Source organism: Canis lupus, chromosome 25 (genome assembly GCF_011100685.1).
Source record: "Canis lupus familiaris isolate Mischka breed German Shepherd chromosome 25, alternate assembly UU_Cfam_GSD_1.0, whole genome shotgun sequence".
NCBI classification, from domain to species: Eukaryota; Metazoa; Chordata; class Mammalia; order Carnivora; family Canidae; genus Canis; species Canis lupus.
This window is the reverse complement of record NC_049246.1, coordinates 7,750,525-8,865,302: the sequence shown is the minus strand read 5'-3', so window position 1 is coordinate 8,865,302 and position 1,114,778 is coordinate 7,750,525. Positions and strand designations below refer to the sequence as shown.

General features: G+C 37.9%; 7 protein-coding genes, 7 long non-coding RNA genes, 1 other non-coding gene and 2 pseudogenes across 38 annotated transcripts; 8 read left to right on the top strand and 9 right to left on the bottom strand.

The window, feature by feature from the left end:
• The first annotated feature begins 32,851 nt into the window (after window positions 1–32,851).
• Window positions 32,852–128,281, top strand: LOC111092301 (ankyrin repeat domain-containing protein 26-like). 16 transcript variants are annotated; one of them, XR_005378378.1, is made up of 7 exons: window positions 70,738–71,497; window positions 80,919–81,052; window positions 93,936–94,057; window positions 108,692–108,862; window positions 109,414–109,522; window positions 122,879–125,359; window positions 126,950–128,265. XR_005378378.1 is itself a non-coding variant. In XM_038573338.1 (2 exons), exons 1-2 carry the CDS (start codon window positions 32,920–32,922, stop codon window positions 34,707–34,709), a joined length of 966 nt encoding a protein of 321 aa, XP_038429266.1. In that variant the 5' UTR covers window positions 32,852–32,919; the 3' UTR covers window positions 34,710–34,745. The 16 variants fall into 16 exon arrangements, 1 of the variants encoding a protein (XP_038429266.1); XR_005378379.1 differs by having other exon boundaries at window positions 71,495–71,561; window positions 80,938–81,052; XR_005378373.1 differs by lacking the exons at window positions 70,738–71,497; window positions 93,936–94,057; window positions 122,879–125,359; window positions 126,950–128,265 and adding exons at window positions 32,852–33,870; window positions 117,656–118,513; window positions 119,299–121,314.
• Window positions 36,479–44,435, top strand: LOC119865900. Its single transcript, XR_005378387.1, has 3 exons — window positions 36,479–36,554; window positions 43,518–43,646; window positions 44,252–44,435. It is a non-coding gene; the product is annotated as an uncharacterized LOC119865900 (long non-coding RNA).
• Window positions 92,677–287,466, bottom strand: LOC111092302. 2 transcript variants are annotated; one of them, XR_005378386.1, is made up of 5 exons: window positions 287,333–287,466; window positions 283,637–283,796; window positions 192,972–193,079; window positions 113,573–113,658; window positions 92,677–93,072 (listed from the first exon to the last, which is right to left on the bottom strand). It is a non-coding gene; the product is annotated as an uncharacterized LOC111092302 (long non-coding RNA). The 2 variants fall into 2 exon arrangements; XR_005378385.1 differs by lacking the exons at window positions 92,677–93,072; window positions 113,573–113,658 and adding an exon at window positions 116,235–116,598.
• On the bottom strand, window positions 137,255–139,062 carry LOC102154945 (annotated as a pseudogene).
• On the top strand, window positions 285,259–303,007 carry LOC102154629. The gene is made up of 4 exons (XR_005378384.1): window positions 285,259–285,371; window positions 294,885–294,965; window positions 301,168–301,221; window positions 302,949–303,007. It is a non-coding gene; the product is annotated as an uncharacterized LOC102154629 (long non-coding RNA).
• Window positions 303,008–342,384: 39,377 nt separating this feature from the next.
• LOC119865827 lies at window positions 342,385–343,774 on the top strand. Its single transcript, XR_005378182.1, has 3 exons — window positions 342,385–342,491; window positions 343,277–343,416; window positions 343,505–343,774. It is a non-coding gene; the product is annotated as an uncharacterized LOC119865827 (long non-coding RNA).
• Window positions 343,775–349,494: 5,720 nt separating this feature from the next.
• On the bottom strand, window positions 349,495–350,615 carry LOC478072 (probable dimethyladenosine transferase). The gene has a single exon (XM_038573043.1). It carries the CDS (start codon window positions 350,551–350,553, stop codon window positions 349,612–349,614), a length of 942 nt encoding a protein of 313 aa, XP_038428971.1. The 5' UTR covers window positions 350,554–350,615; the 3' UTR covers window positions 349,495–349,611.
• A 92,116-nt stretch (window positions 350,616–442,731) lies between these two features.
• On the top strand, window positions 442,732–503,346 carry RXFP2 (relaxin family peptide receptor 2). The gene is given in 18 exon segments (NM_001005870.1): window positions 442,732–442,774; window positions 459,196–459,342; window positions 461,782–461,859; window positions 464,746–464,851; window positions 465,694–465,765; window positions 471,681–471,752; window positions 472,393–472,464; window positions 473,936–474,007; window positions 475,053–475,124; window positions 478,552–478,623; window positions 480,077–480,148; window positions 483,011–483,082; window positions 483,191–483,262; window positions 491,271–491,342; window positions 493,991–494,220; window positions 495,094–495,504; window positions 498,538–498,756; window positions 503,087–503,346. Coding segments are annotated over 18 exon segments (2,214 nt in total).
• Window positions 503,347–520,952: 17,606 nt separating this feature from the next.
• Window positions 520,953–521,475, bottom strand: LOC106557747 (annotated as a pseudogene).
• A 28,723-nt stretch (window positions 521,476–550,198) lies between these two features.
• On the top strand, window positions 550,199–703,080 carry LOC119865899. 2 transcript variants are annotated; one of them, XR_005378367.1, is made up of 3 exons: window positions 550,199–550,317; window positions 644,458–644,630; window positions 702,908–703,080. It is a non-coding gene; the product is annotated as an uncharacterized LOC119865899 (long non-coding RNA). The 2 variants fall into 2 exon arrangements; XR_005378366.1 differs by lacking the exon at window positions 702,908–703,080 and adding an exon at window positions 684,412–684,611.
• A 15,210-nt stretch (window positions 703,081–718,290) lies between these two features.
• On the top strand, window positions 718,291–979,020 carry FRY (FRY microtubule binding protein). Its single transcript, XM_038573337.1, has 61 exons — window positions 718,291–718,561; window positions 762,491–762,690; window positions 784,211–784,264; window positions 800,628–800,767; window positions 805,128–805,218; window positions 805,438–805,517; window positions 805,630–805,710; window positions 810,756–810,924; window positions 813,570–813,662; window positions 813,754–813,852; window positions 815,438–815,539; window positions 832,778–832,881; window positions 833,362–833,470; window positions 835,163–835,249; window positions 841,893–842,064; window positions 843,373–843,505; window positions 847,216–847,323; window positions 854,958–855,216; window positions 856,509–856,687; window positions 858,448–858,538; window positions 860,678–860,937; window positions 861,555–861,744; window positions 862,420–862,544; window positions 864,736–864,793; window positions 865,673–865,764; window positions 866,128–866,300; window positions 867,611–867,771; window positions 868,956–869,066; window positions 872,368–872,522; window positions 880,769–880,868; window positions 881,149–881,320; window positions 887,629–887,885; window positions 888,369–888,515; window positions 889,829–889,997; window positions 891,164–891,254; window positions 896,443–896,525; window positions 901,874–902,024; window positions 902,545–902,648; window positions 903,420–903,605; window positions 905,935–906,133; window positions 907,571–907,692; window positions 911,707–911,894; window positions 912,953–913,047; window positions 914,300–914,907; window positions 915,807–915,904; window positions 916,297–916,467; window positions 920,070–920,210; window positions 922,562–922,741; window positions 924,679–924,840; window positions 926,046–926,120; window positions 932,076–932,246; window positions 937,937–938,137; window positions 938,688–938,849; window positions 941,530–941,696; window positions 943,080–943,269; window positions 949,417–949,566; window positions 950,699–950,797; window positions 952,867–952,950; window positions 965,188–965,298; window positions 976,731–976,933; window positions 977,540–979,020. The coding sequence occupies exons 1-61, from the start codon at window positions 718,492–718,494 to the stop codon at window positions 977,796–977,798; spliced, it is 9,042 nt and encodes a 3,013-aa protein (XP_038429265.1). The 5' UTR covers window positions 718,291–718,491; the 3' UTR covers window positions 977,799–979,020.
• On the bottom strand, window positions 857,665–883,028 carry LOC119877531. The gene is made up of 4 exons (XR_005378365.1): window positions 881,440–883,028; window positions 880,877–880,945; window positions 878,790–878,889; window positions 857,665–858,596 (listed from the first exon to the last, which is right to left on the bottom strand). It is a non-coding gene; the product is annotated as an uncharacterized LOC119877531 (long non-coding RNA).
• Window positions 925,413–1,015,175, bottom strand: ZAR1L (zygote arrest 1 like). 5 transcript variants are annotated; one of them, XM_038573333.1, is made up of 5 exons: window positions 1,012,854–1,014,004; window positions 1,012,244–1,012,336; window positions 1,010,644–1,010,718; window positions 984,083–984,125; window positions 979,021–979,229 (listed from the first exon to the last, which is right to left on the bottom strand). In XM_038573333.1, exons 1-5 carry the CDS (start codon window positions 1,013,517–1,013,519, stop codon window positions 979,216–979,218), a joined length of 891 nt encoding a protein of 296 aa, XP_038429261.1. In that variant the 5' UTR covers window positions 1,013,520–1,014,004; the 3' UTR covers window positions 979,021–979,215. The 5 variants fall into 5 exon arrangements, with proteins under 5 accessions (XP_038429260.1, XP_038429261.1, XP_038429258.1 ...); XM_038573330.1 differs by lacking the exons at window positions 979,021–979,229; window positions 984,083–984,125 and adding exons at window positions 1,005,458–1,005,876; window positions 1,014,608–1,015,175 and having other exon boundaries at window positions 1,012,854–1,013,687; XM_038573332.1 differs by lacking the exons at window positions 979,021–979,229; window positions 984,083–984,125 and adding an exon at window positions 925,413–925,536.
• Window positions 1,015,176–1,015,318: 143 nt separating this feature from the next.
• Window positions 1,015,319–1,078,919, top strand: BRCA2 (BRCA2 DNA repair associated). Its single transcript, NM_001006653.4, is given in 27 exon segments — window positions 1,015,319–1,015,487; window positions 1,016,201–1,016,306; window positions 1,019,122–1,019,352; window positions 1,025,326–1,025,434; window positions 1,026,060–1,026,106; window positions 1,026,201–1,026,241; window positions 1,026,419–1,026,530; window positions 1,027,278–1,027,327; window positions 1,027,576–1,027,687; window positions 1,035,307–1,036,413; window positions 1,037,562–1,042,577; window positions 1,044,419–1,044,514; window positions 1,046,418–1,046,487; window positions 1,051,871–1,052,304; window positions 1,052,771–1,052,952; window positions 1,054,279–1,054,466; window positions 1,058,569–1,058,739; window positions 1,059,250–1,059,604; window positions 1,062,746–1,062,901; window positions 1,063,005–1,063,149; window positions 1,064,332–1,064,453; window positions 1,065,020–1,065,218; window positions 1,065,433–1,065,596; window positions 1,065,684–1,065,822; window positions 1,074,022–1,074,266; window positions 1,076,187–1,076,333; window positions 1,077,664–1,078,919. Coding segments are annotated over 26 exon segments (10,344 nt in total). The 5' UTR covers window positions 1,015,319–1,015,487; window positions 1,016,201–1,016,239; the 3' UTR covers window positions 1,078,303–1,078,919.
• A 559-nt stretch (window positions 1,078,920–1,079,478) lies between these two features.
• Window positions 1,079,479–1,113,709, bottom strand: N4BP2L1 (NEDD4 binding protein 2 like 1). Of its 3 annotated transcripts, none has more exons than XM_038573334.1 (5): window positions 1,113,300–1,113,708; window positions 1,085,445–1,085,572; window positions 1,085,053–1,085,141; window positions 1,083,062–1,083,138; window positions 1,079,479–1,081,980 (listed from the first exon to the last, which is right to left on the bottom strand). In XM_038573334.1, the coding sequence occupies exons 1-5, from the start codon at window positions 1,113,476–1,113,478 to the stop codon at window positions 1,081,722–1,081,724; spliced, it is 732 nt and encodes a 243-aa protein (XP_038429262.1). In that variant the 5' UTR covers window positions 1,113,479–1,113,708; the 3' UTR covers window positions 1,079,479–1,081,721. The 3 variants fall into 3 exon arrangements, with proteins under 3 accessions (XP_038429262.1, XP_038429263.1, XP_038429264.1); XM_038573335.1 differs by lacking the exon at window positions 1,083,062–1,083,138 and adding an exon at window positions 1,082,944–1,083,012 and having other exon boundaries at window positions 1,081,804–1,081,980; window positions 1,113,300–1,113,709; XM_038573336.1 differs by lacking the exons at window positions 1,083,062–1,083,138; window positions 1,085,053–1,085,141 and adding an exon at window positions 1,082,944–1,083,012 and having other exon boundaries at window positions 1,081,804–1,081,980; window positions 1,113,300–1,113,709.
• Window positions 1,105,251–1,105,379, bottom strand: LOC119866037. Its single transcript, XR_005378972.1, has one exon. It is a non-coding gene; the product is annotated as a small nucleolar RNA SNORA16B/SNORA16A family (small nucleolar RNA).
• On the bottom strand, window positions 1,106,736–1,112,742 carry LOC119865898. Its single transcript, XR_005378364.1, has 3 exons — window positions 1,107,865–1,112,742; window positions 1,107,087–1,107,143; window positions 1,106,736–1,106,788 (listed from the first exon to the last, which is right to left on the bottom strand). It is a non-coding gene; the product is annotated as an uncharacterized LOC119865898 (long non-coding RNA).
• Window positions 1,113,710–1,114,778: the final 1,069 nt, after the last annotated feature.

Genomic DNA, 1,114,778 nt, shown 5'->3' with positions numbered 1-1,114,778 from the left:
TTGAATAATTTAAAACCATGCAAAATGAAACAGTAAACCCAGAGATACATACCTAAACAAATAAAAAATACTAGAATGATAAACACAGAATTCAAGACAGTAATGACCTCTTGGGGAAAGTGAGGGGGATATGCTGTCAGACACATGGGGGCCTCAACGGTAACCTTAATTTCTATTTCTTAAACAAGTTGGTGTGTATATGGGTGTTTATTTCATAAGTAGTCTTTATGCCTGATACATGTTATAAATACTCCCTGTTCAACATTTAATTTTGATGTAATTAATGACAAACTTTATTTATTTATTTATTTATTTATTTATTTATTTATTTATTTATTTATTTATTTATAAGATTTTATTTATTTATTCATGAGAGATAGAGAGAGAGAGAGAGAGAGAGGCAGAGACACAGGCAGAGGGAGAAGCAGGCTCCATGCAGGGAGCCCGACATGGGACTTGATCCCGGGACTCCAGAATTACGCCCTGGGCCGAAGGCAGGCACTAAACCCCTGAGCCACCCAGGGATCCCCCAAACTTGATTTAATTAAAAAACCCAAGAGTGTCTTGTTAAGCATCTAATGTGTGAGTATTAATTTCTGGTGGCAGCAGAAACAATTTATCACATACTGGGTGGCCTAACAAAAGCAAAAATGATTATCCTCTGTCCTGCCTGTGGAATTCTGGGAGTCTAGCAACCTTCTTTCATTTTGTCCTGTTTCTGTCCCTTTGGGTCAAACAGGCATCATTTCTGCTTGTGTAACAATCTCAAAAACCCTGTGGGTCTCCTGTGTATGTCAAGGGGACTCATGCAATGGGATGAGGGGCTCCTCCACAGATCCTTCCTGACGGTCTCATCTCTATCCTTGGCTTCTGCTCCAATGGCTACGCCCTTGGCTTTCTCTTCATGGCATTCCTTCCTCAGCATCAATCTCCTAATTTGGGCATCCTTTACAGTCTGAATTGGCTAAAAATCTCCCAAACTGTCAAGTTCAGTTTCCTTTTTGCTTCACGGTTTTTCTATTTATCTCTGTCGTCTCAAATGTTACTACAGGTTACAAGAAGAAACCAGAGCACGTTCAATACTTTACTTGGAAATCTCAGCAAAATATTCAAGTTCTTTGCTTCCAAGTTCTACTTTCCATGTAACTAACTATAGAACATAATTTAGCTAGACTTTCTGCTATTACAGACCAAGGATCCTCTTTCCTCCAGTTTCCAAAAATATTTTCCTTATTCCCTTCTGAGTCCTCACCAGCAGGGCCTTGAAAGCTCAAATTTCTACCAACATTTTGTTTATAACAAGGTATGTATTCTCTAATGTGACATAGGTTTTCTTTCCCGTGCTCCTTGCTTCCTCCTGAGTACTGGCTGGCAGAACCTTTAACATCCATTTCTACCAATAGGTTATTTAGGGTAATGTTTGCTTTTTCATCATACATGTAAAAGTTCTTCCAGCTTCCACCCATTACCCATTCCAAAGCCACTTCCACATTTTTAGCTATGTATCATAGCAGCATCTTGCTTCCCAGGGCCAAAATTTGTACTTGTGGCTGCTTTAATAAATTCCCACAAACCTGGTGGCTCAAAACAACTGAAATTTATACATTTATAGTTCTGGAGGCCAGAAAGCTGAAATTAATATTGCTGGGTGAAAATCAGAGTGCTGGCAGGGCAACGCTTCCTTCAGAGGGGAGAAATCCATGCTTTGCCTCTTTTAGCTTCTGGTGGCGGCTGTATTCCTTGGTTTGTGGTGCATCACTCCAATTTCTGCCTCTCTGGTCACACTGACTTCTCTCTTGTCTATATGTCAAATATCCATGTCTCCACCTCCCTCTCATAAGGACACATGTAATTGCATTTACAGCTCACCTAGATAATCCAACATAACCTTCCCATCTCTAATCATACCTGCAAAATCCCTTTCTTGCCATATCAGCTAACGCTCACAGGTTCTAGGAATTAGGACATGGTTATCTTTTTGAGGGAGAGCATTATTCAGCCTACTTCAGTGTGCTAACATTCACCGATAGGTGATGACATGAGCCAGCAAGTGGGCAAATTGGGGGAGTCTATGGATGACATGCCCACTCATTCATTCATTCATTCATTCATTCACTCATTACTTACTTAACAAATATTTTTAGTGACTATATTGTGCCAGGCATTGTTGCTAGATGTCAGAAGGCACTGGGTTCTCAACGGTGCTTCTTAGATCATCCCACATCAGGAAACACACACACCCACACACATACCAGATTTTTCTTTTTTTAAAGGCATTCTTTATATGGAGAAGAAATTAGTTTAGAGGCCTGCATACCAGTCTACCGGACCTTTTCAGACATGTCTATATCTAGAATTTCTTTTCACTATTTTTACCTTCCTGCTTTATTCCTCCTCTGAGTTTCTTCTGATTCTACAGCTGGAACTGGGAATTACTCTGTTCCTTTATGTTTAGGTAGAATAAGCACTAGATTAAAAGGTCCTAGCTATGCCTTCACTGTGCAATCTTGGGTGATTCACTGTGTGTCTCTGGGCTTCAGCTTTGTTATAAAATGAAGCAGATTGAACTTGAAAATGTTATGATTCTACTGCCTAAATATAGGGCCTATATTACTAAATATTCCATTACTAAATATTCCCAGTGGATGCTATTTCTACATTTTTATGTTCCATTATGAAAAGAATTTTAAGACTTCAAAGCTTTCTAATTAAAATGAATTATCTGCTCTATCAATCTGGAAAATTGTGTCCTATTAAATTTAATCAATTTGAAATATACTTGGCTTTCATTCATGGATTTAGAAATATAGGAAAACTAGGTAATGAGACAGTTTTAAGGTAATTTTTTTCCTAGATGTGAAAATTAACTTTGTGTCATTAAAAAATATATGTTTCTATTATGTTCCAGATTCTGGACATGGAATGGTGAGCAAAAGCAGACAGATTTTCTGTCCTTATAGACTTTATAATCTAGGGCACAGATTCCTACTATTTTACTAAAACAATATTCATAATAAATGCTGAGAAGGACTAGGTCTTTGATTTAAGATATAAAAATAAAAAGTGGCTAATCCTATGAAGGAGTCAAAAGGACACCATTTCAGGAAGAAGAAACTGCATATGCAAGGGCCCAGTGATGGTGGCATTACATCTTCTTTAAGAAACTGGAAAAAGTTGGAATGCTCTAGGATCACAAAGAATAGCCCTTTGTAGCTTGCTTTCTTCATATATAATATATCATGGACATCCTACATACTGTTAAATATTCTATAATAAAAATCCCCATATGGTATTTCACTGCATATTTACACTATATTCTAAAAAATTCTCTATTATTGGTTATTTGCTATTTTCACACTTTAAAAAAATGCTTATTTATATATTTGAGGGACAGAGCAAGCACAGAAGGAGAGGGAGAGGCAGACTCCCTGCTGAGCAGAAACCCCAATGTGGGGCTCAATCTAGGACCCTGAGATCATGACCTGAGCCAAAGGCAGATGCTTAACTGACTGAGCTATCCAGGCACCCTGTTTTCATACTTTTTAAAACATTTATTTATTTAAGAGAGAGAGTGCACGAGCACGTGAGTGGAGGTGGGAGGGTGGGGGGAGTTGAAGGGGAGAGAATCTCAAGCAGACTCCCTGCTGAGGGCAGAGCCTGAGGCAGGACTGTATCCTATGACCCTGCGATCATGACTTGGGCCAGAATCAAGGGTGGATGCTCAAATGACTGAGCCATCCATGTGCCCCTGTTGTTTTTACACTTTCATTTAATTTTTAGAAGAGATTAAATGAAATAAAAGTAGGATGATTTGACTAAGATTAGACATTAAGGAAAAGATTCTGGGTTAGATTAGTTATGTTGGTCAAAGCAAGTAGGTGGGTTACAGGACTTTAACTTTTTAAATGAAAAGTGTTATTTTGAAGAAAGTGAAAGAAAATAACAACCATCTCTAAAACCATTACCAACTCTTCCTCTCCATCTTTCCTTCCCTTCTTTCTCCTGTTTAATTATATATACATCTGTATCCCCTATTTATAAGCAGTACTGTGGTGCACAGCCTAATAGCTAGATATTGGTACACATTCAAGAGTTCAAGACTACTTCTTTAAGCTAAATTCCTACCTGTGAAACATTTGATACAATAAGATATTGTAATTTGAATGCATTTACTATGTATTATCAAAGAGTACTCTAGCAATGTGCCAAGTTATACTTCCAACAGTCCCACAGAACTTTTCATATTTCATAACATTTTTATTTTTTATGGGAACCTTCTATTTTCTTGAATGTCTCCTTTCCATTTTGATTCAAATCTACTTACTAGTCTATTATTCTCTAGGATTTCCTGATAAATGGGCTTCTGCTTACTATCCTTGTGTCCTTTACAGAGCCCAGCACAGAGCTTATGCTCAATAAATACTTGTTGAAGAGCATTAACCTATAGTTGAGTCAGGAATGGTTAACACAGGATAGACTATCTTGATTCTTCTTCTGAGAAGGTACTTTCCTCACTCTGTGCTTTAATTTTTTAGTTGGTGTGTGTGTATCTGTTTTTTTTTTTTAATTTCACAGATTTCTGCACTATATGATCTAAAGACTTTCTGACTCCCAGATGCTAAAGGTGTTATGAATCTACTGAATTTGAAAAGGCAGTTTATAAAAGTACTTTCTAAAAGTAAGTAGAGAATTTTGTTTTTTATTGTCCTTTGTAACAAAAGGACCTTGTTCTAGCACATGGTAGACATGATTCATTGGCCATGGCCCAGTGGGAAGGTGGGCATGAGAGGATCCTATTCCCTTCATCATTACCATCATTACCTACTCTGGGCAAGCCAGCTGCTCCTTGTCTTTCATCAACTGTTGGGTTCCTTTCAGGTTTTCAATAACCTGTGGTGTGATGAGATAAGCAAACAGGGCAGAGGAGATGGCTTGCTGTCCACTAATCACCTTCAAGGCTGCTGCCCACTGTGACAGCTTTGGTCTCCCTTTGTTGGTGGGCCTTGCCCTTCTTCTTGTGACTCTTCAGGGTTTGTAATTTACGTACAACCTTTTCCCTTTGGTCTTTACCCCCTGTGAATGCCCAGATCGTTAGGGGATGGAGTATCTGTATTAATCTAGAAAGAATTCTGCCTCTTATCTCCTGGCAACATTATTTGCCTTGGATTAGATAAAATTTACGCGTTTTGTATTACCATGTGTTGTGATAGTCCAGCTCAGGAAACATAGCCTGACCCGCATTTTGGGCTCAGCAAATATGTTTAAAGAGGGATAAAATGAGGGACTGAAATTACTTCACATTTTGGCTCAGCAAAAAGAGAGACAAAGAGAGACTTGAGTTCTGCACTGTCAGATTCAAATACACTTTTTGCTTCCTGCAGGCCAAGGCAGTCTGGTTGCAGCAGGAGCCAGGTGGAAAGGGCAAAGAAGCCTCCCATGATCTGCAGGTTTGACCAAGGAGGGAACATATCCATCACCACATGAAACTAGCCTACAAAGAGCTCCTTGGTAAGATGATTGGTCTGCATGGCCTCCCACTTTTCTGAGTATCTTTAACACCCATAGATACCAGGAACCTTCCACAAGCTATCACATCCTGGTATACAGATCCCTAGACACAGTTTTGGGAGTCTGACAGTTCTTTGTGATGATTCTGATTTTTCTTTTAGATAATATGATGAAAGTAATCTCAGCATTTTGATGACCAATTATCATCTTTGTGTTTATGATTGTGTTGGCAACAAGCAGTCACCAATGTCAAAATGACAACTGCCATTACATTCTCTTACCAACTCTAAAAGTAACTTTCCCTTTGTAGAGAAAAGTAACCAATGAAAGTCATTTTCACAAGAATTTAATTAACATATTAAGGGTTTGATTTTGATGTGAAAACAACGATTTGGGGCAAATAATGTGCTACTTAATCATTAAGTCAGAAAAGAGTGGAGACAGACTGGTTCACAGATGGCACTTTTGTGCATCACCAAGGCCAAATGATGTCAGGGCATGCTAGGGAAAGATACTTTCCATGTGTTTATGTAACCTGCATTGAGGCAAAGTGGAAGCAATAACAACAAACTTTGATATACTATTAGAAATGAAGTGAATAAGCCATTTACTGTTTTCCTTCTGGAATCTGTTTTTTTTTTTTTTTTTTTTCATTATTTGCAAGACTGCAAATGAATTTCAGATATTTTCAGGTTCTAATTCCAGCAATAATTGGATTAGATATCCATTTAAAGTAGATTTCAATAATGCCATAATACTAACCTTGTTTTCAAAAGGCCAAACTGATGTAATAGTGTTGCCATATTCTACTATCAGCATTGTTTTGGTTACCTTACTTGGTTTATTTACTTAATTATCATGAATCAGCAAAGTGTTTGTGGATAAATGGGATTGTCAGCAAAATGACCTCAGAGGCTCTGGCCAGGTACACTGGATAATTTCTGTTTGCCCCTCAGATCTACTCTCTTCCCTTCTTTGTGACATGGGGAGGCCCACTGGCTTCCAATCTGGGTTAGCCAATGGGAGACACTTGCAGGAGACCAAAAGTGGAGGAGGGTGAGCTATTTTACTTCCTACCTTACTGTTGGGCCACTGTGGCTTGGGATGCCCCTCCATTAAAGCTTCTGCTCCTGCTGGAGAACTTTTCCCGTGCAGCCCTTCTGTGTGTGGTCCCAGGAACAGTTCTCTTGCCTGACCCTTTCCGGGGCGGGGGTGGTAGTGGTGGTGCGTGGTGGTAATAGCTTCTTATAATTGCTAGTGTGCTAGTGTTGAGGTACTACTGCAAGATTGGTTTTGGTTTCTCTAAACCGTACCCACTCCTTTGCTTTTTAAACTCTTCTCAATTACCCAATTTGAGTGTGTGATCTGAGTCCTATCAGAGCTGTGACACCTCTTTCAGAGTTGGCAGTGAGTTAGCTGGGACAAGGTGCCCCCACCTCTCAGGAAGACTGGTTTCAGGGGAAGGCAGCCTCCTTCTTTGGGAGCACAGCCTCATGATGCTAAAAGCATCCATTGTGTCCTGCCCAAGCATATGGCCCATGCACACCAGGAGAACAGGGAGAAACGTATGGATCTATGAGCCTACGGTTTCCAGCTAGCACCATGGGACAGTCATTGGTGTCTACCTGAGTCCTTTTGATCAAAGTCTTGAGGTCATTAATAACCTGTTCAATATACTTCTGTGAGCAAGGATCTTAGGCAATTGGGTTATTGAAGTAAAAATGCAGATAGAGTCAAAACAGAACCAGACCTCGGGTTCCACTTTTTTAGTATTTTTTTTTAAAGATTTTATTTATTTATTCATGAGAGATGCAGAGAGAGAGAGAGAGGAAGAGACAGGTAGATGGAGAAGCAGGCTCCATGCAGGGAGCCCGACGTGGGACTCGATCCTGGGACTCCAGAATCACACCCTGGGCTGAAGGCGGCACTAAACCGCTAGGCCACCAGGGCTGCCCCACTTTTTTAGTATTAAACCTAATCTTGGCAATGTAGTTTTAGGGAACAAAAATCCATCACACTAAACTAATTAGTTTTCTTGGCTTGGGAATGTTGTTTTTATTTACTTTGTATATTAGTTTTGCTTTTATAGTTGTATAAGAACAATAACAAGAAATTGTTATGGACTGAATAGTGTCCCCACCAGATTCATATGTAAAGCTCTAACCCTCCGTGTGATTGTATTTGGAGACAGGGCCTCCAAGGAGATAACTGAGGTTAAATGAGATCATTAGGGTGGGACCCTTACCTGATAGGACTGGTATCCTAATAAGAAAAGAAACTAATGATCTCTTTCACTCTACACATACATACAGAAAAATGACCATGTGGGGAGGCAGTGAGAAAGTGGCTGTTTACAGGCCAGGAAGAGAGGCCACACCAGAAACTGAGCTTGCTGGCACTTTGATTATGGACACCTAGCCTCCAGAACTGTGAGGAAAAAAATTCTGTTCTCCTAGGCCCATGTCTATGGTATTTTGTTGTGATAGCCCACACAGACTAATACAGAAATGTGCAATCAGTTTTGTTTGTACATGCTTAAGTAACATTACAATAAAAATAATTAAAGATGATGGCCAGATTCCAAGAGCAATGTTACCTGAGAAAGGGCTTTATATTTTTCAGATTTAATGAAAAGGGCTTTGTACTTAAAATCTGAGAGTGCTGGAAGCCATGATAACTGGATTTTAATTTTGGCTCTACAATTTACTGTGTGATGCTGGACAGGCTAATTAACCTCTTTCTCATTTTTCTCTTTTGTAAAATGGGTATAATAATACTTCCTGTCTTTTATGGTTGTTGTAAGGAATAAAGGATTTAGATAATATAATGCATCAAAATACCTAGCATTGTATATGCAAACTTACGATAAAGCCCTGTCTTGTGTTTTAAAATTATCCATGCCATTTTGCCCCTAGTCTTCTTAATTCTGGTAAAATTTCCTAGTCAAACAAAAAGTTACTGATAGAACCATGTATCTAACTTATAATCCTTGTGTGCTATTAGTAAATAGCTCTTATTATTGAAAAAATTTTAAGCAGAAATAAAGGATGTAGGCCATTCTATAATTCCTAAGTAATGGGGATTTAGTAATGTTTTCACTAAGTAAGAAATCCTGAAATAAAAAAAAAGACAGTGAGAGACATTCTAGGCAGGATTCAGGTTGGGCTGCTGGATCTAACAAAAGTGTAAATTATTTGCTTGCACAGTTGCTTGCTCCTTTGGTATAGAAGAGGTGCACTGGGCATTGTTTAACTGATGACTTTTCCAAGGACCCAAAGAATTAATTAAAAATGTAGATTTCTTCCTTTCTCTTATAATCCTTTTCACTATTGCTTATATTCTGGATGGGAAAAATTAGAGAGGGAGACAAACCATGAGATACTCCTAACTCTGGGAAACGAACAAAGGGTTGGGGGGAAGGGGAAGTGGGTGGGGGATGGGGTAACTGAATGACAGGCAATGAGGAGGGCACTTGATGAGATGAGCACTGGGTGTTATACTATATGTTGACAAATTGAATTTAAATTAAAAAATGTAAAAACAAATACAGATTTCTTTTCATATTAGGCAACAGAATCATGAAACTCTCTGAAAGTAGATCACTTAAATCTGGAAAACTGTGTGGAGGTTCCTCAAAGAATTAAAAATAGATCTGCCCTATGACCCAGCAATTGCACTGCTGGGGATTTACCCCAAAGATACAGATGCAGTGAAATGCCAGGACACCTGCACCCCGATGTTTATAGCAGCAATGTCCACTATAGCCAAACTGTGGAAGGAGCCTCGGTGTCCATCGAAAGATGAATGGATAAAGAAGATGTGGTTTATGTATACAATGGAATATTACTCAGCCATTAGAAACGACAAATACCCACCATTTGCTTCGACGTAGATGGAACTGGAGGGTATTATGCTGAGTGAAATAAGTCAATCAAAGAAGGACAAACATTATATGGTCTCATTCATTTGGGGAATATAAAAAATAGTGAAAGGGAATAAAGGGGAAAGGAGAGAAAATGAGTGGGAAATATCAGAGAGGGAGACAGAACATGAGAGACTCCTAACTCTGGGAAACGAACAAGGGGTGGTTGAAGGGGAGGTGGGCGGGGGGAGGTTGGGGTGACTGGGTGACGGGCACCGATGGGGGCACTTGATGGGATGAGCACTGGGTGTTATGCTATATGTTGGCAAATTGAACTCCAATAAAAATAAATTTTTAAAAAAAGTAGATCACTTAAAGATGCACGCTTAGACTTTTTGGGCACTTTGTATCTCTGAGGTATATACCCAAAGTTTCAATTTTCAATAGAGAAGAATATGAGACAGAACATGGAAATCATGGACAGGGATTTCCATACACCTTCCATATTAGTTTTCTTTGGCTGCTGTAGCAAATTGCCACAACCTAGTAGTTTAACACAACATAAATTTATTATCTTGTAGGTCTGGAGGTCAGAAATCTGCAATGGACCTCACCATGTTAATCACCAAGGTGTCAATAGGGCTGCTTTTTTTCTGGGTTTCCTAGGAGAGAATCTATTTCCTTGTAGCTTCTGGAGGCTACCTGCATTCCCTGGGTCCTGGTTCTTTCTTCCATCTGCAAAGATAGCAGCACATGGTATTCAAATCTTACTCTAACTCTGACCTTCCTGCCTCCCTCTTATAAGCACTTTTGTGATTACACTGGACCAACCTGAATAATCCAGGATAACCTCCCAATCTCAAAATTTTTAACTTAATCATACCTGCGTACCTTTTGCCATCTAAGGTAACATACTCATAGGTATGTTAGGACATAGGAGGATTAGGACATAGACATCTTTAGGGGGCCATTACTCTACCTACCACACCATTTTAGGCTCTGTCTTACCTGGCTGGAAGTCAAACATGCTTCTATTGAGTACTAGTTTGTGCTACATGTATGCTTACATTCAATGTGTGACCAGTGCTTTTTCTGCCAAATCAATTCCACAGGCATTCATGTGCACCTTGAATGTAACTGGCATTGTTCTGAAATGCTTTTAGTGACAGCTATACACATTTCTCCCTGTCATCACACAAAAGGTTTAAAATCTGCAGACTGTAGAGGCCCATTGACCTATGTGTAACACCTCCTCACCATGGCTGTTTACACATGATTATCACTTCTGGGTGTTCTCACACCTCATCAGGGAAAGCAGAGTGACTTGGACAAATGAGCCACTTAGAGCAGCTCAGAGAAATGTTGTGCACAATGTGAAGTAAGAACTGCTTAATGATAAAGCTGGAAGCTAGGCTTTTGCATCATACTACTGCTTACTACTTTCAAATGATAAGATCTCTGCACTGACACTTAAAATGCTCAGCATCTGCCAATTTCGAAAATTTCCAGAGTGGCTCCTTAAGAACCAAAGGCAAGGAAAAATAACCTTGAGAAGTCACAGCAAATTTAAATGAAGTTCTGACAAATAGTTTTAGAAGCCTGTGGAAAATAGAGCTTGTTGCTGCTTTTGAGAGGATTGCATTCCAAGAGATGATGAATCCAACTGCATTTCCTCCGGAGAGTGAAAAATGAATTATGATTTGAACAGGAATATTCTGCAAAGTACAAATTAATACAGTTCTGCTTTTATAGCATGTGTCACTATTAATACATGCCCTTGGTCCAAGACCAATTAGTACATTTCACTGGAAGGAAAACCTGGGACCTCTGAAGAAGAAGAAGTTGTATACCTGTTTTCAAATCATCTTGTATTAAGTTTTACTACTTGCACTTTGAGAGAGCAGAGAACTAAGTACATGTTTGAAGAAACTGACAAGCTTACGTGGGCAACGTGGCAGTCCACATCAGATCAAACAAGCCTGCAGACAGGTAGTGAGGTCTGGTCCGTAACAGTGGACGGTTAAGATGAGGGAAGTACAGGTCATAAAACACTGCGACAGCTCAGAACCATTCCTGGAGTTTCATTCCATGAAACTGAGGCCCTGGAACCTCACAATGACTGATGTGGAAAGAATGGAGCGGATCAGGATCTCCCGATCTGGGCCCTGGCATTTGTCTCCAGGATGTGCCATGACAGCAAACTTCAACTTAATCCAATTTGTCCAATACCTTCAACACAAAACAAGCCTTCACCATCCCACCTACTTCTTTGGTTCCCATCTCAAGTTTGTTTTTCCCTTGTGTATTCTTATTTCCAGTTCAGCTTTTTGATTTTTAGTTGTTTTCAGCAGTAGGGTAGATACGAGTCCACCACACCTCTGAAAACAGAAGACCTAATTTTCTTGAATATTGAAAAGACCTTAAATAATAAACACAAGTAGATTGATATAATATTTCTGAAATGTAAAGAGAAAATCTATTGTCACTTTTATTCTCTAGTTATTAACATAGTTTCTTGGTGTGATAATGGCATTTACAGAGCTAGGGGAAGCAGATTGCCATCACAGGATGGCTGAACTTACTGTTAGAAGACTAGGACTGAGAGCTGATTACTTACCACACACAGATTCAAGACTGAGACACAAGAATTCTATGAGCTGCAGGTGAATATTCTGAGAATCTAGTCATGCCTACCATGTCAGTGAAGAACCCCAAATAGACAAATGCCCTTTTGCTCAGGTAAGTTTTGCCCCCAGTGTATCATGCTTTTTTTGAGTTTCAGCCTCATTCAATTTTATTATAACCTCTTTCATCTTTTTTATCTCCTGATTTGGTTAGATAAAATTTTGTAGTCTGCACTCAGATTTCAGCTACTCTTTTTGATATGTAGGTAGAGGAAATGATTTCTGCACATCCAATTGAGGATTAACCGTCTTCATATTTTATGTCATTTTTTCAAGCCAGATAAGAAAATATTCACAAAACATCTATCTAGCAAGTTACTTATATTCCCAATATATGATCAATGATAGGACAAACAATTCGATTTATAAATGGACAAAAGATGTGAACAGACACTTCCCAAAGAATATACATGAACAGCCAATAAGCACATAAAAAGAAGCTCAATGTAATAAGTTATCAGTGTTAAACTCTCAAGTCAGAGACTGAAAACTCTGAGCTTTATTCTCTTTGCAAGTTAAGAAGTAAGCCTATTACAGTTTGATGGATACTGGCAGAAGAACATGAAGCATCTGGGTCAGAAAAAATGATTACTTTTAGCAATAGTTGTAGCCAGAGGTAAACTTTTGTCTCTGTTCCCTGAGCCTCAACTCTCGAAGGACCATGTGCTCAAAGTTAGGTGTTTCCTACACATAGAGTGGGAGGCATTTCTGGAGTAGAACCCAGAGATTAGGAAATTTCTTGTGGTCTTATTCAGGGGCTACTAGAAAACTTGCTTATCCTCTCCTCCATGGAGAGACATTCTCTTATTACCCTGCATTATAAGCAAATTTGCTCTGTGTAGAGGAAGGAGACAGCTCTATCTTTACCGTAATAGTAATGTAATGTATTTAAGGAATCTAAGTGAATCTGCTCCAGGAGGAGTCACTTCATCTGTCCAAGGCTCTTTGTTTATACAAATGTTCTTGCAAAGATTGCTCAAAGCAAATTGGCTCTTAATGCCTACACATTTAGAAATTTAAGATTCGAGAGGAATGGTCTCACACACTAAAACATAATTTTAGTTCACTCACCAAATAGGTTGGCGTAGCACTATTTTGGGTCACAGAAGGAGCCAGATGCAACAATTTATTCCTGACCTTAGGAGTGATATTTTGACATGCTTTATATCACTAGGCCTCTAGAAACATCACTGAGGTGGAAGGCCCCTGGAAATCTGTAAGATTTACTTTCTGCTTTCTGACATGCAGTGTCTTACCAATATATCTAGTATAGTTGTTACTTCCTGATCACCAGACACAATCAGCATAACATCAGCAATGCAATGGGCCAGCATGATGTCTTGTGGAGGGGAAAGGTGATCAAAGTCTCTGGGGTAAGACTTATGACAAAGAGATGGAGAGTTGACATATCCCTGAGGTAAGACAGTGCAGTGCGGGTGAATTGCTGGCCTTGACAGATGAAAACAAATTGCTTCTGGTGGTCTTTACTAATAAGAACAAAGGAAAAAGCATTTGCTAGGTCAATAGTTGTATACTAGGTACCAGGGTATGTGTTCATTCGCTCAAGCAATGAAATCCGTATGTGGAACAGCGGTTATATTTAGAGTGACCACCTGATAATCCATTGTCGTTCTTCAAGATCCATCTGTCTACTACACAGGCAAAATAGTCAAGTTGAATATGGATGTGGTGAAAATCACCACCCCTGCATCTTTCAAATATAATGGCATTTTCTCTGTAGTCCCTTCAGAAATGCAGTATTGTTTTTGATTTACTCTCTTCATATGTAGAGGCAATTCTAGTGACTTCCATTTGGCCTTTCCTATCTCATTAATGCCTACTCTGTGGACCAGGTAACCAGTGGTTGATTTTGCCAGTTCCTAAGTAGGGGTACTCCAGTTATGCAGTCTGGAACTGGGTAGTTTTGAGGATCTACTAAGTCCAATGTGGGACTGATCTGAACTAAATCTATTGATCACCTGCCCTCCAAAAGCCCCTGTTCTCACTGGTGGTTGATAATGCCACTGGTGGTGGCATTTTGGGTCCCCAGGAATTAATGTCAGTTCAAAGCCAGTGTCAAGTTATCCCCGAGAAATCAAATTATTTCCCTTTTCCCAATTCACAGGCTCCATAGGTCCCTTAGGGGGAAAGTCTGAAAGACAGTACAGATTTTTTGGCAGTTCAGTGGGTTGCTTTCTTCAGGGGGGTTGTCCCCTTACCTTCATCCATGGTCTGGGTTTGAAGGCTGGAAATTAAGTGAGTAACTATTTTAGGGATTCAAGTCAGACTTCTATTTACTTGACCTGGAATTTTTTTACTTACATAGATCAGGTAGGAATTTAGTAGGCTGCCCATCTATTTCTTTTCTAGAGACACTGAGATCAACTAGACAATGCCATTGGTCTCGGCCAGTTAGACTATTTTGATTATTTTTTTGGTCCCACTGTCTATTACAGTAACCACACCCACGTTGTTTTTGGCAGTTAAGTGCCACCTCTTAGCCCTTGCCACCCTGAGACTTCATAATTTACATTGCATTTAGAGATCTCAATTTAGTGGTAGCAATTCCCCCTGTAATTTCTGACCTACAAAGAAGGGCAACCTAGAGCTATTCAAGGATGCTGGGGCTCCCCTCCCAAATCTGTCTCTCACAATCGTAGTAAAAAGTGTGTTCTCTGGTCTCTCCCAGGGTGGGTGAGCAGGATTTATATGGTAAATCCGTATTAACATTCTAATGTCCCTAAATCTTTAATTAACTTCCTCTGTAACATACCAAGGCAGTTCTAACATTTGGCTACTTTGGTCCATATTTCAGTTAAACGAACAGAGCTCTTCCTAACCTCTCATGCTGAAACACTGAATTCAGAATTCTGCTTAGCGAGCCCATCTTCATAAATTTAGCCTCACTCAACTTTTTATTTCTTCCAGCTTCATCCCACATCTTTAAGATCCATTCCCACACACACTCCCATTCCCTATCTATGTAAATTAGAAAGATCACACAGTTCTCTTGGCATGTATCATACCTCCTCACATTTTGGACTCCAGGTAGAGAAAAATATAGGTATAAAGGACTCCCCAGGGATGACTGATGGAATTTGAGTATGAATTGTGGATTAGGCACTAGAATTCTATATTATATATTCTGAGTTTGACCTTTGTGCTGCAATTATTTGTGTTCTTGTTCTTAGGACATACACACAAATCTGGGCAAAAATAGCCTACCAATTCTTTAAAACATAGCCAACAGTGAATTTCATTCCCAGGCTTCAATCATACCATTATTATGTAGCTCCTGATTTTTTTTTCCAAAAAAATTATGTTTCCTTTCTTACCTTTTAAAGCTGACATTTAAAATGTTTCATCATAAGTTTTACTGAGGAGAACTATACAAATCTGGTAAATAAGATGAAAAGTTGATTATTTGAACTTTTAATATCTTGCTAGGAGCATTTTCTAATTATCCAGTCAGAGGATAATCTGACTCTTCAGGGCATAGAAGTCCGACTTAGTTTTGTGCTTGACTGGGGCCAAGTCATTTTATAATTCTGTCAAGTTACAAGTTAGCTGGTAGAAAAATGATAAGGTATGTGAACTTTTCTAGTCTGTCTGCCACAGCAGATAACCTTAGGGGTTATGATCTTATTGCTAATAGTATATTAGTATAGTATATTAGCTAATTTTGTTTCTAATATACCTATACTGTTTAAGTGTTCCTTTTTTCACTGACTACATAAAATCCCAGTTTCTCATTTCCTGTTTAAAACAGACTTGTCTCATGATAGTTCCTTCTGTAATGGGTTAACTAAAACTTTGACTCATCTATTTATATGGTTTTTAACTTCTATTTGTATAATAATTACATTTTTGACATTTTGTGAGTTGTGCTTTGACAGTTCAAGTAGTCATAAAATATGTAATTATAAAAATTAAAGTAAAACTGCTAGATCACTCTTTTGATCTATCTAGATGAATCCAAATACCATGGCAATTTAATAACTACCATCATTCATTTTAAAAATACAGGAATGATCTATTCTTCAACAATCAGAAGCTTTAAATCATTGCTTTTCCTCCTTAAATTCGTGCCCAGAATTCTCAGAAGTCATTTATTAATAATTCATCATACCTCTTGGCAAATAAGTGTATATATATATAATATATATATGTATATAAAGATATATATGCAAATATATATATATATTTTTACTTACATACATATAAAATTGTTATAAAATTTTTCCTCTGACTCTGAGGCTTTAAATTTTAAAAAATCAATTTATCATTATAATCATTATGACCAAAACAACAGCTACATGTTACATTTTTTAAAGATTTTATTTATTTATTCATGAGAGAGACACAGAGAGGCAGAGACATAGGCAGAGGGATAAACATGCTCCCTGTGGGGAGCCAATTCAGAACTTGATCCCAGGACCCCAGGTTTACAATCTGAGCCAAAGGCAGACAGTTAGCCACAGAGCCACCCAGGTGCCCATATGTACTACATTTTAAAAAAATTATTAAATATAAGAAACTATTTTATTGGAAATGCAACTCAATGAGATTGGTGGAGTGTGTTTATATGACTTTTATATATCCATGAATGAATATTTATTGCTATTTTAATTTTTATTGACCAATAAGTAGATAAAAATGGAGCATATATTATAGCATCTTAATTCTTTGAAATCCTGAGTTACATGCCAAAAATTACATAGCAATTTATTCTTCCAAAATGATGTTTAGTGATCTACTAGCTAGTACCAATTCCACTATGTCATCTTTCAATTTTGTTGGCAGCAAAGATCTAGAAACCACCTCACCTATATAAGGACTTTTACCTAGTCATTTCCCATTCCTGACACCAAGATTTTGAATGGATCCTTCATTTTGCACTTGGAGGTTTGCCTACCCAGAGCAACATATCATAGTTAAATCAGGGATAGGAGAGTGATAGGCCTTCCTTTCACAAGAGTAAAAGGAGGGATGGGGAAGAAGCAGCTAAGCCTGCGCTACCAAGGGTACATATGCAAGTGCAGATCTGGAAACTGATCCTGTTAAACATCATAACCACTTATGTAGTTTGAAGGCTGCTACTCTAGATAATTTAGCTTATGACTTTGTGATGCTGCCAAGTAGGACTCCCTCAGGCACCAATGCCAATTTTTCAATGGGTGTAAATGACTTCCCAGTACAGGTGCACTGAACCCACCATATTGGTTGTGTAATTAACTTCAAATAACCTGCGAATATAGTTTCAAAGAGAAATTTACAAAATGAAGAAAACACAACCTACAGATTTATATAAGAATTTGACAAAAATTTTTTGATGGAAAAGCAATTTAAGATGAAAATATTCTGTATCATTAGAAGCTAATAGTGATATTTTATTCTGACATATTAATGCAGAAAGTTGCACTGACTCACTTGCCTGGAATTGAGAGCAGAAATATCCTGTCATGTCCCCAGTGCAATGATATGAAGAAAGGCAGTCAACCAAAGAAAGTTAGCAGAACACACTAGTGTTTGAATAGTCTAACCAGAGATATCATTATTTGCGGGATAATCAGTTCAAACAACATAAGAGGGGAAAACTATATTTTCCCCTTCTCCTCCCAATAAGCTTTTAAGGAATTTATACGCATGGGCAGCCCAGGTGGCTCAGCGGTTTAGTGCCGCCTTCCACCCAGGGCCTGATCCTGGAGATCCGGGATCGAGTCCCACATCAGGCTCCCTGCATGGAGCCTGCTTCTCCCTCTGCCTGTGTCTCTGCCTCTCTCTCTCTGTCTCTCATAAATAAATAATAAAATCTTTTTAAAAAAAGGAATTTATACTTAAATCTCAGCAAGTTATCAGTTTCTATTCACCTTGTTAGATTCACATATTGGTTCTAAAATTATTACCAAAGATTTTTTTAATAGGCTCCATGCTGGGCATGGAGCCCAATGAGGACTTTGAACTCACTACCCTGAGATGGAGACCTGAGCTGAGATCAGCTGTCCAACGCTTAACCACCAGTCTGTTCTCTGTATCTGTGAGGTGTTTTTTTTTTTTTTTTAATTTCTGCATATCAGTGAGATCATACTGTATTTAGTTTTCTCTTATTTCACTTAGCATAATGCCCTCAAGGTCCATCCATATAATTGGAAATGACAATATTTCCTTTTTTATTACAGCTGAATAATATTCAATAGTATATATACCATGATTTTTTTTAAAGATTTTATTTATTCATTCATGAGACACACACACACACACACACACACACACACACACACACAGAGGCAGAGACACAGGCAGAAGAAGAAGCAGGCTCCATGCTGGGAGCCTGACGTGGGACTCGATCCCGGGTCTGGCTTCATAATTTCTGTTGGTAAGTCAGTTGTTGTCCTTGTTTCTCCCTGGAATTAAGACTTATTTTTTTCTGTTTTTAAAATTTACTCTTTTCCTTGGTTTCCAGGAATGTTATTAGTGTGTGTAGTTGTGGTTTTGCTAATATTTTTAAGGTCTTGTGTTTACAGAAATTCTTGAATCTGAGGCTAATATCTTTCATCAGTTTTAGGAAATTATCAGTCATTTGTCCCTTCAAATATATTTTTGTCTCATTCTCTTTTCTTTCCTTATAATACTCCAGGTATATATATATTACAGCATTCACTCCACCAATTATAATTTATTTTTGTGTTTTCCATCCTTATTTTTTGTGGTTTGAATTGTGGATCATTTCAAATGGCTTGAAGTTCCAGTTCTTTTTTTTTTCTGCTGTGAATTTTTTCTTATTCTTAAAATCGGTAAAAGGAATTTTAAGATATAGAATTTCCATTTGACTTTAGATTCCAGTATTATGGCAAAATTCTCTATTCTTTATCTATCTGCTGGATTATCTGTTTCTGTTGTTTTATCTTTTGATAATAAGTTATTTTTCCTGTTTCCTGCCATGCCTGGTATTCTTTGATTGAATGCTGGGCATTTTATATGAAATACTATATCAACTGTGGGTGATTTTATCTCCCCTAGAGATGATTTAATTTCCTTTTAGGAGAGAAACTGGAGGCAAAAATTTGATCTAATCAGGGCTTGAGATGATTCAAGCAGGATTCCAGGCTTTCTGAGAACTGGTCATTCTGTTCATCTAGGTCTTGGGAGTTTATAAGAGTCTCAGCTGAAAACATGAAATATTTACCAGGGTCCCTCTTCCTTGTCTTATCCTTACCTGCAATTTTACCTCCCCTAAACTCTTGTTCCATCAAGTAGCCATTTAGTAACTATTTTCTGCTTAATTTCTTGGCCTCTTGACCCAGAGTAGTTTATGATGTGGCAAATTCTTTGAGGAAAAATGTAGTATAGAATGATGCAGAATGTTGGACTCACTTTTCTGTGGCTTCCTTTACTTTAGGATCTTAGTCCTTCAAGTTTGGCTGCCTTATTAATCTTGCATTCATTTTTGACTTCTAACTGGAAAAATTTCTAGGCAGTTATTTTCTTCTCAGCCTCAATCTTTTGCATTAAAAACAAGCAATTCCCTAAGGGAAAGGAGGACAAAGACAGTCCAGCTCACCTAGTATATTGTCCTTTACTTTGTCCTTTACTCTTAATTATTTATTGCTGTGTAATAAATTATCATAAACTTAGAGACTTAAGACAGATTATGTCAGTTCTCGGGGTCAGGAGTCCAGACATGGCTTAGCTGAGTCCTCTGCTTCCAGCTCTCTCATGAGACTGCAACTAAGGTATCAGCTAGGGGTAGAATTTCATCTCAAGGTTTGATCAGGAAAGAATCTACTTCAAACTCATTCAAAGGTTGTTAGAAGGTGTTAGTTCCTTGCAGGCTATTAGACAGAGGGCTTTCCTTACTGGCTAGCTTTTGTCCATAGAATGTCCTCAGTTCCTTGCCTTACGGGCTAATCCAGCGCTTTCTTCAAAGTATACAAGCTGAGAGCATAATAGACTCAGCTGGTAGGATGATAAGTTATAGTCCTATGTAATAGAATCACAGAAAGGACAGCCTTTGCAATATACTAGTTATTGGCAAATCACAAGTCACACTTGGGAGGATTACTCAAAGGCATGAATACCATGAAACAAGGATCATTGGGATTCATCTGAAAGTCTATCATACCTACGCTGCCTCATGTTCTGCCTGCCTTAGCCAATTTTTGATGACCAGATTCAAAAGCTTCCTCCCCCCCCCCACCAAAAGTACATGTATACTGTTTTTATAGTTTTCCATGATGGAAAATTTGGTCTAGTAGGTTACCTCATCAGTGCTGCAAGTGGAAAAACAGTATATATGCACTTAGTTTTATTGTGGGAAATATAGATAACACAAAATTTACCATTTTAACAATGTTATGTCATATGCAATTCAGTAGCATTTAGTGCATTTAGTGTTGTGCAACCATCATTGCTACCTAATTCTAGAAAATTTTTATCACCCCATGCCAGAAACTTTATATCCATTAATCAGTCACTCTGATTCCCTCTCCTCCAGGCCCTGGAAATGGCAAATCTGTGTCTATGAATTTCTCTATTCTTAATAATTCTTTTGTATCTGGCTACTTTCATTTTGTATAATTGAAAACAAGTTTCATCCATGTCATAGCATGAGTCAATACTTCTTTTCTATTTATGGCTGAATGATAGTCAATTTCTGAGTATGCTATATTTACTTTTTATTTTTTAATAATAAATTTATTTTTTATTGGTGTTCAATTTGCCAACATACAGAAGAACACCCAGTGCTCATCCTGTCAAGTGCCCCCCTCAGTGCCTGCCACCCATTCACCCCCACCCCCTGCCCTCCTCCCCTTCCACCACCCCTAGTTCATTTCCCAGAGTTAGGAGTCTTTATGTTCTGTCTCCCTTTCTGATATTTCCTACCCATTTCTTCTCCCTTCCCTTCTATTCCCTTTCACCATTATTTATATTCCCCAAATGAATGAGAACATATGTTTGTCCTTCTCCGATTGACTCATTTCACTCAGCATAATACCCTCCAGTTCCATCCATGCTGAAGCAAATGGTGGGTATTTGTCATTTCTAATGGCTGAGTAATATTCCATTGTGTACATAAACCACATCTTCTTTATCCATTCATCTTTCGATGGACACCGAAGCTCCTTCCACAGTTTGGCTATTGTGGACATTGCTGCTATAAACATTGGGGTACAGGTGTCCCGGCATTTCATTGCATCTGTATCTTTGGGGTAAATCCCCAGCAGAGCAATTGCTGGGTCATAGGGCAGATCTATTTTTAACTCTTTGAGGAACCTCCACACAGTTTTCCAGAGTGGCTGCACCAGGTCACATTCCCACCAACAGTGCAAGAGGGTTCCCTTTTTTCCTCATCCTCTCCAACATTTGTGGTTTCCTGCCTTGTTAATTTTCCCCATTCTCACTGGTGTGAGGTGGTATCTCATTGTGGTTTTGATTTGTATTTCCCTGATGGCAAGTGATGCAGAGCATTTTCTCATGTGCTTGTTGGCCATGTCTGTGTCTTCCTCTGTGAGATTTCTGTTCATGTTTTTTGCCCATTTCATGATTGGATTGTTTGTTTCTCTGGTGTTGAGTTTATTAAGTTCTTTATAGATCTTGGAAACTAGCCCTTTATCTGATACGTCATTTGCAAATATCTTCTCCCATTCTGTAGGTTGTCTTTTAGTTTTGTTGACTGTATCCTTTGCTGTGCAAAAGCTTCTTATCTTGATGAAGTCCCAATAGTTCATTTTTGCTTTTGTTTCTTTTGCCTTCGTGGATGTATCTTGCAAGAAGTTACTGTGGCCGAGTTCGAAAAGAGTGTTGCCTGTGTTCTCCTCTAGGATTTTGATGGAATCTTGTCTCACATTTAGATCTTTCATCCATTTTGAGTTTATCTTTGTGTATGGTGAAAGAGAGAGGTCTAGTTTCATTCTTCTGCATGTGGATGTCCAATTTTCCCAGCACCATTTATTGAAGAGACTGTCTTTCTTCCAGTGGATAGTCTTTCCTCCTTTATCAAATTTACTTTTAATTTACACCGATATCATGCTGTAGATCTCATTATGCTTCTTACTCTGTTTTGACTCATCTCCTTTCTTAAAAGGTTATTTTCCTTGAGTTATAATGTACCTTAAAATTTCCTAATATTAAGTGCACAGTTAGATGAACTCTGAAAAATACATGCATTTATGAAACTACCACCATCATCATTATATAAAACATTTTCATCTTTCAAAATGTTCCCTCATATCCCCTTATTGTCAATCCCATCTGCCTACCGGGGCCCTAAGTGTCCACTGATCTGCTTTTTGTCATGATAGTTTTGCTTTTTCTAGAATTTCATATAAATGAAATCAGAAGTACAACATCCAAAGAATGGGGTTTACATAGATAATATAGAAATTAGAGAGAAATTATCAAAGAAACAATTTTCTCCAATCTTCTAATTGAAAGGCTCTATTCTATGTCTAGCATAATAAAAAAAATGCAACAAGCAAAACATAAGAACCTCCTACACTTACACACAACAATGTGAAATTTAATAGAACCAAGGATAAAGGGATAATCCAAAAGATCCATGAAGAAAACTATAGAACTCTTACACAAAAGGAAGAATAAGATGGGCTTTAAGCAATTCTAAATGTCTGAATCAGGGGGATCAATACCATTAATGTGCTAGGAAATTTATTTAGGACTTGGAATGTTATACAAGCCACACTATCAGTCAAGTATGAGGAACCAGTAAATATGTTAGTAAATATGCCAGGATGCAGAAATTCTATTTCTCATGCACTATGTACTACTTCTTAGGAAGTTACTCCTGTTCCAGCCAAATGAGATAGTAAACAAAGGAAGGGATCCAGAAAACAATGGCTCCTACTAAGTTGAACAATAAAGGTTCCAGAGTGACAGAATGCAGCAGGCCTAGAGAAAAGCAGTCCAGACTGCAGCAGGAAAATGGGACAACCCAGAAGGGAGATCTGGAGAAAAAGAAAATCCATAGACCACACAGTACTGTTGAGATGCTGGATGAACTTAAGAATGTGATAAAGGGAGGAAATGCTAGCAAGGCAATTAGTATTTTGGAAAATAAAAGCTGTGTCGTAACACAGCCCTGCAGTGAATATTCACATGGGCATGATAATGTAAATATGTCATTGATATTTAAAACTTGAAAAATCTTCCTACAGGAAAGGAACAAAACAGTTCTTATTACAGAATAGCATATACAAATTGTAAAAGTAAAAGCACATTTGACAAAATTTGGGAAGGCGAGAGAAATGGAGAGAAGGGAAGGAAAGGGTAGGAAGACTATTATCCTTATAGTCTGAAGGGTGGAAAGGAAATATCTAGAATTGATTCTATAAGAAATAGTTTAATTACTTGAAGTTAAAAAAGGTAGAGGTACACATAGGTGATGTAACTGTATTAGGAGGAGGTGGGGAATGCAGGTAACGGGATCCCTAAAGTTGCTAAGCAAAAAAATGATAGTGAAAGTATATTTTCTAAATATACACAGGTGAACACCAGAAGAATTAGAAACTAGTGCTGAAAAGTGCTTGCCCTGGGGATCTGGACCAGGGGAGGACAGGATCAGGGAAAGAACATTTGCTTTTAATTATAGACCTTCTGTACTACTTGATTCTTAAAAGTGTATGTATGTGTTTTTTTAATAAAATGTGAAAACACTAACATTTTAAAAGCAGTACAATTAAGAAGATGGTGCTGATTTGAGAACTAAGGTTTAAATTTATGCAGAATTTGGTGGACTGTAAATAGAGTTGGATTTTTGTCCAAGTTGATGGTAAGATCTTGAAGAATTTTTATCAAGGTAAAAGCTTATAGCAATATGCATACTAGAGAGAGATTTTGAGGGATTGATTAGTGTGATGTAAGATTAAAGACAGGGAATTAGTAAGGATGCCATTGCAGTAGATCAAGTAAGAGGTGACAAGGGCCTTGGCTAAAGCAATGGAGTAGAATGCAAGGAAGAAGGCTGGTTTGGACACTGGGAGTTTGGTGGAGCCATTCCCAGAGGCAAAGGATAAGAGAAGGCAAGCTGATTTAGGAAGGAGGAAGGTAGAGTTTAGATTTGGTCATATTGCATTTGAAGTGCCTAAAGTGGCCTCTGGAAGGCCATTGGGCCAGTTAGGAATGTGAATGTATAGCTCTGCCAGGATGTTTGGGGGAAAAACCACAAAACTACCTATGATCCACAGAACCCATGATTGTGGGCTAAATCACTCAAATAATACAGGAGGAGGATCCATGGGCCATAATAAAAAATGTCAAGGTTAATGTAGTAAGCAGAGGAATAGAAGCATCTGGGGACTGCCTCAGAGAACACAGAGGACACACTTCTCTTAACCTAAGCACCACTTTTGAGGTTAAGATTTACCCTTTATTTTTCAGAACTCCTGGTATAGACACTGTATGAAACCCACTTTATTTTCACACTCCCTATCACAACTGTCTTGTTACGTGGCAAAAAAGTGGCAGTTATTTAGTGACAAACATAACTGTAGAAAATAACCAGAAAACCTAATGAAATTTTCATCTCTCAATTGTTATGTGGTATACAATTTTAGTTGGATAAGTAAGAGTAGTTGGCACTTGGTCAGTACATTTACTGGTACTTATTTTTCATGTAGTTCTTGGCTATCTTGTCTTGGTTATCTATTTCAATACAAGCAAGTTAGCTCCTTTCCTCTTATAATATTACAAGCAACTAAATCTTTGGGAAAAGTAACAACAATCTGGACATGAAGTCCATTTGGGAAAAGGTAATCTAAACAATTTACTGATGCATTTAAACATGAAAACAAGGGTTTAAAGGGTTCAGCTGCACTATAACATGCAAAAAGTGATAATATCTCCATGGAAACCAATTATGCTTCACTTTCTCACGGCCACCAAGATTGGGAGAACTGGGAACATAAAAACCAAAGTAAACTCTGAGTTGACAGATGGGTCATAAATATCAAGTGTTTGCTCTCAGTGGAGGCATGAAGTCTCCTGCAAGATGATCTATATCACAAACACTTGAGCACACAGCTTCCATATGTCGCATATGCTATAAGACAGCTCTTTTCCTCTTAACCCAAACTCAGCATCCTGCCTCATTACTGCACACTAACAGTGTGATGAATGATGTTTCTTTTATTATTTCACAGCACTTGATTTATATGTTTTCATCTTAAATGGGTCCACAGAAATAGTAATTTAAATCACTTTGTTGACCTGAGGTTGAATGATAGGTCATTCAATCAATACACTCACACCCACACACAGGCACACATACGTACAGAAGGAGAGAGAGAAGGAGAGAGAGAGAGAGAAACTGGTAATAATGATTAATATGGAAATCCATCCATACTCAGCACAAAGAAAGAACCCTAGTAGATAGATGTTCATTGCCATTAACTCAGCCAGGTTTTCCTAGAACAATCATTTTTTCAAATCAACATATACAGAAAGAAACATTCTGACTCTGCAGTTTTAAGTGGAAAAACCAAATGAGAAAGTCCAAGAGATAGTGGAAGGTACAATCTTGTATTAGAATTTGGCCTTGTTTAGCATTGATTTAGGAGTCCCCATTGGGCTAACCAGGTTAGCTAATGAATTTTGGAGAATGTAGAAGTAGCAGTATGAGGGTTTCTCTAAGACTGAATAATAAACACTTCATAATTTTGCTATTATGAGGAGAACTGATCTGTGTCATAGTCTGGAATAGAAAGTGATAATTTTGTTTAGATAGTAAAACAACCAGAAATCAAAGAATTTATTTTAGAGATCCACAAATATTGAATTTATTTCCTTGTGAAGCCAGGAACCATTTCAGATGTGTGAAATGATGTATTTGGAAAAAGAATGCAAAAGATTTAGCAGGATAACAGAATTTTCTGTAAATATCTGTCTACTATTAATGCATTAAATGTGGTCACATCTACTGACTTTTGTTAACAGATAAGCAGTGACAGCTTCCACATGCATGAACACTATTTATGGGAGAAAAATATTAAAATTAAGAAAACAGTTCATCTACTTTCCCCCCCACATAATTTTATGGGAAAATACTACTGTTAAAAGTTGAGCACTAGAATACATTAGCCCATTTCATTGGGAAACTACTCTGTAGGAATACCTTTTTGAGAATCACTGTTTTAACTAATACGGAAATTAATTCCAAGGCACCAGAAGTGCATAGCTCACATTTGCCCTTCATTACTGAAGTAAACATTTGCCTAATTAGTTCATTTCAAGAAAAGAAATTGAGTCTTCCATTTGCCACATTGATTCAAAAGCCAACAAATTCTTCTGTCTGTATTAAGTGGTTGAATTAATAAAACAATACCTCACCTTGCTCTAGAAATTCAAGACCTTTTGAACTATTGCTGCAATTTGAAGTAAATAAGTAAAAATTGTTGTCATTCTCCCCAATCCAGTTTGCAAGACCTAAAATTCAAGTAAGAAAAGAGATATTGAAAATGTCAACAGTCAGGGTAATGCTATTTCAGGTGAAATCACAAAGAAAGCTGGCAATGTGAAAAGCAAAAGGAGAAAAGGATGAGAACACCAAGAGAGCAGAAGAGAACAAAAATAAACAGGAGAAACTGAATTTTGGAAAGAGATAATAATAATTAGAACAAAACCACATATTTTTACAAGAATGGCCCTTTTTGTCTCCCCTCCAAATGTGGCAGGGCAAGGAGAGGTAGATGTGTGACTTTTCACCTAAAAATTGTCAAGAGTCACTAGATTGGAAATAAAATCCACAGAAAGTACAGACTGAGGGAACCTTACAAAAGCCATGCTAAGAGAGAGAGGCAAATTAAAGACAAACTGCCTGCCTCCATCCTCCCTAACCTGTCAAAGCTGATACCCGGGCCTTTTCCTTGTATTGTCAGGATTGGCTTTGCCATGCAGGCTGAAAGGGCTCCAGCAAAGGACCAGCCAAGATCTATATCCATACCTGTCCATTCAAGGGAGAAACTTAGCTCTATTCAGGGATACAGTTCAGCATGCAAGTGTTCTTGTTCTGATGGAAAAAGATCTCTACATCTGGATTAACTCTCATTGACTAACCTTTCCTGAAGGCTAGGCTTTGCTGTCCCTTTGGCCAACCCCTCTGAATACATTTTGATTCTGGAGTTTGAGAGAAGTACTCAGACCTGTTGTAGATTGGGGGCACCCACATTAATTTTCTTTCTCTCTTCCATCCTCTCTTCCTTCAATGTAGCCATTGTGCCAGACCACTGTTCTTGGCACTGAAGATGGTGATGTCAACTTTTAGGAAGCTTACATTCAAGAGAAGGGAAATGGACAATTAAGACAGAATTTATGTTTCAAATTTTTATAACATCTAAGAAGGAATTGGGATAATGTGGTAGAGAATAACTTATAGGGAAGTTTAAGAAAGACCTTTATGATAAAGTGCCAAGAATGAAATTGGCCCCACTCTTATATAAGGCCCATGAGGATGAGGACCTTCTTTGTTTTCTGACTTAGCCTGCTATGGTTTCATGGGAAACTTCATGTTCACTCGGTCCCTTCTGCCCCCAAATCCAATGGGGGTTATATATAGTTGTTGCACACACAATGGGCTTGTATCATAGGTGAGGAACTCAGATCAGAGCTTAGGGAATATTTTTAATGGGTTCCAAGTAAACTAGCCCATCTGTTGTCTTGGAAACACATTATTATATTGAACAGTAAACAAACTATGCTCCAGAATGAGGCATAGCTTCTATCTTTCATGGCTTTTTGCTGTAAAGACATCTTTGCAAAGGTGGTCTAGAACAAAAGCTGTCAGTGCTCTGCTTGTAAGGCATGCAGAAATAGGAGAGACCTATGGAGAACTGCCTTCCAAAAATGTGACTCTGATTAGTGATGTTCACCATCAGGGCTGAATTTCAGAGCCTTCTTATGGTTGGGTGGGCCATGTGACTACTTCCAGCCAATGAGTTATGAATCAGCACTGCTGATATGGAACATTCCAGAACCCTCATTTCACCCCTTCTGGCATAGTGACTATCATGTTTGAGATGGTGGCTATTCAATAAGCCTGAATCCAGAGTCACTAAAATGAGCAGAACCCTCACCTGACCCATGATTAAGGTAAAACATAAGCAAGAATTAAATGCTTGTTGTTTAAGCCAGGGATTGGTAAACTATAACTCATAGGCCAAATCTGGTCTGTAGTCTGTTTTTTATGTTGCCCATGAACTAAGAATGATTTTTTATATTTTTTAAAGTGCTATTTAAAAAAAACCTAAAGATACAGAAAAGAACATGGAACAGAGTCCTGTGTGGACTGCAAAGCCTAAAATATTACTATTTGGAATCTAGAAAATGTTTCCCAATCCATGGTCTATGTAGCCAGTCTGGCTGATATGAAAACCAAGAAAATATACTATCAGGGAAACTAAGATAGGAAAAGGATTTGAAAAAGTAGCCAATGACAAAGGTCACCAAGTTAAATGAATAAGTTTCTGCAAATAAGCCACTGGATTTGAAAAATGTGGAATTTACTGGGGACTTGACTAGTTCAGTTTCATTTAGAGATTGTAGGACAAAAGAAAACTGGACTGGGTGAGCATGTCAAGTGACGAAGTGAATATAGCCTTTTCCAGAAGGTTTGCTGTGGATGAGAACAGAGCAATGGAATGGACTATAGGGTCAAAATAGAATCTCTTTGTTAAGATGTGAGATACTACAGCATATGAAATACTGATGGTATCAATCAAGCAGAGAGAGAACATTACTACAGGAATACAGAAAAAAGAGGGAAGATTGAAAGAGTGAACTCCTGACACAGTAGAGAGTGGATATGACCTGAGTATGGTGGAAGAACCCACCATTGTTAGAAGGAAGGCCTTTCTCCCATTGTGATAGGAAGAAAACGCGTTTGCAAATGCAGGAAGGCCTTTGGATTCCACTGTGGGAAGATAAGGTTCTTATCTGATGACTTCTACTTTTCAGTTAAAAATGAGGCAAGGTAGGGGGGAAGACGGCTGTTGAGAAGATGGTGGGAGAAGTTTGAGGGATGAAGAGAAAGTTGAAATGCCTCAGAATATGAGAACGTGAGCTTATGATGAGGAAAACAGTAGAGGGGGAGGGTTCGGTGTCCCTTTGAGATTGATGATCATGAGTTTAAATTCTGTATGACGTCTGGTTTTGTGATATCTCTAACATTTTAGTGTTTGGATGCCAAGTGAAGGAAGTGGATATTTGGGTTCAATAAGTTATGGGTTGTAGTGTAATGAAAAACAATAGTTAAGCTACTATGGGGTTTGTTTTGCTTTGTTTTGTTTTGTTTTTAAGGGCTGTCTTGAGGAATTCCCTCCAAAGGGACACTCTAAGCTTAACCACCAAGTTCGTTACTTTAGCACAGTTGGTTAAGAGTATATTTTCTACAGCCAGAATATCCTGGTTGAAATCCAAGCTCTGCCATTTGTAGACCTCAACCGAGTTATTCAACCTCATTTAGAACAAGGCTATTAGTTGGAGACTGTCCTCATATGGTGGTGGTGAGAATTAAATGATTGTTCTAGTAATCTTTAAAACAGTGCCTGATTCATAAAAAGTGTTCCTAACTGATCTTGGCATCTAGGTAGGTGCCAGAATCTTCAGGTATCCTAAGAGCCAGATTAATAATCAATTTGCCAAGCTCTACCTCTGCAGCATGTGCCACCCTGCCTTCATTTCTCTTAGTCTTTCTTCCTCTGGGGAATAAAAATGGTGCAAATATGTTGAGAAATGTAAGTGTTCCCTAAAGCTCATTTCTATTTTTCCCTTTTTAAACCATTTGCAGAATTTCTGCAGACCGAAAATGTTCACACAATGAGTGCTGTAAGTTTAGCATTAGAAAATGAGGATTTGCTAACATTTTTGGAAAGTGAACTCTAGAGGTCCAAAGGAGAGTGAGCTGGGGGTAGCCTGTAATAGAAAGGACCCCCACCAGAGGCATTCTGCTGCACAGCTTTCTGAGATAGGTGGTAGGGGGAGAGTTTCACTAGCAGATGGCACATGTTGCTGGCCCACTGGGCACAGCAGGAAAAACCATGCACATGCAATTGTCTAATGAGGTGAACACACTGGCACCAGGAAGAGAAGCCCCTTCCCTCCTGCAATGTCCCTCTACAGAACTTTACTGACAAAACTTAACATCATGCTTGCTGCAAAGGAGAAATGCTTAAATGGTCTCTCTCCAATATGGCAGAACAGGTAACAAAGGGTAGATTGGAGCTGAAAGGTAATCAACTGATAACTGGCCTTGTGTCCAAAGGCCACAAGGGCACCAAAAACACTGATGTACCAGTCCAATGAAGTCCTAGAAATGACCCACTAAGAACTGCCTAGCTGCTTTTTCAATTGCATCTGTCTTATAAGAGGAGAGACTGCTCTACAGTTTAACTCTCAAGATTAGGACTAGGAAGGAAAAAAAAGATTAGGACTAGGGGGCTGTTTATAGAGCAATGAATAAGTACCCAGACATCTGACATGTGATTAACGCTGAAGAACTCAGCATTCAGTAATTTTAAGTCATGAGATTCAATTTCATTTATTGTCCTTAGTGTTATTTAAAAGAAACAAAGGCTCATAAAGGTTCTGAATTGCTTTTCCTTTTCCCAAAGATTGAGTAATCTTCTAGCTGCCAGGATTTCCCCTTTTGGAAACCTTCCATTAATTCTTATCTACTTTGATTCCTCTAATTTCTTAACCAGATATAGTGTCAGACAAATTGTAACTAACATAGGTATGCCTCTTTCTAGAGCTACCCCCAGGGTACATGGGCCTTGGGAAAATTTTTTTGTAGGTTGCCTGTCTATATAAGCAGTTCAATTAGAAATTGTATTACAAAATTCATGGACCCATGGGAATTAGAGATTTACTGATGAAGACTTAAAATAATGGGGGTACTTGTTTATCTTCCAATCAGTGGATGTTAAGATTCTTTGTCCTGTGTCCTATATAAGTGAGAGTCAGCCCAAATTTAGTGTCTCAGTACTATTTTGGTGGCCCAATCTCATGTGATCCTGTAAAAGAATCACTGTGGCAGGCAGTGGTAGTAACCTGCTCTTCAAGCTGCTTCCTGTGACTTTGTACCTCTATGAGGCCCCAGGCTGACTCCTGAGTATGAATTCCAGAGCTCCATAGGGCTTCTAGTCTACCCTACATGTGAGGAGGAGAGCTGGAAAGTGCTCCCAGAAAAGAAAATGGCCATATCTGGGGTTGGCACACCAAGTACAGATGGCATGGCTAGTCCCAACAAGTGCCAGGCTTAGGGCGGGTTGGGGGGGGGCTTCCTTGAAGGAAGGCATTCCAGGACCCTGAGTCCTGATGCATGGGGCCAGTACCAGGGATCTGTTTCCCTGATCTAAGAGCCATACTGCCTCTTTCCACATCTACCTCACTATATGTTTGACTGTAGAGATCTCCCACTTGCTTTTTTCATTTTAACTGAAGATACGCAAAGCAGTTGAACCACACAGCCCAAGACACAACAAGTTGGTGGTAAGGCTTTGACCAGAACACTGGGCTCCAAGCCAGTGACCATGTCTTCATGTCACATGGCTTCTGTATGATTTTTCTCTTGCTCCTTCCCTTCAACATTTAGCACCTCATTCTGTTTCCTGGTGTCATGGAATGAATGTGTCCTTCCCCCCAATATTCATATATTGAAGCCCTAATACCCATGTGGCTGATTTTGTTGATAGGGCCTCTAAGGAAGTAATTAAGGCTAAATGAGGTCATTAAAGGGGGGCCCTGATCCAAGAGGATTAGTGCCCTTGTAAGAGAGACACCAGAGAGCCTGCTCTCCATCTGTCCCATTGCACAGGCACCAAGGAAAGACTATGTGAGGACATAGTGACAAAGTGGCCATCTACAAGCCAGGAAGAGTTCACCAGAAAGTGAATTTGCCAGTATCTTGATCATGGATTTCCACTCTCCACAACTGTGAGCAAATAAGTTTCTGTCATTTAAACCACCCAATCTGTGGTATTTTGTTATGGCAGCCCGAGTAGACAAGTATACTTGGCTTCCCAGGGAATGTCCTAAACCTTTCAAAATTCCTTCTAAACCTCTCTTTGCAAATCTCCCTCAAATTCTACCTTTTTGTCACCTCAATCCTTCAGAAGCTTGCTTTCAGGTAGCACTATGGCACATAAACTACAATGATGATTATTAATATTACACCTTCTGGCTAAGATATTTACTTTAACCAGGACCACTCCAGGATAATTCCCTAATCCCAAAGAAGTGTTTTAGCAGTGGGCTTTTTAAAACATGAAGAAATGTGACTAAGTAATTTAACTTTGCTTACACAGGCCTTTAGGAGCTCTTAAATCTCTCCACGAGAGTAGCTGCCTTTCACTTGTGAATGGCATCAACCTCAATCTTTAGACTGAAGCAGTCTTCTCCTTTTCAATATCCAGGCAAGAAATATTTATTTTCCCACAAAGAATAGAGAAAATAATTATATTTAGAAATATCAATTGGTCACTATCATATCATTTATTTGAAATGGGATGGTTATGTATCATGTGTTCATTTTTTAATACCGATATATTTCTCTACTTTGAAAGATACTATAGTTTAAGTGGGAATCATGTTGTGAACTCCTTTTAATACTCAGCGAAACAAAAGCAGAACAGAATCATAGTGTATCCAAGTATTCATCAAATCTGTGTTAGTTTGTTGAATAACTGAAGCTGAATTAAAATATCTATTAGTGACATTTGTTCTGTGTAGGAAGATTCTAAATCCTTGAGCTCAGTTGTTGGGACGTTGCCGCGAGGCCGGCTTGCCTTATTTCTAGCGCTAAGTGTTGAGCTGTAGAGGCGGCTAAAACCTGTGTCTGTGAAGCCTGAAAGCTTTGCGATGAAGAAAATGTTTAGCTTCAGGGGTAAGAGGGGCGAGCTGCCCTTGGGCTTCAACATCAGCCCGCGGAGGGCCGGCTCGCGGCGCCTGAATGGTACCAAACTCGCCAACCCGGGCCCCGGGTACCACATCCGAGTCGGAGATCTCAGAAAGATCCACAAAGCTGCCAGTGGGGGCAACGCAGCGAAAGTGCAGCGGATTCTGTTGCTGGGGATAAATGACTTGAATGATAGAGACAAGATGAACAGGACTGCTCTCCACTTGGCCTGTGCCAATGGCCATGTAGATGTGGTGACTATCCTGGTAGAGAGGAAATGCCAGCTCAACCTCCGTGATGATGAAAGTAGGACAGCTCTAATGAAGGCTGTACAATGCCAAGAAGAGGCATGTGCAACTATTCTGCTGGAACACGGTGCTGATCCAAATCTTAAGGACAACAAGGGTAACACCGCTCTCCATTATGCAGCCTTTGGTGACAATGTATCAATAGCAGAGAAGCTGCTTTTACAGAATGCAGATATAGAGGCAAAAAACAAGGATGACCTGACACCACTTTTAGTTGCTGTAAATGAAAACAAAGAGCAAATGGTGGAATTTTTAGTAGGAAAAGGAGCAAATATACTTGCAGTTGATAAGGTTAAAAGTCTTTCCAGTAAACCAGATACTGATGATTCGTGGCCTTCATCAGATGGAGACTTAAGTTTTGGTACCAAGGCTGTCCCAAAACCAAACTTAAGAGAGCTAATGGCTGCTTTTCTGCGAGCTAAGAGGGCAAAATGTGGCATTGTGAGCCTAGAAGATAGACCTTTATTTGCTGAGAACAATTTTGCAAGTGAAGATAAGACTGAAACTCTTTGGAAACCATCAGTCAATGTCTCTGACTATTCTCCTCTTGCTTTTGTATCACCTGGAACTCCTCAAACGTCTTTAGCAATGCTTGGTGTTACAAAGGTAAGTTGTTTTGAATTTTTCCCCCATGTTTTTTCACATACTATCCTCTTGATATCCCTATAATGAAAAGAATCTTAGGGAGAAATGGAAGCCCTCAAGAATATAAGAGAAAACAGTGTAATAACAACAGAGAAGTAAGTACTGGGTTGAGATTTATAACAGTTGGTGGGAATAAACAAATCTTAGGTATGCCATTATGGAAAGAAAGAAAGAATTAGAAAGCAACTGGAAAGAATAGCTAGATGGATGTGAAGATGAAGGAGGGAGTGTGGGGGAAGAATTCATTTAAGAAGGACAAGATGAATGTAAAGATAGAATAATTTAGAGAGATTATTATAAAAAAAAAACCAGCAGTAGTGAGGCTAAGGGAGAACAGATACTGTATATTATAAAATATGATAGAAACTATTTTAAATGCAAATTAAGAAAAGAAAGTCAGATAAAAAAATGCTCAGACTCTTCTGAATGACAGCTGGTTTTTATGAAGAACTGAAAGGAAATTTTATCCTTTTAAGTTTAATAAAGTATGATAGCCTGTATTTAATTTAGCAAAACTTGAGTTTATAGATAATGCATAGTGAAATCTGTTTTAAGCTGTAATCAGATTTATTATGAATTTTGAGTTTTGGCCAGTGTCTTTCTTGTGGTTTCTAATTAAACTTACTGTGTAGTATAATCTTGGCTGATTTTAGATCTTTTGAGAATAAAGAGAGGACATAAATAAGCATTTTATTTAGTCTTTTTATTAATTAAAACTGAAATTTTTTTCTTAGCTAAGTTAGGTTCTTAATCTCTATCCATTAAATGAAAAAAAAAATTTTAAGCTTCAAGACTCTTAAAACAAAACTAAAAGACAACCTACAGAATGGGAGAAGATATTTGCAAATGACGTATCAGATAAAGGGCTAGTTTCCAAGATCTATAAAGAACTTATTAAACTCAACACCAAAGAAACAAACAATCCAATCATGAAATGGGCAAGGACATGAACAGAAATCTCACAGAGGAAGACATACACATGACCAACACGCACATGAGAAAATGCTTCGCATCACTTGCCATCAGGGAAATACAAATCAAAACCACAATGAGATACCACCTCACACCAGTGAGAATGGGGCAAACTAACAAGGCAGGAAACCACAAATGTTGGAGAGGATGCGGAGAAAAGGGAACCCTCTTACACTGTTGGTGGGAATGTGAACTGGTGCAGCCACTCTGGAAAGCTATGTGGAGGTTCCTCAGAGTTAAAAATAGACCTGCCCTACGACCCAGCAATTGCACTGTTGGGGATTTACCCCAAAGATACAGATGCAGTGAAACGATGGGACACCTGCACACCGATGTTTATAGCAGCAATGTCGACAATAGCCAAACTGTGGAAGGAGGCTCTGTGTCCATCGAAAGATGAATGGATAAAGAAGATGTGGTTTATGTATCCAATGGAATATTACTCAGCCATTAGAAATGACAAATACCCACCATTTGCTTTGATGTGGATGGAACTGGAGGGTATTATTCTGTGGGAAATAAGTCAATCGGAGAAGGACAAACATTATATGTTCTCGTTCATTTGGGGAATATAAATAATAGTGAAAGGGAATAGAAGGGAAGGGAGAAGAAATGGGTAGGAAATATCAGAAAGGGAGACAGAATATAAACACTCCTAACTCTGGGAAACGAACTAGGGGTGGTGGAAGGGGAGGAGGGTGGGGGGTGGGGATGAATGGGTGACAGGCTCTGAGGGGAGCACTTGATGGGATGAGCACTGGGTGTTATTCTGTATGTTGGCAAGTTGAACACCAATAAAAAAGAAATTTATTATTTAAAAAAAAATAAATAAAATATCTATTAGCAACGCATTAAGTTACCAGTAAAAAATTAAACTCACAGAATCTTAATAGGGTTTTATTTTTATCACATATAAATTATTTTTGAAGTAGGTAGTTTCTGGCTTTGGTTTAGCTGCTCAAAAATGCCATCAGAGACTAATTTTATTTTTATATTTTGCCCTGTCATCCTTAGTATGTTGCCTTTGTCCTCATGCTTGTGCTTCATGATCAAAAATAACTGCAACAAATGCAGATACCAGAGCAGCATCCAGAGCATATCCAGAGGCAACTTACAAGTATCTAAAAAGGCTTGGAAAATGGGTATTGTCTGTGGCAGAGTTGACTAGTTAAGATAGAATGTATGGCTTGCAAGTCCTAAAATACTATCTGGTTATTTACAGAAAAAGTTTGCTGACCACTGGTCTATACCACATCTAAGCAATTCCTCTCCTAAGTGCATGGTTCCACAAAATGAAATGTTCAAAAGAGTTCATAGAAGTTTTATTACAATAGCTCCAAACTGGAAAAACAACTCTCACCAAGAAGAAAGGGAATAAATTGCGATCTATTCAAATAATGGAATACTTCCTAGCATTTAAAAGAAGTAAACTATTGGTAGATATAACATGAATGATGGTCACAGGTATATTGAGCAAAAGATGCAAGACACAAAAGAGAATGTAATTTTGTGGTTCTATTTATATGAAATTTAAGAGCTGGTAAAATATCAGAAGTTAGAATAACGGAAACTTCTGGTGATGGTCTATAAACAGGGAAGCCACCTAGAGGAAACTTCCATCATGCTGGAAATGTTCTGTCTCACCCAGTATGTATACACAAGTAAGAAATCAAGTGAGTATACTTTATGTACTCTATTATGATGCCTCATCAACGAAAAAAATGCATGTTTATTATAGAATACCTGGAAAATATAGCAAAATTTAACAAAACATTTTAAAAACCAAGCATAATCTTGGTATTCAGAGGGCAGCTGCTCTTACCATTTTGCTTTATTTTCTTCCAGCCTTTTGTTTTGTTTTTAATAGTTTTAAATCTACCAAAAATTGCAAACACACAACAAAGAACTTCCTCATCCCTTAAACCCAGATTTCCCCTTACCACTAATATTGTGGGATATACTTCTCCCAAACAATACTATATATTCCCTTACATTGCCACTGTGCAGACCTCTGAAAATCAGGAAATCAATACTGGTACATTACCCTCCCATCTATAAACCATTCAAATTTTAACAACTATCCACCAAATTTTAAATTTTAACAACTGTCCACCAAATGTCTTATTTTCCTTTCTGGCTCAGCATCCAACCTAGGAACATGTGTTATATTTAGTGATCATGTCATATCAACTTCCTTCAGTCTGGAACAGTCTTTTCCTGTCCTCATGTCTTTACAAAACTTAAAAAAATACAGTGGTCTATAGCATGGCCACCAGCCAGAGTTGGTCTTATGTTTCCTCCTCACCAGATGTGAGCCATATATTCTAGGCAGAGATAGCACAGAAATGATGCTGGACTCTTCTCAGTGCATCATGTCAATGGCCACACAATGTTTACTGGTCCCACTAAGATGTTGATCATGATCACCTGGCAAGTTAGTGTCTGCCAGCTTTCCTCACGTAAAGCTGCTATCTCTCCCTTTGTATTTAATCTATCTTTTGTGAAAAGATGGTCTGAAATTATCCTCTTCCTCAAATCTCCATCCACCAAACCTCATATTCATTGACAACTCCTGCTGGTATCAAGTGCTGCTGTGATGGTTTGACTGTCAAGTAGTGATTATTTTCACCATTGCTTCTATACACGTTGGCTGGTATTCTATTTTAAGGATGAGCTTTCTCTTCTTCCCTTTGTATTTATTAACTTTGGGTTAATATGGGCTCCATGGTTATGATTTTATGTAATGGGTTGCAATCCCACATTTTGTGCATATTTCTAAACAGGGAAGTAATTAAGAACTGAATCCATTTGGATTATTTCAGAAGGTGCAATATTTTTCTCTCCTTATCAGTGAAAGAGGTCAGAAAACAACTTCAAGAAAAACACATGGCAGACAAATTTCCTTGCCAGTCATAGTCACATATATGGTGCATCAAAGTTCCATCCATTCTTATAAGTCACAATAAGTTCCATAAAATACTGGACCCACTCAAGGAGAGAAAAGGCAACTTTCAAAAAGGATTATGCGTTATTAAATGAGACATTTACTCCATTATATTACTTCCTAATAGCACTACATGGGATTATGTTTTCCAAATTAGGTCCAGGAAGTGGAATAAGTAATCAATCTATACTCCTCTACTCAAGGGCTATCCACTGGCTAATTAAAAACAAGACCAAATAAAAACTGCTCCGTACATATCCTCAAAGGAAAAAGAAGAAAACAAAACAAAAAAAAAAACCGAAAAAAGTTCACTAAGATGTACCAAATTACTTTCCAGAGTGTAACCAGGAAGGAGTCTCAACAATTTGAGCCAAGAATTTTTCAGTCATGGCAAGCATGCCTTCCTTTTAAATGAACAAAACTTTTTGAAATAAAAGACCAAAGAATGGTACTGATCACTTTTCTTATCATGCACAGCACTTAACATTAACTAGTATTTAAATTGAGTTAGACCATACCTATGGGCCTTGTCTCACAAGAGTACATGTGGTTGGATGCAGCAGTGCATTTGTCATTATTGCAAAAGCATATTTTAATTCTTAATCTTTAGTTCAATTTAAACATTGTGTAGCATGTAGACACCACTTTAGTGTCCTGCTTTTCAGCAGTCTTCAGTGTTATAGGCTTTATTCTTAGAGAATGTCTCAGTAGTAGAGAGATCATTTGAGGTCAGTGTTGGTCCCAACAAGCAAAAAAGGAGACTGTGGAGAGTAGTGTCTCAAATACCCATTGTTCTTTCATATTTATGAATAAAGACAGAGAGCACTGAAAAACAGACTCTGGATGCATCTGTTGTGGACTGGTGATAGGTCATATTTTATTATAAGCATCTTGCTCTGTAGAATCAAAAAGTTCAAGAGCATATGGCTCTCTATACATTAACCATACCTGCCCAGCTGTCAGGCATGGCTGGTATATGTTCAGATGGGAATTTGGATAGGCTGTAAGGTGATTTTTTTTTAACTACTGGCTCTTTCACTGACAATACAACTGTTTATGTTGCTAAAGTAGCTCAGCACTTATCTATTTTAAATATTTTAAATATTTCAAATTTAATGTTGGCCTCAAATTCCCTATCAAGGCATTAACAGAACCACATGGAGTCTCTGCAGTTGCTAGACAGTGGTATGCCCACTATATATGCTAAAATTTTTCTAGATTTGGTCAGTGAGGGCCCCTTCAAGCTGGCTCTTACTCTTTTGTTCCAGTAATTCTTTTGAGTATCTTTGTATTTTCTGGCAAAAAAAAAGGTGGGTGGGTGTGTGCTATTCCTAATCCAGTGATGGAAACAGCTATTCCACTGAGGAGCTCTGGTTCCTTTTAGTAAAAATGACATTTAGATGCCAAGTTTTATTTGAGCAATATGCTCATTTCTACTGGGCAGTCATTGTTCTCAGGCCCCTTCAGCAGACAAAGTTATGTATATACACATACATACATATATATTAATATACACACATATATAACATCTGTAACCATTCCCATAACTGTGTATACATATTAAAAATCCCCATAGTAATCAATGCATCTAATTCTAATTCAATAGTAGAATTTTTTCTAGCCTTTCCCTTTTCTACATTGGCGAATCCCTTCTCAGACCTAATCAGAAGGTTCTTTTCAACTGAGATTTAAATTGGAGGAAGAGGGGATCCCTGGGTAGCTCAGCAGTTTAGCACCTGCCTTTGGCCCAGGGCGTGATCCTGGAGTCCCGGGATCAAATCCCACGTGAGGCTCCTGGCATGGAGCCTGCTTCTCACTCTGCCTGTGTCTCTGCCTCTCTCTCTCTATGTCTATGAATAAATAATAAAATCTTTATCTTTAAAAAATAAATTGGAGGAAGAAAAGTCAAGATTGTAAGCCTAGATGTCATAGATGCAGTATCACATGGCAATAAATCATTATTGGCTTTCTGAAATTTGTTTATATACGGGTCCACTTCTCTAAGTACTTGGTGAGATCATAATGGCTCAGAGTGGCATTACTTCACAGAATAAATTGGGGTATGATGGACCCCAGATGTGGGACAGAGTTTGGCAATAGCATGCCAGGATCCCAGAGGTAATGTGAGGTAGAGGTTCCCCTGAGGAAGATTTCTTTATACCCAATCTCTAGCCTAACCTAGAAATGTTCTAGACTACATGCATCTAGAAGGTGCATCCTCTTTCTGGCACTTTGGGCATCATTGGCATACCAGCATCTGGTAGGCTGTTTCAAAGTCAGGTTTATCAGAGGTGCTTCTTCAGAATGCATTTTCCCCCTGCCCCCAGTTCCCTCCCTCCTTATGATACTGGTTATTCAAGAGTGCCAGAGGTCTTCTGATTGCTCTATGAGTGGCATAATGGGGCATAGTGGTGAGGAGGTTAGAGTCCCTGGAGTCATATTGCAAAATCTAGAGACAGAAAATGGTTTGCCTGTTGGTTGAACTTGGCCCATGGGTGTTTTGTTTGATCATTTTTTTTAATTATGATTTTTCAAATAAAAATCCAGATTTCTGACTTTTCTTGAAAAATGTGAAGATCTGGCAACAAGGGACCCATATTCCTAAGCCCTGCAATCAGCTAGAAGTTTAGGAGGAGCAAGTGTTCTCTAGGGGACCCACTGTTCCCTGTCTCCCCTATTCATTCACATTTACCAAGTAATGTAGCCTTCCCTGGTACTGTCAGCACAGTAAGTGGGATTTTCTTTTCCTCTGTATTTGCTTTGATCCCTCCATCACTTCTCTTATTTCAGGGCCAGCTTAGGGCCACCAGTCTCCTTGGAAGTAGAAGTCTAGCACTGCAGGCAGAGGCCAACTCTGGGCCAGTCAGGAGAGATGAGGCAGGAGAGGATGGCAGACTATACCAAGACTGGACTTCAAGTTCATTTTTGAAATGAAAAGTAGAAAAGAAACTAGGGTTTCTAAGCATCTCAACTTATCTCTTCACTATACCATGTAGCTAGTAAGCAGAGGAAGAACAGAGTTGTAGCAGAGGAGCTCAGAGAGAGAGGCTAAAGGCAAGCTGCTTGCTTTTCTTCCTGGCGACACACCTATAGCACATATCCTAGATAGTCCTCTGGTCAGAGTGGGGTCATGTGAACATGTGATAGTTGGACACATGTAATGTAAATGTATGTACATCACTTATCTTTTTAAATTTTTTAAAGATTTTATTTATTCATGATAGAGAGAGTGAGAGAGAGAGAGAGAGAGAGAGGCACAGAGACACAGGAGGAGGGAGAAGCAGGCTCCATGCAGGGAGCCTGATGCGGGACTCGATTCTGGGTCTCCAGGATCATGCCCTGGGCCAAAGGCAGGCGCTAAACTGCTGAGCCACCCAGGGATCCCCTGTACATCACTTCTAAGCCTAGCCATTAGTCATCTCTCCCTTTCCCCCTCTTTCATTTATAAACTCTTTCCTAGTTTTAAGAGTCACAGATTGAGTAGAGGATTCTGAGGTTTTAAAGGATGACCCACATGCTAGGAGCTTAGGTTCCTGAAGGACTACCTGGAACAGTGCTCCTCCTTCATAAACCTAACTGGACTCTAATGAAAACAAGAAATAAACTTCTCTGGTTTTAGGCTACAGAGATTTGGGGGTTGTTAAAGCAACTACTGTATTCTGAGTAGTATACTGGCCTCAATGGATTAAGGGCTTACTAAGTTACCTCCAGAAATCTGACCTTTGAGGTCAGATTTCTTACATAAATGCTACATATCCAGCTACTTCTAACTTCTTTCCATCCAATCACTATCTCATTACCAATAATCTGGCTTCTGTTTCTGTGACTCTCTTCTTTTGGAATGTGCACTTTCCAAAATTTATAACTGCCAAATCTAAAATCCTTCCCAGTTTCACTTGTGTCCTTGTGGTATTTGGCACTGTTACCCAAACTGTTTTTTCTAAAGTTCTTCCTCCACCTTGCCGGGTGGGGGGGTGGGGGTGGGAATTCCCCATCTCTACATATGGGCTCTAGGAGTAGACTGTTTCATATTCCAACTCTACCACCACTTACTAGCTGGGTGACTTTGGGCAATTTCTTAACTTCAGCAAGCTCACTGGGGCTCTTGTGAGGATTCAATAATATAAAGTTCACTGAATGAATGCAATGAATAACTACAACAGCTCACTGAATGTTAGCCAATGTTACTACTATTAATAATGCAGCATCTTGATTTTCTTCTTTCTTCTCTGGCTTCCCCTCTGTAATATTTTTTGGCTCTTCTTTCTCTCCCTGCTCATTGATTGTTAGTTTTTCCAAAGGTTATTGTCTTGGAACTCTTCACATCTCATTTTTCCTCTATGACTGACAAACCTTTCTGTCAGGTTCTGAGTGTTCTAACAAGATTTATTTCCAATGTGTGTCCTCTATACCTCTTCCCTCACACATCATCAAAGCAATCATATATATATATATATATATATATATATATATATATATATATATATATATATATATATAGAATAGACTAACTGAGCTCTTTCCCTGAGGTTTTGTGGCACACTCAGGCAGGCTGCATCAAAAAAGAACTCATCAAGGACATGAATTATGTCAGATGCTCTGCTCACTAGAACTAAGTGACTAACCAGGTGACTTGGTAGAGATTTCTTGAAGGAATCATGACTGCCCACTGAGTAGTTATAAAGACCTTCGAAGGTCAAGAAGTATGGCCCTTCACTCATTACTTCTGGTCTTCTGTCCTACATACATCCTAATCTAGGATTATTTTAGTTGGCTTATTTTTCTTTAGAATGGGCTTCCCAGGATGTGACCCACAGAATATTTGACCTTTAGAATACTTATAAGAAGGAGGTTTTCAGAGTTAAGTAATTTTTAAAATTTTTGTTAGAAATTCTCAGAACATGTTAGTATGTTCTTTATCTTTCTAAAACCCTAGGAAGCCCTGTTCAAAAGAAACATGAGACTTAAGTCAGCCTAGCATCTTCCAAGCTTATATGAACCCTGAACCCTATTGACATTGCTTTTGGGTTGAGTCCAGTTTGTGGGAGTCCTTCAGCTGTGCAGGAAGGTGCAGCAGGGATATAGAAAGAAGAGCCCCAGTTACCTAACAGTTACGTAAGTGATAGCTAAGAGCAAACAGACCAGAGAGGGAAGATCCAGCACTGTGAGAAGCAAGGAGATATGTGCTGTGTTCCAGAAGTCAAGGTATCTGAGAGATTTAAAAAAAGATGGTATGGTCAGCTACATAAAATGACAATGTCAATGAATTTGTTCACTCCTACATTGAGTCATTCTAAAGTAATTTTTCAGATGACTGGCACCTACCTAGGGATTTATATTAGATACCTGGCCAAGATTAGTTTAGTAGCAGTGAACAAGACAGACATATTCTAGCCCTTGTGATGGAGGACAGCCAAGACTGATGTGAGCCACTGGGTTGAGCAGTCCTTGGAGCTCCAGGAATGGAGCATCATGGAGCAGAAGGTTGCATGAAATTAGGTTCTTCTGAGTCTTTTATGATAGTTTGGGAAACAGAAGAAGAATGTAAGAGAAATTGGTGAAGACAAAGAACCAGGCACACTGGATACACTTGAACAAGTTAGAGAAGCTTCAGAGAAACCTTGCTTTTTGATTATTGGTTCAAGGGAGTGACTGGGAAACATTATGCAGTGTACTGTTTATTTCCTCTCAGACTCCACAGGAATAAGTAAGGCTGGCACTTCTAAAGAAGTCCTTTCAAAATGTTTTGAAAGAAATTCCAGAGAGGAAAAGAGAAGTCTCTGGGCTGATTACAGTTCAGCATAAGGAGCATGACTTGCACGTAAGTTGGAGTCCTTGACAGGATTCTCTGTTTCTTATAAGGACATTCCTCATGTGGCCATGGCACAAAGGCCATGGAGCAGATATGGTACAATGGATGCCCAAGATCCAGAAGAGACTAACAGATGTGCTTCATTAACCTATATAGTGTTACAAAAATTGAATTAGCTGCCAACATGTGAAAATAGGGAGATTTAGCATAAAATATGGATTTCTAGCTTCTCTTGAAAAAATGGAGAGTCTGAGCAAATTGACTAGATCTGATAAGCTGTTTCCTCCTTTATATGGAGCAGACACCATATTTCTACACCTGAGTAGATTCATTCACTTACGTTTTATGCCTGGTCCTTGCAGAGATCTGACTTGGTGACCTTTGCTAGAAAGTATTGTTGGAGTTGATACGAGGATATTATTTTAATCATGTTTTCAGGCAACATGATGAAATCTGGGCTTTGTAAATCCCTGGGGTCAATAAAATAAATGAATAGGCTAATCTAGTTCCTTAAAATTCTCCCCAAATATACTTGGAATACCTTTGGATGTGTGTCTCATAGTTGTATGGCTTACTGCATTCACTTTGTCCCTCATTTTTGTTCCGACTTGTAGGACCCAGTGCTATAGTAGCTACTAATACACAATGAAATGAATATTATGGGCATTATGAAATGGCTGAAAATCCCCACCTGAAGTGAAGATAAAGATAATATTTACTTTTTCAATGTCACAGAGTCATTATGACAGTTAAATGGATATTTGCCAAGTGTTTCAAAACAAGACCTGATAAATAGTAAGTAGCTATAGCTATATTTAATAAAAAAATTTAAATGCTATCAATATTTAATTTGATTGCCAACTCATATATATTTTTTCCTACTATTCTCTCTCTAGCCTGGGGTTCATGCAGAAAAATGATTTATTCCTCAGGTCCCCTATGTCTGTTCTTGGTCCTAATGAGAAAAAGAAGGACTTGCCACCCTTGCATATTTTATTCTCTGCATTCACAAGTTGCATAAGACTACGCCCCTGAGTCCTCAAAGCCTTACAGTGATTTTTAGTGAAAGAGATCTTTTAGTTTTTATTTGCTCTTGATTGTACCCTCTCCTTCTGCCCTATATACCCCAGATATGAGAAGGACATGGTGCCTGGACAGAAAGAAACTAAGTCACAGAGGTTGAATAACATTCAAATTTATATCTCTCATCCCAATGTATAAACTTTATTCCTACCTTTCTCTTCCTGTAGGAAGGGTTTTAGGACCTTGCAGCTAGGTCCTGTAGCTAGCTCAGGGTACTTCAGAGAGCCTGGCTCCTCAGAATCCATCAATGAGCACAATTTAAGGCCCTAGGATGGCTCTAGGACACAGCTCTCTGGGTTAAAACTAGGAGTCATCTTCCAGTTGATATCAGGGAGAGAAAAAATAAATTTGCTAGTTCTTTTAAGATTAGAAAAATGGATTTTTATAGAATTTGACATAAATGAAAGCATTTTTCAAGAGGATTGGGAAGCAAGACTAGTAATATTCTTTAAAAAGGTCACTTGAGTTTCAATACTTTGAGTGATTTGTATGGAAGCTCTCTGAGTGAGGTCAAGAACACAGTTACAGAATCTAGGACACAATGGGCCAAGGGTACCAGCCATTGATAGAAAGACAATTATGCAGGTCCTGGCCAGAGAGGAAACTTAGCTCCATTTAGGGCATTATGAGGATTCTTATGAATAGCTATTACTGTGAGAAAGGACATCATGGTCTCCAAGATGTCCTAATGATGTTAAGAACAACACACTGCTCCAACTTAAATATCAGGAAACTATTCAGAAATCCTCAGAAATAGGTTTCTGAACCAAAATGGCCCTTGCACTTCTTGCCTACTTTAGTCTATGGCATCTTTGGGACACTTTAACTTTGGTTCTCTACATAAGTCTTATAATAGGGGACAGCAAACTAAATAATGCCCTTGATATTAGTGATGTATACTTTCAGTAATAAATATGCAATGGTATTCATACAGTTGTTTCTTCTTATGACTGATAATACAAAGTCATATTAAATGAATTTTTAATGAAGACAGTTTTGAGAGGGAGCTAAGCTAAGATGATCCAAACATACAAATTTCTGAAGGCCTCACTGGATTGCATTTCATCACCTTTATCACATTATTTTATCTCCCTTACACCAAAGTAATTCTAACTAAGCCCTCTCCTGTAAGGCTGACAGAAAACTTAATGTTCATAATAATTGGGATTCCCTGCAGGATGGTGCAACGGTTCTCCCATCCCCTTACACAAAACAGAATGTTCGGGATGTCTTTGTCCACACTGGTTCCTTGTGACAGCTGGAGCCTCTGTTGCTTCCCACGATGACTTTGCCATATGCCCACTTGGCTAAACTGAACTACACTTCCCAGAATTCCCTTTCCCTCTGTGTTTCCTGTTAGCATGACCCACCAGGGGGATTCTCCTGAGAGTTGGAGAAGGTAAGGAAGACAGCAGCTATTTTACTGCACATTCACATCAGTCCTGATCTGTTGATTCATTTAATTGGAAAGCAGCAGCAACTTGTCCTGTAATTGATCTCCCTTCCCTTTGGAACTTCTTTCAGTTTGTTTCTCTGACTCCTGATCTGGTTAGGTCCTCAACAGAGGACCCTGGCCTCTGCAAGTCACTCTTGTTATGAAGGGCACAGGCAACAAGAATTGATGTGTATTACCCTAGCTTCTTGGGGTTCCAGATCATGCTTCTGAGGTTCCAACCTGTTCATGACCTTCTTTCCTGTCAGCCAGCCTGTAGGTTCTGGGTTCCAGCATTAGATGTGGAGACAGCTCCCATGAGTGCTTAAGCCAATTCCCTTTAATAAGTCCAAATATTTTAATCTCCTACTGTTTATACTTCTCTGAGTGAACCTTGACAAATGCACTTCCACACTGCTCACTGAGGGTAGAAGCCTTTGTCAACATTGGAATCCCATGGTCTAGGGTTGGGTCCTTCCTACATATATATCTACAGCCTCTCCTTATGAGACCCTGTCCCTGTCCCAGATATGTGCCATGTGGTTCAGCATAATTCTCTATCATGGTATGTACAATCTTTCTTAGTCTGCATGACTTTGCTTCATCATCTTCCTCTGGGTATTTATGACATTTTTTCAATAGATAGGCTTTCCGCCATTTCTGCTTTCAACCCCAGTAAAAACTTACTGTGAGGCAAGCTAGCACAACCCCTTACCTTCTTGGAGTTGCAGGGATCAGTGTAGGGGAAAAAATAAAGGAAAACAAGCATTAAGATTTTAACAGTGATCCCACTATAGGAGGACACAGCTGAAGATGTGCATAGAGATATACTCCTTAGCCAGGAGTTCCAAAAGCCAGCTGTTCCTAAATTCTATGCTTACCAAATCAGGAACTTCTAGGGTGGGGTACAGGGAATTTGTATTTTTAATTAAAATTCTCTCAAGCAATTCTCATGTATAGCTAAATTAAGAATTGTCTTATGCCATTTTCTCTATATTGAATGTCAGTTCTCTGAGTGGAGCATTTGATGGTGGTGGATAGCAAATAGTAATAATCCTCCTATATAAGGATCTGGTGTGTAGGCTACTCCATATGGCTAAATATGCATTTGTGTGTTAAGTTAGAAGAGACAGGGATAGGGTTGACATTCTATTATAAAATTTAAGAAATTTTGTTATTCACTATTCTTATGCACTTGGGAGACAACCCATCTGAGAAAACATGAGCAAGGGGATTATAATCAAATAAAAGCACATGTTTTGAGGTCAGGATTGGACATTCAGTGTGGCTGCAGCTCATGGACTGGGGGTTGGGCAGGCCAGAGATGGGTGCAGCCTCCACATTTGTCTGAGTTCCCGTGGAGGCAGATAGGTTGAGGTGTCCTACCGGCTATGGCTCAGGCTGCAGTAGCTAGATTCTAGAGACCTGAGGAGTTTTAGTTTACTGAGGAAAGAAACACAGGCAAAAGCATAATGATGATGGAGACTGTCCAATAAGAAAACAAAGCCTGACTGGTGCAATGCTCTGTGCTGGGTCCCAATGGCAGCATTCTTGATGGACATGAGAATATGAGGGCTCCATGTACTGGTGACCTTTCTCTTTTGGCATGAGAAATCTTTGTGAAGCAATGGATCAGGTAACTGGAGAGTTACCATGGGAGGCTGCCCAGAGGAGGCTGCAGGACACTGAAGACAGAATAATTGATGAAGATGAAGGAATTGAAGCTGACAGAAATATTAACAACCCTGGTCTTGACCTAAAACAGAATTGAAGAGGAATATGATGAAGCCTTTACAAAGAAAATAATTCAATCTATGAGCTGTTCTGGGAACTTTTCCCCAAACTTCTTTCTGATAAGCCAAAGCTGTCACCTAGTAAGAAGAGAAAAAACTCTACAGGAGAGAGTCCAGCAAACACACAGCTGCTAGAACCTCAGCAAGGAAGGATGCCTTCACATGGTTTGGAGAGAACTGATTGCACAGAAGAGATGGAACCCAGGAAACTAGTTTCCAAACTAATGGTGTCAGATTTTAGAAGGCTCCTGTGTCCATGAGCTTACTAGACTTATAGAGAGACTTGACAGTTTTATGAAATGGGTGTAGTAATTAACTTTGTCTGTGATTGGGGGTGGGAATCTCATTTGGGTAGACAATTTGTTGAATTCAATTTCTTGCCAAGAAAGCTTGTCTCAGGAGCAAAGCCATGTTTTACTAAAAAACAGATTACTGCAAATATTATTTGTGATAGCAACAGTAGAAGCGGTATGTAAGGACAGCTTCAATCATTTGTACACTGTCTAAGCCCCTAAGACTCATTCAGAATGTTCTCTTTACAATGAAAGACACGCCCTGAGAAAGAAGTCTTGTCCTGCTCTGATAGTCCCCTGGTGGCTGAATCACAGCTTAGTTCATACTCAGGGACTCTGTTAATAGCAGTTGAGTATCAATATAGATGGTGAGAAGGTGAGAAGAAATTAAGAACTTAATTTCTAAGAAATATAATGGAGGCCCTGGAGCTTTTATATTAATTGTCAATTAATACCGCTCTGTTGATCCAATAGCCAGTAGAATCATGGCTCACCTCTTTGATTCTGAAAGTGTCCTGCAAATACAGAGAAAAGTCTCCCTCCCTCCCACTGCAATGCTTACTTTATGCCAGTGGTGTCCCTTGGTCTTCCTTGCATAACTGACAAGCCAAGCTATTCAGTGAGTTTGCAAGTTAATGTTGAGTGATGGTACAAAGATTAGGAGGCAAATCAGGTACAATTTAATTTAACTATGGGAGAGTGGCCAGTTGATTCTGAGGAAGAAGCTGATGCTAAGTCAGTCAAATGCAGCATCAACAACTTCTGCAGTTAACAAAAAGTTACACCTCCGTTAGCAAGGTGAGTTTTATTAATGGTTAATTTAGAACATGATGAATGAATTTCTTCACTGAGCAAGTGGCACTGAGATTTTGCTTGAGATTGATAGTCAATTTGCCTGGTACTTAAAGTATTGTGCAGTAGACAAATATTAGTGGAGAGTAATTTCCTGCCAGCAGGGATTCATCATGGGGCATCTAAGCCAGATTATAAGACACCGTTAGGGGTACACGGGATTGAAGTTTTTCATTTCTCAGGAAGAGCTCTTCTGTGTGGCAAGAACTGAAGCAAAGGTGAAATGACAATCCCTTTACGCCAACAGAGTGCACACTACAACTCCGAAAAGTATATGTGGAGCTGGCTCTTGTATCACACAACAGAAGATAGTCATTCTCTTTTTTTTTTGTCCTAGTTCTTCCCCTTAGTAAGAGTTGAATGTTTGTGCAGAAAAAAAATGGTTTATTCCAAAGAGAGATGAATTTTTAGAAAGCATCCCCAGGCCTTTTTGAAACCCATGCTGAAATCTCCTTGCTGCACGTGGTGTAAATGAGACACAAGCCTCTTCTAGTTCTCTGAGCCTTTCCCAATGCCCCTGCTCTAGTTCTGTCTGCAGCCAGGAAGACTTCTAATGATTAATATTTAAATATTTGATGAATGCACAGTAAAGCTATTCAGATTTAAACCAGTACTGAAATGAGGCATAAACCAGCTAATGGTTTCTTAATTTCAGACTTGGGAGATGCAAACTGTACTTTTCTGAAGTGTATTTGAAAAGATCCTGCTCTCAAGATCATAGTTAATGGGATCAATTTTCAAAGTTGTTTCTAAGCTAAAAAATTTATTCTAGTACAAAACCAGAATGAGAGAGAGAGAATACTTATCCAGTTAGGGGATAAGGTATGATGGTGGCTTTCTAAAACATGACTAAAATTATATTTTAGAATATATACATGTGTATGATACAATATATATGATACTATTACTATAGAATCTATAGGAATGACTGGGTAGCCTCTGAACAAATGTCTGTGCAATGAAAAGGAAGCAAAATGGGCCCAAAGCAAGTTTCTCAAATTGTTGGTAAATATAGGGAAGAATTAAGATTCTGTTAAGAACCGAACAGAACCTGTTTGAGAAGTCTTTATCTGACACCATAGCTATTTTTCTGGGGAAATAAAATATACTGAATATTCCTTTTTGAACTCTATCTTCTTGCATATATTTTTACAAAGATGGTTTCCTTCATCGTTGTGATATTTTACTATTTGTTTCATTTAGTATGACTTCTGCAGCATGGATTAGATGTTAGTTTACTATGTTAATAACATAAGAAAAAATGATACAAAGCAGTTGGACTTTAATGAACAAATGTATATTTTCTTTAAATTCTGAAGTAGAATTTTGTTTGGTGTTTTTGACTGTTGGCAACATAAGGAAATGAGACCAGTTTTCAAATATTAAAGAAAAAAACTGCTACTTATTCTTATGGTACAGATGTAAACTTTAGAGAAATAACTAGAGTGGGTCCAGAGCCACAAGAAAAATGTTTACTAGCAAGGCATATTTATTAACTGGGATCAGAAACTTGTTGTTGGTTTTTAATAGTTTGAAGAATTCAACTATTCAGGAATTCAGGACTAGGGAAGTCCTGAAATATGCTGTCAATTTTACTTTAAAATGATAATGTGATGTTTGATATATTATCTTTTTTGATGAGACCTAAGTAATTTTGGGGAAGAAAATCTAGTTTCAGTTCCCATGGCCTTTACCAATTATTCCAGGCACACATAAAGGATAGCTGGGATCAATGTCCAAGTGTAAGTGAAAGCTGGAGTATTTTGGACTCAAGACATGGAGGTGTGGATCAGATTGAGATGCCAGACAGGGAGAGAACCTACCTTAGGAGTGTGTGAACCATTCCTCATCTCCAAGTGATCCTGCATTGTTTATTTACTTTTTTAAGTATTATGATTATTATACAGATTTATAGATTCCATGTATTTTAATCAATCCCAGTCCTTTTTTTTTTTTTTTGATGCTTAAAGTGTCCCAGATTTAACCAGTGGGACCCCTTAAATTGGCTATTTTGTTCTTTTGATGTGACCCACTAGTATCTGGGTACTTTTGTGCTTTCCAGAACAAGGTTGGTTGACCTTCTTTGTCCTCCATCTCAGATCTGGAAATCAGTCAAGTTTTGTTAGTAGCATGATTAGGATGATATTTTGAAACCAAAATCTTGATACTAATGGGATGTGATACAAGGGATATTGCATCATGAATGACTTATGCTCATCAGAATGTTAAACTCAAATCTGATCAAGTTTTTTTTATTTATTTTTATTTTTAAGATTTTATTTATTCATGAGAGACATTATATATATATAATATATATATATATAATGATATATATATATAATATATATATATATATATATATATATATATATATATAGAGAGAGAGAGAGAGAGAGAGAGAGAGGCTCAGAGACACAGGCAGAGGGAGAAGCAGGCTCCATGCAGGGAGCCCACCATGGGACTCCATCCCCAGTCTCTAGGATCACACCCTGGGCCAAAGGCGGTGCTAAACCGCTGAGCCACCCGGGCTGTCCTGATCAGGCTTTTAGAACTTTCAGTTTTCTAGGAATGCAGGGAGTAGAGGAACAAGTTAAAAGACATAGTGATGAAACCAGCAGACAAGACCAGACAATGAGGCATCCTATCAGACATTTTTTGGATTCATAAAAAAGTCAACGTCATGAAAAATGTGGGTAGATGGTTACAGATTTGAAGAGACTTAAAAGACATAGCAAAAGCAATATGGGATCATTACTTCAATCTTGTTTTGAAAAAAAAAAAACACCTATAAAATAATTCCAGAAATTACTAGGGAAATTTTAATGTAGATTCATTATGAGATACTATGTAATTAAGTTTTTGAGCTGTGGCAATGGTACTGTGATTGTTTAGTTAAGTACTTTTTGATGATACAGGATACAGTGTTTAAGGGTAAATGTAATGATATCAGTAGTTTGTTTAAAATGATTTGACAATAATAAAAAGCAAAATAAAAGTATATAATTATAAAAAAATATATAATGTACATATGAAGCAAATGTGGCAAACTCAACAATTTGTGAAGAATTTTTGCATCTAGGTGATGGGTATTTATTGTTCTCTCCTCCTCCTTTTCTATGTGTTTAAAGTTTATTATTATCATGATAAAAAAAAATTTAAAGAAGGCAAAGAAGAGGAACTTCCCAACTTTGGGACATAGGAAATTTATTGCCCCTGAGATCTTTACGTCAATGTTTCTATGTTTTTTGCCCAAAAGATGATACCACTGTCCTTCTAGCTTCCAAGTCAAAAGTCTTAAAGGTCTTCCTCATCTCCTCTTTTTCTTTCAGCCTTTTCACTCAACAAGCACAATGTTTTTCCAATGATACCTTCTAAATAGGTCATGAATCTTCCCCTACTTTTGTTCACTATCCCAGGGACCCAGCAGCAGCCTCTGACTGACCTCCTTTCTCCGCGATCATATTCCTCACACCCATTCAGCCCCAGAGCAAACCTTCTACAGTGCAATTCCCGTCATGCTGCTTCTCTATGACTCCCCATTGCTTAGAGGATAAAGTCCAAGCCCCTAGCATGGTGTGCAATGCTGCATGACCTGCACCACCAACCCTGCCCCAGCAACACAGAGCTCTACTTATGTTATCTTCTCTGTGATGCCCTTTGCCTCCTCTTCCCTGTGCTGACTCCTCATGAGCATCCTCAAATCCCCAAATGCAGGTGTCCTTCTTCCCCAGGACAGTTCCTCAGCCATATTGTCACCTTACTGGGCTGCAAATCCCCCATAATAGTATGTGTACCTCATTGCTATGCATTTGCCCATACTTGTGTGAGGCACCAGATTGTAGTGATTGGAGCCAAAGTGCCTGAGTCTGAATCCCAGCTCTGCTCCCGATTCGCTCCTTGTGCAACCTTGGGCAAGTTACTTAATCCTTTTATGCCAGTAGTTCTCATCTATGGAGTCAGGATAATAATAGAACTAACCCACGAAGTGCTGAGGATGAAGTGAGTGTTTAGAATAGTGCCAGGCACGTTATAAGCACTCAGTAAGTGTTAACTATTACCTGAACTGTGTTCCTATTTTCTCACTAGATAGTGGGCTCCTTGAAATGAGGGGCTGTAAATGTAGATACTACCATGTGCCAGGCACAGTGTTAAGTGCTTGTATTTCATTTAATCCTCACAAATGAGGTAAGTGCCAATTCTTCCTCCTTCCCTCGTCTCCCACTTTCCCCTCTCTACCCCCCTCCCCCCGCTCTTCCCTTTCTCCCTTTGCCCTTCCCTCTTTCCACACACATTTTAGTACCAAACCTATGCCATCACCCCTATTTTACAGATGAGGAAATTGAGGTAGAGCAAGGATAAGATGTTTGTCTATATGCATATAGTTAGTTCAGTGGAAGCCCCGAGGTTGGTGTGCAGAATGCCTGACTCTGAAGTTGTTTCAGGCCACATTGTGCAGCACATTCTTCTTTGCATTGATAGCATGTAGCATCTTGCCTGCCATGTAGTGCTCACTAAGTCTTTGTGAAATGAATGAATGAATGAATGTGAGTAAATTAAATTAAAATGAGAGAAGAGGGACATATGGGTGGGGGTATGATGAACTCAGATTTTGATGTGGGCATAAAATGCTCTGAGCACCCAGGCAAATAGAATCCAGGAGATATTTGGGAAGTGCAGGCTCAATGTCAAGCCACGGATGTGCTGAGTAGATGGGGTGGGTATCCTCAAGGATACATGCATCAGTTCTTTGAAACTTAGTCTTGCGTTTTCCTGAGAATTCACATTAAACTGAGCAATCTGGGTCAAAATCTGCACTTTCTTTCCTTCTGTGGATAATCAGCATTTTTTTTTTTTGCCTCCCCTCTTATTCTCCATAATTCCTCAAAGATTACTCAGTTTCCGGGATTGTGTATACAAATTTCCTCATGTTTTTAGCTCTTCTAAGCAGGGATTTAAAATAATTAGCTGCTAGCAGTTCTCTTATTACTTCTATAGTTAGATATCTTCTGCTTTTTGGGGGATATTTTCAGTTTGAAAGTCATTCTCCTAGATGGTACTGTCTGGGGAAAGGCCAGTTTCTTTCTGGTAGTGGGCAGAAGGCCATTGTCCCTTCATCAGAGAAGCCTTCCTTCACCATCCTATATGAAATAGTCCTCCAATTCCCATCACTGCTGTATTATCCTATGTTATGGCCGTAATAGCTTTTATTGTCTTTGAAATTATCTTGAGCCATGTGCACTGTGTATTGCCTGTCGTCTCTATTGGAATGTAATGTCTCTCAGGGCAGAACCTGGCATATCCCACTCACTACTGGTATGTGTGTTACAGGTACCCAAAGAATACTTGAATGAATGAAATGAGGACACAGGTGGGATGTGAAAAAAGGAAAACTCAGAAAAAGACAAATGCAGGCAAGAGCCCTGATGTGCCTCTAGCATTGTACTTATTCCTACCAAAACACTTTCCTTTGGTGCTTTATCTTCTATTTTAATTTTCTATTCTATTGTTCTATTGTTTTCTGTGCTATTCTGTCTCCAGTGCTGGCCTGTGGGCTCTGAGAGCTTGGCAGTGCTCAATAACTTTTCCATTCATTTCATTCATTCATCCCTCACATTTAGTCATACAAGATTTATGGAGTATGACTATAGGCTAGGCAGTGTTCTGGGAGCCAGAGGTCCATATGTGATTGAAAAAAGGAAAAGAGACCAGATGTTGCCTCTTTTGACTTGATAATTTTGCCTGTGGCTAAGCCAGCAGCATCTAAGAAATATCTCTTGTTGCCCAGGGAGGCTTTATTTAGAAGCTGTTAGCTTCAGGGGAGTTATCTGATTCTTGTAACCTGACCTCAGTTCCCAAGGAAACCTTAACCAACCTGTTTATGGGTTGAGAGGGTTAGGATCTTTTATTTATTGAACCACTTTCAAAAAGTATTGCACTGATCAGGCTGACTTTTTATTTTAAATGAGGCTAGGAGTTTACATTTCTTTGCATTAGAAGAAGAGTCATTTGTTTCAAACATATATTCAAACTGAATATAGGTCACAATCTACGTTCAATTATGACAATATACTTTGCATTTTTCATGTTTGTTGGTAATATATATTTTATTTAAAAGTTGTTTTTGATTATATATACATATATTATGTATATATATATACATATATATTTTTTGTATTATGTGTGTGTGTGTATATATATATATATATACATATATATATATATTTTTTTGACTTAAAAAGAGCTGCCATACTCAGGATATGTGAAGTATGGGGAAAAAAGTTGTTCTTCTAAAAGAATAACTTTTATTTTATTTTTTAAAGAACAATTTTTAGTATAAAAAACAATATTCTCACCTATTAACCAGATTTGAGAATATTAAGTGCTTACTTCTAAAATGACATTCATGCATGTTATTTAGGATACTGTGCCTGAAGTGTCTACCAAGAATAAGCATGTAATTTATGAAGTTCTTTTAAAAAATTATCTTACACGTCCACCATCACCTCCTTCTCCTCCATATGGACTTCTTTAATCCTTGCTATATGGCTTCCTCTACCCTCAAAAGCACTCCCCTTCTATGTCCTTCCCTCATCCTTGCAAATCCCATCGTTTTCCATCACTCCCCCACTCCTAAGCCACCTCTTTTCCTTCTCACCACCTCCCCCAACTGCAGACCACTATCCAGCATGAGGGCATTTCCTTAGATGTTGAGTCAGTGCCACTCTTCTTCCCCTGCTGGGTAAGCTTCTAACTAACTCTTTGCTAATAGTGTGTGGAGTCTTCTGGCTAGAGCCACTGCATGTTCTAGTGATTGTCCTGAAAAGCACACAAATGGGCCAGCAGAATGGTTGTCAAAACTCTTAGTTGTCAAAACTCAGGCTAGTAAATTTTTTCCATGTCATTTATTAATTTTACCTGTGCTCTAGTTCAAAGGACTATGCTGTCACATCTAATTATTTTGTTAATATCTGCAAGTGGAATTCATTTTCATTTAAAAAGAAAAAAGGAAATCATTGGTTTCTTCCACTTGTTTCATCTGTTTCAGATTTAGAGAAAAAAAAATTTGCAAGTGTTTTTCCAAATAGCATTCCTGGACTTTTGAGAAAGATTCACCATTGATTCCACATGGTTTAGCATGAGAGGAATGTCAGAAATAGGTGATTTTGGTATGTCAAAGGTATCACCCAAATGCTGAAGTACTTTATTGCATTTCATTATTTTTATCAAATTATTTTGTTTCTTATTCTACATTGTGCAAGGGATAAGGCTTTGTTCTTAAAAACAACAGAAGTTTAAAACATCATCTTAAAGAAATGGTCTCTAATATCTTCTGATATGAGATCAGAATATGGAAATACCATTTCTTTTAAAAAACCAATTGAAAAAAAAAAAAAACCAATTGAGCTTGAGTTTGAGCTTGGAGCTTTCTGTATTATCTCCTCCAGCTAATGCAATCCTTTCTTCCAAGTCATGCAACGGGTTTATTTGGGACACTGATCAAATGTATGTTTTGAGATCCAGGGGACAGCCCCTCTCTGTTGCTCTGACAAGGGTTATTCTTTGATAGTGGCCTCTTACATGCTGGCACCTGTGTAGTGTGACCCCATGCATTATAGATTCAGCACTGGGCTCTGCCAAATTGTGGGGAGACATTTTTCATGAAAAAGGATATGGTATGGGCGGCTTAGGAAGGCAGTTCTCTTAACACATAAGGGTTCATTTGAACCACAACAAACATCGTCACATCCTTTTTTCCTGGGTCAAAAAAAGTAGAAATTTCAAAGTAAGAAATTTATGACCAGGGCAATCCAGGTGGCTCAGGGCAACCCCGGTGGCTCAGCAATTTAGTGCCGCCTTCAGCCCAGGGTGTGATCCTGGAGACCCGGGATCGAGTCCCAAGTCAGGCTCTCTGCATGGAGCCTGCTTCTCCCTCTGCCTGTGTCTCTGCCTCTCTCTCTGTGTGTCTCTCATGAATAAATAAAATCTTAAAAAAAAAAAAAGAAATTAAATGACCATTAGATTTCCATGAGAATATGTAGAAGGCTTATCAAGTGATGCATATAAATGTTTCAAAATGAAGGAGTGTGAACAGGAAGTCACTAGCAAAACTAAATCAGGACATGTGCCATTTCCAATTAGCAGAATAAAAACTAGCTACTTTAATTTCAAGTCTAAGCGCCCATCATCTAATCTCTTCTACATGTGCAGGTACATTTCTTTTAAAAAAAATGGTGTCAATGCCATGCCATCCTAAAGAGATGATTTGATAGTCCTCTCCATAGTATGCTCTTCCCTGCCCATGCCCATTGATTAAAGCAAGTCAGGGCCTTCCAAAGATCTTCTAAAATATAACCTCATCCTGTTATTCCACTGGCTAAAATCTTTTCCACAGTTCTTCATTGCCTACCGGATAAAGTCGAAGCTTTTTGTCCCAACAGGCCCAGGCTTTCACTATCTGCCCTGATCTCTGCTCCGACTTTAGGATGTATTACAATGGCCTAGAATCTGGGTTTTTCTCATGGATCATGCTGACTTCCTCAACCTGCACCTTTATCACTGTAACCATTTATCATGGCATTGTCATGTCTATTCTTTTGTCTGTCTACTTTGGAAGCCTGCAAGTCCCATGAGAGCAAGGACTGAATTTTAATTCGTTATATCCAGTATCTGGCACAAAAATATTTGTTGAATGGATAAACTATTAGATGATGTATAGGCATGCTGGGCTTAATACCTCCAGAGTCTCTGGAGAATAAAAAGGAGGTGAACATGAATAGGTGAGGCTATGGGACAAGCTGAGTACAAGTTTGGTTGATACAAGTTCCCATCCTAGTGTGGCAAATTATAGCATATTCAAGAAAATAGGACTCAGACAAGTTACCATGCTGGGATTAAAGAAAGACTCAGTGGACCAGTGGATATCCCAGAATGCACTGGAGGAAATTCATCAAATACCATGCTTAGGAAGGTGAAGAAATGGCATGGAGCTGATTTCACAGCTTGGCGGTCTCCTGTCTCTGCGTCTGAGTAGAGCTGGAGGAGACCAGCAGGGAGGATAGAAATCTTGGAGAACTCTCCAAACACATATCCTTGGAGGATTGCATGGGGGAGAGTTTCATTAATCCATTTTGTTTGTGATTGGGGATCCTTTTAGTGGCCCATGTAGTAAGATAAAAAGAGGACAGAGATTTATACAGGTCTAGAAACCAGAGTAAGGTTAGTACTGAATGTTATCCACCTCCTAAGGAGAAGAATGGCCATGGAGAACATTTGAAAACAACCTAAAGTATGGATCTATCCCGTTTGGGGGCCACTATAAGCAAAGGGCACACTATAGCCCTGGAATAATTCTCAGGCTACTTGGTTTGTATGTTGGCCATATTTCTCTAAAGAGATTCTTGGAGAGTTCAGCATTTGAAGTTCAAAGGAAATGCTGAAAAAGTGAAAGTCTCACAGGAACAGCAGGGCTGGGGACTCTCCAAAAGGCTGCATTTCCCCCCCACATAGTTCTTGCCATTCTACATTTACTGTCATGCTAATTTATATGTTCTTATCAAAATCAGGGGGGTGGTAGGAGAAAAACAAAAACAAAAACAAAATCCTATCTTGGTTGGTGGCTCAGTAAGAGAGGCTACAGCAACCCTGAGCTCATCTAGAATCATGCAACCATAGAAGAGAGAGGAAATGCAGAAACGTAACTCAGAGCCTTTGACTCTAAAGTTGCCAGCTGGTTTACCAGGCTCCTCTGCGAATCTGACCCAACTGCCCACTCCCTCTTGAAACCCTCCATTCATTTCCCTGAACCTATTCTCTCCTCTCACTTCCTGGACTTCTGGCCAGGGCTCACTATGGGCTCTTTTTACTCTACCCAAATGTCCACCCTCCCTACTCTCTGCCCCTGGGCCCTTTTTCTCTTTTCACTCTATGACTGGCCACTGGGCAGTCTCACACATGGCATGACTTCAGCTACCATCTCTATGTTGGTAACTCCCAAATACTCCTTTCTAGGTCTCTGTGGACAGTTCCTGGCTAGCAGAACTTGCCAACTGAATGTTGCACAGGTGCTTCAAGTTTAGTATCGCCCTTATTCCCTCACCACCCAAACTTCTGTCTCCTTAGCCCTTGCCTTCCCTGGTGAAACTATTGAATGCCACTCTCATACAGTTGTTGTTCAAAGGAGCTGGCTCTAATCTACCCTGGATCCTTTACCATCCTTTGCCCTCTCCTTAGCCAAGCATCAAACAGCAAGGTCTAAATCTCTCTGAAATCCATCCCTTCTTCTCAACTTTGTCACTTCTATCTCCTGGACTGGTAAATGCCAACTTCCCTCTGGCTTTCTACCTCTAACACTGCACTCCCTGCTCTATCTGTATTGCTACCTTTGTGAACTTTCTAATGTGATTTTAAACCTGAGGCTTTCTAGCTTAGTGCAATGTTTCCTTGCTATAACCCCTCTTGCAGTACCACATCTCCTTGCATGTGGACTGCTATGACTATAACTGCCTGCTGCTTTCCCACTTATTTTTTTCCTAGAACACTCCTGCAATACTACTTGTATTCTCCTGGGCATGTAATGTGAGTTTATATCAGACCATAGTAAATTTGAATGCGAGCAAATATGATATTACTTTCGAATGCTGAATTCAACTTTGCTCTTGAGAACAGATAACTCATTCCTTCCCATTTTGACATATTCAATCTAATCCCAGAATTTTTTTTCAATACACTCAAAAGTTGTTTTCTCAACCACTGCAAAGTTCAGAGCTTGCCATGGTGAAGTAAGTGTTCTGCTTCCTAGGGTTTCTTTTTTCTCCACTTTCACCAGCCTTCCTTTTTGGAGGTGACATTAAGTGCCTAGGGGAGGGGGGAAGTGGACTAATGTACTTTCTAGCACTAGGAAAGGGATGTCTTGTCTCCAGTGAGCATAGCTAGCTGTCCCTGCAATATCTGTTGAACGTGTCAGTGGTCTGGGCATCAGATGTCTGGTCCTGGGATCCATTAGGTTATGGTTCTCTTGCCACCTGCTGATGACCTTACCATTGTCTTCTTAACTCCTAGACCTCAGACCCCTTCTTGGCCACTCTTCCTCTCAGAATTCCAAAATCTCCTTGAAGATCTAGGAACATTAGTTGACTTTCTCCCTACCCTATAGTGAAGCAGTGGGCCTAAGAGGTTCCTCAGCTTGGTTGTACTTGTGGCTACTCACCATTCTCCTACCATGGCATGGACAGTGCTGCACCAAATGTGGGATAAGCCCTCAGAATAATAAACTCTCAACAAATTTTACTTATTTTCTATAAGGTTTATAAATATTTCATTTGAAGAGATGTCTTCGGTAGTGATAATGCAGACTCAATAATTTGCACACTATATTTTGTATTATTTTAGGATGCATGTATATCTAAATGGCCAGATATCTCAGAAATATATCTTCGAAGCTGTCAATCTGATAAGACAATGGAAAAATAATCCTAGTCAAATCAGGGATTCTCACATTTGGCTCTGGATCTTGGCTAAATTCCAGGACTTTACAAAAGGGTCACCTATCTGCACAGTGTCCACTGTGATGTTCATTGTTGCATTGGGCCCACAGTTGTTGGACCACGCAGGGTGCTACAGGGTGCTACAATCTTCTGATTGATACACCATGTCTCTAGCACAAAGGAACCAGCTTCAGGTTTTCAACTAGTCTGAGCTGCTTGGAAGTTTTGGAGGCCATGTAAGGTCCCATCTTTCTGACACCTCCCTTACCTTATTCATCTAATTTTTTGGAGTCTGCCCATTTCTCTAGGAATTTCCCTGGGAACCATGGCATAGGCTCTCTCTTTATATGGTCCCCACAGACCTCCCACAGCTTCACTTGAAGAGCAGGATCTCTTCCAGAGAACCACAAACATCAGCCCTTGTATCCTTCCTCTCTCTTCCACTCCAGTGGGGAGGAATCTTCTATCATTAGGTATGGAGAAACATGGGGAGTCTTGCTCTTACCCACCTGGCTTTCTCCCAAATCTTTTAAAGCCAAAAACTTTAAAGAAATTTCCATAAAGGTCTAAGCTTTTGAAACTTAAAAGGCAGGAAGACACTCTTTTCTTTTCAGCTCTCTGTGGTCACTTCTCTTTGCTGTGTGGTTTGGGTCACACCCAGTCTTCCAACCCAGGCCAGGGAAGGTCCCCATGCTGCAAACCAGAAGTCTGGGTGGGCCAGCGTTCTGCACCCTGGTCCTTTGCTGCTGCTGTATGTTCACACTAATATATTAAATGGGGAGTGTGCTTGAAAAGCATTTGTGAAATCTGGGGAGGGATACATTTCCTACTCTAATTGGTCAATGCTTAGTTACACCGTTGAACGAGAACAATGTAGCCTCTGTCCAGCATTTAAGGAAAATGTTTCAGGAACCAATCGAAAGGCAGAGTTTGTTCTCTCTCTCCCTCCCTCCCTCCCTTCCTCCCTCCCTCCCTCTCTCTGTCTTTCTCTTCTGTTTGGTGTCGAAAAGCCTCTGAGGTGTGGATCTGGATGGAAGGCAACATTAATAGAAAACAGGATCAAGTGGCATCCAGAGGCCAGGATTTCCCTTGCAGCGTGACCTTTGCTCTGTACCCCAGGGAAAAATGAATATGGAAATCATGTACTTCTCTGAGGAGAAAGGAGTAGCAGCAACAGTCACAGGGGAGCTGAAGAATGTCTCTCAGAAGTCCCTGCAATTGCTCATGGATTTGAAAACACGGGCGATAGATGATGCTATAAGCCACTGACAGCAAACAGAGGATGGATGATGGGGAGAACTTCAGGTGAAAATAACCAGCTTTCCCCAGAACCAGGCTGAGATCTCCGGTGAGGGCGGCTGCTTTTCCTCAACGACACTCCTCCTCCTCCTTCTGCTGCTCCTATGCATCCTGCCATTGCAGCTAGCTAACACTTACTGAGCGCTTACTCTCTGCCAGACACTTTCTAAGAGCCTCACACACATTAACCCATTTAATCTTCACAACAACTCTGTGAGGTAGGTCCTATTAGTACCATCTCCAGAGGAGAATGAGAAGCCAAGATAGAATTTACTAGAGGTAGCACAGGTGGTGGCGGAGCTGGGACACAACCCCACACAGGAGCAGCCCACAGTCCTGGTCTAAACTCTAGGACAATGCTGCCCACAACTTTTATTCATGTGCAGCACAGGAGACCACATGGCCTGTCCTGATCATTTATTCCTGAGAGGTGGCTGTCAGCCTGGACTTGATGAATGTGCTCTGCAAGCTACCTATGCCTAAGGGCAGAGGAGAATGAATTTATATTATTCCACCTCCCCTGGTAGCAACCACACCCTACCAAATCTTACTCTGGGCCAGCCCAAAGCTACCCCAGCCCAAAGCTACCCTGAAGCATTGATGCTATTTTTGAAATATCACATTTTGCCTGAAAATTCAGGCTATTTTGTACTTGCTACCTAGTATATTCATGTTTACTTTTATACCCCCTCTCCCCACCCCAAGCCAGGCCCCATATTGATAAATGGCAATAATAGGTTCTGATCGATAGACTGGGCATAGGTCTATCAACAAAATCTGCTTCTCTAAAGGATAAAGAAGTCTGGGCAAATAGGGTAGACAGCAGAGAGAACAGCTACATCCCCCCAGTGACAGATGGAGGTCTGAGGTTCCAGGGCCCCAGGGTAGGCTCATGGAAGCAGATACACAGCAGTTGATCACTGTTCCCTCTCAGGCCAGGCCTTGTAGACTGGGAACACATGCTGGAGGCCCTCCTCTGTGCAAAGTGCATGCCACTGCTCTCATGTTGTGCCAGGTACAATATGAGGGGCCAGCACATTTGGGCATGCACGTTCTCCTGACTTAGTGCCCCCCACCTCTTCAGGCCAACACCACCTGCACCTTTCCCAATCTTAGAGCTGTGAACTTGAATAAGACTGAGACATCCAGGGGCCTCTTACAATTAGACTACAGGGACAATCTTGCAACTATAATGTTTACTTGAATGCTTTAGGAAAATAAACACATTTTATTGAGTGGCTTATGTACCCGACACCACCACCCCCCAACCTTCTGCCACTTATATCCAGACCTAAGCACCCTCTTTTTGGGGAAGCATGGCAATGGCATTATAGTACCAGGGTTATGAACATAGGGGCTTGGGGAACCAGATGGGACACTGTGGAGTATAACAATTTCCACAGGACCCAAGGGCTTGGCTCAAGCACAGAGTCAGTGACAGTCACCCATGTTCCCAAAGTCCTGGACCTCGACCCCATGTCTTGGTGTATTGCCTCGACCCCATGCCTTGGTGTTGTCTGTGCAGTGGGAGCCTGTGATTAGAGAAATGGTTCAATGGCCTTTGGTCCCCATGTGCTCATTTTTTTCCCAAGTTGGGGAGGGCCGTGTTCCTCTAGTTGGAGGCTGGGGCTCTCCGGGGTCACCTGAACCCAGTGACTATCCAAGTCACTGCTCCTCAGGGGCAGAAGGACTATGGCGCAGGAACCAGAGGCTAAACCAGGGACACTACAGGGAAAGCTAATCATGTAACTGTATTGTGATATGCCATTTAACAGAAGTAAAAACCCCTTGAAGTATTTAAGCTCTTTCATCCATTTTCCTTTGCACAACCCAGCAGAAACATCATGTCGAATCAAAACTCTCCGATTCGACTCTTATAAGCATTTAAAAAATCTTATAAGTAATTTAAAAAATCCAGCACATTCTTTAAAGTATGCTGTCAAGACCACATCTTTGGATTACAATTTCATAAAATGACCTTACTCTCCAGGAATAGCATGACAGCATGGTTTTGTTTGAGTGGCTCTGCCAGCAGTAAGCTGGCCTTGGAAGATATCTTCCCGTGTCTTGGCAGGACAGTGGGGTCTGGGTAGACCTATAAGAGGACCTTGTGTCTCAACCTGGCCCTGCCTTTCAAGGTGTATGGAATTTTGAGCAGACTCCTTTACCTTGCTAAGGTAGTTTCATCTGTAGAATGGGCACAATAATATCTAACCTATGGGACTGCTGCATAATGCAAGTTTAGTACAAGGACACAACCAGCGACTAATAGTTTTGATTCTTATTTTTACTGCCCAAAGTCCTACAGTTACTAAGGTGCCAGGAAAAGGCCTGCTTTTACAATATCCTCGTGCCCTGTTCTTTTTTCATTTTAACATTTTTAATGTTGTAAAATAAAGCTACAGAAAAGTGCATAAATCCATGCAGTTTAACAAATATTTGTAAAACTGACAGTCACATAAGTACTGCTGAGGTCAAGGGAAGGCTGCTAATGGTGCCACAGGAGTTTCTTATAGGGTTCATCCCTTCCTATCCTTCCCTCCCAGAGGTTAGTCTCTCTGTCACATGGCTCCCAAACAAACCTGGTGTGGCTTGCTGAGAGTAAAAGTTCCTCTAGCAGTGCACAGCTCACCCTGCATCACAGCATACTGAGCTTTAGAGGGGTCTGAAAGACCCAACAGACAGCCTCCCTTCTCCCATCCCCACATCCCATAAGGAAGACAGGTGAGTTGGCACTCACAGGCAGCTTCTCTTTTCCAGGACAGAGGGATGGCTGCCCACACTGATGGTAATGAGCACACCAGAGAAGTTATACTCCAATTATTTTTTATTTCCATGTCTTCTGCCCATCTTTCCTCACCATAGGCCAAGTTCTATTGATTCTTTTGCTTATTGTGTCTTCAGACTCTTCTGTGCATTCCCAGCACCATACTTACTGAGAGAGGCACTGGTGACTTGTTTCTTGGGAGATTGCCTAAGTTTTCAATATTACGGCTACCAAATCTTTTTCTACCAAATCTTAACACTCTCTCATTTGCTCTTGCCCCTTAAATGTTTTAATTCTTGAGTTTGGTTTAATCCTATTTTTTTTTTAATCCTATTTTTGACTTTGTTCTCAAGCACTAAAAAAGACTGGCTTGATTAGGATAAACTTCTGCATTTTGAAAAGCTTCCCACTTCATTCTCTGATTCACTGTCAAGTGCCTCTATGAACTTCAGGGCAGGGTAGGAGGCGCAAGGCTCAGTCCTTGCCATTTGGATGTAAGATTTACTTGTGTGGGGGATGCAGGGGCAGTAGGTGACCTATCTAGGCCACCCTAGCTCCAGCTCCATGCACAGCTCTAGCCATCACTTATGTGAAGACTTGCTGAACTCATTCTAGGAACTCTTGGGCTGCTGGAAATGGGGATCCTGGGTAAACTGTGACTGGGTAAAGACCCTGGTTATACAAAATCTTGATTTATGGAATTATTTAAGAATTTATTATCACAAATATCTCATTTTCCAGACGCATTCTAGTGGTATTCTGTAACACCACGTACGATAGATGAAGTCAGCTATCTAGGAGTAATCACAAACCCTCTGAGGGGCAAGCAGCAGCAAGGGGTGCTATCAGTACATAAAGCATCAGGAGGCTTTAGGAAGGCCTGCCCCTTAGAGAGTCTCATCACTTAGGGAGGTCCTAGAGTTAATGTCAATATTTGAACATTTGCTTCTCTACACAATCACTCATGTAAGTTGGTATAAAATAAGGGCTTTTTCAAGGAGCAAAGCCTTGAAATATAGTAAATGTTTAGTAAAAGCTTCCTGGATTAAAGTTAGGTTATATAAAGCTATGGTTTCTTGCTATTAAAACAACTTAAACTTGAATTCAGATCATTAACCATTTTGGCAGTAACCAACAACCAGCAAAAATTGTGAATGCTTACTATATATGGTCCTGAATATCAGTAGTTGAAAGTAAAAGCTTAGAGGTTGAGAGAAGTAATGATTCCAAATGCATAATTTTCCTATGGAACTACAGAAAGTACTAAGATACTTTTTCTAAGGATCTCTAGGAACTATAAAATCTAGTAAAAATTGGGCAAGTGAACTCTATTTCATCATTCCCCTAGATTATCTATTGTACTGTTATTTTATTTATTTTTGTTATATATATGTATTTTTTTATTGGAGTTGGATTTGCCAACATATAGTATAACACCCAGTGCTCATCCCATCAAGTGCCCCCCCCATGCCTGTCACCTAGTCACCCCATCCCCTGCCCACCTTCCCTTTCACTACCCCTTGTTTTTTCCCAGAGTTAGGAGTCTCTCATGTTTGTCACCCTCTCTAATTTTTCTCACTCATTTTCTCTCTCCTATAATCCCCTAGATTAACTATTGTACTGTTAATTTAGCTAAATGAGAAAATTAAACACCTCTTTGATGAATTAGATATCTTATTAATGTCACTGTATACTCTTAGTCAAGACCAAACCAAATGAAACACAGACAGCTGGAGTGATTACACCTAATCTCATTAGAGTACAATTACAGGTGTCAAGAGAGATGGCCAGAACACTCCACATATTAGAATTGCTTTTAATTTGAAACAAAACTTATTCCATAACATGTCAAACATTTAAACCAACTTGGTAGAGTGTGGGAGAGGTAATCAAGACAAAAAGGATATGACTATGTTTAAAAGAATAAGTTACATGTTGGCCTGTAAAATTACCGTAGAATTCGTAGTGTGTAACATTTAAGAAATCTTACTCTTCACACCACTAGGCCATTCATTCTTACATGCATTTGTGCAAACATGTACATGTGAAGTCAAGTCTAAATTAAAGGAGCACAGAGGTAGAAGCAGGCATAGGAGGGAACAACATGTTCAAGACATGGAGACAACAGAACACAGAGAAGTAAGGTATTTTCTATATCGTTGGGAAGCAGAGATGTGTACTGATGCTGGGGCTGAGGATGGAAAGATAAAGAGAGTTGGATAAGCAAGGGCTGACCCAGCAGAGTCTGTAAAAGCCAAGATAAGGAATTTGGACTTCATCCTAAGAGCAATGGAGGACTTTTGAGGGATTTTAAACAGGAAAGTGACATGATCATGTTTGCATTTTAGAGATACTTTGGCCTGTGTGTGCAAAACAGATTAGAAGGCAAGAGTTATGGAGTTATTAGAGAGGGTGCTGAGGACAGTTTTACAGGTAAAAATAAAATGCATGCTATCCTTCAATGTCTACAATTTTGAAAATCATATGCTCATAAGATGAAAAATCAGATGGAAATTATAGATTTGGAAGTCCTCTTATAATTTATATCTTATCCAGTGGAACTTGATTTCAGGATTAAAAACCCTCTCTTCAGGGACTATATATATATCTACAATGGTGTCCAGTGTCTGTCCAGAAGAGAAGAGATTTAGGATGTGAGTATCATGGGAATAACTACCTCTCAAAGTGTTTTTGAATCAAAATGATTTTAATTATGTTAAGGATAGTGAAAACTGATGTCCTTTTGGTTTTCTGAGAAACGAGTAATAATAGCCCAAGAGCCAGGAATCTTCATAATCCCCAGATCTTGATGAATGATTGAATTCATGGCTTATTTTTGTTTTGCAAAAATTTTTATTTCTCAGCATGATGAACTTATCCTATCTAGGACAGTTTGGTTTTTGTCCTATCTTGAAAGACTAAAGAATGCCAGGAGAGAATATGAGTAAAAATCACACCAATATAGTGTTGATGGTTTTGTAGAATGTTGTGGTTTGGGCTTGAAGGTTTTCTTCAGACAAGAAAGTATAGCATTCATTTCAAGTCTATTTTTTTCCAATTTAAGGGCATACACTGTGTATTTATGTTCTGGTATACACCACTACCTATGTTATATGAATACTTGTAATATATGTTTTGGAAATAGTTGGGAAGAAGATCTAAAATGCTATAAATAGCTCCTTTAATACTTTAAAAATCATTCTTCAGTAACCCATAATAAATCTTTCTCCTCACTTAATCCTGAGGGAAATCACTAGAAAGAAAACTCAGTTGGATTTGAGAAGGTAGATACACCAAAACTCCTAAGACATAATTTGTCACTTAAAATACATTAAGAAAAAAAAATAAAAGTTTTATTGCATTATCTGCTTTGTCAAATTTCTTAAAAACCCCATTTTAAACTTTGAATAATACAGTTTATCTCTCTAAAGTATGATTAAGTAGATAGATTCTAACTCGACCTCATCCTCTATAGGCATAGGTTCAGGGCATTCACTTTTTTTTTTTTTTCCTTTCATGACATTTTAGTCTAATCTCAATGTGACAGATTCAGATATCCTAAAAGCAATGTTGAGAAGATTTCTGCTCTCCTTGGTTTATGCCTGGGAACCTGGCTTCTGTGTATGCGTTGGACATGCAAGAGTATCATCAATGTTAATCAACTGACTTCAACACTGAAGGCAGTGAAGACATGTAACAATAGAAAAGTGCTCAGCCAAGAGACAAACGTGGCAGGTTTAGAAGGAAAACTTCAGGTTGGCACATCCTCAAAGGGGTTTGGTTGGTATGCTTTCTTTTCTTTTCCTATATTTTAGTTCAACATTTATTGTTGATTTACATGTGTGTACTAAGTTAGGCAACATGGGGAGTATAAAAGAAATGCAAGAACTATCTCTATTGCCCTAAAACTTATAACAGTTGGGAAGATGAGACACATATACAAGTTAAATAAGACCGTATACAAACAAGAAAATGAATGAAGTAGACTTTGGGAGTATGGAGCAAGGAGAACAGGTGGCTTTCAAGGAGGAAGGAGGTAAGGGTAGGTAGCAAGGTAATAGAATTTGGTAGAGGTATGGTCTAGAGGTAGAGGAGAGAGAAGGAACAGAAACATAAGCAAAAATGCAGAGACATGGCACTACTTAGCATGTTCTAGGCTCTCTAGGCTCACTCTGAAGGAATCAGAGTGATTAGGGTGGGAGAAAGGGACAGATTACATTGGAAAGGAAAGTTTGGGTCAGATTGTGAAGAATTGTGAATTTCATTCCAAGGAGTTTGATTTTTTTTTTCAAGGAGTTTGATTTGATTTGTTGACAATGGGGCATCATCTAAATAAAGTTTTAAGTGGGAGAGTACAAGTCACCTCATAAAATATACATTTTAAATTTAAAATCCTTTTAGAATTAAAAATAATCAAAGCAGAGAAAAAAAGACAACAAAATGAGGCTGCTCTTGCATCAGACCTTAATGTATTTTTTATAGTTGGGGAGGTCTCTACTCAATGCTGTTCAACATGCTAGGGGATATGATGATAAAAGAAACATATGGATAAAGTAGAGGAATCTCAGGATTCTTTTAGGGGTCCTGAGAGTCTTAGAAACAAGCAGCCTAGTGAGCTACAGGAGTCAGGAGACACAGAAAAACATCTGCCTCAAGAGGGTTCCCAGACCACATAGCTGGGGCAGGTATTACAAAAACAAGAGCAGAGCGGATGCCCCCAGCCTGAGCCATCTTAGCATCTTCTTCTACTGGTGTCAGTCTCTCCTGCCTTCACTCTGGATCTGCAGATCCGCAAGATTCTTGGTAATTGCCCTCTCTAGGTTTTTCCCATCCTCCCCAAAATCTGGATAAAGAACCAAGGTTAAAAAGTAGGTGACCTGCCCAAATTCACCCAACCAACCCGGCACAAAAGAACTGGAAGCTGTGTGCTTTTCTTAGTATCATGGGACCGTTGCCAAAGGTGTCAACTTCCACCCCAGGGGATTCAATGGCTCCAGAAACCCGGATTTCCAAACTCCAGACATGTTTATATAGTTTTATGGTGGCTACTTTTCCCTTATGTTCAACAGACTTCTAGAGTTCAACACCTTGCCTACACCATCCAGACCCTTCTTCCTGTGAAGACAGACTCTTGCAACCTGGGTCCCGCTGGCCCTCTGAAAGAGACAACAGTGAGGGGCAGCAAGAGTATATAGAACACGTAGGTAACCTGGTTATCTATAGGTTAGGTATTAGGGTACTGGGTGGCAAGTTAAGAAACAAAGAAGCAAAATGACCAGAGGTGGGCAGCAAAGTCTGAGGACCTGCTCTATGGAGGTTTACATTAATTACAGGCACAAAATTGGCAAAATATACTTGCTATCAGCTACTATAGCAAGAGGATGGGGTGGGAGGCTGGAGAGTGCAGCTTACTGCCTCCTGCATAAGCAATAGATTGCTGTCCATGTTTTGGACTAGTGGGGAACACTTTTCACCTCTAATTTCAAACAGGAAATGACCTTTTATGTTGAAACTGTAACCCATCCACATTGTTTTTAATCTAATGGTGATACATTTGAGCTAATATTCAGCTGCTGAGCTGGATTTAAAACACCTATCTGATTACCATAGCATGTAGGAAGAAGCTGGGTCCCACAGAGAGAATGCAATTGCCAAAGAGAACACAGAGACAGGCACAGCAGGATTGGACTCTTAGGGCCATAGCAAACCTCACAGGGCATAGTTCAGGGAAGCAGAGCCTGCCATAAAACAAATGGGAAGGACAGTGTCATTGGAAGCTATTTTGTGAGCAACTTCCTAAGCATAAAGTCCAGTTATAAGGGCACCAAATCAAGAAGGGGATACACAAAGAAGATATTCTGTGGAACATGGACATTTGGGACATGAGGAAGAGGACCCAGACTAGACCAGGACGGTCCCCTAATCCACCCTGGATAAGGATTGTCATTGATCCCTTTAGTAGGGAAGAATTCCAGATTCATACCATCCCCCACTGTATACACATTGAGTTTATAGCCAGTTTCATCTGCCCCTGAGTATATACATGGCCCATTTGTAGTGCCCCTACCTTTCTCCCTATTCTGGATTCCCACGTCTCTTCCCAGCAAAAATTCTATTTTTCCCCCCTTTAAGATCCCTCTTCCAAAACATTCCTCAGGATTTCTAATTGTATTTTCATTGGTAATCTGAATATCCCTACTTCTAGGAAGGTAGAAGTTCATTTTCTTCCTGAAGCCTCTGGAAGGAGACACAGTGACTTACATGCTCACTAAAAACAAAGCTCACATGCTTTACAACCTCTCTGGCCTCATCTCCATGCTCTGGCCACCTCCCACACAGGCCACTCCCCACATGGCTACTCATCTCCTCTGGATCACCACTCCACCAGTATTAGAGCACAAGTGACATGGTTTTGTTCCTTTGGACCACAGCCCCCTCCTTTCTGGAGCATACTCCTCCCCATGGGAGGGAGAGCATGTTGTGGGTAGGTGGGCAGAAAAGTTGGCTCAGGGACACACAGGATATCCATCCTGTCTGGCACATCTGCTTCACCATGCCCTGTCAGATCCAATGGGCTAAGCTTCCTTATTCACAGGAATTTTTCTCTTAGGACTCTACTTCTCTTTAGTCTGGCTTCCTCTGGGGACACTCAGTCCAGCAGAAATATCTAAATATACATTGATTTCACATGTCCCCACAGGGTTCCTGCTCCATCAGGTACATCAAGAGATATGTCCAGACATTGCTATCAGTGACAGTTAAGAATTTTCCCAATGTTCCACGACAGTTAAGAACGGTCTGCCTGGAGCATCACAGCTGACCTCTGGGTCAGAGGTCATGAGTTCTAAGGTTTCTCAGGTGTGGCCTGGATAAAAATGCCCTTTTACATGCATATAAAAACCTATATAATTTTCATTTTGATGTATGTGTTCTAGTCCTATTAAGTGTATTGTTTTGCTCTATTTTCATATAAAATCCTAACTTAAAGAATTCTAGAAAAAAAAAAAAAAAGAATTCTAGGTATTTTTCTAGGCCCATAAATGGATTGGGTAGGCCTGAAGACTAGGCTCCCAGAGTTTAGGAGCCCGTTGGGCAGCATTCTTGCTAATGAGGCTGATTTCTGCAGGGGATGGAGTACTGACGTAGGGTGGGGGGTAGGAGCAGAGAGGGAAGTTGAACAGGCATCAGGAACCTAGGAAAAATTTGGGTTAATTTTCCAAAAATTTGGAACTTGGTCAAAGTTCTGTCATGATCTGCTAACAGTCATGGGCAAGAAAAGGACATAATATTTAAAACCCTAAGTTAACCATTTTTTTCATCGTAGAACTATTTTTACTTTGAGATATTAAAGCGGAAGGATACATAAAACTACCGTTTAAAGAATAATTATTAAGCAAACACCTATATGGCCTAGATATGTGTTTCCTATAAAGGCAGAATATAGTCCTTGAACTTGACTGATGTGAGAGCTTGTAGGGCAAATAGGGTAAAAGGCTTGGTAGAACATGTAAAAGAATAGCGGGGAGGGTCGGAGGTGAGTAGGAAGGAGGTGGGGATGATGGCGTATGATTGCTTCGTGGTACATACACACCAAGGTCTGAAAAGACATTGATCAGGAAGGCATGAAACCAGGAACAGTAAACCAGGAGCAGCAGATCTGGGCTTTTGTTCCCCCACCACCTGGGTCTTATTGGGCATGTGACTGAACAGAGCACTTAAGCTCTGCTTGAGCCCTGCTTTCTGCTTTCTGCAGAAATTGAGCCCATTGAGCCCTGCTTTCTGCATCTATAAAACAGAGTAATTGTACTATCTCTTCATGTTCCATGAGATTGTTGTGAAAACAAAAAATGTAAGTTTACTTAAGTCCTTCAACAACTGAAATAGTATTAAGTTTAAATTCTATTGCTTCTTCTTATTTTCTCCTATGTAACTCACTGTTTAATAGTATATGAAGGTGAGTTTTAGAATCTGATTATAGCTCTTAATTATTTTGAGGAACTGGGCTAGGTTTTGGAAAATGTTCTCAATCTCTCAAAACATCTGGTGAGGATTAGCTGAGGAGTAGCCATGGTGACAATTTGTGAGAATCAGAACAGCTGTCAAGATGGAAGTCTGGCTCTGAACTAGTCAACCCACTGTAAACATACCTCCTACCTACTGTAGAAAAGGCTCTGCTTGCTCTTTGACATTGGAGTTGTTTTTTTCAAACACAGTTTTGAGACACTTGTTGGTTAGTTTTGTTATTGTAAGAGCTGTTTGTTCTTATTCTACCAGGGGTATTGGATTTTGTGGTCTCTGCCTTTGCCTAAGGGAGGATAATTCCAGCTCACCACTTTGGCAGACATTTTGTTAGAGTTAAGAAGTACCTTGGTTATATTCCCAGTTTTACAATTAAATAGGGTGTATTGATATAAGACAAAGAAGACACTGCAACTCCAACTAGTTGGCTTTTAAAAAATATATTCTAGAAATAAGTTAGCAAAAACACATATAATTTCAGTGTAGCTTTCTGGGTCAAGATTTAGAGTACCTTCCACGGGCTTCCATCCCAGTCTAGTTGAGAACAGGCACACCTGACAGTTTAGTGGAGTGGCTAAGACCCTAGGCTTATGTGTTACACAAATCAGGAGTAAAATGTTGGCATATATCTTTCCAACTATTTTTCAGAGTGCAATAGGCAAAATAAATTTCTTTTTTCTTTTTTTTATAAAGGTAGGACAATATTTTATGTCTCAGTAAATTGTGTTTCTAACTTAATTTATAGAAATCAATAGTCTACATTATTTAATATCAATCTGTAGCTTATAATGTCTGCATAGTATTTTACTGTATATATTTAACCAGCCCTCTTAATCTTTATTTAGATTGCTTTCAATTCTTTGATTTTGTCTAAGTATAGTTGACACACATCTTATAGTAGTTTCAGGTACAACATAGTGATTACATAAGTTTGTATGTTATGCTGTGCTCACCACAACTGGAGTTCCCATCTATCACCATGATTACAATACCATTGACTACAATCCTTGCACTGTACCTTTTGCTCCTATGACTTACTCATTTCATAACTGCCAGCATGTGTCTCCCACTTCCCTTCACTCATTTTTTCTATTCTCCCCTCAGGCAACCACTAGTTTGTTCTCTGTATTTATGGGTCTATCTGCTTTTTTACAATTGTTTCAATGGTTTTGGTTTTTAGATTTTACATATAAGTGAAATATGGTATTTGTTTCTGTCTGACTTATTTCACTTAGCATAATACCCTCTAGTTCCACCCTTGTTGCCTAAGATTTAATTGTTTGCTTTTATTAATACTGCTGCAAGGGATCCCTGGGTGGCGCAGCGGTTTGGCGCCTGCCTTTGGCCCAGGGTGTGATCCTGGAGACCCGGGATCGAATCCCACGTCGGGCTCCCGGTGCATGGAGCCTGCTTCTCCCTCTGCCTGTGTCTCTGCCTCATTCTCTCTCTCTCTCTCTGTGACTATCACAAATAAATAAAAAATAAATAAATAAAAATTAATACTGCTGCAATTAATAACCTCATAGAAACTACTTATTTCTGATGATTTCATTAGTATTAAGGATGGAGAGGAATCTTTTCTAAACCTGTATGATTATTTAAAAAGTTTTTCATAACACTGCAAAATAACTTCCAGAAAAGTTATCAAGAAAGAAGAGAGAACAATATTTCTGTACTGATAGAAATGACCTAGAAGAGAGAAAAACTGATGTTTGGTAGTAAGGGCAGCATAGTCAAAACAATGTCCTTGAGGAAGTAGAGTATGGGATCTTAGTGCCCAAATGGAGTGGGGGTGATTTTAAATAGAAACAAGGAGAACTTATCTTTGGTAGAAAGCAGGAAGGTACAGTATGTGGGGGAAGATGCTAGAAGGTTGACAGTGTGGTGATGGGAGAGAAACTCTGATTGCTTCAAATTTCTTAGAGAAGTAAAAAACAAGGTCATGAGTTAGAGTGAAGGCAGTAGAGAAGATGAAAGTTTAAAAGGAAAAGATGGTAAACTATAGTTGATTCTCATTATTTGTGGATTTAATATTTGCAAATTCACCCATTTGTTAGAATTAACTTGGCACCCCCAGGTCTGTACTCTCAGTGTTTTCAATTGCAGATACATGTACACTTAGAACTGTGAAAAATTGTTGTCACCCAAGATGTACACTCTTAGCTGAGACTGAACGAGATGACATTCTGCCTTTTTGTTTCAGCTCTCATACTATAAGAAAGTGTCTTTTTCACGGTCTACTTAGAGCCAGATTTTTAGCATTTTGTGCTTTTTATTGGTGATTTTGCTGTTTACAATGCTTCCTTCCAGGCATAGTGCTGAAATGCTGTCTAGTGTTCCTAAGAGCAAGGAGGCTGTGGCATGCCTCATGGAGAAAATATGTGTACTAGATAAGCTTTATTCAGGCATGAGTTATAAAGCCATAATCTGTAAGCTCAATGCTAATTAATCAGTAATATATATTAAATAAGATGTTTTTAAACGAAAACTGACAAAAAAAGTGTTATATGCTACCAGTTGATGAAAATGTAGCCAAAAGCTTACGGGAACCTGACTCTGTATTTCTGCTAGGAGCACTGGTTCAGTATGCATTAGTTCACTGTTGCTGGTGACTTCAAAGGATGTAACTGTAGTGAATAACAAGAATTGACTGCACTTTTTTTAGAAGAACAGGAGAGTGAATGAAATAGGGAAGTATAAATGATTGACATCGTAAAGCAAGGGTCCAATTGACTTAAAATTATAAATTTGACCAATCAATCACTGTGATTGTGTGTTTTCCTCTAGTCATATTAGCTGTACAGATATATATGAAATATGCAGACAGTGGGTTTTGGCTAGGATTGTGATTTTGCCAAAAGAGTATGGTGATGCCAGGCAGAAATTGAGGGGTTGAGAGTGTATGCAAGTGAGTGGTTATGATAGTGCCCCTTATGGCTTATGTCTTTGTGTGTGTATTTTATTTATATATATTACTAATTTTTTCAGTGTAGAGGATGTCAAGCATATCTTTGCCTCAAGATGTGAGTTTCAAAAGGTACTTATTTCTAACATTCCTCCATAAGAATAAGGACTGCTTCCCAAGACACATAAACTATGATTAATGTATTTGATTAGGAGAGACCAGAATTTGACAGCAGCTACTGATGGACAGCCATCTTTCATTGCTTACTTTATATTCACTGAATACTTCCCAGAAAATCAGACATCATACAGATTTATATCTTTTTCAGTGTGGAATTCAAGATTTTTAAGTTTTCTGAACTCAATTTGTCAAGATTAGAATCCATGTTTCACCAAATACTAGCAAGATAAGCTCATAAATCTGGTGGCTATGTTGTGGTTTATTAAACCCAGGTAAGACAACTATTAATATCATCAAATTTTATTTGTCATACTCAATGAAACTTTCTCCAGCAGACCACCACTACATTCATCAATTGAAGCTTTAAAAAACAAAACCTTCCCCAATCAAGAACTAGTAAATTGGAAGACTAGAACAATTTATGTTAGCTAAAACCACCAAATTTTAAGTTGAATATATTGTTTAATATGCCATTGTAAAAAATTATTAATGTTAATGGTATATATGTGTTAGTTAAAACTTATTTTCCTCCAAATTTCAGAATTCTATTATAAGTACAGCAACTTCATTTGGCATAAAATTTTCTAGAGAATAGAAAGAGGATATATTCTGACTCATCTTTGAGGTTAGCCAAGTGTGGCACCAAATTCAGACAAGGATCATATAATAAAAGAAAATAGTATTATCTTTATCTATATATATCACTCATTTAGTTACATAAAAAGTCCTAGGCATGGTAAAAGTATACTAAATTCAATAATATAAAGGACAGAAATTATACTCTGACCAAGTTGGGCAAATCCTAGAGATGCAGGAGTGGTGACTATTAGAAAAATCTCTAAATGCCTGTGTTCTCCTCTAGGCTTTTGATAGATTCCTGCCTCACACTTAGGTCTTTTATCCCTTTTGATTTATATTTGTGTATGGTGTAAGAAAATGGTCCAGTCTCATTTTTTTGCATGTGGCTGTCCAATTTTCCCAGCACCATTTATTGAAGAGACTGCCCTTTCTCTTTCCTGCTTTGTTGAATACTAGTTGACCACAGAGTTGACACATGAGTGGCCCATTTCTGGGTTCTCTATTCTGTTCCTGATCTATGTGTTGGTTTTTGTGCCAGTACCATACTGTCTTGATGATCACAGCTATGTAATATAGCTTGAAATCAGGCATTGTGATGCCTTCGGCTATGGTTTTCAAAATTCCTTTGGCTATTTGCAGTCTTCTCTGGTTCCATACAAATTTTAGAATTATTTGTTCCAGCTCTGTGAAAAATGTCCATGGCATTTTGATAGGTATTGCATTGAATGTATAAATTGCTCTGGGTAGCATAGCCATTTTAACAACGTTTATTCTTCCAATCCATGATTACACCTCTCTTCCTCAATTTCTTCCATAAGTGTTCTGTAGTTTTTCGAGTACAGATCCTTTACCTCTTTGATTAGGTTTATTCTTACATATCTTATGGTTTTTGGTTGCAGTTGTAAATGGGAACAATTCCTTAATTTCACTTTCTTTTGTCTCGTTAGTGTATAGAAATGCAATTGATTTCTGTGCATTGATTTTATATCCTGCCACATTGCTGAATTGCTGTATGAGTTCTAGCAATTTTGGAGTGGAGTCTTTTGGTTTTCCACATGAAGTAGCATGTCATCTGCAAAGAGTGAGAGTTTGACTTCTTTGCCAATTTGAATGCCTTTTATTTTTGTTGTCTGTTTGCTGAGGCTAGGACTTCTAGTACTATGATGAACAACAGTGGTGAGAGTGGATATCCCTATGGTGTTCCTGATCTTAGGGGAAAAGCTCTCAGTTTTTCCCCATTGAGAAAGACACTCACTGTGGGTTTTTCATAGATGGCTTTTATGATACTGGGGTAGATAGAACTTTTATGTTCCCTCTATCCCTGCACTATGGAGAGTTATAATCACAGGATGCTGTATTTTGTCAAATACTTTTGTCTGCATCAATTGGGAGGATAATACGGTTTGTGTCCTTTCTTTTACTAATGTGATGTATCATGCTGATTGATTTGTAAATGTTGAACCACTCTTGCAGCCCAGGAATAAATCCTATTTGTTTGAGGTTAAGATATGGGCAGAAGACATTTCTCCAAAGAAGACATACAAATAGCCAACAGACACATGAAAAAATGCTCTGCATCCCTTGGCATCAGGGAAATATAAATCAAAACCACAATGAGATGTCACCTTATACCAGTCAGAATGGCTAAAATGAACAAGACAGGAAACAACAAATATTGGCGAGGATGCAGAAAGACAGGAACTGTCTCATATTTTTGATGGGAATGCAAGCTGGTATAGCCACTCTGGAAAATGGTATGGAGGTTCCTCAAGAATTTAAAAATAGAACTAACCTATGACCCAGCAATTGGGTCAATAAATACTACTAAGTATTTATCCCAAAATACAAATGTAGTGATCTGAAGGCATACCTACATCCTAATGTCCAAAGGAGCAATTTCCACAATAGCCAAACTGTGGAAAGAGCTGAGATTTCCATTAACAGATGAATAGATAAAGATGTGGTATATATACAATGGAATATTACTCAGCCATTAGAAAGTACGAATACTTATCATTTACATTGATGGGGATGGAACTGGAGGCTATTATATTGAGTGAAATAAGCCAATCAGAGAAAGACAGTTATATGTTTTTACTCATATGTAGAATATAAGAAACAGTGCAGAGGATGTCGAATAAGGGAAGGAAAATTGAAGGGGAAGTCATCAGAGAGAAAAGCCATGAGAGACTCTTAGCTATAGGAAATAAACTGAGGGTTGCTTGAGGAGATGTGAGTGGGGGGATGGGGTAATTGGGTGATGGGCATTAAAAAGGTTATGTGATGTGATGAGCACTGGGTGTTATATGCAACTGACAAATTATTGAACACTACATCTGAAAGTAATGATGGCTAATAGTAATATGTTGGCTAATTGAATTTAAATTAAAGCAAATCTCTAAATGTAGTCAACCATATTGATACAGAAGAAAAAAGTACAGACATCTCAATAGGGGCACAAAGGGAATTTGGGAAAATTCTATACTTATTCATGATTTTTTTTTTTTTTTTTTTACAAAAAGCTCTTGGTAAAGACATGGTAAGAGATAGAAGATAACTCCTTTAATATGACTGAGGTTATCTTTTCAAAACCTACACCAAACTTCATATGGGTGAAACTGTTGAATCATCCCATTAGAAAATCAAGAACCCATTACTACCATGTCCTTTCTACATTATGTGATGGTTCTGGACAAAGCAGTACATCAAGGAAAAGAATAATATAAGGATTAGAGAGGAGAAAATAAAATTGTCATTATTCACATCAGATTGTCTACATAGAAAACCCAAAACAATCTTATCTGCCTTAGCTGTAAGATATTCATTTAACTTCATTTTAAAAACTTCTTACATTTCTTTCAAGCAGTATACTGTTTCAAACAGTATATTGTTTACTTCTGTGGGAAAATAAAAACAATAAAAATAGACTCAGTAAGAAAACAAAATTAAAGAGATAATATTGTTGCAAATTCTTAATAGCATAATGGAATCATATTTATTTTCAAATGACCAAATACTGACATTTCACGTGGTACTCCTTTAATATATATTTGGAATAATCTGTTTCTTGGAAGTTTGACAGAATAACTGGTTTGAGCAAAAACTGGTGAAAACTGAATAACATCTGTAATCTCATTAATAATAATGTGCCAGGCGATCCCTGGATGGCTCAGCGGTTTAGCGCCTGCCTTTGGCCCACGGCGTGATCCTGGAGTCCCGGCATGGAGTCCCGTGTTGGGTTCCCTGCATGGAGCCTGCCTCTCCCTCTGCCTGTGTCTCTGCCTCTCTCTCTCTCTCTTTCTCTCTCTCTCTCTTTCTCTCTCTCTCTGTGTGTCTATCATGAATAAATAAAATCTTTAAAAAATAATAATGTGCCAATGTCAATTTACTGATTTGGATATTGTGCTATAGTTATAAAAGGCGTCACCATTGGGGAAAGATGGGTAAAGGGTTCATGGGGTTCTATTCCATCCTTTTTTGCAATTTTTGTAAATCTAAAATTATTTCAAGATAGAAATTTAAAAAGAAAACATGTCTTGTTTACGACTTTCATTTAAAAAATTTTAATCAGATAAAAATCACGTAGCACTTATTTCTTAATCTAGCTCATTGTTGCTCACCTTACCTAGAAATGGAATCCCTTAAAAGGCCTGTCTCCAAAAAGCAAAGTTTTCACATTTATGTTTCTCAAAGCTTGCAATATAGAATTTGATCTCTGCAGTAGTAAGGTCATGGGTATTAATAGTTGTTGGCTAAAAAAAAATCCCAGGGAGGTCATTGTCACCTATAGTTTTCTGTCATCCATCCAGATTCTACATTAGTATAAACAATCTATGCTTAATTGTAATTAAAGAGATAACCATGGATGGTACCTTCTACTGAGTGATGTGCATAAAACTTCATAAATATAGTTTAACCCATTGACAAGAGGTAATAATCGGCACATGATTGTAGCAATTCCTCTAACTAGCTATGCATCCTTTGGTTTCTAATACCAATTTGAAATCACTTTGATTCGGTTGGCCATAGCTCCTCAATTCTGTTTCCAGTTTCTGGAGTTTCAAAGATCATTCTATGCTTTAACTTAGAAGTTCTCCCTCTGCTCCCAGGTGTGGAGGCATCTCTGTAACTGACCAGAAGAAACAGTTTTGTCATGTCTCCTGTCAGAGTTGCACTAAATGCACTCAGCCCACTATGTGGCCCTTGGCTTGTCATTTTAATGGATCGCTGGGCAGCTGCTATAATGGGAGTCTATCTAAAAACACCACAATCAGAGACCATCTTCAAGAGATGCTCAAAGAGGAATGAACAGTGTGAGGCTTTTAGTTCTTATCAAATGTCAGCCTTTTTAAAGTTGAGAGTCAAAAAGGCTTTGAAAAAAGTCACCTTGTGAAATGACACAGTTCTATCCACTCTATTTTTTTTTTTGAGGGTTAAAGGGTTCAGTTTCATTTATACAATTTATTAGAAAAACTAATAGCTAAGTATTTAAAGCCACTGGGCTACTTTCCATTTTAAAAGTCTATTTCTAATGTTCTAAAATTAAAGTGGCAGAAATATTTTTACACAACATGGCAATTTCTTTTTCTGCCATAGGTTTTCATGTGTGTCTCAGGCTGGCCCACCAGACATATATGCCTGAAATCTTTGTTCTGAAGAGATTTGCCCCAATGATGGGAGAAGAAATTCAAGCACCACTGGAGCATTCCAGGCTGCCAGAGGTCTCTGAGGTAGGAAAAATGAACATGCTTTCCTGTGCCTCTGTACGGTAGGAAAGTAGTAAGAGGAAGAGTTAACATAGTTTGAGGATAGTGCCATGTTCTGAGGTAATCAATGCCCCTCTGGCTGAGAGCCTTTTCTGTATACAGCAAAGGGCCAATCCAATTTTTCTTCCACGGAGCTTTTCTGGATTTTTAATTTTCTTCATACAGAGGTCATCTCCTTAGATTACTAAGAAGTGGGCCACTTGATGGAAGAAAATTGAGTCCATTTCCTCCTTCAGAGAGCATTTCAAGTAAATTGTTTTTTTTGTGTGTGTGTTGTCATATGCTTCATTGAAATTGATTTTATCTAAGTTAATATTAGGAAAATGAATTCTAATGATTTTCAGATATTTCCTACCTATATCCTGTAAACATCTTATTTCCAATGACTCATCCTTGAGAAATAGGTACATTTCATAGATAGATAAAGCAATGCTCATAGAAGACGAGGATCCTTACTTTCAGTTGCCAAGGTTCTCAGGTTCCGTTACCACCCTTGATTTGACTTGCATCATCTCCATCTTTTCAACTTTGAGGTTAAAGTAATCTCTAATGACCCTGATTTCTGAATCACTTATTTGAAAACCAGTCATTTGAAGCTGAGGAAATAGAAGTAGAATCCCAGCTGACTTTTAAGAGTAACAAGCAGAAATCACTGTTGTAGGCTCTATCTTTACTGGACTTCAATTTAATAAAGTGAGGATGTCTTTCTTACTATTGGAGGATTCTCTAACTGGTGTTTGCATCCCTCACCATTATCATTTTTTTAAAAGTTCTTATTTAAATTCCCTTTAGTTAACATACGTTATTGTACTCTGACGGCTGGACATGTAGTACTGAGTAAGGAGGTGGGCCACAGGGACAGAAATAAGTGTGACCCTGTATACATGTCTCCTGTAGTCCCCTATAGATGCAGCTCCATATGATTATGCCAGGAGCCAGCCTCAGAACTCTTGCATCCATTATTCCAAGGAAGACACAACTATCCAGGGTTGACACTCCAGATGAAACCCACTTGCCATCCCAGAGCTAACAAAGGGATGAATTACAGATTCATAGAGGCTAAGAGAGGAAAATGATTTCAGAAATATAGAATATGATTTTTTTAATGAAAGAAATAAAATGTACTGACATAGAATGAAAGACAATTTAGTAAAAGTGCTAGGAAAGTACATTTAGGAAGGGGAAATGCAGACAAGAACCCTCTCCATCTTGCTCTAGCATATTAGATAAGCCATATATAAATGATTTGCTATTACTTGTTGGATCTTTTTTTTTTTTCAGTTTGGGTAATTGAGAATTGATGATGTGACAGGTCAGCTAATCAATATTGGTGTGTGCCTACTGAGTGCTAGAGACTTTGGTAGACAGTTACAAATAACTAAATAGAAGTATTATCTAATACTGGATAGTGAAAACTGTTGCTTGAACACAATGACTGTCATTTTTAGTGAGTGATTTGGATTTTTTTCCTGTTAAAAGTTTATGCTTAATCCCCAAAATAAGACAGCAACATGTAGTGGTTAAGAACACAGACTGTAGCTAGACTGTGCTCTTTGGGTCAAGTCTAACTCTGTCATATTATGCCTTGTTACATTGGGTAAGTTATTCAAGCTTTAAAAATGAGGAAAATAATACCTATATTGTTGATTATTAGTAGTATTAAATGAAATATTTGAACACTGCTCAGAACAATGGCTGGCAAATAGTCCCATGCCAGTTCATTAAATAAACAAAAAAACCTCTCTTAGATTGTGTTAACATGAAATAACTGTAGATATTATCAAATCTAGTTGAATTGCAATAGATATGATTATCTCTGTCTTTTAGTTAAAGAAGCCAAGATCCAGAAATACAAAACATCTTAGCTAAGGATCCAATAATTGGCAAAACTGATATTTATATCCATTTACACTGCATATGGAGGCATGTACAGCCACCATCAACACTGAAACAAGGTCCTCCATAAGCAAAAAGATTACAATTCATTGAAGGCTCAGATAATGATTAGCATTTTTTGGCAATAAATTTTTTTTTAATTAAGATATGTATATTTTTAGACATAATGCTATTGTACACTTAATATAGTACAGTATAAACATAATTTTTGCATGCACTGAGAAAACAGAAAAAACTTTTGACTTGCCATAGTCACTTTATTACAGTGGTCTGGAATGAAATTCACAGTATCTCTTGAGGTATGCTTGTACAAAAAGCTTAACTGACATGATGGTGAAACCAGAGGGGAGAACTACTGGTTCCTTTGCCCTGGATAATGATACCCAACATTGTCAATAATTGGATTATTTTTTGTGTGGTATCATTCCACTGACTGAATTTGATTGTTTTGTCTCTAAATCATTTTACCCGCATGACCATAATTATCACAATAAAAATAGCAAACATTCATCATCAACAAAAGTTTCCATATATCCCTTGTTTCAGGCAATCACTGATCTGCCTTCAATAAAGAAAGTAGTTTATAGATGAGCTTGTATTTTCTAGAATGTTATATAATGGAATAATACAGTATGTCCCATTTTTTTTGGTCTGCTTTCCTTCATTCATAAATGTTTTCAGAATCATTTATGCTTTTGCTTTTTATTGCAGAATAATAACCCACTGTATAGTGTTATAGGTTGAATTGTGTATCCTCTACCACCCCCAAAAAGATATGGTGAAGTCCTGACCTCCAGTATTTGAGAATGTGACCTTATTTGGAAATAGGGTTTGCACAGAGGTAATCAAGTTAAAATGAGGTTATTAGGGTGGACTCTAATCCAATATGACTGGTGTTCTTATAAAATGGGAAAATTTGTACACAGAGAAATGCACAGAGAAAGGGTGATGTAAAGTCTCAGAGAGAACTTCAAGTCAATAAATTCCTGAGGCAACCAGAGGCTAGGAAAAAGACCTAGATAGGATGGATCTCTTTCATAGCTCTCAGAAGCAACCAACATTTTGGCTTTCTAGCCTCCAGAACTGTGAAACAATAAATATCTGTTGTTTAAGCCACCCACTGTATTATGGCAGCCCTAAGAACTAATACATGTGAATAAACAAAATGTTTTTGTCCATTTAGCTCTACTGATAAACATTTGGGTGGTTTTCAGTTTTGAGCTATTAATAAAAGCTGTTTTGAGCTACAGCTTTGTGTAGATATACACATTTCTTTTGGATAAGTATTCATTTCTTTTGGATAAGTATCTAGGAGAGGAAGGATGGATCACGTAGTAAGTACATGCTTTTTCAAGACACTACCAAACTCATTTCCAAAATGATTGTACCATTTAAAAATCTGACCTATGATAGGCAGACCATGAGAGTTCTATTTCCTCCACATCCTTCCCAGTAGTTGGTTTGACCAGTCTTTTTGATTTTAGACATACTAATAGGTGAGTAGTGGTATTTCACTGTGATTTTAATTTGCATTTTAATAATAACTAGGAATATTGAGCATCTTGTCATATGCTCATTTACCATTTATATTATCTTCTTTGGTGAAGCATCAGTTGTTTTTGCTTATTTCACTGGGTTGTGAATTTTCTTATTACTGTGTTTTGGATATTTTTTTATAGGTTCTGGATATAAATCATTTATTGATTTATATTTTCAGACTTAAAAAATTTTTGACTTTCTTTTATACTTTGCTTCATATAATAACTCAAAGTGAATTATAGTCCTGAATATAAAACTTAAAGTTATAAAACTTCTAGAAGAAAGCAAGGAAGAAATGTTTATAACTTTGGGTTAGGCAAGATTTCTTGAATAGGACACCAAAAGCATGATCCATAAATCAACAAATTGATAAAACAGACCTTATTAAAATTAAAAATGTCTGCTCTTTAAAAGACTGTTTAGGGGGCACCTGGCTGGTTCAGTGGTTGAGCATCTTCCCTCAGCTCAGGGCATAATCCCGGGGTCCTGGGATCAAATCCCACATCAAGCTCCTCTCAGGGAGCCTGCTTCTCGCTCTGCTCTATGTCTCTGCCTCTCTCTCTGTGTCTCTCATGAATAAAGTATTTTTTTAAAAATTAAAAAAAAAAGACTGTTTAAACTGATGGTTACTAGAGAAGAGGGTGGGCAGGGATGGGTTAAACAGGTGATGGGGATTAAAGAGGGCACTTGTGATAAGCACCAGGTGATGTATATAAATGATGAATCACTAAATTCTACACCCATAACTAATATTAAACTGTACATTAATTAATTGGAATTTAAATAAAACCTTGGAGGAAAAAAAAGATAGTTTAAAGAATAAAAAGAAAACAAAATGAATGAAAATATTTCCAAAACATACATCTGTACAAGACTTTTATCTATAATATTCTTGAAACTCAATAATAAGAAAATAACTCAATATTAAAAATGGGCAAAGAGGGGATCCCTGGGTGGCACAGCGGTTTGGCGCCTGCCTTTGGCCCAGGGCGCGATCCTGGAGACCCGGGATCGAGTCCCATGTCGGGCTCCCGGTGCATGGAGCCTGCTTCTCCCTCTCCCTCTGCCTATGTCTCTGCCTCTCTCTCTCTCTCTGTGACTATCATAAATAAATAAAAATTAAAAAAAAATTTTAAAAAAAATGGGCAAAGAATTTTTCTAGTCTGTAGCTTGTCTTTTATTTTCTTCCACAAGTTTAATAGTTTTAGATTTTATATTTAAATCTATGATTTATTTTGAGTTAATTTTTATCTATGGTATGAAGTATAAATTGAAGTCATCTTTTTTGCATAGGATATCCAATTTTTTCATTGAACTGTCTTTAGAGGCTTTGTACCTTGGCCAAAAATCAGTTGTCAATATTTGTTGATATGTTCATATATTTTTGGAATCCTTCTTTCTATTGATTTATTTATCTTTATGCCAATCAAGACAATCACTGTCCTGATTACTTCTGTTTTTCTTTTTTTAAGAATTTTATTTATTGATTCATGAGAGAGAGTCAGAGACATAGGCAGAGGGAGAAGCAGGCTCCCTGTGGAGAGACTGATGCGGGACTCGATCCCAGACCCCAACATGACGACCTGAGTGGAAGGTAGATGCTCAACTGCTGAGCCACCCAGGCATCCCACTTCTGTTTTATAATAAGCCTGAAATCAGGAAAAAGTTAATTGTCTAACTTTGTTTTTCTTTAAAAATTTGTTTTAGCTAATTTAGATTTTTTTTTTTGTATTTCAATATAAATTTTAGAATTAGCTTGTCGATTTCTACCAAAAAAATCCAACTGGGATTTTAATTGATATTGTATTGGATATATACATCAATTTGGAAAGAACTGACACCTTTATTTTAAAAAGATTTTATTTATTTGAGAGGGAGAGAGAGAGCATGGACAGGAAGAGGGGCAGAGGGAGAGGGAGAAGCAGATGCCCCGCTGAGCAGAGAGCCCTAGCCAGATGATGCAGGGCTGGATCCCAGGACCCTCAGATCATGACCTGAGCTGAAGGTAGATGCTTAACCAACTGAGCCACCCAGGTGCCCCAGAACTGACATCGTAACAATATTGAGTCTTCAGAGCCATGAACATAGCCTATTTATTTTGGTTCTCTTTAATTTCTCTTATTGTTTTATAGTTTTCAGTGTACAGGTCTTACATACTTTTTGTTAGATTTATTTCTAAGTATGTCATATTTTGGGATGATATTTTTTATTGTAATTTCTTGTAATTTCAATTTCTGATTATTGTTACTACTTAGAAATGCAATTAATTTTTTGTATATTAAACTTGTATTCTACAATCTTGTTAAATTCACTTACTAGTTCTAGTAGATTTTATTTATTTTGATGAAACTTCAAATTTTCTACATAGATGGCCATGTTATCTACAAATAAAGAATTTTACTTCTTTTTAAATTGGAATGGTTTTTATTCCCTTTTATTCGTTAATCACAGTACTTAGAATCTCCAGTACAATAATGATCAGAAGTGGTGAGAGCAGACATTTCTGTCTTAATTCCTGGTCTTAGGGAGAAGTATTTAATCTTTTACCATTATGTGTGATATTTACCAGGTTGAGAAAGCTTTCTTCTATTCCTAGATGCTAAGAGGTTTTTTTTTTAAAATCCGAATGAATGTTGGATTTTATTAAATGCTTTTTCTCCATCTATTAACATGATATTTTTTCTTATTTAGTTTGTTAATATGATTAATCAGATTGATTTTCTAATGTTAAGACAACCCTATATGCCTGGAATAAATCCTACAGAACTTGTTGTGTTTTCCTTTTAACATGTTGTTGGATTCAGTTTATTAAAAGTCTTTTTTAGAATTTTTATCTACATATTCTATATATTTTTGATAAAGGAGTATAGATATCTCTGAATATAAGTTTGGGTTTGTCTATTTCTCCTTATAGTTCTATTAATTTTTCTTCAACTATTTTGAAGCTCTATTATTAGATATGTAAATGACTAGGATTTTTTTGAGTTATTTCTTTTATCATTATTAAAACTTCTTTAACTCTGGTGATATCCTTTGCTCTGAATTATACTTTTTATGCTGTTAACATAATTACAACAGATTTTTTATAACTAATATTAAGATGGTCGAATTTCTTCTATTATATATATTGGTATAAATAAAAGGATTCTATATATATGTATGTACACGCACATGCACACACATATGTAGATACACATATATAGTCTTGAATGGCAGCATAGGGTTGAATCCTGCTTTCTTATCCAACATATATAAAAACTATTTTTGAAGACATTTAAATAAAATGAATCTTATATATCTGATATTCTCTATTCCTTTAAAAAAAATTTTTTTTTTAATCTGATAATCAGTTACCTGTGCATGGAGGACATCCTTTAACATTTATTTCAGGCTAACAGTGAATTATTTCAGCTTTTATATGTCTGGAAAATGGTTTATTTTGCTATGATTTTGAAAGATAGTTTCACTAGGTATATGTTTCATATAGTAATTTTTATTTTAGCACTTTTAGAATGCTGTCTACTATCTTCTTGTTTGCCTTACTTCCAATAAGAAATCTGATGTCACCCTTACTTTAGTTTCTCTATACCTGACAAATCTTTTTTTCTGATTTTAAGATTTTTCTCTTTATCATAGTTTTTGAGCAAGTTTGTGTTGATTGAGCCTGTTGGTTGTGGGAGTTCATAGCATTTATCAAATTTGGGAGATTTTTTTCCCCCCTACTATTTCAAATATTTTCTTTTTTTCCTCCTCTAGTTTAGAGATTCCATTGACACTAATACTATGTTTCTGGAAGTTATCCCACAGTTAACCGGCTCTTTTCTGGATTCTCTTTTCTGCATATTTCAGTTTGGATAGTTACTATTGCTTCTGTCTTCAAGTTCAATAATCTTTATTTCTAATAATGTCTAATCTGATGTTAATCTCATCCAATGTAGTTTTCTCTTAGATATTGTAGTTTTCATCTCTAGAAATTTGATTTGGGTTTTAGAAATATCATCTTAGGGATCCCTGGGTGGCGCAGCGGTTTAGCGCCTGCCTTTGGCCCAGGGCGCGATCCTGGAGACCTGGGATCGAGTCCCACGTCGGGCTCCCGGTGCATGGAGCCTGCTTCTCCCTCTGCCTGTGTCTCTGCCTCTCTCTCTCTCTCTCTCTGTGACTATCATAAATAAATAAAAATTTAAAAAAATTAAAAAAAAAAAAGAAAAAGAAATATCGTCTTATATCTCTACTTACATTTTTGAACATATCTAATGTGGTTATAATAAATTTTAATGCCCTTCTCTGCTAATTCTTTTTTTTTTTAAGATTTTATTTATTTATTCATGAGAGACACACAGAGAGAGAAGCAGAGACATAGGCAGAGGGAGAAGCAGGCATCTTGAGAGGAGCCTGATGTGGGACTTGATCCATGACCCCAAGATTATGTCCTGAGCTGAAGGCAGACACTCAACTGCTGAGCCATCTGGGTGTCCCCTTTTCTGCTAATTCTAACATCTATGTCAATTCTGGGTTGGTTGATTTTTGCTCTCATTATTGGTCATATTTTTCTGCTTCTTCACATGTCTGCTGATTTTTAGATTAGATTCCAGTTTTTGTGAATTTTACCTCATTAGGTGCTGGACTTTTTATCTTCCTATAAATATTAATCTTTTTTCCTGGGATGCAAATAAGAAACAGTTTGATCTTTTTGTGTCTTGCTTTTAAGATTTGTTTGGGCAGAATCAGAGCAGCATTTAACCTAAGGCTAATTACGTCTCACTACTGAAATAAGATACTTAGGAGACTCTACTAATTGTTTCATGGATTATGAGGTTTTTCATTCTGGTGGAAAGGAGTCATGTTCCTGGTCCTGTATGAAATCCAAAGAATATTTTCTCTGATCCATTTGGGGTGGTTATTTGCTAGCATCCAGTAGATTCCTACACACATGCCCTAATCAGTACTCTTCAGAATACTCAAAAGAGGTCTCCTATAGATCTCCATAGTCCTCTCTTTGGGCAGTCCTCCCATATTTGTTATTTGTATTATAAATTCCAGCCACTGGTATCTATGGATGCTGAGCTTAATCTACTCAACTCAGAGAATTCAAGAAACTCAGAGATTCAGGAAACTTAGAGAACCCTTCACTGGATGAACTCAAAGGAAACCATGCCCAGATGCATCTTAATCAACCTCAGGAAAAAATATCTGTAAAAAGTGACAGTTGTATGTAATAATGCCTAGAGCAACCCCTAAGAAAATAGATAAGACAAAGACAGTAGATAAGATGGAATATAAATAGATAGCTAAATATTTCAAAAAATTCACAAAAGGGGAAAGGAGGAATATAAAATAGAAGGACAAAAAGAAAACAAAATAATGACAGACCAAAACAATAAGTTATCAATAATTACATTAACTCTAAGTGGTCTAAGAAAATCCAATAAAGGAGTGATCATTAAGTTGGACAAAAACCTAACACTCAAATATATGTTGTGAAGAGAAACCAACTCACTTGAAACATCCTGATATGAATAGGTTAAAAGTAAAAAGAAAAATATGTCACATACAAACACTTATCAAAAGAAAGCTGGATTGTTTCTATTAATACTAAACAAAGTAGACTTTAGAACAAGCAAAATTACAAAGAAGCATTATGTAATAAGAGGTCAATCCACTAAGAAGACATACAATATTAAATACGTATGCCACACATAAAAAATGAAACCAAAACTGGTGTTAAAATACAACTAGAAGAACTGCAAGGAGAAGTAAACCCACAATCATTAACTGGAGGCTTTCAGTTTCCCCTTTCAGTAATAGAACAGGTAGACAAAAAATAATACCATATGGAACAACAACACTCCACCAAAGAACAGCAGAATATACAAATTCTTTCAAGTGCACAGGGAACGCTTAGCAAGATAGAACATATACTGGATCATAAAAAAAACTTAACATATTTAAAAGTATTGAAATCATGCAAAGTATATCCTCTAACCATAATGGAACTCATCTAGAAATCAATAATAAAAAGATATCTGGAAAATTCTCTGATTCTTAGAAATTAGATAATAATTTAGATAAAAATTGACAAGAAACAATCCATGGGCCAGAGAGCAATTCTCAGGGAAAATAAAACATTTTGAACTCAGTGAAAATGAAAATACAGCATAACACAATTGGTGAAGTAAAACTACCATAGTACTTGGGGCGGGGTGCAGAATATGTCATTAAATGCATATATGAGGAAAAGAGAAAGGTTTCAAATTAATGATATAATTCTACTTTAGGGAACTGGAAAATAAGAGCAAAATAAACCAAAGTTATCAGAAGGAAGTAAATAATGGAAAGCAGAGATCCATAAAATTGAAAAAAGAAAAATAGTAAGTACAATTAGAAATTGGCTTTTTCAAAAGATCAATAAGATTGGTAAAACTTTGTACAGGTTGACCAAAACATAGAGAGAAAGAGAGAGAGAAGATACAAATTATATCAGGAGGAAAAAAGATGGCATCATTACAGACCCAATGTACATTTAAAGTATAATAAAGGGAATATGATAAAGAACTCTATACACATACATTTAAACAGCTTGGATGAAATAGAAATTTCTGTAAATACGTAAACTACCAAACCTCACTGAAGAAGAAATAGATAGCTTTTGAATAGTTCTATATTTATTAAATGGATTAATAGTTGAATGGCACAGGTCAGTATGGATACAGAAAACTAAAGATTTATTTACTGAGGTGGGGCTCCTTATTTTGCCCCTGCTAAGCAATATACTGGTCCCCCAAATCTGAGATTTTGATTAATTTATTTAATGAATGGTGTTGAGTAGTAGGTTGAGAACTACAGGTTTTAAACAAATGTCTTAAAAATAGGAGAATGATAAGTGGCTGTTAAGGTCTTAATCTCCCTAAATCAAGGGGATTTTGGTAAATGTGTTTTGGAATAGATATCTACTTAGAATAGATAGCCTCTAGAGCCAGGGATAGTAACCAGGAGGATGTTACTGAAATGTGGTGGTAAAGATTTGATCTCTAGGCAGGCAGTTTTCAAAAATGAATGTAAGGGATAAATCTAAAAACTGGTATAGTTTATGTATAACCACATATTTATTTTTATTTTTCCCCAAGTAAGGTAATTTTCTACATAAGATAATACACAGCTCTACTTTTTGGGTAAAAGGCATGTACTCAGTAAGCATTTCTAAGGCATCTGGAAAGAGCTCCCTAGTTCAATACCCTTTTCCCTCATCTGTTCTAGACAGTTAGACATGTTTTGGACTAGCTTCATTTCCACAATAGGTTTTTTTTTAAAGACATTAAAATGACTGAATTCTCCAGGCAGAAAATGAAAACCCTAAAATAGAGGCAGAATAACAAGTATTACTTCTGTTAAAACAAATATAGAATTTAAATACACAATTGAGCTGCTTCTGTTTGTGTGCTTTAACATTTAAATCTTCTTACCGCCCTACAATAATTGAAATTGCCCAAAGAAAAATAACCAATCTGAGATGGAATAAAACAATTCTGGTGGTCTGAGGAACAAGCACATTAGTCAAGTAGCATTGGAAAAATCCATTTTTGTATGTAATTTTGAGAATAAGCCTTTAGGTCAGCATTGTGCTGAGAGCTAAAACAATGTGGCCAATGAGAACAGCTCTTTTGTGATGTTCTCAGTGTTTCTAACTTTATCCCCATCTGTTTGAAAATTTCTGCAGTGGTGCCCAGAACAGCTTGTTGGTAGCAATGAGGAAGTTTCAAGGGGCAAATTTTTCTCGGGACCAAATTATCTTCAAACTCAAAAGAGAATCAAGGTGGTCTTTTAAGAGCTCACTATTCTAAGTTTTGTTCATGGATCAGCCGCATTGACATATCCCGAGGGCATGCTGGAAATACAGAATCCCAGCCCCCAACCTCCTCCTATGACCTACTGAATCAAAATGTCATTTTATCAAGACTTCCAGGTGACATTGCAAGTTGAGACAATGTGGTTTTTTTTTATGTTTTTAAAATTTAAATTCAATTTGCCAACATACAGCCCATTAGTTTCAGATGTAGAGTTCAGTTATCAGTTGTATCACATGTGCTCATCACATCATGTGCCCTCCTTAATCCCCATCACCCACTTACCCCATCCCTCCTCCCATGTTCCCCTCAACAGTCCTCAGTTTGTTTCCCAGAGTTAAAGAGTCTTCATGCTTTGTTTTCCTCTCTGATCTTTCCCCATTCAGTTTCCCCTTCTTCTCTTATGGTCACTTGCACTATTTCTTATATTCTGCATGTGAATGAAACCGTATGATAGTTGTCCTTCTCAGATTAACTGTGTTTTAAGCTCTTTGATAAGTTTTTGTTGGAGGGTGGTTTGAGAGACAAGAAGTTTACATATCTTAAGAGACAAGTGCTGATTCTTTAGGTGAGGGTTTGGGCATTGTAGCAGTGTGGCAAAACAGCATCCAGGGACGATACAGAAGATGAAAAGGCCTCTGCTGGCAATGATGCTGAGAGAATAAACCTTCTATGGCACAGCAGAGCTCCTGGAGACCTCTGAGATGCCTATCAAGTTTAAAGACAAGAGTTACAGTATCAGACAGGTGGTATCAATGCTTTCTTCAAAATCCACCAGTTTTTGGAAGTATGCATTTATGATTTAACAACCACGCTCAAGGAGTCAGTCTTTCAGCACTTTATCAGACCAAGAGAAAATGATTAGATCTGCAAACAGTATAATACACGAAAAAAGAAGTATCTCCTTCCCATAGGAGGGACATGGAATGAAAAAATTCGGTTTGTAATTGACAACCTGGAGAGATGCTGAATGATACACTAGGGTCCAAATTCAGTCTTTCTCCAATTTTCAAAGTGCAATCCTGGCCCAAACCTCTGGACACACACAGAACTCTGCCAGTAACAGTTTGTGCAGGATGAGGAAATCTTCCCTTGTCAGTCTCTGGCAGTCAAGACCCCTCTACTTCATTTGAAGATTAATTTTCTAGTTAAATCTTCGTATTCTTTGTTCTCAAATATCTTTTAGGAGGAGAACAGACAGATCTGGATGATCTAGATGAACTTGGCCAAGTGATCTCACATGTCGATAGGGCAATGAGTGAGGCTTGGGTGGGGTGGAGCTCCTCTCCCTCTTTTCTCCTTTTGGATCTCTGTTTCTCCTCCTGAAGCAGCTACTCTCATGACCTTTAGTTGGCTTATTAGTGGAATTCCATTTAGACATGACTATATAAGTGACTTCTAAATGTCAAATAATAAGGATGATTTAACCATCTGCTTTTATTGATTGCTTACCCTGTCATCTTAGGAATTTCTTATGGTGCTCTGCTTGGATAGTTAAATGTTCTTCACTGAATCATTCTCAAAGCTTCTGAAAGCTCCCAACAATGAATAATCACATATAACCTTCACAGAATCCCCGTTGCGGTGTCCTGATATTAGAGACAGTAGAGAACAGGGGAAGAACACTGCCTTGGATGCCAGACACATGTGCCTTAGCACTTTAGCTTGGTTACTCCTAGCTGTGCCTCTTTGGGTAAGTTGTTTAAACCTCACTGAGCTTCAGTTCCTCACTGTAATAGGGGAAAAATTATATCTATTGCATAGTTTTCTGTGAGGATTCAGAGATAAACATAAGTCACTCAGCAAAAACATAGGCACTTATTAAGGAATTAAGAAGATTACATTCCCTTTTCCTTTGTATGGTGAATAGTTTAGTGTAGTTTCCCTAGAGTACCTAGCATAAGTCAAAACTTCGGTGTCAGTTTTGCTGAGGGGGTGTAATACAGGGAAGCAAAAGTGAAGGAACCAGGTAAGTGAGGTAGGGGATGAGAGAAAGCAAGTACAAAGGAGAGCATTCCAAACTGGTCCAGACTTTACCAGGAAACTAGTACCAGGAGCAACTTACTGGTTGCTCAGTCACATAGGACAACTCCCAAGAAGGAAAATGGAAATACTTAGTCCCAGAACAGTCTCTCGGGGAGGAAGAAGGGAGAAGAATCTGTTGGTTCCTTGCTATCTCCTTTTATTCACTGAATAGTCTCTTCTTTCCACCACTAGGGTGTAACTCTTCCACATTTCTGGTTATTTTTTCCCCAAGAGCAGTGGCATTTAGGTAGTTAAAGGGTATGAGCCAGCAACATTTTGTGCCTGCCTTTTTTGCATACTGCATTTCTGAAAGACACATTCTGGAAAGCCAGTGGGATAGGTGGGTTGGGGAGCTTATGAAGCTTCTCACATCAGCACTTTAGTAGTGACAGCAAAGCACAAGGGCAGGGAGAGCCCTGAAGCATGAGGCCAGAGGTGTGAGATCAGGCATGGTTTGGTCCTGCTTGTAGCAACATGGGAAATCCAGAGTGGCTGCTTACTGAAGCAAGGCCAAGTGCTGGGCAGCGAGACATCAGCCTCCATCATGAGGGCAAGGACAGAGCTCAGCAAGCTTCTCTTTAGTAAAGATGGACATCACCTCATGGTATCAACAAGAATGCCATTGGTACCAAGTGATATTCCTGGAGGGTCATCTGTATCACCAAGCAGACAACATAGTCAAGCAAATCTGAGAAATGCACAAACTGGGTCTGGTATTATGAGAATAGGATATGAGCTTTCAAGAGTTTATGAATGCGAAGGGATACAAATTTGCTCACTACACAGACAGGACCTAGAGCAAGTTTATTTTTAGGTCCCGTCTCATTAAAGCTCAGGAAAAGAGCTTGGGTTTAGAGATGTTGATGTGCAGAGTTAACTTGTTCTCTGACTTCAGAGTCTATGCTCAACCATGTAACTGTACCACCTGCCTCCACACAGACGTAGCACTAAAGCTGAGGGACTGAGGATTGTTGCCCAGCTCATGCAGAGACAGGGCCTCAGGTCTTAGCATACCTGCAATGACAGAACAAGCGGCTGTGGGAAATGTGGAAGACATTGAAAAAAAAAATTTAGAAACAGAAAGAGAACCAAGGGGGAAATCAAGAAATTAAGCAGGGCACTTGTGATTAGCACTGGGTGACATATGAATTGTGGAATCACTATACCGTACACATGACACTAGTATAATACTGTACGTTAACTTTACTGGAATTGAAGTAAAATTGAAATTTAAAGTAAATTGATTTGAAAAGTTTTTAAATAAAAAATAAATTAAGAAACAAGGAATTTTTAGGTTGAAAGGAGTAATTGTCACTTCTAGGTGATATGGAAGCCAATCAAGTATAAGAAACCAGGAATAAAAAAAAGATAATGGAGAGGCACCTGCGTAGCTCAATTGGTTAAATATCTGCCTTCAGCAGAGGTCCTGATCTCAGGGTCCTGGGATCCAGCCTTGGGCTGGGCTCCCTGCTCAGCAGGGGCCTGCTTCTCCCTTTGCCCCTCTCCAATTGCTTGTGCTCTCTCTCTCAAATAAATAAATAAAATCTTAAAAAAAAAAAAGACAAAAGAAACAAAATAATGGAGTTTTGTAATTGCTGCCCTGTCCAGAACAAATTCTGTGGCAAGATGGGGGCTGGGAATATTGCTAAGGATTGAGCAGTGCAATAGAAGTGAGGAAAGAGAGCTAGTGGTTTTTTTTTTTCTGAAAATATTTGTACTCAAGATAGATAAGAAAACAAGAAAAGTTTTAGTAGCTTGAGGAGAAGCAGAGTTGAGGTAAGGTGTATATATTTTTAAATACCATAATTCATTTATTTCATCTGCCTTGATATCATTACCTGTTTCTGGTTGTTGACAATTAGAATAGTGCTGCTATAAATATTCTTGTAAGTGTCTCTGGGTATATGTGTGTCCCTGTTTTGGTTGACAAAATCATCTAAAATCTTACTGTGTGTGCATCTGCTTGCTCTGTAAATTACTGGTAGAGGTATGTTAAAACCCATAGTACATTACTGATATATACTTCCTCTTTTGTTAATTTTTGCTGTGTATGTTTAGAAGAACACGAAAATTTAGAAGAGTATATTTAAACATACACAGATTTAGAATTTTTTATATCTTCTTGGTAAATTGAACTTTTAATCTCTATGAAACTTCCTTTTCTTATCTCTAGTAGTATTTCTTGTCTCTAATCTGATATACACTATATTTTGCTTAGGGTTTGGAAGGAAAATATTTTTTCTTTTTATTATAATATCTTTATTTTGTTAAAGATTTTATTTATTTATTTGAGAGAGAGAGAGAGAGAGAGAACATTAACAGGGGATAGGCAGAAGGTGAGGGAGAAGAAGGCTCTCCACTGAGCAGGGAGCCCAATGACATGGGGCTTCATCCCAGGACCCTAGGATCATGACCTGAGCCTAAGGCAGATACTTAACTGAGCCATTCAGGAGCCCCTATAATGTCTTTATTACTTTATATGTAAGATGTGTTTATTATAATCAGAATAATATTGTTTTTTAATCCAACTTCTCTGATCAAATTTTCCCACTTGTAAAGCATTTTAATCTATTTATGTTTATTAAAATGACATAGAAGCAAGGTATTTTTTAAGATGGTGGAAGCATTTGTTCTACTTGCAGGGACAGAAGAATGAAAAAAACTAAAAAGGTTGGAAAAATAAGAGAAGAAAGGAAATTGAGACTGACAACGCATGTTCTAGAGCTGATGGTAGTGATATTCAGAGTCCAGAGCATGAGACAAGGGGTCATCTTACAGAGGAAGCCAAGGAGGATTGGTACAGATCAGTGTTTGGCGGTGGTATAAAAAGATGTTTAAGAAGGTAGTCTCTGCAGGCCTCTGGTTTTCTCCCAAGGTAGGAGAAAATTATTCTACTAAAATATCTATAAGCAGAGCTGAGAGTTTTAGGGACATGGAAAGGTTTTGCAAGTGCTACCAATAGTTTATGGGAAAGGCAACTGTAAAATCCCCCTCCAACTAGCTGCTAACTTGCTTTCCCTGGGAGTCCTCAACTCCCACATCCTCTATGTCCACAATGTCACAGCTGTGAGAGTGTAACTTTCCCAGGTACTGCTAATGCTGCCGTTGGAATGAAACCTTGGAAGGAGTCAATGTGGAATGGTAGAAAGAGGACATTTTTATTCATCCCTCTGATTTCTGTCTTATGTGTAATCCAATTTGATCTGGCTTTTTTTCCCCACACAAGCTGGTACCTCTGTATGCACTGTCATAATCTTCTATTTATAAAGTGGCTTATTTAATACATCTCAGCTTGCATTCACTGCATGGTGAGATGGCTGGGGGTAGGCTAGGTGCTGGAAAGCTTATGATTCTCTAATACTGACCTCTTTTTGGCTTTACAATTTGTTGGTTTTTGGCTTTTCAACTTCTGCATCCTTAGGATAAAATCCTTGCTACTTGGTGAGACAGAAGAATGCAGTGGTCAAATTCACAAGCTCTGAGGTTAAATTCCCTAGTTTCAAAACATGGCTTCATCCTTTACAAACTTTATCACCTTGAACAAGTTCTTGACCTTCTTGGACTTGATTCTTTATTTGTAAAATGAGGATAAAATGATACCATCCTCACAGATTTTTCATGAGGAGAAAATGGCATACATGTTGTGATGAATAGTTTAAGCTGTCATCTTGGTTAGACCATAGTATCCAGCTATTCATTTAAACACTAATCTAGGGATTGCTCTGAAGGTATTTTGTAGATGCGGTCAATAACTGCAATCAAAACATTAAATAAAGGATATTATCCTCCACAATCTGAGTTAACAGCATCCAATCAGTTAAAAAGCCTTAAGAGTAGCACTGAGATTTCTTCTGCTTCAAGATGGCAGCATCAGCAGCCACCTGGAGCTCTCCAGCCTACCAGCCTGCCATATAGATTTTGAACTTGCCAGCCTCACCAATGTGTAAGGCAATTCCTTAAAATAGATCTCAGTGTGTGTATATATATATATATCCCACTGGTTCTGTCACTCTGGAGAATCCTAATACATACATGCAGAGTAGTTAGCCCAAGGCCTCGCCCATCACAGTCCCCACAAAGCATAGAATAACCATTATTATTTTATACATATCTTTTAATATAGAGAATTCTTTCTGGAAACATGGGTCAGCAGGGGATAATCTATGAAAAGGCAATCTTGACAATTATTCATTCTTGTCATACTTCCTGAAGTTGTAACATGTCTCTGTTCTATTTTTCCACTACAACAATGATGCTTATGATGTTCTTCATAATGTCTTAGGTCTTGCATGACCCTCTACCTGGCAGCCGATTTTCACTTGTATTTCTCTGACCTTGCCTTGGGAAGGCCACTTAGCCACTAAGCCTGCATTTCACATCACCTGTCAGCTCTTCAATGAGGCTTTGTAGCATCTGAAACCCTGTCACCTGTGTACCCTTTTTAATTTTGTGAGTTAGAGTTGAACCACAAGAATATCCAATAACGGAAGAGAGACCAGAGAGTTAAATGTCTTTGAGATTGAGCAAAGTGCCCTATGGGAAGTTGGTTTATTGGGTAAGAACTTAAGACACTCTACATACTATACTCATTGTACATAAGAAAACATTTTTTTTGTAGGTTGAAAAGGTTGAATGTTGGTAATTTCATATGCTTCACCATTACAATTATGCTCTGACTCACCTTAATGAATTTATAGTCTCTATTTTTAATACAAATATTTCTGTCATGAGAATATTATAACAAATCAGTGCTGTATAGGGCAGTTCTAAGCAACATATGTGTATAATTAATATTTTTATTATTATTATACGTTAGACATAGCAAAAGGAAATCCAAGGCAATCCAGGGATGAGTCTTAGCCTTTAACTTTCCTGGTGTTGGTCTCTTGGAGAAAGGGGGGAGTGGGCTAACTATGGAGGCTAGGGGAGCTCTCTCATTACTGACATCACAATAGGTAGTTTGTAGCATAAGCCTGCAGCCCAGAGAGCCATCAGTAAGCTCTATGTTTGCTCTAGCTGATCCAGATATTACTGTGGGGAAAGATGAGTATTAAGTATCGTATTATCAGCTCTTCTCTGCCAGTAAGCTATTTTCACTGTTTGGGGGATTTTCAGTACAGATGGCACCAGAGACTGAGGCAAAATGCTAAGCAATGCTATGTATACATGCCTGTGTTTTTGGAAAGAAGAAAAATAATGTTATTTATTAAAATAGTTTTTAAAAACCCTGTCTCATACTTCACATCATCAACATAAATGAGCAAAATGCCATGTCCTTAATAGATGCGCAATAAAAATATAAACTGCAGTGTATGATAAGAGTAGAATAAAGGCCTTGACATTTTTGTTGGGTTAACTGGGTTTAAATCCAAGGTCTGTCAGCAAATAGTTGTATAACCTTGGGCAAGTTAACGTCTCTGTAATTCAGTTTTCTCTTCTGCAAAATGGGGTCGCCTGGTTGGCTCAGCTGATAAAGCAAATGACTCTTGATCTTGGGGTCATGAGTTTGAGTCCCATGTTAGGGGTAGAGATTACTTAAATAAATGTTTTTTTAAAAAATAAAGGGCAGGGATGCCTGAGTGGCTCAGTTGGTTAAATATCTGACCTTTGATTTCCGCTCAGGTCATGATCTCAAGGTTGTGAGATCAAGCCCCACATTGGGCTTTGTACTCAGTGTGGAGTGTGCTGAGATTCTCCCTCTCTCTCTGCCTCTGTCCCTCCTTGTGCTCATACTCTCTCTCAAAATAAACAAAATATTTTAAAAAGTAAAGTTCAAATTGGTTACAAAGTAGCATTAAAATCCTAAAAACCCAACAATTCACAAAATGTCCATACTCCATAAATAATACAATTTCCCCCCTTAATTAAAATGGTATATTAATTACTGTGTGCTATTACGTAGGTCATCAGCCACCAGCCAGATTGGATCTCTTGATTTATGAGGACTTTTGTTGTATTTATTTCTGCTCTATACCATTACTTCTTCCTGTTATTTGATTACCTTTGGCAAATGCCTGAAATGGCTTATACATCATTTCTCTCCCTACTAATGGTGATGGCATTGGTGATGATCATTAAGATCAGTCAACAAGATAACCTGACCAATGCATCCACGTCTACGTCCTCAGCCTCAAAGCAAAACTGTACCTATGTATTTTGTCCACCGTGAATTAAAAATGAATATATTTTGCTCTTATATTGCTATGTGGGATTTGAGAATTCAACAGTCTATAATCAGAGGAAAGCACTGTTCCAAACTACCAGCTTCTTTGAATGCTATACCTCACAGGAATTCAGAGAAGCCCTAAGCATCTTTATCAGTTATTTTCAAAAGATTTATTGGAGGAAGTTTGGCATCTTAACACTGCATGATTTTTTCTCACTGCTCTGAAAACTGCATTCAGATTCACCCCAAAGCCACCAAACTTGCATCAGGAAATTCAGCCTTAGAGCAGAGAAATGGCCTTTCCAATAAAAGTGATAAAAATAGCTTAAAGTTTCCAGGGTGCCTTTCTTCTGAAACACTGCTAAAGCCTTTACATCGTCTGGTAAAAAAAAAAAAAAAAGATTTTTATCCCAAAAAGGTTTCTTTCTTTGGGTGGCATTTGATTGGTAAAGTTTCTCAAAGTTTACATATATTTTTGAATATCTTTTTCCTCTTCTGTGGTCATATTGTCAGATCCAATGCATTTCAATTTAATTTCTTATGGAATCTATTCTTTTTTAAAAGAAAATAAATCAGCATTAAGAGCTAAGTCACTTAGTTCCTTTATCGTTCAGTTTCTCTGGATAACATTTTGTTTCCAAATACTTTCTTTGTGTTCATCCACTCCTAACTTCATCCTTCCATTTAATTTGGGATATTCCCAGCTGGGGCTGATGAGCTGACATAGTACTGATGCTCCAAGGACCCTGGGCCCCAATTAACAGACTTCTCAATAAGAGTATCATATTTCATTAACTGATGTTCAGATTTGGGGGCTTGGCTCTCCTAGAAAGTTAAAACTGCTTCCTTCCATTGTGTGATGGTTAATCCTGCTATCTGTACTCCTGTCCCTTTGTCTTCCCTGCATATATATTTGTTTGTGGCATTAGAGAAATAAACTTATATTCCTACTCTCCCAAGTTTTCAATTTCTTATTTTTTTCAGTATTTCTTTAATTTCATCCACATTACGCAAATTTTCCAACTCTGCTTTAATTGTAGGCTATAAAAGCAAGTATTTTTGTTTTTCAGAATTTTTTTCTATTTTAAGAGCAACATATGCTCTTTGCAAAAAAAGGTTAAACATTTCATATGTAATTTCACCTCAAGGAGATTAGCAATGCCCATATTTTTCCCCTGTTTTTTAAAATAAAGATTTTATTTATTCATGAGAGACACAGAGAGGCAGAGACACAGGCAGAGGGAGAGGCAGGTTCCCACTGAACAGGGAGACTGATGCAGGACTTGACCCCAGGACCCCAGGATCATGACCTGAGCCAAAGGCAGATGCTCAACCACTGAGCCACCCAGGTGCCCCTTTCCCCAGTTTTTTGACTTAAAAAAAATCCAAAATGAGATCATATCTAATTAGGATGAAGTTTAACAAAACTCAGAACCAAAAAGAGCCAGTGTACTAAGCATAATGAACCAAGTATTTATAGATTTTTCACATTATAGGTTTATAATAGATATATTATACTTGTATAAATTTAAAACATTTTATATAATTTGTGAACTTGTTCCCAGATCTTGCTATTATTTTTTTAAAAAAATAATAGTCCCCCCAAACTTATATGAATTTATTGTTTGAAAGCACCTGAGGGTTTAGGTACTTCTAAGTCCTTTAAAACTTTAACTACTGAATGATAGATTATTTTGCCTTGGACTTAAATGAAATAACAATAGACCATGGCCCATGGAAAGTGAAGTAAATGCAGAAAAATTTGGAATATGTGTGTTAGTAGGGTTCTCCAGAAAAGAATCAATAGAAAGAGTGTGTGTGTGTGTATTCATGTATTTATATAATATGTATGTGTATTATATATATATATACATCATATGTATATAATTTATTTTAAGAAATTGGCTCATGTGACTGGGGGTGCTGGCAAGTCTTAAATCTGTAAAGAAGGCAACAGGCTGAAAACTCAGGCAGGATTTGTAAGTTACAAAACTGTCTGAGACAGCCTTGAGGTAAGAGAACTAGAATTTTGTGCCCAAGTAAGCCACTCAGCCATCAATTAAATAACTGTTTTCACTTAAGTCGGCAACCAGACAGTTCAATATGAAAGGCCCAGAAGATGCTCTCAACAAACATTAAATAGTTGAAGAACAATCTAGAACTCAAAGTGCTTAAAGTCAAATATTCCTTCCTGGTTCTATTACTAAATCTGTGTCAATTTAAATAACTTCCATTTCAATAAATAAATAAATAATAACTTCCATTTCTTAAACATTCTCACTTTCAAAGGTGAAAATTCCACATGAAAATTAACATTAATCATTATTAAATTTTTAAGGGATAGGCGAATTCCTGTGCTATTAAAGCTCTTTAACAGAATAAAAAAAGATAAAACTCTTCCCAATTTATTTTCAAGATCTGCAGCCACAGTATTAGGCACGGAGAAGCCTGTGGCCATGTCAATGTTTCATTGCTATCATTGTTTGGGGGAAATCAGATTCTCTGAAATTACATGATGCTTTGAATAATATATCACAGAAAAACTTCAGAATAATCTTATAAAATATGCGACAAAACTCCTGTATAAACATTAATAAGTTGTGCTTACTTGCTCAAGTGCTGGCATCCAGAAAGCAGAACTGATACCATGCAGGGATGAGATATGTTTGGGCAAGTCAGAAAAAAAGGAAGATGGACAAGAGAATTTAGAATTTGGGCAAGAGTGGGGCGGAGATGCTACACCACCAAATCCGCAATGCAAAAGGAGGGAAGTGAAAAGAGGTAGGGCTGGTGGAGTAGGGGGAAGACAATATAGCTCCGAGCCAGAGGCCCCACTGACAGTTCTAACAGGGAGTCAAGGGTGATATTTCCAGGCAACATGTATGTCACAGAGCAGGGTCTTCACCAGAAGGTAGAGGAGTGGGGAGGATGATGACCTCATTTATTGATCTGAGGAATAACAACAATGATAATTATAATGATGGAATACTAATAGCTACCATTTCTGGAGCCCCTGCTCAGTACCAAGCTGTGATCTATCCTATCTCATTTAACAAAGGGATGAGGAGAAAATGAGCAGCTTCCTGGCACTGTAGGAGAAGTGGTGCCATCAGGAGAGAGCTGATCACAGTTAAGGTGTGGAAAGGAGGAGGAGGTTCCCAGAGTGGTCTGAGGACACAAGAGAGTTTATAGATAAGGGGGAGTACAAGACAGCAGAATGTTAAGGGTTTAGGATGAAGGGGGCTGAGGGGGAGTGGTGAGGGCATTACAAGGATGGCACTATGGGAAAGTATGAATAACCAGAGGGATGTGTCACACACTCCATGCAATAATGGCGGAACAGCAGACTTGGGGCACAGGACATTTAGACTTAATCATTGATCACAGGTTCTCTCTGGAGCAAAAACACAGGACAGTAAAAGATAGATGCTAAATCACTGACCCAGAGAAGTCCAGGTATGGGAAATGAAAAGAAGGCAGAAGGCAGAGCAGGGGAAGTTCAGAGAATCTCTCCACCTGGGACTTTTCAGGGGTGGTCAGCAGCAGAGCAGAGAGGAGGCGTTGGGTGCCAATGACACTCAGGCCGTGAGAGGAGGTGGTTTTTTTCTTGTTTCTTCAGAGAGTTGGCATCACTGAATATATATATATATATCTCCAGTCTCTCAGGAGAATAAGGCTTCTGTAGGCTCTTGAGCTATTTGTCCTCATATGTTATCCACAAATAAATATATATTGAGTTCCTACTGTGTCCTGTTAGGTGCCATTGGGAGACAAAGATGGCAAAAACAGGGCCCATACCTTCAAGAAATGTAGGTTCTATTTGAGAAGAAAGGTCATAACCAGTCAAATAATATAAAAAGTTAATGATAAGACAAAACAAAATTATAATTAAGTATATGACATTTGGGAAATAAACCATGCAAATAAATAGGTGTTTGAATTCAGAGAAGGGAAATAGATCTAAGTGGTATGGGAAGGTTTCAGAGGGGACAAGGAGCAGTTGGCACAGGGGGTGAAATAGCATTTGGACAAGTCAAGAGGCAAGTGCATTCCAGGCATAGAGTAGACAATAACAAAGTTAGAGAGCAGGCAGCAGAAGGCTCATGTTGGAGCAGTTGTGTAAAAAGAGAGGCAGAGAGGCTTCAGTGAGGAGGGCCTTGAATGCCAGGATGAAGAGCCAAAAAAAAAGCAAGAGGTACCCTGAGGGCAGTGAGAAGTCATGAGGGTATGAGTCTTCATTTCACTCTCTATAAGTTGATTTCCCCTTAGCCAATAGTTCTTTAAAACAATTCCACGTGGTTGGTTAGCTCCAGGATACTCACAAATATCCAATATATAAAATCAAAGATTTTGATTTGGGACCAGGCACTATGCTTTTAAAGGCCAGAGTTTAGTCATTCTTGGTAGCTGCAGTCTTTTGGGTTGGGATGCAGGAAGAAAAAAAGGACATCCAGAGGAATGCCTAACCTAGATGTGTTTGTTTTCATATGTTAACCAACTGGTTTTGGAATATACTGAGAAGGAGAAAACGTAGTGTGCAAAGCCTGGAGTTTAGGGATCTACAAGAAGAAACAGAACAGGGCATATGCTGATGGCTGAATGATTTCAACTGTCATGCTTGGATCTGACATGTTGGATTGGGTATGTTTCAACAGGTCTTTATGAGTCCTTGGGACTTGAAGACAGGCAAGCCTACTATGTCTGGCTTCAAGATCATCATGAGGTCATATAAATATGTTAATCCAAACTGGGAATGATGACATTCTTCCTTATGTATCAAGTTTGCCATTTATGAGTGCATGGCTATAGAGATAAGGAATTGTTATGGACATATGTGTCAATATATATACTCAATAATGGCTAATCCTTGACCTTATATTGGACTATATGAATAAAGTTAAACTATTTGAGGAGTAAAGGAATGTTTGTGAAAATTGCTCATTTGAGGTGTGGACAGTTTATAAGGTAAATTATAGGAAAAAAATACACAAATGAACTAATTTATGTAAAATAGCCTTCACAGTATCTGGCATATTTTAAGAACTTTAAAAAAGACTTTTATTGCTTTCAAACCTTATTCATATTTCTGGGTTCATACTGGCAGGTTACTTGGGGCAGGTTACCTGACCCAGGCAGCACTGTGGTGATGAAAATGGGCATAACCAATTTTTAACAACCATAGTTTAACACAAATAATGAGCAAAATGTCTGATGGGGTAGAAGATGGGAGGCCTGGAGGCTTTGGGGGAGAGTAGGAGGTGAGTTCTGAGAGACAGCCTGGGATGATATATTTAGTTAAAAGGTGATATTTTTACCTCTCCTTTAGGAAATGAGCCAAGGTTTGGAAGTAGAAGTTTTATAACTTGTTGGAGCAAAGGGAAAGAGTTTAATAAACTGTGGTGGGAGACATGAGGACATGTTCCAGGCAATCATTAATGAAGTGAGAACGTCTCAGAACCAAGGAGCTCCACCTAGCACAAGCTCACCCAGTAGAAACATTGTTTAAATATTCCTCAATACTAGATATGTTAGAACATATTGTACCCTCTGAGAAGGCCAGTTCACATATCCACTTCCTGAACTTCAGGAAGTCACTTGGCTGACCCTTCCACTCTTTCCAGGATGCCATTTTTTCATTTTTCAGCTACATTGGGCCAGTCCATAAATCTCAATGTACTTTCAGTGGTTTCTCTGCACAAGCTCTTGAGGGTGTCATTTTCTCTCATGAAACATCATTCTCTTGATCCTTTTTAATGCTCATTAAATGCCAACTTCTTTACAAATATTCCCCTGATCCTTCTAAATTGATTTTAATCTCTTCCTCCTCTGGATACCTATAGCATTTTCTACTTATGATGAAATCCGACCTGTTTCATCATATATTAGGGTTATCATATTATATATATATATATATATATATATATATATATATATGAATATATTAGGGTTATCTTGCTCTAATTAATCCCTGTTTCCAATCTTACCAAAATTTAAGAGTAGATGGATTTTTATTTTAATTTTCTTTGGGCCTTTAACTGTATCTAGCACAACTCTTGCACATAGAATGTGCTTAATAAATACTTGCTAAATGAAACTGAATTGATGCTATAAAAATGGCTCCCTTTCTGGAGCACTCTTTTACTGAGAGGTAGGACCAGGGTTTCATACAGCATAGGATTCTCAGGGCTGGATTAGAAGTGGGGTGGTATGGACTTGGTTCTGGGGTTGCAGAATATGGTGCTAAGGGGATTCACAAGACAATATCTTTAGGGTGAACCAGATTTGAGAATGAAATAGTTTTTCAAAAGGAGTATCAACCAAAGAGAGAACAACCAAGAGTTTGCCAACAGAGAATAAGCTGGTTGGACAGAGAAATGACTAGGAAGTACGGGTAAAAAATCTTCTCAAGGTGACTGGAGTAAAAAGATTAGAACCTGGTTAGATAATTAAATGGATTAAGTTCTTTATGACACTTTCCTCCTTTATTGTTTCACTCAGTGAAATTTCAAACCAGGGTTTGCCATCATCTTAGTTCAGATATCATCAACATGGCTTGGTACAAGTTCTTATCAGCTACTCTGTGGTGGTTTATCTTAATGATCTAGTTAGAATCTGTTTTTCTTAAATTTTCCTTTAATATAAGCCTTCAAAAGTCTTCTTCCAATGCCTTCTTGTTATATATAACATGCTAAAACCCTACAAATAGGGTGAGGGTAACAGCTTTCTCTAATTTGGGTCAAACTGAATGGGGTGGACAAAACATAGGTGACTCATCCTGTGAGCAACAGCCTGAATATATCCAGACTCCTAGAATCTGATTATTAAGTTGTATCTTTTGACTTTGATTTTTCTGTGTATTCTGGATTTAGTAATTATCAAGAGGTTTGGTAAGAAGAGTTCTAAAAGTAAACACTTAGTGCAAGTCATACTTATTTTCGTTGAAAAACTTTGTGGTATAATGTGAGTCTCTCTGAATTTCAGATACCTTGCTTATGCAATAGGATATGCAATTCATGCCAAGAAGCCCTATTTGCAAAGTCTTGGAGGTAGCGAACTTTACGCGATAAGTTTTTAGTTTCTTTTCTTTTTTTTTTAAAGATTTTATTTATTTATTCATGAGAGACAGAGAGAAATAGCGAGAGAGAGAGAGCCAGAGACATAGGCAGGGGAGAAGCAGGCTCCATGCAGGGAGACCGATGTGGGACTTGATCCCAGGACTCCAGGATCACGCCCTGGGCTGAAGGCAGACGCTCAACTGCTGAGCCACCCATGCATCTTTTTCTTTAATTAATATTTCTTGTTTGTGAGAAAGCCAGGGATGAAGAAGACAGTGGTGTTCCCTCTGAGTGCCTACACTCTATGCCTTGGGCAGCTTATCTCATCAGACCAATTTGTCTTGAGGGATCAGTGCTTTCAATAGTTCCAACAAGACTCTACAATCTAGGAAAATATTGATAGTAAAATTATAGGTATCTGTCTCATTCCTTTTTAAGTGTCTCTGTGAAATGAAACGCCGGGACACCTGCACCCCGCTGTTTCTAGCAGCAATGTCCACAATAGCCAAACTGTGGAAGGAGCCTCGGTGTCCAACGAAAGATGAATGGATAAAGAAGATGTGGTTTATGTATACAATGGAATATTCCTCAGCCATTAGAAATGACAAATACCCACCATTTGCTTCAACGTGGATGGACCTGGAGGGTATTATGCTGAGTGAAATGAGTCAATCGGAGAAGGACAAACATTATATGGTCTCATTCATTTGGGGAATACAAAAAATAGTGAAAGGGAATAAAGGGGAAAGTAGAGAAAATGAGTGAAAATATCAGTGAAAATATCATGACAGAACATGAGAGACTCCTAACTCGGGGAAACGAACAAGGGGTGATGAAAGGGAGGTGGGCAGGAGGTGGGGGTGACTGGGTGACGGGCACTGAGGGGGGCACTTGATGGGATGAGCACCGGGTGTTATGCTATATGCTGGCAAATTGAACTCCAATAAAAAAATAATAAAGAAAAAAAAGAAAAGAAAAAGCACTCGTTGGGGAGGTTGTGCCAAGAATGAAATGGAATGTGATCTGAAAGGGATTTGTCCAGTGGAAATGTAAATGGTAATTATTGCCGTTTATTCTGCAGGTCCAGGAGTGCCTCTTCTAGGCCTGGTCTGAGCGAGACCAAGAGAGGAAATGGACCGGATAAGGTTCCTCCTTCCTCCTAGCGCTCCTGACTTTTCAGGCATGTCTGCCCTCTAGTGGCCATGATCCACAGTCACTTTATGTAAGGAGTGACCAGAGAGGAACTAAGGAGGTAGGTCTGGGTTGGTAAATAACAGTTCAGTAGGGAAACCAACCTTGTCCTCAGCCTCCTCCTCTGTAGGAGATATTGCCCACATCCCTTTTACCTATATTCAGTACCTGGAATAGTGTAAGGCACAGGAATAGACCTGACACTGTCATTTACTACTGACCTGAGCCAAATTCTTTGGCCTATCTGGGTGTCAGTTTCCCCATTTACACAGTAGGGGAATAATACCTAACTTGAGAGTTTTTGTGAAGGTTAAATGAACTAATTTATGTAAAATAGCCTTCACAGTATCTGGCATATTTTAAGAACTTTAAAAAAGACTTTTATTGCTTTCAAACTTTATTCATATTTCTGGGTTCATACTGGCAGGTTACTTGGGGCTGGGAATATATATTTAATCTCTATTTAAAACATCTTAGATGCTTCTCCAAGAAAAAAAATATTCTCTTTCTAACTCTTGAAGGGAAAACAGTTGCCCTAGAATTTTAAGTTTTACAATTCTAGAGGGTTAGATAAATCTGCCCATCTAAACTTGTTCTCATTTTTCTTTTCAGATTTGTGGCTCTACTTGCTACTTTAACTGGAGACTGATTCTAGCCCAGCAGAATTTTTTAATAAAACACATAATGAGCCTCTGGGGTCAAGGACTATCTTGTTATCTAGGTATATGCCCAGAATGAGTAGGTCTTTAAAAGCTGAGCACAAGTGAAATTCACTGGGTAACCATTCTCTCCATTTTCCCTTTGGTCCAACTTTCGCATCCTAAACCGAAGGACTGTGTGGCCAATCCTGTCACCTTCTCTGTGCTTTGTTGAGAAGAGGCCTACTTGAGGAAAGAGACATAATTTGGTATTCCCAAGCTGGATTTTTTAGTGCTATCAGAATCTTTCAGGCATTTGAGGGATAGGTCTTTAAATCTCACAGAGATAACAAACTGAGTGACCTTACAGAAGTTAGCCTGAGTCTGCTAGTACTATAGTCACTGTAGTCTGCTACTACCAGTTTGCAAAAGCCTATTGTGCATTTGGGGGAAGATCTGAAAGGAGGTAAAGGAATGAGCCATTCAGTTATCTGACAGTAAACTGTTCCAGGCAGAAGGAACAAACAAATATCTGGCATTTTTGAGAAATATCAAGGAGGCTGGTAAAACTCAAGAAGAGTGTACAAGGGGTAGATCTGAGGTCTGATAGGTAATCATGATTCCAGCTTTTTTCTCTGAGATAAAAAGTAGGGTTTCAGTGGGGGAGCAATCCAACATGTTTAACAGGATCATCTGGTTTCTGTATTCAGACAAGGCTATAGGAAGGCAAGTGTAGAAACAAAACTGTTAGGAACTCTTGCAATTATCCAAGTAAGAGATGCCCATGGCATGGACAAGTTTGGTAGTGGTGAGAGAAATGAAATCCTGGATATAACGTGACAATAAAGCTGGAAGATTTTCTGATAGACTGTCTGCCAGGTGCTAGGTAAAAACAGGAGTCAGAAAGGAGTCTATGTATTTTGACCTGAGCAATTAGAAGGATCAAGTTGCTATGACTAAGAGGGGAAAACTATGGGAAAAGTTAGTTTTGAAGGGATGGTCAGGAATTGGATTTGGACATATGAAGTTTGAGATATCTCCTCGATTCCCAAGAGGAAATGTCAGTTTGATACTTGATTACATGACCTGGAAATCAAGAGAAAATTTCAGGCTTGAAGTAAAAATAGAAAATTCTTCAGCATATTTAAAACCAAGATGTTAGATGAGATCATTGAGGAAGTGAGTATAGATGAGATTGAAGTACTAAACTCTGAGACACTCTGATGTTTAGAAGTCATTGGAAGAAGCATTGAGGGAGATTAAAGAGGATTAGGCAGTAATATCAAACTAGAGAGCCAAGGGAATCAAGTATTAGAATAGGGAGTTGATCAATTGTATTAGATGTTACTGATAGGTCAAGTAAGATGAGGACATAGAATTGACTATTTAGTTTGGCAACATGGAGGTCATTATTGACATTGAGAAAACAAATTTGATAGAGTGTTCTATATCTAGATTATAAAATCAATATTGTAGCTTGTCAATTTGTTTACATTTCCTTTCATACCGGTGATGTGGCATATCACTCGCTCTTAGGCAATCTCACTCATTCTTGTGTCCTGATATACAGTAGGTGCTCAATGAATGTTTGTGGAATGAATATGTAAATATATGAAAAGGAATATTTTAGGCTTTGACCTAGGATGTCCATTATGAGGTTGCTATTACCCCAGAGCTATTGGACCAGGAAAAGTTCTGTTACTAGACAAGACTATACTTGAATCACCCACGGATATAAATGGCCATTGATCTTATTTTTAATAACACTGTCATTCTATGTCTCATTTTTGCCTCTCATCATCACCACCACCACCACCACCATAATCATCATCATCTAATAACCACATTCCATCAGTTCTTCCTTCTTAATTCATGTTAGAGTGATTGTTCTACTCTTATCCACCAGCTTCTCATATACCTCATTATTTAAACTACCCAATATCATATGCATATTGTTACAATATTATCTTCATGCTCAGACCTTCAAAGATCTTTCACAGCTTCTTCCTACTATGTATTATACTTATTATCCTTTTTTAGTTTTGAAGAATGCCTATAATTTAATAATTCAACTGAAGATATTTATTGAGTGTGGTTATATGAAAGCCAGATATTGGAGATCCCTGGGTGGCTCAGCGGTTTGGCACCTGCCTTTGGCCCAGGGCACAATCCTGGAGTCCCGGGATCGAGTCCTGCGTCGGGCTCCTGGCATGGAGCCTGCTTCTCCCTCTGCCTGTGTCTCTGCCTCTATCTCTCTCTCTCGGTCTATCATAAATAAATGAATAAATAAATAAATATTTGGAAAAAAAAGAAAGCCAGATATTACCCTTTGGAGATACAATGGTGATCAAGTTAGACATTGTCATGGCCCTAGGGAGCTTGCAGTGTAATGGGGTCATATGGCAGAGACCATAATCAACAATTACAACTCAAAGTCACAAATGCCATAAGAAGGAAAGTGCAGAGTCCTCTTCATCCATGCCTTCTATCTAGGTCTTCCTCCCTTACTTTATATATGCTCCCAGGTGATCTCATTCACATTCTTAGATTCCATTAATAACTCCCAAATAGAAATGTCCAGCTCAAATCTTTCTATACATATCCACCAAATGTCTTTTGGATCTCTCCTCTTGAGAGTCTCACAATCACTTTCAAACTCAAAATGTCAAAAACTGAACCTGTCACTTCCCTCATCCCCTACACACACATAGCCCACACCTTAGTTCTTTCTCTGTTTTGGGGCACCATTGTCTGCAACACCATTAAATCAACTGCTCACCTAGACACCAGAGCATTAGCCTTGGCTTCCTGATCTATCTCATCGCACTTTAGCAGCCTGCCACTAGTTCTATTCATTCCTTCTTTTAAATACCTCTTGAATTTGCTCAGTTGTTGCCACTCCTACTGAAATGACCATTAAGAAACAACTGTTAATATTTACTGGACCTTTGTTATGTACCAGGTTCTGTACTAAGTGCTTTATATGTATTTCTGCATTTATTCCTCAGAGCAATGCAACTGGGTAAGCTCCAGTGAGCTCTAGTGTTATTCTCATTTTTACAGATAAGGAAAATGAGGTATAAAGAGGTTAAGCATTTTGCACCTACTGTATAGATGGTAGTTGAAGGAGCCTTGTAGCATGGACCAGGGTCATTAGCCACTGAACCCTCAAATTAGGCAGCTATATCATCTCTCCTCTAGATTTCTATGTATGTCAGCCTCCAACCATACCCTTTCCCAGCTTCACTTCACACCAGAGTGAAATATTTCCAACTAATGTTTTTATAAACTCCCTGATACACATAGGATAAATTCCAAAGTCCATAATGCACTTTTGACATTATTCTCCATATTCTGGCCTCTGATTATTTTTAGAGCCTTTTCATCTCCTCCCTCTCCCACCTACCACACAGCCCTAAAGCACTATCTTTAGTTCCACAAGCATACTTCCTTTCACCTCTGGGTCTTCTCACATGTTTCCTCCCTGGGAAATCTTACTCTATGACTGATCAACTTCTTCACATGTCTCACCATTTTTTTCTTTCTGGAAATATAATATTTTATCATTTAAGTTTCAGTTCAGATATCTCTTCTTCTAGGAAGGCCTTCTCACTGATTCCCCAAGTCTGGGTGGAATAATGTGGTAGGCAGGATAATGACTCCCCAAAGATGTCCATGTATTAATGCCAAAACCTGTGAATATAATACCTTGCATAGCAAAAGGAACTTTGCAAGATGTGATTAAGTTAAGGAGACTAGGGTGGGGACATGATGTTGGATTACTCGGATGGGTCCAATGTAATCACAAGGTTCCTTATAAGAGGGAATCAGAAGAGCCAGAATCAGAGAAGAAGAGGTAACAATGGAAGTCAAGGTCAAAGTGGTGAAGCCATGAGCCAGAAAACACAAGGAACTCCTAGAAACTGGGAAAGGCAAGGAAGTAGATTGTCTCCAAAGGATCACAGCTCCACAGACACCATGATTTAGCCCCATAAGACTAGTTTTGGATGTCTAAACCCCAGAATTGTAAGATGAAAACATTTTGTTGTTGTAAGCCACTAAGGTTGTGGTAACTTGTCGCAGCAGCAATAGAAAACTAATATAGATAGATGACTTTTTATATACTTCCATACCTTGCTTTCCTTTCTGTGTATTAACACTCTTAAGATGCCATTTAAGAGCCGGATTACTTGTTCATCTCCCCAGTAGCCCATGAGATCTGTAGAAGAACATCCTGAATCAGTATTACTCAAGTTACAGCCTTAAGGGCCACCATGGCCCTTAGCATGTGTAGAAATGCTATCATTGACTTTCTGTGTTTCTCAATAAATTGTAATGAGATGCTAGGTGTACTGCTTTTTGGTAGGTTTGCCTACTCGATATATGGCAGGAGCTATGGTTACTGCTATCATCTATGAGATTATTCTTAGTTTTGTTTAGGTTTGCTTGACTTTGAACAACTGAAAATCCACTCTTTCATGCAGTACTTTCTTGCCTTTGCATTTCTGCAGGCACAAGATCTCTTTTTATGAAAAGTTTAAAGACCTTTCTAACCTACCAGCCTCTCTTCTCTGAAGCACCTCAAACTGTGACTAGAGGGTGGCATAAAAATCATTCCCATTTTGGGGAGCTCTTACAGCTAGTTCTCCTGGGTCTTGGCTTGGACCTGCAATATCAGGATCTTCTTGAGAGGGGCATGGTCCTCCAGGTTATTCTGATATTCTGATGCAGATCCAAGTTGAGAACTTCTGAGACTCAACCCTACAAGATGAGGTGCAACTGTCACTCTGACCACTAGATGTCAGGCTTTTACCCTGCACTCTGGTTAAGCCACAGAAAACTTACTAGCCACACCCCTCCCTCTTCTATTTTCCACTTCAAGAGAAATTTGGTGTTCTGGGCCAAGTGCCAGGATAGGCAGTTCATATGCATTATCCCATTGAGCCTCACTCTGCACAATCACACTGCAAGTTAGGCATTATCCCTGATTTACAGATGAAGAAACTGAGGCACAGTGGGACAACACACTAACTGGTTGAACTGGGATAACTACAAAGCCTATGTCCTTTCCATTTAACCATGCTGCTTTAATCTGGTTGGTTTAGACAATTAACTGCCTTGCCTATAGAAGGAGTTTGGTGTATATTTAACACAGTAACAAAAAACAAAAAAAATTAAGACCAAGAGCAGATCCAGGTAAAATTTCTAGGCTCTTTTCAAAGCAACTTTATTACAATAGCTTACCCTATTTCTATTTTCATAAATGGTTGTAAAAGGAGAAATAAAAAAATGAGTTAAATGTGGTGCCTTTTAAATTTCCTGGGTAGTGTTTGGAGATGAATAAGCAAAGACCAAATGCTGGACACACATTCAGCATAACCAATACGGCCACCTATAAAATTTGGTATTGTGAGGCTAGAAGGAGTGAGATCCACCAAAAACTGACTCTAAGATTGTGTCCCTCAGAGCCTTCCATTCTGGGGACACACATTAGGACCTCCTCAGGGCACGGTATGTAGTGTTTCTTAATATGTGTGGTGTGCATATGTGAAAAAAGAGGACATTTTGGTCTTTCTACCCCCCATTTTAATAAGAACAACCAAATCTTATTGACTTTATATGTTGGCACTTTACGTAAGATTCAATTTTAAAAATGGTTTCCACCACCATTAAAAAGGGTAAACTTTTAATATAGGGTCATCCTACAAACTGATAATTATAGTATTTTGTGTAGACTTTTCCTTTAAAGTACTGTGCATTTATTTTTAAGATTCTTCAGTTAAAGAAAAAAATGGTTAAGGTTCTCAGGAAACAAAATGAAAATTAGGGATCAAAACAATTACCTTAAAAATAAACAAACAAAAAAAAACTATTTAAGGAGAAAGGTTCAGATAGAAGTTTAACCTTGCCTATTCTTTTTGTTGTTGTTGTTAAAAGCTACATCATCAACACAAATGATGAAACTAAGAATGAGAAACATCTCTTAGTTAGCAACTCTGTCCTTAGTCAAGGGTTGGGAGTGTCTTTGAAATGCACTGTACCAAGGGAAGGAGCATGGTGGGTGTGCATACTTGGTCACTGAGTATCTCCTAAACCACCGTTTCCTGACTCTGCCCAGATTTTAGACTTTTAGAAAGGAAATGCCATAAAGACTGGGATCAGCACATTAAGCTTGTATGATTACTACCATGTTTCCCTTTCTGAGCTGCTTAGGATAAAAAAAAAAAAAAAAAGATTAGAAAAATTAATGTCAAGTGTAAGATTGGAGACACAGTATAGTTGAAACAAATTAGAAACACATTTCTTTTTTTTTTTTTTTTTTTTTATTGGTGTGCAATTTACTAACATACAGAATAACACCCAGTGCCCGTCACCCATTCACTCCCACCCCCCGCCCTCCTCCCCTTCTACCACCCCTAGTTCGTTTCCCAGAGTTAGCAGTCTTTACGTTCTGTCTCCCTTTCTGATATTTCCCACACATTTCTTCTCCCTTCCCTTATTTTCCCTTTCACTATTATTTATATTCCCCAATTGAATGAGAACATATAATGTTTGTCCTTCTCCGACTGACTTACTTCACTCAGCATAATACCCTCCAGTTCCATCCACGTTGAAGCAAATGGTGGGTATTTGTCATTTCTAATAGCTGAGTAATATTCCATTGTATACATAAACCACATCTTCTTTATCCATTCATCTTTCGCTGGACACCGAGGCTCCTTCCACAGTTTGGCTATAGTGGCCATTGCTGCTAGAAACATCGGGGTGCAGGTGTCCCGGCGTTTCATTGCATTTGTATCTTTGGGGTAAATCCCCAACAGTGCAATTGCTGGGTCGTAGGGCAGGTATATTTTTAACTGTTTGAGGAACCTCCACACAGTTTTCCAGAGTGGCTGCACCAGTTCACAGAAACACATTTCTATTGTCAAAATTCAATAACCAAAGGAAACAACTTTCTCCTCTTGGAGAATTGTATTTTTCTCAAGTTTGGGGAAGGCTAAGGGGAAGGCTCTGGCCATCTGGCCACCATAAAGGCTAGGACTAGATCTCACCATGTCTCTGATGGCCATGCTGCCACTCATCTCCCTTGAACTATACCTCATTTCATTCCTTCACAGGGCACCATATCTCTTCAGGCAGAAGGCGATGGCAGCATTTCCTAGAGATTTTGTGAAAAAATAAAATAAACACTGATATTTTATACAACCACACTGCCTTTTAAAAAACAACTAAAGCTGTCTTTCTCATGACAAGTGTGTTGTTGTTTTTTTTAACCTCAGTTTTTTCATAAGCCCCAAAGGTTTTTCTTTTTTTTTTTTTTTTCACTTTTTTTTTCACTTTTTTTTCACTTCTCCTGGTACATTTGCAGGAAACTTCTTGGCTCTTAGGGCAAAAAGAGGCAGAATCAAGGATGTTATATTTTAAGAATGGAGGCCATTTACAAAACTTCACCAAATAGTTCTGTCTAGAATAGTTATTTCTCAGCTTCCTTATGTTCTTTTAGTGTTTACCAAGGGTAAATACTTGCATATTATTCTATATTTGACTATTCTTTTAAAAAAAGTTTCATCTCTTCAGATAGACATGAAGACCTAGTTTCTGAGTTGTAGCATCTCAGAAGGCAGCTGACATGTAATAGTAAATGGTCTTAGGAGTCTTCTCCGAGTGCTCCTTTTGATACCCATTGAAGTCATTCTCCATCTTTCATAATATATATATATATATATTTGTATCACTTAACTCTTGGGATAATTTGATGTTATTGTCTCTCTCTTCCTCTCCCAATTAGAATGTACATTCCATGAAGGTAGCGACCTAGAATAGTATCAACCATATAATAGTTGCTCAATACATATTTGTGAAAAAAATGGGGAGGGGCTTTTTCAGGCGATGAGTAGTTAAGAGAGGGCTGGTGGGCAGGTCAGAAGAAGGACAGGTGCAGGAGTCCCAACATCAGAGCCTTAACATGGCAATGCTCCTGGAACATTTGATAACTGGTTCACCTCTTCTCCTAGTTCTCATTTAGCACCTAACCCAGTTCAATGACTTATACGTTAATCAGCACATTTCCTTCTCAGAGTATCAGAGCTGTTTAGAGTATCTGAAAACACTCAATTTGTTATAGTTGTGGCTGCAAAAGCTTGATGAAAACTGTTATCAACATTTCACTTAAGCTTCTAATTGGAAAATCTTTTCTTTCTCTCCTCTTTTCTTAGGCTTTTGGAAAAGGGAGAAAATTAAATACATGTAGATGGGTTGAGGAAGAGAGGCAAAGATTTGGAAAAATAAAGTGGATTAAGTGTGAAAAAAAATAAATGACAGATCTCCAGTTTAAAAGCACTAAATTCAAGGACAATGAAGAAAATAAAAGCGTCGCTTTTTGAACTCAGAAAGTAATAGTTCACTGACTTAATGGGATTTTAACTCAACCACACTGCCTTTTAAAAAATAACTAAAGCTGTCTTTCTCATGACAAATGTGTTTTTTTTTTACCTCAGTTTTTTTCATAAGCCCCAAAGTTTATTTTTTTGTGCGTGTTTTTTGTTTTTGTTTTTGTTTTTTTCAGGTGTTTCTATATGGATTTTGGCTTGGATATAAATAATTCTTCAATTTATTTCTGCATCCAAATTGCTATTCAGCATTTTCATCCATAAGCATGCTTTGAACTAGACCACTGATTTTTTATTTGGAACAATCTCATTAAGATAAAGCAACTTCACGGACTTACCAAAACTCCCTTTGTAATAGTGTGAATACTGAAGGTCACCAAGTTGCCAAAGGGCAAAGGTTACAGAATATTCTGGAAGCGACTCATGCCTGGTCATGATTTTGGCTACAGTTGGCTTTGATTGACGTTATATGTAGATTGCAGGAAGGTTGTTACCCAAGAAAGTGTGTGTTTCAATGAGGGTGCTCTGTGCAAAGTTGAGAAAGTCCTTTATACAAAGTTGTACAGAGACTGCCCTTGCCAGCAATGTATTGTCCCGAGGAGGTGATGAACTCCCAGGGGCCACCAGGAGACCAGAAGCAAACTTGGTCAAGTGAGGCAGAGCCCTGGAATTCTGCTTGACCAGGTTAGTGTGCTGGCACCATGGCTCAAAGAATAGGAAAAAGAACAGCTTGTGGATATCAAACCATCTTTTTTGGATTTGAAGAAAAATCTATGGTAGACATATTGTATGTACTTTCTGAAAAAAAAAGTCATTATTTCACAGCATTTTGTTTACATATTTACAACACTGCTGGAAATGTTCATAATCATAGCCATGGGGATACTGAAGAAGAGGTTTAAATTCTGTAGCATGCCAATCTGAATGTTCAGGAAGGAAAAGAGATTAGTTTTGAAGGCATATATTTCTAAATTCCATATTTCACATCTGGATTGGATGTTAACCATATTGTGGTTAAGCAAACTATATCTGATTCTTGTTAATGCTTTATGTTTATTTTAGGGGCTTTTCTCTTGAGAAAGTACAATTATTATATTTACAATGTTCATGCATCCTCATAATATTCTGGACAAGTAGTATCCATCCGACTCCCCTCCTACCACCCTCTTCACTCCTCTCTTCCCAAACAAGAAAAAGAACCTTCAGGGCACATTACCATCAGTAAGAAAAGGAAGTGGGGGGTGGGGAATTCTTATGGGATGGGGAATTTCTATGCAGTGAGACAAGCACTGGACTGGAGCTAGTAGGAAATAACTTTACAGCTTTATTGTCTTCAGTCAGCAAATAAGAATAGGCTAAACTATGTGTATGGTATGATCTCTTCAAGTTCAAATTCTAGGATTAGTGTTGAGAAGGCCACAGAAAACCAGAGTATAGGACCTCATGGACTCTCTTCTTTTTTTTTTCAGGGAGACAATGTGCTCATACGTTGTAACTTATACTAACGTTCAATAGGTAGACATTTTGTCTGCATTGTAAATATCTTCCACAAGGAAAGAAAAGAGAAAAAGGGAGGAGACTACAAGTTTGTGATTTTAAAAAAAGGGAAATTTATGCTGAGTTAGAAAACTATGTTAGTGCAACAAAATGAACACTTGTGGTATATAGATAGGAAGTGAAAGAAGATAAATGACTTTTAAAAGGAGACACTGTACATAAAATCAATCTCACTCTACATAGTATCTATTTAAAGTGTTCTACAATTCAGAGTGTTTCGGGAATTAAGAATTTCTGGATGGCCAAGTTTATTCAGATGACTTCAAACCTTTTAAATCTTAGATATAATTTGTTTTTAATGGGAAATTTTCTAGAATGTGCATTTCCTTGTTTTATGAGAGCAGACTGACTGGATATACAATTGCAATATAATTAATCCTTGGGCATCTAAATATCATTCATTACTCAATTTATATTCAATTTGTCTGATGCTCATTTAGTAGCTCCAGACTCAGATGTTAACACAGACTGTAGTAGACTGTGAGCTGATGTGTAGACACACTTGCGGTTCTGAAATATGTTTATTAGTATTATTATTACAGCTTTGGAAAGTCACTGGTATCAATACACATCACTGGTCCAGGGCTAGGACAGCTAAATAGATTCCTGAGGAGTTTGGCACAGTTGTCCCTCAGAACATTAATGTTCCAAGTAAGCCAATCTTTCTAATTACTGCTATCAGGTCCTCTTGCTTGTAAGCACTGTGCAATACACTGCTACATCCCGACCATGGGCTCCTTGTCAGCATAGGTCTCCCCTCCTGTCTCAATGTTAGTTGTTGTACCTCTATCCATTTACTTCTGCCAGGGCTTATTTGCTTTGGGGTACAAGACTGTACTAATACAAAGCCAGTCACGCTCCCCTTTTCCTTTTGGCTAGATAAATCAACTGATTATACTGGATTAGTAAAACCATTTTACTCAAAAATGCACTATGTTGGCAGCTGTTGCCTTTTTGCTAGAGAAAATTAAAATAACAAAAGACATCAATGTACTAGCCATTACTACAGTTATCCAAATATCCTGGATTTGTTGGCTGTGACATACATTCCCTCAACCTCCCCCAAATACAAGTTTTTCCTATATGCAATGAGCTCCTCCAGGGGCGGGTGGATACCAGGACCACAGTGATAGTAGTATTCCTTATGGTGAGACCTGGCATGCAGGGGAGGGGTAGAAGATGGGGTGGGAGTGGGTGAGTGTTTGTTAAATAAAAAGTAACAAACCTGAAGCCACACAGTTGATAAGAAGTAGATTTGCTGTTATTTTACTAATATTTGAGATGTATATTTGCCTCAAAATAAGCTAAGACTTAAAACCAATAGAGTCAATACAATAACAAGTTCAAGGTCGTATCTATTAGAATTCATGTTTCCCTTTGTTTCCTATTGTTACTTACAGTCAGGGAACAATTTGGTTTTGTTGCATGCCTACACATGAGACTGGAATTCTTTCAAATTTATTATGTAGTTTAAAGCTTTCTATCAGTTATTTTTAAAGTGCACTTTGACTCTATATCTATGAATTATTTTCTATTACTTTATTGTGTCTTGCCACTTCTTTGAATTTTCCATGATATATTTATTTTGTCCAAGGTGCTATATAAAAATCCATTCATGTACATTTTATATTATGGCTGACTTTTTAGGTATTGGCATTCTATGAAAGGCAAAATTGTTGTCTGCACTTATGTTACAACCTGAAAGGTATAGAATTTGATTCATCAGCAAACTTATTGTATTTTATATATATTGATATCAATATATTTTTAATCATTTGGTTATATACCTTTTGCCCAGAATTGTTGAAATATTGCTGCATGCATCTTTAGATTATGATTTTGCGGTTGGTGCCAATAAACTGTATATGATATTTTTATGAGTAAAATAACATTTCTTTTATAAAACCAGAATAAAATCACTTCTGATACATTAGCATGCTAAATGGTACTTCATTTCCCCCAAAAGTTCTTCATAAAATCCAGAGGTATCCAGTTGTGAGGCATGTCCTCTCAGTATCTGGGAGTGTCTCAGCTTGTATAGAGATGGATGTGTCTATCGTTACCATCACTTGTTGAGCAGTCATGTACTCTCTCCTGAGGGATGACCCATGTGAGACACCTTTTGCTCCCAAAGCAGTGGGGTTCAGAACTTGCCCAGCACATCTTGAGAACCGACACTTTTAACGCATGTATGTGTGGGGGATTTTCCAAACCCATGCAGGGCTACTCCTTATATTTTATCATCTGGGCTTCCACCACTATCTCATTACAGGAATGATTAGCATTGTAACTGTCACATTTTAAGTAAATCCATGTGTGGAATGTTATTCAACAAAATGAAGAGGATGATTTATCCAGGAATTTGTGACTGGAGCTCTAAAGTAGCTGCAATGTGTGATGATGATAACTTTCATTTAGTAATTAAAAAAAAAATCCCAGTTTAAATTTGCTTTTATTTAGCACATTTTTGTGTTTCTCTAAAACTGTTCTGACTTCTGGTTCAAATTCAGGCACATTCAGAAGGGGAAAAGAAGTGGCTTGTTTTTATGATGTTAGCATAACAGTACAGAAGTGTCTTACCTATTTATGGCTCCAAATTTATACCACCATCTAATTCCAAAAGAGATTTGAGGTGGTACGTGGAGATGTTGACTTTGCTCTTATCTGGGCACCTTAAAATGTTATTTATGCTGCCTGTTTTGTCCCATATATTTGTCACTGCTTGGCATTTGGTGATTAATGTGTGTAAGTGGAACAAAACTTATACTGAACATATAAAACATCCTCTTATCCGCCAGGTCTTGGCAAGCACGGGGAAAACTGCAAGAGGATGCAATTTGAAATTGCACACTAGGTGCAAAAGAGCTGTATGGCTATTTTAATTTTAAAGAGGAACTCAGATTGAGAGATAAAATCATTCTTTAAGAAAGCATTTCTGCTAGGAAACTGTTAATGCCTCCTCTTCTGCACTCTCTGCGTATGCAACACTCAATCATTGGCATCCCCTTGAGAAAAAGAAGTGCAAGGAATGCCAAGAAGGCAGGACTATGCTGCTTCATCACTTCCAGGGGACTTTGGGAATTAGGGGATACCTTGACATATTTGCATTTGTATGACGTCACATTTAAAAACTCTTGGACATAGTGTACACAATGCAACATTCGTATTAATTTCTCTCTCCAACTTGGTATTTCATATTATACTTGGGGAGGTAAAATAAGGAAGAAGAGGAAGAGGAGGAGGAGGATGGAGAAGGAAGAAGATGATGCTGGAAGAAAGAAAGGCTTCAGCAGACATTCATGTTGGTTTCATTAGATGAGTGTCTGACCACACATTTAATGGGTTGGCAGGTGGCTGATGGCTTTTTTTCCAGAGTTGATTGGATGCTTTGGCTCAGTAAATTCCTTTGGCAAAGTGAGGAAGCATTTGCAGCTATCCTCACTGCTTTTCTAATTCTCTTCTTCATACCCATGGATTTCTTCTTTCCTCCAGGTACTCTTCTGGGAATACAGCCCACCTATCACTGAACCAGGAGAAGAGTCATGGCCACACAGAGGCATAAGATCAAAGTTAGAGGTCTCTTCTGTACAGGGCTGGGGAATGACAGCCTGCTACGGCTGAGTGGAGGATCAAGAGGTGCTGGCCCTTATTTTCCTTATTTGCAGCAAAAGAGGTGTGCATATTGAGGGGTTCCAAATTAGAGTGATGAGCAGTCATGTAGTATCTGCATGTGCTTATTAGAAAGTCACTTTCCAGGGCTCTACTGTGGACCAAGTAAACCATATTCTCTCTCTGGGTAAGGCGCCCAAATCTGAATTTTTAATAATCCCCCAAGACAAAGTGGATGCTTCTTAAATCTGATACCCACTGGGCTCTTATCCAGGTTACTTTTACTTATCATTCAGGACTAACATTCTATGGTTCTAAGCCCATTTAAGTTTGCCTCACTTTATTCTCCTTAAAGAGAAGCCCTGGGTCACAGATGTCCAGCAAGAACTCTCTGGGAGCCCCATCCTCATCAGCCTTAAAATCTGTAAACATCTTCCCCAGCACATTGTCTTGGCAGGCACAGCATGCAGGTGCAGATGGGTCATGTCTCAATCTCTGTGGAGCTGGGGGCTGAGCTGATCCCAACTAACGACTGATCCTTGCTCATGGTCATCAAGTGGCATCAAAAAACACTTAGGAGGAGCAGAATGATGCAACCTGCTGCTGGACGAGTAGGCAAATTCCTTGGCAAGAAGATTGATATTAGGCAGAAGCAATGAGATGGAGAATCAGGTCAGGCTGAGAGAGAACATTCTGGATGACATCAGGACTGTCAGGAAGCTGGGTAAGGAGCACACTGGGTCAGACTATGTAAAGAGTCCAAAAAGATCAGAGACTGACTCAGCCTATTCCCAAGACAGCAGATACTTTCAGAATGACCTGCACTGCTGGACTTCTGGGGTGTTCTCAAGGGCTGCAGGAAGAGTCTGCCATCCTGAGAAACCCTATTGACGTAAAGTCCCAGAAACAAAGCCAGGTCTCTGAGAAGAGCCAGATCCCATGGTTGTCTCACACACACACCCCTTATACTCCCTGAGCCTCAGTTTTCTCATCTGTAAGATGTGGGTGCTAAACTGGGTAATGCCTACAGTTTCTTCCAGCTCTGTGTTTCTAGGGAAACAAAACTATTAAAATAAATAATGAGACAGGAAAACATGAAAAGAAGTTGTTACCCAAGATAGTTATGAGGGGAGGAAGAATCTTCTGAAGGTAAGAGTTGCTAAAGGGCAGAAGGAAAGCTTGACCTGAGGACATGAGTGAGCAGACCAGATGTGGGCAGGGATAGGAAAGACACCTCCAGAGGCCAGCATGGGCACTTTGGATCTAGTATGGCATTGCCCGGGGCCAGAAAGATGTAGTGCTCAGCTTGAGACTATATAAGATCAAGGTATAAGCAAAACTCCTCAGTGCAACCACCATTAAGAGGATGCTCCAAATAAAATGAGTCAAACTCTGTAATGGACTCTCAGGATGCCACTGCTGTTTATGCAGCTTTGTGTAGGAAATGCCCTTGCATTGAAAATCCCAGGGAATATTAATTTTACTCAAATCCCCAATAATGATTAGCATCAACCTTTCAAATTCACAGCATTCTTAAAAGTTTGAATAAACTGAAAGAAGATTCAACATACATGTTCTGTTCTGCAGCCTCAGGTCCCACAACGCTCCTCAGTTTCACAACATACTTCTAGTTTCTGTGCTTCTGCCAGAAGGCTCCTTTCAAGGGGAGCCACTATCTCAGGTATGGTATGTCACCCTCAGCTACAAGCCCTCCAAGTCTCTTTGACCAGGGTCTATACTTCTAGAATATAGTACTCAATGAGGTGTTTTTTTTGATGTATCTTATTCACCACACATCTAGAAACTCAACCAGGAATGGGACCTCCACACAGTCACATACACAACCCTTCTTGTGGAGATTGATTTTGCCCTGGACTACACAAACCCCATTAGCATTATTTCTCTCCTTGGACAGAGTAACCAACACTTTTTCTAATTCCCAAGCTCTTTCTTCTGCAACTCCTGGCAACAGAGATAGATGTTCTTTCACCGAAGACTATCTCGGGGTTGAAGGGCTTTTCAGCCCGTTATACTCTGGACTCTAGTAGAGCACAGAGGTGTGGTTACTGAATCACTCAGGGATGCTTCATCCCCGTCTTTGGTCACCAAAATGTACTTGAGGGAGTGAGTAGAAGGGCCAAGTCACTTCTTCTCATTGCTTTAGGATCCTTATTCTAGCAAAGTGGGTCTACATACACTTTCACGGTGACTGAATATCCTTAATACACAGAAACAGGATGGATTTACTCTTGGAAAGCTCTCATCAGAGATGGTTGCTAAACTAAGTCTGGAAGGGCTTAATTAGACTCAAAGCCACATCTCACAGATGTTCGACTGCCTTTGGGAAGAAAAGGTCAAGACCTAGTAGGTATTTTCTTTGTGACGTGAACTGAAAAGCAGGTTGTGTTCTATCTACTGTTGTCCAAATGACTAGTCTTTCTTCAACTCTGTCCTTTCTGGAATTTATCCTATTTTCATTCTGATATCACATCTTTCCTTTCCAAGTTTATGGTTGGTTCTTTTTCTTTGCTATTGTACCTATTTTATTTTTCCTTGTTTTTATTTTATGGAGTTTTTCTTATTCTTTTTTTTTTTTTTGAGTTTTTCTTATTCTTATTAAAAGAAGCAATGCCTCATTTTCTTTTTGAACATATTTAGCATACTTATTTAAATGTTTTGCCAAAAGTAGTCTATAAAATATTCTATAAAAATGTTTTCATTGTTGACTTTGTTGGCTTTTTAAATATTAGATTTTACAGTATTTTTGTCTCTGATTCTCAGGATAGCAGATTTTCAAGTACCTTCTCCTGGCCCTCTCAGCCCCTAAGTTAAGAAGAGTAAGAACAGTTTTGGATGCCCGTTACTCTAAGATACTGGAGATAGTAGATCCCTTTGCAGAGCCAGCAGGCAACCTGGCTTACTATCTCATATTTTGATGAACTGACATGCTGCTTTCTCAGATCCTCAGCTCTCTAAAGACCAGAGATCTAGGAAGACCACTTTTGCCACGTTATTTTCTTTTGTTCTTTAGTCTCTTTTTGTGATTAAGAGAGGCCTACCTAAGCCCCTGCTTTCATACTTATGAGCCTGGCTCTAGCCCCATGTGTGATGGAGAATTTCTAGTGCCCTTGACCCCACAAAACCTGCCTCCTGGAAGCCACTGCTTGCGTCCAGACCCAGAACCTAGAGGGCTTTTAGGTTCAGCCAGCTCACCATTTTCCATCTCTATTCCATTTTTGGTCCAGGGTGGTATTTATCTTGTTTTTATTTCTGGTTAGGGTCTTTCATTTCTCTTTTTAAATATGTTCCCTGTCATTGCTATATTTCACTTCTTATTTCTATATGTGTAATCTTAAAGAGTAAACACTTGACTATAACTCCAAAAATGTGGTATATGCCTTCATTAACCTATGCAAATCCTGCTGTGCCTTCATGCACTTCACAAACATTTGTTAGTTCTTAATGTGTGTAGGTCATTGTTCTAAGCTCTATGTGAGTATGTGTAGTGGAGTGGTGGGTGGGTACAAAACCTTTTCACCTCCAAGTCCTTTTAATTTAATCTAGGATTGACTTTTATACTCCAGTAACTATAATGTGGACAGTGCACATCATCTTCTGAACTAAAAGTCAGGATGGTCTAATTATAAGCAATTTAATTTTCCTAATCTGTTTCCCCATCTACAAAATTATAACAAAAATAACACTTACTACTTAGAATGGTTTTGAGTATTAAATAATACAATCCAAACAAAGCACTTAGCTCAGTATCTATTATTAAAAAACATACTCAGTGGTATTAGCTACTATTATCTTGATAGGCAGTGTGCCAATTTCAATCATTTCAATGATTTTAAAATCTATTATCTGTGGAGTCTTCTATGCAAATATTTTCTTCTTCCTAAATTCTTGTTATTCTTCTATGATAAAATGGACTTCTCATCACCTCTATTCCAGTGCATCTTCACCTCTGCCCAGGAGGGATTTTTCTAGCAGAATAACACTACATGTCATACATGAGGTAAGTTGGTTTTGAAAGGGCTCTGCTCTGAAGAAAGTGAGAACTCACCATCTTCTCTTTGGATAAAACCAAGAATGGGTTTCCCAGAGCTCATATACAGGGTGAGTGACAAGATCTTAAAGATGGACAGATGGTAGGAAAGGAAGGAAGAAAGGATATTAAAAAAGAAGGGACTTCTGGAGGTCCATATGAGAAAGCTTCTGCTTAGTTTGGAAACAGCAATGAGATATTTTAGAACATCCTATTCACTCTGAGAATGTTTGTGATTGGCTGTAAGTATGATGGAATTCTTTCTGCTAATAGGATCTACTGCAGAAATTATTGGCCTACAATAATACAATACAATAATTTCTTTCTTTCTTTTTTTCTTTTGCCGACAGGATTCTGACTTTTATTCTTAGGTAAGAACACAAAGAACAAAGACAAGTAGCAGCAAAAAGGGCCTGTCTTCTAATCCGGCTGCGTCCGGGCCTCAAGAAGGACACTTGTGCAGGACACACACCACTCAATCCTCAGAGACGCTCAGAACCTCACTTGGGCCTGAAGTGCATCTGATTGGTGGCATTGTTCTTCATTTCCGTCTTCAGCATCCACTTCGATTTCATCCTCTGGACATACTGATGTCCCGCTCACGCAGAAGAGCTGCTCCTGTGCTGCCGGTCCATCCCAGGGCTCTGTACTGCTGCAGTATCCGGCCCACAGGCTTTTACCAAGAAAAAAGCCTGGTGTCTTGGGATGTCAGAACCTAGATCACTGTAGGATAACCTAACCATGAAGACATTGAGAAAGTAGTACCTGTACCAAACATTGCCATAACTCACATGTGGATATTTTGGTTCAGGAAGTATACTGGGGTGACCCTTCACTTTCAATGTCTTATGACAACAGAAGAACACAATATTTAAAACTGAGACTCGGGTAGCCTGGGTGGCTCAGTGGTTTGGTGCAGCCTTAGGCTCAAGGTGTGATCCTGGAGACCTGGGATCGAGTCCCATGTAGGGCTCCCTGCATGGAGCCTGCTTCTCCCTCTGCCCATGTCTCTGCCTCTCTTCTCTCTGTGTCTCTCATGAATAAATAAATAAAATCTTAAAAAAAAATAAAGCTGAGACTCTTCTGGAAAATCTAAGGTGAATGGACACCAGAGTAGGATAGATGCCAAACAAACCACTGGACAGGAGAAAGGCTTGAGGGCTATTTCTTCCTATCAGAAAGGGCTGACAAATGCTATGTTCAGAAAGACCATCTGAGTAAATTCAGCAATATAAAATTGGAACAATGATGCACAAGCACTGAGAGTATGTTTGTTTTATTTATCCCTATGAAAAGGGAAACAGAATGTTGGCCTATTTTGGTGATTTAAATGAGAAGTCTGTAAAGGAGGTAGAACAAACAAAACTTCCACACATGGCTGATGCCTCTGGTCAAGTTAATTTGGGTGAACACAGAAAAAAAAAATTAAACCTTTGAATATAGTCCAAGATTTAGGATGGATTTAAAAAAAATCAGCTGGTCACCTTAATTTTTTATAACCTTGGTATCATAGGAAGAATATTTTTTGACATAATGGAACTTCCGTAAGTTAAAACAAATTGAATAGCCATCTTATTCAGCAGAATCAGCAATGTTGAGAATCATTTTTAAATGCTCTCTTAGATTTGGTGTTGGAGAGACAGAAGGTAATAAGTTTTGGGTTGTGCTGAATCCCTTTCTGAGAGTATTTACTGAGCATGCTTAATCCCCAGGTATTAGGCCATGTCCCAAGTCTTCCCAGATGTGGACTAATTTCCTTGACCTCCAAATGCCAGATGCTGAGGTTGGGACTTCATCAGCATATTCATGTCAGGAGCTGGAAAACATTTTTATTTCCTCCAAAATTCATCTTCCCCTCCATACTACAAATTAGAAAATACAGAGCAAGTTTACTGCTTTCTGGGATTTTGAAGGCGTAATGCCGGGAACATGCATCAGTTGCCAAGCGGGGCACAGGCCTGTCAGACTCCTTATGGGTCTGGGTGGCCTTGCATATGACTTTGATGTTTGGGTTCAGTTTTATGTCTCTCTCCAGGACATTTAAAAATGAGTTAGGCCTACTCAAAATAAAGGATAGCCATTTCAGTTGGTCTAAAATGAAGTAAGGAAATTGGAATGGCATGAACATTAAGGTTCAGAGAAACAGATCTGAGGTCACAAAATACCTGGCCCTGCCAAACCAAAAACCAAAGTACAGCAATGTCAAGATACTTTTGGCTAAACCCAGGCCTAAAACACCCACCTGGAATGGCTCAGAATTTATCTTACATTAGATCTGTTTTTTTTCTACATTACCTCAAATATTGACACAAAGCCAAAAATAGAATGAAGTTCTTAAATTGGATGACCACGGCTTCCTGTTGGAAAGAAGGTAATTTTCCATTTGATCAGTTGAACTGAATGGTTTTGCATAGCATCTGGTTCATGTTATAGAATTAATACAATTAGAATTTTAAAACAAGCGTTTTTTGACATTACTTTTCCTTATCCAAGTGTCACAATCTACTAAAAACTGCAATTTGCAATTTGTTAATTTTCTTAATTTCTTCAATTTTCCTCTTCACAGCTCCATTTTACATTCACTGTTCTCACTCCTGTCTTTTTTTTTTTTTTTAGCAATGCTCTAATTTCTTACTGCTTGCTACTTTTTGAATATTATGGCATTTTTTAAAAAATATTATGGCATTTTGATGATCTTGTTCTCATTGGTTTGATGTATTTCTTTGTTCTTGTATCTTGTCCTTGTATTAAATGCTCCAAGTCCTTCTTTCATAATATGTCTGTTTGGAAAATTAGGCTTTAATATTTTCCAACATTTTTTTTTTAACATTGCTTGCTACCTCATGTTTTTAGGATGATACTTTTACCAGTTCTCAAATATTGCCAGAAGGAAGGAATCAATTAACATCTTCTCTAGACTTTATCTTGGAAATAAAAAAATAATAAATAATTTCCCTCACACTAAAAAATGAAACAGAAAATTATCTTTGTGTTCATCATGGTCATTTCAGATTTTGGATTTGAAAATAATGCCCAAACCCAAAGGAAATTTGTGGACAAAGAACGCTATTTAAAAAAAAACCTCAAAAATTACTTTTTAAAAATTAGTTACTGTAGGAAAAATTCATGTAGTAGCCAGAATATTAGAAAAATACTTTTTATTGGGTTAGACTATATAAAATCTATGACATTTAAAATAATACTGTCTTGTCTGAATGGGTAAAAACAGAAAGCTTTTGGATGCATTAAAACACACTTCCTAGCAGAAAAAGAAATTAAGAAAGCAATCCCATTTATAATTATATCAAAAAGAATAAAATACCTAGGAATAAATTTAACCAAGGAGGTGAAAGGCCCACACTCTGAAGACCAAGATGAGAGAAACTGAAGACAAAACACATAAATTGAAAGATATACTATTCTCATGGATTAGAAGAATTCATATTGTTACAGCATCTATACTACCCAAAGCAATCTATAGATTCAATGTAATCCCTGTCAAAATGCTAAAAGCATTTTTCAGAAAACTAGAACAAATAATCCTAAAATTTGTATGGAACCACTTAAGACCCCAAATATCCAAAGCCATCTTGAAAAAGAACAAAGCTGGAGGTATCACCATCCCAGATTTCAAGATATACAACAAAGTTATGTAATCAAAACATCATGGAATTGGCATAAAAAAAGATATATAGATGGATAGAACAAAAGAGAGACTAGAAGTAAACCCATGTGCATATGGTGCATTAATGTATAGTAAAAGGGTCAAGAATGTACAATGGGGAAAGGACAGTATTTTCAATAGTGTTGGGAAAACATGCAAAAGAATGAAACTGGATCACTTTCTTATACATACACAAAAATAAATTTAAAATGGATTAAATACCTAAATGTAAGACCTGAAACCATAAAACTGCTAAGAGAAAAACATAGGTAGAAATCTTTTATTTTTTTATTTTATTTTTTTATTTTATTATTATTTTTTTAGAAATCTTTTAGACATTGCTGTCAGCAACATATTTCTGAATACATTTCCTCAGGCAAGAAAAACAAAAGCAGAATTAATTATTGGCACTACATCAAACTAAAAGGCTTTTGCATAGTGAAGGAAGCCATCAACAACAAAAAAAGGCAACTACTGAATGAGAGATATTTGCAAATAACATATCTGATAAGGGAATAATTTCTAAAATATATAAAGAACTCATATAGTTCAACACCAAAAAAGCCAAATAATCTAAAATGGGCAGAGAATCTGACTAGATATTTTTTTCAAAGAAGAGATACAAATGGCCAACAGACATAAAAAGATGCTCAACATCACTAATCATCAGAGAAATGCAAATCAGAACCACAATGAGATATCACCTCATACCAGTCAGCATGGTTAAAATAAAAAAGGCAAGAAATAACACGTCTTGACAAAGATTTAGAGAAAAGGGAACCATCGTGCATTGCTGGCGGGTATATAAATTGGTGCAGCCATTGTGAAAAACAGTATGGAGTTTCCTCAAAAAACTAAAACTAAAAATACCATACAATCCAGTATTTCCATTGCTGGGTATTTACCCAAAGAAAATTAAAATACTAATTCACTCTTATGTTTATTACAGCATTACTTATACTAGCCAAGATATGGAAGCAATATAAAGTGTTCAGTGATAGATAAATGAATAAAGAAGATGTGGTAAATGCATACAATGAAATATTAGTCATAAGAAGGAATGAAATCTTGCCATTTGCAACAAATGGATGGACCTAGAGGATGGATATCATGGTAAGGAAAATAATTCTCAGACAGAGAAAGACAAATAAATACCATATAACTTAAATGTGGAATCCAAACAACAGAACAAAGCAAACAGAAACAGAAATAGACCCATAAATATAGAAAACAAACTGGTAGCTGCCAGAGGGGTGGGGGTTGGAGAACTGGCAAAAGAGATAAGGAGATTAGGAGGTACACATTTCCAGTTATAAAATAAATCAGTCATGGGGATGAAAAGTACAGCATAGGGAATATAATCAATAATATTATAATAACATCATATGATAACAGATGATAACTACACTTATCATGGTGATTATTGTGTAATGTATAGAGTTGTCAAATCACTATGTTGTACACCTGAAAGTAATATAATTTATACCAAATAAACTTCAATTATAAAAATGTACCTGGATGGCTCAGTCTGTTAAACCCATTTGGTATCAGCTCAGGTCATCAGTTCAGGGCCGTGGGATCCAGCCTCATGTCGGGCTCCATGCTCAGCAGAGTTGGCTTGGGATTCTCCCTCTCCCCCAACCTTCTCCCTGTTTATGCTATCTCTCTCTAAAAAAAACTTAGGCGCATCTGGGAGGCTCAGTCGGTTAAGTGTCTTCTTTTGGTTCAGGTCATGAACCTAGAGTCCTGGGATTGAGCCCTGGGTCAGGCTCCCTGCTTAGCAGGCAGCTTGCTTCTTCTCTCTTTGCCCCTACCCCCTGCCCTCACTCATGCTTGCTTTCTCTCTCTTACTCTGTTCTGTCTCAAATAAATGAAATCTTTAAAAAATTTTAAAACAAAATAAAGTACTGAAAGAAAAAAACTAAATATGCACTTTTTATCCTTATATTTAAATACCCCATGTTTGCTTGCAAATATCAGCAAAAATAATCATTAAAATGTATGTTAAAGGAATGAGGATTTTCCATCTTCTTTTGTGATAATCTACCCTTTGGTTTAGTGTTCTTAGAAAACATTTGCAACTGATCCAGGTCTTAGAATAAATGCTGAGGTGAAACCAAACTACTAGAAAGTAACAACATTAATGGAACATAGTCCACTTATTTTTACCTCTGGTAAAATCATTATATGTATTTCATTATATGTATCTAGAAGCTACAAAATCATACATTAACAATGTATTGGGCAGCCCGGGTGGCTCAGGGGTTTAGCGCCACCTTCAGCCCAGGGCGTGATCCTGGAGGCCCGGGATGGAGTCCCATGTGGGGTTCCCTAGGTGGAGCTTGCTTCTCCCTCTGCCTGTGTCTCTGCCTCTCTCTCTCTCTCTCTCTCTTTCTTTCTCTGTGCTTCTCATTAATAATAAAAAAATCTTTTTTTAAAAAAAGTTATGTATTGAATTATCCATTCTAAGAGTTCCTGATAGAGTCAGATACTATAATAAAGTTCTCGGACAATTATCCTGGAGACTTTTACTTATTTTGTAAAAAATTAACCCTAATTCATCTACCCAAATATGCTACAGCCTGGTAAAAATAGGTCTAAAAATATTTCCATCATTAAAAAATACCCACATCTACTTGAAAATCCTTAGTGCCTATGACATCTCTTACTCTAGTCTTCTCCTTACTTATTTAAAAACATAGTCCCTTTTCAAGTTGTATTTTCAAAATAATATAGGAACATATTCTCTGTAAAATGTAGGCATTATGAATTAGGCTAGTGTTCCTCAACCCTCCACTTCCAATCATAATTCTCTTCCTAGAACTAACAACTGTTAGTTCATTGTATATAATTCCAGAACTTCTATTTCTTCTGTGCATTTCCATCTATATTTAAACCTATAGCCATATAGCCATTTGATCCGTTGGGCACTATGAATATAGTAACTAATGCCTACCACTTTTCAGGGGCCTTTAAAATATTTAATTCCTAAAATTTTTATTGCCTCTAAAGTATAAAAATAAAACTACATAATTGAAAAATAATGTTAAATAGTAGTGCAATTGCAGGGTCATAGGGTAGTTTTTAACTTTTTGAGGAATCTCCATATTGTTTTCCAGAGTGGCTGTATCAGTTTGCATTCCCACCAACAGTGCAGGGGTTCCCTTTCTTCACATCTTTGCCAACATCTGTTGTTCCATTTGTTGTTAATTTTAGTCATTCTGATAGGTGGGAGATGGTATCTCACTGTGGTTTTGATTTGCATTTCCCTGATGATAACTAATGCTGAGCATCTTTTCATGTGTCTGTTAGCCATTTGTGCATCTTCTTTGGAGAAATGTCTGTTCATGTCTTCTGCTCATTTCTTGACTGGATTATTTGTTCTTTGGGTGTTGAATTTGATAAGTTCTTTATAGATTTTAGATACTAACCCTTTATCAGATATGTCATTTGCAAGTATCTTTTCCCATTCTGTAGGTTGCCTTTTAGTTTTGTTAATTGTTTCCTTTGCTGTGCAGAAGCTTTTTATCTCAATGAAGCCCCAAAAGTTCATTTTTGCTTTTGTTTCTCTTGCCTCTGGCAACATGACTAGTAAGAAGTCACTACGGCTGATGTCAAAGAGTTTGCTGCCTATGTTCTCCTCAAGGATTTTGATGGTATCCCATCTCACATTTAGGTCTTTCATCCACTTTAAATTTACTTTGGGGTATAAGAAAGTAGTCCAGTTTCATTCTTCTGCATGTTGCTGGACAGTTTTCTCAAGACCATTTGTCAAAGAGATTGTCTTTCTCCCATTGGATATTCTTTCCTGCTTTGTCAAAGATTAGTTGACCATATAGATGTGGGTCCATTTCTGGGTTAATATTACGTTCCGTTGATCTATGTGTCTGTTTTGTGCCAGTACCACACTATCTTAATCACTTTGTAATATAGCTTGAAGTCCAGAATTGTGATGCCTCCAGCTTTGTCTTTCTTTCTCAAGATTTCTTTGGCTATTCAGGTTCTTTTTTGGTTCCATACAAATTTTAGGATTGTTTGTTTTAGCTCAGTGAATAATGCTAGTGGTATTTTGATAGGGACTGCATTAAATGTATAGATTGCTTTGGGTAATACAGACATTTTAGCAATATTTGTTCTTCTAATCCATGAACATGGAATGTTATTCCATATCTTTGTGTCATTTTTTATTTCTTTCATAAGTGGTTCTATAGTCTTCAGAGTCTGGACCTTTTACTTCTTTGGTTAGGTTGATTCCTAAGTATCTTATAGTTTTTGGTGCAATTATAAATAGGATCAATTCCTTGATTTCTCTTTCTGCTGCTTCATTATTGGTGTAAAGAAATGCAACAGATTTCTGCATGTTGATTTTGTATCCTGTGACTTTACTGAATTTATATATCAGCTCTAACATTTTTTTGGTGAAGTCTTTGGGGTTTTCTACGAGTATCATGCCACCTGTGAATAGTGAAAGTTTGTCTTCTTCTTGCTGATTTGGATTGCTTTTATTTTTTTCTGTTGTCTGACTGCTGAGGGTAGCACTATGTTAAATAACAATCAAGAAAGTAGGCATCCTTGACTTGTTCCTGACTGCTGAGGATAAGCTCTCAGTTTTTGGCCATTGAGGATGATATTAGCTATGGTTCTTTCATTTATGGCCTTTATGATGTTGAGGTATGTTTCCTCTATTCTTACTTTATATGTGTAAGTGATGAATCACTAACATTAGTAAGTCATTGAATTTGAAAACAATAGGTGGTTAGGTTTTTGTCATTTCACACATATTCCCAAGTATGAATGATCATTACTGAAAATCATAGCTAATTGCAAATTAAATTACATGTAGTTAAATCTTTCCAAAAGCAAAATTAGAAAAATCCTTCCCAGATTTACAAAATTTTTATACTTAATTTGAGGAATATATCCCAAATTAGGTAGAGCAATACCTTCAAAATTTAGGATTGTTTAGGGCCTTCAAATTTCTTAATATAGCCCTGTGGAAATATATTGTGTTAATTAGTGGAAGTATTTTTTAAAACTTGCTTTATTCATCAAAATGACTTAGAGATTTTGAATATGATCTGATATATACCTACCTCTATTTTGGAACTGAGTGCTAATATTTCATAGTGCCAATTGAGGAGTGGAGGATATGGTGAGGTATAGTTGTGAATGGAAATCAGCAAACTAAATCAGTACTTACAGACTATCTTTCAAATATAAGCAAAATTAAGAACTATATAAGATTGTAAATAAAAACCCTGAAAAAAGAAGTAGATATCATAGCATACTACAGGTAGCCTAAAGGTGGGGAGTAGGGGGAATAATAGCATGGGATATTAACTCACTCACTTGGTCATTTATTTATTATGTAAGTAAATATTGAGATTCTAGTATGTGGTCCTCACAGTGGGGATATAGCCCTATATGAAGTAGATCCCATCTCAGTGGAGCTCATAGTCTAGTGGGGAGGACAGACATTACATAGTACTGCATAATGACTACTATACTACTAAAGAGAAGGTGAAGGGTGCTCTAACCCATTTTGGGGGTTCAGCAGAGTCCTGTGAGGAAGTGAAATTTAAACTGGATGACTAGGATTTTTCTCAGTTGCATGCTGATGTTACTTGGATTAGGGAAAAACAGCATCAAGGCTGAGAGAAAAATAGAACGTGGGAGGGCCTAAAAGCAAAAGGGGATATGGTGGCATGATTAAGATGATAAACAGGAAAGGAAGGAGGAGAGGTAAAAGGGTTTGAGAGCCAGGTAGGGAGCTTAGTCTTACATCTATATGCAATGGAAGGTCACTAAAGGGTTTTGAGCAGGCCTGGTCAAATGTGTCCCTTAGGAAGAGAAGTAGAGTAGTTGTGTGATGGAAGGATTGAAGCGGAGCAAGCCTAGAGCAGGGAGACTGGTGTGGAAGTCAGTGCAATAATCCAGATAATAGAGGAAGGAGATCCAGACTAGGCTGAGGCAGTTCACTGATTCAAGAGACAGGAAAGGCAAAATTGACAGGATTGGTCATGGAGAGTGAGAGATGATGCCTAAGTTTATAACTTCGGAGAAAAAGACTAGAGCAGACCAGAAATCATCTTCTAGCCCTACTGGATATGCTTACCACTTATTCCTTAGTGGGAGTAAACTAGGGAATGATATAAGAACACAGTTCTTTGTATATAAATATGAAAGGTAAATGGTATACTTTAATCTCAGAGCAAAGTTGGTCATTTCTAACAATATGTCTTTTGTTATTTTTGTCATCTTAAAGAACATCTATTCTATATAGCTAGATTTGAGTCTTCCACTTTACAAGTAATCATTAATATCTTGAAGTGAGCAAAACCAAGTAAATATTGATAGGGGATTCTGAGTTAAGAAGGCTTATTTCTACTCGGATAAGTTGTATATTTTGACTTCATGTGTGTAAATTACTGTGATTTTCATTATAGTCCTCTGCACTTAGAAGGTCAGCTTTATCTAACTATTTTATAGAAGGGAAACCAAGTCCAGGAAAGGTTAAGTAATGTGGAACCAGGATATTTGACACATGTTTTAAGAACTCTTTTAGTTTAATGCTCTGGTATCTCCAGCAAACTCAAAAGCTGGAAATGGGTCAGCTTGGAAACAAATAGCTGCTGCCCATGGTTAAGGCAGAGAGGTTCAGAAGAAGAGCAGAAAGCACCTGATCAGGAGTCAAAGGGTGAGATTGAGTCCCAGATCAGCTGTTTCACCAAAAGTATCTGTTCCCTGGGTTTGTGCTGAGGCTGCCTATGTTTTGTTTAAGTACTACCCAGTGAGATCAGAAAAAAACATCAATATATTTGAAATGAATACATTCTTCACTTTGAGGAGCAGTGTACCTTAAGTGCCTAATCTTGAGAATGGATGTCTCTGGGGCAACTTGGAGGCAGGATGGGGTGAGAGATGAGTGTTGGTGTCCACAGAGCGTCTTGGCACACAGCAGGAGGTGAAAAAGATATTGAGTGAGTGACGGCAGCATGCTGCGCTAGCCCACAGAACATGGGCACAGTCAGTAGATTCTTTCTAAATTCCTTTCCACGGGATGCTATTTCTGACAGTTAACTTTCCCCATTTCACACTGGGCTGATCAATGAACTTGTAGGTGAATGAATATCCCTTTAGGTGCATGTAAACACAAGGCAGTTTGATGAAATTCTGTTTTGTTTTTTTTTTTTAAAGAAAATGGAAGCCTGCTTTTATTGATGCACACACTGACGGACTTGCGATTGGAAGGGGCGGTGACTTAACATGACACTGGTGGTTAACGCAACGGAAACATGAGGGCAGGAGATGGCTTCGCAGGGACATGATGCCTTCATAAGTGAGGGAAACGGACTGCTAGCTGGCTGCCCTTTCATTTCATGTTCTTCACGAACTCCTCTCCCTTTTCGATGGAGGCCTTCAGCTCGGCGATGGCTTCTGCTATCATCTCTTCAAAAGGGGAGATCTTGCCAATGCCTAGATTCTTCTCGATGCCCTTTTTCCCCAGCAGTAATGGTGTGGAGAAATAGGCACAGTCTGCTTCCCGGGATTTAACAAAGGAACATTCGCCAACTCCTTCCTTCCCATTCATTGCATCCACAAGGGAGAAGACAAACCGAGCTCCAGCGTATGCCATGGACAGGGTGGCGGAGCCTGCTGCAGCTTTGGCCTTCACCACCTCCGAGCCGGCCTCCTGGATCCGCCCGGCGACGGCTGTCAGCGGGTCCTGGGGAAGGTCCACCTTGGGGGTGCGCTGAGACATCAGGGGGACGATGGTCTTCCCGGCATGACCGCCAGTGACAGGAACATTGACTCGCGCGGGATCCAAACCCTTTAGTTCTGCAATGAAAGTGTTGGCCCTGACAATGTCCAGGGTCGTCACCCCGAAGATTTTATTGGGGTCGTAAGCTCCGTGTTTCTTGAAAACCTCCGTTGCCATTGGGATGGTGGAGTTGACCGGATTTGAAATGACGCAGATCCTGGCCTCGGGGCAATGCTGGGCGCAGGCGCAGTCCGGGTGGCCACACTGAGGCACCGGTGCTGAGCAGGTCATCCCGTGTCACGCCTGGTTTTCTTGGGACTCCGGCTGGAGTCACCACCGCATCGCAGTCTTTGAGGCCATCCGGCAGCTGCTCGGGTCCGAGGTGGCCTTTCACGGTTGCTCTGGTCTCGATGTGGCTCATCTGCGGCCGCTCCGGTGTGTGAGCAATATCCGGGGGGTCCGGCGGCTCCCTAGGGGCTGTTCTTGAGAAGCCGCGCAAGGGGCTGCCCCACTCTCCGGAAGCCCCGAGCGCAGCGGTTTAGCCTTGCCCTGGGCCGAGGTGCCCAAGCTGTGGCCGAGAGCGGCGCGGGCGGGGCGGGCGAGGGCGGAGGGCACGGTTGGTTGGAGCGCGCAGGGAGCGGCGGCCGGCAGGTGACGCCAACGACCTCCACGCTGCGCCGGGCCTCCCGGCTCCGCTCTCTGAAATTCTGTTTTTAACAAAATAGTTCCATTTACCTAGTTCAGGATGTGTGTGTGTGTGTGTGTGTGTGTGTGTGTGTGTGTGTGTGTTAGCTACTTGAGTGGTTTTATTTGTCTTCATCCAAAAAAAAAAAAAAATATGGGGTGAGGTCATTAAGGAGGGCACTTGATGGGATGAGAATTGGGTGTTATACTGTATGTTGGCAAATTGAATTTAAATTTTTTTTAAAAGTCAAAAAATATGGTTCCCATACAAATAAGAGGTTTGACTTTCTCTAGTTGAAAACTGTTTTAGTTCAGGAAGGCATGGCCTGCTGTATAATAGGTAATATACTGCATGTTCTAAACTATATCGTTCTTATGAAAAAACCCTTTTTTTTTGTGCCCATGCTCCTCTGTATTATATACAAAAGATCTTGATCAAATTACACCTGACTCTGTGGTTTGTGTATACAATGGAATATTCCTCAGCCATTAGAAACGACAAATACCCACCATTTGCTTCGACGTGGATGGAACTGGAGGGTATTATGCTGAGTGAAGTAAGTCAATCGGAGAAGGACAAACATTATATGGTCTCATTCATTTGGGGAATATAAATAATAGTGGAAGGGAATAAGGGGAAAGGAGAAAAAATAAGTGGGAAATATCAGAAAGGGAGACAGAACATGGAAGACTCCTAACTCTGGGAAACGAACTAGGGGTGGTGGAAGGGGAGGAGGGCAGGGGGTGGGGGTGACTGGGTGGTGGGCACTGAGGTGGGCACTTGAGGGAATGAGCACTGGGTGTTATTCTGTATGTTGGCAAATTGAACACCAATAAAAAATAAATTTATTATTAAAAAAATTACACCTGACTTTTATAAGAATTTTCTCAAATATGTAGGCAAAGCAGAATCTGTAAGTTTAAGAAAATAACTTTGCCCATCCTAGTCCTCCCCTTTCCCATTTTTCTAGGGAGATGTTTCAGACAGGCTTGGTGATAATTTTGCTTTGAGAGCATTTCATGGTCAATTTAGAGTGCATAAGTCTTGTTGCTTTCCTATTTTAAAAATGTCAAGCCAATTACTGGCTTATGAAAGTACAGAGCTTGCCAGCAGTATATATCTCTGTGATCTCTTTTGACCCCTGTAGGTCCCAGATTGGAATAAAGGGCTCGGTTCATCTGATTCTCATGGTGGCATGATATTTGGAGCATGATGCTGTCCACTTACTACTGGAGGCCCCAACAAGAAAGACAGGACTATTGGGTTCAATTACCTCTACAGAACTTCCCAGATGTGTTCTTTGATTTTAGAGCAGAAATCTAGGAATTGACAGCCACTAGCTGCCCATAGAAATACTTGTGCACAAAGTGTTTTTCTTTTAGAATGAATTATCAATATTTTAATATTGTGATATTTTATATTAAAATCTGAATCTTAGCCTCTCTATAAAAATCACTGGGTTTCCATTCTGACATGGCAACAATCAGCCAATTTATTTTTTTTAATTTTTAATTTTTAAATATTTTTTAAACAATCAGCCAATTTAGATGAGACTTACGCTCTTTGCCACAGTTCTAATCATTATTAATATCATTTTCTAATCATCGTGCTTGCAGTGCTGTGTTGTATTTCTCATATGCAGCCTGGCTTTGCTGATTTGTGCTCCCTGCTTGCATCTATAGGCATTTAAATACGTGACTCATATTCTAGTAAATTTTTACTTAAAAATCTTCATTAAACTTTAAGTGAATTGCTTTATGCTAACAAGAACTAGAACCTGTCTTGTAGCATATACATTTTTTAAAAAGATTTTATTTATTTATTCATGAGAGACACACACACACACAGGCAGAGGAGTAGGCAGAAGGAGAAGCAACTCCTTGTGGGGAGCCTGATGTGGGACTCAATCCCAGGACCCTGGGATGAAGACCTGAGCCAAAGGCAGATGCTCAAACACTGAGCAACCCAGCCACCCCTTGTAGACTATACATTTAACCTGGAAAAAAAGGCATAAACATTCATTCATTCAACATTTTTTTTAGTACTTTCTGTGTTCAAAGCATTGTTCTAGACACAAGGATGTAATGATGCAAAACAATCCCAGTCCCTGCCCTCATGATTTTATAATCCAATTGTAATATCATTATTATAATAAAATGATAATTATAGTCCAATTCAACTTTAAAAATGGTAGATATTTGTTCTGTGAAACGGTTGCTATGGGAAGTAGAAGAGGAACCTTAATCTACATAAAACAACAGTGGAAATTCTCCAAAATATAACACATTCTGTCTGCTTTTGGAGGCGCACATAATGTGATGTTCTGAGGAATATCTATGTTGCAAGACTAGGAGATGTTGCACAGAATTCTTGGAATACTTGTTTTCTGAGATTCAGATTTAACTCTGAGGCTGTAGTAAACACAAGTCAATCATCCTTTGGTGATTGTAAGGTCACCTCATAATATCACTGGGTCTCACTATCTTCGGAGCATCAGTCTTTACTGCACTGAACTGTAATTGGAAAAATCCTTCATTATTTCTGGACCTCATTATCCCCTTGTTAAACAATCTCTAGAGTCCTTTGTAGCAATAAGACCCTATGATGTATGAATGCAAGGACTAAAAACACATAATAAAGGGTTTAGAGTATTGTATTTTCTGCCTTGCTGGGTACCAAAGTATCTTTGAGGGATGGTATAAGCTTGTTAAGGTGATTTTTAAACTGTAGGTCTTTAAGAAATTTGAGGATTTACTTTAACGAAGAGAATCTGAGAGAGTATCCTACATTGGATATGAGCAGCAAAGTCAAAGGTACCAAATATGGGCCATAATAATAAAAAAAATAGGCAAACCACAGACACTAGCTGGCAAGAGGGTTAGCACTAGGGAAGAGCAAGAGAGAAGCTCAGACAGAGCTAGTGAAGCCTGTAAATTGAATGGATTGCGTCCTAGAGTAGAGAATTTTGTCTTGATCATCCAATAAGAAGCACTGAAATGGTGATTTTAGATAATTATTTGAACAATTATGTAGACCAGGCTACTGCTTTCCTACCAGACCCTCAACATCACTGACTGACAATTTGCAAACCACCCACCTGGACAGTCTCCTGAGTTCCTGGGCAACAAAGGCTCAGTAGCTTTAAGATCTTGAAAGAATTAGTCACAGCCTAATGTCAGTTGATTTGTGATAAATCAAACTGTGACTGAAATGAAATTACAAATGCAAGCAGCCTTACACATAGATCTATTTTTCTAAAAGGCAATGGCTGAAAAATTTTCAGCAGTCTATAGTCTGAGTCTAAATAACTTACCATTGCCAGACACTCTTCCTCCCATCCTTGGCTAAGAAAGTACAAAGATCTGTTAGCAACCGATAGAAGGCAAAAGAAATAGGGTTAACTGATTTTCTGGCTGACTTACAGTATGATCTACCTGGTTATTCATAAATGGCAAGCAGAGCATCATTTTCCTGGATTCTTTGGTTCAAGAAGTTTGAGATTGAGTTTTATAAAGTCTTTCACCTTTTTTAAAAGTAAAAAATGAAAAAGAGAATAGTAATGTGCTATGTTGACACAGTAGAATTGAGGTCATAAATGCCAAAAGATGATTTCTAAATTAAGATGATTTAAAACACAAGGAAAAAACAAACTGCCTGCCACAATCGCTGACTATATCAGCAAGTGTTCCAGAGCATTAATTTGAATAATCATGGATTTCTTCAGTTCTTTACAGTACCCTTAGAAGCAGTTTTGTTTATTTCTTTTTCTAAAATTTGAAAATCATTAACTCGGCAGGATGCTAGCCAACTCTGAGCTCAATTTCAAATTCCTTGGAAAAATATGTAGAACCTACATACTTTGTATTAACCTCATTTCCAGAAATTTCCTTATAAGCTTTCCTTTGTTTAGCTCAAGGGATGAAGGGAATTCTATATCAGCTCTGTGTATAGCTTAGCTTCAATTGGCAACATCTTAAAGCAAGGGAAAGGGCAACCTTCAGGTTTCAAAAACCTTAAAATGTTTGGTCCAGAAATGGAAGATAAATGGCTGGGAACTTATATATCTGAATTATTTGGAGCCTTTGTTTTGATACTTTGAAATTATTTATGGTGTGGGTGGTATGAGATCAATTATAGTTTATCAGGCTTACATTTGGACCATTGCTCTAAACAGAACTGGTTGGTGGCCCTGAAAAATAGAAGGTCATAGCACTAAAACATTTGTGCTTTATTAGACTTCACCTGCCATATCTTAGGTGTGGCCCACTCGCTACAGGGGATGGATTAAGAGTTTGCTCTACAGAAGCAGAACTTTTGCAAATAAAATTATGTTTTGAGTATAATAAGGAAGCTTCTATTTGAAAAATTCTACCTTTCAATGCATCCTCTATATCGTCTTTAAAATGATCTTTTTAAAAAGACATAAATCAGAGCACACCATTCTTGTTCTTGCTGAAAATATTCAGTGATTTCCCATCATGTATCCCTAATCTATCTGTCTCTAGAAACTTCAATTTTCCCATTCCAACTATAAGCGCAACCACTTTTTACTCCTGTGAAATAAAGTGAGGATTATTCCTAATCTCACATGAGCCCTTCAGTTATTATATCTAAGTGGTCTAGATTGAAACACCATTAACACAGTGGAACCATGGTAACACACTGACTTAAAAAAAAATACTTGCATACTTTTCTGTTTTGTCATTCTTTAGGAAAGCTCTCTTTTTTTGGTCCAGTGAACCTATTCATTTCTACCTGAATCATCACTTTCTGTTTACAGACTTGTCCAATATCTGTAACATCTGTAACTGTCCTGATCATTGATCATTTAATGCCTATGGTGTTTGAACTTCTTTTTACCAATTGAGTGTTAATGTGGAAAAACAAAGGCAAAAGAAAAATTAAATATCCTTACTACTTACAGCCCATTGACAAGTCTTTTTTTAATAGATTTATTTTTTATTGGTGTTCAATTTGTCAACATATAGAATAACACCCAGTGCTCATCCCATCAAGTGCCCCCCTCAGTGCCCGTCACCCAGTCACCCCCACCCCCCGCCCACCTCCCCTTCCATCACCTCTAGTTCATTTCCCAGAGTTAGGAGTCTCTCATGTTTTGTCTCCCTTTCTGATATTTCCCACTCATTTTTTCCCCTTTCCCCTTTATTCCCTTTCACTATTTTTTATATTCCCCAAATGAATGAGACCATATAATGTTTGTCCTTCTCCGATTGACTTATTTCACTCAGCATAATACCCTCCAGTGATGAAGCAGTCATCAAAAACCTGGTAAGACACAAAAGTCCAGGGCCAGATGGCTTCCCAGGGGAATTCTATCAAACGTTTAAAGAAGAAAGCATACGTATTCTACTAAAGCTGTTCGGAAAGATAGCAAGAGATGGAATACCTCCAAACTCCTTCTATGAGGCCAGCATCACCTTAATTCCAAAACCAGACAAAGACCCCACCAAAAAGGAGAATTATAGACCAATATCCCTGATGAACATGGATGCAAAAATTCTCAACAGATACTAGCTAATATGATCCAACAGTACATTAAGAAGATTATTCACCATGACCAAGTAGGATTTATCCCTGAGATGCAAGGCTAGTTCAACACTTGTAAAACAATCAATGTGATTGATATCAGCAAGAGAAAAAACAAGAACCACATGATCCTCTCAATTATGCAGAGAAAGCATTTGACAAAATACAGCATCCATTCCTGATCAAAACTCTTGAGGGTATAGGGATAGAGGGAACATTCCTCAACATCTTAAAAGCCATCTACGAAAAACCACAGCAAATATCATTCTCAATGGGGAAACACTGGGAGCCTTTCCCCTAAGATCAGGAACAAGACAGGAATGTCCACTCTCACCACTGCTATTCAACATAGTACTAGAAATCCTAGCCTCAGCAATCAGACAACAAAAAGAAATAAAAGGCATTCAAATTGGCAGAGAAGAAGTCAAACTCTCCCTCTTCCCAGATGACAAGGTACTCTACATAGAAAACCCAAAAGCCTCCACCCCAAGATTGCTAGAACTCATACAGCAATTTGGCAGTGTGGCAGGATACAAAATCAATGCCCAGAAGTCAGTGGCATTTCTATACACTAACAATGAGACTGAAGAAAGAGAAATTAGGAGTCAATCCCATTTACAATTGCACCCAAAAGCATAAGATACCTAGGAATAAACCTAAACAAAGAGGTAAAGGATCTATGCCCTAAAAACTATAGAACACTTCTGAAAGAAATTGAGGAAGACACAAAGAGATGGAAAAATATTCCATGCTCATGGATTGGCAGAATTAATATTGTGAAAATGTCAATGCTACCCAGGGCAATTTATACATTTAATGCAATCTCTATCAAAATACCATGGACTTTCTTCAGAGAGTTGGAACAAATTATTTTAAGATTCGTGTGGAATCAGAAAAGATCCCGAATAGCCAGGGGCATATTAAAAAAGAAAACCATATCTGGGGGCATCACGATGCCAGATTTCAGGTTGTACTACAAAGCTGTGGCCATTGACCAGTCTTAAAACAGTCAGAGTGACATTCCTCTACAAACTCAGCTGCCTGGATGTTAATATTTTGCTAAGATCAAGAGGCAATCTTATCCCAACCCCCAGGATCCTGTAAGTCTTCTTCAATATATGAAAGTTCCTTTGGAAACTTCCTTTATCTCTACCCTCCAAGGTACCTCCAAGGTAAATGTTAGCATTCATCCTCCAAGAATATAGCCCACTGATACACATCTGAAGGGTCTCCTGACTCAGTTTTCACTCAACAATAACAGATGATCTTCTCATAACAATAGTTAGCCTCTTCAGGATGCTGGAAATCTTGTTTACAAAATACCTTGAAGGCTTGTGCTGTCCTTAACTGCCCCTCACCTTGGAAGTATATAATAAGTCACCTATCACAACCCCATTGCAGCTCTTTCTGCCCACAGGTCTTGTCCTTATGCTTTAACAAAACCACCTTTTTGCACCAAAGATGTCTAAAGAATTCTTTCTTGGCCACTGACTCCAAACCCCAACATTTTTCTACATCAAGTATGACTATAATTATGCCAGAACATGTTGGTCTCCTCTTGTATACTCTGAGATCTGTGGGGGCAGTGGATCCTGTTATATAAACCTGTGTCTATAGTGCCTAAAATATAAATTGCACTTAACAAATGTCTACATAAAAATGAATTAATAAAACAATAGTGAAGCCTTTTAAAAAATGAAAGGCTTTTTGTGATGCAAATAATAATACCCTGATCCATTTGGTTTATGAGTTTAGATATTTGTCTGCTAGGTTTTTGTTAATTGTGGTATAAAAGTATGTCATATAGCTTCTGAGAAAACAATAGGAAAATTTTCTCAAGTATTTTCATACCTGATACAGTGATTCATATACTGGAATGTCAAAAGGAAATGACTGGAACGACTAAGGAAGTGATAGAAAGGAAAATGAAAATCTTAGGCTTCAATCTATTTTGTTATTAATTTTCAACCTCTGTTCTCTTACCAGACTGAACAAGGTATAATAAAATTGTCTGGTTTGAGCTTCCTCTCCCTATCCCTAGAAGAGGTACCATTATTTAGGGTAACGTCCAGAGGGCTGGATATACTTTGGGGAAGGAAGTCTTTGCTTAGCTGTTCTAACACACCAGGTGCCAATATCCTTTCCTGTCATCTTCAGCAATTCAGCTAAAGCTGACACTTCCTGAAAAACACTCTTCAAATTCTCTCCCTCTAGGAGGCCTCCTTTGATCAACCTCTCAGCGCTCAGGTTCCCAGTTTGAACAAAACTGCATTTTCGTTTGTTGTCATTTTGCTTTGTAAACATTCTTTAAGTATTTCATGTCTGTTCAGGATTCCTAGTTATAATGAAATCTTTCTCAGGGAAATATGTACATGTTCCATTTTTTTGATACCTTTTTTCTATACCCAAAGGCAACCAGCAGAGGATTCACCTAATGTTGACAAATAAATACGTCTATAGGAAATATTTACCATATCTTTGACTTTCTCTTCATTTCCAAGCCCTCCCCACTAAGTGATATATGGAATATTTAATTCTGATGATTTTTTCTTTTGTTAATTTAGAAAATATCATAGCATTTCTTAAAATTAATTGGAAATCAACAACTGCAAAAAATAAAATCCTGTGATGCTCTATCTCAAAACAAGAATAAAATAAATATTGTGGTAAGTCAGGAAGTCCAGGTTTTAGTCCTGGTGTCATCCTGATGGACATTACTTTGCATTATTAATGACTATGCATCATTATTTCGGTTTCCAAGTATGTAAAACAGAATAATAAAAATACTCTGCCACTGTCATACAATTGCTAGAAAGATTATTTAGATAGGATGGAAACATGCTTCAAAGAGAATAAGCCACTACCTTTGAAGTATCCTCATTTCCTTTCATACATTGTACATGACACAGGTACTTAGTGGTATGCTAATCAATGGACTCTCTGAGGAGAAAAAAAGGACCTAGTTTAGAGCATTTACTGATCTATGTAGTGTAAATATTCCCACCATGGTTGATTTCAAGTTATCAGTAGTTCAACAACCAGCTTGCAAAATTCTTAACTATTAACAATTGGTTCTTGATATAGGCTGACTTTAACCCACTACCTTGACATATTAAATTAGATCATTAGAATATAACATACTACCCCTCCCCCTCCAAATCAGTCATTTTCAATATGAGAAAGTGAAGATTACTTCTAAGTCTCTCATAAGTCCTTCTGTTGTTATATCTATGTGGTGTTCTAGGGTAGGACACCATGGATGCAGGGGAAACAGAGCAATAAAAATCAACACATTGGAGAGAGTCCAAGATGGCAGTATAGGAAGACCCTGAATTCAAGTCCTCCTATGGACACACTGAATCTATGAACCTATATCTACATATAGAACGATTCCTCCTGAAGAACTGATAACTGATTGAACAGCTTTTGTACAACAAACAATAAAGAAACCATATAGAGAGGATTAGGAGAGAAGGAAACATAATAATGATGGGGACTGCATCTCTAACATAGTGACCTGGAGGAGAGAGAGAGAGAGAGAGAGATCACTAAAGGGCATAGACTTGTCTGCCCGGGGCACAGCCAAAAAAAGACAGTTTAAAGAACTGTTAGACAGTAAGGGAAAGAAATCTATTTTCTAACCTTAGAGTGGTCACCAAATGGGCAGGGAATTGCTGGAAATTGTTTTGGGATCAGGGGCATTACTGGTTGCAATTTTGTGTTACTTTCCAACTTGACAGTGGGATGAAAGCAGAGTCCAAGCCATCTAGCCAATCTACTAGAGCTATCTCAGCACACTCTGGGCCCCAAGGCCATACCAGTCCAGCTGACTGCCCTCCCTGCCACCTTTGTAGCCTTGGTGCATGCACCTTGGGCCCCCTGCCCACATCAGTCCAAGCTCCAGCTGTCCTGACAAGATGGTCCTGGTATAGCATGCTCTGGGACTCCCTGGCCCATACCTGTTCCAGCTCCAGCCAGCCTGTGAAATTTGCCAGGCAAACACAGTTTACACAGGGGGCACTCCAACATAAGGACATTCCTTTGAGAAGTAACTGTTCCATCTACCTCATGGAAACAAAGACAGAAAATAAAACAAAATGAGGAGACAGAGGAATATGTTCTAAAGAAAGAACAAGGTAAAAGCCTTGGGAGAACAAAAACCCTAATGAAGTAGAGGTAAGTAGTTTACCTGATAGAGTTTAAAATAATGGTCATAAAGAAGTTCACTGAACTAAAAAAAAAAGAGTGGAGGAACACAGTAAGAACTTCAAAAAGAGTTAGAAAATGTAAGAGTAAATCAGAGTTGAAGAACACAATAACTTAAATGAAAAATACACTAGAAGGAATCAACATCAAATTAATTCATACAGAAGAACAGATCAGCAATTTGGAAAACAAAATAGTAGAAATTATGTAATCAGGACAGCAAAAAGAAAACATAATTATAAAAAATAAGAATAATTTAAGAGACCTCTAGGACAACTCCAATCATACTAACATCTATCTACATTTTGGGATCCCAGAAAGAGAAGAGATAAAGAAATGGGTAGAAAATTTATTTGAAGAAATAATGGCTCAAAAATTGCCTAACCTAGGGAAGGAAACAGATATTCAGTTCCATGAAGCACAGAGACTCCTCAAACAAGATAAAACCAAGAGATCTACACCATAACTAAATGGCAAAAGTTAAAGAATTCTGTAATTATACTAAAAACTACTTTGAACACATAAATGTTATAGTATGTAAACCATAAAAAAAGAGAGTCTTAAAGGAAACAAGAGAAAAATAAAGAGTCACAGATAAAAAAACCCCATAAGACTATCAGTTGACTTTTCAAAAAAAAAAAAAAAATTAACAGGCCAGAAAGGAGTTGCAGAATATATTTGAAGTGCTGAAAGGAAAAAAGTTACAACTAAGAATACTCTACCAAGCAACATTATCATTCAAAGTCGAAGGCAAGATAAAGAGTTTCCCAGACAAATAAAACTAAAGGAGTTCATCCACTACCAACCAGACTTATAAGAAATGTTAAAGATCTTCTTTAAGTGGAAAAAAGGTCCATAACTAAAAATAAAATATATGAAAAAAAATCTTACTGGTTAAAGCAAATATATAGTAAGGGCAGTGGATAGTCACTTAAAAAGCTGGTATAAAGATTAAAAAATAGAAGTGGTAATATCAGCTATAAATAAAATAGTTAAGGGATATAAAATAAAAAGATATAGAGTATGGTATCAAAAACATAAAACTCGAAAGGGAGGTAAAAATGCTTTGAAATGTATACAAACATAAGTGAGTATCAAGTTAAAAAGACCGATGTGTGTGTGTGTGTGTGTGTGTGTGTGTGTGTAAAACAAGACTCATCTATATGCTGCCTACAAGAGCCTTACTTCAGATTTAAGATACAGACTCAAAGTGGAGGGATGGAAAAAGATGTTCTATGCAAATGGAAATGAAAAGAAAACTGAGATAGCTATACTCGTATCAGACAAAATAGACTTTAAAGACAAAAACAAAAGACAAAAAAAAAAGGGGGGGCATTATATAATGATAAAGGGATTAATCCAAGAAGAGGACATAACATTTATAAATATTTATGCACCCAGTATAGGAGTACCAAAATGTATATAACAAATACTAATAGACTAAAAGAAGAAATTGACAGTGATACAACAATAGTATAGGACTTAACATCCCACTCACATCAATGGATAGATCGTCTAGAAAGAAAATCAATAAGGAAATATTGGCCTTAAATGACACTCAGGCCAGATAGACTTAATGGATATATACACAGAACATTTCATCCAAACACTACAGAATATTCATTCTTTTCAAGTGCACATGGAACATTCTCCAAGATAAATCATGTTAGGTTGCAACACAAGTCTCAATAAATTAAAAAAGATTGAAGTCCTATCAAGCATCTTCTCTAACCACAACAGTATGAAACTAGAAATCATCAAGAGAAGAAAACTGGATAAAACACAAACATGTGGAGACTAAACAACATACTAAACAATGTGTTAATGAAGAAATCAATGAGGAAATTTAAAAAAATACCTTGAGACAAATAAAAATGAAAACACAATTTTCCAAAATCTATGAGATGCCACAAAAACAGTTCTAAGATGGAAGTTGATAGTAAAACAGGCTTACTTCAAGAAACAAGAAAATTCCAAATAAATAAATAAATAAAATTACCAAATAAATATAATTGTATACCTAAAGTAACTAAAAAACAAAGTCCAAAGTCAGTAGAAGAAAGGAAATTATAAAGATCAAAATCAAAGTAAATGAAATACCCAAAAGCAATAAAAAAGATCAATGAAACTAAACTAGTTCACTAAAAAAATGAAATCATTGAACCTCTAGCCAGAATCATCAAGAGAGAGGGACCAATAAATAAAATCAGAAATGAAAAGAAACTTACAATTGATGCCAGAGAAATACAAAGGATCATAAAAGACTACATGAACAATTACATGCCAACAAATTGGAAAATCAAGAAGATATGAATTCCTACAAACATGCAACCATTGAAGACTGAATCTTGAAGAAATAGAAAATCTAAACAGGCCAATTACAATCAATAAAATGGAATTACTAACTAAAAACTCTTCAAAACAAAAATCTAGGACTAGATGGCCTCACAGGTGAATTCTACCAAATATTTACAGAAGTCAGTTACTATTTTTTCTCAAATTATTCCAAAAAATTAAAGAGGATGAAATGCTTCCAAATTTATTTTGTGAGGCTAGCATTACCCTAATACCAAAACCAGACAAAGGCACCACATACACCCACAAAAACTACAGGCCAGGATCCCTGCTGAACATAGATGAAAATACCGTCAGTAAAATATTAGCAAACTGATTTCAAAAATACATTAACATGATCATACATCATGACCAGGTGGGATTTACTCTAGGGATGCAAGCATTCACAAATCAATCAATATGATCTATCACATTAACAAAGCAAAGATAAAATCATACAATCATCTCAACAGATGCAGAAAAATCATTTGGCAAAATTCAACATGTATTTATGATAAAAACTTTCAACAACATGAGTATGGATTGAATGGACCTCAACATAATAAGGGCCATATATGACAAATCCACAGCTAAATCATACTCAATGGTGAAAAGCTAAAAGCTTTTTTCTAATATGATGAACAAAACAAAGATGCTTGCTCTCACCACTTTTATTCTACGTAGTACTGGAAGTCAGAGCCACAGCAATCAGACAAAAAAAAAAAAAAAAAAAAAAGAAAAAAAGAAAAAGAGGCAACCAAAATTTTCAATTTTCAGGAAGAAATAAAATCATCACTATTTGCAAATGACATGATGCTATATATAGAAAACCCTATAGATTCTACTAAAATTTTTTAGGACTAATAGGTTAATTCGGTAATGTTGCAGGACACAAAATTAACATCTAGAAATTCGTTGCATTTCTGTACTAAGCTATCAGGAAGAAGAGCTAAGAAAATTATTCCATTTAAAATGCACCAAAAGAATAAAATACCAAGGAATGAAATTTAACCAAGGAGGTGAAAGATTTGTACTTTGAGGGATCCCTGGGTGGCGCAGCGGTTTAGCGCTTGCCTTTGGCTCGGGGTGTGATCCTGGAGACCCAGGATTGAATCCCACGTCGGGCTCCTGGTGCATGGAGCCTGCTTCTCCCTCTGCCTATGTCTCTGCCTCTCTCTCTCTCTCTCTCTGACTATCATAAATAAATAAAAATTAAAAAAAAAGATTTGTACTTTGAAAACTATAACACTGATAAAAGAAACTGAAAACAGCATAAATAAATTGAAAAATTTGTTATGCTCCTGGATTGGAAGAATTAACATCATTAAAATTTCCATACCCGCCAAAGCAATCTACAGATTCAGTACAATGCCTAGCAAAATTTCAATGGCATTTTTCCCACAGAACTACAACAGAGTCCTGAATTTTTTATGGAACCACAAAAGACCCCAAATAGCCAAAGCAATCTTGAGAAAAAACAAAGCTGGAAGTATCACACTACCAGATTTCAAACTATGTTACAAAGTGACAGTAATCAAAACAGCATGGTACTGGCATGAATACAAAAACATAGATCAATGTGTGAGAATAGAGAGCCCTGAAATAAACCTAGGCATATATGATAAGTTAATCAATGATAAGAAAGGTAAGAATATACCATAGGAAAAAGTATATTCAATAAATGGTTTTGGGAAAACTGGGTGTGCAAAAGAATGAAACTGGACCAGTATCTTATATTATATACAAAAACAAATTCAAATGGATTATAGGCTTGAAGATAAGACCAGAAACCATAAAACTTCTGAAAGAAATAAAGAAATCATAAAACTTTCTGAAAGAAAACAGAAAATGAACTATTTGATATTAGTCATAGCAAAAGGTTTTTGGACCAGTCTCTTTAGGCAAGGGCAAAAAAAAGCTAAAATAAATAAATGCGACTACATCAACCTAAAAAGCTTCTCCACAGTGAAGAACAAAATCAAAAAGCAACCTACCAAATGAAGGAAAATATTTGCAAATTATACATCAGATAAGGGGTTAATATCTAAAATATATAAAGAACTTATATATCTTAATATAAAAAACCAACCTGTTTAAAAAATGGACAAAAGTCTTGAATAGACATTTTTTTCCGAAGAAGACATACAGTTGGCCAATAGACACATGAAGAGATGTTCCACATCACTAGTCATCAGAGAAGTGCAAATCAAAACCACAATGAGATTTCACTTCATACCTGTCATAATGGCTAGTATAAAAAAGATAGGAAATAACAAGTGTTGTTGAAGATGTGAAGGAAAGGGAACTTTGTATACTGTTTGTGGGAATGTGAACTGGTGCAGCATCTGTGGAAAACAGTATGGAGGTTCCTCAAAACATTAAAAATAGAACTACCATATGATCTAGCACGCGAGTGGGAATATCCACTTATGGGTATTTATCCAATGAAAATGAAAATAGCAATTTGAAGAAATATATGCATCCATGCGTGCATTGCAGAAATTACTTAGCCAAGAAGTAAACAACCTAAGCATGCATGGATAGATGAAGAGATAAAGACAATGTGATATATATATATATATATATATATATATATATACACACACACACACACACACACACACATTCACACACAATGGAATATTACTCAGCCATAAAAAAGAATGAAATCTTGCTATTTGTGACAATATAGGTGGACATAAAAAGTATTATGGTAAGTGAAACAAATCAGACAAAGAAAGAAAAATACCATATGTTTTTACTTATATGTAGAATATAAAAAAATCAAATAAAACAGAAACAAACTCATCAATTATAGGAAACAAACTATTGATTACCAGACAGGGGCAGGTAAAATAGGTGAAGAGGATTAAGAGATACAAACTTCCAGTTGTAAAACGAATCATGGTGATATAATGTACAACATAGGAAATACAGAAAAGTAAAAAGATAATAAGTTTGCATGGTGACACATGGTAACTAGACTTACTGTGGAGATCATATTATAATGTATACAAGTTTCAAATCACTATGATATACATCTGAAAGTAATAGGATGTAACAGTATGTCAGTTATACCTAAAAAAATCAACACATTGATTTTAAAAAATACTTGCTTCTCTTTCTGTTTTGCAACAGCTAACAAATAAGATTTACTCTGGACACCCAGATAGAACTCAGTGGCTGCAGAAATCTCTTCCCAGCTAATTATTTTGCATCCTAAGTGAAATGCAGAAAAATAAATTATTATACCTAATGTTTAATGAATACTTCCGGTATTTCTGGCACTTCATGTGTATTAATTCATTTAATCCTCACAACCACCTTGTGTGGACTAATAATTATTTGCCCCATGTCACATAGTAGGAAATTGAAACTCAAGTGCAAAGGGAGTGAGATATGGGCAAAGGGAGCGAGAATGCAATCTTAGGCAACCTGGGGTCAGTCAGGGCCCTTTACTACCAAATGTGAGCTCTCATTTCTCTGTGAACTACCTTCAGCATAACATTGATGTAAGTTAGTTTCTTCAATGTCTTTAATCCTGTTCTACCAATGGGAATAGCTAGTTGCATTTATCACAATATAGTTATTTCCATTTCTACCCTTGGCTTTACAGCAGGAAGACTTCTTGAAAAATTCTGCTTATTAAAAGAAGATGCTAATTGGTTTCTATTAATGGTTCAGATATTCATCCTCATCATCTAATCTTAATTTAGACTATTATTTCCATATGATAATTGCAAGATTCCCCTGCACTTGATATCGAGTGGGATAGAGTGTTTTCTCCAAAACCCTTAAAATAAATGGCATAATAGAACCCTATTAGAAAAAGTGAACTCTTCCTGCTTTTTACTATCTATAAAATGCCTCTGTCTCTGGCCCGAAGCAAAGTTTTCTAACTTGGGCTTTGATTTGCTACCAGATCAAGAGAAGAATGAAGTAAACATAAAGTGCTCAAGGGACTGGGAAGGAGGGTCATGGTGGGGATTTGGGAGAGAGGTTTGGTTATTAATGAATCATGGTTTACAGAGTGGAGATACAGAGGAGTGTGAGTTAGAGATAATTTTTAGGACAGAGCGGAAGTTATGAAAGGCTAAGCCACAGTTCAGTTCTACCAAGGAAACAGCTGAGAAAAACTGCATAAAAATACCTCATAGAGACATACTTCATTTTATTAACTGCTGTAGGGGAGAGATTCTGTTGTGTAGAAGTGTTTATTGTCATGATACCCCATGCTCTGCTTGGAACTTCTCTATATAAAAATGGAAGGAATTGGGAAGGGTCGGGTACAAGGAAACCTAAAGTAAGATCCAATTCATCTTCTTCATTGTGGAAGAATTCCCCAAACACCTTTCTTAATGCACACCAGTGAAAATTTTTCCTGACTATGCATTCCCTGGATGCGTATAAAAAGCATGTTGCATGGAGTCTTTCTGCAAGTAGCCATAGTTCAAAAAGTTTGATTTGACCTGTGACCTATCAGCCTGCACTGTCTATTCTATAGGCGTTTTAAAAACTGCCTCTCCTAAATGATTTCTGCTCCCCCTCTTTTCTCTCTTTTAATAAGTTCATTTTAGAGTTATAAACACCCTTTAATTATTTTTATGATTGTATAAATAGTCCACAAATACTCAATCCAAATCTTATACCATAAGATTTTTCTCCCTTGGTCCAGGCTGAGTTTCAGAAATACTTGATTGGTTTTAAGTCCTAAATGAACAAAGAAAGTGAGAAGTAATGAAAATCATGGTTAAAAATGAATGCTCTAATTTCATTCTTTCTGGTCAGTCTGGGAAAAAGCAATTTCAGTAGTAATTTAGCTAAAATCAAAGCTATACATTATGTAACTACACAAAGATGAATTTTCAAAACATTTCCAGTTATAGAAGAGGTTTTCATACTGTGAATGTTAAATTATATTTCTCACTTTCATTTTTTATTTTATTTTGCTTTTACAATTTTTAATGCCTCTTAATGTTCACAACGTTAAAGTAAAATAATAAATGAAGTTTAGCATATAGTTGGTACTCAGTAAGGTTCTGTTGAATGAATGCATAAATTAAACAATTTTAAGCCCTTCCTCAGCCCTAGCCCTAATTTTAGTTCCTAAAGACATGCTGTTTTTTTCTTAAATCTGTTCTTCATGACTTAAGTTTATTAGAGAAGTTTCAGGTTCACAGCAAAGTTGAGAAGGCACAGCGATTTCCCCTGCTCCCACCCACATGTAGCCTCTCCCCAGAATTGTACATTTATTATAATTAATGAAAATACATTGACACATCATAAATACCCAAAGTTCACAGTTTATATTACAGTTTTCCTTTTATGTTGTACATTCTGTAGGTTTGGACAAAAGTAGAATGACATATGTCCATTGTCATGGTATCATATAGAATATTTTCACTGTTCCCCAAATCCTCTGTTCACCACCTATGCTCTTCTCTCCCATTTTACTCCTAGCCCCCAACCACTGGCAGCCACTATTTTTTTCTTTCTTTTTTTTTTTTTTTTGTTTTACTGTCTCCATAGTTTAGCATTTTCCAGAATGTTATATAGCTGGAATCAGAAAGTGTGTGGCCTCTTCAGATTCATTTTTCTCATTTAGTAATATGCATTTAAGTTTCGTCCATGTCTTGGCCTGGTAGCTCATTTCCTTTTAGTGGTAATATTTTACTGTATTCATTTATTGAAGAATACTGTGGTTGCTTCCAAGTTTTGGCCATTATTAGTAAAGTTGCTATAAACATCTATATACAGATTTTTGTGTGTGGATAGAAGATTTCCACTCCTTTGGGTAATTTCATAGCGTACAATTGCTATTTTTTATAGTAAGAGTATTAGTTCTGTGAGAAATCACCAAACTGTCTTCCAAAGTGGCTGTTCCTTTTGCACTTCCACTGGCAATCAGTGAATGTTCCTCATCAATATATGCACTATCAGTGTTCTAGGTTTGGCCATTCTAATAGGTATGTGGTGGTATCTTATTGTTATTTTAATTCGCGTTTCCTTGATGACATATGACGTGGAACATTTTCATATGTTTACCAGAAATCTGTGTATCTACTTTGGTGAAGTGTCTATTAAGATCTTTGACTCATTTTTAAATTGGGTTTTTTTTTTAATTGTTGAGTTTTAAGAGTCTTCTGTATATTTTGGGCAACAGTGCTTTATTAGATGTGTCTTTTGCAATATTTTCTGCCAAGCTGTAGCTTGTATTCTCATTTTCTTTAGATCATCTTTCATAGAAGTTTTAAATTTTAATGAAGTCTAGCTTATCAATTATTTATTTCATGGATCATACCTTTGGTGTCGTATCTAAAAAGTTATTGCTGTGTCCAAAATCATATAAGTTTTCTTCTATGTTATTTTCTGGGAGTCTTATACTTCTGTGTTTTGCATTTAGGTTTACAATCCAGTTTAATTTTTGTGAAGTGTGTAAGATATGTGTCTAGATTTATTTATTTCACATGGATGTCCACTTCTAGCACAATTCACTGAAAAGACATTTGCTTCATTGTATTGCCTTTACTCCTTTGTCAAAGTTCAATTGAATATATTTTTTTTAATTGAATATATTTATCTAGGTTCATTTCTGGACTCTGTTCCATTGATCTATTTGTTTATTCCTTGTGAATAGCATGCTGTCTTTATCATTATAGCTTTATAATAAGTTTTGCCCTTGGGTTGGGTCAGCCCTCCAACTTTGTTCTTCTTCAATACTGTGTTGACTACTCTGGGTCTTTTGCCTCTCCACACAAACCTTAGAATCAATTTGTCAATATCCCCTAAATAACTTTCTGGGATTTTGACTGGCATTGCATTGGATCAAGAGAAACACTTTTTAATACTTTAAGTGGGTTATCTTCCTATATTCTGAATAACATATTTATATCACTACTGCTTGGTTTTACATTTAACACAAAACTCCATGAGGATATAACTTACCCGTAAGTTTCTATCTCCTTGTTCCAATTTTTGATAGTATTTTAGTTCTGTTGCTTGTCTTTGTAACTTTATATGTCATGTTTAAACTTCTATTTCTTGTTTCAACAACTTCAAATACTGTATCTCAGCTTCCCACAATATTAGATGAGGATATAATATCCAATTCCTTCCTCCTTTCCTTTACTCTTTAATAATGGTATTTATATTGTATTTATATTGTTTCATAACTACATTGAAGACTTGGAAAATTTTTTCAATGAATTATCTCTTAAAGTTGAAAAAAATAATAGTATTTGCAAACAGAGAACTATAAGCAAAATAGAATGTTAGTATTATAGTACTCCATGGGCACAATATTCTGACTGCTGTGTTACTTAAAGGAGACAATTCAAAGCATCTAAGCTAAGTGGAATTTCTTTTCTTCACTTCTATTGTTCAAAATCATGCCATAGTTTACTTTGAAATGTATTTCAGCACATCTTTCTTACATATTGTATAGCTTCCTTATTATTAGCTATTTTGATTATTTTACTTTCCTCTTATTGAGAATAGAAACATATTTTTGTCCATTTTTATTTTCATAATTTTTTACTAATAACTCTGCAGTCATTGTATATTGCTTGGAATCTACCCTACTGCCTTTTATTCTTTGACTCTAGTGGCTTCCTACTTATATTTGAATTAGTTGCTTATTAGACATTTTGTATTATTGTCATATGCTGGGAAACATGTTCACTGAGTTCCTCAGTGATGTTCTTTATTTCTTGTATCCCATGACTTCCTTCCTCTTTACCCTTGCTCTTTTCAGAAAGGATGTATGGAAGGTAATGTCTTGAGCCCTTTGATAGCTAAAAAAACTTTGGTTTGCCCTCTCACTGAAAATTTGGGTGGATATAGTAGTCTAGATTTACAGTAATTTTCTCTCAGAACTATTTCATTGTCTTATGGCATTTAGTGTTGATGAGACAACCAATGCCCATCTGTTTCTCATTTTCTGTTTTGCATTATGGAAATTTTAATACCTTTTCCTCATATATTTATTTATTTGTTTGTTTATTAATTAATTAATTTATTTATTTATGATAGTCACACAAAGAGAGAGAGAGAGAGAGAGAGAGAGAGAGGCAGAGACATAGGCAGAGGCATAGGCAGAGGGAGGGGCAGGCTCTATGCACCGGGAGCCCGACGTGCGATTTGATCCCGGGTCTCCAGGATTGCGCCCTGGGCCAAAGGCAGGCGCTAAACCGCTGGGCCACCCAGGGATCCCCCTTTTCCTTAATGTTATACAATTTCATGCCAATTTGTCTAGGGAGAGTTTGTTTTTCATTCCTTCTTCTTGGGTCTCTGCAGACTCTTAAAATGTGAAGGACTTATGCTTCTTTTCAGCCCTGGAAAACTTTTGCTCTTATTTATTTTACATTTTCCCCTATTTTTCCCCTATGTATCTGGAGCACACATTGGTCAGAAGTTGTATCTCCTAGATTAGGTTCTTTTAGCTTTTATGTTTCAGCCTTTCACTTCCATATTCTAGGAGAATTACTGGACTTTAATTTCAAATTTCTAGTACATTTAAAAAATATTTTCAAAATCACGTTTACTTGAGTTCTCTCTTATTGTTTCTATTTCATAGCATCCTCCGATTTAATGAATGGGATAAATTCTTTATATAACCTTATCAAGATACAATTTACATACTATAAAATTCACACAATTTAAGTGAACAATTCAATAATTTTTAGCAAACTTATCGAGTTTTATAACCACCACAATCAAATTTTAGAACATTATCATTACGCCAAAAGGATCCCTTCTACCCATTTTTAGGTAATCTCTGCTCTCATCTTTATTGCAGATTAATCTACTTTCTCTAAAGATTTGCATTTTTACAGATATTTGATAAATGGAATCATACAATATAGAGTCTTTTGCATGAAGTTTCTTTCACTAGCATGCTTTTGAGGTTAATTCATGTAGCAAATATTAGTAGTTGATTCCTTTTTATTTCTGAATAGTATTCCACTGGATGGATATGTACTGTATTTTGTTTAATTACTCACCAGTTGATGGACATTTGGTTCGCTTTTAGTTTTTGGCTCTTATGAATAATAATACTGTACAAACATTTGCATTCAAGTCTTTGAGTGGATGTAGGTTTTCATTTGTCTTAAGTAGATATTTAGGAGTGAAATTTCTGAGTCACATGAAAAGATTATCATTTTAAGAAACTGTTAAACTGTTTAGCAAGTGGCTTTCTGCTCCTTGTTTATGATCAGGGACATTGAGAGTGGTGAGCTGAAAGTTTCTCTTAGGGGACCACTCAAGTATCTGAAGTATCAGATATTTGTAGGTCTATTTTCTTGGTCAATTTTCCCTGAAAGTAGATCTTTAATTTCCTACCTGGAAGTGGGCCTGGGGTGAGGGAACTGATGGTTTTCCTGTTTAGTATATAAATTTCGCTTTTCCTCTTACTGTTGCATAGTACCTTTGCACTTGCTGGGTCTAATGTCCCCAAGGTTATTGTACCTTTGGTTCACTCTCTTCAGAGAATAAATCTCTAGTCTTCTGCTTGACTAGGTAAAGGTAGTTACATAGCTGTGGGGGAGAACAAGTTTCCACTTTTGGTTCCCTCTCTATCCCCATTCCCAAAGATAACTGGTGCTTCTATTTCCTCTGTATCTGGGATTCTATGAAATGTTCAGCACCTCTATCTTTCTCCTAAACAATGCAAGACTGTTTTAGCTTAGATACTGTCTCACATTACTAATGCTCTGATTTTAATTCTATCTTGTTTGTAATATCCATTCATTAGTATTATGATTATCTTTAGAGTTAATAATTATTTAGAATTACCCATAAACTGGCCATGTATACTATTGCTTCTTTCATTGTATTCTGTTTTCTTTTCTTTCTTCTTATATTTCCTTTTTATTTAAAATTTACCCTTTTTAAAAGAGTATTTAAGCTGACAGGGCCTACTTGACCATACACTGCAACTGTTTTTAAAATCACTTTTGGAAAATATTTTCCCTTTCAGGAACATTTCAGATACAATAAATTTCACATTTTTTTTTACATACTGTATTTGGTGTTGAATTTCCCCCTCCATCACCAAAGATTAATGTGTAACTGCTATACTTCATTTGGTAGTTGATTAAAAAATAAGTGTAAGTTTTAGGAAGTAAAAAAGGGAGAGAGAGGAGGAGGAGAAAAGAAAAGGAGGGAAGGAAGGAAGGAAGGAAGGGAGGGAGGAAGGAAGGAAGGAAGGAAGGAAGGAAGGAAGGAAGGAAGGAAGGAAGGAAGGAAGGAAGATTATTTTAGGATATAATTAAGTTTCTTTATAAATCTTATTCTCGTACCAGATTCCAAAGATCCTAGGGGAATGCTTGGGTGGCTCAGTCTATTGAGCATCCAACTCTTGGTTTCAGCTCAGCTCTTGATCTCAGGTCATGGGATTGAGCCTTGCATTGGGCTCCACACTCAGAGTAGAGTCTGCTTGGATTCTCTCTTTCCCTCTGCCCATCTCCCCACCCCATTGCCCCTACTTCTAAAGAAACAAACAAACAAACAAATAAGTAAAATCTTTTTAAAAAATGAGAAAGAGAGAGATCCTAGGGAAATTTTTAGTTTCCTAAGGTGGAAACATGAATTTTCTTGTAAGATCTAAAGGACAGAAAGGAAAGGGATAAATCTGGAGTACTACTCCTATGGTTATTTCACGAACAACAATTTAAATCTCTTATCTTCTCTTTTGTTTCACTCCAGCTGTTCTTGAATAATGGAGGAATAGGTACATAGAATAACTTTTTAACAACTTCTTATACCTAACACAAAGGAAATTCTTTATTAATGCATTTAACTGAATTCTAACTGAATAATTCAAATTCATGTATCTCACAAATGTTTACTGAGTGGTGATACAGTTGTTCCTTAAGGAGAAACACCTTGACTAAAAAAATAGGTTCTGTGGTTTTTATAAATAGGAGATTTGTACTCTAAGAATTGTGTGTGTATGTGTGTGCTATAGTCAAAAGAGATGTGCCCTTGAATGGACTCTGTGTATGCTTCAATACAGTAGGCATAAAGAAAAAAAAACCTCAAAAAACCCCCTGAAATTTAGGAAAGATTGTAAGATCCAAGAGTCATGGCCAAGCTGCTGGCAGTCAAAAGTGAATTAAGATGAACAGATGAACAGTAGCAGATGAACTTCTGCTTTAGAGGCTATTTTCAGCAGTACCCTGTTTTATCTTAAGTGACCCATCCATAAAAAAATTTAGAATAAGTATTTCAGCCCCAGAGGGTACATGTGTTCTAGCTTCATAACATTTAGGATAACACTGGTCAGGATACATGCATCTCTGAGCCTCAGTTTCTGTGTTTGTTAACAAAACAAAACATGGCTTCATTATGAACATGAGCTTTGAGGTCAGACAGTTAAAGTCTGGCTCTGCCACATACTAGCGCTTTAAATATGGCTACATTACTTAACCTAAGCATTTTTAAATATTTGTTTTTATTTTTGTTCTCAAGCTGTGAAATGAGAATTTAAAAAATACATACCTCATAGAGTCATGAGATTGGAATAATTTAGTTCACTTAAAGTATTTACCTTTAATGCTGGCCAAAGTAAGTGCCCATAAATGTTATTATTATTACTATTACTTCAATTAAGTTTTAGTGTATTGTCATAATGTCTAAAGATTGGCTGTTGTGGTGATGATGGTGATGATGATGATGATGATGACAAACACTCACCAAGTATAACTGATTAAAAGAACCTGGGTAATTATTGAAGCTATTTTCCGTTATCCATTTATAAAATGCCGGCATCAAATGGTCCTGGCAAAGTATCCTCAAGGCTGTATACCTCATGCACTTAAAGATAAGAGGGAGTTTGTAATGGGCCTTACTAAAGCTAGTTTTATAAAACCTAGTTTTTACTTCTTGAATATATAGATTTTCTAACTACTCTGCAATTAAGTGGGGCCATGTGACTTGCATTATCTAATGACAAGTGAATAGAAATAAGATGTTCCTATGGTTAGAGGTGGTGAAAAGCTGGAGGAGATTCTCTTCCTCATATTGAAAGGGTGGAACCAGAGGACTGGATCACTATATGTGTAACACCTGATCTGGAGAGTCGGCCAGATCTGTAGTTGATTTTATATGAGAGAAAAATGTGTTTTGTATAAGACACTGAGATAAAGGGGTTGTTATAACTGTATAGTTCAAGTTATCCTCATTGATACACTGTTATAAGGCTTGAATGTACTCTTCATTCTGCAGACCTTAAATTCAGAGGTAAGTAGTTATATAAGATGGAGATCTTATTACTGTTAGAGCTTGGACTAAAATCCTGTTTCCAGATTTCCTTCTATGATTCTGTTCTAGTGGTATTTTAGACTCCACACCTAATTTTCAGGACTACTGTGAAGAATGGAGACAAGGTAAGTAAAATGCTTAGTACAAGCCCTATCCCATAATGGGTAATTAAAAAAAATAACTACTGTTTAGATTCTCTATTTTCTGAAACCAATTACTATGGCTGTATACTTCTGCTTGTGCCAAACATGCTGATTAATGACCTTTAATTCTGAATCACTATTAAACTAGGGATTGATAATGTATCTCAATTTGGGAGCAATTACATTTTTATAGCTTAGTCTGTTGGCACAGAATCTATATACTTCACTCAATTTCCATCCCTTTAATAAAAATGCCTATCCATTTTTCAAATAATGACAGGAAATTCTTTCTTATTTTCTGCATCTAGATACTTTGAGAATTTATAAAACCTGAAGCCAAACTCCTAGGAATTATTTTGTCATCATTCTTTCTTGATCCCAATTCCTCTATTCATGCATCTCCTCTAATCTTCCCTATCCTTACCTGTGTCATTTATGTGGTTTCCCTTGTCTTTCAAAAGAAGTATTATCACATCATCGTAAATTCCTTTTGGCATACCTAAAATAACATCCGACTCCAGCATAATTCAAGGACATCAGGGTGCATTCAAACTATTAATACAAATATAGTACCTTGGGCAGCCAGGGTGGCTCAGCGGTTTAGCGCCGCCTTTAGCCTAAGGCCTGATGTTGGAGTCCCGGAATAGAGTCCCACGTCGTGCTCCCTGCATGGAGCCTGCTTCTCCCTCTGCCTGTCTCTGCCTCTCTCTATCTTTGCGTATGTCTCTCCTAAATAAATAAATAAAATCTTTAAAAAAACAACAAATATAGTACCTTCAGTTTAGAAGGGGCCTTAGAAGTCATCCAACTCAGAGTCCTAGATTCTCATCCAAACAAAGACTTGAAATTGCTTGAGGTGTTTCTTAAAATATTGATTCTTAACTGCATCCTTAATTTACTGAATTGTAATCCCCATGATTACAGTGAGGTAAAATAAACTTTTAATTTTTTAAACCACCATTTTCCTTATATCTCTCTACCTCTCCCAGATTATTTATCCAACCAGTCTATTCCAATCCCTATAGTCCAGTTTGTGAACTACTGATCAAATTTCAGTTCCTATCTGATTCTGGAATCACCTCTACAAACCTCTCTAGCATATATTTTTCCCCTACTGTTATACATACTATCCCCAATTTGATGGTATTACCCACTCTATTAACTACCTGCTCCCCTATCCACAGCTTCATATCATCTATAGAGATAATAAATGAGTGCTTTGTTTTGTTCCTAAAATGTTGAACATAATCTCTGACAGGATCAAGAATGAATGAATGAGTTAATACACACACACACACATGCACATATATTCACTTCATAGAGATTGCCTCAGGCTGTCATTGTTAATGCTTACTGAGTAAATAATACTTTTTCTACAAATATATTTTCCATTTTTAATAGGCACTAAGTCCTACTTTTGAAATTGATAGTAACAATGTTTTAAAATTAATGGTCGATGTTAAGGCATTTTGAAATTTTTTATTCCATTTTTTTTTAAGATTGAAAGATCTTCCAGGACAGTTGTTCCCTAGAAATTCAACAGAAGCAAGTACGCTAAAATGGAAATATGTATTGGAGTCTTATTCATACTAGTCCCAAACTGGAAATAAATCAAATCTTATCCAAAGGAGAATGAATAAACAAATTATGATATATTAAATACAGAATACTACTTAGCCATAAAAAGGAACAAACTAATGATACATGCAATAACATGAATGAATCTCAAATGCATTATGTTAAAGGACAGAATCAGATTCCATTTGTATAACTTGTAAGGAGCAGAAAATAATTTCTGGTGATAGACGTCAAAAGGTTTTTAGCATGAAGAAGATTGACCACATGGAAGGAGGTACAAGGGACTTTTCTTATATAATGGAAAAGTTCTGTATGTTGATTTTGGAAGATAATTATACGAGTATGAATATTCCTTAAAAGTCATTGAAATGAACACTAAAGATCTATTCATGAGAGACATACACACAGAGGCAGAGGGAGAAGCAGGCTCCCTGTGGGAAGTCTGATGGGGAACTGGATCCCAGGGATCAGGACTTGAGCTGAAGGCAGACACTCAACCACTGAACCACCCATGTGCCCCGTGCTTTTGGTGTTTTATCCAAGAAATAAGTGCCAAGACTAATGTTGAGGACCTTTTTTTTTTCCTTTTTTAATTTCTGTGAAAAATGCCATTGAAATTTTAATAGGGATTGTAGTGTATCTGTAAGTTATTTTGGGTACTATAAACATTTTCACAATACTAATTCTTCCAATCCAAGAGCACAGATACCTTTCATTTATTTGTGTCTTTCATAAAAGTCACTCTTTTCAGTATACAGGTCTTTCACCACCTTGGTTGTGTTTATCCTAAATATTTTATTTTCTGGAAGCAACTGCAAATGGGATTGCTTTCCTAATTTCTCTTTCAGATAGTCATTGCTAGTTTATAGAAACACATTAGCAATTGATTCTTAGGATTATAGAAGCTGAGTAGTCCCAAAACCTGCAATTAGCAGACCGGATATCCAGAGAGTTGATAGTATCATTCCAGCCTAGACCTGTGGGCCTGAGAACCAGGAGAGCCAATAGGGTAAGTTCCAGTCAGAGTCTAAAGCCAAGAGAAGACGTAAGTTCCAGCATGAAGACAGTAAGGCAGAGTGAGCAAATTCAACTATCCAGGCCTTTAATGGATTGGATGAGGCCCACCTACTTTGGGCAAAGTGATTTGCTTTGCTCAGTCTTTTAATTCATATATTAATTTCATCTAGAAACACCCCCACAGATATATCCAGAATAACAGTAAGCCAAATATTTGGGTACCTCATGGCCTAGTCAAACTGACACAAAAAAGTAACCATCACATAATTTTTCTCTTCAATCTTGAAATCTAGTTCAGTGCACAAATAACTTTCTTGATAAAAACTCATGCTTAAAGATAAACTAAAAGCAAGATGCCCTTGTTCCAAATGCATACCAAAAATAATGTTAAGCAAAACATTCTGTATAGCATATCTGGAAAAGAAAAGCAGAGCAAGTCAAAGGAAAAGAATTCTAGCTAGTAAGGTTATATTTGTGTGTGTGTATGTGTGTGTGTGTGTATACACATCTATATATATGATAAATAACTTCAAATTGATAGCTATTCAACTGCTAACTAAAACCTATATTTAAAAGGGGATAACTTTCACAAAACAACTCCCAAACACGAAATTTCTAAGAATAACTTAACAAGAACTCGATGTACCTTAATGTTACTGAAAGATACTTAAGAACATATAAATAAAGACATACCATATTCTTAAGTGTGGAATTCTAATCATAAACCAAATAAAATCAGATGACTTAACTCCACAGTCCAAGAGGAAGGGTAAACAAAGAAAAGCTATGAAATTTTAGAAGCGTAGAAGGACATTTTTCCTAAAAGATATCAAACAGAGTATAACGCTGCATGCAACATATGCTACATGTTGGCTAATTCAATTGTTTTTGTCATGTCTTCTACTTATAGAAGCTGTAAAGCAAACAAAAACAAATCTTGTAATTTTCTAGATACTTTTGCAGCTAAAGATGACCCCAAAGCATAGTCATTGCCTCTTTTTTCTTTTCTTTTCTTTTCTTTTCTTTTCTTTTCTTTTCTTTTCTTTTCTTTTCTTTTCTTTTCTTTTTTTCTTTTCTTTTTTTTCTTTTCTTTTCTTTTTTCTTTTTTCTTTTCTTTTTTCTTTTCTTTTCTTTTCTTTTTTCTTTCTTTTTTTCTTTTCTTTTCTTTTCTTTTTCTTTTCTTTTTTTTAACATTCTTCATACAATTAAGTAGGGACTGCAGTTATAGTAGCTAGCCACTGTTAAGTTTATTGAAGCAAGAAGAGAGAATAATTCTGAGTTCTTGGTGGTATCTTGAGCTGCTGAATTGTTCACGGGCAATCAATCCCTTGACTTCTTGTTGAGTGAGTAAAATAATGTCTTATAGTAAGGATTTTTTATTACAGTTGAATATGGTAAAAAATGATATGTTACAATAATCAAAATCATCTACTACTGATATAAGACATATAGACCTATAGGACCGAAATAAAATTTAGAAACATACCTTGTTGCATAAAATTAGGTATTCTAACCTAATATAATAACAAATGAAATATCATTACTGAAGAGGATGAATTACATGAATAATTTCCTCCCAGTAAAATTAGAGCTTTGTATAACATACATCATGTTCCAGTTAGATCAAAGAGACACATATAAACTATAAAACTATAACAAAAGTACATTTTAAAAACAAAATACATTAAAAAATTTTAACCTAATCTCAAAATGGAGAAAGAACTTCCCAAATATAAAATTAGCAAAAGGAGCCCTAATGAAAAAGTGGACTTATTTGACTTCTTGAACTTATACATTTTGTATGCACATACAAACATAAGTTTAAAAGTCAAACAAAATATTAAGAACACATTTGCCTGAAATGTGATAAGAAAATGCTACTTTTAATATACAAGAGTGATTACACATTAGAAAACAAAAATAGTAAGAGAAATGAACAGAGGATATTTCCAGGATAATTCACAGAAGGAGAAATGCAAATGACCAATCAACATAAGCTTGCTCAGTTTCATTTATCATCAAAGACATGGAGATAAAACAAAATAATGAGGTACTTTGGGTTTAGGTTATCAAAAATATACCATAAAAATAATAAAAAATCAGAATAAAAAATTATGTATAGGTATGTTCATCTGATTGCCACCTAAGTTATTTTTATTGGAGTAGTACCAGCAGCATATTTAACATAAACATGAATTGCAAATTATTGCTTTTAATGCCTTAAACTTATTCTAGGTGCATATTTCAAACCAAAATTATGTTGTATGCAGAATATTGTCTGTCATGTACTTGGTTGGTCACACACTAGGCAATGAAATTAAAGTCCATCAATACTGATCTTGGTCCTAAAATTTTCAAAGCTAGGAGAGGCAGCATAACTAATTCAAGCATGGTGAAGGATTTTTACTCAGGCCTGAATATCTCCATGTCAAAAGCTCTGGCTGATGACCAAGAGAAACTGTGTATTCTAGTTGAAGAAAGCAAAACATGGGCTACCTTTAACCAAATATAAAATGTAGAAAGATCCTGATATTTTTCAACATATCTAGAAATGATATTTTCATTCCTATAAGGGATAAAGAAGTAATGATCACAGGCATGGATTATGTATGAAAAGCAGCATATCACTATGTTGTCAGCTATCACTGATAGCTGATGGCTCAAAGCAATTTATAACCATATGTAGACTAAATAATATAGAAGGCTTAGAAAAATGTATCATGTATTACATAAAAAACAACCTGGTTCAAATTTTATACTCTTTTAAATGTGTACATTATTCTTCCAATAAAAATGTTATTAAATCAATAATATGTCTTAAAATAAAAGTGTCCAAGAGCAAGGAAATATGATACACACAAAGATACATCCTAGAAGGACGTACAATAAAATGTTAAATATAATTCTCTGAATTATGGAACAATAACTACTTTATGTTTCCTTTTTTTCTGCTTTGTTCTCCTTTCCAATGTTTCATAATGAAATTTATTCTTTTATAATACCAGGACAAAGACAAATATTTTTTAAGTGATTAAAGTCATCTACAAACCATTTAACTTAGTCTAAGTATAGGAAAACTCCCAACTGGCCTATAATATAGTTATTACTTGGCTTTATTTATTTATTCTTAAAAAATATTATTTATTTTAGAGAGAGAGAGAGAGCATGTGTATGAGTGGCAGGGGGAGTGTAGGGAGAGAAATCCTAGCAGCCTCCCTGCTGAGTACAGAGCCAACACAGAGCAGAATCCCAAGTCTCTGAGATCATGACCTCATCCAAAATCAAGAGTAAGATGCTCAGAAGACTAAACCATCCAGGTGCCCCCTAGCTTTATTTATTATTTATTTTTTTAACACTGAGTCTTTATGTCTGGTTTCTGCTTGTTGGTTTATAAATAGTAACTGTCCAACTCAGATCAATTGCTTTACATTTTTGCAATTTCTATTCCTTTACTGTAACCTCTTTATGTTGCCATTGACCAAGCCTGCTCCAAAATATTATTTCTACTTTAACCAAACTACCTTTTATCTTTTCTAAAACAATCCAAGCTATTAGTTTTTCCAGAAGGCTTTACCTCATTACAGTCATCCTTCCTTTAACTTACTTCTCCCTTCTTCGTTTATACCGATGGGGATTATATAGAGATAGAGATAGATACATAATAAGTTATATATATACAATGTCATCATACATCATTGGTATAGTAGTACAGTACCCCTGCAATATGTGCAATATGGAGGCTCAATTCTCATTATCTATTTGGTGGGTCTAAGTTTAATTTAATTGGTATGAAGTGGGACCTGGGCATCAGTATTTTATAAAGGATTTTAGGTGATTCTGTTGTATCCAGAGATAAGAACCATTGAATTAATTAATCTCTATCAAAGTAGCCTCCATATTCTACAGCAATACTTATCACATTTTAGTGTACATAGAAATCACTGGAGATGTTAAAATGCAGATTCTGACTCATTCAAGCTAGGCTCAAGCCTGAGATTCTGCATTGCTAATAATATTCCTGGTGATGCTGATGATACTGGTACACAGACATTTTCCAAGGATGTAGACTATGCTACCGAAATGTAAAAAAAAAAAAAAATTACATGAGATAAAGTGAAAATGACCTGTAAAAGTTTGGACAATGTAGAAATTCTTCTACAATATGGAGTCATTATTATTTATGGCAAATATTGTTGGATAATAATTATTCAATAACTAGTTATTGAATAGTTATAGTTATTCAATCATTGGTTGGGTCATTCAAAAATATTGATTGAGAATCTACCTTGTGCTAGATACTGTGCCAACTCACATCTAATATAATTATTTGGGAGATCTAAGTATTTATAATTTAGAACCTATCAATGATGTGCTCTCAAATTCAAATAATGAATTATGACATGCATAGATTTATTTTTTATTTCTTATGTTTACCAAAGGCTCCTCACACTTGTTTCCAAGGGAGTTTAATGTAAGAGTGATAAGGAATATTTCATGTTTATCCAGTATCCGAAGTTAGTAGGCTTATAGATCCCACTGTTGTCACTGATGTACCTCAGCTCCATGCTTAAGCTTTCCAATTAGAAATTTATGTCCTCGTGTCTTAGTTCAGTTCTCTCAGAGAAAAATGTGGCTGATTCTACTATTATCTTGAGCCAGGCTTCATGCATCATAGGTGCTGGCTCACCCCTATACAGGCTCATTTTGGGTCAGATATCTACTCTTCCAATAGTCAATCAGCTATGATCATGGAGAGTGAGGCCAACCTGCTCGCTCAATGGGCCCATGGGTGGAGGAGAGAAGGGTAGGAAGATTGCCAAAATAGTTGTAAAATTTAAAAACTGTAATTTCATAAGATGAGTTGCTTCAATTCTTTCAGCTAGACAAAGAGGGAAAAAAACCCAGAATTACCAAAATGTTATTTATAGTTATAGTTTGTAACAAAAAAGTGGTGACTCAAAAGCATCAGTTTCCTAAGCAATTTATCAAAAACTTTAGAACTAAGTAACTGATTGCCCAAAGCCTTCAGGAATTCCAAAGTTCCTACTATTAGTGGTAGCATTTTAATCATTTTAATTAATTCTAAAGTTTTAAATAAAAATTAAATATAGTAGGATAAATATACCCACTCAGAAATTCTCCAACATACGAATCTGCTTAAATATAAAAAAAGTAAGAGAAGTCTTGTTCTTATTTGAGATTTCTCCAGAACTCAATTTTAGTATATGACACAACAGAAAGACCAACTTAAATATTTTCTTCTTAATAAGAAGATTTTAATAAAGATGCATACTGTAAGCATTTTAAAAAGAAACCGATGCAATTTTAAATTCAATTCAGAAGCCCTTCTTACTTAAGCTCTACTTCTTAGCCAAAAGTACCATATAATAGAGCTTAAAGAACTTGGAAAAAGTCAAGAAAAAAGGAAATTAAAGGGATATATATGGAAATGTAGAATGATGTGTTAGAATCTCAGTTTTGGGAGAGATCTATTGTTTGCATTTTCTCTACAACATCCTAGCTAAATGGTCACAGAGCTTCTTCCTTCCTACTGTTCATCCTTCCTTCCTGCCTCCCTTTCTTTCACTTCTCTTTCTTTCTTCCTTCCTTCTCTTTTTCTTTCTTTCTTTTCTTTTAAAATAGAGCACCTATTTTATTCTATAGAAGCACAAATTTGCATTGTATATGTATAACAAGCATAACATTCTGGGGTATTTTTCCCTCCAAATGGTTTTAAGAAATCAAAACTCAGACACAAAATAGGTTTTCACCTTGGCCATACATTTATTCATTGTGCCCTTTGTTTTGCTTATTTGATTATTTTAAAAATGCAGTTTTTAAGAGTTGAATCACTAAATTCTACACCTGAGACCAATATTACACTGTATATTAACTTGAATTTAAATAAAAACTTGAGAAAATAAAATGCAGTAACAATTAGATATGAACAAGGAATACCTTGATAAATGTGGAATTAGCATTTCCTTCCCTCACAAAATACAAATGCGATGATTAAAAATAAACATTCTTGTGGGTTTTTTTTTTTGCTTATCAATATGTGATACCCACAGATTAGGTAGTAGTTGCCATTCATGCCTTCCAAGCTGCACACAGCTAATTTATTTGGCTGCTGAATGAAAATTAAGTATTTTTTTTCTGTAAAATCATAGTCACAAAGTTAACTTCTGGAAGTTCCTGAGATAGTGGTATTTACAAAATCCACTCCCACAGTATTGCTAAAGCATGTAAACTAAAGAATCAAAGTCATGTGTAGACACATTTATTTGAACTCCTGCTGTTTGTAGTGTACCTTAGTCTAACTTTCAATCCCCAAGTCTCAGGTACAAAGGATGAACTTCTTAGAAACAGTAACTGAATCATTGGGAACTGTGAAGCTCCAACCTCTGTAAATTTCTGTTTACTCTGCCTGATAATTAGTGGGTGCAGGGAGGTGGTCTGTTTGGTAGAGTCTTTGACTCCCACATTGCATTCAGGCTGGTTCTACAGATGAAGTTACATCTGATATGAGGCCATCCTACTAACTACATCTGTTGAGTCTGAAGACAGTGCTTTCTCTCTCCTCTCTTTCTGAAGAGAATTTCTTAGGATGGAGATTATTAAAGAAAATCTGACGCAGCTTTTTCATAAGGACCCAGGAATACAGGAAAACCACTTTGGCAGTAGAGGATGAATTGTGTTAGAACGTGGAAAGCATGGAGGCAAGCTAGGAGTTGAAGGAATTCACTGTACCAGTCAGGCATCAGGCTAGGGCAGGACTCAGGCAGCAAGATGAAGGGAAGGAAAGAGAGGTACATATGGCAGGCATGAAAAAGTGAAAAATAATTGAGTTTGGCAACTGCCCGCAGCTAGAGATTCTGGAGAAGGGCTGATTCTGAATTTACCATGTGAATGACTGGGAGACAAAAATAGCTTTATCTTGGCTGTTTCTGGTTGGAGGAATAACGAGTTATTTTCACAATATGCTGGGTCTGAGCTGGTGAGGCATCCATGTGATTATGCTTACTGGTTATTTTTCTATTTTCAATTCCAGGACCTCTGGTTTTCTTTTGCAATTGTAAGTATGACTCACAGGAGTCCTTATTTTTAGAAAGGGAGAGCATTTAAGTGGTCATTTTTGGGATTTAACAATCTAACAGTATGTGCTCAGACATGATAGAAAAATCACCAAAAATATCATTGACAGAAAGAAGAATAAATCAGAGTCAATAACCTCATTTTAACATCCTTTATTTCTCCAGCTGAGTGTTTAATCAGAATTGATTTGCTGTGCTTCAGTGGCTCAAAACAACTATCCACCTACCACTGGTAAATACACAGAAACACAAATCTTACTGATGGTGAATTAACAGAGGCATCTCTACAGGTAAGAAAGAGAACACTAATGTAGGTCAATGCAGTTTTGTTATGGCCAACGAGCCTGCACAAGTAAATTATTTACATAAAATTAAGGTAAAGCTTTAAAAGACAATAATCTTTAAAATTTAAGCTGAATATTCTTAATTCTTAGAGGTATAATTATTAATAAAAATGAGTAACATTTATTTCAAAATTAATTATAGTTTATAAAGCAACTTAGTATCTATTTTCTTATGTGAACTGCATCTCAAGTCTGTGAAGGAAGCAGAAGCCCTTCTGGTCTCATGAGGGCTTCAGAACTAGCTGATATGTCTAAAGTTGACCAATGAATAAAAATGGGATCTTCTATTTAGAGTTTCTGACTTCTGACTTAACATTCCTTTCATTAAAACGTTCTGCCTGGCAAAAAATGTTAGATATATATTTGTGGGAGATGATATATCTTTCCTAACTCCTTTTAGATATTAATAAAAAGCCTATCTTTTGAGTGACTTAATTTTTTTATTCACAATTTTAATACTTTACCAATTAAAGTCCACTTAGGAAAACAGAAACTGTACAAATTATTTTAGCAAAGATAATCTAATACAGGGGATTAGAGAACAAAAAACAAAAAGAAATAACTGCAGGAAGCAACTACTATTTTGGGGTTAGGGGAATAAAGGGAAGTTGGCAATTGGGCTGGCATGCATGGAAATACTAAATGGCTACTATGGACTGAATTGTGCCCCCCTTCATATGTTGAAGGCCTAACCCCTAATGCAATGGTATTTGGAGGTGAAGCCTTTGGAGATAATTAGGGTTAGATGGTCATGAGGGTAGGGTTCTTATGATGAGATCAGCATCCTTATAAGAAAGGGACCAGATAGCTCTCTTTCTTTCTTTTTCTCTTGATGTATGATTAATATAGCATTATGTTAGTTTCAGATACACATCACAGTGATTCAACAATTCTATACATTACTCAATGCTTATCATGGTAAGTGTACTCTTAATCCCTTTTGTTTATTTCATCCAGCACCCCCCTCTATAAAAAACTCTTTTGTTCTTCCATGTGAGGATATGGCAAGAAGAGAGCTCTGATCAGCTCTTGGAAAATGTTGGCATCCTGATTCTTGAACTTCCAGCCTCCAGAACTGTGAGAATAAGTTTCTATTGTTTAAGCATCCCAGTCTATGCTACTTTGGTATGGCAACCTGAAAGTTTTAAGATAATGGATAAGGGGATATTGTCATGACCCTGGCAATGTCTGTGAGGTGTTTGCAGAGAAGAATTTATTAGTTTGTTTTAATTAGTTTTATCAATGCCACTAAAATTAACTTCATATTTCCGGGGATTTGAGCTATTCTGAAAAACAGTTGTGTAGAACCAAGTGATATTCAGGTAAGTCAGTGACATATAGAGGCTGGGCTACTGGGATTGGAACTCCCTAGTATAGGCAATAAAGAGATAACTAATTGTAGATACCTAAAAACCAATAATAAAACACTTGAAAAGTCTGTCTGCATTTATTATCACAATTCACTGGCAATTCTAAACAATGTCAGTGATAAAATATTCTTCTTAATGAGCCAACTCCTCTTTCCCCTACCCCCATTCCCTGTGTATGCTGCTGAAATAAACTATTCTAGGCTTCTAGGAAAATATATTTAGAGGTCAAATCGTTTTAAAAGCCACTTTTCCCCCACTGCTCTGAATTTTGCAAATGAATGAATGAAGAACAGCTGCATCTTAACATATTAAATCACTTCACAAGTAGCTTTGATATAAAATATTGCCACACTGAAGAAAACTACTAAGGTTGTGTTTAGGTGACCACTCAGCGTGAGTGGAGAGTTGTAGTTGACCAAAACAAAGAACACTTACTACATCTGTGAAGAAGTAGTCACTAGCCCTTGTGGCAGACCTTACCTACTCTATTGGAGAGAAATGGATATGCAAATGTCCATTAATTGTAATTAATTGTAATTATCCACTAATATCTCTCAAAGATCATTGGAAGTGAAATGTTCCATATGGTCATTTAGAGACCCAGGTTATTATTCAGAGCTTCCATTTTATTGTTTCACAAGCCCCAAGGTTATTGATCTCATTAGTCTGGGGGAATTGGGGCACTGCCCTGTTCCTGTCCCAACCCCTGGGATGTGGAGAGCAAGTGATTTTTTTTTAATCAAGTAACATGGAAGTAGCATATATCACTTTCTTTCATATGCTACAACTTAAAATGTTCTCTAGGGGAACCAAACACAGTGTAGTATCACAACACTGGCTTAAAAGAGATTACACACATATTCTGGGATCTAGCAAGTAAAAGGACTCCAATGTCATTTCCATGAAGCGCTGTCTACTCTTTATATCCTAAGTGCCAGGGATGAAAAAACTAACCACTTAAACGATTCATCAGTGAGAAACCAGCCCTTCAGAATTTATTCACTTGTTACATCTAACAGCAAGTGAAGCTGGGAAATATAGTTTATAGGTAGATGACCACGGGCCCAGTTTAAATTGAATTACAAAGAACAAATTTTAGGGAACAGGTAGCAGTATGCCATAAATAAATATGCATTATCTTTAATCTAAAAAGATTTTAAAAAGACTTAGTCCATAGTCAAGATAACAGGTTTTCGTCCAGCTTCTAGAGATTGTAAAATTGACAGATTAGTAAATATGTATTCATACAGACAAAATGAAGTTAAAATGTTATGATAAAATCAGAGCTCTGTATTTATATTTTATTTCAACAGAATCTTTTTCTTGCCAGATAGAGAAAAGCTCATTTATTCTTCCAGGTGTAAGAATAATGCAAACAATTAAAATATAGCAACTTGCTTAACACTTAGAAAACCTTTATCTAAACAATATAAATATAATTCATTTAAACACTTACATTTCCTTGGAGGCTTCTTTTAACCAATTCATTCACACATTCATTTAGAGCATGAACAGGGAGGGTAGGGGTGGAGGGAGAGGGAGATAGAGAATCCCAAGCGGACTCTGTTCACAGTGCAGAGCCCAACAGGGGTCTTTGTCTCATAACCTTGAGATGATGACCTCAACTTAAATAGTCAGATGTCTAACTGACTGAACCACCCAGGTGCCCCACCTTGGAGGCTTTTAACCCAAGGTCTACACAGATAAAAGTATTTTTTTTTTTAGGTTGAACAACATTATATAAAAAACCAGGGACAAGTCTTCCTATCTTAATGCTACTCAGTCAAATATACAATGATTCACAGAATTACTGAGAAGCCACTATTTTTTTTGTGATAGCCATTATTTCCTTCATTAAGGTCAAATCAGTAGTCAATAACTCAACAAATAAACTTGTCTACTTTATCTTACAACCAGGAACACAGTATAGGCACCTGGGTGGCTCAGTGGTTGGGACTCTGCCTTTGACTCAGGTTGTGATCCAGGGGTCCTGGGATAGAGTCCCATGTCAGGCTCCCTGAGGGAGCCTGCTTCTCCCTCTGCCTATGTCTCTTGCCTCTGTGTTTCTCATGAATAAATAAATAAAATCTTAGGAAAAAGCAAACAAAAATTAGGAACATAGTAGCTCACTACTAGCCATGATACTAAATTATATTGTAAGATACAAGTTGTCAGAATTTTCAGTGGGGTAATTCCTATTATTCTGGCATCACTCTGTTGTTCCGTATATTACTGCCCAAAAATGAAGTTGCTATTCCAATTATCTACATATGCTCGTTCATGGAAGAATAAACAACTTTTTTTTCTTAGTAAGAGATTATTTAAAAAATAAGATTATAATATTTACTTCTATTTGAAAATGTTGATATAATATTTACATAAATGCAACAAAGCATGAATGATGAATCTTATTACTTATTACAAGATCTCTTGGTACTATGCAGGGGTTCAGTTGACTACTGTACAAAGAGGGATAAGTATGTTAAAGCACAGGTAGATAAAGTGAAATGTATATATTACATAACATTTAGAAATAAAATCATTTATTTTGTATAAATGTCAAAACTGAATTTTTTCTCATTAAAATATATGGCTGCTTCTAGGGTAAAAATTAACATGTCAGTCTTGGACTTACAGAGTCACAACTGTTGGAAGAAATTTTAGAGGGCACCTGGTTAAATATTTCCTTAAGGCACATGATACTTCTTTATCATCCCTGATATCACAGTGTGATACTACACTGTGTTTGGTTCCCCTAGAGAATAAATCCATCATTTATCTCTATTTGAATGTTTCTGGTGAGGCATATCCAATTCCATTTCATCATCTGATTGACGGGCAGCTCTAAACTGTCTCTTAAAATGTCTTTTTGTTCTCGATGGCCTTCTATGAAACAGCAGAGCATAAATCTCTTCCCACTTCTATGTGATTATATATTAGATATATAGGAGTATTGTGCTCATTCTGAGGCTTTTCCAGGCTAAATATTCCCAAATGTTTCAGTATTCCTTGACTGAAATAGTTTCCTGTCCCATTACTAACCTGATGACTTTCCTCTGGACACACTTCTGTTTTTCAATGTCCTTCAGAAAATTGATGCAAATGTGTTATGGCTATTCCAAAGAAGCTAAATAACCCCTAATGAACTGAGTATTAAGCATTTGTTGGCAAAAAGGAATATGATATTAAGGTTTTCATTAGCTATGTCACATTTTATAGGCTTATTTGATAGCACAGGGAAGATTTCTCATTCTCAAACATGGCTTTACAAGGGGTCTATACTTAAATCACTGAAGATATTTATTCTTTCAGTCAATAAAGATTTCTTTTTTTATGTTAAGGTTTTCAATTTTTTTCCTTCAAGATGTTTCTGGAGTCCTCTAGTAAAATATAAGTCAGTTGGTACAGGTAATATCTTAATCATTTTTCAAATGACATTTTATTCAGAATTAACTTACAACTAGACAAGAGCAAGAGGACAAAAAAAGCTAGCAGTAAGATAGTTCATAAAATAAGAGATAACAATACCATTCCCTTGAAGACACTAAGAATTAACTGGGAAGATACCAAAGAATAAATTTTGCCTACCACACAATTTTCCTGGCTCTTAAGGTATTGTGTTGTATTTACTGACCATTATGTAATGTTTGCACTTGCAAGGTACTTTGTATCTCAAACACCTAAAATTATGCAGGAGCTAAAGACAGCTGGAAAGATCAGGGTATTGTAAAAACTATATAATTTTGGTTTCACACCGAAATATAGACCTGCTTCTATTACCATGCATTTCCTTCCTTTTAAAAATTTAAGATCAGGTTCTTACAGAGTGTATAGGTTTTGCTTTTTATCCCATCTGACAATCCTTGCCTTTTAATTGAAATATTTATACCAAAGTTGTCAGAAAGAAATGTTAGCTACATATGTATTTTTAAATTTTCTAATATTCACAAAAAAGGAAAAAGCAAGAGGTGAAAAAATGTTTTTTATTTAACCCAATATATATAAAATATTATTTTCATAAGTAATTGCTATAAAATTTGTTAATTACATATTTAATGTTCTTTGTACTAAGTTCTTAAAATCAGCATTTCAGACCAGCTATATATCAAATGCTCAATAACCACATGTAGCTAGTAGCTACCATATTGGATAATACAGTCTTAAACAATTTGCATTCAGTTACATTATGTGAGATTTATGATTTTGCTACTCATTTAATTTAATTTTCTTTTTGTTCCTCTTTTGCTGACTTGCTTTTTCCTGAGCTGAGTATTTATTGTTGTTGTTTATGAATCCATTTATCTCCACTATTGGCTTGCCTCTTTGATTTTAAAATTATTGTTCAAGGGTTAATAATATACATCTCTCACTTAATCACTGTCTATCTTCAAGTAACAGTATACAATTTTTCATATAGTTTAAGATGCCTTTTCCCCTGTCTTCATGCTATTGTTTTTGTACATTTTAATCTAAATATATTATAGGTTTATTATAATACATTGCTATTAGTTTTCTTTTAAATGGTGCATTACCTGAAAAAATATTAACAAATGAGAAAGGTATTTACTTAGATATGTTCATTTCTGATCATCTTTACTGTTAGGTGTAGTCCAAATTTCCATATGGCTATTCTCTTTCTTAAACTTTTTAAAAACATTTCTTGTAGTTCATTCTTCTGATCATAAATTCTCTCACTTTTGCTTGTCAAAAAATTCTATTTCCTCCTTTTTGCTAGCTGCAGATTTACAACTTGACATTTTTTTCTTTATATTTCAACATTTTGAACATGTTGTTCCATTGCCTTCTGGCCTGTCTACCCTCTGCAAAGAAGTCTTCTGTCATTCTTATCTTTATTCCTCTAAATATAATGTTTTCTTTGGCTGCTTTTAAGGTTTCCCTTTTAACATGGATTTTTAGCTACTGGATTATAATGTGCCTTGCTGTGCTTTTCTTTGTGTTTCTTTTGCTTTGAATCCACTGAGTTTATTGTATTTATTTAAGATTTATTTGAGAGAGAGAGAGAGAGAGCAAGTAAGTGCACAGAGGGAAAGGGAGGGGGAGGAGCAGACTCCCCACTGATCAGGAGCCTGACATGGGACTGAATACTAGGACCCTGAGATCATAACTGGAGCTAAAGGCAGACACTTTTTATCAACTAAGCCATACAGGCACCCCATTTATTGTATTTATAGGTGTAGAATATTCATCAAATTTGGAAAATGTTCAGATGTTGTTTCTTTAATTTTCTATCTCCTCCAAATAACTTACTTTTTTCTGTTAGTAACTACTTATGCTAAAGTAGCTGAATGTACCCCTAAAAGTATCCAGGTGACTTATTTAAACTACTAGTTAACACTGTGTGAAAGAAGTAATTTAGGAAGAAAGAAATATGTTCTTTTAGTTTTTTTATATTGAAGAATTTGGGCTGTGGCTTTAATTTATATAGAAAATAGGAACATGATTTTTTGGACTTTTTTTTTTTTGATTTTTTTTTTTGATTTTTTGGACTTTATTTCTCCTTGGAAATAAAAAAGAATCGATATTATGCAATTTTGAGGCTTTTTTATTATTGACCTTGTATTATCATTCTATCTTTATTGTACCATTTGAGCTTATCATGTGCCTGGGAAAAATTTGAGTTGAAAAGTAAAAAGTGAATGCATTTCAGTCTAGATTATGTAATAACCTTGGATTTAGGACAATAGTTGAACTGCCTGCCAGTTAAGGAAGATATATGAAACTACAGTGGTTGATATTGGGGAGAACCATAAAAACAAAAGTATTAGCATAATTCTACTAATGACTGATCTTGCTCTTGCAAGGAGAGCCATAACCCCCGTTAACTTTTTTCCAATTTTTATTTAAATTCTAATTAGTTAACATATACTGTAATATTGGTTACAGGAAGAGAATTTAGTGATTCACCATTTATATATAACATCCAGTGCTCAAGCTCAGCAACTCCATAAAGCATAATAACATTTGTATCAGAGGAGTCCCAGAAGAGAGAAGGAAAAAGGGGCAGGTCTATCTGATGAAATTAGAGCTGAAAACTTCCCTAATCTGGAAAAAAAAATATATCCAAATTCCAGGAGGCACAGAGAACTCCCATTAAAATCAACAAAAGCTAGTCAACACCAAGATATATTGTAGTAAAATCTGCAAAATACAGATAAGGAAAGAATCCTGAAAGCAGCAAGGGAAAAGAAATCCCTAACCTATGAGAGAAGACAAATCTAGTTGGCAGTATATCTCTCCACAGAAACATGATAGGCCAGAAGAGAGTGGCATGATATATTCAGCGTGCTGAATGGGGATAATATGAGGTCAAGAAAACTTTATCCAGCAAAGCTATCATTCAGAAGGAGACATAGTTTTCAAGACAAACAAAAACAAAGACATTTATGACCACTAAACCAGGCTTACAAGACAGAGTAAAGGGGACTTTTGAGTGGAAAGAAAGACCAAAAGCAACAAAGACTAGAAAGGAAAAGAGAAAATCTCCAGAAACAATGACTTTATAGGTAATATAAATGGCTTAATTTCATATCTAACCTATGAACTTTAGTTGAGGAGTAAACAAAAATATTTATTTTAATTTTTTTAAGTTTATTACTTTTTTGTTTTTTGTAATCTCTATGATCAAGAGTCACATACTCTTCTTACTGAGCCAACCAGGCACGTCAAACAAACAGGTTTAAGGCAAAAATAATGGATCCCTATGTTTAAAGAAGAATTAATACCTATTCTTCTCCACTCTTCCACTCAAAAAATAGAGGAGAGAGTACTTGCAAATTCATCCTATTTGTCCAGTATTTTGCTAATGCAAAACAATGCAAAACCATTGTTTCATTTAACAATGAAAGTAAAAGGATCATTCACTACAATCAAGTGGGTTTTATCTCAGAGATGTAAGCATGGTCCCATATCTATAAATCAATGAATGTCATACATCATATTGACAAAATGAAGGTTAAAAAAACCATTCCATCATCTCAATAAATGCAGAAAAAACATTTGACAAGTTCAATGTTGATAAAAAACTCTCAACAAAGTGGGCTTAGAGGGAGCAAAGTTCAAAATAATAAAGGCTATATATGGCAAACCCACAATTAACATGATGCTCAGTGGTGAAAACTGAAAGCTCTTCCTCTAATATCAGGAACAAGACAAGAAACATAATACCAAAAGTCCTAGATGCATCAATTAGACAAGAAAAACAACTAACAGGCAACCAAATTAGAAAGAAAAGAAATAAAACTTACTACTTACAGATGACATGATACTATATATAGAAAACCCTGAAGACTTGACCAAAAAAAACTGTAGAACTAATAAATGAATTCAATAAAGTTTCAGGATAAAAATTAATACACGGAAATGTATTTCTATACAGTAATAATGAAGTAGCAAAAAAATAAAGAAATAATTCTATTTATAATTGCATCAAAAAGAATAAATACCTAGGAATATACTTAATCAAGGAGGTGAGAGACCTATACTCTGGAAACTATAAGACACTGATGAAATTGAAGATGATACAAACAAGTGGAAAGAGATATTATACTTATGGACTGGAAACACTAATGCTGTTAAGATGTTCATACTACCCAAGCAATATACAGTTTCAATGCAATTCCTATAAAAATTATCATTAGTATTTTTCCTAGGACTAGAACAAATAGTGCTAAAATTTTTTATGGAACTACAAAAAAAAAAAAAAAAAAACCCTGAATAGCTTAAGAAAGTAGAAAAAAAAAACTGAAAGTATCACAATCCCACATTTCATATTTACTATAAAGCCATAGTAATCAAGAGTGTCATGATATATTCAAAGTACTAAATTGGAAAAATCTGCAGCCAAGAATACTCTACCCAGCAAGGCTATCATTCAGAATAGAAAGGGAGATAGTTTCCCAAACAAATAAAAACTAAAGGAGTTTGTGGTCACTAAATCAGCCCTGCAAGAAATATTAAAGGGGACACTTTAATATTGGAAAAGAAAGACCAAAAATGACAGTATGAAGGTAGGAATGCAAAAACATTAAAAATTAATATTTTGGTAAAAAATTAGTCAATGAACTCACAAAATAGAAGAATGTGAAATATGACACCATTTACCTAAAATGTAGGGAGGAGTAAAGAATGGGTTCCAACTTAAATGAACATTAATTCAATATAGGCTGCTATATTATGTTATATAGAAACCTCATGGTAACCACAAATCAAAAACTGCTAATAGATATGCAAAGAATAAAGAGAATGACACCCAAATATATCATTAAAGGAAACCAGAAAATAATAAGAGAGCAAGACAAGGATCAGAGAAAATAACTACTTTCAATGTAAATGGACTAAATACACCAATTAAAAACATAGAGTGACAGAATAGATTTTTAAAAAAGCAAGACTTATCTATATGCTGCTTACAAGAGACTCATTTTACACCTAGAGATAACCTGCATATTGAAAGTGAAGGGATGGAGAAACATTCATCACACAAACAGATGTCAAAAGAAAGTCAGAGTAGCAATACTTATATCAGACAAAGTAGACTTTAAAACAAAGAGTGTAACAAAATACAATGAAGGACAGTATATATATATATATATATATATATATATATATATATATATATATTAAAGGGGACAATCCAACAAGAAGAAATAATAAAAATTGTAAGTATTTATGCACCTAATATGGGAGCACTCAAACAAATAAAACAGTTAATAACAAACATAAAGGAACTAATCAACAATAATACAATAATAGTAGAGGACTTCAACATCTTACTTACATCAATATAAAGATCATCTAAAAAGAGTATCAATAAGGAAACAATGGCTTTGAATGACACACTGGACCAGATGGGTTTAACAGATACATTCAGAACATTCCATCCTAAAACAGCAGACTACATATTCTTTTCAAGTGTATAGGGAACATTCTCCTGAATAGATCATATATTTGTCCACAAAACAATCCTTGACAAATTCAAGATCAAAGTGCTGCCATGCATCTTTTCTGACCACAATGTTATGAAGCTAGAGGCAAAAAAAAAGGAAAAAGAAAAAAAGAAACTAGAGGTCATCCACAAGAACAAATCTGGAAAGATCACAAATGCATGGAAGTTAAATAACATACCACTAAACAATGAATGAGTCAACCAGGAAATAAAGAAGAAATAAAAAAGTACATGGAGACAAATGAAAATGAAAATGCAACATTCCAAAACATTTGGGATGTAGCAAAAGTGGTTCTAAGAGTGAAGTTCATAGCAATTCAGGCCTACCTCAAGAAGCAAGAAACATCTCAAATAAACAATCTAAAAAAAAAATCTAACTTTATCTCAAAGGAGCTAGAAAAAGAACAACAAACAAAACTTAAAATCAGCAGAAGGAAGGAAATAATAAAGATTGGGTCAGTAACAAATAATATAGAAATTTAAAAAATAGTAGTATAAAAAATAGTAGTACAGATCACTTAAATGAGAAACTACTTCTATGAAAAAAAAAAAATCAACAAAGCTGATAAAACTCTAGCCAGACTAATCAAAAGAAAGAGAGCATACACAAGAGACAGAATGAACCCAAATATATAAAATCACAAATGAGAGAGGAGAAATATCAACAAACACCACATAAGTACAAATAATTATAAGAGAATATTCTGAAAAACTATATGCCAACAAGTTGGACAACTTAGAAAAAAATGGATACATTCCTAGAAACATATAACCTACCAAAATTGAAACAGGGAGAAACAGAAAATTTGAACAGACCAATAACCAGCAAAGAAATTTAATCAGTAATCAAATACCTCCCAAAAACCAAAAGTCTAGGACCAGTTGGCTTCATTAGGTGAACTCTACCAAACATTTAAAATAGTTAATACCTCCTCTTATCAAATTACTGAGGAAGGAAAAAATAGAATAATAGAAAAGTAAGGAAAGCTTCCAAATTCATTCTATGAAACCAGTATTAACCTGATACCAAAACCAGATAAAGATACCACACACACACAAAAAAGACAGAGAACTATAGGTCAATATCTCTGATGAACGCAGATGTAAAAATCTTCCACAAAATAGCAGCAAAATCAATCCAACAATACATTTAAAAAATCATTCACCATGACCAAGTGGGATTTATTATTGGGTTGCAAGGGTGGCTCAATATCCACAAATCAATCAACATGATATATCATATAAATAACAGAAAGGAGAAGAACCATATGATCATTTCATTAGACTCAAAAAGCATCTGAGAAAGTACAACATCCATTCATGATAAAAGCCCTCAACAAAGTAGGTTTAGAGGGAACACACCTCAAGATAATAAAGTCCATATATGAAACTTCCCCCCCAGCCCAGCTAATATCATCCTTAATGGGGAAAAGCCAAAGCCTTTTATTTCTCCTTATTTGATTGCCAATGGCTCAGACTTCTAATCTATGTTGAATAAATGTGGTGAGAGTAGACATCTTTGTATTGTTCCTGATAAAAGGGATCTAAATTGGTAAGGAAGAAGTAAAACTTTCACTATTTGCAGATGACATAATAATATATAGAGAGAACCTGAATGATTACATTAAAAAAAAAAAAAACCCTGCTGGAACTGATAAATGAATTCAGTAAAGTTGCAGGATATAAAATCAATGTAAGGAAATCTGTTGTATTTCTACATGCTAATAATGAAACAGCAGAAAGAGAAATTAAGAAAACAACTCCATTTATCATTGCACCCAAAATAATGAGATATCTGAGAATAAACCTAACCTAAGAGGTGTACTCTGAAAACTATAAAACATTGATGAAGGAAATTGAAGAAGACACAAAGGAAATAGAGAATAAAAAGAATAGAAAAAATAAATAAAATTAAAAGTTGTTTCTTTAAGAACATCAACAAAATTGACTAGCTTAGCCTTTAGGTGGACTAAGAATAAAGGACAGAAAATTTAAATTACTAAAATCAGAAATGAAAGTGAACACATTACTATTAATATCATAGAAATAAATTGGATTATAAAAGAGCACTATGAAAAAGTGTACACTAATATATTAGATTACTAATGGACAAATTAGTAATGGACAAATTCCTAGAAATATAAGACCTACTGAGACTACATCACAAAGAAATAGAAAATCTAAAGAGATCTACAACTAGGAAGGAGACCAAATCAATAACTAAATATCTCCCAAGAAAAGTCTAGATCTGATGGTTTCGCTGGTGAATTCTACCAAACATTTTTTTTTAAAGATTTTGTTTATTCATGAGAGACAGAGAGAGAGAGAGAGAGAGAGAGAGAGAGAGGCAGAGAGACAGGCAGAGGCAGGCAGGCTCCATGCAGGGTCCCCAGGATCACGCCCCAGGCTGAAGGTGGCGCTAAACTGGTAAGCCACCAGGGCTGCCCTCCATCAAACATTTAAAGAAGAATTAATACCAATTCTTCTCAAACTAGCAGCAAAATCAATCCAACAATTCCAAAAAATTGAAGAAGAAGGCATGCTTCTTAACTCTTTCAATGAGGCCTACATTACAATGATACCAAAGCCAGGTGAAGACAGTACAAGAAAAAAAAAGAAAGCTACAGACCAATATCCCTTATGAATATGTATGCAAAAATAGTCAGCTATATACCAACAAGCTGAATTCAGTAGCATATTATGATTATGCACCATTACCAAGTGATATTTCTTCTTGAAATGCAAGTACAATTCAATATATATATAAAAAAACCTTTATAAAACACCGTATTAACAGAATGAAGAAAAGAACCCTGATATGATCATCATCTCAACTGATACAAAAAAATCACTGACAAAATTCAATTCCCTTTTATAATAAAAAACACTAAAAAATGAGGTACAGAAGGAAACTACCTTAACATATAAAAGATACATATGAAAAATTCACAGTGAATATCATGTCAATGGTGAAAGACTGAAAGTTTTTCCTATAAGATCAGGAAGAGTGCCTTTCTAACCACATTATTTTACATACTGGAAGTTCTACCCAAAGCAAGGAAGCAAGAAAAAAAAAAAAAAGGCATCCAAACTGGAAATTAAGAATTAAATTTTCTCTGCCCACAGATACAATCTTATATGTGGAAAATTCTAAAGATTCCACAAAAAAGAGTTAACACTAATAAGTAGCAGTATATAAAGGCAAAACACAAAAATCAGTCGCATTTCTACATGCTATCAATGAACAATTTGGGATGGAAATTACAAAAACAATTCCAGTTACCACAATTGCAGAAAGAATAAAATACTTTGGAATTAACTAATGAGATGAAAGACTTGTAGAATGAAAACTTCCAAGCATATCTGGAAGAAATTAAAGAAGACATAAATAAATGGAAACACATCCCATGTTCATGGATTAGGAAAACTTAATATTCCTTTTTTTTTTTTTTTTTAGATTTTATTTATTCATGAGAAACACAGAGAGAGGCAGAGGCACAGGCAGAGGGAGAAGCAGGCTTCCTGTGGGGAGCCTGATGCAAGACTCGATCCCAGGATTCCAGGATCATCCCCTGAGCCAAAGGCAGATACTCAACCACTGAGCCACCCAGGTGTCCCAAAAAACTTAATATTCTTAAAATGTTAATATTATTCAAAGCAATCTATCTACATATTCAATGGATCCCTATCAAAATCCCAATGACTTTTTCTTACTTTTTGGCAGAAATGGAAATATGCAGCGTGTAAGTCATATGCAATCTGAAGAGACTTTCAATAACCAAAATAATCTTGAGGGGTGTTTGGGTGCACAGATGTGGAGAAATTGGAATTCTTTTATGTTACTGATAAGAATGTCAAATGGTATAGTTGCTACCAAAAACAGTATGGTAGTTCCCCTCAAAAATTAAAAACAGAACTACCATATGATCTAACAAATCCACTTCTGAATATATACAAAAAGAATTGAAAGCAGTTTCTCAAATATTTATTTGTATATCCATGTTCAAAGTAGCATTATTTATAACAGCTAAATGTGGAAGCAACCCAAGTATTTGTCAATTGATCAATGGATAAGCAAACCGCAGTATATACATACAATGGAATATTATTCAGCCTTAAAAAGGAAGAAAAGTTCAATATCATATTCAGTGCAATATGATACAATTCACCCACAAATGGGTGAATCTTGAGGACATCACACTAAGTGAAATAAGCCAGTCTCAAAAAGACAAATACTATGTAATTGCGCTTATATGAGGTACTTAGAATAGTCAAAATTATAGAGACAGAAAGCAGGACAGTGTTTGCCAGGGGCTGGGGAATGGGAAGTTATTGTTTAATGATACTAAATTTGTTTCACAAGATTAAAAGATTTATTAGATGGGTGGTCACGACGGTTGTACTACACTAGGAATATATATAATAACACTTTACACTTATAAATGGTTAAGATGGTCAGTTTTATGTATTTTATCACAATAAATTATTGGGGGAAAAAGGTAGTATTTTAAGCTACCTACATTTGCAATCACTTTTATGCAGTAAACAAATACAATTATCAACTTCATTTTCTTAGATGAATAAATTGTTGCCTAAAGAGTTTAAATAGCTTGTTCAAGTTTACGTCTGGGAGTAACAGAGATAAGGTTTAGACCCTGGCAGTCAGAAGAAGAATCCAAGATTTTATTTTATTATGTTATTTTATTTATTTATTTATTTATTTATTTACTTACTTATTTTAAAGATTTTATTTATTTATTCATGAGACACACACACACACACACACACACACACACACACACAGAGAGAAAGAGAGAGAGAGAGAGGCAGAGACACAGAGAGAGGTAGAAACAGGCTCCTTGCAGGGAGCCCAACGTGGGACTCAATCCCGGGTCTCCAGGATCACAGCCCAGGCAGAAGGTGGCGCTAAACCGCTGAGCAACCCCCCCCCCCCCCCGCCCCCAGAATCCAAGATTTTAACCACCAATGTGTATTCTCTGTCTTTTAAAATCTATTTTAAGCAGGATAAAGAGATTAATTTCCAAAGAATTAAAAAAGCTATTACTAATAACACATCACCATTAGGACATGATATTGAACTGATTTTGTTCTACCTTTAAGATTTTTTATGTTTTTATTATATGGATAGGCTATTAAGATGTAACAATAAGGAGTTTTGTTTGTTTTGTTTCTGTAGGACATTATTCATAATAAGATCTAACAAGACTAACAAAGTGTATTTTTTGTTTAAAAATACTAGCAGGTTAATGAAATAAAAATTGGTCTCAAATGTTAAGTGCCAGATGTCATAGAATGAAGTACCTCTAATCACATAAAGAATAAAGCTCCAGTAGAGTATCACTATTGCACATAGAATAAAGTACAATACCCTAGTCAACTGTAACATGCATTTTAGCTTTATTTTTAAGTATTCGTCTCTATAAGCCCTTTATTCCTGGCTACTAATAGTTTTAAAGTGCCTGGTACTTTCCTGTTTGTGCTTACATTCACACTACCTCCAAATGAAATTATCTTCCTCTTCATCTTGCCTCTATAACTTTAACTCATTCTTTGAAGAGGAGCTTAAATTCCACCTTGTTGGTACAACCTTTCACCATAAAAACCACTGCTTGAAACTATTTTTTTTCTCCTTCATCTCTGTTGATATTTACTGTCTGCATGAATTTATCATATATTTTGTTGAATTATTAGTATTCAATTTCTTAAATATTTGTGGAATTTCTAGGTACTGTGCCAGACTCTATAGAGAAAAGTCATTAAGGCACAGCTTCTGTCTTCAAAAAGTTCCTTCTCAGTTGATTAATAGCTACTTAACTGACAAATACCTAAGATTCCAAAGTAAATTTTAAAAAGTTAAGTTAAACTTTCAAATATGAAAAACTTTCATACTTAATGGGAAAAAGAAACATTTATTTTAAAAACAAATTTTAAATTTTAATTAAGAGTAAACACACTTTCCTATAGAATAGAGAAATAGGCCTAAAGTTCTAAAGTTATGCCTGTAAGGTCAATCCTTTCCTCAGAGTGAACAAAAATGGAAAAGCAAAATAGTTGGTACTGGGGCACAAAATTTGAATAGATTATGGTTTCAACAAAATGTCAGTTGAAGAAATAAATTATAGCAACAAAACATATTTATTTTTCTCTTTTGCTAACATTAAAAATAAGATTCATCATCAAAATATGCCACTCTTATTTCTCTAAATTAATACATGCAAAGTCAGCAATAGATGTTTTTCTAGAACTAGTGAGGTTGACAGTTAGTTCATATATAGAAAATAAATTAAGGAGGCTGTCTTACTAGATAAAACATGTTATATTAATATTATAATTTCCAAATATTTAAAAGAGTATGATATAGGTGTATTAATAGACGGCCCGGTGAAAACAAATATAAAATCATATGAATATAGGGATTGTTAAGTGTTTTATCTTGAATCCAGTTGAAAAATACAGGCTTTTCAAAAATGGATTTTATGTAACTACATGGCCATCTGGAAAAAAACTAAAGTTATGTCCATATTGTCTACTTATGAAGATTAAACTCCAAAATTGCAGTGATTTACATGTAAAAAATGAGATTATAACTTCTTTGGGGAAGATGGAATAGATAAACTTTCTCCTATTCCTCTTGCTAAGTGCAACTAAAAACTCTTGACTTTGCATTTGGTTACATTGTAACCAAATGTAAGAAGACTCTGGGATGTGAAAAGGAGAGGCATAACAGCTAGAGATTTGGGCCCAAAGGAATAAAACAGAGGCAAGTTTCATGGATTTTCTTTTTGCCTCATATATTGCAGAGTTGGAGCTAATGTGGTTGGCAACTCAGAAACACTAATGATTGTAAGACAAGAAAAGCCCCAACAAAAGCCTGGTCTCTCTAGCCAAACAAAACAACAACAACACACACACACACACACACAAAAAAAAAAAAAAACAGGAAAGGAGGATGCCTAGCAAGACCAGAAACTATTCAGGGCATCTGGGTGGCTCAATTGGTTGAGCATCCAACTCTTGATTTGGGCTTGGGTCATGATCTCAGGGCCATGAGATGGAGTCTGCTTGAGATTGTCTCTCTGCCCCTTCCCCTACTCACTCTCTCCCTAAAATAAAAAAAAAAAAAATTACTAGCCAAATGCCACAGAAAAATTGGCAGAGACCCACTCTCATCCTTGCCCATGAAGGCAAAGTGAGGAACCCAGACTTCTATCCTTTCCATGCTGTAATGAGGTGCTCCAAGACATCCTCACTGTGGGGTGCCATCAAAGAAAGCTAAGTACGAAGCTGAGATTTTCATCCCCAGTATATGGTATGAAGGCCCCCTCAGTCCCATAATATCAGTGGAAACCACTGCAGAGAGACTAGAATTCCATTTTCACACAGAAGTAATGAAACTCCTCCTCTCCCCCACACAGGAAAACTGTTAGAGGCCTAGTACAGAGTGAGGATGTTCACCAAAACCCATTCGCCTGTAATAGAAGTGGAGGCCATGAGGGGAACAGAAACAAGACTCTTAACCTTCTCAGCCAGAGTGACATCAGTGGAGAGGGTTCAGGAAGCACAAGCTCCCAACCCTTGATAGCAGTAGTTAGAAGACTCTCACCCCTTTGTGTGTCAAAAGAAGCCAAATGGGTAACCTCAACTTCTACCCCACCTGGCAGTAATGCAACAGGATCACCTTTCCTCTCTTTTCTTGCCAGAGTGGTATAGAGGGAGTTAGCTAAAATTGAAGGTTGAAAAATACCTAAAATATCATAATATAATATTTAAATATCCAGATTTCAATGGAAATATCACTAGTCTATCATACAAAAATCAGGAAATTTAAACTTGAATTAGGAAAACAAAAAACAAATATATGCAAACAAGATGACAGGAATGTTAGAATTACTTTCCAAAGATTTCTAAAGTTATTATTACAAAAATGTTTCAATGAGCAATTGTGAAAAAATAGAATGAAATAAATAGAAAGTCTTCAAGAAATAAAAAATACTAGATAAAACCAAATAAAAATCTTAAAACTGAAAAATACAAGTAGAGCAAAAAACACAGTGGATGGGCTCAAAAGCAGAGTAAACAGAATGAATCAGTGAATAAAAGAACAATATTAGAAATACCAGAAATTACCCAGTGTTACAACAGAAATAAAATACACTCAAAAAAGAAAAGAGAAGAAAAGATGAACAGAGCTTCAGATCTTTGGATTACAGCACAGGTTCAAACATTTTTTTTTTTTTTTTTTTTTTTTTGTCATAGGGGTCCCAGAAGAAGCATAGAAAGAGGGTGAAATTCAAAACAGTATTCAAAGAAACACTGGATGAAAACTTCCTAAATTGGCAAAAGACATAAAACTATAGATTCAAGAAGCTGAGCAAATCCAGAATAGGATATACCCAAAGAATTACAGACCAAGATACATTACAGTTAATCTTAGATAAATGACTTCTACCTCTATGGAAAAACTACTTGAATGACCGCAAGTTCTCATTAAACATCATAGAGAATAGAAGCAAGTGACACAACACTTTTCAAATGCTCAAAGAAGAGTGGCTAAAGGAAGTCCTCTAAACAGAAAGGAAATGATAATAGAAAGACTCTTGGTATACCTGGAAGGATGAAAAAATGATAGAAAGAATAAATATAGGGGTAATTTTCTTACTGAGTTTTCTAAATGATATTTTATGGTTAAAACCAAAATTATAGTAATTTCTGGGTAGTTTTAAATGTATGTAGAGGAGATACTTGAGACACATTATATAACTTGGAACAATTAAAAGGGTGTAAAAAGAGGTAGGGATTCTAAGTGCATTCTAACTGGTAAATGTCAACAGTAGTAGACTGCTATTTTAACAGTACCCAGGATTTGTTTTCATCAGGTATGGTAAGACACATAGGCATCAACAGGACTGCCATGAAAGAAGTTTTTATACTTACAGATCCCTAGAAACAGGAGGCTTGGCACATTATGCAGGGCGACATGGGGAAGACCTATGGTTGGTCAGGAGGCAGAGAAAATGTGGGCAAGAGCCTTTATTGTGGTTTCTGTAGGAAAAGCAAAGCAAAGAAGCATAAGACAGCAGGCATGGTATTCACTACTTTGAATAATTTCAGTGAGTTCTGGGGTGTAGGAGCTGTCTTGAACTGTATGGTATCCTGCCCTGGGGTGGCTAGGACAGGTGGATAGTAGTCTAGAGTTAGATAAAGGAGGTGATGGAAGGTTTGGCTCTGGATTGGTTAGTTTGCATATGAAAGGCACATCTACAGGTGAAACATTTGCTTTCTTTAAGAATTAGCAAGCCCTGGCAGGGGCAGTCCTTCCAAGATCAGCAAGACCCCAAGACGTCAAAGCATCAAACATAAAAACTAGGAAACTACAACTTTGGTTTACATGTGTATGTGTATATATGAATATATAACATGTATTATGCATTACATGTTAGTATATATAATTGAATATATAATTGTATATATAATTGAATATTTAATTATAATTGTATATATAATTGAATAACTCAGGCAAGAACTAAAAAAAAGAAACTGGTACAGATAGATTTACTCAAAATCATTATAAAATATCAAAATGTAATTCTAAAAATATTTTCAAGTTACCAAAAGGAAGACAGGGAAAGAAAAGAAAGAAAGAAAAAATGGAGGAAAAAGGAATAAAATAAAATGGGAAGAAATATCCAGTTTCAGCTCCAACATGCAAATTACTTAAAAGTCATCATATCCAGGCTTACAAACAAAGAAAGAAAAGTCAGCAAACTGAAAATCAACAACTTTGTAAAGAACTGAGGTCACAGGGAAAACTGACACCTTGAAATATGGAGAAACAGATCAATCTAGAGTCAAAGATTTGCTCAATAGGAGGTAGGTCGGAAGCAGAGACAGTACTCTTGATAGACAAAGACTAAGGCAACTGTTTTAAATGTACTCAAAGAACTAAAGGAAGCAACACAAAGAGCTAATGGAATCCAGGGGATCAATGCACAAATAAATAGAAATTATCAATGAAGAGAGAGAAATTATAAATAGGAACCAACCAAAAATTCTTGAGCTGAAAAGTACAATTATTGATATGAAAACTCACTAGAGGATTTCAACAGCAGGTGTGAGCAGGCAAAAAAATAATCAGCAAACAAAGATAAGTCAATTTAAATCTCCCAGTCTAGGAGAGTTCTGATCCAAGATGACTACTTACATAGATCCTGAGCTCATCTCCTCCGTAGACACACCAAATCTACACTAGCTGAATATACATTTCTCCTGAAGAAAAACTGAAGGCTGACTAAACAGATTCTGCACAACAAAAGATAAAGGCAAGAAAAAGACAAAGTAACAAAGAGAACCTCCAACCTAGATGCAGTGACCTGCAGTGGGGAGGGACAATACCAAGGAACCATAAGCATATTTGTCTGCCCTGGAGCACAGGGAAAAAAAAAAAAAAGCCTCAGTTCAAAAGAGTAACTAGAATATAAAGAAATTAGCCGTAGAACCCTGCCAAACAGTGGAGTTACTGCTGGAATTCTCTCTGGATCAGAAAGGCTAACAAGTACCATCATTTCTGTTCCCCCTCCACTTTGATGTCTTGGACTTGAGCAGAATCTGAGCACCCTAACTGGCTTACCACCTCAGTGAATCCTAGGTCTGTAGATTACACCAGCCCCAGACATCCCACCAAGGTGGTTGCAGGGTAGTGTACACTGAGAAAATCATGGTCAGCGCTCACTACAGGTCCAGCTGCCATGCCAAATTGACACAAACACAAAGCACCCTGGAACATTCCAGGCCTGCACCAATTTAGCTCCTGATGACCTGCTAGGACACCCCTAGGGAAGAGTGCTCCAGAACTTCCCAGCTTATACCTGCTTTGGCTGGAGCCACACCCCACCAGGGTGTCCCCTACACATAATGTCATAGGAATCTCTGGCTCATACCTTCCTTGACTCCAGACACCCTACCAGGAGACCCCCTGTGCTGAGCACCTTGGGATATTCCAGTTTGTACTTACCTCAGCTTCAGCTGTCCTGTCCTTCTACCGTTTGTGTGAAGGGCCCCAGGACATTCCAACTTGCACCCATTTCAGCTTTAGCTGTCCTATCAGGGCATCCTCTGTGCAGAGAGCCCTGGGATTGCCCCAGCTTATGCCCACCTCAGCTACAATTGTCCTGCTAGGGTTATCCCTACTCAGAGAAGCCCAGGAACCCCAGCCTGTGCCCCACCTTGGCTCCAGCCACCTGCAAGGGCACCCTCTGTGTAGAGAGTCCCAGAACATTCCAGATTATACCCACTTAGCTTCTGCAGTCCTTCCAGGGTGTCTTTGCACATAGAGCCCTGAAAGCCCCCCAGCTTATACTCACTTTGGGTGTCCTGCCAGGACATCCTCTGCATGGAAAGCCACTGAATTGCTCTGGCCAATGCACACTTCAGCTCCAGCCATCCCACTAGGGCAGCTCCAGGTCGGAGTGCCCCATTTAACCCACAATTCCAGCCAGCCAGAGAAAGTCACCAAGCACATACAGCCTACACAAGGGATGACCATATGAAAGACTATTGCTTCACGCTTGGGAGAATTATTGTTCCACCTAATTTATAGAAACAAAGATAGAAAGTCAAGCAAAATGGGGAAAAGAGGAATATGTTCCAAATGAAAGAACAAAACAAAACCCGGGGTGAGGACCCAACTAAATGAATGGAGATCTAGCACTGATAAAGAGTTTAAAGCAATGATTGTAAAGATGCACACCAGACTGTAGAGTAGATGAGGAACTCTACTTCAACAAAGAGGTAGAAAATATAAGTCAGAGTTGAAGACTACAATAAATAAAATAAAAAATACACTAGAAGGAATCAACAGATTAATGGATGCAGAAGAATGGATCAACGATCTGGAAGACAGGGTAATAGGAAGCACTCAAACTGAAAAAACAAAAAGGAAAAGAAATTTAAAAACTTAAGATAGATTATGGGATCTCTTGGACAACATTAAGCAAACAAACATTTGCATTATAGGGGTCCCAGAAGGAGAAAAGAGAGAAAGGGGCAGAAATATATTTGAAGAAATAATTGCTAAAAGCTTCCTTAAACTGGGGAAGGAAATAGACATCCAGGATCAGGAAGCAAAGAAGTTCCAAACAAGATAAACATGGTGAGGTTCACATCACAACATAAAATAATGAAAATGTCAAAGTTTAAAAGTAAAGAGAGAATTTTTAAACCAGCAAGAGAGAAGCCAAAATTTACATACAAGGGAAATCCCTCAAGCTATCAGCTAATTTTTAAGCAGAAATTTGGAGGCCAAAAGGGAGTGGCATGATATATTCAAAGTGCTGAATGAAGAAACTTTGTGGTGCAGGGGTCTTGGGTGATTGCAGAACTGGGTCTGCACTGGGAAAGGGAAGTGGAGGCTCATGTTAGCAAACAAATCAAACCATACCTAGTTAAAGGTCCAAACCCCAATGAAAGCAAAGAGGAACTCTGAAGAGGACTAGCTTGTGGGAAATAGCAGCCAGAAGCCAACAGTAGAGTGCACATAGCATACACCAGAAATATTTCCTGAAGTGCGAGGCCCTGGACAGTGTAGGACCCCTTTCTTAATATAGCATTAATCTCAGGAACAGGAAACAAACAGGCTTTCATTAACAGCCAAAAGAAACCTAGACATAATGACAAGATGGAAGGATTCTCCCCAAAAGAAAGATAAAGAAGAAATCATAGCTAGGAATTTGCTCAAAACAGATTTAAGCAATATATCTGTGAAAGAATTTAGAACAATCATAAGAATACTAGCTGGGTTTGGAAAAAGCATAGAAGACACCAGAGAAACACTGCAGGATAGAATACCCAAAAACTAGTCAGGCCAAAAAAAAAAAAAAAAAAAATGTGCTATAACTGAGATCCAAAACTGACTGGAAGTAATCACCATGAATATGCAAGAAACAGGGGAACAAATAGGTGATATAGAAGTTAAAATTATGGGGGCACCTGGGTGGCTCAGTTGGTTTGGCATCTACCTTTGTCTCATGTCATGATCCCAGGGTCCTGGAATCAAGCTCCACATGGCCTTCCTGCTCAGCCAGGAGCCTGCTTCTCCTTCTTCCTCTGCCCTATCCTCCGACTCCTGTTCTTGCTTGCTCTGCTCTTTCTCAAGTACACAAATTTTTTAAAAATCTTAAAAAAACAAAACAAAACAAGAGAGGGCAACCCCAGTGGCTTAGTGGTTTAGCGCCGCCTTCAGCCTAGGGTGTGTTCCTGGAGACCCGGGATCGAGTTCCATGTCGGGCTCCCTGTGTGGAGCCTGCTTCTCCTTCTGCCTGTCTCTGCCTCTCTGTGTGTGTGTGTCTGTCATGAATAAATAAATAAAATGTTTAAAAAAATAAAGAAGATAAAATTATGGAAAATAATGAAGCTGAAAAGAAGAGATAAAGAAAACTATTAGATTATAAATATAGACTTAAGGAGCTCAACAATTCCATAAAGTGCAATAATATCCATATCATAGGAGTCTCAGAAGAGTGGGGAAAAAGAGCAGAAGATTTATTTGAACAAATTATAGTTGAGAACTTCCCTAATCTAGGGAAGGAAACAGGCATTCGAGTCTAAGAGGCAAGGAGAACTCCCCTCAAAATCAACAAAAACAGGTCAACACAAAACATATCAAAGAGAAATTGCTAAATACAAAGATAAAAAGAGAATTCTAAAAGTTGCTAGGGACAAACCTACAAGGGTAGATGCATAAGGATAACAGCAGACTTATCCACAAAAACTTAGTAGGCCATAAGAGAATGGCATGATATATTTAACATGCTAAATGGGAAAAATATGCAGCCAAGAATACTTTATCCAGCAAGGCTGTCATTCAGAATAGAGGAGAGATAAAGAATTTCTAAGATAGGCAAAAATTAAGGAGTTCACAAACACTAAACCAGCTCTGCAAGTAATATTGAAGGGGATTCTTTGAGTGGGAAAGAAAGACCAAAAGCAAAAAAGACTATGGTAAAAAGCCAAGACCCATGAATTTGCTGCTTGCCAGAGACTCATTTTAGATCCAAAGACACCTTCAGATTGAAATTTGAAGGAGTGAAGAACCATTTATCATGCTAATGACATCAAAAGAAAGGTGGGTAGCCATACTTTTATCAGACAAACAAGATTTTAAACCAAAGACTGTTACAAGAGATGAGGAAGGGCACTATTTCATAATAAAGGAGGCTATCCAACAAGAAGATCTAACAACTGTAAATATTTATGCCCCCAACTTGGGTGCAGCCAGATATATGAATAGATTAATAACAAACTTAAAGAAACTCATTGATAATAATATAATAGCAGTAGGATATTTTAATATCCAACTTACAGCAATGGATAGATCATCTAACAAAAGATGAACAAGGAAACAGTGGCTTTGAATGATACACTGGACCAGATGGACTTAACAGATATATTCAGAGTAGTTCATCCTAAAGTAGCACAATGCACATGAAACATTCTCCAGAATAGATCACATATTGGGTCATAAATTAGGCCTCAACCAGTACAAAAAGATTGAGATCATACCATTCATATTTTTAGACCACAACACTACGAAACTTAAAGTCAACCACAAGAAAAAATTTGGAAAGACCACAAATACATGGAGGGTAAAGAACATCCTACTAAGGAATGGTTAACTAGGAGATTTAAAAAGAAAAAAAATACATGGAAGCAAATGAAAATGAAAATATGACAGTCTCAAATCTTTGGGATGCAGAAAAGGCAGTCATAAGACTTGACTTATACAATTGAAGACACAATTGTATATTGCAATACAGGCCTTCTTCAAGAAGCAAGAAAAGTCTCAAATATACAATCTAACCTTATACCTAAAGGAGCCAAAAAAGAACATCAAATAAACCTAAATCCAGCAAAGAAGGGAAATAATAAGTATTAGAGCAGAAGTAAATAAAAACAATAGAACATATCAACAAAACTAGAAGCTGGTTCTTTGAAAGAATTAGCAAAATTGATAAACCCCTAGCCAGACTTATTAAAAAGAAAAGAGAAAGGACCCATATAAATAAAATCATGAATGAAAGAGAGATCACAACCGACACCACAGAAATGCAAACAATTATAAGAGAATATTATGAAAAACTATATGCCAACAAATTGGGCAATCTGGAAGAAATGGATAAATTCCTAGAAACAGGAAAGCTATCAAAACTGAAACAGGAAGAAACAAAACTTGAACAGATCTATAACTAACAAACAAATTGAATCAGTAATCAAAGATCTCCCAACAAACAGGAGTCCAGGGCTGGATGGCTTCCCAGGGGAATTCTACTAAATGTTTAAAGAAGAATTAATACAATACCTACTCTTCTGAAGCTGTTCCAAAAAAAAAGAAATGGAACGAAATCTTCCAAACTCATTCTGTGAAGCCAACATTATACTGATTCCAAAACCAAACAAAGACCCCACTAAAAAAGAATTATAGACCAATATCCCTGATCAACATGGATGAAAAAATTTTCAGAAGATAGTAGCAAATAAAATCCAACAGTATATTAAAAAAATAGTTTACCACAACCAAGTGGGATTTATTTCTGGGCTGCAGGGGTGTTTTCTATCTACAAATCAATCAAAATGATACACCACATTAACAAAAGAAAGGATCAAAACCATATGATCCTTTAAATAGATGCAGAAAACACATTTGACAAAATACAGCACCCTTTCTTGATAAAAGTCCCAAGAAAATAGGAATAGAAGGAACATCCCTAAACATCATAAGGGCCATATATGAAAGTCCCACAGCTAATTTCATGCTCAGTGGGAAAAAATGCAAGCTTCCCCCTGAGGTTAGGAATATAACAGGGCTGTCCAGTCTCAGACAACAAAAAGAAATAAAAGGCATCTGAGTCAGCAATGAAGAAGTCACACTTTCACTCTGGGCAGATGACATGATACACTATGTAGAAAACCCAAAAGACTACACCAAAAAAACTGCCAAAACTGATATGAGAATTCAGCAAAGTTGCAGGATATAAAATCAATATACAGAAATCTGTTGCGTTTCTATACACCAATAATGAAGCAGCATAAAGAGAAGTCAAGGAGAAAAGAAAGAGAGAAGTCAAGGAATTGATTCCATTTACAATTACATCAAAAGCCACACAATACCTAGGAATCAACCTAACCAAAAGACAAATGATCTGTACTCTGAAAACTATAGAAAACTTATGAAAGAAATTGAAGACACAAAGAAATGGAAAAACATTCCATGTTCATGGATTGGAAAAACAAATATTGTTAAGATATCTATACTACCGAAAGCAATCTTACCCATTCAATGCAATCTCTATCAAAATACCAAGAACGTTTCTTCAGAGAGGTAGAATAAACAATCCTAAAATTTATATGGAACCAAAAAAGACCCTGAGTAGCCAAAGTAGTTTTGAACAAGAAAACTGAAGCTGAAGCATCATAATTCCAGACTTCAAGCTTTATTACAAAGCTGTAATTATCAGTATTGACACACAAAAACAGACACATAGATTAGTAGAACAGAATAGAGAACCCAGAAATGGACCCACAACTATATGGTCAACTAATCTTTGACAAAGCAGGAAAGACTATCCAATGGAAAAAAAGTCTCTTCAACAAACAGTTCTGGGGGCAGCCCAGGTGGCTCAGCGGTTTGGCGCTGCCTTCAGCCTGGGGCCTGATCCTGGAGATCCGGGATCGAGTCCCACGTCAGGCTCCCTGCATGGAGCCTGCTTCTCCCTCTGCCTGTGTCTCTGCCTCCCCCCCCACTCTCTCTGTGTCTCTCATTAATAAATAAATAAAATATTAAAAAAAACAGTTTTGGGAAAAGTGTACAGTGACATGCAGAAGAATGAAGATGGACCACTTTCTTAAACTATACACAAAAATAAATTCAAAATGGATGAAAAGAAATGAAATGTGAGACAAGAAACCATCCAAATCCTAGAGGAGAACATAGGCAGCAGTCTCTTTGTCTTTGGCCATAGCGACTTGTTACTAGACACATTGCTGGAGGCAGGGGAAACAAAAGCAAAAATGAACTATTGGGACTTCATCAAGATAAAAAGTGAAGAAAACAATCAAAACTAAAAGGCAGCTTTAGGGAATGGTATAGGATATTTGCAAATAATATGGTGGATAAGAGGCTAGTATCCAAAATCTATAAAGGACTTAACAAACTCAACACCCAAGAGATAAATAACCCAGTTAAAAAATGGGCAGAAGACATGAACAGACATTTCTCCAAAGAAGACATACAAATGACTCACAGACACATGAAAAAAAGGTCAACATCACTCATCATCAGGGAAATACAAATCAAACTCACAATAAGATACTACCTCACACCTATCAGAATGGCTAAAATTAACACCTCAGGAAACAACAGATGTTGGTGATGTGTGGAGAAACGGAAACCCTCTTACAGTGTTGGTGGGAATGCAAACTGGTTCAGCCACTCTGAAAAACAGTATGGAAGTTCCTCAAAAAGTTAAAAATAGAGCTACCCTATAACCCAGTAACTGCACTACTAGGTATTTATCTAAAGGATACAATCATAGTGGTTGGAAGGGGCACATGAGCCTCAAGTTTACAGGAGCACTAGCAATAAAAGCCAAGTAATGGAAACAGCCCAAATGTTCATTGATGGATGAATAGATGAAAAAATGTGGTATATATATATATATATATAATGGAATATTACATAAAAAATGAAATCTTACCATTTGCATTGACATGGATGGAGCTAGGGGGTATTATGCTAAGCAAAATAAGTCAATAAGAGAAAGACAATTAACATATGATAAATTATATGCCACATATTTGAAAACCAAGAAATGGATACATTCCTGTAAACATATCATCTTCCAAAACTGAATCAAGAAGAAATAGAAAATCTGAACAGACTAATCACTAGTAATGAATTTGAATTTGTATTCAAAACTACATACAAAAGACTAAAACCAGATGTATTCATAGGTGAAATCTACCAAACATTTAAGGAGGAGTACATTCTATGAGGCCAATAATACCTCGAAACCAAAACCAAAGACACTACAAAAAAAAAAAAAAAAAAAAAAAAAGGCCAATATCCCTGGTGAACATAGATGCAAAAATTCTCAACAAATTATTAGCAAACCACATTCAACAAAACATTAATAGGATCATTCATCATTACCAAATGGGGCTTATTCTGGGGAAGCAAGGATGGCTCAATATTCACAAATCAACATGACACATAACATTAACAGAACAAATATGAAAAGTCATATGATCATCCCAATAGATGCAGGAAAATAATTTGACAAAATTCAATTAATGTTTATAATAAAAATGCTCAACAACATGAATTTAGAGGGAACATCCTCCAACATAATGAAGATCCATATATAAAAAAACTAACATAACATCATACTCATAAAAAACAGAGAGCTTCTCCTCTAAGATCAGGAACAAGACAAGTATGTCAATTCTTGCCACTTCTATTCAATATAGTATTGCAAGTCCTCACCACAGTAATCAGATAAGAAAAAGAAATAAAAGACATCCCTACTGGTAAGATAAAGTTAAACTGTCACTATTTGCAGATGACATAATACTATACATAGAAAATCCTAAAGACTTAATCAAAAGACTATCAGAAATAATAAGTGAATTCAGTAGAGTTCCAGGATACAAAATTAATACACTTAAATTGGTTGTGTTTCTACATACCAACAATTCAATTGTACCAAAAATAATAAAATACTTAGGAATAAACTTAATCTAAGAGGTGAAAGTTCTGCATTCTGAAAACTACAGAACCCTATTGCAAGAAATTGAAGATGACACAAATAAATGGAAAGATTCCATGCTCATGGATTGGTACAATTAAGACTATTAAAATGTCCCTACTTCCCAAAGTAATCTACAGATTCAATGCAAACCCTATCAAAATACCAACATTTTTCACAGAAATAGAACAAATAATATTTAAATTTGTGTAGAACTACAAATGACCTGAATAGTCAAAATAATCTTGAGAAAGAAGAACAAAACTGTAGGTATCACAATTCCAGATTTCAAGATATACTACAAAGCTGTAGTAATCAAACCAGTATGGTACTGGCACACAACAGACACATAGATAAATGGAACAGAATAGAGAGCTCAGAAATAAACTCACGCATATATAGTCAGTTAATCTATGATAAAGGAGACAAGGAATATACAATAGGGAAAAGACAGTCTCTTTAATAAATGGTGTTGGGAAAACTAAACAACCACATGCAGAAGAACGAAATCAGACCACTTTCTCACACCATATACAAAAACAAACTCAAAATGGATTAAAGACCTAAATGTGAGACTGGAAACCATAAAAATTCTAGAAGAAAACAGAGGCAGTAATTTTTAATCATTGACTACAGAAACATTTTTCTCAGGCAAGGGAAATAGAAAATATCAAAATAAAAACTTGCACAGTGAAGGAAGCCATCAAAATGAACAGGCAATCCACTGAGTGGGAGAAGATACTTGCAAATGTTATATTTGACAAAAGGTTAATATCCAAAATACAAAGAGAACTACAATTCAACATCAAAAAGCCCCCAAATAATCCAATTAAAAAATACACAGAGTACATAAATAGACATTTTTCCAAAGAAGACAAGTCATGGGCCAACTGATACTTGAAAAGATACTCAACATCACTAATCACCAGGGAAATGCAAATAAAGATCACAATGCTATATCACTTCATATCTAGCAGAATGGGTAAAATAAAAAGACAACAAATAACAAGTGTTGGTAAGAATGTGGAGAAAAAGAAATCCTCATGCCCTGTTGGTGGGAATATAAATTGATGCAGCCACTCTGGAAAAAAATATGGAGTTTCCCCAAAAAACATAAGAATAGAAATGCTATATGAGCCAATAATTCCAATACTGGTATTTACCCAAAGAAAACAAAAACACTAATTTGGAATGATATATGCACTTCAATGCTTATCACACATTATTTACAATAGCTAAGAGGTGAAAGCAACCCAAGTGAAGACAAAAAAGAGGTGGTGTGTGTGTGTGTGCACACATACTTACAGTGGAATACTACTCAGCCATGAAAAAGAATGAGATTCTGTCATTTGCAACAATGTGGGTGGACCTAGAGGGTATCATGTTAAGTGAAATAAGCCAGACAGCAAACAACAAATACTATATGATTTCACTGAAATGTGAAATCTTAAAAGTAAAACATGAATAACAAACAAAAACCAAACTTATTTATTTCCAGTTTTCATAACAAAGTAGTGAACTTTTGATACCTGGAAAATCAAATTACACAGAACACATAGTGGAGAAATAAGATACTACACAAATTACATCTTCCATGGCACAAAATGATCCTTTCCTTAAGATAGTATGAGGAACTCACAAATTTACCTGGATTTCTACACCCACAAATGAACGTTTCTGAAAGCTTAAAATAAAAAAAAATTTAAAAAAACTTCCAGTGTGAGGAGCAGAAAAGGAAAAAAGAATGAAGAAAAATGAACAGAACCTAAGAGACATGTAGGACACCATGACTGATATCACCATATGCATAATAGGAACCCTAGAAGGAAAGATAGGAAGGGGGCAGAAAGAACATTTGAAGGAATATTTATTTATTCAAAACTTAACACATTTGATAAAATCAATCAATCTACATATGTAAGAACCTGGACAAATTACAGAAGGATGAATGTAAAGACTGCCACACTAAGATACATTATAATCAGCTGCTGAAAGACAAAGAGTATTCCAAACCACATGACAGACTCGTCATAGGCAAACAGTCCTCAATACAGCACATTTCTCATCAGAAACCATGGAAGCCAGAAAGGAATGACCTGACATTGCTAAAGTGCTGAAAAACAAACAAAGAATCCTCTGTCAACACTGTCCTTTAAAAATGAAGGAGAAAGTAAGACATTCCTGGATAAACAGAAGCTAGGAAGTTCATTGCTACTAGACTGGCCCTACAAGAAATGAACGAAATCCTTCAGCAAAAATGAAAGGAACTTGAGGCCGTACAAAAAATACAGAACTCTAGTAACGGTAACTACATAATTAAAAATCTAAAATCTGGTATTCTCATATCTTCATTTTGTAACTCTTCTTTTTATTTCCCATATGATTTTTAAAATAAATGTAAAACTAATCATAATAAAAATGAGACCCGAGAATCTGCATTTCTATCAAGTTCCCAGGGGATGCTGATACTGCTGGCCCAGGGACCACACTTCGAGAAGAGCTACTCGATAGGATGCTTCTCTGGTAGAATGGAAGTACATTCTACTTCAGATCAGTGATTGGTCCTTCAACTCCAGAACGGTTATCCGTGTAATTATAATAATCGCAGACACTCACCTAGATGCACACCTGGCAAAAAAATCACATTTCACCTTCAACTTACAATTGACCACCCTACAGCTCTTATTTTCTGTTCTCAAATATGACTGATAAATAATAGTTAAATTATGACTTGTTAACACTCCTGAACTGCATATGGCAGTGTAGTACTCCCTGTTTTCACCACAAACAGTTCTTCTGTCCCCCATTTAAGTCCTTGTAATGCTACTCCTACCCAATTTCTTTACCAATGCACCCCTAAAGTATAAGCAGTTGAAGAGTATTTGATACAAAGAAAGGAAAGCTTTCCTACTTTTCCTCTGTCTCTTTCCTATCAAGCCTGTTGCTCCTCTTCTTCCTCAGTGGCACTGAGGCCCCACAAATAGCTCAACAGGGGCTACTGTGTTAACTGAATAATAATTTATTTCAGCTTTCCTGGTCACTACACTTTTGCTAACTCCACCACTCACTCTGACACTTTTTCACCCACTCTTGTTAGTTTTTCCTCTCTTTCAAGGAAAGAGATAACTAATATAAAAAATATTTATTGACCTAAACTCTGCATATTGCAACTCCTGCCTCTGGAAATCAAAAAGCTGCTGCATGCTGAGTAGTTTATTAAAGGAAAAAATTCCTTTTGTTTAGTTGATTCTTTGCTTGTATTATGAACAGATTGATTACAGAGTGACTTCAGTGCTATCCACTTACATGTACGCATGTCCAATCAGACACTAAAGTCTAATGGTGTCTGCTATATATCGCACGATCTAGCAAACAGGTAATATATATGGAATATTGGCTATGTGCAAGCATCTGCGCTGAGTGCCTTACATAGCTTACATACTTAATTCTCATAATTACCCTATCAGGTAGATAGTAATATTATGTCTATTTTACAGATGAAGAAATTATAAGTTTAGAAAGATTAAGTAACCAAGGTCACACAATCAAATAGCAGAGCGAGGTTTAAAAACCAATGAAAACATAAATACATTTTACTCCAGGACACTCGACTGCTTCCCACTTATTTGCTGGCCTGGTCATCAGAAATTCACATAGTCACTAAATATACACTGAGTTCAAATCCCAGAGTTCATTAAAGCTGTCTTCTCTTTCCATTTTTACTTCTATTCCTGTGTTTAGGGAAAGGACTTTCATATCCACAGACAAGGATGTGGATAGGAAACACAATTCACATGTTATGGCTCTCCTGAGACCATTAAAATTCTATCCCCTCCTTTTTCCCTGATACTCTCCAAAGGTTTCATTTGGCCATGACAACAGAATCACCAGTTTCAGTTTTCTGCCTTCAAAAGTTCTTCCAATCTCCATGGGCCAATGGACTTTGATTTTCTATTCTTGGAGGTTTCCATCAGACAAGCCTATTTGCTGGTGTATTTCTATAGGGGGTAGAGAGGAAATCCATCCTGACTTTTCAGAAGAGCCTTTAATGAATTTCAAATCCAAGTTGAAATTGTTCATTTTTCCTTGGCAAAACTCCATGTTACTGGAAGGCAGGTATAGGAGGAAGCAGCCCAGGGCCTCCCCTTTTTGTTTGTTCTGTTTCCCAGAGATCCAGTTTCATGTTTTGAAAACTTTAAGAGAAAAATCAAATTTACCAGGAAAGACAACACCCTGAAAAATCAAAATAGCGAGGGGAAAGCAGATAGCTTCCTTTAGGATGGGGTTTTACCAAGTTTTCCTGATTATGTTTGATTTTGACTTTTAAAAGCCACCATAGATTGCTGTGTTTATTTCCCAGGTTTCCATTTCTAACATATGACCCTCATTTGGGTGAAAAAAATAATCATTTCTTGCTCCTTGGAGCAAACTCCTTTCTGCTATTACGGAAGTAAGGAAAAATGAGCTACATTGATAATCAAAACTGAGAACATGCATGAAACAATACTATTTTGTATAAGCTTGTATTCCCTGATTTTTTTTAACTCCTTACTGAAATAGAACACATACACAAAAAGGCACAAAATATAAACCTTCATCTTAATGAATGATCACACAGGAAACACCTGTGTGCTCTCTGAAAAATATAGCACAACCAATCATTCTTCTGTCCCTCCCACTTGCCACCTTCCCTTCCTTTCCAAAGGTAATCATTATCCTGATATAAGTCAGTTTTATTTTTGAACCATATATAAATTGAATTTTATGTGTTCTTTTGTGTCTGATTCCTTTCACTCCATAGCATATTTGTGAGATACACCCATGTTGTGTGTTGCAGTGATTCATTAATTTTCACTATTGCATACAATTTTGTTGATGATTATGCATACTTTACTTATCTGACCAAATGTTGAATGATATTAGGGATATTTCCTGTTCAAGGATCACACTAGTAATACTACTATAACATTCTTATACATGTTCTTAGTGCACCCATGTGTGCATTCTTGGAGGACATATACCACAAGTGGAATGGCTAGGTTAAGAGAGAATCTGTGCTTACAGCTTTATTAAATGATTCAAAGTTTTTCTGAAATGGCCAGACCAATTTATAACTCCACCGGTAGGGTATGAGGGTTTCTGTTATTCTACATTTTGCCAACAACTTAGTATTTTTGTTCCCAGGTGTTTGAAGAGGTCCTTCCCTTTAATGCTCAACTAATATCTATTGAGGTTCCATTTTGTATAACTACAGAAAGATCAGACTTCCTATGAGTTCGCCTCAATAATTTCAGAGACTCTCCAGAGAATGGTTGCATGTCTTATAGATCTTTCATGGCTGTCAACTTGGCCAACATCTATTTTCTTTTAGACAATTCCTTCATTCCCTGTAGGTTACTGCTTGCTGACATATACCCTCCTCAAGGCCCTTTTGAGGAAATACACTTTTCTAGTGGAGAACTTGGTGAGGACCTTGCAAGAAAGAGAAGCTTAGGGGATAAGGAATGAGTGATGGATTCTAAAAGCTGTGATATGTATCCATATTAAAAAGCAACTGGAGTATAGGTGAGTAGAAACAATTTTAGGTAAACATCAGAGGTTTAAGAATCTTCAAGTTGATTTACTTGGGACCTCTGCCTTATACCTTGATGCTTAGTTTCTGTGATGCAACTAGGCTTTCCTAGTTCTCCTAGTTGGTGGGCATTCCTCTTGTCAATATTGTCATTAAATCTGGGCAAGAGGGATCCCAGTCCTGGGCCTGGTACTGCTGCTCTGGACTTCCTCAGGTTATACTTCATCCCATAGGGCAAGGAGTGCTCAGAGTCAAGGAAACACAAACTCCTTCTACAACACACTTCATGTACACAGCACCTCAGAATCACCTGTCTAAACAACCTAAAGCCCATTTTCAAAGATTATGTGTGCTTCATCACTGGGCCTATCTTTCTGAGGCAGACACTACATGGATGCAGAACCATAGGCCAAGACAGCCAAGAAATGGCTGACTACTGGGATGTGGACAGCACTGGGATGTGAAAGTGGGTTGACCCCAGATATGTGTGCAAGTCCCTTCACACTTCTGAACTGAGCTGGAGGTAAAGTGAGAGAGAGCAGCATTGGAGAGCCAAGAGCTAGACCAGCTCTCTGTGCTGCCATGTGGTAGTGTAGAACTTTTGAGGAGTTTGATAATTTTGAATTCAAGTCTGGCCTTCCAAGTTTTCAGGAAGGTATATTTGTCCAGGCAGGAAGATAAAACATCTTTCATTTAATAGTTTTTTTCAAGAGATTTATTACAACTTTTAAGTATTTAGACACATGTGAGGGCCTATATCTGTACCCTGGTTCTGGGTCCTACAAATGTTAGTGAGGTCTTGCTTCTTATTTAAACCTCTACCTCTGCTTATCTGCTCCAGCTTGATTCTGGCTTCCACCTCTGGAATCTTCCATGTAATGCCTAGCTGATATTAATTAGTTCCTGGTAACATTCCCAAGCCCCTCTACTGTGGGTTTTGTTTCTCAACTCTTTCTAAAGTATATGGTGGCTGAGATTGTCACCCTGTACCTCAAGCTTCAAGGGTTCTATCATATCTGTTGATTAATACCAAAGAATGTCTTTTCCTTTTCCCCCTTCATCTCATCACCAAGAAAACTTTTTTGGCTTTCTAATTAGTCAAAGAAACATCTGTAAGACATAACATTGTGAGATGAAGAGCTACCAATCTCTTTAATGACTTGGATGCATCAAGAGAAAACAGACTCCTTGATCAAGAGCCTTTCCCAGATAACCCATCACAATAAATAAAGTTAAGTTTTCACTATTTGATGTATCTGAAAGTTGGAGAAAATCCCTGGGTTGATTTGTAGGAAGACAGAAGCTTAAAGGAAAAAGTTGAACATCATATAAAAGAAATTTTGGCTCAATAATCTAATCTCACTGCAAATAAGTAATTGCCCACCAGCTCTGGGCATGTAAAATAATAGAAAATACAGAAGAAAGAATCAGCAAAATGACCTAACATATATATTTTCCCTTTTAAAATTATGAATGAGGGATCCCTGGGTGGCGCAGCGGTTTGGCGCCTGCCTTTGGCCCAGGGCGCGATCCTGGAGACCCGGGATCGAATCCCACGTCGGGCTCCCGATGCATGGAGCCTGCTTCTCCCTCTGCCTGTGTCTCTGCCTCTCTCTCTCTGTGTGTGACTATCATAAATAAATAAAAATTAAAAAAATATTAAAATTATGAATGATTATTGTATTATTTACATATTAAAATAAAACGATTTTCATGCTGATGGCAGGATTCATTTTCATAAGAGAGCAGTGTTAAGCACCTTGATGACTTTATCCACTGTGGAAAAGGAAAGTGGTCTCTAGAGGTTAGGAAAAAGAAAAGAAAACAAAACAAAACAGAGAGGTGGTATGGGATTCTTTTAAGTTCCAGAAGTAGTCTGAGAAGGAAGAAAGAAATGGAAAACAAGTCAGAGGGTGGACAGAGGACTGAGAACAGAAGTCAGCTAGCAAGAAATCCTGAGATAGGAATGGTGAGAATGTTGGCAATGGCTGAAAACTAGCTCAGACTAAGATTCAACTGCAAATTTTCTCCTACACTTTGCAATATTCTTCTCCTGTTTTCTCTCTACAAATTTTGGAGTGAAATATTTCCTCAGAACACTGTTTTGTATAAGGAGTATTTGGAGGAATCAAGAATGAAAAATGATGCTTATTTATATTAATATAAGAAGGAAACAAATATCAATCATAAGAGAGAAACACAAATGAAATGGAAAGTTCTACAGTGACATGAAATAAGGTATGACTTGGAGAAATGTAATCTCCTTTAGAATCTCTGGAAACTGGTAGTGATGCTCTGTTTCCCATCATTTGTGGGACAACTGCCAAGCTATCTGAATATAAATGCTGAAGGGAAGATGGTTCTTTCTGGAAGGCAGAAGGATTTGGGGACCTCATATGATGGTACCTGTGCCATCTTTACAAATTCAGGCTGTCTTGAATCTGCAGAAAGAATTTTACGGAGACAAGTACATATAGAGTTAACTAGAAATTATCGAATTATTGATAGAACAAACTTTTAAAACTAAAATGCTCACTGAGTAAAGGATATATTTATAGTGGGCATTAGTTGACAGGTATTGTACATTTTCTGTTCTCAGCATTGCACCTGTGTGTGAGAAACACAAAAGACGTGTCAGAGACAGTTTCTGCTCTATAGATGGCAACAAATGACTAAGTAACATGAAGCATTAAAAGGACTGGGTGCTCAGGCGTGAGCTGTAAAGGTCATGGGAGTTCAGAGAAAGAAAAGATCAGCTGAGACACAAGCATCCAGAGAGAAGGAGCTGTGGCTGAGGGAGGGCTAGGCCCAAATTGGGGAGGCTGAGGGGACTAGGGGGATGATGTGGCTTTCTAGGTTGAAGAAATAGCACACACACAAGAACAGGTGCAGGAATTTGGTATGGAAAGGAGTACCATATTCACTACAAAATGAATGAATTGACCTGAGCAGATGGTTCTTCCCCAAGGGGAGTGTTCTGAGCTTCTGTTGTTTTGGGGGCAGGGAAGTTAATGGAGAACTTCAAAAGACCAGGCTGGGGGCAATGTATGTTACTGAGCCACATGAAGAAATTTAATAAATGTCATTTTATTTTAAGCGAATTCTATGCCCAATGTGGGACTTGGACTCAATCTCAAGATCAAGAGTCACTGGCTCTTCTAACTCAGCCCATCAGGTGCCCCAATAAATGGCATTTTAGAAATATTTGTCCCACAGGAGGCTACAGGATGGCCATGTAAATGAGAAACCTGAGGCAGGAAGGAAATAGTGGCCTTAACTGAGTATGAGTAATGTGTGACCAGACAAGGTTGTGGGATCACAGTGTAGTCAAAGGATCTTGAGATTTTTTCCCACATTTTCAGCCCAGCTCTAATTAGCATTATACCTTTGAAAGCCTTCCCCACATAAAAATACACCATTTAATAGATCCAGCTCCAGTTTAAGCTATTTTCAGTCTGAGAGAATTCTCCATCCAACTTTTTAACAGAAACCCCTTTAAAAATTCACTTCCCATTTTGGCAACTTTTGGGCTCATGCATTCTTTTTTTTAATAATAAATTTATTTTTTATTGGTGTTCAATTTACCAACATACAGAATAACACCCAGTGCTCATCCCGTCAAGTGCCCCCCCCAGTGCCCGTCACCCAGTCACCCCCACCCCCTACCCTCCTCCCCTTCCACCACCCCTAGTTCATTTCCCAGAGTTAGGAGTCTCTCATGTTCTGTCTCCCTTTCTGATATTTCCCACACATTTCTTCTCCCTTCCCTTATATTCCCTTTCACTATTAATTATATTCCCCAAATGAATGAGAACATACACTGTTTGTCCTTCTCCGATTGACTTACTTCACTCAGCATAACACCTTCCAGTTCCATCCACGTTGAAGCAAATAGTGGGTATTTGTCATTTCTAGTAGTTGAGTAATATTCCATTGTATACATAAACCACATCTTCTTTATCCATTCATCTTTCGAAGGACACCGAGGCTCCTTTCACAGTTTGGCTATTGTGGACATTGCATCGAGGTGCAGGTGTCTCGGCGTTTCACTGCATCTGTATCTTTGGGGTAAATCCCCAACAGTGCAATTGCTGGGTAGTAGGGCAGGTCTATTTTTAACCCTTTGAGGAACCTCCACACAGTTTTCCAGAGTGGCTGCACCAGGTCACATTCCCACCAACAGTGCAAGAGGGTCCTCCTTTCTCCACATCCTCTCCAACATTTGTGGTTTCCTGCCTTGTTAATTTTCCCCATTCTCACTGGTGTGAGGTGGTATCTCATTGTGGTTTTGATTTGTATTTCCCTGATGGCAAGGGATGCAGAGCATTTTCTCATGTACGTGTTGGCCATGTCTATGTCTTCCTCGGGCTCATGCATTCTTATAAGCTTGAGAGAACCAACCCATTTCCTAGAGGGCTCATGCATTACATACCCCCTATAGGAGAAGTGAAGATTAAAATTTATTGTTATTTTGTCTTTGTGGTTTCTATGGTCACAGAGCATACGAGATGATGAGAATATGTGATGTCAGGTGTCTTGATGCAAGCAGGCTCTTGTTGGTGGTCAGGCTGGTGACAGCTGTGATAGGTTTGCAGTGTTATGGGAAGCTTGATAAATGAATACAAAATGTATAACTGGTATTGTCTAAGTGATTGTGACATAATTTACACTCCAACTGTGAAACTGCAATAAACTAATAAATCCAGGCCAAAGGCAAGGAAATCCCAGATGTCAGACCATTCTGCAAACCAAGTACACAGGCCTCAGTGAATTTATGATCTCTCTGTCTTTGACTCCTTTCTCCCATTTTGGAGATTAGTTCCTCTCTTTAATTCTATCCCACAAAATGTGCAAGCTCAAACTGCCTCACAAACCTTCTTCATCATTAATCCTCAGATTAATTTCAGCATTTGAAAATGCTAAGATGCCAGAACTTTAAAAAAGTAGAACTTTGCTGTCTGTTTCATTAATCACTAGTATCTTTGTCTCCAGAGATAAGTGCAACATTAATAAAAGATTCAGGAAAGCATTTTCCATGTTGATTTAAGTGGGTTTCTGGGGTCACTTAAAAAAAGCATAAAACATTCACTCATTATTCTATATACACTAAGTTGCTAAAAGGTTATTTCTCATTTCATGATCTAATAATCTAAGTTATAGCTTTAGTCCTTAATTAAAGTAGGACTGGGAAACACATCAGATTCTCATTTATAGGAAAAATAGGATTTACTTATATTTATATAAAATTGTTTTAAAAATGCAAATAATGTAAGGCAAAGGAAAATTTTAAAATGTATCCAGTGCACCACAGTCTCATAGAACAAATATTTAACAAATAAATGAATGAAAGAAAAATATCATGGAGATATTCGCTATAGACTTCTGTTTTAAGTTTGGCAAGGCTAAGTCTCAGGATGCCAGTTTTTCTCTTCAGCTGTCAAATCTGTAATTTGGCTAGCATTGATGATTTACCTAAAGCAACAGGGTGTGCAACAGGGATGGTTGTTGGAAAAAAGATAATTTAATAAGTACAACTGCACTACCATAGTTAAGTATAAGCATTCATCACTACCTACCAGAAGAGTTTCTGTCTCACTTCTAATAAAGAGTAGAGAGAGAATTGTTTCTTCCTAGGCATCACTTTAATTAAAAGTTAATGGGAATAGTTTTAGGTTTTACCTAGAAGAAATTTGATGACTTTTCATTTTCTCCAACTTCGGTTCCAGCACCATCTTTCTCATGAGCCTCACTGGGAGGGTGTTCTCCTCTGTCTTACTGTCTATAAAACCAAGTAGCTCAGAGAGTTGCCATCAATCAGTGTGATAAGTTCCCCATCCCATGGTTTTGTGGAAGACACCTGAAACAGTGCTTCTGCAGACTTTGAATCATTGTTCAGATCAATTAGGATTTCAGAATATCACTATCAGGGATGTTTCCTGCATGTTTGTGTTCCTGGAAATACATATCATGACACTTTTAGTTAGGGCTGAATAAATGCTTAAGGAGTGAAGGGGTCAATGCAGGTTTTTATGTCTATTTGGCTTTGGATCTTTGTTTCTTTTCTTTTTCTCTCTGCATAGGAGGAAAGTACTGCAATAAGGGATTAGAATAATTTGATACTTAAAAAACTCAAAGGTTGAGACAATGCCACATAAAATTGTTTGCTGGGTAAACTTTCAACACTAAAGTTATCTCTGGTTATGGTGTAAGATTTTTAGAAGCTTTGAGGGACTTTTAATCTGTGCCAAAGGCCCAAGTGATTCACGACTAGCTTCTTTCTCTACCTGTGTGATTTTAATCTTGTTTGCCTACATACCAGAACAAGCCATGTTACAGTTTGTTTTACAAGCCAAGAAGATGAGATGTACTTTCTTTATATTTTCATTAGTGAAGATATCTTATGCTTTGAAAAAAAATTATGCTACATTTTATGCTTTGAAAAAATTTAAAGAAAGACATAAAATATGAAGCTGGAGAGGCAGAAAAACACAGCAGATTAAGAGCTGGAAAACTTATGCTGCTGCATGACCTTGGGTAACTTACTTAATTTCCCTATAGCCTGAGTTTCTCATTTGAAAAGTGGGGGGTGATAATATTACTTAACTCATAAGATATTGTGAGGATTGAACAAGATATATACAATATCTAGACAGTGAGGCACACATAATAAATTGTATATAAGTACCAGCCATTTGATATTGAGCTTTACATTAAGTAAGTGTGGATGCTGGGGAGAATAACTCACCAAAAACAATTTCATGAATATGAGCATGTTTATATAACAGAATATTATGCAGGAGAGGTAAATTCCAACAACATATGTAAAAGAAAAATATTTTACAAATTTATACTTATTTAATTTTACTATTTTAAAATCAGAGATATTGGTGGCATATTAATTATGAAAAAAAATTCTAGGGAAGTTCCAATAGACAATGACTTAGAGATTTTCAACCTTGATTCACATTAGAAATCTCTTGGGGGAGCCTGTTAGCCCATCATATTGGGGGCCCAGTCTTCTGCATTTTTGAGAAAATCCCTAGGTGATTCTGATGTAAAATGAAGGCAGAAAGAATGAAAGGGGAGCCAAGATCTGGGCCTGGGTTAAAAATAGGAGTTGGATATGCTGCTCAGGCATTTGGAATCACAGTGAATTTCACTCAGCATTCCCAAGCCACAAACCAGAATAATCTATTCAAATCAGATCAATCCATAAACTTGTTACTGGATATTTCTGTTTGGGGTTCACATTTAAAAGGCATTTATTTTCCAATCCACTACTATAATCTTTTGCTTTGACAAGGGTGAGAGGTTTCTATAAAGGAAGGGAAAGCCCTAGGCAGGAACTCATTCCTCATGATTCATCTTACTTTCAAGATCATTAAAATGTACCATTTTCTTATGCTTAGATGCTATGTACACACACGCACACACACAGACACACACACATTTTCCAAGTCTTTGGCAATAGATGCTTCAAAGTGGAAAAAAAATCGATCAAAATAAGCCTGAAATTTTGCCTATTCCCAGCCCCCACCCTTCTCTCTTGTTAAACCACTTTGGTGGGATGAGGCAGAGATAAAACAAGGAAAAGTTTTAATGTGATGAGTGAGTGAATTCAAACTTTGCAAAAGTTTGAAAGCCTGAACTAGATTTCTGAACTTTTATAAGTGATGCTGATGAGATTAAAACAACTTGTCTCATTTCCTGGGATCAGGCCCCATCCAAAAGGAAAAGGATTTTCCTGAAAATTTTATCAAAATTAAAGTTGCTTTAAAGGAGAGATTTTAAAAATAGTGGAGAAAACCTGACACCAGGCATACTCACTATCTATTTATTTGAAAGAGTGGGTCAGAATTTGGAAAGATGTGAAAGTGGGGAATGTTGTATCTTTTGAAGTTTGGCCTTATCAAAGTCTCAGATTGGGCCTATTTCATTCCCAGTCCTCAGTGTTCCCCATTTTAGCTCAATTGTTCACATCTCTAACCAATTAATCCAGTAACGCAGGCCCTCCTTATCCATAAGAGGTACATTCTAACACCCCAGTAGATGCCTGAAAAAGTGGAGAGGATCAAACTCTAAATATACTATGTCTTTTCCTATATATACATACTTATGATAAAATTTAATATATAAATGAGGCACAGTAAGAGATTAACAACAACAAATAATAAAATAGTGTAATTGTAATATACTATCATAATAGTTATGTGAATATGATCTCTCTCTCTCTCTCAAATATCCAACTGTACTGTACTCACCCTTCTTCTTGGGAAGATACAAGATGATAAAATGCCTATGTGATGGGAAGAGGTGAGGTGAATGATGGGGGCATTGTGACATAGCATTAGATTCCTATGACTTTTTTTCTTTTTTAAGAGAGAAAGCACATGCACTGGGTGGAGGGGCAAAGGGAGAGAGAAAGAATTCTTAAGCAGACTCCCTGCTGAGTATGGCACCCACTGCACAGGTCTCCATCTCAAGACCCTGAGATCATTACCTGAGCTGAAATCAAGAGCCAGTGGCTTAACTAATTGAGCCACCCAGGTACGCCTGCTACTGACCTCTGAGGAGATGTCAGGAAGAGGATTATCTGCATCTAGATTACAATTGACCACAAGTAACTCAAACTATGGAAAGCAAAACCATGGATAAGGGAAGACTACAGTATCATATTTTTAACAAGGTTTTGTTTCACCACTTTGTGATATTATTTTGAATTCCTAATTATGTTAAGTTACACTGGAAATTTAAATTATTGATTATTTTAAATTCATATGTGTTAGACTATTCCTGGACTACTTATTTTGTGACATTGATTTATATCTTTATTTTGAATTAGTATCAAGCTTGGCAATCATATTTCTAAGGTGTATTTTAATATTGACAGGATAACTTCCTTAACCTTCCTCTTCCTTTTCAATATATACTTGGCTAAGCCCAAATGTCCATTGACCTAATGGGTGTGGAATATACATACACAATAGAATATTACCCAACCATCAAAAAGAATGAAATCTTGCCATTTGCAATGACATGGATGGAGCTAGAGTGTATTATGCTAAGAGAAACAAGTCAGTCAGAGAAAAGACAAATATCATATGATTTCACTCATATGTGGAATTTAAGAAAGAAAACAAGTGAACATAAGGGAAGGGAGAAAAAAAGAGAGGGAGGCAAATCATAAGAGACTCAACTATAGTGAACAAACTGAGGGTTACTGGAGAGGAGGTGGGTGGGTGATGGGCTAAGTGGGTGTTGGAGATTAAAGAGGTCATATGTAATAAGCACTAGGTGCTATATGTAAGTGATGAATCATTAAATTCTACTCCTGAAACCAATAGTAACTAACTAGAATTTAAATAAAAACTTGAAACAAAAAAATGTATAAAGTTAATAAATACACACATACACATGCACACATGCACTTGGCTATTTATCTATTTGTTAACCTAGTATTACTTAAAATGATCAACAATGTTGAAAAGCCTTGTTAGGATGCTTCCCACGATAGACTAATAAATTATTTTGGAAGCAATGAAGGTTTTCATTATTACATCTGCCAATCAGAGAACATGGTACAATTCTCCAGGTTTTAGTTGCTCAAAGTGTAGTTTTCTTATTGTTTAGGAGATTTCTAGATGCTTGGTGATTTTTAGTGCTATGGTAAAAGTCATTTTCTAATTAGTTATTGTTAGCATAAATGAGTTTTCTCTTTATATAACCATATGATTTGAGAATAATTGAAAAATATCTCTTTCAACAAATTTACCTCTTATTTCTATTATACATCTTACATTACCTAAAATCTCTGGGACATGTTGGATAATAAAACTCTAGTTAGCACTTTGGTTTTATTCTGAGTTTTATTGGAACTTCTTCTAGCATTTTCATTTTAACTTTGATGTTGCCTATGGTTTAAAGTAGATATTTTTTTATGTTATCTTATAGGAAATTGCCTGGGTCTGGGACTCACACTTCTGCGTAGTCTCCTTCCATTTTGAAGAAGGCTGACCTACGTAACTAAGAAGGATATTATGACAATGATGTCTTGTGACTTCTGAATTTTAAGCTGATAATTTGTGGGTAATTTGATTTGCAGCAATAGACAGCTCACACACTTTCAAAATTAAATTTAGAAGAATTTCTTTCAGCCAGTTATGGTAACAATTATATTAAATGCCTTTTAAATATCTATTGAGATGGTTCATTTTTTTCTTCATATTTAATCTATCAAAGTAATGTTTTATTTTATTAGCTTGCCTAATATTTATCTATTCTTTTCTTCCTAGATAAGATCTTCTTGATTATGGTAGATTATTATTTTAATATATTCTCTAACTATATTCTAGTGATTTATTTGGAATTCTCTTAATGCATTTTAATAAATGAGATTGGACCTATAACTTTATTTATACTGAAATAGAGATTATCCTACTTTGTTTTTTTTTTTTTCTGATATCAAGTTATAATTTAGAGGGAATCACCTGTACTTTGGAAGGAACTATCATGAAAACCTCTGAGCCCAGTACCCTCGATTGTGCTTTCTGTGATAACATTCTCAAACTCCTTCACAGTTATGGGTCTATCAAGATTTTCTACTTGAATCAATTTTTATTGTTTATGAGCTACAGAAAATGTTAATTAAACCACTCAGATTATTAACCAGTATATTTGCTTTTGGCATTATTTTTCTCATGGTTTTGGAAAAAAAATCTGCCTAAATTAAAAAAACAAATGTGGAGAAACTGAATCCATTAGGAGAATTAAACATCCAATGGGGGGGGGGGGGCATGTCCTTTATAGCAGGAACTTCTTGATGTGTCCTCCGTAATAGAAGCTAGTTTGGAAAATGATTTAGCTGTTTTACCCAAGTGGAAATGTATCAAACATGCAGATGACATGTGAAGAAGGAAGTGGATCAGCAGAATCCAGGAAAAACTGAGAGGCTAACTTAAGGAGAAAGCATGCTTATAAAGCTTGCTTGCCACTTCCCAAAGAAACAAGATTTTGCTTTTGACAATTGAGGTAACTTATCCAGACACATTAGCCATTGAAAGGAAGTGAGTGAATGGTAGCTAACACATTTACCACTTTGAGGTACCAAATTAGAAGTGGAAAGTACTTTGGTTGCATCCTCTTTTGGGAACAGCGACGTTTGCCCTCACTCCTGTCCTGTCAACAATTCTGCTCACTGCTCAATCTTGGCTATAGCTTCCATCATGTTCATTATTCTCCTTATCTTCATTGACATGAAATAAAAGTTTCCCCCTGGCCTGTGAAGTTTAGAGCTATTTACTTTCTTAATGGCTTGAATCAATTGAACTCTGCCACTTGCTCAGCACTTGGAGCTATATTGAGAAACGTTTTGGACAGCCAGTACAATTTTTATCTCTTGCATAACATCCTGAAAATTCTATCAAAGAAAAAGCTCAATTCAAACATAAGTTCCCTGCACGCCCCCCCTCCACAGTATCATAATAATTGGCCTTTTGCTCATTTGCTTTGTCTCATGTCCTTATATTAAATGAACTTTGAATACACATTCCAGAAACCTCTCAATCCTGTAGTGCACTTACATTGGTTTCTACAACAATTCTTTCCCCCATCAAAAAAAAAAAAAAAAAAAAGTCATCGCCTTCCCCTTTGGCTTCAATGGACTGGCTGGCCATGACCACTGGTAATTGATGCTTCTCTAGTCCCCAGCCCTGGCAGCATTCCCAAATCTGTACTTTTTTTGGTCTAGTCTTTGAAGGCTTTCTTGTTTCACACTAGTTTGTCAGTGATATATCCTTTAATGTTTTGCTCACAGCTGCAGTGGAAATGTAACACTGTTCTTCCCCTTGGCTAATTGTTTTCCCAAGGCCATGGGTGATAAGGCTCTCCTTTGCTCATGAGGCTTAACACCATCAAAAAGCTGTTGTTTTACCTTTCAAGACCAATGGGTGGTTTAAAAACATTGGCAATTTATGGGTCTTGTGATCACCACAATAAATACTTACTAGTTTCTTAAGCTCTCCACTGTCCCCTAAGAATTTTAAATGCTGACACTGCATCAAATCTTTGCTAGGGTTCTTTAAGAATTTCCTTAAAGATTTCCTCACCACTTCTTATCAATCAGCCTGATTGTTTTTTTTGTTTGTTTGTTTGTTTGTTTGTTTGAGGAACTACCCATTTTAGAGTGTGCTGCAGCCAACCCATATTGAGTTTCTGGAAATAACTTTCTCTTCCTCCAGGTGCAAATAAGTGTGCCTGAGTTTTGGCTATTCTCATTCTTTGCTCTTTAATGAAAAAATCCTTGTGATTGAGATTTTTAAAATGTTCTCCATGTAACAATGAAGTAAATCCAGGAGGAATGCAGTATATCTGAAAGAGCAAACAGCATAGACATTGACTCAAGTCCTATATTCACCATTTACCAGGCAAGTGTCCTTGAGGAGTTTACATCCTGTCTCTAATCCTGCATTTCTATGACAGTAAAATGGGATTATGATAATATTTACCTCCTTTAAAAAAAATATAAAATGGCTCACTCAAAAGTGTTTTATAACATGTAAAATATCAGAGGCTGTTAATAACTACTTTTCAGCTTCTGTTCTTGCAGAGGAGAATGGACACATAAAGTGCTTTTGTTTATTTGCCATATTCAGGATTCTGCTCCTTGGAGAGAGCCGTAGCATGGCTTATGTCAGGCTGCCAGACCACTGGTGTAACAGATCAGCTTATGTTTTTATTCCTTCTTTAGCATGAGCCTACAGTCTTGCCCAGGGCATGGATAATTTAGCCACAGAATGTTTGCTTATTAATTTTTTGTCGTCTCTTGGTTGGCTATGTTCTCATACTCATCTCGAATTCTGTTTGCTTTGTGTTTTGCTATTTTTTAATAAGGTTGCTAGAAATTTAATTTAAATGATAAAACAAGATAAGCTTTTGGTTCTATGTATTTTATTATTTTCAGTTTTCTAATTTTTCAACCTTAAAATTTTAATTTCTTTTTTCCTTTTTTTAATTTTTTACTTGAGCTAAGTGTTTATTTTCCTGCAAAAGTTATATGGTCTTTCCCATACTAACTAATATATAATCTTAAATTCACAATATACATAGGACATGTATATTTGCTAATGATTGCTCTTTCCTGATAGAGACATAAGACACCACACATCTCTATTGTCTTATGAGAAATTTATATTCACAATGATCTCTAGTAAGGTTATTACTTAAATCTGTTCCCTGTGCAGTGCTTTTTAAAGTTTTTCCAGGGAAAAAAGGAAAATAGAAGAATATCTTGATAAATCACATTATCTCACCTCTTTCCTTTTTTTCTGTTAAGTTCATTTTTTGCTGTGACTTGCATTTGCTAGCCCAACAATGCCACTTAGAATGGCAAATCAAGTTCAAATACATATTTTTGTTAAATAAGGAAAAATGTGGTATCACATTGTGGTTTTGATTTGTATTTCCCTGATGCCAAGTGATATGCGGAAAATAAGATACAGCACAGAGGATAACAGTGGAAGGGAGGGAAAACTGAGTGGGAAGTCATCGGAAAGGGAGAAAATCCACGAAAGACTCTTAGTTATAGGAAACAAACTGAGGGTTGTTGGATGGGGTAACTGTGATGGGCATTAAGGAGAGCACATGATATGATGAGCACTGGGTATTATACACAACTGATAGATTATTTGAGCACTACATCTGAAACTAATGATGTACTATATGTTGGATAATTGAATTTATTTTTATTAAGATTTTATTTATTTATTTGACAAAGAGGGAGCACAGGCAGGGGGAGCAGCAGAAGGAGAGAGAGAAGGAGGCTCCCCACTGAGCAGGAAGCCCAATGCTACTCAATCCCAGGACCCTGAGATCATGACTCAACCGGAAGGAAGAAGCTTAACAGACTGAGCCACCCAGGTGCCCCTGGCTAATTGAATTTAAATTTTAAAAAGGGACAGTGTGAGAATTCTCATTGCTTATTAGTAGGAAAATGGGTGGTAGCCTGTTTTTACTAGTGAATTTCAGTTAAGTTTACATTGACTTTGTTACCGTCAGATGAGCCAGATAAAAATGTTAATTCATTTGAGTGAATCTGTATCAATACTTCTTGACTAAAAAGGTAATGAATATGCCTCTTTGTATCATCTATACCATTATCAAGAAGCTCTTCTCTTCCACTAATTCAGAGATACATGCACCCCTTTGTTTACTGCAGCATTCTTTACAGTAACCAAGATATGGAAGCAACCCAAGTGCCCATCAATAGATGAATGGATAATGAAGAGGTGGTTTATATACAATGGAATATTACTTAGTCATAAAAAGAATGAAATCTTGCCATACATAACAACATGGATGAACCTGAAGGGTATTATGCGGAATGAAATAAGTCAGAGAAAGATAAATCCTGTATGATTTCATTAATATATAGAGTCCAAAAAACAAATGAAGAAACAAAATAGAAACAGACTCATAAATACAGAGAACAAACAGGGGGTTGCCAGAGGAGAGGGGTTTGGGGGGGACAGGAGAAATAGGTGGAGGGGATTAAGAGGTACAAGCCTTCAGTTATAAGATAAATGAGTAATAATAAAATAAACTAACACAGTCATGAGGATGAAAAGTACAGCACAGGGAATATAATCAATAAAAAAAAGATTTTAAGAAAAAACTCTGCTCTTCAAGGGAGCAGGAAGCTGCATTTCTGGGTATGCTACTCTGCCCTTAGCATGTCATTTAATGAAATCACTGTGATGTACCTTTTAGTTGCAACACAAATAGGACTTGCCCCACATCTTACACTCTTGATTCCTTTTGCTAGGACAGCTTATTGATGTTTAATTACACATAGACACACACAAGAAATGGGATAGCATTCTGCCCTAGTTTATCCAAAATCCCACATTAGGCACTCCAGAATAATTTTATGTTTAGTGCATTTCCTTATATTTTTACAGAATCACTGGGTTGCCTCCCCCTACCAGCTACTCTGGATCCTGAACCCACAAAGTATTGACATGCAGCGTTAAAAGGTGTCTGTTTTATAAAGAACAGAGGCTGCAAAGCAGAGGACCTTTCAATGAGTTCTCTTCATACTTTACTGTGGACACACCAAGATAGTATGCTCAAATGGCTGTTATTTTAGAAGCTGGTCTACTGTAAACATTTTTTCCCTCTGGGCAGCATTTTGCATTTGTATCAAGAGTAGCTGGCTCCTCTCTTCCAAGGAGAACTTCCTGTCACCGTTGTTCCCCAAGAACACTGCTTCTGGGGTGACTTATAAACAGGCCCTCTAGACTCCCACTGACCTGCAAATGTGCTTGGAGGCTTGAACTCCATGAACACCTTTTGGTAGCTAAAGAGAGTAACAAATTAGCCAGCTAGAATTAGCTAGCTAGAATCAATTTATCACTCCCTGCTTCTGGGCAGAAGAAATGAGACGTGGAATAGAAATATTTCCAGGGCAGAATTTGGAGACATCTGGAGCTTGGAGCAACTTAAGGTCAGGCCTGAAAGTTGAGTTACTAATCAAGGGATGCCCATCTATTGTGTGCCAAGCACTGTGCCCAGTGAAGGTGTTACAATGTTAAGTGCCATCAGGGGCCACCATGGTAGCTTGGATGATGAAGGCAGACCACAGGGTTAGCCAGTCACTCTGCAAGTGTGTGGGTTGAGGAAAGCATCCTGCATTTATGTCTGTGGACACACAGCCAGGCAGGCCTAAAACAATCACCTCCTCCAATCAGCAAATGGTTTTGGCTACTGAACCACCAGCACACTCCTCAGCAGGTTCTTTCTATACTTGACTAGCTCACCCTTAACCAGAAACATCTACTGTGGCATATCAGAAGTGTAGCTCTTTTCCCTAGTTCTGGGCTATTCTCAGACTATCAGCTTGAAACAAATCTATCAGAAACACTTTCTAGAGAGCTTGCCAGATAATGGTGTTAATTCTTCCCTAACCTTCAGAAAACAAAGCATTGTGATTTCACTTTATTTAAAAATAAATTCTAATGAAATACCTGATGCAAATCCAGAAGTACCTATTGGCAAAATCCACTCCTTGCTTTGAAATGAATTCTAAAACACATTGGCATTTATCTTTGATTTAGAAAGGAGGAAATTGCTTTCCTTTTTGTTCTTTAAAATGTATGTAACTATTATAAGGGGAAAATCAGAGGATGTGAAATACAGAAATTGAATTATCATCCAGTACACTACAGCTTCTTCTCCAGAAAGTCAAATGCCATTTGCCTTTGAGCTGATGATCTTTCTTTGGGATCCTTATAGAGACTTTTCCACCCTTTCTTCCTCTTATATTGTCCAAATTAAGTTTTCATCATTTCAGGAGCTCTAGTTGTTTTTCTTTTATGCAGGCTATGCTATACTAGTAATCAGAGTCTCTGAGAAATAAGTAGGTCACATGAATATATTTCAAAGTAGGATTTGCTGCTCAGAAAGAATCATTATGGAAATTACTGGGGAAATAAAATTCAGGCATTTGATGATGGTGGTGTAAACCAGATACTGCCTAAAATGAACGAGAGCCATTGCGTTTAGAAATTAGCAGGCCATTGGTAACTTTCCTAAGTATAATAAAAGTATTTACTTCATAGGATTCAGTTTCTGTCCTCACACTGTTTAAAGTTCATTTTCTTTTTTTTTTTTTTAAGATTTTATTGTTTTATTCATGAGAGACAGAGAGACTGAGAGAGAGAGAGAGAGAGAGAGAGAGGCAGAGACACAGGTAGAGGGAGAAGCAGGCTCCATGTAGGGAGCCCAATGTGGGACTCGATCCTGGGTCTCCAGGATCAGGCCCTGGGCTGAAGGCAGGCGCTAAACCACTGAGCCACCCAGGGATCCCTAAAGTTCATTTTCTAGCCTGGCCTACAGTATCAGATAATGGAAAACATATGTCTCCTAAGAATGAGTTTTTATTCACCACTGGCTAAGGTGTATCACAGAGACACAGATCTGGACACTAGTGAAAGGTGGTAAAGACAGATTTTATTCAGTATTATTACAACACGGGAAAGATGCTACAATAAAACTGAGCTCAACTCCAAACGCAGCAAAAACAGCTGGGAATTTATAGGCAACTAGCAGAGTGAGAGGCGACAGTAGGTAGAAAATTATTAAGAGGGAACATCAAGAGTAAGGGGATTCTTGCTAACCTGGTCTAACAGAATTCCTGCTAAAGGCAGGCCAACAACATCAAGATGAGGAACTTGATCAGATATCAAAAAATGGAGGTACTCTCCCTAAACTAACTTTGCAAGATTCTTGCTAAAACTAGGTTTGGCAGGCCAAGCACAGAGCCCAAGGATGAGGCATAGTTTAAAAAAGGTGGTGGTGGGGGTGGGGGTGGAGTGGAGGGAGGCTCAAAGGAGCCTGTCTAAAGTTTGGTCAAGGTTAGAATCTTTGTTGGGTGGCAAATAAGTATCACACCATTAGCTCACTCTAATCAGTTGATAGTAGTGGCCTGGCAACTCTTTAGAAAGGTGTTGGCTTTTTCTCTGGGTTTGGAGTCAATTAGAGGTGTCCAGCTCTAGTACAGCAGGGAGGGTACACTTCATACACATCATGTGGCTGGGGATCTGCTTTAAAAGAACATGAAATCCCTTCATTCTGAAAGTGGCCACTGCTCAAGGCTGGTTCTTCTAGTCTAGTAACTCTCAAACTTAAGTGAGAATCAGAATCACCTTGAGGCGTATTATAACTCAGATGGTTGGACCTGTCCCCAGAGTTTCTGGTTCAGGAGGTCTGGGATGTGGCCCAAAGTTCTGCATTTCTGATAAGTTCCAAGTGATGATGATGATGTTGTTGCTCTGGACAACCAAGAGGCTCTGAGAACCATTGCACTAAGTACCTTGCTCTACCTCACCACATGGGAGTCAGCCCATGGGCATCCAGATCTCTCAAAATGTAACAACCCCAACATAGTAACTTCCAGATGAAAGAGAACAGGTGTGTGTGGGCACAGGCATTGGTGTGTGTGTGGCGAGGGGGGGGATAGGAGTGGGGATAGGGGTTGGGGGGTAAGTAATTGGATTGGCAAGAGCAGACTTTGCCAAGAAACCACCCACTCCCTTTACAGGAATCAATGGGTGAAACAGAGGTGGGTGGATATCTCTATGCAGCTGAGATGAGAACATGCACCAATTCCTCTTCAAGTATTTTGAAGAAATGAGGCAAATATTTTAAAATTAGAAAATAAATAAAATATGTGCCAGATCAAAGCAGATGTTTTTGTCACATGTTTCTTTTGTGGAGTCAGTTGGCTCTACTGCCTGCAGGACTGGATTGGTTTCCTCCAGAACATCAGTTCTTTTGAAAAGGAAATGAGTGGAGAGCTTGATCTCTGTGACTGTGCAAATGGGAATTTTCTTGACCTTCTACCTCTCATGTACCCTTTAGACCTTTTATAATGTGAATCATCAGTTATTAGTCATAGAAATAACAGGGGGATAATTTCAATCCCTCTGCCACATCTATGGGGTTTTAAAGCTCATTTTGTTAAAACTTATTGCCTTTCCTATCTTAGGGTAGATATTGAACTTAATGGTCTTAGGTGAAAATGTTTGTATTCTTCCCACTACATTTTATTATTAGGTATTAAAATTATGGTCTTAAAGCAATTTCTACCATATTTATTTAGTAACTAGATATGAATACCAGATTTAGCTTCATAACCTAAATGTTCATTGATTCATCCAATAAATTTTTATTATGAGCCCACTATGTTCCTGGTGCAGGACTTTAGTCCCAGGAAAGAAAGAGTCCCTTTGCTCACAGAGAACAGAATAACAGGCAGTGATAAATGCTGTAAAGAAAGAAGACTGGAGAACGAAGAGGAAGTGATGTTTGAGGAGACACTTGAATGATGTGAGGAAAAGATTCATGTGAAGAGCCCAGGCAGATGCAAGGCATTTCCTTTGTTTCCTCTCCTTGCTTTAAGGTAGATTTTATCTAGTCTATTATTTGATTCAGTCCTAAGCATTCAAGGGTACCAGCCTAGAGTTCTCGACTCCACATCCCACTTTTCACTGCCTCACTTCTGTCTCTCATCTTCTGCACAGGGTATATGGGGGCTTCTTGGTAATGTGATACAGTACTCCCCTGGATGGCCAACCTCCACTCTCAGTTTAACATTCTAGTCTTTTTCACACTTCACATTTTAACATATGTGTTCTTATTTTATCCAGGGTTTCTAGGTATTTTGTATTGTGAGTTTTTTAAACAGTCCATGATATGGCTAGAACTGGGATTCTATCTTATTTAATCTTAACAACCCCCCTGTGGAGTATATATTTTACCCTTATTTTGTAGATGAAGTAACTGAGGCTTGGAGTTTAAGTGGCAGCTTGCCCAAGATCACACAGCTAGTAAGGAATAAAGTGGAAATAAACCCACATCAGAGAGACTCCGAAGACTGCCCTCATCCTCATCAAACTACATTACTTTCTACAGATCTACTAAATTAGATCTCTTCACAAAAACGTCTTTGTGGAATCCTAGGGGGATTTTACTTGCTTTGTACAATGCTGTTACTTAGGAGTGGAGGTATCATCTTAGCAGAATGAAGAGCAAAATCCGGGAGTTAACCCTCTTTGATTTATTCCAAAGAATGAAAAACACTTTTCATTGCATACTTGGAATAAGAAAATCAGCTAACCTAATTGTATATATTAAAACTTCACTTTAGATCTCATTAAGCTAGACACATACATTCATTAAATTTATGTAAGGATTTTACTCTACAAAAAGTTTTTAATTTTCTGTACAAGTTTACCAAAATGTCATTTCCTAAGGAGTATAACCCACCTGCTTTCCCTCCTCCTTTGGCCCCTGGAATCTTGACTGCAATAGTTGGACTGAATCTACCTAGCCCAGATATGAATCGATAAATACCTGTGTGTTGTGGGAATTGGCTGCGGGGAACCGTGGGGAGAGTAAAATCTTCATGGGACATTATGAAGACAACCAAGGGATTGAGTCTGAATGTGTCACACTATGGAATGAGAACCATACAGTTTGCTATGTAGTTAACCTGCACATACTTGTGCTCTGCAAAGTACACACAGCACAAGGTGGAGCCCCAGCATGTGAGCAGCATGGTGAGGTGGAATGAACAGGGATTGGAGCTGATGGCCTGGACTGGAATTTGACCTCCACCTCTTACTAGCTCTGTGAGCTTGAGCAAATCTTGGAAATGCTCACAGCCTCCAATTCATACCTAAAATGAAGATAATATGGATTTCTTAAGAGATAATTATGGAAAACCTTGCATTTGTCTGCTGTCTCCCTCCTTGTAAAATTATATGCATCAGGCTCTCTTTTCTAATTTTTTTTAAAATTTTTATTTATTTATGATAGTCACAGAGAGAGAGAGAGAGAGAGAGAGAGGCAGAGACATAGGCAGAGGGAGAAGCAGGCTCCATGCACCGGCAGCCCGACGTGGGATTCGATCCCGGGTCTCCAGGATTGCGCCCTGGGCCAAAGGCAGGCGCCAAACCTGCTGCGCCACCCAGGGATCCCAGGCTCTCTTTTCCTAACTGTAATGTCTGCAATTAAAAGGTTGTGCTCCAATGCATAAAATATTTAGATAGCAACAGGATTAATGAACATTTTCAACTTGGGATCATACATGAAGTTTTTTCCCCAGTGATCTTTACCAACTGTGTCGAGTTGAACATCCTCTCCCACTGATACACTGCCTCAAGGGTATCTCTTCCAGACTAGATGACTTCAGCATTACTTGGTTGGCCAAAAAGTATCATTCTAGTTCTCATCAAAAGTTAGCTCTATTCAAATTTTATTCTCATACCTTCTCAGGGTCAGCTTCATAGGCATATGACTCCTACAGTCACACAGGGCCATATATGGCCCTTCTCCTGTCACCATCTTGAAATTCTTAATACTTCTGAACAAAGGGCCCAATGTTTTCACTTTGCATTGGGATCAGAAATTATATTACCAGTCCTGCATATCCTATTCAAGCTCTTCAAGCTCTTCTATCCTATCCCTAGTATAGGGTAGACTTGGGCCTCTGGAGGGGTGTTAGGATGGGGAGCTCAGTGTGTCCTCTTCCAGTCTGTCTGTCTGTCTGTCTCTCTGTCTTTTCTGCCCTTCCTCCTTTGGTGTTGAACCAGAAAGGAGAGTGAAAAGGCAACAATCTCCTCATGTGATTGTCTGTGTCAAGGTTATGGCCTCTTCTCTGTTAATAACCAAATTGAAATGCCCCCGTCTTCGTGGTGTGGTTGGGGAGGTGGAGGTGGCCCCTCTGCACAGTGCTGATGAGGGTGACTCAGTCTCATCTGTTCCCACTGCCCACTCCTCTTCTGGCTCCCTTGGCCCTTGCCTGGCTCTCTCCCATGCAGCACTCTGATGCTGGCACTTAGGGAGACATGTACAGTCTATTTCCTAGTATGTATCTTCTCTGAACTAGACCCTACAGATTCAATGCCCTCCTTAGTGTGTCAGGATCTCAGCTAAAATTCTTGCACTAGCTCCTAGCTTACTGCCAAACTGCCAAAGGAGTGACTACCAGGCCAGTAGAGACCACAGACCAAGTGGGTAGGCCCTCAGGGGCTTTCTTTTCCTGCTCTCTGCTGCCCCCTGCCTGCTGCCAGCCTTGGTGGATAAGCAGTCCTGGATCCCCTCTGAGGCAGCAGGGACAGCCAGCCCAGCTTCAGTTCACTGGCCTTAACTTCACAGCCAGGTGTTAAATTGTGCTGTGGGTTAAAATGGGCTTAATTGCCTGATAACTTTGGTAGCTTTAAATAAAAGTGAAAGCAACTGCCAATGCAAATTGTCTTAGAGCACTCTATCCTCTTTTACTGACATCACTTAGACAAAGTAACCTTGAGAAACTGTGAGACCATTATATATAACTATCTCAGGTTATAGATATTTATGCCATGTATTTGATACCAAGTCCCTCTCTTTAAATTGCTGGTGAAACATTACAGCAAGAGTAACTACAGAAAAAGTCTTGTTCTTATCCAGAAGTTTGATTCAGCCTCCTCTGCTTCTTGGTTTTCTAGGCCCTACTGGCATTCCTCGTGCAACCCATTCTTTCTGTCCTATGGTGGTTGAGGCTTATACAGAGGTGGAAGATGTGGTTTATGTATACAATAGAATATTACTCAGCCATTAGAAACGACAAATACCCACTATTTGCTTCAACGTGGATGGAACTGGAGGGTATTATGCTGAGTGAAGTAAGTCAATCGGAGAAGGACAAACATTATATGTTCTCATTCATTTGGGGAATATAAGTAATAGTGAAAGGGAATAGAAGGGAAGGGAGAAGAAATGTGTGGGAAATATCAGAAAGGGAGACAGAACATAAAGACTCCTAACTCTGGGAAACGAACTAGGGGTTGTGGAAGGGGAGGAGGGCGGGGGGTGGGGGTGAATGGGTGACGGGCACTGAGGGGGGCACTTGACGGGATGAGCACTGGGTGTTATTCTGTATGTTGGCAAATTGATCACCAATAAAAAATAAATTTATTATAAAAAAACAAAGGTGCTTAGCATTATATGAAGAAAGACCCATGACATTTTAATACACTTAGTCAAAGTTTGCTGAAAGCACAGAGTCTCTCTCTTTCTCTCTTTTCATTATATATGCAGTTTTCTATTCAGGCTTGCCTGAAATAGACTATCAAGGATACTATATTTTTGCATAGAAGTATCCAGTTTCTAGTCTCAAAGAAAATGTGGTACTTGGTCAGTACACTAAGAAAATAGGGCTGGTTCCACATCCATTCTTTCTTGTGAGCTCTTCTCCAGAGAACCAAGCATCACAGTAAATTGTGGTACATTCTTCTAGCACATGTATATTCAAATATGGTACTCTTTTCTTTTTGTCCTTTTAAAATGTACATCAATATTATCAGACTTTACATATTAGTCTGCAATTTCCTTTTTTCACTCACCATTTTGTTTTCAAGGTTTATCTGTGTTGACTAATATATAGATTAAGGACTACATTATTATTTTGCAAACTATTTGCCATGACTTTTATTTGCCTCCCTTCCTTCTTTCTTCTTTTAGATTATTTGATTTTTATTCTATTTTTATTCATCAGTGGTTTGGAAATATTACATTTTATTTCTACTATATTAGTGATTATCCTTAAAATTTAACACATATTTTGAAAATGTCTAAAGAGGACCAGCACCTCAACCCCCATGCTGAACCTTAGAATATTTTAACTCAGATCTTCCCCCTCTCCATTTTCCAGGTTTTGTTTTACACATGTATCTGGTTTTAAGCTTCAATATCACAGTAATTATTATGATAATTATTATAATTAAAACAATTATAATTAATAGTCAAAATTTACTTTGAATTTTAAGTTTATCTTTTTTTGTTATACATTTTTTCTTTACATCTTTGCTTATTCAATATTCTTCTACACATAGGTGAATCATTTTTAGTAATCATCTTACTAACATTAAGTAAGGTTAATCTTTTTATCTTCTAAAATAGCTTTATTTTGACTTTATTGTTGATTGATATTTAATTGCCTTAGCATTTTAGTTTGATAGTCATTTTTCACCAGCATTTTGAAATATTTTATTTTTCTGATAATCACGTGCTTTTAACGAATTACTGTTTGAAATATCAATTGATATTTCTTAGAAGGTGATCTTTTTCTTTATAATAGCATTAGTGATTTTGTCTTTGTCTTTCATGTTTTATAGTCCCACTCCTAGGTATTGACTTTATCCTGCTCAATGTGCTTTTACAAAAGGCTTTTTTTTTTCAGTTAAGGAAAAATTTCATCCATTATTCTTCAAATATAACTTTCTCTTATTCTCTGCATTCACTCCTTTCAAAACTCTTCCAAAACATGTTAGAGCTTTTAATTTTTAGCCCCATGTGTTCTTCTTTTTTTTTTTTTTTGCCCCATGTGTTCTTAATTCTTTTTTTTATCCTCTGTGCTGCATTTTTATCCTCTATACTGTCAATATATTTCATTCTTTATTTTTAAAACATATTAGACATGATTATTTTAAATTCTCTATGATATGGTTCTATTATTTTTAGTTCTTGAGGAGGCACATCTTCCAGCAATATCTATTCTCCTGATTCTCTTTGTTTTGTTTTCTCATGTCATTTAAAAACTTTTTATTAGTATTATTTTTTATTGTGAGATCCTCTTCATTGGGTTGTTTTTTGTGGGAGCCCTCTGTGTGCCGGTTCCAGCTTCCTTACACAGTGGTTTTGTGTTTGCCCATGTTCGGAGCCAAGGGGCTCCACCTGCACTATATCTCTTTTATGTTAGGTTCTTACCTGGTGTCCCTTCACCATGAAAGATCACAAATTCAGACTAACACTTATTTGCTGGAGTAGGATTCAGATTTCTCCAGAGTGGCTCTTTGTCTCCCATTCACCTGAGGGGAAGGCCAAAGGCCAAATTCCTTTGACTTTCTCACTCCAGTTGCCCTACGTGGAATTCTGTCTTTGGGCATGTGTGCTGGAATCAAAACTCTGTCCCTACATGTCTGGTCCCACATATGGAACGAGTTCCTGGCAGCAATTCAGCTTCAGCTTCCAATCACCATTTTGGCTTGGAGTTTCCTGGTCATTTCTTAGCTTTGAGCTGAGGTATATATTAAACACTTAAAAAAATATATTCAGCATTTCTATGTTCTAGAGGTTAAGAGGTTTTTTTCCTCCCCTGCATCAACTTGGTCTACTTTATTGACCTCAAAGACATGAAGCACTGGATCATCATCAATGTCATCCCTAATGAGGTTTGCTTCATTTAATATAAGGTGAAAAAATCCTGCCAGTGGCTATAAATGAGCTACACATGACTTTTCTATTTGATGATCTCTGCTGCTTTTTTTTTGCTTTTGCGTTCTGTCCACATCACCCAAACTGAGGGCCTTTTCTCATATATTTCTTTTGGTGGGGAAAATAATTTTCATTTTCAATTGGTGCTGGAAAGGATTCCTGATTGGGTCAAATACATTATCTTTCCTATTTAATATGCACATCTTTCCTGTGATAGCAGTTTCAGAGTTTTTAATCTTTAGTCCTTTCACATCTAATATTGGCTAGATGACACTTTCACCTACATTATCTCATTTGACCCTCTTAAAATCCAGCATAGCTGTTACTATCTTAATTTTATAGCTGGAAAAAAGTGGGCTTCAGAGGGCAGTTAACTTCTCTGAGGTTAGTAACTAACGAAGCTTCCCTTCCTCTGTTGTGGAGGAATCTTACCACGAAATATAGTTCACGTGGAGTTCACTAGCCCCTTTTCTTTCTTACTATGGTAATGTGCAGAATCTACAGACTGCTCTTGACCCAAGAACCTATACTTGCAAACCTGTTCAAAGAATCCTCTGTATGATCTTGCCCTTTGTTTTGTGTTTCTGAAGCAATGCCAGAATTTTTTGGAGATAATTATAATAATATAAACAAAAATGCTACTGAGAGATGCAGTCATTTGCTCTCTGTAAAGCTGTATGTTGCAGTTCTAAACTTCTTGGATTTATTATCTGAAATTTCTAAGCTATACCTTTTGTCACTGACTGCTATAAAATTATAGAAAATGGCTTTGTAGACTCAATATATTTACATGAAGATGTATCAGTCTGATAATTCTATGTTGTGAAATACTACACGATACTGATGAAAAATTCATAAAATTCATAACATTGCTTTGGCCCTAATCTTCATAATGGAAATTTTAGGATGTCTTAAAAGAAAGCACTAATGTTCTGCCTTGAGGCCCTCAGTTTACCTTGTCATCTTTGTTGCTTCTACCCTTGCAATAAACGATCTCTCAAAATCACTCAATGTTCTGTTATTTCTCCCAATCTTGTTTGCCTTGTGGAGTTAATGAAAAAGGAGCTTTTGCAATCAACCCTCCATTTCTTTTTGGTGTCTTCAAGGTACGTGATGAGACCACCCCTCTGTCTTCTTCTCCTCCCTCACCTTCTACATAGAAAAATGAATTCAAAGGCACTTCACCCTCCTTACATTTATCTTGTGGTTTCAATATATGAAAACAGATCAAAAGCAGAAATTTCAGCTCTTCATACCATGTAGCAGCAGGGGTTTTTACTTAAAGAAGACAGAAGAAAAGAGAACAGAAACACACAAAATTGACAGCTAACCCTACAGGGTCTAGAAATCTTCAAAGTTTCATCTCTAGAGTCTTTTACAAAGAAAAAGCCCATGCTCTGAAGGTTTTCACCTCTGGGTATTCATGTACAAAGATACTCTTGACTCCTTAGAGGGGTTTGATGTTTCACAGTTATGGACAGGTTTCCTTAAGTTGTATTTTACCCAATACTCTGTTCGATATCATTCTTCATATCAGTGATTTAAGCCTGAGCTGTACTTTAACATTTTGCAGATCTTAAAATCACTCACTGCTATAGATTGACTGCTTGTGTCCAAATTCCCTGTGGGAACCTAACTTCCAATGTGATGACATTTGGAAATGGGGGACTTCGAGAAGTGATTAAGTCCTGAGGGTGAAGCCCTCATGAATAGGGTTAGTGCCCTTAGAAAAGAAGCCCCATAAAGCTCCCTTGCCTCTTCTGCCATGTGAAGACACATTGAAAAGATGGCATCTATGAAAAAAGATGGCTTTCCCACCAGAAAGCAGGCTCTCACGAGATCATCAGTAGACACCAAAACTGCTGGCATCTTGAACGGTGGCTTCCCAGCTTCCAGAAGCATGAGAAAGAAATTTCTATCATTTATAAGCTACCCTACCCAGTCTATGATATTTTTGTATGGCAGACCAAATGGACTTAGACGCTCATCCTGTTACTCTAGGGAATTCTAATTCTACAATAGCTGAAAACCTTCACCTAAATGCCACTGACTAGGTGAAGAAAGGAAATAGATGATGATCCTTAATTACTGCCTTGAGACAATGCTTGGTATCATTGGCCCACTCACTGTCCTAAAATGTTTTTAGGATAGAAGCATATTTGAGAGCTATGCTTATTCTGGATAGTAAGGGTAAATTTCAACGTGTGTGTGTTGCTTTACTCCCCAACACCTTCTGTAAGCTTCTATTTCATTTTGTCAGTTCCAGAATCTCCTTTCAAAAAAGGAAGTTTGAGACACCTGATTTTTATTCGCGTTTATTGTCTTACTGTTAATCTCTGGTGCCTCTCCCTCTAAGTACTTACTAAAAACATCATGTAACACATTTGGAAGAAGAATGTCAAAATCTGTACAGTATTGCCTGAGAGAATTAAAAAATCCTCTAGAGAAAACATCTGACACACACACACACAAAATATCTTAAGCCCCATTCACAACAAGAAAAATAATCCTTTGAAAGAAAGCTAGGAAACCACTAAAAAAGAAATAAGATTTTGGATTCTGTCCAAGATAAACTGAATTAGAGAGATTTATTGTAAAGGTATTTTATGGTTCTACATTAGAATGGAAGAAATGACCAGGTTGGGAGTCTTTGTTGTTTTTAGCAAATTAGGACATTCAGGGAAGCAGTGGCTTGTTCTGACTTTCCAGCTGTCTTTTTAAGTATGTTTTTTATGGAGTCTCAATACTATGCATGACTTTTGGTGCTCCCATCCAGGGAGGATACACAGCATATATGGCAGAATTCAAAGACAGTATGGATAAATATCTGGCTTCAGTTCCATGAATCAGTGGCAGGGCCAGGTACTGAGTCTAAACACTTTAAGTTATTATGGTTTGATTGATTTACAACCAGGGAGTGATTGATTACAACCAGGGATTGATTTACAACCAGGGAGTGTAGCTTTGCCATTCCAGAGACAGACTATTGATTTGTTAACCAATATCTCAATAATTAATCAAGAAATAATTGTTCATGGAGCACCTTTGTTTTTCAGGGTATGGGAGTGGGAGTAACCTATGTCTGTCCTTGTACAACTGATGCTAATCTGACTGAAGAGATGCATTGTTTAGTATGTAATAGACCCTAAGCAGTGAGCAAGCTGTGAAAATCAATATTATCAATATACCAACTGTTGTAGAGGCCAAACTTTCTTTCAGGTTCACAGATGAGGAAGATCTAGGAAAACAAACTATCTAGGAAGGCTTCAAACACCATGAGTTTAAATTGGTCAGTGAAAAATGAGACACACTTAAATAAAATACACTGAGGCAAGATTTGTGGTCTGTGGTAGTAAGGTACAGAGAAAAAAGGCCAAATTAGGGGAAGTAAGACTTGTAGAGAAGTGTGGGGTCATCCTACACTTCCTTCTTCACATACCTACACAAATCTCCACACATCCTATGCTTCAGCCACTTCTGACCACTTGCCATTATCTTCATCCATTTATTTATCTTTTAATTCAGTCACCCAAGGAATATTTATGGAATGCCCAAGGTACGTGATGAGGGTGCAAGGGTGAGTAAGGGATCATTATAAAATATTGGTTATAAGCATGGGTTTTGTAGTCAAATAGACTTGGCTAAGGTCTAGCTTTGCTAATTGCAACCTGAACAAATTACTTAATCTCTCAAAAGATCCATTTGGTTGTTAGCACATAAGAATATCTCATGGAATTGTTACAGTTAGTATGCTTCTGCCTAGCCTTACTTCTTTCTTACCAATTTTTTGAAAATAAACTTTGGACCAAGATGCTGACATAGAAGCTCCTGGATTTCCCTCTTCCCACAGACATACTGAATGTACATCTAAGATGGAGCAATTCCCTCTGAGAGAAATCCAGACACTAGATGAAGGACTCCTACACATCAGGCAAATGAAAAAATACCATATCAAATGGGTAGGAAAGGCTGAGACACACCCTTGCCATAAACTGCAGCCCTGGCACAGTACCATAACAATTAGGAGGGGACCCTAAACTTCTAGCTTCTCCCTGAGAAAAAAAGGGCTTACACTGTACATCTACTCCCAACTTTTATGGATCTCATCCAAGGGATGGGTCCCTGAACACCTAGTCAATGGAGCTTGTGTTTAGGGGTTCAACAGGACTATAGCAAAGAAGCAGTTCATAATGAACACATGAGCAATCACCATGGCTATAGCCCTAGAGCTCAGTACAGAGAAAACAGGCAAAAAAAAAAACCCCATCTCCCTAGGCTTTTCCAAGAGGAGTTTGCATACATTATAATATGTTGCCTTAGGGTTGATTTTCTAATGAGCACTCACTTATCTGCAGGCTAAGATCCTCCCAGGATCCCAGCATTGCTGGTGGGTACTTCCCCCACCTTCTCCCTCTGGCTCACTCCAACAATAAAACCAGATCACCAGCAACTGTCTGTAATGAGCTGTACACACATCTGGTGTCCTGCTTTTTGCAGCTGCAGCTGAAGGACAAGCCTCTGGAATGCTGATAGCCAAATGGGGCATCCATTCATGAGTTCTATAGGACTATAGCAAACAAAGAAACAGTTATTAATAGGTACACATGTGAGCATTTGCCATAGCTATTCCCCTTGGACTCAGAAGAAAGAGTAAGGAAAGGATTTGTATCTATTTCTCCCTGGGAGGAGTTTAACTGCATACTTTGCTAGCTGCTGCCTTTCTCATCAGCCTGAATCTTGGTTCTGTAATCCTCCATTCTGGGGCACTGGTGGGTCTTGGTACATCTTTGCTACTGGAACCCACTAAGACAGTGTCTTCGACAATCACAAAGATTTGAGAGGCAACAAAGCTCAGGCTGGGCCGATTGACAAGATGCATTTCCCACATGAGACCACTCTGTCAAGACTGAGAGAGGGGGCTGTTTTACTTAATGTATAGAAATCAATTTAGGAATCAAGGAAAATAAAGAAATAGGGGAATATGTTCCAAACAAAAGAAAAAAGATAAATATCCAGAAATTGATTTAAAAAAATTGTTTTTAAGATTTATTTATTTATTTATTTATTTATTCACGAGAGACAGAGAGAGAAAAAGAGAGAGAGAGAGAGAGAGAGACAGGCAGAGGGATAAGCAGGTCCATGCAGGGAGCCCAACGTGGGACTCGATACCAGATCTCCAGGATCATGCCCTGGGTGGAAGGAGGCACTAAACCGCTGAGCCACTGGGGCTGCCCCAGAAATTGATTTTAATGAAATGTAGGTAAATGATTTACTTGACAGAGTTCAAAATAACAGTCATAAAGATTCTCACTGAGGTCAGGAAGACAATGCATGAGAATTTCAACATAAACATAAAAAATATTTTTAAAGTATCAAATAGAAACAATAGTGTTGAAGAATATAATGACTGAATTGAAAAATCCAATAGAAAAAAAAAAAAAAGAAAAATCCAATGGAGTAGTTCAAAAACTGACTAGATCAAATGAAAGAAAGATTTAGTAATTTCAAAGATCGGTTGGTGGAATTCATCCAACCAGAGAAGAAAAAAGAGAAAAAAGAATGAAAACGGGAAGACCACTTAAGGGACTTATGGGACCATCAAGCAGACTAAGATACATGTAATAGGGGGTCCCAGAAGTAGAAAAGAGATATTATTAATCAAAATACTATCTAAAAAATAATATCTGAAAATTTCTCTAACCTGAGGAAAGAAACAGACATCCAGATCCAGGAAACCCAAAGAGTACTAAAAAAAGGATAAACCAAAGAGACCCACACAGACACACATTATAATTAGTCAAAAGTTAAAGGTTAAGAGATAATCTTTAAAGAAGCTAGAAAGAAGCAACCTGGTACATAAAAAATAAACTTGTACTATCAGATTTTTCAGAAGAAATGTTGCAGGCTGGAAGGGAGTATCATGATATATTCAAAGTACTGAAAGAAAAAAACTGCAAACCAGTATTCTCTACCTGGCAAACCAGGATCCTCTATGTGTCCTTCAGAATTGAAGGAGGCATAGAGTTTTCCAGACAAACAAAAGCTGAAGGATTTCATCACCACTAGACTGGTCTTACAAGAAATGTTAAATGGAGTTTTTCAAGATAAAAGAAAAGATTCTAACCAGTAGGATAAGAATACATAAAAGTATAATACTCACTGGTAAAGGTAAATATATAGTTAAAATCAAAATATTCTAATATTGTAATGGTAGTAGGTAAATCACTTACAACTCTAGTATAAAGGTTAAAGGCAAAAGAATTATAAATAACTATAATAATCAGTTAATGGATAAACAATATAAAAATATGTAAATTGAAACATCAAAAGCCAGAAACAGGGGCACCTGGGTGACTCAGCTGGTTAGGCACCTGACTGCTGGTTTTGGCTCAGCTCATGATCTTAGGGTGGTAGTTTCAAGCTTCACATTGGGCTCTGTGCATAGTGTGGAATCTGTCCCTCACCCTGTGCTCCTCCTGCTGCTCTCTCTCTCTCTAATAAATAAATAATCTTTAAAAAAAAACAAAAATGTGCAAAAATGTAGAACTTTTTGTTCAGAGTTAAGTTGTTATCAGCCTAAAATAGATGATTATAGCTATAAGATGTTTTATGTAAACCTCATAAGAATCAAAAACAAAAACCTACTGTAGATATACAAGAGATAAAAAGAAAGTAATCTATGCCTACCAATATAGAGAATCACCAAACCACAAAAGAATAGAACACGAGAGGAAGAAGGGGATAAATGAATTACAAAACAGCTAGAAGAGTTCCAGTAGAAATAGTGATTCCATAACTATAAATAATTACTTAAATGTAAATGGACTAAATTCTCCAAAGACATAGAAGGTCATTATATTAAAAAAAGTTCATTACGTATATCAAAAGAACATAACATTTGTAAATATTTATGCATCCAACAGTGGGGCACCTAAGTATATAAAATAAATATTGACAGAACTAAAGGGAGAAATAGACAGCAATACAATAATAGTAGGGAACTCTAATACCCCACTTTCATCAATGGATAGATTATCCAGACAGTAAGTCAATAAGAAAATATTGGACTTAAATCATGTGTTAGGCCATATGGACCAAACAGATAAGTACAGAATATTCTATGCAATAGCAACAGAATACACATTATTTTCAAAAGCATATGGAACATCCTCTGGGATAGATCATATATTACACCACAAAACAAGTGTTAACAAATTAAAGAACATTATAATCATTTCAATAATCTTTTCTGATCACAATAGTATGGAAGTAGAAATCAACACAGGTGGAAAACTGGAAAATTCAAATGTATGTGGAGATTAAATCGCATGCTTCTGAATAATTAAGGAGTCAGAGAGGAACTTAAAATTTGAAATTAAAAAATATCTGAGTCAAAGGAAAATGGAAACACAGAATGGTAAAGTGTATGGAATACAGCAAGAGCAGTTCTAAGAGGGAAGTTAATAGCAATAAACACTTACATTAGGATAAAAGAAATTTCTCAAATAAACAACCTAACCTTCAAGTGATTGGAAAAAGGGGAACAACCTGATACCAAATGCATGGAAGGGATGAAATAACAATGATCAAACTGGAAATAAATGAAATATATGCTAAAAAGACAACAGAAGAGAAACAAAACTAAAAGCTAGTTTTTCATAAAGATAAAGTTGACAAATCTTTAGCTAGGCTAAGAAAAAGAGAATACTTGAATAAAATCAGAAATAAAAGTGAGATATTACAACGATACCACAGAAATACTAAGAATCATAAGAAACTATTATGAATAATTTATACCAACAAATTAGATAACTTAGAAAAAAATGGGTAAATTCTTATAAACATATATCCTACCAAGAGTAAATCATGAGGAAATAGGAAATCCAAACAGATTAATTACTAGTAAGGATACTGAATTAGTAATCAAATACTTTACAACAACAAAAAAGCCTGGGATCAGGTGGTTTACTGGTGAGTTCTATCAAACATTTAAAGAAGAACTAATACTCGAGTGCCTGGGTGGTACAGTCAGTTGTGTCTGACTCTTGATTTCGGGTCAGGTCATGATCTCTGGGTCATGAGATCAAGTCTTGTGTCAGGCTCTGTGCTCCTTGTGGAGTCTGCTTGTCCTTCTCCTTCTATTCCTCCTCCCACTCGCACGCTCACTCTCAAATACATAAATAAACAAATTCTTTTAAAAAATGAATACCAATCCTTCTCAAACTCTTCTAAAAATTAGGAGAGGAGAGAACACTTCCAAACTCATTTTATGAGGCCAGCATTACCTTGACATTGAAGCCATACAAGAACACTACAAGAAAGAAAATTACAGGCCAATATCCCTGATGAACATAGATATAAAAACCTCAAAAAATATTATAAAAGTGAATTCAACAATAATTTAAAGAATCACACACTAAGATCAAATGGGATTTATTCCAGGGATGCAAGGATGACTCAACATCCACAAATACATCAATGTGATAAACCACATTAACAAGATAAAGGATAAAAATTATGACACCACCTCAATAGAGACAGTAAAAGCATTAGACAAAATTCAACATCCATGTGTGATAAAAACTCTCAACAAATTATTTATAGTGGGAAAATACTTTAGCAATAATAGGCATATATGACAAGCCAACGTTATACTCAGCAGTAAAAAGCTAACTTTTTACTTTCACACCAGGAACAAAACAAATGCTAAAGATTTCACCAAAGATATGATGGAACTAATCAATGAATTTGTAAAGTTGCAGGATAAAAAATTGACATACAAAAATCAGTTGCTTTTCTATATGCTAACAATGAACTGCTAGAAAAAGAGATTAAGAAAACAATCCTATTTATAAAAGCTTCAAAAACAATAAAACACTTAGAAATTAATTTCACCAAGGAAGTGAAAGATCTAAACACTGAAAACTTTTAAAAATTTTTTAAAAATTGAAAAGGACACAAACAGGAAGGTATTCCACATTCACGGAAGTGAAGGATCAATATTGTTAAAATGTCCATTCTATCCAAAGCAAGAAGATTGCAATCCTTGTCAAAATTCCAACTGAATATTTCACAAAAAAAGAAAAACAGTCCCAAAATTTTATGGTGGTACAAACAATCTTGAATAGTTGTAGCAATCTTAAGAAAAAGACAAACCTGGAGTCATCTCACTTTCTGATTTCAAACATAAAAAACAATAGTAACAAACAGTATGGGATTGGAATAAAAACAGACATATAGATCAATGGAACAGAATGGATATCCTAGAAATAAATGCACACATAAATGGTCAATTAATATTGGATGAAGGAGACAATATACAATGGGGAAAGGATAGTATCTTTAATGAATGGTGATGGAAAAATAGATATCCACATGCAGAATAATGAAACTGGATCCCTATTCTACACCATACACAGAAGTCACCTAAGTGTGGATCAAAAACTTGAATATAAAACCTGAATCCATAAAATTTCTTGAAGAAATCATTAAATAAAATTTCTTGAAGAAATCATTAAATAAGTTCCTTGCTTTGGTCTTGGCAATAATTCTTTGATTTTACACCAATAACAAAGGCAACAAAAGCAAAAATAAACAAGTGGGACTACATCAAACAAAAAAGCTTTTGCATAGCAAAGAAAACCAACAAAATAAAAGGCAAACTATGAAATGGGAGAAAATATTTTCAAACCACAAATCTAATGAGTTAATACCCAAAATATACAAGGAAAAGTAGTACTCAATGGCAAAAACAAAACAAAACAAAACAAACAAACAAAAAACAATCAAATAATTCAATTTAAAAAATGGGCAAAAAGGGGATCCCTGGGTGGCTCAACGGTTTAACTTCTGTCTTTGGCCCAGGGTATGGTCCTGGAGTCCCCGGAATCGAGTCCCGCATTGGGCTCCCTGAGTGGGGCCTGCTTCTCCATCTGCCTGTGTCTCTGCCTCTCTCTCTCTCTCTCTGTGACTATCATAAATAAATAAAAAAAAATTAAAAAAAATAAAATAAAATGAAACCCTGCCATTTGCAACATGGATGGTCCTAGAAGGAATTATGCTAAGTGAAATAAGCCAGAGAGAGAAGGACAAATACTGCATGGCATCACTTATATGTGGAATCAAAAATCAAACAAACAAAAAACAAAACAGAACTCATAGTAATGGAGAATAGAAAGATGGTTGCTAGGGTTAATAATACTGTATTGTATAAGTGAAATTTGCTAAGACAGCACTTAAAGGTTACCATCAAAAATAGAAAATATAATAATAAAAGTAAATATGTGAGTGATGGATGTATTAATTCACTCAATGGTGGGAACCCTTTCAGAATGTATACATATATTAAATCATGTTGTACACCTTAAATATATGACAACTTTATTTGTTAATTAAACCTCAATAGAGCTGAAAAGAATTTTCTTTATAGAAATATTCCTCTCTCTTCCATGAAGTGTTGGAAATTCTCATGTGGTAATTGTCTGATGTACATCTTCTAGAGGGCAGCATTTGCAGATACAGTCCTGGATTCCCAGGACTTCCCCACTGATTCCCAACCACAACTTTGTGTTGAACTTTTCCTTTGATTCTGTGAATTATTCCATATGCTTCCCCCTAATCCCCAATTTTTCTTTTGGCATTTAACTGTTACTAATGAATGCTGATGAGGTCTATGAAGAATGAATGAGATATGCCACCTAAGGTATTTAGTACAATCAGTAACATGTAAATGTTTAGTAATGTTTACTATGCATAACATCTTTAAGATAGTCATAACCTCTGTTCTTACTGTTCTGACTATCCAGTGGGTGATTTAGGACATGGTGTGATCAAGTAGGGGATGGTCTGGGTACACAGAGGGAAAGGGAATTTATACAGGCTGGGGGCTCAGGGAACAGATCATGGAGAGGGGACACCTAAATTGAAATATAAAGGATGAACCAGAGAGGGAACTAGATACAGAACTTGGCAGGAAAAAGCACTGGAGTAGCTAGGGGTCAGCAAGAATTTTTGAAGGCAAGGGAACGATGTATACAAATATCTGGAGGGAAAGAAAGTGGAGTACCCTTATGGAAATGAAACAGTTGGTCTAGATAATACTGGATAAGTAACAAGTAACAAAATATGCAGAGCTTCCTAAACCAGGTTAAGAAATCTTGACTCTATCCTAAGAGCAAAGAAGAATTACTGAAGTATTTAAAACATGAAAATGATATGATCATGGTCATAAGCTTTAGAAACATCTTTCTGATGTGGAAGAAATGAAACTTGGATTAGAGCTTCCAAAACCAGCCATAACACTGGTTATGCTTATCTCTGATACACACACGGATATCCACATATACAGAGAGACAGAGTAGGTAGTCAAAAATAAAGTCAGCAAAGAATTCTCTCAGCATTAATAGGCTAAAATTAATTATAGGAGAAAACAGTCTTTTTATAACAAGTGAAAAAATATAATCTTCTACAGCAAATGTTATAACATAAATGGTTAGACTCTTCAACCCTTGAACTCATTTATAATCCCTTGGGGATATTAGTACATATAGGATCATGTTCCATAAATGTAATAACCAAGAGAAGATACTATATAATCTGTAATCTTAAGAAGTTGGTCCCACCTGGCTGGCCTCCAGCAGCACTTCTGACTAACTGTGCTCTCTTGGTAGCAGGAATGTAAACATCCCTTAACCTCTTACTTATCATTCCTAGAAGAGAAATTTCAACACAGTGTTATCAATTCTTCATGTACTTATTCCCACAACATTACCATCCCTTTCCCTCCAAGGTCTTCTGTCTTACACAGTTGTAATTCACTGCTTCAATACCAGGCTAAGAGGATCCTTTCTGATTTCATGCTGGCTACTCCAGAGAGAGCCATTTGAAGGCCGGCAAGGCTGGGGGAAAGGACACCATGTTAGAGATGATAGTAATCTGAATTTGAATTGTGGGAATAGGAATGAGTTTGAGAAGTACTAGGAATGGACTCAGTGGAATGTGGTGATTCACTAAGTAAAGGGTACTGGGGAAAACTAAGGAAAGACTGAGACCAAGGATAATACCTAGGTTTCTGTCTCAGTAACTGGATGATGGTAACATTCTATGAATAGAAATACAGGTAGAAGAACATATGTAGGGGATTATGGAGTTCTGACCACGCCACATGTGAGTGCTTATTACCATGTGCCAAGTACTTCAGTTTCCCTCACTGTAGATCCTTCCCTTGCTTGGTTGCAGAAATAGAAAGCAAAAATTCAGAGTGTGCTATGAGGTATAATAGTAAGAGGGTCCATGCCTAGTCCCACTGCTTAGATCCACCTATATATTGTGGATATGGGAGAAACAGCATCATATACTGGTTGCTGGTTCAAGGCATTGACTGAGGCCACAGGGGAATTTTCACTGTCTCTAGGTTGACGTAACCCTTGGAGACATAAAATGCCACTGTAGTTTTTAGGGACATAAAGACCCAGGTTTAGGTACAAATTCTGCCACTTACTGAGATCTCAGACACCTTACTCAACTCTTCTGAGATTTATTTTACTCATGTGTTAAATGAGAATTTTAAAATGCCAACAGGATACTTGGATCAACACATGGAAGCTGAAAATATTCAGGAAAATGATAAATCATGAAGTAGAGAGAAAGACTTCAAGCCAGGTGCTCAGTGAACAAATGTCATGATAGCAATGGGAGGAGGTAGAGGGAATTATAGGCAGAGGGCATGAGCCTCAGAGAATCAGAGACATTACTTGTGTTTTTGCTAATGTTCTCCCCAGCTGGAATGCCTTAGCCTGCATCTTCATATGCAGAAATCCTGCCCACTTTCAAAGATCAGCCCAAATGCTCCCTTCCTCCATGAAGTTTTGCTCAATGGGAAATACCAACAACAACTCAAACCATATTTATTTATTTATTTTTAAATTTTTAAAATTTATTTATGATAGTCACAGAGAGAAAGAGAGAGAGAGGCAGAGACATAGGCAGAGGGAGAAGCAGGCTCCATGCACCGGGAGCCCGATGTGGGATTCGATCCCGGGTCTCCAGGATTGTGCCCTGGGCCAAAGGCAGGCGCCAAACCGCTGTGCCACCCAGGGATCCCTCAAACCATATTTAATGAGGACTTGCCATGAGCAGAATCCTGTGCTAAAAGTATAATGAGGTCAAGTTATCAAGTGTCGAGACTTAGAGGAAACTTAAGTGCATATTACTAAGTGATAGAAGCCAGTCTGAAAAGGCTACATACTGTGTGATTCTGATTATGTGACTTTCTGGAAAAGGCAAAAATGTAGAAACAGCATAAATATCACTGGTTTCAGGGATTAAGAAGAAGGGAGGAAGAAGCGACTATGTGGAACACGGGAGTTTTTAGGGCAACGAAACTATTGCCATTATGTATTTATCAAAATCTATAGAACTGTATAAAGGATATGCCTTAATATAAACTATTGGACTTCATTAATAATAATGTCTCAATATGAGCTCATCGATTGTGATAAATGGACGACACTAATGCAAGATGTTAACAATAAGAGAAAGTGGTGATGGAGTAAGGATACGTGGCAGTTCTCTGACCTTTCTGCTAAATATTCCTATAAACCTGAAACTGCTCAAAAAAAATCAAGTCCATTAACTCAAAAACTGTAAAATGAGGTCTGCGATCTTTTGCTCTATAATTGAAAATCTTTCTGGGAGTCACTGTCCACAAAATAATTTGCATGAGAGTATGTGCTATATTATTAGCTCACAGAAACTAATGATAGAAATTCAGGTAGGAAAGTACTCTCAGGACAAGGCCTTGTTGGAAGCAGAAAGCTTGGATAAGAAGAGAGGAATTTGGGGGCATTCTGAACTATGTAGGCCATGTGATTGAAAGTGGCACAAATGATAATATGTCTGAAGCCTCTTGATAGCTGTAGTTGCTTTTTTGTTTTTTACATGTAATTATAATTTTTAATTACCTAGCCTTGGGAAAGAAGAAAGGCCCACTCTAAATGTCTCATTTTAATTATCTCGTCAAAGAGCCTATGTTCAAATATAGTCACATTCTGAAGGAGTGAGGATTAGAACTTTCATGTATGTATTTTGAGAGTTCACAATTCAGCCTATAATCACCAACCATGTGTATTCTGAGAAAAATGCTGACTCTGAAGACTTTCTATTCTTGTACCAAGGGTAGGAAATTAGGAGATCATCAGTTATTGCTGTTACTTAACAATAATCACCAAAATAATAATAGGTAGTATATACTGAACACTTACTGTTGGCCAGGCACTAGGCTAAATGCTTTAAATGGATTGGTGATGTCTGACTCAAGAGCCTCATGCAGGGCAGCCCAGGTGGCTCAGTGGTTCAGCACCGCCTTCAGCCCGGGGTCTGATCCTGAAGACCTGGGATCAAGTCCCACGTCAGGCTCCCTGCGGGGAGCCTGCTTCTCCCTCTGCCTGTGTCTCTGCATCTCTCTCTCTGTCTCTCATGAACAAATAAAATCTTTTTTTTTTTTTAAAGAGCGCCTTGCAACCTTCTTTGTGTATTTCACCAGCAAATCAAGCTTCCTCCTTTTTCAAGGAGAAGGTACTTACTTCATGAAGAGACATCTATCCATGGGTCTCTCCTGTTTCTGCACATTTTGTGAGCAGAGGCATTGACCAAATTTGTTCTGAACTATTTTTTCAAGGATGTTCACAGAGAGAAGTGCCTTAAAAGATAGTGATAATGTCTCCCTCAGGAATAGCAGCTGGCATAATTATTCTCTATTATAAAAGGTTTGGGTTCCTTGAACTCAGGGTTCCTCTTTTTTTAGGGTTTCTTTGTTATAATAGAACCTACCTTGATCTAACTTAGCCCTATATGTTGCCCTGTAGGACCTGGTGGTCTAAAAACTGGTACTTATACTCTGGTTACTGTTACTACTGTGACTAATAAAGTTTTTTGTCTCTTACCCAGGACTCTTGGGTCTTCTACCAACATCCAGGAAATTGTAGCAAGTTAACATATCAGGTCATTTCCAGTTTCGATTCTCATTTAGTCTGGCCAAGGGAGTAGATTGCAGAGAGTGGGGATAAATCATTTCCACCGAATGGTTAAAACTCCTAGTTCAGTTTCGATGGAACAAAGGGTTCATGTCTGCTTATGAAGGAAATCCACCTTCTGCTAGAACAGAAGGTCTCATGAGTCAGACTGTAGGAAACAAATTCCCTTCAGAACAGTTGGATATCTCTGGCAATTAATAGGAAGTCATGGAAAGATTCAGAGGGGGTAAAGGTGAATGGGATGATGAGTCAAAAAGATAAACAGTTGTATTATTTTAGATAAACTGCATAGTAAAAAGCTTCAAGCATAGGAATAGTTAAGAGAGACCTGTCTGGGCACAGGTAATAAGAAATTAGACTAAGAAGATGGAAAGGTATTATAGACACAAAGAGAAAAGGGATGATGGCAAAAGAATGAATGTTTATTGAGTCCCTGAGTTCCTGCTTTGACAAGGAATGCAAGACAGTGGCTTGTTGATTGAATGGAAGTGGGAGTTGCCCAGGTAAAAGCAAGCTAGCAGGACTGAGGCAGCAGGTGTTGGTTGAGGCAAGAGTTGCTAGTAGGAATGGAGCTTCATGCAGGCAGCACATAAGCTTCTGGCTAGTTGATTTAAGTCTCTCAATGTGAAGTCCTGGTGAGAATCAAATCTTAAGTGACCAATAAGGTGGACTGAGGCAAACCAGAATGAATAGACAATGAAAAAGTCAATGACAGAGTAGCTGCCAGGTGTACTATGAGGTAATACCAGTGATGCAATTTTAGTAGGTTTTACTGTTCTTGCAGAATCTTATACTATATTTTATTCTACCTTTTATTTAGTTTAGTCCAACTTTTTATTATAGGCAGCTCAAGTCTTTGCTGGGTCATTTTGTTCATGGGACAGCTCTCCTTTGGCCTTGATTAGGCTTGCCTAAGATGGTGGGTCCTGATATCTGAGGTTAGATACTCTGTATTCACAGCCCTTTGTATTGGGGGTCAGATCAAAGCTCTCCTACAGGTCCAAAGAACACTAATTCAATAGTTTCTTTGGGATGTCTTGATTACAGTTTCCAGAAAATTACAAAGAAGAAACCTGAAATCCAGCCAGGGAAGAAAGGCTTGGGGATGATATCAAAAGTCCTATACTTGTCTGGTGACTGTTAGTGGCAGAAATATGGACTTTGGAATAAGGGCCCTTTTGCGGGGAGGAAGCAGTAGGATTTAGGACCTCAGATCTTCCATTCTACATTTCCCTCTCTTGTACTTTCACACCTTTCCGTAGTATCATCACTACCAAAACCTCTTATTCTCTTCTTGTGCTTGTTAAGTGGCTAGCAGTAGTGGCAAAGAATGAACAATGTTCTAAGTGGTGTTTTAGATCTTCAAACTATCAGAAGCATCTTCAGTTTACTCAACCATAATCATCAGCAGCAGTGAGAAAACAGAGAAGCTGCTATTTCAAACCTCAGAGATTAGACTGATTTTTTTTAATAGTGGATGTGGAACAAAAGATCCAAATTACAGACTAAAAATACTTTAAAAACGTAACATGTTTATTCTAAGATCAGTTATGTTTGGTGTGGTTAGCAATAAATACAATTAATATCTATCTCTATCTCCTACATGTTTTTTCACCTTCTGCAATTACCTAAATTTTTTTGCAAACAATGCTGTCTACACAAACATAAAGGTTTACACGTTCAGACAATATCTTGTCATACAGCTTCATGACATCATGGGTCTTTATCTCTTTTCACTGAATGGCAGGAAGCAGGCACTTTGGAAAGAGTGCAGCACAAATGCTTTGGAGACTGTTTCTTCAGCTGAGTTCTTTGTTGACTTTACTAGGCTTTAAGTTCAGTTGTTTAATCAGCACAGAGAAGGATTTATAACACCCCCAAAACAGAGTACTTTCAAATTTAAAGAGATTTCTCCTTAGTTGTTCATACTAAAATCTTAATTCTCTTCTTAAAGTGGTACTCATACCTCTGATTTTATAGTTTTTCTTTTCAAAGAGGAGGCTTATAGTTTGGTTTTTTGTTTTCACATTTTGAGAGTTATAGCTTCTAGAATCTACATTTAACAGATCCAAAGCTTTAAACCAATAGTGTTTATAATTATGTTACCGAAGACACAAGAGATACATGACCACCATAGGATTATCTGAAGCATAATGTGTATCATGCTACAACTAAGATAAGAAATTGAAGCCATAAAAGTTATGTAAAAAAAAAAAAAAACAACTGAAAAAACTAAATTGAGATTTATGACTTAAAAATTAAGGAGGCTGGGGCAAAGGAGAGACCTGGGGGAAAATCTAGAATCTCATGTTTCTGCAAATAAGTTGGCAACTCATATTGAGGAGTGCCTGGAGGTTTTATTTTTTATTTTATTTTTTATCAATAGAGTAGTTTTAGGTTTACAAAAGAACTGAGTAGAAAGTACAGAGTTCCCATATATTCTTTCACAACTGATGAGCCAATATTGACATATCGTTATGAAGTCGCATAGTTTACATTGGGATTTTCTCTTTGTGATGCACACTATGGGTCTGGACACATGTATAATGATATATATCTGCTACCAGAGTGTCATACAGAATAGTTGTGCTGTTCTAAAAATCCCTTCTATTTCACTTTTTCATCCCTTTTTTCCTGTCCTCCCACCAAACCCATGGCAACAATTGATATTTTTACTGACTCTACAGTTTTGTATTTTCCAGAACATCATACAGCTGGAATCATACGGGATGTAGCCTTTTCAACTGGCTTCTTCTTTTTTTTTTTTAAATAATAAATTTATTTTTTATTGGTGTTCAATTTACCAACATACAGAATAACACTCAGTGCTCATCCCGTCAAGTGCCCCCCTCAGTGCCCGTCACCCATTCACCCCCACCCCCCGCCCTTCTCCTCTTCCATCACCCCTAGTTCGTTTCCTATAACTGGCTTCTTTTACTTATCAGTATGAGTCTAAGATTCCTTCAGATCTTGGAGCACCTGGGTGGCTCAGTCGGCTGAGCATCCAACTCTTAGTTTCAGCTCAGGTCATGATATTGGGGTCATGGGATCAAGCCCCTCATGGTCTCCCTGCTCAATGTGGAATCTGCTAGAGAGTCCCTGCCCCTCTACTCACGCATGAGCGCTCTCTCAAATAAATACATAAATCGTTTTAAAAAAAGATTCTTCCATATCTTTTCATGTCTTGTTAACCCTTTACTTTTTATTGCCAAGTAGCATTCCATTGTCTGGATGTACCACAGTTCATCCATTCACACACTATGAACATCTTGATTGCTTCCAAGTTTCGGCAATTATGAATAAAGCTGCCGTAAAATATCCATGTGTAGGCTTTTGTGTCGACATACGTTTTTATCGCCTTTGGGTAAATATCGAAGACTGTGACTGCCGGATCATATACTAGGAGTATGGTTGGTTTTATAAGAAATTGCCAGACTGCCTTTCAAAGTGTCTATACCGTTTCGTATTCTTACAGCAGTGAGAATGAGAGTTCCCGTTAGGTTACAGCATTGCCAGCATTTGGGGTTGGCTATTCTAGGTCTTTTGCTTCTCCATCTAAACTTTAGTCACTTTGTTGATAGCCACAAAATACCTTGCTGGAACTCTGATTGGGATTGCACTGGATGTATAAATGAAATTAGATAGAACTGACATCGTAACAATATTAAATCTTCCAATCCATGAATGTGGAATATCACTCCATTTATTTAGTTCCACTGTCAATGTTTAAGGTGATTGTTTATACCTCTGAAGATTTAACACTATGCAAAATTAAAAAGGAATGTGAAGATTTGTGTACTTTCCCATGGAGACCTATCCCAGACAAGCTTCTCAGGGAGTGGGGTTATCAGGATAGAGGAGAACAAAGTGTAGAGGAATAGGCAGAAAGAAGATCCAGGGGGATTTCCTGAGATGGGAGAAAAAGGAGTTTATAAAAATCCATCTGTCCTGTCTTCTATTAGCTAGTAAGCATGGAGCACCTATAGTGCCCTATAAATTTTTATTTTTATTTATTTTTTTTCCTATAAATTTTTAGAAGGGGCTCAGGAACAGGGTGAGGGCTGCCTTGTACAAGAATATCTAACAATCAATAGAGCATGAGGACTCAGAAAAAAAAAACTGATTATTTGTATAGTCAGAGTTATATCTGTATTTGTTAGTTTTCAATTTATTATCATTGTTGTGTCATTTTTTTTTTGTATTCTACTCTTTTTCTGCTTTCTCTCATTTTAATTAGATATTTTATACGCTTCTATTTTCTCTCCTCTCCTAGGTCAACTTAGAATAATAAAACAAAATATTTGTTTTACTTTCATTTATATCTTCTCCAATGCTATTCCTTTCCTTCTGTATATCCGTTTTGACATATATAATTTTCCTTCTTTCTGAAGAACTGTCGTTAACATTTCTAACAAGGTTTATTGCCAATAAATTATTTGAAGTTTTCTTTGTCTGAGAGAGTATTTATTTCTCCTTCACTTTTGAAGGATAATTTCACAGGATTCAAAATTCTTATTTTGTGGATTTTTTCTTTCAAAACTATTTCACACCACTCTCTTCATGTTTGCATGCTCTCTGAAGATCAATCTAATGTAACTCTTATCCTTGCTTCTCTACAGGTAAGTTATTTTCCCCATAGCTTCAAGATTTTCTCTTTGTGTTTGGCTTTCTGTAGTTTGACTATGATGTGCCTATATGGTCCTGTATGATGTTCTCTGAGATTCCTGAATCTGTGGTTTCATGCCTGTCATTCATTTTGGAAAATTCTCAGCCATTATTACATCAGACATTTCCTCTGTTCCTTTTTCTCTCCTTTCCTTATATTCTATAATATAATAGAAATATTAAATGTTAAATCTTTTGTAATTGTTCCACAGTTCTTGAATATTCTATGTCATCCTTTTCATTCTCTTCCCCTTTGCATTTCAGTTTGGAAGTTTCTAATGACATTTCTTTAAGCTCACTAATTCCTTCCTTGGTCATGTCCATTCTACTAATGGGACCATCAAAGGCATTCTTCATATTTAGTACAGCACAGTGTTTTTTATTTCTAGCAGTTGCTTTTGATTTGTTCTTAGAGTTTTATATCTCTCTGCTTATATCACCCATTTGTTCTTGCATATTGTCTACTTTTTCCACTAGAGCCCTTAGTATATTTATCAGAATTGTTTTAAAGTCTTGATTTGATACTTCCAACATTTCTAGTATATCTCAGTGTGTTCTGGTGCTTGCTATGTCTATTCAAGTTGTGGATTTTGGGTTTTGTGGGAGGTTTTTTGTCTTTTAGGATAACTTTGAAACTTTTTATTGACAAGCTAAACATAATGTACTGGATATAAAGAACTGAGGTAAATGGGCCTTTAGTGTGATGTTTTATGTTTATCTACGTAGGAGTTATGTTTATTGTCACTATAGGTGTCAGAGGCTGAGTTTTCTCTGGTATCCTTGTTATCTTCTCTCTTGTCTTTTAGTTTTCCTAGAAATTTCTTCTTAAATATGATAAGGCATGTGGTCCTTGCCATTGTAATCTCCTGTTATTATACAGGAGCCTACTGATGTACTAATTAAGGCGTGTGGGGGGGGCGGGGGTAGTTCTATACTCTTAATGACTAGGTTTCAGATTTTTAGTGAGGCTGTACCCCTGAGCTGTGGCCTTTGTATGTGCTTCTCACTAATGACACTTCCTTGGGTGAAATAACACTGCAAGATCTAAGAATTGGGTATTTCTCTTCTTCTACATAGAAGGCTATAGTGGGCTATACTTGGATATTTTCCTTTCCCCAGGTTCGTTAGACTCTGATAAAACAGTTTCCCTTGAGGACAAGACAAGAAAAGAATGCTCTGTGTATTTTTCAAAGTAGCTACTCTTCCCTTCACCCTACCAGAAGTAAGAGGAGATTTTTCTATAATCTTCACTGTGAGAATATTGGTGGGCCTCCTGCGGGTAAAATTCACAACTGTGTGGAACTTCTGAAATCTTGGCCCCTTAAGTTGTAAACTCTCAATCATTCCACTTTGAGTTTCTAGCAATTCATCAATTAAAGGTTAAATTTTCTGATCTCAGTACCAGCTCCAGTGATGGTTTTTGCTCCGGGGCTTCTACTTGAGTAAGTTATGAATCTCTTTATCAGCTTGTCTGTTTCTCCAATTTTGAGTAATGGCTTGTACTGTAACCTCAATTCTCTAGTGGATCTAAGAAAAGTTTTTGATTTTCAGTTTCTTTAGCTGTGTGTGTGTGTGTGTGTGTGTGCGTGCGCGCACGGTATGTGTGTGTATGTATGTGGTGGGTGTTGTCTCTGGTGTGTGTGTTTGTGTATGTGTAGAACTCAAGAGACAATTTCCAAGTTTTTAACTACTGGAAACCAGAAACCCACCTATCCACTCATTTTTGAAGTAGCACTTCTTAAAAGATCACCTAAAGGAAGTCATTGCATGAAGACACATGGATGTCCCAAACTAATAACCTCTCAATCCTTATAACGAGTATTTGAGAAATATTTGTTGAACATTTGCATTTTTGGAGGTGGCAGCTATAAGGAATGTTTTATTTTTTTCTTCTTTATAGTGTTTTCTCTTTGAGTAACAGAAAAACCAATTCACATTTGGCTAGTATGTCAGTTCATCTGAATTACCTACCAGTACCATATTTCTGATTTATTCCAAGGATGCTTTAATGCCTCTTATATACTACAAATATGAGATTATGTCACTATTTTGTTTCTCACTGCATTTAAACTTCAAATTCCCTACCAGGCTTATGAAGCCCTAGAGTTACATGGCTCTTTCCTATTCTCTTACCATCCCCCTCCCATATGCATTGCCACTCACCTCTTTGCTCCTTCTGCTCCAGTCAAATAAGCCAAGTTCACTCTTAGCTAAAGACTTTTGCCTTTTGCACTTATCTCTGCCTAGAATCCGCCCCCTTTCTCCTCGATCCTACATAACTGGCACTTCTCATGTGGTAAGTCAATAGTCACCTTCCAGGGAACACCTCCCGGACTGTCCTACCTGAAATACTCAATTTCAGCATTGTTTCCCACTTTCCTTCTAGGTAAGCTCTACCCGGTTAGTCTGCTTTATTTTTGTCATAGGCATAACACTATTGAGATTATTTATTAATACTCTTGTTAAATTTTTTGCCTCATCAATACACTGCAAATACCATGAGTGGCCTGCACTGTCCTCCTTCTAATCTAATTCTGTATCCCCCATTGACAGGCTTCATTTCCAGATACAGAGATAGAAAATACCAAGGTCACTAATCCTCTTTTCTTCCAAAATGCTTTCCATTGTCCAGTGGGGCTAAATCAGAAGCTAGATACACTGAACACTGAATTAAAGAATTTGCCTCCCCTTTTCTCAAGGAAATTGAGGCAGCTACACACTGTGGCAGCAATTGCCTTCTCAATATCCATCTTCTGTTCTTCCCTGCCAACATAACACTGCTTTGTTCAGGATATTACATGTCCATCACTAGATGATGGATAATGATTACTCTAAGGCCAGTGTGACAATTCTATTTTCCACTTTCCCAGTGTCCTTTGTAGCCAAAGGATATCATGACATAGTTCAAAGTAAAGAAGTCTGTGCAGAAGTCTGCTGGTGTTTCTGGGATGACATTTGCATTCTGTTTACAGTGAAAATAGCCGGCAGGCATTGTTTTTCTCCTAAATCCCCTCTACTGCTGAAACTGTAGCAGGTATTTAAATATTACCAAGGTAACAAGCCCCAGGTCAGAAACTCCCACAGTGAAGGTGATGAAAATATAGGTAGAAGAGCCTGAAACTGATGGTGTCACTCAACAGCTGAACACAAGTCAACAACTACTCACCCCCAGACCTGTCACATTATTTTATTTATACACACACACACACAATATTCTTTTGCTCTCAGCTCCACATGTTCATATTCATATCCATCACTAATAGTGTATGATTCTTGGACACAAGGTACTGCAAGTTGGTTACAAGCCATAAAACATGGAAATGACTGAATAAAGGAGATAGAGAAGTGATGGGTGAGAATCCAAGCATTCCATGTTGGAAAGCAGTGACCCTCACTGTGCAGCAGCAAAACATCTGGCCAAACTGTCACTTGCTCAATCTTGGTACATAGACGCTTTGCCAATCTAGAGTGAAGTAGAGAAAGTATAAGGTGGCATATAGCATTTTCTCTGATTTTTCAAATCACGTACCCCATTTATTTTAACTCAAGTAATGAATAAAGCATATGTAATATTATATAAATTATAAACCACAAAATTATTAATTATTGCCAGATCAGAAACACCATGTTTCTATGTAAATTCTAAAGTTTAATTTAGAAATCAGCTTATAAAGTAACAAACACTGCCTCCAAGCATGGCTTAGATTAGTAAATTAGGGCTTTTAGTTGTTAGGGAAACATGTAATTACTTACCTGATTATTAATATCCAACATTCACATTGATGGTAAGTTGCTACCAAAGACTGGACAAGCAAAATATTAACTTTACTGGTTTTATCAGCATTTTATAAATAGGTGTCTCAGGAGAGAGTAATTTATCCTTTTGGTACTTTGAGGTCCATGAATGTGGCAGAAGATTCAAATCATCTCACTTGTCTGCTTCTTTGTTAAAAAATACCTCTCAAAAACATACCTCTCAAGAGATAGAGAGAAGACAGTTTTGATCTAGAACAATTGTCTTTACCCCTGGTACGTGTAGTACAGGCTACAGGATTCTCAGCAACATGAGGTAGTGCTGGGCTCATAAGTTACCTCAGCGACCCATAGTATAAGGACTAGTAAAACAGGGCACAGAGCATAACACAGGGGCATTGGGAACATTTTCTCAGAAGGCCTATATAGGCATGTCCACAGTTAAATAAAAAACAAATGTTCTAAGGCTTATCACTCTTAGGAACTTGAACACATAATGTTAACTCCAAAAGTCAACACAAGCAGAAACTTAATCAAATTTGTTCTATTTTAATTGGTCGCTCTTAAGTAAGACAATTCAGTCTGTCCATGTTGTCCTTGTATTTGAACAAGGCTCTTACATATTGGACACTTGTGATAATGGATAGGGTTAAAAGGCTACTGTGTTCTTTTGTTCTCATCTTTTATTTTTAATTTGAACATGGGACAGAAGAAAGACAGCCCTCAGGTAAGTCAAGGAAAGAAGTAATTCTGAACCAGAGTTGCTCACAATTGCATACTTTTTTATTTCAGTACATTTTATAGAACATTGCATCAGTTATAGCCAAAGGATATTTTCCCTTGACCCTTTTAACAATTTCGTTTGCCTTTTATCCATCTTAGCCATTATCTAGGCCAAAACTCTTACCCATTTTCAGATTGAGACAGAAGTCCTTGACTAGTAGGTGGGCCTTTTTTGACTAGGGAATAACTTGTATGTGCTTCAGATCAGGCTGACTACAGAAGCAGAATGAAGACTGATAGCAAGGTGCCAAGCAGATTACATAATCTGAGAATCCTGCTTCTAATAGCTGGGATTCCAGTGGTTAATGGCACCTAATATTCAGTAGTGTGAATCCTGTTATATCACTGATTGCCTCAGAGTCAAGAAAACACTTAAGATGAGCAAAGAATACTGAAGAAGCCTCATGGAATAATTTTTAAAGGGAAGTGATTATGAGTACATTGCAGTACCTATTCAAGAAAAAGAATATCTGAGTGGACTTTGAACTGGAAATTGAAACTGTATCTGAGTTTTCCATAAGGCAGAGAGTTAGAAAATAGAAAGAAAATAGAAAGAAATGTGAGTTTTTATATTAAGACATTACCATGTGAGGTTTTTTTTCTTTATTCTCCCATTGTCCCCTCAACTTCTTCTACAGAGTTGGCAGAGCTTATGGCTTCATTCAGGTGGTGAGGTAAGGTGGAGAATTAGGATTGCCTGACCCACAGATTTTCTTTTGGCCGTACTTCCAAAAGCTTATGTCCAAAAGGAGGAGACGATTCATGCATATATGAGAAGAAACATTTTGGAGAAGTAGAAGTGATTGTGGGGACTCCAACCCCGAACTTGAGAGATTCTCCATGAACTGAGAAAGAGAGATAGAGACATCTGAGGGTCCATAGAGCAGAGGGGCTCTGGACTCTGCTTCTCAGTAACTTTTCTAGAAAGATGCTTCTTCTCTGGAGAGAATGCTACATGACGTGTCTCGCAAAGTGGACCAGATAGCCTAGAGAGGTGCAGAAGTAGCAGACGGACACTGCAGTCAGGAGCAAGAGAGTCTGAGAGCCACTGACCAATGATCAGGGTCTCCCTTGCCCCCAGGGCTTTGAAGCTATATTAGAACCTCCTGCAATGGCAGGAACTCAGAGAAGAGAAGGAAACATTGGGAATGCCCAGTGTTAAGGGATTAAAAATTGAATTGCATGAAGGAAAATTTTGAACTTTTATTTCTCTCATTTCTAAGTTTTTCACTGAGTTTTATACCCACCAAACTGTTTCTTCACAGCCAATCCCTACAACCTCCAACCCCCATTTTGAGGTAACCACTATTTTGATTTCTAATGCCATGTTAGTTTTGACTTTTCTAGACTTTCCTACTAAGCAGGGTCATATATATGTTCTCCTTTAATGTCTGGCATCTTCCTCACAGCATAATGTTTTTGAGGCTCATCCATGTTGTCACAAGTTTAGAACTTAGTGGCTTTTATAGCTAAGTAGAAGTCCACTGTACTAATAAACAATTTCCCCATTCTGTTGATGGTCCTTTAGGCTGTTTCCTGTTTTTGGCTTTAAACTGGATATAAAGATTTTTGTACATATCTTTAGTTTAAAAATATACAATTCTGAATAAGTCATCTATCAGAAAAGAAACCACAATGAATGATGACAAAAACAAAACCTTAGAATTGAATTACATTGAATGCATTACATAAAACTTGTGGGAATGCAATAAAAAAAAAGTGCTTTGAAGAAAACTGATAACCTTACATGCTATAATGTGTCATTTTTAGCCATAAAAGAAAGCCATAATCTATAAAAAACTAATGATTAATGATTTAGTCCCAATCATGGGGGAGTAACAAGTAACTTATCTTTCTGCTGTAAACAACTATAAACCTGTACAAAATATATGAAGTAACTATTTTCAGGTTATAGACAATAGGCAGCACAGAATTACAAATTTTGAGAAGAAGAAACACACAATGCTCACCATTCATGCTGGTTTTTCTGTCTGGGGCACTTTTTAAATAGTAGCACAGAAAAGTGGTGCCCAAACAGAAAGAAAGCAGTGTATAGTTCAAGACAGAGATGAGAACTCAGTGCTGCTAAAGTAGATGGGGTTTGTGGGGCAGGCCACTGCACAAATAAAGCTTTAACTTCAGAAAACTGCATTGAAACCTCCTTGAGATGTAGACCAATAGAAGAGTATCAGCTGAGTGAGACTCTAAGAGATACGGTGAATGGTGAACGGGGTGCTGAGTGGAGGGTAGAGGTTCTGCGAGTGAAACAATGCAGGAAGGCATTGGAATGCTGAGTTGATAATTTTATATAGACAATATTTGTTAGAACTTTCCTACATATTTTTTAAAAAGATTTATTTATGAGAGAGAGAGAGAGAGGGGGGGAGAGAGAGAGAGTGAGACCAAACACGAGCAGGGGGAGGGGGCAGGGAGAGAAGGAGAGAATCCTTAAGCAGAGTGTAGAGACCCATGCGGGGCTTGATCCCAGGACCCCAAGATCACGACTTGAGCTGAGATCAAGAGTCAGACATTCAACCAAACTGAGCCACCCACGCATTCCAGAATTTTTCTACATATTTACGGATGTATTGTCTACCATTCTGTCTTTCATCCCCAACTGTCCTTCTAGAATTATTTTTCTTCTTCCTGAAGTCAATAATTAAAATATCTGTTGACTGAAGTCTCTTCAGAGTAGGCTCTCCCATTTCCTAAATTTATAAATATTTTATTTTACTTTTATCTCTGAATAACAGTTTCATGGAATGATGAATTCCAGGCTGGTTTATTTCCCTTCTACACTTTATAGTTATTGTTCCATTGGATTTTAAGTTCCATTTCTGCTGTGGAGAAGTCTGCCCTCATTTACCATAGTCTTTCTTTCTCTGTGGTGGTTTGCAAGATCTTCCTGTATGTTTGGTATGTACTTCCTCTGCATGTTTCCTAGGCAAAAACTTCTTTTTCAGTGTCCTGCTTGATATACACTATACTTGTTGGGTCCTCCTGAATTCATTCATATGTATGTATTTCAGTTTTGCAAAATTTTCCATCATAATTATTTAAAATATTTTCTCTCCTCAACTTCTTTTCTTTCATCTTTCTAAGATACCAATTATTCATACATTAGATCTTTTCATTCAACTCTCTTTGTCTCTCAACCTCTCTTAATATCTCTCTTAAGTAAATGTCGTTTAAAATTTTTCAGATATACTTTCTCTCTGGCTATATATAATCTATTAAACTTGTCCATATTTTGACATCAACAATTATATTTGTCATTTCCAGAAATTCTGCTTCATATCTTTTTAAGGTTCTCCATGAATTCCTAATGTTTCATTATTAAAACTGTATCCTTAAAATCTTTATACAACGGTTTTGCGTTCTGTATCTGTTTTGGTATCCACATATTTAAGATTTTAAATTGGCTCTGTAATTTCCATTCAGTTTGTCACCTCAATAATGTGGCAATTCCTATTTCTAAGATCATGTTTGCTTTTAGTTCTTTAGGCCTAAGTGGAGAAATTTTACTCATATGAGAGGCTGTTTCTTTTGAATGTAGTTCCCTGCCCACTGGCTTCCCACTGTACTAATGTCCCCATTGGGAGAAAACTTCTTCTTCCAGGTGATCCACTGACATTCATTCAACAAATATTTTTTTAGCATCCCATTACATGCCTGGCACAATTCTAGGTGCTTGAGATGTAACATGAAAAAAATACTATAGGCCAAATGTTAAGAAGTGCTTTGGGAAAATTAAAGCAGTTTAGGAGGATAGGAAGTATCTGAGCAGATGCTAAGACATAAGTCTGTATGTTGGAAGAACTACAAAGAGATCAACATGGCTGAAAAGGAGAGAGTAAGGGGAGAGTCGTAAGAAATGAGGTTAGAGAGGAAAGAATATCAAATTAGGGCTTGGTGGGCCATTGTAAAAATTTTGACTTTTATTTGAATAAGATGGGAAGGCACTGGAGGTTTTAAGCAGGACGGTGACATGCTCTGACTTGGGATTTAACAGGATCACTCTGGGGTCTGTGTTAAGAATAAATAATAGGAAGAGAAAAAGAGGTGGTGCAGGCAAAACAGTTACAAGGTTATTGTGATTATCCAGGTGAGAGGAAATGGGGTTGACCAGTGTTGACAGCAGTGGAGCTTACCTGGAAGCAATCAGATTCCAGATACAGTCTGAGGGCTTCAGCCAACAAGATTTGCTATGGATTAGATGTGAAATGGGAGGCAAAAAAAGTATCCATAGATAACTCTGAGGAGATTGAATAATTGACAGGATGGAATTAACATCTCTTGAGAAGGCAAAGTCTGCCAGAGGAGCAGATATTACAGGGATAAGGAGGAAAGATAAATTTTGAACATGGTTAAGTCTGAGATATTTATTAGACACCCAAATGGAGATGTCAAACAACTAGTCAGATATATGAATTTGAAGTTCAGGGAGAGGTCAGGGCTGGAAATATAAATTGGGAATCTTTAATATATAATAGTATTTAAACCCATGGGACATCTTGAGACTGAATGTAGCCAGAGGGGGGAAAAAAGATGTAAGGACCAAACTCTTGAACATTCCAATATTAAAAGGTTGAGGGGATGAGCAGGAGCAGGTGAAGACAACTGAGACTCAGCAGCCATAACGGTAAGAGGAAAGCCAGGAGAAGCACAGGAACCAAGTGGCTCAAATAGGAAAGAGTAATCACCTGCTTTAAATGTGACTGGCATTAACCTCCCAGTTAAACTTCCCTATGAAATTTAAACTCACTGAAGTGAGTTCAAGATGGAATGGGAAAAGAAGAACTGGACAAGTTTGGATGATTTTTAAAACTTGCTATGCTTGAAAAGGGATCAGAGAAATGAAGTGATCTGGTAGTGAAGGTTGGGTCAAGATAAAGTTTTATTTTTTTAACAATTGTATTTTGTGTACTGATGAGAATGATCCAGTACAGAAGGACAGGCAAGAGAGAGAATGAGAATTTTGGAAGTGATATCATTGAGTAGGAAAGAAGAGAGGGAGGAGCCATGGTTAAGAATGTGGACAATTAATTCATAGCAACATAAGGGAGAGTAGAGCATATGGGTGTAGGTATTGCAATGTGCAGTGATGAAAACTTGTGGAAGTTTTCCTATGATTTAGAGTAAAGCAGACTCCAAAAGAGAAACTATTTCCTTTTCCCAAGGCTTTGTGCCAGCAGGAAAGGGAATGCAGAGTTGTGAACTGCCTGCTCAACTGCTGAAGACTTGCACTAACACACAAAATGCTTCTCAGCAAAGGCTGAGAGAGGTCCCGGACTAAAGCATTTAGGGAAATCTCCATCCAATTCTTTTTTTTTTTTTTTTTTAATTTATGATAGTCACACACAGAGAGAGAGAGAGAGAGAGAGAGAGAGGCAAAGACACAGGCAGAGGGAGAAGCAGGCTCCATGCACCGGGAGCCCAACGTGGGATTCAATTCCGGGTCTCCAGGATCGCGCCCTGGGCCAAAGGCAGGCGCCAAACCGCTGCGCCACCCAGGGACCCCTCCATCCAATTCTTAGCTAGTCACCAAGCTACCTGAGCAGAGACTTCATAGTCACGCATGACAGAATAAAGACTTTAAAGAATTAGTCCAGGAAGATCATAAACAAATAGCAACAACAACAAAAACAATCCCTATAACGAGGAAATCTCATTTCCGGAATTTCACATTGGATTACTGACAATGCCTAGTTTTCAACAAAAAATTATCAGACATGCAAAGAAATGCAGGAAAGTAATGCACATACAGAGAACAGCAACAACAAAAAAAGCTGTCAATAGAAGCTGCTCCTGAGGAATCCAGGCGTTAGAATTACTAGGAAAAAATGTTAAATCAGCTATTATAAGTATGTTCAAAGAACTATAGAAAGCCATCCTCAACTAACAGACAATATAAGAATGATGTTTATCAAATACCAATAAAGAAATAGAAATTTTATTTTATTTTATTTATTTATTTATTTTTTTTTTTTTAAGAAATAGAAATTTTAAAATAGAACCAAATGGAAATTTTGGAGTTTGAAGTGAAAAATTCACTAGAGGAGCTCAATAGTAGATTGAAATAGAAGAAAATAATCATAGAACTTATAGATAAATCAATTTAAATTATCGAGTCTGAGGAACAAGATGAAGAAAGAATGGAGAAAAGTAAATAGAGCCTTGGAAACCTGTGGGATATTAAAACCATACCAACATATGCATAGAAGAGGAGGAAAGAGAGAAAGGATATTTGAAGAAATAATGTCTGAATGCTAGATTACGCCAAGGCCTATCTTCCCTTATTTTTCACTTTATCTTCTTGGAAATTTATACCCTTCCCCAAAAGGACCATTACAAGTTGCAGCCACCTTATCTCATTCCTACATTTGGGCTTCCAGCCTGACTCACCAGTCAAAAATAAAACAGAACAAAACAAAAGGGAATATAAAGCAAGCTTTGGAGTATCTTCTAATTTGAATTCCAGCTCTATCCTGTATTAACTAGGTGACCTGGGGCATTACTTGTCTTCTCCAGGCCTGCTTCTTCAAAATTACTGAAATGCAGACAATAGTACCTTTTTTGCAGGACTGTTGTGAGTTTAGAAATTATATAGATAAAGTGCCTGGCCCTTAATAAATACTAATTAACTTTCCTCCCTGCCCCCTTTTTTTGATTAGCTTATCAACCTAAGAGAGTGGTTTCAAAAAAGTGGCATATTTCTTCAGTGAATTAAACTCTGTCAACTGAACTCAATCTCTAAAAAAAAAAAAAAAATTATCCTTACTCAGGTGGAGGTATGAGGAAAAAAACTGAAGCACTCCATATGTAGATTCAAATAGGACTGGGGATCCAGAGCTAGGAGACAATGCAGAGCTGAGAGCTAAGTAGAGGCTGAGACCAATAAGCTCAAGAGAGCTGTTTGAAGGATCCACTAAAATTGAAAGGGCTCAAAAATTGCCACCATGATGACAAAAGCAAGAGCTGTGGTTTGAGAGTAGAAAGGGAAGTGATCCAGAGCAAAGATGTAGAAGAGGTGATGTTGGCTTTTTTTCCTTTTTTCCTTTTTAGGTGCTAGGGACAGAAAGTAATTTACAGACTGACAAAAGTGACCTCTACAGTTTTTCAATTTGGAATGGAGAATTCATGAATGCTCCATAGAATACATATTACATGTTTTCTAATGCTCAAACCATCACTCCTCATTCTGGGTCTGTAGTCTACATCCATAAGGCTAGTGCTGCACACTAATTATAAAGGTACAATGCCAACGCTGGAGTATGAATCACTGAGGGCATATCTTATGTTGTGTCACAGCCAGGTTGTGAGAGGCGTGATGCCAAAGACCCCATTTCCTGTTTCCCATCTTCTCCTGGTTTTGTCTAGTAACTCACCTATGTAGCCAACTCTAAGATCAATCCCAAGTAATTTAGTATGGCTTTTCCTCAACTTACGATGGGTTCATATTTCAATAAACCCATCATAAATTGAAAATATCCTAAGCCAAAAATGGATTTAATACACCTAACCTAGCTTAGCCTAGCCAACCTTAAACATGATCAGAACACTTATTTTAGCCTACAGTGCACAAAATCTAACACAAAACCTATTTAATCAAGTACTGAATAGTTCATGTAATTTATTGAATACTGTACTGAAAGTGAAAATCACAGTAGCTGTCTGGATATAGAATGGTTGTCAGTATATTGATTGTTGACCCTCATGATCACAGGCTAACTGTTTGCTAAGGCTGCTCCTGTCCAGGATCATGAGACAGTACAGCACCACATATCAGTAGCCTGGGAAAAGATCAAAATTAAAGATTAAAAGTATGGTTTTTACTGCTGCATATTATTTCTGCACTATAATGAAGTTGAAAAATTATAAGTCAAACCATTGTAAGCCAGGGACTATCTACATACCAAGGAGCCTCAATGTCAAATCCTGTCACCTACAGACCTGGTATTTTACCGTGTCATAAACTGGGGTGTCTTTGAAGTCTGTGATCACAGTGCATCATGAATACCCACTTATCCATGCCATATGGATGGGCCCCTGATTCTTTGTCCTATAATTCATACTAGTTCCATCCAGGCTTTTCAAAGATCTTCTCTCCTATTCCTCGCCTCATTCTCTGGTGAGGTATCTGTTGGGAAGAAACACATATCATACTTGGACCACTTGCCTGCCTATTAGCAATACCTAAGGTGTGAACTATTCCACAGCCAAATGTCTGTCTGATCCAAGCTGGAGTTTGCCATAACATGTGGACATTGGAGATGACCTCCTCAGCATCCCTTTTTGTTTTATATCTGGGTTTCCATTTCTTCCCTGTGCAGCCCATGTGCTTTAGGAAAATCTAACTCCACTGCCCCAGCTCTGGGGCTCAGGCCCCTAAGGCAGCATTTCTCAACCTTCATTGCACATTAGATTCACACTGAGAGACTTTTAAAAAATACCTATTGCCTGGGTCCCTTGCACAGAAATTCTGACTTAACTGGTTTGGAGTGGTGCTCAGGCCAGGCATTATTAGCATTGTTTAAAATTTCTCGGATGATCCTAGTGGGCATGTATTATGAGTTGAATTGTATCTGCAAAAAGTTTATTTGTTCAAGTCTGAACTATTAGTACTTCATAATGTTACCTTATTTGTAAATAGGGTCATTGAAGATGTAATTAATTAAAATGAGTTCATACTGGAATATGGTGGGATCTTAATCTAATATGATTGGTGTCCTTATATATAGGGGAAATTTGGACTATGAAGCAGATATAGAGAGAATGCCATTTGAAGATGAAAGCAGCTATCAGGGTGGCCAGGCAGAAGCCAAGGAACATCAAAAATTGCCAGAAACCACCAGAAGCTAGGGGAGACCCAGAACAGATTCCCCCAGAAGGAATCTACCCTATTCTTGACCCCTTGATCTTGGACATCTAGCCTCTAGAACTGTGAGGCAATAAACTTCTGTTGTGTGTGCCACCCAGTTTGCTGTACTTTGTTACAGCAGTCCTCACAAACTAATATAGCAATCAGGACTAAAAACCACTGGTGGAACTGAGGCCTTAGGGAGCCGAGTCTAAACCCAACAACACATCATATTCCCCAGGCCACAGTGGCCACTCCAAAGTTACAACAATGAGACATGAGGCAGATATGCCAAAGATTTCTGTAAAAGATCTTAACATTGTTTTTAAAAGGGAGAGCCAGATGACTCTCTCCTTTCTTTCCAGATGCTATTGCATATTGATATAAGCCCAAGAACTGCTATAGCTATTGTGTCACTTGAGAAAAGTCAGTTTAAGAACAAAGCCAACAATAGGATGACAGAATTATGGAGAAATACAGCCAGGACTAGCCTTCAGGCCAGTCTGGAAGCTTTGTCCTTTATCTTCAGTTACACAAGTGATACATTTACTTAATAAAATACTTATAATTGCTTTTTTCTTATGTCTTGATATTAATGCCTTATTATTCATTTTAAATAAAAGTTTTTAAAAATTTTCAATCATTACCAAAGGATGTAAAAGCCCATTGCACCCCTAAACCCAGCTTCCCATTTCCACATCCCAGAGGAAAATACCATTTATATTCTATTGTGTATTATTCCAGGACTTTTTCATCTTTCTACTTGTACTACCTTTATCTAATTAATTCTTTCTCTCTCTTTTTTCTCTAATGGAATCATTTAAATATCTATATATGTATTTTACATATATGTATCAATAAGTGTATATAAAAATAGATATATTTCTTTGTAGTTCTAAATAGTTCAGCTTTCTTTCTTCACTTAATTGCATTTTGGACACCTGTCCACATAAACTTCATTTTTAATTGTTGCATAGTTTTTCATATTATAAATTAAAAATTAGCTTTACAAGTCCTCAACTGATGGTCATTAATATTATTGCTAGATTTTTGCTGTCATGAGCGCTTTTGCACACATCATTGTATATTGCTGAGAATAAATCTGAAGGATATATTTCTAGTGATGATGCGACAGCCATAGCTAGATGTCCACCCAATGCCCACTCTTCCTTTCTCTCCCCAGTTTTGTGTGGGGTGACAAAGTGCCCTGCTTCTAATGCTCAGCTTCCTGAACTCTTTTGTACTTAGGCAGCAAGTGAAAAGTGACTGAGGAGACAAAGTCAATGATATATAAGGAAATATAATAGATTTTCCCTTCAGGGAAAGCTTACTATAGGGTGCAGGCCCAACTGGACATGTCCCTTTTGTCTTTTGACCTTTATACTTTACTCTGGAATTTGTTTGGTATGAGATATATTCTAATCATGAGGATGCAACTCACATGCCAATAACAGATGAATGCCTTATGCTAGATTTATTCCTTAGGACAAAAATAAGCTCTATTTGGTTAAGTCACTAATTGGATTTGGTTGCATTCAGCCAAATCAATCCTGATTGATACAAATGGAAATTCTAGGTCAAATGGTACATGCATTTTAGAGATATAGCCAAAATGTCTTCCAAAGGGTTGCCATGCTCCCTAGAATTGCACATAGGACTTCTAGGCTTACCTCACAAAGGTCCGCTTGGGTAAGTTTTACCAATCTCTACTATTATTGGACCTAGCTTTTTTCCCCAGCACTAATTTCAATAGTGTGGCTATTGATCAAGCAAAACTTATGCTTGTGCTTGCTAAAGTTACAACATAAAGCAATTAATTGTCACAGCACAGTCTGTCAATGAATGGTTAAATGACGTTTCTGTCCACGTCCTTGATCTCATAGGTAAAAGTGGTGGCTTGAAAGCTTTGGTATAAAATGTATGATGTTTAAAAATGAAATGTACTTGTGGAAGTACAAAAATGTTTTCATTCACTAATGACTATAATGAAGGCAAGGGATTTTACATAAATTTGTATGATTAGGTTGGATAAACACAGTTCTTGATTTTGTTTAATGATTTCTACAGTTCTGTTAATGACAACATCAGGGGAAAGGTCTGGGCCCAGCCTGCTGATCTATAATGGCATGGACTGTAAGTGTCAAAAGAGAACCTATATTTAAAACTATAGCATTAAAACTGGAGGAGTAATTATGCTTTGGTTTATAAGTCTGGGGTTGAAAACGAAAGCAAGATTTGTGTAGAGCTTTTCAAGCATAGAAATCACTTGAAGAGATTGTTAAAATGAAGATTCTGATTCAGTAGAACTGGTTTGGGGTCTGAAATTCTGCATTTCTAACAGGCTCCCATGTGATGCCTGATCCATAGCTAGGATCTTAAAATAAAAGAAATGGAGGTGATGCTCTCCCTTAGAGATATGTAAGGTGGGCACATTATAATTATTATAATAAGAGGCAAGGTCAGGGAGCCAGGAAGCCTGATTTGCAAAGAGATAAAGTGATGGCTGGTATAAGACAGCAACCCTAAGAACAAAATAGATGGGCAGCCAACAACATATTGCTCCATCTATACTACCAAAATAAATCAAGGATGGATAATCAGAATGCTGGGGGAAGCTGTCCCAAATAAAAAGTCCCTATCCTTTGCCAGGTTTCCAGACCTAAGCCATTTTTCAGACCTGGAGCCCACGGACCTAGAAGTTAGGCCCAAGAGGAAGGAATTGGCACCACTACAACCAGTAATAACTCCTCCAGTCATTCTCTAAAGGGATTCAGCCATTTCCTTGGGTAATCATGTGCTATGGAAGGCGAAGTGCCACTATATACTTATGAACCAGACATTTGAGAACTGTTGGATCCAAAATCTGAGTTGATGTTGATACCTAGGAACTAACATCATCAAGGGTATCTTCATAGAAGTAAGACTCATGTAGACCAGATAGTACATGTTATTTCAACCCAGATCTAGTTCCACAGCAGGAACACTTGTCAAGAGAGAGGTCATTGCTCCAGTCTCTCAAAGTACAATGGGAATAGACATATATGAGGTTGGCACACATATTTCTTGGTGTGCTGGCAAGAGCATGGTAGTTGAGAAAGCTGAGTGGAAGCCTCTGGAAGTACCCTTCTTCTAGCTATGAAAGTAAATCACAAGGGAAATGGCATAAATTAGTGCAACCCTTAAAGACCTAACGAATTCAGAGATGGTGGCTTCCTTTATGTTTCTAATTCATAAGACTGGCTCCAACAGGAGTCTGACAGATATTGGAGGGTGACCATGGATTACTGCCAACTCAAGATAGTTGTAGCTTTAACTGCAGCTGCTGTGCCATCTATACTGGGGATACTTCTCTAAACAATTAAATAAGTGTCTAGATGGCTATTCACTCTGAGTGTGGCTCAGAAAAGAGTTTAGCAGAAGATTCGGGCTACTGTGGAAGCAGCTTCTCACTTGGGCCATACAGTCAGGTAAACAGTAGATAACAGAGAAATCTGAGGAGGCAAAAGACGTCACATGGAATTTAGGGCAAGCCCCAGTAGAAGAATCACACTGTTGTGACCCCTAAAGTTTTTTTTTGACCCCTAAAGTTTTTGAAGATATTTGTGGCAGAGTATTATACACCAATTGAAATGTAGATCTTGACATGCTTTTGGGCCTTGATCAAGACAGAATACTTGGCATATGCCATCAAGTGACTCTGCAGCCAGAGCTGCCCATCATGAGCTGGGTTTTGTCAGACCCATCAAATCAGGAGGCCCAGTGGTTCAGGAAGAATCCAGTGTTAAATGGCAGTGAGATGTCCAGGATCAGGCATGAGCAGAGCCAGAGGGCAAAAGTAGACTGTAAAAGCAGGTGACCCAAACCTGCTTGTCATCCACTACTGTTATACTGGCACCTTTGTCTCAGCTTATACCTCTAACAACATGGGCTGAGGGCAGGGTATCCCTATAGCCCTCTAACCAAGGAGTAAGCAAACCAAGCTTAGTTCATGAATAGTTGGTGCAGTATGTGGGTACAAGATAGAAGTGGACTTCTGTTGCCCTCGTACCCCATGGCAAGTGGTCCTAAATGATAACATGAGAAGAAATTCTTCCAATGGGCTTCCAGGGCTATAAACAGTGCATCTGGTCTTTCACAATGTGTAGAAAGAAAGGTAGCTCAAAGAAATATTAAGTCAGGCTCTTGAACAGTAGCAAATGGCCTGGTTGGCTGGTCAGGGGCTTAAAGGAAAAGCAAAGATCTTGGGTAAAGCAACTAGATGAACCTATGAGAATGAACATCAAGTGAAAATATCTTTGTATTTCAGGTTAATACCCCTCAGATAGTTACTGCTCAGAACAGGCATGACACCCAACTAGGCAGAATGACTTAGCTACTTGACACAAGACAGTCTCTTGTAATTTTTCACTCCAGTGCTATAGGATGGTGTAGCTCTGGTGGGAGAGATGGATGCTATTGTTTAAAAATAATCTCTACCTGCAACATAGGGCTTGAAATCACAATGCTGAGGTCAAAGGTTGCATGCCCTACTGACACAGCCAGTCAGGTGCCCCAGGAGATACTATGCATGAGTCAAACAACATGACCTTCCATCAAGTAAGACTGACATAGCTACTGGTACCATTGAATATCAAACTGACCCATAACATGGACCAACAATGTGCCTCCAATAAGACACCATCCCTCAAAAAGTCCAGCCAGCTGCTTAGTGTTAAGTTGACTACATTGGATCCCTGTTACCTTTGAAGGGGTAGTGTTATGGGTTGAACTGTGTCTCCTAAAAGATATGTTGATGTCCTAGTGACTGGAACCTGTGTGATCTTATTTGGAAGCAGGGTTTTGAAATGTAACCAAGTTAGGATGAGGTCATTAGAGTGGGTCCTAATCCAGGTACACTTATAAGAAAAAACACAGACACACAGGAAGAACACTACATGAAGATGGAGGTATGTATTGTAGTTATGCAACTGTAAAACAGGAAACAAGGACTGAAGGAAACTACCAGAAGGCAGGAAGAAGTAAGCATTCTCCCCCAGAGTCTCAGTGGAGCATGGCCCTGCTGAAACTGTGATTTTGGGGCCCTAGAATTCTGAGAGAATAAAATTCTGTAATTTTAAGCCACCCAGTTTGTGATACTTTTTTATAGGAGCCCTAGGAAACCAATATAGGTAGTACTTCATAGTGACTAACATTGAAACATATTCCAAGTATGGATTTGCCTTCCTTTCCTCCCAGCCTCAGACAATACCATTATTTTAGGACTTAGAGATTTCATCCAGTGAGATGAAAACCTCACATGACATTACATGGACCAAGGCATGCAGGTCCTGGCAAATGAGTTGTAGCAGTTGGCATGTGACCACAGAATTCACAAGTCCTTTCACATTACCATACTATCTGGAGGCTGCCAGCCGAATAAGGAGAGATGAACTTCTTGAAGGTGCAGTTGAAGAGCCAACTTGGAAAGAATACCCTGTGTATATGGTATGCTGTCCTCCAGGATACAGTAACATGTTAAATCATGCTGTGACAATGTATAATACTGTGTTCGCAGTAGGTGAATACATTGGTCTGAGAATCAAAATATTTATGTAGGAACTGTTCTGTTATCATCACTCAGTGTCCCACCTGGGAATTTGTTCTTCCTATCCCCACAGCTTTAGGCTTTATAGATCTAAAGTTTCCAGTTCCTAGAAAGGGAATGCCTCCATCAGGGGACACAGAAACAGTCCAATTTAGCTTTAAGTATGGCTGGTGCTGAGTTACTTAGGCTTCTTGTACTAAAAGACTTTCAATCAAAGAAGGAGTAGTAACCAATTGGCAGGAGCAATTAATCTGGTCATTAGAAGGAGACAGAGGTCTCATTACACATTGGTTGCAAAGAAAAGATCTTTGGCACTAGATGATCACTGTAGTAGCTCTTTGTATTCCTTTGTTCAGTTTTGATAGTAAATGAACCAGGAAAATAACCATGATCTTAGAAGGACAAGGCGTCCAGAGGCTTAGACACCTCAGCATGAGGTTCTAGGCCACCTTACCAGGAAAGTCACCTATAACAGCAGAGGTCCTAAAAAAGCGAAAGTGGAATCTGGAATAAGTAGTAGAGAAGGATGATGATTAGCATTAATTGTGGTCTTGAGATCAGTTTCAGCAAAGGGGGCTATATTTCATCCCAATAAACATCATCTTGAAAATTTTCCCAGGAAAAGAAAACTACCAGAATCTTGGGGGAGCTTTTCCTAAATGTACTGAACTTATTATATGAAGCAAGTGGATCCAAGCAAGAGCTAGACTGTAGTCTGTCCTCTGGTGCATCATTCAGATCCAGCTGCATTACTCTCTGGGACGTCATTTTGGCTGAATGCAGCTGCCTCATCCAACATTATTCCCTGTTCCTAGAGGTAGCCAATATCCAGTGATTGAGGATGCCCAATGTTCAGATCCCCTTCACTTGATTTTGGGATGGCTGAAGCTTCTGCTGCAGCTGTACTGCATTTCAATATCTGCTGCTCAATCCTCCTTCCTGTGCTCCTATGTCAGTGTTGTCCCAGAGAATATTCTCTAATAAACCCCTGAAGTCAAATCCCAGAGTCCCAGATAGATTTCCCAGAGAAACAACTCTCTTCCATGACAGCAGAGGGCTTGGGTCATAGATACCATCAGCTACAAAGAATAATTTGACCCTCTAGACAATGGACCTTTGCTAGTAATGCAGACACAGCATGGACACATGCTGTGGGTAGGCCTGTGGACCAGATAGTTTGGATTAGACCTAAGAGACAGCATTTAAATAGCAGATTCCACACCTAAACTCAGCTATGGAACCCTCTCTCCAATATTCTCTTATATAAAGAGGAAGAGTAGCGGAAATAATATCCACCTGGGAGTTTCCAAAGATGACACAATAGGATAATATTTGATCTGAAAGAACATTTTCCTGGGAGAGTGTCTGAACCTAGTGATAAAGGAGTGTGAATAGTGTATGAAATGCAGCTTTTTGAACTGGTATGCTGAGAACAACTGAACTAGATACTTTGTCAAATCCTGCAGTACTGCCTTTAGCGACGTGATATAGAATTTTCCTCTAAAATTGGAGGATGCTTATAAAATATGCACTTCAAATTCGGAGGCCACAGAACATTGCAAGGTGAAGGGGGTGGTTCAATTGCACAAATATGGCTGTCACTGATATGTACAACTTTGACCCGAGCTGCAGCCATGGAACATAACAGGAGAATCTGGAATAACACCTAGGGAGCTGTTTGATATGAGTGAATCCACATAGACCAGTGGGGCTCGGCCATGGATCTTAATGAAGAGTCTGCTTGACCCCATTTTAGTTTTAATAATTTTTGTTGTTGTTGTTGTTAGGAAAGATGGTGGTAAACTTGTAGCATGTTCTCCTCAGATTAAGAGAGATTTCTTCAAATACTTATGCAATTGATTTCTGAAAAGGGCTGACCTACTTGAGGCAGAGAGAGGGCATATTAAACATGGCCATAAAAATGAGCTCAGGAACATAGGCTACAACAGGAGCCAGGCAAGAAACACAAGAAAGAAAGCAATTGGTTTAGTCTTTACATCCATTAAGTTCCAGTCATAAAAACAGAAATTATACCATATCACATAAAAGGGATTGGTTTTATAAATATGGTGGGGTTGAAAAAGCAAAAAAGCATGCTGAGGTCCCTCAGAGATTAATAACTGTAGGAGTCTGTTCCAGTGTTACCTGAGGGAAAGCAGGGGTTACAAGAACCTAGGAGTTCAAGATGGGGCTCTTGGGGCTGGTGTTCAAACCTGTCCGGTAAGGTTCACACAACTGATACTTAACCTGAGGAAGGATGCTCAGTCATTGGTGTCCAAAGAATCTGGGGTTCTCATAAATATAGAGCATACACTGGGGGTTACCTAAGGTGAGGGTGGGAAGTGGGCAAAATGGGTGAAAGAGATCAAAGGTACAAATTTCCAGTTATAAAATGAACAAGTCATGGGGATATAATGTCCTGCATGGTGACTATAGTTGATAATACTGTATTGCATATTTGAAAGTAGCTAGGAGAGTGGATCTTAAAATATCTCATCACAAGAAAAAAATCTGTGATTATATATGGTGAAGGATGTTACATGGACTTATTGTCATGATCAATTTGCAATATATACAAATACTGCATCATTACATATACTCCTGAAATTAATATAATGTTATATAAATTATACCCCAATTTAAAAAAAAAAAAAAAAAGCTCGGCTTAGAACCAAGTGTCTGTTTCAACTGCAACGAAGCTGAAAGAAACTGGAAAATGTAGAATGAAACTATCTCTCTTCTTGCCTCTGATACTTCCTTGAGTGCTTTTCACTGGCAAAATCTAATAGACACCAGCAAACAAGGGCATTTGGGAAATACAATTTTTCAGAGTTCCAATCCCAACCATTGCAGAGGGGGTATGGAGCTGAGAGTAAGCAGGTTTATTAAGAGCCCAGTCTTGTAACTAGAACTCTGGCAAGACAATAGAGGTGAGCCTTCAGGTGACTGTAAGCCCTAGTCAAGATTGACTGTAAGCACATCTCAGCAAGTGGAAACTGTTGAGTCCAGTTACCTGACAGAAATATGACAGGGAATAATACATCGTTGTCTTAATACAATGTCTTAATAATACATTGTTCCAGACCCCCCTTAGGGTCTGGAATTATTTATTACTTATCAGTGGATAACTGATAGACCCAAAAATGGAGGAAAATCATTCCAAGGGAATAGCACTGGACCCTAATCAAGCAGTCACAACTATGTACCTCCCATTTTCCTGCTTTAAAATGGGAGTGCTTACCACAGAACCATTGTATACTGAGGCAGATACTTTGTCTCTTTAATTCACAGGTCTTCAAAGCAATAGGGCATGTATTGGAGTAATTATACCTGAAACGCCTCATCTACATCTAGACCTGACTCAGAAAATGAGATCCTGGACTCCAAGCCAATGCCATAGTGGAACAAGACTTTGGGAGTCTTGTGGGAGGAATCTAAAGCATTTGTGGCCAGAGGGCAAGCTGCCTGGAATATTAATGGTAGCTGTGCTTTCTTAATACTCTTCCTACAGAAAAGTGTGATTTGTTTCCCTACTCTTTGAATTAGGGCTGGCCTGTGACTACTTTGACCAATGGAGTATGGCAGAATGATGACCATTCTGGGTCTGACTTCTAAGAGGACCGGCTGCTTCTGCCTAGCCTCTAAGAGCCCTGCCCTGCCCTATAACAGGTACATTGGTCATGTGGAGAGGTCCTGAGGTCACAGGAGGAAGGAAATGGCTCAGCTGAGTTCAGCCTTCCAGGTGGCCACCAAGGCCCCCAGGCATGTTGACAGGTCAGTTGGACCCTTTCAGACCAGCCCAGCCACCAGCTAAGTACCAAAGAGTGATGTCACATGGAGCAGAAGTATCTCCCAGCTCAGCTTTGCTCAAAAGATTGATCAAATAGTTAAGATATAAAATAACATGGTTGTTTTAACATATGAGTTCGGAGAATAGTTTTTGTTGTAACAACAGATACCCAAAATGATTTGCATTGTTCTTTTTTTCGCTAGCTTCCACTTTACGGCCCTCACATACCCCAAGGTGGAGAAATTCTGCTTACCCTGGACTTCTTAAATCCCTCCTCAGAGAATGATTTAATACCTTCAATAGTAACCTCTCTATTTTGCTGCACACAATCAAACAGCATTAGGAAGACCCTAGGTGGATCCCTGGAATTCAATATTCTCCTCTGACTTCTTCTTCTTCTTCTTTTTTTTTTAATTCATGAGAGACACAGGCAGAGGGAGAAGCAGGCTCCACGCAGGGAGCCCGACGTGGGACTGGATCCCAGGACTCCAGGACCACGCCCTGGGCCGAAGGTAAGCACTAAAACACTGAGCCACCCAGGCGCCCCTCTCTCCTGACTTCTGTACTAGTTTTCCCCCAAGGCTAAAGAATTTAACTCAGCTGCTTGATTGAAGACACATTATGGTAAAATAGCACTTGTCATTTAAAAGACAAGAACACACACATTGTAAACAAAGAATAATTTCACTCCAAAGAATGTTCTTTTAATTTGGCCATGTGGTCAAAGGCTTTTTTTTTTTTTTCCCCTATGGAATCCTGTGGAATCACTGTGTGACACAGAGTGATTATATTTAGAAAGCATTTACTTTGGACAAGTATGCCAAATTTGTTCAGTTGCACACCATATGCTTTTCATTTTGCAGTAATCTATTTTCCCTGTTTTTCCTAGGTAGTCCTTCCTGAATGACAACATGTTAAAAATTGCAGGTGCTATCTTTACTGGCTTAGAAAGCTTTTTGACTTGCTTTAAATATTGGTATCCTAGTATTCATTAAAGCCTATTCCTTTAGATATCATTACCAAGCTATGTGTAGTGGCTTTTCCTTTAGAATTGCATCATTTTATCTTGAGGCTCCATCTATTACTAAAAGCATTAAATACATTATTTGGGAGTAAGTTCCCAGGCTTTTCCTATCTATACTGAATCCTCAGCTTCTGTGATAAGTTTTACAGGTGTTTCAGATGAGGCAGGGCTTGAACAAGCCTTTTCCCTACCATTCTATTTCTACTAAGGGTAAGAGTTTTGTTTTGGGGAGGAGAGGTTTGGGACCTAGGACAGGCTTAACAGAGAGCTCTCTCACCAGCCAACATAGGACTGATCTACTGCTTGTAGAATCACGTAGGCAAATTAGGAAACTGAAGTTAGTCTTGCCAGACTGCAGGATATGACTTATAAAACTAATGCTGCTAATAAGGACCTGAAACTGTCCTACATACAATAGTTCTCAACACAAGATGCACAGTAGGATCACCTGGGAAGCTTTTAAAGCTCTCCACGCCCAGGCTACACCCAAGACCAACTAAATCAGAATCCCCAAGTGGGACATAGTAGTTTTAAGTGTCTGTCCTCTGGATATTTTAATGAGCAGTCAAAACTGAGAACTACCTGAATGTAAATCTTAAGGAACTAATACATCTGATCTCAATTTTGAGAATTAGTAGTAAAAATGACCTGGCATACAACAGAGCAAAGTGTGAACTGGCTGTCTGAGGAACACAGACTCCTATATGAGCAATGACCAAAAGGACAAAGTGTTTAGCATACTTGAAGAGTGACATCGCAAATGGCCCTGTGGTTCCAGGCATTATCAAGGAATTTAAGAACTTGAAGGGATTGTTAGGCTTCAATACCCTACCTGGCTGGTTTTATAAATAAGAGAAACAAATGAAGTCAGTGGTGCAGACAGGATGAGGGCATGGGTCTCTTTATTCTTAGGCCAGTGCTTTTTCTACTAGCCCAATTCATAGCACCTTAGCCCTCACTTTGGGAGCCCATGGAGGTCACACATGCAGAATAGTTAGATTTAGTTCCCTTAGCTAGCTCCCAGACAAAAACATTGATACAGAGAGAATATGGGTCTGTATGTCATTCACATCTCTATTTTCCAGTTAGAAATATTCACATATTTGCTAAAGATGAATACTCACTCTCTGTCCTTAGTTTCTATCCATTCCAAATAGAGTGATCAAAGACCAGATTATATCCCACTTGATCCTTGCAATCGTTCATCACAACTTAGCAGTGATTTCTTTTTTTCCTTATCTCTTGTAAAATATACATCTCTCACACTTTTGACCTTATTTACTTCCCCATATTAATACCTATTCGTCCACATGTATATATACTTTTTTCTTCCTCTTCTTCTTCTTTTAAAGATTTTTAAATGTTATTTATTCATGAAAGATATATATATATATATATAGAGAGAGAGAGAGAGAGAGAGAGAGGCAGAGACACAGGTAGAGGGAGAATCAGGCTCCATGCAGGGAGCCTGATGTGGGACTCAATCCCGGGACTCCAGGATCATGCCCAGGGCTGAAGGCAGATACTTAACCACTGAGCCACCCAGGGATTCCCTATCCTTTTTCTTCTAATAAATTATTAGTATCTCAGACTCTCACACAAAGTTGTTACTCAGTGTAGGCTTCCAGATTTGTTGGATTCTATTTTAATAATCAATTCATTTTATATTTCCATTGTCATATTTTGTTGTAATGCAAGAGAAGAGGAAGATTTTACATTTATATAACAAGCAAAACTTAAGCTCTATATATGGATTTTCCACTGCCTCCTGAACCAATCAGAGTGTTTCAACTTTTAAAAAGTGAAGGTTCCAAGGGGGCTCTCCTATTAAGCTGCTCTCAGTGATGAGATAGCTCTGTCATCCTAATTGTTCATTTGCCACCAAAATATTTCTACCTGACTGACATCTTTCCTCCTTAAGAAACTACCTTGATATCACTATGATGTCAATTATAGTGAAGCACTGTCTCAATAATATGTTTCTACTATCAGGTTGGTGTACTGCTCTAGGGGAGTAAGGATAAGGTGACTGTATTTTCTGAGTGAAAAGTTAGCCCAGGTTGACAGGAGACTAGAATGCTGGTACTTACGGCTGCCATAGCCAAGATTTTCTTTCCTACCCCACAGTCCCTGAAAAGGATTGAAGTAACATGATACCTCATTAAATATACTTGGCATCCTAATCTCTGATACCCATATACCAGTTTAAAGACCAAATTCTATGTCTCAAAATACCTTTTGAAATGTTTTTCATGTCAAAATTTATCTTGAAAAGGAATACTTCCTTAATTTTAGTTTCTTAAATTATACTGGTTGCTTTAGAGTCTATTTAAATCTTTAATTTCAAAACTCCAAATTTTAGACTGAGTGGAAATGAATTCTTTTAAAATAAATATTAAGAATAATTATATTAATATCATTATATATGTTATATATTTTTATGTGTGCACTAATTTGTGAAAATAAAAATGAGCCATGATGTTCATTAACATGCAGGCGGTGGTGTGCTGTTAAAGCTTTAACAACTGGCTTTCCAAATAAAAGTCCTGATTTGTAGAGTCTGCCACTTTCTGTGGTGTAAATACTCCTATTATTTCTGATTTCAAATAACCAAATAGCATCACTGAACACAGAGTTGGTAAGAGATATGTAGAATTGGTGTTTGTGTGCCAGCTACAGTATATACTGCATATCTACACTTAATTATTTTCCTACATTTTCTTTTTAGAGATATTTTTTTCATTATGTCATTATCACATCAATAGCACACATTTTAGAAATAATTTTGGCTATCTTCAGTCCTTTGTGGTTCAATATGAGTTTTGGAATTGTTTTTTCAATTTCTGTAAAAAAAATGTCATTGGGTTTTAATGGAGATTGCATTAAATCTGGATTGCTTTGGGTAGTATGGACATTTTAACAATGTTAAGTTTCTTAATCCATAAACATGGAGATATTTTTCTATTTATTTGTATCTTCTTTAATTCCCTTCATCAATATTTTATAGTTTTCAGTGTACAAACTTTTCCTTCCTTAGTTAAGTTTATTCCTAAATATTTTATTCTTTTTGATACTACTGTAAATGAGATTGTTTTCCTAATTTCCTTTTCAGGCAATTCATTGTTAGTGTATAGAAAAACTAATTTTCATAAATTGATTTTTTATCCTGCAATATTACTGAGTTTATTTTAAGTTGTTTTCTGGAATCCTCAAAGTTTTTTACATATGAGATTATGTCATCTGCAAACAGGGGCAATTTTTCTCACTTAATTGCTCTGGCTAGGACTTCTTGTTCTGTGTTGAATAAAAGTGGTCACTGTGGGCATCCTTCCCTTCGTCCTGATGTTAGAGGAAAAACTTTCATATGGAACTACAAAGAATTCTAATCAACCAAACACTCCCAAGAAAGAACAACAAAGCTGGAGGCATCACACTTTTTGATTTCAAGCTACATTATAAAGCTACAGTAATTCAAACACGATGGTACTGGCATAAACACTACTGGCCTGTCTAGGCCAATGGAACAGAATACAAACCCCAGAAATAAATCTACACATATACAGTCAACTGATATTTAACAAGGGTGTCAGAACTGTACAATGGGGAAAGGATAGTTTCTTCAACAAGTGGTGCTGGGAAAACTGGATATCTACATGCAAAGAATAAAATCAGACCCTTATTGTATATCATATATAGAAAACAACTGAAAATGGCATAAATACTTAAACAGAAGATCTGAAATCATAAAACTCCTAGAATAAAACATAGGGTAAAAGGTTTGGTCTTGACAATGATTTCATGGAGATGACACCAAAAGCACAGTTAACAAAAACACAAATAGACAGTGGGACTACAGCAAAGGAAAAAAAATAGCATTGAAAGGCAACCTATGGAATGGGAGAAAATATTTGCACACTATTTATCTGATAAGGGATTAATTTCCAAACTATATAATGAACTCCTACAACTTGATAGCAAAATAACCAATAGCCCAACCATAAAATGGGCTAAGGACTTAAACTGACATTTCTCCAAAGATCTACAAACGGCCAAAAAGTATATTACAACACCATTCACAATAGCCAAAATGTGGAAAAAACTTAAACAACCAACAATGGCTGAATGGATTACAAATATGATAAAAAATATGACAGACACACACTGGAATATTATTCAGCCTTAAACAAGAAGGAAGCAACGTGTGCATGGCTCAGTGGTTGAGTGTCTGACTGCCTCTGGCTCAGGTTGTGATCCTGGGGTCCTGCGATCAAGTCCCTCATCAGGCTCCCTGCAGGGAGCATGCTTCTCCCTCTGCCTGTGTCTCTGCCTCTCTCTGTGTCTCTCATGAATAAATAAATAAATTTTTTAAAAAAGAAGGAAATCCTTCAATATATGACAACATGAATGAAACGAGATCATTATACTAAATGAAATAAGTTAGTCACATAATGAAACACTGTATGTTTCCACATATATGATATATCTAACAATAGTTAATCTCATAGAAACAGAGAGTAAAATGTGATTGCCAGGGACTGGAGAAGTGGGGGAGTGGGTTTGCTAATCAGAGTATAAAATGTTAATTATGTAAGATGAATAAGTTCCAGAGAACTGCCATACAACACTGTGCCTATATTTAACAATACTGTACTGTGAACTTAAAAATCTGTCAAGGTGGTAGATCTCATGTTTAATGTTCTTACCACAACAATAATAATTAAAAAGAAAAAGGAAACAAATTTAAATCACATAGTCTTGCTCTGGCTCCATACTTACAAATCATGAAACTTGAGCTAATTTCTTAGTTTCTTAAAGCCTGTCTTTCCCATGTATAAAAGGATGCTACAAAGATTAAACAAAATTAGATTATCTTTTAACAGTACTGTAAGTAATGTATCAAGAATAAGAAGCAGCTCAAAAATGGACTGGTAGAAGAGGAATCCAAATCTGGTTAAAACCCAAATTATTCTTTGAAGACAAATAGGTCTTTTTTTGTTTTAAAATGAGTTTTTGGAATTTCTCTATAGAATTTCTTGTCCTATCCTATGAGTTTAGTCATATTCTTTTTTTTTTTTTTTTTTTGCATTCATAAAGTTAAAGAACCTCATCAATAGCACTGTATAGATGGGTATTTGGACTCGGGGACCCACCTAATTGTTTTTCTGGTGACAAGAATAGAAATGCTTGGTGATAAGAGTGGACCCCTTTAGGGAAATTAATCACTACAATCTTTTATTTTCTTTTTTAAATATTTTATTCATTTATTCATTAGAGACACGGAGAGAGGCAGAGACACAAGCAGAGGGAGAAGCAGGCTGCCTGCAGGGAGTCTGATGCGAGACTCAACCCCAGGACTCTGGGATCATGCCCTGAGCCAAAGGCAGATGCTCAACCAGTGAGCCACTCAGGCATCCCAATCTTCTATTTTCAACCCTATAAATATTGTCTCTTTACTTTTCCTTGCCCAGACATAGATTTAAAAACCTATTTTCAGAATTTCTGTTTGAAAAATAAAATATGTACCTGGGGTATGATGTTGGTTTCCATATGGTTTGGTACTCAAGAAAAAAAGGAAAATATTCCTCTTTTCCTCTACAGAAAATTTCAGTGTCTCAGATTCAAAAAGGCTATGTTTGCTCTTTCAGGTAGAACTTTCCCACTTGCAAGAAACAAAAACTCAATCCAACAAAGCTTAAATCCAAAATGGCATTGTTAGCTCGTATCACTAGGAAATGCATTCTGTAACTTCAGGCACAGATTGATGAAGGTGTCAGAAGATGCTGTTGAGTCCCTCTCTCCCTGTTTCCTTCCCTTCCCTCCTATTCCTACCTCCTCTCCTCCCTTTCTTTCTCCCTCCAATTGCCTTCCTCTTTTTTTCTCCTCCCTCCCTCACTCTCTTTCTCTCTCTCTCACACACACACTTTATTTTCATTCTCTTTCTCTCTCTCTCTTTCTTCATTTCGCAGCTCTATTTCCCTCTGTTTGTCTTCACCCAAGTGGAGGCCAGGGTCTTTGACTACATAAAAAGATGCTCATGAAAGCTCAAGTCTTGGAGGTAATGATCTCAGAAAAAAATAGATACCCCCACCCAGCATCAGAATCAATCTTAGAATTGGCCCTTTTGGATCAGATGCCCATCCACCTCCATGGGGGAAAATCACTATGTCCATGTCCATTCAATATGTCCATATACTATGTCCATACAATACAGTATTCTATTGACCAGTCTAAGTCATATGTCCACAATGACCTGGTGATAGGGAAGTAGGACCCCTTTATAAAGCCCTCTAGAATAACAAAGGATAAGGAAACAGCAGCTCCCCCTAAGAAACAAAAACAAGGATAACAAAAAAGCAAAGCATGACGTATACCAGTTACCTAACCCAGGCACTCTGCAACATTGCAGGTGGTCATCCAATCCATGCTTAAACACATCCAGGGTCAAAGAACTCTGTTATGTGCTGCTGATGCTACTACTACTATCAATAGTAATAATTTATTGAATTTTTAGCAGCTAACAGGCATTGGGTGGACATAGTCCTACATCACTTGGCATCCTCAAGAATTCTACCTGGCATCCTCACACTATCCTGCCCAAAGCCAGACACTCCCACTTCCACTTGCCTCAGCAAAATGGGAGCTCTGGACAGAGCTTGTTTCTCATGAGGCTCACTTCCAAAAGGAATACCTGCATAAGGCACCTGATTGTTAGACCTAGCTCCATCCAATGTTCACAACTTAGTGGCAAGAAAGCCGGCGATTCTGAGTTTGGATTTGTGCACCAGGCAGACAGAACAAAGAAGATGAGCACTAGGAATGACAAGTATCCACTTGCCTAAGATCTATATCCAGTCTTCTTATGTGCGTCATAACATCAACAGTTACTCCTCCTTAACATAATTCAAGGGAACGAATCAAAATTTACTCACCCTATTTCTAAAAGGAAACAATCCAAGAGTCTCACTGCATCCAGCTCCGAATTCAGGAAATCTGGGCCAAATCCATTTCTCACCCAGTTTTCTCACAATTTCATACTGGTACTATGAAGGCTCTGAAGTAAATTTGTAAAGTTCACCACCACGACACATCCTATGTATACCAAGGAATGGAAGAGATAAAAATAAATTAGTTCAAAGACATTATCATTACATGATACAAGAAGGAAATGTGGTATATGTCATCATCCTCATTTCAGCAATTGGTTGCTAACAAGCAGTTTTATCACTTTTCTTTAGCAACTCTTTCCACCATGGCCAGACCCCAACTTGTCTGAGTTCTTTGCCTTGTAGACGGCTCCAAACCTTATTCCTGAGGCATCTGGGTCCTTGTTAATCCCTTCTGTATGAGGTGCTATGGTTTTACTTTGCAAAACTTGGGATATTTCTTTATCTCTGTTATCCCTAGATAAATCCACAATCCAAACTCCCTCTAAACACAGAATTACAAAGAGGAATAGGATTGTAATTACCCTACATCCAGGCTACAGCAGATGAAATCAGAAGATCTGACTGAGGGGAAACGTTCAAGTTGCAGAAGGAAGATGATCTATTTATGGTTATCTGGACTTGTTTTTGGTTTTTCATTCATCTGACTTCTGGGAAGTCCTCCAGTCATCTCTTCATCTTATGTAAGTTATTAGCAAATAAATGATATGTTTACTAACACATCTCTTTATTTTGAGACAAATCATTTTTAATTGCCTTTTTGAAGTAAATTACTAAAAAACCATGAACATCACAAAACAAAATAAAATGTTTTGGGTCACCTTTATACATTTACTATATGCTTAAACTAAGTTTTCCAAAAATTTGCTAAGAAATTACTGTCTGGGAATTTCTTGAAGGCTGTGTCTAATTCTATCTTTACCTGTGTCCACAGACTCAATCAGGAACAATCTGGTCACATAACTATACTTCCTCTTATCAACAAATTGATGAAAGTATCAATTATATATTATCAAATATATGTTTTCAGATATATACCCCAAATATTAAGTATATATGTGCTAGAAGAAAACCCAGAATGAAAAAAGAAGAAATGGAAAGGCATGTGATACTTCAACCAGATTTATTTCTTAACCATTAAAACAATTTTACTATTTTGACTGGGCATGATGAATATCAACAGAACCAAAAAATAGGAATGTGGTGCTAGTTAATTCTGATTTAAAGTCTGACTCTACTTTAGAACTCTATTACCAGGGACGCCTATATGGCTCACCAATTATTTTTCAGAAAAAGAAGTGGTAGAGAGCAATGTATTAGAAAATTAAAAGTAATGTAGATTCTTTTTTTTAAAAAAAAGGTTTTATTTATCCACTCATGAGAGAGACACAGAGGGAGAGAGAGGCAGAGACACAGGCAGAGGGAGAAGCAGGCTCCATGCAGGGAGCCCGATGTGGGACTCGATCCAGGGTCTCCAGGATCATGCCCCAGGCTGCAGGCGGCGCTAAACTGATGCGCCACCGGGGCTGCCCAGTAATGTAGATTCTTAATCCATCTTCTGATGCCTTTGGAGTCATAATTGATTGCTTCAGTATTCCGAATTCTGTAGCAGTGTTCTAAGGCAGCATGGGTAATTAAATACACTAGTATTTCTGTATAGCAGTGTATGAATATTTACAGAAAATGGGATTAAAAAAGACTAAATGTAGCCTCATGTCAGGTAAGGTCAAGTTTTGTGGCCAAATGAGTTCAAGTCAGATCAGGTTTTGCAGTCAAATGAGTTACACGGAAGATTTTCAATTTCCAGAGCCTTTTTTACATTCTGGAAATGTAGTTAGGAGACTGAGAACCTATATCGAAAGGAGGAACTTTGTTTTTAAAGAATTTATATTGTCGTTGAGTGATTTTCTTTAGAGCCCTATACAGAATCTAAAATGATTGTTGCAACGACATGGATGGAGCTAAAGTGTGCTATGTTAAGTAAAATAAATCAGAGAAAGACAAATATTATATGATTTCACTCTTATGTGGAATTTAGGAAACAAAACAGATGAACATATGGGAAGGGAAGAAAGAAAAGGAGAGAGGGAAGTAAGCCATAAGAGACTCTTAACGATAGAGAACAACTGAGGGTTGAGGAAGGAGGTGGGTGGGAAATGGTCTAGATGGGTGATGGGCATTAAGGCGGGCTTGTTCTGATGAGCACTGGGTATTGTGTGTAAGTGGTGAATCACTGAATTCTACTGAAAGAAAAAGATAAAAAAGGGGAAAAATGATTATAAAATGCTGTGATTACTTTCCTTACCAAAAAGAAGACCCCCCCAAACCCTCAATCTTAAGATCATCTATCCTGTATAAATAATAATGTATAGAAAATTAAAGAGAACTATAGATTATGTCCATTTTCACCATGTCAAAATCAGTAAAATGCCAAAGTGGTTCTTTTAAGATTTTGGGTATTAACAATTTGAAAGGAGATATGGCTATATAAAAGTATGAAACTATGATTGTGTGTTCTGAGGGTGGGCAGTGGGGAGGTTGATGTAAAGTAAATCCTTCCCTCTCTTTAATTCTATCCCACAAATCTTAAAATAAATTGATTTTCAGTTGCAAAAAATTAAAAGATTCTAACAACTCATTGCTAATATTTATAATTTTTTATTCCCCCCCCTTCTAGACAAATACCACCTTATTCATACCCTTTCTCATTCTGAAACAACTAGAAAAATGCTCCTACCTTTTTCCTTACTTTGAAGCAATAAACTTGACTATCAGAAAAGTTCCATATAGGAAGTTAAGACACATCAATCAACTTCATATATAACAACTGAAAGATCTAGATAAATCTCTCAATGATATTTTCCTTTCAGCATAACTCAGCTCTCACATTGGGGAACTTTATAAAATATATATAAAGCAAAAAGTACACTGCTCCATAGTGAAACTTTGGTAATGTTTCTAAGCAACTTGCTAAAGTGATGTGGGGCCACTTTGGGCATTTTTCCGAACCTCCAATATTTTGCCAATACATCAGCATGACACTGAGCTAGAAAGTGAGGTCTAGTGTAGCTGTCTGATATTTCCTTTGAAAGAAAAATGTTTAAATCCCAAACTGAAAACTTGGAACGTGATTTTTGGCAAGCAAATGTGTCAGCGTAGGATACTTTAAAATATTTAAACCCCTCAGCTGGAAATGAGAAGTGGGGAAAAAATAGACAAAGTTAGGGAGACAAATATATAGAGATGATCCTCCTAGCATTATTTACAATAGCAAATAAAAGTAAATAGTTCAAACACATAAAGAGAAGGCTTCTAAAATCATTATATTCATTCCATGGGATATAATATAACCACCAAATCCATCTACAAAAAATAAAATACCATGAAAAATGCTCATAATGTTAAGTAGAAAAAAACAGGATCCAAAATCTATAATAAAGTGTCATTTTGGTCATCAAATTTTCCCTCACTACTGGACCATTTCCATGAGCAAACATGCTTGGTCTATTATTGACCAACTTGGAAAAAATCCCTTAAGATAAATAGCTACCCTTGAGCCCATAAGGCATTTCTCTGCTCCCATTTACAGTAAACTTTCTTGAAAGATGTCTGTATTTGCTGTTTCTCCTGAACCTATTCCAATCAGGATTTTGCCTCTGCTGTTTCGCAAAAATCCATTACCTTAGTATTGTCAAATCCATGGATCAATTCTCACTCCTCACGCACATACTCTCTCATTCCTCTCACACCAGCAGTGTCAAATACAAGTGATAACTTTTTTTCTCTTTGACTCACTTTTTCTTCTTGACTTCTAGAACACTCCTTTGTCTCAGTTCTATTTTACTGGCCAACCCTTCTCACTCTTCTTTGCTGTACTCTATTTACTTTCTGGCTATCTAAACACTGGAGTGTCTCAGGGCTCAGCCCACAGATGTCTTTTCTAACACACTTTACACAGTTGAAAATCATCTGGTCTCATGACTTTAAATCTCATATGTGTGGTGATGACATTAGCCCACTCTCTCCCCAATCTGTGTGACATCTCTACATGTGCTTCTACTGTCCTCAACTAACTCTGACTCTCCCCTAGTCTTCCTTATCTCAATAAATGATTTCTAATTGTGCAGGCCAAAAATTTTGTATACTTTCTTACCTCGTCTCTTTCATGTGCCCCATATCCACACTTCATCAGTAGATGTGTTGGATGTTGCCTTCAAAAAAACCCAATAATCTTCCTAATCTCCTTACTGCACCACTGCCTCCCAGGTCCAAGCCCATCACTCTGCATCTCACTTATTGTTTACAATAGCCCCCCAACTGGGCTCCTCCCTCCTACATCCATTTCCCATTCTCTGAAACTCTTTCCTGTAGTCCCTTCTCAGAGGAGCCACTGTCATCTCTGTAAAAGTTTAAGTCAAATCATGTCTTCATTCCTCTGCTCAAATACTTGGAAATCTTTCCATTTGGACCTGATATTGTGGGTCAACACTTGGCATTAATTCTAAATCTCGTAAGTACACAGAGCTTAAAACGGCCTTGCCCTTATGTTTTAGACACACATTAGATTTTGCCAGTTAAGATGAACGTGGCCACATCTAATTGCTGCTTTAATTGCTGCTACTGGCAAGCACCGTGGTGGGTGGTGTGTTTTTTGTTTTGTTTTGTTTTCTGCAGCAGCATCTTACTGTCCAGGAAGCAGCTTAGATGTAAATAGGCAGTTGCAGAAACAGCCACTTCCTGATCCCTGGCCACAGTGCCAACGGTGTGGTCCAGAGGAGAGCAGATGCTGTGTGGGCCCCTGTCTCTACCTCCCTGATCCTGGCAGGAGAGGAGGCTTCCATGGCATGCCCTTGTGGGGGTTTTCTGAAAGTCATTCCAGAGGTCCACTGAGAACCCATTCCTCCAGCCTTTCCAAAGATGTTGTAAGCACTAAATTCACTGAATTACATCCTTTTCTCCTTCAGTTAGCCAGAGAGGTTTCCATGCTCCGATACTGACTAATCCACCACCACACCAGAATCAATTCCCAATTTCTTATTCTCACTCAGGAGACTTTATGTTTTGGTGCCCTGCTGCCTCTCTGGTCTTAAACCTTCTACTTTCTTTCTTGCTCATTCTGCTCCAAAAATACAGGCAGAAAAATAGGAATACTGTTAAAAGAAAATAGGAAAAAATGAAAGCACAGCTGCTCAATGCATTCCCAGTCAATAATGTTATGATGGACAAATATATTTGCATTGCCCAGAACAATAAGGTGAAACACTAAAAAGAGCAGCATTCTCATGCATTGCTGATCTTATGGAAAGATTTTGAAAGCTTGCCTCTTCTCAGTGATTCTTTGAATTTATTCTATCTTCTTAGAGTTCCTTTGATGAGTGTGCACAGGATTATATCTCTCTGGTAGGAAACTTCTGTTTATATGGCATCTGGTTTTTGTTTTTGTTTTTCCCTCTGTGGGATATTCAGGTTATTTTCAATAAAAATAAAAACAGAAAACTTTTCTTCACCTGAATTGTTACTGAGGCTTACATTCTTCATTTCAGATTTATGTTGTTATTTATATTTAGAAGAATTTTACATTTGAGTTTGTACAATTTCAACTCACCGGCTGATGAGTTGAAAGGCTAAGTCTTATGTAGATTTTATTAATTCTGAATCTGTCATCCATGTATTTACCTATGAATTTTACCATAGGTCAGCCAATCTGATTATTTTAGTAGCCTACCCTCTGACAGTTAAATTCCACAGCCAAAATCTGTAAATATGCCCCAACAACTAAATATGCTGAGATCTGACATGATGGACAATTTTAAAAGCTACCTTCCTTTATTTTCTTTTAGCTACCAAATTAACAGTGAACCCTAGAACTCCGAATCACAAACTATATTAATTTTGCTTCTTAAAAAATCATGCTTAGTCTCCAAGAGGGAAAATATACTTATGCTTTAGTGACCTTTTTGATATTCAGAATATTATCAACCTCCTGAAAAACACTTTCAATTGGTTTGAATCTGTAGATGATACTGAGTCATCGTCCTCATTAAAAAACAGATGGATGCCTTTGTTCTCAAGTTCAAACTTAGAATATGAAGTAGATGTTAGAAATATCTGTATTGCTAGATATTTGTGTCTTTTTTAAAAATAATTTATCTATTTATTCATGAGAGAGACACGGAGAAGAGGCAGAGACATAGGCAGAGGGAGAAGCAGGCTCCCTTGCCGGGAGCCTGATGTGGGACTCGATTGGATCTCAGGACTCCAGGATCACGCCCTGAGCCTAAAGCAGACACTCAACCACTGAGACACTCAGGCATCCATAGATATTTGTGTCTTGAGACATAGGATTTCCTGATTACTAAAAGGACTGAAATGAAAAGCTGTTTGATAGGCCTCCTGAGCTCATTGATTCTTAGAAGGAGAACACCTCCTGGATGACTGTGGTATGTCTAGTTCTTAAAGTGGGAGTGTTTCAGCAAGGGGAGAGAGGAAAAGATCACTTCTAGTGTTGTGGACTCTGCCATAGTGCTGGAGGGGGGACTCAGGAGGCAAAATACTTTCTGTAGAAAGCTGTAAAATAAACTCAGTAAATGAATTTTTTCAATGAACTCAGTAAGTGAAATTTTTCAAATGACCTATAACTAATTTTATTAGCAAAAAAGGGCTATTTTTCAGCTTAAAAACTGTCAAAATAAATATAATTGGTTATTTTATAATTTTTCTTTTGGTTCCATATTGATTTGGCAACATCCTTCAAGAGCACAGGTGCAAAAATTCTAAACAAAATGTTGGCAGATCGGGGATCCCTGGGTGGCTCAACGGTTTGGCACCTGCCTTTGGCCCAGGGCGCGATCCTGGAGTCCTGGGATCGAGTCCTGCGTCGGGCTCCCGGCATGGAGCCTGCTTCTCCCTCCTCCTCTGCCTCTCTCTCTCTCTCTCTCTCTGTCTATCATAAATAAATAAATATTTTTAAAAAATGTTGGCAGATCAAATTCAACAATATAGGAAGAGAGTACTATATCATGACCAAGCAATGTTTATCCTAAGAATATGGTGTCATATTTGAGGGTTACAATAACTATTGAACTGGTTTACATGAGACAGTAGACTTATAGCATTTAGCATAGTATTTGAATTTAATAAATCTTCAATAAATATTAGGTATGACAACTACTGATAGCCTAACTTTATTTTTGGAAATACTAGGAAATCAGATAGTTTTCTGAGCAAGAGGAGGCCAATACTTGAGAAAAATGATACCAGTTTATATTAGCCATGGAGGGGCATGAGTAAAAGTGCTGTGATGCAACATCACAGATGTTGCACAGATGTTTGCCACAGATGGGCAAAGCCAGGGGCATGACTGACATGAGAATCCAAGGATTGTCGTGGCACCAATGTCCATGGCTTTGTCATAACTTCTGGGAACTCTGGGTGAAAGGCAAGTTTTAAATCAAGGGTTATATTTTGACCAGTGCGTGCTGTAATGGTAATGAAGGGAATTGAGAATGTTCATGAGGAAGCAAATAGGACAGATGATACGCTGAGAGCTAGAGCTGGTAAAAGAAACGAGGACATGGGGGCTGATTGGCTAGAAGAAAATGAAGGGATCAGGGACCTGCCACCTCTGTGACAGTGGAAGAGTAGTTACAAAAAGAGTAATAAAACAGGAGGTGAAAAGGTAGAGGCTTTGGCCATAAAAAGAATGTGTCAGAAATTGCCTTGTTAACATCCCACCTCCCCCTTCTGTAAGTACTCCCTTTTCAGCCTGGCACACTGGCACTCACACAAAATCTACATTTCCCAGACTCCAATTTAGGTTAAGTTCTAGCAGGGAGATAGAAGCAGAAAGGTTGAATGGAACTTCTGGAAAGTTTCCTGGAAAGGAATGATGTGAACACTTTCACTCTTTCACCTTTTGCCTCCTTTCTTCCACCTGGAATTCAGACAAATGACTTTAGCCCAAGAGGCCATCATGGCTCCTCCCTTAGGGAGCCTAGCTCCCTAAAGATGTGCTAAAGATGGACAAAGAGTAAGGCAGGAGGCCTTACCTAGTCCTGCCTCTGTTTTGTTCTTTTGGGTTGTTTTTGTTTTTTTGTTTGTTTGTTTTTGCTTTATTTTGGTTTTGGTTTTTATGTGAGGGAGATATAAAACTCTATGTAGTTTGTAACTTTGGAATTTCTTGTTATTCTCAGATGAACCTAAATCTAATGCATGTAATGGGATACCAAGTTTAAGGGTTTCTCAAATCATGGTCCGACTGTCTAGACTGTTGCTGTAAGAATTATAAGAAGTATAAGCAAAGTGACTATTGACAAGTTTTAAATTATATTAATTAAAATCTATGCTTTTATAAGCTTTCATCAGTTGCCTTAATCCTTCCCCAACATAAAAAAAAAAATAAGAAAAAAAAAAATCCTTCCCCAACATAGCATGCCAAATAAAATGGGTGTATTGTTCTCCTTCATTTGAAGGCAGAAGGTGTGGCCCAAGTTATCATCTTTACAAGCTGCACATCCCCCAGGTTGTCAAGCCCTCTTTGTATGGCAAAGCTTTGCCTTTCTGCATCTTCCTAGATACTTTCCTCTGAACAAGGTCCAGTGTGTCCGTTTACTTTTTTAAGTGCAAAGTCTGGATCTTAACAAAGAGCACAGATAGGGGGTCTTAGTAGGATACCATCCATGACATGCTTCTATGCTTCTATCACTGCTTTCTTCTTCTATCTTCTTCTATCTTCTATCTTCTATCTTCTATCACTTCTATCACCTTTCCAAGCAGAGAGATCACATTTCCCATTCATATGAAATTGCTTTGTTGAGAATGTGTGCCTTTTACACCAAAGTTGTTACTACAACCATATTTTGCCTGATCTCTACTTGTGTAGGTTTGATATTTCTCAAATGCAGGTGCACAGCCTTACACAACTAGCCCTGTTACATTTCATCTAATAAGATGCAATTCACTGCTCCAGTCCATGGAGACTTCTAGGAATCTAATTCTGCCATCCACTAAATTCCCCATCGGTAAGCATTGTGTTGTATACCATTTTGATAAGTCTGCTCTCTGGTTCTTCATGAAATTTCTGATCAAAACGTTGAACAAGGAAATTTGTTCTTGGGCGAGGACTTTCCTCCATGATGATGCTATTCATCAATCTATTCATCAGAGTTTGGAAAGTGATTTGCAGTAAGTGACTGTTCTCATGATTACATTTGGGATTTCTTAGCCTAAGGAAAGAAAAGCTTAAGAAAGATTCCTAAAGTAATCTTTGGCCACTCAAGGTTTTTGGGAGTTGGTATCATGGACTAAATATTTTTAGTTTTTCCAAAATTCATTATGTTGAAGCACTAACCCAAAGTGTGTATTAGGAGGAGGGCCTTTAGAAGGTAATTAAGTTTAAATGAGATGATGAGAGTAGAGCCATATGATGGAATCACTACTCTTCTAAAAGGAGGAAGAACCAGGGCTTCCTGTCATTGCCATGTGAAGATATAGCAAAAGGAACCTGTTTGCAAGTTAGCCCCTTATTAAGAATTAAATTTTCTGGCACCTTGATCTTAGACTTTCCAGCCTCCAGAACTGTGAGAAATAAATGTCTGTTGTTTAAGTCACCCAGTCCCTGGCATTTGTAATAATAGCCTGAGCTGCTATTGACAGGTGTTAAGTGACAGTGGATTTCCAGCCAATCTCTTTCTCAAGGTGTCTATAGTTTACTATCGTCAAAGCTATGACGTGTCAAGCTTAAGCTAGACCTTTCCTCATGGCAATGATGTATGATGTATGTATTAAATTAGAGTATTGAATTGCGTGCCCAAATCCTGCAAGAGGCCACTGGAATACAGCATATACAGAGGAGATAGTCACAAACACTTCATCTATTTTAAGGTCTTACTTTGGAACTGAGCTGGTGATCACATGAATGTGCCAAGAAGTTTTGCCTCTCCCTTCATAAGCCACATGGATTTGGATTCTTGTTCCTATTTTGTGTTTCTGCCAAGCCAGAGAAAACCAATTGAGCCATATTTTAAGGGGTGTGGAATTTCAAGTTCATTAGGTGCTATGGGAGAAAAGTGTTTGAAATTTACCCAAATCACCATCAGCTTCTAGAAAATCTTTTTCCCCTTTTTGTTGGGGAGACCAGATGTCAATTTTTGTTCCCCAAATGACACATTCATGAAGAACAGTTGCCTTTTCAAAGGTACTTATTGTACTCAAGAAGTCTTGCCATTTAAAATGCTAAAACTATTAGACTCTCTTATTTTCCACATTGGTACAGCAGGGAACAAATTTATTTTCATGCATTGAGGGCTTGCACTCAAAGTAATTCCAAATTGTGCATGTGATACCAATGGCAGGGTGGTAATCTTCTTCATTGGCTCTTTAGGGGTATTCAGGCAAAAGAAGGAGGATAAGTGGACTGAAACCTAAGAGTCTGGTAAGAATACCTATGGGTCTGTGCTCTCACGAAACAGTTGAGTTTCTCAGACACCCAGAAACTCATCCTCTGATGGTATCCCTACTCTGGGGCCCTCAGGACAGGTGGAAAAGTGACTCAGGGACAGAAAGGGTGGGCAGGAAATCCTCCAATTTGGGATTTCCTGTGGAGACTCAGTGTAGTCCAGTTATGATCTAAAGCCCAGGATAGGCTAGGAGTCTAAACTATTAATCCAGGGCTTCCTTCCATGTCACTTTCTCATAAAATCTCTTGTTGAGATCTCAGCTCATGTGTCTCACGTGGTCTTTCAACAAAGACTGAATACTGCTGTTGTTTGCACAGTATATCCCAAACCAGTCAGAGGCATGTTTGCATTTTTAAATTCTTGTTAAACTGTTGTTACATATCAGGCACACAGGTTTATAAACATGATCACATTTAACAAAAGCCCTCTGAGGTAGCTACGATATATGGTTATTCACATGATACAGATGCAGGATGTGAAGGTCGTATTGGTTAATCAGTCTTTCTAAGGTTACCCAACCAGAAGCACATGAGCCAGGATTTGGACCCAGGTCCACCTGACCCTAAATCCTGATTTATTTCACTGTATGTGCCGCTTCCACTTACACTGAGAAGCAGGATTCTTCCATTTCAGCTTTGCTCATGGAAACTGGGGGTCAGAGCAACCTTTAGAAGGAGACAGACAGCCTAAAATATCTGTCTGGCCCTGCCTAGCACTTCTTTCTGACTCATGAATGCTTGCTTCTGAATCTACTAACATAATTCAACTATTTCAAGGTCTATAACTTCTGAGCTTTGACCTTGACCAGACCTGAGGGGTGATCCTGCCCATGGGAAGACTATTTGCTCTACTTCAAGGTAAATATTAGCAGGGGTTTTTTCTGGTATCTATACCATTTGTAGGTATGTGTGGCCACTGACTTGGTCACCAATGTGCTGGTCACAGGTAAGTGGCCTCACTCCCTGAGAGATTGCCAAAACCAAGGGAAATTGGGATCAATGTGTAATGTGAGTAGAATGTTCAAATAGAGGCATTATTTTAATTCACATATTTTTCATGGCATATCTGTATCTGAAGAACAAGGAGTTCTTTCTGACAGAACCATACAGACAGGCATTAATTACTGCAGTTAGATTCCAGCAATAAAAGCAGCAAAACCAACTGATGAAAAAGGTAGTAGCTGCAAGAGGCTCAGCTAATCCAAGGGTTCTATTCACTAAGGTTCCCATCCAGTCTAAAAGCAGCCTGCCAGCCTGATAGCGGTTTTACTGTTCCTGTCAAATTTCCTTTGGCCTAGAATCACATTTTTCTGTCATTGTCAAAATCTATTTTAAATACTAACAGAATTATGGATTCTCAGAAACTTCCCCAATAAATGAATATCAAAAGTTCCATGGAAGAAGATATTATTGGTTGCACTCAAATGATTTTAGGGGCACCTAATTATATCAGTTGGTAAAGCATCTGACTTTGGCTCAAGTCCTGATCTCAAGGTACTGAGATTGAGTCCTGCATGGGGCTCCTCACTCAGCAGGGAGACTGCTTGTCCCTTTCCCTCTCTCTCTGCCCCTTCCCTTGCTCATATACGCTTTCTCTCTGTTTCTCTTTCAAATAAATAATATCTTTAAAAAAATGTTTCAAAATTCAAAGTGGGAAATGTGAAAAGCAAACCTAAGATGAGTTTTAAATTTTAATCCTACAAAGCAGCTGTAGCACAATAAATCAGATATTACAGGGTAATGAGCCCACTATTTACATATCCTGATTGAAAATATGGATGAATTCAAATTTAGGAGGCACATTAGTTTGCTAGGGCTGCTATAAAAAAGTACTGCAGATTTTGTAACTTGAACAGAAATGTACTATCTCACCGTCTCTAGAGGCTAGAAGTCTGAAGTTAGGGTGTCAGCAGCAGGGTTAGTTCCTTCCAAAGGCTGTGAGGGAGGGATCTGTTCCAGGCTCTTGCTCTTTGGCTTGTAGGTGGCCTGTTCTTCTCTATGTCTTCATATGGTCTTCCCTCTTTGCACTTCTCTGTGCCCAAATTTCCCTTTTAGGGAACTAGTCGTATTAGACTAGAGTCTGTTCTAATGACTTCACTTTAACTTAATTACCTCTGGCAAGACCCTACTCCAAACAAAGTCACATTTTGAAGTTAACTAGGGGTTATAAATTCACCATATGAGTTGGGGGAAGCACACTATTTAATCCATAGCAACCTTGTAATTTCTGCCACGACATTAGAGTTTAATTCCTTCATGCTTTTGTTGATTTGCCTTCCTTTTACATAATTAGATTTATGAAAAATTCAATTTTTATTCTTTTCTCAAAGAAATCTTGTATTAATCAAGTTTATTGTTTTCACAATTATTTTTACATTCATTTTATTATGATTTCTTCATGATTTTATTATTAATTTTTATTCTTCATGTTTATAACACGAACTTCCTAAGGCTATGAATTTACTTCTGATTACAATTTAGATAATAAGTACATGATTAAAACATGAGTTTAGGAATCAGACTACCCAGGTTCGATTTTTAACTCTGACACTCAACTCACAGGGTTATTGTGAAAATTAAATATGATGTTTGAGCAGTTTCTGGTACATGATTAGTATGAAATAATTAATTTGCCTGGAGTAGGAGTGGTGACAGTGGTAGTAGAATTAGCTGTGTAATCTTCAGCATGTTATTTAGCCTCCCTGTACCTGCAAATTTTCTATTTAAAATTTTGATATTAATAATATTTATCTCAGCAAGTTTTTTTGAAGACAAAATGATGTATTTTACATCAATTCATCCAACATATATTTACTGAGTACCTACCATATGCTAAACACTACTCTGTATACTTGGAATACATTTGTGAACAAAACAAAAATGATTGCTGTTGCTCAAGTTAAGCTTACATTCTAGCAGGGAAAGACAGAAATGAACAATAAAAATGATGAATAAAGAAAGCATATAACATATTAAAAAATGATATGGGGGGATCTCTGGGTGACTCAGCGGTTTAGCACCTGTCTTCGTTCGGTCCAGGGCATGATCCTGGAAACCTGGGATCAAGTTTCACATTGGGGTCCCTGCATGGAGCCCGCTTCTCCCTCTGCCTGTGTGTGTGTGCGCGTGTGTGTGTGTGTGTGTGTGTGTGTGTCTCTCTCTCTCTCATGAATAAATAAATAAAATCTTTTTTAAAAAAAGTGATATAGGCTGTGTAAAAAAAAAAAAGAATAGGGTAAGAGGAATTAGGAGTGACTGGTGAGAGAAGGGATTGTGATTTTAAATAGGTGGTCAGAGAAGGCCTCAATGAAAGACAATACAAGGACAAGTCAGGTAGAGCCAAGCCTGTGATGATCTGGGAATGTGCAAGAACAAAATGTTTTGTTGATAACCCTCCTCCATGCTTAATTCTTGCCTCTGCATACCTCCTTGACAGCTCTAAGAAACAAGAGGTATTTGGTTAAACTGCAGGCGCTGGCAAAGTACAGCAGGGGGTCCTCACCTGTTCTTGCATGGCCCAAAAGCTGAGGATGGTTTCACAGATGAGTATTTCCAATCAATTTGATGATATGGAACACTAACTTTGTATCCAAACTAGGTAAAATAACATTCCAGAAAGAATTTTACTCTCAGTAATAGACCTGGATTATACTTGTACTCAATTTTTATTATATTTTTAATTTCATCAATTAAAAAAATTGGGGAAGTGTGTTTTCCCTCCTGTTATATGAATATCTATATGATATTTTTTATTTGGCCTCTTGGCTCACAAAGCCTAAAATATTTAGTGTCTAGTCCTTCACAGAAAAAAAGTTTATCTATGCCCAAGTTAAAGCAGTCAGTTGTCCCAACTGCTACAATTCTTGTTCATCTCATAATACTTTTTATCCCTACAAGAATTCTAAGAATCATTCCTTTCAAGGATAAGATAAGAAGTATAAGGAGTATGCCAACACAGTCTATTCACCAGCAAATAGGCTCCTGGGAAAAACAAGGAACTGCTATACCTCAGAAATTTCCCAAATCAGATTTAATATACATACTTATACTTTGGCTCCACCTACAGTCCTGTCAATCACTACCTTCCAGGCTGGATCCACCAGTCCACCCAGCAGCATGGCTGGCTTCCAACCCTTTATGAGGCTAATTCATCCTTCTACATGAAGTACTGCATCACAATAATACAGATAGTGGCTTGGTATCTCAAGTTACTTTATTTGGTAGCTGGGTAGTCTTTCCTTGATAGGAGTAATGCTAGTTAGTTTACACTAGTGCTGTATGCAAGCCAAATTAATTTTCTAAGATCCAAATTATGTAAAGAGACACAGTATTGAGCTTTCTTTATATCTTACATATCAAGTAGCATTAGACTGACCCAATGCTTTTTCACTGTCCTATATCTATCTGCTGTTGTATATTCACATATAACTTAATTTCCTCCTCAGTGATATATTGTCCAACATATCTATGCTTATCATGGCATCTTGCATTAAAGTCCAAGTAAGTAGAATTGTAATAGCTAAAGACTGGAGAGATACAAATACACCAGGTAGAGCATCACATGCATAAATGAACAGAGCTATGTGTATGTGCCATGTTGCCTGGAGTACAAGTTTTGATCTGTGACCAGAAGCATCAGCCATGCATTGGAAGATGGTCTATAAAATGAGGCTGAAGATAATGAATAATATTATCCCAAGGAGTCTGGGTTTTCTTTTGATTTCAATGGGAAAACACTGAAAAACTTAATCAGATTTATCTTTAAAAATGTCAATTAACAACTGAATGGAGAATAGATCACAGCAAGGAACAGATACTAAAGCAAAGGCAAAAACACAAGTTGGGAGTCCAGAGTGTTCTGAAATAATCCTGACTAGAAACAGTGAGAGCATGACTGAAAGGCAATAGTGGGAAGGGGTAGATTAAAGACAAAATTGTCATGCATCAAGGGACATTACCAAGATAAGTGAAAAGGCAACCTACAGAATGAAAGAAAATATATGCAAATTTTATGTATGATAAGGTTAGAGTATCCAGAATATAGAAGGAACCCAACCACAAAAGGATAGCCCAATTAAAAAGTGGGCAAAAATACCTCAAGAATACTTCTCCAAACATACACAAATGGCCAACAAGCACATGAAAGGTCATTTGATATTATTAATCACTAAGGAAATTAAAATCAAAACCACAATGTGATACCACTGCACATATGCTAATAAAATGTCTATAATTAAAAAGAAAACAAATGTTGGTAGGGATATGGACAAACTGGAACCCTTATACATGTAAAATGGTGTAGCCACTGTAGAAAACAGTTTGGTAGCTCCTCAAACACTTATACATGGATTGCCATATGGCCCAGAAACTCAACTCTTCAGTGTATATGTCCCAAAGGAGAGATAATAGAGACTTAGATACTGGTGCATCAATGTTCTTTATAGCATTATTTGTTTACCCTCAGCTGGGAACATCAGCACTATAGGATTCAAATTCTTGCCACCCTGAACATGTCCACCTATAGCCACAAGTATGGATTTGGGGGCTACAAATAAGTTTTAATGAGTAGGCAAATTCAGAAATACAAAAAGCTATGAATAATGGGGATCAGCTGTACATATAACAATATTATCAAGCCCTAAAAAGGAATACATATCTAATAAATTCTACAATAAGGATGAATTTTGAAAACATTATACAAAGCGAAAGGAACCAGACACAAAGGGATAAATAGCTGACAAATCCATTTATATGGAATTTCTATAATAAGAAAATTCATAAAGACAAAGTAGATTAGAGGTGCCAGGTATGGTGAGATGGGGGAGTCGTTGTCTAATAGGTTAAGAGTTTCTAAAATGTTTTGCAAATAGTGATGATGATAGCACACCACTAGAAATGTAATCAAAGGCCACTGAATTTTATGCTTGAAGATAGTTAAAATGGTAAATTTTTGGTTATATATGTTTTACCAAAAATTAAATAAAAATTTAACAGACACATTACAGAAGGTATGGTAATCAGTTGCCTTAGAGGGGCCAAAGGAGGGGGAGGGGTATAAGATGACATACCTTTAGCTCTCCGTGGAAATAAATAATGATATCTAAGTAACATTACTTTATCATTATCATCATAATTATTACCTTTTTACCTGACTTCAGAGCTCATGACTTTTATTTATTTATTTTTAAAGTTTTTTTTTTCTTTTTTTAAGATTCTATTTATTTATTCATGAGAGACACAGAGGGGATCCCTGGGTGGCGCAGTGGTTTGTCGCCTGCCTTTGGCCCAGGGCGCGATCCTGGAGACCCGGAATCGAATCCCACGTCGGGCTCCCGGTGCATGGAGCCTGCTTCTCCCTCTGCCTGTGTCTCTGCCTCTCTCTCTCTCTCTCTCTCTCTCTCTCTCTCTCTGTGACTATCATAAAAAAAAAGAGAGAGAGAGAGAGAGATACACAGAGAGAGAGAGGAGAGAGAGGCAGAGAGACAGGCAGAGGGAGAAGCAGGCTCCAATGCAGGGAGCCCTATTCGGGACTCAATCACAGGTCTCCAGGATCACACCCTGGGCTGAAGGTGGCGCTAAACTGCTGAGCCACCCGGGCTGCCCAGAGAGCTCATGACTTTTAACGTTGTGTTGATATACATACAATAGGGACTTGCTAGTGTCATTGTAAGGGGTCCTAACCATGTCTGAATCATGGAAAGGACCCACAAATGATAGTGAATTCTTTACACAAAGGAGCAGGGACATAGATTAAGGTAGAAAAATCTGAGGTTTTATGTCCTGCTCTGTGAGGTATTAATAAAGCTGAGTAAGCAACTCCCCTCTATCAACTAATGCTGCCAGCTCCTTGCTTTTCTACACATGATTACCTCCATGCAATTCTCCTCACTTTTGTATTGATTCCATCCCCTGCATGATTTCTAACTCCTTTCTGTTACTTTCTCAAGTGGGGTGGGAGGGTGGAGAGAAAAATCAATTCAGAGTGGCTGGAAGACATTCAGCTTTATCTAAAAGTGATCGATGGCAATAAATTTCATTTTTGTTATTCTCTTGTTCCAAGAGGCTGAGCTTCAAGAAAGCTTTGCAGCAAACAGATGGTGAAGAGGAACATAAGGTAATAGTTCCCTCGGGGAGGACACATTCAGGAGAGCTTTGTGGATCAGTCAAGGGCACATTCAGAGTACAACTGGGGAAAATAAACTATGCATGAACAAGGAAGAAGATTAATAAAGAAGCTGAGGAATGTAGACTTCTGACCACTGTTAGTGTAATATGCATATTTAAAAGCTGAGAATCAGTCATGAGTGTCCAATGAAAACAATCATGTTTGTTAAATGTTTGTTGCATGGCTTGATAACTGCCTTGTAATGTTAGGAGATAGGTGCTCTGATTATTATTTTTATATTACCAAAGGTAGGCAGAAAGATATCTTAGAGGAGAAGATCAGAAACATGTTGTATTTTGAATTTCTCATAGTTTTTCCTTCTTTCATATATGCCAAGCAATAGCCAGAAATGTACATGTTGCCATTAGCTGATGAATCCTTCTAATTTTATATTATGTGATGAAAAAGTGATACATTTAGGTATTGAAATAAAATTCCTTCATTTTCAATCCAAAGGGGAGAAAATAACAATCTTAGGCAAGTTAGAGAATTTCACTGGAAAATTATATGTCACGTGATACTTGATTTAAACCCTTCACTGTTGGCAGGACTAGCTCTGTCTACCACTTGCTCATGAACTGGACAACTCAGAGAATGTTCATTTTTGCAATGTGGCATCAGGGAATCTCGTTGTGTATCCAGATATACATATTTCTTTTTTTTCCAAAAGATTTTTATTTATTTATTCATAAGAGACACAGAGAGAGGCAGAAACATAGGCAGAGGGAGAATCAGACTTCTGTGAGGAGCCTGATGTGGGACTTGATCCCAGGACCCCAGGATCATGACCTGAGCCAAAGGCAGGTCAACCACTGAGCCACCCATGTACCCCTAAAATACAGATTTCTTTTTGTACATGTTACTAAGTCAGACTCTGCAAAGTGGACCAACTGAAATTACTGGGATTACAGTACAATTTACCCTTAGATGGATAGACTTCGCTAATCTTGTGAACAGGCACAGATGCATGTTAACAAGGTGTGGCTCACCCTTTGGTGAGAAAGTTTGGTGAGGGAGAAGTTATATATTGAGCCTTCTGGGTGCTCTGTGTGAGCATTAGTGTATGTGGCAATATCCTGCCCAGTTACTATCTATAAAATATTCCTAAAGCATATAAGAATCATAGTTCACATTTATTGAGCACTTATATGAGTTTTAGGCACTTTTACATTATATTGCATTTTGTCCTCACGACAAACCTATGAGTCTTATAAAACTATTCAATAATAAACTCAAGCCAAATACTTTGAAGAAAAAAAAGAGGTAGTTTTCATTTGAATAATATTTTAGTAGTGGTATACATGTCTTTCAGGCAGTATAAGCCAGTGCACTACCCCTCCTCCATCCACTACTGTTCCCACATGAGGAAGGGGATAGGCGTATGTTACCAGAATAAATTCTGGAGACCAGACTGAAGTGGTGGAGCAGCCATGGCTTAGGTGGTTACTATAAGTGGCAGTTCAATTCATCTGCTCTCCATCTCTATGGTAGAACATTACTTTGATGGCTCCCAGTAAACCATGGCTCTTGCTATTCATATCCTATGTAGGTCCCTATGGGCTTAACTATGTATCTAGTTTGGCCAACAGGACAGTACCAAGAGTGAGATTTGAAAAGCACTTGCACATTGGGTCTTGAATTTTTGGTACATTTCTTTCTTCTTCTTTTTTTTTTAGAGAGAGAGATTCAGCATGTATGCATGCACATGTGCACACAAGCAACATAAGGAGGGGCAAAGGAAGAGAGACAGAGAGAGAATCTTAAGCAAGCTCTATGCTCAGAGTGGAGCCTGATCTGGGGCTCAATCTCACAACCCTGAGATCATGGCATGGGCCAAAATCAAGAGTCAGAAACTAAACCAACTGAGCCACCCAGGTGCCCCTGGTACATTCCTTTCTGAAACCCAACCACATTGTTGGAAGGCCAAGAATTCACATGGAGACAACAATGTGGAAGAAAACTAAGACCTCTGGTTGAAAGTTACATCTGAACTCCTGTGGCCTGAACCAACTGCCATCTATATGAATTAGGTCATTTGGGCCTTCCAGCCATTGCCAAGCTATAGTCAACATTGCATCCTGCAGAAGAACCAATTGGTCAACCCACAGAACTATAAGAAATAACAAATTATTAATTTTTAAGCCAGTGAGTTTTGGGGTGGTTTGTTATAAATAAGTAGATAACTTAAGTAAGCCCTTTGCACTTTGCTAGTTTAGACCATCACTAATTCCTTTCTGGATTACTGTTAAACCATTGGAAAGAAACTCCTTATGACCAAACCACTCCAAAGTATACTCCAAACTCTAACCAGAAGGATCCTTCTAAAACCATTAATGGCTCCCCAGGGCCTTTAAGATAGGCTAGCCTATAACATGGAACATGGAGATGAATATGATCTTTACTTATCTATCTAGTTTAGCCTATCACTTCACCCCAGCTCTCACACTTTCTGTCTAGTCATAATGAACTGTGGGCCCTGACCTAGTGTGGGTCAGGCTCTCTAGTACCATCCTCTCCACTTCCACCTGACTATGGAAAAATCCCTTTGTACTCCAGGATCTCCTTAGGATCCTTTAACACTTTGCTTACAACCATCATAGCACTTATCTACCATACTGCAATGGTCTCCTTTCTTATTTCTCTCTCTGTTAGACTGTAGACTATTTGAGGACATGGAATAACTATTTGCTATGGTCTGAATGTTTGTGTCATCCCAATATTTTTATGCTGAAATATTAATGCCCGATGTGATGTTACAGGAGATGGGGCTCTGCCTCATGAATCAGATTAGTGCTCTTACAAAGAGAACCCAGAAAGCTCCCTCTAGGCTCCCTTTGACCATGTGCAGATGCAGCAAAAAAGCATTGGCTGTCAATAAGAAAGAGGGCCCAGAACAGAATGTAACCATATGGATGCCTTGATCCCAGGCTTCCATCCTCCAGAACTGTGAGAAATAAGTTTCTGTTGTTCATAAGCTACCCAGTCTCTGGTGTTTTGTTACAGCAGCCCAAATAGACAAAGACAATATTTCACTTTTGTATCCGGCACTGGAGACCGACGTTGGCACATGGTAGATGCCCAGGATGTGTTTCCTCAATGAATACTATTTATTCCACTCTTCCATCATCCCACGGTGACACTTGTTTATTTCTCCCGGGTTTATCCTCATCCCCTCATCAGTGATATATGGGGGAATGATTCAACTGGTGTCACAAGACACTGAATACTTGGGGTCAGCTGTACTAAACTAAACTTGAGCCAGTGGGAAGGAATGCCTTATAGCAGTAGGAAGGCATGGCACATACCAAGTTGGGCTTCTAGCTTCTCCTGATGAGGGAGAAACAGGCAGAGCTCACCATGACCATTTTGGAGTTGGTTTCCAAAAGCATGAGGTAGAAACAAGGATTACTGTCCTGACAATGGGTGTTGCCAGAGGTTAGTTGAGAATAATAATAGAGACTTTAGATCTGACTGCCAAAAAGATTAAGGATGAGCTCCAAATCAGTAGGGCCAAAAAGTTAAGAACTAAGAGGATACAACCCACATGAAAACACATCAGTATCAAATAGGTGATAGGAAACGAAACAAAAAGACAACCTACTAAATGGGAGACAATATTTGCAAATAATATGTATGATAAAGGGTTAATATCTAAAATATATAAATAAATTCTATAAAATCAAACAAAAACCAAACTAACACCAAAATATAAGCAATACCAAAAAGTCCAATTAAAAATGGACAGAAGACAAGAATAGACAGTTTTCCAAAGACGACATACAGTTGGCCAACAGACACTTGAAAAGATGCTCAACATCACTAATCATCAAGGAAATGTAAATAAAAACTACAATGAGATATCACTTTATACCTATCAGAATGATGTATCAAAAAGACAAGAAATAACAAGTATTGGTGAGAATGTGGAGAGAAAGGAATCCTCATGCACTGTTGGTGAGACTGTAAATTGGTGCAGCCACTGTGGAGAAACAGTCTGGAATTTCCTTAAAAAAATAAAAATAGAAAAAAAATAAAACAAAATAAAAATTAAAAATAGAAATATCATATAATCCAGTAATCCCACAACTGCGTATTTGCCCAAAGAAAAATGAAAACACTATTCAAAAAGATATGTACCCCTATTTTATCCCAGCATTATTTACAATAGTCAAAATCTGAAAGAAACCCAAGTGGCCATCCACAGATGAATGAATAAAGAAGGTATAGTGTATATATACACAATGCAATATTAATCATAAAAAGAAATTAAATTGCCATTTGCAACAACATGGATGGATCTAGAGGGCATTATGCTAAATGAAATGTCAGTAAAAGACAAATACCATATGGTTTTACTCACATGTGGAATTTAAGAAACAAAACAAATGAATGAATTAAAAAAGAGACAAACAAAAATATGCCACACTCTTATACACTGGGAACAAACTTGTGGTTGTCAGAGGGGAAGAAAGCAGGGGGATGAGTGACATAGGTAAAGGAGATTCAGAGTACACTTATGATGAAACTGAGTAATGTATGGAATTTTTGAATCATTCTACTGTACAGCTGAAACTAATATAATAATGTATGTCAATTATACTTGAATAAAATAAAGGAAACCGGTGGTATATCAGAGCATTTGCCATAAGTTCTGCTCAATAGAGTCTTTCCCTTTATCTACTCCCTGAGGGCAAAAAGTAGATGGGATAACGGGGTTTCAAGTATAGGTGTATCAGCTGCTATCACAGAGCTTGAACATACAATGAAGAAAACAATCAGGCTCATGGTCTCAAAAGTAAAAGATTTTAGAATCGAGAGGGCAAATTACTTGGAACTGGAGAATGTGTAGTTACTACAATTATATTAGGTCACTCTTGGTAAAATATTTCATTAAGTGTTGTGAAGGCTTATCTCTAATTGCATGGAAAATCCTGTTTAGAGAGACCACCCAAGCTAGTAACAGTACTGATACTTCATAATTAGGGACATATAAAATCACTTAAGAGATGTGTCCCAAAATTGCCTGGAAAACTTATTAGAAACGCAAATCCCAGGACCTTATCCAATGAACTTGGGAGTGAATAAGAAATGCACACTTTAATCCAACATTCCAGGCAATGTTAATACAGGCCATTCAAGGTCACTCTTAAGAAAGAGTGACTTAATAGGATTTTCTGGCACAATAGCCTTTGAAATTTGTTGGCATTTAAGAAGAAACACCTATACATAATTCTATATTCCTCTATCTCCCAAACTCAACCATCTTTATCATGTGGATGGAATAGATGGTTTTACATTACACACTCTTCTTGCTGAAAATATCACTTTTATTCCAGAACGCATCATGGAAAAGGAAATTAATTTCATTTCCGGTTTTATCAACTGAGAATAAAACACATGATACTCTAGCTACCTCAAATCTTTCTAGGAAAGATATGGAACACACACACACAGAGATTAAAAATATAGTAAAATATCTTTCTAGAGGGTTTTTATATTTCCAATCCAGGGAATTCCGTAATGACAAGGATTACCTTTGTGAGTCAAACTCATGTCAACATGGGCAGCTAGATGCAAAGAGGTCAATAGAAAATGTGAAATTAAGGAACCCATGCAGAATCCTGTACCTTGGGCGCAAAAGAAAAAGGAAGCTAGTGGTGTAAGGAGGGCTACGTCACTGTCACAAAGAGAAAGACCTGAGGTCCATGTGCCACTTTCAGTCAGCATTTCAAGGTGAAGGATTCAGGCTGGTTGCTTGGCAACTGCATGTTCTTCTTTCTACATACCCTTCAATTGGCACGTGTTCTTCTTCTTTCCCATCCTTTCTCCAGTCTACCAGAGCATCCATTTAGAAATCTGTATTCTGCAGAAATTCTAATAATAGTAGGGCAAAATCAGAACTTCTATAGTGATCTTTCAGGCCAGGGAACTAAGTAGAAGTCTTTGTTCACTTATGTAAGGAGATCTACAATAGAATCCATTCTGTAAATGAGTATTGCATTCAGTTCTGGCCACACAGTTGATTTAAGAGGAATAGTGACAAACTAAAAGAGGAAGGTGAGGAGTTCTTTAAAATATTTTAAATATGAGAAATGTCTAAGAAAACAAATATGAGAAAGGTCTGAGAAAAACTATAGATGCACATTTAATCTTTCTAAATACTTTATTATGACTTGCAATATTTTAAGAATTCTAAGAGGCACATCTTTTCACATTTTAACATCTTTAAGATCATTTAAACAACAGCAACTCATATTAAAAGGTGGTACGGTACAGCATCAATATCATTGAAACCTCTATGTGCCTCTTCTGGGTCACATTTCACTCTCTAACCGATTGGGAGTAGCCACTACCTTTATTTTTATATTTATCATTCCATTTTTTTACTATAATAATATTTTATATGTATGTATATTTGCCTATATATTTTTATGTTTATGCTTTTGAGACTTTATAATTGATACACGTTACAATTATTCTTTTGTAAATTTCACTAAACATTGTTTTTGAAATTTGTCCATATTTTATATAGTTTAATCATTTTCACTATTGTTCAGTTTTCCCTTATTTGAATAAATCAAATTTACCTTTTTTCAACTGAGGACATTTGGCTTGGTTCCAGTTTTTTAGCTACTATAAACAATATTGCAGTAAATATTCTTGCACATGTTAAAACCCATTGATTTAAAGGAGACCTTTTATGGGTTCTGGACATAATCCCTTGTGTTATGTGTACTATAAAGATCTTTTAGTTTATAGGTTGTCTTGTTTACTTCTTTTATAGTATCATTTTTTATTAATGGGAGTTTCTCAATACCTACAACAAATATATACTCTTTGAATTATGTTGTATGTATATGTTTTTTTCTTAAGAAAAGTTTCCCTACCTGTAAGTCAGAAAGAAATTATTCAATGTTTTCTTTTAAATGTTTATATGACGTACCTTTCAAATTTAAATATTAATCCAACTGAAATTAATTTTTGAGTTGTATATAAGATAGGACTCCAGTGTCACATTTTTCCATCTGAATAATCAAGTTTCCTAGCATATTTATGAATGGCCTGACCTTCCTTCCCTGATTTGCCCTGCATCTTATCCATATCTGTATAAATTTATTTGAGATCCCTCTAATCTGTTCCATTATTCTCTTCCTTGATGCTATAATTTCATCACTGACGTTTCATAGAAAATCTCAATTCTGACAGGGCAAATTCCTCCAACTATTTATTTGAGAGTTTTGGCTATTCTTAGGCTTTGCTTTTTCACTCATATTTTAGAATTAACTTGTTCAAATCCTCGAAAAAACTTTGGTGGGATTTTTATTGGAAACATTTTTGAAGCCATAGATCTATTTGAATGAAAAGTGTCATCTTTATGGTAATAAATATTCCTATACATGAACATTATATATTTTTAAATTTATTTAGGTCTTTTCACTATCTCTCAACAAAGTTCTAAATGTATCTGCACCAATGCTCCTGAACATTTTCATGAGTTTATTTTAGGATAACTATTTTTGGCAGTAATTAATTATGTCTTTTTAAAAATAATATTTTCTGTCTCTATAGAAATATAATTTTTGGCATATTAATACATATCTAGAAACTGCTAAAAACTCTTGCTAAATCTAATAATTTATTTAAAAGTCATTGTGGATTTTTTATGTAGATGATCATAACCTCCACCAGTAATGGCATTTTATTTCTTCTTTCCAAACCTTATAATGTTGATTTCTTCTTATCTTGAATGCATTGGTTGGGACCACAATTCAACGTTGAAAAGAAAACAATAAATATCTTTGACTTTTTCCTAATTATAAATGAAAGTGTTTCTAAACCTCATTAGTAACAATAATGCTAATACTTATTTTGGTGGAAATACCCTAGATATAAAATGTTCTTTTCTATTGCTAGTTTTCTAAGACTTTATCATGAAGTAGGCTGAATTTTACTGAATATTTTCATGCCTCTATTGAGATGACCATATGGTTCTTCTGTACTAATATTCTGAATTACATGAGATTTTTCCACTTAGAAATCAACACTGCAATTCCTGGGATAAAGTTAAAATGATGTTTTTTTTTTTTTATACACATATATATACTTACACATATCTAGCTAGATTGGGCTAGATTTACCAATTCAGGTTTTTTTTTTTTTTTTTAATCACCATTTATTTCTTTTTTATTTCTTTTTTATTTTTTTATAATTTTTTTTTTTTTTTAATGATAGGCAGACAGTGAGAGAGAGAGGCAGAGACACAGGCAGAGGGAGAAGCAGGCTCCATGCACCGGGAGCCCGACGTGGGATTCGATCCTGGGTCTCCAGGATCGCGCCCTGGGCCAAAGGCAGGCGCTAAACCACTGCGCCACCCAGGGATCCCTTAATCACTATTTATGAGTGAGATTTGCCTCCTATATTTCTTGTGTGGAGTTTATAAAAACTTTTTTAAAGATTTTATTTATTTATTTGAGAGAGAGAGAGAGAGAGAGCATGCACAAGCAGAGAAAGCTGCAGGCAGGAGAGAGAGAAGCAGATTCCCCATGGACCAGGGAACCTGATGCAATGCTTAATCCTAGGATCTCGGGATCATGACCTAAGCTAAAGGGAGATGCTCAACCCACTGAGCCACCTGGGGATCCCTATAAAATTTTTTTACTAGCTTTATAAAATGTATTAGGAAGAACTGTGTGCAACTGGAAGGATCTCTTCTTTTGAGCATGTGTTATAACTTCCTCGTAAAGTCAAGTGAGTTTGTGCCAGTGATTCTCTGCTTTAGGTAATCTAGCTCATCTGATCCTTACAACATTGAAGAAATAGAGACCCAAAGAGGTTAAACAACTGGCTCACAATCCTCAGGCTATTAAGTATATAAGGGAATATAATCTTAGATCACTTGACTCCAGAGATAACACCTCTAACCATTAGATACACAAGTGTGTTAAAATGACCACAGTGCTGGCAAACATGCAGCTTGATTTAGAGGCCACCAAGACTGACTACTGATTGTAAAGTTCTCTTATGAGGGACTCATATGGAATATGGAATGAGAAACAGACTTTTGATTAGTAAAACCTGGACCCTGGCTACTGAACTGAAAACTTTCAAATATAATTTGTCTTGTGTTAAAATGCCCTCTAATTATACTGACATCTGTAGAGCAAGGCTTTAGATTTCATAGCCAACAGCTTTAAGAGCCTTCAAAGGCATGGCAGGCATAACTTCCTTGTGGTTTTTGGGGTTGTTGTGTGAGGCTGAGGGGTATGTTTTATATTGCTTAGGCTTCCACAACATGGGACCTCATTAAAAGGCCTCCCCTCAGAGTTAATTATGCTTTAGATTTCAAAGTGGGGCTGAGAGGGTTTCAACTGAAGACTTTTTCTCAATCTAAACAGCAAAGTAACTTCCCAGAATTCTTGGCGTTGTTCGGCTATGATTGTTGTTTTGACTAGGCATACAAATATTCCATGAAAGAGAAACCAGATAAAAAAAATCCAACAGATCATTTGAAAGACTATAATCGATAGAGGTTGTGTCAAGGTAAGGATAGACATTCCCAGAGTCAGATGGTATCCCCCAGGGGTTGTTCATGTGAGGTCTTTAGAGAATGGGAGAAAGGGTAAGTTTTTTGGCTTGAATTATCTATTAGTTCAAGGCCCTTACACTGCTTTTGGAGCAGTATTGCAGAACATAACACCTTAGGAGGAAAGGACCTTAGGATCATTTTGCCTATTCTCCTTCCGTAGATGTGCAAAAGAAAAGGGCAAGGGATAAAATTATTTCCACTCTTATGATGCTCTTTTTGCCCTTTTATCATATTAAACCTATCCAACTCAAATGATGTATAATTTTATACAAAATAAGCAGAAATTCAGATTAAAACTAAAATAAAGTAGCCATTGACTAATAATCTGCAACAATTTAATTGTTTTTAACCATCTGAATTGGCCATCATCTCTGTCATTCCCAGAAGATAATAAAGAAAGCCTCTCTCCCAGCCACTTGAATAAGTACGTATGATGAAAAGATAAGTAGTGAAGGCAAAGCCAACTCTTGTTCCACTTATTCTTAGAGGTATAGAAATAGTAATAGCTTTAGCCTTTATGCTCTAACTTAGAAGAATAGTTGAAATCATGATCTATTAATGGAAATCATGTGGGAAAGATATAGCTAATTGAATGGAAACTATGCATTTAATTTAAATATATCTGAAAGTTTTTCTTGCAGATCAAATTATATGTAGTTCTTTTTCTTTTTTCATTGAACACTTAATGTTTGACAAAGTTCCTTTATTCACTTTCAGACTTAGCTAGAACTCATTAGGTTTGGATTCTTCATGAAACTATGGTTCATGTACTTAGGTCATCCTATAACAAGTAAGGGCACCTTATTATCATGGTACTTTGGATAAAGTACTTGTGTTTATCTAAATGGATTGATTAAACAAAAGATCATTTGCTAAGGATCTCAATGATGCGGAGTTTCATCACTGGAACCTGAAAATCTTAAGAATTGATTCAGTTTTTTAAATCTAAGTCAGAGACTACTGTTTAGATCAATGGTTTCCTGGACTGGGTTTCAGAACTATATAATTAAAACAAATGCAGGGGGAGAAACATGGCTGGGTCATTACCTTTTCTATTCTCATCCTGGAAGTCATATGAAGGCCAACAGGGAGAAAGGGGGGAAAACACAAACTGTTTTCAGGAAAAGTAGGATACAATTATTATTCATACTTCAAAATACACGTGAGGATGCCAAAATGAGCTTAGACTAGGCAAAACCAGTAGAATTTCAGAGAAAATCATAAAGATGCCTAGATGTCTCAGTTCCAAGAAAAATATACTTTCTGAAGATAAGAAGTCTCACTGGAATGTGCAAACCAATATAGATCATTTTTATTAATGGGAGTAAGAACTGGAGTTAGCATGAATGCTTGAATAAAGTCTCTCTGGACAGTTTGGCTCAGAGAAGGAAAGGATAACAGACCAAAGAATAACATGGAGGGACCATTTTAACATAAAGCAATTTATGTGGTAGAGAAGGAGAAAGCATTTAGGAACACTGGCAGAACTAAGACAAAATAAAACTTTAATAGCAAAAAATAAAAACAAGTTTAACTATACCAAGATATGTCTCAGCAAGGTTGGAAATAAAACAGATGAATAAAAGAGAACTGAGCAAATGCAAGCACATGATCAATCACAAACCAGGATTACAAGGTGAAATTAGGTTTAAAAGAAAGAATTCTATGCTCCTTTCAAGTGTACACAAAACTTTCTCCAGAGATCACATATTAGCCCACAAAACCAGCTTCAACAAGTACAAAACGACTTAGATCATACCGTGCATATTTTCTGATCACAATGCTATGAAATTTGAAATCAACTACAAGAAAAAATCTTGGAATACAAATATATGGATATTAAACAACATGCTACTAAAGAATGAATGGGTCAACTAGGAAATCAAAAAAGAAATTTTAAGAATACATGGAAACAAATGAAAATGAAAACATAGTGGTCTGAAACCTCTGGGATGCAGCAAAAGCAGTCATAAGAGGGAAGTATATAGCAGTTCAGGCTTATCTCAAGAAACAAGAACAATCTCAAACAATCTAATCTAACACCTAAAGTAGCTAGAAAAAAAACAACAAATGAAGCCTAGAGCCTGCAGAAGGAATGAAATAAAGATAGAGCATAAATAAATGATATAGAAACTGAAAAATACAATATAACAGATCAATGAAACCAAGAGCTGGTTCTTTGAAAAAATAAAATTGATAAACTTCTAGCCAAATTTATCAAAAAAGAGAAGAGAAAGGACCCAAACAAATAAAATCATGAATGAGAGAGGAAAAATAACAACACCAAAGAAATACAATTATCAGAGAATATTATGAAACACTATATGCCAACAAACCAGACAACCTGGAAGAAATGGATATAACTGAACCAGAAAGAAACAGAAAACATGAAAAGAGTGATAACTAGAAAATAAATTTAATCACTATAAAAAAAAAAATCTCCCAACAAACTGACGTCCAGGGGCAGATGGCTTCACAGGTAAATTCTACCATACATTTAAAGAACTAGTATCTATTCTTCTCAAACTATTCCAAAAAATATAAAAGGAAGGAAACTTCCAAATTAATTTTATGAGGCCATGTGGGATTTATTCTTGGGTTTGCAAGGGTAGTTCAATATTCACAAATCAACCAACATGATATGCTACCATAATAATAAAAGGACAAGAACTATATGATCATTTCAACAGATGCAGAAAAAGCATTTGGCAAAGTATAGCATCATTCATGATAAAAACCCTTAACAAAGTAGTTTTAGAGGAAACCTACCTCAACAAAATAAAAGCCATACATGAAAAACTTACAGCTAAGACCATCCTCAATGGGAAAAACTGAGAGTTTTTCCTTTACAGTCAGGAACAAGACAAGGATGTCCATTCTCACTACTGTTATTTAACATAGTACTGAAGGCCCTAGACGCAGCAATTAGACAATAAAAGAAATAAAGTCATCCAAATCAGTAAGGAAAAAGTAAAACTTTCACTTCTTTTTCAGATGACAAGATACTCTATATAGAAAACCTAAAAGATTTCACCAAAAAATTGCTAGAACTGATATACTAATACAGTAAAGTCACAAGCTACAAAGCCAATGTACAGAATTATGTTGATTTCTATACACCAATAATGAAGCAGCAAAAAAAGAAATTACAGAAATCCCATTTACAATTGCACCAAAAACCATAAAATACCCAGGAATAAACCTAACCAAAGAGGTGAAAGATCTACACTCTGAAAACCATAAAATACTCATGAAAGAAATTAAAAAAGGCAAAAGGAAATGGAAAGACATTCTATGCTTGTGGGTAGTAAGAACAAATATTTTAAAATGTCTATACTACCAAAGCAATCTACACATTTAATGCAATTCCTATCAAAATACCAACAGCATTTTTTTACAGAGCTAGAACCAAACAATCCTAAACTTTTTATGGAAGCACAAAAAGCCCCAAATAACCAAAGCAACCTTGAAAAAGAAAACCAAAATTGGAGGCATCACAATTCTGGACTTCAAGTTATATTACAAAGCTGTAGTAATCAAAGCAGTATAGTACTGCACACAAACAGTACATAAATCAATATGGCAAAATAGAAAACTCAGAAAGGAACCCAAAACTATATGGTCAATTAATCTTTGATAAGGCAGGGAAAAAACCAACCTCTTCAACAAATGGTGTTGGGAAAACTGGACAGCAACATGCAAAAGAATTAAACTGGACCATTTTCTTACACCATATGCAAAAATAAATCCAAAATGGATTAAACACCTAAAGGTAAAACATGACTATTGAAATCCTAGAGGAGAACACGGGCAGTCACCTCTTTGACATCGGATCTAGAAACTTCTTACCAGATATGTCTCCAAAACAAAGAACATAAAAGCAAAAATAAAGTCTTGGGACTTCATCAACAGTAAAAGCTTCTGCACAGTGAAGGAAACAACCAACAAAACTAAAAGGCAACATATAGAATGGGAGAAGATATTTGCAAATGACATATCTGATAAGGGGTTAGTATCCAAAATACATAAGGAACTTATAAAATTCAACATCCAAAAACCAAATAATCCAAGTTAAAAAGGACAGAAGACACAAACAGACATTTTTTAACAGATGGCCAACAGACATAAGAAGAGGCTCAACATCACTCATCAACAGGGAATTATAAAGGAAAACTACAATATGATCACTTTATGCCTGTCAGAATGGCTAAAATCAACAACACAAGAAACAACAGGTGTTGGCAAGGAAGTAAAGAAAGGGGAACCCCCTTACACTGTTGGTGTGAATGCAAACGGGTGCAGCCACTCTGGGAAGCAGTATGGAGGTTCCTCAAAAATTTAAAAATAGAACTACCCTATGATCCAGCAATTGCACTACTAGGCATTTACTCAAAAAAAAATCCAAAAATATTAATCCAAAGGGATACATTTATCCTAATGGTTATAGCAGCATTATCTATAATACCCAACCTATGGAAACAGCCCAAGTATCCAACAACTGATGAATGGGTAAAGATGATGTGTGAGATATATATATATATATATATATATATATATATATATATATATATATATATAAAATGGAATATTACTCAACCATAAAAAGAATGAAATCTTGCCATTTGCAACAACATGGCAGGAGCTAGAGTATTATGCTAAATGAAATAAGTGGTCAGAGAAAGACAAATACCATATTTTACTCATATGTGACATTTAAGAAACAAAACAAGCCTAGGGAGGGAAAAAAAAAGAAGGAGGCAAACCAGGAAACAGACTCTTAACCATAGAGAACAAACTGAGGGCTACTATAGAAGAGGTTGGGAGGCGATGGGGGAAATAGGTGATGGAGAATTAGGGGTGTCCTTATGATGAGCACTGAGTGTTGTATGGAAGTGTTGAATCACTTAAATTCTACACCTGTAACTAGTATTATACTGTATGTTAACTAACTAGAATTTAAATAAAAACTTAAAAAATAGAAGTATATGGTAATAGCACTACTGTTAACTCATTGACCTGCACTGTGTATAATGTCTTTCAAGTAACATCTTCATTTATTAAGATATAAGTGTTCATAAATTTACACATAGAAGCCTTGGGAATAGACTTATGCTAAACTCATGAAAACTGCACTGTGTTAAAGAAAACAAAATAAAGAAACAAGAAAAAAGAGAGAACTCTATAATGCTAATGAAGACATAAAATTATGAATGTATAATATATACATGTATATGTATCAAATAATAAAGCAATAATAGCCATCAGAAAATCAAGAAGAGTAAGACCAACAACACAACAAAAAAATGGGCAAAGTATATAAAGTGTGTTAATAGGAAAGGAAATACAAATGACTCTTAAACATATGAAACTATGTACACTATCATTCATAATAATATAGGTGCAACTTAAAACTATACAGGGAAACCATTTTTCACCTATTAGGTCAGTAATAATCCAGAAGATTCGCTGTTTGTGACGCTGTGGGAAAACAGGAACTTTCATACATTGCTGGTGAGAGTGAAAATTGGTATAACCATCCCAATTCTTTGCTCTGTGGAAGGCACTCTGGCAACATCATTAAAGCTACCTTTTATTCATCCTCAGACCTAACAATTCAGTTTCAGGGAATTTGTCTTGTAGACACTCTTGTACGAGTATGAAATGATAAATATGTCCGATTATTCATTGTAGCATTGTTTATAGTAGAATATTAGAAATAGTCTTATATCCACTAATAGGAGACTGGTTAAATAAATAATAGTTTGTTTATACTTTGAGCTCTATGCTACTATTAAGAAAGAACGAAAAATATTTCTATGAGCCCATACTAAAAAAAAAAAAAAAGCAGGATAATATGTTTATATGAATACAAGGGGCAGAACAGTAAAATACTATCTTTAGTCTAAAGATGTTGGGAGAGGGGTAAAAAATATATACCTACATGCATAAAGAAACTACAAAAATACTGAGATATCAGTAACAGATGTAAGTGGGTTCCAGGGAGACCATTCACTTTTTACTTTCTCATTATTTGATTGTGTAACCATGTGAATTTAATATCCATGTAAAAATTAACTTACAATATGAGAAAAAATGACATCATAGTAGTACTGCCATATTTATATTTTTCCAAGGAATGACATTTTTAAAAATTCCTGCCATCTACTATAATTGTTAATCATAAAAGAAAGGACATCTTGAAACAAACAAAGGGCAATAAATAATTATCATTTTCAAAGAAAGTCTTTTAAATTGATACAAAGCTGAGGCCTTTTCTACACTGAGCAAACACTTCATCACTGCCTGGCACTACTGACCGTGAAAAAGCCATGGAAATGATTAGTTTTTAATATTTTCAAAGGGATCAATAGCAGCATTATTAGGGGGGCTTTGGGAAAAGAAGACATGGCACAGCGTAGTTAAAGGCAGTGAGAGGAAAAGGAATAAATACATTTCCAAAATGAAAATAACATTTTTGTTGCAGGACTGTCTTAAGTGTTCAAGAGAATAATGTAAAATGTTCAATAACAGAAGGTGTTATTATCAATATTATACCATATTCCCACTGGAAACATGTTTATATATTGCTTTACCATTTTCTTACATGCTACCATTTCAAGAAAATGTATGCACAATTTAAGTAAGGGAAATTAAAATAATATCTTCAAAGGCTCTGGAACAGCAGCTTACAAAATTATTTTAGCTTTGGAATGAATTGCACAAAAGAAGTCTTATGTGGGAAGCCCTTAATAAAACAGGTGAAAGTCTGCTCTGAAAATGGGGGAGGCAGCTATCTTCAATATTCTAATTAGAGTTTAAGGTGAGTGTACCTGCTCTCAGAAAGGGCAAGCAGAACAGAAGCTGAGAGGAAAAGGAAATCTACTAGACAAGATCAAAGAATAGTCTACCAAAATTCCCACTTTGTCTTTATTTGTCTGACAACTTTTTCTGTAAGTCCCTTTGAAAATAACACAGTACCTCAAACATACTCAAATAATACTCAAATAATTTCTGAAGTTTTAAAAACTTTGCAGGCCATCTGTGTTATTTTTACCTTGCCATCAAAACTGCCCCATGAACTAAACAGAAAAGCTATTGTATTTATTATTATTATTATTATTATTATTATTATTATTATTATTATTATTATTATTCCCATATTAAACATTAGGAAATATAGCCAGAATTCAATTGGGATATTTTTAGAAATATTCACAAATAATTATCCAAATAGTAAATTGGAATTCAAATTCATACCTGATTTCATAAAACTGTTTTTCAGAATGATTTAATTCACAATAACAAAATACTGAATTTATTCAGGTTTAAATCAACTGAATAAAATAGGGAAAAGTAGGATATTACTTAGATTACAAAAGATTTTTAGAACTATTTCTTTCACCCATCCCTGAGCTGATTGTTTTGCAGAATCATCTGCTTTATATACAGAGCTTGTCCTATGAAACTTGCCTAATATACCCTCAGGATCTACTTAGCTCTCTTCTGACATGTATGTGTTTTATTTTACTTTAGATTTAGATAAAACGAAAATCATCCTTGAGGCTGTATTTCCCCTTCCTCTGTGCTCCACAGGAAGCATAGCTGGAGAGGAGTAAGTGTTGATTAAGAAGTGTTGATTAAAACTAAGAAGTGGATTATTTCTAAGTGAAGTACTTAAGTGAAACAATTTTGGTTGATGCTAAGAGGATCAAGAGAAGCCAAACCACCTAGAATCCAGATAATTTAAGAAATGCATTCAGTACAACTAACAGGACAATGGAAGAAAGTTGTCTTTAAAAAGTAGTGGCTCCATCACTGAGGGGGGCACTTGACGAGATGAGCACTGGGTGTTATACTATATGTTGGCAAATCGAACTCCAATAAAAAAAATTAAAAAATAAAAAAATAAAACTAATGGCTCCAGGGCCCCTGGGTGGCTCAGTAGTTTGAATCTGCAACACTTGATTTTGGCTCAGGTCATGATCTCAGGGTACTGGGGATAGAGCCCCTCTGTGCTCAATGAGGAGTCTGCTTGAGATTCTCTCTCTCTCCCTCTGCCTCTCCCCACTGCTCAGTCTCTCTCTCTCTCTCTCTCTCTCTCTCTCTCTCTCTCTCTCTCTCTCTCTCTCCTCCCCCCAAATAAATAAATAATCTTTAAAAAATAAAAAGTAGTGGCATGGGGCACATGGCTGGCTCTGTCAGTGGAGCATGCAACTCTTGATCTTGGGATGGTGCATTCAGGTACTATGTTAGAGGTAGAGTTTACTTAATTAAAAAAAAATGGGGGGGTGGATCCCTGGGTGGCTCAGTGGTTTAGTGCTGGCCTTTGACCCAGGCCGTGATCCTGGAGACCCGGGATCGAGTCCCACATCGGGCTCCCTGCATGGAGCCTGCTTCTCCCTCTGCCTGTGTCTCTGCCTCTCTTTCTCTCTGTCTCTCATGAATAAATAAATAAAATCTTTAAAAATAAATAAATAAAAATTTTAAGAAATGGGTAGTGGCTTTAAAATAACTTGTCTCATCCATAAATAGTTTTCAGAAACAGTGGAGATTTTGGTGATAAGCATTTAAAAGGACGCTTGAAACTTCCCAAGAACAAGGAGCTAAACCCTAAAGGCCTGCTTGTTTACCAGAGAGAATCACAGAAAGTTAAGTTAGTTAAGAAAATCTCTCCTGGAGTCAGAAACCTCAAAGACTAGACTCAAAAACTACTTCTGCAAAGAGACTCAAATTCTATTGATAAGATGTTGAAACACCTAATGTTGTAGGGCATTATTAAAAACAATAGGACAATCATCTGGCAGTTAGTGAAGCCTAACATCTGCCTTAGATACCAACAGATTCAGCAGCCTCTGGAAAAGCCTCAAAAAAAGTGTCCAGTAGAAAAGCTCTGCTAAAATTGTCAACCTAGAATGACAGGGTCCATGCCCAAGGCTGTGCCTTCTGAAGAATGATATTAGAGGCTTATAACTATTAATGAAATCAATAAAATAGGCCAGCCAAGTCATTAAACAAATTAATAAGCAAACAACAGTAAACCTCTGGCAGGGGTGTCAGTGTCCAGAGTTGCTACATTATTATTATTATATTATTATTTATTTGGGTATAGTTGACACATAATACTATATTAGTTTCAGGGATACAATACAGTGAAAATTATACTACTTTAAATGCCTAATTTTTTTAACAGAAAATATTATGAAACATGCAAAGAAGCAAAGAAGTCTGACCAGTGCACAGGAAAAAAGCACAGGCAACAGAAACTCTGTCAGAAGGCATAGATGTCAGGTTTTTTTAAGATTTTATTTATTTATTCATGAGAAACAGAGAGAAAGAGAGAGAGAGAGAGAGGCAGAGACACAGGCAGAGGGAGAAGCAGGCTCAAGGCAGGGAGCTCAATGTAGGAATTGATCCCGTGACCCCAGGATCACACCCTGGGCCAAAGGCAGGTGTTAAACCACTCAGCCATGCAGGGATCCCATGCAGGGATGTCAAATTTTAAAAAAGACATCAAAGTAACCATTATAAATATGTTTTTAAAAAACTAAAAGAAACCATGCTTAAGAAAGAAAGGTATGGGTCACCAAGACTATGAAGCAGGTTGCTTCTGCTGGGGCTTCCCTCATAAGAAAAAGAGAAAAGAAAGAAAAAGAAAAAAGAAAAAAAACAAAGAGGTCATTATATAGACAAAGTGGTCAATCCATCAAGGAAATAAAACAATTGTATCTCCCAACATGGGAGCATTTAAATACATAAAGTAAAAGCTAATAGAGCTAAAAGGAGAAATAAAGAGCAACACAACAATTAAAGACTTTAATACCTTACACTCAACAATAGATAGATCATCCACAGAAACAATAGGAAATAGTAGATTTAAACAACACTATAGACCAAAGGGCCCTAATAGACATATACAGAACATTTTATCCAATGCCAACAGAATACAAATTCTTCTCAAGTGTACATAGAATATTTTCTAGGATAAACCATATGGTAGGACACAAAACAAGTCCTAGCAAATTCAAGGTTGAAAGGATATCAAGTATCTTTTCTGATCACTATGAGTGAAACTAAGGCTAACAAAACTAAAAGTTTGTCCTTTGAAAAAATAAACAAAACTGACAAACAATTTAGCTAGCCTAACCAAGAGGGGGAAAAAAGGAAAATACTCCAACAAAATTATAAGTGAAAAAAAAAAAGATCTTGCAACTAATACCATAGAAATATAAAAGATCATGATAGGATACTATGAACAAATATGCACCAATAAACTGGACAACCTAGAAGACATAGAACCATTTTTTAGAAACATACAATGTACCAGGACTGAATCAGAAGGAAATAGAAAATCTGAACAGAACAAATGTTAGTAAGGAGACTGGATTGATAATTTAAAATCTTCCAATGAAGAAAAGGCCAAGACCAGGTGGCTTCACTGGTAAATTTTACCAAACATTTAAGGAAGAATTAATACCAATCCATCTGAAAGTCTTCCAAAAAAGTTGGAATACTGGAAGGCCAATCTTCATGAAGACTATAAATGTGAAACTATGCAATAAAATATTAGCAAATCAAATTCAGCAGCACTTTAAAAGCATCATTCATAAGATTAAGTGAGATTTATCTCTGAGATGCAAGGTTGTTTTAACATATGCAAATTAATAAATGTGATACATCACTTTAATAGAATGAAAAAAATCACATTATCTCAATAGACACATTGAAAGCATTTGCCAAAATTCAACATCTATTTATGATAAAACTCCTTAAAAATTCAGCATAGAAAGAATGCAAGCCAACATAGTAAATGACAACATATATGGCAAGCCCCCAACTAACATCATACTCAATGATGAAATGCTGAAAGCTTTTCCTCTAACATCAGGAACAAGACAAGAGCACCCAGTCTCACTACTCTTATTCAATATAGTAGTGAGAGCTAGCCAGAGCAATCAGGCAAGACAAAGAAATAAAAGGCATCCAAATCAGAAAGGAAGAATTAAAATTGGCTCTATTTGAAGATGAAAAGATTTTATAATAGAGAAAAACATTTTTTATAATAGAGAATGCTTTAAATAATCTACAAAAAAAAAACCTATCCACTCAACAAATTCAGTAAACTTGTAGAACATAAAACTAACATGCAAAAATCAGCAGCATTTCTATAAACTAACAAAAATTATCTAAAAAAGAAATAAAATAATCCATTTATAATAGCATCAAAACAATAAAATAGTTAAGAATAAATTTAACTAAGGAAGTAAAAGATCTCTACACTAAAAATTATAAGACATTAGTGAAAGAACTTGAAGATACAAACAAATCAAAGATATCTCATGCTCATGAATCGAAAGAATATTGTTAAAATGTCCATGCTACTCAAAACTATTTATAGATTCAATGCATTCCCATCAAGATTCCAATAGCATTTGGGGGGAGGGATTAACAGAATTAGAAAAAATAATCCTTATGTGAAACCACAAAAGACCCTGAATAATCCTGAAGAAATCCTGAGAAAGCTAAACAAACAAGAGGTATCAAACTTCCTTATTTCAAGCTATATAATAAAACTATAGTAATCAAACCAGCATGGTACTGGCATAAAAACAAATACATAAACCAATGAAACCGAATTGAGATCCCAGAAATAAACCTATGCATCTATAGTCAACTATATTTGACAAGAGTCAAGGTTATTCAAAGGAAAAAAAGACAGATTCTTCAATAAACAATACTGAAAAAATATTCACATGTAAAAAAGTGAAATCAGACCTTTATCCTATACCACTCACAAAAATTAATTCAAAATGAATTGAAGCCTTCAACACAAGACCAGGAACCATAAACTCATAGAAGAAACCATAAGAAAAAAGTTCTTTGACATGGACTTTGGCAACGTTTTTGAATATGACATCAAAAGCACAGCAACAAAGCAAACAAGTAGGACTACATCAAATTCAAAAGCTACTGTACAGAAATACAAATAACAAATGAAAAGATAACCTGTGGAATGAGAAAAATACTTGCAAACCATATTCTGATAAGAGGTTTATATCTAAAATACACAAAGAACTCATACAACTCAATAGCAAGCGAGCAAGAAAGAAAGAGAAAAAAGAAAAAAATGGGCAGAGCATATGAAAAGACATTCTTTCCAAGAAAAAAGAAATGGCTACAGGTACATTACAAGGTGCTCAATATCACTCACCATAAGGGAAAAGTAAATCAAAATCACAATGAGTTATTACTTCACACCTATTAAATTGGCCATTACCAAAAAGACAAAAAGATATTGGTGGGAATGTGGAAAATAGGAAAACTTTGTGCATTGTCAGGGGAACTGAAAATTGCCACAGCCACTGTGAGAAACAGTATGGAGCCTCCTCAAAGTATTAAAAATAAAACTACCATTATGATCCAGGAATCCCACTTCTGGAATATATCTAAAGCAAATAGAAACATAATATTGAAGAGATAAATACACCCGCATGTTCACTGCAGCATTATTTACAATAGCCAAGACACAAAAACAATATAAGTGTCTACAGATGAATGAATGGGTAAAGAAGTTGTGGTATATATACAATGGAGTATTATTCAGCTATAAAAAGGAAGGAAATCCTGCCATTTGCAACAACATTGATGGTCCTTGAGGGCATTATACTGAGTAAAATAAGCTGGACAGAAAAAGATAAACATGTATGATCTCGTGTAGAATCTAAAAAAATATTCACAGAAAAAGATCAGATTTGTGGCTATCAGAGATATGGGCATAGGGGGAAAGAAAATTAAATGAAGATGCTCAAAATGTATAAGCTTCCAGTTTTAAGATAAACAGGTACAAGGGATGTAATGTTCGATATGATGACTATAGCTAACTCTGCTGGATGACATATTTCAAAGTTAGGAGAGAAAATTTCAGAGTTCTCATCACATCTCATCTATATGATAGATGTTGACCAGGTTTATTGTGGTAATTATTTCACAATACATGTATGTCAAATCATTTTGCTGTACACCTTAAACTCATACAATTCTGTATGTCAATTATGTCTCAATAAAACTGGAAAAATATTTTAGAAAAAAAGAAGAATATGGCAATGTCTCATCAAAGAATATCAAAAGGAGATATAACTTGTTTTTAAAATGGAAATTTAAGAATTGAAAATTACAGTAATTGAAAATTTTACTAAGAGATTCCACAGAAGATTGGAACTTGCAGAGGAGGAATCAATAAACTTGGTGATAGATTGGCAGAGATTATGCAAGCCAGAGAACAGAGAGAATAAAGAATAAATAAATATGCATAGCTCTGGAGAAATGTGCAACACAATTATGGAAGCCAACATATATGTAATGGGACTAATAGGAGAGGAAATAGAGAAAAACTAGAAAAATTTTGAAGACCTAATGGCTAAAAATGCCAAACTTAATTAAAATATATTTGTTATATATTAATAATACAATGTTATAATGTATAATACATGGTTGTATGTTACATATTGATATATAATGAATATATTATATACATTACATATTATACATAATATATATGTTATGTGTAGATTAATCTTTCAGTTAACTGAAAGACAAAGGCAAAGAGAGAATTGTGAAAGCAGAGAAAAACAGCACATTATGCACCAATGAGCCTTTGTGGATTGATGGCTGACTTCTTATCAGATATAATAGTAGCCAGAAGGCAGTGCAGTGACATAGTATTCAAAATGCTGGAAAAGGAAAAACAGTCCTTGTCAACCAAAAATATTATTTCCAGAAAAAGCATCTCTCAAAAAATAAAGTTAAAAAGGGCATTCTCAGATTAAAAAAGAAAAAAATTGGAGAATTTGTTATCAGATCCTTCTTGAAAGTTATACTGAAGAGGGGGGAGGGGCAAGATGGCAGAAGAGTCGGGTCCCCAAGCCACCTGTCCCCACCAAATTACCTAGATAACCTTCGAATCATCCTGAAAATCTACGAATTCGGCCTGAGATTTCAAGAGAGAACACCTGGAATGCTACAGTGAGAAGAGTTCGCGCTTCTCTCAAGGTAGGAAGACGGGGAAAAAGAAATAAAGGAACAAAGGCCTCCAAGGGGGAGGGGCCCAGGAGGAACCGGGCTGAGGCGGGGGCGAGTGTCCCCAGGACAGGAGAGCCCCGTCCCGGAGACGCAGGAGCTGCACCGACCTTCCCGGGCGGAAAGGGGCTCGCGGGGAGGTGGAGCAGGACCCAGGAGGGCGGGGATGCCCTCGGGCTCCCGGGGACACTGACAGACACCTGCGCCCCGGAGAGTGCGCCGAGCTCCCTAAGGGCTGCAGCGCGCACGGCGGGACCCGGCGGGACCCGGAGCGGAGGGGCTCGGCGGAGGAAGAGGCTCCGCGGAGGGGGCTGCGGGGCGGGAGCGCGAATCCAACAGTGCAGGCCCCGGAGCACAGGGCGCAGGATCCAGCCTCCCCGGACAGGCAGAGGCCGGGAGGGCCCAGGACAGCGAGGACGCTCCTGCCCCGACCTGAGCAGATCAGCGGCCCCGCCCCGGAGCCTCCAGGCCCTGCAGACCGAGAGCTCTGGAGCTACTGCGGGGGCTGACTCCAGGGCTCCAGAGCTGGCCCCGCCACTGGGGTTGTTCCTCCTGGGGCCTCACGGGGTAAACAACCCCCACTGAGCCCTGCACCAGGCAAGGGGCAGAGCAGCTCCCCCAACTGCTAACACCTGAAAATCGGCACAACAGGCCCCTCCCGCAGAACACCAGCTAGACGGACAAGTTCCAGGGGAAGCCAAGGGACTTAAAGTACACAGAATCAGAAGATACTCTCCCGTGTTTTTTGTTTGTTTGTTTTTTGTTTTTTTGTTTTGCTTTGTTTTGTTTTTTTGCTTTTTGATTTCTGTTTGCTTCCCCCACCCTTTTTTCCCTTCTTTCTTTTTCTTTCTCTTTTTCTTCTCTTTTTTCTTTTTTTCTTCCTTTTTTTCTTTTTTCTCTTTTCTTTCCTTCTTTCTCTCCTCTCTTTTTCTCCTTTTCCCAATACAACTTGTTTTTGGCCACTCTGCACTTAGCAAAATGACTAGAAGGAAAACCTCACCTCAAAAGAAAGAATCAGAAACAGTCCTCTCTCCCACAGAGTTACAAAATCTGGATTACAATTCAATGTCAGAAAGCCAATTCAGAAGCACTATTATACAGCTACTGGTGGCTCTAGAAAAAAGCATAAAGTACTCAAGAGACTTCATGACTGCATAATTTAGATCTAATCAGGTAGAAATTAAAAATCAATTGAATGAGATGCAATACAAACTAGAAGTCCTAATGACGAGGGTTAATGAGGTGGAAGAATGAGTGAGTGACATAGAAGACAAGTTGATGGCAAAGAGGGAAACTGAGGAAAAAAGAGACAAACAATAAAAAGACCATGAGGATAGATTAAGGGAAATAAATGACAACCTGAGGAAGAAAAACCTACGTTTAATAGGGGTTCCCAAGGGTGCCGAAAGGGACAGAGGGCCAGAATATGTATTTGAACAAATCATAGCTGAAAACTTTCCTAATCTGGGAAGGGAAACAGGCATTCAGATCCAGGAAATAGAGAGATTCCCCCCCTAAAATCAATAAAAACCATTCAACACCTTGACGTTTAATAGTTCAGCTTGCAAATTCCAAAGATAAAGAGAAGATCCTTAAAGCAGCAAGAGACAAGAAATCCCTGACTTTTATGGGGAGGAGTATTAGGGTAACAGCAGACCTCTCCACAGAGACCTGGCAGGCCAGAAAGGGCTTGCAGGATATATTCAGGGTCCTAAATGAGAAGAACATGCAACCAAGAATACTTTATCCAGCAAGGCTCTCATTCAGAATGGAAGGAGATATAAAGAGCTTCCAAGACAGGCAGCAACTGAAAGAATATATGACCTTCAAACCAGCTCTGCAAGAAATTTTAAGGGGGACTCTTAAAATTCCCCTTTAAGAAGAAGTTCAGTGGAACAATCCACAAAAACAAGGACTGAATAGATATCATGATGACACTAAACTCATATCTGTCAATAGTAACTCTGAACGTGAACGGGCTTAGTGACCCCATCAAAAGGCACAGGGTTTCAGACTGGATCAAAAGGCAGGACCCATCTATTTGCTGTCTACAAGAGACTCATTTTAGACAGAAGGACACCTACAGCCTGAAAATAAAAGGTTGGAGAACCATTTACCATTCAAATGGTCCTCAAAAGAAAGCAGGGGTAGCCATCCTTATATCAGATAAACTAAAATTTACCCCAAAGACTGTAGTGAGAGATGAAGAGGGACACTATCTCATACTTAAAGGATCCATCCAACAAGAGGACTTAACAATCCTCAATACATATGCCCCGAATGTGGGAGCTGCCAAATATATAAATCAATTAATAACCAAAGTTAAGACATACTTAGATAATAATACACTTATACTTGGAGACTTCAATCTAGGGCTTTCTACCCTCGATAGGTCTTCTAAACACAACATCTCCAAAGAAACGAGAGCTTTAAATTATACACTGGACTAGATGGATTTCACAGATATCTACAGTACTTTACATCCAAACTCAACTGAATACACATTCTTCTCAAGTGAACATGGAACTTCCTCCAGAATAGACCACATACTGGGTCACAAATTGGGTCTGAATCGATACCAAAAATTGGGATCATCCCCTGCATATTCTCAGACCATAATGCCTTGAAATTAAAACTAAATCACAACAAGAAGTTTGGAAGGACCTCAAACACGTGGAGGTTAGGGACCATCCTGCTAAAAGATGAAAGGGTCAACCAGGAAATTAAGGAAGAATTAAAAAGATTCATGGAAACTAATGAGAATGAAGATACAACCGTTCAAAATCTTTGGGATGCAGTAAAAGCAGTCCTGAGGCAGAAATACATCGCAACACAAGCATCCATTCAAAAACTGGAAAGAACTCAAATACAAAAGCTAACCTTACACCTAAAGGAGCTAGAGAAAAAACAGCAAATAGATCCTACACCCAGCAGAAGAAGAGAGTTAATAAAGATTTCAGCAGAACTCAACGAAATCGAGACCAGAAGAACTGTGGAACAGATCAACAAAACCAGGAGTTGGTTCTTTGAAAGAATTAATAAGATAGATAAACCATTAGCCAGCCTTATTAAAGAGAAGAGAGAGAAGACTCAAATTAATAAAATCATGATTGAGAAAGAAGAGATCACTACCAACACCAGGGAAATACAAACAATCTTAAAAACATATTATGAACAGCTATGCACCAATAAATTAGGCAATCTAGAAGAAATGGACGTATTTCTGGAAAGCCACAAACTACCAAAACTGGAACAGGAAGAAACAGAAAACCTGAACAGGCCAAAAACCAGGGAGTAAATTGAAGCAGTCTTCAAAAACCTCCCAAGACACAAAGTCCAGGGCCAGATGGCTTTCCAGGGGAATTCTATCAAATGTTTAAAGAAGAAACCATACCTATTCTCCTAAAGCTGTTTGGAAAGATAGAAAGAGATGGAGTACTTCCAAATTCGTTCTATGAGGCCAGCATCACCTTAATTCCAAAACCAGACAATGACCCCACCAAAAAGGAGAATTACAGACCAATATCCCTGATGAACATGGATGCAAAAATTCTCAACAAGATGCTGGCCAATAGGATCCAACAGTACATTAAGAAAATTATTCACCATGACCAAGTAGGATTTATTCACGGGACACAAGGCTGGTTCAACAATCATAGAACAATCAATGTGATTCATCATATCAGCAAGAGAAAAACCAAGAAGCATATGATCCTCTCATTAGATGCAGAGAAAGCATTTGACAAAATACAGCATCCATTCCTGATCAAAACTCTTCAGAGTGTAGGGATACAGGGAACATTCCTCCACATCTTAAAAGCCATCTACGAGAAGCCCACAGCAAATATCATTCTCAATGGGGAAGCACAGGGAGCCTTTCCCCTAAGATCAGGAACAAGACAGGGATGTCCGCTCTCACCACTGCTATTAACATAATACTGGAAGTCCTAGCCTCAGCAATCAGACAACAAAAAGACATTAAAGGCATTCAAATTGGCAAAGATGAAGTCAAACTCTCCCTCTTCGCCGATGACATGATACTCTACATAGAAAACCCAAAAGCCTCCACCCCAAGATTGCTAGAACTCATACAGCAATTTAACAGTGTGGCAGGATACAAAATCAATGCCCAGAAGTCAGTGGCATTTCTATACACTAACAATGAGACTGAAGAAAGAGAAATTACGGAGTCAATCCCGTTTACAATTGCACCCAAAAGCATAAGATACCTAGGAATAAACCTAACCAAAGAGGTAAAGGATCTATACCCTCAAAACTATAGAACACTTCTGAAAGAAATTGAGGAAGACACAAAGAGATGGAAAAATATTCCATGCTCATGGATTGGCAGAATTAATATTGTGAAAATGTCAATGTTACCCAGGGCAATATACACGTTTAATGCAATCCCTATCAAAATACCATGGACTTTCTTCAGAGAGTTAGAACAAATTATTTTAAGATTTGTGTGGAATCAGAAAAGACCCCGAATAGCCAGGGGAATTTTAAAAAAGAAAACCATATCTGGGGGCACCACAATGCCAGATTTCAGGTGTACTACAAAGCTGTGGTCATCAAGACTGTGTGGTACTGGCACAAAAACAGACACATAGATCAATGGAACAGAATAGAGAACCCAGAAGTGGACCCTGAACTTTATGGGCAACTAATATTCGATAAAGGAGGAAAGACTATCCATTGGAAGAAAGACAGTCTCTTCAATAAATGGTGCTGGGAAAATTGGACATCCACATGCAGAAGAATGAAACTAGACCACTCTCTTGCACCATACACAAAGATAAACTCAAAATGGATGAAAGATCTAAATGTGAGACAAGATTCCATCAAAATCCTAGAGAAGAACACAGGCAACACCCTTTTTGAACTCAGCCACAGTAACTTCTTGCAAGATACATCCACGAAGGCAAAAGAAACAAAAGCAAAAATGAACTATTGGGACTTCATCAAGATAAGAAGCTTTTGCACAGCAAAGGATACAGTCAACAAAACTCAAAGACAACCTACAGAATGGGAGAAGATATTTGCAAATGACATATCAGATGAAGGGCTAGTTTCCAAGATCTATAAAGAACTTATCAAACTCAACAGCAAGGAATCAAACAATCCAATCATGAAATGGGCAAAAGACATAAACAGAAATCTCACAGAGGAAGACATAGACATGGCCAACATGCACATGAGAAAATGCTCTGCATCACTTGCCATCAGGGAAATACAAATCAAAACCACAATGAGATACCACCTCACACCAGTGAGAATGGGGAACATTAACAAGGCAGGAAACCACAAATGTTGTAGAGGATGCGGAGAAAAGGGAACCCTCTTACACTGTTGGTGGGAATGTGACCTGGTGCAGCCACTCTGGAAAACTGTGTGGAGGTTCCTCAAAGAGTTAAAAATAGACCTGCCCTACGACCCAGCAATTGCACTGTTGGGGATTTACCCCAAAGATTCAGATGCAATGAAACGCCGGGACACCTGCACCCCGATGTTTATAGCAGCAATGTCCACAATAGCCAAACTGTGGAAGGAGCCTCGGTGTCCATAGAAAGACGAATGGATAAAGAAGATGTGGTTTATGTATACAGTGGAATATTAGCCATTAGAAATGACAAATACCCGCCATTTGCTTCGATGTGGATGGAACTGGAGGGTATTATGCTGAGTGAAAGGAGTCAGTCGGAGAAGGACAAACATTATATGTTCTCATTCATTTGGGGAATATAAATAATAATGAAAGGGAATAGAAGGGAAGGGAGAAGAAATGGGTAGGAAATATCAGAAAGGGAGGCAGTACATAAAGACTCCTAACTCTGGGAAACGAACTAAGGGTGGAGGAAGGGGAGGAGGGCGGGGGGTGGGGGTGAATGGGTGACGGGCACTGAGGGGGGCATTTGACGGGATGAGCACTGGGTGTTATTCTGTATGTTGGCAAATTGAACACCAATAAAAAATAAATTTATTATTAAAAAAAAGAAAGTTATACTGAAGAAAGATTATTAGGCTGAAAGTCATCCCAGACAATAATTCAAATCCACACACAAAAAAGTGAAGAACATCAGTAAATGAAATTATACAAGACAGTTTAAATGCACACTTCTTCCCCTTTTTTGTTCAACTGATTTTTTAAAAATTATATAGAACAATATGTACATAATTGTATTATTATGACTATACATGTACAAATGAAATATATTTGACAATTGCACAAACGGATTGGGTAGAAACCCAGGTGTACTGGAATAAGAAAATGACACTATTCGGTAACTTGAATCCACAGGAACAAATGAAGATAACCAGAAATGGTAAATAAGATGGTTAATGTAATAAACTCCATAAATGTACACTTGTTCTCCTTGCTTCTTTCAGCTTCCTGAAAATAGGTAAAAATATATAAAGTGACAATTACAACAATGTATTGTTGTGTTTGTAATATACAGATATAATGTGTATAATAATAACACAAAAGGAGGAAGAGGAACTCTATATAAGAGCAGCATTCCTATATTATACTGGAATTAAGTTAGTATATATCTGAAATGGATTCTGATAAGATGTATATTGAAAAAAAAAAAGATGACGTAGAAGACCTCAGCTGACGTCCCTTGCAAAGATCAATAATCCATGAGCAAAACCAGATCTGGGAGAGCTTTGGAGTCCACTTAAGAAATTTTAGCAGAACAGTGGAACAAAAAAACCTGAGAATAACTGCACTAGAAGAGAAGAAAGGCGGCTTCATTGTGCCTGCAGCATCTTATCTGCTAAGCCTGCATTGCTCAACATCAAGAGAGAACTTCCCAGCTAGAAAAAATTTCCCTCAGCAGGAAAGGAAGAGCAGGGCAAGTGGCCAGGTTACCCGGCCTTTGGGCACTGCACCAAGGTCCTACTTCCATTTTGTTCCACCCTGACGGACAAAGCTGAGATTTTCAGGGATAGTTCAGAACAAGGAAGAAAAGCAGAATTTATCAAGAGCAGCCATGCAGTGGGAGTAATCATGGCTTATCTGCCCTGCCACAAACCCAGCATATTTCACCACTTGAAAAATCAATAGCCAGTATAGCTACTGAAAACTCCTCTGCAGATTTCACCAGGTTTGGCCACACAACTATTTATGTTCCCTCATGTTTGCTGTCAGTCTTGATCCCACTCTTGACTCCACTGGAGCCTGGAAACTGCACCAGCAGCCAGCCTAGGACTTTGTGGCTATGTGAGTACAAGACACCCACCTGGACTCCATGGTTGATTCCCACCATCTTTAGGCTTATCCCTGTAGCTGTGCATTGTATGTCACTGGCCTAATGTTGAATGCCACTCCACTACAGTCTGCATGCCCAAGGGGAGACTGTGCAGCCACAAGAGAGCATGCCAAGAGCCAAGGCCCCCACAGTTTCTTGTGGGCTCAAGAAAAGGCCTGTTTTGTGTTACTGACCCATACCACAATAAGAGCCTGCAGGTAGCCTCTAGCTATGCACCTGCATGTCCTGGCCTGAATGCTGTCACTGGATTCCACTGTACTGTGCACACCTGGAGAGAGGCTGCAACCATGGGAAATCAGGCTGACAGCTAGGGCCTTGCAGTTGCCACTGTGTCAGAGTTGACCCTGAACATTGTTGCTTATCCTGGTCCCTACCACTGTGTAGTGTATATGCATCTGGCCCCTGTCACTACATAGGTACCTGCAGCTGGCCCTTGCAGCCATGTGTGTGTACAGCACCAAGTCCAGCCACTACTGACTGTTGCCTGCCCTGGTCTAGCCACTCATCTGGAGGCACTTCTGAGGTCTCCAAAAGCTCTTGGAACCACTAAGGACTCCTTGAAGCCCTTGCCAAGGACCACATAGTTGTCAATGTTGTGCAACCTAGCAGCCAGAGCTGAAGAGACATCACACACACACACACCCCTTCCAGACCTAGTGCCACCACAAACCCCAGGACTCAGTGCCCTGAATCACTAGATCTGAGGTCACAACACTCTTGAGTGTTCCCCCATCCACAGGTGAAAGTCTTCACTTACTGAAGTCAGTCTATAAAAAGTTGACTGCTTCTTCAAATGTGCAGATAACTGTGTGAGGCTGCAGGGATCATGAAGAATCAGGTAAACATGACTCCACCAAAAGAATACAGTAAAATTGCAGTAACTGACCCCAAGGAAATGGAGATCCAGGAATTAACTGGCAGAATTCAGAGTAATTATTGTAAAGGTGCTCAAAGAGCTATTAGAGAACACAGATAAACACCTTAGTGCTATAAGGAAAACAATATAAGAACAAAATAAGAAGTTCAACAAGGAGAAAGGAAACATAAACAGGAACCAAAAGGAAATTCTGGAGATGAAGAATGCCAGGACTGAACTGAAGAATTCAATAGAGAGCATCAACAGCAGACTGGGTGAAGCAGAGGAAAAAATCAGCTAGCAGACAGATCAACTGAAATTATCTAATCAAAGGGGCAAAAATTTTTTTAAAAAATGAAAAGGAATGAAGAAAGCCACAGGATTTATGGGATATCATTAACATAAACAATGTATACATCACTGGAGTCTCAGAAGGAAAAGAGAGGAAGAAAAGGTAGAAAGCTTATTTAAAGAAATAAGCACTGAGAACTTCTCAAATTGGGGGAGAGATTTGGACATCCAAGTTCATTTCAACCCAAAATGGTCTTCTCCAAAACATTATAAATCTGTCCAACATCAAAGTAAAAGAATTTTAAAAGAGAAAGAAGTTAAAAAAAGAGAGAGAGAAAGAAGTTCCTCTCATAAAAGTGAACTCCTACATCGCCATCATCAGACTACTCAGCAGGGACCTGGAAAGTCAGGAGAGAATGGGATGGTACATTCCAAGGGCTGAAATAAAGTGCCAACCAAGAATATTTTACCCAGCAAAGTTGTCCTTCAGGAATGAAGGTGAGATAAAAGCTCTAAGAAAGAAAAGCTGAGGGAGTTCAGCACCACTAGACCTGCCTTACAAGAAATGCTGAAAGGAGTTCTTTAAGCTGAAATGAAAAGATAATTAGTAATGAAAACCTATAAAAATATTCAGCGGGGCAGCCTGGGTGGCTCAGTGGTTTAGTGCCGCCTTCAGCCCAGGGCCTGATCCTGGAGACCGGGGATCAAGTCCCATGTCGGGCTCTCTGCATGGAACCTGCTTTTCCCTCTGCCTGTGTCTCTGCCTCTCTGTCTCTGTGTCTCTCATGAATAAATAAATAAAATCTTAAAAAAATATTCAGCAAACTGGTAAAGGTAAGTCAGAGTCAGAATATACTAATAATGCAATTCAATGGTGTATTAACCACTTAACTGTATTATAAATGGGAAGGGATAGAAGTATTAAAAATTCCTATAGCTATAATAATTTGTTAATATATCATAAAAAGGCAAATTGTGACATTAAAAATATAAAGTGATTGAAGTTAATTTGTTATCAGAGTGAAATACATTGTTATATATAAACATATATATGTATACATACATAAGTATATAAGCACATATGTATATATACACATATATGTATGTATATACACATACATATATGTGTATACATGTGTGTATAAATGTGTCTGTGTATATATACATATACACACACATATATGTACTTACATATAGTTTTATGTAAGCCTTATGCTAACCACAGAACAAAAACCTACAGTGGAATCACAAAGATAAAGAATGTGGAATCAAAGCATACTACTATGTAAAATCATCAATTCACAAAGGAAGGTAGCAAGAAGAAAGGAACAAGGGTACTATAAAATAGCCAGGAAAAAACAAAATGGCAGGGAGTTCTTACCTATTAGTATTTACTCTAAATGTAAACAGATTGAATTTTCCTATCAATAAATACAAAGGAGCTGGAAGGATTTAAAAAAGAAAAGAAAAAATAAAATCTACTTATATGATACCTAGAAGATACTCACTTCACCTTTAAGGACACACATAGGCTAAGTGTAAAGGGCTGGGAAATGATATTCTTTGCATGTACAAACCAAAAGAGAACAGGAGTATCAATATTTATATCAAACAAAATAGACTTTAAGTCATGGCAACAGGAGGCAGAGAAGGTCATTATATAAGGATAAAGTGGGACTACCAGCAAACTTAAAAGCTTCTGCACAATAAAAGAAACCATAAACAAAATGTGAAAGCAACCTAGGAATGGGAGAATATATTTGAAAATCACATATAAGGGGTTAATATCCAAAATACATAAGGAACTCATACAACTCAATACCAAACAATCCAGTTTAAAAGTGGCCAAAGGACCAAAATAGGAATTTTTCAAAGCATATCAATGGCCAAAAGCACACAGAGAGGTGCTCAATGTCACTAATCATCAGGAAAATACATATTAAAACTACAATGAGATATCATCTTACACCTATTAGAATGGTTATCATCAAAAAGCCAAGAGATAACCAAGTACTGATGAAGAACTGAAGAAAAGAGAACTTTAATGCACTGTTGGTAAGAATCTAAACTGGTACACCTACTATGGAAAACTGTATAGAGGTTCCTTAAAACATTAAAAATAGAAATACCATCTTATCCACTAATCCCACTTCTGGTATATATACAAAGGAAACAAAATTATTCTGTTAAAGAGATACCTGCACTCCTGTGTTCATAACAACATTAGTCATAACAGCTAAGAAATGGAAACAATCTAAGTGTCCAAGGATGGATAAAGAAGATGTGGTATATGTATACAATGGTATATTATTCAACTATGAGAAACAAGGAAAGTCTTCCGCTTGCTATAACATGAATGAACTTCAAGGGCATTATGCTAAGTGAAATAAGCTGGACAGAGAAAGATATATATATATATATTTGGAATAATAAAAAAACAAACTTATAGGAAAGATGAGAGATTTGTGGTTTCCAGTGGGCAGGATGTAGAGGGTGGAAAAAATCCAAGAAAGGCAGTCAAAGGGTATAAACATTCAGTTTTAAGATAAATAATTTCTGGTAATATAGGTGAACTACAGTTAACAATAATGTAATGTATATTTGAAAGTTGCTAAGAGAGTAAATTTTAAAAGTTCTTGCCACTCACAAAAATTGTGTAAGGGGCCCATGGGTGGCTCAGGTGATTAAGCATCCAACTCTTGGTTTCAGCTCAGGTAGTGATCTGAGGGTCCTGATATCAAGCCGTGCGTAATAATGGTGCTCAGTGTAATCTCCTTGAGATTCTGTCTTTCCCTCTCCTGTTGCCCCTCCTCCCTCTCACACACTCATGCTCTCTCTCTCTCTCAATCTGAAAATAAATAAATAATTCTAAAAACTGTGTAATTGGGATCCCTGGGTGGCGCAGCGGTTTAGCGCCTGCCTTTGGCCCAGGGCGCGATCCTGGAGACCGGGAATCGAATCCCACGTCGGGCTCCTGGTGCATGGAGCCTGCTTCTCCCTCTTCCGGTGTTTCTGCCTCTCTCTCTCTCTCTCTATCATAAATAAACAAAAATTTTAAAAAAGTAAAAACTGTGTAATTATATGAAGTGATGGATGTGTCAACTAACATTATGGCAATCATTTTCCAATATATACATATATAAAATCACTACTTATATACCCTAAACTTACATAATGTTATAAATCAATTATATTTCAGTAAAGTTGGGGAAAAAAAGAAGAGTGAGAATCACTTCCCAACTTATTCTCTGAGCCAGCATTATCCTGATATTATAACTAGATCAAGACATTCACATGAAAACTACAGACCAATGTATCTTATGAATATAGATGAAGAAAATTCCTCAACAATATACAAGTTGAATCCAGTAATATACAAAAAGGATTGCACACCATGATCAAGTAGGATTTGTCCCAAGAATGCAAGGTTTGGTTAACATAGGAAAATCAATTATTATAATACTTCACATCAACAGAATAAAGGACACAAAGCACATAATTATCTCAGCAGATGGAGAGATGCATTTGATAAAATTCAAAAGTTTTTCATGATAAATACACTCAACCAGTAGTAATAGATGGGATCTTCCTAAATTTTATGAAATGCATCTATAAAAAACCCACAGCTAATATCATGCTTAATAGTGAGACAATAGCTTTTCTTTACGATAAGAAACAAGATAAGGATGTTCCATGTTGTCACCCTCTTTAGCTTGTTCCAAAGATTCTAGCCAAGGCAATTAGGAAATAAATTGAAATAAAAGGCATCCATATTTGAAAGGGAGATGTAAATATATCTTTATTTGTATATAACAGGATGTTATTTATAAAAATCCATAAAGAATTAACTAAAAATTAGATTGATAAGCAAGTTCAGCAACATTAAAGGATACAAAATTAATATACATATTAAAAGATTGATTGTATTTTTATCCACTCACAAGGAATAATCAAAAAATGAAGAAAGCAAATCCATCTATAATAGCATCAAAAGAATAAAATACTTAGGAATAAATTTAACAATACAAGTACAAAATCTGCTCTGATGGGTTGGGGACTTACTAAGCATGAGTGAAATAGTTGTTGCTCAGAGTAACAGTTCACCTAAAATACTTCACGAGTATCAGTGTTGAACTATAGGGAACTCTTTTTTCCTTACTAAAAAAAAGAAGTCCCATCTCAACTCTGTGGCCTCTTATGCCACTAGTTCCATGATTTTAGAAAAAATTTGTAACCTTCTGTGCTGTCATTTCCTTATCTGCAAAACTGCTATAATAACACTGTGTACATCAAAGATCATTGTGAAGATTATATGAGAACAATTTAGTAAAACAGGGTGCTTAGCTTGCATTAAGAGCTTTTCCTGCGTTCATTATTATGCCTCAAATTGAGAGAGTAGCCCTCATCAATGTACCACTTCACAAAAGTTATTTTATACCACTGATATCCAAATATAATTTCTAGCTTGCTTCTACCTCTGACCCCCAAGTCTATTCTCAGTACAGGAGCCACATTTAACCTTTTAAAAACATAGATCGGATCATCTTAGTTCTCTGCTCAACCCTACAGCAGCTCCCCTATATATGTATGTATACACACACACACACACACACACACTGATTAAAGACCAAAGCCTCTGAAGGCCTACAGGTACCTACACAAACTGTCCATCATCTCCTCATTAACCTCACCTTCCACCCTTCTGGTCCTCACTCACACTTCTCCACCACAGTTACCTCCTTACTGTTCTTTGCCTACACCAGCATGCATACAATTAGGAGCTTTGCACCTAGCTGTCCTCTCTGCCCTAGATATCCTCCTGGCTAACTCTCTCACCTTCACTATCTGCTCAAATACCACCTTCTCACTGAAGCCTTGTCTTGATCAATATCAGTCCACACCCTCTCTGGCATTTCTGGTCCTCTTTACCCTACTTAACCTTTTCGTTTCTCATAGAACGTATCACCACTTAACAAACCATATGTAGTAGACTGAGCAGCACTACCCAGATTCCTGCTTCAGGACTGAAAAGCTTTTCCTATAGCTGCTCGTTATGGCTTGCTGAGAGGCATCAGTTGTAGGCCTCTCCAGGAATTGCATCTGTTGACAAGAGCTGCCTAGATCAAGGCCACACTGCTTTTTAGGATGCACCCTGCATTCAGTAACTGGTCAAAGTGGCCATATAACAGTCTGAGTCCCCTCACCAACTTGGGACACTCTGAAGTATAATTGCAGCCTCAGAGTTCCCCACCAGGTAGGCTGAGGCCCTGCTTATCTGCTTCACAGATGAAATTATACCCTTGCCTTCCTGGTACCTCCCTTCCCCATAGGGTTGATCCTTGAGAGCACACAGGTCTTATGCACTAATCTCTGTTTCAATCTGCAACACTCTGTTTTACTTACTTGTTATTCTTATTAACCATATCCCAAGTACCTTAAAAGTGTCCGGCACACACCAAACACTCAACAAATATTGTGAAATGCAGAAATAGATATTTTCATCTGGTCGAGAAAATTCTGAAACCTTAAAAAATAGGTAAAAATCACTTTTAGTTTTATAGAGATAAAATTTTATTCACTGAAATACATTTTCTGATATTACCCTAAACAACAGAAGTAGGAATATATGAAGATTTCTAGACCTTACTTTCAGTATAATTTATGGAAAGAAAAATATATCTTTTTTTGTTAGTGTCGTGATACTAGCAGATCCTTTCTTAAAAAGAAATCCCACACATCTATTTTCTTGTATATACATAAAAAATTCCTTTAAAATTTCATTTCATGTATTTTTTACTCAGAGCATAATGTTAACAGTTTTATTTTCTATAGCCTTAAAATTATCCACATGATCTATAAGTTTCTTCAAATACTTTCAAAATATTTTCTATTTGTGCTGATTTCCCAATTAAACAATTGCTTTTTCCCCCCTCTTTTATTTTTACTAGTCCTCTTAAAATATGGGGCATGAAATTTGACACATACTGCAATCAGAGGTGAGCCACATTGAAAATATACTTCAGGAATTCTAAAATATCCCCAAAAGATTACACATTAATCTTAATTTAAGACACAAATGAGTGATACCTGGGTGGCTCAGCAATTGAGCATCTGCCTTTGGCTCCAGGCATGATCCCAGAGTCCCAGAATCAAGTCCCACATCAGGCCTCCCTGCATGGAGCCTGCTTTTCTCTCTGCCTGTGTCTCTGCCTCTCTCTGAGTCTATCATGAATAAATAAATAAAATCTTTATTTTTATTTATAAAATAGACACATACGAAGAGTTAAATTTTGATTTTCACTAACAGCACACTCATGATAGAAGACTTTGTATTAGACTACCCTCTTACTGAGAAGAGCTAGGAAAAGATTTTGGTCTCTTGAATTTATATATATATATATGTTATGTAATTATGATTAATGTATATTAGTCATTGTATATATATTCTACTATATATTGTATATATATTCTATGTTGTATATAAATTCTACTAAATTATATCTGTATATAAATTATTATATATTAATGTTGTATAATTATGATTAATATATATTAGTTACTGTGTATATGGTCTACATTGTAGATAGATTATTAATAGATCTATCTATCTATCTATATATATGTAATATATATATTCTAAAATCACCATATTTTTTTTCAGGAAGCTAAGATCTTGAAGATAATGAAGCCCCTAGAGAAAATAGAAGATTCACACTCAATAATTTTTCTTCCAAAGCTCTTGCAAATCACAACCTGCATGAGACAGAGACTGAGCCCAGCAGAAGGCAACCAGCTTGACAGTTGGTGAACAGAACTGAAGTTTCAATAATCATATGGTGCTGATTCTAAAATCTGTGTTTAGGGAACTACAGGTGCTGAGTCTGAATGGGCAAAGTTTCAAAGAGAAAGAAGAATATTAAGGTGAATCTGTTCTCCTGCGGCATATTTCCTTAAATTTATGGGGTCCAGAGGTTGAGAAACTAAGAAAAAGATAGTAGAAAGGTGAACTGGACTTTGGCAATCTGAGAGTGATGAGAAATCAAAAATTAGATATCAGAGCCCAACAAGAAGGAGGGGCCCTAGTAAATCACTTCACACTTCTGAGACTCAAGAGAGGTTCTTACCCAAAGGAAGGGCAAATCTAAAAAGGAAAACCCCTCTCAACATGGAACTGAGCTTCACATCATCTCAGTGGGCTAGTCTGCCACAACTCCAACTGCATGCCAGAAACAAAAGCAAACTCTGAAGAACAGAACACCATGCAAAGCCTCAAATTACCTTGATGATTTTTTAGATTTAATCAAAATTTTTTATATTCAATCAATTATCACACATATCAGAAGACAGAAATAAAGGAGCAAACACTAAGGGAAAAATATATGGACAACGGAATAGATCTGAAAGTAATCAGGATATTGAAGTTATCTAATGTGGACTTGCAAATAACTGTGAATAACAGGTTCAAGAAAATAGGTAACAAGATGGAAAATGTCTTCAGAGAATGTCAATATTTAATAAAGAATCAATGGCAAATTCTAGAACTGAAATAGTCAACAAACTAATTTAAAAGCAGAAGAAACTAATTGGAGAGAGCAGAAGAAAGGCATAGTTGACTGGAACATATCCAAACTGAAGCATAGTGAAACAGAGAATAGAATCTAAGAGGTATGTGGGACATAGAAAAAATGTAACATGAATCAAAGTCCCAAAAATAGAGAATATAGGGAATGGGGGAAGAGGCAATGGTCAAAGGCATTATGATTGAGAATTTTAGAAAGGTCATAAAAGATATCCAGTGATATATTTAAAGAATCTCACTGAACCCTAAGCAGAAAAAAAATCAAATAATGCATATCTGCCAGAAATTTTAAATGTACCTTCCCTTTGATTCAGCAATCCCACTTCTCAAAAGTATCCAACATATATAATTGTATTTTAGAGGTATAGTATGTGAAGGAATATATTCACTGCTACATTGTTAAATTTAAAATAATCTGACCAACAGTATTTTTCACATAACAAGAACGAGCAATCCTAAAAGTTGCATGGAACCACAAAAGACTCTGAGCAGCCAAAGCAATCTTGAAAAAGAAGAAAGCTGGAGGTAACACAATTCCAGATTTCAAACTATACTACAAAGCTCTAGTAATCAAAACAGTTTGATACTGGCACAAAAACAGACACACAGATCAATGGATCAGAATATATAACCCAGAAATAAATCCATGTCAATTTATGACAAAAGAAGTAATAATATATAATGAGAAAAGGACAGTTTCTTCTATAACGGTGTTGGGAAAACTAGACAGCTACATAAAAAGGAATAAAACTATACATGCACACACCATACATAAAAATAAACAAAATGGATTAAAGCCCTAAATGTGAGACCTGGAACTATAAAACTCTTCAAGAAAATATAGGCAGTAATCTATTTGACAAAGGCTTTACCACCATATTTATGGATATCTCTCCTCAGCCAAGGGAAACAAAAAAATAAACAAAAAAATTTAGATTATACCAAAATAAAATACTTTTGCACAGTGAAGGAAACCACCAACAAAATGAAAAGACAGCCTGCTAAATGGAAGAAGGTATTTGCAAATGACATATCTAATAAGGGTTACTATGCAAAATATATAAAGAACTTATACAACTCAACACCAAAATAGTAATCATCGTCATCACCATCATCATCTGATGGGAAAAAAGGGCAGAGGACCTGAATAGACATGTTTCCAAAGAAGATACACAGATGCCTAAAAGGCATATAAAAATGCTCAGCATCACTAATCATTAAGGAAATGCCCATCAAAACCACAATGAAATATCACTTTACACTTGTCAGAATGACTAGTATCAAAAAGACAAAATAACTGTTGGAGAGGATGTGGAGAGAAATGAACCCTCGTGTCCTGATGGTGGGAATGTAATTTGGTACAACCACTGTGGAAAACAGGATGGAGGTACCTCAAAGTATTAAAAATAGAAATACTATATGATCCACTAATTCCACTACTGGGTATTTACCCAAAGAAAATGAAAATAACAATTTGAAGATATATGAACCCTATGTTTATTACAGCATTATTTACAAGAGCCAAGATATGAAGGCAACCCAAGAGTCCATTGACAGGTGAGTGGATTAAGGAACATGTAGTGAGGATTAATACACACACACACACACTATGTATATATATACACACACTATACTATACTATATATATACACATACAAAATGGAATATTACACCGCCATAAAAAGATTGAGATCTTACCATTAGCAACAACACAGATGGACTTAGAAGGTGTTATGCTAGGTGAAATTAGCCATATATATAGAGACAAATACCCTATGATTTCACTTATATGTGTAATCTAAAAAACAAAACAAATGAACAAACAAACATAAAGCAGAAACAGACCAAAAAACACAGAGAACAAAGTAATGGTTGCCAGAGGAGAGGGAGGGCAAGAGGATGAGCAAAATGGGTGAGGGGGAGTAGGAGGTACAGGCTTCCAGTGTTATGGAATAAATAATTCATGGATATGAAAGGTACAGTACAGGGAATAGAGTCAATGGTATTATAATACTATTGTATGGTGACTGATGGTTGCTACACTCATGGTGAGCACAGCATAATATATAGACTTGGTGAATCACTATGGTATACACCCAAAACTAATGTAATATTGTATGTCAACTATACTTCCATTAAAAAAATAAAATAGTCTGAATGACAAGCAACTGTAGATAGCAATATGTCATGATACATACTCTTTCTCCTCCATCTCCAATCACACTAAATCTTTTCATAGTTCTCTTATAACACGAAGAGAACTATGTGCTCTATGTATCTGTGTTTCTACTGGAAAATAAATTTTTTGTTCCTTTACTGATTCTCTTTATTCTCTCTTTTAGTGAATGACTCCCCCAAACTGAAACACACTTCGAATTTTGGATTTTGATGAAATCCTACTTGCTATGTGACATACATCTGGTTTCCTAAATGGCTGAAGGGATCTGATGACATAACTTAGAAGCACAGAGATAAGTTGAAGGTGAAGTTTAGCTAATGGCAAATGGGTAACAGCAGAAAGATGGACAGATAATATCTTCTCCTTTAATATCTTCTCCTTTCTTCCATAGTGGACTATGTTGAAACATGTTTCCTCCTTGAAACATTTCTGGAGAAGTCTCCTGCATCAAGTGAACTAAGCACCCAGTGAACAAACATCATATCACATTATGCTGCCTACACTCTGCCTAGCCTCAGTTTCCTCATCCCTCATCCTTATTCCCTGGGCCTGTACCTCACAAGTAATGTGTTAGTTCTTAATTCTTGTATCCAGTGTTACTATCTAGAGGATCTGAGGTAAGAAAATAATCACTTTTTAAAATTCCATACAATAGAATATGATGAAGTCAACTAAAATGAAACAGTTCTGTAGGTACTGAAATTGAATTCAACTATCAATCCATCCATAAATAGATAACTAGATAGAGATAGATAGAGAAATGGAAGGAAGGAAGGAAGGAAGGAAGGAAGGAAGGAAGGAAGGAAGGAAGGAAGGAAGGAAGGAAGGAAGGAAGGAAGGGAAAAAAGTACAGTGAATAACAGCACTTCTCTTGGCAAAAAAAGTTTCTTGTATGATTGAAATATCTTCTGAAGAATACACAAATAATAAATCATAATTATTTCCTCCAAGGTAGGTAATTGGCTGGTATGGTTCTTTTTCTTATGTGCCATTATAAAGCCTTTAAAATTTGTAGCTATATATGTATTACTCATTCATTAAAATTATTTTTTAAAAAAGGAAATGAACGATTACCATGAAAATAGATTTCACATAAATAAATAAATAAATAAATAAATAAATAAATAAATAAAGCAAGCAAGCAAGCCAGCCAGCCAACCAAGTATTTTTCTGTTTATATCCCAAGAATATAAGATTCCTCATTCAACTGATAAGTGTGAGAGTGGTAAGCAGGACTACATGATACTAGGTCTTAAAAACCATGTTGAGGTTGCTAAAATTTATTCTATGTGCAATTGGAGGCCATACTAGCCCACTGAGTAGCTTTGCATTGAGAAGAGAATTTTCACAAGTTTTTGGTAAAAAATGAATTAGATGAGAAAAAATGTGGAGGAGGATCTATTAGAGGTTGGTGCAATAACCCATATTTGCATGTAGGCTCTGATAAAAGAAGATGGGACAGATAAACTGGGGACTTTAAATTTTATGTTTTATGTAATTCTGTGAGCCATTGTGTGACTGTCAAAAATAGCAAATTATCTGGATCCTATATCACAGTTTTTGGCAAAATCACATCTCTATATTCCATTTTATCTCATGACAGACAAGTCAGTCATATTTCAGAAAGCATTTTTCCCTTTCAGCTTATTATAATATGTTACCAATTCTTATGACAATTAGTTTCTCAGAATCACCTTACATTAACAACATAATTTGAAAAGCTTAATGCTCTCATATTTGTCCAAGAAATATATAAGTAATCTGATTCTACAGACTACTTCTGATCTCCTAGGAAACCACCATAGTCAAGGGAAATATTGATTGAGGTAAATGCTGTCTTAGATGGTTAAAATACTCCAGTCGGAGACACCGAAATAAGATAAAATAGTATTTGCATAAATCAATACTCTTAATACTCAAGCTTCTCAAGGATATAGTGCCTGTTATATCCTTGCTTGCCTTTGGAAGTAAATATCTTGATTTTCATTTTCCCCATTCTTTGGGCTCTATGATTGTAGTTTTCCAGTTCCCAAAAGAAGAAAAGCTTTGTGGAAGAATTTAAAGTTTTTAAGAGAAAATCTTTGAAAGCCATATTTACCTTCATTTTTTAAAAAGGTGGGGGGAGGCTAAAATATATTGAAGACAAATATCCCTAGTGATGTGACCATTGAAAAGAGGAATATGTTAAAGTATCTCCAAATAGTATTTTTTAATGTTTTTAGGAAGACATATACTTGCTCTTCGAGATATATTACCAGGGATTAGGCTAAAAATATTTCTGTGTTTATATCAAGCTGAACAGATAGTTCTATCTCTAACAACTTATAGACAGAGGCCTTAATCAGAAACACAACAAAGAGAAGTGATAAGCGACTAAGAAACAAAATACACTGACTTATGTCTACCAGATTAGCACAGGTTCAGGACTTAATATTTTTAATTTGGTAGGGGGTTTCTGGTAAGTGTTTTGTGTGTGATATTCTTCTAAGGGAAAAATGACATTTCCTTTATTTTTTTTAGAAATTCATAATAGTTTACATTAGCTACTATAACAAATAAATCTCAAAACGTCTTTTGACTCTAATTTGGAAGAAGTTCACTTATGAGAATTTCCAAACAGAAATGTTATTCTTCTCCAGGCACTGATTTAGGAAACTCAGATCCTTTTATCTAGTTGTATGGTCATCTTTAACACATAGCTTCCAAGATCGTTGTGATTCTGCATCAAAGATGTTGATGGAAAAAAGAGTATAGAGGAAGTACATAATATGTAAATATATATTATATGTATTATATATATTATACTATAGATGTATATATACATATACACAATTTATACATCACATTTTATTTATCCATTCATTCACTGAGAGACACAGTTTGTTTGCATTTCTTGGCTATTGTGATAATGCTTATTATCTCATGTCTTTTTTTCATGACAATCATTCTACAGAAGTGAGGTGATATTTCATTATGGCTTTGATTTGCATTTTCCTGATGATTGGTGATGTTGAGTACCTTTGCATGTACTGGTTTGGTCATATGCATGTCTTCTTTAGAAAAATACTGCTTTAAGTTCTCTGACCATTTTTTAGTAAATTATTTGGGTGAGTTTTGTTTGCTCATTTGCTTTGCAATTCATTTGTATAAGTTACTTATGTATTTTAGATATAAACTCCTTATCAGATACATGGTTTACAAATATATCCTTCCATTTAGTAGGTTGCCTAATTATTCAGTAGATTGTTTCTTTTGCTATGCAGAAGCATTTTAATTTGATGTAGTTTCACATGTTTATTTTTGCTTTTGCTGCTTGTACTTTAAATTTTATATCCAAAAAAATTATTGCCAAGACCCATATTGAGAAGCTTTTTCCATATATATCCTTCTAGGAGTTTTAGGGTTTGAGATCTAACATTTAAGTCTCTAATTCATTTCAAGTTAATTTTTATGAGTGGTGTAAGATAGATTCATTTTTTTTGTTCCTTTAAATGGAAAATTTCAAATGTTGTCTTTGAGTTCACTGATTCCTTATCTGCATGATCAAGTCTGTTGTTGAAGCTCTTTACTGAATTTTTCAGTTCTATCATTGTATTCTTCAGCCCCAGGATCTCTGTTTGATTCTTTTTTATGCTTTTTATTTATTCATTTTGTTTATGAAGTGATTTCCTGCTTTGTTGTCCATATATATTCTCTTGTATTTCATTTAGTTTAAGATGATGATTTTGAATTCCTTGTCAGGCAAACAGTAAATCTCCATTTCTTTGAAGTTGGTTATACATGCTTTATTAGTTTCCTTTGGTGGTGTCATATTGGTCTGATTCTTCTTGATTCATGAGTTTTGTGCTTGTGTCAGTATATTTGAGAAAAGACTCCTTTTTCAGGCTTCACAGATTGGTTTCTGTACATAAATACCTTTTCCTGTTTGTTCTCCAGGGTTTTATATAGGGTTATATCTAGAATTGCTGTCATGCTGGGTTGGATCTGGTTAAGATTGCTTAGTGGGGTGCTGCTAGGACAAGGGTCCATTTCAAGATCCATAGCTGGATCTTCAGACAACCTATTATCAGGTGTATGACAGGTATGGCCATGTCAGGTGTATGCCAGGTCCCTGGAAGATCAGTTGTCTAGTCACCAGATGGATTCCTGGGTGGGCAGGACTGGCTCAGGACTTGCTGAGAGAAGCAAAAATCAAGCCCCAAATTAGTTTCAGTTCCCAGATCAATCTTCAAGATTGAGGTCTACAGACTTATCTCTGGAAGCATATCTAGGTGTCTCTCCCACCTGGTCTCTGGGTGGGATGGACTGGCCCCTGATCATTTCTGAAAGGGCTAGAGCTAAGTAAAGGTCCCTTTTAGGATCTCTTGAGGCACAGATGTGTCTCCTACCCGGTCCCTGTGACAGGAAGACTTCCTGTGGACTGTAGCTGAGAAAGCCTGGAACCAAGTATAATCCCTTTTTAGGGCCTCCAGTAGTACAAATGAGGGTATCTCCCACTGGTAACCTGGGCCATCAAGAAACCACAGACCATAGTTGTGAGGTGCTAGAGCCAAAGATAAGGCGGTCTCAGGATCTCCAAGAGCATAGGAATGTGTCCTACTAGGTCCCAGGGTTGGCAGAGCTGGCAGGTCTGGTGGTGGACTATAGCTTTGATATGATTGGAGTCAAGTACAGGACCCTTCAAGATATCCATGGGTGCAGCCAGGAGCCATCTCCTGCTGGGTCTCTGTGGTTGGGTGGCACTGGAGCCCAATAAAGGGCCCTTTCAAAATCTCTGGGGTTGCACAGGATAGTGTCTCCTGCTGAGACCTTGGATCCTCAGAACTGCTAGTCCTTCTGCTGAGGACTATGACTGTGAAGAAGTTGGAGCTGCATATAGGGCCCTCTCAGGTCTCTGGGGATGCAGATGGGAGTGTCGCCTGCAGGCTCCCTATTCCAGAAAGACTATTTGTAGAGTGTGGCTGACCAAGAGGGGCTAATGCTGATTCATGGACCACTTCAGAGTCCACAGCCAGGACAAAGGTCTGTAAGTCTTCTACAAAACACACAGGATAGGTGTGACTCCTCCCTCAACCCCTGGCATATAGCACTAGCAACAGATCCAAAGCCAAATAGCCCTATAGCTGAGTTTTCATGGGTACAGAGGTGTTTTCATTTCTGTGGCCTGGACCACAGTCAACAAATAAGCTTCCTTGGGTGTGAGCCTGCTTCTTAAAACAGCCTTGGTCTTGATCTGCACTAGGGTTTCACAGTCTCCTACCTAGATCCCAAAGTTCCAGCAAAGGCACTTTTGTCTGTGGATGAATGCCAAATTATTATTGTTGAGAAGGGAGATATATAGGCCACATCTTACCTGGCTATTTTACTGATGTCACTTAGTCTTTTTTTTTCTTTAAATAAATATGTTTATGTTCTTTAATAGGAGTCATCATGTATAGTGTAGAAGAAGAGAATAAAGATAACAATGATCTTCTTTTTGCCAGGGGATAACATTTTAAAAAGCCATTGAGAGGTGTGGCATAATCTTCAAGAATAGATAAGCAAGTTATGCTATGAAATACAGCATTATGTGCTCCAACAAATCAAGTTTTTTTTTTAAGATTTTATTTGTTTATTCATGAGAGACATGAGGGGGGTGGGTGCGAGCAGAGACATAAGCAGAGGGAGAAGCAGGCTCCATGCTGGGACCCCTGGGCTGAAGGTGGTGCTAAACCACTAAGCCACCTGAGTTGCCCAACAAATCAAGTTTGTTTTTTTGCTTTTTGTTTTTTGTTTTTTTTTTCAAAATAAAGCAGTTTTATTGTGTACATGAATAAAAACAGTATAGGAAATACATTGGAGTTAAGCATACTTTAACTTTTTTACTATTTGAGGGACAAAGCCTAGAGGTCCTCACAGTAATATACAGAAAATAGAACAAGTAACATCTTTATACAATAAACTGTTAGAAATGATAAGTTTAGGGATCCCTGGGTGGCACAGCGGTTTGGCGCCTGCCTTTGGCCCAGGGCGCGATCCTGGAGACCTGGGATCGAATCCCACGTCGGGCTCCCTGGTGCATGGAGCCTGCTTCTCCCTCTGCCTATGTCTCTGCCTCTCTCTCTCTCTCTCTCTCTCTCTCTCTGTGTGTGACTATCATAAATAAATAAAAATTTATATAAAAAAGACTATTAAAGAAAAAAAAAGAAATGATAAGTTTAAGTGTAAAGTTGTGCGTGCCTGCGGCTCATAAAGATTATCATGTATAGACTGGACCCTTCCCTATGTTAGATATTAAAAACACAACACAACCAAAAAAATCTTGGGTACTTAGAATTGACTGAGTACTGTAAAAATTCATAGTAATAAATGATGACAGTAGTAGTATTAAATCAAAAATAGTCAAGCATATATAGTGTTCCATTGAAGCAAAGGCATAGTTCATCTTCTCAAATTATTAAAAAATATATAATTCCAGTTTCTTTTTCTTGAGTTTGGAAAATTCTGTTTGCCAGAAAGCTAAGAAAAATGTATACCTTCTGCACTGAATCCATGTAGCAATCTGATGAAGTCATCTATGTGCATGGAACGGGCCCGCTTGTCACTAAAACCTGTGCTGGTTAGGATTTGCTGTATTTTATCTGCTATGCTGAAATTTTCTGGTATTATAATATTATGGAGCGAACAGTGGATTCTGTAGTTTTTTTCCAATAGCTGTTGCACTGCGCTTGACTTAAATGCAGCAGAGAGTGTCTTGTTCTTCCTAACAAAGGTGATCCTTACTAGGCCATCCCATTCCTGAAAATTGATGGGTGGTGGTGGGTTCTTAGGTTCTATTCTTACCACACTGGATTCTACCTTGGGTGGTGGCCTGAAGTTATTCTTTCCAACTTTCATCAGATGGTCCACACGTGCTAACAGCTGTATGTTGATTGAGAGTCTGCAGTATAATTTATCTCCAGGCATTGCAACTAGTCGGAGAGCAAATTCTCTTTGAAACATAAGTACAGCACATCTGAAAAAAGGTCGGTGCAGCAACAGCTTGAAGACAAAGGGGGAAGAGATCTGATACGGCAAATTTGCCACGCAAGCATCAAAGAATGGCAGATCTGTTTTCAACACATCACCCACCAGTACCTGAAGCTTGCTGGCCAGAGGCGTGCCCTGAACTCTTTTGTGAGGTTCCGCTACTAGCCTTGGGTCAAGTTCACAGGCAATTACCTTTTTTACCTTTTCTAGCAACTCAACAGTCATATTGCCAGTTCCAGGTCCAACTTCCAGCACCACATCAGTTGGTCCTAAGGCAGCCTTGTCGATGATGCTGTTCACAACGAGAGGGTTTTTCAGTATGTGCTGCCCAATCCCCGTGTTGAACGTCAGTCCTCCCGCGCTTTTCAGCTCCCGGCTCTGCTTGAGCCGCTCGCGGCGGCGACCGCTCGTCCCCGCCTTGATCTTCGGCATCGCGGCGGGCGCAGACCCACAGGCCTCGGGCACGACAGCGGCCCCAAGGCGGCGCCCCCAGGGCCACACGTGGGCTCTGCCCCGGGTACGGCGTGCACCTGTCCGCGGTGCATCCCGGAGGGACCCAAATCAAGTTGGAAGAGTAATTCTCACACTTGATAACTTTATGTCAGTACATGCTAAAGATCCCAGCTCATAATGCTGATGTTGAATGTGTTTTCTCAGTAAAGAATGTTGAATGGGCAAAAGAACCAAATACTTTTTATATAAACATTGTGCCAGTTATGTTACGATGTAAATGGAATATATATTATAACTGCAAGGGATTTTATAAGCAAATTCCATGAAACAAGGAACTATTAAGCAGAGCTAAAACAAGGCAATATAATTAAAGAAAGAGGTATAGAATTTGGATATGTGTAGTTTATTTCAGATGTGCAATAATTTTTCAGTATTAGTGTGTCCTGAGTAATAGTCTTTATCTCAGTATACATATACATAGGCAATTAAAAATAATTCAAATTTACCTGAACATCCTGTATTTTTATTTTTTTATTTTTTTTTCTTTTTTATTTATTTATTTTTTTTTTTATTTTTTTTTTCATCCTGTATTTTTATTTGTTAAATTTGGCAATCCAACCTAATAACAAGTATTCAATCCCACAATTTATCTTTACCACTCTAAGGATTTACCAGTGTTTATGTTGTCAACCCTCTGAAAGCTAGCATGCTAATTTAGTGGTTAAAGGCAAGTAGGAGGAGCCAAACTATTTGTGTTCAAATCCTGATTCTTTATTTTTTTTTTAAGATTTTATTTATTTATTCATGAAAGACACAGAAACATAGGCAGAGAGAGAAGCAAGCTCCATGCAGGGAGCCTGATGTGGGACTCGATCCCCGGACTCCAGGACCACACCCTGGGCCGAAGTCAGGCACTAAACCGCTGAGCCATCCAGTGATCCCCTCAAATCCTGCTTCTTTAGATGTCTCAACTTTCCTGTTACTTAAACTCTGACATTCTCTATCCCTAAAGGTAGAGTTGAAAACAATATCTACCCTCAGAAGACTGACAGGTGAGTTAACACTTGGAAAGGCATTTTTCATAGTATGCACCATACAAAACATACTACTCAACATTCTTCAGGCTAGAGTCAAGGTTGTACATCCTGCAGATATAGAGATTTTGCTTATCTGTCTTTTGCATCCTTCACAATACCATACATATAGTAGATAATCAAGAATATTCTCTGAAGGAATCAATGAGCAAAATATAACAATTAATTGTGGCCCTTAAATTCTCTTCTACATGCAATTCATAAAGGAGCCTGGATGAATTCCATCCATGGAATTACCTTGCAAACAGTATTGTCAGTGCTAGGAAACATCCAGGTAAAAGGAAAAAGTATATTACATATGGATCCTTCGAAGGGTCCTATGTAAATAAAAGTATCTGAAGTTAATTTGCCTAAAGGATACACTGAGTGCTGTTTTAGGTAAACAAAAGAAACAATCAGGAATGAGGAAACACACTGCAGAGAGCTTCCAGAGTTTGGGGAGCTCAGCCAAATGCAAAAAAGTTTAACCAGGAACTACTAAACAAAGGTTAAATTCCCAGGCTGTTTACTCTGTTTTACAGTGAAATCCTTCCTCATAGTCCATCAAATCCAAATGGACTAAGAGGGAAAATGATGAAGGGAAATGTCCTGCTTCACTGAAGAATAGCATAAAGCAGAGTTTCTCAAGCTTTTTATGTATTAGAATCACCTTGAAGGTTAAATGCAGATTCCTTAGTTCCCAGGTGATGTTGATGCTTCTGGTCAAGGGACCACATATGTAGAACCACTGACCTAGAGGAATAAAATTGAGAGGCACAGAATACCATAAATAGTTTTTCTTTCCTCTTAGCTCTTCATTCCTACAAGCCCTATCCACAAGGAGAAGGTACCCATTAATGGCTATTTTACTAGCTGACACAGGATTTTGCCTCTGAATTAAGCTTTTAATGAGATTTCTCCACAGGTAAACCAAGTAATTTCACCTGCTGCAAAAAAGTGAAACGATTCTATGAGAAGCAGCACCTTAAGTTAAAATCCTCTGTAAATGGAGAGAGGAAATTTAAACTTAAAGCATCATATGTGGTAAATTGAGAACCAAAACATGGCCTATGCAGCTTTGCCAAGGTCAAATGACTCCTGGTTTTCTCCCCCAACCATGAAATGGAACCATTCATTCCTTGCCAAGAATCTGTGCTGACAGCCCATATGGGGAGGCTTCAGTGGGACCCAACTCTGTACCTCAACCTTCTGAAAGTGGGCCCCTGCCCTGCCCTCTGTTCCCCCTTTGCCTCTAAATTCGTCCCATCTTTCAGTGCTCCAATTCAAGCCCTAGCCTCTTTTCCTCTTTACTGAAAGCCAAGAGCCATGGGAATCTAGACCAAGTATGTCAGCATTCAAGTACATACTTTTTCTAATAAACATCCAGATATCCAAGTATGACTTACATATAGGTAGATATTTTGCTGAGAAATGAGACTTCTTACATCTACATAGCTTAACCAACAGAACGAGAACTAGAAGACCTGTGCCAGTTAAATCCTTTTAACTCTTTGTTCCAGGAAATTCTTGTCCAGGAAGATAAAACTATAAAATAATTGACATGATTCTTTGTTTCAACAAACTCCTAAAAACCAATTTGTCCTGGGCAAACAGTGAGTTAGTTAATCAAGATCCACTTCAAGGCCCTACCATTGCCATGTACACCAATGCCAAACTATTAGGTCTTCTACTCTGCCCGTTCCCAGTTATTTTCCCACCATGAATGACCTACCCCAAGCCACGTGGGCCAGACCCCCAATCCATAAATACCCCCCTCTAATATCAAGTTGGTGTTCCTCCTTACAGTAGTCAGTCTAATAAACACATGTTAGCATGAGCAATGCATTTTCTGGTCTTTGGAAGTCAAGCATGGATACTTTCCATATAGCATATACACTATCCAGAAGACTCATTTATTCAAACACTAAGAGATCACTATTTTTTCAACACACAATCTTTCTTCTCTTCTTATATTAAAATGGAATTTTAGATGACTGAGTTAAAAGTCCAAGAATATGAGTATCATCCAGTGGCCTTCAAAGATCTTTTTTTTAAGATAGATTGATTGATTGATTGATTGATTTATGATAGACATAGAGAGAGAGAGGCAGAGACACAGGCAGAGGAGAAGCATGCTCCATGCCGGGAGCCTGATGTGGGACTCGATCCCGGGACTCCAGGATCGAGCCCTGGGCCAAAGGCAGGCGCCAAACTGCTGAGCCACCCAGGGATCCCCGCCTTCAAATATCTTACAAGAATTTGATAAAACTACGTATACCTCCACAAAATTTTAAATTGATATCTGAAATTTTCACAAGTTACAACAAATATAATTTCTAACATGTTTTAAATGTTGGTATTTCAAAATTAAACCATTACATCACTGAAGCAGTCCTCTCCTACATGGTCTCATAGAATAAAATACTATAGTCATTTGATATCACCATTTTCCATTAAAAATACATAAACAACCTTAATAGAAACTGCATTGTTCCTTGTACTTTTGTATTTCCATTCCATTTTCCTCACATACTTTTATCTTCATGTAAATTATTTTATAACTTAAAAAACTTTTAGTAAAAAAAAAAAAATCTTTTAGTTACCCTATTAAAACTCCTTTGCAATGAAAGACACTATAAATACAATAATTTTAAAAGTTAATTTTTTAAAAGATTTATTTATTTTAGAGAGAGTGCATGCATTCTTGTGGGAGGGGAAGGGCATAGGAAGAGGAAGAAAGAGAATCTTAAATGGGCTCTATGCCCAGTGGGGAGCCTGATGGTGTGGCTGGAACCCACAACCCTGAGATCATGACCCAAACCAAAACCAAGAGTCAGCCACTTAGTTAACTGTGCCACCCAGGTGTCCCTAAAAGTTAAATTTCTTAGGACCAAAAGGATATACATGTTTATGATGTTATTTTAACAACTAAAAGTAAATGGCTCATTAAAACAACATAAGTATATTACCAATTTTGACAATTATTAACTCAAACATAAAATTTTATTGTAAATCAATCTTTAATTAGATAGTTGGGTCCCTCTTTTTTAAATTAATTAATGTATCCATAGACTAATGTAAATCTGGAATGAGACAAATTTTAATATCAATTATATTCCTATTTTTCATGTTCTATAGACATGAAAGACATAAGCCCCAAGAAACCCTGTTACTTACTTATTTACTTACATACATACATAGGAGTAGAGGTGCTTTTTATTAAGTAGCTATAACAATTCTTTGAATTCCTTCTAAAAACTATCCAAAATTCATATAGTGACAAAGCATCAAATATTATTTTTTTCAAGAGTGGCAGAATGTTGATAATTTTTGAAGTTGGAATGATGGGTATGTGGGAATTCATTATAAAGATCTCACTACCTTTGTGGATGATTGAAAACCTCCACAAAATTATGTTTTAAAAATTACTTTTGTAATCTATCAGTTGATAACTTCATTAGGATCCCCTTAAATTTTGTTGAAAGTGAAGAATTAGAACCCTATGACTTGCAAAGTGATTCATTACTTAATCATTAGAATCACTTATTTTCCCAAGACAAAAATCACTATTTTCAATTATCATATTGCTTGGCATTCTTACAATTTTTTACACATCAGGGCAATGCATCATGTTAAGATTTGGGCAAGTGAGAAATATGTGTTTCTTTTGTAAATTTTGAGAAGGGCAATTGTGAAAAGAAGAGAGGAAAAAGTTGCTTCCCACCACATGGTTGTTCTGGGCAGAATTTTAGGGAACAACACATGAAGAAAATTGAAGATCTTATCAATTTCCTTAAAACTCTCTTTTCCTAGAAAGGCTTTAAGTAGACCTAGGGCTCTACATAACAATTTGAAAGCTAGTGTTCTAAACTATATTTCTCCCCCCATTACCTACTGTCACCTATCCATATCTCTTTGTATCTGCATAGTAGCTTTGCTTTTGTAACTAGAGGGGGACTGGGGTGTATTTATTTGAGTGGAAGCCCTGGTGTCTGTCTCAAACCAGCCACCTCAATTAGGTTTGAGAACTTATAATTGAAGAGATAAGGGCTAAAAACTTTTCATGATACTTGGTGAAATGCTAGTTAATGGGTCGGCAAAGAAGGGTAGAAGTTAATGGGATACAGTTGATTAAAGGCCTTGTGAGACACCGAGTCCAATAGAGCTTCTAGATGCTGATGGTAAAATAGATTAGAAAGAGATTAGAACCCATGTCTAGAGCAAGTGGCTTTGGGAATAACTAGACATGGCATCTTTAGCAGAAACACTGCAAGTTTTAACCTAGGTAATAAGAGGGGACATAGAAACTTAAGCCATTATCATTTTGTCATTTGGTTCATTTTACTTCATTTTGTAATTACAAGTTATTGGTGCCTGGAATAGAGCTATTTTAGGAAAATGAGTTTTATCAAAAGTGGTAATATGTTTCAGGAGTCTCTAAAAACCTAAGATTCATCAGAGGGCTTAGGCACCATCATGGGAAGGCATCTACTTCTTCCTCAAGAAGGGCAATCCCAGTTTTATTAGTTTTGTATATTGAGACTTTACATATAGTTTCATTTGGAAGAGAGGTTAGTTCTACTTATACTTAGTTTATAGAAAAGTAAATGAGTTTTGGAGTTAAGATTTCCATGTCTAACCTTGGAGAAGTTATCAAAACTCTTTCGACCCTTGGTTATCTATAAAATGAGAACAATTATAGATTCTATTTAGTGTTATTGTCTACAGCTACTTTGTAAATTTTAATAAATCTTAAGAGCAGCATATTTAAAATGTCCCTTATTAGGTATGGGTGTTAGCAATTGTGAAACTATATGTATTTGGGTTAAAACAATTAAGTAGGCGATCTCTGGGTGGCTCAGCAGTTTAGCACCTGCCTTTGGCCCAGGGCGTGATCCTGGAGTTCTGGGATCGAGTCCTGCGTCAGGCTTGGCATGGAGCCCGCTTCTCCCTTCTCCTGTGTCTCTGCCTCTCTCTCTCTCTCTCTCTCTCTCTCTCTCATAAATAAATAAATAAATAAATAAATAAATAAATAAATAAATAAATACAAACAAGTAAATGCATTGTAGGTAATGAGAATTCTGTTTGTCACTATCAGAAAAAAGTTACAAAGTCTATGGAGGTATCAGTTTCAACACATAGTTTAATAGATTATGGATAAAGAGATGGATGGATGAATGGATGGATAGATGGATGGATGGATGGATGGATGGATGGATGGATGGATGGATGGATGGAAAGTACAGACTGCATCTACTACTAACATTGGTTAGCATTCATGCATTTATTCCACTGCTCTATCTGCTGAGACAGTCAAGAAGCAGTGATACCCCAGGAGCACTGAGCACATCTAGTGCCCAGATCTTTGATTTCTAAATATAATTTTTCAGGTGCCTGGGTGGCTCAGTCTGTTAAGCATCTACCTTTGGCTCAGGTCATGATCCCAGGATCCTGAGATCATGTCCTGTGCATGGGCTCCCTGGTCAGTGGGAAGTCTGCTTCTCCCTCTCCCTCTCCCTCTGCCCCTTTCTCCACTCATGCTCACTTGCTCTGCCTCATTTTCTCTCAAATACATAAATAAAATCTTAAAATTTTTAAATACAAATTTTCAATAAAAAGAACTGGGGTTCCTTGGGTAAGTGGTTGATTTCAGAGCTGGGGCAGGAAAAATATATGCAGAACTTGGAGAATTTTGTGATGCCAGACAATAAGAAAGTACTAAGAAGAGAAATTTTGTGTAGGAAGGTAGAGCATGTCAAAAGAATACATAGCCCAACTGGAAAGAGCCCCCTCAGTGGCCAAAGCTGGACAGTTTTGAGGAATAAAATAAATGATGACTGTATTAAAACCCAAAGAATAAAATAAATATCCACAAATTCAAATGGATATAAATAAATAATTGAATAAATAAAAGGAGGAGAAAAGACAACTCTTCTTTAAAAAAGCATTTCAATTAAATGTAGAAGGAATGATGGAAATAGAAAATCATCATTAGACACCAAAGAAATAATTACTGTAGGTAAAACCCACTAATAGATATTGAAATTAGTGGGTAAGGGTTTAAGAAGAAACCCTTTGAAGAATATTTGCATGGTCTTAGAGAATCTCCTCTAAAGTATTTATTACAATGGGAAAAGTAGTCATTGTGCAGTGGAGAAACCTGGCAAACACGATCTTAACACATTGTGAAGGCATTTGAAGAATGGAGTGGGGTGTTCTTCAATTTTTTGTAAGTAGTGGTGTGGTGGATATTGACAAGATTCAGTGAAAAAGGCTAAGGATGCTACATGTCCTACAGGGAGAGGAACAGTCATACATGATGAGTTCTACTGCTTTCAGCACAACTTTCAGATGTGAAATCATGTAAATGGAACATTTTACATAGAATGGAAATGAAAAGCCATGTTATGATCTTTAGGTAACTAAGCTAACTATGTTCGGCACAGAAGCACAACGTATTTTTAGCATGGTGTTAAAATTCATTGAATTCAACTGCCATATCAATCAAGGAAAGATTGTACATCGTTTTGCTTAAGAAAGAGTTGTTCGTTTCAAAAATCACATCACTGTGATGACAAGGTTTGAGTCATTTCTAAAAAAATATTATTTTACAGTTATAGTTATTCTATGCTCACATGCAAGCACATGAATTCCTGAAGTCTTCTAGTATAGTGGTACATGAGTATCTACATAGTGAAATATGTAATATCCGATTATAAATATTCATTTTATGTTGTTTTATAATTAGGTCAGTGTATTGACTTAGATGAAAGTATATAGTATCTTTAGTTCAGGGTGTATAAAAGGCTGTAAAATATTTTTAAAGTAATTTAATCAACAAATAGTCCTGGGACAACTGGATATCTACATGCAAAATGAGGATTTGGACCTCTTCCTCATACTATATACATAAATTAACTCAAAATATATCAAAACCTAAATAAAAGAGTGAAAACCATAAAATTTTAGAAGAAAGCATTGTAGTGAGTCTTTGCAACCTTGAATGTGGCAATGGATTTTTATTTATTTGTTTGTTTTATTTTTTAAAAGATTTTATTTATTTATTCATGAGTTACACAGAGAGAGAGAGAGAGGCAGAGACACAGGCAGAGGGAGAATCAGGCTCCACACAGGGTGCCCGATGTGGGACTCGATCCCTGGACTCCAGGATCAGGCCCTGGGCCAAAGGCAGGCGCCAAACCGCTGAGCCACCCCGGGGATCCTGGCAATGGATTTTTAGATATGAAACTAAAAGCATGAACAATGAAAGAAAGAAAATAAATTGGACTTATTAAAATTAAAATATTTTGTGCATCAAAGGACATGATCAAGAAAGTAAAAAAAAAAAAAACACCCTACAGAATGGGAGAAAATATTTGCAAATCATTATCTGTTAAGGTTATAATATATAGACCATAAAAAACCCTTATGACTCAAGAAGACAACTGTATTAAAAATGGTCATATGATGGGAATAGACATTTCTCCAGAAAAGATATACAAGTGGCCAATACCACATGGAAAGATGTTCAATACCATATTTACCAGGAAAATGTGAATCAAAATAATAAGATACTATTCACACCTATTAAGATGGTTATAATTCTTCCCATTTTTATTGTAAAATATATAGAATAAAATTTATCATTTGAACCATTTTTATATGTACAGTTCAGTGGCATTAAATACATTCATAATGTTGTGCTACAATCTCCTCCAGAACTCTTTTTCATTCTCCCTAACTGAAACTATTACCTGTTAAACAATGATATTCCATTCCCAATTTCTTCAGCACTCCAAACCATCATTCTACTTCCTGCTACTATGAATTTGATCACTCTAGGCATCTTATATTAGAATCATATGGCATTTGTCTTTTTGTGACTGGCTTATTTCACTTAACAAATGTCCTAAAAGTTCCTCCATATTGTAGTATATGTTAGAACTTTCCTCTTTTTTAAAGATTGAGTAATATCCCATTATAAGTATATAGCACATCTTGCTTATGCTCTCATCCACAGGTGGACACTTGAGTTGCTTCTGTTTTAGCTATTTTGAGTAATGCTTCTATGAACACAGGTATACAAACATCTATTCGAGACACTGCTTTCAATTGTGGAGAGTATATGCCTAGTGAAATTGCTAGATCATATGGTAATCCTATTTTTATTTTCTGAAAAATAACTGTTTCCATAGCAGTTACACCATTTTACATTCCCACCAACAGTGCATAGGGCTCCATTTTTTCCACATCTTCACCAGGGCTTATTATTTTTTTGTTTTTTTTTCTTTGATACTAATCATTCTAATGGGTTTGAGGTGGTGTCTCATGGTGGACTTTTTTCTGAAAGAATAACTAACATGCATTATAGTATTAGTTTCAGATTTACAATATAATGATTATAATATTTGTAATGACGTAATATTTATAAACATTGCAAAATGGTCACAACAATAAGTCTAGTTACTACCTGTCACCATACAAAGTTGTTATACTATAATTAGCTATATTCCCTATACATTATATCCCTCTCTCATTTATTTCATAACTGGAAAATTGTACCTCCTAATCCCATTCACATATTTTGTCCAAACCCCCCAAATCTGTCCTCTGCAACAGTTTGTTCTCTGTATCTATGAGTCTTTTTTTGTTTTCTTTGTTCTGTTTTTTCTTTTAGATTCCACATGTAAGTGAAATCTTATGGCATTTGTCTTTCTCTAACTTAGTTCACTTAGCACCTGTAGGTCCATTTATGTTATTAAAATGACAAGATTTCATTCTTTTTATAGCTGTGTAATATTCCACTATATGTCTAAAGATAGATTCTATCAATCTATCTGTCAATCCACATACCACTTCTATCTAATCCATTCATCCATCAAAGATCATAAATTGGGCTGCTTCCATGTCTTAGTTATTACATATAATGTTGCAATGAACACAGGAATGCATATGACTTTTCAAATTAGTATTTTCATTTTTTTCTCCAAAAAATACCTAGAAGTGGAATTGCTAAATCATATGGTGGTTCTAATTTTAACTTTTTAAAGAACTCTCCATACTGTCTTTCATAGTGGCTATACCAATTTACATTCCCTCCAGCAGTGTACATGAGGGTTATCTTTCCTTCACACCTTCACCAACACTTATTTCTTGTTGTTGTTGTTTTTTTTTAATAGTAGCCATTTGACAGGTATGAGGTGATATTTCACTGTAGTTTTGATTTGAATTTCCCTGATGGTTAGTGATGTTGAGCATCTTTTCATGTGCCTGTTTTTTAATTGGTTCTCTGCTAATTTTTAAAATTGTATTGTTTGGGATTTTTTTATTTTAGTTTTTATAGATTTTGGATAGTAACCCCTTATCTGGTATGTAATTTGTGAACGTCTTCTCCTATTCAGTAGGTTGCCTTTTAATGTTTTTATAGTTTCCTTTTGCAGTTCAAAAGCTTTTTATTTAAAAAAAAAGCTTTTTTAAAAATTTTGATTTAGTCTCCTTTGTTCATTTTTGCTTTTTTAGTCTTTGCTGAGGAGACAAATACTATATGTATATATATTGCTAAGACCAATGTCAGAGAGCTTACTTCCTATTTTCTTCTAGAAGTTTTATGGTTTCAGGTCTTATATTTAAGCCTTTCATCCATTTCAAGTTAAATTTAATAGATATAAAAAAGTAGAGCAGTTTCATTCTTTTGGCATGTAACTGCCCATTTTCCACCACCATTTACTGAAGAGATTAGTTGGTTTATTGTGTTGAATCTTTATGTCATTATTTATCTTCTGTCTGGTTTTATTGGTTATTGACAATGGAATAATAACATCTCCAACTATTATGGTACAGCTGTATATTTCTACCTTCAGATGTGTAAATGTTTATAATTATTAAATCTTCTTATTGAATTGAATCATTTAATATATAACTTACTTCTTTGTCTATTGTAAACTTTTTCCCTATTTAAAATATATAGATTGTCTTAGTACAGCCATCTTTGCTCTTTTTTGCTTTTTATTTGCAGAGAATATTTTTCCATTATTTCACTTTCAATCTACTTGTGTCTTTGAATCTCAAGTGAGTCTCTTATAGACAGATTATAGTTGGATGGTTTTTTTAATGCATTCTACTAATCTGTCTATTGATTGCAGAATTTAATCCATTTACATTTTAAATATTTACTGATTAACATTTAAAATAAATTCTCATTAGAGGACTTGTCATTTTGCTGTTTAACTTATATTTTTTAGTTTTGTTCCTCATTTTCTGCATTTGTCTTTTTTGTGGATTTTTTTTTTGTCAGTAAAACATTTAAATTCCCTTATTTCCTTTTGTGTATATTCTATAGCCATTTTATCTGTGGTTACCATGATAATTACATTTAATATCCTAAGTTTTTAAGACTCTAATTTGAATTCATCTCTTCACAATCTCTTGAAGGACAGGTCAATGTTAACAAATTCCCTTGGCTTTTATTTATCTGGGAATATCTTAATTTCGTCTTTATTTTTAAAGGATAGTTTTGCCAGATATGACATTTTTGGTTGATAGTTTTTTTTTCTTTCAGTATTTTGAATATATTAGCCTCTTTCCAAAGTTTCTGATAAAAAAATATGCTGGTACTCTTATTGAAGAGCCTTTATATATAATGTATTGCATCTCTTCTGCTTTGAAGATTACTTGTCTTTTGACAGTTTGATTATGTTTCTTGGTGAGGATACATTTAAGTTCATCCTACTTAGAGTTCATTAAGCTTCTTTGAAATTTATATTCATGTCTTTCATCAAGTTTGTAAAATTTTAATTCATTATTTCTTCAAATAATCTATCTGCCCCTTACTCTCTTTCTTCTTTCTGGGACTTCCATGTAAGTTGTATACTAATCTCCTTAATGGTGTACTACAGGTCCATAGGCTCAGTTCACATTTCTTCAATTTTTTTTTTCTGTTTATCACACTCTATAATTTCAAATGTCTTATCTTCAACTTTTCTTTTTTAAGATTTTATTTATTTATTCACAAGAGACACAGAGCATGAGAGAGAGAGGCAGAGACATAGGCAGAGGGAAAAGCAGGCTCCATGCAGGGAGCCCGACATGGGACTCAATCCTGGGTCTCCAGGATCACAGCCTGGGCTGAAGGCAGCCCTAAATTGCTGAGCCACCTGGGCTGCCCGAGTTTTCTGATTCTTTTGCACACTCAAATCTACTTTTAATCCCTCTAACAGATTTATTTCAGTTATTTTTCTTTTCAGTTCCAGATGTTCTTTTCAGTTTCTTTTAATTTCTTTTTGGATTTTCTCTTTATTGATATTTCCATTTTGTTCATACATTGTTTTCTTGATTTTTCTCCACTTCTTCCTTTTAGTTCTTTGAGTAACTTCAAAATAGTTGTTTTAAAGCTTTGTAGTAAAAAATAAAAATAAGTAAATAAATAAATAAAGCTTTGTAGTATTGGCAGTCCCACCAGCTGGTCTTTCTCCAGGACAGTTTTAATTGGCTTATCTTTTTCCCTTCTGGATGAGACATATTTTCCTGCTTCTTTGTGTGCCTTTGATTTTTTTTTCTTGAAAACCAGACATTTGAATCTAGTAATGCAGTAACTGGAAACAGATTCTCTCCCTTTTCCAGGGTTTTCAAAAGTTTCTTTCTTTGTTTTTGTTGAATGCTCTAGGCTGCTTCTATGGTAGGAATCAGATTGAGGTGAAAACTTAAGGTTTCCCTAGTCTTTTCTGAGACTGTGTTTTTCCCTGAGCATGTGCAGTGACTTTCCAAATTTTCCTGTATATTCCATTGCTTTGGAATATTCTAGTCTTATACGTCTGGTTCCCAAAATGTTAAAAAGAGAAAAATAAAGGATAACATGCCAGCTCTTTAAGTCCACTAAAAGTCACTTCAACTGGAGAGGTAGAGAGGTTTGCAATAAGAAGGTTATACAGTAACTGACTGACTGCCTCTTTATACCTCTGTTATCAGAAGCAGCAGTAAGTTTTCAGAACAAAGACCTTGATATGTGGTGGGCAGGGTGCTTATTGACCCCCTCCCTTGTTTCTGCAAGCTGCATTCAAGCTACTTCTCAAATGTGTACACAGCTTCCTGCCACAGGTATGGGTAGTAGAGTTTGACAGCCACCACCAAGAGCTGAAATTGAGTGAAATTAACTCTAATTTAGTGTCCAAGTCTTCCTCTAGAAGTTATAAGCCTTCAGAACACTCTAGAATTCCAAAATAGTTACATCAAACAGATATTAACAGTGAAATTTTTGTCTACATGGGGAGATATACTCCTAGTGCCTTCTACTCCATTCTCTTCCCAGAATCCTTATTCAGGGTGACTATACTTTTTAAAAAACAGAACATAGTAAGTGTTTATGAGGATGTAGAGAAATTTGAACCCTCATAGATTGCTGGTGAGAATGTAAAATGATGTAGCCATTATGGAAAACTGTATGATAGTTCCTCAAAAAGTTGAACATACAATTATCATATGGCACAGCAATTCCACCCCTAGGTATATACTTAAAAGAAATGAAAGCAGGTACTTGGGCAAATATTTGTACACAAATGTTTCTAGTAGCACTATTCACGATAGTCAAAGGTGGAAACAATCTAAATATATAACAACAGATGAATGATAAGTAATTTGAAGTATATACATATGATGGGCTATTACTCAGCCATGAAAAGAAATAAAGTAATGATACATGCTACAATGTGAATGAACACTGAAAAAAATATGCCAAGTTAGAGAAGACATAAAGATCATATATTGTATAATTCCACTTTTATGAGATATTCAGAATATATAAGTCCACAGAAACAGGAAGCACATAGGTGGTTTCTAGGGATGAGAGGAGGGGACAATGGTAATGACTACTTCCTGGGTATGAGGTTTTAGTATAGGGCAATAAAAATATTTTAAAACTAGATAGAGGTGGTTAGTAGTACAATGCTGCAAATGTACTAAATGTTGCTGAATCATTCACTTTAAAATGATTAATTTTATTACATAAATTTCACCTCAATTTTTAAGTGAGAGACTTGATAGGTTTTACAACCATTGCTCTAGCAAACATCCTGATTAAAATCTAATATATTATTGATATTCTTAATTTGAAAGAAAGACAGATTGTGTGAAATATTTTCAATTAAGCACTTTATTTATCATGGCTATATATATCTCAGAATACTTTAAAAGGCCTTAAGAGGCCTTAAGTGAGAGTCCTGCAGAACAGGGTTCTCAGGCTGTAGGGGAACCTCTTCCTTTCTTCTTGCTTCCCTTAGCTGTCTATTCAGCGCTGGGGTTGCAGCCCACAGTGAGTTCATGCAATGGATGTCCACTACCCATCAAACAGACAAACCAAGACTCGGCTCTGTTTGTTACCATCACTGGTTCAATTTACTGTCTCCATGGAAAACCTAATCACCAAACAGCTAACAGAAAGAATAATTGGTATTTGGCCAACTAGAAATGAAATCTGGAAGTAAAGTGAGAACTCCGGGCTACATTCTTGTGTTAATTAGTGCTCAAAGAAAATGTCCTCACATAAAGAATAAACTCTATTAACTAATCATTTTTATCACAGCTGGCACAGAACATGACCATTATAGATGATTATGCCTCCTCAGTCTGGTTGTAAGGACCACTAAAATAGGCTGAAGTATTTGGCTTCACTACATTGATTAGGTAAGACCTTCAAATGACCTCCTCATACTCTAAGGACAGATGGGGTATCAAACAGAATCTTTAAACTACATATGCTGATATCAGTCATCAGTTCTGGAAAAATCACTCTCCATATCTTACCATGTGTCTCACTATAAATCTGGTCCCCAGTCCCTCCAGTATAGAGCAGAGTAACTGATGGGAAGAATGGGTCTTGGGACCACAAGGTACTAAGGATTATGAAACAACAGGTGGGTTGACTGCTGTGGATGTGCCTACATGTTCAGAAGAGGAAAGCCATCAGTCATAATCTTTGATGGTCACATAGGCCAAATTTCTGATGGGGCATGCATCACTTCCAGTCACCAAATGGTACATAGTTGAAATGATTAATGATAAAATGACTTTCATTATTTTTTAAATATATCATAAAACTGGAAACATTGTTCCTTTACATCTCTTCCCTCCATCATTAACTTTCTTTGACACCAAAAAGAAGTGGAGGTACCCCACACAACTTTAAGCTGCTTATTTCAGATTAAAATAGAAAGGGAATATGTCTTCTCATTACCCCCACTCTCAAATCCCAAGCTCCAGAAAGAGGGCTTCTGTGACCCCTCCTCTTTACATACACACAGTGACAGAGGGCCTTCATGAGAGAATTAGCATACAGGTGGAATAAATGGAGTGGCTCAGGACACAGAGAGGAATTGTCTAAGGTTTTAGAAACCTGCTCTGCCTCCAAGCTCTCTGTATCTGTATGGAAGACCTTACCCCTTTGCACCATTCCTGCCTGCCTTAAACCCTGGGCCTCACTAAGCTCCACAACTAGATGAGAGCTGAGAGGGCAGACTGGGTTGAAGGTCACTGAATTGACAATAACTGTGAATATCTCAGATTTGTACTGAAATCATTTAGCTATAAAACATCACTGTTATGTTTAAATTTGTTATGGAAGTACAACTCCAACGAAATGACTCACAGAAATCCCCAGTGTCTGTGTTTTTTCCTCCCTGGAGCTTGGAGCTTCTGACCTCAGTCTTGCTTCAGACCCTAATCTGGAGAGTAGGAACATCTCTCCAGAGTAAGCTTTTTTCCAGCCACAGGGAAAATGAACACTTCTTTCCTTACTTATAATAATTATTATTACTTGTAATAATCAGGGTCTTTACTTCATTATAAATTTCCAGGAGTCTGTTAGCCACGGATTTTTATTAATACATCAAGTAAAACATTTCTGAACAATGATTGGAACTATATATCCATATTGCATTAAGAGATATTTTGATCAGAAAGAATCAAATTAAACACCATTAAAATTTAACATATTTTTAAAATATTTGAAATGCACCTAAGTGGGAAAAAATGTGATTCAAAGCACATGAGACAAGTATTACAAATATAATACTTAATACTATTGAAAACAGGTTGGAATAATAAAATGAATAAAGAATGAGTTCCCAAGAAAGCCAAAGGGCACTCATTTGATCTGCAATGGGAATTCTAAGATTGCTGAATCTTCTTAGAAGTGCAAAAACAGATTTAGAAAGATGAACTGACTGCCTGATATCAACTATATCTCATAGGTGTATAATCTCATCCTAGATAATAATCTAGACAGCTGATGCATTTTCACATTTGCCTTCTTGCATATTCCCCAAGAGAATCTGTTGTATGGCAGGCAGGCATTTTACAGGTTTTATGTTCTTCCCTAGTCCAAACCTGTTAAGTAGTTACTGGTATTCCTATTGAGTAAATATATTGTGAGCAAAGTTATCTGCTTGTTTCTCAGCTATTAGTGGGGGAGCTGATAGTCTGACTTAGCTGTAAACCTTATGTTCCTCCTAACCATCAAGTTTGTAGTTAACTGCTTCATGTCCAGATACTGATGTCCAAATTGATTAGAAACCTTGAGTCTGAAATTACATATGACTGACCCATCTCACCTTCAAATGGAGGAATGACATTACTGACCAAATGCACCCTAACTATACTCTAATTTTCTCTATGGTTAAATGAACAAGGCACTCCAGAAGTGGAATTTGCCGAGAACCACAGACACAACTATCAGTCTAGCTTCCCTGAATGTGAAATAGTATGTGGTCTAGTCGATTATTCTACAACTATTTATGGCAGGGAGTTGGTACCACAAAGAGTTCCCTGAGAAAGCCAGAATGGATTTAGTCTTCAAACACTACAGCTGGAAAAGATCTGATGGATGATTTGGCCATTAGAATTGTTTTCTGATGAGGCCATGAGGGATTCTGGTTCCTTTATTCCACCACATTCCCACTCTTACTCTCAGAGATATTTTTAATATTTATTCCTAGAGTTAACACACAGTCCCAAAAGCCATAGCCTTTTGTAAAATGCATACTCTTCAGAGAATGTTCATTTCCTTGTATCTAAGAGAAATATTTATGATCCCAAGGAGGCACAAAAATAACCCCTGGAAACATTTTCAGAATTTAAATGCTGGGAAAACACAAATATCTGACAATAGAATGGTTACATGAAATCTGAATTATTAAATAAGCGTACTATAGAATATTATTTATTAGCTTAAAAGAATGAGGTGGATGTGTGTAGTTATTCAAAAAGATTTCCAAAATATATTAAGTAAAAATGTAAATTATAATATGTATACACACAATCACACAGATATGATCCTCTCTATACAAACCAAGACAAAAATGAAGCCTATATATTTGTGTATGTACATCTAGTGTGTCAACATTAAAAATGATTTGAAATGAAGCACACCATGGGACATCTGGGTGGCTCAGGGGTTAAGTGTCTGTCTTCAGCTCAGGGTGTGGTCCTGGAGTCCTGGAATCGAGTCCAGCATCAGGCTCACTGCATGGAGCCTGCTTCTCTTCCCTCTGCCTATGTCTCCGCCTCTCTCTCTGTCTCTTGTGGATAAATAAAATCTTAAAAAAAAAAAGAAAGAAATAATGCACACCAGACTGTTATAAGTAATTATTTCTAAGGAAGGTAGTGGGAATGATGGGGGTGGAAGAGTTCATTTCACTCTTTAATTTCTATTATATATTATTTGATCTTTTAAAATAATGTGAATATAATTTATCAGTTGCATATAACACCCAGTGCTTATCATATCTGGTGCCCTCCTTAATGTCCATTACCCAGTTACCCCATCCCCCCTCCACCCCCCTACCCCCCACCCCCTGCTCCACAACCCTCAGTTTCTTTCCCATAGTTAAGAGTCTTTTATGGTTTGTCAGACATTAAGGAGGGCACATGATGTGATGAGCACTGGGTGTTATATGCAACTGATGAGTTACTGAATTCTACATCTGAAACTAATGATGTTCTATATGTTGGCTAATTTAATTTAAATTTTAAAAAGAAAGAAAAAATAATTTGAATGTATTAATATATTTACGTGTGAATTTGTTCAGAATGGTCCTTTTTTTAAAAGATTTTTGTTTAATTTATTCATAGGGACAGAGACATAGAGAGAGAGAGAGAGAGAGAGAGAGAGAGAGAGGCAGAGACACAGGCAGAGGGAGAAGCAGACTCCACGCAGGGAGCCTGACATGGGACTCGATCCCGGGTCGCCAGGATCACACCCCGGGCTGCAGGCAGCGCTAAACCGCTGCACCACCGGGGCTGCCCAGAATGGTCCTTTTTTTTAACCCGAGAGTTATCTTTTTAAAATGCAAGGAATTACTGAAGGAAAAAAAGACATAGTAGATCTAGATGCCAGGTGAGTATTCCAATTACCACTATGTAACTTTAGGTGAGTTATTTTATAAATGCGGAAGCAATCTTTCAAAGGTTGTTAAATGTGTTAATGAGCAACAGAACAAAAATGAGATAATAGAATTAAACACACCCTTCATTTTAAGTAAAGATATGGAAATATCAAAGAATAAAAAAAGAGAAGGTAATATACAAGTTAAAAATCTAGTGGTTTTGTGGATTTTCCTCCGTACTATTTTAGATTCATTGCATGAAAGAGAACATATGCTTAGAAGCAGCTGCATTCTCAATATGGATCTGGTGTTGGTCCAAACCCAGAAATAGACCCTTGAATTCAGGTCAATATCACCTGGGCTCCAGATTTCTGTGGCATTAATAACTCTTGGCCTTTTTTACTTAAGAATATCATGTAAATGAAAGGATCCACTTAAGGTACCAAATGGCTTAGTTAAATTAATTTTGGAAACTAGACAATAATGCTAACAGCAAGATCTACCTCTTGTTGAGAGCCATCCATGTGCTGGGTCTGAACTGGTATGTTTAACATAGCTAATTTACTCCTTGTGATACCACTGTGAAGGGAACATAATTGCACTTATTTTATTGAATCAGCAATCCAAGAGGTGAGAACTAGAAGAGAGCTGAGATATAGAAGTTAAATGTCTTTTTTAAAAAATCTAGTAGAGATAAGGAAAACAAGCCCTACAGAGATTAAATGATTTGCCCTAAGCTAGATGGAAATGAACCCAGGCCTTTTGACCCTTAGCTCTTTCATTCCATGATACCACTTCATGGATTAGCAGACACTCTGTCCTCTATCACCTCTCTCACAAGGTTGAGTCAAACACCATGGGAAAATCCATCTTTCCTTGAATCAGCTAGAAGTACAGATATAACCAAGCCATGCCTTTGTCAATAAGCAACTCCTATATCATCACTTAATTGATCACAATTCTGTAGCTGCCTCAGAGCACACAGCTCATCTACCTTCCCTCCAAACTACTTCTTTCAAGAAATAATACAATTATTTTTGTGCACTCTGAAAGTGACTCTTTCATGTTCCTGAACAATGGTCATTATTTTTATGAAGAGAGATAATAGCTTACCAAAATATTGATTAGTTACCAGATTGCATATCTATTAATCAGAAGATTTCCACCTCAGCAATCAGCAAAGAGGTTTTGTCAGTACTGTCCTCACCACTGCATGTGTTGGCCTGGCATAAATCCTGAATCCACCTAGCACTGTGTCACCATCTCTGTCTGCATTAGTGAATCATTAGGGCACTATAGTAAAGATGAGCTTGGGTTATGACTGTTGGGAGTTAGTTTATAATGAGGCAGAAAAAGATGGAAATGGAGAAGTGAGAAATAAGGTGTGTGCTAATAAGAGGGCTGTGTCACACAGGGGTCTTAGGTAAAACTACATTTTGACAGAATAGGAATTAGAGCCACTAGAAAGGCTGAACAAAACTTGTAAAATGGGTAGGAGAAGGGGATGTTAAACTATGGCTAGAGGACAGCTAGAAGTGAATCTGGTGAGGACTCTTCTGTCACCATTACCAAACACTGGCTGTCAAAGTTTGCCTCATCCCTGCTCCATTTCGTCTTATACCCTGGATGGTGCCACCACACTTCTCCCACTGCTCTGCTGCCCACACCTGCCCCAGAATGGGCTCTGTATAGCTACTCTTTCTTGTATCACAAGCTCCCAATCTGCAGGAAAGTTGCTTCTGATTAGCGGCACCTGGTTCCTATGTCCTCTCCCTAGCAGGAATAGTCAGAGACATACAGTATCTAGCACTTTAGATTATATAGTGGGGAAAAGGCTCTTCTGCTGGGAAATGGGGAATTCTGGGTATTTACCAAATGTGGGAAGGGAATTTAGATGCTGGATATCAAAAAAGGTTAATGCTGAAATATCTATGTAGTACTCTGTTTGGATGCCCCACATAATATAGAGATTTATATTTAAAGGAAAATGAGCAAGAAATTTTTCTGTTTCAATCATGTAAGTATCTTCCCTACCATGAAAAAAATGAGTTCAAAAAGGGTGTTGCCTGTGTTCTCCTCTAGGATTTTGATGGAATCTTGTCTCACATTTAGATCTTTCATCCATTTTGAGTTTATCTTTGTGTATGGTGAAAGAGAGTGGTCTAGTTTCATTCTTCTGCATGTGGATGTCCAATTTTGCCAGCACCATTTATTGAAGAGACTGTCTTTCTTCCAATGGATAGTCTTTCCTCCTTTATCGAATATTAGTTGACCATAAAGTTCAGGGTCCACTTCTGGGTTCTCTATTCTGTTCCATTGATCTATGTGTCTGTTTTTGTGCCAGTACCACACTGTCTTGATGACCACAGCTTTGTAGTACAACCTGAAATCTGGCATTGTGATGCCCCCAGCTATGGTTTTCTTTTTAAAATTCCCCTGGCTATTCGGGGTCTTTTCTGATTCCACACAAATCTTAAAATAATTTGTTCTAACTCTCTGAAGAAAGTCCATGGTATTTTGATAGGGATTGCATTAAACGTGTATATTGCCCTGGGTAACATTGATATTTTCACAATATTAATTCTGCCAATCCATGAGCATGGAATATTTTTCCATCTCTTTGTGTCTTCCTCAATTTCTTTCAGAAGTGTTCTATAGTTTTGAGGGTATAGATCCTTTACCTCTTTGGTTAGGTTTATTCCTAGGTATCTTATGCTTTTGGGTGCAATTGTAAATGGGATTGACTCCTTAATTTCTCTTTCTTCAGTCTCATTGTTAGTGTATAGAAATGCCACTGACTTCTGGGCATTGATTTTGTATCCTGCCACGCTACCGAATTGCTGTATGAGTTCTAGCAATCTTGGGGTGGAGACTTTTGGGTTTTCTATGTAGAGTATCATGTCATCGGCGAAGAGGGAGAGTTTGACTCCTTCTTTGCCAATTTGAATGCCTTTAATGTCTTTTTGTTGTCTGATTGCTGAGGCTAGGACTTCCAGTACTATGTTGAATAGCAGTGGTGAGAGTGGACATCCCTGTCTTGTTCCTGATCTTAGGGGAAAGGCTCCCAGTGCTTCCCCATTGAGAATGATATTTGCTGTGGGCTTTTCATAGATGGCTTTTAAGATGTAGAGGAATGTTCCCTCTATCCCTACACTCTGAAGAGTTTTGATCAGGAATGGATGCTGTATTTTGTCAAATGCTTTCTCTGCATCCAATGAGAGGATCATATGGTTCTTGGTTTTTCTCTTGCTGATATGATGAATCACATTGATTGTTTTACGGGTGTTGAACCAGCCTTGTGTCCCAGGGATAAATCCTACTTGGTCATGGTGAATAATTTTCTTAATGTACTGTTGGATCCTATTGGCCAGTATCTTGTTGAGAATTTTTGCATCCATGTTCATCAGGGATATTGGCCATAGTAACTTCTTGCAAGATACATCCATGAAGGCAAAAGAAACAAAAGCAAAAATGAACTATTGGGACTTCATCAAGATAAGAAGCTTTTGCACAGCAAAGTATACAGTCAACAAAACTCAAAGACAACCTACAGAATGGGAGAAGATATTTGCAAATGACATATCAGATGAAGGGCTAGTTTCCAAGATCTATAAAGAACTTATTAAACTCAACACCAAAGAAACAAACAATCCAATCATGAAATGGGCAAAAGACATGAACAGAAATCTCACAGAGGAAGACATAGACATGGCCAACATGCATATGAGAAAATGCTCTGCATCACTTGCCATCAGGGAAATACAAATCAAAACCACAATGAGATACCACCTCACACCAGTGAGAATGGGGAAAATTAACAAAGCAGGAAACAACAAATGTTGGAGAGGATGCGGAGAAAAGGGAACCCTCATACACTGTTGGTGGGAATGTGAACTGGTGCAGCCACTCTGGAAAACTGTGTGGAGGTTCCTCAAACAGTTAAAAATATACCTGCCCTACGACCCAGCAATTGCACTGTTGGGGATTTACTCCAAAGATACAAATGCAATGAAACGTCGGGACACCTGCACCCCGATGTTTATAGCAGCAATGGCCACGATAGCCAAACTGTGGAAGGAGCCTCGGTGTCCATCGAAAGATGAATGGATCAAGATGTGGTTTATGTATACAATAGAATATTACTCAGCCATTAGAAATGACAAATACCCACCATTTGCTTCAACGTGGATGGAACTGGAGGGTATTATGCTGAGTGAAGTAAGTCAGTCGGAGAAGGACAAACATTATATGTTCTCATTCATTTGGGGAATATAAATAATAGTGAAAGGGAATATAAGGGAAGGGAGAAGAAATGTGTGGGAAATATCAGAAAGGGAGACAGAACGTAAAGACTGCTAACTCTGGGAAACGAACTAGGGGTGGTAGAAGGGGAGGAGGGCGGGGGGTGGGAGTGAATGGGTGACGGGCACTGGGGGTTATTCTGTATGTTAGTAAATTGAACACCAATAAAAAATAAATTAAAAAAAAAAGAAAAAAATGAGCTTATCTTCATCTCCAAAGTAGGACAACCTAAAGTATAATTAATAAATCCTGGATCTGGGTGATGTCCATTTTCCTACAAATTTTGTCATGTTACTATCTCAATGTTTTATAATGTATGGATTAAACCATAAAGTTAAAATCATCAGCACATCGCTTATAAAATAGTAAGAGAAGGGGAACAGAAATAAGAAGATAGGTGATTCAAATATATGAATTCATATGTGCTTCAACAAGAGAAAAAAATATGTATATGCTACAATCCTCATTTCTGCACTAGTTATGGTCATTTTCTTTAATGACATTTCTATTTTACTGATTCCATTTCTTCCATTGTGTTTAACCAAGACCCCAACTAGTTGGGATTCTTTATAATGTGTGATGATCCCATTATGGAAGAGTCTGAGCCATGGGTATTTCATCTAGATTGGGCTGTTGTCAAAAATTCATTAACTCTCACTACCTGACTTGGTAGAATAGGAGATAACATGTGGTTCACCTGGGATTCCATTCAAACTCCTCTCTATGCCATTAAGAATATTAACCTATTTCCCCTTGATAATCAGAATCAGTTACCTCAACCAACACTGAAATCCCAATCTCTTTTTTGTTGTTCATTTGTTAATTGGTAAGAAAAACCAAATTGATCAGAGGAGAGCCTCAATTTCTAAATCAATGGAGCCATTGCATTTTCTCATGAAAATATCCTTAAAACCAAAGAGAATAATGTTATTGAGCCCATGTAAAGCTTTTATCTCTGCCATCATGTTCTCTTTGCTCAGGAGCCCATTGAGAAGGTACTAGAAAGACTAGGTAATGTAGTTGAATGACATTCATAAAACCAGACATTTTACCTCCCTTATTAAGAGAATCCTCTAAAGTTAGAGTTTGGGAGAGCACAAATTCTTACACTTTGGTCGTTTTCAAAACTCTATCTTCATAATTCTTCCCCAAGTATCCTTGTCACTAGGTCTTCAATTTTCTTCCATGTTCCTATTTCCCAAAAGAACCATTAGCATTAATCAGTGATTGATTATAGATTCTTAACTAATCTCTCCTTCCAGGCAAAATACTTTAATGTATTCTTTTTACTTTGTTTCAGTGTCACCCCAATTGAGTCTAATTCTACAGAAGCCAGCTTCTGGAGTTCATATATCATGCAGGGTCTTCTATAATTAAGGCTAAATTTCTTTTTCTCTCCAGTCAACTGGTTAAAGAGAATTCTCAATGAGGCTAAAACAGTGGATTGATGGAGTTCAAGTTCCTTTTTGGGACTGCAGGATGAAAGTCTTGTACTGGTTTGTGATGTTATTACAGGGTTCTCAATAATAATTGGTTTTTCCTTTGCTTAAGATATTCAGAGCCTTTGTTTCTGTTGTTTTTTTTTTAAAGATTATTTATTTTAGAGAGAGAATGGTGAGGAGGGGCAGAAGGAGAGGGAGAGAGAAACCCAAGCAGACTCTACACAGAGCACAGAGACCTGTGTGGGGCTTGATCTCATGACCCTGAGATCTCCACCTGACCTGAAACCAACAGTCGAATGCCCAAGCAACTGTATCACCCAGGTGCCCCTATCTTTGAAATGACTGTATGGGAATTGGGTGGAGAGCTAGGACTATCATGATGGTTCAAGTCAGGTCTCTGGGCACCAGATCAGGTGATGTTTGAAGGATACAAATGCCCTTTTCAGTTTGTGAACTACCCTTATCCCATTGGTTCCAGAGATCTCTAGACCATTGTAGGGACACTAAGATGAATTAGCATGCTTGAGCTATCACATTAAATCAAATCTAAAATTCCATTCTGTTCTCCTAGGTTTATCTCCAAATGCATTTACACTTTAGAATGTGTATAGGTATATAAGTCTTCTCTTCCAGGGTTAGATTTTATAGACTTTCTGCTATGCCAACATATACCTCTAGTTATTTGTATGGAAGTAGGAGCATGATACACAGTGACTTTGCCTTTCAGGTATCATTACTCTTCAAAAAGGTAGATACAGCTTTAATAAATGGTAAAACTGGATTCTTAACTGATAAGGGAGAATCAGCTGAGTCTGAGGTAATCCAAGGCTCATAACTCCTCCCTTATTTTCTGTTCCAGGGCTTGTCCTCACTCTCAATCAACACTTTAACTCTTACGTAAGTGACCTGGTAAGGCTAAGAATTCAACAGCTTTGTAATATTATATCTGGCTCAAACTCTATAGGTTTTAGTTATTTCAGCCAATGGCTATAATAGTTTAGAGGGTTTTTTTGTTGTTTTGGTTTTTAGCACAGTCATAGAAAGTCCCTGGTTTTAAATAAAAGATAGATGAGCATTGAGAGACAAGTCTACCATTCTCTTTTTTAAACTATTGGGAGGCAGAATAGAATCCTGGCCCATAATCTGTAACAACCAATCTGGAAAGCCAAATGACAACCTCTGTAGCAATCGGCCCAAAGCTGCCTGGACTTGATCAATAACTGACAGCTTCCCTAATACTTGCCCATAACCCTCAATTGGCACTTTATTCCATATAAATACTAGTGATGTTTGGGTTTGAGGAGGGAGTTTATTTCTGTATTTTTCTTTATTAACTTTTTATTTTAATTCTAATACTGGTGATGTTTTAATTAGACTTTTGGTTGCTGAGTGTATAACAGATTCTCATCTCCAAATACTAACTGGATTTTCATTGCCTTCAGCTCCAACCAAGTCAGATAATCTCAGATTGCCTGATTATCTTTGAAGTCTATTTGCCTGCAATAATTTCTGTTTCCAGGTAATTCTAAGAGAAAAGGAAATGAGAAGATATAAGAAGAGAAAAATAAAATGAAATTGCAAAGTGAATACTAAATAGCTTTGAGCCAGTGAGAGAAGCAGGCTTGGAAAATGGACAGAAATGAAAAATGTTAAGAACAATTAAAATTACACTCTCTACCCCTTCCACCTTCTCCCAAGAAAACACTGCTCAGTGAGGACACCACTCTTGCTATCACCGTCACCATCAGCAGTGGACAAAAAAGGCCACAGCTGTACCATAGTCTCTAGAGAGTGTCAAAACCCAATGTTGTGACTGCTTTTTCCCATCCCCAAAAAGGACTCTCTGTAGCTCCTGCCTCTTTATCTGTCTAGCTCTTCATTTAAGATCTAAGGCTGATGTCTGTTAGTGAATCAGTACTCTACACATGCTTATGCTCAAGCTACAAGAGAAAAGAAAATACAGAGCTGGAACTGTCAGCTTCCATAGGATTAGAGTAGATTTGCTTTCCAAAGAGGCTTTTAAGGTAGGAAATTTTCAAACATGAGTTCAAATGCCACATAAATGAGAAAAGATGACACATGTCCATTGTGGGGGGCAGGTGGGGATGCAGCCACTTGGTTTCATGTGTTGGGGAAGCCAAGGATCACATGAAACAGATCTAGAACCAAGTCCCATCAATATCTGATAACATGAGGCTCTATACATAAGCTAATGTTATACTTAAGGATGAGAAAGAAATAGATGTACAATTATTGTTATTTTTTAAACAGTATGTATTTTTACTGTATCATGGTTATAGCTTAGGTTACATCATTCAGAGTTTTCCCAAATTGTTCATAATTTGATGACAAAAATGGAACATTCTGGCCCTTTGCTTGTTTTGTTTTTTAAATTTTCAGTCTGATAGAGGCATGTACATTTGATTTCACGTGACTGATCTGGTATTTCTCTTCTTGTGCCTTTTTGCTCTTGTTTCTTCTACATTATTTCTGCAAGTAGGGCCTATTTTTAAAATTCTTTGTTTCTGCCTTTTTAAAAAAACTTCATACTGTTTCTGTTTTAGTAATGAGAAGAGTCAATTTTCTCCTAAGGAATGTACAATTATTATTGCCACTGGGTCAGAGGGCCTGCCTTCCATTTGTCTCACTGACAGGCAATGCTCCTCATACAGAAATCTTCCTCAGACATTTGTATTTCAGAAAAAAAGGACATGTGGGGAATGACTGACTTAAAGTATAAATTTAAAAAAAAATACATGACTTCCTAGTTTCACATCTTTGATATGTCCAGGTTTTCCTTTAGTGCCATAAGACTTGCTCTTGCAACCATCCATGTATATAACCAATTTCTTCAATACCTTGCATTTATATAATCCTCCATATTATCACAATTTCACAGATAAAGCAGCAGACATCTGATGAGATTAAATAACTTGCTCTAAACCTTGCAAACAACATGTGGCAAAATCAAGATTCAAGTACAAGTTTTCTGGCTGCACATCTCTGTGCTTCCTAGTCTATACAGGCCTGACATATGTACCTATTCAGTAGATGTTTCTTGGAAACAATATGAACTTGATAATTAAATCAAATGCATCAAAATATTTTATGTTCTCTAGATAAGCTCTGGTTATATAAGCCTGGGTAATTTAAATTGATTAAAACTTACTATTGATACTGAACTAAATTCTAAGTATCCAGGTTTCCTGAAAATTCTAATTCACTGGCAGCCCAGGTAATTTTTTTATTATTTAGAGAAGTTTCAGAAACACTCTTTTTAGCTAACCAACTACCAGGAAAACATCAGTTTTGGTCCAGTGAGAATAGGGGTGGATCTCATGGGAAACTCGGTGCATATTTTGAGCCATTTCATTAAGAAAGTGAAAATTTCAGTCAACTGACAGGATGAGCTTTTCCCTGTACAGATGTAGTTCCTATCTTTGTTGATCTGTAACACTCAAAAAAAGGGGATGATTTTTCTTCCATGTCATCTGTATCTGTTGATATTCTAGAGACATGGCCTAAGTCATATAAAATTATTATGTTTGCAGCACTTCTAGTGCTTCTAGCATTGCACAATGTACATATTAGGGGTTGTATTAATTTCTTAGGGCTACCACTAAGCAATCCTAAGTGCCATAAACCAGATGGCTAATAAAAACAGGAACTTATTCTCCACGGTTCTGGAGGCCAGAAGGCCAAAATCAAGGCATTAGCTCTCTTTGACGGCTGTAGAGAAGGTTTCTTCCATGTAGCTTCTGGTGGTTGCCAGAAATCCTTAGCCTTTGTGGTTTGTGGATGGAGAACTCCAATCTCTGCCTCTGTCTTCACATGGTTTCTTCTCTGTGTTCAAATTTTCCTCTTCTTACAAGAACATCTCATCTTGATCACATCTGCAAAAGCTGTATTTCTAAATAAGATGACATTCAGAGGTCCTGGGTGGACATGAATTTGGAAGATGGGGGGAACACCATTTCACCCAGTACAGGAGTCAAATAATACTTGTTTAGAGAAGGCATAAAATGTTAGGGTCTCATGCTGTTGTCTGTACTGAGAAGGAAATGCTAGAAATTACTTCGTGGAATGATCCCTACCTCAGTGTTTGAGTCACAAACTGAACTGGTATCATTCACTCCAAAGAGAGAACATACGCATCTCTTCCCACACAATTCCTTTGTGTTCTTCCTTTACAGTGTTACCACTATTTCTGATCAAGCATTTCTACAACCTAGTTAACTAAATGTATGCTTACAGTTCTAATAACTTTCCCTACGCCACTCTTCATATATCTTTATCCTCTTGGAAGTGGTGTTTTTTTTTTTTTTCCAGATAGACTAGCTTTCTAGAAATCCAGTAAGACTTTTCAACTGCCAAGAACTGGTAATGAATACAATTGCTGGGGAGCCCCTTCCCAGGGCTATTGCTAAAAGAATTCAATTTATAAGGTAAATCTCCTTCTCTTACCTCTTTCCCAAAGATATTATTCATGTGAAATCTGTTTCAAATAAGTTCAGGCATAGTCAGAGGAATATATTCTAAAGACACAAAGTTGTCTGAAGAGGAGCATGTTATTCTGTTACTTGATGAAAATGTGTTGTGCATGTGTTTGTATGCATGCACATTTGTTTGAGGCCAGGTCATGTTCACTCCCAAGATTCAAACATATCTGAGCTTCTCTGGCAAGACAGCCTCTGTAAATGCTTCTGTCAGAGTGATTAAGGATTCTCCTGAGAAAGGGGGCCAAGTACACTCAGGCCTTTGGTGTTGGGGACAAAGGTGATTCAGAATACAAGATCTACCCCTGCCACTGGTCTGGGCCCTTCTCTGAATCATGTGATGGAGACAGAAAGTTAGTAAGAAGATTAGATATAACCACATAAAAAACTATTTACCCAAAGCCCCTGTATCTTATTCAGTTTGGGCTACTATAATAGAATACCATAGACTGGTATTATAAATAACAGAAGTTTATTTCTCATAGTTCTAGGGACTGGAAGTCCTAAATCAGGGTGCCAAATGGTCAGGTTCTACTGAGAGCTCTCTTTTGGGTTGTAGACTGCTATACTATACACAGTTTGCATCCTCATTGGGGGAAAAGATGGTGAGAGAGATCTGGAGTCTTATAAGGGCATTAAACCCATTCATGAGGGTTCCAACCTCATGACCTAATCACCTTCCAAAGGCCTCACTTTCAGATACCATCATATTGAGATTAGGCCTCAACATATGAATGAGGGTGATACAAACATCCAGGCCATGGCATCCTACCTTCCTAAAGCAGAAAACAGTAAAGAAAGATGCTCTGGTATATCATCTGTGAGAGACCTAACAAAATGATGTGTGTGTTTATTTGTCTCATTTATTTGTGGATTTACTTGTTTCCTGTGTATCAGTTATAAAGCACTTGGTAGCAAGAAAACCTAATTGCCCAAATATCTGGCACACAGTATCTATCAAACCATTCTCAAATGAGAGCTAATAAGTGCCACTCAAAATATGATTTACAGACAAGTGCCAGTTCATGAACTAGCTATTACAAGTCCACCCATAAAATTATCACACAAATCAAGAATGTCTTAGACACTTTGACTACAAGTTGACTTGCATGTTGTATGGTAATGTCAAAGTACAAGATCAGTGGATTTATCTCATGGAACAGGGTGAAGACCAAAAGTATTTGTCCTCAAAGAATTAGGAAAAAGTGACCATTCACCACTCATGTTATCAGAACCACTGATAGAAGCCACAGGTCATTAACTAGAGGAATGTGGATTCAGGGTTCATTTTGTGGTTCAGAGCTCTTTCCAGCCTTTTCCACTGCTACCCACTGATTTTGACTACGTGTCCTCCTGCTTATCCCCTGAAAGTCAAAATGACTTCTATAGCTGGAGGGATCACATCTTCACACCAAAATCCCCGCAAAGGATGGAAGGGATGGACAAAAGGCTTTTACTTCCTAAGGCCCTCTTTTTGCATTTAGAAAGAAAATCCTTCCTGGAATACTCCTAGGAAATGTTCCCTTGTATTGCTTACCTGCAGAGGGCACTGGGATACTGAGTTTCTAGCAAAGAGAAATGGGATTATAATGTAAATCGGTGCAGCCACTATGAAAAACAGAGTGGAGACTCCTCAAAAATTAAAAACAGAAAGATCATATGAGCCAGTAATTCCATATCTGGATATTTATGCAAAGAAAATGAAAACACTAATTTGAAAAGATACATGCACATGAAAAGATACATGTTCGATAGAATTCCCCAGGGAAGCCATCTGGCCCTGGACTTTTGTGTCTTGGGAGGTTTTTGATGACTGCTTCAATTTCCTCCCTGGTTATTGGCCTGTTCAGGTTTTCTATTTCTTCCTGTTCCAGTTTTGGTAGTTTGTGGCTTTCCAGGAATGCGTCCATTTCTTCTAGATTGCCTAATTTATTGGCATATAGCTGTTCATTATACGTTTTTAAAATCGTTTGTATTTCCTTGGTGTTGGTAGTGATCTCTCCTTTCTCATTCATGATTTTATTAATTTGAGTCTCCTCTCTCTTCTTTTTAATAAGGCTGGCTAATGGTTTATCTATCTTATTAATTCTTTCAAAGAACCAACTCCTGGTTCTGTTGATCTGTTCCACAGTTCTCTGGTCTCAATTTCGTTGAGTTCTGCTCGAATCTTTATTAACTCTCTTCTTCTGCTGGGTGTAGGATCTATTTGCTGTTTTTTCTCTAGCTCCTTTAGGTGTAAGGTTAGCTTTTGTATTTGAGTTCTTTCCAGTTTTGGGGTGGATGCTTGTATTACGATGATGTATTTCCCCCTCAGGACTGCTTTTGCTGTATCCCAAAGATTTTGAATGGTTGTGTCTTCATTCTCATTAGTTTCCATGAATCTTTTTTAATTCATTGCAGCATTATTTACAATAGCCAAGATATGGAAGCAACTCAAGTGTCTGTTGAAAGGTAAATGGATAAAAGAGAAGTGATTTGTACACATACATACACGCGTGCGCGCGCACACACACACACACACACACACTGGAATATTACTCTGTCCATAAAAAAAGAATGAGAAGTTGCCATTTGCAACAACGTGAATGGACCTGGAAGGTTTTATGGTAAGTGAAGGAAGTCAGGCAGAGAAAGACAAATACCCATGATTTCACTTATATATGGAATCTAAGAAACAGACAAAACAGAAACACTCATGCAAGGAATAAACTGGTGGTTGCCAGAGGGGAGGGGGATGAGTGAAACAGGTGAAGGGAGTTACAAGGTACAAAATTCCAGTTATAAAATAAATAAATAAGTCTCAGGGATGAAAATTACAGCATAGGGAATACAGTTAATAGTATTGTAATAACTTTGTATGGTGACAGATGATACATTTACCCTGGTAATACATTTCATAATGTATATAATCACTTTATCACTATGTTGTACACCTGAAGCTAATATTGTATGTCAAGTAAAACTTCTATTGACAAAGAGAATAGAGAGCAAATACATATTTAAGAAATAAAAGCTGAGAACTATTCAAAATTTATGATAAGCAGTAAACCACCAGATCCAGGAAGCTCAGAGTAATCACATACACACACAAGACAAAAAGCCTCACCTAGACTTATACTCAAATTGCAGAAAACCAAAGATAAAGGGACAATCTTGCAAGAACCTAGGAGGGGTAGAAGACGCCTTACCTGTGAGAAGCAGTGTTTACAATTACAGTGATCTCCTGGAAACCCTGCAAGGATTTTTCTTTCTATCACAGGGAGGATGTATGCGTTCTGGATGGGGCAGGCCTGGTTGGGGTGGGTGGAGTGCAGGGTTTCCCAGCAAGGCAAACCCAGCCGAGCTAGAGCCTGCAGGTCGTGCCATGTGGCTTCTGATGTGTGGAGGAAGTAAATTTGGATGAGAAAGAAGAGAATGATGGCTTAGAGGCCAAGAGAATTAGGCCCAGGGTGCCACAGGTGCAGCCACTCTTGCCAGAGGAAGCCCTTTGGCGAGGGATCTCGGGCCTTCTACCGGACGGCAGGGGAGTCCTGGGATGACAGGCACCTGGGTGTCCTGGGTGCTGAAGATCCCTAGCCTCACACTCTTCCACAAAGACTTTGGCCCAGGCCACCCATGAAGCAAACCCCAATCCTTGACAGACAAAGCTTCGTCCTCCCTGCCACAAGGTGCCTCACCCCATGGGCCGGGCCACCTGCAAGAAACACAAGTGCGTGAGGCCAGAAAAGAGATGCAAACAGAGTACGCTCAAGCAACAAACCTGCAGCCTTCCAGGAGGCATAAAGTCCCAGGGCGGCCATGGTATCCTCCAATGGGGAACCCCAGGGCCCCAATCTGACCTGCCAAGTTTCAAGCTGCAGCAACAGAAACCCACCGCTCCACTGCACAGACTCAGGCCCAGTTGTTCCTCCCAGCAGCTACAGTGTGTCCCAGAAGACTTATAATGTGAAATCCTAGGTGGGGTCTAGCAACAGAAATGACATCAGGAAAAAACTCAGTTTTTAACTGAGCTTCAGTTAATAACGCTGTGTCAATATTGATTCATTATTGTGACAGATGTACCACAGAATGTCAGATGTTAATATAAGAGAAATTGGGTATAAGGCATATGAGGATTCTCTGTATTATCTTTGCAGTAATTCTGTAAATCTAAAACCGTTCTAAAATAAAATCTTAATTTAAAAGATTTCTCCATGATATTTAAATGAGTTGCAAAAGTAATGGAGAACCAAAAATCACATTGGTAATGGATATTCCTTATATGGATATCAAACTTTCTCTGAGCATTTTTTAACAATTAATTTTTAACATCATTTCACATGTGCTTTAACATGTGACTTAAACATGTATTTCAGGGCTATGTCATTCTGTTAGGTGTGCCATACATGTCTCAAGAGGAAATCTCTCTGTGAGAGCCTCCATTAGAATATTCTCTATCATATTTGTCCTCCTCCTACAGAGTGCTGCTGGAGTTTTGAATATTGGCTGAATTTTACTTCATGATTTTTTAACTCCTAACTTCTTATGCAACTTCTAGATTTCTCTTAATAAATAATAAATGGTGGGGATCCCTGGGTGGGTCAGCAGTTTAGCACCTGTCTTCCGCCCTAGGCATGATCCTGGAGTCCCAGGATTTAGTCCCACGTCAGGCTCCCTGCATGGAGCCTGCTTCTTCCTCTGCCTGTGTCTCTGCCTCTCTGTGTGTGTGTGTGTGTGTGTGTGTGTGTGTGTGTGTGTCTGATGAATAAGAAAAAGAATCTTAAAAAAAATTATAAATGGCTTGGCTATTGGATATTACACATCTTTCTTTTCTTCTTCTTTAAAAATATTTAATCTATAAAGAATTATCTTTCTTTTTAAATTAGATTTTATTTATTTATATGAGAGAGAGAGCACAAGAGGGGGGAAAGGGAAGAAGGAGAGGGAGAAGCAGGCTCCCCGCTCAGTGGAGCCCCATGAGAGACTCAATCTCAGGACCCTGGGATCATGACCTGAGCTGAAGGCAGATGTCTAACTGACTGAGCCACCCAGGCAACCAAGAACTATCTTTCATTTCTTACCTACTAATGTAAAAATGACAATTCAACCAACTTTCAAATACAAAGATACTGCTATGTGTTTCTTCATTTCTTCTGTCTCTCATTTTCAGATATTTGTGACAACAATGATGCCTACTTAGATTGGAAATACTAGAAAAGTCCATGTTAAATGATGTATAAATTCGCCATTTTAAGTCTTCATGATGAAAATTAAAATATTTGGATAACCTTCAAAATATCTAATTTAGACAATTTCAGGTGTCAAAAATGTTTAGGCACATTCCCTCCACCCCTCAACACTCTATTTAACAGCACTGGCATCAAGAAATATGGATTTCTGAATTGTGTAAATCAACTCAGAGATCCTAGTCACTGACTCTCAACATAGAGAACCATATATGTGGTTCCATGTCATCGAACTTGCATCTTTTTAAAAAATGGCACCAAGTAGTCTATGTTGTTTATTTGATTATTGAAAATTTCCAAATCTCCATTTGTGGAACAGCAGTGCCTGAGGTTGCAATCGGTCTAATTGACGTCCCTGATCAAAACCATGCACTCAAGAGCCCTTCCAGAGATCATTTGACAAACCCATCTATGCTTTTCTGCCATGACTCATTGCAAAGATATTTTCATTTTAATGACAGCTCCTTGGAATATTCCAGAGGAATGAGTCTAATGGGAGGAAATCCATGAAGATTGTTGCAGAGCTGTTTTTGGAGCAGGTTGACCTTTTAGAACATTTCAAAGCTTCTACCCTGTCCTGACTAGACTTAGGGATGATAGATTTGTGATACATGTAATATTATCTTTCATACTTATGGAGATTTCATTGTCTTTAACTGAAAGAAGATGAAAATGTGAATTCTTGTGTTTACAAAGCCAGGGACAAATGGTCTTGAGAAACACTATCTAATATAAATATAAGCTTTGTATGAAATTTAAAATTTTCTAGGAGTCACATTAAAATATGTAAAACCAAAAGAGGTGAGATTAATTTTAATAATATACTTTAGTCAACCCAATATATCCAAAATATTATTTCAACATAAAATATTTAAAAATTATTAAGATATTTTAATTTTTTTTCCTATTGCCTTTGAAATCTGTGTGTGTTTTACACATACAGCACACCTTTTTATGGACTAGCCACATTTCAAATACTCAATAACCATATCTAGTTGTTACAACCTTGGACATTGCAATATAGATACAGCAGTGATTTAAAGGAGGAGAGTTAGACTTTAGATGATTTAAGAGTTGGAGCCAGCATAATATAATGAGGAAAAGGTGGATTTTGGTTATCAATATTCAAATTTCAGCATTTCTTTTTTTAAAAGACTTTATTTATTTATTCATGAGAGACCCACAGAGAGGCAGAGACACAAGCAGAGGGAGAAGCAGGCTCCATACAGGGAGCCCAATGTGGGACCCAATCCTGGAACTCCTGGATCATGCCCTGAGCCGAAGGCAGACTCTCAACAACTGAGTCATGAAGGCATCCCCAAATTCCAGCATTCTTAAATAAGTAAGAACCTTTAGAAAAATTGCCTTAAATGTCTCTAAGTCTGTTTGCTTGTCAAGTACAGATGATGTTATTTCATGGAGTTATAGCTAAGATCAAATGAGATGATGTGCATAAAAATTTGGCCACACTGCAGATACTCATCAAATCTTATCTTGAATCCTTTAGAGGGAATATATCCTGTGAATTTATTAACTCAACAGTATATATTTATTGAGTAACTGCTGTTGCACATCAGTGAATCAAACGGACAATCATACCTAGAAAATAGAGGAAAACTGACAATAAGGAAATAAAGCATGTTGTTGTATGTTGGAAAGTAATAAGTGCTACAGGAAAAAATAAAACCAAGGAAAGTAAGAGGAACCAGGTATGGAGAGGATCTGGCGTATTTTTACATAAAGCAGTAGGCTAATTGAGGACACATCTGGGCAAAGACTTAAAGGAAATGGGAGAGTTGACCATTAGATTTCTGAAGGACACACAGGCAGGCAGTTTGTCAAGCTGGGACAAACACGGTGAGATACGTTATGTTTGTCATGTTTGAGGAGAAACCGGAAAAGCAGTGTGGCTGGAGTACAGGAAGTGAAGGTGAAGCAATAGGAGATAAAGTCAGAAAAGTCCTGATCATGTGGGTCCTTGTAAGCCATTGGAAGAATTCAGGTTTCCACTTGGACTGAGACAGAAGGTGCTACAAGAGTTTAAGCAGGGACTAACACATTCTCACGTCCACTTTTTTTTTTTAAGATTTTACTTATTTATTAATGAGAGACATACACAGAGAGAGAGGCAGAGACACAAGCAGAGGGAGAAGCAGGCTCCATGCAGGGAGCCCGACGTGGGACTCGATCCCGGGACTCCAGGATCATGCCCTGGGCCAAAGGCAGGCGCTAAACTGCTGAGCCACCCAGGGATCCCTCACGTCCCTCAGCATGATGCTGACATCTGAGTTGAGAACAGGCTGTGGGTAGTGAGGGTGGGAGCAAGTGACGCTTGGAGTAAGAGAAGGAACACGGAGACAGGTCAGGGCTACTGCAGTAAATGGAGGGGAAATGGTGGTGACTTGGATCAGAGTGATAGAGTGGTGGTGGAAGTGCTGAGAAGTGGTGAATCTCCAGATCTACACTGCAGGCAATACCAACACTACTTCCCAATCAGTTGAGTGGGGTAGAGAGAGAAGGATAAAGGACGAAATAGTATTTTTAGAATAAGAAGCTATGTGTCTGTCATTCACTTAAACAAGAAGACTGAAGATGGAACAGATTGGGAGAAGCAGGAGTTCTTTAGACATACTGGGTCTGAGATGTGTCCCCCAGTCCCATGGGGCTCCCAGAACAAAAGCCACAGGTGAAAGTTTACAAGATATCTCTCTGGCAAAACCACTAAGCCACTAAAAGGAAAAAACCTGGGGGTCCTGGTGTGGGACATCTCCCATCAAAATGTCAAATCACTTCACCGAGGAGCTTATCAATAGAAAGTCATCTATCAATTCTAAAGCACATACTATTCTTCCATTTTAACATTTTTGAAATTTAGATGAATTTTAAAATAGTAAGCATTGTATAGTCAGCATTGGCCATGGGACAATCATGAGGAAGACATCAATGCCTGTGCACATGCAAAACAGATTTTTTTCCTGGTAACAGTACTAACTTCACACCTGAAATCCCTCATTGACTATGGATATAAATAAAAATTATGACTTAACAATATATGTGAGACCCGAATCCTTGTGTTCTATTAAAGTTGAAAGTCAGAGGGCACCTAGGTGGCTCAGTCAGTGAAGCATCTGCCTTTAGCTCAGGTCATGGTCTCTGGGGCCTGGGATCTAGCCCTGTGTCTCACTTTCTGCTCAGTGGGGAGTCTGCTTCTCTCTTTCTCTCTCCCTGCCCCTCCCCACTGCTCATTCTCTCTTTCTCAAATAAATAAATAAAATCTTAAAAAAAGAGTTGGAAGTCAGTAATAATATCCAATACAAAAAAAATTGAAAAGCAATTATTTTCAGTATTGAAATATATGATTATGTGGAATCATATATTTTTCTATAGATTTTCTATAAATAAAAAATAAGTTATAAAAAATAGGATGTGACTGTAACATGCTAATGCTTTGAGTTTTTCCAGAGATCTGTCCTTCCAAAACCCATTTTTCACACCACCACTAGAAGAATTTTCTAAAACTTTCTTATATTTTGAGTATTTCCAGAGACCTGTTTTGAAAATTGTGTCTCAAAGTTTTTACATCTTTTAAGTAATGCAGCAAAGCCAGCATGCAGGGCATGGGCTTTCATGGGAGCTAGAGCCTTGAAGGAAAACAGAAACTCCAAGAATCCAGAAGACCCCACAGGAACTGAACTAATATGCAACTAGATTCCCTTTGGCATGTGGGACAGCTAATACTATAATTGTTACTAACATGAAGAAAGTACTATTAGGTGTAGCAGCTGAGGGTTTCTTGCTAATTCCACAGACCACTGGCAGCTGCTGGTAGCCCTCACATGCAGCCTCTGTGGAATCCTTCCGGTCTAGTGTAGTTGACCATCAACCTCCAAGTGACCAAAACTCAGTATTCATTGCTCAGAGCTCAGATGGAGCTATGTCCGAGGCAGGGATTCATACACTTTTTAAAAAATTACCAGAGTAAGACAAGGTGGGGAAGATAGTTCTACTATTCCATAAATCAGAAACCTATTTTGGTTGGACCTATGTCCATTATAGCATACAGTCTTTTCAAAAGGAGAAATTGGAGGCTAAAATAGTCTAAGAATGCCAAGTTGATCTGATGTTAAGTCAAGGGAAGAACGTACATTTATAGTAAAAGTACAATCGTTTTTCCATGATGAAAATAAAAAGTTTAAGTTGCTGGGACGCCTGGGTGGCTCATTGGTTAAGCGTCTGCCTTTGGCTCAGGGCATGATCCAGGGGTCCGGGATCGAGTCCCACATCGGGCTCTCTGCGAGGAGCCTGCTTCTCCCTCTGCCTGTGTCTCTGCCTCTCTGTCTCTCATGAATAAATAAAACCTTAAAAAAAAAAAAAGGAAACTTTCAAGTTGTTGATGTCATTAAAGAGGAAAATGTATATAAAGACAAATTTAGAAAGAGAGACAAATGTGTTTTTGTTTCATCAAGTATCTGAAAAAGCAAGATAATCTGAAAAACAAACTTTAAAAGATATAATCAGTTATGTGTCCCTCAAGAAAGAATGCACAGAAATGTCTGTTTCCAACTATATGATATCTTTTCCATAAGAATAACAGTGCAACCACAAATCTTTAGAGTATACATAAATGAATAAACTAAGGAATAGATAAATACAGAACTATTCAATAAAGCAGGAGAAGTTAAAAAAATGAAAAAATCAAGGAAAAACTTAAGTGCATAGTGCCTTGATATAGTATTGGAAAAGAAAAACTAAAACTCTTGCTCTCAGAAGACAATATCATAGGATGAGGAAAAAAACAAATCCAAATGCAGCAAACCAAAGGCACAAAGCTTCTAGACAGTGTGAATAGCAAAAATGGCTGGATACTTTTGTTTTGTTTGTTCTTTTTTTGATGGGGGGTGTGGTTGTTACTGCTGGTGTCTCTCCAGTTAAGGAAATTTTACTATAAACAAATATCCTTTTTTTATGGAACCAATTAATTTGGAGGTAGTTTTATACAGCCTTTTTTTTTTTTTAACCCAGCTTTTCACCAAGTGGAAAATAACAGAATTAGAGAAAATGGCTGAAAAGCAAGCGGCTTCTCTACCACTTTGGGGAGTGAAAAATACAAAGCTGAGTTCGTTTTTTTTCAGCCTGTGACAATAGCCAAATGCAATGACCATGCTCTATAGTGTCACCTAGTGGTCTTGAGGGACAGGATCCAGAACCAAGGCAAATACTGGAAAGATGTACAGTTGGCCTCAGAAGCCTGCTATTCCAGAGAACAGCCTTCCCTTTTGATCAGGGGAAGGTTTAGATAGGATTAATAGCTGACCCCAAAGCTCTGTGGTTAGGCTGCAACTTTCAAATGACCCCTATACTATATGATTCACAGGACTCTGTTATTTTTACAAGCCTAAAACCAAGGCTTTGAAATCGGGTGTCCACATATCTGATATGAAACTCCTCAGTCTGGCATTTTTGAGATTTCTGCCTGAGAATCAGACAAAATATCAGACAAATCAATGTAGGGTTTTATGCAGGCATCATTTCCAAGTATACAAATCAGCTCTTTCTCATATTACACTCTATGTCTCTTAATTGGTTTGTCTCTTGATCGCAAGGTCAGGAGTCTCATTGAAATGAAAATGCCATTTAGTTCAAGAACACCATCCTTTGTTTCCAGGATCATTGCCACTGACTTACCTGCCTGCAGCCCTTTCCCCCACATTGCTGTCAATCCAGTTTCTTTTTTTTTTTCCAGTCCACCTTCTAAAGCATAAATGTAATTGTGTTGTTCCCTTCCTTAAACCATTTATGGAGTTCTCTTTGCCCTCTACATAGAGTGCAAATTCCTTAAGGGACGTGCCGAGGCCCTCAGGACTCAGCCTTACTCGGGTCCCAGGTAGAATCAATGATTCCTATTCATTCTCCAAGGCCTACCAGACTGAGCCCTGTCAGGCACACCTGGACCATAATTCGTGCTGTTCCCACTGCTGCAACATACTTCCCCACCCTCTCTTTACCTATGCTATTCCTGCCCATCCTTTGTTCTTCCCCAAACTGACTTCCCTTAGAATGTTCCATATGATCCATCATGTAATAGTTAATATTCTGTTCGATCATTACTCCTCCAGTAAATTATTAACTGCTAGAGTACCTTATATTTCTATATCCCAGTGCCTGGAACAGTGCCAGACATAATCTTGGTAAATATTTAAATGGAAGAAGGCATGAATGATTGAATCAGTGGCCTGTTTTCTGTCCCCTAGTACATCCAGGCAATCAACTAAGTTCCAAATATAAGTGTGACATGATGCTTAGTGGGACTTACCTGTGGCTATTAAAGCAGAACCAGACAATGATGAAGGTGAGTCACATTCTAAAGAGAACCAACCACAATAAAAGCCAGGGCATTCCCACCCCAGGTCAAATGACAATAATTGCCACCTACTTTCAGCACCACCCTATAAGTCTTCTCTGAGAAGAAATCTTAGGAGGAGAAGGAAAGTGGACATCACTGACCTTATGGAGACTATGGTGTTCATGTGGAATTTATTCTCCACTCCCTCCAAAATCAAGGAAGACAGTCCAAAAAGAGCTACATGCATCTATTAGAAGTGCTGGCAAGAAAGGAAGCTTGAATCTTGTTCTCCAGCTGGATGCTGGCTAAGTGTGGTGAAGGAGTCCTTGGGAAAGCCTGGAGTAGCCTCTGGAATAGGAATGTAAAGACATGGAACCTTGTGTTTGGTGCCTCTCAGATGGATTCTTAAAAACATATGCTTGATGGTGGAGCCCATATTAGTAGGCAAAAAAAGTGCTGTGGCATAACATGTCTGGAAAGAAAAGGACAGGGAGAGACACCCTCAGTTCCAATTTGTCATGTCCTTTGGCCCCATGAAAGAGCATGAAGTAGAGGACAAACTGTAGGAAGTATTGAGAAGCCAAGATGAGGTATGCCCTGCTCAGCAGGGCAACTAAATGTCTCTCTGTGAAAGGATCCTCAGCAATAAAGAGACACTCAACAATATGTGTTCTGTCTACAGAGATTACCGTGTCAGCAGAGGACAACCAAGAGTAGATATAACCTGAGTAAGGCAAGCAACACTCCCTACCTCTTGCATGCAACCAGTGACATAAGATATTCCTGATTTCTCTGTGTTTCTCTCCTGCCTCCCTCCAAGCTAGAAGGAGCTAGACTTAATTGAAAGAGCCATCTGAGGAGACAGACCAGGCACCTCCACCACCTCCTTCAATTCCGAGCAGACAGTTTCATAGATCAAGCCTATACTGGGATATAGAAGCCAGAATAGGCTAGGTTTTCCTGCATTCTTTCAGAAGAGCTCTATGTCTCAAAGTCTTAATGTAACAGGTTGCTTTTCACTCACACTACATTTCCAAAGCATATTGGCAGGGGGCTTGTGCTCATGATGGCCACTTAAAGACCTAGGCTGAGAGATGCTTCACCTGGACATATACTTCCTCCACCACCATAGGAAGGAAGGAAATGCAGAAAATTATGCACCAGCTCTCAATGCATCTGCCCTGATATGATATGTGTAATTTCTGCTAAAATTTTATCTGCCAAACACAAGTCATTATGGCCACCCTAACTTGGCAGGCTGCAGGGAGTGCTTTCCTGCCATGCCCTCATTAAAAGGGCTAGAAGATTCTTACTTTTTAAAAAATTTTATTTATTTTTAACTTTATAACTTTTTTAAAGGACTCGAAGATTCTTAAACAGCCCTAATAGTTTATCACATTGGGAATGGAAGACAAGAGTGTCAAGATGAAACTCAAATTTAGTTTAAATTTGAAATATTGAACTGGAGTAGATTATAATAACAAAAACTGAAGATCAAGAATCTGCCAAAGATACAATTAAGGGATCATAACAGATAAGTCAGAAGGTCATAGATGGAAGTAATGTTTAGAGAAGAGGGAACTGTTTCATGTTTAGAACCACTCAGGAGACACTCTTCATTAAATTGTTCATACATATTCTCATCTTCTGTCCAGAAGAATGTTCTAGGATGAAACTCTACAAAAGTAGGGAATAAATTCCACTTCAAATGTATCACTTTCCTCCTCTGCCAAATGTTTATCCTGCTCATATCTAACCATGCCTGTTGAATTAAGGAATATGTGACAATGGTATAGAAAAACGTTGGGAGGGGACATTTAATTCTGAAATTTCTTGAGAAGAAATGTATCTTCTAATAAAAATACTACATTGGCATGTGGAAGAATTCCTTAAAAATTAACCCTGAAGTCCTAAATCAGGACATGAAATTTCTCAAATATCTGAGGAAATTATCCCATTTTTGAAAATTCTGGTTTGATGGGACGCCTAGGTGGCTCAGTGGTTGAGTGTCTGCCTTTGGCTCAGGACGTGATCCCGGAGTCGAGGGATTGAGTCCCACATCAGGCTCCCTGCATGGAGCCTGCTTTTCTCTCTGCCTCTCTCTCTCTGTGTCTCTCATGAATAAATAAATAAAATCTTTTTTAAAAAATCTGGTTTGGAATTATTTTCACTACATTGTAAACACAAAATTCATTCCAATTCTTTTGAATTTAAATTGAAGAAAGTCATTTTTTTTGATAAATTAATTTAAATATGGACTCCTTCCAAATTGACTTTATGAAGAAATTCATAGTCTAGATATTATTTCACTTTTCACAGTGAAAAATACTGCTTGATCCTTGGAAAGGCTCCTAATGCAGGCCTTGATAGATATTGGCAATTTCCATTTGCTGAAATTGGTTTCTTTTGCTTTACTTCCTGTCAAATACTGGCAAGGAAAGAATTTTTAGTGTCATGGATGATCTAAGGAAATAATAATTTAATATATTTAGTGTTGAATTAATAAAAAAAATTTTATTTTTACTTTTATCAAAGAAAAGAAAGGACATTTTAAAAGTTGTGTAATAAAATGTGATATACAGTTTTATTTTAGATGTTCTAGCAAATGTTTGGAGGCAATAAATCTTTACCTTGTGTGTCTAGTATTTTTGTTGAACTACTAACAACTCTATTAGCAGATGGAAACTTTCAGTGTGTCAAACCTGTGGATCTCCTCTCCAAAAAAACTTTATAGAGCATTTTTCATATTTATATGAAACAGAGACATAGTGAGCTTCGTAAATGTCTTGAGTGGGCTCTATAAATATGTTCATGGAAGATAAACTCTGGTTCATATATGATGATATTTCTGCCATTAATGTCTGAATTTCTGTGCTTGTAGCAATCTAAAGATATTTCATGATATCTGAAAAAAAGTCATATTTTGTGCAACTCCCAAGATACCTAACTTTAAAAAGATCCAGAAGATGGAATGAAAATATGCTTTCCATTATACTTGCTGCAATATTGAGAATAAATTATATACAGGCATATCTCACTTTATTGTGCTTTGCTTTACTGCACCTTTTATTTTACAAAAAAAAAAAAGCAGACATTGTGTTTTTTTTTTTTTTTTTTTTAATAAATTGAGGGTTTGTGACAACTCTCCATGGAGCGTGTCTGTGGGTTTCATTTACCCAGCAGTGTATGCTCACTTCTTGTTTTTGTGTTACATTTTGTTACTCTCAGTATTTCGATCTTTTTCATTATTATCGTTTTTGTTATGGTGATCAGTGGTTAGTGATCTTTGATGTTACTATGTAATTGCTTTGGGGTGCCATGGACCACACACACACAAGATGGTAAACTTTATTGATAAATATTATGTGTGTTCTGGCTACACTATCTACCAGCCATTCCTCTCATCTCTCCTCCTGAGGCCTTCCTATTTCCTGGACACAATAATACTGAGATTAAGCCAATTAATAACCCTACAGTGGCCTCTAAGTATTCAAGTGAGTCACATATGTTCATTTTATTTTATTTTATTTTATTTTATTTTATTTTATTTTATTTATTTATTCATAAAAGACACAGAGAGAAAGAATGAGGAAGAGACATAGGCAGAGGGAGAAGCAGGTTCCATGCAGGGAACCCAATGTGGGACTCAATCCTGGGACTCCAGGATCACACCCTGGGCTGAAGGCAGACACTTAACTGCTGAGCCACCCAGGCATCCCCCACATATGTTCATTTTAAATCAAAAAGTAGAAATGAGTAAGCTTAGGAAGCCTTGTCAAGAGTGAAGACAGGTCAAAACAAAGCCTCTTGTGCCAAACAGTCAAGTGATGAGTCCAAAGAAAAAGTTCTTAAAGGAAATTAAAAGTGCAGCTCCATTGAACATTCCAATGATAAGAAAATGAAGCTGCCTTACTGGTGATACACAGAAAGATCGAGTGGCCTGAATAGAAGATCAAACCAATCACAGCATTTCCTTAAGCCAAAGCCTAATCCAGAGTAAGGCTCTAACTCTCTGTCATTCTGTGAGGGGTGAGAGAGGTGAGGAAGCTACAGAAGAAAAGTTTGAAGCTGGCAGAAGTAGTTCCACAGGTTTAAAGAAAGAAATTATCTCCAAAACATAAATGTGTAAGGTGAAATAGCAGGTGCTGGTATAAAAGCTGCAGCAAGTTACCCTGAAGGTCAAGCTTAGATAGGAATGAAGGTGGCTACTTTCAACGATAGGTTTTCAGTGTAAATGAAACAGCCTTCTATTGGAAGTAGATGCCATCAAGGACTTTCAGAGCTAGAGAAGAGATGTCAGTGCCTGGCTTCAAAGCGTCAAAGGACAGGCTGACTCTCCTGGTGATGGGCTAATACAGCTGGTGACTAAGTTGAAGGCAATGCTCATTTACCATTCTAAGAAGTCTAGGGCCCTTAGGAATTATGCTAAATGCACTCTGCCTGTGCTCCATAAATGGAACAATGAAGCCTGGATGACAGCACATCTTTTTACAACATGGTTTACTGAATATTGGAAGCCTACTGTTGAGACCTGCTCAGAAATATGATTTCTTTCAGAATATTACTGCTCATTGACAATGCCCCTGGCCACCCAAGAGCTTTACAGAGACATACAATGAAATTATAATGTTCTTTTCATGCCTGCTAACACAACATCCATTCTACAGCCCATATATCAAGGAGTAATTTCAATTTTCATGACTTATTCTTTGAGAAATACATTTTGTTCTCATTCATTTGGGGAATATAAATAATAGTGAAGGGAATAGAAGGGAAGGGAGAAGAAATGGGTAGGAAATATCAGAAAGGGAGACAGAACATAAAGACTCCTAACTCTGGGAAACGAACTAGGGGTGGTGGAAGGGGGGGAGGGCGGGGGGTGGGGATGAGTGGGTGACGGGCACTGAGGGGGGCACTTGATGGGATGAGCACTGGGTGTTATTCTGTATGTTGGTAAATTGAACACCAATAAAAAATAAATTTATTATTAAAAAAATACATTTTGTAAGCATATGCTGCCATAAAGAGTGATTCTTCTGATGGCTCTACACGAAGTAAACTGAAAACCTTCTGGAAATGATTTGCTATTCTAGATGTCCTTATGAACGTTCATGATTCATGGGAACAGGTCAAAATATCAACACAACTTGGAAGAATCCCATCCTCATGGATGACATTGTGGGGTCCAAGACTTCAGTGGAGGGAGTCACTACAGAGGTGGTGGAAATAACAAGAGAACTAGAATTAAAAATGGAGCCTAAAAATAGGACTGCATTGCTGCTATCACAGGATCAAATTTGAACAGATGAATCGCTGCTTCTCATGGATCAGCAAAAAACGTGGTTGCTTGAGATGGAAACTGCTCCTGAGTAGATGTTGTGAAGATTGTTGAAATAATGACAAAGGATTTACAATATTACATCAACTTAGCTGATAAAGCTGCAGCAGGATTTGAGAAGATTGACTCCAGTTTTGAAAGAAGTTCTACTGTGGGTAAAGTGCTATCAAATAGCATCTCATGCAACAGAGAAAGCATTCATGAAAGGAAGAGTCATTCCATGCAGCAAACTTCAGTGTTGTCTTATTTTAAGAAATTGCTACAGTCACCTCAACGTTCATCAACCACCACCCTGACTAATCAGCAACCATCAATCAACAATGAGTCAAGAACCTCCCCCAACAAAGATTATGACTCACTGATACCTGAGAGGGTGGTTAGTATTTTTTGGCAATAAAGAATTTTTTAACTTTCACTTTTTTATTGCAGTATAATTAACATACAATGTTATATTAATTTCAAGTGTGCAACATATTGATTCAATAATTCTATGTTACTACTCACCATGATAAGTGTAGTTCCCATCTGTCACAATACAATGTTATTACAACATCATTAATTCTATTCCTAATGCTGCTTTTCATCTCCATGACTTATTTATTTTATAACTAGAAGTCTGTTGGTCATATTCACCTTTCTCTATTTCACCCATCCCCCAACCCACTTCCCCTCTAGTGACAAAATATTTTTTAATTAAGGTATGTACATTTTCAAAGACATCATTCTATTTCATACTTAATAGACTACAGTATAGTGTAAATATAACTTTTCTAGGCACTGGGCCAAATAATAATAATGATAATTTGACTTGCTTAATTGTGATAATTGCTTAATTGTGGTGGTCTGGATCTGAATCTACAATATCACCAAGGTATGCTTGTATATATATACAGTATATGAGTACGTCCTTCATTCTTAGATTTCACTTGGAACCAAAATATTTACTAAGTGGGAATGGAAATACAGAATCAGGAGGCTTTTATTTCTTTTTCAGATTATTTATTTATTTTGAGAAAGAGAGAGAGAGCACAGGTGGGAGGGGCAGAGGGAGAGGGAATCTCAAGCAGACTCTGCACTGAGCATGGAACCCAATTCAGGGCTGCTCTCAAGACCCTGAGATCACAACCTGAGCCGAAACCAAGAATCAATCAATGAACAGACTACGCCACTCAGGTGCCCTGGGAGGCTTCTATACCTGCTCTCTCTTGCTAACTAGCTGTGTGATCATAGACAAAAATCTCTTTTTCTGGGCCTCTCATTTGTAAACTGAGTTGAACTGGATGATCTCTAAGATCTCTTCATTTTCTCAGAGACGAAAAAGTGATTAAATGTATTATCATGTAAAAGTTACACTTCACATCAATAGCATATTTTCCTTTGTTGGACCACCAGATGATTTTATATTTTAACAATTCAGAATTTGCATTAAGTACTCTCTGCAATGTTTTTGACCCCGTGCAAACTCAAAGAAAATTAATTGAAACAATTGGCAAGAAGTATTAATCATATTTTTCTTTGATACTAGAACTTGAAAAAAAAATAAAGAATGTTAGATTATCACTTTTTTAAAAGATTTTATTTATTTATTCATGAGAGACACAGAGAGAGGCAGAGACACAGGCAAAGGAAGAAGCAGACTCCCTGTTGGGATCCTGCTGCTGGACTCGATCCCAGGACCCTGGGATCACAACCTGAGCCAAAGGCAGATGATCAACCACTGAGCCACCCAGGCATCTCTAGATCATCACTTGATTACAATTTTGGTTATACACCTTCTTGCCAAAATTTTCCAAAATGGATTCCATTAAACTCTATCTCTCCAGTGAGTTAACAGATATTCTGTTTTTTAAAAAAAGAACGCTGTTGTCAAAAACTTTGAGGAAGTGATAGTTTAACAAAGTTAAGCCAGTCTCGTTACCCCCTTCAGAACATTAAACTTGCCAATATGAATTTCCTACTCCTGTTAGGAGTATAGCATTCTGTAACAGGAGGTGCCCAGTGCCATATCAGTAGGCAACCCTCTAATGCATATATAGCTCCCAGAAAGAGTAGTAAGACACTGAGAGTTTTGTCCAGAGCAATTTTTTCTGCACCATGTATGTAGATACTAAGCAAAGCCCAGATTTGTTATGAGAATTGGAGAGGACAGATCTGGAGCCTGTCCTAAAAAGTTCAATTTAAGCCATTTATATTTTAATTTAAAGAACTCTCTACAAGACAAGTAAAAATGGAAAAGATTTTCCAATAGGCAGTGGGGTTTAGTCAGAAAATGTTTCTCAGAGGCAATCAGAAATTACAGGAACCAGGTACTCTAGGAGGTGAAATGTGATTCTGGTTGAGGAGACTCTACTTCTCACTGCACTTATCTTGTGAAGGGCAGGAGCTTACCCAGGGTGGAGCTTCATGGCAGGACTCTGCCATCTGGTCATTTTTCTGGGTCATGCAAGTTGGTAACCACAAGGAGAGGGTCAGAGCTCACCTGTATTGCCTTGAGACCTAGATTCAATACAGACCAGGGAAAGAAGGAGCACTCTCCTTTAGGCCCTAGCAGTGCCTACCTCTAGCACCATAGACACCCAGCCTTGCCTGGCTTCATGTATTATCCACAGGAAAAAGTTCATAAATAAAGCAGCAGGATTTGGAGATTAAGAAACTGGCCTTTAGAGTTAGACCACCTGAGTCGGACTCTTTCTAAACATATAAAATTTAAATACGTGATAGAAAACACCTTAGTATTTTTATAGGTGACAAAAGAGACAAGGTGTATTAAACATATATTCCTGTATTATATATTATGCATTTACTCTTGGATTTAACAAATTCTACATTACATTATTTAATTTCTTCCATTTCTAGATAATTAGTGGCAAAATCTGTTTAAAATACATTATAAAATGTAGCTTTATCATACACTTGTATCTTTTATGTGTTTGCTTTAAATTCCAATTTACATAATCAGAAATCAAACTGAATTCATCATCATCATAAAACATGGGAAAAAAATCAAACCAAACAGCCTTAGGGATATTGTTTAGCTGCATTATAAGAAATGACCCACCATAATTTCACAGAGAACTTCCACTTTACCTAAATTTTATTTTTGCTAAGTGAGTCCAATTACAAATCTCTTTCTCTTAGTAGCTTGGGACTTTCTTCTTTATGGTCTCCAGGCAAAACCTCTGTTTGATCTGCCTGGAGTGAAACTCCTTCCCCAGCTGTCAAAGATACAACTGAGTTATTGGTATATTTTTCACTTATCATTCTCTATCAGCCCGGGAGTATCTTGATTTCTTTGTTCTCCAAATGTTTGCCATTGCCAGTGGGAGTACATTAAGCATATTGTAACATAATTAACATTGAATGTTCTTCAGAAAGTAAAGAGGGTGTTTTATTTCTTTTTTTAACTTTGAATTTGTAGCCTTTCCCACACTATGCCATAACATCCAAATGAAAATTTAAAAGTACAGATACCAGTGGAACATCTGATATCCCTATGATGCTGATGTCCAGACCATGCATCCAGTTGTTCCAACATACCATCTGAAATTCACACCATCACACATGACTCCTTGTTCCTCTTTGTTGTTGTCATCAGTAGAACCCACACCATTCCCTCTCGTTCAGAGAGTGATGACTTTATCAACTGAGCTTTCTTCAGTTCCCCACCCCTACTCCTATCCTCTTTCTTAATAATTTCATTATCCATAGAGAAAATTTATTCAGCATCTTGATCTCTCATATCCTTGGACTTTTTGCTTCCAATGAACTATTATTTCCTCTATCTCAGCAGCTATACTGGAATCTTTAAAACACCCTCTCTCGGAGAACTATATTTCTTCCTTCCAACTCACCTAACCCTGAGTGCTGGGTCAGAAATCCCCAGACTTACCAAAGCATTGACCTGACCATTTCATATCACCATCCTTCCCTTTGTGCTTGTGTCCCTTCTTGCTCAGCATAAACCCCATAGTCTGGATTGTAAACTTAACCCCCTCATTCCTCCCTTCCTCACTTAACTAGCCTTGCAAGGCTGAAAACTATGCAAGCCCCATTTTCTACCCTCAAGTCTTCACTATCCACCTGCTCCCTGCCTTCACTCAAGCAGCTCAAAAATGCCACAACAGATATATAATCAAGCAGACTCACTTCTCCTTAAGTTCACAGTGACAATCTCAGATGAGCACATTTTTAATGTGTATGCTTGTCTAGTCTCCAAAAAAGCAATTTCCTATCTTCTTTCTGTTCAGATCTGCCCCCCACACATATACACACCTCATTCTCTCATCTCTGTTATCTTTGCTTCCACCAGTGATCTTGCTTCACATGTTATTAAGGGATAGAGACAATCAGATAGGTATTTGATTTGATTAACTTTATCTGGACTAACCTAGGTTAAGAACTTTGTTAATAATGATGGATAGGTAACCATAGGTAATATGGTTTTAAAAGTATAATTACATTTTTGCTTAGCTGAATTAGCAAATTTGGAACATAATATCTTCAATTAAAGCAGGCTACTTCACTTGTTGTGAGGAGCGCTGAGCGTTGTATGTAAATGATGAATCACTAAATTCTATACTTGAAACTAATATCACACTGTCTGCTAACCAATTGGAATTTAAATAAAATTTAGAGGAAAAGAAGCAGTCCACTTAACTGTGTCTTTTAAATCTTCACCAAAAAATATTTTTAAAATATTACTACATGATAGTATATAATTAGGAGGGTTCCTAACTGATTAAATTTTAAAATCCAGCCGTATTTGAGGATCATTGGCAACTAAAGATGATCTGTAGGGTAATAGAACCCTTGAAACTGTCTTTTTGGTGAAGGTACACAGATGCTAGAAAGTTGGAGAAAAACTAATATGTTGGATGGAAAAATGTTGAAGAGGATTTAACATGCTAAAACAATAGAGTAAAACAAATATGATAAAATTTAATAAAGATAAATATAACATTCTTCATTTTTTTAAAGACTGTATTTATTTATTCATGAGAGACACACAGAGAGAAGCAGAGACCTAGGCAGAGGGAGAAGCAGGCTCCCTGTGGGAGAGCCTGCGGGGAGCCTGATATGGAACTTGATCCCAGGACTTGGGGATCACACCCTGAGCCAAAGGCAGACACTCAACCTCTGAGCCACGTAGGCATCCCAGTGTTCTTCATTTAGATTTAAAAACAGGGCAGCCTGGGTGGCTCAGCGGTTTAGCGCCGCCTTCAGCCCAGGGCGCGATCCTGGAGACCCGGTATCGATTCCCACGTCGGGCTCCCTGCATGGAGCCTGCTTCTCCCTCTGCCTGTGTCTCTGCCTCTCTCTCTCTCTGTGTCTCTCATAAACAAATAAATAAAATCTTTAAAAACAAATAAAAACAATTTCGTGATATAGTATAAAATGAACAACACTGAACTGACAGAAATAAATGTACAGACTAGTCTTGCATTAACATAAGATGTACGTTCATTACAAAGAAAGCAATAGATTCACCATCCTAGGCACAGATCAGATGAAGTACTGGGTTTAATTCCAGGGATTTTGTTTCAAGAAAGAGATATAACATCTACAGCTCATCAAACAGAGGGAAGACAAGAGAGAGAGGAATAGAGACCTTGTTGTAAGCATCGACCTGAGGAGCTATGGGGCGATCCTGCAGTGACTCAAAGACAAACCTGAGGCTGTTTGGCACAGTTGAGCATGGTGTCCTTCATGTGCGGGTTCCAATCCCAGCTCTGCCAGTGACACACTTTGTAGATGGGGGTCAGCTGACTCACCTCTCCCAGCCTCAGTAGCTTAATTTACATAAAGTTTTTGAGATAAACTTATAAACACCTACCTCACTAAAATGACATGAAAACCAAATGAGATAATTCATTTGAAGTCATGAGCCCATCCCTGGTACATAAACAATTCTAAACAAACATTTGTTACTGGGCAAGAGCGGAGCTGTAGAGATGTGGGAGAAAAATGGGTTGTTACTATGAAGCCTGAAGTCAGTACTTTCAAAGTTCAGTATGTGCTATGTTCAGAAAATATTTCTCTGTTTTACTCAACTAATTTGGGTTTGTTTGTTTGTTTCTTTAATCTAGAAGAATTTAGTCCTGGCTGGGGAATAAGTTGAAAAGAACTGTATGTTTTTTCTACATGTGGACCAGAGAGCAGAGGAAGAGAAGCGTCTACACACATCAGGTGTCACGGTAATGAACTATAAAGGGATGGCAAACACTGGGGATCATTGTCAGGAACTGCTCGGTTTTTGTCTCCTGACAGTCTCTTTTTGAAACCATCTTTGTTCCCACCTTGAAGATAGGAGTTTTGTTTATACAAAAGTGCCTTCTCCATACTTGCCAAATTCAAGAAGACTGGATCCTGAGCTTGGGGAAAAGTGATTTCCTGCAGAAGGACTCAGAGTGGCCATTTAACTTAAGCCCCTGTCACTGTCCAGCTCCCCCCAGACAGAGAGCTGGGAGCCTTGCCTATAACCCCGCGGGAATTACACTTTGATGCTTTACCTCTCCAACAAATAGCTTTGACCTGTGTCCTTCTTTCTGGTGTTAATCATCCTGTTCCTAGACTTGCCCCTTTCATGGTAATGGAAGAACTAAATACTGCTCCTTCAGGAAAAGCACACCCTATAAAACTAGCCTGATGCCTGTGGCTTGTTTCCTCGATCCCCTATGATGGGCCCTGCAACACAGCCAGACATGTTTCCACTTTCCACTGTATCTTCACCTTCCTGATCTGCCGCTTTGTAAAATGTCTTTTTTCCCTTCTTCCCACTCTATCCTACATCACTCACTTTATTCCATCCTTTAGAATAAAACTTCTTTAGAGAGGGGTCCTCAGGGCCAGAGAGGTGCAGCACTATTGGCCATGTTCTGTTCTTCAGTTGGGTGGTGGGCAGTGCTATTCATTTCATCATGATGTTCCATGATTTACAAATATGTTGCACATGTGTACTTTTGTAAATGGCAAATAAAAAGAAGAGTAGCCTCATAGCCTTACTGCCTATTCATTGCTGAACCAATTGGAATCCGGACCCCAACACCCAGCACACCACCGAAACTTCTTTGCTAACGTGACCAATGGCTTTTTTTATCACTTACGTTTCTGTCTTTATTTTACTGGAATTGTCTGAAGCATTTGACAAAATTAGGCTCCATGGCTCTTCTTGCCTTCTGGACAAACTCTCTCCTTCCTGGCTTGCCTCATTTCTCAGTATTTTCCCCCAGCTCCTTTTTTTCCCCCCTTAACTTGGTAGCAGACTCTACTGTTTAGCTAATCAGCCCCCATTCCCAGCTCCATCTCCCAGCCATCTTCCCACCAGGGCAGGCTCTTGAGAAAATTCTAATCAATAACACTTACACAGAAGTCAACTCTGGGGTTTCCAGCAAAGCTTCGCTTTCCTGATAACTGGCACCCTCTCCTTTGTCCCTGTTAGAATGCAGACACTCTGAATGAAATTGTCCTTAGCAAACCTGTGACTAGTAGCTAAAGGAAAACACAAGTTAAGAAGATTTATGCATCAACTAAATTCCTCTCTCAAGATTTCTTGTTAGATGAGAAAATACAACTCTATTTGTTTAAGCCATAATTCAGATTTCCAGTGGCAGCTAAATCCTAACTAATACACACACACTCAAATGCTGCAATTTCTCAGGTTTCTGTCCTCGTTCCTTCTTTCTCATTCAATATTATCTTCCTGGATGATAGAACCAAATGCATTGACACCAATATGCTGGGGATGCACAAATCTGCAGCTCTAACTCAAACTGTTTCTCCTTCTATATAGGTGTCTTAAAGTGTCTTAAATTCATTATTTCCAAACCATTCCTCACCAACCTCCTCCTCTTGTACTCCTCTTGTACTGAATTAATCCTGAGATTAATCTACCCAGTCTCTATTTCTCTCCAGAGAAAATAACTGAGGATAAAATCTTCCCACTCATCCACCACTCAGTCTCTACAGCAGAGAGACAATAACTGAGGATAAAATCCTCCCACTCATCCACCACTTCACCCCATAACCACACAGCCAATAAAGCTTCTTCAACTTCATTCTGCCTCCCAAATTTTTATCTCTCTCACTTGAAGGAAAATTTGATGGGTACAGAATTCTAGGTTGGTGATTCTTTTCCTTCAATGCTAAATATTTTATTTTACTCTCTGCTTACTTCCATAGTTCTTCTTGAGGGCAAGTCTTGTGAAGAATAGAATATTCTGGGAATATTTTTAAATGCTTACTTTACCCATCCCCCTATCAGAAGCATGAAGGAATTTTTCTCTGATCAAATACTTGGTAGGTCTCCTAGAGGTAAAACTCATGGAAGTGTGTCCCCACTCACTAACAAGACTGGGCCCTCCTGGAACTTTTAACTCGCACACTTGTCCACATGGACTCTGTAGCAATTCATCAATTACAGTGTTTTTCTATACCAATATTTCTTTTCTGCCTCTGGACTTCTGCTTGGAGAAGTCATGATTATCTGTATCTGCTTGTCTGTCTCTTCAGTTTTGGAGCCAGTGGTTTGCCTAAGACCTCATTCTTAATGAATCTGTGAAGGACTATTGATTCCCTGTTTGTTCAGCTTTTTGATGTCATTGTGTGAATAAGGAGAGATGACTTCCAAGCTCCCTGCATGCCAGACCAGAACAGCAGTCTCAAATTTCCTTCTAAGTTATTTCTTTATCTCAGCCTCTTTATTCAGGCCACCATCACCTCTTTTGCAGATGTTGCAACAGCCATTACACAGCCTCCCTGCCTCCAGGATCAAACCTCTTGTATTCACTTATTTATTCAAATAAAGCATTTACTGAACACTTGCTATATGTCCAGCACAAACTATGATCATCAACAATGCAGCCAGAGTATCAATTTCCAGAACGAAATTAATTAGCTCACTGCCCTGTGCAAAATCCCCCATTGGCTCCTAATGGGCAGCAGGTGTAAACCCAAACTCCACAGAATAGACTCCAGTGGCCTTCACTCTATGAACCTGTCATCTGCTCCAGAACCATGTCCCATGTCCTACTCTGCAATTCCTGCAGGCTTACCATCATGATGTCCCATCTTCTGTGCCAATTCCATTAATCCCCCTGCCTGGAATGCTCTCTCCCTTTATTGCCTAACTAAGCCCTTCTGATTCTTCAAATTTTAGCTTATAAAAGAGTGAGCTCTTGCCTGAGGAACACTCTTAAATGGAAGATGAGCAAAGGATCCATTTATGGAAGAGACCACTCGAAGCTACAATTGTAGCTCTTAGAAGTTCAGTTTTTATCCTAAATTAATGCTTCAAAATTTTATAAAATATACATTCACTATAGAAAACTGAAAATAGGAAAAACATACTGGGAAACCAACAAAGGGTTTCAGAAAGGGAGGTGGGTAGGCAGATAGGATAATTGGGTGATGGGCATTAGGGAGGGCACATGATGAGAATGAGCACTGAGTATTATACTATATGTGGGCAAATTGAATTTAAATAAAATATTTTTAAAAATAGGAAAAACATAGCAAAGAGGAAAATAAAAGATGCCCAATAAAAATTGTTGTTGACATTATGGACCATTTACCTATCATCATCTTTGTGTTGAAATTGATGACACACACACACACATTTTTAACATTTCTCAATAGTTTTGAATACTCTTGGTACACATGATTTTCAGTGGCTATGCAATATCTTTTTTTTGAAGAAAGATTAATTAATTAATTAATTATTTATTTATTTATTTATGAGAGACACAGAGAGAGGCAGAGACATAGGTAGAGGGAGAAGCAGGCTCCTTTTGGGGAGCCCAATGCAGAACTCAATCCCAGGACCCCAAGATCATGACCTGAGCTGAAAGTAGACACTGAAACACTGAGCCACCCAGGTGCCCCCATAATATTTCTTTCATTTATGTACTATAATTTGTTTAACTCTTCCTGTGTTGTTGAATGTTTGATTATTTCCAATTTTTGTTACTATGAATGATGTCACACTGAGTACCTAAGTGCACAAAGCTTTTCCTACACTTCTGTGTATTTCTGTGTGAGATATTCTTAGAAATTGACTAAGGAAAGACAATATTTTTAAGATTCCCAATACATATTATCAAATTGCTTTATGGAAGTATTAGACCAATATTCCCACTTGCATTGTATTAAAGTTCATATTTCACAGCATCCTAACCAGAATTGTATATTTTTACCATTTTTTCTTTTTTATTAATTTTTGGTATCTTATTGTTTTGTATTTTAACTTATTTACTAGTTCAGTTGAACATTTTTTGTATGCTTACTGGCCGTTTGTATTTCTTCTTTTATGAGCTAAGTTAGAATCAACCAGCCTTAAAGTACAGAACACACACTTCACTCATTTATCAATTTCAGTTACTGCATAAACTCTTATATAAGACTATTTGTCATATTACTTCAGTTTAAAAAAACACAAAGAAGGGCTATACTCACTCAACATTGATATGCTATTTTTAAAAATATATTATTTACTTATTCATGAGAACAAAGAACACAGAGAGAGAGAGGTAGAGACATAGGCAATGGGTCCACACAGAGAGCCTGACACGGGACTCGATCCCAGGAGCCCGGGATCATGACCTGAGCCAAAGGCAGATGCTCAACCACTGAGCCACCCAGGGGCCCCAACTGTTAGGCTATTATGTACTATTACTGTGCTAAGAATGATATACAAACATAAATTAAACCTATATTTTGCCCTGAAGATGCTTACAAGTTAAATCATAAATGATAAGAAACAGAGTGATATCTGCTAGAGCTAGAAACTCAGAGCTCAAAATGCACTCAGAGTAGAGGATCTAACTCCTTCCTATGAAGCGGAGAAGTCTAAGAAAGGCAGGAGAGTTTTGAGAGAGATTCTAAGGGTGAGAAGAAGTTCAGCAGGCAGAAGAGGGTACAGGCATGCCATATAAAGTTACCTTTTCCAGCAAGATTCCAGTTATTAAGAGACCTGTCTTAGTATGAAAAAGTGAGATTACCTTGGTAAATTGGAGAATGAGGTACATTAGAAAATCGTGAGAGCAAGGAGTGGTTAGTTTGAGGCCAAACTATGAGGAAGTTTATATGTAGGGGCACCTGGTTGACTCAATCAGTTAAGTGTCTGCCTTCTGCTCAGGTCATGATCCCAGGGTCCTAGGGTCAAGCTCTGCATCCTTCTCCTTCTCTTGCTTCCCCTGCCGTGCTCTCTCTTTCTCTTGCTCTCTGTCAAATAAATAAAATCTTTTTTTAAAGTTTATACAAATATATTAAGAAACAATTTGAGCTCCTCCTATTTTTCGTATGGAGTATTTTTCAAAGCAAGATACTACTATCTTCATTTTGCAGATGAAGAATTGCAAGTATAGAGAGGTGTAGTGATTTGATAGATAATACTGTTAGGAAGTGAAAGAATTTGAACCCATTTCATGTAATTTCTGAAATAGGTCTTTTCCACACAATACTGGAATGCTTCTCAAGATACCACTCATCATATCTATCTGGAGAATGCCCTGGGAACTGTGCTGAGTACTAAAGACTGCAGGAGAGTAACTAGTACTTCTCTCCCTCTCTGCCCCGTCAAACACCCATGCCCAACACACACACACACACACACACACACACACACACACTCCACATCACATGCTCACCTAGAGAAGAAAAGCTACTGGTCTACCTGGCATAGGCTAGAGCTGTGGAAGTGGTACAGTGGGTGCTGGAATCTCACCATACTTTATTTTAGGCTCAGAACCAGAGTATATTTATTGCCAATTAAAATGCAAACCACATTTCTATTCACCTTCCCATAGGCTAGTGTGACCTCAGAAAGCAAGGGTTACAAAAGCATTTTTCTATATATTCACAGTGATAAAAGTGTATAAGTGTATTCTTTTTTTTTTATTATTCATAGAGACACAGAGAGAGAGAGAGAGAGGCAGAGACACAGGCAGAGGGAGAAGCAGGCTCCACGCAACAAGCCTGATGTGGGACTTGATCCCGGGTCTCCAGGATCACACCCCGGGCTGCAGGCGGCGCTAAACCGCTGCGCCACCGGGGCTGCCCTAAAAGTGTATTCTTAATCAAATAATTAGCCTCTGTAAAAAGTAAATGAGAGAAAGAAAAATGCTTTTGTTCCCCCTAGTCTTTAGGAGAAAGCGTTGTGCCCCTTATTAAAGACCCACTGTAAAAAAAAGACCCATGATCTAGAAAACCAAATCCTGTTTTCTGACACTATCCATGTAAGCAAATTTTCACTTCTGTCTTATTGCTCTCCTCTTCATTTTTAACGTCCTAGTCTCCAAAATTAAAAAAAAAAAATCTAGTACCATTTATGTTTTTAAGACCTATTATTTTCTTCCTGGTACTTTAAAGTTACTGGAGATATTTTGCAGGTTTGTTCAGTTTCTATGATTTATTACCACATGAATCAGCAAAAGCAAGGAGCCAAAAGTTTGATAAGGAAGAAGTTTGGCAGGCTCTCTGCTGGATAGCAGCTAATAAAGCACAAAGCCAGCTGGTGAGCCCTCTGCCTAGATGCATCATGATAGGTGTGAGGTGACCTCTCCAGAATATAGAATACTAGAATTCATTAACCACATATTGAAGATGGTGTTAAGGTTCTTCCCATGATCTGATACACATGAAACCTTATTTTTCTGAAGCCTGCTTATCCCTCTATAGATGCACATTTAACCCTTTGATAGAAATCCAATGTCAGTCATAGAGACTATAGCATAGAATTTCACTTTCACCTTCAATTTCTTAACATGACAAACCCTTTTATTCTGATTTATTTTATATACATAAAATACATTTAAATACTTACATTTACATTTATTTTATTTTATTTTTTTATTTTGACTCACCATTGATCTTTATAATCTCTCTTTTTATATCACTCTTGGATCATTTTTTTTATTTCAAGTTTTTATTTAAATTCCAGTTAGTTAACATTGGTTTCTGGGGTAGAATTCAGTGATTCATCACTTACATACAACATTCAGTGCTCATCACAATGAGTGCTCTCTTTAATACCCATCACTCACTTAACACATCCCCCATCCACCTCCTTCCATTAATCTTAAGTTTGTTCTCTAGTTAAGAGTCTGTTTTATGGTTTATTTCTCTTGTTCATCTGTTTTCTTTCTTAAATTCCACATTGAGTGGAATCATATGGTATTCACTTTTCTCTGACATATTTTGCTTAGCATAAGAATACTCTAGCTCCATCCATGTTGTTGTAAATGGCAAGATTTCATTTTTGAGGGGTAATATTCCATTGACTATATATACTACATCTTTATCCATTTGTCAATTGATGGAATCTGGGCTCTTTGCATAGTTTACCTGTTGTAGACATTACTGATATAAACATTGGGGGTCAAGAATCAACACATTTAGATCTTTGGGGTAAACTGCTGCATTGTAGGATAGCTCTATTATTAACTTTTTGAGGAACTTCCATACTGTTTTCCATAGTGACTGCACCTGTTTGCATTCCCACCAACAGAGCACAGGGTTCCTCTTTGTCTGCATCCTCACCCAAAATCTTTTTTTTTTTTAATTTCTATAAAGAGGATTTCCCCTTTCCTCAAATGGCCACTACTGCATGTATGTTGAGGAGGACATAAGAAATGCTGGCAAAAATTCTGAGTATTTATTATTAACTTGTATTAGTTATACAGCTGCTCAGATTTTTAAAGAAAATATAAAGTACATAATCTTGAACTGCATTTTCTGCAAATATTCCTATTTTCATGTGAGATATATTAAGTAACAAGATAAAGTAACTTCCTCAAAGATACCAGTAAGGATTTGAGTTTGGTAGAATACATTTATAGAACTAGATAATTCTTGATTATTCAGAATAAAATTCAAACTAAAGAATACATGTCTAATATTTAAAGCATATGTTTGTTTCATCTAGGATTCAGAAGTTGACTATCTATGGTATTATATATGGGTGAGGATGAGATACTAATCACCAAGATAAGCCAGAGATAAATAAACACAATTATGGGAAGTTTCTTCTGATATATTTAAAAAGAGATTTGAGTTTCTGCTTTGTAGCCTGAAGCCATATATGTAATAATCTTTTGAAAGATTTATTGATGATTCTGGAAGAAAGTAATTTTCACCAGAAACTAAGAAATAGTATCTTTCATTTATTGTGGAGAGAGCATCTGTTAATTATGATATTCTCCTTGAATTCAGAAATCTTTAAATGAACAAAAAAGAGGACATTTACCAATAAGATAAACACTAAGACAACAGATAAATGAGCAAAGAGCCAGACCAGAAAATACACAAAGGAGAAAATATGGCCAGAGAAATGGAGAGGGAAAAATAGTGGTTAAAAGTTATTGGTGTAATTATTCAGGGAGAAAATTGCATTTTGTTGAGCAAACACAGATGGGCTTCTGTGAGTTGTGAAAGATGGCCATAGGCCAAGGCCAAGTGGAAATGAGGAGGAGCTAGAGGCCTCTGAAAAGAACAATGCCAAGAGCCCAGGGTGGCGAATAGAGAATGGAATTTGACAAGGTGTGGTCTGGAAGAGGTGGGCCTGCAAGATACTATGGAAACTGGCATCTAGAAGGAAAGGGATCAGTGAGCTCCCAGAAGCTGGAACAGCTGTGTCCTTTTGTTGTAGGAAAGATGTTAGGATTCAAAGCTGACAGCCAAGAAAGCATTCTTGAGACATCTTTGGTGCAAAAATGTGGTCTTATAAAAGCACAGGAACAGGACCTTTGGGCAGAAAGAGCCACACTGGGGTCATGAGGAGTGTCCCATTATATACTTTCTAGTTGAAAGAGGGTTAAGGAGAGCATAAGTCTCTAAGGAATTCTGGAAGCAAGGTTCCAGGACCTTGTGGGTCTAGCTATTGTTGGGAAAAGGTCATTTATTACTGTCTCAAAAAATCTTAGTCATGAGACCCTTCGGATGTATATCAGTGGGCCATATGCTTGGGGGATGATTGCCAACATGTATCCTGGGGGTTAGAGGTAAAGGAAGTTTCCAAAGGAATTTACATATGTTAAAGTAGATACAGGATCCTGGGGATAGTACTAAGATTGCCTTTTGACCTTAGCTAAGTATTATCGTCAAGGCAGCTAAGTTTCTAGAGGAATGTCACTCTGCCTGTTTCAGGACTTGTCAGTGGGCTATAGGTATTAAGGAAATGTAATTTTTTCCTTTACCTTTGTTTCCCACATCACTTTTACAAATAGAGATGTCTACTATTTAATTTTCAGGGTTTTGTCATGCTAAGAGATTCTGTTTATTTACAAGTGCCTCTCCTCCTTTGCTGTCCCTGATACAAAGAGTGTTTGAGGGAAATGAAAAAGAGGGGACAGCATGATCACAGGAAGTAAGAAAGGGGAGAGGCTGAGAATTCTGTCCATCCAGAAAATCAGAACAAGAAGTGACTGGAAGAAAAATTAGATCTTCAAATCTCCAGACGTGTCATTGCAGACAATGGGTTTCTGCCACTCAAGGGAATTGAAGCTATTTTAATTAAATATAATGAGAACAAGGTGAAACCAGCAAGCAGGAGAACTTGCTAACATTCCTGCAGCTAATGTGACACATTCTTTCTCAAAAGAATAAAAGATACACAAATTAAAAGAAGCAGCAGGTACCATTTTAGCTACCAAATTAGGGAAGAAAAATGGTAATGATGAGCTGGTCTTGCCATTTTGTATCTTCATAGATCATTGACAGTGCTTAAATTGGATTGACCCTTTAGAAAAGCAATTTAGCAATTATATACCAAGAGACACAAATATATCATTATGCATAGGCCAGTAATCACACTGTAGGACTAGATTTTAAGATTATCCAAATATGAAAATGGCACCATAGTTATTTAAACAAGTCAGTAATTGGAAATGATATATATTAAGGTAACTGATCCAACTGATTTGCCTTGCTTTTCTGTCAAATCCCACTAAAATTGCCAAAGGGGCGATTTTTTTTTTTTAAAGAGAAAATCTCGTATCAGTTCTGAAAAATTAGGGACATTACTATAAACAGGGAAATAATCCTGAATAATTTCCAGAATGTACAGTGCAAGCCAGAGCAAAAGCAGAGGAGGGACCCCGCTCAGGAAATGAGTGGACGAGGGCCCCTGAAGGAGTCCCAGAAAACCTCAAAGGGCAAGGAAGTCCAGGCCATCAGTTGGCCCATGAGGTGCAGAGGTAACAGAAGGACATAAGGAAGATGTACCAGCTCTATCAGCTCCCTTCCCTAGCACCCTGGTACCACTCCTGTGGTGTTCTTCACTGACACAGGCAGCAGTGGGCTCCTGACGGAGACAATCCACTAATTAGAGAGAATGAAGGTAATGCCCAGCCCACACAAGGCTGTACTACCCTCGAGGGAGCCTAGCAGCAACATGCCACCATGCCCAGCAGGGACAGTCTACCCCATGCAGCCTTGATAGACCTTCTTCTCAGCCACTCCTCACACTCTGCACACACCTCCCACAGGTCATGAGGTCAAGTCAGACCCCACTCTCTTAGACCTCAAGGCCCCAACAGCTGAGAATGGCTGTTGCACAGCTGTGCAGGTTGTAGACCTGTTCGATCAGAATAACACTAGAGCCCTTGGGTTATACTTTTGACACATCTTCTTGATAATTCCACCCTCACACCTCATGGCCCATGGGAACTATACTATGGTCAAACAGAACTCTTGAAAACATAAATTATTTTCTCTCCACTATTTGGCAGACAGCTGAAAATTTTAATACACCATCCCCAAAACAAACAAAACCAAAAAACCCTCTTCAAATCCTGATACCGTACAAACACGCAGGTCCCCCTTGTCTGAAATTGAATGAACGAAAGTCCCTAGATAAATAACAATATGCTGTTAAAGGATAAATAACAATAATTTTTTTAAGAATATGGAGATGTGTCAATGGTTTCCTTTAGCTTATTTTATAATAAGGTGTAAAAAGGAAGGGGAGGCCAAGGAAGAATACAAAGTGCAGACACAGACATAATCAGGATCATGAGGTGAATTAACTATCAGACACAAAACAGGCCTCCTGCATAAAGGAGCTATACCATGACCCTCTAGGACTTAACTTCTCTCTGGGGTTGCAAAACTACCGTGCCAATGAAGCACACAGGTCCCCCACAAAGTTCAACAATTTGTGAGTCCTGTAGATCAGGGATCTGCGAATATGTTTTGTAAAATATTTCTGTAGATCTTTAGAGGGTGATAGGTCTCTGTCTCAACTATTAGACACTTCCCAGGCCTGTGACTGGGGCAGGCTCACACAGGGCACCCTGCTCAGAAGGGCCCCGTGCTTGAGTTTAATGCACTGTGATCCTAGTCTCAACATTTTCAATAATTTTATCTTTGAGTTTGTGTTTTATAAATAAAGTCCAAGAGAACAGTGGAGCATATGCTGAGGACTTAAGACTTGGTATTGCCTTTTGCCAGCTTCCTGCCTCTTTCTCCTTCCAGCCCAAATAAGCAAGATGGCAGCTGATTCCAAGCTAGAGTTGACTACAAGTGTTTCTTTTCTTTATTTTTTTTTAATTTTTATTTATTTATGATAGTCACAGAGAGAGAGAGAGAGAGAGAGAGAGAGGCAGAGACACAGGCAGAGGGAGAAGCAGGCTCCATGCACCGGGAGCCCGACGTGGGATTCGATCCCGGGTCTCCAGGATCGCGCCCTGGGCCAAAGGCAGGCGCCAAACCGCTGCACCACCCAGGGATCCCACTACAAGTGTTTCTAGCCATTTTCTCCCCCTCGACTCCATTCTGTTTGCACTTGTTTTCCCTCCCTGGCAGCAGACTGTAATTCTCATATTAACTTCATCCAACTTTTGTTATATTTGCTGCAATATTTTTTCAAGTTTGTTTTCTTGAACCTTGATTTGTATGTGTGCTGAGTGTATATATATGTGTGTTTGTAACAACATCAACTTCAATTTTTAAAGGATTACTTTTAAAATGGTGTCTTATGTCATCACTTTTGACTAAGATCACTCTAGGCTTTCTGGTCTGTTCTATCATCCAATCTGTCTCTTCTCTCAGGAGCAACACATGGGGTTCATGTTCATAGTAAAAGGGTGAAGAGATGCATCAAGAAATCAGGCCAGCCCTGCTTCACAGCTGATTAGCTGTTTGGTCTTCAACAAGTCAGTATTTAACCACTTTAATTCTGTCACTTCTTCTCTATAATATGGGTAATAATAGTACTTATTTCACAGAATTATTGTGAAGATTAGATAAAATAATATGCAGAAAGTGGTTAGCATAATGTCTAACATTTCATGAGTGCTCAACAAATGTTAGATCATAATCATTATTCCCTTTCTTTAAAAGGGGTTTTGAGGGATCCCTGGGTGGCTCAGTGGTTTAGCGCCGCCTTCAACCCAGGGCGTGATCCTGGAGACCCAGGATCGAGTCCCTGCATGGAGCCTGCTTCTCCCTCTGCCTGTGTCTCTGCCTCTCTCTCTCTCTGTCTCTCATGATTGAATAAATAAATAAAATATTTTTAAAAAATAAAAATAAAAGGGATTTTGAAACTTGATAGTTCACTTCATAATTCATCCCTTTCAAGTAACTTTTGCCTAGTTATTCTTTCAATAATTCACAACCCATTTGTAAAGTTCTAAAATTTTACTTTTTATTGTAATGATGTTAACCCTCTAAGATAATAGGATCATTATCCTTAAAGAGAATTCAGTATTTCTACCTGAGGACACCACAGATCTCTCCATTTATTCAACTCTTCCATCTATCAGGAAAGTTTTGTAATTTTCTTCATAGTGGTTCCTAGACTGTATGCAAGAGGGTTGTTTGTGAAGAAGATGCCCATTCTCCATATGAGGGGCAAGATTTAGCATCATGCTAGGACTAGAGGAAAGATGTTACCATGAGGACCCATTTGGAGGGTCCAGGTCATGCAGACTCTGAGAAAAGTTTTGTAACTATGGATTAAATGTTTGTGTACCCTGCCACATGAGGATACAAGGAGAGGATGGCCATCTGCAAACCAGGTCGTGGGCTCTCATCAGACACCTTCATCTTGGACTTCCCAGCCTCTGGAACTGTGAGAAATAAATGTTGTTGTTTAAGCCACCCCATCTGTGGCATTCTATTTTAGCACCTTAAGCAGGCTAGGACATTCCTCTTGCTTCTATCTGAAGTTTCTCTATTCTCCCAGGCTTCAGTGCTTTCCCATCAGCTGTTAGTTGGGCCCTTAGTTGTGCCTGAGACTATATGTAGGCAGAGCAGTGCAGCCTAGCCTGGGGAAGCCTCCAAACGAGGGTAGGAATGATCCTGTGAAAACACTAGTGCTGGGCAGGCCCAGAGACAGACCATTGTTTGAGTGCCTATCAGGATAAATTTCTGGAAAGATGTAAATATACCTTAACCCTCCTATCTTGCCTCTGAGTTCAGGTACAGAGATCCCAAGACAGGAGTAAAAACCTCTGACAGACACAAGAGGCATTTCAAGTTAAAGGCAACACTTTCATCCATATGTTCTATACTTCCCTTTGCTTCTCTTCCTTTCTGAATGGCCTATGGCATGGAAGATCTCTCACTGATTTCACTCTGGAATCTGAGGGGTTATGCAGCATCCTACAAGAGAGAAAAATTGGGAGCTGGCTATTTCCTTGCTCTGAGCTCAAGGGGGAGCAGGAGGAAAGGGAAAGAATCTGCTTCCATTCTATATTGTATAGGCCATCTGGAGAGAAAAATGAGGGTCCCGAATGCAGGCACTCAGTTGACTTCTTGATAAATTAAGACACACTAGTCTTCTCGTGATGCAGAAAATGGCTTACTCTTGCCTGCTTCAGGATGAGGAGAACACTGGTGTGGCTGGGGCCTCCTCTCAGGCCAGGACCATGTGTTTAAGTTTACGAAGTTTCTTCCCCTTCTCTGACTTCTGACTATACCCTTTGAGATCTGGAGGTTTCCAATTTTATCCAATTCTCAGCAAATCTGATGAAAATACTTTTTAAAAAATATTTTATTTAAATTCAATTTTGCTAACATATAGTAAAAAACCCAGTGCTCATCTCACCAACTGCCCTCCTTTAGTGCCCATCACCCAGTCACTCTATCCCCTCACCCACCTCCCCTTTCACAACCCTTTGTTTCCCAGAGTTAGGAGTCCCTCATGGTTTGTCTCTCTCTCTAATTTTTCCCCACTCAGTTTCCCTTCTTTCCCTTATAATCCCTTTCACTATTTCTTATGTTCCACATATGGGTAAAGCAATTTGATGATTGTTTTTCTGCAATTGACTTACTTCACTCAGCATAATACCCTCCAGTTCCATCCACATTGAAGCAAATGGTGGGTATTCATCCTTTCTGATGGCTGAGTAATACTCCATTGTATATAGAGACCACATCTTCTTTATCCATTCATCTGTCGAAGGACATCATAGCTCCTTCCACAGTTTGGCTAGTGTGGACATTGCTGCTGTGAGTATTGAGGTGCAGCTATCCTGGCATTTCACTGTATCAGTATATAAAAATACTTTTAAGGCTAAGAAACCATCCACTCACTTCAGGCCTATGGTCAAATGGAGGCTGTAGCTCACATTTTTGAGTAAAGAGCTCTCCTCTTGAGAGTATTGCCACACATATCCCACTGTGAATTTTGGATACATTCACTCACAGCTCTGCTCTCATACCCTCACAGAGGGAACTGCCACCTCAGCAAGGAGAATTCTCAGCCAGGATCCAGCCAGGTTTCTGCCCAAGCCCAGCTTGCCTTTCCTCACCATTGTGTCTCTTCATGAACAAAAAATGTGAAGTGCAGAATCTACAGCTTACTCTGCAGTGGGTGCAAGGTCAGCGATCAAGGCTATAAAGTGCCCTCCACCACCATCCAACAACTAAGGAAGGGGGATTCCCAAACTGACACCTGATCGTTCTTTCCTCTGTATCCTTCCAAGCTTGGGCCTGTGCATAAATTCAGGATCTGTAGTTGATCTTAGAAGGGTCAAGGAATCTCAAGCACCAAAGAGTGGAAGATGTGATCCAGAGTAAGGAGAAAGAGCCCCTTTGTGCAACACACGGAAGTCAGGTGTCTAGGGCTTTCTTATTCATGAATTGACTACATTAATATATCCTTTGAAACCAAATATCCACGGTAATAAAGAACCTGGGAAAAGGATCTTCCTCCACATTCTTTAGGGCCTCTTGGTACTATTGCAGGCCTCATGGCCTGTTCTGAGTGGTCACCTTGCCCATTGCACTGCTAATTAATGTAGTCAATCCAGGGCCTGCCATAATTCTTAGGGAATGTGAACTACAAGGTCTAACATAGACTGCTGGCCAGGCCAATACCCTAGAGTCTAATTAATGTCCTGGGGATATGAGAAGGACATGTCCCCCTTGACTACTATTCCACCCAAGGGAAAACTCTTTTGGATGTTTCCCCAGACAGCGGAGCGCCCTTGATGAAAGCGAAATCACTGATGCAAAGGAGGGCAGGGCAGAGTAAGTGCTCACTGAACCAGGCCCCACACATATACCACAAGTGTTTATGCTGCAAGGCATAGGGGGTAGGGTAGCTGTTTCAAAACAATGACATCAAGTCAAATGAACATTATATGAGAAAATGAATGAATCTTAACCTCTGCCTCCTTCCACACTCAAAAATCAATTTCAAATTGACTGAATATCTGAATGTAAAAGAAGTATATCTTCATGACCTTGGAGTAGGTATAGATTTTGTAAATAGTATGCAGAAATTGCTAACCATAAAAGAAAAAACCACAATAAATTAAACTACACTGAAGTTAAGAATTTCTGTTCATTGAAGAATATCATTGTGGTAGCAGAGAGGTTTGATCACAGACTGCTGGAGGATGTACATAGCACTTAATCTAGAAAGGAGACTATTCTGGGTATACTGAAAATTTTTGCAGAGAGCAGGAAGTCTGTCAGTTTCTTACTGTCACTGTAACAAATTGCCATACTTAGTGGCTTAAAAGAAATGCATATATTATGTTATAGTTCTAGAGGTCGGAAGTCCTAAGTCAGTTACTTTGGGCTAAAATCAAGGGGTTGTCCTGTGTTCCTCAGGAGAATCTAGAGAAAAATCCACTTCCTTGCTTTTTCCAGCTTCCAGAGGCCACCTGTATTCCTTGGCTCATGGGCCCATTCCTCCATCTGCAAAGCCAGCAGTGTAGCATATTACTTGACCTTATTTATCTCACCTCTCCTTCTATTGTTATGTCTTCTTGTTCTGATTTTGATCCTCCTGCCTCACTCTTGTAGCACCTATGTGATTAGATTGGGCCCAACTGGATAACCCAGGATAAACTTCTTAGCTCAAGAACCTTAATTTAATCACATTTGCAAAATCTCTTTTCCCATGTAAGGTAGCCATCTCACAGCTTCTGAGGATTAGGGCATGGATATCTTTGGGGGATTATTCAGATTACCATAGGAGAATGTAAACCCAGAGGAGAGATCATCAGGAGAGCTGAGTGGGTGGTTGCGAGAGGATATCCAAATGACTAATAAATAAATGAAGAAGTTATCAAGGAGGTGCAGATAATAGAAGTCACCAGACAGCAAGACTGCTCACCAGTCAAAATGGCTAAAATCAGACAGGTAACAGTAGATATTGGAAGAACGTGGAGCAGCTACAGCAGTGGTGCTGTTGGGATAGTCAATGGATTGGGACAGTAAATACAGAAAACCCTTCATCAGCATCTTTTGGATTGAATACACATGTACCCTGTGGCTTAGTAATTCCATTCCTAATATATACCCAATTGAATGCACACATATGCTCACCAAGAGACATGTCTGCGGGTGTTCATGGAACCACTATTTGCAGTGGCCATTGAGACATTTATCTGTGATGGGTGATGGATGGCTCTTGATAGTGTCTTATGGTAAAAAACAATGAAGAATGAATAATGTTCAGTTGCATGCCTCAGCATGAATAAATTTTACAGATGCAATGTTGAGTAAAGAAGGCTATTCCCAGGGGAATATGTTCATGATGCCATATATATAGAGTAAAAGAACAGGTAAAACTAATGTGTGGTTTTAGAAGTCAGGATAACGGTTACCCTAGAGGTGATGAGCTGTGATGGTGGGAGACACAGGATGGGGAGGTCTCTGGTGCAGTGTTCTGTTTCATAATCTGTGCACAGATCATATGAGTGTATCCACTATGTAAAAATATATTCTGTGGTGCAATTACGATTTGCATACCTTTTTACATGTTTTACTTTAATAATGTTTTCAAAAATAAAATAAAATAAATAATAAAATAAAATAAAACCAACTTTGGGAGAACTTTTCTTCCCCACTGCAACACACATAGTTACAAGCCCTTACTCCCTGACTATAAAGGTCTGGAGGAGTTGAACAGCTGTCTCTGTCTTCCAAACTTCAGTCAATCAAAGATCCCCAAGCACTCAGGGCTTCAAATTAATGTATCTGGCTTTTACTTAATCAACAGTTAATGAGAAGAGAAGCCAAAGCTCTACCTGGTTTGTTAGACCTGAGATAATGACTGATCCAATCCAGGAAAATCTACAACTGCTTTTCTGTTTTTAAACTCCTCCATTTGTAAATAGATTCAATTTTGCCCCTAAGGAGTGATAACGTGGCCAATAATACACCTTAGGTGATCCAAATTATAGTTCCTAGGTTTCATCATTAGCCAAGTAATGTCATTATATTGCCAAGTAATCCAGATGTTTTTTCCATATTTTGGATTAAAAATAGTAATATTTTCTACACACATAATCATAATGAATTTCATTTCCAGTAAAAATTTATGGACCAGCCCCTGCAAGGTGGTCGGAGATTTTCTTACCCAGAAAGGAAATGTCTTAAAGTCATAAAATTCCTCTAGGGCAACAAATAATCATGGCCCTGTTTTCTGGACTTACTTCTACTTTCTAGAATCCTTTCTTCAGATCTATACCTATGATCACCTTAGCAGACCCTGATGTTCCTACCAGATAATAAGTTCTCAACATGCAGAAGCCATATAGTTTATTAAGAGCATGCGTTTTCTGCTGTCATCACTAAATATGTTGGCTGCTCTAGGCTAGGCACTCAAGCTACTAGCAAGTGCCCAAATTCTCCAGCTAGGAAAGTCTTTATCAAATGCCAGCATGTGAGACACCTGGGTGGCTCAGTGGTCAAGCATCTGCCTTGGGCTCAGGTTGTGATCCTGGGCTCAGGATCGAGTCCCACATTGGGCTCCCCACGAGGAGCCTCCTTCTCCCTCTGTGGGTGTCTCTGCCTCTCTCTCTGTGTCTCTCATGAATGAATAAATAAATAAAATATTATTTAAAATGCCAGCATGCCAACTTTCTCTCTTACTATTCTACAGAGTTCTTCATTTGCTCATGAAATGACTCACTCAGTCCCTCCACAAATAATTTATTGGGAATTTTCTATAGCCCAGTATGTCATGGGTCCTGGGGACATATAATGAAAAACATAGTCATAGCCTTGGCCTTGTGGAGCTTACATTCTAGAGAGAAGAGATATAACAGGTAATACATGATATGATTACATATGGAGGCAGGGCTAGGAAGGCGTAAAGCCGAGTGAATGGAGGTAGCAGGGTGGAGTTTGATATTTTGGACAACCTAGTTAGAAGGGCCTCTCTGAGCCCTGAGGACCTGAGCGAGGTGAGATTCAGCCCTACCAGTATCTGGGGGAAGAACATTCCATGTAGAGGAAGAGCCTATGGAAAGTCTGAGGGAGGAGGAAGTTTGACATACCCACATTTGCTTCCCAGTATCCAGCCTAGCTCAGCTAGTTCCAAGTTTTACCCTCTGAAATAACATGCAGTCACATGCCCTTTTTATCTTCTTGGCAACGCTCCCCAAAGTGGATTTTTCTTTTTGATCCGAAGTTGCCATATCCAGAACCAGATCATCTAAGAAGTATGGCTGGAAACATCAGCAAAAACTCCTTCATCAGTGCCTGCTGAGCCTTCCTTTGTTGACAGGCTTTAATACTCAGCATGTGAGGCTATCTAAATCCATCCTTTAAAGAGCCACTAATAATAATAAGTTCCTTCTGGATTGCAGCATTAGGTGCCTAATGGCCATGCCTTGAAAGCCAGGAACATGTAATAGGGTTTAATAGACCCCAGTCTGAGACTGGGTGTGGTCTGCCTATCTCAAGCAACTTGACCTCTGTGTCCCTCAGTTTCCTCATCTATAAAAAGGTAATAGTGAGAAGACAGGCAAATGGCTAACAGACATATGAAAAAATGCTCAATATCAGTTGACATCAGGGAAATACAAATCAAAACCACAATGAGATACTACCTCACACCAGGCAGAATGGCTAAAAGTAACAACTCAGGAAATAACAGATGTCAGTGAGGATATGGAGAAAGGGGAACACTTTTGGTGTTCCAAAAGTGTTGGTGGGAATGCAAATGAGTACAGCCAATCTGAAAAACAGTATGAAAGTTCCCCAAAAAGTTAAAAATAGAGCACCCTATGACCCAGCAATTGCACTACTAGGCATTTACCCAAAGGGTACATTAATAGTAATTCGAAGAGGCACATGCACCCCAATGTTTATAGCAGCAATGTCCACAGTAGCCAAACTATGGAAAGAGCTCAGATGTCTATCAATAGATGAATGGATTAAGAAGATGTGGTAAATATATACAATGGAATATTACTCAGAATGAATGAGTAAATGAATGGAAAGAATGAAATCTTGCCATTTACAACGACGTGGATAGAACTAGAGAGTACTATGCTAAGCAAAATCAGTCAGAGAAAGACAAATACCATATGATCTCACTTATGTGGAATTTAAGAAACAAAACGAAGAGCATAGGGGAAGGGAAGGAAAAATAAAATAAAAACAGAGAGGGAAGAAAACCATAAAAGACTCTTAACTATAGGAAACAAACTGAGGGTTGCTGGAGGGGAGATGGGTGGGGAGATGGTGTAACTGGGTGATGGGCATTAAGGAGGGCACTTTGACGGGCACTAAGGAGGGTATTTGATGAGATGAGCATTGAGTGTCATACTATATATTGGCAAAATGAATTTAAATAAAATATTTTTTTAAAAAGGAGGGCACTTGATGTAATGAGCACTGGATGTTATATGCAACTGATGAGTCACTAGATTCTACCCCTGAAACTAATATTACACAATATTTAACTAAATTGAATTTAAATTAAAAATTGAAAACAAACACAAAAGGTAATAGTGATAGTAACTACATACTAGGTTTGTTGTGGATATTAATTAATTTAAATGCTTAAAATTATGCCTGGCACATAAAAAGAGCTTCATAAATGTTAGGGTTTTTTTTTTATAACTATCAGTCCCCTGTCCTATCTTCTACAGTGCTTCTAGACATATCTTTTTTAATAGCAGTTTTATGATTATCAAAGTCTTACAAGCTCATTATTTAAAAATTGGAAAATACAGAAACATATAATAGAAGAAAATTAAAGTAGTTGATAATTTCCTTACTAATTAGGATTATAATTTCAGTTATTTTCTTTCTAGTTTTCCTTCCTTGCACATCCATGGTCTTATTTTATGTATAAAAAAATGGTACCATACTATCTAAATATACTTAACTTTCTTTTTCCACATAACATGCACTGTTAATATTTTCCATAACCTTAATTATTCTTTTTTTGATAAGATTTTTAATAGTTGTATAACATCCCTTCCTACATATTTATAATAGTATTTACTTCCTGAAGTGGTTGTGAGGATTAATGATACATATAATAAGTCATAGTAAAAAGTGGTTAGAACAGTATCATTTTTGTATAGAAAGCTAAAGGGGATCCCTGGGTGGCTCAGTGGTTTAGCACCTGCCTTTGGCCCAGGATGTGGTTGGTCCTGGAGTCCCGGGATCAAGTCCCACATCAGGCTCCCTGAATGGAGCCTGCTTCTCCCTCTGCCTGTGTCTCTGCCTCTCTCTGGTGTCTCTCATGATTAAATGAATAAAATCTTTAAAAAATATATGTATATTAGATAAAAATAATAATGGTAATGATGCTGAAACCACATTTGGGGCAATTTAATATATTTACAGTTATAACCAGACATTTTCAGGTTGAGCAGGACAGACAATATTCCTCATCTCTTGGTGTGTTTGTTTTTTAGGGTGTTTTTTTTTTTTTTTTTTTTTTTTTTTGTACACATGATTTTGGTTGTGTGAATGGAGAGCAGAGAGAAATTTAGCTTGAGTAAGGACTTGAAAGGAGGTGGGTGGAAGGGGAGGAAGGGTGGCAAGGTGTCTGTTGCTACACAGCCCCATGAACTGAGTTTGAATCTCTGAAATTAGAAGAGGTTGTAAAACTATTTCCATGAGAGATGGCATGAGTTTCTCAGTAGTGTGAAGCCACAAGCTAATTGCATGCTTGCCACTGTAAAAGGCTCTGAGCACAAGTAGTTATTCTGAAAATAAGTGTCTGCATGTGGCACATTGTTCTAGGAGCTTTCTTCTCCTGGTCTCTCTGTGGAGCTCAGCTCTGCTCAGAGTAGCTAATGTTCATACTTCTGGAGCCTCACCCTGCCTAGCAAACCATCTATGTCCTCACAATTGCTTCTCCAGAGTGGCTACCCTGAGCATCCCAAATGACTTCTCAGATTATTGAAGTTAAAATAATGGGAGCCAGACGAAAAGAGAACAAGGATGTTATTTCTTCTGGAACAAAGGTGGGCCACTCAGAGGAAAAAGCCAATTGGGAACCATTTTAAATATTGCTGAGAGGACATCCAGGAGGAGTAGGCCATCCAGTTCTCAGCAGCCAGCAGAGCAACCCCAAGTGGCTGGTCAGAGAAGACTGCACAGCTACTATGGCCAAAAGTTGCTGATGTGAATCTCTGAAAGTCACCAAAGACTCATCTTTGCCCATTTACCACCACACCCAGATAATCCATTTTAAACATCCACCTAAGAGGAACCAAAGCCTAATTAAATGAGTACAAATCAGTAAGAACTTTCTTGCTTCTCCCTTTTCTTCCACAGACTCCACTTAGGCACTGGAGAGAAGAGAGAACACCAAGGACCAAACACCTGTAACAAAAGAAAGAGACACTCTAGATAATGGAAAAGAGGAGAGGTTGATGATGCTCCTGATGTTAAATACAGAATGTGGCATGACTTCATACAAAATGTGTGTCTTCTCTCTTTACAACTGTTATGGACTGAATTATGTCTCTCATTCCAAAAACATTCATATATTAAAGTCCTAGCATCTCAGACTGTGATTGTATTTGGAGATAGGGTCTTTAAAGAGATAATTAAGATTAAATGAGATCATTAGAATGGGCCCTAATCCAATATGATGGGTGTTCTTATAAGAAGAGGAAATTAGGACATAGACATATACAGAGGGAAGACCATGTGAGGACACAGGAAGAAGATGGCCATCTACAAGCCAAGAAAGAAGCCTCAGAAGAAGCCAATTCTGCTGACACCTTGATCTCAGACTTCTACTCTCCAGAATTGTGAGAGAATAAATTTCTGGGTTTTAAGCCATCCAGTCTGTGGCTAGCAGCCCTTGAAAACCAATTCAGCTGTCCATCATCATTTAGATTTGGGGAAATGGCTTCAAATGGCTTTGAAGACCCACTTGGTAAGCCAATCTTAATATCATATAATGTTCTGGAATTTCATTTGTAAATAAGTCTTCTAAATATTGGCTGCATGGGACACCTGGGTGGCTCAGTGGTTGAGTGTCTGCCTTTGGCCCAGGGCATGATCCTGGAGTCCCGGGATGAGCCCCACATTGGGCTTCCTGCATGGAGCCTACTACTCCCTCTGTCTATGTCTCTGTCTCTCTCTGTGTGTCTCTCATGAATAAATACATAAAATATAAATAAATTAAAAATAAATAAATAAATAAATGTTGGCTGCATTTCTTCCCCAGAGTTAATTGAAAAATATTTAATCAAAGGGTGAAACGAAGTGCCAAAAATTCTAGGTTTTGAAGAGTCTAGTGAATTGCATTTATCGAAAACAAATTTTTCTGGCTCTTCCCCTACTACAGCCAAGGAAAAACAAACAAACTAAAGAAGAGACTCAATCATGCACAAGGTTTAATTTTCAAAGTTTATAACTCAGTTTTGGAACATCTTGACTTCTGGGGAGAATCTTTTGATAGAGTTCCTTTATATGTAACTGGATAATATTTATATGCTGTATCAGGATTAAGTGAAATTGAAGAGGTCTATAATTTTTCAGCTTCTAAAATCAATTGGCAAATCAATAAGAGCCATAGAGACAACTTACTTAGTGAGATTTGTCTTATAATAATATATAATAAAGATACCTCAATGGAGACCAAAAGATAGTACCTATAAGAACATGTGAGCTAAACTATAAATCTCAATATTAAAAATAAGTTTGAATCAAAGATTTCCTTCATTTGGTAAAATTTTCTCTGAGCTTGCCACTTAACACATTTTATTGGTCCCCCATTACCCTACTCTTACAAACAAACAAATCTACCGATTTTAAAGCCTGAAATCAAGTTTGGGATCCTGCTTCTAAATGAGCTTTGTTTGTTTTCCTAGAAAGGTGTACAAGGGTATCTGTGAAAAACACACTGTGTTTTCCTTAACCCTTAAACCCACAATACTTCTCATACCAGATGTATGTTTTTCCTCCCACATCCACCAAGTTTCCCATACCAACTGGGTATCCTACAATTCAGTTCATTTCTGACTCTAACCAGAGTTAAGCCCAGACCTCATACGTTGAGAGCTTAATCCCAAAGACTGCTCTCTACTTCAGATACCAATTAGATCCCCAGGTTACCCACAATTTCTGTCAAATTGGCGACAGATTAGAGTTTACCACAACCCTCTCCTCGGGTTCAATAATTTGTTAAATAAAGCAAATCACAGAACTCAGGAAAACAATTCACTTACTATTGCCAACTTATGACAAAGGATATTTTAACAGATACAGTTGAATGGCCAGATGTAAAGGATACATAGGGTGAGATGTGGAAGGATCCGAAACACACAGGCTTCTGTTCTGGTAGAGATGAAGTGTGCCACCCTCCCAGCATATAGATGGGTTCCACAGGGAAGCCTCTTTGAATCCTATACTTCAGGGACTTTCATGAAGCTTTCATCATGTAGGAATGATCAATTATTAACTCAATTTCCAGCCCCTATCCCTTCTCCAGAGAATAAGAAAAGGGGCCAAAAATCCAAGCTTCTGATCATAGCTTGGTCATTTTGGTGATCAGCCCCCATATAGGACCCCATCAGAAGTCACTTTATTAGAACAAAAGACACTCCTATCAACCCAGGAAATTACAAGTGTTTGAGGAACTCTGTGTCAAGAAGCAGAGTAGAAGACCAAATACTATCAGGAACAAGAAGCAGAGACCAATATATATTTATTTCTTATTGTTTCATAAAAAGTTTGTCCTGATCACATTTCGCTAGTGCCTGCCTGTTATGGGCTGCACTGTGTCCTCCAAAATTCACATGCTACAGCCCTAACCCTCAGAACCTCAGGATATGACATATTTGGAGATGGAGTCTTGAAAGGAAAATTAAGTTAAAATGAGGACATTCTGATGGGCTCTAATCCAGTATGATTGGTGTCCTTAAAAAGAGGACATGAGGGCACAGACATACACAGAGGGAAGACCATGTGAAGACATAGGGAGAATATAGCCATCTGCAGGCTGAGAAGCCTCAGAAGAAACCAACCCTGCCCACAGCTTGATCTTAGATTTTTAAGCTCCAAAACTATAAGAAAGTAAATGTCTGGGTTTTTTTTTTTTTAAGGCACTCTGTCTTGTGGTATATTGTTATGGCAGCCCGGGCACTACTGTAGTGTCTCAAATAGTTTTGTTTCCTGTCACTGGTTTAAACCCAAAGTCTGTAATTCTTCAGGCATAGGTTGGTAAGGTGTTTCCTTCTGTTGTGCTCTGGGCCAAGTTGAACAGGCACAAAGAACTTCCCTGAAAGCTACATGTGGTGTCATTCTTCTAACAAGAGATGTCTGTCTTCTGCTCATACCTGGACTAGCTGATTGCTCTCAAGAGCTGATATTGTTACTAAGAACATTGCACCAAGCTCCCAAGTGCTGGTGTTGTTTTTGTATTGCATTTTACCTGGTAGATAAAACCAAAGGCCTTATCTTTTACTCACAAGCAAGTAACACTTCCCTTGGAAGGATCTTCATTGTTACCTCTTTAAATTTTTTTGCTCCATGCATAAGTGCCAGGAGGTGAAGGGGAAAAGACAGAAATCTTCTGTGTGTGTATTTTTGTTTAGTTTTGTTTTTTATGGTGAGCTATGATTTAAAGAAGAATCTTCTACCTCTGCTTTGCATGTCTTGCTGGAAATTCCCAGGGCTTCTGGCTCTTCTCCTGGCTGCCCTGTACTCAGATGTCACACTGGGCAAGACTGGGTCACCTTCCTCCTTATTCCAGGACCAGCAAACTCCCCTCTGTACTCATGCTGCTCTGGGCCTGGCTCTGCCCCTGGGTCCTGGGCTCTGGATGTTGCCTGTGTCCCATGGCACTTCCTCTATTTCCTGTGCTGGAGCTGCTACTTCTGCAGTTTCCTGAGAAGCTCTTTGTGCCTCATCAGTGAATCTCATTAATGGGAATCACTGGCACCTGGCAGAGGGAATCCTCTCTTGGCTTCACTTCTCTAGTTATTTGGGGATCCCCTGGCACTCCTAATTTGCTAATGCTTCTCTGTTCTTCATTTGGGCACAGCTCATATACTCAGTGAGTATATGAGCAGGTGGTTTTCTGTCTCACTGCCCATCAGAAGTTGAGAACAGGAAGGCTCCCTGACCTCCACACTCCTCTGCCTCTTGAACTAGTCCCCAGGTGTTTTTCCTCATCACAATCCCCAGGGGTGTGTTCAAATTGCTTCCCTCTTTCCAGATACCCTGATTTTCACTTTTTATCCCTCCTCAGGACCAACCTATAAAGTGAGGCTCAGATGTCCTAATTCCTCCTTCTCGTGTTGCTCCTTTATATGCTTTTCCTGTTCACCCTTCCTTTTTCAAAGAAGTCCTTTTTGTTTCAATTAATCACACAGGAAAGTAAAGACTTTGGGAAAGAACAGTAATTAATTACAAGAAATGCCGTAATATACATAAGGTTCCTTGTCCTTGTGTGTCCCTTTCCCAGAACCTCATGCCTGGTGGTATTAGGGAAGATCTATATGATCTCTGCCCCAGGGAGCCTACCAGAAACCTCCCTTCCTACTGTAGAATGAAGATTGGGATAATCACATCTGTTCTGCTCAATACTGAGAGATGATAGGTGGATCAAAGGAGAATATGTATTTGAAAGTAACTTGTAAACTATAACCATAAAAACTCTTTGAATATAATTAATTGGTTTCTAAAACAGGCTTAACTACTGGGAGGAAAATACATTGACATTCCTTGTCCGCATGATTCTGGCAGTCATTTTCCTCATTAAAAATGATGAAGTTGGTTTTCTGCTTCAACCTGAACTGCAATGGATTTGGTCAGTATTGTTCCATTTCCCAGGGCATGTTTGGCCTAGGTCGTTTCAGCCACAGAAGTTTCAGGTTTCATTTCAGCCAAGCTGACAGCTCAAACAGAAGTCCTAAGTCCTGTCTCACCACAACTGGAAAATAATCATAAAAATGTGTATCTTTAATATAGGGCAAGTGCATTGGACATGGTCAGTGGTGAAATGACCTTGAGCAAGCCATCTGAACTCTGGCAGCCCTAATTTCTCACCCATAAAAAAAACTTGGTGAATCATAACAACACTGCCTATTTCAGAGTTGTCATAAAGATTAAACAAGGTTAAAATACTTTGTAAACTATGAAGTGATCTGTGGAAGTGAAAGGTTATCAGTTATTATATTTATGTTGACACAACTGAACTACTAATTAGAAAAGAAATCAAGTTCAAACCTACTTTAAAGGGCAGATTTAAATATTCTGTCTAATTTACTACTCATAAGAATGAAGTCCTCAGAGTTAGGGAAAGGTCTCCGACTTTTATTCATCATTCTTTATACTGAAATCAGCTATGATCTTTAATATTACAATGAGAAAATAATTACAAAGGAAAAACTAGCCAAGTCACTTAATGCATTGTGAACATCAAAGTCTCTGTCATTGAATAACTTAGAGTTTAGAAGAGGAATGAAATCATATAACCAAAGGAACATGTAATATCACAAAGCTATATAGACAGCATGAGTTGTATATTATGGACAAAAATTGCCATAAGAGGAGGGATAAATCTCTGTGAGCTGGAAATCCAGAAAAGGTTTGATGAGAAGGTAGCAGGACATTTACCAGATCTTCAAGGACACATCATGTGTATGTGGACAAATATAGATTCTTGGGCAACCACTGCAGGCAATGAGAAAAGTATGTGAGCAACAGATTATAGGTGAAAAACCATGTATGTATTTGAAAACTGTTAAGGTAGACTTATTGGCAAGAGTGAAGGAAGCATGAAGTGCCAGTGGTAAATAGGGTTAGAGAGAAAGACTTGAAAGCCAAGATAAAGGCATCAGATTTAATTTTGAAGGCAATGAGGAATGATGGAAAGTTTTGACCCAATGTGTCAAATGCTATTTCAGTGTATGTAATCTACAAGTAAGACATAGGCTGCATCAGAAAGACATGGTGCAGCCTAGTTAGGAGCCTTTTCTGGTAGTGTAGATATTAGAGTATATGGGCCTGAGTGGAGGGAAGATACTGGAAAAAGAAATAAGTAAATGACGATGGGATATTACATCAGAAAGTTCCCACCACCAGTCAAAGACATGAAGCTGTCATCAAGATAAAAACAAAATTTTGCACAGCAAAGGAAACAGTCAACAAAACCAAAAAACAACCTACAGAATGGGAGAAGAGATTTGCCAATGTTTTATCAGATAAAGGACTAGTATCCAAAATTTATAATGAACTTATCAAACTCAATAACCAAAGAACAAATAATCTAGTTTAGGTGGGCAGAAGACATAAAGAGACATTTCTCCAAAGACGACATACAAATGGCCAACAGACACATGAAAAAATGTTCAATATCATTTAGCACCAGGGAAATACAAATCAAAACCACAATGAGATACCCCTCACACCAGTCATAATGCCTAAAATTAACAACTCAGGAGACAACAAATATTGGCAAGGATTCAGAGAAAGGGGAACCCTCCTACACTGCTGTGGGAATGCAAGCTGGTGCAGCCACTCTGGAAAACAGTATGGAGGTTCCTCAAAAAGTTCAAAATAGAGCTACCCTACGACCCAGCAATTGCACTCTTAGGTATCTACCCCAAAGATACAAATATAGCAATCTCTGAAGGGACACATGCACCTCAATGTTTATAGAAGAAATGTCCACAACTGCCAAACTATGGAAAGAGCCCAAATGTCCATCAACAGATGAATGAAGAAGATGTGGTATAAATATATACAATGGAATACTACTCAGCCATCAAAAAATGAAATCTTGCCATTTGCAATAATGTGGATGGAACTAGAGGCTATTTTTCTAAATAAGTCAGAGAAAGACAATTATGATTTCACTAATGTGGAATTTAAGAAAGAAAACAGAGGAGCATAGAGGAAGGGAGGGAAAAATAAAACAAGACGAAATCAGAGAGGGAGGCAAACCATAAGAGCCTCTTAACCGTAGGAAACAAAACGAGGGTTGCTGGAGGGTATAGGGGTGGGAGTTGGGGTAACTGGGTGATGGGTATTAAGGAGGGCACATAATATAATGGGGTGTTATATGCAACTGATGAATCACTGAACACTACCTGTGAAATAATGCTCTATATGTTAATTAATTGAATTTAAATAAAATAAAATTAAATTACATTTAAAATTTTTAAAAAATAAAGGGGTGGTATCTCCCCCCCCCTTTCAAAAAAAAAAAAGGACATGAAGCTGACACTTAGATGGAATCAGGACTGGAGAACCAGATTTGGAAGAGGATGGCTGAATTATGAAAATAAGTAAAGGTTACCAGACCAAAGCATAGAAGTGTGAAGAGTAAAGGGCTAAAATCCAAGGCCTTTACTCATTCAAAAAGGAAGGAAAGAGGAAATAAATAAAGAAAACAATTCTTCATGGAAGTAGCCAGAGAAAGGAATAAGAATGTGAAATATCCTAGAAACTAAGGGAGGAAAAGGATGTTAAAGAGTCTTAACCCCATCTTACTCTGACATTTGGTGGCTCTTCCATCAAGAACTATTTGCTAATTACTTATTATTAAATTTCAGCAGTGGACAAAGCAGTGTAGGGGTACAAGATGATCAGATATGAATGGTTCTTTAGGAAGTTTACTGTATAGAAGCTGAAGTAATCTAACTCCCCACAACAAACCAAGGTCATAATCATACAAAACAGTTTCTGAATAAGGGCAAGGTTGCCGGAGAAGACCTTCATTGCTAGCAGAATTATTGGATTAAGTTCAGCCACCTGTTCATTCTCCAGCTTCCAGTCCCCTCTCCTCTGCTAGTAAAACACATCCCTTTAAGACAAAACCATATTCAGACTCTGTTAGTAAGCAAAGCCATTGTCAGGTCTTCCACCATCCCCCCAACATTCTTCAGTGCAGTTGTAAACTGGTTCCCCCAAATACTCATCTCTGATGTCATCCTCCACCATAAATAACCAGAATTCCTTGGAGAAACAGCTGATTCCTGGGAATGTCTGCTCATGCCATAAAGTGAACAAGTGATCAAAAAGATATGATGAGGGTATGTAAGGACACAGGAGCCAACTTGAAGGAGTACCCACTGACAAAATCTGGGACAACCTGCACTTGTAGTAATGAATTATCTGAGTCAGGAAGTGAGTTCCTGTTTACTGCAATGCAACTATTGCAGACAGGTAATTTATAGAAAGTGTGCTGGAATTGGAATATCAGCATTTTGCAACCATCATTGTTAGTTTCCAGGAGAAAAAAAATTATTTTCACACAGTAGCAAAATAAAAGATATCTTGGGATACCTGGACAGCTCAGGAGTTGAGCATCTGCATTTGGCTCAGGGCGTAATCCCAGGGTCCAGGGATTGAGTCCCACATCAGGCTACCTGTGAGAAGCCTGCCTCTCCCTCTGCCTATGTCTCTGCCTCTCTCTGTGTGTCTCTCATGAATAAATAAATAGAAATCTTTAACAATATATCTTGACCAAGTAATTACATTAACATTATTAATAGGGACAGATGGAATTTTTATGCTGTTCAATGTGATACTCTGAGAACACAATCACTTTGCCATATTCTGGCCTATAAAGTGTAACCCAAATCCAAATATAAGGAAACATTAGAGGAACCCAAAATGAGAACCATTGTATTTTTTTTAAATGAAGAGCAGGGAATGTATTCTTCAAAAATATCAGTGCCATAAAAGACAAAAAAAAATGCTATAGAAATATTCAAGATTTAAAGAGAATAAAGAAACATGACAATCAAATGCAATACCTAGCCCTAATCTAGATCTTGTATCAGAAGGATAAAATGCTAAAAAGAACATCATTTGGTCAGTTAACATAATTGGAATATGGAGGTAGGTTAAGGTGTTGCCTCAAGGTTAAACTTACTGATGTTGAAAGTATATTATGGTTATATGAGACAGTATTCCTATTCTTAGGAAATACACATTGAAGTATTTAAAGGGCTATCAAGTATGTAACTAGCCTTCTAATGATCCAGAATTAAATGTGTATCAGATTAGATAGACCAATCGATATATCAATAGATGGATAGATAGATGATAGATAGATAGATGATAGATAGATAGATAGATAATTGATAGAACAAGTGACAAAGCAAACAGAGTAAAACACTAACAAAAGTTGAATTTGGTTAGAGAGTATACAGGTGTTTTTTTGTACTAAGAATATAGTTACTACTTTTATACAGGTTTGAAATGACTACCAAAAGTTTTACAATTTTTAACCTGCAAGCATTCTCTAAATAGGGCATTAGATATACAACCAAAGAACTGATTGACAATGATTCATTTATACTATAGAATGCTCTTTGCACCAGTGACTGAGTTATGGATAAGCAAACCACCAATACATGGCCTATGCTGATGTCAACATCTAATCCTTCCTTGCTCAGAAATTGACTAAAGAAAATGCCTTATTTTGTTCCCATTCAGTGTCTTTTTTTCTATATCTTGGCTTTCACAGTATTACTCTGTATTCCATTGAAACTGAGCTAAAATGGCTATTTCTCCCTTTCCATGTCTGCAAAGAATCAATGATTCGATTTTAAACATATCTACCTTATTTGTCTGCTGTATTTCTCCAGCTCAAGTTATTTCTTTTCCAAATTTATTCCTGCACAGCCCCACATGACTTTTGAAAAGCAACATTCTTCTCTAATGCATGTTCTGCCCAACACAAGATCCCATTTCTCCAGAAACATCTTTCCTCTGCTTACAGGCAATTTCTCTAAGAGGAAGTGGAGTTCAGGATTGTAGCAGCTACACTGTCTGGCATTTGGTAAGAAAACAGCCCCCAAGGGCCTGAAAAGTTCTTCCCAGATTTTTAGAAGTCCCGTGTTCTCAGATTCCTTGTGTGATCTAATATAGGCCTCACTTACACAAGCTTTCAATGTTTTGCTCCTAAATTTTGATGTCGAAGTATTTTATGCTCACTTCCTTATGGGCTACACAGAGATTTGATAACTCAAAAAGAGAATCTCCAGGCCTTCCCAGCTCTACTTTTTTTCCATCAATAATTCCATCAGTCAAAATCAGGGATCCCTCTATCCTCTACTCAACCCTGGCTGAGTCACCACTCTTACCCCAATTGCCTTGACACCCAAAGTGGGTCTCAAAGCACATGCAGCACACATGTACTACCTCAAGCTGGAAAAGAACCTCCAGGCAATACATCTCAAAGGAGGAATATTCTAAGAGAATACTTTCATCAAAGCACTTTTTCTAATCATAATGAAGTATCCTTTGCTCAGGACATATCTGTTCTTGATTTATATAATATGATTATGCTTAGAATCAGGATGCTTTTTTTCTTAAAGTGTTTCCCTCTTCAAAAGCTAAAAGACAGAAATGACTAACTACCCTGAGTATTTGAATAAACTTTCAGAGCCAAGAAATACTAGGGAAAGAAGTAAAGCTTGAGCTTTGCTACTTTAGTGCTGGCACCTTAAAAATCATTTTAGTATTTTTATAATAATGTTGCTTAGAACATCAAGTAATGATAAGGAATAAAACAAAAACTTTTCTATCAAGAACTTATATACTAAATAGAGAAATCAATCAAGATTTAAAAACAATCTTCTTTTCTTTTCCATGAACTATAACACAGAAATTTACCAACTTGCCCATGGATTACATGAATCCTAACATTCTTTTCGGTAAGGAAATTTTAATTCTTTTATTGAACAAAAATCATTTTAATCAAAATCTATGAGCTCCATATTGTATTAATTAAAATAAGGGAGACATGGAAGGAGAAAGAAAACAGACTATAAAGGTAACAGGAAATGGAGAGAAACAGAGTAAAGAGGAAGATGGATGAAGGAAACATCACCCCTCTATTTCATCAGCAATATTTCCCAAGGGTCTTCTCTGTGCCTAGGGCAGTGCTAAAAAGGTGGAAAGGGAGGAAGAAGGGAGTAAAAGCAAGAGAGAAGACCTGTGGTTTCCACATGAGAGGGAGTCCAGGGTTAACTGCCTTTCTCCAACACCCTGCTATTTGTGAGACAGTCACCTGCAGGTGACCCTGCTGCTCTTTGACATTTTGAACTGCAGTTCACAATTCTCCACAGCACCTCATTAAACCTTCAAAGACTCTTCCCCAAATGGAATAATCCCAGCAGTAAAATCACACTGGGGGCTGCAGAAGCTCTTGGCAGGCCCAAACTCACATATGGGATATTTGCCAAGATTCAGATGAACTAGAATGGCAGGGCGGGGCGGGGGGGCGCGGCGGGGGGGGGGATTGGCCCGTGGGTAGGAGGTTTGCCAAATCCAAAGCAACCCAATATGTTTTTACAACAACTATTCTGCAGTATGTTCTGAGTTCAGAGTTTTCATGTAGTGAAGAATTGATCATAACCCAGGGTTAATTTTTAATTGAATGGTAATCTGTTTATATTCCTAAAAGACATATTAAATGAGAAGCACTCAAATATAGATAAAATATGTAATTGGTATCTGTTGTAAATTTCAATAAAGACTCAATTTACTAAAATTAGTAATTAAAACAGTTTTTAAACTGCAAAACTAGTTCCACATATGCCAGCCATAGACATACTAGACCCTGCGTTTGGCCTTAGCTCTTTGGGTTTATTGACTTGATCATGAAGTTAGCTGCTAAATCATAGCTTGTGAAAATAAAAGCCCACAATATTTTCACAGAGTTTAGGAGTTACTCCCATTCATTTCTTAGCTTCATGCACTTTCATGCCTTAACTATCCATTCTGAAATCTAATAGCATTGTATTAATAGGATCTAGCTAATTTTCTGCATATGTGCTTGGATACACACATGTGCATAAAATCACCTACCTAATCTCATCTACTACTCATGGTATTATAATTTTTCTTTTCATAGCTCTTTTACTTTGGTTTATCCATATGGAGCTCATAATTGCTAGTCATAGAATAAATCCTTATTAGATAGTAATCTAAAATTAGCTACATGTAACTCTGGTGCCTCGAGCACCTTGGAATTCTAATGATTTTTAAATAAAGCTTCTAATGACTCTCTTATATAACAACTGGATGATTTAAAATTTTGAAATACTGTAGCATTTCAATCCCTCTATTGTAAAGTATTTTTGGTGATTATTTTCACAAATTAGACTCTGTTTCCCACACAATACCTCATTCCTGAATTCTAACTTTTATTTCCACCTCCTGGCAAGGCATTGCTATCCAGATGTCCCTCAGTCTCCTCAAATTCAGCACATGAAAATAAATACTCACTCGATGTTGTGTCTGATAAGATACTTCTCCTAACTCTCACACCAAATGGCTCAGTGTGAAGATCTGAGAGTCACCTGAGGGTTCCCACTTTCCCCCATCCTCTCATCACTCATCATATCCCTTCAATTCTACCTCCTAAGTGTATCTTTGGTTTGCTCCCTCTTGACTTTCTCCTCCACAGTCTTAGCTCATGCCTCCCAGTTCGCCATTGCAGTAGATCTGATAAGTCCTCCCACCTCTGGATCTGTCCTCCTCAGCTCACCTTCCACAGTGGTCATGCCAACTTTTCTCCCCTTCTATTTGGCTAAAGCTTCTCAACAGCTCTCCCTATCCAGCCACTAAAAGTCTACCTTTCTTCCCATGATTTAAAAAGCACTTCACATGCTCATTCCAATTCCATACAAGCTCTTGGCTTCCCCCATAACACCCTTAACTCTAGGCCCCTGTACAGACTACACTCCCTCACTCCTCAGCTTAAACCACAATTAAATTTAGTATGTGTTTGTCAAATGGCTATGTCAACAAATGAAATAAAAATACCCCTCATGAGTTGTCACAGGGTTGCCCAGCAATGAGCAATTAACTCTGCCATCCAAGATGATCCAATGGGGCCATGTTTGGGGCCATGCTTTTGTTCATTCTCCCACCTGAAATCAATAGTTTGGGTGCTTTTCTGGATATCTCTTCCCACTGTCAAAAGATGAAGTAGTACTGTGAGAAACAGTGCATTGGTCAGTGCTCATCCTCAACCAAAAGGATAAGTAAAAGAAGAAGATGAGAGTAATGGCCATTAGGAGCATTCTGGCTGGTTTGAGGGCTTCAGCAGGCTTTGCCAGGTTTCTGGTTTTATGATCCTATTAAAACAAAGGGCTGTTTAATGAATTTGAAAAGAATCCAGATAAAAATTATTTGTGACTTTTCACTTTAAATCAAAGATCATTACCCAACAATATACATGATCATATTTTATAAATAAAAGTACATTCATTCAGAGTAAACTCAATACACTGACTTGAAAATTAAAGCAGTCATCAAATAGTGTTCTAATTTATTTTATGTTACCTGAAGTTTTAAAAAGTTGGCACTTAGATACCATGATACATATGCACTAGAAAATAGCATGTATTTACTAAGTGCATACTGAAGTTCAGTCATATTACACAGAATTTCAGAAGAAACAAATAACAAAGTTTAAGAATAGTTTTGTGAACAATGATAGAAATGCCACCTCTGGAAGTAGTCCCTGCATAGTTTAAGAAACTTAGCCATACCATATAATGAAGACAGTATTCCGAAAGAAGAAAATTCCTACAGAGATAAATGGGATTTGTGCATTAACTTATTCAATCTACATAGCTCGTGCCTCTAGGCCAGTATCTTCAGCTTTTGTCTTGAAAAATAAATGACAGGATTGGCTTTATCTGTTTGAGTTTTGCTGTGGCAATGATAAAGTAACAATAAAGTCAAAATTTTAATGGCTTTCCATAATAAACATGTGTGCCTTGCTCACAGGTCTGTGGGTCATCTGTTGCTCTTCTGGGCTTAGCTCGACTCAGGTTCAAGCATGCTGCAGGTCACTCATTCTGGCTAAGAACTAGGGGAACTCAAAAGGCCAAGCCACACCACGCAAAGACATTTAAAGTCTCTGCTGGAACGTGGCACATGCTACATCTGGCCACATTGAATTGGTCAAAACCAGTCTCAAGGTCAAGGGAAAAATCCATGGATCAGAAATACACACTAAGATGTACTGTCAAATCACATGGCAAAAAATGGGTGTGTATAATCCTTTCATAGGGAGCAGAAGGATTAGGAGCAGTAATGTACCATAATACCTCTGATACACTTGTTGAATATCTATCCTACTGTTGGCCTGGCCATGTATGTGTGGGCAGGAGTCTCAGTTTTACACAAATACAAGAATCTGCTTACTTCTTTCTCCCTTCAGCCTTACTTGACTATGTCTTAATATCACTGTGAGAGTAGTTGATGTTACTTCCTAATCTCTCAATCCATTATTCAAGATGGGCAGAGCTCAAGCTTTACCTAATAGTCTCTACTACTCAAACAGATTAGTCCCTTTCCTGAAATGCCATTGAACTTCTTATCTGCATCTTTCATTTTGGTTCTTACCTAGCTTTCTAATATATCTTGTGTTTGACTTTATTTTATATTTCCTTTAAAAAATAGTTTTTCTGGATACAAAATTTTTAATTGCCAGCCATTTTCTCTCAGAACTTTGAGTGCTATGTTATTTATTCTGGCTTCCATCATGGTTGTTGAGAAGTCTAGCATTTAAGTATTCTCTTTGTCAGTTATCTCTTTCCCCTCTGGTTTCTTTTAAAACCTTCTCTGTATATTGGCTATTATGCCATTTCAAAGCCAAAAGTCTAGAAGTGGATTTATTGTTATTTGTACTGCCAACTAGAAATTGTTCTTCCTATATTTATAAATTTTATATTTTATCATTTCTAGAAAATTCTCAGTTACTATCTCCTCTCACTCTTGTGGTGGAACTCAAATTACCTGTATGTTGAAACTTCGTGCTTTCCTTCAAATCTCTTAACTTCCTTAAGTCTTTTGATTCCCTATACTACCTTCTGGATATTTTCCTTATCTCCTTTTTTCCAATGTACAACAATGTACACCATTGTTTCAATGATGTCTTAACTATTTTACCTACACATTGAGTTCTTTTTTTTTTTTTTTTTTTTTTTTTTTACACATTGAGTTCTTAAGTTCCACAATGTGTTGGTCATTTCTAAAAATTTTCTTTGTTTCTTTTGAATGGTTTCTTAACTCTTACTCATGTTTGTGATTCTACATGTCTTTTTCTCTAAACATTTTATATTCTTTTTTTTTAAGATTTATTTATTTATTTATGATAGACAGAGAGAGAGAGAGAGAGAGAGAGGCAGAGACACAGGAGGAGGGAGAAGCTTGGGACTCGATCCCGGGACTCCAGGATCGCGCCCTGGGCCAAAGGCAGGCGCTAAACCGCTGAGCCACCCAGGGATCCCAACATTTTATATTCTATAACTGACCATTTCAGCATCTGAAACTGCTGGGTGGGGGGGTTAAATCTATTGCTTTTATTTCTGCTGACTCTCACCCAAGTGTGCTCGTTTCATCTTTGATAATGAGCTAATGTTTGGCTGATGTTAGTCTGGGCAATTCCTAAGAATCTAAATTTAGGATGTTTCCTACAGGGTTTGTGTTTGTTTTGAATGGTGCTAAAGGGTACCTCCTTTGACAGTGCTCAGCTATTTCCTATGAGGAAGCTGACATCAAGCCTCAGAACTTGCCACTGACCCTAGACTTGGTCTAAAAGTTGCAGCACTGATGTCCGCATTCATTTGCAGGGACATCTTGCCTTTTACTTTAGTTGCCATTTCAGCATTTTGGTTTTGTTTTGTCTTGTGTTTTCCTTTTATACTTAATTCCTCTCATTTCAAAGACTTCAGAAATGCAATAAAAATTGTTTTATGCAGGAGCTATTATTTTCAGGCAAGAAGACCTTTCAGAGTATCTAATCTAACACACTGCTAGTAGTGGATGTCTTTTACTCTGGGTTTATAGCTATGCTCCTAAAAGCTGCACTTACCAAAAGTTGAGATTCCCAGATAAATGGAGCATGGCCTAAATTATTTTAAACATAAAACATCAGAGTTAGAAGGTTTACCTTAGACTCTCTCGTTCAAAATGGGTCCTATATTAGGACTGATTTGTTTAACTGACTGGCAGCTTATGCTAATGAGATCATATGATTCAGTTCGGTTTGCTCTGCCAACAGGGTACATATAGATGTTACCCCTGCTGCAAAGGTTACTCAAAATATCACTTATTGAATGATGAATTAGTGACATAATCTCATGAAGAAAGGCTAACAATAATCAGCATCACAAATACTTAGCAAATATGGCTGAATTACTAAAGTTTTACTATAACTTTATTTATTGTAGAGAGACTCCTCAAGTAGATGTTGCCATTGTTGGCCAGCTATCATAAGCTTGGAATTCTAATATTTATTATTTTATGATTTATCTTTTTGAGGACAAATCTATCGATATAACTCATTCATTGAATATCACTGTGTCTTTTTCCCACAAAACTGAAAATGATGGTAAACAGCTAATGGGTCAGGTTTTGTGAATAAAAAACAAGATAATTTGTAAAGAGAGGACTTTACAAGCCCATATTGGCATTAAGTACAGGAACTATTTAGGAAATATTCTGATGAAAATATTAGTTTGGCAAGATAATGAATTATAGCCTATTTGAAAAATGATCACATAATCCTAAAAATGTGTCAAAATTAGAGTTTTCTGGCCATATTTAAGTAAATTATGTTCTGAAGCTCAGAGCTTACGTGTAACAATGGCTGCTCAGACATGAATAACAGTTACAGTGGAAACTAGGAAAATGCCCTGACCCACCTCCACCTCCTACAGAACTAGGTAATCAATACTTTGAGTAAATAAACTCCATCCAACTATCAGAATGATATTGAATTGTGCTATGCAGTAAGTACTGTATGTACAGGAGCTTTTACTATTATTGCTGAAAGCATGGGTGCTACCCATAGAATACTGGTATAAAGGAATGAGCTGATTCAGGCAAAGATCAATAAAGCACAATTGTGCAAATTTGAAGCTAATATCCACGATGAATCAGTCGGTTTTCATGTCTCTTCTCAGCTCTGCATGAAGCACTCTCTAGAACTTCCTCCCAGCAGTGTTTCCAAGGAAAGAGTAAATTCATTCACCCTAATTTAAACACATACATTATATACCCCGTGCACATTTCAACCAGTTTCAGTTCAAAAGACTGGATATTCACACTAGATAAATCAAAATTAGAACATACTAATTGAAGCATGTTTCAATACTTGCCCATTTTGCATTTAGAAACCAATAGTGAACCAAAGATGTACTTAACTATTATTTATAATTACTGTGTTCTGAATTTGTGTGTATTAATATTTCAAAGATTAGCTCCAAAAGTCTAACACAAAGGAATGGTGATTCAACTTTTTAGCAATTTAAATCTATTTCCAAGGCTTAATATTCATGCAGAAGTCTAGTAAGTTCTTTGAAATCTTGACATTTCTAAAAACTGTATTTCCATGGACTATATATTTAAACTTCAAATAGATTTGTGATGGGCAATTCATGACATTTACTTGCACTTAAAAATTCATGCTCAATATTTCAATACCAGAAACCAGCATCCATCCTCTTGACAGCAAAATGCAAAATATAAGAAAAACTGATCACCTTAATTTTTTTAAAGCAAAGTAAGGCAAGTTTTATTTAAAAAGACCTCGAGACTAGTGACGGAAAAAGGTGCCTGAAAAGTAAGAAAAGACTGTGAAATTTTTCTTCTCAACTTATACTCGATTCTCTTTGTTGTTTTCTTGGTTTGAAAAATAAGAGAACACATCTAAATATATCTGGAGAATTTAGCTCACTTCTTAAAAGAGAAAGAACTAACACATTATGTGATCAATAAAATATTTTCTCTTTCAAATTCCTTTTGAATCTTTATTCTATCAAAAGCTGGAATGAAAGAAAGAATGATGAAAACCTCATCTTCTTATGATTTGTGATAATAGCCAGTCATCAAAGGATAGTTTTTCAAACAGTATCGTTAATGACACGATTAATAACAGCATGTAAGAGAATCCATATCATTCACTTACAAAATCCTCAGTCTAAGTCAAGACTACAAACTATTTTAGTTGTCTATGTAGGCATTTCCCAGTGAAAAAATATACTCTGACAACAAAATTCTACAAGGAACTTTGGTAGAAGTCTTTCTGATTCCATTAGGATCAATCAAAAGTCCCTTCCTGTACTTGAACTTTCACTAACTCTGCTGTGTTAGAAGCCACTTTTAGAATGTAAGAATGAAGCTGTAATTAAGGTTTCCTAATAGGCATGCGACAAGAATTGAAAGCAAGAATAAAATGATCCACTTCAAAAAAGGAATATGGTTATACAGGAAGTAAATGTTTAAAATATTGTGCAAGTGTTTTACAGAGACTATTACACCCAAGGCCATGTATTTTCATTATTACTATCTTTCTGTATGTTATTCAAAAACATTTAAGTGCATTTGAATAGGTATTCTTTGTGTATTTGTCAGTAAGTAGCTTTTTGTCACTTGCTTCTTGCATAATAAAACATGCTTATAAAGAGTTTCATCACCTATTCAGTGTAAATCTATATCCCTCAATATGTAAGAACTGCGTGTATTTGGATTTTAAGTAAGAGCAAACTGCACTACATGCTTTGAGGGGAAACAATTTTTAAGTGACTTTAAAAAACATTTCCTTATCTAATAATACCAAAGTCTTCTTTATGTCTCTCTGTCCATCCTATAATGAAGCAACAACCAAGAATATAACTATAGATTTAAAATAAAATGAAGCAAAAAGAAAGCAAAAAAGATAGGCTGCTAGTGACAAGACCGTCTCCCCTCATGCCAGTAAAGTTCTAGCTGTGAGCATGCTCAGACACATGGGAGGTACCGAAGTTACTATATCAGAACTCCTTCTGAGGTATAAGGAGGATACATCTAATACTTCAATTGCTGTAAACCTATTGTTATTTTTCTGGTATTAAACATCTCTTCAGCCTCAGACTGATTGCAATGTTCCCTCTACTTCATTTCATCGTCCTGATAGATGTCAAAGGTAAGGCTACTACTTTCTCACTTAAATGAGTGCAATTCCAAAGAAGAGAAAACAGAATATTTCTATTTAGTTCCAGCATATTTATAGTAGACTCAATGCAGTGTTTGAGTAACAGACATCCAGTTTACACTGTCATTGTCATGATCATTAATTGCTTATAGTCCCATCCTAGCAATTTCTGGAAAGCAACAGATTTTTCATAGAAACTTGCTTTTATATGTTATTAAATTATAGATAAAAACATCTCTAAAAATAATGTTGAATATGTCAATTATAATGAAGAAAATATTTTTAGTATTTGTAATGGAAGTATGACAAATTAATAAATTAAAATTTTGCCTTATGAAATTTCAACCTGTTAAAATAGCTTCATAAAATGTATGTAATTGTTAGTAATATGTTTCTTTGTTAACATAGTTAAACTGGGAATTGCAAAAAAAAAAAAATAGGCACGGACGAATCTAAAAATCAGAAGCTCTCCCTAAGGGCAGACCTATATAAATTAAAATCATTAAAACGTACAAAAGTATACCTATGTAGATAATTCTCTTTACTGTTCTTAACTTTTAAACATCTTTATTTCAGTCAAACTGCTAATTTTCAAGATAGCGGCATTTTTCTTGTAAAGCTAAGGGAAAAAATAGTCTTCACTCAGTAAAGAAAAATATAGATTTGTACACTTGTATCTATATATCATACCCAAGGCATGTTGGATTTATTATTATTACTCAAAATATATCTGTTTAAGTTCATTGTCTTTCTTAAAGAATTTTTATAAACATCCGAGAATAAAAGAATCTGAAAATATTTTTATTCTCTATGACACTTGTTTTAGGTTATTTAAGATTGTCAATTTTCATTAAATGAATTCAGCTGAATATTTTAATCTTGAAATAAAAGGCAATATTTGTGAGCAGTTATTTACAAACTTCTAACAAATAAAATATTTTTTAAGTATTAAATTTTACTTTGAATTTGAAATACTAAAATTTTGTTTCAAAGTATTATTCTAATATACTTAGCTTGATTTTTATTTTGTATTCTAATCCATTTTACATGAAAACGTAAGTTATTTAAGTGCGATCTTATGCGTTTCTTAAAAAGAAAGAATATATAAACTCACTTGACATGAAATACAGTTGTAGGAAGCAGTCCATTTCTTTGATTTAAAGTCTTTCTTCAGTTCATATCCTATGCACATTTGTAATATTCAATTTAATATGATTTTTAAGAATAGAAGGTAAGAAAGTAGATTCTCGGATCAAAAACACTTTGTAGAGGTCATCTGTACCCTTAATTCTTAACTGTACAGGATGCAACTATAGTTAACCAATTTATAGTACTACTTTTGCTTGTGGTATGTATTTAATTGATTTTGAAAAGCAAAATCTTTAGGAGATGAAAAACATCTATTCATGAAATAACCTTTTTCGACTGACCACAATGTAATGGTATTCTTTGAACTAAAAAAAAAGGAGGAAAGAAATTTTAAACAGATGATTTTCGTTTTTTATTTCTAAGTAAATGCCGTAGACCCACAGTACTAACCTGATAAATTTTCCAATTGTAATTCCCTGGAAATTTCCGTTTTCTGATTTTACATTACTTTTGATTGCTAATTTAACCCTTTATATTTAAACTTATTTAGTTTCAAAGTTAGACATATTAATGCTTTGGTATCTTACTCCTATTAATAAAAATAATGATCATTTGCTCTGTAATTAGTGAAAACTTTTTTCACAGTTAAATTGATAGAGTTAAAGCAGTTAGGCTATAATAAAGAAAAGTCGTTCAAAATTATGTAAGAGCACAGATTGCTTTTTAAGTTTACATAAATATTTGTGATAGATTCTTAGGTTAGAGCTAAATAAAAGGAAAAGGTAGACATTATGCTATTATCTTTTCTCTTCTGGCTATCATCACCCTTGGGTCCCTAAGGGGTGAACGATATTGACTAACGTAAGCTACAGACATTATCCAATTAGTAAGGGTAACATATCTTCGTATAACTTTGTACATGTATTTTATCATCGATTTATTCACTGGGTATCCTTGTTAATCAGCCTCAAGTCACCTCCTCCCAACAAAAGTTTTGGTGGACTAATTATGGACAATACCACAAGCCAAAAATATGGGTTTCTATGGGAAATTAAAAGCACGAAGTGCCCAGAATGCTACTTGGTAACTACCAGTTACTACTTAAATAATTTGCTCACCTTCAAAAAATGGAGTCAATGGAACATTGCCTGAACAATATTTTGAAGTGAGCAGTGTTTGACTGCCCCCTAGTGGACAAGTTTAAAGCTCAGCTTGGATGCTTTTTTAAGTGATGTCACTTCTAATTGGTTACTGTGACTTGAGATAAGGTTTTCCAACTCAATTTTAATTTCACACAATGGCATCATGATGCTGGTAGCTGTGAAAATCAATTATACTGCAGGCCAGTCATACCTAGAGGCTAACGCAGCACCACTAATGAAAAAGAAACTCACCTGCTTGAGGGCTGAGAGAAGCCTACTGTGAGGGAAGAGGGAAAATACTAGAAACCCAGAAAGGAAACTTACTTGAGATGTGTTCTCTCTAAAGGTACTACCTAAAGACACCCTGCGACAGACGTTTATTCATTTGTTCATCTTATTGTAAATAAATATGAACAGATACCTTAAGAGTTTTAAGGAATTTTACTTGAACTAACAAAATTGGCTGTCAACTCACCTGGATTTTAGAGACAAAACTGGTATGCTTTCAAATAAGCTAGTAATGACAAATGGTACACTTTTATCCTAGAAAATTGTGGCCTGAATAAAATTCAGTTAACTAAGAATAGTTTTTATGTACATAATTACATGATGATAAATGCACAGTATATATGTATGTATGTGTATATATATATATATATATATATATATATATATATATATATACACATACACATGGTTTTTAAGAAGCCAAAAGTGGCTTGCTTTACTTGTTTGGTAAATATATAGTGTAACATTCATCAGGGAAAAAAAAATAATGTGCTTGTTTTACATGAGAAGTAGTAGTGGAATTATCTGAAAATAAAAAATATATACCTGTCTTCTATGCTTTATTCACACACAACAATTTCTCACCAGTCATTGAGTAGGTATGGAAAAAAATGAAATTTGCAATAATTTCACTGGTGTTAAATACTTCAGAAAAGTGTCTTCAAGTCAAAATAAAATGATTTGATTTAATGTTCCTATGATTAAATAAACTTTTGAACATTGTAAGAGTAGAAAGGAGTTGCAATTGAAGGACTGGCTTTATTAATAAACGCTTTTAAAAGAGATTCACTGTGATTGATAAAATGGTAGACCTCTTTTTTTAAGCTGCTCTTCCTTTCCACTGTTCTTCTGGCATCTGTCCTTACTTCTGTTCTTCTCCTGGGCATTCCCCCACCCATCCCCATGGGTGCTCCTCTCCTAGATTCTCCCCCTACCACATCTACCCTCTCTTCTCACCTCTGGACGCATCTGTCTCAGATGCCCGCCTGGCCTCTTGTACTGCCCTATGTTCATCTCACCCCCTCACTGTGGGCTCTCTTCCAGGTTTCCTAGCCTCTGAAACTTCCTCTCTCTCATCTTCCTGCCTCCACTTTTCAACTCTCTTGCTCTTTGAGCTCTTACCTTCTCCAGCTCAAGCTTCACGCTTTTCACATCTCATGCTCCCTAATTCCCACACCTACTCCACTTTGTTGTTAACATCTTCCTGGTCATTTCCCCTTGGGATCCATCTGCCCTCCTATTTCCTCCTTCCTCAAGCGTGCCCCACCTCTAATCACCTCCTGGTGTTCTGGAGCTTCCTCTCCAGGTCTTCATGTGTCTGCCTTGTTGCCCTTTGGGGCCCAGGTCTCCTTTCTGTAATTTGTGGCTAGCCCCCGTGGCTCCTGGCCTGGTCAGCAGTCATCATTTCTGTTGCTCAGATTGCTAGAACACATATCCAAACACAAGCAACCTGGTACTCTATCTCGTTACAGCTTCAACTCCAACTTGGCTAATTTTGTGGGTGGGTCCATGGTGATTTCTGGACAATTCTGAAATCCAGAAAGCTCTGAAAACAGAGTTTGAACTCTTTTGCCTACAAAAAAAAAATCAGGATTGACTAGAAGCCATTTAGAGCCTTCATTTATAAATTTAATGTAAATTTTCACACACTGTGATATAGATAAATACTATTGTATTTGATTATGTGATTTTTGTCCCACACCCACTAGACAATGTTATGTCATTTATAGCATACACATCACATTAACTTTCTAGAATAAAACGTTATGAATTCTGAAATACATTTCTTTTAAAGTGTACTAGCCATCACCCTATTCGGAGTACCAACTGTGTCCTGTGCCATATTATTCTCCCCAGTGCCATATGACTATTTTCTTTGCCTGGGGAAGTTCTTTTTTGCTAGAATAAGTGTTTGATGAGAGAAAGACGGACAGAGAGACAGAGAGAGAGATTATTTTAACCAATTCTCTTTTTTGTAATTCTACTTTATTTTTTTACTCAATCTGTTCAGATTCTTTAAAAAAAAATGTTGGTGATGATATTTTCCATTCCAGTAATTCCAACTGTATTTAAATCTGTCTGTTCTGGTTTTATAAACTTCCATTCCTACCTCTTGATATTATTCCTTCCATTATTTCTTTGAGAATTTTGATCATACAGATTTAAACTATTTTTTAAAGCACTATTGTCCGATTACCTAGGTACGAATTCTCCCTTTTCTGGAGCCCTGGACATTCTCATAAAGTGGGAGGGACTTTCCTTCTGCACACCTCTTCCTATGAGGGATCCCGTAATTGCCTCAACATAGCCCACTGCAGTGTTCAGATCTGAGCTGTAGCTGATGTTCAAATCTTGGGGATTGTACCAGTTCCAAATCTCATGTTCAGTCTGCAAAGCACCACTGCTGCTTTCACTGCTGGCATGGGCTGGGCAATATCCAATTCACAACCTCTGGTGGCTGCGCAGAGCCATTTCATCCCCCACTCACCATCAGGGGCTCAGTCCTAGCATGTGCTTCTTGTAGGTCCATGTACCTGCTGGCCAGCCTTGTTCAATCCCTTTCACAAAGGGCTTGGAGCCCACTCAGCCCAAATGCTCATCCAGTTTCAGCTCCCTGTCCACCTAGGAGGCTAGCTCCTGTCATACCAGTGGGTTTTTCTCTATTCATGTTCTGTGGAGAAGTGTCTCTTTTATAAGTTTAATGTTTTAATGAAGAAACATAGTATCAATTTTTTGTGTGTCTATGGAAAACTGTATTGTGGGAAGCATATCCAGAACTTGCTCACAACAGATCATCTTGATGCAGAGGCTCAGAAAAGAAGGTAATTTTCATTCTTCAGATTTTGTCCTATCAGAAATTGGACCCTGGGGGGCATATACACCAGAGATTTAGAGTAGTAAAGTGATGTGCCATACAAATGTAAGGGGTTTGGGAGGGGAGGAAGCAGGGTGGCCAGGATGCTAGATTTAGGGTTAGCAGAACTGTCTTCAAGTCACTGCCTTACCCTTTTCTAGCCGTTTGGCCTTCAGCATACTGAATAATTACCTCTTAGCCTCAGTCATAATATTGGTAGAATTGCTGGGTTTCTAAGAACCACTTGTGATGATGTTAAGGGAATAGATTCTAGCACTCCACCCCCAAGTAGATTCCATAGGTCTAGGCTGGGGCACAGGACTCTGCACATTATCGAAGCAAACCAGGTGATCTGATAAGCTGTCCTATGGATCACACCTCTGGAAACACTGGTATTACAGTTAGCACATCAAAATATAAGTTGACTTTTTTCCTAGAAGAGATGCTAATTCCTTGCTATATTCTTTGTGCATATGAGGATGCTAATTGGGTTCACTGCATTATTTAACATATTAATTCTGCTTGAATTTTCTTTAATTTTGAGCACTGTAAGAACAAATTAAACATTTAGCAAGGGAATAGCCCAACCTATATTGTCTAATGATCAATATACAGCCTTTTAATAGGTAGTATGATCTAAAAAAAGTATAATTACTATGCACATTTAACTGTAAGGTAGTCGCAATGTTAATTACCCCTCCCTTTTTTGGAAAGAAACAAAAAACCTATGACAAAATGGCTAGGGAGGCATCTCTTCTGATGTAGAGAGAGATCCTTTTTTTTTTTTAATTGTCACCTGGTTTTCATTACCCACTTTTCTGCTTGATTATGGTCCAGCCAGTGGACACTAGAACTAGTCATTTCCCAGTAGCAGGACAAGAGTGCTAATTCAGACACTGCCTTCATTCCTCTTCCCTCCTTTACCCTCCCCTCCTCTTTCCCTCCTCCTGCCCACCTCTCTGTCTCTTTCTTATTTACACTTTCGTCTGAGATTTTCAGGCTCAACCATACAGGCTAGAAATAGTGTATCTATTATTGTAGGTATTTCTACTTTTAACTTAATTTCATGTAAATTCATGAAATATAAGAAATTCAAAGATATTGATTTACTTCCATTCTTCGTTTGAGGGCCACTGCAAAAATATTCCCTCAAAAGCCTTAAATTCTGTTTGAAAGTGAGATGAGAGAGTCTTTAGGTAAACTTACTTAGAGTCAGGAAAGGGATAATATTCCATGCTGAGTGTTGGTGAAAAATTCTGTTCCCTTGTTCAGAAACCATTCCTTTCTGGCTGTTTCCTACTTCCTACTTACAAATACCACTCTTACTATAACTAATGCTAAAATTATCTACTTGGAAAAACAAGTTGCCCTTACTAAGAGCACAGGGTTTTGCAAACGTGGTGTGATTTTTATCCAATGTATGAATGAATTGCAAGAGTTTTGTAAAGAGCAAAGCGTGAGGAAATTACTCATGCTATAACCTGATTCCCAGACACAGAGCATATACTATAATAAGCCACTGTGGGCCACCTTACCCCAACCTAAATAGAATCTACTTGGAATTAGGAGAGACCTAACCACCTCTCCTCTTCCATGGTGGGTAACTCCAAGCAAAACTGCCAACATAAAAAAACTAAAGCATTGATATTAGATACATTAAAAAAGAGAAATGCACATAAAGCTCCCATATGCACCTCACCCACGTTGACGTCATATCTGGCACATGATCACTCAAGTTGGGCTTATTCTTCTGACATGGATTATCAGGTAGTACCCGTGTGCTCCCCACTTCCGCATACAGGAATTTAGGTATGTATAGTCCCATTATGGAAATAGTATTGCTATCCCTGAAAATGTTAATTAAGTTTAGATAACAATTTTGAGGCATATAGTATGTGCTAAAAACTGAAAACTTTGCTAGGCATTTGGAGAATCAAAATTGATACAATAAGTTTCCTTCCATCAGTATGGCACAGTACACTATGGGAAAAAAATATCTGTAATAATATGCCATAAATACTACAATAGAGATATGTGTAAGATGTTTTGTTTTGGAAGAAAAAAAGAGAAAGTTCATAGTTTGGAGAGATTTTGGAGGTGATTAGTAAAGTTCTCACAGAAATAACTTTTGAAATGGGTATAAAGAATGATGAAGTGAGGGGCACCTGGGTGGTTCAGTGGTTGAGCATCTGCCATGATCCGGGGGTCCTAGGATTGAGTCCCACATCGGGGTCCCCGTAGGGAGCCTGCTTCTCCCTCTACCTGTGTCTCTGCCTCTCTCTGTGTGTCTCTCATGAATGAATAAATAAAATCTTTAAAAAAAAAAAGAATGATGAAGTAAAAAGGGAGAAAAATGACATTTTGGATGTAGAGAACAGCACAAGATGAAGCCTCAAAACCTTATTACCATAGAAGTAGGGCTGCCAGGAGCCTCTTCCTGACAGAGTATGCAACAATTATAAAAAGTAGAGGAGAACTATCCACTGCCTATGTTTGATTGGAAATGCATTTGAATGACTTAGTTTGTTCATTTCCAATACTTTATTACATGCCATTGATAAACATACCGCAATTTTTATCTATTATATTTTTCAAAGACATCTGGGTTGTTTCCAGTTTGAGTCTATAAATATTCTGTGAATATTCTTGCCTGAGTTTCTTGGTACACAAAGGAACGCATTTCTATGGGCACATGCCTAGAAGTGAAACTGCTGACTCATCAGGTTTTTGAGGCTTGTGTTTAGCGGATGACCAACGGTTTCCCAAAGCAGTTGCTCCAAGAAACACCCCACCAGTGCATGAGAGTCTTCATAATCTCACATCCTTGCCAAATAGTGTAGTATTGGTAGTTTTTAAAATTATAGCCATACTGGTAATCTGTAGTGATATCTCATTGTAGTTCTAAACTGCATTTCCCTGCATACTAACTAGATTTAATACTTTTTCAAATGTTTTTGGCCATTTGTGTATCCACTTTTGCGATATGTATCTGATTAGTTTCTTGCCCATATTCTATTTACTGTTCATCTTTTCCTCATTAATTTGTAGATCCTCCTTCTCCCCTCCTCCCACACACACACACACACACACACAATCCATACACTGACATACACTCACACACCCACACACATAAATTCCAGTTACAAACTTTCTGAAACATCCTCTACTCTGTAGCTTGCCTTTATACTTAATGGTATCTTTTTTCATTTTTTTTAACAGAAGTTGTTAATTTTAATATAGTCTAATTCAGCTCTTTTACTTTATGATAAATGCTTTTGTTTGTTTTCTGCTTTTGGGTTTTTTCCTTAAAATCTCTATCCTAAAGTCATAAAGGCGTTTCTCTTATTATCTTCCAGGAAGTCTCTTGGATTACTTTTAATATTTAAATATAATCCACCTAGAAGTACCTGCCCCCACAACTGCTCTGCAGTGCCACTTGGTCATAAATCAAATGTTCACATTTGTCTGTCTTCTTCTGAACTTTCTATTCTGTTCAATTTGTCTATTGTTCATCTGTTTCCTCCAGTATTACACTGCATAATTTATTGTACCACTATAATAAGTCTTAGTTTACAGATAAGTTTTCTTGCCTTTTCTCCTTCCAGACTGACCTAGTTCTTTTTACACTTCTAGAAATATATGCCTTTTATTTATTTTTAAAATATTATTTATTTATTTATTTATTTATTTATTTATTTATTTATTCATTCATTCATTCATGAGAGACAAAGAGAGAGAGGCAGAGACATAGGCATAGGGAGAACCAGGCTCTCTTCAGGGAGCCCAATGCAGGACTCCATCCCAAGACCCTCGGATCGCGACCTGAGCCAAAGGTAGACACTCAACCACTGAGCCACCCAGGCATTCCAAAATATATGCCTTTTAGAAACAACTTATCCATTTCAATGCACACATACATACACACTCCTGGATGTTTATTATAATTTTTTGAAACTGTAGATCAATTGGGGGAAGAATCAGCATCTTTAAAATATTAAGTCTCCATTTATTTAAGTCTTTAATGTCACTAATAACTTCATATACTTTATATAAATGTCTTACAGATTTTTGTTAGACTTCTTCCTAAATATATAACACTGTTGGATGCTATAACAAAAAGTATTTTTTAAACATTTCATTATCTAATTGTTTGTTGCTGACATACAGAATTGACATTGATTTTCAGAAACCATCCTAAATTCACTAATACTAATTTTTTTGTTTTTTTATTTTCACAACCATTCATAAATAATGCCAGTTTTATTTATTCTCTTTCAATATTTAAACCATTGATTTACTTGCCTTCTCTCACTACATTTGCTAATCCTCCAATATCATGTTGAATAGATGTGGTAATAGTGGACATTGCTGTCCTGTTCCCAACCTCAAAAGTAAAGCCTTCAAAAATCCACTATTAAGTATATTATATACTCTCCATTTTTATAGATATCTTTTATTAAATCAAGTAAGTTACCTTCTATTTTTAGTTTGCATAGTTGTTTCAAAGCCAGAACTTGATAGATCCATCTCTGGAGCCCTTGTCATAAGCAAAGTTAATGACGAGTGACAGACTGAGCAAAAATATTTGTGAGTTATAGACCAGAGGGCTAAGCTCTCTAAAGAATTCTGGTAACATTGCCAGATTTGATTTTCTCACACATAGTTCCAAACACTATGTTCTAGGCCACTGATGTCAGGAATCAAAGTTTTACCAGTCCAGGAGCATAAATAAGTTAGTTTTTTCCATAAAGCTAAGTGTATTTATTTTAAAGGATTGTCTTTTTTTCCTGTGGATATCTTTCGTGTAATTTTTAATGATACAATGTTATTTTTCTAATAAATCATTATTATAATATTCAGTAATTTAGGGTTTTAAAAATTTATCTTATTGGACAAACTAAAATATTAGTAACTTGCTGCAGGCCCATCTTAATTCTTTATTTGATGGTCTCAGAAATCTTTGACTATATGTCTATCAGTGATCTTTAGAGTACTGACAAAGAAAAGAGCAGCCAATGCATTAAGGCGATATGGGGAAAGAGGACCCTTAGGGAATATGGAGGAGGATATAAACCAGGGCAGTGAGACACCACAAAGGCAAGGGAATAAAAGGTTTCAGCCTGAGGCTGTAGTTGGCTATGTCAAATGATACAGAGTCGAGTAGGATGAAGACAATAAAATACCTACTGCGTCTAGTAACAAAGAGGACATTAATGATTCCAATGGGAGACTTTCAGCAGAGCAGCAAGGCCAAGACCGATGCTGTGGGTGGAAGACAGAAATATTGGTGAGAAGTGGATTCTTCTCCACTTGGATGATTTTTCTGAGAACTTCAATTTTGAAGAGAGACAGGGGTCTCAGTTCTACTGTAGATATAGTAGGATTTGGGTTCACAGATTGCTTGGTTTGTTTGTTTGTTTTGAAGATGAGAGTTGGTTGAATAAGAGTAACATTAATTTAAAATCTAGCAGAGAGACAGGGATATTAAAATAAGGAGACAAAGATAATAATTAACAGAGAGAGATTCTGAGAACATGAAGGTGAGTGGAATATAGAACATAGATGGACAACTTCAGCATGGGCAGGGAAAGAGAACTTTGTCTTCTGTGCATCATAAAGGAAGCACTCAGGGCATCAGCCTAAGACTGTGGGGCTTCTATGTGAAGCTTAACACCAGCTGTCTATGTGAATGGTGCCCCATGCTTGCATTAGGTACATCTGCCCGGGCACATGCAGCAGTCTTGTACATATGTAAATCTGTAAGTCAGTGGAACTAGAATTTGGGAGAATCACCATCAAGAGTAAGAATAGTTAGTGAAAGTCCTTGACACAGAGCAGTCAACAAATTGGGAGTGAATTAGAAGAGCAAGAGAAGGGAAAAGAGAGCCACCTTTTCTCCTTTCCACATTTCCCATGCTAAGTTTCCATCAGGTTTCACTCTTAAAAACATTCCTTCTATGTTCCTCTTCCCTTGGTCTGCCACAGTGATCATTCTCCAAATTCCTTGCTTAGGCAGCTTTTAAGAAGAAGATAGTCTCTCAAACTCATGCAGAACAAGATAGGTATTTAAATACTAAAGACTATATTTTAACTTAAAAGAATTCATCCCTAAAGGTGAAATTTAAGCAGTTTATTGGTGAGTAGCAGAGATATTTTTAGAAGAGAAGTCATCCTGGTGCTTTTATATCCCTTATAACCCTTCCAGGGCCATGGCATTCAGTTCCATGATCCACACAAATGCACCCAGTCAAGGGAAATGTGGGGCTGAGATCTGTCCCTGCTGATGATGATATAGGCAAATTGAAGTTCCCTTTTTTTCTAAATTAAATCAACATGTATATTGAGCCTATACTGTCTTCCACCTAGTATGTCATCATTACCCCAAATCCATTTGTTCAAACTTTGTACAATTATCTGCAGAAGGAGATGGGGTGATAGTTTCTGCAGAACATCTGTGAATAGGATCCTGAGGGACTTTCACTAGCCTGAGATGACTGGTTTGTCCCAGAAGAGCATGGCAGATGTTGGGTGCTTAGAGGAATTCATTTAAGGTAGCAATCTGTGAAATGAGAAGGAGGCTGGTAAATGTATGAATAAACTCGATCTGAATCCTATACATACTGATCGATACTGTCAGGGAAGGGAGGACCAAACAGAGGTATAAAAGTATAAGATTTCCAGTTTAAAAAATAAACAAGAGACTAATTTCTCTCCACTCACCTTAACATAAAATTTTTTTAAGGAAGATTTTACTAATTATCTCAAACAAACAATAAATCATCCATCCCGCAAAGGTGGGCTTTTATGATGCTCATACTCTTTCTATAGGAGGGTTTCCAGAAGGTGGATTCAGTGAATGAGCTGGATTCACCTTTGCTTTGCATTGTGAATGGAGTTGCATTCAGACATCCTAGCATCTGAGCTTCAGGTGAGACTAGGCATTGTCTAACCTGTTGACCTAGCACATAGAAGGCACTCAGTTAACATTTCTGCATGTTAAATAAATGCTTCTTCTGGTGCTGCTCTTTAGAGTAAAGAGTGGCTGGCTCTTTAGTCAATGACAGAAGCTTCATCTGCATCTGAATTGAACTCCACTAGGAGTGGTGCATTCTGGGAAATGGCCTCATTAGCCAGTGTCCTCTATGTCTCCCTCTGGGACTATAGAGCTGTCATCTCTGGCATTAGTGTGGAGAGAATCTCAGCCAGAACACCAGGTTGGGGCGAAAAGGGCTTTCTTCACCTTCATGCAGGACTAGTGGTGGCAAAGAATCAGAGAAAACAAAGAGGGACTCGCACATCTCCATGGATTCTTAAACTGAGGACCTAAAAATGCATTTTCACCTGTTGTTTCCCAGTAACACGAGAAAGGTGTTGGCAGGCAGCAAAAAAATGTTCTTGGGCAGCAGTCCAGTTGGCCTCAAAAGGCTATCAAGGAGGCATTTAAAAAGCTCTTTGCACAGACATGTCCAGAATATTGACCAGAAGAGAGAAGAAGCCCTCACTGAGCAATTTTCTCTCACATGTTCAAACCTCCCCTCAGCTGTGTGTTTGGCAGGGATCCCATAGAAATCGCAGCAGAAGCTATCAAGATAGCTTTTATGTAGACATCCTCCATTTTAATAATCCCCAAGTTTCAATAAAAACTATCTCTTTCCACTTCTACAGATGGCAGGAAGACTAGACAGCAGAATATGCTTTCTACAGACAGCTACTGATTCTTTTTCAGTATGTACCAAACACAGAAGGAATTCTTAACTACTTTTAAGTTATATAATGACAGAAAAAATAATAAATGGAGTACTTAGAAAACTAAACAATATTTTGTTATTAAAAATATGTAAGCTTGCAAGTTTGGAAAGTTAAAATCTTGAAAAAGAGCTCTTCTTCAGTTCTTTTCATTCCTAAATGACCCATTAGTCAATTCATTCATTAAAAATATTATTGAGCTCCAAATGAGTACCAGGAACTTGGACAATAGGGATTTAGGATACAGAGAGCAAGGGGTAGGGAATAGATTTCATTTATTTATTTTCCTTCCACATAAAATTTATACCTTGAGGATGTCTTCAGGAAAATGTCATTTTTGAGTGCAAATGGGAAATTATGAGAAATGCAGTTGATAAGTTCTGTTTGCACATGGTCAGTCTTTCCCTTCTCCTTCCCTCACTGTAACTTGCTAGATGTATTCCATTTCTCTTCCAGGGACAAAGAAATAAAGTTGATCCCTCTTGTCTGTGACAATTAATTACTTATCTTGCTTTGAATCTGCACTTGTGAGATGGGTATTTAATTGGGCCCAGCCTTCAAAGAACTCAAGGTTATCTTCATGGCAAACCCCACAAGGGAATACAATATATTACCTTCAAAATATCTTAGACACAGCCTTAGCTTTCTATTTTAAAACTGTCTTTACTCAAATGGTTAATCATTTCTTCTAGATCATTAAGAAAATATTATTATTATGAGGTTTTAAGGGCATTTTCATTTCTTTTTTTTATCATTTACAATCCCGTTAGCTTCGAAAGTGATTTGAGGCTGCTTAAAATAGAAACGATTTATGTCGCATAGCTTTTCAAATAGAAAAACATGAAGAAGTAGGGGAAGCTTTATTATAGTCCCTGTTACGTCTTTCTTAGAAGTCATATAAAAAATCCTGCAATGCTAAGGCACAGCAAGCTTTTGTTCTACATTAGAATTTCCTTCTGAAAGTCCTATTTTCCTGCCCTATGTTGAAATTGTCCTCATACTAACATTAACTGAGGATTTATCATGGGCCAAGCACTATCCAGTACTTCACAAGCATTAGCTTGTCTAGTTCCTGAACATATCATATAGGGTGTATTACCTGAACTTCATTTTAAATACAAGGAAACTAAGTTTGGAGCTTAAGTGGCTTGCTTGAAGTCTAGTGAATTGCAGAGAAAATTCCAATCCAGGCAGGTCTGATGGTCTCCAGAGTACTTCATCACTAGTGAATATTTATAAATAATGGGTCATATGCCATTTGTGGATCATGAGGTCAACTTAGTGGCTTGTGATCAAGTGAATAAGATAGAATAATAATGATCAGAGTATGTCCCACAAAGTAAAAGGCAAGTTATATTTCAAGAAATTTTGTTTTCAGTGTATGTCTGTTTTTATGCTGGATTGTGATATAAAATATATGTCTGTGAGTTGCTATCATAAAAAATTTCAAAGCTGCTGCACTAAGATATATTGACTCTCAGTCATTCATGTTCCAAATACAGGAGAACTGCTGGTTTTTAAAATAAATCTGCCCTCTACAGAAATGTTTACAAGAAAGAAGAGAGTTAAAAATCTATGACTCAGTATGCCTCTCCCTATGTGAATAGGCTTAACAAACTAACTCCCAGAACTGTGCAGTAGAATTTTCCTAAAATAGTCAGACCTGACTGGTCTTATATCAAGTTGCTAATAGTAAATCACTCATCTACCACTACAGCAATAATAGAACAAATATTTTTTGCTTTGGTAAGAACAAAAATCTAAAGGGTAGAAAAGCATCCAAGGGCCACCTTCTCCATCAAAGGAAGGTATAGCAGATGGAGCAGCAGCAGCTTCTGGAATAGAGTGTGCATTGGTCTGTCCAGCCATCCCCAAGAAAGACCAGGCTCTCGTGTGTGTGTGGGTGTTCATTATTTTTAAAAGGAAGTGAAAATTAGACAAATTGAGTATAAACAATTCAAAATATAATGTGTTTTCTAAGATGTTAAACTATTCTCTATGAACTTCCCGCCTACAAAAGACAATTTAGTTCTCATTATCCTCTTTCCCCATACAAATATTTGAATCATCCCCTGATCTCAGAGGTCCACTGATAACTACTGTGTTATGAAGATATCAATTAAAGCAGGAAGCTGCACTTCAAGGGGTGTCAGTCCTCTGTGAGGATGAATTCAAACTAGTCTTATTCAGGGAACATAGGAGAAGACAAGAGATGAATAGTAGCTAGGTTGAATGAAAAAATGAAGAAAGGAATATAACTAACCTTGATAAAATTACTCTGTGGATAGGATGACCAAAAACATTCCAGAAATTTATATGTAAGAGACATTCTTTGAGTTGTGAAAGCATACTTTCCAGAAAATAAAGAGATGTTTTTCATAAATACCCTAGTAAAATTGTGGAAGTCATGTATATATTTTTAAAGGAATGCAAGGTGAAACTGCACAGAAATTGACCAAAAGGGAGCCATGCAACACACTCAGGCATGTCTATCATTCATTTTCACTAACCGAAGGGAGCGAGCAGTGTTAGCAAGGTGCTCCTAATCGTGCCACTGAAGGTTGGCATCATGGCCAGGGGTTTCCTTGGGTTGGTGATAAGATGTTTTTTAACATAGCAGAAGGATAGAGAACAAGTCTTCTGTGACTTTCCAAATCAATTAGTTCATTTAACTTCCTTACACCTGAAACACAAAGGACAGTATCACCCATACATAAACTAGTTGAAGGATAACTGACATAAACCACTTGTGCAAATGGCCTGGGGCACAGTAAGCTCAATGAGTGTTAGATGCTATTACTTACTATTATTTCTCCTTATTCAAATGTGGCTCTAGATTTTTTCTAATTCACACTAAAACTGTCCTTTTGCATATATATTTTTATTATGTCACCTCAATTTCTTCTCATAAAAGAGTAATAAGTAAATAAATCCACCTATTTAATTCTGTTAGCTCATGGCTCTACCTTTCTATTTCCAACAGTGGACAGACAACCCTTTGATTTCACATGAAAGTAAGACAATTACTTTGGTTTTGTTTACTATTGCCTTCCTGAAATTAGTTCAAAATGAACCTTGATCCCATTGTTGGTATACCTGGTGTTAGACATGACCATGATTGTTTAGAATGTCATAATTAAGAATATTATTCAAAGAAATTGTGCACTGTGAATAATGCCAGACAAATTCAACTCACAGGGTTCCTGTGAAAATTAAAAGGGATGCCAATGAAAAGAGTTTGTCCATATTAACACTTTCTATTACATGAGATTTGTGTCCCCTCTTTCACACAGATTTTCCACTGACTGAGGGTAGTACAATCACTCCTTTGTGCCAAAAAGGATACTTTCCCTGTGGGAATCTTACCAAGTGCTTACCCCGTGCTTTTCACTGTGATGGCGTGGATGACTGCGGGAATGGGGCTGATGAGGACAACTGTGGTGAGTCTCCTGCTCAGTTCCAGATGTGCACCTCCCCTGTGAACAGCCTCAAACTGCGTGGACCAAATAATAATTGTCATGAAAGGGAAGAGAGGAATTGTTATTCTATATGGAATCCTATTGTAACATGGATAATTGCTCCCCAATTTATTTGTGATGATGACCAGAATTGTCACAGGTAGAGGTTGTGTGAATCAGAAATACAAAACTGATAAAAATAGAAATCATATTTTGAAATCTACTTGGATGTCCATATTCTAATTTTTAAATGTCTTCCTATGACTTTTTTTTTTTTTTGGCTTGGTAATTTAGTTCAGCTGCAAGAATATCCATAAAGTGTGAATGGGCTCTGCCTAGAGAATTGATTGGTTGAGCAGACCTCTGCTGAATGCCCACAATGTGCCAGGTGCTATTCAACTCACCTGGACAGAGCAGGCTCAAGGGAGAGAAGGTCCTACCCTCATGAAGTTCACTTGGACCTGCGAACAAGGAGGACAATAAATCTGTACATAAATAAACCAGATGTATTTAATTATTAAGATTTATTTAAATACTAAAGTTTTCAGAGAGTGATAAGTGTCATAAAGAATAGAAAACAAAATAATGAAATAGAAAATGACCTGAAAGGAAGACTATTTTAAAGATGCAACCAGAGAAAACATCTCTGAGATGCTGACATTTGAATTGAGAACCAAACCATGAAAGGTTATGAAGGAACAGAGTTGCAGACAAAACAGCAAGTGCAAAGACCCTGAGGCTCAATGAAACATGAAAATGTATTTGTGGGTTGGAAAAGCCAGTATGGCTTGAGCAGAGTGAACAAGGGTATAGAAGGTAAAGAGGTAAGCAGAGGCCAGATCACCAAAAGTCTTACAGGCCATTTCAGACATGTATGTTGGGAAAGTATATATTGTCTAAAATAACCTGTATATTTTTACTTGAAGAAGTAAATGCCAGGTTGACATGTCTAGTCAATGAGTGAGTAGACACTAGAACCCAGATTTCCTGAATCCGAGAGAATCCTGTGTGTTTTCTACCACACAGAGCTGCCATTTTTTGGTACTGCCCAACTAGCAATCAAAGTGAGACAGCATTGTCCGGGAATGCCAGGCATCTGTCTCTAGAATCTGCTTTCCTGCCCCTGAGTATTCATGCATGGGTCCCCCTCATGGAAACTTCTGCCTTCACATCCTGTGAATCATTCATGCTTATCCTTAGGATGCAGTACAGGTCCCCTTCTCCCCTGAGAAGCTGGGCTTCCCTGGCCCCACTTCCCCACCCTGAAGCTCTCCCACCAGTCTAAGATAAACACCTTATCTCTCTGTTGCCATAGCATCCTGGCTGTAGCTGTATGGTCGTACTAAGGACTGCTTTGTCTTTTCACTGTACTTCTTTCACTAGACGTGAACTTCTTGAAAAGAGTTCTTCTTTTTGTGTTATTTGTCTCTGTGTCACCAGAGCCTAAAACAGTAGAGTATACAGTAGGTGCTCAATCATGGCTCAGTAATGAGGGCAGCTGTCTGGATGGCAATGGGCAAGTCAATCAAATTCTTGGCATTACCTTTTCACTGCATAGGAATCAGAGATCCTGCATGTTTATCTACCTCATGAGGATGTTCTGAATGCAAATTAAAAATAATTCATGTGAAGGCATCAAATAGAATCATTTAAAAAACCATTGTGGGTATTAATAAGAAATAGAAACAAATTAAAGATTTCAGGGATCAAAGGGCACCTGTGGGCAACTATTTAAATTTACTTTTCTATTTGTATGAACTTCAGTATCATACATTATAATATGTATCTTGCCATTTTAATAGCATATATTAAGGTAATGATACTTCAAAATCAGACCTCCTTTTCAAAAAGAGTAAAATTTTCTTGCAGAAAAAGGAGAAGGAAATTTAGCAAATAAGCAGGTTATATCCTCTGACAAATTGAGAAAATATTATTCCATCTATAGGACTAGATAATCTTTATTATAAGGAACTTTGCTTTTGCTTTATTAAGGGCAGGTGACATATATTTTATTAGTCATTACATCTATCAAGTACGTATCTACATATACATATGCAGCAGTATGCATATGACAAAACAATTCAGATTGTATTTTCTTCTGAGGACTTCAAAATTAAGATGAAACATTTAAACTGTCAGCCTTAGAAACAAGTAATATTTTTCAAGATGGATATATGTATGTAAAACAATTATCTATTTCCATTATGCATTTTCTGATACATACATTTGAAATATTTATAACCGCAAAAAAGGGAAAAAATCTAGATCTTTGCCTAGCTTTTTCTCCCTTACCATCAATGTTATCATTCAATTACTTAAACAAATTTTAATTGATTTCATTATCAAATTTTTATACTTTTGTTTTGTAATTTGATATTTGATTTATAGAATAACTGACCCATATTCATCACCATTTCACAGGAGACACTAGTGGATGGGCGACTATATTTGGCACAGTCCATGGAAATGCTAATAATGTGGCATTAACACAGGAGTGCTGTAAGTGGTATTGATTCAAAGACTCAGTATCAGCTTTGCGAGCAACATGATTTGTGGTGCATGGATTTATATGGGTAGGGTGATAAATTCCGTTTAGAATTTTAATTTCAGTTCAATGTATTTCAGTGGTCAATTGATCTGTTGTCTGCCGTGGGACTGAAGAGTTGGAAGAAAACAGCATACTCCATTCATACTCATTTATGTATTAGCCTGTGATTGCAAGAATATAGAGATATTGAATAATTATGACAAATAATAAAGATCTTTTTCCCTTTCATTAATTTATTCAATAAAGATATTGAGTACCAACTACTTTCCAGCCCCCATGTTAAATACTGATAATGATAAGCAAGATGTGGCCTCAACTCACAAATACTACACACTGTAGCAGGAAAGACAAATCCTCATGGAAGCAGGGATGGTACAATACAATGTTAAGCTGGAGGATGATGTTTGCTCAAGGGAATGCAGAAGCCCATTGGAAGAAATGAAGGCTGTGCCAGGGGTGGGGAAAGATCCACAGAGAAAATGACTTTGAGATGGACCTAGAAAGTCCTGGGTGAGGGAAGAGGAGAAGATAACAGGATGAGCAGGAGAGTAAGATCTTCAAAACACTGGGATAGGAAGGTGCAGAGCACCTCCCAATTGCCTTTCCCAGTGGTTCTGAGTGCATGAGGCAGAAGAGCTGGAGCTGGACCTAGAAGATGAGGCCCACAAAGGGTTTTGGGGGCACACTTTGGACATTTGCCTCTATGCTGTAGGTAGAATCATGTCTTTATCTATACCTATATTACATACATGTATATAATGTATACGTAGACATAATTAGGTAGGTACATGTGCAATTATATACAAATACTATTATGAACATATAATGCATATATATTAAACACTATATTAGCATTATATTATGCACTTTATAATACCAGTTTATAATTACCACTTATATGCTTTACTATACATGCACAGTTATATCACATATAAAAATTAGAAATTAAAAAGATTAAAAATAAATATAACTGAAAGTTCTAATATTTTCTTCCTGAACTACAATAGATCATCTTGTACACATCCCCATTATGGAGATCACTGCTGTACACAGTGGGCAACCTCCAAAATTGTGGGCTTGTTTTCTTTTAATGAAGAGGAAGAAGCACATGATAAGAAGTGTTGGTGAGACTGGTTCTTCCACCAGAATTATAGCGAATGGATTAGAACAGTAGTTCTCAACCAATTGTCTGGAGACATTTGAGTTGTAATCACTTGTGGGTTGCTACTGGCATCTAGTGTGCAGAGGACAAGGATGCTGTTGAGCATTCTACCCTGCACAGGACAGCCCGCCACAATGGAAAATGAGCTGACCCAAATGTCAACTTGCCAAGGTTGAGGAGAGAGACTGGTGAAAGAGATACTGATCATAATGTTTCCTACAATACTTCAAAATAATACTCAGAATCTGAGCTCAGAAAATATTAATGGGAAAATTGAGACAGAGAGATGCAGGAAGCATTTCTGAAGAAGAATCCAGAGCTTGAGGGTATGATTGACTTGCAAGAGAGGGATCTATGTTAGCTTAGGCAACAGGTCCAGCTTGGACTACATGGAATTCTTTATTGGTAAATAAGAATTTCAAACCCCAGGTCTTCAATCTAATAATGTAACCACTATTTTTAATGTCAATAAACATTGAAGTAAGCATTTTGAACTTATCTTTAAGTTAAGATCTAATCTAAAGTTATCTTTATCTTATCTTTATAAGCATAAACTTATAAACAACATAGAATATTTTCCAGAGCTTTATACACTACAATGCATCTTTTGAATTAAGCAGGTACTCAATAACCAAAATTCAGTGAAACTGATTTTTTAAAAGTTTGGATAAAAGTGATTTAAAGGAAGCAATTAGAAAGAACATATAAAGACTTAAATAAGTAATAGTAAATACAAAAATTGGAAAACAATTCTCATATTCTTAGCTCCATCAAAACAAATACTTACAGGATCGGGGCAAAATCAAGTGTTTCATAAATATTGCTTCTCTCTCTCTCTCTCTCTCTCTCTCTCTCTCTCTCTCTCTCTCAAACACACACACATACATATACACACACACACACACACACACACAGATTGTCCCATGGGTCAACTTGGCCTGGTTTCTCCAAAGATTTCTCACTCCTTTTATATACCATTATCTTAATAATTATATAAATTTCTTCCCAGTAAATTTTCTGAAGTTTTTTCTTCTTCTGAATGTTTCTGACAGATGAATGGTTGGTTTTCCCACTTTTATAGCTTCTCTACAATTTTTATCTTCCACTATAACTTGAGAATAATGAAAAACAAAGAATCAAAAGAAGGAATCTGACTTGGTTGATTTCAATCAGGCCAATGGACGCTACAGCAGAACCTGCATCTCTCTCTTCTCCCAGCTCTAGAAATTTGAAAGATGAAAAGAATTAAATTTCATTTTAATCAACAAGAATTTATTGAGCAACCTCTTTGTGTCATTCAATCCAATTAAATTGACTCAATTAGACCCATTACAGATTTACTCCATCATACTCATGTTTTCAGTGAGGGAACTTAATCTTGCTCCACTAGAGGCTTTTGTGCCATTTATACCTTTCTGTGGTTTCTTTCTAATCACTTATGAAGTGCCTCTGAAATGACCACTGGAAGCTAGAACTGAGATGAAGCACATTAGTCTCTATTTGACTAGGTGAGAATTTTTTTTTTTTTGCTTTTATTATGGGCCTGAATTAGTGCACCAAAGATGTAAATGTTATACATTCAATGAAGAGAGAACAATGTTATTTATTAGAGATAAAGTCACAATGAAAGAAAGGTATTTTTTCCCCAGTGAAATACTACTCTTTTGCTCCTTAGTTCTAAATCAGTATCCACAACCCTGTGACTGCAAAGGAACTGAATTGGAATGTATAAATGCTGACTTAAGGGCTGTACCAGTGATTTCCAGCAATACGACATTACTGTGAGTAGAATTCACATCTTGATGATATTTGCCTGTACAGTCATATGGAAACCATGTGGTCTAATCTAACCTTCCCTTTTTCTGTTTTATGTTACTTGTATATTAGCAAAATAATAGAAGTTCCCTTTAAACTGCCAGCCATCAGAGAATTCCTCATGCTTCTTCTCCAGGGAAAACAGGTTTAAACACGGAGTGTTAGATTAGCCTGGATATCATTTAGCTCACAAAAGTCTGTGATATGGAGTGTTTATTTCCAGTTACTTTCCGGCTTATTGTTTTTACTAAACTGCCAGTACTGGACAACTAAAATGAAAAAAAAAAAAAAAAAGGAAGAGCACTAACTTATTCTATCTCATTTTAAATGGTGGTAATTGTCCAAGATTGAAAAGATATAAAAGATCTATGAAGCTGGCTGGCTGTATCATCACTGTGCAAGTTTTCCTGTACTTGGCAAAAGGTTTTGAGAGCCTCAAGATCTCATTCATTGGAGTATGATTGAGTTGATTAGGATTTTCCATTGGTTTGTGTGGGGTTTTTTGTTTTGTTTTGTTTGTGGTATTTTGTTAAATTACCCAGACAGTAAAGATGTTAAATCACCACAGACATTCCAGTCTATGATACTAACCAGTCAAACTTGTCAAATGTTTGCAAACTGCTTTAATTTGGCCTTATGGACTTCTCATCTCACATGAGGAAGTTCTCAGTTACTACAGTCATTTTCAAATGTGTATTAAGTAGCATGGAGTAGCATTGAATATCCTGTTTCCAAGTATGCACTTTCTAGGGAAAACTTTGGTTGGTCATTAAACCCATAATGAAGTCCGCTTTACCTGTTATTTCAGGTCTCTTAAGAAAAACAAAATTCACAGTCTTCCAGATAAAGTTTTCACCAAATACACACAACTTAAACAGATGTAAGTAGCTATTAAGTATTTTTATGAAGAAAGCCTTATGAAAACAAAATCCTGTTTTATTTAAGATGCCTTTTATCTTTAAGTAAAATGAAATATAAACTTGTTAAACTTTATCATGAAATTTATTTTCCAAATGTAACTAAGATTAGGAAATTGAGCTTTGAAAACTAGCATATTATCTTTCCATTTCATAATTTAAAGTAGCTGAATTGGAGGCACCTGAGTGGCTCAGTCGGTTAAGCATCCGCCTTTGGCTCAAATCATGAGCCCCACTTGGAGCCCCACATCAGGCTCCTGGCTCAGCTTCTCCCTCTCCCCCTTGCTCTTGCTCTCTCTCTCACTCTCTCTCTCTTTCAAATAAATAAATAAAATTTTAAAAAATTATTTAAACTAGCTGAATTGATTTTATTTAAATTATTTTTAGAGAACTAAATTGAAGTTGAGATCAGGCATCTCAATAAGAAAAAACATAGTTCCATGTTATTTTCCAAGATTATTTTGGAAAATGATCTTGTAGATTCAGAGGCACTAGATGAACTTTTTTAATTTAAAGAGGAATGTTAGTAAAGAATGATCAGATCATTTAAAACACATAATGATAGGATACAGACTATCTCCCAGGATAATAGGAACAAAATCATAATCTTAGTGAAATCAGTTATATTAGCATATTTGAGGAAAGAAAATATTAATAAATAGGGCATAGTAGGCAGTGAAGATATAGTAGTCAGTGAGAAACAAAGCACCAAGATGCTTCCAGTACCTTCCAAGAAAGAAAACCAGGATCTGGGAAATGTAATCCCCATAGACATCTCTACTGGGGACAACAGGGATGGATTGTTAATTTCCACCATAAACTTGCATGAACTATTTTTTTGATGGAGATTACCTTTGCTTTGATTCCCTGCTCACCAAACAACATTATGATGACTTCATTAACTTCCAAAATTATTCATACTGAGGTATTTGGTCAGTTATCTTGGATAGGGTATAAGAACATTCTTATTGGTGAAATTAGATACCTCCTCTTTAAATAAAGAAATTGAGAATATTCAACCTCTTGTGAATTTGGTTACTGTATGTCAGTTCCTCTGAGCCTAGTCACTCTGGGATATTGAAGAGATCAATTCTCTATACTTGCCAAGACAATCATTAGACTAGATTTAAAAATTAACAAGATAATGTTGTAAGGCCCCTTGGCAGTACAGTCATATTATTTTATCCTTCAGTCTTCAGCATAGAAAGTTTCTAGAAATGTAAAATATGTTAAAATGCAGAATGTAAAACATATTAAAAGGAATAAAAATAACCTAATCTTTTGCTGATCTTGGACAGACATATTTGGTTTGAAATGCCATCTACAATTCTATGCTGTTTATGAATTTAGGTATAGATTTTCTCATACAAGAAAAGAAGTCACTGAAGGAAGTCCATTAGTGAAGTGGAATCTTATGTGAACATAGATAATCATGCCTTGGTTTGATGATAGCCTTTGTAAATATCATCTTATATTTCTGTAAATACCATCCTGGAGCACGTGATCACGTTGACATCGTCACAAGTCACTCTGCACTGACTCTGGGTTTCCAGATTCCTCTAGAGAGGAAATCCTAACTATATTGCTGTTAATCTTACTGGAAATTCTTAGAATCACCACATGTTCATTCTATGAATCAATATTGTGCTTGCACTGCCTGAATAATGCTCAAGAGAGGAAAAATAACACCAGTGGAAAGGAAAGGGGCTCATGTTGTAGAGTACCTGTTTCAATTCTATTATCTAGAGTCATTGAAACTTTATTAATTTTTTAATTAAATTTTATTATCATTTCTGGGGCAACTAAAGTCTGCAGTGGTTAAATGATTTAACTAAGATCTACAACCAAGAAGTGGAAGAGCCAGAATTAGAGCCCCTATCTTCTGATGCCCAATCTAGTGTTTATTTTATAATAATCCGGAACTAAAGATGGAAAGAAATCATTCTAGCATCAGACTAAATAGTGACCTATCCCATACAGAACTCCCTTTTCTACAATTTGTCCTCTAATTTGGGACAAGTTGACTGGGGAAGGCAGAGAGATCACCGGAAGATCAAGCAAAGAAGAGTTAAATTTCAACTACTCAGACCAAGTCTTTTTGTGGACCATTAATCTATGTCAATATTTATCTCTTGTAGTATCAGCTAGCCAACCTAAGGGAAGAATATGGGATCACTACTTTTGATAATTCAGGCCCCAATATTTCTTAGTGAAATAAAATAGGAACTAACCTTACTTGCCCAGAGCAGCTGGAAAATTCTTCAAGTAAATGTTCACTTCTACTTCATCTGAGAAAACCTAGATGCCACATCATCACCCAGCAGAGGCTCTCCCGATGCAAGCTGCTCTTTGATGCTTTCTAGGCAGGTTGATTCTCCTAGAGACCCAGAGAAAAGAGATAAGGAGATTCTCCTCAATAAACACTAAGTATCTATTATACGCAAAGTACAGCACAATTCCTTGAACACAATCAGTCCTCCACATAACTTTTGGATATTTAAAGCTGACTGTTTCACTCTTCATGTTCTGCAAGTCTCTTTGAGCAGAATTCTCCCCCAAAATGACTTGGTTTCATATCTGATCTTCATTCTGGTCACACTAATCTGTGCGTGTTCACCTACATTTGCCTTGCATGCAGTATCTAGAATAAATGTAATACTATTACTGTGACATGACCAGAGCAAGGCAGGAGAAAGCTAGCAATATTTCCTTTCTAAATTATATGCTCTAAGCTTATATTTGCTTTTCTGGTGGCTACTTAGTGATCATACCTCTAAAATTCCCAATCCCGTGCCATAGGCATGTCTGTTAAGTGATAGCTATTCAATCCTGCATTTGTGCACTTGGCATTTGAGAGCTCATTGTGGGTTGATAAATTTTTCCCTATTCAGTTTCATCCTGTTAGAATAAGATTTTCTTATCAGACTGTGAAGAACTTTTTGGAAAATTCAACATATTCACTATTCCTCCCAACAGTCTGTCATCTGAAAGTTAGATGAACCGCCTTTACCCAAATTATGAAGTAAAATGTTGAAGAAGACAGTGACAAATACTCTTTCCTAAGCCCTTCATCTCCATCCTTCAAATAATGTGCATTGTTCTTTATTTTGTCCATTAAAACATCATAAAACCATTTGATCAATGCCTGGTAGATGTAAAAGCAATGTCAGCCACAGGTTTGTGTTGGACTGATCAGTTTTTCAAAGAGGAAAATCAAGCTGGTCTGACACACCCTGATTCTCATGTAGCACCCAGTTCACTTTGAGGTATTAACAGCTAGTATCCTAAATAGCATGTTCTGTGATCTTGCCTAGAACCAACATCAAGCTTATCCTTCTATGCGCTGAGATATAGCGTAAGAGAGCACTGAATCTAACTTTGACTGAGTCTGTGGTCTACAAAGCTTGAAATATTCAGTGACCTGAGGTCATTTAGGTATCCTGAAAAATGAATTCATAAATCAAAATGAAATTTTAGTTGCCAGATGAATAAATATTGTTCAACTTATCTGAATGCTTTTACTCTTGACCAGATTACTCATTTTAATAATCTTTTAAAATGTCAAGACTTTCTAACATTGGGGGAAGAAATTTAAGATGAACTTTCAGAGAAATAAAATATAATTTAGAACACTGACTAAAATACTTTATCACCACTACAATGAAAATCAACAGCAATTCCCCTCCCCATTGTAACATAAACCTTATATAAATTAGAAATTCCTCCTTAAACATGGCTTTTGTTCAAGGCAATCATTGGCAACAAAATGTAGCTCAAGGAGTTGCCTGGCTCATGAATACAAAATGTTGCATAAAAAAATAGCCTATAAACATGCATATCATTAAAGCATTTATTTGCTTTAGTTTCAGGTACATAAATTCCTGGCGTTTCTGCTTGAAAAGTCCTGACAGCTGAAACAGCAGGAATTCATGAACCAGTAAGTTATTCTTAGAAAAGCCATTCAACATAAAGTATATTAAACGGGCTCATAGCTCAGCTCTGTATGAAAAGAGGACACCACTTGCCAAATTGTCATGTTTCCAGATTTCCCCCCAATATTCACCAAGTTTCTATTCTGTAAAGAAGAAAGCAGATACCTCAAGATCAAGCCTAAGCTTGATCTAACTAGCCTAAGTCTGAAACAGAGGCCTTGGGACTCCAGTTCTCTGTAGGGTGCCAGGAAGCTGAAGCCAAATCAGAAGACTAGAGGCTCTTCATTATTTAAGGAGTTGGAGTCTTAACTTGTGTCAGGGAAGGCAAATAAGCTATACATGTCCAGTGAGTCATACAGATAGAAAGCACAAAGTCAAATTCACAATCTATGACTACCTATCTCTTCAAGATTGACAATGTGTACGTAAAATGTATATTGCATTTTTGAATTCATTATCGTGAATAAAATATAAATAGCACAAGTTAGGTAGTAAATCTTGTATTTAAGAGGAACTTCAATATATCTATATTCTTTTCTATTTTCATTTACTATTGTAACATAATTCACCATATCAGTTTTCATTACATCACTCAAGGGCTCTGAAATGCTAAAAGATATTATCTATATAGATATTGATCTATATGGATTCATTCTATTCATAGCAGAACTTTAAAACCCGAAGCACAATTTATGCTGCAGTGGGAAGCATCTCCTCACAGACATGGTGCAGGAGGCAGAAGGGTTGGAAAGGCATGAGGTCTCAGCGGGTTTCAAGTCTACTTTGTAGGGTTGAAATTGATGCTTTGTGTATCTATGAAGACAATGCATGTGCTCTGTCATACCAACATTTTCCACTTGGTGGTACACAGAGAAAATGACAATATTTGTTTAACACTTAGGGTAATAGATGGATTAGCAGATAAACTGGGAGCTGATCTCGGCTTTGCCTAGCTACCTGAATGACTAAGGCCTTCAATATGCACACCTATAATGCCTTCAGGACTCAAAGCTGGGAAGCTTTGCTAGGGAATAGTTATGGTATAATAAAATTCAGAGTACAGTCAAACGCCAAAGGAGCACATGTTCTAGGAATAGTTTCCCAGTGAAGTATCATAACATTAAGAAAGTGTTGTGTAAGATTTTAGGAACCACATCAAATAAAAATAAGAGCTAGGGAAGTCATTCAAAAGACTATGTAGTCATTAATTACTATTATTTTAGCAAACATTTCCTGTTCCTAAATACCTTTAGATAATATGAATTCAAGGCTAACCTCCCATTGTATAATAAGCACAGGAAATGGAAATTATTTTCTTAGTTACTCCCAACAGTGCTGTTATTGAATAATACTATATTGCTAAATTGCTTCAGTTAAGTAAATCAAGAGCTGTGTGTTGAAGTTAATTTACTAGCCCAGGTCAACTACTTATGCCATTTGTGACCTTGAGCACCTTGCTAACTCCCTTTGTACTTCTCACTCTGCATTTCAAAATAGAAAAGAATAAGACTTGCCCTCTCCTTTTTCAATGGGAATAGAATGAAGAGAAATGGGGAATTAAAGTTGGAACTCTGTGCTGAAAGAATAAAGCTCAACAGTGAGAGACTGGCTAGTCTCCCATAGGGAGCATCTCCTGCAAGTCAGAATAAGAAAACTGCAAAACAAGACCACTTCCCTCCTCAAACTCATCACACATGAGCTCAGTGGTGCACACCGGAGATGCCCGAATCTCACTGCATACGTGCTAGTGGGACAGAAGTACTGGTTAGGTTCACAGCCATCTGTCATGGGCAATGCCTCTACTGCCCAACATAAGAATAAGACTTGGGACTTTACAAGTCAGTTTTACAAACTCTCTTTAGATGAAGAAAGTGGAGACCACATTCAACGACTTGATAAAATACCTAAACCATAATCACATGACTCTTCTATCTTATTCCTACCAGATTTCTTCAGCATAATTGTATTACACACATATCCAGGAAAGCATTTTTTGGATTACATAATCTGCAAATATTGTGAGTAACTTCTTTATGATTATGAGTACAATTTTAAGTACAGATTAAAAGGGTAGAATGGTCCTTTTTGAGGGCTAGACTTGGCTATAGTGAAATGGGAGGAATTGGTTATCACGAAATACTTAGTTATTATGCTAAAAGAATTATTAAAAGATTTCTAGTTTTACCAGAAGACAGCTATAAAGTTTCTCTTAAACACTGTCTCCTCAAGTTTGGATCACTTCCACAATATTTTAGCTTTTTTTTTTTCTAACCCTTGCTAACTTACCTGTATATTTTCTTTAAATGCTAGTCTCCTAAGGATCTGACCAAAAAAGACAAAAGCAAAACCAAAACAAAACAAGAAACAAACAAACAAAGAAACAAACAAACCTACCCTTACACTCTTAACAAAATATAACCTTCTAACACATTACTTTTGGCCATTTTACTGGTCCTGGTACTGTTGTTGCACACATTAGGCTTGTGGTTAACTGTATCTTCTGGTTGTTCTTTGATCTCTCCCCATCTTCTTATCCAGCTGGGTGCTTTCAGAAACAGATGTCCATACTCCATAATCATCAGCAGCTCATATTCTAATTATATGTGACTAAAATGGAGTATTGAGTTTGCCTAATTGACTTGTTCATGCTATTTATAGATATCTCAGTCACAACTGCATTACAACTCTCAGACCCGGAGTATTCAAAGACTTACATCAGCTAACTTGGCTGTAAGTATTCTAGCTTTTCCTTTCCCCACAAAAGATCAGTCTTTATGATATACATCAATGCTTATAGTTTCCATCTATTTATGTATCTTGTTTATTATATTAATTTTTCTGTCACATAATCTGGAGCATTTTAACCAAGCAATTCAGATAATGGTATGCCAAATGGTAGTTGTGTTCAAAGAAATCGGTGCCATGCTTTCTCAGGTAGTTTTCGGAGTCCATCCAGTGGACTTGCATATTTTGGGATGTTTAGCAGCATCTGTGGTCTCTACCCCACTAGATGCTGGTAGTATTGGTTCTCAGAGTTGTGACAACCAAAAATGTCTTGAAACATTCCCAGATGTTCCCTGGGGAAAAGCTGTTCTCCGTTAAAAACCACTGTCCTAGAAAGTAAGTTAAGGATTTTTTTTATTTCCAGAATATTCATTAAAAAGTCTGAAAATATGGTAGCTTGTGGTGTTTCATCACTGTCCAGGCTGAGCTACCATCTCCATACTGAGGGGTCTCACATCAGATATCTGTGTTTTCATCAGAAAAATTAACATTGGGCAGTTAGGAGGCTCTATATGTCAGTTTCCCCATTTTCTGTAGATTGGCCTGGCCTCATGGAAAAAGCCAGAACTTTTACTTCATCTAGATCCTGTGTATGCCGTGATCCTATGCTTAATATTTCAGGAAACTTTCTTAATCTTCCTAAGCTGCTTTTTTTCTCATCAGTAAACTACAATCATGGGTCCTTTATAAGAGCACTATTGATAGAATTATATAAACTGCCACATGTAGAGCACCTGGCCTATAATGGGCACTCAATATCACTCCCTTCTTCAAATCTTACCCTCAGGGACCTCTGAGAGTAAGAGGAAATGGCACCTGGCTTCAAAGGCACAAGAAAACAGAAGGCATATTTCCCTTTAGTCTATTTCTTTCTAGGAAAATACCATATATAATTAGAAACATGACTTGAATATATGAATATTTTCATTCATTCACCCTCAAAGCTTCTAATGAGTTTGTACAGACCTTATTAAATGCATCATTTAAGCAACATAAGAACAAAGAACCATTTGTGATTTCCTAAGTTTTTCATCATCCACTCTTCATTCAATCAGTAGGTCAAAGCATTCACTGAGCCCTATTCAGCCAACTAATAATTCAGCTTGTGCTGGATCCAAGTACCCAGAGGTGAATGGTGTGACTTGGGTCCTTAAGTCCAGCAGGAGGTGGATTCAGGCAGAGATAACAATGAGGACAGACCTCATAAGGGCTGAGAAAGGGGTGTTGGGAATGTGGAGAAAAGAGCCAGGGTGAAGGAAAGGCTGCCAGGGAAGAGGATGGGGGCCAAGTGTGGATGGGCAGGAAGGAGAATAGCGGTGTTGGGAGAGACAGGATTGTCATGGGCCTCTTACTGTTTCTTGGTTTTATTTCACAAATGTCTCTAACATTGGAAATGTTTGCGATATGGTTTTTTCAGAATTCTAGATGACAATCCAATAACCAGAATTTCACAGCAGTTGTTTACTGGATTAAAGTCCTTGTTTTTCCTGTAAGTGTTCATCTACCTTTCAATACATCTGTCTATAAATTGCAATGACATCTAACACCAGATTACAAGAAGAGCTTTAAAAAAACTCCAGCCTGCCAACACATTTATTAGTCAAAATCTTTCCTCTATATCCAGCCACAGTTACTGTTGTGACTTCCTGGCCACAACTCATGGTGTATGTTAAGCCTACTGATTGATTGCATTTTGATCTCCTTTAATTTCCTTTAATCCTAAGGCATGTTTTACTTTCAGTGGTTAACCAAAGATAGTATTCATTTTTATCTCCTAACTACATTTAAATCTGTCAGAAGCTCCCGGGAGTTCAGCTCCAAATACATTTTTAACAGAGGGAAATGTGCCTTTGCCTAGTGAGAGTCACTAAAAATTCTAAAATCTTTGTCCTACCGACAGAGCTGTTCTCATAATTACATTCTCGCTGTTTATTAATACACTGGAATGATTTATCAGCAGGGGATTATTATGTTTCTTTATAGGTGATCATATAGCATCATTATTTTTCCATTTGTCAAAAGGGACCACAATATCATAAATTAATCGTACAGCTTAACATGCTGATGGGTTGTTTCCTTTCCCCCGGTGCCCCTTGCTATCACTTCTTAGATTTAATGCAGTTTCCGATGCGGCCCTTTAATACTGGAAATGATTAATGTTTCTCTTAAGAAAAAACTTTGGATGTAGGATTCTAGAAATGATTGCAAATTTGAAGTTTACAAGGAAAATTACCATGAACTTCAAAATTATTGCTCAATAAATACTTTTGTTTCATCTCATAAAATTAAACTGTATAATATTTATTCCCAGGTTGTATATCGTACTTTTGTGTTCATAGTTTCCTTGACATCTGCTCCCTTATCCATGCCGTACACATAGCTAGAGACCATTTTGAAGAGGTAGTTATGTCTATATTCTTCACCGTGCTGTGTTGATTTTAGCATGCAAGTTTCCAAATTGTGGAAATAGTAAAAATGCTGTTCTTAAAGTGGCATCTCATTTTGTTTCTAATTAACATCTTCTTTGTGTAAAGGTCTATGGTTAATAACTACTTAGAAGCTCTTCCCAAACAGATGTGTGCCCAAATGCCTCAACTCAACTGGATGTGAGTATGCATTTAGGAGCTCATTTGTTCTTCATCCAGATGGAGGAAGCTAGACCTGAAGTTAATTCATGATTACATATAAAGCCCATTGGCGATCTTCTTTCCAAAGCCCAAATCCAATTATTTTCTTTCCTGGTTGAAAAGAGAATTCCCATGGATTTGCAGTTCAGATTCACACTTGCCCCTTGATCACCTGAGTTCCACCACTTTCTATTTCTTCCTCGATCTAGTCTACTATCCTCCTCCACACATGCTTTCCTTCCAGATGCTCTAAACTGCTGTAATCAATTCCCTGGGCACATATTATTCTTTTGATTTGAAAAGTTTCTCTCCCTTATTCTTTTGGTTAGCTCCACCATTTCGTTCAAAAGTCAACCTAAACATCCCCTCTAGAAAGCCATCCCTGACACGCCAGCTTATTTCATTGACAGCCTCTGTGCCTCCTTTACACTAGGGACAGACTTTCACCATGCCACCTGGCCCCTACTCTGCACACCTGTCTTGGTATCACTATCATAGAACTGTGGGCTTATTTATGTGTCCCCTACCATTCTGTAAATTCTATAAGAGCAGAAACCCACCTTGGGATTTATATCTTAGCATTTGTGCAGTGACCAGTACATAACTGCTCAACAAACCCTTGTTAAATGAATGTTCTACACCATTTCCACTCCTTGTTAGCTCTTAACCAACACTTGTTTAAAACATGTAGTTAATTTGTTTCATGGCTTCGCTACCACTACTCACCATCCCCTGCCACCTTCACCTTCATGGTCTCTCGAGACAGAGAGTATTGTCACATGCAGTGAGCTCTTGCCCTGTAAAATGCTGATGGTACTGTCCCCTAAAAGCCTTCTCATTGTCATGTTAGGGGACTCAATACTCATAAGATGATAAAATTTTATTACCTCAGCTTTTAATCCTTTCTGAGCTAGTCTTACAATTACTTGCTACAAGTACTAGATGCCCTTGTGTTTGTTTACTGACATTTATTTATCTATCTATTTATTTATTTATTTAGTATTTATTTATATACCTGTTACGAAAAGACTTTTGATGCAATAATGGTCTCATGTAAATGTGTCACTACTAAAAGGGAAATAAATAATGATCTGAAAAACATGAGAATAAAATTTGTCAAGAACAGGTGAAAAAAAACAACTTAGAGAACACATGAGCACATCCTCACAATGGGAAGCAAATAGGAAAGAATGAAGGTAGCAGAAAAAGGGCAGGGCCCCCGTCCTGCCCCCCCAAAATGGACATCAGCAGCCAGGAGGAGATCAGGAACCAGCATCAGAGTCCTGGGTTCTGGCATATTCATGGTCACTTGAGGCTTCCTCAAACAATAGGGAAAAATGTAGACACTCAATGAAAATATATCATTAGTGAGAATGAAAAAGGGCGTTTAAACCAAGAGGACAGAGAACTGAGAGGTCAGACCCCAAAAAACCCTTAAAGGCAGAAAACACTGTGCCCTGGCCAGGCTTCTCCTCCCTCACTTGCCATCAGTAAGGCTATACTCTCAACTCCTTACTGTTATTTTGTGAAACGTAAAAACATTTCTTCCCATTCCATTTAACAATATTTAGGCTTTTAAGAGTGTACAGTGTTTATTATCTTAATCACAATATTTTAAGGCTGAAAAAATATCAAATTCCTACAAGACCACTTGGATGGCTACAAAGTAAGATTTAAAAGGAAATGACAAAAGGATTGGTGATTTTAGTGTTAATGTGCAAAATGTTCAGAGGCAGCAAAATAGCTATTGTCTTATATGGGGAAGATTGTAGGAAGCAGACTATAAAAAGAAGTTAGGAGTCTTGGCAGGAAAGTCACCTCTTTCTCATTTCTTGGAGCTGCTGGAAGTGGTAATATCAGAGGGCTCCTGAGAGGGGTTCCCTGATTGGGTGGGATGCCAGTCTGAATGTCATAATTCCGCCAGTGTTTCTCCGGTGTCAGCACACATCACAAACAACATGAAGACTCTCTAAGACCTCAGTCCCTCTTACCATGACGTGAATGGAGCTAGAGAATATCACACTAAATAAAATAAATCAGCCAGAGAGGGACAAATACCATATGATCTCACTCATATGTAGAATTTAAGAAACAAAACAAATGAGCAAATGAAAAAAAGAGAGACAGAGAGATAAGCCAAGAAACAGACTCTTAACTATAGAGAACAAACTGATGGTTACCAGAGGAGAGCTAGGTGGGTGGATGGGTGAAATAGATGATGAGGATTAAGGAGGGTGCTTGTGATGAGCACCAGGTGTTGTATGAAAGTGTTGGCTCACTATATTGCACACCTGAAACTAATATAACACTGTATGTTAACTATACTAGAATTTTTTTAAAAAGACCACAGTCGGGATCCCTGGGTGGCGCAGCGGTTTAGCGCCTGCCTTTGGCCCAGGGCGCAATCCTGGAGACCCAGGATCAAATCCCACGTCGGGCTCCCGGTGCATGGAGCCTGCTTCTCTCTCTGCCTCTCTCTCTCTCTCTCTGTGTGTGACTATCATAAATAAATAAAAATTTAAAAAAAAAAAAAAAAAGACCACAGTCCTAGAGTAGGACTGTGGTGGAACCTGAGAATCTGCATGTCTACGAAGTTCCAAGGTGATGCTGAGGGCTGTCCCAGCCACACTGGAGCAGCGCTACACTCAGCAGCAGCATCTCAGAGGCATGGTAGAAAGATTGGTCATTTCATTTCTGGGTTTCGGCATCAAAACAAACAAACAAACAGCAGTATTTTGCTGTCGCTTTCCATCATGCAGATGGATACATATCCTGACTCTGGCATTCAGTATCTGAAAAATAATTTCGCCTGAGTTTTTCCTTCAGCAAAATAGAGATGAAAATATCTACCTGATGTCAGCGGAACATAAGAATATAAGGATCTATGATGCCATGGTTTAGTGTCTAGGCTTTAGATACAAACAAATCTGGGTTAGAAGGTCAATTCACCATTTACCAGCTGCGTGACCATAAATTAAGTGAATTCCCAAGAGCCTCACATTCCTCATATGTTAAATGGTGGGGTGGGGAGGGGATAATACCAACTTTGCAGGAGTGCTGTTATGCACTCAGAACAGTACCTGACACCATAAAAGTTTGATAAATGGTAGTTACCACTATTACGGTGGCAATAGAATCATAATTAGTAGCATGGCATCTAGCACAGAGAGACACTCACGAAATGTTGGTCTGCCCTGTCCCTCAATTTTATTAAGTTCTAACATTAATTGGAAGGAGGAAAGAAGCATAGCATTAATTATATTACTAACTGTGATTATTAGGAAGAAAGCATAAAAGTTGAAATGAGTTAAAAACTAAAATTCAGAAATGTTTTATCAACAAAAAGTGACCATAGACATGCAATTTGTGCAAAGACATTGAAAGTATTTTTCCTCCTGCCTTTTAGGGATTTGGAAGGCAATGGAATAAAATATCTTACGAATTCCTCCTTTCTGTCATGCAATTCACTCACAGTGCTGTAAGTATACAATGGGAATCGGTAAACGAAGGGAAACCAATAGATTTGGAAGTCAAAAGAAAACACTGATAAGGAATTTTAAAGTAGTGTTTCATTTACAGCCTCGATCTGAAACTGCAGTCCTAGGAAATGCACACATGAATTTATTGATTTTGATGGTGGGACCCAGCCTTCAATTTAGCTGCCCAGCATTTAGGTCTCCAGCTCTCTCCTTGCTGAGGGCAATCATTACTTCCATGCATCCTTTCTGCTGAGCTGGTATCTAACCCAGTGATCACCAAGGAAATGAGATAATGTGTGTGAAAATGGTTAGCTATACAACAATTAGTTGTTACTGCCTGACGGTTATCCCTTGATGTCCCTCTCTCTCTCTCTGGAGAAAAAAATAATAATTTTATTCATAAGGGAAGGATATCCAATACATTCTGATTTGCCAAAGATTCTGACTGCTGATTCTGATTGCTGATTATGTTAAGGGAGATAGGGTATGCACATGGATTGGCTATGGCACATTTGCGCTAGTAAAAACACAAGAATTTTCCTTTGGTTTTAACCATAGTTTTCCACATATAGTAAGCAGTTAGTAATGTTTGATGATTGCACACATGGTTGGAAAAGAAAAATTGGAGTATATTCATTTGTAGTAGCCTAACCACTGTTTTTCAACAATCTAAGAGATAAGGTTATTACCAGGCTACATATTTATCAATCAGATTGCAGACTACCATATTTAATGAGAAAAGAGGGACTATCCTATTCAGGATATGCAATGAGTTTATTCCTTTTCTCATGGATAATGAGAGAGAATACTGGTAAACTAAACAAATTCCATTGACATCTATTTTATAGCCCATGTAGCTCTTGAATCACTGTCACACTCATGATTGATTCAATTTAACACCTCAGTAAGACAGTTAGCTGCAAACCCCTCTTTTTACTGTATGTCTTGGAGAATTCCATTTCTAGACAAAGGAAATGTAAAACCATTGTCTTCCTGTCCCACTCTCCACCACCAAATTTAAAATCCATTTGCAGCCCGGGTACCCTATGGGGTTGCTTCAAACTTTGTTCTTTCTGGCCTTTTCCTAAGGAATGTGCCTTACACAAGTATCATCTCAAAGTCTACTCTAATTAATTAATGGGATCCAAATTTGACATTACATTTGTGTATATTGGGAAATGAACATTTTCTGAAATAATCAGAGTCCAAACAAAATGCAGATTCATAGATCACACTCAGCACCTCAAATTACCTATGGCAGCATTTCTTGGAGAGAATCCATGGATTTCCTTGGTGAGAAACTCCTGCCTTACATTCCACACCAGAACACGCTTCACTTTGGATTTCAAAGGAGATCTTATGGAATTACCCGGATCAGTGGCATCTCCCAATGAGAACTGGTTCTTACAGCAGACACAAACCAACAGTGCTGACTCTCACCATGTCTTACAGGTTTCTGCCTAGAAATCAAATTGATTTTGTTCCAGAGAAGACATTTTCTTCATTAAAAAATTTAGGAGAACTGTAAGTAGCATTGTCTACTAGGAAAATAGGATTACTTCTTCCGAGATTATAAATTTAGGTGACTAGGGAGGCTGCTTTTTCACCAGTGGCAATCAAATTCTGCAGACTCCTGGATATTCCAAATCAATTAAGAAAACCAACATTATCCTAAAGTCAAAAGCAAATTAAAATCAAGCAGTGGGCTTAATATGGATTTAGCCTACTCTAATTTTCTTTGCCTATTTTCTTTGGGTGATTTCATATGTGCATGTGTGTGTTTTGGAGCAGATGAGTTTTCCAGAGCTCCTTAAACTCAAGGATCATTATCTCTAATGGCTGGAGTATAGTTAATTTTCAATAAATGCTTGCTAAATAAATGACTGACTGAAATCATATTAATCGTGACTGAACAAAGGAACAAAGATGCTTTTTATCCCTTGAGAAATTATGAACTTCTAGAATTGATGAAGCAAATATAAATGTCTAGAATGATTGGGTTTATTGAATAATATTCAGAGAGCCCATGTAACTTTTTCTGTTCAAATATATGTTTTGTAGAGGTAGAACTTTTAAAAGCATCTATCTTGCTATTAGTTCATTGCTACCCACATAATTTTGTATTACTGGAAATTAAAACTAAATCTGTTATATCACAAATAGTGGTGACTTGGGTACAGAACTCCTCCTTCTCCAAAGGAGCCAAAAAATGGAAATTAATTTTTAATTAATCTCTCCCTCATTTTTTACACCTTGCTTCAAAATCCAGAAAGGACTGGGGAAAATAACTCGGAGTAATTTGACAACTAATTCATTAATATTTAAGATAGTTTGATTGAATTTATAAATATCACAAACCAAATCCACATATATTTACTAAGTGCCTAGTATGTGCAATTTATTGATTGGGAAGGGAAACCAATAGATTTGGAAGTCAAAAGAAAACACTGATAAGGAATTTTAAAGTAGTGTTTCATTTACAGCCTTTAGCATTAGAACTAAAAATATTGTCATTCTATGGCAAAAAGTGAAAGGTGGCTCCCTCAGAATTGCTTGCTCATTCTTCATGAGGGCATTCCTAATGAGACTTTAGAGGGTTAATAAGGATTTGGGTTACAGGATAGAGCAGGTGAGCAGTCCAGGACAAACAGGAGCATGTTTTAGGTACAAAGTTAAGGAAACACTAATACAGAGTCCATATTTTTAAAAATATTCCAATCCTTTTATCCTACACTTAGGCAGAGCCACACACACTCCCACCCCCCCAGCTTCTTCCGCTGAACCTACCATCTTAGTGGTATCGGCACCCTTCCTGGCAGCCAGGCTCAAGGCCTCCTCCTTTCCCCTCCAACCCTCATTACACTTCCTGTCCTACCAGACTATGAGCCCAGCCCACGCCCTCCTTAAGCCCTCATCAGCTTTCAGGTGGTCCAGGATCAAAGCCTCCTGCCTGGTCTCCATTGTTTGGCTTTCCAACCTTTCATGCTTTTGACAGAACTATCACCCCCTAACTCAGAGCATAGTATGCCTCTGTTCTGCTTCATATTCTCATTCCTTGTTGCTGGCTTTCAATGCTAATGTTCAAAAGAATCGCAAGGGATACTGACTTTAAATGCATGTACCAGGCTCCCTCCCAGATTCTGAAGTGATAGTTCTGGAGCAGGCACCAGGAATGTGCTCTTTTTTTTAGCATTCTCTTTGGTTCTGATGCCTGGACTATGCTCTGGGAAGTATTGCCTTGGAATGTATTCATAGCCTTCCGTTTTGTATCCATGCTCATTTACAAGCTCACTTCCTTTACATCTCCTCATACTTTCCATCCTCTACCCACACTGGACCGTTTGCAAACTCCAGATGTCATTGATTTCAAGGTTTTTTTGTTTCACTGATCCTGCTTAACCCTCACCTGAAAAGCTGTTCTTCTTTTATACCACCTATGAAAATCATAAAGCTTTGTTCAAACAGTTCCTAATCTCCAACTCCTTCCTCTATTTTTTACCAGTGCATCTATAATAGCATTTGCTTCATTCCTTTCTTATTTTATAATCTAGTTGTTTATTCTAATTGTAAGCTTCTTTAGAAAAAGACCTGTCTTAGTTATTTGTAACTCCCACAAATCCATCAGCAGCCTCCAAAGCATCAAAAAATAGAAAAGATCTTTTGTTTGAGTCTTAAGCAATTGCATGTCTGTTTTACTTTTGAACATTTTTCCCTTCAGAAGGATATTTTGGTTAAAGACTCCTCATTCCTTCTGATCTGAGCAAATCCTTTTCTACATTCTGTAGAAACGCTTCCCTATGATTCTTTGTGGATTGGCCAGTACTATTATATTTCATTCTAAATTTTTAATTCCTTTTAAAGAATAGTACCATATCAAAATAGACTTAAAATGGTGTGAACTTACCCATTCAAGATTATCTGGGCAGATAATATTTGGCAATACTATCTTAGATGGAATGCAGAATAAATAGAAGACATAGGTCTTTGCCTCAGAAAGCTTGCATTACAGTTGGATAAACAAGATATCATATACTTCAACCAAGTAGGAATCACAGAAATAATGAATGATCAAAGTGTACAGAGTGTACCTGAAACAGAAGAAATTAATCAAACTAGACATTGAAGCTGGGTTAAAATGTATTGGAGAGGGACTGAGAGGAAATTCCAGACAGGAACTGGATGAGCAAAATGTCACATGTCTGAAAGTGATGGAAAACATATCCATTTGGCTGATTCACACAGCCTTGTTTTGTAACAGGTTATCAGGTTGGTTAAACTGGATCATATTTTTTGTTACATCAATCAGGATGATGATAATTGTGAGGAGTAATAAACATGTCATTTATTTCCAATGTAATTGCATTGAGTTTTCACTGCCATCCACAGGGACCTGTCTAGCAATATGATAATGGAGCTACCACCCGAAATTTTTAAAGACCTGAAGCTTCTACAAAAACTGTAAGTTTTTCTTCCCACCATCATCAGATTTAAATGGTAGCATCTTGAGCTTCCAAAAATAATAACATCCTGATGCTTCTTTCCTCCCTCTTTCTAATGGTACAAAAGGAATCTGTCGTCCAATCCTCTTTTGTATCTCCACAAGAACCAGTTTGAAAGTCTTAAACAACTTCAGTCTCTGTAAGTCAAACATAACAGTATGTCGATTATCATTTTAGTGGATATACTTTACTAAGAACCACATTTATTTTTAAATGGGAATTTTATACACAGAGGGCTTTTTATTTAAGCATGTATCATCAGACAGTTGTGAATATCACTGTTACCATCAAGTATATACTGAATGACAACAAAACCATTCAATATGTTGTAAAGACCATTTCTGTGTTTGAAGCTGCATTACTGGTTAACTTGGAAAAATCTCACCTTGCAATCTTTTCAAAGAATTAAATTCTCAGTAGTTTGGTTACTGAACAGGCGGTAAAAAACAAATTGTGCAAGACTTACCTGCTTTTTTCTTTTACCTTTGCTACAACAATCTACTTGATACTGGTTTATAATACATGCTTTTTATATTTTTATCAGTAAAGGAAAAAAATTATCTCATCAATATGAATACTTGGGCACTTAATGTTTTCAGTATTTTAAAATTTCAAATGTATTGGGTTTAAATAGTGTTTAGAACTCTACCAGTTTTTCTTTGAACTACTTCATTCCTTTCCCAGAAATAGTCATTGTTGTTTCATGTTTGTTGTTTGTTTTTACACAGAGGGCATACACATTACCAGATCACAGCCTAAAAGTTAATTCCAAAGACTGATCCTTAACATGACCTTTTCCTATTGCTAAATAGTTTTCTTTTGGAAATTAAGGCCAAATTTAGATTCTCTTTCAACAAGTATTAGTGAGAACCCACCGATGAAAAAGACTTGGTTTCTGTTCTTAAGAAACAAGAATATAAAAACCCAAAAACATATATATGTGTATATATATAACATATATAATAAGACATAATATAACATATGTATAATAAGATATATAAAATATATCTGTAACATATATATAAAGATATTCATCCTTTTTGATGGCTAAGTAATATTCCATTGCATATATAGACCACATCTTCTTTATCCATTCATCTGTCAAAGGACATTGGGGCTCCTTCCACAGTTTGGCCATTGTGGACATTGCTGCTATGAACATTGGGGTGCAGGTGTCCCGGCATTTCACTACATCTGTATCTTTAGGGTAAATATCTAATAGTGCAGTTGCTCTATTTTTAACTTTTTGAGGAACCTCGGCACTGTTTTCCAGAGTGGCTGCACCAGTTCACATTCCCACCAACAGTGTAAGAGGGTTCCCCCTTCTCCACATCCTCTCCAATATTTGTTGTTTCTTGTCTTGTTAATTTTTGCCATTCTCACTGGTGTGAGGTATATCGTATTGTGGATTTGGTTTGTATTTCCCTGATGGCAAATGATGCGGAACATTTTCTCATGTGCTTGTGTGTCCTGTGTATGTCTTCTTTGGTGAAATTTATGTTCATGTGTTCTTCCCATTTCATGATTGGATTGTTTGTATCTTGGGTGTTGAGGTTCATAAGTTTTTTATAGATCTTGGATACTAGTCCTTTATCTGATACATCATTTGCAAATATCTTCTCCCATTCTGTAGGTTGTCTTTTAGTTTTGTTGACTGTTTCTCTTGCTGTACAGAAGTTTTTTATCCTGATTAAGTCACAATAGTTCATTGTTGCTTTTATTTCCTTTGCCTTTGTAGATGTATCTTGTGAGAACTTACTGTGCCCAAGTTTAAAAAAGTGTTGCCTGTATTCTCCTCTAGGATTTTGATGGATTCTGGTCTTGCATTTAGATCTTTCATCCATTTTGAATTTATCTTTGTGTATGGTGTAAGAGAATGGTCTAGTTTCATTCTTCTGCACATGGCTGTCCAATTTTCCCAACACAATTTATTGAAGAGACTGTCCTTTTTCCAGTGGATATTCTTTCCTGATTTGTCGAATATTAGTTGACCATAGAGTTGAGTGGACATTTCTGGGTTCTCCATTGATCTGTGTGTCTGTTTTTGCACCAGTACCACACTGTCTTGATGATCACAGCTTTGTAGTACAGCTTGAAATCCAGCATTGTGTTGCCTCTTGGCATTGTTTTCCTTTTTCAATATTCCTCTGGCTATTCGGGCTCTTTCTGATTCCATACAAATCTTAAGATTATTTGTTCCAACCCTGTGATGAAAGTCTATGGTATTTTGATAGAGATTGCATTGAATGTGTGAATTGCCCTGGGTAGCAGAGACAATTTCACAATGTTTATTCTTTCAATCCATGAGCATGGAATGTTTTTCCATCTCTTTGTGTCTTCCTCAATTTCTTTCAGAAGTGTTCTGTAGTTTTTAGAGTATAGATCCTTTATCTCTTTGGTTAGGTTTATTCCTAGGTATCTTATGCTTTTGGGTGCAATTGTAAATGGGATTGATTCCTTAATTTCTATTTCTTCAATCTCGTTATTGTATAGAAATGCCACTGACTTCTGGGCATTGATTTTGTATCCTGCCACATTGCTGAATTGCTGTATGAGTTCTATCAATCTTGGGATGGAGTCTTTTGGGTTTTCTATGTACAATATCATGTCATCTGCGAAGAGGGAGAGTTTGACTTCTTCTTTTTCAATTCGAATGCCTTTTATCTCTTTTTTGTTGTCTGATTACTGAGGTGAGGACTTCTAATACTATGTTGAATAACAGTGGTGAGAGTGGACATCCCTGTCATGTTCCTGATCTTAGGAGAAAGTTTCTCCACATTGAGAATATTTGCTGTGGGCTTTTCATAAATGGCTTTTAAGATATTGAGGAATGTTCCTTCTATCTCTACACTTTGAAGGGTTTTAATCGGAATGGATGCTGTATTTTATCAAATGCTTTCTCTGCCTCTATTGAGAGGATCATATGGTTCTTGTTTTTTCTCTTGTTGATATGATCTATCACATTGATTGTTTTACGAGTGTTGAACCAACCTTGCATTCTGGGGACAAATCTCACTTGGTCATGGTGAATAATACTCTTAATATACTGCTGGATCCTATTGGCTAGTATCTTGTTGAGAATTTTTGCATCTTTGTTCATTATGGATATTTGTTTATAATTCTTTTTTGGTGGAGTCTTTGTCTGGTTTTGGAATCAAGATAATGCTGGCCTCATAAAACAAGTTTGGAAGTATTCTGTCCCATTCTATCCTTCAAAACCACTTTAGTAGAATGGGTAGTATTTCTCTTTAATCGTTTGATAGAATTCCCTTGGGAAGCCATCTGGCCCTAGGACTTTTGTGTCTTGGGAGGTTTTTGATGACTGCTTCAATTTCCTCACTGGTTATTGGCCTGTTCAGGCTTTCAATTTCTTCCTGTTCCAGTTTTGGTGATTTGTGGTTTTTCAGAAATGCATCCATTTTTTTCTAGAATGCTTAATATGTTGGCATATATTTGCTCATAATCCGTTTTTTAAATCGTTTGTATTTCCTTGGTATTGGTTGTGATCTCTCCTCTTTCATTCGTGATTTTATTAATTTGAGTCTTCTCTCTTTTTTTTTGATAAGGCTGGCTAGGGATTTATCTATCTTATTAATTCTTTCAAAGAACCAGATCCTGGTTTTGTTGATCTGTTCTACAGTTCTCCTGGTCTCTATTTCATTGAGTTCTGCTTGAATCTTTATTAACTCTCTTCTTATGCTTGGTGTAAGTTTCATTTATTGTTCTTTCTCCAATTCCTTTAGGTGTGAGGTTAGCTTGTGTATTTGAGGGTTTTTTTTCCCAATTTTTTGAGGGTGGCTTGTATCACGATGTATTTCCCTCTTAGGACTGCTTTTGCTGTATGCCAAAGATTTTGAATGGTTGTATCTTCATTTTCATTAGTTTCCATCAATTTTTTTAATCATTCTCTAATTTCTTGGTTGACACATTGATCTTTTAGTAGGATGCTCTTTAACCTCCACTTGTTTGAGTTTCTTTCAAATTTCTTCTTGTGATTGAGTTCTAGTTTCAAAGCATTGTGGTCTGAAAATATGCAGGGAACAATCTCAATCTTTTGGTATCAGTTGAGACCTGATTTGTGATCCAGTATGTGGTCTATTCTGAAGAAAATTCTATGTGTACTTGATAAGAATGTGTATTCAGTTGCATTCTGATGGAAAGTTCTGTATATATCTGTGAAATCCATCTGGTCAAGTGTATTATTTAAGGTCCTTGTTTCTTTGGTGATGTTCTGCTTAGAATATCTGTCATTTGCAGAAAGTACCATGTTGAGGTCTCCTCCCATTAATGTCTTATTATCTAAGTATCTCTTTACTTTGGTTATTAATTGATTGATATACTTGGCAGCTCCCTCTTTAGTGGCATACATATTCATGATTGGTAGGTTTTCTTGTTGGATGGACCCTTTAAGTATGATATAGTGTCCCTCTTCATATCTTACTACAGTCTTTGGGATAAACTTAAATTTATATGATATGAGGATTGCTACCCTAGCTTTCTTTTGAGGACCATTTGAATGGTAAATGGTTCTCCACCCCTTCATTTTCAGGCTGGAGGTGTCCTTAGGTCTAAAATGAGTCTCTTGTAGACAGCAAATAGATGGGTCTTGCTTTTTTTATCCAGTCCGATACCCTGTCTTTTGATGGGATCATTTAGCCCATTCACATTCAGAGTAACTATTGAAAGATAGTTTATTAACTATTAAGGGTTCCCCCTTAATATTTCTGGAGAGCCGGTTTGGTGGTCACATATTCTTTCAGTTTCCGCACGTCCTGGAAGCTCTTTATCCCTCCTTCTATTCTGAATGACAGCCTTGCTGGATAAGGTATTCTTGGCTGCATGTTCTTCTCATTTAGTACCCTGTATATATCATGCCAGCCCTTTCTGGCCTGCCAGGTCTCTGTGGAGAGGTCTGCTGTTAATCTTATATTTTCCCCCATATAAGTTAAGAATCTCTTGTCTTGAGCTGCTTTATGAATTTTCTCTTTATCTTTGAAATTTACAAGTTTCACTATTAAATGTTGAGGTGTTGAGCAGTTTTTATTGATTTTGGGGGGTCCTGTCTATCCCTTGGATCTTAATGCCTGAACTTTGGGAAGTTCTCTCAGCTATGGTTTGTTCAAATATACTTTGTGGTCCTCTCTCTCTCTCAGTCTCTTCCAATCATATTCTTCTTTCTCAAGCTATCATTTATTTCCCTAAGCCTCTCCTCATGGGCTCTTAATTGTTTTTCTCTTTTTTCCTCAGCTTCCTTCCTTACCATCAACTTGTCTTCTTTGTCACTCACTCTCTCTTCCACCTCATTAACCCTAGTGGTTAGAGCATCCATTTTGGATTGCATCTATATAACCTATTTTTATTCTCAGCCTGATTAGATCTCAATTCTGCAGTAGTCTCTAGAGTCCTTTATGCTTTCTTCCAGAGCCACCAGTAGCTTTATAATTGTACTTCTGAATTGAATTTCTGACATCATATTTAAATCCAAATTCTGTAACTCTATGGCAGGTAATACTGTTTCTGGTTCTTTCTTTTGTGGTGAATTCTTCCTTCTAGTCATTTTGTCCAGTGCAGAGTGGCTGTATGAATGGGCTGAGTCAAAAATATCAACCACGACCTAAGTAAAATACACCCTAGATGATTTAAGAGGTCAGAGACCAGAAAATAAAAGAAAAAAGAAGAACAGAACAAAATAAAATAAAAGGACCATTAAAATAAGAAACAAATTTTAAAACAAAGTAGTAAAAATAAAAAGCCAAAAACCAAAAACAAAGAAGAAAAAAGAAAAAGGGGGGAAAAGTAAAGAAAAGGGGAAAAAAAGTAAAGTGGAAAAGGAGAAAAAGGGGGGATGGTGGTGGTAAGGAAGCAATGGAGAGAGAATGTAGTCTACTTGAGGGTTTCTAGTTGGTGATTCTCTTGTTTCTGAGTATATTTTGTTCTGTATGTTAGAAGATGCTCAATCTCAAATTTATATAAACCAGCAATACTTGTAGAAAGCCCCAACATTGACCCCCAAAACAAACAAGATCAAAGAGGGGACAGAATGAGAAGGAAGACAGAATATAATCTCACAGAATTGACCAACATGGTGTTCCACTTGGTTCTGGGTGTATGTTGGTAGTATTTCAGAAGGCACTAACTTCCACCATTGTAAAGCAAAATGAGGCAGAAAAAACAAAGAACAAAAACCCATATCTCATATATCTACCAAAATTAAATTGAATACATTGAAGGGAATCCAGAAGTGAAAAATATATCTAAGACAGCTAATTGTAGAAATATGAAAGTCAAAAAGGAAAAAAAAAAAACTTAAAAATGAAGAACTGGTAAAATATTGTAGTTAAGGTGGGAAAAGAGAAAAAAATACTGAAATTTTTTGTCTGATATAAAAATGAGTCATAATGGAAAAAGAAAAAAGAAGAACAAAGGACCCTCTAGTTCTATATACTATTTTCCCTCAGTCCTGGAGCTTTCCAGCACTGCTTGGTCAATGAACTTGCTCTTCCCCTGTTCTTCCAGCAGTTCTTCTGGGGGAGGGGTATGCTGTGCTGATTCTCAGATGTCTGTCCCTGGGCAGAGAAGCCCCACCCCTTACCAGGTGCCAAGCTCAGTGGGAGCTGTTTTTCCTGTGAGGCCTTTGTTTCGTAGCAGCCCTGCCTCACCCCGGCACAAAGTGAAACAAGGAGGAAAAACAATGGCAGTGGCCAGATTTCCAACTCTGGAGTCGAGCTCCCAACGAGTAACTAACCGCAGTCTCCCAGTCCTCACTGGCCTAGATGCTCCAGGGAGCAGGCCCGGGTGCCCTGATCTGCACAGTTTGCTGGGCACCCAGCGGCAGTAGAGTTCTCGCTTTCCCGTGCCCTCCCTGCTTCCACCTGTCCCAGGAGAAATGCAGAATCGCTGGCTTTGTCTGCTTGGGTGCCCTGGGATTCAGAGCCCTGTACCACTGGACCCACGCTCCCAGAGAATGCCTCTCCCAATGGGAATGGGGCACAGCCACCTCTGTCCGGAGCTGGACCACCTAACCAATTGGTTTCTCTCAAATGCCCCGAGGGCTGCAGCACTCCAGTCCTTTACCCATATCGGACCCTGGTTTGCAGTGAGATTCCCCCTCGGTGCCCCTCTTCTTTTTTTTTTTTTTTTTTTTTAATTTTTATTTATTTATGATAGTCACAGAGAGAGAGAGGCAGAGACATAGGCAGAGGGAGAAGCAGGCTCCATGCACCGGGAACCCGATGTGGGATTCGATTCCGGGTCTCCAGGATCGCGCCCTGGGCCAAAGGCAGGCACCAAACCGCTGCGCCACCCAGGGATCCCGCTGCCCCTCCTCTTATAGTGATTCCAGGAATCTTGAGGCTTCATTGCCCCTCCTATGATTCTGCCCGATTTCCCTGCTAAGCACTTTTCCATGAGGGAAAAGTCCAGCATGGATTTTTAAAGTTCCCACTTCTCCAGGCTGGGCTTTTGTGCCCCGGAGGCTTTCACCGCTCCACTCTAGCCTGGCTACTGGCGGCTCCCCTCTACTAATTTATTCTTTTTTTATTTTTTATTTTTCACTTTCCTACCTTGTTAGAAGAGAAATTTTTCTCTCTGTAGTGTTCCAGCTGTTATCTCTTTAAATCTCAGGTCAAATTCATAGGTGTTCAAGATGTTTTGAATGTAAGTTTGTGGGACCAGATGAGTTGAGGATCCCTACTCTTTTGGCATCTTTAAGAAACAACTTTATTTGAATCCAAGTTCTCACAAAACCTACTTCAGTGATGTTCTCAGGTTGAAAATATCATTTCCTGTCTGAAACCCCCCAAAACTCACATGGCATGGTCTATAAAATCAAACTACATAGCCAATTTTATGATCACACAAATCTTTGCTGTCATTTTTAAATCAAAGAAATGCATGAAAATGTTCTGCATATAAAATGACAAAATCAAAAAAAAATAAAATAAAATAAAATAAAATGACAAAATCAGCTCCAACTTCCAGAAATCCTAAAGAAAAATGGTGATCTTCTAAGGTAGTTTACCATAAGATTTTCATCCTAATTTGAATTGGTAACAAGACTTTGAAGCATGGTATTTAGGATATGACAAAATGCCATTACTAAAAAGTTAAGCCCTGAAAACATGAAACCTATTATGCATATTTTCCAGAGACCTGGAAAGGATAGAGATTCCAAATATAAACACACGGATGTTTCAACCCATGATGAATCTTTCTCACATGTATGTATGTATGTAAGAATGGAGAAGTAAGCATGGTGAAATATTGCCGATGTTCTAGTGTAAACTGTCTAATGTATCACTGCAATGTGTTTTTATGCAAGAAAAGTCTTTTTATTGAGAACTTTTTAATTTTGTCACCTTTGGTCCCTGTTCAAATAGAGTTCAATATTATGATGTGCCGACATGAATGACACTTCTCTCTGGAAACACGCTGTTTATCCAATTGAGGCCCAATAAGAGATCAGGGTACCACACATTACACAAGATGAAGTCACTGGCTAAATGGTACTCAGGAGACCTGGAAACATTAATTCACCTCACATGAGTGAGCAGTCGGCTGCTCTAAGATTTGAGCCCTTAGGAAGAAAGGTGCTATATAAATTCCAGGTGTTGTTACTGTTACTAAGTGCACTACAAAATGGAGGTAATTAATCTTTATAGTAGTTTTTGATGTCACTTTAATATATTTGGCTAAAGTGCACTGTGTAAGTTGTGTTAATATATGTGTTTATGACATGATCATTTCTTTATCAACTGTGTAATCTATGTGTTCATGATTTCAAAAATTAACCCTTGTTATCCATAACAATAGGGAGGATTCGGTGTAAGATTACAAGTTGGGTGCAGCAAGTGGATGAAATGGTTGGTGTAAAGGTGCTTTTTCGAGAGAACATTTTGTTTATGTCTCTGCAGTAGGTGTGATAGTTACTAAAAGACAAGTATTTGATGCATATCCACATGGTTTTCATAATTTCTCTTTCTGTGGCACCAATAGAAAATATTCCTATTTAAATATTTAATGAGGCTAAATATTCAGTGAGGCTATATAATTTCCTTGTTGCAAGTAGAATATGAGGTCCTTTTTAGAACCTGATGAAGAAGCTGCCACTTAAAATATGAACCTCTGGCAGAGGTTAAGAAGGACCTAACAATTTTCTAACAATTCATAGAAAATGTGTTACTTTAGTTACTTCCCTACTAAGTGACCTGCTTATTCTTTACCTTCCTTGTCCACCATTTATTGAAACCTCTCCACCTCATAACCCCCAGCCCTTCCACCTGCCAACCAGTGCCATGGTCACAGCAGTAGGAGAGGTTGAATGACCAAGAGAGACCCTAGCTTTGTCTATCTGAAGACAGGACATAATGGAAACTTAAAGGAACTAAGAGGTCAGGTCAGGTGTGTGCCAAGGACTCCAGGCAAGGAGAAGATAAAAATGGAATTATACATCAAGTTCCTTTAATAGGATAGATGATTTCAGGAAGCTAGACTGTAAGTTACTTGAGGGCAGGAGTTGTCCTCCATTTCTCTACTTGACAAATCCAGCACGAAATTATCCATCATTTATTTGCTCATTTAGGAAGTATTTTTGAGTACTTCCCATGTGTCAGGCACTGTTCTAGATCTGAGATCACAGGATAAACAGGAGACAGAAGTGTCTACCTCATGGAGCTTCCATTTAGCTTGGGGAAACAGAAAGTGAACAAATAAATAATGAATAAACACTGTGAAGAAAAGTATAGCAATATGAAGGGACAGAGAGAGGTCACAGATGGCTTCTAGAAGGGAGAAGTGACATCTGAGCAGGCCTGAATGGAGGGAGGGACCAGGCCTGGCAATATCTGAGGGAAGAATCTTCCAGGCAGAGGGAATAGCAAAAGCACTGCCCTGAGAAGAGAGGTGAGCCTGACTTGTTTGAAAAATGGAATAAAGCCAATATTCCTGAGTGGCATGAACAAGGAAGGGAAGGTGAGGTGGATGTAGGCAGCCAATCAATCCCAGCGGCTTTGAGGTCCCAGCAAAGTAAAACTTGGTCTAACTTGCTAGTCTCAAAACTGAATAGGGAGATGGCAAAAAAGGATTAGACAAAGAGAAATGAGCTAAAAGAGGTAGTACAAGAGAACAAAAATGAAATAAGTTTCATGGGGAGATAAAAACCCTAAATACACAGGTTTGAGGAATGGCAGTAAGCCAAATGATCTCCGAATACAAACACGTCAAGCATCCACACATCTAGATCATAAAAATAAATACATTGATCACAAGCAAACCTATATTTGCCTGTAGAAATTGTTTAAGCCCTTGTAGGCCCTGGTAAGAAATCTGCTTCTTCTCCTAGCTCCTGGGAGACTGAGTTTTCCTAGTATCAGAGACCCTCCCTTCCTGCCAGGGTCAGGGAAAAGGAGGCTGGCTAAGTGAGTATACTTAAAAAGAAGTCCAAGACAGGGGTGTTTTCAGTGAGCTACCCTATGTCCTTTACATCCCAAACCCAAGCCCCTAAATGTTTGCTGCAGATCAGTATAACAATGACAATTTACTTTTTATAATGCCTTAGAGAATAATCCAATGGGATGAGGAAAAAATGGAGTTCTGGAGACTTCACATTCTCATTTCCTCCCCTGATTCATCTCAGTCAAGCCACAAAATTTCTACATCCTTCAGGTTCTCTACCTTTCCAAGAAGAACATTGTCTAGAGTAATATAATATTTAATGAAGAATTTTATAATTGCATAATCAATACTAAACAAAAATAAACAGACCTAGTGACATTGCCTACCTGACAGAGCAGCAGCTCTATTATAGGACGGCAACTGTAGTTTCTCTGTCATTGCTGTAAAGTGACTCTTTTTTTCCCTTTGAATTTAGTTATTTCAAAAACTTTCGATACTGCTCGTATGCTCCCCATGTCCGCATATGTATGCCCTTGACTGACGGCATTTCTTCATTTGAGGACCTCTTGGCTAACAATATCCTCAGAATATTTGTCTGGGTTATAGCTTTCATAACCTGCTTTGGAAATCTTTTTGTCATTGGCATGAGATCTTTCATTAAAGCTGAAAATACAACTCACGCTACATCCATCAAAATCCTTTGTTGTAAGTATGTTTCCTATCTAAATGGGTTTAGGATGTCTTCTGTGACCTGTGCACTAGATTCATACTGGTCTTCAACAATGGCACTTAACATAAATGGTGAGGTGGGCAATTTTTGTTCTAAGTATGAAGTACTGTTCTCTTTGGCTCTCTGTTTTAGACTGAATGAATTTGCAGTAATCCAGAACCCACCGATTGGGGTTTTATATTGGAAATGGGGTAACAGGGGGGCCAGCCAGTGAATCAACAGAGAGATTATGGAAGACAGGTTGTGGGTTATAAACTAAGTTCTAACCTTCAATTACAATAGCACCCATATTCCTCAAGCCCAGGAAATTACTCTCTTTATTGACTATGCAAGTAATACTTGTTTACTGTTTTAAAAATAGATTCCCCATAAATAATAGTGAAAGGGAATAGAGGGGAAGGGAGAAGAAATGGGTAGGAAATATCAGAAAGGGAGACAGAACATGGAAGACTCCTAACTCTGGGAAACGAACTAGGGGTGGTGGAAGGGGAGGAGGGAGGGGGGTGGGGTGCACTGAGGGGGGCACTTGACAGGATGAGCACTGGGTGTTATTCTGTATGTTGGCAAATTGAACACCAATAAAAAATAAATTTATTATTCAAAAAAAATAGATTCCCCACAAAAAATACTCCCCCACACATCACCACTGTTTTTAAATTATAAAACAAAGACCCAGTATGGTACTTTAGAATTAGGACAACTTTCGTGAACTCCATTGGCTTCTAGAGACTGCTGTAGGTGTTTGTATTAGTTCATTTAATACAGGATGGAAGAGGAATACCTAATTAGAAAACCAAAACAGAGATGTTTGGGAACCACCAACAGACACTGTATTGATTCTTTAACAGGTGCAGACTGCCTGATGGGTGTTTATTTGTTCTTCATTGGCTTTTTTGATATAAAATACCGAGGGCAGTATCAGAAGTATGCGCTGCTGTGGATGGAGAGTTTACAGTGCCGTCTCATGGGGTTCCTGGCCATGCTGTCTACTGAAGTGTCCGTCCTGCTGCTGACATACTTGACTTTGGAGAAATTCCTGGCCATTGTCTTTCCCTTCAGTAACATTCGTCCTGGAAAATGGCAGACCATGGTCATCCTCATTTGCATCTGGATTGTGGGATTTTTAATAGCTGTGATTCCATTTTGGAAGGAGGATTATTTTGGCAATTTTTATGGAAAAAATGGTGTATGTTTTCCACTTTATTATGACCAAACAGAAGACATTGGAAGCAAAGGGTATTCTCTTGGAATTTTTCTAGGTAATTTATATTTTGCATTTTCTGGGCCAATATAATCCTGATAGAAATACCATAAATTTCAGCAAAGGTGTATTTGTCCATTTCAAGAAGTAAATGATTATACTTCAGACTGTGTCCTTTTTTAAAGAAAAGTTCTCACTGAGTATTTATAGTTTTTATTAAACTTTTATTGTAGAGATTCAGTATGGGAAACAAAACCATCCCATCAGAATCCCTGGATGATCTCTTATTATCTGTAAGACCCCTGGATTTTCACATTGTGATTATGAGCTGGAGAAATTCTAGTTTAGGCCATGGCCTGGGACCCTATCTGAACTCATTTTTTTTTTTTACAATCTAGATATGAGTTAAGTAAATAAGAATAATAAAATTCTGGGAACCCACTAGCAGGAGATTATCAGAATGGAAATAGCAGGAAAGTTGCCTTTGGTAAATGTAACTCTAAAGCCGACAATGTAAGAGTGCTTAATATAAGTATTTGCTTTTCAATTTTCATAATCCCCCAATTTTTTAGAACAGAAGATCTACTTTCTCACTAAAAAAAAAAAACAAAAAAAAAATGAATGAGAAGTTTAGTTCTCTAAGTTTGGAAAAAAAAACTTTTGTTATTGTCTAATAGGTATCCTTCCTGCTTAATCTTTAGATGATTTCCATGTCATTTCTTTAACTAGGGCAGCTTTATCTTTTTAATTACCTCCTCTCACCTTTTCCCCCTCATCTAAGTGGTCAATAAGCTCTATCATCCTTTCTTTTTCAAAGAATTTTTTTTTCATCAAAAAATGCCTCTGCCTTCTATTTCTTCCAGTCTGTACTTACTATCACCTTCATTTAAAGCCTCACTATCTCAACCCTTAAGGGCTTATAAATAAGGGTTTAGTACATTGGACCTTACTAGTCTTTTGTCTCAAAGGCTTTCTCTCTCCTATTTATCTGTTCACTACCTGAGTATCGAAAAGACTGTGTTTGCCTCTGCTCCAAGACCTTCAATGACTCCCAGCTACTGCCATTGTCAAGTGTAAATCACTTAAAACACATCACAAAATGGCTCTAACCACCAGTCCCAGCTATCTATCTATTCCTTCTCTTCTGAGAAATATACTTTCTTAGCACCATTTTAATAATACTCTTCACATACTGTCCTGTTCTATAGCTATTTTTTCATGGATATTGTAAGCTGTTTCTAGCATAGATGCACTTTATAGAGACGCTCCCTCCCTCACACATACACACACACACACACACACACACACACACACACACACATACACACATACTACATTACATTCACTGATTCATCAAGGATTTATTAAACACCTGCTATAGGCCAGGCATTATTTTGAGCCCTGGAGATAATAACAGATCAGCCCTCACAGACCTGCCACCAGAAAGGGAGATAAAGGCAAGTAAACACATTCTTACAACACAGACTCACAAATGACATAAAGGAGGAGTACTGAATGTTCTAGAGCTCCAATCTGAGCAGGAGGGAAGCCTTTCCGGTAGAAATGAATCCAAATCCTTAGGCCCTAAGATTAAGGAGGTATTAGCTAAGTGAAATCTAATTCCAGGAAAAGACATGGAAATAGAGGCCCACAGCCAAGGAACAGGCCCAGATGAGGGACCAACGAGTTAGGTGTGTCTGGATCTTAAAGTTAAAGGGGGCAAGGTAGGCTAAAATGGGTTTGGCACCTGTGATGTATTCCAGATAGACAAAAGGATACACATACACACACATATCTCATCATCATCTATATATATGTGAATAACCTATGAGGGAAGGAGTCCTAAATTCCTTTCTTCTCTTTAAAGAGTATAAGAGTACACTATTTTTAAATGAATTCTTTATTTTAGAATGGAATTAGATTTAAAGAGAAGTTGCAAGAATACTACAGTTTCCATATGCCTCTCTCCCACTATCTCCAATTGCTAACTTCTCATGGTTAATCCCGATGGTGCTTTCAGAACACACACTTTTGATCCATTCAAGCCTGTTTTCATAATTTGCACCAGAGGATCATTTTTAACAATCATTTTCTTTTATTCTTAACTGAAGTTTCTGACAAGAGGCTTAACATAAACCAATTTTATAAAATTCTAATGTACAGCTTTATTATATGAGATTTTGTGGAATGTGAAATGTTTTGGATAAAAACAACAGAACACTAGGACTTTATATAATTTTACCCAAGACCTGACCCTTTTTACATATAATCTAGATTCAGAAGAACATTTTTTTTAAACAACTTTGAAACTGCATGCATATTTTATGTTCACAATGAAGAATAAAATCATTACTCTTAGGATTTTTATTATAGACATAATATGACAAAGTGACTAACAAAATTATAAGATGGTAATGTTAAGTGAGAATCATCTAAACATATTTGACCCTAAGAAAATAACTCATATCATTGAATTTTTTATTTTTTCTTATTTCTTTTTTCTCTAAAACAAGGCTAAAGTGTTCTGAATTATAGTTTAAATTCCTGTTAGTTATCTAAAAGAATGAATTTTCATTTTATGTATGATTTTTACTTAGGACCAAAAAAAAAAAAGTGAGAAATGTTTCTGAGGCTATTATCTTCTTGATATTCCAAGGTTGTCTTGTTCATATTTATAAGATAAAGAAATGAGGTCATGTTTATTTTTTGAGATGTACATATGATTACAGTAATCCCTTAAGATCTGAATTTGCAGAGAGCAAAAAATGAAAAGAGCTTTTTTCTGGCTTTAAAAAAAAGCTAAAATCCACCTCATGATACACCTAGATCTGAATTTCAGAGCTCTGTAACTCTTCATAAAGAGTTTGTGTATTTCAAATATCTTTTTGATCTGACAAACCCAATTCCATTAGCTTATTCCAGCTTCAAGCCTTAGAGTCAGGGTTTTTAGCTGATTACCACCGAGCTTATACAAAAGAATGCTTCTTGGAAGTACAGCATAAGGGGCACCATAGTGAGCATCTATGTAACACAATATTTTTATTGTCGATTTATACACCTGAGATGTTAAGAGCTGTGCTTTTCCCAACAGGTGTGAACTTGCTGGCTTTTCTCATCATTGTGTTTTCCTATACTATTATGTTCTGTTCCATTAAAAAAACTGCCTTGCAGACTTCAGAAGTGAGGAATCCCATTGGAAGAGAGGTGGCTGTTGCAAATCGTTTCTTTTTTATAGTGTTCTCTGATGCCATCTGCTGGATTCCTGTATTTGTAATTAAAATTCTCTCCCTCTTCCGGGTGGAAATACCAGGTCAGTCCCTTCTATTATTCCCAAGTGCATTGTGCCATTCTACACCCCTTGATGAGGTCAGAATACGATGCCTTACATATAGTAAATACTTTGTCAATACCTACGACGACTTTGGTACAAACAGCTATTATTTTCCTCAATATTTTATGATCTATATTCTAAGAAACTGATCAGTGGTTCAATCCAGATAAGGATGTTCAGAAAACAGGAGCTAGAAATAAATCTAAGATTTAGTGTCTTATTTCTACCTGAGCTAGATACTGGGTCTTAACCAAGAGTACACATAAAAATAAAAATATACATGCCCAGGTCTCACTCTGGGCTTCTAGATTTAATCTATATGGGCAAAGGGCTACACACTGCTTTTTGGAAAATTTCCTCAAGTGATTCTGAGACACACACCCCTGATTAAGAACCACCAGTCTGTTTCATGGTCCTTGAGCTGTGGTTGTCACACTAGGCTCCACTCTGCAAAATGTCAGATAGTCTGTGGAAGTCCTTCACCCAAAAGGCCAGGTTTCCCACATATACCCTTACTTCAACCAGAGGAAAAAACCTTTCATGAGTTAGGATTTCACTTGAATCTCTTTCTAGGACCTAGGAAGGGAACCTTCAGGGCTTTGGCCCAACTCTCAGTGAAATAGACTTTCTATTTGGGGAGTTTCATCCAGGGCAGGAATTGTGTCTTATTCATCTTGGCACCCCATGGTCACACATGGGCTTGGCACTTCAGAAGCACTTATAAAAGCATGAATCTTCAAATAACAAACAGCTGTAACAGTTTATGTCCCTCTGGCTTGTGCATAAAGTCATGGAGGGCCTTATCAAATGCCTCACTGCAAAATGACACACAACATCCACAGCTTCCCCTTCACCTGTCAGTTTTGCCTGACAGCAAGGCAGAGATGTTCTCTAGAGCCATGTAAGGTGTGAAAGTACAGATTAAGAGAGAGATCAGGGCTGACTACTTAGGAACTTCTCCTGGGCAGTGAGAACAGAGGCTGTGCACTGAATGTGCATGCCATTGCCCAGGGATCGGGGAGAGCCAAGGTGGACGTGAGGAGCAGAGTTCATGAAGATGGGGAACTTGATTAATTGTCCAGTCTACTAAGCTTCCTGGATAGCTCAAGTTTTACAGCCTTACATTCCAAATTCAACAGGACTGAAATGTCCTTTGGCCACCATTGCTCAGGGAATAAAGTCCAAATATTGGGATCAGTATTAGAAATGTTTACCTCCCACCCAGCCCTCATGCATTCTGTGATCCAGGCCCATTAGAATTATTGGGGTTTTTTTCTTCTGCACCTTTTTGATGTTTTTTGCCTTTGCTGAAGTTGTTCCTTCCACCCGGATTGTATCTTCAACCTGTAAGACTCTAGCTTACTAAATACCCCTTCTCATCCTTCACAATTCTTTCCAAATACTCCTTCTTCCATGGTATCATTCCAGACTTCTCTCCAAACCATTCCCATCCAACCCAGTTGTTCAAATGTCTGTTACATTTTGTTCACACTTCACTTATTAGCCTCATGTGAACTGCCTTCCATCAGTGTTATTTTTGAATACATTCATTTCTCCCTTCAGATGATAAGCTTCAGGATGATAGGGACCATGTCTTATTCATCTTTCCACAGTGCTTTTCACATAATGTTATTTAATAAATGCTTCTTCAATGAAAGATGCTGAGCTGGTCCAAGTGTGGTGGAACATGGTGTGAAAGGGATGATCCTATCAACCCCCCCAACTTCTCTTTTCATGCCTTTTGATGTCCTTCACCACTTCAGCACTTGCTTCTTTTGGATGTGGGAGGAGGCAGCCTTGTGTGGTGGAAGAAAAACCAAGTGAGGCAGCAGTCCTGGGTTTCTGTCCTGACCCCCACCCCACCCCCGACTGACCAATTGAGGAAACATAGGGAGGTCACCTCACCTCACCTCACTGAGATGATTTTCATATGGCCTCTCACATTCCTTCCAGTTTTCATATTCTGTGAGTTTGTCAACTCCTTGAGGCTTTTTCTCTCTGTATTACTCTGCTTGAGCTGCCATAACAGAGTAACACAAATTGGGTGGCTAAAGCAACAGAAATTTATTTTTCACTGTTCTAAAGGGCTGGAAGTCCAGAATTAAATGTCAGATTTCTGCCGTGGCCTCTCTCCTTGGCCTGCAGATTGTCACTTTCTCACTATGTTTTCACATGATCTTTTCCTCTGTACATATTCCCACAGTATCTCTCCTATATGAAAGTTTCCTTCTTCTTATGAGCACACCCGTTAAATTGGAATAAAGTCCACTCTAATGGCCTTATTTTAATTTAATGACATCTTTAAAGGCTGTCTCCAAATAGTCACATTCTGAGGTCCTTGGGTTTAGGACTTCAATGTATGGATTTGAGGGGACACAATTCAGCCCAGAACACTGTCCGATTTAGATTCAAGAGAAGTCTGGTGATCCAGGGTATCTGAGAGCCACAGCAGTAATCATCAGCCTTGGAAAGCCTTCGACATTTCAGTTAATGGTGAGAGGGAAATTGGAATAGGAAAAATAAAAGCCTTGTGAAAATATTCTTACATCAATCTCTCTGCACATTTATAGTTCAATACTTTGAGGTTTGTCTTGAATTAGTCAATGGACCAAAGAGAGTAGCCTTGATCATTTTTTACTAAGCCCCTTCTTATTTGCCCGGCTTCCCGTGTGTTGTAGGAAATGCTGCACTCACTGACCTAAACCTGTCATGTCCCCACTCTCTAAGAACTCAGAGGTGTGCTCCACCATGGCATGTCATTGATAGTATTTGTGGTCAGCCTGAAAGAGAAGCCAGCATTAGCTTTCCTTTTTCAGAACTCACCTGCTGACCTTAAATTAGTGTGAGTCGCCCTGAGACTAAATGGGAAATCTCATTCCTGGTCACAATTTCCTTTGGGGACATAACAGACAAAAAGCAACTTAATTTGTTCTGTCTTTCTTTGTTTTTTTTTTTTTTTCAATCATGCACTGTCCATATTGTCTAATTTTTAAAAATTAAATACAAGTAATATAGTAATATGAAACTTTAATAAATCTAAGATATGCTAAATATAGATATTTTTCTTCCATATTCTTTCCAGTTCAAAAAAAATAAATAAGGACAAGAAAGAGAAGATGGGATGGGAAAAGAGGAAGGCAAACATAGAAAAAAAGGAGAAGGGAGAGATAACAGGAAAGGAGGAAAGAGAGGAGGAAAAGTCAGAATAAGCAGTTAGGAGAAATGGAAAAGAAAGAGAAGAACAGAAAGGATGGAAGGAACAAGGCAGGGCAAAGAAGAACAAGTAAAGATGTCTAAAGGATAAGAAAACTGTGAGGGTGGGGAGGGGAAAGAAGGTGACAAAGGAGAGTGACAAGGAATATATCCCTGGCCTGACACCATCCAGCTCTTCACCTGAGCTGGGAGTTGTTTGCATTTTTGGAGATGTGGGAAGAGGCAGCATAGTGTGGTGGGGTCGGAAAATCACAAGTATTAGTGCTGAAGAGGGACGTCAGCAGAGCCGCCGACTCTGACCCAGCCCCCTGACTTCGATCAAGTAAGTTATCATCAGCCCCTTTCACAGACAGGGTAGTTGAGGTCCAGGGAGCCTAGGTGATTTGTCTACAGTCACGTAGCTAAGTGTCTGACCCTAAAAGCAGGGTGTGTATAAGGAGGAAAACACACTTCATCCTAGCCACGTGCATGGTGTATTCGGAAAGGACACTATCATCACAAATTTCTCCTCACAAAGGACTTTTGTGACATCTTTCCCTTAATATTCTAATTAGTATCTGTAAGGCTTCACACAAAAGGGTTGATTAAGTTGGAAGGTGTATTCTCATTTGCTCTTTACATCTTCAGCCTCCACTTTGGATAGGATGTTTGGATTATGGGGGGGGGGCAGCAATAAGGCCTTCAGGAGTGGAGTTAAGATCAAAGTCAGATCTGATCCTGGACCAGACATTTCCTGAACCCTGATCTATTAATTAAGAAGTATTTCCTCATTTTCTTACTTAACTTTCAAGAAAAGCAATAAGGACAAAAAAAAATTACATGTCAACTTATATCTATGAAGTGTTTTTTATATATTTCCTCTCATTTGACCTTAAAATAACCTACCAAGCAGTTACTGAAATTCAGAAAAGGTAGGGTGTTGGATTCATAGTTCCTATGCTCTTCCCACAGAGAGATTTTCAATAAGGTGAAAGAAAACTTAAGGGAACTAGGTAGCCCTCCCCAAATAGCATTAATTACAAAGTTTTATGTGTTATTTGTGTCTGTTTAAAATTTCCACTTCATGAAATTTTCCACGCTTCATTTCCCCCTCCAGGCACAATCACCTCCTGGATAGTCATTTTTTTCCTTCCAGTAAACAGTGCCTTGAACCCAATCCTCTACACTCTCACAACCAGCTTTTTCAAGGACAAGTTGAAACAGCTGCTGCACAAACATCGGAGGAAATCTATTTTCAAAACTAAAAAAAAGAGTCTCTCCACATCCATTGTGTGGACAGATGACTCCTCTTCACTTAAACTTGGGGTTTTGAACAAAATAACCCTCGGGGACAGTATAGTGAAACCAATTTCCTAGTAATGGTTTTGGAACCCTGGACTTTCAGTGGGCTGCCTCTAAGAAAAGCACAGTATTTGGAAGATGACATCTGCAATGCTTTTCATCTCCACCAACAGCAAACCTTTCTGCACAGATAGCACAGCAGAATGACTTCTGGTATTCCAATGGCAGCTGTACTATTTATCAACTGTGCCAAGAACAGTAACTATGGGTTCTTCTCACACCTTATGTTCCTGAAATGCACTAGTGAATCCACATATAGTCGGCTGATGTGCAGTTGGTCTGTAGCTAGTCAACACTACCAACCTACCAAGGAACCCCCACACGTTGGCATTGCATGGTCTGCTTTTAAGTTGAGTTGCACTGTCCACAAATAAAAACATTCATTACATCTAATCCCAGTGTGGCTATAATAACAGAAGCCTAGCATCTCTTTCCTTGCTTTTTCAATGTCAAATGAAATCATCAGCATCCTGCTGTACTGATGGCGAAGGATTTCTGAGATGTTCACCTGCCTCAAGCCCAGCCTTCCAGAGGCCAGTGGAGTAGAAACTTTAAAAGCAGATCTTCACACAAGGCTATCACATCCAACATGGGAGCAGAGAGTCACACTGACAAAGACTAGCACCATTTGCCTTGTTGGCTGCTGTCTCATTTCAGAAGAGCTGATATCTCAAACAAGATGTTTTTCTTTACATTGCCCAGATCATGAAGAAAAATTGGGCACCCCAGCTGCCAAAATGATTTTTTAATATCTTTCGATTATAATTTCTTTAAAGCAGTATCCCTATTGCCAGAACATTTTGCCTTCATAGAGCACACAGGTGAGAGGTATTAAAGGGGATTTAAGAATAGGGGACGATTTGCTTACTTAGAAAAATTCCCACCATTTTTAACAAAAAGGCCAGTAAGTTTGGATTTGATTTCTGAAAATGAAAAGTACCTGTGGAGGCCTGGACATGTTGTTGTCATGAAAGTTTATATGTGAAAAAAATCAGGTAAATAAAATTGTATTTTGCATTTGTCCATTTATTACTTTATGTTCAACAAAGACTACAGAGTTTTTATTGGCTATTACCATGTTTCTCCTGATACTACGAAACACAGCACCTCAGTTAACAAGACACATCTTACATTTTTCTCTTCCCCCCTTTTCTAAAGCATGAGGCAATAACTGTCTTCACTGATTGCTTCATTCTGAGTTCCTTTCATGAGTAGAATGTAAGCAGCTGACTGAGAACTCCAGATGACCTATTATGTGCTTTTATCCAGTGGCATCCAAGAAAGAATCTTAGAGTCCAGAATGTCACAGCAGTTCTGGTAATTTACCTGTTATTGCTTAATAGTGACCAAAACCATTATGTTTTAAACAGGTGAAATGTTTGTTTTTTTTGTTTTTTTTTGTTTTTGTTTTTGCATCAGTGAAATCTTTCCATCAGGATTCTACAAATAATTTTCCTCCCCATTAGGTGGGCTGCCCTCAGTTTCAAACTTTCTTCCATTTTGTTTCTTCATTGTGAAGAGTTACTTCCCAACTTGTTTCCCAGGTTTGCTGACATTTTACTAAATGTCTTTTGCTAGTCTTCAATCATCAGATGATTTATTTCCTAATAAATTTCCCAACATCAGGAATGTAAATAAAGAATAGAACCCTGAGCCCAAGGTATTTTGATCTTAGCACAAATGCGTGTCTCCCATTCTTTTTTTTTTTTTATTTTTTTTTATTTTTTTTTTATTTTTATTTTTTTTTAATTTATTTTTTATTGGTGTTCAATTTACTAACATACAGAATAACACCCAGTGCCCGTCACCCATTCACTCCCACCCCCCGCCCTCCTCCCCTTCTACCACCCCTAGTTCGTTTCCCAGAGTTAGGAGTCTTCATGTTCTGTCTCCCTTTCTGATATTTCCCACACATTTCTTCTCCCTTCCCTTATATTCCCTTTCACTATTATTTATATTCCCCAAATGAATGAGAACATATAATGTTTGTCCTTCTCCGACTGACTTACTTCACTCAGCATAATACCCTCCAGTTCCATCCACGTTGAAGCAAATGGTGGGTATTTGTCATTTCTAATAGCTGAGTAATATTCCATTGTATACATAAACCACATCTTCTTTATCCATTCATCTTTCATTGGACACCGAGGCTCCTTCCACAGTTTGGCTATCGTGGCCATTGCTGCTAGAAACATCGGGGTGCAGGTGTTCTGGCGTTTCATTGCATCTGTATCTTTGGGGTAAATCCCCAACAGTGCAATTGCTGGGTGGTAGGGCAGGTATATTTTTAACTGTTTGAGGAACCTCCACACAGTTTTCCAGAGTGGCTGCACCAGTTCACATTCCCACCAACAGTGTAAGAGGGTTCCCTTTTCTCCGCATCCTCTCCAACATTTGTTGTTTCCTGCCTTGTTAATTTTCCCCATTCTCACTGGTGTGAGGTGGTATCTCATTGTAGTTTTGATTTTTATTTCCCTGATGGCAAGTGATGCAGAACATTTTCTCATATGCATGTTGGCCATGTCTATGTCTTCCTCTGTGAGATTTCTGTTCATGTCTTTTGCCCATTTCATGATTGGATTGTTTGTTTCTTTGGTGTTGAGTTTAATAAGTTCTTTATAGATCTTGGAAACTAGCCCTTTATCTGATATGTCATTTGCAAATATCTTCTCCCATTCTGTAGGTTGTCTTTGAGTTTTGTTGACTGTATCCCTTGCTGTGCAAAAGCTTCTTATCTTGATGAAGTCCCAATAGTTCATTTTTGCTTTTGTTTCTTTTGCCTTCGTGGATGTATCTTGCAAGAAGTTACTATGGCCGAGTTCAAAAAGGGTGTTGCCTGTGTTCTTCTCTAGGATTTTGATGGAATCTTGTCTCACATTTAGATCTTTCATCCATTTTGAGTTTATCTTTGTGTATGGTGAAAGAGAGTGGTCTAGTTTCATTCTTCTGCATGTGGATGTCCAATTTTCCCAGCACCATTTATTGAAGAGACTGTCTTTCTTCCAATGGATAGTCTTTCCTCCTTTATCGAATATTAGTTGCCCATAAAGTTCAGGGTCCACTTCTGGATTCTCTATTCTGTTCCACTGATCTGTGTGTCTGTTTTTGTGCCAGTACCACACTGTCTTGATGACCACAGCTTTGTAGTACAACCTGAAATCTGGCATTGTGATGCCCCCAGCTATGGTTTTCTTTTTTAAAATTCCCCTGGCTATTCGGGGTCTTTTCTGATTCCACACAAATCTTAAAATAATTTGTTCTAACTCTCTGAAGAAAGTCCATGGTATTTTGATAGGGATTGCATTAAACGTGTATATTGCCCTGGGTAACATTGACATTTTCACAATATTAATTCTGCCAATCCATGAGCATGGAATATTTTTCCATCTCTTTGTGTCTTCCTCAATTTCTTTCAGAAGTGTTCTATAGTTTTGAGGGTATAGATCCTTTACATCTTTGGTTAGGTTTATTCCTAGGTATCTTATGCTTTTGGGTGCAATTGTAAATGGGATTGACTCCTTAATTTCTCTTTCTTCAGCCTCATTGTTAGTGTATAGAAATGCCACTGACTTCTGGGCATTGATTTTGTATCCTGCCACGCTACCAAATTGCTGTATGAGTTCTAGCAATCTTGGGGTGGAGACTTTTGGGTTTTCTATGTAGAGTATCATGTCATCGGCGAAGAGGGAGAGTTTGACTTCTTCTTTGCCAATTTGAATGCCTTTAATGTCTTTTTGTTGTCTGATTGCTGAGGCTAGGACTTCCAGTACTATGTTGAACAGCAGTGGTGAGAGTGGACATCCCTGTCTTGTTCCTGATCTTAGGGGAAAGGCTCCTAGTGCTTCCCCATTGAGAATGATATTTGCTGTGGGCTTTTCATAGATGGCGTTTAAGATGTCGAGGAATGTTCCCTCTATCCCTACACTCTGAAGAGTTTTGATCAGGAATGGATGCTGTATTTTGTCAAATGCTTTCTCTGCATCCAATGAGAGGATCATATGGTTCTTGGTTTTTCTCTTGCTGATATGATGAATCACATTGATTGTTTTACGGGTGTTGAACCAGCCTTGTGTCCCAGGGATAAATCCTACTTGGTCATGGTGAATAATTTTCTTAATGTACTGTTGGATCCTATTGGCCAGTATCTTGTTGAGAATTTTTGCATCCATGTTCATCAGGGATATTGGTCTGTAATTCTCCTTTTTGGTGGGGTCTTTGTCTGGCTTTGGAATTAAGGTGATGCTGGCTTCATAGAACGAATTTGGAAGTACTCCATCTCTTTCTATCTTTCCAAACAGCTTTAGGAGAATAGGTATGATTTCTTCTTTAAACGTTTGATAAAATTCCCCTGGGAAGCCGTCTGGCCCTGGACTCTTGTGTCTTGGGAGGTTTTTGATGACTGCTTCAATTTCCTCCCTGGTTATTGGCCTGTTCAGGTTTTCTATTTCTTCCTGTTCCAGTTTTGGTAGTTTGTGGCTTTCCAGGAATGCGTCCATTTCTTCTAGATTGCCTAATTTATTGGCGTATAGCTGTTCATAATATGTTTTTAAAATCGTTTGTATTTCCTTGGTGTTGGTAGTGATCTCTCCTTTCTCATTCATGATTTTATTAATTTGAGTCTTCTCTCTCTTCTTTTTAATAAGGCTGGCTAATGGTTTATCTATCTTATTAATTCTTTCAAAGAACCAACTCCTGGTTCTGTTGATCTGTTCCACAGTTCTTCTGGTCTCGATTTCGTTGAGTTCTGCTCGAATCTTTATTAACTCCCTTCTTCTCTTGGGTGTAGGATCTATTTGCTGTTTTTTCTCTAGCTCCTTTATGTGTAAGGTTAGCTTTTGTATTTGAGTTCTTTCCAGTTTTTGAATGGATGCTTGTATTGCGATGTATTTCCCCCTTAGGACTGCTTTTGCTGCATCCCAAAGATTTTGAACGGTTGTATCTTCATTCTCATTAGTTTCCATGAAACTTTTTAATTCTTCCTTAATTTCCTGGTTGACCCTTTTATCTTTCAGCAGGATGGTCCTTAACCTCCACGTGTTTGAGGTCCTTCCAAACTTCTTGTTGTGATTTAGTTCTAATTTCAAGGCATTATGGTCCGAGAATATGCAGGGGACAATCCCAATCTTTTGGTATCGGTTCAGACCCGATTTGTGTCCCAATATGTGGTCTATTCTGGAGAAAGTTCCATGTGCGCTTGAGAAGAATGCGTATTCAGTTGAGTTTGGATGTAAAGTTCTGTAGATATCTGTGAAATCCATCTGGTCCAGTGTATCATTTAAAGCTCTCGTTTCTTTGGAGATGTTGTGCTTAGAAGACCTATCGAGTATAGAAAGAGCTAGATTGAAGTCACCAAGTATAAGTGTATTATTATCTAAGTATTTCTTCACTTTGGTTAATAATTGATTTATATATTTGGCAGCTCCCACATTCGGAGCATATATATTGAGGATTGTTAAGTCCTCTTGTTGAATAGATCCTTTAAGTATGATATAGTGTCCCTCTTCATCTCTCACTACAGTCTTTGGGGTAAATTTTAGTTTATCTGATATAAGGATGGCTACCCCTGCTTTCTTTTGAGGACCATTCGAATGGTAAATGGTTCTCCAACCTTTTATTTTCAGGCTGTAGGTGTCCTTCTGTCTAAAATGAGTCTCTTGTAGACAGCAAATAGATGGGTCCTGCTTTTTTATCCAGTCTGAAACCCTGCGCCTTTTGATGGGGTCATTAAGCCCGTTCACATTCAGAGTTACTATTGAGAGATATGAGTTTAGTGTCATCATGATATCTATTCAGTCTTTGTTTTTGTGGACTGTTCCACTGAACTTCTTCTTAAAGGGGAATTTTAAGAGTCCCCCTTAAAATTTCTTGCAGAGCTGGTTTGGAGGTCACATATTCTTTTAGTTGCTGCCTGTCTTGGAAGCTCTTTATCTCTCCTTCCATTTTGAATGAGAGCCTTGCTGGATAAAGTATTCTTGGTTGCATGTTCTTCTCATTTAGGACCCTGAATATATCCTGCCAGCCCTTTCTGGCCTGCCAGGTCTCTGTGGAGAGGTCTGCTGTTACCCTAATACTCCTCCCCATAAAAGTCAGGGATTTCTTGTCTCTTGCTGCTTTAAGGATCTTCTCCTTATCTTTGGAATTTGCAAGCTTCACAATTAAATGTCGAGGTGTTGAACGGTTTTTATTGATTTTGGGGGGGGATCTCTCTATTTCCTGGATCTGAATGCCTGTTTCCCTTCCCAGATTAGGAAAGTTTTCAGCTAGAATTTGTTCAAATACATATTCTGGCCCTCTGTCCCTTTCGGCGCCCTCGGGAACCCCAATTAAACGTAGGTTTTTCTTCCTCAGGCTGTCGTTTATTTCCCTTAATCTATCTTCATGGTCTTTTAATTGTTTGTCTCTTTTTTCCTCAGTTTCCCTCTTTGCTATCAACTTGTCTTCTAGGTCACTCACTCGTTCTTCCACCTCGTTAACCCTCGTCGTTAGGACTTCTAGTTTGGATTGCATCTCATTCAATTGATTTTTAATTTCTGCCTGATTAGCTCTAAATTCTGCAGTCATGAAGTCTCTTGAGTCCTTTATACTTTTTTCTAGAGCCACCAGTAGCTGTATAATAGTGCTTCTGAATTGGCTTTCTGACATTGAATTGTAATCCAGATTTTTGTAACTCTGTGGGAGAGAGGACTGTTTCTGATTCTTTCTTTTGAGGTGAGGTTTTCCTTCTAGTCATTTTGCTCAGTGCAGAGTGGCCAAAAGCAAGTTGTATTGGGAAAAAGAGAAAAAGAGAGGAGAGAAAGAAGGAAAGAAAAGAGAAAGAGAAAAAAAAGGGAAGAGAAAAAAAACGAAAGAAAAAAAAGAAGAAAAAGAGAAAGAAAAAGAAAGAAGAAAAAAAAAGGGTGGGGGAAGGAAACAAATCAAAAAGCAAAACAAAACAAAACAACAAAAAAAAAAACAACAACAGAAAAAAAACAAAAACAAAAAAAGAACCACAGGGGAGTATCTTCTGATTCTGTGTACTTTAAGTCCCTTGACTTCCCCTGGAAGTTGTCCGTCCAGCTGGTGTTCTGGGGGAGGGGCCTGTTGTGCTGATTTTCAGGTGTTAGCACTTGGGGGAGCTGCTGTGCCCCCTCCTGGTGCAGGGCTCAGTGGGGGTTGTTTACCCCGTGAGGCCGCAGGAGGAACAGCCCCAGTGGCGGGGCAGCTCTGGAAACCTGGATTCAGCTCCGGCAGGAACTCCGTCTGCAGGGCCTGGAGGCTCCGGGGCGGGGCCGCTGATCTGCTCAGCTGGGGCAGGAGCGTCCTCGCTGTCCTGGGCCCTCCCGGCCTCTGCCTGTCCCGGGGGAGGCGGGATCCTGGGCTGTGTCCCGGCGCCCTGTGCTCCGGAGCCTGCGCTGGTGGATTCGCGCTCCCGCCCCGCAGCCCCCTCCGCGGAGCCGCCCCCGAGCCCCCCAAGCTGCTCCCGCCCCGCAGCCCCCTCCGCGGAGCCTCCCCCGAGCCCCTCCGAGCTGCTCCGGGTCCCGCCGTGCGCGCTGCAGCCCTTAGGGAGCTCGGCGCACTCTCCCGGGGCGCAGGTGCCTGTTACTGTCCCCGGGAGCCCGAGGGCATCCTCGCCCTCCTGGTTCCTGCTCCAACCCCCTGCGAGCCCCTTTCCGCCCGGGAAGGTCGGTGCAGCTCCTGCGTCTCCGGGACGGGGCTCTCCTGTCCTGGGGACACTCGCCCCGGCCTCAGCCCGGCTCCTCGCAGGCCCCTCCCCCTTGGAGGCCTTTGTTTCTTTACTTCTTTTTCCCCGTCTTCCTACCTTGATAGAAGCGTGAACTCTTCTCACTGTAGCATTCCAGCTGGTCTCTCTTTAATTCTCAGGCCGAATTCATAGATTTTCAGGATGATTGGAAGGTTTTCTAGGTAGTTTGGTGGAGACAGGTGATTTGGGGACCCTACTCTCCCGCCATCTTGCTCCTCCCCCATGTCTCCCATTCTTGAAAAGCATCAAGCATGGCCCACACACCAAGCATCTGGGAACTGTGTTTGTGAATGTCTGCACTTTTGCTGTTATGTAATGGACATGAGAAGCACAGCATCAAATGTGTTAGGGAAGTTGGCAACATATTTCGTAGAAAAATTAAAACTATGTATTGGTCAGCAGCATGCTAACAGCATGCTATAAAATTGAAATCTAATAGCTTAGTAATCTACACTCTTATTCTGTACTGTTATATAAATAGAAACCTGTAAGAAATATGTGTGATTTAGCAAATAAATCTAAAAGATTTATTTTCTGGATTGAGTAAGGTCTTTTGCATTAGGTTAGACTTGTTTCTAAATCCAAAATTTTTGATTGGTTATAAAAATACCACCTCTGTTCTTGAACCACTTCCCATGACAATATAAATAGCAATTAAGCATGACTTGAGAATGTAAGAAGCTGTAGACTAGGCCATCTCTGAGTAGGAAATAATGAAGGCAAATTACCCGATCCACATCCCCATCATGTGTCTGTGTATTACTAATCTCCAGTAATGAAATTAAAAAGATAATTCTAAAGAATCGATATGAGCCTCAAATGAGTATACAAAACGAGGGTACATGATTTATCTGTGTTAGACATAGCTAAGCTTACTTACATCACTGTGTTTTGTTCTTAAGTCTTATTTGTAACCAAAATTAAAATAGTTTATGTCAATTGCATTTGCTGGGATGGCCCTAAAGACGAGGGGATTTAAGTGGGATTATACATAGCTAAGCTTTAGCTACAGGTAGCATTATTACTGTCACCCATCCCACCATGGACCCCAACTCTGCAGCTCCATCCACCTGGTTTCCATAGCATATCATGAAGCCACAAAAGCAGTCCATCACCCCAGTGTTTGTTTCTTAAGGGTGACTCTGGTACCAGATCAAGTCAGTATTTGGTAATTTGCTGCATATATACTCATGCTACCTTGTCAAGAATCTATTTCACCCAATGTGATTCTTCACTCTGCTTTACCATCCTCAGGTTTGTAAGCAATACAAAGATTCAGAGAATGTACATGATAAAAATGAAAAATGGTAAAGTGTCACAATCATATGCTCCTTATCATTTTATAAATGATCCAACGGAGGTCTGAAGGAAATGGATCTTCTAAAATTAACAAGAAATACATGTAAGACATATTTCTCTTTAATTTTTTCAGTGTAACATAAATGGGCGTATGGTCCTACTTAACAAAGAGCCTAAGGCAATTTTATCAAGAAACAAAGCATTGCAGATAAATATTTGTATTTTCTTATTTCCTGAATAAAGAAAGAAAGACTGATTGCAAAGTTTCTCCTTATATTTATGTTTATGTGTCAATTGATATGCTGCTTTTGAAAGATAGAAGATACATATTTAATAAAGATAATATTTATTATTGAACCAGTAATATAAAATGTAATTAGAGTATTCTTTTAAATACTTTTTTTTTTTTTTATTCATTTATGATAGTCACACAGAGAGAGAGAGAGAGGCAGAGACACAGGCAGAGGGAGAAGCAGGCTCCATGCACCGGGAGCCCGACGTGGGATTCGATCCTGGGTCTCCAGGATCGCGCCCTGGACCAAAGGCAGGCACCAAACCGCTGCGCCACCCAGGGATCCCTAGAGTATTCTTTTAAATGGCTTTGTAGTAGGAGAGCTCAAAGTCCTTGGGGAATACTTCCTAAAGCCTTGTAAGCTGACTGAAACCTATTAGTCAATGTATTTCATTAGAATAGTCTTCAGGATATTCTCCACATGACACAGATGGAAGAAATTAATTATGAATAAAGAAATAGCAAATAATAAGGCTAAGTCCCCTTCCCAGGCCTGTAGGTCTGTGACCCAGTGCCCTGGGCAGGGTTGGGGGGGAAGGGGGCAGCGGAGGAGCTCGGACCTGTGGTCGGAGGCCTGGGCTCCTAGCGCTGTGGTCCTCATACACGTGCTGTGTCAGGTGTGTGCTGGTGCTCCTTTAACTGAATGATTTAAAAGGAAGAAAGAAGCTGAGAGGGGACCAAAACATGTATACAGTAAAGTGTTATAATTGCCAAAAAAAAAAAAAAAAAGGTTAAGTGACAAAATTTCAGATATAAGAATGGATACCTTATGCCCTCTGAACAGCCTGGCTCTAGTTCATGATGACACCTCTTATCTCTAGGACCTGAACAAGCATAACTATTTTGAGTTATAAACTCACAACTATTTGGCTATAGGAAGAAATTGTTTCTGGATTGCCTGGGAACCAATAAAACTTTCACCTGTTTACTGATTCTCTGAATTTATAGTGCTAGGGTATTTGATTCAGTAATGATTTTGTTATAGAAACTATATACTTTCCTGCTACAGACAATACACCTTTAGGTGAAAGAAGTACAGAGTCAAAGTCAGGGGACTGGTACCATAATTCCAGGTCAGTCATCAACTACTTATAACATCTGAGACAAGTGCCTTTAAATCTCCTCAATTCTCTATAACTGAGTTTTCTGAGGATCATATCACAAAACGGATGTCCTGTCCCATTTCTGGGAAGATCTACAATGTGGATTAAACCACTTGCCGAAGGTCCATGTGTCTTAAAAATCCAAAAGTTTAGATAAAGTTCAAGAATCATCCAACTTTCAATTTCCCTGAGATAATACAAGTTCTCAGAAAGTATCAATGCATCGGTCACCAATGTTTAGAAACCCACTTCTTCCAGTGGAGGTTTACAGTGTCCCTATTCTATTTTGGAAAGAATACTGAGGCAAAGCCTCAGACAACGAAGTTTTCCTAAAATGTTAAAGATTATAATAGTACAGCAGTAAGTACAATTGAAAAATTAGGTGACCCCTTGTTAGCAAAATCTAGGAATGCAGACAGTGGTGTAATTAACAAGCAACCATTTTAACTAACTACAAGTCATAAACTGGTCTCTTCACATAGATGTTTAAATAGCTCTATTGTCACCTACATTATCCTGGAAAACACAATGCACAAGCATGTCGAACACTTCTGACTCGGTATTTTCCTAGGAAAATTGTTGTTAGGGTAAAGATACAGCAACATATCTAATTTCCCCACACACACATTATTCTTGACCCAGCATTGATCTCTGCCTCAATCCTTGCTCTATCAGCTGTGAAATCCATCCCCTGTATCATTAATGTCTCCTCTCTGCTGGCCTTTTCTGCTCAGCTCACAATGCTCCAATTTCTCATATCTAAGAAGACAGTCCCACACCCTCCTTTAGCATCTGTTTATTCTCTTTATAGCTAAACATTTAGAAAGGATGGCCAACTCCTTGTCATCAGTGCTTTGACCTCTCAGCAACTGAATGCCTCCACCCTCACCACTCCACAGAGGCTCTCCTCCTGGAGATTTTCATAATAACTCAATGGACAGTTTCCTTTCTTTAACTGTTTCATCTCTCTAAAGAATTTGTCATTGACTGCTACTTTCTCCTGCAAACTCCTCTCTTGGAATGAAGGACATCATTCTTCTGTTGTACACTACTTCACTGGCTCTTCCTGCTCATATCTTTATGAGTTTCCTCTTCTTCCATTTTTCCCATAAACTTATAAATAAGTTTATGGAGTTTTACTCTTGGCTTCCTGTTTCTTTAACCTCCATAAGTCCCTCCCAAGCTTCAACCCCTCTACGGCTGTCATAGCTAAGTAAATTAATTTTTAAAACTCACTTAAAAATAATTATAAGTAGAAGGAGCTTATTTTGATATCTCTTATTAACTCTTGACATATTTTTTAGTGTTCTCCACCATACAAACTTGTTGAAATTTCTCTTTTTTAAAGATTTATTTGTTTATTCATGAGAGACACAGAGAGAGAGTCAGAGACACAGACAGAGAGAGAAGCAGGCTCTGGTGCAGGATTCAATCCCTGGACTCCGGGATTGAGCCAAAGGCAGATGCTCAACCTCTGAGCTACCTAGGCATCCCACTTGTTGAAATGTCAAACTTTCCTGCTGAGAATCAGTATTCTTTCAAAATCATCCAAAAGTGATGCATTTTTACATGTTTAACAAATGGATTCAAAACCTACAAAATCACTTGTTTGGAAGGTTTTTAATAGAAAATCCCATAAGTTTAAACTACATAAGTGGCCCAGGATGGAGAGAGGAGATGAAGATTCTGGTGACTCTCTATATAAATTTCCTCTCAATTCCTTCATTTTCAATCCAAGACCCAAGCTTACATAAACTTCTTGCTTTTTCTTTATTTTTATTAGACCAGGTCAGAATGTGCAGACATGTCCATCAAAAGTATAAGATCCAGAAACGGATCTTGAGGAAGTTTTACACACATTACTGAAGAGTTACTGGATGGGGTGGGGTAGGAACCCCAGATCACATGATAGTCATTGTAGAGAGTGATTTACCTTTCCTATTTTTATGTAGCTGGCAGTAGCATTAGAGATCAAGGACTGTATCATTCTGCTGCTTAGTAAACAGCAAATCCTTTTGTCTTGGTTTTCCACTCTTTAGTGGCTTATATTATCCCTTAAAAATGTTTGGTTCCTGGGGCACCTGACTGGCTCAGTTGGCAACTTTTGATCCTGGGATCGTAAGTTTGAGCCCCATGTTGGATATAGAAATTACTTGAAGATAAAAGCCTTAAAAAATGCTTGGTTCCTCATTTACTTTGAATTTTTCATTTCTACTATTTTATATTATTGCTCAGAAAAAGAGAAGCCTCAAGGTTTTGTCCTGAATAGGGGCTAACTCTTAGCCCACCAGGTGCTAAGTTTGATTTAGACTCACAATTGTGTCTTTCCAGTCATAGCCCAATGACCACTGTTGATCATGGCCATCTTTAGAGTACTGCCATGTCCTTTGTCAGTCAATAAGAAAACAGTTAGACATAATATAGTATTCTAAAATAATACAGGTTTTAAGGAAGTGAATCACTTCAGGAAGTATACATCTAAATTTCTATTGCCATTCATTTATCCAGTCAGCAAACAGTCCTCGTGCCACTACCTGGAGCTGCCATAGTGCTGTCTAACATGGCCATCTTCAAGGGCAGGTAATTCACACTCCAATAAAACAGGTTCAGCAAGACAACCAGGGACTTCTTTAGAGTTGCCTTCAGAAAGTATGTCCCACATTTGTACTAGTCTTATCACTTTTATCCACAGGCCGTTCCTCTTTATTGCAATATCTTTTTCTTTCTAATTTTCTTCCTTTTTTCCCTCTTTCAAACTTTTCTGCTGACATTTAATGTTCTTTTTCTCTTGGTTTCTCACTACAAATACATACACACCCCTCTTTATCTTTCTCTAAATCTGCTTTTTTGCCTCCTTGTTTCCCTGTCCTGACTCTTTCTTTGGCTGTCTGTTTCTCTCTCTACTCATTAGGCAGTGTTTGGAGAGGGTATAAGGCCAGAGGGAGGCCAAAAGTGAGACAGACTCTTCTGTTGAACACATCAGGAAGTAGACTGATTGATTAGGTCCATTTTTATGTTTTCAGTCAATTGTAAGTGCCCTAAGTCAATGGCAGGGGGTCTAACCATCTGACCACTATCATATAGCAACAAATAATACTAGGAACACCTTGTACTGGAACAGTGCTTTACTGGCTGCCAAATGCTTTCACACAGTCTTTAATTTGCTGGAGGTCAAGCATTATCTATTCACAAGTATAGGATTTTACAGACATGTATGTACGTACAAACACCTCATAATATTGAAATTAATCTATTTGGCAATCTCACCTACTTGGAACATAACTAAGTTAAAAGAATAAACCCATACATTTTTTTAAGCCCATAAATTTTTAAAGGCCTTTAAAGGAACTCAAGACAAAACAGTTGTTCCAGACTTGTAGATTAAAGCTCAGAAGTAGTGGTGCATAAGCAAAAGCACAGAGCATCTCATTTGAGTTGTTCATTCATTCACAAATATTTATCAGGTGCTATTATGCCAGGCAATATTCTACGTAACAGAAATCAGCAGTGAACACATGGACCCAAAAGTAGCACCTGTTTTAATGGATCTTACTTTCTTGGGGGTTGGCAGGTAAGAAGAAGAGAAATATTAATAGAGGAAAATCTGTAGCATACTAGAGGGAGAGAAATTCTACAGGAAAAAAACAAATAAATCAGGAAAGTAAATGAGTTATTGCCAGAGAGGAGAAATGAGTAAATAGCAAATGCCACCATTTCTCTTCAGTTTATTTATCTTTAAAATGAGGAAAATAATAACTATCTCACAAAATTACTGAAAGATGTAAATTAACACATACATATTCCTACACATATCCTGGAACGTGTTACTCAACAAATAATAGATTTATCTTAATCTCATAAATTACTAATCTCAGAGATCTTTATATGTTCAGAATCCATCTTCTTATAATTCACTTATAATTTTAGCAAGATTTATTTTCTTATTTCTAAATTCAGAGAAGATTGTAAGTATATATATGTGTGTGTATGTATATGAGTGTGTGTCTTGGATATCCATGTGTATTTTCACTACAAATTTAGACTTCCTGGGATCTATGCACCCCAAGGCCAAGATTTTTACCTAAAAATTCATTCTAGGAGGATGATAAGTAACCCTGAGATAAGAGAAGCAAAAACACATTTCCCTAGAACATCTGTCCCCCACTCAGTCCTCACAAATATCTCCAGAATGTTAGATTCTTACACAAGCCTTTATAGAAGTTCTACAGGAAATGTCTCACAAATGATGAGCTCATAATCCAAAACTAATAAACCATGAGGAAACAACCCATCATAAATCATAAATGGGAGTTGACAAACCAACAAAACTAAACTTAAGGTAATAGATTATCTGACAAAACTTATAAAACAAATTTTTAAAAAATCACTCAAGAAATTAGGAAATTGAAACCATAAAATGTATAAGATCCTATGAAATGTATAGTCAAAAACAGACCTTCTTGAATGAAAAATGTACTCATTACAATTAGAAGCTCCCTGGATAGTATAAAGATCAGATTATGTACAGCTAAGAGAAAACAATTGAACTAGAAGTTAGACATGAGGAAAGCACAGAAAATGGAGACAGAAGGATTTTAAAAACATATAAATTATGATCAAGACTTAGGGGTCACAAAGGATAGTGCAAGAAAGTCCAATGCACATTTAAAAAGGAGTCCCCGGTTCTGGAGATCTAATGTACAACATGGTCATTCTAGTTACTACTGTATTGAATAACCTGAAATCTGCTAAGATACTAGATCTTAAGTGTTTTCACCAACAAAATAACCCAAAAAAGTAACTATGTGAGGTAATGGATGGTTTGATTAATTTGATTGCCATGATAATTTCACAATGCATACAATATAAAATTGCCATATTGTACATTTTTAAAATATACTACTTTATTTGTCAATTATACATCAGTAAACCTGGAGTAAATTTTTTTTTAAATAAAGAAAAGGAGTCTCAGAACAGAACAGAAAGGATGGAAGAGACGCACTATTCCAACAAATGATGGCTCAGATGACAAACGACATATGAAAAGGTGCTCCACATCATATATTATCAGGGAAATGAAATTAAAGAAACAATGAAATATCACTACACTGCTAGTAGAATGGCCAAAATCTGAACTACTGACAACACCAAATGCAGACTAGGATGTGGCACAACAAGAACCCTCATTCATTACCGATGGGACTGCAAAATGATATAGCCACTTTGGAAGACAATTTGGCAGTTTCTAACAAAACTAAACAGACTCTTACCACATGATCCAGCAATTGTGCTCCTTGGTATTTTACCCAAAGGAACTGAAAACTTAAGTCCACACAAAAACCTGCACATGGATGTCTATAGTAGATCTATTAATAATTGTCAAACCTTGGAAGCAACTAAAATGTGCTTTTGTAAGTAAAAGGATAAATAAGCCATGGTGTGCCCAGACAATGGAATATTATTTAGCACTAAAGAGAAATAAGCTATAGAGCCATGAAAACACATGAAGGAAACTTAAGCACATATTTTCAAGTGAAAGAAGCCAATGTGAGAAAGTTACACACAGTATGATTCCAACTATATGACATTCTCAAAAAGGAAAAACTATGAAGGTAGTGAAAAGATCGGGGTACAGGGGCAAGGAACAAGAAAGATGAATATAGGTGGAGTACAAAGAATTTTTAAGGAAGCACTCTTAATACTGTACTGATGAATACATGTCATTATTCATTTGTCTAAACCAATTTAATATTAAGCACTCTTAATACTGTACTGATGAATACATGTCATTATTCATTTGTCTAAACCAATTTAATACACCAAGAGTGAACCATGAAGTATACTATAGACATTGAATGATCATGATATGCCACTCTAGGTTCATCAACTATAATAAAGGTGCCACTCTGGTGGGGGAGGTATGAATGGGAGACCATTCATGAATGGAATCAGTGGGTATGTGGGAAATCAATGTACCTTCCTTTCAATTTTGCTATGGACCTTAAATTGCTTTTTAAAAAATGAAATCTTAATCTAAAAAAAATTTCCTCAAAAAATGAGTTTACAGACTTGGAAATACAAATATATATATATTATTTGGAAATTGATAGGAATAAGCCAAATAAGCCAAAAAAATTTTAATGGACCAAAGATTTGAACCAACGATTCATAGAAGAAAATCAAATGGTCAATAAATATAAAACAAAACAAAAACAAAACAAAAAACAAATTTACACCATTAATCAGATAATATAAATTAACACAAAAATGAAATACTGTCGGGATCCCTGGGTGGCGCAGCGGTTTGGCACCTGCCTTTGGCCCAGGGTGCGATCCTGGAGACCCTGGATCGAATCCCACATCAGGCTCCCGGTGCATGGAGCCTGCTTCTCCCTCTGCCTGTGTCTCTGCCCCTCTCTCTCTCTCTGTGTGACTATCATAAATAAATAAAAATTAAAAAAAAAAAACAAATAAAATCTTTATTTAAAAAAAAATGAAATACTGTCTTACACCATTAGATTAGTAAAAGTAAACTGAGTTTTCAAAGTTGTACTAAAGAATAAATCTTTTGCATTTCTGGGTGGGAGTACAAATTATCACAATCATTTTTTAAAACGATTCGACACTAGTACAGTTGAATGTGTCCATAATAGTAATAGGCATTCTCTATTGGATACATCTCATATACCTCCCCAAATTCTCCTGTACCATCTGTGCCAATTCAGTTGGTATCACTACAACCAGCTCCACATATGTCTATGAAGCCCTACTGCCTTGTACTGGTCAGCCAGACACCAAAGTCCCTGACTCTTCCCATCATTTAGCACTCAGAAAGAAGCATTGGGCTACAGAGGGGTGAGAATTGGGGAGGTGGAAGTAGAATCTGGCTTGTCTGGCAGCTATTAAAGAGGCCAGGTAATGTAATCTGAAAGGGCAGGGTGCTTTACTTCCCTTGGATGAACTTTCTTCATAGGAGAGAGAAGAGAAATGGGAGCCAACAAATCAATCTCTTTTCCTCCTCTTATGGGCTGTTCCTAGGACTAGTATAGCCTCTCCAGAGACAGTTCATGTGGCCAAGGGGCCCATCTGCCCGGCCACCAGCTGTATCTCTCTCTCTCTCTCTCTTTTTTTTTTTTTTTATGGTGAAAAAAATTTATATTTAGATTTATAGCCGGCTGGACTCAGTTTAGATGATCCCAATTTTGTTGGCAACATCCAAAGCATCATAGTCAGGAGCCAGTTGACATATGCTTTCTTCTCTCCATCAGGCCTGATCAAGGTGTTGACCTTGGCCACATCAATGTCATAGAGCTTCTTCACAGCCTGTTTGATCTGGTGCTTGTTGGCCTTGACATCCACAATGAACACAAGTGTGTTGTTGTCTTCTATTTTCTTCATGGCTGACTCAGTAGTTAAGGGGAACTTGATGATGGCAGAGTGATCAAGCTGGTCTCTCCCGGGGGCGCGCTCTCGAGGATATCTGGGCTGCCTGCGGAGACGCAGGGTCTTGGGTGGTGGGAATGTAGGTGACGTGCGGATCTTCTCTTTCTTGTGACTGTGCTGCCTTTCAGCACCCGCTCTCTTAGCTTTCAAAGCCTTTGCTTTGGCTTCGGCCTTGGGAGGGGCAGGGGCTTCCTCCTTCGCCTTCGGCGCCATCTTCGTGAAAGGGATTTCCCAGGCTGGTTTCCACGGGCTTATAGAGCGGAGTCTCCACCAGCCTATCTCTTTTGGCTTCTTGTGAAGCAGCGGCATTCACACAAGCCTTGCACTTAATTCTCATCTTTCTCTGCCTTGATTCTTGCTTACCTCAGCTTCACTGCCCTAGGCCCGGCTTGCTAATAATGCATTAGCACCTAAGCCTTGCTTCAGGCACTGGTTTTTAAGACATCATACAAACCAACAATCCAACTACTAGATGTTCACCCTAGAGAAATCCTTGCATTTGTGCACAGAGAGATGAATACAAAGATGTTCAATGCCTTACTGTTTGTAACAGCACAAAAGTGGAAACATCCTAAGTTTCATACAATAGAAAAATGGATAAATAAACTATGGTTTATTCAAATAATCAATGATCAATGTGATTAAAATGATCTCATGTGTCAAAATAGAGAAATGTCAAAAACATAATGTTGAATGAAAAAGACAATTATGATAGATTGCACCTACTATATCATCTATACAAAATTTTGAAAAGCACAAAACAATATATACTATATATTCAGTATGTGGAGATGTCTCTTCTAATTTTAAGAAAGGATTTACCTCTGGGAAAGATGAAAGAAAAAAATTAATGTGTCTTTAATAGTTTTTCTGAAAAATCTAAAAAGATCTGAAGCAAATATAACTGATGTGATTATTGGTTTATTTTGGCCAGTGTATCTGTTATACTAATTCATAAACTTTTCTGTGATCCCATCACCTTCTGGAATTATAAATGCAAATGGCTTAAGCCCTCATCCTACATATCACAGCATAGAATGTCCAGAAGTCTCTTCAAGGTTTCTTTGAATTTTCAGAAAATTTACAATTGGCTAATTTAGTTCCTGTCCTGTATTTTTCCCTTTCCTTTGATGCCCAGCTCTGAGATTCCTCTGATCTTAAACACCTGGGTCACGGGTTTTATTCTGCCACCAACATACTAGGGATGCTGTCAGAGGGGCTGTATTATCCCATCGCTTCCTACATCATTACCAACACAATACAAATACACTACTACTGTTAATAGATTTGTATTGATAGTTAACAATAACGACTATGGATTACAGTTCAGTAAAATATTTAAAATATGTTCTAAAAACTCATTCAAACATTTTCATCTCTACATTTAGGCCTACATTGTTTCCATTTTCTGGGGCTTTTCTGTTACACACACACACACACATACACACACACACTTATGTACATTATCTCTACTCTGTCAACCTCCTAACCCCAAAACCCTGTTAATCCTTTCTGTAACATAGTTTTTTTCTTTACACTCTGCCTGAAACTAAGGTTCAAGCCTATCTTTGCTTATCCAGAATACTAATCTACATTGCTAAACACACACACACACACACACAAAACCCTCTATTCAAGGTTTTGACCCTGTAGCTGCACCCAACAAAAGGAAAATCTTTGAAATTATAGGTTTTCCTTCAGCATGACCAAATTTTATGAAAGATAGTTTTACCCTATAAGACCTTCTGAAAACAGAAGGAAACAGTATGAAAATTCACTTTCCTTTGGTCCAGAATAAATCTGCAAGAGTGGTGAACCTCCTCCAGCCCCCTGTTCACAGTTTACCTGGCAGCCTGCACACATAAACAAATGCTAGAAGCCCTATGATCTGAGGCCATTTAGTAAAGGGACACATAATTCCCATATATCTTAGTTGACACTGAGGAAATTTTTGTTTTTGATCCAGTATTAGAATGAATGTCCATAATAACGATGCCTTATATACATGCAGCTCTCCATAATTTACAAGGAAATTTTACACAAAAAAACAGCTTAAGAAATACTTGAGATCATACAAATTATTTTCAGCAGAACTGAAATTAAAATCCAGTTCCCTTGACTCCTAATACAATGCCTTTTCACACTGTATCTAGCCCTGACACTAAGAAAGGATTAGATTAATATCAGGGTACTATAAAAAGGATAAACCAAAAAGAGATATAAAAAATGTTAGAAAGAGTTCACTTCAAAGTTTGGATTTGATGGGTAAATGGTTGTCTAGAATAATGCCTAATACAGAGCTGATGCTTAATAACTGCAGAATGGATAAATGGAATATGTATATCCTTTGTTTCCTGAAATCAGAATCTAGTTATCTAGAATAATCTGTGTTTTAGATGGCTGAAGTGGTGTTATGCAGGACATAAGTAGGTGTAGATTATTAAAAGATAAGAAAACATACCCAGATATATAAAAACCCTACTTAAAAGGAAAACACTGAGACCCATTTAAGGTCTTTTCACAACTTTATTAGCTACTGAATAGAGTATCTTTTATGTATTCTTCATTGTAACCAGACCTCTTAAAAGAGAGAGCATATCTGACATCCTTCTTCCCAGTGCTAAGAACAAATGAGGCAAGGCAAAAAACACAGATAATAGGAGGCAAAGTAAAATCCTTGACTTTGATTCACAGGATAGATTTTGCTCAGAGAATGGGACACATCAGAGAACAGACCTTGGTTCCAGAATCAGGGGAGACTTCCCAGTAACTGAGCAAACAGCAGAGTTCTGTTTGGCAAAATTTGCTTCAGAGGGTAAGAGGAGAGAGGGGATTCAAAGAGAAAGTTGAGTATCCCACTCCAAATCCCTGATGCAACTACTACAGTCAGATTGAAGCTCCCTGGAAAATTTAGAACAGTAACCAAAATATAAGGATAATCCCTATACAGAGAAGTGCCAGAATGTTATGAAGTTCACCTGCAAAGCACATACAGGCATACAGAAGAGAAAAGGGACCTCTGAATGGGTTCTCAGTCTATATTCATGAAAAGCTTATACAGTGCCGCCAAATACTGAATTTGTATGATCTTATTGAGTTTAAAACTTGCAAAGTATTCAAACATCTTGTGATAAAATAACATGAATACAAGAAGAACAAGATTCCATTAACTCAAGGCAATTTTGAGTAAGATATTGAGGATCATTTAAGAATTAACATTTTAGAGTAGCCTCTAGCAGAGTCTTTGTCTGGTTTTGGACAAAGACCCCACTAAAAAGGAGAATATATCAGGCCAATATCTCTGATGAACATGGATGCAAAAAATTTCAGCAAGATATTATCAAATCGAATCCAACAGTACATTTAAAAAATTATTCACCACAATCAAGAGGAATTTATTCCTGAGCTGCAGGGGTGGTTCAATATTTGCAAATCAATCAATGTGATATACCACATTAATAAAAGAAAGGATAAGAACCACATTCCTCTCAACAGCTGCAGAAAAAGCATTTGACAAAAGACAACATCCATTCTTGATAAAAATTCTCAAAAAAGTAGGGATAGATGGAACATACCTCAATATCAAAAGACTATATATGAAAGACCCACAATTAATATCCACAATGGGAAAAACTGAGAGCTTTTCCTTTATGGTCAGGAACAAGACAGGAATGTCCACTCTCACCATTATTATTTAACATAGTACTAGAAGTCCTAACCTCAGCAATCAGACAACAAAAAGGAATAAAAGGCATCCAAATCGGCAAGAAGAAGTCAAACTTTCACTATTCACAGATGACATGATACTCTATGAAGGAAACCTGAAAGACACCACCAAAAAATTACTAGAACTGCTACACAAATTCAGCAAGTTTCAGGATATAAAATCAATGTACAGAAATCTGTTGCATTTCTATACACCAATAATGAAGCAGCAGAAAGAGAAATCAAGGAATTAATCCCATTTACAAAAACAATACGATACTTAGAATCAACATAACTAAACAGGTAAAATATCTGTACTCTGAAAACTATAGAACATTTATGAAAGAAATTAAAGATGACACAAAGAAATGGAAAAACATCCCATGCTCATGGATTAGAAAAATAAATATTATCAAAATACTACCCAAAGTAATCTATGCATTGAATGCAATCCCTATCAAAATACCATGAGCATTATTCACAGAGCTAAAACAAACAATCCCAACATTTTCAAGGAACCACAGAAGACCCCAAATAGCCAAAGCAATTTTTAAAAAGAAAAACAAAGCTGGAGGTATCATGATTCTGGACTTCAGGCTATGTTACAAAGCTGTAGTGATCAAGACAATATGGTACTGGCACAAAAACACACACATAGATCAGTGGAACAGAATAGAAAGTCCAGAAATCAATCCGCAACTATATGGTCAACTAATCTTTAACAAAGCAGGAAAGAATATCTAATGGGAAAAAAAGTCTCTTCAACAAATAGTGTTGGGAAAACTGAACAGCAACATGCAGGAGAATGAAACTGGACCACCTTCTCCTACCATACCCCAAAATAAATCCAAAATGGATGAAAAATCTAAATGTGAAGTAGGAAACCAACTAAATCCTAGAGGAGAACACAGGCAGCAAACTCTTTGACCTCATCTGCAGGAATTTCTTACTAGACGCATCCCCAAAGGCAAGGAAAACAAAAGCAAACATGAACTATTGGTACTTCATCAAGATAAAAAGCTACTGCACAGCAAAGGAAACAATCAACAAAACTAAAAGGCAGCTGATGAAATGGGAGAAGGTATTTGCAAATGACAACTGATAAAGGGTTAGTATCCAAAGTCTATAAAGTTGTCAAACTCAACACACAAAAAACAAATAATCAAGTTAAGAAATGAGCAGAAGACATGAACAAATATTTTTCCAAAGAAGACATACAGATAGTTAACAGACACATGAAAAGATGCTCAATATTACTTACCGTCAGAAAAATACAAATTGAAATCATTATGAAGTATCACCTTACACCTGTCAGAATGGCCAAAGTTAACAAGACAGGAAAAAGCATGTCAGTGAGGATATGGAGAAAGCGGAATCCTCTAGCGCCTTTGGTGGGTATGCCAACTGGTGCAGCCACTCTGGAAAACAGTATGGAGGTTCTTCAAAAGTTAAAAATAGAACTGTACAATGATCCAGTAATTGTACTACTAGATGTTTAGCCATAGGATACAAAAATACTGATTCAAAGGGGCCTTCAGCCTGATGTTTATAGCAGCATTATCAACAATAGCCAAATTATACAGAGACCAGATGTTCATCACAGATGAATGGATACAGATATGGTACATATATACAATGGAATATTGCTCAGCCATCAAAAAGAATGAAATCTTGCCATTTGCAATGAGGTGGATGGAGCTAGAGTGTATTATGTTAAGTGAAATAAGTCAGAGAAAGACAAATAGCATATAATTTCATTCATATGCAGAATTTAAGAAACAGATAAACATAAGAGAAGGGAGAAAAAGAAAGAGAGGAAAGCAAAACACACGAGATTCTAAACTATAAAGAACAAACTGAGGGTTGCTGGAGGACAGGGGGTGAGGGATGGGCTAAATGGGTGATGGGTATTAAGAAGGACACTTGCTGTGATGAGCACTGGTTATTTTATGTAAGTAATGAATCACTAAATTCTACTCCTGAAACCAATACCATACTATATGTTAGCTAACTAAAATTTAAATAAAAATTTGAAGAAAAAAAAAAAAGAATAGCTTCTAGTAGAGGAGGTAATGTCCTTCCTTTGTGAGGGTGGATGAGGGAAGTAATGTATAGCTTTCCTAGACTTCTTTAGTGGCTAACTGGCTTCACCTGGCAGCTCTACTCTCCAGCTCTGTAAGCCCTAACTCAATGCTGGGGCCCAAGGGGCTGGCTGCCAAGCGAACTGTGGTGCTGGGAAAGCCACAAACAGGATGGAACTGGAGGGTATTATGCTGAGTGAAGTAAGTCAATCAGAGAAGGACAAACATTATATGTTCTCATTCATTTGGGGAATATAAATAATAGTGAAAGGGAATATAAGGGAAGGGAGAAGAAGTGTGTGGGAAATATCAGAAAGGGAGACAGAACATAAAGACTCCTAACTCTGGGAAACGAACTAGGGGTGGTGGTAGAAGGGGAGGAGGGTGGGAGGTGGGGGTGAATGGGCACTGAGGGGGGCACTTGACGGGATGAGCACTGGGTGTTATTCTGTATGTTGGCAAATTGAACACCAATAAAAAATACATTTATTATAAAAAAAAAAGGAAAGCCACACACAGGTGGTTCATTTTTTTTCTTTGTAACAATGTAATTAGTATCACACAAGCTAAATTACGGCAATATTGAAGGGAATAGAAATTTAAAAAATTAAAATTACTCATAATCTCACTATTTTAATATAATGACTTCACTTATTCACTCATTTCTTATGCACTTATTACTGAACTTATTATATAAATAAATATGTTTCTGTCATTGTAAAACCAGCATACAGTACACATGATTGTATAATACTATTTTCCTTTTGCTGGATTGCAAAATGTTTTGGTTGCACAATTTTCATACTTGTTATTTTTCTATACAGAGATGCATGATTTTCCACTCATATATTAATCCTAATTGACCTAACTACTTCCCTGCTGTGAAACATTTTGGGTCTTTTCCAACTTTGTCCATTCATTCATAAAGCATGGAACACTTCTATGTGCCAACCATTGTGCAAACTTTAGGGACAAAAAGATAAGAAACAAAGAAATATGAAATAGTCTCTGCCCTTGAGAAGTGCAGGGTGAAAGAGATGTGCTCACTAAAAGGGACTCAAACCCAATGCAAGGAGTGCAATGAAATGGTCAGAAGTCAAAAAAATTTTAGGAGTCTAATCAAGACTGATTAGATTAGCATTTCCCAAAACGCTTAGGAAGGGACATAAATAATTTTTTAAAGGGGGTTTGCACAGTCAAGTAGAGTTTAGGAGAGATAGAATGAAACAAAGTCAAATGTGGGGTTTAAAGTCTGTGTTCCTAAAGAGCTAGTGTGGTCATGAATTTCCGGGAGTGGATGTGGTCTACTATAACATCTCCTACATTCATCTATCTCAGGATCCTTAGCAAGGGAACCGTTAGACAGAGGACTTATTACTTAGAAACTGAGAAAAGCTGCTCTGGTACATACTCTAAGCAGGTGTCCAAACAGACTAAATTAATAAACACATCACCCCAGAGTCTGAGTTTGCCAATTTCACCCACAGCATTATCCTTGACAATTTTATAAATTAAATCGGTGTCAAATGTACCTCAGTACTGAATTGATTTGCTGCTAATGCTTCCTAAATGTTGAAATTACTTGCTAGATCCCTCCTAGACATGAATGGATATTGTGATGGTTAATTTTATGTGTCACCTTGACTGGTCATTGGGTGTTCATATTAAACATTATTTCTGGGCATCCCTGGTAGCTCAGTGGTTTAGCGTTGCCTTCAGCCCTGGGCAAGATCCTGGAAACCTGGGGTCGAGTCCCGCGTCGGGCTCCCTGCGTGGAGCCTGCTTCTCCCTCTGCTTGTGTCTCTGTCCCTCTGTGTGTGTGTGTGTGTGTGTGTCTCTCTCATGAATAAGTAAATAAAAATCTTTTTTTTTCTTTTTTTTTTCTTTTTTTTTTTTAATTTGTATTTATTCATGATAGTCACAGAGAGAGAGAGAGAGAGGCAGAACACAGGCAGAGGGAGAAGCAGGCTCCATGCACCGGGAGCCCGATGTGGGATTCGATCCCGGGTCTCCAGGATCGCGCCCTGGGCCAAAGGCAGGCGCCAAACCGCTGCGCCACCCAGGGATCCCAAATAAATAAAAATCTTAAAAAAAAATTATTTCCAAGTCTTTCTGTGAGGGTGTTCCCAGATGAGATTAGCATTTGAATTAGTGGGTTCAGTAATGTAGATTGCCCTTTTATTGTGGGTGGGCATCAATCAATCCATTGAGGGCCTGAATAGAACAAAAGGTGGAGGAAAGAGGAATTCAACCCATTTTTTCTTGCCTCTCTATTTGAGCTGAGACATCTCATTTTATCTTCTAACTTGAGACTGGGATTTACAGCAACTCTTCTGATTCTCAGTCCTTTTGAACAGACTGAAGTATACCACTAGTTCTCCTGAATCTCCAGCTTGCAGTCAGCAGATCATGAAACTTCTCAGCCTCCATTTTATATAAATATATATATATTTCTTTGGAGAATCCTGACTAATATAGATACTGTTATGTGTTGAGTTGTGTCCTTCCAAAGATATGTTGAAGCCCTAAACCCTACTACCTGTGAATGTTTTATCTGAAAATAGGGTCTTTGCAGGTGTAAAATCAAGTTAAAATGAGATCATTAGGGTGAATCCTTAATCCAATGATTGGAATCCTTATAAAGAGAGGGAAATTTGGACACAGACACAAAGGATGACAACCATGTGAAGAAAAGGCTGAGATTGGAGTTATCCTGCCAGAGCTAAGGAACACCTGCGTTTACTAGAAGTTGAAAGAGACAAGGATCCCAGGGGCTTTTGGAGGGAGCATGGCCCTACAACATCTTGGTTGCAGACTTATAGCCTCCACAACTGTAGGAAAATAGATTTCTGTTGGTTGAAGCCCTCCTACTTTGTAGTAATTTGATATAGCAGCCACAGGAAACTTATACAGCCCCCACACCACTAATGCTGGGAAATACTGGAGAAGAGGGGAGGCTAACTTTGGTTCCATTAGCCTCTCTAGCCTGTTTTACACCATGGGTCATTAGGCTGTGGCTGCCTCCTCTCAAAACCCCACAGGTGCCCACTGTCTCTTCCCCTTCTGCCCTATGAAGACCTCTCAGGAAACTATCTGGAATTTATTCACACTGGTTGTAAATTACTACCCATAAAGCTGAAGTTATTACTATTGCAAAGGCCATTTATACTGGGTTCTGAGGTGACATAACTGTGGTAACCTTAAAAAAAAAAAAAAAAAAAAAAAAAAAGCTGCCAGTTATTTTACCAGCCAAAAACTGAACTTATTCAGGAGTAACAGAGAAATACAATTTTTCACAAGCAAGCTACAGCAAACCATAAGCAAGTCCAGAGAACAGAGAAGACAAACACTCTTCTAGAAGAAAGTTGGGAGTTGAGAGGGCTGTAATAAACAAAAAGCTCATTGGAGTAAACAAGGAGGTCAAAATATAGTGGCTTTTCACTGGCTGAGTTGTGGCAGTTTCTCATTGGCTGGACTGTTGCTGGGGGAGGAGGAAAGCCTTACTTTCTCTTGTTGGGATGGTAAAGTACTAATCCATCTACAAGGTCCCTCTCTTTCTATTGGGTCTGCATTTGATGAGGGGTTGTAGAGCACGAAAAGCTCCCTGCGGGCCTTCCAACTCCATTCTAAATGATGCTTCCTTTTATTCATTTTCTCAGTTGCAAACTGAAAGTTAAGGGGCTGGAACCGAACTGCCTGGATTGAAATCCTTGGCTCTACCAGTTCTTACTTAGCTCTTTGAGCTCTGCCAAGTCTCTTGAACCTTATTGTGCCTGTTCTCTCACCCCTTCTAGTTTGACGGTTTGAGGTTAAAGGAACTGATATATTTCAACACATAGAATAGTATCTGGAATATAGAAATGTCTCAAAAAACACATTAGTTGTTGGTTTATTACCAAATAAAGACTGCCTCAGGTTAATTTACCAGAAATGGTTTTTTTTGGTTGGGTTTAAGTGGTATGGGCAGGATGAGAACACAACAATCTAAGAATAAATCTTGATTTTCTTTCTGAATCTGACACAGATAGACTATAAAATGAATCAACCTCTCCACCTATGACAAGAATTCCATAGGAATGTGATAGAGGTGTAACATTGTAGGAAGAGGGCTGCTTAAGAGCCAAGAAACCAAAGTTTTGGTTCTTGCCTTCCTTTTAAATTGTTGTATGAACATTGTACCTTTTTTGAAAATTAAGATGTTGGGTGGTATGTTATTCAAGTTGCCCTACAGTTCTCCCTGTCTATGTTGTAAGATTGTTACTATAACAGAGGTGTGTTAAGCACTAGAAAAGAAAGGTACTATGTTAATTTATTGCCAAATACACGTTTTGGAAAGGACCCCAAATCTTTGGTTAGGGTAGAATTTATACCTCAAGAATATTAAAAAATAACAACACAGAAGTCAGTTGTCAATTGTGTTCAGAGACAATTATTATCTCTGAAAGTTTCACCTTATAATGAAACTAAAATAGAGAAAGAAAGCCTCTGTAATTTTGAAAGCGGTGGCTAAGTTACACAAAGTGAATGTCAGTACAGGTTTTTTTGTCATAACCCCTTTATGTCACACCACACATGAATCATTCCAAGAGGAAAAATCCCCGACAGATTATAATTAGCAAACATGGCAGATGCTAATTGGTGGCATGCAGTCAAATCACTTTCCATCAGTTTATGTAAGGTAGATTTTCCTTTACCCTTAAAGACAGATTTAAAACTTTCAGGTAGGACCTTGCTACTCAGTGTGGTTAGAGGAGCAGCAGCATTAGCAGTAGCTGGGAATCTAATAAAAATACAGGATCAAGGTCCCACCTCAGACCTACAAAAGCACAACCTGCAGTTTCTGAGCTCCACAGGTGACTAACAAGTGCACTAGGTCTGAGGAGCCAAAGGGCACATTAATAATGGGATCAGGACTTGTGCTCTTGGCAATGGACTTATGTTGAGCATAAAGCCTTCTCTTCTACCTCTTCTTTTTTTCTTTTAAGATTTTATTCATTTATTCATGAGAGACACAGAAACAAGCAGAGACACAGGCAGAGGGAGAAGCAGGTCTCATGCAGGGAGCCCAATGTGGGACTTGATCCTGGGACTCCAAGATGACTCCCTGGGCCGAAGGCAGGCACCAAACCACTGAGCCACCCAAGGATCCCTCTACCTCTTCTTTAACACCTGTGTAAGGCTTAGCCCTTTTCTTTTGGAATGTAAACAAGCAAAACTAAGATGAAAATGGTGAGATTTTCTAAATGTGGTCTAGAGTTTTTGTTGATGTATATAGCCACTAGTAGCAAACATTCTTTACAGCTTCTAATGAAGTTAAGGTCACTACAGATTTTTTTTTTTCCTGCAGGGGGAAGTTAAGCAGAATGAGTCACAACTGCACCTCCTATTTGTTCTCCGTGGTGGCTGGACAGATGTGCTACCCATCTGCCCACATGGCCCTTTTAGGAAGGTCTTGTTGCTCCAGCTGCTGTGAATGAAGTCACCAGCCTTCAGCTGTCAGCCCCTTCAAGGACCACTTCATCTCCAGAACCACTGGCCCAAGGCTTGCTTTCCCAAGGGCAGCTGGCATTAAGAATTGATTGAGGTGTACTGGCCATTTCAGCCAAGTACATTTCCATGCATGACAGCTCTGATGAGTCACCTCAGATCCAGTGCTCCCCATGGCATTAGCCAAGGCTGCTGGTCCTGCATCCAGCTCATTTCTCCCTCTGCCTTATCTGCTTCTTCCTAATCCCTTCTACAGTCATTGATCCTGAGGGTACTCCCTAATAAAGACCCTTGAACGCTATAATGTCTGAGGGTCTACTTTTTGTAGATCCCAACCTGTAACATACAATGAAGGAAATATGAGATTGCAAGAATGTTGGGTAGAAATATAACATAAATCTCACACTGGGCATCAAAAGATCTGGTTCAAGTTCCAGATAAGCCACAGAGAATCAGTGTGATCCTGAATAAGATTTGTACTATCTTTGAACTTCAACTGTTTATAAGACATGAATAATTCCTCCCCATCTTTCTCAAAGGGTAATTATCATGAAAACTTAATGACAAGATAATATATGTCTAGGGAAAGCACTCTGCAGAGTGTAAGACATTAGATAATTGATTATTACTCAATAGATTCTGGAGGTTTTTGTTTCTTTGTTTGTTCGGTAAGTCCATCCTTCTCAACATTAAGCCATTCAGATCACTCTAGAATAATGCTCTTCTGGATTATTCTCACATCTGGCTGGAACTAATTCTTTAAGGCTCATAAGAGATGTCGAAAATCAAAAACTGTGAATATCAATGTACTCCACAAAATTTATAACAAACATTTCTAATAAAATAATTTATCACCCTGGGCCCCAGGCTGGAAAAAAAAAGCCTGTTGTCTTGGGTATAAAGGAAGGACAAGAGAGATTTGAAGATAGATACTTGGGGATGGATATAAAGGAGATATGCCGGCCCTAAGTCCTGTTAATGTATAAGAAGTCATAGTAAAATGGTTTTATGGGGTGGGGGACATACTGCTAATGTTGCAGCCCATCTTGACCAGAGAACTTTCTTAATAATCCTTGGCTCATTTTTTTTTCTTTTCTCGTAAAATTCCTTCATAATAATTAGGAGATTCATTTAAAAGATAGTAAGCAGCTCAATTGGAAATCAAAAGACATTTCAACTTGTGATGGAAAGAGAAACTGATAATTTGGGATGGCAGCTCTTCACTGAAAAGTATCAATGGGAGCCTGCCTCACTGAGAGGTTATGCCTACTGCCTCTGATCACAATGTCCTGTCCTTGGCTGGTATGACAAAGGTGTCCAATGGACAACATCCCCACTACAGATTGTCTCATTGCAAACATTTCATTTTTCTCTCTCCCATTCTCTCTCTTTTTTCAGAGAAAGTCTCAGGTTAATGTAACAATTCACTTACAAAGGGGTGCTACAAAAGAAAAATTAGGAAATATAATGAAAGCCTTTGCCTCTCTACAACCTTCAGCAATCTTCAGAGATCTTTGAGTTCCTTATTTCGATTCACTGAAAAATACATTATTAATTAAAAATTAAAACACTTTCCCTTTGCTAAGGCAAATATCTTTCTTTTAACTCTTTTCCAGCATAAGAAAAAAGTATATCATATTCAAACCTAACTGTTGGAAGTGGATCTGCTCCATCAAAGCCAGTGAACAAGAGTAAATTATTCTGATTTTTCCTCAAAATATTAATAAATGATTAATAGAGAAGATGAGGGTCAGTTTGATCAAAATAGAATAAAGCTTAGGCTAAACTGAAAGAAAAATGAAAAAAAAGCAAAGCTGGTTTGAGTGTCTCTTCTTTTCTCCTCTCTGTTTATCTCTGTTTTCTCTCTCCCTTAGAATCCACCAAGCTCTGTGAAGATTTCCACCTGTTGCAATCCTCTGGCCTCCCAAACTCCTTATCTTAACTTGGTCATCCTTCACTCACCATCTTTATGTTGCCTCCATCCGCCAACCGAAAGCATGTCCTCCTTCCCCACTCAGAACTCCAATAATTGGTGGCTTCTCATGCATGCCCTCAGGTTTTAAGGACTAACTAATGAACCCAGAGGCTTCTTGAGTAGTACAGAAGGAGGATGGGTAGGGCTGCTCCCACAAACATGTGTCATGTGTATATTAATAATAACCCCCTGGACTAAAATGGGCCGTGAGAACCATTTTGCTACTATGATTCTAATGGCAGAGATTTCTCACTTGACAGTTAAGGAGAGCCAGACTCCAGCTGACTGGGGGAGCAGAGATAACTGCCACGAAATGACCACCTTCACCCCAATCCGAGGAGTTTTTCCCGGCTCTAATCTTTTGATGTAGAGGCCCTCTACCTGATAGTTCATTCCTTTAAAGTTCTGGGAATGTCGATAACATCTAGCCAAAAGCCTTTTTGATTACTTTAATTCCCATTAGTCTGGTAGTATACTTGGCTTTAGAACAGAGAGGATTTCAGTGTCTGTCAATGATGATGTCCTCTGATCTGGCAGTTCTGAAGGATAAATGTGCCAAAGTGAGAAAATTAAAGGAGCGGTGCCCTACACATGAGAACAATTACGTGCTAAAGTACCAAGTACCACCCACAAGATAAGCAGCAAGTGTAAGTACACAAATACATGCACAATATTTTAGCTTTTATGTATTAAAAAATCATAAAGATTTTAAATGTCCCCAGTTTATGCAACAGAATCATTCTGCGTTTCCTGAGGGAATGTAATGTAAAGAGTACATTACCAAAGTATTTGGGAGGCTGATCAGCAGTATCCTGTGAGAAGTATAACTCCTATTTGAAAGAGGTGAGAAAAAGCAGAAAGTAAAGGAGACTCAAGAGATGAGGTAATGGTCTAAGAAGTGAAGGGGGACATATGAGGAAGCCACAACCCTAAATGGGAAAGCAGCAGTGAGGAGTTCAACAAATACCACTACTAACAACACGCCCATCGTTCACTTCTTGTGTCCATATGCAAACGCAGAGCTCTGGATCTCAGGACACCCAAAGCACAAAGGCCTACATGAGCAAGCCTCTTGTTTTGTTCGTAAGAATTGGCAAATATAAGGCCACATCACTGATGTTCCCCCCAAAGTCTTGACCATAAACAATGACTAAAAGGAACATTCACTCATTCCATGAAATGAATGAGGTGGAAAATGAGAAGATAGAGATTGGGGAGACAGAGTTCACCAACTTCCACATATTCCAGAATGGTCTTTAGGTTTGTCTCCTACTTGGAATAACATATAAATGTGGTTCAAAGAGATATATTTTTCCCTTGCTAACATGCACGTAGCTGTTTTCATATGATTAATGTCAGGTGTATGTTTTAAATCTGGCCAGTTTTTGTTTTGGGACTTTTGTTGTTGTTATTTTTCTTTAACATTGTATTCTTTTACCACCCTCTCCCTATTTCTCAGCCCCTGGTAGCCACTTTTCTACACTGTTTCTATGAGTTTGACTTCTTCTTTTTTAAGATTCCATATATAAGTAATATTATACAATACCTTGTCTTTTCTGGCTTATTTTACTTAGTATTATGCCTTCAAGGTCTATCCATGTTGTTGCAAGTACAGAATTTCCTTTTTCCTCATGGCTGAATAATATTCCATTGTATACATACACTACATCTTCTTTATCCATTTATCTAATGATGGACACTTATGTTGTTTCCATGTTTTGGCTATTATGAATAATGCTGAAGTGAACATGGAAGTGCAGATATCTCTTTGATGTCTTGTTTTCATTTTGTTTGGATACATACTTAGAAGTGGAATTGCTGGATTATATGGTAGTTCCATTTTTAATTTTTTGAGGGGGCTCTAAAGTGTTCTCCATAAAGGCTGCATCAATTTACACTCTCACCAACAGTGTACAAGTGTTCTCTTTTCTACACATTCTTGCCAGTACTTACTATCTCCTCTTTTTTATGACAGCCATTCTAACAGATGTGAGAGGCAATATCTCATTCTGGTTTTAATTTGCATTTCCCTGATAATTAGTGATGTTGAGCACCTTTTCATATACATAGTGGCCATTCATATATCTTCTTTGGGAAAAAATCTATTCAGTTCCTCTGCCCAATTTTAATTGGATTGTTTGCTTTTTCCCTATTGAGTTGAATGAGTATATATTTTGACTATTAGTCCCTTATCAGATATGTGATTTTTAAATATTTTCCCTGATTCCATAGGTTGCCTTTTCATTTGCTGATGATTTTTCTTTGCTGTGCAGAGCTTCTTTGTTTAACATTATTCCACTTGTTTCACTTTTGTTATCAAATTGAAAAAAAAAATCATTGCCAAAACCAATGTCGAAAAGCTTATTCCCTATGTTTTCTTCTAGTTTAGTTTTTGTCAAATTAGGTCAATTTTATTATCATGGACTTCATTGCTAAAGAACTTGTTCATTGAATTGTCACTCCATAAAGAATGCAACATCAAAAAAATAAGTCAGAGAAATACAAATACCATATGATCTCACTCACATGTGAAACTCCCCCCCCCCAAAAAAAAGCAAAAGGAAAAGAGAGAGGCAAACCAAGAAACAGACTCTTAACTATAGAGAACAAAATGGTTACCAGAGGGGAAGTAGGTGGGAGATGAGTGAAATAGGTGATGGGGACTAAGGAGGGCACTTATCATGATGAGCACTGGGTGATGTATGAAAGTGTATATCCACTGTATTGTATACCCCAAACTAATATTACACTGTATGTTAACTAACTGGAATTAGAATAAAAAGAAAACAGCAGTAAAATACAAGACAAAATAATAATGCAAAATACAAAAAACAAAATCAGTAACGAGTTTTTCAAGATCAGAGTAGTATTCACTTTTGCTTAATATTAGATTCTCAAAATTAATAATAAACAACTGCAAGAAAGAAATAATTCAGTTTTTCATGGTCTTAAGATTCAATTTTTATAAGGCAGGGAATAAATTCTATGATTTTTAATAATCTTTTTTCCTTGGTATTTACTTTTTATCTGAGTATTTATTTTCCAATTAAGAAACAGCATTTTCAGGAAAAATTCAATTGTGTCAATGCATCCAATGAGTATTATAATATAAAGCTAAATTGTTGATTTATTCTCTTTACTGATAATTGACATAGAAAAAATTAATTTCTTAGATCGTAAAGTAGGAATATTTTCATGTATTTATCTATTAGTCAAATAACTTAAATCCAAGTGTATAATGTGATACAATACATATCTGGCATTAAATTGTTTTAAAAATGAAGTACATTATTTCTCTGATCCATCAGCAATTACTGAATGCCACAAAGATGTCTGTCATTGTGTTTGTAAGCATAACTACAATGTTTTTGAAATATAATTTAAAAATCAATACCTAAAAGTACTTTAAATGCATAGTTGGGCATTATTCATCCTAGAGACCTGCACATCTCATTTTCTAGAAAAATCAAAGGCGTGCTCTGTCAAAATAAAAACTGTATTCTCAATTCTGTCTGTATGATTTGATTGTGCAGGAATAATACTTAGATTTAATCAACTTAGAGGATGAACTAAATGCTGAAAGACTATTAACCCTGAGCAGTTTAGCCATAGATTTTCTTTTTTTTTAAGAATTTATTTATTTATTCATGACACAGAGGCTCCCAGCAGGGAGCCTGATGCAGAACTCAATTCCAGGACCTCGGGATCATGACCTGAACCAAACGCAAATTTTCAACCACTGAGCCACCCAGATGCCCCTAGCCATAGATTTTCTATAGTTAAATTTTGTCTTAGTAACATGTAAGTAACTATGAGCAATATTGACTAACAAAGAAATGAATAAAGTAAAAATTCAGTTTCTTTTATCTTAGTATTTCTTTAAAAATGTGGGAAAAAAGCAGTTATATTATTCATGAGTTCAATATTATTATCCCCTAATTATATAATACTTAATTCATCTTCATAATGTATATAATAAGACAAATGATCTTGTAGGGATTAAACAAATGACGAAAAATCACTAAATAACAAAGCAATAAAATTTATAACAAATATAATTTTCGATTGTTTTAAGGCCTTTAGAAATTTTCAGATATTGAAAGAGCAAACAGATATAAATATACTTTGTTTTAGATGAGGTTTGCAACTTTTCATTCTGTGTCTATTTTTAGGGAAATTAAAACTATTTTGGAAAAATTACTCTATAATTATATATTACTCTAAGATTTAAAATTTTATGCTCTGATATGTAAATAGATTATAAACAACTAATATATTAATTTGGCTCATACACATCAGGTTACAGTTGACTTCCTATTCATTACAATTTCATTTTTTTTAAAGATTTTTTACTTATTCATGAGAGACACAGAGAGAGGAAGAGACACAGACAGAGGAAGAAGCAGGCTCCATGCAGGGAGCCCGACGCAGGACCCGATCCCGGGCCTCCAGGATCACACCCTGGGCCGAAGGCAGGCGCTAAACCATTGAGCCACCCAGAAGTCCCTACAATTTCATTTTAAGTTGAGTTTGAAATTGATTTTTTCCTGAGCAAAGGGATCAATTGAGAATTTCATTTTTATTTAGAACAATGAATTATTTAACATGTCCAAATTCATTAAAGCTGTATTCTTTGGCACTTCAAAATCTATAATTTGAGTATACTCTCAACAATTGCCTGAAAATTACACATTTGTAATTTGAGTAGGTATTTAATTGTGACCTCATATTGGAAGCTGTACTATCAAATACTTAGAGCCTTTGCTAGGTATTGGTTTAAAAAGCAATTATAGAAATATACCTGCTAGAAATACAATATCTAGAGAAAATAGATAATGAAACACAAACATACATCTCTCTCTCACAAGAAATGCACAAAGTTCCATATCTTTTGTGTGCAAGAAAGAAGCTGAGACTAATGCTACCAAATGGTGCTAAAAAAAAAAAACAACAACAAACCCTAGACTCACATACCTAGAGACTTTCAACACCTACATCCCAACCCACTTGGGAATTCTCACTCTCCTTGTTCATTTATATCCCTCAAACTGCACTTTACCCTCTGTCTTTAAGGTAGCCGTTGAGTTGAGTTTAACCTGATTCACTTCACTGAATAGTTGAGAAAAGCATGCTACTCTGGTTCTTTTCACACTGTGCATACATATGGAGATGACACGATGACACTGCCCTGATTTCCCCCTCTCCAGGGCTTAGCTGCTGGTCAATCTCACATGAGTGCCCTAGGCTGTCTAGCCAACAAGTATATATCTTATTTTATCAGCAGAGCTCCAGGGTTTGGTCTACTTATTTTTAACATTCCTGAGGATTAATTTCTGTCAGCTCTTGTAACTCAGTGAGTCCTAGTTCTAAATCATGCTGAAGGCTGTGGGTGCAGAGCACAAGGCCTCAGGAACCTACCTAGAGCTGAAAACACTGCAGTTGCTTTTTACAGTATAACATTTGCATGGTTCTTCCAGCAGTCACATATCTTTTGACCTGATAAAAGCAGAATAGTGTTAGCTAGAAATGAGAACTGAATAAAAAAAACTAGCTAAGATGATTTAAATCTACCAGAAAATTCTTCACTCTGACACCAAACTTGACCTGGGATAATGCTGCATTTATTGCATTTACTGTTAATGTTGGAGTTCTTCTGGTTTTATTTCATCATTAGAATGACATCCTTTGAAAGAAGAAAAGAAATTACTATCATATTAAGTGGTCCAAGATAACCTGGCAAGAGTAGTTCTTTAAGAGACACCTGGGTGGCTCAGTTGGCTGAAGGCTTAACTCTTGATTTCAGCTCAAGTCATGATCTCAGGGTCTTGAGATCAAGTCACACGCTGTGCTGAGGGTGGAGTGTGCTTAAGATCCTTTCTCTTCCTCTGCCCCTTCCTTCTTCATATGCCCCCTGTCTCCACGGGATTGCCCATGCTCTCTCTCTTTCTCTCTTCTTAAAAAAAAAGTGTACTTCTATCTTTATTTTTTTTTAAACTTTACTTTTTTTTTTTTAAGATTTATTTATTTATGATAGACATAGAGAGAGAGAGGCAGAGACACAGGAGGAGGGAGAATCAGGCTCCATGCCGGGAGCCCGACGTGGGACTCAATCCCGGGACTCCAGGATCGCGCCCTGGGCCAAAGACAGGTGCTAAAGCACTGAGCCACCCAGGGATCCCCAGTGTACTTCTTTAAAGGCAAAAATATGGCAGGAATTCTGTCTTTAGCTTGCCTTCCATTTGCTCACCTACATACTTACATTATTTCCAGACCCCTATCCCCATCAATTCTCATATTCCCTGTGGCAGACCCTGTATTTGCTTGGCAAATTTACTTACAGGTGTTCTGCAAATTCAAATTCCCACAAAAACAAAATAAATCAGCAATAGAAAAAGGAATCCAATTTATATCTTTTCAAATCACCCTTTTTGTCCATATATCTTATAAAAAGAACATTTTTCATTCATATATTCACATATTGAAAGGAGGAATAAGATATGCTTTTTTCAAAGATGTCATAATTTATAAAAATGGTTTTAAAAAATGGTTTTAAAAATTTGGGTCAGTGGTCTCCTTAGATTTCAGTGAGAACTAGACTCTTCTTAGAAATGTGGACACATTTATATGAAATTTTAAATATAAATTTTTTTGGAGTTGATAACCACCTATAACCCCTTCTATAAAACACATGGATGGACTGAATGTTTCTTTCACCCCAAGATTCATATATTCAATCCTTAACCCCCAAAGTGAGGTTATTTGGAGGTGAGGCTTTGGGAGATAGAGTTACATTAGATCATGAAAGTGGGGGCTTTAGTGGCTTTATAAGAAATATCTTATAAATAAGATATCTCTCTTTCTGCTTCCACTCCCTTCATATGCATACATGTAGAAAGGCCATGTGAGGACAGAACAAGAAGGCGGCCATCTTCAAGGAACCAGGAACCAAACTGGCCAGCACCATGATCTTGGACTCTCCAACCTCTAGAACTATGAGAAATAAATTTCTGTAGTTCAAGAAACACAATGTAAGCTGTTTTGTTATGGCAATGAGTAGTAGACTGATATAACCCACGTTAAAGATATCCACTAGGTTATTACTTTTCATTGTCAATATTACAGATTCTACCACGGAAGAACCTCAAGATTATTGCTAGATGATGATGGCGTTATTGTCATTTATTTTGAAACTTTCTGAAATTCCTAATAAAAACAGATGGAGTGTATGGTTAGCAAAACTGAAAACCCATGGACAACATTTATAATGAAATATCTGTGCATCAAGAGGCAGAGGGGAGGAATAGGATATCTGACAGGGCCAAGAAAAGAAAATCCCAACATAATCAAAAATACTCACCAGAACGTGTGGTAGGCCAACCTGAGAACATTTAGTGAAACTGGGAGAGGTTCTTCCCACTCCAGTAGCTACTGAGTACAAGGAGTGCACTGTAAAGAAGTACGAAGGGGCTAGAAAAATCTCAAAACTGACCAGCCAGAGCTCCCAAGGAGATACTGCTGAGAGGAAAATCAGATAAGCAGAGTAACAGGAGATATAAAAAGAGAGTCAGTCCAGAGAAGTGGGAGAGAGGAACAGTGCCAGAAAATATTATAAATAAAGTTGTTAATTTACAACACTTCAAGGAAAGAATAAGAGAGGGAGCTTTGTAAAGTTAGAAAGATTTCCTGAACTCTATTTCCTTCTAACAATTCAAGAAAACTAATTTCACATAAAAATGTGCATCAGAGAAATACTGGGGTCAAATTCAATGCAAGGTTACTGTAAAGAAAAAAAGGAAAAAGGAGTAAGTAATATCAGTACAGACAATGAAAGCATGTCAGAAAGACATGGTTCCAGAACAAACCCAAACTATAAACTATTATTTCAGGACAAGCTAATATACTAGGATAGTAATGTAAGAACAATAAAAATAAAAATTAGAAAAATTCAGAATAAAATGACAGAACTGAGGAAGGAATTAGAAATTACATAAAGGTAATTTCAGAAATAAACACTAAAAGGAATTCAAGAACAAATAAACATAATAGGTAATGCTTAAAATTTAAGTAACTTGAACTCCAGAATAAAATGAAAGTGATATAAAAAAATAATTGAGAGATAAAGACAAACTTTGAAGTTAGGCAAAGAAGATACAACATAGATAATAGGAGCCTCTGGTCATGGATAAGTTGGGAGGAAGTATAGTGAGGGGGACAGAAGAATAGAACAAACTGTAAAGACTGTTATTTATGCAAACTTTCCAGAAATTAATTTTAAAAAAGATTTGAAACTATAAATAAAAGAGCACACTTGGTACCTGAGAGTATAGACCAAGAATGGCCAACTTTGAGACCTATCCTAGTAAAATTACTAGACAAAGGAGACAGAAAAAAATATCCTTGGGCATCTATACAAAAAAGAACAGATGACTCACGAGAGTAAAAATTAGGTTGCCATCAAATTTCTCAAAATTTCTGCTGTACGCCAGAAGAAAATAGAGAAACATGTTTAAAGTACTCAAGGAAAAAGATTTGAGCCAAGGATTTTATATCCAGCAAAACTGATTTTCAGGTAGAAACAGCATAGAAAAATGTTACCAACATGGAAGGTATCAGGGAACATTATTCTGTGAGCTCTTCCCAAAGAATCTGTGAAAGAATGAGGTTAAGAAAACTAAAATGACTGGAGAAACATTGTCATATGACTGGTTGTGAACATTGAATATTTAGTTTCTTTTGGAGCTAAGACTAAATGATAAATGATGTCTGCAAGAGAGAAAGTAGAGTATGTGGGGATCATATACTTTATCAATGTAGATATAGGACCTGTAAATAATTTGAAGGAACATTGGGGAAAGCATATGGAAACCTATTCTAACTGCTCTCAGTAATCATACTGGGATAATACCATTAGTAGCATAATTCTTGGTATCAGCAGTACTAATAATACTGTTAGTGATACTATCTGTAATATGAGTAGTATTAATAATACTATTAGTAGTATTATTCTTTTGTGTGTGTTTATAAAGAAAACAAATGAATAATTAGGGGAAGTTGTAATTCTAATTTCCTTTCTGTTGGTCCTTGAGAACCAGAATTCCCAGTGTGTAAGAAAGATATATTTTTAATATGGAATAATTTGAGTAAAAGTCCTTTACTAATTTTTTCAATTATAAATATCAGTATGATATGCATAAGAAATTGATATTTATAATGTATATATTATTCTATATGTAATATGTACAATATATATCATTCTAACTCTGTGTACTGAAAATCTCTAGAAACAATAATTAACCCAATAACAATGAAAATTTCTAGCATACAGACTACAGTCTTCAAATATTTGTTCCAAAAGAAACTAGATGAGCTTGGAGCATGTTGTAATATTAAAAAAAAAAAAAATCAAGGAACATATCCAAGATCAATACATCTTCTTATAAGGACTCAGAAACCAATTTTAAAGGCTCACCTTGGTCAAAGATGGCATGGTTTGGACTTCAATAATAAAAATTGCAATGAATTGAAACCTATTGTGTAATAAAAAATTAACCCTACCCCAAAAGAGATCTGGTCTTTGCTCTCAGCTCCTGGATGGTGATCTATAGGCCTTTGAAATGCCCTACCTGATACATGTGTCTTTATCTGGGAGCCTTGGTCCACACAAGATAGTCTAATAATGTGATTTATGATTGGGGCTTTGAGCCAGGCAGTATCAGCTCTACCTCCGGAGGGGCTGGATGCTAAGGTCAGCTTTGCAGGTCTATGTGAACAAGCCCCAATAATAAATCCAGACACCAAAGCTCTGGTAAGTTTCTCTGATTGGCAATACATTGCATATTGTCACGTACTGTTGTTGAGAGGAGTTAGCAGTGTCCAGGACTCCAGTAGGAGAGGAAATATAGCAGATCTATTCATGGAACTCTCCTGAATTCTGGCCCAGACAATCCCCTATCTGATTTTAATCTAGATCCTTTCGTGGTATGAGTTCGTACCATAGCTATGAGTTCAATTTAAGTAAGGTTATTCTTCCAGCTACAAATTCAAGTATTTGTCTTATACACATTTCTTCTCTTTGTATAAGAGTGTATCATAAGAGACTAAGCAAATATCTTATTGAAGTTCACATTTTTTATTAGTTAGGCTATAATCTAGGCTTCTATAATATGGAGACTGAAAACTTCAGTAGCTGAAATAAAATGAATTTATTTCTAATACATGGTATGGAGAGGACTAGGTGGCTTTTCTTCAGGAAGTCATTGAGGGACCCAGAGACTCTCTGTGTTGTTGTTGCACCATCCCCTGCGTGTTGTTCTCACTACCTGGGTGAAGTGTCCCCACCACTACTGTCTACAGGAAATGGAAGGAGGAAGTGAAGGGAAGCCATTGGGGGATGGAACACATCACTCTTCCTCACATCCCATTGACCAGGGAGAAGCTAGTCATGTGGCCACATCCAGCCACTCTGGAGTCCCAACTAAGTTGCCACGCTTCTAACTATAACTCAGGGGTTTTTCTAGGGAAAAATAAGATGCGAAAATAGATACTGGGGGACAATTAGTATTAGTCTAATACATTTCTGACCTATTATTGTAACCTGGGGAAATCCAGAGGGTTAATTTGACATGATTTGTTCTTCAATAATCTCTGCTGGATTCTAGTAGTCCTTACTTTCAACTAGACGCCCATATCTAGACTTTGAAAAACCTGATCTAGACCCTCACTCAGAATCCTGATCAAGCTAATCAGTCTTCCTTTGCACAAAAGATCTCCTTCTACTTAGGAAATTGGATTTAAATTCACTCTTTTCCCATCTTCCTGACACACTTTCCCTCCTTGGGATTCTTCAAAAACTAACACCTTGGTAATTTCTTTCTGAGTTACTCCTACTGCCATGAAATATAATTTTTACAAGCCAAGAGACAGAAAAAAAATAAAGAAATGGAACCATTTCAAATAGTATAGTAAGTAAGCAAAAGAGGTAAGAAATAAAAAAGGATTATTAAGATTCATTTCTACAGGAAAGTTTAGCTACATTAAGAAAATTCATCAAGTAGTTAATTAAAAAGATAGAAATGATTTCAGTGTCAGTCTCCTTTATACATGCATTCATCGGATTTTCTTTTCTTTTTTCTTATGTTTTCTTTTCTTTTTTATCATTTGAAGGTACCTAGAATTATAAACATCAGCTTCTCTGAATAATCACTATGAAGTTTTCCAAAAGAAAAGGAAGGGCTTTACTCCTAGTCTAAATTTTTGGATATCTTCCCAGTTAAATGTCAAAACAGTAGCTTCCTTTGGGATAACTATTCTTCTTTATTCTACTGAGGAGCCTTTTTAGCGGTTTGTTCTGAATAATTACATATCATGCTTGACTTTACTTTCACATAATGTGAAAATTTTTATTTTCTTGTTCTCTATGGTAACAGCTAAGTTACTTCAAGCCTGTTTCTTTTCTCTCTCAAATATGTATCTATTTTCCTGGAGGTTAGAAGTGGAGAGTCAGTAAATACACAAAGGCAGAGAAACTATATGCAATTTTGATAAAAAGAAACTTCTATCCCCTCCACGCTTCATCCACAAGTCACCTTGCTCTTTTCTGAAACTACATACATATGCACACCCTGAGACTTTCCAGGTGCTGTTCACTTCACACAGAATGCTTCCTCCTCCTCTCATTCTGACTACTGTTCCTCACACATTCCTTATTGTCAATTCAAAATCCATCCTCATCATCATACTTTCCCTAATCAAACAAAATCAAATGTTCTTGTCTGAAGTAGGGAATAGTTTCCCATTATTAACTGTTTAGAGTATTCAGTTGCAGCATTATGTTTGATTTTTTAAAAAACCGTCATAATTTTCCCATTTACACTGTCTACAGAATTATTACTTTTGTATCAGGTTGCATCAGGTTGTAATCACTATCTGCTGGTATACTTTCCCTTTTTTTTTTTTTTTTTTTTTTTTTTTTTTTTGCCACAAGTTCATGCTCCTAGAACAGCAAGGAACCCCAGGGCTAGCTGATTAAAAACACCAGGACCAGGCAGACAGCTAAGTAGGGAAGTATTTTGGTTCCTCCCTCCTCCTATCTTTGGTTGGCTTTTCACCCATAAAACAGAACCCATAAATATCCTAAGGGACAGTAGATTGCTGTCCCAATAACTCTGTCATGTGGTGACCTGGAGAGAAGAAAGGCTGCCTGAGAAGGCAGCAAAGCCGTGGTTCTGGGGCAAGGTTGACTACTGATGGCCAGCTGGGCCCATAGATTTAACAACAGTTTCTAATTCACAAGGACTGTCTCCCACACCCTATCATGTGTAGCCCAATTAGGTTGGTCCTTTTGCTCAAATTATTTTTGTCTGAATATATTTAGAAAATTGGCATGTTCATCAGCTTTTACTTTCATCAGTAACAAATACTTATTTAGGGATCTATCTGGTTGGTGCTGATGATATTTGATAACATTCACAAAGTAGCTTGTTTATTGTCATTATCTCATTTCTTCCAACCCATAATAACTCCTTGGGGAGGGACAACATCTGTTCTTGCAAGAGAAATAGCTAAGGGCTTCTTGTTAGTTTTCTCCAGGCTTTAGACTCCTGGGAGATCAGCAACATCTCCACACACACACACACACACCCCCTCCCCGTTCTTTTGGATTCTCTAGATTTTTATATAGCAATTTAACAGAAAATAGTATTTTAATATTGAGTTGTTAATTAGATAACAGAATACTGTGAAAGATTAAAATGGTACTAAAAGGAGGAATTGAAAAGAAAAAGAAACAAGGAAGATTTAGAAAAGATTTTAAAGACTTTAAAAACTACTAGTAAATTATTTCCTCAGATAAAAAATTTTATAATAAAATTAAAATGATTCTGCTCCTAAGTACTTAGCTTATTTACTGCTAAAATATTAATGTTGTGCTTCCTTATTTTGTTTTTTTTTTTTCCTTATTTTGAAACTAACTTAAATTTCAGGCATTTAGATTTAGAGTTCAATTCACAGCTTCTTAAAATGTGGAATGTGTTAATTCTGTAATGTTCTTGCAACTATGTCTCAAAGCAATAGAATGTACATGCTATATGGGCCAATTAATATCCAAATTTCATAATGTATGTCAGCACTATAAACAATTAGTGTGAAAAATGTACATACCATATGGGCCAATTAATATCCAAATCTCATAATGAATGGCAGCATTATAAACAATTAGTGTGGAAAAAATTATTCCCTTTTTACCAATAAACAACATTGAACATTGAGCAAACATTCATTGAGGGGCTACTGGGTCCCAGGCTCTGAGGCTGGGAAGAGGGTGGAAAAGGAAAGAAGAAGATGGATGAGGCCACACACATGGGGAAGGGCAGTAAGGAAAAATTAACAAAACCCAGTACCTGCTTTACAAAAGGCATTCACAATCCCATGAGAAATGGAAAGAAAGGTAGAGGAAAGGAAAGTGCTGTTGGCATGCTGACAATTGTATACTTGACAATATAAATAGGTGGCCTCCAATTCTCCAGTTACAGAGCCACTCTTATAAATCCTGAATCCAGGATTTTCCTGCAACTGAGGAGCTAAGGGGATCAGTTAGCTATGTTGTTTGTTGTTTCCCCTTAGGACCTATAATATTCCTACTTCCCAATCAAAAAGCAGATCAACTCCAAGTGTAAAAACAGGTTTCATATGCTGCTGCTTACAAAGTCTTTTTTAGCTCAAGAGTTCTTTGCACTTCTGAGGAAGCTTCACAACTCACAAGGCTGATAATGTAAAGAACATGGGACTCATAGCCTGGAAATGGAGTTCCATCCAGCTCCAACATTTAGAAGCCATAAGGACTTGAGTGTATCCGCTCAATTTCTCCAGCTTCAGAGGAAAGAAATGCACAAAGCTCTTTTGTACTATGAAGGTAGAAATGAAGGTTAGTCGATAGATACTATTACTCCCTGTGATAAGGTAATGAAACTAGGTTTATATCAAGACCATTCATCAAAATCACACATATACCAGGAATAGGAAGAACAAAGAGGGACTCAATTTTCACTTTTTAATTAGACTGTCCCTCTTCTTTTCTTTTCCTAAAGAATAATCCAACTTTATTTTATATGTGGTAAGCACAAACATATGATGCCAGAGATTATACTTTGACATTGAACAAATATAATTTGGAAGTAGAAATAATTAAAGCTTCATAATTCCTTTCTCCTTAGATTTGAAATCCAACACCTGAGGCTGTCTCTCTTCAACTGAGCTCCCATCCACAGTGAAACTGTCCTGTGACAGTCCAGCTTCACTTTCTGTCACACCCAGCACATCAGCCATTGCTAAAATACGACATGTATACCCCAGCCCCTCCATGACTGCGTATAGGTCCTTCCGTTGGTCTTAGTATTCTAAACCTGGCAGTTTGGCTACCTTCCTTGTAGTAACATTTACCTTATTGTACTAAAACGACTGTCCCCTCAAAAGGCTGGGAGCTCCTTGCACACAGAGATCATGCATTATTAATCTTTGTACTACTGACAGAGTACCTGGTAAAGATAGACATGGTTTACTGAATGAATGAATGAATGAATGAATGAGTGCATGTATATAAACCATAATTTTTGCCCACAAAGAACAGAATTGTGACACACTACAACTATGTACTAAGGTTAACCCAAAGCACTATTACTCTCAATATATTTTGTAACGGCCTTATTGAGATGCAATTCAGATTTGTATCACAAAGTTCAGTTGGTCGAATTGTACAAATCAGTAGCTTTTAGGACACTCAGAGTTGTGCATCACCGCTATCAAATGGCGTAACATTTTCATTACCCTAAAAAAAAAAAAAAAAAAAAAAAATCCCCCCATTAGCAGTCATTCCCTGTTCCCCAACCCCCACCTCTGGCAGCTACCAATCTACTTTTCCGTCTCCGAGGATTAATTAACTTCTTGCTACACAATATACGTGCCATCAAATATTAGAATGCATCCCTCCGCACCACTGAAAAGAAAGAAAACCCGAGGCAGCTTTGATTCTCTATAGCATCAGTCTCCTTGCTCTGCGACCTTGGACAAGTTGTCGAACTGGATTTTGTTTCTTCCTAAGATGAAGAAGTTTCGACCGCGTGCGAGGGCACCTTCAGGTTAAAAAATAAACCAGCAAACCCACCGCCCCCCCCCCACCCCCGAAAAAAACCCAAAAGAAACCCTCAGGCTCTGATCCAATACTCCGCCCTGGGTAGCCTTTCCGGGGCTTCCTTAATAAATGTTTTTCTATCATTAAGATCTCACGCCAGCACTGCCGCAGCCCGCCCCGCCGCCCCGCCGCCCCGCCGCCCCCGCCGCCCCGGGCCCCGCGGAAGACGCTTCCTCCGCTCCCTCCGCTCCCTCCAGACCGTCCCGCGGCTTCTGGGCGGCCGCGGAGAGCCGCGCCGCAGAGCCCGGGAGCCGAGGCCCCGGGAGCCGAGGCCCCGCGCGCCGGCCCCGCAGGAAGCCTCGCCCAGCCCGGACCCCGCCCTCCCGCTCCCGGCGCCCCCGGCGGGGAGGGGCGCGGCGCGCGGGGGCGGAGCCAGCCACGGGCGCAGCCAATCGCGGCGGCGGAGGTCCCGGGGGTCCGCGGCTCGCCGGGCGCGCGGGGGCGGGGCTCCGCTTGACAGTGGCGGTCGCCGGGCGGCAGAGCCGGGGCGCCGCGAGCGGAGCGCGGCTCGGGGAGCGCAGGCGGCGGCGGCGGCGGCGGCGGCGGCGCCCGGTCCCCGCCGGCTCGGGCTCTCGGCGCGGCGAAGTAGCTTCCCGCGGCGGCGGCGGCGGCGGCGGCGGCGGCGGGCGATGCTGCGGGTCTCCCCAGGCGCCGGTGTCCTGGCCTCTTCCTAAAGGTACTCAGCCTCGCTCGCCCCTTGGTCCGGGGCACCGCTGCGCCCGGCCAGTGGCTTTGTGAGCTCCCGGCTCCCGGAGCGGGTGGGTGGGGCTGGGCGGGGCTGCGCCGCCGGGGCTGCTTTCCCCGTGAGGAAGAGGGTGGGGGCAGAGGGAAGCAGGGTGCGGGGGAGGAGGGCTGTCTCCGGGCAGCAGCTGGCTGCATCCCCATCCTCCATCCTCCTCCTGTCTCCATGCGGGTAGAAAGAGGTTTTGTTCCAGGACAAAGTTTGATGCTAAGACTTGAGGAGCCGGACTCGGGGGTCCAGAGGCCCGCACCCTTACGGAGAGTCGGAGCACGCCTGTGTTCTGAACATGGGCATGCAGAAACCCATGCCACTTTCTAACCCAAGCAGCATTCCTGACACAGGCCGTTTCTTGAGGGAATTCCTCTGTGGGAATCCCCCTTAGGGAGGGGCTTCGGATACAGGGCATCCAGACCCCCCCCCACACACACACACACATTACGGCTTTTGATTGAAAACAGTGCAGCAGGTGATCGGCAGGCCCCCATGTTCTTCCCTCCCTAGAATGGGTGCAACCAGTGTCTATACTCTAAGAGCTTTAAAAATTTAAGTCAGCCTTCTAATTAAAGATCCCCAAGCACCAATGTGTCCAAGGTGCCAATGATTTCTTCTGTCAAATCTTGAATAGTTTCTTATTACCATATGCTACCATTCAGCTTTCTTTTGAGTGCTGGGCGGGTGCTGTGGAGCACAGGAAAGGGAGGAGAAGTTGTAGCCCTGGCTCTTAGGGTGGGAGGTGGGAACAAAGAATACAGAACACGTCTACCCACTTGAAGATAGGAGAAAGTTTTAACCTTCAAAATAAGGTAGGTTACCTGGGGATTTTTGCTTTACAAAACTTCTTCCAATGCAGAGAAATCATTAGAGTGAGACTGAGTTTTTCACAAGATTGCGGGAACAGGCCTATTTTAAAGTAGCTCACGTGGCTATCCCTTTGACTTAAAATTTGCAGATTTCAATAAATATATGTAGATTCTGTTTAGTTCTAATAAACGTTTCTGATCATATTTGTGGATTATCAAGCTTACTTTATTCATTTCTAACTAAGACATATTCATACTATAAAACAACTACACAATACCAATTTATGGGCCCTGGAGACACCATAGTCAAGGACACTTGACCAGACATCCTGTTCTGGTCCATAAGATTTACTCGACACCAGGAACATAACTCCTGTAAGAGCATTTATATTATAAAGAGAAAGAAACTTCCTTAGTGGTGACACAGTAGTGTCCAAATACGGAGCACATACTATGTGCCAGATGTATCACTAAGTTTTTACATATATTGTTACTTTAAATCTCATAGTCTACCTGATGACTCACCCTGTTTCAGGGACTAAGGAGATATATAATTTTCCCAAGATTATATGTCAAGTAAATGATAGAGGTGGGATTTGAACCTGGATCTATTTGATTCCCTGCCCATGCTCCTTACCACTACTGTATGCTATCTCCCAGCCCCTCCTGAAGTAGACTTGCCATATTATAATGTAGTAGGAAATACTGTGTCTACTGGCCTCTTATATTCAAGTCCTTTATAGACTGTTTCTCCCTCCAGGAACTCAACACCATGCCTGTGCCCAGCAAGTATTCCCTTCACCAAAGGGCAACATGAAGAACTCCCCAGATTCCCCCTTAAGCCTCAGTCCCCAGCATGTATATCAGACACATATCTCCAGACATATAAACTCCTTGTCCTTTCAGAGAAGTGGGTTCTGGAAGACAAGTAGCCAAGTGTTTCCCTCACTGCCACTTAAGGAGCAATCTCTACCCTCTCAGTCATCCAAGTCTGTTTTAGCTCTGCACATATAAGTACACACCACCAGTTGGCAGCAATACATCCCCTGCAGTGTTCACACTGGCACACTCATCTTCCTGTACCAACTGTCAGAGAATTCCTGACACAGGCCAGCCTATTTAAAAGGAAAAACTGAAACAAGGTTGCTTGCTGGGGACAGTGGTATTAGTCCAGGGAATTCTTTGATTCTCCACTGCTGACCAGAAAGGGAATTAACATAGGGTCCTAGGAGCAGGAAGTAGGCCTTCCCCATAGTGTGAAATGCCATGTACATGGTGTAGCCCATTAGCAACACTATTGAAGATAATGTGTTCACCGTATAGAAACCCATTTACCTGTTACCTTGGTGATGGGTGTGGTCACACACCTGTTTATGATTTGATTACTCACTTTTACACTAACACAGTTGTCACTGGCTGAATGGTATCAAAAACTGATGTCACACTTGTGACACAGTGAGCTTTGAAGCTGTGCCTAAAAAATTGTGTGTGTTATAATCGACAGCCATTGTTTTATCATTTCTCCTCCCTAGGGGTGTGTGTGTGTGTTTTCTGTCTCCCTTGGTATAGTTTTCAACTCTCTCTGGTTCCAAAATAATTCGAAGTACCAAGCCTAAAGAGAAATAGATGCATTTTTGAGCTCAGGCCATATGCTGCCTGGAAACATATCCTTGTAGTTGGCATTTTACTCATGTTACTCTAGTGCTAAGAACCTCAAAGTCCCGTATGCACGCTTTGGGATTTCAAATGGACTCTCCTGTCTAATTATTTCACTCCTTACCCTACAGCAGTTGGAAGGTTTGAGTTTAGAATACAGCCCCAGCACCTCCCCTCTAAATTCTCTAAACTGCCAAAAACTGGAGCAGCACTAATTAAAGTTGGGAAAGTAGAACATGAGGTTTGCTCATTGTCACGCTCTTGGATGAGAATGGGAAATGTACCAAAAACGTTGGGGATAAGGAGATATGTAGACTTCTTTTTTTTAAGATTTTATTTATTCATGAGAGACACAGAGAGAGAGAGAGAGAGAGGCAGAGGGAGAAGCAGGCTCCATTCAGGCAGCCTGACGTGGGACCCAATGTGGGTCTCGGTCCTGATCCTGGGTCTCCAGGATCACGCCCTGGGCTGAAGGCGGAGCTAAACCGCTGAGCCACCCGGGCTGCCCAAGATGTAGACTTTTTTAAAATGACTGGTGATCTACAAAAGTACACCAAATTGATACCACACAGCATGCCTAAAGTTGGGTTTGTATAGATACTTTATTAACTTAAAACTGTCCATTATCAACAAACTTCTACTTTGTATTCTATTCTATTTATAAAACTTCTCATTAGCTATCTATTTTTGTTTCCATATTTCATCAAAACTAAAATGTCATTGCTTATAAGATATACCATTATTTTTATGTTATATAAGAAGAAAGACAAAATACTGCCAATTATATTATAACACGCATGCCACCATGACCACTGTGTGAATCAGTCACACTACTTTCTCATTGCTTTCAATCTTCCATCTCTTCCATGGGTTTTGATTCTTTTTCCTGTTTGTTGCTTCATTAGTGTTGCTTCCCTAAGCAATGTGTGATAGGTAATGGGTTTGCATATATCTTGGTAACAAACTGTAACAGATTCCTCTTCTGTGTCTTTCTTTTTTCAATCTGGTAAAGTATTTGGATCTTGCTTTGCAAGGTAATATGGAAATGCCAAACAAAGACAAATGTTTCCCTTAGTAATATAACATTTATGTCCCACTGCTCTGTTTCTGTGCTGTGGTGCATACACAATAGCATCTTCTTTCAGTGCCAAATCATAGTGGAATCTTTCTAAAAAACCGTTTAAGTGGCAATTAAACAGAACACATGTAGTGCCAACAATGCCCATAATTTAGAAGTGATAACAAAATGAATAGCTGTGACCAAATTTGTGCATGTGCAGAGAAATGACGATGGTGCTGTGACTACTGCCAAGTTATCAGCAGTTTTAAGATACCATCAATATTAAGACATCCCATTTCAGAGATGCTAAAATGTGAAAAAAAAAGAACCGAATCAATGAAATATGCTAATCTGTGCCTATCTAATTTTATTGACCCTATTGATTCATTGTGCAAGGACTTTTTCTGTATTGTTCTCTACTGTTTGCTAGCCACTTAAGGATAGTCCATGACACAGTTAATCTGCTCAATAAATAAATGTCCATAGAATAAGTGAATGAATATCCTCCCATGGAAGGCATGGAGACACATCAAGTAGTTCTCTACTCTCCTGCTGGTTAGGAAATGTGTTCTTAAAATTATGACATTGACAGAAATGTCAGACATAGAAAAAAGGTATAGACCAGCATTAAGTCCTTAATTTTATTTACAGATCCCTATTCAAAATATGTTATGCCATTACAAAAACTAGTTTACAATGGAAGAAATTCCATTATAGCTTTCATTAATCTTTGATCACTGAAAGAATTTATAACAACATAATACCTTGATTCTTTCATACAATCCCAAATCATAAATTGCTTGAATTTTATGCTTTGTTCAATTTCTTGTACTTGTCCTACTAGATACTTGCCAGAAACCAGAATTAATAGGTACGTGCTTTTCTTTCAGTAGACTCCTCTGAAACAAATTCAGTGGTGGTGACCTTGTCTAGATGTACATCTCTGAGAGAATATATATGTTTGTATACATGCACACACCTTAGGACGTTGTCTTACAGTCTACTTTTGTAACCCACCAAAAAAGCCATCTTGACATTTTGACAAAGAAAAAGATGAAAAGAAAGAAGGAAAACCTTGTCAGGCAATACAGCCCTCCGTCTGTCATTGTTTCTGCTTCCTTATTGCTAGATCACTCATGGGCTTCTGATATACATTCACTCTGCTTGCTTAGGGAAGAATAAATAGTGTGTGTCTTTCCCCATGTACAGGCAAAGCAGTGTGTGCTATGAAGAGACCTGGCAAATAGATCAGAGCTTTCTCTTTCATATGATAAAAAATAATTATTAATTCAATCTTTTTGGTTGTACACTAAAGGGACTTATGTATATTAAGCATTATTAACATACAGCCAGACCTTAAAAGTTTTATTTGTTTAGAGAGCTTGCACATGCTTTCATGTGAGCGGAGAAGGGGCAGAGGGAGAAAGAGAATCTTAAACTGAGTGTGGAGCTGACCCCAGGTCTTGAACTCTGGACCCTGAGATTATGACATAAGTTGATATCAAGAGTCAGGTGCTTAACTGACTGAGCCATCCACACTCCCCAATGACAAAAATAATTTAAAACTTGTTTTTACTGAACACACAGGGTGGGATGAAAGAAAAACAGAATAATCTTAGCTGCCAATTCTATGATTATGTGGGATGTTTTAATTAGGTATGGTAAGACATGCAGACATGGAAATGACTCTCATAAAGGAAGGAATTTATTGTGCTCACAGATCCCTAGAAGCAGGAGGCACATACGTCATGCAGGGCCACATGGAGGTGGAGGGAGTAAGGGGTGAATGTAGGCAAGAGAAGAAACAGGGGAGCCAGGGCCCAGTTTAGGACTGAGTAATTTCAAAGAGCTTGGGGCACAGAGCCTGTCCCTAGTTGTCTAGTACCTGGCCCTGGGGTGATGAGGGCAGGTGGACAGCAGCACTGAGTGTGAGGGTCTGAGTATGGGCTCTAGATTGATTGATTTGCATATGAAAGGTACATTGGAAGGCAAATTATTTATCCCTAGAAATTAGCTCACCCTGTGAGGGGCAGTACCTGCTGGGTCATGAAGACCCCAAGAAGACCCCAAGAAGTTGAAACATCAGAATACTGAAAATATGTCATAGTTAATATATAGAAATTTTAAAAATAGTCCATTAATGAATTAGCCCCATATACACATGGAGTATTTAGCCAAATGTGCATGAATGCCTTGCTCGGGATCTGACACATGGTACTCACCCAGTAAACATTAATTACATCTGAGTTGTGGTACCAGATGGTCCAGCCATGCTCACAGTCAGCCTTTGCTGCATATTGCCATCAGGTGCACAGTGTTCATCTTGAGAAAAATAAAAAAATAAGGAACCACACTGCATAAAGGATCCCCAAATGAAAGATGAACCACCCAGGATGAAGAGAAGGCAAAACTGTTAAATTATTAAAAACATAAATCAACTCTTAAGCAAATACATCTTTAAGATCTTAAAATCTATAAGGTAATTATATGTTTGGGATAATTCCTTATTCACCGTGGATTTGGAATATTAGAAAAAGTCAGGAAACATGAAAATTACAGGAAACTTATAGAAAGCTTGTTTCTGTGTAAAATTTGGAGTTGCAAAGGGAATTGTGTATTGTAAATGTCATGCTCAGGAGTACACTTGTAAATGTGAGTTACTCAAAGTAGAATCAAACATACTATTAGTGTGGTGACACAGGTCTAGGCATAGAGTATTTAAAATATACCTGTGCTTTACTGATGCTTGATGGAGGATAGCGATGAGTGGGGTGGACGTGGGGTTAGACTCAAGACATTACTTTTTAAAAAAAGTGTTATTGAAGTATAGTTGACACACAATGTTACATTAGTTTTAGGTGTGCAGGTAGTGATTTGATAAATATATACATTATGCTATGCTTACCACAATGTAGCTACCGTCTGTCACCATTTAACACTATTACATTATATTCCCTCTGCTGTACCTTTCATTCCTGTGACTTATTCTTTTCCACAACTGGAAGCCTTTACCTCCCACTCCCCATTACCCATTTTTGCCCATTTTCCTGCTCCCCTCTCCTCTGGCAACCATTAGTTTGTTCTCTATATTTATGGGTCTGTTTCTGGTTTTTGTTTGTTTTGTTTTTTAGATTTCACAAATAAGTGAAATCACATGGTATTTGTCTTTCTCTGGCTTATTTCATTTAGCATAATGCCCTCTAGGTCCATCCATGCTGTAGAAGATGGAAAGATCTCATTCCTTCTTATGGCTGAATTGTGTGTGTGTGTGTGTATATGTGTGTGTATTTCACATCTTCTTTGTTCATCTCAATGAACACTTGAGTTACTTCAATATTAAAAATATGCTTTTTATGATAAATGGCAAGAGTGCAGGAAGGTAGAAGTGTTAGGGCTCACAGTAAGTAGATGAGTTGTTGCAGTGGTCAAACTCGTGATTTCTCTTTCTGTGGTTGATTAATAATCATAATGTCTTTAAAGTCTAGTGACTTTTCCTTAGAATCTTGACCATGCATGTTAAGAAATAATAATGAATACGTAAGTGGGAGGTCCATGTAATAATAGAAGAAGAGTAATTTCTTCTTATTGCCTTCTGCTTACAATTCTTTCCATTTGGGAGCAGCCCGGGTGGCTCAGTGGTTTAGCGCCACCTTCAGCCCAGGGCCTGGATCCTGGAGATCTGGGATCAAGTCCCATGTCAGGCTTCCTGCATGGAGCCTGCTTCTCCCTCTGCCTGTGTCTCTGCCTCACTCTCTTTCTGTGTCTCATGAATACATAAATAAAATCTTTAAAGAAAGAAAACCAATTCTTTCCATTTGTAGCTCTTGTATACATCTACTTTGCATTGTGTAAGAGCTTATCTATGTTGATGGAAATTGTAGGGATGTTTTCACTGGAGCACAGCTGCTACCCCATTGTGTTTCCAAACTGACATCATAACTCTTTTATTAAAGTAACAATATTAGCCTAAACTGGACAATGAAAGATTTTCTGCCTGGTTTATGTTGCTGACCCAGATTTGATGTTGGTCAGGACAATCCTTGGGTTTATCCACACCAGTGAAGAAATATCTCTTAACCTAATATATGTCTTGAAATCCAGGCTTTTATGTCCTCTTGAACTCTTAATTTCATACACAATTTAGACCCATATGAAAATGGAGTATTCAGTCAAATGAGATAATGTGCAGAAGCATTTGAATTGTCAAAATAAAAAAAAAAAACCGTGATGAACAATTACATCTACATGAGTGCTGCATGTTGCTTTCAATGTCAGTGATACTCATGAGTCCTTTGCTTTCTGGAGCCCTTTTCTTTGTGTCGATGCCTGTAAGTGAGACCCTGTAGGGGGAGGGGGAGATGAGAGGGAGCAGCCTTCCTGGATCTGTTCTAAAGTATTTGCATTCTATTTTAGTTTTAACCTTTATGAATTTGAATTGCATTCTTTTGGTGGTGGAGTGGAAAGAGGCATATTCTTGCTTATCTTTTCAGCCCTAGAGCTTAGAAAAGTACCTATAAATAAATAATAGGAACCTAATAAATATTTGCTGATTTAAAATATATTGTTTGGTTGACATGGGAATTCCTACTCTTCTTTGGCACAAAGATTCTTACTACTAATAAAATAAAAGTCTCACATAATATTTGATAATTTGATAGTTAAATTATCAACACTGAAGTATCAAAAACGTCAAAACTGAAATTTTAACAAATAGAAGTCATCAAGATAAACTTGGCTTAACAAATTAAAAAATTTGTTAAAATGGGGGCACCTGGGTAGTTCAGTCAGTTAAGCATCCCACTCTTAATTTTAGCTCAGATCATGATCTCAGGGTATTGAGATTGAGCCCCATGTTGGACTCCATGCTAGGTGTGGAACCTATTTAAGATTCTCCTTCTCTCTCTCTGATCTTCCCTCCCTAAAAAAAAAATAAATCTATTACAAATGATCATTATTAAAATTCTATGATATGGGACTGAAAAGTAGAGAGACACAAAGTGTATAGAAATTCTAGATTTTGATTTAGATTATCTAGGGAACTTAATGTAAGACACACAAATAAGCAATACAACTTTGAAGGAAAGGTCAATTACTTAGTGAAGTTTGCTAGAACAAAAGAATAACAGTTTGAAGAAGAGAAAACAGTAAGAAAAAGAATAACATATTTTGGTTATAATCAAATACAGGTTTCCTCTGCTATCAAAAGTAGAGCATTCCTGTGAAGCCTTTTGTAAGCCAAGAGGGTGTAAAGTGAAAAAGCAATTACCATTTTGTAATCTTCTTCATATTTCTTTTGGTTAGTGAAAACAAGTACTAACATTGGTCTTTTGTAAAAGGTAAGTGGTGTAAAGCAAACTTTCAGATAGCAGAGGAAACCTGTATTGTAATAAATTTCAGATAAGCCATAGTATTGAATGTTGGAGAAAAAAAAGAAATACCATTTAATAGATATTTGTCATATATTTGTCCAAACCTATAGAGCATACAACACCAAGAGTGACCCATAACATAAACTGTAGACTTTAGGTGATTATGATGTGTCCATATTGGTCATCAGTTATAACAAATGCCTCACTCTGATGGAGGACGTTGATAATGGGGGAGCCCCATACATGTGTAAGGGGGGGCAGGGGCATATGGGAAATCTTTGTACCTTTACCTCTGTTTTGCTGTGAATCTAAAACTGCTCTAAAAAATGCAATCTCAATATAAAAGAAAAGAAAAGGAAAGGAAAGGGAGAAAAGGAAGGAAAGGAGAGAGGGAAGGAGAAAGGAAGAGAGGGAAAATAAGCAAAGTAATGTATGTATGCCAGGTGTGAAGGCCATGAAGATTTTTCTAAATGTTCATGTCATCATGACAGATGCAGGGACGCTTGGGTAGCTCAGTGGTTGAGCATCTGCCTTTGGCTCAGGGCAGGATCCTGGATCCTGGGATGTAGTTCTGCATGGGGCTCTCTACAGGGAGCTTGTTTCTCCCTCTGCCTATGTCTCTGCCTCTCTCTCTGTGTCTCTCATGAATAAATACAATCTTAAAAAAATAAAAACAAAACAACAAATAAACAAAAGACAAATGCATTAGGATATAAAAAAGTGAAAAGCATTTAAATAAGGAAATATAATAAAATAATTCTAAAAGGTAAAATGACAGAATGAGAAAGAACATGGGTAATAAAAACTTATCCAAAATATGTAAGACTGGCTCAATTGGAAGAGCATGTACTCTTGTTCTCTGGGTCAAGCCCCATGTTGGGAGTGGAGAGTACATAAATAGATAAATTAAATAAATAAATAAATACATACATACATACATACATACATACATACATACATACATAAATAAATATAAACTTAAAAAATAAAATATGTAACAAGTTGATGTGAATATGGGATATGTGGTATGACTACTCAGATTCTGGTGCATAAGGTGTTGAGGAAGATGAGCAGACATTTTGGACACTGAAATACAGATGTTAGATCATCACATGATAACGTGCAGAGCATAAAACACACAGATTAATTGCTGCTGCTTAAATAGGTGTAGTTTGTGCTTTGACAAAAATCAAAAGTGATTTGGAAAGTTGGAAGTCTGTGTCTGTTGACTTCTTTTTTATTTGTCGAACTAGTAAAACAAAAATAATGGTAATCTTTGAACCACCCTAAAGAAATTAGGGACTTTATTCAGAAACCACTTGCGATAGAATTACATATCAGGATTTTCTTCTTTTTTTTTTAAGATTTTATTTATTCATGAGAGACACAGAGAGAGAGAGGCAGAGACACAGGCAGAGGGAGAAGCAGGCTCCATGCAGGGAGCCCGATGTGGGACTCTATCCTGGGTCTCCAGGATCACGCCCTGGGCTGAAGGCGGTGCTAAACCACTGAGCCACTCAGGCTGCCCCATATCAGGATTTTCGTCTTTTACTTAGGTGTTTTTCCAAGCAATATAAACAAATCCAGCAAAAGGATTTTTTTTTTAAACCAAAAGGAGAACTTTAATAAGCTTTTATGGCACTGCAATTACAGGAATATTAACCTATAACATGCAATAGAAATGATGATGCCTTCTGGACATATTTGACAGATAAACCTGACATTACAGTTAACAGCAACATATTCTGCTGAAGAAAACAAATGCAACTTAGTTCAGCTTTCAGGTTAGAAAATGTATGTTTTTACTGTAATCTCAAGTAGCATTTAGAAAGTTTAGTTTTCCTTTTCTAACCTCTAAGAGACAGTTATGATTTTTTAATGCAATCATAGTATGCAACCGCTTTCACATTGGACACTCAACAGACTCTAATAGGACCTTAGACAGTATCTCTACCATAGTTTTATCTCTTAAAAGCACACTTACCCGAAACAGCATGTAAGATTTTGCAATTTGATCACACTTATCCCAAACAGTACTTAAAGTTTTTAAATTTGGTCTCAATCCTCATAAAATATTCACTTCAGCATTATTTTTTCTTAACTCTATAGAAACTGCAGGTGAACACTCTGCCTCTGTGAGTACTGTGTGAGAATGGGGAATAATTTTCTTGACTATGAAATGATCAGAATAAAAGTTGGAAGTCTTTTGAACAGTGGCTACAGTATGTATATTGGGTATGTTTTTGGAATAGGAAGAGCTTTGACACAGCCTGACCTGGACTTGCTATCCCCTCTTCCACAGAATGAGAAGTGAATCAACACCTGTTGAAGACTGTGGCTAGTGCCAAGCCGATAGCATTACAGTCTCTCCTTACTTCATTTTACCCCCATAGCAGTCCCCTGTGTAATAGACCCAGTTATCATCTCTATTTTACAGGTTAGGAAACTGAAGATCAAAGAGGTTAGATATTTTTACTTAATGTCACCCTGATAGCAAGTGAAGAAGTTGAGAGAAGAACTCAGTGTTTGACCCCAGAATCATACATTTAAGCACCTCCATAATACTCCCAGCATATAAGCTTGACATTCCTCAGCCTTAGCTTCCTTGTCTATAAAATGAAGCCACTGATTTCTACTGGGCAACTTTGTTGTGAGTTTGCAAGAGAATATATATAAAATATCTAGTGCACTAGTGGCCTGGTACAGAGTAGTTGTCTATTGTTATTGCTACTTTTGTTGCTTTTGGAAATGACTGTAATGTGAAGTCAAGTGAAAATCCTCACTATTTTTGTCTCTCAAATTTAGCCCGGTCATATCTATTGCTATGGCATCCATTCTATCAAGCTGTTCACCATCGTATAGCTATAGAAACTTCCTTACTGGCATCCATAATCCACTCTAGAACATCTCTTCTCCAGAACCAATCTTTGCTACCTCACATGGAGCGTCTAGATGACTAGAAAGCAGAAGTGGAAACAAACACTTTAAAGTGGGGGTGCTGACTAGCATTACTCTGCAGGAATTCTCTGTACCCACTTAGCAAAACAGTGGAATTAAATCCATCAAAAGTAGAACATGAGGAACATATCCACTCAACACTCTTGATGCCAAGAATTGGGGAATTCTTACCTTCATTTGCTATTTTTTTTTTTAAAGTCCTGGATATTTTATCTTCTCAAGTAAGAAGAAAACCATTGGCAACCCTAAGTTTACTCTTGAAGCAATGACTAGAGTACATTTAATTACAGATTCCATGAGTTTGTAAGTAGTTAGCAGGTCTTTAACATTCTTGTAAATATACATAAACCACATCTTCTTTATCCATTCATCTTTCGATGGACACTGAGGCTCCTTCCACAGTTTGGCTCTTGTGGACATTGCTGCTATAAACATCGGGGTGTAGGTGTCCTGGCGTTTCATTGCATCTGTATCTTTGGAGTAAATCCCCAACAGTGCAATTGCTGGGTCGTAGGGCAGGTCTATTTTTAACTCTTTGAGGAACCTCCACACAGTTTTCCAGAGTGCCATTAGAAATGACAAATACCCAGCATTTGCTTCAACGTGGATGGAACTGGAGGGTATTATGCTGAGTGAAATACGTCAATCGGAGAAGGACAAACATTATATGTTCTCATTTATTTGGGGAATATAAGAAGAAATGGGTAGGAAATATCAGAAAGGGAGACAGAACATAAAGACTCCTAACTCTGGGAAACGAACTAGGGGTGGTGGAAGGGGAGGAGGGCGGGGGGTGGGGGTGAATGGGTGACAGGCACTGATGGGAGCACTTGACAGGATGAGCACTGGGTGTTATTCTGTATGTTGGCAAACTGAACACCAATAAAAAATAAATTTATTATTAAAAAAAAACATTCTTGTAAATATATTGTAGTAACTGAAATTTACATTGCAGTCCTCCTGACTTTCCTTGAAGAGGTCTGGAGCATCCACTTAGGAGTTTTTAGTAATCAATTATGAAATTGCTTGTTTATTCTAATAGGTTCAAGACCTTGACTATGTGACTCCTGATTAATATGTTAAAAATATTGTATCTAAGATGCATTAAAATACATTTTAATATGAATATGTTATTAAAATATTTTTATCACACAACAAATGTGTTCAATGTTGGAAAATTTAAAGATTTAGTTAAGCAAACAGAAGAATATAAAAGCCATCCATAATCCCGCCTCCTAAGTGTGATCATTGTCTGCATTTTGCATGTTCTCTCCCACATTTCCATCTTTTCACACATATTGTGCACAAAACAATGGAATCACTTAATAAACTGTTTTATAAGTTGCTTTTGTCAGCTAACACAATTTATCCCAAGTATCTCTCCATGATAGTAAATCATTACATAGCTTTTTAGACAAACTACAAGTTATCAGACCTAGGTCCTTGTGTTTTGAGACTCTAGAAAAGCCTCCCCTTAGCCCCAAGGCTGAGGACTACGTCTTTCTCTACAAGACATACCCCTATCTTGAGTTTTAGCGTAGCCCAAGTTCGGTTTCACTTCCAAAGTGAGAGCTCTGCATCTGGACTCCTACCTCTGCCTGGTATTGCTACTCTCGTTATCATGAGCTTCTCACTATTTTCATCATCTAAGAAGGGGTGTCAGAGTCATCCTGGTGATTCTGACATGGAAATACAAATGAGCTTTTTCTGCTTTGCATCCTCTGACAGATGAATGTCAGGAGACACACAACCCTGCCAACTGGCCTCTTAAAACCAAGCCCATCTGCCGATCAAAAGCTGCCATTCAGAACGCCGACACCCTCCCCATCTTATGATTTTAATTTCTATAACTGGCTCTCAATTACTGCTTCTCCTGGGAGCTGAGATGCCAACGATAATTGAACCCCACAGATAATAACCAAACTTTATGATAGTTTAAATCTCCTCCCCATCCATCTTTCAGCCAGATCTGCTCACAAATGGCCTGATTTGAGTTTCTCCTCCTTTTATTTTTTCTGATTAGTTCCTGATCCAGAGCCTAATGAGCAATGAGGTAGAAAAAAATTGATTGCCAGAGAGATAAGCAGAACCCAGCCTGTCTTTATGTTCCTATAGTTTGAGGATATCAGTCTTTGAAACTTTCAGTGTCTTCACTGTGAAGAGCACTAAGGGTGTTTTGTACTAGTAGAATCAGGTGCTTACTGTCCCTTCTTGGATCTTTATCCAAATATTTTGCCCAAAAGCATATAAATTGCTTTTTTCTATCCAGATTGTGCAAAAGCCCCTTAAAACTCTTCAAACAAGTTCCAACTAATTGATGTTCTTTTTTTTTTAATACTAACTTAAGCTCTTCTTTCTTCAGTCTGCCCTCTTATCTCCATCCTCCCACAAAATAAATACATATATATAGATATATATGTGTGTGTTACATATATGTCGAATACACATAGACAAACATTTTGAAAAATGAATCAGAGGCACCATTCTGTAACCTCATATATTTGTGTTCTTTTACCTTCTCCACCAAGGGGTCCTGAGCCTTGAAGTTGTCAGTAGCTGAGAGTGTAACTCCAGGCATGCCAGTACCCTTTCCTCCCTGACCAGTGTGAGGCACCTGCCTTACTTCTTTAGCTCTCTCTCCTCCAATGTAAGCTCTTCTTTCAGAATTTCCATTTCTCTTCTGCCCTTCCTTTCCTTTTGTACAATGTCTTTTTCTATTTCCCTGACATCATTGTGCTCAACAAGGACATGTGATGTATCTACAAGAACAAGGACATGTGATACATCTACAAGAACAAATTTTAAGACTGTGATATTTCCTGTGACCATTATGGCTATTAAAGTCTCCTGAAACAGCACATTACCTATTTACAATATTTTCTTTCTTAAAGGAAGTCATCAGGCATTTGGCTTTCAAGGCATTCTTGGAGCTAGTTGAGTTGGATAACTGGAAGAAAGGGTTATTATTGCCTTCTGGTTACATCATAGATGCTTAGAAGGGCCATTTTGATTTAGACATTGCAGAACACTTACTTCTGAGCACATTCTCCCCATCTTTGCTTTATAAGTGGCTTAGTCCTTAGCACTAGTAGTGATTCAGGCCCTGTGGGACCACTCCAGCCTATTTGAATAAGCTATCAATAATATTAAAAGCCTTCCCAGACACTGATGTTTGCCAGCACTTACAGGCTAGTGCAAATTGGATGAGTGCCTTTTGGGTGTTTTCAGCTTCTCCTCGGTGTTTGTTAAACAGTTGAGACATTTGTCAGAAATGTCAATTGGACACAAGCACATTATAGTATGTGCTTTTAATTGTATTTTTACTGCAACTTGATTCAGTAGAATCAAGTAGAACTTGATTTCTTGTTGGACATGTCCTTAGCACTGGAAAGAAATACTGGAAGCGTTGAATAGAAATTGTATGTGAATTATCCCCATTGAGTAGAAGACAGTCATAGCTGGCACAGCCTCTGGACTGGCTACAAGGACTGTTGATTAGGAGACAGAGAGGAGGAGCCCAGGGTCTGTGCCCTCCTCTCATCTCCTGCTTGACAGTGTCCCAGGCCCACTGGCCCAGCCAAGGGCCAGCACCAGCTGGAACCTGGATTAGACAAACAATTCAAAGTTAACAAGGGACCTGAGAAAAATGACGGAGGCACTATTGACTTCATTTGTATTCTGGATGAGATTCAGAACATCAATGATTTCTCCCTTGAAATTTGTGTGAAACATGGGCAACATGTATCCTTTCTTTTTTCTTTCCTTTTTTCCCCCCTTTTTTGGAAGAGAGTCTATAGCTTTAATCAAGTTCTTACAGGAATCTATGGCCAAAACGTGGTTAAGCACGACAGTTCTAGTTTTTCTCCTCTGTTTGTAATAGCCTCTTTTTTGCTGACTTTAAGTTTTATTCAAGTTGTTTTGAAAGAAAAGAAGTTTGAGATGTTCTAAACCTCCCAGATTCATCATCTATGGCTTGGGAAGGGGATGCTTTTAAAGCCAAACCCATATCTTCCTGAGTACCCAGTGATTCCAAGAAATTACAGAATCAGGGGATGGTGCTCTGATGAGGCTGAGCAGTATGGAGGGTGATACCATCCACTACCAATGTGGCCTGACAGCTGGAGAGATGCTGGATGGCATAGCTAAGTGAGCAAACTGGGCTGCCATCTCAGTAAATAGGTTCTGTGAATAGATCTTTATTATTTGGGCTCAAGTGGGCCTAATTTCCACAGCTTTGTCTATAGCCCTAAACAGCTGAAGGTCCAAATACAGCTTCAGAATCCTAAATTTTAAAATACAGCCTACTAACACAGTACATTTGAAAATATAAGAGTTTTTGAATCATATGTGTAGCAAGAATTAATGATACTCCTTTTGTTTTCCATTCAGAATAGGAAAACAATATGTGAATTTTTTTATTTTTGAAACAAGTTTCCTAGTAATATTTTAATATTGGTATTATCATCAGTATTGTAGAGAATGCTCAATCTTATTTTAAAACGGAGACTCAAACTAACCTTTATTTTGCCCTGGTTGACTAAATTCCCCTCTGCCAACCCTTTGAACTATCAGGTCTGCTTGTGAGTTTTATCTGTGAACTTGAGTGCAGTTTCTGGATTTTTGTGGTTGGATTTACTTTTTTGCCAAACTTTTGCGAGGTGGTCTCTGTTTTACTTGAACATCCATTAGGTAAGAGGATATGCTTTACTGAAAAAAGATCTTCACTGAGGATTAACCAGCCAAAGCAGAGAAAGTGATGACAGACTGATGTTAATCTCATTATCCTATAGTTGATTCTAAAGCATTACTGCCTAAGTGCCAAATAGATACCTCTGTTGACAAATAGAATGCTTCATTTGGCATCAGCAGTAGCTTGGTGTATCTTTTTTGGAGGGTGTATGCAAAGTCTGTCACTTACTACTTCACAGTTACAATAAACCTCATTCATCTATCATTATGGGGGAACATGTTCTAAACATGTTAGTTTTTCAAATAATTCAATATCATTTTGTTGAGAGCCTCTAAACCAAGACTCTCACTTCTGTTTTCTGAGACAGAGAGTACTGAAGTTAACTTCCTCTTTTCTGGATTGCTTGGGCCATCTCTCTGAACATGTCTTTTACCTTCTGGGGCTTAAACCTGTATATGTGGGATGATTTGTCCATTAAGCTAAGTTACCCCAAATGTTTGTGCTTTCTGACATTTTGCTATGATTTTTATGGACCTTTTCTGTCACATGTTGTCAAAATAACTTTCCATACCTGTCAGAGTATTTAATATACAACTATTCCCTACAGTTACAGGAATTGTTCCATTCCTTTCTTATGTTACAAAAAGCACTTTAAAAATGCTGTTCCTTCAGAAAGAGTAAGAGGGTTGGACGGACAACATTTAATTCAGGACAATGATGTTTATTGGTTTTAATTATTCTCAAAATGGATTTAGGTTAAAGAATAGCTTCTTGTTCATTATAATGGGACAGGTAAAAATCTAAAATATGCCTTACAATTGTTAAATTTTGAACTCTTCTGAAACTATAAGCGCAAAGTCTCTTATCCAGCTTCACCTGAAGTCAGTCTACTAATTACATCTTGACCAAAAATTTTGCCTTAATTTATATTGCGTAAAGTGTATTGTAAATAACATGAATGATAAGATAATGCAAATAAAACAACCTGAAAGGGAAATAGAATGGGCGCTTTGGAGAGCTGACATCATTATGCATAGAAATGTAACTTTTCAATAAATATAGAGAGATTTAAATATATTTAGAGTTCTGTGTCTACCAGATTTAAGGTACTGGCTACACAATAAATGGCTTGATGACATTTTTCCTAGTGCAAATATCATCTTTCCTAGTACATGCTTAACAATAAAAAATTGTATTTATTTTCTATTAATTCATTCTTTTGTGGAATGTAGTCAATACCTCCATTATTCATTACACTTCCCAATTCTTACTTATTTCACAATGCTTTCTTCAGCATTATAAATAGATACATTTTAGTCTATAAAAATTAAACTTCTGCAGTTTGCTTGCTTAAGACATCTCTACAGTTTGGAGATATTGGCTGTAAATAGTTTACTTAGATGCTATGTAATAAGATAAAAATATATTTAAGTTATATAGAAAAGTCTGGTCACTGCACCAACTTCTTGTTTCATTCTAGAGCACCATTAAAGTTCTGGTTTTTTTTTTTCCTTTTCATTCCACACTAGCATTGTTCATAGTCCTTTTTGTCCATGAGTACCAGTCACCTAGAGATATGGTGACTGATCAACAAATCGACAAAACTGATTATTCTGCATGTGTAAACCAGATAATTTAGGCCCTCAAACCGTTCTCCACCAGAAATATTTAGTTGCTTTGCTCTAATAGCGAAATTCATAGCATAGTTATAAATCATCTTATTAGATTTTTTCATGGAACAAAAGTTTTGTTTTCCTATTAAATGATCAGTCTATTGTATTCCAACAGAAAGAGGTATAATCACCCAATACTGTCTCAGTTCACTTTCCTTGTTTACCAAAATAACACATCTACCCACCTCCCTCACAATGAACCTGCTCTTGGGTTTACTGGGTGAAATCTTTGTCCAATGGTTGAGGAGAAGCAGACACTCCAGACAATGGTCAACAGCACAAGTATTTGACTGAGGGGCTGACTTTGAAGCCAGTTGAACAATATGGATATGGCAGTATGGACAAATCTAGATTTGTTCTTGATTGCCACCTTTCTCTAGAGTGTGACCCTTGGATTTAGAAGGTGTGATGAACAGCAACAAACAGATAGGAAATCATACTGCTAAACAGAACCCTTCTTCTGGGCAGCAATAACCTGAGTTGAACAACTCCAAGCCATTTCTCCTACACGTGGTAACTAGTCTCAACTCCAGCACCTGGACCAGGACCCAGCACATAGTAGGTGCTTAGTTTTTCATCTTAAAATGAGAATAATAATGCCTATTTCATAGGTTTGCTGTGAGGGAAAATCAGGAGAATATTTAAAGTGCTCAGAACTCTGCCCAACATGTAATAAGCTCTTATTATAAAAATGAAATCAGAAACTCAGAACTAATTTAGGTATGTCTTATTGTAGGCAGTTTGGTCTCTCAGCCTGAGATCATGATGGAAGACAGGGAAGCCCTGGTTTAACATTTTTAAATTGTCTCTGAACTCTAATGAATGCCTTTATGTTCCTTAAGGTCTGAGCATTTTTAAAAACAAACGTCATTCAGAAAAAAATTGAAAGCAACAGCAAGATTTCTACATTGCAGATGGCCTGGAGGCAACACTCCTTCTACATACCACTGCCATATTCAGGAAAGTTCATTCAGACATCTGGTTGAAGACTCTCTAACATGTCAGAACCTGACTGACCTTGTGAACCTATTGCCAGGCCACAGCTTTTCCTGGGAGGACAACCTGTCTTCTCTCTGGGGCTGAGTGTAAAACCATGAGGCTCTAGGTTTGAAAATTAGAGCCTCATCCCAGTGCTGTTTAGCTGGTCCAGGTGGGAGCCTCAGTGTTCTAACTAAGCCATTTAGATGAAATGAAAGATCAGGAAGTCAAAGAAAGAACGTGAGTTATGTGACTCCTCTAGCATGGTTAGCATTGGTCACAGAAGGGAAAATTACCTAAGGAAGATGTAATCAGCCAGATCATGCTGGCTTATCAACATCAGACCATGTTTCTGCATTTCTAATTCAATTATCTGGAAACCTATATAATCAAAATAAAAAGCATCCATGCTTTATGTCTTGATAGGAAAAAAAAAAAAAAGAAAGATTAATGTTACTTTAGAAAATGATCTAGGGACACCTGGGTGGCTCAGTGGTTGAGCGTCTGCCTTTGGCCCAGGGTGTGATCCCGGGGTCTGGGATCGAGTCCCACATCGGGCTCCTTACAAGGAGCCTGCTTCTCCCTCAGCCTAAGTCTCTGCCTCTGTCTCTTTCACTGTCTCTCATGAATTTAAATATAAATCTTCAAAAAAAAAAAAGAAAAAGAAAATGATCTGGCTCTACGCAGGAAATGATCTCTTCTCACTCACATTTTGCATTCCAGCCTAAAACAACCCTGTCCATAGCTCTATAATTAGAAATATAATAGTCAAAGCCAGGCTCTAGGAAAAATGTCCGATTCATTTTCTCCACCCCTACATGTACTATATTTGGTTTATTTTCTTCTTGCTCAATGAAGAAATTTTCTTTAAGTATGAGTGTCAGTAAATATAAAACTAAATAAATCACCAAGTTTATCATTTGGCGTATATTCTATTTTTATACCAGTTAATCGTGTTTGGGGACATAAGGCACAGGAAAGGCTTCCCTATACTATGTATATAGTAACTTTTCAGCCCATAGAAGGGTGTTGCATTTTGAATCCATGTGACAAGTAAGTACTTCTACCATATATATCTGAAAGGAGGACACCCACTGTGTTGCCTGTACACAAAAATGTATCTCAAAAACTGACATAAGGATTAAAAATTGGTTTTCTGTTTAGACCTACATCAAATCCTAAGATATTTGGAAGTTAACTGGTGTAAAATAACATCCTATTTCCTAGAAATAATTTAAAAGGCCCAGAGGTGGTGGTTGTTGTTTTTTAAGATTTTATTTATTTATTCATGAGACACACACACATACACAGAGAAAGAGGCAGAGACATAGGCAGAGGGAGACGCAGGCTCCATGCAGGGAGCCTGATGTGGGATTCGATCCTGGAACTCCAGGATCATGCCCTGGGCCGAAGGGAGGCGCTAAACCGCTGAGCCACCCAGGGATCCCCAGGCCCAAAGGTTTATACTCTTTTTCAAATAACTTTTATTAGGCACTTGCCCACAAGCATGCTATGGCCTGGTACGTGAACTTGATATTACAATATTGCAGCCATTTGCTTTCTAAGACTACAGTGGATCAAAGACAACTTTTATGCTGATGTGTAATTCTAGAAGTGTAAGGTTCCCTGGCCATTTAGGGCCACACTTTCAGAATCTGCTCCTGTCCTAGACTCTACTCAGCTCTCCACTGGTGCACACCAGATAAGCTCAGAAGTCAACTGGTCAGACCACAGGTGCTAGGTGCGTACCATTGCCTAATGGAGGCAAGAGATGAAACAAGAAAAATATGAGATAAAACTCCAACATGTGAATAACTCAAGGTCTTTGAAGAGAAGAAATAAACATATGAGAAACAATTAATGAACAAACTATATTAAATTAAGTGTGAGGTTCAAAGTTGTTTTCCTATTATTACAGAATCAGGAGGAAATGAACTTACATAGAGCTGATTTTGTTAGACATAAGGAAGCTAAAGCTTCCCTGTGAGTTAGATACATATTGATTTGACAGCAAGACCAGAACTTGGTGCCTCTTAGTACTGATTGGTGGTTTCAGTAGCTGCAGTGCATGACTGTAAGGTAGACATCCTTGAACTACCCTAAGTTATGTACTTGATCCTGTGTGAATTTAGACAAGACTTCATAAAACTTATCTTCCAATTTCAACAAATTAAGAAAGAAATGTGCCGATAGTCAACTGAATTGAAACAGGGATCTAGAACCACATGATTTGGGGGCAGAAATATGTTTATGCAAGGATGAAATGTGTATCAGTGTACTTGCAAAAATGCTTTACCCTACCTCTTAATTTAGGAATATAGAAAATGTTCATCTTGGAACCTCTTTAAGAGATGTTTCAAGTTACCAGTGACTACCAGTGCCTGTCAGCGACTGCCAGGAGAAAGCAGAGCAGACTAATCACACTATATTAAACTTATGGTCTACTTGCTATAGAATTATTTTGTCAGCAGGCTGCTAGATTTCACCTATAGACATTTAGTGTTCACTAATTCTTTGCCAGAGTGTACCCTGTAATGATGCTAGGAATCTGATTTCTTGCTTTGATTCACCTTTTTTCCTTGTCTAAGGTGCTTTTCAGTGAGGCAATAACCTAACACACTGAGTTCAGTGTAAACAAGAAATCTGGCAGCAATAACTGGACCAAGGCCTAGTTTTGCAAAGCCAAGTTTTAATGAGCAATTTGGAAAGTAATTAATCAAGAGGTCACTATCCTCAGAAAATGTGGTGAGTGTACCCCACAATGACTTGATGCCTTCCTTGGATGCCTGAGGTGACAGTTTTTATGGACCTTCTCTCCTTATGAACAGTAGCCTCTCTAAGTAACCTGCCATTACTAGGATCTAATGGTGAAAGTTGTGAACTCTTGAGTCCACTATTTTAGCCTTGAAAAACTGCACATCATGAATCATTGATGACCCATCAGTGGTTGAGAAAATCAATTTAGTTATTCAAAACCAGCTAGTTTTTAAAAATTAAATAGGATAGAATAGAAATACCAAAAGGTATCATGTAAGGTTAAGTATTTTGAAAGAGAATTTTCATATACATGTTAAGTATATGTATACCTATGTTGGTTCTAAATTGCAACATAATATGTATTCTAACTATGGATCTTCTTTAGAAATCTCAAGAGTCATTATTTTATATAATATTTTTTGAAATTTTTTTTATTACATTTTACATAGAGAGATACATGAGAGTTTATTTCTTTATGTTTAGGAAAAATAACTTCTCTATGGAAATAAATGAATTTCTGTCTGTCTTCAGATAAAAGAAATGAATATGCTTATATGATCCTCTGAAAAAATGACATTAGGTATAAGCTGTTTGATATTTTACACTATGAATTTAAGTATCCTGAAATATTTCAAAGCTATATTTATAACTATAGTTTTGTTGTACATACCATTACAGTATATGGAGATCAGTGATGATAATGCAAATAATTTAAACATTTTAAACAGCATCTCAAAATTTAGAGTCCTGATGGCACAAAAGTAAAATAAGATCTAATCAAAGCACAAACAAAACAAGTGTACAGATTCTTCCATGCAGTAGAGAACACAACTAGAATATTTCAAGGCTATCACTAGCATTCCTTTTTCATGGGTTATCATAGAAATCCTATAAAGCCCTGTTACTTTTAGTATTTGAGTATTTTTCACCCCTAAACATGTAAGCCTTGGACAGTTCGGATTTCCCTAATAACTTGTCACAGAGTGTATTTACTAATAAACTCAATATTACAAAATGGATACTGTCCATTGAGGCTACGCTTTCCAGGGTTGTGAGCAAAGAAGCCCTTTCAAGGAGGTAGCAGTCTCCTTTGTTAATCACTTGGTAAGCCCTAACTATGAGGATCCAAATATAATTCAGGCACTTAAAGAGCTCAGAGTTAGATAGTAAAACAGATGTGGTTGCAAGTATTAGGAGAACACAAATACAACTGCACACGGTTCAGTGGTGACTCAAAGAAGGGAGTTGTCAGTTACACTGGGGTGGGGAGGTGCTCTTACAGGCCCCCTCATTACCACAGTGAGCAGCAGAACATGTTAACAATGGCCTTCTGCATGTGGAACACAGTACTCAGGAGCTGGATTACACATCAAGATGGGCCAGTCAGAAAGCAGACCAGGGAGCTGCCCACATTAAGCCCACATCACCCCAGGCCTGTATACACATGGCCCGATCTGAGCTGAGGTCACATCTCAGCCATAAGCATACCTATATTCATACCATTTCTGTTTCTATAAGGATGGCTTAGAAGGTCTGTCCCTGGTCTACTGAGATTGAGAATATGTTTATCTTCTATAAAATAGGCAGCAGTTGCTGAAGCAAGCAAGTGAAAGGTAAACTCCTACCCTAATGGTGAACATCACCAGTAAAACAGAAATTGGATCAATCAGATTAACCATGGAAGGGAATTGGGAGAGAATCCTGGGAAGGAGGATGACTTTGGGTCAAATGACAGATGATTCATAAGTGAAGAATAAATGAAAGCTTTGAAACTAAAAATGAGAAAGTCAACTTGATGCAAAAGGGGGAACATTATGATAAACAATTCAAGTGAGTGAAATGGAAACTGACTTATTAGAGATGAAGATACAGCTGGAAGTTCAGCAGTCCCATCTGGGGAAAAGAAGAGGAAGTTAACCTATTCTAAGTGACTCTTCTATTCCCAGTGATAGTAATATCAAAAGGGAAGGAAAGGAAGCAACAAAAGATAAAATATTGACGACAACAACAATAAAACCCCCTAATCTATGGAGTCTTCAACCCATACGTGGTCTAAAAATAAACTAAAAGGCAACAGATTGCTCTTCCAAGCCATACCAGGTATCTCTGTATGCCCAGATAACCTTTTTCATGGGTTAGGAAAAGGTATCAAATCTAAAAACCAACCAATCAACCAAACAAACAAGAAACCCCCCACCCCACCCCAAAATCTAGAGATTCAAAGGCAAGGGCTTGGATTATTCAAACCTAAAATGGAAAGAGAGAACAGAAATGTTGTACTTGAGATAAGAAAAGGGATAGTGATCAGAACATGGACATGTCTGGTAATGGAAGCAGATGGGTCAGTGAGGCAGGATCCTTGAATTCAGGCCTTGCTGCTGCTCCAGTCCAAGCTGTATGGTCCTGAGGAGGGGGCTACCCAGTGTGTTTCTGCTTCCTTACTGTTAAAGTAAGAAGAATGGAATAGATGGGTTCTAAGATCCTTGCCATACTTAAAGAATGTAAAGAATAGAAGAATATAAAGTGAATCCAGTTCTCATAGTAAATTCAAAGTGAATTCACCACTCAGGAAGTAAGAATCAGGTTTCTATTACTTGGTCATTTACTTATTTTCTTTTTTTAGATTATCAACCCACTCTTGATTGATCTAGTTCACACAAAATGGGATCCCTGGGTGGCTCAGCAGTTTGGTACCTGCTTTTGGCCCAGGGCGTGATCTTGGAGTCCTGGGATCGAGTCCCACTTCGTGCTCCCTGCATGGAGCATGCTTCTCCCTCTGCCTGTGTCTCTGCCTGTGTCTCTGCCTGTGTCTCTGCCTTTCTCTGTCTCTCATGAATAAATTTTTTAAAATCTTTAAAGAAAAAACACAAAACATGAAAAGTGAGAAACCTGTTCGATTCCTTCCTAAACACCTTCCTGGAATGTCATATTGTCTTCATAAAACTTATCTTCCAATTTCAACAAAAATATCCATATTTTGAATCATTACAGGCCATGATGTCCAAAGTGTGTACATATTCTGTCAGTTTTGCTCCTTCTTGCCTAGCTGCTTCTTGAGATGCTAGAGCACTGGGTTTACTGAGCTCTGTGTTGTGCTACCCTCTTTGGAATATACTAGCCAACGGCTTTAAATAGTATCTCTTTAAAGTTGCATTGTGCTGGGGGGGGGGGGGAAATGGGCGAAGGTGGCCAAAAGATACAAACTTCCAGTTATAAAATATATAGGTTTTGGTAATGTAGCATACAGCAGAGTGACTATAATTAACAATTCTGTATTATGGATTTGCAAGTCGCTGAGAGAGTAGATCTTAAAAGTTCTCATCACAGGGGAAAAGATGTTTTGGCTATGTGCAGTGATAGATGTTAACTAATTTCCCAGTATATACATATGTCAAATCATTATGTTGTACACCTTCAACTTATACAATGTCATATGTTAATTATATCTCAATAAAAATGGGGAAAAATCTGATTTCTAATGGCATTGTGCAGTAGAATACAGCTAGATAGCTTCAGTTACATTATAAATATCAAATGAAAATCTTGAGGCACAAATTGTCTTGATTCTACTGCAGGGTCAAGTGCCGTTTCCTTTTGTTTAGTGTAATTAGACAGTACCACACATAATAAAAAGAAGAATAGAAAAGTCATTTCAGTATCACTAGGGTGCTAATGCAACCTTAAGGACTCAGAAAAGTAGGACTCTTTTCTTTTGTATAGATTCTGAAAGAATGACACATTAATTAAGAATGTTGTTGAGCCTTCCATGAAAATACACCTTCAATGAGATTGAACAAGAGCCTCTGTGGTCAGAGGGGCAAATCAAGAGAGTAGAGTTAGAAAAAGATGCTAGAAGAGAGTCAGATAACAGGACTGAGCTGCACCACAGAGAACATCCTGCTAAGTTTTAGACAACAATCTTGGTCAAGTTACATTTGAATTGTTGATTAGCCGCCACTTAGAAGATGCCACAGAGATAACAGACAGTTAAGATTCCACAGTATGAAGAGATGGAGGTGGACAGTCGGATCAGGGACCCACAAACATAGACTGGATGAGTACGGGTCATCAATAAAAAGGGAGAGGAGGAGAGTAGTGGTGGAATCTTTTTTTTTTTTTTTTTAATTAACACACAGAAGGGAAAAAACAAAGTGTTTAGGGCTATGTCTACACTAAACTTGCAAGCTAAGTTGAAGGATCGAGAATATCTAGGGTTCACTGCCATCCAACACCCTGGAAGTCCCCAAGAAGTTTTTGAAGCGGATGCTCCGTCTGCATTCCAGGTAGGATATTTTGTGGTGGGTCCTTTTAATTTGTATCTTCATTCTCTTGTAGGATATCCACCAGTGTGGATTCTGATACTTCTTTGGATCTTGAAACCATTGAATTCTCCAGGGAACTGAAATATGAGTTTTCTAATGCGTTTAACCTTATGCATGATCTATCATGAAACTGCAGTTGGAAAGATTATCAGGAAATCCTGGGAAAGGCAGTGTCTTTGAGAAGATTTCAGGAGGGAGATTCAAGGATGAGAAAAGTCTCAGCTAGAAAAGTCTACCCCAAGTTGGGGATGAGCATAAAGGGAAAATAGAGGCAATTCGCATTGTTCATAAGAAGCCAAATACTGACTTTAATCAAAAAAAAAAAAAAAAAAGAGAAAAATTTATTTAAAAATTCAGTAGAGCACCAGGGGAAAAATTAATGATTAGCACAGAGTACATCAGAAGTTTCTGTTAAAGGGGAATTTTGAAAAAAGATACTAGGCAAGAGTAGTCATTTGAGTGAAAAGAGGCTTTTATGAAAATTAGCTTAAGAAAGTGACATTCCTAATTGATGACATGGAAGATAGTAAAACATTTCCTGAACTTTGTTGTCTTTTTTATTACTCTGTATCCTCTGAGATATGTCAGAGCATCAGTGATTTTGCAACATTCCTTATCTGTCCAGGTAGAAAATTGTAGATGTACACGTATATGTGTGTGCATTACACAATAGAGCAGACACATAAATCTGTACTTTTAGTTCAGTTTTGAGATTAGCCTGGATTCCTTCTCATTAACAGAATTTAATGTGTATTAAATGACAGCTAACTGATTATGTCCTAATCCTTGGGATTTGAATGCAAGTGTTTCCTTTTCTTCCTTTTTTCTCCACAAATAAATTGTTGTGTCAGTTTTAAAAACTTCTGCTGTAATGACATACTTGCAAAATTCGATATGTTGGCAGAATGAAAACCCAGTTGAAATTTTAACTTTGAAACAGACTCATTTTTCCTTTGCCAGTATAGAGAATCTACAGGGACCTTTTGTTGCCAGACAAATGGAAAATTCCTATTTTGGGACTCAACCCTGACTATTTTTAAATAGTTTTCAGTCATTACTTCATCTAAGGCATAGCTTTTGATCCACTGCTCAAAGGATTAAACAAAATTCTGGATTTCAAGTGAAAGGTCAACAAATGCCACACACGCCTATGTGGAAAAGGCCAAGTCATGTGGTTCATTAACGCTGTTGCATCTGAGACACATGTGCAGGACTGGCTATTCATTTTAAGTTTCTTGGTACATATTTTCTTAAACTCATTTTAACAGTTGTTTGATTTATTAGGATATTATAAGGATTATCCACATTCCATTTGATGACTTATTTGCATTGAGGTCTCCATGCTAAATAAAGCATGGATATGGCTAAGACACAATTTTCAAAGCATAATGTGTCAAATCATGACCATGATTGATGCTTGGACATATTTCCAAATATACCCATACCCTTAGCTTAAGTGTAGTTTAACTGCCTGCAGATTGAATAACAAATGGAATTGAGATGCAGTGGAAACTTGAAGCTCAGTCAGATAAAGAACACTATCATTTCCCTCAAATGTGGATCAGAGTGGAAGAGGAATCTGGGATCCTGATGTGATGATAGCTACCCCTGAAATGTGATGCTCCCAGCCCATAAAGAGACCTATTCATGTGTATGCACAATATTTAAATATATCTTTTTAGAAATGATTGTGGTATATATGTGCATATATATACACACATATAGCATAGATCTTAAGTATGGGTATATATGTAACAATTATATACATGTATTACATAGCCTTTCCAAATATATGTATGGAATATATAGAGACAAAGCAAGTGCATTCATGAGTGCATATGTGTGTATGTGTATTCCATAGGTGGATGTATGCATGCACATATATGACTTCTCTCTAGACATAGACTTCTCTCTAATAAAGATATATTTAAAGATATATCCCAAATGGCTAAAAAATTGTTTGCCTGCTTTTCAATTACATTTCTGAGCAACAGAAGTTGTAAATGCCCCTGGGCTTTTATAGCATATAGATGAGAGTCAGTTCTAGGTAGATAATGAGCTTTATTGATTAAAATAGAGTTTTGCTTTGTCTTTTTCTCTTTTAGAAAAATGAAGGCAATGGGGAGCTTTTCTGGTAGTTTTCTTTTTGTTTGGCTTTTTTTTTTTTTTTTTGTATGTTAATCTAATTGTTGATCTCAGGTCTATGAGCCTTAGGGGGTTAGACAACATCATAGAACCCCATGACCTGCTCTCCTGAAATTAGGTCTAACTTTGAAATGTAATTTCTGTAGGAGCCCATGGTTCAAGTTGGAGGTGGTTTTTTTTTGTTTGTTTTTTTCAAAGATTTTATTTATTTATTCATGAGAGAGACAGAGAGAGAGAGAGAGGCAGAGACACAGGCGGAGGGAGAAGCAAGCCCCATGCAAGGAGCCCAAAGTGGGACTCGATCCTGGGACTCCAAGATCATGCCCTGGGCCAAAGGCAGGCACTAAACCACTGAGCCACCCCAGGATCCCCCAAGTTGGAGGTGTTTTGAACTAAATTTGGAACTTTCAGATTATCATGGAATTTAAATTTATTTGATGAGTAAAACAGCAGCTATGGATATATCTTATTTTAAAAACCAAGAGCAAAGATTCTCTTGTGTTTGTGCTATCAGCCTCATGTTTCAGAAGAGTTGGCTCTTCTCATACAGAAATGCAATGCTTCCTTCTCAATTTCAAATTCAGTGGGTCTTTGGATTCTTAAAGGTGTCTAAAATATTTCTCATTCCCATTTCGTGAGACATAAACATTATTCTTATTTAAGTGCACAGGGAGGCTTAGCATAGTTCCTGCCACGTGCAAGGCAGTGTTGCTATTTTTATCAAGATTGTTGTGTTAATTGTGATCCCTTTCAAGCCTTTCTTTAACCTATGAGAGAAACCTGACTGCCCCTGTGAAATGTCAGAGAATAAATAAATAGGCAGGCGATTATGCAGAAACAGAAGCTACCTTGGCATAATTACACTCTAGCATATATGTTAAAAAACACTCTTGCTCGAGGGGTACCTGGGTGGCTCAGTCCGTTAAGTGTCTGCTTTTGGCTTAGGTCCTGGGATAGAGCCCCTGAGTAGGGCTCTCTGCTCAGTGGGGAGTCTGCTTCTCCCTCTCCCTCTGCCCGCACCCCTGCTCCGGCTCTCTCCCTCTCAAATAAATAAATAAAATATTAAAAAACAACAACAACTCAAGAGGTGGAAAGTTGAAGCATTTTTAAAGATGTCTGGGGACTTCTTAGCAGTGTATGCCCTACCACACCATTTTCATTACATACTTCTATCTAGGAAGAATGGTAGAGTTTTATGATTACCAAGATTTCCCCAAGCCTGTGAAAGCTGATGAGTTGTATTTTCTCTCCCTCTACTGGATGAGACTTCTGCTAATAGCTAGGCCTCATTGGCTCTGTCCCAGAATTTCATTTATCCTTTTACCCATTTTATAAAGCCTGTCCTTTTGTGTCCCATGACCCAAATAGAAACAACTCCAGTGAGAGCTTCACATATGGTGGAATGAGGCACTGGTGTGTACACTGGGAATTGACTTTTTTGTCATGTGCTTGCTCGATACTCAGACCTGTATAAAGTGTAGAAATTGTTTATGGAAAAGAGGGAGCACAAAAAAGGAGACAAAGAAAGATAAACTTCTATAGTGCTCTATTGAAGTTGGATACTATTCCTGGGAATTTCTCTACAAGTTACATGGGTAAAAAAGAGTGGGAGATTATGCACTAACCAGATCAATTACATTCATCTAAATATGCACATTGGAAAGTGCAGCCCAAAATATAGCCTTGCTTCAGAGTTGTGTTTTCCTTGTTTGGTTGTTCCTAAATTGATCCAAAATTTCCTCAATCCTCCTCTTTCCTTTGAGCGTTAAGTGAATGTCATCAGGAAGCATATGCTTCAGCTTAATATCTATGTATTTTACACATCTCAAATTAGAATCTCACTTAATTTTAATCCATCTTATTTTCTAAGAAAAGAATAGTAGCTTAAGTGGTTGTCTTTGTCAAAAAAAAATTAGAATAATTTCCTCGTTCTTAGCTGAGAGTCCTTTGTCCCACACCTGTTGGAAATTAAGCCACTCACTTATTTAATTGTTAGAAGACTTTTAAAAAGTAATTTATCCACTAAGATTGTAGACTGTGGTCCCTATGAAATGCTAAGTATGCTAGCAGTCTTCAAGCTTTTTGCAAAAAGAGCTGTAGAAAGTGTTTATGCAAATAGATTAGATTTCATTTTAAAGTGCATTAAGTGACACAAACAAACATGAACAATTTATTTTGTAACTTCCCAAGTACCTTAGGTGAATAAAAATAGTACCTGTGATATCTTAGTACCTTACTTTCCACACAGGCATTGTGCTGTTTCTCTGAAAACAACTTACCAGTAAGTTTAAGATGGTGAAATGAAATATGTATGAGAAAAGTATATGCACTACATTAATCTGGGCTGAACTCATTATGCTCTGGGAAATTAAAGAATTACTGAGATAGAAACTTCCTGTTAATGTAGCAAATATTTAGGAACCTTGTTGAACTGATGCGCCAACATGATCATTGCCCAGTTCAGTTCAAATGGTAAGTTTGCCTCAGTCAATGAGCGAAATTTATATTTTGTTGCCTTGGTGATGATGATGGTTTTATTTCAAAGCAGTCCTCTGTTAGCTGAAATGTCCTTGGAGTCAGAGTCTTCTCTTGCTGTCACAGTAAAGTGAGGTGGGAAGAGAAGCCTGTGTGCAATAGGATATAGTCTCTCAATGCAGCGCAATGCTTTGCAAGTGACTTTTCCTGGCTCAGGAGCTATGTGAATGTTGTTCAGAGCAGCCTGATTTCAGCAGTTAGAGGAAAAGGTGTAAGCACTTTCATATTTTCATTCTTTACAATTTGCTTTATTAGGAAAGCGTGCTCTCAGTTTTCCATCACATACTGTATCACATCTCATTTTCCAAGAGGACACTATCCTGAAACTGAAAAACAAATAAGATTTGTGCTAATTCTAAATCATAGACGGCCCAGTTTATCCACCCTTATGTTTGAAAAATGAACAAAGCTAAATGCCTTGCATGTTTTGCTACTCAGATAGATTCTTCCTATGTCCTGAGAGCTTGCAGTTGCATCTTGCATTAAAATACATGACAAAAAGAGTTGAGTGCAGAAAACAAAACCATAAAACAAGAAAAGAAAGTAGAGATGGAAGTGAATCTTAGTTTGGGAAAAGTCTATTAAGATATAATAATTGCAAAAGAAAAGTTGATAAATTTAACTACAATTTCTACATATCAAAAACATGATAAAATGTAAGTAACACAATATTTTCTTAATGATAGAGGGTTAATATGTAGATAAATGTCTCTAATCAATCATAAAAAAACCTTACTATACCAATACAGTAATTGACAAGGGAAATGATTTTTCTCCACACACACAAAAAAATATTAAGTGGTTAATAGGCATGAAAAAAGTTATTCTCTTTAGTAACTAAAGAATTGCATATTAAAAGGAGATGAAGACTGTTTCTACTTATCAGCAATATTTTTATAAGATATTCTTAGTATTGGCACTCGTATATCAGGGAGAGGAATATAAGTGGATGCATCCTTTCTGGAAAGTTACTTAGCAGTACATCCTATAAGCTTTAAATATGATCATACACATTGACTCAGAATCTGTCCTAAGGACATAATTAGAAATACCAATAAGGATATATAAGGATATTCACTGCAGCATTGTTAGTAGTGGTGAAAAATTGGAGGTAACCCAAATAAACAACAGAGAATTATTTACATAACTTATGGTTCATCAATGATATTAATGCTGACATTAAAAATCAGGAGTCCAAAGAATATTGATTAAAATGTTCAGTGTGTGTTGTGCACAGTTATATAATATGTAATTTTGTAAACGTGTGCAATTGATAGACTATTGCAGGTAGTAATATGGACCATGGCAAATCTATATGTATGCATTAAAAAAGTATTAAATGAAAATCAGCAGTATGTTAGAAACTGTTATCTCTGGATGGCCAGATTACAAATAATTTCAATGTCAATTTTCTTTATGACTCTTCTTCCTGTTCTAACTTTCCTACAATAAAAATATATCATTTCTGTAAATGGAAAAAAGTTTTTAAAAATAATTGCTAGGGGTGTCTGGGTGACTCAGTCAATTAAGCATCTGCCTTGGGCTCTGGTCATGATCCTGGGATGGAACCACACATGGGGCTCCCTGCTCAGCAGGGGGGTCTGCTTCTCCCTCTTGCTCTACCACTACCCCAGGCCCCTGCTTGTGCTCTCTCTCTCCCGCTCTCTCTCAAATAAATAAAAATCTTTTTAAAAAAATGGAACTGCTACCAAAACAGATTTACTATGAAGAAAATACTTCATGTTTCTTCATAAACTCTTCCCTGGTGCCATTACACCCTTCATAGTTAAAGACTCCAGCTTGTCTCCCATAGCCATCAAATTACCAAATACTGTAAAATTTTAATCCTGCATTCTTCCTAGACCCAGACCTTCCTTTCCACTACAGTTTGGTTTAGGTCTTCATTATTGTTCCTGGACTCTCTACTGCCCTGGGTTTTAAATCCTGATCCCAGAATGGCATCCACCATACTTAGTGATGTGCCTCTAACCTGATTTTCTCAAGTTAATACTCAGACACACCTAAACAAGTCAAACAGGCTGTTCCCTCATGCAGCTATGCTTTCACATCTCTATGAGGTTCCTTCGACTAGCAGTAAACTTTCTTCAATCCTTCATTCAATAGACATTTACCGAGCAATTTTCATGTGCCAGGTAATTGGGGACACAAAAATGAATTAATCACAAGCCTCTGTCTTAAAGGGGCTCTCAGTCAACTTTGGGAAACAGATGAATATACAACTAGTTGTATTTTGTATAATAAGTACTAGTTATGTTAAAAATGTTACCCAGTGATGGAAGTGGAATTTGAACCCAGGTCGACCTGCCTCCAAAGCCATTTTGCTTTAAGGTAAGGAGAGAGAAAAGTGATTGCTGTGGTTTGATATGGCTGGCACCTGGGTGTATGTTGGAGAGGAACAGACATGAGGCTACAGAATGTCTCTGTATGGCATGCTGAGAGCCTAAAAGCTAATCCTATTTATAACTGAAATAATAATTAATAACTAATAACTCAGTACCATGCCCTGTTTTAAGTGCCTTGCACATACTCACAAGGATGTTATGATATAAAACAACTGTATCTTTCTATAGATAAACTGAGGCACAGAAAGATTGAGTGATTTGCACAGCGTCATATGATAGCTATCTGGGTTCAGAGCCTGAGATCTACCGTCCTTTAATAATTTATGTGCTTGGTTGTCTTATCTCTGCAAATAGATTGTAAGCCATAAGAGGTCAGAGACTGTCATAGGCACTTCTGTATCCCTGGTATAACTCTATGCATAGACAACAGTAAACACGAATTTAATCAAATTAAACAAATTGCCTTCAAAGTCTCCTGTGAAGTACTCCTACTTGCTTTGAGAACTATCCAGACCCTATGGTTTTGGGTGAAAGTGGAGAAAAAGAATGTTTCTGCTTATTTAACCATCCCACCTCAACATCGTTTTGTCCTTCAGCAGCACATAACACATCCATGTTGGCTGAATTCACACTGTGTAGTCTCTGTCTCGCAGAGCCAGGGCCTCCTCAAGTTGGAAGCTACCACCTTGTTGAACCTCCCACTGGTTTTAAACTGTAACTTGACTGAAAGGCACCTAGAACACGATTCCAGAATGTGAGAGGCGCTAGCTTTTTAAATTCACTTGTTCTAAGCCTGTAGCTTTTGGGGGGGGGAGAGAATGAGCCCTGCTGGTTCAGATTCCAGCATAATAAAGTCATAATGTGTAAGCTTAAAGGGAATGCTATGCAAATGAACCTTGTTTCCTGTTTGAGCCAAAGACAAGTAAGTAGTATGCCTATAAGGAGGCTTCTATTTTACATTATCGGAATTGGTTGGCTCACCTGTGCAGCCACAAGAGGACTGTCACTGAAGACTCGCATGCCTGTGTAGACACAAAGGATGAAATACGTGAAGCCTTTCTTTTCTCTTCCCCCCGCCCCCTCCCCCTCACTCACACATGTGGGAGGAGCAAGCTGCCATGAGGTCATGTAAGGACACACAGTACTTCTCATTCCAGCCATAGCATCGCATTTGCTTTAACGGAGCAGAGCGGGAGGGTGGAGGGGAGAGATGGGAAGAGTGACATCACATGTTCACCCTCTCATATCTTGGCTTTTTTCATGGTTTTCCCTGTCACAGTCCTACCCCATCCCCAAAAATCAAAATCATCTTTGGCCTTTGAGGCCAGGTGCAACAGGGCCTCTTTTATAACAGTGATGACAGCTAATATTAATTGAACACATTTACCAGGTGCCAGACTCTGGTTCTATCAGGAATCAGCACCTATAACTTTTCAGCGACACATTCACCTTTCCTATCTGCATTTATCAACTGCAGAAATTGAGGCTTGGAGAAGTTTACTGAGTTGCCCAGGATGGAAGAGCCCTGACTTACTCAGATCCACACTATGTTACTCCAAAGCCCAGGCTTTTAGTCTTTGTTGGCCATAAAACTTTGGCCTCCAAATTCTCCCCGCTTCCACTTCTGGCTAGAAATCATTTATCCTTATGCTCACAGTACTTTATTCATGTTTCTTTTATGGGATTTACCACTGTTAACATCCTATGATCATTATTTATGTAAAGTGTTCACTTTTCCCATCAAACTGAGGGCATGGAGGCCAAGTCCATTTCTTATTCCTTAGCATATTTTCCTTGGCACCCAATGTCTTGTGCAGCACCCAGTGGCAAGAAGGAAGGTTATTTCTGACAAGATTTGACCTTTCTGAGTACAGCACCTTGACAGGAATTTGGGAATCTATACAACTATGTGTAGGACTGCTTCAGCTCATATTTCCTAAAGAAAAGTAAAGAGTTAGCTGGGGAAGCTAACTCCCCATCATGATTTTCCTCACAAAAATATGGAGACCATGCTTAAGAATCTACTGTGATGGAAAACATTGCATTCTTAAAAAAAATTATCTTCTTCCTGTTACTGGTAGCTCTGAACATTAAATTTTTTCCCCCATTAGGTGAAAATGTACCTAAGTATATGATTGCAAGTGGAAAAATAGGGTATTGGCAGTTTTTCCATTTTCGTTTGTGTGTGAATTTTTATTTTTTTAATTTATTTTATTTATTTATTTAATTTTTTTTTAATTTACTTATGATAGTCACAGAGAGGAGAGAGAGAGAGAGAGAGAGAGAGGCAGAGACACAGGCAGAGGGAGAAGCAGGCTCCATGCACCGGGAGCCCGACGTGGGATTCGATCCCGGGTCTCCAGGATTGCGCCCTGGGCCAAAGGCAGGCGCCAAACTGCTGCGCCACCCAGGGATCCCTGTGTGTGAATTTTTAATAAAAATTCTGGGACATAAAACATTAATGCAAGTCAAAATGTGTCAGTGAACACATTTCAGCAATTCAACTTTATAATAATCATAAATAAATCTGATATTTTTTTCTGGACAGTGGCAGCATCTGGATTTTTTTTTTTTTTATGATAGTCACACAGAGAGAGAGAGAGAGAGAGAGGCAGAGACATAGGCAGAGGGAGAAGCAGGCTCCATGCACCGGGAGCCCGACGTAGGATTCGATCCAGGGTCTCCAGGATCACGCCCTGGGCCAAAGGCAGGCGCTAAACCGCTGCGCCACCCAGGGATCCCAGCATCTGGATTTTTTAAAAACAAGTGAATTTCTTATTGATGACAAAAAACAAAAAGCAACAATTAAAAAAAAAAAACAGGCAAATCATACATCATAGTCCACCTTATAGTGCTTTTCCCATAATATCCCGAGTTCCTTGCTGTGCTGGCACTGTTCAGAAGTTATTAGCATCCCAGTCTGCTCAGAACCTCTTGTATATGGTTCAGATTTGCTGATCCTTTTCTGTGCATTTCATTTGTTTAGTGACAGTTGAAGCATCCTTGTATCCTCAGTGGCAGGCTGCAGAGATACCCCCATCTCACGATGCTTCAAATTTAGACTTTAAAGGATCTAGTCATCATTAGCTGTACTTTGAAGTTCTCCTATCATATAAATTTATTCACATAGTTTCAAACATTCTGGGAAATACCTGCTGTAGCTATTTACTATGCCAGGAATGCTCACTTCTCCCTCCCTGCTTGCCTGCCTCTCTGTCTCCTTCTCTGTCATCTTGCTTCTTGGGCTGTGACAAACAATAAGGGTCTTTAGTTCACACCCTAATCAGTTTTTGGCAGAAGAGACTGGTTTGGAGTCTCTTACCTCCTAAGCTCCACCCTTAAGCATCTTTCTGGATGCATCATTAAAATTTTTTGTTTTTCTCTTAACCTTTTCATAATCATCAGTTTCTAAGCTATACTAGCACAGCATTTTGTTCATAATTATACTTAAATATTTATTGACAAATAAACCAGTGGGGGGAAAGAAAGGGAAGAAAGAAACTAGTGTGTTCAGGTTCACTTGTACAAGCAATGTCATCCCTTCTCCAAGTACAGCGCTGGACAGGATGTGCAGTCATAGCACCACCACTATTACCCATCTTTGATGATTTGAATAAATCATGAAGGAGCTTATAGTTGTCCTGAGGTCAGTTTTGAAGTCTTTACTGCCTGCTGTGGAGCAAAATGCACAGCCCAGATGTTGCTGCCACCACCTGACTCCCTCCATCTGCATAGAGTTCTAGCAAATCCTTGATGTTGCACTTGCACCTGTGGCGGAGAGCCCCATACTATTTCTTCAAAAGGAAACAAATATTGTTCTATCTGTGTTATACTTGTTTAAGAAGCTAGAGACAATAAAGTCTCCAAAGCCAGGCTTCTTGAACCTCTTGAATGACAAATTCTTGCTCTTGCTGCCATGATGTAAGGGAACTGAATACCCTGGCATTCCCGTGAAGGTGGATTTGTGGTTTCTGGCAGAGCTACTCAACCCTGCAGGTTCTGCTGTTCCAGAACAGCAGTATGGTCTTACCAGTAGCTGAAGTTCAAAGACACAAAAAAATGGTGCAGTGGAGCCATTGCTAACTCCCAATGGCAACTTGTGTTGCCACAAGTCCAAGCCCTGCTGGTTCACCCAAGCTGTAGTGGTTCCTCAGGGGGCAAGAATAGATGCGCCTTCCCTCAGAGTTACACTCTGTCCTGAAAGCTCCAGTGGCACAGCTATCTTGTTTCACTCACACAACCTGAGATCATCACCCTGATGGAGCCAACTGCCACCATCTGCCTTGGGTCAGACTCTAGAATAAGTCACTTCATGGATATAGACCAATACCCCATCAGTGTCCAGTGCTTAGTGGAGAGGCAGTTCTACTGGTTCCATCTCTTCCTACCTTCTAGCGCTTCTTCTCTCAGGCACCTTTGTTCTTTTTTCCATATAGTCTCTGTCAAGGTACTGTCACCAGACAAATGTTAATAACTGAATCTGAAGGGGAAGTAACTTGGGTTCAGCTCCCTTTATTCCCAAAAGACCTCTCAGCTTCCAAGGAAACTAGTGGGTGCCATGAGTTACATGGGAGAAAATATCCTCTGGACCTCACCTAGGGAAATGAAGCTCCAGATGTAGGCAGGTATAGGAAGGACTGCAGCTCATCCACCCACGTGCAGCATCTGAGCCTGCCTTGGTTTTACCCAGATATGCAGTCATATAAATAATTATCTCATTGCCTGTAAATAGGAGAGGGAATCTTACGGTAATTAGTGCCACAAGTTTCTTCCAGGTAGGTTAACTTTCATTTCTCTTCATCTCTTTTAATTTAGAAATTTGTTATAGATAAAACTTTATAAGTAACTATTTGTAGAAAAGTGTATTTCTCTATGTATATAAAAGTTTTAACGTATAAAACTTTTCTGAAGAATGAACATTGCCATGATCGAATATAGGTCTACGTGTATGAGCTTGTGTGTGTGTGTGTGTGTGTGTGTGTGTGTGTGTGTACAGATCACTCCTTTACATGCATCCTGTGTTTCCTGGGCCTCCATGTGAAAAGCATGTCTCATCATGGGCTGCAGCCAAGTAAAGGTTGAAAGTTGCTGCTCAGGCAGGCCTCCACTCCCACCCCTGTTGAGCCGCTTCCAACATAGCAGCCTTGGCTCCCTTTGGAAGTGGCTCCTGCCACTTCCATATGCTTTTTTCTTTCCTCAAGGCCATATCATACATTCCTGATTGGTTGTGCCGTGTTTGAACCTTGTAGATCTCTGTTTTGTTTTGTTTGGAGTGTTTTTTTGCAAGATGGCCAAGGAGGGAAATCAGGAATAGCGATAAGCAGATAGTAGATAAATGGCACTTCTTTGCTCCTGCTGGAATGATTCCTATTGCTGTTTAAAAATGTTGTTTGGTCTAATGTAGTATTTCTACTATTCAAAAGGCCTGCCTGTGCCAGTACATATTGCATGCCTGTGCTTTGATGCATCAGCCCAGCCTGAGTAAGATGGTAGGGCCAAATCTTTTGCAGATATCCATCTGCCTACGTATTCATTGAGGCAAGTCAACATGGAGAGCCCTTTAAAATGCTTAGGAATGTTGCAGTGTCCATTTTAGCTGCTTAATTCTTCATGTAGGGGCTCAGTAGACACAGCAGTTCAGAGCACAAGTGAACAAGCCATGGAATGTGTGTAAAATGAGCAAACTATTAAGCCCCCACTAAGCACTGGGCACTCAAGCCTCTGACCCTGCCATCAGCTGCTGCTGGCATGCACAAATGAAAGGCTACTAGGGCCTCCTGTTAGATGCCAACCCTCATTTCAGTGCCCAGAGCATTTGGAAAACATCACTATCAGATACGGCAATTCATTTCCTTAGGACACAGCTTGGAGTTAAAAGGAGATTAAATGCAAAGAAGCACAACTGTGCAGGTTTCCAGACCTTTCTTTTGTACATAAATATTAATTGGTACTTCATATAAAAACTGTATAGCTCTGTAATGCATTGTGATCATGGTAGGACTTTGGGTGGGGATGAGCATTGTTAATTCTGCATCTGCTCATCTTTGGTTACTCAACATATTTCTAGCCCCAGGATAATAGTGTAAGAAACCAGAGCAGTTCAACAGGTAGAAGCAGGTGAAGACAAATCTCCTTTTGACCTGGATTTCCTGTCAGGTTTCCTGATCCACTCAAAATATCAAAGGAAAGCACTACATTCTTAAAGACACTTTCCATACCTTTGCTCATGGAATAAAACAGAACTCTACTTAGCTGGGGGTGGGAGGAGGTACAGGCTTTATGTTTTTAATGCATCAAAAGTACTGCTTGTTGATCTAAAGCTAGGAGTTGAGATGAAAACATCTCCAAAGTCAGTCAGTGTAAGAGGGGCTGATTCTATACAGTTGGGTGAGGCAACAGGGGTGAGTCCTGTGCTCAGCCACTAACCTCTGTGACACACCATTTCTGCATATGTAACATGGCTTCCAAAGCAGCTGGGAGTATACATGAGATACACAGAACTGCTCTGAACACAGAACACTACTTTTTTATTGCCTTTTTATTGCCTAATTAACAGTCTCACGTAAGCCACGTTAATTAACATAAAATCTACCTACTTCTTCCACCTCTTGTAACATGCTTCTCTGTGATGAGTAGGAAACATGGAACGTTGGCTTGTATGTCATCAGGCCCATCACTGGCTCATTGGGAGACTTCACAGTCCCTGTCACAGAGGAACAGCCTGTAAATTAGCTTTTCTAAACTTAGGCACACATCAATTATTCAGCAGCCTGGCTCTTCTTGTGCATTATCTTAAAGAATTCACCATGGCAACATTGCACCTCATTTCTAAATCTTAATCTGAAACTGATACCTTAATATTAGGTTTCTGCAGCTTTACCTTATTCTATATGTCAGGATTCTGAACTTGTCTTTTCTTTTTCTTTCTTCCTTTATTTACGTGAAACTTTCTGTGAAAGTTAAGAAACCAAGGCTGTTACTTCCTACTTTTCAGTATCAATTATGAGATCATTCTTAGGACGTATCAGTCATTTAGCTCTTGAGAGACACTATATAAACAAGAATTTCTGCTTAGATTTTTTTTATATACTACCTTGTTTGCAGTGTTGAATGAAATAGTTTAAAATGTGTTTACTACTCTTTTCAGATTAGTGCAATTCAAAATTACCCATATCACATACTACTGTTCATTGCCTAAGGAGAAAAATGCCTGTATCAAGTTTCTACTATTTTTATTATGTAAAACATTATCTATAATATTAAGTCCGTGATCGCCAGAAAAAATAATATAGAGGAATTCATCCTTTTTATAATGCTTTTTTTTTTTTTTACTCTGAGTACAAGCAAAGGACACAAAACCATGTCGAGGCAGGAACCACATAATGTCATTAATCGGCTGTCTTGACAGGATAGCCAATTATCCTCTTGAGTGCCTCACATAAAAGAACTGATAGTTCCTGGAGAGAGTGTAGCCAGCTCAGAAAAGAAACAGAGATTACAATTATAATGTTAATAGTCTTAATAAGCATGTGTACATTATCTTTGGGATGGAATAGTACCCCTCGGTTCCTGCTGAGCCGTGGGTTTGTACTGAAGGACTTTCACTTTGTAATCATGAAAATTAGATGGGGGATGATTTCTCATGAGAAAAATAACATTCTCAGAGAGATGTCAGAACATCACAATCAGACACCCTCCGTATTTATCAGATGGGCCCAGGAGTGCTGCCGATCAGTAAGATTGCTGCAAATCACAGAACAGGAACACACGAACCCGTGCAGCCCCCCGCAGGGCACAGGAAATGAGCTATAGTAAGGAGCTTTTGCAGTCTGCATGATCTTGTATCCCAGTTAGTGACATTTTAAAGAACAAATTAAGCTTAAGCAAATCAAGGATCCAGTGAAGGAAATTAGTAATACCACCATTAAATACCATGGAACATTTTGCCCATAGTCTGTCATTACAGCAAATATATTCTAAAGCATCATCAGTGCCTTATTATGGTATTATACGACATTTGCACTTTGCCCTTGGAGAGAGAATGTTGTATTAAGCAAAATAGTTGGAAACATTTCCACATAAATTTTTATTAAGACTATTTTTTTCAAGTTTTATTTCAATGCTAGTTAACAAGCAGTATGATATTAGTTTCAGGTGAAGAATTTAGTGATTCATCACTTATATACAACATCTGGTGTGCAACACAAGAGACTTTTTTTTTGGAGTAGTTTTAGGTTCACAGCAAAATTGAGAAGGCTCACAGATTTCCATATACCCCCTACCCTCACACTTGTTTAGCCTCCCCCATTATCAAAATCCCCATTTCTACTTATTTTCATGAATGGGTGTTATTTTGCACAATATTTGCCTATCCAAATCTTTCTAATTTTTGTTAGATTTTTCATGTTAAGAAATATCCATAAAAAAAGAAATATCCATATGTTTAATAAGCTTTCTCTTTGGTATCTACTGTAAGTAGAGGGCAAGGGATATTGATTCCAGCATAGTGCTCATTACATAGAAGACTCTTAATATTTAGTAAATAATTGGACAGAATATGAAACAAATACATCCTTGAGAAACCTGACAAACTCATAATTTCCTAGCTGGGTCAGAATGGAGGAGAAAGACATATGGATTTAAAAATCACAAGGAAGTGGAGTTTACAGTTACAACAGACATCAGAATGTACTTATAAAAGTGAGTGGCAAATGAAAACATCTCCAAAAGTTATTGAAGTCAAGAGATACCATGTTTTCTCGGTACTTACGTCATCAAAAGTTCACTTCCAGGGGCACACAAAGCTATAACAAATTATGTTTGTAGGAAAAACATTAAAATGAGGTATGTTAAATGTGGTTTTCCCAGGAACAACAATAGAACAAGAATTTGCATTTTTATCCAAGGTCTTAATACCCAATATTTTTCAAATAATGGACACAAGCACCATATCTAATCAATCAGCCCCTATAATTTATGTACCTTTTAACTATACAGATTAAGCTTCCTACCATATGAAATTATACTACTATGATATGGTTTTATGTTTGGTTCCCACCTTTATCATTCTTTTTTTTTCCCACCTTTATCATTCTTGGTATATTTACTGCAATTACTTAAAGGGTCAATAATTCATGGGGTGGTAGGATTGAGTTTAAGTAATGATATATGCCTCTGTAAGTGGGGTTTTGGAAATAGGATTTTTTATGACTTGTTTGAGAAATTCATATAGAGTGTACTGTATTTTCCCCACTCATTCTCAATTTTAATTGTTCTAGAGCAGACATACAGATTAGAATCCTAGTAAATCTTTCAGTATTTGGAGACAAAGCCTTTCTATTAGTGGGAATGAGGGGACACCTCATCTATAGCAACTGTTCTACTTGAACTCCAGCAAAATGTGTAACCCAATCAATACGACTTCTTATTCCAATTTTATTATTTATGCTTTATTTGCAACAGCATTACTTCCTAGTGTTTTGCTGGTTTTGTTGCAAATACCTAATATAATAATTTAAACAGGTCTGGTTTCAGTTGAATCCCAGCTTACTGACTATAACTTTGCACAGTTTACATCTCAAAACCCCAGTGTTCCTGTCTGTAAAATGCAAATAATAAGATTTTGTGGGGAATAAAGGAATGAACTAATCCTCATGATATGTATAGCAGTGTCTGCACATGGTATGTGCTTCATAAATGTTAGCAACAGGCCTTGCTAAAGTCCTGTGGCCACATAGTCTACAGCCTGCATGGCTCTCTGTAGCAGCCCTGGTTGTTTGTTATCATTATATCTGTGGGGAAAAGTGTTCTGAGTTCAAAATACCAGACTCACCTATAGAGTTAGATTGTGACCTTATTTTAAGTTGGAATTTTAATAGAAAGCTAATAAGGATCAGGAATGTTCAAGGGTGAGTGGGGAGACATCTCTGAGCTGGAGCCATCAGAAATATATTCTCAAAGATTTAGTGCTTAAAAAACGGGCTGGATGAAGGGATGTTCAAGTTAGGGAGGATGTTTTGTGCTTACTCAAGTAAAAGTTTAAAGGTGGTTCAGTGCCAAGCTTGAAGAGAAAGTGCCTTCATGTAATTTCAATGGAAAGAAAATCAGAAGATAACCAGCCTCTTAGAATTACAAGTGACAGGCTTACTGTGAAGAGAGCCCAAGACCTTCCATTCAGAAAGTCTTTTTCAGTCTGAGTGCACACATCTGAAATGACACTGTTAACTGGACGAGGCCTCCCAACAGCCCCTGGTCCTTGACCTCAGACCCCTATGGACTGTAGAAGCTTCACTCTGGGTCTCTGACAGTTGTGGCAAGAACAGTTCTCCTGCCACAGGAGGAGGCAGGGCTGGCTGGACTCACTCAATAGCTCTGGGAGTAAGAATTTTTTTCCCACCCTCAAAATAGGACTCCACCCTCAGAATAAAGCAGACTTCATAGCTGCATAACTAAGTGGCCCCGTGGGATTTCTGGGAGCTAAAAACCGCAGCAGAGCTTTCTCCTGACTGTGCAAGTCTCTGAGACAAGAAAAAGAGATCAGTTTAGACCACAAGCTTTGACCTTGTGAATCGAAGGAGAATGGTATAAATAAAGAAACATAAAGTAGAAAAAAACTCATAACGAGCAGAAAAATTATAGGCTTTATTTAACCCATTGGAGCCTAAGATCAGAAATTACTTTTTAAAAATATCTCAAAAACTAATATAAGAGAGTTTAAATCTCTACTTGGCTGTCGTTACTTTTATTCATTTTCTGTGTAATTCATATGATTAGGAGCTGGTAGGTATTGTATTGCTATTTTGATGTCTATGCCCATTTACAGCTTGCTAGTACAGACAGTACAGAATGCCCTGCATACTCTACTCTGATGTATCAGCTTCCTAAGGCTGATAAAACAAATCACCACAAATTCACTGGCTTATAGCAACACAGCTCTATTGTCTTCATGTCTGGAGATCAGAAGTCTAAAATGGGTCTGCATGGCTGCATTCCTTCTGGAGAATCTAGGATAAAATCCTTTCTTTGCCTTTTCCAGCTGCTAGAGACTGCATTTCTTGGCTGACAGCCCTGGACACTCTGACCTCTACTTCCATGGTCACATCTCCCTCCTACTCTAACCTTCCTGTCTCCTTCTTATAAGGACTCTTGTGATTATACTTATGGCCCACCCAGACGATTCAAGATATTCTCCCTGTCTCAAGAATTTTGACTTAATCCCATCTGAAAAGTCTATTTTGCCAAGCAACATAACATATCCACAGGTTCCTGGGATCAGGATGTGGGAATCTCTGAGGGGCCGCTCCTCAGCTTACCACCGTGAAATTTTGGAGCGTGGACCAACATCCTAGACTAAAGTCAAGTCAGTGGAAGGAATGGAAAATGTTGCAAGTGGAGGTGGTTATGCAAGACCAGTTTGTTCCTGTACAGAATTGTATAGTTTACTGCATTTTATATGTGAAGGATGAGTGTATTCAAGTAGTATACTCAGAAAGAGGGACTTCCCTTAACATCCTGTAAATATTTTAGTGTGTGGTCCAGAGCATCTTTATCATCATTCTGTAGCATTTGCTCTATTAGCCAGAGTATCTGAAAGCTCTCTGCTTGATGGGTGCCACCATAAACTCCAGGCACACCACATTCCAGTCAGCTCATTTCCTCTCGGTGTTACAGTGTGTCTTTGCCTTGTATTTAGCATATAAATTGATTGTCAACCCTGTACCAGCACAGTGACATGAACCCGCATATTAGCACATCCTTTAAAGTACAGCAATGTTTCTCTGGCTTCCTTGGTGGCTTGTGGTAGCAACAGGGTTCAGAAAGCCACAGGGAGAAAGTTCATGGGAGATGGCTGCCCAGGACTTGGGGCAGAGTCAGCAGTGGCATCCCTGCTGCAGAGAAGGTCCTCGGGAAGTTGATGGGTGACAGTACCATGTGCTGACTGTGCCTGAAGGAGAGGAGGTTGGAAGTCAGTTACTGAGGCAGAGTTCCTGTGTTGAGGCAGATGGAAGGCTCACTGCCGAAGCTTTGTACCTTGGGTGTGAAGTCAAGGGCTTAAGGGTGAGGGCACCTGCAAAACTTGAAAGCTGAAAGATTGGGAATTGCTTCATGATACTTAGCACAGATGCCATCTGCAGCTTCTTGGAGGCCGTAGGGGCTCACGTTCTCCTCCCACTGGAAGCCAGAAGTATGTGTGCCAGGCCAGAACTCCACAACTGACCGCTCACCACCTCTGCACAACCACATGAGCTGCCCATGGCCTCCTTTCTCAGTGGGCAGCGAGAAAACAACTCGTGTCATGCCACATGCTAAAATTCATATTTATTCTTTACTAATGTGCCAGACACTACCATTGGCCCTTTACATGACTTACATTATTTAATCCTCAGAATTACTTTCTGAAGGTGCTCCTATTATTTTATAGACAATGAGTCCAGAATGATTCAGTAATTTGCCCAAGGGCAAGCAGATAGTGAATGGTGAAGTTTCCACAGAACATAGCAGTGAGACACTGAAGCCTTCTCTCTGCCCTCTACTGCTCCCCACCGAGATAGAGTGCTGAATGCTCTGAAGGAAAGATCTTTAAGAAAACTTGAATGATAAAGCAAACAGTTAAGAGGGCTTTCCATATATGAATCCATTTAATCTTTGGAAAACCCCTGAGTTAGGTCCTGTTGTTGTCAGTGAAGAAACACAAGCCTGGGAGGGGTTCAGTAGCTTGCCCACACTCACACAAGTAGCAAGTAGTGCAACTGGGATTCCAAGCCAGGCAGCCTGCCTCTGTTACCTTGAAACAGAAAACAGCTTGCCACTGAGATACAAAGATAACACCCAGTTTATAGATGTTGGAACCAAATGATGGAATTTATTAAGATTATGGAAGGTACTGTAATTGATACCACACAGAAACTTGGGTCCAAAAAAAATGAAATTTCCTTCCTTTCCCCAGGGAGTTTGCAGCCCCAGCTAGATGACTTGGATGCAGCCAATTATAAACTCAGATGACTTTGGGAGCTCAGATGGCAGTATGACAAGAGGGAAAGGGAGTTCTGGGTTCTGTCCTGCCTTCTGAAAAGGGGATGCTGCCACATAACACAGTACAGCCTCTCCTCTTCTCATTCCATTACCTGAGCATGTTATAGCATCTCTGTGCTCAGGATGCTGGGTTACACCACTTCCTGTAGGAGGATGCTGAAGGCCATGAGGATGCTGGCTTAAACTGTAAATGAAGCAAATAATGAGGAATGGGAAAAATAATGCAAATATCAGTTCTAGTGGTGTTTTAAATTCTTAATATTCTGGACTGGCACATTAGTTGACAGACATGAGGAGGGAAGTGCCCCAGACATAGGGCCCATGAATAACCACGCAGGGAAGCAGACAGGACGGCGACCAGACTGATCAGAGGGACTGAACCAAAGAGGCAGTGAAATGAATGATGGGAAATAAATTTAGATGGACAATAATAGTAAGTTCCTTAGAGGCCTTTAACAAAAGGAATAAGAAATCATTATTAACTAAAGAGAATTAATTTAATATAATAAAGATTCTCTGCAACCCTGACTTTGGGGTTTACCTTTTTGTTTAAGAGAGCCTCATACTTAATGAAATTCTGTAATAAACAAGTTATGGTTAGCTTTGATTGTATTTTTAATTTATAATAACCAGACACGGGACTTGTGGCCCACAAAGGGACTCATCTCAGAGAAGGGATATATTTTTTTCCTACTGCTAAAATAAAAAACCACACAAACTTTGTGGCTTAAAACAACACAAATTTATTTTTGTACAGTTCTGTAGATCAGAAGTCTGACATGGATCTCATTTAGCTAAGCTCAAGGATATAATTCCTTTCTGGACACTCTAGGGGAGAATCTGTTTTCTTGCCTCTTCTACCTCCTAGATGCTGACAGCTTTCCTTGGCTTCTGGCTCTTTACTTGGACTTCAAAGCCAACCTGAGTCCTTCTTATGCTGCCATCTCTTGTTCTCTTTTGTAATCACATCTTCTCTTCCTTTTTCTTTCCATATCTGGATGCTGAGTCTTGCAATTATGCCATTCTCTTCCCAAATTATGTTACCAGTGGAGTGGCTGCATTTCACCTAAAGAGCTGTAGGTGAGGGTATAGTGATAAAATGAAGAGGCACAGTTGGCAGCCAGTAGCCTGGAGAGAGAAGCATAGGCAGGTGTGGGCAATATTGAAAGGAAAAGGAGAAACAGGATGGAGCACCAAAAGTATGTCCTGCTGAGTCTGAATTTTTTATGTTAGCAAAGATTGTGCTTATTAAATAAATGAGGTTTAAATGCTTCTAGAAAGTATGCATTGTATTATTTAGAGGAAGTGATTCATGATAAAAATCATAAGGAAGGGGCACCTGGGTGGCTCAGTTGGTTAAGCGTCTGCCTTGGGCTCAGGTCATGATCTCTGGGTCCTAGGATGGAGCCCCCAAGACAGGCTCCCTGCCCAGCAGAGAGTCTGCTTCTTCCCTCCCTCTGTCCTTCCCTACCCACTTATGCTCTCTCTCCACCTCTCTCTCTCTTTCAAAGAAATAAATAAAATATTAAAAATCATAAAGAAGTTGAACAGATATTTGTTAACCTACATGGTGTCAATACAGTAGTTTTGTAAAGACTTCTCAGAAAAATATGAATTCCCTTTGACTTCTAGAAATTATCATTCCCATATTTATTTCCCATCTATCTCTGGCACTCCACATTACAACTCTGTGAGAATATAAATAATTGACCTGTATCGAACAGAAACATGATTCTGGCAGCAAAACAGATTTCCATAAAAATCAAGTAGACCCAAAAAAAAAAAAAAAAGTAAATAAATAAGAGGCAGATTTTATTACATTTATTTTTGTTCATTTCCTTAGTTTGTCCTGATTTATTTTAAAACCCTGGTCGCATGGGGCCAGAATTTATATTTATTGTTAAATAAACATATCCATTAGGCTTGAGTCCATATAAAGAAAATAATGCTAATCTTGTTACCAGTGATATTTTAAAATCTTAATATTCTGGATTGGCTTAGTGGCCTCAGGGTGTTCTTTTTCAGGCTTTGCACTCAAATATAATTGCCAGGTCTTCACTTTTTTCACTTTCTGTTTCCCTCAAACCTTGAAAGAGTGCCTTGCCTTGTAGGACATTATTTTCATCCCCCTGTGTTCTTTAACTCCATCATTGTCTTTATGCCTTAGCCATATGTGAGTCTCATCTCCCTCAAATAAGTAACTCCTTCTGGCTCAATGAATAGAGAAACCAAGCAGAACTTCACCCTTGTGGTAAATTCTTGGCTTAATTTTTTACCAAGTCTCTTTTAAAATTCCATAATTCCTTTAGTTAGGCACATAAGTTAAATTCTTTTATTTTAAGATTTTATGTATTTATTAATGAGAAACCTGGAAACATAGGCAGAGGGAGAAGCAAGCTCCCTGTAGGGAGCCTGGTGCAGCACTCGATCCCAGGCCCCCGGGATCACGACCCTGAGTCAAAGGCAGACACTCAACCACTGAGCCACCCAGGTGCCTCCAAGTTAAATTCTAAATCTCAGAAAGCAGTATCAAAGGCCCATAGTAATATGCTTTTCAAAATAAAGTATTGCCATTGCCTTGCACATTTTAGTAAAAAGCATTAATATTTCCTTTGTTTCAGCCTCCATCATCAGGAGCTATAATGCTAAAAAATTACAGGAAGATGACTGGGATTTGGTTAGTAGTTAAAGAAGGCAAATCTGCTCAGAATCTCAAAGATCTGAAGCAAACTATTTAAGCTGTAGTTATTACAGACTGGTTTTAACTCATGTGCCTGTCTGACAGTGTTTGAAGTACCTTGAGGAGAATTTCAGGTCTGTGATCAATTAATAATGCCTGCCTGACACAGAATTTGGTAATAAAAATATATATGCCATATATTTTCCATCCTTGCTGAATCTAGATAAAGTCAACATAGTTTTTTTTTTTTTTCCCTCCCTCTCTCCCTTCCTCCCTCCCTTCCTTCCTTCCATCCTTCCTGCCTTCCTGCCTTCTGGCAGAATGTCCTAGCAGAATAAACTTGGGCTTTGGAATCAGATCTATCTGGATCCAGATTTCACTGTACCTTTATCTAGTTGTATGACCCTGGGAAAGCTAGTTAACACTTCTGTGATCTATGAAATAGGTATCAAACTACCTGTACAACATGGTTGCTAGAATTATTCATCAGAGTAATACATGTAAACACCTGGACCCTAATAGAATCTTCATAATGATAGCTCACATAGCTACTTCCTATTTCCTGTTTTATCTCTGCTCACCCACTATTCTTCCAAGATAGTCTTCATCAGGCCATGGGCAGATAGAGAGATAGGATCTTAAGCTAAGCCAATCACATTATATTCCTTCCAAGCCACAGTCATTGATTCAGGGAAAAGTTTATGGATCAAATCATATCAAACCAAGGCCTTCCTGGGGAATTTGTGAACTTAAGCTGGGGAAGATTTTTTTTTCTCTGTTGGCTTGTGCTTCCAGAGCTATAGGTTCTTCTCCACATGACAAAGCCTATCTATGCTGGAGAGAATGAAGTCAATGTGCAACATCTGAGTGTCTAGTGCCAGTGACTGGGGCTCCTGGAGCAGCCCAGGATTGTCGCCTCTCAAAGCCTGGGTATTTAGTCATCTTGCCCTTTGCTTTATTTAGCTCTGTCCCTCCCCCCCCCCCCCCCCACACACACACATACTCCATACCTGACTACAGACCCTTTAACTTTAAACTAGATCCAGACTCAAAACAGTTCTGGCTAATATGTAATTATTATTATGCCTATTTTTAAAGAAGTTTGATCTCTACAGATCTATCACTTAATTTTTTTTAAAGATTTTATTTATTCATGAGAGACACAGAGAGAAAAGCAGAGACATGGCAGAGGGAGAAGCAGGCTCCATGCAGGGAGCCTGATGCGGGACTCGATCCCAGAACTCCAGGATCACACCCTGGGCCTGAAGGCAGGCGCTCAACTGCTGAGCCACCCAGGCATCCCTATCACTTAATTCTTTACCACTCCTTCTCTCTTGACATTTTTCCTGTTTTCATAGAGCAAAGAAGCCTCAAAATCCAAATGAGGTGGTCTTCAAAGGCTTTGCTTATAAGCATGGAGCTGTAAATATTTACTTGATGATTACATATTGGGAAAATGTTTTTTACAGGGGCATAAGTAGATAAAATTTATTTCCTAAAATAGGCATTATTGAGTAATCTGTTAGAAAAAGTTGCTAGTACCATCTAGTGCAAATAAAGCCACAGTCATTACTCTAGAACCTCTTTGGGCAAGTTAGCTTTGCACAATGAAGACTTCCGTCCATCTCATGGGCTGTGCCTACAGTGTGTTGATCACACACAGAGGGGGTCCGGGAGCCATAAGGGACCTCAGCCAAAGGCATCCTCCTAAAGGAAACTGGGAGCAGAAGGTATGCCATTCTGAGCCCGCAGTAATCGATCTGTCACCTCATACCTCCCACTCATGGTTAGTCTTCCAGAAATGTTTGCTTGAGGGGTGCCTGGGTAACTCAGTCAGTTAAGCATCTGCCTTTGGCTCAAGTCATGGCCCTGGGGTCCTGGGACCGGACTCTGAGTCAGGCTTCCTGCTCAGCGGGGAGACTGCTTCTCCCTCTTCCTATGCTGCGCCCCCTACTTGTGCTCTCTTTCAAATAAATAAATAAAATCTTAAAAAAAAAAAAAAGAAATGTTTGCTCAATGGATTGAAGCACCAAAAAAAGAGAGAGAGAGAGAGAGAGAGAGAGAGAAAACAGCCCATTCAGCTAATGTATCTTTTCCCTGAATCTCACCTAACAATTGTCCCTCCCTATCTTTAGGCTTTTTGTGTCCAAAAGTATCCTCCTTTCCACACTCAAAATTGTTCTCAGCTCTTTGTAGAAATTTCACTTCACCTTGGTATTCATTCCAAATAAAGGAAGATGATTTTTCCCTAAGTTATGTAGAAAAATGAGATTCATTGCTTTCAACTTGTTACTCACACACATATAAAAATGACCCTTGCCCTTAAGAAATTCCATGTATTATTTTAGAAACTCATTCCCATGAAATGGTTGGAAAGTCACATATATACAGAATTTCATAATTAGGAGAACTGAAGAAGAGGTAGCCAAGTAAAGTCCTTTTTATTTTTCATTTTTCCTCCCCACAGTGCTAAGCATGAGTAGAGCAAACATTTGCTCGTTAATGTGCACTTTAACTAAATGTCTATATAATCCTAATAATCTGTTGTACCAATTCGGCTTTTTTTGATTTGTAGCTGTTTCATCTTCGTTGTTTTTTACATCTTATTCTTTTAAATGCTTCATGAACCAAATATGAATTCTGCTTTTCTAATTCTCTTGGCTCTTACATGTACATTAAACACTTAGTTGATACTTGATCACTGAATAGGGAATAACAGAGAAAGTAATGTCTTTCAGACACTGATAGTCCGGTGGGAAACACGGGATAAACTCAAAGAGGTCTATAATTTTCCAAAGAGCATTCAAATGAATAATTGAACAAGCCTCCACTTTAAAGCTGAACTAGACTGCATTAGGCAGACTGGAATCGCTGTGCCCCCAAATACATGGAGAAATAAAATGTATAGTATTAGCATAGTAGTCAAGTCCTCTTCTGGTCAGCCGTATGTCCTGGTTAATACAGAATCTCAGAACTGTGGAGCTGTAAGCCTCTTTAATCCAAGCCCTGCATTTTGCAGATGAGAGAACACTGACGTACAGAGAGAAATGACCTTCCCAGCACCACACAGTTAACTGCTGGAGAGCCTTCTAGCTCCTGTTTGCTATTTTTGCAAACAAGCAGGATAAAATTAATCTATCAAGAATCTTTTTACATAGTTTATTTTCTTGAGGCAGCAGACATAAGCTATGGTAGAAGAAAACAGAGTCAGAGTCAGAGGAAGTCTGAGAATCCAAGCATCCTCTCTTAATGATTATGTGACCTCTTCAGCCTCTGGGCCTTGGTTTTCTCATCTGTGGTAGGGGTGGTGGTCACCTCACCAAGTGAATTTGAGTATCAAATGAAAATACTTTGTGTGTGTGTGGGAAATACTTTGTGAATCATCGAGCTCCACGTAAACGGGAGATGTTATGATTCTTGTTGGGATTTTGTCTTCCTTCAAGTCCTATGTTATAAATACTAGTTATGTGGAATTTTTAGTACTAGAGAATGTCATTAGAGGAAATGCAGGATACTCTTGATTTTATTCCACATTTACTCAGTGATGTGACTTTCAAATAGGATAAAAGGCTGCTTTTATGTAAGCTTTCCAAAGAAATGTGAATTTAAAAAATGACTCCCTAACCCTGGCAATAAAGAAAAACTTTTATTTATTTATTTATTTATTTATTTATTTATTTATTTATTTATTTTTTATTGGTGTTCAATTTACTAACATACAGAATAACCCCCAGTGCCCGTCACCCATTCACTCCCACCCCCCGCCCTCCTCCCCTTCTACCACCCCTAGTTCGTTTCCCAGAGTTAGCAGTCTTTACATTCTGTCTCCCTTTCTGATATTTCCCACACATTTCTTCTCCCTTCCCTTATATTCCCTTTCACTATTATTTATATTCCCCAAATGAATGAGAACATACACTGTTTGTCCTTCTCTGACTGGCTTACTTCACTCAGCATAATACCCTCCAGTTCCATCCACGTTGAAGCAAATGGTGGGTATTTGTCATTTCTAATAGCTGAGTAATATTCCATTGTATACATAAACCACATCTTCTTTATCCATTCATCTTTCGATGGACACCGAGGCTCCTTCCACAGTTTGGCTATCGTGGCCATTGCTGCTATAAACATCGGGGTGCAGGTGTCCCGGCGTTTCACTGCATCTGTATCTTTGGGGTAAATCCCCAGCAGTGCAATTGCTGGGTCGTAGGGCAGGTATATTTTTAACTGTTTGAGGAACCTCCACACAGTTTTCCAGAGTGGCTGCACCAGTTCACATTCCCACCAACAGTGTATGAGGGTTCCCTTTTCTCCACATCCTCTCCAACATTTGTTGTTTCCTGCCTTGTTAATTTTCCCCATTCTCACTGGTGTGAGGTGGTATCTCATTGTGGTTTTGATTTGTATTTCCCTGATGGCAAGTGATGCAGAGCATTTTCTCATGTGCTAGATGAGACCCCTGAGGACATAAGCTGCAGTGGGGAGATTTAAATAGTCACAAAAACAGTTAAGTCATGACTGAGCTATCTCAGAGCAGAGTAGGAAAGTCTGCTTGTCTTCTTTTTTTGTCCTTGACTAAATACTTTTTTTTTTAAACTTGAGGTATAATTGATATATAACTTCATATTAGTTTCAAGTGTACAGGATTCATAGTTACATAATGGCCACAATAAGCCTCGTTAATATCCACCACCACACATAAACACAATGTTTTCTTGTAATGAGAACTTTTCAGGTTTACTGTCTTAGCAACTCCCAAATATATAATACAACATTGCTGACCATAGTCACCATGCTGTACTGACATTCCCCGGGGCTTATTTATTTTATAAATGGAACTTTGTACCTTTTTATCCCCTTCCTTTCAACTATGTCTCCTTGTGTTCAGAGGACAGAAAGTGAGTTACAAGCAGCAACTCAATTCAATGGCTCTACAAGTGGACATTTCCCTGGCTTTGAATGTGGAGATGATCCAATACCTAAAGACAATCTCTAAGTAAAAATAGAAAGAATAACAAGTTTGGGGTATGATGCACAAGTCCCTTTGCCATTAGGGCAATTGACTTGCAAGTCTACACAAAGTTGACCCTGTTTTTCTACAGTAAAATGGGGACCATGTATCATTTGAACTATTGAAACCTAGATATAATCACTAAACTTTATTTTAGTCAAAGATTTCAAGCTTATTTTCAGAAAAATGTTTTCTACTAAGGGCAGAAATTTATTGATTTTAACTTTACCTCTTTTTCTGCATTGAATACCCCTGATTTTGACTGACATGATAAAGAAGGAAAGAATGAGAAAAGTAATGGATATTGCTAAAGCCAGTTTCCAGTATACATGTTACAACATATGTTTATAAGGTTGGAAATATTTAGGTGCATGTTTAGGGGATTTGGTTATAGAAATAAAATATGAGCTACAAATAGTGAAAAGCTACTTCATATAACTTGAAGAGGTATGAAGTTTATGAAGCACTGTGGGGTATATTCACTGTGTTTGACTCTAATTTCAGTTGCTCTGTTTTTGTGCAGACATCCTCTTCCATTCAACCTAGTGATGACCCCCCTGGTCACCTTTCTATCCATATCTTACTAAGACACCTGGTAGTAGCTAACTACATTGACTGACACATTTTTTTTTTCACTTGTTCTCTGAACACCATACTCTCCTGATTTTCTTGCACTTCACTGGCTGCTTATACTTTTTTGCTGGCTCCTTCTCCTTAGCCCAACCACTGATGTTAGTGTCCCAAGATCCTGGATTCCAAGCCCTTTGTTCTTCATTATCTACCCTCTCTGAGGTCATCTTCAATACCATATGTTGGTAATAACCAAACCTATATCTCTAGTATTCATATCTCCCCGAAATATTTAACTCATATTCTACATGCCTTCACTGGGTAGTTTGGGAGGCATTTCAGACTCAATATGATGAAATAAAGTTTGGTTTTCTATCACATACTTGTTCCTCCCTCTCTTTTCCCATTTCAGTAGAAAACAAACACGATCATCTAACATCAAGACAAATATTCTTGAGCTTGTCTTTGATTATTTTCTTACCTTCACCTTCAGTCCATACTGTCAACCTTACCTCCAGAGCAGATCCCAGTCATCCACTCCTTCTGGTTTTCATTATCAGCATCCTCTCCAGACCACCATTATCTCTGACCCTAACCTCTTAAGCCTGTCTCCCAAATGTCTCTCCACTCCCATTTGTGTCTCCTTTTAGCAGCCATGGTGATCTTTTATAGGCATGAATAATATTGGGGCACGTGGGTGGCTCAGTCAGTTAAGCGTCCAGATCTTGATTTTGGCTCAGGTCATGAATTTAGGGTTGTGAGATTGAGCCCTGCACTGGGCTTCACACTCAGAGGGAGTCTGCTTGTGATTTTTTCTGTCCTTCTCCCTCTGTCCTTCTTCCCTCTGTCTCCAATATAAATAAGTCTTTTAAAAAATAAAAACGTGAAAAATATTTATGTCACTTTCCTCCCCCTATTTATAATTCCCAATGGCAACCCATCTCACCTGCCATGAAATCAGGCTGTGCTGGTTTACCGAGCCCCCACCCAATCTGGGCACTGCCTAGTTCTCCATCATTTTATAGCTCTCTTTGCTCTTTTATGCCCCAACTTTACTGGCTTACTTTTAATTTCTCTTATGCTCCTGATATGGGCTATGATAGAGCCTTTGCAGATGCTCTTTCTGGGCTGAAGGCTCTTATCCCTTATTTCAGAGTAGCTGGATCCTTCTTTACATTCATATCTCAGCCTAATTCACCTCCTCAGAGATGCTACCCATGACACCAGGCTAAAGTAGTCACTGTCATGCTGCACCCAGGTGGCTCAGTGCTTGATTTTGGCTCAGGTCATGATCTCAGGGTTCTGAGTTTGAGCCCCAAGTCAGGCTCCATGCTCAGCATACAGCTGCTTCAGATTCTCTGTCTCCCTCTACTCCTGTTCCTCCCTCCACTTGCACTTACACTCCACTTGCACTTCCTCTCTCTCTCAAATAAATACATAAAATCTTTAAAAAAATAAAGATTTTATGTATTTATTCATGACACACAGAGAGAGAGGCTGAGACATAGGTAGAGGAAGAAGCATGTGAGACTTGATTTCTGGATTCCAGGATCACACTATGAGCCAAAGGCAGATGCTCAACCACTGAGCCACCCAGGTGTCCCTACATAAAATCTTTAAAAGAAAGTCACTGTCATGTCCCTCTGCTTAAGCTTTCTCCTATGTATTCATTACTCTCTGACATCTTTCTTTATTAATTTTTGTTCTTTAGTCTTTAGCGAATAAGGCCTTCATAGTCTCATTACACCACAAAAACTTGAGTCCTTGGAACAGTACATATAACAGGTGCTCAGAAAACATATTTTTAAAAAATTAGTGAACAAATTTAACCTTTAGGACAATCTATTAAGTGGAAAATTGGTGACATTTTCTGCTTTATTTCTTAGCGTGGTCTCAGCTGATCTAACTAAATTCCTAAGGACTAGTCAACAAAATAATAATAATATAATATATAATAATAAATAAAATAAAAACTCACAGTCATTTGGCCAGTTCAGTTCGCTGGAACCTCTTCCTTCTGCATTTGTGATCAAGGACACCATACAGAAGAAACATGATGGCAATGTAAATCTGATGGATTTCTGGCTAGACGGATGGAAGAAGTTATTGTGACTTGGAGACGAGACCCTTATGACATAACCATGACCTCTAGATTCTCATTCATTTGAGGAGACTGTGGCTATAAATGTCAGGTAGTTTGGCAAAAATGGAAAGCTTCTAATACTAAGAACTTCTCTAGGGATATCTCAATTAGTTCCTCATTTTTCCCTCCTTTTTGCTGATCAAGATGAGCTGAAAAGTACAGCAGGCAGAATCCTGGAACATTCTCACTCAGAATTTACCACAGCACATGTTCTCACCTGTGTGGCTAGAGCTCCTATCTGAACCTAAGTTAGTCTGACTCTCAGCTAAGCCACACCCTTTCCCTAAGGAGATTTCTAAGGCAGAGCCCATTGACCCATTTAGCGATCCAATGGTAAGGAACTTCATATTTGTGTGTCATTAAGGCACTATTTATGACATTCTAATCACATGGCTCTCTTAAGACTATAATTATAGAGTTTTTGTATGAAAAGAATATAAACACTTCTTGTTTATCATTTTGAGATTTAGTATTGAAAGTACTGAAAATTGTTTCATTTCATATTAAAAATAGTTTTCTCTGGCCCTTAGCCAGTTCCCCATTCTTCCTTTCTCATTTCACAATTGCAGAATGCTACTGGTGTAGTTTCCTTCTGTTTTGAGCCCCACCCTCCTGTTGCTAAGCAGATGAACTGGGTATATTAATTGTCAATTACTCAGCTGTGACAATGAAAAAGACAGGCAGACAGTAGCCTGAAATGAGGACAGCTACTTCTAGCGCTTGGGATTTAGGATTAGGTGAGGAAGAGAGTCAAAAGGCAGTAGGTGAAGTGAGCATAAATTAAAGTTTGATTTATAGTTACCAACTGGGAGAATTTGGAAACAGGACAAAATACCCCTCCCTATGCCCTCATTTTCTTAACATATATTTTCAGAAAGACCTAAGCAAGCACATTCTCCTTTAAGAACTTTTATTAATTGAAGTGAATCTTTTCCCTCCATTATAAAAGTAATTTCCTATCATGACCAGACCAAATGAAAAAAAAAAAGTAATTATAGAAGGAAAAAAATGACAATTTCACTACTGTAATACAAACCCTGTTAGCACTTGTGTATTTATTTCAGAGGTTTGTACTCACTGTATTAGGTTGATTTGTTTGTATACTTATGTCTCATTATAACTCACATACTTTACCCTTTGTTTTAGAGTATTTATTGAATAGCAGTTATTAATTTACCACTTCAGGTTAGGTTGACTCCAAACTCTGAAGTTATTTTTAAATCTGTGTGTATTGAAGAAGCATATTTGCATTTCTGACCCCCACACACAAAAAAAGTGTCTGACATCTCTTTTGGTGATAAATCTTCACTCATCTCATTTATGCAACTTCTTTTTAATAAAGCAGATTTAATATGGCAAGTATCATCAAACATTCAGCTCTCATCAGATCACCTAATGATCTGTGACTTCCTGTGCAAATTTTCCACAAAACAAGCATTGAATAGGATTATGAAGATTTCCTTTGGGGGCCCTACAGACTCTACTCACCTGTATGACTCCTCTAAGTACAATGCCAGCTTTGGCTCCCCAAAGAGAGCTAAACCCTATGTATGGGCATAATTAGCATACAGTCAGGTTGTAAGATCCCCTATTTGGTTTTCTTAGATAAGACATTCCCCTGCAGACACATTAGTGGCTTCCCAAAGAGCTCCTTTGCAAATAGCTACAGAAACAGCAAATAATGAACTCAAAAAGGTGTGCATGAATAGGGCACCAGAGGGTGCTAGAGTGATGTTACAATGTGCTTCTGCTTTTCCCTTGGCTCTGCTGTTAAAAAGTAAAATGAAGCTTTTTACATAATGCACTACCTTGTCTCGAACACATATATTGGAAGTTATGCAACATAGCTTTATGATGTGAGTCAGACATTTGTTATTATTTATCATTCTCATCAATGTTTTTTCAAAAGCTGGTCTTTTTTTTCCCATGCCGAATTTAAGAAAGGCATTTTTAAGGCTCTTCTTAGCTATGTTTTTTTAAGGAAGGCACATTCTTATTCTTTCAAGATTGCATCTTTTCTCTCTCCCAGGAAACAGTCCCATGTATTAAAATGTTCAGTAATTCTCATGTGCTAGATATTAAAGAATTATTTCCAAACCTGTTTTTAGAATCACAGGACGTGGCTATTTGATCTGTGTATGCCTCCTGCCTAATTTAAGATAAAACATGCATGCATGAGGATAAAGTAGAAGTGCTGAAAAAATAAAAGAATGGGTAGTGAGAAAGATTATACTGGCATTTATTCATAAACAGACATGATAGTTTAACCAGAAGGTTTTTCTTTTGCAATGTTAAGCTTTTAAAAATCTAAATAAAGTATTTTTGTTCAATATAATTCAATTTAAAAGTACATATTTAGTGCCTAATATTTGTGTCTATGTACCTAGAATTATCTTTTAAATCATCCCTACCCTCAATGACTTGGCAGTTTACTTGAAGAAATGAAGGATCTTCTTGTCAAGGAGTTGTCATATGATGAAAATAATCCAAGAGATAAATAATACATAGCAAACATACAAGATTTTGCAAGTGTGTATCAGATGAAATACTGTGTGTTTAAAGGCTGGTGATACTACAGGACTGGAGGGTTAGGGGGAGACATCTAGACTCCTAGACTCGGGGAACTGGTTAGGCTGGAACGTTAGGCAGGATTTAGTTGGGCAGAGTGCAGGCAGAGCTGAGTAACAGCCTGGCCAGAAGGGGGAGCAGGCAAGAACGCAAACACCGCAACTTACCAGCCATCTCTTCATTCTTCCCCAGGGAGGTCCCAATCCGAAATTATAAATGTCACTTATTTTTGTTATTTCTTTGTTTTTAATGTTGTGGGTTGGAGGGTTTTTGTTGTTTTTAGTTTGGGTTTTGTTTTAAAGCTTGTTCTGTTTATTGTTGTGGTGGTTCTTTTACTAGAGGGGGGAAAAAAAAGCCCAGCTGTCATTAAAATGGCAAATCATTCTCCATCACCCATACTGGCAATATTTTTCCTGGCCTTCCACAGCTCTGTTGTGGCTAGATCAAGGGGCTGCTGTACTGTCCCACACTACAGCTGTGCTGCCTCAGGAGGGTCAGGTGCTGGGGCCGGTGTTCTCATAGCCCTTCAAGCAGGTGGACTCAAGGCTGTGTCCTAAACCACCTGGAATTGTGTCATCTCCCACTAGGGACTGAATTCCTTAAGGTAGAATGAGAGCCTGACTTCATCTTGGTAGTTCTAATGCTCAATGCATATTAGGAACTCGAAAACTATTTCTTTTATGATAAAAAAAACATATCATTTTATTAGTATAAGAGCAGTATAAATGCATTATGGAAAACTAGATAATACACAGAGCAAAAATATTTTTTGAAAAACACCATGTTGTCAAACAGTTTCCTGTTAACACCTTAGTATCTATCCTTCCAAGCTTTTTTCTGTACTTAGCTGTATTAATCTATCTGTCCAGCTAGGTATTTTTATGAGATTATACTATTACATTATTTTGTAATACACACTATTATATAGTCTATGTTTTATTCATTTAATGATCTCCACATTTTCACATAAATAAGTATTGATCTCTGTATGATGGTTCAATGAACTTATGCCATAAAAAGCTTTCTTGGGAATATTTGTTAAAATTCAGATTCCTAGGGCCTAGCTTGGATCTGCAGATTCTAAACCTCTGGCTCTGGAATTTATACTTTACCAAATGTCTAAATGCCCATCCCTGTTCTATAACATCTTTACAGGAGACGGGGAGACAGGACAGATTTCTGCTGTAGAGATACATTGCAATTTATTTAATCAGTCTCAAAGGGTTCATTTTTCATTATGATGAGCCAGGTGATAAACATCATAAACAGCAGTAAGTGATTAGCATGACAAGTTGAGATTATACACATTCTAAATCTCTGTAAATGTCAACAGGTTTAGTTAAGAGCTAGTCTAAACAAATTTTAAATCTGTGCTCAATATTGATAGAGGGGGTCTTTAGTATGACTGCAAAACCGTAGGACAGATTACCACGAAATGCACTGAACTAAAACTACTGTAATAACCTCCCTTTTCTTTTCTCTTTTCTTTCTTTTCACTCTTCTCTTCTCCTCCCCTCCCTCCCTTCTCCTCCCCTGCCTCCCCTCCCCTTCCCTCCCCCCCTTCCCTTCCCTTCCCCTCCCCTCCCTCTCCACCCCTCCTCTCCCCTCCTCTCTCCTCCTCTCTCCTTCCCTCCCCTTTCCTTCCCTTTCCTCCCTCTCTCTTCTTCCTTCTTTCTCCCTTCTTTCATTCATGGGCCCCTAAGCCATAAATCTGTGTGGGAGTGGGTAGCCAGATGACTCAGGCCATCATATTTGGGGCTCTTGCCTCTGTGTTATGTGGACATATTGGCCAACTCTGAATCCTTTTGATGTCTGCTGACAGATTCTTTCTTGATACCATTTAACACCACTAAAAGTTGTAATCAGACAACTCTGCCCAACCCTTATTATTTCATCCTAATATGTGTTGATATTACAGTAGTTGGTCCAATTTTCTGAGTTCTGAGCTGCCCCAGGGGAAAAGTCTGCTTGGGATTTTTTTCATATCTATTTTTTTTCCTTTCAGTTATCTTTTGTAGTTCCCCTAGTTCCATGATGTAATGCCAGTGGAATTAAACTTGAGCATGAAATAATTAATTGCATGGAGTTTCAATTATAATTACTAATTAATCCACACCTACCTGAATGACACCTGGTGTCAGTGAGTTTCAGTGCTATGAAGGACAGATGGTAAGGCTCCATTTGGCCTGTCATGTAGGAGATCCAGGTAATTAGGTTAAAAAATGTTTTTCTGGGGAGCTTGGGTGGCTCAGTTGGTTAAGTGTCTGACTCTTGATCTCAGCTCAGGCCTTGATATCAGGATAATGAATAAATAAAAATATAAAAATCTTTTTCATAGACCTCAGATAGGCCACAGTTGGCCAAAAGGCTGTGTATGAACCCCTACACACCATTAGGTTGATAATTTTTAATTTCTTAAACATAATATTACTGATTTTGTTTCTTCACAATCTGTTCATTTGTTTATTAAATATTTATTGAGCCCTAAGTGCAGACACCAAGCTAGGCACTGAGATTCAATAGTGAACAGAGAGACACAGTTCCTACCCTCACCCACCCTTGTGGAGTTTATAGTCTAAGGAATTGAAGACAAAAATACAAGCAATTCCTACAAATACAATCGGAGAATTAACCTAGACTTGGTGTGTCAGGAAAGGCTTCTCTTATAAGTGATGTCCAAGTAAATCTAAAGGACAACTAGGAACTGATGATAGAGCATAAGATACCTACAGTGCAAGGAGATGTGTCCCTGAGACTCCATGCCACATTCAAGGAACCCAAAGAAGTCCACTCTGGCTGGACATGGGGCTTGACTAGGGCTGAAGCTGAATAGGTAAAGCAGGCCTGCTTACCCAGGTCCTTAGAATCCCTGGTAAAGAATTTTTACTTATTATAAGACCAAATGGGAAGCCACTGAAGGTTTTTAAGAAGGGTGTTTAATCGGCATTTGTGTTTTAAAGAGATAATTCTGGTGGAAGTAGAAGGAATGAGTTGAAAAGGAACAACACAACAAGCGGCAAGGAAATCAGATGATGCCCTCCTGCAGTTGCCCAGCTGACAGATGCTGCTGATTCTTTAAAGGAAGGAGTCCTTGATTGTTTATATTCATCAAGTATGATTATTTAGTTTATTATATTATACTTGGCCTGTAATCTTGGACTTGGCTTATACTATTACTAGCGGGAGCCAGGTACTGTTCTGTTTAAGTAGTCTCTGCCCTTTTGAAGCTCACATCAAGTAAGGAGAGACAGATAATCACCACCTTCTTAGAATTAATACAATAACAGTATTATTCACAATGCTCAAAAGGGGGAAACAACTATAAATGTCTGTTGATAGATGAATTGAGAAACCACATGTGATGAACACATAAAATTAAATATTATTCAGCCTTAAAAAGGTATGCAATCTAGACCCATGCTATACAGCATGGACAAACCTTGAGGTTATGCTGAGGGAAACAAGCCAGACACTAAGGACCAATACTGTATAATTTCACTTATATGAGGTTTCTACAGTAGTCAGATTCAGAGAGACAGAAAGAATAGAGGTCACCAGGAGCTGAGGGTTGGGGCACATGGAGAATTCATGTTTAACAAGTACAGATGTTTTGTTTGAGAAGATGAGAAAGTTCTTGAAATGGGTGGTAGTGATGGTTGCTCAATACTCTAAATGTATTTAATACCACAGAATTATACACTTAAACATGGTTAAAATGGTAAATTTTATTATGTATATTTGACCACAACCTAGAAACAAAAACAAAAACAATAAACTCATTCCCCCCCATAGCCAAACATTCTGTGAAGCTATACGGTAAAGAAATGCAAGAAAGAGTGGCTAAAAATTATGTTTCAGGTAGTTTTTTTCTGGGCAAAAATTAATAATAATAATAATAGTACAGATATGATAAATTATATGAAGTAATGAACCAGATGACACAGTGGAGAGCAACTTTCAGGGCAGTGGTTGGGTTCTTTGTTTTGGTGGCCAGAGAGGACCTCTGAAGAAGTGACATATAAGGGGCACCTGGGTAGCTCAGCCAGTTAAGTGTCTGCCTTCGGCTCAGGTCATGGTCCCAGGGTCCTGGGATCAAGCCCCACATAGGGCTCCCTGCTCAGCAGGAGACCTGCTTCTCTCTCTTGTACTCTCTCTCTGTCAAGTAAATAAAAAATATATATATTTAAAGTGACATTTAAGCTGATACCTGCAAGAAAGACTTAGCCATGCAGGATGCTGCTGAAGGAACCTACTAGCAGAGAGAATAATAGGGACAAAGGCCCCAAAGTTCTGAGGTCTTGGCAGAGACAGAATATAGAGCAGTGGGGCTGGAGGAATAGAGAATAAGTGGTAGGAAGCCAAGTCAGAGAATGAGATGGGAACCAGATTCCCCGCAAGTCACGGAAGGGAGGTGAGTTCTACTCTACCTGCTGTAGGAGGAACCAGTTCTTAAGCAGAGCAGAGGTATGATCAGATTCTTATAACAAAAATAAAAAAAAAAGAGTGCGAGAGGTGGGGAGGGGGGAGCTGTGGGCAGGTTGTCAGCCCCAGCCAAGGTGAGAGAGGACTGAGAAACAGAGAGGGATAGATTTGTGCAGAGTCAAAACTACAGGATTTAAGGAGCTTCTGGATTGAACATGTGGAGGTTCTGGAGGGTGGTGTGACCAGAGAGGCACAGAACTCTGTGCCCTTCTTCCCCATACCTTGCCCAGAGAATCTCTTCCATCTGGCTGCTCCTGGATTGTAGTCTATATAATAAACCAGTAATGGTAAGTAAGATGCAAAACTACAACAACAAGAACAAAAGAAAAAAGTGAAGAAAAGAACAAAGGCAGAGTCTACAGGACTAGTGACGATGCCATCTCCAGTCTGGGCTTCGAGTAAGTGTGGGCACCAGCTTGGTCTAGTTGTTAAAGGCCTGTGTTCACACTATCGAGGCCTGGGCTCTGTTTCTTTTCAGAGAAGTAATATTTGGAAACAGATGTGTAGCAAAGGGTAAGAGCATTGGTACTGGGGTCAGGGACACTTAGGTTTCAGTAAGTACCACTTACTAACTGTGGGAAAGATACTTAACCTGCAAGTCTCTGAAAAGGTGGCTTGTAATAGAAAATCTGGGGGAATAGACTCCTAAAAATGACTGATGCTCTTTGCTTCTGGGAACCCCACCTCACCAGCCTTAGCAGAGGAAAATCATGTGCTCAAAAGTCAGCAATACAAGGTTTGCTCTGAAAGATCAGACAGATCCTAGAAGACGTCCTAATTCCTCCACTTCCCTTAAAAATTTGAAAAGGAAAAAAAGGATGAACCTGCTGCCTGTGGCTAAGTCTAGGGAAGCTGTGAACCCAGACTTCCAGACAACGTGCAAACGCCAAAGCTTTCTGGCAACAACCAACAGTGTTAAGTCATGGGCGAGTGGGGAGGAAGTGAGGAGGAGCTCATTGACAAGAATAACAAAAGCTAAAATACATGTAGGAACAAATCTAAAAGACATTCTTTAAAAAAAAGAAAAAAAGATTTTATTTATTTATTCATGAGAAACACAGAGAGAGAGAGAGTCAGAGACACAGGCAGAGGGAGAAGGCCCCTTGAGGGAAGCCCAATGCAGGACTTGATTCCAGGACCCTGGGATCATGCCCTGAGCCGAAGGCAGACACTCAACCACTGAGCCACCCAGGTGCCCCTCTAAAAGACATCCTGATGGAGAAAATTACAAAACATTACCAAAGAAAATTAAATAAGATGCAAATCAAAGGAGAGATGGGTCACATTCTTATATGGTAAGATTTAGTATCAAAGTCAGTTTTTACCAAATTGAGTTTAAAACTCAACAACATTCCAATCAAACTCTCAGTAGGTTTTGTGTGGATGAGTGGGAGTTGGGAATTTTACAAGCTGATCCTAAAATTCATATGGAAAGCACAAAAGAACAAAAATACCTAGGACATATTTGAAGAAGAGCTATCTGGAGAAATTGGCTCTATCAGATGGTAAAACTAATTTTAAAGCCATATTGATTTAGTCAAAGTAGTATTGGTGCAGGGATAGAAACACAGACCAAAGTAGAGACCCCAGAAACAAAGTCATGCATATGTAGAAGACTAGTGCCATAGCACTAGATATTGGCATAGCAGATCAAGTAGGGGGAATTATAGATAGATATTTACCTCAGAACACATATAGAAATTAATCCCAGATGAATTAAAGATCTAAATGTGAATTATAACAAAAATAAGAAAAATATCTTCAAAATCTTCTATCATGGAAGGATTTTTCAGTCAGGATACAGAAAACACATCATGGTTGATAAGTCTGACTATATTAAAATTAAGTCTGTCCAACATAAAGTGCTATAAATGAATTAAAATAAGCCATGTAATGGAAAAATATATTTATGTTGGATATAAATGATAATTAGTATCCAGAGTATATTTTTAAATTATAAATCAGTAAGATATAGAAACATAGCCTAATATAAAACTGGGTAAAGAAAGTGAACATAAAATAGAAGAAATTTAATTGGGTATGAAAGGAAGCTCAGCCTCTCTAGTTATGAGAGTGTAATACATAGGCCTTACAGCAGATACGCATGCAATTGCTCAAAACTTTGTGACATTTGTGGTAGGTCAGGCTCACAGCCTTTAGGAGTTCACAGGGTAATACTGTGATTTTAAGGTGGGTGCCAAATTGATGCCTAATTCTTTCAACTTTGCCAAAGCTTAGAAGGTCAGCAGCCAGGGTTATGTGGAATTTAGGTCTTAAGCCAAACCACACAGAGTTTGGAAGAAAGAATTCAGATAAAGACTTGTGAGACAGTAAGGCTCAAGGCTACAGGCATGAACAACCCAGGGAGTGTCACAGCTAGTAGACAGGGAGAGACACAAGAAGATATGAGCTGAAATTTATGCCAAGTCAATTCTAATGCCCATTAAGTTTTGGGCAAGTGAAGGCTGAACCAAAGGCAAGCCGAGCCCCACGGCAAAGGCAGTGACTCAGAAAATGATCTAGTACAAACTTCTGGCCACCTGGCCAGTTGGCCACCTCTGTCGTTGTTGCAGACCTTTCTTAGTTTTAATGAGTCAATGGTGTCTCTTGAGCAAAACTAATCACTCAAAGTCAGAATTGGCAAACTCATCCTCCTAGTGTGTGGGTTTGTGGGTTATGCTGTCTGCTCATTCAACATATAATGATTGACTGCCTCACATGTACCAGACACTGTTTCTGGTCCTTGGGATACATCAGCGAACAAAGTAAACAAAGATCCTGCCCTCCTAGAGTTACATTCTACTGTAGGGGGTTGTTATAAATAATCAAAATAAATTAGCAAATTATTTATCTCAGGCCCCACCCCAGACCAACTGAAAGAAGAATCTGTATTTTAACCAGTTCCACTAGTGATTTATATGCACATAAACGTTTGACAAGCACCATGAGTCTAGGAATCATTGGCTTTTCCATTTGTAATTCCACATCCGATTGATTGCAGTTCATTTGGCTTTATGCCAAATCGACGCCTTACTCTGTTCTTGGTAACAGACAGTTATGACATTTCTTGGTGGTAGTGTTAGGAAATAGTTCTTGTGAGCAGATATTATAGGCAACACTTACCAAGTCATTCTGAATTTGGGACTGCTTTCTTTGCTATAAATGTGCCTATTTCTTATACTGAGCAACTAGTAGCTATAATTAAGGCAACTTTAATGGCAGTAAGCGGTTTTGTTGTTTTACACACCTTGCTATTCTGGACCAATTTATTTTAGTTCTGGTACGTTCAGTTATACCAAAAACTATTGTCTCCTCTGCTAAATAAAGACAATCTCACTATTTTCTTCGTTTTAACACAAAGGGGTAGACAGGCAGTGAGAACAGAAGATGAACAGTCAGAATTGCCTGAAGTGCTTTCTGATCCACACTTCAGCTTCCAACATTGCCACTTCCAGAAGGTTCTCTGTATGTCTCTCTGCCAATACAAAAATACCTATTCTCTGATATCCAGCTCCAAGTTGGTATTTCCCATTAATATTTTCCTGCTCATCCCAAATGAAGTAATTAACTTTTACTTTCAATTCGTATAGCATCTGCTGCGATTGTCTCTGTGACTCATTTTGAAACTAATCATATATTGACTTATGACAGCTCTTCCACAGTTGCTTTGAATTGTCCTTCACATCTTATAAACTGTCACTGAAGCCTTGGAATGTTGTTTACATTCTCATACTTTTACACCATATTTTCCAGTATAGACTTTAGATTCCTTAAGGATAGGAACTATGCTGTATGTATTTTAATGCACTTAATGCATTGCCTCGTACAAAAATAGTCATTCAATAAATTCATGTTGATTTTAGTGTGTATTTGTTCTATGGGTAAAGATTTTTCTTTTAGGTCAAGAATTAGTGTATAAATTATAAAATTTAGTGCTGACATCATGCAGACATTTCCATTTGCTATTGGAATGAAGCTTTAAGTAATATATTAAGAGTTGGAGCTGAACCATATTTAGCTTGGAAGGACATTTCCCAGGCTGCTAAGTAGAACTCTTTGATGATACACTGGTTTGCTCCCAGTGTGTGAGACGACAGACACTGGGTTACAGTTTGAAGAGCAAGATAAAGGGCCTTCACCATTAGGAAACAAACAGGAAAGAAATTTCGGATTCAAATTGAACGCCTTTAATTTTTAATATTGTGTTCCTTGTGTAATGCTATAACCAAACATTTGAAAGAAAACTATAACCCAAGTCTGAACAGCATTGCTATAAAAGCAGAGAGAATATGAAAAGCATACAGTACAGAGGCTTTTTGTTTCTTTTTTTTCTATAGCAGAGTGAAGAGCAGTTCCATACTGAATGTAACAGTTCTCAAAAAAAAAAAAAATGATACAAATCACTACACTATGTTGAGTCAGTTTATTCCTAACTATTCAGTTTACCCATGAAGAGGAGATTGAGTGAAAACTCAGAAATTGAGAGATTATACCAAAGCTAAGATAAAGGATTACCATCCTCATGCTTTCTTTTTTTTCTTCAAAAGATGCACATTCTTACCAAATCCTTTTTACTCTTTCCAAAGATTTCCTCTTTATAGTGATGAAATAAAAAGTGGGGTATTCTATTCTTCAATTTATTTTTAATAGTTCAGCACATCATTCTGTGCTACATTGTGCCAAGTGTCCATTGCTGGACACTGAACAACCAAGCTTCTGAGGTGAGCTGAAGTAGCCTACAGAACTGAATTTTTGGAAGATGGAAAAAGAAAAAAACAAGGCAAATCTAAACACCAAATGCTTATTTCCAAAAACACAGAGGCTCATTCTATTCCATGACTTTTTCAGGATTGTTTATTAACTGTAAAGTTTCCTATTCTAAAAATATATCCCCAGCTCATCTAAACCAGAGTAAACGGTAACCAATCTTTTTATGAATTTGAACTATAAAAGAGGAACACTCCTACTCAAATTTTCAGAAATCTGGTTGACTCCATTTCCCAAACTCAATCCTATCTAGAGATAGAGAATGCATCTGGAGAAAATGACAAGTGTCCAAGAAGGATCTTGTCACACCTAACCCAATCTTTGTGATCCTACATTTCCTTCTCAGAATGAGTTTGTTTTTCCTTTCATTTACCTGTTGGGTTCTTCAAATCATAGATGTATTTATCCTCAACTGAATATGGGTTAAGGGTGAAAAAGATGACTCTTGGTATGAAAAGCATACAGAGCATTTTGTAAGATGTTTACTATGATCTTAACATCTGTGAGTATAGGGGATCCCTGGGTGGCTCAGCGTTTTAGCACCTGCCTTCGGCCCAGGGCGTGATCCTGGAGTCCCATGATCGAGTCCCACATCGGTCTCCCTGCATGGAGCCTACTTCCCCCTCTGCCTCTATTTCTGCCTCTCTCTCTCTCTCTGTGTCTCTCATGAATAAATAAATAAATAAATAATCTGTGAGTATAAAAATTAGTGGTCATATTAAAGCTGGCTTCATACTTTTAGCATAAACTCTTATGTGGATCAATTTTTTTTTTTAAATCTAAGTCACTGATTATTTGACTTCGGTAGCATCAGTTGTCTCTGAAGTATCAAATCATGGCTCACATATTACTTTAAGAAATTTTGCAAAAATTGAGCTGACTTTAGAGAAGATCGTTATTCAGTTACAAGATACTTAAGCCACTTGTTTATGGCAAAAGGTTTTTAAAAAAACGGACAGGTTTTGCAGTCTGTTTGGAAGAGAGAAGAGGTAGGAAGAATGGATTTTAAATACCTTCAGGATTAATATCTTTCTACATTAAATGATCTTTATTTTCATTGCCCTCTATTCTCCTAGAATTTAAAGAATCAAGTAATTTGACTTTCTTTTTTTTAATTTTTATTTATTTATGATAGTCACACAGGGAGAGAGAGAGAGAGGCAGAGACATGGGCAGAGGGAGAAACAGGCTCCATGCACCGGGAGCCTGATGTGGGATTCGATCTTGGGTATCCAGGATCACGCCCTGGGCCAAAGGCAGGCGCTAATCCGCTGCGCCACCCAGGGATCCCGTAATTTGATTTTCTTAACAATATAAGCAACACTAACTTGGGTGCTTTGAGTCACAGCCATTTGGGTAGAAGGACATCTTTCCGCTGAACATAAGGAAAGTAGGAAAATAGGATTGAAGAAAGTAATTATTCAAAAGACCATTTATTAGAAAACACATTTTCAAGACCAAGAATCAATCTTCTCTCCACTACTGTCTATTATTAAATGCAGGGATCAAAGAAGAGAATTTCTTTTCAGAGATTTTTTTTTTTTTTTTTTTTTTTGAGAGAGAGAAAAAGCATGAGCTGGGTAGGGGAGGAGGAGCAGAGTGGAGGGGCAGATGGAGAGGGAGAAATAGACTCCCCATTGAGCAAGGAGTCCACCAAAACAAGCAGCAAAGCTGAATCTGAGAACCCCTGAGATCATGACCTTAGCTGAAGGCAGACACTTAACCCACTGAGCCACCCAGGTGCCGCCCAAAGAGTTTCAACTCAACCAGCTGGCATGATTATGGTTCGGGTTCTGACATTATTCCAAGTCAGCTCACATTACTGCCTTCATTTACTAAATACTTACTAGGTACTCTTTTAGACCAAGCACTGTGCTGTACCACAGTGTGTTAAGACAGACACAATCCCTGCCCTCGTGCAGCTTAGTTTAGTGGAATGTTCTTTTGGATGCCCTCTTAGTTTTAAGGGCAGGATCACCCCGATGTCCAGTGATTCTACAAAGCATTATTTTTGACTCCTTGAAATTCTCCCTTTAAAAAGCTCTTCTTCCTTGAATTCCAAGATATTATTGTCTTTCGGTGTTCTCTTATTTTAGTCACTGCTCTTTTACTTTCTTTTTCATTTAAGTGTTACTATTATTGGATTCACACTAGCCTTGCTTACTATTCCAAATGCTCTTTTTTGAGCAATTGTCTATTTTCTTTGGATTGAGCTATTACCGAGATGCCATAGACTGGTGACTCCTAACTGTCCCCAGTGCTGGCCCTCCTGAGCTCCAAACTCCCCATCTGTGGTTCCTGAATATTCCACATCCTGTCTCTCAGGTACCTCAGAATCAACATAACCTAAGCTGGACTCAGCCTGTGTTTTCCCAAATTGTTGGTACCTCCTGTCTTAATAACATTACCATCTCTCAAACGCGAAATCTTGGGGTCATCCCTGATTCCTTCCTTTCCCGTGTGGCTTTCCCCAAGCCTGCCATTTATTTTTATTTTTATTTTTTTTAAATTTTTATTTATTTATTTATGATAGTCACAGAGAGAGAGAGAGAGAGAGAGAGAGAGGCAGAGACATAGGCAGAGGGAGAAGCAGGCTCCATGCACTGGGAGCCCGACGTGGGATTCGATCCCGGGTCTCCAGGATCGCTCCCTGGGCCAAAGGCAGGTGCTAAACCGCTGCGCCACCCAGGGATCCCTATTTTTTATTTTTTTTTTAAAGATTTTATTTCTTTATCCACAAGAGACACAGAGAGAGGCAGAGACATAGGCAGACAGAGGAGAAGCAGGGTCCATGCATGGAGCCCGATATGGGACTCGATTCTGGGACTCCGGGATCATGCCCTGAGGCGAAGGCTGACGCTCAACCACTGAGCCACTCAGGCGTCCCAAGCCTGCCATTTAGTTCTCTATATCCTAATTGTAAAATCTCTCTCTGTTCAGGTCTCTACATTCATATTGTCCTTGTCCCAATCTCAGCAACATCAGCTACACGCTACTATCTTGCAGCTGTTCCCCTGCACCCAGCCTTCCTCTAAGGCCTCCCACCATTCTGTGGCACAATACAAAAAGCACAGGTGTGGAAATGGGGGAGCTCTGAATTAGAATCCCACAGGATTGTTGTAAGAATTCTATGCATGGCACAATGCCTGGCCCATAAATAGTTTCTTCCCCTCTTACCACCTATTTCTCCATGTTTTTATTAAAGTTCTCTTTCTAAAATAGTGATATAATCATTTCATTCTATTTTTGAAATTTTCTCCATTACCTTATGTCTTATACATTAATATATGTTGCATACATATGCACACATATTCACACATTTTTTTAACTAAAGCAGGATCATATAAAATGTAATATTTTATAAACTATTTCATTGAACAGATATTTATTAGATACCTACTCTGAGCTAGGATCCTTGAAAGATATATATATGTAGGAACTAGTCTCTGTGCCCTGCCTCAACCCCCCAATGGCTGGCCTCTATTCATGGTCTGTGCACACTACACCTTCATACCTGAAGCATGCACCAAGAAATATTTCCATGTTTCTTCCCTTGACTTTTCTGATACCTCAGAAGCTCACTTTGCTTACACATAAGCACATCCCAGAGGCAGGCCTTATTAAGTGGTGATGTGAGCTAATTGATAAAGTAGACAAATGTCCCAGTCCTCTGTTTTTCATTAGGACAACTGGCAGGCACTCTTACAAGGTTCCTCATTAGGTTCACAGCAGGATCGAGTAGTTGCCCAGACTTAACTGCTCAACAATCATCCTTTATTGGTATTTCTTTCTTCTCTGTCTCAGTGTTTCTCACGCATTCTCTCCTGTACCCTTGGACCATCTCCCAAATAAAACTCCTGCACCCAAGTCTTTGTCTCTCATGCCCTGCTTTCAGAGAAACCCAAACTGGGACATCATTAGGCAGCTACAGATATAATTAAATTGTGATGACTGACAAGGATGAATACAAGATACTGTGAAGGTATCTGATCAGGAAAAGCTTAGGGAAAGTATATGTTGAGAACTAATGAATAATTGTGAGTTGGTCAGGGGAAAGGGAAGTCTGTAAACATCATTCCAGATCAATAAATATATATATCATTATTAATGTCAGTGTAGTCTTCTATTATATGTGTGCCCATTTGGGGCACCCTTCCCAACAATGGAAAATATCATTTTTATTCTTTTATAATTCAATCAGTAAAAAAAAAAATCTCACTCTTATCTCATTTGCATTTCTGTGATCATTAGTAAGGTTGAAGTTTTTTCCATATATTTATTGGCTGTTATTCATTCATCTCTGAATTAATTACTTGTTCATGACCTTAGCTTACTTCTCTGTGGAGTTTATACATAATTCTTAAAATATGTACATAGTCAAGTCTACTACCTCTTTTTTTATACTTTCTGTCCTCATTCCATACTTTGAAAATCTTTCTCTACACCATGATTAACTTTCCTTACTAATTTGAGATTTCAACTTTATCATATTCTGAATTCTTACTTGTACTTGTATCTGCTTCTGCTTTCTATTTTATCTTACTATTCCTCCTGATTACTTATGCTACCACATTTTTTTTTAATTATTGTGGTTTCCAAACGTATTTTCATGTCCAGGAGTATACACCACTCATTATATATATAATTCATATTATACTGAATGTATATATAACATATATGTAGTTGTAACTTTTCATGTTGATACGATTACAAACTTAGAGAAGGGTTGGAAGAACGTTATGAGGAACTCTCCTTTACCTTTTACTCAGAATTACCAATTATTTACCTTTTGTTCTATTTGCTTTATCCTTCATATTATTCTTTCTCTTCCTCCCTATTTTCCTGTATATGTACACCACACACACACACACACACTCACACACCTTTTTTTCAAGGTATTTGAGAATTAGTTGCAGATACAACTGCAGTGCAGATACCCTAAATATTTCAATGTATATTTCATAAGGCCAAAGATATTTTTGTATATTTCTACAGTACACTTATCTAATTAGGAAAATTTAACATTATCTCACCGCAGTCCATATTCAAGTTTTGTCGATTGCCCTGATAATGTCCTTTATAGGTATTTATACCAATGCCAGCACCATCCTCTTCCTTCTCTCACTTACCCGCCACTCTTCTGCCCCCAGAAGTCCAGGATTCGATCCAGAATTACATAGTACATACATAGTTGTTTCGTTAGTGTCTTTTATTGCAGAGAAAGACATCCTCATTCTCTTTTTTGACCTCCATGTTTTTTTAGAGACTGCAGGCCAATTGTGGAATGCTCCCAATTGAAGTTTCTCTGATGTTTCTTCATGATTAAATTCAAGTTACTCATTTTTTTTTTTTTTGGCAGGAAATCATAGTACCAATATTGTGTCCTTCTCATGTCATATCAAACATGATGTCAGTTTGTGCCAGTACAGGAGAATGTTAGCTCTGATCATTGATTAAGTTAGTGTCATCCAGATTTCTCTGATTACTTTAGAATCGTTTTGTATGTTCCAGAGAAATCTTTTTCTTATTGTAAATTCACCTGATTTATAGATTAATTTGGGAAAAAATCAGTGTTTTCTTTATTCTTACAGCCTGCTTCTTATTGGTCCCTCAGCAACATTTTGTAATATTTTTTCTTTTTATGGGTTCCACAAATTTCTTGTTTAGTCTTAGGTTTTTAATATCTCTGACTATAGTTGGAAACCAAGTTTCTCTTTTCTTTCTATTTTCTTTTCTTTGCTTTTTTTTTTCTTTCTTTTTTTTTTTTTTTTTTTTTCCTGCTAGGTAGGAAATCAACTGATCTTTGTATATTTGTGTAACTGCTTTGCCTATCTCTGGTAGCTTTTATAGTTTTTCATGGTTCTTTTATATTTTATAGAAATAATGCAAATAGTGATGTTTGTCTCCAGGGATTGAATTCAGAGTCTATCAGTTTTTAGCTTATATATTAACACTCTGTAGCCTCAGTTTCTTCATCTGTAAAATGGATATGGAAATACTTTATATCACTACTATGAATAGTATATGCAATAATGCATATAAACCTCTTATTTAGCAATCTATTTTATGTAAGCTAGTTGTAGAAATTATAATAAGCTAATCTTAGAAGTCATGGCATAAATCCTGTACTTGTCTTTATTTTTATTATGAATTGGGTCTTTGTAGATAATTTGTATCTCAATGCATTATTGCTAATAATACATGGGAAAACAATGATTTTTTTCCTATATTATTATGGCAATGAGCTTTCTTACTAAAATTATTAATTCTGAAGATTTTTCAGTAATGGGTTTTACAAGTATAAATTCATATAATCTGCAAAAAATGCAGCTAGTTCTATTTTGTTTTATTACATTAGTCAGAATTCATAGGTAAAATTGTTAGATACTATCAATTTCTGATTTTTTGGAGAATACCTATAAGGGTTTCACCATTTTCTGTAAGATGTTGGCTAGTTTTAGATTATAATTTTATTTTATTAATCTTATAATCTTATCAAACTATAATTTCTGTGATCATAAAGTGAATTTTATTAAGTGATCGAAATGAGCATGTGTTTTCCACTTGAGATAATGGATTGAAGTAATTAATTATTAACAAATTTTCTAAGCTTGAACTCTTTTTGCATTACTGAAATAAAGTCTATTTGGTTATAATCTTCTTTACACTCCCTTGATTTCCTAATATTTTATTAAGATTCCTGCATCTATATATCCCTAAGTGATATCAGACTTGATTTCTACTTTGCTTACTTGTTTGTTTTGAGCACTGTATTTTTCTGCTATTTTTAAATATGTGAATTTTATTAAGCAAATTGTAATTTTTTCCATCTTTTTCTGTTCTCCAGAATGATTTGAGAGAGATAGAAATATACGTTCTTTAACATTTGCTTATTAAAAAAATCGGTGGTAGCGGCTTTGGGGAAATGGGGTTTTATGTTTTAGTCATTGCTACAATTTCTTTCATGATTATCAGCACACTGGGATGTCCAGATTTTTGGGGGGCCGCTTTGGTAATGGCTTCCCATTGAGATTGTCTATTTCTTGCTGATTTTAAAATTTGTTAACACACAGTGTCTACATTGCCTTTCACATACATTTCCCTTTTTATTCCTAAAGTAATATATTTATACTTTCTCCCAAGTTTAAGCTTTACCTTTGGCAGAAGTTTGGATCTTTTTTTTTTTTTTTTTTAATCTCCAGTTCTTAGATTCATCAGTTCTACAGGGTTTTAATACATAACTTTCTGGTTTTATATGTCTTCTAAATCTTTCCATCCCATCTTCTTTAGATTTATGTTATTTCTGTCATCTTAAGTCATATATTTAACTTATTTCTTTTAATTTGTTTCAATTTAGTAATGGCAATCTTAGTTCAAAATTTATTCATTATATGGGGTGCCTGGGTGGTTAAGTTGGCTAAGACCCCAGGGTCCTGGGATCGAGGCCCAAATCAGGCTCTCTGCTCAGTGGGGAGCTGCTTTCTCCCTCACCCTTGCCTGTGGCTCTGACTACTTGTGTGTGCACTTTCTCTTTCTGTCAAACAAATAAATAAAATCTTTAAAAAATTTTTTTTTTCATTGTGTCCTATAGAGTCACATAAGTTTGGAGCTTGTGGGGATTGTCAAAACCATATCATTCAAACTATTTGTTTTCCATACTGGGACAGTGAACAGCTTAAAGCCTTGTTTCACAGGTAGCTAGCTAGTTGCTTAAAAGTAAGTATCAAACAATTTTCCTGACCCTTTTTTCCACAGCTCCACTCCACCTGACTTCTTAACCAAAAAGACATGAGAATGAAGTAAAGTGAGATCATTTCTAGGGGGAATGTGCCCTGTCTGCCATTACAGCTTGGGAAACTTCTCTCAAATGGCCAGAACTTAAAATAGCCAGCTAAGTGCTTTTGGAGTACCCTTTTTTTCTTTCTCTGGGACAGAGGTTAGTTTGTGTTGACACAAGTTCAATAAATAAACCTTCTATTTATTCAGGCAGAGTGCAGGGCCTGTAGAGGGCAGCTGTGGGTCTAGAGTCTCAAATCTGAGGAGCCAGAGCCGCACCTGTTGGAAAGGAGGAACACATTCCTTCCACTGCCCAGCTCCTAACCAGACCTCCCAGGTTAGAGAATTTCATTCTTCCCACTCATTTTCCCAGTCTGGACCCCGCCCAGGCACCGCATGTGCCATCGTTCCATTATGACCTGATCACAGTTTTACCCCCAAAGCCACATTGGAAAAGGATTGCCATCACCTTGCATTATAGTTCTCGTAGCAGAGCCACTGAGGTTAGATGGGGCAGGTGGTGGGGTGGTGGGAGAGGAGGGCAAATGGAATGAAACCAGCTCAGTGAATAAGCAGTGCAGCCTGCGTGTGACAGTGCCCTTTCTACCTTTGTCCTCTCGAGTCTCCAACTTGTGTTAGTGAAAGTTTGAGTGGGAGGGGGGCAGGAAAAAGGAACAGTGTAAACATGGATTCAAAACTGAGTTTTTCTTCCTTTGTTACTTACTTAAATATTTGTATGTAACACGTATTGATGACCTCTTGAGATACAAAAAGATGGACTTGTGTCTATATACATATCTGTGGACAGATGGATATATGCATGCACGTGTGTTTTCTACACGTAGAGTCTGAAACCCAGTAATTCTGGTGGTGAAGTACCTTATGTAAAGTGGCAAATGCCTTTGTCATGGAAATAATTTCCCCCTTCTTCAAAGTGTCTGTTTTGCCTGGGTTTTCTTACATTTTATAAAAATATAATTTTATTACAAAATGATGTTCAGTATGTGTTCTTATTTCTATTTCTTATATTGCATGAAGATAAGGGGAGTTTTGCTCTTGTTACCTGGAATTACCTGTAAAATTCAATGCAGCTCACAAGGATTCTGAAACAGCCCTGTTTATTATGGGTCAACTCCATCCCAGGTCTTATACCCAGGGGTTTTCATGAGAATTATCTTGTTTACTCTTCTACCACTACCTCCTGTGTAGCTGATGCTATCATTCTTGCTTTAAAGATGAAGACACAGAAGCTCAGAGAGGTTAACGTACCCTAAGTCACACAGTTAATAAATGCCAGAATCTAAAATCAGACCCAGATTTCCCTTCTTTTTAAGATTTTATTTATTTATTCATTCATGAGAGAGACAGAGCGAGAGAGTCAGAGACATAGGCAGAGGGAGAAGCAGGCTCCATGCAGGGAGCCTGATGTGGGACTCGATCCCAAGGCCCCAAGATCACGACCTGAGCCCAAGGCAGACGCTCAGCCGCTGAGCCATCCAGCCTTCCCCAGACGCAGGTTTCCTGATTTCAAGTTCAAAATCTTTCACCTGTTTGCCAGACCAAAGCAATGCCATACTATATGGTAAATTCCTTAGGGTCTAGGAGAATGCCTTACCTTCATACAGTGCGTTTTCAGCTGTCTCCCAGAATATAATATGCTTTGTGGCTTGTAATCCTTCATTGATTTTAATTTTTAGCAAAGCATTACATATGCATTATTTGAGAAGTCAGATACCACTATTAAGACTTTTAAAAGCTAGCCATCCCCTGACCCACCCCATATAATATAGTGAGTTGTTTGGTCTACAATTATTCCATGCAATTTGATTTAGTGTTTGTAAGAGGAAGGAGTAAGAAGTTGACTTTACTTAATAACTACTATGCCCCAGGCAGTGTGAGCTGCACTTTCCATAGAGTGCCTTATTCAATCCTCAGAAAGACTCTAATGTATCCTGGGACTCTAGCCCCTGAACTACTTCCACCTCACTCAGCTGCCTCCTGGTGCTGTGAGAAATGCATTTATTATCAAGTGTCAAGGACATTAAGATGTTTTATAGCCCTCGTGAAAGTTCAGCTGGTTTTTAGAAGTTCATTCCTCTAGTAGTAAGTTGCTTAGTTACTAATAAGTCAAAAATGAGACTAAAGCAATTTCCATCAGCAATTTTTTAAACCAAATGTGTGGGAAATATCAGAAAGGGAGACAGAACGTAAAGACTGCTAACTCTGGGAAACGAACTAGGGGTGGTAGAAGGGGAGAAGGGCGGGGGGTGGGAGTGAATGGGTGACGGGCACTGGGGGTTATTCTGTATGTTAGTAATTGAACACCAATAAAAAATAAATTAAAAAATCTAGATACTCATTCCTACTCTCTTCCTTCTGAAGGCTGATATATGTTTTGAAACTTTATTTGAATTTTTGTACTTTCTCAGAAGTACACAAGTCAGAAGTCGTATGTAATTTTAAGGAAATGTTCTTAATTTTGCTTCTAAAATATTGCATTTTACTCTGATAATCCTATGAACTCGTGAACAGGCAGTATGGTCTGCTGCATTTGTAAAACTCAGTGCAAACACAGGCTCGTTTGTTAACCCAAATTATGTTTACTATTGTTTTTTTATATTCATTTTTCTATTTCAATTCTTCATTAAATGCATCTGATGGAACTTTCATGTCTTCCTGTCCCCTGCTTTTTCTTATTCAAGGTGTATTCTGACTTCTTCATAGGAGCCAGCCAGACAACTAATCTGGCCAGGTAGCCTTATTCTCCTTGGTTCAAACTCTATGTTCCTTGAGCTCAGGAACTCTGTCCAGTTCTTTAAATCCCACCTCCTACCCCAGACTTAAATTTCTGATCGGTGAAGGAGCTCAATAAATGAGTGTTGCACTCCATGTGTGTAGCAGCTGTATGCCCCTGGTGGACATCCTGTTTATACCTCCAGGAACCCCATTGTGTGTTCAGGGGTGAATGTTTCCAGAGAGGACTGAGGTTCACAGGGAGGCACAATCACTGTGGCAGGCAATAGAACTGTGGGCTACACAATCCAACCTGTCTGCCCCTTCTGCTAGCTACAGAAAGCCTTGCTCTCTTGCCTCATAAAGTCCTGCCCCTGCCCTGGATATGGGGTTGTTTCATTGCCCAAATGGATTGTGTATCATTTAGAATCCAGAAATGTAAATTAAGTGGAATTAGCACTGGAATTCCTTCTCTTCTTCCTCTTTTGTTGTATAACTAAAAAAATAAAAAGTGGCTTTCTGGTGATTAATTTTTGCCCTCACTCATTTTGAAACTTAACCAAAGCAGTTGTTAAGAGTCATGTTTGAGCCATTTGTGAATCAAGAAAACCCACCCTATAAGGTTAGAGTAAGTGTTCAGGCCTTATCCTTCCATAGTAGCCCTTTACCTAAATATTTCAGTTTGTGTGAACTCTTATTATTTTTTCTTTATATAACCTCCTTTCTTCTGCTAATGTCAACTAGTTAGGTATTTGTGTTTGTTTAAGTATATGAATATAACTCCTACAGCCCCAAACTGCTTTTGGAAGTTGCAGGAACTCAGAAGACAGAGTTGTCCTCATATACACATGCTCCCTGCTCAGAGTCCCAGGAGCCCTGCTTTCTGTAGATATGTACATGCCCGGGGCAAGGCATTGGTGGTTCCACTGGTGGAGTCAAAAGGATGAGCCTCCAGTTCTGCAACCTAGCAAACATTTACTGAGCACTTACTGTATGCCAATCACTGTGCTCGGCACTGGGGATACAGAGATGAGTAAGCAATGAGTTCTATTCCAGCAAGGGGGACTATACATACACAGATCATTATAAAACAGTGTAGGAAAGTCAGTGGTAGATAGTTGTACAGAGTGAAGTAGGAGCCCCAAGGCACAATTAACTCAGCTGGCAAAAGCCAGGAGTGTTTTCTTAATGGAACTTGGGAACTGAGAGTAGAGGGTGGGGGTGGTTCAGGGCAGGGAGTGAGGGAAAGGAATTAAGGGGTGAGGAGAAAAATAAGATAAGGACTCCAGGAGGAGGTGGCACCATGAATTCAGGCACTTACCTGAGAAATGGCTGGGCATGGGGAGTGTTCAGGGCACTAACTACATTTGAGCATTGCCGAGGCAGCAAGTGCAAAGGAGGTAATTGTTAGGAGAAGCCTGTAAAGAAGCACACTGGCACTGGTCATGGAGTACATGCTTTATCTTACCAGGGTACTGCAATGGATCTACCACTGCCTTTCTGCCTGCAGATGTAGGGAGGCATTAAAACAATGTAAGCAGAAGAATGACCTCGCCATTTGCCTTTTAGATGGGGCCATGGACACCAGCATTTAGGGTATGTTTGAGCAGCAGAGCACCAAAGTCAGAGAGAAAGCTATTGGAGAATCTAGGCAAGAGTTAATGGAGATGTTCACCAGGGCAAGCGTGACAGGAATAGAAGACACAATAAATTCAAGGCAGTCAAAATTGGCAGCACTTGGTAAACAGTAAACACACAGAGTGGTGGTGAGAGGAGGGCATTTAGAATGAGTCCCAAGTTAGAAACTTAAGTGGTCAAGAAAATGCAGAAGGGGGTAGCAATTTAGGGATCATGCTGATTTCAATTCCAGATGTGTCATGTTTTGAGTGATCCCAAATATCCAGATGGAAATACCCATGAGCCCAAATCTGAGATGCTAGCAGCGATTGGGGAATTACGAATATCTGAAAAGCATACAGCCATTTGTTGAGAATGAGAACACAGAGTTAATTAAATTTTATCCCTCAATTAATAATACCTATCTAAAAATCCCGGCCTGTTAGACTTCTAAAGATACTGATGTATGCACACATAAATGTATATGCTTGCTCACACACTCTTCTCCACCCCCTGCTACAGATTAGAAAAATAATGATTATTCATGAAGCATTGCATCAGAAGAGACATTTTCAAGGAATGTAGAAAAAATAACACAAACCCCAAACCACGCCCCTATTCCAAAAAAAGAGCAATGCATGTAGAAAATTACAGCTTTGAATCCATGTCAAGGAAGAGTGTTTGACAGCTACAGGATATGAGAAGATTCAAATGACTAACTTGTTTGGTTGGAGGGAAAAGAATGTCCACAAGAAGTCACGAGAGAACCTGTCCTAGCCTCTATCAAATAAAGTCACCATTAATACTTCCCCGTCCCACTCACTCTAACAATATTTGCTTACCGAGCCTTTCTTTTTCCCTCTAGTAAGTATGAAACTACAAGATCCTGCTTATATTGAGATCTGGGCATTCGCTACCTTCATTTGGATGTTTCAAAGTGGAAGTTCCATTGTAGACATTCGCTAGAGAAAAGAAGCTTTATGTATATATCTGTGTAGTATGATATATATTGCTCTCCAGATTGACAGCTCTAACAGTTCTGGGAACACTTGTATCAAGTGATCTAAAAAATTGTATATCTTGGGGTTCCTCTCCTGGAATGGCAGATGAATGAACATTTTTAACTGTTGGTAAATATTTTATTTTCAAGTCTGAATCACACTGAAAATTCCATGCTAGCTTTTCCTAAACTCTAAAATTTTCCAGAATTCTTAAATATTTTATTTATTTCTCAATGTAGAAAAGGGGACTTAGAAAAACCACAGGTGGGATCCCTGGGTGGCGCAGAGGTTTGGCGCCTGCCTTTGGCCCAGGGTGCGGTCCTGGATATCCGGGATCGAATCCCACGTCAGGCTCCCGGTGCATGGAGCCTGCTTCTCCCTCTGCCTGTGTCTCTGCCTCTCTCTCTCTCACTGTGTGCCTATCATAAATAAATAAAAGTTAAAAAAAAAAAAACCACAGGTATAGATCTAGCCTTTCAGATCAATAGTAAGTAAAAGGAAAGGCCTGATGAAAAACAAAGACATATAAAAGCTCAGGCTGAGGTAGTGGTTCATCTTTGAGAATTTCAGAGGATTGTGGAAAAATGAGAACCCACAAAATAGCTTTTGTTCAATTACCAGTCAGACTTCTGCATCTGTGTCAAGACCACACTGAAACCACAAGGAATCCTAGGTGGAAAAAAACTGACCTTCCTAATACATAACATTTCATGAACTTGGTATGATAGCTAATCCTTTGTAGAAGAACTTGTTCAACAACAAGAAAAATACAGAGTAATTACCTATTTAGTGAAAACATTGTTGACTTTTGGTTACTTTCTGGCTACATTGAGGACTGTCTGTAGAAAAATATAAATTATATTTGGACTTTGCTTGCCCCTCTTCAGGAGTTGGTATGTGCAGGAAGAGAAAAAATTCATTTCTTTAGTTGCCTGTATAAATTACAAAGATGATTTATTTGGCTTGTATTGGATTCCTGAGCTGAATACATATTATTTGAAATTACTTTTCTCTGGTCCACCTTCTTTAGCACAGGTAAACGGAGTTGATTTTGTGTTGGTCACAGAGCACTGAGGCCTGTCCTATTTGCAGGGGAGGAGGTGCCTGGAAGACGTGGAGGAATTTAAGATATGTCATAAAGTTTGTTCCGGGTTTTCCTACCATGACCTGCCACGGTGTCCAAAGTCGCCATTAACAAACAGCTTTTTGCTAAAGCAGCACTTCCCAAACCTTTTTTGTAGGACATTAGGGCTGAAGGGTAGTAGTTTTCACATAGGAAAAAAAAAAAGGGAAAGACAGTTTGTATTCAAGTAAGTTCAGAAAATGCCAGTTCACAACAAAATTAAGTTGAATTGGTTCTTTGCAGCAAGATTCAAGAGCCTTCAGCATGGTCCCTTGTGCAGTGAAGCTCCAAGAGAAGGTGATTGCAGAATTTCCTAGACATTTCTCACCTGGGTCCCCCTGCATAAACTAGGGTTTCCACAGATCTCTGTTTAAAATGATAGGTTTCAGCATTGACTGGAAAAGTTCTGTGAAAGTAACTATATGTCCCAGAGAAGAGGGTTCAACCAGAAGCCTCAACTGGTATACAGTTTTGTTTCTTTGTCTTTTATAGTGTTTTTTGAAATACTGAAGCCAACATTGACAACTCAGGATATTTCAACATAAAAATTAGGGTTTCAAAGTTCTCTTTAAAAATCAGAATATACAAATCTGAGCCTTCGGTCCTCCACAAACACAATCTACTGTGGCTTGAGTAGCCACTGCCCTTTCAGAGAGATGTCCACCTTGGATTTTCACTGTGTACAGCAGTCCCATTTTCTTACACCAGGAGAGCCTCACTCATTCACCACACTGGTGTGACTCTGGAAATACTTCACTGGCCCCTCCTAGCCACGTGGTAATAGTCACTGGATGGGCTCCTTTGGTTCACTGAGAACAGACTCTGAGGATGAACGTAGGTGAGTGGTAGATGGCAGGACAAAGCCTGGAATCTGAAACCAAATGTGCCAAAGTGTTGACAGTGGTTATCTAGACAGATGAGGCTATAACATTTTTTCTGCTTCCTTTTATTTACTTTTATGGTGCTCTCTGCCTGTTAGATTAGTCTTCTTAGTTATGATACCTAAATCTGTATTGTACAGGCTTTTTGCTTAGTATCAGTTTCTGAGAAACTGTTGTTTTACTCTTGTGTATGTAACAAGCAAGATATTAAGATATTTTAAAACTATTCATCATATAAGGCTAAATTGGCATTTAAATGGTTGCAAGTTATAAAGTTTTGCCATTTACTATACCTGAATTTGCACAGAATTGAGCCAGCTCAGTGTATAAAATGGCTAGGATGTTTAGAATGCTTTTCATTAAATGTGTGGTATCACCTCAACAATCAGGGAACTGTTAGATCCAGCTTCAAAGCCATTGAAGGTTTCATGCTGCCACTTAGATCTGAAAGGTTCAGATAGGAAAGTCTGAAGAAGATCAGCAGCATTGGGAACTACAGAAGAAGCTTCAGACCAGCTCATTTCATCCAGCCCTGTGGTGTCTAGGAAGGCTGTACCTACGCCAGCTAAGATAACTGATGTTTATCCTGAACATGACGTTCTTTGACCTAAAAGATTCCACAGTTTTTCTTGGTAGCTTGTAAGGAAAATTCCTCTTAAGAAATGCCTTCTCTTTTCATTTACTCATTTACTCATTCGTTTGCTCTGTAACATTTATTGTGCACTATAAAAGTGAATGTTACCTGGGAAAGCCAATGTGGACATTCTTTCAGGCATTCTAGGAGTTTTATCATGTATAAAATAAAAAGCTAAAGACATAATTCAGGATAAAATTTATTTTATTTTATTTTATTTATTTATTCATGAGAGACAGAAAGAGAGAGAGAGAGAGAGAGAGAGGGGCAGAGACACAAGCAGACTCCATGAAGGGAGCCCGACGTGGGACTCGATCCCGGGTCTCCAGGACCACACCCTGGGCTGAAGGCGGTGCTAAACCGCTGAGCCACCTGGGCTGCCAGAATAAAAAAATTCTCAAGTGAAAAAGACTCCCATAACTCTTGGGTGCATGTGTGTCTTCTACTCACTCCTGATGTTGATGATGGAATCAGAAGAAATGTTGTTTTTATTGACTTTATTACCTGAAATCCAGAGCATTTCTGAATCCTTGTCAAATGTGCTGTTGGAAGGCATAACTTTGCTTTTTTAAAAATAAGTTTTATTGAGTTTTAATTAATATATAAATTGTTCATATTTAAAGTATACAGTTTGATTAGTTTTGATGTATAAATACACCTGTGAATCCACCCCCTGCAACATTTTATTGTGCCCCCTGGTCATCCCTCCTTCCCATCTCTCCACACCTATCACTAGACAACACCAGTCTACTCTGTATCACTACAAATTAGCTTACATTTCCTAGAATTTCGTACAAATGGAATCATATGGTATGCATGCTCTTTGGTCTGGCTTCTTTCACTCAGCATGATTATTTTGAGATTCATCCATGTTGCACCATGCATCCATAATCTTTTTCTTTTTATAAATGGTATTCTATTGTATAGATATACCATGGTTTACCCATTTGCTTGTTGATGGACATTTGTTTTTAGTATTTAGCTATTAGAAGTAAACTACTATGAATATCAGTGTACAAGTCCTTGTATGAACACATGCCTTTATTTCTTTTGGCTAAGTACTTAGGAGTGGAATGCCTAGATCATATGACATGTATATGTTTAGATTTTTAGAAACTGCCAAATTTTTTCTAAAATGATTTTACTATTTTATATTCCTACCAATAATGTATGCAAATTCTAGTTTCTCCAAATTCTACTGAATGCTGTTATGGCCAATCTTTTAAAATTTAGCCATTCTACTAGGTAGGCAATAGAATGTCAGTTCGTTCTTTAATTTACATTTTTAAATGATGATGATGCAGAACACACTTTCATGTACTTATATGCCATCTGTGTTTTGGGGAAGTACCTGTTGATCTATTTTGCCCATTTTTAAATGCATTGTTTGTTTTATTTTTTTAAAAAAGAGTTATTTATTTAAGAGAGAGAATGTATGTGAGTGCATGAGTGGGGGAGGGGCAGAAAAGGAAGGAGAGAGAGAATCCCAAGCAGACTCCCTGCTGAGCACAGAGCATGATACAGTGCTAGATCTCACAACCCTGAGATCATGATCTGAGCCGAAATCAAGAGCTGGACACTTGACTGACTGAGGCACCCAGATGCACCAAGTTGTTTGTTTACTTATTAACTTTCCTCACATGTTCTAGATACAGGTTCTTTATCAAATAAATGTCTTCCAAATATTTTCTCCTGGCCTATGACTTATCTTTTCATTCTCTCTACAGTCTCTTTCAGAGAGCAGAGATATTAATTTTGCTGAAGTCTGATTTATTAATTTTTTTAAGGATCAGTGGTTTTCTCCTATGTTTTCTTCTAGCAAATTTATGACATAAGAGTTTATGTTTAGGTCTGTGGTCCATTTTGAGGTAGTTTTTGCATATGGTGTGAGATAGAGATCAAAGTTTTTATTTTAGCATATGGGCATCTAATTGTTCTATCGCTATTTATTGAAGAACTATCCTTTCTCCCCTGAATTATCTTTGCATCTTTGTCAGAAAGACAGCTGTCCACTTATATGTGGCTCTACATCTAGACTTCCTGTTCTGTTCCACTGATATTTCTATCTTCATGTCATATTCTCTTGACTATTGTAGCTTTATATTGTTTTGAAATTGGTAGTATTAATCCTCTGACTTTTTTTTCTTTTTTAAAGTTGTTTTTGACTATTCTTGATTCTTTACAATCTCATATGAATCTTCCTATCAGCTTGTCAATTGCTTTTAATTTTTTTTTCAGGTTGTCAATTTCTACCAAAACAAAAGCATGGTAGGATTTTGATTGTGATTGTACTGAATGTATAGATTAATTTGGAAAGCATTGATATCTGAGTAATATTAAGTCTTTCTGACCCATGAATATGATTTATCTCTCCATTTATATAGGTTTTTGTAATTTCTCTTAGCAATATATTTTTAATGTATATGTCTGTCACATCTTTTGTCAGATTTTCCCCTAAATAATCAATATTTTATGGTATTATCTATTTAAATTTTATTTTTCACTTTTTCATCGCTAATATAGAAATACAATTGCTTTTAATACATTTATCTTATATCCTGCAACCTGCTGAACTTACTTATTATTTCTGGTAACTTTTTTGTAGATTCTATTTTCTACATAGATGCTCATTTATCTGCAAATACAGTTTTACATCTTTCATTTCAATTTAGATGGCTTTTATTTATTTTTCTTACCCAATTTCACTAGACAGGACCTCCAGTACAATGTTAAATTGAGAATGGATATTCAGTCTTTCCTCATTAAGTATGTTATTTATAGATTTTTTTAATATATGTCCTTGATTAGGTTGACAAAGTCTCCTTCTGTTTTTACTTTGCTGAATGTCTTCATCAGGAATACCATCCCCTAATCAGATGAATATTATAAAAGTGGTATTATAATGATAATGATACCACTTCATTTTCTAGAATAGTAATGGTATTTATGTGAATACATGTAATTCTTCAACTTGCTGTTATTTATTATCTATTTTGCATAAAACATCTTTCACCTAAGGATATGAATCATTAGTTAATGCATACAAGGCAATACTGAAATAAGCAAAAATTACTTTCTTTAGATCAGATAACCAAGATATCAGGCAGGACATTAAATAGCTTAGTCCTGGTGAACAATGATTTGTTTGTCTGAAACCAAAATTTACAAATTTAGATGTTTAGGTCAAGGAATATTATTTGAATAAGAAAAAAGTTAAAAGAAACTTTGAATACTATCCTTTATGCTCTCCCCCAAACTCTAAACATGTGGGAGAAAGAAAGGCTGGATCTAAGAACCAAAACCAGCAGAAGGAGATCTCATGGAGGCAACATAAAAGACCTATGATGCATTTCAGCAAGTCAGTAGACTAGGTCCAGAATTGGTGAGATCTCTTTTATAGCAAGGCATGTGTTGAAATACGGGGATTTGGGTTGGTCAGACCATTAGAGAGTAAGGAAATATGGCTGCTATAAAAGCTAAAATAACCCTGTGTTGCTTTACAAGATGCATGGTGTTTGGATCAACATTAGAATTAGTCTTATGATTCACCAGACTGGTCGGCACATCAGAGGTTTTCTGTCCAATTCTTAGTGGCATTTTTAAGAGGGAAATGGGCTACCCAGAAGTAGCTTGCCAAGCTATAAAAGGTCAAAAGACTTTATCAAAGGTGGAATGCTTGAGGAACTAAGATTAGAAGTGGCCAAGCTGGTTGGGATTCTGAAGCAATGGCTCAGGAAAAAAGATAATGAATCCTACCACTGGGTAGTGACAGCAGAAGTACAGAAGAGAACACAGATGAAAAGATGTTTAAGAGATAACATGACATCATATGGGCAGAGTAATTCCAGAGTTTATAGCTTGAGTCCCTGGGTAAATGATGATGCCACTTTAGTAAGATCTGAAACTCAGGAGCTACAGGCTGGAGGGGGGTCAGTTTTGTACATGTTGAGTTCCCGCCAAGAAATGTTTGGCATGCAGTTGAATATACAGATCTAGAACACTATGCCGAAGTTTGGGATGGTTGTGGGTTTAGACATCATGGTACAGAGATGAAAGTTGCCTTCAGAGGTGAGAATGGTGGCGCCACTAATCCTCCTGCAATCTCAATTACAACAGTCACTTGCCAACTTTGTTTTAGCAACCACATTTCTAAGATTAAACTACCTAGTATTTGGACAAGAGTGTTCAAAAGCTTTATTCTTTTATGAATACAAATTGCAGTTAAATCCCTTAAACAGAAGAATAAGAATAAGGACCATCCGTCCTTCCTCTCATAGACCATGTGGATGTGTCTGGAAGTAGTATAGAGAGGGAGATTTGTTTATGTGGTGCCTTCTCACCAAAGAGCTCCACAACAAGCCCAGAATAATGTGTCCTTAAGCCCTACCTTAATTTGAGAAAAAGCCAGGCAGTTACACTGGCATTTTGCTGAGACTTGCAAAATGGAACAAGGAGGAATGCAAGTATAAATGAAGCTGGATTTCAAGCCAGTAAGAACTGATTCTAGAGCTTATTTAAAAAGGTTCAGTCTGCATGACATTAAAAACTTGTGTATGAGTCTGTTTCAGCAAATCCCTGTATCACAGATTATGGAGTACAAAAAGATGATTAAGGAGAAGGATTACTTACTGGAGCCAGTTTTTTTTTTTTTTTCAAATGTCTTTTCACATTTTGTTAGGAATTACTAAATTGTTTGAAAAGGTTGGACCAGTTTTTCAATACAGGTTTTGTTAAAGTAGGTGTCTTCCATATGTCTAATTGGTGATGGTGTTTACGAAAAGTATAATAAAAAATAAATAAATAAATAAATAAATAAATAAATAAATAAATAAATAAAAATGTATAATAATGCTAACTTTTGGGTTTTCCTTCAGTCTCCTATTGTCTAGCATTGCCCTATCTTGTTTTTCTAATGTCTGTGCTTTTGTATGTGTAATGCATTGGTGTGAGTAAGGGACTGCTGTATTTGCTGTTTTATGGAAATTTGGTTATGGCACATCTTAGTGCCTTTGTACAGGTTTCCCCCATCTGCTTTGTGACCTCGCTCCTCCTCTGAAAACCCTTCCCTTCCCATCTCCCTCTCCATTGGGAAGAGTCGACAGAGTAGTTTTTTTATGTCACCTATGCACAGAGTGGTCACTCTGTACTGAAATAACTGGTTTGTTATAGTTTTGCTTCCTTCCATGATTGAGAAATTTTTGAGTGCAGCCATTGGACTTGGCATAGTGCCAGACACATAATAGATGCTCATTAAATGGGCTTGCCAAAGAGAAGGATCGAGAGAAGAAGGGAAGAAAATAACTTTTAAGAAATCCCTGAAGAATCAGAGCAGAAAGGATCTGAGACATAGGAGATAATGCAGTGGAAGCCAAGGGAGCAGTTTTATTTTTTTGTTTTATTTTATTTTATTTTATTTTATTTATTTTATTATTTTATTATTTTTTAGAGAGGGAGAGAAGGGGGGGGAAGAAAGGGAGAGAGGGAGAGAGAGAGAGAGTATCTCAAGAAGGCTCCACACCTAGAGCAGAGCCCGAAACAGGGCTGGATCCCATGACCCTGAGATCATGACCTGAATTGAAATCAAGAGTCAGATGCACAACTAATTGAACCACCCAGAAGGAGCAAGAAATTTTAAGAGGGAAAGGCTGGTCATTAGTTTTAAGTGTTATCAAGAACCAATGAAATAAGTATTGAATATCTTCACAGCATTTTTTAGGAACTGAGAAAAGATTTCTTCAGGCATAATCACACCTTACATAATACTTCAGGTATTGTTATGAACACCACACAAAGATGTGTTGGCAAAAGAGGTGGCCAGTGACTTCTTGGAGAGATGCAGTGAAGTTGCTTGACTTGGTGATATGCATCATTCTTATGTGCTGTACAATTATTTTTTACTGGTGGCAAACCCCCTGGATAATGGCCCTCTCAGTTTAAAAACTGAATGAAAGTTCAAAAATAAGAAAAATTTGTATAGAATATTCAGTACAGCAGAGTCAAATCAAGATTTGGAAACTGATTTGGTGAATCCTAACAGGCCTAAAATCTTCCTGATGGGTCATTTCTTTGGAAGATGATGATGAGAAAGATGGTTAGTTGTAAGATTACACAATTCTAAACCTGCAGCTTCTTCACAAGAAAGCAAAATAATTCAGTAACACTATTTAAAACCTACCAAACTTCCCAAGGAAATCATGCCTGCAAAGTGAGGAAATGTCTTTCAATGGAATATTTGAACATTCTAAGACAAGGAAGATAATACCTTACCAGAAAGAATAAAAGGTTCATGAGATGGAAACATCATTTAATATAAAAGATACAACTTCTGGAAGGATTAGACACTAGAATAATTAAAAAAAGATTAATATACTGGATTTTTCCAGAGAATGGAGACCTTTAAAACAACGTTATTACAAAGTGTAGGAATAGAGAATATATATTATATATTTTAAATTACTTAATTATGCTATAAATTTTGAGATTCGTCTCATCCCAGTGCCCAATACTATCACTTTTTTGGCTGCCTCAAAAAAAGAAGAAGAAAAAAGAAAAGAAATTTCACCTTTGGCTATTACTATAAAGCGAGAGGAGGGGTGGACTTAACATTACAATCTCTGAATGTTCTCATGTAGACCTAACCAAGCTACATTTTCTGTGGTTGATTATCATGCATGTTGGCAGCCAATTTAAATATTTTGAAAAGAAAGTTTACTTTTTTCATGTTCACAGATTTAATACTACTTTTAAATAAATATTGCCCTTGTTTTCACTGCCCTAAAATTTTAATAATAGCAGATTCAAGCTGTTCTCACTTTTCTCTTGAAGGAAATATACTGAAGGAACTAGAATCATATCTGTTTATATTCCCCATGAGGGGAGAACGAGTTGGGCAGGAAAGGGATTAATTTGAACATGTCAGGAACGCTCCAGCCCCCTCTTATATCATTTAATTTTTAGAGAATCAGGGGATTAGGGATGCCTCTATCATATGGTAGGGGTTTTTTCCCTAATTATAACTTAAATCTCAGGAAAATACAATACTTTAATTAAGTACATTATAATTTGAAAAGCCGGAACATGCGTACTTTATTATTAAAGCAAAACTCAGAATTCTTCTGCTCCTTCTGACTTTTTATCTCATAAACCTTACAGACCTACTGACAGCCAATTATGAGGGCTAAGCCAGGGTAGGCCAATTGGACCACTCCTCAATCATATAGTTGATGCAAAAGGAATCTGCTTAAAACCAAGAATTATTTTAGGAAGATAGAGAAAAGACTTTCCAATTCCTTTTAGATTTCAGATAACATATAATAAAGCTGCATGATTTTGCAATGTAAAGCACGGACTCGAACAGAAGCATTGGAGTCAGATAAAACCTATGCTTAATGAAGTCTTAGCTTCCCCAATTCCTAGACATTTGATTCAGTGCCTCAGTTCACTCATCACAGGGTGATCAAGAAGAATCAATGAGATAATGTATATCGAAGGCTTAAGCAAAGAACCTCGCTGGTACTAGCATGCAATAAAGGACAGCTATTATTATACTGCATTTCAGATGCGTCTGTACTTAACTCTATGCTTCCAGCCAGCCCCTTAAAGACAAAGGCAAAATTATATGTGCACACCATGCAGCTGTACCTGTTGCGCGCTGTGTGCAGTAGCACCCTTTCTCAGAGACTCCATTTCACCTCACATGCGCTCTTCGTTTGGCTCATGATAATACCGCAAATTAGGAAAGAGTGGTCACTGAATAGCTAAAAATTTTAATAGCAGGAAGTTAGGAAAGAATAGTCGCTAAAGAGCTCAAACTGCTGCTTGTCTATTGCTGTATTTCTCTCTGTTACTATCCAATATTTGTGCCTGAGACTCTACCTTGCTGTGTATTTGAAACTGAAATGCTGGTCTTGAGGCTTTGGAAAATGGTTTTATTGTTTTGTTTTGTTTTTGTTTTTTTTTTTATTAAATTATTATCTCAAAGTTTAAAAATACCTTTTACTTCTTCCCTAGGGGGGAAAAAAGTGTAGTTCCATTAAGCTGAGGGAGATTCAAGCAGTCTCATGGGCTTTTAAACATAGTTTTGTACAAACCACTCATTGTTTTGAAGTTAATGATACATTTCAGCCTGATAAAGTAGTTCTAAGTACTGTGAGGCAAGTAGTATAGGTGTTTCTGAGAATTAGTAAAATAACCTGATAATCTAATATGTAAATACAATTGCCAGGTTATAATTATATGTATAATTGCTGGATTATAAAGGCACCCCTGATCTGGACATCACTGTTTAAAAAAAAAAAATGCTTTTCTCTTCAGAAAATCTGTTGTGGTTTGAAGACCTGTTGTCAAAAAAGGGCATAAGTAGAGAGAGAAACTTCTCTTAGTATGGAGGTGTATCCTTAACTAGGTAAAGACACCCAAAATCCGAATTCTAACAAATAGTAAAACCTACTTGGCATCTAGGAAACCAAAGAAAAAACAACGCTGAAATCCTCTATAATGTTATGAATCTACTGATTCCTAGCCCTGGGAAGTGAAAAGGAAGATCTTATCTTCTTTATCTTTTGACCCCCATGCAGCCAGACAGAACAGAAGAGAGGTGTGTATGTGGGAGGGGGTAGTGAGGGACGACGGGGGAGATAGACGACATAGAGGACACAGCCCTGGAGCATGGCTGGAAAGGATAAATCAGAAAGTTATGATTTCTCCACAGTCAATTAAAGAAAAGAGTGCAGAACATTTCCACATAAATGGAGCAAGGGGGAAGGGAAAAAAGGACACAAAAAAGCAAATTCCAGAAGAGATAGAAAATATGTAAGAGGTCAAGCTGGAATCTAGCAAATGCTGGTTTTTCTCAGACCACCAAACCAGCTGACCATTTTAGTTGAAAGCAAGGCAGAGACATGCAAGGATAACATTTCTTTTTATTTGATGAGTGGAGGCCGTCATCACTTCTACAGTCATAGTTTGTTTGCTAGACCTCTGACTTTGCAGCCAGACTGCAGAACTTTTAAAGAAGCCATCTGCCAGGTAGAGCACAGGATGGAAGGGCGGGTCGGGGAGCAGTGCTGGGTTCCCGGCACTGCTGCTCTGCTCCATACACACCCACAGCGGGTTCCTTCCTGATCATCACCAACCATCTCTCATCTCCTTGTTGCAGCCAACTTCCACTTGGCCGCCTGCCAAACAAGGAATTTCATAAAGACGGATGTTTGTTCTGTGTATGTGGTTCGAAACAAAAGGGTATGAGAGAATGTAAAAATGTTTTCCCAAAACTTAAAAAAAAAAATCTGTAAGAGTTTGAAAGCAGTAAGAAAAATAAGACTTGTGATCTGCATGGGTAGTTATTTTTAAGTAATAAGTCATGTTTAGTTTATGGCATTGCACCAACAGAAATTCCACACAGCCACCTTCACACCACTTTTTATGACCATCTACAGGAGCATGCACTGGTGTGCCGACGTCTGCTCAAATTCCCCGCTCTTCTGCACCTAATGATTTTTGGATCTCTCCTCCCCTGTGCTATTAACTGTTGAAAGGAGGGGCTACTTAGTAATTCTACACCTGTTCACATCCACGCCTTCAACTTGCTAAGCTTCCCAAACAAGTGCAGGGTAAAACAAGAGAACATCTGAATCTGGGGCTGAGGCGGCAGGGACTGCTGCAGGCTTGGGGTTTGGCTTTTTGGATTTTTGTTAAGAGTCTCGAATGTATCTCCTACGATGGCAGTTGATGACAGCAATTTATATTCCAGAACGAAGAACAAACTAAATTCATCTCAAAATGATTATAAATCATCAAGACGGAGTAGTCTGCCACCTGAACTACTCATAGGAAATGACATTAGAGGAAGACTTCAAAGAAACTTGAAAAATTTGGAACCTATTCACCTGAGGCGCCCGAAAAAGAGACCGTCCATATTTCCAGGTAGGAATTGTTGAAGTTTATGCCTGCCAGTAGAAAAAAAAGACTGTATTTCATTTGTTATGATCAGATGTGTTATATTTAAAATTAACTTGGGACATTTGAGATCTTAAAGTAGCCAGATAAATATGTTTGAATGTAAAAAATAAAAGTGATTTCCTCAATCTGAAAGCACCCTCATCTTCTTCCTTTTCTTTCCTTTGTTTATTGTAACATCTTCAAGGATCTGTAGGTTGGCAGCTATTTTATTACTTGTCAGTTGCGGCCGGATCAAGGAACTGCTTTGCTTGCAATCTGGAAAAATTCCATGCTGCATTTCATTCTCTGGCGTATTTTCTTTACTTTGCAAGATTATTGGATTGTTGAGTGAGGCTGATGTTTGTGTGCACCAGAAATTAACACCATTAAATACTCAAATGCATGCTTCAAATTCCTGTCTTGCATCAGAGCCTAAAACCATTTGTAGTAAAGGGCTCAATTAAACAATGTGGATGGTGAACTGTAGTACTGCACAGAAGACCCATGGATTTCAGTCTTGATTAAGGGACTCTGAGATGTCTGCTTCAGGTGTCCATGCCTGGATATTACAGATGTGTAGACCAGATGAGATGCCTATCACAGTGACCCCTGACTGAGGTATCACTGGAGAGTGATCCCTGAGAATCATGTAGTCGACTGGATTTCAGTCCTATTTGCATTGGACTTTCCTGGAGAAACCAGTAGTGGCCTTTTTGTTGTGATTGATTTATTGGAGTCTTTACGGAGGATAGATTAGACCCAACTGCCAAGGACCAACCCTCTAATGATAGAAAACGAAAAAATAATTCAATCAGGTTTTACTTCATAAAAATGGATTTGACTTGCCGATCAGCTGAGTCATGATCCTGCTTGAAGAAATAGCTAGGAGATGATTTAGTATGGGGACTCAAGGCCACAAGTTGAAAATTACATTTCCTAAGGAAGCTCTTGTTTTCATGAATTTCGTCTTGGTTCAGCGATGGGGCTTTTCATCTTTTTTCTCTGCTGCAGAAAAAAGAGAAGCCCAGACTAGAATGGGTCAGAGGTGCAAGTTGTGAGTGTGTTGTAGTGCAAAGGGACAATGTGAAAGATGCTATAAGGAGGAGCACTGAAGTGTCTGATGTGTCTAGAAAAACAGCTACTTTCTGCCTGTTCTCTTTGATCTGAAAGCAACAAAGAACCGAGGCAGGCCTTATTATCCTGAAGCAGCATGGCAGAGAGCACTTTGTGTTGAGTTGGTTTGCTAGCACTTCTTCAGGAACATTCTCCCAGAGCTTTTCTTCATCTTCAGCTTTTTTTCTCTTTTCCTTTATTCTTTGATTTAACATCACCCACATCCATTTACGTTATGATGCACACTGCCTTCCTCTATTACCACCAGCCCAGCCCCATACTTCTTGAAGGCTTCTCCTTCTTTCCCAGGGCACCTCACCTCCTTTTGCCGTGATTCCCATGTGTCTTCTCTTTCTGTAAGGTCATCTCATTCTGGGCTGTCAGTTACAGCTGCAACTGTGGTAAGATCTCTTACCTTGGACCTCACACAAGTTATCCTTTCTGAGATCTCGAATTGTCATGATTCACAACAGAGTAGCGTTCTGAAAAGGGCACATAGGGGAGCTGAGTTCTAGTCTAGTCTGTGTCCCCAGTGGCTGTCTGTTCTCTGAGCCACCCCACTGACCCCGTGGCCTTCAGGTCAGTTCTTAGTTTCTGCCTCCATTTCCCTCCTAGGGGACCGTGGCAGGAGATGGGCTTCTCATCCTTCCAACTGACAGATGAAAGAGCTACCTAGGCCAAATTTTGGACAATATTGGCTACTTGATTTCTAAATTCCTCTTTAATCAAACCACGACTCCACTGTCATACAGGCTGTGCTAACTTCTTTTTGCAGTGGATAACTGTACATCCCACCAAAACTCCTAAGCATCTCTTGAAAACAGAAACATATAAGGATTGTGATAACTACTGCCATCTTCTACTGCTGTGCAGCCATAACGAGCAGATATGATGTATGTTGGGATCTGAGAGTCAGAGAAACTAAGATGCATCTCAGAATTAACCACTGGCAATACCAGGCCTCAGATCTGGGTATTTTGACTCCAGTGTTGAAGCTGTTTCTGCCCAATTACACTGCACTCTGTTGTCAACTGTTGTTGCCATTTGTCTGATGAGATTCAAGACTGGAATACATGTCAGCATTCCACTATGCATTTACTCTGACCCTTGTGAATGCACAGATGTATATACCCTCCATTTCTAGTCCCATGTGTTCAGCCCTGTGCTACAATGGTTGACTGATTGTTCAATTCATCCATTCATTCATGAAATATTTTTTTAGTTCTTACACTGTGTTAGGGATTGACCTTCAAGAATCTAACTATATATTACCCTTCTCTTCTGTGGCCCACTTCTCCTCTAAGGGCCATCTCACACTGCAGAGAGTCATCTACCCAAGATGCAAATCTGGTTGTTTCATTCCCTTCATTAGAATTCTTCAGTGGTTATCACTATTCTTAGGAATAAAGTCCAAAGTCCTTAATATGAAGTATAAGAGACTGCATAATCTGGCCACAGCTTATCTCCTCAGTCTCTCTCTTGGCATACCTTCCTTTTGTATTTCAACCAACACAGCCAATTTCCGACCCCTGTGGCCCATCATGTTTCCTCTTCTAGAATACCCTATCTGCATAGTTTCACCTAATTCCCACCCTGGCTTTAGTTGTCAGTTTAACATGCCTTCTAGGAAGTTTTCCTGCTCTCCATCTGGTTGGTCCACTCTGTGTCCTGCTCCGTCTCATAACACCTGGACTTTTACCTAGCACAGCACTTATCACATCGTATTGTAATTGTCTGTTTACTTGTCTATATCTTCTACTAGCCAATGAGCCATGGGTCATATCAGTCTCAATCACCACTGTATCCTAGTACCTATCACAATGCCTGGCACATACTATGTGCTCAATAAATATTGATTCAGTTGATTCAAAATGCACTGAACTGAATTAGCTCTTGGCATACCTGGCTTTCTCTGTCTTCTTCCAGACTCTCTTCATGCCATTCTTCCTTACCCCCCACCCCTACTTCCCACTCACACAGTCTTATATTCCTATTATGCCCTTTGTTTCATTCTCCACCTGGGCTTCAAGGCCCATTTAAAATCTTCTATCTTCTGCAATCACCTGTTTTTCTTCCTCTGACCTCTTTGATTTCTCCTTTATGCTTACCATTTCCTTGCCCTCAGTACTGCATAATGCAGAAAAAAAATGAGTTTTTCCTGGCACTGTGTTCAGTTGTCTTAGGTTGGGAATGGATTCAGTGGTCACTTTGTCACTTAGTGGCAGCTGTTAAATTTTTGTTTGTATAAAAACTCTTTGAAAATAGGGACTGGGGGCACCTGGGTGGCTCATGGTTGAATGTATGCCTTTGGGGTCCTGGGATTGAGTCCTGCATCAGGCTACCTGCAGGGAGCCTGCTTCTCCCTCTGTCTGTGTCTCTGCCTCTGTCTGTGTCTCTCATGAGTAAATAAATTAAATATTTAAAAAAGAAAAATAAAATAGAGACTGTCTTCCATGCCCTTGCACGATCCACTTGTCCAGGAGAGGGAATTGCACATAATCGGTGGTCAGTCAACATCTGGTGGTTAATTAACTACTTCGCTATGAAACGGGGTCTGTCCTGTAGGGCCTAAGTCTAGCTCCAGGAAAGCACTAGTTGGCAGATAGAAACTATCCCAGAGGATGTTCTATATACTGACTTTCATCATTTTAAGAACTCCTGGTGAGGGAAAACTGCAGGTATCCCTTGTCTCAGTGTGTAATTCATTCAGTGAAACATGTATTAGGATTCTACAAAGGAACTATTCTAGATCTTGAGGAGAGAGCAGAAAATCCTGGTTTCTGGTCTAGGCAGATGTGAAAGAATTTTCCCAGCTGGGTGCCTTGCACATCACACCACTCAGTAAGTGCCTCTAGAATAAAGAGACTCAGAACACTGAATCTTTAAAAGGAAAGCCAATATATTTTAAGATCATATTTACACAAAAACATTCAATACTAACCACTTTTCTTCCCTTAAAGAAGCCTCAACAATAGAATGCTAGCTAGAGCTGAAGTTCTGCAGTTTCACTGGGTTCTCACCAGGCCCAGTGTCAGGAGTGAATGTCTCTAACAAGCCCCAGCCTGGGCTCCCCCTCCTCCTAAAAAAACTCTAGCAGCTCCATAGCACAGTGAAAGAAAGGGAAGAGAAAAAAGTGGTCCTAATATATACTATACCTATAAGCATGTCAGATTAAAATGAGCATCTGAGCCTGCTCCTGGAAGCCAGTGCAGCTCAGGTGCCAGGTATAATGGGCTGTTCACTCAGCACTCTTAAGCAAACAAGTTGGTCCATATAATCAGCTAGTTCTTAAAATATCTTACTGATTTTTACAATCATCTGTTCTGAAAAGCAAGCACTCATCTGCTTAGAGGAAACAGGCAGCTCAACGTACTTCCTTGTTGCTTAGAGGACAAGTATGCTGAGGACTGCTCTCAGCCAGAGGAGTAGGGAACTCTGGCCAGCACTCACAAGGCAGATACACCAGCTCATCTGGATTCTCGTTTTTAGCTCTACTCCACTGCAAAGGCATGTTTCCTTCAAATATCCACAATCTACAAAAAACGAAACAAAACAAAACAACAACTCCTCCAAAATCATATTCATTTTATAACTAAGTAGATTTTGAATATTTCTAAAGTAAAACTGCTTGCTGTGCATAGGTTTCTACTGGAAACACAGGTTAGCCATTAGAACAATGGCACCTAGATGTGCTCCAGCTTCACTTAGGGTGGCCAGAAGGAGATTGTGAGGATGGATAGTTTGATTCAGGTTCCCTACTTGTCACAGGCCTAGCAAAAGACCCTGTAATTAAGCATGCTTCCTCGGGCACCTGGGTGGCTCAGTTGGTTAAGCATCTGCCTTTGGCTTAGGTCATGATCCTGGGGTCCTGGGATAGAGCCCATATCCAGCTCCCTGCTCAGCAGGGAGTTTGCTTCTCTCTCCCTCTGGCCCTCCCGCCTGCTCATGCTCTCTCTCTCACTCTCTCAAATGAATAAAATCTTTAACAGCAACAAAAAGCATGCCTCCTCAAGTATTGTGTTCTCTGTTAGAGGTCTATCACTCTAAAACCCTGCTGAATAGTGCATTTGGTGACATTTCAGCAGGGCCTTCAGGGGAGGGGCCTCCTTAGATATTTGCTATAAAAAATTGCATCCTGGGATCATGTGCCATTGTCATCCACTGCGAATACGCTCAGTGGCTCCACTTGGTAATGATGGGAGCTATATTAATACACTCTGGTATTCCCCACAACACCCACCAGCAGGCTTTGCATATGGTAAGTGCATAAGAGGTGGTGAAATAGCCGGCTGTGAAAGACGTGCGAGAATAAAATGTGTCACGACCACTCTGTAAGCCACACCCCTTCTCATCTGGTCCTGTAACTTCCTCCAGCAGCTCCTTCCAGAGCTGGTTGTTTTCAGGGGCCAAAGCAAGAGTTTGAACTTCTATGTTAGCCAAAGAATTTCACATAGTAAATATCTGCCTCACTGCTGGGTTCAAGTCCTGATTCTCCCTCTTACTAAATGACTAGTCACTTGATCTCTCAGAACCTATATCCTTCTCTGAAATGAGAATGAAAACACCAGTTTCACAGCTTGCGTGAAACTCCAATGAGATAATGCATTACTATAAAATGATATTCAACTGCAATTGCTGGTGGGCTCTTATTCTTTAGTGGTAGTAAAGGTTTTGTTTTTCATAATTAGTGTTTTTCCTATTACTAGGTGAATAATAGGTACGATTGTAACACTTTTGCAAATCTTTTTTTTCTTTAAGATTTTATTTATTTATTCATGAGAGACAGAGAGAGACAGATGCAGAAACATAGGAAGAGAGAGGAAAAGCAGGCTCCATGCAGGGAGCCCGATATGGGACTCCATCCGGGAACTCCAGGATCATGCCCTGAGCTGAAGGCAGATGCTCAACCACTGAGCCACTCAGGCATCCCCCACTTTTGCAAATCTTTGTGGTTGGCAAGTTCTTCAAAGTTGTTGTTAATCAGACCCTCTGCTAAAGTAAATCCTAAATAGGTCTATACTAGTAGTAGAACTATTAATTTTAAATTTCTCATTAAAAGAGCAGGATATGGGAACTCTTCTTTGTGATTTCATGGATTTTCTCCCCATGAATCATTAAACTTGAGAGTTCTGTCCTGTAAAGCTTCTGAAAATTGTTTGGTATTAGAAACATCAATGTCTGTGTTTTATACACTTATGTGTAGCTTTGTGGTCTTGTGGTCTTTAATATGTTTTCCTAATTTTGCCTGTGTAAGGCCTTGCTTTTGGAAACTCAGACCCTAAGCTTTTTTTTTTTTTTTTAACTAAAACTTGGAATAAGAAGATAATTGGTTTGCACTTGTGATTTTAAAAAATTGAAATTCCATGTGAGATTGTAAGTGAATTCACTACTTGAAATTAATCTTTTTAAATATTAGTGTTTAGACTTCAAAACCTTTTGAATGTTAGCATTTAATGTTTTGACTTAAAGTATTTAACAATATTTATGGAATTTCTTATTAAAAACTACTGATGCAACAGAAACAGTCTGTTTACTTAAATAATCAAATTTATTTATTGGATAAGTCTATTCAAAGGGATGAAGTTTTGTTCTTGTTTTGTTTTCTAAAAAGAAACAAACAAAAAGCTCTAATGAGATTACTAGTGGCAAAATAGTTACTTTTAAAGAAAACAAAAATGCTAAGGCTGTAATGTTTGTATACATGATTAATAAGCAAGGGGAAATATGTTTCACCTTTATGCAGGGACCGATAGTAAGCTCAGCATAAGCAGAAGGCATTAGATTTATACCTCCACTTCAGGCTTTTCTCCCTGTCATAAAAAAGAATTAAAAAAAATACAGGTTTCTGAATTCAGAACTTACTATATAAATATATGGAAAAGTGGCTTAAACATTTCTATTCTATCTTTTTTTTTTCTTAAGATTTTATTTATTTATTCCTGAGAGACAGAGAGAGAGGCAGAGACATAGGCAGAGGGAGGAGAAGCAGGCTCAATGCAAGGAGCCTGATATGGGACTAGATCCTGGGACTCTGGGATCACGCCCTGAGCCAAAGGCAGATGCTCAACCACTGAGCCATCCAGGTGTCCCAACATTTCTATTCTAAAAGCAATTTCTCTCCATTTGTTGATCCATAGCAAATGTGTGACTACAGATTTAAGAGCCCATACACTTTTCCCTATCTTTAAATAATGCTATAAATATGTATTCACATTAAGACTAATTAAAAGATTACATATTTTTATATAGTTTGCTGTTTACTCAATATACTTCAGTGGTTATTTTTAAGCATTTTATCTGTCTGCATAAATAATGTACTTTCAACAATGATTTAGAATGGAAATGGTCTTGCAGGTAGTCAGTTACATGAGAAACCACCATACCCCCCGTTCTTTTGCTCCAAATACTTCGGGACTATCTAACTATCTTAAAGATCTTTCCCTTCAAAGTTTAGTTAAGATACCTCCAAGTTTATTTCAAGATCTAGAAAGATATAAACTTGGGAGAAGAAGGGTAACAAAATGAGATAAAACAGGTATTTTCTTCTGGGATGCATGTACAAACTCTCATTCAAGACGGGCAGGGTATTTTTCAGTCACAATTTAAAAACCTTTCCATCCCAAGTGGGTTATGAGTTTAAGTTTTTCTGTGCTGAGGAGTTGATGTACCTCCAGATATCCTGGAAACATGAAAGGTACATCTAAATGAACCTCTGAACATCCCAGCATCCAGAGCCCAGAGCCATGAGGATGGTCATTAGATCAGACTCACTGATGATGCTTCTCTGCTATCAAATACCACACTTCTCTCCTCTGACCCTGACACTTGAGAAGACTAAAGTTAGCTTAATGGATAGTTAATGCTAGATGGCATATTTTAGGGTGATTATGGGCAAGAGAGATACCATTTCAAGAAACATTCCTTAGTTTTAAATACTGAAATAGGTACCAAGGGTAACTGGAAGATATACATGAGAAAGACTACAACATCTGTTCAACAAAATCTAAACTCTCTTGCTAAGTGAGTATCTATTAGGTGCAAAACACTGTCCCAGGAATGGATGATGGTTAAGACATTGATATACAGTAATTTGTTCTCCAACTTAAGTGGAGTGCATTAATTTGGGCACTGAAGCTTCTCTGGCAACCAATATTGAGCCTCTCTGTTGCACCAGCTGATGGCCATACTGACACCATGTCATCTGGCACAGAAGCCCTAATTGATGGTGAAGCATCTCCCTACAGGAAAGTCCCAGGGGCACCTTAATTCTTCTCCTCTTCCTCCTCCTCCTTAGAGTTTCTTTGCTTGGGCTTTGTTCCTTTTTGTAATTTGTGCCTCTTTTCTGAGCCCTCTAAAAAACAGGGTGGGAAATTTTCCTAAGGTGAATGTCTGTCCCTGGGGCTCAACTCAGCAAGAGGTCCAGTCCTTTGAGATATTCTGACTCCTATATAACTAAGGGAATATCAACATCAATTTAGGGCAGAGTGCAGTAGTCCAGAGTACCCATCTCCAGGTCCTAACCCCTGCTCAGAACCATAAGATAAAACACTAGGACTCTTTCTGCCACCTCCTGACCATTTATTAAAAGTGGTAACAGTGTGTTATGGACTGAAAGTTTGTGCCCATCCCCAAATTCATATATTGAAGCCATAATCCCCAGTTGATGGTATTTGGAGATGAAGCTTTGGGAGGCAGTTAGGCCATGAGAGTGAAGCCTCTTATGAACATTATTCGTGCCCTTATGAGAAGAGATGCAAGAGAGATGATCACTCTCAGCCATATGAGGACACAGCAAGAAGACAGCCATCTACAAACCAAGAAGAAGGCCCTCACCAGACATCAAATCAGCCAGCACCTTGATCTTAGACTTCCAAGTCTCCAGAACTTTGAGAAATAATGTTTGTTGTCTAAGCTACTTAGTCTATAGTAATTTGTTACAGCAGCCTAAACTGGCCAACTTCAAAGCTTGCTGGAGGCAGCCAATGGATGAATGAGAAACATTTAAGCCCTTAAAATAAAAAGCTTATTAAAAATACAAGTAATATTATAAAATACACAGAAACAATCAATGAGTTAAAGTTAATATCATACATGATGCTTTTTGCTGCACAGAAATTACATTATTCAGAAAGAGGGTAAACTACACCTACTGTACTTATTTTCTTTCATTATGGAGTCACATGCATCTTCTCAAAAAATATTGCCAAATATAATTATTTTTAATAACGATGTCACACACTACTACATAAGTAGTTAAATAGGAGGCAATGCCTTTTTGGAAAATTGTAAACATCCCAAAGTTATGGCCTTGCATTTTGTCTTAATTTCTGCTAAATTAGGGCTTTTTTGTTTCAGATATACCCATACTGTTCAGTCAGTCCTTCTTTAACCAAAAGTAGAAGACTAAAATCTGTATGCTTAACCAAGCTTACCTAATATCTATAATGATAGAAGCCATTTTATTGGCAATAAATCAGCTTCCAATTCTTACACCAACACCCCCACACACATAAACATGGATGGGCAGGAAGAAATGGAAGTGGTCCGGGATGAAATTCTTCATAGACAGTGCAAAATGAAAAACACAAAATCTGTATCAAGAGGGTGATGGTAGCAGGTGTAGGGGATATAAAAGAAATCCACCAGGAATTTGTCTAACATGTTCAGGAGAGGGCACTTACAAAGAAAAATAAAAAGGCAAAAAGAAAATAATGTGACAACCATGTATACAGTCACCTCCCACAGCTGGGAGTAGGTGAAGTGGTTTTTATTTTGAAACTTTAACTTCTATGGACAGGGCAAGATGACTTACAGGTATAAAAGTGGGTTTGGTGTTGCCTTCGGGTTGTAGGGAAGCTCCCTAAATCTTAGCTAGATGGTTAAAAGGGAGAGTAGCAGGAGTGTCATCATTGTTTATTTGGTAAGTAATGGTTCCTTCTTTAGAAGGTTTTTTTTAAAGTTTCTAAACACTGAAAATAGTGATGAGTTAACACAGGATTGAATTAGGTGAGCTGAGCTAGGGAGAATGGAAGTTTACTGTTTAGTCCTTTCCCCAAAACAACTGCAAAGATTATAAGCCAATGACCCAACCACTGCTTCTACGGGATTTATGGGATCAGAAGGGGAGAAGGTGGAGGAGGAAGAGAGAGAAAGAAGCCCCCAAAGAGTTGATTGCCTTTTCCTTTTTGTTACTCTCCTCCTTGAAAGGCTCCCTACCTCAGTCTGTATATTATAGCTTCAAAAACAATATTAAGAACTAGCTTAATTGTATTTGGGCAGCAGAGGTACAAATTACTACTATATGAAATTTTGATGTTCAGATAAAGTCCAGCATTGCATGCTGCTTTCATTACATTTGAAAATACAATGTGTACTTCAATAAAAAAAAGAAAATACAGTGTGTAGGGATAGGTGAAAAATCTACTCAAAAATCCACCACATTCTTTTTTAGAAGCTATAGTAGAGTGGCATAGTTTTGGTTTTGCTTCTTTAGAGTGTGGTCATTTAAGATGAACAAACACTATAAAATAGATTAATATGTAAAACTTGTGCACAAAGTACAGATTAATCAGTTTACTGGAATTCTACCCTTAACCTAGAAGGTCCATAAACCCCTAATTTCTCATACTCTACAATTATCATCTTAAGGTACCATATTGCTAGATGATGCTCATTCCTGAATGAGTGATGTGCAACATCTATTTAAATGTGGCATAATAAGCTATTGCATATTTGAGGAATTAAAATAAGTTATAAAATTTCTGGACACTTGGGTGGCATCCAATTCTTTATTTCAGCTCAGGTCATGATCTCAGGGTGGTGAGATGGAGCCCCGTGTCAGGCTCCATGCTGGGTGTGGAGCTTAAGATTATCTCTCTCCCTCTCCCTCTGCCCACTTCTGTCTACCCCACACCCCAGCTTGAGTGTGTACACACTCTTTAAAAAAAGAAAAACAGTTATAAAATTTGAAAGGCAATGAATCTCATTCAAAGTTGCAACACTCCTCCAGTCAACTTTTAAGGTATATAATTCATTGAGAAACATATCTCACTTTAAAAAATTTTTTTATTTCATTATTGGGAAAATAGGGAGAAGTGTACTCCTTTTTAAGTCAGAGGAGTTCCTCAAGCCTGCATCTTGCCAACTCCAGGCATCAATGAGCTAGTTATCATTCTTATTTTAACCAGCGATAGGACCTCTTAAAAACCTATGATAGGGAATCCCTGGGTGGCTCAATGGTTTGGCACCTGCCATTGGCCCAGGGCGTGGTCCTGGAGTCCCGGGATCGAGTCCCACACTGGGCTCCCTGCATGGAGCCTGCTTCTCCCTCTGCCTGTGTCTCTGCTCTCTCTCTCCTCTGTGTCTTTCATGAATAAGTAAATAAATTCTTAAAAAAAAAAACTATGATATTTCCTCAAAAGTTTAATTCCCTCCTAATTATTGACCTACTGATACCTTTGAGTCCAGAGGATTTACTATTTTCTCAGAGCTCAGACCAAAAGTACTTGGTGGTTGTGCTGTTGAAGAATCTAGACAAGAAAATAGCTCATTTGGTAGTAAAAAAAAAAAATCAGAGAATCATGGAATTTTGGACCTGAAAGATATCTTAGAATCTAATTTAATGCACTCATTTTACAGAGGAAGAAATAACAGACCTACACAGACAGCTTACATTGAGGGTCTCTTGCTTCCCAGTCTAATCTTCATGATATCACCACAGGAACCTAGATGAAGAAACTCTGGGGTCATTCTTTTATGAATAGAGAGAGTGAGGAGAAAGTGACACTCACAACTTTCCTTTCTGGAGGCGAGCAAATCATGCACGAACCTGTTTATTCAACTCCATACGTCCACCATTTTGTACACTGTGATGGCTTCTGGGGTGGGTGGACAGGCAAGGTTGGAAGTTCTAAAAAGTCCATGTCGCTCTCAGTTGGTAAGACTCAACTGGGGTGGGGGTGACTCTAATTTCGTGCATGGCATCATGATCTCAGCAGGTTTTATCTTTTATTCTGTCTTCCAGATGTTAAAAAACTATCTTTCTTTGACAAACACAATTGAGTGAGGAAATTTCAGTTTAAGGTAACTTTAGTTCAAGGAAGCACATAGGAAATGTGATTCTCCTGGGGCAGGGGGAACCTGGATCCTATATAAACATTTCCTTTTTGGGAGAGAGGATCAAGGAGTGTGTTCCTTTTGAAAGGGAAATGTCTCCTAAATTTCCATTGCCCTGATGAACTGAGATTTGCTACTATTCCTTTATGACACCTGAGGAAACTGAGACATAATGGAATTTAGATTATTTATTCAGCACAAATGACTTTGATTTAATATTAGATGCTCCTGTTATTTTTAAGATTTTTTTATTTGCTCATTTTAGAGAGAGAGAATGAGAGAAAGCACTTGCACATGAGCAGCGGGGAGGGACAGGAGGAGAGGGAGAAGCAGACTCCCCGCTGAGCAGGGAGCCCAATGTGGGACTCAATCCCAGGACCCTGAGATCATGATCTGAGCCAAAGGCAGATACTTAACCGACTGAGCCACCCATGCACCTGCCCCTTATCTTAAAAAGCTTTTTCAGCCACCCCTGTCACATGAGACTTTTTTTCAATTCCTACTCTTGGTATTCTTCAACCTCTAGTCATCTTAATGGCTTTTTTCTCCTTTTTTTCTCCCCTCTATCCTTTCAAATTCCTTTCTACCACCATATCCCCAGAATTTTATTCTCTTTTTCTGTTAAACAGAGCAATTCTGATCTTTCCAGCTCTTACTCCTAAACTCTTCTTCAGGCCTATCTTTGCATATCCAAAACCAATCAAGATACGCATCAAAATCCAAGGGTCTTTTGAAACTATTTCCTTTGAGCCTGTGGTCTGCCCAGGAGTACATGAGAATGGTCTACAAATCTTATTTAAATTTAGATGCTGGTTCATCAGTTTGGGATTGGCTTAGGGACACTTCTTTTAATAGCCATGAATTGATTCTGATGGACCTTCAGCTCATTCTTTGAGAAAATCTGTAGTCTAATAAGATTCATTTTCTATAGGAGACAGTTGGAGTCTAGATAGCAGGAGTTTTATAGGGACAACTTTTATTCTGAAAAAAAAAAAAAGTCCTGGAAAAACCCCACTGTGATTAAACATCTCCCCATCATTCTATTGCTCAGCCTATCCTATGGTATAAACCAAAGATCACTCTTGTTAGAAGCTCTGTCAGTTAAAACTTTGGTAGACTCATTAGCGGGGGATAAGACTCATATTTCCTATCTCAAGAGGATTTCTCTTGTCAGAAACATGTTTGTATTCACTTGAACAGGCTCAGTGACCCATGTGTAGCTAAGTCACATAGAGGACAAAGCTTGCTCTGGGACAACTCAGGGGACTTTGCTGACCATCTTCCAGTGGCATTTTATAGAAGACAATCTTAAAGGATCGGGAAGGAAGACCACTTGGGGTTTGAAGTTCCACACTGTTTTATATTTTTAATACCCAGAGTAGTTTGCAGTAAGTTCATATTCACTTAGGCAGCATTATTCACAAAGGGTACCTTTGTTTTCAACTCAGTTTACGTTATAGCTGTGTCCCTTTTAAAAGACAATTTATTTTATTTTTTTAATAATAAATTTATTTTTTATTGGTGTTCAATTTACCAACATACAGAATAACACCCAGTGCTCATCCCGTCAAGTGCCCCCATCAGTGCCTGTCACCCATTCACCCCCACCCCCCGCCCTCCTCCCCTTCCATCACCCATAGTTCGTTTCCCAGAGTTAGGAGTCTTTATGTTCTGTCTCCCTTTCTGATATTTCCCACACATTTCTTCTCCCTTCCCTTATATTCCCTTTCACTATTATTTATATTCCCCAAATGAATGAGAACATACACTGTTTGTCCTTCTCCGATTGACTTACTTCACTCAGCATAATACCCTCCAGTTCCATCCACGTTGAAGCAAATGGTGGGTATTTGTCATTTCTAATGGCTGAGGAATATTCCATTGTGTACATAGACCACATCTTCTTTATCCATTCATCTTTCGATGGACACCGGGGCTCCTTCCACAGTTTGGCTATTGTGGACATTGCTGCTAGAAACATCGGGGTGCAGGTGTCCCGGGGTTTCATTGCATCTGTATCTTTGGGGTAAATCCCCAACAGTGCAATTGCTGGGTCGTAGGGCAGGTCTATTTTTAACCCTTTGAGGAACCTCCACACAGTTTTCCAGAGTGGCTGCACCAGTTCACATTCCCACCAACAGTGCAAGAGGGTTCCCTTTTCTCCGCATCCTCTCCAACATTTGTGGTTTCCTGCCTTGTTAATTTTCCCCATTCTCACTGGTGTGAGGTGGTATCTCACTGTGGTTTTGATTTGTATTTCCCTGATGGCAAGTGATGCAGAGCATTTTCTCATGTGCTTGTTGGCCATATCTGTGTCTTCCTCTGTGAGATTTCTGTTCATGTCTTTTGCCCATTTCATGATTGGATTGTTTTTTTGGTGTTGAGTTGAATAAGTTCTTTATAGATCTTGGAAACTAGCCCTTTATCTGATAGGTCATTTGCAAATATATTCTCCCATTCTGAAGGTTGTCTTTTAGTTTTGTTGACTGTATCCTTTGCTGTGCAAAAGCTTCTTATCTTGATGAAGTCCCAATAGTTCATTTTTGCTTTTGTTTCTAAAAGACAATTTAAATACAAGTCAGAAACTGAGCCGAGAGTCATGTAAATTGTGTTATGAATTAATAAATACTCTTATAATGCATTTTAAATAATTTTTTACAAAAAAATGTGGTACACACTTCTTAGAAAGATATCAACTCTATTGTGTAAAGAAATATATATGTATCTAATTATTCTAATGAATTTTCTGTCTTTTTCCAAGCTTCTATCATTTTTTACCTTTATTTTTAGCTCTTTGAATAGAAGAGCTAAATTTTCAATTTTTTTATTGCCCTGAAACATTTACCCAATGATTTTGCCCATAGTAGGTGCTCAGGAAAATGCTTATGTCCCACTCAGAACTGTGCCATACTTTCCCCTCCTCCATTGGCAGTATGTGAACTTAGGTAAGTAATTTAGCCACCTCTGTTCCCTAAAACATTCCCTGTAAAATGGGATAAAAATAGGAGCCACTGTTAAGAATCTCCACTCTTTTAGGACCCATAAAATAGGCCATCTCTCGTGAACCCCCTGCTCTCAGGATTGAGTATACACTCTGGAGCGTGGCCCAGGAGCCCTCCTACTCCAGCCTCTGCTCAGATGGAAGGCTTCATGCCTCCCCCTGCCCTTCCACATGCTGCTCCAGCCCCACTGGCTACTGGCTGCTCTTCGGCCCTGCTGGCCTTTCACTGGTGCAGGTCTACACATAGCCCTCCTCCTCTTCTCTCTGTCATATTCTATTTCAGGGCTGAGCTGAAACGTCACCTTATCACTCAAGCTGTCCCTTACAATCCCACCCCCAGATCATTTAGTTGTCTCCCCTCTTGTCCCCTGGATTTTGCACCTTGTGTATTACAGTATTCCATTCTGTATGTGTCTGTTCTTATCACCACCCTATCTGCCCAGGCTCCAAGCCTTTTGAAGGTGGAAACTATGTTACCCATGAATGAATGAATGAATGAATGAATGAATGAATGTTTTGCCTGGTTTGTCTAAGCTATCAATAACAAGGGCAGAGCTGAATGATTTCCTAAGAAGTAATAGTCTATTTTTGTATTCCTTCCCTCTTGAAAGTGGTTTCCTGTCTCTAAATCTCTTATCACCTGGACTCCTGTTATTTTACTCTTGCCTTGATATATCCCAGTTTGACAAGAATTTTTGCTTATATTATCAGCTACTTTAAATCCTTCATGGATTTAATTAAGTGATGAGTGTAATACAATAACCTCTGAGCAATATCTGAGGTTTTCTTCCAAGGAAATTAATTAATTAATTAATTAAAAAATAGTTTTCCTTCAAGGGCAGCCTAATTTTGCCACTTCTCTTTCCTCACTTACTGTATCCTGGGTAAAGCCGACATCAGCTCTTCATGTATCCATCCAGTTGCCTAGTGGTTCTGAATCATGATTCTTTATTAATTTGTTTTGTTTCGGCATACATAATTGGCTACAATTACTTGACAGTTTCCCCTTGACTAATATAGATCTACAAACTCAAAACTGTCATGCCCTTCACTTTGGTATCATTCCTTATGCTGCAATAGCAGGGAACATAATGGTGTTTTGTGCAAACAATACAGAAGAGAGAAGTAGAAAGAAAAGACACTCAGCAAAAGGAGATCATTATAAACTTGTCAGAAAATAAAAGTGAATTTCCTAAAATTATCAGTATAGGAACAAGTATATGCAACTTTTGCCTTAATAATTGGGTATAAAGTCTTATTCCTAAGAAAGCTGGCTGAAATGATGGTTCTTTGATGTATAGAATGAATTGTTTACCTGATGAAGCAACAGAACACACATCTCAGGAATAACCAGCTTTACAACTGACAGTAGACTCCTTAGGGCAAAGACTTTATGTGTTTGGCACAATTACACTTATTGTACACCAGTGCTATATAAATATTTAATAGCAGTTCCTCCCACACCTATTCCTGGCAGGTCCAGCCTTCCTGACTTGTCATGTCCATAATCAAATATGTATTTCCACATTAATCATGTGAGGTGTGGTGCCACTTTTAGGCTGGTTTCTCTGGGATGGTGCCACCATCTCTAGGCTTGGAGTGTGCACTAGATGACTAGGATATACATAATTAACTATGAATATCAAACACTACTCTCTTTTCCCCTTGCTTTAAAAAAATCTCTTCATTTTTAGAGATTAGTGACTTACAAAGTGAGCTAGATTTTCTCCTAAAGGTAAAGCAGCCACCGTTTTTGAGCTTGCATTAAGACCTGGGCTTCATCATCCAGGCTGTATAACTAACTATAACTATAACTTGACTTTGGGCAGCTCACTTTGCCTCTCGGTGGGCGGGGGGAGGTCAGTCAGCTTGCTTGTCTGAAAGAGATACTCATGGGCTATTCACAAATGTTATTTCTGGTTTCAAAGTTCTACAGTACTGCCTATTTCCAGATGTAGTATTTGTGCATGTTTAAAACAAATAGGTTCACTTGTAAGTTTACCTTTCTACTGAATTTGAAAAAGGTGCTATCCCTTACTTGATCTGTTGTCTGGTTTTTTTTTTTTTCTTTAAGACAAATTTACCTAATATTAATTACACAGAAGGGAGTCAGATTTAAATAGATTTTAAAAGAGTAACAAAATTTAAAGTAATCAGAAAAAAACAAAATCTACTGGCTCTGGGCAACAAAGGTCTACTAATTGTGTGATGGTGTGAATTCTGTCCCTTGGTTTCTTTATCAGTAAATTTGGAATCTTGTCTTTCTGTTTACCAAAAAACAAAAAAGGAGGTGAAGACAATTACGGTCCATTGCAGTTAATAGTACTTTCCATTGGAAGCTTTCCATGTAAAGACTTCCAGTTTCCTGACCACGGGAGAGCCTTCATCTTTGTTCACACTTTCTCTTTCAACTGTTCTCTTGACTTTTGCCCACATTTTCTCATGTCTGGAGCTACTATCTTTGTTCATGCAAAATGTTGTTATTGTTGCAACAACCTAATCAGCCCACAGAACTAATCTATTGTTTCCATTAACAGCTTCTTCCAAAGACCCAAGTTTATCTGCCAAAAGTGCAGTTGTTAAGGCTCCATAAAAATGCTGTGCAAACCCTTTTACTCACCTAGTCTTCCTCTCCTATCTGGGAATTCCCAGTCTGCAGAAGTTTTGTTTGTGTACACTCAGGTTTCCATAGGCGACTCAGGTAAACTGGAAAATTCTTTGGCCCAGGTCAAGATCAAGATCATTTCTACCTGTAGTCACTTTTACTTTCATGAAGTTTAAATAATGGTTCAGGGAAGTGAACCCCAATTAGGTTTTTACCTCAGGAACATGGTGAACTCTGGTTCAACTAAATCTTCACAGTTAGATAACCTTCAGCACCTAACTGTAACTTTTGTGCTTCCCATTGCAATGGTTTACACCAATGTTAGTTTCACATTTAAATTACTATTATTATATATTATTGTGTGAATACACCCAGAAGCATTGGCACTGTTTTTAAGTTCAATATGTCTCATTTATCTTTCTGAATGCCTTTAAAAATGTATACTTCCCCCAAATACTACTTTTGCTCTTTCTCTCATTGACTAGGATTACCTTGCCTAGTTCGATTTTCATTCATATATTAGTAGATCTCATTATATTTATTGTTATGATTATTTTTCTGCATTGATTCTTCCCCCTAATGGCTGTTATTCATAGAAAACTCATACACAGGATCATTCATTCATTCTCTCACTCACTCATTCATTCTGTAAATGCTATTTGAGTTTCTACTACTTGGCAGGCAGTGGACTATTATTACTTGCTCAGAAGTATTGAAGTTTCCTGATACTATTATAGAGCTGTCTATTCCTCCCTTCAATTCTATCAATATTTGCTTCATATTTTTAGGAGCTCTAATGTTTGGTACATATATTATTGTTCTATCTTTTTGGTGAATTAAGATTCTTAACATTATATAATGTCCTTCTTTGTCTCTTATAAAAGTTTTTGACTCAAAATTTATTTTGTCTATTAGTATGTCACCCCTACTCTCTTTTAGTTATTATTGAATGGAATATATTTTTCCATCCTTTCACTTTCACCTAAATTATATCCTTAGATCCTTAGATCCAAAGTTTCTCATAGACAGTGTATAGTTGGATCCTGTTTTTTAAATCTGTTACACCAATCTATGTCTTTTGAGTGAAAAGTTCAATCCATTTACATTTAAAGCAGTTACTTATAGGTAAGGGCTTACTATTGCCTGTTATTTTCTTATTTTTTTTTCTGTGGGTCTTATGGCTTTTTGTTCTCATTTCCTTCCTTACTGTCTTCATTTGTGTTTAGTTGATTTTTTTTTGGCAGTGGCCAGTATATATCCTATGGATATTTTCTTTGTGGTCACCATGGAGATTACATATAAACTATCCTAACATTTTAGCAACATATCTGAAACTGATAATAACTTCAGTTGTATATAGAAACTCTACTTATTTGCATCTCTGCCCCACCCCTCAGTTTACATTATTAATGTCACAGATTATATTTTTATTTATTGTGTACCCATTAACATGGATTTTTATTCTTTATGCTTTGTCTTTTAAATCCTGTAAAAGAAAGAACAGTGGAATTACAAACCAAAACTACAGTAATTCATATTTTTACATTTGTCCATATATTGATCTTTACCAGAAAATTTACATATTCATATTGTTTCAAGTTACTGTCAAGTGTCCTTTTGTTTCAACTTTAAGGACTCCATTAGTATTTCTCATAGGCCAGGGCTAGTGTTAACTCTCTCAACTTTTTTTAAATCCAGGAATATCTTAATTTCTCTATCAATTTTGAAGAATAGTTAGTCAGATTAGCATTCTCAGTTGACAGTTTTTCCTTTCAGTCCTTTAAATATATCATCCCATTGTCTTCTAGCCTGCAAAATTTCTGTTGACAAATACACTAAGAATCTTATTGAAGATCCCTTGTACATGACAAGTCACTTTTATCTTGCTGCTTTCAAAATTCTCTCTTTGTCTTTGACTTTCTGCAGTTTGATTATAATGTGTCTTAGCGTGGATCTCTTTGTGTTTATCCTGCTTAGAGTTTGTTAAGATTCTTGTATGTGTGTATCTGTGGCCTTCCTCAAAGTTGGGATATTTTTACCATTGTTTCTTCAAATCAATTTTCTGTCCCTTTCTCCTTCTCTTCTGCTTCTGGGACTCTCAAACGCATATATTGATGTTTTTGATAGTATCTCAAAAATCCCTTCACTTTTCTTTATTCTTGTTTCTTTTTGTTTCTCAGACTTAATAATTTCAAATGACCCATCTTAAAGTTTTCTGCTCTTTTTTCTGCCTGTTTAAATCTGTTCTTGAACCCCTTCTAGTGAATTTTTCAATTCAGTTATTGTTTTATTCAACTTTTTAATTTTAGTTTGGTTCTTTTTTATGATTTTTATCTCTTTGTTGATAATCTCATTTTATTCATGAATTGTTTTCTCGGATTTGTTTAGTTGTCTGGCTGTATTGTCCTTTATTTTATTGAGCATACTTACAAAAAACATTTTAAAATCTTTGTTAGGTCCAAAGCTTGTATTTCCTTGGAGTCAGTTTCTGGAGATTTATTTTGTTCCTTTGAATAGGCCATGTTTACCTTTTTCCTTGTGTGTCTTGTGATCTTTTGTTGACAATTAGGCATTTTAAGAACCCATCTTCTCACCAATTGCAGTAAACTGCCTCTGTACAGAGTAAGACACTGGTTAGCCTGACATAAAGGCTCAAGGCCTCTCAGCACTTTTCTGGAGATATATCTTCCCTAGGCCTGTGCATGTACTTTTTCTTCTCCAACTCACTTGTAATGTACAACTGCTTTTAAATCTCTTAATTTTTCCTTGAGTTTTATCCCTACTCCTTCTCAGGACCTTAGATATCCTATTGCATTCCTCCACCTGAAACCTCTTGCCCCCAGGTGTCCAGGGATCTGCAGTCCCTTGAAGCTCTAACAGGGCATTTTGCCACCCCAGCTTCAGCAGCCTCCAACCTGATAATCAAAATATGCCCCCATTCCTATCATTCTCTGAGTTAGACCAGACAGAAACCAGTCCCTCCAACAACCCAGAATGTTGCAAGCAAGTTCCACTCTTTCCTTCTGTCCTGAGGGAGGGACCGGGAATTGGGTGGCATCCTCCTGACCACGTCATGCTGTACCAGGGAGGGCAAGGGCAAGCAAAAATGACACGAAATCTCCTATTGTTTTGAGTGTGACCTTTTCTTGGCTAGGCATTCACTTGGTTGCTACAGCTTCTTAATTAGCTTCTAGAGTTCCCACAATGCTACTTTGATCCATATATTGTTGTTCATTTGGTACTTTCCGTGGGAGAACACGGCTTGGAGCTTCCTAGTCTGTCATTTTACAGTCTGACATCACCCTTGCTCATAAGTAACTCATAATCCAGACACAAAATATGAATGATAAATTTTTGTAGCTTAGAAAAAATAACTCTTAAGATTACATATCCTTGTATAAAAGAAAATAAACTTCAGAACCAGAGAAACCATTAGAAACCTGTGTACTAGACTAGGTGAGAAATGGTAAGAGCCTGAACTAAAACAGGTGTACATTCAAGATCTATTTAGGAGATGTGTCTCTAAGACTCAGTAGCCTCCTGGAAGTACTGGCCAAGGATGGAGGAGACATGGAATAAAAAATAGACTAGTAGATTCCAGTAACTGTGATTTTGGCTTAGTTTCTTAGCCATTCTGAATTTCATTTCCTCATCTATAAATAGAGTGGTTCTGAAGTTTAAAAGAGATAACACATGTCAGTGCCTAATATATAGTAGGCAACTACTAAGTATTTCTTTTTTCTCATTCTCCATCTCTACCCAGTATTAGTAGATTATGCAGCTTAATAATAAATGGTGATACTACCAACTGAATAGGAAAAGTGTAAGCCAATCTTTTAAATCTCTGTGTCTGTTGTAGTTGTTGTTTTTAACTCTTAAGCAATAATATATATTAGGCAAGTTCTATATAAGGAAGAGTTTGCATTTATATTTATCTTCATCAAACAAGCTGTCCTAAGTTTCCTAAAATTAATATCTGATTATCAGAATATTCCCCTAAAATGAAGCAGAAAGCAAGATCACTTTAGCACGCTGGTTGTTTCCAGGTTATTCCATATATTTGGAGCAAAGCAGTAAAAATAATTTGTCTCCTGCATCTTTAGCTGATGCTTTGTTACCAACTCTGAGGCTTTTAAAAAATCCTAATGAGAATTTTCTCCAAATGATTCTAATTTGACAGATTTACAGCCATGCAGATATATGTGTACATTCATGATGACAATTTGAATATTATGTTTACAGATTATGAAAGGAAAAAAAATCAGCTTACTCTCTCTCTTCCTTAAGGTTCTGACCTTTTTATAAAATTGTTTCTATAAGCCAAGATCCAAATGGCTATTAATACTAGAAAATGTAGGTTTTCATGCAACTACTATTCATATAGATTATATATCTAGCTTAGCAAGTCATAATGTAGTGGCTTATAATGGATGGTAAAGAATAATTTTAATGCCTATTCTTGAGATATTTTAGAATCAAGTTGATGTGTCTACCCCCTGATACATAACAATGTAGTTATGATTTATGCATCAAATATAAAAGATGGTATTTATGTGTCCAGATATTCCATTCTGATGGGAGAAAACTCTATTGGCTTATAAAACATGAAAGCTGAGAAGTTGGGAAAATCCAGGCATCTAGCTAGGGAGTGATGTAAGCAGTTAGTACAATGTACCCCTGGGTTCTTTTCTACAAGTCATAGACTTTCCCATACCACCAAGAAATGGAATTTTCCAGTCCCGGATTTGATTAATTATATTGTATGTTTTGAATTATTTTCAAGAAAAACTAAAGTTATAAAAATATTAAATAGCAGCATCTAATTCTTTTCTCTTCATCTTGTTGCTGTGGTACATTGCTGCACGTGATCTCTTATCTAGTAAAGTAGCCAAATATGTTAGCAAAATGTTACTTTCACAGAGAAAGAAAGAATCACATTTTTTCTTATATTGAAAATGATGAGGGGTGCCTGGGTGGCTCAGTTGGTTGAGCATTGGACTCTTGATTTTGGCTCAGATCATGATCTCAGGGTTGTGTAGTAGAGCCCCACATTGAGCTCCAAGCTGGGTGCAGAGTCTGCTTGTCCCTCTCCCTCTGCTCCTCCCCCTGCTTACAATCACGCTCACGTGTGCACACTTTCTCTCTCAAATGGGTATTTCTCTCATGTGGATAAATAAGTAAAATATTTTTTTAAAAAGACAATTATGAAACACTGACGGATTTATTATAATTCATTGTAACACACAGAGATGTGTTTTTGTTTAGCAAAGTCCTGATGGCTGGAAAGACAATTGTTCCGGACATGTCTTTTTATATTTTAACATGTTATACTATGTTATTCAGAGACTTTATTCAAGTACATCGTAGGGCTACATTTCTCAGAGATTACACATGGACATGCACAGACACAGATAGTAGTTTTGTCTCATAAAGCCTTATCACTTGAAACTCATGGCTCAGATGATAAGGTTGCCCCATGGAGTCCTGATGTAATTGAGGCAGGTGCCCATCAAGGTAACTGCTGGCTTCCCATACTCATTCCTATAAGCCAGGTATACTGAATTCCAAGCAGTTACTGAAACCTGCACACTGTTTTCTTTACCAACTACACCTCCTACGCCATTCATGCACCTTCCCTCACCTCCATGCTGTCCCCACTTGCTGAAAGAGACTTCATCCTTCCCTGCTCTATCAATGCCTTGTTTGTCCTATAATTTTCAGCCCCTTTCAAAACTCAGTAAACATTAAACACTTCTGGAAAGCTGCATTCACATTCATGCTGAGTTGGGTCCCTTTCTAAGTACTCTTTAGAGCCCTTTGCAAACCTTGGTTATGATGTTCTAGTCATTTCTCTCACCCATTAGATAATGAGTTTCTTGAGGATAAAAACCACCTAATTTATTTATTTTTATTAAAAATACCTATAAAAAATAAATAAAAATACCTATAATACTCCCTGGCACTAGGCAGGACTCAGCAAATGTGTGTTTAATGAGCGAAGTGGACAAGTGAATGAATGATTCCAACCTGGTCTGTAAATGGAATATTGACATAGGTGATGGGGATTAAAGACTGGGTTTATCATGATGAGCCCTGAGTACTGTATAGGATTGTTGGATCACTATTTGTACACCTGAAACTATTATAACACTGTAAGTTAACCATACTGGAATTAAAATTAAAAACTTTAAAAAATTAAAATATTAAAAAAAGAGAAGCCTTGCCCATAAGATTGTAGTGGCATGGAGCAATATAGTAATAAAAATACTACTGTTAGAAAAAAAAGTGTGATGTGGGGAATTTGCTAAAGAAACCTATATTCAGCATTACCATTGCTCAAAATATCATCTGCAAGAGAGAAGTTCTGATGTTAAAGGATGGAACATGGGAAGGTTGTGATAGAGTCCATGATTTCTAGAGAAAGACAAAACTGTTGTGATTATTTAAGGTGGGGAGTGTTTGGGATACCTTTATGAATGACAAATGCAGTATTTTCTTGGAAAAGAAATCTCTTCTCTGGCTTATGCTTGTGTGGTATACCTAGAAGGGCAATCTTTAGTTGCCCAGAATAAAAACTAATCATCTTCAAAAAAAATGGAATATTGACACAAGGATCATAGCTAACTCTTACCAAGTTCCTTCCATGTGCCAGGCATAGCTTTGGTCTTTTTTGAAGCATTTGCTCATCTAATCATCTTAAAGACTCTGTGATAGAGATATCTTTATTTTCTCCATTCTATATATGAGGAATTGAGACACTGAGAGTTTGAATAATAAGATCATACCATGCACACAGATTCAACCTTGGATTTGTTGAGCCCTTTACACTCAGTCTATACTTGAAGTTATATGGCTACTAATCATAAAAATGTGTCACAATTGTCCATGCTAAAAGAATAGCTACAAGCCTTTCTTTTACTATGTTATTTGTACTAATAGAAAAAAGAAAAACAAATCACCTAAAATCCTCAACACAAATCTGTGAATATTTTCAATTTTTTTCATTAAGAAAATGTTTTTAAGTCCTATATATATATAATTGTTATCTTAACACTATATTGTATTTATATTTATGTTACTACCTTGTCTTTATAACCATAATGGTTAATGGTGTGATGATAGTATTCTAGGTGAGTTGATATCCTTAACCAATTACCTACTCTTGGACATTTGTTTCTCTCTAACAATACTGTGGTGAAAGTATCTGTATATATTGGGGATTTCCTTTGACTTTTCCTGAGCTTTTCAGAAAGAGAAATTCAGCACAAAAGCCACACCAGTTATTTAACAGCAAAATAATCAAGGGGCTCAGGCATTCAGCACTATTTCTATGGTTTCTAGAGGCCATGGACATCGGAGAAAAGACTAGCTATGACAGGGTTCTTGTCCTGATCCTCATTAACTGGGTAATCTGCCCTATGGGGGAAATGCCCCATATCCAACAACTCAGACAGAGGGCAGTCAGAGGAAGAACCCCTAGTCCATACCACTTTAGAATACAAAATACAATCTGGTGAAATTTGGCATCTCTTATGGCTACACAAGAAGGTCAGGGGGAAATTGTCAAGACAGGGCCATGTACATCATGTGAGGTCTGTGAAAGGAGGAAGTAGCCCTAAACTAAAATTTTCCTGAATTCTTTAATGGTCCTCAGGGAAATTTAATGCTGAAAAATCTTAGGAATTTAAAAAACAAGCAAACAAAAAGTGCCAGCTGGTGTCACTGATGTCTGCTTTCTGGCACAGGTAACTACAGAGCCATTGAACATCTATCTAGATTCTTGAGACTGGTCAGAGAGGAGACTGTTGCTTATGTGATGATAAGGATCATTTCTATTATTGTAGTTTATGTGCAAGCACTTAGCATATTACTTGACACATAATAGGTGCTGAATTTGTGAAGTCATAGTGGAATAGAGAGCATATGTGCTTTGAAATCAGAAAGATTTGGGTTTGTGTGGTGCCTGGGCAGCTCATTCGGTTGAGCGTCTGACTCTTGGTTTTGGCTCAGGGCATGATCTCAGGGTCATGAGACTGAGCCCTGCATTAGGTTCCATGCTTAATAGAGAGTCTTCTTTAGATTCTCTCTCTCCCTCTGCCCCACCTTCCCCCTCTCCAAAATAAATAAATCTTTTTTAAAAAAAGAAAGAAAGAAAGATTTGGGTTTGAAACTTGTATCTATCACTTACTGCCTGTCTGGCCTTGGATAAGTGACTTCACCTCTCAGAGCTTTAGAACCATCATGGAAAACAAGGACAATCTGATTTACCTTGCCTGGTGATTTGTACATTGTTTGGATGTGTAATGATTAGTAGGAGGTCATCACATGGGAAAATCCAAAGATTGCCTATGGCAGAACAACGTCTTGGGTAAGAGAAAGTAAATAGGTAAGAGGAAGGGAGAGAAGTGTTCAGGAATATAACTTTATCCCAAAGTGAGAGAACTGAAGGAAAAATACAAATAAAGTATGTCAGGAATTCACCAGAAATATAATAGAAAGTGAAAGAACCAGCGTTTCTAATCCTTATAAAACTGACTAGGTATTTCCCACTTGTTGGATCTTAATCCCTGGTATGGGTAATCTCATTTTTTAAAAATTTGGCTTCTTTTTTACTTCTAGGTATGTTATAACTTAAATAAGAGACAGATTTTATAACATTGAGACACTGAAGTATTGTCTTTAATAGATCCTGCCCCTTTTTAGAACATCATAAAATTTATTTTGGAACTCTCATTTGGTCTGCAAAGTGCTTCCTAGAAATTTCCTTAGAAGATTAAGTTGACGTAAAATAGAAAGTACAATTTGATAGGAATTTTAGAATCCTATTTATTTTTAGGGATAGTATATCTCATTTAGACGTGGTGTGTGTGTGTGTGTGTGTGTGTGTGTGGGTGGGTGGGTGGGTGGGTCGGTGGGTGTACTTTGGTCAAATAATGTTACATAGTGCAGATACTGGGTAAGGACTCTTTAAAAGCAAAAACTAAAAGACAACCATAAAAACAGCACCCTGAGCTCTTCCCATGGTGATCTTCTCAAAGGCTCCTCCTTATTCTTCTGTTGTTTCATACTTGAGGATAGCTGGCAATGCTGGGCCTCCTGTAGAGATTTTTTTTTCTGATTTTTAAAGAATTCTTCCATCTATTTAAACAGCACTCCAACCTTATAAAGTGAACATTGGTTAAGAAAAAAAAAACAAAAAAAAAACCTATCAGCTTCTACACAGACTTCCAAGATCTTCATTGTCATCAGATCAGGATACCAACTTCTTTGGTTCTCCCAAGAATGGATGTGCCTTTCTCTTTAACTCGTAACATATATTTTCTTTGATTTATTTGTGGTTTATATAGCGTTCAGGTTTTTTTTTCTCTTAAATTAAAAAATAATTATGAAGCACTTTGTCAAAAAAAGAATAAAAAATAATATCATAGATACCTATGCATCCACTTTCAAAACAAGTAATAATATTTTAAGAAATTAAACCTTTCATATATAAATCTTCCTAGACTTACAATGCAGTTACATCCCGATAAACCTGTTATAAGTTGAAAATATCATAAGTCAAACATGCATTTGATACATTACTGAACATCAAATCTTAACCTAGCTACCTTAAAACATGCTCAGAACACTTTACCTTGGCCTATGGTTGGACAGAATCATCTAACACAACTCTTGTTTTATAAGAGTGTTGAATATCTCATATAATTGATTGACTACTGTATTGAGAGTGATAAACAGAATGGTGGTAGTTATATTGGCTATATTTGCAAGTGCCTGGCTGACTGGAAGCTGTGGCTGCTGCCTAGCATCATCAGAGAATATTGCACCTCCTATCCAAATTAGAATTTCAATGCATGGTTTCTATCGAATGCCTGTCACCTTTGCACCATCATAAGGTAAAAAAATTCTTAAGTTGAATCATCATAAGTTGGGTACCATCTGTGCACTGAGACATCCTTCTCCATCCTTTCCCCATCTGTCCCTCCCAAAAGTTAGCAATGGATTCCTGACGTTGGTGTGCTTCATTCCTATGAGGCATTGTAGTAGGTTTGTGACATATGTATGTATCCACAAGAATACATCTTGTCATAAGCCCTTATTTCCTGTCTCCACACTGGTCTTAGAGCTCCTCAAACTCCCAGCTTGTCAAGACCACCCACTGTTCCTCAACAGTATCTTGTAGTTTCACCCTAGTGTTTACTTCGTGGCTTCATTTTCAGAGACCATTTTCTTGCAGTAATCCTTTTATGTCTGTGGGAATGTTCTAATGGGACTCTGCCTAAGACCATGTTTGGTATGAGCACTTATCAGGACCCCTATCTACAGTCATGAATCGCCCAGGTCTCAATTTGCCCAGTTGTGTCACCTCATAAGTGTAAGATTCTGTGATTGTTAAGAACTGTAATGTGAGATGCCAAGTACTTAGGACCTTGACAAAAGGGTTTTTATAAAAATATTAACTCAGTGTTGCATAACACTGCATAAAAAATTTTTATAGCAATTTTGTTATAAAACAACCTTCATTGCTTCTTTTGTTAAGAATGCTTCCCAAAGTGACCATAGGTATTTTCTAAAAGTCGACACATAGGACCCTAAAGTAAAGTATTTGTTTAATAAGTGAAAATGTTGCTTTTAGCAAATAGCCTCAAAACCTTGCATTCTTTTTCTTAATAATGGCTGTTTTGTGTTTCTTTCTTAACAAAGCTTCTTTTGCCCTTATCTATTCCTTAGTCAAGACCACTGCCAAATTTTTGATTATTTGTAACTTACTTTGTAGGTTACTTTGATGAAGATGAATCTGACCACTTACTGGAAGGATAAAACTAGAAATCCTAGTAAAGTCAAATTTCACCCGAAACATTCTGTTCTAACAGAGTCATTTTTCCTTTTAGAAAACCTGGCATGGGACTCTGTCCCCAGGGCCAGGTTTCACCTGTACCTTCCAATGCCTCTAATGCTTTGCTACATCTACTTGTTATCTGCTTAAAGGCCAGGAAACCTAAGGAATATAATGGGGTTTTAGTCAAACTGAGGACTAACATTGAGTAATTTACAATTTTTCCTGATTAAATGTCTTTGTGAAATTGGTGGAGATAACACGTACCTTGAGCTCCCCCGCCCAGAGCCCCATACCAGCGCATAATCACACTGTCATCAATGCCAGCTTACCCTGGGAGTTGCATAATGTGTGATTTACATGTAGGGCACTCTGGACCCCCCCCCCCCGACAATGCCACCAGTGCCACTGCCAACTCCCTATTGCTAGCACTAAGGATTGTACTGAGTTCTGAACCATGACTACAGCTTCTTTCATTTAAAAAAAATGGAACTGCATATTTGTATTTCCCCATTCTAAAATGCTTTGAAATGCATTATGGGATAAACCTAATCTTAGGAAGGCATTCTGATGGAAAATAAAGAACCTATTGAAAGGGGAGTGTGATGGGATAACCCTGACAAGTGATTCTGGAAGTTTATGGAAACCTTGAGGTAGAAGTCTATCAGTCCTGAGAGGGTGGGGGACAGGTGAACCTTCAAGGTCCTTGCCGAGCAGAAGATGTAACTGAGCTACTTTTTTGGAGTCTGTCCCAGTAAAGTGTTGAACTGACATCCAAACCAAACAACAGGATCCTGGGCTGCTTCAAAATGCCATCATATGACTATGATATAGGTTACGATACAGATGCTGTGGTCTGCAGTTTTCTTTATTTGGAGCTTTGTGGAGATTGGGTGTGGTAACCTCATGAATTCTTCATCTCTAAAGAGCCTGTACACAGAAGATACCTTTCCAAATGTAGCGGGTGGTAACTTTGTTTCCATTAGTACAGGTACAAATGCCCACCTGATTTCCATAGACACACTATTTTCACCTTATTAATTTATACTGGGTATTAAGTGACCTGTTCCTCTGTTCCCTGGAAGCCATTTTGTTTCCTTGGGATTAATTTCTTCATGTCTTTACTGATATGAAGTTTCATATCAGTAAAATTGAATGTTCAATACCAATATGAATCTTTTAACCTCTCTGATATAATTTAACTATCAGGAGTATCTATCACTGATGTTTTAACCTTTCAATTATGCCACTGACCTATTTCTAGATCCAGCTACATTTATGTATTCATTCAACAAACATTTAGAATCTCTGATGTTCCAAGCCCTATACAAGGCAGAGACTGAAATTGCAAAATAGGGACAAGAAGATAGTCCCTAGTAGTAATCACAACTCTATAAGCATTACTCCAGTAGAGGTCAATGTGTCATGGGACCATACAGGAAGCAGCTCTATTAAAACTTTAAGAACTTAAAAATTATGTTCCTAAAATAGAATCTCAAATATCCTGATCCTTAAATTTACTATTGCATATTCTTTTTTTAAAAAAGATTTTATTTATTTATTCATGAGACACACATACACACACACACACACACACACACACACACACACACAGGCAGAGACACAGGCAGAGGGAGAAGCAGGGTCCACGCAGGGAGCTGGACATGGGACTCGATTCCTGGTCCCCAGGATCAGGCCCTGGACTGAAGGCAGCGCTAAACCACTGAGCCACCTGGGCTGCCCACTTTTGCATATTTTGATGTAATTATTTACTTGTTTCTGTGTTATTGAATAATTTCATTCTTCCTTATAATCTAGTTAGTCACTGATATATACTCACTACTTCTCTATCCTCCATCTATTTTCTTCAAAAAATGATACTTCCATTTATTTCTCTTTTCTCAAATGGATATCATAAGGAAAATATCAAGAATTCAGCAACAGTTGGAAACAACTCCACAAAGAAAAGTTGCTCTTTTAGACATAGTAGTTTCTAGTAAAGACAGTAACAATCACAGATAAAGATACAATAGTTAACCAATTACATTTTGAGTTGCTTTACTCAAATATATTTATGTTCTTTTTTTCTAAGATTTCATTTATTTATTCATGAGAGACACAGAGAGAGAGGCAGAGACACAGAGAGAGGGAGAAACAGGCTCCTTGCAGGGAGCCCAATGTGGGACTTGATCCCCAGACCCAGAATCACGCCCTGAGCCAAAGGCAGATGCTCAACCACTGAGCCACCCAGACATCCCTATATTTATGTTCTTAATGACGTACTGTGGAGGTATCTGTATGCATAGTTATTGGGAATATTTTGAAGATGTGAGATGTGTTTAGAGTGTAGCTAGAAGTCAATAGGTTGTGAGTTTTTGAAGAGGAAAACGGATGTATGGTACAGAATGGCAATTCAATGGCATATTTTTGTGGAAAGAAGATAATCTCTTTGCTTACATAGTAAAAATAGGGAAGTGCTTAAATTCAAACAAACCAATATCTATTGATGAAAAGGAATAATTGAACATTAATGTGTTTATTGATAGTTAAGCATAGTATAGAATTAGTTAGAGTCAAACAGCTTAACCAGGGGCACCTGGGTCATGATCCTGGGGTCCTGGGATTGAGTCCCACCTCCATACTCCCCTCAGGGAACCTGCTTCTCCCTTTACCTATGTCTCTGCCTCTCTCTCCCTGTGTCTCTCATGAGTAAATAAATAAAATCTTAAAAAAAAAAAAAAACAGCTTAACCAAAGTAAAAGAAGAAATTTTAAGATAGAAAACATGGTGCCTGTAATGGAAATTATACAGAAAAATGGAATATATAAACTGAAGACAATAATAAAATCATGCATTTGAAGGAATAATGCAATAAAAGCCATGCATTAGAAGGAAGGTGGGTGGTGGCCTTAATTATTTTTTCTTCCAATTCAAGAATACCCTCCATAATACCTTCAATACATCTGTTGGATTGTTATGGGATTCTTTTAACTCTTTTGGAAATTTTCAGAGAAAAAGAGTTTCCTACTTTGAGATCAGTCCGTTCCATTAGTGAGCAACTCTAATTGCTAGAACCTTTACCTCCTATTTTAAACAAATGCAACCACCTATACCATCTACCTCATTCTGTGCTGTGAAGACACATGAAATAAGTCCAGTCTTTCTTCATTGTGACAACACTTTGCTCATACTTAAAGAAAATGCCATGGTTCTCTAAGTTTCTCTTCTTAACCTCAATATCTCCCAAAATCAAATTATTCTCCATTGGAGCTTATTCTCATACTTTTCAATATCCTGGGACTCAGTTCATCAAGGTCCCCTTTAAAATATGCAGCAACACCTCCTGATGTGGTCTGAGCCCTGGCAGAATGACAGGTGGGCTCTTTATTCATCCAGCTCAAGATTATATTTCTTTTTGAAAGGTAGTCCTATCATGTTATTGTTTAGAAAAAGAGTTTATTTAGTACTGGGGCACCTGGGTAGCTCAGTTGGTTAAGTGTCTGACTCCTTGATTTTGACTCAGGTCATGATCTTGGAGTCCTGGAATCAAGCTTCATATTGGGCTCCATGCTCAATGGGGAGTTGGCTTGGGATTTTTTCTTCCTGTTATCTACCCTCCCCCTGCAATCTCTCAATCTCAAATAAATAAATAAATAAATCCTTTTTAAAAAAAAAAAAAAGTTGAGTACTTTCATTCCCGACCTTCTGAGCTTTGGGTATTTCTATTCTGTGTTTGGGTTTGTTTGTTTTTTAAATTCAGAAACGCTAACTGAGCACCATGCTGTTTTAGGCACAATGTTGGGCCCTGAGGACAAAAGATGAGTAAGGCTCTAGCTGAAGGATTTTATGATATTCTAATGGGAGTGACAAGCACATAAAAAATAGAGAATTAACTGCCTGGGAAAACTGGCTAATCATTCATTAAACCAATAAATATTTACTGAGAACCTTCTATGTGCATGGCACATAATAGATATTCATTTGTAGTTTCAGCAGCCCCTTAAGTATGGTACCAGGCTGGCGTATTTCTAGGTTATCAATGAAAGTTTAATGTACTTTTTTGTGAACTCCATTACTACATTTTCTTAAGTTTTTAATCCAGTGATATGAGAATAGGTCAATGTAGTAAATAACTATTGGTTCCTAAATGATTACTAATTTCTTTTTAAGCACTTAAAAACTACTTGTTTTATAATTTGCTCTGTAATTTGGACATAAAAGAAAGTCCATGTTATAGTCTCACAGCTTCTAAACTATACTTTTCTTCCTCTTTCTTTGGGGTTGACTACTTCTCACCTTCGCTGTTCTTTCTCCAAGACTAAAAATCTGTCAGTTGTGATCACACTGACAGATTTTTCAGAAAGCTCATTTATGATTTATCTGAGTCTGAAGATTTGAACCCAGAGTGTCTATGAGTGTTCTCTTATTCTCTTTTACTTACACTGGGTTTTTATTCCCTTAAACTCATGTTTGTTATAATTTAAAAATAAGGCTCACTGATTGAGAGGACAGACACAAAGTGCTTGTGAAGAATTCAGTACTTTGACCACAGTCCTGAATCCATTCCTCCTTCATTCAGTGGGTATTTATGAGTGCAAGCAGCATTCCAGATGCTGGCCGAGGATGTACCTTGGAGCAAACATCCTTAGCTCAACAAACAAATTGTTCCTTTGGGTCCTTAATTGTGGTTCATCCTGGACTTCTAGCCTTCCTGCCCAAATGCACAGATTTGTGCCTCATTAGTGTTATTTCTTCATCAAGCTTTTGTATATCTGCTTCTGAAATTCTTGTTCCCTAGAGAGATTGCGTGGCTACCACATAAGTACCTTTGTATGTCTCTGTTTTTACTTCTCATGAGGATCATTTGGGACACGGGTTCAGAACATTTTATTTTTTTAAGCTGTATTCTCTTTAAACTCTCTGGGTGAAAATAATACTCATATTTTCTTTGAGATAGTAATAAAGGATAAGAAAAGAATATGGAACAACTTCAGGCAAATATTTGGGGAGAAGCATTACAGGTTTCATGTGGGAAAGAACAGGCCATGGTCTGGTAACAGCAATTGGTTGAAGCTAGTCAATATATGACAAGGAGTCGTAAGTGACCTTACATTTTGATAGCTCCCTATCACAAATATGCTTGATTTTTTGTTTTAGTGCTTATGTTTTCTGTGAGTTATTTAATATAAAACATATCCATTATATAAAACACAGATGTAAAAACTATACAGTGCAAAGCCTCCCTTCTTTCCCTGTATTATCCTATCTATCCAGTCCTTACCCTCTTTACATTACCACAATTACTGATTTCTTTATACATATACAAGTAAATATAAATATAGATTATTGTACCTCTCTTTAACACAAAAGGTAGATTTTATGAAGCTGGCTTCCTGACTTGCTTTCTAACACTTCATATATCTTGGAAATTTTTTCAAATCAGTATGGGGAGAGGTCTTTGTGGTTGCTTAAAGAATATTCCACTGGTATATGTACTATTATTTGCTTACGTACTACCCCATTGATGGGTATTTATGTTGCTTCCAGCACTTTGCTATGATAAATACTGCTCCAGTGAATAAACAAATATGAGCCAGTGTATCTGTAGAACCAATTTCCAAAAGTGGAATTACATGTAATTATAGTTTGGCTAGAAGCTGCCATATTAACCTCCTTTGGGATATGTATCAATTTATATTCCTTCTAGTAACGTATGACAGTCCTATTTTGCCATAATCTCACCAACAGAATGTATTGTCTAAATTAATTATTACAGCTTATTATGCACTCATAACTCTCCCAAAATTTAAAAAATTTCTCTGATGCCTATAGCTATGACATTTTTCATATCCTAGTGGGGAGCACAGCACTGCTTACCTTATTTTCTCTAATTTCAGAGCATGAAGTGCCCATTCTCATATTCTAGGCCTTGATCTCATCCTCCAAAATCAATCAGGACTTGGTTCCCCAGTCATCCTCTTGCCCTTCTGAATCTTCTGCATGTCATTTTCTATTTCTTCCCTTATGCCCATGAGCATACTCCTACTAACATTATTAAAAATAAATAAACGGAAAAGCCCTCTCTGGGCCCCTGTTTTCCTATGGCAGCAGTTTTCAGGGTTTCATGTATTAGTAAACTGTGAGAGTCCTTCCGGTATGAAGACATCTAGAGAATTGTTTTATGATGTAAAATAATGTACATGAATTCTTACTCTGCTCTTGTAAGTGGTAAGTTGGATCTGATCCTGTCCTATTCTTTGTCACAAAAGAATCCCCAACCTAGAGCCCCAGCATAGATGTCTACACAGTTCTAATCCTGTTTATCCAATTGCCTGAAAGACATGGATCCTCATAGTCCTATTGTCTCAAAGCCAAAGTGCTCAAAAATGAGCCCAGCTTCCCATCCACCCTGGCATATCTCCTTGCCCTCTCTCTCAGTTGGTGGCATCACTATGCCCCTAATCATCCAAACTTGAAATGGAGTAGTCCTTGAATCATCTCTCTCCCTCCCCCACCAAATCTAACCAATGGCTTCCCATTACCTCCCAAATATTAACGGACTCTGCACCCCCTACCATCACTAAGCTGGTTTAGGTCCTCATCATTTTGTATCTGACCTTTTGTGAGTTTTTAACTCATCCCTGCCTGCATTTTTGTCTCCCTTAATTCATCCTTTATCAGCTGTGTTCCCTGGTGTGAAAATCTCAGTCACCCTCTTAACCCTTCACGTATCAACCACCTACAGGATAAAAAACTAAACTCCCTGTTGGCAAAGGTCTGTTTCCTCCATCTCTCCAGTCTCTTCTTTTGTCACTTCTTGCTCCCTAATTTTTTTATTCCAGTTACTTCCAGTTCCTACCATTCTCCATGCCACATCTCCTCTCAATGTCTGTAAAAGCCTTCAGATATTGAGCACTTCTTATGTGCCACATACTGAGCTATACATATAATACACACTCCCTTAACTGGAATGCTTTCTTTGTCCTCATCGCCCCTCTCTAAGTTACATGTGGCTCCCTGTGGCTACCTCTATCACTACAACTCTTACCATATTACCCAAACCACATATGTAAGTTTAAAATTTTTAATAGCCACAATAAAGAAGAAAAAAAACTGGCAAGTTGATTTAATATTTTCTATTTAATCCAACATATCCAATATGTTACCATTTTGACATGTAATCAATGTAAAAATTACTATTGAAGTACTTTTTATTCTTTTTTTGTGTGCTAAATCTTTGAAATCTGATGCATCTTTCATACAGCACAACTCAAGGTTCAATAGCCACATGGGACTAGTGGCTACAGTATTGGATTAGTACAGGGTTAGGCTGTGACCCAATGAGGACATAAACCATTATTTTGTGTCCCTGTCACAAAGCTCAATGCCTAGCATTTGGTAGATAATAAATGTGGAAGTAGGCAAGTGGAAAGAGGCAATCTGCAAGTCACCATGCATATGTAACAAGGAGCATCTTTATTAAGGTGTTTTTTTTTTTTTCTTTTGCATTTCCTGATGTTCAGCCTATCTCTATTCTGCAAGCATATTTATTTCTATAAGGTTAGGTTGGTTGCAGTAGAAATACAGAGTAAAAGAAGGAATCAGTATTTGGCTTTCTGATATCCAAAGTCAAGCTCTTTCTTTTATTTCTTTTTTAGAGAAATAAAAGGGATGTTTTAGGATTGGTTTTTTTTTTTTTTTTTGGCTTTTTTGTTTGTTTTTTAGTTCTCATTGATTTATCAAAATTTAGATGTTGCAGACTATCAAATATACTAAAATCTGCTTATAATTCAACATGTCCAAGAAAGGTCTTACTGTCTGCCTGTCCTCACTGGAAATAAAAGGAATTTTGTATATAGTGCATGTAAGTACGCATAATCTATTTAGGATACAATAAGAAATTAGCAAAAGAAATATCACTATTCAAGGTGATCAAGTGATTTTAATGGAACTGAGACCTGGCTATGTAGCATTTAGATAAAAGATATTATGCCCCAGGGTAAAGAACAAAAGATAAGAATAATAGAATGCACTAATTTATTCTAGGTTTCTACCCATTTACACAAAAGGTTCTTTAAGATGTGGATTCTTTCTCCACCTTTGACCCCATTCAAAATGTCCTAACACTGAAACAATGTTGCAAGATAACAAACATAAAAGAATGTTAGGGAGGAAGAGTAGAGCTCAGCCTTTACTGAGTGGAGACAAAGGGCTGATTTGTTGCTCTTTTAGTTATTAGAAAAGATCATTAAGGCCAAGTGGGATGCACATGGCTAAAGAGGACACACCTGAACAAACAGGTATTGAATTTAAAGAATGCCTTCAAGTCTCTTCTGGGCTAGTTCCCAAGGCAGACTCAGAAGGTACTTGCTTGCCAGATACCTACTAATCTAACCCCCTGGGAAGGGAACATTTTCTCCATGACTATATGAGGTGTCTCTTGAAAGTTCCAAATCTAATTTTTTTTTCTGTTTGCTTATTGGTACAGTGCTAAGTTTTGAATAATTAAAAGAGTAATGTTTGATGGTGGAATGGAAACTGTCCTAATGGTCCTATATGCAGGAAAGACTTCACAGACATTTCAGTGTCCCTATAACAAGAAATTGATGTCAGCCTATAGATTCAGGTTGACAGTTCCTGGGACAGAATGTATATTCAGGTGAATTAGAAAATGTAATATGAAATGTCATCTGCAAAATAAAAAAAAACTGAACACTTAAATTTTTGTTTTCAGGAGAAAAGCTAAGAAGCTTCCAATCAAAAATACAAAAAAAAAAAAAAAGAGAGAGAGAGAGATGCTTGGATAGTGTCCTGGAATAAACCACTGAGGCTCCTTTTGCCTTCCCATAGAATTTATTTATTTTGCATTTATGGAATGTATAAAATATGCTGAGGGCTGTGTCCTCCATTATTTTACCCCAGGCATTTAACAGAATGTCAACTTTCCATGTAGGGGACCTGCCAATTGCACACACTCTCTACCTACTCCACGGCATGTTGAGGTCACCATCTTCCCATTATGTGCTCCTTCCTCTAATGAAGCTTCCAGTATCCCTTTCAAACACCTGTGTTCTCTATATTCTTTCCCTATCAAGTGTCCTCCAGAAATGGTCTGAAGTTTTACATAAAACTAATAGAGCAAAATTTCATCAAAGACCTGAACAACTGAGGCTTCTGTATGTGTGTCTGTTTTTCATATAACAAGGTCTTGCTGTCTGTCTTATTTATGGGGTGAGGAGGATGAATTAACTGAGGAGGAAGAATTAAAATTTATCAAGAACACTACTTGTACTTTCTAAGATTAAAAATAAAATAGGGTGGGTTTTTGGGGGGGATGGGGATGGAGGCCTAAAGGCTGGACCTTCTTCCTAATGAGCTGTCAGAAAGGAATGGAAGTAATCTTTTGGTCTGAGTGGAGGGTGGGGTGGAAATAAATGCAGAGCGGTGTGATTGATTCTTTGGGGCAGGAAGGCAACAGAGTTGCAGGTTCTGGGAGAGGTAGATGCCCAAGATGGTGCTTGAATCCATCTCAGTGAGACAGGTCCTCAGAAGAATTGGGCCCCCTATAGCCAAGCACTGGCACTTCAACCTCAGAGTCTCTGAGCAAGGGTAATCTGAGATCAGGCAAAGGGGGTGGAGTCCCTGTCGGGAACTTCACTTCCAAATTTCCCACCATTTGAGGCAGAAAGGGGGGCAGGAGAGACTTGACCTCCACATGGAAGAGCAGCATCAGACAGCCAAAGGGGCTCCAACCCCAACAGCAGTGTGTGGGGCAACAGAAGGGTCAGAAGACTTAGTGGGATTTGTTCACTTGAAAATGGTTTGTTTTATGCTTGTGAATTTCATTGCACTTAAAAAAAGAAAAGGTTTATTGGTGAGGACTTAACTGTTCTCTGAAACTAGAAGTGTGGCAATCCTCTTGTTCGAGTGGTCAAAGCCTCAAGGGATTCTCAAATGATCCAAAGAAAGAGGAGGAACACTAGAGACAGACGTAAGAGCAGGAACAGACAGACGCTGGTACTGGCTCTGATTTAGTTGGAGAAAATACAGAAGTTTGGTATCACTTGACCCTCAAGGGTTGTGGAGCAATGCATATCCATTATGCTCTAAACAATATTGATGGCTTTCCACTGCCTACAGAAATAAAAAAGCTAAAAGAGTTTTAATGGTATTCCAGACTCTATGTGAAGCTCTAAATCCTTTCTAGTCTCCTGTCCTATCATCTTCCAGCTACCCTGGTTCCATAGCTGGTCCCTGATGTCATTTCTGTTTGGATATCTCTGTTAGATGACCGTTTGGGATTTTTAATGGGTTCCACGTGAGGGGAAGAGCCTTCGAAGAGCAGACCTGTTTATTAATTGTTCATCTGTTACCGTTCTAATATCCCCATTTCTTCTTTACCCTCAACCCCTCAACCTGGTGTCTTCCTACACCATATAAATATTTGCTATCTCAGTAAAAAAAAAATCTCACTTTTCATCTTGTCAATCACTTAGCCATTTCTTGGCCTGGTATATTTATTCATTTACCCAGGAAATATTCAACAAATACACCAGGCACTATGCTTTGTCCTAGGAATCCAAAGAGAAATAGAGCATGGACCCAGAAAAGCCCTGAAATTCTAAGAGAAATAGAGAGGAAGTTTCCCCCCAAAAAAGAAGGTTTGCCTCTAATTGCAGTTATTTGATTTAATTGGTGCTTATTTACATCTCTTTAGAAGGGTTTCAAGAGTACAAATGACTTAAAGATGTTTTGAAGAAAAAAAAAAAGATGTTTTGAAGACTTGTATTTATTTCATTGATCCCATCTTTGCTTAAAATATTGAACAATTCAAAAGAATTCTGTCAGCCATTGTGGTACCTTATGCCTTTTAGTAAATACCATAGCTAAAGGGCCACAGACTCTGAAGCAGGACCACTCAAAATCCCCTTTTCCAGCCCATTGCATCTTTGATTAAGAAACGTGCAAAGCCTAAAACAGTACATCATGGGAGAGATGATTTGGCCAAAATAAGACATTAAACAGCGTATGGGTAATACCTGAGAAAATCTGGATATGAGCATGTAAACATACTGATTTTTCTCTTCCAACATAGGTGCCAAAGGAGGGAAAACAATGTGTTGGACCGTATCCAATTAGGATAAAAACTATAGGAGGTGGATGAAGCCTACAACTTTGATTTCTGAAAGAGATTAAGTCTGGGTGGGCAAAGGTGATGGTGTCCCAAAGGACGGAGGTGGTGGGACATCTGGGGAGGTGCTGAGCCATTCTCCAGTCACATATGAGTGGTCTTCTCTTAGCTAAAGTATATTTGTTTTGAAAAATAATAATAAAATATGTCACTTTAAATTCTGTGATTTCTATGCTTGATTTCACTTGTTTTTTTTCAAGCTATGCTCTTTCCTATAGAGATGTTTAATATGCTTGTCACGAGAAGGAAGTAGTTTCTTTTAGGTTCATTACCTGGACAATGGTAAATAGATGATGTGGAAACTTACCTAACATGAGAAAGTAAATTCTGGAATGTAAATTACCTTCTGTCTGTAGCATTCTGTTTGTGACTTAATTATTGTCTATTTTTACTGATTTTCCTAGCCCCTAGAGTTTATGGGAAAGAATTTCATCATCTCAGACTTACCTCCAACCAGAAAAAAAAAAAAAAAAAAAACTTTTTCCGCATACTATATCTTTTGGTTTATAGTTTTTACCTCGAATTTTCTGCACCAGGGTTAGATTGTGTGTGATGTTTCCACCATTATTTCTAGAATATTCAGAATATTATTGGTTAAAACAAATAGGTCTACCTGGAGCAGTGTAAATTATAAGAGATAATAGTGTTTGTATAGCATACTACACGTTCACATGCGTTGCTTTATTTAATTATCAAACTAAGAACCAGAGTCAGGTAATATCACTATCCCCAATTTACAAATGGAATAAACCAAGACTCTGAGAGATTATGTAATTTACTAAGAAACAGTCAGAAATGGGAGCTCTAAGTTCAATCAATTTTTTTTACTCCAAATCCAGCATTGATTCCACTCTTTCCTTAAAAATCATGTTTGTACTATTTCTCTAAGGCAGTCCAGCTCTGGAATCAGGAGACCTGAGTTTGAATCTCAGTCCTACCAATTACTAAACATGTGGCCTGGACAAGGTACTTGACCTCTCAAAACCTCATCATATCTTGAGGCAATTGCATCCAGTTGGTGACTGACCTATCTCTTGGGATTATGAAGATTAAATCAGATCGTACTTATAAAGTTCAAGCATACAGAATTTTTATTTTTGAAGTACAGTGGACATAGAATGTCATATTAGTTTCAGGTGTACAACATATTGATTTGACAATACTATCTCACCACAGTAAGTGTAGTCACTATTGTCACTATACAGCATTTACAGTATTATTGACTATATTCCCTATGCTGTACTTCCCATCTCCATGACTTACTTATTTTATAACCGGAAGTTTGTATCTCTTAATACCCTTCAGCAATTTTGATCATCCCCTTACCTCCCTCCCCTGGCAACCATCGGTTTGTTCTTTATATTTATGTGTCTGTTTCTGTTTGTGTGTGTGTGTGTGTGTGTGTGTGTGTGTGTGTTTTAGGTTTCACATATGCTATTTGTCTTCTCTTATTTCACTTAGCATAATACCCTCTAGGTTGTCATCTAGACATAATACCATCCATGTTGTCACAAATGACAAGATCTCATTCCTTTTTGTGTCTAAGAAATATTCCATGGTATATATACCTCACCTTCTTTATCCATTAATGTATCAGTGGACACTTGTATTGCTTTCATATCTTAGTTATTGTAAATAATGCTGCAATAAACATAGGGGTGCATGTATCTTTTCAAATTAATGTTTTGTTTTCTTTGGGTAAATTCCCAGAAGTAGAATTACTGGATTGTATGATAATTCTATTTTTTAATTTTTTTAGAAACCTCCATACTGTTTTCCAAGTGGTTACATTGATCTATATTCCTACCAAAATAGTGCATGAGAGTCCTGTTTCTTCCACATCCTCACCAATACTTCTTTTTCTTGTCTTTTTGATACTATTCTGACAGGTATGACATGATACCTCATTGTGGTTTTGATTTTGTCTTTTTGATACTATTCTGACAGGTATGACATGATACCTCATTGTGGTTTTGATTTTTATCCCCCTGATGATTAGTGATGTTGAGCATCTGAAATGATATATCTGCTAAGGGGTTAATATCCAAAACATATAAAGAAGTTATATAACAGCACCAAAAACCCCCACAAATAATCTGATTTAAAAATTGAGAGAGAACCTGAATAAACATTTTTCCAAAGAAGACATACAGATGGCATTTATTTCTCCCAGAACACTATCTGAGACCACTACCAATCAAGGATCACTCAGAATCAAATTTTTGGCCTGAAATATTTTTCACACTAAGCAGTGTGAACTACAGCTCCAAACAAACAATGAGGACCAGCACGTAAGTCAAAATTTTCAGTAATGATTCTATTTTCTCAGCTTAGTGCCTTGATTTGGAAGCATAGTTTTGTTGTTGTTGTTGTTGTTGTTGTTGTTGTTGTTGTTGTTGTTTTTGGTATTCCCTTATTGGTGTGGGGGTGGGTGTCATTTTCCATTCACATACACTGAGCACATAGCCCTTTTCAGTCTCAACTTTATGTTGGAGAGGAGCTCACATTAGACTCCTCCACATATGGGGGCAATCTCTGGGCTTTTGGCCTGCCCTCTGTATGGTCCTGAAAATCAAAGCTAAAATTTATGCAGTTTAGCAAGTGCCCCCAGAGAGAAAGTCAACTGCGATATTCTGTTTAACTCCAAGTTCCTTCACTTAGGTTTTAGGTCCAAGAATTTAAATAATTTATCCAGAATACTTCATTTGTTTTCAGGAGGAGGGTCAGTTCCTGTACATATTCTCCATATTACCTAAAGCAGAAGTCCCTCCCCATGTTTTTACCAATTCAGTCTTTTGTTTCGAATTTGGTAAAATTGGCAACTTGGAGAAAAAAAATTAAGCCAATGAAAATTAGAATATGGTTAAGCAAGCAACTAACTTACTTCTTTTAGGAGATTACACTGTGCACCTGTGCTCACTCTACGTTTATTGTACAATAACTGCCTAACAGGGATGGCAACCACCTTGGCCTTTTTTCAGAGGACAGCTTCAGACTGATGCCATGCAGTCTGCTGCTCCATAAGGTATATAGAGCTCTCAGTCTCTGGCTTGGTACTGAGAGTTGTCCCTACTAGAAGGTCAGGCAGTCAGAGGGTAGGGCTGAGTTTGGGAGGGGAGCAGAGTGTCGAGTAGACTCTTTGGAATACAGTGGAGCTTTATTCCAGAGAAGTCAGAGAGCAAAGGGCTATGCCTGCCAGCAGACATTCTCCCCAGAAAACATTAAGAAACATAGATCTCGGTTAACTAGGATTCTCTGCAGTTCCCTGAGCTCTTGACAGCATATCCTTTCACCTCAACCCTAGTGCCCCAGTCATGGTTTCCACCCCCTCACGATGCAGCTTTATCCACTGAACTCTCTGCTCCTCCTCTGCTCTCCTCCCCTAGGCTGGTATCATTTATCAAGCAGAAAAATCTCTGTCTATAAATAGGCATCCAAAGCTCTTTCTGCAGAGCAGTTTTCATGGCCTTTTGAGCGAGACAAAGCAAGACCTATTTGGAGCTGTGGGTTACGGCAGTAGTTCCGAGATTTTTAAAAATTTCTTGGACCAGTTAAATGTTTAGAAAATTAAAAGCATTTACAAAGAGTCTATTTACTTTTTAGTTTTCTAAGTAAGAATATATATATTTAAAACTACCTTAAACTAGTTTCTGCTGTTGTATCAGTTTGCTACATAAGAAACACCCCCAAATTCAGGGGCTTATGACAGCATGCATTTATTATTGTCATGCTTTGGGATTCCTCTTATCTGGACCTGCTTGCCTGGGGCTGGATGGGCCAGGATGTCTCAGTCACAGATCTGGGCTCTGGGTGTAGACAGCTGAGACAGATAGGGTCTCTCTCCATGTGGTCTTTAATCCCAAGTGGCCAGCCAGGGCATGTTCACGTGGTGGTTGAAGGGTTTTCAGCAGCAAGAGAGAAAACCCCAGTGCACAAGGCCTCTTGTCCACAATCAAGTCACTGAGGCAAGTCGGGATTCAAGAGGTGGAGAAATAGATTCCTCCTCTTGGAGGAGCTACTAAGTCCCATCACAAAGGGACAAACAAACAAGAAGAAATTTATGAACATTTAGGCTGCAACCTACTACCATTATAATCATTTCATTTTAAAAAAAGAGCATCTTACCAAAAAAATAGAATGAAAAGTTTCTCAAATGTAAAATATTTAGCTTTATGAAAAAACTCACTACATTGTCCTATTATTATTACTACTCCTGCCACCATGTACTTCATTCTGTCAGCATTCTTCTAGAGAACAATGTCTAGATATGCAATATTAGGAAACTGAATCTAGCAGCATGAGAAAGCCAGCTAAGAATCCAGAGAGGAGATACTGAGAGTGAAGGAGGTGAGTGGGCACTGCAATAAGGGAGCAGGGAAGTATGATAACTAGCTTAAGGTAGGATTTAGCATCAGGTGAGGATGGTGGTTGTGTGTGTGTGTGTGTGTGTGTGTGTGTGTGTGTGTATGAGAGAGAGAGAGAGAGAGAACATGGAGTCCTAATTCTGTAGTTTCTACTTTGGGATAACCCCAAAATTTTATAATCATCTGTGTTAGTTTCCTATTATTGTATGACAAGTTGCCATCAATTTAGCAATTTATTTTTTATTGATTTTTTAAAGATTTATTTATTTGAGAGAGAGAGAGATAGAGAAAGATTACATGAGAGAACATGGGGGAGGGACAGAGGGAGAGAGAGAATCCCAAACAGACTCTCCCAGAGTGTGGAACCTACATGGAGCTTGATCTTATGACCCTGAGATCACAACCTGAGCCAAACCAAGAGTACGATACTCAACCAACTGCACCACATAGGCACCCCACCCCTCCCAATTTGGTAATTGAAAATATCTACTTATTATCTCACAGTTTCCTTGGGAGAGGAGTGAGATATGGGTCAATGCTTGATTTCTACTCAAAGTCTCTCATAGGCCAAAATGAAGGTTTTGGCTGAGCTGGACGCACCTGGGACAAATTCACTTTCAGGTTCATTCATGTTGTTGGAAGAATCCAGGTCCTTGCAGTTGTAGAACTGAGATCCCTGAGTCCTTGTGGGCTTTTCCTTTTCAGATGGTCCATTCTATTTTCAAGCTAGCAATGGCTCATTGAAGCACGTTGTGCTTCCAATCTTTTGCTTCCTTCTTCTGCCACCAATCTGAAGAAGCTTTCTACTTCATAGGGCTTGTGCCCACTTGGGTAATCTTCCTATTTTAATGTCATTTCTGCCAGATACCATGACATTACATAGCATGATCCTGGGAGTGATAGCCCAGCATGTTCATGGGTTCTGGGGTTTAGAGACAGATAGCTTTGAGCAGAAATTTTAGAAATTCTGCCTACAACGTGTCTTTTGGAAGAAACAAGTGACATAATTAAGGAGTTCTTTTTTCATGAAAACATAATTTTATCATGAAATCACCATCACCTCACAGGATTATTGTTAGATGTATATTATGTAAGCATAAAAATGCATTGCAAATATAAAGACTTGGAATGAGCACATATTCACCAATTTGGACTTTGAAATCCACCTCCACTCTTCACAAGCTGGATGATCTTAAACTGCTCAATGGCATCCAATAACCAGCTCTCTCTTCTTGGGGGTTTTAATACTGGCTGCCACTAGGTGTCACTGCAACAGCTGGGAAGAAGAGTAGCTCCCTGTGGCTGTTTACTCTGTCCTCTGGGATTGATTTGGATTGGAATCTGTGCACCCCCTGTGTTGTGGATTCCAGAATGCGAAGCTCCTCCTCCCTGAGAGATTCAGAAGCATGGAGCGATCTTGAGGAATCCAACTATTCCAAAGGTGTGAGCCACACATTTGCTTAGGGGTAGGATCTTATTTTCAGTGCAGTTGGGGGTGGGGTTGTAGAAAGGTGGGGTGCCTCTGTCGTGCTTTGCACCTCCTTCACCAAAATTCTGTGGCCCAGTTCATTTTGGTAGGGAAGTAAAGTGTCTTCTTGCTTTACCAGCCTCAGCTGTGTGGCTTGGCACCATTGAGAAAGGAGTGGATGAGATAAACCTGAATGAAAGTCAAAACCCTAAATAAAAGTGTAGGGTTCAAGCTTCTTTGTTGTGAAGGCCTATGTCAAACTTGGCTCACAGGCCCTGGACCATGTTCCTAGTTGTTCTTCAGTGAGTCAAACAAATGGACTTTAGATACGTGTTGGAGCCCAGGCTACCAGATCAGGAACGTGGCACAAGGGGCTGAGCCAGTGCAGGAGATTTGTGTCCAGGCCTACCTACCAGGTGGCTAATAGAACACAGCTAACTTTTAAAAGACAACTCTTGGCAATGAAGAGCTCTCTCCGGTGGGATATAGTGAGCATGCTTAGAAGATGGCATTTCTAAATTTATGCTTATTATATGTTATGGTGACATGAACTATAATGAGAGGAATGTGTGTTCATATATGCTTTATTCACACTGGACCTTAATTATCAAACTTCTCTAGAAGTAACTGCCTGTATCTGTACAAACCAATGCCACTAAGGAAAATATAGACTTCACAAGTTAAAAGGTATATTTTATTAATTCATATAATCTCTGTATGGAGATCACTGATATTTCAGCAACTTAATGGTATGTGGAATGTTTCAGTATTTAAAAAAATAGAGAAAAATGTAGAAGATGAATCATACATGATTTTTTTCTTACCAATGTATTATGAGAAAGTCAATCTTGAGACTTATTCCCAGAAGCTGGAGTCTGCAACCTTTTGTGACTTTCTTAAAAGGGCATTACAATAGGAAGAAATAACAGGAAAACAAATGAGTTTTGTTTTGTTAAAAAAAAATCTACCTGAGCAGATAATGTAATGATTAGATCAGATAGCCAAGGGCTGCAGAAAATGTAAAGACAAACAAGTGTCCTCCACCAGGAGGGGACCCTCCCTCTGCAAACTTGTTCCCTGGTCAGGTAGCTTTTTTTTTTTTTTTAAGATTTTATTTATTTATTCATGAGACACAGAAAGAGAGAAACTGAGACACAGGCAGAGAGAGAAGCAGGCTCCATGCAGGGAGCCCAAGTGTGGGACTCGATCCCAGGACCCCAGGATCACGCCCTGAGCCAAAGGCAGATGCTCAACCACTGAGGCATCCCAGCGTCCCCAGGACCTGTTTCTTGAGTGAGGACCTATCTGTCCTTGCCTGTGAGTTTCAGCTCGCATCTAGAACATAAATGCATGAAGCAGTGTAAAATCCTGTCATTTGTGCAGATGCCCATACCTTTTTAACAACATTTATAATCAGATCCTGTTTCCTGTTTTGGCTCTGCCATTGACAGTCCTGAGTTGGTTTATTTTTTTATATTAGAAGTGTATTTGGTGATGAGAGGGCTTTCTAGTACTTGCAAAGAGGAATAATAGTGATGGATGAGATTTTCAGGTTTTTACTGTGTATTAATAGGATTTTCAGGGATGCCTAGGTGGCTCAGTGGTTGAGTGTCTGCCTTTGGCTCAGGGTATGATCCCAGGATCCTGGGATCAAATCCGCATCAGGCTCCTGCATAGGGCCTGCTTCTCCCTCTGCCTATGTCTCTGCCTCTCTCTGTGTGTGTTTCATGAATGAATAAAATCTTTAAAAGTATGTGTGTGTGTGTGTGTGTGTGTGTGTGTGTAGTGTAGGGGTATTATATATAAAATCCTCGTAGTGACCCTTTTAGATATGCTATTATTGTTACCTCACTTTACAGAAAACTGAGGCACAGGGGGTTTAGTGATTTTTCCCAGTCACATTGCTAGGATATAACAGAGCATGATTCATAGTCATGCAGGCGTAGGGACCAGACTCTATCCTCTGGGGCATCTCGCCGCCACCACCATGCTCCCCAGGAGGCATGTGCTCCCCTGGGTCTGTGCTTGGAGCCCATCGTATTCCCAGGGAGAGTCTGATGGAAGCATGTCACAGGAAAACAGTCGTAGTGGCAAGTCACCAGCCCTTTAAATATGTGAATGCACTTTCACCTTTGTAGCCACCTTTCTAAAGGAGGAACTGGTTTTTCAGAGCTCTGCTTTCCTACTTTGTGAAATGAATATAATTTTTTCTCTGCTTAAAACATTTAAAGGCTGTGAATCTTGAACAAGATAATATATAGTCATGCATGTGTTAAACCACAATACATTATCTCATACCAGGTATTATTGTAAATATCTCTTATGATGTGGGCTTTAATAAATAGATGAGGCCATTTTGTGATAAATAATTACTTTCAGATTCTTTTTAAAATATCTAGATTGTATTTCTCTTCCTGACAGGTATTTTGTGAGTTTTATGTTTCCTTTGAAAAGAGAGAAGTAGGGGGTTTTCTCAATGGTCTCTTAAGATAGCATTTAATGTGAGAATCTCTACTCCTGAGGCTGTGCTGACATCCTCATTCAACCTAGTATATGAGAGAGCATTTTAAGATAAATTCTTAATCATGCAAAATAGATTATTTTAAGAGCAGAGGCCAGGGGGAAATATGTTTCCTGGCCTTCACCGATTGCCTTATTTGTGCATGACAAAAGCTCTCCCCTGTAGGTTGCTTTGTTTCCCAGAATATTTTAGAATGTGAGTTACATAGTTATAAGAATGCTGTAAGAACACAGTAAGCCAAATCTTGTGGCCTGAACATCAGCAAGTGTCATGTCAGGGCCAGGACGGAGTGGCCTAGTTGCATAGATTAAGTTTGCTGAGTGACTTCACCTGGCAGCAACAGGAGGCATCAAGTGTCACTTCAGAAATGGACAGTGGGCCAGGAGGCTCTCCACTTAGAAGCAGCCCAAATCAATGCAGTAAAAAAAGATTTAAAAATGCCTACCTATTAGGATGGGTCAGCTTTCTTACAGTCAGACGAACCTTTTAAAAAAAGGAAAAGTTAAATCGTCTTTCCAAAAAGACATCATTTTCTACCCCAAAAACCAGTTAGAGTTAGATTTATGTACAAAATGTATGCTTAGCCAGTAACATATTAAAAAACCATTTTTGTGAATTAGCATTTTTCTTTTTTCTCAATAAAATAATTTTTGAGCTGTAGCTTTTGTTCAGATCATTAATTTGCCAGATTTTATGGCCAAACTAATGTGATTTTATTTAGCCTTATTGAAGTGCCATGAATTTCAGTGTGCCTCAGTTTCCGCTTAAACTTTCCTATGATAACATAAAATTTTTTTTGATAACATAAAATATTAATCCAAAAATCCAAAATCATGTACCCTCAAGTAATTAACAGATCATTTGTTAAAACAAAGAGTTTTCTGTTTGGAATGCATAGGATCTTATCTGTACTTACTGTAAAATTGTTTTAAACATAAAATTGCAGGGGATCCCTGGGTGGCGCAGTGGTTTGGCGCCTGCCTTTGGCCCAGGGCGTGATCCTGGAGATCCGGGATCAAATCCCACGTCGGGCTCCCGGTGCATGGAGCCTGCTTCTCCCTCTGCCTATGTCTCTGCCTCTCTCTCTCTCTCTCTGTGTGACTATCATAAATAAATTTAAAAAAATAAATAAATAAAATAAACATAAAATTGCAGAACTGCCCAAAATGAGTCTGTATTAGAGTTACTTCCTGAATATATGTATATACGACTCTAATTCTGATATTGATGTAAAAGCGGTCAGCTCAATTATAGCACTCATGTAAATATTCCCCATGTCACCTTTCCCTCTCAGTGAATCAGTCCCTTTGCTGCTTATGCCTTGTCCTTCCTCTGTCTCTGTGTTTCAGGATATATCACTTCTCTAATTGAACCATCTGCCTGGCGGCCCCCAGTGAATATCCCCTGGAAATCACATGAAGCACACATAGTTTCTCTATGAAATTCGGCATGTTTAGCATCAGGGTATTCCTAGCGTGCAAGAAACTGCAAATAGTGTTTGCATGTTTAGTTCTGTTATAAACACTGAAGGGCAAGGGCCTATTTTATTCCTCTTTGGAGTCCCATTTTTTAATAAATATGTCTTGACAGTATAAATTATTATATCATTATATCTTCTTACTTTTTTTTAAGATTTTTATTTATTTATTCATGAGAGACATACACACAGAGAGGCAGAGACACAAGCAGAGGAAGAAGCAGGCTCCATGCAGGGAGCCCGATGTAGGACTCGACCCCAGGTCCCCAGGATCATACCCTGGGCTGAAGGCAGCGCTAAACCGCTGAGCCACCGGGGCTGCCCTCTTCTTACTTTTTGTCTCCTCTTCTTGATTTTCATTCCTCTCAGTTTAACAGTTTAAAATTTCTCTCTCCTCATACGGGTCCACCTTTCTTCTTCCTTAAATCCACACCAGTGCCACTCACTGCAGGAAGAACTCAGAGATCAAGTGGGATCTGCTAAAAATGCCCATGATGAGGAAGCACAGCTGACTATAGGAAGCTCCTTCATGGTATGCAAAGATAAAAGGGAAACAACTCAAAAGAGGAATTTCACCTCCTAATGTTGGGAATTTTGTCTTTAAATTTCCTAAAGAAATTAGAACTAGTGATTTTCAGCCTATTAGATCCAACTCTCCTATTTATTTATTTATTTATTTATATAAAGAATCTTTATTTTTTTGTTAGTTATAGGGGTAGAATCTAATGATTCATCAGTTGCATATAACACCCAGTGCTCATTACATCAAGTGTCCTCCTTAATGCTCATCACTCAATTATCTCATCCCCCCACCTACTACACCTCCAGCAACCCTCAGTTTGTTTCCTAGAATTAAGAGTCTCTTATGGTTTGCCTCCCTCTTTGTTTTCATCTTATTTCATTACTTCAACTCTCCTTTTTATAACAAATATTTTGTCACATCTCTTTTACTATCCTTAAATGAAACTCAGAGATAATACAACTCATTTATCTGTATAGCTTTTTAAAAAATCTATATTTAAATGCCTATGTCTATATCTTATATCTGTAATGTAAAGGAGAAAGAGGAAGTAATAAAGTGGACTAAAACAATAAAGACAGCCTATCCCCAAGGTCATCATTGTCCATTTGGAGAGATGGGCTGCACATCTAGAACCAATAATAGTTTAGGCTAATAATCAAGTAGTAGTCCAACAGCTCATAGGACAGGAGGGCTTGAGTACCATCTGAAGTAGTGGATAGAATTGGAAGTGATGAAGAAAACCACAATTTAGGCAAAGGGAGAATGTGGCAAAGGTTTGGAGGTGGCAGTGACCATGACAGGTGTAGGCAGGAGGCATCAGGGGAGTGGCCAGGGTAAAGGCAGAGAGAGGGCAGCGGTATTGGTGATGGTGGGTAGAAAGAGAAATTTGCATGTTGGGGAAAAATGTAAAGAAAGTTGGTTGACAGAGACGAAACTGAATATTTAGTTTTGACCAGAATTACTTTAAAAGGCTCAAGGTTAACTATATATGCATCTTTTTTTAAAAAAAAAGTTTTATTATTTGGGAGAGAGAGAGAGCAGAAGGCAGGGGCAGAGGAAGAAGCAGACTCCTTACGGAACAAGAAGCCTGGCATGGGGCTCGATCCGAGGACCCTAAGATCATGTCCTGAGTTAAAGGCAGACACTTAATCTACTGAGGCACTCAAGCCCCCCTGTATGTTACATCTTGAAAAAACATTCCCCTTAGTGGTCAGATTTTGAAATGAATGCTTAGTAGTTAGTAGAATAAGAAAAGAGAGAATGTTAACTTTTGTTGTTATTTCATTTTATTATAGTTTATTTTTTGAATTGCCTTCATTCAGATAACTTATGTTTAAGGATATTAGAACACAAAGTTAGAGGAAGGCTGTGTGCTGAGCTATGCCTGGTTTAGAATCAAAAGTCACTTATAGGGCAGCCCAGGTGGCTCTCAGAGTTTTAGCGCCGCCTTCAGCCCAGGGTGTGATCCTGGAGACCTGGGATCAAGTCCCATGTCGGGCTCCTTGCGTGGAGCCTGCTTTTCGCTCTGCCTGTGCTCTGCCCCTCTCTCTCTCTCTCTCTCTCTCTCTCTCTCTCTCTCTCTCTGTGTGTCTCATGAATAAATAAATGAAATCTTAAAAAAAAAAGTCACTTATAGCTCTCCCACCTTAGGCAGTAACTTACCACCTGATGAACCTCAGTTTTCCATCTTTAAAATAGGGGCAATACCTCAGTCATAAACACACACACAGGTCTTTGGATTAAACGTAATAGCATGTAAAATAGCCATTATGTGGTACATAAAAGGTACTTAATAATTATCTAATTATTACTCATTAGATTAAACTAAGATAATCCACCCCTTTAAAGTTAGGTGCAATCTGTGTTCAGTCATGGAACTACTTAAGTTCATAAAAATTCCATCTCATCAGCAAAGCAAATATTTACTATCTGAGTGCCCTTGGATTCTCTAAACTTCAGTTTCTTCGTCTATAAAATAGGGATAATATACCAAACTCATAGAGTTATTACAAGAATTAAGATAATGCATGAAAAGTGCCTAACACATAGCAATCTTTAAAAAAATACTATCATCGCATAGTCTATTAATATCATTATGATGCCCTATTACATGCTGTACACATATACTGTCTCTATCTTTGTTACAGTCCTAAGTGGTATTTCAGCTTTATTGAGGTATAATTGACATGCAAAATTGTAAGATAGTTAAAGTGTGCATTGTGGTGATTCGATATACATATTCTTTGTAAAAGGGTTCCTCTATCTAGTTAATTAACACATCCAGTATGTATGTATGTATTATGTATTTATTAATGTTCCTATTTTTATATGAGCAGGAGCCTGAACAATGGGGAAATCAGATGACTTGCTCAGGGTCACCAATAACATGCCTAGATTACCCTTTCCTTCAAACCCCCACTTAAAAAATGATTCATAGAACAGTTTGCAAACCACTGAAAAGAATAGCAAACATCTACTGAGATCTTAGAGCTTCAAGTAACCCTTTATATGGTAGTCCTGCCCAGTACAAGCCCTGCTCTCGCAATGATGAAGATGGAACAGAGAACCCGATTCTCAGCAGCTCCTTTTTGTCATCAGTGCATTTCTCCCAATACCGTCATGCTGACATAGGGGCTGTGGGAGTGGGCTGGGAAATTTGACTAGTAGGATTTATTCAACACAGTACTAATCACTGCTACCTGGGATTGTAAACATGTTCAACTTACTGCTGTCTATTCACAGTGTTGTTTTTTAACATGGTTGTGAATCAGTGTTAATCCTTTCTTTGGTTCCATTTAGAGTGTTAATATTCCTTATGATAATAAATACTTTGGAGGTACAGCTAGAATATAAACAAACATGAAAGCATAGGTACTGCAAACCTAGACATATGTTGGGTGGTAGAAGTTGCCATCTTGGCTGCATATGTAGTATTGCTCTTGGCACTTGGCAGACTTCTAGCAAGTTGGAAATAAAGTTTATGGGAGCAGGCAAATGTTAAACATCTGCCAAAATCAATTATGAAACAAAACTCTTATTGACTGAAAATGTTTGTGCTTTTCAATTACCTGAACATCACGATGCTCACCTCAGTTTTCTGAGCTATGCAAAAGTTTAAAATTTTTAAATCAAGATTTTAGGACTCAGATTCTTCAATGGAGTGGAAGTAGGAGGATGTCCTGTCCTCCTACTCTTTTGTTTTCTGGGACATGTCTATTTTTCAAAATCTCTGTAAAATTGTCTGATTTTTTTAAAACTGGAATCCTGTCATTGAAAGTATACAGGCTCATCTGTTAGAGCAGTGTCCGTGCCAAAAGAACCTTTGGAACAACAGCAAAATTCATGAGATTCTTGTGAGTTTCACTCTGTTCTTTGAATGCTGGCTTCTTAAAAGATCTATGGGCAGCCACAGGCACAGCCAGAATTAGCACAGCCAGAATTCACCATCTGCCACTGCTCTTGGGAGGAGAAGAAGATGATAATTTTTAATATTATTAATTATTCTTCATTAGACATTTATTAAGATTCCACAGTATTCTGCTGTTGGAGCTCAGGCTCTAAATTAAACAGATTTAAGAAACAGATATGTCTATCTACCTTTCAAAAAAAAAAGGACTGACTTTCAGAAAAAATGTAGTAAACTATACTTAAAATTTGTGTTTTTATCTTGTATTGGAAGATACAATGGGTGAATAATGCCTTCAGGATGAGGAAATGTAGAACATAAGTTGTCTGGTCCTTATAGTTTGACTAGAATGTATATATGGAGACAGATATTTAAAGGTGGACCTTTATTATGAGGAGTACCAGTATTTCATTCATCAACAGTAGAATCAGATTAATAACATTTCAGCTTTGAAAAACAATGGTGAAGTAGCCTGACCCTGCGTCCTCTGCAAGAAACTTCTCAATAATATCCTTATAGAGGCTGTGCCGGGCTTCTGTTCCAGGAAACTCAGTACTTCCAGTGGAATTCATTCACTCGGCATATTTACTGAGCACCTACTATATGCCTGTCTGATCAGAGCTTACTTTTAGCCAGAGGAGTCAACCAGTCAACAAGAAAGTCAATAAACAAGTAAATTATGTATTGGAAGAAAACATACAGGAAAACTTTCTGACCAAAAGGGACATCCCAAACTGGAATGAATGAGTTTTCCTGTATGTTTTCTTCCATGCAATAATTGCTCAGGTATTTGAAGAATGTGTTCACTGCCCTCTTAATTCACCTCACTTTTAAATTATACACTCGCAGTTGGTTAAGCAGTTACTTATATGTGTTAGTTTGCTAGGGCTGCCATAATGAAGGGCCACAGACCAGCAGAAGTTGGCTCAGAGTTCTGAAGGCTAGAAGTCCAGGATCAAGGGGTGGGCAAGGTTGGCTTCTTTAACTCCTCTCACCTTGGCTTGCAGATGGCTATCTTCTGTCTTCACATCATCTTTTCTCTCTATGCGTCTGTATCCTAATCAGAACACCAGTCATATATGATTAGGACACCAGTGACCCCATTTTAACTTCATTAGCTCCTTAAAGACCCTACTCCCAATACAGTGCCATTCTGAGGTATTGGGCATGAGGACTTCAACACAGGAATGAGGGGTGCATAATTCAGCCCATAAGATATATCCTCCTAGATTGGAACACTCAGAAGCAGGCAGGTGACCTCACAGAAAGAATCAGGCCAATGGTCACAAGCCATATTCTAGGCGTCTATATATTATCTTTCATAGCCTCAGCTTTGCTAACTGGCATGGAGCTTGCCATCAAAGAGAAATGCTAGATCTTTAAGTGACTCATTTTTCAGTCACATTTTCCTCCATCCTTCATTCAATTGTTCATTCAAGAAATGTGTCCTGAGCACCTGCTGGGTTGCAAGTGCTGCCCTCACCCAGGGACCAGCAGACATCCCTACCTTCTCTGAGGTTTGAGTTATACCCATGCAGCCTTTGATAAACAAGTGAACAAACAAGTATCTAATTATAAATTGGCACATGCTATGAAGTAAATGAACATATAAGAGAAGCACCCTACTTTGGGTCATTCTAGAGGGTGGCCAAAGTACAGAGATTTTGCATTAACCTTGAAATAAAATATTACATGTTAGATTTGGCCCATATTCCATGCTCTAGTCATTTCCAGGAGAGATCCTAGCCATCGTTTATTATATATGTGCCCCATTCCCAGTTCACTTTATTCTCCCAGTGAGATGGGTATGATACCTCCAGCTTCATCCAAATCATTAATCAAAATGCTTTAAAAATCAGAATGGTACTGCCATGGTCAGAGAACTAGAAATAATATCCTTAGCTACTCATAGATAAAGATCTAGCCATCATACAGAAAGCGGGACTCTAATAAGAAATACTAACAAGAGTCAAGCTGCCCACTGCCAAGTTTTCTATAACTAGTCTGAGCCTTATGTATAAGGAATGTATTCCTCTGCTTGTGCCACATTTATCACAAAAGGCCTTTCGAGTTGTCTGTCTGATGACTTGAAAGGTCAAGTCCACTTAAAGAGTTTCACTTATAACGTGGGGAAATGAAATTGTTCTCAATCTAAGCGGAAAGAACACCATTCGCGAAACAAAATGTCTGTGTTTTTCTAGTGCCATGGCTCAAAGGTGATACCCAGCAGCTTCTTCTAAATGGACCTGACCGACCCTGGCAGGCCCACTCCAGAAGCCTGAGATGACATGGGTCCAAGCTCTGGGGTCCTCTCTCTTCTTCCCTTAGGCATCCTTGGCTTTAACTACCAGTTCTGCACTTGCTGCCCAGGTCCCACTTGGTGTCTCCTTCCTCCGCACCCAGTTATAGTTCCCATGTTTGTCCTGAGTCATCACTCCTGGTATTTGGGTAAAAGGCACTCCAGATCTCCTGGCTGTCAGTCTATCAAACTGGCTTTCTTAATGTTCAGTGTAGGGAGAGTTCAATCAAATTTGGAGCACTGGAGATTGAGCAATGCATCCAGCAGGCACATCAACTGAGCCCATCACAGGACTACCAACCCCAAGGTGATGTCATCTTCACATCTGTGGCAGCACACTGACAATAGTAGAGAAAATGAAATTCTTTCAGAAACAGTCAAACCTGACCTTTAATTTAGCATGGACCATAGCTTGTCAAGATTCATGAGCAGAGAGGTACTGCTGTGAGCATTTGTTGATGTAGATATATTATTTGACGTGTTGTGTTTGTGTATCGATTTGGCACATTATATTCCACAGTATACATAGAGTAAGTTAAATTGTGACAAAATTCATTCCTTTACTCATTCAGTCAGTCTTCCATGAGCATCTGTCTTGTTGCACCTAGCATTGTTCTGGGTACTAGGATTGGAGTAGGGAATAAAACGGATATAATCCCTGCCCTCTCAGATCTTATATGCTGGTGGGTTTGGGAGACCCACTATGAGCATGTAAATACATATTATTCAGAAAGTGAAACATGCTTCAAATAAGATAAAGCGAAAAAGGAAGATACAGAGATGGGAATGAAATCTTACTTTGTGTGTAATACTCAGGGCAGAGACCTGTAGAAAGAGAAGCAGTAAACCATGTGGACATCTTGGGAGAAAGAGTTGAGGCAGAAGGAAAAGCAAGTGCAAAGGCCCTGGGTTTGGCCTGTTTGAGGAACAGCAAAGAGGCCTCTGTGGCTGGAGTGGAGCTAGTGCTTCTGCATTGCTGGTGTTTCAAAAAGTATAACAGAATCAGATTGATGCTTCACTAGACTTGCCCTGTGTTGTTATTGCTGCTGTGTTTATCATTAACTGAAAGTACATGAAAAAAGAATATTTTGATTCTACTAAGTCTGTGTTCTTAAATGGCTGAGAAGTTAGTTCCAGTGTGTGTGTGTATATTATGTATATACGCATATATACATGTTTAATGAAATTAGAAGCGCAGCTGAGACACACATTTTTTAAAGTTTTTATTTATTCATTTGAGAGAGAGAGAGGGAGAGAGCATGAGCAGGGGGAGGGGCAGAGCTAGAAGCAGACTCCCCGCTGAGCAGGGAACCAGACATGGGGCTCTATCCCAGGACCTTGAGATCAGGACCTGAGCCAAAGGCAGCCACTCAACAGACTGAGCCACCAAGGTGCCCCAAAATATACATTTTTATGTTGAAAAGTGAGAGTGTGAAGTTAGCCATCTACTTGATTTAAAAAACCCTTGGTAGTCTACTATGCAGTCTGTTATTAGCAATCAGTCCTACAGATGCTATTCTTTTCATCCTCCAAATAAAACACAGGAATTGAGGAAGGGCCAGAGTAGTTTGAAATTTAAGAACTCTGATGCTTTACAAGTTTCCTCACACCTGTGTTTATCGCAGAAGCAATCCTATTGGTGGCAGACAATTTAATAAGCAAAACATGGCGTTAGGTTATTTCCTGAGGCCACTCTTCTTTCTCAGCACAGCGGGCCTTATCTGAGCTCCTGGTAGCCCATCTCTGGGCATTATGCATCCTGAGGAATGTTGGGAATTTTTTCAGTTACAAAGCAAACACTTATGCTTCTAGGTGTTCCCATGTATCAGGTTCTAAGAGGCCACCTGTGTCGGGAGCAGAGTGTGTGAAGGTGATGTTGTGCCGGGCGAGCCTGGCTCAGTTTGTCCAGCTGGAGTGGTTCCAACATCCCAGTGGGGCCATGGCTGTCCGCCAACCTGCCAGTGACCTCAGAGAACACCAGAACACTGGAGGTACAGAAGAGCAGGTGAATAAAGCTATCACCACTTCATAGTTAGATTCTGAAATGTCACCAGCATAACTACAATTGGTCTTGAGAGGAAAGTTTGCAAATATAAGAACAGCATTTGGACTGATTCTTTGGCTATAAGCATTTTATTTAAATGCTTCAGCTTCTGCAAGTGTGAAATTCATAGACTTGGTGGACCTTCAGGTGATGTGAAGGTGTGTTAACTCATTGGTCCCTTCATGGAAAAGAAAGTCACGGTGAGTTATGTGGTGCTCTTTTTTGGTTGGAGCTGCTTGTCTGTGAATGATCAGCTAGCCAAGTGTGCTCGAGTAAAATTAAGTCTTGTCATTGACAGGTGTTTGCAGAGCATTCGAAGATTTCATGAATCACATTCTTCATCTGCCCTGTGCTTGCTAAGGGTTGAGCCTGTGGCATTTAAGGAAAGTTTGTGGTAATGGCAGAAGATTTCAAAATTAACTCCAGAGTTTAGATCTATCTGTCTGATTGGCTGTTAATGAAAACAAACTATCCTATACTGTCATGAGATTTTTTCATCTTTGGTTTGTATCAAATAATAAATTGTTCTTTCTTCTGTTGTTTCTGTAGAGTTCCATAGGCAATCACTTGACAGATGTACAGCAAAAGAATACATTTTATGCATTTAATGTATTGAGGATGATGTTATTATATCCATTACTTGTGGGCTCACCCACAAAAATAAAGCTCAGCTAGCACGTTTTTGAATCTGTTATGTTCCAGGCACCATGCTAGGTGCTGGTGATTCAGCAATAAGGGGTGCGTCCTTCCATTGCCATCAAGGAGCTCTCAGTTTAGTGGGAGGCAGACAAGTCACCTAATAATTACATGACCATGTAGTGCGTGCTACTGGAGCCAGATGGGGAGCATTTTACTGTCAGAGCCTCTCAAGAGAATGTGTGAGGCTTCCAGTGGGGAAAGTGGGAAGAACAAGCAGGATACATGGTGCAGAGCATAACAGCATGAGGCTGCATGATGTTTGTGGGATTTGCAGATAGTTCCCCATGACTGAAGCAGGTGTTGCATGAAGTTGGAGAAATAGGAAAGGATCTAGGATGACCACCAAAGGTTGAGCTCTGTCCCCAAAGTGATAGGAACTACTGAACAATCCAGCCACAGTATACAGAAGCAAAAGGGCATGAGATTTAGTCCACCCCAGTTCTCTTGCTAATGGAGACCTTGGGGTGATTCCTTTGGAGCTTAGGCTTGACTTTTCCATCTACATAAGGAGTAAATTTGGCTGGGTAGCTTCTAAGACCTACCCACCCTTCCAGGTCCTCTGGACTTTGATTCTGTCTTTAAAGCTTCTTTTTGTTTTCCCTTCCCCATACTTTTCATGCTTTGCCTCTCTTATAAGTGCAACTTCTGCAGTTTCCAGGTCCATAGGCCACTGATAGAAAAGAGTCCCATCTACACCTGACCTGGTCAGAGATGGTGTTAGGGGAGCAAAAATATCAAACATTGAGAACAGAGAGACTCTCCTACCAGCTTACTTTCCCCTTGACTTTTCACCTCCCTTTGCTGTCAGCTTGCTCTCTCTCTCTCTCATACTTCTCTTGGCCAAATGACCCGAAGCAGCCAGAGTAAAGTCACTAATGTGTTTAGGCTCCCTGCCATTGGTTAGAATCTTTCATTTATCCAAATAGCTGTGCATTCAAAAATTATGTGCTGAGTGCCTACTGTGTGCTTGCCTTGCCTAGTGTCCTAAGACACAAGGAGCAAAATAGTGAACACGATAAATGTAGACTCTGCCCCAATGGAAATGATAGTCCAAAGAGGGAGAAAAGCATATAAAAAAACATGATTGCATAAATGCATAACTGCATATGATAAGTTAAGACAAGTAAAAGTAGCTGTGAGGAATTTTAACAGTGGGTCTGGAGTTAGACCAGGATATTAAGGGAAGGCTTCTCTGAAGATGTGCTATCTGGACTGATGGAAGGACAGCAGGACTTAGCCAAGGCAAAAGAATGGAGAGGAGTCTGTGGCCAGTTGGAGCAGCACCGCTCACCTTGACCTGGAGGAGGGCAAGGAAGCTAGAAAATTCGAAGAGGGGAGGCAGGGCTCACCATGCAAGAGAATCAAGATATTATGAGGTCATGAAAGCAAAAAAAAGGAGTTTCAAGAAGAAGCGTGTGGTTTTGCAGTATCCAATATACAGATATGCCATTTTTGTTAAGGACTAAGAAGTGCCCACTGGCTCACTGGGGGCTGTTGGTCACCTTAACAGGAGTGTGGCCACAGGAGACCGACTAGACTGGACTAACAGGGAAATGGGAAGAGGTTGCATGAAGGGCAGCTGTGTTGAAACACTAGGCTGTGATTGAGAATTCAGGAAGCTAAGAAGAAATTGGAAGGAAATGAGCAATATAAGGAAGGTTTTGTTTTATTGTTTGCTTTTCAGATGAGACGTATTAAATGCTTTTATAAAGACTGGAATGATCTCAGAAAGAAAAAGGTTGAGATACAAGAGGCTGAGGGAGTGAGGTCCCAAGGCAAGGAGCAGAGATGGGGTGAGAATAGGCATTTCCTCCAATCTAGTGGGTCAGGAAGGTGGTCTTAGGGATTTGGTGGCAGAAAAATGGGAGCATTCATATGAGGCAAAGTCTTCCCAGAGAATGAGATGGGTGGAAGGAAGAGGGAAGGCTGCAGAGCCTGGGAGCACAGCCGCCCTGAGACGGCCTGGGGGTGTGGCCAGGCTCCACATACCTGCTGCCAGGGTTTTCTTTTCTGCTCAACCCCCACCCCATCGATCCCACGGGATTCCTGTAAGTATGTAAGAAGTGTATTTCTTGATTTTATTTCCAATGCCAAATCACACCACCTCCTATAATTTCCTATACATCCTGAATATTTAGACCTGGCAGCAGTATATTTTGCTCTGGTAATTTTTCCTCACTGTTTTATTTCTAATTAATCCTGTGATCCTTCCCTCCGTGTTCTTTCTCTTTTTTATTACCCTTTGAGTTGCTTATACCCTTTAGCTTTCTAATTTGAAAAGCACATGACTCTGTGCCTGTCTTTTCTGGTTGGTTTTTTGTAACTACATGCCACACTTCAGTCTACTTTGCATTTCATTTTTACAAAACACGTTATGAAGTTGGAATCTTTCACGTAAGCCGGCTTGCATGCCGGTGGACGGTGTCTGTCTTTCTGTCTGTCTCTCTCCAGTCAGGCAATATTTGTGGCAATAACTAGAATGTCTGCTAGATCTTTCCTTTCTTTCTCTCTTCCCATCCTGTTATGTACCTGGTACTCACCAGTTCCTTGATGCTTTGGCTTCCTGGCTTTGTGTTACGTTGTTCCTGCTGCATGTTCTTTGGTTGTACCCTCCAGATCCATGTCTCTTTGCTCCAGACACCCACAGTCTTTATGTTTCTTCCATTGACAGTCTGAAGCAGGGGAGCTCCCTTGGAGATACAAGTCCTCTTGTTTGGGATTCATAAGTCCATACCAAGTATCCTTAGAAATAAAGAAGGATTAGGAAGGAAACTAATATTTGGTGCATTCCTTAGCTATCTTGTATTAATCCTTATGCTGCTGTTGGGGCTGCTAGTCCCAGTTTAAAGACCGATAAATGAATCCCAGAGAGACTTCTTGAGAAATATTTCAGAACTAGGACTGAAACCATCCTTCTTCCCTGCCTAAAAGCTCAAAGTGGTTGCAGGTTATCACTCTGCATCATTTGGACACTCAAGAGGTGGACACCCCAGATTAGGGTGTGGGCCTTGACTTGCTTCAGGTATTGAACTATTTTTCATGTGAGGTTGGCTGTTTTGGCAATCAGGCCTCTCTAGTCCTTGAGTCCAGACGGAAGGCACATTCACCACTAGGTGGGGATGTAGCAGCACCACAAGTAGACACCAAGCAGATGAAAAGTAGACCTAATGAGAAGCCTTCGAGAGCTAGGGCATTCAAACTTTTTTTTTTCTTCTTTCAATAATTTATTGAAGTGACATCCACATAACATAAAATTAACCATTTAAAGTGACATACAGCGGCATTTAATATGCTCACAATGTTGTACAACCACCACCTCTGTGGCATTTAATATGCTCACAATGTTGTACAACCACCACCTCTACTTCCAAGCCATTTCTCTCACTCCAAAGTAAAATCCTCAGCCATTAACCAGGTTCATTCCATTCCCTTCTCTCTGTACCCCTGGCAGCAGTCAATCTGCATTCTGTTGCTATGGATTTACTATCCTGGCTATTTCTTATACATCGAATCATACTATACTATATGCAGCCTTCTATGTCTGACTCCTTTCACTTAGCATGATGTTTTCAAGGTTTGTCCATGGAGCATGGATCAGTAAGTATTTCATTCCTTCCTCTGGCTGAATATTCCATTGTGGGGCTCCACAATTTGTTTATTCATTCATCCATCAATGGACATTTGGGCTCTTTACACCTTTTGGCCACAATGAATAGTGCTTCTATGAACATGGATGCACATGTATTCATTTGAGACCTTGTTTTCAATTCCTTAGGGTATATGCCAAGAGTGGAATAGTGGGATCCTGTGGTAATTCTATGTTTAACTTTTTGAGAAACTGCCAAACTTTTCCATAGCAGCTGAACCATTTTACATCCCCACCACCAAAGTATAAGATTTTCAAACTTTTCTGAGCATGACTCACAATAAGAAGTACATTTTATATCAGAACCCAGCATTCACATATGTGTATATATTCATATAATACATATGTATGTATGAATATATCTTATATAAACAAAGTTATATGAAACCATACTCACCCCTGTTACTATATGATGCACTCTGAGGTGTTCCTTCCTGGTCTATTTTATTAGAAACATATGCTGATTTTGATACACCAAATGAGTTCCACACCTCAAAGCAAAGTGAAATCTTAAAAATCAAAGTAGCTGTGAAGATCAGAGTACCATTTTAAGTGTACATAATAATATAACCTATCTCCTTTCCATTTGGATAGTCAAAGAATTTAGGATATCATTCATCAACTTATCAATACATGTAAGTTTTGAGAAGGGGAGATTATTGAAACCATGAGGATGACATTTTACATATTCTCAAACATGGCCAATTTAGATCACACACAAATGCGAGTTGTATTGCATGCACTTGTTGGAGTGTGAGGAATGTAATTAGCTGAGGTTCTATAGTCCAGCAACAAATTATTTGGTGAGTAGCTTCTGGGAAAAGCCTTGTGATACACGTTATCATTTATTGAACACCCCAATTGAGTAGAGTAAGCTACCAAAGAGCATCATAGTAGAACAAGGGGTAGAAGAAGAGAAAGAAGTAGAATCAAGAGAAGGGAGGGGGGAAGCATAAGAAGCTTCTCCAATGTGTAGCAATTATTTATGACCATCTTCAAGAATTACCTGAAACTGAGCTCTCCTGGAAGGAGTGGTGTGTGGGAGGAATAGAGATTGGTGGTGAGAACACATGCTCTCAAGCAAATCCATGGGTAGGATTCCAGGTATCCAAGGACTAAGATGGGAAAAAATTACATTTTGCTTCTCATTAACCTCTAACTGAAATTTACTCTTTTCTTCAAGTACTAATATAGGCAACAAAAATAGTATTAGCAATCTTTGACTTCATTACCAATTGAAATTACAGGGTTTTTTCATCACATTACAGTTGCTTTAGGTGGATTTCAATATTGTTTGTTTTTTTTTATTGAAAAGTTATTATTGTTAGGCTTACCTCTAGGTTATGTTCTTTAATGTGTTATTAAAGAAATATGTCTCTATAATACCACAGTTTTATGGTTTTTAAAATAATTTGATAACTGTATTTCAAAATAACTGGTTTCCATTGTAATCTCATGCATTTATCTCATTCACGTTCTGAGAAGAAGCCTGTTGGATTTGCCAGACAGCCAAGCTCCAAAGTAGTTAAGAACCTCCTAGAGGTTCCCATTAGCCACATGTGCCTATTGAGCCATGGAATGTGGCTGTCCAAATTGAAATGTGCTGTAAAACAATACACTACACTAGATTTCAAATATTTAGTACCAAAAAACTATTAAGTGTCCCACTAATTTTATACATATTACATATTGAAGTGATCATATTTGGGGTATATTAGGTTAAATAAAATATATTTAATTTTCACCTGCTTTAATTTTCACCTGTTTCACCTGTTTCTAATATGTACATTATAATGTACATATTAGAAAATTTTAAATTGCATGTGTTGCTTGTGTTTTATTTCTATTGGACATGCCTGGCCTAGCATCAGATCTGAGTTCCAATCTTGGCTCTTTCATATAACCAGCAATTATCTTCATTATCATTGTTATCATTACTCTGCCATATCCTAGCTGTCAGGCTCCCCATAAATTTCAATGTCCTCATCTGTATGAGTAGATACAAAGGAGAGAGTATTACTATGTTCATTCCAGATTTAGCCTTCTTGCTAATACATTTCTTACTATCAGAAATGTCCTGAAATCTTATCCAAAAGTTCAAAAGAAGGTCCACATCCATGTCCCCTTTCCTTACTTTTCTGCTGGGTTGAGGGTTTTTAATGAACATAAAATTTAAATTATATTTGTGGAAGTAATATATAAAGATGAGGAAATAAGAATTTATAGACAGTAAATTTTAAAAAACATTATAAAGGATAGGAAAAAAAAAACTCTCTTGAAGAGCAAAGAAGATGGAAAATAAATCTTGAGGTAGGGTGGAGTAGTATGCAGGACTACAGTTGCCACCCATCCTGTATTTATCCAGAGACCTAAGTGGCATTTGGATAAGGCACAAGCAAACCACCAGCACATTCCTGGAGTTTACAAATGGCCACGTAAATAGCAGGACAACCGTAGTACATCCCTATTCCCAAAGCTAAAGTCCAGCAGGCTTCCACAATAGCTGGAAAGTGATGATATATTTCTTTAAGAGGGAAGAGCTGAGAGGGGACCTCTTGTCCTTTTGGGTGATCCTTATACTTCTGGAGCCCCTGAGCAGCCTAATACGGGCACCTTGGGGATACAAAGCCCTTTTATCTACAGAATCTCCTTTTGAGATCATGAAATAACTTTCCTTTTGAGATCATGAAATAACCTTCTGTAAATAGCAGATCATACAGTATCACCTAGACTCTATAAATGAGAAAGAAATAGCTTGAACTCAGGAGTGGATCACTGAGCCCAATACCTGATGTAATGAGGGCTGACATGAGCTTGGGTCTCTCCAAAACTAATCGGAATTATGACCCTCCACCTCTATTTCCCTGGGATGCTCAAAGTGACCTCACCTACCCTGACCATCTGCAAAGATCATTATTCTTTCTCTGGTTCCTTAGCTGAGCCATGCAATTGGAACTGCTCTCCCCACCAGCCTGTTAAACTGTTCCTTCTCATCATTCAGACAGTTTCTAGCAGCCCCACCCTCCTACACAAAGCCCTGCCTGTCTGGTCAAAATAGGGTGGTGATTTCTCCACCCTTTCTAAAAACATGCCTGGCAAGACTTTCTCTATCCTCCAGAATTTACTCGGGCCTTCAGAGTGACATTTTCTACCACGTTTTAACTGTGCTTGTGGGTGGAGAAGGTGATGTACGTATTTTTCCACGTCACTGTTGCCGAGCTCCTCTAAAGGCAGGATCAGAGGGTCTGAACCACACAGCTTCATGAACAGATGGTCACTTTGAAGGTTTAATCAGTGATGTTCAGTGAGGTAGACATTTCTTTTTAAAACAGAGGAGGTGAGTGGGGAGATGGGGAACTAGGTAATGGGTATTAAGGAGGGCACGTGATGTGATGACCACTGGGTGTTATACACACCTTATGAATTATAGAAAACTACATCTGAAACAAATGATGTACTGTTGGCTAATTGAATTTAAATTAAGAAATAATTTAAAAAACAGAGCTTTAGTTTTGAGTGAAGGGCTGTTATATGTATCTTTAATTCCATAGCTCAACTCTTCATCTCAATGACAATGACCTGGTTTTCAACTATGGTTTAGCCCTGGTTTCCGGGTCTTGGCCAGCTGTAGACTGTGCATCAGTTCTCCTCTACACCAAAGCACGTTGGTACTGCCTTATTAACTTCACAGAAGACAACTCGATCATTTTCATATTGATTTATCTCTTTCTAATTCCCAATTACTCTTTGATCCCATGTCAGCTGCTCCTCCTAGTCAGCCAGTGTGTGCTTTATATGAGATCCTTTTGATACTAGCTTTATCAAAACAGAATTGAGAAGGTGAATCTGTTGCCAAAAAATTCGAGTAACATATGCCAAAGACTGATATCAAATAATTTATTATGCAGTGTACTTTCCCTGAGCCGGAGTCCCTCCCAATAATATGGAATATCAAAGGCTGTCCTGCCCTAGGAGATGAGGCCATCTGGTGATTAGAAGCCGCGTTCCACATTTAGTAGAAAGTATCAGGGTCAGAATAAGGAGCAGGAGAAAGCGTTTCTTGACTCCCATTCCATCAGACTTTGTGGGTTGGTAACTGCAAACATGTGATCATACCTAAAAGAAAGATTTAGTAAAAAATGTTTACTATGTGTAAAGTTTAAGTAGCAAGTGTATTAAAAAAAACTAATCAAAATTTCCAATTTTTCCCAATTTCATTGACCTTAAAGTTCTAGATTTCAAAACTATAAACATTAAATGGTACCTTTGAGGAAAAGTTGATCTGCCTCTTATGACTTAAAACCAAATATTTACTTCTGTGTATGAAATTGGGAACATTAGTGGGAATATTTGTTCTTACCCTAAAATTAGATACTTAATTTTTTAAAAAATTTTATTTATTTATTTATGAGAGAGAGGGAGAGAGAGAGAGAGAGAGAGGCAGAGACATAGGCAGAGGGAGAAACAGGCTCCCTGCAAGGAGCCCGAGGCAGGACTCGGTCCCCAGATCCCAGGATCAAACCCAGAGCCGAAGGTAGACATTCAACCACTGAGCCACTCAGGGTCCCTAGGTACTTAATTTTTAATCACTTAATAATGAAATGTCTTGCCATAGCCAAAACATTTAAATGCAACTACAAGAATGTATCTTTTTTTATTGTTAAATTATCATTTTTATAGGGAAAAACTATTTTCTTTTTTTAAAAGTTTTTTTTTTTTTTTTTTAATGTATGAGGGACACATAGAGAAAGAGGCAGAGACACAGGCAGAAGGAGAAGCAGGTTCCATGCAGGGAGCCCGATGTGGGACTCGATCCCGGGACTGTAGGATCATGCCCAGAGCCCAAGGGAGACGCCCAACCGCTGAGCCACCCAAGTGTCCCAAAAAACTATTTTCTTAATTAGCAACCAGTGTTTCGGAAGAGTGGTGATTAGCAGGATTGTTTTTTATCCTAAGTATTATCAATCTGTGCATTTTTGGTAAATAATTATGTGCAAAGCAAATGCCATATTTTTACTTCTTCAGAAAGGACTTAATATTTTATAATCATGAATTAATTGTTGGCTCTTACTGCAGTTCTTGATATTGGGCCTTTTTGTATCCAGTGTAAATAATTTCTCTGGTTGCTGGTGGCATTTGAAAACAGGGTAATAGGGATCCCTGGGTGGCGCAGCGGTTTGGCGCCTGCCTTTGGCCCAGGGCGCGATCCTGGAGACCCGGGATCAAATCCCACGTCGGGCTCCCGGTGCATGGAGCCTGCTTCTCCCTCTGCCTGTGTCTCTACCTCTCTCTCTCTCTCTCTCTGTGTGTGACTATCGTAAATTAAAAAATAAAAAAAAAATAAAAAAAAAAGTGAAAACAGGGTAATAAAATTTTCAGCACTGTTGTGTGCTTTCACAATAAAAGGCTGTGGAAGAAACCCGTATTCTCTCTTTACATACAACCTAAATACAGTTTTAAATACTACTTGTGCCTTGTGCCAAGATTGAGATCAAATCTTTATATTTGTATGTATGAAATATGTATGAACCACATCTCCTGGCTTGGCTCTAGGTTAATATCCAAATATGCAGGCCCTACCTCGAGAAGTCAATAAGAAATGTAAATCAAGTAAATATAGAGCCTATAGTAAGCTCATCAGAACCTCCTTTCACCTTTACCCTAGGCACCAAAAGTTAGAAACATTAAAATATTAAATAAATGTGCACAAGTTTAGGCTTTCTTTACTTTCACAAACTTTCAGTCTTACCCTGGCAGCCAGCAGGGGGTGCTGGAGATGGGAGCCCTCTGATGAACAGTCTCTGTCCCCCTCTGACTTTGGAGTTAAGGAAGCATTTTGTGCTGGGTATTCTGGGGTCATTGCTCGCTCTGATTTGCCACTCCACAGTTGTCCCTTGGCTTTGTGCTCATTTAATCCTCATAACAGAACCCATGAGATAAATATTATTTTACAGATAAAATAAGATTAGGAGATGTTCAGTGGCCAAGCAACATAACTTCTACATGGGAGAGCAGGGCTTTGGTTCTGTCATACTATATTGTGGCCCTTCTAATCAATATCTGTGGAACATTTGCTCTTGAAGTAACAATTCAAGAGCAAATATTGGGAAAATTAAAGTGTTGGGAAAGAGGCCCAATTTTCGTTTCACCAGTTATGATAATGCTTGGAGTAGACACCTGAGTTAACAGACACCCTAGTCCCAATTCATTGTAACAATGTATCAGTGCCACTTTTTGAGACGTGCCTTGCAGGAGCCAGCAAATGACCCTTTGCTGGTGTTTGTCCATACAGGTCCTCTGAAATACAGCCTAGCAGTATTTCAACATTCAAGTGCTCAATTTATGTTAATTCCCGTACCCTATGATAAACTTGTAACGCACCCTAGGTGACTATGGGCTTATGGAGGGGGCCTTCCTTGTGCGGAGAGGCAAGGAGGATGGACTTCAAGCTTGACCCTGCTCCTCACTGCCATATCTCACTGCCATCTAATGCCTTTCACTACTTAAATCCTTCTAGGGCTTCCCATTAGTTAGACTGACATCGGATTCCTTTGTCATGGCTCACAGTTCTTCATAAAACTCCTTTGCAAAGGAGGTGAGGGGGAAAGAAAAATGGATTCTGCTGCTAATTTTTAATGAAAACAATTTTAAGAGATACGATTTTCCTTGTTTGCGTCTGAATCTGTGCAACAACAAGCCATGCTTTAATGAAGTCTGGGGCATTCAGAAAATTTAAATGTATTTCAGTTCCTTTGAAAAAAATTATTTGTACTGAATAGTAATGGAGTAAGCGTTTTCAAAATTTGCAGGATCTATTTTTGTGAAGATTTGCGTGTGTGGGTTGGATTTTTTAAGGGAATGATTATTGAGTTTTCTGTTTACGAAATGAACATTATGTGGCATCACTTCATATTTTTTTCTCTGCTGGTTTTTAGCACAAGATAGATCAACCCAAATGATACACATAAAATATATCAAAAAGGTTTTTGATTCATCTTGATACTTTATCTCTAAAGGACCTCATCCTGCATGAAGAGAAACAAAGCTCTTTCTCCATAATTGTCATCATTGAACTCAGGTGATGCTTAATTTGACTTGGAACCATTCTTATTAAGCAACAATACATAATTATAGGAATAGAATATATTTAATGCTTTTTTTAGAATTTTAAACTGAGCAAAAATTGATAAAGCAGTTTTTCTTACAAAGTGATTTTCCTTTGTTTCCTCAGGATGCTAGGAAAACATTTCTCTTCTGCCTAATACATTCTATGCATGAATGTACATGTCACTCTGACAATAATTACACATGTGGGCCCACGTGCAGCCATCCACAGGGAAAGGGGGCGGATTCTAACCCTAACCCAATCAACTCAATCAGACTCTTTAAAACCATTATGAGATGGCTCTTGATGTTGGCAAGCATCCAAATTGTTTGCCTAGCTTTGTTGTCACATTTTTTTTTTTGAACACCACACGTTTTAGTCTCAAAAAAAAAAATTGTCAGATATGCTAGGAAAGAAAAATTAAATATAAATTAAAACATAAACCGATTGCACTTCTGTTGTACATTTTTTCCCCACAGGCAACAGATAGCACTAGGCATGCATGACACGTCTGTTCATTTAGTGGCTCACTCTGTGTTTTTTTTGCATAAGAACTTAGTGTGTGCTAGGGACTGTGACAGATACACAACTGAGAAACACATGGCTCTTCTGAAGAGAGAGTATAGAGTAGGAATTCATGCAGGATGGCTAAATGCCACAAACTGTGATGTACAATCCATGCACCTTTTACCACCTTCATCCCACTGTACTACTCAGCAAGCTAAGACACAGGTTGGCCTCTGCCTTCTTGGAATACTGTTTTCTTAGTTCCTACTGCACCACCTGGGCTACCACCAGTCCATTCACTATATGGATCACAATTAGGTGCCCTTTCCTGAGTTTTGGGCAGATGGTGTAGCACACACCAGAGTGGACACAGCCCATTTTCATCCCTTTACAACTTAGAGAGTAGAGTTCAGGCCAGCTTGCCACTCTCACTCACCCTGGGTCTGGCGTCCTTCTACAGACCACAACCTGTACAACAAATCAAAATAATGTGAAAAATAACAGCCTTCTTCTCTAGATTCCTTTGGGGTGGGGCAAGGCCCCAGGGAACACTTTCTTCTCCAGGCTGGAGCCCAACAGGAAGGCAGTAAGCAGTCCTGGAGAGCCAATGCGGCCCAAAGCACTACTATTATGTAGTGATAACAAGGGTCTTAGCATCTCTTCCTGAATTTTGGATAAGAAGGTTGATAACCCTGATTCTTGCCTTGCTTATGATAATAAATAAATAACTCACTTACTCACTCCAGTTCTAAAATTTACTAGACCTAAATTTTGCCAGCTCTATGACCTTAACCTTATTCTGTGCCTCTTTAAGCCTCCATTTTCTCATCTGTGAAATGGGACTCTTAATAATACTTCATAGGTTGGGGGTAAGGTTTAAATATGATAAGATAGGTATTTTCAAACATAGTATTAATGTTGAATAAATGTAGGTGATGTTATTATCATGTCTCAGGTCACTTTCTGACTTTTTTTTCCCACTCTTGGATACCACTTCCTGAGGACCTTTCAGCTTTTCTGTATTACTGCTACTTTTCTCTGAGCCTCCAACAACTATGCCTAATCCCTTGCTTAAAGATTCATTATATAGTTGCCTAAGATTATTAAGGAAAGACTCCTCATTCCTCTTAAATGACATCTGAAGTCTCATAACAAGCCAGAAACAAATTCAAATTTTATTTTGTATTTTAGGTCCCTCTGTTCAGGTGCCTGTTCTGACTACACTTTTTTTTATAAGTGTCCCCACCCCCGCCAGAGAGGAGACAAAAAGATAAATGTTTTATCCCAGCTTGCAGCAGGTGTCATTCTATTTGATTTGTAGGCCTTTCAACAAAACAAAAGGCCTTTTCTGTTCTTTTACATTATATGCTCTCTTTAAAGGTACTCAAATGAGGAGGAAAAAAAAAGCACACATGATCAAGATTTCTGATTCTAACGGTCAGAAACTGGGCTCTTAGTTACTGATTCCCTCTTCACAGGGAAAATGAGATGCCATTAAAAACATTCTTTTCTCAATAGCATTTAAAATTTTATAATCGTTTCCTCTTGAAGTATATGTGAGTGGCATTCTCAGACAATTAATGTGTTTATAGTAGGATTGAAAACTTTGAAAAGCCAGTTAAGATCTCTTTTATAAGGTGGACCAAGATAATCCTTGTATGCTTGAGTAATGATATATAATAGCATGCTTGCTTATTGCAGCTGTTTGAAATGTCTCCAACTTGCTAGCCCCAAATTGTTTCTATTGGTGTCCAAAAATGATATGGATATGACCTTCCAGGTCATACCAGTGGTACAACCATGTGTATAACTTCCAAAGTTTGATTCTGGATGTCACTAAGGGTTCATCAGAAATATCAATATAGCTAAAGCTTAATTGTTTCCTATATGCAAGCCAAACTATGCCGAGCACTTTATTCATAATGTCATCTAATCTTTCCAACAACTGAAGTCGGCACCATCATTATCCCCCTTTTCCAGGTGAGGGAACTGAGACTTAGTGACATTAATAGCTTGCCCCAGGTCTCCTAGCTAGTAAGGTCTGGAGCCAGGTAGGAATCTGGGGCCTGTCTAGAGAGACTTTGTGCTCATTAACTCCAGGGCACGATGCAACCTCCCCATTCATTCATTACCATGGGGAGGCCTCAGAAAGTTGGGTATGGATGTTAGTTTTTGTTTTTGGATGTGATTATTGTTTTGAGGGAAAACCTTCAGGTGCTGTTTTACTTGGAATCCATACATTCAAAGTACAGGTGACAAAACATAATTAGCTTATCAACTAAAACGTGTGAAAATGAAAAGGAAGTCCATCTGATAAGAGACTTCACTGGAATGAAGCACTACTATGAGTAGAGCTGGAAACCTTAGTGGCTGAGGGCTTGGCTTTTGTGTAAGTGTAGGAGCTTGAAAAGCTTATATTGATGGTGCCTTGGGGCATTTCAGGACATGGTACTAGTTCTCTTCAGTGCTCAATTTTAAAAATTCTTCACCTTAAAGTTATAGTGTACTCTTCCCATGTCTTAAAAGCACTGTTAGTCTAAAAAGTCCTATTTGTGTGTTGACTGGAACAGAGTTGCCCAACATTTTTTATGTTCAATAATTATTAATATGGCTTTATTCATTGCCTTGGAAAATATCAATCAGAAATGTACTGGAAAGGGAGAACTATTCTGTGGTGCATGAGGCGGCTGGCCAAATCCCATCTACTCAAAGGCAGCCTGTCAGAATTAAAATGCATTTATTTAATCCCCGGGCCAAGCTATACGATAACACAAAATGAAGCTAACCGAAATCAGGACACCTGATAGCAAGATTTCATGAACTAAAAAAGCCATTGTACAGCAAGGGATCTAATGCCTTTGCTTCTTATCCTTCTAATACAAATAAATAAGCTTCACTGGCCTGTACGATTCTTAGAAATGATAGGTTTGAGAAACAGATCTGTCGTGGAGCCTGACATTCGGTAAACAAGCGGACTGAGCATCCATCCCCTTCAGACACACACATTACTGGTGGGGTGCCTCAAAACGACAAGCCTTTCTAGGAGGGAGAAGCACAAAGTGCAAGGGAAAGAAAAAGCCTAGCTTTCGTACTGCAACAAGGCTGACAGATGGGGCTTTTAAAAAACGTCACTGCAAGCCAGATCCAGGGGTGCAGCTTTGCTTGCTGCAGCGCCATGCAGTTGTGTATATTTCAGGGACAGACACAAGGGGAAGTAGCAGGCAGTGCTCACGAGCGGGCTGCTCCCTGGAAGCATTTCTGGAGAGAGAGGAGCCACAGAAGCTGGGAAATTCCTCCTCCTCCTCCGGCTGAGTCCGGGGCTGAGTGGTGGCTCAGGTTGAGACCGTGGGCAGGGGCAGGGACCGGGGGCGGCGCTCCCAGCCCATCCCTCAGCCCAGCGGAGAGCTGTGTGGGCTGAGCTGTCTGCACCGTGTCAGGGAGGCCAGCCAGGAAACCCGCCCTCCCGAGGGAAAACGGATCACAGTTCAGGTGGGGACTTCCTTGGTAGCGTACCTGGCTGGAGCAGAGCATGTGGGCGGCCGGCGGCAGGCGGCTCTGGTTATGGCAGCCCAGAAATGAAAGCAGCGGCCGCCGCCGCCTCTGAGGGCTGCAGGCAGATCAGCACCCAGCAAATAAGAAGCAAGTCCTGGACCCCGAGGAGGAGGAGGAGGAGGAGGAGGAGGTGGTGGTGGTGGTGGTGGTGGTGGAGGAGGAGGAGGAGCGGCCGAGCATCTCTCTCCTGCTCCTTGGTGTCCTTTAAATGAGGACTCCCTGCCCGAGCCGGAGGTAGATCTGCAGAGCCTTCCTTTCCGCGGCTGACCCCCGCTTACATCACTAACCTGTGACAGGCACATCTCCACGCCCGGTACCTGCTCCGCCAGCGGCTCCCAGTACAGTCCCGGGAGCCTCTTTGTATACCGCCGACATGGCCAGCCAGCAGGATTCCGGCTTCTTTGAGATCAGTATCAAATATTTACTGAAATCCTGGAGTAATAGTGAGTAATAGAAAATAACCTTTTTTGTTTGTTTGCTGGGTGTTGCGTAAGGTTCGAGAAATAAAATCTCAACTGGAGGCATAAGCTGGTGAGCAGGGAAGTTTTTTTGGTTTGGTCTGCTATGAAAATCAAAATGTCAGAGACTGACCTAGCTTTCCTTAAGTGCAAAGGCTGCAGTGGAATCACAGTAGATTTTGTTTGATTAAATTTTCAAGTGAGATGGCCCTTCAGACTCTGGCAGGGCTCAGGATGGGGCATTCTAGGCTGCACTTTCTGCCTTAATGTTTATTTGATAAGGGTTTATCTAAGTATTTTGTGAAGTGTGGTTTAATCGAAGGGGTGTGGCAGGGTTTCAGAGTAGTTCATAATTGTTTTATTAGGGCATTGTCTGCAGAAAAAAAGTACTTTATAGTCCAAAACCTGGAGTCATCTCTTTTGTATATAGAGGCATTTGCAGGATTTTTTTTTTTTTAAGTCTCTCCCTTGTCCATGTGGATGATGTTCAGAATGCTATTTAATATTTGGATTTGTGAAAATCCTGATGTGTTATAGTCCAAACTAACAACAAGCTTTGCTGAAATATAAACAAGGTTCTGACCCGGATCATTTATTAGGATATCAGAATGTTATGGCTTCTGAAGTTCCATTACTGACCTACTTAAAGATTTTAGCAATAACATATTTCAAAAGGACAGCCTCTAAGGCATCATGGATCTGGAATCAAATTAAAATGAGGCCTTCAGGTGATCAGTGATGTCCGTGTTTTCTGAATAGTTCAAAAACAAAGTCTCCTCTATTTCTCCATCAGCCTTTGTGCTTGCTCTGGATAAAGACCCGCAGGTATTACAGATCCTTAATTGTTTGAAATTTTAAAAAACCTTCCAAGAAAAATTCTGATGCTGTATTACATGCATGCTAATTAACCGACCTGTGCTCAAAGAGCTGACAATTAATTATCCCCTACCCAGATGACCTGTGGCCAAGATTGTTCTTATGTAAACAGAACCTGGGCAGGAGAACCTGTGCCATAATTGCTTTAAGAAAAGAGCCAGAGTACCTTCAGCCTTAAGGTATTCAGGGATATGTATCTCTAAATGATATCCAAAGAAACCATTTTTTCCCCAGGTAATTTTGCACCACTGTATACATGATGAGGCTTGTCTGAAGCTGTTTTTCTACAAGTGGGAAGCCATTTGGGAGTCATACTGTCACCCAAGTAGCATTCCTTTATTTGTTGTAGTCGTAATTCATTTATCTTGGATCCATTATTTGTATAATACTTCACACTCAAGGATGAATCTTCCTTTGTTTATCCATTCTTTGATAAATGAAAGGGATCTGACACCCAGAGTTCTTAATGGAGCAGTTTTCCAATAACTGGAAGGACTTACTGTGAGTTTGACAATAGTATATGGTTTTGAATCCTCATTTTTAGTACACCAAGGCCAGATGATTTCCTATCAATTTTTGTCATTGTCTCATTAGAGAGAAAATTATGTGTGACAGTACTGAGGCCAGTGGGATTTCTTTTAAAATCTTTCTCCCCTTGTCAATTTTCAAATTACTCTAGACAAAGTGTGCATTCTCTCCACCTTTCCTAACTCACCCCCACCCCTACACACACACACACACACACACAGAGGCACGCTCACTCTCTCACATCAGGAAATGGTTCAAAATGACTGTTCATATCTACTTTGAGAGTATCCGGGACACAATTTTGATTTCTTTCAATTCATTCAGCAGATATTTCTTCAACATCTACTATGTCAGGCTGTGAGGCTACAAAGGGGAATAAGACACCATACCTGCCCTCTCTCTTCATTTCTTCATTACAGGAGAGTGAACTTGGTGATTCTATTTAGCGTTCCTTTGGAAGTCAGAATGCTTTTCAGTCCTTTCTGGAAAGAGGAAGAGGAAATATACTTTATGCTTCATGTTCTTTAAGCTTATTGCAACACTAACTTGTTTATAACCTAGCTTAGCTCTCGGTTTTACATATTGTCAGTAGCAAAGAGAGAAAGGAGTTTGTCTGTGTGTAGAAAACAGTAGCCTCGGGGCTTTGACCTACTCAGTGTAACCTGGCTGAGAGGCTGCATCATGGAGCCAGCAGCCCATCGGCCAGCATCATAGGTTTGAGAGGCCAGGATGCCTGCCCACATACCTGAGTAGAGAACTAGGCTCCTAATTATATAGTGGTGCTTATTTATAAAAGTACGACAATTAAAAAGCAATAAAACAAACTGTGTAACTATGGCTGACTGCTTAACAAGGTGGTAGTAAGAGGAGAGAGGATTCCAAGAGCATGCCCGTTAAGATTTCCATTCATTTTTTTTAAAGGGCACATTGTGGAGGAAATGTAATTTCGTGTATATCTGTCTCCTCTGAAGAATTAACAAGTCAATTAAATCAGTCATTGCCTGGTGAGATGTGTTAGCTTTTTATTCAGTGTTCCTTTTGACAGTCTTCTTCATTGACATGCCCACTCTGTCAGGCTGCCCTTTCATTTTAATGGAGTTGGGAATTAAAATGGCCTTGATGTCTGGAAATAAAATGTCCTTTGTAGACCTAGCTGGGGGAGGCTTTCCTTAGTCCCTGGGACCCCCCTCCCCTTAAGTCCTGTGCTCCTTCCCCAGTCATATCTAGACTTTCCCACAGCCATTTAGTGATTCTCACAGCTGCTCCCTTTGGGGGCCACAGCCATAGCTTCCACAGGCCTTTCTCAGATTAACCTGGAATGCTCTGGTGGTCTCCCTGGAGCGTCAAGGTCCCCCTGATGCGGAGGGGGCTTCTGAAGAGGCTTCTGCCAGCATTTCGAAGTCCAGACCACTTCTCCCTCTTGCCCCTGAGTCTGTGACTACCATTCAAGACCCTCTTGGGACTCCTCATTGGGCCTCTCTCTCTGTTCTTCTGCTCCAGCCAGATTTATTTATTTATTTATTTATTTATTTATTTATTTATTTATTTAATTTTTCCAGCCAGATTTAATCGGCTCATCCCTCTTGTGCATTTTACCAACTTGTGCCCTACCCTGTGCCTATACACACGCCAGCCCCCTGATCTGGCATGCCCTCTGTTAGAATACACAAGTTGCAGGACCAGATAGGCTTGGTTCAGGTCTCTATCTCCTGCACTTGCATTGGCCTTTGACAATTAGTTAACTTCTCTCTGCTTCATTTTTCTCCTCAGTAAAATGGAAGCAAAAATAACAGATGCTTCACAGAAGTAAATGGGGTATTTAAGGATTAAAGCACTTAGAATAATATCTAGCACATCATAAACATTCAATAAATGTTAAAATAATATGAATGTATTCCAAGACTCCCCTCACTTCTCAACCCACTTAAAATCAGGGTCAGGCCCCTTTTCTTCCTAGTATTGACATTATTTGTGGATTATTCTATGAGTAGTCAACACTTGCTACACCCCTAGAGAAGGGGAACTGTGTGAATATGCCAGAAATAGTTGCTTACTTTGAGCCATTTCTTTTCTAGATTTGTTACCATTATTTCCTTTTCTACTTCAGCTATTATTAGAATATTCCTACCTTCCCTAAGTAAATACCTTGGGCAGCACAGGAGATGTCCTGGCAATGTCCTCAGTGGCAGGAAGTCCTCTTGGCCTTTCAGATTTGCTACAAAGTTTGGAGCAGATAGTTCCAAGCTACTTCAGAGGAAAGAAAGGCGTGCTTTTTATTGATGTATAGAGCTAGTGTAGGGGCTCTCCCAACCATCTGAAACCTCTCACTGGCATTCCTTGGCCCTGGTGTCCAAACGAACACAGGGCCCTATGAACACAGGTATATTCCAAACATATTCAACATCTTGATCTTTCCAGTGCAGTTTGTCTTTCTTACATTTGTCAATTCTTGCTACTCCAGAGAGGGGAACTTTTGAATGCTTGTTAACTCTTTCAGGTAACAAGAATTCCATTGACAAATAAACTGGTCTGGGAAACTGAGTAAGCCCTTTGCCTGTCCTGGAAGGGCTGCTGTGCACTGTGAAATGTCTAATGTTGCTATCAAGAAACATCAGTTGGGAGAATTGGATGTGGCATTTTTCAGATATATCATAGTGGGCTAAGTTATGGTGACGAAGGACAATATTTCTGTCCAACGTAGAAATGCTGGTTAGTGTCAGGTTAGCCCTGGAGCAGAGAAAGATCAAATGCACATGGGGATGGGAAACACTATTGACTGAGTACAAGGCAGCACTTATTGATCCCTGTTAATGTGGTCAGTGTAGCTCAAAGACCCTACAGGAAAAGCTTAAGAGAAACCTAAAAAAAAAAAAAAAAAGGAAAAAACAGGAAAAAAAAAAAAAAGAAACCTCAAGGTGTTAGTTTTAAGTTCTTTGCGGAACTGATTTGAAGAAGCGGAAAACTGAAGTTAACCAAGTTACCTGAACCAGCAGAGCAGTACTGCTGGAGTGCAAGCATGCTTCCCTTTGAGCTCTGAAACAATAGGAAGCACCCAGGGCCAAGCAGGCACTCTGGGGAGAGTTACTCACATTCCTGTCACTCACGTGTCTGACTGTGTGTGCGCTTGCTCAGGTCGTGGTCACTGCTGCTACAGTAGCTTAAAGTCCTAATGAGAAATAAAACCCCAAATCAACATCTACTCCAAATAGAAGGAGCCTGTTCCTGGGTTTGTGATGAAGATACATAACAAGCGGGATTTTTGCTTGTTTTGTGTATTGTTTTTTTGTCATTGTTAAAATGCTTGAACAACTTTAGAATAACAAACTGTCACATTGACTGGGGGCCCACTCCCTGTCAAATGTTATGCTTGGTAATTTATATGTAGGGCAACCACATCATTATTTGTGCAAACTGGACACTTTGGAGAGTGAAAGTTAATAATTATACTGGGACTGCCACAGGTGAAGGAGGCCATATGATCATTGTGTTTATTATCTTCACTCTTTCCAATAACCCTGCAAGTTTATGTTATTATCCACACTTTACAGATGAAAAAAAAATGAGTTGAGAAAGTGATTTGCTAAAAGTCAGGATGCTAGTAACTGCCATAAATCTTTCCCCCAATCCACTTGATAATCACATTTTTAAAAATTATCCATAGGATGATCAAAAGGATCAAGAACATTGAAGATCTTAGTACTTTATAGATAGTTGCATTCTTCTTGGCCAGTGACACTGCCGACCCTTAGCCCACTTCCTCCCTGTGCACCCCTGAGGCTTGGGTGTGTGTGAGTGTTTCTCTCTCTCTCTCCTCCCACCTTCTATTAAAAGTCCTGTTGAAAGGTAAAGACCCTGGACTAAAATCATTATATGTTCATTTGAATCTGATCTGAAACCTCACAAAATATACCTACTTGATGCCATCTGGGTATCTCAGACCTCAGAAGCTCAACTTGGGGGGGAATTAAGCTTTATCATCCTAAACCAGGAACACAAAGAGGAAGCTAGTTTATTCATAATCTTCCTCCCTCCACCCACTTCCCCCAAGAACCTGCTGAAGAGCACCATCTCCTTAGCACAGGCCTGTTTGAAAAACCTAAAAATTGACGTCTTCACCGTTACTATTACAAATAATAAAGTTCGTTCACTATGGTCATTTGATTGAACATACAACACACACATAAAAGATCATAGTAAAAAGCTACATTTGTTAGGAGTGTTTCATGTTGATTTTTTCCCTCCTTTTAAAACTACATATAAATATATAATTTAAATGGATTTGGTAAAAAGATGCTAATAAGCTTTACCTCTTTTAGAATGGTCATTTACTTACTATGCTGAGGTTTCTCTGATACGTTGTATCTCTGTTTAGGAAACAGTGGCAAATTCCTCATCTTTGGCAGTGAGGACACAGAGAATATCTCCAGGACTGATGGAAATCTGTAATTCAGTTATCTCAGTTCACCTGATAGCACCAATTTGGGCCACCACAAAACCTTCTACAAGGCTGGCAGCACAAAATGATTTGATTTCAACTTCTTTGCCTACTTTTGCATGCTGCTTGGTGAAGGTGCCAACAAGAACTGAAATAGGCAGACTTGCAAACAGTGGTAGGCAAGGAGAGATGACCTGGACACTTTTTTTTTTAACCTGGATACTTTTACAATCTAGGAACAGCCTAGAATATTTGAAAAAGTTGCCAGCATTCAGATGTTTCAACTAAACATTCAGATGATATAACATGAAATATTCCCTTTATTTAAAAGACCTCTGTTTCAAAACATTTTAATACCTATGACTCTTTAGTTCACTTCTGGATACAGTTCAAGGGATTGAATGGGTTATATATGTCTTGACCATCTTATTAGTAACTTCTATATTTTTAAGCTTCATGTGTTAGTCAACATGATAGGGCTTGGATGTGAGTTTGGGCTGAGAAATGACATTTTCCTGAGTTGGGACTGTTCTATGGATTGTCAGCCCCATACACAAGCCTCTTGTGCATGTTCTTTGCTGGTACTGCATCTAAAATTTATTTAGTGCCTTGTGGTTTGCCCAGCACCTTTAAAAACATTACCTCATTTGATGAATGAGATGCATTGATTATGAATAAACTACCTTCCTCTTAAATGTCCCTGGTTTGGGATGATAAGGCTTAATTCCCCCCAAATTGAGCTTCTGAGGTCTGAGATACCCAGATGGCATCAAGTAGGTATATTTTGTGAGGTTTCAAATCAGATTCAAATGAACAAATAATGATTTCAGTTCAGGGTCTTTACCTTTGAATACGACCTTAAAAAAAAAAAAAAAGCAATATATATTGGCATCTATTACTTAAAATACACAGAGGGAGTCTGTTTTCAAAACATACATATTATGATTTTCTGGATTTACTTGTACCCTACCATTTCTTAGTCATCTTTTTTAAGCACTCAGACAGGCCTAATTTTCTGCAGTGTGATACCTTCTGAGAATCAGCCCCTGTTTGCACACAATCCAGTGCAGAAGATTTAGCAAGCAACGATTCCTGGAAAGGTGAATGGCATTTGTGAGTAAGAAAGTGCACAGCTTTATCTCATCTTTTTTCTTACTAATCTCTGTCATTTGATGGATTCCTTTCATCATATTCATTTAAATATCTCTCCACTGTAGAACTGTTGGCTACACAAGTAAAAAAATGTTCTCTTCTTTGAGTTGAAAAGTATCTCTCAGGCTTGAAGGAGCAATAGAAATAGCTTTTTCCATAAGAACATCTTTACTTTTCGATACTGGGTTATATTCAAAAACTTACTATCTTAGCATCAGCTTTTCTTGGTGGTTGCTTAAATTCCTTGCCACTAAACAGTGTAAGGGAAGCAAGACAGACACTATTCAGGACTTCTTTTTGAGCACTGTACACCAGACACACTGCTTGGGGAGCTTCAGAACTGAATCAGACCTAGACCTGGATCCTTCCATCAGGGATCTCAGAGCTGACCTTCTTTCCTGGTTAGTTTCAGAATTCAGAAGTATTAATGCAAAAGAATTCAGAAATATTAATGTAGAAAAAAAGTGCCTAATGGTATTTCATAGACAGTATATGCCCTAAAGAATTTTATTTGGGAGAGTATGTTCCATAGATTCTGTTGAGTTTAACTTTATGGATTAATACTTCCATGGCATCAGGCGAGTGTTGGAAACCTGGTGTTTGCAGGCAAATTCCTATAAGAACACTCTTCCTAGCAGGATAGAGAAAAGAGAGAAAAGGAGATGTAAATTATTTAGCCTGAAACACTTGACTAGATGTCAGTTTTGGGAGCAGCAAGTGTTTCAAATAGGCATTCTTTACATTAGAAAACTGTGAAGACAACTTCCATGTTTATCAGAATTTTGATCTGGGACTAATTTAAAGCTAGTCATTCTTCATTTCGAGTCGTCCTCTCACCCTTCAGAACATTGAGAGTAAAGAGAAGGGTGTGTGTATGACAATTCTGTATTTCTGTAAGGTTCACGATCCTACCTCTCACCTATATGGTTACATACACTTTTCTTCTTTCTCACAGAACATACAAGCACAGGCATTTAAATATTAGTCACTCCAGCTGCTAAGCAGTGAGAGTCTTTATTCTGCCAGCATATCAGACTCTATAATGAGTCTGATTTTGGTTTAATTCCTTTCTACTGTGTAGTCATTGGATGAGCTGCAGATGGAAATTTAAGCCAAAGCCATACATTTCAGCTAATACTTTTTATGCTGCTGTAAGAATTTGTTGTCATGTCGATTTAAGGGAGTTGAAATCTTTTTCAAGAAGGCATTCAGATCTATTTTAAGAGCATTTATCAGCTCTAATTTGATATACAACTCTGACTGCCTCTGCTGTTCTTAATCAATTGCAAAGTGCAAAGTAGTTTAGCAGTGGAAGACAGCTTTGAAATTTCCAGAATTTCTCAGCTAATGCCACAAACACAACATCATGTATATTTTCAAATATAAAATTAAATTTCCATTAAAATTTTTTGCCTGATTTTAAGAGACAGTAGGCCGACTTCTTTGAATTTAGACTTAAACAGGTAAATATGTATTTTGGCAGCCTTGGAAAGGATAGGGTATTAGATTAACTAGGGAGAAACTTTTGTAAAATTCCATTCAAATGCTATATTTATGTAGGAAGGATCTGGCAAATCAAGAAAATTGTTTATTACATCAGAGTCAAATCAATAGCATATTTCTATTCTTTAAACACAAGATTAAGTTTTTCTTCCATTTTTCTGTTATTTTTCTGTGTGTGACCTTGATTTGCCTCCTTTCCCCACTTCCTTATGTGAAAGGAACAAATGTGACACCTTGTCTCTGCCTGTTTAATGTGAAGGGTTTTGAAGGCCTCCACTGAAAAATAAGGTTTGTGTAAACATCATAATATGTGTCCGTTATTTCTCCTGTGCCATGAAAGCCAAACTGAAGGAGGTTGAGTTGTACATTAACGAACTTGACTGATAAGTAGAGACTGCATCTTGGGCTTTCTAAGCTTGATCAGTTTCTTGGACTAGTCTGCTTTTAAGTACTCTGAATAAGCAATAGGTGTCATACTACACAGCCTATCAGGTTCTCTCTATTGTTTTTGTTTTGTTTTGTTTTGTCTTGTTTTGTTTTTACATTAAGTGACTGTGTATCTAACTCAGTGGAATTGAATGGAGTTGTCTCCAATCTGAAGTACTGGCATTCTTGATCAAGAGACAAGCATTTTCTTTCGACATGGTGTGATGTGATGCTTATAGAAGTTGCTGGCATTCTAGAAGCTTTTAGCATGTGGTAATACAGTCAAAGGATACTCTCTTAGCTTTGGGTAGATATTATGTTTCATTTAAGCCATGTTGAAAATAAAGAAAAGGTCATAAGGATGCAAGATAGTATTTAAAAATGTGTCTGAAGCACTGGTTTGTTATACCATCCACCAATACTCTATGCGTGCAACTAGGTAGAAAACTTGTGACAGCTTTAAAGAGTTTTACAGCTAAAAAAGTTGCTCTAACTGAGTAGATCACCTACAACTTTAGCAAATTATAAGCAGTTAGTTTAAAATTTACAAGTTTGAACACCAATTAGAAGACAAATTTCAGTCTTTCTCTAAAAAAACAAAACTCAGCTTCTCAATTTTCAGTTTTTGAAAACCACATTTTTAGTGAATCTCCCCTAAAAATGAGGCCTTGCTATCCTGCTATTGAATGACAACATGGTCTTAGCTCTAGTATCACTTGTACTATTTCAGCATTCCAAAATTAAACTTCTACCTTTCTAATGGGTATTTTAGCTTCCTTAGGGAGTTTAGAGAGAAGTCCAGCCCTGCATTGGGCCACACTGGGTGCCTTATTTCACTTCTCTGACGGTATGTTGGTGGCCCTGAGTCCTGTTCTCATCTTTTCTTCCAGAGTGAGAGTTCAGGACAACCTCTTCTCTATTTTATTTGACTGAATACAGTTCCAAGAAAATAGGAAAGTAAGAGAAATTTAGTATTCCCTATTGATTTTTGTGTCCTATTTACTAACAAACCCCCAGTCCTTATCATTATGGGAAAGCTAATCCTACCTTATGCCATTTGAGATATCGATTTTGAAGGTGTTTGAAAACCTGGTCATTTTCAACTGAAAAAAAATTTAACAATGCTAAATAGTTGAATTTTAAGAAAGGTCGAAATTATGACTGAGAATTCGTTTTCATTCTCTCTAAAAATTCTCTCTCTAAAATTCTGTCACATTTTAAATACTCAAAAATCTATTTCAACTTTAACTTAGATTCTTTCTTTCTCTTGTTAGCCATTTTGTTGGTCACTTCAGTGCTTATTGTCATTTTCCTAGAGGGGCAAAGGAGTTGAAATTTGAATTATTGCCTTTTGAAATTAGCCAACTATTCCACTTAAAAAAGAAAAGAAACATAAATTAGAAATGATAGAGTAGGACTCTGATCAGTGACTTTCATTCTAAATCCTAAATCCCTCTCATTACTAATCATAGTACAGTAATATGCCTACTATTCACAGATATAACAGTGTGGTTAATACATGGAACTTTTTCTTGCCGTCTAGTAATTTGAAATGTATGTCATTTTAGGAGGCTTTTGCCATAAATACTACAATAACTTCATAATGGCTGAAAAATAAAGACTTTTAATTTACTTGCCTAACCTACAGTCTGGAGATGGGAGGTTATAGGTGGATTCAGAAGCTCAAAGACTCAGACCATCCAATCTTTACACTTGTCACTGCATGATCACAGATGGCCACCTCAGTTCCAGACATCTTTGCTTCACTTAAGAGTCAGGAAGGGGGGCAGCCCTGGTGGCTCAGCGGTTTAGCGCTGCCTTCAGCCCAGGGTGTGATCCTGGAGACCCGGGATCAAGTCCCACGTGGGGCTCCCGGCATGGAGCCTGTTTCTCCCTCGGCCTGTGTCTCTGCCTCTCTCTCTGATGAATAAATAAATAAAACTTAAAAAAAAGAAAAGAGTCAGGAAGGGGGGATCCCTGGGTGGCTCAGCAGTTTGGCGCCTGCCTTTGGCCCAGGGAGCGATCCTTGAGTCCCGGCATGGAGCCTGCTTTTCCCTCTGCCTGTGTCTCTGTCTCTCTGTCTCTCTGTCTCTGTCTCTGTCTCTCTCTCTGTGTGTGTGTGTGTGTGTGTGTGTGTGTGTGTGTGTGTCTATCATAAATAAATAAATAAATCTTTAAAAAAGAAGAGTCAGGAAGGGAGGGAGTCCAGGTTAGGTCTTTCTTCTGGCAAAAAGAAAATTTTGCCAAAACCCCCAGCAAACTTTCTCTTGCATTCCTGATTGGAGTTGGATGATACACTGGCAAAGTTGAATAAAATTACCACGTTGGCTTAGACAAACTATGATGCATGCCCTTGGACTGGGGCAGGTCCACTTTCTATAGGTCAAGAAACTTCAACCTGCTACTTGAACAAAATAGAGATTCTTACCAAGGAAGAAGGGTAAGCAACAATAGGAACTGCCATAAAATATAAGCCATGCAATGGTAGATGACTATTAATAACTCCCCACCTTTTGTTACATAACATTACATTAAGCGTAGTAATAATAGCTGATATTTATAAGCCCTTACGAAGTGTTAAGTGCTGTATTAAATGCTTTACCTGCATCATTTCCTCTAATCTTCACCATGACTCTATTTTACACATACCACATGTAAGTGACAGAGCCAGCAATCAGACCTAGAGTCTAGGGTAAACACTAAACTATGCTACCTCTCATCATTCTTTGCAAGATCAAGAGATTGATTAATAGTAGGTGAAATTGATGAAATTCCAGTAGGAGTAGAAGGATATTGACATATAGTCCCTACTAAGTTACCACAGTAATATAACATCAAAAAGCAATGGCAAAGAGTTTTGAAAGTTCTCAAATAAAAATTCTGTATCTCTCTGCCTCTAGTTTCAGAAAAAAAGGAACATTCCTTGATGTTTTTCTTATGCCCATTCAATAAGAAATTGAGTCTGTTTTTGTTTTTTTTTAGGCAAATTACAAAAAAGAACATTACTAGGTCAAAAACCTGATCCCTTCAAGATTGTACCCAATTGTCTGTTGAAAGAGAAAGAAAACAGGAATATATTAGGTTTATTGAAATCTGTCATTATATTAAACTGAGCAAATACAGTATTAATTTGTCTGAATGAAAAAAACAAAAACAAAAAAAAAATAATTTGTCTGAATGCCATCCAATAGCAGTAAGAGAAATATCCTTAACTTTGTCATTACCCCCCTACCCCCCAAAATGACCAAAATGTTTTCCTGTTTTCAGAGATTTAGAAATATCAGTATTTTCCAATGAGGTTTAGATTTCGGTCTCATTGTTCAGATTCAGCTATTAATCCAAAAGGGCTTTATTGACTCACTTTACTACCTCCCCATAGTACCCTTCAGGTAAGTCTTAGAATAGTCTAATAAGAGTAGCTAGCATTTATGGAAGACTACTGAGTTTCAGCCACTCTTCTAAGCCCTATCTCATTTAAACTTCATCAGATCCTACTGAGGCAAATACCATTATATAGGTGAGAAACTAATGAATGAGCAGATGAATGAATGACTTCCCTAGGGAAAGTGCATCATTAAGTGTTGGCACCTTCATTCAAATTGACTGGTGGCTCCAGAGTTGCTATTCTTATTGGCTGCCCAGCAGGAGCCTTTCCCACCTCCCTCCTGAGCTCATCTTCCCCAGCATGTCTGAAAGAGGCAGGTGCTCACTTCTTCTCAGCCTTCAGCACAAGCTTGCAACTGTGATTCAAGTTTCTGGGGGAATTTCTGGAACGTATTTTTCTTCCTGAATACAGTAGAAAGGCATCTTTTGCTATTCTGATTAACCCACTGCTTTCAGCCTTTGGACGCAGTTTGTGTAGACAGCAGAAAAAAAAAATTTGAGTTCAAATACCCTAAGATGACTTTTAGCTGAACAATGAGCCAAGTTCCTGCTTTTAAGGAAAGATTGTTTAGTGAAGGAGACCGACATAAATCGATAATTACAATAAAGTATGACCAGTAATCAACCCCTGAAAGATGAATTGTATGTTATAAGTAAGAGTGACTGGTTTATATATAAATATTACTCATTGACCCTTGAGGCCAGATCTTCCCTACTACTTTCTTATATTGCTGATAGTTATCTCCAAAGCTGAATCTTTTCTCACCAGCCTGGTGAAGCTGTGACTTTATCTCTCTCCTCCAGGTCCCTTATTCTGCTCAGCTTCCTTATTGTAAATGCCAGATTTCATGATCAATTAGTCCCAGGCAAGAAACTGGTGTCCTTTTCAGCCCTTCTTTGTTGTTCATTGAAGACATTGTTAAAACTTGTCATGCCTCCTTTCCCAAATGACGCTTCCCACATCTGGATCTCTGTCACCATCACTTCTGCCAACACCTGGTTTCAGGTGTTCATCATGTGGAGCATCCCATCTGGAGCACCCACAACTCCTCCTTTCTTGCCTCTCTGCTGCCAACCGCCTTTCCAGGACAGTCTGGTCCTTCCCACAGCTTTGAGCACTGATCTTACCTTTGCTTTTGTAATGGTGTGTTGGCATTGAGAGTGAGATTCCCTATCCAGGGATCAGTGATGTTGATAGTTGCAAGCACACTGAGTAATTAAATTGTCATTATGAACTGAGAGTGATTATCTGAATTCATTTTATAGACCATCTATATCCAAACCATTTGTTTTTTGTGATATTAGGAGTTCTATGGAATGAAAAAATGGACCCGGCACCTGACTGACAGTCTGTATTCAGGGTCATGGGCCAGGAGTGGAGTGAGAGTATTGTTGTCATGCTAGAATATATTATTCTGTACACTTTTAAGCTAGTGAGATATGAAGAGCCTGGACTTGATAGGCATGATGCAGAAATTAGGAAAGGTTGCCTAGACTTAAGAAAAAGACCAAAAGTTGGATATAATTATCTGGTAAAGGTTGCTCAGGCAGAGGATCTAACTCATCATGAAGTGTACACACTCTAGTAAGGGAAGGACCACTCATCAATTCTCAAGTGTCCCTTATCCACAAAATAACAGCCATCAAACTGGTGCAATGAGCTCATTAAATATCATATTGTTCTGCCAGACAAGGCTGTTGTTTTAGGGAGTGACTAAGAGACTGTCACTTCTTGGGCCAGGAGAATGAAAATGCTCTTTGGGAAAAGGATAGAGATAAATTGTTGATACTGTCCCTCAGACATCCCTCCCCATTTCAGTCTGCATCTTACTGGGCTGTTTTAGATTGAAAGAGGACTGCACGCTGATTTATTCAGCTCAGTGTTTTCATAAAGTTTCTGCTATTGACCTATAGAAGGGAAAAAAGGTTAGAATGTTCTTTGCAGGCAGTGTTAAATTAATGTCAAAGACCTATCCATGCCCAGTGGTGCTGGGGCTGGCAGAGTCATGTAAGCTCAGCACTTGAGTGCAAGTGTTTGTCTCCTCCATTTTAACCAAGAAATGGTTGGAAAGTGAACCAACTCTGGAAGAGTCAGGCAGAAGTGTCATCCCATTTGGGTTATTTGCTTTTTATTTTTCCTTGCTGAAAACAGAAGTGAATCACACTCTTCACTGAGCCATGCCGCAGAGGGAAATGATGCAACACTGGTCACGTGGCACAAAGAAAAAAGGCCCATTATGCAAACCTAGCTTTTTATTGTGTTCTGGCCTAAGGAGAGTTTAAATACCCGCACTGGGAAGCAACACAGGGCTGTGGTTCTTAAATGTGAAGCCTCTACATGGAGGAGCCATGATTGACTTTTTGTCTCTTCTTTATTCTTCTGCCTTTTTGACCGCAGGATTCACTAATTTTTTATTATAATATAAAACGGGAAAAGAATGTATTTAAGCTTGTTTTATTTCCTTTTTCCATATGATTTGGGATGTTTATAAACATATGATTTGCCTTGACCACTTTCTTACTACGTGACCTTATGGAAATTACTTAATCTGATCCCCTAAAAAGGTATTATCTAGCATACAGGTCTTTATAAATAAATAGTATGTATATGTATCTACCCACAGAGCCATAACAATTAAATGTGTTTATGTTTATAAAGTGTTTAGTATACAGCCTCACTTGCAGTCACTTAATAAATGGTAGCCATTACTATTATTAATTTACCTATTTCATGCTTGTCTAAATTCCTCTATGAGTGAATGCTTTTATCTCGTCCTCTCGATGCCAAGACAGAATGACCAGGACCTGAAGAGTCCTGAAGTTCTTTCTGACATCTTCTTGGCTTGGCAGTCTGATCTTTACTGCTTCATTTAGTAGACGCTTTGGTAAAGAAGGTATGTTTTTGGAACTTCAGGGAATGCACCATCTGAAGACTTTCAAGGTGAAATACCTTTCTTTCAAATTAGAGTTGTGTAGAATGACTGATAACATTGCAAGGTATTTGTATATGTTACAGTTGCAGCATTTTCTGTATTACATGAATTAAACGTCAAGGATATGTTTTTTTGGACCTGAGCCAAACTCCCCTCCCAAGTATAATGAATTCAAATGTCTCCTTTGGAGTGAGGTTTTCTCTTACTGCCCCACTTCCCCTATGCTTTCCACACACTTCCATTGTTGCAACAGTAACATTGTTGCATAACGGTGCTTTTTTGGTCTGGGTACCCCCCCCCCAAAACTGGGTAAAAATCAATCATTTTGTCATTGTCAGATTCCCCAGCACATTTCAGGGCACATTAGCTGTTAATAAACTGTTAAATGTTTAACAGACTGGATAAAATGACCTGAGTAAGCATGGGAGGTTTAGAGCCAAACTTAGCTAGCTCTTATCCCACTAGTAGATCAACCTCTAGCAGGCAATACCAAATGTTTTGTATTTCAGAGTCTTTTATTTCAAACAGGAACTTAACATCTACGCTTGGCTGTAAAGTCCTTTTCCTTCGATGACCCTCACCTATTTTCTTTGAGTAAATTCAACAAGGTCATTTGCACCATTACATTCACAGAACTCTGAGGAGATGTGTCCATGAAAATGAAAATGAAGTTAGAGTGAAATAATTTTTTATTTATGTAGTGATCAGCCAACTTGAGAGAATATTTCTGTTAGATTGTTTTTGCTTTTGTCTTATTTTTAAAAGAATTTTTGTTGAAGTATAGTTGACACACAATGTCACATTGGTTTTAGGTATATAACATAGTGATTCAAGAACTCTACATTATGCTGTGCTCACCATAAGAACATCTCCCATCTGTCACCACACAACGTTATTACAATACCACTGACTGTATTCCCTATGCTGTGCCTTTCATCCTCATGATTTATTCATTCCACAGCTGGCTACCTGTATCTCCCACTCCTCTTCACCCATTTTGTGCATCCCCCTCTTTTTGTTTTTGTTTTAAATCTGTTAATCCTTTCAAAGATTGCTCTGTAAAAATAATAACAAATACTAATATTTGCCCAAATGTCATTTAAGGTATAATAATTTAATCTAACTTTGCTTTTAAACCTTCCAGCCACTTTTGCCAAATTAGAAGGAGATCATTCTTGGTGAAATCTACTTAGTTAATGTAATTTTTACTGATCAAGGACTTTTTTTATGTGGGAACTGCTGCTGTTTCATATTTATTTGGAGAAACTGATTGCCTTATGAGAAAAAAGTCTTGAACCCAAAGATTTTCTCACAATTTTATCATGAGATGGATGTACTCAAAACATCAGCCTAAATTGGACTGGAAGTCTCTGAGAGGGAATGAGCAGTCTTCTCTTTCCTTCTTGTAATTAATTAAAGGCCTCCTTGTGTAGGGCGCCATGGTAGATAGAATGCACTGTATTCGGCAGGTCCCATTCTTTCCTTCCATGAGCTTTATGGTCAAGCACCTCCTGCTTTGATGAAAGAGGAGATATAAGGAAGTTGTAGACAGAACAAAAATGCTGATTAAATAGGTGTTCTACTTGTGCCAGCCGTTGTGCTTGGATTTAGGGAGACTGACATACAGAATCATCAAGAGGAGGAAGTGATTCATCATTTTAAGTGGGAGAGAAGAGACTAGGAATAGTTCCAATAGTCTGTGACATTTGACCTTGAAGCATGCTACAGAGAAGAAGAGGGAAGGGGCAGAGGGAAGAATGTGAGCAAATGCAGGGAGGTGTGGATGTGGCCAGTCAGGCAGTGACTGCTGGATCCCAGGGTCCCTGACAGATAGTGATAGACATAGGTCAAGTCGTGTCAGCTCATGAGGAACATTGAAAGACCTACTGAAGGGTCCCGGCTTCATCTGGAAAGTATTGGGCAGTCTCCACTGATTTTCTAGGCAGGGAGCAACATGGTGGGATTGCAGCTCATTCTTGGAGCCTTAACTAAAAATGGAGGTGGGGAGAGTCACTTCAGAGATAATCCAGGGAAGAGCTGACAAGGATCTCAAGATGGTGGAAAAGGTGTTGGAGAGGAGAAAGCAGTTTTAAATGATTTATTGGAGGTAGAATCACCAGGATTTGTTTTCTACCCTCGATCCAGTATGTGCTCTATTAAGCATGTACAAAACACATATGATTATATAGCTCATGCAAGCTGCTGAAAGAGAAAGAGACAGGAACAATTACCTGAGGAACAGTGTTTTGAAATTATACGTTGAATAGAAACTGTGGTCTTTAAATAGAATATTTGTGTTGAGCATAAAAAGGGATGGTAGAGTTCTCTCTCGACAATACTCGTTTGATTTACTGCACCGAGATAGCACAGAAGGGTTTTGCAGCTGCTGTGTCTAGCCTCTGAGGAATTTGTTTCATAGTTATTCCCAGGTTACAGATTGACAGGTTTTGGTTTGGTTTTGTTTTTTAATAAAATATATAATTTAGATGACCAAATGACCTTGGATCACTTGAATGTATGGAGCAGCATCTAATGAATGCCTCACAGCTCACTGGAATCCCTTGGGATGGCATTGGGGTGTCAGTTCATCTAAGTTGTCTAAGTTTGTACGTACGGAAGTCTCCTAGGAATGTGTACTATGATTGTCACAGGAAACCAATGCACCATGAAGGGTCCTGACATTGGCACTTCTTAAGAAATGAGGTTCAAGATGATCTCTCTTAGCTGCTTTGTACTGTACTCATAGCCACACGTGGTTTGCTCCCATGTGACAGACAATTATCAATTGTTTCACTTTTCCCTCCTCAAGGAGAGCAGTGAGCTTTCTGGGGCCATGTATACCCATATAAATTCTTCTAGGGGGAACCCTGGGTGGCGCAGCGGTTTAGCGCCTGCCTTTGGCCCAGGGCGCGATCCTGGAGACCCAGGATCGAATCCCACGTCGGGCTCCCGGTGCAAGGAGCCTGCTTCTCCCTCTGCCTATGTCTCTGCCTCTCTCTCTCTCTCTCTGTGTGACTATCATAAATAAATAAAAATTAAAAAAAATTTTAAAAAAATAACTTTCTATAAATTCTTCTAGGAGGAAATTTCTCCCAGTCCTAGGCAACTTGATGATGACATATTTTTCTATGTTTTTATGCCAATTCAAACTCCATCCCATTAAGGCTAGTTGAATCAGATTCTGATTCCAATGCCTCCTTCCCTGCCCTTATATGACAGAACTTTTAGAAGTTGCATTGACTTTCATGGGCTGCCAGGGCATGGCAGTAACTATTTCAGAATGCTACAGAGAACAGTTAATAAGTAATGGCATGTGGATCATCACTTAGGAAAGTAAGGCAGACATGCACCTCTAACATGATTATAAAAAACTTCTACGGTCTTGTGTGCTCTGAATTCTCTGCATAAATATTGCAAAATAAAGAACTTAAAATTAATTTTTATAATTATATATCCACCACACAGTATTTCAGAAAGACAGGTCAGCATGTCAACAGATTCTAGAGCGGCTGCCTGAGAATGAGAATTATTCAGGTAGAGGAACCCTATAGCAATATAGTTGACATCAGAGATAATCATTCAAGCCAAAAGGTTTTGCAATAATAAAACTCCATTCATATAGTTACATATTTAAATATTTTTACCCCTTTCGAACTTGGGAGCTCAAAGTTATTGTGTCCCAGGATCTAACTGCGTAAGGAAAATAACTGTTTCCCTCTTATTTGGTTAAAGGGAGGTTTTGTGACACAAGTGGAATTTTTAAAAGGTCTTTGAAAGAGAAGATGGGTCAGCATGATTGGGAGGAAAAGGAATGTCAAGTAAAGAAGAGTATAGTTCAACGTGGAAGAAGCAAGGCAAAAGAGTGGCTTGATGACTGGCCATAGCAGATGGAAGGGAATTCCAGAACTGCATGTCAGAATGAAAAGGAAGCCTACTAAAAATTCATATGCACTTTTGTCAGTTTAGCTTTTCTAGCTAAATACTGAGGTCATTCTCCTAGCACATGAATTCCTCCTGAGTTTTCAAGTGGATATAAACTCCAAGACCACTACATGACATGCACATGATGAAATTATTCTGTAATTGTAATAGTGGTGTGCCTGTTTGCCTAAAGAGAATCTGTCTTAGGAAGTCACAATCTTACACAGTTTTATAGGTTTCCTTCCCATAGAAATGTGGTTTAAAAAATTAAAAATATAGGGGTGCCTGAGTGGCTCAGTGGGTCAAATGTCCACCTTTGGCTCAGGTCATTATCTTAAGGCCTGGGGATCAAACCCCTTGTCAGGCTCCCTGCTTGACGGGGAGCCTGCTTCTCCCTCTGCTGCTCCCTCTGTTTGTGCTCTCTCACGTTCTCTTCTCTCTCAAGTAAATAAATAAAATCTTTAAAAATAAATAAATAAAATTTAAAAATTTAAAAACTTAAAGAAATCAACTAATATTCATTGAGAACCCACTGTGTGCAAAGAAATGTGAGGTAACTACCCCAAAGAGGCAGGCAAGGTGGAAATCCAGGAGATATTTAGTGAGAATGTTGATGGCAATACAGGAGCTCTTACAAATCAGTGTGTCATCTATTATAATGTAGATGATAATAGTGCTAAGATAGTATTAAGATGTTTAAAAATCTGCTCTCTAGTTAGTTTTATATTTTGGTGTTACATGGATTTGGGCACCATGTGGAAGCATTGAATATCTTTTATGGTGTTTTTACTTCTCAACTTCTAGGAAGCAAACTGGTATAGTAGGAAGGGTAAAAACTTCTAAGCCAGAAAAGCTGTATTTGGATCCTTTTCTCTAGCATTTATTAGTGTGCTATCTTGGATAGATTAATTTAATGTTCTCAGCTGTCAAGTGGGGATAAGGGTAATCATCTCTCAGCCCCAGCCTAATACTTTTTGAAGTGATTGATAGATGTTTGCTTATTAAATCAATAAATCCATATTTTTATCATTTGTGAATATATCTGATTATGGGTGTTTACTAATTCATGAATATGCAACACTGTGGCTTTTCTAAATGGCTTTCCATGTTTATTCACAAAAATGGTTTCCCAGATATCTGTCTTATAAAGTAATAATTGATCTGGAGAACAGCATGTATAATAGGAAGGTAATCCAAGACGCATATGCAATTTTAGGTTTTTTAGTAGCCACATTAAACAGAGCTTTAAAACATCTGAAATTAATTTTGATAAAATAGTTTACCTATTTCAATATATCTGAAATATTATCAACATGTAATCAGCATAAAATTATTAGTAGTATTTTACATTTTGAGGGGCGAATACTTTTTCAAAATCCAATGTTTATTTTGCACCTCCAGCACATCTAACTGTGGATACCAAATTGGTCAAAATACTTGATTTCTACTTAGATTTCATAAAATTTATAATTAAATATAGTTTCACATATGCAATTCTTCCAAACATACCTAAATTTTTTTCAATAAGTGAATCGAGCACCAGTTTTTTTATTTTAATTTAAGCAAATTAAAATTCAGTAACTCAGTTGCTCTGGTCACAGTTGAAGTGCAATAGTTATATGTGGCTCATATGAAACAGCACAGACAAGAAATTGTCTTGAATTGTTTTTCAATAAGATCTTGGACTTTAAGGCATTTCACCATCATAATATAAAATAAAGACACTCTATACCTGGATTTCATTTTGGGAGTTGCCTTACACTGACTGTGCTTAGTAGTGCCTTCTGACATTAAGCTTGTCATTCTGCCTGCTAGATATATGAGATCTTCTTTGAATGAAACCTAGATTAGCCTAAGGAATGTTTAGTTAGTTCTAAAATGCTGCAGGATTGCTGTTTTTTTCATAGTATAAGTCTGAATTTCTCATATTTGCAAATGAATAGTCTGTCTCAGGCTATGTGACTTGCCCAAGGACCCATGGCTAGTTGTATGGCAGAAACAGCCCTTAAACATGGACTTATCAGTCCATGCTGCCACAGAAGCTATATTTTGCTTCATTTAGGTACAGGTGGGTTCCTCCTGATGCCCTGCTTTGGACACAACATCTTACCTGAAGAAGGACCTTTTGTTGGGCCATATTTTTTGCTTCTCAAAAATATCAATAACCCAAAATACAAGGAGAACATGTTGTAAACTGAGTTGTCTCAAAGAATCCTTTTTGGGCAGTGCAAGATTATGGAAATGAAGGTGGTAGGGAAAGAGGATTCCTTAACAGTAAAAAGCTATGTGCCTTCTCTCTCCCTACTCCTTCACTGTACTTGGAAAGGCAAAATTTAACTTGGCAGAAAACCAATTATAGCCCCCAAAATAGTGGTGTTCTTACTCTATACATTCCTGTGTATAAATTTCTCTTTTGCAAATTTCTCTTTGCTTCTAAATAAAACCAGTATAGATGATTCATAAGCATTGAATGGAAATGGATGGGATACTTAGCTGTGTGGGTCCCTAACATTCAGGATAGTTTGTTCTTAGACACTGTTGGATTCTATATGCTTTCTCTTTTTTTAAAGATTTTATTTATTTATTCATGAAAGACACAGAGAGAGACAAAAGAGAGACAGAGAGAGGCAGAGACACAGGCAGAGGGAGAAGCAGGCCCCATGCAAGGAGCCCAACGCACGACTGGATCCCGGGATTCCAGGATCACGCCCTGGGCAGAAGGCAGACGCTAAACTACTGAGCCATCCAGGGATCCTTCTATATGCTTTCTTAAAAAGTAGCATAAAAGACTATGGGCTAATTTCCTGAGCTCCTGGCATAAACTATGTGACTAGAGTTGGCAAACTTTATAGAGAAAGTTAATGTCTTCAGTCAAAACTTCGAATTCAGAAGTCTTGCTTTAAAGGATGCTCTCTTTGATACAAGTAGTTATTTACTCTCATTCTGACTAGACATGCCTGAACTCCAGTCAATCGGAACTGAGCTCCCATGGTCAGGTTTATTTTCCTGGGTATTTAGATATTTTGGATGAAATTCTGAAAATCCTTCAGAAGTTTTCACCCTTTATCCTCCAGCACACATATGCACACACCCTTTTTTTCTATTCTGGGCAACTATTCAGAAATGTATTTAAGGACTATTAATGGATTCCAGGAGATTGACTCTAAACTAAATGACATTGCCCTGCCTTTGTTGGCATAGTCATTAATTGTGTGAGTGCTTTTAAGACATTTTGCATCCATCAAATGATCATTTGTTACATCTTGCCTTTTTATTTTCTGTATCCCATTTGCTTGAGTTGAGTGTAAATAAAAGTTAGAGTTGGAGTGAGGATTTGTGTTAGTCTGTGTATAATGTACTTAGATTTGGGATTGATATCTATGTGGAGCAGAAAAGAGGAACTTGTGAGGCTGTTTTTTTTTTTTTATTGGAATTCAATTTGCCAACATATAGCATATCACCCAGTGCTCATCCCGTCAAGTGCACCGCTCAATGCCCATCACCCAGTCACCCCAACCCCCTCCCTGCCCACCTCCCTTTCCACTACATGAGGCTGTTTTAAGGTAAGACACAAATTAAGGAAAGAATAAGCAAAACTTAAGATTTTTTAGGTTTACTTCCTGATGTTTCATTATGTTGGAAGTTGGAAGTTTGAGGTTACCAGCTTGATAGCTCTGTTCAAACAGTTAGCTATTTTAAACTTTCTTCTGCATTCCCCTGTTAGGGAGACAGTAACAGAATACTCAATTATCATTCATTATTACACATTCATTATTACATATTCTCAGAGGCTATCAGTAGCTTCCAAACCTGGCTGTACATCAGAATCACTTATGGAGCTTTTAAAAAAAGATGGATTCTAGTCTCACCAGAGGTTGAGGCTCTGGAATCTGTACTTTTTTTTATAGAACTCCCCAGCTTTGGATTATTTCTGGGCTTTTGTCAGCCCATTTCCCCTAAAATAAAAGAGTTAAATTCAAGAAACAAGATCAACACAATAGTCCTCCAAAATAGTATAATTTAAAGACTGTAGGCAGGGGAAAGATCCAGTTGGGGATTGTTATTGTAAAACAAGGGAATATTTATAAGCTGATTAATGGAAATCAAGAGAGAAACTTTTTGGAGAAAAAGCATTTAGAGTACATAAGAACATGTAATATGTAAGTTCTTTCACTTCTCATTCACGTAGAATCCCTTCTGCTTCTCCTCCCCAAGGCTGAGTTTAAGTCTACCTGGTAATTTATGCCATGGGTAATACATGGAGGCTTAAAGAGGGTCTCAATGTAGGTTGAGACAATCTGTACCCAATAAGCATAGCACACCTGTCTGGTAGAACACCACCTTAGTGGTGGCTTGCCTCCAGAGGCACCCTGTGCCAGGACATTGGTATTTTCCTAGAGGTCTTCCGGGTAAACATTTTAGGCTACATTTGTTTGCAGCATATGTCGAGGCAATGACATGCTTGGCAAACACTACCTACTACTAGATGCCTCTTTGATAGCCACTACTTCCAGGCACAATGACACATTGTCTTTTAGAAGTTCTCTGGATCTTATTATGGTTTCTACCAGGAAAAGACTAGGCTGCAGGTGATGTTTGCTTATGGTTACTTAATTCTGGTGTTTTACTTGATTCCTACCTTAAGACAGCCTCAGAGGTTCTTTGTCTCTGAAAGATTTATTAATACAGATGAATGAGTATATTCTATACTATGTTATCTCATGGAAAAAGAGTGAAATGGTATAATCCTTTTGGCACTGGCATCTATTGTTACCTGCCATTTTTCTGTGATAATACTTTAACACTTGTATATACTATGTTTCCAGGAAGACTAATTATTATACATATAAAATGTAACCACTTTATTACTGAAATGTTTCATTAACTATATCACAAGCTAGTTCTAAAGCCTCCGTAAGAAATACTGGATTTACAAGACCAATAATGAAAAAAAAAAAAAAAAAAAAACCCAAGAATCATCATCAGCTTAAGTTTCTTGTCACTTAAGGGTTTTGAATGATATAGTGTTTAATGTGATCATTTTAAACGCTGGCTTTTTCCTCAAGCTGGAAAAAATTTCTTGGTTGATGTCTAAAGGATATTTCTTGCTTCCCATAATAGAATAGTGTGGATTGACTTTGACATTAACGAAAATGAATAGGCCAGTAGGCTACCTTTAATGAGAGTGGTTATATGATCTAACCTTCGTGCTAGTAAAATAGCTATCAGTCGACCAGTAGCCTAAGAACAATCTTTCCTGAAGCAGTGAGGTAAACTAAACACACCCAAGGACTTCCTTGTAACTTCTAAGCTTGTGAAGGTAGAAGGATCGGATTTGAGCTTTTATTTGCTCTTAAAAATATTTGCAGTCATGCCACCAGGCCACCCAGAAGCATAAAGGAAATTTTTATGAATATTAGATTAACTGTTAAAGTAATAATTTAATTTAGATTTGAGGGTTATTATGGAACTATCAATTAAACATGCCAGTAATCCAGTTGATTTTATTAAATTTAGATTATATTAATATAGTTTAAAATGCATGACATTTATTTAGCATCATCAGGGAACAAATGATCTCTGAGCAATCCTCTCCAAGTCATGAAGCTTAACCCTTGAAGTGTCAAAACATTTAACTTAATAATTTTGAATAGAATTCTATTACCTTAGTATTTTCTATATTATGTCTGTGGCTATAGGATGCTAACATAATTTAACCATATCTAAATGAATTCAGATCATCAGCAAGTATATTACCTTAGTATTTTCTATATTATGTCTGTGGCTATAGGATGCTAACATAATTTAACCATATCTAAATGAATTCAGATCATCAGCAAGTATATTAATTATTAAAAATTCTACAGTATATGGCTACCTTTGGAGCTCTTGAAATGTTAAAGGTCAACTCTTTATACGAAATTATCTTTAACTTCCTGTCCTTCAAAAGTTTTATGTCTGCCTTTTGTTGTTCCTGATTTTTAAATTACTATCAGCCATCAGCTGACAGCTGTCACTTAAGACTTTAGGAGCCTTCACCCATCCATGATTGCTTTTAATCTAATATAATTTGAGGAGGAAATTATGATGTTAAAATAATGTCCAGCTGAGGAGAAGTAAGCTCTGAGTGGAGATGAACGAGGTGAGGTAGGAACTCTTAGTATCAAAGACTGAACTTTAATAGAAGGACTTTGTGCCATCTGTTTAGACTATAAGGACACCTTTAATTATTCATTAATTCAACTTTTACTAGACTTTAGAAACTCAAAGATGAGAACAATGTGATTCATGCCCTTAGGACACTCCCCAAAGCAGTAAGTGCCTGGCTATCACAGAAGGAAAAATAGATCATGGAGGGCATCAAATAAGATTGCAATCTCCAGAATTCAGCAGGGTTTTGAATAAGTGAAATTTCTAGGTAAAAATTTTTTAAAAAGTAGATTATTTGAGGGCTGCTCTTAAACATATACAAAGACAAATACACTAAGGTTACCACTGCTTAGAAGTTGCAATTCATTGTGTATATACATATATGTATATATACATTCCACATCTTCTTTATCCATTCTCCAGTTGATGGACATTTGGGCTCTCTCCATAGTTTGGCTATCTTGCTATTTTATTTGCAGCAATGTGGATGGAACTAGAGTGTATTATGCTTAGTGAAATAAGTCAATCAGACAAAAACAAATACCATATGATCTTACACATATGTAGATTCTAAGAAGGAAAACAGATGAACATATGGGAAGGGGGAAAAGAGAAAAAGGAGAGGGAAACCAGCCATAAGAGACTCCTAATGATAGAGAACAAACTGAGGGTTGATGGAGGGAAGTGGGTATGGAGATGGGCTAGATGGGTGATAGGTATTACAGAGGGCACTTGTGATGAGCAATGGGTGTTATTTGTAAGTGGCGAGTCACTGAATTCTACTCCTGAAACCAAAACTGTACGTTAACTAACGAATTTAAATTTAAAAAGAGAGAGAAAATAAAAAATTTAAAAAAGCAGAAAAAAAGAAGTTCCAATTCATATTAAGAGAAGTACTAGAATAAAAATAAATAAATGCAGTGACCCTGGGAGTCCTACAAACCTCCATCTGAATGACCTTGGGCAATCTTATTTTTATTCCTTTCCATGGACTCTTAAAATGGAGATGTGATGCCTACCTTATAAGGTTACTGTGAGGCCCCTGTGAAATGTGAAAAGTGCCTAACAGAGTAGCTGAATCTAGTTCAGTGCCCCATTAATACACTCTTTGCTGCCCTTTTTTTCCTCCTTACACTGCCTTCAAATGTGGTTTGGGAAGAGGTATCTGTAAAAAGAGTGAACAATAAAATGACAAATACTTCATTTCATATTTCTATGAAGCTGCTTTAAGTCATGTTCTTTTAATTGAATGACAGTCACATCATTTGGAAGGCTGGTCTAATAATAGCACCAGAGATTGGAAGCTGACAAAGTGCAAATTTTCAGTCAAGTCTTGATTCCAGTTCAGACGTGGAAAGAAGAGTTGAGAAAGAATCCTTGTTAGCAAAAACACAGATACCTCCATAGGCAGACCCTTGTATTGTAATTATTTGGACCCCTTTTAGTAAAACATAAACCAAATGCTGCATGTGCCCACCAGCCAACTCTTTAAAAAAGGTTACAAACCTCAAATATGTAAGACTCAGCGGTAACATGGGGCATCTTTGCCGGCACCTTAGCTTGCCTGAATCACTTGAAGTGTTCATGTGGGTAACTCAGACATGATTCTCTTTCCTGTGAAAGGCTTCAGCTCATCAGGCAATTCCCCACACTGCGCCATTTGTAATTCCAACCTATGTTGCTAAAAAAAAAAAAAAAACCTTCAATGACCCTGAGTAAATCAAGAACAGAAAATTACTTGGGTTTCATGCTCTTTGAGGCCATGGTAGTGAAGACATAGATTTTCACTGACCCTCATAGAAGTCTTCTGTCAGAAATAATGGCCACTGAAAGATCAATTAGTTACACTTTTGTTTTTAAGTTAACTTTGCATTTTCTTTCTCCGTCTCTCCACTAGTCTAAATCTGCTTTCTCTTGGAGGTGAGATACCTAATGTTCACCGATCAATACTGGCTCCTTCTTGCTCTTCTCAATTAAGTTTTTAACCAGTTGATTGAGGCTGTGCTTTAAAATAATTGAACAATGGATTTAAACGCGGTCACTTTTCTTTACTAGTTGTATCAACAGATGTTCAGTGTTTCATTTCTCCTTAAGGGTGTATGGTTTCTCACTGACTCTTGGCTTCACGTGGGGATTCTCTGCTCTTAGTTTTGCCTGTAAGAATTTAAGCTGTTTAAAGCTGTTTGAACTTGTGGCCAAGAGCTCCTAGTTCCCAAAGCAACGGTTTATCACCCGCCCTGTGTTATCTGTGCTCTTACATTTATTTCTTCAATCACAGAGCACAACAGCCTTGGCAAGGTAAATCTGTGGGGAGTGTGTGTGTTCGGTATGCATGGACTGTTTATGGTGAGCTGTGTGGGTCGGGCTCATGTTCCTGGAGTGCTTTGAGCAGCTTTACTAATCTGTCAGCATAGTATGTTCTTGTGGATAAATATAGACATACGGGCACTCTGTGAGTTGTAGGTCACTGTCTTACTGTGCAGCTAAAAATTGTCCCATCGGTATGAAGAGTCTGCCCTGGACAGAAGGCCTGTTTTAATTTGTCTTCTACTGTAGGTCTTTAGCACCTGACTAAAAATACACCTTGGGCCAAAAATAAGAGAACCCTACCTTGTGGCTGAAACACTTATGGTTCGAGTGAGCAACGGGATCATGGAGTCCGTCATTATGTTTTTTTGCTTTGGAACATAGTCTCCATAGCAGTTCCAGACTGTTCGTTTGGGTTCCTTTCAAGCTCATGGAGATTACAACAGCTTGTTGGAGACGATCCTGTGTGATCAGCTTCATAAAAGGGCTTGGTAGGTATGAAAGGCTGGCAATCAGTATGGCGTGGATCATTGGTTGTTAAATGCTTAATGTAGGGAAGATTCTCCTAAAGGTTTCAATGGATGGGGATGCAGGGTGGGAGGAGAGGTGCCAATAGCATCTGCATGCAGGGATTTACTTAATAATGTCCCTTTTCAGAGGCAGGAATTATTTTTTAAGTTTCTGTTTGGAATTGCAGTATTTCAGAGGTAATTTTTGTATGTAAGTCTATAGAACAACAAGCTGTGATGTCATGGAATTTTTCTGTGCACTGAAGTTTTCACTAAAAGATTCAGTACAACTATCTGTGCTGCAAAATTGAAATCTGTAAAAATAGCTTAGTGTGTGATTGGAAAATAGATACCACTGCATTTTATATTACAAAAGAGGTAGGATTTATAATTTATTTCTTCTAAATATTAATGCAAATACTCTTTATTTGATGTAAAGCATTGAAATAAGCCTGAGGTAGTTTTTCCTTTGCTTTTGGCGTAGCCTTCTCCAACATGTACAAATAAAATGTTTTCTTTTATCGTTTATGAATTAAAGAACAGGATACCATGGGTTAACCAATATCAAATGGGTCCAAACTGCATGCCTCTGCTTTTCCTTTATCTGAGTAATAGCCTGGTTACATTAGTTCTAGCATAACCTTGTAAGCAATATTGTATAAGAGTTCAGAAAAATTAATGAGAGGAAACTTCCATGACACAGGGTTAATTACATGCACCTTGGCTATCGATGGTTTAACTTTCTTTTTAATGAAGGTAGTAAAAGTTAATTTGTAAATGGTAAAGGCACAACATCTTGCTCTAATAGAGAAGAAACATTTTGTTTATTAATGATTTGGGAGAATTCATTACTTGTTAATTATTCTGCACCATCTCTAATGAAACTATTAGATATTTACATATGATACCATTCTGTTTCTAGGAAGGAAATCTCTATTAGTCATTAATTTGCTCCTATTTTGTGATTTATAAAAGTTGAGTATGTGTGTTAGGGAACTTTTTTTTCCTCTAAGAGATTTTTTTTTTATGTATAACAAGTATACAAATTAAATAATAGAACTTATAATTTCATGTATTTGGAAAAAATGTTGCATTATAATAGGACTTCTGTGAACTACGTAGTATTTTTGTTGCTTATTAGCTCTTACTGTGTTTCCACTGAATGGACCACTCCCATGATCCGACAGCCATCTCAATTCCTTCTTTACTCACAGTCTTTCTTGCTCATAGTATATAAACATAACTTTTTTTTAAAGATTTTATTTATTTATTCATGAGTGACAGAGAGAGAGAGAGAGAGAGAGAGGCAGAGAAATAGGCAGAGGGAGAAGCAGGCTCCATGCAGGGAGCCTGATGTGGGACTCGATCCTGGGACTCCAGGACCACGCCCTGGGCTAAAGACGGGCGCTAAACCTCTGAGCCATCCAGGGATCCCTAAACATAACTTTTATAAGGGATCAGTAGCAACAAGTATGTCTCTGTGAGTTCATAGACTTATCACAGTCTTAGATCATAAACTTCTGGTAGGCATGTATTAAGTGAATTTTACGTAGTCACTGTATGCCTCCAAAAATATTTAAGAATCTAATGAAACCTAAAATCTTTTTTTATTAAATGAGCTGACATTTAAATAAACTAGTGCATATGAACCAGGCATTTAATAAGTGTTTTGATGTTGACAAAATAAAAAACTAACTAGACTACAAAGGATTTCACTTATTTGGTGAATGTATTTAACAGATGTTGAGTGAGCTTCTCCTGTATACCTTGCACTGGAAGTCTTTCCGTTACTATAGATGTTGGAAGTGTATCTTGTATTATCATTTATATTATATAATGCATATACATAACATCTATATCATACATATATGTATATTATTGTATATGTATGTATATATATTTTCTAGTAGAATACATATTGTAATATATATTGTAACTGTGTATGCATTTTATAATATAATATGTATTAACAAAGATATATGTAGGATTAGACTCTGTGTTAGCTCACTGCCTTCATCATGTAATCTGAAAGGGGATCCTGCAGAGAAATAGCTAAAACTTTGCTTTATGACCTTCCTTTGTCAAAATATGGCAGCTTCTGGCACTGCTCCTGGTGGCCATCCCTGCACATCCAGTCTGCACTGTCCTTACTGTCCCTTTAAGTTGGATCCCCTGTATAATGTTCCCACTAGCATAGTGGCAAAAACTCCTGTAAGGGGCAGCCCTGGTGGCGGAGCAGTTTGGCGCCGCCTGCAACCTGGGGTGTGATCCTGGAGACCCGGGATCGAGTCCCGCATCGGGCTCCCTGCAGGGAGCCTGCTTCTCCCTCTGTCTGTGTCTCTGCCTCTCTTTCTCTGTGTCTATGAATAAATAAATAAAATCTTAAAAAAAAAAAAACTCCTGTAAGAAGCTGTTCTTCTCTTTCCCTTGATGCCCAGCTTCAATATGGTTCTAATAAAATGGCTCAGGAAGCTGGACTTGTCATTTAGGGTAGGCCTGAGTCTAATGCCCAGATAATGGTCTGCAAGTGACTGCTATTCCCACAGCCCCTGGAGTCTTTTTTTTTTTTTTAAGATTTTATTTATTTATCCATGAGAGACACAGAAGCAGAGACATAGGCAGAGGGAAAAGCAAGCTCCCTACAAGGAGCCTGATGTGGGACTGAATCCCGGATCCTGGGATCACACCCTGAGCCAAAGGCAGATGCTCAACCATTGAGCCACTCAGGCATTTCACCCTACAGTCTTTTTGACCACGACCCACAGAAAAAAACATATTTTGCATTATGACCCAAGAACACACACCCCATATCTTTAGACACAGGCAGAGACTGAAAACAAAAGTTTAATGAAATAATGCTCACTTGCCCTCAGGATGTCAGCATCCTGCTATTTTCTCTTCTGTGGCTTTCTATTCTATCGCATTGAACTCATCCTGGTTAGCACCCAATACATAGGTTTGATGACCGAGTAACAGGTCACGAGCTGCACTTTGACAAACTGCTTTAAAGATTTCATAAGCCAGGCCTTCTCAACACACCACTAGTCAAGTTCTCTACTGAAATGACATGCTGTCATCCGTGATACTATATTCTACTCCTGGGCAGATTGGTGCTTTATTTGTCAGCATCTTGCTTGGTTGCAGAAATAGCTCTTTCAATAGGCTTAATGGGAGTTTTGGGTTGAATGTCAGGCTTCTAAGCTGGAGACAATTCATGACCTTATAGATTTTAATGCTTTCTTACTCCTTAATGCAACAAATATTTATTGAGTATTAAGCTAGAAGGCGAGGATATGAAAGGAATAAAACAAATTCCTTGCCCTTGCTGCACTTAAGTGCAGTGGGGAGACAGGTAGAAAACAAATATATAATGTGTCATCATATATCAACAGGAGGTCAGTGCCCTGCAGGAGGGTAAAGTGGGGTAAAGGGATTACAGGGAAGTAACAGAGAATGGCTGGCCAGAACAGTCTCTAATACAACCAGAAGAGAGTGAACCACAATCAACTGTCCTTTCTTCCCTACTTATATGAATTCCTACAATGCCAGTGTCCAAATTCTATTCCGCCTTGACACCTTCTCTGACTATATCTATCATTGGTTATTTCCAGGTCCCAACTTCAATGTCACCATCCCAGAGAGTCCTGCCCTAACCCCACAGTCACAGATATGTCTCCCCTTTTCCTTCACAGCACTTTCTATTTTGTAATTATATCCTGGGTGTGTTTATTTTCTAATGCCTGCCTCCCCTGCATACTACCAGCTCCCCTAGCAACTCCTCAGCAGCTAGCACAGTGCTTAGAGTAGAGTGGGCCTTTGGTAAATATTTGCCAAAGAATAAATGAAGAAATGAAAATGAATAAGCAAAGCTAATGGATGCTCTCCTAAATTTATGTGCTCTTCCAACCTGACACTGCCTTGTGGCATCTTGTAACTACACCTTTTAAAGGTCTCAGGTTGTCTTTTTAAATTTATCTGTGAATTCTCCCCAGAACTTTACAGAGTAACATACCTATCAAGGGTGAATGAAAATTTGTTATATGGTGAAATGATTAACTGATCTCACTCATAAACTTTTGAAACCCAAATATTTCTGAAAGGACCCAAACTATATTGTGATATAGGTATGATAAAGGATGGCTCTGTAAGTGACACCATACATCCTTGTCATGTGTCATAAGTATGAACACTCTGAGACCCCTCCCACTCATCCCACACATTTATGTGGAAGGATGTAGTTGGACCTGAAATCTGAGTGAACATTCACACCTCTATGATGAAACCTGGGTTAAAGATGGTGTTTGATTTTTTAATGTGTTTTTAAATTTAGTTTAGTTCCTCGATGAAATATTCCTTCATTATTGCCATTATAGGGCACTTTTTATAACTGAGCCTTATCTTTTAAAAGGTGTCTTATTATGAAATTTTTCAAAGACAAAGGGGGAAGGAATAGTATGATGCACAACGTATCACCAGCACTCACATTCAACAGTTATCAAGATTTTGTCAGGTTTGCTTCATTTATATCTTCTTTCCCTCTATTAAAGCATTTGAATCAGACAGAGACATTATTTCATTGAACTCCATATAATCAGTATGCATTCTAGGAAATATGGATATGTTCTTACCTACCCACAGTGTTAATTTCAACCTAACTAAATGGACCATAATTCTGACATAACCAAATCTCCAGTCCATATTCAAGGTGCTTTGATTATCATATTGAAAAATGTCTTTTAACAGTTGAGCTGCTTCAATCAAGATTCAGACAAGGTCCACACATTACATTTGGTGGTTTTCTCACCATTAATCATCCTACCCATTTTTAATTCCTCCGTTGACTTGTAGAAATTAGTGCAGTTTTTTTTATAAAATGTACCTAACTTTGAATTATCTCTTTGCTTCCTTAGGGTGACACTTAGCTTGTTCCTATATTCCCATTGTTTTCTTGTAAATGGGCACTAGCTACAATGTTTTGAAAACTTGACAGACATGGACATAGGGCTAGTTACAACTCCCTCTCTCAGCCACACTGCCAATGTCATTTCTGTTCCAGTGGTAGGAGCCTGAAAGCCACTCTGTCATGCAGAAATGCATAGCCAACATCACTTTTAGTGGTTGGGTGTAGTAATTCAGACCAATATCCTACCACTGGTAGGGAATTTTTTTTTTTTTTTTTTTTTTTTTTTACTGGCAGGAATTTTGAGGAAGTTTCTAGAGTTATTACTCTAAACATTCTTCTTAAACAGCTTAATTATTATAATATCTCACCAGGAAACCTATTTTGCATGTTTTCTTTATTGCAAAAGGGTGATATGACTGGACTTTAGGTCCATTTGTATAAGATGCACTTACTGTCTAACTTCCTGTTTCAGTAGACTCCATCCAGATTCCCATCTTCATTCTTTTTCTCATAGTAGATGCAATGGTCTTTAATTTGTATTGTCCCTTAAACAGATCTTCTGTAGCCCACCTACACAACAACACCAGGTCAACATTCTTCCCAGAAACCTGCTAGCTCCCAGTTGTCCTCCAAATAGAGTCTAAACTCATTGGTTTGCCATTCAAGACCTTAATTCTAATCATAAGAATTAGAAACATACATTTTTATAGGATGTAAGAGTTTAAGTTTTTCATATATATACTTGCTCAATTATTTCATTCACACAAGGGCTGTGTTACAGAGTCAGATGGGTTCAGTTCAACAAGTATTAAGTAATACAATTGTTTAATTATGCCAGGCACTATGCTACATGCATGGAATAAAGACAATATGTAGTCCTGTTCATGAGGATTTTACAGTTCCATAGTGAAGAGGAAGTTTGAACATGTGTGCTAAGATAGGGCTGTGTGGTAGGAGGGTGAAGTGAGGGAAGGACACGGAGAGACTCTTAGCAGATGCCTCCATGCACCTGTCATGCTATTCCCTCTGCTTGAGTTGCCCCTTTCTCCTCTCTGTCATCAGAATCCTACCTGTCCTTTAAGACATGGGTCAAATGCCATCTATTCCATAATATCTGGTATATAATTCTTTTTTTTTTTATATAATTCTTTTTTAATGTTAACACAAGTCTTGGGTTTACAGTTAGGAATAAATATAGGCTTTCTCACGTGTCCACCTGTAGTGTAGGGAGTTGCCAGGCTCAGGAAGGTGAGTGGAGCCAGAGAAGAATTGGAAGGGTTAGGATCATTTGTAATGCTTTCTTCCATAGAAAGGATAGATGAAAGAATCCCACTAATGCATTAATTCAAGGGAAGGCAAGTGTTAATTTTTTAAATTTTGTGAGTATACTTGACACATCAACATTACACCAGTTTCAGGTATACAACATAGTAACTCAACAAGCTTATATGCTATGCTCCCCAAAAGTGGAACTCCCATCTGTCACCATATAAACTATTACAGGGCAGCCCGGGGGGCTCAACGGTTTAGCACCACCTTCGGCCCAGGTCATGGTCCTGGAGACCCGGGATCAAGTCCCACGTGGGCTCCCTGCATGGAGCCTGCTTCTCCCTCTGCCTATGTCTCTACCTCTCCCTCTCCCTGTGTCTCTCATGAATAAATAAATGAAATTTAAAAAAATATATATATATATAAGCTATTATAGTTCTAGTGACTCAATTCCCTGTGCTGTGCCTTTCATCCTCATGACCTAATCACTCCAAGGCTGGAAGCCTATACCTCTCTCATTCCCCATCACCCATTTTGCCCATCCTTGTTCCCCTCTGGCAACCATCAGTTTATTCTCTGTATTTATAGGTCTGATACTGCTTTTTGTTTCCTTATTCATTTGTTTGTTTATTTAGATTCCATGTGAGTGAAATCACATGGAGTTTGTCTTTCTCAGTTTGATTTATTTCACTTAGCAGAATAACCTCTAGGTCCATCCATGTTGTCGCAAATGGCATGATCTCATCCTTTGTGTGGCTGTGTAATATTTCATGATATATATATAATGTTTCCTTTATCCATTTGTCTGCAGATGGCTAGCTGTTAATTATTGTTTGAATTGTGCAAGTCTTGAATTAGTGATGTTTTATGAATTTTCAGTGGATATTTTTATATAGTCCTAGAAAACTGGTGCAGAAAGGACAAGCTGACCTGGCCTCTTTAAGAATAACAGATAAGGAAACTGAAGCCCAGTTGGTCATATGGAGCCATACTTGGACCTTTGATTCCCCTTTCATTGTTCTTCCTATGTTTTGCCTGCAGACTATTAACTTAAAGTTAATGAAGCCTATCTATAAGCAAACGGAATTAAAAGCAAGGTTATTAACTGGATTAATTAGTCCTCTTTGTTTTCCCATTTATTTGTATCAGGGGCATCAGACTATAGTCCCGGGACAGCAGCTTTGGCATAACCTGGGCTGGTTAAAAATGCAGTTTATTGAGCCCCAATTCTGATCACCACTGATTCACATTGTAAGTCGGAGTATCTTTTTCAAAGTTAACATAAGAACAAATGCAAAGCCTTGTCCAGTTGATCATCAAGTTTGACTTAATGGGTTGCAAATTAATGGGACTTTGCTGCACAAAATCAGCTAAAAGAGGAAGAAATGGAAAGGAAAAGAAAATGATAGAAGGTAAGCTGGCCAGTGAAGGACATACAAATGAGAGCCGTTCATTGGTTCCGTTGAGAAGAAGGAAAGTTGAAATTCAGGATTATCCTGTCTCTAGCAGGCTATTAAATCTCCTTTCCATGAGAAAGGACCTTGAAAGGTCAACGTACCCTCATCTTCCTTTGCTTACTGATCTTGGCAGACATTCTTGCAGGCTCTGATGACAGTACCTACATTGAAAATTGGGAAAGATCCATGTAATTGCATCTTAGCAGATGACAGACATTTATAAAGGAAATCACTGAAGTGTTACTGTCATTTCTCTAAGATAAAATACCGGAAGGCACAGGAAGAGAGGGAAAAACAAAACGAAACAAAACAGAACAGAGCAGCGACATGATGCTTCTGTTCTCTTTATTGAACTCCTTCCCTCTCTCCCAGGTATCCAGTCCTGAGAGACCAAAGACAGAAACAGAAATAGTTTGGAGAGGTCACAGACTGAACAGAAGTTCACTTGTTCCTTGTTCGAGTAACAATCAGTTAAGTTCATATCATCAGTATATCTAGGAAGGGAAGGTCTCTAGACCTTTCTAAGGTGTGTCAATAATCAGATTTCATGTATTTTATACGTCTTCCATTCTTAACTCTTTTTGTACAACTTGCCCTTCCCAAAGCCCTTCTACTGGCCAAAAGATGTATTCAGGTTTGCGACAACTTGACAGGAGGGATCTCCATGGCTGGCAGTTATGTTAGCCTTTCTAGAAAATCACCAACTATATTAATTAATCTATAGGAAGTTTCATTCTCCAAGTCACAACATTTGTGTTTTATTTTTTCATTCCCTAAAGTCCAAAACCTAGCTTGCTTATCCCAGGGTCAAAGTAAGGGAACTAATTTCATTCCGTCTTCATCATAAACAACTGGTTTGTTTTTAATTGGGAATCTTGCAGGAAACTCAAAATATATGCTGTCAGAGAAACATGGGATCAGATCCTGGGTCAGCCACTCTGTAACCTTAGGCAAGATACTTAATCTCTCTCAAACTGCATGGTTTTATCTATAAAAGTGAGATTGGCCTTCTAGGAGTATTTTGGAGGATTAAACACATGAATCATCCTAGAGATATCTTGTGACCCTGAAACTTGAAGGAACATAATTTAAGAACTGTAGGATTGAGAGAACAAAGTAGTGGAAGAGAAAAGAAGAATATTTTGTTAACAAAAGTGGGAGGAACTTTCTACATTACCAGGATTATATAGAAATTCATTAAGAAGAACTTAACATGTCATTGATTATATTTCTCTTCCAAGGCAAAAGAAATTTCTGAATATTTTTACCTTGTATTGTCTCCTTGACTGATTTTGAAATATATAAAATAGGAATCATCCATCTCTTTGTTATGAAATATTTTTTCTGTTGCTCAAACTAATTATTTCTTCTTATCCCAACATTTTCCATTTCTTAATAATACTCTTCAGAGGAAAATAATTCTTCCTATCACATTTGGAGGATTTTTTTCTTTTTATCCCAATTTATTTTGCATGACATTTAAAGTTTCTGGTCATTTTGAGTATTTGCAGGACCTTTTAAAATGACATTTCTTAAGCACCCTCATAAATGCATTAGTGGACAATTTATTATAGTTCTATACACAGTGTGACATGTTCTCACAGTAGCTGCGTCATTCTTGGTTTGTTATGTTTTATGAAATGTGCCTGTAATACCAGCAAACAAAATAAGTCTTACAGGAAAAGATTTGGGATTTGGGGGGAACATCAGGTCCTAAAGAAGGATCCCAGCACTTGGGTACTAACAAGGTTTGCCCTCAGAACCTATACAAAGTATGAATCACTGAGAACTGGCAGAAAGAGTAATATATATGCAGCTATGAACAAAGAAACTAATCAATTTACTCCTGTGTTGAAAGATAGGTTACATTGATCTCTAGGAAATAAAGTTGTTTAAATGAACCTCCATTTCTAAGAGGAGTCGCTACTTTGAACAGGTTAGAACCATGTAATCTCAGGGACACTTCAAAAGAAAAGGAAATCTTTTTTTTTTTTTTTTTTTTAATTTCAAATGCTCAGAGTCTGACTCTAGTTATGGAAACATCAGAGAAAGCATTGAGTGTTTTGAACAACTGGCTCTGTGCTTGTCCATCTTTATAAGGTGGAGAAAAACAGACAAAAGGTGGCCTTCTTTCCTGAGTCACATACTTTGTGGAGGAAGGCAGAGGAGCTGTTTGTCGGGGAAGGGGGGGTGCATTTAGTTTGTGCCCTTTGCTGCCTGGTTAAAGTTCTCATTCCCAACCAGAACTGACACAGAAATGGGCAGGGATGGGTTGGAAAAGTAGATCCTGCCCAGCCAAATGCTTTTTGGATTTTCTTAGATACCAGTAAGACACACAGCTTTCTTTCCTCTCCACGGCAGTTCCAAACTATATATTTGAACATTCCTCTATCCCCTCACTCTGTTTAATTATTGCTTTTTTTAAAAAAAAATATATTGCAATTTGACTACACAGTCAAATTCTAACACACAAATTGTGTGGCCCTGCCTTAGCAAACTGTAAACTCCGTGAGGTCAGGAACCATCTATTCTCTTCCCTGCTACCTTCTAGTGCCTAGAACCATGCATGAAACCTAAATACTCATTAAGTAAATATTGGTTGAAATGAAGGAGTACATGAGTGAGTGAATGAATGAATGAATGAATGAATAAACAAGAGCCTGTAATGAGTGATGGTACTAACTTCTCTGAAAATCTGAGAAAATCAATTGTTTTCCTCACAAATAGTGCCATTTTCGCCTCTGGGACATTCATATGAAAAAACTCATTATGACATTAACTTTCCTTTCAGTGACATAGTAAAAATGGAGCTAAGCTTTGAGTTGTGGGGTGTTTGTATTACTCTTGCAGTTAGGAAGTTAGTAATTCCTGGAAATGTTGGTAATTCAGGGAAAGTGTACTGAAGACTTCAGCCAGCTAAAAGTGGCCAGCCTAAAAGACAAGTTATTAGGCAATAACACTGGGAAAAAATAGTCATATTCGATATGGTCATCACTTGCAGTCAGAAATATATCTAATAAAGAGGTAATGAATGGGCCATAAAAAACAAAAAGAGACTTCGACAGATTAACGAATGGAGCCCATTCACTATAAGAAATAGAGACTCAGGGAAAGCAGACCCTGAAGCCATCCAGCAAAACCAAAGAGAATTTGGGATAAAATAATAACATCAACAAAACCCTTTTAAGGTACAAGAATGCAATGGAGAAAAAAAATGTAAATGAGAAAATCTAAAAAGCAAGCAAATTTCTGAAAGATTCAATAAGTAGGGCCCTGGTTAATACCTGAACATGATGCTCTTCTTCTTCAGGCCCTCATCTCCACTCCCCACCCACAGGAACTCCAGTTTGGGTGCCTCCCTATCATCATTGAGCTGATGTGTGCAAATGGGAAGGTGAGCTGAAGAAGAAAAGGATAGCAGATAAAAGCAGATGGAGGTGAAGCTCAAAAATGTATCCCATGCAGTAAATATAACTGAGAGAAGTTTTTAATCCAGCAAAATTAAATTGTTCCTTCAACATATATTTTTAGGTGGGGAAGGTACCAGTGACCTGTCAGGACCCTTTCATGAGCAGGGATCCCTATTTCCAGAGGCAGCCCTGCCGGGAGTGGCTGCATAGCCCAGACCCCTCCAGGTCAGGGAGGGAATCCTGACCTGGATCCTGAAGCTTGTCCCGCTGGATGGAAAGCAGTGGAAACACTGTGATGGGGAAGAATCGATTCAAACATTAAGCCTGCATTGGCAGAGCTAGAAAGGGGCTGGATGTGTGGCTGTTCCTGAACTGGTGGTTTGTCTGTTTCCATCAAAAATAAGTTCTGTTAAAAATCAGACCTATGACCAGGGATGCCTTGGTGGCTCAATCGATTGTCTGCCTTCAGCTTGTCATATTCGTAGGGTCCTGGGATGGAGAGTCTGCTTCTCCCTCTCCCTCTGCTGCTCCCCTTGCTTGTGCTCTCTCTCTCTCTCTCTCTCTCTCTCTCCCCCCCTCTCCCATAAATAAAATACAAAAAATCTTTAAAAAAAAAAAAGATCAGACCTATGATGAAAGAGATTTAACTCTTCAGAGCTAAATTCTTAAGCTTAGTTATAAATTCTTTATACACCAAAACCTTTTTGGTAGGCTTAGCTTTTGGAAATTTACATCACTCTTTTCCCCACCTTCTCAAATATAGAACTAGATCTCAAACTTACTGTAGCCTTTCCATGGGACTGAAGGTCTTCATCATGAATCTCAGTTGTGACAACATGCTGGATGGACATGTCACTTGCCCCCACACCTGTCAGAGTGTCTGATTCTGTGGCCCCGTGCCAATGGCTTTGTGCAACTGCATTTTTAGGTCCAGGAGACTTTATGTAGGCCATTTTTCTCCTTTTGCTCTTAGAGTTTGTACCTACAGGTGTTGCATCTTTCTCTGGTAATTTTCTGTTCCCAGACTCTTGTGAACTTAAAAACTAGATAACTGACATTAATTGCATGTAGATTAAAAGCAAGCAATTGCAGCAGGAAAGTCTAACGATGTTTTTCTCATTGTCATATTCTAATGTTTGGACTAGTATGGATTTTGGGACTCAATTTTGACACCAGGGAACATGTGTTTCCTGGTTCTCAACTATACTGTCACCAAATAACCGAGTTACTGAAAGGTACTATGTCATATGTTTACTTTTGAAAATCGTTCTGACAAAAGGCTAGGGTTTATTATGAATTAATTATGGTAGGATGAAGAGGAGCTAGTAAAACAGAGTGGATCTTGTTCAAGGACACTTACCCCATTAAATGTTACTGCATCTCCATCTGCCCAGCTGTTATGTTCGAAACAGGAATGATGGGCCCCCTCCCCTTGAATCTCCTTCAGCTCTGGCAAGGGGCTCTGCTGGGCTAGAGTAGTTCCAGCTTACTAATGCTATGCAGACTTTTGCACTCACAATGATGTCTGGCTTTGAAGTACAGGAGACTAAGGGTTTTTTTTTTTCTGACAGCAGTGACTTGGTACTTTGGCCATTTAAATGGAATATTTGTCTGAGAGACATTCTGGTATCTGGATTTCAGCTCTCTGGTTTCAAAATGCAGTGTTGCAGGAGGACTGCCAGAGGTCACTCTTCTGAAAATCCTCTCACTGTGGTTATGACTTTTAGGTCCCAGAGTCTTATAATTATCGATATGATCTTGCAATTACATATTACATCAACCTGATTCATTCTGTCTTCTAGAAATGGATTAAATCCTGCAGAAAACTAAAGATAATGAAAGATTGCCCTTCACTTAGGCTTTCTCAGTTTATATTCTAATCTCTAGTCCTATGGCACAATACCCTTGATAACATTAGGAAGATAGCTTGTGGAAACCTAATGTCCTTCTGTAAGTTGGCCTTGGGATGCTTCCCACTTCCAAAAGACACCTGCCTGGGAGACAAACAGGTAAAGCAGAGGAGTGACCAGCACTTTGTTTTCATCACTTGATTTTTATATGTCTGATTGGAGTAAGTCGTGCCTTTTAGTGAACTACTTGTAGAGCCATTTAACTAATGGCTCTTGGTTGCAAATACTGCACCCTCTTCCTTTAAAGACTCTAACTACAGATTCCTCTCTGGGAGCTCCCTCTCTATGAATCACTTTAAGATGTACAGAAATAGGGATCCCTGGGTGGCGCAGCGGTTTGGCGCCTGCCTTTGGCCCAGGGCGTGATCCTGGGGACCCGGGATCGAATCCCATGTTGGGCTCCCGGTGCTTGGAGCCTGCTTCTCCCTCTGCCTATGTCTCTGCCTCTCTCTCTCTCTCTCTGTGACTATCATAAAAAATAAAAAAAAAATTTTAAAAAAAAAGATGTACAGAAATAAAGTAACTGTCATGTAGGTAGTTATTTAAAGAGACCTACTGGGATCCCTGGGTGGCGCAGCGGTTTGGCACCTGCCTTTGGCCCAGGGCGCGGTCCTGGAGACCCGGGATCGAATCCCACGTCAGGCTCCCGGTGCATGGAGCCTGCTTCTCCCTCTGCCTGTGTCTCTGCCTCTCTCTCTCTCTGTGACTATCATAAACAAATAAAAATTAAAAAAATAAAATCTTAAAGAGACCTACTGAGTATTATCTGTATGAAGAACTCTATTAGACCAGGAGGTTACAGTCTTGTTGGGGAACTTTCAGGAGATACATTTAGCAGAATAGATGGTTTAGTTACAGGGCCACATCTGGGAAAAACTATGGGATAATTACTTCACTTGTCAGCTATCATCAGTGTCCATTAAGGTAATGTCAGATGTACAACACCAAAAAGCATGAGCTAAATGTTTAAATTTTGCAATACAAACTGATTGGTGAAGAGTGGCCTGGTATGTCGGTTTTGTGGAGATGAATCTAGACATGGTTCTGAAAGGACAAGAGAATTAGATGAGCAGAGAAGGGTGGTAAGGAGCAGCAGGAGAGAAAGGAGGGAGACCCAAGGGAGAACAGCGTGCTCATGGGCCAGCCAGGGAATCAGCATGATGTGGGTGCCAGGTGGAGGCTATCTATGGAAGGTTGTCAAAATCAGGTCATGTTTTTGAGGCTGGATGGTAATTAAGAGCCATTGAAAATCTTGAGCAAAAAATAAATAAAAGTGTTATAATGGAAGCCATGGGCAAGAAAGAGTAGTTTGGAATGGAAAATAAATGAAATAAAGTTGGCAGAGGGGCTGCAATAATAATCAAGCCTTAAGTTTCCAAGGGTCTGGACTGGGACAGAGCCCCTAAGAATGGAGAAGGAATGGAATGCTATACATAAGGTATACTTTATATTTATAAATTGAGAGGCCATAAAGTTTAGTGGTACTTGAGATATGGGAAGACCCTTCAGATATAAGAGACGTGCTCAACTGTATGGCAGATTCGATGCAATAGAGAGGAAGGGGCATAGGGAAAGAGGAGGAAACAGGAGGTAGAGCCTACAACCTAACACAAGGACAGGTTTGTCATTCAATAAAATAAATAAAATTTTTGCTTGGCTCCCTCAGAATTTTGCTTGGGATAGAAACAAGGAAAGAGAAGCCTTGAATTTATTTGTCATTTTTGATAAAAGTGTTCACCTTTCCTGGATCCAGGACTGTTTTCTATTATTAGTGACACACCACCATCCTGTTGATATCCAAACCAGTGTCCAAACTGGAAATTCACTTTTTTCTTCACTCTTTTCCTTAATCGCTGTATCTAGTCATCTAGAACTAGATCATCTTCCTTTAAAAAAGTCTACCTTATCATTATCCCATCCTCAGCACTTCTGATGCCTCTGTCCTAACCCGCATTTAACTCTTAATGTTTCTTTCATTGACTGTCATACCTGACCATCTCATAAGTTCTTAGGTGGAAGTAGGTGGTGGTACATGTTAGAGTTTGATATGCTGAAGTGTAGTGCAAACTGGAGATATGGGAGATTTTCATTTATGAATAAAATTCTTTTTCTCTCTCAAATTAAAATAATTGTCTGACTCAGTTGCACTCTGAAAGGAGCCACTTACTGGGGACTGTGACAACTGCCTCTATTCAAGATCTAATCCAAATAGGGAATCTGCACATTTCATGAGGGATGAGAAGAGGCATCCCATCTTGAACCAAAGAGTGGCACAAGTGGAGACTTAAACCTATCTTGAATGGCATAGATGGGCCATTGCTCACTGCTTGAGCCTTTATCTTTCAGCAGCAAGAGCCAGCTGGGTTTCTGAAACTTCTGGGTTCATGGAAACTTCTGGAAGCCACCACTCCCAGAGTCTTTTCCCTTGTTAGAATAAAGCACAGATAGCTGCTGGCCATTTCTGGAGAACCAGAAAAAGAAATCATTTATTTTCCATATACATTTTCTTAGTTCATTTCTCTGTGACATAAAAAAAAAGAAGCAAAAACATCGTAAATGGTGTAGGATTTCTCAGTTACACTGCATGCTTACAAGGAAACTTACCTAAAGCAATGTGGTAACCAGAAGTACTTTGAGATTATCAAATGTGACATAATGCAACTTAATGTGATCAAAATAATTAAATTCTGACACCATTCCTAAGGAAAAAGGCCAATTTATAACGTTAAGTGCAGCATTCTTGATATAATTCATACCCTTATGTTTATGTTTTAATACGACCGATCTGGATATTTATGATGTTATTTTCAGGCAGTTAAGAACATATGTTATATTTTTCAGCTTCTCCAGTTGGCAACGGTTATATCAAGCCTCCAGTTCCACCTGTTTCTGGCACACAAAAAGAGAAAGGACCGCCAACCATGTTACCCATCAGTGTGGATCCAGACAGCAAACCAGGAGAATATGTCCTCAAGAGTTTATTTGTCAACTTTACCACTCAGGCTGAGCGCAAGATTCGCATCATTATGGCAGAACCTCTGGTGAGTATGCCACAACACCCTTTTAAATTCATCTTTACATTAAATATTGTAGATTTTACAGCTCTAAGAAAAGATGGATTGCTTTTCCCCTGATTTCCAAAGGTGTTTCTGATACTATCGGTAATTTTTTAAAGATTATAATTAAGTTTACTGATTTAAGAAAAAAGAAATGAGTCAAAGACTTTAGAACAATCCTTGGCAAATACATTTAAGTAGCATGCTTCACTACTACATTTAAGACTAATAAGCATAATTTAAGAAGAAGAAGTTTGAATCCTAGAAAAATTGTGGTCAGAGTCTCTGCTATGTATATATACTTTAGGCAAAATTTTTTGTCTGTTTTTAAAGTAAACGAGAAAAAAAAATCATTCTTCAAGTGGCTGCCTGGACTTTGAGAACATATGGGCTCAGTGATCTATTGTCTGAGGAAGTTATTTGGTGAGTCATTCAGAAACACCTCTTTGTTTTCTGAAAATTGGAGGACAGGAAATTCTCGGCTCACTTACCTTTAGGTCCCTTATTAGACAGATAATGTCCTTGGACGTCAGTATCTTTCTTTGCAGATGATTCTGCTACAAAATAAGGCATGTGTTTCAGCCTTATGTTAATTGCTGTAACAAGGGCTCTACAGACAGTCCTGAATCTCAAAAGGACAGGCAGGAAGGAACAAAGTCCAATTGGTAGATTCAGATTACTTGTTTTCTGACCTTTGTGGGACACACACAATAAGAGAAAAGGAAAGGAATTCAGAGTGACACAGCTTTTTTCTATGAAGCTCGGCTTTGTACCTCCTGAGAGGATACTAGAGCATAAGAGGACTATGTGAGGTTGGCTTTATAGCATCAGGGCTTAAAATTATTAAATACAAAATTATTGAACCCACAACACAAGTCTTTAAAAAACACTTAATGTATGATGCTCAACATTAACTGTTAAAAATAACCTTTGTGGGGTGCCTGGGTGGCTCTTGGTTTTGGCTCAGGTCAGGATCTCAGGGTTGTGAGACAGAGCCCTGTGTTGGGTTCTGTGCTCAGCATGAAGTCAGCTTGAGATTCTCTCTCTCCTTTTCCCTCCTTTAGCTCCCCTACTCTCCCTCTCTGGAAGAAAAAAAAGAAAGAAAAGGGAAAAATGACCTTTGTAAGAATCACAACTTAGGATTTGGGAATCAAAATTCAAGAATATTTATTAAACATGTGGTTGCCTGAAAGTTACAAATTTTACATTTTAAAGTTTTTTAGATCAATGGAGGTCGTCATCTTCATAAATTCTAGCTTCCTATTATGGAATGTTTTGTAGTTTTAATCCTTTAAATTAAACTTTAGTACAGTACGTTTTCCCCCATTTGCTCTTTTTTTTTTTTAAATTTTTTCTGCTACTCTTACTGCTCGTAATAGCTAATATTCCTCAGGTACTTACTATGTGCCAGGCATTGGGCTTAATTTATTGTCTCCTATAATCTTTACTGTGACTTTAGGTAGGTAGTATTTATAGCTCCATTTACAGATGGGCAATGTTGGCACAGAGAAGGCAAAGTAATTGCCTAAAGTCACACAGTGTTGATTTGAACTCAGGCTGAATGCCTTCAGAGCTCACCGTGAACCCTTTACATTCTGTTGCTAGTCTTTATGTGGTCATCCTCATGTGGAGATACCTCCTTTAATTTCTTAAAACAAACCAACACAGGGCTCCCCTATAACTTGAATTGGTCAAAAATCAAGTACCCAGATTCTCATTGTCCAAAATTGTGCTGATCCTGGGAATGTTCCTCCAAGCACCTTGAGTGCTGTTGGAGCTGCCCAGACTGCCTCCTCCGGTGGAGGATAGGAAGCCACCTTGCTCCGGAGGTCATGGGGAAATTTAAGGAGAAGAGAGTGGTCATTTCACTTCTTAACAATGGCAGATTGGGCCTCTCTGAAATTGTCTGTCATGGCGAATGCCTTAAGGAACTGAGAAGTTGTACAAAAGTTGAAAGAGATGCTAACAAGCTGAGGCCCTGACACCTTTTGAGCCATCCATCTTACCAAAATAATAGTTTATATGCCATTATTAGAGAATTTACAAAGTAAAATGGTTTGGGTTTAACTTTTTCATCTTTACTAGCCTGGAATTTATCTGTGTGGCATTTTCTTCTTGGAGTAAACATTATGTCTGAACAGCTAATATGTGCCACAGCATTCTTTAATCAGAGGTAGGCATTTTTTCCCATTTGTTGAAACAACTTAAATGTTCCCAAACAAAAAAAAATTGAAAAGAAAAAGTGTTAGTCCTGTTCATCAGCAAATCTTCATGGTGCACTGAGGGTGAGAGTCTACTAGATGCTAAGGGCCGAGTAGATGGACGTTATGTTTTTAGCTCGAGAAATATATCAGTCAATTTTTAGTATTGTTGCTTTTTATAAAAGGGGACTATTTATTCACCTTGTATTTTTTGGCAGAGATGCGATCTTCCATGCCATATCCATTTCTGGTCTGCTGGAAAATGCTTAGTATTTTTTGTCCTTGTATTTGCATACATATGGGACAATAAATGTGAGTAGATTCCGTGGTTTGCCACTGGCTTTCAAGTAAATGTTAATGTCTATTTGGCATTTTGTTCTGTAGCCATAGCAAGAGTGTTATTTTTGATGTATATATATATGGTTAAAGTGAATTCCAATAAATGTCCCCTACTATTTCTCTTGCTGAGTTAGGTCTATGTGAAAGACATTGAATCCTTTTTATGTAGGTTTATATCAAATCACAAAATTGTATTCTATTATCTTTAATTAAAACTTCTATGGAAATAGAAAGGGTAATTTTCAAAAAGTTGGAAATATAGGTTTATAACTTACGGCAATACTCAGTAATCTATACTTTTCAGCTTACTTTTAAAAGACTAAATTCTTGGGCAGCCCCAGTGGTGCAGCGGTTTGGCGCCGCCTGTGGCCTGGGATGTGATCCTGGAGACCCGGGATCGAGTCCCACATCAGGCTCCCTGTATGGAGCCTGCTTTTCCCTCTGTCTGTGTCTCTGCCCCTCTCTCTCTGTGCCTATGAATAAATAAATAAAATCTTAAAACACTAAATTCTTCAAAATTCCACATCAGTTAGACTGTGTGGAATCAGTTATACACAATATTAAATTAAAGTTGTATTTATGAATTTTCAATATCCAAATAGCTAACTTTGATGAAAAAAAAAGCACAGCAAGGGATCCCTGGGTGGCTCAGCGGTTGAGCACCCGCCTTCAACCCAGGCTGTGATCCTGGAGTCCCAGGGTCAAGTCCCACATCGGGCTCCCTGCATGGAGCCTGCTTCTCCCTCTGCCTGTGTCTGCCTCTCTCTCTCTCTCTCGCTCTCTCTCTCTCTCTCAGAAATAAATAAAATTAAAAAAAAAAAAAGAACAAGAATAAAGATGGTCTACCAAAATTAAATTTTAGATTTTTTTTCTTTGTAAGCATCTTTCACAGGGTCAATAGTATTGTTCTTTTTGCTGAAAAGATGGTCAGGTCATATTTATTAATATTTATGTATTAGTCAATAATTTTATTCTACTTTTATTGTTTTGTGGGGTTAGTTAATAAAATTTGCTCTTTTCTAGTCTTATTATTTCACCTTTCCCAAGCAAAGTGTTTTAGACAAGATAAATTGGGTCATCTGTGGCTTTTTTATATTTTTATTTCAAATCAGAAAAAGTACAAATAGATTTTGCCTCTTGCTCTTTCCCTCTGTTTAAATTTCCTTCTTCCTAAAGTAAGTTTTTTGTAGTTCTTTAAGTAAAAGTCCATGGATGGTAAATTATTTGTTCTTGTTTATCTAAGAGGCCTTTATTTCTCACTCAGCTATCAGTGATATTTCAGCTGGGAATAGAATTCTAGTTTGACATTTATTCTCCCTCTAGACTTTTGGTGATATATTTCACAATGTTCCCACTATCATTGCTGTGGCAGAGTTTTTGGGGATTTGTCATTTCTGGATTATTGACTTTGTTCCCTGTTTGCTTTTATGGTTTTTCTCTTTGTAGTGTTCTTCAGTTTCACTACACTCTGTTTGGATGTGGAGTTATTTTTATTTTCTTGTCTGACACTCCCATGCTTCTTGAATTGAGGGTTTATATCTTTCATTAATTCTGAAAAATTCTTAGCCACTAATTACTTGAATATTGCCATTCCTCCACTTTTTTTTCTGGTATTCCTATAAGATGTATTTTGGACCTTTTACTATATTTCATATCTTTTTTTTTACCCTTCTTTTATTATTTCTACCTCTTGTCTCTTGCTACTATATTCTGAATAATTTTTTAAAGTCCATCTTCAATTAACACTCTTGGGCTGTATCTAATCTGTTTTTTTAACTTGCCCATTAAGAATTGTAATTTTGCGGGCACCTGGGTGGCTCAGTGGTTGAGTGTCTTTTGGCTCAGGTTGTGATCCCTGGGTCTTGGGCTCGAGTCCCACATTGGGCTCCCCTCAGAGAGCCTGCTTCTCCCTCTGGCTATGTCTGTCTCTGTCTCTCTCTCTCTGTCTCTCTCTCTGTGTCTCCCATGAATAACAACAACAAAAAAATGGATAGATAAATAATAAATCATTTCATAAATTATCTTGGCGGAGTTGTAGGGGGAGATTTTCACCTCTTATTTTGTATAGCTGTGTTTTAAGTGGTGGGATTATTTTGCTGTGATTTTAAAGGTTAAATAATGCTTTATAAAACTTTGAGTCACATGTATATATATAAGATCATAATATAAAATACATATTTTTATGGCAGGTGGGTGGGGGATCCACGTTTTTTAAAGTTGAAGAAACATTATACTAGTCAATAAGTTCCTTTGAGGCAATAACTGTATCTAATTAATCTTTACCACACACACACACACACACACACACACACACACACACACATCATGTTTCCATGTCTAGGACTCTGTTTATATACAATAGGCATTAAATAGTTTTTGAATATATGAATGAGTGGCTATATTATAAATGAGTGAATGGATAGATAGATGAATAGATGAAAGCAAACAATATAGTAGCATAAAAGGAATGTCTTTGTAGGAAACTGTGCTTCTGAGGGTCATCTTGCCAACGTCTAAACCAATAACAATACATTGTGTTTTGTCCTTTGTACTCCTCAGCAGATGATGTCCTCAAATCTGCTGAGTACAAGAAGTACTAATTCTCAGCCCTCTGCTTTGGGGCATCTAAGGATACCTCATTATTCATTGATATTATCACCTGTTCCCTTCTTCACCTTAGCAATATGTGAAGAGGAGAGTCGGGTTGACTCTTAGCAATTGGACAGAGTCTCGGAATATGTGTTCTCATTATCTATGAGTCTCTCCATTTGTATAGCATCTGTCACTGTAGTCACAGGCAATTACCTTCTCAATAAACTCTTCCAAAAAACAAGACTCCAGCTTTTCAAAATCAAGAGCACCCATAATCTTGACTTTGTAGATTTAATGGACAAGAATGGATAAAGGTAAAGATAAAACAACTTTTCATTCAGTCTTACCTGATTTTAAATCTGGATTCAAACTCTCTAGTGTCATGTGCCCCTGAGCCAGTCAGTCAATCTCCCTTTTTTCTCATTTGCAAAATTGGAGTAGCAGAACCTAGAATAAAGAGTAGTTGAGAGGATTAGAGGTAATGTGCACCTTAGCACCTACTAAGTGCTCAAGTTGTCGTCGTCATCATCATCAGCATCATCATCATCGTTGTCATTACTAAAGAGTTGATATCAACTAACCAAATCTGGTTTATTTAGCACCTACTAAGTGCTCAAGTTGTCGTCGTCATCAGCAGCAGCATCATCATCGTTGTCATCACTAAAGAGTTGATATCAACTAACCAAATCTGGTTTATTTCTTTGGAAGTCATTATTTTGCAACCTTTCTTCATGTTTGTTCAAAAGGAATGGAAGCTTGAGCAGGGCGGTTGGATGCCTGCCAAGTTGGCCATTCACTGGTACTGTCAGATGGTTGTCCTGAATTCTGCTGTGGCTATGAGACAGGCACAGCCAAAGCTGGTTTAAGCAGAGTTGGTCTGGATCCTTTAGGGACTTGTACTCTGGGAGGTGACAGAAGTAAACAAATAAAAGTATACAAGAGAAGACAGCACCTCCACTATTTCACTGTATCTCCAGAAAATACTTGAGGCTTACCCATGTATAAATTGTGAAAACCTAGGAAATGAAATCAAGGATTTGAAGTGAGTCCACACAGAATGGTTTTCAAAAGCTTTCCAAGAAGAAATGTCATGAGTTCTTGAGGTTAGGGGTCTCAAAAACAAGTAGGAACATCTCATGCCAGACCACACTGGGAAGCCAGTGGCCCAAAATGTGAAAGGCTGTATTATTCAACTAAGTAAAGCAAGTTCAGAAAATTTCAAGAATTTTCTTTTTCTCATTCATGTGTTTACATTTATTGAAAACCTCAGAGGGAAAAATATCTCATTTTCTTAAAGATCAAACTGGTTTTCTTTTTTAGCCCCATTTTATTGAGATATAATTTATACACATATAAATGTATCATATCATATACATACGCTATAATGTAACATATTAGCTTTAGGTGAATTCATTTTAGGTGGATTAGTATTAGTTTTAGGTATATAACATATGATTTGAAATACATATTGCTAAATGATTACTACAATAAATGTAGTAATATCTGTCACCACAGTTATAAATATTTGTTCTTATGATGAGAACTTTTAAGATGTACATTCTTAGCAACTTTCAAATAGACAATACAGTGTTGTCACTAGAGTTGCCATACTGTACATTATATCCCCAGGACTTATTTGTGTTATAACTGGAAGGTATAACTTCCAAGAATTTTCAATCATCCTCCTGAGGTTGCCTCTTTTGTCTGCCTTCCTCCCTCTAAGATGACCCAAAAAAAAAATTTCTTTTTGATTTTTCATCATAGCCTTGGCACTAGCCTCTGCTTCTAAAAAGGCATTTAAATATGATTTATCATTATTTTCTTTTTGGAAAAATGTTGACAACCAGGTGCAGATTTAATTCTGATATAATGAATACAAGCATCATTTCTCCACGTCTGGATTTATTAAGTCATGTCTTAGTGAATCCAACCTGATTTAAGCTTCTAGTGTCCTTGCAAGGAACTGCAGGAGAAACTAAATTGGGTTTGGCCTAGGGGTTTCATCTAGATCTACAGTCTATCAGCATAAAATGTCAACGAGAAGAGCAAGAAATTCTAATTTGCCAAAGACTTACTCAGAAAGCAAATCATTTGTTCTCTACTCTAATTGAAACCTGGAAAAGGAAAAGATGAGCACATAACTTCAAAAGAAAAAAACCCACCTAGCTTTCATCCTGTCTACTAGCAGAGCCTGTGACTGAGCAAGAGAGCAGTGTTTGCCTTTGTCTCATGTCCTGGTATTTAAAAACCTGTTTGTGATGAACAGTCATGTGAAAATGAGTTTATTATTGGGATTTCATGAGCTTTGATAGCCCCTGCTCACAAAATAGTTAATGGGCTAGATACAGGCAAGAACTTCCAGATGTTATCACTGGGTTGAGCTTGGACCACAGGTGTGGGGAGATAGACACTTATTCATAATGATGCTAACTGTGTTGTTCTGGAATGGAGACTTCATAACATAACATGATCTAGCAGGTTTGCTAACATAAAACAAACAAGGCAATTCTGTTTTAATATAAGACTAAAAGTAAACTAGCAGTAGCACAAAATATTTTCTTGTTGTGCAAGTCTTTGAAGAATATAGGGTGCCAGTCTCTGTTGCACCACACACCATTAATCTCTAATGAAATATGTCATGCCTGAAGACCAAACCTGTGTGAACACTAGTCATGGCCAGCTGGCACAAATGTTGAAAGGCCAAGCAATTAGCTAATGACAGCATTACTGGACACTAATGTTGCTCTAGGTTCAGGCAGTAACGTCTGTTGACAAACCTTTGTTCCTTGGCCCTGTGTCTCAGGCTTCCAGCTCCTCCTGGGTGCTGATGTCACAGGGCTGGCATCAGGACAGTTCTCCTGTTAACCCTGAAATTGAGCAGTACGTTGCATTGTAACAGTGAGGTTGAGCAGGCCATTGCACTGTAATACAGCCCACCATCAGAAGATTATACATGATGAGTTGTTCTAAAAGTTTTAATGAATTCAGTTGTGACTCTAACTAATCAAGGCCTTTGGCAAGTGAAATACACACTCACCCTAGCTTCCTCTCAAGATTTGAGACCAGATCCAATGAGTTAACAGACCAAGGTTAGGATACAGTCTATTTGTAGTTATAAAAGAGCTTATTTTTTTACCTGTACCACATACAAAAATTGAACATTCAGCCATAATCCTGTATCTCACCTCTTTAGATACCTGAGTTATCTGCAGACGGCTCGATATCAGAAAATGTCAGACCTTTTCATCAGGAACCTTTTTAATATTTAAGGAATTTGTGAATTAAGAAATCATGCTGTACTAATTGAAGAATAGAATTACTGCCTTTAGGGATGACTGGGTGGCTTAGCTGTTGAGTGTCGTCTGACTTTGGCTCAGGGTGTGATCCCAGGATCCTGGGATCGAATCCCACATCAGGCTCCCTGCCGGGAACCTGCTTCTCCTTCTGCCTATGTCTCTGCCTCTCTCTGTGTGTGTGTCTTTCATGAATAAATGAAATAGTTTTTTTTTTGTTAAAAGGAATTACTGCCTCTAATTAAGTTTGGATCTTTATATGGTAGATCTTCCTAAAACCTATTATAATTAGTCATGCTGATGGCCTGATAGCTATTCACAAACCTCACCATGTGATATTTCATGATGATAATTCATCGTGCCCAAATTTGCAAGTTGGTGGTTTTTTGCACTGTTGTATATGCCTGTCTTCCTATTCTAACCAAATGTTACATGTCTGTTGACTAAGGATGTGTAAATAGCAGAACATCCCCTTTAATGCCTCTCTGCATCAAATCCTCCCTGTGGATTTTAGCCAGCTTCCCAGAAGAACAACCAGCTAGTGTTTTTAGCCACACTCCTCTCTAAATAGAGGCCTCTCTTGCTCCAGTAAATCTAATAAGGGAAATAGAAAGAAAATGAAAATAATTTCTAGATTTAATTCCCTATTGAGTGTAGTGATAGAATCAAACTAATGCTGTCCTGAAAGGAGACTAAGAAACCATTCTGGTCAGGTGGGAAATACTTATATTAAACTTGACAAAGTACTGGCTCATTGCCCAAATTACAAATAAATAACTAAAAATAGTGATTTCTTAGCAAAGCACCTCAGCCTGGCACCCCTTAGTTAATCTATGAAGGCATCCACCGGAAATCTGGAAACTCACCCTAACCAGAAACAAAATAGTTTTAGTAGTTAAAGCCAGAGATAACTGTTGAATGGTTTCATTTAGCTGCTGAATGAAGTGATCTTTCAGATGAGCTCACAAACTCACATTTTTCTGTACACTGTTCAAATTAAAGTTTGCTTTCCTTATTATGACTATTCTTGGAATCATATAGACAAAAAGCATTTCTTTTGTGGTTGTTAAGTAGGAGTTCTCAGTGATAAAATGAAATTTAATGCACTATGATAGTAAAATTTCAGTTGAAACTTAGAAGAGACAAACCATATGCAAAGTATCATGAAGTAATTAAAAAAAAATCTTAGGGCCTTTTTCCTTGAATTTCATAGTATCCAATTCAGTTTATCCGTGGGTAGAGCCATAATTTTTATGTCCAGTGACTTTATGAGAAGATTATCAAAGTTTCTTCTTCTTGAGAATATAAAACCAGGGGAAGATTGTTTCTCAAGTTATTTTCAGTCTGAATCTTTTAGATTATGTGCTTTTTACTATTTATAGAGACTTCATTTTAACACAAAAGAATATTTAAAAATATAATATATTTTAAAGTAACAGGAAATGTTGAATAAAAATAAGTTCAATAATATAATGTAGTAATAAACACTGAAGGCCCATCTGGACATTCACTATGATACAATATTTCTATGTATCTGCACAGCATTTTGCATTTTGACATTCCTGAAAGTGATTAATACAGTTTTGGGTAGCAGCAGGCTTTACTGTAGCATTACAGTAATTTTAACCAGAATTAAGTCTGAATTTCCACAGGTCATGCTAAGAATAAACATGTTTATTAAATATTTTTTATTGTTGCTGACATATATCTAGACTCCCTGGCTTGAATAACTTTATAACATACAGTATTCCATTTGATGGTACTTCCTGATGCCTTTGGGGATTTCTACTCAATTCATAAGTTGTAATCACATAAATTGGGGGGATGGTGGGGCTGGAATGTTTAGTGAGCTTTTCCAAGATGATTCAGTCATTGAGCCCAGGAATCAATGACAACAAGAAAGTCAGATACTAAAATCTTTAAATAATGTTGATTGACCTAGAATGGATGTATTGCTTTTTATTGAGATATATTAACATATTATAAAATTTACTCTTTCAAAGAGAGCAATTCAATGAGTATTCACAAGTTGTGCAGTTCTCACCACTATCTAGTTCCAGAGCATTGTCTTTAAATAGCACTTTATTTTTGTTTTAAGATTTTATTTATTTATTTGAGAGAGAGAAAGAGAGAGTTAGCAGCAAGAGAGCACAGGTGCAGGGCAGGGAGAGGGAGAAGCAGGCTCTCTACTAAGTAGAGAGCCTGATGCTGGGATCATGACCTGAACCGAAGGCAAATGCTTAACCAATTGAACCACCCAGATGCCCCTCTTAATAGCACTTTAAAAGATAAAGTAGGTAAATAGATTTTGATATACTTATTTTTCTATCCTTTACCTCCAGAGTTTGCCTTTTATTTTACTAGAAAACCAAACCTTTCTTTTTCTTAGCCAAAGTAATTGGATCATTTAAGTTTTGACTAAGAAGTTTTGTTTTGCTACATGAATTGGGGTATGTAATGAATTTTATATAATGATAATCATGAAGAAGTTGCTGTCTATGAAATTGCCTCTTTTAGCTCATGTAGAAAACAAAAATTCAAGATACTTATGGACTGTAGAACTTCAACAGAAATGAAAATGCTTATCTATGTGTGCCAAAATCTTCTTCCAGAATGGTGGCATTCCCCTTCACTCGAGGTTTGCTATAGCTGCTGGTTCAGATGATGACAGATGACCAAATTCCCCTCAGAAGGAGACTTGTCTGTAGCACTGAGTGAAATGGTCTCTGCTCACCAAAGTGAGCTTCGGACCTATCAGTAACACCCTAAGAAAGTGTGTAGCATGGACTCCTTCCTATCTGAACAGTGCTCCATACATACCAAATTGGTTAGTCAAGGTGTTCTAAATAAATCCAAACTTGCAGAATAACACTGGGATCAATGTCTCACCTCATGAATATCAACTCTGTGACTTCATCCATACCCACTTGCCTAAGATTTCTTGGGATTCCCAGGGGGCCGAATAACATATTATGAGCTTCTCAAAGGCAAACAGTACCATGCTCATGCTCAGGATAGACTATCTATGGCAATAGAGAGTGGGAACTAGGCAGTGACTCCCATTCCTCAAGCTAAATTATTACTGTCAGAGTTACCTCCCGTCCTCCCTTTGATCTCCAGGAAAATAAAGTGCCATTCAGACAGATTGAGGATACTTGTTTTCATTCATCCAATGAAGAGTTTTATTTTAAATCAGCATTATAATATAGTTTATGTACATTAAACTGCAGGGATTTTAAATCTATAGTTTGATGAATTTTGGCAACTCATACACATGTGTCTATACCACTACAACCCAGTTGCAGAACATTTCTGTCATCCTTATGAATTCCCCTGTGCCCTGTGCAGATGGACCATACACCACCACCCCTGGCCTCAGGCAACTATTGATCTGTGTATAGATTTCCATTTTCTAGAACTTCATATAAATGAGGCATACAAAATGTATTCTTTTGTGTCTGATTTTCTTCATCAGCATAATGTATTTGAGATCCATTTTTTATTTTTTATTGGTCATTTGTTCATCTTCATTGCTGAGTAGAATTCCATTTAATGTACAGACCACAATGTGTTTATGTGGTCACCCTCTGATGGACATTTGGGTCAACAAATAGTTTTTGAGTACAGTTTTAACCAGCACAAGTTTTGATATCCACAGATCATGCTAACAATGATAAGAATGTATGTTTTATAAGGTATTTTTGATAATAGCTTAGAGATGGATACATAGATAGTATTTTACAACTTCCAAATACAAGTGACTGATGCTGTGTAGACAAAAAGAAAGACAAAGAATGACTGCCATTTTTTTGCTCATCTGTCATATTTCAGGCACATTAATCTTCACATTAACACTAGAATGTGGGTAAAAATAACAGTCTGTGTTTACATACAGCCTACCGAATGCTAAGCACTGTTCCTAATACTTGAATAGTATTAACTCACCTCATCTTCATGTCAACATCATAAGGTAGTTACTCTTACTACTCTACTTCACATACAAGGAATTTAAACAAGTAGTCCGAAGTCACACCTAACAGGTGGTGGAGCAGACTATCTCTGGACCATCTATTTCTGGGAGTCTTGCTTTTAACTGCTATATTCATGGTCTCCTTCATTTTTAGTCAGAGGAGACTTGATTTTAGTCAGGTCCAGAGGCTGGACCTGAGAGATTTAATAAGACATAACAAAGGTGATGTAGTTAGGGTTAATACCCCAATTCAAATCCTGGTTTGATTGACTCCAAAGTCCAAGCTCTGATCTACTTGGGAAATGATATGTACATGAATAATAAGGCTGAGATTGGTGGGGTACACAAGAGCTAGAGAGTACCAGAAGAGCTATTGAAGAGTGAAACTCGGCTGTCACTTCTCATAGCAGTGCTCAGGGAAAGTGTGGTGAGATAAATGAACCTCGAAGGACAAATAGGATATTTTGATGAGAGGTGATTTGGTTGGGTCTGAGAAGGGTGTGTGTGTGTGTGTGTGTGTGAGAGAGAGAGAGAGAGAGAGTGATATGTTAGTGGTGACAGAAGAAAATCAGAACATGACTGATTTCAAGTCTCCAAGGACAGCTCTGGGGAATATAAACGTTTTAAGAGAAAGACTAGCCTATGAAGGACACAGAGAAGGGATGCCTAAAGAAGTAGGAGGAGAAAAGATGAAGGAATGGGGTGATTCAAGTGAACAAAAGGGAGTCTCATGGCAGCTGAAAGATCTCAAAGGAAAAATGGCCACCAGATTTGTCATTTAGAAAGTCACTGGGGCTGCTAGGGAGAGTATTTTTAGTGGTGACAAAAGAGTCAGATTGCAGGTGGTTGAAGAAGGAATAGGGGAGGAAGGGGATACAGGACATATAGACCGGTCTTAGAAGAACTAAAGATGAGAAGGACATAGAAAGAAAACAGTGTGTACGTGGGGAAGGCAGGCACTACAATGAAAAGGTCTAAGCATGTTGATAATTGAGAGAGAGAGAAAGAGAACCTGCAGAAGGGGGAGGGTGACATTGGGGTGAGTGAGGAGCTGGCTGATGGAACAAGGTCCCAGAGGAGGCAGGGAAAAATCCATTCACATGCACTCAATGCCCACTTAATGGATGTAGGCAGGCACCATTAGTGTGGTATATTGGAACCAAAACTATAAAAATACCAGATGAGTGAAGGTGATATCTTATACTTCCTGGTAGCTGCCTTAGTTTCAAAAAAGAAAAAAAAAAACGCCTGTGGGAACAGCTCTTTTGTTCAATTAAAATGAAGATTAACTTTGTAGCTGAGTTTAATTGAAGTTTCCCCTCTACTGTTCAAATAATGGATTTGAACTTGGAACTGTTGGACTTGGCAAGGAAATAAGCTTCACTGAAATTTGCAAAGCCAACCACAAATAGGACAGATTGTCTTGAGAGTTTTTAGAGGTTTTGTTTTTTTTAAGTGTCAAAATAGTCTTCCAGATTTGAATCTATCTTCACATCATGGGGTACTACGCAACATGTTACTTGCTAATACCTTAACTGATTTGAGACATTCCCTGTATCATTCTCCTAATTTGAGGATTTTTTTTCATTACTTTGGGTGAACATCAGCATATATTGTTTAAGGAAATTTTTTTTAATTACTGAACAGAATAAAGGGAAACATGGTTGTATCAGTTTCCGTAAACACCTTTTTCCCACAGATCTCCAAGCTGTTCCAAGTCCTGCTTATGAGTCTTATTGGAAGCCCAGTGAGGATGTCAGGGGGTGATGTCTCTTATTACCTGTGGACAAACTGGGGCAGATCTCAAGACCACCCAGTCTCCCCCTAAAAGTTCAACTATCTCAGCAGGAAATCAAAATGACCAGAGTAGATCTTCAGGGTGATTCAGACCCCATGGTTCCCTGATTGCCCCTCATGTAGGGAGAGTTTTTTGAGGAGAAATGATCCGGAACTCAGAACTGTGAGCTCTCAGGCTCACTCCTTAGATTTGTCTCCAAAGTTGACTCAAAGCTGCACAAATAATATCTGAAGAGAAAAATGTATCAAACATGAAGATATTTTGAATCTCATTTTTGTTTAGTTCAGGCCAAATAGGGTGCCTGCTGCTATAAGCTGGTGGCTCTGGATGAAATGCTTTAGTGGCATTTCAACAGTAGAGCCCACTGCTCCCTGCTCTGAAGAGCTGTCACCACACGATGGGGCAGCTCGCTACTCCCCCTCCTCATGTTCTGAAGAGAGACCCGAATTGCAGTGGTTCAGTTCTGAAAATTGTTAACTACTCAGACTAGACATGTAGATTATAAAATTTCACTACTGATAGCATCAAAACCCTGAGCTAACCATGCCAAAACATGTTCTTATAATCAAAAACACCATCATGTCAAGACTTGAGAAGTTTGGTGGTGGTGGTTGTTGTTGTTGTTGTTGTTGTTGTTGTTGTTTTTTTGTAAACCATCCCACCATTAAATTAAAAGTTTTCCTCTAAATTACATATCAAGAATTAAAATCACTGTAATAATCTTAGACTTTTATTTTTTAAGAGAAGGGAGCAATTATTCCTTATAATGTTTTTTTCCTACTTTCTGTAATACAGGTTTCTAGTTATACTTGGAAATTTCCAGGAAGCTAAAATTAAAGCTAAATAATGTTAGTGGGGGTGTACGTTACCATACTTGGAAATTTCCAGGAAGCTAAAATTAAAGCTTAAATAATGTTAGTGGGGGTGTATGTTACCCTGAAAAAAAATGGGTAGAACTTAGTTTCAGCTCCTAAACATTATGAAAGAGGTTATATGTTTTAATATGATCTCATTCCAGTAATAATGGTGTTAAAAGGAATTTCAATAATGGTGATGGCTATCAATTATTGAGTACTCTATGTATTCATCTTTCCGTTTTGTGAGATTAGGTTTATATAATTTATCTTTATTTTACCTAAAAGTTAACTGAAGGTTACAGAGGTTAAATAAAATTCTTATGTTTGTAAATAAAGGGACCTATAGGATTCAAATTTCAGTCTCTGACACCAAAGCCCATGCACATCCAACTGCTAAAAATCATTAAAAGATTAAAAGAGTGTCTTAAGCAAGGTTGGTGACATATTTAACAAATTGAATAATCTCATACTAACTGTAACGACATTGCTGGCTTACATACTTTACTAAGAAATATCTTTGAGGGCAAGAGTTTGGATCTTTTTTAGATGAGTGAAGTCCTACTCTACAGGACACATTTGGGATTTTTTTAGGCCATTCAACATTCAGATGTAGAAAATGATTTCTTAAATAAGCCCCTTGCTTCCCACAAATAGAGCACCTTTTCATACATAAGACTTTCCTAGACTTGTCTAACTGCCCATGTCCTGTCATGTATGGCCGTCTTTTCTCCTCTAGATTATAGAGAGGCCAAGTGTGAAAAGACTAGAAGGGAAAATGTAGCTAGCATACACTGAAATTGTTTGGAAATTGAGTCAGTGGCCTTCTTCTGTCCTTTTCAGGTAGATGCAGACACAGGGAGCTTTCAATTTGTGTTTTCTTAGGGGAAGGGAGGGGAGGTTGGAACTTCCCTAGGTGTGAGAAGCACAAACAGGGACCTTTTTCTTTTCTTATGGAAATACTTGAAGCCCTTACAGGATTCTTCAACACTTGAGAAAAATCCCTCTTGGATGGGTCAGGACAGCAGTGCTCTTTGATTCAAAGGGAGCAAATTCAAAGCCCACAGTGGACACAGAGTCTTACTTCTCACACAGCAGGCAAGATATCTGCTACCCAAATCCTATCTGTAAATGGAAAGCAATGGGGAGAGGGTCCCTTCTGCAACTCCATTAGGAAAAGATCAGTTGTTAGATAAGTGCTATTAAAATAAGTTTTAAGAAGTAGCTTAAATTATCTTGAAAGCAAAAATATTGTAAAAAAAAAAATAAGCGATAACAGAAGGGATGTGTCATGTTTTTTTGTTTTTTGTTTATTTTTCTTATGGAGAATTTCAAACATTCCTAAAGTATAAAGACAGTAAAATGAACCCAACATCAACAATTATCAACTCACAGCCGATTTGTCACACACTCCCTGCATCTCCCCTGAATCTTATTTGAAGCAAATACTAGAAACCATATTATTTCACCTCGGAATGTTTCACCAAGTATCTCTAAAAGATACTCTCTTTTCGACAAAACTGCAGTATCATCACCACACCTAAAAAATTAGCAATAACCCCTAAACTTCATCAAATAGCCAAAAAGTATTCAAATTACCAGTAGTCTCGTGAATGTCATACTTTTTTTAAAACAGATTTTTAAAATCAAGATCCAGGTAACATCCACACATTGCAATCATCTCTTTAAAAAATCAGTAGGCTCCACCCCCACCACCTTTCTCATTTTCTCCCTCACAATTTATTTATTGGAAAACAAACAAACAAAAACACTTTTCTTTCCTTCAGAGTTTCCCTTCAGTCTGGATTTTGTTAATTGCATCCCTTTGGCATAGTATAACATATTCTTCTAACTTCTGTTTCCTAAAAACTGGACATTGCCTCTAAGGCTTGGTCAGATTTAGGTTTGGTGGAGTTTTGTTTGTTTGTTTTGGTCAAGACTATTTCATAGTGTTTGCTCTCATCAAAAGACTTAATGTCTTGTTTGCTCTTTCTGTGTCGTTAGTAGCCACTGATGTTCAATGCCAAGTCTCCCAGTCTTTTCAGTTTGTTTAGCTCTTTGTTCAGTGTTGTCCAGTGAGCAGAGCTCAGGGCAAGGCTGAGCCAAAAGATAAGGTCTCCTAGCTTTGGACCACTAAGAATTTTCAAAGATCCGTCACCCCAAAGTTAATTTTTTTCACAATGATTTAAAAACAAATAAACATCTCATTCAATTCAATTAATGAATTTTCAGTCAATAAGTAAAATTGTTATTAAATGACAAATTTTTAAAAAATTTAAAAGTACACTGTTGTAATTGGATGAATGAGACCATTATTTTTGAGCTACCTTTGTCATAGTCTATCTCTACTTGTTTTTTACCTGTTGTTTATTCTGTGTTGATTTCACTTTACTACTTATTTAATGCTCTTTGAGAACCAGGATGTCTTGAATATGCAGACCTTGGATTCCATGCAGCTGTCCTCTGCAGAAGAACTTCAAGCAGAAGCATGCCTCTGCAGTTTTTCTTAAGTTCAAGAGTCTTCCTGGTCTTCGCTTTGTATTCAGATGGCACTCTTCTGAGCTGGAGCATGTTTGCCTCCCTTCTCTCCTCTTTGCCTACCTTCTTCCCTTTCTTCTGTCTTTACTTTTTTTTTTTTTTTTTTTTTGCTTTTTAATTTTTTTTTAAAGGTTTTATTTATTCATAGGAAACAGAGAGAGAGAGAGAGGCAGAGACACAGGCAGAGGGAGAAGCAGGCTCCATGCAGGGAGCCTAACGTGGGACTCTATCCCAGGTCTCCAGGATCAAACCCTGGGCTGAAGGCAGCACTAAACCGCTGAGCCACCCAGGCTGCCCTTTTGGCTTTTTTAACGATTTTATTTATTTATTCATGAGAAACACAGAGAGGGAGAGGCAGAGACATAGGCAGAGGGAGAAGCAGGCTCCCTGCAGGGAACCTGATACTGGTCTCAATCCCTGGACCCCGGATCATGCCCTGAGCTGAAGGCAGATGCTCAACCGCTGAGCCACACACGTGTCCCTGTTTTCTTTTTATTTAGCCAGCATAATACTTTTTTCTCCAGGTCTACTTTTAAGCTTCCTAACACTGATAAAAATCTGTGTTGATGCAAAGAAATTACTTGGGAATGGTGAAATGTGACTTGATTCTCTGTGCCCAGAGCTATTTTTCCAAATGCATAGACCTATATTCAGTCATTTAACAAACCCTGGCAATAAGGCCCAACTATGTCCTAGGCGTGTGGGGAGAGAGACAAATTGCAACATAGTGGAAATGCTAACAAGAATAGATGAAAAGTCCCATGTGACAAATAACAGGTGGCTCTATGAGGAAGAACTGAAAAAGGGCTTGATCTTGGAAGAAACATTTAAACTAAGTCTTCAAAGAATATGATGAAGACAGCATATTTGTGTAAAAATAGTTAACATATCTTTACACTGTTTTCCTTATTTTGTTGAAGCATTGAACCCAAGCTCTTGGCTAATGAACCTGACTTTTGTGTTTAGTTACAACTTAACCATATCAATGTTTCCTTCATATGTATGCAAAATAGATGTAAACTTAAATATCATCCTCACTTCATTCCCACCCAATTAATAGTGGGAAAAAAAATAACTTTTAAGCATGGGAAGTTTCAGGGTGTGGGAGGTTCATGGTCACCTTCTCCCACTGCAGCAGGATCCTGTCTTTCAGGTAGTAGTGAAAGTTCCCAAGAGATGAACTCCTGAGTTACTGCAAAAGTCTACAGATCTACAGGTGTGCCAAGCATTATCTTTTGACTGAGTAAATTACAGTCTCTCATATAGATGTATTCCTTTTTCTCTAATGTATATAAAATACTCTTGCTGTTATAGTATGAAACCTTTTAAAAATATCCAAGTCATAGTATTAGCTCTCTCTCATTATGTATACTTTTAAACAACAGATACAAAATAGAATTACAATCTTGTATGTCGGGAGGTGTGAATGTGTGTTTTATAGTTGGGAATTCCTGAAAAATCTTTGACATTAAAAGGAGTCTTTATAAAATACATAGTGAATATCCTTAATACTACTGAATTCTGAATTGTACACTTAAAAATTGTTACAGTGGCAAATTTTACATCACGTATATTTTGCCACAATTAAAAAGTATACCAGAGATGCCTGGGTGGCTCAGTGGTGGAGCATCTGCCTGGGGCTCAGGGCATGATCCTGGGGTCCTGGGATTGAGTCCTGAATCAGGTTCCCCGTGGGAGCCTGCTCCTCCCTCTGCCTGTGTCTCTGCCTCTCTCTGTGTGTCTTTCATGAATAAATAAATAAAATCTTTAAAAAATAATAAAAAAACAAAATATCTGAAAACATATTTTAACTTATATGCAAACCAGGAGATTTTGTATTTGAAGAAACTGGATGCTGTTGGCCTAGAGCTTTTATTATTTTGGCAGATATTTAGCCATCACCAAGAAAGACTCTACTCTGTTAACTTTCAGTGTCAGAGAAACAGAGCTTCCTGTTTCTGGAACTTGTAGTCTAGAGGGGGCACTTAGCTCATCCTTCATGCATGTGTAATCATATAACATGATTCTACACTGTGATGTGACTTTACACTATGGTGAGTGCTAGGAAGGGAAAAGTATACAGAGCTTTGCAGGGGGTGGTGGGTAGTCCTGGTGTTAAGACTCAGAAAAGACTTCCCCAAGGAAGTAACAGTTTGGCTGAGATTTGAATAATGAATGAGTATAGACAACATTCATAAGAGGTTATTGACTACTTTTCCATTTCAGACTCTTCTCCTTAAGTCAGGAACCATGTGTTCTTCAGCACCCCACCCACAGGTAGCATTCGGCACATTGAGAGCCGCTGGTTACTGTTGAGTGGCGAATAAATAAAACATTGAGTAGAAATGCTTATGCTGGATTTTTTCCCAAGGATGTTTGTGAGACCTGGCACCACCTGTTTTCACTTCTTTAATTTTCATATTTTTAATTTAACTGCTTTTACGAAGAACTTTGGATCACATTATAACTTTTGCATATACAGGAAATGCTTCACAATTTTATTGCTAAATTTGTCTTCTTGTAACATCAACTGAATTTGGTGCTTCTTTAATTGTTCTTCTGTGTTCTCGCCTACATTTTTGTATCCACTCTCCCACCAGTGTGTTCTAGATAGTATACTTCGAAGAGAAAATGTCCATTAGCTCTTAAGAACATAGTTTTCTCTTTATTTTAGATGAAAACACATTCTGAAGCTGTGTATTTTGCAAATGAGACAGATTCATATGGCTCACAATAAAACAGTAGACACCAGACTGAGCCACCACATGCATGCATTTCTTCAGGAACAAAGACTCTATGGAGTGGGGGTGGATTTGCCATCTTCCTTAGGTATATATTATCTTTTCAGATGGAAGAGATCAGAGAAGTGAGGTAAAGAGAGAGGGTCTATGTGATTGGCAACATGTAAATGGAGTCTTAACAGGACTTCTACATTGGCTAAAGTAAAACTTACTATTTTTTTCATATATAACTTTTACATTGTTTCTCACCCTGAACCAAATTTTGAATCAGTATTAACTCTCATACCAAAAATAGAAAAGAAAAGGGACAGGTAAGGATAAACTCTTGTCCTTAAAAGGTCCTGCTGGAAAGTAGGTTAAGGCTTCCTAATGTAAACAAAGGTGTAATGATTAGAAAAAATTATTTCTGTAGACTTTTGTCACTACCCAAAGTATTTCTGCAGAGATTTGGATGTGGTATAAGTCAAATAACATGCCCCAAATTCACAAGTTACACAGTAAATGCATTACTGGTGGGGTGTCCCTCAACACCAGTCTAATAATTAGAACTTTGTTTCTAAATCTAGGGACTTGGAATAGTGTATCTCTTTCAACTTTTTATTATATGTCAAGTCCGGATAGCTAACAAAATTTTCATATGAATGCCATAGTTTTTTTTTTCTACTTTTTATTATATGTCAAGTCCAATGATAGATAGTAACATTTCTCACATGAATTCCATAGTTTTTATTATGTAGTTTCCATTGAGAACTCTGGGACCACTTATAGCATCAGCTTTTTAAGGTTTTAGTTGAAAAGGTATATGTATAATGAATAGTAAGAATAGTGGTATTAACTATCAAATACTTTATATATATTTTTTAAGTATTTTATTTATTCCTGAGAGAGAGAGGCAGAGACACAGGCAGAGAGAGAAGCAGGCTCTATGCAGTGAGCATGACGTGGGACTCGATCCCAGGTCTCCACGATCAGGCCCTGGGCTGAAGGCGGCACTAAACTGCTGGACCACCAGGGCTGCCCTCAAATACTTTATATTAAGATCAGAATAGCTAAGGATACCATGGCTAAAACTGGTACCTCTATCCCTCAAGGGAGAAGAAAATTAGAAAAATTGCAAGAATAATGGTACATTTTTAATACTGTTTAAGAGCATCTAATAATTATTCTTTTTCTTTCTAGGAAAAGCCATTGACAAAATCTCTACAACGTGGAGAAGATCCCCAATTTGACCAAGTATGTAATAATAAGTTATATATATATGTATATATATATATATTCATATTCTGGTTTTATGTATTATGCACATAGGGTAAGGGCTAGTTGCTCATTATTAGTATATTGATGAACTTCCTCAAAGACGTTATAAGGAAATGATCTTAGAAACTGTGTCCTTCAGCTTTTACAGTTATAGCTTAAACAGACATTCAGTGGATGTCTACTGATTTGAACCAGAAAGAATAGGAATATGTTGGAATAATAAGAATAGGCCATCAATTGATTGTTCCCTAAATCTTTGTATACCAGAATTAAAGAAACTAAGAAAAGATAAAGGAATTTCTACTCCAAAATTTAGTAAGATGGCTCTGAATAAGTGATCATTACTCTGTAATGATCAGAAAGATCTCTGCACTGGAGTTTATCATGGTTTCATCCAGCTTTTTCTGAATGCCTACTATTTGCTTGACACAACACTACAAAATATACAAGTTCTAGCTCTTCAAGATTTCACAGTATTGTGAGAAAGAAATCACTTAATAATTATAAGACAGTGTAGTAACTTGGATTCTAATAGAGAATGTGATATATGAACAAAACAATTTAAGGCAGGATAAATACAAAGAAAGTCTTTTGAAGGTAGATCTGGATTAGTAAAAGGGCATCACACTCTCAACAGCAGGTAATAAATATAGGAAATCAGGATCTGGTTCAGTAAATATTGAAAGGCCTCATGTACGTTTAAGAATGATGAGTAATAAGGCATCAGAGGAAGTGAGAAATGTTTGTGATGTTTCCTAAACTTTTGCAGTTAATGACAGAGAGGACAATACGTTCTCCAAAAACCTCACTTTGAGCCAGTGGTAGAGACAAAATATTGCTGGATGTACTATAGTCTGATCTAATATGGTGGGGGTTTTATTGTCTTATGAAGAACACAGAGAGTGCACTTTCAGCAGGGCTTTGAAATTACCTTTCATGTGGGATCAGAAGAAAAGTTCTCGGTCTGTTAAAGTCCAGAGTTGTTCAGTCCAAAACTGTAAGGACTGGGGTGCCTGTGCTGCTCAGTAGGTTAAGCCTCTGACTTTGGCTCAGGTCATGGTCAGAGGGTCCTGGGATCCCACATCAGCAGACTCTGTGCTCAGCAGAGTCTGTTTCTTCTCCCTCTGCCCCTCCCCCTGCTCGCGCTCTCTCTCTCTCTCTCTCTCTCTCTCAAATAAATTTTTAAAATATTTTAAAACAAAACAAAAAACCCTGTAAGGACTGATTATAGAGATTGAATTTTGCATTTTCTATTGTATAAGCTCTTCACTGAGGGAAACTCGGCTTGTGCTCACAGTCAGTATCTGAGGGCTGGTGTGGCGCTGGGTTCTCACTCTAGTGCTGGTAGAGCTGGCTCTTTTCTGGATTGCTGGTGAAATGGGGTATGTGCTTTATCTCTCTGTGGCACAGAGCTTCTCTCGTCATATTGTCCTTAGTTGTCACCTGATAGATACTAGGGCAGCAGAGATCCTGAGAGGACATTAGGAGTCATTATTTTGGAAATGGGGCAAGTTATGGCTCTTTCTCTTTTCCTCAAGAATGTAAATATTTATCATCTGTCATTCATAAATTTTCACTCTATTTTATATTCTCTGTATTCTATCCTGTTTCTATCCTAGATATACCTGTCCTAATATGTAACTGATTTTTCCTCAAAAAAAATTATTTCTCCAGCTTAATGTGTATCTCTCTTTATTCTCTAGGAAAATAGTACATCTAATTTTATCGTTGCAGATAATTGCTATCCCAAATGATTTGGCTTAAACACAGTTTCCCACTTGTATTCAGCCCTCTATTTCTGCATTTCAGCATTGTGGGAGAGAGATGGCCTTTGGAATTAGACAGACAAGGTTTAAATCCTGATTTTGCCACTTAATTAGCTATAATACCTTTAACCTTGTTGCATAGAATGTTGAAATGCAGAATCTCTGCCCTGCCCCAGATCTTACTGAATCAGATTCTGCAGCTTAACAGGATCCCCAGATGACCCACACAGACATTAAAGCTTGAGCAACACTGCTCTGTAACACATCTCTATATATTAAAGACACTTCATGAGTGAATCAGTAGTAAGATGGACACTGAGAACTTTCAAATAAGACACATAAGATTATCCTCTCATCATTAAATCATAAATTTACACATGAACCAGGAGAGAAGGCAACCTACAAAGTCTATTTCACTTTAAAGAGATAGCAAGACTCCCAGGAACCTTGACAGAAATTGATCCACCTGTGCTAGCCTACTATTATTTTAACTAGCAAAATGTGAGAATTAAGGTTCCATTGGCAATGCCATGGATGTATCAAGCTCTCTTAGTCTTTTGATATTAGACATCCAAATTACATAATTATCCTTGTTCTAATACCAAGCAGGAGGATTTTAATCTGGATTCACACAGAGGTCTGTCTATGCAAAAAGAACATGCTGGTGATACCACCTTACATGGTGTAGACTCTGTTGCTATGATCATGGGAGCAGTAGTAACAGTAGAAGTGGTATTCATGTAGTACTTACCATAGGATAGACACTATGCTAAGTATCCCCTTTGAGCAGTATGCAGCCAGTCCCTGTTTAGAGAATATTTTTTATCAATTTCTTCCTTTTAAATATCACTGGCATATTTGATAGACTATAGAAAGCTGAGCTTCTGTGCTTTCTGTGCCTGATCTTGGGTGGCCCTGTTTACTCCTCCACTTAACAAGCCCATGATTCATTTTTCTCTTGCTAGAAATAGAAGCAAAAAGAAATCATATAATACTTTATAAGTTATGAAGCCCCTTCTCATGCATGATCTCAGCTGACATCATTTGCTACTTCCAAAAACCTCAAGAAGAAGCCATCATCATCATCATCATCATCATCATCATCATCATTTCTATATCACATTTCATGAGAATAAGACTCAGAGAACTTACCCAACACTATATGACTAAAGCCTGAATGAGCCAAGACTGGCATTCACATGTTCGGACCATAAAACCAGTGCTTTTTACTCTATAATGCTTGTATATCTAAAACCTAAGGTAGTGAGAATTTAGAGGGGAGTGTTCAACAGAGAAGGAATCTCAGATCCTGTATCAATTAAGATTAGGTTTGGCTACAAATGACACATAAAATAACAGCAGTTTGAACAAGATAGCTTCTTTCTCTCTCACATTCAAGAAATACAAAGAAAATCAGTCTAGTATCTATATATTATTTTGTTTGCTTGTGTTTGGCTTACATTCCCAAGGTCATCTCATTGTCCAGTTTGGCCTCTAGAGCTAAGCCATTATGTCTACATTCCAGGCAACAGGAAGGAGAAAGAATTATATGCTAAAAAGAATTATAGGGAAAAAAAATTAAAAACTAGAACGTCTCAACATTGCACACACCACTTCTGCTCATATTCAGTTGGTGAGATCTTAATCACATAGCCACCTATAGCTGTAGGAAAGATTGGGAAATTTTACTTTGGACAATTATTTGTCTATGTAAAAATCAGATATTTTATTGGGGTGTCTGAGTGGCTCAGTCAGTTAAGTGTCTGACTCTTGATCTCAGCTCAGGTCTTGAGTTTGAGCCCTGCATTGGGCTTCCTGCTGGGCCTGAAGCCTACTTAAAAAAAAATAGGTATTTTATAACCAAGGAAGAAGAATAGACTAGATATTAGGTATTACTTATCTTTGCTAGATATCATAGTAGAGTTTTGCCAAATGCCCAAAAGAATACTATTTACAGTTCTGTATACCTCTTTTGTTCACTGTGGAATATTCTTAGAATTTGTTGATTTTACAGTGTGAATTTTAAAATATGTGTATTTAGGGGTTAAAGCTTTATGTTTCCTAAATTTTTTTAATATTCTTTGTATATAATTAACTATTGGCTTCATATCTCTTAATTTAATCTGATTATCATCTAACCCTATATACTATAAACCTGGGGAAAAAAGCCCCATTGTTTCATAAATTACAAGATGTCTAAACAGAATTGTCTTTTTTTTAAGTTCAGTATTAGTGGGAGAACTAGTAACTACCTTGCACATTGGAAAGCTTGGAATTTATACCCTTATTCCCAGAATTTCGTTGTTTACAAATTTCATGAGTATGAACTTAACCCATTCTTATACAGCACCTACTTTGTGGCAACGATGTACCAAGCATTATGCCAGCTTATGGAAATAAAGATGAAAAAACATGGTGCCTGCACTGGGGTCGGGGTGGGGCAATCTAATGGGTGAAACAAAGAAAGGAGTATGATCAAACAAATTATAACCTCAGGCTAGTAAGTAAGCTCACCAAGGAAGGACCTAGTATCCTGTGAGCCCCGGGAGAGGAAGCTTTGCCCTATACTAGGGAGCCAGCAATGGTTTCAGTTCCTGCTAATGAGAGAGTCATACCAGTAATGGGAATTAATAAAGCTGGAAGAGATTTCCAATAGCATTTTAAAAATGTATACTGCCAGTAATTTATTTTAAATGCCTAATTAACTGTCAAGGCTTCAAGTAAAATGAATGAAAAGTTGTCCTGATATAAAGTTCTTCATTTTAGCTAAATAAATTTAGCAAATTTATTAAAGGAATGTGTGTGTGTGTGTATGCGTATACACACACAAAGCTCTGTATTGGACAAAGAGATACAAGGATGTGGTCTATGCGTTCCAGGAGCTTCAGATTTGGAAGAGGATAAGGCAGGGTACAAAGAGCTCTGACAGGGGCCCACGTGTGTTAGAAATGCCACATGGATGGTGCAGACAGTAAACATTGTGAGATTTCAAGGAACAGAAGACACACACTTCAGGGCCAGATGGCTAGAAAAATCTTTGTAGAAGAGGACATGAATGGGTCTGTCAGCTGAGACAGAAGATGTGTATTTTTAAAAGATAATATTAAAAAAGAGGTGACATCATGACTCTCATAGAAATATAAAATGAGCACAGGTGAGAGATTTTATTTAACTCATTTTTTAAAATAGATTTTATTTATTTATTCATGAGACACACAGAGAAGAGAGGCAGAGACAGCCAGAGGGAGAAGCAGGCCCCCTGCAGGGAGCCCGATATGGGACTCGATCCCGGGACTCCAGGATCATGACCCGAACCGAAGGCAAACACTCAACCGCTGAGCCACCCAGATGTCCCTTTAACTCACTTTATAATGAGGAAGTTACAACCAGTTTAGAAAAGAACTCCAGAACAGATACATCTATAAGTCAGGAATGTTTAAATGAATGCATTATCAGGCAAAATGCCTTCTTCCACAGTGGGAGAATGAAGTCAATTGAACCTTCACTGGGCAGAGGGTTTTTTTTTTTTTTTCTGTCTGTAGACAGGAATCTATCATGCTATCAGTATCTATCATGCTATCAGTAGTCTATCATATGCACAATTTTAAAATAGCTCAAAGGCATTAAAGGATGCAGAGCCCCCACAGACTCAAATTAGCTAACCCCTAGAAAGGCGAGATCTGAGTGATGCATAGTTTTCTACTGAGACACAAAATTTTCCTACCGACTAGAAGTTTTGAGGAAGAGACCAAGAAAGAAGGGATCAGACTGTGGAAGACTTTAATGGCAGTGGGTGGATTTTAGCTCATACATACCAGGATAAGTTTCATTAAAGTAGCAACTTGATGTTAACCCTGAGGTAGCAGTGTTCATGAATAAAGACATCCTTGAAGTTTGGAGGCATTTGGGGAGTTTGGCCATTGAGAAAAATTTGAGACTAAAAGAGCCCAAACTAAAACAGAGATAATGGAACTAGAAAGAATAATTTTATGTAAAACTGTACAAGAAGAATCAATGGTTGAAAACCATGGTTTGGAACCATTTCTATTCAATCAACAAATATTGAGTGCCCAAGCATACTGGGATCTGTGTAAGGTTCTGGGGTTACAAAAGATAGAGTTCCTGCCCTTAAGGAATTCTTAATACCAGGAAGAAGACAGATATTCAAACAAATAACAGTGCCATGTGAATGCTGTAACAGAGGTCCATTTCAAATGCTATGGGAACTCAGATAAGGGAGCAGTTAAGGATGCTCGGAAGGTGGTCAGGAAGCAATCAGGGCCCAGTGGCATTTTTAAAGATATGTGTTATCTGCATGAAATGGGTTGGATCATGCCAGGCAGAAGAAGCTGTGTGGATAAAGAAGCTGAGCTGTGAAGAGCAGAGTACTGAGAGTGGCCTGGGCTGAAGCGGGACAGGCATACAGGAACTCATTGCTCCAGGGCCATAGGAGTCACAATGTGAAGTCTGGACTCCTTTTGATAGCTAAAAAAGTGCTCCAAACAGAGAAATGCTGGACTTGATGAGAGGTTATAAATCATTTTACACATATTGGATTTTTAGGGAGGGTGGAATATCTCGGGAGAAATTACTGGGGCTCATTCACTTATGTGGCTGCTCAACAGACGCTGAAAAATTAGAGACTAGATCAAATGGGTAAAGAATATCGTAGGGAAACATAGTTTAAGATCAATAAGTGGGATGCCAGAAGAATGCCCAGATGAAAAAGTGGACAAAAAAGTGCAAGAAGCTTCAGAAGATGCAGCTTTCCAGGGCAGGGATGGTCCGTGATGGCAGCCATACAGAGATCCTCACAGAAAATGACAGATTAGCAGTTAGTTGCTCACTGGAAACCAGCTTTGAGAAAAACTTTTGCTGCAGTGTTATTCATTGACTCGTAGAGTGCATTTTCATAGTTGATAGATTAATATTAATGGTTTAAGAGACTTACTTTTGCAGCTGGGTTATGCTGGCTGATTATGACTGGAAACACTTCAATTAAAAAGCAGTGTGCCCAAACACAGTCATAGTACTAGTGATGAGTCCCCTAGTGATGGTCTGTGGAGGGTCCTATGAATGAAAGGCAGGGTGAGCTCCTCCTTTAACTTCAAGTGACTTTCTTCTGTTAGCAAATTTGACAGATATCCCTTTTAAATCTAAAGCCAAGGCATTTTATTTTGGATTCTCAGATGCATCAGTAGCTAACCTATGATGAGCACGGACATGGGTAGATGGTGACCAGATGCAGCTGAAATACTGTACTAACCCACTTTAAAAAGTGAAAAACAGTACTCCAAAGTAAGCCTCGCCTAAGAAAGTGTGTAATCCTCACCTGGTGAAGGAGGCACTGATGCTCACTAGATAAATTTCTACACAGAGATGAAAATTGTGGCTGTTGAATAAAGGAGTCACCAGATCTTTATCATTTCATATACCTTCCAGCTTCATGTGCTTCCTTATCTATTGTCTGCCCTTGGTTTTTAAACTTTTGCTTATTTCTAATAATGACCTAAACATGCAATAAGTTATATGACACAAACAGTTGTTACCTGTGTAATGCTTTCTATTTGAATGATTGCTATGGCTTTGTTTCTTAAAACAGTCATATACAGTAAATGGAAGTCATTTCCTCTGTGTGTAGTAAAGTATGATTACTCCCCAAAGGAGCTAGGGCCAGAACAATCAGAATTAGAATCCAAATCCTTGGGCAGCCCCGGGGGGTGGGGGGGCGGGGGGCTCAGCGCTCAGCGGTTTAGTGCCACCTTCAGCCCAGGGTGTGATCCTGGAGACCCGGAATTGAGTCCTACGTCAGGCTTCCTGCATGGAGCCTGTTTCTCCCTCTGCCTGTGTCTCTGCCTCTCTCTCTCTCTCTCTCTCTCTCTCTCTCTCATAAATAAATAAAATCTTTAAAAAAAAAAAAGAATCCAAGTCCTTATTTTCACAGGTGAATTGTCTTACTGTGCCTTGGCATTGCATAAATAAGTATATGGGAGGTAAGAGAAAGTATAGGGTAAGCCTGGCAACACCGCCGAATCCTGAGGAGGAGAGCAGTTCAAGGAGAACCTGAGAAAGAGTGTCATTTTCTCAGGAGGCTTGAGGGAGAATGACAGCAAAAGGCCATTAGTTGGCCAGTAGATTAGCCCTTTCTGATGTTTTATATAAAAGTTATCTGTAGTGTGGCAAGAGGAGAAATCAGATTCCAGAGAGGAAGAAGTGAGGCAGGAAGAGGAAGCATCACCAATATTTGGCTGATTGAGAATTTGGCATAACAATGGCAGGTCATCTGGTGGGGGAGAAGAGAGCAGAATCCAGTGAAGCCAGTGTGTGTTTTATGGAACCCTCTTGTGCTGAACGAAATATAAGAGCTTAACACACTGTGCCTGTCTGCCAATGGTTGGGTCCATTCTTCACTTATATTTGGGCTCAATGTGTTCAGACAGTTGAAGTTCCTGAGAGTCTGATGTGTACATAAGTGGGGCTCACAATAATTGGTTTTATTCCACCAACTGATTCTTGTTCCAGAAAAGTAGCCATCCCAGTATCCTTTCTCAGAGTGAGCTGTTTGTTGCCTGCAGCAAACTCAAGGAGCCTGGTGCTCCCTACTTTTCTCTTAGGGAGCTAATATAGGGGCACTGCTTGAACACCTACCTCAACAGTAAGCATTTGGAAGACACTGTGTTTGCATCTGCTGGAGCCAGAAAACTGTGGGAACACAAACCAAGTTATCGGGGTTCTAATGGAGGCCCTGGTAGTTTGTGCTTGGATAAGAGATAGATGGGTCTTTTTCTTTTCTCTTCTTTTCTTTTCTTTTCTTTTTTCTTTTCTTTTCTTCTTTTCTTTTCTTTCTTCTTTTCTTTCTTTCTTTCTTTCTTTCTTTCTTTCTTTCTTTCTTTCTCTTTCTTTTTTTCTTTAACAATATCAACTCTGATCAGTAAAATTCTGTCAATTTCTATCACTTGTTTTGTCATTAGCTTAGCCCACGATCTTCTCAAAGTCAGAATTGTTTATGTCTGGGATTCAGTTTCAATATTTAGAAATGGAAGAGAAAAATAGAAATAGACATTTTTGAAGGTCTGTTATATCTCTCACATGTTATAGTATCTCATTTACTGTTCATAAAAAACCCAGCAAGGTAAGTACTCTTCAGTCCCATTTTATAGCTGGAAACAGAGAGCTTCAGAGGAGTGGATATGGCCAGGCTCATACAGACAATAAGGTCCTGAATTCAGGACCATCTGATCTTCCCAATACACGAATGAAATTACAAAAATATGGCTTGTGAAGCATCAATCATCACATAGGGTGTTCTGAGAACATTATTTAAGTTGCAGCTTATTTGCAATTCAGTCACGTATTCTTTACTAGTATCATCTCTATAAATTCCAGATAATTTTCTCAGACATTCTAAGTAACTTTGGTTGGGGTTTTCCTCTAGATGCTAAATGTTTACATACTTTTATAGTGCCTTAGTTTCTTAATATATTAAAAATGCCAACTATAAACAGGAAACACATGATAAAATAAATCCATACATCTATAATAGAGTGAAAATAACTTTTTACCATTTTGAGTAGCAGTAGTTTTTCTGAAAAGGAAGCAGATGAAATTCTAGACCTTCAACACTGATTCTAATGCTACAACTCATCAAAATCTATTATTAATGAAAAATATAAGCAATTAGGGTAAAAAACTAACTGGCATTGCATTCATATTAGTGTCATTTAGTGTTTCTGAAATTATTCTCCAGTGGAGCACTGTGTTCTATCAAATGGACTTAGATATTAAAGTCAAATAATACAGACCTTTTCCTAATTTGCAGGAAAAACATATTTAAAGTATAGATTTATATAATTTTAAATTTTTATAATAAATTATTCTTAAGCCTTTGGTATGTCACCTCTGATTGAATGCTAGATTATCGAGCAATAGTATATGACCAAATTTTAAAAATTACATTTGAATAACTTTTTAAAAATCAGCATTTTATGGTATTTCATAGACAGCACCCTGACCCCCAGGTGCTTGGCCATCTGAACTACTTTGAGAGATTAAACTGTCAATGAAGTTAGTTTAAAATTTATTCACAAAATGCATCACTCAGGACAAGTCAGCCTTATTACTGCTGTAAGATATGGTATGACTCCACTGAGTAATTGTTCAAATATTTAGGTAAAGTTTCCTTCTTCGCATTCAGCAAGTATAATAAAATGCCTATGAAAAATTAATGTCTTACCTACAGCATAATGGACAGTCTCTTTTAGCCTATTTATCCATAAAATGCCAAAATAAACATTAAGAAACATTTGCAAAGTACATTTAGTATTCCCCTCTATCCCCCTGCAAAGAAAACACCAGTATGAAATAGTTCTGTGATTCTGGGCACTTCACCTCCTCAAGCTGCACAGTACCTAGCTCATCTATGATGGAAGAATATGATCATTTAAATGCAACAAGAACATCTTTGTAAATGGGCCTGCCCCCTTTCAACAGCAGCACAGAGCTAGAATTCATCTCACCATTGGCTCTGCTTCCTGTAAATGAAGAAGTTGAGTAACCAAGAAGCCAACTAGACCTTCCTCCCTTCCTGAGCTTTGAGGGCCAGGTCTTTGCAAATTCCACCCTTCCTTCCTGAAATCCTGGGCTCAGAAGGGCAGTAACAGAGAGATGGAAAAAACACACACATCCCCTCCTTGCTGACCTTTCATCTCTTCTAAGATGGTCTCACTATATTTGCCATGGAAAGTATGTCCAGTAGATATAATACCAAGAATGGCTTCAAGATGACTTTTTAATGGGTAGAAAAAATTATTATGGCTGAGTTTTAAAGAATGCTATTGATGTCCTCTACGGAGCAGGCGGGTTACATCTAAGTAAGTTTAAGTAGCTGAACATTATGTGCTCTACCCAGGGATAATTAGGGGGCAAACATAGGTTTATATCACCTTTATGGGTCTCTTTTTAAATAAACTTTTTTATTTTTGAGTAGTTACAGGAAAGGTGTGAAGATAGTACAGTTATCATTTTCCCCACATCCAGTTTCCTTTATTAACATCTTACATTACCATGTATATCTGCCACAACTAAGAAACCAACATCAGTACATTATTATTAACTAATTCTGTATTTGTATTTTATTTTTTTCCCGAATAGTCTTTTTCTGTTCCAGGAAACTGTCTAGGACACCACATTATATTTAGTCATCATGCCTCCGTAAGTCTCACTCAGACTTACACAGGTATTTTTAAATTACTTAAGTATAATAGTAGATGGTTAGGAATTTCATTACATACGCAATGTGCAGAATTAACCTATGGTGAGGAACTCTGAATCCTGATTTTTGTCCCCCTCTCGGAGGAACCCCCTTCATTTCTCAATTCAAAATATGAGATAAGATAGTGATGGTTGGAGAAGTACCCTTTCTTATGCTGGGGTAGCTTTAGAGAGAACTAGTGAATTGCCCCCCCTGACATGCCATAATTTGCTTTCCTCCCCAATTTCCCGCATTGTGTGACCGGGGACAATGGGAAAATATGTTGTGGCTGTGGATATTACAGTGTGTGGGGAGAGGGCTGTCTTTTTTTTTTTTTTTAAATAGGTATTTTGCAATTAAAAAAAACTCATGGTGATTATGTTCACAAAGCAGGAAGAATGAAATAGCCTATTTATTTTAATATTGACCCATAGCTAAAGATAATGTACAGTTTTGCATATGTCCTTATAATCATGATCATAAGGGACAGCAAGAAATAAGGCTCTCAAGGAACAGAACCTGAGGAAGGACGTATTATTGTTCTGTTCAATCTTAAAGCTTCTCTTAAAGCTGACAGTGGAAAGTCCCATTGACGCGAACCACTTCAGCTTCCATTTCTCTAGTTTCCTTTATAAAAAGAAGTTAAGCCTCTCCTGCTCAACTACAGAAACATTTTAAGTTAGGTAAGGTTTTCCATTTCTTCTGCCACCTCCCGGCTCAAGCTGTGATCATTGTGTGCCTTGAACTGTGGCAATAACCTCATTGTGTGTGTGTGTGTGTGTGTGTGTGTGTGTGTGTGTGTACTTCTAACTGATCCTATTGGCAAACCCCTTTGGTCCAGCCTACACATCACTGCTGGTTTAACCCTCCCCAACATTTCAATGGGCTTATTCTCCTTTTTGGAAATCTTTTCCATTTTCTAGAGAAGAAAGCTGAAATTCAGACTAGCATAAAGTACTTTCTATGATTTAGTTCCAACTTAAAATTTTCAACAGTTTTTTTTCTTTATTCTCGTATACCAAAGTCCCTACACCAGCCAAATATTTCTTCCCTCTGTTTGCTCAAAAACTTTCATTAAGTTAATCACTATAATTATTATGAACAAATAATTATTTGCACCTTCATTACCATAGGCTTCCTGGATTGAGTGTGCTTAGCTATTTTCTGGACTCATATTTCTACCCTTGCTTTAAAAAAAAAAAAAAGGCATAGGTTAAAATCCTACCTTCATTTCTCTTAAACTCCCACTTACCTCTCCCTCTAGTGATCTCCCTGTCCTGTGGACTCCTGGTTTTAAGTGCACTCTTAGTATGGGGGTGTATCCCTTCCTGGTTGTGTTTTCTGTATATGCAAACTTACGTAGTGTTCACCTCAAGTTGGAATCTTACCAATTAAATTATTTTTTTAAATTCTTCTTCTACTTAACATATTATGAACATTTTCAAGTCATTAAATATTTTTGAACTGTGATTTTTAATGGTTTCATAGGTAATTTACATTACATTCCACATTGTATTAAGGCATTTGCACATAGTTGGACATTTAGAGTGTTGTCATTTTTTATATAATATATAATGCCCTGAACATTCTTACTCACCTCTAATTATGTATTTGAGATAAATTTCTAAGAATGGGCTTATTGAGAATGGCTTTTCTAGATTCTTGATCTGCATTTCCAAATTTCTTCCAGATGGGTTATGTCAATTTTTTTTCACATGTCAGTAGTGTTCGAACATACCTATTTTATCACTGTCTCATTGGCATGAAGAGTTGTAATTTGCTTATATGAAATTTTGTGAGGGCAGCCCGGGTGGCTCAGCGGTTTAGTGTTGCCTTCAGCCCAGAATGTGGTCCTGGAGACCCGGGATCAAGTCCCACATCAGGTTCCCTGCATGGAGCCTGCTTCTTCCTCTGCCTGTGTCTCTGCCTCTCTCTCTGTGTGTGTCTCTCATGAATAAATAAATAAAATCTTAAAAAAAAAAAAGAAATTTTGTGATTTTGTGTTTGTGAATAGATAGGTAAAACCTATCTCATTGTAGGTTTACATGTTCTTTTTATAAGGCCTTTATCAGATGGGTGTTTGCAAGTGTTTTCTCCGGGGCCACAGCCTCTTTTCACCACTTTCTTAACAGTGTCTTTCTAAAAGCAGAAGCTCTTAATTTTTTTATTGAAGTATTGTTGACATACAATGTTACATTAGTTTCTAGTGTACAGCATAGTGATTCCACAAATTTAGACATTATGCTCACCACAAGTGTAGATGCCATCTGTCACTGTACAGCACTATTACAGTATCATAGATTATATTCCCTCTGTTGTACTTTTCATCCCCATGACTTATTCATTCCATAGCTGGAAGTCTGTGGCTCTCACTCCCTTCACCCATTTTGCTCATCCCCCTAGCTCCGCCTCTCTGGCAATCATCAGCTTTTTCTCTGTATTTGTGGGTCTGGTTCTCCTTTTTATTTGTTTTGTTTTGTCTTTCATATTCCACATACAAGTGAAATCATACGGTATTTGTCCTTCTCAGTCTGACTTACATTACTTAGCATAATACTCTCTAGGTCCATCCATATTGTTGCAAGTGGCAGTATTTCATTCTCTTTGATGGCTGAGTAATATTCCATTGTATATGTATATACCACATCTTCTATATCCATTCATCTATGGGTGGACACTTACTCAAGCTTCCATATCTTGGTGGCTGCATCGATTTTTTTTTCCCACCAACAGTACATGAGGGTTCCCTTTTGTCCACGTCCTCACCAACACTTGTTATTTCTTATCTTTTTTATTATGGTCATTTGACACATTTAAGGTAATATCTTATAGTGGTTTTGATTTGCATTTTCTTGATGATGGTGATATTGAGCATCTTTTCATGTGTCTGTTTGCCATCTGTTTGTTCTCTTCAGAAAAAAAAAATGTCTGTCTGGATCCTCTGTCCATTTTTTATTGGATTATTTGGGGGAGTTTTTGGGGTTGAGTTGTGCAAGTTTTTAAAATATATTTTGCATATTAACTCCTTTTAAGTTATGTCACTTGCAAATATCTTCTCCCATTCAGTAGGTTGCCTTTTCATTTTGTGGATGGTTTCCTTCACTCTACAAAAGCTTTTTATTTTGGTTTAGTCTCACTAGTTTATTTTTGCTTTTGTTTCCCTTGCCTGAGGAGACATATTTAGAAAAATGTTGCTATGGCCAATGTAAGAGAAATTACTGCCTGTGTTTTCTTTAAAAGGCTTATGGTTTTATGTCTCATATTTAGGTATCTTTAATCTAATTTGAGTTTATTTTTGTGTGAGAAAGCATAAGAAAGTTGTCCTGTTTCATTCTTTTGCATGTAGCAGTCCAGTTTTCCCACCACCAACATCATTTATTGAAGAGACTGTCTTTTTGCCATTTTGTGTTCTTACCTTCCTTGTCCTTGATTAATTGACCATATATGCATGGTTTATTTCTGGGTTCTCTAACCTGTTCCATTGATCTATGTGTCTATTTTTGTGCCACTACCAAACTGTTTTGACTAGTAGAGATTTGTAGTTTATCTTTAAATCTGAGATTGTGAAAGCTTCAGTTTTATTCTTCTTTTTCAAGAATGCTTTGGCCACTCAGGGTCTTTTGCGGCTCCATACAAATTTTAGTATCTAGTTCTGTGAAAAATGCTGTTGGTGTTTTGATAAGAGTTGCATTGAATCTATAGATTACTTTGGGTAATATGGAAGTTGTAATAATATTAATTCTTCCATTCCATGAAGATGAAATATCTTTCCTCGGTATCTTCTGCAATTTCTTTTGTCAATGTCATAATAGTTATCAGAGTTCAGGTCTTTTACTTCTTCGTTAAATTTATTCCTAGGTATTTTATTCTGTTTGGTGCAATTGTAAATGGAATTGTTTTTGTAATTTCTCATTCTGCTACTTTGTTATTAGGGTAAAGAAATGCAACTGATTTCTGTGTATTTTGTATCCTGTGACTTTACTGAATTCATTTATTGTTTCTAATAGTTTTTTGATAGACATGGCACTATATATATATTATGTCATCTGCAAATAGTGCAGCTTTATTTCTTCCCTATAAATTTGGATGCCTTTTATTTCTATTTCTATTACCTGCTTGCTGTGACTAGGATTTGCAGTACTGTGTTGAATAAAAGTGGTAACAGTGGACATCTTTGTCTTGTTCCTGATCTTAATTAAAGGAAAAACTCTCAGTTTTTCTCCATTGAGTATGATGTTATCTGTATGTTTTTCATGTATGGCCTTTATTATGTTGAGGTTTGTTCCATCTAAACCCACTTTATTGAGCATTTTTATCATAAATGATGTTAATTTTGTCAAATGCTTTTTCTGCATCTATTAAGATGATCACATGACTCTTTCCTTCATTTGGTTAATGTGGTATATCATGTTGATTGATTTGTGAATATTGAACCATCCTTTCATCCCCAGAACATAAACATTTCATTTTGATGATTTTCAGTATCAGATTGTCATGGAGGTTGCTCTTGGTATGTCACCTAAGAAATCCTTGGCTAGCCCAGAGTCACAAAGATTTTCTGCTGTTTTCTTCAGAAGATTTATAGTTTTAAGTTTTTATAGTAGGATTTTTTTTAGTTAATTTTTGCACATGGCATGAGATATCAATTGGGGTTTATTTTCTCATGATAATTAATAAAAGATTACAAATCTTTCCAGCTTAAGTAAATTAAAATAACTCATCTATCAAAGATATATTTATTGTTTAAAAAAGAGAGCAGGAGTTTGCCTTTAAGGTGATACACAGGAAATTATTGCTACTGGTCTATGTCTTGACTCTAATTTGGGGCATACCTCAGATGAGTAGATAAATTATTATTGGCAGAAAAGCATACATTATATTACCATTTAGGTTATTTGTTTGGGAGCTAGATTTGTTTGTTTCAGCTAAACAACTAATGTAATTGTGTTAATACATTTATTTATACAACAAACATTTTTGAGACTTAAGTAGTACCAGGCACTGTACTTCTTGGACAGTATGGGAAAAATAATTTCTCTGTGGTCCATGAGTAACCTGTATGCAATTAACATCTGACTTCTAGAATGAAAGGAAGTTGAAGTAATTAACTTTCTTGAACCACAAAATTCTAATGTAAGGAACATCTGTCAGCATTAAGAGATTTGGGCCCTTAGGAATATACTAATAAAGATTATTAAAGGAAAAGATGTGATAAATAAGAAGACTTTGTGGTGACTATAGCTTGGAGTTATTTGTGAAATGAAAAGTTTCTCACTAATTGGCAGGCCACCAAAGCCTTCTTATCACCTGTTTTTCTCTGTAGGTCATCAGCTCCATGAGCTCCCTTTCTGAGTACTGCCTGCCTTCCATTCTGCGTACATTATTTGACTGGTATAAAAGGCAAAATGGCATCGAGGATGAATCACATGAATACAGACCACGAACAAGCAATAAATCAAAAAGGTACATTTCTTTTGTGTAGGAATATGAGATTGGTTCATCCTTCCCCATCTCCTTTTTCTCTTTCTTTCTTTCTTTCTTTCTTTCTTTCTTTCTTTCTTTCTTTCTTTCTTTCCTTTCTTTCTTTCTTTCTTTCTTTCTTTCTTTCTTTTTCTTTTTCTTTCTTTTTTCTTTCTGGAACATAAGTGAAAATGGGATTTATGCATTATCTACATCTGCCTGTCTGCACATAGATACCTGGCAGGTGCTGTGGGGGGCCCCCCTGTCTAGAGTGGGAGTATTAGTCACTGACATTGGGGCATGTGTAAAGGGCCCCACGTTGCCCTCCTGCCTGCTTCTTTCCTGAGCCCTGTCTCCTCCAGTGGATACCTAAAAGCAGAAGGGCTGTTGCAGGCCCTGCAGGATGCTGCCCAGTCCTTGTTAGTCACCTTCAGTGCTCAGTGTGCTGTTGTGGGGAAGAGGCTGAGGGGACATCAGTGGTAGGCCTGGGGCCACCAATTAGCTCTGTGACTTTGGACAACTCACCACCTCTGTGTGACTTGTCTTTTCAAGAGCAAAACAGGGAAGTCAGATTACACCATCTTGAACTTCCCCTGAGGCTGAGAATTTTGTTTATTTATTTTGTGATCCCCTTCTCTTATGGATTTGAAAAGTAGAACTCACTGCTACAGAAACACTTTAGCAACTGTAAAATTTAAGATTCTTACACTGTCAAATGAGTGTGCACCCCCCAAAAGTTTATATAAATAAATATATGTAGTTCATATGTTTGAAATAAAGGTAAATAGAAAAAAATATTTGCCCATATTTACTTTTTTTAAAAAAGGCTGTTTTAAAAGCAGACTTCTCTATATGAATTGATTATGCATTTTTAAAGGCAGTAAACTAAAATGGATCATTCAGAACATCAGATATTAACTACTTCTTGTGAGTGATTTATCTCATTTTTCTTGATACTTCAATATTATTTTAATATCCACTTTTTAATGTCATGAAATGAGTTATATTTCATCCAAACTTGTAATTTCATTTTATAATATGCTTGAGTTTATGCAAGATTTAATCATTTATTTATCATTTGGGAGAGAAATTAATAACTTTTTCATATTGAATCATTTTTTTAGTTGAGAAGGAATTTTTTATTGAAATATAATTTACACATGGCACAATTCATTCTTTTAAAGTGTGTAATTCTGTAGTTTTAGTATATCCATAAGGTTGTGCAGCCATCACCACTAATTCCAGAACATTTCATCATCCTGCAAAGAAACCCATACTAATTAACAGTCTCTTCTTACAAATTTTTTTGATGTATCAATTTTTAAAGGTAAAATCTCAATTCTGTGTCTAAAAGTGGTTCAGACTGTATGATTAATAAATTCATGGTATCAGGGGTGATACCATTGAGTGGCTCAGTTGGTTAAGCATCTGACTTTGGCTCAGGTCATAGTCTCAGGGTCCTGGGATCCAGCCATGTCTGGCTTCTTGCTCAGTGAGGAGTCTCCTTCTCCTTCCCCTCCTGTCTCCCCCACTGCTTATGCTCTCTCTCTCTCCCTCTCAAATAAACAAATAATATCTTTAAAAAAAATAAATTAACTAATTAATTAATGGCATCACTTTATTATTCTTCTAATTACATGTTAGTTTATAAACAGATATTAAACATTTCCTTGGGGAAGTGAGGAGGAATGGGATAGTTTTAGTAAGTTGAATTAAGTGGGCCTTAATTTTGTTTCTCTGTTTTGTCAGAATGTAGTTAATAAAACTAGATTTTTCATGAATTTATTTCTGTATGGATTCAAAATAATATTTTAAAAATCATGTTACTGATCATTTTCAGGAGATCAGAGTAATTGCCAAGATCAAATACAGCATCAGGACAGTGAAATTCAACTCAGCAGCATTTAATTAGCATTTGGAAGTTCAAAATAAGAATGTGTGTTTGGGTGAAAGCCAAAAGAATGAGGGTGTCTAGAAAATGATGTATGTGATAATGCGAGTTTCTGTTACTAGAAAAAAAGAAAAGAGGAACTTTAGAGAGAAGCATAAGCAACCAAAAACAGTCAAATGTAACATATGTGTACTAAGGTTATGATTTCTAAGATTAGTATAATATCAACATTTTGACTGCCAAATAAATTTGTCAAATGCTGCTGACTCCTGGCAGTTAGACCTCAAACCAGCAATAAAGTTGAATTCATTATTGGAAAATTATAGGTCTTACTTTATTGGAAAGCATAAATTGGCTTATTAGATAAAATAGAATCAGGGATTAAAAGTTGTTTTCCCTGCCAGGAACTATTACTTTTTCAAAGTCTTCTTGAGAGGACCCCTGTTGGCCATCCAACGCAATAATTTTCTGTCTCCTGCTGCTGGCCATCTTTGAAAGTTCTCCTTCCTTTCAGTCTTCAAACTTCTTATTGACTTATTCCATAATATAATCTCTAGGTCAGACTAATGAATGTTCTCTTTTTTAATTCAATTCCATGTGTTTTCCTCTCCTCCAGCTGGAAGAAGTTCTTTCCAGTTCTAGTGGGTCTTCCAGGACTTCAGATAGATGGTTTGGGCCAGTGCTCTTCCTCCCAGCAAGATTGTTCACAATGATCCTGAATGAATTCCTACCCTGTCCATATATTTCTCCTTGAGAGTTACAGCTGCAACCTCCCTTGTTAATCCATTCTTCATTCACCAGCCTTCATTCGACTTGCTCAAGGTTACAGAACTTCTTGGGGTACCTGGGTGGCTCAGTGGTTGAGTGTCTGCCTTCGGCTCAGGTTATGATCCCAGGATCCTGGGATGGAGTCCCACATTGGGCTCCCTGCAGGGATCCTGCTTCTCCCTCTGCCTATGTCTCTGCCTTTCTCTCTTTCTCATGAAATAAATAAAATCTTAAAAAAAAAAAAAAAAAGGTTACAGAGCTTCTCCAGAAGTTCTTTTTTAGATCTTAACTATCACCTTCCTTTCTTCTCATTCCCTTTGACTAAAGGGAAAAACATTCTGTATTTAAAATATTCTTGATTTATTTTGAAAACACCTGCCTGACAAGCCTATATTTGGCCATCCTTTCTCATGGCTTCTCCTTAATATGCAAGTATTTTTTTAATATGCAAGTATTGAGCAATTACATGTTCAAGACTATGCTAAATATATTATGCACTCTATCTTATTTAATACTCAAGCAGACCTTTCTGTAATTACTATTATTATTTTCATTTCGTAGATGGAGCAATTAGTGGTAAATAGAAAAAGCATCATTTTGACTCAGTACTGTTGCACACCAAAGCCAACCTTCTTAGCCACAGTTCTGTGCTGGGATCTCAGCAATCATGTTATTTGTCTTTCTTGGTTCATTTCCAAATTAGCCCTCAGTATGTTAGAGAAGCAGCAACTGAGGGTTAGGGGTGGGGATGGGAGAGGGAGTAGACTAACATTTCTGTCCTTCTGACAGTGCTAATTCTGCTCCCTATCTTTTGAGTGAGTTCAAATGACTCCACTTTGCCTCTTCTTCTTCCACCTGCTTTATAACCATTCTGCCTCCACTGCCCCTTCACTTCTTTATTCATCAATCTCAAGTGGCAAAAGGTCAAGAGGAAAGAGGCATGGAAACAGCAACAAAAATTGTTCCTAACCTTTCTCCACCCTCTGTAGTCCTGCTGTAGCTAATAATTGTATTCTGTCCTTTTTTTCCCCCTACATCGTGTAGCTTCTTTTATAAGGATCTTCTTAATATCCACCTCTAGTATGGCAGCCCTGCCCTGGTCTATATCCATTCTATAAATGATAGAATTCCAGAAAGTCATCTTAGAAAAGGACATGGAGGGGCACCTGGGTGGCTCAATCTGTTAAGCATCTGCCTTTGTCTCAGGTCATGATCCTGGAGTCCTGGGATTAAGCCCCACGTTGGGATTCTGTTTCTCCCTCTGCCCCTTCCCCTGCTTGTGTGCTCTCTCTCTCTCTCTCTCAAATAAGTAAATAAAATATTTATTTAAAAAGGAAGAAAGAAAGAAAGAAGAAAGAAAGAAAGAAGGAAGGAAGGAAGGAAGGAAGGAAGGAAGGAAGGAAGGAAGGAAGGAAGGAAGGAAGGAAGGAAGAAAAGTCCATGGAATGAGGTTGTAGATTCTCAAGTAGCCACTCAAGTTGATGTTGTGGAAAAGTTGAAATTTGAAGTCAAATATTCTGATCTGATGTGAGTTCCCTACACCTCACTGATTATAAAAAGCGTTAGCATATGTGTACCACTGCAGTCTTGTAATAGCAGAAGTGGTGTGCAGTCCATTGGGAATGAGCCCTCGATGTCTGATGAATTGAATCACTCTGAAAATATCTTCAATGCCACTGAATGTGAATATTTTAAATTTTACAGTGACGAACAACAGCGAGATTATTTAATGGAAAGACGGGACCTCGCCATTGATTTTATTTTTTCCTTAGTATTAATAGAAGTTTTGAAACAGGTCAGTAATTTAATGTTTCTTTTAGATAGAATTTATCTGAAAACCACTTACATTTTAAAAATCTGTTTCAAGTTGTTCATGAATTCCAAATACTGGGTCATGTGAACTATGTTTATTGATTGCTAAAGGCCATATATAGTTTCTAGAAGTACTGTTACTGATTTGATCTTTAATATTCTCTTCCAAGTTAAGAGCCATCTAATTTTTTTTTCTTTTCAGATTCCACTTCATCCTGTAATAGACAGTCTAATACATGATGTTATTAATTTGGCTTTCAAGCACTTTAAGTACAAAGAAGGGTAAAGTAATTTCTCTCCTTAGAATTTTGAAGTTTGGTACTTGACTCTAAGACAAGTGTGCTATTTTTGGATGACTGGGGATCTCTCACTTGTCTAATCATATCTTATTTAGGTACCTTGGTCCTAACACTGGCAATATGCACATTGTGGCAGACCTGTATGCAGAAGTCATTGGAGTGTTGGCACAAGCTAAGTAAGTGAACATCAGTCCTTTACAGTAAGAACTCAAATGCCTCTTCTATTACAGCCCAGCCCTGCTCTCAGGAAGGGATTTTGTGTGAGCTTGCAGAGAACTAGGGTCCTTTTAGCTTTGGGCGCCATGTCTCTGAGATGGACTAAAAGCTCCCTCGATGCAAGTACTGAGTCTGTTTTCAATTGTTTTCTCCATATTCTTTTTTACATGGCAGTTGAGCCAGGTTCCATCAGGAGTCCATGAGTTTTTCAGACTACGACATCAAAGAAAGAAATGGACTAACCACATTACTTTTCTCTCTGCCCAAATATTCCAAACAAGTTTACCGGTTTTAGAAGTTTTGTTTTCTATATTCCATGAGTGGGCAGTTAAAATATAAATCATCTGTGAATGGGAAAATTCCATTCTAGAATGTCCCTTTACTATAGACCTTATTTAATTCAGCTGAGCTAAAAATGTCCCAGACTCTGTCATGGAAACAAGTTGGGGGAAAATTCTCATTGCTAAATTTATCTGGCCCCATAACACTACTTAGCAGGCTAGAACAAAGTGGTATTAGACTATTAGCAATAATATACTTCTTCCAAAAGTGATGTCACATCTTATTCACCCGTCTTCATCTTATTCCACCCTGAGGCAAATCAGACAAAATCCTGAATGCCTAGGTTAGGCAAAATGAGCCAGAGACAAAATATGAATCCAGGCCAAGAGGTGAACTTAAAGTAACAGTGATGCCCTGGTGCTTGTGCAATGCAGTCCTCAGAAAGTCCTCCAAGAGATGAAATTTCCTAACTTAGTAGCATGCATGGAAATATCCAGTTTATAAAAAACAAAACAAAACAAAATTTTGTAAAAAGTACTTACTCAGCAACATCACCTAGCCAAAACAGACAAGAAACAGGACCCCCAAAACTCTTCCATGTGACTTATTTACCCCAAGCAGGTTTATCTATTCATATCAATTAGGTATTTTTCTTCTAACACATAAAACATCAGTGTTAGATGGGAGAGAGGTAGATACACTGATGCCAGTGAGAAATCTCAAGCTCAAAGACTGGCAGCAACAGAGACGAAAGAGGTAGCCAAAGCATACATAAGAACTAAATAGTAGTGCTATCTGAGCCATTTGCATGAGATTGTATTGCACTTTTATTGCAGCCCATTGTCATAACTGTGGTTCCTGGGTCATCTACAAAAAAAAAAAAAAAAAAAAAAAAAAGCCCAATACATCTTTTTCTATTGCAATTGAATGATAAAAGTATTGGCATTTTGAAGGGAGAAGCTCCAATTACCTAGCAAGCTGATTTATGTGTGTCTTACCCCATTCCTAGAAAAGATAAGAAAAATGAGTTTTGATATGTATTTGGCTGATTTGTGTCAAATCCTGAAAATCTAGACATATTCCAATGTAATTCCTTCTGTAATTTTCCCTTCTGTAATTCTCTTATACTGTCATTTGGAAAATTTAATTTGCCAAAAATGGCCTTTTGTGTTTTTTTGTTTTGTTTTGGTTTTAGTTTTTGTGAATTATGCCTAACAATATAGATTACTGTAGAATGACCTTCCTTAGCAATACTGATTTTGAGTTGGCTGTGAATGAATTGAAAAACAATGGCATAACTAAGCAACATTCTAAGGTTATAGGAATCTCTGTATTAGGCTAGATTTATATGATCCACTAAGCTAGTGTTTTCCTGCCAACCATGGCTTATTTTAATTTCCATGATGTCAGTATTTGTCCCAATTCTGCAATAGTCGGGTATATGAAATGTCTCAATTTGGACGATGCTCCAGTACTTTCCAGTCATAAGAGAACCCCTTGGTCAGTCCGCTTACAATAACTGCAGTAAAGTATAGTAATCACAATGATATTCTTAACCAGTCAAGGTATAGATAATCTTTACTGATAGATAGTACAATCTTAAACTGGTGTCATAATCCAAATTATCACATTGCTTCCTTTTCATGAATATGCCAGAAACATTACTTTGTCATTGCCTTAGAAAAGTAGTGTTTCCTTTGTTCTCAGGCGGGGAAAGGATGTATGCTTATCTAGTACAGGGTAGTTATCTTTTTTTTTTTTTTAATGAAGAAGTAATATAACAATTCTAATTTTAGACTTTACATCTAGCTCTCAGTAGTAATGCATATGAAATATTTTCTTCATTATGATTTTACTTATTAACTCTTAGTTTCAGTCTTTAAGTTTTAGCAAAATCACTATTTTTTATTTTACTAGCAATAATGTAATCTCTGCCTCCCATCCTTTATCATCACTGATTAAAGACTCAGCCTTTACCCAAACTCCAATGCCCAGAAATCTCCTCTAATTATCCAGCTGAAAAGAGTCTTTTAATTCTCCTATGCCCTACAGCCTCTTTAAGTGTATAATTCCCATAAAAGGCAATGTAAAATATGAGAAAGTGATCGAGCCTGACCATTCGACCTCCTGGAAAAATCAGCGAGATCCAAGCAAAGGGTCAGGCACTTGAGAACACACCTCACAAATAATAATAATAATTATTATTATTATTATTCACATGGTTCATGGTCATTTCTACATTGTTTTATCTTCCCAAACTGTGCAGTCTTCTTAGGGAAGTGACTTTATTTCATAACTCATGATAAACAATAATAATTATTATTGTTATTATTAGTTGCATGGTTCATGGTCGACTCTACATTATTTTATCTTCCCAATCAAACTGTACACTGTTCTTAGGGCAGTGAGTTTATTTCATAGTTCATGACAATGGTAAGGAGCTGGAGTATAGTGGAAATTCCTGGAATTTTTGTCAGAAGACCTGGGTTTGAGTCTTTTTTTTGGGGGGGGGGGGGGGGTGAGTCTTCCTTGTCATGTTGATCTTCCAAATTTGTTTCTTCTTTTGTAAAATGGAAATGCATTCACTGCCTGAATCAGTGCATTTTTGTGAAGGTAAAAATGTAAAAAGAATATAATGTACATAAAATAGAAAACATCTTATAAATATACCTTATTGTTATTCCTAGTCCAGACCAGGACTTCATAAACTTTAGCACATCTGAATCACCTCTAGGGTGGTTAAACAAGATTACTGGAACTCACCCCCAGAGTTTCTATTTGGTAGGTGTGGTGTAGGCCAATAATGAGAGTTTCTCACAAGTTCTCATGCAATGCTGATGCAGCTGATCTGGAGGCAACAGTTTGAGAACCACTGGTCCAGACACAACATAGCACAGAGATTAAGCATAGGGACTCTAGAGCCAGACATTTGGCTTGAAATTCTGGCTCCTCCACTTACCAGCTGTGTGACTTTATCACATTAAGAAGTCTCAGCCTCAAGTTCCTTTTCTGTAAAAAGGGTATAATAATAGTACCTTGCTCAAGTTGTAAGGATTAAATGATCATGAAGATGAAATGTGGGGTTCAGTGAACTTTGCTTGGCATATTATACGTGCTGGATATCTGCTTGTAGCTGTCATCATGACCGTCTTCAGCATCAGATTATTTCCTACTCCATAAGAAGTAGAAAAGAAAGATGACACTGGAATTTGGATTTTATATTTTCTGCCCCAATGCCTTCTTAGAAACCTCTCTTATTGTAAAATATATGTAGCAAACATGAAGAAAAATCTGTAAATTGGTTTAGAAAAATACGGTTTTGACAAATTATTACCAGATGAGCACCATGTAATCTCCTGCACCTGAGCCAAGAACAAGAAAATGGCCAGCTGTCATCAAGTCTCTGAAACCAACTTGCCAATCATTCTCCTCTTGTACTTCCTTTGCTGAAATAATATCTTCATGTTTACTGTCTACGCTATTTGTCCTAAAGTGTCTACTCTGAGCTGTCAAGAGTTATTTCAACCTTCCAGGATTCTGTTAGTTGACCTTTAATTTTTATAATCATAATAATCCTCTTTAATCATGCCTTGCTTCTAATTGACCTTTTCACATATTTAGAGCCTCAGGGTGATAGTCTCAGGAAGCAAAACACAATGAGTTTTAGAATGCTTTCCTTTTTCTTTTAACCAGCCATTTCAGAAATAGTTGGGATCACTTTTATGTAAATGTTCCTCTGCCTTGGGTACTTTGCAGATTTGCTACTATTTCCATCCTCTTAGGATCTATTTTTTTTTAAGATTTTTTTTTTTAAATTTTTTTTTTTAAGATTTTATTTATTTATTCACGAGAGAGAGAGGCAGAGACACAGGCAGAGGGAGAAGCAGGCTCCATGCCGGGAGCCCGACACAGGACTCGATCCCGGGACTCCAGGATTGCGCCCTGGGCCAAAGGCAGATGCTAAACCGCTGAACCACCCAGAGATCCCTGGATCTATTCTTTTTTAATAATCTTATATAATAATGTTATCATTAATATTATTAATTAATATTTTACTTTAAACAATATGGATGCCTTAAATTCCTTGTGGACTGTGTCTTTTTAGTTGTAACGTCCCATGCATGTAGAAGAAGCTTATTCATCTTTTAGATTTGATTTTAATTTTTTCTTATTAGATTTTCCTACACCCTAAAAACAGTTTTTCCAATGATCATTAACCTAAAACTATAAAAGAAACAACAACAGAAATCCACAGAATTCATTCGGAAATTCCATTTGGAAATGGATTAGGAACATTTCTTGGCAGTATTTGCTGTCATTGTCAGAAATAGCTGGCCTGTGATATTGCTCAGAGGCTTATAATTAGAGATCCTTCAGGCTCTTGGGGTCTACAAGTGTGTTGGAAATTGCTAAGCCTGAGGAAATGGAGAATTTTGTCCTACTCAATTTAAGAACTGGGGCATTTTGAGAGGATCTGAATAACCCTGGATCTTCTCCCTGCCTGAAGGAAATATTGAACATCTTAGAGAATAAGAGAAGAAAGGAGAAGATGGTATTCTTTACCAAATCCCCAATATCAAATCCTTACAAAATGGCAACCGTGTACTTCAACTGATACAAAGGATGCCTGTCACTGTGCCCTGGCTCTCCTAGATGCTGGAGGCCTCTGTTATGGTCACTTCCATACCCATTATTTGATAAACCACTCCTGTTCTCTTCTTAGATTCCCTGCTGTAAAGAAGAAATTTATGGCAGAACTCAAAGAATTACGGTACAAAGAGCAGAGCCCATATGTTGTTCAAAGCATTATCAGCTTGATAATGGGGATGAAATTCTTTCGAATTAAGATGTATCCAGTGGAGGACTTTGAGGCCTCTCTTCAGTTTATGCAGGTAGGTAATACCTTGGGCAGGAGAACCAAGGGGCTATCAATCTGAACACCTCCTGTCATCAGAATAACTGGCTTGGAATGTGAAAGCACATCCACACTGTCAGTGTGGGAGAAGTCCTACTTTTTCCTCAGAAATTCATAACGTGCTTTATAACCAAGTAATAGAGCTGCAGGCAGATAATTTCACTTTTAAGCTTTCATATCACTTTTGAGGTAGTGAAATGTCTTATTTGTTGACTTTTTTTCCCTCTTTCTACACATCAGCTACATATTGATCTATGAATAAAATATAGCTGAATTTCTACTTTTTATAATTGATAGCACCACGGTGGCTATTAACATTAATAGCATCAGAACTTTAAATAATGAAGATTTTTTTATTCCCACTATAAAAGAGAATCAGTGTTTAAAAAATCTACCAAACCATACAGGTTTAGGTGTCAGTGATGCAGTGTTCCTCATACTATGTACTAACAAAAGAATTGTTGCTAATGTGGATTTTGCAGAGCACCTGGCTCTGTTAGAATTTATAGAACTTTCTCTAATGCTTCCATGAACTAGATTAAGTGAGGGTCTTTATCAATGAAGAGCTTAGACATGGGGATTGTGTGCATAGGCTGTACCACTTCATACCCACTAAAACGGCTATAATAAAAAAGATAACAGCAAGTGTGGATGTAGAGAAATTGGAACCCTCGTATACTGCTGATGGGAATAGAAAATGGCATAACAACTTTGGAAAATAGTTTGTCAGTTCCTCAATGGTTAAATCTAGAATTGGTATGTAATCAGCAATTCTACTTCTAGGTATATATCCAAGAGAAATGAAAATATACATTCATACAAAAAATTGAATGCAAATGTCCATAGCAGTATTATTTGTAATAACACAAAAGTGAATACAGCCCAAATGTTGATCAATCAATGAACAAATAAACAAAATGGTGGTATATCCATATAAGGGAATATTATTTGGCCATAAAAAGGAATGGAGTACTGATATACACTATAACATGAATGTACCTTGAAAATACTATGCTAAGTAAAAGAAGTCAGACACAAAAGGCCACATATTTTATGATTCCATTTATATGGAATATCTCAAATAGGCAAATCCTTAAAGACAGGAAGTGATTGTGTAGGGCTTGGAGGAAGGGAGAGTGGATAGGGAGGTTGGAAATGACTGCTAAACAGTACAGAGTTTCTTTGGAGGATAATGAAAAGGTTCTAATTTGATTATGGTGATAAATGTACAATTGTGAATATACTAAAAGCCATTGAATTGTACACTCTGAGTGAATTGCATGTTATGTGATCTATATCTCAGTGAAGCTGTTTAAAAAAAGATGTATCAAACTTTTGGGGTTTAAATTCAAGCTTCAGCACTGGGACCTTGGGAAAGTCACCCTTAACCTCTCCCAGCCTCACTTACCTTTGTGCAAAGTAGTGATAATGGCACTAGCTTTAGAAGGTGGCTCTGAGGATTCTTGGCACATGGTAAGCACTTAGTAACTGTTAATTATTTTTATCCTCTGATATGAATAATTCATGTATCCATGTATTTGAATGATGATTTGAAAGAATATTTACACACATATACAAAATAATGTATGAAAAGGACTGCAATTCTAGGAGCCATGAAGCACCATTCTGTATTAGGGAAGCCATCTCAGTGACTTTCCATGTTGGCAATGCCCTTCTTAGCATAGAATCAGTAGACTAGGAATTTTAGTGACTTTTGTTGGCAAAGGTCCCAGGATTGACTGAAAGTAAGTATAATATACTAATATAGATACTAATATAGATACTAAGATATTGCCACAAATACATGGAGCCTTGGACCCTTCCATGAAAACAATACCTAAAAAAGTGCACAGTATGTTACTACCAAAAAGGCCAGGAAGGAGAAAGGGGCTGGTGGAATTCTAAACATTAAAATTCTAAATTTACTTACAAATGATTTTCTGGGCCACCAAAAATACCCTTTCATAGATAGTAGTCCCCAGCCAAAGATATCCTTGCTTGAGGAACTGTTCTAAAGGTTTCTTGCTTTAGGTGGGGGAGGAAAGCATTCCAGACTTGCTTATGAAACTATCTGAATAATAAACACACCTAAAATGTCAGAGCTAAAAAGTAAACAGCTCTGTGCCTGGGGCTGTCACAGGGCCCAAAATAAGTTTAATATCTTCTGCGTCTCTTCCCATGTTTACCTTCTCTGGGGATCTGTGTTTGTGGATTAATCAAGGACCAGGGCTCCACGCACAGTAGGTGGTCAATAGAAATTTGTCAGCAATGAATGTCTGAATGGATCAATCAATAAGTCAGTGGATGAATATCTGCTTGCTAGTTGTAGATGCTTTCTCCTTTTGGCACAATTATTTGAGATAGAACGAGGAGAGTGAGAAAACCAATTTTGCAAAATGTCATTGAGGCCATTTTGCTTGCTTGTTTGTTTGTTTGTTTTGAGGCCATTTTAAATTTAAGTATAAATGCTAGAATCCAGTGATTTTCTTTAATGGATTATGGAATATTCTATGTTGGTGTGTATGATTGAATTAATAGCTGCTTCTTTTAATTTGTTTTAGTACATTTTCTGTGCACATTTCAATCTGTTCTCCCTCCTTTATGCTTTTTCCTGCTTCCTAGGAATGTGCACATTATTTCCTCGAGGTCAAAGACAAAGATATCAAGCATGCCTTGGCTGGGCTTTTTGTTGAAATTCTCGTCCCAGTTGCTGCTGTGAGTTATGTTTTTAAGAACTTCTTCAAATTGGATTAGAGAATCACCAATTTCATTAATTTGACATCAACATGTGTCTCTATTTTTTTAGGCTGTTAAAAATGAAGTAAATGTTCCCTGCCTTAGAAACTTTGTTGAAAGCCTATATGACACCACACTGGAACTTTCTTCTCGAAAGAAGCATTCGTTGGTTAGTAACTCTGAGAAAATCCAAAACACAAAACTATAGAGGATAAAATCCTTAGGCTGAAATCTATTTGAGAGTCATAAGGGTCCCTCAAATGGGAGGATTACCTGCAGCTCTCGCCCAAAAAAGGAAGTGTTTCGAAATTTGGAGCTTGCACTTAACGTTGACCATAACTGGATCACGATAATAGAAGGGGATTAGACCATGTCATCTCAGATGACCCTTCTCATCCTAAGATTCTGTTCTTTATTTTCAAGACTGGATTAACTTGATTTTTGTTTTGAGTATTTTTTCCAATCTAAAAGTCAAAGTTTATAATAATAGTTTATCTTTTCGATCCCCAGAAGTCTTCACTGGTTCATTCCTATCCTTATGTTCTAAATCAAAATGGAAGCAGGCAGCAAAGGGAGTTGAGAGAGAGACAAGTCTTTTAAATTATCACAACCTTTTGCCCTCAGTGGTAAATAAGGCTCTGGTTTATTAATCGACATGACATATGAGCTATTCTTGTGATAGTATAGAGGAAGCAGGTTACTTAGCTGGCACAGTTTATGCCAGTCTTCAAAATATGAGCATAGCCACCATTATTTGAGCTATTATTGAGAGTTGCTTTGCTGGCAGTGGTGACAGATATGCTTATTTTCTACTTCTATGGTCAGTCATTGTGACTAACCACTAGAATTTTTTTTTTTTTTAGATGACTGGCTAGAATTAGAGTTACACTCAATGGTAGCATAGTTCAAAGTCAGTTTAAAACCAAGTGAATTAAAAAAAATTAAGTTAGTGGATTGTTAAGCACTGAATCTCATTGTGGCAATAATCTTTTGCTAATTCAGCTTAATGGATGAGCCAGTTTTATTTTTGTTTGAATCTTCACTAGCCCTAATTTTTTAGGTACCATAAAGGTATATGCTATCTGGTTCAGTAGAATGGCAATGGGTTCTGCATATATATTTTTTGGGTGGCCACTCATCAGCTTTTCTATCTTCTCCAGTTACTGTGGGAAATCAGCCCAGTTAGGCAGGAAAAGCACAGTAGCACCTCTGTTTATTCACTCGTAAGCAAATTCCTCCTGTGGTTAAATTTGTCTTGGTGGAGTTTACCAATGCAATAACATTCTTTTAGGAATCTTTCTTAATTACAGGAAGATTGCATGCAAAAGAAAATATATACACCTACCTCTAAAACAAGGACAAGCTAGTAGATGTTTATGAGCAAAAACCCCAATAACATCTTTAAAATTAGTATGCCTTCCTACTTTCTTTCTTTCTGAGAATGATCTTAAGATAATGAGTTTGTTTTTAAAATTCTTAAGTGAAGATTCTAAATCAGTGAATCAGGTTTCCACTTATTATACATGAAACTTATTATACACTTTATAATTCTAGATAATTCCACCCCCACCATCATCAGAAAGCATTTGTGAAATGCCTACCTCTGCATGGCCCCCACTGAGCCTTGTGTTATAAAGCGTCCTGTTTATTTTGGCCTACAGAGGGAGATGGATAGGTAGCAATTCCAGAGAGCATGTGTTACCTGGTTTGTTGAAATATAAATCATCTTGTGACCTCATCTTCTTTCTCCTCAGGCCCTGTACCCACTGGTGACCTGTCTTCTTTGTGTCAGTCAAAAGCAGCTGTTCCTGAACAGGTGGCATATTTTCCTCAACAACTGCTTATCCAACCTTAAAGTTAGTATTTGTCAGTTCAAAAAAGTCTTTTATAAACTAAATATGTGTCTGAGACTGACATATGTGCTTCTGAGAGTGATTCATGATGTTTACAGGGTAATTATCTGATACTCTTGAGATAATGAAAAAAATATTGAGTTCTCCTTATTAAATATAGTCAATTTTATGTTATGTTATTTATTTATTGAGAGAGAGTGAGAGAGTTTGGGGTGAGGGAGGGGCACAGGGAGAGAGGGAGAGAGAATCTCAAGCAGACTCCCTACTGAGCACAGAGCCCAACGTGGGACTTGATCCTGTGACCCTGAGATCATGAGCTGAGCCGAAATGAAGAGTCAGACACTTAACCAACTGAGCTATCCAAGCACCCCCAAATATAGTCAATCTTAGAAGATGACTAGGGATTGGAGAAATCACTCCAAATTTGGGAAATCTTTCCTAATTAGGATCACTCTAAGGGTAAAATTAAATACCCTTGTATATGTATTAATTGTCACATTGTATCTAAATGATTTTTTTTAAAGGTGGGGGGAGACCCACTTCATTGGCAGAACCAAGTGAATTGATTTCAGAAGCTCACCTGTACTTCCTGCATCTTCCTCTGCCCCCCGCCCCCCATCTAGGAATATATTTGAGGGAAGAAGTTCCTTTCTGTGGGAGGATTGACCCCAATCACAGAGAATACTTATTTCCTGTCAGTGTTCTTTGTAATTATTTGAAGGTATTCTCTTCAAGCCACATGACAGTCCATCAGCCCTAGGCATCCATTGAACAAGCACTGTGCATTGAACAAGCACCTGTGTCTATTATGCATAGACACAGGTGCTGAGTCGTGAGACAGATGAAGTAATCTTTCCTAAAACTGAGGAACCTACAGTTAAAACTACCATAATGATTAGCTTTAAAATTGGCTTTATAACTTTTAAGTGGTAAACATATTTTAAGTTTTAGTGACCTATTGATAAAAGACAACTAAATGAATCAACCCTAATGTAAGTGCAAACAGTGTACATTTTCCAGTTGTTTCCAGTTGTGTCTTGATGTTCTTCTATGAGTTTGATATTTACTGCTCTAGAATTTTTGAAATATACATAATTATCCAATCCTGTATGTGCTTATACATGTTGCCTTATCTTTTCTGTTCTAAGACACTTTAATTTAAATGAGTGGTTAAGATTAATTATATTATTTTGGCATTTACCATAATTATATAGTAATCTGCATTAGAGCTGTTTTAAGCACTGATTGTGAAATCCAAGATTAGAATCATTGATTTTCTTCAAATTGGCAATGAAATATAATAGCAATGGATATAGAATTAAGCTTTTAAGTATTCTGAAAAACAAAAAGCTTTTTAGAGTTATCAACAATTATATAATAGCCAGTCTCAGAGATTTGACTTAGGGATTTATGCATACATCTCTAACACACAGCTCAATGTTATTTTGTTGTTTGGCCCACTTTTAACTTACTCAGTTATTAGTTCTAGTTGAAAATATTTTTGTTCATTTACATTTCACACAGGTAGAAGTGGTCATTTTGCCCACAACAAAGAAGAGAATTAATTAACAATGTTTACAGTGCATTGTCCTGTATATATTATGCTCAGTATGTTTATGATGAATTTTAGTTAGAATTAAAATAATACTTTGCATGACGATTTATTGTTGTGGCCAAAAAACCAAATTTTTTTGTTTAAAGTATGAGCTTTTGAAACATAGTGGCATAATCTTACTTTGGAATATTATTGCTTCAAAGTTAAAATATTGGTTCTTTAATCAAAACCCACCAAAAAGACTTGATAACCCGGTTATAAATGGCCCAGTGAGAAGTGGGGCTACAAGCTGATAGTATATCACTATGCAAACATTCAGCATTAGGATTTCTACGAGAATGGCCATGGTGAGATCAGAAAGACTATATAGAGTTGATAGTAGAGGCTGAACCAAATTCCAGAATTCCATTGAAGTCACCCAGTAGGTATGAAGTGCCCACTGCGTAAGGTGCTAGGGAAGGTGCTGGAAGTGGGACACATAGGGGAAGTTAACTATATTAAAACTAGCTATAGAATAGAGTCTCTGTCCTTGAGAAGTTTAGCATTTCATTGGGGGATATGTAACAAAATTTCAAAATGTATGCTAGAGAGAGTGAGGGATATAAAAGTTGAGAGTAGAGTGATACCTGTGCCATTTTTGGAAGTTAGAGACCCCATGAAGCATGAAAGAAATAGTTATGAGGCCAAGTTAAGTCAATGATATTTTACTTTATGGGTAACGAATTGTTGGAATTCACCACCCCAAGGCTAAAAGATATAAAGAGATCCTTGATGAGTTACAAGTGGAATAAAATGGTATTACATATATTTAGAACTAAATCCAGTAGCAGTTAAGTGAGGCCATTTTAGGGGTGTCTGGGTGGCTAAGTCGGTTAAGTTTCCAACTCTTGATTTCTGCTAGGGTTGTGGGATTGAGCCCTGCCTCCTCAGGCTTCATACTCAGCAGGGAGTCTTCTTGCAATTCTCTTTCCCTCTCCCTCTACCCTGACCCTCCTTGCACTCTCTCTCTTTCTTTCTCTCCAAAATAAGTGAATAAATCTTTTTTTTAAATGAGACTATTTTAAAATGTCATAAATAAACCTTCCAAACCTCCTTATGAATAGTCTGTGAGGAAAAACTGACATGGCTTCAAAAGTGTACTTTGTCTTGAATAGTGTCAGTATTTTATGGGAGTTAGAGCCAACTAATATTTCATAAAGACCAGCAGACCAACTCTTCCCCCTGTTTGCCTTTCCCCTTTTCCCTTCCAGCACCCTTATCCTCCTTGTCTCCCACTCCCCTACACATGCTTAAGTATAATGAACCTAGTGTTTGAACTCTACATGTTGAGCTTGGTAGCCATGTTTGATGTGTTCTACAAAGGTGAGTCATCAAGGCGGCAGCATGACATATAGCAGAATAGAAGTGTGTGTGAAAGTGAAAAATCTGCTGCTTTCAAAGTAAACCTCTCAGGTCAATGCTCATTTAATGTCAGTGCCCTAGTTTATCTTCAGAGTCAGTCTGTAGGAGGCAGGCTGCTTTGGTAACACAAACTTGCAGTCTTTATTTACACTTAGTTAAGTGATCAACCATATATTAGCGATATAATCTTGTAAAGTGATGGGGGGGAATTTATGGCAACTTCTTACTACAACACTGATATCTTTCAAGAACTCTTGCTTAGTGGTAACCAGTATTTTTTTCTTCTATATATTTTATGTCAGAATATGAACATATTGAGCAATTAGGAATTGATACATTCCTTTTACATCTGCCATAATATACCTAATTCCAAAAAAAGAAAATGTTTTAAAACTTGATTTAATAGTATTTATTTATTTGTTAATCTCCATTTATTAATAGTTCTATTAATATGTAGTATATATTAAGCGTTCATAATAACTATGTGCTAGTTTCTCATCCTTCAAAATGGATATAATTGGAACAATTTTTAACTTTTTAAATTTTATAATAGTGAATATAATATACCAGAGATCCAGATTATAAAAAAACAAAACAAAGCCATAAAAGAAAACTTAAAAGTTAAAAAATGTGTTTACTATGTATTAATAACAACAATAGTTCTCAGTAATTGAAGATCTGTTATGAGCCAAACCAATAGCAGGAGTTTACATATCTTGTCATGTATCATCATGACAATGTCATAAGCTCCATTGAACTCTCTTCATGCTTTCTCATGGATGTTATTTATGCTTTGTTAAATATTTTGCCCCAATAGCAATACTTTATCTGAAGGCTAGGCAATACAGAATTAAAAATGATTCTCCTTTTATCTCAGTCACTTCTTGTACTAGGCTCGAATGCATTTATTTATCCAGTCAGTCAGTTGGTCAACAATTTCTTACAAGAAGTGTTTACCAGTAACTCTCCTAGGTGCTGGGAGTACGTGATGAATGACAGTAGCACTCTCCAACCTCTTAGACCTTGTAACTTAGTTGGGGCGACAGACAATAAGCAAGTAAGTGAATAGTTAAGAAGAAAAATTCAGATAGTGATAACTGGTGTAAATAAAATGAAGTAGGCTATGTTAACAGAGAATGATACATTCAGGAGGAGCAGGGAAGAGAGGTGCAAAGGTCTTTTGATTTCCATTAAGAATATCAAAAATGGTGTGGTTGCCATAAATATATTTGTTGAAGCTTGTCTTTAGCACATAATATATATTTGCATGTAATAATCACAAAAAAGTTTAAGTAGTACTTTTTTTAAGACTTTTCATATAATAGTAAGATAATTAATGATATTTTTATCTCAGTAGAGATTGAGGATTATTATTATTAAGGATTCCACAGTCATTGATTGGTAGAATGCACTAAAATGTATGGCACCATTTATTTTAAAACAACTACTCTTTGTAAGTATCAAAATTAAATGACATAGTATTGGCTGTTTTAAGTAATTTTCTAGAAGCAATTGTTCTGCTTTACTATTAACCTCATTTCTATAAACTTAAGAAAATCTCTTTTCATCTGTTTCAGATCTGTCCAAGACATATTTCAAAGTGGGATTTATAAATTCTAAAAGCGCACATGAACCAGGTTTAAAAATTAGGAATCAGCTGACAGGGCCCTTACTTTCCATGAGTGCCTTATTTATTCAGACATTGAAGAGAAAATAATATGTATGAATTGTTGGTCTAGTGGCATTAGAAGTTATCCTGAACCTAATGTTCCTTGCACATATGTTCTTTGGGTAATATGGTCTAGTTGATGTGGAAGAGAGACCTAGAAGGTATTTGAGTATAACAAGATGAAAAGATGACTAAAATTGTTTAGCAATCTCTGTCAGTAGAGCTTTACCTTAACATGTACCAGAATCTCCAAAGAAGCCTGTTTCAAATGCAACTTTGCAAAACTTACCTCCAGAGGTTCTGATTTCAAATGTCCAAGTGCAGTTAAGGAATCTGCATGTTCATAAGAAACCCATGCGACTTAGTGCAAATGGTCAGCTGGTGGACCTTGGGAAACATTGGTTTTTCAGTGACCATGTCACCAGCCAAGCTGCCAATGAATTCAATTCTCCCTACTTCTTACTGAATTGCTTTAACTAAATCAAAAGCAAAACTTAATTAATTAATTAATTAATTAATTAATTAAATTTAAAGAAGGTGGGCATGGTTTTGGCCAGCTGATATGTCACGTGAAAGTGTTGGTGACCAGCACTGAGAAGACAGGAAGGGACCTTGGGAAACATTGGTTTTTTCAGTGACCATGTCACCAGCCAAGCTGCCAATGAATTCAATTCTCCCTACTTCTTACTGAATTGCTTTAACTAAATCAAAAGCAAAACTTAATTAATTAATTAATTAATTAATTAATTAAATTTAAAGAAGGTGGGCATGGTTTTGGCCAGCTGATATGTCACGTGAAAGTGTTGGTGACCAGCACTGAGGAGAGAGGAAGGGACCTTGGGAAACATTGGTTTTTTCAGTGACCATGTCACCAGCCAAGCTGCCAATGAATTCAATTCTCCCTACTTCTTACTGAATTGCTTTAACTAAATCAAAAGCAAAAATTAATTAATTAATTAATTAATTACATTTAAAGAAGGTGGGCATGGTTTTGGCCAGCTGATATGTCACGTGAAAGTGTTGGTGACCAGCACTGAGAAGAGACGAAGGGGTACAAGGAAGACCCACTCTGAAGCCTACTGGTTTCTTGAACACTTTTATCGGGGTAACCTCACAGCCACAATGTATTAATATATTATTGTTAATCAATTAACAGACAAGCAGATTACAACGGGAGAAGAGTCCTTCAATCTTGAAGTAGAGATTTTTGACAAAAATCAATGGTTTGAGACATATGCTAAAGTGTTTACATCCTGAGAATCTGTATCAAACCCTATGGTGTTGGCTGCTATTGGAATACAAAGCCATTGAGGAAGAGATCCTGTTTTCCGGTAGAGTAAAATCTAGTAGGCACCAGTAGCATATTGGAGTGGCATCCATATAATATTAAACTGCAGTAGAAAAACTAATGCTTCAAAGACACTGGAATCAGATTGTCTAGGTTCAAATTATGGCAATGCCACTCGTTAGCATTTCTGTGCCTTGATTTCTTCATCTGCACAGTAAGAACACTGACAGTTATCTACTTCAGAGGTTGTTGTGAGAATTAAAATGAGTTAGTATATGTACATCACTGATAACAATGCCTGATACAGTAAGCACCATGTTATATATGCAATCCAGTTTCTAAGAAATAGGACTTAGTCTAGAAGTCATTTCCTTATCCCCACTGTCATTTACTACCCTAATGGCTTTGAGCAAGTCATTTTGCCCCCCACAATGATGAATTCCCTCAACTGATGTCATGGAATGTGAAAGCACTTTTGAAAAAATATCAAGACGCCATTACGAGTGTAAGATGCTTAGTAATACCATTATACCATGTAGACTAACTTTAGCTACATAACCATAGTTGCCTTTTTTAATTGAAGTATATTTGATGTACAGCATTGTGTCAGTTTCAGGTGTACAACATAATGATTCAGCATTTGTATATGTTGCAAAATGATCACCACATTAAATCTAGACATCTGTCACCATACAAATTTACAAAATTTTTTTTCTTGTGATAAGAACTTTTCTTACTTTCTTAGCACCTTTCAAATTTGTAATACAAAGTTACTGACTATAGTCCCCATTACATCCCCATGACATATTTATTTTATAAGGAAGTTTGTACCTCTTGATTCCTTTCAACCATTTTACCCACCCTCACCCCTTGCCCCTCTGGCAACTACAGCCTCTTCTCTATCTATGAGTTTTATTTTGTTAGTTCACTTGTTTTATTTTTTAGATTCCAGATATAAGTGAATTCATATGGTGTTTGTCTTTCTCTGTCTCACTGACTTCGCTTAGCTAATGTCCTCAAGACTCATCCATGTTATTGCAAATGGCAAATATTCTTTCTTTGTATGGCTAAGTAATGCTTCACACTTTAATCCATTTTTCTTTATCCATTTGTCCATTGATGGACACTTAGGCTGTTTCCATATATTGACTATTCCAAATAATGCTGCATATACATACATATACAGAGATGCATATATCTTTTTGAATTAGTGTTTTGTTTATTTTTTCAGATAAATACCCACAAGGAATTGCTGTATCACATGGTAGTTCTATTTTTAATATCTTGAGGAACTTTCATACTGTTTTCCATAATAACGACATCAGTTTACATTTCAACCAACAGTATACAAAGATTCCTTTCTTCCACATCCTCGTCGACACTTGTTATTTCTTGTCCTTTTGATAATAGCCATTTTGACAGGTGTGAGGTGATATCATAATGTGATTTTGATTTGCAGTTCCCTGATGATGAGTGATGTTGGGCATCTCTTCATGTATCTGTTGACCATCTGTATATCTTCTTTAGAGAAATATCTATTCAGATCTTCTGCCCATTTTTTAATTTGATCATTTGTATTTTGTTATTGAGCTGTGTGAGTTCTTTATATATTTTGGATATTAACCCCTTATCAGATATATGATTTGGAAATATCTTCTCCCATTCAGCAAGTTACGTTTTCATTTTGTTGAAGGTTTCCTCTGTTGTGCAGATGCTTTTTAGTTTGATGTTGTTCCATTTGTTTATTTTTGTTTTTGTGCCATTGCATTTGGAGTCAGATCCAAAAAAAAAAAATACCACCAAAAGCAATGTCAAGGGCTTACTGCCTGTATTTTCTTCTAGGAGTTTTATGGTTTCTTATCTTACATTTAAGTCGTTAATTTTTAAAAAGATTTTATTTTATTTTTTTTTGACAGAGAGAGAGAGAGAGAGAGAGAGAGAGCACACATGCACATAAGCAAGGAGGAGCGGGAGAGGGAAAAGCAGGCTCCCCACTGAGTATGGAGCCTGACACTGGGCTCATGACCTGAGCCAAAGGCAGATGCTTAACCAACTGATCCACCCAAGTGCCCCTAAGCCCTTTTTAAATCTATTTTGAGTTAATTTTGTGTACAATGTAAAAAATGGTCCAATTTCATTCTTTTGCATGTGGCTGTCCAGTTTTCCCAGCACCATTTATGGAAAAGATTTTTTTCTTCATTTTCTGTTTTGTTCTCTTTTGTTGTAAGTTAATTGACCATGTGTGCTTGCATTTATTTCTATTCCCCTCTATTCCCTCTATTCCACTGATCTGTGTGTCAGATTTTATGTCAGTACCATACTGTTTGATTACTGTGTTTTTTAACATAGTTTGAAGTCAGGGACTGTAATGCCTCCAGCTTTGTTCTTACTCAATATTGTTTTCACTACTTGGGATTTTTTGTGGTATTATGCAAATTTTAGGATTGTTCTATTTCTGTGAAAGTGCCATTGGAATTTTGATAGAGATTGCACTGAACCTGTAGATTACTTTGGGTAATTTGGAAATTTTTACAATAATAATTCTTTTAATTTATGAGCATTGAATATCTTTCCATTTATTTGTGTCTTCTTTAATTTCCTTCATCTATGTCTTATGGTTTTTAATGTACACATCTTTCACCTCCTTATGTAAATTTATTCCTAGGTGTCTTATTCTTTGTGATGAAATTGTGAATAGGATTTTTTTCTTTATTTCTCTTTCTGTTAGTTTGTGGTTAGTATATAAACATGGAACAGGTTTTTGTATATTGATCTTGTACCATGCAATTTTACTGCATTTGTTTATTCTAAGTTTTTTGGTAGAGTCTTTAGGGTTTTCTGTGTATTAATTTATGTTCTTTATAGATAATGGAAGTTTTACATTTTTCTTCCAATTTTGATGACTTGAATTTATTTTTCCTGCCTAATTGTTCTGGGTAGGACTTCAATACTATGTTGAATAAAAGTGGTGAGGGGCTGGGTTGCTCAGTGGTTGAGCGTCTGCCTTTGGCTCATATTGTGATCCCAGGGTCCTGGGATCAAGTCCTGCATTGGGCTCCCTATAGGGAGCCTGCTTCTCCCTCTGCCTGTGTCTCTGCCTCTCTCTTTATGTCTCTCATGAATAAATTAATAAAATCTTTTTTTTTTAAAAAGTGGTGAGAGTGGGCATCCTTGTCCTGTTCTTGATCTTGAGAAAGCTTTCAGTTTTTACCATTGAGTATCATGTTCAGTGGGCTTGTGATATATGGCCTCTTATTATTTTGAGGTACATTCCCTTTATACTCAATTTGTTGTGAGTTTTTATCGTAAATGGATGTTGAATTTGTCAAATGCTTTTCTCCATCTACTGAGAAGTCGTATGAGTTTTATCCCTCATTTTGTTAATGTGGTTTATCATGTCAATTGATTTGCAAATGTTGAACCATCTTTCCATCCCTGGAATAAATCCTACTTGATCATGGTGTATAAACCTTTTAATGTGCTGTTGAATTCGGTTTGCTAATTTTTTGTTGAGGATTTTTGCATCTATCTTAATCAGGCATATTGGCATGTAATTTTCTCTTTTGTGTGTGTGTCCTTATCTTGTTTTGGTATCAAGGTAATTCTGGCCTCATAAAATGAGTTTGAGAGTATTCCCTTCTCTTCAATTTTTTGGAAGAGTTCGAGAAGGATTGGTATTAAATCTTTGAAAGTTTGGTAGAATTCACTCATGAAGCCATCTGATCCTGGACTTCTGTTTGTTGGGAGTTTTTGATTACTGATGCAACTTCCTTACTAGTATTTGGTCTATTCAGATTTTTCTATTTATGATTCAGTTTTGGGAGATGGTATGTTTCTAGGAATTAATTTATTTCTTCTATATTTTCTAATTGATTGGCATATAACTGTTCATAATAGTCCTTTAAGATCCTTTGTGGTTTTTTTTGTATCAGTTGCAATTTCTCCTATTTCCTGATTCTATTTATTTGAGTCCTCTCTTTTTTTCTTAGTCTAGCCAAAAGCTCATCAATTTTATTTATCTTTTCAAAGAGCCAGCTGTTAGTTTTATTGATCTTCTCTATTGTCTTTTTAGTATCTATTTCATTATTTCCTTCCTTCTGATAACTTTGGGCTTTAACTGTTCTTTTTCTAGTTACTTTAGATTTAAAGTTAGATTGTTTATTTAATATTTTTCTTGTTACTTGAGATAGGCCTATATCATTATAATCTTTCCTCTTAGAACTGTTTTTACTGTATATGGTATTTCCAATTTCATTTATCTCAAAGTATTTTTAAAATTTCCCCTTTGATTTCTTCTTTGACCCCATTGGTTATTCAGTAGTATATTGTTTAATCTCCCCCTATTTGTGATTTTTCCAATTTTCTTTTGTAATTAGTTTCTAGTTTCATACTACTATGGTTGATAAAGATGCTTGATATGACATCAATCATCTTAAATTTATTGAGACTTCTTTTGTGGCCTAATATGTGATCTGTCCTGGCAAATGTTGCATGTGCACTTGAGTAGAATCGTGTTTTCTACTGGAGAGAATGTTCTGTATATATCTATTAAGTCCATCTAGTCTAATGTGCCATTTAAAGTCTAATATGAGATTTAAAGCCAATATTTCCTTATTGATTTTCTGTCTGGATTATCTATCCATTGATATAAGTGAAGCATTAAAGTTCCTTACTGTTACTGTGTTTTTGTCAATTTCTCCCTTTAGGTTTGTCAATATTTGCTTTATATATTTAGATGCTCCTACACTGGGTGCGTAAATATTTACAATTGTTATATTTTCTTGTTGAATTGACCACTTTGTCATTATGTAATGCCCTTCTCTCTCTTTGTTTTCAAATCTGTTTTGTCTGATATAAGTATAGCTACCCCAGCTCCCTTTTGGTTTTCATTTGCATGTAATATCTTTTTCTATTCCATCAATTTCAGTCTGCATGTGTCCTATAGCTAAAGTAAATCTTTTGTAGGCAGCATATAGATGAGTCTTGTCTTTTATCCATTCAGCAACTTTGTGTCTTCTGATGGAGCACTTAGTCCATTTACATCTAAAGTAGTTGTTACAGGTATGTACTGATTTTCATTTTGTTAATTTTTTTTTTGTTTTTTAGTTTCTCCCTGTTCCCTCTTTTCTTGCTTTCTTGTGATTTGGTCACTTTCTCTGATGTTATGCTTAGATTCCTTTCTCATTATCTTTTGTGTATTTATTATAAGTTTTTGCTTTGTGGTCACCATGAAGCTCACATCTAACAGCCTATATATTTAACAGTCTATTTTAAGTTGATAGCAAGTTAAGCTTAAACCCATTCTAAAACTATGCATTTTTATGTTTTTGATATCACATTTTACATCTCTCTGGTTTTTGTATCCTTTAACTAATGAATATATAGTTACTTTTTACTATGTCTTTTAACAATCATACTAACTTTATAATTAGTCTACTTCCTTTACTATATATTTGCCTTTACCAGTGAGATTTTTACTATCATCTGTTTTCTTATTACTAATTAGTGCCCTTTGTTTTTTAACATTCTTTTTAGGGCCAGTTAGTGGTGATGAACTCTTTTAGCTTTTGCTAAAGATAAATCTTTATCACTTTTTTAATTCTAAATGAGAATCTTGTTAAATAGAATGTTCTTGATTGGAAGTTTTTTTCCCTTTCAGCACTTTAAATATATCATGCCGTTCTCTCTTGGCCTGCACAGTTTCTGTTGAGAAATCTGCTGATAACCTTATGTTCATTGTGCATTGACCCAATATCCCGTGTTCGTAACATGTTATTTTTCTCACACAGCTTTTAAGATTCTCTCTTTGTCTTTAACTTTGACATTTTAGTTATAACGTGCCTTGGTGTGGGTCTTTTTTAGTTCATTTTGTTTAGAACCTTCTGGGTTTCCTAGATTTGGATACCTGTTTCATTCCCAAGATTAGGGAAGTTTTTAGCCATTATTTATTTGAATAAGTCTCCTGCCCTTTTCTATCTTCCTTCTGGAAGCCCTATAATCAGAATATTATTCTGCTTGATGTTGTCTCAGAGGTCTCTTAAGCAATGCTTATTTTTTTTAATTATTTTTTCTTTCTTTTTGCTTTTCTGGTTGGGTGAGTTCTATTTCCCTATCTCCCAGATCACTAATTCTTTCTTCTGCTTCATCTAGTCTGCTGTTAAACCTTTCTAGTGTATTTTTCAGTTAATTTATTATATTCTTCAGCTCTGTAACTTCTCTTTTTGTATGTTCTTATAATTTCTATCTCGTTGCTAAAAACATTCTGTGTACTTCCATTCTTTTCCTGAGTTTAGTGAACTTCTTTATGACCATTACTTTAATTCCTTATCAGACAATTTTTTATCTCCATTTCATTAAAGTTTTTTTCCTGGGATTTTATCTTATTCTTTTGTTTGGAACATATTCCTGTGTTTCCTCATTTTGCTTGACACTTTATGTTTGTTTCTATGTGTTAGACAAAACAGCTCTCTCTCCCACTCTTAAAGGGATAGCCTTATATAGGCAATGAATCTTATTGTTTAACATTGCCCTAGCTCTTGATTGTATCTGGAACTGTCTCTCTGGTTGTTTAAGCCTCATTAAGCCCAGAAATGCAACTCTCCAGGTTACCAGAGCCTGACATTCAAGGGCATCCCCTGTGTGGGTTCTGTATGCCTGCTGGCTTTGGTAGATCGAGGAGGGCAGGGACAGGGTTATGCAGGCAACACAAGGGGTGCAAGGCCACGGCAGTGGCATGGAAGATGGGGGTTATCACTGGTCAGTTAGAGTGAGAGTACAAAAATAGTACTTCCTAGTGCTGGCACCAGCAAGGTAGAAAGTGAATGTAAAAATGTCACCCACTAGTGCCTCCATCCCTGCACAGAGTCCTAACAGGTTTTGCTCCTCTAGCAGATGCCTTAATATTAGCAACTTTATCTTCTTCCCATATGGTCTAGGCTCTTCTCAAACTGCTGCTTTTGTACTGGGTCCCAGGGAGAGTGAATCTGCATATGAGCTTTTAAGGCTGTCTCTCTTTCCCTACAGCCTTATGACTCTCCTGGATGTAAGTTCTGTTGGTTTTCAAAGTCACACATTTTCGGGGCTCATTTCTATGGTGCAGGCCCTAAGGGATAGAGTGGCTAATGTGGGGCAAAACGTCCATGCTCTTCAAGGAGGAGTTCCAATTTGTGAGTCCCCTCCCCATGGTGGGTCACCACTCTGGAGGTGGGGTTTTTGTCAAGACTGTCTACCTGTCTTCATGTGGCCTTTTTATCCTTTGTTGTAAAGTAGCTGTTCAGCTAGTACTCAAATTCTTTCCAGAGGAAATTATTCCACATATAGCTATGGATTTATTGTGTACTTACTTAGAAGGAGGTGAATTCAGGATCATTCTATGTCACTTTTCTGAACTGTCTCCTCGTATAGGTTCTATATAAAGATATCTTATGCATCAAGTTGTTCAGCTGCTACACACAGTCTGTTTTCTTTTAATTGATATTTACTAATAACCTGCTGTTTGGCAGTCATTGAGGACACAAAAATGAACAAACGAGAATTCTGGAGTTCACAGTCTAAGAAATATACAAGTAAGGGGATAGAATAGCATTCTGGAAGCAGGAAGCAGAGGCACTTGGCAATCTCTCTGAGATGAAGAAATATTGATTATAATAGTATAGGATTTAATAGAGGAGATGACACCTAACTGAATCTTGCCAGGGAGTAGAAATTTTCCAATTAGACATTTGAGGCATTTAGGAGATTGCAGAAGGAATATAATGGCATGCGGTGCACCAAGCCCAAAGTGGAGACAGGAGGTAGTAATGGGGGAGCCAGATTGCCAAAGGCCCCTCATGTACCACATCATGGAATTTGGACATGGTCCAGGAGATGATTAGAAGCCACTTAAGGATTTTAAATGTGGAGAAGTAAACAGTTATGTTCGCAATTTAAGAACGGAAGAGAGGCAAGAAAATCATTTGAGGAGGCAATCGTAGCAACCAGTAATATCACCTTGAAATGCTAAAAATCAAGTACTAGAACAGGATCCAAAGGTAAAACAAAGTAAACACATAAGTCAGCCACTTTGCTCATCAATCTCTGTGAAAACAAAAATAGATAATCTCAAGCATATTCTTAAGAGTAAAAGAACATCAGTCACAACAAGATAACCAAAAAGGGAATTGTGGGTAGGGAGACAGGAAAAAATATGTAAAATAAGTTGAAGTTAACCAGAAGACAGCAATATGAATTGTTTAAACTAGAGCTCTCTGTTAATCTCCTTAATAAAACTTAGGTGATATTTGCCTTACCCCATCATGATTCACAATATGAAATAAGTCACATGAGAGAATTATGAATGATACACTATGCAAATATAAAATACATTTACTAATAAAAGGAAATTAACAAAGGAGTAAACATCTCCACTGGAATGGAAGAGCCCCCAAATCAGAGCATGTTAGCTGCTAGATCCTGGTAACTTGTACATAATAATAGTTACTACGGACAAGAACAGTGCTAAATATCCCATATGTATTAACTCATTTAATTCTCAACATTCTTATGAGGTAGGTAGGATTATCATCTGCAGACAGGGAAAATCAGGCCCAGAGACATTAGTTTTCCTGAGGCTGGCCATACTCCTAATAAATTGCAGCACAAGGATGGATTCAAACCCAGGCAGTGTGTGTCTAGAATCTGCTTTTAACAACCATGTAAGCACATCATAGGCATTTGCTAATTTGGAGTGATTGTGGGGAGGATAATTAGAATTCCCCCAATTCTTTTTTATGATGGAATATTTTAAATTCCACTTTATCAGTTTAGTAAAGTTCCTTTATGTAACCAAACATACAAATCATATATCAATGTATGCTTTAAAAAATTGGGGTCTTAGAAAAAAAAGTTTGGGTCTGTTTTTCCCTATAGCTAGAAAAGTAGTTATAACATTTATTCAAAAGAATAAACATGGAAAAAATATCTGTGAAAACCCTTTAAAAAGAAGAAAAGACCAGTGGAGGATGGGAGACAGTCCATACCAGATAATAAGATACATTTATTTTATTTTTTAAGTTCTTATTTAAATTCCAGTTCATATACAGTGTAATATTAGTTTCAGTATATAGTAATAAAACATATTTTAAAGCCTCAAAACTTAAAATAATGTGGTCTTAGCCCATGAATAGACAGACTAATAAAACAAATTCTAAAAACAGATATGAATGCATATAGAAATTTAGAATTTTATAATGATCCCACCAAAAATGTATTCTATTTCTCCTAAATCTTAAAAAATCATTCTCTATCACCTTTTCCATAGAATTTATTTACATGAAGTCTAAAAATAAGCTTTATCTGTGGTAATGTCTAAACACAATTCTATAAAAATCAGTATCCAGATTATCTGCACTAAAAATAAAACCACTAAACCAATTATGACAAGATAAATAAATGAATAAAGGAAGAGAAGTCACATAAAAGGAAAAAAAAAGTATGAGAAAGTTAAGAATGGCATTTAAAGACTGTTCAGCAAACATTTATTGACTTCCTGAAGAATGGCGGGAATTCTAATAGATGTCAAGGTGAACAATGACCCTTTCTTTCAGACATCTAAAGAAGCCTGTATACTAGAGGTTGTATAAAGGTCAGAAGATACTCAGGACAAAAACAGTTAGCTTTCGTGGTATGGGATTGAGGGCCTGGGGAGGAACCAAGGAGCCTGCACAAAAGAGGGGGACAGTCAAGTAGACTGAAGGAGAAGGGTTCACCTGCTAGAAAAAAAAATGATGCAGTGGGTGAGGAAACCCACTCCTGACATGTAAGTGGAATGAACACAGCCTAGTTAGACTTTCAGGAGCTTGTGGGAGGGTAGCAGGAAAGGAGGCAGAAAAGGTAGGTTAGAGCTACATATTGACTGGTTGGTTATATACCATGCCAAGAAATGCTACCTGGATCCCACACGCATCAGGGTAACCACCCAGTCGATGATTTTTAAATCAAGAGGAATGTAATTCAAGTAAGATGGACAGTAGGAAAAGAATCAATTCCTTCCTCTCTGGCTTGTTATGGCCCGGAAGCCAGCAGCTCTGCCGTAGCCTCTGGTCTCCCTACCTCTACTCCTTTCCCCACAATGTAGGCAGGGTCTTCCCGCAGGGACTTAGTAGCTTTTTGTCACCATCATAAGAACCATGGTCCCCTTATTGAGCCTGGCATGTAGCGTCCCACATGTGACCCCTGCCTTCCTCACAGGCCTCATCAGCCACTGCCCCTTCACCTGGCCCTATGCATTGGCATATTAACTGTTCCCAGGTTCTGAGACATGACCCATATTCTTCAGCTCTCTTAGCTTCCATGTGTTCTTCCTTCCCATCCTCTATCTACACTGTTCAAAGTTTTACACTATGCCAAGCATAGTACCTAGCCTACTGTAGCCACCCAGATGTTTGGTTGAATGAACACATGAGTAAATGAATGGAGTCAAGTTCATCTGAGTGTTCATCTGCCCTTGGAAATTTTTTCTGACCTCCCTTGAGCTTTCCATAGCTTGCCCTTCTTTCTATTCTCTAGCTCCTGTCCCTATCAGGTTTTTTTACTGCCTTAAGAGTTGATTGCTTACTATCCATCTCCCATCCCCCAGAGGTTGTGAACAACTTAAGGAAAGGGATTATCTTTTATCTGTATGTCCTGTGCTCTAACATACTGCTGAGTACACATTCATCTCAACAAATGTTGGTTGGGTAATGAAATGGGGAGCTGGGGAGCTTGGGGAATCAAAGCAAAAAGCACATAATTAACAATAGAAAGAAGAGATTGATTCTTCTCTTAGTGCTAGAGAATACAGGTTCCCCAGGGCTGGAAGAAGAAGGCAATTTCAGGTATTCACCTTGGCAAAGGAGAGAATGACATGATTTCCTCCTGAACAACTCTGTCCTGTCCTCATGACTATTTAGAGCCCTCCTCATTGATTATTAACCCAGTGGGCACCTGAAGGCAAATAACCCATAAGTCCCAGATGATGCAGGTGACTTGTAGGGGCGCTGAATTTCTTTTCTTTTTTTTTAAGATTTTATTTATTTATGAGAGACACAAATAGAGAGGCAGAGACATAGGCAGAGAGAGAAGCAGGTTCCCTGCAAGGACCCTGAAGGAGGACTCTATCCTAGGATTCTAGGATCATGCCCTGAGCTGAAGGCAGATGCTCAACCACTAAGCCACCCAGGTGTGGGGATCTGCATTTCTAGGCATTCAGAAAAGAATAACCTCCATATATTACTATTTAACTTTTTTTCCCACTTATGCTTAATTAAATCTTAAATATAACACTATCTTACATCCTATTTTCTGTTGTAGAATAAAGACCCCAAGATGGCTCGAGTTGCACTGGAATCTCTGTACAGATTACTTTGGGTTTACATGATTCGAATTAAATGTGAAAGCAACACAGCTACTCAGAGGTAAGGAGGTGGTTTGGGTTAATGGTAACTACATCACCGAGTTAATGGTAACCATTTCTTAGCCAATGAAGAGGATGTTTTGTTTTATTGATACCTGTACTCACCAAACTAGAAACTATTCAAAGTTGACAGTTTCTAAAAGATCTAAGTGATAAGGACATTTTCAAGCTTTCCTTAGTCATTGGCTCAGCAGCCCATTACAGAAATTTCAGCCTGTACCAGGACCAGGAGGTTCCATGTCCAAGCTTGCATTCACCATGTTAGCAAAGCAAATGGCTATAATTTTCCAACTGTTCTTAGTTTTCCGGAAAAACTTTTCATAGGGTAATTATGCTAATGAAAAAGGAATGAAGTGGTTTGTTTTCTTTTTCTGAATTCTCTCTGATACTTAGATAAAATGAAACATCTGCCATTTTCCCTTTCAGAACTGGAGCTCAGCCAATCTTGCTTGTCTTCTCTTTTTTTCTCCCTATCTTTCAGCCGTCTTATAACCATCATCACAACACTTTTCCCCAAAGGGTCCCGTGGTGTGGTGCCAAGGGATATGCCTCTGAACATCTTTGTGAAAATCATCCAGTTCATTGCCCAGGTAATGGAGAAGCTTCTGGCAGTGGGAGTGATCTAATTGCCTTCAAGTGGCCAGTCTCCTTCCTAGGAAATACTGCCAGATGAAGAGTCTAAAGTAATATCTTATGTGCAAAGACTTTTCAGAATGGTTTTGTAAGTGTTTTCACACATAGTTTTGTTTTGGGTTTGTTTTTGTTTGTTTGTTTTTTGGTTTTTTTTTTTTTGGTTTTTTTTGCTTCAAAACAAATAGTGACATAGGTACATCAAGTATTTTCAGCATTTGACAAATGAGCAACTGAAAGAGTTTAAGTGACTCATCTAAGGTCGCAGAGCCTATTAGTAAAAGGGTCTCTTGACTTCTAGTCTCTGCTCTGGATTCTGCAAGTCAGGAGGAAGCAAAGAGACTGATGTTTGGAGGAAATCAATTTGGTTTTTGAAATCAGATATTGAAATTTGAAGAGTAAATAAAAATGCTTTTTCGCCCTATGAGAAAGAAGAATAAAATAGGAATATTAGCATTTATTAAGCACTTACACTTTGCCAAGAACTTTTCTAAGAATTTTACAGGTACTAGTTTCATTAAAATCTGGGTCCAATAATAATAAACATAGTTTTTAATATTTAGTTTACTGTTTATACCCAAGATTTTTACTTTTTAAAACACTTTATGGGAAACTGTTATACCCCAACTTTGGCTTCCTTGTGATTTACGGAACAATGGGAAAAGATAATTGTTCCAGTTCAACCTCTGCCACAGCCAGCTCTATACCCTTAGCAAGTCAGAGAGCATCTTTCTTTCGTTTCTTTATAAAATGTGGATTAAATGCTTGCCCAGTGTACTTCAGAAGCCTGTGTGGGTAAAGGAAAAGTATAGGCATGAAAATACTGTTAAGTACAATTGATACTGATATAAAGATGAAAGGTTCAGTTGTTACTTCACAGACTATTTAATATTTGATATCTCCCTGTGTGTTTGGTATAATGAGATGCTTCTGTAATATGTGTACTTAGGGAAAAGACATTACTCGCTTTGCAGGTAGATGAATTAATGTGATTTTTCTGCATGTAGTTATCATTTGGCTGAAAATATAGTTTGAATTCTGAAATATGTTGTATAAAATTAACCTATCATATCATAGTAGCTACTGTCTCAAATTATTAGAACCTGGCATATACTTTCTTACTTAAATAGCCATAGTATATCTTATTTATTAATTATTCATTTCACTTGCAGAATTGTCCATTATAATATGAGCCAAAAGATGTGAAATGTTAGAGAATAGGATAAAATGGTCATTTTGCAGTGGTATTTTTAAAAATACATTTTAAACTGAATTTCAAGAAGTTATTAGCATTTGCAACACAAGCAGGAAGTGTTGAGACTGTGAATAAGCCCCAGACACTCCAAATGTTTGGGGTTTTCATTTTTGGGCATTTGGTTTTTGTTTTTTGTTTTGTCATTAGCCATTCCATGCTTTACAGGCTAATTCCACATGTTATATAATGAAAGCATCTTTACACACCACATGAAAACAGAACCTTCACCCGAGGTTCCAGGGGACATGATCTTCCTTCAGGGAATCTCTTAATGCATACAATTGAGCAGTATCTTGCTTCTTTTGGCAGCCACCTGTTTGGTGCCTAATGAAAATAGACATTTCATGTTGAATTTGTATTTTAACATCTTTGTTTTGTTTTCTCTTTTTCACTACAGGAACGTTTAGATTTTGCAATGAAAGAAATTATTTTTGATTTTCTTTGTGTGGGAAAACCAGCAAAAGCTTTCAGTCTCAATCCAGAGGTATGAATAATCATTTTATGTACTTCTCACAGGGCATGTATTGACAGAGATATACCTTTGCTTTGCAACTTTGGAGAATAGGGCAAAGGTCATTTCTCTAAAAAGTCTTCTGTTTGTTTCTGTCCATGTTATATGACTAAATAGTATAGATGATGGAATTTCATAAGTCAGATTTTGGATGAGTAGACCGGATGATGGCAGGTTGATATGCTACCATATTCTGTTCTTTTATAATAGAGTATAGCTTGCCCAGAAAGATAATCTGCCAGTACAAGTCAGGTTGTTTTAGTCAATACATATTTAAATAGTCAGTACTTCTAACTAATTTGATGCAGATTAACAAGTTGAGTATTGGGAAGTGGTGAAACAGAGAATGAATACATGTAATAAAATACTAAAATCTAGTGGAATTGAATCATGTATGAATATATGTTTTTGTGGCAGCATCACAACTCAAGGGCCAGGCAGATCATGGAAATGATGGGTATGACACAGTTGGAGTGACCTATCCAAATGAGAAGCACATTCTCATTCTCCAAATGAGAAACTTTAAAAATACTGTGGGCCAACAGAACTCTGCCTGGCAAGCTACCTTTTTGCAATCCTTTCCCTATGATATTGTAGAAAGAACACTGAACCAGAAGACAGCAATATTGGATTTGCACTTGGCACAGTCTCTACCACTTTTATTAGCTATATGACATTTATCTCTCTAAACGTCAGCTTTTTTGTTAGTAAAATGAACAAAATACTTTTCTCAACCACCTCATGGAAAAATTGTGATATTATGACATTACAGACTCTTAAGCAAAAAAACAAAAATATACCATAGAAATTTTTTTTTTAAAAAAAAGGTTCCTGGGATCCCTGGGTGGCTCAGTGGTTTGGCGCCTGCCTTTGGCCCAGGGTGCGATCCTGGAGACCCGGGATCGAATCCCACATCGGGCTCCCGGTGCATGGAGCCTGCTTCTCCCTCTGCCTGTGTCTCTGCCTCTCTCTCTCTCTCTCTGTGACTATCATAAATAAATTTAAAAAAATTTTTGTTTAAAAAAAAGGTTCCTATCTTCACTGTGATAGTGTCTGACTTCTTCATTCTGTCAGTAATGACAGAAGGTCAAAATCGACAGCTGGTTAGCAGTACAAGGAACCAGGTCTCCTGGTATCCTTATACCTTTTCCCACACACCCTATATTCTCTCCTTGGTGCTAAGGTTGCCATGTATCAAAGGACACCTGAAGGAGCCCCAAAATCAGAGTTTGGGAGTTTTTGTCTGGTGTCTAATGATATAGCAGTCCTATGAAATAGCTGCATCCAGGGTCAGTGGGCCAAGGAGAGAGGGACAAATTCTTTGCAAATCCAGAGCATTTGGGCTAGAATGATGCCCAACACCCAATGGTAAAGAGTTTTGTCCTTCTGGGAAATTTCTCAGAATATTTTTCACTTCTCAGGAGTCATGGCTTTAACATCTTTAATAGTCCTCAGAATTTCCAGGTTATTAGTCTAAAAATAACATATTAAAAGCTACCATAATTATCACCAAGTATGAAACTTACCCCTTGTTCTTCCCTCAAACTCCGCAGTCAGGGCAGCCCTGGTGACACAGCGGTTTAGCGCCGCCTGCAGCCCAGGGTGTGATCCTGGAGACAGGAGATCGAGTCCTATGTCGGGCTCCCTGCATGGAGCCTGCTTCTCCCTCTGCCTGTGTCTCTGCCTCTCTCTCTGTCGCTCATGAATAAATAAATAAAATCTTAAAATAAAAAAAAAAACCTCCTCAGTCAGTGATTAATTAACCTCTTTGTGCAGAGCAATTGGAATTATAGGGTTTTTAATGTTAAAAATTACAAAAAGAAAAAAAATTACAAAAAGATACTGAATATCTTCTCCCATTTTTCTTGAGCTTATAGGGTTATGGGAGATTTTATCAGCAGTTGGGAATTAGAACTTAAAAGCATATTTATGAACCCACTCAATAGCACACACAAGGATAGTCTATAAAGCAGAAGTCACACACTTGATAAAATATGTTGTACAGCAGTTTCTCAAGGAATATATTCAATTTGTGCCTTAAGTAATATTTTAGAAATAGTATATGGAAAAAGGCCCAGAGATGGAAAGGATTCTCTTACTACAAAATCTATAGTGCACCACCACTCAACAGTTAGATAATTTCCAGTTAAATGTCTCATTTTAGTTCAGACCAAGATGGTTTCCTATAAGGCATTCTTATCGTCATAAGAATTTACTCATCTGTGAAAAGTTTCTAGGTCATCCATTTGTCTCATTTTTGCCTTCACCTAAAATAACATGGACCTGGAGCCAGTCCCAGAGGCAAAAAGAAGAAATAAAATTCATATGGATTGGAAATGAAGAAATAAAACTCTCTTTATTTACAGACAACATGATTGCCTATGTAGAAAACCAAAAAAATCTACAAAAAAACCTATTTAACTAACATGATTTTAGAAAGTTTGGAGGATACAAGATAAATATATAGGGACACCTAGCTGGCTCAGTCAGTAGACCATGCAACTCTTGATCTCAGAGTTGTAAATTCAAGCCCTATGTTGGGTGTGGAGCTTACTTTAAAAAAAAAGATAAATATATAAAATTAATGTATTTTTATATCATGATAATAAAAAATTAGAAATTGAACAATTTGTAATAGCAATGAAAACAAAATATTTATCAATAAAGCTAACAAATTATGTGTAAGATTCATATACTGGAAACCAAAAAGTTTTGAGGAAAATCATAGACAACCAAATAAATGGAGAGAAATACTGTTTGTGGATCAAAAGATTTAAGATTGCAAAAAGGTCAGCTGTCCCCAAATTAATCTATATATTAATCTGTAATCCCAGTAATAATCCCAATTAAAATCCCTATAGCATTTTTTGTAGAAATCAATAAACTGATTCTAAAATTTATATGGAAAATATAAGGAACTGGAATAGCCAACATAATTTTGAAAAAGAAGAATAAAACTGGAGGACTGGCATGTCCTGGTTTCAAAAATACTGTAAAGCTGCAGTAGTATCATACTGTCAGAGGAGTGAATGTAAAGACCAATCAACAGAATAGAGAATCCATAAATAGATCCACACATATATGATCAATTTATTTTCAACAACATTTTCAAGTTATTTCAGTGGATAAAGGGTTGTCTTTTCAATGAATGGTGCTGGACCATTGGACATCCACTTGCAAAATAATGAACTTTGGCCCAGAATTTGCACAGTAAGCAAAAGTTAAGTCAAAATGAATTATACACCTAAATGTAAAATCCAACGTTATAAATATTCTAGAATAAAATAGAAGATGAAATCTTTGTGATCTTTGGGTGGGCAAAAATTTCTTAGGATGCAAAAATCATAAAATTACAGAAGAAAAAATTGATAAATTAAACATCAACATTAAAAATGCCTGCACATTAAGAGATACACCATCATTAAGATTTAGAACCACTGGGCAAAAATACTTGCAAATACATATTGAAAGAGCATTTGTATCCAGAATATGAAGAACTCTCACAACCCAACAGTAAGAAAATAAACAACCCAATTTTTTGAGTGGGCAAAATGAAGAGCCTCTTCCCCAAAGATGAAATACAAATGACCAATAAACCTATGAAAAGATGTTCGACTTCATTAGTCATTAGAGAGATGCACATTAAAACCATAGTGAGAGGCACTGAGAAGGATATGGAGCAATTGGAACTTCATACGACTTTGGTGAGAATGCAAAAGGACAATCATTTTAGAAAAGAGTTTGGCAGTTTCTTTTAAGATTAAACGTACACTGACCGTATGATCCAACATTTCTACCTCAAGGTATTGTTCCAAATAAATTAAAACTCCAAAAGCCCAAAAAGGTTTGTGTGAATATTTATAGCAGCTAGTCACTAAAAATAGGAAAGCAGTTCATGTTCAACAGCTGGTGAGTGGCTAAACAAGCTGCACATCATCAGTACAGTGGAATACTATTCAGCAATGAACAAACTACCAATTTTGCAGCATCTCAAAAACTTAATGCTAAATGAAAGAAGAAAGACACAAAAGGCTATGTACTGTTTGATTCCATTCAGAAAAAAGCAAAACAATAAGGCAGAAATTAGATAATGATTGTCAGATGGTGGGTTGGGTGACATACTGACTGTAAAGAGGCACAAGGGAACTTTTTGGGGATGATGGAAATAATTTTATATCTTGACTGTGATAGCGGTTACCTGACCATATAGGTTTCTTGAAATTCAAAGAACTGTACAACTGAAAACAGTGTGTTTTACTCTGTGTGAATTATGTTTCAATAAACTTGACATTAAAAAATAAAATGGAGGGACGCCTGGGTGGCTCATTGTTGAGCATCTGCCTTTGGCTCATGGGATCCAGGATCGAGTCCTGCATCAGGCTCCCTGTGGGAAGCCTGCTTCTCCCTCTGCCTATGTCTCTGCCTCTCTCTCTCTCAATCTGTCTCTCATGAATAAATAAATAAATCTTAAAAAAAAAATAAAGTGAAGATTCTAACCTACAAATATATAATTACCAACAAGAACTTTTCAGGCACTATTCCTCACCACCCTGTATGATCAGTAGGTATTAATACCCTCCTTTTATAGAAAGGAAGCTGGGACTTGGACTTGGAAAAGTTAAGTAATTTCTTAAGACCAGACAAATAATAAAAGAGAGAGATATTATACAGAACTATATAAAATACCAAAAGAAATTGTTTATAACATTAAGTTGAAAATATATGTCCCAAACTATCCAATCTTACCTCTGCCCTTAGTGTTATCCAGAGGGAAGGAAAACTGAGAAAACTGGCCAGGGTGGTTCATAAACTGGATATACCACTTGCAAATAATTAACGCTTGACCATTTACGTCAATCCAGGGTTGTTCTACTGATACTGCATTTCCTACTTCCTCACCCAAAACATTGCTGTGTCTTGAGAAAAATATACAAGCGTAGAACACAGTTCATGAACTGCTAAAATAAATGAGTAAATGAATGAACTTTCATACATAGTTGAATTTTTTAAAGTTAATATTCTTTCATTCTAGAAACTGGAAAGAGAATATTACTAAAGGCTATAAAACCATAAAGTACACATTGCATTGGTACAAATTAGCCAGAGAAATATTCACCAAATCCTGGCTGAAATATCATTATTCCTTAAGGCTTAAATAAATAGTTTTAAAATCAATAGAAGTCTATATTACTTTTTGTTATAGAATGTAATCATGTGCCACAAAATAGACAATTTAGACAAATCTGACTTACATGTACAGCTTTCCACCTGCTACTTATATGGCCCTCACCTGAAATATGGGACTAATTATACATTCCTTGCATGGCTGTTTTAAAAGTGAGAGTTAATGAGCAAGAGAGCAATTCTGGATACATTTTAGGGACTCACTAAATTGTAACTAGATTATCATTGTTGGTAGTGATAAGTATTATTTGCTGCTGTAGGTAGTAGCCTACTTTAGAAACATTAGAAACACTACAGAATTGCAATTGCACCAAGAAACAGTGACAGAAACTTATTACTTTATATAATATGTATTCATGTATTACTTCATGAAAATAAGGGTATAAATACATGTGGTACACGTGGCTGTTAAGGAAGTACAGATGTTTAGTACCTTCTGACCTTTTAAGACATTGCTGCTGGTAGCAACTAACTCACTGAGTCATTTTGCAAAGCCAATATTATGCCTTACCTGAGCCCGAGGAAGATAACAATCTGGCCCAGAATGGCATTTCTTCTTATAAGCTCACGTGTTTTGATAAGTAACAAGTTCAGTGGCACTGAATTTTTAAAACTCATTATCAAACTTGCCTGTCTTTTTTTAAGATTTTATTTATTTAATCATGAGAGACAGAGAGAGAGAGAGAGAGAGAGAGGCAGAGACACAGGCAGAGGGAGAAGTCAAACTTGCCAGTCTTTTTGAATGGAGTCATCATCCGGCAATTCAGAGCAGGCCATTTTTGTTTTGTGATTCACATTGGAATTCCTATTGTTTTCATTAGGTCTTTGTGAATTAACACGTGTGGCATCTCTCTCTCTCTCCCTCCAGGGGACATATAAGCCCCTCATTTGCCTAGTTTATTTTAGTTACAGCTGCTTCAGAGGCTGGCTGCTGTGCCCTGTGAGGTGCACCAGGATTTCCCAAACAGCAGGAGTATGACCATCTCAAACATCCCCTCTGAGTGGGATGAAAATCTTTCTGGTTGTTTATTTGTGATGCACCAAGAAACAGTGACAGAAACCACAATTTTACATTCATAGGTTTGGCCTAAAGTCTTGTGCCTTTTATTTATTTATTTTTTAAGATTTTATTTTTTTTTATTTATTAGAGAGAGGTGGGGGGGGGCGGGCAGAGACAAAGGTAGAGGGAGAAGCAGGTTCCATGCAGGGATCCTCATGTGTCACTGGATCCCGGGTCTCCAGGATCACACCCCAGGCTGAAGGAGGCACTAAACCGCTGAGCCACGGGGGCTGCCCGTCTTGTGCCTTTTAAATTACTTGCTCATACTAATCTGGATAGCAAGCCATGCTAACTTCTCTCAAAGACTAATGGTTTAATTCAACTACAATAATTGGGTTTTTCTTTTTATCAAGAGCACATTATCTCTTACAGAGAATGAACATTGGTTTACGGGCATTCTTAGTAATAGCTGATAGCTTGCAGCAGAAAGATGGTGAGCCTCCCATGCCGGTGACAGGAGCTGTTCTCCCATCAGGAAACACATTGAGAGTGAAGAAAACATATTTGAGTAAAACGCTAACTGAAGAAGAAGCCAAAATGATAGGTGGGTTTCAAAGATGTGTTAGAGCCCCTCTAATGACCAATGGATACTTACCCTTAGTGAGATGTGCTGCTAAAAAAAAAATTTATAGAAGTAACTGGTGAGGCATTCCAACATTAATTGTTTTGATTGATTCATGCTGTGCTTTGTTTTACTGCCCTTTAAACTTTCTGGAACTTCCTGGTAAACATTTTGCCATTTAAATGTTAGACTTTTATCATGGTCTTTCCAAACTCCTAGTATTGATTATCTACATTTTACAGTAAATTTCTAAGCCAGCTGTATCCTTTGGTAGATAATCCTGTTTATAAAGCGACCATATAAATATTCATTTGTTAGTTCGTTCATTTTTATAGTTCCTTTCTTTTTTTTTTCAGTAAAATTAGTTTAATCTATGTTTTAAACATTCCAGATCCCACACATGCCATGTTATAATGTGGGTTTAGCCTACATAGGATTATTTTCTTTTTAGTTTAGCTATCTTAACCCAAAGAGATGAATTCTTTCTTGTCAAATACTAGAATTTCAAAACCAACCACAACCTTTGTTAAAATAATTTTGATGTCAAAGACCTGAAGGAAACTTGAGACTTTTCATTTTAAAATATTTGTTTTTAAATAGACAATGCTTAAATGAGTTCAGAAAGATTTAATGAAAAAAAAGAAAAAAAAAGAAAAGAAAGATATAATCATCTGAAATAATCAATATTATTTTATTAAAGTACAAATTTTAAATACAAAGCAATTTGCTTTTCATTTGTATTATATACGTAAAGAAATAAAATGCATATACATACATGAAATACATAGGCTATACATATTTGTTTTCCATAGTGGGACACTGACCCTGTATTAAATGAGAGAAGTAAAAGTACTATAGCTAAAATATATTTCCTTCATTTTAAAATTTATGATGTGAGTCATTTTTGTTTATTTTACTAAAAAAATTCACACATATATTTGAGAATAAAGTTATTAAAATCCTACCCCCAAATGAGAATTTTTATTCACACAATCAGTAATGACGGTGAATTTTCTGTAGTATCCAAAAGCATAAAAATTCAAAAGTAAGACTTTCTTTTTTATTCAACTCTTCCTGAAAATAATCCCTCTTAAGTATTAGAATTCCCATTTATAAAATTTAAATGATTATTTGGTAAGCACCCAGCAAGTTCAGAACACTATGCTAACAGTTCTGTGGAAAAGGGATTGAGTTAGGATCTGCTTATTGAAGTCATTGACCCATAGATGGTTAGGATTTTACTCCTTGATGGATTTAGTCAAAGATGTCGCTATAATGCATGTTTTCTAGGCATGTCATTATATTACTCTCAAGTACGAAAAGCTGTGGACAACATTTTAAGGCATCTTGATAAAGAAGTAGGAAGGTGTATGATGCTAACGAATGTTCAGATGCTAAATAAAGAACCTGAAGACATGATCACGTGAGTACAGTGAAAGCTAAGTTTTTAATGAAGGATTAATTACTCAAAATGTACCATCAAAGATTTTTCTCATTTGTTCTTCCCACTTTTTCTGTATTTTATTCTCCCCTTCCTAGCATCAGAGTTCTAAGAGTTATTAAGGATAGTAAAAATATTTTTTGACAGTATTTGACTCTAAAAGTAAGGTCAAACCTGAGGTTGATCTGTTTTGGTTGTATCTCAAGTATCATTATGCCAGTAAGTTGAAAAATGGAGCCCAAGACTCTTTCACTGGTCCACGTTTGTCAGAAGTGGTATCTTGCTACCAAGCTCTGTCACAGCCTGTGTGCTAGAGTGACATCACCTGTTTACAGACAGTTCATCTTTATAAATTTCAAATTCACTTTTTCTAGTGACCATTTCTGAATTGTGAGAGTTAAATGTGCCTAATAATCTCTAGGCAACTGTCATAGCAATATGGGATATTAAAAACAAAAACAATTTATAGTTTTGAATGTAGAAATCAAATGTTCTTAGCCAAACTCTAAGATGTAGCTTTGTACGTAGAGTTCTGCAGAAGAAACTCACACAACTTGAGTTTGCTGCTTTTGATTCATTATGGCAGGAACTAGGATTAGGTTACAACTTTACCTTTTAAGAAGATTCAGACTTTGTTGCTGGACTATGAATTAAATTCTATTTGGCACCTGTGGCATAATTTTCCAAAAATATAATTGGGAAAGCCTCCTTTGTTCCTCAGCATCTTCAGTTCTAAATACCACAGTTAGTCAGATATGGGGAAAATTCATATCGTGGGTGTGTATTTTTATTAGAGTGGCAGCATGTGAAATATGAAGTATGGCGAAACAAAGCAATACATAATAAACAAAGTAAAACATACAGAATTATTTTAAATGCATTTTTAGCAGTATATAAAGTTAAAATGAAAACCCCTCCTCAGAGCTCCACTTGATATCTGTGACCCTCCTTGATGCAGTGTGATCCCCTCCAGAACTTTCCCTATGTCAAAACCAAGATATGTATTTGTTGCACAAAAATGGGATCATATAACATATATTATCCTGCAGCTTGCCATTCATTTGATTTAAGTGATCACATTGCTTTAGGTTTCACCCTAAATAACCATAAAAATTGAAATTGACCAAGATGAGTAACATTAGATGTATTGTCACCAGCTCCAGTTCTTACCTCACAAGCTGCTAGATAGCAACCTTTACCCTCATTAGTACATACCTTTTGAATATATTAAAGCAATTTTAAATTGATAATGTAGAGGATACAAGAAATGCTTTTAAAACTTCTGCATTGTAGTTGTTTCCCCTAAAAATAGTAAAGAAAGACTTTTAAAGGAAAACTATATTTTTAATCAAGAGATCGTAAGATAGGGTTGGAACCGAAACAATATATTCAAAACCAAAAAAAAGATACAGGTTTAAATAGAAGTGTAAACATTTTGTTTGTATTTTAACCAATACCTTAAAGGTTTTCCAAGATGCTTCATTACTTTTCCCTATTCAGTCATCTTAAGACCCCAATATAGAGCTAGAATACTTTCCTTGCTACATTTTAAGACAGATCCTCCAGTGAGAAATAACTCATTGCTACATTTTCCAAAGACAAAAAGAAACATTAAAGCAACATAAGCATTTGGGAGAAACAAATGCTTATGTATTGAGGTCCACACCATACTAATGGAAACCATCATTGGAGTTGTTATTCAGTCCTCTATTTTCCTGCATCCTTCTTGAGGTATAAACTTGAACATTAGCATTCTATGGTTGCTTCATTTCCATTCTTCATCCCTTCTGTCATACATGACAGCAAATAATAACAATATCTGTTAATAAAATGATGTTATTGGGGGATTCACTTCCTTCCTATAAAAGCCCAGAGAGGGGAGCCTGGATGACTCAGTTGTGTCTGACTCTTGATTTGGGCTCAGGTCATGATCTCAGGATTGTGTCAGACTCTTCACTCAGCAAGGAACCTGCTTGAAATTTTCTCTCTCCCTCCCCCCGCCACTCCCCCCACTCCTATCCCTGCTCTCACTCTCTAAAATAAATAAATAAATCTTTAATAGCCCAGAGAGCAAGGACTACAGTAATAAAAGGAAATCATGTACCTATGAGAGTTTCTAATCTAGGCTTCTTTTATCAGCTTGGAAGCCTGGCAGAATTTGCCTTACAAATTCAGGTCAATGGGGTCATCTGTTTTCCAACAAATATGAAAATAATCCCAGCTGTTCAAAACATCTGGTGAGCAAGCTAGGAGAACTATTTAAAGGACTCACCACGTTGCAAATGAAAAACTAGGAGCCATCACTCAGTACAGCTATTTGAGGATGTCACCTGAAGACTCCTCTTTCCTTCACCTGATTAAACACCACTGTGCAATGTCTCCTTCTCCAGTCCTCTATGCAGAAAGGACCATGGAAAAGGGAAGAAAATAATCCTACAACTTTCTGCAAAAACAGAGTTAGACAAAGTCAGGCTAAAAAGTAATGTCACAGAGCAGAATTGCTGTCTGATTATAGGGAGGGTGGATTCTGCTTGCTGCATATCTATCCTGACCACAGCTACTATCCCAAGAATTTATACTACTTTACATTTTCATCATTGTATTTGTGTCCTACAATAGCACTAATTTCATGACAGTTTTATATTCTCAGAAGATTGAATTATCAGAACTTAATTAAATATGTTGCTATATTTTATTATCTAAGTTCCTTGAAGGATTTGATGGGTATTTTAGTTTTTTCATAAAGGTTATTGATAAAATATGTGATTAAGAATCAGTTACCTATTTAAACAACTAAAAATCGAAGTAGTTTATCAAAAATTAAGTGTTCCTTCAGATGTTACAACATAATATAGAAGACATTAATTATAATATATTATATTATAATATATATTATTTATTATATATTATATATTAATATATTACATATTATATTAATATATATTAATATATTATAATATATTATATATTATATATATTATATATTATATATTATATATTATATATTATATATTATATATATTATATATTATTATTATTTATTATATATTATATTATTTAATTATATAAATGCTTAATTTATCTTCTCAAGACAATAAAAAGAGGGAAGGAATCTCCATAGAGGTCAGGCTCATCATTGTAATTTTAAAAATCACAATTGAATGCACAATTATATATACATTTCAGGGTTTTACTTGACATTAGAAAGACTTATTTTTGGAAACACTTAATTTTTTAAATGACAATGTGGACTCTAGAGTAGAAGCATAACTCACTAGGGAGAGAAGCTTCCAGATGTCATGCTTATAAGAGGCACTATTCTTTGTATATGCTAAAAATCCTATTTTTAAATGCTGAATGTAGGAATGAGTGCAATGTATGTGTTACATGCTGATGCATTTAGCATGCTAGTGAAGTCAGTGTTTTAAATGCAGTCCACAGGAACCAAACTCCGTGGAACCAAATGAATGGCAAACTGTATGATAGAATTCTGGTGACATTGGCATTTCTCAAATCTTTGTGAATACTCTTAGAACTGACCAAGCTATAAAGATCAGAAACATTTGAGAATAATACGCGGTAAACACCACACAGTGATTCAGAAGGCATAGATTCTAGTCTTTTGTCACATATTTGATTGATTTTTTTAAAAACTTTTTATAGCCTTTGACCTGTTTGTTTTTAAATTAAAGGGGTGAGAGAAAGCCAAAAATAGATCTTTTCAGGACCTGTGTTGCTGCTATCCCTCGACTGCTTCCCGATGGGATGTCAAAACTTGAACTTATTGACTTGCTGGCGAGGTAAGTGAGAACTGCCGTGGGTGTATTTGATTAAATTGATCATAATCCTTTGTCATGATTCCTGAAAGAAAGAAAAAGAAAGGAAAGAAAGAAAGAAAGGAAGGAAGGAAGGAAGGAAGGAAGGAAGGAAGGAAGGAAGGAAGAAAGAAAGAAAGAAAGAAAGAAAGAAAGAAAGAAAGAAAGAAAGAAAGAAATTTGAATGATTATTAAAAACTGACAGATATTTACTAAATGAGGCATTATTGTCAGAACTACAGATAGGCAAGGAGGAATAAAAAATGTTTTTTGTTTTTGTTCCCAATGTTTTAGGGGCTTAAAATCCAATATAGAAGCCAATACATAAGCACATAAGGTAACTAACAATGTAAGGTCTGAAATTGTGCAGATTAATGGCACAAAAAGTGTGATACATGTGAGTTCGGTGGAGAGGGGAATTACTGGGGACTGAGAAAGTCAGCCAATCAGTGTCTTTGGAGAAGGTGGAAGTTGAAACAGGACTCAGGAAGGAAGAGTGACATGAGCAAAGTCACAGAGGTGGGGCCGGGAAATGAGGACGTAAGTCTGCCTGGAGAAGAGTTCATTTAGGGTCTGATTCCCATTCTGATACCCACAGACCTCCAGGGGGCCAAGAAGGTAGGTACATGATAGGGATCCTTAGCTAATTTTAGTGCTTCGGGAAGCTGCCAAAAGTCATATTTATCACCCTCCCAACATTGTCCTGTGAGAATGCACCGTTCAACTAGAACCTCAAGTTAATTTGCTTTGAGCAAAATGAGGTCATTTTACTGAAATGTGTTGTTTTTCTCATGTTGATCTGAAGTTCTAGTTGACAGTTACATGTGTCTTTAATTAAAAATCAAAAGTGACATTACTTAAAAGCAATTTAGAATATGAAATCATTAGAAATATGGGGTGCATGAAGGAAGTGGAATGAGGAAGAACAAAATCATCCTTAATTATTTGAATTTTAAAAAAAGAAAGAAAAAGAAAGAAAGGAAATTTAGAAAGCCAATGATAAGACCTAGAAATAAGACTGTAGGGGTAGATTTTCAGCTAATCTATACTATTAGCTGAGACATTTGGACCGATGGAGTTTTAAGCGAGTGAGTAATGTGATAAAAAATATTTTAGGCTGGTTAATCTGATAATGGTGGAATAGAAGAGAGCCCAGAGAAGGATAATAAATATTAATGCTGACTGAAAAATACATTACGCATGACTTCGTTTACCCCTCGGAGAGGGCTATATCCATCAATATTCAAATGAAATAACCCAAGCCCTCGTCCCACATGACTGCAGACCACCAAGGCTGCCCCACAGCTTCAGAGTATCTCTGAGGAGCATCATGCTCCTGGTTATTGTGGTCATCAGACCTTCTGCTCTGGACGGCCGGTTGAAAGTCCCATTGATCACTCCCTGAGATCAGTTAGTATCATTTGCAGCCTTCTGTCCTCCAAACATAAACACAGCTGTCCATTTCCTTCTGCCAGTCATCACTAGCACAGGCTAGTGCTGGATTGTGAGGTTGACCATGACTTTGAAAACCACGGTTTCAAACCCTGTTGCTCTCTGACCAAAACCATCCAGCCTTCTAGCTGGGTTTGGTCACTGCTACCTGGAACCTCTTCTTTCCTGTAATCAGCAACCTACATTCTGTGGATCCTTCTTCTTTCTGCCATTCCATGTTTGGGATGTATTTTAAGAAGATGATAAAGTTTTTAAAAAATTGCAGCCTAGGCTTTTGCTGCAGCCTAAGGACGAGAATGTGAGGGAAGAGAATATTCACTGGAAGTGGGGAAGGAGCAGAAAAAAGGGAAATGTAAGCCTGAGTCACAGTGGGGCTTCCAGCTCTGGGTGAGAAGATTTAAAGAGGAACAAGGGGTAGATTCCCAAAGAATAAGAAACATGGTGCTTTGGGAGTGGGGGAAGCTGCAGAATAGGAGGCTAAGATACCATAATATTGAGTCTCCCAAGATGCTGGCTAAGACAGAGTAAGGAAATGTTGAGAGGCAGATGCCAGGTGTGAAGGGTACCCAGAAATGTAAGAGTGAGCAGCCCATTGATGTGCAGGGATAGCAGTGGAGGGGGTGGGTAAATAGGAGTCAAGTGTGCACAGGGGAGAGGTTGCTGAGTAAAGAGGCTAGATGTGGCCATCAGAAATTAAGAGACAGCAGACCTCTCCTCATGACCTGTGAGCCACTAGGTAACGAGAGAGAGAGAGTACCATCTGAGAGATTTGGAGGAAATGCCAAAAAATGAGAATGAAATGGAACTCTTTGGAAATCCTAAATTTTGCATCTCTGCTTTTGCCATTTTGCCAGCCATGTGATCTAGACAAATTATTTAATCAGACTTTTCTCCTTGATAAAATTGGAATAATACTGCCTATCTCATAAGACTATTGAGAAGGCTACATGTGCACTTTCATAGATGTGCACTTTGGTTAATCCCGGGGAAAATATGTCAGCAGGGAAAAAAGCAGTTATCCATTAAATTGAAGCAGAAAGAAAGTTCCCTGATGTCAGTGAAGTTCTAATTGGTGATGGTGATGTGCACTCGGCCTTTGAAATACTAAGTTTTTTAAATGTCATGCAGCATTCAGGTACAATCTCAGAGGCTATTTCGCTGTGACTCTGTGTACAAGACTCTTCCTCTGGAATTACTCTGATCACCAAATCCAGTGACGCCTGGATCTGTAGACCATGGTGCCAGGCATGCCAGAAGGGATTCTGTTAGACATGGTTGGAATGTCAATGCTATTTATGGTGCATCGTGTTTATTATTATGTACATTCTTACAGAGCTCAAAGCAATGGTTACTGTTTTTATGAGGGGAAAGAGTAAATAAACATTCTTCAGAGTTCAAGGCTTAAAAATCAAGAAGATGACTGTACTTATATGGGAAGCCAATGAAGAGGCCTTTTCCATAAACTTTTTAAAAAGCTTGAGGCTGTTCTCCTCAAGAGAAAGATAATGGAGTACTCGACCTACATACTGGGTCCTGTTGACCTCTCAGATCTCCTTGAGAAGGTCAGAGAACAAAATGAAGAAATTCAACAGCAATAAATGTGGTTTTCAAATCTATAGTTACCTTATTCCCCCATAGTCCATTCACATTTGGACTGAGTTGACTCCTGAGACAATATACATACAGTCTAGTCTAAGAGATATGAGACATTTTTGTTCAGATGTCTCTTGGTTACATCCATGGTATATTGTCACTGGAGAAAACTTGCTTTTCTTTCCTCTTTTTTTAGATTTTATTTGAAAGAGAGAAGAGAAAGCGAGCTTGAGCAGGGGCAGAGACAGAGGGAGAGGGAGAAGCAGACTCCCAGGTGATGTGGGGCTCAATCCCAAGACCCTGGCATCATGACCTAATCTGAAGGCAGATGCTTAACTGATTGAGCCACCCAGGTGCCCCACAGTTTTCTTTATAACTGGCAAAATAAGACCAACATTCATGCCGGGTCATTCCCCCCCCCCCCCCCCCCCCCCCGCCCAGCTCAGTTCCTGAATAAGGAGTTTCAAGGATATATCCCACTTGACTTTCCCCCAAGGCCCCTTCCTGACATTTCAGGTAACGGCTAAATATCACAGACACTCTAACTTCAGACTTCTGTTAGTATGTTTAGCAAGATAGTGTTATATGGAATGAACTGGCAAACTCCTCTGTCCAAGCTACTACATTTCTGATTTTATGTGTATTGCTCAGCCCACTTCTAATGGCCAAGGTTGGGGAATCTTTCTACTCAGACTTCATGGAAGTTACACAGGCGATCCTGGTATCATGGCAAGATCGCTGGGGAGGATTTCCTTCCTGCTCTCACAGAGCCTACCCTTTCCCAGTTGTCTGGGTGCTCCCGAGATTCTCCACATAGGAGGGAGCTTACTCATGTCCTTGGCCACAGGCATCATTTTTCTCTTACTGTCCTCCCAAATGTTTCCTGCTCTGTCTGTTGACCACAGGAAGGACCTTTCCCTCAACAGTCTAGAGGCTCCTGTCCTCTGTCACTTCCCGCAGGGCTACATATGCTGTTCAGCATCAGGCCTCCCCTTTGAACAATTTGTTGTAAGGTTGTGAGAATCAAATAATGCATATAAATCACTTCACATAGTGCCTAGAACACAGTAAGCTCTCAGCAAATGTTAGTTATTGTTTTTAGGCATCTTTACATTTGAATAACAGATTATGCCATGATATACAATGCGTTTTCATACACATTATGTTAAGAAAGCTGGGCACATATTTATTCCTATTTCAGAGAAGGTGATTTGAACTTCAGAAAAGTAAAATCAAAAAAAAAATTAAAAAAAAAGTAAAGTTGGTTGCTCAAATGTACAGAATTTTCCTGAAGCCAAATGGCAATGACAAATGTCATTGGTTTGAGGCAGATAAATACTTTTTATGCAGTGTCTCCTTTTAATTTGTGGCAATTTATGAGCTAAGGCATACACAATTCCATGATCTTCTGGGGTACCTGAAAAATATCTGTTGTTTACCATTTACCATTCACTTTTCGTTCTATATCTGTATAGTGGAAGGTGGCTGTTTACTTTGAGTAGCTAACTGATAACTATAGTCTCAACTGCATATATTACCTCAATAAACCACTTAATTACCTTAATTTTAATTTATTTTATTTTAATTGAAATGCAGTTCAGAACACTGTGCATAGATGGAAGTTCATTCTTTCATACCTGCATAGAAGACATTCCACTTCTATGAACTATTCCAAAGGCTAGCCATCCACCTGTCAGTAGATCCCTCCTTTTGAAAACCATTGTCTCCTGGGCTTGACTTTAAAACTGTGTCTGCTGCCCTTGACGATGTTATAGGGCAGTGGGTTCCCATATCTTCCTAATACCCTTTGTTTATTCTGCCATAGTTAGAAGAGGCTGTTTCTCCTAATGGATCTTTTTCTTCTGGATGTAGTTTTTGAATTTGAAGTCAATCCCTTCTGATTTGTGTACCTGCCCACAGCAAAAATTACTCAAGAGTACTAAACTGATCCCATGTTAATCTGAAGCTCATCTTTATGAAAGTATTTTCCTCTGAAAGCCATTTGTCTAATCTGACCAACCAAGAAGGTGGCCTTGCTAAGTTCTGGTTATTCCCCCTTTTAACACAAATCCTTACTTATTCAATAAGAATTTGTGGGAATAGCACATGCCCTTGTGATCACACAACTCACCCCCTCTAGATCACTGAAAACAGGGCCTCCAGAACCCTCTGCACTGGCATGTTACCATCATTTAATATTTATTGGGTACCTGTCCTTCCTGTCCTAAAGGTGGTTCATCATCTATAGAAACTTATTCTCTAAAACATTCAGGACCACAGATTGGTATAAATATAATACATAGAAATAATGAACGTAAGATGAGAAGATGACTTCAAGTGTTTTTTTTTTTATAAACTAGTGTTTTTTTGTTTTATTTTTTTTAAATAAACTAGTGTTTTTTAAACCTGCAAAATGACTCAATGGTGCTTATAGGGCAATGTCTCCTCCCAAATGGGTGGACTTCAGTCCCTTTCCTCAGTTGCAACTCAGATTTTGTGTGTTATGTGGTAGAGTTATACTTAAAGGTTTGGGGGGAAAAAATAGAGCTGCCAATTGAAACACAAAGAAAGCTTGTAAATTTCTGCCATAGACAGTCCTTCATTGGAAGCCCAGGGTAAAGATCTCTACATTTTCCTTTCGCAACTGTGACCCCCGTAAGAACTCTAGACTTAGCGGCTAAAGTCTAACCTGAAAAAATCAGCTTAGATCTTCCTTCTCAGCATCTTTGTTGAACATCACTTGCTTTTGGAACAGAAAATATATTTTCCCTGACTTGATATATATCTGCTCATTAGAGAGCTTTTTGCCTGGTTTATATTGTCAAATGTGGACCAATTAGTGTGCTTTATGCTTCAGAGAAGAAGAAAGGTATTTGCTTTTCAAGTTTTAAAATCATGTTTATTCAAAAACAGAGGACTATACCAGACTTGTTTAATGCAGCAAACTGGCTTAAGAGTTAGAAGTCTTGGGCTGGAATCCTGCACTTTGAGCAAGTTCCTACACCAGTCTGGATCCCAGTGTTTTCTTCCCTTCGTTGAGGATGATACCTGCCCTGTTTGTGGGGTCCCCCAGTGACTCAGCCATTTTCTTCTCTGACATTGAACGCCTCCAGGCTGCTGAGTGCTGGAAATTCTATCTCTTCAGTACCTTTGAATTGTCTCCCTTTCTATTTCTCCCTCTGCCTTGGGTCAGTCCCCCAACTCCATTTGTTGCCTAAGTCACTGCAGTGACCTTCTAGCTTGTCTCTGCCCCAAATCTGGTTGCTTCTCCAAGGCATCCTCCATATTCCTGCCTATTTTTTTTTTTCAGATGTGAATCTAATCATGTTATTTCCCTTACAACTTTCAAGATACTGTTCATTTTTTTCCCCACAGAAATAGTTATCAATTACTGAGTGCTACGCATGCTACACATTGTATGCGGGTCAACTTCATGAACCTCACAAGTTTATGCAATGCAAGTACATTTATTGTCCTCATTTTCCAAATGAGACTCTGAGACTTTAGAGCCATTGACTGACTAGCACGAGATCACATAGGTAGTTAGTGACAGAGGCAAGACACTGATATGGGCATTCTGATTCCAGAGCACATACCCGTAACTACTTCCCCACTGTTTTGCCTCCAGGGTGGCCCACAGACACTTCCCCGAGCTACCCCTGCTTCCTCTCCAGCACCATTTCACCCCTCATTTCTGCAAGCACCTCACCCGATAGACATGCCATACTGAACTCCATATCTGAAGGGTTGTGTGTCTGAATTTCAGGAGAGTCTCAAAAATATTTGTTTCTTAAATAAAATGAATCCAAATGAATAAAAGAATCTATAAAACATGACATTAACTGTGATGGCTCATACCAATGTCAAGATTTAATATTACTATAGTATTCTAGGTTATGCTACCAATACCCTGGTATTCTTCAGTTGACTTGAGTTTTCTCCACCTTGACACTATCTACATTTTGGTCTAGATAATTCTTTGTTGTAGGGAAGTTGTCCTGTGCATTTTAGGATGTTTAACCACATCAGTAGGTTCTATGTACTAGAGAGATGCCAGTAGCACTGTCTGAGTTGTGGCAATCAATAATGTCTCAAATATCCCTTGGTGGGACAAAACCAATTACAGACCATTGATCTAACCCTTAATTCACTGAACTTCTGGGTGAGTCCCTTAGTTTCTTTGCTTCTCAATTTTACTGTCCTTAAGTGATAGGGTGTGATACTAATTTATTCTGTAGTCAACATTGTATTAAAAAGTATTCAGATATAGCAGAATGTCAGGTAATATTTTAGATTCAATCCTGAAAGAGAAAAAAGGACATTAGAGAAAAACAGGTGAAATCTCAATAAAATCTATAGTTTACTTAATAGCATTGCACCCAGGTTAATTCCTTAGCTCTGATAAAGCCACCCTGGTTGTATAAGGTGTCAACATTAGGGAAGCTGAATGAAGAATAGACCAGAGGGTGATCCATTTTTGAGACCCAAATAAAAACAGAGAGCTGTATTTGTTCCATCACAGATCTAGAAGAAAAGTTAATAAAGGCTTTTATTGTCTTTTACTCATTTCACAGGCTCTCTATTCATATGGACGATGAGCTGCGACATATTGCACAAAATTCCCTTCAGGGTTTACTTGTTGACTTCTCAGACTGGAGGGAAGATGTACTGTTTGGTTTTACCAACTTCCTACTCCGGGAAGTCAATGATATGCATCATACGCTCCTTGATTCATCCCTGAAGTTACTGCTCCAGCTGCTCACCCAATGGAAACTGGTCATACAAACTCATGGAAAAGCCTATGAACAAGCCAACAAGATCAGAAATTCAGAGGTGATTCTCGCACTCTTCCCACCAATGTATATTCCCTAATATCATGTATGTATAAATAAGTTGCAGCTCGGAGAACCTTTGGAGTTCTTACTTCCAGCCACCTAGGAACTTTCTCCCTGATGGTGGCCCTTAATTTTTCCATCTTGTATAAATTGTGACCAAGAAACTCAGGGTTGCTATGCCATCAGGTTAGATTTGTCATCATTCAAAAGGCCATTCAGGGAATAGAAATTGCTTTTTTTCAGAGAGTTATGATTATAAATCCCTAAGAACAGGTGATTATAAACATGGATATAGAGCTGGGTATGGATATGCATATCGAACGGTATGTGGACATGCATATCTAAAAGTTAGTAACCCACCAGTTTTTTTGTTGTTTTCCTAGCCCATTGATTGCATTGTCCAATATCCACAGAACAGAAAATGCAGACTTAGGATTTTTTTTATTCCTTCCCACCTCAGTCCTAAATGCTAAAATTTGAAGAGCAGGTTATGGAGAAGTGTTGTCAGAGGAGGGCAGTGGTGACTTGACACTGGCAATGAGCAGATGGAGAAAGGGCCTGGCAGAGGAAGAGCACCAGTGAGAGTTTGAGGCACATGGAGGCTCAGGGAAGTACAACAGCACTGAGGAGATAGCCAGGATCCCAGATTCTAGATCATTCCTCTTTCCTTGGATTGTAAACATGCTAAAGGCTAATAGGTGGAAAAACAAGAGTTATGTGTGCTCCTCAAAGGAAAAATGAAATGGATGTGGAATCTGCCATGTTGTCCAGCTTGCTTTTATTTTAGGCTCACTTGGTTGTGGCTTGGGAACTTTCAGAACCTATCTCATAAATGTACACACACCTAGGTTAAAATCGAACTCAAGAAACAAGGAAGCAAGTGTGATTAGAAAGGAAATGTTTGAAAATTCAATTGTATGGTATCCAAAAGTCCATAGGGAATCTGAGTCAAAACAAATTAGGCCACTTCGGCTAAATTTATGGTGTAATCTCAAGTAGTATATGGATGGAAGCAGTTTTGTTCTTACCAATATTAATAGCCTTTGAAAGTTATTTCTTATCAGAGGTAGCAGATGGTTGATGGTATTCCAGAGTAACAATTAATCTAACAAAAAAAGGGTTCTATGGTATGTCATGAATAATTATGAATTTAGAGTTGTGTCTGGTTGTAAGCCATTGCAATTAATTTTAATATTATGAGGTCACACATGCTCAAAGATGCACATATGAGTAGTTTCTTCTTTCACTGTTATTTTTCTAAATATCAAATGTGTTCTTATTGCCCAACAGCTAATTGCAAATGGCTCCAGTCACAGAATCCAGTCAGAACGAGGCCCCCACTGCAGTGTTCTTCACGCTGTGGAAGGCTTTGCTCTGGTTTTACTCTGCAGTTTCCAGGTGGCCACACGCAAACTGTCTGTTTTAATACTCAAGGAAATTCGAGCTTTATTTGTTGCCCTGGGACAGCCCTGAGGTATGGATTATCCTTCTGAATTTACTAATTCACTTCTTTCTTTGAAGTTGAGATTAAAACATGTAAATAAGGCATTGCTATTTTTATGTACTTTCATATCACACGTGATGTCAAAAAATAACTTTTGATTCACCATGAGCTTTTGATTATGAAATAGCACTGTTGATCTTCAAAAGATAATTCATAAATTCTAAGAGCAATAGGAAAGACCATTCTTGATTCTCTAAGAGATGGTCCTTTGTTAAGAAGTGAAGAATTTTAAGATTAAGCTGTAGGTCATTTTCCTGAATAATGTTCAGCATACATCAAATTAAGAAGACATTATTACATTTCTATTAAAGAGTGAACTTGAGAAAATAATGATCATTTCATTTAAATGATCTAGGTATCAAACAGTCTGGCTAACTGAAATTTGTTTAATTTCAATAATTTTAAAATGGCATCACAAGAAAATATGTCCCCTTGAGACAGGAGAAGTAAGCCAATTATTAGACATGATCGGCCAGTTAACCTCCATGCTTGGTCAAGTGCTGTCTGCCATGTTCAGATGTTAAGGCTCATCACCTGCCAATACAGGTGGCTGAATCAAAGTTGCCTAAGTTGATGAAAGAAGGACCAGTTCTTTATGTCACGTACTTCTTTAGAAAAATCCTACTTTCCATGTTCCTGTTTTAAATCACTGAACTTGGTTTTCTGTTCCACAAAATGGTCATCGTCTTTATCAAATATTTTCTAATTCATCACAGTCCTTTTCTGTTCACTTTTCTTCAGGTAGCTTTGTAATATATTTTAGGACATCTGTAGTATCTGGTAAATGGATGTCTAAGACATGCTGTATTTTGACAAACTTCCATTAAGTCTCTATGATAGGAATGATAATAATTACTAAGATTGTGTTAAGAACATTTTTCCTATGTTGCTCTCTTCCACCAACCACAACTTTGTTTTTGTATAATTTTTTTATTGAGGTATCACTTACATACAACATTATATTAGTTTCAGGGTATGACATAATAAGTCTATAGTTGTTTACACTGTGAAATGATCCCCACCATAAGTCTAATTAACACCCATCACCATACAGAGTTATAGAACTATTTTCTTGTAATGAAAACTTCTAAGATCTACTCTCTTAGCACCTTTAAAATATGCAGTATGTTATTATCACTGAAAGTCACCAAGCTGCATCCCTGTGGCTTATTTATTCTGTAGATGGAAATTTACTTCTTTTACCAAATAGCTACACACAACAGTATACCACAGAATACACAGGTACCAACTGTCAGTCTCCAGTGCATTTTCTTTGAAACTAAAATTCAATCACAGTCAACAATTTATCACTTATTGTAGCAGACCAGTGACTTAAGTTAGTACCATTTTGTGGTCTGGCAAGCCATATTCTTGTGGTGTTTCCATTCCTTAAAATTTATGACAACATGAACACTCCAATGGATGATGTATGGCACTGGTGTTTAAATCCTGCTATACGTGTGCAACTTTTTGAAATTCAAGTCCATGTTTTTTCAATACAATATGAAATTGGAGCTCTAACCATCTTCCACTGAAAATTGAAAGACTAAACTCAGAATCACAGGGAATTTTATCTACTGCCATTCACCATCTCGGCACTCACTTTTCTGTGAGAAAACCCTTATCACTATCTTGCAAGCTATTCTGCTTCATGTACTGAACAAGGGCAATTGGGTGGGTGGGAAGGATTCATTTCCCCATGGAGAGTAACTGCCCACCCTTTGTACAGGATGATGACAGGCCTATGATTGATGTCATGGATCAGCTAAGTTCTTCCATTCTTGAAAGTTTCATTCATGTAGCAGTTTCAGATTCGGTAAGTACACATTTGATCCTGATTCCCAATTGTTCTTCAGTGTAAGCTCTGAACCTGTCTGAAAAAGAGACAAAAAAAGCTATGTGGAAGAATTCTCGGGGGTTCACGTCTGATTCATAAACTGACACAACAGTGCTTGTGAAAACAAGACAAGCTTTTCATATAATAGCTTAGAAAACATTCAGATAAAGTTCAAACAAAATTTGAGCCTTAGAAATATAGATAATATTTTGCAAACTACAATTTCAAGAAGAATTGCTCAGGATTCTTTAAGAAAATTAATTATTTATCATGCCTGACATCATTATGTAACTTATACATGGTGCTTTACAGTTTACAGTGTGCTTTCACATTTTTTTTGACCCTCTTAAATACTGAAACTCAAAAATATTAAGGGGCAGGACCATAGTCACACAGACAAGTTTAGGGCCTGGGTTTGATCCTAGTTGGAGTCTGAACCTAGGACACCTTTATGTGCCATACAAATACATTTCTCCCTTTTTAGAGAGCATCTTGGCAACTTTCAATTTCCTGAACAAACAGAAGAGAAATTGAAACTGATATTAATTATCTGATTTTCTAAAAAATCGGTATAGTGCAGTAAGGGGACCTGGGTTAATTTCAGCTCACTAGCTAAAAAGAGGCAGTGTACGTTTGCAGTACCCACATTGCTGTTGCCCTTTGTATATTCTTGTCAAATAACTATAAATGAATATCAACATATCTGACAAATAGCTATAAAAGAAGACAAAGCTTTTTTGTGGTCTTTCTCTGAGACTGAGCACAGATTCCTACCTTTAGTGGCCTTGTTCTTGCTTATGATCGTAGTAATGATGATCATTTCTCAAACTGCTAAGCCAGGCAATGCAGACTTTCATAGTGATATTGCCTAGTCCTACTTCTTTTAGAACTTCAGTTTGCTTTCACATGGCATGGAAGTCTAGTTAAATTGTTTAGTATACAGATCTTAGTTGCCTGCAGGTTATATTCATGTGATTTTGGTCTGTTTATCAGAATCAAAATCTTGAGCCCAGGGTAACTAGATCAGCAATGCTGTACTTAAGAATATACAAAGGAAAGGGAGAAGTGGAATGTGCCTGCTTTGTGCCAGGTGTTTCTACATTCCTCATCTCACACAATTCATCTAAAGATTAGGTGATATTAGCATTATAATTCCCAAGCCATAAATTAACATCTCCCAGACAGAAACTCTGGGATGGTCTGTGCTCTTCTCAGATCATGAGCTTTGGATGGAGGCTGTGTTGGAATCTCCTCTCTGGCTCTGAAGCTCCAGCTGTGCCCCCTTATACCCATTAACCATTGTGATCACTAGTGATGCACATTTACTCACAGGAATCTGGAGACCCAACAGATAAAATGGATGGTTTTAACTGCCTGACTGTCATAAAAGCAATTGTCTCTCCTGGCACAACTGCTAGATTATTTGAAACTTGACCTTCCCTAAACTTTGATATTCTGGACTTAAAAGACAATGACACATACAAACTTATGGGAGTTATAGATCAAAAAAGTTTTAGTATGTATTTTTGTTTTGGCTTGATATCACAGGACAAGAACAAGTAGGTCTCTTACCTCAAAAATCATCAGTGAAATGCCCTTCATGAAAGGGATTGCATTTTGACATCTCCCTAAGTCAAAGGGAATGTATTCTAGTCCAGGTAAAAGCAAACAGGATTATGGCTTTAAAAAGCTCAGGATGCTAATTACAGGAATAAAAACACATTTATGAATCTCAGAAGTTAATAGCTTTTAAGAATTTTAAATGGCAAATCCAGGGTCGGTTTTAATTTAATTAAGACCATATATTTTTTGACAACTATTTAAGGAGCAGCTTTGGTGTACTAATGCACAGTGCTATGTGTCATTAATGAAATATGATGCATGTCCTTAAACTCTGTACTTCAGCTACTTGCAGTCTAGCATAGGAAACAACAGTGGCTACAAACCAACGTCCTATGTGGTAGGTGTGGGAGGGGTGTTTCAGATTCAAAGCTTTTGCCCATTGCAGAGGTGGTCGAAAAAAGCAGTATGGACAAAGGGGCATTTAGGCTGAGCCATGATGCGGATGTGTAATTTGCAGTTCATCATCAATTCATTGCCTACTTTTTGCACCTGCAGGCAACATTACCACTGACCCACAGTGTGGATCTGCAGTGGTTGGTGGAGTGGAACGCAGTCCTGGTCAATAGCCATTACGACGTAAAGAGTCCTTCCCATGTCTGGATCTTCGCTCAGTCTGTCAAAGACCCCTGGGTCCTCTGCCTCTTCAGTTTCCTGCGGCAGGAGAACTTACCCAAACACTGCCCCACAGCCCTCAGCTACGCCTGGCCATACGCCTTCACTCGGCTCCAGTCTATCATGCCCCTGGTAGACCCCAAGTAAGGGAAACTGTCTTCCTCTGTTTTGTTTATCATTTGCCCTCTTACATTTTCATTTTATCTAAAAGATGGGCATATTATAATCCTCTCTAGTCTTTGTATTTCCTAATACAGAAATCTGAACATTGAGTGAAAACAGGTCAAAAGTTCTTATCTAGAGCTAGTTTGTTTTTTGTTTTTAATTAATAATCCTGGATGCCTGGGTGGCTCAGTGGTTGAGCGTCTGCCTTCAGCTCAGGTCATGATCCCTGGATCCTGGGATCAAGTCCCACATCGGACTCCCCTCAGGGAGCCTGCTTCTCTCTCTGCCTGTGTCTCAGCCCATCTCTCTTTGTCTCTCAGAAATAAATAAATAAAACCTTAAAAATAATTATAATAATAATACAGATGATTGAGTATAGAATGTCAGACCATTACTGGTGAAAATAGTCTTAAAATTATATTCAACTTCCCATGTAGTTGAGGCATTCCTGTCCAAACGGTTCTTAACAGCATAGGCAACCCTTGGCAGACAATTGTTCAACTCTATCTGAGCACTTCCTAGGATCTTATTTTAATACATGATATTTAAAGTCCAGCACTTACTTCCACTCTTGTTTTCAACTCTGTATTTCTAGTAGCCCAATCAATGCCAAGAAAACCAGCACTGCCAGCAGCGGAGACAATTATGTTACATTATGGAGAAATTACCTTATTCTTTGTTTTGGAGTTGCAAAACCCAGCATTATGAGCCCGGGACACTTAAGAGCTTCCACTCCAGAAATAATGGCGACCACACCTGATGGTACAGTGAGCTACGATAACAAGGTGACGTGACATGCTTCAGAAGAATTATTCTGTAAGGTTTTTTTTTAGCTTGTTTGTCTAGAGTTCACAGTGCACATGGCACTGTGCCTGCCATCTGGAGTATATGGGATCAGATTTTCATCCTACACATTTCTAAATTCCATTGAGTGTTGCTGTGCATAATTTATTATTCCTCCCTGACACGTGGAGAACTGAAGATAAAGAGAAGTTAAGAAACTTACTTGAGATGATAGAGGGACTTCTATTTATTAGGACCCTGAGGTTTGATTTCTGCTCTACATACCACATTTCGCTCACTCCTCACCAAGCATTTGCCTTTAAACCATGCTTTGATTAAATGATCTTGTTAAGAATGGTTTTGTAAAAAAAAAAAAAAAAAAAAAAAAAGAATGGTTTTGTAGACATAATTGTTTTTGTTTTTAAAGAAAACTGTTACAATAAAAAATATTCTTTAGAATTTTTTGGTTCTGGGTAAAAAATTACATTCATTGTGCTGTTTTAAAATTTATGTCTGTCTGTTTTTTTTTTGTTGTTTTTTTTTTCTTTCTGAAATGATGGCAGTGCTTTGGGATGTGGTTTGGTACTTTGAAACTGTTATAATGGAATCATCATTTGATTAAAGGAAGCATCAGTTATCATGTTACCTCTTTTTCACTTTTAATCAACTTGTTTCAGGCCATAGGCACCCCATCGGTGGGAGTTCTGTTAAAGCAGTTGGTGCCTTTGATGAGACTAGAGGGCATTGAGATCACAGAGTCCTTAGTTTTAGGATTTGGAAGAACAAATTCCCTTGTTTTCAGGTACAGTAGTCTCAATGAGTTCTTCTAAATTCATTCTGCTGCTGCTTTCATAGTTCCTATCTTTAACTCGAGTTTGAGTTTGCATGTGGGCATGTGCCTGAGGAGTTAATAGGTTTCACGCCATTTCCTTTGTGACCGCATTGTGTGTGACCTGCATGGAGCAAGCATTCCTCGCAATTGCCTTGGTTTTCCCCTTTGATTTTATGTCTCAGATTTTATCTCGTGTGCAAGCTTATTTTATTTTAGAGAAGTATCAATGAAGATAATTCAGCATCCATCGCTAGTTAGCCAAACTGTTCAGACACTTCACTGTCAAAACAATGAGGTCTGCTCATCAGCCATTTGTGCAACAGGCTCTCAAAGGCTAAGCATTGAAAGAACTCTTTCAAGAGTCTTCTGTTACACTGGCCAATCTTTTTAGAAGGTGCTTTATCTTCCCTCATAGAACCATCGTATCTCACTTTCTGTATTCCTTACTCATTTCACGCCTTTAATCAAATAACCATTCCATCTGAGGCAGTGTCAAAGCCTTTTGAAAGAGCCATCATAAAGTGTTAGTTTGGACTGCCTCTGATGACTTCAGCTAAGCGATGAAAGCCTATAAGCTAAAGTAAAATCCTGACGTTTTTTATGTAGATAGAAAAGGGAAGGCTCCAAGTATCTGTGAGAAACCCTAGTCAAAAAAGAAAGATTAATGAGACATTTTAGAGGCCATTGAGAAATAATCTGCTGCATTATTCATGTGTAGAGTCAGATTTTATTTTTATAAAAAGTAATTGTGAGTTCTGATACTTGAGTCCCAGTTAACCAGTGTTTTACTACTTATTGCTTAACTAGTTAAGACAATGAATCATATAGATATACTACAGGAAGATAAGAAAAACAATTCCTGGAATTACCTAACATTCTTTCCCAAGGACAAAAGCTCTTGTACATCTCATCCTCTCAATATTCCTAGGGGAGGGTAAGACTATATTATTTTCTAGCCATGTGGGTCTGGAAAGCTTAAGGTCTCTGGGTATCAGTTCCTTTGCCTGTAAAATTGTTATAATAAATACAAATAAAGTGTATCTAATCAAAAAATGAAAACTGTTATAATTATAGAATCTCTCTTACAGATTTCCTGAGAGGATTAAATGTAAAAATAGATTTAGTAAATATTCAGTAAATGGTTGTTTTTGGAGGAGATCATTAATATTATTTCCATTCCTTTGATGAAGAAACTCTAGTATCTGTGTTAGAGAAATCTGAAATGGAATGCAAGTTTTCTGTCCCAGCACAGGATGCCATGAAATTTACCTTCCTAACTTTGTATTTCCCTGGAAGGATGATGTCTAATAGTACAAAGCATCCTGTCAGAATATTGCAAGGTGTTCAGGCATAAAGTAGGCTGTAGACTGAATACCTAGCAGCAGGCTAGAGTTCATAATTTTGTCTTCTTGACATAGAACTTCCTAAAATATTTCCCAAAGAAGGCATATAACTAAATTAGCAGATATAAAGCTGAGAACTAGAGATAATGGGGACAGGTGAAAGATAGATAAATGGATGGATGGATGGATGGACTGATGATCAAACTTTTGTTTTTACTTCACGAGAAAAGATTTTGATGAAAACCTTATTATTGTAATACTTGCTATAATTTGCATTTATCACATAGTTTAAATAAAGGTTTTATTTTTGAACCTCCAAAAAGACTTCATTGTAAGATCAACTATTAGTTCACGGAGCACAGATCCCAAAAGTAATGCCATGGCAATTGCATGGTCTCTTTTGCTCTAATTACACTGAAAATGTCATCCGTGAGGGACTCCATTTTGTTTATCTCCATCCCCACTGCCTGTAGTAAAGTGTTTTGATTTTAATAATCACTTGCAAAATATTGTTTAACTGTTTAGAGAGGGTTTTTTGCCGTAGAGGTCTCCAGAACAGGAAATCAAAATCAAGTCAACAAATATGTATTGAACCAAAATTATGTACGTAACACTGGGATGAGAACCAATAATACAAAGCATAGGGCAATACCTAGTTCCATCTCACCATGTGACTGAGACACAGAAAGGCCAGGGCAGATTTTGAAGTCAAAAGCAAAGGGAGAAAAGCACATGATTTAGGATTGAATGGATGTATTTGGTAACAAACTCGGTGTCAGTAATAAGGAATTTTAAATGCTGACCTTTTTCCTCCATAGAGAATTGGTAGAAGAACTTCATCCATTAATGAAAGAAGCTCTGGAACGAAGACCAGAGGTAAGATCTTTAATTTAAATACTTAATGCCTCAGTTTATTTGGACAATGGTATAAATTTAGATTACACTTAATGGTTTCCCCTAAAAAAAATATACAAACAGCCAACATGCTTTTAACAGTGAATCTTAATATTTTAACTTTTGTTATTTTTATTATTGTTCAGCATTTATTTAGAGTAATATGGTTCCTTTTTTAAAGATTTTGTTCCAAACTCATGAAGGCAAAACAACCTCAATAGTCATATGTATGTAAAAATATTACATTCTTTTGCAGGAGGTTTGAGTTGATTGAATTTTGGTTTTTAGCTTATTTGCTTATTTTTTTACAAGGAGTTGGATGGTCATGAATAGTATTTGTTTCATCTAGCATAGGAAGAATTTTCCTCAACATTATCTTCCCTGAAGTGAACTCTGAAAAGGACAAACTTATGATGTAGCAGGATACAAAAATAAAGAATAAGATGGAAAAAGAAGCTTTCCATATAGCAGATAAGCTGCAAGAAGTAGCAGAATTTTAGCAGTGTGACTTGCAAGACCAGAACTGGTGGTATTCTTCATGTCCACTATCCCTTCCTGCTATTTCAGGGACTTTGTCTTTCAGTAGATGCCAGGAGCACCTAGGAAATGAGGCCGTTTAGTTAGTTCTCCATATTGCCACCTTGTAAATATTTACTGACCTACTTAGGATCTGTTTCCTTTATAGCCTGTAATAGCAAGAATTTTCTCTAAGGATTTGGAAGAAGGAAAAATGGCTTTTGTCTTTTACATTTAGGGAATTGAAAATAGCTAGATGATGCTTTTCTTTCATACAGTTTCCCGAAAGCAAAGTTAATATTGTTTTGCCCACATGCATAAGTGGTGTTACCTCTTTCCACACAGAACAAAAAACGCCGAGAACGACGGGACTTGTTAAGGCTACAACTACTTCGAATTTTTGAGCTTTTGGCTGATGCGGGTGTCATAAGTGACAGGTAGGATGAAAATTCTAATGAGTTCATCTCTCCTCACCAAATTGTCCCTTTTGTCTCTCTTTCTCCCTGTATTTTTTCTTCCTTGCTTGCTTGCTTGCTTTCTTACTTTTACATCTTTTTCAATATGTTACCTTTAACTTTACTCAGGAAAGTCAAAAAAGGCTTCTTCTTGGTGTTTTTTTTTTATATTCTATTTATACTGCCCATGGGTCAAGAACAAAGTTAGCACATGAATTCTGACAATGAATCTTATTTTCCATGAAGCATGTACTCCTTTGACATGAAGACTAACCATCTAAAAAGCTTAATCTCTTTCTTTTCTTTTCTTTTTTCTTTTTTTTTTTTTTTTTTTAATTATTCCAGCACAAATGGAGCTTTAGAACGGGATACTTTAGCTCTTGGAGCTTTGTTCTTAGAATATGTGGACCTGACCCGTATGCTTCTAGAAGCTGAAAACGACAAAGAAGTAGAAATTCTTAAAGATATCCGGGCACATTTTAGTGCAATGGTCGCTAACTTGATTCAGTGCGTTCCAGGTACAGTGATGCGTCATTTCAAAGTACCTTCCTTGCTTGAAAAACCTTTTGTGTTCCTCATTGCTGTGCTTTCCTCCTTCATCCTGCTGGCCTCTATACAGGATGGGGTCTGGGATGGGATTGTTCATTTATTTTGAAATACTTGGGGATAGACATGAGAACAGATTGTGGTTATTCAGCGCAGAGTTGGAAAGGGAACAATAGGAATTAAATTTGGCTTTGTGCTTATTCCATTATTTTTTTTAAGACTTTATTTGAGAGAGAGATAGTGAAAGAAAGAGAACATGAGCAGGGAGGCAGAGGAGAAACAGGCTCCCTGCTGAGCAGGGTGTCTGATATGGGGCTGGATCCCAGGACCCTGAGATCATGACCTGAGCTGACACTCATGACACTTAACCAACTGGGCCACCCAGGTGCCCCTATCCCATTATTTCTATTCTTTGTTTGGGTTCCCATCTGAAAATAAATCTATGCAATTTCTGTAGGAAGGAAGTAATTCAGGGGGAGCATTCACAGATGATTCATTTCTTCCTTCTCATTGTGCTCATCTGTGAACATGTGATCCAACCCCACAGTAGTCCTCCTTTTGACTATCCAAAGCAACACATTCTATAGAATTATATTCAGCTCAGTAAATTATATTCTTGAGAGTTGGGTTTTTTTCATAGCGCAAATGGGTATGAAACCCTTTCATCTAATAAAAGCATAAAGAATAAAAATAGCTGACCAGTTTGGTGTAAAAATTAATTACTGTAATTAAAAGTGTTGACACAATTACAAAAGGCCACAATGCAACTGGTTCTACTTTTTCATTATTTCTGTGTTGCAAAACCTTCTTCTTTCCAATCCTCCTCCTCTTGGATGACCCTAAGTTAGGATTTGAGTTGACTTCTTCAGTTAAAGTATGTTTGCTTAGAATAGAAGTCTATACATTATATTTCACAGTACTTCTAAAGACGGATAGCAGCATTTGAGAGAACGTTTGCTATGTGAGCAGCAGTTGCGTGGGAGGTGTTGCAGTTTTCCTAGACACTGATTAGAAAGCAGTATCTGTGAGTCCACTTTTTCTCTCTGCTTCCCACTCTGGACAAGGTGCCATTGATTGCAGCATGAGGAGAGGACTATACACTTAAAGAGAAAATTAGGCTTGACTTCTTAAATACTTGTTTCATTACCTAAAGAAAACTTGAGTTAGGAAATAAAATTACTCCTTTCTTCAAAATGTATGAATCACATATAATAGTGACATAAACTGTATTCACTATACTTTTCAGTCTAGTAGACTCTTAACTCTGTGTTTTTCTCTCTAGTTCACCACCGAAGATTTCTGTTTCCCCAGCAGAGCTTGAGGCATCATCTTTTCATCTTATTTAGCCAGTGGGCAGGCCCTTTCAGCATTATGTTTACTCCTCTGGATCGCTACAGTGATAGAAATCATCAGATTACAAGATACCAGTATTGTGCATTAAAGGTAGGGCATCTTTGTCTCAGGGAATGACTTTTGTCAGACCAATGGTCTCTCCTTAAATTAACAACCTTTCCTTAAGCTGACAACCTTGCCTTAAATAAAGTTAAAGTAACTAATATGATATGATAAAATATACCTGCATATGCAACAAACACACTCACCTATAAATACATAAGCTGATTTTTTAAATTCTAAAACATACACACATCAACATAGATAGATGGCTATGTATAAATATGTAAATATTCCAGTTGGGCTCTCTGTTTCAAAATACAAAACTTTTCCAAGCTCTTACTTTTATTGAGTGCATGAGAACCACACGATTCTACTTATTTACCCTGTAAGTAACTGCCTTGTCAGTTAACTTACAACCTGAAAGATATGTATGTTACCTCAAGTGCAGAGCCTAGCAAGAGCCACATTCTCTTTTTAGGCTCCTATTTTAGAAGACTCCCAAAAATAAATTTCCACACTACTAGGACTGTTCAAATTTTTCACAAGCATGATTCCTTATAGCCTCATTACCTTGAAAAAACTGTGTATCAGCTCTGTCGTATATACTGGAAGTTTACTGACTCTCTAGATGACTTTGCTTCAATGGAGCTGATTTAAACCATGGCCCTCATAGTCATTTTGACCTACTAATTACAAAGTTAATCAAGATCACCCCTTCTCTTACATTCCCTTCCTCTCTTCCTCCAAGTAATAAAGGTCTATATTCTTAATTTTTTTCTTTGACTAAGAATCATAATTATCTATTTCCATATTTTCCATGGTTTGTCAATTTAGTACATTAGTCAAATATTTATCATCAAAGCAAAATTTGAAAAGCTATATTTACCTGACAAGCAGAAGTTATTCATTGAATTCACTGAAGGTAAATTTTAAGTCCTGTGAAATGTTAATTTTGTTGTATCTTACTCTTTCATCACAAAGATTTGTTATAATCATAAAATTTTATGTCCATGGAGTTAAATTTTTATGGTTTTTAATTCTTCTTTAAAAATCCAGAATTCAGAATCATCCTTCTTCTTGAATCTAATAAGGAATACTTTAAAATCTTGTGAAAAAACTGCTTTAGTAGATCCTCATCATTTATAAATCTGGTACTTGTGTTTCAGGAAGTCAGTTGAATGTTATTAGATCATTACAGGTTTCATTCATATGTTTGGTTGTTTTGTTATCAGGCAATGTCAGCAGTACTGTGCTGTGGCCCCGTGTTTGACAATGTGGGCCTTTCTCCAGATGGCTACCTGTATAAGTGGCTTGACAACATTCTGGCTTGTCAAGATTTACGAGTAAGTACTAGCCAAAAATACGTTGTTTTTAAATTTTTTTTTATTTATTTATGATAGTCACACAGAGAGAAAGAGAGGCAGAGACACAGGCAGAGGGAGAAGAAGGCTCCACGCACCGGGAGCCCGACGTGGGATTCGATCCCGGGTCTCCAGGATCACGCCCTGGGCCAAAGGCAGGCGCTAAACCGCTGCACCACCCAGGGATCCCAAATACATTGTTTTTAAATGTCTAGGGTGTTCTGCCTTGATCGGGTTACTAAGGTGCCCAAGCATTGTTCACAACATAATCTTCACACATCAGCCACAGAAGTATAGGTTTTGTGTTGCCCATCTTACACTGGTACATCAAGATAAAAAACACAACCTATTCACAAAGTTGACCACTAACCAGCCTGAAAGCAAGTCTCCACAAAGGTCATAGGATTGAAATGATACAGACTATTTTCTCTAATCACAAGGACAATAAGCTAATAATCAATAATAAGATAATTAAGAAATGCTCTTCTAGATAACTAGTGAGTCAAAGAACAAGTAGCAATAGAAACTGAAAATTATTTTCACCTGAAGAATAACAAAAATACTATATACTAACCTGGTGGGCTGCAAATAAAGTCTTAGAATGAAATGTATAGCCTTAAGTATATATACTAGAAAAAAAAAAGTTGATTTTTTTTTTTTTTTTTTGGTATTCACATAATTGGTACATTAATTCAATAAACACTAAGACTTCTTTAGGTCTTCCATTTTAGGACTATTGTAGAAAGCCAATTTTGAGATTTCTAGGCAATGAAAATTTAACACATGAAAGGTACTTGCCATTACTGATCATATTTCTAAAAAATGGTATTAAATTTAGGTTAGAAGTGGATATTGTTCTGTAACTGCCCACATATATGAAGGATTCAATTGAAGCAAATGGGAGAGGATATGAATAGGATTAGACTTGAAAATACATTTTTATACAAATTATAGTGATAATTATGAGGAAATACTGGGGAAAAAAAGGTTGATCATTAATGACCTAAGTGTCCATCTCAAGAAGCTATAAAAAGAATAGCATATCAAACTGAAAAAAAAATAATGAAGGGGATTATGGAGATGAAAGAGAAAAAATTAATAAAGATGATCATTTAAGCCAAAAGTTAAATTTGTTAATTAGTAATTAAATTAAGTCATGGCAAGTCTGATCAAGAAAGAGAAGACATATGTCACCAACATCAGAAATATAAAGGGGACATCCCTACAAATGGTAGCTATTAAAAATAAAAAAAACATATGAACATGTTAGTGTCAGTAAACCTGAAAATTTAGATAAATGGACAGATTCCTAGAAAAACACAGCCCAAGAAGAAAAGAAAGTCTGAATAGTCATCTAAGTGATAAAGAAATTTTATCTGTAATTAAATCTTCCTACAAGGAAAACTTTAGGACCAGATGTCTTTACTGATGAATTTAACATTTAAGGAACAAATTGCATCAATTTTATTATTATTAAAAAGATGAACAATGTCAGTGAGAAATAGAGCAATAGGAATTCTCACACAAAGCTACAGAGGGTAGAAATCAGAATAATTACCTTGGAAAACTAATTGCATCATACTCAGATATATATTTCATAAAACATATGTCCAGTATGTACAACGTCAGACACATACAAAATTGTTCAAAGCAGTGTTACGAAGTCAAAAGCTGGGAACAACCCAGATGTTCCTCAGTATAGAATGAATACATTGTGAAATAATCATTTATTGGAATGCAACAGAGAAACTGAATGAACATAGATGACTGTCAAATATGAGTTGTATGAAAGATAACAGACACAAAATTATATGCTATATGATGCCATTGCATAGAGTTTTAAAACAGCCCAAACTAACCAATGGTGGTGGAAGTCAGGATAATGGTTCCTTTTGAAAAGGAGAGAGAGACAAGTGATAGGACAGTACATAAGGCTGGCTGCAGTGGTACTGGTAATCTGATGTTCACACTGGTGTGTTCAGTTATAGTAACTCATCACTTGTGAATTGTATACTATGTATCTTACACTTCAATATAAAGTTTCTAAAGCTAAATAAAAACTTGCTGATTTTCTTTCAAGTCAGAACTAACTTTTTAATGAAATGTTATTTTTAAGTACTTTGTAATAGTATCATTAGCTTTTATCTGCTGATAATTACTTAAGCCTATGGGGAACTAGGCTGATGATGTTTGACCATCCAACTAGAATATTGCTTCTATCTTAGCCCATACCCTGTAGCAAAAATTAATTAATTAATTAAGAAAAAAAAAGAGCCAGAATCTTTCCTTCTCCACCTGGTTGCACCTGGCAAAAGAAGGAAAGAGGAGACAGGAAGATGTTAACTCCCTGAAGGGAATATGGCCTCCAGGCACTAGGCTTCTCCTGGACAAATGTGACCATCCAGTATTTGACAGTAGCTTCAGGAAATGTCAGTAAAGGATCCTATTAATTCTATCTAGTATGATGATCATTTCATATGAGAGTCTCTTATCAAGAAGGATTTATTGATACTACATTTCTTTTTAAAACATTACCAGCTAAGCTTAGTAATCAAGTTGCATAAACATATTCTGATTTTTTTTCCTCAAAGACTTGCATAAATAAAGACCATCCTTGTGCATATTTAATTTTTAACAAAATACACATATTGTTCAAAAATATTTTTTTAAATTTTTATTTATTTATGATAGTCATCACAGAGAGAGAGAGAGAGAGAGAGAGAGAGAGAGAGGCAGAGACATAGGCAGAGGGAGAAGGAGGCTCCATGCACCGGGAGCCCGATGTGGGATTCGATCCCGGGTCTCCAGGATCGCGCCCTGGGCCAAAGGCAGGCGCTAAACCACTGCGCCACCCAGGGATCCCTGTTCAAAAATATTTTAAATGCAATAAGAAAACACTGCCAACAAAGTCTTTGTTACCTTTTCAGAATTAAAAATCAAGAATAAGCGAACCGTATATGACAGATTTACACAGAGTCCAATTTAGTTTAGGCATACATTTCAATTTTCAGTTGCAACTTTGCATCCTCTTAAGAAAGACTACATGGAATAAAAATTAAGATGAAGGGACACCTGGCTGACTCAGTCAGTAGAGCATGTAACTTGATCTTGGGGTTTATGAGTTGGAGCCCCACACTGGGTGTAGAGATTACTTAAAAATAAAATCTTTAAAAAATTAAAACTTTCATTTTACCCAGTTTATATTGGCCAAGCATGATTTTGTATCTTTCCCTGGAATAACCTTTCATTAAACATGAATAATTGCTTTTCTCCATGTATTCAGGTTCATCAGCTTGGCTGTGAAGTTGTCGTCTTGCTATTGGAACTTAATCCAGACCAAATTAATCTTTTTAATTGGGCGATTGACCGATGTTACACAGGTTCCTACCAGCTCGCATCTGGCTGCTTCAAAGCCATAGCAACTGTGTGTGGAAGCAGGTATGAATTCTTGCTAAGTGAAAGATACTAGTCAGTAGCAAGTACAATGAAGGTTGTTCTTCACGATGTGAATATGAGGGCTGACTGTTTTTGCAATTATCTGAGCAGAGTAAATTCTAAGGAAATACAAAATGGCCAATATTTCTCCAGCAGATAGACCACTCCCTGTAAGTCTGCAGCTACAATGATTTTTCTCATTCTCTGGCAGATTGATTTGTAGTTACAGCATCCATCTTTTTATTTGCCTGGAAATTCACAGGGAAAAAGGAGAACAAGATTTGAAAATGATAAAGAAGGTACATTAAAGGACTTAAAGGAATTTCTAGAAATGTTTGTGACAGGTGTGAACTGTAAATCCTTTAGCCATCCTGAGAACAAACTAAACTCAGGAAGCGGTCTAAGAATGTTACACCTATCTATTAAAAAAGAGAGAGAGAGAGTAAAAGAGGGTGTCTGGGTGGCCCTGTCAGTTAAGCATCTGACTCTTGATTTCAGCTCAGGTCTAGAACTCAGGATTGTGAGTTCAAGCCTCGTGTTGGGCTTTACCTCTAGGCATGAAGCCTACTTAAAAAATGAATGAATGAATGAATGAATGAAAGAATATTATATCTCTCTTGCCCAAAACTTTAGAAAGGAAGAAAAGGAAAGAAAATGTGACCCCCTGAGTTCCATGGATATTTGTAAAACCACCCTTCCTAGTTATGGAAATTAGTCGCTCAGTGAAGTCATTCAGCACTGTAATTTATTAAGTGAAATAACTTACTATTTCACTGAAATAATTTCATAGCTAAGATGAAGGGTTAATGAAGACTGCAAAGTACATACACTATTCCCAAGAGAGAGCTTATATATTACAAACTGAGAGAAGGCAGCTCAAGTTAATTTTTGAAAAGACTCGAATAGACTATCGATTTTCTTTTCTTTTTTAATTAAATGTTACATTTTAAATAGCTATCTTGAGTTACCGGATGAAGGGAATAAAGTGAATTAGCTTTAAATTTGGACCTATTATAACCTATTCTGTTCTAAATTAATAAGAACCAAATATTAGAAGAACTCTACTTTCAATAAACCTAAAATGAACATGCTATTTCAAGAGAGAGGTTTCTCTTTAAAATTTTTATCTTTCGTTTTTGAAGATAGTAGGTAACATTTCACTTCTAAAGTTTACATTTTCTATAATCCTAATAGTTGAATGTGTATTACATGCTTTAATCTCTGTGAAAGTTACAGCAGATGAATATAATCTAAACTGTCTGGTTTGCCATCATTTTATTGTATGACGTTAACATTATGAAATAATAGTATACCTATAGAATATTACCAATATAGCATTTTTCTTGCAAAAATCCCTCTCTCCAGTGTTTTTATTTTCAGATATTTTGACATTTTAAAAATAAATTCATGTTTACATGACTCTTTGATTTTGAAAATGTATTTAGAGTATGACTTGGACCATAGATCCCTTTGACAAAAACTAAAATAATAAAATTTTCTTCTCTTTGCTGCCCTCCTCCCAGTGAACTCGACATGAACTATCCTAGTCAAATTTATTTTATTGCATGGCCATCTCATAAAATATTGTGCTGCATTCCTCTGAATGAGTCTAAGTATTTTTCCTTAGGGAGCACAAATAAATGTCTATGAATTTAGCTGTATAATCTCAATTTCAGTAAGATCTCCAGGCACAAAAATATTACATCATAAAACTCCTCACATTTAGATTTTTTAAGATATCATTCTAAACAATTCTGCTTTCTTAGACAAATACTTCATATCAACTTACATTCACAACCCTCACCATTGCCTGCAGGCCAGGCAATGACATGGCCACAACCTGTCCACTAAGACAGTAGCCAACCCTTCTGTCATTTGTTACCACAGGGCATGTTCAGAATTTAAAATTTCAGCTGTGGCTTAAATTTGCTCTCTCTCTCCCATAAATCCTCAGTCTGAGTAGTCTAGATAAACCTCCAGATTTGTTTGAATAATCTTTGCACTTACGTTTTCAGTACTTCTTTTGAAAGCAATTCTGGTGTTTTTGCCTTTGCTTTGTTTTCCACAAGTTTACTTCTAAAAACACCAAAATACCTTATGTTATGAAATAATATTTTCCTGAAAAGTCATACCTAAACTTATTATTTTAACTTTCTCAAATTATCTTACAGTAACTCCTACAAGGCATACTCTAAAGGAAAGAAACTTTCTTGTAAAGTAAAGAATCACCTCTTCCTTTTCAAATAGAAATGAGCATATGCTGGATTTATTTTTATGGAATATGACAGTTTACAACCAGACTCGTTTATTAAGGAACCATTTACAATTGACTATGAAATACATAAAAAATTGAACTTTTTTTAAACGCTCTTGATTAAATATTCTACCTTTGGTTTTAGAAGAGGAAATTAGCCATTTTTGCATAGTTCATGTATCACTTGTTGTGTTAATCAGACTTGATAATGAGTAAAAATAGTTCTCTCCATACTTTTTTTTCTTTTATTTCTAGACCTGTGTGTGTGTATGTGTGTGTGTGTTGTGAACTTGCTGGAATCTAGTCAAAACTGAAACTGTAACTATAACTCTGATATATCTAGTGATATTGAGAGATTTGGAAGTCAGCATGGATCTTGAATAGGACCCATAGAAGTGAGGATAAAAAGAGAAAGTGATGATAGATCTGGAAATATTAATTTTAAAGAATGTTCTATAAAATATATTTGTATGTTATAAAACGCTATTAAATGTAGCTCAGTGCTATAAATTAGGACAAAAGGAAATAGCTCACCTGTCAGGCAGCATTAACTCAAATAACAATTTGACTTCTGTGTGTATTCTTATTAACTTCCCCTTAACTCTAAAATAAATCAGTACAGAACAGATAAAGAAATTGAGAAAGAGATTAAGTGAATTTTCAACATTCTAAATTAAGGTAAATAGTTCGCTTTATATTAAAAGTGTAGGCCATTTCTAATTACTGGCTTAACAGAATTCTCTTCACATTTAATTAAATACATGAGAGTTCCATTGTTTTTACTTTTACCCTCAACATACTACTATATTTAATAAGTGTTTTAGAATTATATATAAGATCAGAGTTTTAATTTATAAAGAATTTTGTTGGGTTTATTTTTGGAGGTGATTTTTGTTGCCATTGCTGTTTGTGTGTCTGTTTTGCCTTAAGCTAACTTCTTAATCAATCTTTCCTAATTTAAATCAGGTCCAGCAAACTAATATATTAAAAGTATATGTCCCACTTATTGTAAGGAAATATCGTCTATCTATTACCAAGGAAGACAAGGGAAGCTTATGATTCATGAATCCTGATCACACTCGCTCGCTGGTGATACTGATAACCTCATTTGGTTTTGTCTGTCAGCAGGAGTATTTCAAGAGAGCATCGAGTTTAGGAATCTGGGCTCAGGAAAGGTGCAGTCTTGAGTTTGAATTTAGCTCTTCCTCTAATCAAGCCATGTGCTCCTGAGCAAGTTACTCTAAACACTTACTCATCTGTAAAATGAGAACGATAGTACAATTACATTAAGGATTAAATTAAACCAATCTTTCCTTTTAATAGGGTACAGGCTAACCTCAGGAATTGCAACCATGTACAAAAATGCATGCAAGTTGTTTACTGTTGTATTTTAAAACAGTGAAAAACAACCTAAAGTCCATTAATAGGGGAATGAGTAAATAAATTACATCATTTCTAAACAAACTCTTAAAAATGGATCTGTATATCGAAGCATGAAAGATATCTGTGAAATATAAATCCAATTTCTTGACCTAAGGCCTAGCCCATAGTAGGCACTCTGTAACACTCTTATTATTTAATAGCTATTAGAAGCAAGTATGATGTAATCCCCTCTGTCAACTAATGAAATCTGTTTCTCTCCAGAAGACCTCAAAGTTATCCTGAGCTTTGTCATTTCATATTCTACATAAGCCAGAGCTAGTGGTTACTTCCAAATTCTTCAAACTCTCCTCTCTTCTAGGCTAACAAAAAAACAAAAACAAACAAACAAAAAAAACAAAAACAAACAAACAAAAAAAATTTTTTTTGCTTGTTTTCTGAATTGTATCTGCCTTTCCTATTTATTTTACAATTTGATTTTTATTCCGAATGATCACAGCTGTCTTTATGTTTTACCCTTCCACTGCCTGCGTTGGATCATCTAATACTAGATGGCATAAGACTTTGTTTCTAAGCCTATTTTAAACATCTAAGTACAGATGTTTATTTGTACTCCTTCACTCATTTGAGATCTTTCTGATTTTTCACTTCTCTGGATTTCTTTCATTTTCTGTATCTCTGTTGTTATTTCTTTCAGTATTGTTCTCCGTCAAGTTCATAGCTCAGTCCTAAGCAGTTAATTGAATGTCCTAATTACATAGTCAAGTGCATGGTCCTGCATAGGAGGGAGACTTTATCTTCCTTTTTCCTGCCTTTAAATCCCCAATGGTCCAGCATTATTTTCCAATGTTGCTTTTCTTTCTTTATGTTTTTATTTAAATTCCAGTCAGTGCTCTTTTAAATAAAAATGTATATGTGTTAAATTCCCATGTTAGAGGGGTGCCTGAGTGGCTCAGTAGGTTAAGCATCTGCCTTCAGCTCAGGTGATGATCTCAGGGTCCTGGGATGGAGCCTTACATCGGGCTCCCTGCTCAGTGGGGATTCTTCTCCCACTCCCTCTGATCCTCTGCCTGTTCATGTGTGAACATGAACATAATAAGAGTGTTACAGAGTGCCTACTATGGGCTAGGCCTTAGGTCTCTCTGTGTCTCTCTCTCTCTCAAATAAATAAATAAAATATTTCAACAACAACAAAAAAATCTCCATGTTAGAGACAGCAACATAGAGAAGATATCACCACCACTGTGGGGCTCATGGAACATCCTTTCTACTTTCCCAGTCCGTTCCAGCTACTTCAGTTTGTTAGAACTCCAAATTAGACTGGCTTTGCAATATGCTATTGCGGACTTTCCTGAAGGCTGATAGTACTGTGGATAAGTTAATTCTTTAGAGTCTGACTTACCCAAAATGCAGTCTAGGCTCCATTATTTACATGAACTTGGGCAAGTACTTAACATCTCTAAGCCTTTAAGCTTGTTGTGAAGATAAAATAACAAATCTGGGTAAAAGCCTTGGCAGAGTAACCAGCACAACGTAGGCAGGGCGTAACATAAATGTTATCCATCATTTCTTCATTATCCTTACCACTAGCATGTAGGAGGCTTTCCCTAATTTCTCATCTGACAAATCAACCTCATGCTTTTTTATTCATTTAAAAATAAAAGCTCTAGGAAAGTAATCATTTTGGAGCACAGTATAGCCATTTTGGAGGGCAATATGGTAAGATCTACCATAATTTTAAATGTGCCCTTTGACCCTACATGACCTCTTCTAGAAATCCCTTCCAAAGAAGTACTTGCACATTTGGTGTTACGACAGTGAAAAACGAAGTGCCTGGGTGGCTCAGGCAGTAAAGCATCTGCCTTTGGCTCACTTCATGACCCTAGAGTCCTGGGATCAAGCCCTACCCTGGGCTCCCTGCTCAGTGAGGAGTCTGCTTCTCCTTCTGCCCCTCACCACACTCATGCTCTCTATCTCTCAAACAAATAATAAAATCTTTTAAAAAACAACAACAGTGAAAGACATTGTAACAGTGAAATGAAAATAACCTTTAAATGTCTGTTACTGCAGGTCAAAAGCTGGATTCCTCAGGAAACAGACTCTGGGATGGAGATTTGAGTGCTGGACATTAATTAGGGGTGCCTTTGAGATCAATATCTGTGGGACAGGGAAGGAAGTAGGACTGGGCAGAGGAAAAGAGACCTCAACCTGTCCCAGGGGCTGCTGCTGGCTATAGGCATGACCTTGACCTAGGCCAATTTCTTTGGCTGATGGCAATTCCCAGGGAGGGATTCATCCAGAGATCTCAGCCTTCAACACTAGTTGGAGGATTGAGTGCCTCAGTCTTGAAAGGGGGATTCAAATAGTACATCACAGCATCTACAACAAGATTGGTTATTTATGATATGACCATACTATGGAATGCTATGCAGCTGTTAAGAAACACTGGGGGTAAGCCTCATTCACTGAAAAAGCATCTCCACATAATACACATAGAGAGTATAATATCCTTTATATTGACAGTCCTGTGTAATGGGGAGGTGTACTTATTTATATACATACTTAGAGAAAGGTGGATGCCTCTAACGGTTGAGGGAGAGAAAGGAAGTAGGCATTTCCATAATTTATACACTTACCTACAGCCAGCACCAACTTGCCAGCACCATCTTTAGAATAGATCTTCTGGTTCTATGTGTTGCTTGGCTCTACTTTTTAAGAAGTTGTATTCATGTATTACTAGTAAGATAAAAAATTAAATTTGATTAATATAAAAAATAAGTGAAAACCATCATTTGTTATATATTTAACCAATGCTAACTATTGTCTCTTATTAAACTTACTGTAAGATGGACATAGATTCATAACAGTATTATGCCTTTCTAAAAGGGTGATTGTTCTAACAAAACAGAACTTGTTAGACAATTGTAATTATATTATAGAATCAAAAAAGGAACCCACAAGAAAACAATTTTTTTTTCTTTTTTTAAAATCTATTTATTCATGAGACACAGAGAGAGAGAGAGAGAGAGAGAGAGAGAGAGAGAGAGGCAGAGGGAGAAGTAGGCTCCATGCAAGGAGCCCAACGCGGGACTCGATCCCGGGTCGCCAGGATCAGGCCCTGGGCTGAAGGCGGCGCTAAACTGCTGAGCCACCCGAGCTGCCCAAAAACAATTTTTTTCCACCTGCAACCCATCTTCTGCTTTCTGAAGTTTGCCTCAAAATAAATAGCAGTCACTCACTACTATGGACCATTCCCTAATTGTTTATCTCACCAAAAGTTTTCTATTTATGACCTTTCTTCCACTATAAGAAAAAACATACAGTTAAGAAACAGAAATCATCTTTAAGGAGTATTATTAGCAAGAAAAGGAAATGAATTTAAGCTCCACATTCCATTTGATTACTCCTAGTTGCCACATAACCTATTTGCGGTGCTCCATTCTCCCCAGCTTCCATCCCATGCATGCAATCACTTACCAAATCCTGCCAATTTTATCTCCTTAGTGTTTTTCAGATCTTATCCCCTCCTTTCTGTCTCTACCATTCCTGTCCTAATTCAAACCCTCATCAGCTCCCCTTTGGAGTATTGTAACAGCTCCCAATATTGAACCCCCCACAAATCCCTTCTCCACAGAGCATTCACAGTGCTTCTGCAAAAATGATGTCATTCCCTTACTCCTCTCATCTCCTTAAGTTTTAGGATGAAGTCCTTAAGCTGGTTATCTTCTGAACCCACCTATCACCCTAGTCCCATCTTTTGTTCCTTTTGTTCCTTTTGTTCCTTTTTGTTCCTAGTCCATCTTTCATTCAGTCGGCTACATAGAGATTATTTCTTTTACAGAAGGAATCTTGCTGTTTCACTCTTGTAATCTTTCAAAAAGCAGTTGTCTCTGCCTAGAACACTCCCCCATGTTACCCTTTGCATGGCCTGGCCAATGTCTCCTGGTTCTGCGAATCTCAGTTTACTTCTGGTTCTGCGAATCTCAGTTTACATCTTTCCCCCTTGTAAACCTACCCTAACACCAAGTCTGGTGTAGGTGTCCCTTATCGGGATTCTGTAGCCTGCTGTAGCTACTCTCATCCTAACTAGACTGCATAGATTACTTTCCTAACTATACAGTAAGTCTCTATCAAGGGAAGAGACCAGCCTTACTAACTTAGTGTCATTAGTACTGTGCAACTGTTCCTGGTATGTGTGTATTTGTGCTTGCTACATTTAGATGGATTGAATGAAAATATTAAATCAGTGAGCTACTGCAAAATGTAGACATATTTTCTTCTGTTATTTCCATTTTTATTTGGTTTTCATTAAAAACTATTTACATTAGATAGATTTTTGTGTGCTTATTTAGCCCAGTGCAACAATATTCAGTGTTAAATGAAAGTAGAGCTATTTCTATTCTTCTAAAAAAAAAAAAAAAAAAAAACAGCAAAAGAATGAGGGGTGCAGTGCAATGACCAAATGGGCATGAAAATGTCATCAGTAAGTGTGACTGAGGTCGTTCACCATCTAGAATTTTGAGAGGTAATGATTTATCAAAACTACTAACCAGGCTGTCTCATAAACTATGCTGTTTGGTTTTTGTTTTGTTTTTGTTTTTGTTTTTTGTTTTAGGAACTATCCTTTCGACATAGTGACGCTGTTAAACCTTGTTCTATTCAAGGCCTCTGACACCAACAGAGAGATTTATGAAATCTCCATGCAGCTCATGCAGGCACGTACCGTTGACTTACACAGAAACTTCAGAGAAAGGGTGGTCGATACTCGGATTGTTGCTTCTTCCTGTATATCCTTGGGTGGGAAGATAGAGGAGTGAGAAAACCGTTACATAATCTTCTCTAAACACAGGAACTAACTGATGCTTTACTTTTAATACTAATTAAAATATGCATTCATTAATTTGGTTACTACGAAACTTGATGAAACATAAATCCTCCTGAGACAGCTAGCTGATGTTCTTTCATATCATTTCTCACTCTCCTACCTCTCTCTAGATCCTTGAAGCAAAGCTTTTCGTATACTCAAAGAAAATAGCTGAACAGAGACCGGGCAGTATTCTCTACGGAACACACGGCCCATTGCCACCGCTCTACAGTGTGTCCCTAGCCCTCCTGTCGTGTGAACTGGCCAGGATGTACCCCGAGCTCACCCTCCCACTCTTTTCAGGTACCATGCAATGTCATGTGTGATCATTTCTGCACTAAGTCGTCTTCCCTTTGTTTTATTTTATTTTATCTTATTTTACTTTTTTGCAAGAGAAGAATACAACATTTTTACTTACTTACTTTTCAGTAAGCTTAAATCCTTGAGGGGTACAGCATCACGTAGGTTCTGTGTCCAAGGGCCTTCACAGGAAGGTTGCTTCAGAATTTGGCATGAACCATGCAGCTGTTTCCATGAGCAAGAGTTACTCCCAAGGTTACTCTGGTTTTGTTCTTTTTGCCTCTAGGAATCATTGTGTTGTTCTTTGTTTTGTTTTGTACGCATAAGAGTATCTCTTGCCTAAATAAAATTTAGTTTCATCTCAAGCATAAACCTCTTCAATCATAAGAAGAGCTGTGTGTTCCTTCTGGTTCCAGAGACCCCTATTATAGCTAGCAAAAATGGAAAATGGCCTCGGACCACAGCCTTCCAGATATACTTGTTATTTTAGGTCCTGTTACCAGCAGTTCCCACAGGCTTCAAGAGGGTAGAAAGAGAATGGGGAGGCCAGGATCTTCCTTTTCCAAGTCTAGGATCATTTTAGAGTCAAAATTATTGATGCTAAATTTATAGATCACAGTTGCTTTGGACTGATTACATTTATGTGTAAAAGTAAATTCTGGAATATACTTAAATATAAAAAATGTGTCTATTTAAAATAGCATAACTTTATCTAAAATAAACACAGGACAAATGCAAAGATGCTTAGATTAGTCCTAATCCTTCTACATACCTTATGTGTGTAAAATTTCCCAAATAAATTAAATATGCATGATATAACTTCTAATTCATGAAATTGCTGCAAGTTGTTTTTGGTGGTGATGGCGATGGTGTTTTGTACCTTGTGTGTTGCTAAATACATAGGTTGTTGAGAGTTTCAATTTTTAGTACATTTTTAGAAGTAGTCTTTATGAGTAATTTTTGTGAAAATCCACTTTGAAAGAATCACATTTGTCAACTAACTTCCTGCCTAAGGAACACCTTGCCAAGAGGTTGCTTTTCGTCTCCCTACTTGGTCCTCTTTTTCCATCTATGTTACCAGGGCCTTAGTCCAGATCTTCATAAGTCACCTCATGCACCCTTGTCCCAACATCCTCTGCCTGCAGTCCTCAACACTGCAATCCACCCACTACACAAAACCAAATATGCACAGCACTTCTCTGTTCAAACTGCTCTGCCCAGCTGTCCTAAAAATAACTGCTGATAATAACAGCTTCCATCCATTGAGTGGTATATACTAGGCACTTTATGTATACTTCATTTATCATTTGATATCTACAACCCCATCAGTAGTGGTTAGAAATGAGGTTCTGGGCTTAACATCCTGGATTCATCCCTGGCCCAGCTATTGGCTGGCTGTTTGACCTTGGACAAGTCATGGAACCTCTTATATTCCATTTCTTAATCTGTAGTAGTAACTACCTCAGAGGGTGCAAGGATTAAAATAAGCTGATAAACGCAAGCAATTACCTTAGTTCTGGCATGGAATTACCACCACCACCATGACCATCATGACTATAATCATCCTTCTTATTTTACAGATGAGATACGAAGGCTTAGTGACATTAAATAATAGGAACTCCTTCACCAATTTAAAAACAAACAAACAAGGAAACAAAAACAAACACAAAAACAAAAAACTCCTCTTCCAAACTTGCTTTCTGCTATTTCATCAAAGAACCTCTACTTTCACCTCAATTGATCTTTTTTTTTTTTTTTTTTTTTTTTTTTTTTTTATGATAGTCACACAGAGAGAGAGAGAGAGGCAGAGACATAGGCAGAGGGAGAAGCAGGCTCCATGCAACGGGAGCCCGACGTGGGATTCGATCCCGGGTCTCCAGGATCGCGCCCTGGGCCAAAGGCAGGCGCTAAACCGCTGCACCACCCAGGGATCCCTCAATTGATCTTTTATAAGCTAGGCCCTTTTGTCAGTCCTTGCTTCTGTGCATGCCCTTCCCTTTGCCAGAAATGGCCCTTCTCTCCTTCCTAACTCCAGTCTTTCTTAACACCTAACTGAAAATCTGGGGCAACTGGGCGGTTCAGTCAGTTAAGCATCTGGCTCTTGATTTCAGTTCAGGTCATGATCCTAGGGTCATGAGATCAAGCCCCACATTGGGCTCTGCACTCAGTGGAGAGTCTGCTTCAGATTCTCTCTCCCTCTCCCTCTGTGCCTTCTACCATTAAGATAAATCTTAAAAAAAAAAAAAAAAGGGCAGCCTGGGTGGCTCAGTGGTTTAGCGCCACCTTCAGCCCAGGGTGTGATCCTGGAGACCCGGGTTCGAGTCCCACGTCAGACTCCCTGCATGGAGCCCGCTTCTCCCTTTGCCTGTGTCTTTGCCTCTCTGTGTGTGTGTGTGTGTGTGTGTGTGTGTGTGTGTGTGTGTCTTTCATGAATAAATAATAAAATCTTTTAAGTCAAAAAGATCTTAATCTTAAAAAAAAAAAAGACCTAATTGAAAATCTGTTTCTACTATGAACACCTCTCCATCTATCTGCAAAAGAATTAGTCACATCATTGCCTCATGCCTGAAACAGTGGAGGGACTCCAGAAAAGCCTTCTTGATAAACTAGTTCTCTTCTTGGAAAACTAAAATGTATTTTTATTCACATCAACTAAGATTTGAATGCCACCTATATGCCAGTCACTGGGTCCTGGGAGCACAAACATGAATAAAACATTCTGTCTCCCATCAATGGGTCATAATCTAGTGATAAAAAAAAAAAAGATGTGCAACCATATGGTTATGATACAGAGCAACAAATGCAATAAAAAGCATATTCTGTGTATGAGATAGAAGATGAGGGGATAATCAATTACTGGGCCAGGAATATCAGGCAAGACTTTCCGGAAAAGTTAGTGCCTGAGCTGCAGTTGGAAAGAGGAGTAGAAATTTGCAAAGCAGACAAGTAATTTACATTACATTAGGCAAGTAGATAGGTATTACAGACCAAGGAAATAGCTTGTGGGTTGACTTAGAGGTATAAAATAACATGCTGCATTTGAGAGATTATGTACTGGTCAGTTTGACTACTACAACATGCAGGGATAAGGGAAAGTTAGAGATGGTCATGGGCAGACAAATGGAAGTCAAATCTTGGAAGGCTTAGCATTGTGCCCTAAGTAGTTTGTAGGACGGTGATCTCTAGGTGCTTCTTGAAATCTCCAGAGCTCTGGGAACAGGGAGGGTGTCCAACAAACTGATTGGGTTCTGAAAGCCACTGAATAGTTTCAAACAAGAGAGGGGGGAACAAGATTGGAATGCATTTTAGAAAGACTGACTGTATGTGAAGGATGGGTAAAAGAACATCCAGTCTAAAGAGGGAAGATCAGAGATGCTTGGCTGGCTCAGTTGGTTAAGCATCTGCCTTTGGCTCAGGTCATGATCCCAAGGACCTGGGATCAAGCCCCGCATCAGGCTCCCTACTCAGTGAGGAGCCTGCATCTCCCTCTCCCTCTGCCTACCACTCCCCCTGCTTGTGCTCTCTCTCTCTCTGCCAAATAAATGAATAAAATCTTTTAAAAAATAAAAAATTTTTAAAAAGAGAGATCAGTTGAGAAACAATGACAGTGCTCCACGGAGGAAATTATGAGGCTTGTAGGAGTAAAAAGAGGAGACCAGAGTCAAGGGCTACCATGCAGGGTATAGAGAAGGGAGTCCCTGGTACGATATCTGGGAGGTAGTAGGTGATAACCCCACCTCAAGAGCCAATCCAGCGAGAAGGGGAGGCTAAGGACAAAGCAGAGATCATGAGCTCAGCTTGGGATATTGAGTGTAGGTGTTATAGAGATTTTCTAGCTCTTGTTTTCACTGGTTTTCCCACTAAAAACCCCGTGATAAGATTTTTTTTTATTGCCTGTAACTTCAGATGAGTTAATTCCTTGTAAGTAGCCAGGCGAGTTGCACAGGCCCCTCCCAGAGGAGCCAGAAAATGGACAGAGCAGCCCACTGACATCTTCTCTTTTTTTTTTTTTTTTTAATTTGTTTTTGGAGGAGTGCATGGGGGTTGTTTGCCTGCCTATGGCATTTTTTTCCTCATTTCCCTTCAGAAAGACTTCTACAATCCTGGCCCTGATCGAGGTGCCTGGGATGCTTCAGACAGATATCCCCCCACCCACTCTCACACAGCTGGACCTTAGATCTGACAGTCAAGGTGTAATAAACATCATAAATAAGCAAATCATGTGATATGTTAGAAATTAATCATTGCTTCAGAAAACCACTACAGGGACACCTGGGTGGCTCAGCATTTGAGCGTCTGCCTTCAGCCCAGGGTGTGATCCTGGAGTCCCGGAATTGAGGCCCACATCAGGCTCCCTGCATGGAGCCTGCTTCTCCCTCTGCCTCTGTCTCCGCCTCTGTGTGTGTGTGTGTGTCTCTCATGAGTGAATGAATAAAATCTTAAAAAAAAATTAACAACAACAAAAAAAGAACAAAAAAGGACTACAGGTTTTTATGCCATTGCTAAAAGATGTATTTTTAATAGCAGTTGTCCCTCTGATTGGAAGGATTTATTCCCCTCCAAATTCCCGATCCTTGCTAGCAGACTTAAGATAGTTCTTCTGCCATAAAGTGCCCTGAATCCCTATGACCAGAAGTCCTTTTCTTCCACCGAACTTCTACATCACTGTTTGTTCCTTTCTGTCTCCTTTGTCACTTTCTACCTTGCCCCAGGCTTACCTGTCAACATAACTTGCTCAGAGCTTCCTTCTCAGGGATGCGAACTGAACCTTGAGTCCTTACTGGCTCCATAGTGCCTGGCACAATGGCTTGCACCCAGAAAAGTCCCTGTATGTCAAATACATAAATGTCCTATGATCTGATTATGTGTCAGGAAAGTTCATGATAGCAGTTATCACATCCATCAAGTATAGAAATTAAGTCAGTTTTGAGATTTTGAGCTATGGGGAACATCACAGCTTAACACTGATTATTGTGGCACAGCATTAAATATATTCATAGTCTTAAAAATAAAAAAAAAATTGTAATTTTAGGAAAAGGGCCAAGTCAATTAAGGCTACTGTTTCAGGATCTAGTGGATTATCTTGGTGTAATTCCTGGCATCTGTGTTGTTCTATTGTTTAGCAGCCAAGAGCCCTCCAAACGAGATTACATGCTGCACTGGATAATAACAAGTGCATCAGACCATGCTTTCAAATTTCCCTTAGGATAAAACCGTTTCTTCTCTAGATGTTAGAAATAAAAGATTACAAGCAGCTTGGAACATATAGGTAATGCTGTGCTTTTATTTCTATAGAAAGCTTATTCAGATCATAAAATTAAATGCTGCTGGCAGTGAAACAATGCAAAAATGCTATCAGAGAGAATAATGGTGACTGGATGTCCCGTTTTACCCTTTTAATTCATTTATTTCATAAAATGAAGTGCAGCATTGAGCATGCACCTCCACATAGTTGACGGTTTTCAAGTAGATACCATGAACATGAGTCCACACATTGGTCTGTTCTTCCTGGAGTTTCACTTCTCAGTTTTACATCTAAGAGTTTGTGGAGGACATCTGCTAAAATATTGGTATAGCAGAAAGATAATAGTCACTGTTACAATAGTCCTAACCACTGTTTATGAAGAGCCTACTGGATAACCAGCACTGTGCTGACAATATAATATACCATATAAAGGATGCCTGGGTGGCTCAGTGGTTGAGCATCTGCCTTTGGGTCAGGTCGTGATCCCAGGGTCTTGGGATTGAGTCCTGTATCAGGCTCCTCTCAGGGAGCCTGCTTCTCCCTCTGCCTCTCTCTGGGTGTCTCTCATGAATAAATAAATAAAATCTTTAATAATAATAATAATAATAATAATAATAATAATATACCTTGTGATTCTATCTCTTAATCCTCACAGCAGCCCAACTAGTCCCACTCCACAGATGAGAAAACTGAGGAATAAAGAGGTTAGGTAACTAACACAGATTTCATGCAGCTGGTATGTGGAGGACCTGGGATCTAATCCCATGTCCTTCTGATTCCCAGCCCCTTGTTCTGGGCCCTATGCTGCACCTCTCCCATAGCCTTGCACCTCACCCCACTTTTACCAAGCCCTATGCTTTCCCCACTGTGCCCTCTGACGTCCCTCCCCAGGGTGCCAGATGCAAGGTGCTTGAGGACAAGCCTCAGTTTTAAGATTTTGAGGCCTTGAGGAGCTGCTGTATATGAAAATGCTTTATAAACTGATGTCATTGTTTGATCTATGTTAATATCTTAGTTTATCTTGATGAGGTAACATAGGGCTCTGTGTTACTGCCATTCGCTTTAGAAGTCAGCCAGCGATTCCCCACCACACATCCGAATGGGCGTCAGATCATGCTCACCTATCTGCTGCCCTGGCTGCACAACATCGAGCTGGTGGACAGCAGGCTCCTCCTCCCAGGGTCAAGCCCCAGCAGCCCAGAGGATGACGTCAAGGATCGGGAAGGAGAAGCCACCACTTCACATGGGCTGCGAGGGAGTGGCTGGGGCTCCCCTGAAGCTACGTCACTGGTCCTGAACAACCTCATGTACATGACAGCCAAGGTAAGCTCAGAGAATACGTGCCTCACTGACATGGATCTGTCAGCCAGGAAAATCTCTGGGTTAACCAAACCCTGTGCTGCCAACTCAGGATGAATAGCACTTACCATTAAAAAATCGCATGACAAGGGCATGGGCCATGGTGATGGTTACACCACAATGTGAATTCACTTAATACCACTGAACTGTATGCTTAAAATGGCAAACTTTATGTTATGTGTACTTTACCATGATTTTTAAAGGTAATAATGAAAAGAAAAATGAGAACCCTAACATATTAAAAATCATGAGAATAAGCACATACGTTACTGATTGGTGCATTATAAATCACTGAAAATTGGCCTCTTTCTGAGGATTGGCCAGGTCTACTCCTTCTTAGGATTTTGAGATAGCAATGACCCTTATAACAAGTTTTAATCAAACATTTTGCATCCTGACATTTTCCCCACATGCCTCCTGGGCCAATGTTTATCTCGTTTGTTCTAGTACGGAGATGAAGTTCCTGGCCCGGAAATGGAAAATGCTTGGAATGCGTTAGCCAACAACGAGAAATGGAGCAACAACCTGAGGATCACCTTGCAGTTCCTGATCAGCCTGTGTGGAGTTAGCAGTGACACGCTCCTCTTGCCCTACGTAAGTGTGCCTCAGACTTTTCAGGAGTCGGTGATCCTGTCAGTTGTATTTGCAATTACAAGTCACAATATGCTCTTGGCACTGAGGAAAATGGAGATGTCAAATTTTGTCCATCACCCTAATCTCCTGTGAGCTTACCTAGATATTACATAAAAAGTTTCCTTCTGCCCCCTGGGAAGCAGGCTACAGTGTCCTGTGACACCTCTGTCATCGTCTTTCTAAGCCTTTGGATGCAGAAACTTATTATGAATTAAGGGGTAGATATTTTCCTAAGAGTTACTAAAAGCTGCCTTCTGTAAACAGTAGACCCAATATGTAAGGGAAACTCAGCAAAACATTGTATTATGGCTCATAAGAATGTTTCATGGTTACATCTTGATGCTCTTAAAACAAAATAAAAATGGAGAGTATCCAAGTGTTTCTCTTCACATGTAAGTGGTAGGAGAGAAATAAGAGAGAAATCTTCCTGAGATATATGATATTTAGTGTTTGTCTTTAAAGCTAATATGATCAGGGCACCTGGGTGGCTCAGTGTTTGAGCGTCTGCCTTCTGCTCAGGTTTTGATCCTGGGGTCCTGGGATCAAGTCCCACATTAGGCTCCCCTCAAGGAACCTGCTTCTCCCTCTGCCTATGTCTCTGCTTCTCTCTGCATGTCTCTCATGAATAAATAAATAAAATCTTTAAAATCAAATAAAGGTGATATGATCAATGAGACAACAGCATTTTTTTAAACCCTAACTCAATTGGCATTTGTGTGCTGTTTGATCTTCCAAGAGACTTTCTGCCTGCCTGCCTCTTTGAACCACCTAAGCCCTACTGCAGATTCCCTGCCTTAGGTTTGACTGTGAGGGCCACAGTAATTCAGAGCTTTAATTCAGAGTTGTTTTTAAAATTTAAAACCATACAAATAGCTAATTTTTTTTTCTAGGGGAGAAGAGCAGGGGGCTGGATTCCTTATTTAAACAAAAATAACTAGCAGTTTTTCCCGCGGTTTGTACAAATAAAATTCTTTCTAGATAAGGCCTTAGGTGGCAAGTTTTCAGTTTAGAGAGAATTCATGTGCCCCATAAGTTTTGTAAACCTGGCCACTAGGGAAGTTCAGGCCTTTACCAAGTGGCCCTATCAGACATGCATGTGAAGAGAGGCAAATTTTAATCCAAACATTTTGGTTCACACTAGGAGACTGCAAAGCTGAGCCACCAGGATGGCAGCTCTGAGGATGACACATTCATTGAAAGGAATAGGTTACAGTCTAGCATTCTTGTGGGCGAGGCTCTAGAAGACATCCCTTGTGTTCCGTGTTTCTTCTCAGATTAAAAAGGTGGCGATATATTTGTGCCGTAACAACACCATTCAGACCATGGAAGAGCTTCTCTTTGAGCTGCAGCAGACGGAGCCAGTAAACCCCATTGTCCAGCACTGTGACAACCCGCCCTTCTACCGCTTTGCAGCCAGCAGCAAGGCCTCCGCAGCAGCCTCTGGTAGGGGAAGGGCAGCTGGGTGGGCATCTTGTCTTGGATCTCTGGATTTTCCTTTATGGAGAGCACTGAAGGGATAAGAGTGTATGTGTATGTTACTTTTTCTTCTTCCTGTATAAACTTTCATTTAAGAGATGGCTTTAGGGGCGCCTAGGTGGTTCAGTCAATTGTCTGCCTTCAGTTCAGGTCGTGATACCAGGGTCCCAGGATCAAGTCCTCTATCAGGCTCCCTGCTCAGTGGGGAGTCTGCTTCTCCTTCTCCCTCTGCCCCTCCTCCTGCTCATGCCTGATCTCATGCTCCCTCTTTCTCTCTCTCAATTAAATAAATAAAATAAAATCTTAAAAAAAAAAAAAGATAGATTCAAAATAGCTGAGATTCCTCAAGGGCATTGTTGTTTAATAAAATCATTTTAGAAGGGTGACCATCAGTCAGTGACCTGGTACTGGTAAGCCATGGAGCTTTATACTTTAGACTGATCCCTGGCAGGACATAGCAATCACTTAGGAATCTCATTTCTAGACCCTCCTTCTCGTATCTATGGAATTTTCTTGGCTAATAGTCTCCCAGGGTTAACTAAAATGCTCCTCAATGGTATTATCACTTGCAATAAATTGGCTTCTCGGCATCATTTTATGAAATATATAGCATCCTCCTTAAGTTCCTTCCTTTTGATTTTCCTAATATTGTAACCACCTTCAAATCTCCCTTGTCTCCTGGTCTCTTATGCCCTCTGTTTGCCCTGCGCCTGCTGCCAGACATGTTCTCACAGAGTAACAGTGGCCCAGGGATCAGAAACTCTAGGTACTTGGACTTTCTTCACTAACATTAGTTTAATAACTCCTGGACCCAGAAATACTAAAGCAGTAAGTGGCAGGGTCAGCCACTATAAATAAGCTCATTACCTAAGTGGTTAGGAAGAAGGGGATTCAAGAATGTTGTAGCCTCACTTTATAAGAGAGTTAAGGAATTTGGTTTGAGCATAACACATGTCTGGGATTCTCTCATTTCAGTACTGTGGGCGTAGAAGTTTGTTTAGAATGTTTGAGATTGTATAGAAGATGTAAGGAATCTTTCAAACATGAGATTTTATGAGAAATCCTTCACTGTAATTACTTGGGACCTGGGTTTAAACCCTTACCCCTACATTTTTTTCTAATCCTACCTATAGGAACCACTTCCAGCAGCAACACAGTGGTTGCTGGCCAGGACAGTTTCCCAGATGCCGAGGAGAGCAAGATACTGAAAGAATCTGATGAGAGGTTGGTACACAAATTTGGCTTAATATCCAGTATAACTTTTAGCAATATACAAAGGGATCAGTAAGAATTTGTGGTGTTTCATAAATTATACATATACAATTAAATTCTTCTTTGCTTTTAGAAACACAAAGGGACTCTGATTCTGCTCTGTATATCCCTAAAGATAATGATTTCTCCCTGAGAAAAGCCAGAGGAGAGAAAGATTAAGAGGGATGTCATTCTGGTGGCTGGATCCCACTTACTTATGCAGGGCTTACTAAAAACCACTGGTTGTTCTGTTAGAGGGCACAGACCCTCTGGAATTAGAGGGAATTTCCATGTGAAATTTTCAAATCTGATTGCAGAATGATTGCTTAGAGATTGGGCAGTTGTCTGGGGGTGAGTTCAATGAAATGTCATAATTTTTATTTCATTTTTACATTGTCAATTTTGGTTAACTAACAGCACTGCCTTTTTCTGCTAAAAGAAGCCTCTATCCCCTTCACATTAGCTCTTTAATGGTATTTCTCTTGCCCCTTTACATTGCCCAGAAGCTACTCATAAGTAAATAAAATCTGCATCACTGTTTCCTGTAGTTAATTGTGAAGAGCAGAGAAACAAACAAAAAGAAAGAAATAGGACTCAAATTAAAAAACAGATGATGGGGCACCTGGGTGGCTCAGTAGTTAAGCATCCGACTCTTGATTTTGGCTCAGGTCTTGATCTCAGGATCATGAGATGGAGCCCTGCTTCCGGCTTCGTGCTCAGAGGGGAGTCTGCTTAAGGATGCTCTCCCTCTCCCTCTGCCCCTCCCCCGACTTGCACAATCAATCAATCAATAAAATCTTTTAAAAAATGAAATAAAAATTAGAATGATTCTCCTAGTGTTGAAACTGCTTAGGCTGAGCATTTTCTAGTGAAAACTCCTGAGGAGCCCTTTCACTTAAGAAACTAGTGGCAAGGATAATATACTCACAAATTCATAATGGAGAAAATGCAATAGATCACATAATGAAAATAATGTTTCTAGATGTTTCATGACCATCCTCAGGCTTTCAACCTGTGCATGGTAATATGGCAGGGGGGCTGCTGGTGGAAGGTATCTGACATAAGAGGGACTGCCTGTGGAGTTCTGAAGGCTTATTTGCAATTCAGACCCTTATCAGATTCCTCAGTACATTCAATCCTGGGTTGCTGTACTGCCTTTAGGCAGATGCTCATCCACATGAGCCTTCCTTCAGGCTAAAAGCCCAAACCCAGTGGATCATGATCATAGACCTCGTCCTTTACAGATGTCTAATAAAGGCCTTTCTCTCTGAAGGCCTTTATTAGAATATAAATTTACTCTGAAATGAGTAAAGGTATTCATACTCTGTATGTCAGTGACAATACAAGAATATTAACATGTTTTTAATCTGTATTTGTTAGTACCTTCTTTGGAAAACTTCCTCATGGTGAATAATCACATTATATTTCTCTAAAGATATTTCTTCTTTCTAGTTGGTGTGTAACATTCTTTATCATTTATTGTCTAGACTGAATTTTCCATCTTAATTTTATTTAGGGTAGAAAGGTGATACATGTCTATATATTAACATCTTACTACAAAGGCCCCTTTGGGACAAGAGTCCTGAGTGTCCTGCCCAAGTTTTTAGTGGTGGCTCTTGAAATTAAGTCAGTCATTTCTGTAATATCAAGACCAGAGAGCACCTCCAATAGAGGCTTTCTTGTTTAACTCTTGCTTTCCTCCTCTGTCAGTGCTGGCCATTGGAAAGCCAGTATGTACCCACACTTTTTTATATATATGCTATATATATCTGGTTCTTTTATAATGGCTATATCTATTTACCTGTAGCTTTATTGGTCATATTTATATACATATGTCATACATAAATGAATATTTTATCCCAAAGGATACCATTATTCTATTGATCCTATACCCCACCTGCACTATATCTCTAATACATTCTCTCTTTTCTATGAAAGTAGACTGCGCCTTCAGTGTAAAATACCATATGTCTCTTGAACTACTCATTACTGTTTCTTCCTTGTAGACCCTGTCAGGTTGATTTATAGGTACTAGTACACATGCTTTTCTCAACCACTAGATTTTCATTCTTGGAAAATAGAGACCATACATCTTGTATACATATTGCTATCCTTAATGATTAGCCTACTATGCTGCACATAGTCGGAATTCTTTGATGTTTATTCAGTATGTGAATGAAAATGGGAGAAATCTCACAGCCCCAGAGATAAGCTGTCCAAACACTTATCTCCCTCCCTCTTGCTAACCCCATTACAGAAGACAGTTACTTCCTCTGTTCTTTACAGTCCTTGTAGGCAAAGAGTCTACAGATACAATTGGTTAGAAATACTGACCAGGCTGCTGTGTTACCCAACTCCTGGGGGTACTGGTCACCAAAATACATTATTGGGCTCCAGAGGGCGCCATATAATTGTGCAAAAAAGCAGGCCTGATGCCATGTTTTTTTGGTTAGGTCAATGGTCCTTTGATGTATTTCACTATTTAATATTATCATATCTACTAACAAAATGTTTGGATAGGTCTGATACCTTTAAAACAATAATAAAAGAATAAGAGCCAAGCTAAGGGGAGAGGAAGATAGTTGTGTCAAAAGTCTTCAAGTCCTCATTAAGGAAAACTAGTAAAAGTTAATATTAACCTAACCTTGAGTTCTTCAATAGCCAAAGTAACAAAGAAGAATACAGTGAATTTCATAACTTTCAGTATGTAAAAATAAATGAAAATGATTCATTGGAAGCTACTAATGGAAACTACCCTAAATTCAAAGAAGGATTTATTGAGTAGTATTTTTTATTAAACAACAAGTGAACACATTTTTTATTAAAATAGCTGTTTATAGCAGTTGGTAAAATATGCAGAACCAAACTCCATAAGTATTTTCAGTACATCAACCCTTAATAAGTGCTTATTTGATAAATTTATAGTTCCATGAAAGGATTTTTCCTAGGGAGCAAAGCAATAAGCTTCACATGTATAAATTTCTGGTAATCTCTGTTGACACAGGGGTAGAGATTAATAATCTACAAAAAGTTGCCTAAGTATTAATTTGAGCTAAATCAGCAAGAGAAAATTTAGAGAAACATTTTGTCCTTCAAATTCCTCTAAACCCTAAACCAAAAATTATTTTCTTCAAGTCAGGAAAGCAAAGCAAAATAGCAGATTTTACTCTTAGGAGCCAGTTTTTACTCCCTCAACCCGACCCAAGCTTACACTTTATTACATTATAGTTTTGACCTTCCCAGAGTAAAGAGAATAGTATGGAAGGGGCATGCTGCTCTTGTTCATCTTGGCTTCATAACCTCTGCCTCACACCCCTTTAGATGCATCTCAAAGGAAAAGGGAAGGATTGTCATCCATTCTACAGTTCTTTCCTGCCTGGTCCTTCCAGAACATGATTATAAGGCCAGCATAGACTAGATGGTTCATGAGCCCTCTGTCCCATAGAAATCTCCAGATGTGGAATTCTTTCATTTCCCTGATTTTGTTCCTTGCTGAATGAGGTCTGGGCTCAAGCATACAAAGTTTTTTACTTGGCATTTAATCAGCACAAGTATGATTAAAGGACATCTTCAAAAAGTGGTTAAGTTGGAATGCCTGGGTGGCTCAGCAGTTGAGTGTCCACCTTCGGCTTAGGGTGTGATCCTGGAGTCTTGGGATCGAGTCCCACATCAGGCTCCTTGTGGGGAACCTGCTTCTCCCTCTGCCTATGTCTCTGCCTCTCTCTCTGTGTCTCTCATAAATAAATAAAATCTTTTTAAAAAGTGATAAGTTTGTCACTTTCCTAATTTCATAAGTTCAGTCTGATATAGACAGACTGAGCAGATGTCCTAGCTGTTCTGTTTTATGGATTCACAAAGCAATAGCCCAAAAGATATGACAATAAAGCTTGAAATACAGTGTTATTAGGGAAAATATGGCTCTGTCACGGGAAAGAAAAAGCTGCTATAAACATCTAAGAGGTGAATAAAACTAAAGTTATTATAGTCTTACATTTCCATGTTCATCAAATCTAAGCCACTGATGACTCAGTGATGAACCTCAATATTCTGAGGTTATACAAGGTAGGAATCTTAATGGCACATCCAGTGCTTTTTCCTAAAGCATATCTTCTTCTCCATACTAGAGGACAGTTATAGCCCTGCATTCCCCAGTGTTCTAGAGGGAAATAAGTGTTGATCTGTTGTCAATTAAGGCAGAACACTTGTCAGTAATGAAGGGGAGCATACCTGCTATGGTTTGAATTTCCCAGATTTTTCTATAGAGCCTTAATTATTTGCTTTGACTGCATATATATAATGGAAGGGGCTTGCTGTTCTCATTCATCTTGGCTTCATAACCTCTGCCTCACACTGCTTTAGATGTATCTCAAGGGAAAAGAGAAGGATTGTCATCCATTCTACAATTCTTAATTGTAGAATATATATATATGATGAAACATGTCTGTATCATTTTATATAAAATAAACATAGACAATGTTTTATCATCACTTCCCCTCAACCACATCCTTGCCCTACATTGTAGGCCTTTAGATGACAAAAATACTATTGATTTGAAAGCCTTTGGTGCCCTGAAGAGGGAAGGCAAGACAACCTAGAAATTCAAGGTAGAAATATAATAACTAGTATCTTATAGTTGGATGTTTCACAGTTTGGGAAAATCTTCAGATCATTTTTTTTTTCTTCAGATCATTTTTAAGGGAAACTGTAAAGCTGATAAAGTCCAAGATTTGTTATGAAATCACTTTTGTATATCTCCAATTCTATTTAATTTGACTTAATCAATCAGCAACTATTTATTGACCTATTGCCAGGCTACCATGTGAATCAGGGGTTCAAATTGTTCAGTGAATAGGGGACTCAAATGATTCAGTGTCATTCCCATTTTCTTTCCAAACAAATGTTATTTTCTGGCTCCATTCAAGTACTAGCCTTAAAATAGTTATCTTGGCAAGGCTTGAACTTGTGCTTCTGAGCAAGGGTGAGCACTGGCCCTCTCAAGGAGAACAAAATGCTTCAGGTACAATTCTTATAGTATTCCTTTAAGAAAAGCATCATTGGAACACGTTGCCAGAAACTCAGCCACTAAATAGTGGTATGTTTTCATGAGCAACAGCACACATACACACATCAGTATTTCCAACGGTTGTTCTTGTATTTGAAGGTTTAGTAACGTCATCAGAGCCCACACCCGCCTAGAGTCAAGATACAGCAATAGCTCTGGAGGATCATATGATGAAGATAAAAGTAAGTACCAGCAGGTTGTTCAGATGGAATACAGGTGGTTGGGGAGTGGAAAAATGAGCATTTTGATTATTCCTGTTCTAATTACTCAGAAAAGACCCATAAATATTAAGTAACCATGTAATCCAACTATGCAGGTGAGCATAGTCAGCACCTTAAAAATAAAAAGCCACACGGTGACAAATAAAAATTAGAAGACTTCAAACTACTGCCCAAATCTGTATGTTTATATTCTTGGCATTTTTCCTTGGTGATGCAGGTGGGAAAACACTATTAAGAATTGCCCTGTTAGAGAACAAATGTTGCCGTTCATTTTTTCAAACTATCTTAGGAATGGATTTGACCTTTAAGCCCTGTGAGTCAGCTTGCCCAGGGTAGGATCTGTTTTCACATTGAATCTCTCAATGGCATAGTCCTAGTAGCCGAGTGAAAACCTCACTGAACTAGGAGATAGAATTGTCACAGGAATTTCTTCATACCCTGGGAAGGTGGGAACACCAAAGAGGTCAATGCATTCATTCATTTTGTGTAAGCCTGAACAGCTTCTGTGGATACTGGGCAGGTAAAGGATATCACTTGGTCACAAGTTGCAGAAATTCTGGAACCAAAGAATACTCCCTGTGACATTTCAGTATGCTGAGGAAATCAGATAAACTATTTATCTGTCTATTTTTGTGGAAATTGTAAATATGATAGTATTTCATGAGTTAGGTTCATTTGTCAATGCATAGGACCTTTGTAGCTATAGCTGTTGTTCTGATTTGTTCTGTTTTATGGAAAATGTACAGAGTGGGTAAGACCTACATAGTTGTAATCACACCATATTTCAGCTGCCCTGACTCTGCTTCGTAATGCACAAATAGGCCCTTCTTCAGCATTGAAAATACCAATTGGAAGGATGTCTAAAATCCACATATAATTGCCATACTTTAACTTAGGTTGAGTTTCAACTATGTCCTTATATAGCTTCTTACTAGGACCATAAGTCTGAGGGATAATAAAGCTGTATTTTCTTTTCTCTCTTTGCCCCATCAGAGGACCATACCATCCAAACACTGAATGTCTTAAATCTCAGGGGTACTGACCATCAGTTTTAGATGGGACTAGATTTTACAGATGAGGAGAGTAGTCATTGAGAAATTGAGAATTGTGGTTCAAGAAAAGCCTGGTTACAATGCAATAGTTAGTAACTCAGAATGAAGGGGGAAAAAAGCATCATGAAAAGGTGAAGCCATCAAATCCTGACCCTCCCCCCACCCCAGAATGTGACGAACATAATAACAAAACATAATACTCTATGACTGTGGATTTTGCATCAAGAATATTGCTGTCTTTGCCAGTTGGTTCTTTTAAAGTGTATCTCTTTTCTCTAGGTCCAGGACATAGACTTTGATAGAAATGGTATAATAAAGTAATTTTAATCATTTTGAAAATACATAAATAGTGAATTTCAGAGGATAATTATAATAAAACAAGATAATTATGTCATTATACAAACTCATATCACTGGCTTAAAGGGACAAAAAGAAAAAGTAATAGAAATATTTGTGAAGAGGAAAAAACCTGTAGTGAATAGTTATGAAAGTCATAAAAAGAAGTCTAATGTTATCATCATGGCCTCTATTTCACCTAGAAATGTTGTGTTATAAATTTATTGTGCCAGCATAAACAGCATTTTAATGGCAAAATTTTGGTACAGGATTCGAATTCACATTAAGGAGGCCACATGATGTGATGAGCACTGGGTGTCATACACAACTGATGAATTACTGAACACTACATCTGAAATTAATGATGCACTATATGTTGGCTAATTGAATTTAAATTAAAAAAAGAATTTGCATTCAGTTGAGTCATGTGTCAGTAATATCCTTTACAGGATACAGTTGTTGACCAGAGAAATTCAAGTTCATAGCATGTCTTTTGGAAACTGAGAGCTTATATTTTAAATTATTCATTATAAGAGAAAATGAAATCGAGTTAACATATTCTCATCACTGAAAAGCCCAGAGAATATATACTAAGATCATTTTTCAGGTGTTTAAGTAAGGGAATTTAACTCTGGTTGTCTGGAGGAAGCAGCACATTTAATAGGGCACAAATCCCCTTATGACTTTGGTAACTGGGTCCTCCCTGATGTATTTTTGGTTCTATCTACACAGTGGGGGAAATGGCCTATGCCATAAGAAAAGCAAAGATTGGTAGGCTCAATTCCAAAACCTTATGGCCAAGCATCTGGTGTATGTTAAGGGCAATTGTTTTCTCCCTGAATTCCTGGGAAGATCAGTAAAGATAGGAAGAATAAGAAGGAATCAGGAGAGACCTAGTGCCCTAAGGCTTCATAATCTGTGTTTACCCAGATGAAAGGACTGTGTACAGCCTCTTGAGAGTATTTTCTATTATTAAAAAAAAAAAAAAAAACCAACAACACCTGTACTATCTTGAGTAAAATGGACAAAAAAAACAACCAAACAAACAAACAGGATTTAGGCCTAGATCTATAAAGATCTTCCTACCAATATTATGTAAGCCTTTTTAGAACTACTTATAATATCTGGATTATTCTCCAAGGCCATATGCTGGTGTATTTAACCCTATAATAAGGATAAAACTAGTTGAGCTAGATAGCAGCTGAGTCCTAATAGTTTAGACCTAACTGTAGAAAAGCAGTTTCAGGCCAACTTATTCCTAATCCAATCACTAAAAATCCAGCACATTTTTGCTGATCAGATGTGTATCTGAGAACATCACTGAAACAAAGGTATATCCTTTCCTATCAGAAATCTCACAAGTTTATTTTTTTCTTAATTCTTTGATATTCTTCCCACTTTTGCTCTCCTTTTAAGTTTTATTATACAGCAGCTGAATACTTACGAGTGCATTTTGCAATTAGCTTATCCTAGATGGTTACTCAAAACATTAATTTGCTGAAAGTGAAACTTTCCGTAGGTAATTTAATGGGAGGTCTGAGATGAAGAGCTGTCACATATACTTTACATTTTTTTCTGGGCTAAACCTGTTGTGGCCAAGGTCAATGGCCAAGAATTTATAGGGTTCCAGCTGCTCAATTTTTGGTGTGTTAGTAAGAACCAACAGTTACTTTCTGAGGCAAATCCTGACCTTACCCCTGGAAACTCCCTTCTCTGACATCCTAGAAATGGGCTGTGTCCTCATGCCTGCCCTTGCTCCAAGCCCCAATCTTCACAATGGGAAGACACCCCCTCTACTGGCTCTGCTAACCGTGAAGACCAGCATTCTACATAGGACCAGCAGCCTCCAATCTGTCACCTCTCACTGCCTTTTAAAAGTGCTGCCAAGAAAAACTTCATATGGTAGAAATTGCCTGAAGATGATCTAATACATCCTTCTTCTTAATACACTACAAGCTATCCCAGTATTGAGCCAGCTTGTCTGAAGCCATCTACTGGACTCATGTGGCCCCCAGTGGAACTGCTTGTCTTTGAATGCCCCTGGACTCTACTGAGAGCATTATAAGAAAGAGCTCCATGATGAGTCTGGCTAAAGGTTTATCAATCCTCTTCATCTTTTCTGAGAACCAGCTCCTGGTCTCATTGATCTGTTCTTTTTTTTTTTTTTTTTTTTTAAGTTTCTATATTCTTTATTTCTTCTCTAACTTTATGATTTCATCTTCCTTCTCCCAGATTGGGGTTTGATCTTTTTCTAGCTCCTTCAGGTTTAAGGTTCGTTGTTTTGAAATTCGCTGCTGTGTTTACTTTAAAGATATGTTGAGGAGGTCATCCATTCAAAAAATATTTTATTCCCTGCTGCATGTGAGATACTGTTCTAGGTACTAGGGAAACCATGAACAAAAATAAAGTTTCTGGGGTGGTGGAGTTTATATGAGAGTTGGAGGAGGCACTCAGAGTCAGTGAATGGGTGATCTGTGCCAGGAAGGAAAACTAAACCCTGATGAGAGGTTAGAAAATGACAGCCGGGCGGGGGTGGGGGGGGGGAGGACTTTAAATAGAGTGGTCCCGGAAATCCTCTGAGATAAACTGATACTTGAGTAGAGACCTGTGTGAGGTGAAAGAGCCACAGGCTCTCCAGGGAAGAGCACTGCAGCCAAAGGGAATGCTAGACATGGAGGCCTTGAAGCTGGACGGTACCTCAAGTGATCACACTTGTTGTTACAAGAAAGCCAGAATGACCAGGGTGGTGCAAGCAAGGAGGATGGTTGTAGGAGACAAGCCAAGAGAGTAACAGCAAGAAGACCTTGAAAGGCCTTAAACGGCAGGGTGTAGAGTTTGGACTTTCATTTTGAATGGAAAAGGGAGCCAGTGGAGGGTATCAAGCAGAGAAAAAGACATAAATAAACTTCTGTTTTTAAAGGATTGCTGTGGCTGCTCTGGAAAACAGGCTGTAGAAGGGCAAGGATGGAAGGAGGGCATAGTACGGAGGCCATTGCAGTCACCATGTAAAAGAACGTGGTGGCTTACATTGGCAGTGCTGGAGATGGTGAAAAGTGGTCTTATTCTGGATGTTTTGAAGGTAGCATTCACTGAATATGATGCCGAGTTACCTAACCTCTGTTTCCCCTCTGTAAAGTAGCAATAAGAGACACTTATTTTTGGGCTATGAATATGTGCAATGCAGGGGCACCTGTGTGGCTCAGATGGTTGAGCATCTGACTTGATTTCAACTTAGGTTGTGATTTCAGGGTCTTGAGATCAAGCTCCATGTCAGGCTCTGAGTTCAGCAGGGAGTCTGCTTGAGACTCAGTGTCTCTATCTCTCTTCTCTCTCTTCCCTCTCCTCCTTCTATCCCTCTCCCCTCTTTGCCCCTCCCTCCTCAGATAAATTAATCTTTAAAAAAAATGATGTGCAATACATAGAGCAGTACCTGGTATAAAGGAAGTACTCTCTGTGTTTACTCTTTGTTATTATTTTTATTATTACTTTTATCCTCATCATTATGATGATGATAAGTTGGATGTGAGATGTGACAGAGAAGTCAGGGATAGCTCTAAGGCTCCTGTCCTGAGCAAAATGGAAATATGGAATTATATTTTATTGCAATGGGGAAGATTGGAGAAAGACCAAGTTCTCACAGTGGTGGGGATTTACATGATTTAGTGTTTTCTTTGTGCGTCTGTATTTTCCATTGCTCTATAATGCATAATTGTATATTAGATTATCAAAAAATAAAGGAACTAAAAATCTAATCAAGTAATTCTAACCCATTGATCCTATAATTTATTCACCCAATGGGATGGTTAGAAAGTTATTTTTACTAGCCTAAATTTTGTAAGACTCTTTCTACAAACACCAAATAGGGAAAACAAAAATCATCTCTTCCTAAAATAACACACGCTTGTCTTTCTCACCCTATAGATGACCCAATTTCTCCCTATACGGGCTGGCTGTTGACTATTACAGAGACCAAACAGCCACAGCCCCTTCCCATGCCTTGTACTGGAGGATGCTGGGCCCCTCTGGTTGACTATCTTCCAGAAACCATCACTCCCCGGGGTCCCCTCCACAGGTAAGTGGCATGTGTGGGTAGAGGAAAATGACTGCTAAACTTTGGCTGGACTTTTACTCCTATGAGAAGAGAGAAATCATTCCAGGTCCCACCAAATGAAATGACCTTTAAATCAGAGGGACCATGCACTACTTGAATTGCAGCTCTCAGCATATTTGTAGAGTTTGGTTGAATATTAACCAATGTGCAAAGCTGCCCTTGCTACATAAAATTTTTCCTTGATGCAATCTGGATATGGATATGCATTCTGTGATGTATTTTAGGCTGTAACTCTTCCTCCCTCAGCTCTTATTACCAAATGACTAGTAAGACTCCTTGTGGTGTGATCAGCTCAGCCAACATTTCTTCATTTTGTGGAGTTCTGTGCTATGTCAGAAACTAAACTCCATTTCCCTGGAACAAGGGTCTTACATAATTCTTCAGCAGGGCTTACAGGTTGTATTTAACTATGACTTAATAACTTATCAATGTATTTCCATCTTTTCGGAAGTTACATTAATTTCATCATGTCATTGATTAGGTGCAATATTGCTGTTATTTTTATGACTGAGATGGTGGTGGATCACAGTGTGAGAGAAGATTGGGCTCTTCATCTACCATTATTACTTCATGCTGTCTTCTTAGGTAAGATTGGCTCTAAGAGGAATTCTAGCCAATAGGGTCAAAAACTTATAGATGTAATCCAGAGAGCTTTTCTTTTACATTGACATCCTGCTTTCCTCATTTCTGAAATATTTAGTCTCTTCCATTTTTCATTGCTTCTATGTGACATCTGCTCTGCAATTTTAGTTGATCAGCCATTGTTTAAAATTGCCCTATTACTGCACTATAGAGTGGTACCTCTCTAATGTTATACCTATAAAGATACCCAAAACAGGTTGGGGCTCTTTGAGGGTCTTTGGCTAGCTGTGATTAGTTTCAAGCCATGAGACACTGTTGGTGCACAGAGAGAAACAATATAGTGCACAGCCAGCCAATCACTGAGATTTTAAAGTAGCCAAATTGTAGAGCAAAAAAAAAGGGAAGGAGGAACAAGCCAGGAAGACTCAGAAGTTTAGTTACAGAAAGATGAACAAAGTTAGAATCCTTCAGTTAGCAGAGACATCCAGGGAAGACAACATCCCAGGAAGAAGGAATGCTAACCATGTCAAATGCTACTGAGAGGTCAAGAAAAGTCCATCTATCAGCATTTAATGAGAACATTTGATTTAAGGAATAAAGCATTCTATTTTTCCTAAGCCCAACTTCTTTATGTTGGTAATACAAACAATAACAAAGAAAACCGAACATTCTTTTAACATGTTCCTCCTGAGTGACTTGGAATCTTTACTATCCCTGGAATCTAAGCAAGCTTAAAACTTGTTTGTACTAAGAGATTTTACTGTTTTGTTCCAGGTTTGGACCACTACCGGCCTGAAGTCTTTGAACACAGCAAAAAATTGCTTCTTCACCTCTTGATTGCCCTCTCTTGCAACAGCAATTTTCATACCATTGCTTCTGTGCTTCTACAGACTCGAGAGATGGGCGAAGCTAAGACTCTAACAGTTCAGCCAGCTTATCAACCAGAGTATCTCTACACAGGTAACAAAAGGAGGGGCAGAGAGCCTGAGACAGAATCACAAATGCAAAGATGGGGTGTTGGCAGAGCCCAAATTAACTCCCCTAGTGTGATCACCATCCAACTTTCCAAGCAAGCAAGTAGCAGCACGATAAATATGCACCATCTCACCTGATGGTTAACTTGGTTCTCAAAATCCTTCTTCATTATTGAATACTTTCAAATGTCTTTTTCCTTATTATTATTATTGCTACTCTCATTAAATATGCTCCTACTGATACACTGAAAATTAAGATGTCCTTTGGTCAAGAGCATCAGTCTCAAACACTGAAGGATGAGAATCCACAAAACAGTGACCTTTTCCATCACCTTGAGAGCAGGTCATTGCCAGGGTGCCAGATGTATCATTTGTGTACTTTCCAGCTTCCCTGGGGGAGTTTTCACTTTATTAAGTTACTGACTTTTCTGGAAGGCACCATGACTGGAAGTCTACTAAGAATCATTGCTGTTTTGAAACCAAAATTTTCTTAGAAATGGGAACAGGAAGCATTAGCTGAATCATGTTTGAGTCAAATTCTGCTGTGTCCAGGTATTTATGAAAACTTTCCCCAAAGGGTTGACCAGTGGTTTTCATTTAGAATCGAAACATTTAATATATCCTAAAATGATAATGAATTAACATTCCTGAATATTTTGTACATAATTTTGGCACTGGATATGGTGTGGTACTTCCTGTGTCACCATGTATTTTATTCATAATCTTGAAAAGGATGTGCCTTACACTCAGTGCTTTCTTGTCCTTTGACAGACGTTAAAATATTTCTTTGGGAAAAAAAAAAAGATATTTCTTTGGAAAACAAATAGGAAGTCACTAAGTCTGAGACAGGGACTACCGACCTTCATTTAAGCCCTTTATTTTAAAACAAGCTGCATGTTATTGAAAATAACCCATCAGGGCACCTGAGTTGCTCAGTGGTTGAGCATCTGACTTCGGCTCAGGGCATCCTTTCTACAGGGAGCCTGCTTCTCCCTCTGCCTGTGTCTCTGCCTCTCTCTCAGTGTCTCTCATGAATGAATAAATAAAATCTTAAAAAAAAATAAAAGAACCCATTAATAGCCAGAGACACAAAACTCTCTTTACTATAGGTGTTTAATTAAAAGAATCTGAAGACCTCTGGCTGTCCTAACTCCCCAGTATAAGGATGTATTCCATTAAGTACATGGTCTTAGACTGAGAATAGAATAATGTCCATTAAATTGTATACCTCTGAGTGCATCAGTTTTGTATTCACTATACCACCGATGTGGCATAAAGTGAGGATTTACAAAACAAAACATACCATAGTCAAGACAGCAGATAGCTAAAATGATTGGATCTGTAGCATACATGGAATAGGCGTACAAAGAGTTTAGAAAATGTCTCTTCTTAACATTTATTAATAGTTATTGAACACCTAGCTTCAACTATGATTGCTTTCAAATCCAAACTAAAAACTTGTGTGATAGAAATGATTGTCTTAATCTTATTATAATAGGAAATCAAGGTACAGAGAAGTTATATAAACTCCCTGAGATTGCATAGTAAATGGCAAAGATGATATTCAGGCCCAGGGCTCCTCACTCCTATTTCAGGGTATCTATCAGATACACCAGAACTATGGACTTTTTATGATTATTAAGTAGGATGAAAGAGATGGTTATGTATATACATTTTCAAACCAACAACATACCCAGAGATATAAAATGATAACTAAATATGAGGTGGGGAAAAAAACATAGTATTTGTTTATACCATATTTCTTTGATGAGATATAATTTATTAAAACATTAATATGCACATAATAGTCACAGTTTTAAGCTCATTTACTCAAAATATTATGTAGAGCTCATCAATTATTAGGTGCTGGTATCCTCAAAAATGGTATCATTTTACCGATTTAAGTAGTCTAATACCCAGGAATAATTTATGAACACAGTAGAATCCAGATGTATAGTGGAAATGTTTGTGGGCCTATCCACACGTGTGTGCAGGTGCACACAGATGCATGTACACATATGTACATCCACACACATGCACACATACCACTTCTTTTGTAGAAAGCATCAACTCAAACATCAGAGTAGAAAACAGCAAATCACACTCCTATTACCAAAAACACTCTGGTTTACATGGCAGTGCAACTATTTCATAAGCAAGGAAAGAATATCAGCCTCATTTCATCATAAGCACAGCCAAAATCAAATGTTTTTCTCCAAAACATTTAAATAACTACACACTTCTGTTTGCTCACCTCCTAACCTCATTAAGCACCCTGCCTAGCACATTCTACCATGACTTTCTTGTCCTACCAGGTGGCTTTGACTTCCTGAGAGAGGACCAGTCATCCCCAGTGCCAGACTCGGGGCTGAGCTCCAGTTCCACGTCGTCCAGCATCAGCCTGGGGGGTAGCAGTGGGAACCTCCCTCAGATGACCCAGGAGGTGGAGGATGCGGATACAACTGCTGAAGCAGATGAGAAAGCAAACAAGCTTATTGAGTTTCTGACAACCAGGTAGTGAGGGGTCAGAAGACAGGGGCCTGTTTCTGGGTTGGTCTTTTGGGGAAATGTCATCACATTAAAACCACACAGGTGGAAAAGCAAGCCCATGGTTTTAGCAAAGCCTTCTTTTCTCTTCTAAATTGTATCTGCTATAGTCTGTGTACCAGGCAGATCCTGGCAGAAGTTGTCTAAGATCCCACTGATGGCACAGTTGATGGGCAGGAATTTTCACGTACAAAGACAACACAGCAGATGGAGGCAGGACACAGTAGTGCCCCACGGTGAGGGATGACTTTAATTGTCTATTAGAGCTGCCAGTATCTGGGAGTTCTGAGACTTGGCAGAGAACATCACTCTGGAAACCAAATATATTAGCCACAGTCGACCCAGGAGCAGCTGCAGAGGGGATCATTGTCTGCTCATTTAATCCAGAGTCATTTATAAATGGAAGTCAGAAACAATAGGAAGCATGATAGGAAAGGAAGCCAACTGATGATCAAAATCAAGAAAGACTGAAAGCAATCCTGTTTTTTCAAGTCTTCTGGTTCTTCTGCTGAACAATTTAGTTTGTAAAGCTTCAGAATTTCTAGCACCCAAGGTCCAGTATTTGTATTAAGAAAACCATGCTTATCTTTGTATGGGGGGGAGGAGTGCTATCTTTTCTCAGTGCATTAAATCCCAAAGTGTAGTCTGTATAGATGTTATCTGATACCCACATAATTTTTCTGTCTTCCACAAATGCACCAATTAGTGCAAAAAAGGAAAAAAGCATTTTCTTTCCTCAATTAATGATTCAGAGTATTCTTTGCAGTTCTCAGTTCAATATAGGATTTAATGAACAGGAAGCTTCGAAAGGGGTTGATAGTGCCTACAACCAGGGTATCTCAAAGACCTGAATGGTTTGTGGAGAATGAAAGTATGCTTACCACTCAACACTGTCAGTACCATGTGTTGGGAAGAGTGTTCTCTGAAATTCTCACATCTGGCTGCATCCTGTTCTTCTTGTTGAAAACCAAGTAGCTATGAGAGGCTGTATTTTTAATTTGTTTCTGCAATATTTGGCAGCCTAATGATATGCTTCTGATAAAAGCATTATCTCTGCAAATCTAAAATGTACAAATAGATTGTACAAATGTACAAATCTAAATGTACAAATAAAATTAACATTTTATTTTGACAAACATGTATCTATTATGTGTAAACACTGTTCTGGTGAATTGAGAGGTTTTAATTCTGTGGGTGAATTTTGTGAGGTTTTCATTTTGTGAGTAAAACATAAGAGTATGCTCTTAAGCTTTATAAGACTAAAATTTACCCCCACATTAATCAGTAAAATATAAAAATCCATACTGCGCCTTTGGAGTTACAACAGCATACATGGTTTTAAAAATGCAAAATGATTATATTCATATAGTTATATTTTTTAACATTTTGTATGTTTTGTTTAAGGGCATTTGGTCCACTTTGGTGCCATGAGGACATCACACCCAAAAATCAAAATTCAAAGAGTGCTGAACAGCTCACTAATTTTCTACGTCATGTTGTATCCGTATTTAAAGACTCCAAATCAGGTACTTTATCCTATTTCCCCAAATGTCACTTACAACATTTTCTGTAATGGAGCATATTCTTCCCATTATAACCACACATTTCATATATGTGTGTGTGTGTGTGTGTGTGTGTGTGTGGTTCTGCATTTAGCATTGATAGCAGAAGAATATTCATAGGGGAGCTTTGAGGCTTAGTTCAGATGTGCCTAACTGAATGATTGTTAATGTCACATATTCTTGCATTATATTCTATCAAATAATTCCCAAAGGTCACTGTTCTCCTTGCTTCATATACCTCATTGGAATTAAACTATGCCTTATAATATTAATTTTATTTAGAGAAGGCCTTGACACAACACACATATGAAAAGATGCTCAAGGGGATGCCTGGGTGGCCCAGCGGTTTAGCGCCTGCCTTTGGCCCAGGGTGCGATCCTGGAGTCCTGGGATCGAGTCCCACGTCAGGCTCCTGGCATGGAACCTGCTTCTCCCTCCTCCTGTGTCTCTGCCTCTGTCTCTCTCTCTCTGTCTCTCTCTCTCTATGTCTATCACGAATAAATAAATAAATCTTAAAAAAAAAAGATGCTCAACATCACTAATCATCAGGGAAATGCAAATCAAAACCATAATGAGATATCACCTCACACCTGTCAGAATGGCTAGAATCAAAAAGACAAGAAATAACAAATGTGGGCAAGAATGTGGAGGCAAAGGTACCCTCATGCATTGTTGGTGGGAAGGTAAACTGGTGCAGCTACTGTGGAAAACAGTATGGAATTTCCTCAAAACATTAAAAATAGAAATATCAAATGATTCAGTAATTGTGCTACTGAGCATTTATCCAAAAAGAAATTGAAGAAAATGAAAACACCAATTTGAAAAGATACAAGCCCTCCTGTTTATTGTAGCATTATTTGCAATAGCCAAGATATGGAAGTAATCCAAGTGTCCATCCATAGATGAATAGATAAGGAAAATGTGGTGTGTATGTATGGATATAAATGTAGATATATATTCATTCCATATATATTCCATTATATATGATATACATAATAAACTTACTATATAATGGAATATTATATAGCTATAAAAAGGATGAGTGTTTTTTTTTCACCATTTATGGCAACATGAATGTACCCAGAGGATATTATGCTAAGTGAAGTTAGTCAGATTGAGGGAAAAAATCCAATATGATTTCATTCATATGTGGAATGTTAGAAAACAAAACATGAATAAACAAACAAAAGCAAAATCAGACCTATAAATAAAGAAAACAAACTGAAGACTATGAGAGAGAAGGGAATATGGATATGGGCAGGATGGGTAAAGGGGAGCAGGAGATACAGGTTTCCAGTTATAGAAGGAATAAGTTACAGGGATAGAAGGCACAGCATAGGGAATATAGTCAATGATACTGTAATAGTGTTGTATGGTGACAGATGGCAGCTCCCCTTATGGTGAGTATCACATATAGAGAAGCTGAATCACTGTGTTGTACACCTGAAACTAATGTGACTGTATGTCAAGTATACTCAAATTTAAAATTTTGTCAAAAAAAAAAAAAAGAACATGAGTAATAATTATTGACTGTATCAAGACTCAACTGAGAAAAATAGTGAGACTTGAAAACTGGTTACAAAACAGTATCTTGTGATCAAATGTTTTTAACTCTGAAAGTATTTGCTAATAATTCCTGTACCAATGATCATTCAGTATTCTGAACACAGTGTGGTTCTTATTTACACTATCATAGCATCATGATGTTTAAGCCCTCAGCTGTATACCATTCAGATTCAACTTGGCCTGGGCTGATTTGTGTGTGAAATCTAAATTTGATTCCCCAGCATGATGCAACAACTGTCCCTACCTTTTTCCCCCACATCAGGCTGGCCATATGAAAGATAGCTCACTGGCTTTCCCCATTGCTCTGATAATTAGCACATCTCACAATTGAAAACATTCCAGATTAGCCACATCTCTTCTCAGTATCAGAGGGTGCTTTCGAAAAAACAAAAAATACTGATAAACTAACATGAGAAACTCATTTCAGAAAGAGGATTGACATTTCTTGTTTGGAGTTTCTCCTTTGGGATGTTTTTGAAATATTAAGACCTTTTCTATCGGTATTTCCCTCACTTAAAGTCATTTAATAATTGAAAGGAACCCAAAGGAAGAAATGTATATTGTTTGTGTGCAAGACATTAATTTGTCTAAAACTTCTGATTATATGAAGATAAGAAAAATGAGAAAACACACGAATCCCTTTACTGTGTCCTTAGAGGGTGCTGGTTTCCCTGTACAGCCCTGCTTTCTGCCATTTCCACTGTAGCACAATACATGTGTTTATGGAAACGCTTGTATTAGTCAGGGTAGCATAGCTGGTATAACACACAACCCCCAAAATTCAGAGGCTTAACACAGGAAAAGATTACTTCTGAATCACATAATGAATCAGTGTAGTTGTTTTTCCAATGGCCTTCCATATGGCGCTTCAAAGACTCTCCAACCTGTGGGTCTGTCACCCGCATCACCCCTGTCACTCCCGTTGCTCAGCGGCCTCTCCTCAACCCTCCTCATTCAGCCAGCCAGTGGAGGAAGAGCGTGAGTGGAGAAGGACTCCGGAGGAACATGCAGCATGCCAGGCTCAAACATGGCATCCAATGCTTCTTCCCACATTCCACTGGCCAGAACTCAGGCGTGAGGTCACACCTAACCTCAGGAAAGCCTGGGAAATGCAGGGTGCTGTGTGACACATCAAATAGCCTTTCTTTAAGGACATTGTCAGAGTTGTACTGGTGCTCTACAGTCCTGCAAGGATAGGTCTAGCCTTCAGGCCTATTGTGATTTAATTAAGTTTTTGTTAATCAACAGAGGTCCTGACCCCACACGTAATAAAATTAAGTAGGAAAATAAAATAAAGGTAACAAATTCTGTTTTAAAATATCCATTCAAAAATTGTGAACTGCCTGTATGGGTTTAATCCTGTATTTACTACCCTGAATATACACACCTAAGTCCATTTTTCAGGACTCTGTTTGCTCTGCAGGAACATTTTCTTAAATAGTCCCTAGGGTCAAACAGCCAGGCAGCAGCTAAGAACAATGACATTAAATTATCCCTCCTGATTCATTTTTATGTGATGATCAAATATACCACAGAGCCCTCTAGATCACAGAGATAGTCAAAATCACTGTTTTCATCATGTCCTCTGACTTTGTAGTCAGATTTCCTCCTGCAGAGAGACATAGCAGAGAGTACAGATCGTGGCCCAGAACTCAATCATGCACTTTGCCTTACATTTTTATTTCCATCTGATTCAAGTGGTTTTCTGATGACTGAGATGACCTTCATGCTATTGGAAGAACCTATATTCAGACTAGAGTTTAAACGATGGCTGCCTACTTGGCAACACTTACATTTCAATATCTGCATGTTTATAGACTACTCTGAAGAGCGATGACTTTGATATAGGCTTTGGTTGTGTTTTGAGTTGACTAGATCCACTAACAGCTTTCTTCTACATACACAAGTACTCTGAAAACTTGGTCATAACAAATTCTCTCATGAAAACTGGACTGAAAGTATTCCATGCAAAAAGTAGTTCAGAAGAACAATGTAGAAAAAATAGCAGTGCAATAAACAAAAAGACATTTGTAAGTCGATATTATGTATCAGACACCATACTAAGCATGTTTTAAATTGTTGAATTTCCACAACTCTAGGAGATAGATACTATGATTCTCCAGTTAAAAATAAGAAAACAGGCTCACAGAGAATACGTTTCTTTCCCAGAGTCCCAAAATCCCTTGTTCAAAACCAGGACCATCTTGCTCTAAAACTTTGGATTCTTTCTACTACACTATGCCTCTTTAGGATCTATCCAAATTTGGTGGGGTTTTATTTTGTTTTATTTTAAAATGGCTAAACCCTAGACAATACCACCAGGAGGCAGCTCTGTGCAGGTGGCCTGATTTGCATTGATGTCCCAGGTTTGCAGAGTACCGGTTGACCTACCTGTGGCCTCTTGGTGCTTAGGTTTCCATCTGGAGCAACACCTGAGTGAAGTTGCTTTGCAGACAGCCCTTGCAAGCTCCTCGAGGCACTATGCTGGTCGGTCTTTCCAGATATTCCGGGCACTCAAGCAACCTCTGTCAGCACACGCCTTGTCTGATCTTCTCTCCAGACTAGTGGAGGTGATTGGAGAACATGGAGATGAGATTCAGGTATGGAAGGAAAGACCACTGAAGTCATTCTCATTCTCGCATGTCAAAGATGAGGCCTTAACAGCTTCCTTTGAGCCTTCTTTCTCTTGCCAATTATCCCAACCATTTGGGAATATACAATTTATTTTTAAAATTTTTTAGAGGTTAGCTTTTTTATATTTACAAAAAATACTTCAAGGAGCATTGTTCTAGAAATCCAGTGGATATTGTTTTCTTGAGCCAACCACTGAGAAGCCCTTGGAGACTCCTTCTTGGTGGTTTTGTTGTTGGTTTGATTTGACAGAGAACTGAGGAATTATTTGTATTGTTTTGTTTTTTTGCCACCAACCTAGGATGCACTGATGCAGTCTCCCCACCTTGAGAAGGGATCTCTGTTGTATCTCTGCAAAGCATTACCCTTCTCTGTATAGCCAGCCTTCAGTACACTGAGAAGAGCTGAAGGAACTAATGAAGAGAGTAGGTACCACAAGAAGACTCTGTAGGTAGAGCCCAAGGCCTAGGGAGCAGGCCGAAAGCAAAGAACATTGCTGGCTCTGTAGCTTGGGCCAAGCCCTTCTTTCCTTTGTTTTCCATTAGAGAAGTTACTTTATCCTGCACACCTCTTAACTCTAGCCTCTTTTCCTCTTTCTGGCCATTGGATGTGCTTTTTTCAAAATGCCACTAAGGCCCAGCCTTTCTCATATCTTAACTCTAAATCTCTGGTCAGACATTACCATTCTGCATTTCAAATGCCTACCATCCCCCTCAGCAAGGAGCCATGATTGCCCCTTTAACCTTGCCCTCCCCCTGTTGGATTTCAAATGAGATTAATCTGTTCAGGACCTCATATCTAGGAACATAAATCTTTGTGATTACCTGCTTACTATTAAGCTATCTGAATTTCCTAAATGGCCCTTAAAATTTGTTTTTAGACTCAGTAAGTTCAAGTAGCAATGACTGTCTAGCACTCAATGGTATTAACATTAGACTTGAATAAAGTTTGCTTTAATTAAATTTATCTTCAGGATGTGAACAGGAGTTTTGAGCAGTACAAAATGTTATCTTTGCATGTCTGGCAGGGTTATGTAATGGAAGCACTCCTTACGTTGGAAGCTGCTGTGGATAACTTGTCTGACTGCTTGAAGAACAGTGATCTCTTAACGGTATTATCTCGGTGAGAAGCAGCTTAATGACTTTTGAAATCAAATATGCTGGACTGAATATTTGAGAGATACCTGGATTTGGGCAAAGTCCAAAGGAAAAAATCTAGTTTTTGATGTTTGAAAAGTTTGGTACTTTTTCTTTAGTTAAAAAAAAAGTTATGGCACACTCATATATACCCGTATAAGTATTTTTGAACATCGGGAAGATAGAGAAGAAATGCTATTTCTAAAAAATAGAAATATTTTGTTTTTTCATTTTTTGTTCTATGTCTCTGAGTACTTTTTCAAATTTTATATAATAGTTATCCTACTTTTTGCATTGTAGATAGAAACCAAAACTAAATATTATTTTTTGAATGAATATCTACAAAACTCATCTGAACCTGCACTATAAAAACAGCTGGAATTAATGTTGATTTTACTTGAATAAATTCCTATCTTAGATCTTTCTTTTTTATTTTTGTTCCTTTTGCTCCTGCCAATGTTTAATTACCCATTTCAAATCATTCACAATTTTGTATTCTGCTTATATAATTGAGCTCATTTTGCTTGAAATTGAGTCAGTAATGTTATCATAAATCACACTGAGCCTTGTTTCATTTTTAAGTTGAGCATTTTTTATGGATAGGTAATTTTAGTATGATTCCTAACATCATTCATATTTTTCTATATAAACCTACAGATTTATCTAAGTCAGTAAGAATTTAGCAAGAATGTTGATAAAGAGTTTTATCTATTCAGCCTGAAATGGGCTTAGAGATCATTCCTTGTAGATTTTTTATAAGCATAAAAAATTTCCTTTGATGCAGTTACTAACTTTTTTCTTTCTAGATAATATCCTTTTCATTTCTGTTCTTATCGGTCAGTTAATAGAATATTAAGCTTTGTGCCTATCAGGAATATTTTATTTCTAAATTACTCCTGCCCAAAGTCAAACAAAAAAATAAATGAATGATCAGTAAACTTTACCACCAACTGCTTGCTCTCCTTTAGCTTTTCAGTAAGTGTAAGTCATTATTAGGTTTGATTGTTGCTTTGTTGGTGAAGGTTCTCATTGTTTTGTTTTTTATAACTTTAAGTTTAGGAATAGAAAATTTATTCCTGTAGGTTTAAGGGTATGGGGAAAAAAGAATAGATAGGATTGTTCCAAAGAATGATTTCTCTCCCTTACTGTTTGTCAGTGAATCTTAAAAGGACTGGCACTTTACTGAAGCATGTTGGCTTTCTGTTGAAATTTTTTTAATTTTTTATGTTTATACCCAGCTCTTCATCACCAGATTTAAGCTCTAGCACTAAACTAACAGCAAGCAGAAAGAGCACAGGACAACTAAATGTAAACCCTGGGACAGCCAGTGGCAACACCACAACCACAGAACGGAGCCGGCATCAAAGAAGCTTTTCTGTGCCCAAGAAGTTTGGAGTTGTTGACCGATCCTCAGACCCACCTAGAAGTGCCACCCTGGATAGAATTCAGGCTTGTACCCAGCAAGGCCTCTCCTCAAAAACCAGAAGTTCATCTTCCTTGAAGGACAGTCTCTCGGATCCGTCTCACATAAATCATCCAACGAACTTATTAGCCACCATCTTTTGGGTCACAGTGGCCTTGATGGAATCTGATTTTGAGTTTGAATACCTAATGGCCTTAAGGCTGTTGAACAGACTACTGGCTCATATGCCGCTTGATAAAGTTGAGAACCGAGAAAAACTTGAGAAACTCCAGGCACAGCTGAAGTGGTCAGACTTCTCAGGGTTGCAGCAGCTGCTGCTCAAAGGATTCACCTCCCTCACCACCACTGACCTGACCCTGCAGCTTTTCAGTTTGCTCACACCAGTATCCAAAGTATCCATGGTGGATTCATCCCAGGCCATTGGTAAGGCCAACATCACTCATTCTCCTGAAGTTCTGGAAGTGGTTGTGTTTACATTTAGTGTAATAAGATAATGGGCTTCGTACTTTCAACAATTCTGTTTAAAATGGTTCTTGGGAATAGTGTCATTTCTTTCAAAACTATACATAATATAAATCTTAAAATTATTTAAATTGTAGAAGACATTTTTAAAGCAATAGCATAAAAGGGGCAGAAGCAATATATTAGTTATTTCTTTGTGCTTTACAGATGAAATTGCAGACACTGTCAATTTATTCCATTATTCTTGTACAAATAAAACATTTTTGCTCTTTTTTTCTTAATTCCTAAATCTTTTTTGTTTTCTTACCTTTTTATCACCTCTTGAAAATTCTCTTGATTTCATCATTTTGAATAAAGCCAAATCACCAGCCATATTTTTAATACCATGGCATGGGGCCCAGACTTCTTTTCATGAAGGTAGAACTTAACATGATGGTACTAAGCCATTACTTAGCATTTTAAAAAGCCTGTTTGATACATTACATGAGTGAGACTTAAATTGGTTGGCCTATGTCTTCTCATACAAGCTTTTCTTAAAATATGGTTTTTGATAAAAGTTTTAAACCAAAGCTTCAGTTCCTTTTAATCTGCTTTTTAAAATCTGTGCCAGTCATCCTTATTCACAGTCCATAACAATACAGTCACTGTCTCAGAATTACAGATCTACTTCAGTGCCTCCTCTGTAACTGGTGTCATTGTGGTTGTACATTTTTTTCCTGGATTTTGTGTTAGATCATAGTAAAACTGTTCAAAAGACTGCTTTTGCATCACCTTAGCATAAAATCTGCAATATTCCTTCCTACTGCTAACAGTTAAAATGCACCATATTCAGTATGTCCACTGCATCTTCTCTGATCCAGGATTTCCACTGAACGTGTTGTGTCTCCTGCCCCAGCTGATCCAGCATTTTGAAAATCCCAACCAGTTTTGCAAGGATATAGCTGAAAGGATTGCTCAGGTATGATTTCTGGCTCCATACTCAGGCGGATCCATACAGGCCTTCAGGAAGGTCCAATGCTAAACAGAGATTGCCCCAAAAGGGAAATGAGTTTCACAAAACCTGAAAATCATAACTGATATGGCTGGTAATTTATATTTCTGAGTAGCTAATGCACATTGTCTTGTGGTTTCATTATTTATAAGACAGGTGGAAAGAATCTGTGAAAATCTTATTAGCTAATTATTAAGATAAGTACTTCTGCAGCTTGCAAAAAAAAAAAAAATAAAAAGTATCAATATGTTTTCCAGATTCCAGAGCAAAATTGCAAACATATCTTATAGCAAAACTGCTAACACATCTTCCTATTCATAAGGCTATTTTATCCCTAATTTATTATCTTCTCTTAAAAGGTGTGTTTGGAAGAGAAGAACCCCAAACTTTCCAATCTTGCACACGTCATGACCCTTTATAAAACACACAGCTACACGAGGGACTGTGCCACATGGGTCAATGTGGTCTGCCGATACCTTCATGAAGCATATGCCGACATTACCTTGAATATGGTGACCTACCTGGCCGAGGTAAGCTCTTCAATTAAGGATAAGCCTATTATAGTTTTCATGGATAAAATATTTATATGGAATGGATAATCTCTTATCTTCATTTATTGTCTATTATATATTATCATAGATGCTGTATGGAATCATCTTAAATCCTCACAACAATTCAGTGATTCAGATACTATCATAACAAAGAATCTGAGGCCAAACCAGATGAAATAATCTGCCATATGTTTAAAGTGGCAAAGCCAGCCTTTATACCTGCTTCAAAAACTTAAATTCCTTCTTTTTCCTATGCTAATGCTTGCCAGTACATTCCAGAAATGGGGAAATTTTATCCTAATTACTCCAGGTGTTCAAATCTTACTTAAAAAGTTATTATGTGGATTGATATGTTTAATGGTTGTTTGCTCTGAACTACTTAACAAAGCATATATTTAGAAGTAAACCTTTTATCTTCATCTTTAAGTTTGTTTTTAAAAATGGAAAGGGATTTTCATCCTTATACAAGTGTGTTTCTAGTACATTCATTCCAAGGCCCTGTGTCCATTGATGCTGGAAATACACAGCATATTGGACAAGTGATGAAATGTATTCTGTGTAACACCTCGGGCCACTCACTACCTTAATACACAAGGTCATGAAATCTATGAGAGAAATGGTCTCAAACAGCCACCTTGGTTTAGCGTGTTCACCATTGCTTTTCCTTGGGAGACATGCATGCATACCTCTCGCTAGGGCCTTTTCAGAAGTGATGAGGACAGTACATTCTCACTTTTCTTATAGTTATGTCATGAGTACAGGGTGCGGATAGGTTAGAGTATCAGTCATTCTCTGCAAGGCTCCACAAGACTGCACCCTTGTACCTGGTAGAGAGGGTCCTTGCCCCATTTATCAACATTGATAGTTGATCTTGCAGGATTTTGATTTGCAATCTGGGTCAGCAATACATAAGCTGCATTCAGACTGTCAACAGCCAAGGGTTTTTCCACACCCCATCTTTGGCACTTTAAGGAGCCCCTCTTATATGCCACCCTGTGGCTTTGGATAATCACCTTGGTCCCATCTGTCCCCACAAGAATTACTAAGAAACCACACACATACCTCAGCTCGTAAGAAATACCAGATAACTGACACCAGTGCCCTTGCTTACAAAGGCAGATGATGACAATTTTAAAAGTGAAACGTAAGCTAGCAAGAAGATAAGACTTGTTCGGATCACTAGACAAAAGTTTCAAAACTACAAATGGTATGTGGCAGATACACACATACATGTTATCCAGACAAAAAAGGAAGGAAGCACCGACACACACCACAACCTGGATGAACCTTGAAAACATTATGCCAAGTGGAAGAAGCCAGATGCAAAAGGACAAATATAATAGGATTCCATTTGTACGGGGTACCTAGAATAGGCAAATCTGTAGAGATAGAAAGTGGAATAGTGATCCCTAGGGGTTGGGGACAGGGAGTAATGGGAACTTCACATTTTACAGTTAACAGTCTTCGTTTTGAATGATGAACAAATCCTGAAAATAAATAGTGGTGATGGTTACACAACAGTCCGAATACACTTCATGCCACTGAACTGTACACTTAGCAGTGGTCAGAATGGCAAATTTATGTTATATACATCTTACCACAATGAAAATAAATAAATGAGAATGGATTACCTAATTTGTCCTCTTCAGGCTTTGTCACAAACTGTCACTGAAAATCTTATTATGAACCTAACTTCCCACCAAGCATAGTACATATTAACTCCTACTTCAGGTACTCATGTATTCTTTCAGGTGTTGGCCAGGCACATACGTATAATCTTAGGTAGCTATGATCAGTATTGCCTGTGAACCTGCTCTGTTCATGTGACATTAATTCTGTGCGTGTATTTTCATATGTTGGCATAGCTCATATAGTGTCACTTTCAACAACTGTGATTCTAACAGGTTATTGTAACCCAGTGTGCTTAAACATCTCCCCTGTTGCTTATATTCATAATTTTTTTTTCTATCACAAAGGGACCTTTTATGTAGACTTCTTATCAGATAATATCCAGGTTATTTCTTCTGGTGGCGTTTTCAAAAGTAACTTATCCAGGTTGAGGGCATGGGTACATGAATGTGTTTTATGGTTCTCTACACATTTGGGAAATTGGTCTTGACAGAGATTTCCCCTATTTACAATACTGCCAACAGTGTATAAACCTGGTTTCCCACATCCTCACTATATTTTATTATCCTTTTTATGCCTCTTTTCAGTTTTATATTTTTATTGTTTAAAACTTTAAAATTATTCCCTTTATGTATTTCATTTCTAAGAATAGTGTTCATTTTCCCACACAATAGATTTGCATAATTGTTCATTTCCTTGTGTGTTAACTGCTCAGTTGTTTCCTTTGGCCTCTTTTGATGTGGAATTTGAACATTTATTTGAATTATCTCTATACTTCTTTGTTTGGAACAGTAACCTTTGATCATGATGTGTGTCACATAAATTTTCTCATTAGTTTGCTTTCTTCTTTGAAAATACTGTTGATACCATAGTATATGTCCATAAAAGAAAATTTCGTAGGTACAGAGAAGTGGGGGGAAAAAACAGGAGGGGGAGATAAGAAAAATCACCCAAAATAGTTATCTAGAAACACTGCTAGCATTTTGTTCAATTTCTTTCCATTGTTATTTCCATGTAACACCCACCCATTCACTTAGACTTTGACATCATCTATTATACAGAAATTGTATATCCTTCCTCCTTCACTATTTAGTATTATCTGATATCCTTTACTGTCTTTAAAAATGTCATCCTCTTGATTATGTGGTATTTCATCAGACAATTTAGCATAATTTTTTATCCATTTCCCTAGTGTTCAACATTTATACTGCTTATAGAGCTTTCTTGTTTAGTTTTTTTTGTGGGTGTCTTACTATTAAAAATAATGCTTTGGTGAAATCTTACATATAAATCTTAGTGTCTATCTCTAGGTTTGGAAAAGTTCCTAGAAGTATAATCACTATTTCAAAAGACATAAACTGTTTTTAATACTCTTGATGTCAATTGCCAAATTATCCAAGTTACTCCCCACCAATACTGACTGTTATCACTTGGGAAACCTTGCCAGTTTGATAACTAATAACTTGTGCCTTTTGTCTTAATTTGTAATTTTCAATAATTAGTGGTATTTGGTGCTTTCCTTTTGAGATTTATTTTGTATGTATTCCATTTATGAATATTGTATCTATATATTCAGGTGTGCTTACATTGCATTTGTTTTGTTTTTTTTTAATTTTTTGAGATTTTATTTATTTATTGGAGAGAGAGTACAAGCGAGCATGAGTAGGGGACAAGGGGAGGGGCAGAGGGAGAGGGAGAGACAGGCTCCCTGCTGAGTGCTCAATCCCAGGACCCTGGGGATCATGACCCAAGCCGGAGGCAGATGCTTAACCAATTGAGCCATCCAGGTACCCTACATTACCTTTAATGATATCTTCATTTCTTTAGTGGTTAGGATTTTCCATTCCTTTCTAAGGAAAAATGCAATCATAAAGGTGTTGGGAGACACTGGTCCTTCTGTATGAAAAGGCGGGTGTCACACACCAACTGACACTGTACCTTGCCTCCCACAGCTGCTGGAGAAGGGTCTCCCCAGTATGCAGCAGCCCCTCCTCCAGGTGATCTACAGTCTCCTCAGCTACATGGACTTGTCAGTCGTCCCTGTAAAGCAGTTTAATGTGGAAGTTCTGAAGACCATTGAAAAATATGTGCAAGTGAGTATCTGGATGACTTCACTTATGAACAAGGATGTTTCCAGAGAGTCATTCTAGAAAGACTGGAGATTTGTAGCTTGTACTTGGCTGCAAAGTTATCAGGGTGCCAGGCTGCACATTAATTTATTGGCATCCTTAACCCACTGAGAGCAGTCATTTGTGGTGGTTGACCACACCCCAAGTGGTACAGTAAGAAGAAAGACAGGACAAGCTCTGGTGCATTTCTGAGCCCTCAGAAATGTGTTTCTGCCTCTTGGGGCCTACAGACTGGGTATTAAAAGCAAACACCTGGCTGGGAAGGGCAGCAGTGTTGAATCTGTAGTATCCTATTTCAAAGAAGGAGAAGAGAGAAGGAACTTAGGTGTGCTAGGTTATAGGCCAGGTGTTTCCACATGCAAAGTGTTAATTCAGGGGTTAAAATGATCACTTTGGAGTTGAGAGAAGTCAGGTTAAACAACTTGCAAAAATGTGTTGAAAATACTACAAAAAAACAAATGCAGGGGTGTACTCTGTGAGTTGCAGACTTCAAGGGCAGATGCTAGATTCTATCTGGTTAAAATCATCCACAAAGCCATACAGTGTAAATTAGATATTTTTTCCCTGTTGTCACTTCAACATCACATTGCTTGCAGAAATTATTTACTGCTAAATATGATTCCAAGCCTTTTTTAGTTTCTTTTTTTTTTTTTTTAATTTTTTTTTAATTTTTATTTATTTATGATAGTCACAGAGAGACAGAGAGAGAGAGGCAGAGACATAGGCAGAGGGAGAAGCAGGCTCCATGCACCGGGAGCCTGACGTGGGATTCGATCCCGGGTCTCCAGGATCGCGCCCTGGGCCAAAGGCAGGCGCCAAACCGCTGCGCCACCCAGGGATCCCCCCTTTTTTAGTTTCTATTTTTCGAGTTTCATTTCTCCAAAAATCATTTATGCAGGTAGTAAGCATTCAGTAACACTTTCTCACTTCACGGAAGTCCTGGGAGCCAGGGGTTTGGTTCACATTTTTCTACAAATCATGTGCCCTTGATCAAAAGAAAAAAATTGTTTTACTAGGCTGCCTATTCTCACTCAGGCCTGTGGGCTATCTCTGTTATTCGATATCTTATCTTGAATGATGGCTAATTCCACATTCAAATCATGACCTCCCTTGTACGGAATTTAACAGTGAAGGAAATATGGTTTATTTCATGTGCTCTTATTCCAAAGGCTGGGTAAATAATAATAATAACTTTTATCAAGTTAACTTATCTATGCTCAGTATTTTTGTGGGAGAAGCCCAGTTGGCCTGGGGTTTGTCAGGGAGACAAAGATTCCAAAACAAAGTGAGTCTTTTAGGAAAAGTAGGCCTGTGATAAACCAATAAGGAGAGGAAGGGCATTCCAGGACAGGGAATAGCATAAGTAAAGACACAATGGCAAAGAGAGCTTGCCTAGTGTGAAGATCTCCAGGGGCAGCTTGGGGTGGGGGATATTACTCCTGTAGGCTGTGCTTAAAGAGTGTGGACTCCACCCTGCCCACCAGAGGGAGCCCTTGAAGAAATTTAGGCAGGGAAGGGGCATGGTCTGAAGAGTTCTAGAAAGATCACTGTAGTTGGGGTGGGTATGCTGGACTTCAGTAGAGGCCGCAAGCCAGGAGACCAGTTAAGAGGACATTGAAATAGTCCAGGCAGAGGCCAGAGAGGATTCAGCTGATCCAGTGCCAGCAGGAATACAGAAGATGAAAAGATGGGAGCTAACCATGCCTCCCAGAGTCCTGGGTTAGATCATGAGGAAGGTATGAAGTGAGAAGAGAAGAGGCGCCCAGGGAGCAAAGGAAGCAGCAGAAGCCAGAAAAGTAGGAGAAAAACTAAGGAAGACTGGAAGCTGGAATCAGGGAGAGTTTTGAGAAAGAGTGAGTGGTCAATAGCGTAAATGCATTGGGGATTGTTTTTGTTCAAATGGAGGAGGTACCTTATTGGCAAAAATGGTACCTTGTCGTTTTAAACTTCTGTTTATTTGAATATGGACAGAATTTGCTATTTTTTTATTTGCTTATTTCCTAAATGTATCCCCTCTTACATATAAATTGTATTTTTGTGTCATTGGCCTTTTACGTAAGATAGAATTTGAGGCACTGTTTTCCATCAGGGAATTCTGACTGGTCGTGAGAAGTTTCAGGAGCTGGGTCTTACATACAACTGATGAATCACTGAACTCTACCTCTGAAACGAATAAAACACTGTATGATAATTAATTGAATTTAAATGTTTTTTAAAAAAGGTTCAGTTGCTAGCAGTAGACTCGTTTTTTCTTTTTTGTTTTTTGTTTTTTTAATGAAATTGTTTCTGATCATTGAATGTTTTATTCTCTTCAGAGTGTTCACTGGAGAGAAGCTTTGAATATCCTGAAGCTGGTAGTGTCGCGATCTGCCAGTCTTGTTTTGCCTTCCTATCAGCACAGTGACCTCTCAAAGATAGAAATACATCGAGTGTGGACCAGTGCCTCTAAGGAATTACCTGGAAAAACCCTAGACTTTCACTTCGATATTTCAGAGGTATGTTATCTGTTTCTGTCAACCTTAGCAGGGAGAATTAATAGCAAAGATCACAACTAGCTGCCTGGGAAACAGACACTTATTTTATGTTTATTTCAAACTAAGTTTTCTAAGGCCTAAATTAGGTTGTTTTTTAAGAACACATCAAGTGTCATATTCATTAGGGCTCTCAGCTGACAGCCTCTAAAAACAGAAGTGAGCACCCGTTATTTTTTAAAGGATTTTTTTAAAAGATAACTTTAAAAACAGAATGATCTTAAGCATGTTTAAAGCATGACCTTCACTCCTTCTTTACCCGACAGGTGTCATGTCCTATCTTTATATCCACAACTTTGCTGTCCAAACTCCCAGCCGGACCAGCAAATGACTGAGATTGACAGGAATACAGAATCTGCCTTTACAGTTGCTTCCCCAAACCATGCTGCTTTTTAAACCAGTACAATTATCTAAGGTCTTGCCTCGAGGGAGAAGGGAGGGAGGAGGGAAGGAACCAGTGAACCAAACTAAAGAGTCAGGGAGAGAAGAGGGGGCAGAAAGTAGCCAGGCCTACCCGCTCCTGCTTGAATGGACATTTGGGAGGCCTGTACTTAGTCTAAGATGTGCAAATACTTTACTTTCCTGTCTCGTGTACCCCATGCCCCATAACCTCGCCAAAGCAGAAACTACTTTCTGTCCATTTTGTAACCATGGTCTGGTACAAGAACGGTACTTAACAAATATTCTTCAGAACTGCTGAATGAATAAATTCACTGAAAGAATAAACCAGATCTGGTTATGTGAAACTTATTTGCTCTATTAAGTAGGTTGTAGCCAGGTTGGGTTTCTTCACACAACGGTCTCATTGCCCCTTCAGTACCAAGGTTGAGATACTCTTTTGCTGCCCTCATGATTCCTGCATCTGTATTTAGTATGTGTATGATATTAAGGTATCCAATCAATTATTTTTTAAATTTTTAACATTTTTTTACATTGCTGAAGGGAAAAGCTACTTTTACTCCTTGACTGAAGTCAGTTCTGTTCGAAAGGGGCACAGAAAAGAAGCAGCCAGTCGGCTGCACACCCCAGGAACAGAGCTGCTCCAGAATAAAAAGCTGGAGAACCAGATGAAGAATTTCCAACTGGTGTCTGCCACCTGGGGATAGAGGGGCAGGCCCACAAACAGGGTTCTGCAGCAAGGCTGACTACCCAGCCACCACACACCAGCATGAGAAAGGAATTCTCGGGAAATAAACTTCTAAAGTGTTGCCCAAGTACCTGGCCATGAATTTACTCATTTAAATAACTGAAAAGGGGCAGCCCCGGTGGCCCAGCAGTTTAGCGTCGCCTTCGGGCCACGGGTGTGATCCTGGAGACACAGGATTGAGTCCCACGTGGGGCTTCCTGCATGGAGCCTGCTTCTCTCTCTGCCTGTATCTCTGCCTCTCTCTCTCTCCCTCTCTCTCTCTCTCTCTGTCTCTCATGAATAAATAAATAAAATCTATAAATAAATAAATAAATAAATAAATAAATAATAACTGAAAAGATAGAACCAATTTAAATGAGTTTTTAAATAACTAAGATTTAAAGGTTGAGAAGAAGGAAGGAACTCTGGTCTCTGGTTATAACAATAAGGAATTCTTTTAAGCTCAAATATCTGAAAACTATTTGCTTTCCTGAATGTTTTGCTTCTCATCTTTATCAGTGGTTTCTAGAGTATGTTTAAGAACAAGCAATTGGATTTGTTTTCAGCTGCTAACGAGGGTAGGAAAATGTTGAAGATGTAAAATGATTTAGAATGTGTTTGAACATCAGGAAAATGAGTCTACTTATGACACTGAACTTGTCTAAGTTTTAATCAAATAAGCAGGGCTTGGCTGCTGCTGGGTAGAGTGCTCCCATAGTACACAGAACTATCAAACAGATAGAACATGAACTTTTGTATTCCTTTTTTTGTCAAGACACCAATCATCGGGAGGCGATACGATGAGCTACAGAACTCTTCTGGACGGGATGGGAAGCCCAGGGCCATGGCCGTTACCAGGAGCACATCCTCTACTTCATCAGGCTCCAATTCCAATGTTCTTGTTCCTGTAAGCTGGAAAAGGCCTCAGTATTCTCAGGTATAGAATTCTAGACTTCCAGGATTGGAAAGGAGTTCAGGGGGACCTATGAGCCCAAATGCCCACGTGATAAGGGTTTCCTCCAGCACCAGCCTGACATTGCCCATCTTCTGGGCATCAACACTTCAGTGATGAGGATCTTATGGCATTCCAAGGGAACCTAGTTTATCTTGGAACAGCTCATTACATTGAGTTGAAGTCTGACATTTGCTGCCTCGGCCTGTTGGTCCTAGTTCTCTTAAGACTTAGATGAAATGAGACCTCTCTTACACATGGCAGCCCTTCAAATGGATAAAGAAACCCCACCCTCTCTGCCACTCATCCAAATGAGTTCTCTTTTCTCCAAACAATGCATTCTTAGTTCTCCCAACCAGTTCTACATGATAGGGCTGCACAAGAATACAGAATCTGCCTTTACAGTTGCTTCCTCAAGCCACACTGCTTTTTCAACTAGTAAAATTGTCTAAATTCTTACATTGATGGAGAGGGAAGGAAGGAGGGAAGAGATTAGCAAATGTGCTAAGGAGTCAGGAATTAAAAAGAGGGTAGAAAGTAGTCAGATCTACCTGCTGCTCCATGAATGGACATTTGGGAGGCCTGCGCTTAGTCTAAGATGTGCAAATGCTTTGCTTTCCAGTAGCCCTTCTGACTGCTGTCTCCTAGGCACACACTCCATTCATGGTGTCCATGGACAGTCTGAGGAAAATAGATTTGTGTTAGAACATAGTAGATTTAATGTAGGTATGAGGAAAGCATTTCTAATGCTGAAAGTTGTAACAGACAAGAAAAGATTATCAAGGGAAGTCATGAGTATCTGCTGAAGAACCCAGGGGCTGATTTTCACCCCCTTCCCTGGGAAAGCTTAGATCAACACTGTCCAGTAGAAACACAAAGTGTGCCTCATTTTAAACTTTCTAATGGTCACTTTAAAAAAAATTAAAAAGAAACAGGTAAAAATCATTTTAATAACATTTTATTTAACTAATATATTTCATATTATTTCCATGTGCAGCCAATATCTTGCAATTATTAATGAGATATTTTGCATTCCTTTTTCATACCAAGTCTCTGTGTATTTTACATCTCAGTTCTCACTGGCCACATTCCAGGGACCATAGTCCTATGTGGCTAATGGCTTACAGTATTGGAGCAGATTTGATCACAGGACCCCGTGATTAAAATGTGTTTGTGTGTCTCTTTTCCAGAAGAGGACAAAAGAGAAGTTGGTGCACGTCCTTTCTCTGTGTGGCCAAGAAGTAGGATTAAGCAAAAATCCATCAGTAAGTTCTGTCATGTATCATGTTTATGTTGGTACCATATCTTTTTTTACCTTTGATCTCTTTTAGCTTTAAAGAAGTCTGCTGTGAATTATAGGTATGATATCCACCATCTAGATCAAACCCATACATTATTTCTCTCCACCCTATGCTTTTTAACGTCCTTTAGTTCAGAAACAATGAATGATTTTGTTGCTCTAGTTTCTGCAAATAGTTCTTTTCCTTGTTTAAAATTTCTTGATTTTTTATAAATATGCCCAGATATCCTTAAAATATGTATACATCATTCTCTCCTGCACCACCATATTTAATATACATTCCTATGCAGTGTAATTTTGCCCTGTGTATGCATACCTCTTCCTGTGATGTCATTGTTTTACTTATGCACAATAGGGATGGAAATAATGATATATCATTATGGGGTTTTTCTCTTTTAAACATCCACTGGTGTTACAGTTAAAACAACAACATGCCATTGGGCTTTGGAATAAATGAATAATCACAGTATTAGAATTTAGCTTCTGAAGCTTTTAAATAATTTAGAAAATTCAAGTTGTCTGGGAGTCTGTTGTAGCAAAAGGAAAAAAAATCTCAGGGTCTGGTTTCAGGGGTATTTTTATTTTGTCTATATCTCAGCGTCTTTGCGTCTTTGTTACCAACAAAAAAACTAAATAGCAAACTAAATAATTTCCCAAATCGAGTAAGAATTAGCAAAGAGTTGTTCTGGGAAGCTGTCTTTCCAATCTCAAAATGAATCTACTAGTGTAATTCATGAGCAGGTGAAATGTTAGAGGCTCATATATATTCACTCAAGTGCAGATTAGTGTTTCATATCATTGGGGAAATGTGCCCCAGCCAGCCAGCAGCTGAGCTCGGCTTCCACCGAAGTCACCTTTTTCATGTTATTGATCAGTTAAGGTTTGTTACTGCTCCCACGACATTACATAGCAGGGAGGGAACAAGGCAATAGTAGCAGGGGCAGAGGGAGGAAGGGGACCAAGGGCACTTTGCCTCTGCAGGGCAGCTTTCCAGAGAGGGCCATCTCCTACTGCCATTCTGGCTGGTACTTCCTGCTCAGATCCAAACTGCCTGCTTTCTGTGCTGAGGCTCTTCTAGCTACAAATGTTTGTCTGGAGCATGTTACAGATAGGAGACACAGCACTGACTGGGAAAAGGAGCCTCCAACTGAGGAAATCCGAATTCTAGCCCCATCTCTTATGAACTAGCTGCCTGGCCCTCGGTGCTGTTCCCCTCATAGAGCCATTTGCAATCCCTGTGCAAACTGTGTGCCATGGACCATTTTATGAGAATGTAATGCAAATCACAGGACTATTCTCAAACACTGGAAGAAAAAAAGTATACTTAAAACCTATTCGGGATGCCTGGGGGCACAGTGGTTGAGCATCTGCCTTCAGCTCAGGTCATGGTCCCCTGGAATCGAGTCCCGCATTGGGCTCCCCACTGGGTGCCTGCTTCTCCCTCTGCCTATGTCTGTCCCTCTCTCTCTGTGTCTCTCATGAATGAATGAATGGATGAATGAATGAATGAATATATAAATAAATAAAATCTTTTTAAAAAAATAAAAATAAAACCTATCATTCTTTTTTACTTTTGAGAGACACTTGTTATATTAAATGCATATAAATGATTTGCCTACTTTTCAAGGAAGACCAGACAATATAATGGTTAAGAAAATCATATTAGTCACTTTATATAATATCAGTCTGTGTGGAATAGACCACATACTGGGTCACAAATCGGGTCTGAACTGATACCAAAAGATTGGGATCGTCCGCTGCATATTCTCAGACCATAATGCCTTGAAATTAGAACTAAATCACAACAAGAAGTTTGGAAGGACCTCAAACACGTGGAGGTTAAGGACCATCCTGCTAAAAGATGAAAGGGTCAACCAGGAAATTAGGGAAGAATTAAAAAGATTCATGGAAACTAATGAGAATGAAGATACAACTGTTCAAAATCTTTGGGATGCAGCAAAAGCAGTCCTAAGGGGGAAATACATCGCAATACAAGCATCCATTCAAAAACTGGAAAGAACTCAAATACAAAAGCTAACCTTACACATAAAGCAGCTAGAGAAAAAACAGCAAATAGATCCTACACCCAGCAGAAGAAGAGAATTAATAAAGATTCGAGCAGAACTCAATGAAATCGAGACCAGAAGAACTGTGGAACAGATCAACAGAACCAGGAGTTGGTCTTTGAAAGAATTAATAAGATAGATAAACCATTAGCAGCCTTATTAAAAAGAAGAGAGAGAAGACTCAAATTAATAAAATCATGAATGAGAAAGGAGAGATCACTACCAACACCAAGGAAATACAAACGATTTTAAAAACGTATTATGAACAGCTATACCCCAATAAATTAGGCAATCTAGAAGAAATGGACGCATTCCTGGAAAGCCACAAACTACCAAAACTGGAATGGGAAGAAATAGAAAACCTGAACAGGCCAATAACCAGGGAGGAAATTGAAGCAGTCATCAAAAACCTCCCAAGACACAAAAGTCCAGGGCCAGATGGCTTCCCAGGGGAATTCTATCAAACGTTTAAAGAAGAAACCATACCTATTCTCCTAAAGCTGTTTGGAAAGATAGAAAGAGATGGAGTACTTCCAAATTCGTTCTATGAGGCCAGCATCACCTTAATTCCAAAGCCAGACAAAGACCCCACCAAAAAGGAGAATTACAGACCAATATCCCTGATGAACATGGATGCAAAAATTCTCAACAAGATACTAGCCAATAGGATCCAACAGTACATTAAGAAAATTATTCACCATGACCAAGTAGGATTTATCCCCGGGACACAAGGCTGGTTCAACACTCAATGTGATTCATCATATCAGCAAGAGAAAAACCAAGAACCGTATGATCCTCTCATTAGATGCAGAGAAAGCATTTGACAAAATACAGCATCCATTCCTGATCAAAACTCTTCAGAGTGTAGGGATAGAGGGAACTTTCCTCAACATCTTAAAAGCCATCTACGAAAAGCCCACAGCAAATATCATTCTCAATGGGGAAGCACTGGGAGCCTTTCCCCTAAGATCAGGAACAAGACAGGGATGTCCACTCTCACCACTGCTATTCAACATAGTATTGGAAGTCCTAGCCTCAGCAATCAGGCAACAAAAAGACATTAAAGGCATTCAAATTGGCAAAGAAGAAGTCAAACTCTCCCTCTTTGCCGATGACATGATACTCTACGTAGAAAACCCAAAAGCCTCCACCCCAAGATTGCTAGAACTCATACAGCAATTTGGCAGTGTGGCAGGATACAAAATCAATGTCCAGAAATCAATGGCATTTCTATACACTAACAATGAGACTGAAGAAAGAGAAATTAAGGAGTCAATTCCATTTACAATTGCACCCAAAAGCATAAGATACCTAGGAATAAACCTAACCAAAGAGGTAAAGGATCTATACCCTAAAAACTACAGAACACTTCTGAAAGAAATTGAGGAAGACACAAAGAGATGGAAAAATATTCCATGCTCATGGATTGGCAGAATTAATATTGTGAAAATGTCAATGTTACCCAGGGCAATATACACGTTTAATGCAATCCCTATCAAAATACCATGGACTTTCTTCAGAGAGTTAGAACAAATTATTTTAAGATTTGTGTGGAATCAGAAAAGACCCCGAATAGCCAGGGGAATTTTAAAAAAGAAAACCATATCTGGGGGCATCACAATGCCAGATTTCAGGTTGTACTACAAAGCTGTGGTCATCAAGACAGTGTGGTACTGGCACAAAAACAGACACATAGATCAATGGAACAGAAGAGAGAACCCAGAAGTGGACCCTGAACTTTATGGGCAACTAATATTCGATAAAGGAGGAAAGACTATCCACTGGAAGAAAGTCTCTTCAATAAATGGTGCTGGGAAAATTGGACATCCACATGCAGAAGAATGAAACTAGACCACTCTCTTGCACCAGACACAAAGATAAACTCAAAATGGATGAAAGATCTAAATGTGAGACAAGATTCCATCAAACTCCTAGAGGAGAACACAGGCAACACCCTTTTTGAACTTGGCCACAGTAACTTCTTGCAAGATACATCCACAAAGGCAAAAGAAACAAAAGCAAAAATGAACCATTGGGACTTCATCAAGATAAGAAGCTTTTGCACAGCAAGGGATACAGTCAACAAAACGAAAAGACAACCTACAGAATGGGAGAAGATATTTGCAAATGACATATCAGATAAAGGGCTAGTTTCCAAGATCTATAAAGAACTTATTAAACTCAACACCAAAGAAACAAACAATCCAATAATGAAATGGGCAAAAGACATGAAGAGAAATCTCACAGAGGAAGACATAGACATGACCAACAAGCACATGAGAAAATGCTCCGCATCACTTGCCATCAGGGAAATACAAATCAAAACCACAGTGAGATACCACCTCACACCAGTGAGAATGGGGAAAATTAACAAGGCAGGAAACCACAAATGTTGGAGAGGATGCGGAGAAAAGGGAACCCTCTTACACTGTTGGTGGGAATGTGACCTGGTGCAGCCACTCTGGAAAACTGTGTGGAGGTTCCTCAAAGAGTTAAAAATAGATCTGCCCTACGACCCAGCAATTGCACTGCTGGGGATTTACCCCAAAGATACAGATGCTGTGAAATGCCGGGACACCTGCACCCCGATGTTTCTAGCAGCAATGTCCACAATAGCCAAACTGTGGAAGGAGCCTCGGTGTCCATCGAAAGATGACTGGATAAAGAAGATGTGGTTTATGTATACAGTGGAATATTCCTCAGCCATTAGAAATGACAAATACCCACCATTTGCTTCAATGTGGATGGAACTGGAGGGTATTATGCTGAGTGAAGTAAGTCAATCGGAGAAGGACAAACAGTGTATGTTCTCATTCATTTGGGGAATATAAATAATAGTGAAAGGGAATATAAGGGAAGGGAGAAGAAATGTGTGGGAAATATCAGAAAGGGAGACAGAACATGAGAGACTCCTAACTCTGGGAAACGAACTAGAGGTGGTGGAAGGGGAGGAGGGCAGGGGGTGGGGGTGAATGGGTGACAGGCACTGAGGGGGGTACTTGACGGGATGAGCACTGGGTGTTATTCTGTATGTTGGTAAATTGAACACCAATAAAAAAATAAATTTATTAAAAAAAATATCAGTCTGTGTGCAGGAGAGCCTGGATAGCAAAACATTTAGGTTCATTTGCAGTTCATTTCTAGAAAGTTCTGCTGAAATGTCCCAGTGGAAAGAACCTAAATACAGAAGAGAGGTTGAAAAGGTTAACATGCAAAAGATCTCAATAGGAAAAAAATGTTTTGTTCTGTTTATATCAACAGGAAAGGAATTTAAATATAAATTACAAGCATGGCTGCTCAGACACTCGTCTAATTCAAATGAGCAAGGACTATACTTTTTGGCTTCTGTTTCTTATTCTTCAGCATTTTCTGGTTTATCTCTGAAATGGTTAAATCCTTTGCCCTCACGAGTCATTCTACAATAACATATCTTGGTATTGGTAGCCTTTAAAATATTATGTGACAGTATGTTTGTGAAATATACGTGCATGTGTACAATTTCTAACCTCAGTTCGGAAACAGTGGAAAATTTCTTGGCTGCCCTAGTTGGTCTGTGAACACACACTCAGTTGTCACACTCACACATACAAACACACACCCAGGTGGGATCCAGTATTCATCCATTAAGCAGCAGCAATGTGACTCGACTCCTGTGTGAACTTGCATCTTTGCAATGAGTTTAATTTGAAGGCACCTGTCCAACATAAATAATAAAAGAACATTCTAAAAATACCCACTTAAGGAATTAGGTGTGCACTGGAAATAGAGGTCCATGAAGAGCCAATTACAGTTTTTGTTGCACAAACAACCAGAGGGAGACTGGTCTCTCAGGAGAGGACTCTTGTGATTTGTAGGTGATTTTTTCATCGTGTGGGGACTTGGATCTACTTGAGCACCAGACGAGCTTGGTGTCTTCTGAGGACGGCGCCCGAGAGCAGGAGAACATGGATGACACAAACAGCGAGCAGCAGTTTAGAGTCTTTAGAGACTTCGATTTCCTAGATGTGGAGCTGGAGGATGGAGAGGTACAGTCTATTCTCTGTAAAAATAACCCACTCAGCCTTTCCTTGACTAACGAAAATGGTTTCTTTTTACCCTGCTAAATAATGAGGTTTTTTAAGTCTTTAATTGGAAAGCTGTAAACTTTATTTTGAATCAACTTATTCAAAGTACAGCAGCTTAACTTGGGCAAAAGTTACCACACCCTTCCTGTCTGAGTCCACAGCATAAGCTGCCAAGTTATTTCCAAATGGCAAAGATCTGACATTTAATGACCACACAAAGACTGTGTGTATGTGTGTGTGTGTTATGTGCAGTCCAAAGGTGAACTTAAAAAAAAAAATCACAAAAATAGTCATGTTCTGAGCCTGTTCTCAGGTATCTGGGTAAAATATGCTAAGCATCTAATTATTTTAAAAGCAAAATTACTCTAATTTGATTACTTCAGAGCTTGCCTGCTCCAACATGAGACAGGAGCCTAAGGGCTTCAGCATTTTTGTGATGTTTAATGAAATCACTACATCTTGAAAACAAGACATAAGACCCAGGAGAGCTCCGTGCTCTGCTCTGGGTTGGTAGCTAGAGTTCCTAGACACCTGGAGCAGCTGAATTCATGTCTCAACTGGCAAATGCAGATTCATGGATTTGAATGATAATTATGGTAAATAGGATGCTTTCGGTTATTAATCATGCTTCTGAAAACTGGAATTAGAAGGAAGGGGCATCATTCTGACCCTCTCATTTCAGTAGCTCAGGGGCATGTTCCAGCTGGGGCCAAGAAGTAGGATAGTAGATAGTCTCCCCATGGAGGAAAACAAAATTGACCACTGGGAGACTGCCATATGTCAAAATGCCTGGTACTGAGCTGGCTCTGGTGTTGCTTCACATTTAACTAAACGCACTGATTTTCCCAAAGAAAGGGCTTTCTGTCGGTCTTACAGTTAAAATGGAGGCCCATATTCAAAGTTTATTGGATCCCATGATGGGTAGGCGCCTCCTGACTAACTATAAACTTGTGAGAAATTGTGCATCCACTGCTTACCTTCCCTAAAAGGATATGATTGCAGACCAACCCTCTTATGTTGAGATAAGGCCAAGAAGTGATCTGCTTTTGTTCCTCTCAGCCATGGCCTACCCTGGATATCTGGGGAGAATTATGTCCTCAGAATGAAGAATGTTTTCTTTACCTGTTCTTTCTGTAGAAAACAAGTTTAGCAGACCCAGTCCTGAAAGAGTATAAAGGCACTGACTGTAAAGCATCTTTAAAACAAATGTCAGCTTTTCACCTTGAATTATTCTAGAACCTGTAAAAAGTATGGCAGACTTTTCTGTTAACTTTAATAAGTGATAACAAAATTAATCACTGAATATGGTGAGGATTGTTTTTAAAAGTCTAAATCAAAATTCAGCCATTTAGAATACTTTCGAAATGTCTCAGCCAGAGCTAAATGGAATGTCAGAAGATTACCTCCCTGATTTGGGCCGCCAACTTAATCTTTGTTCCTAGGCTAGAATTCAAACTTACCTCTTTACTCTAGAAGTTAAAGTAATGAGGGAAAAACTTGATGAAAAAAAGAGGGGCATCATTTTCCAGTCTCAGCCAAAAGGAAAAAAAATGTATTATGGGATGTGACCTAGCAGAAGTGATATAAACTAAAGAAATCAGACACAATTTCAGAACTAACAAATTTGATTTCTGTTAAAATAAAGGAAGGAAAATCTGAGGTGCTTCTCATTTGAAAATAAATATTATACTAATGTTTTCTAGAGACAATAAATAAGGAATACTTCATCTTCCTTCTAGTGTTCTATTATTATCCTAGCAGGCATGAATTACAAAAGCATAGTGATTATTTTATCTTACAGGATCAAGATTTTATAAGAAACTTAAGAGTGTGAAAATATATATTTCACCCAGATAAAATAAACTATATGAGAATGTTTTGCTTCTTCCCAATAAGATTATAATAAGGGCTTCTAGCAAGTTTACAGAGTGGTGGAATAAAAATGCTAGAGCTTTCGGTTTAGGCAGGTCCAGGTTGGAATTTCAACTCTGCCACTGACCTCACTTCATACCCTTAAACGTGAGTGCAATTTCTCTTGGCTCCCTCAACTATTAAATGGGTAGGATAGCTGCCTATGAAGTTGATGGGGGGATTAAAGCTTCTAACATAGTGTCAGGCACATAGCAGGTGTTCCTTTGTACTGTCATTGGTGAATAATTTCAGCATGTTCTCATTCTGAGAAAGCCAAACATATCTGGCATCTAGAGTAAAACAATTATCAGAAAAGACAAGTTTTTTATGTCTATTTCTTTTCATTAAATAGTCTCATAATTTGTTGACTCATATCTGTAAATGGTTTGCCTTAGAACTTTTCAGAATCTTTAAAAGATGCTGTGTCCTTGCTATTAATTGCACATCAGCAGTGAACACATCATGACCACAAACACTTTAGCTTTGTGAGATGAATCAGGTGATGCCACCTTTTTTTTTTCCCAGTTGATGACCATCATTCGTTTTCTCACAAATAAAAATGTAAGCATTCACCTCAAAAAAAAGTGTTGAGCACAAGTTGCCAGTCACTGAAGTGGCAAGCTATTTCAGAAATTGTATTTATGATTTCTTACCCCAGCTACACTATCCGCCCCTAAGAGGATTGGAATTTCTGGTGTTTGGTACTGATTTCTCTCTTTGGGGGTTTGTGTAGATCTTTACCTTTTTCTTTTTTAATTGCATCTACCGGAGGCTATATTGTCAGCCCTGTTTATTGCTATTGTGTTAAAACTAAGATAAATGCACTTGAGTGTCTTTAATATAATCATTTTAAATAGACCTCTTATTTGTTTTTCTGTCCATTCATTCTGCTTCCAAGGAACTTCAGGTAAGATGATGCTATCTTTAACTCAGATACTCTAAGTAGATGTTTTGCATCATTGCGGATTTATAACAACATAATTGCTTTTTTCCTCCCTTCTAGCATTATGTATGCCTATTTGCGTGCATATTTACGTTAAGGTGTGTGTGATACAAAAAGTATCTTTCTTTGTTATGCCAGTATGGAAAATAATTTCTAAACTATAAATACAAGATACTTTTAAAATCTTGATACACCTAGGCTAAAAGTTGCATAAGTCTATCTCTTGAGAGAAAGTGAAGTTTTAAATATGATCTGTGGAAACCCTACAATTTCTGGGAAGGCAGCTATACAACTGGTTTGGTTGTGTTGTATTAAAGGGGAAGTCAACAAGATGCATCTAACAATATACCACAAACACTTGCAATCAGATCCTTTCCAGGCATTAGGAGCTATCTCTGGCGACTATATAAAGTTTCATCCAAATGAGACCATTTCTCAAGTAAAAGGGGGTGCTAATAATAATTGCATCCAGACAACAGGCACAAACCAGGACCATCATGGGAAAACTAAGATCACCCTACTATACTTCTGTCATGTCAGACTTACTCTGAGAAAGTGTATATTTGAGAAAATATATTTTGTCATGGTATACCTATGTTCTTTCAACCATACTTACTTGACAGAATTCTAGTATGGAAAAAATTATTTCAAATATTATTTCCAATATCTCTAGAATGTTCAATCACTAATATTTTCTCATCTCAATATAAATCCTGAGTAGTTATTTAAGTTTGATAACTGACAGATGCAGATTGTCTTGAATAATTAGCCATCTCCTAAATTTCTCACACATAGAAAATCCAACATAATCAATAAAACACTGTTTTGGCTTTTAACCTTATATGTTGACTTTTAATAACCACACATGTGAACTTGAGCTAGACCGTAGCACTATTGACTTTTAATAACCAGACACTTGAACTTGAGCTAGACTATAGCACTACTGCATCTCAATTCTTCAGCCACCACCAGGAAAACAGTTTCAACACCTTGCCTCTGATGGAGCTACTGAATCCTCTAGAAAGACATCCAGATATTTTTCCTGTAGGAGCAGCCTTCCCTTGCCCCTAGTTCTCATGCCTGGTTCATTCAGGTCTTCATCAGAGGTGTAGTTGTATCAGTAGGAGCAGCTGTCTGTGCCCAGTGTAGCATTCCCTGACCCTAGACACCTATATTTCTCTGTAAGCTCATGGTTCTGTCTCGGGTTCAGCGTGCGAGACTTCCAGAATTTTTGCCTTAGATAGTTAATCCAACCCATTCACTGATTTGGTGCAAGAGAATCAGCTTTAGGATTTATGTTTTAAATCTTTATTTATATATTTCTTCCAGCAATGTACACATTTTTCTTTTTCTCTGTGTTCTTATTCTTTTGATCTTTTTCACTTCTTTACACATTGCATTTTCTTTTTCTTTCCAGAACTCTTGCCTCTTCCACCCTTTTTTTTTTTCACTGAAATAGCTATTTTAAAATGCCAACACAACAATTAACCTTTCCTACTAGGAAATAAAATATTTGATGACAATTTATCATAGCAGATGCAGATAAAGGTATAGATACAGATAAAACAGCAGATACAGTTACTCTTTATAATCAAATAGTCCAAAGAACAATCATAAACATCATACATGGGGATAAATAATGACAGTAACCTTTGTATCAGATCCAGAATGTGTTTAGGTTCTTACCTATTGCCTTCTACCATGAGTAGCCAAAAAAGACTTCAGAAAAGCTAAGCATCCATTATATGAGAGATCGACTTACTGAGTTCTCACCAGAATAAGGTGTTTGTTTGTTTGTTTGTTTGTTTGTTTGTTTGTTTCAGCAAACAAACCTTCAGACAGTGTTTCAAGTGACTTCTAAATGAAAGGATCTGGGCTAGATTTTGTTCAAATTACCTATTTATATAGGTTAAAACTTGCTTATCAAGAAGCTGGATATTATTTCTCTTCCTTATTCCTGTTTTAACAGAGAGTAAAATAAAACCCAAATTACTTTCTAGGAAAGGTTTTTGTGCTGGAAAAATACACTTAATGTGAGATGGTCTATAGAGAAAGTCTGAGATACAACTTAACACTTGCATTGCCACTTAGCACAGTTCTCTGTAAATTAAAAGTTCAAGTCAGTGATAGGGTTTGGTACCAAGTCAATCATTGCAGGTCCAGGAAAGCAACTATTTTCTATGTTGGGACAATTATTTAAAGATGAGTCTAAAGCAAAAGTCAAGCCATGCTGCTCTGGCCTCTGCATAGTGCATGATCCGTCAGACTTTGCCCAGCTGCTATCAAATATTCTTTTAACTCTGCATTTGATCTGCGAAAACCGCTGTAGCAGGAACAGGCTGGAATGTTTACCTAATGCTCTTCTACTTAATACCCAAAGGATGTGGAATGTGCTACAGCATAGCTCCTACTTTTCTCCTTCCAAAAACAGTACTAAACGGGCCGGGGAGGGGCACACCTCTTTTGAGATTGTTTTAATATTAATAGTCTCTTTCTTACAGATTTTTAGATACTTATAGAGTGTACCAAAGTCACCTTTTAAGAAACATGATATCACCCACCAGACCCAAGAAAAGTGTGTAATCACTTCTACCTACGATTTAATATGCGTTTAGGTGAAAATAGTATGCTTTACTACCTGTCACATCATGTAAACAAAATGTTTGGAACCAAAGTAGATGAGAGCTTGAGAGTTCATAATGAAAGCATTTATTTCTAAGCTATGACTAATTGAATGTGTGAAGGTGTGAGCGCAGGAAGATTCTGGCATAAAAACCAGCTGATGGTGTGATTTCAGGGTGAGAGTATGGACAATTTCAACTGGGGAGTGCGCAGGCGTTCTCTGGATAGTTTGGACAAGTGTGACATGCAGCTTCTGGAGGAGCGCCAACTTTCAGGAAGGTCTCCCAGCCTCAATAAAATGAACCATGAGGATTCCGATGAATCCTCTGAAGAGGAGGACCTCACAACCAGCCAGATCCTGGAGCACTCCGACCTAGTAAGTAGGAACCTTCCCACCATGAGAAACAGGAGATTTATTTTTGTAATTGAAGCAGTAGCATGGTTTCCAGTTGCTGCTAGAGAAACTTTGCATAGCTGCTAACCTAAACTCTGAAATGTTAGGTGGTGTCTAACTGATTGTAACAAGCCTCTTGTCTATAGGTTGCAAATGGACCCAAATACTGGGGGTTTTTATAGAAGCCTTGAACACCATCAAATCTGTTAAGGACTGGACTTTCCTCAAATAACTTTTACTAGGCTAGAATCTTTAAAAAAAAAATTCCTGAGACATCTGAAGTTTGAGGAAATATAACGAACCTTTGGATGTGGTTATCTGCAAATATGAGTGTTCGTGTTTTATTAGCGTTCTGTGCCCTAATGCCCTATGCCAGCTGCTGTGTTTAAGTTCTAACCAGAGTGAAATATGCACGTTAAATAATATCCATCAACCAACAACAAACTCAGACAATGGTTTGTACTCTTACGTAAAGAATAATTTGAGCCTTTTAAGAAACTCTACAGTGTCATTTGCTTTGCTTTCTCTCCAGATCATGACTCGTTCCCCTTCCGAGGAGACTAATCCCATGGAATCGCTCACCACAGCCTGTGACATGACCCCTGCTGACCCTCATTCATTCAACACCAGAATGGCTAGTTTTGATGCATCTTTGTCTGATATGAATAATCTGCAGATTTCTGAGGGCTCAAAGGTGAAGAGATTTGGGCAATTGTGGTTTTAGTTTTCTTAAAGAAAATAGTACTTCCAATTTTCTAAGAAATCTTAGGGGGCTGTAAGTGGAGGGACTATCTTTATCTTTTTCCTTTCTTAATTTTTTGAAATCATTGAATTTGTGCACCTGAGCCTATGTCCTGAAAGTTGTTTTACCCTTACAAATGAGCAGCCATCTTCTTGTTGGTTGAAAGAGATTTTATTTCAGGTCTCAGTCAAATGAGACATTTTGTATTTTCCATAGAGCAGGAACACTGCTGATTAATGGCAAAATAAATCGGTGTAGGTCTGAGATCGCTGTGACTTGGTAACTGCTGTTCTTTGTCATGACTTTTATAAAACAATATGCTAAGTGAGGTGTGGGTGTCTGCATGTATTTGGGGAAATTTTTTCCTATGTAGGAACCAGTTATACAATTTGTACATTGATTCCATTCTGGCCTTTTGGGATACTATTGGAATTTTCAGTGTTAATCACAATATTATGCCAGATTTAAACAAAACTGTTCTAGCCAGACTGAGGAGAAAAGTAAGTAATGGATATAGTTTTCTTATTTAAAAGATTAGATATTTAAAAAGCTAACAATGTATATTTCATTTAAAGTCAATCTTGTCAAAATTTCCCTAAACTATCCTAACCATAAAACTATCCACTTTCACACTGTGTTCAAATAAGTGCCCACATATATGCCATTAATATAGAATTTTATTTTCTTATATTACAAATACCAAAATAACCTACTGCTGTTGGTAGTAGGTGTCCTTTATCCTGAGTTTGCTTATGGTAGTACAAGTTTGAAAGAGAAAGTTATAATTCTTTACATGTATAAAAGTATATTCTTTCTGATATTTCTAATGAGAAAAATATATACTGGCTGTTGTGTATTCTTTTACAGTGCACTTAAAACAGATCTGAGGTCCAGGGAAATCTATGTCACTTTAAACAAAGGACAGCCAACCAAATCACAATCACTTAAAAATTTTGATGCTTGAGGAATTATTTCTAAGAGAACCTCAGTGCAAAAGGAATACAGTCAGGATTCTGAGAGTCAGCACAGTCCTTTTTTTTTAGCCAAAAAAGGTCCAGAGAGAAAACTTGTCTGAGATTAAAATGCCAGAATCCTAAGATTAAGAAATTAAATTTCATGGAAAGGACATAAATGTGCAGTTATTAACATTTGATATTTTGATATTTCTCAGCCTTAGAATAGCCATTTTCTCAATTTTTCTATTTTGGTTGCTAAACTACATAGATTTCCAATAGAAAGCACTGCCTGAGTGGTAATATATTTATAAACTCACACAGAAATCATCTAACTTGATCAAGGAAAAGTCAAGTCTTATTTCTGAAAGGCTCTCTCTGTTTTCCACATGAGCTGGGTTTCTGCAATGTGTGATATAGCTGTGATGTTAGAAAGGGAAAATAAAGGACATTTTTGTGAGAACTCAGTCCTCCCCTAATAGATGAAGTTTATGTACACTAATAAGCCAGACCAGTCACCGGCAGCCAGTCTCGATGGCACCACTGTAGTTTTAAAAAGCTGGAAAAAGCAGATACGGATAAGCTCTGAAACTCAGCTATTTATGAGCAATTCCTTCAAAGACATGAGATATCTTGTTTCCCTAACATATCTTTAAACACCCCTCTTAATTTCTCTATTAATCCTAGATTCAAAATACTAACTGGGTGGCCAGACAGCAACCTGTGATAATGCTCAAATTCATACATATTTCCTTTTCGCCTTGCCTTGGTTTTAAGAAAATGACTCACTGAAACGTGTCTTCCTCTCCTCTTCTGGTCTGTAACCCAGCTGCCTTCCTTCCTCTCCTACAGAACAGTCAGTTCTCGAACTGATTACTCCTGGCCTACATTCAAACCCAGCCTCTTTTTCCATTGCTCTCACTGTGTCTGTCTCCTGCCCCTCACTGATCCCAGCTCTGCCTGACCTAGAGCTCTTGCATTTCACCACTCATTCTACATCTTCAGCAATGTGAGAGCAGACTCTCTTATCCGTTATCTCCAGGGGAGGGAGGGTTCCAAGAGCAAAGCATGTATGTAAATGGGCCTTAGAGGATTTCCAGTATGGAAAGGCCTGTCAACATGGTAGGTGCAGTGAACAACCATGGACCACTTATTCACCCTGCAGGTTATCTTGAGCATTTACATACCAATCACTGATGATTCTAAATTCCAGTTTCCATAGGTAAAGGAATTCTGTATCAGAGAGTTCCCTCTGGATAGGCTCACGTTAGAAGTGGGGGTCGTATGGTAGAAAGAGCTCTGAATCCAGAGGCCCTCATTTATCTACTCAGTGTTGGCTAAGTCCCTTTCCCACACATGAGTTTCCTATAAAATGTGAGGGCTGGACCGAGGGTCTCTGTGGTTGTTTCCAAGTTTAGCATTTATACTCCCATAATCCTGGGTCAGATATGGCAATTTCCTGAGAACCTCTTTGGAAACTATTGTGGACAAGATGGAAAAGAAGGTAAAGAATGAACAGTATTTTGGAGAAATCCCAAGTCCAGTTATAGCTGGAAAATCAATGTCCCTGATTTCTCTCACTGTCAGGATTTGTCTCTTTTATTTTTCCTTTAGTTTAATAGGTTTTCCCAAATCTATTCTTACATGCTGGGGATTCTTTCCCTTTTTTCTTCTTCCAGGCTGAAGCTGTTCAGGAGGGAGAGGACACGGCCGTACATGAGGACGATCTTTCTAGTTCTGTCAATGAACTCCCAGCAACTTTCGAATGCAGTGGTAGCTTTAGCCTGGATATGACTGAGGCAGAAGAAAAAGGCAATAGAGCACTGGACCAGTTTACTCTTGCAAGGTAGAGAAGCCCCTGGTGGAAATGAGTGGTGACAGCGTACTGGGCACATTATATCGCATTCACTATTGTATCCCAAGTGCAAGGTCACATGGGCATTGCTGGGACTTCCTAATCAAGAGTCCAAATTGACTTCTGACTCCGCGAAGGCTCTCAGCTGGTCAGAGTCCCCCAACCTAGGCACAGGACCTTAGGTGAAACTGAAACCGGTACTCATGTGCCTCCTAAAGCCGGAGAGTAACACAGAACAACATAAATCCTAGTAGAGTAACTCAAAAGCCAAAGAAGGGCCTGGGGACTTGGTCCAAGCCTTGCAAGCCTTGAAGATAAGCAAGACTGGCAGACCTTGCAAATGAGGAGTTCTTTACACTCTGAGTTAAAAGACAAGAACAGGAGGCTCTTTATAAGTTACATACCTACTTTTTTTTAAGTGGGTGGCTTTTCAGCTCAGTGGCTGGTATTCCTGAGACTAGTGAGATATAGCCAGAGAACACAAATAAACAAGAATAGAGAGGAATAGATAAAAACACTAATGCAGGGGCGCCAGGGTGGCTCAGTCCATTGAGTGTCTGGCTCAGATCACAGCTCAGGTCTTCATCTCAGGCTCATGAGTTCAAACCCTGCATTGGGCTCCACACTGGGCATTGAGCCCACTTAAAACAAAACAAAACACTGCTATTGAAGTGTCTAGAATAAATCACAAGTGATAAAGCTACAGATTTACTTCTGGAGAAGAAAGTCAGAATCCTAGTATCTCTCTTCTGAATGTGTAATAGAACTAGTAGCTTTTGATATGGCTAGACAAAGACCTTCTGTTATGGTGAGCAGTATCTGCTCTTGGAAGGGAAAGCTGAAAGTAATAGTGCATAGAGAAGAACCTGACCTTTCACCCATGTTCCTTATCTTTCCTTGCTTCATTCCTCAATATGTCCCTCACCTTGCGCTTCTGTCCTTTCATTTCCTTTTTTCCCTCCACCCTCCCCTCCTGGGCATTCATGCATGTGCAGTCATTAATAATCACCCCCACAAGGGGCAAGTTAAAAGATTCCAAATTTTTGTTCTAATGGTTCATAATGAAAAGTGAAAAGGAGCCAAAGTGCCAAAAGTAATGTTTATGTGTCTGGAGAATGGCCACTGGGAAAATGAGAAGGCAGGTCCCGACTCACTATAAAGGAAGTCAGAAGGGGAGGGGTCCCAGAAATTCTAGAGGTGAAAATTCTCTCTACTAGATTCAGACAAGAATGTGGAAGATGCGGAAAAGAGATGAGTCCCCAGAGCCACCCCCGAGAGCAGAGTGGGCAGGACAGCAGGCAGGCCTAGAGCTGAGATGACCAAGTACAGAAGGGAAATGGCACCTCCTGACAGGGTTGTTTTCATCTTTCCTAGCTTCGGAGAAGGGGACAGGGGAGTTTCCCCTCCTCCCTCGCCCTTCTTCTCGGCCATCCTTGCTGCATTTCAGCCGGCAGCCTGTGATGATGCAGAGGAAGCTTGGCGCAGCCACATCAACCAGCTTATGTGCGACTCGGATGGCTCCTGTGCTGTGTATACATTTCATGTGTTCTCCTCCTTGTTTAAGGTATGGGGCTCGGGCTGAGAGGACTGCATCTCCTAGGGGGGCAGCCGATTCTGGTTTCCAGAGGGGTGGTGGTTTCATTCCAGGGTTGCCCTGTTTTCTACTCCAGATCTCCCTCAATTGCCTCTAATTTCAGTCTTTCTTCCATTTAACTGTAATCTGCTCAACCTTCTCACACTCATCTTGCGAAGGCCAAGGCCGCATAGATGTAGTCTTCATTGCCGTACTGTTCACTTAGGCCATTCTGGCTTTGGTTGATGTCATGAGTCCCAGGCAAGCATGAAACTAGACCATTGAGCTGTGTCTTCTGCCAAGCCTATCCCACATCCCGTCTTTCCTCTGACACTTCCCGTATCTCTCGTTTTTCTTCATTATTCTTGTTTATCCTTTCATTGTCTTTCTTCTCTCCCTACCCGCCACCCCCTCAATGAATTCCTTAAACGTGTCAGCCATAGCTATGAATATGTGCTTCTCCTCGTAGATGCTTCTGAACACATGACAGGTCATACTTGGCTTCTCCTGGGTGAACCACAGCCTGGCTAGTTAGTCTGTCCCACCTCTGCACAAATGGGAACCAGGTGCCCCTTCCTCCAGAGTGCTGCAGTACTGAGTTTGGCCAGCAGAGGGAAGGCTGGCTCTCCATCCCTCTGCCAGGCACTAAGTGGCATCTTGCCCACAGCTCAATGTAGCAGTTGCTGGGTGGACGCCTTCAGATTTCACTTGTTATCCCCAAACACACAACAATTACTGAACCAAAGAGAGGCAGGGGACTCGACTTCTGATGGGTGAAAAGGTTTATTCTTATGCCTGCCTGTCTGTTGGTGTGCAAATTCCTGTCAGATTCTCTATGTATCTTGCTCTGAACTTTCTCCAAATGTCATTAAATGATTGGCAGAGGTAGAAGGCAGCAAAAGAAGAGAAACACAGCTTATTAAGAAACCCAAAGGTCTTCCATCAGCATTGGAGTTAACTGGCCCTGTAACTGTATTTGAAGCAGATCCCAGCTAGAAAGTGGCAGTGCTGGGAATAATACTCAGCCAGAAAGAGAGAGAAGGTTTTAGTAAAGTTTTACTGGCATGGAAGCATGGTTACCATAGAGTTTAAGAGAAAGTTAGCTTTAAAGAACCAGTAGGTATAGTATTCTTTTTTTTTTTTTAAATATCTATAAAATAACAAAAACAGACACATAGATCAATGGAACAGAATAGAGAATCCAGAAGTGGACCCTCAACTTTATGGGCAACTAATATTCGATAAAGGAGGAAAGACTATCCATTGGAAGAAAGACAGTCTCTTCAATAAATGGTGCTGGGAAAATTGGACATCCACATGCAGAAGAATGAAACTAGACCACTCTCTTTCACCATACACAAAGATAAACTGAAAATGGATGAAAGATCTAAATGTGAGACAAGATTCCATCAAAATCCTAGAGAAGAACACAGGCAACACCCTTTTTGAACTCAGCCATAGTAACTTCTTGCAAGATACATCCACGAAGGCAAAAGAAACAAGAGCAAAAATGAACTATTGGGACTTCATCAAGATAAGAAGCTTTTGCACAGCAAAGGATACAGTCAACAAAACTCAAAGACAACCTACAGAATGGGAGAAGATATTTGCAAATGACATATCAGATAAAGGGCTAGTTTCCAAGATCTATAAAGAACTTATTAAACTCAACACCAAAGAAACAAACAATCCAATCATGAAATGGGCAAAAGACATGAACAGAAATCTCACAGAGGAAGACATAGACATGGCCAACATGCATATGAGAAAATGCTCTGCATCACTTGCCATCAGGGAAATACAAATCAAAACCACAATGAGATACCACCTCACACCGGTGAGAATGGGGCAAATTAACAAGGCAGGAAACAACAAATGTTGGAGGGGATGCGGAGAAAAGGGAACCCTCTTAAACTGTTGGTGGGAATCTGAACTGATGCAGCCACTCTGGAAAACTGTGTGGAGGTTCCTCAAAGAGTTAAAAATATACCTGCCCTACGACCCAGCAATTGCACTGTTGGGGATTTACCCCAAAGATACAAATGCAATGAAACGCCGGGACACCTGCACCCCGATGTTTATAGCAGCAATGGCCACGATAGCCAAACTGTGGAAGGAGCCTCGGTGTCCAACGAAAGATGAATGGATAAAGAAGATGTGGTTTATGTATACAATGGAATATTCCTCAGCCATTAGAAACGACAAATACCCACCATTTGCTTCGACGTGGATGGAACTGGAGGGTATTACGCTGAGTGAAATAAGTCAATCGGAGAAGGACAAACATTATATGGTCTCATTCATTTGGGGAATATAAATAATAGTGAAAGGGAATATAAGGGAAGGGAGAAGAAATGTGTGGGAAATATCAGAAAGGGAGACAGAACGTAAAGACTGCTAACTCTGGGAAACGAACTAGGGGTGGTAGAAGGGGAGGAGGGCGGGGGGTGGGAGTGAATGGGTGACGGGCACTGGGGGTTATTCTGTATGTTAGTAAATTGAACACCAATAAAAAATAAATTTAAAAAAATGAAAATAAATAAAAATAAAATATCTATAAAATAGTGAAGATTTTACACTAGCCATTCACTGTAGTTTACTCTGGGTGATGAGATTATGGATGCCTTCTCCACAAACACGTGCGCGCGTGCACACACACACACACACTTCTTTTTCCTTTCTTTCAAGTTCCTATTTTCCTATAATGAAAATGCCTTCCTTCCAGCATTTTTTCCAAACTTGTATTTGATAACTTCCAACACAGAATTGCCACTAATAATACAAGGGAAACATAGAAAGGGACCATGTTGTTCCCGTCTTCAGTAGACGTGAGTGATGAGCTAATGAATGGATGGATGAGGATTTTACAGGCTGAGTTCTGTTGAGTATATCATAAGAGAGGGACAGTAACTTGGCGGGACCAAGGGATGGGCCCACTCACGGGTCCATTACCATCAAGAAGAGCCATAGCAGAGGGGAAAGGCAGGAAAATAAAGAATTCTATTGAAAGGAGGATCGTCTGCCTTAAAATTTTTCTGATTCAGGAAGCTGCAGTGTAGTTACTATAAAAAGTCAAGTCTGCTTTTGAGCCCCATGGCCCTTTTTATGACCCATTTTTGGAGAATTATATACCAAGAGTACTAATAGCTACGGTTTCTCACATTGACTTTTACTGTGCTGTTCTCTCTCAAGTTTCCAGTTTAGTTTCAGTGAAATCTTTTAGAAAGTTGACTGAACAAACTAAGGTTGTGTCTGGAATTAACTGGGAGTGGGAGGTGTTGTGAGGCCTAAGACAGAAAGCAATTGTTTGCTGAGAGATAAGAACTCCAGAAACACTAATGTTAGGCCACACTGAAATGTTAAAACAAACCATGAGAAAGTTACCACATGAGGTAGATTTACTTGTTAAGGATTTAGGAACAAAGTAATTTATTTTTTATATTGTTCTTAAATCGATTTTAAAATAATGGTGAATGGTTAATATTTTAAGTTTGGCTATTGTAGTATTTTTTTTCTTATTACAGTCACTAGACTCTTCGTGCTCAATTTTCTAGTCTTGAGCAATACTTTCCCTCTACCTAACATGGCTAACTCCCCTTTGCCCTCAGCTATACTACCAGTGATGCGCAAACCCCTGATTAGAGCTCACTTAAGCAAATGAAGCCTTCCTTTCTCTCTCCCTCTCTGTCACCTGTGTTCTCAAGCACATTGCGGTTACATGACATGTCTGTCGCATTCTATTAAAAATTACTATTGTCTCTTTCCCCCAGAGAAGCAAGTAACGGTGTCTTACTTTGATTCCCCTGCAGCTGGCACAGGTGCTAACATACAATAGGTGCTTAATAAACATAGGAAGAATGAATGGGAATCTTTTTTAGTGGAAAATCTTAAATAGACCTCTGACTTAATGCCAGTAGATCAGCAAATTGTCACATGAGCTGGGCAGTGGGGCTGGGCCCTTGCATAGGGGGCACTTTGGGGTTTGGACTTTATTTTTCCATTCATATATTAGATGAATCCCTAGGGAGCTTATCTGCAATAATAACCATACAAATGTGTACCTTTTATTTCAGTTTTTAATATTACATTTAGTCTTGGGGTGACTGAGTGGCTCAGTCAGTTAAGTGTCTGACTTTAGCTCAGGTCATGATCCCACAGTCCTGGGATCAAGCCCCACATTGGGTTGCTTGTCCCTCTGCCCCTCCTCCCACTCGTGCACACTCTTTCTCTTAAATAAATCTTAAATATATATATATCACATGTAGCCTTAAGAACTCTCAATTGTTATCCAATGCTATGTGATTGAGAGCAATATTAGTCACAAAATAGGTATTAATAAAATATGCTGGAAATGAAATACATTTCAGGCATGCAGTCTATTAAGCTGTTCTTATGTCCACACCATGTCTGTTCAGTTTTCCAACATTTTCCCGTGAGTCTGAAGGCCACATTTCCCTTGTATTTAGTTGGGTTTCGGAGAGGATAGAGAAGAAGTATTTGCCAGAATAATTTGGTTCTAAAAGCGAGGAACTGATTTCTGATGGTCTAGTGTGGACATCTTTCCCAGTGTCTCAGTCATCTTATGTCCTTACTGCTGCTTCTCTGTTAGAATGTTGTCATTGTATCATACCGTGCCACCAATTACAGGATGTGTTTATATGGAAGGACAGAACTGAGTGTATATCCCCTAAATATCACCTGCCTTTATAAGAGGCTCTAAAGTTCCCTGACAGAGAGCTTCCCAGACCTCACCTTATCCTTAGATAAAATGGAAAGAATCCCAAACTCTTAGCAGACCTGAATCCTCCTCCCAGCTCTGCTGCTCAACTAGGTGTACGATGCTAGACATGGCCCTGCTAGTTCCTTTCTGCTCTAACATTCAGTCAGGTTTTTTTCTTTTTCCTAACTACACGTAAAACTAACTTAACACCACAAAGACACGTGTATGCTATGTGTTATGCCAGATTTTTCACATTTATTAAGTAAAAAATCATTAATACACAACATAGTTGGCATTTTTCTAATATGAAGTATAAAGAACCAGCCTTCTGTTGTTTGGAGATACGCTGCTTTCCTCCCAAAGGGGCAGAGAGGATTTCTCCTGGATTAGATTCCACAACTCAAAAGATATGACATCTCTTTGAGGAAAGCCATTGCCTAGGACTGGAATTATTTTTTGGTTAAATATTGTGTTCTTTTTGTTAAAGATACTATGTGTTGGCATGATGTAATGAGCACTGGGTGTTATCCTATGTGTTGGCAAATTGAATTTATTTTTATTTTTATTTTTTTTTTATTTTTTTTTTTTGGCAAATTGAATTTAAATAAAATTTTTTTAAAAAGATACTGTTTGTTGGAAGCTTAAGGGCTTAAAAATGTTCCCATTTTTGGCACTGACACAGACACAATGACTCAGATTCTTCCTAATTCTGGTTTTGTCCTCAGGCAGTATAGGAGAAACTAGCTCCTAGGAAGATTTGTAGATTTGTGGAAGGAATGTGAGCTCTGGGGTCAGGCTCACCCTTCCACTGTGACTTACTAGGTGCATGACCTTAGGTAAGTCATGTCTGAACCTTGATTTCTTTACCCTGTTGTGAGGATTAATGAGTCAACATATGCAACACTATGGGACAGAGTTACAGACACCAGAGCAGACTTGCTCTCAGAGGGAGATATTATTCCAGACCCACGTAGCATTTACTTCCACTTCTCAGAGGCTTGAATGGCACTATTTTGGTGCTCCTTCTCAAGAAGCTGTGATCTTGGGGAACAAAAAAGGGTTACATCCCATGACTTTTCCTAACTCGCATGCATTGACGTATTCTAAGTAATTTCTCACAGACGAGTGAGGAGGACTCAAGCTGCTGACCAGCTCTGAGCATCAGCAAAAAGAAAAGCACCATTTACTTAAAGATTATAGAAGCATCTACATTCTGGAAAATGACACTTTAAGAAGAAATTTTTTCCACACTAGGTGATTATTTACTTAAGACCAACACTCACTCTACTCCCTATCTCCTCCGCCTCTCCCTGAGGACCCATGCTCATTTGATATTTTTATAAAGATTACAAAATAGGTTTTTCTAGTGCCTAAGTTAAAACTTGCCCTTTAAAAATGATAATTATTCTGCCTTTCAGAATATTCAGAAAAGGTTCTGCTTCCTAACCTGTGATGCTGCCAGTTACCTTGGAGACAATCTCCGGGGAATTGGGTCCAAGTTTGTCAGCTCTTCTCAGATGCTCACCTCCTGCTCCGAATGTCCTACACTCTTTGTGGATGCTGAAACTGTGAGTACCCCCAATCCTGCTCTGGTGGCAAATGACCAGCCCAGCTTACTAAGGTGTGGAACCCCCAGGGAGCATCCTTGTGTTGTGGTTTGTCTGAAAGATACTGTTGGTATTTGCGAGCAGTGCCATGTTGTGACATGACCCCCAAAGGCCTGAGTCTGCATAGAAATGACTGTATGTTACTAGCTAAAGCCAAGTCATTTCAGAGAATCAGGAGAAAAATCTACCTCAGTACTCCCTCTGTGTCCTTGGCACCTCTCTCCAATAGCTCTGGTTTTGACAGCCATGAATAGGTGAGTAAACCTCTAGAGCTCACCTAGACTGTCCCCACAATGCCGGGTTGGCCAGCCAGCTGGGTCTTCAGAGGTGATATGTACTCATTTTCCTCACTCCCAAGTCTCAGATAGAGACTGATCACCCCCTGGAGGGATTCATCCAGCCCAAACTGCAAATGATGAGTTTGAGGGTTGATTAGAACATCCTCTGGCTGACTAAATCATGACTTTATGAATATAAAACTCTAAGCCTGCCTGATGGCTGAGCTCTTTGAGGGCTTATGCCCCCATGCATATCACACAACCGCCTCATATGCTGAGTAATTACTGAGTTCAGAACCAATGCAGATGTGCTTTGATTTCAAAAGTCTCTGAAGAATTGGTCTTTCCGAGAACTTGGTAGTTAGCTACCTTGCAGCAAGGAATACAATAAGAGAAATCATTCTATCATAAATGATTAAAGTTCAAATTAACTATAAAATCAGTTTGAAAGTCTGTTTGGAGTTCTGTTTTCACACTACTTGGAGTTTTACTATATGAAGATACTGCAGTTCATGCATAAAATGGATGTATTTAATGTGGGCTCCTACAGAACACTTGTTAAGATTTGAGTGTCTGTACCAATACAGAGAAAACTGGGTATTTTCATAGGAGATTTGGATTAGAGAGCTAGTATTCAATTGCCATTGCAGTTTATAGTAGAGCAAAATTATACATTGTACAACTCACTATAAACGAGGCACTGGTCCCCACTTTACATTATTTCTAAATATACTTCTCATTTCTAGCTCTGTAGCCATGCCTGTGTCTGGTTATGTTTCTATTTGCTTATATACAAATGATTTTCCTGTCTTTAGCTCCTTTCTTGTGGACTTCTGGACAAGCTCAAGTTCAGTGTTTTAGAACTGCAGGAATATTTGGATACCTACAACAATAGAAAAGAAGCCACTCTCTCAGTAAGTTTTTGTGTTTCTGTGCACATACATTCAGTTAAAATCAAATGAACCCCACCAGTGCAAGTCCTGGGGAGGTGTTGTGGTTAATCTATGAAAGGATCTTTAGAAGAAGACAGATTTCATCTATTCCTCTGTTAGGGACTGCAATTCCAATTTAATAGTGGTAGAACTGTCAACAGTATGGATTATACAGAAATGATGCCTACGAAAGAGGCTTTCAGCTTTCTTTTTTTTTTTTAAAGATTTTATTTATTTATTCATGAGAGAGAGAGAGAGAGGGAGATTGAGAGGACAGAGACACAGGCAGAGGGAGAAGCAGGCTCCATGCAGGGAGCCTGATGTGGGACTCGATCCCGGGTCTCCAGGATCACGCCCTGGGCCAAAGGCAGGCGCTAAACCGCTGAGCCACCCAGGGATCCCTGCAGCTTTCATTTTTAACCCCATAATTCCCCTACCCAGAAACTGGGAAACATAGGTATCTGCTTGATATATCTCCTTGTCAATGTCATTAACTTATCTGAGATAATTGTAATTAACAATTAACAATTGTTAATTACTTCCTCCCACTGTTTGCCTCACCTGGAACTAGATGGGGTGGGTCTCAGCTCTTTCTTCCTTTTAACTACTGTCAGTAGCTGCCTCTCCCTGACCCCATTGCTTCTCTTGGTCTCAACTCCTGCTCTTTACTCTCTTTTTCCTTCATAGCTCTAGACTGTAAAATGTTAGAGACGGAAATGATCCAGAAACCAGACCCGCAGAACCCCCCTGATTTCTGACAAGTAATTGTGTGTAATATCTGTGGGACACTTCTTATAATATGCCAAACACTATAGAAAAGGCATGAATTTTGAAATCAGATGGACGTGGGTTCAGATCACAGCTCAGCTACTTAAGGGTTAGTGACCTTGGATAAGTTACTTACCTCCTCATCTCAGATTCATCTATAAGACAGTGATAATAACTAATTTGTGGAATTGTTATAAGGATATAACAATTATAATAGTCATAGCATGTATCATTTTCTGTGTCCTATCTAGGTATCCAACAACCTGATAAGAGCTATATTTCTTAAATTAAATCATGCAATGCTCACAACTACCTTGGAGTTGCTATTATTGTCCTTAATAGCTAGGAAGTGGAAAGTTGGTATTGAATCCCAGGTCTATGAGATTCAAAAGTCCATGCTTTTAAACACAACACAGTATTACCTTTAAAATAGAAATAACCTATATAACTGCCCAGTGCCTCACACACAGAAGACATTATAAAATCACTTGCTTTTTGTTTGTTGTTATTGTTGCTGTTGATCTTTTTATGATCCTATCCAAGGGTGAGAGTTCTGTCTGACATGCTACTATAACAATTCCCATTGTCTTCTCTTTCTGGGGCTCTTTATTGATCGTGGCTTTCCAGCTTCTCCATCAGTTAATAATAATCTTTCTACTTGGTGAACAAACTAATCTTTTGATGTCAGATATGAATTTCAGTTCTTCAGTGCTTACTGTTTTGTGCTCAGAGGTTCCTTTCCACATTTGTATTACTTATTATCCCAGATACTTTAAGGATGGCGGAACCTCTAAATAGCTGAGCTGTTATTTTAACAGCCTTTCTTACATTAAGGTAGACCTGCCCTCATAGAAGCCACCCAATATAACAGAGAGGTAGGTGGGCCATGAGTCAGGTTGCATGGTCCATGGAATCACCCAGCCTGTGAGGAAGTATTGGTTTTCTCTCCAAATTTCAATCATATGAAAGGTTTCTAAGTATATATGATTTTTCAAGTTTATACATAAATTAGGAATGAATGGTCTGGTGAAACCATCCTCCAGGAATGAATGAAATGTTGAAATTATATATGTAAGTGAGCATCACTGAACCCATATGAATAGATTGTTTAATCTCAAATAGTTCATCTTTAACCAGAAAAAAATACTTTCAAAAAGTTATTACAGCAAAATTTTATAGTACTGTGATTAGAAGCTTAATCAATTTTCTCTGACAGGATTGATGATAAAAATGTTCTCAGGACATCACTGATTTTACCTATGTCTGCATCTTTCTGACAATAGTGGCTTGCAAACTGTAAGGCAACATTTGCAGGAGGATCAAGAGATGGAGTAATTACCTGTCAACCAGGGGACTCGGAAGAAAAGGTAATAAAAATCTGTTAGAATGTATCTTTTTTTGTGCTCTGACACCGTGTGTTGATTTTGATCCACCCAAGAAGCACAAAGCATGAGAAAGGAAGACACACAATGGGTCACCCCATACATCCCCAAGAAGCCAATAGAGTAAGACCGATGTTCAAGCCAAGCATGACTGTGTGTTGATGGGATTTGTGGAAGGGGAGTCATCTTTTTTGGAAAACCAGAGGTATAAAAATGATCTTTTTTGCTGGACATCATTTAACTATACTAATCATTTTCTAATAAATCTGCTCTTCATTTAGAATATAAAACCAAATTTCATTCATTCTTCACCAAATCACTGTTTTCAGTGAAAGAAATCTTTGGTGATCTTTCAGCAATTACTCTAAAACAGATTTTTTTTTCCTTCTCATTTAGAATTGCTTTAAGTACACACCTCAGACCAGCTAACTTGTAAATGTGTGCTGTATTGTCAAGGCAATGGGGCAGAAGACTATGAATGGATTAAAATCATTCATTCTACAGTCACGTACGAAGTGTCTCCCATGTGGTCCACGTGGTGGATATGATAATGAACAACAGACAAGCCTGCACCTTTGTGGAGGTTCCAATCTTGTCAGGGAGACAGACATTAATCAAAAATCATATAGGTGCAAATGGCACTAAGTGCTATTAAGGAAAGAACCATAAGCTACGCAAGATGGTAGCAAGGGAACCTGATCAAATGGGGAGGGCAGTTCTGAGAAGACTTCTCCATGGAAGTGCCATCTAAGTGGAGATCTCAAATATGAGCCAAGTGAAGGGAGAGTGAGGTAGCCAGTGAAGGGGAGTGAGTAGGGAGCCTGTTCAAAGGCCCTGAGGCAGTAAGGGGACATGGCCCTTTGCAAGAACTGAAGAGAGCCTGTGTGGCTGCTAGTGCAGAAAGCAACTTGGAGAAAAGTTTAAGAGTCTGGAGAAGCTAGCAGAAGCCAGACTGTATGGGGCTTGGGTGTTTATCTTAACAGCAATGGTACGCAATTGAAATGTTTTAATGGGTGGGGATCATCAGATTTAGGCTCCTGCATTCTACTGTAAAAAAAGGCTGAAGTGTGCCAGAGTGGATTAGGGAAGTCAGGTGAGGAAGCTGCTGCCCTGTCAGGTGCTACCTTGGAATTACATCACCACTACCGAAAAAAGCATTCTGGATTCTGTACCCTTCAGAAGATGAGAAACCATCTTCCTATGTTAGAAACAGTGCTTCTCTAAGGTATAAAAACAAAACAAAACAAAGAGGGATTAAAATTTTCAACAGAGTACTCGTGGTTCAATTCAATCTAGTGATTATTTTGAACAAGTTTGTAGTCCCAAGAGTAACTGTCCTTACTGTGGGTGAGTCCCTAGGTGAGAGCCCCTTGGTAAGTGTTAGTGAAGAAGTACAAGATTTAACAAGCAAACTACAAGGCTGACAAATATCTAGGTAGGGTTTTAACATGTGGGTAGCATTTCCACATCACTGCCCTTCTTGAGGACACATTTATATTTCACACTGTGTCTTACAGAAAACTTGCATATCCCTAAGTCATTGATCTTCCTGGGTGTGGGAAGCAAGGCAGGCAACGGCAGCCCCATTCTAGATAAGCTTGACTTCTCCAAAGCTTCATGGTTGATAGGTGATAGGCAAAAACATGGACTGGCCACAACTTCTGGAAACAGACAAATGTACATACCAAATGGTTTATCTACATTACATTTTTTAAATATGGGTTTTATGACATCACATGAGCTGTATCCCGTAAGTGTAGCAGAATGTGCCATTCAAACTACAACAGACTCTAGCCTTTCCATCAGTCCCTGTGTATGCATCTGTGATGTGCTGCCTCAAATGACTTGTGACTGATTTTCACTGGTTATTCAGTGCCATGAGCATACCCCAGAAGCAATATGGCAAATACAGTATGCATTATATATATATATATATATAATTTATATGTGTGTGTATACACACACACGCACACATACACACACACACCAGCTATGTTACAGATTTTTTTTAGCTACCCAGTAGGACCCATGCCTTCTGATTCCAGGCCTAATCTTCCCTACCCCATTCTCCGCTATTAAAATAAATTCATTCTAGAGAAAAGTTACTAAGTTATGACTTACAATTAGCAAAAACCTAGTCCAGCTCATGGTATTATTTGTCTCATGGACTATAAAAATAGTTACCTAAACATTTACCCTCAATCATCTAAATCTTTTATATTCTCTATAATCAAGTCTCAGTCAGGAAAATGCATTAATACGTTGCAGATTTTTAGGACAAGGGTTATTTTATTTTTTTTTTTTAGGACAAGAGTTTAAAAAATCTTATTTATTTGTTCATTTGTGTATAGCTTCCTGGTGAAATCTACACACTCAGGACTTCCAGTTAAATTATCCTATTTCCCAAACATTCCAGTTTTCAAGTATGTGTCTCTGTTGTGCTTATAGTTTATTTTTGCGGGTTTCTTTTGTTCAGTTGCTCCTCCCCGCCCCACCTGTTCCTTCTCCATGTTCCTCCACGAAAGATTTCTGTTGTTTTTGCTTAACCTTTTCACTTCTTGCTGGTTTTTTCTTTTTCATTTCCTCCTCATCCCACCCTTTCTGTGCATCTATGTTGTAGTCTTGTTTCTTCTCATCCCTTTTCTTGTTTTTAGACTTCATTTCTTCACTCAAGTATCTCTACGTGGCAACTCTGTTAGCTTTATAATAAAGCCTTGAGAATACAAACATGGAAAGAAGAAACTAATAGTTTTCAAGCACCGTACATATATAATCTCATTTGATCTTTTACAGCAGTCCTTGGAATAGTTTTCCCAGATAAGAAAGTTGAAGCTAAGAGGCTACCTCTCCAGGCCAGGTTCTCCCGTCTCCCAGAGGGCAAACTTACTCTAACTTAGTTTAAAGGTAAAAACATACACATAGAAAACAGCTAGAGGAGAATATCCAGCATCTGTCTAAATGTCTGTATGGTTTTAGGAACCTGCATAAAACACCCAGCAGGGCGGAGAGTGGGCTTGTTAGGAAAAGGTCAACAGAAGGCCAAATTTTGAGTCTGATGTGTCCAGCATTTTTGCAAAACCAACCTTGCTCTCTTCCCATTACTGGCATTAGCTCAGTGCATTACAGTTCCCCTGCATGGCTCATGGACACACTGATGACCAGAGAACTCAGACAATGAACAGATGTCCTGAAGAAGATGCTTTTGGCCCTTTGTATATGACAATTCTGAGGTTGAAGCTGGCCTGGAAAGCAAATTGTATACCATCTTTCAGAGAGGGTGAATCAGGCAAGGCTGGGTGATTTCTTTAAATCACTGGGATACCCCGTTAAATTCTGTTTTGTTAGTAGACTTTGGAAGTAATTTGGCCACTGGGCATGCAGCTTAAACCTCACATTCTCTAATCCCACCCACCTTACCTAAACCACTGCTAAATGTGAGGTCTGGCTGGGCACAGTGGGGACTGTAGAGACAAAGACAACTGTGTTCCCATCACAAATAACATTCAAGGCTAAAAATGGGCTATCAGGGCAAATGAGGGGGAAATCTTTACACAATACTAAAGATGGGCCTTGACCATGGATGATGTTGTCACTCCAATGAAACAATGATCTTATGTCCAGAGTTGGCAGGTATTATTTTGCCAATTAGAGCTACTTATTTGTTTCTCTCCCAAAGTAAAACCCAACAAGTGTTTGACCTCAGAGCACAGTTTATCCTCAAGTGATTCTCTCCAACTCTTTTGTTTAGTCAGGTTCCCTGTTTTCTGGAACACCTTGAAGTTGTCAGTTACTCTGAGCATCCTTTGCATGGAGACAAATGGAATGGGGATGAAAAGTGACCTTATGATTCACAGAATCATTGTCTGAATGTAGATTGCAGAATAACCATGCCAATGATTGTTACACAAGTGTTTCTGTTTCAGAGAAATGTGTCTTTAGGAAAGGATTAGTACTTGGTTTACTGAACTTAGCAAAGTAAATTCTTGAGATCTTAGGTCAGTCTGCCAGAATGGAGAGAGTGTACACATAGGTGTATGGAGTCTTCCCACTCTCAAGCCCTACCTAGCGCCATCTGGTCCTTGCCACAAGCTGATTTCTGGTCATTCCAAACATGTGGCATAAGTGAGAAGTCACTGTGGAATGGTTTGTAGAAGAGAGTATAACTCCTTGCTAGGTGTGGAATATTTGTTATCCAGTTTCTCTTTTATTCTTAACGTGAAGTTGCAGACATCAAAATAATGTAGAAAGGTTACACAGGTGATCTGGACACTTGTAACCCCATTCACAGACATGTTTTATTATGCTTGTATGATATTTTCTTAATTGGCCTGATATTTAAAAATTAAAATCACTAGCAACGGGTTTCCTGCCAAAACACAGTTGTTGTGAAAACCACCATTAAACCTGAACCAAAATGGGAAAGGAGAAGACTCCCATCAACATCATTGTCACTGGACATGTAGATTCGGAAAAGTCTATCACTACTGGTCGTGTGATCTACAAATGTGATGGGATCAACAAAAGAACTATCGAAAATTTGAGAAGGAGGCAGCTGAGATGGGAAAGGGCTCCTTCAAGTATGCCTGTGTCTTGGATAAACTGAAGCTGAACATGAACATGGTATCACCACTGATATCTCCCTGTGGAAATTCAAGACCAGCAAGTATTGTGTGACCATCACTGATGCCCCAGGACACAAAGACTTTATCAAAAACCTGATTACAGGAACATCTCAGGCTGACTGGCTGTCCTGATCATTGCTGCTGGTGTTAGTGAATTTGAAGCAGGTTTCCCCAAGAATGGGCAGACCTGTGGCATGCCCTTCTGGTTTACACACTAGGTGAAAAACAACTAATTGTTGGTGTTAACAAATTGGATTCCACTTAGCCACCCTAGAGCCAGAAGAGATACAAGGAAATCATTAAGGAATATAGCACCTACATTAAGAAAATTGGTCACAACTCCAACACAGCAGCATATGTGCCAATTTCTGGTTGGAATGGTGACAACATGCTGGAGCAAGTGCTAACATGCCTTGATTCAAAGGATGGAAAGTCACCCATAAAAATGGGATTGCCAGTGGAACCACACTGCTTGAAGCTCCGGATTGCATTCTGCCACCAACTTGTCCACCAACTGACAAGTCCTTGCATCTGCATCTTTAGGACGTCTACAAAATTGATGGTTATTGGTACTGTCCCTGTGGGTCACGTGGAGACTGGTGTTCTTAAACCTGGCATGGTGGTCACCTTTGCTCCAGTCAGTGTTACAATTGAAGTGAAGTTTGCTGAAATACACCATGAAGCTTTGAGTGAGGCTCTTCCTGGGGACAGTGTAGACTCTACTGTCAAGAACATATGTCAAAGATGTTCATTGTGGCAATGTGACTGGTGACACCAATGGCAGCAGCCAGTTTCATGGCTCATGTCGTTACCCTGAACCATCCAGGCCAAATCAATGCTGGATATGCACCTGTGCTGGATTGTCACACAGCTCACATAGCTTGCACGTTTGCTGAGCTAAGGAAGAAGATAGATCTTCCTTCTGGAAAAAAGCTGGAAGATGGGCCCAAGTTCTTGAAATCTGGTGATGCTGCCATTATTGATATGGTTCTCGGCAAGCCTGTGTTTGTTGAGAGTTTGACTATCCTCCTCTGGGCTGTTTTGCTGTTGGTGACATGAGACAGATGGTTGCTGTGGGTGTCATCAAAGCAGTGGACAAGAAGGCAGCTGGAGCTGGCAAGGCCAAGCAGAAGGCTAAATGAATATTATCCCCAATACCTGCCACCCCAATCTTAATCAGTGGTGGAAGAATGGTCTCAGAACTTTTTGTGTCAATTGGCAATTTAAATTTAATAGCTGGTTAATGATAACAATGTATCGTAAAACCTTCAGAAGGAAAGGAGAATGTTTTGCGGACCATTTGTCTTTGTGTGTGTGTATGGCTGTGTGTGTATAGCACTTTTATTAGTTTTTTTTAAATCGGTACTTTTTAATGGAAACAACTTGACCAAAAAATCTGTCATACAATTCTGAGACGCATTAAAAGTTAAATGAGAAAAAAACTTAACAAAAGTTAAAATTAAAATCACTCACACAGGATCCCTGGGTGGCGCAGCGGTTTAGCGCCTGCCTTTGGCCCAGGGCACGATCTCGGAGACCCAGGATCGAGTCCCACGTCGGGCTCCCGGTGCATGGAGCCTGCTTCTCCCTCTGCCTCTCTCTCTCTCTCTCACTGTGTGCCTATCATAAATAAATAAAAATTTTACAACAGTATGCCATTTCTGAAAAAGAAGAGCCAGCGACATGGGGCCTGCCTTCTTACAGGGCAGCTGCGAGCTTGCCCCTCTGGTCTGCTGTCCACCATTTCCCACTGCACATTGAATTCCTAACCCTGAAGGCAAGAGCTGGGTGCCAATCATCATGATTGGACTGCTGTTTTCCTTATAATAGAAAAATGTATCTCTGTACTTAAGGCCTCTAAATGGGGAAGCCAGATAGACAGGGGCTGTATGTTTCAAGAAAAAGGGGCCACCCACTAGCATCTGCTTGAGAGTGTTATTCCTTTGCCTGTGTGAGAAACATCTCCATGTATACAAGACGCAAGCAAGTGCCTGTCTGCTCAACCTGCTTACTCGGGTGTACTTTCAAGAATTCTCAGTGTATGTAAAAACAGTTTCTTAAAAATAGTGTTTCTAATACTTGGGAAGAATTTTTGAGGGAAGGCTTGTTTTAAAAGACAGGCATGATTAGTAAATGATTTAGGCTTCTGGGTGATTATAATAGCCATTCTCCTAGAATAACACACAGCATACACTGACTAGAACATAAGACAAGGAGTGTGATCTGCAGAAACTGCTTTACCCATGTTTCCTCAGCCTGCACAAGCGCAGGAACAAAACTATTCATGACCTAAAACAGCACTTCTGATTAAGAATTTGGGTTTCCCCTTCCTGTGGAATTCATCTAGAGTGGCTATCACTAGCTAGTTTAAGTTAACAGAAATATGGGTTGGGGAGAACCCCAGCTCCAGGTGCTTAGGATGGCACCATGAGTCTGAGCCCTGTAACTAATGAATATGGCTCACCTCCTGGGTCCTGCAGAGCTGGCCCCGGCAAAGCTGGAGCTGTTTCCATTTCACTCATTATGTTATTTTAGTTGGCACACTCCTAATTCAGCAGGTATTTCTGAGGACAACTTGAACATTTGACTCTTCAGATTCAAGTGTAATAATTTCCATTTAGCCCTACTACATTTCATCTTATATTCAAATCATCATTCCAATTACTAGGTCTTTTTGGACACTATCCCTCTCAGTTAGGTCCTTCCCGTCCCTGCATAATCAATGAACAAGAAGCCTGCAACCTCTGTTCTTATACAAATTGAACAAGACAAGTTGCAGTTTCTGCAGTTGAACTATAACCCATTAAACATCATCCTCCAGATAGAGTCAATTACTCTTGTGTAAGGAATCCTCTTCCCTGCGCTGATTAAAAGAAAGTGTCTGATGAATTTAAAGTTTTCTTGAAAATAGTAAATACCTCAGGCTGTGTAGTCTGTATCATAGGCTTAAAGGTATTTGTCTTTCAAAGCTTTGAAAGATATCCATGGCCAAAATCCAAAAAAACTACTCAGCAAACATAATAGTCATCAGTGTGCCAGACTCAAGTGATACTAGCAACAGGCAAGCACATACTGTTTATACCTACTTAAGAGATTAGACGCATCTATGTATTATTGGGTAAGGAAGCTGCAGCATTAGGCTAGGTTGTCTAAATTTGATCCCGTTTAAACTAATGGCTTTCAGAGATTAAATATGATGAAAATAATAGCTATTACAGTACATTATAGCTTCTGTCATGGTAAAAATTTCTCCGATTTTTTTACCTGTCTACGTCATAAGCATAGAACTCATTTCAAAGCAGCATACAGAAAAACAAGAATGGCTATGATACTGTTAATGAACAAAAATTAGATTATTCTGGGCTTTTAAGCTACCCTCTATTATCATTTCTTAATGTCTTTGTTTCTTGATATTTTTTTCTCATTCTGAGAAAACATGCCTCTAAACCCAATTTATAAATAAAGTTATATTAGCAGTACAGGAACAAGGCTTGAAGAAAATCCTTATGACCAAATAAAATGACATTACCATGACATTTTCAAAAGAATCTTAAGTCACCAAAACATAAATACATTCATAAAGGACTTATGAAGGGGGCAGCCCGGGTGGCTCAGCAGTTTAGCGCCGCCTTCAGCCCAGGGTGTGATCCTGGAGACCTGCGATCAAGTCCCATGTCAGGCTCCCTGAGTGGAGCCTGCTTCTCCCTCTGCCTGTGTCTCTGCCTGTCTCTCTCTCCCTGTGACTCTCATGAGTGAATAAATAAAATCTTTTTAAAATTTTTAAAAAAGACTTATGAAGGGATTATTCTTAAAACTTGGATACAGGAAAACAGTACAGGAGGGATAAAACGTTTTAACATATTCCATAATACGCCCCCCACAAAGGGCATTTTTCACTATCTTTTTGGAAGTTCTAAATGCAGACAAGACCCCAGCCTGTGGCCTAGGAAGGATTCTGAGATAATAAAGATCAAGGCGGCTTGCACCAACCTACCTAAAAAGGAGCGTTTAAGAATACAGAAAACTGGTGTGCGTCAAGTTGGCCATCACCCAAGAAATACAGTTTTGTGCCTTGAGAACTGAGTGGGAGGAATTCGTTGACAATGAAATTCCTCAGCACCAAGCTGGAGTCAAAAAGTCTCATTTGCCTTTATTGAACAGAGGACATTCTGCTTTAACTGATCTGATGAACTTCTTGGATTACAGCTGTGTTTTGGAAAACAGAAAAATAGCAGTTTTTTCAGTACTTAAGGTTTGGTTATAAAAACATCAAAGCATAAAGTTTTATTTTTAAGATTTTTTTTATTTATTTATTCATAAGAGGCACAGAGAGAGACGGCCGGGGGGGCGGGGGGCGGGCAGAGGGAGAAGCAGGCACCATGCAGGGAGCCCGATGTGGGACTTGATCCCAGGTCTCCAGGATCACACCCTGGGCCAAAGGCAGGCGCTAAACCGCTGAGCCACCGGGGCTGCCCCAGCATAAAGTTTTCTTGAAAATAGTAAATACTTCGGACTGTGTCATCTACATCACAGGCTTTCACATATTTAGCTTTGAAACCTATGAAAGATTTTTATGGCCAAGGTCCAAAAAACTACTCAAAAAGCAGAATAGTCATCAGTGTGCCCAACTCATGTGATATTAATAACAGGTGAGGCCAGAAAGAGACCCTTGGAGGACAGGGGGAGGGATTGGGGAGGTCACTAGTGGTGAGGCTTCATGCTTGAAGATACTAATCATTTAAAAGTTTTGTGTGTGTACTGTACCTTATATTAAGTGTAATACATTAAACTGATAATAACCCAGAGATTTTTTTTTTAGAAAGAGCTTTAAAATAAGTGTTTTTTCCTATCAAGGATTAGAAACTGAATTGGAGATGTCTTTAAATATTTTGCAGATCCAGAACCAGATATATTGATCCATAATTAGGAAGGGCCAAGTTGATTTTTTTTAATATTCTGTCAGATTCTGATCATCTTCCCACACACCCACACTTTCCTTAAAGCCAAGTCTATGGTTATGATACGATGACTCCAATAAATGGAAGCCATAATCGAACATCGCTCAGTTACAGCTTTATGTTATTCTAAACTACCCTCTAGTTCTAGATTATTTTTAGAAATTGAGGAAATTATTAAAAATGAAATACAAGAAAATTACTTCTCTTATCTCACACTTGAGACAAGATCCTTTGAAATGACTATATCTCACAGCCCTATGAAATATTCTTAAGGGGAAAGGCAATGTGACTCTGAAGAAAATGCCACATAGATTGTTAATTATATATGTTAATTTGGATAGTCATAGTTTAGCAGATATGAAGCCAAAGAGATTAAAGACTCCGCCTTAACTAACAGGTAGCAATAGTATAGTTAGTTTGAGCTACAGTTCTTTCAGATTACTCAGCTGGTCTCCTCACAGTTTTACTCCTTTCACATATTATTCACAGTTAAACACTAATATCTTCAAGCAAAAAAGTTTTGACTTCTGGTCTCCCATACTGACAAAATGTAAACCAACTAATCAGAGAATCTAAATGATTACAAATTATATTTTTCAGTGACATGTTTCCCATTCAAGCTTCTTTTTAACTGGACCGCTGTGCATGTTGAATGGGTACAAGACGTGCAACCATTTATCAAGTTTGGGCAAGCAATGCTAATACTGCTGACGGTTCTGCTCTTGGAAGAGGGCCATGCTTTTTGTTGCATGCATTACACTGACCCTGTACTTTCTTTCCTTTCCTTTGTTTCCTGTGCCATGCTTGCTGTGTAGCAAATGGAATCTCTTGCAGTAAGTTAACTTTCTTTCATACTCTTTGTCCATTTTAGGCATGGACCCATAACAAATCTTATTTTTATGGTTACTGTTATATCTCTTAGCATGTTCTCCCCTTTGCATTTCATTTTATTTTATTTGGTAGACTGAGATGTGCAGGGAATTAGTAGCATTGGGGGCTGCTTTTGTCCCAATGTAAGAAACTTAAGTTACTATGAACTCTCATACGGTCTGGGATATTTTCAACAATAACCAGCCTTATCAGACACTTAACAAAGGTCACATTTTTCATAGCTAGGTTTCCCCCTAAGTTGTGGAGGTAACATTATGTTTTTAAACAATATTTATCTTCAAGTCTCTGGCAGCTATCTTTTATACCAGATTTTAAAAGATTTCTATAAAGGTTTAAATGATCAAAAGAACAAAATGCTTTGCAAAAACAACCAAAGATCTAGTTTGGGTTAACTAATGAGTGTAGCTACTTCTTTAAACTTATGTTCAGTATCAGTATTAAGAGATCAAATAAATCTAAATCTAAATCTAGAATGGTTATTTTTCCTCCAGGGCCAGAGAAAGGACAAGAGAAAGAAAACTTCATTCAGCATAGCCTTAGCATGGACTTTGGTGATTTTTAACAATAAGGATCAAAATTCTAATAAGATTCTTCTAATAAGATTATAATAATAGGATATTCTTCCTAATGCCTAACCTAAGTTCTTGTAATTTCTCTCCCTAAACTGATTTGGCGGAACAATTTTAAGTGACCTCAGTAGCTCTTAATATTGAGCTGAGTTCTTTATAGCCCATTAGCAAAAGAAAGGCCCTATTTATCCTTACTTAACCATGTTTGAAAACAGAACAGTGACATGTTTAGTTGAAGCCACATATTTAACCCACTTTCAATGGTGACTGCTGAGCCAGGATATTCTACTTGTGAAGGCTGCTCTTTTCCATCCACCACCTAGGAGCTAACTCATTCTTGGAGTAAAACAGGCAACATATAGAGGCCACTACAAGCAGATAACAGCTCAAAGAGTAGTATGATCATTGGTGTTGGAGTTAAGATTTACTTTTCCCTCCATATACACAAGCCATATAATGAAAACATTTTAAATACAAGAGGTATCTATAGAGCTCAAGGACATTTTGTATGACTCCTTTATGTTCTTTCCATAGAAAATTTTGAATGTTCCCTTAATTTCTCCTTTTTGTAGGTATATGTAGCCCCTTTTTATCTCTGTAATTCAACAAATATTTACTGAGCACCTGAGTAGAAGCATTGTCACTAAAACTGATACAACACCTTAGAGGTTCATAGGACTGTTGTGTTTACAGATTTTGCAATGAGTGTCTACCCTCTAAATGGCAGCCAAAATTATCACATGGAGTAACCTTCCAAATTGCTGAATTATTAAATTTGACACCTAGAATTACTTAAGGTTTTGCCTTTCAAATATACTTTTAATATTTTTTTTGCTTTTTAAAACAATGTTATCTTATAAAAACTAAGATAACCACAATTAAGATGACCATAGCTATAACTTATAGATATGTAATTGGCAAGTATAATGGAAATTTGGTAATTCACTGGGTCCCTTTACAGCTACTACTCCTAATTAGTCATCTTCCAGGAACTATTCTCTATTATACTGTGAATTTCTCACTGGTATTTATTGACTGGGTTTTGTTGTTCTGATTCATCTGGAATATAACAGCTAGTTATGTTTCCTTGATTTAAAAAAATGTTTTTCTCCACCAAGGTTTCACTTGTTATACAAGAATGATCTTTAATAACGGTTTCTTCCCATGCACACTTCTCTTTAGCAATTGGAACTGTGTCAGAGATTATATAAACTGCACTTCCAGCTGCTGCTGCTTTTTCAATCCTACTGTAAGCTCATCGGCCAGGTGCACGAAGTCAGCTCCATGCCAGAGGTGAGCCACACACCTCCTGACCCCAAGTCCTACCATGGAAATCATTCCTTTCCTTTTGTTCCCCATCCCATTTATAACTGTCCAAGTCATTTTATTTCCATATAATTGATGTGCTCAAACACAAGACTTACATATGTATTGTCTTTCCTTCTATCCTCATCTGGCAGTGCTAGGACTAGGTAGGGTAAAGCAAGTGACTTGTAGCCTAGGCACAAAATTTGGAGGACCATTCTGAAAGTGCCTCATTTGGCCCACTCTGCTCCTGGCCCGGATTCCAGACATCCTTATTTGAAAGAGTTTCTTGTGTTATGGTTTTTCTTCTTTATATTTATTTACCTTTTCATACTTGCCCTTACATTCAGATAGGAAGGAAATATTATATGGCATTTGATTCTCTTCAGTTCTCCTGTCCTGCTTAGTATTAGGATGCCTTAATATTTTTAAAAGTAAAGTAACAGGGGTGCCTGGGTGGCCCAATTGGTTAAGTGTCTGCGTTTGGCTCAGGTCATAATCCCAGGGTCTTGGGATCCAGCCTTGGATCAGGCTCCCTGCTCAGTGGGGAGTCTGCTTCTCCCTCTGCCCCTCCCCCACCCCTGCTGGTTCTCTTTCTCTCTAAATTAAAAAAAGTAACAAACATACTACTTCCAAGTAAGCCAAAATTTTCCTGGAAGTGAAGAACTACTATTGCAACACAGTAAGTAAAATAATGGTGGTGTACACTGGATATTATGGGAGCACAGATGTCAAGCACGTAATTCACTGGAAGTGAAGAGGATGAAATAAGAATGCTCTCTGGAGAAAATCACACCTGAGCATATTCTTAAAGAATGAGTGTGATGAACACTGGGTGTTATACACAACTGATGAATTATTGAAAACTACATCTTAAACTAATGATGTACTTACTATATGTTAGGTAATTGAATTTAAATTTAAAAAAAGAACGAGTTGAAGTTAGATGAAGTGAGGCTAGGAAGAATGTTCAATTAAGCAGCTGCAGCATGAGCATAAAGTGGTAAAGAGGAGTATAAGCAATTTATTTTTTTAATTATTTATTTTAGAAAGGGAGAGTGCACGCACAAGCAGGTCGAGGGGTAGAGGGAAAGAGAAGCAGACTACCCATGCAGCACAGAATTGCCCAGGTTCAATCTCATGACCCTGAGATCATGCCCTGAGCTGAAATCAAGAGTAGGATGCTTAACTGAGCAGTCCAGTGGTTCCCAAAAGAAGCAATATAGTATTGCTAGAATATGAAATGGAAATCAAAAAGGAATACCAGGGATCCCTGGGTGGCGCAGCGGTTTGGCGCCTGCCTTTGGCCCAGGGCGCGATCCTGGAGACCCGGGATCGAATCCCATGTCAGGCTCCCAGTGCATGGAGCCTGCTTCTCCCTCTGCCTATGACTCTGCCTCTCTCTCTCTCTCTCTCTCTCTCTCTCTCTGTGACTATCATAAACAAATAAAAAATTAAAAAAAAAAAAGGAGTACCAGAATCAGACACAAGAGATAGGTAAGGATTAGATGACGGAAGATACTGTGCTTGGGAATGTTTTAGTTAGATTTTTAGCAGGGATGTGGAGGGTGGATTTGATGACAAATAGGCTGGAGACAGGAGACTAGTCACGATGCTGCTGAAATAGCTCAGACAAGGATGAGGGTTTCAACCAGGACAGAAGTGCTAGGTGTGGAGAGGGGACAGAAAATGTGAGAGATTATTTAGCACAAAAGGTCAATGAAACTGAGGAATGAAGTAGGAGGAAGAGTCGAGGGCGATGTTCAGGTTGTATCTCAGATGGACCAAGTGGCACATGGTACCACAGCTGACATGGTGATAAAGGACGACTGAGGCCACTGCATATCCATGCATGTTGCTCAGGGACTGAATCTGCCTACTAGACGTGCCCAGGTTTTAATGCCATCTTGCAGGCAGTTAAATGTGAGGAGCTGAGGTCAGAAGAGAAATGTGGACTAAAGGTCCAGATGTGCCAGTCATCCGTGACCAGCCAGGAGTCCGTGACACCATCCTAGCAAGAGTGCTAGGGTGAAGTTGGAGCCCCAGAAACCTTATGTCAGAGGAGGGGAGAGGAGGAAACACAAATGACAGCCTTCTTACCATATTCTCACTAGGTTTGATAAAAAGGAAATGACTGTAGTTTCTAAGTATACTTTTAAATGCCAATTTCAAGGGAGGGGTATGAAGACCTCTTCACAAGCCAGGCTTCCTCCACAGACTTACAAATTATTAGATAAAAGAACACAGTTGATACAAGTGATAGGACATGTTGTCAAGATAAAGTTTGCTATTCTAGCAAATGTTAATATGAACCTTCTAGTCCATCTCTGCTCAAAAAATAACACACATGCAAATGTAACTCCTGTCATTTCCCATATTTAAAAAGCAATACATGTTTCACTTTAGAGTAATAAATTATATATCCATACCATGTGTATATATATTATGTATAATTATTTAAATCTAGTAAATTTAAAGTGAATTTTTCCTTGTTTTAAATCTAGGTAAGTTTTAAATGCTACACACACATACACACAATATATAAAACATCTGTAGCTTAAAAGCAATTAAGATATTGACTTTCAAACTTAAAAATGATATAAAATTCTCTAATCAGGGATCCCTGGGTGGCGCAGCGGTTTGGCGCCTGCCTTTGGCCCAGGGCATGATCCTGGAGACCCGGGATCGAATCCCACGTCGGGCTCCCGGTGCATGGAGCCTGCTTCTCCCTCTGCCTATGTCTCTGCCTCTCTCTCTCTCTGTGACAATCATAAATAATAAATAAAAATTTAAAAAAAAATTCTCTAATCTTTTTAATGAATTTTTTAATATTAAATTTAATATTATACTTGACATACAATATTTGTTTTAGGCCTATAATGTAGTGATTCAACATTTCTATACATTAGGGAATGCTACCCCAATAACTGTAGCTACCGTATGTCATCAAAGCTATTATAGTATTATTTACTCTATATGCTGTACTTTTCATGCCTATGACTTTATAACTGGAATTTTGTGCCTCTTAACCCCCTTCACATCTTTCACCCATACCCCAACTTTCCTCCCCTCTGGCAACTGCAAATTTATTCCCTATATTTGAATCTGATTTTCCGTTTATTACTTTTGTTTTTTAGATTCCACATATAAGTGATATTATATAATATTTGTCTTTTTCCGCCTGACATACTTCACTTAGCATTATACCCTCTAGGTCCACCCAAGTTGTCACAAAGGCAAATCTCATTCTTCTTACGGCTGTGTAATTATCCAGAGCATACGTGTGTGTCCACCACATCTTCTTTATCCATTCACCTATTAACGGATTCTTGGGTTGCTTCCATATCTTGGCTATTGTAAATAATCTTGCAATATATCTCCTCAAATTAGTGTCTTTGTTTCCTTTGGGTAAATGCCCAGTAGTGGAATAAGTGATTTCACATAGTAGTTCTATTTTTAATTTTTTGAGGGACCTCCATACTGTTTATACATCCCCACCAACAGTGTACAAGGGCTTCCTTTCTCTACATCCTTGCCAGCCTTGTTATTTCTTGTCTTTTTTATATTAGCCATTCTGACTGGTGTGAGGTATCTCATTTCAATTTGCATTTTCCCTAACAGTTAGTGATGTTGAGCATCTTTTCATTGAACTATTGGCCATCTGTATATCTTCTTTGACAACTTGGTTATAAGGTCCTCTGCCCACTTTTTTTTTTTATCAGATTGTATGAGTCTTTACATATTTTGGAGATTAACCCTTTATCAGATACATCATTTACAAATCTCTTCTCCCATTTAATAGGTTACTTTTTCATTTTTTGATGGTTTCCTTTGCAAAAACTGGTTTACTGCCTATGTTTTCTTTTAGGGTTTTTATGATTTCAGGTCTTACATGTAAATCTTTAATCCATTTATTTTTTTACATGGTATAAGAAAGTAGTCCAATTTTTCCAACACCATTTAGTTAAATGATTTTTACTTCTCCATTATATACTTGTGCCTTGTCAATTAATTGACTATGGAAGTATAGGTTTATTTCTAGGCCCTCCCTTCTCTTCCAAGCATCTATGCATCTTTTTGTTTCTTTACCATACTGTTTTTGGTTACTATTTTAGCTTTTTAGTATAGTTTGAACTCTGGGGTTGGGATGCCTCCAGCTTTGTTGTTCTCTCTCACAATTGCTTTGGCTATTGGGGCTCTTCTGTGGCTCCACACAAATCTTGGGATTATTTGTTCCAGTTTTATGAAAAATGCCAGTGGTATTTTGACAGGAATTGCACTGAAGCTGTAGATTGCTTTGAGTAGTACTGACATTTTAAAATATTAATCCTTCCAGTTCATGAGCATGGTATATCTTTCCATTTGTGTCATCTTCAGGTTTTGTTTGTTTGGTTGGTTTTTTTTTTTTTTTCATCTTCAGTTTCTTTCATCACTGTCTTATAGCTATCAGAGTGCAGATCTTTTAAGTCCTCAAGTTTATTCCTAGGTATTCTTTTTTATGGAATTGTAAATAGGATTGTTTTTCTTAATTTCTCTGATAGTTCATCTATTAGTAGAGTACAGAAATGTAACAGATTTCTGTATATTGATTTTGTATCCTGAAACTTTACTGAATTCATTTATTAGTTCTGACAGTTTTTTGGTGGAGTCTTTAGAGTTTTCTATGTATAGTATCATGTCATCTGCAAATAGTAATGGTTTAATGTCCTCCTTACCAATATGGATGACTTTTCTTTTTCTTGTCTGACTGCTGGAGCTAGGACTTCCAGTTCTGTGTTGAATAAGAGTGGCAAGAGTGCCCATGCTTGGCTTGTTCCTGATCTTAGAGGAAAAGCTAAAAGCTCTTTTTTTCCTGTTATGATAATATCCTCAAGTATGTCACAAATGACCTCTATTATGTTGATATATATTCCTTCTATACCCAATTTATTGAGCTCTTTTGTATGAATGGATGCTGAATTTCACCAAATGCTTTAAACCTATTGAGATGATAATTTTTATCTTTCATCTTGTTAATATGGCTTATCACATTATTTTGTAGCTATTGAACCATCTCTTTATCTCTAAATAAATCCCCTTGATCATGGTAAATGATCCTTTTAATATATTAATGAACTCTGTTTGCTAATGTTTTGTTGACAATTTTATATTTATATTAATTAAGAATATTGGCCTTTAATCTTTTTCTGTACTGTGCTTGTCTGATTTTGATATCAGGGTAATACTAGCCTTATACAGTAGTTTGAATCATTCCTTCCTCTTCAATTTTTGGAATACTTTGAGAAGGCTAGGTATTAAACTTTTTTTTTTTTTTTTTTTTTTGCATGTTTGGTAGAAGTCACCTAAGAAGCCATCTGGTCCTGAATTTTTTGGTTTTGGGGAGTTTTTGGATTATTCAATTTCATGACTAGTAATTGGTCTATTCAAATTATCTATTCCTGATTCAGTCTTGAAGATTGCTTCTAGGTATTTATCCATTTCTTCTAGGTTGTCTAGTTTGTTGGTGTATAATTTTTCATAATAGTCTATTATTGTCCTTTGTAATGTGTGCTGTCAGTTGTAAATTCTCTTTTACTTCTGATTTTATTCATTCAAGTCCTCTCTTTCATGATGAGTCTGGCTAAAGGTTAGTCTTTTTTTTCTTCTTTATTGTGTACTTTTTGTTTCAAGTTTTTATTTAAATTATAGATAGTGTAATACTGGTTTCAGGAGTAGAATTTAGTGATTCATCACAACAAATGCCTTCCTTAGTACCTGTCACCTATTTAGTCCATCCCCTGCCTCCCCTCCATTAACCCGCAGGTTGTTCTCTATAGTTAAGAGTCCATTATGGTTTGCCTCTCTCTTTTTTGCTTCTCTTTTCCCTATGTTCATATGTTTCTTAAATTCCACGTGAGTGAAATCATATGGTATTTGTCTTTCTCAGACTTATTTCGCTTAAAATAAGATGCATGAAAAGATGATCAACATCACTCATCACCACAGAAATACAAATCAAAACTATGATGAGAGGGATACCTGGTGGCTCAGTCAGTTGAGTATCTGACTTTTGGTTTTGGCTCAAGTCATGATCTCAGTGTTGTGGATCAAGCCTCATGTCAGGCTCCACATTCAGCAGGGAGTCTGCTGGAGATTCTCTCCTTCTCCTCATGCCCACCCCCTCATTCTTTCTTTCTCTCAAATAAATCTTAAAACACACACACACACACACACACACACACACACACACACACACAATGATGAGATACCACTTCACACTAATCAGAATGGCTAAAATTAACAACACAAGAAATGACAGGTATTGGTAAGGATACTGAGAAAGGGAAACCCTCTTAAACTGTTGGTAGGAAAGCAAACTGGCGCGGCCACTCTGGAAAACATTGTGGAGGTTTCTCAAAAAGTTACAGGTAGAATTACTCTTTGACCCAGCAATTACACTACTAGGGATTTACCCAAAGGATGCAAAAATACCGACGTGAAGGGACACATGCACCACAATATAGCAGCATTACCAATAATAGCTAAATTGTGAAAGAGGCCAGATGCGCATCAACAGATGAATGGATAAAGAAGATCTGTAGTTTTTTTTTTCCTTTCAGCATTGTGCAGGCCAAAAGGAAGTGGCATGATATATCCTAAGTTTCTGCTAAGAAATCAGCTTACAGCTTTATGAGGCTTCCCTCCAGTGTAACTAATTGCCTTCCTAATGCTGCTTTTTAGATTCTCTAATTTTTGACATTTTAAATATTATGTGAATTTCTTGGGTTCATCTTATTAGAGTCTCTCTGTACTTCCGGACCTGGATGTCTGTCTCATTCTCCAGGTTAAGGAAGTTTCTCTTTCTTTTCTTTCTTTCTTTCTTTCTTTCTTTCTTTCCTTCTTTCTTTCTTTCTCTCTTCTCCTTCTGACACCTATAATGTAAATGTTAGTAAAACTGATATTGTCTAGAGGCCCTTTAACTTATCCTCATTTTTTAAAATTCAGTTTTCTTTTTGCGTTCAACTTGGGGGCTCTTCATTACTCTGTCTTCCAGATCACTGACCCATTCTTCTACATCTCTAATTCCCTCTGTATTTCATTTTAGTTACTGTATTCTCCAACTCTAACTGGTTCTTGTTTGTATTTTCTCTTAGTAGTTCAGGACTTATAATTTCAACAGAAAGATAAAACTACTAAACTCAAGTTTAGTTTATGACCATGACTTCAAAGTCTTATCTGTTTTGTTTAGTAATTTTTCTGATTTTTTATCTTGTTCTTTCATTTGGAACATACTCCCCTCTTCCCTCATTTTGTATAATTCTGTTTCTATATATTAGGTCTTGAAAGTAGTAGCCTGATACAGAAGGTGTCCTGTGGAGCCTTGTAGTACATTCCCTGGTCACCAGAACTAGGCACTCCCAGGGTGTCCTTTTTGTGGGCTTTATGTGCCTTTTTTTTTTATATAAACTTTTTATTGGTGTTCAATTTGTCAACATAGAGAATAACACCTGCGAGCTCATCCTGTCAAGTGCCCACCTCAGTGCCCGTCACCCAATCACCCCCACCTCCCGCCCACCTCCCCTTCCACCACCCCTAGTTCGTTTCCCAGAGTTAGGAGTCTTTATGTTCTGTCTCCCTTTCTGATATTTCCCACTTATTTTTTTCTCCTTTCCCCTTTATTCCCTTTCACTATTTTTTATATTCCCCAAATGAATGAGACCATAATGTTTGTCCTTCTCCGATTGACTTATTTTTTTAATAATAAATTTATTTTTATTGGTGTTCAATTTGCCAACATACAGAATAACACCCAGTGCTCATCCCGTCAAGTGCCCCCCTCAGTGCCCGTCACCCATTCACCCCCACCCCCTGCCCTCCTCCCCTTCCACTACCTCTAGTTCATTTCCCAGAGTTAGGAGTCTTTATGTTCTGTCTCCCTTTCTGATATTTCCTACCCACTTCTCCCTTCCCTTCTATTCCCTTTCACTATTATTCATATTCCCCAAATGAATGAGAACATATAATGTTTGTCCTTCTCCGATTGACTTACTTCACTCAGCATAATACCCTCCAGTTCCATCCACGTTGAAGCAAATGGTGGGTATCTGTCGTTTCTAATGGCTGAGGAATATTCCATTGTATACATAAACCACATCTTCTTTATCCAGTCATCTTTCGATGGACACCGGGGCTCCTTCCACAGTTTGGCTGTTGTGGACATTGCTGCTATAAACATGGGGGTGCAGGTGTCCCAGTGTTTTGTTGCATCTGTATCTTTGGGGTAAATCCCCAGAAGTGCAATTGTTAGGTTGTAGGGCAGATCTATTTTTAACTCTTTGAGGAACCTCCACACAGTTTTCCAGAGTGGCTGCACCAGTTCACATTCCCACTAACAGTGCAAAAGGGTTCCCCTTTCTCCACATCCTCTCCAACATTTGTGGTTTCCTGTCTTGTTAATTTTTACCATTCTCACTGGCGGGAGGTGGTATCTCATTGTGGTTTTGATTTGTATTTCCCTGATGGCAAGTGATGCAGAGCATTTTCTCATGCTCTTGTTGGCTATGTCTAGGTCTTCCTCTGTGAGATTTCTCTTCATGTCTTTTGCCCATTTCATGATTGGATTGTTTGTTTCTTTGGTGTTGAGTTTAATAAGTTCTTTATAGATCTTGGAAACTAGCCTTTTATCTGATACGTCATTTGCAAATATCTTCTCCCATTCTGTAGGTTGTCTTTTCATTTTGTTGACTGTATCCTTTGCTTTGCAAAAGCTTCTTATCTTGAAGTCCCAATAGTTCATTTTTGCTTTTGTTTCTTTTGCCTTCATGGATGTATCTTGCAAGAAGTTACTGTGGCCAAGTTCAAAAAGGGTGTTGCCTGTGTTCTCCTCTAGGAGTTTGGTGGAACCTTATCTCACATTGAGATCTTTCATCCATTTTGAGTTTATCTTTGTGTCTGGTGCAAGAGAGTGGTCTAGTTTCATTCTTCTGCATGTGGATGTCCAATTTTCCCAGCACCATTTATTGAAGAGACTGTCTTTCTTCCAGTGGATAGTCTTTCCTCCTTTGTCGAATATTAGTTCACCATAAAGTTGAGGGTCCATTTCTGGGATTCTCTATTCTGTTCCATTGATCTATGTGTCTGTTTTTGTGCCAGTACCACACTGTCTTGATGACCACGGCTTTGTAGTACAACCTGAAATCTGGCAGTGTGATGCCCCCAGATATGGTTTTCTTTTTTAAAATTCCCCTGGCTATTCGGGATCTTGTTTGATTCCACACAATCTTAAAATAATTTGTTCCAACTCTCTGAAGAAAGTCCATGGTATTGTGATAGGGATTGCATTAAACCTGTAAGTTGCCCTGGGTAGCATTGACATGTGTCTTCCTTTTGTGACTGGGCTAGGATTGTTTCAGACAGGGTGGTAAGCAAGGCTGACCCCAGGTAGGCTGGCTGAGTCACCTGGCTGCAGCTACTGCAGACCTGCTGGTGGATGGGATTAGCCCCTAGTAATCTGGCTGAGAAGCCTGCCCATGCCCATCCTGGCTGGGGCTGCCTGCCACATGTGGCAGGAGGAGTATCTGCTAGGACAGGGCGAGCACTGCTAGCAAACTAGTTAGAGATTGTCAGGGTTGGCTACCACCAGCATCAGGCCAGCTAGACTTAAGGAGAGGAAGGAAAATGTTGGCTGCCAAAACTTCTATTCCCAGAGAAAGCTCCTACAGACCCCTGCCTGTCTGACACATGCCCTAAAAGTCCATAAATCCTCATATATAACTCAGGTGCTTTTCATACTACTGCCTCTCTAATGAGTCTCAGAGTGATTTATATAACATGCTGGCCCTTTAAAAGCAGTCTCAGTTTACTATCATCCTCCCACTCTTCTGGAGCCTCACCGATTTTCAAAGCCAGATGTTATAGGAGCTTATCTTCCCCCCAAGGCTGATCCCCAAGACAGGGGGTGCCTGATGTGGGGCTTGATCCCCCTCACTCCTCAGGAAGGACCCTCTATACCTGTGATATCCCTTCTTCTTATGAATCGCCACACCTGGGGTTTGGTTCTTGACAATGTCTCTGCCCCTTCTGCCTCTCCTACCCTTAATCAATGAGGCTTTTTTTAGGTCTTAAGCTGTGGAAGAACTGTTATTCTAGTCCTAAGGTTGTTATCAGAGGGAGTGGCATTAGATGTAGTTGTAGCTTCGGTGTGTCCATGGGAGGAAGTGAGCTCAGGATCCTCCTACTCTGCCATTTTCCCAAGCTCTTCCTTTGATAAAGGATTACCTCAGTAAATTTAAACCTAGTATTGGAGTAGGTACTGTATTTAATAGACACCTGTGTGAAGACAATTCTGGAGGGCTTTGGTTCTATACATGGTCCAGTAAGCTAGCTGGGAATGAGTAAAGATGAAGATGTTGGTAAATCAGCTTTCCAAAGAAAACAGACATCACCAACTTATATTACAAAGGAAAACAAACTTTTGGGCAGCCTTGGTGGCTCAGCAGTTTAGCGCCGACTTCAGCCCAGGGCCTGATCCTGGAGACCCAGGATCGAGTCCCACATCAGGCTCCCTGCATGGAGCCTGCTTCTCCCCCTCTGCCTGTGTCTCTGCCTCGCTCTCTCTGTCTCTCATGAATAAATAAAATCTTAAAAAAAAAAAAAAAAAAAAAAAAAACAAAGGAAAACAAACTTTTAAATGCACATCAACTTTTTTAAACTGCTCTTGAGATCAAATTACAAAATAGGTGACTTCCATAGTATATTTTGGGGGCACTAAGAAGTGACATAGGTTCTCTTTTTAGGATTTAGCTTTGGGTATGAGTAATTTTGAGGTAAAATCTCTTACCTCAGTAACATGAATACTAACATTACCTTGAGATTTTTCCTCTTCCTTATCTTTCATCTTTTCCCATGGCATACAAATGATTTAAAAAGGTTATTTTTCAAACAAGATCCATGTTCAGGATTACACTGATTAAGCATTTATGTGCCAAACTGTACTAAGCATTTTATATACGTCATCTCATCTTTAGAATTACATGTGAGGTGTGTAATGTCTTATGTCTCACATGTGAGAAAACTGAAGCCCGTCAAAGTCCATTTACTTGATTGTGGTCTCACAAGTGCAGTGCAGAATTGGCATTTGAACCCAGCTCTACCCAAGTCTTATGCATTTTTAACTCCAGATATGCCCTTCTACTTAAATAGAAAACATTTGAAAGGAAATGTTAACCTCTCATGTAAGGAGGGTATCCCAGCAGTTGATACAGAAAGTTACACAATGTGTTTAACCCCCTGCACATACCAATATAGTTTTATTTGTTTGATTTTAGTTTACTAGGATATTAAACTTGTGCTTAACCAGACCTTATATAAGAAAAAATTTCTCTCCTGGGGATGCAAAATCTAGCCTACAACTAATACAGTAAAAATGATTTTCTCAACAGCTGCTAAACATGTCCAGGGAACTGAGTGACTTAAAGAAAAATCTGAAGGAGGCCACTGCAGCCATTGCAGCTGACCCTCTTTATATAGAGGGTGCGTGGTCTGAGCCGACCTTCACATCCACCGAAGCAGCCATCCAGTCCATGCTAGAGTGCCTGAAGAACAATGAACTTGGAAAGGCTTTACGGCAAATCAGGGAATGCAGGTAACTATTTCTTTTAGAAATGGTTAAAGGAAATATATACCTGACAGTTACTTTGTCATGGTTGGGAACTGAATCACTACAGAAGGAACATCTAGATATTTTATACACGTCCTTCTCAGATCTTTACCATACCATGCCAGAAATATCCCATTTCAGAACTTATATGTTTAAAGTATAGGTGTTATTTCTGATGTTTTGTCATCCCTAAAATGTTGAAACACTTTAAAATAAGTTGGGGTATGCTTTGAAAACTATCATTTGAATGTATCCTTTTCTCCCTACAGTTTGATAGTATATTCACATTCATTGGAACCAGAATGCTATAGCAAATACAATTTTTATGATTTTCAAATTCTAGTCTGATATTTAGAAGCTTTAGATATTTTCATCAAAACCAATAACATTCTACTATCGGCTATGATGATATTTGCAAGCCTCTGAATATACTAAAAGCCGCTGAGTTGTAGGCTTCAGATGAATTAACATATGTGAGTTATATCTCAAAGCTAGTTTTTTTAAGTAATATTCTTATACTACAGAGGCTCATAACCTTTCAACCATGTGACCAATAATGCCTCTATAATCTATGCTATTTTTTGACTGCAGAAGTTTGTGGCCCAATGACATCTTTGGAAGCAGTTCTGATGATGAGGTCCAGACACTACTGAATATTTATTTCCGCCATCAAACTCTGGGACAAACGGGTACTTACGCGTTGGTGGGGTCCAACCAGAGCCTGACCGAAATCTGCACTAAGCTGATGGAGCTGAACATGGAGATCCGGGACATGATTCGCAGGGCCCAGAGTTACCGGGTCCTCACAGCTTTTCTTCCAGACTCCAGTGTTTCTGGCACTAGTCTCTGACAGGAGCCTCCCAGCCCCCGTGGGTTCCAAACTGGGGGTGCTGTCATGCTGGGGTGACGTCATTCTGTGTCTTTTCAGCCTTCAGAAGGCTTGGTCAGACTGTTCTCCCTCTTGTTACCTGTAGGTTTTCTAAACAGGATGACAGAACTTCCAACGTGTAGCAATACTCTAAAAACCAAGGTAGCATAGAACATTCTGGGACAGACTCCATCCGTTATGCTGTGTGGCACAAAGGTGTTACCATTTTACTGAGCAGATGCAACTCACTACTGAAGAAAGTGACTTCCATTGCATACCAAAGCCGACTACACTGAATTACCTTCCTTTCTAGAAACAATTTTAGATTGGCAAAAGTGCAATGTTTTCTTCACAAAAAAAAAAAAAAAAAAAAAAAAAAAAAATTTATATCCTAAAACTTGTACATTCTTTTATTTTTCCTTTTTTTTTTTCCTTTTTCCTTTTTTTGGTGGGCTAAGGAAGGGGCAGGCAGAATGAAGCTGGCCACTGAAAACTGTAAGACGGTCAAAAGCTGACAGCCTGTTTATGTGAAAAGGGAGTTGTAAGTGGACAATTTAATATACACTGTAATTTGAATACAATTACTGTATCTAAAAGGAGCTGCTATGAAGTACCTTTCTTATGTTGCTAGGCTACTGTTTCCGAAAGCCCTGAATCTCTTTGCAGGAGTCTGTGATTAGGACCCTAGCACCAAATATGGTCCAGATAGACCTTTTTGTAAGGGTCTTGGCTGCTTTTTACTAGAAGGTTGCTTATATGAGCATATTTATACTACAAAGGATGAGTGTTAATTTTAATCAACTTTGCCATTTTGTAGAAAAAAGTTAAAGAAATTCACATTATAAAATCCAAGTCTTTTCACCTGTCATGCATGCATATTTTAATATCCATTTGGATAGCCAGAAGTAGAATCATAAAGATAAACTATGAGTTGTTACTTTGTTACTTAAGAAATATCATATTTTATTTGTAACATATATGAAAAAGGCCATTCTTAAGTTTGCTCCTTAAAACTAATGCTGTCAAGTGTTAGCTGTGTGCATGTAAACCAGTTGCACATCAGAAACATATTCAAAGTTGATCTATGTAACTTATTCACTCTGTAAATACATTTAAAGTTTTTGTGATGTAATCTTGGTTGATATTCAGAACTTCCTTTAGACTAAAAAAAAAAGACAAAAATACATATCGACTATGGATTTTATTTCTGGCTTAGAAGATCTTTGCCTTGGACAGTTACAGTTTTGCATGTGCGTTGCCACAGTGATAACCCCAAGGGGCACCATTCATATAAATTCTATAATTGGCACTTGCTGGGGATGAGCAGTAAGCACAGGGACTCTGAAGCAGGAACTAGCTGTTACCTCTTTGGAAGTGGACGCTAAGCTAAGACTGACCTTCAACGAGCTCTCTCTGTAATCAACCAAAGAGAGAAATCTTAAGAGTGAAAACTCTAATTGTCAACACCTATCATTAGATTATCATCTTTAAAATTATGAAATAGACACTATATGGAAAAATAGGAGTTTTAATTCTGTCACCAATGCTCCATCTATCTTCACCCCACATGAAAAACAGGACACAGACACACATGACGATCTGTTACTGTCTTCCTACTCATATTTACCTAGACTAACAAATATAACTTGCTTTTCTAACATATAAAAACTAAATCTTAAGTAGTAATTTTCTGGAAATAGCCTGTAAAATGGAGTATGAACCAGGATTTTTTATGTTACCAAAGACAACTATTAACTAATTGTAATAACTTTGCTGGGGGCGGGGGTAGTTCAAGATAGCAGCATAGGAAGATGCTGAGCTCACCTCCTCCAATGGACACAAAAATCTACAATTACATTCAGAGTAATTCCCACAGAAGGGAACATAGAAACTGGATGAACAGAGCCTTCACAAAAGGAAAAAGCACTGAGATAGGTAGAAGAGGCAGAGATATGGTCTCACTAAAGAAAACACACCTGGCACAGGGTTCCATGGTCAGGAGAGTTCTCAAAGGTATTAACTTTTCCCTGAGAAGCAAGGTATTTGAGATCAGTTTCAGGAACCCTAACCCGTACATCCTGCACAGTAGACGTAAGTCCCCAAAACACATGACTATGAAAACCAAAAGGGAGTATATCCAAAAAAATTATAGAACTTCAGGGAAAGGAAAACCCATTATTAAAAAAGGCTCATGTATTCAACCCAGAAACCACTGTACAAATATCAGATTGAAAAGTACACACACGGGATCCCTGGGTGGCGCAGCGGTTTGGCGCCTGCCTTTGGCCCAGGGCGCAATCCTGGAGACCCGGGATCAGATCCCACGTCGGGCTCCCAGTGCATGGAGCCTGCTTCTCCCTCTGCCTGTGTCTCTGTCTCTCTCTGTCTCTCTCTCTCTCTCTCTGTGACTATCATAAATTAAAAAAAAGAAAAGTACACACACCACAGGAAAAGGAGACCCACTTAATAATTTTGGAGTACCTGCCAGAGTCAGGAGACAGCTGGGGCTCTCCAAAGAGACAGAAACACTGGCAACAGCCATTTTTATTCACTCAATTCTGCCACACTGATCCCAGCACTGGCAAGTACTATTCTGGAATCCTCCTAGATTCCTAATACCAGGGAACATGTCCCACTGAGATCCCTGTACAACCCTGCATCTCAGCAAGCCCTTACACCCAGCCAGGCTAGGCACAGCCTAATCCCATTAGCATACCCTACATCAGTTGCTGCCAGATGCACAGCCAGCTGGGACGGGGGCCACTCTTGTATAGCACTCACCCACAGCAGTCTAGCATCACTGCAATAGGGGAATGTACCAGCCCACAGAGTGAACAGCCCTGGAGCACCTGAGTTAAATGGGCAGGTGATTGCATTTCCAGGCCCCATAGGATCTCCTACATAAGGCCAGTCCTTCAAGACTAGTATACCTAGATGAACTACCTAATATATAGAAGCAGAGTTAGGCAAAATGAAGAGACAGAGAAATTGGTTCCAAATGAAAGAAAAATTAAAAAGGAAAAAGACCAAAAAAAAAAAAAAAAAAGGCATTCAGGAAAAGAACTGAATGAGAAGGATGAGCAGTCTACCTGATAGAGTTCAAAGTAATGGTCAATAAATATGCTTACTGAATTTAGGAGAAGAATGGATAAACACAGAACTTAAAGGGAAAATATAAGAAGGTACTAATCAGATCTGAAGGCTACAATAACAAATGAAAAATACACTGAGGGAGCAAACAGATTAGATGATAGAGAAGAATGGATTAGCAATCTGGAAGACATGGTAGTGGAAAGGACTCAAACTAATCAGCAAACAAAAGATTTTTTTTGGAAATAGGGATAGTTTAACATACCTCTGGGATAATATCAAGCATACTAAGATTCATACTATAAAGGTCTCATGAGGAGAAGAGAAAAAGGAGCAGAAAACTTATTTGAAGATATGATAGCTGAAAAATACCATAAAAAGGAAACAGACATGCAGACCCAAGAAGCATACAGTATCCCAAACAAGAGAAGTCCAAAGACAATGATAATACAAATGTTAAAAATTAAACATAAGAAAATTTTGAAAGCAAGAAAAATAAATTAGTTACATATAAAGGAACCACCATAAGACTATCAGCTTATTTTTCAGAAGAAACAAACCTTGAAGGCCAGAAGTAACAGATATGAATTATTCAAAGTGCTAAGAGGAAAAATAAGCTTAGAAAAAATGATACTCTAACCAACAAGGTTATTATTCGTAATTGAAAGGGAAATCAAGAGTTGATCATACAAATAGAGGAACCTCACAAAGAACAACAGGAAAAACATATACATGGTACTGATGGAAATCCCCCAACCTGAGATACAACAAAACAAAACAAAAAAGCAGCAGTTTAAAGGGTAACTGGACTATAAGTGAAGGAAACTTATTTATAACCCCTAGAGCTTCTGCCTGACAGTGGGAAAACTACTGCAACTCTCTCTGTGGTCCTGGATGCTGGTGAGAATCACTATTTATGTTCCCCCTCCACCTGATAGCAAGGACAGAAGCAGGGCCCAAATGCTCTAGCCAGTTGGCCACCTCCACAAGCCTCAGACTCTTAGCCCACAACAGTTCCAGCCATCATCCCAAGGTGGCCACCTGCCATAACATACTCAAGTTTTAACCATCCCACCACAGCTGCCTTTGAGTGGCACACACCCTAATACCCCTGACCTATGCCTACTATAGTTCCAGCCATCTCACCAAGATAGCCTGGGCATGGAGCACCTCAAAGACATGCTGGTTTCTGCTCCACCAATCCCACCAGGATGCCCCTGCATACAAAGCCTCAGTGCATGCATGCCTCAGCTCTAGCCATCCTACCAGAGGATCTCTGGTGCAAAGTGCTCCAAAACCCTGACCTGCACTTCATGAAGCTCCAGCCAGCTGGTCAAAGCCACCAGATACATGTTATTGACACAGGGGATGTCCCTACACAAGGCTACTCCTTTAATATTGAGAGCAGTGGATGTTTTGCCTAATCCAAAGAAACAAAATGAGAAGAGGAATATACTCCAAATAAAGGAACAATACGAAACTTAAAAAGAACTAAACAAAATAGAGATTAGCTACCTGACAATTCAAAGTAATGGTCATAAAAATGTTCATCAGACTTAGAGAAGAGTGGGTAAATTCAGTGAGAACTTCAACAAAGAGATAGAAAATATAACAAGATACAGAGCTGAAGAACAAAATGAAAAGAAAAACACACTAGAGAGAATCAACAGTAGATTAAATGACCTAGAAAAACAGAGCAGTGATCTGAAAGAATACAGGAATACAACCCACCTGAGGAAAAAATTTTAAATGAGAAGATAGGGAAGTTGGGAAGGTACCAGAGTAGGAGGATCCTGAGCTCACTTCATCCCACAGCATACAAAGGCAACAACTATATCTATGCAATTAACTCAGATAATGACCTGAAAACTGGCATAAAAGATCTTCCACAGCTAAGTCATAGAGAGAAGACCACATCAAAAAGGATAGGAGGGGCAGTCACCTGGTTAAGAATCAAAATGCCAGAGTGATTAACCATGAATGGGAAGGGCATCATAATCACTGAGAAGCAAGGGGACCAGACCCCACCCACACTGTGCACTCCCAGCCTGGGATCCACACAAGAAAGATGAGTCCTCTGATGTCTGGGTTTGAAAATCAGCAGGGCTTATCTCCAGGAGCTATAAAAGTCAGTGGGGTTTAACTCCAAAAGAGCCTGAGGGTGAAAGGATACTGAGTCCCTGCCCTGGAAAAATCATCACTCTAAATAATTTGCCCTCAGACACAGAAGCAACAGCTTGAAAAATGCCTGGAGTATACATGTAGATATACTAATTTAGAAAGGGTGCATGAAAAGCAGGGATCTGCAGATATCTCTGGGAACAAAAGTACTGATGGGCACCATTTTTCTTGCCTTACCCCAGCCTAGAGAGCTGAACACTTGGTGGGAGCCAGTTCTAATCATCTTTATCTACCTTGCCAACACCACATGCCCTGCACCAACACATCACTGCAAACCTGAGTCACCCAAGCCACTGAGGTTGGAAGGTGCCCCTACAAAGTGGGTACTGTCCCTCTGCTCCTAGCAGCAGCCATGGCCAGACCAGATCAGCACCATGTCAAACTGAATCCTGCTCTAAGGAGATAAGGAAATAACTGCACAGTAGTGTGCCTGCAGTTCCTACAGCTGAGCCTCTTAGCTGGCTGTGCAGGGAGCAAGCCCTGCCCTTCAGCGTACCTAGCTATGACAGAAGCTACTTGCAGACAGCTAGTATGAGTGCTGGCCCCACCTACCAGTGAATCCAGATGGCTAAAGCCAGGCCTCTAAACAGGACAGGGAGTAAAGCCTACCCAGTGTCCCCACAGAAAGCAAAGTGGGTCATTGGAATTAGCTGAACTGAAGAGCAGCCCCTACCACTAGTGTGCCCACAGCATTCTTAGTCACAAAAGGAGGGCACATGTAGACCACACAGTGGATGGACAGCTCTGGAATGCCTAGTTCTGGTGACCAGGGGATATTATGCTATAGAGCATCACAAGATCTCTCCTATTCAAGTCCACTACATTCTAAATCAGAAATAATAGCTTACCTACCTAAGAGAAAAAAGTAAGGAAACAGAGGGATACATCTCCAGCAAAAGAACACCACAAACATCACAGAAAAAGAGCTAAATTAAACGGATATAAGCAATATACTTGCAAGAATTCAAAGTAAAGGTCATAAAGATACTACTCACTTGAAAGAAGAGCAGATGAATCCGTGAGAATTTCAACAAAGATCTAGAAAATATTAAAAAGAACCAATCAGAAGAATATAGTAACTAAAATGAAAAATATAGAAAAGGGAATCAACAGCAGATAAAAGGATACAAAAGAATGAATCAACAGCAATCTGGAAGGCAGGGTAATGGCAAACAACCAACTTGAACAGAAAAAGGAAGATCGATAATAAAAAATGATAATAGGTTAAGGCAACTCTGCATCATCAAGGGTAATAACATTCATATTATAGGGATCTGAGAGAGAGAAGCAGAAAAGCATTGAAGAAATAGCTGAAAACTTCCCTAATCTGGAATAAGAAAACAAATATCCAAGTCCAGGAAGCAGAGAAACTCTAACAATTATGATAAACCCAAGAAGGTCCAAACCAATACACAATAATTAAAATGGCAAAAAGTTATGATAGAGAATCTTAGAAGTAGGAAGAGGGAGAAAAAAAAAAAAAAACACAGTTACCTACAAGGGAAACCCCACAAGGCTCACAGCTCATTTTTCACCAGATACTTGGCAAGTCAGAAGGTAGTGGCATGATATATTCAAAGTACCGAAAGGAAAAGACCTACAACAATGAGTACCCTACTAGGCAAGCTTATCATTCAGAATTGAGGAGAGATGGAGTTTCCCAGATAAAAGTTAAAGTAGTTCACCACCACTCAACAAGCCCTTCAATATTGCAAATAATATCGAAGGGAATTCTTTAAGTAGAAAGAAAAGCCCATTTCTAGGGTAAGAAAATTATAAAAAAAAAAAGTCCTAGGTAAAAGCAAGTAATTTTTAAAGATAGATTAATTACTAATTGCTTATTAATAACATAAATAGATATTAAAACACAAAAGTAGTAAAATCAATTATATCTATAAAATTAATCAAGGATACACAAAATAAAAATATGTAAAATATGACATTATAGACATAAAAACTGGAGGGGAGACTAAAAATTTAGTGCTTTCAGAATGTATTCAAACTTAGCAACAACAAACTTAACATAGGCTGTTATACACATGCAATGTTATATATGAATCCAATGGTAACCCCAGATAAAAAACCTATAATACCTACACAAAAAATAAAGAAAAAGGATTCAAGAGTAACACTAAAAAGGGTCATCAAAATACAAAGGAAGTCAACAAGAGAGGAAAAGAGAGGAACTATGAAAAACACCAGAAAACAACAAAATGACAAAAAGTACATACTTACCCATAGCTACTTTAATTGTAAATGGACTAAATGCTTCAATCAAAAGACATAGAATGAATGAATGGATAAAAAGAAAACAAGACTTATTTACATGCTGTAAGAGATTCTCTACAGACCTGAAGACACATTCAGAGCAAAAATAAAGGGATGGAAAAGATATCCCATGCAAATGGAAGCAAGAACCAAAAGCCAAAGTAGTAACTTATACCAGACAAAATAAAGCTTAAAAACAAAGACTGTAGCATTAGCCAGGGAAGGGCATTACATAATGATAAAGGGATCAATCCAACAAGATTCTATAACAATTTTAAATATCTATGTACCCAGCAAAGGAGCACCTAAATACATAAACTAAATATTAAAAGGTGTAAAGGCAGAAATTGACAGTAATACAAAAACAGTGGGAGACTTTAATAGCATATTTACATCACTGGACAAATCATCCAGACAAAAAGTCAACAAGGAAATAGTGGCTTTGAACAACACATTAGACCAGATGAACCTAACAGATATATATAGAATGTTCCTTCCAAACAGAAGAATATGCATTTTTTTCCAAGTGGATGTGGTATATTTTCAAGGATAGATTACATGCAAAGCCACAGAAAAAGTCTCAATAAACTTAAGAAATTTCAGGATGCCTGGGTGGCTCAGTGGTTGAGTGTCTGCCTTTGGCTCAGGGTGTGATCCTGGAGTCCCAGGATCGAGTCTCACATCTGGCTCCCTGCATGGAGCCTGCTTCTCCCTCTGCCTATGCCTCTCTCTCAATCTCTGTTTCTCTCATGAATAAATAAAATCTAAAACAAAAAAAAATTTAAGAAATTTCAAATTTATATCAAGCATCTTTTCTGACTACAATATATGGGACTAGAAATGAATTACAAGGGGAAAAAACTAAAAAAAAAAAAACACTTGGAGGCTAAACAACGTGCCAATTTAAAAAATGGATCAATGAATAAATCAAAGAGGAAATAAAAAATACATGGAGACAAATGTGAATACAATTGTCCAAAATCTTTGGAATACAGCAAAAGCAGTTCTAAGAGGGAAGTTTATAGTGAACAGGCCTACCTCAAGCAACAAGAAAGTCTCAAGTAAATCTAACCTTACACTAAAGGAAACAAAAAAGAAGAACAAATACAGCATCAAATACATACCAACAAATACATACACTTTTTTAAAAAGAGAAAGAAAGAGAAAGAATGAATGAATTATAGTAGAAATAAATAAAGCCTAGAAAAAATAGAAAAGATCAATGAAACCAAGACCTGAGTCTTTATAAAAAAAATAAACAAAATTTATAAATCTTAGCTAGATGCATCAAGAAAGTAAGAGAACTGAAATAAATAAAATCAGAAATGAAGGAAGATAAAGAACACCACCACAAAAATACAAAAAAATAGAAGACAAACTATGAAAAATTATATGGAAACAAATTGAGCAAACTATAAAACATATTGATAAATTCCTAAAAAATATAACTTTCCATAACAGAATCAGGAAGAAATAGCAAATTTGAACAGACCACTTACTAGTAACAAAATTGAACTGGTAGTCAAAAAACTCCTAACAAACAGAAGTCCAGGACTGGATAGCTTCACAGGTGAATTCTATCAAACATTTAAAGAAAAGTGAATACCTATTCTTCTCAAACTATTCCAGAAAAAATAAAAGACAAAGGAAAACTTCCAAAGTCATTCCATGAGGATAGCATTACCCTGATATCAAAAAAAATACTATAGGCCAATATCCCTGATGAACATAGATGTAAAACTGCTAAATATATATATAATTAAACATATATAAGTATACACATATATACATTATATAATTATATAATTAACCTATATAATTATATAGAAAACTCCAAAGAGTCCACTAAATACTACTAGAATAAATGAATTCGGCAAAGTTGCAGAATACAAAGCTAATATGCAACTGTTACATTTATATACTAATAATGGAATAGCCTAAAGATAAATTAAGAAAACAATCCCATTTACAATTACACCAAAGAGAATAAATGCCTAGGGTTAACTGAACCAAGGAGATAAAATACCTATAGTCTAAAAACTATAAGACACGGATGAAAAAAACTGAAGATGACCCAAACAAATGGAAAAGAATATTGAAAATATTGAAAGAATATTGTTAAAATATGCATACTACCCAAAACATTCTATAAATACAATAATCCCTATCAAAATACCAATAGCATTTTTCACAAAACTGAACAAATAATACTAAAATTGATCTGGAACCACAAAAGACCTCAAATAGTCAAAGCTATCATGGTAAAGAACAAAGCTGTAGGTAGAAAAATCCCAGATTCCAAAATATACTATAAAGTTATAGTAACAAAACCAGTATGTTACTGACCCTCCCCCAAAAAGACACACAGATCAATAAAACAGAATAGAGAACCCAGATGTAAATCCACACTTAAATGATCAATAAATCTATGCCCAGGAGGCAAGAATATACAATGAGAAAAAGATACCCTCTTCAACAAATGATTTTGGGCAAACTGGACAGCTACATGTACAAGAATGAAATTGAACCACTTTCTTACACAAAAATACACTCAAAATTAAGTAAAGATCTAAATATGAGACCTGAAGTCATAAAACTCCCAGAAGAAAACATAAGCAGTAAGCACTTTGACATCAGCCTTAGCAACATTTTTCTAAATAGGTCTCCTCGGGCAAGGGAAACAAAAGCAAAAATAAACTAGTGAGACTAAATGAAAATAAAAAGCTCTTGCACAGTGAAGGAAATCATCAATAAAACAAAAAGACAGCCTAACTAAATAGGAGAAGATATTTGTAAATGATACATCAAAAAAAAGGGTTAATATCCAAAATACATAAAGAAATCATACAACTCATACCAAAAGAGAAAAAAAAAAACCAACACATAATCGTATTTGAAAATGGTCAGAGAACATGCATATACTGTTTTTCAAAGAAATACAGATGATCAACAGTCCAATGAAAAGATGCTAAACATCACTAATCATCAGGGAAATGCAAATCAAAAACCATAATGAGACATCATCTCACACCAGTCAGAATAGCAAATGGACTTAAGTACAAAGAATAAACTGATGATTGCCAGAGGAGAGGTGGGGGCAGAGATAGGTAAAATAGACAAAGGGGATTAAGAGGTACATACTTGTATTATAAAATAAATAAACCCTGGAGGTAAAAAAATACAATGTAGGAAATAATATCATAATAGTCAATAACATGATAATAACATTGTACAGTGGCAGATGGTGACCTATTTATCATGATCAGCAGAGAAATTATAGAAATGTTGAATCATTATAGTGTATACCTGAAATTAATGTAACATGATATGTCAACTATACTTTAGTAATAGAAATGTTGATGATATTGTTAATGTTCTATATCTCAATAGGAATTTGGGTTACATGGGTTATTTATGTAGGCATTTACTAAAATACAGTGAACATACACTAAAAATATGTGTGTGCATATGTGCAGTACATCACATCTAAATTGTATGTCAATAGAAAAATAACTGTAAACAAACTATTGACCTAATGATTTGCATACTGAAGTATTTAGGATGAATTGTTATTGTCCGCAATTTACTTTGAAATGTTTCAAAAAACTAAAATGGAATGAAGGATGGACAGGAGAATGGATACATGACTAGACTGAAAAATCTAGTAAAATGCTAAAGATAGAGTGTATGTGGTGGATATATGAGTGTTTACTGTATAAAGTACTGTCAATGTTTGAATATGTTCATTAAAAAACACTTTTAAAAAATGAGGATAGGCCTGTTATACAATATCAAGCTTATGAACTCTTGTTCTAGAGGGTCCTATTAGGAGAAGAAAGAAAGGGATAGAAATTTTATTTGAAGAAATAATAATTCAAAACCTCTCTACCCTGGGAAATCCAGGTGCAGGAAGCAGAGAGAGCCCAAACAAGATTAACCCAAGGAGATCTACCCAAGACAGATAGTAACTAAAATGTTCAAAAAGTAAACAAAATGAGACTCATGAAAGCAGAAACAAACAAACTAGTTACATACAAGGGAAACCCTATATGGCTATACACTGATTTTTCAACAGAAACTTTGCAGGCCAGAAACTAGCAGCATAATATATTCAAAGTGCTGGAAGGAAAAAACCTACAATCAATAATACTCTACCTGGTGAGTTTATCATTCAGAACTGAAGGAGAGATAAAGACAAACAAAAGTTAAAAGAAGTTCATTACCTTGCAAGAAATGTTAAAGGGACATCTTTAAGTAGAAAAGAAAAAGCCATGACTAAAAGCAAGAAAATTGTGAAAGGAAAAATCTTCACTAAGAAAAGCAATTATATGGTAAGAGTTGTATGTTAATCACTTTTAAAGCTGATATGGAGGTTATAAGACAGAAGAAGTGAAATCAGGGTTCTGGCCCAAGATAGTGATACAGAACACCCTGAGTTCATTTCCCTCCATAAACACATCAAATCTACACCTATATGTAAAGCAATTCTTCCTGAAAAAGACCTGAGGGCTGACTGAACAGCTTCTGCACAACAAAAGATAGAGAGACCACATACAGAATGAACAGCAAGAGAAATGGAGACATAGTAATGAAAAGAAACCCCACACAATACTGTGAATTGCAGTAGGGAGGGATAATAATGAGGGACCATGAGCAGATTCATCTAACCTGAGACACAGAAAAAAAAAGCCATGGTTTAAATGTACTACTTAAATATAGAAGAACCAGTTCTAGAACCCTCCTAAATGTCATGGAGAGCTGCTGGTCATCTGTCCTGGTCAGAGGGGCTGGCAAGTACCATGGTTTAAGCTCCCCCTACATTGTGCTAAATTGATAGCACAAATGGGAGAAGGGTCTGGGCAACATATCTGGTCTGCCTCCTCAGGGATTCCTAGGCCCCTAGCCCTCACCAGACCCAGCCATTCCACCAAGATGGCCTCAGCACAGCACACACCAGGACACCTCTGGTCAATATTCCCTATAGCTCCAATCATCCTGCCAAAGTGGCATAGGCACAAAGCACCCTGGAACATTCCAAGACTGCATCACTTGGGCTCCAGATGACTTGGTAACCCCAGTGCACAGTACTCCCAAATCTCCCAGCCCACACCTGTGTTGGCTCCAGACAACTCACCAGGGTAACCCATGCACAGGGAAGCCAAGGACCACTATCCAGACCCTACTTTGGCTCCAGCCACCCCACCAGTTTACCCCAGTATAGAGAGCCCCAGGACACTCTGTCCATCCCTTCAGCTCTAGCTGCCCTACCAGAGCACCCTCTGTATGGAGTGCCTTAGGACCCTCAGCATGAACTCTGCCTTGATATTAGCCATCTGTTGTGTGGAATGTCCAAGACACTCTGGCTTGAACCCACCTCAGCTTCAGCTGTCCTGCCAGGGCACTCTGTGCAAAGAGCCCCAGGACTGCCTAGTCTGCCCCAACTTCAGCTTAGGCCATCCCCACAGGGCAGCCCCAGCACAGAGTGTCCCAGGAACTCCAGGCAACACCAGTAACAACCCCAGCCAGCCAACCAAAATCGCCATCTCAGTCTACACAGAAGACAACCATATTACAAGACCACAGTTTTAGAGAAGTACCTGTTCCACCTAATTCATAGAAACAAAGAAAATCAAGCAAAATGAGACAGAAGAATATGCTCAAATCAAAGAACAAGACAAAACTTCAAAAAAAGAACTAAATGAGAAGGAGAAATTAATCTAGCTGATAAGAGTTCTAAGTCATGGTCACAAAGATGCTCACAAAACTAGGGAGAAGAGTGAAATAACTCAGAACTTCAAAGAGAAAATATAAACAAGAATCAATCAAAGTTGAAGACTACAATAACTGATGAAAATTACACTGGAGGGAATCAACAGATTTAAGAATGCAGAAAAATCAGTAACCTGAAAGACAGGGTAATGGGGAGCACCTCGGCTAAATAGCAAAAAGAAAAAAATATTTTAAAAAATGAGTATAGGCTAAAAAATTTCCTGAACAGCCTCAAATGAACATTCACCATTATAGGAGTCCCAGAAGAAGGGAAGGAGGAATAGACAGAAAACATGTTTGAAGGAATAATAGCCGAAAAATTCCCAAACTTGGGGAAAGAAACAGATATTCAGGCTCAGGAAGCATAGAGAGCTTGAAACAAGGTGAACCTAAGTAAATCCAAAACATCACACATACTAATTAAAATGCCAACAATTAAACTGAGACAGAGAATCTTAAAGGCAGCAAAAGCAACTAGTTACACAGGAGGAAAGTCCCATAAAGCTATGAGTTAATTTTTCAGCAGAAACTTGCAGGCCAGAAGAAAGTGACATGATAGATCAAAGAGCTCAAAGGGAAAAACCTGCAACCAAGAATACACTACCCAGCAAAATTATCATTCAGAAGTAAAAAAGAAATTAATTTCTCAGACAAATTTAAAGGAGTTCTTCATCACCACTAAATTGGCCTTCCAAGAATTCGTTAATTGGAAAAGGCCATAATCAGAAATAATAAAATTATGAAAGGACAAATTTCATAAGTAAAAGCAAACATACAATAAAGGTAGTAGAGCAATCACTTATAAAGGCAGTTATAAAAGTAGTAAAATCAGTTATATCTATAAAATTAGTTAAGGAGATCCACAAAATAAAAAAAGTAACAAACAATAATATTTACATAAAACATGGAGGGTGAGGGAGTAAAAATAAAGTTCTTTATATGAATTATAACTTAACTGACCATCAACCTAATACAGACTACTAAATACTTAGAAGTGTTTTCTATCCAGTTTTCCCAACACTAATTTTTGAAGAAACTGTCTTTTTCCCAATGGATATTCTTTCCTCCAACTCCTAGATGGTGTTATATGTGAATCTTGTTGTAACCACAAACCAAAACCTACAACTGATACACAAAAAATAAAGGAAAACCAAGCATAACACTAAAAGTGATGAATCACAAAGAAAGGAAAAGAGAAGAACTATAAAACAACCAGAAAACATTTAATCAAATGGTAATAAGAACAGACCTATCAATAATTACTTTAAATGTAATGATCTGAATGTTACAATTGTAAGACATAAAATTATGGAATGGATGAAAAACCAAGATCAATGTATATGCTGCCTACAAGACACTCACTTAAGACCTAAAGACAAATACAAGCTCAATATGAAGAGGTGGAAAAAGATATTGAATGCAAAAAGAAGCAGGAAAAACCCAGCCTGGGTAGCTGTACTTATATCAGACAAAATAGAGTTTAAAACAAAGACTGAATAGTCAAAGCAACCTTGAAAAAGAAAAGCAAAGCCAGAGGCATTACCATTACAAACTTTTAAGTTATTAAAACTCTGCAGTGAGCAAACAGTACAGTACTGGCATAAAAAATAGACACATATAGATCAATGAAATTGAATAGAAAACACCAAAATGAGTCCACAACTATATGGTCAATTAATCATCAACAAAGGAGGAAAGAGTATCCATTGGGAAAAAGACAGTTTCTTCAAAAATTAATGTTAGGAAAACTGGACAGCAACATGCAAAACAATGAAACTGGACCACTGTCTTACATCAAACACAAAAATATACTCAAAATGGATTAAAGAACTAAATGTGAGACATGAAAACATCAAAATCCTAAAGGAGAACACAAGAAGTAATCTCTTTTACATTGGCCATAGCAACTTCTTTCTAGATATGTCTCCTGAGGCAAGGGAAACAAAAGCAAAAAAACTATGGGGACTACATCAAAATAAAAAGCTTTTACACACACACACACACACACACACACACACACACACACAAAGCTTTTACACAGTGAAAGAATCAACAAAACTAAAAGGTAACCTACTGAATGGGAGAACGTATTTACAAACAACATATCCAATAAAAGGTTAGTATCCAAAATGTATAAAGAAGTGATAAAACTCAACACCCCCAAAAATAAATACTCCAATTAAAAAATGAGCAGAGGACATGAATAGACATTTTTTAAAAGAAGACACACGGTCAGCAGACACACAAAAAAGATGCTCAACATCACTAATCGTCAGGCAAATACAACTAAAACTACAAGGAGATATTACATCAACAATATTTTTAAAAAGATAGATAACATCACATCTGCTAGAATAGCTAAGATCTAAAATACAAGAAACAGCAAGTGTTGGTGAGAACGTGGAGAAAAAGGAACCCTCTTGCACTGTTGATAGGAATGCAAACTGGAGCAGCCACTCTAGAAAACAGTATGGAAGTTCCTCAAAAAGTTAAAAATAGGACTACCCTATGATCTAGCAGTTACACTACTGGGTATCTACCAAAAAAAAAAAAAAATACTAATTCAAAGGGTCACACATACCCGACTGTTTATAGCAGCATTATCCACAATACCCAAACTATGGAAGCAGCCCAAGTGTCCACAGACTGATGAATGAATAAAGATATAGTATATATATACAATGGAATATTATCCAGCCATAAAAAAGGATGAAATCTTGCTATTCGCAATGACGTGGATAGATCTAGAGAGTACAATGCTAAGCAAAATAAGCCACTCAGAGCAAGACAAACACCATGTAATTTCATGCATATGTGTAATTTAAGAAACAAATGAACAAAGGAAAAAATAGGCAAACTAAAAAACAGACTCTTACCTATAGAGAACAAACCAGAGGAGGGGGGATGGGTGAAGTGGATTAAGAGTACAGTTATTTTGATGATCACTGACTAACATATAGAATTGCTGAATCACTATATTGTGTAACTTAAATGAACATAACACTGTGTTTACACTGGAATTAAAATTTAAATTAAGAGGGGATTTCAATAGTACATTGTAATCTATAGTCATAAAACGTAGTGGTAGTGTTTTTTCTTAATTTTATAAAACAATAGAAATTTGCTAAAATGTGGAAATTTTCTACTTTTCCTCTATTTCTTCACCTCCTCTTCTCTGACTATAGGTGAGGAAAACTGTTAGGAGAAAGGTGCCTTAAAGCTACAGCCCCACCCCAGCTGAGCCTAGTAAAAATGACAGACTTATAGTCAAATCTCCCTGGGTAATGTGTTGTGCCTCTATTACTAGAGCATTTTCACCTCCCCAGGGACAGAGAGAAATGGGGAGGAGATGAGGAGTTGAGATAGCCACCCAAAAGAGAGGGTAGATATTTAACAGATTCTTTTGTGATAAAAGAAATGCCTCCTCATATCTCAGTGCTTTCTGGCACCAAAATATACACATTTTATCCACTGGCATTAAAAAAAAGCAATTTATATAGGTGCACTGTAACTTGGACTTAAACTGATTAAAATTATGGTCTCCAAATAGAGTTTTAGAAAGAGCACCATATGTTTTAGAGACATATGCACATATTATTCCCATTCATAGGTGAGGACACTAAGAAAATGTGTTAGTGCAGCTGTGAATAAAGATGCTTGTAACCATTGGCCAACACACACACATACACACACACACACACACGTGCATGCATGCATGCATACGTAAACATTCACAGAAGACAGTCTTAAGTACTTCTGGTTCCAAATCCTAACACTGATCTTTTCAGTGAATTGTAGAATCATAGAAACAGGAGTACCTCCTGCTGCTTGCATCAATAGCTTAGCTTCCAAATACCTGCCTGAACATAGTGTCCACAAGTGAATTTATGCTATGTTAATTATATCTCCATAAAGCTGGTGTTTTGGGGACCTGGGTGGCTCAGTGGTTGAGTGTCTGCCTTTGATTCAGGACGTAACCCTGGGGTTCCAGGATCGAGTTCCACATCAGGCTCCTTGCAGGGAGCCTGCTTCTCCCTCTGCCTATGTCTCTGCCTCTCTCTGTATGTCTCTCATGAACAAATAAATAAACTAAAAAAAAAAAAAAAAAGGCTGAGTGTTTTAAGTTTTTGATACATTTACTTAGGATTATTAACATTTGACTACTTATGAGCTGAGTTTTTTCCTACGTTTACTATTTATTGTGTCCACTGTGAGCTAGGCAACTGTTTCAGGGGAAACTACAGTTATCTTTCTATTCAAGGAAGATGTACTTGTATGTCTGTGTCAGGTGATGCTGCATGCCATAAACGAAACAAGGACAGAGAGTAACTGGGGTTTGATGCTACTTCAGAAGGGAGTCAGAGAAGCCCTTCAAATAATGAGAGACTTGAGCAGAGGTCTCAATGAACTGAAGACACAATAAGAGTTGCCAGGAGAAAGAGCATTCCAACAAAGGAAAAGAAAAATGCAAAGATCCTGAAGCAAGACCATGATCCTTTTGTTTAAGGGATGGCAAGGAAGCCAGTGACAGGAGTGAAATGAATGAAGAGGAGAGTGGTCAGAGAGGACAGCAGAAAGGGTTAGGTGAGTCAGGAAGGACTTGGTCCTTTGCTAACTGAAGCAGAAAGTCACTGGATGTTTGGGGGCAGAGCAGTGACATGCGTCTGTCATAAAAGGATCATTCTGTTTGATGAAAAAGCTCTGGAAATAGACAGTGGTGATCGTTGTACAACATTGTGAATGTACTTAATGCTGCTGAATTTAGCGTTTAGAAATGATAAATTTCATGTTGCATATGCTTCACCACAATAAAAGCAAATTTTAAAAAAACGATCACTGGCTGCTGTGTGCAGAAAATACACAGAAGGGCAGGAGCAGAAAGACCAGTGAGAAGCACCTGGATGATATAGTCAGTTAACCATTGGGCTCTAGGTTTTGGCTCAGGTGCTGATCTCAGGGTTGTGAGTTTGAGTCCTATACTGGGCTCTACACTCAGTGGGAAGTCAGCTTGAGATTCTCTTTCCCTCTTCCCCCACAAGTAAATCTTTAAAAAAAAAACATTTTGATTCATGTTCTTTTTATATTTACATAAGAATCATGATTTTTATCATTTTGGAAATTATGGTTTAGAATTTTTATCTACTTATATAACGCAGATAGAGGGTTTTTTTTTTTTTTTTTTTTTTTTTTTTTTTTTTTTTAATATAAGGGGAGAGAAGCCCTAAGAACAACTAGTTACTAGGTTTCTAAGATGAGCAACTTGGGGGATGGCGATTCCTTTTTCAAACATGGGAGTGCCAATTGTTAAGTTATTGTCTCTTTGCTCCGAACCTGGGACTATCTGTCTCTATTCTGCTTTGTGAAGCTGATGCTTGTATTTTGCAAACCACATACCAGCTTTGACAATGGCTATATGTGAGGCTCTGACATTGCTGCTGTTGGGGAGACTGCAAAGCTGGAGGAAAAAGAAAGAAATGCCCCTTACTGTCTGCTTCCTGTTAGCATCTCTCTCCCAATGATTCTTTTTTTCATTTCTTTATTAAATAATGAGGAAATCAGAAAGAAGTGAAAACCAATTCATAATAGAATTTGACTTCTAAAGATTTAGATTTTCTCCTGGACAAAATCCATTTGTATTGCTGAGAATAGGAATCATTTGCAGTGTTATAGGTAAAAAACGTTTGCAATGTTCTTAGTTTTGTACAATTTAACTTTTATCCCTACAGAGTTGTAAAATAGCCTTGTCAATCAAAGATGATCCAAACTGTACACTCATTTAGAACCAGATAAACCTTTCAGAGTCCCTAGACATTCAGCGTTCCTTTGAAGAAAACCCATTAATCACTTTCATCCATGCCCAAGTCTGACAAATTTTCCAGATATATTTCATGAATTAGTAAACTGAATTAAAACTGTTACAATTAAAATGTAAATTCTTTGAAGGCAGAAAAACAATGTCTCTTTCCTACTTATGCCCTAGAAATGTTTAGTAAAGTGTTCTAAACTTTATATATATATATACATATATATATATGTATATATATATATATATATATATATATATATAATCAAGGTATATCACAAAGTATTTGAGGTAGCACAAACTTTAGAAACTTCAAACTAGGGGCACCTGGCTGGCTCAGTAGGTTGAGCATCTGCCTTGGGGTCCTGGGATGGAGTCCCGCACTGAACTCCCTGATCAGCAGGAAGCTTGTCTACTCTCCTGCTCCCCCTGCTTATGCGCTCACTCTCTTTCTCTTTGTGTGTGTCAAATGAATAAATAAAATCTCTTATTCTTATTTATTTGTTTTAAAGATTTTATTTATTTATTCATGAGAGACAAAGACAGAGGCAAAGAAATAGGCAGAGGGAGAAGGAGGCTCCCTGCAGGGAGCCTGATGTGGGACTTGATCCTGTGAACCCAGGATCATGACCTGAGCCAAAGACAGGTGCTCGGCCACTGAGCCACCCAGGTGCCCCTGAATAAATAAAATCTTTAAAACAAAAAAAAAAAAGAAATCTTTAAAACAAAATAAAACAAAAACTTCAGACCAGCTTAAATGATTGCACATTAGTAAATTATTTAAAAAATCATGAAATACTACTACAAAATAGGAAAACCTGTGCAAGAAATTATGAGTAATTATAGGTAAAGAATATAAAATCAGAATTGCAACCATAAATGTCCATTTAAAAAAAGCTGTCAAAAAAAAAAGCTGTCAAAAGAAAGCATGATCAACTCTGAGCTTTTCTATCAATAACTTCCAAAGTTGAGAAAATCTCAAGGGAAAAAAATATCTTAAAAGAGAAAATTCCATCTACTAAACTAAATTTCCCTCTCAGAGAACTGACTGTCATCATCTGAATTTTATAATTGAACAACTAAATCCAAATCATAGAAGCATAGTTTGATGAAGAAACTGAGTCCAAAGAATTTCAGTGACTCTCCATCTTCACACAATTACTTATTCAACACTTGTTAACATAAAAATTATAGTTCACAGTAGTCCTTATGTTACATAAGACTGAATCATAAACACAAAAGTACTTTGAGAATTGCTGGACACAGTAATGAATGACTGAATTAGTAGACACAAGCACATTGAGGAAGTCCTTGATTTTTTTTTAGATTGCTTCTCCCTTTGCCTATGTCTCTGCCTCCCTCTCCTTTCTCTCATGAATAAATAAATAAAATCTTAAAAAAAAAAAGAAAATAATTCTTTCTTGGAACTAAGCATCTCCAATTTGCAAGAAATGTATTATTGTCAAGTTTTCACTCAATAAAGATTATTTAAAGATTTTTTAAAAACAGCTAGAAGGCTATTATAATAGTGCAGTGAATATGTAATGAACGCTTGGGCTGGGGTAGTTGCAATAGAGATGATTACAAGTTGGTATATTCTGGAATATTCCAGAGGGAGAGCTAATAGGACTTGATGATAATATGTGAAACGTGAGACTCCAAAGTTTGGCCTAGACCAACGGGAGAATAGAATTGCCATTCACTGAGATAAAGAAGTACATGTTTGAGAGATGGAAATCGAGATTTAATTTTCAGACATATTATCTATGAGATACCTTAATTACGCATCCAAGACCAGATGGTGAGCAAATGGGTGGATATGTGAGTATGTTGTTGAGAAGTCTGGACCAAAGTCACATAGATGGTATTTTAAACCCCTGAGGAAAAATTTAGAATATGCACCTGTCTTCCTTGTAAGAATCAGTGTGTAAGGAAAATGAATTTGAAACCTTAGTTGCACATTACATCGTGTAGGGAAATTTGAAAAGCCAGTACTCAGGCTCCACTGCTCTGGAGATTGATTTAATTGGACTGAAGTGTGCTCAAATTCCAGGGCTGTTTAAGGGTTGAAATCTGTTACCGAGGTGATTCTCAAACCTAAGAATCACCAGGGGTGTATGACAAAAATGAAGATCCCCTCAGTGAAATCCAGAGCAGGGTCTACCAAATCAGTAATTTAACAACTATCCCATCTTGAGAAACATTTAATTCAAATTCATTCATTCTACAGTACATAACCAATTGTTGTTTGATGTAGGCTGTTTGTGTAATGATTCAACCTCAAATCTGTCATCATTTGGTGACTTTGTATTTGAGGTCACCGGAAGTGAGTGGCTAAAATTCACTGCAGTCTACTTACAGTTTCCCAGCAGATGCTTCCTTCTCTGTCACCATCGCTTCCAGCCCAGACCCTGATTTTAACAGTAATCTCTTGCTCTAACACTGTACACTGATTCAGGTTCCAAGAACTTTAGCCACCGACAGGAACTTCTAGAAGTTCCTGAGCCATGAGGCTGAGAAAACTCCCCTTTGCTTACCTCTATTTCCAATCTTTTTCTCATTTCTATTTCAAAAAGCCCAGTGACAGAAATTCATGCCACCCAACTGTTCTAGTCAGCCCTCCTCAAGCCCATCACCATCACTCACAGGAGTGGTTGTGAACCTTACCTGTACATTAGGACCATTAAGAAAACTTGAAAGATTCACAGGCACAGGCCCCCCACCCCCACCCCAGATCCCTTAAATGAAATGCTGAGTGGAGAGACCTGCCTTAGAATTTATAAAGCTTGCCCTATGACTTTAAGTGGCAGCTCTGGTTGAGAACTTATCTAAAACCCTCCTTTTCACACCCTCACTTCACTGAATAGACTACAGCTTATTGCTCATTGCCTTCTTCTTTACCCCAACCTCTGATGCTGTTCTCAGGGACCACAAACATCCTCATGCATGACCCACACAAAACCTTTTCCTCTTGGTTTTAGCGTTCTTACATCCAGGGGTCTTCACCCCTCTACTCTACCTTGACCACCTGATTTCATGGCTATATCAAAACCCTACCAGCAGGTGCAAGTGTACCAGCTGCAACTCACCTTCAGCATCCTACTCAGGAATGCTTCCAGTTCCCTTTCACTCTAGCTCCCACCTGCTCTTATAATTCTTCTCCTATCACAAGTAACAATCTGTAAATCTCACTACGTTTCCCACTACCTATCCCCTGCCTTTACTCCTCTGCTGAACCAGTTTAAATTCCAAGGACTATAGTCACTCCCTTGCTGACATTCTCAAACATCTTACACCTGTCTTACAAAACTGGTTAAAACTAAGATCTCCACATCCCACACCTACAACAGAATCCCTTATGTGTGATGTTACTAGAACACAATGGCAACCAAGCATAATTCAAACAGCACTAAGTCTCAGAATGAGCTCCCAATGCTATCTGACAACCCTACAGTACAATTACACTTCCATGATAATGTCAAATTCCCAGGACTTTACTTCATACCTTGCTTTTCCTTTTCAGCTTCCCACCCCTCTCCCTTCCTATCTGTGTCAGCTAATGCCTTTGCTTCATAACGCATTGAGTACATAACACAGAGGGTCTCATCTCTGCCCTCAAATCTATAAACCTATCTTTAGCCCCATGTTCTAGGTGTTCCATCTTTTTACAATAAATATGGTTTCCATTCAGGCCTAATGCTCCAGATTTCAGCTCTTCTCCCTTTCCAAGGGCTTTGCTCCTGTAGGCATGTCCTCTACCAACTGTACCATCAAGTTCTCTCCATTTTTTTCCCCACTAATATACAAACTTACTCAATCTCTCACCTTTCCCCCAAATGCAATTCTGGCTACCACTAATTTCTCTACTTTTTAATGGCAAAACTTCTAGCAAACTATCTCTATTCACTGTCTTGACTTTCTCTACTGCAGCTTCTATCCCCACCATTCCATGGAAAACTTCATTCAAGATCATCAGTAACCTTCCTGTCACCATTCTAGCAGATGTGTCTATCTGCATCGTTTTCACTTACCACAGGAATTGACTCAGTTGACCTTGAAATACTGTTTTAGCTTTACTTTTGTGACCCTCTTGACCTCCTATTTTACCTGATCTCTAATCTCTTTCTACTCAAAGTGTGATCCAGAAGACCAGCAGCATTGATAGCACATGGGAGTTTGATTGGCAGACTCAGACCCCAAACCTACTGGATCATAATCTGCAATTAATATGATCACCAGATAACTCCAGGGACATGAAAGTTTTAGAATCATTGCTCCAAATGTTGGTGTGCCCCAGAGCCAGTGCTGTGCTTTCCTTCCAGGTGGTCCCATCCAGACCCAAGGCTTTAAAAACTATGTACTTTTTTAATCTCCAAATCTCTCTCACACACACAGCTCTGATAGCCCTCCTAAATTCCAAATTCATATACTCAATAGCCTACATGACATGTCCATTTGGATGTCTCAAATATTTCAAATCTAGTATGTTGAAACTCTCTGCCACCTACATACATCTACTATATAGCTCCACCAAAGTAAGGAACAGCTCAGTTTACTGAGTCCTCACAATGCTAGTTATGATCTTCAATGCATAACATATCAGCTCATTTGGTCCTCGCCACCAACAACAGGTACATTGGCCCATATCAATGGGAGAATGGAACTACCATAATTGAGATGTGGGAAGTTAAGTAGAAGCATATCTTGTTTTGCTATGCTTCATTTTATTGCACTTTGAAGGTTTGTGGCAACTCTATGTCAAGCAAGTCTATCGTCACCATTTTTCCCCAGTAGCATTTACTCACTTTGTGTCTGTGTCACATTTTAGTGATTCTCATAATATTTCTGCCTTTTCCTTAATGTATTTGTTATGATCTGTGATCAGCTATCTTTCATGTTACTATCATAATTGTTTTGGGGTGCCTCAGACTGAGCTCATATAAAATGAAAAACTTAATCAGCAAATGTATGTATTCTGACTGTACCACCAACCAGCCATTCCCCCCATCTCTCTCCCTCTCCTCAGGCCTCCCATTGCTTGAGACATAACAATATTGAAGTTAAGCCAGTGAATAAACCTACAATGGCCTCTCAATGTTCAAGTGAAGAGTTGTACATCTTTAAGTTCAGTGAGGAAGGCATGTCAAAAGCTGAGACAGGCCAAAAGCTAGGTCTCTTATGTCAAACAGGTAGCCAAGTTGTGAGTCCAAAGGAAGGGTTCTTGAAAGCAATTGAAAGTGCTGCTACAGTGAACACATAAATGATAAAGTAAAATAGCCTGTTGCTGATATGGAGAAAGGTTGAGTGGTCTGGATAGAGGAAGATCAAACCAGCCACAACATCCCTTTAATCCAAAGCCTACTCCAGAGCAAGGTTCTAACTCTCTGTAATTCTATGAAAGCAGAGAGAAGGGAGGAAGCTACACAAGTTCAAAAGGAGCAGAGGTGGGTTCACAAGGTTTGAGGGAAGAAGCCATCTCCATAACATAGAAGTGCAAGGTGAAGCTATAAGCACTGGTGCAGAAGCTGCAGCAACTTATCCAGAAGATCTGCCTAAAATAGTTCGTGAAGGTGGCTACACTAAACAACTGATTTTCAATGTAGACAAAACAGCCTTCTTTTGGAAGGTGAGGTCTTTGAGGACCTTCACGGCTAGAGAGAAGTCAATGCCTGGCTTCAAAGCTTCATAGTTTCTTTTGTTAGAACCTAATGCAACTGGTGACTAAATTGAAAGCAATGCTCCTTTATCGTTCTGAAAATTCTAGGATCCTTAATTATGCTAAATTTACTCTGCCTGTGCTCTATAAATGGAACAACCAAGCCTGGATAACAGCATGTTTTCATAACACGTTTCATTGAATATTTCAAATCCATTATTGAGACCTACTGCTCACAAAAAAAGACTCTTTTCAAAACATTACTGACTGACCATGTACCTGGTCACCCAAGAGCTCTAATGGACACATACAATGAGATTAATGTTCTTTTCATTCCTGTAAACATATAATTCATTCTATAGTCCATAGCTCAAGGAATACGATTTTGATATTCAAGTATTATTTCAGAAATACACTTCAAACTGCTATAGCTTTCATAGACTATGACTCTTCTGATTGGTCTGGGGAAACAAAAACTTCTGAAAAAGATTCACCATTCTAGATGCCATTAAGAACATTTGTGATTCAAGGAGTGTCTGGGTGGTTCAGTGAGTTAAGCATTCAACTCTTAATTTTGGCTCAGGTGATGATCTCAGGGTCATAGGATTAAACCCTATATCAGGCTCCATGCTCAGCATGGAATCTGCCCCACTCCCTCTGCTCCTTCCCCAGCCCTCAGACACTCACACTCTCTCTCACTTTCTCAAATAAAATCTTTTAAAACAAACAAGAAGAACATTTGGAGCACTTGGGTGGTTCAGTCAGTTAAGCATCTGCCTTCGGCTCAGGTCAGAATTCCAGGTTCCTAAGATTAAGCCCCACATCAGACTCCCTGCTCAGCAGAGAGCCTGCTTCTCCTACTCTCTTGGCTGCTCCCCCCGCTTATTATGCTCTCTCCCTTTCTCCTTCTGTCAAATAAATAAAAGTCTTTAGAAAAATTAAAAAAAAATTTTTAAAAAGGAACATTCGTAATTCATGAGAAGATACCAACATTACTAGGAGTTTAGAAGAAGTTGGTTCCAACCCTCCTGGATGACTTAGGGAGGGTTCGAGACTTCAATGGAGGAAGAAGCTGCAGATGTGGTAGAAATAATAAGAGAACTAGAATTCAAAGTGAAGTCTGAGGATGTGACTGAATTGTTATAATCTCATGATAAATCTTGGACAGATAAAGAGTTGCTTCCCATGGATGAGCAATGAAAGTGGTTTCTTGCAATGGAATCTACTCTTGGTGAAGATGTTATGAAGATGGGTGAAATGACAACAAAGAATTTAGAATATTTCATCAACTTGATAAAACAGCTGTATAGTTTGAAAAGATGGACCCCAATTTTGAAAGAATTTCCACTGTGGGTAAAAGGCTATCAAACAGCATCACACATTACAGAGAAATTATTCATGAAAGGAAGAGTTAATGAATGAGGCAAACTTCTTGTGGCCTTGAAATAAGAATAAGTAATTGCCACAGCCACCCCAGTCAGTAGGCAAACACCACCCTGATCAGTCAGCAACCATCAACATCAAGCCAAGACCTTCCACTAGCAAAACTTACAACTTGCTGGAAGCTCAGATTATGTTTAGTATTTTTTAGCAATAGAATATTTTTGAATTAAGCATGTGTATTTTTAGTAATATTGCTATTGCACACTTATTAGACCACAAAATATATAGAATAGTAAATATATAACTATATATACAATAATATATAGAATACATAAATATAACTTTTATGTGTATTGAAGACCAAAAATTCACTTGACTCACTTTATTGATATACTTGCTTTATTGTAGTGGTCTGAAATTGAACCTGCAATGGCTTTAAGGTGTGCCTGTAATTTGCCCACAGACATCTACCACACCCAATTTGAAGTTAGGTAATCTGACTCCAGAATATGTTTCTAAATGGTATACCTCTCAATTTCATCTGCCCCACAGCTCAAAGTAGAAATCTAAAAGTCATTTATTTCTGCATCATCCACTTCCAATCTGTATAATTCCAACATTACCTTGAATTGATGGACCTCTCTCCATTTCCACAGCCATCACCCTGTCGGAGCCATCATTTTGCTTGTCCATTCTCATCTCCCACCTTCCACTTTGCCTGGTCTTCCCCTGACCGAGTGAGTTTTTTAAAAGTAAGAATCTAATGTCATTGTCTTGTTGAAACTCCTTCATGGGCTGCCATATGCTTGATCATGGTCAAAAGAACTTTCTGTGACCTGAGCCCTGTCCTCTCTAATCTCTGTCCCACATTAGCCTCAGGGGCCCCTATTTCTGGAACATACCAAGTATGTCACCTACCTGCTCACAGCCTTTGCTCTTGCTTTTCCCTTGAATCAAAACCATCTTTTCTCCACGCTCCCTCCATCCTGCAGGTCTCAATCTTCATGGTCCCTCATCCCAACCACCCTATCTAAAAGCTCATTCTATGGTAGCACACTGTTTCCTTCACAGCACTTACCACATCTGGATCTGAGAAAAAAAAAAAAATGTAGTTCAAGCCATGGAGCAAGTCCAAGTTCACATGGGTTCAGATCCTGGCACTACATTATGATCTCTCTTGTGGCTCCCTCTCATCTGTTAAGAAAGGGTATAGCAGCTTCTACTTAATATGGCAGCTATGATGAGTTACAATCCCTGGCAAATAAGTGCTGTTGAAGCATTTGCTGTAATTATTATGTATATTTGAAGGCAAGGACCTTTTCCCCTGATCATCTCTATGTTCCCAGTGCTTAGAACACCCAGCTAATGAAAGTTTGTCAAATGACTATTGTTCCTCTTCATTTTTCCTTTCCTGTAAGTGACAGTATCTACCATTTCCCGATGCCACGTGGATGTTTTTACCTTGGGATCACAATTAATGTACCTTCACAGTCTATTTTACATGCATTTATTTTATTCTATTCACATTGTACAACTGTTATACAACCTACAAAAAGTACAAAAACCTAATCCATTTTCCAATGCCAAGTCAGAGCTAAGTTACAAGGAGAATTTGGAATGTCCTGTACAATTCATACTGCCTGTCACATGATGTATTTAAAGCTGTAAGTATTGCCACAGGAGAATCTCTTGTCTTTGCAGCGACCGCACAGATCCTGTCGATGAGGCCTCCTTAGATCAATATGTCTTTTCTTTTGAGGACAGGAACAACAAGACTTTGAACAGGTCTTTAGAAAACAAGGAACAGTTTGGACACTAAATAATCCAGTCAGTGCTTTAAATGGAATCCTCAAATCAAAATACTTCTCCCCACCACCATTATTCCTCATATCTTCATCCTCCTTTGAATCCTATGAGAAGTCCAGGACAAAGTTGTATAAAACCACTCATTCTGTTAAATGGCATGCATTTTTCAAGATGAAAGAGAAAAGATAGATTTAAGAGAATACTGCTAAGCCAACCAAGATTTAATGGAAGAGAAAGGTTTTAAAAGAATTTATAGGGCATGCAGGTGGCTCAGTCAGTTAAGTGTCTGCCTTCAGCTCAGGTCATGATCCCAGCATCCTGTGATCAAGTCCTGCATTGGTACCCTGCAGCAGGGAGCCCACTTTTCCCTCCTCCCTGCTGCTCATGCTCATGTGCTGGCTCACTCGCTCTCTTTGTCAAATAAATAAAGTTTATAGAGTGTCTTCACTAATGGGTTTTTACATTTGTGAGCCAGGTGGGACTCAGGGGCACTGAATACTAAGTGATTTGATTATCTAGACTGGAGTATTGAATATTTGAATATCACTAAAGCAGTGATTCTCAACCAATTGATTTCACAGACCAGCAGACATCTGGCAATGTCCAGAGAGGCTTCTGGTTGTCACAACTAGACAGAACGGGAATTCTAGAGAAAGCTAATGCTCTTTTCTCTCCAGACATGCCTAATCTTTACTATAAAGCAATCATTATCCCATTCTGTCTTCTGGTAAATAAAAAAAAAAAAAAATCACACCCTATGGGGATCGGTATACTACCCTTGTCCACTCTCACAACCTGCTAATCTTTAAAATCGATCATCGTTGCTCTATTTTCTGCATATGACCACAACTAAAAATAAGTTTCATATTTTATATTGTGGAAGCAGACATTTTAATTTTGCAAATGGAAGTCTTAATTATCATGTATGAAATGGTGTACTACGTTTATATCTTCCACTCTTTTAGTGGCCAATATGCATCCTTATAAGAAAATTCTAATACCTAATACATGGTGTTTTCTGTATGTGCTGTTCTAAGTACTTTATATAAATTCATTTAATCCTCACAAATAGGGACGCCTGGGTGGCTCAGTGGTTAAGCATCTGCCTTTGGCTCAGGGTGTGATCCTGGGGTCCTAGGATCGAGTCCCACATCAGGCTCTCTGCATGGAGCCTGCTTCTCCTTCTGCCTGTGTCTCTGCCTCTCTCTGTGTGTCTTTCATGAATAAATGAATAAAGATCTTTAAAAAAAAATCCTCACAAATACTCTTATTATGGGATGGAGGGGAAGGATCAATTAAAAAAATAAATAAAAATCAAGATTTACTCTAAAGGTAGGTTTCTGTTTCTGGCAATGGTGGACCAGGTAGTTTTGATCAAGCCTCCTACTTAGGATAACTAGGAAACCTGAGTTAAAGAAAATAACAACTTTTTAAAAGAACTATTTGAAAGCACTGAAGAAATATCAAAGCATTAGAGAAAGAAACCCATAAATGGAGGTGAGCCGCACATTTGGGACTATTTCCTCTCTAAAGGTCTGCCAATTCTACAAGAGGTGAAAGAGAGTGGGAAAAGGAAAGTAAGTTTGAGAAGTTGATGAAGCTGAGGGATAATCTTAAACATGCCCAAATGGAAGAGACCTGGTAAAGTTGAGGTTTTGTATTGGGACCCTGAAAGGCTACAGTCTAAGAATAAAGATGAACCAAGAATTGGCTCAGCTTTCACAGATTCTGAAGCCCAGCTTCAAAATAGCTCAATCTGATTAGAAAATAGAAATCTAAAATTGGGGACACCTGGGTGGCTCAGCGGTTGAGCGTCTCTCTTCGGCTCAGGGCATGATCCCGGATTCTCGGGATCAAGTCCCACATCTGGCTCCTTGCATGGCCTGCTTCTCCTCCCTCTGCCCGTGTCTCTGCCTCTCTTTCTGTGTCTCTCATGAATAAATAAATAAAATCTTCAAAAAAAAAATCTTAAATTGTTAGCGCCCCTATCTTCCCACCAGAAGCAAACAAATCTCTCATGGAGCAAGATACTATCCTATGCCTCAAATTATCACTATAATTCTTCATATTCGATAGACAGCACTCAAAAATAACTGAGTATACGAGGAGACAGAACCACAGAAAATGAAGAGGATAGCAACAGAACCGTAGGACTTTAAGTCAATGGAGTTACCTAATACAGACTTTAATTATGCTTAATACAAAGAAACAAGACTGATATTTTTATCAGAAAACTGGTAGTCATTTTTTCAACACACAAAAATTGTAGAATAACTGAAATCAATTCAATATATGGGTTTAATAGTAGATTGGAAATAGCAGAGGAAAGAATTAGAGAAATGGAAGACAGTTTAGTATATGATATCCAAAGTAAAGCAAGGAGACACAAAAGCATGGGAAATCTAGAAAAGGGCATATAAGTCATAAGGGAGATGGTGAAAGGTCTAATATGAGTAACTGAAAGAAAGAGAATGGAGGAAGAATATTTTAAAAGATAATGGCTCATAATTTTCCAAAGGAGTTAAAAACCTCCAAGCTACAGATCCAAGAAATGCTATGAATCCCAAGCAAGATAAATAGAAACCACAACTAGGCAGAAAATTGAAAAACTATTGAAAACCAAAACAGAGAGAACAATCTCAAAAGTGAGTAGATTTAAGGAGACAAAGAGTGAGAGATATTACTTTGAAAGAGCTGCAAAAATACTAAGAGCCAACTTTGCAAAAAACAATGAAGGTCAGACCCTTAAAGGGCAGAAAGAAAAGTACTGCCAACCTAAAAAATCTATACCCAGAAAAATTATCCTTTAAAATCCAAGAGGATGTGTTACCTTCAGACCTGCACTACAGTAAATATTAAAACATGGGACACCTGGGTGGCTCAGTCAGCTAAGTGTCTGACTCTTGGTTTTGGTTCAGGTCATGATCTCAGGGTCTTGAGATCAAGACCTGTGTTGGGCTCTGTACTTAGCAAGGAGTCTACGTGAAGATTCTCTCCCTCTGCCCTTCCCACTACTCACTCTCTCTCAAAATAAAATCTTTTAAAAATATATTAAAACGTATTCTTCAGATAAAAGGAAAGTGGCTCCAGATACAAAAAGGACCTAAAAACAGCAGCAAGGAAATATATAGTTAAAGCTACATGAATGACTATATAAAATAATGTCTTGTGATGTTTAAAATTAAAATATACAACAGCAGGATATAAATTAGGATGAGTGATAAGGAGTTAGAATGTTCTAACTTCACTGCATTGTCAAGAGAGATAATATTCACAATTTATGTAGACTTTGGTAGTCCAAGAGCCATGTTATGAGGTCTAAGGCAGACCTCATAACCAAAAGAACAATAAGCAATGAATAACTACCAAAATAAAAAGATATGGAGAATTTTTACTTAAAAAAGTCAATTCAACGGGACACAAGAAAATAAAAATATATTTAAACCTAACTTATATTAAACATAAGCTAGGGCAGCCTTGGTGGCTCAGTGGTTTAGCGCCGCATTCAGCCCAGGGTGCAATCCTGGAGACTCGGGATTGAGTCCCACGTCAAGCTCCCTGCATGGAGCCTGCTTCTCCCTCTGCCTGCCTGCCTGTCTGTCTGTCTCTCTCTCTCTCTCATGAATAAATAAATAAAAATTGATTTTTATTTATTTATTCATAAGAGACAGATGGGGGGGCGGGTAGAGACACAGGCAGAGGAAGAAGCAGACTCCATGCAGGGAGCCCGATGTGGGACTCGATTCTGGGACCCCAGGATCACACCCTGGGCTGAAGGCAGCGCTAAACCGCTGAGCCACCTGGGCTGCCCTAAATAAATAAAATCTTAAAAAAAAAATAAGCTAAATGAGAATGTCAGACTAGAAAATCTAAAGGTAAGTTATTTATAAACCATTAGACTGGCTTTTTTGAATATTTCCAAGTAGTACAAAAAATATTTTTAACTAAATGATTTAGAATTTTAAAAACTCCTGACTACCAAAACCAACTATGTCACACTTCCCTGAAAATTTTTTTAAAAGATTTTATTTATTTATTCATTCATTCATTCATTTCATGAGACACACAGAGACAGAGAGGCAGAGATATAGGCAGAGGGAGAAGCAGGCTCTATGCAGGAAGCCTGATATGGGACTCAATTCTGGGACTCCGGGATCATACCCTGAGCCAAAAGCAAATGCTCAACTGCTGAGCCACCCAGGTGTCCCTCCCTGAAAAGTTTTAAAAGATTTCCTACAAGCTGTTTTAGAGAAGATCTCATCTAATTCTGTGATTTCCTAGACACTGGAAACACCATAAAATCTGATCATAGTTTTAATGTTTACTATTTGTCTAAACTTGAGCAAGTTATTTTCTTCTTGAACTTTAGCTTTCTGGTCTGTAACATGGGGATAACACATACCTCGAAGTTTAGATTACAGGAGATAATGTAAAACACTTACCCCAAAGTTTGGTATATAGTAAAAATTTAATATAGGCTACCTATTAAGTTACTATATCCATATGGAATTGTTGAAACACTGAAACTAATTGTACACCCGAAACCAATTTAACACTGTATGTTAAGTGGAATGAAAATAAAAACTTTAAGAAGTTGCTACATCCAAACTACAGAGTGTTTGAGAAACCTATAGCCCATATATAAACATACCATATAAAACAACTTAAAAGAGCCCATCTTTCTCCCTTCCCTACATCTGCCAAAAATCTAGAATTTATTTTTCTAAAATAGTTTAAAAATTCAAGGAATAGAAAACTTAATACTCCTATGCAAATAATAAATTCTATGAAATCCCAACATTTTGCCACAGAAGCTTCATATTTAAGAATGGCAACATTATCAACACAACGAAAGCAGTCCATATCCTTACCTGACATTGGATTGCTTCTACTCGATAAGGGTTAAAACTCTTTTGGCATTTGCAACATAGTTGTTTGAAATAAACCTAAGGAGAAATAAGTCTTTTTTTTCATACAAGATTATATGTACCTTACTTAGACTCTTAGTTCTTAAGTAATCCATTCCCTTACTTTGTGCCTTGTTTTTGCCCAACCTCTACCCTGAGGTCTTAAAGTCTTCTAATGCTATCACTTTTTCCTCACCCTTTGAACCTCATTTTCCTTACCTGTAAAAATCGAGATACTACCACTTATTTTCTATAATTCTGACAACTACTCAATAATGTAGTTTTTTACTACAGTAAAACTCTCAAATAGGAAGTAGCTATTATAATTTTACTCATTGTGTGGGCCAAACCTTTGACCTTCACCTTCTGTCCTAGTCTATGAATCTCTATTTTTTCATTTTATCATCATTTTCCTGTTTGAACTTTGAAATATTTGTAGTTACCCATACATATGGTTTCTCAACTCTGCATTTTCTTGTGTGCATTTTCTCCATGCTTTGCTTGATGAAATCCTATTTATCCTCTAAAATCATGATGCCTTCCCTCCGACAGGGTAATCATCCTCATCCTGTGTTATTTTTGCACCACTTCTATGGTACTGGTGCCACTATGTCTATCACCAAAATTTCATATGTGTCATTCTTATGAGAATAAATTTCTTAAGAATAAGTTCTAGATTTTGTTCTTTGCATCCTACCATCTTGTAGTATTTTAATTAAACCCACTGTTTTTCTTCTGGCAAGAGAGGAAAGTAATTTTAGCATAGTTTTAAAAGTTATTTGCCTCCAGAGCCTAGTAAATGGCTAGTATGAAAAGTCAAGTTCTCACTCAGGTCTTAGCACGCCTCCTTGCCCTCTCCTTCTATAGACCATTAGCCAGAAACGAGAAAGCAAAGGGGACTCAAACTCAACTGCTTGTTGAAGTTAATGAAATAGACCAGATGTAGACTATTGCAAAATCAAGCGTGCATGCCCAGTGAAAGGAGCTAGAAGCTAAGTCCCAGCCTACTGTTTTCACATTGAAATGAATCTATAGGGACCAGAGTCTAATCAGGGAAATCTGGAAATGTCAATCGTGAAGTCTTTGCCAATCTTAATATGTTGACAACTAATTCAAATTAAGAGGGGAAAACTGCTTAGCCTAAAGAAGTCTCTCCAAGGCTAACCTTTACAATAAATTTACAAAATTCTTTTATTGCTCCACCTTGTGGACAGACTATGGAAATTTCCAGAAGCTAATGCCCAAACAGGTATATTCAAAATATACCAACTAAAAAATTATACAGTTCCACTATACACAAGAACGAGAGTTCACCTAAATCACCTGAGATTTTGTTCAACAGAATTACCAAACCAAATATAACACCAGATTTAAGAGCCTTCAGGAGTTCATGTGGACAGTCCAATTCAGTTCAAACATTAAGTACCTATTAAGTGCCTGGCACTAAGGATGCCAAGATCAATGAGATACCGTTATAGTCATGCTCCATCAGGAAATATTCTCCTTCTATTTAACATCTGTGTCTGCCCCACTCTCCTCCCACATCCGGCTCACTTTTACTTACCTTATTAGTTCCAGAAATGCACCACACATAAGCACTCTCCCATCTGGTCTTACAATCTTTACAATGAAAATAGCCATATTTTGCTTCCAAAAACTGCAAATAAAGGGGTAAAGTCTTTTACAATCATGGGGGGGGGGGTGAAGCCAGATTGTCTTTCCTCCTGGCTTCATATAAAGAAACAAAAAGTATCCCTTAACCCCATTCATAGTTATTATCAAGGCAACCATGATAATTTAGCAGCTCATTTCTCGGAAACAAGAATCCCAGAATAATCCTTGTCTCTCGTACTTTTCTCATGTTCTTTCAACTGCCACCAGCACAATCTCCCCGAACAAAAATCTGATCACATACTTGAGTTGAAACCCCACCTATCTCATTTCCAATAGTAATGGCCATGAGACTTTCTGTTTTCACATGTTTAAAGTTGTCCCCCTATTTGACCAAAAAGTTACAAAACCTATAGGCCACGTAAAACACATTTCCAGAACTACCTCTCCATCAAGTAAAAGGAGAAAGTGAAAGACGATTTTGCTCTGTTGGCCCAGAAATGGAAAAGAGAAAGGTGGGATGAGGCTAGCTGAGACCTGAGGACAGGTAGGAGAAAGTTCACCTGGAAAGTGGGTTTCCTGAGCAGATCTGCTCCACCAACTCCCTGTGCCTGCTTACTCTTCTCTTTCCGAGGACTTGAGGCGTCTTCCTCCTCCAACTCATTGTGCTGGTGAGGCTCCTCCTGCTTGTCTTCTTCTGACCTTGGCATTGGTGGTGGCTGCTGCTGCTGCTGCTCACTGGCCTCAGTGGGATGCAAAAGAGCCTTCCTCTCTTGGTCTTCCCCTTCCCTCTGCAGCTGAATCAAGCTCCTGTGGCCCATGACTGGTGAATAGACTCCCCAGGCTGTCAGGGGTGCCTTGTGGCCTGCACTGCCCCAAGGGGAGCGGCTGCACAGGGTGCGAGGCCCCAGCGAGCACTGCACAGACTTGTCTACCCGTGGGCTCACTTGCACACCCACTTCCCTGGTGTTGGCCCTATAAAGCTGCAAGCTCAGACTGGGGTTCATCTGAGAGAGAATGGCCTTAAGCTGTGCCCTCTTGTAAGGGTCCATGCAGTAGTGAGAGGCATTGGCAGGCACCAGCAACCCAGGCCTGGCCAGGAAATTGGGGGGACCAGTATTTCGCCTCCAGTCAGGCTGTTCGTGTTCAGAGAGTCCAGGATGACCCAAAGGCACTGTATTCCCATAGCCCTGGTACAAGCCATAGGGAACACGGACAAGACGCTCCATCTGCTCACCTGGTGCCCAGGCGCAGCACAATATTCCTGGGCGGTTTCTGTCTCCTAGTTTTGCCTTCCACCTTCATCCACCCCTTCTTTTTCCTGATCAAGTTAGTACAGGTTCATTCCAAGCTTCTCCCTTTATTTCAGATTCCAATGGGAGCTGCTGCCTATTACCCTAATTAAAGGAGGACAGGAGATCTACCTATCTAGAGGTCTAATTTCCACCTGATTCCTAATTGCTCTTCCCTACCTCTCCAATACACTCTTCCTGAATCTTTTTCAAAGCTGTTTTTTATTTCTGACTTCTTATTCACACACATGCTTTCATCAGCAAGTCACCCGTGTATCCTATAATAACTATTTTAGAGATCTTGTTTTAAAGCATATAGTAAATCAAATACAAGTAGTAAGTTATTGAAGCAGCAAAGTAGAAGAGTATATTACGGCAGAGCTAATGAATACAAAGACCCTAGAGCCACAGAAGCAAGGAGAATAGTGTTATGGGCGGGGGGGGGGGGGGGGGGGGGGGGGTGTAGGGGTGTATATAGTGCGAGAAAATGTATTTCAGAGGGTCTTACTGCATGCCAACAGTTCTCATTAACTCACTCCTAGTGAGGACCCATTTCCAAAAAGGTGAAAAAAGCAAGTTGTTTTAATTTACAGGGTAAATGGAAACTGAAACACGGGCTATGTATCTGAAATCAAAGGGAATTGAATGGAAACCTGAGCCTTGTCACTAGGCAAGTTACTTAACCAGATGATTTGGTTTCCCCATCTGACAATACTAACCAATTTACAGGATTTTTTAAATAAGATTTAATGTGATACTACTACATAGCACAAAACAGAATAAATCATGAATGTTCAGTAAGCGGGAACCACCACAGGCTTCAGTGTCTGTGTCGGGAAGGCTCCCTGCTGCAGCTAAAGACTACGATCCAACTAAAGCGCCGCCTATGTAGCCAGCTAGAGGCCACCCTTTTTCTAATCCAAGGCTGTTTCGCTGTTTACTGCTCCAGAGCTTCCCGGAAGCACCAAGGCCTAGGGGTAGCTCAGTCCACACCAGCTGAAAGTTTTCTAGGTTATACAACAAACCTGAATTAAGCTTCGTGCTAATGCCACAGACCCTTCTCCCAGGGCGACTTGGAGAGAAGACAGGCAGAGCCAGGTGACTGGCCCCCCGAGAATGTAAAGGACGCTGCGGGAGCCCGCGGAAGGTGCAGCGCCTAACACTGCAGGAGCGGGTTAAAGTGGTTCCACAGGTTTTCAAGGGGGCAAGCCGGCTTCGAGGGCTCGGAAACCGGCCACCCAGGAGCAGCCCACGGACTAACTGACGCCCGCTGGTCCAGGTCGCATCCCGATCCAGCCACCGGGGCAGTCGGCCACAACCACGTTGACACTGGCGGGCGGACGCCCGCTCTACGGGCAGAGTAAAGGTCTGTCAAAGACCCCGGGTCAGGCCGCCCGCGGCCACCCAAACGCGAGGTGGAGTAGAGAGAATGGGGAGGAGGCGGGGAGTATACACGGGGCGCGGTGACCCCCAGCAGCGCCGCGTCGAGCTGCGAAGGGCTCAGGGAGAGGAGAGCGAGCACCCCGACTCCCTCTTCACACGGTTCCAGGCCGACCGCCCAGCAGCCGAACGAGGACTCGGCTTTCGCCACACGGACGCGCCCGCCGCCCGCCGCCCGCTCCCCGCCCCCTGCCCCCTGCCCAGAACCCGACTTCCGGGAGGCGCGCACGCTGCGTGTCGCGTCATGCGTCACTGCGTGTCGCGTCGGCGGAGCGGGTTTTTGGCGCGAGGATCTGAAAGAAGGTCGGCGGAGGCGGAGGCGGAGCTGCTGGGGCTTGGCGCTCTGGAAGTCGTCCCAGCCGCGGGTCGCCGAGGAAAGGAGCCTGCGGGTCAGCTTTCTGGCCGAAGTGCCGGCGCGAATTTGTTAGCCGTCTCCGGCCAAAAAGAGCGGCACCTCGGAAGGCGGTTAGTGTTGGCTGGGTGGAGACGGACGGGCCTGTCTTCCGCGGCGTGAGGCGGCGGGGGCGGCGCCTCTTCTTCACGGGGCGAGGGCCGGGGCCTCCTGCCCCCACGGCCTCTGCAGCCTCTCACCCACCGGGAGAAAAGGGCCCACGGTTCGGCTCCTCAGCGAGGCAAACGCGAGCCCCGCCCCTTCCCTGGACTCCGCTTCCCCACTTCGCGCCCCGCCAGCCGCCCGGGTTCGCCCTGAGCTGCCCCAGATGTCCCAGCCTGAAATTTCCTTAATCGGAAATACGATGAATTACTTTAACGGACAGTTAATTTTAGAAAATGTTTCACAGCTCCTGGCACACTGTCTGCCTTGCTTAACCCCCAGGCAGTTGCTGCGTTACGAAGATTTACTGATGTGACGTTGTCAGAAGGTACCTCTAATAGGAACCTGTTGCTGACCTGTGCACCCCCCAGCCACACTATTTAAATAACATTTACAGTGCTGTCCGTGAGCCACACCTGCCGCGTTTCGAATGCTTGATGCGGCTAGTGCCACCGTACTGGACAGCGTATATATAGAATGCTCCCATGGTCGCAGTGAGTTGGATTATTGTCCCAAAACATAGGACCGAGGTACATAAGCAGTGTGTTTATCAGCTTCTGATTTTACCTCAGTCGGTTAACCAGGACTGCATCCCTGTGAAGTGTTATTTTGGTGTCTTTTGCAGAGTTATTTACCAAGCACTGGAGTAATATTGTAGATAAAAATGCCTGTTGGATGCAAAGAGAGGCCAACATTTTTTGAAATTTTTAAGACGCGGTGCAATCAAGCAGGTATTGACAAATTTTATATACATCGATCATTTACACTGAGAAAATGTCTTCAGAAAAATACGTAACTGTGCATGCTTGCTGAAAAGAAGCCAACATTTCACGTTTTTGTTTTCACTATGAACTGTTCTGTCAATGCGGTCGTAAGTCAGTTAAGAAAATGATCATTTACCATTATCCAAATGATAAGTATAGAACCTTAGGGATAATGAGGAGACTCACCTCTTGATGAGCAGTAGGAAGAACTGTTTTTAAAGCACAGAACTTTTAGCAAACCTTAAGCGTTGGTACTGTCACTTTAAATCTTTTTTTTTTTAATATTTTATTTATTTATTCGAGAGAGAGAGAGAGAGAGAGAGAGAGGCAGAGACACAGGCAGAGGGAGAAGGAGGCTCCATGCACCGGGAGCCCGACGTGGGATTCGATCCTGGGTCTCCAGGATCGCACCCTGGGCCAAAGGCAGGCGCCAAACCGCTGAGCCACTCAGGGATCCTGGTACTGTCACTTTATATCAGAAGTTGTTTGACTTTTTAGTCTCCGTACTCCTTACACTCTTGAAAATGATTGAGGACTTCAAGGAGCATTTGTTTTTAAAAATGTTTATTCACTTAAAAATAACAAATCCATTGCATATTAACACAAACATTTTTTTAACACAAACATTTTTATGAAAAATACTGTCTCCCCCCCCCCTTTTCCCCCGCAAAAAGAAGAGTGGCACTGTTTCACAATTTTGCAGTTCTCTTTAATATCTGGCTTAGTAGAAGATAGCTAGATTCTCATACCTGTTTCTGCATTTATTTTTTTTTAAGATTTTATTTTTATTTATTCATGAGAGACACAGTAAAAGGCAGAGACACAGGCAGAGGGAGAAACAGGCTCCCTTTGAGGATGCCAGGATCATGCCTTGAGCCAAAGACAGATACTCAATCACTGAGCCACCCAGGTGCCTCTGTTTCTGCATTTAATCTGTTCCAGTATATTGTTTTGGTAGAAGTATATAAAAAAAAGCCAGCTTCACACAACAATGTAACTGAAAAAAGGAGTATTTCAGTAGTCTTCAGTTAATTGTGGGTATCTTTCTTTGATAATACACCAAAACTTGACAAGTAGTAGTTTTAAGAGTTGCAGTATGGAATTGGATACCATATTATGAACTTTCATCCTCTTTGTTACATTTAATTCTATTAGTCTTTCTTGCACTTTGAATAAATCTTTTATCTGTGTTGTAACATCAGGCACTGATCATTTGGAAAATGTCAGTGTTCTGAATTACACAGATATTCCATATATTGACACATTGTCTTAAACTGTAAAAATTAAATTCATTAATTCACTGACCTCATCAGAAAAGTCTTAAGATTAGGAAGATGTCAAGTTTACAGAGGCAAATAAAGTTTAACAAAATTCTTTTTTTTTTTTTTTTTTTTTAAGATTTTATTTATTTCTTCATGAGAGAGTGAGAGAGGCAGAGACATAGGCAGAGGGAAAAGCAGGCTCCCTTCAGGGAACCTGATGTGATGCGGGACTTGATCCGGGAACTCCGGGATCATGTCCTAAGCCAAAGTCACACACTCAACAGCTGAGCCACCCAGGCATCTCCAAAGTTTAACGAAATTCTAATTACCATTTAAAAGATCCCATTTTGGGGTGCCCAAAGGGTGGCTCAGATGGTTAAGCATCCTACTCTTGATCTCAGCTTAGGCCTTCATCTGAGTCATGAGTTCGAGCCCCACATTGGATGCTGCACTGGGTATGGAGCCTACTTTTAAATGTTTTTAAATAAAAAAGAGTCCTCATTTTATCATTGGCAACAAACTTTTTTTCTGCAGTGACAGGCTCACTTCATTTTCAAGAAAGTGCCTACCAAATTACCCAACTCAAAATGATTTGTTATTCCTTCTACTAAAAATGGCTTTCCATGAAAAAAGTGCTAATTCAGCTCCTAACTCCTCATGAGTGCTTTTTTAGACAACTGTTGTACTTAGTATACAAAAATGCTTTATGCATACTTTACATTTTGTCACAGAGAATATTAAGAAGATGTGTTCAAGGGTTGGGCTTTATAAAACTAATTTTTCCTGCTTCATTTATGGTTTTTTAATTTAGACTCGCTTTTTAGTTTTGTTTTTGACAAGTGCATGATGTGTATACAATTATTAGCACAGTTTATTGCCACTGCCTTGACTCATGCCAAGATGTCATCAGTTTTATCCACCAGAGGTGCAAATGTCAACATTATGAAAAAGAGAAACGGTGCTTTAGTATTATGAAAATAGCTTTTACTTTATGGTCTCCTGAAATTCTCTTGGGGACCTTCCCCCTGCCCAGCCCCTGCCATAGTCCACAGACCACACGATGAAAATCAGTACTTTAAGGGTGGATACATCAGAGTAGAGACTTTGTCATTTTTTTTTTTTTAACAAAGAGTCTTTTTATTCTATTTTATTTCTGAGTCTACATGTTCCTGTACTTATAGATTTTTCACATCGATTTATATATAGTCTTTGTAATTAAATTGTATCTGTGGAATGCATTCTTACTATGACTTTCTGAATCATGAATATAAGAGAAAGAAAACTTTAGTAAAGCTAGCTAATATAGCTTGGAGCAATTACCTTGTAACTTTTGTAAACTGTTATACCTTGCTACAGATTGAAAGGAGAATAGGTTAATAATCTTGTTTAATTAATATGCTTTAACAAAGTAATCTACAGTCAAAATGTCAAGCGTCCTTTTCTGTATTATGATTTTTACAGACTCATGAACTTACCTGTCACTGATTAAAACCAAGGTGGAATTTTTATTTTTCTTACAGATTTAGGACCAATAAGCCTTAATTGGTTTGAAGAACTTTCTTTAGAAGCTCCACCCTATAATTCTGAACCCACAGAAGAATCTGGTTATAAAATCAGCTATGAACCAAACCTATTTAAAACACCACAAAGGAAACCTTATAATCAGTTGGCTTCAACTCCAATAGTATTCAGAGAGCCAATATACCAACAATCTCCTTTAAAAGAATTAGATAAATACAGATTAGATTCAGGTAAGTAATGTGGTGCAGTAAACTAGGGAGAAACATATACCAGGAATTCAGACCAACCTATGTTAAAACTCCCAGATCTATTGTTAATTGTGTCATGTTGGTCAAATCAACTTCTTCCGCTCACTTTCCCCACTTGGAAAATGGAGATAGTGAAAATAATGTCTGATGAATTTGGATTAAATAAAACAGCATGGGTACTTAGTTGTGGTCCTTTTCCTCCCTCCTTTGATTAATATATTCTGCCTAGTGAGATTTGTTAAATTATGTCTTTCCTGTACCAAAAAAAGGACTTGTTTTGATGTTAATTAAATAAACTCCGTTCCTGCAGGTTATCACAGAGGACAGAAAAGGTTATTTTTAACAGTTTTCTTTAAATGTCTTTTGACTTGGTGGTAGTTTACCTGGCATATGCACCAGATAATCCAATCAATCATGTAATGAAATTATATATTCAGTTATTCAAGTGTTTATTAGCTATTTAAGTGACATATTGTCCATTTTTTTGGAGTATGACTCTCAAGGAGAATTGACAGTAGAAGGGGAACAGTCTTAAGATTGAATGTGGTATATGTGAAAAGCAAAGTACAAAAAGTACAAAGAAAGTTGAGAAGAAAGAACATGAATAGGTTTGGGAGGAATTAGGGAGTGATTCATTTGAATTAAACTTTGAAGGATAGGTGAGATTCAAAAATAGAGTAATAATGTACTAGGCCGAGGGGAAAACAGGAGGAGGATGATGTAGTTTAAGAGAATGTTAAGTAATTCAGATTGCTTGGAATATTGCATATCTAAAAGGGACCAATAAGTTTAACCTAAGGCTAAAAAAAAGCACGTAGAGCTGGATATTGAATGCCACACTTAAAATGAATTTATTTGATCGGTTGTTGAGCAGAAAAATCAAATGTAAATTTTATCATGCTACTACCTGCTTCAAACTTTTGATTATGTCCCTTTGCCTTCTTGATAATATCTTAACTCCTTAATATGATTTACAAGGTTCTTTATAATCTGGTCTCTTACTAACTCTTTCCTCATGCTGCCATAATCCCCCTCTCACCCATCTTCAATTTGCCATTCATTCATACTGAATTTCTTTTTGGAACCACCTTGCTCTATGGCTCTTTATACATTGTTACCTCTGCCCATAAGTTAGTTACTTTTTTCCTACCTTTTTATCTACCTAACTTAGGCTCATCTTTCAGGTCTTGACTCTACTGTCTGCCTCCTAGAAGTTTTCCCTATCGCACTCCTGTTAGCTTCTAGTGGAGGAGACTTACATAAGCAATTATAGTGGAATAAATGCTATGAAAGAAGAAATTCGTGGTACTAAAAAATGCACATACAAAGAGGATATAGGTAAGGGACAAAAATTTCTTGTATGTTATTGGATACCAGTGGCATACAAAGTTTCAGTAAATATAGAATACATGAGTATTTGTTTTGCTTTAGGAAGCCTAATAACTGGTGCACCTGGGTAGCTCAGTCAGTTAAATATCCGACTCTTGATTTCAGCTCAGGTCATGATCTCAAGGTCCTGGAATCAATCCCTGCATCAGTCTCCATGCTCAGCAGGGATTTTGCTTGAGGATTTTCTCCCTCTGCCCCTCCCCCTGCTTGCAGGTGCTCATGCGCTCGTGTGCACACGCGCTCTCTCTCTCTCTCTCTTTGTCATAAATAAATGAATTAAAAAAAAAAGCAAAGCTCAATAACTGCCAGCAATCTTTGGAGATGGGTTTTTCAAAATGTGATGCCTAGATCATGAGAATCTCCTAAAATGCTGAATGAAAGAGAAGGTTTCAAGCCTTACTCTGAATCTACTAAATTAGAATCTCTAGAAATAGAGCCCATAAGTGCACATTTTAAACTAAACTGGTGATTCTCATGGAAATGAAGACTGAAGACAGGGAGACCAGTTATGAGACGTGTAATGGTCCAGGTGGTAGGGGGCCAAGTGCCTGAATTAGAGTAATGGTAGTGGAGGTGGATGTGGAAGATAGGAACTGTAAGACCCCATAGTAGCCTAGACCTGGAGATTTCAAAGAATGGATCAAATCACAGGTTTAGAGCATAACTATGAATACAGTGGTGATGTTCATAGACACTGTAAGCACTGGAGGTGAAAAAGGTTTAAGAAGGGAAAAAGCTTGAAAGAATGAAAAATATAGATTGAGTTTTGGACTGCAATTTGGGACAGTAATAGGGTGTTAAGGTGATGTCCGGAAGGCTTTGGGGAGTACAAGACTGAAACTAAAGGAAGAATATAAACAGAGAAAGCTATAGGAACCAACTACCTATTTGGAAAGTGATGCAGTCATCCCATGTAGTGAGGAAATTGATTATGATGAGGCCTAGGATAGAGCCTTGAGGAATATTTAGCAGATAAAATGCAGAGCACAGAAAAGGGGGCATCTTTCATTCAATATTCCATGCTTATTTTGTGCCTGGCAACTTAGTAGGCATTAAGGATACGAACATGAATAGATGGCTTTTGACTTCTAGGAACTCAGTCTTGTATAGGCCAAAATATATAAATAAATACACTGGTATAGTATATGCTATAGTAGGAACATATACAAAGTGCTATGTTGTGGGCATAGTAAAGGGAGCAGCTATCTTAATGTGCTTAGGAAAATATCCGTAAACCAGTTTAGGCTGAAACTTGAAAGACATACCTAGAATCACTGGTTTATTCTCTAATTTAACCTATTGGAATTGGTCTATCTATAATTAGGGAAGGTTAGGAAAGAATTAATAGGGCTACTCTGGGCTTGCTGCAAAGAAATTAAATTTTTTTAAGATTATAGTACATAAATAATTCTGATTGTGCTTTCCTGAAACCTTTTGGTTTTGTGTAGCTTAAATTTAGTATTAAAATCTAAGACTTAAGCTGTTTTTTAACCTACTTATTTAGTTCTAACATCTAATGTTTTAAAAAGAATTATCCCTAAAGTTTCATAGGGAAATGTGCTATTTCAGCTTCTCAGCAGTCCTTCCTTTTGCATAAAATCATCTGAATTTAATCTCACCATTATTCAGCCTATTTATGCAATTCACAGGTTACTTGGGAAATGTTTATTTGGGTATGAACTTATTTTTGCCTGGTTCATTTTTTTACTTTTTATTTTTTACATTTAGATTTTTCATTTGCTAAGCCAGAACTGATACTTTATTATTAACTGATGTCATATGTTTACATTAGGTTCATTCTTTATATCAGTCTGTGGATTTTGACAATTACATAATGTCATGTATCCACCATTATAGTGTCTTACAGAATAGTTTCACTGACTGAAAAATCCCTAGTGTTCCATCCGTTCACATCCCACCCACCCCCCGCCCCTGACAACCACTGATCTTTTTATTGTCTATAATCTTGTCTTTTCCAAAATGTCATTCAGTTGGAATCATACAGTATGTTAGCTTTTTCAGACTAGCCTCTTTCATTTAGCAAGTTTCCTCTACATCATTTTGTGGTTTGATAGCTCATTTTTTTGTCTTCACTTAGCAATGTAAGTTTCCTCTACATTTTCTTGTTTGTATAGTTTTAAAGATTTTGTTTATTTATTTGAGAGAAAGAGAGCATGAGTGGGTGATGGAGGGAGAGAGAAGCAGACTCCTTGCTGAGCACAGAGCTGGACAGGGGGCTTGATCCCTTCCAGGACCTCAGAAATCATGACCTGAGCCAAAGTCCCAACGCTCTACCAACTAACTCACCCAGGCACGCTATAGCTCATTTCTTTTTATCACTGAATAATGCTGTATATGGATGTACCAGTTTGCTTATTCATTCACCTATTGAAGAACATCTTGGTTGCTTCTAAGTTTTAGCAGTTATGAATAAAGCTGCTATATAATGTGCAGGTTTTTGTGTAGACCTAAATTTTCAGACTCATCTGGAGAATACCAAGGATTACAACTGCTGGATTTTATGATAGAAGTATGTTTAGTTTGGTAAGAAACTGCAAACTAAATTCCAAAGTGGCCACATCATTTTGCATTTCCTTTAGCAGTGAATGAGAGTTTTCCCTTCTCCAGGTCCTCATCAGCATTTGGTGGTGTCTTTGTTTTGGACTTTAACCATTCTATTATAAGTGTATAGGAGTATCTCATTTTTTGGTTTACTTAACTGCAGTGTTTTTCCTAATTAAGATATTTGTTAAAGTGAATGGGAAAGAGGTGAATATTTTAATACATTAGGTGCTTTTTAGTATCTTTAACTAAAAGTCCCGTTAGAGAAGGAGGTTGGAAAAAAAAAAAGGGAAGGAGGTTAGATATTTTGTAAAAGTAGGGTCTTTAATTCACATGTATATTTGGCTTATTAGTGATTATGGCCATTTCCTGTTACTTGAGAAATGAAAATATGTTTTGTCTGTGCTGCTACAAACAGTTCTCAGTTTGGTCTTTGCCTTATTTTATTAACACGGACATGATTTATTTTTCCCAAAACTTTTCTAAGCTGGAGATCATAGGACCAATTAAACTGTTGTTGTTTTTAAAGATTTTATTTATTTATTCATGAGAGACACACGGAGAGAGACACAGGCAGAGACACAGGCAGAGGGAGAAGCAGGCTCCATGGAGGAAGCCTGATGAGGAACTTGATCCAGGACTCCAGGATCACGCCCTAGGCTGAAAGCAGGTGCCCAACCACTGAGCCACCCAGGCGTCCCCAAACTATTGTTTTAAAGCAATTTTTAGGATTAATAAGTGCCTCGAATGCCATATTTGTGATAGGAAATAGCAATATTGAAAAAAACTGTAAATGGCATTTGACGGAGCCACATACAGCTTTAGAAACCCTTTCTGAGCACTATTGCTTGAAAGTAAATGTGTTCAACAACAGATTTATTTTCTAATCATGGCTAATTCATTCAACCAGAAATTGTGGTGTGACTGTAACGCCAGGCATTGATTGCAGTTCATAAGGATACAGTGATAAATAAGACAAGATCTCTACCTCAAGGAGCTCACATTCTATTAGGGAAAGTAGGAATGGTGCATAATAAACTCTGGGAACATATGGCAGCAGCAATCACTTTATTTCATGTTAGGAACCACTAAATTTTTCCAGGGGAGGGAGTTTCAAAATGGAAGCCTGCAAGAGGATATTCCAGATCAAGAAAAATAAAGAGAAGCAGTTTGTAAAGAACTATAGTGAAAGCAATCTTGCAGGATATGCAAGTGGTTGAAAAGTAGAGTGTTAAAGAATGTCATAGAAATTAAGTTAAATCATGAAAGTCCTTGTTACCCTGGGAGTTTTGTTTTGGTCTTTGAGCCTGATCTTGAGAATAAGATCTTGAAAGGTTTTCAGCAGAAGAGTGATATGATCAGATTTGGTACTTTAGTAGGTTTTTAGTAAATGTCCTTTTCTTTATTCTTAATCTCCATAATACCATAGTACATGTGACTTAATTCTGTTTTGCATTTCACTTGTATGGAATTTCAAAAAATTTCTCCTACTATATTATGAACCCTCTAAAGTTAAAGCTGTCATGAATTAAATTTCCCAAAGTGTCATACATATATACTTAATACTTGTTAAATGGGGCAGGGGATATCTATCCCTTGAGACATACCCTTTTGGGAGGAATCAGTAAACTGAGAAACCAGTTCAAACTGAACTCTCCATACATTCTCCTTCCCAGAATAGATGAGACTTTTTGTTTTTATGTACTTCCAGAGATGGGGCACCTGGATGGTTCAGTCAGTTAAGTGTCTGCCTTCGGCTCAGGTCATGATCTCAGGTTCTTGAGATTAAGCCCCAAGTCAGGCTCCGTACTCAGCAGGGAGTCTCCTTGTCCCTCTCTCTCTCTCCCCCCTCCCCCTGCTCGTGCTCACATGCTGGCATACTCTCTCTCAAAAAATAAAAATCTTAAAAAAAATAAAAATAAAAATAAGAATAAAAACTTCCAGAGAATGAAAATTCACAATCCAGAGCATATACATTCTCACTGTATTACTGTACTGTTTCAGGAAAGGATATTACCGATAGTAAACATAAAAGTTGTTGCACAATGAAGTCTAAAATGGATCGAGCAAATGATGTTACCAGCCCACCTCTAAATTCTTATCTTAGTGAAAGGTATGATGTGTGATATTAAAATATTTAAATGAAAAATTTTCCTGCACGTGCTATTTGTTTTATAGAAATGCATCTAATTTTCATGCTAATATTTTGACTTAAGAGCATGAAAGAGGATCTTCTATTTTTAAGTAATTTTTAGGTTGAGACCTTTATTATAATTTTTACATTAGAAATATTTATTTTTTTATAATGTTTAATTCATTGTTTTTTGTTGATATAAAGTTTTTAAGTTACAAAAATGATGAAAAACAATGCCCTTGAAATAGTAGCTTAAAATAAATTATTTGTGTATTTTGAATCATTTGAGAGAATATGGTGCTTTTATAGATTCACTTTACATAATTTTTAAATTCAAAACATAAAATTCCTAGAAGCTGAAATTTGTGAGTAATCTATACATTACTTTTAGTGGACATTTTAAACATAATTTAGTAGTTACTTAATTCTTCATGAGATTTCTTTTTAAAAAGTAACAAAATATTACAAAGTAGTATAAGTCCAATAATGTGACTGAGAGTCCTTTTTCTTTTAAATAAGAAATATCATGTTTCTTCTTGCCATTTTTGTTATCTTTGAATAATCTGAAGGATTTGTCTTTTTTTTTTTTTTTTTTTCATTTTAGTCCTGTTCTACGATGTACACGTGTAACACCACAGAGAGAAAAGTCGGGTATGATTAGAAACAAGGCTTTTAATTTCTAGAATACTCTTAAATTAAAAAAAATATATAAAACGTAGTAATTTTCTCCTCATTTTACCCACAGTGGTATGTGGAAGCTTATTTCATACACCGAAGCTTATGAAGGTAAGTATTTTTATTGTGTAGTAATTGAAAATTTGACAATTGAAAATCTGACAATGTCCTACCTTTGCCCATATTTATAGAAATATGTATGTACAATCTTATGTATCAGAAAATGATAAATGAAAAAATGCTCTTAGTCATCAGTGCATTTCTGTGAAATATTTTCTTTATTTTCAGGGTCAGACACCAAAACGCATTTCTGAAAGTCTAGGAGCTGAGGTGGATTCTGATATGTCTTGGTCAAGTTCTTTAGCCACACCACCAACCCTTAGTTCTACTGTGCTAATAGGTAATACTATCAAATGTGTATTATGTAAGATGGTAGATGATGCCAATACAGTGTCATCTATAATGCTTCTGACAAAAAGAATATATGAAAAGATAATTATTAGATTAGATAATACTATCTTTGATAAGTGTGTTAGTAGTTCAGAATAATTCTATTTAGTGTAGATTGGAACAAATCATAAGTACATTAAGTGGTCTAGGAGTGGTATTTTGTAGGAGTCCATTTATATGCAAACTAGGATTTTTAAAATTATTTTTCTAGCAAAAATACATTACATATTTTTCTCTCTTTAGCTGGGAATTTTGTGTTTTTTGTTCTTGCTCAGATGAAATAACAGATAAAAGCATGTTAAAAAGTAAGAAGTATTTAACATAAAATATACCTTTAGACAGTATTTTTATCGAAATAAATGCTAAAGTTTACAAGCTTTATCTTTTAAGTCATGACCCCATAGCTCCATCTGATTTCCTAAGTCTTTATGGATAGTATCCCCTTAAAGTCCGGCTCATCGAACCACAATTTCTTAGATGTATCTATGAATGGTACTAAGGAATTGAATGTAGCTTATGCTGATTTACCTTTCTAATTACCATTCTTGAGTCCATTCATTTTGTTTCAACTGCATCATTTACTCTAGTAGTATATGTGACTTTTGATGTCTGACCAAAAAATATTTAAGTTTTTCACATTAACTTTAGTATATGGTATATAATTACAGTACAGATAAATTGAAATTTTTTTTTACAGTCAGAGATGAAGAAGTATCTGCAGCTGTATTTCCTAATGACACTACTGCTGTAAGTAAATATCATAACTTGATTATGCTGTTGCAGTGACTTACATTTTTAGAATGCTTTGAAAAATTATTTATCGTACATTATTCATTTCTTCAATTTATGATTTATCTAAGTCTTTGAGAAAGTCTCAAAGCCTGATCAGATATGTGATTTTCTTTACTTCATATGGAGTAATGCTGTCTGTAAGTTGAATATATATACATAGTGAGAGTTTTTATACTAGTAACTTTAAAATATAACTTTTGCAGATTTTTAAAAGCTGTTTTTCTAACCATGATGAAAGTCTGAAGAAAAATGATCGGTTTATCCCTTGTGGTCCAGGCAAAGAAAACAAAAATCAAAGGGAAGCTAAAAGTCAAAGTAAGTCCTTCTGTTTAATTGAGCTACTGCTTTTAACTGACATCATCAAAGTATGCTTTCTTTCTTTCTTAAAGAGAAAATACATTGCTTTTCCTTTTTAATAACTGAACATACTGTATGTAGAAGCTAACTTTATGTAAGATTTTATCTATTTATTTGAGAGAGAGCGCAAGCGAGAGAGCCAGAGCAGGGGGAGGGCAGAGGGAGAGGAACAAGCAGACTCCCTGCTGAGCAAGAAGCCCAAAGCGGGGCTTGATCCCAGGATTCTGATATAATGACCTGAGCCGAAGTCAGATGTTCAACTGACTAAACCATCCAGGTGCCCTGAAGCTAACTTGATTTAAAGGAACATGTTTAATTATGGTAAGATAATACCATTCAAGATGTTATTGTAGGGGCACCTGGGTGGCTTAGTCAGTTAAGCATCCAAATCTTGGTATCAGCTCAGGTCATGATCTCAGGGTCCTGGGATCCAGCCCTGTGTTTGGCTCAGAGGGGAATCTGCTACTCTCTCTCTCTCCCTCTGCCCCTTACCCCAGCTTGTGTGTGCTCTCTCTCTCAAATAAATAAATCTTACAAAAAAAAAAAAAAAAGATACTAATATGACAAAAACAAAACCTATAACTCACAACAGAGATAAGAATAATAACAAAATGTAAAGGCCTTTTCTCATTAGAAAGTAATTAATACCAAAAGTTACCTAAATCGGATCATTGGGATTGCATTTTTCTTTTTTTTTTTTTTAATTTATTTTTTATTGGTGTTCAATTTACTAACATACAGAATAACCCCCAGTGCCCGTCACCCATTCACTCCCACCCCCCGCCCTCCTCCCCTTCTACCACTCCTAGTTTGTTTCCCAGAGTTAGCAGTCTTTACGTTTTGTCTCCCTTTCTGATATTTCCCACACATTTCTTCTCCCTTCCCTTATATTCCCTTTCACTATTATTTATATTCCCCAAATGAATGAGAACATATAATGTTTATCCTTCTCCAACTGACTTACTTCACTCAGCATAATACCCTCCAGTTCCATCCACGTTGAAGCAAATGGTGGGTATTTGTCATTTCTAATAGCTGAGTAATATTCCATTGTATACATAAACCACATCTTCTTTATCCATTCATCTTTCGTTGGACACTGAGGCTCCTTCCACAGTTTGGCTATCGTGGCCATTGCTGCTATAAACATCGGGGTGCAGGTGTCCCAGCGTTTCATTGCATCTGTATCTTTGGGGTAAATCCCCAACAGTGCAATTGCTGGGTCGTAGGGCAGGTATATTTTTAACTCTTTGAGGAACCTCCACACAGTTTTCCAGAGTGGCTGCACCAGTTCAGATTCCCACCAACAGTGTAAGAGGGTTCCCTTTTCTCCGCATCCTCTCCAACATTTGTTGTTTCCTGCCTTGTTAATGTTCCCCATTCTCACTGGTGTGAGGTGGTATCTCATTGTGGTTTTGATTTGTATTTCCCTGATGGCAAGTGATGCAGAGCATTTTCTCATATGCATGTTGGCCATGTCTATGTCTTCCTCTGTGAGATTTCTCTTCATGTCTTTTGCCCATTTCATGATTGGATTGTTTGTTTCTTTGGTGTTGAGTTTAATAAGTTCTTTATAGATCTTGGAAACTAGCCCTTTATCTGATATGTCAATTGCAAATATCTTCTCCCATTCTGTAGGTTGTCATTTAGTTTTGTTGACTGTATCCTTTGCTGTGCAAAAGCTTCTTATCTTGATGAAGTCCCAATAGTTCATTTTTGCTTTTGTTTCTTTTGCCTTGGTGGATGTATCTTGCAAGAAGTTACTGTGGCTGAGTTCAAAAAGGGTGTTGCCTGTGTTCTCCTCTAGGATTTTGATGGAATCTTGTCTCACATTTAGATCTTTCATCCATTTTGAGTTTATCATTGTGTATGGTGAAAGAAAGTGGTCTAGTTTCATTCTTCTGCATGTGGATGTCCAATTTTCCCAGCACCATTTATTGAAGAGACTGTCTTTCTTCCAATGGATAGTCTTTCCTCCTTTGTCGAATATTAGTTGACCATAAAGTTCTGGGTCCACTTCTGGGTTCTCTCTTCTGTTCCATTGATCTATGTGTCTGTTTTTGTGCCAGTACCACACTGTCTTGATGACCACAGCTTTGTAGTACAACCTGAAATCTGGCATTGCGATGCCCCCAGATATGGTTTTCTTTTTTAAAATTCCCCTGGCTATTCGGGGTCTTTTCTGATTCCACACAAATCTTAAAATAATTTGTTCTAACTCTCTGAAGAAAGTCCATGGTATTTTGATAGGGACTGCATTAAACGTGTATATTGCCCTGGGTAACACTGACATTTTCACAATATTAATTCTGCCAATCCATGAGCATGGAATATTTTTCCATCTCTTTGTGTCTTCCTCAATTTCTTTCAGAAGTGTTCTATAGTTTTGAGGGTTAGATCCTTTACATCTTTGGTTAGGTTTATTCCTAGGTATCTTATGCTTTTGGGTGCAATTGTAAATGGGATTGACTCCTTAATTTCTCTTTCTTCAGTCTCATTGTTAGTGTATAGACATGCCACTGATTTCTGGGCATTGATTTTGTATCCTGCCACGCTACCGAATTGCTGTATGAGTTCTAGCAATCTTGGGGTGGAGGCTTTTGGGTTTTCTATGTAGAGTATCATGTCATCGGCAAAGAGGGAGAGTTTGACTTCTTCTTTGCCAATTTGAATGCCTTTAATGTCTTTTTGTTGTCTGATTGCTGAGGCTAGGACTTCCAGTACTATGTTGAATAGCATTGGTGAGAGTGGACATCCCTGTCTTGTTCCTGATCTTAGGGGAAAGGCTCCCAGTGCTTCCCCATTGAGAATGATATTTGCTGTGGGCTTGTCATAGATGGCTTTTAAGATGTTGAGGAATGTTCCCTCTATCTCTACTCTGAAGAGTTTTGATCAGGAATGGATGCTGTATTTTGTCAAATGCTTTCTCTGCATCTAATGAGAGGATCATATGGTTCTTGGTTTTTCTCTTGCTGATATGATGAATCACATTGATTGTTTTACTGGTGTTGAACCAGCCTTGTGTCCCAGGGATAAATCTTACTTGGTCATGGTGAATAATTTTCTTAATGTACTATTGGATCCTATTGGCCAGTATCTTGTTGAGAATTTTTGCATCCATGTTCATCAGGGATATTGGTCTGTAATTCTCCTTTTTGGTGGGGTCTTTGTCTGGTTTTGGAATTAAGGTGATGCTGGCCTCATAGATTGAATTTGGAAGTACTCCATCTCTTTCTATCTTTCCAAACAGCTTTAGAAGAATAGGTATGGTTTCTTCTTTAAACGTTTGATAAAATTCCCCTGGGAAGCCATCTGGCCCTGGACTCTTGTGTCTTGGGAGGTTTTTGATGACTGCTTCAATTTCCTCCCCGGTTATTGGCCTGTTCAGGTTTTCTATTTCTTCCTGTTCCAGTTTTGGTAGTTTGTGGCTTTCCAGGAATGCGTCCATTTCTTCTAGATTGCCTAATTTATTGGCGTATAGCTGTTCATAATATGTTTTTAAAATCGTTTGTATTTCCTTGGTGTTGGTAGTGATCTCTCCTTTCTCATTCATGATTTTATTAATTTGAGTCTTCTCTCTCTTCTTTTTAATAAGGCTGGCTAATGGTTTATCTATCTTATTAATTCTTTCAAAGAACCAACTCCTGGTTCTGTTGATCTGTTCCACAGTTCTGGTCTCGATTTCGTTGAGTTCTGCTCGAATCTTTATTAACTCTCTTCTTCTGCTGGGTGTAGGATCTATTTGCTGTTTTTTCTCTAGCTCCTTTATGTGTAAGGTTAGCTTTTGTATTTGAGTTCTTTCCAGTTTTTGAATGGATGCTTGTATTGCGATGTATTTCCCCCTTAGGACTGCTTTTGCTACATCCCAAAGATTTTGAACGGTTGTATCTTCATTCTCATTAGTTTCCATGAATCTTTTTAATTCTTCCTTAATTTCCATTTCATCTTTTAGCAGGATGGTCCTTAACCTCCACGTGTTTGAGGTCCTTCCAAACTTCTTGTTGTGATTTAGTTCTAATTTCAAGGCATTATGGTCTGAGAATATGCAGCGGACGATCCCAATCTTTTGGTATCAGTTCAGACCCGATTTGTGACCCAATATGTGGTCTATTCTGGAGAAAGTTCCATGTGCACTTGAGAAGAATGTGTATTCAGTTGAGTTTGGATGTAAAGTTCTGTAGATATCTGTGAAATCCATCTGGTCCAGTGTATCATTTAAAGCTCTCGTTTCTTTGTAGATGTTGTGCTTAGAAGACCTATCGAGTATAGAAAGAGCTAGATTGAAGTCACCAAGTATAAGTGTATTATTATCTAAGTATTTCTTCACTTTGGTTATTAATTGATTTATATATTTGGCAGCTCCCACATTCGGGGCATATATATTGAGGATTGTTAAGTCCTCTTGTTGGATAGATCCTTTAAGGATGATATAGTGTCCCTCTTCATCTCTCACTACAGTCTTCGGGGTAAATTTTAGTTTATCTGATATAAGGATGGCTACCCCTGCTTTCTTTTGAGGACCATTCGAATGGTAAATGGTTCTCCAACCTTTTATTTTCAGGCTGTAGCTGTCCTTTTGTCTACAATGTGTCTCTTGTAGACAGCAAATAGATGGGTCCTGCTTTTTTATCCAGTCTGAAACCCTGCGCCTTTTGATGGGGTCATTAAGCCCGTTCACATTCACAGTTACTATTGAGAGATAGGAGTTTAGTGTCATCATATCTATTCAGTCCTTGTTTTTGTGGAATGTTCCACTGAACTTCTTCTTAAAGGGGAATTTTAAGAGTCCCCCTTAAAATTTCTTGCAGAGCTGGTTTGGAGGTCACATATTCTTTTAGTTGCTGCCTGTCTTGGAAGCTCTTTATCTCTCCTTCCATTTTGAATGAGAGCCTTGCTGGATAAAGTATTCTTGGTTGCATGTTCTTCTCATTTAGGACCCTGAATATATCCTGCCAGCCCTTTCTGGCCTGCCAGGTCTCTGTGGAGAGGTCTGCTGTTACCCTAATACTCCTCCCCATAAAAGTCAGGGATTTCTTGTCTCTTGCTGCTTTAAGGATCTTCTCTTTATCTTTGGAATTTGCAAGCTTCACTATTAAATGTCGAGGTGTTGAACGGTTTTTATTGATTTTAGGGGGGGAATCTCTCTATTTCCTGGATCTGAATGCCTGTTTCCCTTCCCAGATTAGGAAAGTTTTCAGCTAGAATTTGTTCAAATACATATTCTGGCCCTCTGTCCCTTTCGGTGCCCTCGGGAACACCAATTAAACGTAAGTTTTTCTTCCTCAGGCTGTCGTTTATTTCCCTTAATCTATCTTCATGGTCTTTTAATTGTTTCTTTTTTCCTCAGTTTCCCTCTTTGCTATCAACTTGTCTTCTATGTCACTCGCTCGTTCTTCCACCTCGTTAACCCTCGTCGTTAGGACTTCTAGTTTGGATTGCATCTCATTCAATTGATTTTTAATTTCGGCCTGATTAGCTCTAAATTCTGCAGTCATGAAGTCTCTTGAGTCCTTTATGCTTTTTTCTAGAGCCACCAGTAGCTGTATAATAGTGCTTCTTAATTGGCTTTCTGACATTGAATTGTAATCCAGATTTTGTAACTCTGTGGGAGAGAGGACTGTTTCTGATTCTTTCTTTTGAGGTGAGGTTTTCCTTCTAGTCATTTTGCTCAGTGCAGAGTGGCCAAAAGCAAGTTGTATTGGGAAAAGGAGAAAAAGAGAGGAGAGAAAGAAGGAAAGAAAAGAGAAAGAGAAAAAAAGGGAGAAAAAAAGAAGAAAAAGAAAGAAAAAGAAAGAAAGGAGAAAAAAGGGGGGTGGGGGAAGGAAACAAATCAAAAAGCAAAACAAAACAAAACAAAACAAAAAAGAACCACGGGGGAAGTATCTTCTGATTCTGTGTACTTTAAGTCCCTTGGCTCCCCCTGGAAATTGTCCTTCTAGCTGGTCTTCTGGGGGAGGGGCCTGTTGTGCTGATTTTCAGGTGTTAGCAGTTGGGGGAGCTGCTGTGCCCCTGCCTAGTGCAGGGCTCAGTGGGGGTTGTTTACCCCGTGAGGCCCCAGGAGCAACAGCCCTAGTGGCGGGGCCAGCTCTGGAGCCCTGGAGTCAGCCCCCGCAGGAACTCCGGAGGTCTCCGTCTGCAGGGCCTGGAGGCTCCGGGGCGGGCTGCTGATCTGCTCAGCTGGGACAGGAGCGTCCTTGCTGTCCTGGGCCCTCCCGGCCTCTGCCTGGCCCGGGGGAGGCTGGATCCTGGGCTGTGTCCCGGTGCCCTGTGCTCCGGGGCCTGCGCTGTTGGATTCGCGCTCCCGGGCCGCGCAGTCCCCTCCGCGGAGCCGCCGCCGGAGCCGCCCCCCCCCCAGCTGCTCCTGGAACCGCGGAGCCCCCTCCGCACGGAGCCTCTTCCTCTGCCCGAGCCCCCAGAGCTGCTCCCGGGGCCGCAGCCCCCTCCGCGGAGCCGCTGCCCGAGCCCCTCCGAGCTGCTCCGGGTCCGCAGGGTCCCGCTGTGCGCGCTGCAGCCCTTAGGGAGCTCGGCGCACTCTCCTGGGCGCGCAGTTGCTCTGTTACTGTCCCAGGGAACCCGAGGGCATCCTCGCCCTCCTGGGGTCCTGCTCCAACTCCCTGGGAGCCCCTTTCTGCCCGGGAATGTTGGTGCAGCTCCTGCTCCTCCGGGACGGGGCTCTCCTGTCTTGGGGACACTCGCCCCGGCCTCAGCCCGGCTCCTCGCGGGGCCCCTCCCTCTTAGATGCCTTTGTTTCTTTATTTCTTTTTCCCCGTCTTCCTACTTTGATAGAAGCACAAACTCTTCTCACTGTAGCATTCCAGGTGTTCTCTCTTTAATTCTCAGGCCGAATTCATAGATTTTCAGGATAATTTGAAGGTTTTCTAGGTAATTTGGTGGAGACAGGTGATTTGGAGTCCCTACTCTTCTGCCATCTTGCCCCTCCTCCTGCATTTTTCTTAGTATGTGTGTATGTATAAATGTGTATGATTGGATAACTGTGTATATATGTGTGTGTGTGTGTAAAATCATATTTTACTCTTATTTTAGGGCCACAGATTTTTTTTTTTTTTTTTTTAGATTTGTTTGTCTTAGCATTGAGGGGATAAGGAAGGGTAGAGAGGAAGAGAGAACCCCAAGCTGACTCCCAACATGGCGCTCCATCTCAGGACCCTGAGATCATGACTGGAGCTGAAACCGAGAGCTGGACCTTTAACTGACTGAGCCACCCAGGTGCCCTGGGGCCCAAATTTATTTGGAACATCTAGTTTGATAAATCTTAGAATGTTAAATTGCATATATATATCCTAAGATTGAGTTTTAATTGTGCAGAGCTGATAAAGGTTATTAGGACCTGGAATATGACTAAAAGGCTTTGGGGACATTAGAATCAGTCTTTACCAGAAGAACAGTAGAAGGGTGGCACTCTGGCACTAAGCTAGCACTCAGGATAACCCTTTAAATACTGCCTTATGGGCTATTTAGTATATACTATTTCTATGAGAAAGGTCGTAAGAATAGTGTAAATTATATGACTCTATTATGAAATGTTATTAATATACTTCTGTTTTAAATTTTAACAGGTTTGGGGAATTCATTTGGTAAAGTAAATAGCACCAAAGACCATTTTGTAAAGTCTACACCAAATGTCCTAGAGGATGAAGTACATGAAAAAGTTCTAGATGTTTCTGAAGAAGAAGATAGTTTTTCATTATGTGTTCCTAAATATAAAACAAGAAATCTACAAAAAATAAAAACTAGCAAAACTAGGAAAAATATTTTTAATGAGACAAAAACCAGTGAATGTGAAGAAGCTAAAAAGCAAATGAAAGAAAATAAACATTCATTGGTATCTGAAATGGAACCAAATGACAGTCATCCATTAGATTGGAATGTAACACATGAGAAGCCCTTTGGGAATGGAACTGACAAAATCTCCAAGGAAATTGTACTGTCTTCAGCCTCTGGATGGTCTGACCTAACCCTCTCAAGTCTAAATGGAGCTCAGATGGAGAAAACACCTCTATTGCATACTTCTTATGACCAAAATAATTCAGAAAAAGACCTCATAATCACAGATAAAGAATGCACCAACTTCATTACTTTGGAAAATTCTTGGCCACAGATTTCAAATGTACCAAAGTATTCAGAGAAGACGTTAAATGAGGAAATAGTAGTAAATAAGATAAACGAAGGGCAGTGTCTTGAATCTCATGAAGATTCCGTTGTTTCGGTAAAGCAAGCAATATATGAAACTACTTTAATAGCTTCTCCACTTCAGGGTATCAGAAAGTCTATATTCAGGATAAGAGAATCACCTGAAGGGATGTCCAATGCAATGTTCTCAAATAATATGACTAATCCAAACTTTAAAGAACCTGAAGCCTCTGAAAGTGGATTGGAAAAACATACTATTTGCTCTCAGAAAGAGGATTCTTTATGTACAAGTTCAATTGATGATGGAAGCTGGCCAGCAACTATCAAACATACTTCTGTAGCTTTGAAGAATTTAGGTTTAATATCTAGTTTGAAAAAGAAAACAAAAAAGTTTATTTACGTTATAAATGATGAAACATCTAATCAAGGCCTGAAAACACAGAAAGACCAAGAGTCAAGACTAATTAACCTTTCGACCCAATTTGAAGCAAATGCTTTTGAAGGACCCCTGACATTTACAAATGCTGATTCAGGTACCTCTGTGTGGGGATGTGTATCTGTGTGTGTCTGTGTGAGTGAGAATAATGCATATAGTTTTAGGGATGGTGACAAGTTCTCTTATTTGAATATGTGTCTCTCTCATCTTTCTAGAAAATATACTGCCTGCTTACCGAAAGTTTTCCTTCTGTAGCTTTTTGGTTTTTTAAGATATCTTTTATATTCCTTTGAGAAGATTTTAGTGGGTGGAATATCTCAGTGAATTATAGGTTTGGTGGAACTGGAGTACAGAGGAACTGTTTGAGATTTGGGTATATTTCCAGAGAAAAAATGTTTGATACTGTGTATGTCAGAATTAAAATCAATTAAACAGCTAATATCTTGTGGTGGCCACTGATTAAATAAAATGAGATTAATAATTTTGACTGGCTAATAGGGAATTTAGAGGATTGAAAAATTAACTCAGAGCAGTTTAATTCATTTGCCTTTATAATTGTGATTAGGTCATCTTTGAGGCCTTTCATCTGTAGAACCTGTTTTTAAAAGCTGATGCGGGGGGCACCTGGGTAGCTCAGTTGGTTAAGCATCTAACTTTGGCTCAGGTAATGATCTCAGAGCCCTGGGATCGAGCTCTACATCAGGCTCCTCATTCAGTGGGGAATCTGATTCTCCCTCTCCCTCTGCCTCAACACTCTACTCGTGATAATGTGCTGTTGCTCTCTCTCAAATAAATACATAAAATCTTTAGAAAATAAATAAAAGTTGATTTTTTTCAATATCAAAAACTGAATTAACTAAAGGAAGTGATTACTTTTCTAATTCATTTGCCTTTTTTATCTCCTATTATACCAATAGTAGCAGTGAATTTTTTCCAGTAAAACTACTTTGAATTTTACTTATGGTAGCTAGTGCTTTCTTGAACTACATACAAATTTTGATTAAATTGATACATGTTAGAAAAAAAATACTAAGTCCTGTTTATTCTTTAGTTGGAAAACCTAATAACTTGAAATAGAGAATATTTAGAATTTTTTCTGTTTTAAGCCTGACCTCATTCATTTCTTACTTTTCATGTAATTCTTGCTTCAGATACTACTTTTTTTTTTTTTTTACTTAGTGAAAAATACTTAGTGAATGTGATTGATGGCACTTTAATTTTGTCACTTTGTGTCTTCATGCTTAGGTTTATTGCATTCTTCTTCCATCAAAAAAAACTGTTTACAGAATGACTCAGAAAAACCAGCTTTGTCTTTAACCAGCTCTTTTGGGACAATTCTGAGAAAAGTTTCCAGTAATGGAGCCAGTTCTCCTAATAATAAAATAATATCTCAGGATCCTGATTATAAAGAAGCAAAAATTAATAAGAAAAAATTGGAGTCATTTATAACCACAGAAACTGATTGTCTGTCATCCCTGCAGGAAAAACATTGGGAAGATGATGCAAAAAAACAAAGAGTTTCAGATATAAAAGAAAAAGTCTTGCCTACAGTAAGTCACCCTCCTGTGCCACATTCAGAAGTGGAAGGTAGTGATATTCACTTTCAGTCTCCAGAAAGCTTTTCATTTGACTGTGATAATACCAGTCTGTTAACTCCTAGCTCTAGGGATTCTCCATCAAGCCTAGTTGTGATGTCTAGAGGAAAAGAATCATATAAAATATCAGAGAAACTAAAATGTAAGAATCATGAAACTGGTTTTGAATTAACCAAAAATATTCCCATGGAAAAGAATCAAGACATACATGTTTTAAATGCAGATTCTAAAAATGCTAAACTGTTGTCAACTGAAAAACATATAACAGTAGCATCATCTTCAGTAAAGGTTCAGTTCAACCAAAATGCAAATCTCACCACAATCCAAAAAGACCAAAAAGAAACTACTTTAATTTCAAAAATAACTGTTAATCCAAACTCTGAAGAACTTTTCCCAGATGATGAAAATAATTTTGTCTTAAAGATAACTAATGAAAGTAATACTCCTGTTTTAGGAAATACTAAGGAACTACATGATTCAAACCTCTGTTGTGTAAGAGATTCTGTTCCTAAGAACTCTACCATGGTAGTATGTACAGACCTGGATGACAAACAAACAGCCAAAGTGTCGATTATGAAAGATTGTTATTCATCAAGCATAGATGATCTTACAGAAAGGAACAGAAGTACCATAAAGCAACAACTAAAAATGACTCTAGATCAAGATTCAAAATCAGACATTACCTCAGATATAGTTAGGAAATCAAATGGAAACAGTGATTATATGGATAATTGGGCAAGACTGTCTGATCCAATTTCAAATCACAGTTTTGAAAATGGCTTCAAAACAGCTTCTAATAAAGAGATAAAACTCTCTGAAAACAACATTAGGAAAAGTAAAATGCTTTTCAAAGATATTGAGGAACATTATCCTACTAACTTAGCATGTCTTGAAATTGTAAATACTTCATCATTAGAAAGTCAAAAGAAACCAAGCAAATCTCATGCACTTGATCCACAGTCAATTAATATCATATCTGGGTTTGTGCAGAATAGCACATATGTTTCTGATAGTGAAAGTGGTCACACAGCTCCTCCAACTTTATCTTTAAAGCAAGATTTTGATTCAAATCGTAATTTAACTCCTAGTCAAAAGGCAGAAATTACAGAACTTTCTACTATTTTGGAAGAATCAGGAAGCCAGTTTGAATTTACACAGTTTAGAAAACCAAGCCACATAATACAGAAAAATCCATTTGAAATGCCTGAAAACCAGCTGACTATCTTGAATAGCACTTCTAAGGAATGGAAAGATGATGATCTTCATCTCACAACTAATGCTCCATCTATCAGTCAGGTAGATAGCAAGAAATCTGAAGGTATAATTGGAGGTAAGCAGAAGTTTGCTTGCTTGTCAAGAACCAGCTGTAACAGAAGTGCTTCTGGCTATTCAACAGATAAAAATGAAGTGGAGTTTAGAGGCTTTTATTCTGCTCGTGGCACAAAACTGAATGTTGGTAGTGAAGCATTGCAAAAAGCTAAGAAACTGTTCAGTGACCTTGAGAATATCAATGAGGAAACTTCTGTAGAAGTAGATAGAAGTTTCTCCTCAAGCAAATACAATGATTCTGTCTCAATGATTCAGATAGAAGATTGTAATGATAAAAATTTAAATGAGAAAAATAATAAATGCCGGCTAATACTACAAAATAATATTGAAATGACTACTGACATTTTTGTTGAAGAATATACTGAAAGTTACAGGAGAAATACAGAAAATGAAGGTAACCAATGTACTGACGCTGGTAGAAATACTTGTAACTCAGAATCTGATGGCAGTGATTCAAGTAAAAATGATACAGTTTATATTCATGAAGAAGAAAATGGCTTGCCCTGTATTGATCAGCACAACATAGATCTGAAATTATTTAGCCAGTTTATGAAGGAGGGGAACACTCAAATTAAAGAAGGTTTGTCAGATTTAACCTGTTTGGAAGTTATGAAAGCTGAAGAAACATCTCATGTTACTATGTCAAATAAACAGCAGTTAACAGCTAATACGGGGCAAAACATAAAAGATTTTGACACTTTTTATTTATCCTTTCAGACTGCAAGCAGAAAAAATATAAGGGTCTCCAGAGAGTCATTAAATAAAGCTAGAAGTCTCCTTAATCAAAAATGGACAGAAGAAGAATTAAATAACTTTTCAGATTCCTTGAATTCTGAATTACTTCCTGGCATAGATATCAAGAAAACAGACATCTCAAATCATGAGGTAATAGAAAATACTGAAAGAAAAGACAAAATAACGAAAGAAAGTGACCTAATTGGTACTGAAAATATATTACTGATCCTGCAGCAAAGACCAGAAAGTAAAATAAAAAAGATCAAAGAATCTGCTGTGTTGGGTTTTCATACAGCTAGTGGGAAAAAAATAGAAATTACAAAGGAATCTTTGGACAAAGTAAAAAATCTTTTTGAAGAAAAAGAGCAAGATAATAGTGAAATCACTAATTTTAGCCATCGAGGGGCAAAGATGTCCAAGGACAGAGAAGAATGTAAAGATGGGCGTGAATTAGCTTGTGGGACAACTGAAATAACAACTACCCCAGAGTATGAAGAAACTCACAGTTCTCTAGAGAAGAAAAAACTTGTTTCTAATGAGATTGCAGCCTTAAGACCCAGGCTCTTAAGTGATAATTTATACAAACAAACTGAAAATCTTAAAATATCAGATCATGCCTCTCAGAAAGTTGATGTACATGAAAATACAGAAAAAGAAACAGCAAAAAAGCCTACAATGTATACAAATCAATCCACTTATTCAGCCATTGAAAACTCACCTTTAACATTTTACACAGGACACGGAAGAAAAATTTCTGTGAGTGAGGCTTCACTATTTGAAGCAAAAAAATGGCTTAGAGAAGGAGAATGGGATGATCAATCAGAAAGAATAAATGCTGCCAAGGTTAACTGCTTAAAAGAATATCCTGATGATTACGTAGAAAATCCTTCATGTGGAAATAGTTCAAATAGTGCCATAACTGAAAATGACAAAAATCATCTCTCTGAAAAACAAGGCTCAACTTATTTAAGTAATAGTACCATGTCTAACAGCTATTCATACCATCCTGGCTTTTGTCATTCTAGTGAAGTGTATAATAAATCAGAATATCTTTCAAGAAGTAAAATTGATAATTCTGGTATTGAACCAGTAATAAAGAATATTAGAGAGAGAAAAAACATTGGTTTTTCTGAAATAATGTCCCCTGGAAGAGAAGCAGACACAGACCCACAAAGTGTAAATGAAGATATTTGTGTTGAGAAACTTGCGACTAACTCTTCATGCAAAAATAAAAATACAGCCATTAAAGTGGCCATATCTGACTCAAATAATTTTAATACAATTCAAAAGTTGAATTCTGATTCAAATAATTCTGTACCTGCATACAGTACAGTAAATAGTAAAAGAGTCTTTGTTGCACACCAGACAAAAGTGACAGAGGGGTTTACAGACAACTGCAGCATGGTAACTAAACAAAACACCAAGAGTAAATCAGACACTTGCCATGCAGAAATTGTGGCAGATTATCCTAAGGCACTGGATGATTCAGAGGCTATTTTTCCTAACTCTCTGGGTGCTATAGAATGTTCACCTTCACATAAGGTTTTTGCTGACATTCAAAGTGAACAAACTTCACAACTTAACCAAAGTATGTCTGGATTGGAGAAAGTTTCTGAAACACCACCTTGTCAGATTAATTCAAAAACTTCTGATAGATGTGAACTTCCTAGGGGGAAGCTTCCCAAGTCAGTCTCTTACACAAATGCATGTGGGATTTTTAGCACAGCAAGTGGAAAATCTGTACAAGTATCAGATGCTGCAATACAAAAGGCAAGAGAGGTGTTTTCTAAGCTAGAAGATAGTGCCAAGCAACTCTTTCCTGAAGTATCACTTAAAGATAATGAAGAACATTCAGAAAAGTTCACAAATGAAGAAAATACTGTGATATATACCTCCCAAAATTTACTATCATCTGCTTTCTCTGGATTTAGGACAGCAAGTGGGAAACAAGTTCCAGTTTCTGAAAGTGCCTTATGCAAAGTTAAGGGAATGTTAGAAGAATTCAATCTGATCAGAACTGAAAGTTGTCTTCAGCATTCATCTACTTCTAGACAAGATGTATCAAAAATGCCTCCTCCCTCTTGTATTGGTAAGAGAACCCCAGAACACTCCAGAAACTCCAAATTGGATAAAGCCTGCAATAAAGAATTTAGATTATCAAGTAACTGTAACAATCAGAGTGGTTCTTCAGAAAATCATCACTCTATTAAAGTTTCTCCATGTCCCTCTCAATTGAAGCGAGACAAACCACAGTTGCTAGTCGGAAGCAAAGGATCACTTGTTGAGAACATTCATCCTTTGGGAAAAGAACAAGCTTTACCTAAAAATATAAAAACAGAGATTGGGAAAGCTGAAACTTTTCCTAATCTTCCTGTGAAAACAAATATAGAATTTTGTTCTACTTACTCCAAGGATCCAGAAAACTATTTTGAAACAGAAACCGTAGAGATTGCCAAAGCTTTTATGGAAGATGGTGAGCTGACAGATTCCGAACTGCTAAGTCATGCCAAACACTTTGTTTTTACATGCCAAAACACTAAGGAAATGGTTTTGTTAAATTCAAGAATTGGAAAAAGAAGAGGAGATGCACTTGTCTCAGTTGGTAAGTGTCTATTTTTTCCTTTCAGATTGCCAGTCACTTAAATTAAGTCTTTAAAAATGTTGGAATGCTAGCATAAAGCAATTCAGGTATTATAAGCTATATTTTAATAGACTTTTATGTATAGTTTAGGGGAATGTGATTTCACTCGATATCTCTGAATCTATACCAAGAAGCATATTTTGAGGTTTTTTAATGTATTTTTAGAGATTATTAATGTAGTTATAATTGAGAAATTACTGTTAAAAGTTTCCCTAGAAAACGTGAAATCTCTATCCTTATAACAGCCTGCATAATATAACTTAGTAACTGTTTTCAAATAAATATGAATATGTATATAGAGAGAACACAGAAAGGTTCCAACTCTGGCTCTTAAGAACTTAAAAAATAGTTTCAGTTATGGGTGATTTGCCTCCTTTTTTTCATCTCTGAAGTATTCTAAAAATCAGTTATTTTTAGCAGATAGTGTTCTGGTTTTAATGCCACTTGGACTATATTCTAACTTCTCTTTTAAATGTTTATGTAACAACTTAGTTCTATTAGGTTAAATGGTGTGATTTTTTTTTTTTTTTTCTGTTAGTATCTCTGACTGGGAGTAATCTTAAATAATTGAATCTGTTGATCAAACACAATTAAATTATATGCCATAACTAACTCTTGCTTTTAAGTGGATGATGTTAAATAACTAGCTATTTTTAAAAAACTATAGACCCATAGAATTGAGTTATCACAGGTCTTGTCCAGTCTCTTATTACAGAGAAGACACTGAAGCCAGTCAGTTCACTCTTCCATTTGGTACCTTCAGTGACCCTGATGGATACAGATTTGCTTAAGTGTTATCCAGGTCACATTCCATACTAAATTTATGTTATGGGAATAGTAGTACATTTATGATACTTACCTTAAACTATTGCTGTGCTCGTGTGAAAATTCTCAAGTGCAGATGCTTTAAGAGATTCACAATTCTTTTATGGAAAATAATGGCTTTATTTATAGGAACCCATTTTGTTCATGTTTATTCCCAAGTGGGTTGGCCTGCTTAGGAGAAAAAAAGAAAAACCCAACTCAGACTTCTAATAAATGTTCTCAATGGCATCACTTTAATTTCTCTCACCTTTATTATATATAAGTATATAGCTTAATCAACTTCTGGTTACTTGAATAGTACAGGTCCTTGTTAAACAATGAAATCACTTCATAATCTAACACTTGATAAAGCCTTACATGGTCATTTTTACTTATTCTACAAATTCATTCCATTTAATAAAGCATCAAAAAGCAAAGTACCTATTATCACATATTATCTCCATATGAGTTGAACATGCATAACTTGAATTATGGTTTAATTTTACTCTTAGCCTTTGTAGAATTTTTAAATAAGTATAACTTCTAATGTTTTAAAGTAATTTTGGTAATTTTAAAAAGTCTTTTCTTCTACTTACTCTAATTCAAGGACCTCCATAATAAATTCCTTCTCAAGTTCAATCCAGAAAGAGTTTTACTTGAAGGAATTTTGTTTGTCCTTATTTACGGTAAACCTACAGTCACATTCAGTACCAGTTTATTTTATTAAAAAGTAGTATATCTTTGGTAACTGGTAGCATGTTTTTATTCCTAGCCCCTATTAGATAGTGGTATTTTAAATGGTTAAAAAAAATTGATATTGAGAAATGAATCATCTTTCAAAATAGGATGGTTGCTTTTTAAATTATAATTATTATGTATTTTTTTGCCTAATAAATTTTAAGAGTCAATTCTTTAGTTTTAAAAAATGGGCTATAAAGCCTTTGAAAAACAAAATTGATGTTATTTGCTTTAAAAAATGTATGAAAATTTCTTTTTAGGAGAACCCCCAATTAAAAGAAACTTGTTAAATGAATTTGACAGGATAATAAAAAATCAAGAAACATCTTTAAAAGCTTCAAAAAGCACTCCAGACGGTAAAATGTGCTTTGTATTCATATCTTTTTCCCTCTCTATAGGTACTAGATACAGTATTTTTTAAGTTCTTTTTCTAAGCTTTTTCGGGTATGTAGATACTTGGACAAGACTTTATAGTGTGGTTTGCTAAAGATACATCTTGCTTTGTTATGCAAGCTCTTCCTTCTTAACACCTAGTATGATGTGGAGGTTCTTTGTAATTGGGAAGCATGAAATGATTATAAAATAATGACTTTTTAAAATAAAAACTATAAAAATTTAGTAAGATCTTAGTATAATAAATTAAAGCTTAGGTTCTGGAATCCAGTCACAGTTTTGACTAACCTTCATTCACCATTCCACCAAAATCACTCTTTCCTAAGTTACATGGTGATCTCCATGTTCGTAAATCCAACAGTCATTTCTGTGTCATTTGGCTCTATCCTTCAGCCACATTAGACAGTTGGTCACTCTCCTGAGACCACCACATCCTCTTGGTTCTCCTCCTGCATAGCCACTTCTCTGTTGCCTTTGCTGGCTTTTCCTTATTCATTCCTTTCTCTAAACATAGGAGTGCCCCAGGGCTCTGTCCTTAGGGCTCTTCTCTGCCTACACTTCAGTGACTACCAAAATTATGTATGCAGGTTTAACCTGTCCTGGAACTCCAGACTTATTTATTCATTTGCTCTTGATACTTTTCTACTTACATTGCTAATGGGCATTTCCAAGTAACCACAACCAGTGCTGAACTCTTGATTCCATTCCTCTCCCAAACCCGCTCTTTCTGTTCTTTCCTTTCTTGCTGCCACTCTGCCAATTGATACATCAAAACCTTGATGTCCTCATTTACTCTTTTGTTTCTTCATACTCCACACAAAAGCCCATCAGCAAATCCTATAGGTTCTACCTTTGAAATATAACAATCTGATCATTTCTTCTCACCTTTGCCCCTACCATCTTGATCCAAGTCATGGTCATTGCTTTAACTCATCTCTCTGTTTCTGCCTCTGCCCCTCCTCCAGGCTGCCTTAACACAGCAGCTAGAATCATCCTGGTCAGATCATGCCTCTTGATTGCTTAAAATGCTCCGTGGTTTCCTATCTCATTACCATGGAATACTTAAAAATAAATAAAACATGTAACTATTACTTGCTATATACTTGGTTCCTGGATTTGGAAAGGAAAAATTCAGATAGTGAGGGATAAATGTGTTAGACTATAGAGGCTTAGTTCAGAAACACATGGGATAAATCCCTCACTTAAACCTTTAATAACTATATAGAGATTTCTCATCCTTTTTCATAGTTGCATAGTATTTGATCATGTGGCTGCATCAATGTATTCTAGTTTATTCAACCAATCCCATACTAATGAACTAGTTGAAGGTTTAAGAAGGCACCTGGGTGGCTCAGTTGGTTAAGTGTCCAACCTATGATTTCTGCTCAGGTAATGATTTCATGGATCATGAGGTTAAGTCCCACAACAGGCTCTGTGCTCAGTGCAGTCTGCTTGAGGTTCTCTCTCTCCCTTTCCTCTGCCCCTCCCCCCACTTGTGCTCGCACTCTCACTTGCTTTCTCTCGGAAACAAATGAATCTTCCAAAAAAAAAAGAAGTAAAAGTTGCATACTGAGAATAAAGCTAAAGTTTGGCTTGTAAACCTTCATAAGATTAAATTTTAAATTTTATATTTGCATGGCAGGTAGCACATTTGAGTTCTGATTAACATCAGCTGATTAATTTATACTGATTTCCTTTATATGTTTACACTGAGTTATTTAGAATATAGTCATCAATTTATGAGTCAAAATTTCAAGTCTATAATAAAGTTTTTATGTAAATGTTTATAATGTGTAATATACAGGCATAAAGAATAAAATCCCCCATTAGATTGTCATTAATACATAATATAAACTATTTTTCTAGGCATCCTAAAAGACAGAAGCTTGTTTATGCATCATATTTCTTTAGAGCCAATTTCCTGTGGACCCTTTCGGTAAGACATACTTAGTTTTGTTGTTGTTGCTGTTGTTTAATTCTACTAATATAGTGTAGGGAAGGTACAGTTTTTAAAAAAATAGTGGCACTAATATGCAGTATAGAAGTTAATACTTCTGTTTTAGAAAGCCTGCAAGATTAAATGTACTTTGGTAGTACTTTATAGTGCTGTTCATATTTATTATCTCATTTTTCAGTTTCATAATATCTGTGGATAGTAGACAAAGATTTTATTCTAATTTTATGGATAAGAGAGCTTAAGAAAGAATAAGGAAATTACTGAAAACCAATTTCAAATATATCAAAAATATAGCATATATTGAAAATATTCTTTTATCTCTCCCCCCTCAAAACCCTACTCAAATTACTAAGACCATTTGTTTAACTTCTAAATCCACAAAGATAATGATCAGAGAAAAAAATAACAATTGTGAAAGCCAAAAAGCATGAAAGACTTAGAAAGTCCATAGAAAACTAAAACCTCATAGAGGAGACAATGTACCCAATTTGCCCTAAAGAATCCAAGACAGGCAAATTGGCAGCAGCATGTTCTTCTGAAGGTGAGGTAGAAAATAGAAATATTAGTTGAAAATCTATTTAGGAAACATTTATATCCCTTCCCCCACTGCAGACAGCCAGCTTATCCTTTTTGTGCCAGAAGACCAGAAGGTTATTGTCTAGAAAAGGTGAAATGGAGGGATTCTGAATTGGGAAGGTGGAGACACAGCAGGCAGAGTTGAGGGGAGGTACTGAAAACAGAGATTAAGTAAAAAAATCTGTCTATCAAGTAATGAGACTCACCAGCCTCCTTCCCACATTTGGCTCCCAAATACTGGCAGCCAGACCTCTAGGCAGAAGACTGGAAGATTTTTTTTTCCTGGGGAACATGACTAGCTCAATAGAAAAGACTGCAAATACTGACAGTCGCAGGTACTTGAATGAAACCTCATAGCTGGAGCACCAGGCAATGATGCCAACAATTGACAAGCCTCACCAGCACACAGTTCACTCTTAAATAGGAACAGAGAATCAAGAATCACTAGTTATTGGAAGAAAGCCTTTGTGAAAGATAATACCCATAGTACAAAAACAAACAAAGGAAGTTAGAGGAAATAGACCATGCAAGGAAGTGAATGAAATTTCAAAAAAACTTACTAGTATTCTCAGGATAGAGAACCTATTGCATCCTTAAAATAAGAACAAGTTACTATAAAAAAGAGTTCTTATAAATTAAAAAACTGTGATGACATAGATTAACTCCATAGAAGTAATAGAAGATAAAACTTATGAAACCTATAAAAACAAAAAGAAAAGATGAAAGAAGAAAGGATAATTAGAAAAGTCAGTCCTATGGGCCTAACATCTGAAAATTTGGAGTGTGAGAAAGAAGGAACAAAGGAGAAATGAGAAATTTTCAAAGAAATAATTTAAGATACTTCATCAGTACTGGAAGACAAGTTTTTTCTGATTAAAAGGGTTTTCTGAGTGAGCATATGAATAAAAATGACTCATCTTAAGACGCATCCTTGGGAAATTTTAGAATGCTAAGGGCAAAGGGAAATCTTAAATTTTCCAGGGAGCAAAAAAATTAAATTTTTTGTTTCAAACAAAGTCAAGAGTCATAATGGTATAAATTCTCTCACCATTTACAATGGAAGCTAGAAGATTATGGATTCTATAATGTATACTACAGAGCAGCGCCTTTAAAATTCTGAGAGAAAATGATTTCTAGCACAGAATCCTATCCTATGTATTTTCCAGCAAGCTACTAATGTACATGTTTTGAACTTAGAAACCCAGGTGATTTGTTTGTTAACATTTTAAGAAACAGGTTGTAATCTTATATATGAGGTAAATGCTTATTGATCTGCATATTGCCTTAATTTACACATGAGAAAATAAGTTTGTGCATTTAATAAGCATGCATAAATTCCTAAGTATCTAATTTATATTGTGCAGATAGATATAAAGATAAATAAGTCTACCTTAGATTGTTAGTCTTGGAACCAGGCATAAAAAGAATTACTGTAATATAAGTATTAAACTAGGTATAACAAAGTGATGCGACAGCATAGAAAAATGGCAGCTAATTATGCAGCAGAAACTTAACAACAGCTCTTCATACTGAATGTAAGGAATGCTTGGGCAAGGGCACTCCATACTCTGGGAAGAGTAAGAAGCTATGTAGCTTTTCTCACAGGAGTCAGCAGGCCAGGGTGCCATGGGGACTGGGAGGAAACAAAAAAGAAATAGGGATGTTAGACCTTTTAGTAGGAAACTTCCTGTGTCATTTCTGATAAGTTGAAACTTGGATGGTGACTGTGGAAGTTTCTAAGAGGAGCAGCATAACAAGATTTGTGTTTTAGAAATAGACCAAAGTGAAACTGTTGCAAGGAGATTAGTAAGGAAGTAAAGGTTTCAATTTAACACAGGTGCTAGAGCAGAGTATAATATGAGTGAAAGATGATTCGAGAAGATTTGGCTAGATAGTGATTAATTGGGAGTGGTAGAGTATCTCCATTTACATTCAGTAGACATCTTGGTCATAACCTACAAAGAAAACTCTTTTCACAGGATTCTTAATATTTCAGAACAAGGTAGTACAAGATCAATGAAAGTAAGTTTTGGGGCAGAAGGTTTATTCATTCTTATGTACTAGATCTCCTTTCGATCATCTCTTCAGGGAAATCAGTCCAATAATTACTCCTGTCCAGGAGACTCCTGTCTCCTGCCTTGCTACTATCTTCTTCTTTACTGGATCAGTCCCATTAGTCAGGTATACTCTAGGTCTCCATCTAAACAAGAAATACCTTTCTTGATTCCTCTAATCTCACCAATCCATTTCCTTATCCACTTAAGGTACAACTCCTTAGAATGATCTCCATTCATATTCTCTACTTCATCTCTTCCCCTTCTCTCCTGAACTCACCTCACTCTTTGATCACTGCACACTGCCCCTTGTCAAGATTACTAGTTACCCCCATATTGCTGAATCCTGTCAGCTCTCCATCCTCATTGTTAACCTAGCATTCACATAGTTAATCACTCCTGCCTTTTTAACACTTTCTTTACTCTGGCTTCTGGGACCTGACTCTTCTCCTTCCCACTGGCTGTTCTTTCTCTTGCTGGTTCTTCCCCTAACCACTAAATAATGTTCAGCTCCAGATGGCTTCTTTCCCTGACCTTCCTCCTTAGTAAATATCTCATCCACTTTTGTGACTTTATATACCATCTGCTTACTGAAGGCTCCAAAATTAATATCATTAGCCTGAATTCCTTCCCTGAACAACATATGCATTCATCAAATTATCTACCTGAGGTTTTTATTTGGGTGACTAATAGACATCTCAAACTTAACAGCTTTAAAGCTGATAACCTTCCCCTAATCTGTTTTCCTGTAAAAGTCTATCAACTCTGCTTTCAAAATACACTCATACCATAAGATAGAATGCGTCATTTCTATCCTCAAAAACTAATCCATGACTCTCATCTCAGAGTACAATTGGGGTGTGCTTCCCAGAGTGTACAGGTTCTCCATGACCTGGTCTTTTTGCTATCTTGCCAGTCTTACCTGCTGACTTTCCCTGCTCACTCTGTTCTACTATACTTCTGCCTAGCTTACTACTACCTAGCCCACCACATGATGTTCACTCTACCTGCAGCACTCTTATCCCAAATACTTGCATGGCTTTATCTCCTTCCTTTAGGGCTCTGTGCAAATGTCACCTTATCAATAATGTCTTCCTCACCAACTTGTATAAAATATTATTTATTTAATTCTGCTGGATACTCCCTGTCCCCCTTACCATGCTTTTAACTTACTCTATAGCATTTCATACCAATTGACATATTTGTCTGTTTCCTTCCACTAGAATATAATCTCTGTGTTTTCATTTTGTTCCCATTATATCCTCCAGCCAAAACAGTGTCTAGCACGCATAGTAGGAACTCATTAACTATTTGACGGCTAGGGGCTCCTGGGTGGCTCAGTTGGTTAAGCATCTAACTCTTGATCTCAGCTCAGGTCTTAAACTCACGGTCATGAGTTCAAGCCCCATGTTGGGCTCCGCAGTCAGTGGCTCTACATGCAGTGGAGTATGGAGCCCACTTTTAAAAAATATAAAAAATAAAAATATTTGATGGCCAGATGACTGAATAAATCCGTTCGAGAGCAATTTCAAATTCCAGGGATTCAGGTTTGGGTAAAAGAAAGTATGGGGTTTTCAACAAAATATCAAATATAAGGAAGAACATGTATGTTAGGAAAGGTGATAAATTTTAGACATGTTGAGTTTGAGATGAATGTGAAACATCAAGGTAGAGGTATATGGTACTATATGAACTTCTAAGTGTAAAAATAACCTAGGGGAAAGTCAGGTATGAAGATACAGATTAATATTTTTATTGTTAGATAGATGATAATTTAAGCAATGGAAGTGACTCATATCACCCAGGAAAAACATCTAAGGAAGAAGTCCAAGTTTAGAGATGGGAAAGAGGAAAAACCAGCAAAAAAGAAACAGAGGGACAATAATGGTGTAGGTATTAATGGTGAGAATTTTAAGGAAAGAAGTCAACTGCCAGAGGTCAGGTGGAATGAGTTTACACATGAAGCTGTGTGTGTAGGCATTTGGGAGGTCATTAGCAACTTTGTTGAGAACAATTTCTGTAGAACCATGGTAGAAATGAGAGTTCAATAAGCAGAAACTGAGGAAGTGAAAATAGCTAGTTTAGATTACCTGTTTGGGAAGATTGGCCATGAAGGATAGATCACAATGAGTATTGGCTTGAAGAAGAGATAAGGCTAAGAAAAAAGTGTTTCACGGATGGGCATGGCTTTCTGGCTTAATGAAAGGAGCACTAAAAAAAGGTATAAATAGGTGGTAGAAAGAGAAAGGAGGGACATGGAATAATAATTCAGAGAGTGGGACTCCTGAGGAGCCAGTTATTATGTGGGGTCAAGAATACAGGTGAGGGTGTTAACCTGAGAAGACGACAGATATTTCTCTGGTTAGGGAGTACTGTGATAGATAGAACTAGAAGAGACAAACCAGAGGATCCAGGTTTGACAGACTTTTCTGTTACATGAAGTAAGTGGTAAAGGCTGGAAGTCAGTGTGTGAGAAATGGTTACAGACTTGAAAAGTGTGGTATTGTTTTGGATGGCAAACATAATGAAATGCAAAACAGTTGCCAGAGTAGGATTGCCATATGGCAGCTGAGATTTACAAAATATATATATATATATATATATATATGCATATATATATATATATATATTCCAATATATATATTCCTATATATATATATATTCCAAAACATTTACATATGTGTACATTTATTGGTAAATAACCAAACTTAAATATTTTCTCCTCATTGTAGCACAACTGAGGAACGGCAAGAAATACAGAATCCAAATTTCACTGCACCTGGTCAAGAATTTTTGCCTAAATCTCATTTTTATGAACACCTGGCTTCAGAAAAATCTTCAAGTAATTTATCAGTTTCACGGCAACCATTTTGTATGGTTCCTGCCACAGGAAATGAAAAAAGGAGACACTTGATTGCTCCAGGCAAACCAGTGAAAGTCTTTGTCCCACCTTTTAAAACTAAATCACATTTTCACAGAGATGAGCAGTGCATTAGCAAGAATACTAAATTGGAAAAAAACAAACAAAACTCCAAAGACATAGATGAACTTGGCTCTGGTGATAGTGAAAAAAATATTAATGACAGTGGAATCCATCAGCTTAAGAAAAATAACTCCAATCAAGCAGCAACTATAATATTCACAAAGAATGAAAAAGAACCTTTAGGTATTGTGTAAAAATTTGTGTTGACACATTTTTGCCCTCCAGTTAGATGTTTCTCGTATTTAAATAATGCTTTGAGGATTTGACCCCTTTTATGATGATTAATAATTTCAGAACCTTTTTTAATGGCCTTTCGATTTTTCCTAAGTCCAAAGACTAGATTTAAAGTATTCTAATGTTTTTCAAAGGTAACTACTTGTGGACTTTCTTATTTAAAAAAAAAAAAAAAAAAGGAATTAGACAAACAATCTAAGACTGTTATTACTGTAATATATATTTAAAAAGCTACTAATTTTTTTCAAATTTGAAATAAAAATAATATATCTATTGTATATAAGTTGAAACTATGCTTTTAGCAAATTATCCCTGAAAATTAGAACAAATTAATATATATGGCTTTATAAATCAAAAGTTGTGCTTTTTAAATGTTACATGGAGGTTTAATTTTTGCTAACTTATTCTTTAATAGATTTAATTACAAATCTTCAGAACGCCAGAGATATACAGGATATGCGGATTAAAAAGAAACAAAGGCAGCATATTTTTCCACAGCCAGGTAGTCTGTATCTTGCAAAAACCTCCACTTTGCCTAGAATCTCTCTGAGAGAAGCAGTAGAAGGCCGAGTCCCCTCTGCATGTTCTCATAAACAGGTATGCTTTTGTCCACAATGCTACTAACTTTTATAGTCGAGTATAATTTCATTTTATTAACTAGTATCTCCAAAATGTTTTGTTCAAAGAAAGAATAGACTGGGATCCCTGGGTGGCTCAACGGTTTGGTGCCTGCCTTTGGCCCAGGGTATAATCCTGGAGTCCTGAGATTGAGTCCCATATCGGGCTTCTTGCATGGAGCCTGATTCTCTCTCTGCCTGTGTCTCTGCCTCTCTCTGTCTCTCTCTCTGTCTCTCATGAATAAATGAATAAAATCTTAAAAAAGAAAGAATAGACAAATATGGAAATGGATGAATGAAATCATTTTGTTTCCTAATCAACCCATAGTGATAGCCTTCCTCTCTGCTATCTTATCCTACCAAAGTGATATGTGCTCCAAAATTGCTATTCCTCTTCCCCCTTCAAAACATACTCATTTTATTACTATAGTGCTCTCAGGTGGTAAAAGAAAATAGTCTACTTGAATTTAAAGTGTGAATAACTTATAGTCCTGAATCCATTAAGACCTAGTGACATTTTTTAAAAAGGATTCTTATTAAGACTGCTATCTAGTTAGAACTTTAGGCAATGGAGAGGTGAACATAATATTGATAAAATTAACAGATAACATTTATTGAGTAGTTTTTATGCACTTGTCACTCTTCTGAGCCCTGTGCCTGCCCTGGTTGGATCTCACTTAATCTTCACAAGCATCTAAAGGAAAGGCATCATCATTTTGTCCACTGTTTGCAGATGAGAGAACAGAAGCACAGTGAGGGTTAAGTAACTGCCCCAATGGCACTTAACTAGTAAGTTTTCCTCTACTGGCCACAGTTCCAGAGCAAGGAATATGAGTCCAGAATCACATCTGAACAAAGGAAAAGATACTTTGGGGTGAGGCATACTGGGGTAGAAGTAGGCCAGGCTTGTGTACAAATCTGACTTCCTGAAGTCAGATCCCCTAAAATACTGATGCTTTTTACTGTTTTTCCCCTTCTGAATTTTTTAGCTTAAGAGATTTTATAAAATATTACTTTTTTGTCCCCAGAATGACTTCCTATCCTATGGCAGCTGTAGCAGGAGGCATATGTACAAGGGGAATAAAAAGGGTGCAGCAAACCCTTGAATGTAGTAGGAGTCATTTATATTACATTAAAATGTTTAGCTTCTAGTAAGTTAAATATTTTGATGGTGAATATTTTAATATTTAAATGAAAATTTTGGGTAAATTCAATTTTGATTTATTATACTTGTGTTTATTCTATGAAACATGTGCTTTTTGTTTTTCATTTATTATTAAATTTTTCTATCATTTACTTTGTGCAGCTCTATATGTATGGTGTTTCCAAACATTGTGTAAAAATAAACAGCAAAAATGCAGAGTCTTTTCAGTTTCATGCTCAGGATTATTTTGGTAAGGAAGGCCTATGGTCTGGAGAAGGAATACAATTGGCTGATGGTGGATGGCTCATACCCTCCAATGATGGAAAGATTGGAAAAGAAGAATTTTATAGGTACTCTCTGCCAAAAGTGATTGTGTTAACTTTTCTGTATTCTACAATCTCTGTCTTTTTTTTACTTACCTCTCTAAAACTTATTAAATTGGCTCAAAATCAAATTCTCATACAGTGAATTATTTTAAGCACATTACGGTTCACCTGACATTCTATTGTAATCGTTTGAAAAGTGAATTATGGTTTGTCCATAATGTTCTTAAATTGAGACCCTTTTCATATGTGTTTATAAAATAAAGTTTGATAAGAAAAGTTTAAGTGGACCTACTGTAGATACACACAAACACACACGTTCTATTCTTTCATTGTATAGTTCAGTAAATATGAAATACAAATACTAGAAGCTAAGCAGAAATATTCAAGTGTCAAATAATAATAAAACCAAATAACTAATAAATTTTAATAAATTTTACTGTCCTAAAATATCAACAACTTAGAAACTGAATAACCTCTTATAGTTATAATGCTTTTACAAAGATTATTTAAAATTTTTGCTAACAGAGATGAAATTACCATGCCAAGTGCTAGACATAAGAAACCTATTTTTAATGCTCTTATTTTTTTTAATTTCTATATATCTTTCCAAAATTTATAGTTTGGAGAAAGTGGGAAGACACTTTTCTTGAGACTCTTTTTAAATATTTTATTTATTTATTAATGAAAGACACAGAGAAAGGCAGAGACATAAGCAGAGGGGGAAGCAGGCTCCAGGCAAGGAGCCTGATGTGGGACTCAATCCTGAGATTGTAGGATCACGCCCTGAGCCAGGGGCAGGTGCTCAATCACTGAGCCACCCACGCGTCCCGAGACTATTGTTATGTTTTTGGAATATTTTAAGACAGGAATGTTATTTACACCTTGTACTTGTCTCCCATAAATATCTGCTATCAATTCTAGTTGGAAAAGTACACTAAACAGTTGTATTAAGTATATATTATACTTGCATAGTATAGAAGTTAAGGGTAATTATCCTGTTATCAGGTGAGCATGGTTCATAATATTGACTTTTGAAGCTTAAGTTGTTTTTTGAATATTCAACATATTTATTGAGGACCTACTATGTGCCAGATAACTCTTCTAGGTACTCGGAATAACAAAAGAAAACAAAATCTCTGCCCTTTTCTGATAAGTCAAACTAATGTTTTTAGAGGGGTCTGAGGTGGAGAAGGAAAGTTTTTAAAAGAAATAAGTAAATTGTATAATATATTAGAAGATGATGAATACTATAAAGATAAATATGGAAAGGGCATAGGGAGAATTGGGTGAGGAAAGGTTCAGTTTTAAAATAGGCTAAGTAAAAAAATAAAAATAAAAAAAATAAAAAAATAAAATAGACTAAGTAGTCAGGAGTCTTCCCTGAAGCCCTGACATTTGGTCAGTGTCCTGAAGGAGGGCAAGGGAATGAGTATAGAACTATGCAAGGAAAGCATCATTGACTGTAAGCAGGAAGCATGCTTATTTGGGAAACAGGAAGAAAGTGAGTGTAGCTGGAGCAGAATGAGCAGAAGAGTAGTAGCAGAGAAAGTAGAGAGATGAGACCTTACAGACCTTTGTAAGAAGCTTGGCTTTAACTCTGATTAACCATTTTTGCCCTGAGTAAGAATGTTTAAAGTAGAGGAATGACATGATCTGCCTTGTTTTTGAAAGAATAACTCTGGCTGCTGCTGAGATTAAACTGTTTGGAGGAACAATGATGGAAGCAGAGAGACCAGTTAGGAAACTGCTGAGGTTAAGTTTGTGAGATGTGGCTGCTTGGGCAAAGGAGGTAGTAGTGGAGTTGATGAAAAGCAGTTGGATTCTGGGTATAATTTGAAGGTGGCACCATCAGGATTTGCTCAAGGATTGGATGAGGAATGTAAGAGAAAAGTAGAGTAAGAATATCTCCAAAGATTGTGGTATTAGTGGCTATAAGGGTACATTTACCATGTATGGAGAATTGAGAAGATCAGAGATAAAAAAAAAAAAAAAAAAAAGAGAAGATCAGAGATAGAAGAGAAAGGGAGTGTCCAGTTGGGGTTTTTTTTTTTTGTTTTTTTGTTTTTTTTTTAAGTACACAGGGCTTGAACTCACAACCCTGAGATCAAGACCTGAGCCAAGATCAAGAATTGGACACTTAACCGACTGAGCCACCCAGGTACCCCCACATGGGATATTTGAAGCTTGAGATATTAGTAGACATCCAAGGGGAGATGTTGAGTAGGCAATTGGATATGCAAGTCTGGAATTTAGATGTGAAGTATGTGCCAAAGAAATCATTTTCATAGTTTTCAGCATGTAGATGGAAATTAAAGTTATGAAAGAGAGACTAAGAAAGAGCAACCTGGAAGTTAGAAATAAATGTCCAAGAATGTGGTATGTTGCAAGCCAAGTGAGGACAGAACTCAGGGAATAAAGAATGACCAGGTGTCAGTTGCTGCTGGTAAGTAAGAGGAAGACTGAGAATTAACCATGGATTTAGTGATGTAGAGGTCAATATTAGTCTTTTTTTTTTTTTTAATTTTTATTTTATGATAGTCACAGAGAGAGAGAGAGAGAGAGAGAGAGAGGCAGAGACACAGGCAGAGGGAGAAGCAGGCTCCATGCACCGGGAGCCCGATGTGGGATTCGATCCCGGGTCTCCAGGATCGCGCCCTGGGCCAAAGGCAGGCAGGCGCCAAACCGCTGCGCCACCCAGGGATCCCTCAATATTAGTCTTAATGAAAATAAGTCAGTAAATTGGTGGGGTGAGAAAGGCAGTATCTGAAGAAGGAAGTAGGAATAAAGGGTGTTAGTTTTGTTGTGTTTATTTAAGGAAGAAAAAAACCCTATTTTTTATACTGATGGAAATTGTTCAGTAGAAAAGAAAGAAATTGATAATGGGGAGAGAGAGGAGGCGTTTCCTAGATTGAGGTTTCTGACTAGACAAGAAAGAGTGGGAACTAGTATACAAATGGCAATAGGAAAAAAACAAAAAAAAACAAATGGCAATAGGGGGCAAAGATGAAAGGTTCAGATGCTGGTGGTGGGTTGATGGATATGAGGGTAGAAGCTTCTGGAAATTTTCTTATTTGTTTCCCTAGTACTCAAAGTGGGAATGGGAAAGGAAGAAGAGATAGGGATTTGAACAGAGAGAGGAAGATCTTTAAAAATCACTAGGACTAGAGAAGGATGTTCTTAGGTGATTTTTAAAAACAATCTCTTTTAAGAAAAATAATCTAGGGCAGCCTTGGTGGCGCAGCAGTTTAGCGCCGCCTGCAGCCTGGGGCGTGATCCTGGAGACCCAGGATCGAGTCCTGCGTTGGGCTCCCTGCATGGAGCCTGCTTCTCCCTCTGCCTGTGTCTCTGATCTCTCTCTCTGTCTCTAATAAATAAATAAAATCTTTAAAAAAAAAAAAAAAAAGAAGAAGAAGAAGAAAGAAAGAAAAATAATCTAGGGGTGCCTGGATCGCTCAGTCAGTTAAGCATCTCCCTTTGGCTCAGGTCATGATCCCAGGATCCTGAGATTGAGCCACACATTGGGCCCCCTGCTCAGTGAGGAATCTGCTTTTCCTTCTCCCTCTGCCCCTCCCACAACTTGTGCTTGTACCCTCTCATTCTCTCTCTCTCTCAAATAAATAAATAAAAGTCTTTTTTTTTTTTTTTTTTTTTTTTTTTTTTAATTTTTAAAAAGAAAAATAGGGCAGCTGGGGTGGATCAGCGGTTTAGCGCCGCCTTTAGCCCAGGGCCTGATCCTGGAGACCTGGGATCGAGTTCCACATCAGGCTCCCTGCATGGAGCCTGCTTCTCCCTCTGCCTGTGTCTCTGCCTCTTTCTCTCCCTATGTCTCTTATGAATAAATAAATAAAATCTTTAAAAAAGAAAAAGAAAAATAATACATGATTATTTCAAATTAAAGATCTCCTTTTCCAGGTGAAGTCAGTGTTTTGACTTATATGTTAATTTTGTTAGTATATTTTGATGCGTATCAAATCATTTTCTAAATTATATTACTTATATGCTAACTCATAAAAACTTACTGAATGGTCTTGTACAGTGTAGTGTTTGTGCAAAGAATAGTCATGGTTATTGAATTCAGTATCATCTTATGTGGTTTTTTTATATTGTTCTACCTTTATTTGTTCAGGGCTCTGTGTGACACCCCAGGTGTGGATCCAAATTGTATTTCTAGAGTTTGGGTATATAATCACTATAGATGGATTATATGGAAATTGGCAGCCATGGAATTTGCCTTTCCTAAGGAATTTGCTAATAGGTGTCTAAGTCCAGAAAGAGTGCTTCTTCAACTAAAATACAGGCAAGTTTTATGTATTACATTATATAATCACATACTGTAATAAGGTTTAGACTTTTGTGCTGTCTGTGGCTTCTACATCATAGAAGGTAGGTACACGAGCCAGTTGTCAGTGACAGTCGCCATCCCTCACTGTCCTCACATCCCTGACTGGTACACAGTAGTTCTTTTGTCATCCTCCAGCCTCTTTAAGAGAATTCACACATTCCTACACCTCTTACCTCACCCTCCCTTAACCTCTCAGCATGTGAGAAGAATATGGTTTACTAATTTGATCCATTTTTCAGGGATTGCTAATAAACTATTTTTGTATCTGGGGAGTTTTAATATTTAATTCATATTTTAACAGTATAAAACTTACTATATTGCTAGCTACCAAATTTTAAATTCTCTAGTCTCAGTTGTTCTTCACTAGAAGTATTTAATTTTTATTCTCCATTATTCGGTGACCTTTTTACAATGAAATTCTAGACTCCCAATGCCTAAAATTTGCGTTTTTCTTTTTCTTTTTAGATATGATGTGGAAATTGATAAAAGCAGAAGATCAGCTATAAAGAAGATAATGGAAAGGGATGACACAGCTGCAAAAACACTTGTTCTCTGTATTTCTGAAATCATTTCGTCAAGTGCAGATATATCTGAAACTTCTAGTAGTAAAACTAGTAGTGTGGGTACCAAAAAAGTGGGCATTATTGAGCTCACAGATGGGTGGTATGCTATTAAGGCCCAGTTAGACCCTCCCCTCTTAGCTCTCGTAAAGAACGGGAGATTGACTGTGGGTCAGAAGATCACTATTCATGGAGCAGAACTGGTAGGCTCTCCTGATGCCTGCACACCACTTGAAGCCCCAGAATCTCTTATGTTAAAGGTAAATTAAATTAATGCACACTTGGTAAAAATCAATCACTGATAAAATTAAATTCTAGGGAGGTTTTAGATTTTAAATTTTAAACTTACGCCTATCAAAGATGCTCCATTGCTTAAAAACATACTGTTAGTCTATGTGGCAAATTTTTTAGACTGTTAAATTTTTTTGTGCCATTTCTGGGAAACCCAGAGATATTTATTGAGCTAAAATAATCCAGGAGCAAATTTGCACTGGCTTTGATTTGGGTACCTATAGCTTTTGGTGCCATCTTGTTCCATAGTATTGCTCTGCTTCCACTCTGATTACTCGATTAGATCTCTATTCCAGTGTAATTGGAAAATTAGGTTTAAGTGATTTTTAAATACATAATAATAAAATGTACCTTTCTATGTGGATTTAAACCTATATACAGTAGGACTTTGTCATATTGAATAGTCTATAATATTTCTATGAGAAAATAGTAATATTGCACAGTCAGAATCACCTATGAGGTGAAACAATATACTTCTGTCATATTCTGGATCACTCTACTTCAGGAAGGCATTTAAAAAATATTTTTAAAGCGGACATGCTTTGTCGTTAACTCTATATTGTGTTGCTTTTAGTCAAGCCGAAACAGGCTTTTATGTTGCTTAGAATATCAAAGTTGCAGTATCTTTCAATTTTTTGTTTTGTTTTTATCAAATCAGTACATGTGCATAATTTCAAAACTCATAGGCTTATGACACCTGCCTCTGCCCCTCCCTCCAAAAGCAGTCACTGTAGCCATCCTGCTTAACCTCTCTCTTCATGCTCCCCAAAGGCAACCACTTCTAATCTCTTTGGCAGTTTCTTTTGCTTATATCACTATGTCATCTTTTCTCCTTCAGTTTTAGATGTTAACTGTTAGCTTCCTGCTATGAAAGTTGAGGAGTGAAGTCTGTATTCACTGTTCACATTATAATGATTGAAAAACATTTTTCACAACTCGGCATATAATCTGCTAATTACATTTTCTTTACAATTTACTGTTTTCCCAGGAGTTAACAACTGTCTTGCTTTATTTTGTCGTTTTTTTCTTTTTTAATTTTCTATATCCTTATCACCAACTCATTCCTACACAAGAGATATATAAAAATCATCTCAATATGTTAAAATACCTTTACTGATTTCATTTGTTTTTCTTGGAGATCACTTGGACCTCTCCCTACTCCTGCCACATTCTGAAGTGGTTACTTTCTATGTATGCTGCACAGTTACGTTTCTAGAAATCATTTTTACCTCTTTCTGTGTTGGAAGCCCTATTTTCTGGAGTTCGTATCTATATGGATTTATTCCCTAGCTCTAAGCACATACAAGCAACCTCTAGAGGCTTTTTGAGAGAGGGAGCTTGTAGCTTTTTCTTTTATCTTATTCTAAGATGGCTGAATATAGAATGTAAGATGGAAATAATTTCTTCAGAATTTTAAAGACATTTTGTCTCTTATCTTTTTGCTTCTCGTATAGTTTCTGCTAAATTCAGTGCTGCTTATTCCCAGTCCTTCACTATAATCTGTTTTTAAAAAGTTTTGGAGATCGTTTGTCTGCAGTATTCTGAAATTTTACAGTACAGTACTTTGGGGTTGGCCTTTTAAAATCACTGTCTTGGGTGCACAGTGGTAATCAGTCTATAAACATATGTCTTTCATTGGGTTCTAGGAAATTTTCTTTAAATAGTTCTTTGATAATTTTGCCCCCCTCCACTTTTTTCCTTTTCAATTTTCTTGAACTCTTGATATTTGGGCAGTAGGCCTCTTTGATTGGTCTTCCGATTTTCTCATCTTTTCTCCTATTTTCTATTTTGTTGTCTTTTCTCCCCTACTTTCTAGTTCTAATTTTCTAATCCCTAAAGTGAACTTGTGCCTATTGGTATAATCTTTCATTCTCTGAGGCCTTTAATACTCCCTAAATGTTTCTTTTTTAATTACATCCTGTTCTTGTTTCATAGCTGCAACATCTTCTCATCTTTCTGAAGCTATCAATTAATATTTTATTTTAGTTTTTTCTGCTTGCTGCTTTTTTTTTTTTCCTATAATCTCCTTTTTGTTTGTTTGGGTCTCTCAGGTTAGAGACTTCCTTCAACTGGTAATTGTTAGCTGTTCTTTCTTCTTCAAGAGTGGGGCACTAATGAGCTAATCAGAAGCTCTGTGATAGGTAGGCTTTGTCAACTTTAGAGTGGTAAGACAGGGACTTGATTTTGTTAGGAAACCTTCAAATACCAGTGACTGAGAGCTGAACAGAGTAAGAAAACTAATTGGGAGACTCATGTCTAGCATAAAGATTTTCATTGCATTTTTGTTTTCAGTATAGCATCTCACCCTCACTCCAGTTGCTCGGGGTGCAGGATATGTGTGTTTAAGCATCTCCAGAAAGTAAATTGTCCAGGTTCTTCATGTGAGAGAAGGATGGTCACCTGACTACTCGGGATGGGAAATGAAATCTGAGGTCTTAATTGTCTTTCCTTCTAGTATTAGCTGCACCTCATGCTCCTTCAGAGATACCTGTTGTTTCCAAATTCTGAGTGATTTCCTTAAATTATTTTGTTTCCTATTGGCTCCATACAAATTTGCCAGTTGAGTCATATTATGCAGGTTATATTGGACTTTTATCATTTATAAAATGGGGATATGCCTTGGGATTGTTGTAAAGATTAAATGTTAATAGATATAAAGCACTTAACACTATCCAGGCACCAGAATAAGTGCTTTAGGAATGTCTGTTACTTTTATTAACTGTAATCATTCTCAGGCTTCTTTGTTATTTACCAGTTGTCCAATAAATTTTCAGCTTCCAAAATTGTGTTAATGCTTCATCCACTACCCTCCTCTCTTCAGTCCTTTTTGTCCCTGTAGGTCTTTTGAAGAAACCTAAGTAAATAAGTACATTTTCATCCATCATGTTTAAATTGAAGTCTCTTTTATTAATTTTCTATTAGTAATATTTACATTAAGACTATAACAGCATAAACAATTTTTTGAGACTATATTTTGAAAGTGTTTTCACTTTTGTACAGTTTTTCTACTTTTTTATTTTCATGAGGCTTTTGAATGAATGAAAATGTTATGACATCTGAAGTAAAATTGAATATAAACTTACAAGTTGACTTGTTCATTATTTGTCCAGATTTCTGCTAACAGTACTCGTCCTGCTTGCTGGTATACCAAACTTGGATTCTCTCCTGATCCTAGACCTTTCCCTCTCCCCTTGTCATCACTTTTCAGTGATGGAGGAAATGTTGGTTGTGTTGATGTAGTTGTTCAAAGAGCATACCCAATACAGGTATGATATACTCTTGAAGCTTACTGTGTATTTCTTCCTTTTGGGACAATTAATTTGAATGATCCCTCTCTACCATGTATCTTTGTTTGACACATCATTACAGTGGATGGAGAGGACCCCATCTGGATTATGCATATTTCGCAATGAAAGAGAGGAAGAAAAGGAAGCAACAAAATATGCAGAAATCCAACAAAAGAAACTAGAAGTTTTATTCAATAAAATTCAAGCAGAATTTGAAAAGAATGATGGTAAAATGAATTTTATATTACAAGTTCTTTTTAATCTGAGAACAAGTTTCTTTGTTTTTGCTTTTGTGTTTTTAAGAGGCTTCTGATTTAACCTCTGTAATTGGGTGAATTGTCTTTATTTTGAATAGTAGACTTCTCTTTCCCACTTCTGTATCTGAGTTTTTAAAATTTTTAAAAAATATTATTATATAGATATACAGATAAGCATTGAAGTGACCCCAAACTATCCCTTCTTTATTCAACATAAGAGAGCTTTTATTTATTTTTTTTTACAAGAGAGCTTTTAGATACTTTCAGTTGTCTTAGACAATAAAACATATAAACAGCATTTTCAAAAGTCTTAAGTAAACTTCCTCTGAAGCTTCAGTACTAAAGTATTTATAGTATCCTTTTTTGGTATTAGAGAAAGAATAGCAAGGGAAAAAACTGCCAAATTATTTCCCCCTAGACAAGTACTATATGATGTCACTTATATGTGGAATACAACTAAATCAAACTCATAAAAAAAAGTAAAATGCTGGTTACCAGTGGATGGGAGGTGGGAGGATAAAATTGATAGTGTTTAAAGGTAAAAAAAAAAAATAACAGTAAATAAGCTATGGTGATCCAATGCATCGTATAATGAATATAGACAATAATATTGTACTAATGTGATATAATAAATATCAGTGCAGTAGCAGTCATATTACATATATAAGTGTATCAAAGTAACACATTGTATACCTTAAATATATGCAATGTTATATGTCAGATATATTCAGTAAAAAGGAAAGATAAACACTCAAAAAAAATTATTTTCCCTAAGCCATTTTTCATTTTCTTTCTTCAATATCCTATATATAACTTTTGCATTTTTTGTTGTTGTAGTTTTCATGTTATTACACCTGGTGCTAGATCTTGTTTTCCCTGTGGCAGCAATTTTAATAATAAAAAAATCATAGTATTTTTTGCATAAAGGACATTATGGGTTTTTATCTTTTTTTTTGCTGAAAATGTTCTGCATTTCTTCATGATTTTCAACTTCCTATTCTATATAAATCTGCAGGAAAATTGGACTCTCGATATTTGATTCACCAGCTCATGCTGTTTTCATGAGCTTCTTTGGGTACATTTTGCTTGTTTCTCTAATTTTCAGTGTTTTTAAATTTGTGTTTTAGCTAATTAGTGATGCATTTTTCCTAGAAAATATAACAAAGCAGTGTATACCATCATGTGCATTAACAAGACAGCAGATCTGTGCTCTGCAAGATGGTGCAGAGCTTTATGAAGCAGTGACAAATGCACCAGACCCAAGTGACCTGGAGGTGAGAGAGTAAGAGAACATACAGTGAGTCTTAACCATCATCCTTTATGGTGGGAAGCTGTAGTCGGTCTTCTGGCCTCCCTGGCAAATTATTTATTCTGTCTGTACCTCAGTTTCATCTTCTATAACATGCAAACAATACTAGTGCCTACCTCATTGGGTTATTGTAAGGACTAGGTGAATTCATATATTTATCACATACAAAAATACACGTACACATACAAATTCCACTCCTCAAATACAGGGAGCATTCAAATGTCAGCCATTTATAGCATTGATGGTGGTTATGATTATTAGAGTACATTTATAAGTATGGAGTTGTCTTGACCCTAAGGAAATTTGTCACCTAAGATAAGTGAACAGCTTAAGGCACCTGAAAATATTTGTTATGTGACGAGCTGAGTACATTAATCTCAATTTTTATATTGTCACATTGTTAAAGTGAACTCGAATTCTGTTGTATTTTATCTCTTTTTAAAGGGATTCATTTACAGTGGATGAGGTTTTTTGTTTTGTTTGCTTTTTTTATTCTAATGTCATTTGCCTTAATATATTAAATGATCATAGGGTTATTTTAGTGAAGAGCAGTTAAGAGCCTTGAATAATCACAGACAGATGTTGAATGATAAGAAGCAAGCACAGATCCAGTTAGAATTCAAGAAGGCTATGGAATCTGCTGAGCAAGGAGAACAAATTCTACCAAGGGATGTTACAACTGTGTGGAAGTTACGTATCATAAGCTACAGGAAAAAAGAAAAAGATTCAGGTCAGTATGTAAATTTTTTAAGTTAAAGTACTATTAATAAAAATGACTTCAAATGCTAGATAAAGTTTTTTTTTAATACGGAGGGGTAAAAATGCACTACCACTGCCCACAAAATAATGGTATAATCCTTGAATCTCTGTTGTTAAGGTATTTATTTTATAAGAATTTTAACACTCATCAGTTCTTCCATTATGTCTTTCTCCTCTTTATCTAGTTACATTGAGTATCTGGCGTCCATCACCAGATTTATATTCCCTGTTAATAGAAGGAAAGAGATACAGAATCTATCATCTTGCAGCATCACAATCTAAAAGTAAATCTGGAAAAGCCAACACACAGCTAACAGCAACAAAGAAAACTCAGTACCAGCAACTACCAGTACAAACTTTTCATTATAGTTTTTTAATTTTGATGAATGCTTGTTAGATCATATATTCTACATACTCTGATCTTTTTTCCTTGCAGGCATCAGATGAAATCCTATCCCAAGTTTATCAGCCAAGGGAACCCCTTTACTTCAACAAACTGTTGGATCCGGACTTCCAACCACCTTGTTCTGAGGTGGACCTAATAGGATTTGTAGTTTCTGTTGTGAAAAAAATAGGTAATGTACAGTGTGTTTTTAATTGTCACTTCTTATGGATACTGTCTAAAAATATCTTTTAAAATGTCTCGGATAGTGTCTGATTGCTGAGCCAGTGAGGTGAGGGTTAGGAAGGGACTGTTGGCTTCAGCACCAGGGAGGACATGGAACAGAAGGAGGGGCACACACACAGCGAATGCCAGCATTTTAAGATCATGCTTTAAGCAAAGAAGGGAAGGGGAGCGCTCTCACAAGGAGAGTTGGGATCAAGAGAACGTTTTTTTTCCAATGAGAAAACTAATAGCATGCTGGTAAGAGGGTATACTGATGAAAAAGGTCCAATAACAAGGATGAATGTTTTTAGAGGGCTGGGAGCAGGAGCAGGGGAGACCCCTACCCCAGTTTGGTTGCTGGGTGCACAAGAGGTCTGCGGGGCAGCTGTGGCATTAGAGGAGAGCCTGGTTTCAGTGACAGGAAGCCAGGAAAGACAGCAGTTCCAGGAGCAGCTGAGGGTAGTGGAGATTTGACCAGGGAAGGTGTTCCAGGAGATAGGAAAAGGTAGGAGATGGTGTGAAAGGAGGCAGTGTACAGAGCTTTCTGGAGACAGCCCGAGGAATGCTTCCGGTCCTAGGAGCCTGGCTGCTTGTGGAGACTGATCCTGAGATCGCTTCTGACAGCCTCGGGGCAGATAGTGGTGAGGAGGGGAGGTAGGGGGAGGTACATGTGGAGGGCCCTGTGGTTCTTGACCATATCCAAGGTCGTTGTTTTCCCCTTGGTTACCAGATGGTGGCTGAGTACATTAGTTTCTTTCCACTATATACTGTGTGTCCCTGGAAGATACTGTCTCTGTTCTACATTGTTTTCCCTAGCTGAGTGAGCCACCCTGTGTATTAATTTGCAATGCTGCCATAACAGAGCACCACGCACTGGGGCAACTTACACAACCAAAATGCATTGGCTCATGGTTCTGGAGAGCAGAAGCCCAAAATCAAGGCGTTGGCAGAGTTTGTTCTTTCTGAGGCTGTGTGGGAGGATCTGTTCAGTGCCTTGCTCCTAGCTTCCGATGGTTTCTGGCATTCTTTGGTGTTCCTTGGCTTTAGATGTGTCACCCTAATCTCTGCTTCATCTTCATGTGGCATTCTCCCCATGTACGTGTCTGTGTCCAAATTTACCCTTTTTATAAGGACATTAAGTCAGACCCACCAAAATGACTCCATCTTGATTACATCTGCAAAAACCTTGTTTCAAAATAAGGCCACATTCACAGGTAGTAGGGTTTAGGACTTGAGCTTCTGGGAAGACATAGTTGAACCCATTAACCCTGGAATGTTCACTTCTGTCGGTCAGTCCTGGTCACCTGTTTCCCCTGCGGCCATTTTCATTATTTCTGATCAGAAGAGGAAGAAGGCAAGGAAATATGGACCATTTGCTTTCCTTTAGATTTCAGGGTAATAGAATTCTCAAGTTTCCTATCATTTCACCAGTTTGGGGAAAGGGATTAAAAGCTGACCTTTTCTGTGCCTGGCCTTATACACAATCTTGTTTCTTTTCTTCATCACCAATTTTTAAATTTTACATCAGGTATCCCTCATTTCTGTTTTTGGTGAAAATTTCTGTTTTTATTTAGTTTGATATTAAATGTTAGAGGAAGAAAATTCTGTTATAGAAAGCTTCAAAGTGCCACCTTAAGCCTAAATAAAGTACTAGTTATCTTACACCCAAATCCAATCATGATGTTTCCTGGCCTAGAATCTTCAGTGGCTCCTGTCCCTTAGAAAATGAAACCCACACTCCTTCATATGCCTGAAAAACTCTTCAGCTGCCTGCCTTAAACCACCTCCCCACACACCTCAGCTAAGCTGTGCAGCGTCATGTTCCTGATGGCCTATATATAACATTTAGCACTTCCTACCTTTAAATATGTGTTCACTTTGCTTCCAAAATGGCCTTTGTCCTCCCATCGTGAAGAATTCAAGAATGATTCTCATGTGTTAGTCAACTTCCATGCCCCCCTCCAGCCAGGTGCCTCTGCCAGGGTTAGAGCTTCTCTGCCTGGCTGCTGCAGCTTGTCATGGGTTGATCCATTTTAGCACCCATCACATGACCCATGGTCCTGTCCCCACAGTCCTGAACCTCCTCCCTACCAATGATACTGTGATCTCTTCAAGGACAGGGACTGTGTTTTAGTTTCTTTACATCCCTACTTCTAACAAAATTGGGTGGGGTAGAAAGGAGCAGGTGAGCAGGTAATTATTGAAACCTTCAGGTCTATACAATTTCATAAAGTCCTCATAGTAACACTGTTCATTTGCTGTTATCATCCCACTTTACAGATGGGGAGACTGGAGCTCAGAGAAGTTAAATAACCTGCCCAAGGTCACAGTTATGTAAAGGATCAGAACCCATACTATTAGGCTCTAATGCTTATGTGTTCTTTCTTATACTTCCTGCTGACAAAACCAAACCAAACCCATTTGAGAATTGGGCTTAAAGTAGGGACTTCTAGTGTTCAGTCTGTTTTGTTACTAAATTACAAAAACTGGTATAAAGTGAATTCATTAAATGAGACCGCTTCTTAGGTCAGTTTGCATGGGAAACAGACTCCAGTTTATTCGAAGGTGCCATCAGAATCAGCACCTGTGAGGGAGCAGTGGCTTGCCAGGCCGTGCAGAGGGCAAGGTACCGTGCAGATGCAGCAAAGGTCCTGTGGGGACTCTGCTGATGCCACCGCCCTTCAGAGCCATGCCAGCTTGAAGTAAGGGGCCGGCCAGTCATTAGATGCTTGCTTCCTCCAGACGCAGGCCCCTCACTGAGGGTGAGCCAGGAAGGAACTCAGGTGGGAGCTGTCAATAACCAGTGTGCCCTGAAAGTACAGACTGGAGGACCACCCCCTGGGTCCTGAAGATGGAGGTGCCTGCACCCACACCATAACAGCACTGGAGGGGAAATTTGTGAATGTAGGTTAATAAGCTATGTGCTTTATCCTTTCAGTGAAAGTTTCTAAAAAGAATTCAAAAGGTACAGTGAATTCTTGTAAGTTAAAAGCAGTCCCAGGCTATAAAGCTGCAAAATAATTTTCTTCTTTTATTTTCATGATTTTTTTTAGTGCCAACATTCTAAAAGTGTTACTTTAAAAACCTTGTCAAGTTGTTACCATTTGTACAAGATGCATGGTAATTAGAGAAATAAGTAGTTTTGGGGCAGGGGGATTGTATACAATTTGATCTAGGTATGAAACCTCTACTTAGGAAAAAATGAAGTGAGGAAACTATACTGGAAGCTTAGTTTTATATTTTGCATTTTCTAAGTGTTTTTCAGTAAACATATATTACTTTGGTAGGTGGAGGGGAAACATAGGTTTTTGGGTTTGTTTGGTTTTTTTTAGAGCAAGTAGTGGGGGGCACAGAGGTAGAGGGAATGAGAATCTTAAGCAGGGTCCATGCTCAGCGTGGAGCCCAACTTGGGGCCTAATCTCACAACACTGAGATCATAACCTGAGCTGAAATCAAGAGTCGGACACTTATCTGACTGCCACTCGGGTGCCCCTAAAAACATAAAGAAGGGCATTTGACAGAAGGGCTGTAATCAAGTTTTGAATATATTTAGAGGTAAATTCCAAAATCAGAAAATTGAACATGCTTGGGAAACATAGTTCTCTAAAAGAATATTTAATTAAAGATTAAGATCCATTAAATAAATCTACTTACAAAATTGAAAAAACTGAACAGCCATCATTTGCAACAGGATAAACAATTTATCTGAGAATGGAATCCATCCTATCATTTATAAGAGAAACATAATTCTTACAGTAATAGAGACCAGGAATTCTAAATAGTAGGACTGAATAGTTAGTGCCTCAGTCCTGTCATGGCTTATCCAGTGGTCCCTTCCCATTTTTGGCATTGAAATTTTTTCACTTTTTATTTTGAATAATCTCAGACCTTTGGAAAAGTTGTAAAAGTAATAGACTTTCCAAATATCCCTCACCCGCTTCTCCTAATGTCAGCATCCTGCATGGCCATGGTACCATAATCAGAATCAGGAAGTTCACACTGGCATTATAAAGATATAATTGAATTGGAAGTTTGTCACGCTATTTTCCTTTTTCTATTCCAGGATCCCACTTTCATTTCATCATCATTTCTCCTTACTCTCCTCTAGTCTTAACCAAGAAAAGACTGAGGAATTGTTATTCGTGATCTTGACTCTCTTGAATAGACTGAGCAATTATTTTGCAGCATTTCCCACATTTTGGATTTGTCTGATGTTTTCTCATGATTGGAATAAAGTTACACATTTTTGGCAAAATTACCACAGAAACAGTATTGTGCCTGTCCTACCAAGGGGCTATTGATGTGATCTTGCTTATTACTGGGAGTGGCAACCTCAGTTATTTGGGTAAGGTGGTATCTGCAATCTTAACCGTGGAGCAGATTCTTTCAGACTGTGCAAGTCCTATTTCACTGTAGACTTTCACCAATTAATTTTAGCATCCATCAGCTGATTTTGTTTGCAACAGATTTTATTGTAGTATTTGCCTAATGATTTCCTTTTTTCTTTCCACATGTATTGAAAGTCATTGGAATTCTACTGTAAGAAAGAGCTGCCTCTTTTCCCCAGATTTACTTCCTTATTGATTTATATCAGTATGGACTAATGAATACGTATTTTATTCTGTGGGTTAAAATTCAATACTTGCATTATTTGGTTGCTCAGATTGTTTCAAATTTGGCCATCAGGAATTTTTTCAGGTTGACTCCTATAATTTTTTGCACACCTATATACTTTTTGGCATCACAAGATGTTCCAGGTTCATGCTGTACATTCCTTGCCCCAGTCAAGTCAAGTCAGCTACTTCTCCCAAGAACCCTGGGTTGTTTGTTTGTTTGTTTGTTTTTGGAGAAAATGGTGCTTATAGCCAAGATCTGCTTGCTAGACTATGTACTGATTACTACAGAGGTGCCATTGCTTTTGGCCCATTCAGATAGATAAAGCAAGGAAGTATGTTTGTATTCTATTTTGGATTTTCTACTATCTAGTTGGGTTTGTTTGTTTGTGGGCTACGTGAAGGGTGTGTGAAATATTGTGATTCTAAGAGTCAGCTGCAGAAGGACATACCAGACAAGTGTCACTCTGTCATCCCTTCTACCCCAGTACTGTTCCTCCGATTCTTTCTACCCACACCCTGTCTCTCTAATTTCTGGTTTATCCTTCCTGTGTTTGTTCTCTACAAGTGGAAAGATACATCATGTATATGTTTTCTTATAGCCACGTCTTTCTTATTTGAAGGGTAACAAACTTTAATCTTTTTTTTTTTTTTTGGTGTGCTTTTCTTTTTTTACTTAACAGAATCAGGTTATAGGGAGCTTTCTCCCTTCTTTTTATTATTTAAGATTTTATTTATTCACAAGAGACACAGAGAGAGTCAGAGAGACATAGGCGGAGGGAGAAGCAGGCTCCTCGCAGAGAGCCCAATGTGGGATTCAGTTCCTAGACTCTGGGATCATGCCCTGAGCCAAAGGGAGACACTCAACTATTAAGCCACCCAGGCGCCCCTCATTTCTTTTTAATTCTTATTCTGTTCTTTTTGGTGCAATCTTAAATGAGATTTTCTTAATTTTTCTTTCTGCCAGTTGGTCATTAGTGTATAGAAACACAACAGATTTCTGTGTATTAATTTTGTATCCTGCAACTTAACTGAATTCATTTATCAGTTCACATAATTTTTTGGTGGAGTCTAAGTTTTCTTTATGGTATCATATCATCTGCAAATAGTGCAGGTTTTACTTCTTCCTCACCTTTTTTTTTCTTCTTTTTTTTTTTTCCCTCCGTCTGCTGTAGCTTGAATAAAAATGGTGAGCTAGGACTTCTAGTATTGAATAAAAGTGGTGAGAGTGGGCATCCTTGACTTGTTCCTGACCTTAGGAGCAAAGCTCTCAGTTTTTCACTATTGAATATGATGTTAGATATGCATTTTTCATATATGACCTGTATTATGTTGAGGTATATTCCCTCTTACCCTACTTCGCTGAGGATTTTTATCATGAATGGATATTGTACTTTTTCAGATCCTTTTTCTGCATCTATTGAAATGATCATATGGTTTATCCCTTTTCTTATGGATGTGATGTATCATGGTGATTGATCTGTGAATATTGAACCAATTCTGCATCCTGAGAATAAATCCCACTTGATTGTGGTGAATGATTTTTTTTAATGTATTGTTAGATGCAGTTTCACAATATTTTGTTGAGTATTTTTGCATCTGTATTCATCAGGGTAATAATGTACTCACCAAATGAATTTGGAAGTTCTCCTTTCTCTTCTATGTTTTTGGATCATTTGAGAAGAGTTATCCACTCCTATGTAAATGTTTGGTAGAACTCACCTGTGAAGCCATCTAGTCCTGGACTTTTGTTTATCAGGAATTTTTTAATTACTGATTCCACTTCATTGCTGGTAATTGGTCTGTTCAAATTTTCTGTTTCTTCCTGATTTGGTTTTGGAGGGTTACATGCATTACTTCTAGGTTGTCCAGTTTGTTGGCATATAATTTTTCATAATCTTCTCATAATCCTTTGTATTTTTGTGGTGTCAGTTATTACTTGTCCTCCTTCATTTGTGATTTTGAGTCCTTTCTCTTTTTTTCTTGATGAGTCTGGCTTTACTCTGGTTTATCAATTTTGTTTATCTTTTCAAAGATCTAGCTTCTGGTTTCATTGTGTTGTTTTTATTCTCATTTATTTCTGTTCTAATCTTTATAATTTCTTTCCTTCTACTGGCTTTGGGTTTTGTTTATTCTTTTTCTATTTCCTTATGCGTAAAATTAGATTATTTATTAGGGATTTTTCTTGTTTCTTGAAGTAGGCCTGTATTGCTATAAACTTCCCTGTTAGAACAGCTTTTGCTTCATCCCAAAGATTTTGGACTGTTGTGTTTTCAGAGCTCTTCCTCATTCTTTTGTACAGCTGCATAGTACAGCATTGTATGAATGTGCCATGGTTCATGCTACTACTGTCCTATAATCTGCTTTAAACTATTTATAACTACCTACAAACAGTGCTTCAGCAAATAACCTTGTATACAATGTTTTCATGAGTCTCGTTCATATGTATCTATTATTGGAAGTACATCTTCAGAATAGAGTATTAGAAGTGAAGTTGCTGGGTAGAAAGGTAAATATGTCTCACTTTGCTAGGTTCAACCAATTTTTTTCCCCAAAGATTGTACAAATTTGTATTCTCACAGCAATATATGAGCATACCTGCTTCCCCATGGCCTCAGTAATAGAATATATTATCATCATATCGGCACTAAAATTCTAGCACATTAAGCAACAGATTATTTTGGAAATCCTGAACTGTCTCTAAATTTAGTTATTTTTATCTGTTTTTACCAGTAGCATACCAAAATAAATGAGCATATTAGAAGTTCCTTGCATTTTTTAAAATTTATCCAACATAGGTCTCTGGGGAGCAGATAGCATATTCCAATAATGACCCATGCTCTGCTCTGATCTGAGACCGTCTACTCAGCAGGAATAAGTGTGGTAGTATTCAGTCTTATTTAGAGAGGTCCTATCAGGAAGACCACTACCCATCAATAACTGAGGAGTTGTTAACAAATATTGGGCAGAAGGGGCCTCTCTGACAGCAAAGTAGAGATAAAGTAATTGGCCTAGTTTCATCTCCTTTATTCTTCAGGGAATGGCAAACTGAAGATTTACTTATGTAGGACTTTAATTCCTTCTTCAGGACCAAGTTAATAAAAGACCAAGAAACTCCTGATTAAACTGGATATGGAGTATTTTGTAGGCAGGGCTGCACACTTTGGCTTTGTTGTAATTTCTGCTTTCTTGATTAACATCTCAGAGCTGAAACATTCCACATTCCCCAACAGTGTGGGGGCCAACTCAAGTTTACAATTCTGACAAAATTACCCTGCTTCTAGCTTATCCAAATCCTCTGCCCCTCACTCCTATTTATTAAGCATCACACTACCCAGAAGGTACACTAGCAAATTGTGCAATTGAATAAAACCCACACTCTTCATTTAGATTCATTAGATGCAACTGTATCATATATAACAGTATCACTTTTTCTACATTTTGGTCAAATATATTTTTACATAAACTATGAAAATAAAAAATAAAAAATAAAAAAAATATATATATATTATATATATAGACGTTTGGTGTTTCATTTTTTTTTGTTTCCTTAGGTCTTGCTCCTGTGGTCTATTTGTCAGATGAATGCCATAATTTATTGGCAATAAAGTTCTGGACTGATTTTAATGAAGACATTATTAAACCTTACACATTAATTGCTGCAAGCAACCTCCAGTGGCGACCAGAAGCCAAATCAGGAATTCCTACTTTATTTGCTGGAGATTTTTCCAGGTTTTCTGCCAGTCCAAAGGAGGAGCATTTTCAAGAGACATTCCACAAAATGAAAAATACTGTTGAGGTAAAATTAATTTGTGCATTACCATGCATTTTGGCATTTTCCTATTTTGATGGTCAAATATTAAGGAAGTGGTGGCTTCTGTGAAAATTGGGTAGTTGAGATACAGCGTAAGGTGAGGTTTCATCATGTGTAAATTGCTCACGACCCTAAAGAGATGAGAGGACAACAGCTGGAGTGAGGGGAAATTGTGAGGAGGATATTCAGGACTACAGACCATGTGAACAACAAGAATAATATGAGCCACCCATGGTTCATAGCAATTGGTAATGTAGTTAGTTAATAACACACAGGTTACAAATTTATGGGTTGTTGTTTTTCCTTAAAGATATTGTTTATTTATTCATGAGAGAGCGAGAAAGAGAGACGCAGAGACACAGGCAGAGAGAGAAGCAGGCTCCATGCAGGGAGCCAACGTGGGACTCCATCCAGGTCTCCAGGATCACGCTGGGGCTGAAGGCAGGCACTCAACCGCTGAACCACTTAGGCGTCCCTAGATAAGTTTAAAACATAAATTTGGGGCAGCCTGGGTGGCTCAGCGGTTTAGTGCCACCTTCAGCCCCAGGGCGTGATCCTGGAGACTGAGGATCAAGTCCCACATCGGGCTCCCTGCATGGAGCCTGCTTCTCCCTCTGCCTGTGTCTCTGCCTCTCTCTTTCTCTCTCTCTCTCTGTCTCTCATGAATAAATAAATAAAAACTTTAAAAAATAAACTTCATATGTAGTATTTTATAGTTTATAACTTTGAAATACTGCCAGATAGAAAACTGAAACTATTTCTCTGGATAATGTACGTTTTTTATGCTTAAGTCTATATATACAGAAAGTAATGATATTAGCTACAGTTTAGAGTGCTTACTGCATGTCAGGCTTTCTTCAAAGCCTGTCGCATTTAATTCTTCCACTAACCCTATGAGGTAGAAGCTTTTTTCCCGTTTTTATCAATGACCAATAGAGAGGTTAAGTCATACAGCCAAGCTATTAAAAGCAGGATTCATACTTAAGCCATCTGAATATATAGCCCAAATATTAACTACTATACAATGCTGCCTTCCAATAAAACTTTGGATTTTATAAATTACTAACTAGAAAAGAATCTTCAAGGTAAGCCTCTTTGTTTAATATTGGAAATATGCATTATTCAAGATATATAAAAATAAAATTATATTTTAAAAACATTAGAATAGCCAGCTACTTGAAGGCAGTTTGTGTAATATTTTACCTAAGACTCAATATACATAGTGAAGAATAACACTCTGATTTATCTGGTTTCTACATTGGGAGTAAAGTTGGGGTTATATTCATTATTTGGCTCCCATGCAGAGTACATCCAGGTTTTCTCTGAGACTGTTCAAGAGCAGTTCTGAGACAACTGACATTTACATAGCATTTTTTAAGTTTTACAAAACACTCTCATGAATTAGGTTAAATCCTCTAAAATTGCTGGTATTCGACCAACTGTAATTTCTGAAACAACAGTTTTATATGGTTTAACCTACACATTGTTTCAGTGAATTCTTAGAATAGACATGAGGCGATTTGACTACTAACTGAAGGCTTCCATAGATGTTAGATGATTTACAGCTGTCAGGTAGGAAATGGAGCTAGAACTTGAGCCTATCTTACAGCTCCGAAACCATTGTCATGTGAAACCTTGCTTACTAAAGTAGATGATTGGAAAGATCTCTCTCATCTCTTTCCTTTCCTGACATACACACACTCCTCTCCCTCCAACAACTGTGTTGGCTTTGCATTTTTATACTGGCCTTTTTTTTTTTTTGACAGTTGCTATCAAGCTTGGGGTGTGCCATTCTTTTTTTTCTGGTCTGAACCTTTTTTTTCTTTTTTAAAAAGTATTATTTTCTGAAAACATGAATATGTGTGTATCATTTTACAAAACAGCTTTTTCCATTTATTTTCATAGAATATTGGTATGTTTTACAATGATGCAGAAAACAAACTTGTGCATATACTTAATGCAAATGATCCCAAGTTGTCCACCCCGACTAAAGACTATGCTTCAGAGCCACACACAGCTCAAATAGTCCTTGGCATAGGAAATAAATTTCTGGTAAGTTAATGTAAATTTAAGGGATTTTTATAAAAATTACATAAGAAGGCAGTAATAAAGTCTGCTGTATACCTAGTAAACATGATAAAATGTAATTAAACTTGACTTGAAAGTGTGGTTAATTGTTACGTGGCTCCTGTAAGTATTAGCTATCTGGAAATTGTATCTTGTTTATCAAAGCCAGAACGTAACATTCTTTGGGGGGCAAATTTTACAATCCGGTGCTTTCATTTTTAGCATTGCAAGTACATGTGATGGGAAATACTTTGTATCTTTTTCCTCAGAGGACTATCCTATACAACCAAGGTTGTTTCGAAGCTCAGTTTGATTTAACTCTTTAGGTCACAATATATGCAGATCAAGCCATAAGGTCTGTAATACTGGCTGATGACTAATTCTAAGTAGCTAACAGCTGCTAAGTGTATCTGTATTTTTTTTTTTTTTTAATTTTTTTTTTTTTTTTTAATTTATTTATGATAGACACACAGTGAGAGAGACAGGCAGAGACACAGGCAGAGGAAGAAGCAGGCTCCGTGCACCAGGAGCCTGACATGGGATTCGATCCTGGGTCTCCAGGATCACGCCCTGGGCCAAAGGCAGGCGCTAAACCGCTGCGCCACCCAGGGATCCCTAAGTGTATCTGTATTAACTCACTTAATTTTCACAATGATCCAGGGGATGAAATTATCTCCATTTTACAGAGGAGGAAACTATGGCCTAGACAGGTTGAACAATGCTTAAAGTCACAAAACCAGAAAAGTATACCTACTAGAACCTAGGTAGTCTATGCTCTTAGAGTGGTTTAAAAATGCTTTTCTTTTTTAAACTGTTAATAGAAAAGATTAATGCATAAGTTATATCCCCCTACCTCCTTTTTTATCTTTTAGTACAGTTAGTCTTCATTCTTTCTTTTCCTGTCATTTCTGTATCCTTTTATGCAAAACTATTTCTTTACAAAATAAGCACAATCATATAAATGTCTCTTGGAATCATCTGACCTATGAGTCATGAGGGGAGTGAGATTGTATGTGGTATTTGTGTGCTTTAAATATTTCAAATGAGGGGTGCCTGGGTGGCTCAGTTAAGCATCTGACGCTTGGTTTTAACTCAGGTCATGATCTCAGGGTCCTAAGATTGAGCCCCATGTCAGGCTCTACACTCTGCTTGAGATTCTCTCACCCTCTCCCCTTCCCTCCCCCCCCCCCCCATTCTCCTCTCTCTCTAAAATAAAGAAATGAATCTTTAAAAAAAATTCTAACGAAAAGCTAAATTGCTGATGTTTTCTACATTAGTGCATAGTTACCTTGGCTGCTTTTTGTCTTTTTATTAGATGTCTTCTCCCAATAATGAGATGAATTATCAGAGTCCTTTATCACTTTGTAAGCCAAAAGAGAAGTCTGTCCCCATACCTGGATCAACCCAAATGACTTCAAAGTCTTATTGTAAAGAGGAGAAAGAGATGGATGACCCAAAAACCTGCAAAAAGAGAAGAGCCTTGGACTTTTTGAGTAGAGTGCCTTTACCTCCATCTGTCAGTCCCATTTGTACATTTGTTTCTCCAGCTGCACAGAAGGCATTTCAGCCACCACGGAGTTGCGGCACCAAATATGAAACACTGATAAAGAAGAAAGAGTTGAATTCTCCACAGATGACTCCACGTAAATTTAATGACCTTTCCCTTTTGGAAAGTGATTCAATAGCAGACGAAGAACTCGCAATGATAAACACCCAAGCCCTTTTGTTGGGTTCACCAGGAGAACATCAACTTGTGTCTGTCAGTGACTCTACCAGGACTGCTCCCACGAGCTCAAAAGATTATCTTGGACTGAAAAGGCATTCTACTGCACCCGGGGTCAGAGGACCCGAGAGCCCCCAGGCCTGCACCAGGAAGCGGGAGCCCCGTGTACAGAACACAAGTGATCTGAAAAGGACATCTCTGAGACTGCAGAGGCAACAAACACAAAAATGACAATGAATTGGTGACTGACTCAACCTTTCCAATGTGTGGAAAACACAGCCTCAACCTGTATGTCAAGATGTGCATAATGAGACAAGAAAGACCACATCCCAAATCTCCTGTGTGCTTGTCTATCTTAGGAAACCTGGCCTATCTCTGTACTGGTCGGTGTACTTTATTTCAGTTATGTGTCTGAAAATTGTGTATTTATTAGCTAATCAAGAAAAAAAATCTCCTTTAAACTCTTATGATTGGATATGATCAAGTATATTTTACAAAGTAAACACACTTTTTCTTTAAATTGTGTCCCTAATTAAATGAAAGTAGGTTTCAAAGTACTGTTATTTTGACTCCTGTAGTTCTTTTTAGGTGACTTGGTTTTGTTTTGTTTTTCGGAGGTAACCTACTATGAACCAGTTTTCCTTAATAAACGTGTTGGTTCTCTTATAGTTGTATCCTGATCAAAAGTCAGGAGGAGTAAGGAACAAACAGCAGTGCTCTCTCTGGACCAGTTCTTTAACCTTACGTCAGCATAAGTGCAAGAAAAACAGAATCCTCAATGTGATTCCTTTTTATGATTCTAGTGTGATTGCTGAATTATTTCAATTAAAAATTCAAATGCTTTTAAATCAGATTTCATAGTTTTTTTTTTTAACAAAATGATCATCTGCAGCTTAAGAAAAAATCTTTCTTTCAATTTGAAGTGATGCTACCTGCTTTTTTTAGCCTTATTAGAGGACTCAGCAGGTACTTCCTTTAAACCTGGTTTTCTCTGACCACCATGGCAGACACCGATAGTTCAATATAAGAGGACATCCTCATTTGTTACCTTCTTATGTTTAATAGAAAAAGAGAATGCAGTTCTAACTAGGAGTTCATAACATGGAGAAATTCTTCAATCAGATCTTTTAATATGTCTTAAATTTATATAAAATAACATGTTTTCAAATCTAATCATAAACACATTTCAAAGCCAAGAATAAATCTATTAAGAAGCAATGTTTTTCTCTCATAACTATGATCCTTGATTTTTCTCTCCTCTAAAAAGTATCAACATAGCAGCCCATTCTGTAGCTGTTTAACTCAAATGTACCAGTCTTATTACTGTGTGATTTAAGTCTTATTCATAAAACAATTTCGTCCTCACACCCCAGCCATTTTCCAAGTGACCCACTCTAGAATCTCAGGTGAACAAAAAGAATTTAAGAGTTTTACCTTTTTTTTACATTCCTAGAAAACCTACATTGCTAGTACCTCTTCCATTCTTCATTGCCATTTAGATCATGTAGAGATATCATGCACACTTCTTTTTTCTGTACATTGTAAATAATATAGCAAAGCTATGTAAGCAAACTATGAAGCTTAAGTCTATGTAGACACTATCTCCTAAAAAGTGACAATGATTATAGAGTCAAGAATGTACACTGCATGATAAGGGATAAAAGGTAAAAGCAATTTGTGATACTCAACTATCACTTAATGAGAGTCTATCTTGAACATAAAGCCCTATACCAGCTAAATGAACGATGCAAATGTTAACAATGCAAAACACTAAAGGTTCAAAAGATCATATATGAATCAGGAAACTTGGGAATTGAGAGAAAAAAATAGATCACTTCTAGCCGGGATAAAGCTGGCAGCATTTAATCGATTGTTTTTATGCTTCCAAACTATTTCAGGAATCATATAGGGGGAAAAAGAAGACAAATACACAGGGAAACTACTCTTTTGAGCTCTTTAAAAGCTCAAGATCTAAACCTGGGGCCACTTCATAGCAGTTACTCAGAGGAGGCAAACGAAAAGCAGATTTCAATAGTGTCAGGTAATGAAATGTTAAAGCAATAGTGTGTCTATTGTGCACAGATCAAATAATTTAAGCATGTAAAATACAAGGTTGCTTTTGTCTTCACCTTTATGTTTCCTGTTTATTAAAGGAGACTGATGAATACGTTTATGGTATAGAAAAACTGGTTCTTAATATGGTAGACTTCTATGGGATTTAGGTAATTTTTTTACATCGTTGAACCAAAAATGTTGAGATTCAATGACAAATCCATAGAAAGCAATACTATATATAATTTTTAATAACCATAAAAGCACCATTATATAGAACACTTAAAATAATATTTCACAGAACATTAGAAAGAAGCTGTTGGCCAACAAGAAATAAAGCATACATCCTACATGGTCTTATCATGGTCTCGCACCAAATTATTCGGATTCTAACCTGTTGAGATCTAGTTTGGAATCCTAAATTCAGTACTGGTATAAGCAGGATATTCCACAGTTGTGTAGAACTTTATTGTCTTAATGCCATATAAAACACCAACACTGCTCATCTTACAATGAGCATGACTTTTACATACCCCTATGACTTCTATCTTGGGATGCTTAATTCCTTGCACTCCCAAACATTTGGGCAGCCAACTGATTACACACATGTCTATTTATATGCATAATTTTAAAAACTGCTCAACTCTTTGTCTTAAAAATTGGTACTTTATAAAGTCAGGCTTCTTTTATTTACACTATTAGCACAACAGCCAAAGTTAATCAGGTTAAATCCTATTCATTAAAGTTGATAGTTAAAAACCAAGATGTGATTTTAAATAATCATACTGATTTTCCTCAGTAGCTTATGTAGCTGTTAAGAAAGATCCAACAGGGACACCTGGGTGGCTCAGTGGGTTGAGTGCCTGATTCTTGATTTCAGCTCAAGTCATATCTCAGGGTCATGAGGTGGAGCCCCACATCAGGCTCCATGCTGAGCAAGGGGCATGCTTAGAATTCTCTCTCCCATTCCTTCTACTCCTCCCCCGCACTCTCTCTCACTGTCTCTAAAAGAAATTTTTGAAAAGAAGGATCCAACAGACATTTTTAACGACACACCACCAGAATAAAGGCATAATCTCCCAAAGTGTCTGCTTTGAAGGACAATATTCCCTTAGATGTATGCTCTCCAGCATGTGAATTTTAAAGGAAAATCATATCATGACAGCCACACATCTCACATTTCTGGATACACAGATTATCAAAATAGCAAAAGCACTAACATTTTTCCTGCCTTCACTTCTCCCCCACCTATCCAACTTTCCTGATGGAGATGAATTTCCTGGAAAAATAGATTACCTCAAAGAAAGTGGTACTGAAGCTTCTATATATTGAACTTAGGTGACTGCTTATGCACTTGGGTACACTCTCAGGTTTCAGTTTCCAATTTCTGGCTTCCCTAGAGAATTCCCAGCATCAGACCATGCATATAGGATCACTTTAACAAAAGCTTGTTGAAGAGGAGTATGACTTCTCAAAAACTTTCAGGTCCAACTATTTACACTGGAATTAGAGCTTTGACAAAACCTGAACAAATAAATACCAAAATTTGCAGTAAAAACTGATTTAGGAAAATTTTGAATGCCTGTTAAGATAGGCCTCTAATATCCATGGTGACAACCGCCTCTTCTGTTAAAGGATCCCTCGTTTGTGAAGCCACCAGGAGCCCTCCGGTTGGGAAACTCTGCATAGGGATTCCAGTATCGTGTGCTGTTGGAAGGTGATGCGTTATTCCTGTCCTGGTTTCTGTTCATTCTGCTTGGTTTTTCTGCATGAAGCACACTGTGAAAGGTAACATCGTGTTCATACCGCTCTTTCATTCGGTGTATTTTTTCTCTTGGGACTCCATGAATGTTTCTTCTACAGGGGAACAGATGCAAACATTTACTTAAGGCATCATATCAAAAGGAGTCACTTGTATTTTACAAGTCCTGTGTTATTACATAGAGACGCACTCCCTCATCTCAGAATTTAACTCATACAGAAGCATAAGGTCTGAAGGAGCTATCTTTCAGGCTCCACTCCTGTTTTTCATGGTGCCCTGAGGCTAGCAGTTTAGCGCTTCAGAAATGCTTTGTTTCTGGAAATCTCAATTTTGTGCCTCAAGATGTAAAAGAATACCATGAGATCTTTTTATTATATATTTGCCTGTTAATCATGCATATATTTATAATCAATTTGTCAGTCCTAGATACTTCTAGATGCTAATTAAGATAATCTTAAATTCAAGTGGGCATGAGAATCCACTGGGGATATAGTTTGAAATGCAATTACCAGAGATTCCCACTGTGAAATGGGGCCTGTGAACTGGGATTTCAACAACCACCTCAGGCAGTCCTGATGGGGGTGGGCCACAGACCCTCTTCAGAAACACTATCTGCTTGTAACCATAGGATGAACTAGCCTTGTTCCTAAAAAATAAATTCTGATCTCACTGGTTACTTTAAATCACTGACGTTATCAAGTAACACAGATAGTGAAAATCAGAACTCATGCACTCAATCCACAAGTTAGTATTACTTGGACATTTATTGCTTTGTAAATTAGAAGCAGCATTTAGGCCATAAATGAACCACAGACTGTTCAACATATAAAGATCTTTAGCCTAAATGCAAAAACACCACGGACATATGCAATCCCATGCAGAGAAAAGTGCTTTCAAATATTCATTAATGAAGAAGCATTTTAGCAGAAAGTTAAATGTGTCCTTTAAAAGGATCAACTCCAAGCCAAGGTTTAGCACTTAGCATTATATTAGAAAACTGACCCAAAACTAACATCTTCACATTAATAATTCCAAAGTTATCAATTTCCAAGATTTACCATTTCTGGCCTGAACACTACCATGTCCATTTCCAGCCTGAAAAGATTCTTTTGTTCGGTCTGAAATACCTGAAAATAGCAGGATACATAATGAGGAGCTAGAAAAACAAAGAAGTACCTTGCTAACTCTTGAACGTTGAATTTCCAGCGAGTGTCAGGTTCTCGGAATATAACTTCATAGTTATTTTCAAGTGCCTGATTTTTCAAAAGTACATAAAACATTGAAGACATGGTATGTATGTTTGGGAATGTTTATGCTGCCATTTAACATTTACTACAAATCTTTTCTAAAATTCCTTTGTTTCACCAGTAATTGAAGGCTTTAGTTTATCTTAGCAAGTACATTTGGTTCATTTCCATACTTAACCACTCTCAGGTTATATTATAGTTCCCATGATAAATTTTGGTCAATTTTATCTACTATGTAGGAAAATTATAAAGGTTCTTTGGGGACTTTTTTAAAAATAGATAGCTGAACTAGTTTTAAGTATCTTGTTCACAGGTATGCGAAATGAATTCAATGGCTTCTCAAAGTCCCTTATAGGATTATCATAGAGTTTCTTCTGTCAAATGCCCTGTCTCATTCTTCATGCCTTGGTTAGAAAGTGAGAGTGCCACAGGAACAGAATTATGAAATAAAAGTGATTTTCTCATACTCTTTATAAACTCTTCCTGCCAAAAGGAGCTTTCCCCTCTATGCAACAGTTTGACCCAATGCACTATACTCCATTTTCCTCAAGTTTAGAAAATGATTAGTTTCCATATAAACATCCAAATATTCTTTGCATTCATAAGTTGGCTACTACTTTTTCACCTAGAATCTGAACTCTATTTAATCATTTATTGTTTATTGTGTTATAAAATACAGAATGAAAAGAGCAAAGTAAAAAGATGTCCTCTCCATTCTTGAGATGAAACCTTCTACTTAGAGAAGGATTCAAATATCATAAATGGAGAATATCTAATTTCTGGGTCTTATTAATAGCTGTGGATAGCTAAAAAAGACTGTACATTCCAGATAAAAAAAAATAAAAAGTAAAACGCCCTTCCTTAAGCCACTCTCCCACTAACTCTTGAGTTGTGCCTTAGACTATTCTTGTCCCTGTTCATTTCTCTCCCAAGTGGACTCTTGGTCCATGAGCTGAAATAACCACAGTGTTGATTGATGTTCATTCCTTCCTACATTCATCCAAAGTCCCACAGACTAGGCCTAAGTAAACCCGATAGATGCACAGTTAAAGAAAAGCACACTGGTATATAAGCTATTTTGCCCCCAAATTAAAAGGAAGGAAGCCAGAAATAGACTGCCACAAGCCCAGTTTCAGAGATACTCACTTTTCAGCTAGCCAAGTGGAGATTACATGTGACAAAATTAGACTACTCAGCTGTCTTTTTCCTGCCCTGTGTGTCTCAGAATCTTTTCTCCTGTCTATATAACCAATAGGAAGTAAAAACTTATTACCATAAGAGATGAAATATGTCTGAAAAAAGATCAGACAAATTTCAAAATTTAAAATATGCACATTGTTTTATTCATTTTGCTGTTCTTTCCTGTCCTAATAAGAGAGCTGAGTTATTATCTTTGTGTGTATATTTATATTTATATTCTAGTACCCTAATAGAATTAGTGTTAATCCTTAATCTGTTTTTAACCCCACCCCACCCCCAGAAAAAAGGTTGCCCCAAAACTCTCCCCCAGCAACACTCCAGTACTGAAATCCCTGGCTTGCCAAAGACAAAAGTGTCCTACTATCATCTACAATTCAGCTAGTATCATCATCCAGCCCAGCATTTCTCTGCATGTTTCAGATCATGTTCCTCTGCACGTATGGCTCCCCTTGGGAAAACAATCAAGACAGAACTATCAAGAATTCGGACCAAGGACTATTGAAAAATGTACCCTTAGGTGATATGATGAGCATCTCAGCAAATTTCAGCCATTGAACAACAGAGAAACACTAAAATAAAACCTCTTTACCTGCTCCCTGAGAGATTTAGGATTTAATAAAGATGAGATCATGGCAGATCAGAAGAAGAGGAAAAAACAAAGGTTTCAACTTTCTCACAAAATGTCCATAACTGAAAATTCAGAATGATGCTTCTTCCTACCATGACTGCATATGGCTTCATTTCCCAGGCGTGGAGGTTGGTATTATCAATAATAATGGGGGATATGCCATTCCTCATTGCTTTTCTGGCTGCAACACAATGTTATATAACAGTGAACAACATGCAACAATCAGAAGGGTGAGTGTCCTCCATATTTAGTTATTTTCTATTACAAAATGTCCTCATTATATAACTCAAGTGCCACATATTTCAGAACCCATTATCAATAATTTTCTTTTTCCTGAAATCTAAGGAGGTTATGCTCTGACATTCTGTTTTGGGGAGAAATGGCAGAACTTTCTATTACACTCCTAGAAAATGTATTCATTCTGCAGCAGCTACGATCTATGTGCACAATAGATTTCCTGGGAATTTTGAAAGGAATTTGTCACCTCTTTTCTGGTTCCATTCATGCGCTTCCTCCAGGAAGTCAGGATTGAACTCATAGGCACCGTCTTCCCTGAAGAAAAAATCATCCGTGCTGAAAATCAGGGCCCTGGGAAAGTCGTGTTGCAATTGTCTAGAAAGTGGGGAAATAAGAGATTGCTTTATGACTATGCACAGCTATTATAGAAATTATTTCCTACCGTCTCTAACATTTAGTGGTTTATAATAGGATACCACGTGTTGTTGAAATTCAATTTAAGGAGAGCAATTCTTATCATCTCTAGAAGGTCCTTTGTAGGAGGCAGGAGAGAACTGAGAGGAGCTGCATGTGTGGCCCAACTCCTAAAATTCAAAAGTGTGGTCACCACATTGACTTCTGCAGCACCAAGACTGACTCCAGACGAAATTCTGGAGGCTGAGGAGGTGTGGTGACAGCCTCCTCCTAGGCACCGGGGCCTCACTGCTGTTGCACAGTGGAGCACCAGTGCCTTCCCAGACCTGCCCACAGTGCCGTGCCCCCCCACGTTGTAGCCCTTCCCTTCCCCCCACTGCCTTTCACCTATCCTGGTCCCATCTCTGGAGCTCTGGGTTCTGTATGGACCCATCTGAGAAACTAGTTCTTGCTGATGTATGAAATGTGGATAAAAGTGCTGTGTGTGTGTGTGTGCGTGTGTGTGCGCATGCCACCCTATCCAGGTAACATATTTACATGTTAAATGTAACCTAAACCAAACGAAAAAAAGCACACCAGGAGAAAGAAAGAGGTAGAGCCAACATTCCCCATGCCTTTGTAAACCTCTATCACATTCTTAAAACAGGAAATACACAGAAAAAAGGAAAACCGTCACAGAGTGCCCCCTTTAAAACAAAACAAACAAACAAAAAGCATATTAAACTCTGCACAAAATAACTTCAAAGGGAAGATGTTTCCACTTGAAATCCTTATTCAGACAATTTGTGGGGAGAAGATGGATATTACGGTAGGTACCCAGTTAGGGTAAATCTCTGAGCCTCCTCTCCTCATCTGTAAAAATAAAGGATGATTTCACCTATCTTGCTAGGTTATGACACTGATCTAATAACATAGGGGAACCCAGAATGCAGCACCAAAACATTCAATAGGCAAGCAGAATATATGACCAAATGGATATGCTCAGAATAAAAGGGGGGGAAAATAAAAAAAGGAAAAAGGTTGGAGAATGACAAGAACAGGAAATGTAAAGAGAAAAGCAGAGCTGTTCAACTGTTTTTGTTTGTCCTTCTCCATGAGAAAAGCTGTCTTTAATCAGGAAAGAGCAGAATGAGCATAAGGCACCAGAGCCCAGATCATAAATAAGCTCCTAGATTGCTCTGAAAGGTTTGGGTTTAATTCTTGACTCTTCTCTACCCAGTCATGTGACCTATCTCTCTAAGCTGTTTCCCTGACTGAAAAACACAGATAATCATCACTACCTATGAAACAGAGCTTCTAGTAAGGCTCGGGTGAGATAAGATCTGGGAAAACATTTTGCAAATGGTGAGGCACTTTTATGAGTGTAAAGTACTATTATTGTATTAATAAATATAGCACATGATATCAAATTTGCCAAACTGTTTCTGTGCCACAGTAGTAAAATACACTGGAGTGTGTATGTAATCTTGAAATTACTGCAAGTGGATTAGTATGGCAGCGAATGAAAGAGATGAAGAAACAAAATAAAGCAGATGCCTCGATTTTCAAGAATGAGTGAGCACATTCCAGAAACAGTAAACAAACATCTCTGTTAAAATTCCTCAGAAGGCTTGATAGCATTTAAAAACAAAGCAGCATAATAGCTGATGGGCTGAGCTGTTAAACAGGGAAATTCAATGGACATAATCTTACATCTTGATTTAAACAGGAATCTGATGGCCTCTCTTGCTTGATAGCCTCATGGAAAAATGTAGATGAGAAGATAATGCATTTTAATGCCCAGAGAATATTAGATAATTATCCAATTCATTACACATTTACTGAGCACTTAATATATGCCAAGCACTGGGTGAAGTGTTAAGGTACAAAAATAAAATAGCTGCTTTCACGGAATTCGCAGCTTAGCCAAAGAACCAGACACAGCTGACCTAGCACCCACTCAAAAGAGCTGTGCAGGGGGACCCCTGGGTGGCTCAGCGGTTTAGCGCCTGCCTTCGGCCCAGGGCGTGATCCTGGGGACCCGGAATCGAGTCCCACATCGGGCTCCTTGCAGGGAGCCTGCTTCTCCCTCTGCCTTTGTCTCTGCCTCTCTCTGTGTGTCTCATGAATAAATGAATAAAATCTTTAAAACAAATACAGAACTGTGCAGATGAAGTTTGAAAAAACTTGGGGTCGAGAGCAAACTCTGACAAGGAAGCAGTATAAAAATAACATTTGACTCCAATCCTGAGACCGGAGAGAATTCTGCCGCTGAGGGAGGGGGTTCAAAGCCCCAGAGGTAAAGCTAACACGTTAGGACTTGTTAGGAGGAAGGAGCTCTAGGGGAAAACAAGAACAGGTTAAAAGTGGCAGATCACATTCGAAGTGGTTTTCCATTCTGAGTGCTGCACAACTGGAAGAGAGATTTAGCAAGCTGGACTATGTCCAGAGAAGAGTGACGAGGTCAATGTAAGGTCTGAAAACCATGGAAACCAAGTCCGATGAGAAGAGGTCATCAAAGGGATGCGGTGTGTTTAGAGTGGGAACAGATGATAGAAGACATTGATGGTCGCTCTCCCATACCAGGAAGTCCACTGCACGGAAAGATAATGAACTGATTTCACGGAGCAGCAGTTTGGGTTGGGCTCATCGGGGCAGTGCTGCCCGTCTTGCCCGGGACCGTTCCTGCAGCCACAGTCATCTGATGAGTGAGGGGCTGAATGGTCTCCGCAGGCCTCATTCATTCACGCGGCTGCGGGCGCTGTCGGCTGGCTCTTGGTCCACATGGTCTCGCATCCTCAGGGAGGCTAACCCATGCAGTGCCTGGGTGGCTAAACTGGGAGGCTAACCTGCAGTGCCTCGGAGGGCAAGAGTACAAACTGCTAGGCCTCTACCACATTCTACTGGTCAAAGCAAGTGGCTGTGCCAGCCCCCAGTGTAAGGATAGGAAAATAAACACAGGAGAGGTGGCAAGGAAATGTGGCCACTTAGCACTCTACCACGGATACAGGAAGTGACACAAAAGAATAAAGGAGATTTGATGAAATAAATCTGCCTAGTTTCCATATATATGTCTTTGATCTAACTTTAAAGATACTCAAACCCGAAAGCCCAAATCATCGGTCCAAACTTTAACCTCGAAGGTAAACAACTATTATGATGACGCCTTAGAAAAAAATCTAAAGGCAGCACTAAAGGGTGCCTGGAGGGTGCAGTGGGTTAAGTGACCGACTCTTGATTTCAGCTCAAGTCATGATCTCAGGGTCAAGGGATCAGGCTCAGCAGGGAATCAGCTTGAGATTCTCCCTCCCTCTCCCTCCACAGGCCCCCACCTCTCTGTCTCCAATAAATAGTAGTGCTGCTCAAAGGCAGCACTAAATGTGTATTTTATATTTGTGAATATTTTACAGTGTTTAAATCACTTTTATCAATGTTATCTAGTCTAGATAATGAAAGTTGCATTCAGAGGTTAAATAATAGTGTATAACTTATTTTCCTTATATATTATTTCAACATTTCTAAGTTATACACTACATATATATATATATATATACACACACACACACACACACATATATATACTTATAATTTCCTTTGTATGCACTAAGTTAAGCAAAGTTATAGATAGTGATTCTAAGACTTTCTTCTTTTTGGTCCCAGATTTGATGTCTCTTCTAAATCTGATTTCATTTGTTTTCCTATTAAGCCTGCCATTCATGGGTTTTGTTGTGGTCTTTTACCATTTTCAGAGTTGAATTTTTCTTCTCATAAACATAGCCTTCTCTGCTCTTGTTTTCCTCTTTATAGTTTATATTATCTATTGGAAGTTAATATTCCTACTCTCTAACGTTTCCTTTATTTTTAAGATGTTGAGAGACAGAAAGAGAGAGTACAAGCAGGGGGGAAGGAAGAAGCAGGCTCCCCGCTAAGCAGGGAGCCCACCGTGGGGCTTGATCTCAGTACCCTGGGGATCGTGACCAGAGCTGAAGGCAGATGCTTAACTGACTGAGCTACCTGGGGAGGCCCTTAATGTTTCCTTTTAAAAAGCTTTACCAAAAAAAAAAAAAAAAAAAAAAATCTTTATGACATGAGTGCCCAAAATACATTTTATTTCAATCCTATTTCCTTTTAGAAAACAGAACACACATATACCCCCCCCCCCCAAAGAAAGTACTGCCCTCCTTGATAGTAAAAATTTGCCTTAGAATAAAAGTTAAATTGTTCAGGACCACCATGGGGCTAGACCACCTGCTTATCGTTTCCTAAGAGATACCTGACTATATAGCCTAACTGGTACTCCTAACACGCAGACAAAAATATGAGTGCTTTTGTCTTTACAGCTCTCATGGAAATTAGGGAGGCTAGGGAGAGTCAGAGGTTTGTCTGTATGATCTTCCTGAATCATCCCTTTTAAAAACTTGTTTTATCTTCAGTTGAATGTTAAATTATCACTAGCAGGTACAGTAGCATCTGGAATCTGCAGCACAATAAAAGCTCTCCTAGCTACACAGAGAACCGATTAAACAAACAAATCTTGAGATTCTCAAACAGGTGGAAGTAATAAATACCATTCCATCAGCTTCAGAAGTGATGAGGACAATGCATCAGCTCTGGCTTTCTTTATGGTGGTTAAGAGCCTCATGCATTGGGGAAATTGAGAGGATGAAAATAAGAGAAAAGAAAAAAAATAGACAATTATTTCCACGTAACCATCACTTCCACAGCTCCCCCCCCCCCCAATTCATTTAAAATCACTGCTGTGAGAGAAATTCAGGTACTAATCTTGATTTCACAACTTACCACTCTTCTGTGTAGTTCTTTATTTAATAACAAATACCCATGGAAACATATTTAGAGGGGCACCTGGGTGGCTCAGTGGTTGAGCATCTGCCTTTGGCTCAGGATGCGATCCTGGGGTCCTGGGATCAAGTTCCGCGTGAGGCTGCCACAAGGAGCCTGCTTCTCCCTCTGCCTGTGTCTCTACCTCTCTGTGTCTCTTGTGAATAAATAAAATCTTTTTTTTAAAAAAAGAAACATATTTAGATATCTATTAATCACTCACTCTCTGACAAAGTCCAACGTTACTATGTAATTTTGAGTTGTACCCCCAACTTTTCTATGGAAATTTCCCAACATGTAAAACAGAATAATACAATCATTCTCTATGGACTCATGACCCAGGTTCAACAATGATCACAGCCAGGGCACTTGGGCGGCCCAGTCAATAATGCAGCTGACTCTTGATTTCAGCTCAGGTCATGATCTCAGGGTTGTGAGAGCGAGGTCTGCATAGGGCTCCTCGCTGGGGATGGAGCCTGCTTAAGATTCTCTCTCTCCTAACTGCCCCTCCCACCTGTACACATGCTCTCTCTCTAAAAAAAACAATTATCATAGCTAATCTCGTTTCATCTGTTCCATATTTCATTTTGCCGAGTGTCCTGTCAGTGTTCAGATTTCCCTGATTGTACCTGGATGCCATATCCCTTAGGTGTCATGTATTCCACTTTTCTCTCTCCTTTTTATTTTCACCTAAACTCCCCCCCCATAATCTTTTATATTTAGATGTTCAAACCCTTAGAAATGAGTTGAAAGAATAAATCAATCAATGTTGCTTACCCTTCATCTCCAGTCACCAGTCAACATTTGGCCTCATTTATTTTCTCTCTCCCATAGGAATTTTTGACGAATCATTCAAAAATTAACTTGCAGACATCATGACACTTTGCTCCTAAATTCCTTGTCAAGTATCTCCTATGGACAAGAACATGCTCCTACATAACTACAGTAACATGATCCCATTAAGAAAATGAACACTTATTTATAATAACTAATGTTAACAGAATTTTTAAATTTAACATTTTTAAATTTCCCTCATGGTCCCAATAATGTCTTTCATAGGTTCAAATACTGCATTTGATTTTCTGTCTCTTTGGTTTCTTTTAATCTAGAACTGTCCTCGGGCCCTCTTTGGTTTCTGTTTTTTGAAGAGTCCAGGTCAGTTGGCTTAAGAATGCCCCACATTCTGAGTTTTTCTGATGATTTCCTCATGATTAGGTCCAGGTTACACATTTTTGGAAGGAAAGTACAGAGGTAATGTTTGTGTACTTCTGTACATAATGACAGCTTGTACTATCATGTTCAGTTTGGTGACTTGGCTGAGAGGTGGTGTCAGGCAGATCTCTCCTCCATAAAGGAACATTGCTTGCCTTGTAATGTTATACAAGGTCAGTGCAGGAGGGCAGGGATGGGAAGTGGGATGTGACATTGTGAGGCCCCATATAATGATCCTGTTACTCACCGACCTTTCCCCCAATGATCTTTACATTCATTGCTGACCCTGAATCAAGTATTACATTAGGAATCGCAGAATGTTGATTCTTCTCATTATGTAATTTCTTCTTTATTTACTTTGTGCATTGTCTTGTAAAGAGGAGCTTTCTTTCCCCTTCCCTTTTAATAATCTTTAACATCATTATTCTTTATGATGCCCAAATTGTCCCATATTTGGCCAGTAGATAGCCCTTCGAGTTGGCGCCTATGTCTTTATCTACACAAACCTTAAAAATATTGTTTTTATTTTCTAATTAGCAAAGAAATACTTCACTGTGGAATATTTTTACACAGAAAACTTCAAAAAGGGGAGGTTCCCATATTTCCATATCTAAAAATAATTATTAACATCTTGATCTTCTTTCCAGGAGATAGAAAGATAGATAGATAGGTGAGTATATAGGTAGGTAAATAGAATTTTTTAAATCTGATGTTTTGTTACATAAAAACAGAAACATAATATAGAGCAAACCAAGTTTTCATCAAACTTATTTCCAAAGCAATTATTTCCCACTTCATGAAATATCTTGCTATGACATTATTTTTACAGATTATTACATAAATATTCACCTGGATGTATCATAATTTACTTCACCAATGCACTATAGTTAAGCATTTACTTTGTACCAACTTCTTTGTCAGCAAGATTTTACATGTGCTGATCATTTATTATTTTTAAAGATTTTATTTATTTATTCATGAGAGACACAGAGAGAAAGGGAGGCAGAGACACAGGCAGAGGGAGAAGCAGGCTCCCCGCCGGGAGCCCGATGCGGGACTCGATCCCAGGACTCCAGGATCACGTCCTGGGCCAAAGGCAGGTGCTAAACCACTGAGCCACCCAGAGATCCCCCAGCATGTGCTGATCATTTAGAGATACTTTGTTATGAATTATATTTTTGTATCCTTGTTAATATTATCTCCTTACTGAACATGTAAATTTCTTTTTAATTTTATGACAAAGTCTAACACGAAAGCCTAATAAATTTTTAGAAATTTTTCTAGTCACACGTCCATCTTTTACTTTCTACTTTCTGCCTCTGATGATACATTTACAATAGTCTCTCCCATCCCAAGTTTATGTAAATATTCATCTTTGTCCTATTACCTTGTACTTCCCAATCATCTAATATTTTTTTATTTTGGTATTCTTGTATTGGTTAAGGATCTAACTGGATTTTTTTCCACATAGAAACCTGGTTATCCCAATCACATAACTGAATACTTTGTCAATTCCCCATTGTTTTAAAACATTTTTCATTACATACTAAATGATAACAAATAATTAGGCCTGTTATTGGACTTTGTTTTGTTGTACTAATCTTGATGTGTAAATTCCTCATTATCTTTTTTCCAGTATTTTCTTATTTTTTAAATTATATTCAATAGTTGTGAATCTTCCCTTTATACAATTTATACCTTATTTTCTTATTTGTTTGAGGAGACATTTCTGAACAACACCACATAAAAGGATTTTTTTAAGTAGGCTCCACCTCCAACATGAGGCTTGAACTGATGACACCGACACCAAGAGTCACACATGCTCTATGGACTGAGCCAGGCAGGTGCCCCAAGGATATTCTTTTCTAGATGTCTTTCATTCTTCCCCTGGTGGGCTAAAATTGGTTGTTCCAATAAATTTTCTTTTCAGGAGTGCTAAGCACTAAACAATGGGGTTGGCATATATTATCTCTCCTTAACCTTTATAACAATCTTATGAAGTAAATATTTTCTCTAGTTCTTAAAGAAAAACCTTCAAGAAATTAAATAATTGGTCCAAATTTACACAGCTTGGATGCTGTGCTGCCCAAATTTTACCTCGGATCTACACAGAGTCATGCTACATAGGTGTTACATACTTTGCAAGCTCTTGTGTGTCTGAGAAAGACCTTCTATTGTCTTCATACATTAGCAGTTTGGCTGGTTGAGAATTACTGGATTACAGTCCCTTCCCCCAGATGTGTATAATTCAAATATGTTTCAGTTATAAATGGGCTTAATTACACTTAGCAGAAAACTCCAGTAACAGTGTCTTTTAAAAATTTATATATTACATATAAAAATACAGAGGTATGATGGACCCAGGTCAACAAGGGATCCAGGTAGCTACCACCTTTCTTAGTAAGAGGCTTCCATTCCTTTATTCCTCCATTCTGTGCCTCCTGGTGGGCACAGAATGCCACTGCAGTTCCAGCTTCTACATGGTGGAAGAGGCAAGAGAGCTTTGAAAATGTAGTTTTATGGTTGGCACATTGCCGCACCCGACAAAAAGGAACTCAGGAAATTGGAGTATTTAATTAACAGTTTTTGTACCAGTCTTACCAGTATATGTCTAAGTACTGAGTTTATCTTTTTATTATCACTTTCATTTAGTCTTCAATTCAGAAATATGTGCTATTGTATCTGTAATCACTTCTTCAGTTATATTTACTATGGTTTTATTTGGTTATATTTATTATCACATTTGTCTTCTAGATTACTCTTTGATTTTCTGTATTGTGATTCTATTCATCTCTATCTCTAATGGGCTTTTAAAGTCCAACATTTTTTTTATATTCTTTTTTAAAATAGATCTCATTTAGCTCCTTTTAAAATTCTTTTCTGCTTCTTAGTCAATTCCCTTCATATTTAAGACTCACTATATTTTTTTTACCTCATCACATGGAGAGGAATTTTCAAGAAAAACAGTTAAATATATAGAAAAAAAGAAAAATAATAACAAATATCTGTAGATCTACCACCTGGATGGAGCTATAGTTGTTGACATTTTTTCATATTTGTTTTGTTAGCTTAAAATTCAACCTTTCCTTAACTCTGGCATTCCCAATACCTTTACTATACTGCTCTTTTCTCTTTTCCAGAACCCTTACCACCTTCTAATATAATATACAATTTCCTTATACTTTACATCTGTTTCCCTACCTCTGGCATACAAGTTTCATGAAGTCAGGATCTTTATTTTGTTCACTAATTTTTCTCAAGTACCTAGAAGACTCCCTTAAATATAGTAGGCACTCAATATTTATTGAAAGAATAAATGAAGGAAAAGTATATTTTTGTATCTATTCATGCTTATATATAGAATTAGTCCATTTCTTTTAACCGCTTTCTGTACTCCATTATCAGCAAATATAGCTAACATTTATAAAGTGCTTACTGTGTTCCAACACTATTCAAATGGCTTTACATTTCTCATATAATGCTCAGATAGACTTGTGAGATAAGACTGTTAGTAACCCCTGTGCTAAAGATGAAGAAATTAATACCAGTGAGTGGATACAAAATCAACAAACAGGACTTGGTTGCGTTTCTATGTACTAACAACAAAATGTCTAAAGAATAAATAAAGAAAACAATCCTGTTCAAAGTAGTACCAAAAATAATAAAGTATTTGGGAATAAATTTAACCAAGTTGGTGAAAGATCTGTATATTGAAAATTATAAGATTTTGATGAAAGAAATTGATGACACAAGTGGGAAGATATTCCTTGTTCATAAATTGAATGAATGAATTAATATTGTTAAAATGGCCATACTATCCAAAGTTATCTATAGGTTCAATACAATCTCTATCAAAATTCCAGTGACATTTTTCACAGAAATAGTAGAAAAAACAATCCTAAATTTTCTGTGGAACCACAAAAGACCCCACCCCCAAAAGCCAAAACAGTCCTGAGAAAGAAGAAGAAAGCTGGTAGGGCACCTGGGTAGATCAGTTGGTGAAGTGTCTGCCTTCAGCTCAGGTCATAATCCCAGGGTCCTGGGATGGAGTCTTGCATCAGCCTCCCTGCTCAGGGAAGAGTCTGCTTCTCCCTCTCCCTCTGCCCCTTCCCCCACTTGTGTGCACGCTCTCTTGCTCTCTCTGTCAAATAAATACATAAAATCTTAAGAAAAAAAAGAAAAGAACAAAGCTGGAGGCATCATACTTCCTGATTCCAAACTATAGTACATAGTGATCAAAGTAGTATGGTACTTGCACAAAAACAGGCAGAGACTGATGGAACAGAATTGATAGCCCTGAAATAAGCCCATACATATATAGTCAACTAATATTGGACTAGGGAACTAAGAATACTTGACAAAGAAAGGACAGTCTCTCTGATAAGTGGAGCCAGGACAAGTGGATAAGCCCATGAGAAGGATGAAACTAGACGCCATCTTACACCACTCACGAAAAGTAGTTCAGAATGGACTAAAGACTGACATGTAAAAACTGAAACCATAAAACCCCTAGAAGAAAACACAGGGGAAAAGCTCCTTGACATTGATCTTGGCAACAATTTTTTGGTATAGGCCACCTAAAGCACAAGCAACCAAAGCAAAAATTAATAAGGGAGACTACATCAAACTACAAAGCTCTGTTAGAGGGCCACTCAAGGGATCCCTGGGTGGCGCAGCGGTTTAGCGCCTGCCTTTGGCCCAGGGCGCGATCCTGGAGATCCGGGATCGAATCCCACGTCAGGCTCCCGGTGCATGGAGCCTGCTTCTCCCTCTGCCTGTGTCTCTGCCTCTCCCTCTGCCTGTGTCTCTGCCTCTCTCTCTCTCTGTGTGTGACTATCATAAATTAAAAAAAAAAAAAAAAAGAGGGCCACTCAAGAGGGTTACATTGGAAGAACGTGAACTCACCTCTTCCCATAGACACCAAACCTACACTTACAGAGAGAGCAATTCCTCCTGAAGAACGGCGGGCTGACTAAACAGCTTCTGCACCACAAATGATGAGAAACCACACCGGAAGGAGAAGAGAGGTAGACACATGGTGACAATACAGAAGAGAGGTATCACTAAGGGTCCTGCATGCAGACTTGCCTGCCCTCAGCACAGTGAAAAACACGGCAGTTTAAAGGGCAACTATACTATATGTAGAGGAAGTCCATTTAGTAATGCAAGTATCTGAGACACAAGTGGGGAAATGCTGTAACTCTCTCCAATCAGAGGTACCAGTGAATGCCATTTTTAAAATTTTCCTTTTCACCATGATAGTGTGCAGTCAAGAGTCCACAAGCTCTAGCCAGACTGCTAGGGCTGCCCTTGTACACCCCAGGCCCCTGACCACAGCAGCCCCAGCTGTCCCATGAAGGCAGCCTCATCACAGCATGTTCTGGGCATCCCCCCACCCCCACCCAGCCTCTGCCCAACCCAGCTGTCCTGCCAAGGAGGCCCAGGTGCTGCATACCCCCAGCCCCCACTGGACTATGCCTCCTTTAGCTCCAGCCATCCCACCAGGGTGGCCCACACCTGCTCCAGCTTTACCTGTCCCACAAGGCAGCCCTGGCACAGCACTACACAGGACCCCTCATATGGACCACAGCCAATATAGCCACCCCACTAAGGCAGCCCCACATTGATGTGCCCCAGGACACTCTGGCTCATGTCCCCGCAGGCCCCAGCCACCCTGCCATGACAGTCCTGGTGCAATGTGCCCCTCAAGTCCCTCCAGCCTACAACTGACCTAGCCAACCTGCCAGGGTGCCCACGCTCACTTGCTCCAGCTCCACACATCCTGTTAGGGCATCCCCTGTGAGGTGTACCCTAGGGCCCACCAGCCTGCACCTACTTCAGCTCCAGCCATCCCATCAAGGCAACACCAGTGCAGCACACCCCAGGACTTCCCAGCCCATGCTGCTTCTGCCTGCCCTACCAAGCTGCCAGGCACACATAATCTACACAGAGGACTCTCCTTCACAAAGCCATTTCTTCACGACTGTGAGAAGTAGGTGTTCACCTAATTCATAGGAACAAACACAGAAAGTCAAACAAAATGAGGAGACAGAAAAATATGTTCCAAACCAAAGAACAAGAAAAGTCCCAAGAAAAAAAGCTCTAATGAAATGGAGCTTCAGAGTTCAGAGTTCAGAGTCATGATCACATAAGGATACTCAAAAATCAGACAAAAAGTTCAGAGTCATGATCACATAAGGATACTCAAAAATCAGAAGAGAAATGGAGGAACACAGTGAGAAGTTTAAGAGGGTTAGAAAATATAAGAAAGAGCAGAACAGAGCTGAAGAATAAAATAACTGAAAAACACACTAAAGAGCATCAATAGCATTTTGGATCATTGATCTGGAAGAACAGTGGAAAGCACTCAATCAGAATAGCAAAAGGAAAATGAAATTTTAGAATAAGAATAGTTTAAGGGACATCTGGGACATCAGGTGTACTAACATTCACATTCTAAGGGTTCCAGAAAGAGAACAGAGAGACAAAGGGGCAGAAAACTGATTTGAAGAAATAACGGATGAAAACTTCCCTAGCCTGAGGAAGAAAACAGACATCCAGATCCAGGAAGCAAAGACCCCCAAAAAGATGAAACCAAAGAGATACACACTATGACATGACATAATGAAAATGGCAAAAGCTAAAGAGATCATCTTAAAAGCAGCAAGAGAAAAACAGTCACATACGAGGGAGCTGCCATAAGACTACCAGCTGATTTCTCAGTACAAATTTTGCAGACCAGAAGAGAGTTGCAGGAAACAGTGTTGACGAGGAAAAATGTATAAACAAGAATACTCTACCTGGCAAGGTGACCATTCAGAATTGAAACAGAAATAGTTCCCACAGCAGCAAAAACTAAAGGTGTTTATCACCACTAAACTGGCCTTACAAGAAATTGCATAGGCTCTTCCTTAAGTCAAAAAGAAAAGGTAATAACTAGAGGTATGGGGGGAGGGGGAACCCTCTCACTGGTAAAGGTAAATATATGGTAAAGGGCACTTTTAAAAGCTAAAGGTTAAAAGGAAAAAATACTACAGATTAAAAGCCAAAAATAGTAAAACCAATTATGACTATAATAAGGGAGTTAAGAGATTCATAAAATAAAAAGATGAAAACATGACATCAAAACATAAAATGTGTGTGGGGGGACCAAAAATGTAGTGCTTTTAGATTGTGTCAGAACTTAAGTGATTAAGGACACCTGGGTGGCTCAGTGGTTGAGTGTCTGCCTTCACCTCAGGGTGTGATCCCGGGGTCCCAGGATCAAGTCCCACATCAGGCCCCCCCTTAGGGAGCCTGCTTCTCCCTCTATGTCTTTGCCTCTCCCTCTTCTGTCACTCATGAATAAACAAATAAAATCTTTTTTAAAAAGTAGATTGCTATATATACAGGCCAATATATATGAACCTCTTGATAACTAAACAAAAAACCCACAATAGAAACATAAAAAATAAAGAGAAAGGCCCCCAAACATAACACTAAAGAAAACAATCAGCAACAAGAGACCAAAAAGAAATAGAGAACACAAAAACAACCAGAAAACAAATTTTTAAATGGCAATAAGTCCATACCTATCAACAATTACTTTAAAGGTAAATGGATTAAATGCTCTAATAAAAAGAAACAGCGTGGCTGAATGGATTAAAAAATCTATATGCTGTTGACAAGAGACTCACTTCAGATCCAATCACACACAGACTGAAAGTGAAGAGATGGAAAAAGGTATTCCATGCCAATGGAAAAGAAAAGAGAGTTGGAATAGCAATACTCATACCACACAAAACTAGTTTGACTGGAGGTACTTGGATGGCTCAGTTGGTTGACCATCTGACTCTTGATCTCAATTCAGGTCATGATCTCAGTGTCCTGGGATCAAGCCTCACATCAAGACCTACCTGTTATTTTTTACCTTTTTGATAATGGCCAAAGTGCCTAGTGTGAGCTGATGTCTCATTGTGGTTTTGATTTGCATTTCCCTGATGATTAGTGCTGTTGAGCTCCTTTCCATATGACTGTTGGTCACCTGTATGTCTTCTTTAGAGAAATGTCTGTTCCTATCTTCTGCCCATTTTTAAATCGGGTATTTTGAGCAGCCTGGGTGGCTCAGCGGTTTAGTACCACCTTCAGCCCAGGGCTTGATCCTGGAGACCCGGGATCGAATCCCACATCGGGCTCCCGGTGCATGGAGCCTGCTTCTCCCTCTGCCTGTGTCTCTGCCTCTCTCTCTCTCTCTCTGTGTGTCTCATGAATAAATAAATTAATTAATTAATTAATAATAAATAAATAAATAAAATCTTAAAAAAAGAAAAAGATTGTAAGAAAAGACAATACATAATAATAAGGGAGTCAATCCAAGAAGGGGATAGAACATTTGTAGATATTTATGCACCCAACAGAGAATAAGACTTAAGTCCTATCAAGCATCTTTTCTGATAACAATGGTATGAAACTAGAAATCAGTTAAGAGAAGTAGAAAAAACACAAACTCTTGGAGACTAAATAACCTGCTACTAAACAACCAATGTGTCATTGGACACACCAATAAGAAAATCAAAAAGTACCCTGAGACAAAGTAAAACGGAAACACAATTTTCCAAATTTATGGGATATAGCAATAGCTGTTCTAAGAGGGATGTTCATAGTGATACAGACCTACTTCAAGAAATAAGAAAAATCCCAAATAAACAATCTAACTTTACACCTAAAGGGACTAGAAAAAAAGAAAAAACAAGGCCTAAAGTTAGTAGAAGGAAAGAAATAATAAAGATCAGAGAAGAAATACAGACTTAAAAAGGACCATAGAAAAGATCAATGAAATAGCTGGTTTTTTGAAAAGACAGACAAAATCAATAATCTTTATAAAGAAAAAAGACTCATCAAGAAAAAAAAAAAAGACCCAAATAAATAAAACAAGAAACTAAAGAGAAGTTACAACTGACATCACAGAAATACAAATTATAAGAGACTACCACAAACAATTATTTGCCAACAAATTGAAAAAACAGTTTTCCACTGGACAAAGAAATGGATAAAATCCTAGAAACACACAAGAAGAAAACGGACAAATTCCTAGAAACACACAACCTTCCAAGACTGAAATATGAAAAAATAGGAAATCTGAATAGATCAATTACACGTAATGAAATTGATTCAGTAATTTTAGAACTCCCAAAAAACAAAAGTCCAGGACTAGAGAGCTTTACAGGTGAATTTTACTAGACATTTAAAGAAGAGTTAATCCCTACCCTTCTCAAATTATTCCAAAAAAAACTGAAGGGGAAAAAAAAAAAACTGAAGGGGAAGTAACGATTCCAAACTCAATTTATGAGGCCAGCATTACCCTCATACTAAAATCAGATAAAGACACCACAAAAGAAATAAAATTTCAGGCCAATATCCTTGATGGACATAGATGCAAAGATCCTCGACAAAATATTAGCAAACCAAATTCAACATAAAGGATCAAATTGCATGATCATGTGGGATTTATTCCAGGGATGCAACGATGGCACACCACCTGCAGATCAGTCAATGTGATATATCACATTAACAAAACAAAGGATAAAAATCATATGAACATCTAAATAGTTGCAGAAAAAGCACTTGACAAAAATCAATGTCCATTTTTACCCTCCTGGCCACTAGGCACCATGACAGCTAGCCTGTGTAGCCCAAGGAAGGTCCTTCAGGCATTTGTCTAGATAACCCTCCTTGGGGTCCTAGCCATGAGGCCAAGAACTCAGCTGGAAGTGGAGGCCTGTATGTAGGTCCTGGAGGGAGATCATGCTGTGGGATTGTCCAGACCCATGGAAGGAAGGGGGGTTCAGGGGAGCAGCAGGGGGAGCTTATAGCAGGAGAACCAAAATGTAGGTGGCTCTTGTCTCACTCCAGCGCTTGCCCTGGGTGGTACAACACCCACTTATTAAAAACTCCCAACAAAGTGGGTATAGAAGGAATGTACCTCAAAAAAAAAAAAAAAAAAAAAGGAATGTACCTCAATCAACCTAACAGAGGCTATATATGACAAATCCACAGCTAACATCATGCTAAATGGTGAAAAGCTAAAAGCCTTTCCTCTAAGATCAGGAACAAGGTAAGGATCTCCACTCTTGCCATTTTTATTCAACATAGTACTGAAACCCCTAGCTACAGCAATCAGACAAGTAAAAGAAAAGGCTTGATTCAAATTGGTAAGGAAGAAGTAAAACTGTCATTATTTGCAGATGACATGACACTATATACAGAAAACCCTAAAGACTCCACCAAAAACCTATTAGAACTAATAAATGAATTCAGTAAAGTTCCAGAATAGAAAATTAGTATATATAGAACTTGGTTTGCATTTCTATATACTAATGAGCTATCAGAAAGAGAAAGGAAGAAAAAAAACTTATTTAATTAAACTGCATCCTCCCCCCCACCCCCCCCCCAAAAAAAAAAAAAAACTGGAGATAAATTTAACGTAGTAGGTTAAAGTAGGTTTCAGTACTCTGAAAACTGTAAGAATATTTATTGGGGCGGGGCACCGGGGTGACTAAGTTGGTTAAGCATCTGCCTTCGGCTCAGGTCACAATCCCAGGTCCTGGGATCAAGCCCTACATCAGGCTCCCTGCTCAATGGGGTGCCCCCTTCTCCCTCTCCCTCTGCTGTTCCCCATTTGTGCTCTCTCACTCTCTGTCAAATAAATAAACATTTTTTAAAAGATTTTATTTATTTATTCATAGAGACAGAGAGAGAGGGGAGCGGGCAGAGACACAGGCAGAGGGAGAAGCAGGCATCATACAGAGAGCCTGACGTGGGACTCGATCCAGGGTCTCCAGTATCATGCCCTGGGCTGCAGGCGGCGCTAAACTGCTGCACCACCAGGGCTGCCCCAAATAAACATTTTTTAAAAAGAATATTTTTGATGAAAGAAATTGAAGATAACACAAATAAATGGAAACATATACTCACAGATTGGAAGAATCAATATTGTCAAAATGTCCATACTACCCAGATTCAATGCATTCCCCATCAAAATACCAATAACATTTTTCACAGAATTAGAACAAATAATACTAAAATTTCTATGGAACAACAAAAGACCCCAAATAACCAAAGCAATCCTGAGAAAGAAAAACAATGTGGAGGTAATATGCTCCCTGATTTCAAACTACAAGCTATAGTTATCAGGACAGTATAGTACTGGCACAAAATAGACACATAGGTCTATTTTGAAAATAGAAAGAGAGCCCAGAAATAAACCCACATTTATATGGTCCATTAACCTATAACAAAGGAGGCTAGATATACAATGGAGAAAAGACAGCCTCTTCAATAAATGGTGCTGGAAAAACTGGACAGCCATATGCAAAAGAATGAAACTGGGCCACTTTCTTACACCATACACAAACTCAAAATATCAAAATAACTCAAATACATTTTAAAACTTGAATGTAACACCTGAAACCATAAAAATGCTAAAAGAAAATATAGGTAGTAAGCTCTTTGACATTGCTCCTAGTAATATTTTTTTGGACTAGTCTCCCAAGGCAAGGGCAACAAAAGCTAGAACAAACAAATATAATTACATCAAACTAAAAAGGTTTTGCACAGTGAAGGAAACAAAATAAGAAGGCAACCTACTGAATGGGAGAAGTTATTTTCAAGTCATACATCCAGTAAAGGGTTAATATCCAAAGTATATTAAGAACTTACACGTGGAACTCGATCCCGGGTCTCCAGGATCAGGCCCTGGGCTGAAGGTGGTGCTAAACCGCTGAGCCACCCAGGCTGCCCAAAATATACAATTTAAAAATGGGCAGAAGATAGGAACAGACATTTCTCTAAAGAAGACATACAGATGGCCAACAGTCATATCTAATCATCAAGGAAATGCAAATCAAAACCACAATGAGACATCAGCTCACACTAGGCAGACTGGCGATTATCAAAAAGATAAAAAAATAACAAGAGTTGATAAGGATGTGGATAAAAGGGTCCCTCATACACTGCTGGTGGGCATGTAAATTGGTGCAGCTATTATGGAAAAAAAGTATGGAGGTTCCTCAAAAAATTAAAAATAGAAGTACCATATGATCCAGCCATTCCACTTCTGGGTATTTATCTCAAGAAAACAAATACCAACTTGAAGAGATATCTGCACCCCTGTGTTCACTGCAGCATTATTTACAATAGCCCAGATATGAAAGCAATCTAAGTGTGCATCAATAGATGGATAACAAAGATGTGTTGTATATATGAAATATGACTTAGCCATAAAAAGAATAAAATCTTGCCATTTTGACAACGTGGGTGGACCAGAGGGCATTATGCTAAGTGAGATAAGTCAAACAGAGAAAGACAAACACAACATGACTTCACTCATATGTGGAATCTAAAAAACAAAACACATGTTATGTGTCAATGACATTTCATTAAAGCTGGAAAAAACAAAGACTCATGAGTTGCACAGCTGGATTAAGTCCTAGACTTCCGGTCCCAGAGCTGACTATAAAATAAACTACATTTATTTGTCCTTTTCTCTAGTGACATTTAGTTTGTTTGCAATTTCCCTACCATGAGCAGGTTTCGGAGACCATCAGTGTGCCTATCTCCCTTTGCATTTATACAACAGTGCCTGAGAGTATATACATCAAGTAGAATAGTGATGGACTTCTTTTTTGTTTGTTCTTTGAAAGCAGAGCCCATGTTATTTAAAGTTTTTCTTCTTCCCTGCAGAAAATTTTTTTCTTCGATAGAATATATGTTCCATGAAGGCAGGAATTTTTGTTCTGTTCATTGCTCTATTCTGAGCAAACAGAAGAATATCAAGCACATGAGAGATATTCAATAAATATCTGCTGGATATATATGAATGATTCTTGAATATTAGGCTCCGTTGCCTTAATTATGCAAACTCCTTTTATACAGCCCCAAACTGTGTGAGGAGAATTTCTAGTTACTCATCTTTGTACATTGAGAATTTTACCCAAACCTTGGATTTACCTCCCAAAGGAGACAGAAAGAGAGTATTCTTCTTGGATTTCAGCACTTTCTCTGATGTTATTGGTATTCTCCTCAAGGACTTTAAACTGGGGTGGGGGGCGGGGGTGGGGGTGGGTAAGGAATAAGTTAAGTTCTATGACTCAACAGCCTGAAGAGAATGGGGTGGGAGCCACAGCAAATGACCTGGGACATTCTCCCCCAAGTCTGGTGTGGCTTGACCTTCTTGGCGCTGCCAAACACCGTGCCAAGGTTCAGCCTTGCCCTTGCAGAGATGGAGCTCAACCTCTGCCGGCCCCATGGACACTATCAAGCCCCAGCGGCTAAGAAGACTTCAGCGAAGAGTTCCCAGACTGTCCTACCACTCCCTCTTGCCGTTCCCCTTGCTGCCTCTCAAGTAGGGCATGTTCATCAGATCCAAAACCAGACTCAGCCCTTGAGTGCCAGTGTGGTCCCGTTCCACGTTATCTGGAAGAACTTCCTTCCTCTTTCATGTGAATAGCTCCCTTCTGTAGAATCTAGCCACAGTACTGGTTTCCTCTGTTTCTATTGTTGGTCAATTCTGTGGTGCTCAGAATGGGAAAAAGAACCAGAAGCACACCTACCTCTGTGCTAACTTGTCTTCAGCTGTGTTTTCCAACATGTCATAAGTCAGTTACAGACAACAGAACAGTGGTTGAATAGGAAAACTGTCATTTAGGCTCTTTTCTGACTGCTGCTTCTATGTGAAAGCAACTGCATCTTTGATTCTAATTTTTAAACCTCTTTTTAGTGTAACTACTGGGTGGTGGAAATGGCACATCCCATGTCTTCACGTGTAAAACACAGGAATGGTTTTCTTGTGCTCTGATGGAAGAGGACTTTGGAGGGGATGGCTGTACCCCTTTTTTGCTCTTGTCTATTTTCTACAGCCCATTCATTGTTTTACAACTAACTCTCTTTAGGTGAATAATCTTCTGTTTGCTTTTGTGCTTACTCAACTGAGAGGACAACTGAGCAGACATCTCGTAGAAAGCTCCTGGAATTAATAAATCCAGCAACTATTTAGTGATTTAGGCCTACAAGGTGCCAGAACTTCTCTCAGAAGCTGAAAACATTTTCCCATATCAGAACTTAAGACACATCTCATCTCACAGAGCTTACCTCCTAGTAAAATAAATAGATAATAGGTAAGCATCTGTCAGGTGGTGCTAATGTAAGGGAGAAAAAAAGCCAGAGTACAGAGCAAAGAATGTTGGAAAGGCATAATGTTAGGAAGCAGAGAAACCCCCTCTCAGACCTGCTGCTTCATCATACCCTTAAGAAGTGTGGAAAAAGAACATTGAAACCTCCTAGCTATATAATCATACCTCAACAAGATTCCCTCGTTAACTGTGAAAAGTGGATGTAGGTGTGTTTGTTCATGAACATGCCTAGTAAGGTAAGACCACTTTGTGTATTATGAAATCTGGACTCTTTGAAGCAAATGTGTAATCCTCTGATCCTAACGTCCTCACTTATAAAATGAAATTGACTGTATCGTAGAGTTATTGTAAAGATCTAATAAGCCAGCATATAAGAAGTGCCAGGCATACAGTCAGCACTTAATAAATGTGGGCTTTCTTTCCTTTCTCTCTCCCCCTTTCCCAGGCTCTTACCTTGATAAAAACAGCCTTCTCCCCAAGCCATAATGATGCAACAGAGATCCTTACAAAAGAACAATTAGAAATTAGATCAGTTTTTCCTTATTGTACTATTTCCTCAATCCATAGAGCTTTTAATCTCTTTAAACAATTTGGAGTGAAGACAATTTCTTATTGGGTTCTTCTAGAGTCTGAATGGGCCTAGAATGGTGCCATAATATAGAAAAGAGTTCATTGAAATGCCATGAGGGAGGGAAGGAACTAGATTGAATTACAAATGTCCTATCATGAGAGCCGGTGAAGAAGGGGCTTTAGACCCTCCAGAGTTGGGTGTTGATGACATCTCTCTCCAACACATCATAATCAGGATAAATATGAATACTTACTAAAAAATCTAATTGAGTACCTGGGTGGCTCAGTCAGTTAAGTGTCTGCCTTTGGCTCAGGTCATGATCTCAGGGTCCTGGGATTGAGTCCCACACCGGGCTCCCTGCTCTGTGGGAGCCTGCTCCTCCCTCCTGCTTGTGGTCTCCCTCACTCTCTGTCTCAAATAAATAAATAAAATCTTCAATCAATAAAATAAAAAAAATCTAAGTCATCCCCTCCTATTGTCCCCAGTGGTACCACATTAATAAAGAAAATACATTCCCTCATGGTGTGTGTGTGTGTGTGTGTGTGTATATATATATATATATATATATCAAAAGAAACATATCATCATTACTGACAAATAATAAAATGTGGCTTGAAATCAAGGTAAACTCAGCCCCTTTAATAAAGGCCATGTACGTGTTTTGGGTTTTTTTTTTTTTTTTTTCATCAAACAGATCAAAACCAACCTTCCTCTTTCAGAGTCACTCCCACTAGCCTCTTCACTCCGTGTAGAAGTAAAGGCTCTGGAATAGAAATAAGTCATCCCTGTGACCTTGATCAAGATGTCTAACTTCTCAGAGCTTGGTTTCTCGGGCTTGGACTACGGAACTTCTTGTGCATGTCCTGAGATTCTTCTATGAAAACATTCTTCCCCTTTCACTTCTTCCTCTATTTCTATTGCTTCTCTAATCATAAACCACACCTGCAATACTATACCGCTCCAATTCAGCAGGGTGTTCTCCCACTATCCCAATGGCTCTGGGACCATGGTGATGGTGAATCTCCTGGATAGTTGGACAGCCTTTCTAGCAAGTAATTATAAACACACACTGCATTGTATATTCTTACTCTCTGTGAAACATTTATAAGTCCTTATTCATCCTAACCTCCAGAGAGAGGTATTGTTAAGGACTCTCCACAATGAAGAGAGGAGATTTAAAATCCACGTGAGGAAAATCATTAAAAATGTAAAAGGCTAGTAGTTTCTCCAAGTAGGCCTAAGTGAATAAAGATCTGATATGTCACCTACCTGATTATTTTCATATACAGAGACTTGGAATACTACAAACTTTATATTTTGACTTTACTTTGATTTACGACAGTCCTGCTGACCAGGGGCGCTGTGGAGCACAGGATGACTTGGGATCTAACTACTCACCATTTAGCTAACCTAACTGATCCCCTCTTCTCAACTGCTTGCCATATTTCACTATATTTGCTTGTAAAGTATACCTTCATCCTCACCTCTGTCTTATCATTGCATCACATCAGGAAAGCATCCTCTCACTTCCTTGGAAAGCTCTAGTGCCAAAAAATGGAAAGCTGTTTCTCTTGATGGAAAATTTCATGTTATGTGGAGACATGAATAAAAGAAAAGACAGCTGTCAGCAAGCACCCTTTGAGCCTAACTGAAAACGTATAACAATGGTGCCAAAAGGAACTGGAACATTGCAAAGGATGCAACATGTACTAGAGTGTGGTTCTCAGACTTTGGTTGATGTGCAAAGAGTCCAAGAAATTCAAATTCCAGGGTACTGACATAAAGTTGACAACATTTTTCATATATGGCCTTAAAAACAAAAGGAAAAACTACCCTCTTCTATTGTCATTTCATTTCAAATGGACAATCTCTGTAGTGGAATATTATTCAGACATAAAAAGTAATGAGGTTCTAATATAGGCTATGACATAGATGAACTTTGAAAACATTAGGCCAAGTGAAATAAGCCAGACACAAAAAGACAAATACTGTATGATTCCACTTACATGAGGTATCTAGAGTAGTCAAATACGTAATGATGGAAAGTAAATCAGAGGTTACCAGGGGATGAGGAGTTATCGCTTCATGGGTAGTTTCTTGAAATAGATACTGGTGATGGTTGCACAACATCATGTAATTAATGCCACTAAATTGTACACCTAAAAAATGGTTATAATGGTTCAAAAGGGGGACATTTTCACACACACACACACGGTGCAAAGCATAGAGGTAAACAGATCATCCACAGTAGCTTTCATTGATGTAAGAGGAAAGGACAGATGCAGATCCAGGTGAGTTTGTCAGTTCAGCTGTGGAAACAGATATTCCTGGATCATCTGCTGAGAGTGAAAGGGTCTTGGGGTTGGAATCCTATTTCTTCTACCAACTTGGTACTTCTTTGTGCAGGTTTTGGTGTTCCCCGTGATCTGGCCCTGAGTTTATCTAACCAACACATTCACTAATTCAAACCATCCACTTCAGCCAAGCCATTCTCCTCACCAGCTGAGTAGACCACCCAGCTGTCTCTCATCTCTATCTTCTTATTCATGTTGCTAATGCTTTCCATTGTTCAGCCACATCCTTCCCATTTTCAAGGCCAGTTCAAGAACCATTTCCACATGGAAGGCATTGTCCTCTTCCATAGTTTTCCTACCCCCCTAATCATTCTCAGTGACTTCGCTGGCCTTGAATACCAACAGCATATAAAATGTTCTTCCTTGTTAGAACTTACCCATAGCAGTGTATTAATTATTGTTTTCCACTTACTAGTCATTTGTAGGCTCCTTCTCTTAATCTTATTTACTAAGCAAGTACTAATAGTTTTCAAGTACCCAGCAAATACTATTATTGTTGATTAGTGAATAATTAACAATTGTTGGTAGTTAAGTAGCCCACGCGTTCCACAGTACTTTCACACATATAATTATGGGATCATTGTTTACCACAGCCTCTTAAATCCCCACAACAAACTTATTAATGAAATATTAGCTCCATTTCAGTGAAAAAGAACCTGAGGTGTTGAAGAATCAAGTGGCTCACGTTAGTTCACATGCTAATTAACAAGTTAATAATTAATATTATATTTAATAACAATTAGAATCAATCTTGTGTATTAAGAAATTTCCTAATATATGTCCAACTGAGAATAAACATAGGAAAAAAGACTTTTTATACAGAAAATGATACATTTATTTTGTTATTTAATAAATGTTTTGTCACACAACCTGAGTCCATTTAGCCATCTTATTTCACAAAACTATTTTCAACTTTAAAAAGTTATTTTCACCTTTAAAAAGTTAACAAGTAATACATATTTGTCATGGAAAAATGAGAAAATAAGTCAGGGGGAGAAAGTCCATAATCCCACTATCTAAAGTCAACAACTACCAACAGATATCTTTTCACACATTTGTCTCTAAGTCTATGTAGACCCCCTTTCTTTGAATAGAAAATGGAATTTTTGTGTAGAGAGATAGATAGCTTTGCTAATAGGCTTTTTAACTTAATGATGGGAATTGATATATTTGTATGTCAAATACATCTATGGTCCCATTAATGACAGCATGACTTGTAAGCTAATCCTCTATTTTTATATGTTTAAGTTGGCTCACATTTCTTCTATCATATAAAAAAGCTCTGTGATGAACATTCCTCTCCCTTCATGTACTTGTCCAATTATTGCCTCAGGATGAATTCCTAAAAGTAGGACTTACAGGTCAATGATAAACTATTTTTGAATTTTTTTTTCATGAAATAGAGGTGATAAGACAGATTTAGGGGGCATGCTAAGTTTTTAGTATTCTGTTGTACTCAAAACTTTCTTAAACCTGATAAAACTGTTTTTTAAATATTTCCAAAGAATTTAAATAGGTGGTTTCAACATCCCAGCCCCTTCAAACTATAAAAACATATAGGTAAAAAGCACAGAAATCTAACATTGATTTGGAAGACACAACATATCCTAATTTCAATAACATTTTTATTATATCTTTAATAAAATGAGAAAAGCAGGAAGAAAGATGAACCCACATTTGTAAAAACGATCTCCTCCAATTTTTAAAAACTTTTTATTTTTCTGATTCAAAAAATACATATTCATTATGGAAAATTTGGAAAATACAGAGAATAAGGAAAATAGAATTTCCCAGAATCCAACAATACTTCAGATAGCCTTACAGTTTTACGACTTTCTCCACGTGTACTTTTTAACAATTAGCCATTTTTCTTCTCACCTCACCCGACCCCCCAGAAAAAAGGGGAAGACAGGTCCTTGAGGGTCACGGCGGGTGACGTTCGCCGCACCACTTCATCCTGGCTGAAGGCTTCCCTTCTTGCTGAGCTGTGCCCTGTTTCCCTTCTTACTTCCCAGATTGCTACACAAGTGCACAAGCCACCATCCCCACCACCACCACCAAAGCAGGGCCAAGGCTCCTCTGCCTCTAGAACTCCCAACAGGAGAACTCACAAAGTCAACCTCCAGCTGCCTGCTTCATTTCAGAGCCAGGCTTCTCCCCAGTAACACCTTGAAGATTTATCTCCGCTGATCAACATCTGAAGCAGCAACGAATACCTCGTAAAATATATACAACATTTAAAGTTTAGCAAGTTCTCTCACACACATTTAACCTCTGCGAGAGTCTTCTGAAGTGGACAGAGCAGACATCCCCATGTAACAGAAAAGGAAACTTAGGTGCAGAGGAGCTGAGCAAAAGGCCAAAGGGAAGTGAGTGGCAGAGCTTGGATTTGAAGCCATAAATTGACTCCAACGTCAGAGAGCTCCTGACCTAGCCATTACTAACAAACCATTCTTAAGACTGGCAAGTAGAAATTAAGAGCCAGAGGGATCTTCAATAAATCACCTAATCTAATCCCTTCTTAGTAGCTATAGATAAGGAAAATAAGTCCCAGAGAAGCTAGGTGATTGCTGAAAGTCACCAGCTTTCGTGATGAAGAAGATCTAAAGGCACAATCTTCAGACTCCCAGGCCAGTGCTCACTCCAGTCGTCCCTAGAGAGATGTTCTTTAATAAGCTGGTCTCTCATCCGGTGTCTTCTGGTTAGCCAAATGTCAACCAGGAATTAAAATCCTAAAAGTGTAGAATGTTAGAGCCAGAAGGGACCTTAAAGACCGCCCAGGCCAACCCACTCGCTTTACAGATAAGGAATCTAAGGTTCAACATCCCACGGATTTGATGTTCAATTCTATGCACTTTTCCTTCCACTTGTCATATCACTTCCCTTTTAAGTAGTTAAAAACAAAATCTGGCCAAAGATTTTACTTCCTTCTTTGACACTCAGCGTGCCACAGGCCACGGATCAGCAAAATCAAAGTGAAACTAAATGGGACTTGAATTCAGAAGATACTCAGTTTGTAACAGATGTACCCACCAGGACTGTGTCACAAAATACCCAAGTTCTGCTGATTTCTAATCAGGCTCCCCCACTCTCCACCCTCCCTCCCTAATCAGAGAGGCCTGTTGAAATCCATGTGTTTTAGGAAAGGGTGCCAATGACCCTTTGGAAGTCACCACCCCTTTAATCTGTAAAAATGTAGCAATACTGTTTTTGCTAAAGGCTTGACTCCACCAATCAGCCAGGAATCCTAATTAAACTGGCAGCACATCACCGGGGCTGTCACAGTTCCCTGACCCCAATGGATTGAGACCCTGCTCCCACCATCTTTGTGTATCACCCAGATCAGCTCCTGAATGTAGCCTCCTCGATTGTTCTGTAGCAGTTCCACGGTTCTATGGCTAGCCTTACTTCTCTAAGGAGATGGAAAGCTCTTTGAGGGCAAGAGGCTCCTTCTATGGCCCTTCGCTTCAAGGAACTTGAGGAAGGATACACAAAACCGTGTGCAAAACCCAGCGCAGTCACAGAGGTGTAAACAGGAAGCCAAGGAGCCCAGAGGGCGAGCACCTACCGGCGGGGAGGGGTAGCTGCTGGGCAAAGTGACAGATCCGAGTCTTAAAGGGCTAGTGGAATCAGTCGGGCAAAGGTAGGCGGGAGGCAAGCCAGGCAGGCGGGCCAGCGTCAGCAGAAGCAAGGAGAGAAACAGTTCAACGTAGCATCTAGTGCAAAGCGGGGGCTGTGGGCATGAGGCTGTCGCGGTGGGCCACAGGGAGGCGGCAGGCGGCGGCAGGCGGCGGGCCCGCGCACCTCCCGCTGCCCCGTGCCGGGAGCGCCGCTTACGCAACTCGCGAATTTGGGCGCCCGAGGCGAGGCTCCGCTAATGACCTCCCGCCGAGGCCGCGCCAGCCCCTCCCCGTGCACCTGTGCACCTTCGCAGCTGCCAAAGCAAACGCGGGGCTGCTTGATTCCGCTCGATTCTCCACGCGGGCGCGCCCCCCGCCCCGCCCCGGCCCCGGCCCCGGCCCCGGCCCCTCGGTTCTCCGCTCTGCTTTAAAACGCCTGTGGACGCACCGTGGCGGGCGCTGCGCCAGCGGCCGGCCCGCGGCGCTCTCTGCGGTCCCCGCCGGGCTCCCGAAGAAGACTCCCTGCGGGCCTCCGGGCCCCGGCGGGGAGGCTGCGGGGGCTGCGGGGCTGCGGGGGCTGCGCGCTGCGGGCGGCGACGGCTCCCTCCGCGGCTGGCCCGGGGCCCGGGGTCCGGCTCGGCGGCCGGGCAGGGGCCGTGCCCTCTGGGGCTTGCGCAAGGCGCAGCGCCGACACCGTCCCCCCGGGAAAGCGCAGCGTGGAACCCACGGGACGGGCCGCGGCCGCGCGGGCACCGGGGGCGGCGCGGGCTCCCCCGCAGCAGGCTCGGGCCGGGGCCGGGGCCGGGGCCGGGGCCGGGACCGGGGCCGGGCGGACGCGGTGGCGGTGGCGGTGGCGGGGCGCGGGGCGCGGGGCGCGGGCCGGGGCGGCTCGGGGCCGGGCTCGCTCGGCGGGGGTCCGCGCGCCGCCCAGGCCGCTGTCATTACCTGGCCAGCGTAGTTTTCCCCGAGCCCGGGAGGCCTCGCAGGAGGTAGAGGTGTTTCCTGAAGCTGTGGCGGCGCGGAGGTGTCCCACGCGGGGGCGGCGGGGCTGGCGGCCGAGGCTGCTGCTGCTGCTGCTGCTGGAGGCTCAGCCTCCCAAAGGATTCAAGGAAACTCTCCTCCATGGGGTGGGGGCTGGCTGCGAGGGCCCCGGGCTCCCTCCCCGAAGTCACGGTCTCGGCCAAAGCTGTTGTTTTTGTGGCTCTCCGGCCATGTGATAGATGGAGGGGCGGCGCTCGGAGCCCAGCCCCTCCTTCCCGCCCCACCGAACCGCGCCGCGTGGGAGGGGGCGTCCCCACCTGGAGAGCCGCGGACGCTGGGAGACCTGGGCGCGCCCCGCACCCCGCGCCCCGCGCCCCGCCCCGCGCCCCGCACCCCGCGCCCCGCCCCGCGCCCCGCACCCCGCCCCGCGCCCCGCACCCCCGCCCCGCCCCCGCCCCGCCCCGCGACCCGCTCCCTCGCCTCTGGCCGCCCTGAGCCCACACGGGAGAGGCCCTGCCCGGTGGGACCCTGGGACGCTTCCCTGGGCCTCCGGCCTCGGCCTCGGCCTCGGCCTCGGCAGTCAGGCCCTCTGCCACAGCCCTTCTCCACCCCACCCCCGACTGGCCCAGACCTTGAAAGTGAAATCATTTTGGTCGACGATTAAACAACTGTGAACAGCATTCTGAATAGTAACAGTAAAGTCCATTGTCTCCCCCATTTATGAGCACCAATATCTGGCTAGTGTCCCGGCGGCCAACACGCTGTCCCAGGGCCTGTAACGTTTCGTTTCTTTTTTTTTTTTTTTAATCCTTCTTTAGCCTGCCAAAAATATTCTTAGAAAGCTTTGTTGCCTCTACATAACTTTAAATCTCATCATCAGAAAAATGCACCCCTTAAAACTCAGATTGATCTGGCCACAGCTACAGAAACTAGGTCTCCTGAGAAGAACTATACTGCCCAGGTACTTGCTCTGCTGCCACCTGAAAAGATACGGCCTCTCTGGAACTCTTTCAGCTCCCCAGGGAAAGGAGCAGTCTACTAAAATCATTTATAGAGAAGTATCCAGAATTAAGTTCTAAGTTCCAGGAACTGATGAGCTCCAGTTGGTTGATCACCATAGCACTCTCCAATATTTCACACTCAAGGGTGTGATAGAGCGATCCTATTTTCTGAACCAAAATTCAAGATGCATGGACAGAAAGAGACAATATTGAAAATACCATGCTGGAAAAATCCAGCGTATATGTGGCTTTGGCTGTAATAATTAACTGTAAAGTAAATACATTTTGTTTCTGGCAGCTAAGGTATGAACATTTTGAAAAGGAATTGTGAAGAGAAGCAATTTCCTTCTGAAACAAAATCCAGAGATTTCACAATAAACTTTGGAAAGAAGGACTCACGTAGGGAGGGAGGGGTCTGTGCTGAGAATTGCACCTTCCCCCC

Coding starts and splice junctions, on each gene's coding strand:
- ZAR1L (XM_038573330.1), bottom strand. CDS start 1,013,519: ATGGAGCGTCTTGTCCGTGTTCCCTATGGCTTGTACCAGGGCTATGGG. Junction 1,012,337..1,012,853: donor TCAGGAAACCCACTTTCCAG/GTGAACTTTCTC, acceptor CTTTATTTGCAG/TTTTTGGAAGCAAAATATGG. Junction 1,010,719..1,012,243: donor GCATTTCTGGAACTAATAAG/GTAAGTAAAAGT, acceptor ATTTCTCCTTAG/GTTTATTTCAAACAACTATG.
- LOC478072 (XM_038573043.1), bottom strand. CDS start 350,553: ATGCCGAAGATCAAGGCGGGGACGAGCGGTCGCCGCCGCGAGCGGCTC.
- LOC111092301 (XM_038573338.1), top strand. CDS start 32,920: ATGAAGAAAATGTTTAGCTTCAGGGGTAAGAGGGGCGAGCTGCCCTTG.
- FRY (XM_038573337.1), top strand. CDS start 718,492: ATGGCCAGCCAGCAGGATTCCGGCTTCTTTGAGATCAGTATCAAATAT. Junction 813,663..813,753: donor TTCTCGTCCCAGTTGCTGCT/GTGAGTTATGTT, acceptor CTATTTTTTTAG/GCTGTTAAAAATGAAGTAAA. Junction 862,545..864,735: donor ACAAATTCCCTTGTTTTCAG/GTACAGTAGTCT, acceptor TTTCCTCCATAG/AGAATTGGTAGAAGAACTTC.
- N4BP2L1 (XM_038573334.1), bottom strand. CDS start 1,113,478: ATGGAGGAGAGTTTCCTTGAATCCTTTGGGAGGCTGAGCCTCCAGCAG. Junction 1,085,573..1,113,299: donor GGGAAAACTACGCTGGCCAG/GTAATGACAGCG, acceptor CCCACTTTCTAG/ACAATTGCAACACGACTTTC. Junction 1,081,981..1,083,061: donor AACGTTCAAGAGTTAGCAAG/GTACTTCTTTGT, acceptor GTTCCCCTGTAG/AAGAAACATTCATGGAGTCC.